Genomic DNA, 1,112,534 nt, shown 5'->3' on the forward strand with positions numbered 1-1,112,534 from the left:
AAAAACAAACAAACATGGATTTGGGAGAAAAATAACTAGTCTCTGTCCAGGAAAGGTGGGCGAGGAGGAAGAGAGTAAATATTTGTGGAATATTAGCCAGAAGATTGGAGCTGGATTTTTGTACGTTAATTCATTAAATCTGGGATAGGCTTCAGATTCAACTTGTTCCCATGTTGGTGTTGTTTGTTTGTTTGTTTGTTTGTTTGCCTCAGCCCCAAATGGAAGATAAAATGGAAACAAGGATACTTCTCATCCTTCCTCTCTCTCCCAAGACACATTTTATACCCCAAGGGACTCATAAAGAAAATATTCTACCTTCACTAATTACTGATGAGATGGAGACATATATGAGATCTTTTGAAAGACTTTCTCTAGCCTACCCTCCACAACCTAAACCATTTTCCCTTTTGAAATTCCATAGGACCTGCAGATGATTAACAGCTAATCCTTTCATTTGTTTTCAGAATCCTCCCCCCTTTCTCCCTCTGAAATAAATAATTTTCATTATATCAGTCAGGATTCTTGGTTGCAAGCAACAGAAACTAACTCTGGTTGACAAACAGAAAAGGAACAAACAGGGCAGAGTTGGAAAATAGAAGACAAAAGATAGAGTCCAGTCTAGGAGGTCTGATAGCCAAATAATAGGACTCCCAGAAAGGGAAAGCAGAGGGAACTATCAAACTATTTATCAAAGAACTATCAAAGAAATCGAAGAATTATCTAAGAAATTATTCAAGAAAAATCCCCAGAACTGAAGGGCCTAACAGGTGTCAGGTATAATGGATAAAAATAGTTCCACAAGACACAACATGGTAAAATTTCAGAACATTGAGGACAAAGAGGAAATCCTACATGTTTCTAGAAAGACTGAAAACAAAAGATTTCATACACAGGGTCAAGAATCATAATAGCACTGTATATCTCAACAGCCACACTGGCAGCTAGAAGGCAATGAAACAATGCCTTGAAAATTTTGAAGGAACGTTATTTCTAATCCTACATTCTATACACAGCCAAATGATTAAATGTAAAGATAGAATGAAGATATTTCCAGACATGCAAGAAGCCAAAAATATTATCTTCCATCAACTGTTTCTCAGGAAGCTACTGGAAAATAGTTTTCATCAAAATGAGGTAGAAAACCAAGAAAGGGAAGCTTATGGAATCTAGAATGCAGGTTTTCAACAGAGATGAGGGGTGAAGGGAATCCCAGGATGGAGATGAAAGAAGATTCCCGGACAATAGCTGCCAGCAGATCTTTAGAGTGAACAATGCAAGTTAGAGAAGTCAGGAGATTCCAGAGAGAAGATGGTGTCAACAAGATGAAATTGATAGAATACCTAAAGTATTTGAGTATATTGAAAGGGTACTTACCCACTTGGAGGAAGGTTAAGAAAAAAGTTAGTAGTAAGGCCATAGAAAATTAAGCAAATGAACTAACAACAATGATTAACCTTCAGAAAAGCAAAACATTATGCAAGAAAGGAGAAGTAACCATTGTATGTTACATAGCTCAGTAGTCAACAGGGTTTATAGCCTTAATAATGTAAACGTTGTATATTGCTCAGTCCACAATTATGGATATAACCAAATCAGAAGGTCCCCGGGGTTAGTGGGAAGAGGAGGAATGTGTGTGTGTGTGTGTGTGTGTGTGTGTGTGTGTGTGTGTGTGTGTGTGTGTGTCCTTGATTTCTATCTCTCCCATTTTGTTTTTAATCCTTTCTGATTTTTTCTCTAATGCCCTTCTATTTTATCCTTCAAACTAATGTATTTTCCATGCTTTCAATAATGCACATGTATTAGTTTTATCATCAGAGAAAAGACCAATACAGATTATTACAAAAAAAAAAAAAAAAAGGTTGGAACCCTGTCTACAAGCAACCTCAGCCTTCCTTCTTAATTCACTGTAGACGTAGCATCTGTGAATTTTTCTAAATGTTATGTGAGCCTACTTATGTTTTCAGCATGTACCACTAGGCATAATGAGTTCCACAAGGTCACCCTGCTGTGCAAAGTTTTCTTTCATAGAATCATAGAACCTTACATTTTCATTTATCATCTTTCAAACCCAAGTGATTTCCTGAATTCACAAATTTTATAAGGTGTGTTCAGGACAGGTGGCTGAGGCAAGGTCTGTGAAGGAGAGCAATGAGGGGAGGGTTGGGGTGCTTTGGGCTTCTTGGGAGGCAAAGTTGGTGGTGACACCAGGAAGGAGTGGACTGGGAAGAGGAGATAAAGAACCATCTCCTGTTAAGGACACTTCCGGAGGACAGATCTGACGTCAGGCTCTCTATGCCTACAGAATAAAGTCCAAAGTCTTTAAATCAAGGCCTCTTAAATGCAAATGAATCACCTGACTCTCTTGTTAAAATGCAGATTCTGATTCAGGAGGTCTGGGGTGAGCCTGGAGTCTGCATTTCTGACAAGCTCTCAGGTGACACCAAGACTGCTGGCCCACGGAGCATGCCTTGAATACCTAAGATGACCTGTAAGGTCTTCTAAAACTGACCTTCTGTCTGTGTCTTCAGCTTCACCTCCCCCGCTCCACTCCCAACCTGTTCCAGCCATGCTGAGCCACTCGGAGTTCCCTGAATGTGCTGGGTGGGAGCTCTGTGTCTTTGCACATGCTGTTCCCTGTGCCTGGAATCTATCTGTCCTCCCCTCTCCTCCCCCACAATTACTCTCCTGAAACCCAGTTCATGTGTGTCCTCTTTTGTGAAGACATTACTACCACCCACTGTCCTTCAAAAAGAGTATTTCCTTCCTCCTAGATGTGTCTATTACTCCCTTTGTCGTACAATATTGCAATTTTTTTTATTTACTATGAACTCGTTGAAGGAAAAGACCATGTCCTGTCTTTGTATCCCCAGCAGCTGGCAGCTAAATAAATGCCTCCTACATGAATGAAGGCTTGTTTTATAAAGAAGGAATAGATTCTCAACAACGTATAGTTTTACACAGAGGACAAGAAAATTAAGACTCAGGAAAGGATATTCGATGTGTCTGGTAGGTGATACCTGATAACTATCACTACTGCCAGTTTTCTTCCTATGCTTCCCTTTTTCCTTCTTTTCTTTTTTCTTATCATCCTTCCTAACTTTCCCCCCTCTATTTGTTTACTTTTTAAACTTCCCTTTGCAGTATATTTTACTACGCAGGTTATGTTTTTTTTTTCAGTATAGAAATATTAGTAAATCTAGATAAATCACACGAAAAGTCCTGAAGTCTTACTTATCACCTGGAGATAACCGTAACATTAACATTTTAATTAACATTTTAATGTATATCCATCTAGATTTTTTCCTATGCATAAGTATATATAAAATGTACCTGTGTATTTATATATACTTCATTAACATTAAACAAATTAATGTTTTTAATTACTCTAACCTAGCTGTAGATAATACCTCCTTTGGAGATAGCACCAAAAACCTACATTTCAGAACATTTTTGAGGAATATAGGCCAGTTAATTTGTAGAATATCCTGCAATTTGCTTTTATCTAATGTTTTCTCATGATAAGACCCAGACTTCGCATTTTTTGGTAAAAATTATATAAGTAGTCTGTCCTTCTCAGTACATCACATCAGAAGGCACATAGTGTCAATTATTTGTGATATAAATGGATTCATTTTTTTTTTCCCCAGTGGCTTGAAAAATAAAAGTTTATTTCTTGCTCACATAAAAGTCAGGGGCTGGTATTTTTGGCTGTCAGGTGGCTTTTAGGAACCCAGGGACCTTTCATCTTGTGGCTCCCCCTCCTAGAGCCTTGAAGGTGTCTGTATCCACCCAACAGCTTAGGTATAAGAGAAAAATGATGTAAACTGATTCATGATTAATGTGGAATCTACCAGGTTTCTCTGCTGTAATGTTAGCATATTTCTCTTCGTAATTAAAAAGTAATGTATGAAAAAAATCTGTGCATATGAAAAGATACTAAATAGTCATTAGGGAAATGCAAATCACAACCACAGTGAGACACTACATCATACCCAAAAGGATGGCTAAAATACAAAAGATAGACAATAACAAATATTGGTGAGGGTGTGGAGAAATTGGAAGCCTCATACCTTGCTGCTGGAAGTGTAAAATGGTGCAGCTCCTTTGGAAAACAATTTGGCAGTTTATCAAAAGGTTAAACATGGGCACCTATGACCCAGCTATTCTACCTCTAGGTATATACTCAAGAGAAATGAAATCATATGTCCACACAAAAACTTGTACACAAATGTTTATAGCAGTATCATACATATAGCCCAAAATAAAAACAACCCAAATGTCCAATTGATGAATGGATAAACAAAATGTGGCATTCCCATATAATGGACTAGTATTCAGTCATAGAAAGGAATGATGTGCTACAACATCCCAACTCTGGGATCCCAAGAGTCTCTGCATATACCATCTTTCCCCGAAAATAAGACCTAGATGGACCATCAGCTCTAATGCGTCTTTTGGAGCAAAAATTAATATGAGACCCGGAATTATATCATATCACATCACATCACATCACATCACATCACATCACATCACATCACATCACATCATATCATATCATATTATAGACCCGGTCTTATATTATAGTAAAATAAGACTGGGTCTTATATTAAGTTTTGCTCCAAAGGACGCATTATAGCTGATGGTCCCGCTAGGTCTTATTATCAGGGAAACACGGTATCAACAGGAGGACCAGTGTCCCTTTTCCCACATAAATGTGGAGAATTAACTCACACTTAGCTACACTGGGTGAAGCAGCTCTGGTGTGAAACTTTCACCCTGAATCCGGTTCAACTTCACATACAGACTCCCCGAGCCGTCTGAGGCAGCAAACAAAAGGCGGGCAAAGGAAACAGCTCAGGTATCATAATTACTTTATTCTTATCTTCTGTCAGTCACAGACAGGGAAGGTGAGTCCCGGGAAAGACAGCCCTGTCTGAGGATGTGCCTCTGTCCTCAGACACTGGGAGGAAGCTCTAGAGTGGGGTGGTGCATGAGTGGTTTCCAGCAGACAGGTAAACAGTGTCCAAGAGACGTGACAATGGCTGGACTAAAGAGAAAGTCCAAGGCTGATCAGAGGTCTGAGGAGATCTGAGAAGAGCCTGGAATGGAAGCCAGAGGCCAAATCCAGCCCACTACCTGGGCCACAGGGCCCTCTGCTTCTCTGTCGTAGAACCAGCCCATGCTTTCCCTCAGACAGCCACTGAGGGGCAGCAAAGTGCTGGTACGAAATCCAGCGGGGCGGGGGTGGGGGGGGTGGGGGGGTGGGGGGGGTGGGGGGGTGGGGGGGTGGGGGGGTGGTAGGTGGTGTGTGACAGGCCCTGGGACTTGTCCCCAGGTGGGCCAGGAAAAGGAGAGGTGGAATCTTTTAAAGTAAGGGTGGCTGTCTGATCCTGACTCCCCTGGGAAGAAGAGCAGAGGATGGAAGAACCAAGATTCTTGGGGCTTCCCCAGACATACAGGAGACGGCAAGCATACACCTGGGAATTTGTGCAGGAGTCTGGGGACTTACATGCACTTCCCTGGCTCCCTGGTCTCCAATCTGCAATCCCCAGGAGAGGATCTCTTGGTCTGTCTTCCCCTCAGCAGGAGACCTCTGACCTTATATCACAGATGGTCAGATTCCTGGCTGCCTCTAGCTTTATGAAATCCAACCTACCCCTTCCTGGGCCCAGCCCCACCCCTGCCAAAAATGTGAGGGGCCAGGAGGCTCCCCTCCTTCTCTGCAGCTTGTGACACCCGCCCATTTTAGGTGTCTCAAGTTTCTTATAATCCCACATTCCTGTTCCCCCACCCTTCCTCCTTCCAAGGCCCATCCAGGTGTTCCTGGGCCTCCTGGGGGCCTGGATGCAGGTGGAATGCCAGGGCCTCAGCCCTGGCTCTGCTGCCAGCTCAGTGTGCCCTGGACCCCTCTCAGGACCCAGAGTAGGAGAGTCTGCAGCATACTCTGCTTTGCGATGGCCCTGAGTTGCTGCTGTCACGTTGTTTATTGCTGAGAGCTTGCTTCTTTCCCCCAGCTTTTGCATGTCAGCCTCTGACAAGCTTCTCAATCCCCAGTTTCTGCATCCACTGTCCCAGGAAGAGGAGGACTTGAGTGTGGATTCTGAGAAGCAAAACGAAGGCCCAGGCTGAGAGTGGCAGGGCAAAAGGGGAGAGTTCTGACCCCTCAGAACTGGGACCAGAGATTAGGAAAGGAATCGAAGGGGCACCTGGGTAAGGAAGTCAGTAGAAACAGTGTTCTGGTGCCTCTCCTGCACCACCCTGGCCATGCTCTCTCTTCTTACCAATAGCAAAAGTGAATCACAGACAGCAAGAAATACTCGCTCAATACCACGGGCCTGTTGGCAGTGAGGCTGGGAATCAGACACCAGCATCCTGCCTCCTAGTTTATGTCCAGAAGGTGGAAACCACAGAGAGGAAAATGGTGGTGGTAGTGAGAGAGGAGACGGAAGGTCAGGAGTGGCACTGAGAACAACAAATCCCCAGAGACAGGGCCTGACCACCATGCAGCCTCATTCCAGCCCCACCCAATCTGCTACCTGTATGACCTCACGCCCAAGCCCCTGATCCCCTCAGCTTTTCCCTCTGCTATGTGGATATGCAGAACACCACCTTTGTAGAATGGCTGAAATCGATTAATTTAGGACAGCACACAGTAGGCATCCTACCCATTGCCTCTAATCTCACACACAAATGCCACCATCACTTCTTGGTTCCTTCTCTCCTCAAATATCCAAGATGGAACAAAACTTCAAATGCTTCTGCAATATTTCTTGAAAGCTGCAAATAGGAAGGGTGGGGAGGGAGGGGTTGGGAACATAGACAGCATACCTAGTCACCTTCCCCAGGGACAAACAGGTCCCTCAGCATAAGGGTAAGAGAGGTGGCCCTGGAGGGAGAAGAATCCACTCTGAACCTCTCTGACCCCACCCAGTAACTTTCCACTGGCTGGGAGTTGGCTGCTAGCACCAGCTGGCTGCGCTGGCTGCACGCCTCCCCCAGGCGTGGCCCCCTGGTCCCCTCCCCAGCAGGGTTTGCAGGGGGCTGGGTGGCTGACGCATTCCCTGCCTGAGATCTCAACTGCCTAGAGGCTGATAAGGAGACCTGGCCTCGTCACCTGGGACCAGCTGGAGGGACTGGCCCTGGCTGGATAGCTTCAAAATTAGAGATGAGGAGATAAGGAGTGGAGGGGGCTTAGCAACTCTGTGCAGAGTGGCCAGAGAAGCTAGAGGAAGGGACACAGGTACTGCCAAATGAGGCCTCAGGAGGCCGGGCTGGGGACAAGCCAGCAAATGGAATCAGATGGGGAGGGTTTAAGAAATAAGATGGGCAGAAAGGTCTTGGGAAGGGCTGGGGGCAGGGCAGGATTCCCTCCAGATGAGGCTGGCGCAGTTGGAATAACCCTCCCGCCCTCAGAACATCCAGTCCTGGAGGCTAAAGCACTCAGCCTCAGGCCTGGGGCGCATCCTGGGGGGCCGAGAGGAGAAGCTCAGAGGAGTAGGTCTCAGCCCTGCCAACCCCACACGCCTCCCAGGTGGATGCAGGTTGGGGTGAACTGGCAGTGCTGCAGAGCCCAGACCCCCAGTTGGCTGCACTGTTCCCCCTTCCCTTGGAGCCTCAGGCAGGCTTTCACTTAGGAGCAGGGCCTTCTGCCCCAACAGTGCTCTGTCACGACCCAGGAGGGGAAACCAAGGCAATTACGGATGGCACTGGTTTCCTACCCCTCCCTGGTTGCTGTTGGCCCCAGGGCTCAAGTCCCTAGAACAAGCTACTGGTCCTACAGCAGAGAGAGGATGGGCAGCCTGGGACAACCATACGACCCTTCCATAACCCCCACCTGCAAAACACCCTCACCTCGTCTCCCAGCTATCCTTCCACCCGCTTCCTTACAAACTGTTAACGCCTGACCTAGAAGGAAAGAGAGGAGGGGAGGACTGGACACAGGACAGTGTGCCCCAACGTCACACAGCAGTGGCAGCCTTAGGAGGAATCTTGGTGGGGGTGCAGGCCTCAGCCAGGCTTCCTGGGGTCTCTCTCCCACATCGGAAATCCCGCTCATCTCCTCTCACTTGTCTCTTGGGTCCTCAAACTCAGAGGAGCCTCCAGCCTCGACGGTCCCACTTTGGGAGATGTAATTGCGGGGACGGGTGGCACAAGGGATGGTGTGACCTTGGTTCTGCAGGGCGCCCGAGGGCACTCATACAAGCTGCAGAGGGTAAGGATAAGGGTTGGGCTGAGGGAGTGAGCAGGCTGGCCACAGGCCGGGAGGGCAGCTAGTTTATATCTGGGCTTGCAGGAGCACACGGAGGGTGAGGGGACCAGCAAGGGAACATTCTCTGAAAGAAGGAGGGGTGGGAAGGGCTCCTCATTCTCGGCTGGTGCCAAAAAGCTGCAGGAGGAAGGTGAAGATGTAGATGATGTCTAGGTAAATGTTGAGGGTTCCAAAAATATACTCCTCAGGGCTCAGCGTGTGGCGTCGGTTACCCATAAGCAACTGGGTGTCAAAGGCCAGGAACTGAGGGAAAGGGAAGAGAAAGGAGAAGTCAGAAGGTTCAGTCACGGTGACACTGACCAAAGGGTCCCATTGTCCCCCCCCAGGCCCCCCCTGATTTTGTTACCATCACCTGCTGCCTGGCTGCTCAGTGACCCTCCTGTGACAGCCCGGTATCTGGAACTTTCCCAACACCTTCTGTTCCTAATGTAATACCTATTAACTGAGCACCTACTATGTGCCAGGCACAGGGATACAGCAAAGAACAAAACAGACAAGGTCCCTTACCTCGTAGACCTTGAAGTCTAGTGGGAAGTAATTGTTAGTCCAATGGGTATAACCAAAACATGGGGTACTGATCATAAAGAACCTGACTCTATGTGAGTGTGGCAGGGAGTTAGGGAAGGCTTCTTGGAGGAGGGGACATTCAAGCTGAGGGCCTAGTCTTCTTGCTATTCCCTCAGGGCCCTGCTCTTAGAAGATAAATGAATGTTTCACATAACAGCGAGCAGGGAACGGGTACTTATTAGGTGCTCTACAGACATTAGCCTACTTATTTCTACTGAGTAGGGATTCTATTATTCCCAGAGGAAACTACAGCCCAGAGATGTTAAGTACTTGCCTAAGGTTACACAGCTGGGAAATTGCAATGCCAGGATTTGAACCCAAGCAGCTCCGCTCCAGAGCCCCCATGTGTAACCATCTGCTCTGCTGCCTACAGGCAGCGCCTGGGGTTAATGTACCTCCGGTCCGGAAAGAGTCTCTCCCCAGGGCTCCTTGTTGGCCTCCTGGGCTATGAACAGTTATTCCCTTAGAGAGGGCTCCTCTCTGCCACCCTGCCACCCCCGACCAGGCCTTTCCACTGTCCGCACTGATGCCTGCTCCTCCCACATAGCTTTTCTCTGTGGCCCCAGCTTGCAGAGCAGAACCCCCCTAGAAGTGGCACGTTACATTTGACAGGCATGGTGTACTTTTCTGGGAGAAAGAAGCCAAAAAGTTCCACCAGTGTCTCAAAGGTTATGAACCACTGATCCACATGGGATTGGAATTCTTTAAATTGATTCACATTCTTGTTAACTGGGCTGTGCCCGGCAATTCCATCACTTATTCATGGACCTGTGTTCCTTGGGTCCTCTGAAACATTCATTATACCATAAATATGCACGGGGCAAGAGCTGGTGCCAGCGACTTGCTGAGAGCTGCAGACAACTGGGAACACAAATGCCTGACTTTGGGGGCTTACCACTTAGTGGGGAACACTGAGATGATTACAATGAAACCCAGTAAATGCCAGAATTGGGACTGATTGGGCAGGAGGAAGGTGTCCCAGGAGAGAGGACATTTTACTTGGGCTTTGAAGGATGAGTAAGAGTTTGCTAGACTGAGAAGGCCCAGAGGAGCCCTGGAGGTGAGGGTCATGGTGTGATGAGTGAGGAATTCAGTGTGGCAGGAGCAGGGGGGACAGAGAGAGGGGGCTGGAGCCTGCCCATGAAGCTTGTACTTCACTCTGGAGACTGAAGCCCAGCTTTCTTTCCTTCACCCCAGACACCGCTTCCTGGGGACCTAGACTCAGGACCTAGGCTCTTTGGAGTTATTTTAGGTGCAGTGCCATGGAAGCCTGCGAGGATCCTTGCCTTGGCACCAATGCCCCTGGCGCAAAGGGGGCAGATGCTCCAACAGGGAGCAACACCAGCAAGTGGGACATCAAGGCACATCACCCTCAAAGGTGGGGAGGTCGGGGGTGATGGTAAGTGTGGGCTTGAAAATCAGACCAACTGGATTCCAGTCTCACCCTCGCTACTCAGTAGTGGTGGGGCCCGGAGCAAGATATTTAGTCTCTCTGAGCCTGAGTCCACATCCATAACAGGGAGATGAGTACCTTCCTCCTGAGTTGTTGTGACAGGGAGACAATATGGGCAAAACACCTGGCACAGCGCCTGACATACGGTGAGCACTTAATGAATGGTAGCTATTCATGTGGTTTTATTGTTGTTATCTGCAGAAGGAGAGGTGCCCTCGTGAGAACCTGTGTACACTGATGCGGAGCCTCTAGTGTCTCCTGTGCCTCATGGAGGAGGCAGAGATGTTACTAGGCGAAGCTGTGTGGCCTTAACAGAAGGAAAATGAGGAGCCATTGCCAGGAATGGAGAGCTCCATGCAGGGAATGTCAGCCTCTCTGAGCTCAGTAGCACTGAAGGAAGGGCATCTGAGAACACAGGACGGGAGCTCGAACACCTGGCTTGGAGTGCAGGTTCCATCCCTCAGCAGCCGTCACTTGCCCTCAGTGTCCTCATCTACAAAATGGGACAGTAGTCCCCAAATGACCACACCATAGTGTGGTTTTGAGGGTAAATATAGGACAGTGCAGATGGCATCAACTATGATTATGCGTTAGTATTATTTCACTCCCTTCTATGCTCCTTCTGAATTTGATTTGGATTCCCAAATAAATTTCCTTCCATAGAGAGAACAAGCAAGGAGAGGGGCCAACTCCAGTGCTACAGGCTGCTTGGCAGTCACAGCTGCCAGCAGAAGTTAATAAATTGCTGATCTGGCTTATCAATCAGTAGCTTGCTTGGTTGATTTCCCAGAGCCTGGTCACCCCTGGGTGAGCTAATGAAAATGAATCTCTCAACCTAGAAGGCTTGGACCTGATCAGGTTTGGGGGTGGCCCCTCGAAAGACCATTCACCCAGGAGGCTTCCTACAGCAGCCAGCTGGCTCTTCTCGTGGAAAAAAGAGGAATGAAATTATTTCTGCTCCTGCCCTTGGCCTATGGCCATGGATGTCTATCTACGTGGTGCTCTCTGGGATAGGCTGCCCCACATTCAAACCCACTGCCTTGTGCCACCCGTCACTGGAACTTCATGTCTGTGAGTCAACTGAAGGCTTTTCATTCACTTATACCCAACAATATTTATTGAGCATCTACTATGTTCTAGGGAACTTGCCTGCAGAGAACTGACAGTCTAATGTGAGCAAAAGACATTATCAGAGATTACATCATGAGCAAGCATTCATTATAGGGGAAAGTTACCTACTGATAACCCCCTGGGCTTTGTTCACTAACGTCTTGGTTGAGAGTAAATACCTTGGTTACAGCTAACATCTTATTGGCAGCTAAGATCTCAGTAGACAGCTGAAAATGGGTTAACCACTAATACCTGAAAGGATAGCAGGCACTTGAGTTAGTAGCCAGCTGAACACAAGACCCTGCAGAAGGAGAATGTAGGATTGGGACAAGAGGCAAGAGTGGGACTAGGATGCTATTAACTGACGTCTGAATAGTCCTCTCACACACTAATCCTTTACCTCATCTCACGAGCCCAGTTTGCGCTAGGAGGTAGGCATTATCATCACTACGTTACATATGAGGAAAGGAGTCTCAGAGCAGGTGAGCGACTTGCTGATGGTTATTTTTCTAGTGCTGGAACCAGATCGCCTGTCTCATTCTGATAGAGACAGGGACAGAGTGGGCTTGCAGGGAGGGAGGGGGCACGCACAGACGGCAGAGGAGCCAAAGTAAACTTTCCTGGTTCATTTTATTGGCCAGGGCCCGCCCCCTGCTTACATACTTGGCTTGACCCTGCCGTGTCTAGGACCTAGGCTCATGTCTGTTGTCCTCCCAAAGGGGAGGTTGTGAAGCTCTAGGGAGCCATGTCATGGAAAGGTCAGCTCAGAGCCACCAACAAACAGGCACTGAATACAAAAAGCTGGGGTTGCAATGTGTTGAATCAGCATGAAAAATAGCACATGGACCGTGTCCATCCTACAGAAATGCCAGCACGAGTATGCAAAGCAGCACACCCAAGGCCATCCACTGCAGCATTGGTTCTAACAGCGAAACATTTAAAACAACCTCAAACTCTATCTACTAGGGGAGGTTTAAATAAACTGTGGGCAGAAACATCTCTGACACATGCTACTATGAGAAAAAAGCAAGTCGCAGGAAAATCCATATCAGATGATCCCCTTTTTGTTAACAGACAAACCTTAGGAAACTATATGTCATAGGAGACTATATAGCAAACATCTATAAAATGCATATAGAAAGGTCTGGAAGAAGATGAACAACAGTGGTTACCACTGGGGAAGGCAATGACGGACATGGTCCAAACAGCGTCTGCTTTTCCTGTATTATTTAAGATTTAAAAAACTGAAATGTATGAATAAATACATTCCAATACCATGCAATTAGAAATTTTGAAAAGAAGGGTTAAAGTTACACAAAGGAAGAGTTTCTGAACTCTCACCATAAGCCTCTGTGACAGGTGTTGCACTATCATCTCCATCATGTAGCTGAGGAGACTGGAGCACAGAGAGTGTAAGTGATTTGCCATTTCACATGGCCAAGGGGACAGCTCACATCTTCTGACCCCTGAATCCCACTTTCTTTCCATGATGTGACACTGCTTTGGGGCATGGTGTGAAGGGGTGTGTGTGTGTGTGTGTGTGTGTGTGTGTGTGTGTGTAGCAGGATGGAAGAGGAAGAAAGAGAAGCACAGAGTTCACGGCCGAGAGCACTGCAGGCTTCCTGGGGGATGCAGGACGCCCTGGGCCCCCCTGGTCCTGCCATCACTTACTGGACTAGAGGGTGAGCAGGGCCTTTGAGGAGTCTCTAGAAAAAGACAACCAGCCTTAAGCTCTGTGCCCTAGGTGGGGATGCAGGATAGGGTAAGGGAAGAGAGGTGCTGAGCGGAGACCCAGAGTCCATTAGTTGCCCGGAGCCAATGTAACACACTTCTCTCGTCTCCACTGACCTGGATGTCACAAACAATGACCGCAGGTAACCCTGGATCCCAGTGTCCACCTCCAGATGGGCCACTGAAGGAACAGGGTCTGGCAGGCATGGGAGCCAGAAAGCTTGGCCCAGGATAAAAGGAGAGCAGTGTACGGAAGTATGTGAGAGAGCCCGTGGGTGGTACCATGACGCAGGGCATGCATATAATACAGTGCTCAGGAACACGGACGGGGGTGTCACGCAGACCTGGGTTCAAATCTTGCCTCTGACCTTAGGCAACTGACTACAACCAGCAGGTAATATTTACTGATCACTGATGATGTGCTTTGTATATATTAACCTGTGAGGTGGGTACGATTATTATCTGCATTTGACAGATTAAACAAAATTGGAAGCACAGAGAGGTGACATGATTGGACCAGTCCTCACAGCTACAATGTGGTTGAGAACGGATCTGAACCCAGGTACGCTGGCTCCAAAATCCAGCGCTCTGAATTACCAGGTTAACATTTACAGTAAGGGTATGAGCTACCATGATAGTTGAAAAACTACCATGTTCGGGTGCTAGGCTGTCTTCTTTTTCTTTTTGTATATTATCTTATGTAATCATTACCACAGCCTTGTGAGAGTTAATATCAGCCCCATTTTAAAGATGAGGCAACTGAGGCACAGAGAAGTCAATAACTTGCCTAAGGTCACAGTGGTAAAAGGATGAGCTAGGCCTTGAATGCGGTTTGGGTGGGGTGTATGCGGCCGTCCGCCGAGCTTCCTCCCACTCTGCATGCTCCCCTGGCCCTCTGACAGTCCTTCTTCCTGGCTCTGCTCTGGAGAACCCTCACGCAGAGTATGAGAGCAGTGACTCCTTCCCTCCCTGCCCTGCCCCGCCAGTGTACATTCTCCTCTGCCTTGCTCCCTCCAGGGCCTCTGAATCACCCTCTCCCTCAGTCCCCTACCTCCAGGGTTGGGGTGGGGGCTTTCTTCACCCTCTCTGGGTCTGGGTGTTGTTAGGGCTTGGTTTGAGCAGGGCGTTGGTACCTGAGGATTAGCACCTCAGGAACTGAGACTGAGGTGAGGCCTGGGCGAGGGACACCTTTTAGCGCACTCTGCACCAAAGGAGCAGTTACCGGTCAATCCACCCTCCCTCCCGCTCTGAAGGAATCCACTCGACTTCCAGAGGGTCAGGTGAGGCCTCAGGGGAAGTGCCAGGACTGTTTTAGTGGCAAAGGGTGGGTGACAGAACAGAGAAGGTTCTCACTGGATCTTTCAGGCTCGTGTAAACCACTGAAGCAAAAGGGCCTCTAAACGCTGAATGAAATAGATAAGTCTAAAATAAAACCATATCTCTGCCTTGGGTTTGTGCAGCCATTTTTACTTTTCAGAGTGTTGCTCTAAGTATGAAGAAGGTAGGGCATATATCATGGCCCCCGCCAGAAAAGCAGGTGGTATGGGGCAGACTGAAGTTTCCTTCCTGAATCCCTCAGATGCTGTCATGTCTGGAGGACAGAGTCCCTGTTGGGCTGGAAATAGCTGCTAAAAGCCCTGCCTCAGGCTGGCAGATGAAAAGGTCTCTGGGTCCCCCTGTTGTGGGGGAGTTGACCTGGATGGCTTCTCTGGGGCTCTGTGTGAAACGGACAGCCAAGAGTGGAAAGAATGCTGGGCTGAATCAGGGAAATGGGGCTTGCATAGAGCTAACACTGCGTATATGTGTGTGTGTGCGCACACGTTTATGGTATTTGTGTGTGGTGTGCGTGTGTCTAGTATGTGTTGTGGTGTGTGTATGGTGTGTTATGCCTGGCATGTGGTGTGTGTGTGTGTGTGTGTGTGTATGTGTGTGTGGCCGTGCTCTCTCCAGGCCTCAGTGCAGGGAGGTCCTTCCCAGCTCTGAGGGCTCGGCTCAGTCCTGGCTTTCCTTTACTTCCACAGACTGGCACAGGTGGCATGTCCCCCAGTGGTTGGGGTCAACACCCAGTATTGGAGGCCCAGCATTTCTACAAACAAATCATCTTCCTATCCAAGCTTCATTCATCCCAATACCACTGGCCCTGAAGCATCTAGTACTGACCACACGTGTTCTCTCTGCCACCCTGTCCCTGAGTTTGGGTCACTGCAGTGGCCTTCTAACTGGTCTCCCAGCCTCTGTCCTATCCATACAGCTTCTCAATAATCTTCCTTAAAGCACAGAGCCTGTGATGTTTCCCCAGGTCCTCAAACTGGCCAGGCTGGGCAGGGAGCAGAGTTTTGTTCCCATTGGGCCTCTCACCTACTTTCTAAAGTCCTGTGCCTCATTTCTTCCCTGGGCCTCCAGGCTTGGCTTCCTTATTTAGGTGGCTGGGAGACCCTAAATAGATTTTGGGAGTCCCCAAAGGAGAACTAACTCCGAGGAAGAGCAACCTGCCTAAAATGGGTGGGCATGGAGGCTCAGCTGCAGCGGGAAACCTGCTGACCAAGCCCGTGGCCCCACCTGTTCTCTCTCTTCCCACCCCAGCCCAGCCCTCAGGCTCCCCTGCCTGCCTTTCTGTGAGCGTCTACGAAAAGCACCCAGGGAGAGGGCATCAGAGGGGAGAGGAGGATGGGGCCAGTACCTTCCGGCTGACTCACCCACTTCTCCTGGCATTTGGGTCTGGCACCTAGTGGGTATGGGGTAGGGAGAGGCAGAAAACCCCTTGAGAATGTACTAGGGCTAGATGGGGTGAGGCCCAGGAGGGATATGTTCCTCAAGGCTGGACCACAGCCCTAAGAAGCCTGGGCTCCCCACCCTCCAAGCTTCGCCTTGTCCAGCTAGGTGTCTCTCCCCTCAAAGACGGCAGAGACAATCATTTGATTCTCACAGCCCTTCTAAGGCCCAGGCTGGTGCGAGTTCAGGGGTGGTTCTCATTGGGGGTCTGGACCTCTTCTGACCCTTCTCTTCACCTCTTTCTCACACGTCCTCCTTGGGGCAGTGAGCAGGGCAGGGATGCACTGCATGCTATCTTGTAATTCTTCTAGCTGCAGTACCGGGAGGGCCCCTCATGATGCCGAGAATTCCCCAAAGGTCAGGATAGGCAGCTGGAGAGACCAAGGGTACTGGGCACTGGTTCTGGAGATGGGTCGGAGCTAGACAACGACAGGTGCAGGACAGAACTGATGCTGGAAGCAGGGTCAGGTTGAGGTCAACGACCTTCTGAATTGGAGTTAACAGAAAGGCCCAGGGACCTTAGCTCTTGTGGGGCAGGGCCTCTGAGGGCCTCTGTCCACCTGAAACTGACGGGAGGAAGGGGAATGAGTCCAGTGTCCCCTCCTCCACTCTCCCCTACCTCATGGGACCCAGGGCACCTGCTGCACGTCCTCCCTGCTTTGACGCAAGAAGACGAGGGTGGGCAGGGCACAGAACTGGAGGATTCATACCTGTGCTCCTGACTGTTGTTTACATAACCTGAAGGATGAGCCCAACCAGGGCCTTTCGGGGTGTGATCTCTTAATGAGACATCAATGGGCAATTAGGCCCTGTGGTTCCTCCTCCCCCGTGACTCACAGAAGACCTAACAGCAGCCCTTAAGTTCACTGCACAGCCACTTTCCTTGCTGGCTCTGACAGCACCATGGCCATGCCGCTCAGGCATCCATTCATTCCATGACATCAAGGCATGCCCACTGGGTGCCAGGCCCTGTTCTAGGCACAGGGGATGCAGCAATACACAAGTCAGAGCAAAATCCCTGCCCTTGAGGAACTTAAATTCTGCTGGAGGGAGACAAACAAGAAACAAAGAAATCATACAAATATCTGGTATTTCAGAGGATGAGAAATGCTATGAAGAGAAATAAAGCAGGGTGAGGAGTAGGGAGGGATGTGTGTGAGTCTGTGTGTGTGTGTGTGAGTGTGAGTGTGTGTGTGTGCGTGTGTGTGTGTTATAGCCTGTTTCTATGCTGATGGGAATAATGCAGTAGAGGGTAATACTGATAATGCAAGAGAGAGAGCGAAATTACTGGAGAGACCTCCCCAGCTCCCCCAACTCCAAGTCAATAGGTGATGCCCTCTTTGAGGACGACCATGTGGCACTGGAAATGGCACCAGGCTGTGCACAGGACACCTGGACCCTCTCCTAAATCTGCCCCTTCCTGGCAGTGGGACTCTGTCAGCCCCTTCACACCCAGGGCTTCATATGTGGAAAGTAGGTCTTAGAACATCAGCGCTGCCTCCCTCTCTGAGTGATGGTGGAAATCCAGTGAGGTAATAGGTGTGAAAGTGCTTTGTAAAATGTAAACGGTGGAACAGATGGTTGAGATTACTTTTATTATTCTGAGAACACAAAGGATTATTAAACAAATTTAATGGATTACTGTTCATCCAACGCTACTTGTACAGACAGCCTCCCCACATAGCTGACATACTTATTGTCACCTGATCTGCATGAAGCCAAGTGACCCTCCATTCATCAAGCTCGCCCTCCTCCCACTCTGCCCTGCATTGACCCCTCTGCTTCCATTTGACCCTGGCCCTCAGGCCACCCTCTGAGGTCCCCACAGGCTCCCTCGCTCCAGTGTGACCCTCCGTCTTTCTTTCCTCCTAGCAAACTTCCCACCCCATCCTTCTAGTCTAAACTTATCTTTGGCACATACTGGAAAAAAGAGCAAAGTTAGTGTCATAGGGTGACCAACCATCCTGGTTTTTCCAAGATTTAGGGGGTCCCTCAAGAAGTGGGACTTTTAATGCTAAAATTGGGAAAGTTCTGGGTAAACTGGGATAAGTTGGTCACCCTAGTCTTGATCAAGGCCACACTTAGTTGATATGCCATCATCTTGCCAGGAAACCTGGGACAAATCACTTAACTTCTTTCTTTCTTTTTTTAACTTCTATTTATTTAAGTGTGTTTTTCCAAGACCCATCAGCTCCAAGTCAAGTAGTTGTTTTCAATATAGTTGTGGGGGATGCAGCTCACAGTGGCCCATGCGGGGATTGAACTGGCAACTTTTTTGTTAAGAGCACCGCACTCTAACCAACTGAGCTAACCGGCTGCCCCATCACTTAACTTCTTTAGGGTTCAGTTTTCTCATCTGTGAAAGGCGGGGCTTGGAGTTTCACTAAATCGCTTCTTAGTCCCTTCTAACCCTCAAGTTCTGAGCCGGGAAGTCATTTACTCATTCTGCAAATATTTACTGAGTGCTGCTATGTGCCATGCTCTGTGTTCTTCCTGTTGACCATGGTACCCTGGGAACACAGCACAACATATCACACATAATAGGTGCTCAATAAAGACCTGTGGGAATGAATGAATGAATTTACCACACCCCATTCCTGGCTTGATCTCAATCCAAAACCTCCATAACTTCTGCTCATAGATCTGATGTCCCATTTCCCCTTCTCTGCTTCCCCAATCTGTCACCCGCAAGCCTTTGGAAGCTGAACTCTGACCAGACTGAACTCAGCTGAATATTCTAATGAGGGAGAGGACAGTCTGGTCGCTGCTTCTGTTGGCAGTGGACATTTTCCTTGGATGCCCTCCCGAGGAGATGTCACCAATCTGAGTTTATCCCCCTGGCTGGATCCTGGAGCACTGTCGCATTCATATTTGGAGCCCACCTGAGCAAGGGGTCTGTGTTGGGCTGCTTCAGGCAGATGTCATCTGCGTCTGGTCACCTTCTGTCCCCTGGGCATCTGCTTCTAGTCACCCGACTCCCCTCCCCGAGTGGGTCTCTAGAGCCAGACCATCCAGTGGCCAATCTGGCCCTACCACTTCCTAGGATGCTGGATGACCTTGGACAAGTTATTTAATGTCTCTGAGCTTCACGTCCCTCATCTTAATTTGATAACAATAGAACCTACTTTGTAGAGTTATGGTGAGGATGAAGGGCGTGTGGAGAGTTTGCAGGGGAGGTGGGAGCAAGTGCTCAATAAATATTCGCTATTATTGTTATCAGAATCACAACCATTGTCATCAACACTTCCAGTTTGGTGGGAATGGCCAAGAACAAAGTCAATCTAAGTGTCTCTCTCTCCTAGTACTTGGAATCCTTGCTCCAAGAAGCCTTCCCAGCTTATCCCTAGGAGAGCGAGGACTACCTTAGTCCCCGTGATCAGGACACCCTCATGCTCCCACCCCACAAACAGCATTAGCTCTCCCCAGGAGTGAGGGGTACTTCTTCCTAGCTTTCTGAAGCTTCAATCCTGTTGCAACCTTCTTTCCCTCCTCTGCCCAGACCAGCTGGTCTGTCTTGGAGACCAGAGAGAATTCCCTCACCTCAGCCCTGAGCCCACCCTGCCCATAGGTGCTTCACAAGGGTTCAGGGAGGAGGGCTATGAGGAAGGCAGGGATGATGGAGGGGCCTGGGGAGATGCTCAGAGACTGAGAAGGCAGGGCCCCAGGGAGCTACACTCACCAATGTAAACACGCCTGCTCCCAGCACGGCATACACTGCGTGGAGCCAGGGCACCTGTGGGGCAGAGGCAAAATAAGCTTAGGGACAGTTAGAGGGGGTGGTGGGGCAGGGAGGAGGGCTCAGGCCAGAGAATGGAGGATGTGGGACAGACCTCCCCAGTGGGGCCCTCTTACCGCCCCCAACCCTCCCCAGCAGTCCCTGAGAAGCCCCAGGACCAAGAGGGTTCCTTGATTCTCTGTGTGCTCAGAGTGGGTGGGGGAATCCCAGGATAACAGTGACCATGGAGGGCTTGGCAGGGGAGTGCCCAACCTGCCTGGCACTTGTTTCCTCCACATACAGCCCCAGGCTCAAGGAGCACAAGAGTGACTCATCCTGTTGGGCTCTGTCATTCTCCCAGCCTGGGTCTGGCCTGAGGCTGCTCCCTCCTGCCTGTCCTGTGCAGGGTCTGTCTGTCTCTCTGTGGCCAGTTCCTGGGCTCTGCCTGTGCAGGTAAGGGGCTCAGGTGGAAGGGGACAAAGACTTGAACTCAGGGCTGTGGTGGGTGGCGGTCTGGAATCCCTGCCAGCTGTGTATGATGGGACTGCCTGCAGGGGCTGGAGCAGCACCTCTTCCCAATCTCAGGTTCCCCCAGGTCTCAGGGCACCCAGCGCTGTGTGGAAACCCTATAAGAGGTACCACACCAGCTGTGCCCTCTGTAGGGACTTTCCCCAGAATATTTCTGGAAGCACAGGCATCCCAGCAGCCTGACCTGGGTCAATAAAGGTTTCTTTGAAGCTCTGGGGCCACTTCCTGTACCCCCTATCCTAGATACACAGAGGGCCCCAGGCCAGCTCCGGCCCCTCCCTTCGTCAACAGGATTCTGGGAAAAGCCAAGGAAATGCCAGAACCAATCCCACTGTCCTGGACTGGGAGCCAATGCCCTGGGTGCTGGGGTTCGAAGAACTGGGTGGGGGAAGATGGGGCGAGGACCTGGCAGAAAAGGGGCCATGAGGGACAATGTACCAAGAGGAGCAGGGGGCGGGTATAAGCACTGAGCCCTCAGCAGGGGTCCAATAGCTTTATTTATTGGGTTCCCAGGATCTGAGCCTCAAGGCCCTCCTGTGATGCCCTCCGTCAGCCCCCTTCTCCATCTGCAGCAGCGTGGGCACCTGGAATGGGTCACTGAGCCTGAGCAGTTCTAGCTGGCTTGCCCAGGGCATGTCGGACACTTGTAAAAGGGCTGAGCTTTGGCTGGCCTCATGGATGCTCCAGTCGGGTGCGGGTAGGCTCAGGGCCCACTTCTCCAACCCCCACCTGCCGGGCTGGCCAGAGTCTGCCCCTCTGAATGTGGCCGATCCCCCAAGACTCCCAGGAGGCCCTTCGTCAGGGCCCGTCTGGGTCTGCTGGTCCCTTGGAGCTCCAGAGCTCCCTCCCCGGCCAGGGGTTTAAACGCTCCGTGGCACCCCTTCCCCCAGCCTCACCTTCTACTGAGAGGGGAGGATAGGAAAGGTGAAGCCGGATGTGGCTCACGAAGCAGGCAGGTGCCCAGGCCTGCCAAGAAAGGCCTCCTTGTTGGTTTGCTTACGCTGCCAACCAGCCCAGGGCAGGTGCCAGGAGGGGCCGGACAGGATGGGAGGCTGTGAGCCTTTGGCTCTGGGCCTTCCCTGGAGGGTGTGGGAGGAAACAGTCCCCTTGGGCCCGTGGCCCCCCTCCTCCCTGTGTGGCCTGCTGGGAGCCCCTGAGACTCACATATTGGAAGGGCAGGAGGATGGCCAGGATGAGTCCACTGAAGAGCAGAGTCATGAGCAGCACAAAGAGCACGCCCTGGCAGGAGGTGAAGTCAAACTGCAAGGACAGGACAGGTGTCAGCTGCTGGGCTGTACAACAGGCCACCCCCTAGTGCTGACCCCCAGCCCCGAGTGTCCCCTCCCCCTCCCCTCTTCCACGTGGCCGCCCCAGACCCAATTCACGCCCTTTACCTCTCACCAGCTCACCCAGCCCTGCCCACAGGGCCCAGAACTGACCTTGGTCTGGAAGCTGAAGACGGTGACCGAGAGGCAGACCAGCGCTGTGATACCCAGGCACAGCAGCACGGACGTGGTGTTGTAGTAACTGCAGGACCACAGACCAGGGCTCAGCCTCAGCAGGGCTTCCACTTTCCTAGGCCCTCCTTCCAGGCCTACGCTCTTCTGCAGGGACCTGATCCCATGACCTCTGGCCCCCACTCTCTCCCTTTTCCCAAGGTCCTCCCTTCTCAACATGTTAGACTCTCGGGGAGGTGGGAGTGGGGGTGGGAGGGGTTTGTGCTGGTGCCTGGAGGTGGGAACTTCATGCTCATAGATCTGGGGTCTTTTAAGCTGCAGCCTGACAGAAGTCACCTCGGTCTCCTCCATCCCCGACCCCACCCCACGGACCTAGAGGCACGGTCCAGTAGCATGTATGGCGAGGTGGCTCTAGGCCAAGGTTTCCTGCCTGCCTGAGTCCCCTCTCCCATTCAAATGCTCCCAGGAAGGATGCTGTTTGGGGGCAGTTCCCCCACACACACCGTGTGTCCAGTCCCTGGCTCCGAGCCTGGTCTAAGGCCCCCTCCCCTACCACGTGTCCCCTTACCTGGACAACATCCCAGTAAGGTAGGCCATGGACAGGGTCTGAAAAGAAAAGCAGGAACGCTCCAGAACTCAGACTTTGGGACCCAGACACCTTCAAGGATCAGCCCAGGCCTCTACCTCTTGCATATACCCCTTAACTCTATGTCTGCTTCACTCACACCCACATTTACTTCCAGGACTCGTGCCTGGCGAAGGAGCCTCTTAACAGGTCTTGTGCCAGCTGTGCCTTTCTTCCTTTTGCAGCCCTGCTCTGCTCCCTTTTCTAAGACCTCTCCCCACATACACTTTTAATTAGCCCTAGCTTAGGATGCCCCATACAACCTCTTAAAAAATATCACAATGAAAAGAGACAATGATGGTGTAGTAGGGAGACTAAGCCCACTTGGAAAGAGAGGGTGGAACATCTTTTTGGAAGAAGTGGGTGAAAATACCCATCTCCCCCAGTGACCTCACATTAGACATCCCCAGCCTGGACTTCCTGGCACTCAAAGCCTATCCTCCCGCCCTCCTCCCTCCATCCTCATTTGGCATCTCTCCACAGCCACCCTCAGATCACTTACAAAGATGGTCAGGAGAATCAGGTTCCAGGGGAAATACCTCCTGCAAGGCAAGCCACCAAGTTCAGAGGAGTGTGGGGGGTGCCAGCAGCCGTAGGCTGGGTCACCGCGGCAGGGAGGAGGTCTTTGCCCACCCCCACCCCCACTTCTTGGAGGCTGTTTCTTCAGCCACATTTCCATGTGCCCCAATTAGTCTGTCCACCCTCCGCCCACCTCAGAGGTGTCAAGTAAAAGAGGCAGGGGTAGGTTTGCTTGATGGAGTCCAGAGACTGATGGGGCCCTCTCAAGGGTGCACACTGGTGGGAGGCAGGGCTGGGGTCGGAATGTCCAAGATCCTGCTCATGCTCCCACAGTGGCTCCTCAAGCATCATCATACCTAGATCCAGGACAGCAGGCCAGGGTCAGGTAGGTCGCAAAGAATACAGCGCTGTGAAAGACGGGTGGTGAGTCAGCCAGTCCACCCTGAGGCCTCTCCATCCAGTCCCCTGTTCATCCCACTCTCCACCCCCACAGGGAGCCAGGCAGGGTGATGGGGGCTGGGGTAAGGCTATAGTCATCCTAGAACTTAGCAATGGGCAGGTGGGTGGTCCAATTCTAAAAGAGAGGGAGATGAATAAGATGAGCCTGCTTCTAGAAATGCTTGGGTGCCATGGGACAGCTGACCACCCAATCTAAAATGGCCTCCCTGGACACTACCTTATTACTTCAAAGAAAAAGCTCATATACAGTGTTTTGTATGTACCAGGCAGAGTGCTAAGTGCTTTATGAATATTAACTAATGTAATCCTCATATCTTTTCTATGAAGCATGCTCTTCACTTTACAGCAGAGGTACAGTGAGGTTAGGTTACTTGTCCAAGGTCATATGGCTACCACGTAGCAGAGGCAGGATTAGAATCCAGGCCCTCTGGCTCCAGAGTCCTAGCCCCACGCTGCGTTCTTCAGGCTATCCCCAGCCCTGGCACCAACTGTAACAATCCTGTTAGTTACTCTATTGTTGGTCTACCCGATTAGACTGAAAGCTCAGTAGGCAGGGCCCTTGCTATCCTGCCAGCACCTGGCATAAGCAGGAAGTACCTGCGGCATAAATTTCTGGATCAGGTGGCTGTGTCCAGTGGGAGACTGGCAGGGAACTCAGGTGTAACCCCAAGATAGGGATTGAAGACTGGGAGTTTTCTGGAGAGCAGTGGAGGTGGAGGACAGTCGAGAAGGTGGGAGACGAGGGCTGAGGACCCCAGAGTAGGGCATGATCATGCCTACCTAGATTGGTGCCATGGTCTCCAGCCAACAGCAGGCTCTCTACATGGCACCTGCCATCCTTCCCCATCTCCCTCCTTGGTTCTCTCACACATCCTCCACAGCAGCAATTCCAACCGTCCTCCCCATCCCAAAACCTCCCAGGCTGCCTCCCTCTCCTGCATGGTCTGGCCTGATGTGTCCCAGAAAGATCTGAGATAAGGTGGGGCTCCCTTCGTTCCCTGCCTGCCACCTGCAACCATCACGGCATGCATCTCTGTGCCCTTCCTCCTGTCCCTCTTTTCCTCCCACCCCAGTCCCCCCAGCCTGGGCTCTGGGTCCCACCTCAACTGCCCCGCCATCTCTACTACCTAAATCTTTCTACTGCTACCTCTCCTTCCACACAAACCTCCTCAGCTATTTTCCATCTTTAACCAACGTCTACCCTGGTTCTAGCTATTGCCACATTATCCAACTCACAGCCAAGCTTCTTGAGAAAGGTATCTCACTCACTGTCTTCTTCTCTCTCTCTCAATTACTCCCCAACCCAACACAGCCAACCTCGGATTCATTTAATGAGAGCTGGCTTTGCCACCTCCCTGTGACCCTGTTGAATCCAACTGACACTTGTCAGTTCATATCTTACCTGACTTCTCAACATCATCTGATCTCTTCGCTGTTCCCCTGATTCCACAATGATATACTCTTGGGTCCCGTCCTACCTCCCTGGCCACTCCTCCTCAATCTCCTTCAGAGTATCTCTAAATATGCCTCCTTCCTTCCATGCATAGGGTCCTGTGCGGCAAGTCTCCCTTCATGGTCTCTCTGGGACTCCCTTTATCAGGAAAAGGCTCATGACTCACACTCGTATTTCTGATCTAAATTTTCCTTCTTAACCAGACACCTGGATTTCAAACTGCTTCCTGGGCAGTTATGGCTGTTCAGAAGCGCGCTAAACTCAACAGGTTAGACCCAAACTCGCCCTCTTCCCTGCTCTTCTCCTGCATCCCTATTGCAGAGGACATCACGTACCCTCCACGTCGCCCAACTAGAGGCCTCCGCCTCATCCTGGACCTCACACTGCCACGCCCAATTAATCACCTGGCCCTGCTGGTCCTCCTACCCAGGCAGCTCTCAAATCTGCCCGCTTCTCTCCATTCCCACCACCACCCATTTAGGTGAGGCCACATCTCTCTCTCTGGTAGATCCAATCATGGGAATCCCCTGTTTAAAAATACCCAAAGACCTGGCAATGCCCTGCACAATCCACCCCTGCCTACCTCTCCAGCCCATCCCTCACCACACTCCACCCCTCCACTGTCCTCTCTCATCACCCGCGGCACCCTCACGCCGCTTCTGCGGGAAGGACCAATGAGCGAGGACGCCTGAGGCCAGGGTTACAGGGACTTCCTCCGTGTACCATGGGCCTGCTGAAGCCTGCATCCTCACACCCCCACGGCCTGCTTCTCTGACCCCCAGGAGTAACATCTGGGGGACCAGTCTGCGACCTACTTCTTTTGTATTCCTACCTCCTAACCCAGGGCCTGGCATGGGTGAGGTGATCTTTAAATATTTCTGGATGAAATGCAAAAGGACAGGAAATGAAGGGTTGAGACAAGCCTATTGGATTTGGTGACTAGGAGCCTTCCATCGTCACCCTTTCCTGTCCTTCAGTGGTTCTCGAATGACGTGGAACGTTGTCACAGGGCCTGAGGGGTTCTTAGCGCAGGGCCCGGGCTGCTGCACACCCTGCAGTGAGGGGCAATAGGGGCTCCTGTCCCGGCTGAGACACACTCCAGCGTCCGTCTCTTTTGGTCTCGTTTGAGTCATTAGTCAGTTGCTTCAACAACAACAACAATAATAATAACACCTCGTCTATGTGTGTCCTGGGTGTGGGTCCTGCTCCCACTTGGCTAGACTGGAAGCCTCCTGGGGGCAAGGGCCCAGGCTCCTTCTCTCTCTGATCCTCAACCCACACGACAAGCAGTCCGGAGGAAGGGCAGAGGGAGTCACGACCTAGGGGTCATGCTGCCGCTCTGGAACCTGACACGCATTTATATCCCTGCTCTGCCATTACTATCCTGTGACCTTGACCAAGTTACTTCATTGCAAAGCCCCAGTTTCCACCTCTGGAAAACAGGAATATTGGTACCAACTCACTGGGCTGTGGTGAGGATTGAATGAAGGAATGCACATCAAGCATTTAACACAGGGCCTAGTATGGGGCAAGGACTTGAGGAGGGCAGTTGTTATTATCATAAGTCTGACAGCTTCCTGGAGAGGCTCTGACCCTCCTCTTCCCAGCTCTGGTCTGGCCCTTTTCCTGCTCTGCCAGGTTCACCCACCCCCACCGCATAGTCTTTACTCCATCCCACTTTCGGGAGGCCAGCATTTCCCACTGCTGGGGCTCAGAGGGAACAATCAGACAATAAGGCAAGAGCCCACTGAAGAAGATGACTGGGGCCTCAAGAAAGCCGTGGGGAGGGGGGCAGGGAGGTGTGGAAGGCTGCTATCCCAGGGGGCAGAGAATGAGTCATAGAAGAAGTGAAAGACTGACTTGCACGTCAGAGCCTGGGGCCCTGGAGGGGAACCATGGTCTGTTCAGAGTGCCAGGACAGAGGAGGGAGGTCAAAACCCAGTGCCCTCCCCGAAGTGTCCTGCTCTAGGACCAGTCCTGGGTCATGGGGGAGGCAGCAGTGCACCGAGGAGAAGTGCACGAGCTTTGCAATCAGAAAGATTGGGGGCTTAGATCCTGGCTATGCTGCTTTGGAAGGAATAACTTCTCTCAGAGCCTCAATTTCCTCATGTGTAAAATGCGGATAATAATAGTGTCTGCCTAGTAGGGTTGTTGCAAGGATCAAATGAAAAATATCTGTAAAGCATTCAGCATAGCACCTCACACATAAGAAAAAAAAAAGAGCTGTTTTATTCTTACTGTTATTAAGGGCTTAGTGTGTTGGAGGAGGTGAGACCACTAGGTCTCAGACCCGGAGGCAGATTCAGGGGGCAGAATGGACAGAGTTGAGGGGTGGACAGGGGCAGTGCAGAGTCACAGGCTGCTTTTCTGGAGCAAAGGGCAGCATCTTGGTGGCAGAGCCCCCAAGCATGTGGAAAGCTTGGGACACCTCATAAAAAGCACATGGTCCACGCTCATTTCTGATTCCTCTCCACCCCTCGCACCCGAGCCAGGGAGAGCACCCCAGTTTTCTGCCTGGAGAAGCTGAGGAGGGGTGCTGATAAAGCTCACCATTCAGAGGCCAGACTGACGCCCACCCTCAGTGGGGTGGACTCTGCCCCCACTTCCAAGCCTGCTCATTTCTGGGCTGTCCCCCATCTGCTTAGGGCATGGTGTCCTGCAGACCTTCCCACAGAAGGCCTGGAGAGGGGCCTGGGGACTTCTTTTTTGAGTTCTCAGTGTGCCCGAGGCTACCAGGTGGTGTCGATGAGCTGGGCGCCATGCCAACCTGCTACATGAGCTGGCCCGGGGGCCAGTCCCTGGGGCCTCATTCGCTTTACCACACAGCGCCTCTCAGTTCCCTCAGAACACATGCCTCCTGCTTGGTCTGTAGACAAGCCCGCTGTCCTGTGCCCTAAAGAAGGCTCTGGGTGTGAAGGGCGCCTCCCCTGGGACCCACAACTTGCTCGAGCTGCCCCTCCACTCCTCTGTTCCTCCAAGGAGCCCCAGAGACCCTGAGACATCTCCTTCCCATCAGCCTTTGGCTGGCATGTATAAACTCTAGGCCCACTCTGGACTCTTCTGGGCACGGGGTGGTCCAGCGGGCTTTGGGCTGAGCCCACGTCCCCACCAGATCCCTTTCCAGGAACAGGCCTGGGATAGCCCTCGTGTGTAAGCTTCTTGGCCAGGCATTCAGAGCCTCTGCCCCATAGGGCCCCACTGCTCTCTGCGATGTCCCAGGTTCCCCTACACAGAGCCTTCCAGTCCCCTGACAGCCCAGTCCCGTCCCTAACTTACGATATGTACCATGTGCAGGCCCACTGCCAGGCTTTTGATTAAGCTACTCCAGTCTCCATCCCTTTAGGTGCACCGCCAATATAGACTGAAGGCTCTGTGTGCGGGGCTCCCTCCTCCCGTCCTCTGAACCCCTCTTCCATATGCTGCCTCGTGCTGCCCACTACCGTCCCCTCCTCTCCAGCAGCCCCAGTACAGAACTGGGCTAACAGGGGTGATGAAGGCTACTCTGGTGAGAGCAGTTCTGCTCTGAGCCCAGGGGGGTTCTGGCCCGGAATTACCCAGAATGACTACTTAATAGCCCAGATAGGAAGGTCAGAATCACCTACGCCACCAAACCTCTTCTCTCGAGTTACCTGCCATGTTCCTTAAAGAGTATAGAATGACCAGGAGCGGAGTGGCTAGAGAGGGAGTCTGTCAAGCAGAGGGATTGAGAGTATAAGTTTCAACCTGAATCCTGGGTTTGAATCCCAGCTCCATCACTAACCAGCTGTGTGACCTTGGGCAAATTAGTCAACTTTTCTGAGCCTTAATTTGCTGAGGCAATCACACCCAGTAGATTTGAGGAACAAATGCAATACCATACATCAAGCACACAGAACAATGCCCAGCCCTTATTAGGTACTCTGTAAGCGGTAGCTATTATAATTAATAATTCAATTTGTAAGCACGATTAACAACAATGTTAATAAGAGTAGCAACATTATAATTAGCGTAGGACAAGGTGTCCCACTCCCCCTTCCCTCCAGGGCCAAGGTCCCGGTCTCTCTAGCCGCAGCTCCAGCCCCACCCTGCCCTCCTTGTGCAGGCACCACAACCTACACCTATTTCCTCCCCTCCCCCTAGGATCTAAATACCCCAAAAAGGCCCTTCTGGCCATGCCCTTGTGAGAACAGTTCCTATGGAGTGGGGAGAGGCCATGAGCTTGCATTCTGTTGTTTCCCACCATGTGCTGCTAAGGGTTCTGGGAAGCGGCTTGGGGTATACTCACTAGGATGCCCAGTACCAGCCTGGGTTGGCCTGGATATAGTCCTTAACGGGGTCACTGCAGAGAAGGGAGGAAGAAAGAATAACGATTTACCCTCTGTCTCCATTTCTGGTTCAACATTTGCACCTGCCCCCCACAGTTCACAGGACTTGAGAGGAAGAAAGGAGGCAGGTACCCCTGGTGGCTTAGGGAGCCCCAGCCATAGTCCCAGGCTGGGACTTGGAGGAGCCTAGGTGTGAGGCTGGAGGATCCGAGAGAAACGGCTGTCTCACAGACACCTGCAGGCCCAGAAGGCACCGGGTCTGCCCCACCCTGGATGGAGGACTCCTCCGTGTGCTCTCTCTAAGGTTCTCCCCTGGCACGAAGAGGTCTACTGCCCCCCACAGATCTCTTCATACAAACCTCCCTAGAGAAATCTGGTTCTGGTCCACCACCCCCACCCCCCCGCCGCCCAGGCCTGGCCACAGACAGCCCTGGAAGGTTTTGCCAGTCTACACTGCCAACTCACCAGAAGGTAAAGATAGCCACGACAGCCAAGGTCGCCAGCAGCTGGATCAGCAGGATGGTATAGACCTGGAGGTGGGAGGGGGTACCACTCAGCTTGGGGAGCCCTGTTGGAGGCCAGGGAGGCCTCAGCTTCCCTGTAACTCAATCGATTTTCCAGAGCCGCCTCCTGTGCCCTCCACCCTCCTTCTTGAGGGTCAGGGGAACAGATCCAGCCCAAGGTAAAAGGGGATAAAGACATTTCAGAGCCCATACGCACGGGCAAAGGGGCCCCACAGTCTCTGGAGAGAAGAGACAATACTCGTGTGTTTAGGAATAGCAGATGGCAGTGGGGTGAAACCGAAGGAAGCATTTCCCAACAGCTACTGTCAGCTGGCATCACAAGAGAAGGGGAGATGGTGGTCTCTGCAGGTCGAAAGGTGGACCAGGGACTTTTTGAGGGGCTTCCCCTAACCAGCTCCCCAGTCCTGGAGAGCTGAGGAGAGGCAATTACCTTTCTGATGAAAACTCGGCGAACTTTCTGGTCATCCCAACTGAAAGTGGTGAAGAGCTCATGGTCTCCAGTGGGGAAACCACTGTCATAGCTGGAGCTGCTGCCTGCGTGGGCAGAAGGAGTACATATAATACTGACCCTAACGGTCACCTGCATAGAGCTGCCTTTTGTCAGACTGGCTCTCTGGACCATCCCAGCCCCATTCTCAAACCTCCCACTCCATCCTCACATCTCTCTCCCCAGTTGCTTTTCCCCTTTCCTGTTCTGAACCCTGAGTATAATGGTCATTTCCCTTTTCTTTCCCTTCACCCTGGCTGGGACTCCCTGAGGGCCAAAGTCTGGCATACAAATGTGACCCTTCCCTCTCGTGTCTCCCAACCCCACCCTGGACACTCTGGCTGCCTTGTGGCTAAGCATCAGAGAGGGACAAACACACTCCCAGGGCTCCCTAGCGCATCTCAGGGTCAAAGGTCCTGACCCCAGCTTGCTCTGAGGCCCTTGGGGTGGGATCTGGGAACTTAGTTTGATGGGTGGACGTGCTGGTGCTCCAGCTAGGAACCAGAGCTGAGGGAAGACTGGAGGGGAAATAAAGGCACAACAAGGCAAGAAGTGGGGTGTGGGTGGGGATGAAATTTGGGGGGCTGGTTCCAGAACTCAGGTTTTCAGAAGAGCAAGGGCTCCACAGTCCAACAGACCCATATTTGGCTCCTGCTTTAAGACTGAGGAGCTGTGTGACCTTCAGGAAATCACCAGCCTTCTCTGAGTCTCTTCTATGATATGGGTTAATGATACCCACTTCATGGGACAAAATAAGATAAAAATGAAAGCCTCTGGCTCTGTGCCTGATGGAGACTTCGCTGCCCTCTCCCTTGCACCTGTCTGGGCCATTCCTCACATATGTCTACTCTGTTTTTCTCCACTGTCACTGCCAGTTCTATATGATTTCCCCCTCCATAGTAACAGACTCAGTCTTGGTCTTTCAAAGCAGACCACCACACTGCCCTGCTTCAAGCTCTTCAATGGATCCCCCCTGCCTTTCACTCAAGCTCAAGCTCCTTAACAAAACCTCCACAGCGTCCATGAGCCCTGCAGCCTCACTGCACTTTATTCTCTCCTACTTTTCTCCAGCCTGACTGTATTTTCTCAGCCATGTGTCCTCTTGCCATTGGGTCTCTGCACATCCCATTCTTTCAGTTTGAACACTCATTTCCCTGCCTGTTTACCAGGGTAACTCACGGCCAGACTATGAAAGGGGAGAAAACAAGAGAAGACGTGGTCTTGTGGGTTTCTGGGGCAGTGAGAAGGGCTCCCACGAACATCAGACCTTCATTGGCCTTCCAGTAGGTCACGGCAGGGTAGGTGTGCTTGGGTCTGGGAGGGGGGGTCTTGCGGTGAGTGGTGTGGACCATGATGGCCACTCTGAGTAGAGGCTCTGTCTGGGGCATTGTCCCCAGGGTCTCTTCTAGAATTCTGTTGGGAGTGGGGGTGGGGTGGGGGTGATAAGGTGGGAGAGAGGGTTGAGGGGCTATCAGGGCTGAGGAAGATTTGAGAGGGGCCCCTTCCTGACCGCTTGTGGGAAGCTGTAGGTTCTCAGCCCTGAGGCAAAGCTCCCACAGGCTGCTCAACCTAACTGAGGGGCTCCCACCAGCTACAATTCTTAGTTTTCAAGGAACTGCCATCAGCCTGGGTGAGTCTGCCTATGAAATATTCCCGGTCATGAGGGACATTCACTCACCTTCCCACATCATGTCCCCAAACAATGGCCTGGGGAAGGGCAGAGACAAGAGAGTGATGGGTGAAGTGGATCCTCAGGTCTCTGGCCCCCAACATCCTGGGGCTTCCATGGGGACATGTCCTCACTAAGGTTTCATATCAGCTAACATAAACACATGCTATACTCCCACTCACAGGGAGCCAGCCCCAGCTAAGGCCATGGCTAGATGCACCTGTCCCTTCCTGCCTCCATTCTGTCCTCTCCCTACCCCTTCTCTGCATCCCTTTCTTCTAGGAGAGCCTTTCTAGACTAGCCCTTGGTTTTTCTCCCTGCATCTGTTTGGTGACTTATCCCCATCCAAGAACACTCTGACTGTAGGCGTTGTCTATCTCCCTTTTCACGGGGTCCTTGCCCTGCCCTCAAACCCCAAGCCTTTGACAACAGCCTCATACAACAACCACACAGTGCAGCTAGTATTTCCAGGCAACTTCTTCCTGCCCTCGTTTCCCATGGGAGCCCTTCACGCCCCCGATACTCCAGTCTCCAGGAGCTGAGAGACTTACTAGGGTCCACATAGGCCCAGACAGGGTGGAGAGGCACACCTGAGGGGGCTGCAGGGAAGGCCCCTGCCTTCAGCCCCTCGCCAGACGTGGCCTCTTCGTAGGAGGGTGGGGCCGAGGGCACTGCTGGAGACTCCTTCTCACCATTCACTTGCTGCTGCCCCTCAGTCCCAGACCCGGGGGCCTTGTTAGCCACGGAGAGCTGTGGAGTAGAGGCAGAGAGAGACGGTCACCAAGGAGAGGGCACCTTCCAAGCCCTCCTCAACCAGCCCTTCAATTTTGGAAGTTCTGTGGGTACTGTCTCACCTGCACTAGGAAGGGCGGGGGTACAGACCAGAATCTCCCTATTTTTGTGGTATATGCGTATGTATACAATGAATTATTATCCAGCCTTAAACAAAGGAAATCTTTCCATTTATGGCAACATGGATGAACCTGGGGTATATTCTAAGTGAAATAAGCCAGACACAGAAACACACAGAAAATTACATGATCTCACTTACATGTGGAATCTAAAATAGTCAAACTCATAAAAGCACAGAGTTGAATGGGGGTTGCCAGGGGTTGGGAGGTGGGGGAAATGGGAAGATGTTGGTCAAAGGGTACAAAGTTTCAGTTATGCAAGATGAATAGTTCTGGAGATTTAATGTAACTGGTTAATAATACTATATTGTGTACACAAAATTTGCTGAGAGGCTAGATTTTTAAGTACTCTTGCCACAAAAAAAGAGGGAACTATGTGAAGTGATGGATATGTTAACTAGATTGTGATAATAATTTCATCAAGTATACGTATATCAAAACATCAAGTTGTATACCTTACACACACACACACACACACACACACACACACACACGAGGTCTGACAGATAAGTTCGTGAACTTGTTGCAATGATGTTGCTAACTTTTTTGATATCAGAGGGATTATTCATTATGAACTTGTATCAACTGGACAAACACTTAACCAAGTTTACTATTGGGAAGTGCTGAAAAGGCTGCGTGAAAAAGTTAGACAACCTGAACTTTTTGCCAATAATTCATGGCTCTTGCATCACGACAATGCACCAGCTCACACAGCACTGTCTGTGAGGGAGTTTTTAGCCAGTAAACAAATAACTGTATTGGAACACGCTCCCTACTCACCTGATCTGGCCCCCAATGACTTCTTTCTTTACCCGAAGATAAAGGAAATATTGAAAAGAAGATATGTGGATGAAATTCAGGACATCAAGGGTAATATGACGACAGCTCTGATGGCCATTCCAGAAAAAGAGTTCCAAAATTGCTTTGACGGGTGAACTAGACGCTGGTGTCAGTGCATAGCTTCCCAAGGGGAGTACTTCAAAGGTGACCATAGTGATATTCAGTAATGAGGTAGGTATGTACCACTTTTTCTCGAATGAGTTCGTGAACTTAATTGTCAGACCGTGTATACAATTTCTATTTGTCACTCATATCCCAGTAAAGCTGGGGGAAAAAATCTCCCTGTTTTATAGATGAGAGCACTGAGTTCCAGGAGGGTCAGGGCTGGCCGGGGGCACACACTGAAACGGGATAAGAACTGAGGAAGGAGAAAAATTTTAGGAGAGCTGTCCATTGGTGGTGACTGCCCCAAGGGAGGGACTGGGTCAGTATGGTTCCACTGTTTCCCTGGGATCCAAGGAGGGGCCTGGCACATAGTAGGGCCTCAAGAGTATTATTGAATGAAAAGTTCTCTCATTTAATCTCTCTGCTACCTTGCCAGTTTTATTTTAATCTCTGTTTGAAAATGAAGAAACTGAGGATCAGAGAGGAAGAGTGACTTATCCAAGGTCACAAAGCCACACATGGCCCACTGGGCTGCAAAGCCCAGGCACCATCCACTGGGACTGGTCTCCTGCTCGTCTGGAGGTAACACAAGGAGAGTGGGGGTGAGGGAACAGGGAAACAGGAAGTAGGGAGAAGGGGGGAAAACTGGAAGAGGAATGGGGCCTGAAGGGCACAGCAAGGGCAAGGTCCCGGCTGAGGGTCCTATTCTGGCCTTGTCCTATTGGAATCTCAGCTTCTCTCCCAAATCAGAACAGAATCCCAGAGCATCACTGGTGGAAGGGATCGCAGGAGGCATCTAATTCAGCCCCTTTCCTCACTTCACAGACGAGGAAACTGAGGCCCAGAGGGAAATGTACCTGGGACAGTTTGAAAACTCAAGTTCATTTACATTCAGATGTGCCCCCTGCCCCACAATATACACATTTAGCTTTGGTGAGAGGATATGAGCTGGCAGGGCCTGAACTATGCTGCCAGAGAAGGGAAGGTTGGGGGGGGGGGGGGGGGCGGGGACAGGTATGAAAACTGAAACAAAAACAAAAGGTCCAAACCTCAGAAAATGGGATTTAGGTCTGGTTCCAAAAAGACTGTTAAACCTGCAGGGCTGCTGAGAAAGGCCTCCACGTCCCTTCTTTGCAGGGTGCGTCTAGCTGAGGCAACCCTGAATTGAGCAAGCACCAGATCTCTGCTCTCATCCAGCCCCGAGGACCACTGAACTGGCGGTCTTTCCAATCACCAGAAAGCCTGTGAGTAAACTGGGGGCAAAGGGGCAGAGGAAGCAGGGATAATATATTCACCCCAGGACAGGAAGCAGCATCAGCAAAGTGACTGGTGGAGGTGGGGGTGGGGAGTGGATCAAGAAATGGGGGAGCTCACACACTCCGGCTTCCTGGGAAGGGCCCAGGAGCCCAGGCCTGTAGGAAAGGGGGCCCTGGCTCATCTGCTTCCCTCCCACTCCTCAACCTCCATCATCACCCCAACCAGGAGGGCCGTGCCCAGGAAAATCCATTTCCGCCCCCTAGAACCAGGTCCTCTGAGCCCAGACCCAGGGCTGGTGCCTGGGAAAAGGATGATCACCTCTGAATTCAGCCCCAAGATGGTCCTCAGCACACCCCACCCTGCCACTCAATCCTCCAGAGCCTCCTGGGTCTTGCTCCCGGTACACACACGTGGCATTCCCAGGTGAGGTCTGCCCAACAGCAGGAGGAGGTATCACCTAATGACATCATTTTGAGAACTGATGAGCTTAAAAACAGGGAGAGGAGGGCCTGAGAGCCCAGGGGAGGTTGCCATTGGCTCTGAGCCGCGTCTTAGAGGAAAGAGGGAGAGCGTAGGGGAGGTCCTGTTTTCTTGGCCCAATCCTTCGCACATCTAAACAGAAGGCCAGAGGACCCTCCCCCTCTGCCCCAGGCCCTGCTGGTTGTATAATTCCACAGGCTGTTGATGTTATATAATCCTCCTAGGCCAGCCAAGTCTCTGCCCCAGACCCTCCTCTACATTTCAGGCCTAGAACTGGAAAAAAAGAGACGTTTTCTCTGGTCCCATCCAGTTCCATGCCCTGCCAAAACCAAAACAAAAATTAGAGCAGCCTGATGCAGGGTTGCCATAGTAACCTCCAGCCGCAGAGGATGTATGTAGATGTAGAATAATGAAGGGAATTGAGTGAAGGGTGTTTCCGTGCAGGGTGTGAAAGATAAACTAATGTGGTTGGGGTTGGGACTGGACCAGAAGGATAGGAACTGCCCCCCAGGGTTCACTCTGGTGAAAACACACACACACACACACACACACACACACACACACACACACGCAACACGGATACCCAGGCTGATTGCTTAAGGGGTGCTGGGCGTCTGTGCTGGGCACTATGACATGACAACAAGGGGTAGGACGGAGACAGGGGAGGAGAGGTGAGCTTGGTGGGCAGGAAGAGGACCCCACCCATTCCTTGAAATGGGCCTTTTGGTCCTTTAACTTCAGCAAGGACTACAGAGGACCTTCGCAAAAGATCCAGGGGAGGATGCTTGGAGGTCCAGAGAGCTTGCTTAGGATGACAGGGAGCAGGGAAGCCGGAGGATGGAGGATGGAAGATGGTGCAGGCGGGGGACATGCCGGTACCTTTCCCTGGGTCATGGTGCCCGTCTCTCGGGGAAGGGGTCCCTGAGGCAGGGGCGGCCGCTTGGGTTACGGCAGCCTGCTCGCGTCTCCTTCCTCGGCGTGGATTCTAGCAACATCCACTGCAGCCGGGCCAGGCGGACAGGAACGTACCATCCAGTCACAGAGGGAGGAGAGAACGGGGGCGGGCCAGGAGGCTACAGGGGAGCCTCTGCGGATTCGCGAGCCGCGGGGAGGAGGCGTTGCACGCCCCCGCCCCCCCTTCTCCTGTCCCCTCTTCCTTGGTACCCTTACCCCGGGGACTAGGGAGCGCGCGCTGCGGAGCAGCACAACGCAAGTGGATGGGTCCGCGCGCAGGCAGGAGGAGGCTCAGGGACTCCGTGACACCCCAGTCAGCTGATGCTGCCTGCCCAGAACTGAAGCTGGGTGTCAGGACCTCATCTCCCCACTATCTCTGCTGCTGACAGGCTCCAGCCGTGCCTCTCTCTGCCTCTTTTCCCCTCCGTCTTTGGAGGCAGTCCTGATTTCCGCCTCCATCTCCACCTCCCCTCTCATCACCTCTATGTCGTCATCCACGGTAGATTGGGAAAAACCTCTGACTTTTCTTGTTTACCCTACCTGCCTTCTAACAGGGCCCCTGGGCCCTAAATTCCTATGGGCCTCTGGGCAAGCCAGGTGGGCACCGCTCCTTGCTTTGGTCTTCTCACCTGTGAAATGGGAGCAAGAGGTCCCTCATTGCCTTCATAGAGATGTGGTGTGGGAATACGCAGCTTTCATAACCCTGCCAGGACATTTTATCAGGTCTTTCTGGGGACACCTCTAGTTCTGTCTCAAAGCCCCTCTAACCCCCTGCACTGCTCCCTTTCTGCATCCACTCCCAGCCTCCATTACCTCATCTACATCTTTCCCCCATTGCGGAGACTGCTGCGTCCCTTTCCCCAGGCTTGTCCTTGGGACTCAGCCATCACCAGGCCCTGTTTTCCACAGCTGCTGCAGTGTTACTGTGGGGCTTGCAATCTCAAGAGCTGGGCTCAAGTCCCAATGTAGTCACCCACTGGCCATGTGACTTTCACAAGGCTTTAACCTCTGAGCTGCAGCATCTCCTATGGACAGGAGGATGACAGTGGAGCTCTGTCCATACTAGACTGACTGTAAGACACACAGGTTATAGCAGCGGACGCCCATCGAAGACCATGAGGTGCTGTGAGTTGTTATTAATTGAGAAGCCTCCTACCAGAGTGTCCTGTGCTGCCCCAGGGTCAGGACTCAGAGAGCTGCCTAAAATAAAGATCTGAATCTCATAGGATGGGATGAGAAACCAAGACCTGGTGCTGGGGCCTCTTACCTTCTGCTTCCCTGTCAACAACCAGCTAGACCCACCTAATGGCCAGTGAGAAAGGGTTCTGGGTGGGCAGGTAAATTATCAAAAGCTTTATTCCACCTCTACTCACCCTTTGTCCCTTAGTACATGACCACCAACTTCCCACACACACACTTAAGCCGGGGCCGCCCTGTCCACAGGCTTTCTCAGCCCTTACAAACTTGAGCCACTCCCTGTCCCTTCTCTCCTTCTCCCAACCCTGCTCCTAGACTTCTTTCCACAAGCTTTTCCCCAAACCCCTCACGCCCACCGCTACCCCTAGGTACTGCTCCTTGAGCTCTGCCTGGCCAGTCAAGGTTCTGGCCTGCCTTTCCCTCTTTGCATCTGTGTTCTGGAGTGTTTTCCTTCTCCTGTTTGACAGCTCAAGTGCCATCTCCTCCAGGAAGCCTCCTTGGCCCCTAGTCCGGATTAGACGCTTCTCTTCTGTAGTTTCCTGGCACCCTGACATAGAACCTGTCACAGCACTGTGGGGTTTCTTTGTCTCCCCATTAGACTCTAAGGGAGCCTGTCTGTAGCAGGTTTAGTGTCGGCAGTACTGAGTACTAGGCATGTGGAATGCACTCAATAAATCTAGCTATTCCTATTACCCAGACATGTGATGTTACCCAGAGCCTGACTTTATGTAAGCCTCGGCTTTTTCATGTGTTTGTGTTCTGCTCCAGCCGCTCAGGCCTCTTGGCTCTTCCTTGACTGAGCCAAGCATGCTCTTAGCTCAGGGCCTTTGCACTTGCTATGTTCTTTGCCTAGATTGTTCTCTACAGATCGCTGCATGGCTCACTCCCTCACTTACTTCCTGCTTGCGCTCAGACATTGCTGGGGAGGGGCTTCCTGATCCTGTACAAGTAGACATGTCACCACCAGGCCCCCATCGGCTCACTGGACAGTACCTTTTTCCTACCCAGCTTAATATTTTTCCATGGCAATGGTCACCTCTGACATATATTTTTTGTTTTGTTCCCCCCTCCTCTATTCCTCTCCCCCCCACTAGAATATCAGCTACATGAGAGGAGGTGTTTGGCGTGGGGATTGTCATTGCTCCACACCCAGGAGCTAAAATAGTGCCTGGCACGGATGTAGTAGGTGCTTGATAAACGCTTGGATGACTAAAGTGCAACATTATACAAAGTCCTTATATGCCTCAGACATGTTGAGATGTCAGTGCTATGATGTAGCTCAGATGTCGGACTCAATTACCTCAACATCACTTACGTGTCCCCATTACGTGATCGTTGGACGTTACTCAGACATTGGAACGTTTGTCTAGCACTCCTCTGGCAGTAAGGTGTGGTGGTCCAGAGCACGGACTTCAGAGCCGGGCAGCCTTGGTTCTGACCCCAGCCTTTCTACTTGAAAGCTCCAGGACTTGGGACAAGTTAGTTCTCTTTGCAGAGCCTCACTTTCCTCATGTGGAAAATGAGGGATAGTGAGAGTACTGGCTTCATAAGATTGTGGAGTGGATTAAATGATAATATGCGTAAACTGTTTCACATAGTGCCCCGTGTTAACTATTAATATTAGCCGTGAGGGTTCCACAAATGTTTAGTGAAATAACTAATTTCCACCCTCATAAGCAGCTTAGTTCCCCTGTTATGTATTCATCCCATGTGCTGTGCCTAGCTCTGTGTGACACACTGTGATCGATGGCTTTGGTGGTTCACAGAGGAATCAGATGTGCAGCCTTTCTTCAAGGAGGAGCGGTCCATTCAGAGTTTACCCTGTGCAGAGCGGGTGAGGCGAGGAAGGGGTGTCTGAGGGGAACATGAGGGGTTTCCCAGAAGAGTTTGTTGGTGTCACACCCTTGAATTCCTAGCCTGGGAGGATGGGCTTTATTCTGTTTGCATGAGATGGGGCAGTGGGGGGAATTTCAAAGTTTTGTGCGCAGGGAATAACATGTTCAAAGTCATGCTTCAAAAAGACCAAACCGCTGTAGTACTTTCTGTCATTAATAAAGTGTTTTCTTAAACATGAAGGGAAGAAAGACCAGCCTGGGAGCAACGTGTGGGAGGGATTGAACAAGGGCTTGATTGAAGGTGCAGGGATGAGTGTGGAGATTTTGTGATAGTTCTTGTGACAGGTTCACATCCTGGCTCAGGGTGAGATGCTTCACTTCCCTGTGCCTCAGTTTCCTCATCTGTAAAATGAAGGTTGTGAGTTCATATTGGTAAAGCACTTAGAACAGAGCCAGCCATAAAACAAGTGTTCTTTATGTGTTTGATAGTTTAAAAATAAGACAAATGATCCAGGAGAAGAAAAGACGGAGAGAGGCCGACAGCTTGGGGCATAATTGACAGGACATGGGAAGAGGCTGGAAGTGAGACAAAGGGAGAAGGGCAGTCAGAAGGGATGGAGGTTTGAGCCTGAGTCCCTGGGAGAATGGTGCTATTATTAAAAGGAAGGAAGGAGCTGCCGTGTTTGGGTGAGGTCAGGTTGAGCTTGCAGTGTCTGTGGGAAATCCAGGCCAAGATGTCCTGTGGGCAATCCACTAGGGGCTCCTGGTGTCCAGGAGAGAGGTCATGGCAGGGCCTTACACAGCTCTGGGGCACCGTGCACTGTGTTTCAAGGGGACACCTCTTCCCTTCCCACCCTGCTGGCCTCATGGAGTTGAGCAGTGTGGCTGCCGGACACTGGGCTGGATTTGGTCAGTGGCTGAAACTTGAGTGAGTGAGGACGTCCCCTGGAGAGGGAGGCTAAGAAGAGAAGAGCAAGGACCGCGAGCCCGGGCAGCACCTGGGGATGGGGGAGAAAGAAGGAAGTTCTTTCCTCCCTCCAGAGTTTTCCTTCTACATCTTGACTGGGCTGTGGTGAGAGTGGAGAGATTCAAAGACCAGGCATCAGTGTTTTCAGGGCTGCACCCCAGGGTGGAGGGAAGTTGTTGGCCCCAGCTGTTTCCTCTCTCTTCCTTTCAGGCCTGCACTGTAGCAGCCCTTCCCTCTCCACGTTCTGCTCTGGTTGCCAGCCAGCTCTGTTTGGGGTGAGTGCTGGGTAGGGGAGGGGGCTGAAGGTGTGGACAGGGGCGATGCTTATTTTAGTCATAAAAGCAAAAAACCAAACAAGGATGGTGAGTGACTTACCCAAAGTTATGTGATACGTTGGGGGCCAAGCCAAGGTGAGAAGAATGGATGTAACCCCAGCTCAAGGGTCATCAACCCAAGAGTGTGTTAGTGACAACACTTAGACTGGGCATGGAGGAGGAGGTGGGAGGTTCTCATTCTCCCTAGGGGGGCAGAATCAGAGGGATCCAGACACCTCTCCCCTGATCCTCACCCATACCCACCCCCCTACACACAGACCTGCACACCCAACCTGCACCAGCCCCTGCCCCACAAGGGTGAAGAGAGAACCTGTGCATTTGAGGCCAGTGTTGGGGGAGGAGTGCTAGCGCCCAGGTTGCTCTCAGTAGGCAGGTTTCTGCGAGAGGTGGTGGCCCAGGGGAACTCAGGCATCCTAACGCACCATCCTGGGTGTACGTAGGCCTCAGCCATGGCTGTCCCACACAGCTGTCAAAGCCTGTCACTGCCCTGCATGCCCCTGGCCCCTGCCCCTCTCACTGCTATCCATATAGGCCCTTCCAACCTCCCCCTTCCCTCCAGCAGCCCTATAGCAAAGAAGCCAACATCCTGTGCCACCCAGCCATAGCCTGGTTGTGCAACCCCTCGATGCTGAGGTTTCCATTCCAGCCTCCCCTCCCCCTTCACTCCGTGCCGCACTACCTGCCCAGATATAGTCTCCAAAGCACAGGGACACAAAGCCTCTGGCAAGCATCCACACCCTGACTATCGTCCTTCTTCCCAGCTGCAGGATTGCTTAAGGTGTGGAACCACATTCCTGCCCCTCTCCTTCTCACCCTCCCCTCGCCCCCACCACTGCTGGGAGCTGGGGCAGGAGTGTCGATTTCCAGGCTCCTCACACCCAGCCCCACCTGCTCTGCAGCCCTGTGCGGTGTCCAGGCCCTTGAGACGTTATTCCCTTCCCCTAGGTCTTGGTGTTGGTCCCTGCCCTCCCTAGGCCTGGGATGGCCAGGGGTTCTGTTACGATCACATGCTGTGCTATGTGAATGTGCATTTCCCCTTCTCCACCAGATGGAAAGTTCCTTAAAGGGGGACTACGTATCTTGATCCTTTTAGTCCCTACCCCCTCTCTCCCACGTGGTAGAGTTCAATGGTGAAGAATAAAGGTTTGGAAATCAGGTCCATTGAGGTGTGAAGAGATGACCTGGTTACTTACTAGATGAGTGACCTTAGACAAGCCATTCAACCTTTCAGAGCACAGTTTCCTCATCCCTAAAATGAATATTCATGAATTCACTCATTCAACCAATAGTTAGTGAGGGACTACTACATCTCAAGCACTGATGAATATATAGCAGCGAACACAAAAGATGCAAATCCCTGCCCTGCGGAGCTCACTTTTTAGTGGGGAATATTAGTGCCAATCTCAGAGGGTGATTGTGAGGCCTCGAGCTCATATGTGGACAAGGCTTAGCACAGTGCCTGACATGGTGGGCCTGACAAATGAGAGCTGTTGTTGTGAACACCCATTCAGAACCGCTTATTGAGAACCTACTATGTGCCAGCACTATGCTGGGCGCTCGGGAGACAGATGCAGAACATTCCACCCACAACTTCAAGGAACTCACAGTCTAACGCACCTCCTGGGTGTTGAATGGGCACCATCTTCATCATTGTTCAGAAGCTTATAACCAGCACTAACTTTGTATGCTACAAAGAATCATAAAATTCTAGAATAGCAGGTGTAGCAAAGACAGTTCTTCGCGTACCCTTCAGACAAAGCCATACATGATTGATGGTTATCAACACTGTGCTTTTGGGAGGTTCAGAAAAAGGAGTGGTGTCTCCCTCCTCCACCGCTGCCAGCTCCTTCTGCCACTCCTGGCGCTGCTTGTATGCTCGCTAGGTGCGGACCTGGTACCTTTTTTGGGAAGCAGCAGCTGAGGAGACTCTGGCGCTTGCCACGGCCTATGAAAAGCCTAAGGAAGGCATGAAGACTGAGAACAATGATTATATTAATTTGAAGGGGGCAGGGCAGGAAGGTTCTGTGATGCAGTTTAAGATTAAGAGGTGCACACCGCTTAGTAAACTAATGAAAGCCTATTGTGACAACAGCGGTTGCCAATGAGGCAGAGCAGGCTCTGATTTGACAGGCAGCCCGTCAATGAAACACACACACCTGCACAGTTGGAAATGGAGGCTGGAGATACAATTGATATGTTCCAGTAGCAGACAGGAGGTGTCTACGAAAAAGGGAACCCGCTGTTTTACTCCAGGATTGTGTTCCTCCAAACCAAGAAGACATTCTCAATTAGAAAACTGCAATTTGGTTCCACCACGTCCTGACTACTACAGTACAGTTTTCTCTGTTCTTTCATTTCCCCTTCCCCATTCCTTTGTTGTACATGAAGTAACTGACATCTGTGCACAAGCATTTACGCTTTTTTTAAACTAAATGGCCAGTTAGGTATGTTTTGATCAACATAACATGGAGAGTGGATGGGGCAATAGGGAAAAATACTGGTTCTGTGAAAATCTCCGCTTTCTCCCTTAGTAGCATGCTCACTCCGCTCTTATCCTTACAGTCCAGTAAGTTATTTTGCTCTCACTGTTTAACAAAAAAAGAACAACATAAAAATCCTTGCGTACCTTGTCCGATTGGAGAATTTTAATGCTTTTCATTTATCATTGTAAAACCAAGGACTATTTTATAACTTTTTTGTACATAGCTGTTACATGTAGGGCAATTTGTCTTTAAGTAGGGATAAATTACTCTAAAAGAAATGAATTCGAGATAGTTTTCCCTTCAAGTCCAGCATCTTGTTGTTTAAATAAGCTTCTTGTTTAAAATGAAAAAAGAAAAAGAAAAGAAAAAGGAATGGTCATATCTGATTGGGAGATCAGAAAGGATTGGGGGAGGTGGCTTTTGAACTCACCAGGAAGAGTAGGATTCAACAGATAGAGAGTGGGGCACAGATAGGAAGGGAGGCCCTTCAGGGGACCAGAATGAGATATACAAATAATGGCATGGAGAAAAGAAAACGTGAGACAACAATGTCGTGCTTAATCCCAAGATGGCCTAGCTCAGGGTGAGGTTGGAGGCTGGTCTGTGCAAGGCAGCTGTATTCACAGGCACAGGAAACAACTGCCCAAGAGGTTGGGTTTGAAGGACCCCTTTCTCAGCTCTCTACCCTTGGCCAACACTACATCAGGCTCAACATTTCACCATTAGAAATTTATTTCCTTGGGAAAACATTCAGCCTCCAGGAGATCTGTGGCAGGGGGCAAATGATCCCCAGAGGAATAACATGGAAGGATTGTTCTTGGCCAAGGAGGGAGTGAGTGGTGGGGAAAGAGACCTGGGAACAGTGGAGAGCAGGGTGATGTGAGTGGGGCAGTAATAATAACTAACGTATACTGAGCACTTACATGCTAGGCAGCGAGCTACGTGTGCTGCTTAGATTGTTTCCCTCAGTCCTGACAGAGGCAGGCCCTCTTACCATCTCCATTTTACAGATGAGGAAACAGAGAGGCTAAGTGACCTGCCCAGGGTCCCCCACAGCTGGCAGCCCAGCCAGACCCCAGAGCCCAGCTCTCAACCATCACACCGTCCTGCTTCAGACACTCAGTTTCCCAACTGAGGTTAATGGCAGCTCCTTCACCGAGCTGCGAGGCTTCGGGGATGAAAGTTAAACTCCCTGAGTGGTGTGACATGTTGTAGGTACTTCACACATACTGCGTCCCTCCTCTCTCCTGAGCGGAAAGCTCCTTTCACCAGCCAGAAGCTTCGTAAATATTTCAGTGGTGTCTGTGTGGCGGAGGCTATGAAGCCTGTTCTCCGTAGCACTTGGTGACTGTGACGTCTGGGGGCCTGTTGCAAGTGTCTGATCAGCCTCATTTTTTACAAAAAGACCTTTTCCTGGAACAGTTGATAGTCACGGGCGTGAGACAGATCTGCAGAATTTTTCTGGATGGAGACCAGAGCATGAGCCAGCCCAGGGTCCCATTTCTCAAACACGGCCGTGGCCAAGGCCCAACAGCCATCCATGGCTCCTCCACCCAACCTGCAGACGGTGCCAAGCACTCTGTCACACCAAGGGTCCCAGAAGGACGGCAGGGAGCCCAGAAAAACAAAACAAGGGAAACAGGCTGTACTTGTACAGCAGAGGCTGAAGCTAGAGTTGAGGGCAAGTTTACCTGGGTTGATGACTCTGGGAACTTTGAACAACAACAACAAAAAATGTTTTATTGTGGTAAGAACATTTACCATGAGATCCACCCTCTTAAATTTAAATGCACAGTACAGTATTATTAACTATAGGTGCAACGTCGTATAGCAGATCTCTAGAATTTATTCATCTTGCGTAACTTCAGTTACTTTATAACTATGAAATAGCAACTCTCCATTTCCCCTCCCCCCCAGCTCCTGGCAACCATCATTTGACTCTGCTTTTCTGAGTTTGACTGTTTTAGATACCTCATAAAAGTAGATTCATACAGCATTTTTCCTTTTGTATTGGCTTATTTCACCTAACAAAATGTCCTCAACGTTCAATCATGTTGTCATATATGGCAGGATTTCCTTCTTTTTTAAGGCTGAATAATATTGAATCATATATGTATATTACATATATGTGTATATATATATATACATACACACACACACACACTTGTAATGAAATATTATGTATATGATCACTTTCTTTATCTATTCATCTGTCAATGGACATGTAGGTTGTTTCCACATCTTGGCTATTATGAATAATGCTGCAATAAACATGGAAGTCTAAATATCTCTTTGAGATACTGATTTCAGTTCTTTTGGATAAATACCCAGAAATGGAATTGCTGAACCATGTGGTAGGTCTAGTTTTAATTTTTGAGGAACTGCTATACTGTTTTCCATAGTGGCTACACCATTTTACATTCCTACCAATAGTATACAAGGATTCCCTTTTCTCCACATCTAAACCTACATTTGATATTGGTTTTTTGTTTTTGTTTTTGTAATAGCCATCATCATAGGTATGATGTGATATATCATTGTGGTTTTGATTTACATTTCCCTGGTGATTGGTGACATTGAGCCTGTTTTCACATACCTGTTGGCCACTTGTCTTTTTTGGAGAAATTCCTATTAAAGTCCTTTGCCTATTTTTAGATCAGGTTATTTCAGCGTTTTTTGTTGTTGTCACTGAGTTATAGAAGTACTTTATATATTTTGGATATTAACCCCTTATCAGATATATGGTTTGCAAATATTTTCTCCCATTTCATAGGCTGCCTTTTTACTCTGTTGTTTTCTTTGCTATGCAGAAGCTTCTTAGTTTGTTGTAGTCCCACTTGTCTATTTTTAATTTTGTTTCCTGTACTTTTAATGTCATATCCAAGAAATCATTGCTAAGACCAACATCATGAAGATTTCCCCCCATTTTTTCTTCTAGGAGTATTATATATTTTCAGGTCTTACATTTAAGTCTTTAGTCCATGTTGAGTTGATTGTTGTGTGTATGGTGTAAGATAATGGTCCAATTTCATTCTTTTGTACGTAGATATCCAGTTTTCTTAGTACCATCTGTTGAAGAGACTATCTTTTCACCATTGTGTAGTCATCAAAATGCTTTTGAAGATCAGTTGGCCATGTATGTGTGGTTTTATTTCTAGGCTCTCTATTGTGTTCCATTGGTCCACATGTCTGTCTTTATACCAGCACCATAATGTTTTAATTACTATAGCTTTGTAATATATTTTGAAATCAGGAAGTATGATGCTTCAGTTTTGTTTTTCTTTCTCAAGATTGTTTTGGCTGTTTGGGGTCCTTTGTGGTTCTAAGTGAATTTTAGAATTTTTTTTATTTGTAAAAAGTGACTTTGCGATTTTGATAAGGATTGTCTTGAATCTGTAGATCATTTGGGGTAGTATGAACATTTTAACAATATTAAGCATTCCAATCCATCAACATGAGATGTCTTTTCAGTTATTTGTGTCTTCCTTAATTTCTTTTATCAATATTATATAGTTTTTAGGATACAAGTCTTATGTTTCCATAGCTAAGTTTATTCCTAAGTATTTTTTTATTATTATTGTAAATGAGACTGTTTTCTTAATTCCCTTTTCAGATAGTTTGTTGTTAGCATATAGGAAAGCAACAGATTTTTGTATGTTAATTTTAATACCCTGTACTGTTACTGAATTCATTTTTTAGTTCTAACAGGTTTTGTTTTGAGTCTCTGGGATTTTCTACATATAAGAAGATTATGTCATCTGTAAGCAGATAATTTTACCTCTTCCTTTCCAATTTGGATGCCTTATTTCTTTGTCTTCCCTAATTTCTCTGGCTAGAACTTCCAGGACTGTGTTGAATAGAAGTGGCAAGAGTGGACATTTTCGCCTTGTTCCAGATCTTAGAGGCAAAGCTTTCAGTTTTTCACCACTAAGTATGATATTAGTAGTGGACTTTTCATATATACCCTTTACTATGTTGAGATAATATCCTTCTATCCCTACTTTTCTAAGAGTTTTTATCACAAAAGGGTGTTGAACTTTGTCAAATGTTTTTTATGCACCGATTGAGATGACCATGATTTTTGTCCTTTGTTCTGTTACTGTAGTGTATCACATTCATTGATATTTGCATGTTTATCCATTCTTGCATCCCAGGAATAAATCTCATTTGGTTATGGTGTGTAATCCTTTTAATGCACTGTTGAAATTGGTTTGCTAGTATTTTGTTGAGGATTTTTGCATCTATATTCATCAGGGATATTGACTTGTAGTTTTCTTTTCTTATAGTGTCTTTGTCTGGCTTTGGTATCAGGGTAATACTGACCTTGTAAAATGAATTTAGAAGTGTTCCCTCCTCTTCAACTTTTGGGAAGAGTTTGAGAAAGACAGACATTAATTTTTCTTTAAAAGTTTGGTAACATTCACTAGTGAAGCCATCTGGTTCTGGGCTTTTCTTTGTCCAGAGGTTTTTGAATACTGTTTCAATCTCCTTATTAGTTATAGTAGGTCTGTTCAGATTTTCTATCTTCATGATTCAGATTTTCTATAATTGGTAAGTTGCATGTTTCTAGAAATTTATCCATTTCTTCTAGGCCATCTAATTTATTGACACTGGGGCGCTGTGAATTCTGACATGATTACAACCTTAGCCAGGTGGGACTCAGGTAGATTAAGCATATAACCTATCTAGAGGCAAGGAGAAGGAGGTGACGGGAGGAATATTACAGGGTCTGGACAGTAGGACCTCTCCAGATGTGTCCTCTGGCTTGAGGACTTTGTGATTTTTAGATATTGAGAGTTGGAAGTCATGGAGTGGGTCACCAAGAAGAAGGAAGAGCAGGACTCTGTCAAACCCTGAGTTGTCCAGCTCAGTTGGAGCCTTTGGGTTCTACTTTGCCTCAGTCATCCATTCCTCAATGTATAGAGAGCCCCTAGGAGGTGGCAGGCACTGTGGCAGGCCCTAGGGTGATGCCAAGATGCAGATGCCACCTTCACGATGCTGGAGTGGAGAGAACAGAGGCCCACGGTTAAACTCAATACAGGCCACGTTGTATTTATAAACATAGCAGAGGAACGTGATGCAGAGGGAGGCCTGGAAAGTCCTCAGGGGAGTTGGCATTTTTAACTGGTGTTTGAAGACCAGCAGGATTTTAAAAAACACAGATTAATACAGATTGCTTTTTCCAATTATATTAGTAAGTAACACAGGTCATAACTTTAAAAAATTTTTAAACAAAGTGTAGAAAGAAGAAAAATTTTAAAGAAAGTGTAGAAAGAAGAAAATAGTTACCTAGTTCTAAAACCCAGAGAAAACCATGGTTAAAAATGTAGGTGTGCTTTCTTCCGGTCTCTTTTTTATGTTGTACTACTTTCTTTTTTCACTTAATTTTGTAGCTTAAGTATTTTGAAGGTAAAATTTTGGCACATTTGATTGGAAGGAGGAGTGGAAAGGCATGCAGCAAGGAGGAGATGGCAGAGCGAGGGCACGGTTTCTCTGGGCTCTTTATGTGCCCACATTGGGGTACCTGGACCCTTGAGTTCCCTGAGTCGCCAGCCCCTCAGCTCTCTAATTGGTTAATGGGCCGTACCGTCGGCCCAGCCTCAGCCCATTTTCCTGCCTGGCACCCTGGGCTGGGTTCTGGGTAGGGTTCTGGGCAGGGACATAAGTTGCAGCCACTCTTCTTCCTGGTAAAGTCTCTTAAGGAGATTGAGCCTGTTTCCTGGGTAATGGAGTTGAGTTTCCAGCTCCAAAACTAAGTAAAGCAGACCAAATCCCAAGATTGATCATTTAGATCAGTATGGCAGCCACAAGTGGCTGCTGAGTACTTAATATCTGGGTAGTCCAACTTAAGATGTACTGTAAATGTTAAATACATACTGGATTTCCAGGACAGTACGAAAAGTGAAGGTAAGATATCTTATCCATAATTTTTATATTGGTTACATGTTGAAGTGATAATATTTTGCGTAAACTTAGAGATTTTACCCCTTAAATCCTTTAGGTTATAATCTCCAGAGAGCAGCTAGACCAAACTCATATAAGCTGGAGGTAGTAGGTAGGAAACAGGGAACAGCGGTGAAAACAGCCTGAGGTCGTTGTATCCAACTTCCTGCTTCTTTGCCCCCTTCAATGAAACAGATTCTTCCTGCTCCTGCAGTCAACCTGCTGGCTCTAGCCTGGTCCTTCCTCGTATGCACACACACACACACACACACACACACATCACGCAGTATATCATTTAAATTGTTTTAATGCCCACATGAAAAAAGGAAGGGAACAAATACAAGTAACTTTACTATGTTTTTTTTAACCCAGAATCCCACAAATATACCTGGGCAAGAGTTCAGCAGCTCGCCCCACACTCAGGCCAGGATGGTAAAGGCTGCCAATGCAGCCCTGGGAGGGAGGAAACGTTCAGCTACTCCTGCCTGGCACAGCTCTGACCCTACTTCAAGCCAGGCCCCACCCTTGCCCAATTCATGGGTCAGCAACTCTCAAGAGCACCCTTCTCACACACCTCAACTCTCGAGGTGGGGTCCACTGGCAAGTTCCCACAGTCCCCACCCTCAGGGAGCCTCTTTGCCCGTAGCAGGCATCGAGGACCTGTGACTACAGAAAGGATCCCAGAGGAACTCAGATGGGAAGCAGCCTATTGTAGAACTTAAGCACCAGGAGGGCTCTGAGGCTGGACCTTGGGCAAGTTACCAACCTCTTTAGACCTTAGCTTCTTCACCTCTAAAATGGGCATAATACAGTTTCCCTGCCCAGAGGGTGGTTCAGAGATTCAATGACAAAACAAATCAGGGACTTCGAATTGTGCCCAGCACGTGGTAAACACTCAATGTTAGAAATAGTCTAGTTCCCTCATTTACAGCTGGGGAAATGGGTTTTAAAGATAAAATGGTTTTATACCATTCGGTTTCTCCTTTTAGTTTTCATTATGGAAAATTGCATACATGCACAAGTGGAGAGAATAATACAATGAACTCCCATGTACTCATTACCTCACTTCAATGACTATCAACTTGGGGCGAACTCAAGAGTATCATCTATAGCCCTGCTATACCCCTGGGTTCTTGTAACAAATCTCAGATATTATATCATTTCATCTGTAACTATTTTACTGTGTATCTCTAAGAGAAAAGGACTTAAAAAATAGCCACACTACCATTAGTGTACCTAAAAAGTTAACAATAGTGTGTGTTAATACCGTCAAGTATCCAATCGTTGTTCAAATTCTCCAATTGTCTCATTTCTAAAATACTTGTTTCAATCAGGATTCAAGTAAACCCTATGTATTGCAAATGATTGACGTCTGTCTCTCAAGTGTTTTTAAACAATAGGCACCCCTTTTTCTCTCCCCCCTCCTTGTAATTTATCTGTTGAAAAAACAGGTCACTTGCCCTGTAGAGTGTTTCACGGTCTGGAATTTGGTTGTGTCCTTATGTCTAGAAGCTTGATGTGATTCAGATGCCACATTTGGGAAGATTACTCCCAGGGGCTGGTGTGTTCTTCCATCAGGAGATACACAATGTAAACAGCTATGAATTGTCAACGCCCTGGGTCCATTATTTCATCCGTGTTTGGAAAATAGCGACATTCTTTCATTCCTTCTGCATTTAAAATTTGACATGCATTTACTAAGAGAAACTTCCCTCTCATCTATTTGGTTAACCTGAGTTACCTTTTATAAACTATTCAGGAAAAGCAGATCAGTGCTCAATTCTTTCCCCTTTATTTACAGTTTTGAAAATAATGAGTTATTAGGTTGGTGCAAAAGTAATTGCAATTTTTGTAATTATTTTTAACCTTTAAAAAAATTTTTTTTTAATTGGGGAATATTGGGGAACAGTGTGTTTTTCCAGGACCCATCAGTTCCAAGTCAAGTCATTGTTTTTTTTCAATCTAGTTGTGGAGGGCACAGCTCACTGGCCCGTGTAGGAATCGAACTGGCAACCTTGGTGTTATGAGCAACATGCTCTAACCACGGAGCCAACCAGCCACCCTAATTTTAACCTCTTAAACCACAATTACTTTTGCACCAACCTACTACTTCCTTAGCATCTCCAGAAGTAATCAATGATTTTTTTTTAAAATTATGAACTCATGGATTTAAATATATTTCACAACCCACTGCCATTATACTTAGGAGATATATATATATATATATATATATATATATATATATATATATATATATTTTTTTTTTTTTTTAAGGAGGGCGCAGCTCACAGTGGCCCATGCAGGGGTTGCCACCTGGCAACCTTGGTGGTATCAGCACCACGCTCTAACCAACTGAGCTAACTGGCCGCCCCTATAGTTAGGATATTTTTAAAAATTATATTTCTGGCCTTAATTTAGGGAATAAGGGGCAACATGGGAAAGCCGAAATAACTCTGACTATGGAGTCAAACAGCCCAAGGGTGGAATCCTGGCTCTACCACTTATAAGCCCAGTAACCTTCGTCAAATTACCTAACTTCTCTCTCCTTCTATTTCCTCATCTGTCAAATAGGGAAATGGTTAGTAATAAGTAACATATATTGAGTGCTTACCACCTTCCAAGTATTGTGCTGAGTACTTTAATGACATGATGATATGTAATCCTCATATCAGCTCAATGAGACGGAAGCTATTATTATCCTCCCCATGTTAGAGATGAGGAAGCAACTGAAGCACAGAGTGCTGGAGCAACTTGTCTGGGGTACACAGAAAGCGGTGGAGCAGACTTTAACCCAGGGCCGTCTGGCTCCAAAGCTCGCTGTTGTCTAGTGGTTATTGTGAAGATTTGAAATGGTGATGACCATTCACCGTAGGCCTACTGCATGCCAGGCACCACACCAGGTACTTGGCCTGACTCCAAAGCCCACACTCTCAGCCAATACCCTGTTTTCACAGTGATGGCCTATAGTTGGTGCATACTTAGTGAGAAGTATCAGTAGTTGTAGAAGTAACCACCGTGGGAGCAAGGAATGGGGATAAAAGCTAACCAGGGAAAGGGCAGGCCCTGGCAGGTGGGAAGATCAGGGCAGGGCCCACAGGGTGAGCCAAGCTGTCCTTGGTCTTGGCACTTCCCCACAGACATGGAGCATAGTCAGGTCTGGCTCATGGTGAGTGAGGGAGAGAAACTCCTATTGCAGCTGGGGTCTCTCCTTCCCCAGGCTCCCCCTCACCTGCTGAGACTCAGACCTCCTACTTGCTTCGTCAATCAGTAAGGGCAAGAAAGTTCCCTCTGCTTCCCCAAAGTCAATGGGCCAAGATGGCCCTTGGGTAGTCTTAGAGGACAGGCCACGACCTAGCTGGCTGGTACGCAAGTCAGAGATCCTGGGTGCAGCTGGGACAGGGGAGGTATGGCTAACACTAAAAGCAGCAATGAGAGCGATCATTTCCTGAGCACCTGCTATGTTCCAGGAAGGGGCCACGCTCTGTGTTATCTCAGTTCATCCTCACAAGCCCCAAAGCTCCATTTTGCAGATGAGCAAGCTGAGGCTAAGGGTCATGAAGCAACTTAGCCTAAGGTGACTCAGCCAGTAGATGGCAGGGCCAGGAGTCTAACCCAGGCTGCCTGACTCCATATTGGGTACAGAGAGACAAGAATCAGGGTACTTCGGAGGCAGGTGATGCTGAAATTTCACAGGAGCAAAGGGAGGGGGGCACTTCCGGCAGAAGGAAGAGTTTGTGCGAAGGTGCAGAGGCGTAAAAGGGTATGTTCTATTCAGGGTGGTGACTAACTCTGTGGCCAGAGTGAAGGGTGTGTAGGGAGGAGTGGCAGCAGATGGGGAGGAGGGGAGGGAGTGCTGAGGCCAAGGGAGAAGAACCTTGGGTTCCAGGCCAAGGAGCTGGAACTATGTTCTTGATGGGGGTGCGGGGTGGCCATGGGAAGCGTTAAGCAAGAGGGTTGATGACAGTGATAAGCTTGGGGTTGCATGATGATTTGTGTTTTACAAAGAGCTTCCAGAGGTACATGATCAGGTAGAAGCCTCAAGTCAATCCTGGGAGCCAGCTCATTTTACAGATTAACGAACAGACTCTGAATGGTTGTGAGACGTGCTCAGGCCTCAAGGCCAGGGCTCTCGCCACCATGGGACATTGCTCCATCACTCGGGGCATAATGAAAAAAGGGGCAGGCAGAGGCCTCCTTCAGCTCCTGATTTCTGCAGCCCTGCTCCCTGTTCAGCCTTGTTGGGGAGTGTGAGATGAAGATAAATTGGGCCTACTATGTGTAAATGTCTGATCACTATGTTGTACACCTGAAACTAATATTGTATGTCAACTAGAATCAAAAATTTAAAAAAAAAAAAAAAAAAAGAAGAAGAAGATAAACTGGGCTTAGGTCCCAGGCATCTCGGCTTACCAAGAATATAACAGTAAGTAATAAGACTATAGTTCACTGAGCTCCGACTATGTGCTAGGTTAACTGGTTTAGGAGAAAACTAGACAGAGAACAATAGCACCTGGCACTCTGGTAACTATCATTCTGAACTGAGGGTCCTCTACGCTGTCTTGGGAAGTGCCCCAGATCTGCCTGAAGAGCAAAAAGGGCCCCCTAGGGAGAGAACTGTGGCTCAGGCCCTAGCCACACAGGGACCTTGAGCAAGGTAGGCCCTTCTGGGAGCCTCGTAAATGCTGCTAAGTGAGGGGACTGCGTCAGAGAAGGGGTGTTATATATCAGGTGCCTTGGGGAGCTTCTCAGACTGACTCAGGAGGTCAAGGGAACAGGCTCTGGCTAGGGTATTTTAACACGCTCCACAGGAAACTCTGAAAGTACACCTGATTAGAAACAACTACATATGAAAGTGCCTCCCAAATCCAGTCCAACGAGTTCAATACAACACACGTTTGTTTATTGAGTACCCACTAGGCCAGGCGCTATTCCGGAGGTTTGGGATAGATCCGTGAACAAAACAATGAGATGAATAAGTTCTAGGAAAGGGGAAAGCAGCGCCAGCAAGGCGACGAGGAGTGCCGGTTTGGGGAGAAGTTAGAGCATTCCATAGTGTGGGCAGGGGCCGGCCTCACAGGAAGGAGGCGAGGGAGCAGCTGAGGGGACATCTGGGGAAGGTGTTCAGAACAGCCACCAGGTGCAGCAAAGGCCCTGACGTGGGTGCGGGCACACAAGGAGCTGAGGCGGGAGGGGGAGGGGGGCTTAGCCGTGGATTGGCTCCCGCATGCTAAGATGCATTCAGCACTGCCTAAGAATCTTGACCCTGAACCCATCCCTGCCCTGACCCCTCCCCCACTAAACATTAATTTTAAGGACACCCCCCCCCACACCATCACAGTAAATGCCAGAGCTGCTAGTGCCAAAACCATGTTATTTATATAGGTGTGCATTTTGTATTTTACCTGCCTAATCCTAAGCATCTTCAACCTCTGCTAGTCCTCTGTTCCACTCAGGTATCCACCATCCCCTTCCTGACTCCTTCCAGGGGCCCCAGGTCTTCGTAGCTTTGGAGGAAGGACAGCAGAGCCACTGGAGAGCAGGTGACGAGGGCAGTCCTCATTGTCCCAGAGAAGCAATGGCTTAGGATGCAGCATCCAGGAAAGAGAAGCCCTCTATGGATGACTGTCCCTGAAATCTAAATTATTGAGCACCCCCTCTGAGCTTCTGGCTGGGACCCCCAAGAATGAGACTGTCCCTGCCCTCTGGGGGCCCAAGCTGGGGGTGCGATGGGTGGTGTGGAGTTGGATAGGGAAGGAGACAAACACGTACACAGAAAATTCTAACACATGTACAGCGTAATGTTTGGGATTTTCAGTAGCTGGCATTGTGAGAGGGAGAAGAGTATGTGCCCCCAGGGCTGCAGAGTTCAGCTGGCCCCAATGTACCAGCTGGGAACTATGCAAATCAGTTAACCTCTCCTTTCAGGCCTTGAAAAGCACTGGGTTCAATACATATTTTTAAATGAACGCACATCCGTTTCCTTGCATGTTAAATGGGAATAATAATAATAATAATAATAATAAAATTCTTGACTGAGGGCTCCCCAGAGCCAGCCTCCACCCACTCCCAAGCTCTCTCTCCCCGACCCTCCCCTTAGCAGCCCTCGCCCATCTCCCCACGGAGGAATCACCCAGTCATATCTTGAAAGTAGGATCATAAGCGCTAGTGGATGTGCCCTTCACAGCACAGCTGATGTAATGGTCGTTAAAGTGTTCTACAAACACGAGTTATTACTACTATTGTGATTGTTGATCAATGGCTAGCGTTGCCAACTTTAGCAGATAAAAATCCAAGACACCCAGTTAAATTTGAATTTCAGACAAAGAGCAAAAAAAGTTTTGTGTGTTGTAAGTATATCCCACACAATATTTCGGACTATAGAGGAGGCAAATTTGTACCTTCACCCTCTTAGGGCATTTTGGCTGGGCCTGACAATTAAACTAACACAAGGCAGATTAACAGGAGAAAGGCAGAGAAATGAATACAAGTTTTATGAGAAACAGGAGCTCTCATAAGGAAGTGAAGACCCAAAGAAGTGGCAAACCCTACATACTTTTATATGGAGCTGAACAAAGAGAAGCAATTGTGGAACAAAACGCAGAGGCCCAAACGATGTGGGGAGGATAAAGGCAGGTGACAAGGTCTGTTTGTATTTGGCTTTAACTAACCTTGGAAAAATGTTTCTTTTTTTCCTGGCACAGGGAGGGCATCTTTCACAAGAGATGTGAAAGATTTTCTTCCTTTTTTCAGGAAGAAACGGGAATATTGGAACGCCCTTCTTATACCCACTGGTTTTTAAGTGCCTTTAGCTCAAAATAATCCTTATGTCAAAATGGTATATTTTGGGGTGACATATTCTGCCACCCTTCAGGACATATTTATACAAAAAAGTCATTTGTTGTTTTTCTGAAATTCACATTTAACTGTGCATCGTGGGTTTATGTGGAAACCTTACTGATGACAGTTTATTGACTATCTGGGATGACAGGATGTGGAGCCAGGAAATGGCTCTGCAAAGGCTGTCTAGAACGGAATTGAACGTGAGGATGGGTCAGGGACTCCTGCTGGGGCTGTGAGATTGTTGCAGTGCCATTGTCTTAGGCCTTTATTTTTTAGTGAATCTCTCAGACTCAGGCCTCCTTGGGGCTTCCAGTCGGTCTTTCTTCCCTCCAGGTCTGGCCACCCTGTTCTCCCAGGACCTGCCTGGGTGCTGCCCTCAGTAAGCTCCCAGGACCATTGAGAATGTATTGAGTGGTGATGTTATTAACACTTACTGTGCACCCACTGGGGACCATATACCGTGCTGGGTGCTTTAGGGATGTGAGCTAACAAGGCCACATGATTGGTCAGACCCCAAATCTCAGCTCTCTTTCCATTGCTCCATGTGAGGACCTGTTCAAAGACTCAGCATCCAGGATGGTGAAAGAGGGAGCAGGAGTGGACATGGGGTATCCTGATGTTGCCTCCCTCTGTGTCCCAGGCACTGTGTTAGAACCCATCGAGTTGTCACAAACATCTTGTGAAGTTCATTCCTTAGGAGACTCTGGAAGGCAAATGTCTTGCCCAAGGTCACACAGATTAAGTGGTGGAGCAAGGATGTGAATGGGTCTGTCTTACCTTAAGCCTAAGTACTTTTGCCTCCTTTGTGTGTACGCGCTGTGGGATGACACATGTGCACGTGCACACATGCAGTACTCGTGAACGTTCACAGTCACTTCCTGGCATTGGAGCACTTTCCAGTCCTCTACAGGCCTTCTCTCAGGGTGGGTCTAGGGCCTTGGAGATGGTCACAGTCCAGTGGTGCTGGCCTGGGGCTGGCTTTCTCAGCTGCCTGTGCCATCTGCCCACTAACCCTTAGCCGGCAGCTTCTCTTGGGCCTTGCCTTCCCCTGCCAGAGCCAGGGTTTCTAGGTAGGGCAGGCAGTTGGTTCCCAGGCCCTTGGGCCTTGGGCAGGAGAAATGTGGGCATAGATGGTGAGGGGGCAAAGCTGGCACTGAAGGGACAGACCGACATCTTGGACACCTCATTCTCCTGTTCTGGCTCACTTGCTCATGTGCATGCACTCTCTGTCATCTCTAGAATCAAACTGTATTAAAGCTGGAAGGAGCCTTGGAAAACATCTAGCAATGAGATACCACCTCACCCCAGTCAAGATGGCTATCATCAATAAATCAACAAACAACAAGTGCTGGTGAGGATGTGGAGAAAAGGGAACCCTCGTGCACTGTTGGTGGGATTGCAGATTGGTGCAGCCATAGTGCAGATTGGTGCAGCCACTATGGAAATTAGTATGGAGGTGTCTCAAAAATCTGAAAATGGAACTACCTTATGACCCAGCAATTCCACTCCTAGGTATCTATCCGGAGAAATCCAAAACTCTAATTCGAAAAAATTTATGCACCCCTATGTTTATTGCAGCACTATACACAATAGCCAAGACATGGAAACAACTGAAATGCCCATCGGTAGACAACTGGATTAAGAAACTGTGGTACATTTATACAACGGAGTATTACTCAGCCATAAAGGAGAATGAAATCTTACCATTTGCAACAATATGGATGGACCTAGAGAACATTATGTTACGTGAAATAAGTCAGTCGGAGAAAGACAAATACCATATGATCTCACTTATATGTGGAATCTAAAGAATAAATGAATGAACCAATCAGAAACAGTCTCAGAGGCATAGAGGAAAAACTGAGGGTTGCTAGATGGGGGGGGGATAAAGGGGAAGGTGAGGGGATTAGAAAGCACAGTTGGTAACCACAAGATTGCCACGGGTAAACGAAAGTCAATTTTAGGAATGTAATCAATAATGTAAAGATTTTGTAGGGTATCCGATGGGCACTTGTCTCATTAGGGAGACCACCTCAGGGATGATGTAGACACCTGATCCCTGCATTGTATACCTGAAGCTGAAGCTGAACAATAATGAATGTCAACTACAATTTTAAATATATATATGTGTGTGTGTGTGTATCTATATATGTGTATATATATATGTGTGTGTATATATATATGTGTGTGTGTGTGTGTGTATATATATATATATGTATATTTACAAGAAGCAGAGTACAGCATTAGGAATAGAGGCAGTGGAAATGTAATGGCTGTATGCAATATCAAAGCGGTAGTAGATGGGGGAGGGGGGTTGTCACTGTGTGAGGGATATAAATGATAAATGTTTAACTATTACATTTTTTTGTACATCTGAAATTAATAAAATTTTTTTTTAAAGAAATAAGTATATTGCAAAAAAAAAAAAAAAAAAAAAGAAACCATCTAGTCTTATCTCTTCATTTTATGAAGAGGAGCGGCGGCCCAGAAAACAGAAATGAATTGTTAAGATCACTCATCAAGCTAATGGTACAAAGGTTTAGAACCCAGTTCTCCTACCTCCAGATCCAGTGCTTTCCATACTCCATCCATGCCTGTCTCTTCCAGTGTAGTGTAATCCGTCCTGACATACTGGGACCAAAAAGAAACTTAGGTTAAAAAAAGGGCTGGTAACTCCAGTGTAAAGCTCATGCATTTCCACTCAAATTGACAGGGGAAAAGAGAGTGTTCAATAAATGATGCCTGGGGTGCCTGGATTATTGTTGGGCAGGAAGAGAGGATAAAAAAGATGGGGTCAAAACTACTTCCATCTAGATCAAAGATTTAAGTGTAATAAATAAAACCATAGTAGTTCTGTAAGAAACTATGGGTGAATTGATTTATAATTTTGGAATGGGAAGGCTTTTCTAATCAAGACAGAAAACCCAGGAGTCATAAAGGGAAAAACTGATGCATTTGACCACATAACAATTAAAAAAACAAAAAAAAACTCCCATATAGAAAATTACCATAAACAAATGTTACTCCAATAATGGAGAAAACATATGACAAAAGGATATTTCTTTAATTTACAAGGAAACTCATACAAGTGAATTTTTAAAAGTCTAATCATCATAATAGCTAAACTTAATGTTCACTTACTACGTGCTAGACACTGTTTTAAGTACATGGATTATTTCTTTTAAATCTCACAGTGAGTAACTCTATAAGTGTTATTATTATCTCTGTTTTATAGATGAAGAAGGACGAGGAAGCAGTTTTTAAAAATAAGCAAATAATATAAACTGGTAGTGTACAGAAAAAGAAATATCAATAAACATATAGATATATTTATTGAATATAACACCAATAAATATGCTCAATGTCACTCATAATTGAAGAAGTACAAAATAAAATTAGAATGTAGCATCATTTTTTTACCTATTTGGCAAAAATGAAAACATTCACCAATACCCGAGCTGGTGATAGTGTGGGGAAACAACTTACTCTAAAACGGTTCCTGTACATATTCTTACTTCTATCTGCGTATCAGTTCATATCACCAGGAAACAACACATCTAAGCCACATTAGCTTAGCTGCCCCGTGCAAAACTAGCTTCAGGCCAGTTCCATTCAATGTTACACTCTTGGCATCTGTTGATGTTTGGCAGAAGAAATGACCACATGCAAAACACTGCATTGTTTTTGTCCTGGAAAAAAATACCACTGAAGGCATTATCTACTATGGTAATCAACATTACTTATATAAGAAAGGACTCATACAGCAAATTATCTTTAGTATCTACTACCAGGAAAAACTTTATCTCTTCTGAAGACCTGATAAGTTTTCTTTTATCAGGTGATGGTCATTATATGACCCATTCTGCTTCTCTTTTTGGTTTGACTACCAGCAAACTCAGAGCCATATTTAATGGTCCATTACAGCAACAACATAATGAAGACGGTTGACATCTGACTTCTTAACTTAATCTGGCCTCATTTTAGCTCTGTTTTTCCCTCTCCCCTTCAATTGGTTTCTCTCCTTTCACTTGCTTTTTAATTTTATAATTCTAGCTTAACAAAATTATTGTAAAATGTGTGTTTAATTGGAAGCTATCTCAAAATCTTTTGGAAGCAGGTGGGATGTAATAGACAGTCAACGCCCTTATTTTATAAATGAAAAAACTCAAGTCCTCTAGTGGTTAAGTGACTTACTCCAATCATCTGTTAATTAGCACCTATCCCTCTCACACTCTACTGTAAGCTCCTTAGAATTGTATTTATCTTTGAGACCCTGGTGGCCACCTCTGAGCCAGTATGTTTGTCATGCAGGGACTAGGCTCCCACTCCCCGCTCCCCGCACAAGAACGCAGGATATAGTGAGGTCAAAAAGGAACAACAACGGAGTCATAGATAGGGGAGTTATACCATTATATTCTCAATGGTGGCTGGTTGAGACACAAAAGCAAACATCCACCAGTACCCCAACAAGGGGTCTTCCTGCACCCCCATCTGGCTGGCGGCCCGGCGGTACATGGTACACCGGATGTAGGATCAACACAATCTGCAATCTGCCGGCCGCCAACCAATCCACCAACCCCAATCCACCAACCCCCTGCGTAGGCACGGCAGTTATATTAGTGGCTAATGGCTAACTCGTTACAGCTGATGGCCATTCAGCCGCAGCGGATGGCCATCTAATAACAGAGCCAGCACCTTTCCACGTGAGGCCAAGAGCCTGGAAACTGCTCTCTGGGGCTCTGTCCCCACAATGTGGTAAGTGCTCAGCATTGTAAGCACTGTGGGGAAATGGACCGTTTTGCATGGAATAAGGTCTGGCAGGTAGCATGTGCCCATAAGAACTGAATTAGTGACAGAGCATGGCCTCAGCCTTTGGCCTCAATCTGCCATACTGAAAGCCCTTCATCACTCAGGACTCTCAGACCCAGGGAGTCAGTCGGCGTCCCACCTCCATGCTGCTTTTATCTCCACCCTTCCGCCTCAGCCCTCTCGCCTGGGCCAGTCAGCTCCCATGTCCTTTTGAGTTTCACCCTGGGTGGAGACGGACTAATCTGTCCTCCAAGTCTCCTGACCCTGAGATGTCTGAGGGTAAGGAAATGGCATCACCTTTTTTTTTTTTTTAGAGAGGTTATGTTTTTTTGTTTGTTAGTTTTAAACTTTTATTTACTTAAGTGTGTTTTTCCAAGATCCATCAGCTCCAAGTCAAGTAGTTGTTTTCAATCTAGTTGTGGAGGGCGCACCTCACATTGGCCCATGTGGGGATCGAACCAGCGACCTTGTTGTTAAGAGCACCATGCTCTAACCAACTGAGCTAACCAGCTGCCCCATGGCATCACCTTTTGAACACTATGCAGCACCCAAATGGGGCTGCTTATTAGTGGTAACTGCCAAGCCACAGGGAACCTTGGGCCTGGAGCTGCCCTGAGCCAGTCACAGCCTGAGACCCAGCTTCCTGTGAGGATGACCTGGCCTAAGGGAGATGCTTTGCCCTTCATTCTCACCCAGGACTCAAGTTCATGGTTGCAGCCCTCATGGGAGTGCTGGGGGACAAGAGGATTGGTCCCCTTTGGTCTCGCTGTCCTGGTCTCTGCATATGTGAAGTGTTTGCCTTACACAGCATTCTACAAGGGCTTCCTTGTGTGTGGATGGTGACTCTTCACATTGCTCAGGCAATTCCAGGGCCATGAAAAAGACAGTGAGCACCATGATTCAAGCTGAAATGTGGATTCCACACCTTCCTCTCTCCCTTGGTAGCAAAACCACCAGCTTGAACAAAAAGTGGCTGATGTGAGATCTGAACATTCTGGGAACTCTTGCCCACTTCTGTGAGAAATGATGACCCAGTCCATAGTACAGTAGTATCTCGGTTTTCGAACGTCCTGTTGACGAACATTTCAGTTTACGAACGCCGTAAAACTGGAAGTAAATGCTTCGGTTTTCGAACACGCCTTGGAAGTCGAACACGTCACGCGGCTTCCGCTGAGTGCAAGATCTTGAAACCTAGCTGTTTTCGAACATTTCAGAACCCAAACGGTGTTCCAGAATGGATTATATTAGAAAACCGAGGTACCACTGTACCACCATCACCCTTAACTTTTGGAGGACCCAGACAAGGTTCTCAGTCCATGTGTCTAAATTTGAAGTTATCAATCAAGCTACCAAAGGATCAATGTGTTAAATAAAATATGTACTATCAGCCGACCTTGACAATACATATACTGTCATAACAACAAAATTTTTAAATGTGTAAAGCTATGGTTATTATATAGCTGAAAGTGACAAAACATCGAAAGACTAAATTTAATTTATTTATTCATCTTTTTCCACTTGTCTGGGTGTACTGTTAATGGGCTGGTAATGTTTGGTTGAGCAGTAAATATATACATAATTCATAAATGATTATGTTTGTTCAATAAAATTTATTTTTCTTGCCTTTGTCATAGAAGAGTCACCAGTTTTATGGTTATAATTAAAATTTTCACGTAATTTGTGTTCTGTTAACGGCCATGCTAAACTGGATACATTTCCTTCAGTCATTATAGTTCTTACTTTTTTATAAACTTTAATTTGGAGAAAATTCACTCTGCTGAGGCTGGAAATTAACAATATAATTCACAAAGCAACACTTGGATTCAGAATTAAACCACAAATTTTATGTATCATGTACGAACAAAATAATGGGATGGCATATGATACATGATTGCTGTCACAAAAAATTACAAAATGTTTTTATTTCATCATATAAACTGGTATCCTTTATACTGTGAAAATTTCTTAAAGCAGCATCTGGATCGATAGTGTTCAAATATTATTATGTCAGAACTCCTTAAAAATTGTTGAGAACCCCGAAGAATTTTTGTTTATGTAAATTATAACTATTAATATTTACCATATTAGAAATTAAAACTGGTAACTTTTAAAACACAAGCACACATTTCATTAGATGTCAGAGCAATGATGACATCAAACACCAAGCAGCCTCTGGAAAACACTGTACACTCGTGAGAGAATTCGTGTGAAAGGGCAAATAACGTCGTAGTAGTATTATGAAAATGGTTTTGACCTCACAGACCCTCTGGACAGGTTCTGGGGTGGCCAGGAATCCTCAGACTACACTTTGAGAACCAGGACTGTAGAGGAGTGTAAAGAATTGGTGTCATGCTTCCTACCTGTTATGTCTAGACCTGTAAATACACAAATACAAGAATTATACAAAACATCCCTCAACTGCCACATGCACCTTGTGACTACTGCACTAATTCATTCGTACATCTGGGACCGCGAATTGGAACATGAAGAGAAGCAAGAAAAGAGACACTTGGCATTTCTGGGAAGCGAGACTCTTAGGTAGGAGTCTGTTACATTCCTGTTACCTGAGAGGAAGGATTGGGTGAGTTTATTCACCTTTTTGTAAGCACTTTTGCTCTCAAATTCTTCCTTCTCTCCTTTCCAAAGGCAGTCGGTCTCCCACACCTCTTCCCAGCATTAGGATTCGGTAGCTTTTCGCTTCAAGGGCACAAAGTAAGTGATGTGGAGAAGCATTTCGCTAGTGCCTGACGGGCGTTAGTCATGGGAGTGGATGCTGAGGTTCCCGGCCACGCTGTATCCTGAGTATAGGAGATGCCCGTGTGAGTCTTAATAAATCTATTTTGTGAGTGTAAGTGAAATGCTGGGCCCTCTAAGGCATGGGGCCAGAGCAGGACCCTCCTGGGTCTAAGAGCAGTGCTGCTGCATAGTCCGTAGAACACAGAATCACAAAATCTTAGTTTTAGAAGGGACTTGGTGACCAATCAGCCCAGCCAACCACTCAGGTCGCAAATCTTCCACATGTAGGAGCAGAGGTGGATTTACCATGAAGCTTCAGGGCCGACCCCTTACCTGCATGGGCCCTTCTAGGACCCTGAAAGAGATCTTAGCAATGTGTTCACATGGCCATATATTTTGTAAGTTTTATTCTTTTTCTTAAAGAGCTCCTCCCAAATTGTATAAAGTTCATCCCACACAACCTGCACCCACCTCTGCACAGTGACACACTTCTCTGCCCAGGTAGGTCTCTCGAAGAAACATTGGATTTTGAGCTAGAGGACCCAGATTTGAGCCCTAGCCTTGCTGCAGACTAGCTGTGTGACCTTAGAAATAATAACAGCTAATGTTTCTTGAGCTTCACTATGTGTCAGGCATTGTCTATACCCTTCCCGAGCTTTGTCTCTTGTGAAACTCAGAAATGCCCCTCAGACCTTCAGGTTTTTCTTCTGTGGAATGAGGACAGACAGCATCCATCTATACTTCCCACCTCAGTATTGTACGCTGCTTGAGGGTGGGCCCTGCATTAGTCATCATGTCCCCAGCTCCCAGCAGGCACTTGGCCCAAAGTCAGAGCTTGTGAATGTCATGGAGGTGAGCACACGTCTCCTGGCTGTGTTAACAAAGGCTGTTGTTGCCCTGTGGAGGCAGGCAGCTCAGTAATGTGAGCCCAGAGGGCTTTTGTCCTAGGGTGGAAGGTGGACCTTCCAAATCAAGAAACCTGGATAAGGACTCAGTTTCATCATCTTTAAAAGGGAGCAATAATGCTAGTAAGTACCTCGTAGGGTTGTCTAGAGGAATGAATCGCATGATCTATGAAAAGCACTTAGTACATGGCACATAGAAAACATTGATGAATGCTAACTATTTACTAGGCAGGTGATTTCATTATGGGGCAGATAGCTTAATTATAAATCAACTTCTGGCTTGCCGAGGGCAAGGACTATGTCTCACATACAAGTGAACACTAGAACCAAGCTCCATGCCTGACACAGAGCAGGTGCCCACCAAACAGGTGAGTGAGTGAATGAATGAATGAACGCATACACGGATAAAAGGCCTTTCTTATGGTCAATTAAAATGTTTTACCTTCTGCTGGCTTCATCAGGTATCAAATATTGAGAATCGTGTTCTTGCCTTCATCCTCTGAGCTCCTGGCTCTGCCTTGTCGCTGAAGGTAAAAACCAAGTTGCTTTCAAATTATTAGTTGACCTGTTGATATTGCCTCCCACCATCCCTAGATTCACTGGATTCTCCCATGAATAACCAGAAAATTGGCAAAATAGGATTTTCTCTCTACCATTTAATCTAAATTAACACTTATCTTTATTCTTTTAATTACATAAATAATACACGTTCGTTATAGAAAAATAATTTTTAAACAGAAAACCCAAGACAAAGAAAATCAAGCTAAGTCCACAAGCAGAGAGCCATCAGTAACATTGTAGCGTATCTGTTTCCACTCATATGTAAAGATGGGGTTTTTGTTTTTGTTTTGTTTTGCAAAATCAAGTTCTTATTGAGAAGGCTTTTTGTCACTTGTATCTTGGACATCTTTCCACGTGACATTCTCTGACACAACTGCAGGGACCCTATTCTTTTGTGTGTTTCCATTTTCTCTCCATTGTAAATAACGCAGCTCTCCCCACTTGCTGTTTGCTGTTCATACATATTGGGAACAGGTACTGGTTTCCAGCAAATCAATAGAACACATGTTCAGCACTCAGTGGGATGGTGATCATTACAGGAGCCTACTTCTTGCCCACGTTCTCACATGACCCCCTCACCACGTGACCGGAGCCAGCCAGGCACCGGACACTGGTTACACCCACTCCTTCCTTTGTCTTCTTCGCTGATGGGTCCTCTCACCCGAGACATCCTCCAGGTAAGAATGTGGCGATGCTTCTTTTTCGTTTGTTTCCAAAGCTACTATAATAAGTATGAATTACCATTTTTATTGAGATATAATTCACATAACATAAAATTCACCCTGTTAAACTGTACAATTCAATGGGTTTTAGTACAGTTTGTGCTGCCATCACCAATACCTAATTCCAGAACATTTTCATCACCTCAAAAAGAAACCCCACACCCATTAGCAGTCTCTCCCCATTCTCCCTCTCACTGGCCCTTGGCAACCACCAATCTACTTACTATCTCTGTGGATTTGCCTATTCAGGATATTTCATATCAATGGAATAATAAAATATGTGTCCTTTCATGATTGGCTTATTTCACTTTGCATAATGTCTTCAAGGTTCATTCATGTTGTTAGCATGTGTCAGAAATTCCTTACTTTTTGAGACTAAGTAATATTTCCTTGTATGGATGGGTCACACTATGTTTATCCACTCACCTGTTGATTGACACTTGGGTTGTTTCCATCTTTTGGCTATTGTGAATAATGCTGCTGTGAACAGTAGCAAACAATTATCTGTTTGAGTCCCCATTTTCAATTCTTTTGCGTATGCAATGGAATAGGAGTGGGATTGCTGGATTATACGGTAATTCTATGCTTACTTTTTGTTTTCTACAGTATGGTGCAGCAGCTGCACCATTTTTCATTGTCACCAGCCATGTATGAGGGTTCTGATTTCTTCACATCCTTATCAACACTTGTTATTGTCTGTGTTTCCGATGATAGTCAACCTAGTAGGTATGAAGCAGTATCCCATTGTGGTTTTGATTTGCATTTTCCTAATGACAAATGATGTTAAGCATATTTTCAAGTGCTTGTTGGCCATTTATATATACGAGGTTGGACAATTAAATTTGTGAACTCATCTTAGGAAAAGTGCTACATACCTCATTGCTGAATATCACTACAGTCACATTCAAAGTACTCCCCTTGGAAAGCTATGCATTGACACCAGTGCCTAGTCCACTCTTCAAAGCAATTTTGGAACTCCTTTTTTTTAAAATGGCCATCAGACCTGTCATCATATTACCCTTGATGTCCTGAACGTCATCAAAATGTCTTACGTTCAATATTTCCTTTATCTTCAGGTGAAGAAAGAAGTCATTTGGGACCAGATCCAGTGAGGACGGAGGGTGTTCCAACACAGTTATTTGTTTACTGGCTAAAAACTCCCTCACAGGCAGTGCCGTGTGAGCTGATGCATTGTCATGATGCAACAGCCATGAATTGTTGGCAAAAAGTTCAGGTCTTTTCGTCTAACTTTTTCACGCAGCCTTTTCAGCACTTCCAAATAGTAAACTTGGTTAAGTGTTTGTCCAGTTGGTACAAATTCATGAGGAATAATCCCTCTGATACCAAAAAAGGCTAGCAACATCATTGCAACAAGTTTGAGAACTTAATTGTCGGACTTCATAGCCTTTGTTTTTAAAATCTATTTTGTCTGGTATAAGTTTTGCTAAACCAGCTTTTTTGTTTATTTGTTTCAATATTCATGAAATAACTTTTTCCATCCTTTTACTTTCAGTCTGTGTGTGTCTTTCAATCTGAAGTGAGCCTTGTAGGCAGCATATATAAAGGTCTTACTTTCTTATCCATTTAGCCACCCTATTTTCTGATTGGAGCATTTAATCCATTTACTTTGCTTTGAAAGTAATTGTTGATAGATATTTTGTCATTGCCATTTTGTTCTTTGTTCTGTGTGTGTGTGTGTGTGTGTGTGTGTGTGTGTGTGTGTGTCTTAAAGAAGTTCCTCTAACATTCCATGTAATGCCGGTTTGGTGGTGATAAACTCCTTTAGCTTTTTCTTGTCTGGGAAACTCTTTATCTATCCTTTTATTTTAAATGATAGCCTTGCTGGCTAGAGCACTCTTGGTTGTAGGTCCTTGCTTTTCATCACTTTGAATATTTTGTGCCAATCCCTCTGGCCTGCAAAGTTGCTGTTGAGAAATCAGCTGACAATCTTATGGGGGCTCCTTTATAAGTAACTAGTTGCCTTTCTCTTGCTGCTTTTAGGATGCTCTCTTTGTCTTTAACCTTTACCATTTGAATTATATTGTGTCTTGGTGTGGGCCCGTTTGGGTTCATCTTGTTTGGGACTCTCTGTGCTTCCTGGGCTTATATGTCTATTTCCTCCACCAGGTTAGGAAAGTTTTCAATCATTATTTCTTCAAATAGGTTCTCAATCCCTTGCTTTCTCTCTTCTCCTTCTGTTACACCTATGATGCAAATGTTGTTATGCTTGATGTTGTCCCAGAGGTCTCTTAAACTGTCATTTTTTAAAAAAAATCTTTCTTCTTTTTGCTGTTCTGATTGGGTGTTTTCTATTACCTTGTCTTCCAAATTGCTGATTCAATCTTCTGCTTCATCTAGCCTGCTGGTAATTCTTTCTAGTGCATTCTTCAGTTCAGTTATTGTATTGTTCTCTTCTGACTGGTTATTTTTTTCTCTTCTGACTTGTTATTTTTATGGTTTCTATGTCCTTTTTTATTTCTGTGTTGAAGTTCTCACGAAGTTCCTTGAGCATCCTTATACTAATTGTTTTGAACTCTATATCAGGTAGGTTGCTTGCCTCCATTTTATTTAGTTCTTTTTCTGGAGTTTTCTCCTGTTCTTTCATTTGGGATGTATTTCTTTGTTTCTCATTTTGGCTGCCTCTCTGTGTTTGTTTCTATGTATTTGGTAGATCTGCTACATCTCCCAGTCTTGGCCGGTTGGCCTTATGTAGAAGGTGCCTTGTGGGGCCCAGTGACACAGTCTCCCTGGTCACCCATGCCAGGTGCTTCAGGAGTGTCCCTTGTGTACGTTGTGGGTGTCCCCCTGTTAGAGTTGAGCCTTAATTGCTACTGACACATCATTAGGTAGAATTGACCCTTAGGCTGACTGGCTGTGGGGTTTGCCCATGTCCACAGCTTACATGCTGCTGTACCATAGGCTTACCCTACTGAGCAGGATTTGCCCCAGTGGACTCTGGTGCGAGCTGAGATTGCCTTTTGATTGTGCCACTTGTGGGGTTAATTAGGTGGTGCTCTGCTGTGGTCTGAAGCTGACCTCTAGATATACTGGTTCTGGGGCCTCTTGGGAGGGGCTCCTGTGTAGGTCCAGGTCAGCAACTCCCTGTGACTGGGATTACCTGGTAGGAGCTACAGAGCAATGCGTGGTTGGTCGCTGCCAGTGCTAACCCTGGAGGTGAGTGGGAGAGACCACGCTGTGAACCGAGAATGGCTGTCACCAGTACCAGATCTGGGGTAGCTGTGCAAAAATCCAGGACACCCCAAGGCCTGCTGCTACCTACCAGCTCCCACAAGTTTCAGCTGCTGATAGAACCTTGTGTGGTATGTGAGTTGGATGAGGCAGAGTCTCAAGGAGTCACCTTGGTGGAGCGAGCAGAGCTTACCAGATCAATTCAGATTCAGATTTGGCCATGGTCTCTATACAGGAAAGATGGAGGGCCGGCCTGGTGGCTCAGGCGGTTAGAGCTCCATGTTCCTAACTCCGAAGGCTGCCGGTTCGATTCCCACATGGGCCAGTGGGCTCTCAACCACAAGGTTGCCAGTTCAACTCCTCAAGTCACGCAAGTGATGGTGGGCTCCGTCCCCTGCAACTAAGAGTGAACACGGCACCTTGAGCTGAGCTGCCGCTGAGCTCCCAGATGGCTCAGTTGGTTGGAGCGCGTCTTCTCAACCACAAGGTTGCCAGTTCAACTCCCGCAAGGGATGGTGGGCTGTGTCCCCTGCAACTAGAAATGGCAACTGGACCTGGAGCTGAGCTGCGTCCTTCACAACTAAGACTGAAAGGACAACAACTTGAAGCTGAACGGCACCCTCCACAACTAAGATTGAAAGGACAACAACTTGACTTAGAAAAAAAGCCTGGAAGTACACACTGTTCCCCAATAAAGTCCTGTTCCCCTTCCCCAATAAAAAAATCTTTAAAAAAAAAAGAAAGAAAGAAAGATGGAGGCCGCCTGCTAGCTACACAGGGGAAGGATCTGCACAGGGAAAATAGCAACTGTCACTCCAATCCTTGTCTCAAAACCATACAACTCAGTTTCTCCCCGTATGTTTCCAATGCCTCCTGAGTCGCTGTCACTCTGCTGGAGTCCAAGGTGAGTGCCTGTGAATGGGTGAGTCTCTGTGTAGGCCCTTTAAGAGGACATCTGAGTTTCCTGCAGTCTTTCATCCTACCCAGATGGTCAGATGGTCGGAATCCCCACTGTTTTTCACAGCCAGACGTTGTGGGAGCTCCCCTTCCCAGCACCAGTACTCTGGGTTGGAGAACTTGGTGTGAGGCTGGGGTCCCCTGTTCCTCCAGGGGGAGCCTCTGTGGCTAAGATATCCCTCCTGATTCTCAACCATCACACGGAGGTTTGGGGCCACCTGTCCCATGCCCCCTCCCCTCCTGACAGTCTTGACGTGGCTTCTTTTTTATATCCGCATTTATAAAACTTCTGTTCAGCCATTCAGATGGTTCTCCAGGTTGATTGTCAGTTGTAATTTTAATGTGTTCACAGAAATAGGTAAGCACAGTGTTTATCTACTCCACCATCTTAGAGCTCTTCTGTTTTTTCGTTTTCTGGATGGTGTACTTTGAAGCACAAAAATTTTTAATTTTGATAATTTCTGATATTTTTTTTTGGCTGCTTGTGCTTTAGATGTCATATCTAAGAAACCATTACTTAATCCAAGGTCAAAGAGACTCCTAGGTTTTCTTCTGAGAGTTTTATGGTTTTACCTCTTACATTTAGTTCTTTAATCATTTTGACTTAATTTTAGTATAGGGGTCCAAATTCATTCTGTTGTATATGGATATCAAGTTATCCCATCATCACTTGTTGAAAGATTATTATTTACTCATTGAATTGTCCTGACACCTGTGCTGAAAATCAGTTATCCATAAATATATGGATTTATTTCTGGACTATAAAGTCTATTCCATTGATCTATTATATCTATTCTTATGCTATCACACAGAGTCTTGATATCTGATACAGAGTGCCACTGCAACTTTGTAGTAAATGTAAATCAGGAAGTGTGACTCTTCCAACTTTTTTCTTCTTTTTCAAGATTTGTTTTGGCCATTCTGAAGCATGAATTACTTTTGTAGAAGGAAAAGAATATACTACTATGAACAAAATCCTACATATTCAACTCATTCCAATCTAAATGCTACCTCCTCCAGGGAACTTTTCCCAGTCTCTCCACTCAGGATCTAGCTTCCTCTGGATGTCTTATTAGTACCTCTCTTGTAGCGTTTTTGTATTCTCATGGGGTTGTTGGGATCACCAATCTCACTGGAAGATGAGCTCTTTGAGGGCAGGAATCACGTCTTATTTACTTAAAAGTATTTCCCATGGCTTCTGGCATGAAGCCTAGGACTATGGCGGGGTTGAATAAATGCATAAATGAGTGGATCAATAAATGAATGCTATTGAGTCACTCATATAGTTCATATTCTGATAAGAACCTGGACAAAAATCCTTAACAAAAAAGGGTTTAGGAAATGCATTCATGAAATTCATGGCTATACCTCTATTGACAAGTGTAATCATGTGTTGTTTCACCTGAGGTTTCCTTAGTTTATTATAGTCATCATAATGCTTGTCAATACAAGAAAAGTGTGCCTAAATTACTTTGAGGAATTATATGTGAATTGCATGCTCAGGCATTCCACAGCCAGAGCTCAGCTTCAATCAATAGTATAAACAATGATAGGCAGGTCTTATCAAAGCATCAGATCTTGCTTAAACTAAAAGCTTATTAGCTTTTGAATTAGCACTCCAAACAGGGCTCTCAATTAATCTGCTAATGATTTTCATTGATTAAAGGGATTAACCCTAATCCCAGAGCTCCAAGCGCATATTTGTCCCTTAAACAATCCAGGGAGAGTTAGGGTTTGAGTTCCTGCCCTCAGTCCATGGAGATAGCACACACATCACTCTTCTGAGTCTCGGGCCAAGTGTAGAGTCATGCAGTGGGCCCAGAGCAGGAGGGCAGGAGTAATTCTGCCTGGGAGGCAGGGAGGTATCAGGCCACATGAGAACTTTGAACTGAGCCTGGAAGCCTGCCTAGGATGTTGCCTGGTAGAAACAAGGACTGGCAGGTTTCAGGCTGGCTGGGCAAGGTGTTCCAGGCAGATGGACTGGCTAGAGCAAAGGCCTGTTTCCAGGCACACACTTGCACCAAGAAGCACTCAGATGCTCATATGCTCAGATGCATCCTTCGCTCAAGAACTGGGCCGGTTGGAAGCTATCTGTAAGGTGATGTCATTGTGTCCACCTGAGTCAGCTCACAGCTCAAAGTCCTACCAGCCTCTGGGTTCCAACTGACCTTTTCTCAAGAGGACATTTCATGTCTACCATCCCCTGCCTTCCTTCCCATCGATGCAGGCAGGCCCTCTCTTTGTCGCCAGGCTGGGCATTCCCCTCAGGGTCCTCGCTCACTACAAACAGACACTAATCCCAGTAAGCTGGGCATGAACTGGGCCAGGGGTTATTGGTCCTGATGAAGCTCCTGCCCCTGCTGAGGCCTTTGGCTAACCAGCTGAAAGGTGGGGGCAGGAAGGGCGTCCACAGCACTGCGGACCACTGACCAGGGAGTAGCTTTGTTCAATATTTAAAGCATTGCTTAGGAACAGTCCCAATGTGCTCCCTTCCATCAATCAATGACTAGTACTTATTGATCACATATCTTTAACATTTTTTAATTGGCCTATTACAAACATACATTAAAATGCGTGTGTCATTAGTATACACAGTCTGAGACATTTTCACCGACTAAACACACTTATGCAACCAGAACCTGGATCAAGAGACAGAGCGTGACCAGCACCCTAGAACTCTTTTCATCCCCTCCCCAGTCACACCTCCCCCAAGGGTGATCACTTGCTGGTGACAGCATATATCTCTTTTATCTGGTTTTGTACTTTATATAAATGGAATCATACAGTATGGACTCTCTTGGCACTTACTCTTGAACAAATACTCATAGGCTGGTCAAAGGCTCTGAAGAGGGGAAGCGAGAGAGTGTTTGAAATACTGGCTCTCATGAGGAATAGGGACTCACAAATGTCAAAGGGAATAAATCGTGTATATGAGAGTCTTTGTGGTCCCTGGGAAGGTGAGGAGGGCAAGTGGCCTGGTGCAAAGGGCTCTGGTCTAGGAGTCGGACACTTGGCGTTCATATTTGATATCTGTCCACAGTTTGCTGTGCAACCTTAGAAAATCTTTTTCCCTCTCTGGACCTCAGTTGCATCCTCTGCAGGCTTAGAACGGTTAATAGTTTCCTACCTTTTCACCACCAAAGACACCTTCTGTTATCTATCCCCACCCCCACCACTGCCATGGAGGTCATGCTTTGAAAAATGTTGCCGACTGAGCAGACTGCATGTAAGTAATGATTAATTTGTTTCCCCATTTCTTGTTAACAGAAGATGTATGGAGCAGACTCGGATCTGCAGTAGATAGCGAGCACTGGCACCCCAGTTGATAAAATCCCAGGAAAAAGCAGAGGCTCTTTATGGCCGAGTTACTTGACTGCAGCCTCATGTCAGGGAAACGTTCAGAGCTTGTTGCACCAGATGAATTATAACGAATAGCTTGAGAACCCCCACCCCAGCCTTCGTGCAGCCCCGGGCCAAGGAACCACAAGGAGACAGGCAATGACTAACTTTCCTTCTAGCTCTGATAGACCAAGAGCCTGGGGATTGCCCAGCTCCCCCTGAAATTGACTGCAGAGTTGTGGAATATGGACCCCTCCACGCTCAACCTGACCTCAGCCCCCAACCCCACTCTGTGCCCTTTATTGGGGTGGGTGGGGGAACCCCTGCTTGGCCCACTGCTAGACAAGTCCTGGGGGCCCAGGGCTGTGTTCTGTTCCCCCAGGGGACTATTTGAAAACTGCTGATGGCACTTGAATTCCCAGAGCACTGTGATAATTGCCGTCTGCGGCTCCAGGCAGCCCCACCATTCCTGGAGAGAGCTTCAGTGTTCTCTTCTGGAAGGCGGCCCGCACCCTCCTGCAGTGCTGGCTGCCAGAGCTCAGACTCTGGGGCCTCACTCCCCCCTGTGCACCCCCCACGAGCTCTCTACTGTCCAGCCCCAGCCCCATTTCTGTCCATGACCCAAAGATGAGATGAAATCTGCCTGAGGACGGAATTGTGTTCGCTGATGGGGAGCAGACCCACATCCAGAATAAGCCAGAATCGGTTTAAAGCTGGGGGCAGGGAGAGAGGGAACCTGGGCGTGGTAGGGATGAATATGGTTAAAGAGAGCTTCTTGGCAAAGCGGACTCATGCATGAACTTGGAAGGAGGGTAGGCAGAGCTACATGGAACGAGGTGTTCTGGGACGGGGGCGTTGCAACTGGGACAGTACCCATGTGGTATTCTGGGTAGTATGAGGGAGAGCAAGGCACCCACTCTGGAGGAATAAGGTACCTGGAAATTCTCTAGGGTGATGGATTGGGGAGGGGAGAGGGAGTCCGGTGGGGTGCAGGGCTGTGGGCAGTGAGTCCACTGAAAACTTGGAACTCGATATGAAGACATCTAGAAGCCTTGGTTGGACATTTGGGCATGCCTGGAGCAGACAGCTGGATGGCCAACGTAGAACAACCCATCAGTCCAGGAGATGACCCATTCCTACTGTTAAGAAGGCCAGGTGCTGGGCCTTTGTACAGTGAAGTGCCTAGGTTATCTGAGGGGTAAGGCCTGATGTGTCACCTGGGGTGAGAAAGTGTGTGTCTTTTAGTCCATTTGGGTAGGCATCTTGAAAGAATTAATTTGTGGACCAGCGTAACAGAGGAGACAGACGTTCTGGTTATACGAAACATCGCATGAGCGCGTGCTATGGCTGGTGCAGCTCTAGAAAATAAGGGTGAAGAATTGTGACCCCTGCCCTCAGGGAGTTGACAATGTAATGGAGAAGGCAGATCACGGAAAACACACCTAGTAAAGATATAGAGCTTGAGAAAGGCTGTGATGGGGTGGGCGTGGGGGGAATTGTCTAGAGTCAGCAGTGTCTGAATTGCATTTTGACAGATGAACAGTTCTCCAAGGGGTGAATTGGGCACATAAGCAGAAGCTCAAAGATCCTGTGAGAATTTGATGAAAGTTACGGACCCTCTCTCAGAAACTCTCTCTCTCTCTCTCTCTCTCACACACACACACACACACACAGACACGTCACGGACCTTAGAGTGGGAATCTCATTCTAAGGCATGGCAGTGATCAAGGACATTGAGTTCTGGCACAAAGATGAATCTCAAGGACAACGACTCCCGTCAGGGCACAGCCTGCTCGTGGGTAGCGCTTGCAAAAGCACGCCGTAGAACGGCCAGACCTGTCATAGAGAGGGAGATGTGCTTCAGCAGGAGCTGCTTCCCTGAAACTGAGCTGTGCCGAGGGTGTGGCCGAGGTGGCCATGGGGTGAGACCTGGTGAGGAGCGGATTGTGGTGAACACCTGAGGTGGTAGTGAGTAGTGCTTCAGATCATGCAGGTGGGGTGGCAGTGGTGGTCACGTGAGCGCAGCACCGTGTGGAGGTCAAGTGCAGCGGTTTCAGAGTCTCATAGACCTTGGTTTTAGCCCCAGGGATTGTTGTTATGCCCTTCTATGCAGCCCAGAACTCAGCCTTCAACAGTGGTTTCTGGGGGCTGGAGGATGGGGAGGGTCAGCATTCCCCAGGGAGCGTTCTCAAAGTATATGTGCCAACCCTTCCCCATCCTCATCCCTGCATAACTCAGACAATATGGCCTCCAGGGCGGTGGGCGGTTGCATTATGAAAAGCCCTCGAGGTAATTCTGAGTGATCCTGGACACTTCGTCTTTCTTCCCCAGAACAACTGCCCAGAAAGGTCACAAGACACTTCCTCTGAACAAATTAGACCACTGGAAACTCAGCCCAGCTCAATTCAACCAACTAGCCCATTCATTGACCTCATTTTTAATGAGCTTCCACAGTGGGTCAGGCTCTGGGCCAGGTGTTGGAGACCCAAGACCCAGCTCTTGCACCATCATAGCAAGAAAGGAAGGCCAGAGCCGAGGCACGATAATGCTGTGACAGCTCTGTCCAGAGTACTCTACGAACGCCCAGGAAGGGCAGTTTTGGGTCATCAGGGAAGGTTTCCTGGAGGAAGAACAGGCCTTGGACAGGAGCCAGCCACAAGGGTGAAGACCTTTGAGGAAGAAGAAGCCACCTGTGCACAGCCTGGAGGCGAGAGAGAGAGAGAACAAGACGGTTCAGGGAAGTACAAGTAATCCCAAGTGTGCTGACAGAGGAGGCTGGAGAGACCAGGGGGTCAAAGTTCATCTGATGAGCAGTGGGGAGGCAGGGGAAGGATCTGCGGAATAGGAATAGGTGGTCCGAGAGAGAGATCCCTGGGGTCAGGGAGAGTATCAGTGGCTGCTCCAGGAATCGCAGCAAGAGATGCTGAAGGCCTAAATGAAGGTTCACAGGGCTGGATTCCTCAGAAACACAACCCCAGTATGGCTGATCCCTCCTGAGAGGCCTGCCAGTCCCCCCCGCCCCCCGCCCGCCCCAGGGGCCTGGAGAGGGTATAGTCTGGGAAAACTTGTGTCCAGCTTTCACCATCCAAGCTGTGAGTCCCTGCAGCCATCCAGCTTTCCCCCATTCTTTGTCCTCTGCTTCCTCTTCCCTCTCTCGCTTCTCAGTCTTTCCAGCGTCCTCTGACAGCCTTCCTATTTCCTCAGCATCCTCTGAAACCTCCTCTCCACCTCTTCGCTGCCCTGGAAGCCCAGCTCTCCTCCTGAGTGGTGATGGTTCACATCTGTTCTGTTCATTAACCTTCTCAAGTGCAAAGGCCCCCCCATCTCCATTTCAGTCTCCCTTCCCTAGCCACACCCTGGAGCTTGTCTTTCCTAAAACACCCGCTCTTCTCAAAGCTTAAATGAAACTTTCTACTCGTGGGACTCGTCTCTCTGGGTTTCTGATTCTGACTCCCTCATTCCCGTGTGCCTGTCCCAGACTCTTACTCACAAGACCTGCAGCTCCTCCCCACACCTCTACCTTCTCCCCACACCCCAACACCCTCTGGCCTTCATGCCCTTCCCTGCCTGCCACCCCCTGCCCAGTTGCCCATTGCACCCATCCAGCACCCCTGGGCCAATGGAGCCGGCTGTCTTCCTGGTTTCCACCCCGGGCTGCTGTGCCCTGTAGAAAGCAAAAGCCACCTTACAGATCCTGGCCTCTTCCCTTCGCAGGCCCTTTCTACCCGCTCCTGCCGGCCTTCTCTCTGTTCTCCACTGCAGCTCTTTCAAACCCTCTTGAGTGCCCTCGAGCCCCCGCTTCTCCCAGGCTCTCTGAGTATCTCACATTCCTCCTCATTCACAAAGAAAGCAGGAGCCCTAAGCTGGTAATTCCCTCAAATTCCAGCCACATGGCGCCGTCATCCATACCCCACTTTTCTTCCTTCTGAAACATGGCCTGCCCTCCTCTTGGCTGGGACCAGCCTGGGATCTGGACCCCAGCTCCTCCCTCCTCCTTGGACATGGAACACCTTCTCTTCTCCTCACTCCTGCCCCTCTTTCCAACTTATTCTTCCCCAGTTCCTCCCAGAATCATTAAAACCCCATCTGTCCTCCCCTTCTGCCTCACCTCCCGTTCACTCCCTGGTTTCTGCAAATCCCCAGAACCTGCTCTTACGCCTCCCAGAAGCACTTCGACATCAGAACATCAGGAACATCAGAACGCATCCTGTCATTTCTCCTCCCACCTGCTCTGCCTCCAGGGCTCCCCACCTCAGTAAAGTGCAGCAGGGCCCAACGACACACCAGCGTCCTTCTGTGCTCTCCCCTCCCTCCATCCCGCCACCCACCAAGTGTCCTTAAGGCTTCTCTGTATTACCCCCAGAATCTATCATTATGTTTGTTATGTGCCAGGCACATACCCTGCAAGTTCTTGGCAAGTTATTCTCTTGGGTGTTCATTCAACAAGCATTCCTTGGAAAGCCCATCCTGTGCAGCACCGACTCGACTCATGTTCATAATTTCAACTCAGACTGTTGCCCTACCTGGTACTTGACTTCTCTCATCCCAATACCAATAATTGACCTGAAATTCACCCTTATTGTCCAACTCTGTCCCGCCACCTAAGCTGCCTGGGAGTTTGGCTGCTCCTCCTCTTGGCCATCTCTGGCTTCTGTTGCCTTCATCCTGACCTGTTGGTGGCAATTACAATGAAAAGTCGTGGTAGCTATGAAGCCTTGATGAAGTGACAGGGAAACCATCGGAGGGGCTGGTGGGGGTAGTGACTCTATTAGAATTCCCGTAGGGACATTTATTAATTTATGTACTCAATAAATATTTACTGAATGTTACAGTGTGTCAGGCACTGAGGATACACCAGGGACCGAAAAATACACAGGTTCCCCTTTCTCTCCAGGAGCTCACAGTTCAATGGGGGGAGACATTAGTCATACGCGTATAAACATGGTTATGACCAAGACATGTGCTCCACTGCAGTGGTACATGGTGCTTGAGTATGTCATAGGGGGGCTTGGTCCTCACTGAGCAGCAAAATGCTCCACTCCCTGATGGTTCAGCTGGGACCCAAAGGATGAAGATGGGTTAAGTAAGAGACGAGACGAGCATCCAGCTAGAAGGAGCAGCACGTGCAAAGGCCCTGGGGGCAGCAGAGGCAAGACACAGGACAAGAAGTCAAGTGCAGGTAAGGACAGCATAGCACACACTTTTTTAAAATCATAAAATAACATAAAATTCACTAATTCAACCACCTCAAAGCAGGTAACTCAGTGATGTTTAGTAAACTCACAAAGTTGTGCAACAACTACCACTATCTGGTTCCAGAACATTTCGTCATCCCCAAAGGAAACTCTGTACCCATTAAGCAGTTACTCCCCATTCTTCTCTTTCCCCAGCCCCTGGCAACCACTCATCTACTTTCTGCCTCTATGCGTTTGCCTATTTCGGACATTTCATATAAATGGAATCACACAATTTGTTACCTTTTGTGACTGGCTTCTTTCACTCAGCATGTTTTCAAGGTTCATCCATGTTGTAGCATGTATCGGTACTTCATGCTTTTTATGTTTGAATCATATTCCATTGTATGGACATACCGCATTTTGTTTATCCAGTCATCTGTTGATGGACACTTGGGTTGTCTCCACCTTTTGTCTATTGTGAATAGTGCTGCTATGAATATGTGTGTACAAGTTCTTGTTTGAACATCTGATTTCAATCCTTTTCGACATATACCTAGGAGTGGAATTGCAGGGTCATGCGGTAACCCTGTGTTTACCTTTTTGAGGAACAGCACACACTTTTCATTGCACTCATTTGACATAAATAACTTAAATTCAAGCTGTGGTGTGGTAAGACAGGGGTAAAGCTGATATCTGAGAGGAAATATTATTTTCTAAAATTTACAATTTCGTTTCATCTCTTTTCACTCAGGTTGTTTACAGTGGAGGAGAACCGGTCGAGAAGGGTCCTCTAATAAACTGCCTCATAGACTGAATAAACCACCCCATACTGTCAGCCCCACCCTGCCAGGGATCCCTGTTATATCTAAAAACCTGGAACAGTGCTTGGCACACAGCGGGTACTCAATAACTGTTTGTTGCATGAATAAATAAATACAATGAACTGTTTCAAGTGCCCTAAAATCCCAAGGAAACAGACATTCAGCAGCTAGAACCAGAGAGAATGGGCCACCATTGTAGCCAGAAGTTGGGTGTTTAGATAAGACAAGGATTTCCCAGATCTCCGGGCCCTCAGCCCTTGGGGAAGCACTTCACGCATATTTTTGAACACTCGCCATGTGTATGTCCTTTTCCTCGTGTGTTTGTTCACTCTGAAGCTTGAAGAGCCTGAGTGGCTTTGGATTCCATAGCCAGGCAGCATGAGGGGTGGCACGGGAGTCTAACCCTAGCCTGAGGGACGTCCAGGCCTTGCTCCCTTGGTGGGCACAGCAGTCCCTCCATCCCAAGGCCTGGATGTACAGTCAGCCCAAGGGATTCCCTGGGGCCCTCAGCTCACTTCTCCCTTCCCCCAGCAGAGGCTGGAGGAAGGAGGAGGAGAGGATGGCAGCAGAGCGTGCAAATTGGAAGCTGATATTGAATTGCAGCAAAATGAGCAGAGGCCCAGGTGCCCCACCTGGACCCACCCCGGAGAATACCAAGGCCTCGGCCGGCTCTCGTGAGAAGCTGGCAGGCCCAGCCCCACGCTGAATCGTTGTTGGATGAGCAGGAGTCATAAGGCCATGGCTGGGCCCACAGGCAGGAAGACACTATTGGTTTGGCTGAGGCCTCCCCTTCCTGAGCCCTTCCTTTTCCTGGCCTGGGCCAGGAAATGTGAATCTCACATTCACAGAACTCCTGGGTTCTGGGAACAGAGCTGGGGGGACCAGGGGGGAATCACAGCCAGGCTGAGACACTGTCCCAGGACCTGCCTTCAGGGAGAATGGGGGGGGGGCATAGGAACACATCCAAACACCCAGGAATCTGAGTAAGTCAGGGAAGGCTTCCTGGAGGAAGGTGAAGGGTGTGGTGCTGGGCTGGGATCCAGGAAGATCTGAGTTTGAATTACGGCTTTGTTACTTCTTAGCAACTTGGACAAACAGTTCGTTATCCAAACATTTTTTTGAGCGTCTACTCCAGGTCAATCACATGTTAAGTGTTGGGACTACAAAGGTGAATTCAATACAGTTCCTGTCCTCAGAGCTTAAACAAATCACCCAGGACAGCATGACCCACGTTGTCATGGAGGTGAAGTGGGGTGCTATGGGGTGGGGAGCAGAGGAGGTGGTGGTCAGCTTAACGTCCTTGAGCGTCCCTGTCATGCAAGGCGACCTGCGGGGTCTCTGGTCCCACTCCCCACATAAGAACGCAGGACATGGCGAGACCAAAAAGGAACACCCACGGAGCCATAGATAGGGGAGTCATACCACTATATTCTCCCTGGTGGCTGGGTTGGAGACACAGGGAGCAGGAGCCACACGATCCGCAACCTGCTGTCCACTTTTCTGCCAACCGACCCCACTTGCTAACTGCAATCCACCTTCCTAATGGTAATCCGCTGTCCGCTTCTCTGCCAACCAACCCACCCCCTAGCATAGCCATGGCAGTTATATCAGTGGCTAATGGCCAACTGGTTACAGCTGATGGCCAACCAGCCACAGCGGATGGCCATCTACTACCCGAGCCAGCACCTTTTCACGTGAGGCCAAGGGCCTGGAAACTGCTCTCTGGGACTCTGTCCCCACACTCCCTAACCCTAATCCATAAAAAGGGGGTGTTTTGTACCCACTTCCTCACAGAGCTGAGAGGGTTGGTAGAGAGAAGTGTGAGCCTAGCTCAGTGCCTCATACAATAAATGGGCAGGGAGCAGCGTGAGGCCGATGTGGCAGAAGTCTGGGGGGGACAGGTGTGGCACTAGGGTGGGGGGAGGTAAGCATGGTGGCACATGGGGAGGAGAGGGACCCCCACGCAGAGTCTGGAAAGAGTCCTGCAGGTCAGCCAGTCACTGGAGCCCATGGATGCTGGAGGCAGGTTCTGGGGAGTCAGGGCAGCTCAGCTGCAGCTGTTCTGAGTGGGGAGTCAAACAGGTTTGGGTGACCTTTGAGAGCAAGGTGCTAGGGCCCTGCCCACAACCTTTCCAGCTCATTACCACCCCTTCTCTGGTAATGATCCCAGTTTGGCCTAGCTCTGGCTTTCACAGCTCCTCTTTCTCCCTGTAGGGAAGAGATACCAGCTCTTCTGGGCCAGCTGGCAAATACTTACCTCTGCCCTCTAGTCCTTCTTCCAAGGTGGGAGGAAGCCCAAGGAGCCATGGGGCCACCCAGGCACCCTCAGCTCTTCGGGGCCTCCAGCCTGGCCATCCTCCTCCAGATGTGATGGACAGCTGAGTCAAGGGACGAGCAATGTACCATCCAGTAGCTTCCTCCCAGCTGGCCCTGCTAGCACCCACAATGGCTCTCAGCTGCCCTCCTGTAGGGAGGCTTCATTAACCTGCTCCCTGGCCTTCTCCATCCTGCAGAGTTGTGTGGGACCTCATCAGTCAGCTTGTCCAACCCTCCCTTTGTGCACAAAGTCCTGCCACAGCTTCCCCAGTGTTTGCACAGATTTTTTGGACTCCTCCAAGCAACTGGGAACTCATTACTTCACAAGGCAGGGTTATTAGAAAGGTCTCCCTGACCCCAGCCCCTTACTCACAACTAATCCTTTTCAAATGAAGACAAACTTATTCCTGACCCCGCCTCACCCCACCAGTGCATAAATGCACACTCCCTCTCTGCGCCCAAGCTCAGAAACAACTTCTCTCCTGATCAGGTCCCTGAGGAATGCAATGTGGCTGCAACCTAGAAGATGCAGGGCAGGACCCGGGTAGGTTGTGCGGACAAAATCTGGTGGTTTTGCTCACTTATTCACTTGACGAACACTTACTGAGCACACATAATGTGACAGGCCCTATGCTAGGCATGGGGGTGCAATGGTGAGCAAACCCAGACACTGCTCCTGCCCTCTGGGGGTTCGCAGTCCAGAGGAGGAGCAAGACACTGAAGAGAAGATTACCAGCCTCTGAGTGATACAAAAGGGCAAGCACACCACGGGTGATGGTCCTGGGAGGGTGTGATATTAAGGCCACAGGAAGCCCTCCCCAATGAGAAAGCGATTTTTAAGCTAGGGTTGAAAGCGGTGTTTTTCAAACTGAATGGCAACGCATTAGTGGGTCATGAAATCAATTTAGTAGTTGTGACCTGAATTTCTTTTTTAGTGAAACAGAGTAGAGGAATTTAAAACCTCACATTTAGGAAATACTGCTTTGTGAAATGTGAGTTTTAGTTCTATCTCTATCCTTCTATGCAGATAATATTTATGGATTAGGATATTAAATGTATTTCTTCCTGCGAGTCGCCATCTAAAAGGTTTGAAAGGCACTGGCATGGAGTCTGAGGAAGTTAGCCATGAGAAAATGGTGGCGACACATGTTCTAGGCTGAGGGAACAACATGTATCAGGGCCCAAGGATAAAGCCGTTGGAAGGAAGACACGGCAAGGGCAAGGCCAGCCTTTTCCCTCGGGCAGTGGGGACTGCCCTGTGGGAGGTTAGATGAGTTCCCCACTTCTTCATCCCTAGAGTCCACCCCATAGGAGGAGGGAGACTGCAGGAAGCTGTCTTTGTGTCTTTCTAGAGCCTGGACCTTCAAACTTCCCTGCCTCCCCCTGGGCCTCGGCTGTCAGGACTGCCTGGCCTTTGAGCTTTGGTCTAGAGGACGAGGTCAGCCAGTCACTGAGGGGAAAGCCTGACTTTCTGCATCAGGCAGACCTGTATTCACAGCTTGTCTCTGCTACTTACCAGCCTGTGGTACTGGGAAACTTTTATAACCTCTCTGCCTCAGTTTCCTCCTGTGTAAAATGGGGCTAAGAAGACTCATCCCCAAAAGTCCTTGTGAAGGTTTAGTTTGAAACCCAGATGTCCCCAGGGTTTAGTCCTCTGGCTTCCCCGTTGCTTTCACATAGACTAGGGTTGCCAGATTTAGCAAATAAAACTACAGGATACCCAGTTCAATTTCAATTTCAAATAATGAATACTTTTTTTTTTTTTTCAGTATAAGTATGTCCCATATATTGCTTGGAATTACTTATGCTAAAAAATTTATTATTTATCTGAAATTCAAATTTACCTGGGCATCCTGTATTTTACCTGGTAACCCTACATAGAAACCCCCGGCTTGAACTCTGTCCCAGGACTGCATGGACCAACACCCTACAATGCTCCTCAGGCTCCCTGCGGGGCCTGAGCCCCAGCCTGACACCTCTCTCACCAGCTGCTGCCTGGGTCTGCTCTCTTCACTCTGTCCCACTTCACCCAACTGTGGATGTGCCCTGTCCCTGCTCCCTCATTCTCCAACATTCCAGCCTCATAGGCTGTGGTGTGTGACCCAATTTTACCGACTTTATAGGGAGAATGGAGGGCATTTACAGCTCAGCTCAGAGCAAGAAACGCACCTCACGTCAGCTGTCAGGCAGCTGAGGCCCTGAATTCCATCACTCTGTTCCCAAGGGGGCATCCTCACTGTCCCTGCTCCCCATAGACACCCTCCTCCTATCTCTGCTTTTCCAGGGGTTCAGCCCCTCCTTTAAGCCACCAGCCAACATCACCTAAATCCCTGTTTCTTTATTATTCAATCCTTTAGCATTCTTTCTCACTTCTTTCCCATCTTGATTATTTCAGGGGGTGAGGTAGGGATTCACTTTCACAATCAAAAAAGTCCTCTTGAAGCCAGACGTCTGGGGTCCTAATTCTGCCTCCCACTTACTAGCTGTGTGACCTCTGGAAAGTTGCTTAACCTCTCTCTGCCTCGTGTTCCTCATCTCAAAAACATGGGATGATAATAGCTCCTAGGATTGCTACGAAGATGAGGAGAGTTAATACATGTAGGAATGTCTAGAGCAGTGCATGGCAGAGTGAGCACCAAATACATGTTTCATATTCTAACTGCTACATTTCATCCTTCGAAGGTGTACCTTTTTTTTCTCATTTCAAAGTCTCTTATAATCGTGGTGTCTATTTTTTTAGCGATGGGAGGCAGAAACTTATAAATAAAATACCTGCCCCCCTTTATTTTGCTGGTGGATGGTTCTGAGATGCACATTGGTATGTGTCCAGGGAGGTTCTGGGGGACCCAGTAATTGGTAGCCCACAGTGGTGGCCAACTCAGTAACACATACTTGTGTTGGTCTTTTATTCTATTTCCCTGTCCGTTATTTGTTTATTTATTTTTATCAGTTCAGTTTGGAGATTATAATCAACCATGCTGTAAAGATTTTATAGCGTGTCAGATGAGCACATGTCTTATTAGGGAGACCACTTCATGGACTGTGTAGACGCCTGACCGCTGCAGTGTACAGCTGAGGCTGAAGCTGAACTGTGGTGTCTTACAGCAGCCGGGAGTGGTTGTCACCACCTGTGCATACTTACACGTCGTCAGGTGAGTCCCATGCCTTCTCATTCCTGCATCTGTTCAGTTGAATTGCTATTTAAATTTCTTCAAAAAGGTTACACTGTGGTTTAGCAGTTAAACACAGAGTTATTGTGTATACACAAAGGTGGGGAAACAGAGAAGCACAGCAAGAATTTGATATTAGTGAAGCAAATAGTTACCACTGAAGAACAATTCCACATTTTCTTGCAAAATAACACCCAAATGTTTTATGAAACCTAAGAAAGGAAGAGCCCCACAAGTAAATGAAACTGTGGTATGTTTTATTACCGAGAAAAGGGCAACATGATTGCCGGTCACATGTGAAACAAGAAAACACATGCAATAAAGTTTATAGAATGAGTGTCTGAGGCTTGGAAAGAAATTCTGGACACAACAATGGATAATCTTGCAACAAATGGTGCCTCACTACACTCCTGAGGGCACAGAGAGTAATACTGTGTAGAAAAACATTGGGGACTCTGAATCAAAAAGGGATTTAGGAAAATTGACGTGAATGTGAAGAAATTTTAATACTGCAGTTGACTCTTGAACAATGTGGGGTTAGGGTTGCCAACCTCCTGCTCAGGTGAAAATCCACTTATAACTTTTGACTCCTTCAAAACTTAACTAATAATAGCCTACTATTGGCCTGAAGCCTTACCAATAACAGAAATAGTCAATTAACACATATTCTGCATGCTGCATGCATTATATACTGTATTCTTTCAATAAAGTAACCTAGAGAAAAGAAAATGTTAAGTAAATCATACAGCATTAGGAACAGAGACAGTGGAAATGTAATGGCTCTGTGCGATGTCAGAGGCGTAGTGGATGGGGGGAGGGGGGTCGTGACTATGTGAGGGATATAAATGATAAATGTCTAACTATTACATTGTTTTGTCCACCTGAAACTAATAAAAAAAACGGAAAAGAAATAAAGAAAATCATAAGGAAGAGAAAATGCATTTAAAGTATTTATTGAAAAAAAATCCCTGTGTAAGTGGACCTGTGCAGTTCAAACCCATGTTGTTCTAGGGTCAACTGTACTTTAACCAATTTGTTTTGCCTATAATTTCCTTTTTTACGCATTCATAAGAGTGATTTTGACTTAAAAACTGATATCTAAATAAATCTGAAAGACTTCTTCCAATAAGTACAAAATAAAAATTGGTAAGAAAGCATTTTCAGGTCATTTTCCTTTACTTGCTTTTTAATTGCAGTAAAGTACATATAACATAAAATTTATTATCCTAACCATGTTTAAGCACACGGTTCAATGGTATTAAGTACATTCACATTGTTGTGCCACCATCACGACCCTCCACCTCCAAGGAAGCATTTTTGTCATACTCTAATTGGTAGTGCATCATACAGTGAATAGCCACTTGGACTTCACAAAGACACTGGAGACAAACGCAGCCCTTCCCAGGGGAGCTCCACTGCACCCCAGGAAGCAGGGTTCGAACCCCGTGGCTTTGACAGGATCACCTTCTTCCTCCCTGGCTCAAAGGCAGAGGGGCCCAGTCATGGTGGTGCCCTCCCTGCCTCCCAGACTTGGGCCCAGACCAGAAAGTGGGCAGGTCGCAATCTCTCCCTCCCTCTGAATGTCTTCCGAGAGCATTTGGAATGCCTAAGGTTGGGGACATATGGCTCAGGACAGAGAACCAGGGTGCCAGGTAAAAGCCATGCCTGAAAATGAGGGGAGCTGGCAGGTCCAGGAAGAAGCTTTGCCTGAAGTCATCGGAAATCTACAGGGTGCTGGACTCAGCGTGGGCAGTTGGGCAGGGGAAAGTGGGGTCCACGCCCTCCCCAGACCTCAGTCTATCTGGATTCGTCTCAGCCTCTTGTGGGAGGCAGGGGTGAAAGGAAGTTATCTTCATTCAGGAGATCGATGAGCATCTACCTGTGTGTCAAGCACGGGAAACAGATCCCACAAGAATCCCTGCTATTTTGGAAGTTCTGTCCTGTTTGGGTCATTTTCTTCTCTCTTCCTTCCCTTTCTACTTCTCTTCCTCCTCCTCCTCACTAGCAGGATTCACAAGCCCTCATATATATGCGGATGACGCATTCTCAACTGCAAAGTACTTTCCCACTCATTATCTTCCTCCATCCTCCAAACCACTCTGTGGGGTGGGCATGATGACCCCCATTGTCTGGACAGGACACTGGGGCTCGGGTGTGACGTGGCAGTGCAGGGTGTGGGGGAACGCTCCAGATCAGCTTCCAGTCCCAGCTCAGCGCTAACTTTTGGGACCACCTTGGATGTGTCACTTCCCTCCCTGGGCCTCAATGTCCCCCCATGATGCAACACAAGAGGCCCACACTGCAGTCTCCAATCCCACCCAGATTTCCATTCCTGGAACTGTGACTTGCCCGGCGACCTGCTGGCCAGGAGACAGCAGGGTCCAGAAGCCAGCTCTGCTAACCACGCTAAGCCTGACCCTACCTTTTTATCCCCAGGAGAAGGAGCAGGGCTGGAGGGATCGAGGAAGAGTGGGGAATAGGCAGAGGGGTCCTCAGACCTGACTGCCTCCTAGACCCCAGGCCAGAGCAGCATCGATGGCAGGAGGCGGCGTTGCCCAACGCTGGGATGATGGGCCCCATGGCTGGAGTCGTTATCGAGCATTACAGCCTCCCTGATCCTGCACAGCTCACTGCCCCTCAGAAATGTCCTCCCTCAGAGTCCTGCTTGGCTCTGAGCTCCAGGGGGTGCCTAGAGCCTGTCACAGCTTCTGGAACCCTAACATGTCAGTTTGGGAACACCTGTTCTCCCCCTCAGAATATAAATAATACTATTAATAATAGCGGATATTGATGGCTTATTGTGGGCCAGGAGCTGCTCTGAGCACCTGATATACATTATTTCATTTAATCCAAACCCAAATCCAATAAGGTAGGTTTATTATCCCTTCTGACAGAGACAGCCAAGAAAGGGTTCACAAAGATAGACGAGGGTGATGCTGGAATGAAAGCCCACAGCTTCCTCAGTCGATCCCGGGTTGACTCCATCACCCAGGACCAGGGTCCTAATGCCACGGAAACCATCCCCCTGCCTCCAGGCTATGGGGGAGCTGCTATTTGGCTGGGGTGCAGGGAGGAGGTAAAGCTTAATAATGCCGTATGGGTGATTCACTGCGAGAAAGCAAGGACAGAAGAGACACAAAGCTTTTATGCTTTGGAAGGTTCATGTCACAAGCCAACCAGTTGTTTTCCATCCCCTTCAAGAAGGATTAATCGGAGGTCAGACAACGGGAAGAACTTCCCAGTCACTAGAAGGGGAAGCATGGACATCCTCTTTCATGGTCAGTTTTGGGTAAAGTGTTGCCCCTGCCTTGGCCAAGAGTGTGAGTCAGAGAGAAGGGGTTCGGCACAATCCCCTACACAATCCCTATTCACAGAGTAGATGGGGGCAGGGGGAGGCCCTGGGGCAGGAGCCCTCGGGTAACCAAGGGAACAAACACGGAAAAACAGGGGACGTCAGTGCTTATCTGGAGCTCATTAATGGGGAACATTAGTCAGCTGTGAAGGCCAAGATGGGGTGATAGGCATATGGGGGAAGGGGTGGGGGAGCAGGGGCAGGGGGCAGCCATAGAGGAAAGGAGGATTGGCCCAAACTCCACCTCCACCCCACGTGTCCAAATCCAGGATGGAAGGACCCTATAAATGCCCATGGCTCAGCCTCTCCAGAGACCTTGAGAGAGAGGGAGGGAGGGAGGGAGGGAGAGAGCCGCAAGCCTCCTGCCCTTGAGACCGTGGGGCCTGCCCACGGAGGTCTCCACAGCATGTGGGAACTCCGGTCCATAGCCTTCTCCAGGGCTGTGTTTGCAGAGTTCCTGGCCACACTCCTCTTCGTCTTCTTTGGCCTGGGCTCGGCCCTCAACTGGCCACAGACCTTGCCCTCCGTGCTGACAATTGCCATGGCCTTTGGCTTAGCTATTGGCACGCTGGTGCAGGCCCTGGGCCACATCAGCGGGGCCCACATCAACCCTGCCGTGACTGTGGCCTGCCTGGTGGGCTGCCACGTCTCCTTTCTCCGGGCCGCTTTCTACGTGGCTGCCCAGCTGCTGGGGGCTGTGGCAGGGGCTGCCCTACTTCATGAGATCACACCACCAGACATCCGAGGGAACCTGGCTATCAATGCCGTGAGTAGCCGGAACTTTGTCCCTTCCACAAGGGGCAGGTCCTGGGGAGTCCCTTGTAGAGGATGAGATGGAGGGAACAGATCTGGGTAAGGGTCTGGCTAGGGAGAAAGAGACGCGGAGGGAGGGAGGGTGGGAAGCAGGTAGGTAGAGATAGTGGAGGCAGGAACACCGCTGCCACAGGACAATCAGGATAGAAGGTGCAACAGTGCGGAGCAGAAGCAGGACACACACAGGTCTGCGGGTACCTTTTGCCCTGCGCCTCAGGGAGGAAGAGCAGCAGCAAGGTTTCTGTCGGACTCGATGCCTGCGTTATAGTAAGGACTGGGCTAGAACTCGGCACAGGACAGGATCCCAAAGCAGACATACTTTCTGAGCTGGGAGGAACCTCAGACTGCGAGTTCTGAGGGTCTTCTAGAGGGAAGAAGGACCCAACATTTCTTCAGCGTCTACTGTGTGCAGACTTCAGGGCAGAGGCTCCTCACGGGCCTCCTGCTGACACCTGCAACAGCCCTGCGAGGTTGGCATGGATGTGTCTTTTATTAAGGATATGGAAACTGAGGCTCAGAGAGGGGAAGTGCCAGAGCCAGACTTCAAACCCACGCTTGACTGCAAAACCCACGATCTTTCTACCTGACCAATGTCCCTTCCCTGAGCCATAATGTAAGCCTTGTTTTGCAAACAAGGAAACTGAGGCTCAGAGAAGGGAAGAAGAGGCTAAAAGTTCTACAGTTTGTCAATACCTGAGACAGCACCAGAATCCAGGGGAAAGCTGAAGGGGCAAGGTCTCTCCAGCTGCTGGAGCCCGTGAGCTGACTGCTCATTTCATGAACAGTGGCTAATGGGGCAGATGACGCAGCCTCTCCCCCTCCACACCCCTTCGGGGTCTGTGCAAAGCCTGGGCATCTGAGGGCATGGATGGGAAGGGATGACCTGTGCCCCCTCAGCACAGCTCTCACTCCACCCCCATCCTAAACCCAGACAACAAATGCCTCTTTTGGGCCCCCGTCTCCTGCATTTCTTGGCCTGCTCTGCCCCTGGGTCACTGGATTAAGAGCTCTGATGTCTCTGAAGAATCCCGCACAGTCTCTGCAGCCACCCCCTCCTTTGCAGGGTCCCCTTCCTCATTTGCGGGGCAGAGGCATTCCAATTGGGGAACTTCTCTCTTCTTCAAAATGGAAAATGTGATGAGGCTGGGGATTCAGGGCTGAGAAACAATTAGAGTGACCATGGCCGGGGACAGACGGAGGCGGGTGACCATCTCCACTGAGAACGACATTAGTTCTGTTGGCAGCAAAGAGAGGTGAAGTTAGACTGAAAGAGAAACTTACTGAGAGCATGGTCAAGAACGTTTTAGAATGTGTGGCTGGCAATCTTCTCTAATAGCAGGGCAATGGGATTGCTAAGGGGACGTGGGGACACTCAGTCCTGTTCCTCCAGCATTTCACAGTTAACTGGGACCCTCAGAATAGAGGGGTTGGGAAAATTTCTCTCAAGTTACTGCTCAGCATTTACTATCTTGAGGAGCTGGGGAGAACCCTGCCTGGCTGGAAGCGGGCAGCAGTGGGGCTGAGTTACCCTGAGGCTAGAGGAAGCCAGATGTCTTTGAGGTTGTCCCAGGTGTCTTCTGAGGTCCCTAAAAAGGCCAACCTGGCCACCAGTATGTTTCCATTGATGTACAGCTGCTCTGTGCTAGGACAGATATAATCTCATTCTTGGTATAATACTGCAACATGAATTCTGTGATCCCCCTACCCTGAGTGGTAAATTGAGGTTAAGTATTTAACTGATTCAAAGCACAGAACCAGTAAGTGCCAGCACCTTAGGCTGAAATGGATCCAGGGCTGTCTGACACCAAACCCATGTCTGTACTGTCTCCTTAGAGCAGCCATTTACCAGTGGGAACGCGCTGAGGTTCTGCCCTTGTCATTTCTAGTCCGCACGCAGTCCTTCAGAACTGTTTTGTTATCCCCTTTTTACAGAAGGACAAACTAAGGCTGAAGTAAATAGGGTCCATGATAAGTCAGAGGCCTCCAAAGTGTCTGCCTTCAAAGCTCTTTTCACTGTCCCCCCTCTAGAGGCTCTGACATTGGATCACAGGGGACTGAGGTTAGACCCTGGAGAGACCCAAGGGTGACAGCCCAATGGCTAGGACCCAGGAGTGGAGGTTCAGGGCCTGCAGAAGGAGCGTGGGAGGTGAGAGCTGTCAGAGCTCCACCCGGTGCAGTGCCCAGCCCCAGAAGGCAGGGTGTAAGGCACAGGATGACAAAACCCAGAGAGAAATCCAGTGCTGGGTGTGGTCCAGTTATGAAATTGTCTCTTTGCTTGGCCCCAAGTTCTCTGGTTACCCAAGGCAGGGTCTGCGAGGGCCATGGGCACCCCACCTGGGTGTGGAGGCATCTCAGTATAGGGCTCCAGCACCCCACCCCAACCTCCATGGGATGTGCAGGGAGCAAATCACAGGGCAAAATTGAGGCCTGAAATGCAGTGGGCAATAGGCAAAGGTTAGAGAAAAGAGTCACATGCTAGACTCGTGGGGGAAGGGGTTCACTAGGACCATTCTCAGACCCAAGCTAGACCCTGTCCCTGGGGGCCCTTTGACCACAAGAAGAAAGACAATAGGCCTCTCGCTACACCTCATGGTCTAGGGAGAGAGGAAGGCCTTCCTGTTATGTGGCGTAAAGCTTCCTACCTACTGTATCCAAAACTTCTTCCCTTCTTGTTCTTTAGGAAACAGAAATTCTGGACTCAGCATCCTTTTCCTCTCATATTGTAGACACACAACCCCTGCCCCCAAATCTAATGGGCTGTGGAGTCAGTTTTCCTACCTCTGGCTGGGAGACCATGGGCATCTTGGGCTCTGTCCCTCTGCCTTTGGGCCACGGCCCAGGAAGAATCCATCATTAATTTTGGCTAAGATGGCTGGTGAGCCCAGGTGTTCTGGCTCCCAGCCTGGAAGCCGCTCTGTAGCCTTGGCTGCAGGTGGGCAGGAAGACGGAGCCAGTGTGGGGAGAATACTCACTGTTTTCCCACCTACCCTCCTCTGTCTTCAGCTCAACAACAATGCAACAGCTGGCCAGGCCGTCACTGTGGAGCTTTTCCTGACCTTGCAGCTGGTGCTCTGCATCTTTGCCTCCACCGATGAGCGCCGTGGAGACAACCTGGGCACCCCGGCCCTCTCCATTGGCTTCTCTGTGGCCCTGGGCCACCTCCTCGGGGTAGGTCATTGCCACTGGTTCCAGCCTCTCTGGAGGGGCAGACACACAGACTTTACCCTAAAGAAACAGACACACAGACCACTTTAGACAAAGATACACAGAATCCCCAGAAGTGATAGACACAAAGACCCCCCCCCCCCAGAGGGACAGATACACAGAACTCCCAAGAGGGACAGACACACCCCAGAGGGTTTGACTGTCAGATACCCCAAAGAGACACATCACTCCTGCCTCAAATGAATATAGAGCCTTGTAAATATAACATGAACTTAATTGTCCGTGGAATGTACATCCTTTAGGTTGAGGTCAAGCTCTGGGGAGGGGTGCAAGGACTCCCTGCCCAGTACTCACCTCCCTTCTCTCTCTGACCCCCACCTTCCATTGTAGATCCACTTCACTGGCTGTTCCATGAATCCTGCCCGCTCCCTGGCTCCAGCCGTTGTCACCGGCAAATTTGATGATCACTGGGTAATGGCTGACACCTCCCTGCTTTCCCATCCCCAGAAACCGGTCTCAGCAGGGGCTCAGCAAACCCTCCACACTCTTCCTCCTGGGGCCCTGGGGAGCCTTGGGTTCCACCCAACAGGTCTGATACTGAAAACTCAGTTTCCACATCTGTAAGTGAGGATAATCTCAATTCTGGTCTCACTGGCTTTTTGGAAGGATTAAGTGAGGTTACTGATGTAACACACTCAGTGCCTTAGAACTCGATAAACAGTAATATTTATACCAGTTAACACTTAACGTTTATCTAGTGTTTAGTATATGCCGGGCCTTATTCTAAGTGCTTTGCAAATATAGAGGGTGCCAAAAAAAGTATACAGTTTAAGAAAGGAAAAAACTGTATTAAAATTGTAATAGTCTGATAACAAAAGATGAATACAAGTCACGTGTATACATTTTTTGGGCACCCCTGGTATTAATTCATTTAGTTTTTACAACAACCTAGGAGGTAAGCATTATAATGAAAGGAAACTGAGGCACAGAGAGGGTTAAGTATAATAACTAAGTCTACCCAGGCACTCCGCCTGGGAATTCGCACCCTTAACCCCCAACTAACAAGTCTTCCTAACAGATCCGTGTTGTCATTATTAATTACATGATACTAATTTTATAACCTTGATCGCGTGGGAGGCCCCTTTCCCAACATAGGCGGGAGAGGAGCAGGTCCCCGGGCCCAGCCGCGCGCGGGGAGTAGCGGCACCACCAGCGCCGTCTCCCGCCGGGTCCCCGCCCCCCAGCCCCCAGCCCCCGCCGCCCCGGCCCCGCGCCCTGCGAGCCGCCCTCCTGCTTCCCGCAGGTCTTCTGGATCGGACCCCTGGTCGGCGCCATCTTGGGCTCCCTCCTCTACAACTACGTCCTGTTCCCGCCCGCCAAGAGCCTGTCGGAGCGCCTGGCCGTGCTGAAGGGGCTAGAACCGGACACCGACTGGGAGGAGCGCGAGGTGCGGCGGCGGCAGTCGGTGGAGCTGCACTCGCCGCAGAGCCTCCCGCGGGGCAGCAAGGCCTGAGCGCCCCGGGCGCGGCCCCGACGGCCCGGCCCCAGGGGGCGCTCCAACCGGGCACCCGCCACTCCCGCCGGCCCTGGCCTGGGGCAGAAGGGCCCGCCCGCCTCTCCTCTCCCCCGGGTCCGAAGTTGGCCCCCAGTGCAGTGTAGCTGCTTCCGGGAGGGCACAGCCCTACCAAGGCTGCGGGGCTAGCGGTGAGCATGGCTCCTGTCCAGAGGCTGCTGGCGGGCGAATTGTCGACCCTTTGGCCCCTTGCAGCAATCTGGGGACTTGGGGACCAAGCTGGGGAGGGAGGGTTGGCGAGCAGTCAGAGGAAGGTTCTGGAGAGCCTGCCCCCACCCCCCACTCTGGGTGGGGTGAGAGGGTCAAAGTATACAGACCCTGCCTTAAGGGTTCTGGAAATGGGGTTTGCTAGTGTGCAAGTGTGTTCATCCCTGAGTGCCTTTCTGTCCCCAGATGCAGGATTGTGCGTGCTCCTAAAGTGGAGCAGGTGTGCCTGTGGTGGGTGGTGCAAGTGTGCACTGGCTGGTGACCTCCCGCTGCCATCGTTGACCCTCTCCTCCCCCACTGCAATAAATCCACTTCCTCTGCAGTGGACGAGTCCTTGCCAGCAGTCATGTCCAGGCGCTCTAAAAGCCTGCTCCCCAGGAGAAGGGAATGGAGGCTCTGGAGGCCACCTTGAGAGGGCTGAGGGAGGGCCTTGATTTCCCTTACCCTGCCCCTCCTGGAACATTTCCTCAAACTGCAGCACTGGGCCCCAAGACTTGTCAGGACCTATTGCTGGAGGCAGAGAGGTATCAACCAGAGAATGGCTCCCCCAGAAGTGGCCTCTGGAAAAAAGGAAGGTTGGGTGACCAAGGACCTCCTTTCTGCCCTGAGGGAGAATATCTCCAAAAGAGGAAGCAGGCATGTGTGAGTGCATGCCCACGTGTGCCTTGGAACCCCCATCTGGGGGTGGGGGCGCTCCAGATCTAGAGATTAGCCTCCCACTGTGACAGGGAAAACAAAAGCCCTTTTGGGGCCCCTGGCTTTGTCTTGGTGGTGGTGGGGGTGGATTTGCAATTAGACACTTCTTGAAAGGAGACACTCAGTTTTGAAAGTGAGCCCTCTCACCCCACACACACCTATGGCTGGCTGGGCAAGGCACTCAGGCACGCATCCACAAGCACCAGGCAACACCCTTCCATCACCCATCCCATCGCAGGCCCTCCTCCCCAGGCAGCAGCTCTTCCTCCCCAGGAATCTCTCCTTCTCTCCCCTCTCTCCCTCCCTCTGTCCTCCTTTGTCCCAGTGCTGCCTCCCTTCCGGCCCCCATCAACAGGACAATTATTGTGGAGAGAGCAGCCTAGCACTCCCGGGACCAGAGAAGGGAAATGACTTGTCCAGGCAGAGGTCTGTGTGTAGAGCCTGGGTTTCTAAATTTCCAGGCCAGTGAATTAGTTCTCAAAGGAGATTAACGGATTAAGTGAGATGATGCATGTAAAAGTGCTGTGTGAACTGTAATTCCTCATATCATTATCATGCATTATTGAAATGAGTCCATTATTTCTGCCTCCTGGGGTGAGAACTCAGAAGGGGCCTGACCCTTGCCCTCTTTTACCTCCTTTAGTTGGTGGTCAAAGCAAAGGAGAGCCCTGGGAACCCTAAGGTGCAGGTAGAGGAGATGGGCTTGGGGTTGGTCCCACCCTGGTACAGCCTCTTCACCTCTCTGGACCTGAGTGCACCCTGGCTGTTCTCTCTTTCCTTCCTCCCACTGCCCAGACCATCCATTCTCTCCTTCCTCGCCAGCCAACTGCATAGCTAACCTAAGAATCACACCTTGAGCCCCCTTCTCCATGCTCTCTGTTGCCTCTGTGCTTTCAAGACTTTTATCTGTGTCTGTCCCACACTGCACCACTCACTGCATTCTGGCGTCTCCAGCCTCTTCACCCTCCGCTCCCTTCAGAGATGGACTGAGTATAAGAACATCTCTGTAATTACGCCCACCTTTGCATCTGTGTCTTTGTTGTCTTCCTTGACCAAAGCGCCCTTTGGGATCAGAAAAAGGTTGCCCTGGGCCATAGGTGCTATGGAGATGATTCTCTCCAAACCCCAGAGAGCTGGTGCCGCCCCCCTGGCCTCTCTACTGGGGTAGGGGTCAAGTCAGAGACCACAGTGACTCCAGGGCTGTACTCCTAGTAGCTGAGTGTCCTTGCTCTGGAAGTTCAAAGACAGCAAGGCCCTGAGCTGTGAGCCAAGCCCGATGTGTCTCCGGCACCTCATCCCCACCCCACTTCACCCCAGCAGATCCCTCTAAAGTTGCCAAGAATTTCTCTCTATGTCTGTTTCACTTCCTGGATTTCATCTCCCCAAAACTAAATATGAGATCCCCACCAGTTCCAGCTCAGATTGGGTCACTAAAGTCAGAGGTCAAAGCAGGATTCAGAGTGATGGAGGTGGAGGGGAACTGATACCTGTTAAGCACCTCTTGTGTCCCAGCCGCTGGGCTGCGCACTTTACATGCATTTGCTCATTTAATCCTAAAACTTCAGGCAGGTTAGGGAAGGACAATGGCCCCCAGCTATGCAGGGTTTTATTATTTCTAAAGTGCTCCTTTATCCCAACCTTGTGAGATAGGCAGAGCAAATACAGTCCTGTGCCATGTAATGACATTTAGGTCAATGGCTGACCGCAGAGACGACAGTGGTCCCATAAGATTATGATGGAGCTGAAAATTCCTTCTAATGACATCGTAGTCGTAACATAGTAACATCATAGCACAACACATGACATGTTTCTGGTAATGCTGGTGCAGAACCTACTGCCCATGGTGTAAAAGTATAGTGCATCCAATGACAGTAGTGGGCTATACCAGCTGTGTTTCTGAAGGTGCAAGCTATGATGTTCACGCGATGACGGAATCACCGAACGATGCGTTTCTTAGAACACATCCCCCTCGTTACGTGGCACGTGACTACTGTTCTTCCCCTTTTTTTAGATTAATGAACTGAAACTCAGAGACTGGTCTAAAGTCACACAGCTCTATGTAGTAGAACCAAGACTAGAATTCAGGCCTTTTTATTCAAAACCCCTTAATCTTTCTACTCAGAAGTCAGAGGAGACCATCCTGGTCTGAGGCGAGTCCTAGGCCCCTCTTGGAAGCCGCTGGCCCACACCAGAGCCCACAGCTGAGCCTGTCCAGCCCACTGACTTGTGGACACAGGGCCTGGGGGAGGGCTGTGGTAGGACAGGGAGAAAATGACAAAGAATGAGGGGCTGGTTTCTGCCCTTGAACAGCACCCAGTCTGGAGGAGGACGGAGATCAGACACACCACAAACTACAGAGGCCGGGCAATATAGAGGCAGGTGGATAGGCCTCCAGGTCACCTAGCTGGGGACAGAGAAGGCTCTGAGCTGAGGGGAGGAGGTCGCTGACCACTGGGTCCCAGCAGCATCCACTCCCACGTTCCTACTTTGTGCCAAAGGATTCGCACCTGCAAATGTTGCTTTGATGTTGTTTTGTATCTTTAAGCTATGATTCTGTATATATGCAATGCCTCCCAGCTAGACTATGCCCACTAGGGACAGGGCTCCTTCCAGTTCTGTCTGTCTTCCTTCAGCTGTCTTGTCTACCACAGTGCCCTGCATATAGTAAGCTCAATAAATGCTCATTTGCCAATAAATACTGTTTCTGCCACAACTTAGATATGGTCAACACGGTCCAAGATGCCAGAAGACAAACTGGAATCTCTGGCGTGTCCTGAGCTCCTCAGAGCTGCTGTTAGGAATGGTGCAGAGGAGATTTCAATGCTCAACTGACTGGTAGCAAATTCCCACTGCCAACCTGGCCAGATGGGCAACCCAGGCTTTGTCACCCAAGTGGCATCGTGGGAAGGGCACCAAGACATGGGCAGGCTGTGTAGCCTGCAGACCGAGCAAAGAACAGCCCCTTTTGGTACCATTGTGCTGCTGCAGCACCATGTTGGGAAGTTAAGGTAGGGACCTCCAGGGTCTTGGACAACACCTAACACTCAACATGCCCAAAACTGACCACCTGCTCTTCTCCCCAAAACTGCTCTTCCCACAGTCCTTTCAGCTCAACTGATAGCAACTCCATCTTTCCAGCTGCTCAGCCCAAAAAGCTCGGCATGCTTGAATCTTCACACTCACACACCACAGGAGCTCTGTCAGGGAATCCTGTCAGTTCCACCTTCACAAAGGATTCAGAATCCAATCACCCTCACCTTCAGTAACTCCCCCGCCCCCAGGTCTAGACCTCCCTGGATAGCTGACTAGTGGTCTCCTGCTTCCATTCTTGCCCCTCCGATCTCTTCTCAACACAGCAGCAGAGGGGTTGCATTAAAAACATTGTCAGACCACACCAGTCCTTGGCTCAGGGACTTTCTCAAGTAAAGCCTGCAGTCCTTTCGGTGACACACATGTCTGCCCACCTCCACCACCTCTGTCTTCATCTCCTTATGCTCTCCCTTGCTCCCTCTGCTCCAGCAACACTGGCAGCTCCCTCTGCCTAGAATGTTCTTCCCCCAGATATATGCGTGGTTCTCTCCTCTTTCAAGGCTTTGCTCAAATGTCACCTTCTCAATAAGACCTACACTGCTACCCCATTTAAAATTTCAAAGAACCTCCACTCCTACCCCAGCATATATCCTATTTTTCTACAGCACTTACCAGATTCTAGGGCATTATATAATTTACATATGTCCATTGTTTATTGTCTATTTTCACTAGAATATTAATTCCACAAAACAGAGACGTGTGCCAGCTCATGGCTATATACCCAGTGTGCCTAGAACAGTGCACATAGTAAGTGCTCAATAAATCTGAGCAATCTTGACAGATAGGGTCTCCTTCTTCAGCCACACCAGGCCCATTCCCTGTGACCCTGCGGTTCCCATCTCAGGTCACTGTGTGACCCGTGACCCTGGCTGGGTGAGACAATAACCTCTGAGTCTGGGTTTCCTCACAGGTAGCTCAGAATTAAATCACATAGTCAAGGCCAAAGACCTTGGTAAGTTGTAAAAGATTGGGCTCAGATCCTCAAGTGGGAGCTTCCCCTGGCGGCCCAGCCTCCTGTGAACACTGCCAAATCCTTCCCACTCCAAGACAACGGAGTTTGAGACCTGTAGACTCACAAAGACAGTACCTGGAGAGAGAAGATGAGAAAGAAAGTGAAAGCGTGCACACTGGAGACAAGCAAGTTCAACAGCCAAGGGTCCTGGCCCCCAACGGCCTGTGGAGTCGTCAGGGTCATTGCTCCAGTCTGGGCCAAGCCTATGACAAGCCCTGAGACCCAAGTCCAGAAGAAAATCCTGTATAAAGCTGCCATGCTCTTCCAGGAGCAGGGCCCAGGGACCCATGGCAGAAAGGAGAGACAGACCTCCTACCTTAAGTGGAGAGCTGTGGGGGAGGAGCTGCACCAGCAGGAAACACTGCATGGAGGAGGAACAATAGCAGCGTTTCTTTGGTCCCTGTTTTCTTTGGCTTCTTAGCTGCCACAGGGCCCAGAGTCCACTCCTCCAGGTCCTTGGCCTTCCTCCGGGCCCCTCCCCTGAGCCCCTGCCTGACAGACTGACAGAGGAGCACCTGTTCTCTCCCTCTGCTGCACCTTCCACCTCAGCTCCACACAGAGCCCTCCAGGGACTTTGTAAATTACAGTCACAACAAGAGGAAACTTTAGTGAGCCTTGCTCCGAGCCAGGCACTGTGCGAAGTGCTTCCCAAGGACACACATGGCACTGCTGGTGGGAGGGTCTTTAGTGCAGCTCCTCTCTGCGATCCTGGGGGAGGGGGGGGTTCCCTGCCCCCTCTCCAAGCCCTGAAGGGCCCTCCAGCTTCATTCCCCACATGCCTAACCTAGAGATGGGAAGAGGGAGGGGTGGGAGGAATGGTGGAGAGCAGCTGGGATTTCAGAGAGAAAATGGCAAGGACATGGGGGAGGGGTGGTGCAAAATGGAAGAAAGTGTCACCCAGTCCAGGGGTGGAAGGACTTGACTTTGGGGGGCCCTGAAAAAGACCACGTGTAAGAAAGACAGACATGGAAAGTGAGATAGAGACAGAACCAAAGCAAGTCACAGAAATTAAGAGAGGAAAGGTGACTAGGAGATAGAAACTTGGAGATGAATGGAGACGCAGACAGAGAGACTAAAGCTAAGACTGTAACAGGAAGGGGAAAGAACAGAAATGGAAAGGAGAGAGAGAGAGATTGAGAAAGGAGGAAGAGACTGACAGAAGGAGAAGAGCAGAGACACTGCAGAGAAAGACAAAAAGTACGGAAAAGAGAGACCGTCAAGGTTCGGAGACACAAACTGGAGAAAGAGGGAAGAGAGGCAGAGAGATTGCACGAGGGAGAGAAATGAAGACAGACTGAGGGACTGAAGGAAGAGGAGACTAAAGAGACTGAGGAGGGAGAGGAGCTGGAGGTGGAGGAGAAGGGAAACCTGAGATCTAGGGTGGGGGGCTTCTGACAGCAAGGTGGGAGAGGCCAAGACCTCCCGTGGGAGGTCAGTAGCGCGTGCACCCTCGCCGCACCCCACTCCGACCCCCGAGTCCCAGGGCCACGTCTCTGATCTAAACCAAAACCGAACCGAGGTTATGCCTCCTCCTGTCCCATGGACAAAGTGAACTCCCGGCCCCCACCTCCTTCGGGGACTCGCTGGGATCCTCAAGAGGGCTGTGCTCCTGGAGGGGTTAGAATGGTTGCCGAGCAGCGGGTGCCTCCCGGGATCCGCCGCCTCCAACCAGGACTGCCCAGCAGCTGGGGGTCAAGGATTGCCAAGCGCGGGGCGGGCAGGCGCAGTGCCCTCTTCTCCCAAAACGCCCCCGTTCCAACTCCGGAGGATCGCCTGGCCGGGGCCCTGGAGAGGTCAACGACGACCGGACCTCCCCGCACCACCCAGCCCGGCCTCCCGCCCCCGCCACCGGGCGGCAGGGAGCTGGGTGGCGCGGGCTTCGGGGAACCGCATCACTCCAGCTGGGGCTGGGTAAGGATGCCCCGGTCGCAGGAGGAAAAGGAGGAGCCGGAGCCAGGGCCCAAGAGGAGAAAGAGGGGAGACCGCGGCCAGAGATAAAAGCCGTGCAGAGGCAGCCGTCTGGAGGTCCATAGGTGAGCCCGGCCGGAGAGAAGTCTCCCCGGGAGTCCCGGACCAACAGCGCGCACTTGAGCGTGGGAACCGCCTGGAGCGCACCATGCGCGGGTCCCCTGCCGCCCGGCCGGTATATACCGCCGCCTGGGTCGCTTGGCCCGGGCAGGTCACACGCTGCCCCCGCGGGGAGACGCGCCGGGCCCCGGGCAGTGGCGAGCCCAGGACCGCGGCAAAGTTCCCTCCCTGCGCGCAGTGCTGGCCCCCGAGCGTGGGAGCCGCCCACTGCCCCCCCTCCCCCCGCGCTGGTCCCGCTCCCCGGCGCCCGCCCTCTATATAGCGTACGATGCAGGGCGGGTGCCAGGCCGCTAGTCGCACAGTGGGCCCAGGAGAGCGCACCGAGCCTGGGAGCCAGACCCCTGTCCCCAACGCCACCGCTGCCCCGACGCGTGCCCACCGCTGCCGCTCAGCACCTGCACCTACCATGAAGAAGGAAGTGTGCTCGGTGGCCTTCGTCAAGGCCGTTTTCACTGAGTTCCTGGCCACCCTCATCTTCGTCTTCTTCGGCCTTGGCTCCGCCCTCCCGTGGCCGTCGGCGCTGCCCACCATCCTGCAGATCTCTCTGGCCTTTGGCCTGGCCATTGGCACCCTGGCCCAGGCCCTGGGGCCGGTGAGCGGTGGCCACATCAACCCCGCCATCACACTGGCCCTCTTAGTGGGCAACCAGATCTCCCTGCTCCGGGCTGTCTTCTACGTGGTGGCCCAGCTGGTGGGTGCCATTGCCGGAGCGGGCATCCTCTATGGGGTGGCACCAGTCAATGCCCGGGGCAAGCTGGCTGTCAACGAGGTGAGTACCCAAGGGATCCTGGGGTGAGCTTGGGACCAGGCCCCCATACCTCATCTCAAGAATGGGTGCTACTCAGTGGACCAGTACACACCCTTGCAAGGAAGGTGACAGCCTCCAAGGCTGGGAAGATGAATCCCCAGGCTGGCGTGTGCCCCTGCTCAACCTCCCTGGGTCATACCCACCTCCTCTGCCAGCTCCCCTCCTGCTGCGCCTTCCTGGCCTCTCTCCTGGTACCTGCTGCCCCTCCTTTCTTGCCCCAAACTTCTGCCTTTTCTCCTGTCTCACCCCTGAATTCTGCCTTCCTCTTGGACCCCTCGTGGCTCATGTCTGCTCCTCAGTGGAGTGGTTTCATGGAACCATCAGAGAAAGATGGATTGTAATCCTGGCTTCCACTGATCCTGGCCCCGCTAGGTCTCATTTTTCTAGCCATTACATGGAGATGGTCATAATCTACCACAGCAGGTGTCAAGGGATCCCATTTAGAAACCACGCATGTGAACCACCTAATTCAGTTCTGTTGGACATTGGTTCTTGCCTCTGGCCCCTGCTGTCTCCCCTCCCACAGCCCCACATTCAGCCCCCATGTCCCATGCAAACTGGGTTCATTAATCAAACACAGAGGAGGATTTTCTCGGCCATTGTCAAACCGTGAGTCAGCCACACTGGAGAGACGGGTTTGAGGTTGGCACTGGCAGCTGGTCAGGCACCACAGGAGGTGGGCTGCGGATGCAGGAGGCAAACTGGGAAGCTGCCTACAGGAGGGAGGGTAAAGGCCAACTTGTGGAGGGTGGGGACTGGTTGACAGGACTGTATCCAGGAAAAGCTCCCCACACTCTGCCCTTTGGCCACAGACCTGCACTCCAAGCTTTTCACATACTGTGAAATATGCAGTATCTGTGGCAAATGACCTCCCAGATTTGACATGCGCCGGGCTCTAGGTGTCTTTGGAGACCCAAAGCCCTCTCCCCAAGCCCCTGGCCATAGAGCCGGAAGAAAGCAGGTGTTCTAACCCAGCTCCTATTGCAGCTCAGCAACGACACGACGCCGGGCCACGCTTTGGTGGCAGAGCTGATTCTGACCTTCCAGCTGGCACTCTGCATCTTTTCCTCCACCGACTCCCGTCGCACTAGCCCTGTGGGCTCCCCAGCCCTGTCCATTGGTCTCTCGGTCACACTAGGCCATCTCGTGGGGGTGAGTGGAGCTGCCATATGGCTGGGGTTGTGGGGAGCCCCTCAGGGTAAATAATGGGGCCCCAGATCAGTTCCCCTCCAGACCAGTGAGCCCTGCAGTTTGGGCCTGGAGTGGTGCTGTTATACTCTGCTCCAGATTTGGGAAAGGTCTGATCCAAAACCTTCTCTAGACTGAGGAAAGATGGAAGTAAGTGAGAATTGGGGTGAGGGCAGGAAACCAAGCCTGAGCTTAGGATAGGGAGAGGTCAGCAGCCTAGGAATCAGGAGACGTGAGTTGGAGACCTGGCTGAGCCCCTGAACTGCTGGGTGACCCTGGGAGAGGTGGGGGCACTGTGGAAGTGAACAAGCATGCTGCCCTCCTCACCACACTGTTCTCTGTCCAGATCTACTTCACCGGCTGCTCCATGAATCCAGCCCGCTCTTTCGGCCCCGCAGTGGTCATGAAGCAGTTCAGCTCTGAGCACTGGGTGAGTCTGGGACTCCCCTGGATCCCTGGCAATGAGGGCCTGGACACCTGGCTGTGGCAGCCGAGAGCTAACTGAACTTTAAAGATGCTATGGGCCCAGAGCTCGGGGGTGAGCCCTGGGAGCGGCAGCTGGAAAGGAGACACAGTAGGGAATGGGATGCAGCCAGAGCAAGGGTAGGGCTAGATTTTCAGGGCCTGAGCCCCTGGGGACAGGGGACCCTGGTTGGAGGGTTAAGGGGGGGAACTGTATGTCTGTCCCTCTAGGGAAGGGCGGGGATCTGTACCTCAGTGTTGATCTCCTCTGAGGATTTTGTCTGTCCCTCTAGGGGTCTGTGTGTCTGTCCACTGTCTGATGTGTTATTTGTCGGTCCCTGTTGAGGGGTTGGGAGAGTCTTCCTTCGTGTGGGTCTGTGCCTCTGGATAATCTGTCACCATGAGCTCTCGCTAGAGTCTGTCTCTATCCCAATGTGGAATGGAGAGGAGTTCTGTTTGTCTCTGAGGACCTGTATGTCTTCTCCCTCTGAAAGTTCATTTGTCTCTTTTTAGGGTGGGGTTGGAGGGACCCTGTCCCTCTAGGGATCTGTCTGTCTCCTTTAAGGATGCTAGCATCTGTGGTCCATATCCCTGTCACTGGGGAGTGCAGTATCAGTATATCTGTCCTGAGGTGGGAGGAAGTCTTTCCTTCTGGAGTCTGGAAGTCTGTATGTCTGTCCCCTCTGAGGGTCCATGAGTCTGTCTTCTAGAGAGGGGAGGTATTGGTCTCTGAGGACCGGGGCTCAGCCCCTTGACGCTGCCCTGTCTCCACCAGGTATTCTGGGTGGGGCCCATTGTGGGGGCTGCCCTGGCTGCCATCCTCTACTTCTACCTGCTCTTCCCCAACTCCCTGAGCCTGAGTGAGCGCGTGGCCGTCGTCAAGGGCACATACGAGCCTGAGGAGGACTGGGAGGAGCAGCATGAGGAGCGAAAGAAGACCATGGAGCTGACTGCCCGCTGACCAGCGTCAGGCAGGGGCTAGCCCCTCAGCCCCTGAACCACAGGGGGAAAAGTGGGGGCGACATGCAGCAAAGTTTCCTTCCCCCCACAGCTAGGTCCTCTGGACTGGGGAGGAGGTACCGGCTTCCCAGGCTGCACAGTTAGAAATGGGAGCAGGAACCCATGATGGGACTCTTGGGGTGGGGGCCAGGGGCTGGGGTCTGATGGGGAGGGGTCCCTTTGGGACAGGGCGAGCTGCTGCCATGAGATCAGACCTCAGAGACTGTGAACACAGCACCAAGCTCGCAGGCTGCCCCAGGGCCAGGCCAGGAAGGGGTGGCCTGTGCTCTTCATCCCCGACTCTCCCCAGACCCTCCTCAAGAGTCAAAGGGATCCCAGCTCCCTTCCCAAGGCTCTCTAGGAGGGAGACAGACTGATTCACTAAATGCTGCCTTATTTATTTCTGCTTAAAGATACATGGGGTAGGGCTGCTGGTGTTTGGGGTGGGGGCTTCCCAATAAACCAATGATGTTCATGTTATGCCTCATCTCTCCCCAGAAGCCTCTCCTTGGGACACTCCGGCTCATCCCCTCTCCTCTTTATCCTTCCCACACCCTCTCTATGGGCCTCCATGGGCTCCACAGTCCTCTGTGGAAAGACAGGGAAACTGAAGCCAGGGGAGGCCTAGAGAGTCAGATATGGGAGTGAGGAGGGCAAGAGTGGGGCTGGAGGGAGAGAGAGAGAGAGAGAGAGACAGAGAGAGAGAGACAGAGAGAGAGACAGACAGAGAGACAGAGAGAGAGACAGAGAGACAGACAGAGAGACAGAGAGAGAGACAGAGAGAGAGACAGAGAGAGAGACAGAGAGCAAATATAGAAATAGAGCTAGAGGTCAGGAAGGGGAAATGGGAACAGAGAAGAAGGCATCTTCCTCACAGTCTCCTGCCTGCACACCCCTCCCACCTCAGCTATGTCAAGTCCCTGACACTTGAGGAGGGTGTGCCAGGTAGGGTGGAGGACAAGTGAACCAGCCGGTAGCCCCTTGAGATTCCAAGGGGGTGACCAGCTAGGTCTGTCATCGGAGAGAAGGCACAGCCCTGGACTCCCCTCTCTGCACCTCAATGTTCTAGAAAGGTGCCATGTTGGGAGCCTATGCAGAGAGAGCAGTGCCTACACACACACACACACCACCTGGCCCAGCTATTTTCCAGTCTCCTCTCCCCTGCCTCTGCAGGCCAATGTCCCCACCATCTTCCCCTCTGGGCCTGCAGTTCTGCCCTCACCAGCTCTTGTCCCTTGCCACTGACACTACTTATGAAACCTCCTTAACTCACCAAGCCTCCATCTCTTAAGCATAAAATGAGGATTAAAACCGCTTCCCTCACAGTGTTGTTCTGGGGAAGCAGATGAGATTCCTAGGACCTGTCTTCTCTCTGTGGGGAAGCTGGTGGAATGCAGATGAACAGCTCAAGACACAGCCCTGCATCATAGTTAAGGAGTCCAGCTCGGAGTTCAAATCTTGCTGCACAATTTTGGGTAACATAAGTTCTCTGAGTTTTAATTACTTCCTCTGAAAATGGGGATATTTGTACCCACTTCCTGGGTGGTTATGAGGATAAAATAAGACAATGGATGGAAGTAAAACCTGTGTGCAAACAGGGCCAGGCACCTCAGAGTGAGTGCTCAATAAACTAGTGTGAAAATAAACCGATATGTACACATCTGGGATGTGGGCCATATCCCAGTTCTGAGCCTCTGCTGTCCTGAGTCTGTTAGAACCTGAGCTCTGGCTTCTTGCTGGTGTGAGAACCTCTCCCCGCGGTCTTCAGCTTTGCCCCAGAAGAGAGGGGCCAGCAGGGCCAGAGATGGACTGGGAAGGGGTGGGAGAGGCTATACACCGTGTTGGCACTCGTCAGTCCCCGGGGCTGGCGGTGAGAGCAGCATGGTCATCAGCCCTCCTCCACATTTGAGTCTAGTATCTGTGAGAAGGAGTCGCAGCCGCCCTGCCCTCCCCTTCCTGCCTCATCGGTGTGCAGTTAACACCAAATGGCAGTGTGCATATGAGAACCTCAGGAAAGGAGCAGTTCCCCCATCCGCCGCCTCCGGCCCCCACCTAAATCGGGCCGCAAGTGCCAGCTCCGACCAGCAGGGGGGGAACTCGTCCACTGAATTAACAGCTGCTGTGCTTCCTCGTCCGAGTCCTGGGTCTGGGCTCCAGCCAGTTAGGGCATGCGGGGTGGAGGACACGGGGAGCCTCTCAGGACTGGGTCCTCTGGCGCCGCCAGGAAGCAGCCATCCGCAGTCCGCTCCCACCCCACCATCCGAGAAGGTGTGCAGATGAGAGGGGAATCCCTTTCCCATTCAGTCTCCACAAAACTGAGGTACAGGCACAGCCACGACTGGGAGGCTGGTCTTTCCTCCCCAGCCCAGCAAACTGTGTCCCTTTCTCTGACAGGTGGACCTGTAGGGCAAAGACCCTCAGGCGTGGGTGGAGTACCCAGTCCGAGGGAATTCCAGGCCCCGCCAGAGGGCGAAGGTCCGCGTAGAGCTTTGGGCGGACAAGTTGCGACGGTCAGGCTGTGACCAGCAGAGGGCGCTGTGCTCCGTGGTGGCTGGTCCTCCTCACGCTGCTAGGTCCTGGCTCACAAAGATCTGCGCACACAGGAACATGCACACTCTAACCCCGCACATCCACAGTGACCTTCAGTTGTACCGAGAGGTTGTGTCTCCTAGACATGGACTGCTCACCCTGTGAGTGTGAGAACCACGTCACCCTCCCCCATTCTCTCTCACAGGGCTGCTGGGGACCAGAACTGGGAGCCTGGCGCCACGCGTTCTAGGAGAGGCACACGTGTGTCACACCCAAGCACATACACATTCAGTCACTCCTTTGACCCTCTGCTCCATCTGAAGACGGAACCCAGAAAGAGCCTTGATTCTCCTCTAGGAGGCTTGATTCCCCCTTTTCACTCCTCCTCTGCCCAGGGGCTACCAGTTTTCACCAGGTAGGAAGGTAGACATGGTGACATGATAGATAGATAGATGGGAGAGAATTGGGGGTGAAGGCAGAAAATGGACAGGTTGGCTGTCTAAAGGGATGGACAGGAGGAGGGGTTGCTGGAGCGTCAGCTTTCCCAGCCGGTCTCTGTGCCTTACCTTCCTCCCCGTTATGTGTAGATGAGATCAGACCTCCTTTCCTGCCACATTTCATGGAGATTGGTGAGATAATGTGAGGAGGGATGCTACCTTGAATTGTTCCCTTTCTGACATGTTTTTATTGTCTCTCCTCTTCTCTCCCTGTATCTTGCTCCTTCCCCTCCCTCTTGCTCCCCCTACCTCCCCCAAGCCCTGAGAAGACCTGTCAGAGCTCACATTGCTCCTTGTGTACACACGTGCATGCACACGCACGCACGCACGCATACCTTGCCATGCAGGTGCCCACCCCAGCAGTGCAAGGAGCCCAGAGACAGGCCTCTGGGAGGCTAAGAGTACACAGCCACCTGACAAGCAGCTGTAGGCAGCCAGGTGTAGGGCTTTGGCAAAGGCCTCTGAGCATGAGTGCCTCAAAGCAGGGCACTGGAGTCCAGGACTGGCTGGGCCCAGCAAGGTGCTGCTGGAGCTGGAACAAGCCCTGGCCAATGCCTGGCTGGCCTCTGGGGGTGAAGGACTGGCCTGTTCCAGGCCAGACAGGGCCCCAGGAGTCTCTGTTCTAGGCCAGCTGGAAACAAGGGCTGCACTTAATGCTCTCAGCCTCTGGGACCCAGAGCACAGGCCACAGCTGCTGCTTGTCCTGGAGCCGCCACAGCACAAGGACCCTTCCCACCCCACCCCAGCCTGGTCCTCGTAGCTGTCTCACTGGAGAGGGGAGGGGAGTGTCAATCCTAATAACCAAGATTTTCTGACTCAGAGACACTCTCCTAGGTATTAGCACATTGACTAATAATGACACACAGGGGGGTCGGAATTTTTAGCTCCATTTTTTAAGTGGGGAAATGGAGGTCACGGAAGTCAGGGGTACAGTATACACAGCAGTGTTCCAATGCTCTTACTTATATTGTCTGATCAAAGGCGCTCAACAGGTAGGCGTTGCTGCTGTTTGGTGCCTGGTGTACAGGTGCGGAAACCTAGCCTCTAGGCAAAATACAGTAGGGACTGGTAAGTGTCTGTCCCCAAACCCTCTGTGGCCCTGTCTGAGGGGAGGGGAGAACAGAGATGTCCTGGATGTTCCCTGGGACGGCTCCTAGGCAGCAAACCCCCCATGGCAGGGAGGAATGGCACCCACACTGCCCATTCATTCCTTCATTGCTTGAGTATTTATTGAAAGACTCCTTTAAGCCAGGCCAGCACAGGAGTCTGCCATGGAGCAGTAGAGGCACGGGGGAGGCCAAACCTGGAAATAGCCACTGGCTTTGCTCAAGCCAAACTTCTCCTTGAAGCTTGACCTGATTCTGCTGGAGAGGAAAATCAGAGTGGACTTCATGGAGGAATTAGACTCGAGCAAAGTCTTGAAAGAAAGATGTCATGTGGGGTCTCTGGTCCTGCTCCACACATAAGAACACAGGACAAGGTGAGGCCTAAAAGGAACACCCACGGAGCCACAGACAGGGGAGTCATACCACTATAGTCTCGCTGGCGGCTGGGTTGGAGACACAGGAAGCAGGAGCCACACTATCCGCAACCTGCCGTCTGCTTCTCTGTCAACCAACCTCACTCACTAACTGCAATCCGTGCTTGCTAGCTCAGCCATGGCAGTTGTATCAGTGGCTAATGGCTAACTGGTTACAGCTGGTGGCCAACTAGTCACAGCTGATGGCCATCTACTATCCAAGCCAGCACCTTTCCACGTGAGGCCGAGAGCCCGGGAATTGCTCTCTGAGACTCTGTCCCCACAAAAGACAAAGAGGAAAGGCATTCCAAAGCCATGGTCTCTCCACTGTTCTGAGATTAGAGGGCATGTTATACAGAAGAAAGCAGGAGAGGGAGAAGTGCAAACCACAGATGAGGCTGGCCATGGCCAAGAGTTGGCCCCCATCACACAGAGAGCCAAGGGCACAGGGAGGGTCCCCTGACTCAACACAAGAGAAGGACTCCCTCTTCTTCAGGTCACAGGGAAGCTGCTGAGGGCATGGGGCCCACCAGGGAGTTTGCGGCTCAGGAGGAAGGATGCGAAGGAATCTTGCTTGCTAGCCTGGTTGTCTGGGTGGGACAGGCGGCAAGCTGACCTGCTAGAAGAAAGCCAGAGTGTGTGGGGTACTTAAAGAGAGTGGGGAAGGTTTGAAGTAGGTCTTAGAAGAATGAGGATAGAGACGGCTGGGGCTGGGGATGGTATGAGGATTGCTGAGTAGAGCTGCGACCCCTGCTGAAGCCAGAGACCATGGACTTGTCATGGCAACAGTGCATGGCTGGGTGAGTGTCTTCAGCAGGGCTCGGCAGTGCAGATGGCCACACGGGCAGAGGGGTGTGAGGAGAATGAGAGTGGAGAGATGTGGAGGGGAGAGGGATGGAGAGAACAGGGAGTTAGGAGAGTGGGGCAGTGGGGTGAGATACCAGGGGATCCGCTGGAGAGGGGGCTAGGAGAACAGAAAGGAGATGGGGGAAGGTGAGTGGATAGAGCTTGTGATCAAAGCTGGATGTTTCACTTGAAGATTTCAGAGGGCCCAGTCCCAGGTGAGGGCGGGTATAATGCCGTAAGGATAGGCAGCTGAAAGGAAGCAGATATGAAAGCCACCTGCCTCCAGGAGGTCAGGAAGCTTCTATTCGCTCATTGATTCATTGAACAAATATTTACTGAGCACCTACTATGGCCATTCCCTGTGCAAGACACTACACATAGGGATGAGCAACACTTGGCTCAGGGGCTCGCCGTCTCACTGGAGAGACAGATACATGAACACCATGGCAACACCCTATGGTGAGTGTAGTGCATAAAAATGCCCCGGTGTGATGGGAGCACACAGAGGGGTCCTCATCCAGGAAAGGAGGAGATGGCATCGAAGTTGAGCCTTAGGGATGGGTTAGGAGTTACTCAAGCAAAGGAAGTCGGAAGGGCACTCCAAGGAGAAGACAGAGCATCTTGCAAGGAGAAACCAGCATGGAGTGTTCCAGAACGACTGGTCACTTGGTGAGGCCAGAGGGTAAAGAGCAAGACGAAGAGTGGGGAGAGGTGAGGTAGGAAAAGCAGGATCCCAGAGGGCACAGGAGGCTTTGAAGGGATTTTAGCAGAGGAGCAGCAGGATCACATTTGCATTTTAGAAAAATCACTCTGGCTGCAGCGTGGATAATTGATTGGAGCAGAGCAAGGGAGCAGACAGAGAGAACGTTAAAGGCTGCAGGGCAGCAGGGGTGGCGAGAAGAGGGCAGAGTCAAGAAATCAGCGGGCCTCGATGCCTTTACTAGATGGGGCCGGGGGGAGAGGAGAGTCCAGGATGCTTCCCAGGGGCCTCCAACGGAACTGGAGGAAACAGGAGGAGTGTTTGAGAGGACGAGGAGGGAGCAGGAAGTCATTTTGAGGAAGGCTGCATTTGAGGAGTCTGAGGCCAACCAGGGGACATCCCCTGGGCAGGTAGATATGGCCAGGGGTGAGGTCAGAGCACCCAGATGTGGTTAAGAGGTGAAGACTATTATTTTAACAGCTGGGCAGATTCTTCTTAGGGAGGAAACAGCTTCGTTTGGGTAAACACCTTGATATGCTGCTGGGGGTAAAAGGGCAGCGCCTAGGGAGTGGGTGACCTTAGGGCCAGCATAGCCACAAAAATGGCTAAGCTGCCCTGCCTGAGACTAAAAGGAATTGTTTTGACCCCTGAGAGGAGAACAGAGAATGGAGGGGGGTGGGGCTGAGAAGGGAGGAGGAGGGTGAGGGAAACGAGAAGTGAGAGACCAGTGGAAATTCCCATGGCAGGCAGCAGAGGTGCCCATGGCCATGTGTGTCCTCTGATTTGCTGTGGAATAAACCCGTCCTCCATTTGCCCCCTCTGCACCCCCATAGGCCCACATTCTTAGTAAAGGTAACTCTATTCACATCTGCTTCCTGAGTGGGGCTTTAGGTGGGAACAAAGGGGACAGCTTCATTTCACGTTTATGGGCACAGAATGGTGTGAGTCCCTCTGGAGGCAGAACCTGCAGGCAGAGGGGGCCAGGAGAAACAGGACCCTCTGAAGCAGGCCTTGGACGTGGGGATCTGAGTGATTTTGTTCTACCTAAGCTGACATCAGGGACGTGGACGCCCTGGAATCCCATGCCCCCCACTGCTCCTATACCTACGACCCTCAGGTTAGGCCTCTGCCTGCTGCACCATTAGGCCTGCCCAGTTTGGAAACCTCCTGGGAGGTTCCAGCTCAGCGCCCTGAGACCGCCTCCCCTCCCCCAGCTGTCAGGTGAGCTCAGGGTAGGGCAGGCATGTGAGTACCACCCCTCATGACACCCCCACACCTCCCACCCACCCAGACACACATAACCCCATCGGACCAACCCTTGCCAGTCTGACCAGCACAGTCCGAGGACAGCCGTGCCATGGAGGAGCTGCAGATGGGAGCCAGCGAGGGCCGCTACACAGTGAGACAGCCAGAGCAGGCCCGAAACAAGAGATTAGAGGAGACCCAGGAGACCAGAGGCAAGGGAAGCAGAGAGAGGCCCTGGGAGCAGAAGAGGTGGCAGCCAAGGCCCCGGGACGTAGACACGATGGAGCCGGAAGGGCATGGCTTGGCCAAGATGACGGGGTGCCGGCTCTGGACGGCCACCAGCAAGGCGCTGTTTGTGGAGTTCCTGGCCACGGGGCTGTACGTGTTCTTTGGCGTGGGCTCGACCCTGCACTGGCCCCTGGCGCTTCCCACTGTGCTGCAGATCACCATCACCTTCAACCTGGCCACAGCCATGGCTGTGCAGATCACCTGGAAGACCAGCGGGGCACACATCAACCCCGCCGTGACGCTCGCCTTCCTCGTGGGCTCGCAGATCTCACTGCCCCGCGCGGTGGCCTATGTGGCTGCCCAGCTCACAGGGGCCACTGTGGGGGCTGCCGTGCTTTATGGGGTCACACCAGGGGACATCCGAGAGACCCTCGGGATCAACATGGTAGGTACAGGGAGGGGCACCTGGCAGGGCCAGACGGGAGGTGTCTAAACAGGTGGTAAGGGTGGGGGGCTAGCCTGGGGGAGAGGAGGCGGGGAGGTAACCACACAGCTACATAATCCACACCTGCTCTGGGCTGGGCCATGGGACCCAGGGGGATCAAGCTGTGGGTGGCCTTGGTGCAGGCAGAGCAGTGTGACTGTGGTTCAAGGAACTGGTGGAGCAGCGAGAAGCCCCAGTAACGGGCCTGAGTCAGAGAAGGACCAGGCATTTAAGGGGGGTGGGTCGCCAGGGAAGGCTGGGGCTGTGAGTGGTGGCAGGGGCCCTGCATGTACTTCCTCTTGTTCCCTAAATCCCCCACATGTCCCTTGCTCTTCTGTTTGCCCATGTTCTTCCCTTCTCAGCACCATGATGCCTATTTTACCTGCCTCCCCTCCCCTAATTATCTCCTTCTTCCATTCCCACCCAGGTCTCCTCCCAGTCAAACATGCACCCCAGCTTCTCTGAGCCTCCCCTGTCCCACCAGTCCTGAGTCCCTGCCATCCCCCCAAATCACTGGTCCCAACCAACCTTTGGGTTGAGAAGGGTGACATTCACGTCTTTAGGAGCAAGTGTCTGGGGCTCACCTGAACCCACCACGCAGTCCTCCTTAAGTCCTGGAACTGGCCCTGCTGAGGTGTCACACCTTCCTATTGAGGGAATGAGGTGGGGGGGTGTCACCATCTCCTGGCAGAGCCCATGCAGGCTGCAGCGTAACCCCCTCACCCAGGTCTGGAGCAACGTCTCGACTGGCCAGGCAGTGACAGTGGAGCTGGTTCTCACCCTGCAGCTGGTGCTCTGTGTCTTTGCTTCCACCGACAGCCGTCAGGCATCGGGCTCCCCGGCCACCATGATTGGGATCTCTGTGGCATTAGGCCACCTCATCGGGGTAAGGGTCACAGGGGATGCCATGCGTACACACACACTGCTCCCCCTGGGGGGACTATGGGGTCCTAAAGGCCAGGAAATGTCCCTCCCTGAGTCCCTCATGCCTTGGGGCCAAGGCTGTGCCCCACACTCCAGGCCCAGGATATGGTGTTGCAGAAGCCAAGGCTGGAGCTGGGCCTCTGAACCAGGGCAGAAGGGACTGTGCCCTCCCAGGCTTGCCTTACACCTCCTACACCCTGAACCCACAATTGCTCCCCAGATCTACTTCACTGGCTGTTCTATGAACCCAGCCCGCTCCTTCGGACCTGCCCTCATCGTTGGGAAGTTCACGCTCCACTGGGTGAGACCCTTAGCTGGCAGCCATGGGGAGGGGAGGGGACAGGGCCCAAGTAGAGGCAACAGGGACTGCGGCTTTCTCCAGCGGGGTGGGGGGCACAGAGACTTGGAGAGATAAGTCGCCCTGCCCCAGACCAACTTGACCCCCAATGGAGGTTTCCCGAAGCTCAGAAGACCAGGGCACGTATCCTGGCTTCATGCTTTCCTTCTTTCCAGCATCAATAGCCCAGGGTACCCAGGGGACTGGCAAGAAAAGGGCCAGGGCAGGAGCTGCAGCCTTGGCCCAGACCTCAAGTCCTGGCTGTTTCCTTATTCACTTTCTCCAGCTGGACCAATTTCCTAACTTGGATACAGAAAAAGATAAACAGAAATAGACACACACACCAGCAAAGACAGGAACAGCCCTAGCCAAGGCTCCTGGTTGGAACGGGAGGCGAGGCGAGAGGGAGAAAGGAGCAGTGAGGAGCCTGGTGGGGGGGGAGGGGGCTGTCTTCTCAAATCTGCCACCTTGTAGACAGCTTGAGGTTTCCTGGGAGACCAAGTCAACACTAGGGAAGCAGGTAGGGGCCTCAAAGCTGCGCTTTGATCTGACAGCTGAACAGCCAGGTGCTTCTCTGCCTCCTCAGATCTTCTGGGTGGGGCCCCTGACAGGGGCTGTCCTGGCTTCGCTGATCTACAACTTTATCCTGTTCCCTGACACCAAGACCCTGGCCCAGCGACTGGCCATCCTTACAGGCACTGAGGAGACAAAGAAATTGGTAGCGCTGGAGCCCCAGAAGGAATCCCAGTCCAGTTCAGAAGACTCCATACCGAAGAGTGTGTGTCAAGTGATATAGAACTTGGCTCCTGCCCTCAGGCTTCTGAGAATAGCCGGGCAGGTGAGCAGCGTACTTTGTATGTCCGGACTTCGTTTTCTGGGGAGAGAGGGGATTTTCGAGGGTGGGTAGCGAGGCTTGGCCTCTTGTCCCAAGGGTGGGCAGGGGGTGCCAATCCCTTACATTACTAGATAGAATCTGGGGAGCAAATATGTTGTTTCCTCCTCCTCTACCTCTTAACGGGACAGAGCAGAGGGAGGCAGGGGAATTCACGACCGCCCACCCCTTCTCTCATCTGTCTGGACTCCAGATCCCCATGTCTAAGCAGACAGCCATTCTGCTTAGAGACTGAGGGCTGAAGGGACCTCAGAGAACCCCAACTTTTCATCCCACCCTTGGGGAGGAGGAGCCAGACTTCACAGAAGCCCCAGAGCTCCTCAGACGCATGTCTCTGCTCTTGGGTGTGGTTTGGGGGCTATGGCTTCCCCTCAGACTGTGGGCTTCCTGAATACAGAGATTACCTTCCCAGGAGACCTTCGTTCCGCATTTCTCCAAATGCCCAGGAGAGGACTCCACCCTTGGGAAGAGCTGACACAAAGGAAGCTTTTCTCAGGCTATAGGAAGGGAGGTTTGGGCCAAACAGGCCTTTTCCAGGGCAAGCTTTTCCTGGGTGTGTTTGGCTGCCTCCACCTCAGCCCCATTCACAGAAGCAATCCTGAGAGAGGGCGGCCCCAGCCCAGCCCTCCATCCATGACCTGGGCCAGGAGAAGCCATGTCCAGCCTCATTCTCAGCTCCACCAGGATCCCTCAAAAGCTGTTGAATAAGCCCCAAGGATGCTAGGAACTCGAAAATGACTCAGGAATCTACAGTTTTCAGTTCAATGCCCCTGAAGGATTACCGGCGTCTCAGTTGGTTGGCTAATATTTACAAGCTGCTGTAAATCGACTCTGCCCATGACTTGGGGTCCTATCTGGATCTTGGCTTCCCCAGCTGTTAAATGGGCACAAGTTTCCCCCAGGGACTGCTGTGACAACAAACAAGGGATTGGAAAGTGTTTGGGGAAATTAAAATGCTAGAAAAACAAAGCCAATAAAAGATGGTTATTGTTGCTATTACTGTAATTACTGGGTTTGAATACAATTGCTGTTGGTAATGGGAGGGGAAGAAGGGAGAGAGGGAGATGACTGAGAAGGCGGGGAAGAGAGGTTTTTCTCATTTGATCTGCTCCACAGACGGGAGGGCCCTGAGAACTTTGTGTGTGTAGATGGCGGAGGTTGGGGGAGGGACCCTGGAATGAAGAGACAAGCCAATAAAAGCCAGTTCTTCTCATCTCTATGGCGCCCATCACCATGGTACCCTGAGATGCAGCAACCAAATCCATAAAAAAGATAGGTTCTTTCCCATGTGTCTCCAAAGGGGCTGGGGGTGGGGGAGGGGCTCCCGTCTTCTGAGGGCAGGCCTGGCCTGTGACCAGTGCAGCCACCGAGTCCCAGGTGCTCCAAGCCACAGCAGCCATGCTCAGCGTTCTGTAGTATTATCAGTGCAGAGGACTAGTCAGTCACATCTCCCCAAGCTGGGCCACACTCATCCATCTTCACAGTCTCTTAGAGCCCAGGGCTTCTTGTGCCCTTTTATGAGCAGGGACAGCTGGGTTTGTGTGTGCATGTGCGTGTGTGTGTGTGTGTGTGTGTGTGTGTGTGTGTAGGTTGTGATTGACTTGCTAAAGGTCACCCAGCTCAGCCCCCTAAGGTCTCCCCAGCTCCCAGCTTAGAATTTTCCAAAATAATGCTCCAGCGGTGCTCATACAAACTGCAGCCAGAGAAAAGGACGCGGGAACTAGAAGGTTGAAGAGGGCAGGGGGTGGAGCTCCTGCAGGAGGTCCTTAAACTCCTAGACAAATTATCTCTGCATCCCAAGAAGCACACCCTGGGTGCTCAATAAAAGTCTGATGAATGGATGACTGAGGCTGGGCGGCTGGGAGGGAGGGGAGGTAGTAATTGATCAAGAGGAGGAGAATTCAGGAGTTACAGCCCCAGATGAGCCAAAACTGAGCCGCTGAGAAGCCTGTGCTTGCAGGTAGAGGTAGCTGGGAAGAGGGTGCGCGGCTGGGCCACAAGTGAGTCCCCACCCCTATTTCAGAGCTGCCTGTGTAACCTCCATCCCAGGAACTTCAGGCCAAAAGGGTAAGGCTGATGGCCTGAAGAGAAAGCTGGGGGCCACTTTCACAATTAGTTTTTTGTAGCTGTGCTGTCGGAATAGACTAGAACGAGGAGACAAGCTTCATGAGAAGTGAAGAATTAGGTTAGAGTCTGAAGCTCATCCGAGGTTCAACAGGAATGAGTAACCAAAGGTGAACTTCTTCTCTGCAGCCCTTTCACAGGACAGCTGGCCATCTGGGTGAGGGAATGGCAGGCCTCCCAGGAGCCAAATCTCAGCGGTTCCAGCCAGGGGCAGTGGGTTTCATAGTCACAGCCGGTGGGCCTGGGTCGGGGGCCAGGAGCACAGGGAAGGCAGAGACCCAACCAGGCAGACCCTTGGTGTGCACTCCCTTCCTCCTGTTTGTCAGGGGAAGTTTTTAATTAATGGTGTGTAATCTGATCTGGCCCTCTCCCTGCTGAGCACTGCCTTCAATCAGCAGAGCCATCTGCAATTGCAATTCATAATTCTCCCCAAAGGGAGGGGAACTCAGGACGGGTGCCTTGGTGATTAATACAATTAGCCTTTTATGTTGATGATTGTCTTAGCAGGAGGAGAGGACGCCAGCCAGGGCCTAGGCTGTCACTTCCCCATTGGCTGGCAGGAAGCCCCTCTATGCTTTCCACCTGCACAGCCACCCTGGGGTATCAAGGGGACAGATCTAATCTGGCACCACACTGTGGAAGGGGGAGAGCTCATGAAAGGGCCAGGCTCTGGGACACACGTGGGCCCCTTAGAGGGGAAAGGAGGAGCAAGAGGGTGATCCAGGGATTTATTTCCAAGGAAAATCTCTGACCTAAAGGATTCTATGCACCAAGGTTAAAAGGAAAGACTACATAAAGGTAGACAAGGGGTTGAAAGCGTTCAAAGAGTTTAAATATAGGCTCAAGCACTTGTAGCTGTGTGAACTTGAGCAAGTTACTTAAGGATCCTGAGCCTCACTTTCATCTGGAAAATGGGGTCTATTCCCAAAAGGGCTTGGAAGAACGACATGGGACTTTTGTGCTCAGCACCACGCCTGACACATGGTCAGATTGCAATCAGTGGCAGCGGTTTTCACCATCATCGTGGCAGATTGCTATTCTCTCTGCCAATGAGTGCGGCTGCTTCCCCTGCGGTTTCTAACGCAGCCCAGCTAAAGAAGGGATCACTTCCTCCCCATACCCCAGGCTGAGCTTGAGCAAAGGAGAGGGAGTATGTGAGTGTGAGTGTGTTGGGGAAGGAAAGTCCCAGAGGAAAGAGGAGTCAAGAATCAAATCCAAGAAAGAAATAAGGGCCGTCTCAGAACAGAGAAATGGAGCGCTGGCGTGATCGTGGCTGGGAGCTGGTTTGGGGGAGATTCAGGAGGCTGGGTGGGTATAAAGCGGTGAAAAGGAGGGCTTTGAGCATCTGGACTTTCATATGGAAGCTAAGTAAACAAAAGGGGAGTAGCCATCAGAGTGAGGGTTTAAGAGGCAGCACAGATCAAAATCTGTGATCTCTGATCTATACATAATGAGGAAAAGTGATCTGGAACCAGCTGATTGGGGTTTTAATGGGAGACTCCGCCGGGTCAGGAGAGGGGATCACCTCAGTGGCTCTGGGCCCCCAGCGCTGTTCTCCACGGTCTGGAGCAGTGAGAAGAATGCTCGCTATGGAGAGATGCTAACTGACAGCCAATGCCAGGCCCAGCAATGGGTGGGGGGCCGGGACGGGGAGGGGAGGAGGGAGACATCAAGGGCTAATCAAAATGAAGCATCTAGCCAAGCTGGCCACTCTGGGCAGCTGGGGCAGGGGGTCCACACGGCCGAGATCTGTAATCACTTCTCAGGGAGGGGCAGCTACAGTGAGGAGCAGTCACATATTTAGCAAAAGCTGCAGAGGGGAGGCATGGTTCTCGAAGGGGGTTTATGAGGGTGGGGAGTTCAACTGCGCTAATTAATAGGCTGCAGTTAATGGGCAGAAAAGGGGGAACTGAAAAACTGCTTCAGAGCTCTGATGAAGTCAGATGAAGGGACAGTTACTGCCAGAACTGGGGGTGGAGGAGGCCAGAGACAGAAGCAGGGACCCACAAATCCACCCCACAACCAAACAAGGCCCAGCCAGGACAGCAGGGCCTGGAATACGCTCTGGGCCCTCTCTAGCTGCCTTGTTTATCCTCCGATCCAGCTTGAATGTCTTCACCTCCTAGGCTCTCTTAAGTCTCCAGCTCCCTCCCTCCTCCGAACTCCGAGCTCCCCCCGCCCCCCCCCTCCTCTATCCTGGCACTGAACAGGTTACTTCATAGGTATTTGAACATCTCTCTCTACGGAACAGGAAGACTTTCTTAAACACAATTATATTTTTAGTCTATTTCTTATCTCAGAGCAAGTTTCCTTACCTTGATTATCTGTCCTTTTCTTGTTGGTCCCCAAACCATGGCCTTCCAGTTTAAATGGAGGGGAGACCGCTGGTATTCTGGATTTGGTGAGCATATTGGACAATGGATTGCAATAAACACTCCCAACTCCCTGCCCAAACAGAGTATCTCACACCTCATCTTTTTTGTGTTCAAGCTCCCCGAATGTTTTTGTCCTAGTCTGTGATTTCACTCCACGAGGACATCCTATTATTTCGGTCTTGGCCTCACTGATTCACAATGACTTTTTCGCCCTTCCCTGACTCAGGGGTCACATGTAATGACTCTGAAGGTTGTTGACTGGGACAGATTTTGAGGCTATCCTACACATTGCTTGTCTGCTTCTTCGTGCCAGATGAGCCTTGCTTGCTTCTGCTGTACTGCGGCTTCCCTCAGACCTGGGGGATCTCCCTCCTGTAATCTTTCCAGGGCTAAGGAGCTGGGTCCCCAGCCTCCACAACTGGTTTAGCCAACAGCCTATCTCCCACAAACGGCTAATACTTCCAACCCAAATAACATTGATGATAAGATGCACCACTATTTTATGAGCCCCTAAGAAAGAAAACTCATTGCATTCTATTTGTACGATGCCATTAATTATGAGCTATCCCAATTCTCAGAGATATTGAAATGTTTTAATTGTATCTTATGATCATCTCTCCTTCAAATCTTGGCTCTTTTAAAGATTTTAAAGAAAGGGGGAATGGAAGGAAAAGGGGGACCACACTGGAGAGTCTCAAGTCTCCTCCTCCCTCTTTGGGGATGGGAACCATCGCCCTCGTGGGCTCTCAGCTCCTCTGTACATCTGTTGCTAGTCCAGCGTTGACTACCCAGGCCACCCCTCACGATGAACGTCAGTGCCAGGGAAGCCAGTAAAGAGAACCCTTTTCAGGGAGACCAAACAAAGCCCGAGCCATGCCAAGCCGGGAGCACCATTTTTGAGGCGATAATCACCTAGCACTCCAACACCGTTTATCCAACCACTTCCCACCCTCCGGGGTTATCTGCCCGAACCTCCAGGCCAGTGCCACGAGGAGATGCCCAGATTAGTCATTTCCTCCTAATCGGGCTAAGACAGCTCCGTTAAGCTGCCGACTGCAGGCAATTCCTGTTAAAGAAAGCAGCTGGAAAGGGCTTAGCCCGTTAATGCCAGCAGCTGTACCTCCACAGTGCTGCTGCTCTGCTGAGGGGCTGGCTCTGTCCAGAAGCAAAGAGGCATTCAGCCCTCGTCAGTGTGCATTAACCTAGGAGAGAGAGCAGCCAGCTCCCCGGGAGGAGGGGAGGTGGTTCATCTAAGCACCTCCACCCCCAGGCTTTGCTTCTCAATGAGGAAGAAAAATTCCAGCCCCTCTATCTCCCTCGCTCTACTGAAATCTGGACAAACTGTACCATCTCACAGGCAGAAAGAGCTTTCTCTGTGGCAGGAGCGACTCCATTGCAAAAATTCACTCGGGAACACGACAGATCCACTTGTTAGTTTTGACAACAAAAAGACTTTAGGCCATTAACCACACGACTCATTCTCCTGTGAGCTGATTTTATTTCTCTGAGGTCTTAAATATGCTTCTGATTCCAGGTATGCATACGTGTGGACACAACAGGCTGACTACCTCTTTTGGAGAGCACTGGGCCCTAGGGTTGATGAGGGAGAAAGCTGAAAAGCCCTCAGAAAGCCCTGGCACAGAGCAGGCTGCTGAAGAGAGATCACTTGAAGACTTCTTACTGAAAGCCAGATGGTGAACATGAGACGGGGTGAGAGCTAATGCCACTCAGGGGGAAAGCCAATAAGCTAATCCGCTGACACGTTTCTAGAAGCAGGCTGATGGCTGTGGTTCAGAGACTCGCCTGTGCTTGGCTCTGAGCTTCAGAGCACACAAGATGCACATGGGCGGCCTGAGAACAGACTCCCACCCAGAGCCACCTCAAGCACCCACACCAGCTCTCCCTTCTCTTCCGGCAGAGAAAACAGCCCTGGATCACCAAGCACAGGTCTGCATTCTACCAGACAGTAACCCCAGCCATGAAGACATTCTCCTAATCACCTTCCCCAGCAGTCTGGGCCTCCAGCTCTTTCTGGGTCATCTGTTGAGTACATAGGCACAACCACATACAGCCCTGACTGGAACCATTGACGTACCTAATAATATACTCACAAGCCCACGATGCTGAAATCTGAAATAGCCGGCACCACCGCTGACCTCTAGAGTGGGACTACATTCCCCAGGTTCTAATCCCAGCTAAACTATAATTAGTGTGTGGGAATTTGAGCCAAATCACCTCTCTGAATTTGTCAGCTGGGATGACATCACCTAACCTGCCCACTGCACATGAGTGTGGTGAGGTCAAGATGATAAGTGAAAGCTCTCTGTCTATTGTAAATCACCATGTTACTTTTCCTAGAGGCTCTGGACTTAGGAATTGGTTCCTAAGTCCATCTTCACTGATGACCAGAAAAGATATGAACTGGCTATTATCAGTCTACATAACCATGGACATGTGTCTGAGCCTAGCACACAGATGGTGTCCAACTGTGAGATGTGAGAGTAACGCTATATAAAAACAATGCAACTATGAAGCTATAGAGGGAGAGGTAGACAAAAGGAAAAATTCCTGCCTCCAACTCTGAGTCCCTGAAAAGTGGCCTCCTTTCCCATCCCACGTGACTGCAGAGAAGGCTCCCACACACGCCGAGGTTATTCCTGGTGATGTCAAGCTGTCTTCTGCCTGACTTCGTGAATAGAAACCATCAACAAATAGACTCTGAGAACCAGAGTCTAATAAATTACACAAGTTAAGGAACTCATGGCCTGAGGCCTTCGCTTATTTACAAAATACACCAGCTACAGGGAGCAGATTTAATAAAAAATTTATTAAATTCTTAGGTTAAGTGGCCATTCTCCAAACCCTGTTTATACTAAAAGCACAATGACTAACATGCCCCGACCCTGAGTACTTAAAAAGCTTTTTGCACCAGTGGCTGCAGATTGAGTCCTGACCAAGACTATCAAAGCACATTGATCCAGAACCTACTGTGTGAGCTGGGCCGACCTGAACACTGAGCTCTGTGCCGCTCTTGCTTGTCAGATCTGGACGACACAACAGCTCTCCCTGCTCATGTTGAGAGCCTAAGAAAAGGTGATGCATGATTAAGCAAACCGCTCAGTGTACCAGGCACAGCAGTGGGTCTCCCAAATGCTTTTCCAATAGGAAATCATATACCATATGTATATGCAAATGTGTGTATGTGTGTCTGTCTATCTGAAGCTTTAGGTGGGTAGGGAGACCCTGCTGGAACAAAAAAAAGCAAGCCTGGTATCTTTGCTCCTTGCAATACTCAGCCCTACTTGTCACTGTGCTACCCAGTAATTTAAGCTTGAATATAAGAATTCAAGACCCCTTTCAATGCCACAGGTTCAGTTCATAGCCAAAAAAGGACTTGTTGCCACGGTCAGTCAGTTGAGCACCCTATAGTCTTCTGATCAAAACTCAGATGCCTTTTTGCCTTCTATTTCTGCAAGCAATGAATTCACCCTCCCAGGGAAGAAGAAATCATTAAACGCCCAGTAATAAATGTAAATTGTTGCTGCTGAATCAAGCCATGTAATGCTTGCCCAGTCAAATAAACATTAAACTTAGGAGTCTTGCATAGATTGATGAAGGAGGGATTTAAAGATTCTGGTTATTAGCAAGTGGGACAGTAAAGTTAAACTGCATTAAAGAAAGAGTAAGAGGCAGCATCAGAAAGGGTCAGAAGCAGGAGACTGGGGTGACAGCCACCCCAAAGCACTGGACCCTTTTCATAGATCTCATATAAGGAGGTATAATGTAATTAAGAAAGCCCTCAAAAGTCATGCTGTTCCACTGAAGGGCTGTTAAAGAAGTTGAAGGTGGGTACGTATTTCCCTTTGCTAACATCAGAATTATTTTCATGGCTAAGGTCTCTTGGCCTAGCCCAAAACTAAGCAACTGGCTGCCAGCATTTGACACATAGGACCATTTCCTTTTTCGTTAATGGGCCATCAGTTCCTGCATAGGGAAGTCTTGCCTTCACTAACATTATACAATCCATTTACTTCTTCTACATTAGTGACTTAAAATGCACCTTGGGGACATACTACAGAACAGCAAATATGGAGCCAGGCCAACACGAGGCTTGCAGAAACATAAAAGATGGCATCTAGGACAAAGTTTAAAATAACAAAACCTAACAGGTGTGTGTGTGTGTGTGTGTAAAGGAGGGAGGGGGAGATGGGACCCGTCCTCTGTCAATTTGCTGAGGCAGATGGGCCCTGCTGTGAGAGCTGCCCCCTCCTGGGATAAAAGCCAGTAGGTTGCTTCCTCTCTCCGCAGTTACATATTAAGCCTGCAACTGTTTACGTTCAATCTCAGATACATTCTGTTCACCAGCTTCAGAGTTCCAAGTGCAGGTGCCCTCACTTAATCATCCCAGCTCACTCCAGAGTCACTTCCAGCAGTGAAGGATGTTCCTTCCAGGCAGCCAGCCAGCCAGAGTCTTTTTTTTTTTTTCCAAATCTGCACCATTCTGGTCCCTAAAGGTTTGTTTAAAAGTTTTTTTTTTTTTGTTTAAAGCAGTTTCTTCAAATGAGAGGATAACAGTCATAGGGACAAATCTAGGACTTCAATTTGGACAATGATAGAGACTGAGAAACAAAAACAAATTCCTGGAGGTGGTAAAGTTTGGGTGGGGTGAGGGAATAGAGAGGAACAATAGTCTCAAAACACTTTGAGGGAAAATATTTTCTTTTGAAAAAAGGCATGGAAGGTTACCTTCCAGGGCAAGAAAACCAACCTCACATTCATTTTGAAAAAACTATTTACTTTTTTCCAAATATTATTCCAAATATGTGTTTTACAGACAAGGGTCAATATAGGTCAGAAGCATTCTATAGAAGAAAGCATTTTTATAGACACTGGAAATAATTTTAATAGAAGAAAAAGCTCATATTTATCTTGATGTAGCTATGTTACACAGGAAGATTTCAGCATCCAAAGTGCAAAGACAAAATGACTGTGGCTCTTCTTGCCACACAAAATATCGACAATCTCCCTCCCCTTCTAGCCTCCTCTCAATTGTTAGTTGGGAGGCCAGAAGACAGCATAGTGACCTTTAGGGCTCTGATGGATCGGGGCGAGTGTGTGCGTGCGTGCGTGTGTGTGGCATCAGAATGAACTCAACTTAAGAACAAACAGGCTTTGACCCTAACCAAACTTGAAGTCCAGCCAGAGGCCAATTAGAGATAAATACAAGTTGTAGCATCACTTTCACAAAGTTGTGCCACGTAACACTATTAAACTTAATCCAAATTTAAGCTAAGCACACTCCCATCACTACTTCTGTCCTCACCCTAATCCCACTGTTATGAAGGCTCCATGTTATAGCTCAGTTCATAATGGGAGCCAAATTCTCAGAAGGAGCCATCCGAAATCCTGTATCCAAACCTTTCTTTACCCGGCCCTCCCACCCCCCACCCTGAGACAAATCAGTCTTACTAAAGAGGTAGGGCTTGTCATTGTCTCATGAAAATTAGTTCTAAGTATCAGAGAAAGGCCATTCCGTGAGCAGCACTTAGCTTTAAGCCAAAGAGGCCCCCTTCAGCCCCCAAAAGAATCATAATGAATTCCATACTACCCCTCTACCCCTGTGAAGATCTCCCATCTAAAAGCTCCCAATGATGACAGCACAAGGTGTTGATCTTATGTTACTTGAGGAGAAGGCGAGGGAGATATATATAGTCTTAATAAAACCCCCATGCACAATTAAACTTGATTAAAAGCCTGGAGAATGCTAAAAGTAGTACTGAGTACGGGAGGCTGCAAGGACAGAGAGTACAGGTGCGCCCTTCCTTGCAGTCAGGAAACGCTGGGAAGTTGACAGGAGACATGGCTTCACTTGAGCAGTGGAGAAGCAAAAAAGTTGCCTTGTCGTCCTAGGTTGGTGGCAGACTTGCTTTTGCTCCCAAACCTAAAGAAAAAGAGAATGAACTGGAAAAGTATTCTATAGAAAATGGTACATAAACAAATATAACATGACTTGATATAATGAACTAAAACTAGAAAACCATCAACAACTGCTTGGGAAGCTACTCTGTCACTTGAGATGAGAGAGGGGACCCTTTAAAAAGGGGGATCTTTACGGCTCCAGGTTTCCTTTTAGAGTTTGATTGCTATGTAGTTAAGATCTGATTCAATCTCTCTTTCAATAAGCTTCAGTATGATGGGAAAGCAATCTAAGGCAGCAGTTATTTTTTATTTCCCAAGCAGGCCAATCCCACATACCTGGGCGTGTTCCTGGTGAAGGTGGAGCGTACCCTCTGCGACAAGGAGCTGGACGAAGGAGTCTTGAGAAGCTGGTGTTCAGGCGTGGTCACGGGTCCCAGTAAACTCACTTCAGTCCAAGTTAAGGCATATTTTAAAGGCGGAGGAAAAAATAAAACACTCTTGTTTTAAGCTGAAATCCCTGTGAAGCACTTGAGAGCTAAGGTTAGAGACCTAGCAGAGATCATTTTTATCACCACGGTGTAACACACCAGTATATCTTTTGAATTATGCTGGCAACTGCTCAATTAATAGCTGATATTCACTTCCTGATTATCTAACATCTAACATCTGACCATTTGATTTTTTAACCTATACTCAGAAAAAATAATACGTTTCCTTAAAAAGAACTTAATAATAATGAAAGAACAGGTCTCCAGTGCCAATGAGGTTGGAATGAAACCAGCCTCATACATTTTTGGTGGCAACACAAACTCGCAAAAGCTTTTAAGAAATCAAGTTGATAAAACATATCAAGAAAAACAATAAGAATAAATTATATTTGAATTATTATATCCATAATTTAAAAGATATCCATGTGTGTAAAGAAGGAAGAACATAACAAAAGAGGGGGGAAAGTCAGGATGGTAGAACTGTACAAATTTTCCTTTAATGTTAGAATTCTCAAAATGAATTTAGTTTTTATTGAAGAATATGAATTTCAAACAACTCTAGCAAAGGCAGGGAGAGGACACGTGACCAAACCTGGAGGGGGCGGCGGGTTCTTTAAAAAAGCACCACTCAGGCCTTACCTTTAATATCTGGTGTCTGTGGAGTTGAAAAGGCATTTGAGTTTTCAATGACATGCACAGGGTCGATGTTTTCTTGTTCCACCATCATGAACTGACTCCAGTACTCCAGGGGCAATGAAAGCAGGCGTTCCACCACCTACAGGCCACCTAATATGTTAGCAAACTTCCAAAGCTCAGGGCTTCCCTCCTACCCATCTCCCAGGTTATCATGTTACACGAGTTCGTCCACATACGTGCTTGCCTACCTTGGGTTGACGCTTGATGTCCTGTAACATTGTCACTGGATCTGGATTGGGCACGGCATGGTCAACTATTGTCGGGCCAAAGACTTTAGCCAGATTGGCAACGTCCATTTTAGTGTTTGGGCTCTGAGCCACTCTAAGCAAAAGAGCATACAATTAGAAGACCTGTTCCTCCACTTAAACACAGACCAAAATGTAAGTTCTCCAAGAAAACAATTCACTCACGTTCCTTCCCTAACACCCAACCCACATGATCTTCCCCTTGGAAAATTCCCTAACTCCCAGAAACTAGTTTCCGCTGCACTCACCTCTGCAAGTGAATCATGAGGAAAGCTAATGTGTCTCTGTTGGCCTGGGGCAGCTCACCAACAGCCTGGTACATGGCAGCTATGCTGTTGTCCTCATCTGTGATTTCTGTAAATGAAAGGACAGCACCAAGAGGCCTAGGGCTTCTTTCCCTTGACAGCGGGCTTCCAAGTTATCGACCACAAAGTCTCATCTACAGTAAGCTTCTGAAACTTCCGCTTAGGTTCATGACTGCATCAGACTCTAGTTTCATTAACAAGCAGGATACTGGCCAACAGGTCAATATTAAAAATCACAACTTTGAAAAAGCCAGCTCTTGCGGTTAGGGAAAGCAGCTAAGCAACCCACAAGCTAGGAAGGGAGACACGCAATGGCTGTGACTACACCTATCAAGAAGGTATGCGTTCGTAAAACATGTTTAAGGGCCTACTATGGGCCGGGTATTACTGGAAGGGTGAGTCAAAAAGCAAATATCAGATAGTAATACATGCAATGAAAGAAGGCAGGCAAGAAGCTAGAATGTAATGGGAGCTGTTATTTTAAACAAGGTGGTCAGGAAAGGTGTTTCTGAGGACAAGATATCCAAAAAGAAACCTGAAAGAAATAAAGGAGCAAATCATGCAAATATCATCATTCCAGGCTGAGACGACTAATGTGAGGGCCTCGAGGAGGGAGTGAGCTTGGTATGTTCTAAGAATTCCACTGTAACTGGAAAGGAAGAAAAGAAGGGAATGGGGATAAAAGGCAATGACGTTGGAAACATAACTAAGAGCCAAATCATGTAGGACCTTTTGGGCCATGCTGAGGACTGTGGATTTTATTCCGAGGGTGAAGGGAAGCCACTGGAGGATACTGACGACAGAAGGGACATCATCTAATTTAAATATTTAAAGGATGACTGTAGCTACTGTGTGAGGATCATACTGTAGACAGGAAGGGTAGAAAAAGGAAAATCACGAGGTTCTTATATCACTCAAGGGTAAGAGATGTTAAGAGTGGTAGTAGAAGGAGTGACAAATTTCAAATTTAAGATGTATTTTACAAGACCTTTGCTGACAAGATTTGCCAATGGATTAAATGTGGAATGTGAGGGAAAGGAATGAAAGATGGTTCCAAGTTCAAAAGGACAACCTAATACTTGACCAAACAACAATAAAAAGCAACAACAAAAAAACCCTGTCAGTGCCCTAGACAGTCTAGAACAGGGGTGTCCAAACTGCGGCCCGCGGGGCCAACTGTGGCCCATGATCCATTGTTAATTAGCCCGCAGCAAATTCCAAAAATATATTTAGTTTACTTAAATAAACCAGGTGAGGCAATACGTACTTCACCTGGAGTGAGTGGCCCGGTTGTTTGTGTATTTTACCGCATATGGCCCTTGGTGAAAAACGTTGAAAAAAATTTGGACACCCCTGATCTAGACAAAGAAGACAGGCATGGGGAACATGGATGTAGTTATTCATCCACCAAAGTATCTGAGCATCTACTATGTTTCAGGCACTTTACCAGGTGTAAACAGAAGAGTCAAAAATCTGTCCCTGAGGGACTCACACTCAAGTATTAAGATCTGCCCTTACCTGCTGCTTCCATAAAGGTCTTGTTTAGCCGAAAGGTCAGAAGGGGTTCTTTGAGGTTTCGCAGGAAGTCTTTCAGAAGGCTACAGATAGCATGGATGTCATCCACTTTGCTGAGGAGGGGGACAGTTTTCACTTTGAGAAATTTCTCTTTCAGTTCTTTTACTGTCCGGTCACAGCCTGAGATCCGATACAGGCCTGTCTATTATCAAGATGACACCTTCAGTTAAGAAGCTCCTACTTGTTAACACAGGTAACAAATTTGACCTCTTCTAGGATTCACTCTTACCTCGGTCAGCCCTCTCTGCTCAATCTCATTTACACAGTGGACAATAATGGAGGGAATCATTGGAGAAGTCTGGGACACAAAATCCGCCAGCATTCCCTGAAAAGGGGAAGTTTTAAATGATTATTTACACCACTTAGACCAGCAGAGCTAGACCCCTGGGAGAACCACTCAGGCTGGGACATCATGCCTACTTTTAAATTCCTAGTCCCAAAGCATATATTAGAACAGAGACTCTCAATTATTTTTCCTACTTCCACACCAGGACTGATTTATGGTCACAGACACCAAACGCTTCATGAACAAGTAATAAAACCACTAGCTACAATTCCGTCCCTGCTTCACTTCTACTCAAGGGCATCAGATAGCAATAATGAGATTACAGGTAAGGCCTTTAATATAAACTGATTTGTTCCCCTAAAAAAAGAAAACCTTTCAAATTATTCTTAATAAGAAAAATTAACACAATTCACTTGATTGTGACACAAACCTACCTGTAGGAAAGAACTCCATTGCACTATAATATAGCAGAGTACAGAAAATTTGTAAAAACTATTCTGCACAGATAAGAATTCTTAAGATTAGGGGGAAAATAACATTTGGTTTGCTGGGGGCTGGGTAGCAGCTTAGTCATTTTGTTTTGATTCTTGCTAATGTTGCTTGTGTAATAAATAATTTCTTAATGGATTGAATCGATTTTTAGAAATAAGCAACCTAATCTTAAGCCTAATATGAAATATCTCTAAAGTAAGAGAAAGAATATTCACAGATGAAGTTATATGATGGCTTGGATTTGCTGCAAAATAATTCACTGGACAGGGCTGGGCTGAGACGGGAGTACTGATAAATCAAGATGGGACATGAATCAGTAATTGTGGGAACTGAATGATAGGAACCAGGGGCTAGTTATACTCATCTCTTGACTTTTGTGTATGTTTCAAATTTTACAAACTACCAAATAGGATAGGAGGGGGAGGGGAGTGTAGAGGAAAGAAGAGGAGAAAAGGAAGGGGAGTGAGAGAAGGAAAAGGAAGGAGGATGAAAAGGGAAGAAGGCAGAGGGAGAGAAAGGGGGAGGGAGGGCAGGTAAGGGAAGGGCTTTGGTTTAGAAAGGATGAAACAGACAAACCCAAACAGGACTCTGCTGCAATTAACATTTTATAATTTCAATTCATTACTCATGGAAGGAAAAATACTTGGCATCATTAATTTTAGAACCACAACTGACACCCAGCTTTGGAAAAGCTACAGAAGCCCTAACACCACAACGGCTCCCATCGGTCATACCTCTCCGATCTTAACAGGCGTTCCTATCAGGGTAGGAATGCAAGGAAGGGGGCAGCGGTCCCGACATTCCGGATGGGAGACCACGCGACAGTCGCGACACTTCAGAGACAGCTTGCCAAATTTTATCCGCTTTCCACATGGAACACAAGATTCGGGTTTAATAACCTGAGGACGAGACGGGGCAGAAGGGACAGAGTGGTATGAGAGGGAAAATGGTCAGCACCACCAACCGGCGTTTATTAGGCACCTCGCATGTGCTGACCAACTTCCTATCCTTTTATACACATTTGCTTCTGTAATTCTCACAATAATCCCATGGAATAGGTTATGGTTTCTTTAAGATCGGGAAACAGAAGCAAAAAGAGGCTAAGTAACTTGCATGGCCATCCAGCTAGAAGGAAGCACTTGCTGACAAGGAGTCAGAAACTCCATGTTCGCTGCCACTCACTGTCATGTGGCTCAAGCAAGTCAGTTACCTCCTCTGAGCTGCCCATCTGCTTGGGTGTTTATGAGGAAATCACATGGGACAAAGTAAAAACATGCTATTATTTAAGCATAACACATAAATATATGTCACTAAAAAGCCCAAACAACTGCTTCTGAAAAGTTGCTTTCTTTTCATTTACTATTATTCTTCACAGAATGGAAAGCTACACCGCTTCTGTAACCAGTAGTGACCCCTGAGGGGTGAGGTGGGAAGGAGGAAGGAAATTCAACATTTAACTTAAATAACACTAAAGTATTTAAATTTATTCCTGGTATATATTATTTTCACAATGAAAAAATTAAAGGTGCCCACGAGAAGAAGGGGCGATCACAGACTTACCGTCTTGGAGACAAAGTCATGCAGACGCATCCCTGCGTTGCTCTGGGGAGTGCCGGAACTGTCTGTCTCAGTTCTCGGCTCCGGTGGCCTGTTGCTCAAAGTGGAGTCACTGTTCCAAGGCTGTAAAGTACCTAGAAAATAAGCGGAAGTCTTCAGTATATTGTTCCTTCTGAATTTTAACCCCAGTTTTAATATGACTGGTAGATAATCAGTCATGTGTGTCCATAACCAGAAGGGATGTGGTTATAGCTATACGAGAAAACCATTTCAGGAATGACAAGTGATACATTAGTGGCACAAGCCAGGCTAGCAGGCCCAGGGGAGAACTGGACACAATCCGTGCCCTGGCCCTCGGTAAGTAGCAGTGAGAGACGATCCTGCACAGCCCATCCCCGCCTCACGAGGGCTCTAAGAAACCAATTCTCCCCCAATTTCACCAGTTGTTTTCCACAGGCAATTCAGCCACAAACCCAACGGACCTGTTTTCCTTCGGCTTCTTGTCCAATATGGCACAGTCTCAATAGTGGATACAGCTTCGATGGGCCCACCATCATTGGGAACAGTCACGGTAGTTTTTGCAACTATGGAGTCATTCCCCTGAAACAAAAGTAGTAATGAAGGAAGGACGAACATTTGAACCTAATTTCCCCTCCACTATAGGGTGTTTTGGAGTGCTTGAAAAATTCCTGAGTATTGCTCAGGACTTACGGCCCCAGCCCAAAACACTAGTAAGTTGAAATCTAACACTTCAGAACAGAAATACAAAATACAGGTCACAGGAGGATACATACAAGCAACTAAGAATCAAACATAAAGCTGACAGTCGCTTATTTAATCAGAACAATTCCATTCTTATGGATGATAAGGACCCTATTACATAAAAAACTCATCAAACGTCTCTCTCAAAACAACACTGCAATGGTGACTCAGAATTTTTAATGCTCGGAGACATGAATCTTTGATGTGTTCAAGACCATAATTTCCTTGGCCTGACTATTCTTACCTGGTCGACTGTGGAGCCAATGGAACGAGTCTTCTTTATAGGTCCAGGGGGACCATCAATGAACTGTCGGCTACTGGAACGCTAGAGAGGGGGCGAACAACAACAAGTTTAGTGCCAAGTAGAAGATCTGAAGCACGGAAGATAAAATTATTCCATTAGACTGCTTGGATACAAGCCCTAGGTTCCAGGGCCACAGGTTAGTAACAAACAGTGTGCTCTCTCTCACTGCCTATTTCCACATGAAGCTTAAGTGGTACCAACACAAAAATACCTTCGGTGCCCTAGAAGAAACAAGCAAGCTTTGGAAAAATTTAGATGACAGCACCAGGAAAAGTAGAGCTGTAATCCTATCTAAGAACATGAAGTCTTTGGAAACATGTTAAGCACCTAAACAAACACGCAGATAGATCTCTGTATATCCCATTATACACACATTTCATCTAAAGCTTATGTTAGAGCACAAAAGTCCTGTGTAAAAATTCAGGCAACAACTCCAAACAAACTTAAGTATATCTTTTTCCATTCAATGAATGAAGTGAGAGCGGCCCAGACAGTGAAATGGGACAAGATTCTGTCCTGAGTTATTACCTTGAGGAACGCTAATACTGCCCCCAGAATGATTCATTTGTAACATGTGTATCACAATGGCTAAGGCAACATGTCAGGAACACAGTGTCATGGCAGAATTTCCAGAGAAAATTCTTTTACTATAACTTTGTTAAAAAAAAAAAAAATTAAACAAACTAAACAAAACCATACATACCCTCTTTTCTCTCTTCTTCAGTTTGAAAGTCTTTACCAAAGAAGAATCCCAATCCTGTTGATAATTACACTGTATTAATTTCTTTCTTTGCTTAGGCCTCCCCTAAACCCTGTGCAAATAAATTTACAGAGAACTTTAAAGGCTTCTTGAGTCAGACTACCTAACTTACAATCCAGGGAGAGGGGGAAGGGAGGGTCGCAAGTGTTGCAGCTACAGAGCTAAAGAATAAAGAACATGCTTTCTTTCCAAAATTGAAGCTATTATAATAGAATCAGGAATCAATACCACAGAGGCAAGAAAAGGTTAAAGAATCAACTTCTGTCGTGATTATCTCCAGAGCCTGGTCCTTTGTTTCTGATTATTTTTGTAATTAGTTTCAGAACTTACAGAATGTTAGGCACTACACTGATCGTCTGAGATGTGATTCTTGCTCTTAAGGGATTGCTACTGTCTAATCAGATGTTCTGTACAACACAGCCACTTAAAAAGTTCTAGTTCAGGTTTTACGTCTCTCAATCATCCCTCTTCCCTGGGCCCTAAAAGACATATTCACCACTGAAGAATTATTTGTCATTTAGTGTTGTTTAGTTTCACTTCACTTATTTTAACCATCTGCGTTCATTTTTAGTAGCTCCCTGTAACTTCCTTACTCTTGATAATCCCTGAAAAAAAAAATCTAGAAGCAGTTGTATAACAGCAAACAGTAGCTTAGATGAATAAACTTAACCTCTCCAACTCATGGTCGAGTCCTTTAGCTACTGGCTGTTTGATTCAGCTTCAGTTACAACAGATATCATGTCATAGGTCTAGCTCCAAAATCAGCTAATAATAAGTTCTAGTTTTATTATACAGCCCAGACTTTTCTGTATCATTCCTATCATTTATACCCACGTAACAAGTAGTTTTGACTTGTTCTACTATCATCAGAAAACCAACCACCAACAATAACCTCCTGATTTATGGTTTTGTTTACTAGTTTTCAGCCAGTAAAACAGGAAAGATGCATAAACCAATAAACTATCAGTCTCCTGAACATTAAAAACTGAACTATCAGGAGATGATCTTTCATGCAGAAACACTACCATAAGTTGAGAGAAGGGTGCTGTCCCACAAAAGTAGGGTAACAGAGTCTAGACACGTTAACCATTATTGGTCAAAGCATTATACGGGGCCTGGAAACTTTCATCAGTTTTCTGGCTGAAGCTCCAGAGCACTGGTTTTCCTTCTAATTGTGAAGCATAACTAAGTTTTCTTCATGAACCAAAATAATTCAGAAATAAGGCACAAGTCTATTCTACCGAGGAGCAGCAAACAAGCCCTGCCTGGATAGAGTCTTGCTAATTTTTTTGTTGCTAGCTGGTGCTTTAATAAGTCAAGATATAATCAATTAGTACATGCAGCTCACAGATCCATTACATAAATGTAACCTCATGCCAAATCCTGAATTCTATAGTCTCACATCCAGAAACTAAAAATATATCTATGCCAGTCTCCTATAGCTTGTGTGGATTTATATTTTAAAATGCTAGCTCAGTACCTATAATACATCAACTAATAACACAGTAATAAAGGAATTCCAGAAGAGAGGACAGGAGACTTTCCCGAGGGAGCGGGAATATAGATAATTCTCAGAGATCAAACGTTCATTACCAGCGATTCATCAGTCTTGTCAAAGCTGATATCTGATAAAATGGAACCGGATTCATCAATGGTTGACAGTCTAGATGAGTGAAACAACACAGTGTTAGACACAGAAGATGTGGAGGGTGAAATCCACCAGCATCCAGAACAAGTCCCACTGCTCAGGCAACGTCAGCCAATTTCACAGCAATGCCTGCCCTATAGAGAGAACTACAAGCTCCAATCCTAGCTGTGGTGGGTTGTTTTTTAGTTTCATAGCAGAGTGTGTGTACGTGTATGAGTACACACGCAGCACAGTTGCTTTCTCAGCAAAGGTCTTATAACTGCAGCAGAAAATTACAGTCAAGGGGTATGGGTGCTATTCCCTGCTGAGTTTGTACTACAGGCTACTAAAAATTCACAAGGCAGAAGAGTGAAGTTTAATTTGATCCCAATTGTGGTTGCTTTCTACAAGAGAGAGAATTACCCAGCATTAGCTTTATAAGAAATTAAGCCCGTACATCTTCTTAGTTATACAGAGTCCCTGTAAAACAACCAGGCAACAAAATAAATAGCTCTAAGAGTGCTGACCTTTCCCTATGTATTGTATTGGGGGTGTTAAATTCAAAGCTTGGGTGAGACTATTTTGAAGAGGGATGCAGTGGAACCAAAATTATTGCCTGGTCTTGGCTCACAGAAGGCCTCTCTCAACCAGAAGAGCTACAAAAGCTCTCTGGAGAGAAAACACTGAAAGTATTGCTGAGCTGCCACTTTCACCATTAGGTTTCTGAGCAATCTGTAGGATTAGTTATTGATGTGCAGTTTAGCATCAACATCAAAATTTTACCCATGCTGAAACAACATCCTAAGGAAAGATTAAAAAGACACAATAAAATAGGGAGGCCCCTGTGCCTTTTTTCCCACCCACCCTTCCTCCAAAGCCTTTTTCTGCTTTATTCAGCACACATTCCAGAAGCAGTATATTTAAGAGTCCAGATAACAAGAACTTCTGACAGCTGTGTTACTTGTGATCAGATAACAACAGATGCAGTTCCCCCACCTTTTGTTCCCAGCATTGCCGCTGGATGGCTGGCCTCGGTTGAGAAAAGCCAGAGCTGATTTTTGCTCCTCACTTAGTTGAATGCTGCCAGATGTGTCACACATGAGCATCTCACGAATCAGCTGAATCTGTCTTTCCTACAGACCAAAGCAGAGGAAAACATCCTAACTAACCAGGGGAGAAAGCTTCACCTCACATGTATGGGATGGGCAGGCCAGAAGACAGTAAAATACGGCATTATGCAAATGAGCCTTCAGGAAAGCTGCTACACCAATAGCATATTAATTCACATCAAGCCCAGACTGTGTCTCTGATTTCTGACTAGTAAAAGGAACTCCATCTAGAATAGTGGGGCTTCTGCTACAAGACTTTTGCTAATCCAAGAGGACACGGTATTGCAAAATGCGAGTCCCAAAATAGATTGCGCATAGCAAACACACTTCAGTGTCATTTTATCAGGACAATTATTGGCTGCTTCTACAGATCAAAGCAGCCACCCACCTTCCTAAATGGTGGAGGAAAATGTATTAAAATGGATACAGAGCTGTGACGCACTGGAACCAGGCAACGTGAACTTGACTGAGGCATCTAACACTGGACCACAATGGGTTAGGCTCTCCTTTGTACCATGACCCACCCTGGTACATCAAAATCAAAGTGTTCTATGTTAGCCACGCTGCTCAACTGGTTGAATACATCTAGGCTTTACCCTGAATTAGGAGCACTGGTGCAGGAAAGACTTAGAGCTGTCGTGCCTGTATCAATGACAAAGTACTAGCTATTCACCTAAGGATGAGGCATTCTGGGTAGCATGAGAGATGGCCAGTTGTCTTGTGGCAGACCAAGAATGCTAGGATTCCCCTGCCCTCCCCTCTAATTTCAGTCCTTTGAATTCTCATTCGAAATTTGTCTATTAAGTAATAGTTTCACGTCTAAAGCAGAAGTAAATTTAAATTTCAACCTATGGAGAACAGGATTCCCACGCTGCAATTTTGGCTCCAATGATGGACAAGTTGTCAATGGACAGGTTGATTTTAGTTCTTTAATGTGGAATTAGAAACTGGGTGTATCCGGCAAGTGGAAACCTTATCAGGAGCTGCTTCCCCCACCCCCGCCCCCGCCCCAGTTCTAGCCCAGAAAACAAGACCCACCAGCTTCTCGCAGTCCGCCTCAGCGCGCTGCCGCCGTTTGATCTCCACGTCCACCTGGTTGCGGGCATGCTTCAGCTTCACATCCAGAGCGCTGCGCTCCGTCTCTGCTTTCATCAGAAGATCCTTGTATTTCCCCAGCTCGTGGTCTGTTCTCTGCCACTTTTTACGGAAATCCTCAAAGTCCTTTGCCAACTGGATGAATTCTAAAGAAAGGGGGGAAACTTTAATATTTCAAGCACCAACCAGAGTCTAAATGCGTCGTCCTCTGGTTAGTTTTACTCCAGATACACAACTAAGGGGCCAGCTAAAGTGTGGGCAAATCCAGCTGAAAACAACCAAGAGCAGATCCTGGATATATGTTCATCACTCGAGATGCGGGTTTGGTGGGGAGCAATTTCTGTTTCAATAGGCCACTCACTTTGGCTTAGCCAGTGGCATCTGCTGTGGAATAAGTAACTCATTAGTCACCTGGCCCCAGATGTAACACCAACACTGAAAGCTCCTGAACAGAAGGCAATCAAAAGGGGGATACCTTTGGGGCAGCTGTCACGCACCAGGACAGTTACAGCTATAAAACAAAAACAGCCTCCTTTAGAGTCACGCATTGCTGCGCCAAAGAGACATTAAACAGCAAATTCAAATGTAACTGCTGTAATATGCTCCAGTAGATATAGATTAATATTACAGATGTCTAGGCCTACAATCCCATCCAGCTATATAATTATACAAATATTGATTTGAAAGTAAAGAGCCAATTTGCTTTTGCTGTTTAACACTGCCCTGAAGGGTATGTAAACATTCCAGTGTGAAAGACACAGGGAGAAGCTCATACCAGCTCGGGGTGAGTCCCTGACAGCGGAATGTGGACTCTTCCAACGTGTGCAAAGACAGCAGCACCTCCAAGGCAGCACCTCAAAGCATGAAAACCCTGGTGGCACTCATCCTTATCACCTGCTATGGGCAGACTTTTCTCTATAATGCCTTCCTATTTTCTAGTTAACCTCTATCTATCTCTAAGCATCACTTTCCAATAGTATCATGAAGGAAGTTTCCAAGGTGTACATCTGCTGTTGGTCAAACTAACCCAGTTTACAGCTGAAACGAGGCCAAATGCACATAAGACTAGCAGATCCTGGTGTAGTAAGGGCACTTTTCCTATTTGAATTTAACTGAACAATATAGAAAAAATACAGTGCCCTTATATAGCAATTTTAACAATTTGACTAAATTTCAAACTTACAAATTAAAATTAGGCTACCAATTCAATCTATAGAAACTAAGTCTTACACATAAGGAAACTCCAGTTTTTAGCAAACAGAAGATTTTAGTGAGACAGGATATTATGACCTAGTTATCTTAGCTAATACAAATATCAAGGATGCAAAAAATAAAATACATTATAATTCAAATAATTTTAAATGATATGCTGGTTTAGTCAACAGTTTGGAATGTATTACTAAGTTGTTTCTCCTCCTTAAAGACAAAGAAAACAAACAATACATCCTTTTGCAGATTTAACTATTTCAACATTATAGATTCACAAAGAAAAAAAATTAAAAACCAAAGCTGGTTCTTAGCCATGTTCACTCTGGCAATTCATCAAGTAGTGCACTTATGATTTGTGCATTTTCCTGATGTATGTAATACTTCAATTTCAAAAATAAAGAACAAGACACACTTTTCAACTACACAGTCTAAAAACTTTCTAGCTCCACACTGTGGTCCATTAAATGTTTTAAAATATAGTGCTACACTCAATATTTTACAGAATTGAAAAACAACTTGAGAATGAAAAGATTTCCATTTAACCTAATTTTGCTGGTTTGTTTATTCTTTAGAATAGTCCTTCTTGGTAAATCTTATTACATTTAGGTTTAATCCCTGTTCATTGTTAATTGGCATACATTACAGGTGTAAGCGAATTGGACGATGGAACCCAACCCAAATAAAGTATCAGTTCACTTCAAGGAAGGAGTTCCTATTTTAATAGTACAAATGACTAAATTACTTGTTCAGCTTAGTTTGTTAGACCAAAACCAGAAACCACCTGCATACATGACTAAATTATTACTTTTTATGTACAATTCTGTTATGAACTAAGTTTGCTATGATGGGTCAAAAAGGCACTTTATACCACAGACCAGGAAAAATTCTGATGTTAGAGATCAACAAATGTGGCCCTTTTTTTTGCCAGTTTGTGAATCACAATTCAATCTGGTACTAGACCCTGTCATGAAGTAAGTACACACTCAACAGATTTATGAAATTCCAATTACCTCCTTTAAAAAGTTGTGTATATATTAAATTATAAAATGCACCTAACAAAAAGGAGACAGGAAATTTCCTTGAAACAAACTGAGGGTAATCCTTGATTCATTAAAAAAAATAATACTAAAAAAATCAGGATTGGTTTATAATTCAGCAGATGAACGCAGTTCCAGAAATCCTGCTTGCTCAGCTCACTCCTCCTGAGGCCTTTGCACAGGCTCTGCCCGTTGTCTTCCCCACTGCTCTCTAAGCTTCTGAAGGGCAAGGACCCTGTGTCTCTTGCTTTAATCTCCAGGGCCTTGCACTCTGCCTAGCACACAGTAGGCACTGCAATTTCACTGAATGAATGAAGAATTGTTGAGATCAAATTTAAACTCCAGGCATCCAAGCCCATCTTACCAATCTAATCAGACTTCCCTCCCACCACTCCACAGTAGCCTCTTCCTATGCAAGGCGAACCCAGTTTGTCTGTCCCCAGAACAGATCCATGCTCATTTCTGCCTGCCTGGGATCCAGCCATGTACTCCAGATGGAATGCCCTACCTAGTCTTCTGTATGTACCCATCTTTCTAGTCTCATCTGCTCTATGAATCCTTTCCTAATCTATTTGCTGACATTAAATTTTTCTATACTTCCCCAAAGCATAGTATTTTGATACTTGCTTGTATTATCTTCTGTTTCATGAGAAAGAATCCTGTCTCTGAAACTTAAGTACCATATTCTTGAAGACTGGCACCACACCACATACATTTTAGTATTGTCTGCTGTATATAGCATAGCACAAACTAGCCTGGTGCTGGCATACAAAAGGCACCTGATAAATATTAACTTATATTTATTCCTAGTTTACACACCAACAACATGGAGAAAGTTCAGGCAGCTCATGATAAAATAAAAATAGAAGATAAAAATCATGTAGATTGGGGAAAACAAAGATAAAATACCTACGCTACTAAAGCCATTTTATTTGAATATTAACCTTCACTCTGATCTTTCAGTAACCTTGGACTTAGCTTTAAAAAAAAAATTACCAGAAGGAGAAAGAATGAAATTATGATGAAACCCAAGGGTAAGGAGTTGGGATACCTGGGCATGGGAGGAATTCCAAGGTTAAAGAAGAAGTCAGAGACTGGGGTGGCTGCAGAAAGGAGATTCTATAGTCTAGAAAACACTGAGCCACTTTAGTTCCTCAAAAACCAACTTTCCAAGTTGGAGATTTGGAGATGGAGGCAAAATGTATCTCTATTTTATAACAGAAACCAATGGGAAGATATAAATTTGCTTATATAATAAGGGTATCTATAAAAATAAATATCTTGTATATTTTTTGGCATAATTTCTTCCAAAGTATTTTCACAACTAGTATCTCATTTTATCTCCAAATCCTCACAGCACTCCCACAAAGAAAACAGACATTTAAATTTCTATGTTACAGCTAGAGAAACAAACAGAAATAACTGTTAAAAGCCAGCATTAGTTATTGAGACTCCAAACCTCAGATTCCGCCCTCTGCCCCCACTCCTATCAGCTGCCTCCTCCTAGAGACCTTATTCTCACAATCTCTTATACCCATTTCCCCTTACTTCCATTTTCACAACCACCATCCCACTCAGGACTCCTAGTGCCTCTTTCCTGAGCAACGGCAACCAGGTCCGACTCAGTCTCCCGGCCTCCACCTCGACTGCAACCTGCACCTCTGCCAGGGTGATCTTCCAAAAGCACAGCTCTGATTATGTCCCCCCCTCTTGCTCTTATTCTCCTCAAGCCCCACACCCTTTTGCCTCTACTCAGGCTCTTCCCCGGACTCTAAATGTCCTCTTCATCTCTGCCTGTTGGGATCCTACCCTATATCTAAGACTCAATTCAAACCCTACGTTTCTCCATGATGCCATTTAGTCACCCCTTGCCCTCCACTCCACCTGTGCTAGAGGCTGTGATAGGTTCTCACTAAATATTTGCTGAATGAACCTGAATTTTCAGATCTCTTATTCAATACTCTTCCCCCACTAGGCTGCAAAGTAATTCATCTTCTGAGATGATGTGACCTCAAAGAGAAGCCTAATTAGTATGCCATCATGGTTACTGAGCTGGTACCAGATGATAGGGTCGTGCAACAGCTATTAGAGAGAGAAAATAGAATACTGTTTTGAAAGGCCTGTAAGTGGATAAGAGCTATTAGAAACATCAATCAAATTAAAGGAAATAGTGAATGGCATAAGCAAGATGCCACACTAAGCACTATAGGAACTTTTTGTTTAAGACATAGTTCTTAGGGGGGTTCACACAGTGTGAGGGATATAAATGATAAACGTCTAAGTTTAAAAAAAAAATAAAAAAGACATAGTTGTTGCATTATTTTTACATCAATGAGGCTGACTTAAGAACAACACTTACTAAATTAGGTGTTAATGAAAATCTTAAATAGGAGAGGATGGCAGCACAAAGAGAAGCTGGTAAAGAATAATTCCCGTTGGGGCAGCCGGTTAGCTCCGTTGGTTAGAGCACGGTGCTCTTAACAACAAGGTTGCCGGTTCGATCCCCGCATGGGCTACTGTGAGCTGCGCCCTCCACAACTAGATTGAAACAACTACTTGACTTGTAGCTGATGGGTCCTGGAAAAACACACTTAAATAAATAAAAGTTTAAAAATAAGAATAATGATAATCATTCCCGTAGATTGCTTAAGTCAGTGCTACCAGCCCCACTTTCGTTTTTCACTAATCTGCTTTCCAGATGACTGTTTTCTCACCATGTCCATTTCTCCCCAGCTCTCCACCCAGTCTCAATCCTTTATTACTAAACATCAAGTATATGAAGTAGGTAAAAGCAAGTGACTAGTTTCTCCTTTGACAGAAGTTATGACATTTTTTTCCTCTTCAATTGAAAATGTTCTATAGAACACAGAAAAGGCCCAGGATAAAAAATGTAGACAATTACTAAAGAAAAAAGCAACATCCCTGGAAATCCAGTAGATTTTGCCCAGTTCATGGTACAAAAATTGGCAACTAATGCCAACTAGTTAGTGAAAAAAGAAACTTAATAATGTAAGCTTTGACCAGGGATAAGTGACCATCACTTTCTTTGTAAGTAACCCACATAAAAAACAGTTTTAAGGTTGGAACACACTTCAGCTGTGTAGAGAACTCAAATCTGAAATCTGTTTCCTCTCTTCACACAGGCCAGCTCAGAATGACTTACGGAGTTCATTTCCTTCACCGAGAATCTCCACCCGGCGTACAAGCTGCTCAAACAGATTCCGCAAATTCAGCATCGCAGTATCCATCTTTCTGCCAAGAAATCAAATATACATTAGGGATCCTGCCTTCTCCCCCAGACAAAAGATTCAGCAGCAATCCAGTCCAGTCACCAGTGACTAACATCTGGACCTTCCATTTGTAGCTACCGTTGTAAGAATCTCAAGCCAACAATTGATGTTTTGCGTAATCCTTATTGTAAAAACGTTGGAATGTTTAACACTCATCTGAAAATTAGAAAAGCATTTCTGACCTCTGAATATAATCCCTTTGCTGCCTACTTCTTTTCCTCCCTTCTACAATTGCTATGGAGCTGAGAGAAAAGCAATTAGGGATAAGCAGGTCAGTTGATTACTAAGTGACCAACTACAAAATGTGGTTCTTAGGCAAGCTTATTGATTAATAACACTTCTGCCACTTGAATCCTTCTAGACTTTGAAGACCTTCAACATAACCTAAAAGGTTTATTTTTTTTATTTCATTTTTAGCTAGTACCCCTGTTGTATCTGTCTTTTAAAACGCAGGACATGGTCAGCACATTTCCTACCAACACCACAGATGACGTCACACAAGTGATTAAGTGGGGAAACCGCCAGCTCAGCAGCACAAGAATTTATTTCTGTGGCGCACGGCTCTTTGCTGGACTGTGTGCAGGGACTATGTCTAATAAATTTACACTAAGTATAGGCGAAGGCTTATGTTGTGCCACATTCTGGCATCAAGGAGACAATACACCACCTTCACAGTTAGAAGGGCAAAGGAAAAACCATTTGCTACTGTGTTCAGTACAGTGAATTTCAGGCTTCATATTTCCCCCTCCAAAGACCTGCTGATATTACATTAAAAAATGGTATCCTTACTAGCAGTTCCGAATGGACTTTAAATGGGAACACTTTGAGAAAATAAGACCTTCATTTAACAGTCAAGAAAGAAAGACATCAACTGGATGTTATAAAAACTATCAAGGAAATGAAATAAAAAATCAAATTTCATTTAAAAACTGAATGTCCTCAGAAATACCATTCAAGGATTCTTCTCAGGTTTCGCCTAATCACCCCTTCAACATTCTAGTCCAGGTTCTTATTTCATCTCTAAATAAGATTTGAAGAACTCTTTTATGAAGGTTTAGTGATTTTACAATGTTTGTAAGATTGTACCATATGCTGTGAGGGCAAGCAAGGAAAAAAAACTGCAAAGGACAAAGGAATATATAAACATAAAGATATTTTCTATTAAATGCCACAGAATTATTCATTTGTACTTGTATGATGATTGTTCTAACAGCAAAAAAGCTTTCAATTCCAACCTTGGATGAAATATATACCTGAATCACGGCCGGAAACCAAGATTTTCAAATGGCAGTGTGTCTGTTCCAAGCTACATAATCACAACAAGCTGCTAAGCAACCAGACCAACAAATGTATTACAAAGATCTTCCTCTAAACTAAGAAGAAAACTAAAATAATAGATTAAAACTGGCAGCAAGAAGGGTGGCTGGATAGCTCAGTTGGTTAGAGCGCTTGCTCTCAGCCCAGCAAGGGATGGTGGGCTGCACCCCCTGCAACTAAGATTGAACAGGCACCTTGAGCTGAGCTGCCGCTGAGCTCCCGGGGCGGCCGGATGGCTCAGTTGGTTAAGGCGCGTGCTCTCAACAACAAGGTTGCCGGTTCGACTCCCTCCATGAGATGGTGGGCTGCCCCCCCACCCCCCCCAACCTCCCCACCCCCGCAACTAGATTGAAAACAGCAGCTGGACTTGGAGCTGAGCTGTGCCCTCGCAACTAAGATTGAAAGAACAACTTGACTTGGAGCTGATGGGTCCTGGGAAAAAACACTGTTCCCCAATAAAGTCCTGAAAATACACACTGTTCCCCAATAAAGTCCTGTTCCCCTTCCCCAATAAAATCTTCAAAAAACAAAACAAAACAACTGGCAGCAAGAGACCTGGCAGTCATGGAGATGCCCGTGGATTTAACAACATGACAAAACAGGCAAATATACTCAAATGCTATAGGGCAGACGCAGGAGCAGCGCATTCATAGCTTCTTCAAATGATGATTTCCTGGGGCTCCCAGTAAAAATGGAAGACACTTTTAATATGGGGTATTGATTTCTATCATCTCAGCATTCATCTGTATACTCTGAGAGTCCAAGGCAATGAGCTCAGTATATAGGAAAACTTCTCTCTCCAAGAATGTGGAAAAGGAAAATTTCACAGTACAACTGAAAACTAGTTGTTTAAAAAAAAATTTCAGAAAGTTTTTCTCATCAATGACAATACAACAACCTGATCCTTTGCCCCTTTCAAAGAAATCCTCCTATTTTCTCAAGTTCCTCTAGTCCATTATTCTTCTTCCCGATGTTTTGCGCACACTACTCCCTCGAGTCAGGGTTGGGGGAGGTCCTCTCTGGAAAACATAACCTGATTCTGAAAACTCTAAAGACACACTGAGAACCTACCTGGGAATAGCTCCTCACAGTAACTGTTCTCTCATAGAACTGCCTTGATCGACACTGTTCCCCTGACCTGACGCCTACGTAGTAGCTAGGAGATCGTTGTTTCACTGAACTCCCAGCGCTGTACTGGGAACAGCAGGGGTAACCCTAACTGTCCAGACTGTCCGAGTCTCCAGATTTAGAGTTTCACAAATAATTTGATTATCGATTTTTCTATTCTTCTCTCTCAACACCAGACATGCCTAAAGTTCAACCTTCCAACCTCCTGAAGAACAGGTCAAACGATCCCACTTTCATCATCCCATCTCTACAGACAAATCACCCATTTATCTGGCCAGCCCTAGCCTCGCTAATGCCAATCCTGGGGCTCTCAACTTGCATCCCAGAGATTTTGAGCTTGATTTTAAGACACTGTTCTATCTTTTCCCCTCATATACGTAAGGTAAAAGTTACAGTCGGCTAAGGTTAAGTTATTATCGAAGAAGGAAATGTATAAATGTAGCGCAGCCTAAGTGCCGTGTCATAAAGGCTGCAGCAGTGGACAGTCACGTCTCAGGCCTGCACTCACTCCCCACTCACTCTCTGACTCACCCAGAGAAACTTCCAATCCTGCAGGCTCCATTTATGGTAAGTGCCCTATACAGGTGTGCCATTTTTAATCTTTTACATGGTATTTTGACTGTATCTTTCCTATGTTTAGACATACAAATACTAACCATTGTGTTACAGTTGCCTACAGTATTCAGTACAGTAACGTACTGTGCAGGCTTGTAGCCCAGGAGCAATAGGCCCTGTGCAGTAGACGATACCTAGGCGTGTGTAAGCCACTCACTTTATGGTGTTCACACAATGACAAAATCACCCAACGCGTTTCTCAAAATAACACCCTATACAATGTATCCCGTCATGAAGCAACATAAACAGTCCAGTGTCAACCATCCTACCCACTGACCTTACCCTACTGAGTCCCAATTTTGATTTCCTTATTTTTATCATTCTCCCAGTCACTCAGTTCCAAATGTCAGAATCACCTTAAGTCAGTCCCTTTCCCACAGGTATGAGCACCAAACCTTGTGGACTCTTCTCTCACGTGCTCTTACCAAACCCTCATCACTTGCAGGTCATCCGCTCACTTCACCTCATCTTGCCCCGCTGCTTTGCTAGTTGGCACTCAGACACACACGCCTTGCACTCTAACTTTACCATGTAAATGTGAGGGGAAAACCTTACATTTATTTGGCACTACTGTATTACACATACACACACTAAGTATTTTAAAATATTTTATAAAAGTCAGAGAACACACACACACGATTCTATTGTCAAAAGAATTTCCATTCTACCTGAACATTAATGTGTGATACAGATACAAACAAAAAGAACAGTTAAAAAAAGGGGGGCAGGTGGGGACTAAAAGAAGCGCTGGGATAAAGTTTTAGTTCTTCTATTTACCGGTAGTATAACCTTTGGTAATTTCTGAGACTCATCTATAAATGGGAACAGTAATACTTGTCCTATTTACCTCACAGAATATTATCAATTAATGTAGTTTAAAAGTTTTATAATGTATAAATTGAACCTTACTATAAAATATAGGGTATTATTATAGTAGGTATAAAATTTTTGTTTTTGCTTTGGTCTGATAGTTATTTACACCCTAGAATAGGGATTACCGAATCATAGCTGGAACCCAGACCAAAAAAGAACAGGGGAGACAGCAAAATTTGACCAGGTCTAGGTTCTTTAACAAGTTGTTCTACACGTGACTTGTAGCATCAGAGAAGAGTTACTTTTCTTTCTAACATAGGTTTACGTAAGGTAATCCAAAAAAGGCACCAGTAATCCTCTTCTCTTTATATGCTGGAGGACCATCATGCATTTTTATTAATGTTCTATAGAATTGACGCTCAGGAATTATTTATAGATGACAAAAATAGCTCTCTGCATCAGTACTAACCCTGATATCTCAGCCAAATTGTAACTCGAAATGTTAAAAGTTACGCTATTCAATGTCAACTGAAAATGGTCTTAATTTTCCTGCTGGGTCACATTTTCACCTCATGAATACTTCTTTATTTCTCCCCCTTTATTATTTAGCTCCATAGCTAGGAGATACACTAATGTGAAAGGAAACAAAAACAAAGTCATATTGTAGTACATTGCTTTGGAGCTGTAAAACAGCTGTCACTTTTCACTACAGAGGCAGCTGCCTTTCGGGAAAGCTGAAATGATCCCTGTGTGGAGCAAGGAAATCAGTTTGTGGAACACTTGAAACAAAAAGGTGCTACAAAATCTCAGCTGTTATTGATGAGAAGCCCCAGAGGTGGAGAAGTCACTATGTTACAGATTCCCAATCTGTGAGGATCCCTAAGGGAGCAATTGTGCATCACCAGGAAAGAGTCTCAGCTCGATGTGATTGCTTTGAGTCCCCAATTTAATTTCAATCACCCAGCCAAGAGACAGACATCGTCCTTCAGAATAACAGACTAGTACAGATCTTCACTGCAGAGTATCCTGGGGGAAGTCTCTATCGTCTTCCTCCCACTACAAACAACGTTATTAAGAGATGTATACATCATATTTTTTAGATGTGTCAAGGGTGTTAAATATTGTAAGACAAAGCAATGGAAGGTTGCTTGATTTTTTCAGAAAGAGTTTTAATGAAAAACATTCTCACAAACACTAAATGCAGAGATTCCCCAAGAAATCAACAATACAGGTTCTCTGCTGCTAAGGAAAACCATTCCCTAAGACAGTCCTAATACTATAGGATTCTTTTATGAAAGCATTTCAGAACAATTGTTCATCCCAAATGTCCAGCTTCTGTTTCACTATATCAAAAGCCTCGATACAACTGGCAGGCAGAAGGAATATCTTGAAACCAAATGTTCTTATGAGCAATCCAATTGCAGAAAGAGTAAATAGACCATCCTCAGTCCAACATGAAGATTAAAATAAAGGACGACTTGAATGGTTATTTTTCAGAAAATTATTACCAGTTCAGTATACTAAGTTCTCCTTTTTTTTTTTTTTTGACTTTCTGTGAATTCCCATTCTGAAGTGTTCCATTCTTCAACATCTAGTGTAAGTCTTACCAATTCACTGAAGCATCCCCTAACCATTTCAGTCCAAAATGATCTCTCCTTTATTATCTACATTTATTTGGCAAATATAAAACACTGCCTCATGCTGTTAATTTTCAATTAACATTAATTAATTTTCAAAAAAATTAAAGTTTTAATAGTGAAACTTTTCATAGGAAAACCTCACCACCCGAAACAACTATATGCACACCTCCTTAACTAATCTTTGCCCATTATGCACTCATTTATTTCATAGACTATATATAATTCTGTTTTGCTTTTTTTCTGTCATGTTCCCATTAAGTTCCAAACTTGATGTACAATGATTTAACTGTCCTCTTCTTTGGACATTTAGGTAATTTCCAGTTTTTTAGTTACATCTGCCTGGAACCTCTTTTATGGTCACTCCCTCATCTGCTTCAGGTATTTATTCAAACATCATTTTTCTCAGTAAGGTCTTTCCTAGCCACCCTATTTTAAACTGCAGCCTTTCCCCCCCAACACTCCTCTGCTTTATTGTGCTCCAAAGCACTTATCTCCATCTAACATACTTATATATTAACTTATTTATTTTGTCTATTGTCTGTCTCCCCAATAGTGTAAGTTCCAAGAACGCAGAGATTTTTGTCTGTTTTGTTCATTGCTGAGCCCCTGGCACCCAGAACAGTGCCCAACACTTGGCAAAGGATTAATAAATATTCATTGAATGAATGAACATTAACGTGGGCAATATTTTTCTTCAGGTGGCTATGTTCCTTGGAACAGATTCCCAAGGCTGGGATTACTGTATCAGAGGGTAAAAACCACTTATGGCTCCTGATAAATATTGCCAAAATATTTTCTAAACGGGCTGTACTAATGTACAGTGGTCTCAACAGTGTAAAGGCCTACTAGGTTCACCAGTCAGTTATCTTTTTAAGTTCTATCACCCCCAAATAAACTGCAAGTTCCTTTAAAGCCAAATAAGATTGTCTTGTACTTAAATACTTGTTGAATGATTAAGCTATAGGAAAGGCGCCTTCTCTCAATACTTTCAGTAACTCAGAAAGCTCACCCCACACATCAAAGAAAATGATGACATTTCTTTAAAAAAAAAAAAAAAAAAAGGCTTATCTTCCCACCCACCCCACGTTCCTATCTATACACACCCCACGCCTACGAATGATTCTGTGAAGAGAAATGTATGCGCAAGTATAAAAGTCAGGCCTGTTGTTACTAAGGCTAAGAACTGGGCTGGGAGGCACAACACGTCATGGCCAGGCCAGCAGACACACAGCCTGCAAGGGAAAAGGACTCCACTTCCAGCCTCAGCGGCCTCTCAACTACCAGGGCTTTCCCCTTCTAAAGAGCCGTGCTCCTCCGAAAAGGATGGGAGTTTTACCCCCAAAACTTCCAAGCTCTGTATCCAGCTGAGAGTCACTTCTTTGGGGTGGAGGCTGCCCTGTTCAAGCCACTACCTCAAAAAGACGCCCCGGCTTTGCAGAAAACACGGCGCCAAGAAAGATGTCCCCCACCCCTCCCAGCCACCACCTGGGAGGCCGCTCCAGCTCCCGGCCCGGAGGGAGCGCCAGTGGAGGGACAGTAGGTGCTGCCTTCTCCCCGAGCCCCGCGGTGGCCATGGCTCACCAATTCCGACACTCTCCCTCCTACCAAACTCAGCGCCAGACGAACCTCTTCCAGCAGCCCACTCAGCCGCGTCCTCCTGGCTCCACCTGGGAAGCCCTCCGCTTCCCTCCGGGATGCACCCAACGGCAGAGGAGCACCGCGCCGCCAGCTCCAGTTTGAAATCCTTCACCAACCAATCACGGAGAAATTTATTCCTCCCGCGCTGTCCCACTCACTGCGACGCACGCGCACCAGGGCCACGGGAAGAGGGGCGGGGACAATACTAAGCATGCGCATTCTCATAGAGCGAGGCCAACGGCAGCCATTTTGACTAAGGTCAATAGATCTCTTTCCTGCCCCCCCCATCCCATCCTCTGAGCCCTTTTTTGAAGCCTTTCAGGATACCATGTTAATTAAGGACAAGTGATGCTTCTTGAGTACAAATTCTTGGCCTCACTGTTTCCCCCAGACAAGGAGATAGGGCTTTTAGAAACTATCAATTTAGTGTCAGATCTCACTATTGAATAGGAAGAAATCTGGAAAGAGATAAAACAGCAGTCATTTGCAGCCATATTTACTGAGCTATATAATACCTTCATTCATTGATGAATTTATCCAGGTTTTAATTTGACACTCACTTATTAAGTGCACTCTACTAAGAATCGGGAAAATAAAGATGATCTCTACTCTCTGGTAGCCACCAATGGAGGAGACAGCTAGGGTAAATAAAAACAATACAAAATATGTGCTATAATTTCATTTAATAAACGTTCGTTTAGAACTTGGTATTGTGCTAGCTCAGGGCTTTCATACTTTCTTTTCACCCAGACCCACGGTGAGAAATACATTTTACATTACAATCAAGTATCACAGAACTCTGCTTACTAATGTACTCTGAACTTTTCTCTGTTTCTCTCCCATGTTGGTTGTTCCTATTCCATTCAATTTATTACTCAGCAATGATTGGCTACCCGCCACTTGAAAAAATACTGTCTACAGCTTAGAAGAAGTAGTGTCGTTTAATAGAAGGATCATAGGTTTTATAACCAGAAAACTTGATTCTATTTAAACAAATACCAACGGAGCACTCTTGTGTGGTAAGCATACCACTAAACCATCTGCATTATTACTTTTTTCCCCTTCTGTACTTCACTTTCTGCAACTATAAAACAGAAATAACAGTACCATCCCTATCTCACAGGTTTATTCCCAGCTAAAACAAGAGATTGTATGGAACACAATCAAAGTTTATGCTTTGTAAATTGTAATACAGATTTTATTACTGTTATTAGGAAAGAGACAAAGAAAGGAGCTATTAACTGTACATATATTATCCCATTTAAACCTCCCAACAACACTTCCAGCTCAGGAGCACTCATTGATTGCATTAGCCTGTGCCTCCTTAGATGCCTATAGCGATACAATGAAATAAGTACTAGGACTGAATTGTGTAAAGTGCTTTAGAAGCACAGATGAGGAAGCATTTAATCCTATCTGAGGAGTCAGAGTGTTAGAAAAGCCTACAGAGACTTGATATCTGAGCTGGAACTTGATGTGTGACAAGGAATTTACCAGATAGAAAGAGGTGGCAAATTCCTGGCAATGAAAGGATCAAGTGACCTCTCAGGAATGAGTCACGTGTATATTTAATAAATACACAAGCAAATGACTTACATTTATGAAGGTTTAGGGCTGTGAAGGAACATTTACCTCAACATGCAGGTGACATTGGGGGCTCCTGCGGGTGTGATGCCCCTTGGGCAGCTTTGGTCTGAGGAGGGGAAGGAGAAGCTAGCAAAGTATGTTGGGATCGGACTAGGAAAGGATTGGACTTTATATTCTGTAATAGACACAATGACAAGACAATGGGGCTTAGACTGAGTTTGGCTAGGTCTGCATTTTACTTAGATCATACTCATATGCTCAGATGGCAGGGAGGACAATCTGGAGAGCAAAAAACAACGGTAGAAAGACTCTTGCTTTATCATTAGGGAGAGAGGATTCAAGCTGAATTAGGCCAGTGGCAGTCGGGGATGAAAAGGAGGGGACAGACGGGGAAGATATTCATGAAATTAAATGGACTTATTAAATGATTGGACCTGGGGGTGAGGGAGAGAAGGGGCTGTAAAATGACTCAGCTTTCTCCCTCTCCCTTTCACCCCTTATCCAATTACTGAGCCCAGCTTCTAAGTATTTCTTGGATGTTCCCACTTTTCTCCTTCCTAGCAGCACCACCCAATCTAATTCAGTAGTCCAAGCCACCAGTGAAACTGTTTACCCCTCACTTGCATTTATACCTTGAGTGATCTTTTTAAAATGCAATTCTAATCCTGCCTCTCTCTTGTTTAAAACCATTAATGACTCCAACTTCCTCCTCAATAAAGACCAAAATCCTTAACAAGGCTTCCCTAACCAGGCCCTTGCTTGGCCCTTGAGCTGCACTTCCTGACCCTCTAGCATGTGCAGTTCCTCTTCCCAACACCTCTTGCCTACGTTCTACGCAGCCTTCTAGGCAGTGAATGTTTTCTGCCCTGCCCAGGGAGTTCACTGAAGCCTGGAGCTACGCCTTTGCCGTGAGCTCCCCTAGCATGCTGCTGTTCCTCCCTCATCACACGTTACCTCATTTGTTTAGTCTTCCTGGTTCTTCCAGTTATGTTATATGGCCTTTCACAAGTCATCTGTGCCTTTGCTCACTCGTCTGTAAGAGGAAAGCATAATAAGACCTATTTCATAGAATTGTTGAGAGGAAGAAATGAAATATCCATGTAATGTACTCAGGACAGTTCCTGGCACACAGTAAGTGCTCAGTAAAAACAGTCCTGATTGTCCCTACAGGACTATAAACTTTCAGAGAACAAGAGAACTTCCTCTCATTTACTGCTGTATTCTCTTGCTTTTTTGCAGCCCCAAAAAATAGCCATTTGAGTGAGCAGAAGTGAGTTCAACGAGATGGTAGTAGCATTCCACCCCACCACTCAATCCCTGCGGCCCAAATGATGGGGGTTAGAAACACCGCTGCCCCACACTTCCCATCACCACAACTCTCCTATTCCACGCAACCCTCTTCGCTGTTGCACTAGTCTGGTGAGAAACAAATACAAGAAAGGTGAGATTGTGGAGGTGAAGGAAGGAGTCCTAAGATCCTTTCCTCCCAAACTATAGTTCTCTGGGTAGGGAGGCATCCTAGGGCTGCTCCTGTAACGGGAAAAGCGTGAGATCTGGAGCCAGAAAACACGGATTCCATTCCCTGTGGCTCTGCCACTTATTAGATGCGCGCTCTTGGCCTGGTTATCTAATCTCCCGGGTCTGTAGAGCCCCAGCCGCCGGGCGGTTCTGAGGTGCCAGCGAAGTAATGGCTGTAAAAGGGTTTTTCTCTACTGGAACGCGCCGTCGGGGGGTGCGGCAGTCCCTTTACGCGCCGCCCTCGCAGCCAGCGCGGGGAGGGCCATCCCCACCCGGCTTCCACCGGGCGTCGGCGTGGCTGCCGGGCGCCGGGAGCCGCTAATGGGATTTATGCTAATGAGAGGGATGCGGGTGACCGCCAGAGCGCGCCGCACCCCGCCGCCCCCGCGCCCCGCCTCCCCAGGCACCGGCCTTCTGCCCAGAAGTCGAGACAGATTCACCGTCGGTTCCCGAGCGGCAGGGGAGGTCTGGCGGGGAGGGGGGTACACTCGGTCCCTGGCTGCAGTCCGTCTCGTCACCGCCCAGGGTTTGTCTTCATTTTCTCCCCTCCCTAGGTTTCTGCCTCCCAGCTCCTTCTCATTTATCTCCATTTCTAGAGATCTCACTCCCTCCATTCGAGAATTATTGTTTCCCCTGTCAATTAAACAAGATGTTTTGAGCACTTCTGCGTTCCACGCAGAGCGCTGAGTACGAAGGGGGTGGAGGCACAAACAGCTTAGTGCGGAGGTGGGGATTGTGTTTGGAGGTTCGAGGAGAGCGATCCCACGTCTGTTTGGGAATCAGGATAGTCTCCCTGGAAGAAGAGCCATTTGGGCTGAGTCTCTTCTTCAGGATGTATTGGATCCAATGGAGAGGGAAGCGGGAAGTAGTCAGGAAATAACATGGAGCAGTCATCCAGAGTGGCCCCGCTAGGACCTTGATTAAGGGGGATGGGTAAAACTGGGCGGGATTTTGAGATTACCCGTGTCAAACATCTTTAATTTAATTCTTGAGGCACTAGTGAGCCATTGAAGGTTTTCGAGCAAATGATAGGCCTGTACTTCTTCCAATTTCTCTCAGAGAAGCAGCAAAGCATAGTGGTTAAATGCGTGGGCTCTGGAATTAATACTGGTCCTAGTTCAAGGTCTACTTCTATCCCTTATGACCTATGTGATGGGCAACTTGACTTCTGTGCCTCTATTTCCCTGTCTGTTGAATGGAGAAGATAATTATAATGTAAAGGGTTTCTAGGAAGATTAAACAAGATAGAGTTCGCAAAATCTTAGCACAGTGCCTGGCACTGTAAGCGCTCCATAAGGAGGAATTCTTATTTTGTGCCTCCCTGCCTTCCTCGCTGTACCTTTCCTCCCTTTCTTCTGATGACCCCTCTCCCTCTCTTCAAAAAACCAAACACACAAAAGAACTTCCCAAATCTGTGGTTTCCCCACTTCATGCCTAGGAATCTTACTCTCATAATGAATAAAGTGTTGAAGTAAATCAGACTCTGACAGAACCAAGTCCCCTTCAGAAGCACAGGTGCCCAGGCTCCAAGGAGCCTTTCCTTGGGGGAGGTGGTGTAGTTACTGAGGTACTGAACTCATCTCCACCAGACTCCAGCCTCTTTGAAAACAGAGGCCACAGCTCATTCACCCCACCTTGTCCCATCTCTGTCAACATGCCTGCCTTCAGCCGTTCCCTGCGCTGTACCAGCGGTTCTCACACGGTAGCGTGTGCAAGAATCTCCTCTAGGGCTCTTTGTTAAAACACAGATTGCTGGCCCCACCATTGGAGTTTCTGATTCAGTAGGTGTCCGTGGGGCCTGAGAATTTGCATTTCTAACACATTTCCAGGGGATGCTCAGGCCACAGATCTGGGCACCACACTTGAAGAACCACTGTTCTATAATAGCTGTTGAAAAACTACATCCGAGGAAGTAACATACTTCTTGCCATCCTCTTTCCGAGCCTGGCTGGTCATGTGCATCTAAAATATGGATCCAAGGCCTAGATTCATGAAGAGTGAGACTCAGAGACTTTCTAAAAACTTCCAGGCGATTCTGAGGTACAAACAGGTTTGGGACCCATGGGCCGTCTCCTGTCCCCTCTCTCTTGCTTGCAGTCCCCCTGTATTCCCTTCTCACTGTGCCCACCTCAGCTAACCTTGACCCAAGCAAGAGCCATTGCTTGCCTGCCCTTTACTCAGAGGACACTGTGCTACTCTGGGCTCAAGGTGGCTGCAATTGTAGGGAGACAGGCTAAGAGGAGGGAGAGGAAAGTAGCTGGTTCTAAAGAGACCAGAGATTTACGTAAATTGTAACAAGTATCACTTCTACTCACTGTAAATCCTAAAAGTCAAACCAAGAGCCAGTTCTCAGAGGAGTCAGATCTGAAGTCAAATCTGGGCTCTCTCCCTCTCTGTTAAACTTCTGTTACCTCCCGTGTTAAACGAGAATAATGGAACCTACTTCACAGGGTTGATTCGAGGGTTAAAAAGGAGATTATGGATGCAAAATTCCCTTCTCTAATCACTTTGCAATATACCCAGAACTTCCACACACATTTCATTAGATTCTCTAACAGTCCTGTGGGGTAAGAAAGGCATTATTCCCACAGGGAGGGAAATGTTCAACTGTTAGTTCCCTCCCATTTTACGGAGGAGAAAACTGAGTCTCGGAGAAGTTAAATGACTGGCCTAGAGTGTGTGCAGTCTGGGTATCGAGGGTAAAGGGCTCAAAGCAGCTGGCTTCTCCTCTCCACTCATCCCTCTGTTTGTTATTTGGCCACCTTCTCCTTTAGGTCCCCTTTGCAGCTCTTCTAGGCATGTTTTACCTGAATGAGGATGGTAAGAAGACAGGATGGGGGCTCCCTGCACCTCTCAGAGGCAGTCCTGTCCTACCCTGCCTGCAACTTCCTCCTTATTTAGCCCCCTGTAGGATTGATTGGCAGTCCCTGTGGCAAATATCCATCCCGAATTCAAATTCTGGTGCAACACCCTCACTAGCTGTGTGAATTTAAGCCAGTCTCTTCCTCTCTAGGTCTGTCTCTTCATCTGTGACACAAGGAGTGGTTTAAATCTGTGGTTCCCAAATGGGAGCAGCCTTGGAGTGACCACAGGAGACTCAGCCCCTGGCTTCAAAAAAGACTATGAGTAACCCATCTGTGTAACTGATTGACTAGTGTAACTGTGATTGCTGGGGGGGATGAATAAAATACAAATGAATTTTAACGATGTGATCCAGAATGCAGTCGTTATATGTTTTCTCAATCAACAGCTATCAAAAACACAACTACTACCATGTCAGCGTCGTGGAAGTTTTTTGGAGTGAAAAAGATTGGAAATCTCTGGTCTGAATATCCTCTGAAGGTCCTTACGGCTCCCATCCTACACAGCTACACCAGCGAAAGGGTGTTAGGCCACTAGAGGGGCGCTGCAGCCTTGAGCAAGAAGGCTGCTGCACCCTGGGCGGGGGTGGACCAAGGTTCCCATTCCTGGGTCTGTTGGCCATAACTGAGGCCTACTATCCAGAGGTTCCGCAAGGGAGACGTATCTCCAGAGCTGGGGAAGGTAAGGGACCAGAGGGACAGTGACTGTCCCTGGTCACTCAGCATTGTGCACCTATAAACACGTGGTAGTGAGTGGTAACTCCCGTCCGGTAGGGCCTTGAGCGCCAGTTCCTGCCCTGCCACATAGACAGTTTCTCGCACTTCACCTCAGCTATCCTCAGACAAGGGGAAGGGACTGAGGAAAGAAAAGTTACCGAACAAGGCACAAGGCACGATGGTCTTCCCAAGTGAGTGGCCTTGGCACGAACCTCAGGAATGCAGGGAACAGATGAAGACCTGTGGAGGCAGGGGAGCGTTTCTGCAGGTGGAGTTGGCAACAATCAGAGGGAAACAGGAAGGGCAGTCCAGGCAGGGGGTTCACTCTAAAACGAGAATCACTATGAGATCTTTGCTGAGATGTGGGCCTGCCTTGCCCTACAATAGGAGGCAGCAGTTCCCGGCCCCAGGGGAGTTCAGGAGAAACCACCCTCCCTCTAGTCTCTGAGCCCCTCACCCACCCTACCCTAACCCTGCTGAACCCTGAGCAGAGCCCGGACCCAGCTCAGCCTCTCCAGTCATGAGTTTCTCCGTGGCGAGGGCCAGAGGACCTCAAAGAGAGAAGCAGGCCCCATGTACATACCCAGAGGGTACAGAAGGATAGGCGTGGCAGGCCAGATCCTCTGGAGAGGGTGAGCACACCCTGCTTTCCCCCATCTCAGGAGGCCCATCTCCCAAGCTTAGAATTTTGGCTCCAACACACACACACACACACACACACACACACGCACGCACACGCACACGCACATGCACACCAGGTTTGTCTGCTCTGTAGAAGTCTGTTTCCCTGGGGCCTCGGAGCCTGCTCCTTCATTGCCCACCAAGCCTTTCCTATCTGCTTTCAGCAGGGAACCCTCAGACATGGGTTCTCCCAGAGATCTCTAGAATCTCCAGTCTCTTCCCGCCTTCTAGAGACAGGCCATGTCAAACCCAGGATCATGCAGCTGCCCCATTTATAGCCCAGCCCCTGCATTTCCCTCCCACCTTGGTGTGTCCCTCCCGCTTCTGCAAAGCCTTCAAGGCTGGCAGGGAGGTCAGAATGGAGCCCATCTCGGCAAAATGAGAAAAGATTAGAGCAATACATTTGCTGTCAGAGGCAATAAGCCTGCCTGAGCAGGGGAGAAGGAATATTTGATTTCGGGCTCTCGGGGGGGTCTTGATGGAGCAGCACTGGCAGCCTGCAGCCCCAGGCCTGATGGAGGGGGGAGGGCTGATCCCAGCCCCAGCCAGCTGGGGACCCTGGTGTCCCAGCCCTCTCATCTCCATATCGACCCCATCCTCTGCAGTCACCCGCAGGGCTCCAGCGCCTTCCTCCCTCTCCTGCCATCATTTCTCCCTTTCCATTGCCAAACTTGTTTCCCCGCAGCAGTTTTTCTACCCAGTGCAGAGTGATGGAGCAGAAAGAACACTGCTCTAGGGGCTGGGGAAGAGGTCTGGGTTCTAACCCCCCCTCCCTTGCATCTAAGCCGAGGGACTTCATGCAAGTCACTGAGCCTCTTGGAGCCTTGGGACAGTGTAGGCTTGGAGGACAGCACGGCATTCGGCATCCTGGGACCTGGGGTCAGCTCAGCCACTCACCGCCTCAGTGGTCTGGGACAACGTCACTTAATCTCTCTGAGCTCCCACTTATTCATCTATAAAGTGGGGGTGAAACAATAATGAGGCCTCTGTCCTAGGGTGGTGGTTAGTACCAAGGAAGCTGTGGATATGAAAGCTGTACACAGTTGTGAGGATGGCATTGTCTTGTTACGTGGGACTCGTGGCATGTTCCCTGGATGAAGGAGGGGCTGAGTTCCATCCAGATGTTCCAGAGGGCTCCTTCCAGCTCTGGGATCCTGGCTCTGGGCCCTGCCCTCCCCAGGAAGTAGAAGACGTAGTCTCTGAAAAAGGCAGATGCGGTCATTTCTTGGTCACACAGGCCTGAACGGAGGAGTCAACTCTCCTGGACCCATCCTGAAAGACGTTCCGGAGTGAGAAGCAGCTGGTCAATAGTATCTCCTTCCTAACTCCTCCTACCCTCGTGTCCATATGTAAATGGTGCCCTCAGAAGTTGTGAAGTGTGGCAGGTCTGTCTGCCTGGATGAACTCGTGCCCAGCCTCCAAGTGAATGGACAAGGCGCTGGGCAGGAGAGGGTGCAGGGAGGCTGGGAGATAGAATGAACATTGGTTTCCAGGCTGCCATGTGGCTGGAAACACATACAATGTTTCTCATATGATGTCTGGTCCATACAGCAGCCTGAGAGGTAGGTACAACTGACAGGTGGTTGAATAACTCACCTATTGTTATCAGCTGGAAGGACTTGTGACTCGGGTTGGCTGGATCCCGACATTCTACACTGTCTCTCGCTGGTGCAGAAGGCTCAAGGCTTCAGTCCCAGACCTGTCTCCCTATGGCTAAGCTAGGAAACTGGGCATGTCCTTAAGAGGATGGCCCTACTTAACCAACTTAGCACAGACAATGCTTGGAAAGTGGAGAGCCCTGAACAAATGCATTAGACCTCCATGTGCTTTTCTGGTTCCAGCCTCATTTCCCTCCGCTCCCCTGAATGGACCTCCCCTCTGGCCAGATCTCCTCACTTCATTTTCTACCTGACACATCAAGCTGACGTATATCTGCCCCTTCCTTTCTGCCTAGTCAGATCTCACTGAGCCTTTGAGGCCTAGATTAGACCCCTTTTCCACGAAGCCTTCCCTACAACCCAAAGTGGCAGTAAGCATAGACGTCCTGGACTTGCTATTCACTTTTTTTTTTTTTTTTAAGATTTTATTGGGGAGGGGAACAGGACTTTATTAGGTAACAGTGTGTACTTCTGGGACTTTTTTTTCCAAGTCAAGTTGTTGTCCATTCAATCTTAGTTGTGGAGGGCGCAGCTCAGCTCCAGATCCAGTTGCCGTTGTTAGTTGTTAGTTGGAGGGGGCGCAGCCCACCATCCCTTGCGGGACTCAAGGAGCTGAACCAGCAACCTTGTGGTTGAGAGCCCACTGTTCCATGTGGAAATCGAACCGGCAGCCTTTGGAGTTAGGAGCACGGAGCTCCAACCGCCTGAGCCACTGGGCCGGCACCCTTGCTATTCACTTTTCACAAATGTGTCCTGATTCCCCAAAAAAGTCCCCACCTGATTCTCTGAGGGCACAGACTTTGTAATCTCACAGAGAGCCTAGTACAGATTGGGTGTTAGAAAGGCTTTTGCAGCTGGAGATGATGATTGCAATGCTGGTGCTCATGCAAGAATCATATTTGAGTTTAAAGTAGAGATGGGGATGGTGGCGACAGTGGTGATGGCTGTGATGGAAGCTGTGGTGGTGGGTTTGAGAGCACGGTGGTGCTGGTGGTAACGGTGGTAATGATGGTCATGATGATGGCGGTGGCTGCACTAATTATCTGTTGCTGCGTAACGAATTACCCCCAAAACTTAATGGTGCAAAACAACACTTTTTAAAAATCTCATTGTTTCTGTGGGCCAGGGATCTGGGCAAGGCTTAGCTGGGTGCCTCTGGCTCAAAGTCTCTCACAAGACGGCGACGAAGGTGTCAGCTGGGGCTGCAATCGCACCTGTAGTTTCCACAGGAGGAGGATCTGCTTCCAAGCTCACTCACATGGTTGCTGGCAGGACTCAGTTCCTCCTGGGCTCTTGGTCCTCGCTGGGTGTTGGCCTGAGGCCTCTCTCAGTTCCTTGCCATGTGGGCTTCTCCATAGAGTAGCTGACAACTGGCTTTCCTCAGTGCAAATGACAGAGTACCCAAGATGGAAGCCACAGTCGTTTTGTAGCCTAATCTTGAAGTAACTTCCCATCACCTCTGTTGAATTCTATTCACTAGAGGTGAGTCATTAAATACAGCCCACACTTGAGGCGATAGGGTTATACAAGGATATGAATTCTAGGGGGCAGGAATCACTGGGAGTCACCTTAGAGGCCGCCTACCACAAGGGTGACAGTGGTGATGATGATGTTGAAGGAGGAAAGTTGGAGAGTGGTAGTACTGATGATGGCAGAGGAGGACAGATGGAGAGTGTGATTGGATCAGGGATGGTAGGGTATCTGAGAGTGAAAGTACTGGTGTCTATATTAGAGTTGAAAAGTGGTTCCTCCATACTAGATCTGAGCGGAGCAACTTAGCTGACCAGAGCCAGCTATATAAGGCTCACCTTCCTCCACCGCACTCCAGTCCCTTTCCAGGTCCAGGTCCATATCTGGTTCCCTAGAGGCCTCCCTCCCCATTACGTTCTTTGCCAATCACCCCCACCCTAGGCTGATACTCTCCTTTAGGCAATTAATGAACTAAGTAATTGCCAAATGGAGAGCAATTACCACCAGCAATCAAAGGGAGGAGGGAGAAGAGAGTGGTCAGGGGCCCAGGGGAGACAGAGGTGCGGCCAGTTTGGGGGCTGGGCAGTGGTTCTTTTAAGTTGGACAAAACCATCCATCCTATCCCACACTGAGTCCTCGCGTCCTGGGTGTCCAGCTCCACACCCCCAGAGGACACAGCCCACCACTTTATCTTTCCTCCCTCTCCCAGCTCTTCACATAGGCTTTAAGCCAGACCTTCATTGAGGCCAGGGGAGACTATCCTCTCGAATTCCCCTGCCTCCATCTCCTGCCTCTCATCTCTCCCCACTTCTGACTACCAGCTGCTAGTCCTTAAAATACCCCCAACATCATCCCGTTCTTTGATAAGCACGGGAGGGAATCATCTTTTCCCTTTTTTAATTAATTATTTTTTTTTTCAATTATAGTTGACATTCAATATTATTTTATGTTAGTTTCCGGTGTACAGCGTAGTGAGGGCTTCATCTTTTCTGAGGCCTCATACCTTCAACAACTATCACCAAGACTCCTAATTCTACCCCAATGTAAGGGCTTTTAGGTTTTACAAGCCAAAATACAACCTACTTTTCTGGAAAAGTCTCTTTAGGCAGCCAGGTGATATTGGGTGTCACGGGGCCAAGTCCTCTTGCAGTAGGATCACCAGGTTGAGTGACAGGGGTAAAACATACTAGATGGGGAGTCAGGAGACCAGGATTCTCATCCCAGCTTTATCGCGCATCATGCCATTTCTGCTCTATGGCCTCATCTGTTCAGTGGTGGTGGTTGAAGGTGGAGGGTGGATTAGATGATGTCGAAAGACTCTGCAAGTTTTACACTTCTCTGATTCTGATTCCCAGGAGAAGAGTGGACCTAGAGTGGAGGGTGATAGCTACGCTAGAAGGCTGAGGGCCACATGGCTGAGAAACAATAGTTGATATTTGCAAAGGAGTGTCAAACCTGGTCACGGTGGGGAGCCTTCGTTCTATGCCTTGTAGGAACCCAGGGCCACCCCAATCTTCCTTGCCTGGATCTGCCCAGGCTCCCCACCCCCAAATGCATGACCTTAGAATCGCCAGCGTCCCCTCTGGCCCCTCATCAGCACGTGCACGCAGCACATCGCTATTTGCCATTTCTGGCTCTAACGTATCACTCACCCCTTTTGTTTCTTTTCTCCCTCCCAACACACCCATACTCTCCCCACCCTAGTTCAGACCTTCCCTTCTTCTCTCTTGGACCTAACTGTCCTCATGCCTCTCATCTCTTTAGGGTTTACGCGACACCTCTCTCTCTCTCTCTCCTGATTCTTCTGGTGGACCAATTGCTCTCAGTTCCCTTTGTCTTTCAGCCTCCTTTCCTGCCTTCCCTGCATTGGGTGAACTCTCTAAGGCTTTGTCCTTGGCAATCTCATAATCCTAACATAACAACAAAGCAAAACAACTAGGATTTAATGGTGCTTATAAGGTACAGAGAGGACCTTCACATGTATTTTCATTTGATTCTGTGAGGAAAACTATTCTCTCCCATTTAATATAAGTCAGTTTTGCCTTCACGGAGTCTCTGAAAACTGTCCTTTCCTTTTTATTTCCATTGCCACTGCCCTAATTCAAGCCCTTAATGCCTCATCTTAGACCCTGGCTTCAGCGCCCTTGCTGACAATAGCGTAGGTCTTTGCAGCTGAGAAGGAAAAGACGGACATAGTTCCAGTTAACCAATTGACCAAGGACTTTAGGCTTAACTGAACCAGACCAGGCCCCACTCAGAACACACTGGGCTGTACTGTAAAGATAAGGTACTCAGAACTAGAATCATTTTGGGGAAAAGATTAGGGTCACATACAAAAATTCAGAATCTATGATTGGTCCAAGTGTAAAGAGGAGAGAGTTCCTGATGAAATAGGCGAAGGGCTGCATAATGAAGCCCAGGAGGCTCTTCCTGGAAGCCCCAACCTGCCAGGACTTTTGTGGCCCCCAACCCCCACTCCCCCCCATTCCTGTCCCAAATCATCTCCATTCATTCCAGTCTGCAGGCTGAGGCTCTGTTGAAATCAGGAAAATTCTAACCCTGGAAGAGAAAAGAATAAGAATAAAGAAAATAATGTTAGAAATATGGAACAAAGACATTTAAATTCATGCTATTGTTTTTGTAATGGGGGCCTTTTCAGCAATTATTGTAATATTGTTTGTTTTGTCTGCTTTTCAGGATTTTTCAAAGCTTTTGAGAAAACCTGATTTATGAAGAGTTTAATTGATTTCATTTGCAATCAATGTTTAAATATTTGGGGAAATATAATTTGCTAAGTTCATAGATTTTTTATTTATTGGTTGTATAAGTAGTATGAAACTATTTAGGGGAATGTTAATAACTGAATAAATATTAATAACTTACATATCAAAGTAGAAAAACTAATGAGTATTTCTCTCCGTGGCCAAAAGTGCCTGAGACACTAAAGAATTTATCATCCTAAACTTCCCATCTGTGATTTCTGCTGTCTTTAATTAATTCTCATTCTATTGCCAACACCTCTGTGACCCCATTTCCTCATCTATAAAATGGGATGATATTTTTTAAAGATTTTTATTAAAATACAGCTAACATACAACATTATATTAGTTTCAGGTACACACCATACCTATTCAACATTTATATACCTAAAGAAGTGGTCGCCATGATAAGTCCAGCAACCATCTGACACTGTACCACGCTATCACCATATTATTGACTATATTCCCTATGCTGTACATCACATCCCCATGACTTATTTGTTTTATTCCAGGAAATTTGGACCTCTTATTCCCCTTCACCTTTCCCCCCCTTTTTAATTTTTCAATTACCGTTGACATTCAACATTATTTTATATTAATTTCAGGTGTACAGCATAGTGGTTAGACATTTGTATAATTTAAGAAATTATCCCCCTGACTAGTCTAGTACCCACCTGGCACTATACATAGTTATTACCATATTAATGACTGTATTCTCTGTGCTGTACTTTACATCCCCGTGACTATTTTGTAAGTACCAGTTTGTACCTCTTAATCCCTTCACCTTTTTCACCCTGCCCCCAACCCCCTCCCATCTTTCACCCCAACAAATCTAGTACCAATATGACACCATACATAGTTGTCACAATATTATTGACTATATTCCTTATGCTATACCCTACATAACCATCTTTATTGTGTAACAACCAATTTATACTTCTTAATCCCTTCCCTTTTTCACTCACCCCAACTCCTCTCCCATCTGGCAACCATCAATATGTTCTCTGTATCTATGAGTTTGTTTCTGTTTAGTTTGTTCTTTAGATTCCACATATAAGTGAAATCACATTGCATCTGTATTTCTCTGTCTGACACTCCACTCAGCACAATACCCTCCAGGTCCATCCATGCTGCTGCAGATGGGAAGAACCCATTCCCTTCCATGGCCGAGCAATATTCCACTGTATATATGTACCACCTCCTCTTTATCCATTCTTCCATCAACAGACACACAGGCTGCCTCCCCATCTTGGCCATTGTAAACAATGCAGTCACAACGTGGCTGTTTCTTAGTTATATATATATAACGTGGCTATATCCTTAGTTATAAAACTTCTGTTCAGTTAGACCTCAGATGGTTTTCCAGGTTGACTGTTCTATAATTTAGTTGTAATTTTTATGTGTTCACGGAAGGAAGCAGGCACAGTGTTTATCTACTCCACAATCTTGGATCTCCTCTAAAATGGGATGATATTATTACCTACTAAGAAGATGGTTGTAAGGATTTAATGAGAGAATTCCTTCCGTAACATTTAGAACAATACCCAGCATACAAATGCTCAGTGATGTGACTATTTTTATCTTCCTCCAATACCACGCTGATCATACCACCTCCTGCTCAGAGCTCTTCAGTTGTTCCCCAATGGTCCTAGACAAATGCAAGCTCCTCCACATGATGTCAGGAAACTTCATGGCTTCCCCTTGGCCTGCCTCCCAGCCTTGACCATCACTATTCTTCCTCATTCACCAGACAGACAAAATTGCTATCTCATTGTTACACTCTGGTTCCCTATGATCATTTCTTCCATACTATTCCTTCTCCTGAAATGCCTTGCCTCCCTCCCAATGCCATTATAGCCGATATAAACTCCTACCTATCCTTCAAAACCTGTCTCAAATGCTACATCCTTCAAGACACTTTCCTGGTCATCATCAATTCTCTCCCTCCTTGGAGCACTTTTATCAGCAGCTCTGTCCTAGCAAGCATCACATTCTGTTATGCATCAAAATCAATTACCTATGTGTCTGGTTATCCCAGTTGGGCCATTAAGCTCCTTGAAGGCAAGACTCACTTCTAATTGATCTTGGGGAACATGTGGCTGCCCTGCCCATGTCTTGGTACATAATAGGTGCTCAGTTAACAGATGGTGATTCCTCCAGATCTGGGTAGTTGTGTCATCTAAGCAGAAGCAGCAGGGAACTGCAGGCTCCCCAGGCCACTGTCCCCACCCTCACTGGCCTAGGTAGACCATGGCGGACACAGGAAACCAAAGGAGCCAGCAGTCTGTGTGTGCCAGGGCTCACAGGGCAGATGGAAAGATAGCAGAGCCAGATTCCAGGAGACATGGGGCTGTGTCTGCTCAGCTCATCAGCATTCCCCCAGATGTTCAGCCCCCCAATCAGTCAACATTTTTTTTAGACGCCTCTGTGCCAAGCCCTGTGTGGGGTGTGGCAGACACCGAGGCTGGTGTGACATCCTTAAGGGGTAAGCTTATGCGCCTGGAGCTCCTGTGTGTACACATACATGCCCCATGTGTTCACCCCACATGGCCCCAGCTCCCACCCGGACAAGCCGGGTGTCTGTGAGCCCAGGCTGAGAGGGCTGCCTTTTACCCTGTTTCCAAACAACTCGCCTTTCTGTGCCAGCACCACTGCTTCTCCCGTCTGTTTGCCCCTCGCCGCCTCCTCCCTCTGTTGGGGCTGCCGCCGCTGATGATGAAATTTGGCTTGCAACACCCCCTTCCTCCCGTTCCTGCAGGCCTGGGAGAGGATTAAGCCGCTGGAGTCTGAAATCGGAAAGATCCCAGCTTCTGCTCCCCAGCACCTCCCCACGCCCCCTCCTCTCCCCGCCCATGCAAAACCAGAAAATTAATCTCCCCTTCTGCCTGTGATATGGCGAGCTGCATTACAAGCTGGGCGTTGAGATAAAGCAGGGAGTCGTGGGACAGCAGCCCAGTGCAGGGGCCCCGGGTGGGGCCCGGCTTGGGAGATAAGGGCCTCCCAGGCCCATGAATTATTCACCAGCACTGCCTCCTGTGGCTCAGAGGCCGCCCTGGGCGCTGAGATTGCGCCTTCCAGAGGGGCCTGGGTAACGTGGGAGGAGGGTCCATAGGGGGAGGCATGGGCTCTAGAAGGGTCCTCCCGTGGGGGGAGAGTTGGGAGAGGGGACAGCTCAGTGCTTAGCTGGGGGACAGCTCAGAGACACAAGCGCCCTGCAGGGCCAACTGATGCAGAGGACAAAGGTGTCACCAAGCCTGGGAGACCCCTAGATCCAGCCATGGTCCCAGGGGTGCTCCTCAGTTATGCAACTCACTAAACACTATCGAGGAGCTGCAATTACCAGGCTCAGGCCAGGCCTTGGCATCCCAGAGCTACAGATGCAATCTCTGCCCTCAAGGTGCCCGGAATTCAATGCATCTGCTGAGCGTGGGAGGAGCACAGTCCGCTGGGGAGTGCGGGTTTGCCTTATCCACAACCTTTCCCCTCCTCTAGCGGTCAGGATAGCCACTGCCCGCTCTGGGGGAGCACCCTGCATTGGAGAGTGGGTATGGAGGGAGGACAGAGGACCGACCTGCTCCCAGAGCCCATAAAACAGAGACAGCAGGGTGGCTGGTCCAGGAGGGAACTGGAGATCAGTGCTAGGATAAGGGAATCTCCAGCGAGGTTTCCTGGAAGAGGAAAAAGCCTAGGCACTCTGTTTCTCCTTTGTTCACTCTTCTTCTCAAAGACCCAGAATTTTAAAGCAGGGAGGGACCTTAGCTCTCTCCCCTATCTCAAAGTCTCTATTTCTACTTCTCTCTCTCTCTTTTACTCTCTCTCTCTGCTTTCTCCTCTTCCTCCTCCTCCTCCCTCCCCAGCATCTGCCCTTTTAATCTCTGCCTTGGCACCAATTTCTCCACCTCTCTCTTGCTCAGCACCTTTCTCTCAATTTATGTTTTTTCTTTAATCATCCCTTTCTTCTAAAGCCGTGATTCCCCAAATGACATGATGACACACAAATTGGGATTTGTGATGGAAGAAAGGTGGCCATCTGCCAGCCCCCCAGAAAGGACTGGGGGAAGAACAAGGGAGCAGCACGGTCCTGGATGTGCAGACAAACTGCTCAGACGTAAGAGAGGCAGCAGCAGCAGCGCGGGGTGGGAGCCTCCCAGACATGCCCTGGCACAGGAGACACACAGAGGGCCAGGCATGAGAGGTGCTGGAGATGGTGAAGACCAGAGACCCCTTCAGAATTGTAGAGGGGGGGACCCAGCCTGTCAGACAACCTGTCAAACCCTGAGGCCTCCTGTAGCAGATATGGGACCCCATACTCATGAACCAGCGAACAAGGCACATTTCCTGAGACCCACATTCAAGTGGGAGAGGGAGGGAGGGTGTGGGGCGAGGGAGACGGAGTGAAGGGTGAAGAGGGGCCAGAATGAGAGGAGGGCATGGGGAGAACATGAGGAGGAGAAAAGGGTGAGCTCCCCAAAGACGGAGAAGGTAGTGACTCCGGTAGGAAAGGGCAGGCAGGCTAAGTGGGGGAAGAGAGAGATCAGAGAAAGAAATAGGGAAAAAGAGAGGAGGACGCACAGGGTTGAGGGGGGCTAAGGGAGCAGGAAATGAGGGAGGGGCGTAAGAGGAGCATTTGGACGAGCAAAGAGAAAGCAGGGGAAGATGAGGGTCACAGGGACAATGGGGAGCCTGAAGGGGCGTGTTCCTGGGTCCCATCAGCCTCAGGTCCACAGCCCCTTCCCCACCGCCTGCTAATTAACTCCTTAATTGTCTCTGCATTTGCTGAGCTGGCAGATGAAGTGGATGCAGACAGATTGGGGTGCATGTGATTTCACGCACGGGGGAGCAGAGAAGAGCTGCCTGGGAGTCCCAGGGGGCCTCGCCTTCCTTTGCCCTCCCCGTCTTCCCGTCTCTGAGAGGCTGGAGGGTGCTTCTGCACCTACAGCAGATGGGGCCATCTGCAAGAAAAGTGTCCATGGGGGATTTGCCTCCATCAGCCTTTCAGGGATGAAAATAATACTCGCCACTATTGATGGAACACCTACTGTTTACTAGATTCACATTGTTTCATCACTGTGGGCATTTATTTGCCAGATTTTATGATTTGTGGTGAAAGTGAGGTTCAGACAGGTTAAGTAACTTGCCTACAATCACACAGCAATGGTGTGACAAAGGTGAACTTTTAATCTGGTCAGCACAATGCCAAAGTCGTGGGTGGGTCCTGGCCAGATGCCTCGTGCCAGTGGAGGGAGGAATATCTCCAGGCCTATTTCTCAGCCCCAGGAGAGAAAGGGCACTGAACTCTAGTAACCACAGTGACCAGAGAGAAGAGGGCAGTGTGAACAAGAAGCTGGGAGGAGACTGAAGGAGCTAGAATCTGTCATGATCTGAACAAGAGGGAGCAGGGCTCGAAGAAGAGAAAGGAACAGTGGGACACTAGTCATGGCCCTTGGGTCCAAGTGTCATCTTACTAAAGCCAGCTTCCCCTTTCCTCATTCCTGCACCCCCAACCCCAGTCTGACTTGCCCCTCTGCCACTGTATGATGGCAGCCCTGGCCCATCCATCAATTTCGCTCTTGGCTTTTGCACTAGAGTTAATTTTCAACATGTTTATCTCTCCTTTGACACTAAGAAATTTTGAAGGCAGGGACTATGCAACTCCTTACCATGTTCCCAGGGCCAATCCTGTGACTTGACACAGGAAAAGCCTCAGTCAGTGGAGGTTTACTGAAATGCAGGGATCCATCTCACCTCAAATAAAAAGGAAACAATAGCATGAGGGACTTGAGTTGTGTGTAAGAAAGAACTTCTAAGCCTGGGGACTGTCATGCAAGGAATCATACTGAAGCCTTGATTCAAACCAATGGATTCTGAAGAGCAACTTTTCTCCAGACTAGCTGCTCTATATTAGAGATCTTGAAATGCTGGGAAATCTGGGCCTTATCCGCAGATTCTGATTTAATTGGTCTAAGGTGGGGCCACAGCATCAACATTTTAAAAAGCTCCCCAGGTGATTCAATTGTGCAGTCTGGGTTGAACCACTGTCTGATTCTGCCCTAATTTAGCTGCACTGGTGGTTTTACCACCGGAGCCAAACACCAATGCTAATAATAACAGTTATTACTTATTAAGGATTTACTAAGTACAAGCTAATGTGGCTAGCACTTTCTATACATTAGCTCATGTAATCCTCAGAAACGCCTGTGAAATATATATTATCCCCATCTTCCAGATGAGGAAATTGAGCTCAGAGAGGTCAAGGGATCTGCCCATGCTAATGACTGGCCGGGCCAGGTCTGGAAGCTGAGATTACCTGATTCACGTCTCCTATCCTCCCCCAGACTCCTCCCGAGGCAGCTCTTGGCCTCAATCAGTCCTTGCCTGCCTCCACCTCACCTCATCACCTTCTTTCCACCCCCGCTGCTCCCTCAGTAACATCCCAGGTGATTGAAGCAATTTGCAGCCATTTCAAGAAGCTCCATGTGTCACTCAGCCTGCGAGGGTGGGGAGTTAGGGGAATTACAGATGCTTCAAGACGGTCCCCCCTCAGGACACTTGGAATTCAAAAATCAGACTCTGCTCAATTCTTCCTTGGGCCTCTGTGCGAGGCCCTCCCAAGCCCCATTCCCACTCCCAAATGCCCCCTTGGGTTGATTCTAAGAATCTGGGAGAGTGCTGCCACCCAGTGGCAACCAGGGACATGACAGCCCTCTGGGGCCGCAAGGTGCTGCTGGACAGCTCCCCAGCTCAAGACCAGAATCCAAGATGCTCCCTTCCTTTTGGAAGCGCCATGTCCAGACCCCTAGTAAACGGATCCCTCTCTCCCTCCTGAACAGTCCTAAACCTACACTTCCTCTAGGGATCTACAGCCCCCCTCCCTGGCGTCCCACGTGCCCCTTGCCCCCAACCCCTCACAACTTCTCATCCAACTGTGCCAGCCCCTTCTCATTACAGGTTCTTTCTTCCAACTTAAAGCCCTGAGAATACGCCTCTCACCTTCCTTGTCCTAGAGCTGCACCAGCCTACTAGTGGAGTGAAGGAGTTGCTAGAGATAGAGTTCTGGTCCCCCACACCCCCTCCTCATCATCTGACACCATCAGACCTCAACAGTCTCCTTGCTAAGAACCCCTAATGAGCATCAGCAAATTAACAACTTCCCTTTGATTGCTCCTTCTCTGTTAATTGGATAGGGAGGCCCCCCCAAAGGCCTCTCAGAGTGGAGGAGGGAGAGAGGAAAGAGGTGAGAGCCACAGGAGCAGCCTCCCGGCCTGGGCTCAGGGTCCCAGAATCTGCTCCATCCCTGAGTGCAGGTCCCCCTTCCATCCGGTCCTCATCCGGTCAACTCCCTACCAGCCTAACCCTCCCCCCTCCCCACCCCACCACCGTCTCTTCTCTTTCCTTGTTTCTTGACTTCTGTCCAGAGTCCCTTGACCTCTAGCTATTTCTCCTTCCTTCTGTCTGCTCCTTCTTTAGAGGCTTGGCAGTGAGGGGCTGCAACCATGCCCCTCAACCCCCGCAAGCCCAAGGCTACAAGGATGGGTTTTGGGTGGCCAAGGTTGTGTTTGTTTACAAATGTGCATGTGTGTTCGTGTCACATGTAGGTGGGGAGCAGGGATAAGAACAGGTGGATATGTGTAAGCTCCTGGGTGCCTGTCCTGTGCGACAGGCCTCTGGGACGTGTGGGTGTCTCTGTACAGTGTGTGTGTGGCTGAGTGCTGTGACTCTCATCTGTATGTGTGTCTGTGTCTCCACAGGGGCAAGTGCTTGAATCAGTCAAGTGTGACTAGGAGCTTGCGTGTGTGTGCACGCGCGTGTGTGCCACCGGAGGAAGCAGCAGCAAGAGGCAGGAGCATCGATCCGAAGGAGACAGAGCGGGGTGGGGGACGCGGGGGGCAGACACCCTCCTTCCCGAGCGCGCGCGCGCGCGCGCACGCACACACACACACACACACACACACACACACACAGTCATACACACAAGCTATAGGGCCTCGCGGGCAGGAAAACGGCTTCAGGACCGAGAGCGGCCGGGAGGAGGGGGCGAGGTAGCGGGGAGCCCTGGGTCCCGCTCCCAGGTCCGGGGGCCGGGCGCGCACACCGGCCCGGAGACACCCTCGCAGACACTCGTAGGCGCGCACGCGCACCCTCTCCCCTCCCCCTCGCCTCCCCTCCCGCCGCCTCCCCGCCGGACGATGGATCCCTGCAGATCCCGGGGCTGAGAGCACCGCGCACCGCGCACCGCGCCGAGCCCGGGCGGATCGAGCCGAGGCCAGCGAGCGAGCGAGCGCGCGCGGGCGGGAGGGCGGGCGGACCCAGCCAAGGCGAGCCGGGCCGGGCCGGCCGCTCCCTGCAGGGCTCTGCGCGGCGTGCCGCGGCGGCCGCCGGCTCCGGCTCCGGGCCATGCGCCCCTCCACGGTTCGGCGCTGAGCCCGCGTCCGGCCCCGCGCCCCAGGACTCGCCGCCGGTTGCCGGGTTCCCGAAGCCCCCTCAGGTGGGTCTCAGATGCCCCTGCCTTTGGTTGCGGGACTCCCCAGCGCCCCGAAGCCGGGACTTCGCTCCCCTCGCGCTTTCCCCAGCTGCTGGGGCCGCTCGGTGTCTAGGGAGGGGGGCGGGGGCCGAGTAGGGGATCTGGCTGCGTCGAGAAGCTGGACTGGAGGGGGGAGGGTTGCGTCTGGGGCGGGGACAGCTCGCTATCCTAGGGAACCGCGCCCCCCCATGCATCCACCTCGCGCTGCCCTCTACCCCCCACCCCAAACATACACACATACGGTCTTCGGGTTATGAAAACTAGAGACATCCGCAGGTGAGGACTCAGGCTGGGCCCCTCCCCACCTCCCTGGGGGGTTTCTGGCCCAGGTTTAGCTGGTGGGGGGGGTGCAAAAGCCCAATTCTCGGTACACCCTTGACCAGGAGCTCCTGACCCCGGGTTCAGCCCATCTGGGGGAGTTTTCATCTCCAGGATGGGGTGGACATTCCTGTCCCAGAGTGACCTCACATCTGGAGGGAACTCCTGTGCCTGCCTGTGGGAACATTGGGACTTCCCTCTTGCCCTCGGATGACTACGTCTGGGGTCTCCCCTGGCCCGGGAAACTTCCTTGGGAGAGCATTCTCTTGGCCTGAGCTGCCCCCTAGCCCCTGCATTTGGAGGCACCGTCTTCTGGCAGTGTGTTCCTTGGCCAGCCACCTCTGGGCTGGCACACTAGGGATGTCTCCTGCCCCCGAGACAGTGACCTCTGGAGATGGGAATTCCAGATGGACACCTTTGTTGGGACCCTCTGTGTACTCTCCTCCCAGGACAATGACAGACGCCCTCTTCCTCCCCCAGGATACCCTTGGCCAGGATGGAACTGAAGGCTGAGGAGGAGGAGGTGGGTGGCGTCCAGCCAGTGAGCATCCAGGCCTTCGCCAGCAGCTCCACGCTGCACGGCCTGGCCCACATCTTCTCCTACGAGCGGCTGTCACTGAAGCGGGCGCTCTGGGCCCTGTGCTTCCTGGGCTCACTGGCTGTACTGCTGTGTGTGTGCACCGAGCGTGTGCAGTACTACTTCAACTACCACCACGTCACCAAGCTCGATGAGGTGGCTGCCTCCCAGCTCACTTTCCCCGCCGTCACGCTGTGCAACCTCAACGAGTTCCGCTTTAGCCAAGTCTCCAAGAATGACCTGTACCATGCTGGGGAGCTGCTGGCCCTGCTCAACAACAGGTGGGTGGCTCCCACCCATCCCCCAGCCAGGCTCCCGGAGTTGCATGCATCCCAGCTCCCAGACACCCCATCAGGTGCTTGCCTCTCTAACCCCATAAAGCCCAGACAACCCTGCCCTCCCTAACCTGCCACTCACAGCAAAGGAATTGGGGTATTGGTACAAAGGATTGGGTGCACTCAATTAAGGGCACCCAATCTCTGATCCCAGCATAGTCCAAAACAGCTTTGCCCCTACCCAGCCTGAGCTGTGAGACACCACCACCCTCTCTGGAGTGACCTTTGCCCACCCTCCTGCCACTATGTCTTGATCTTCTCCTCACTTGGGGAATGGGGGCAGACTATCTTTAAAGGATCGAGATTATAGTATAAAAGCTATAGATCCAGCCTTGAGCTCTCTAACACCCCACCCTTACCCACGTGCTGAGATGCCCAGCCCCTGGGCAGCCACTGCAGACCCTTCTATCTTCTCAGATCCCATGGGGCAGGTCCACTGGACATGCCCTGCTCTCTTCTGTGCCTATGCCCAGGCCTGATTCCCTCGGGCTGGATGCTGTCTTCCCCCTCATCCCCTTGAAATTGGGTATGGCACACTGGAGGCCAGACAGAGGCAGGAACAGAAGGTCATGCTTATCCATGTGCTGCTTACCCCCGCGCTCCAGGTATGAGATACCCGACACACAGATGGCAGATGAAAAGCAGCTGGAGATACTGCAGGACAAGGCCAACTTCCGCAGCTTCAAGCCCAAGCCCTTCAACATGCGCGAGTTCTACGACCGTGCAGGACACGACATTCGAGACATGCTGCTCTCCTGCCAATTCCGGGGGGAGGTCTGCAGCGCAGAAGACTTCAAGGTGGTGAGTCCCCTGGTATGGGGTGTGTCAGCCCAGCCCCCAGAAGAGGAGGAAACTAGGAGCAGGTGGCCCTCTCATCCTGCTGGCTACTCTGGGAGAGGAAGCTGTGTGTCCCTGGGGCTCTCTTCTGGCAGGAGGGGACTTTGTTCAGCATAGGGGTGCATTTGCTCTGTGTGAGGGCGGGAGCCTCAGCCTTGTGTCCATGATGGCAAGAAAGAGAGCCCATAGTACACAACAGAGAGAGAGAGAGAGAGAGAGAGAGAGAGAGAGAGAGAGAGAGAGAGAGAGAGAGCGCCTGGCACGGCCCCAACCCCGTCAAGCTCCCTTCTGGGCCACAGGTGTCAGACCTGGGGGTAGTGGTGGGTAAGTGGCAGACTTGTTACTCAAATGAGGTCTGAGGACCATCACCTGGGAGCTTGAAAGAAATGCAGACGTCACCACTCCACCTACTGAATCAGAATCTGCATTTTAACAAATCTCTAGGTGATTCGAATTAAAGTTTGAGAAGCACTGTGAAACATGAGAAGGGAAGCTTTCTCTCAGCCAGACAGGTGATTCTCTCTGTGCCGCGCGCGCATACACATACACTGTCCAGTTGGGTTACCCCCTTGCCAGCAAGAGCCACAGAGCCAGGATCTGAGGAAGGAGAATGATCTGGGGTACAGTCTTGACTGAACTGGAGGCTCCCTTTACTTCTTAAAATGGAGATGCCCCACAGACACCACCCCCACAGATGGGGCTGTCTCAAAGCCAATACCCCAGAGAGGGTTAGGGGAACTGATGGCACCTCATGTGCCAGGTGATTCTGGGCAAGTCATACAGGTTCCTGAGGGGTTAGAATCACACAGAGGCTACAAAGGGACCAGAGGACCTGGAGCCATGTATAAAAAATAATACCAAATGAGAGGGCAATGCTCGTAACTCTTCAGAATGCTTTCTAGCCTCCCTTCAATCCCCTGAATAGCCATGTTATCTCTATTTTACAAATACACAGACTGAGACACAGAGAGGAGAACGAGTTGCCCTGAGCTCACATAGCCAGTTAGTGACAGATTCAGGATTAGAACACATGTCTCATTAAGTCCCAATGCAGTGTGCTCTTTTCATTAATACTGCTGACCCTGGAGTCATCATGTCCCCTTCCAGTTCTGGCTATTGCTCTTTGAAAACCCAGTCTCCCCTAGGACCTCCTTGCTCTGCATGCCTGCCCCCAATTCTCCACTCTCAGAGCCTCCCTTTTCTCCCTGCCCATTTTCCCCCCTACTTGCTTGCTTCCTCCTAGCATATGGGAGCATGAACTATATTTGTCTGTGTAGAAAGGTTGGAGCCGTGGTCATGCATGTTTTTTCCTACTCAGTTTACATAAGACTTCCTAATCTTTTTAAGTCCTGCTACGCGGACCAGTTTCATGGGCCTTTGTCAAATCTACCAGACAAAGGTTACATGACCACACATCTCGCTGAGCCAAGCTAATGGGGAACGTAGTGTGATGCAAGGACCACTTCCCGTTTTTCCTTCCTCAAAACAGGCGAGTCCTGGATTCCCTAGAACCTGAGACCAAAGGGTTCCCAGACTCATCAACTGTGCTCCCAAGAGTAGTAGAACTGTAGGTAAAGGTGGCACTGAAAGCCAGAGCCCTCCTCTCCAACCTACCCAACATACAAGCAGAAGGAACCACCAAGAAAGACAGAGAAAACTTATGAACTTGAAGGGTTTGTAGTGTTTGGAGGAGGGAAGGAATTGCTTGGCTCAACCTGGGAAGGTGCTAAAGTATAAAATGGGGATGTAGTTTGTCCATAGAAAATGTTCAGTTGCTCCATTTGTCCCTTGTGTCCAGAAAGATTCCAAGTGGTGATGCTAAGATTCCAAATGGTTCATGGGAATGGAGATACTGGAATGTGACTGACTGGTCTGTGTTGTCTGAGGGGACAATTCTAAGCAGTTAGATGGAAATATGATTGGTTCAGAAAGTTCTGGAGCAAATCTGAGTTCTTCCTCTTGCTCGGGGGATAGATATACAGGCTAGGAACCTACAGGCCCACACTGGCACTTCTTGGTTAGGGGTTGGCAGAGAATACAGGTTTTTGCTGTGTCTGAGCCTATATCAAACACCTGACCCCAAATCTGGCTGGACCCAAACGTCTCTGCCCCTCCTTCCACCATCTCTGATTGACCAGACCCTTTCCATGTCAGGAACTCTACCACCTCTGCCCTTAGGGATGTTCCTCCATGCATGGATGGGAGTTTGGCTGTGAGTCCACGTCTGACATCTGCCTAGTGGAAAAGAAGGGCTCTGGCATGCCCCCCCCCCAGCTCCCTGGTCCTACGGGGTGCAGACACCCCATGGCTGATGCTCCCTCCACCTTCTCTCTCCTCTCCTGGGTCTCCATCCTTGCCATCCTCTGCTAGACCAAAAGGTGTGTGTGTAGCCCCTGGACAGATGTGGCACTGACAGAAAACATCTGTCTATCCGGTCAGAGCTTAGGGGAGACTATCTTGGCACTTTCTGCCACCTCATGAGCAGAGGTTCTTAACTGGGGGTCAAAGCCCTGTCTCAGAGTGTTTGCAAAATACAGTGTGCGCAGGCACATGGGAAGTCTTACACAGGTTTCCAAGGGCAACCCTCTTCCAACCTGTGAGAGCTTGTATGGGAGGGTGCTTTGAAGGTGTGTGTGAGGGTGTGTGTGCTCCTGGAGGGGACATTGGAATGGTATACTCTGGTCTGTCACAGACCCAACCCTCCTGGCAGGGGTCTGCAGTGACAAGCACCCCCCGATGTGCTTCTGAGTCCAGCTCAACTTCAAGGGTAGTCTGTGGTCACAGGTGTTTGGTGGGTGCATCCCCCAGCTGTGGCTAAGTCAGCCTGCGAGAGTGGGGGTGAATGGGGGAAATAGGCTAAATCTGGGAGGAATTGGTTGAAAACTTTGGGACTGAAGAGGCAGAGGGCAATGGGGAGAGCATCCCCACAGCACCCCAGTTGGGGAGGCCTCAGAGCTTTCTCCTGAGCTACCAAAAGAGCAACCAGAGACCTACACAGTAGGCCCCGTCTGCCCTGGCCACCGCTTTCCCTTCCTGTGGGGAAACAGGGTCCGAGGCTCCACTCTCCCTGCCTCCACCTCAAGGCCAGTCAGTCCAAGGCAGGGCAGAGGTTCCACAAAGGGGCCCCCCGGGGGTGCAGCTGTCTGCCGGTGTCTTGTGGGGTTTGGAGGGAGTGAGCACAGTTGCAGCTGGTGTCAGCCTCCAGCTGCACCTTATCTGTCCCTGGCAGTGGGAGCGCCAATGTGGCTGGAATGCTGAAAGGCACTGAGGGGAGGGGGCTGGCAGATGGTTGCCCAGTCTGCCCTATGCCACCTCCTCCTCCAGCTGACACCCAGAGCTTCTGCCTGGGGGAGAGAGAAGCAGATATTCATTTCTGGACCCTGGAATAGAAGAAAGGGGAGGGCAGAGACTGGGAATCCTGAGGGTGGGTGTGTAGTGGGGATATTATTCTCCCTTGGGAGGGTGTGGAATTGGGGAACCAGGATGGCGGGGACAGGAATCCCTGAGGGGCACATAGGAGTCCCCCAGGACCCCCCAGAGGAGAGGTGGGATGAGGGGGTGGATACCGAAATCCCTCTGAGGTTTTGGAGGACAGGAATCTTCTGGAGTATCTAGGGCGGCGAGATGCTGATATAAGAGGTGGGTGTAGGTGGGTTATTCTGGGACCCAGACGGGGAGGGAGAGGTCATCTGAAGACAAGCAGAGCCTGGGATGGCATGTCCCCGAGAGAGCCAGGACTAGCAGGAAGCTTGCTTATCCCCAGCGTTAGCTCTGCCCCTTATCCATACCCCTCACACCCACACACCCCACCCCACAGCAGCTCAGAGCAGGAGTCACTGAGGTCCCAACATTACGACCTGGGTCTGTTCCCTCCAGCTCGGTAGGGAGTAGGGGGACTGCTGAGGGGAAAGGCTGCCAGGACTGCCACACTGAGAGGAAGGGGGGTCACGGGCAGCCCCACCCGGAGGCCCAGGAGTCCTCCTGTGTGTGGTAGGGAGGGAGTAGGGATGCCGAAAGGGGAACATGCACAGATTGCTGCGGGAAAGGAGAGGCTGCAGTGAGAGGTTAACTTTGGAGGTAAACCCTGCCCTAGGGGTTCTTGGATACCTCCTCCAGCTTTGTCCCCATCCTTCCCTTCTCTCTCTCCCTGAGAAGAGCCTGAGGCTGGAGGGAGGACACTGAAGTAGAGCCAGTAGCAAGAATCCAGAGGACCCTAGGTTGGGCTCTCTCTTTCCTACACACACACACACCCCTTTGGGTAACAGTTTCCTCTTTCATCTCCTTGCCCTCTTCCTCCCCTGCCATTTCTGACTCCACCCCTCTCCCAGACTGCTGTCAGCTAAGAGGCTACTCTAACTTAATTGATCTCCTGGCTGTTGGCTAAAGTAATAGGGAATTGATGTAAGTAACTAAGTGCCTCTGGGGACAGAGCCGGAAGCGGAGGGGTGGGAAGGAGGAACACCTCCTCGCCTTGGGCCTTTCTCCTGCCCCGGCCTGTGGGGAACTGGAAGGTATGGCCCTTTGCATCTGGTTTGTGTCCAGGAAACAGAGGAGAGGCTTGCAGAAAGGGCAAGAGGTTCTGCTGTGGGTGAGGGTTGCTTCTGAGCATGCTTCGATTTTGTGGAAGGCAGTTTCACTTCTGGGGGAGGGGTGAGGAAAGGTGTCTCTTGGGAAGGAGGAGCTGGGGTTAGGCCTGTCAAGCTCCACTTGATTCATTCCCGTCACAGACAGAACCCCTTCTAAGCGCCAGGTCCATGCTGGGTGCCAGAGCAGGTGGTGAACAGACAGACCCTGTCCCTGCCCTCAGAGAGCTTAGAGTGAGGGCAGAGCTGAGAGGGTGGGTGGTGCTAACAAAAGCCTTTGGAGCAAGGAGTAAGGTGCCAGGGCTGAGAGGACTCTCGACATCTGAGTAGAGTCCCTGCAACCTCCCCAGCCAGCTCAGCTATTCAGAAGCTCCAGTTTTGTAGAACGTGTGGTGTCTCCCTCACCCCAGCTTCCCCCAGCGGGTGATCAGCCAAGTCCTGTTCAGCGAGGGCCATTCCCTGCCTTTGGCCAGGCCCCCCAGACACAAGCCTTCCCTCACTATGTGTCTGAGGTGGCCCCTCCGGGAGCCTCCTTCGACCCTCTGGCTGAGAACCTTCCAGTTAGGACCCCTGCATAGGGATTCTGGGAGGCAAAACTGGGGAGAACGCTGCAAGAATGAGAAGTGGTGCCTGGTTTGGGTGGAGGATGAGGCTGGGTGTTGGGACGCCTGGGTTCTACTTTGGGCATAGTTCCATCTGCTGCATTTCTGAGCTTCTAGGCCCAATTTCCTGTGAGGAAAGGGGGCTCTAAGTGGATTGTTAAATTATTATTTGCCAAGGGGCAGCCCCTCCGTCAGCCTCAGGGACGGCTGAGCGCACCCCGGCCCGTGGAGGATGGATGTGCAGGCCTGGCTGTCCAGGGCACATGGATCAGACACCTTCCTCACGGAGAAATTTCACAATGAGCCTGAAACTGCTGTGTATTCCTCAAGAACTCTTCCCCCCCCCCCCAGCCTTTCCAAGACCATTCCCAAGGGAGAGGGAGGAGATGTTGTGATTTTTTGAGCTCTTATAGTTCTTGGAAAGAAAACCCTTTCCCACCCCCACCCCGTCTCATTTGCACCCCCTGGATGTGGCTGACAGTCCTGGGGACCTGGGAGGTTGGGCTGCATAGCTTAGAGTGTGTGTGTGTGTGTGTGTGTGTGTGTGTGTATCTGTGTGTGTGTGTCTAACTGGTGTGTCGCATCATCGTGTCAGGCTGAGAACATCCCGAGGGGAGAGACTGCTGCAGTGGCTTTGACCATGGACAGCAGCCAACTCACACTCCCTCGTGACACACTCACTGCACGTGTGCCCCACGTGTGCAAGCACACATGTGCACCTGTGTGCCCATCTGAGTGGGAAATGTGGGTGTAGGCTAGGGTGTGAAGTGGACGTGTGTGATGTGCACACGGGCACGCAGCCTGCTTTGTGTGGCTGTGGGCGAGCGCTTGTGTGCGGGGAACCTCTGGTCGCATGCAGAGCACATAGCAGCAAAATCAATCATCTCTCTCAGTGGCGCGCTTTGCAATTTACAAATTCCCTTTCCTTTAGCTCCTGTGAGCCTCATAATTCTAGGAGGCAGGAAGACGTTAATATCTTCATTTGAAAGATGAGGAAACTGAGGCTCAGAGGTATTAGGTGACTTGTCTGAGGTCACACAGCCAGCAAATGACAGGGTGGGACCTGGACTTCAGAGCTTTGAAGTTCAGCTTCTTCGTGCATGACTATAGGAGCGAGAGCGTGGCGTGTGGTGGAGAAAGCTCCAGGCGCCCCCGCGGCCCGTGCTCTGTAAAGAAGCAGTGTGGTGCAGCAGGAAGGGAAGGAAAGCCTGCAAAGGAGGAGTCCCAGCCTCGGGTCGAGGACACCAAGTCTTTTGACTCCTCTCCCTCTTCACTGCACCATTTGGACAAGTCCCAACCTTAGATGGAGCCCCCTCCGGCTTTCCTCAGGGTGGCTCCAGGGCTCTACCAGAGGAAGTCACACAACAGGCCAGCCTGGAATCACATTTTGTGTATGACCAACATCCTTAACCGGGTCTGCAGGGCTGCCTGGCAACCCCACTGTGTTTTCCTGGTCCACTTGCTCTCCCCAATGATTATTGCCAACTTCTCCACTCTTCTCAAACAGCCACCCTTCCAGCCCTCTTCTCACCTTCAGCAGATAACCTTGCCTCCTACTTCACAGGGAAGATACCAACCTCAGAGAACAGCTCCCCTTCCTCTGGGAAGCAGTCCCCAGAGGGGAACATCCATCTTCTCTAGGCTGAAATCTCAACCTGTTCTTTCCATCTGATCTCCTTCTATCTTTCTAGGAATTTTACCCTAAATATTCTGCCTCTCTCTCTCCTCTCCTGTCACTTTCTCCCTCTCTGGTGGAACCTTCCCATTGACATTGAAACATGCTTAAGATTCTCCCATCTTTATAGAGCTGTAACGACAGCTAACATTTATTGAGCACTTACTGTGTATCAGGCTTTAGATTAAGATAGAAACAAAATTATAAATGTCTAAACTCCACGGCACTCCCCCGCCCCAACTCTCACCCTCTCTCTCCCTTCCTTTCACAGACAAAATTCTCGAAATGTATATCCCACTGTATATTCCTCGAAATGTATATATTCCAGTCTTCCTTGTTTCCATCTCTAACTCATTCTCTAAGCCACGCGAGACGGCATTCTTCCCCACCCCCAGCACTCCACCAAAATGGTTCTCTAGTGACTCCCGTGTTGCCAAATCTTGCAAACTTTATTTTTATCCTTGATCTCCCAATAATATTCAGAGTGGCTGACCACCACCTCTTTTCTGGACTATTCCTCTCCTGCCAACCATACTCTCCTGATTTTCTTTCTTTGTCTAGCCACTCCTCTGTCTCTTTGCCAGTTCATTCTATTCTACTTGGCCATGAAATGTTGGCAATACTCAAGTTTCAATCCGAAGCCTTCTTCATCTTTTAAATTGTGAGGGTATGATTTAATGGTATAACTTGATTAATTTTTCATTAGTATTTTTTTATATTAGTGTATCTTATAATTTAATATTTTACATATTACATTGGTATTATGTATTTACATTGCTATAAAAGTGTAAAATATTTCCAGCACCCCAGAAATTTCCTGCAGACCCTTTCCGAGTCAATACGACTGCACCAGAGTTCGTCATTATTCTGACTTTTGTCAGTATAGATACGTTTGACCTGTTCTTGAACTTCCTAGACTATATGTATCCTCCATATAGTATATTCATTTTTGTGTCTGTCTTTTCGCTTATGTCTGTGAGATGCAATCTCATTGTTGTGAGCTGCAGTAGTTAGTGCTTTTTCAGCGCTGTGTAGTATCGCATGTAAATATACCACAATTTATTTACCCATTCTACTCTCGCTAGACATTTGGGTTGTTACTAGTTTGGGGCTGTTATAAATAAAGCTACTATGAATGTTCTTGCCCATGTCTTTCGGTTGACATACACACTCGTTTCTCTTGGGCATAAAGATACTCGTACGTAACTAGGAGCTACGGTTAAGTCATAGGTTAGGATTCTGTTTAGCTTTCCTTCTGTCTTTGTTTGTTTGTTTGTTTAACTTTATATTCTATTCTGAGGCAGTCTCATCTTCACTTATGACTTCCATTACCATCTGTACGGTGACAATTGCCAAATGTATGTCTCAGCCCAGCTCTCTCCTTTTAGCCTCAGCCCCAGTGGGCGATTTCCTACTTAACATCTCTACTTGGATGTCCCCAAGGATCAAAACAACCAGCCTGTGTGAGGCCAAATTCATCATCTCGCCTCCCCAACCAGTCCTTATTTGTGTTCCTGACCTGCGAGTCACCCCACCATTCACCTACTTATGCAAACTAGAAGTCATCCCCGACATTCCATTCCATCTCCCTCACCTCCCTTAACAGGATCTGCTGATGTTGCCTCCTAAACATCTCCACTTTATCACCTGTTCCAAGTCCCCCCACCACTGCACGTCTCACCTAATCCACTGCACTGGCTTCCTGGCAGAAACCCCTCGGGCTCTTCCAGAGTGGTCTCTTCCAAACGCTGCTCTGATCACTTGAAATCCTTCCCTGGGGAGTCTGTCATTGTCCTTGGACCAGAATCCTTACCCACAGCCTGCAAGGCCCTGAGGAGTCTGGGTCCTGCCTGACTTTCCAGCCTGTTCTTACCTTGCTCTCCAGCTACATCCCTCTCCTCTCAGCTCTCTCCCCTCAGGGCCTTTGCACAGACTCTGCTCTCCGGAATATCAACCCCTTCACACACACACACACACACACACACACACACACACACGCACACACACACGCACGCATGCAGACCTTTACCTAATTACTCCTCTTTATTCTTTAGATTACAATTCAAACATTACTTTCTCAAAGAAACCTTCCTTGAATCCCCAGTCTGGGTCAGATCCTCTATCATTCACTATCATAAAACCATATTATTTTTTTCATAACACTTATCATAGTTTGTAATTAAATATTTATTTTTGTGATTTTTAAAAACTATCTCTCTCTCCCCCATTAGACAGTAAGCTCCATGAGGGCAGGATCCTGGTCCCTTATCCATTCTGCATGTGTCCTCTGCACGTAGACACTCAATATTTGATGAGTAAATGAAAAAATAAAGAAGGGATTTGGAGAAGGATGACTGAATTCTAGTCGCAAGCCCGTTACTTGCTCTCCATGAGACTTGAAGAGGTCACTGTGCCTCAGTTTCCTCATATGTCAATGGTGGTGAAGTTACTCAAACCTGCTTATTTCACTGGGTTGTATAAGGATCCCATGAGATATCATTTGAAAAGCGTAAAGCCTTCTACAGATGTGAGGGGTGGCTGAAGTACAGGAAGAGATGCAGAGAAAGAACTGACTGAGTGAGCACACACAGCTTAGGAGAGGAGCTGGGACGTGGAGAAGGGTCACATCCTTGGACAGAGCATTCAGAATTAAGTGTTGTTCTGCATGTGTGTCTGCTGGGGCACTTCTCCTGGGGCACCCTGTGTATGCTTGGGGCTCTGTGTGTGTTGCCTGATACTTTCCACCTCTCCCCATTACTGTGAAAAGTTTGGATTTGTCTACTGGAACTAACTGAGGTGGGACCGAATGTTAGAAGATGGAGGAGGAAGTTAGGCTACATGTTGTGTTGGTGTTTGTTGCCCCACAAGAGGGCTGCGTGTCTGTGTGTAGTGACGTGTAGATGTGTGGTGTGGGTCTTTGTGGTGGTGTGAGGGAGAAGCGTCCAGCCGTGCCAGATCTGCTGTCCTCTGAAGCTGTTCTGTATGTGCAGGCCCTTCTCTCTGGTGAGGCCCCAGACTGGAAGCTGCCCCTGCCTTAATGTCTTCCTTCTGGAAGTCCAATCGACTTCCCCTGCCAGGAAGTCTGGAGGAGAGGGACAATGCCCTCTAGTGGGTGTGGAATGCATGGGCAGCTGCAGCTGCCCCAGTCCAAGACTCAACCTCGGCTGGCCCCACCCCCAATCCACGTCTGGAACTCACCTCTGAAACTCATCCTGAGGCCATGCAAAGCCCTCTGACAGCTGAGGTCTGGTAGGCAGGATGAAAACGTACATGGCACAGAAAACAGAAAAGGAACCTATGAATTCATGCAGGAGAAGCCTGAGGACAACAGCTGCAGGTGAGGGTCTCTCTTCACCTCTGCAGTGACTTATCTCTGGTTGCCCTAGGTGGCCCTGGTCTTTCTCGGTTCCTGTTTCTCCTCGTGGTCTTTGGGTCCTGCTCTTTCATTCTCACAGTCCCTGTCCTCAAGGCGCTACCGGTCACTACTCCTGCCTGAAGGACCTTGAGCAGAACTGGACCCGTTAGTCTGTACCCTGGGTGGGCTCTACCTGTGGGGTCTACCTCTTCCGGGCCCTGTGGAGTCACGGAAGTCTTCTTGGAGGAGGGAATATGTGAGTAGGGTCTTGAAAAGTGAGTAGAAGTTCTCCAGATGGAGTCCAAGGAAGGCATGACACTATGGACAAGGCCTTGTGTGTCTGCGGAACGGGAGAAGGGCATGGTGGCCGGACACTGGACTGGAATGAAGGGGAGGTGAGGCTGGAAGGGAAGTTACAAAGGCCTGTGGGATGGGTGTTGAATTTTCCCAAGAGTCACTGGGCAGTGAGAGAAGCTCTTTCAACAGGAGAATGGGCAACATTACATGTCATGGACTGAAGGTGGGGAGAAGCAGCAGGGAGGTTCCGGAGGTTGGGGAGACCCGCTGAAAGGCTGTTGTTTAGGCAGAAGAGGAGGCCCGTCTGAGGGCAATGGCATAAGGATGGAGAGGGGCCAGATCTCAAAGGCTGCTCTTCTCTGGGGCCTCTGTGTCCTTGGCAGCAAAGCTGGGGCCAAAGGTCCCTCATCAGTCATTTCTGCTAGAACCTGGCACCCTGCCTTCCATTCCCTACACACCCCAGGGTCTCTGCAGGCAAATGGAGAAGGGAAGATGTATGGGAGCAGGGAGGGACGGGAGAGGAGGAGGGGGGAAATGGGACCAGGGGCTGTGGGATGGTTACAGAGCGGAAAGCCAAAGTAGACTGGTCTGACCCCCACTGGCCCCGCAGAGGAAGGGTTAACATGCTTCACCTCCCTCCCTCCCTTTCTCTCCTCCCCTCAGGTCACCTTCTAGGCCCTGGAGACTTTGATGGTGGCTCAAGTTCCTCAACCAGTGGCCCTGAGTAATCAGAGCCCACAGAGGGGCCAGGGGCCTGGGGGCAGGGAATAAATTGAGGGTAAGGGAAGCCTCAAAGGGGCTGGGGCATGTGTGAGGCTGAGGATTTGGGGGCTCCCCAGGTTGGTTCCCAACATTCTCCACCTGACCCAGGACCCTGTCTCTGCTCTGATCTCAGTTTCTTCCACCCACCAGAACAGAATTCCTTGAACTCCTCTCCTGGACTGAGGTGGGGGGTGGGCAAGCTGGAAGGGGGAGTGGTAATCTGCCAGGAAGCTTTTCAGCTGCAAGAGATAGGGGTCCTTTCCCCCAGTGCCGGGAACAGAGCATAAGTGAGTCTGTGGTCAGTGAGAGACCTGTGCTAATGGAACCTGGGCTACCCCCCAAGCCACAGAAGGGAGTGGGGGAGGGGATAGTGACCTAAATGAAGCCCTGCATGGGGGGAGGGTGAAGTAAAGATGGGTCAGGGGAGTGTGGAGAAGAGAAATGGGGTCAGGGACTGGCTAGAGGTAAATTGGAAGTCCAGGGAGTGACTGCAGGGGAATTAGGGGCTCAGGAAGTAACTGAAAGTAAACTGGGGTCAGGACAGTGATTAGAAGGAAACTGAAAATCAAAGGAATAATTAGAGGGGAACCGGGGTCTAAGGGTATATTGGGAGAATTGGACGGTCAGTGAAATAATTGGGGGAATCATGAGGCTGAGGGAATGAGAGAGGAGTCAGAGGTCTGAGACAGTGCCCAGAGTGTGGGGGCTCAGATACCTCAGAGGAGGAGCAAAGGACTTTGCTGGGTCCCATCTCACCTGGGAAGGTGGGTACCAAGAATCCCTAGACTTTTCCAGGGGTTGCACTCTGTCTTCAACCCTCTCCTTCCAGCTGGAGCTGGAGACAGGAAAGGGGCTCCGGCCCCCCTCCTCCCCATCAGCCTCCCTTTCCCACTGCCATCAATTATTCATCAGCCCAGACACCGCCCTCCGCCCTCCGGCAGGGCAGGCTGTCCTCCTCTCCATGCCCCGCCCCGCCTCCGCCACACTGCCACAGAGGCCCTGGCGAGGAAGGACACAGCCAGCCAGGTGGCAGAGACCTGGCAGAAGGGTTGGGTGGCTGGCCCTGCTGGAGCCTGGCTCGGATCACTTCTCCTTCCCTTTCTCCTGCCAATCCCCTGGTGCCAGGAGGCCCCTGGAGAAGATGCCCATCCATATCTTCTGCTCTGTGTCATTCTCCTCTGGAAAGGAGGCCCCAGGGCCCTTGGGAGATGTTTGGGGTCCCCACCAGCAGCAGCAGTGGGACAACTCAGAAGCAGAAGAGGAAGAAGAAGAGAAAGAAAAGGAGGCAGCGGGGAAGGAGGCCAGAGAGGGGGATTTGCCCATGGACTTGGTGGCCTTTGCCAGCAGCTGCACCCTTCATGGTGCCAACCATGTCTTCGTGGAGGGGGGTCCAGGGCCGAGGCAGGCCCTGTGGGCAGTGGCCTTTGTCTTGGCACTGGGTGCCTTCCTGTGTCAGGTAGGAGACCGCGTTGCCTATTACCTCAGCTATCCGCACGTGACTCTGCTAGACGAGGTGGCTACCACAGAGCTGGCCTTCCCAGCGGTCACCTTCTGCAACACCAATGCCGTGCGGCTGTCCCAGCTCAGCTACCCTGACTTGCTCTACCTGGCCCCCATGCTGGGGCTGGACGAAAGTGATGACCCTGGGGTGCCCCTCGCCCCCCCAGGGCCCGAGGCCTTCTCTGGGGAGCCCTTTAACCTGCACCGCTTCTATAATCGTTCCTGCCACCGGCTGGAAGATATGCTGCTCTATTGCTCCTACCGCGGGGGGCCCTGCGGCCCTCATAACTTCTCGGTGGTGAGTGGGGGCCCATGCCTGGCACGGCACCCCCAGAATGTCTGCCATGGCTCACCCTGACCGTCACTTCCTGGGTCTGGGGCTGGTGGGTCCTGCCCCTCCCCCAACTCATCTGGACCACTCACCCTCTGTGACATGCCTCAGAGAGGCCAGGGCTTACCTAGGAGCCCCAGGGTCTGGAGCTGGGCTGCTATTCCTGGGTCTGAACCCGTCCTGCTCTTCTTGTTAGCATTTTGAAATACATCTGTACTAGTTGGTAATTAGTTGCTGCCCTGAATATTCTCCTGGTGTCTCCCTGAATACTCTCCAGCATGTCCAGACCTCCCTGTGATCCAGCCAGGCCCTGGACCTTGCTCCACCTCTGAGGTCAGCCTCTGACCTGATGGTGGGTGCCTGTGCCAGCCTTAACAGTTTTGACCATCATCCCTGGACTGGAGCTGGGGCAGGTGCCACCTGGTCTCTGGAGGTACAGGAGAAGAGTGTGGATGGAAGGTAGAGGGGTGGGGTCAGTTCCCATCTCCACCCCGCCACACCCCTGGTCAGCAGCTCCCACAGCAGGGACATCATTGCATCCTCACTTGGTCTTCCTGTGCTTCTGCTCGTGTGTGTGTGTGTGTGTGTGTGTGTGTGTGTGTGTGTATGTGTCTGAGGGACAATAATAGGCCTCTTCGAAATCCTCCCCACTCCCCCCACTCTCAGTGGCCAGGGACCTTCTTCCCAAGGGACGTCCTCACCGGGAGAGTGGACCTCCTGCTTGCCTTTCCACTCTGGAGTCTAAGGCCTCCCCTGCTGAGGGCCCACGTGGCACCCCACCATCTCCCTGGTTCAGCTTCCGGTCTGTCTGGCTTAATTCCTCTCCTGCCCTCTCCAGGTGCCAGATGTCAGGCCTTTCTTCCCCACACACCCATCCTTCAGGACTGACTTAAGACAGACAGGGAACCTGGAGGTTTTGGCCACTGGACCTCAGACAGGCTAGGAGACACAGGAATGCCAGACGAGGAAAGGATCAACCTGGCGTCCTCTGTATCCAAGGGTAGAGCAGACACTTCTCAGGCAGAACCACGAGATGGCAGCAGCAGTCCAGCAGCCAGCAACACAGTGCTCCGAGCCAGGGCAAGGCTGGAGCTTCCATGCCTCAGCCACCTGGAATCCCTCACATGCCCAGATGGAGGGTAGGCATGGATGTGTTTGTCCAGCCTGGAGCCTGTGGCTAAATGCCACAAAACCCCAGTAGTGGGACTGGGGAGTCAGAGCCATTGGAGTTCTCTCTCTACCTCATCTCTGGACGTCACCCACCAAACGGGGGAGAGTATGTTTTCTTTTCCGGAGGGGGGAGGAGGAGGCTGTTCTGGAGAGGGGGAAGGAAGCAAGGACTCTATTTCCTAGTAAACCCCACGCCCCCTGCTGCTCCAGTCTGGGCTGATACTCTGTCTCTTTCTCTGGGTTGTGTCTCACCTTATGACCAGCTGTGTGGACTTGGTCACCATCCCACAGGAGTAAAACACACTCATCTCGTTTGCGGGAACCTGGAGGCATTCAGGGAAGCTGTGGAGAAAGGGCCATAAAGAACTGGTTCACTCTTCTGTCTGTGGCGATAAAGGCTGCTCTGGGGCGTGGGGTGGGGAGACTGCCCCCAGGGGGGAGCTCTCTTCTGAGGCCCTGACAGGCGTGTGCAAGCACTGCCAAACATGCCATGCCTGGGTGCTCAATACCAAACGACCAACTGCCGAGAGAAGAGGTGCTGGTGCTTGAGTGAACATCGTCCTTGGTATCGCAACTGGGTCCACTTTCAGGTTCTGGTGATAGTGGGACAGATGGACATAAGGGGTGATGGCTACAGGCAACTAAAATGCTTAGCTTGGTTTGGAGGGGGGTCTTGGGGAGAACGGGGTAAAATCCAGGGGTATGGCAGTGACAGGATCCTGGTGATGGAGGTGTATGTGTCAGGGTCCCAGCAGGAAAAAGGCTGCAACTCAGATAGTTCAACTGAAAAGAATTGAACAAAGGGACTGTTTACAGAGCTGTGGGCAGAGCTGAGGAAACCAATAAGGGGGCCTGAGGCACCTACTAGTAGAGGGAAATTGTCACACATAGGTAGAAGGAGCACAAAATGGCGATGGGCTATGCAGGGAGCCCTCCCGGCAGGATTTGTCATCACAGGTCTAAGCCACGGCCAGAACACTCTCAGAGGTGCACAGGGTGGGAGAGAAGTGCCCTGACCTCTCTATCCTTCTACCCTTTTATCCCTTACTAATCCCTCCCAGTGACCAAACCCAACTGGAAGCCTGTCTAGGTGGCAAAGCAGCACAGGAAATGCACCCCACAGGGATCAGCTTTCCAGCGCACACAGCAGGGCAGAGAATGGGTGGGAAGGAGGACAAATGGAGAGAGGGCTGCACAGGCACAATCAGTCGCAATCCTGAAGGTTGTTGTGATTCCAGCAACTGGGGGGCGGCCTGGGACAGATCTTGGTGGGTAGGGGGTGCTGGCAGGACTCAGGCTCTTCACTCTGCCCCTGCCAGGTCTTCACACGGTATGGAAAGTGTTACACATTCAACTCAGGCCGAGATGGGCGTCCACGGCTGAAGACCATGAAGGGTGGAACGGGCAATGGGCTGGAGATCATGCTAGACATCCAGCAGGACGAGTACCTTCCTGTATGGGGGGAGACTGGTACGTCACCTCTCTCAGGGGACCCTTCCCCAAGGCTCTGGGCCTCAGCCTCCACCAGGGGACTCCTGGGCTCCATCCACTGTGGGACCTGAGGCAGGGCTTGGGCTTTCCTCCTTCCCTCCCAGCATCCTGCCATCTCCATCTCCGATTCTACCTGACTGCCACACTCACATTTCTCTGGCTTCCCCTTCCTGGCTCAGTTACTCACCAAGGTAACCAGCCATCCCTTTCCATCCCTGGCCGCCCCTCGCTCTATAAATAACTCCTTCTCTTCTTGAGCTACTTGCTGTTTGTCTGGTCTCAGGGGCCTTGGGGCAGAGAGAGATGGGGGAGAAGGGAGAAAAGGAGGGGGAGAAATGAAGAACCTCTGAGACAGTGAGAAAGAATTTGAAACAGCAAGACGCATAGCTGCAGCAGGTAAGGAAAGAAGTGTGTAGGCTGCAGGGCTCGTCAGGGCAGCACGGGACTGGTGAACCCAGAAGGAAGCTGTGGAGGGGCTGGGCCCCCAGTCCCAGTATATGCTGTGCTTATTCCCAGGAGAGGCAGGATGTCCCCGGCTCTGAAGGAGGTTCGGGAGTCAGAAGTCCTCCCAACATCCCCCCCTCCTTCCCATAGATGAGACATCCTTTGAAGCGGGCATCAAAGTGCAGATCCACAGTCAGGACGAACCGCCCTTCATCGACCAGCTGGGCTTTGGCGTGGCCCCAGGGTTCCAGACCTTTGTGGCCTGCCAGGAGCAGCGGGTGAGCAAGCCACAGGAGGTGGTCCCAGGGTGGGGTGTTGAGGGCTCCTGATGGGGTGGTGGGCAATCACCAATGGGAGGGACCAGTGATGGAGGGCCTGGGTAGTGACCTGACTAGTCAGAAGCATGAATGGTCTGATGAACTGTAATGCTCTCTAAACTCTGAGACCCTGGGAGGCGGCGGAGGGAGATGGGGCAGGAATCCTGAGCTCTGTGTCTTGTCAGAGAAGTCCATCAAGGTGACTTGGGGAGAAGTCCCCACACCCCCCAGCTCTCCGGCTCTCCCAGCAGCTCATCTACTTGCCCCCGCCCTGGGGCACCTGCAAAGCTGTTACCATGGACTCGGATTTCTTCGACTCCTACAGCATTACTGCCTGCCGCATCGACTGTGAGACCCGCTACCTGGTGGAGAACTGTAACTGCCGCATGGTGCACATGCCAGGTCAGGCTCCGAAGCTCTCAGCACAGGCCTGCGCTGCGCCGCGTGCATATCAAGCTCCCGCCAGCACGAAAGCGGGGCCAGCTGGCTTCTCACTACCCCACCTCTAGCCCCATTCCCTGCCCATATGGCTCTTGTGTCTCTGACCTCAATTCCCACCTGTACCCATAGGGATGGATGGGAAGGGTCCAGGAGGGGTGCACCGTGGGGTGGGTCACCTCCGGGACAGACGGGGCTGGCTGGTGCTACCCTCCCACTCTCTCCCAGCTTCCATCTTCTAGGCCTTCGGTACCACCACCATCACAAGACCCCTTTCATCTCCATCCTGCACCACTGTCTTTTCTCCTCTGTAGGGGATGCCCCGTACTGCACCCCAGAGCAGTACAAGGAGTGTGCAGATCCTGCTCTGGGTGAGCACCCCTGTCCTGGGGCAGCCTGGGAGGAGGGAAGGAGGGGCTGCCAACCAGACGCACAGGGGTTTCAGACCGAGCTCCCAGAAGCTTCACATAACTCCTGGATCAGGTTTCAACTGAACTTTCCCGTGTCTGACTTTAGCTGGGAATAGCATCTCTAGATGCCCTGGTGGAAAATACACAGGGGTCACCTGGGAGGGGCCCTCACCCTCTCTCATCAGCACCTCAGCTGGTTGGTCTCCAAGGGCTCTGAAGGAATGAGATATAGGTTAGACAATATCCATGCGGAGGCTGGGTGAGGACCAGCACAGGTGGGGCACGGGCTGGGGTGAAGGACAGGTCGGAAAAAAAGCGGGGGGTGCAGGGTTACTCTGGGCAAGGCCAGGCTGTGGTGCTGGGAAGGGCCTGGCAGAAGGGCACCACTCAGCTAGCGCCTGTCACCTGGCTGGGCACAGACTTCCTGGTGGAGAAGGACCAGGAGTACTGTGTGTGTGAAATGCCCTGCAATCTGACCCGCTATGGCAAGGAGCTGTCCATGGTCAAGATCCCCAGCAAAGCATCAGCCAAGTACCTGGCCAAGAAGTTCAACAAGTCTGAGCAGTACATAGGGTAAGTGCTCTGCCTGCAGGGCGGGGCCCTTGGGCTGGGCCCGGTGAAGGGTGTGAGTGGGCTTTGGTGGGGTCTGGCAGACAGGAGGAAGTTGGGTCTGAAGTGGGCGTGGAGGAAAGACCACGGCAGAATAAGCAGGGAATGCGCCTCTTTTTCCTCCTCACCTCATCCTCTGTCTTCATCCTCCTTGCTGTAACTGGGATCACCTCACACTTGCCCGCGTGCACAGCATCTTTTCGTATCCGCCATCACATTTCATCTTCACAACAACCCCAGAAGGCAGGTACCCCCATCAGCATCTCATGTGATGGATCTGAAGACAGAGATTCAGAGAGGATCATTTACTAAGGTCACCTAGCTAGCAAGGGACAGAGATGTGACTTGAACCTAGGTCTCCTTCCCCAACCCCTTTGCAGGGAGAATATCCTGGTGCTGGACATTTTCTTTGAAGTCCTCAACTACGAGACCATTGAGCAGAAGAAGGCCTATGAGATTGCAGGGCTCCTGGGTGAGCTGCTGATGGCACCTGTTCCCTTCCCATGTCATGGGCATGGTGTGACACCCTACCACCCAAAGCAGGCTGCTCACGTCTGTCCCCAGCCATCCCCAGGGGCTTTTCCCCAAATTCTGCTGTCTTGCTACGTGGTGGGGGAAGGGGCTGAGCCTTCCTTTAGGGCAAAGTGGAAAAGATAGGCCTGTGGGCATGAACGGGGGACTATTTCATATGCCCTGTAAATTTTGCCCAGAGATTAAGAGTGTTGGGTATTTTATAAACAATTATTTTTTTTCCTGAATAGTACCTATTCATTTTAGAAAAGTAGAAAAAGATGCAGAAAAGCATAAAGAAAATAAAACCCCCTCTCAGAATCTTTGCGCTCCTTCTATACAAAAGCTGTCGATCATTTTGCAATTATGACTTGCCTACCCGTTTCAGTGAGCTCCCATAGTGTCTTGACCCCACTGACCTCCCTGTGCCCCCTCCACACAGGTGACATTGGGGGCCAGATGGGCCTGTTCATCGGGGCCAGCATTCTCACAGTGCTGGAGCTCTTTGATTACGCTTACGAGGTGAGCTGGGGCGGGGCCAAAGGGGCGGGGATCCAGGCTGCCCACACACCCACCCACCACCCCACCTTGTCCCAGGTCATTAAGCACAAGCTGTGCAGACGAGGGAAGTGCCAGAAGGAGGCCAAAAGGAGCAGCGCGGACAAGGGCGTGGCCCTCAGCCTGGATGACGTCAAAAGACACGTGAGGGAGCCAGTGAGGGGTGCCCTCCAGACCCGCCCCTTACCCCACCACCCCAGGACCACCCCTCCCCCGTGCCCCAGCGCCACCTGTGGCCCTTTCCATAACCAGTTCCTGTCCTGTGCCGTTCCCCCAGAACCCGTGTGAGAGCCTCCGGGGCCATCCTGCGGGGATGACGTATGCTGCCAACATCCTACCTCACCATCCGGGCCGAGGCACTTTTGAGGACTTTACCTGCTGAGCCCTGCAGGCCACTGTACCAAAGGCCTAGATGGGGAGGGCAAGGAGAGCAAGGGGGCCCTCAACTGCCCCCCACATCTGCCCTGGGGACCCACTCTCCTTCCCAAGGCAGCCCCCCACTCCTGGGCAGTACTTTCCTCCTGTGTGTGGTGAGGAAGGAGGCTTGACCATAGAGTCCTCTCCCTGTCTCTATCCCTTTCTTTTTATTTTTAACAAAACTAATCTGAAAAAGAAACTGAAGAGAACTGGGCAAGTGACCTCAGGCTGCCCCTCTCTGCTCTATGCTGCCTCCCTCAGCTCCCAGCCTGAATTCTGTCTGTCTGGCTGTCTGTCCTCTGAGTGTCCACCTACATTCTGCTGTCACCAGTCACCAAAGCCCCCTCCCAGTGGGGGGTGGAGTGGATCCTCTGGGTCTGGAATTTGACCCCAAACCAGAGAATGTACCTTGAAGGGGAGGGATAGTGGTGGTGGTGGGGGGCTTCCCCAGCCTTAAGAGACCCTCTCAGCCCAGTGACTACACCCCCCAACCCCAAGTCTCCAGGCAGGAACTAAGACCCTAGTACCTACCCCCCCACACACACACCATGTGAAGTCACTAGGGTGGTGGGGGTGGGGATCCCCTGAAGCAGTGGAGATGGGGACAGTGTGTGGCCCTGGTGCTGTAGGCCACATCCTGATATCTACACGGTCACCCCCACCCCAGAGCTGCTGGAGAGAAATCCCAAGAGGCATCTCTCCTCTAACATCCCATAAAAGATCCAGCTGGTTGGCTTCCAGCTCAGGGAGAGGGGCGCTGGTGCCTAATCTCACTGGTCCCTCTCCCCGGGGCCCCTGCAGAGGGCCACATCCATAAATTTTCTTATGGAACTGTCTCAAGTCCTCTTCCCCAACTTCATTTGCTTCTCTCCACAACCTCATCTGCATTTTCTATTTCTATATGATACAGACTCTATATTGCTATATCTCTGTATATACTTTCCCCTAACTGTCCGTCTCTACTCCATGCCCTCTTGTCTCTAAGAACCATCCTCCCACCCCACCCTTCCTGTGTTTCTGCTCCCACCCTGGTCTATGAATGCCTTCGCCTGTATAAAGAGTTGGACTCTCTCCCCTGGTGTCTGTACTGTGTACACACATCCCTCTGAGAAGCACAAGGAGACGACACGCGCATTGTAACCTTCGCACTGTCTCGGTGGCGACATAAAGGAAGCTGTGAATCACAAGCTCTGCCTCTTTCTGGCCTCACCCTCTCCCCACAACCTGGGTACCCTCTGCCCCCCCCCACCCCCCCCCGCAGCCTTAACATCCCCTCTCTTGCTCTACCCACCCCAAAGTCCTTTGTGTGGCTGACTGTGGCCTCTTGGGGGAAGGGATTGCTACCAAGAGAGCCCCCACCCAAGGGATGGAGACCCGCTCTGCACACTAAGCCAGGGGCGCCAGAGACACAGGGAGCTGTGGACCAGTGACCCCTTCAGGTAGAACAGCGAGCGCTGACAGGCAGACGCTGAGGTCCTCAGTCAGTGGCCTTTCCCTCCTTCTGGGTGCCCAGCCCCTTTCCTCACCAGATACCCAAGGCCATCACTTACATTTTTTGGTGAGGTATGGTTTGGTAGTGGGAGGAAAGACACAGGCCTAGAGGGGAAGTTGAAAGCTCTGCTGTTCTGTCCCTCCCTAACTTAAACAGAAAGGAGTGAGATAGAGGGCCTGCCACACCCCCTCCACCAGGCAGTTCTCCCAGGCCAGAGCCCTGTTCCTTCCCAGGCTTTCTCTGCCCAGCTGTTTCTTGGTCTCTCACCCTAGAACTGGACCTGTGGCAGGTCACCTGTGCATTGGCCTGGAGCTGGAGAGTGAGGCTCTAGGATCTTTGGGAACTCTTAGTTCCTAGGAGTTCTTTAGAGAGCAGACCTCTCCAGAGGAAAGCAAGAGCAAGGCCAAGGGGTGTGCACCGGATGGAAAACAGCAGGCAGGGCTATGGGTGACGCATGCCTCTGGTCTAATAAACTGGATTTCAACAATCTCCTCTTCAGTGTCCTTCTTCTCTTATTTGAGTAGTATTTAGGCCTTCCCATTAAGAGCCTAGAGCTGAGCTTGGCGTGGGGCCAAACATTCACAGAAGTAAGGCTTGAGCAGGGAGACCCTAGTCGTCCTGGGATGGGACAGGCTGGACATCACACCACGAATGGTTTGAACCAGTGGACAGTGAAAGAGGGAGGAGTCAAAGGCAACAAAGATCCCAAAGGGAAGTCTAAGCTCAAAGGGTTCTTTGGAGTGAGGGCAGGGTCAAAATTCAAAATAAACTTAAAATCTGGAAGCAGGTTCGGTTAAAAGTCAGAGACAAAGTTGGGTTGAAGTTCTAGCGTGAGGTTAGTTACTGAGGCACTTTATCTGTGGAATGAGCCCCAGGCTACGAGCCTGAAGATCTGGATTCTAGGCTTTGATTTTACTGTTCACTTGTTGGTTGACCTTTGCCAAGTCATATACTTACTCAGTTCAGCTTTCCCATTTGTAAAACGGATTAAACAGTACGTTTTCTTCAGTCTTCCTGGCTTATAGCAGTAAGAGAAGGAAACGAAAAACAAAGCGCTTTGGAAAATTGATCGCACTACGCAAGATGAAGCAGTTATTCCACCACCCTCTTCATCAGGACGTTGGGTCTGTGGCGGTGGCGCCCCTTTCCAGGGCCTGTCTTCCTCCCGTCGGCCTGGGGGCGCCCGCTCGCAGGGCCTCTCTATCCCAGAGCTCGTCTCTATGGTTTCGCCTTCCCGGACCGTGAAGGCGGGAGGGAGTGGTCAGCACCCTTTTCCGCTAGTCGCCCCCCTCTAGCCCACAGTCTCGCTGCCCTGAGTCTCCCGTGCCGGCCGGCCGGCCGGGAGGACTAGCGGGCTCGTGGGGGGCCCGAGGTGGGCGGGGGGAGTTCCGGTTCCGGTTCTTTGTGCAGCTGCAGCAGCGGCTCCGGGGAAGATGGCGGCCCGGGCGGGTTTCCAGTCTGTGGCTCCGAGCGGCGGCGCCGGAGCCTCAGGAGGGGCGGGAGCGGCGGCTGCCTTGGGCCCGGGCGGGACTCCGGGGCCTCCCGTGCGAATGGGCCCGGCGCCGGGTCAAGGGCTGTACCGCTCCCCGATGCCCGGAGCGGCCTATCCGGTGAGTGGGGCGGGAGGAGGGGCGCGCGGGCCGGGGGCGGGGCCGAGCGGGGCCCTGGGAGTGACAGCGGTGGGGGGAGTAGTAGGAGGGACTCCCCTGAGAGGGATTCGGGCCCTGAGTGGGGGTGGGGGAGGCAGTGAGGAGGAAAGAAGGGAGGCAGTTAGCATCCCCACCTGCTCCTAGGGGCATTGTTTCCGTGGGGAGTCAGGGTATAGAACTATGGAGGACGAAGTGGGGCCGAGGGTGGGCAGATGAAGGCTGGAATGCAAAAGGGCTTGGGCAGCTCCAGTGCCCAGAGGAACACACACAAGGTAGCTGGCAAATTGAGGTCAGCTTTCAAGGAGATAGCACCAGGTAGTACTGAGTAAATGTGGAACTAGAGGAGATGTGCAATGTGTCAGATACAAAATAGATTAGGGAGAATTTGAGTATAATCTGGCTCTTAGATTTTGGGCTGTATTCTCTTACAGAATCATGACTGGAGCAGAGGAAGCTCCAGTTGTCTGTAATTCAAAGAGGCAGAGGGCTCTTCTCCCATTGTGCTCCACTGCCCCGCTCCCCCTCCCCCAGCCTTGTTTCATTCAAAGACCTGAAGAATCCCCCACTTTTTCTTTCTTGGTGGGGTTAGTAGGGGAAGCTATGACATCTCTGGGTCCTCTCCCCTCTGTAGAGACCAGGTATGCTACCAGGCAGCCGAATGACACCTCAGGGACCTTCCATGGGGCCCCCTGGCTACGGGGGGAACCCTTCAGTCCGACCTGGCCTGGCTCAGTCAGGGATGGACCAGTCCCGCAAGAGACCTGCGCCTCAGCAGATCCAGCAGGTCCAGCAGCAGGCGGTCCAAAATCGAAACCACAAGTAAGATGACCCCAGGGAGGAGGGGAAGGAGAGAAGGAAGGGAGGGAGGGAGCCTGTGGGAACTCAGGTGGTGGGAGTATATGAACCAAGAAGTAGTGGTACTGTGTCAGCCAATGGTGCTTATTCTTGAGAATGCCTCGTGTTGGTTGGGGGGTTGGGGGTATGTCTTTGATTTGAGAGAAGCTTTACAGTCCTTTCACTTTACTATAAATGGAGGTGTTGACAGCCTGTCTTCATGTTCTGGCTAGTTCCATCCCAACCTGATAATAGTATTTGTTTTGAAACAGTGCAAAGAAAAAGAAGATGGCTGACAAAATTCTACCTCAAAGGGTGAGTCCAAGCTGTAGGTCTTCCTGAGGGTGTGGTGAGTTTGAGAATAGAGATGGCCAGCTCTATATCCCCATGGTATCTTTCTGTTCCTAAGATTCGTGAACTGGTACCAGAATCCCAGGCCTATATGGATCTCTTGGCTTTTGAAAGGAAACTGGACCAGACTATTATGAGGAAACGGCTCGATATCCAGGAGGCCTTGAAACGTCCCATCAAGGTAACGCAGGAGCGCACTAGGCAGAGAGCCAAAGGAGAGGACTTGGGAACGTTCAATAGGCTTAGGATGAGCAATCAAAGGCACAGCACAGCTCTCCTTGGCATTTAAATTACATCTTTCCCTTCCGCCTACGAACTGAGAATTATATTAGAAGTATAAGAACAAAATAGCAAATAAAGGGGGAGGGGCTTTTGATATCGCTTGCACCAGAAATTTACCCTGTCCGTGTTTTTGCTATAACTGCTGTACCACCTTGGGAACCTGGCACCTTGCTTGACTTTGTCCACCTGGCATCTCAGTGTATGCTCTTGCACTCAGACCAATGGCCTGTATTCCTCTTCTAGATGGAATCTTCATCCACCCACCCCAGGGACTGGGTAGACAGTGAGCCAGTCTGTTAAGAGTAATTTTGGGGCTTGGGGAGACCCTGTCTTCAACATCAAACCGTTGAAGCCCCACCATCAATCCTGTTTCTGCCTTCCTCAGCAAAAACGGAAGCTGCGAATTTTCATTTCTAACACTTTCAATCCGGCTAAGTCAGATGCCGAGGATGGGGAAGGGACGGTGGCTTCCTGGGAGCTTCGGGTAGAAGGACGGCTCCTGGAGGATGTGAGTTCAAGGTCCACTGTGGTCGGTGTCTAGGGTGGGAGCTGCTGGGGACAAACAGTGTTGTGTGGTTGGCAGGAAGCCTGACTGGTGCTCACAGCTCCTGTTGGGAACTGCAAGGAAAGGGTCACTGTATGCCCTGTGCTAAAAGACAATGGTTCTTTGTGTTGTTCCCACAGCTTGGCCCTCATTGTGGTATCACATTGAGAACCATATTGTCCTGGGATTTGATTTGTTGTTTACCTTACTCCTGATGCTACTGGCCGTTAAATTTAGCAGTATGTGCAGATTATTCTGAGAGAGAGACAGAGAATGAATGAATTAAAATGAATATGAATGTGCGTGTTTTAAATCAAGTGAGTTTGCACTTAGCGTTGGAGGCCATGTTTTCTTATCAGAGTTCTTAAGGTCCTTATTTCCCATTGTGGCATCTCCATCTTCCCAACTTTCATCGGAGACATCTCACAGTTTAAGTGGCATATATTTATCTGACAGGCCCTTTGTTGCTTCGTGAGGAGCATTAGCTGACGTGAGAGCCCCTAAGCTTCCCACCCCAGAAGCTCCTTGGGGAAGCTCACTTTACCCTTACACTCTTTGGCGCTCTATTTTTAGCTATTCACAAGCAAGCTAATTTGAATGCATTTTTGTAGGAGAACCAGGGCTCAGTGTCAGACCCTCCTCCTTCTCTATGTAGGTCCAGTCCATGTGCTGGTGGTGTCATTCTGTCCAAATAAAGCTCTTTTTGTTCTGGCTGCTTATTGCCTGTGATTCATTTCCCCTCTAAAGTCAGACTTTCTCTGTTCAGACTCGCTTTGTTATGTGTATTGGTTTGGCTTAACTTGCCTCATTTCCCTTGGGTAAATGAAGTTGGTAACTCAGTGACCTTATACATGTTATATATATAGGCTGCTTCTTCTCTTGCTACCGTGACTTGTTTAATCCCCACAGACACCTACTTTGTCATCTCCTAAGAGGTGTTCAAAAGATGTTTTTGAGTTTTTTCCCACTGCTGTTGTGGGTTCCTTTTTTATGGGACTTTGTCTTGGGGAATTTATTCTGTGCTTTTCTAACATGACCTCTTCTTTCTTCCTCTAGTCAGCCTTGTCCAAATATGATGCCACCAAGCAAAAGAGGAAGTTCTCTTCCTTTTTTAAGTCCTTGGTGATCGAACTGGACAAAGACCTGTATGGGCCAGACAACCATCTGGTGGAAGTGAGTAGTTCTGCCCTCTAGACTTTGACTCTATGCCTGAAGGATGATGGACTTGGGAGCCAAACTTGAATGTCCAGGGATATGGGGAGGTATTAAGTAAAGGGTTACCCCAGGTGTACCACCGTCGTATTTTGCACATTGACCTCCAGGTGGCACTAGCTGTTTAGTCTTCGTACTGTTGGGACACAGGAGCTCTTGGCAGTCTTGACTTGTTCCACCTTTTGAATGTTCCTGTTCTGGTTGCTGCCCTCACTTTCAAGGGAAATTCTAATGGAGGCCTCTTGTACATGCCAAGCTATCTCTGTATCTTGCTTATTAATAATGGTGACACATAGTTATCCACACACCATTCATACTTTTTCCTTACTGTAACTAAGGGGGTTAACTGATAGGGAGGGTTCTAGTCTTTGCCAAGGTTACCGTTACAGATCTGAGACTTCCTTTTGGTCCCTGCTCTCTTTAGATTCACATTCCACATCATCAAGAACCCTTTATTATAATGCCTGATTATGCAGTGTTCTGTCCTGAAAACCATGTTAGCAGCAGTGTTCTTTGGGATACGGTCAAAACCAGCATGAGACAATCCAACATTCCAAGTGACCTCAACCTGCTCCTTTCTTTGCCAGTGTAGCCGCAGCCCCTTAACCTCAACCACCAAGAGCCATGGGAAGGTCTTTACCATCTAATAAGGGAAATAAGGCATAGAATCAATAGAAATTTGTAAATATATTTAACTTTATAGCAGTGGAGCATAGTGGCTAAGAGTATGGACTGTAGAATCAGATACACCAGAGCTCAAAACCCAGCTCCACCACTTACTGGCTATTTGACCTTAGGCAAGTTACTTCACTTTCTAAGCATTAGTTTTCTCATTTGTAAAATAGGTTTAGTCATGTCTGTCTCATATGGATATTGTGGGAATTAATGAGATAATCCAAGTGAATGTCATAGAATGCTCTCGCATGTAGTAAGTACTCCATAAATGATAGCTACGTTATTTTACTATGCACATGTGTATTATCCATTTTGTGGATAAAATCACGGGGAATTCAGGCTAATTTAGATGTGACCCTGAACAGTCAGAATTAAAAGTTTGATCTACTTAAGCACAATGGGACAATAATCCCAAAACCATATGCAATTTTAAAAAATGTCCCATGCTATTGCTCTGTTCCAATAGCCTCAGTAATCAAAGTTGAATATCCAGTCATTACAGAAGCTCTTCCCTCCCACCCCAGCTCTTCCTCTGGGAGAGCACCCCCTGACATCTTCCTCTCTGTAGTGGCACAGGACCGCCACTACCCAGGAGACGGATGGCTTCCAGGTGAAACGGCCAGGAGACGTGAATGTACGCTGTACTGTCCTACTGATGCTGGATTACCAGGTATTCTGTGGGGATGTGAGGGGGTCTGGCTTTCACAGCTACATCCCATCAGCAGTGTGACATTTAAAAGATTAGTCCAGTTGTGGATAATTTGCTGCCAGACTTTAAGCTCCGTAAGTATAGTGATAGGGTCTTAGTCATTTCTGCGTTCCTCCCAGTGTTTTTCTGTCTCAGAAAAAGCACTACATTACTGCTTGTTGAATGACTTGAATGTTTGGTCACGCTAAGCACCCCAAAATGCATATAGATTCCCCTCATGAGCTTTATCTCTATATTCTTTGGTTCTCTGCAGCCTCCGCAGTTTAAATTAGACCCTCGGCTGGCTCGCCTCTTGGGCATTCACACCCAGACCCGCCCAGTGATCATTCAAGCCCTGTGGCAATATATTAAGACCCACAAGCTCCAGGACCCTCACGAACGGGAGTTTGTCACCTGTGACAAGTACCTCCAGCAGGTAAGGGAAGGACCCCTTTTGCTGGAGTCCACTGGAGCACTAGTTGTACCCAAAATGCCAACTTCTGTCTGCTTCTCCTCTTTCCCACAGATCTTTGAGTCTCAACGTATGAAGTTTTCAGAGATCCCCCAGCGGCTCCATGCCTTGCTTATGCCACCAGAGCCCATCATCATTAATCATGTCATCAGGTCAGCATGCGGCTGGGAGGCAGTGGTGTCCTGGAGCTGGTTTGTACCAGCTTGCACAAGCCAGCTGTCAGTTTCAGGAATTTTGCAAGCAGGCTGTTAAACACTGCTCGGATTTAAAATTAAATTTATAAGCTTATAACTAAATACATTATCATAAAATGAGGGTTACAATATACTTAAAAACTTGCCATTTCCTAATTATTTCATTAGTATTTGTGTTTTTGAGGTTACTTATGTCTGTTGTGTCTGTATGGTGGAAATACTACATAACGTGTAACTGCACCTCTCTCCCCAACTCCTTGATCTGTGATACAATGTTGGCAGCTTGAAATCAACCATAGTGGTAATATTTAAACCACAGAAATGGGCAATGCTACAAATCAGGGCTTTTTCCCCTCCTTCCTCTTTTGGAGAATCAATTGTTAGACAGTTACTAGCTCATCAGTGGTGGGCCACCATCTTTCCTCTGGATGGGAGGACATTCCAGTCTGAGAGTCCAAGGCCATTATCTCCGTCTGCTTTTTTGTTCCAAAGATGAATGAGCAAGGCAGACAGGCAGATAGGGAGTGAAGGAAGGCCCTTCCTCCTCAAAACAGCGTGTCCCTGTGGTTGGTTATAGCCCCTCGGCCTTCTTTCCCTTACTCCTTATTAATTCCAATGAAGGCCTTCCTTTCTTTAGACCCTGAACCATCACTCAGATGGTGGTCACTCCTATAATCTATACATTGGGTTAGTAGAAGCTGGTCTGTCCTGCATTTCTGTGCTTAAAATTAGGCCACGTTTTATTTTGTGGAGTGTGTTTTATTTGAATTTATTTTCAGAGTCAATTTTAGTTTAACGGAGAAACTACAGTAGTGGTTTTCTTTGGGGAGGGAGAAACTTTTCACTGAATGTCTTTTGTACCACTTGAATTTTTACCATTGACTTTTTAAAAAAGTCAATTTTATAGAGGTTTATACGTAATAAATCACACGTGTTTAAAGTATAGTTTGATGAATTTTGGCGAATGAATACACCCCTGTAGCTACCACTGCAAGAAAGTTACAGAATGTTTCTGTCACACCCAAAAGTTTTCTTGTGCTCTTTTGCAATCAACTCCTTTCCCATCGTTCTTCGGCCATCTTTTTGACCCTGTGTGATTAGGCCTTAGGGGACAAGCCCTTTACCAGGCCCCTTTGGTTTCCTCCCCAGTGTTGATCCGAATGATCAGAAAAAGACAGCTTGTTACGACATTGATGTGGAAGTGGATGATACTTTGAAGACCCAGATGAATTCTTTTCTGCTGTCTACTGCCAGCCAGCAGGAGATTGCTACTCTGGACAACAAGGTAGACACCTCTTCTCTGGGTAGTTTGGGTGCCACCAGCTCTCTTTCACAGCTTCTAGGCTGCCTTTTGATTCTTGGTATTCATTCAAAATATATTGACATCCAGTCTAAGTATATGCCAGGCACTGTGCTTGGTGCTTGTTGGAGCCAGATGTACATGAGTTCTGATTTTGCCTATACCTTTTAATAACTTTGAGCCTCAGTTTCTGATCTATGAAATGAAGACCGTATTTATAAGGTTGCTGTGAGGATGAAATGAGACAATGTATGTAAAGATACGACATTGTATCTAGCACATAAAAACAAATGGTAACTGCTGCTATAGTTGTTAGCATCTTACTGTTATCTTTAAAATTAGACATAGTTCTTACAAGTAAAGCCAAAAAGAGAGCAGGGAGGCTTTCGTGGAAGAGTTGATGCCCCAGCTAAATCTTGAGGGACAGAGTGGGAGTTAACAAAAGGGGAGAAAGGAGAGTGGCGCTTAGGGGTGTGGGAGGCAGAGGACATCCCAGAAAGAGGGAACAGTATACGTAAAGGTCCAAAGATGAGAGAGAGTCTGGTATGTTCAAGAAGTACAAGCCGTTTAGTGTGCTAGATACAGCACAGGGTGCCGGGGATGGGACGTTTGGGGAAAGGAAACTGGATAGGAAAGCAGGAGCCCACTCCTGAAGAAACTGTAATGCAGGGAGCACCTGTTAATACTCTGTCCTGAGGACCAGGGGCTGATGCTGTTTGCACTCTGAAGGCTCACTGGCAGGAAGGTGGAGAGCAGCCTGTAAGGGGTAGAGTTGCAGGCAGGAAGCCCAGTTAGTAGGCCTGTGCGGTGATGCATGTGAGCTACGTGGGGGCCTAAACTTACGGTGCTGACAGTGAGGATGGAAGTAAGCAGACAGATTTGAGATGTGTCAAAGTGGAATTGACGGGGCGGCCGGATGGCTCCGTTGGTTAGAGGGCGAGCTCTGAACAACAGGGTTGCCGGTTCGATTCCCACATGGGCCAGTGAGCTGCGCCCTCCACAACTAGATTGAAGGCAAGCTGCTGCTGAGCTTCCGGAGGGGTGGCTGGATGGCTCAGTGGGTTAGAGTGCAAGCTCTCAACAACAAGGTTGCCGGTTCAGTTCCCACATGGGATGGTGGGCTGTGCCCCCCTGCAACTAAAGATTGAAAACGGCAACTGGACCTGGAGCTGAGCTGCGCCCTCCACAACTAGACTGAAAGGACAATGACTTCAAGCTCATGGCCCCTGGAGAAACACACTGTTCCCCAATAAAATTGAAAAAAAAAAGTGGAATTGAAGGTTATTGGATGCTGGTTAGATGGGGATGGTGGAGGTGAGGTGTGAGGGAGAAGGCGGCATATGATAACTCAGGTTTCTAGTTTGGGTGGATAGTAGTATTCACTCAGGTTGGGAACAGGAGAAGCAAGTGTTGGGGGAAAGGTAGTTAAGGTGCATGGAGATGTCAGGCAGTTGGATTGGTTGGAATTTCGGAAATGGATTCTGGTTTGCAGATTGGGGACTCATCACCCTGTCAGTGGTAACGGAAGACATATAAGTAGGTGAAATTGCCAGGAAGAGTTTGGAGAATGCAAAGAGAAGAGGACGGAGGAAAAAACCCCACAGACCATAGTTTTTGAAACAGCCCTCTGTGTCACGTCTTTCCTGCTTCAGAGTGTCTTTGTGCCCATTTGTGCTTTGGATTAAGTATTCACCGTGTAGCTTCACCCAGAATGGACATTGGAGACTAAAAGGAAAACTCTTCTCACATGGGGTGTATAGAGTCACTGCAGATTACCTGCTGAGAGAATGCCGAGTGCTCTGGGCAGTAGTGTCGTGTCTGGGCAGCACGCTACCCAGGTTGGGAGTGTCACACGGGGCTGTCAGGCCCTGTCTGCCATTAGAGTTTGTATTTCCGCAGTTTGAAAACGTTATGAGCTTCCTTCTTCCTTTCAGATCCACGAGACAATAGAAACTATCAATCAGTTGAAGACCCAGCGGGAGTTCATGCTGAGCTTTGCCAGAGACCCTCAGGGTTTCATTAACGACTGGCTGCAGTCCCAGTGCCGGGACCTCAAGGTAAAGATACCCGGGGAAGAGGCCAAGGGAGTTAGGCCCGTGAAGCTTTTATTTGCTTTATTTCTGTGGCATCTGATAGAAGAGCCAGAGGGGTAAGTGAGGGACCAGATTATCTTTAGCATATTCCAGGGTCCATTTTACAATTAAGTAGGGAAATGGAGGTGCAACTGTCAAATGTTTATCTAGTACTTACTACGCTGGCACCGTGCGCCATATTGTAGGGGATACAGAGTGGAAAACTTCATCTCTTCAAAGCAACTTTCATTTGGTTTTGGAAAACTAGGCTAATATGATTTTTTAAATGTAGTAAACCAGACATTAGTGGAACTTGCCAGTATCGATAACATAATTCAGAGAAGAAAGATCCATGAGGCTTAAAGAGTTGGGACAGGCTTCATGGAAAATTTGGGATTTGAGGTATTTTCCAGAGAGGGGAGCAGCAGAACCTCAGGCAAGAAGGTAGGAATGAGCACAGGATGTGTGAAATGTGCCCTTAGTTCCAGTCTATCGTGTGGTGACTGACTACAGTTACAGCGGCTGAGCAGCGGAGTAAGGGCCCCAGGGAGCCAGAAGGATGCCTGAGCAAGGCAGTGACTTGATAGCAGGGGGACTTTGGGTGTTGTATTGATTCATAGTTTGCTAGGGCTGCCGTAGCCAGGTACCACCGACGGGGTGGCATAAACAACAGAAATGTATTGTTTCACAGTTCTGGAGACAGAAGTCTCAAATCAAGGTGTCCATAGACTTCCGTTCCTTCTGAGGGCAGAGGGTCTGTTCCAGGCCTCTCTTCCCAGCTTGAGGTAGCCTCAGGCTGCAGATGCTGTTCTCCATTTGTGTTCACATCAGCTTCCCTCTGTGCATGCCTGTCTCTGTGTCCAAGTTTCCCCTTTTTCTAAGGAAACCAGTTATAAAGGGTAAGGCCCACCCTAATGACCTCACCTTAACTTGATCATTCTCAGAGACCCTATTTCCAAATAAGGTCATCTTCACAGGTACTGGGTGGTTAGGATTTCAACACATTTGCGGGGATACAGTTCAGTCCATGACAGGCATGAAAGAAGGAAAAAGTCTATTGTCTCTCTCCCCCCCCACCATCTCTCTCAGACCATGACCGATGTGGTGGGTAACCCAGAGGAAGAGCGCCGAGCTGAGTTCTACTTCCAGCCTTGGGCCCAGGAGGCCGTGTGCCGATACTTCTACTCCAAGGTAGGCGCCGGGCAGCACGGGGAGACTGACACAAGGCAAGGGGTCAGTGATATTAGCCACCAACTCCACTCCTTCCACTGTTTTCTCCATAGGTGCAGCAGAGACGACAAGAATTAGAGCAAGCCCTGGGGATCCGAAATACATAGGGCCTCTCCCACGGCCCTGATTTGGTTGCACCGATTCTTTATTTGAGCCCTGTGCTGCCTGCCTCATAGCACCTGCCTTGGTTTTGCTTGGGGCCTTCCAGGGGATGCTGTTGGTTCAAGGACAACACCAGAAGGAAGAGGGTCTCACATTTCTGTCTCACAAGACACCTATTACCCTCTTCTCCCACCCCATCCCTTCCCACCCTCCAGCTTCACTTTGCCCCACAAAGTTCCCATGTGCCTCTACCCTCCCCTGGTCTCCATAGGACCTCTAGATAGTATTAGAGAGAGAACCTGTAGTGGTAATCAGTGCATTGAATGGATTGGGCCTCAGGCCACATGGTCTTCACAGGGACCAGCTACACTGATCCTGCCCTTCAGAGATGCAGGAGTTGGGAGCTTCAGTCCCTTCTCCGAGACTCAGGCGTGGGGCACTCTATAAGCTAGTTGATCTTGGCTTTCCTGGTAACAGAATCCAATTTCCTTCCTTCCCTCCACAGGTTTGGAACAAACTGTCCCTTCACAGGTTGCCCTCTAGCACTAAAGGGACCCTGGCTCTACGGGGCCCCGGGCCAGTCCGTCGCTCTTGGGTTGGCCGCCTTCTCAGTGCTTCTCTTCCTCCCTCATAGGGGGTCCACATCAGTATTGGAGTTTGTTCTTTTAACGATTGCTCCCTCCCATCACACTCCCTATAGCTGCTCCTTTTAGGATTCCCTCCTATCTGTCCTAACCCAGGGCATTTGGGTTGGGGGAGTCTTGCCTTTCCCTGTCAGAGCCCCAGAGTTCTAACCTGGGGTACTGTCATTGCCAGCCTTCCGGCTGTTGTTTGGAAGTGTGACTCATTCATTCACTCCACCCTGCTTCCCTCATCCCTTCTTGGAGAAACAGGCCTAAAATCAAACGGGTAAAAGCCCTGGGCCATCCCCGTCTTCCTGTCCCTTGTCTGCCCAGTTGACACCCACTGGTGACTCCTGGGCACTGAGGAGTGAAAGCGCCTAGGGCTGGAGAAGAGCTCTGATCTGGCTTGTGACTCCGCCCCCTCCCTGCCTCACAGGATTCACTCCCCAGCCCCTGCCCTCAAAGCTTCAGACCCCTCAGGTAGCAGCAGGACTTTGTGATCTTGGCCCCTTGGAACTGAGATGGTTTTCCATCTTTCCAGGAGAGCTGCAGATTCTTCCAGGTTGTAGCACCCCGAGTTAGCATATCCCAGGCTCGCAGACTCAACAGCAGGGTGGGAGACAGCTGGGCACAGAAGGGGAATTCCGTTCAGCAAGGGCTCTACACCCACAGAACTGACAAAGCCCCTGCTTCCCCACCCCCTCCTCAGGCTCCTGCGAGCACGCTCCCCGATCCCTGCCTGTTCCACACTGGGGACGGCAGAATTTGCTCCCCATCTTCCCCTAACTGCCATTGTCCTACCCCTCCCTTGAAAGCTTCTTCCCCATAGCGATACTGGACAGCCTCTGTCCTGGGAGCTGGAACCATGAGAAGGAAGCTCAGACTCCTACACAGTGTCTCTGTTGAAGATAACTTTTTATTAGCTGAATTATTGTTTTTTTTCATGGACCAAAATTTTTTTTGTACTGTCCCCTTATCGATGTCACCCAGTTTTAATAAAAGAATCTTCTGAAGGATGAGTCCCCCTACCTACCAAGGGAGAGCCCTTCCCTGAGCTCTTGCTCCTCCAATACCGTTAGCCATGCTTATGGTGCTCGTTCATTGTATTTGACAACTATGGAGCACCCGCTGTGGGCCAGCTGTGGTGCTAGGCGCTGGGGAGATGGTGGAAAATGAGGTTTCTACCGCGTACACCTCAGGTCCTCACTTCAGGGCTCGCTGCTGCTGGTGGGATTACTGGGTTTTATCATGGGGTCTGACAGTCCTGCCCCCACCTCCTGTTGGGAAGGTACTAAGAAGACAGTGGCCCTGCCATCTGCTCCCTTGTCCTGAGCTCCCAGGGCTCGAGTGTGCTGGCCCAGTGCACTGGCCTTGGGTACCTGTGGTCCCTCAGGCTAGATGACCCTGAGCTTCCTCTAAAGGCCTGCTTCTCAGGGCTCCTATGTAGATCCTGGCCTGGGCCTGCACAGTTAAAAACATTTTTGTTCTCTGTGCCTGCCATTCTTTAAGGTCCACTTTCATTGCCCTGAGTGATTTCAGCCCTAATGACCTGCATGGAAGGTCTTGCTGTGTTGTCATCCCCCCACTAGACAACCAGCCTCTCACAGGCAGAGCTGGGAGGACTTGGCTCAGGACAGTCCCATTCGCAGAGTGGTTCCCATCATGCGCCTGTCCCCCCTCTCCCCCCCCCCCCCCAGTGGCTCGTTACTTTCCTCTGTGCCATTATGCCGCTTGGTTCTACCCAAGAAGGCGGTTTAGAACACAGGCGGAGTGCAGCCACGTTGCCAAGTTATAGTTACAAGGTTATCCTCTGCCTCTGGATGGGAACACTCAAGTACTGCCTGCGTGCAGTCAAACCCACCAAGGAGGCAACTGCTGTTCCCAGTCTGGAACTTAAGGGTTTACCAGAGTTGAGTAGGGAAAGCAGAGGGAAAAGTGTGTGGATGGTGGGAGTGGAAAAAATTGATGTCAAGGACATTGAGTGGCAGCTGTTTCTACCCAGGCTAATTACGTGTGTAATGAATGGCTGGTGAACCCTTATTAATTCCAAGCAAATAATCTAGTTTGCTCTTGGGAAAAGAGCTCTATTGGTACAGGTAACTTCCGGTGACAAGCCAATTCTGGATCTCGGCACACTATTCCTATATAAACGAACAAATTCTTTGTCTCCATACTACTTGAGATTATTTTAGGGCATAAGAGATGGAAGCATTTAGGCAAAAACAAGGGGGTTATTTTATGAGTAAACATCTATTTGGGGTTCCTATCGTATGTGCTAGGGACAGAGGCATTCTCTCCCATCACCCATACTCAGTGCTCCCAGCTGGCAGCCTGGCATTGGTGCCTTTGTCTCAGTGCCAGCGCAATACTGGTGTGATTTGTGGGAGGCTGGCTCTGTAGTAGGTGGAACTTTGTTCCTAAGGGAAACAGCCACCAATTTCATGTATATTCCCTTATGGGAATTCTCTGGCCATAGAAGGAGAATGTGGTGGGCTTTCCCTGAGCAGTCCCTAGAACTTAGAAAACCACTGCTCCCCAGGCTTGACCTTGCATCCACTTACCCAGTGGTTGCATACAGACTCCCCTCTGGCCCAGTGCTTATCACTTGCCGACCAGCAGCAGCCCAGGGGACCGAAAACACCCACTTAACAGTCTGCCAGGCCAGGAGGTCAGCACGTGAGCGCACAGTGGTCTCTGCCCTATGGGCCAAGGTGCACGGACAGCTGGAGTGGTAGGGCCCTTTGCCTTACTCTCGGGATCAACCTAGAAACCAGAGTTCCCGCTCTTAGTCCAACAGATGGCTACAGGCGATGGAGAGCCCTGACTTGCTGAATGTGCTCCTTCCATTGGCCCCCTTCCCCTCCCCACAAAGTCACACATCGCATTTACTCTCAATTACAGCATCTGAGACCACCAAGCTCCACAGAGGCCACAGCAGCCCCAGGTCCTGCCTCCCCATTTCTAGTGCCTGCAAACTAGCCACTAACCTGAGGGAGCCCCCAATGTGGTCATTCAGAAACGCAAGGAAGAACTGAAGGATGCTGGAAGCCTCTCAAGGACGGAACACTCTGGCCGCCTTCCTGTCTCTCCTGTTCTTTTCTTCAAGCCCAGAGTCTGCAAAAGAATTTGGGCCACTTGGCATCAGAGACTCTTTGACCTTTTCCACCCTCCCTTCCTGGAAGACATTTAGGTGGGGATCCTTTTGAGGTGATGAGAGTCCCACTGGTGAGTCCCTGAGATGACCACTGTGGGTAACAGATGGTCCTGTCTCTCGGGACTCCTGGAGTCTCCTCTTATCCTTGGGCTGGTTGTCCTCAAAGCAGGTCTTTACCTCTCATGTGGGGTCTTGGCTTTAAAAGTGAGGCCACACCCACCACCCCACTTACCCACAGCCCTGTAGTGGAGCTAGTATGGGGCCAGTGATATATGTATGGGCCCTGTCATTGCTACAGGACAAAACTGCAGCAGTTTGGGGGGTCCTGGGAGGATATGCAAGGCATATACTTCGGAAAAGAAAGCATTCCTCTATCTGGAGCTTTGTTCCTAAGGGAACAAATATACATAGGGCTGCATACAATTTATTCCAGTGCTGGGAGTCAGAAGGGAGTGAGGAGGGCCAGTTACTGGCTTCTTATCTGGGCTATTTCTTGGCCGACCTCAAAATGAGACCGTTGCAGGAGGGGTGGGGGGAACCGGGTGGGGGCCGAGGATAGAAGCTCGCCAGCACCGGCAGCTGGCAAACCTAAGAGGAAAAGTGGGGCCTGGTCTCTGCCCCAATCCTGTTCCCCACCTGTCTCTACTCTTTTCTCCCATTTCCCTGGCTCTGCCAGGCTGTCTCCCTGGGCGCCCGCTTCCCCACCCACCCCCGGAGGGCGGGGCTTGGCTGCACCCACGTGTGGCGGAGTTATATGCTCCCAGCCGGCAGAGGAGCTGGGGAGTGTGGCACTGAGCGGCTCAGGCAGAAGAGCGGCACCATGGCTGGCAAGAAAGTCTGCATTGTAGGCTCAGGCAACTGGTAAGCGGCTGTCAAGGGGCATGAGGAGGCAGGGGGGATTCCCCCAAGTACACAGGGGGTTAGGGAGGGAGGCTTGGTGGGCAGGAGGCAGGCAGTGGGTAGGCAATACCCTCTGGTTCCTCTCCCACCCCTGCTGCTATCTTCTGTGCCTACCCCCGAAAGACAGATGATGCCCAACCCTTTCCTGGCCCCTGCCCCCCGTGGCAGCTGCACCTGCTCTCCACAGGAAAGGAGCCTCCAGAGAGCTCCCTGCCCAAAAAGCTGCTTGGGTTTGGGGCAGTGGGGAGATCAAACAGCTGGGACCCTTCTCTAGCATCCAAGTGTGAGGTAGACTGAGTCTCATTAGGGACACGCTGTCACAGGTGGGGGTGACAAAGAAGGTAGTTAGTAAATAACCTGGGGGGCTGCTGTGATATCCTGAGATGGAACACTGCCCCTCCCCTGCCAATATTCCTCCCGCACGCCCCCACTCCTCCACTTTCTGTGCTCCCCCTCCTGCCAGGGGCTCAGCCATCGCCAAGATCGTGGGTGGCAATGCAGCCCAGCTGGCACGCTTTGACCCACGGGTGACCATGTGGGTGTTTGAGGAAGACGTTGGGGGCAGAAAGCTGACAGAGATCATCAACACACAGCATGAGAATGTCAAATACCTGCCAGGGCACAAGCTGCCCCCCAACGTGGTAAGCCCCAGTAACCTGCAAGGAAGGGAGAGGGAAGTGGAGGGGTGCTTCGTGCTGGGGGGGGGGCACTGCAGGTGCCATGTGGACTTGGGCAGTGTCTCCGGAGGGCTGATTCAGACACGGAACTCTAAAGCACAGCCTCCAAAGGGCACTTACTGGACCTGAGGAAAACCTAAATACCCACCACTCACCCATTTATGGGCTCCCAGGCTTTTAAGGGAGGGAAAGGAAGTTGGTTTCCATGGCAACCAAAGGCAGGTTCTCAGGCTCCCAGAACTGGGGTCCAGGTGGTGTTTGCCTCAGGCTCTAACCTTGTTACTCATTCACTGGGTTATTAGCAATGAAGCTGCTCCTTGGACTTAAGGTCTTTGGGCAAATCCATGTGGCGTGCTCCTACAGCAGAGAAGATAGCAGGAGGACTAGGGCTCTCCCTTCCTAGTTAGGGCCCTTGAGGAGCAGAGTGATGAAATTACTTGGCCTCTTCCTTCTGCCAAGCCCAGGCCTCCTTTGGCCTCCCAAACTGTCCCCCAGCCAAGGGCTAGGAGAGTGCTGGAGGAGGTTTCCAGGAGTCCAGAGCCCAGGACGGCTGGAGCTGAGAGGGAGTGATGGCTCAGGGGAAGGAACAATGTCATTCCTCCAAATTCAGCCCTTCCAGATTCAGTCCCCAAATGGCCCTTCCTTTTTCCCCACCTGCCTCACTGTTTGGCTTTTAGATCTCAGTGGGGGCTGCATGGGGGCAGAAGCCCACCAGGCCCAGGCGCACTTGTCGCCCCACAGGTGGCCGTCCCGGACGTGGTCCAGGCTACAGCAGATGCTGACATCCTGATCTTTGTGGTGCCCCATCAGTTCATCAGCAAGATCTGTGCCCAGCTCAAGGGCCACCTGAAGGCAAACGCCATTGGGATATCTCTCATTAAGGTGCCAGGGACACCTTCATGTGGGTGGGGGTGCAGCTATCTGTTGTGGGGCTCAGGGTGGGCTAAGTGAGGAGAAGAGAAAGTGGCAAAGGTAGGCCAGGAGTTTTCTAGAGAGGGGGAAGGAGTTGCCTTTGGAGAGGCCTGAGAAACAGTCAGATGCTGGGGGCCGTTGATTGGAGAACAGACAAGAGATCGGTTTGTCGGCAGATGTTATGGGGAGTTTGGGAGGTGGACCAGGAATGCTTGGGGCGTGTGAGCAACAGGCTGGTTAGAGAAGTGCAAAAGGGAAGTTGGTTTGGAGCAATGGCTGGGGTGGCAGCTGGTTTGGAGTCCTCAGGAATAGATTGTTCAGGCATGTGGAGGGGATACATTGCCTTGGAGAAGTAGATCGGTGGAGGGTATGTGGAAGGAGTTTTCAGATGGACTCATTTTCACTTGCCATCTACCCTCCTGACGGCAAGCTGTGGCTGGGTTGGAATGGGACAGGACCTTTGGGGACACTGATGAAGAGTGGACTTGGAAGGGGCAGGATTTCTGGGTGGGAAGCCCTCAGTTGGGCATAAAGGGCACCTGGCCTGAGCTCCATCCTGTGCCCAGGGGGTAGACGAGGGCCCCAACGGGCTGAAGCTCATCTCTGAAGTGATTGGGGAGCACCTGGGCATCCCCATGAGTGTGCTGATGGGGGCCAACATTGCCAACGAGGTGGCTGATGAGAAGTTCTGTGAGACAACCATTGGTGAGAGCCCCCCCATACCAGTGCAGCTCCAGTTACATCCCCTCCCCACGCTCTCTCCCCCACCCCACTTAGCCAGCTCCCTTAAGGCAGACAGAGGAAGGAGACCCCAGCATCAGAGGGGAGGGAGGGCTGAGACACCCCCAGGCAGAAGGTCACAGGTCCTGCTTAGGGCAGGTGTGGGAAGGAGTCCAGAGCCCCCCTTGAAGCCTTGCCCCTCCCCACTTTAGGCTGCAAGGACTTGGCGCAGGGACAGCTTCTGAAAGAGCTGATGCAGACACCGAATTTCCGCATCACAGTGGTGCCAGAGGTTGACACAGTAGAGATCTGTGGGGCCTTAAAGGTGAGAGGGGTGCACGGCAGCTCTGGGGGTGGGGGGTGACGGTCCTGAGGACGGCCGGGCTTAGCTCTCCGAGGTTACTGTCCTTCAGGTTCCCGCTCACGCGCAGTTGCTCCTGTTGCCCCCAAGTCCCATACACGTAGGAGAAACTGCAGGAGCAAGGGCAGGGTCATTTAGCGATTCAGGCTTGATGGTTATTCACCATCAGACATTGGAGCCGCTCCTTCCTTTCTCTCTATAGCCTCTTGTGGGACCTCCCTGTCCTTGGCTTCAGGGGCTGGTCCAAGGGGAAGAGGAGATGCCCTGGGGGAGCACCCAGGCTAATGGGAGACCAGACATCCAGAACCCCGAGACAAACGGATGGCCAGAACGGTGGACATGAGGAATAGTCGGGGATGGGAGGGCCAGCTTGGCAGAAGACTGGTTTTCAGTAAATGTCCTCAAGGATGGAATATGGAGCAGAGTTGGGGAGCCAGGAAGCACAAGCCCAGGCTAAAAGAAGGGGGTACTGCAGATGGGAAAACCAAGTGGTAGGACTAGCTGAGGAACCCGTCCACTATACGTCACTCATTCAGTGGGCCTGTCATGGCTGATGGAAGGAGCAGGAGGCAGGTGCTGAGGGATCCAGGAGGGTGGGCCTGTAGGAGGGGGATCCCTTCTCACCTGGGATTGCACTCCCCAAAGAACGTGGTGGCCGTCGGAGCTGGCTTCTGCGATGGGCTGGGCTTCGGCGACAATACCAAGGCAGCAGTGATCCGCCTGGGCCTCATGGAGATGATCGCCTTCGCCAAGCTCTTCTGCAGGGGCCCTGTGTCCTCTGCCACCTTCCTGGAGAGCTGCGGTGTCGCTGACCTCATCACCACCTGCTACGGAGGGCGGAACCGCAAGGTGGCCGAGGCCTTCGCCCGCACCGGAAAGGTGGGCTCTGGGGAGAATGGAGAACAGAGGGGGGGCCTTGTAGGAGCCACTATAGAGGAACTTGGCTTGAGCACAAACATGAAGTTTGTTGTGACCATTCCCGGCCTTTCTTTCCTCCTAAGACCCCCACCTGTCATCTGAGCCCCAGACTCTCCACCTCACACTGACAACCCTCCTCTCCCATTTCCATTCACCCATCCTCTTTCCTTCACAGTCCATTGAGCAGCTGGAGAAAGAGATGCTGAATGGGCAGAAGCTGCAGGGGCCCCAGACAGCCCGGGAGCTGCACAGCATCCTCCAGCACAAGGGCCTGGTGGATAAGTAAGTGTCTGCCACCACCTCACGGGTGGAGGGAACCACAGCCAGAAGTTCTCTCCCTGTTCATCATCTGCCTGAACCCTCCTCAATCTGTGAAGTGGGCAGAGAGGAACTGTTCTCTTATGTTAACAGATACAGAGACGGGCTTGGAGAGTCTGGTACGCCCACTGTCCCCAGCTAGCTCATGTCTTGGGAGCTCCTTCCAGTCTCATGCTCATTGTACCACATTGCTTTGACCCCTCTGCATGGCCTCCCTCTATCCCTTCCTTCCTGTCCTCTGCTATGGGGGCGGGAGCTCTGGAGCAGCAGGAATGAGCTCACCTGACTCCCCCGAAGCCAACCTCCTGTCCCCTGAATACTGTCCTGAGTGCTGAGGTGTGAGGAGGACAGTCTCTGCTTCAAGGTGCTGTTTTCCATGGAGCACAAAGACAGTAGGGGTGATGGCTGATCAGAGCAGAGCTCTGTTGGTCTGAGAAAGAATCCTGGAATAAGAGAGTATGAAACAGGTTCAGAAAATCAGCTCATGGCAGGTCAGGGTAATGCTTCCTGGTAAAGCAACAGCCTGGGCAAGAGGATGAGAAAGAAACTGGCATTTATTGAGCACCTTCACAGAATACATGGTCACTTCTTTACTATGTTGTTATATTGCCCCCATTTTACAGGTGATGATATTGAGGCTCAGAAAGTGGCTTGTCCAGTTGGAATAAAACAGTGCCAGGGAATCATGCCAGCAAATTCAATACGATAGGGAACAAGGCAATTAACAACCTGACCGTAAAACCCAGGGCTAGGAAGTTCAAATTGTCAGCAATTGGAAATTAAGAGCTCCAGAGTCCGTCTGAACTCAAAGACGGGAGAGTAGGAAAGTGGAAGGTTCAGAGGTAGATGGGGAGTGGGGGGTAGAGGGCACATCAAGAGGCTGAGCTGGGTCTCTCCTTCCCTGTTCTAGGTTCCCCCTGTTCATGGCTGTGTACAGGGTATGCTACGAGAGCCAGCCCGTGGGGGAATTCATCCGCTGCCTGCAGAATCATCCAGAACATATGTGAGCGGGGCTGTGGCCCAGGCCAGGCAGCTTCTTTACCCCAGTGGAAACAGGCAGAAGCTTGGGTACCTGGCCACGGGGATCTCCGGGACTCCCCACGGAGCAGCCTCTGCTCAGCTTTTCACTGGAGGACAGGAAGCTGTGGGGTCCAGCTACCTGCCTGGAGACCCTGAACCACCAAGTCGCTGCAGCCTCTTGCCACGACATCTCACCAGAAATGGAGATGCTCTGTCCCTCTCCAGATGTAGGGCTTTCTCCCTGTCCTCGGGGAAGCCCCAGTGCTGCCTGCCTGGGTGTGTGTGGTGGAGCAGACGGTGGAGAGAGAGGGAGGCGAGACAAGGGCTATCCACTGCTGCCTCACACAGAACAGGAATCCTTTCCCCAAGCCCAGTTAAATAGTAGCTAAAGAGCTATGAGGTAAGGGCTGCCAGGGAGGGTCTGGGCTTTTGAGCTGACATAGGGACCTTTGCTCTGACCTCTGCCAGCCCCCACACAGCATTAATGGATCTCAGTGTTTGTTAACAAAACACAAAGATCTCGACACCCTTGCCCTCCCAGCTTCTCCTAGCAATATCTGCGTCCTCAGAAACCTCTGGTCATTCCCTCCCCCACCTCCCCTGGCTGCCCTGGCACCAGAGTTTCTGCCAAGCTGGCATCTCTGGCCCGGGGCCTTTTATTCTCCCCATGGATTTCCTCATTCCTAGTTCTTGGCCAGCTCCTCCCCACCGTGCATGACCTTTCGGAGCCTTCCCTTACCCTCCCTGCCAGCACCCTCTTTGGGGAGCAGGAACTTAATCTGCTGACAGAGCTACACCTTTTCATAGCAGGCTCAGATCGCTCAGCTCCCTGTGACCTTTGTATTTACCCTGCCTCCCTTCTTAGGAGCCCTAGTGTGTTGCGGGGGAGGGGGGAAGGAGGTTTTAGCTGGGTCCCTCCTCCTGCTATCTCCCCAGGATTGGCTCCACCCCTTTCCTTCTCCCAAACCCTGTACCTATTTCTCAACTGCCTGCAGAGCAGCCAGTGAGGCTAAGCAGCGCCTGTATCTAGAGACCCATTAGCCCGAGAGTGGCCCAAAGGCTGATCAGGGGTAGGGAGGGTGAGCAGGTCCCCATGTTGGCGGGTCCTGACATTCCAAGGCCAGCTCTCCTGTGTCATCTGAAGGCCTTGTCACGAGGTATATATTAGTCCCACAAGAGCTGGGAAACTCAAGGAGGAAAAAAATGAAAACCACTCTATCCCCCGGGGTGAGGGAAGAACAGGAAGGGGAGGAGGCAGAGGACTGGGCCTTGCTCCAGGATGGGGTGGCAGTGGGGGAATGTCACAGGTCAGCAGCCTGGGCCCTGGGTTTATAAATAGTCCCCGAGGGCCTCAGTGCCTCCAGCTGAGGGTCTCAGCTTCCTGTGTGGCAGCACCTGGCACATCGTAGCTGTGGCCAGCATTAAGTTAACCCTCCCGTAATCCTGAGCAAACCAGGGAGGCAGGCTCCTTTCAGTCTCCAGCCTTTGAGAATTCATTTTCTTACCAGCGAATGGCAGAGCTGCCTGGATCAGGCACTGGGAGTGAGGAGCACAGTCACCCCACATCTGGCTGGGCTCAGGTGGGGAGCACTGACTGAATCCAGGAAGTCAAAGTGTGGGCAGAAAGACGGCTCCCTTCCCTCAGCTGCAGCTGCGACCTTGTTAGACAAACACTTTTGCCTACTTTTGTTCACTCCACAGTTAATTGAATTTGAGGCCTTCTAATCAGGCCTACTTGTCTACCCAATAAAGCGTTTTTCCAGAAACGAGTTGGGAAGGGTGCTTCAGTGCATGTGGCAGTGCGTACGCTGTGGTTTTATCATTGCGTGTATGTTTTCACTCAAGCGGCAGGAAAAAGGGAAAAAAAATAAAGCCCTCCTCCATAACCCAGTCACTCCCCACTCCCCAACGCACCCCCTCTTCCCCCAAGTGGTACCCCCCTCCCTCCTTCCCGGAGCTTCTTTGGGGCTTTATCACGTCGCCTGCGAGCGGAGTGGTCACACATGGGACAGAAACATCCCTCATGCCCACTCCGTGGTCATGGCCAGACCTGCTGCATCCTCCGCGGTCTAGGCCGAGTTCCTACCTGAGCTTGGCCAAAGTGGGGCCACAGGGAAGAGAGCAGATCCAGGCTCTAGGGGGCGCGCGGTCCACCTCCAGAGGGCTGACCCTGAGAGAATCTACCTAGCTACCAGAGACGTCACCGTCGGCTGGGGATTGACTGGCTGACTGAGTCAGAGAAAAATCGTCTTTTGTACGGTGACTGAATATCCTAAAAGTTCCGGTTCCACAGCCCGAGTCGCCAAAGACCCTCTCTCAAAGAATTACTACAACCCCCAGAATTCAACGGGCCCGTCGGAGAGGAAGTCTTGTCTGAGGATGCGTAGTGATTGCCCCGGAAGTCGGCAGTTCAGGCAACCAGCCGGAGTTACGGAGGGCGCTGGCTCGCGCTCCAGTGGGCGGAGTTGCGCTGTGGGCGGAGTTGCGCTTGTCCGGCGCACCGTGCACGCTCTCGCCTTGGGAACCGAATCCTAGAGGGTAAGCGGTGCTAGTGGGAAGGAGAAAGGGTGGCTCACCAATAGCGTCTCTGCGTCTAGGGTTGTTCCTGGGCTTCTACCCTCACGTGCCAGGTCGTGGGTGCTGCATCTGGCTGCGCTAAGAAGTTGTGTAGACTGTGGTTGCGAGACGCTACCTGCGGAGGCCTCGGTTAGACGGGAGGGAGCTGCAGCATCCAGGTACGCCGTCTGCTGGGCCCGGGCAAGGGCCACTTGGCCGCAGAGGCGCGCCTGCTTGGGCCGGCGTTTGCTTACGGCATCCTCTCATGCGCCGGGCTTCGGGCTGGCCTTGGTGCCCTGGAGGTCACCGGTTATCCTGCGCCGCGGACCGCAAGCCGCGATTTGCACTGCTTCTAGCCCAACAAGCTCCGTGCAGCCGTAGGTTTCAGTCAAACCTTAACTCCAGCCGGGCGTCTCGACCCTCCACGCTTTGGCTCCAGAAGCCCTGACCTTGGGGGTCAGGGTTCATGGGCCCCCTGGGGCCCTGGCCAAGAATCCGCTTTATACTTAACGCCTGTTTCAGTTCAGTGCACCACATTAACTTCTACGCTACGTTGACCTGTGACCTAGTCACCCATTATCATCCACTGATCCCTTCTGACCAGTCTTTGTAGTAGTGGTTCCCAATTTTCATTCTGGCCCAACACATCTGAAAGATACAGCACACCTCCACCAGTGGCAGTGACTTGACACAGCAGTGATTTTCAACCAGGAAGGGGGGGGTGTTAAATGCAAAAGCCCCCCAGATGTTTCTGGAATTTCCTACCTGCCTTCTTTCCTTAATTGTTTTGGTCCCTCATACTGGCGTTCTCTTGGCCTCTCTCACTGGTCTTATCCTCTGCTTTGGTGTCATTTGTTACCTCGATCTGTCTCTGGCCCGATTTACACATCCATCTGCCAGGTAGACATCGTCACGTGCATGCTGTGTTGAGCAGCATAATTTTAACGTGCCCAAACCCAACTCGTGATTCTCTTGACTGATAATGCCATCACCACCCCAGTGACACACACCTATTTCTTCTCGTTTCTTATTTCTATTAACAGTATCCCAATCCACAGTTTCCTTACTTGCTGCCTTGGAGATATTTTCAGCTTTGCCTTAATCCATTCAGTTAATACATCTTCGAGCTTGAGCATCTGTCTTCTCCTTTGCTCCTGCCCTGCCTTAGTTCAGGGTCTGTGAAGAGTTTTTGGTAATTTGAAAATAGGAAATATCTTAGGTTAGATTAGACAAAGAGAAGGAAATGAGGTTCTAGACAAAAATTATGTCTATTAGAAAGTCTTCTGTTACTTTTCTAGCCAAGTCACTCTTCTGCACCATCCTGTTTCTTTGTTGACTGGTGAATACTTCCAGGCTTCTCCTTCAGCCCTCGAAGAGGTGATCCTAAAACTGGTTAGCATCTGGCCAGGGCAATGGAAGATAGGAGAAAGACGTGAAGGGGAGGTTGAAGGTCTGCAAGTCTCATTGGGGGGAGCTTGCTTACTACCTTAGTATCCTGCTGTGTGTGTGTGTGTGTGTGTGTGTGTGTGTGTGTGTGTACACGTTTCCTTCAGTGTCTCATAGCTTGGGGTCCTTTCAGACCTCAGATAAGCGGAACACAACTCTTTCTCATCTTGAACCTGTGCCATTTGGTTTTCTTCCTCTGACCTTATTTAAAGTCACGTTGCATAGTCACTTGAAATTATAATTCAAGGAAGTTATGCCTCATCTCAGCTTGGGGTCCACCCTCAAGGACTGGCTCAAAAGCAATGTCCAGCCCATAGCACTCATTTGGAGAAGCATTTATGTCTCACCCTACCCCCAACTCTCTAAGCCAGCTAATCCCGACCCTTTGAGCCAGCTAATGCTGCGCTTGTCCTCTTCCAAATTCTTGACCTTTTATTATTATTATTAGTAGTAGTAGTAGTAGTAGTTTCAGGTGTACAAAACAATGTAATAGTTAGACATTTCTCCCCTCACAAAGTGATGACCCTCCTCCCCCAATCTATTGCTCCTCTGACATCGTATGTAGCTGTTACAATTCCATTGACACTATTCCCTATGCTGTACTCCATGTCCCGTGACTATATATATATTAAATTATAGTTGACATTCAATATTATTCAGCTTCAGCTTCAGGTGTGCAGTGCAGTGGTCAGGCACCAAATTCTTGACTTTTAAGAAACCTGTTTTCTACTAATTTCAGTCTTTTAATTTCAGTTCCCTCAATGGACAGGAGTCTAAGAACACATTCATAGTCCCAATTTGAGGAACATTTTGTTCAGGATTAGAGATTGTCATTGCTAAACTTTCTCTTACTCCCTGAGAATATCCAGGGAATAGTTAAATTTAGATGTAATATAGTGCATGCAAATCTCAGTTAACAATTTGCTGGAGACTCAGTAAATTCCTTTTTAGCCCTTGGGATAGGTTCTTGGTGTTGTGTTTGGAACTTAGAGTTAATGCTATAGGGGTTAAGTATAATTGAAACAATATAAAGGTACTGTTGGCACTATTTCAGGTATATTATGGCTTTAACAGGTGCTTGAGGGCAAACCTGGGAACCTAACCACCATGAATAAGATTGTTTTTATGGGAAAATAAATTGGATATTGCCTAGAAGGTTCCCATTTGATCCTCCTACAGAGAATAATTTACTGCTAATGTTTAATCCCTGGCTACCTCCTACTAGCCAGAAAAACTGGATGCAAGCTTAAAGTCGTGTACCAGTTAACATTTCTGGGCGGTCCTATCAGTCACTTCTTTCCACAAACATCCACAAACATGGAGGGCCAGGTGTTAGCTATGAGGTCATTCGCTGCACCTGATTCCAGCTGTGTTTCTGTGGCTCGTATGCAGACTTTATTTGCCCTTTTGAATCTTAGCATAATTCCCACACATTGTCTTTCGGTATGAGACTCGGCATATGTGGAGGGGCCATGCAGAACAGAGTGTACATAGACTAAGCAGGATGCAGAAGTTATGGAATGGCCTTAAACAGGGAAGTGGGCTGGGCAGATGAGGTGTTTCCTCAGGTCTAAATCCACTCTGTTTTTGTAGGGGACAACATGCCTACTGGCAAGCAACTAGCTGACATTGGCTACAAGACCTTCTCCGCCTCCATGATGCTGCTCACTGTGTATGGGGGCTACCTCTGCAGTGTCCGAGCCTACCGCTATTTCCAGCGGCGCAGCTCCCGGCGCCAGGCTGCAGAAGAACAGAAGACCTCAGGAGTCCTGTAGAACTGGGGCTTTTTTCCTGACCAGAGAGGCCTGAGGCATTGTGGTGGAAAGACCTCGCCTACAATCATATCCCAGTCAAGAGAACTAGGGCCTTCATGGTTTTCCAACCCTGCTGAGAAAAAGTGCCCGTGTTTTCTCTGGAACTGCCAGTTTGGGGAGGCTGTCACATCATAACAGGAGTGGGGGGAAGGCACACCTACAGACATTAAATATTTTGCCCTGTCTCTGTCTTGGTGTTTCTGTTTACTTAGATAGGTTGTGGACCACAGAGGGGCCTTGACTGCCAGTTTTCTAAACTATCCAGAACCTACTCATGTGTTTCCCCTATTTTAGTTAATGGCACTATCATCCAAGTCATAAATATGGGAGATTAGATTATTCCCTGTCCTCCCCACCAAGCAGTTGTCTTTACTAATTGTTCCCACTTAAACATCATGCAGTCAGTTTTTCCCTTGTTTCTTGCTTATACTTTTGTAGAAGGCTATTAGTGGTCTTCGTCCAGGCTTCACCTCATCAGATTTATTCGCTGTGTGGCTTTCAGAGACATCTATGTGGACCAAATTTGATGTGGCACTCCCCTGTTTTAGATCCCCTCTGAAGCCCAACCATAGACAATAGGTTAAGAATCTAGGGCCTATAGAGTCAAGTCCAAGACCCCTTAGTGTGGCATACGAGGTCCTGAAGACCTGGCCCATCTTACGTTCCAGGAATAGGAAAATGCCTGGAGGGTTACATACTGTTTTTTGTTTTCACACGTGTTCATGTTTTCTGTCTGATAGAACATCCTCTCTACCCCCTTCTCCCTTTTTCCAAAAAGATTTCTGTGACCCTTCACCCTCCCATGCTGGGCTAAGTGTCTGTACAAGATAGTACTTTTTGGGGCCGGCCCAGTGGCTCAGGCGGTTGGAGCTCCGTGTTCCTAACTCCAAAGGCTGCCGGTTCGATTCCCACATGGGCCAGTGGGCTCTCAACCACAAGGTTGCCAGTTCAATTCCTTGAGTCCCGCAAGGGATGGTGGGCAGCACCCCCTGCAACTAGCAACCACAACCGCAACTGGTCCTGGAGCTAAGCTGCGAAGCTGCACCCTCCACAACTAAGAATGAAAGGACAACAACTTAAATGGAAAAAAGTCCTGGAAGTACACACTGTTCCCCAATAAAATCTTTTTAAAAAAAGATAATACTTTTCCTCTTAAAAAAAACCTTCAAAAACACAAGTAACTAAGACAATTTTGAAAAGAAACAAAGAAGATGGGTTGAGCCTACCAGATATCAAGATATAGTAGAAAGCTAAAGTAATCTAAATGTTGGGGTATTAGTGCAGGGGTAGACAAAGAAACGTATCAGTGTATATGTGAGAAATTGCATAGGATAGAGGAGACTCACAAACGTGGAGAAAACCATACTGTTGTTATGGATACATGTGTGATTGTAAAACTTTAAAAAGTGTATAAAAATGGATTGAAAGGACACACCAAACTTACAATATTAGTTATATTGGGGGGTGAGGTGAGGTAGAGGAGGGCAGAGGTTAAAGGAGTCATAAATGAAAACTTTCTGCTACTCAAAACACTTCAGATATCAAATGTGCAAGCTTTTCCCACACCCAGCAATTCTCAACTCTGGACACCGAGTGTTCTACAATTCCGCCACTGGCTACCCAGGGTTAGTGCTAACGCCACAGGTTAAGGGCCAGTCCCACAAGACGGCCCCCTACTTCAGATGACTATCACTAGTAGTGGGTTCCTAGGTTACCCACATTCCTGCCTGAGTTGGCTGCAAATTGGTGCCTACAGCCTCCTTAGGTTTGATAATTTGCCATAATGGCTCACAGAATTGAACTCAGGGAAACACTTTATTTACTAGTACTGGTTATAAAGGATACCACTCAGGAACAGCCGAATGGAAGAGATGCAATAGGGCAAGGTACAGGGCACATCACCCTATCAGCAACTCAATATATTCAACCCTGAAGCTCTCCAAACCCCATTTTCAGGGTTTTTATGGAGGTTCTATTACATAAGCATGATTGATTAAATTATTGGCCACAGGTGATTAGCTCAATCCTTAGCCGCTCTCCCCTCCCTGGAGGTCTGATGGGGCTGAAAATTCCAATCTTCTAGTCAGGCCTTGGTCTGGTTCCTCTGGAAACCAAGTCTCATTCTGAAACTATCCAGGGGACCAACCAGAGTCACCTCATTAGCATACAAAATGACAACACAGGACATTGCAAAGGTCTTAAAAGCTCTTTGCCAAAAACCTGGGATGAAGACCAAATACTTATCAGCTGAGGAGTTAATTAAGCAGGTTAATGTGAATGGGCCTCACCCAGTTAGTTGAAGGCCTTATGAGCAAAGACCTAGAAGAGTTCCCAAAGAGGGAATTCTGCATCAAAACTAACAGAAACCCTGCCTGTTTCCAGCCTGTAGATCGCGGACTGCAACATCAACTCTTACCTGAATTTCCAGCCTGCCACCTGCTCTTACACATTTCAGACTTGCTAATCCCTACAATGTGGGAGCCAATTCCTTAAAATAAATCACTCATTCTCGCTCCCTGTCTAACTTACTGGTTCTGTTTCTCTGGAGAACTCTGACTAACAGAGCAGATAATGCCCGTGTGTACCTGTCCAGTCTTGTCTCCTGGCCTAGGTTCCAGTACACTCCTACCTCAATGGTCTTAACAGTCATTTTCACTTGTAGCGCCTACTGTCATTTCAAATACAGCTTGTCAAAACCTAAACTCAAGCCGTTGTTCAGCATTTCCTTAGCATGAACTGTATATAATGAATAGACAAATTTGCTGTCAAATTAAAATGAACATAATCAAGTTCATTTGGTTATTACACAAAATATCTAACTGAATTTCCCCATTAAAAGACAAAGTCTAATTGGGCTAAAAAAAAAAAAAACCCACAAGTTCAAGTCGTATAGTTTCTAATAAACATCAAATAAATCTCTTAGTAGAGCCATGTTGCTGATAAAAAGTTTAGTATTGTTTCCTAAATGGCTTTCAGAGAGCAGTCACTTTGAGTGAAGGCAGATCCCAAATCTGTTTTTCTTTTTTTTTTTTGAGAATTTTTATGAGTTTATTTGAGCTAAACTGACAATTGCCAGGAAGCAAAATCTCAATGAATTGAAAAAAGGCTCCTCTGCTTTTTTTTATCGGCCTACTAGGGCTGTGGTTAAACTCTTGGTGAGGCCTGCCCTAGAAGAGAGACCTTACAAAACTAGAAGAAAAGCAACTATATGCAGATGGCTGAGGTGACAGTGGTACAGACGACCTTAGTATGTGTCCTTAGTATGTAACTACTATGTATTGGCCTATGCCAGTTCATAGGCCCTTTATAAAGCCATTTCCTGTACCTGTTCTATGATCAAGTCCCAAGTCCTAGGATAATCCTCTCTACGACAGATTTTATGAGACTAATTTTGCTGCTTTAAACCTTTGGGGGCTCCCACGACCATCTAAACTTTAACTCTTCTGCATCATAGTCAAGATTCTTCACAATCTGGCCCCAAACCATCTTCTTACTCTCATCTCCTGCCAGTTCGATCAAACTCCAACAGATTACAATTCCCTGGAAGTGTCAGGTACTTTTTATGTTAAAAAAAATAAAAATTATGAATTATTCCAAATTTATTGGAGGGCACCAAAAATAAACTCATCTCACATCCTCCATCCTCACAGATATAAACACATCCTTCAGTAGCTGTGTTTCTGTGCTTTTGCTATAGAAGGACCCTTAATATTATTTTGGGGTTAAGAAAGTAATGTTAATTCCATCAAACGAGACATAGTCATTTGCAACTTGCCTTTTTCACTCAACATTATGTTTCTGATACTTACACACTGTGCTGGTTAATTTTGTGTTAACTTGCCTGGGCTACTGAGTGCCCAGATTAGTGGTTAAACAGTATTCCTGGTGCATCTGTGAGGGTGGTTGCGGATGAGATTAACATTTGAATCTGTAGATGGAATAAAGCAGATGGCCCGCCCCAATGTGGTTGGGCCTCATCCAATCCACTGACAGCCTGAATAGAACAGAAAATTCTCTCTCCACTTGACTGTCTTCAACCTGGGAGACTGTGGTCTTCCTCTGCCTCCAGACTCAGACTGCACTTAACACCATCAGCTCTCCTGCTTGTCAGGCCTATGGACTCGGAACTACACATTCAGCTCTCCTGGGTCTCCAGCTTACTGACTGCAGATCCTAGGGTTTCTCAGCCTCCATAACCATGTGAGCCAGTTCCCTATAATAAATCTTTTTAAAAAAACTTTATTTTAAATACATATGTATGTGAGCCTACAATTGTGTATGCACACACATACATCAACGAATGGGTCATTTCCACCTTTTTACCTCTTATAAATAGTAATGCAGTGAGCATTCTTGTACATTTTCTTGGGCCCATGCTTCTTGGGCTAGTTTCTTCAAAAGAGGAATTATTAGTATTTAGCTTTCCTAGTTATTTATTGTTGCTTTTCCAAAGTGGTTATGTCAATTTCACTCTCACCAGCAATACTTCCATGTTCTGTTGGTGTGACGTGGTTTCTTTTCAATTTACATCATTGATTTCCAGTAAGGGTGAGCACCTTTTTGTTGATTATGCATTAGCATGTTCATCCTTTAGGAATTGCCTATTCATATCCTTTGCTCCCCATACGCCCCTTCTTTTTTCTTGCTATTGGGTTGTCTTTGTTGTTCTTCATTATATATATTCTGGATACTAGTATTTTATTAGTTGTATGTATTGCAGTTTTGACTGAGATAATCTTTCGGAGCTTTTTTATTTGGGGTGCAGCAGCGTGGTGACGGTGTAAGAATCCCACATCGTCTGCATCACTGTGTACACGTCTCTCCAGAGCAGTCCCATGGATAACCGATCTGAGACCAGTATTCATGCAAGTTTTTACCTGGGGGTGAGGTGGGGGTCAAGATGTTTCCCAGACCACACAGGAAGTGTACGCTGAGGTTCTCAAATTCACATGAAGTGTTTGGCCAGAATTTGAGAAAATTCTGTCTCCTGATTCCACAAGCCCAAGCATTTAAACTTGCTTGCTTTCTCCTTTGGCCAACTGGGTGAATTTTTGAGAGTTTTCTTCCTTTCACTAAGGCTGTTGGTCTTTCAGTGTCTGAGCTTTAACTGGAGGTCTCAGTTCCAGCTTCCTGCATGGGGCTAGTCTTGTCTCTTGATGTCAGTATAAAACCCAAGTCCTTCAGTTATGTGTGCCTTTCCAGTAATTGCATCAGCTGCTTGCCTTTTGCTTTGGCTTTCAATTCCTTTCTTTGCGGCTTTTGTAATCCTTTCTCGGAAGCTCAGCTATGCATTAAAAAGCTTTACCCATCATTTCTAGATGTTTTCTCAGGTTAGTCTGCATTAAGCCAGAACTATCTTTTATATATTCTCACGTGTTCTAAACATACCTCCATTCCTGTTTTCCAGGCAAAATTCTACTTATCTTTAATGGCCCAGTGCCACTTTCACGTTTTCTTGAAAAATTTAAAATAGTTCTTACCGCATTGTATTGCCTTTCCCCCCTTGTACTGGGGTGTGTGCTCTTTGGGGTAAAGCCAGATCTTCTTCATCTTTGTGTCCCCAGCTTCTGCCACAGTGCCTATGATAAAGTAGGTACTTAATGTTTTATTGAACTGAAAATAGCTTCCCACACGGATAATGTTTCACCATATTATCATAACCCACTAACTAAATTCATATGATATTTTTAAGATTGTGACGTGAGATCTCATTATACATGAAGAACAATCTAAGACGTTTGTGTTTTTTAAACAATTTTCGAGACTCGGTTTCCTTATTGTGGCAGATTGAATTTTTCAGATGAATGCAACCGTATCTCCCATTCCACATGCTCTTCTGCAGTGACCTTGCCATTCCCTCATCAAGAGGTAGAGTCTATCTCACCACCCCCCTGAATCTAGGTCGTCCTTGTGACTACTTTGATCAACAGAATACAGTGGAAGGGATGTGTGCCTGTTCTAGACGACACTCTTAAATGGCCTAGCAACTTCTGCTTCCTGCCTCTTGGAACACAACCACTTGTGCAAAGCCCAAGACACAGAGAGGTTACCGTGTTTCCCGAAAATAAGACCTAGCGGACAATCAGCTCTAATGCATCTTTTGGAGCAAAAATTAATATAAGACCTGGTCTTATTTTACTATAAGACTGGGAATATTAATAGAATGTAATATAAGTATAGTATAATGTAAGTATAGTATAGTATAATAAAGTATAATATAATATAGTATAATACCAGGTCTTATATTAATTTTTGCTCCAAAACACATTAGAGCTGACTCTTCGGCTAGGTCTTACTTTCAGGGAAACAGGATATGTGCAGGTACCTTAGCTGACAGCCCTGACTTAGGGAACAGCCAGCACCAACTTCTAGCCAGGATAGTAAATCATCTTACACATAGTAAATCATCTTGAGTCTTCAAATCACTCCATTCCCAGCTCTCATCTGACTGCAACCTCAAGATATATCTCCAGCTGAGCTCAAACAACCAAACCATGAGAGACAATAAATTCTTTTAAGCCACTACATTTTATGGTAGTTACATACTAATAGACAGTCAGAACACTAATTTATGGAATGGGAATAATAATCCCTGTTCTGAAGTTCACTTTTTTTTTTTTTTTTTAAAGATTTTATTGGGGAAGGGGAACAGGACTTTTTATTGGAGAACAGTGTGTACTTCCAGGACTTTTTTTCAAGTCGAGTTTGTTGTCCTTTCAGTCTTAGTTGTGGAGGGCGCCGCTCAGCTCCAGGTCGTTTCCGTTGCTAGTTGCAGGGGGCGCAGCCCACCATCCCTTGCGGGACTCAAAGAATTGAACTGGCAACCTTGTGGTTGAGAGCCCACTGGCCCATGTGGGACTTGAACCGGCAGCCTTTGGCGTTAGGAGCATGGAGCTCTAACCGTCTGAACCACCGGGCCGGCCCCTGAAGTTCACTTTTTGATGTATGTGATATCATTTTTTAAGCAGTAAAGCATTACACAAACATAAGTTTTTTTTTCAATAAATAGTAAAGTTACAACCCCTTTATATTCCTTGCTTCTTACAAATATTCCTAGTTCTCTGGTAGGGATGATGTGCGTCTGCATCTAACTTGCTCTCTACTGATTTGGGTCCTTCCTCTCAGGCATGAAACCTTCCCAGGCCATCTATAAAACTGACCTTATGACAGTCTTGCTGCACTGATAACACGATTTCAGTATGCAAATGCCTTAGCACCCTTTCTCGCACCTCCCACTCCAACTATATGCATGTAGTTTTTTCAGAGCAAGGCCCTATCCCTGTAATTGACCCTAATCTCAACTCACTCATTCCGTGCCAACTCTAAAAAGTCTACGCTAGATGTTTCTTCATCTACTCTTCCTCATTATGAAGTCTCGGGAAGAGGTACAGTGGTTAAGAACAGAGACATTGGGTTTAACTCATTACTAGCTGTTTGACCTTAGGCAAGTTAACCTGTTTTTGCTTCAATTTTATATGTAAAGAACTTCTTACGGTGCCTGGCATGGGATAAAGAGCTATGTGTTAGCTATGATTATTTTTATCATACCACTTGGTTGAATCTTTTGTCAGGTTAACTGGGCCAACTAAGCCAGATTGTATTTATAAAGCAATTGCTCAAATTTCAGAAGGGAAAAAACATATCTTGTCTGACTTTCAAAAGTATTTCATTCATATTTTACAATTACTAGTCTACTTAACAATATGGCAAGTTGAGGAACTAAATGTAAGACCTTAGTCTTTTTTAGTCTTCCTGATGATCTCTGACTAAATAACTACGTAAGATTTTTTTTAAAAAACTTTATTTTCCTATACTTCATAGTAAGTCTTTTTAAACTCCAGTCACTCAGTAAGGTAAGTTTAGTAGGGGTCAATATCCTAATAATGTCAGTGAACATCAAGTGAATGTCTGATTCTTAAAACAATAACCTATTTCTTTCTATTTTCATCCATCTCCCTGACATTGAAGTACCCCTATTGTCTTAATGTACACAAGAGCATCTGGAAATATTTGATAACATGAGTATTCACTAAATGGAAAACTATCCTGAGAGATGAATAGTACTACTGGTAATTTTGCCAAGACTTCAACTAGAGAAAAATCTGGATTAGGAAGACTGTTTCTCCATTGGCTAACTAAAAGGGAAAACATCTGTTCAGACTCATTTATCGCAATCTTAAATTGTCAACTGCAGTCTCTGTATTCAATAAGATGGGAAATACAGGTATCTAACTAAAGGTGTCTTAGCTCTTCAACCAAAGCCTTTGTTGGTTTGGTGATATACATGCTTTTATCTGCTCAGTATTTTTTCTTGTAACCACTATATATATATTTATTTTTTCTTAAAACATAAAGTCCTAAAATGTAGGCACTCTCTTCCCAGCATGCACAGAAGGGAAAATACTGGTGTCCCAGGGTCTCTAAAAACAGACCTTAAAACAATTCTTAATTAGCTTATGGATTCAGGGAATTGGGGATATAGAGTCACTGAGAGGCTGAGACAGCAGGGGAGGGCTGAAGCACTTTTAATCACAGAAGAGTAAACAAAAGTATAAACTGTTAACAGCTCACCCAGTGGCTGTTGTCCTCCTCTGGCCCTCAGCTCACCCTCTCCCACCCACCACTCCCTGCGTACCATTGAGTAAAGAGCAGGTGGTAGGAAGCGGGTCTAGCTAGGGGTCACAGCAATCCTGGCCATCCATCTACACATGTTCACGTGAAACATTCCAGCTCCGCAGGAGGAACAGTGCAGAAACCTGTAGCTGAACTTGGATGCTCCATTCCGATGGCCAGAGCCTTAAGAGCCATGGGCAACAAGGGAGGGGACAGTCCAGAGGCAGCATAATTCAAGATGCAACCAGATCTGGGGTTGAGGTGGGTTCAAAGGGGACCAGACAAGGCCTAGTGGCCGCAGTCCAGAATTGTGCCCAGGCAATGAAACTCAGGCATATGCACAAATGCACATGCACACGCACACACACAAACACAGAGCGCAAATAATATTATTGAAAAAAAACCTAGGGGCTATTAAATACAAAATGGCAGAGTTTTTAAAAAAGTGAAAATATTTTCTTCTTTGATTCTCCTCACTGCCCTGCAGACCCCTAGTCACCGGAGTGTAGATGTGGGGAGGCCCAAGAGGAGTAGGTTGCCAGTGGCCTTATAAGTCCGTGCTTGCTGAGGTCCCCATACCAACCATCTTACTCTTCAGCCCAGTAGCTGCCTCCCATGTGACCATTCACCCGATTGGCACCATTGCTGGAGCTGTTGCCACAGGGGCTTTTTGTGTTGGTGGTCACATCTTCTTCCTCTGAGCTGCTCTCCACATCACTGCGATCATCCTTAGTCACCTGGGTGGGATGGGACCAAAGGCAGGAAAGATGAAGATACCTTTTTGGAATCGTAAGACAGACTAAGCCCACAGAGCCCATGTTTGGGCGCTGTTCCCAATCTGGCCTACTTCCTGGTGGCACCTGACCAAGGCTCCTGCTGTGAATATCCTTTGCCTGCTTCCTGGGTTTCTCTATCATCTCTGATTCTGTTTTCTATGAAATAAGGAGCTTCTCTGGTCGGGATAGGTATCTTTCAGGACCAGTCTAGGAGAGCTGAAATCATTCACTGAGTCCTGATTTAGGTTTGAGGGAAACTCCAGACACCCTTTCTCCTCTTCCACCTCATAAAATAGAAAAGGCCAACATAAATAATACATATGGTTGTCATCATTGCGTCTATCTTCTGTGGTTGTGATCACTGCAGTTACTCATGTTGGTTATCCTGAGTTTTGCTGTCCCCAAAGCTAAACCATGCTGGGCCTTTTTCAGTAGTTCTACTCTTCGTGGACTCAACTATCAATACCCTATGAAACTGTTTCTCCAATCTTCTCCTTTTCCCAGTAGTAAGATCACTTCTGGGATGGCCTGGTGGCTCATGTGGTTGGAGCGCTGTGCTCCTAACACCCAGGTCCCTGGTTCGATTCCCACATGGGCCAGTGAGCTGCGTCCTCTACAGCTAAGACTGTGAACAACAGCTCTCCCTGGAGCTGGGCTGCCGTGAGCAGCCAGAGGTTGGCGTGAGCTGCTGTGGGCTGCCGCAGGCTACTGTGTGTTGTCATGAGCAGCCAGTGGTCAGCATGAGCGGCCGGGAGCCAGCAAGAGCTGCCGTGAGCGGCCAACTCACTGACAACCGGCAACCAACTGCCTCAACCGGGACAGCGCAAGGCTCACAATACCAGCAGGGGCCAGGGAGCTGTGTCCTACACAACTAGACGGAGAAACTACGGCTTGAACCGGAGTGGGGGCGGGGAGGCGGAAGAAAGAAGGGGGTGGCAATCACTTCTCCCGTGCAGCTTTGGCATTCCCCAAGACCAACATGGTGACAAGCAGATTGGCAACTGGGAAGAAGGGTCCGAGTCCCAAGCATGCTACCATCTGAATCTTTACTGCTTAATGTCAGCTTTGTTGTTTTGTATTTTCAAATGAAGATATTGGATTAGAGCAGTGTTTTCAAATCTAAACTATTCTGCGTATCAAGCAAAGTATTTAAAATTCTTTACCATGAACCATAAAAGTAAAAGAGAGAAACCCAGTGAGACTATGTCAGACTTCTGACCTCCGGAACTGAAGGATAATAAATGTGTGCTGTTTTAAACATAAATGAGTAAAGGAGAGAAGGGTGTGGGAAGGAAACAAAACTAAAACTGTTGTTGCCAAGTGGGTCATCTTGGCGTGACTTGCTTTGGTTAGCTCTAAGATTCGATGGTTTATAATAGCTGTTGACCTCTGAACCCAGATAACTGATTGCCTGATCTTTAGGAAATTTCCACCAGAGAGCAGAGTGTGTTTGGATTTGAGGAAAAAGGGAGGCTCAAAAAAGGGGGGGTGGGGTGGAGAAAGGAAAGAAAAACAGAAAGGAAAAAAAAGAATAGACTCTATTTTTGCCTCCATCTAGGAAAAAGAATCTGGCAACCTGAGCTCCAGTCAACAATGGCTCCACAAGGTCAGCAGAGGGGGCATACTCTCAGACAACACGGGAAACAGAAAGGAAAGCAGGAGGAAGAGAAACACGTCCAGACAGACATGCTTCACTGAAGACTAGAAGCACAGATACACTTACATGCAAAAGATGAAACTGTCCAGCTCCCGCCAGGTATAGAAAAAAGGAAGGAGGTGAGAAAAGAGTGGAGAGTACAGAGTCTGGGTCTAATCCTTCCTGGATAAGTCACCTGGTCAGGAAAGAAAAGCAGGGGAGAAGAGAGATGTCCAGTAGCTACAGCAAGAAGCATAAGCACACTGAGCAAGTTCTGTAACCAACTACAGCTATAAGGAACAGTGACATAAGAAGTCATATATAGTTCTTCCTTCGGTCCTTGAGTGTGTCCCTCAGCAGAGCCCGTCCCCTTGGTTCTGTATTACTGAAGGCTGAATCCCCAGCCCTTGGGCTAATGAAAGCTTGGCTGCTTCAGAACTTGGATTCACTTATGAATTTTATCATTCAATGACACCTTTCTTTGTACTTGTGGCCTCTGGGCATAAGATGGGTATTTGAAACCCTAAGTATCCATCTCACTTCGGACCCTTGCCTCATACAACAGTTGGGTGAAGCCAGTACTTAGTCCCTTCCATAAGCCACACCTTGAACATCACAGTATGGTCATCTTGGGGTGGCTTGTGAACTAAAACCACTCCCTAGGCAATCTCTGCTTTTATATAGTTTGTATCTTGGAGCTCTGCATATGACTTCCTTTGAAAAAAAGGCTCCCCAGCTGAAAAATAAAAATACAAATCCACTGAAGTAGACAGGGGTAGGAAATGGCTGAGGCCATCTCTAAAATTTAATACCGTTCGTTATTTAATAATGGTTATTCCTAGGACAGGAAGAAGGCAGATCCTTCCTCTTGCATCTAAGTCATGTCTTAGAAGGCTAAACACTCATAGAAAAGGCGGAAACTCTGGAGCCCGAGGCTTTTTGCTTGGTCTGCTTGTGTAGATGGGGCTCACCAGGCTGGATCGAGAGAGAAGGTCTACTGAGTAACACCCATCCTTCTACCCAGCCCCAAAGAAAGAAGCCAGTTTTCATCCTCACCTTTCCTCGGATCAAGGCTTTGAAAGCAATTCGCGCAATTAGGTAGGACCAGATGATATGCAGAACCTGCAGGATCAGGAGGAGGCCATTGAAGAGCCACCAGGAGGGGTAGGGCCCGATCATCTCCCAGCTCTCAAAGAGGGTCGTGTTCAGAATCCTAGAAGACGGAGGCCCGTGGTCAGATTGTAGAGTCAAAGTCAGGCAAACAGGGATGAAGCTGAGTTCCCTGAGAAGCAGAAACTGTGTGCTTTCGCCCCATACCCCCTTTCAGTTGACGTGCCAGGGATATCCATCCAGTGAGAAAAGAATAAAGAAAGGGGGCCTGTGGAGTTTTCTATCTTTAGAGACTGGAAGATATATAAATCTTAGGAACTGATGGAGTTAAGTCACATTAATCGCTTCAAATATGCAGTTTCACACCACTGGGACAGCAATTTTAATAATGATCCTAGGAATTACTCCGATCCTCAGGCTCATATAGGATAACTGGTAGCTCATTCACTCAGATTAAGGAGAATTTCCAACCTACAGAGTCATTGACTTTGGACCATAAAGTAGTGACTGCAGAAGGTGTGTGTATATGTGTACGTGTGAGTGTGTGTTAGGATGGGGGAGAGAATTTAGAGCAGGAAAACAAGCAAGAAGAGCCTGAGAATTCTGTATCAGCACAAAAGACGGCAAAGGAATTACTTAGGCATAAAATGAGGACGGTTCCTCAGAGATGAGTCAGGAAAGCCAGAGCCAAGTGAGTTAGGTGCTCTGAGTCCTGCCTCAACAGAAATATTATACAAGGGAATCGAGGTCCTGTGAGTCCATGAAGGGTCAGGTTAGGCCACGGAAAATGCAGCACTATAAGGTTCTCAATGGTCTGTTCCCTAAACTGACCAGGTATCATTAGGGACTTATCTACTACAGCTCCACAGCCCTAACACTTACCAGAATGGATAGATTCCGAGACGAGTGACCATAAAAACAGCACTGAAGATCACAAAAAGGGTGTCACACAGACGCTGATACTTGGCATAATTGGCCAGCTTGGCTGCCTGGAGAAAGGAAGATAAAAATTGAATTGAGGAGAAAGCCAGTTCTCAGCTAGGAAGAAAAGGTAAGAAAGAGAATAATGAGGAGAGAGGTGATGGGATCTTACCTCCAGCAAGAAGTCTGAGGCATCATGTAGACACATGACCAGAGTTCCTACGCGAACCATGTTGTTGATGTAGGAGAAGGTGATGAGCCCAATGGTAGCTAAGTGATGCACAAACATTATCAGGAAGTCCTGGGAAGGAAGGGAAATAGAAGAGGCAGGTAGAAGCAAGGTCATAGAGATGCCAGCCAACTCAGTGCCCTGCATTGTTCTGAGGATCTTATCCCATCCTTAGAAGCCCCATTTTGTTTGAACTTTCCATTAGGGACCTGGCTACCACTTGACTCCAAACTTGTCACATCAGTGACTGACCCATAATCTATGTTAATATAGCTCAAAGCACAGAAAAGTGCTATTTTCCTTGGTAGTTGTAATATGTAAAGTATGGAGTCTGAGCTAACACTTAGAAATAATTCCCAGGTGGTAGTCAGACATACAAGCCTTAAATATCCTTGAGATTCTAAGACTCTTGTGTTTTGTTGAAAAAAATTTCAACCAAAGGGACCTAACAGAAAAGGGAGGTTTGTAGAGGGGCAAAACTAAACTCCTCCAAAGTTTCAGAGAAATGCCAAACAATCCATCCTACTGCAAGCATTTCCTGCTTTCAGATTTAAAGCTCTAATTACCTTTGTTCAAATGCCAAAGTTAGACCTGGAGAAATCTCTAAATACCTCAGTTATCAGACATACCGTGCTTCCCCGAAAATAAGACCTAGCCGGACAATCAACTCTAATGCATTTTATATTATGTAAGACCAGGCTTTATATTATAGCAAAATAAGACCAGGTCTTATATTAATTTTTGCTCCAAAAGATGCATTAGAGCTGATTGTCTGGCTAGGTCTTATTTTTTGGGGGGAAAATGGTAGCTAACAAATGCGTCTCAGCCCAGTGAGAGACAGAGGGTGGGAGAAGGCAGGTGAATCTGGGTCCAAGAAACAAGGATGAAAAGTCTATGTTCTCCACAGAGACAGATACAATGGTATATTCTAGTTCTTGAGCTGGGCATGGGTTCACAAGTATACATTCTAGTATGTTAGAACCTACATGTATATTACAAACCTTCTTATATATGTGTCATTATTAAAATAAAATTTTAATAAGGGAACCTGACCATAGGAGAGTGAAAGGCATCTGAATTATTAAGCTTCTAGGTTACACAACTAACGATCCAGATTAGTTTGTCCATTCCCATAAACGCTAACCTTGGTTTTCCTCACCAAAGGTAACCACAAGTTAGTAACAGATTAGGTTAGAGCTGCCGGAACTACATTATGTCAGGTGGACACCAGTAAGAGGTGAAGATTCTGCCCTTTCTGTCTGCTTATAAAAAACTTTAAAGTCATTTCTAACTTTGCCACTATGTGGGCAAATTAACTTACTTCTCTGAATCTGTTTCCTGAACAATAGCAAGAAAAGGGTAAATGAAATCATCTACAATGCCTTCCAGTTGAAATTTTTTGAGTAAATGGGGTCACCAAGAAGGAAGAACAGAGAGAGAACAAGGGTCCCTAATGCCAAACAAAAGCCAGATCTCACTTTTCTGGACTCAGGCCTTTTCGTCAGATCAGGCCTTGCTATTCCTACGTTCTGACTAGTATCCTGAGATTTATACATGTAAGAAACTTGGAGAAAAATAAGGAAATGGGTATGCTTCTTAGCTGGTTAACTATTCTCATGCTGGCTGTCCCTGAATGCTTCAAATATACTTCATTATTAGTCAAGACTCCTTTCTGAGAACATTACAAAGAGCTAATAGTCCCATGAAACCTACTTCCTCCCTCTTTCGTGGTCCCAATCAGGGCAGAGAATCCATCCCAATGGCAGTAATGGTAGCTGCTAGGAAGGAGGATGCAATAAGTTAGGGAACTGAGGGCGCCAATGTCCTTACCTTTCTTTTAATGTCTGTAAACTGAGAAAACATAAGAGACCAATAGAAGGCCAACTCCATGATATAATAGTAATAAAGTCCACTTGTGAGAGGCTGGAAGAGAGAAAGTAGTAGTTAGAATACCAGCTAGTCAAAGATTCATTCCATCTCTGCAACTTTCTCTGCCTTGGAGGACCAACACCCAAAATTATTAGATATCTTTCCTCCCCATCATCTTCCAAGATTTGCAAGCGCTAACAGACTTTGGGTTGGTGTGGAGACTTAAACCTCTTCCCTCTGCCCTTTCACATACATATCTTCAGCTTTCATCTTTTAGAGATCAGATAAGGTTAACACATACTATAGCATAATCAAATCAATGTATCTAAAATTCTGGTAATTAATGCTTTTTAGGGGATTAAATATACTTAGGCCTTCCCTTTTTTCACCCTGTTAGTAGCCCCAACATTTTTCTAGTATAGATTAGAACCATGCTCTTAAGGGGACTCCAAGTCACCCTTGATTCCAATGGGACACCTGAACCAGAAAGCACCTCCTTTAGTGCCAGGAAACTGCTTTTCTTTCCAGCCCAATTAGGGTGAATATAATGGAGAACTGGAATAAAAAGGTCACTGGATTTCACAGCTATGGGGGCTCTAGAAATAGATTCCCCAAATATACGACTCAAAGAGACTCAGCCCCTTACCCCTCAAAAATACCAATATGCCATCTGACCTGAGGCTGCACTCATCCCCACCCCAACTTACATACACACGTAAGGCCCCTGTCTTGCAAGGGCTCAGATCCTACCTGATGTGGATAGCTATGCCAGCACTGTCGGGTGTCCCAAAACCAAGGTGTCTAAGAGAAAACAGATAATCCAGGTGAGTCTTCAGGATTCTCCCCTGGCCCCCCTATATGATCCCACTCTCTCTATGCTAGGGGCAAAAAGGGAGATGGGAAAGAAAAAGGATTTCCTCTTGACAGAATTTAGGGATCCTTAAAGGATCAGTAAATGGCTAGCTTTTTCTTCTAGAACAAGAAAGTATTATTACAAATAGAAAACCCATGCTTTGAGGTAAATAAGAGCAGGGAGAGCTCTAGGATAGTTTTTAGAAACATCACCACCTGGAATATAGGAGCTAGGGAGGCAGGAAGACAGTGATTCCATTTGGTCACCAACAGAGAGAGCTCCACGCCAAAGATTCAAAAGTAATCATTTCTAATGGAGTTTCAATTATGTCCATTTCATCTAAGCTGTTGAATTTATTACTATTACATTTTTTTATACTATTGTCTTATTATCCTTTCAATGTCTACAGGATCTGTAGTGATAATCCCTTTTTCTCCCTGATATTGATAATTTATTTTCTTTTTTTCTAGGAGTTTATCAATTTTAATTAAACCTTTCAAATAACCAACTTTTGGCTTTATCAGTTTTCTCCACTGTTTGTCTAATGCCTATTACATTAATTTTTGCTTATTTATTTTTTAAATAATTTCTTTCCTTTAACTTTGCTCTTCTGGGTTTACTTTGCTCTTCTTTTTCCAGATTTTAAAATGGAAACTTAGATCACTGATTTCAAATTTTTTTGTGTGTAATATAAACATTTAAAGTTGTAAGTTTCCTTCTAAGTATGCTTTAGCTGCATCCCACAAACTTTATTGTTGTATTTTTAGCATAATTCAATTCAAAATATTTTTAATTTCCCTTCTGATTTCGTTTGATGCATTGATTACTTAGAAGAATTATTTAACTTGCAAATATTTTCTAGCTATCTTATTATTGACTTCTAATTTAATTCCATTATAGTCAGAGAACACATTCTGTAAGATTTCAATATTTTAAAATTTACTGAGATCTGATTTATGGCCTAGCATATGTTCTATCATACTGGATCTTCCATGGGCACTTAAAAATTATATTCTTCAGCTGTAGGTGTGATGTTCTAGAAATGTCAATATTATATCAAATTGTTTCATTGTGGTATTCAACTCTTCTATATCCTTAGTGATTTTTTTTTTTTTTTTTGGTCTAGTGAGTTAGTTACTGATAGAACATTATTAAAATCTCCAACTATGATTATATTTTTGTTTATCCCCTTCCTTTAGTTCTGCCTCTTTTTGCTTCATGTATTTTGAAGCCTCAGTTATAGCATTTAGAGAAAAATAGTGTGGTGCAGTGGGGAAAAAAACGTGGAATCAGGAATCAAAAAGCTTGAAATTCTTCTTTGATTCTGACAATTAACTGAAAAGCAGAAATAATTGTTTTATACCCACTTTTAAGGGTTACTAATTCCTTTTCTTTAACTGCCTTCTTGGAAGAACAGGATTTTGGCAAGTGCTTTGTAAACTATCATGTACTATGCTGCTTTAATCAATGCTAATAATAATGTTTATCATTAATATTATTTAGGGAGAAGCAGTAGAGTTATGAGGTTACTGGAGTCAGGCCCCATGCAGAAGACAATCTATTTAGCATATGAACCTGGGCTAATGGCATGAAGTGGGGGAAAAGGGGGAGAAAATAAAGATCTAAAAGTATTATCTCTAGAGATGTAGGCATGATTAGAACCCAGTAGGAGATAGGAAGTTCAGACTCACCGACCAGAGAAATCTAATTCCGTAGCAGAATATACATAAATAAAAAGTGAATCTCCACCTGGGTGGGCAAAGAGTAGAGGTTAGATGAATATTCACTCAAAAGAAAGTCTTTGAGGCTAAAGAAGTCAAGATAACGGATTTGGGGATAAGATAATTCCTGGTGAGAAAGAAGATAAGTCCCCAGAATAGGAGCAAATACTGTTACCTCAAAAGCCAAAAAGATAGAGACATCTTCCAGTCTCTTGTTTAAAACAGATTTCCACAAGTGTATACTGGCTTCAATCAACTTTTCTTCCATGTCAGACTCCCTGATATATATATATATATATATATATATATATATATATATATATATATATATATATAAAAATACATATATATATATATGTATTTTTTTTGGTATGACAATAAATACAGTGCTCTCTGTCCACAGGGTAATTAGTAAAAACCCAGTGAAATGAAGTATAGCATGTCCAGAAAAGGGATGCTTCCCACCAAAATGTCAATTGAGAGCAAGATGGAACATCGCCATCAAGGTGTAAAAGGGGTGCATGTCTATCTTCATAAGTGCAGTGATAGGAATTCACTCCCAATCTATTTGGGAAAGGGGAACAAAATGGAACTACATCCAGCTTATTGTTAAGCATGTCCACGAAACTAAAGGTGACCAGTCTTCCAGTTCTCTTCCTTTCTGCCTATAATAAATCAAGTTATCCCTCCACATTTATCACCTGTTGTCCTAACAATAGAAGTGATTTCCAAAGAGTCCAGTTATACCCCCCACCCCGTCCTCACTCCCCTCCGCCCTCTGCACACCTACATGCTTTCACAGAATTTAGTGAGCGTTGGGGGCTTGTCCTGATTCCTCCGTTGGCGAAACCAGCATTGGATTTTTCGGATGTCCCAGTCCAGTTGCTTTGACAGGCCCTCCAGCCTTTTCTCATCAGGATACTGCAGACGTGGGACCAGAGTCAGAACATCCCTTTTCTTCATTAAATCCCTCTGACTAGTTGAGTGTCAAAGAGATGAAGACTACAGTGGCTTAAGTGATGTTTATCTTTCCAGGTTTCACCCAAAAAGTCATTTTTAGTAAGACATCCTATTGCACGCATCAAGGACCTTACCATTCACCTATACACATCCCTGCTTCTCCCTCCACCCCAAGCTGAGTAAAAACCAATATTAAAAACCCAACCTGCAAAGGCTATCAGTACCGTCCCCATCTTAATTATGCAACTAGGTAATGACAAAAGCTGGAGTAGGGAAAAACAAAATTAAGATATGATGTGTCTGGAGGTGGTGGGGGGTGGCTGCTAAGGCCTAAAACTCAAATGTGTGTAAACTTGACTTAGATCCTGGCCCAGGTATTTTCCCGAGGGGATCAAGTTCTCCTCATAGCTATATGGAATACCCAAATGTGAAAGATCCTCCCATCTGGTCCTTACCCTTGGAGGTACTTGTTCTCTATCCTCCTCTGCCCTTTGGGCAACCCCTCACACGAATCTTGTTTCTGTGCCCACTTACCTTGGTAATAGAGACGAACACCTTTTCAAGGATGGCATTGGGTGGGGCCTGATAAGGACTGCTGTCCTGGATGCCAACATGGAGTGCACAGGGTTTGGCAATAAACCTGTAATGGAGAAAACCCAAAAGCCAATTCTAAATACGGTTTGCCAAGCATGAGGGTAAGCTCCTGATTAGGGGACAAATGGCAGGGGAAAACGGGAACACTTGGCTGGGGGCCAGGACTTTTTGATTTCATCATGGATTCTGCCATTGACTCACTTGAGAAGTGACCTGTTTAAGAAACAGTGGACCACAAGCTCTCTATTTTTCCCTGGCTTCCCTCATCATATCTTGAGCTTCAGAATCAGAAGGACCTAGATCAAATAACCAGTCTACCATTTTACTGCCTTTATGAACTTGGACAGTTTATTAATCGTTATAAACCTCAGTTTTTCATCTGTAAGGATGAATATCAACATCCTTGCTACTCAATATAAAGTCCACAGACCAACAACATTGTTGGCTTTTTCTAGCTTTTTAGAAATGCAGGATCTTGAACCCTATCCCAGCCCTGCAAATTCAGAATGTGCATTAACAAGCTCCCCACGTGATGCATATGACCATTAAAATGTTAGAAGCACTGGTTTACTTTACAAGAATCTTGTAAGTATTCGATGAGATAATATATACAGAGGGTGCAAAAAAATGTATACACATTTTAAGAAAGGAAAACTACATTAAAATTTTAATACTCAATATATACCAATAACAAAAGACGAATACAAGTCACGTTTGACTTCTGCAATTACAAGAGGTGCTCTAAGTGGTTACCATCAGCGTCCAGACACTTCTAATTAAGGTGAACTACTGCTTGAGCAATGTTGACCAAAGTGTCCACTTGTATACATGTTTCTGACACCCTCTGTATATGAAGACCCTGGCACAAGAAGGTGCTTAATAGTAGTTTTCCTTAAATCAGAAGATCATCTTGGGAACGGACAGGTGGCTCAGTTGGTTAGAGCTTGAGCTCTGGGCAACAGGGCTGCCGGTTCGATTCCCACATGGGCCAGTGAGCTGCGCCCTCTGCAACTAGAATGTAGTCAGTGAGCTGCAGCTCAGCTCCCGGGTGGCCAGATGGCTCAGTTGGCTGGAGCGCGAGCTCTCAACCACAAGATTGCTGGTTTGACTCTCACAAGGGATGGTGGGCTGCGCCCCCTGCAACTAACAATGGCAATGGACCTGGAGCTGAGCTGAGCCATCCACAACTACGATGAACGGACAACAAAGTCCTGTTCCCCTTACACAGCAAAAAAAAATAAAAATAAAAAAAAGAGAGAGAGAGAGATCATCTTGATCTTAATGGCAGGGAAAAGTAAAACTGAGACTGAGCTCTTCCTAAATACAAATATCCTGGGTCATGGTCATCTTCCTGACTAGTAAGAAGATTATGGAAATACTTAGAACTTTCAGGAGCACTGAAGAAAGAAACTAGGAAACTACGTGTTTCCCCAAAAATAAGACCTAGCCAGACAATTAGCTCTAATGTGTCTTTTGGAGCAAAAATTGATATAAGACTCAGTAGTATATGATTATATATTATATTTATTATACTTATTATATATTGTATTATATCATATTATATTATTATACCCGGTCTTATAGTAAAATAAGACCAGGTTTTATATTAAATTTGGTCTTAAATTTGATTGTCTGGCTAAGTCTTATTTTCGGGGAAACACGGTAGGAAGGGTGAGAATGAAATTACTTACTGGTACTCAATTCTAGTCTCAGACCTACCACTAATAAGTTACATAAACTTGGCCAAGTCACTTAAATCTTGAGTCTTGGTTTCATCATCTAAAAAAGGGGGTTATGCGAGATGATTTCTAAGATTTTTTTCTATATCTAAGATCCCACAGTGTTATCATTGATTGTAATTAATTTCTAACTTTTGTAGCTTTGAAAATTGAGAAACTATTCCTTGGTTCTTTAAGAAAGATCTCCCACTTCACCACCACCACAGATTTTTGTGAGCACCAATCAGCTCTTGGAAAAGCTCTATGTAGTCACTTTGAGGATAAGTCAAAACCAGTTTTAGCTCCTTTAGCATCTTAGGGAGTCCCACGATGAAATTATGACTGGGAGGTATAAGATGGAGTGCTCTTGACCTATTTTCTTGGCCTGCATTTGAATCCAGAATTTATCTCCAAGGGAGGGACTGAGAATAAGAAACTTTGTTTATTATCTTCTATGAATATTTCTTTTACCCTTATCACGAAAGTTCCTGAGCCACGGGGAAACATTTATTCAGAGCACAGTTAGCCACATCTGTGGTACAAAAGTTTCATTCAAAGGCTAATACTAGTAAATATTTTACCTTATATTTCCTGGTATGCTATTCTGTGTATAAATATTTTAAAACCCCACTCATTTTTACATTTATTGTGAACACAAAGAATACTGCTTTTGTATTTACCAAGGTTCTGTGCTCAGGAGTTTCTCAGTAACTGACAAGTGACAGGTCCAGCAAATCCCACCCTTGCTCTATTGGAGCTCAGTTTGGATGTCCAACCGGATTGATCAGCGTCCAGAAGAGTAATTAAGGCCCATTCTTTGCTGTTGAGCTGGTGCCATATCAGAGATAAAAGCAATGAATCATCTCTCTCTATCTCATCCGTCTCCTCTCATCTACATTAATTATATGAAGAGGTAGATCCAAACCCAAAAAACAGCCTTTCTCTTCCTACTCTTACCCCCGATCTAGGTCTCTTCCTCAAGGCAGAGCAGTCAGGTGATTAAAGACCCTGGAGTTAGACAGATTGTACCAGCTAAGAGACTTTGTGAAAGTTCATGTTAAAGATGAATGACATACGATGCATGCCTAGCCCAGTACCTGACACTTAGCAAACATTCAATAAAAGGCAGCTAGTATTATTTTCCTAGATTCAGCCTGGGTACTCCCTGATGGTACCTCTGGCAGGAGGTGAAAGAGCAAGACATCCTCTTTTATACAACACAAACAGGTTTGTACCCTGATCACCTGGGTGAAGCCAAGATAATTTTTTTATTATCTGGACCTACAGTTGTCATTAGCTCACATCCTGCTCTCATTAGTTCACAGAGTTCAATGAAAGACGTGAAACTACTGGCATCCAGTCAGTTACAGCTGTATAGACCCTAAGAAAATGTATTTGACGAATATTTATTGGGCATCTATTTTGTGCTATAGCACAAAGCCCAAAACTAAAAAGCAGTTATGGTGGGAAAAGGATGTTTCTGTGATAAAAAAAATTAAATACACAGATTTATTTATGCATTTAATGAATTACCTTAATGAAGAAAGTGAAGTGATTTTAAATGAAAACTTTGAGGAAGTTCAGACTTAATCATGTATTCATTCTACATCATTTACCCGGCATCTAGTATAACATAAAATAGGTACCTAGGTTCATCCAACTCCAGACACAGAGCCTGGCAGTCATCCTTTCTGCTAGGTCAGCACTTCTCAAAAAGCATGTTCTGGAGAGTCCATGGGGTCTCAGAGGCCCTGTCAGGTCTGCAGGTTAAAACTATTCTCATAATAATTCTATAACTTCATAAGAATTCTTTTCTTTCTCATCTTCTCATGAGTGTACAGTGGAATCTTCCACAGCTTACATGACAATGCAACAGACTGAATGCAGAAGCTGACATGAGAATACAGCTGCTAGATACTAGAGACTAGCAAAAACGTAAAATAATGCTAGTCTTCTTACTTTTGTTTTGTTTTGGGAAATAGTTCTTTTTCATAAGGCGTTAGTTCTATTACCAATATAATCAATTTATTGTTATTTGTAAAGGAATTAATAAATATATATTAATTTTTTCCATTTTAATTTTTAAAACAGTACATACTGATAGATATTATCCATATAAACAAAAACTCTTTGAAGTCCTTGATAATTTTTAAGAGTGTAAAGGTACCTGACATCATACTGTGTTTCCCTGAAAATAAGACCTAACCGGAAAATAAGCCCTAGCATGATTTTTTAGGATGACATCCCTGAACATAAGCCCTAATGCATCTTTTAGAGCAAAAATTAATAAGAGACACGGTCTTATTTTCAGGGAAACACAGTAGTTTGCAAACTGCTGTGCTGGATGACACTGAAAAATCAAACTTATCTTGTGCTTTTCTGTCCTCTCCAGGATCAATTTGTTGCCCAAGTTTTAAAATAATTGGTTTAAGACCTGACTTCCCTTTGCCTGCAGGTCTGAATAAGTAGGCATTTATAAGTCTATAATGTTAAGGTCCTCCTTTCCATCTGCCACTCCAGGAACATGAGTCTAATGACCCAACCTGGTTGTAATGTATCTGTCCTGCTTTGTAGAGATCATTTCATTCTGCCCTTTTCCTGCCCTCAAGATACATGGCAGCAGCCAACCTAAGCCTGGGTTAATTAAGATGAAATTACTTACTGCTTTGCTTTTTCATACCAAAGACAGGAGCTATACTATCGGTGCTGTGTGATTCATTGCAACATCACTGATGGATATGAATTATGCACAAATATATGAGAAAGTCTAGATCAAGCTTCTCGACTGGTGTATTATGGCAAGTAACACAGATGGGTTATACTTATGTTGAGACGTTGCTTTTAGTTCGCAGGGTGGTCCATATGGCCTGTGGTAGCCAGAAACCCTTAGCCTGTAGCCTTTGGACGCATATACCCCACTGTGCAATGCACATATTATTTTCCATGTGTGCAAAGAAACGTGACTGGGTTGGGAAGCACTGGCTTAGATCAATTTCTGGAAAAATAGGAAGTGTCGAAATTGATACATAAAAAGAAAAAAATCAAAGAAATTGAAACAGGGAAAAGGATGAAGAAGGGAAAAATACAACAGAAAGAGGAAGGCCTTATACAGATTTATGATGATGGTATTATCATTAGGTGAAGAGTAGTACTCAGTAACTAAATTACCTGAACCTGAATATGCCTCTCTCTCTCTCTCTCTCTCTCTCTCTCTCTCTCTCTCTCTCTCTCTCTCTCTCACACACACACACACACACACACACACACACACACACACACGAAGAGAAGACAGCAGAGTTTGAGAATTTAATCCTTAGGTATTTAGCATTTGAAAATCCTCCCCACCCCCCACCCCCTAAGAGGCAAATGCACAGTCCCACAGAAAACATTCAGGGCAGCCAGACTGCTCTGTGGTTAAAGCGAGGTGCCCATAACAACAAGGTCGCTGGTTCGATTCCCACATGGACCAGTGAGCTGCGCCCTCCACAGCTAGATTGAAAACAACTACTTGACTTTGTGCTGAGCAGTGCCCCCCCCGCCCCACCCCGCAACTAGACTGAAAACAATGACTTGACGTGGAGCCTGATGGGTCCTGGAAAAACACAGTTCCCCAATATTCCCAATTAAAAAAAAAGAAAAAAAGAAAATAGATTCAGAAAGTCCTTTCCCTTTACAACTGAATTATTAATAAACAAATCACATTAACAATTTGAGTGGCTTCTGTAGGGTGGAAAGAGAAGGAGAAGGTAAAAAGGACATTCAGGCAGAGGGAACAGCATGTACTAAAAACAGAGATAAGAAGCAAAGTGTATTTAGAGAACTGTGCAATGTATAGATTGGGGGCAGGGGGTGACGACAGTGACAGGAGAAAAAACTACACAGGCAGTTAGGGGCCAGATCACAGGTGCCTTGTGTGTTATGCTAAGCTTGAACTTTATCCTATAGCTGATGGACAGTCATTGAAAGGCTTTAGGCGGGGGAGGAGACGAGATGAATGGATCTGGATGTATATTAATAAAAAACTTTCATCACCTAAAGGCTATTGTAGAAAAGCCATGCTATAAGTAATAAAGCACTAAACCTGGGCTCTAGAAATACAAAGGGCAGATTCAAGAGATGCTGAGGAAGTAAAAGGGATAGGACTTGGTGACTGAATAGATGTGAGAGGCAACAGAAGAGGCATGTGCGCCTTCCGTGTTTCTGGATTGGGAAACTAAGTTGATTATGGTGCCGCAACCAAGTGGAGAATGAGAAAAGCAAATTTGGGAGTGATAGATGAGTTGTGTGTATGCTGAATCTGAAGTACCCATGGGTCACTGAAATGGCACTGTCTAGTAGGCAAATAAACTTGGAAAAAGGGCTTGAGTAATATATGCCCACACACATACACAAACATACCAAGACCTGAGGAAAGAAAAGAGAGAAAGAGAGTGAAAGAATGAGAATATAGGTGGTAGCTAAATTTGTGGGGGATGGACATAACTACATAAGAAAGTAATATAAACCGAAAAGAGAACCAAGGTCAGAATCCTGGGAAACAACAAGCGTGAAAGGTGAACTGAGGCGACAGGAAGGCCAGAGGTGGAGTCCTATCAGGCGAGGCAGAGATCAAGTCGGAGAAGGAGCTCAGTATCCACTGGATCTGGCAATGTGGAGATCAGCAGTAACCTTCACTAAAGAAATTCCTACAAGTAAAACGGAGACTCTAAAAGACAGTAATGAGTTACAGCAGTGAAAGACATGAGAGAAGGAGGAAGAAGTAGAAATAGCCAAGACTCAAGAATCTGGGCTAAGGAGAAGGGAACGCCTTCAACTTCCTCCTCAGAACCACTCTTATCTAAAACTGGTATCCCCACACTTTAGATCCAGTCTCTTCCTGACCAGAAATTTCATTCTGTTTATTCCTCTTTGTTTTTCTGTTATCTTCGGCCTCAGTCCCTACTTGTTTCTTCTCATCAGACCTCAAACATGCTCAAGTTTTCCCTATCTTAAAACGGCTCTCCCTGTCCATCATACCCTCTGCTTCTCTCCCACCTCACAACTAAAATTCTTGAAGAAGCTCTCTCCTTGTGACTTCTCTTCTAACTCCCACTCATTCCTCACCCTCTCTCACTGACTTGTGCCCCTCCACTCCACTGAAGCTGTTCTTGCCAGTCATCAATGATCTTACTGTGAAATCAAATAGATGCTTTTCAGTCCTCTATCTTACCTGACCACTCAGCACCATTTTTACATTATTGGCTATGCCCTCCCTCTCAAAATGCTCTTTTCTTAGCTTCTGTACTGCCATTCACTTCCTAGTTTTGTCCATCTCTCTGGCAGTCAAATTAGACTGCTTGGTATGCTCTGCTACGTAGTCGAGTCACCTTGGACAAGGTACAAGGTAACTTTCTCTGTGCTTCAGTTTTCTCATCTGTAAAATGAGGTAACCACAGCATCTGCCTACTTCATAGAGTCACTATGTTTAGCACTTAGAACAGTGCCTGGGGCAAAGTACTTACTAAATGCTAACTTTTATCAAATTACTATAAGACTGTCATACCTCTTATCTCCCTTTGGGTTTCTTTTTCCTTTGCCTTATCCTAAAACAAAGTTCTATGTAGGTTCTTTTCTTACTCTACACTCCCTGGGTGATCTCACTCAGTTATAGCAGAGGATCTCAAAGTACAGTCTGTAGACCTTGGAGAGTCTCTGAGATACTACCTGGGGGCCTATAAAGTCAAAACAACTTTCATTATATTAAGACATTATTTGCATTTGTTACTGTCTTGTTATTTGTGATGATGTTGCAAAACGCTGGTGTACATATATGGCTGTCTCAAGGAAATGCACTTGGCTGAGCTGTGTGCTAAACTAAATCATTTTCACAGAAGAGCATTTTTACCTGAAAGAATGATTGAGGATAAACTAAGGTTATTCAGACCTAGGTATTTAGGAGACATTCTCTTGAAAATGAATGAAATAAGCCTGTAACTTCAAAAAACAACATTGTTGCCAATGATAAAATTCAAGCTTTCAAGTGAAAATTAGAATTTTAAAGAATGTCTATCTGCCTTTGAACTTGACAACTTCCCAATACTTCAAGACTTTTCTGATGAGATTAGTTACCATGAGATTGAACTAATATGATTTTTTAATATTGTACAATGAAATGTATTGACATTTGGGAGATCTATATAACTCAGAAAACCAGTATTTTTCCAATGACCAATACATGATATCCATTTAAAGTGTTAAGATAGGCCCATGAATTTTAACATGAATGAAAAGTTCATTGATATGGTTTTAGACTCTACAATGCAACCAATCTTTAAGAAACTACTACTTGTGTTTTGGTGTAGTATGAAAGAAAAAAAATACCTCCCTTTTCCAATGACCTATCTGTGTGAGGCTGGCTTTTATTTACGTATTTCAACCAAAACAACATATCACAAGAGACTGAATGCAGAAGCCAGCCAGGAGAATCCCATTATCTTCTATTGAGCCAGACATTACAGAGATTTGCAAAAATGTAAAATCAACGCTGCTCTTTGCACTAAATATTTTTTCTTTTGGAAAATAATTATTTGTCAAAAATATGTTACTTATGTTAACATGTAATAGGTTTATTATTGTTATTTTTAATGGAATAATAAGTATATTTCTTAAATTTCTCATTTTTAATTTAAAATATGGAAGAATTGATAGGTATATGTAACCCACATAAACAGAAGTTCCTCAAAGTCCCTCCTTTGGGATCCTCAATAATTTTTAAGGGTGAAAAATAATACCGAAAACAAAAAATTTAAGAGTTACTAAATTATGTTAATACTATTCATTTATGTGCTGATGACTCCCAGCCATTTATTATCTTGTATGTTCCTTATACATATGCATTCATCTCAGTGTATTTTTCTGAGTAAATTCTTAAAAGGATAGGATTTTTGTGTTGTACACATCAGCTTGCTGTGTACAAGGTACTGAACTTTTCAAGGACACCTATACCCCCAAATCCAACACGTCTTGCATGGTCTGTGCATTAAGTAATTTTTGCAGTTTCTTTTGAGGGCTATTTTTTTAAATTGGCAAATGTGCTCTTAAAATGAAGCAGAAACAGACTATAAAGAAAAGGACCTCTATGACACATACTATCCTAAACCATGACAAGGCACATACCAGACTGTCCTACACTCCTTATTCTACTTACAGCAAAGTTATTTTCACTAAGACCTATACAGAGCCTTAAAGAATTAAGATGACTAATAATGCCTGTGCAATTTAATATATGTGCCTACTGATACTGGGATGAGAAGGAAGGATCAGCACCCTGCTTACATCTCACCTTATCATAAGGGAAATAAGTCTGGAGAGAAGAATTACTTAGAGTACGTAAGTACGTTCAAATGCTTAAGACAGACTCAACTAATTTAAGACTAAGATGTAGTTTTATTGTTCTAGGAAATATTTTACTTGCTATAGAGCAGCAGTTCTTCAAGTGCAATTGGAGAATACACGCGGGTCCTGAGACTCTTATTGTTTAAGAATTCCTCCCCTTTCCAACTGCATACGTATATTTCTTTCATTAAACACATTTATCTTTTTTAAATGGATGAGTGATTATACAACTTAATGTATTTGCTTAAAGTACAAACACACAAATGCAGGCGTGCCAAATGAGAGGTAGATTAGAGAAAAAGGTTAAAAAGTTATTTCTTAAAAAGAAGTTTTTACTATCCCTCATAGTCCAAGACACAAGTGTTTGTTAGTGAGACATTAAGCCTATATTTTAGTTAACAACTGTTAAGAGAAACTGAGTCCACCTCCTCTAAATTCCCATAACTTACCCCTGTGCATACATTTATTACACTGTACTTTAACCACTGATTTTCTTGCTCTCTTTCTGAGGGTAGACATCATGACTCACTCACCTTTTTATTCTTGGCATATAGTTTGATATCTGGCAATCTGATTTAGTTTGAGACCGTCTGTACCTATAATTGAGACTTCTTAAAAATGCTGACACTACCCAAAAGCTAAAGACTATAAGGAATACCTTTTAAGAAACTCCGTAATTTTGAGAAGAGTTATAATAGTGTGATTATTCTCATTGCCTTACCAGGGCTGTGCACGGACCATGTACATTTAACTACTTGTCCAACTTGTTTGTTTACAGATCATTAACTACTCAATTGAGAAGATATATGCAGAAAAGCAAAACTACAGAGCAATGCTTGGCTAAAGACAGGGTCAACTGAAGATTACTCAAAACAGACTATAACGATTTACATCATTCAAGAAATGATTTACATTTTAGAAATTCCATTTTTACTACAATTTTTTAGAAAGACCAGTTGTTTAAAGTATAATCCAATATACTTAGGACCGATTATCTTCTGGTCCTAAAAACTGATTCAAATGTGAATTTATATTATAATTCTCTTCTTGGTTATTAATATTTGAACCATTATCATCAGCACTGCTCAGTAGAAATATGTGAGCCACATATATAATTTTAAATTTTCTAATAGCCACATTTTAAAAAGTAAGAGTTGAAATTAATTTTCAGAATATACTTTGTTTAACCTGATATATTCAAAATACGATCATGTCAATATGTAATCAATGTTAAAAATTAGGATATCTTACTTTTTTTGCACTAAGTCTTCGAAATCTATTTTACACTTAGAACACATTGTGACTAGTCGCATTTGAAATCCCCCAAAGCTAGCAGCTACTGTACTAGCAGCAGATACTGTACTTGGACAGCATAGTTCTAGATAAGTCAGAGAGAATTCTTCATATCTAGGAAAACTAGTTTAGTAGCTAAGGAAACTAGTTTGATTTCTTCTTTTTTTTTTTTTTAGTTAGAAGTGATTATGGTTAGTTAACTCCTTTTACAGTAACACCTCAATTAACTTTCCCAAAGATAAGGTAGGAGTGGGTTCAAGCACAAAGAGCTCAAAACTCAGTGCATTCTTTAGAAAGCAGCTTTATCTGCCTAAAAATACCTCTAGAGAGAAAGCCAAAATAGGTATTATCTCTGCCTTCCCACTCTGTAAAGAGGGTACCGATTTCACGGGCTGCCTCCTCTTTCATGAATTTCTTCTTTACCCACCTTGGAGACCCTGGTTTTGAGTCAGGAAGTGGCTAAAGCAAAAATATCAGACATGTTTCTTTTTCAGTGACGAATATACTGTCTCTAGGGCTAAGCCAGGAGCCTGACCTCAGGCATAATAGTATTCAGGGTTGTCTGCAGAGCATCAACACCCACCGCACAGAAAGGGCTGGGGAAAGAAGTTTTCCCAGAGAGAGGAGGAACACATACAGCTTCGGACCATCTGGAGCTTATTAGGAGGTGGATTCTTAGATAAGGGTAGGGCCATGTGACCATCTTTTTCAATCTCGCTCTGCTGGATCTACAAACCGGATTTAATTCTGTGATTTACAATTCAATAACGCCCAACAGAACACCTTTGGGGATGCAGTGGAATAGGCAGTCTCCCTGACAGCCTAGTCAGCAGCTACGTCCATTCTTCCCAAAGCCTCACTCCCCTGGCTAGAGGAACTAATACTGGGTCACAATGCTGTGACTTGACATGGATCTGGGAGGGGGCCAGCAGGCCTGTCAGGAAGAGGGAAAAAAAGTTCTTCCTCTTCTTAGAGGAAATAGTGGGGAACAGGAGGAAAAAAAGGCAGTATGCAACAGAGGTAGCAAGGTTTACAAGAGGAAGATGAAATGAGTGGTTAAGAAACGTGCACACAAAAAAATGAGTCACTACTCTCGTTACGTTATACGACAGGGCAGCAAGGGAATCCGTTCAGTCCCTGGGTGAGCGAGCATGGTATTGAGAAGGCTCTTTAGACACCCCAGGGAGGCAGTCTTGGAAGTAACAAGAGAGAAGAGGGGACTGGAATAATGAATGAACAGCAAGAAGAGCTCAAATCTACCTCCTGTATAATTCACAAAATATTCTTCTTCTGGCAATATAAAGCTCCTACTGCAATACCATATCCAAAATAAATGAACCTACATAGCTCTGATGGTGTCAATATTAAGTCTCAAGCTCCTACTTGATCCCAAGGAAAAAGTGCTCAAGGGACTAGATATTAAATTTCAAACAATTTTATCTTAAAGATTCAGTTTAAGCAAGACATAGCAGACCTAGCTTGAACCACTCTTTCTCTCAAGTCTCAATCATCATTATATTAAAATACGTTTAAAAAAACAGGTGGAAGAGTTTCTTATCTCTTTTGATAGGGTACAGAGTAATGTGAATTTGTGTATGGGGGGAGGGGAGAGAGAGAAAGAAGCTGTAGGAAGGTACACAACAAGCAAATATATTATGGTAAAACACAACTGAAACAAAGGAATTATAATTTTGCCTCTCTCAGTCAAGCCCAACATATATTTCAGATGGAATATTTAGATTCCAGTTACTCCCCTGGGCATCTGAGTAGATGACGGTGGACCCTTCTCAAACAATCAATAAGTATTTACTTACTGCTACACCCGAGGCATTTTTGTAAGGCGCAGGGCCTCATAATGCAACCCTCGTCAGCAGGGCCCACAAAAGGAAACCTCCGTTCTTTGGTAGGTAATTTTCTCCCATCTGCAGTTCTTTAGCAAAATAGTTAGGTAGATACAAACATCTTATTTATGGTCTGGTAGCTTTTAAAGTCATCCCTATCAGATGAGGATGCAGTTCTCTAGGGAATGGGGCAACTTAAAAAATAAATGGTCACTATGGTTGATGACAAGGAAGAGAAAGTGAGACTATATTGTAAACTTTGTATTTATTCTTTAGGAGATTCTTAAAAACAACACGAATAGAGATAATTTATCAAGGGGCATAGTGTAAGATCCATTAAAATATTCAGGACAATTTGAAACAAAAAAATGCAAAACTCAAACACATTAAACAACGAAGAATAAGATGAGCCTGGATGAGTTTCAAATCCTAGAATACTAGAAACAGGTTAAATCTTAACCCTTGAAAGGGAGTTAAGGAACAGGAAAAAGGTAGCCACATCATGCAGTGGGCAAGAGGGTCTGGGGAAAATGACCTGGATCTTGGTTCTCTTCCAGGTGAGGATGCAACCTCTGAAAAGCTGCAAGATGTTTCTAAGCCTTACTTCAATTGTGAGAGGAGGCTGGAAATCTAGCTTTTACAGTCTATGATTACTACATGAATTGCTTCTAGAAACTAAGGTGGGATTTGAGAAATGAGAAAAATGTAGGAAAGATGACTATCTATACCAATATTTCTGATACATCTTTTACTATACTCTAAGAATGGCTTCTTTATGGAAGACCGGTGCAACAAGAGAGGAAAAGGCAAACCAGTAGTCAATTATATTGCTCACTAAAGTAGGTCTTAAAGAGAAACAAAATAGCAAGACTGCTTCTAGAGTTAAACTTTCCTAAGATCAAACATGAGATGAACAAGGTACCGATGCTTACTAGCCAAGAAATACCATACTAGAATGCTTTCAGCTCAGTGTTCCCATTTACCCCTACTCTCCGGACACTGGAGCACCATAGAAACATTCAGATAGAATTCCCACAGGTAAAGGATCTTTTCCAGTGGCTCTGCCAGGGGATATAGCCTTCAGCCATCTGGGGGGACTCTTGGGAAATCTGAAGATATATGCAAGTTTATATAAAATAGGTGTTTATAAGCAACAAGCTACGTCCGCTTATCACTAATATGGAGAAATTTCCATATATTTAAATGAGCAGAATCTTTTTTAGGACAATGAACTTTGTTTTTATTTTTTTAGGTCTTGAATTGTGTACTTTCCTTTTTAGTTATTACATTGTCTTTCTCATTTTTCAGCCCTCACATATGGATGATAAGGTAAAGAGTACCTGGATCTAGGTTATTCTTAAGAGAGACAAGTGGTTTGTATCTCCACAGTAATATTAACACAATGACTACACTTTAAAAACTGTAGCACTAAGCTCCCAAGGACCCAGAAAAGGCATTTAGATCTTCGGGTTTCATCTGCTTCAGTTAAAATCATCTTTATTTTTCCATTTGCAGTCTGGCAGAGCAGTCTGATAACAACATACAAACACTATGAATGGATGAATGACTAGCTAGCTACATACAACAAATATTTTTTGAAAGATTTTGTCAGAAATAGTAGGCAAATCAAATAAGTAATTGAAAACAGATAATACTGATTTTTCAGAGAATAACAGATTATTTTATCTGCAATATATTACCACCCTAGAAAGGGTATTCCTGCTCTAAAGGCCAAATGAACAAAAAGTGTCAAAGTGCCACCTCATTACCTGAGAACTATTGGAAAGAAGTCTTTCCTGAGTCTGAGTAGACCTGATCAAAATCACCCACAGCTATACTAATAAAATCACCACATCAAGTCCTTAGTGAATATCTTTATCTTAGACTAGGTACCATCCGTCACTCAAAAAAAAAAAAAAAAAAAAAAGGTGAAATCACCTTCCCCAACCACACAAGGCGAACAAAGTATGCTGTGATTCTGCTTTGTTCAATACGGCAGTTCTCCTTATAAGCCCTAGGGCTCTCCATCCTTTCAAGATGACCACTCCTCCTCCCATCTCAGGCCTCCAAGGCCCTTCCTGCAACTAATCTGACACCTTTCCATATTTTGAGAGCCTAAGGCTCCAATACACCCTGCCCCTATCAGGTTTCTACTCTCCTACGGGGCTCTGGCGGAATTTTATTGAGCACACACACACACACGTATGTCCAAGAGCTGACAAATCAAGGCTTAGGGCCTAACTAATCCTGTTCCCCTCAACTCTCAGAAACTAAAGTGTCCTCACAAATCTTTGATTTCCATGAACCCTCTCCTTTGGCTTGGAATGTCTGGTCCTTGTGTTAACCCTTCATCTTCCATGGCTCCAAGTAGGGTTCCCGTGGCCCTTTCCAGTTCCTCGCTTCAGGTTCTCGGCCGCAGCTCACAACTTGTGTCCTAGTCGGTAGAATCCTTGGAGGATGGGAGGAGGCCTGTAAGACCCCACTCCCCAAGCGACCTCCGGGATCTAAAATTGAATGGGCCCAGAGTCCCTTTCGACTCTGTCACTCTTTCATTGTACACGCCCCAAACTCTGTCTCAGCCTAAGGCTCCGCGACCACCTGCGCCACCCTCGGTGCACCCCGCGTGGCGGCCCTGGCACCCCCAGCCCCCTGCTTCCGGACTTTCCCTGCAGTTCTGCTTCCGGTGCTCGGCCTCTCCCCTGCGACAGCTCCACCTGCCCGCGCCCCCGGCCCTCCGCGCCGCTCGCTCCCGGGCTCTCACCGCTCGAAGAGCAGCCTCACTGAGAACACGCCCGCCGCCAGCGGGAACACCGAAAGGATGTGCCGGGCCTGCGGGTAGCCGTAGCCGTCGCCCGGCCCCTCCAGGTCGGCCCAGCTCGCGTTCTGGGGCATCCAGAACCGTTCGCTCCATAGCCAGCCCCACAGCAGGCTCAGGGCTCCCGCCGCCGCTGTCGCCATCTTACGCCCGCCCCGCGGCCACAGCCGCCACAGCTTCAGCTGCCGCCACGGCCAACGGAACCCGCGGGGAGGCGGCCCCGGGGCGGGGCCGGACCGGCGGCCACCCCCTTCCGGCCCCCTTCTTGTCCCCCGCACGTCTCAGCCCGCCTCCTCCGCGGGGCCGGGTCTCTTCACCGCCCATTTCGTCTCCCCGCCCACCTCACTCACCGCAGATTTCATGGCCGCCTCGTTTTGAGACCCCGCCCTGGCCACGCTCCTTCTCAGGCCTCCCATTCCGCCCCCGCCCCGCCTTGGAGCCACGCCCCCTCCGTTCTCGCTCCGCCTCCACCCAGCCACAGGCCTCTCCTCTCTGTCCCGCCCCTTTTTGCTACCGGTTTCGGCCACGCTTCTCTCTCTCGCCCATCCAACTACGGCCACACCTCTTATTTCAGGCCTAGCACCCTAATGGGGACATTCCTTTCTCAGCCCTGGAGACTCAGAGCTGCTCCCGCTCCCAACAGACCATACCCATCTCTCTACTCCCAGCCCCCTTCTCACTAGGGTCTATCTCGCCATCTTGGCTGGTCCCACCTACTCCTCTCCACCACAAGAGCGAAACTAGAACAGTCTTCAGAAAGATTAAAAGAACTAAATCTCTACCTCTTGTCTAAGGACAGATAAAATAACTATGTAACTAGTATGGCATGCTAACCCAGAAGTTAAAAAGATTGAAAGAGACGAAGAAGGAAAAACAAGCAGACATCCTAAGGAGTAGACTAGGTTTGCTTATAGCTCAGTGGTTCTCAAACTTCAGTGTGCTTAAAATTTGGGTATTAGCTTGTCCCACCTCCCACATAGGGAGTTTGTTAAGTTTCCTGGGCTCCATCCAAAGAGATTCTGATTCAGGAGGTTCAGGGTAGGGCCCATGAATTTGCATTTCTTATTTCTAACAAATACATAGGTGATGCCTTCACTGCTGGTCTGAGAACCACTGCTTGAGTGGTTCTTGTCCAAGCTGGGCTTTTGTCCAAGGGCAGCAATAGCTTAATGGTAACTATCCTATATTCAAGATACATTTTAAAAGAAGTAAACTCTCCCTGATCCCATGGAAATTCAAATAAGAGCCGCAAGGAACAGAGAACATGCTAAGTTGGCCTGCAGGAACCAGTACATGATGACCTTGGTCTCAAGATCTATCCCCAGAAAAAGACATACCATTTCTCAACCTCTTGGCTGTTACAAAACATAGTGCTGATGAAATATGTAATGAAAGCAAACTTGGTGTAGCTTTCACTTTGGCCAGGAGTGATCCCACCAGCAAGCTTGTGGGACTAAGTCGGTTCTGTAACAGTCAAGAAGAGTCTCCTTAACCATCTCAGGTGCCAAGCGGGCCCCTTTTCCAGCTTCACCAAGGAGAAACTCACATCATCCTACTGCCACCATCGACATACCGAATCCAAACAAGTTGCCTTCATTTGGGAGAGCTGAGAAAATAAACAATAAACGTTTTTTGTTTAACTGTCAGTTTTGTTTTTTTCTAAGAATGTTTGTTATCTGGTCATTCTCCTGAAAGTACATCCTTGTATTACATTGATTATGGAGCTAGTCCTTGTTTCTACACTTTGTACCTATAATATGTCTATCATAGCTTTTGAAAGGCATGGAAAAGTGTTCTTCGGGTGGGGGGTGGGAGATGAGGGTAAGGGGGATCCAATATATGGTGATGGAAGGAGAACTGACTCTGGGTGATGAACACACAATTGGATTTATAGATGATGTAATACAGAATTGTACACCTGAAATCTATGTAATTTTACTAACAATTGTCACCCCAATAAATTTTAAAAAAATGCTGCAATGCAAGTTGTAATGCATCCCAAAAAAAGTCACTTAAATTATTTAAAGTGTGTTATTTTATCAAACTTAAAAAAATGCCCATATTTAACAAGGAAGGAAATGTTACCATGAGCTTTCTAAAAAACAAAACAAAAGAAACTTTCTAGTATATAACACGTAAAGAACCTGATTAATTTTTAAGTAAAAATTCACTAAGAAATGTCAAAAAAAGAAAAAAAGTGTTCTTTTAAGTGTAATCTCAGTCCCTATGTACCTGATAATATAGTGACATACTCAACTAATATCCATAAATGCCAGTCATAGGCACTCAGATTTTTTTGTATAAACTCAGTAGATACTGTATCATGTGGATGGGTCAGAGTAGCAGTGAGTCACATAGTACAGATAGCTAAATTCAAGCCAGGATTGGATGTTTTACAAATGTCAGCAGGAGCTTCTGGATAGCTACTCAATGAACTAGACTTTCTAAATGACTTCAGCCTGGGGTGGGGCCAAGAGCAGAAAGTAGTACCCCGCCATCCCTTTAGAAGACCAGGCAAGACCCTGGAACACACAGTACCCTTGGAAAATGTAATAGATGACTCAAAAACATGCCTATCTCCAAGGAAATCCACATTCCTATTTAAAAAAAAAAAAAAAAAGCCTTAACAATTGGGGCAGTTGCCTCTACAGGCAAGGGAATCAAACAACAAACTATGCCTCTGCCCAAAGTGGAAAACAAATCCATTTTCAGCAGAGGCATTTGGAAATTCCATTTGGCACGTGAGGCATAACTGTAAGGTAAATTATTAAACGTTGAATACAATTAACAATAAAAAACCACCACTGGAGTTTGAATTGGTAAAACAAGCGGCTCATTTTGAATATACACACTAATTCTCTTGCCAAGCTGCTTTCAATTTTCAAGAAAAAAATTCTCTTCCTTAGGAAGGATAACCAGCCCAACACCACCACCTTGTGGTAAGATATAGTCATAGCACATAGCACATAGCACATATTTTAAACCACATCAGACCTTTTTCTGCCCAAACTGCTAAGGTAAAAGTAGGTCCCGAGAGACTGTAACAATGCAAAATAACGAAAAAGGAATACTGAAAAGTTCAAATGTAAATTAAAAGCTTTATTGAATAAAAATGTTTCAGACTAAGCAAGACTGTAAGAAAGCAGGATATTTTACATCTCTAAAAAATATTAGCGCTAAATCTCTAAAAATGCAGTACAAAGAAAAGCCTATAGCTTAAAACATCTCTCTTCCCCACATACAATTTGCAATATCAATTATGTACAACAAATGTACTCAAGTGTATAATGTTCCAAAGCCTTAATACTAGAAAACCATCCCCCAACAAATGCCTATAATTGGTTTAATTGCACCCTGGGAATACTGTCTGCCACAAAAATCAATACATTTAGGAGCTGATAGGAATTTAAAAACTAGTGTCCCTGAAAGGGGATTATCAAGTGGAATATAGAGTTTGGGGGTTGGAACTCAAGTGGTTTAAGGCATTTTTTTCCCTGTTATTCCTTCTTTAAACTCCTCATTTTGCTGTAACATGCAGCATGGCAAACAGCAATATAAAAGATCTTATAAAAATATTGCAGCTTTCAGTAAGTTATGAGAAGCACAGATACCACCAGAGAAGAAGGCAATGACCTGGGGTATAGTCAAACTCATTGGCAAATACCATAGTTTATCTGGGAGACAGTAGATCTCTCCAAGCACCAAAGGTGCTCAAAAGGTGCTTCAAAAAGGTAGTTCTGTGACATCTCAAGAATCCAGTTCAGGATGTGGTTTAGAGAGCAGGATGTAAAGCAATAAATTCCCCATATATATCAGCGTAAGAAAATTAACCTAAAAAATTTTTTTAAAAAAGACTAAATATTTGATCTCTTAACTGACGAATACTAAACAATTAAATTGGTATTCATTTAAAAATATACAAACTGTGCCCTTTATACTAAAGTGCATTCAGTCATAATGTTTAAGCCCCTAAATCTTTTCTGTATGTTCACTAATTCCATATTTGAATGTTTAGTGTAACAATGTATTACTAATCATCTATCTATTTTCATATTGCCTTTTGGGAATACAGTGGAATCCTGACTATATCAGTTGGAATATCCCCCCCACCCCCCATATGACCTTAAAGCACTTATGTATATCATCATGGCTAAAATAGAGGATACAGGTAATGCTATCTCTAGCATTTAGAGATAAGCTGCAGTATGGGATTTTTTCGAAGCAAGAACTCTTTCCCAAAATTACTTCCCCATAAATTACAGTTCATTCTAAGGTAACTGTTTTTGTGCATTACTCTGACAGAGGGCTCTGGCTCACTATCACTAACACAAATGTAAGGCCCAGCACCATTGCAATTTGTCATTCCTCATCCTCATCCTCATCGTAGTACCGATTTCTCTTTATCTGCTCCTCTACAGAAAGCTCTTTGACTACGTCTCCCTCCCAGACTCCTACATCTTGGGGTTTCTGATTCTGAGTGGTGATTTCTTTCATGGAGGTGTTGTCTACAAAGCTGGACCAATTTGGGGACTTCGGTTCTAGTGGAGACTGCTGTTTGAAAAGGCTTCTATCGTCTTCATCTAAGTTTGCACCATTTTCTACGAGACTCTCACTCCCCATCTCAAAACCATGACCTTCCTTCCTTATCCTCCCTGCCTCCCCTCCTTTAGATTCCTTGTTTTGCCAGGTTGCTTTTCCCACATTCCCATTCTTCTCAGAGGCACTGGCATTTTCCACTTGTTTCTTTCCTGCTGCTATTCCTCCTACAAATTCCTCACTCTGCTCTGACACGCTCCAGCCCTTCCTGAAAGGTGGGGATAAGGTTTTCGGGCTCTTGACCGAAGTGGTTCGAAATGAAGCTGCTACGGTAAATGGGCGGCTCCTTTCCTTCAATGAAGAAGATCGTCTAAGCTTCTTCAGATCCAGATCCACATCCTCCGGAGCTTCCGGCTTGCTGGTTTCATCCTCAGGAGGCCATTTAGGCTTGGATACTCTGATGCCTTCCTCCAACGTAGTTCCTGAACTGCCAAGTTCAGTGGGCGGCGGCCAGGCGATCCTCAACTTCTTGGTTTCAGCGGGTTTGTCTTCTTTCTCCAGCTGAGAGGAGGCCTTGGCTTCCATGCTTGCAGTCAGCACACCCACCTTCGCGATGGGGGCATCTTCTACCCCTGGGCTCTGAGGGGTCTCTCCTGCATTTGGAAGTGGGGCCGGTCTCTCCAATGTCTCTTCATTCTCATTTTTGTTTGCCCACAGATCTTTGTGTGGTTTGTGCCCAAAGCCTTCATCATAGTTGCCTTTAGATTTAAAGAGTTGATTGAAGTGAGGCTTGCAATAGATTCTCCCATGTAATGATGCGTATGTTCCCAGACTGTGGTTAAAAGAAAAAGAGTATAAAGTTAACACATCTGTATACTCTTATTTATAACGGTAGGCTGAAATCTGGCAATTATCCAGTATTTTCCGAAGATGCTAAGTGAGAAAAATAGCTTCAAAAGCACACCAATCACCTAGGATGCTCTACCCCCTTTTAAGCATGATTGTTTAATTATCCTATAAAAAATACGCTCACTTCCAGACGTGAACCTTCACAAGACATTCTTTCACCTGATACATGCTCCCATTTTCAAATGATTTCATTCCCCTTTGTCAAAACTGTTAAAAACAAACAAACATAAAATTTCATCCAGGGAGGATTGCCTAGGTAATCCCACCTTGCTCTGATCACTAACATATTTCCTAAGTATTTATAACCTATAACTACTTATAATGATATTCCTTTGTAAAAAGTTGAATCTTTTGCCTCCTAGTTTTCCTCCTAATTTAAAAGCACATCTCTACAGGAATGGTACAATGCACTGTAAACAGTGGGCTCTCAGGAGGTACGAGGGACTGAATAAAAAGTAAGCTCCGGTTAACAGGAGAATGGTGGGCAGTAGCTGGGAAGTAAGTCTTTTTTTTTTTTTTTTTTTTTTTTTTAAGGAGGGCACGCAGCTCACAGTGGCCCATGTGGGGATTGAACCAGCAACCTTGGTTATCAGCACCACGCTCTAACCAACTGAGCCAACCGGCCGCCCTGTAAGTCTATCTCAATGTCAGTGCTGCACAGGTCTTTAGGAGATTTGGTGTCTTTCACAGGGTAACAAATTTTAAAGGGGGCATAAAAACAGCAGCATTTTCACAGAAGAAATATAAAAATTCAAAAATTCAGAAAAATGTGCTTTGGAGAAAAAAATAATAAAGTGGGCAGAAAAAGAACCAATGAGTGGAAGTTAGAGAGGCGCATTTTGGCTCAATAGAAAGGAAAGTCATGGAGCTAGAGCTACCTAACACTGGAACTAACAGGTGTGAGGCATCAGCCCTGCAGAAGTGTCACACGACACCTTTCAAGAGTATTTTAGAAGGGATGTTTGCTCTGGAAGGAAAGCTGGAGGAAGTGACATCCTAGTTACTTCTTTCTCTAGATTCTATGATTAAAATGAGTTACTATGGAATATTTCCCCAATTTGCACATTTATCTCCATACTTTGAGTGACTTGGAAGAAATGATACATAATAATGATTTTCTCAGAAAGAAAATGAAGCAACATACAGAAAAATACATGCTCCTCCGGGTCCATTATTCTTGCTATTATTACCATTCATACAGTGCTCAGGACACTTTGAAGTATAAGGGCTTAGACAAGTATCCTCTTGAGATTTCTCAACTTTATGGTTCTGTGCTACCAAGGGGAAACATTCTACTAAATTAGGTCACAGGGTGTTTTACCTGCAACCCTATTATTTAAGCTTCAGTCCTAACATGTAAATTAACATATCAATGTTTTAAGAAGTTCCAAATACCACTACTACCTGATATGAAATAGCTGTCACAAAACGGTACTTTTTACTTCTTTCAGGGGCCTTTAACTAATAGCATGCTATTAGCACAGTAGCTTTTAAGACCAATGCTCTAAAAGCCAAAGACTCCCCCGGAGGTCCTGCTATACAGAGAGATGGCTTGTTTTGGCCCGGCTTACCTAAGTTTGTTGTTGCAATAGGAGCAACGGAAGCAGCTGATGTGAAACACCTGCTGATTGGCCAAGAGACGCTCCATCGGGTAGACCGTCTTCTGACATTCCACACAGGTCTCTCTGGCAGGTGCCTGAAACTTCTGGGAAAAGGAGAAGGACAGCTTTAACTAGCATAGGCAGTGATGAATTAAGTGCTCTGCTGAGATGGGCCCTGAGATTTCCTTTGTGATCTAAGGGCTCCCTTACCTGGTCTGTCAATTCTCATAGGAACACTAAGTCTGCTAGGATTCTATCAGCTGCCTCTTTAAAGCCAGGAGGCTCTCCTGAATTCCTTCTCCAGAAGGTCTGGCTGCCCTAAATGTGGCATCCACTGAGGATGGGTGGATCTAGGGCTGGGTTGCAGAGAAAGGCTTAGACAAGCCACCACACACAGAAAACAGCACACAACATGCTTCCGCAGACAGGAAATTAGGAGAAAATGTCAACACAAACAGAAGAAAGAAGTTTGATTGTTTGATTCAAGCACCAAGTAAAAGCAGGACAGACTATTCTAAGAATGAATTGTGAAGGGGATAAATTTCAAGCAGAGGAAGAGCATTTGGGTTTGGGAATTATGAAAAGACACTTTGATAAAGCATCTTTTAGTCCCCTCTGCTTGTAATCTTGATTTGCTCAATCCACTAGGCATAATCTTTTCAAATAAGTCAAAACTGACACATAAATGGAACAATTTAAGAGACACAAACTATTTTATTAGGACTCTAGAAGAACGCATAGCCCAATAAAGCTAGGTTCTATGATCTTTTAAGAAAACCAATGGAGAACAAAACTAACGTAATGGGGAGTGGGAAGTCCTAACAGACTAGAAATCATGAACTCTTTGTAAAATATGGAATAGGGTGGGGTGAGCACAGCTCTTCTAGCTGGTAAACCCAATCCTAAAGAACATGAAATACTTGGTATTCTAGCACTGATGAAAGCCAGAACTCCAAAACTGTTAAGTTTTTGCGTAATAAGAAATTGTTACATGGCTCCTAGGGGTGGGGATAACAAGTCTACGTGTGTCAGACCCTTGACTTGCCCCAACAGAAACACCTCAACCAGTAAAGGCAGAAGCCACTTAGGTTAAGGTGGCCAGGAAGATCTCACAGGCACTTTGGTGCCCCTTGGCTGCCAAGACAGGTGTGGTGGTAAATGATGCAAATTAGTCCTAAGGCCCAGGACCTGAATGATTAAGGTAGGCAAAAATAAATTAGGTTACGGGCAAGATAGAGTTTTGATAAAAATACTCGAAATAGATGCATAAAAAATTCAGACTCGGGCGGCTGGATGGCTCAGTTGGTTAGAGCGTGAGCTCTGAACAACAGGGTTGCCGGTTCGATTCCCACATGGGCCAGTGAGCTGCGCCCTCCACAACTAGATTGAAAACAACAAGCTGCCGCTGAGCTTCTGGAGGGGCGGCCGGATGGTTCAGTTGGTTAGAGCGCAAGCTCTCAACAACAAGGTTGCCGGTTCAATTCCCGCATGGGATGGTGGGCTGCGCCCTCTGTAACTAAAGATTGAAAACAGTGACTGGACTTGGAGACGAGCAGCGCCCTCCACAACTAGACTGAAGGACAGTGACTTGGAGCTGCTGGGCCACTGCTGGGCCCTGGAGAAACACACTGTTCCCTAATATTCCCCAATAAAATTTAAAAAAATAATAATTCAGACTGCATATGATTCACTAGGAGGTAAAGCAAAAAATAAGAATGGTTTTCCAAGTAGATTTGGACAGGAAATGAGAGTAGAAAATGGGCATGAAATGGAAGTAAAGGGAAAAATCTATAAAAGGGAGTCTAATATAATTAGTAGGAAACTCCCAAATAGCACCAAAGGATTTAAGAATGAAGGAGCAGAACTAAGTAGAAAAAGCACCCTCCTCCATTCCTAGGGGTAGGGCCCTAAAAAAAACACTTAAAGCATCAAAGACCACAGGCTACAACCTAGTTTACCAAGCATGAGGAAGGTATTTAAATGTGATCAAATGTTATTGTATTGAATGCTGCTGGAAGAAATAGGCATTATTTGGAGCTCAGAATTCTTTTTTTTCTTATATGAACATTTCTAACAAGATAGGACCTAAGTGGAGATGTCCTTGCATAGTTTAATTAGGTTTCTCTAAAAGGACTCAGCCCTCCTCTTGCATGCAGAATAATTGGCTACAATAGCGCAACTGAAGCCACTGGAGAGAGCCTGTACAAATCACAATTCACATAATGTAAAATAATAGGACAAGTGTATTATCAGATTGAAAATCTTTTTCAGCTGCGGGATGGATTCTGTATTTTTTAACATGACAGGAGAATAAGCATTCTGGTCAGTAAAGATAAAGCAGGAAACAAATTTCACGTGGTATAGGAAGAAATGGGTAAAATGGGTATTATTCTGCTAAAGGGAAATGGAAAGCTAGAGCACGTCTCCGTTACACACACACACACACACACACACACACACACACACACACACACCACCCTGTAGAGAGGGGTGCAGCCCCGAGAATAGGAGGGAGAACCTGAGAGAAAGCTGAAAGTTGAGCTCACATTAGGAGGAAAGTGGAAGGCAGGAGCAGAAATTAGGTACCGGGAGCAGGAAGCAGAAGCTGGAAGAGACAAACAGGAACCTTCAATGAATATACAGCATTTGGGGCGCCCAGGAGCACTTTACTGTAGCTGGGCTGAAAACTCAGTTACAGACTCAGACCCAAGAATAAGGCCATGTTTTCTTTCTTTTTCAAGTAACTCGGCTAATCGTGGCAAAATCAGCCTCACTTGTATCTACCTGAGGCTGGAATATGTCCCAGCTCAGGAGAGAGCGAGCTTTTAACGAGCCTTCACCCACACAAGGAGTGTTTCATTAACAATTCTTTAGTGTCTCACTACCTCCCACACCTGACCCACAATGGCTCTCTCTTGAATGGAGCCTTCACCCACACAGGTGAAAAATTATTCTTCCTCCTTAATATGAAATAACACAGGCATACCTTATTTTATTGTGCTTTATTGTGCTTCAAAGATGTGCTTTTTTTTTTTTTTAATAAATTGAAGGCAAGACCCTCCATCAGCAAAAAGATTACAACTCACTTTACCGCAGTGGTCTGGAATCAAGCTCGCAATATCTCTGAGGTATGCCTGTGGATTGCTGCTCAGACATCTGACTAACCACAAGCTTCTCACTAGCCAGACCTACCGGATTCCCATTATTCCTATTCCGTTTTTTACATAAACCCTTTCTAATATGATTTCAGGTTTACGAGGCAGCTGCCCAAAGGCCCTTATAGTTTTATAAAGACAAGAAGATGCCAACATGGTATAATGCCAGGTCAGAGTGGCTGCGGCTGTGCCTTCCCTTTATTTCCTCTGTCCTGGGCTCTCAGCCACTTTTCTGTAATGGCCCCCATGTCTATTCAGACAACAGGAAGCATAGTCAGTGCCCAAAAATCTCTACCATTATGGCAGGCCTGGCATACATCCTACCCAGGCCTTCATGGCATGCTTGGACTTGGCACAGCCACATTTAAAACCTGCCAATATGAGAATATTAGACTTTTTAAAATCTTAACAACATATTTTTTCAGTCAATAAGATGTTTTTTTCCTTTCCCCTCCCTCGCCCTTTTCACACATAGAAACTAACGCCCCAGGATGTCAGGTGCCTTATCCAAGTTCGCACAGTCAGTAAATTATTATAAAACTCAGAACTCCCGACTCACAAACCAATAGAGCACTTTCTAAATTTTTCTGGAGTCTCAAATTTCCATAATGAAAGGAAACTCTTTGGGGAAGAGAGCAGATGCTAACCCAGATGAAAATAATCTCACTATAGCACTTTGAACAAACTACAGTTGTTGTTTCAAATTAAAATATGTAGATAATATCTTTGGGATAGTCAGAAATGAGTGAGGTAATACATAAATAATTGATATCCATAAACACTGCATGTCTTTCCCATCTGAGGGCTCCTACAGGCCCTCTGCTGATCAGCATCTACTTAAAGTTATTTTTCCAATAAATGTGCATGACTTCATCTACATTCTTTCACTCTCTTAAGTATATTTTTTAGTCTAATGAATGCTTCAGTTGGGGTATATATGTGTGTGTGTGTGTGGGGGAGTCGGGGGAGGCAACAGCTGGCAACAGGCAGTGAAGCTAACTAGCCCTCAGACCGAATGTAATCAGAAGAAAATTCTATATTGATGTCAGGCCTCCATTCTCCAGACAGAACACCACAAAATGCCTGTCATTCCCTCCTTCCAATTTGTACAAAATATCTAGGAAGTTAAACCAAAAATTTTCACCACACAGTAAATGATTGGGCCTGCTTTGCACACAGCCTTAACCCTTCCCTAGCTTTCTGTGAACCTCTTTTTGAAAGCATTTTAGGGATATTTCTGTCTCAAAGAGGCTGCTCTACACGTAGAAAAAAGGTTGGTACTCTGAGAAAGTAGTAACAATATAGACAGTGACGTAAGATGCTGGTTGCCCTTCTAGCATAATTCTGATCATTTTGCAAAATAGCATCAAGGCTCCGACCCAGTCCACAGAGGAAGGGACAGCTGGCAGGCATGGAGGAGGGGGTGTCCTCTCATGCAGTCTGCTGTGTTTTCTCTCCACATTCATCAGCAGACCAGCCAAGGAAGCCTGAGACTGGTCTGTTCTGGACACAGTGGGGACAGGCGAATGTTCCCAGGGCCACCTACATCTCCTTGTATTTCCTCCCTTATCTGTCCTTCTGGGAACGTTTAGGGCTAACTTCTTTCAATGGGAGAGCATAAAGCTTAAGAGACCTCTGGGTCTCTTGAGTCAAGAGGTGCTGATCCTTCTCATAGGGTCCACTGAGCTCTGCACCCAGAACAACACCCGTTTTGAAAATGAACCTGCAACTTCAACTTTATTAGCACCAAGTTTCATCAACTGAGTTATTTGGCCAGTGTTCAAGATATACAATATCTTTACTTTTAACGACCAGTATTTTTTTTTTTAATTTAAGCCAAAATTTGAAATGAATTAAGTTTCTACCTTAAATGTCCTATTTTCAATAACTGACAAGGCACTAAGGAACAGTTTTTCCAGGATGTGTGGGACCCAAAAATCTATTCTGAGTGAACAAGTTTATTCTTAGCTGTATATAATTTCCCAAAATGGAGAAACAACTTCTGTTGCATGGTCTGTAGCCACAAGTCCAGTTATGCCAGCAGGCCGTCCTATAAGCACTAAATATCTACATACTTGCCTGCAGAATATGAAGGGTAACTTTGAGGAAGAGAAAAATAAACTTCCCTTAAATAAAAGTGGAGATGTGATAGGGTCCCACCCCAGGCTCTCTATACCATAACCATTTGAGCATTGGACCACGGAAAATTTAGGCAGCGAGCCAGTTTATCCCAGTCTTTAGACAATGTTCAAAATATGAGGTGTATGGCTGGTGAAAGTAGGCCTGTCTGCATTCTACTGCTGCTGAGTGACCAGGGCCCAAGAAGCAGGAATGGGTCTGGGGCAGCTGCAGAGGGAGCTTTACGTCCGTCGCCTCTCTGAAGTGTGCTAGGAAGACCCAAGTGTGTGCTCTGCTGTACATCGCTCATCAGCTCAGACCCTAGAGTTTGAATCAGGAGGGATCTCAGAGGTCTAACCCAGAACCAGGAGGTTTGGCCTAGCAGCTGAGGGAGGGACGTCAGACTGGATTGAGAATTCAAAACTACTCAAGAACAGATTTCAGTGCTTAGATTAGGGAATTCCCCTAGTCCCTCAGTCACACAGAATCCGTGGCCAAGGCAGATTTGCTAGCTGTTCTTGATCCAGAACCATAACCCAAGGACTCACATCTGGGCAGGGCTGCTGTTGGAGAGGAAATTAACCTCGTGGCATTTGCTACTTTGTTGGACTCCAAATACTGGAAAAAAAAAAGAAGTGCCGATGACAGCATAAGCAAATCTTTACAGCCAGAAGAAGAAAGGGTCATGCTGAATACACGTGCAGATTCAATCACTATAACTCAGTTCTTTCTTCCTTTACTAGCCTTCTCTTGCTACTTTCTTTATCTCTTCCTCCTTTTCAATAAACTTTATTCTCATGAATCTCTGCTTCCTTTAAAATGTGCATGTTTACCTTCTTCATCTCTTCCCCCTTTTAAAATTCACCTTTTAAATTCTGGATTCTCCCCCTTCCTTTGCCTGTGTCCTCTTCTCTTCATTCTTTTTGTGCGTAGAACTTTTATCAAGGGACCAAGCATGCCCACAGTTGAGAGATACACGCATGGGAGATGAGGGCATGAGGATGGGGCAGCCCAAACCACCTGAAAACTAATTCTGCCTGTTGAGTTTCTCTCAAATGTTCAAAGGTGCTACTTAAGAGAGCAAGCACCAGAGGAGAAAGACACTAAAGAAATGTGGGTATGTTTGGTTAGTAATCCAAATGGGTAAATTAGCACAGCATTAGCAAAGCACTCAATTAAAACAAGCTTACAACAGGTGTGGAATTTAAAAAACAAAACAAAAAACCTTTGTTTATTTTTATGGAAATATATATATATATATATATGTTCGTAGAAAGGGAAAAGAAGGTTTTTCGAAATTAGTGAATAAAAACAGACCATAGGTTGAATACCTTAGTACAATTTTCTTAGGGTACAAAAACTCTGTACATTCCTTAACATCTACTATTAGGGGACACTAGGGTATAGTAGTATAAGTGTTACCTGAATGTCCATTTTATAGCAAATGGCCTGGCCAAGCCCCGTTGGAAAGTACATATTCTTTCTTTAAATAATGCTGACTATCAAACAGGTAATAGTAAAGGTCTCAGACCAGGAAGCCAATATATGTAAGTTGATATTGTACATTCCCATCCAATGGGCTGATTTTAGCTGAACAGATTTCTCATATTTCCCGTTTTGTGGGCTTTCACCCATTCACAGGTTTATAAACTTGGACTTTTTTTTTTTTTTTTTAATCATGCTATTTTAACTTCAGGTTTTCTTAAAACATTCATGAGTTTTCCAGATTTCAAACAGTGATTTTAATGAGCTTCCCCACTATTGACCCCAACACCTGAGCAGAAGCAGCAAGATTTCCAGGAAAAGTAACCTGCCTTAAGTGTGTCCTTACTTAGTATTTTCATCCCCAGGAAAGCAAATCAGGTTATAATGAACATAATGACAGAAGGTGCAGTGAGCTCTACTAGTAAACCAACATCTAAAGACTCCAAGAGAAATTGCCATCATACCTTCACTACTTTGGGAGGAGAACTTTCCGAAAGGCTGGAAGCTCTGGCATCTGGACTTAGCAGCTTAGGATGGATTGGCTGCTGGACCTCACTCTTAACCTGGGAGTTACCTGCTTGAATTACAAAAAGAAGACATTTTTTAGTAACTCATGGGAAGTCTCAGAAAAGGTTCCTCCCCAAAGCAAAGTTTAGGCACCTTCACTAATAAGTCATTTCAACACCAGGAAAAACATTGCTTTTCTATTGAAGAATATTCTAATGCTAAAAGTTATGCTCTTAGGTTCCCTCACAAACTGGGTTTTCAGCTAGGAGGCTTTTTCACCCCCTTTGCCCCAAACAGGAGAAATCTAAACCACCTCTCTATAAGAAACTTTCTGCCCTGTGGTTTTTGTCATTTTTAAAGGCTGTTTATAGACTTTGATGACTTTTTGGTAGTTAGCACTTTCAATAACTTGTTCTGGGGTGCTTCAACTGAAGTTGGGGAAATGGGGGAATGTGAAAGTAGAAATTTCGTGTATACATGCACGTGTGTGTGTGTTGTGTGTGTATAATCTAACACTGTCTTTTTGGTCAGTCCTATAGCAGATATCCATGGACGAGGATTATGAAGCTTTTTCATAATCATTGACGTGTGGCCTGCATAAGTTCATTTCCTGCCAAATATTCATCTCATGGAAAACTCTGAAGAGGAACAGAAAGTCATTTACACAGCCACTAAGGAAACATAAAAAAATTCCTTAAAATCTAGAGTTAAGTTAATAAAGTACTAAAAGATTAAGGCTTTTTTTTTTTTTAAGGCTAACATTTCGAAAAAATGTTGAAAAAAATGTTTTGAAAACCTAGTCAAAACTCAGAAAAAATTCTAGTCTAAGCAAAGTGATTGCAAAAGGAATGTTCTGTTTTCAAACCGCAAGTTTCTCTATGAAATTTTTAAGGTAGGATTTACTAGGGATCTGTTTAGCTTTTACTTCTACTTTAGTTGCTGAGTTTTCAGTGTCTAATAAACTAACGTGGGAAGAAGGTAGAAATCCATATATACATATATGGATATATATTGTGGGGACAGAGTCCCAGAGAGCAGTTTCCAGGCTCTCGGCCTCATGTGGGAAGGTGCTGGCTCGGGTAGTAGATGGCCATCAGCTGTAATCAGATGGCCATCCACTGTGGCTGGTTGGCCATCACCTGTTACCGGTTAGACATTAGGCACTGATATAACTGCCATGGCTACGCTACAGGGTTGGTTGGTTGGCAGAGAAGTGGGCAGCAGATTGCAGATCATGTGGTTCCTGCTTCCTGTGTCTTCAACCCAGTTGCCAGCGAGAATATAGTGGTATGACCCCCCCCATCTATGGCTCCGTTGGTGTTCCTTTTTGGCCTCACCATATCCTGCATTCCTGTGCGGGGAGCGAGATCAGAGACCCCGCATGATACATGGCACAGCGAGCAGGGTATGGTGCCTGCCAAAACTCTCGGAAGGATGGTAGAGCAGTTTGCGTGTGTGAAAACTCAGCCTTGGGAAGTCCATGCACAGCGGCGCTGGGAGCAGGAAGCGTGATTTGCCTGGGAAAAATGCAGATACCTGGTGCGGCAAGCAAGATTCCGGCCAGGTAAGAATGATGTCTGACTCTGGGCAGGAGGACATGTGGCCCCCACACTGTGTGGTACTCGGTAGCCACTGTTGTCAGGAGTTAGACCCCCATGGAGGGGTGGGAAGACGTGGACGATTCTCCAATCAGCATAGGAAAAGCCGTGCAGCTGCCAGAGAGCTGGACCCCTGTGGAAGGGTGGGAGGACGTGGACAGTTCTCCGACCAGCACAGGCCGGAGAAAGCGAAGGTCGTTACGGTTGTGTGGGCTGGGAAGTGCTTGCTGAGGCAGCCTGGATGTGGGACTTGTAGTTCTAGGAGGAAACGCTTACTGAGTCCTCGGTGGCAGATGTGGGTGACGTCAAGGTTGTCCCTCACCCCCAGATTGGGGAGGACTAGGAACCCTCGCCCTGCAGAGAGGGCATACGTTGTGAGACCAACACACAGCGCTGGACAATGACTGTGGACTATGGGGAATTGCCTTCCACTCCTGCTTGCCTGTTTGCTTGGGAATGTACCACCATGTAGTGGAACTGGTGGGTGTTTGCTTCCTGTGTCTTGCCCTGCTGCCAGCGAGACTGTGGTGCAGGAAGACCCCTTGTTGGGGAGCAGGCGGACGTTTACTTTCTGTGTCTCGACCAGCCGCCATTGAGAATATGTTAGCAACTTGGCTGTGAGACATTGTTCCAGCACGGTACCCTGGGAAACCCTGGCTGTGCCCAGGATGTTTGGCTGTGCCTAGAAAGACTGGTGGTACCCTGGGAAACCCTGGGTTACTGGTTAGACATTAGCCACTATTATAACTGCCATGACTACGCTAGGAAGTTGATTGGTTGGCAGGGAAGCAGACGGTAGATTATGGATCGTGTAGCTCCTGCTTCCTGTGTCTCCAACCCAGCAAGACTATAGTGGTATGACTCCCCTATCTATGGCTCCGTGGGTGTTCCTTTTTGGCCTCACCATATCCTGCGTTCTTATGTGGGGAGCGGGACCAGAGACCCCACATGACATATATATAAAATAATACACCAAAAATCAGAATCAAAGTGGATATAGATAAAAAGATAAAAACCTTTGGGAGATGTGAGGCTGAAAATGACTCCAAAATAGGATGAAAAGGTTTTCAAATTAAAGACAAACAGGAAAATCTCTAGGGTCTGGCAAGAGGGTGGACTATGGTACACATTTAGCTACGTAGGGAAAGCTATTTTTCACAGGTTATTCAGATATTAATTCTTTATCCCTGTAAATGAATAAAATCTATCTTGGCCAAACTTGTATTAAAATAAAACTGCAAAGTTAGTTTTTATAGCTTTAACTCTAAAAAGATTTGGTACAAAAGGTAAGATAAATTCAATGAGAGAAGCATCAAAAGTACTTAGTTTGCCCCAAGTTAATCATATTTAATCGAACTTAACTTCTCCCTAAGCCACAAAATGTGTGAAGGGTATTTAAGCATCAATCCTTACAACTAAGTAAATGATCTGATCAGCTGAATTACTGGATTTAATGTTACTTTCTCAGCACTGACAGCAATGGGGACACCCCCCAACCAAATATGGAAGAGAGAACAAGAACCTCACCCTCAAGATCTAAGAATGAATGTTTACAGGAGTCATCTTCTGCAGGGGTGGAATGGACTGCCAGGCTATTCTCCGTTGCAGAAACCTACCAAAAAAGGGGGTGGGGATGGGATTAAGAAGCACATTAAAAATAAAAGAGCAAACTGCTGTTAATGCCATAAAAACCTGCTGACTCCAGTCAGTCACTGACTGCCTGGGGAAAATAAGGGGCCCAGAACAGCTGAGCATTTAAACAAGAGGCGGCAAATGTCTTTTATTAGGATATTAACATGCCTCTCAATTACAGAGCAATGCCAGAAACAGACTGCACTCAGCTGCCAAAAGTGTGCATCATCTTCCTTTATAAAAAAACTTTTAAACCATGATTTTCTATTCTCAATAAAGGTGGGAGTGGGGACAGGGAGCAAAACAAAACCCTCTATCAGGGAGAGCAAAGCTTACCATAAACTATAACTCATTCATCATAACTCACTCCAAGGCAAGATAAAGTCTTTAGAAATAGGAAATATTCTTTTATTTTCCTAATTCCTTACTTCCCAACCAAATACATTCTGCTAAAACAAGCTTGCTAGTACAGAAGACTTTTTGATAGCTATAAAACAAATTTATCTAAAACCAACCTCCAGTATAACCTTCAGGGTTAGTTTCCCTTTTTAATCCCAGTCTCAAAATGGCAGAGTTTAACAAGATGGCAGATCTTTTTCCCAGAAGCCATCAAATTTAAATAAAAGAACTTTCTACTAGGTTTCTTCTTTCTACTGGCCCCTAGGCCATCCTGGTATCTTCCTCCACATTCAAAATCAAAAGGGTCAATAGGTGACCCACTGTGCACTCTTCTTGTAATATTCTTTCATTCAGATGTCAGGGATTTTTATGGGTGATGCTGAGCATTTATATCAGGATGTCTAATGTACTGAATAAATTTATAATGGAATCAAGTGTTGGCTGACGGCACCTGAATTTCAGGATAGTTGTTTTTTTCCGCTACACTTTTCATTACAGGAATTCTGACATGCTATAGAATAAACCGGCATAATAACAGTCAACGCTTACTGTTTACTATGAGCACTAGTGTGATCACCTTACATGCATTATTTCTTTTAATGATAGGAAATAAATTTTTTGAAAGTTGTGCATGGCCATAAAAAGCTCTTCAATTCTTGCTAATTAGTAGGTGCAGCCATCCCAGGATGTTCTTATCTCACCTCTAATTTGGTTACCTTGAACCTGCAGGATAAAGTTAATGCCAATCATGACATCATTGCACATGCCCAACCAGATGACTTCACTGCAGGAACAGCCAGGAGAGAGCACGTGAGATTTTGCTCAATCATTTCATTAAAGGAAAGTACAAATTCATTCACAAGAGGAGAAAGGGATGAACAATACCCTGACAAAATATTCTATTTCAGGCAAGTTTACACTGGCATTAATGTCCTTTTGTAACAAGCCAAAGATCGACTAGTTCTTAGGTATTGGTTAACAAAAACTAGGCAAACAGCCAAAAGGACAGCTGAGGCTCTGAAACATTTTACAAATTTTAAGGCAGCCAAGTGTTTATGAACCTGCAGTATGTGCTTGAAGACTATGTATTATCTTTAACACCTTTCTTCCCCACCCACTCCCCAATTCGTGATTCAGTTGCACTGATGCCCTATTAGGCTATAATTAAAATGTTCTGATCTTCCAGTTCAGCTCAGAGTTCCAGTTTCGAATCAGCACGAAGACAATCAAGAAAAAAACATGAAATTAGAGAAAGGAACAATCCGAGCATTATTTCCCAAATGATCATTTCTCAAACTATGCTCCTAGTGCAGATGGTGGGGATTTCAATGTTGGGGGTATTTTTCTCTTAAGTGTCTTTTTTTATAGTATATAAGAAAAATTTCAAACATATTTACTCAGTTATTCTTATGACATAATCTCCCACTTTAAAAGGGGAAAACCAAGCAGTCTAATGGGAGATCTCACTTGATACACAGCATGTGACCCACGGCACTAATGCCTGAGCCCCCTGTTGCAAGGATGTATGCAATTTATTTGATCATTTTATGAAACATTATTTCAACATGTATTTGTGATGTTTTTGTGAAATAAAGTGATTTAATTTTTCTAGTTTTTTCCCCCCTGTTCTATTGTATGATTCAAATGGTATAGCCATTAATCTGAGACCATTTTTCTGTGTGCCTCCTTTGGTCCAAGTGTGTAGTGTATCTCATGAGTTCCTGTTGGTTTTCTGTCAATACAGCATGCTTTTACAAGTCTGCTATAGTGAAATAAGTTTGAGAACTATAGCTCTTAACCCATTTTAATTATCTCTTCACCTTCTGGAAGAATGACCTTAAGGGTGTCAATATGGATGACAGAATGGTTTTTCTCCTAAGATTAATCACTGTAATAGATTTGAAAGCTCTTTCTCCTCATCTAACTTAACATTTGACTATCATATTGACCGAAAGACCAAAGAGATTGGGTAATGGATTGGCAGAGGAAATGATAAATTCAACTGACATCCATATTGGTACTTACTCAAAGTAAGCCATTCATCTAATGATGAATGCATAAAACACAAATCTAATTTGCTTAAAATCTTCCCCTAGCTTTCCATCACTGCAGGACTACATCCAAACTCTTAATGGAGGCACACAAAGCTTTTCAATACCCACAGTGGCCCTCTCCCCCCCACCTGTCTCTCACCACTGCCTATAACTACCTCATGCTCCAGCCAAGTCATCTTGGTTTGGATCTCCAGTTTCCAAACCTCTATTATGTCTGTCTGCCTGGAACACCCTTCTCTTTCTTTACTTTGTCCTTATTCACTTGGCCTATTTCCACACATTCTTCAAGACTTGGCTCAGACATCACCTTCTTGAGGAAGTCAGGGTAAGTGTCCTCAGTCTGAGCTTCCGTGGCCCTCTCATAGCACTTGTCACACCGTTTTATGATGGCCAACCCGTTATCTATCTCCCTTCTACTCTGTTAGCTTCTTTGTACTTAAAGACCACATGGAACGGTATGTTTTTAATTTAAAATTAATGTATTTAATTTTTAAGCTTAGCATTTCCTGTGCTTAGCATAGTGCCTAGCTTTCAAAATACTTTGAGTGAAAGAAATTTTCTTGCATAAAATGAGTTAAATTAGTAATAAACACTTTGAAGATAGTATCTCTAATCAAAACAGATTTTCAAAAATCACTTTAGCTCTACGCCCTCTGAGCATTTGCTGAGCAAAAACATTCTCCAAGGCAAGTTCATTATTTGGTCAGCTATAAGTTACAGAGCTCCCCAACCGAAATTATGTGACCTGCAAAAACAACAATCTGTCCTGGCAGCTGTTACCAAATTCCCAGACACTCTACAGCCCAGGGTTAGAGGGTTTCTAATTTTAAGTATCTAATTTAGAACACATGCTTCCTTGGCAACTGGACATCAGGCTTTTCAACCTACCTTTTCTCCATCCTGATGGGAGATGCAGACCTCAGGACCTGGGGGCACATTCTCCTTTTGCTCCAATTTATGAGTTTTGATTTCACTGCCATTGGCTCTCAATTCATTCTAGAAAATAAAAGTAGTCTGTGAGTTTTTAAAAAAATCTTACTATTCTATTCTCTTCATAGCACATCTATTAAGTAAACTTGGAATGTGAAAAAAAAAATTCTTTTAAAAGGCCTCAGGTGAAATCAACCCCCTAATTCTCATAAGCAAAACCCATTGACTTGTGAAATGACAAAAGCAGCTTTGTGGACACATACCTCAGAGTTAAATATTTGTACACTAGTCTAAAACCAGATGCTCATTAGAATACAGACACATCAACACAGACGCACACCCAGACCACCCCCAGCATACAATGTTCTTGTGATTCACTCTTCTAGCAGCAGAGCTTGTGGGAATGCAAAGCTTGTGAGTTTTATCAGAAAAGACCATTCTGGAGCAGGGAAAAGGAGATGCCAAGTGCCAATAATTAAGAAAATATACTGACCATTTATACATATATGCCCGGCCTGGAAAGAGAGACAGGGATGATGTATACAGATGAAAACAAGTTATATTTAATGATACTATAAAACAATCTTTTTTGGTGAAACTTTCAAAAACATGTTTTTTGCATAAAATTCATACATTGTACTAAAAACATACCTTATTCTGCTTCTCATAGTAGAGCCTCAACATTAAAAAAGCAGGCATTAATACTGTCATAAGGAATTAGCATAATCATATTTTTTTCCTTGCAAAGAACACCTGGGACAAAATATTAAAATTATCTTTACTAGATCCAAAATCAATATAGAGGTAGATGTAGCCGGCAACTTGACTGTATTCGTTTACTGTTTCTAATAGCTTTTTGGTGGAGTCTTTAGGGTTTTCTATATACAGCATCATGTCATCTGCAAAGAGTGACAATTTAACTTCTTCATTCCCAATTTGGATGCCTTTTATTTCTTTCTCTTGCTTGATTGCTCTGGCGAGGACTTCCAATCCTGTGTTGAAAAGCAGGGGTGATAGGGGACAGCCCTGTCGTGTTCCTGAATATAGAGCAAAGGGCATCAGTTTTTCACCGTTAATTATATTAGCTGAGGGTTTGTAGAGGTAGATGAATATGAACATTCACTACTATTCGTCTGCTAGTAACCTAGTACCCTTCTGTTCTCTGTGATTCTTTAGGCATGGGGAGAAAACAGGGCCAGTGCGGGAGTGTGAGTGGGACTGACTTACTCAGGCGTGGGATTCCAGATTCAGGCACACATCCTGGCGGTGCATCTATATGGAGGAGCTGGCAGCCAGCACTGAGAACACAACCGTACCACAGCCCAACAGCTCGTTCCTGATCCCATCTCAAAGCCCTGCCTCCAGAGTCACTGCCAGAGAGTGTGTGCCTTATTACAACCGTCCTCAGTAAGGGGCCTGAGAAATTCTTTTGGGATGAGATAAAATGTACTTTTACAAGAATTCCTAAAGCTTTTCAACTCAAAATTTACAGAGCCTGAGAAGTGCAATGCAGACACTCTATTAGGAGTTTTTTTTCCAAAAAGTCACGGAACAGGTTTTTCCACTTAGGGAGTCACCTGGTCGGAATGTTTATAGCAGGAGGGCACTGGGAAGCAGCAGAATCCTGTACCAAGAAGGAATAAAGCTCCACAGATCACCTATTTGCTGTATCCCCTGACCTACCTTCTAAGAGAAGCCTCAATTTGCTCATCTTTCACACTCACTATTGATTTACACACATCATCTCTCCTTAAAATGACAGTGAAAAATCAAGAGGAAATTATTTATTGCCCAGGGACTTAGGCTACCAGCAGATACTACTGGAGAATGCATACTTGATAATGTGGGAAAAAGAAGGCTCACCTCCTGAAATACAGGCTATGATTTTTAATAGGCAGTTTCAATCCACTTGCGAACAAATAAAATTCAATACTATTCTTCCAACTTTAAACAATAGAATATCGAGAGACTAATGGTCTGTAATTTGAAATCTTAGAAGGAACAAATGTTTGAAAGATACATATATATGTATGTGGACATATGTACATATGCATGTGTATATATGAATAAATGGCATTTAAAAGGTAACTTCAATTAATCAGTTCCATAGTGTCATCCTGCCAGCTAAGCCTAGGGAAGTATAAAATGGCAAGACCACCCATTCTATTTAGAATACCAATTTTTTTTGCGCTTACGAGTACAATATGTCATTTCTCTTCCCTTTTCTTATCCACTATTTGATTCTTTTAGAAAATCATTACATCACAAGGAGAAATGATTAAGTAAGCCATATATTGTATGATTTCATTTATAAGAAATGTCTGGAATAAGCAAATCCATAAAGACAGAAAGTAGATTAGTGGTTGCTAGGGGATGAGGGGAGGGGGGAATTAAGAATGGCTTCACAGGCAGGGGGTTTCTTTTTAGGGTGATGGAAGTGTTCTGGAATTAGACAGTGATGTTGGTTGCACAACCTTGTGAATATACCTAAGATGACTGAATTGTATAGCTTAAAAGGGTGATTTTATGCCATGTGAATTATAGATCAATAAAACAATTGCAAATATCCCCACCCCCTATTAATGTTGAATATATCTGATATTTCTCTCCACTATTCACCCATTTTTCTCTCAAAGACAAAAATAAAATCAAGGTTTCTGTTAAAACTAATAAAATACTACTTCTTTAACAATAACGAGAACACACTTAAGAAGAAGAGACCAGGCACCCTCTCAATGACATCAGTGAATGGTAACATCACAAAAACCATGAGAGGAGTGGGAATGAGACGTAGAAAAGCAAAATCAGGATTAGAACATGGGAAGGATTATGAATGAAGCCAGGGTCGGATTTCTGTGAAAAGAGAATGATGGCAGGGGACCTGAGAGGGAGAAATGGCTCACAAGTCAGGGTCTGGGAGACATTTCTAGTTCCCGTGCTCAGCGACCCTTTGCTGGATGAATGAGTGAATGAATGATGCAGAACACATACTGTATAGTTGGTGAAACTGCTTTGTTTAGACACAGCTGCCTGGTACTTGGCCATTCGGTCCTTGATGGAGGTTTCTGACAGGCGCGGGATCTCCAGATTTCGCCTAGTCTCACTTTTCTCTGAGTTGAAAGCAGGAGGTGACAACCGACCTGGAAGCATGCAAACAATATGCTTTATTAGAAGATAAAGTGTGATTTCAATGGCTTCAAGATTCTAAATTTGGGGGTACTGTAATCTGATGTAGTCAGTTTCTTTTATTAAGAGTACAAAGAAGGAAATGAGGCATATAACTGTCATTTATAAGGTAATAGTCACTTTCCCAACATTAAAAGGAGAAACTTTACCTTAATTGACTATTGTATATTTTTAAATTTTGGCTTATTTAATTTGTAAAAAACAATTAGATCTCAATGTAATTTCATTTGCATTTCTTTGATTACTAGGAGGATGATGATTTTCCTATGTTCATTAATTTTATTTTTTCTTCTGTGAAGTGTCTTATATGCCCCTTCAGAACATAATTCCATTCTCAAGGTGTTTTGTTACTGCTGGTCATGCAGGATAACCAATCTTGACGGGGGATACTGCCCATCCATGGGAGCCCTAAAGGCCCAGATGACCATGGAGCCAAAACTGCTGGTCGTACATCCCTTGCAATCCCGCAAAAGTACCCTTCGGTTACCACAGGTTACCACTGACAAGGATGGATTGAAAATACAGAGAAACTTTTGTAGAGAGCAATGAGATTTGGTAATGGTTTGTATTTAATAAATAGACTTCCTTTTCATTTGTCCCACTCTTCCTTCAAAAGCATTGGCTTTGAGGCCAAAAGGTTCTGTTTCTAGTGAGTACTTCCTAGAGAACTTCACACACGAGGAGCTCTCTGCTTACCTGGGCCTATTTCCAAATCATCCAGAGAATAGCTGTTTTCTGAGCTCCTCCTTCCACCTGCACTTCGGCTTTGGGCCCGAAGAATCTGTTTGGAAAACAACAACCCAGCAATAAGTTTTGCACAGAAGATGGGAAATCTTGATGCCATGTTCAAGAAAGAGGACTGCAAATCTCCTTTATAAATAAAATCCAAAATATATTAGATTTTATGTTAGTTTTGATATTTCATAGAATGTGTTTTTAGTATTATAAATATTAAGCACTACATATTCACAGGTACCCAGGGAAAAATAAGTTTACTCTATCTAGGCTATGTTCTCTGCTAACAATCACTGCCTAACCAGCTTAACCAGAAGGCCTTGCAATTTAAACAGTCATTGAGGGGAATCCTTATATCGCAAATGACAATAACATGTCTCTCCAAATTGCCAAGTCCTGATGGCTGTACCTGCTGTTCTCCTTCTCCGCTGTACTTTATCCCTGCTGTTGCTGCCATGGATGAGCTATTGCGCCATTTTTCTAATTGGTTCTTCTACCTTCTAGTCAAGTCTCTATGATGCTGCCAGTATCCCAAATAATACAAAGTATTATAACTACCCCAACATATAGATCTATATTACTCTCATTTAAAATTCTTTAAGGATTCCTAATCACTCCTTGAATTAAATCTAAAGTGCTTAGTATGTCACAGAAGACCAGTTCTAGATCTGGCCTCCACCTACCCTCGCTGGGTATTCTCTTTGTCACTCTTTACCCTCCAGGAAAAGCAAATTGCTGTGAGGTCCATGATACTGTAATGAGTTCCCTCCATCTTTTTATCTTTCTGTGGTCTAGCAGATGCCTGTTTCTTCAAGACTCAGTGTAAACTAAGCAACTTTCCCTCTGTGAAGTCTGCCCTACCTCTCCTACATAAATCTAAGTACTCCTTCCTCTGTTCCCAAGGTACCTGTTACACTTCCATTATAACACTTATCAAATTGTTGTGTGTCCCTCTATTGGACAGGAAGCTTACTGGGGGCAGAGACCAGGTTTGTTTGTTTTTTAATAGAAAAGTGAATGGTACAGATTTTTTTTAATATTTCATGATTTCTGTAAATCACTACATTTCTTTCTGTCATATCTAGGGTAGATCTCCAAGTTACAAATTATAATTTTTAAGACTGGCACACTAACTCAGTAGAAAGCCACTTAGTGTCACAGAATGTTCCCACAGTACACAGAGAGCATGTCATGCTTTTTCAGATTGTAATGAGAGCCTTCCACCACATCCTATCATTTAAATTTATTTCCCTATAACTTGAAGTAGAAAAGATAATAGAAATCCAGTAAAACAGGAGGTAAGACTTAGTACCCTTTTGAAATCAACATCAGTAAACAGCTAGTAAACCTCTACGTTCAGTGGAATAATCAACTCAACGGTAAAGTTTAAGACAGTGAACTACCACTTTTTTCAAGTCCCTCTCCCTTGGAGATGGAAAACACACCACTGCAGAAGTCAGAGCCGAGGACAGGTTTATTTGTGCCATACCAACAGGAATAAAATTTCTTGCAAATTCAATATACATTTAATACAATTTATCTCCAGTCAGCTTCGCTATTTACGTTATTAGTTGCATCTATATTTAATAAGAACCAAGAGAAGCTGTAGCAACTCTAACCTTGCCACATCCTACTCAGGTCAGCTGCACCATCAGTCACTTCCACGTGACTCATGTGATGCAACAGTCTTGCTCCGGGAGGAGCCCCCAAGCTGGAAATGAAGATCATCTGCCAAAGCGAAAAGATAAGTTTGGCAGGATACCCTCCCGTCCACATTTTTTGTTTTCAAAGCATTTCTCATTTGCAGATAATTACAGTAAAGGAAATTCCAAAGATTTATTCCAAATGCTGCTGCACTATAAGATGATCACTATAAAAATTAGAATTTTCAGGGCTCAAAAAGAGAGAAAGCCTGGAAATAAACTTTTGTTTTCAACCAAAGGGAACAGGTTCTGCACTTCTAATACTAGAACAATATTTCAAATATTTACATTCTGTCAAAGGTAAGGTTCAAGTATAATTCAAGAGTATGTGTTACATGTTGCAACCTGCTGAGTGTTCAGTTTTCTGTCTGTACTTGCAGTCACGTGTGAAGGCTCTGAACTGGTGTTATTGGGAGCAAGACCATTTAGAAGAGAACATATGCCCTGCCAGGGCAGAGACTTTCTTTCGTTTTAGATGCATATAATTTCCCATCTTTGCTAGCTTTTTATTTAAACCTTTGGGTTAAAGTAAGAGATTTTAAAAAAAAAGGGAAAAAGAAAAGCTTTCTGGTTCATGAGGGTATCAACACTCTGAATTATCTTCTTTCAAGTACTGAAAAAGTGAATGTGCAAAGCTATCTGGTCTTAGAGAAAAATAGAAATAGAGAAACATCTCTGGAAATCAAAGTTATACTGACCCTGTGTCCAAGGAGGAATACAGCTCTGAGACGAGCCGGCTTTTAATGAGATCCCAGGTGAAGCACTAAGCATTTTTAAATTATCTTTTCACCTCCAAACCACCCAAATATCCAGAATAACAAGATCTCAAATGCATTTACTATAAATGTTATGATCCTTATTTTACAAGTGGTAATCTTGTAAAGAGGTACAGGAAGAAGGAGGAGTTTCCTCCAACATTTCTCAAGGAAGTAGAGGAGCACAGAAAGAATTAACAAACAAAACAAAAACAGGAATTCTAATACTAAAATATTCTTCTGTAACACATTTTTATCACATTGCAGCCCTTTTTCTTCACATGCCTGAGGGAGCCTAAATCATAAGCTGTTAAGAGAAGAGAGAAAAGACAAGACACTGTAAGACTTTCTGGAACTTCCTAAGGCCTGACCTCATCCCACCCAACCCTACAGGTCCTCCTCTTCCTGTCAGCTGACAATAGTAACTCTAGTGTGAATGCCCCTTAAACATTCTTTGTGACTCTATAAACAAACACATCACCAAGTACCAACAACAGAATAAGAGTTTGGGGCTTTTAGCCAGTAGTCAGTTGAATTTTTCTTCTGGATTTTTTTTTTTTTTTTTAAAGAAATCAAATGTTAGGTCCCAAATGTCAAGTAAGAAGCAGGGTTCCTATCCCTATTTTCAGGAAAATTTATCTTTAAAAGTTTAATTTATTAAGATCCTCCTACCTCTCTCTCAGCCACTTCCTTCAACCTTTCAACTTTGACCTTCCTTCAGACTCCCATGCCTCAAAAGTCAAGGGTGCAGGAAGGATGACTTTAGGGAAAAATGAGACTTTGCTGAACTATGTATGGGGATCACAGGGTGTAGATAAAACTTGGCCTTAATTTCTCAGAATAATGTGAGATAAACATTTCCTTCTCTAGGGATCCCCTAAGAAAAACTACAGCTCATTTAAGTAAAAATACACAGAGAAGGAGCACTTATCTCCAGGTAGTGGGATTTTTCTATTTTTTCTGTATTTCTAAGCATTCTATAAAAATTATGTATTACTCTTACAATTAGGAAAAAAAAAGGAAGGCGAAGCAATACTTCATATTTATGAAATTAACATAAATATATATAAAATGATAAAACCAAATGCTGATGAGGTGCTGGGGAATTAAATATGTTCTTAGATTGTGCTAGTGGTGTTATAAAACAGTATAATCTTTGAGAACAAGCTGAATATATGTAAGAAGAATGTTTAATGAGCTATATCTTTTGACCATGATAACATCACTTCAGAAATATAGCCACTCCCTCTCGAATAACTAAAACCAAAATGTTTCTGCCAAGATGCTGAGAGCTTTTTTATTAGTCTAGAAAATGATCTAATTACCAGGAAATGATTAAATAGTATAATCAAAATACCATATGGCCATAAAAGGATAACTATATGAACTAGGAAGATCTATAGAAAGGTGTATATAAAAAAGACCAAATAAAAGATAAAGCACACAAAACAGTGAGCACACCGTGACTAAAACCATGTACAAACTACTTGTGCAATGACAAGGATATCATTGTGCTCAATGGATGAAGGTCACTCTTCAAGGTTTACTTGGCTTTTCCTTCTCCTTTCTGGATTACAGCGTGTGTGTGTGTGTGTGTGTGTGTGTGTGTGTGTGTGTGTGTGTGAGAGAGAGAGAGAGAGAGAGAGAGAGAGAGAGAGAGAGAGAGAGAGAGAAAGTGTTAGTTGTTCAGATGACTATTTAATTTACGTAAGAAAAACAAAACTCTCAAACCCATAAGCTAACTCAAGAGTTTTAGTACAAATATCTTACATTCCAATGTATTTCTTCTCTTCTTTGCCATGATGGTTTTTATTCAGTTAAGAGACTACAAAATGCGGGAAGAGGGAAGATAGAGAGCTAATTTCTTTGAGAATATAGCCGCTGATGTGTTTAAAATTTTTCCAAGTTTCCTTTGATTTCAAAGATATGTACGGCAATGGCCAGTTGCTTTTATCCAATAAACAGTTATTATAATAACAGTTTGAAGATAGTGTTATTGGGTAGAAGTGGTACTACACAATTTCAGTCCTTGTTCTGATATTAATTAGCCACATGACATTGGGTGTATCAGTTAACTCCTCTGACTTCAGTTGTCTCCATCTGTAAAATAAGGATTTTAATATCCTAACTGCTTCAGAGCAGAGAGCTGAATTAAATAACCTCTTATCATCCTTTATAGTTCTAGGATTTATGTAAACAATCATGATAGGGATGTCTCACTCATCGTAACTCACTGATAAGTTAGAAGGCTAGAGGAAATGACTAATACGCATATATTCATCTGGATACACTCCTATGTTGTCTAATCCAGAAGCCTAACCGCAAGACCAGGGTGGTGATATTTGGTGGTGGTAGGTGTAAATGAGTAGAGTCTGGCACATCCAACATTGTTTAGAGCATGTTCCAGTCCCCTGACATTACTTTTTCAACATGTTTTATTGCAATGAAAGCAGCTAGAAACCAGTAAGTAGTTAGCATGAAAGGAAGCAGAAAAGAGACAACTGGTCTCCAGTTGGCACATCAAGGACAGCCGTGTAAGGGAACAGTGAGGAAGATCAGAATTCCTTGACTAGCACCTTTACACCTGGATCCATTATTATCTTACCACAAAAGACCAACGAGTTATTCAGAGTTATTAATTAAGGGTATATAAAAGTTAATTTATATGTATTGGCATGAGGACTTTATGAGAAATGATCCGCTATAGAGAGAAGTCAGTCAAAATAACACTGACAGCAGTCTTGGTTGCATTTTGAAATCATAGAAGAAGCTATAAACTATAGGTAAATATAACAAATCAGCAAAAATTTAGTTTTACTTGGATATATGAGAAAGCACTGATAGAAAAACAAAGATGATTCTTGTGTTCATTTAACACAACCAGCTATCCATATTTAAAGCACTACCAATGTATCTACTGGAGGTGTAATGCTGGGTTAATTTAAGATTTGTGATTCTCTGATAAGCAAATTAAAGATATACTCCCCTACATCAGGATGAGTATATTAGACCCCACAGTGATGTTGACATTATTAAATCCCTTTCTTGGCTTAAGCCCATCTTAAAATTATGACTTAAAAAATATGCAATTAATACCAGTTATGAACATCCTCAGAACTGCATTCTTCTTGGAATTTAATTCCAAATAATTTACTTAAGACATTAAGAAAGCAGAAGAGGGCCAGCCCGGTGGCTCAGGTGGTTGGAGCTCCATGCTCCTAACTCCGAAGGCTGCCAGTTCGATTCCCACATGGGCCAGTGGGCTCTCAAACACAAGGTTGCCAGTTCAATTACTCGACTCCCACAAGGGATGGTGGGTTGCGCCCCTGCAACTAGCAACGGCAACTGGACCTGGAGCTGAGCTGCACCCTCCACAACTAAGACTGAAAGGACAACAACTTGAAGCTAAACGGCGCCCTCCACAACTAAGATTGAAAGGACAACAACTTGACTTGGAAAAAAGTCCTGGAAGTATACACTGTTCCCCAATAAAGTCCTGTTCCCCTTCCCCCAATAAAATCTTTAAAAAAAAAAAAAAAAAAGCAGAAGAAAAATCTTATTAAGTAGACAAGGAAACACATGCAATTATTAACCATGAGAGGAGAAAATAAAATGTTATGGATAATTATATAACAATGTAGAGATTCCCTATGGATTCTTCAAGAAGGCAAATATAAATTGTTTGCTTTGTAATTTGATATAAATTATGGATTCACTGGCTATGGATAAAATATCTGATGAATACAGATCAGACTTGATTTTGGTTTTCTTTTTTCCTCCAGGACTGGCTCTACTACACCAACACATATACACTGCTATGTACCACTGTTATGTAAAGCTAAACAAAATAACAAGTGTCACTTCCAGGATTTACAAGAAGGAAAACCACAAAAATGTTGGACTGTTTGAAGAAGGATGGTTTTACTCTTATATTAACAAGTGCAGTTTGTGTTGGCGTTTTGATGCTAGCCATTTATATAATGATCCTGATGATAAGAAAAAGAGAAATTCTAAGGGAAATTCATTGGGTTTAGAAGTCTAAGGCGAGAGAAGTCACAAAGAAGGGAAAAGGGGGACAGGACAAGGGAAACTTCCATTTTTATTTTAGATACTTCCATTTTAGCTGAATGTACTGTTTTACCTTTGTAATATAAAACAAATGAACACAATTAAGATATGACTAACTGGAAGCATTAAAATATACCATGAATAATGGGGGGAAGGAGAAAGAAAAGAATGTTTTTCTTTCTTTCTTTTTTTTTTTAAGATTCTATTGGGGAACAGTGTGTACTTCCAGGACTTTTTTCCAAGTCAAGTTGTTGTCCTTTCAATCTTAGTTGTGGAGGGCGCTGTTCGGCTTCAAGTTGCTGTCCTTTCAGTCTTAGTTGTGGAGGGCGCAGCTCAGCGCCAGGTCCAGTTGCCATTGCTAGTTTCAGGGGGCGCAGCCCATCATCCCTTGCAGGAGTCGAACCGGCAACTTTGTGGTTGAGAGGACGTGCTCCAACCAACGGAGCCATCCGGGAGCTCAGCAGCAGCTCAGTTCAAGGTGCCATGTTCAATCTTAGTTGCAGGGGGCGCTGCCCACCATCCCTTGCGGGACTCGAGGAATTGAACTGGCAACCTTGTGGTTGAGAGCCCACTGGCCCATGTGGGAATCGAACCGGCAGCCTTCGGAGTTTAGGAGCATGGAGCTCTAACCACCTGAGCCACCGGGCCAGCTGTGTTTTTCTAAATAGTATTAATTCCATTCACTAATGGACAAACTTATCTTTGCCATATCATTACTACGTATCCTTGGTTAGTCCCCAAAGAGTGAGCAAGTGAGTGTGTTTATATATTTTAGAAAATAGGGATTTTTGGTGAGGAGGCATTCTTTCTTCTCTCCTTATCTAACTCCTCTCCTAGAAGATAGAAACACTGCATGGAAGAAGCGGTAGTCAGCACCTGTATACAAGAACTAAGGGATAGCCACATTCCAGCCTTATTTCATTGTATTACACCTAATTGGTTCAATCCTGACCCAAGCAAAAGACAATAATTTAAATAGGTTATGAAGGCAGAAGTATACCGTCCAAATATTTGGTCTTTACTCTCCTATCCAACGATTTATGTGAACAAAATATTTTAGGAAGCAAACAGAAAAAACTGAGACTTAAGGAGCTTGTCACATGCTTCCTACATTGCTTGGTCTTTCCTGGTCATGGAAGAAGTACTTAATTTTTGAATAAACTCATCCTGTCTTCTAACGATAATGGATTCAAATGTCAACATGACAGTAATTGAACGTTGGTTATAACTAGTTGATCAGCTATGTTTTTCATAAAGGGATGCCCAGAATAGTTATGTAAGCTACCTAAAACCCAGATCAACATATACGTGAAGCTAGGGATGCTAAACCACATTCAGCATCTGTCGCTGGAAGGTTTCTTTTTTCCTACTAATGCTAGGTGACATTAATCCACCCGTCATTCATTCACTCATTGGAATTAGAAGCACCATATTCAATTCAACCATCTGACCTAATAACCTATTCATCAAAAGTAGAGAATGAGTGAGGAATAGCCTTTGATCGATTCTTATTTATAAGTAGAGTTCTAAGCGTCTTTTCTTCCTTTTATTAAGTAAACACTAAGAGCCAAATCATTGTGCTGACCACAAGGGAAGGAAAACATCATTACTTTGAAGGAAATTATAGACTGGGAAATGTACAGATTTATAAATGACTATTAAAGTGCCCAAAGAGAAGTAAAAAGAAAATTCTAGAGGAGAAGGAGGCGGGTTAATTCATCCAGAAGCAACTGGGATAAGGCCTCACAGTCTTGATAGACCTTGAGGAGGTAGATTTTACAAGGTAGCAATTGGGGGGTAAGAATGAATACTTTAGAAAATGAGGGAAGTAATCCATGGTTTGAATATAAGATAGGCCATGAGACTGGAAAGGTCGGCTGAGTTCAGATTGTGGAAGAGGTAGATATTAAATTTGGATTACTTTGAGGTATCAAAAGTTTCTGATCAAGGGAGTAACATAATTTATAACTATATTCAGAAAACTAAACAGCAATAGTGTGGAGGATGCATGGGAAGAAAGAAATGAGAGGCCAGCGGTGGGAGGTTATGGAACACTATGGAATCAGACAGAATGGCCCATACTTGAGAGACGCACAGAAGGTAGACTTACTTAGATGGCTTAGCAGTATTAATAATTGACTGGGAAGAGCAGGCGGACAGAAGAAAGAACTGATTCCAGGCTTTACGCACTAGGAGATTTGGTAAATGGTGACGCGTGAAGGGACACCATCGGTAAAACAGGTTTTGGGTGGAAAGATAATGAATCCTTTCCTAGCCTTCTTGAATCTGAGTACCTAAGGGATATTCACAGAGAGATGTCTGATACGGCAGAGATACAAGGCTGAAGTTTGGGTTAAGAATTCAGGATTAGACTCTAGGATGTGGATTCATCTCTTGGAGTCATAGAAAGAGATGAGATTACGCAGGGGGAGAGGGGGAAAAAAAACAAAAACAGGAGGGCAGAGAAAAAATCAGGAAGAGAAGTGGACAGGAACAGAAACCCTCTCAGACAAAAGGGAGCAAGAGAGACAGAAAAGTGAAACTCAAGCCAGTTAACTTTCTCTCCTGTAAATACCTCTGATACAAAGATTTAGGAGATGCAACATTTGACCATGTATTTCCATTACCTATTTGCTCCCTGTCCCTGCTCATCTAGTTAGTTGAGATTCAGACCAGTTCTCTAAAAATCAATTATGGAACCAAAGATACACACAATGTGTACCCTATGTATTCATTTGTCTCACTGAATACTAATTTTCTAGCCCTGAGGAACACATGCTTACTTGTACAGTTCTTCCTAAAAGGATTTCTAGTGTCCCTACCATATTTCTCACTGCTTCTTTCCAAAGATCCAGTTATGTAACTTCATGATTAAAGCCTTTCCCATGTTAAACCCGAAATTACGTTAACAATAACCATAACCTAGTTTCAAACTGGTTAGTTATTCCTTAACCTAAAGTAGACATAAATTTTAACAGTTTTATTGAAATGTTAGACAAAACTTCATAAAGTAATCTACACAGTTTCCAACATGGATGATGATACTGAAAAACAGCTATAAAACCAAGGGTAGTTGTATTTGACACTCCTGAAGCAGTCCATTGAGTGACAAACGACTACTTATTCATGAAGCTCAAAAGGCACCTAAAAAAGCCAGATTTTAGGGCACCCTCTCCCCTATCTTCCTAGACCATTAGCAATCAGGAAGCCCAGTGCCTGTGAAAGTGGGTTGGGGACTCGATTCTTTATATTAGGAGTTTTTTTCTCCACTCTGACCAGCCACAAAGAGACAGGCTTGTTCTTATCCATCTCTCACCGGGCATTTGTAAGAAAAAAGTCTCTCACCAGATCCTTACACATAATCAGCATTTTTGTTTGCTGCAGCCCCAGTCATTTCCTACCTTAGGCCAGTTGCAACATGCACCAGCCTTTTGCACTGAACCTACATTGTGTGTGCTGGCGTGACATCAGCTGTCCTGCCCTAGCAGGGTCTGCGAGGAGGAGACTTACAATGGAGCTTTGAGTCACAACAAAGCCCCTTCCTCTCTATTTAAGATTTCTGACATTTTTTCCGTCCATTTAACATTCTTCTTCCCATTTAAATTTAATTTTTTTTTTTTTTTTTTGCTAAGACTAAAGAAGGAAGAGGGAGTTGGCAGGACTAGAGGACTAAATATTGGGAGGGAGGAGAGTTTAAGTTATAAAACTACTTGGTGGTTACATCTCTTGCCAATTGGTTTCAGTATTAAAATAGAGCTAAAACTCATTCACAGAGAAAGGTTCTAGGTTTACAAACCTTTAAAAATTCTTTCTACATCCTCAAATAGATGCTCCCTAAACATTCCAGAACTTTTCTAGGCAGGAAAGCTCCAGGAACTATGGGAAGAGACTGTCACCCCAAATATAATTGAGAATCGGGATGAGTTATTTAATTTTTCTCTCAGAAAGAATACTTCATACCATTACTTCAAAAATGAAGGGATTTGGGCCAAATATTTAGCTTTAAAAAATTCAGTTTTCCCATCGAGATGGAATCTAGGATAAATGATGGTTTTGCTTACCATCAGATCTGTTTATTTCATTATGACTGCTGTAATAAAACATCCTCATGTACAAAGCCAGATATGCAGGAAAGTATGAGAAAACTGGAAAAATTTACCAGTTCTGCGGCCCCTGGATTGTGTTATAAGTCACCAGCATATGTAACTCATTTTCTAGTTAAGTAATTCCCTCTGGGGACCTGGTCTGCAATCCACACGAAGGATCAAATTTCATTAGCAGTCCTAGGAAAATGCAACTCTGTGCATTTGCAAGTCAAAAATCCTGAAGGCTACAGCTAGTCTGGCTATCTTCATTGATTTTTCCTGGGAGAAGATTTTAGCTGATAGAAAACATTTGTTGGAAGGCACAGATGAGGAAGTTGAGAAGAAGAGAAGGGATTCAGCTAGCAAAGAGACAACTAAGCCTCAGTCTTAACGTTAAACTCTGGCCTTAACACTCAGCCTGCAGCTGTGTCCAAGAGGAGACCGATTCAGCAGTAATTCCACACCCCACCCCCCCAAGTAACAAATGACAAAAGACACAGGAAGACAAATTAAAAGGGCAAGCGTACAAAAACGCATAATCCTACAGGCATCAAACTCTCTTCATTTCTAGATATCAATCTGATGCCCAGTGTGTGCTTGATTTCACATGAAATTGGGTTGGAGACTCATAAATCTGAGCATCTATGCAAATCATGAGATTTTTAATTAGCTCATTTAACTTGAATCAAAAGAAGTACTGACCACATGTTCGCCACTACTCAAACTGTCTAGATTAGAAAACCAGCTTTGTTTATTTACTTGAATTGGCTTCCTCAAGTTTTAAACCCTCCCAAATCCTTACCTTGGCTTGAGTTGGTTCGCCTTTCTCAAACATCATCTTAAGTCTGTTCAGCGGAACGCTGTATTTCTCTATTTTGTTTGCAGCTTCAGTGGGTTCACTGATTTCAGGTTTTCCTACTTCATGCCTGGACTCTCCCAGACAATTTTCCATTTTTTTACTTTCTGTTAAGTGGTCTTGAAGATGCTCACTGTCCTCGATGCGGGGATACGGATGCTGAATAAGGGCTTCAGGAGGGGATCCAAGTCTAGGTCTGGGGTGGACTCGTTCGTCCCGGTGAGCTTCAGCCCCAGGGGCAGAGGGGCTTACCACTTCAGCAGGAGGACGGTCGTCTCTGTGCCTGACCTCAGGGCTGCTGTTTCGTAGCGAGTCGGGGGGAGACTCGGCTCCCGGCACCGGGTTCTCCCACTTCTTCTTTAACACAGTCAGGATCCCCCTCCTATAGTGCTGGGGGAGATTCTCAGTGTTCTAGAAGAACAAGAAGTAAGTGCCAGTTATAACTTGCCTGCTGAAACATTCAAACATGTTGTTCTTTGTAAAATGAAAGTTAAACTCCAAGCTGCTCCAGGTCCACTGGCGTTTCAGACAGCTGTGAACAGTTACAGCCCTGCCACATGGAGAAGGCATCCACCCCAGGAGAGGGAGAGGGGAAGAGAGAAAAAGTCAGGAGCTGAAGCAGGAAGTGATAAAACAGGATAGCCTTATAAGGACAAAATGAGAAGAAAGGAGAGCCCAGATCTAATGATGGTTACACTGAAGACAAGGGATTTTTATCCAAAGATTAATGGAAAAGAATAATCATTACATGTCACCAAATTACATGGCGAATCCCTTTTTTTCTGTAAAACAAGACAAAGATGCAGTATAGCTGAGTCTACATAATACACTAACTGTGGATAGTAGCATCAAAGATTGAAACTATTTGTAGACAGTTAAAGAAGTTATCAGCCTTTTACATGTATTTGCATAAATGACATTTCATTATATCTGACACAATTTACATGCATATAAACAAATTTTATTTTTACATAAGAATCTAATTCTCTTCCTGCTCTTCCCTGCATGTACAGATTCTCAGGTATCAGAAAATTCACTATTTTACAGATCCTTGGATTAAAAAATATCCAGGCTTCATATGAAAATACCACCACCACCTACTCTCTTGATAGAAGAGCACATTGACACATCAAAGAGAGTTCACCTGGGTCAAAATGGAATTAATTTCTACATGTAAGACACGTAGAAAACAACCTGGAAACTGTCACCAGTGTTGTTCCACAATAATATAGGAAACATGCTTGTTTAAATAAAATTCAATGTCCCATACTTGGAAAGTACTCCTGATTAGAACAGCACCACCTTCCCAACAAACCACCAACTCCAATACTACCTTCTTGCCCTCCATTCCTGTAGTCTTTGACTCACTGGTCTTTCCACTAAGAAAGAAGACAAGCCACCTAGGACTGAAAGACTTTGGGGGAATTAAACAGGATTAGCAGCTATATTGGGAATTAAGACTCTCACCCTATTACTCTTCTGAATATACTCTGAGAGCCACTTCATCAAGTAGCTGCAAGGCTTTCAGAAAACAAGTTACAGGAGAAAAACTGCTTGATTTTAGTGTTTAAATATTAGCTGACAAGATTCACTGGGGGAAGCATGTATGGATCAGAGATAGAAGAAGCATGAAAAGTTTTCTTATTGGAAAAGAAAAAATGAAAAAAACCAGTTCCGGAAGCTGGTGTGACCTTAACTGCCAGCAGCACTCTTGGCTCTGCGCTACCCCTGCCACACAATGGATGAGTCATCTAGGTCTCCGACTTTACCTGCCCTGCCCTAGCCCTGCCCAAACAGGAGCCCCGAGAATCAAAGGGGCATTTTGCCTTGGTAACTGGACACTGCTTTTCTCATAAGATACTTGTGAGTGGAAAAAAGCAAATTTTAAAACAGCATGATCCCATTTTATAATACACACATGTATTTATAAATATTTATAAATATTTGAAATGTTTATAAATATAAGCATAGGGAAGTATTCTGGAAGGATGTTAGGGGGTTACCTTTGACTCGTGGATTGCGGCATTTGTACTTTCTGTTCCTTTTTTACAATATGGATTCATTACATAATAAAAATGAATACAAAAATCAAGTTATACATCGTCCTCATATCACAAAGAAAGCTTCTACAGAATATTAAATACTTTTGATGTTACTGTAAGCGGCTTGGAAATTGTCATTTCTACTTTACATGTGATGACCAGAAAGAGAGGGATGTGTGATAGAATGTAAGCAGTGTCCCAAACAAGGGCCTGGGTGGAGAACATCCCTTAGGGGACATTTTAACAAGGACTAAATGTGCTTTTTTATTAAAAGGGAGCTCGTAAGCATACAAGTTCAAAAGTGCTGGAGAAGGGACACAAAGGGGAAGGGCAGGGCTGTGTGGTCTGACAGCATGAAAGGCCCTAAACCCTGACATCACTCCTGGGAGCAGCACTGGCCCAGGTCTTTAGGACCCGAGCCAAGTAAAGATGGGGGAGAAGCAGTGGCTACAGTCTTTCTGGGGAAGAAAAGAGAAGCAAGAAGGTACAGAACAAAAGCAATCGCTAAAAGCGGTTTGGGCAGCACAGCGAAAAGAGTATTGGGCTGAGATAGCTGGGGTTATCATTGGAAAATGGACTACGGGCCACTTTTCTCTTCTTCTCTTTATCTGTATTTTCTATAATGAACATGTATTACTTGTATAATCCAGCTCCATCCAGCCAAGTGACATTGGGCAAGTTTCTTCATTTCTGGAAACTACCATACAAGGCTATTGTGGAGAATAAATAAATGAGACTATATTAAAGCATGTAGTATAGTATTTGACATAAATAGGTGATAGTTATTATTAAATAGGGTGGTCCTCCCTATTCTTCCAGCTATACTTCACGATGGTGACAACCCACAGTATCCAGTCATCTCCCCAAAACTTGGGTTGTCGTCTCTTCCTGTTCTACTCTCTCTAGAGTCTCTACTGTTCTACAGTTGGAGGTGGGGGCATAAAATAAGGTGAAATTCTAGTTGATGTCATTTGTATCAAGGTTTTAATTTTCCAAGTATTTTCCTAGAATAAGCAGTGGGACGTGAAGGGGGCTGCAAGTTTTCAAGGGCTCAATTGGTTGCCACACGACCACAGCCCCCTTTCTCAATGACACCCAGTAAGGCCGCGAATCTTGGCAGATTTGCCTCTGGACCAGGACCTGCTGCCTGAATCCAGATCAGACACACCAATGTTCTTTCTGCAGGAGCATCTGACTTGGCATTGGGATGAGTCCCCGCTCTGTCACTCTGAGATGTATGAGCTTGGATGAGTCCCTTGGTTTTTTTGGGTCTCAGTTATCTATCACGCCTGTAAAACAAAGAGGCTGGGTCAAATGAGCATTAATGTTGAAATCTTGGCAGGGGAATTTTCACCTTAAAAGCAGGAGGAAGTTCGGTAGCAGACATTAGTGGGGCTGGAAATATGGACTACCTGGATATATGTAGCCTTCAAGGAAGGAAATTCCTAGGCTGAGAGCTTCTCAGAAAAGTGGTATATAGGCAGTCATTGTGGAGATGAGTGCCCAAACAGCACAGATTTCAAGAAGTGGCGTATTCGATGCTTGAAGGGAACCTGAATATATAACTGATGATAGTATTAATGGCCTGCGTTTCTGTGTCCTAGGTGTAGTGGAAGAGAAAGAGAAAAAGAGGAATAAATTTCTGGGAATCCAGGCTATCATATAACCCAATCTCACTATTTGCAAAAGAAACAAATTTACCCACTGGCTCCTGAATGTTTCTCTAACTTGCTTTCCACGGTAGAATGTTAAGTATTCTTTCATCTGGTCAGTCACTGCTATAAATTTATATGGACATTTCTCCCTGTTCTTCAGGAGACAATTTAGACTTCTAACAAATCTAGTGGATCTTAAAAGCAACCCTCTGTCATTAGTGGAAAAACTGGTGAGATCTGAATAAAGTCTGTAGTTCAGTTAATAGTGTTGTACCAACGTCAATTTCTTAAGTTTTGATAGAAGTACCATAGTTATATAAAATGTTAACCCTAGGGGAAGCTAGGTGGGTGGAGGTGTATGGGAGCTCTCTGTACTATCTTAGTAACTCTACTGTCAATCCAAAATTATTTCGAAATAAAAAGTTTGTTAAACATATAATAACCTGCTCTCAACTTTATGTCTTCCTCTGGCTCTTGCTGGCTCTTGAATTTCATAGTTAAGGGTCTTGAAAGCAGTCTGTAGTTGCTATTTCCACTTGATCACTTTGCATTCACTCTAATTCTACCACAAAAACACGTCTGAAGTAGCTGCCATCAAGATCACAAATTATGTCTTTAAAATTTCCATTTCATTATCTTATTTTCAACTTATTATTTTTCTCCATTACAAAAGTAATAAAAAAAACCTTATTGGGAGAAAAAAAGTCACAATCAATATAAGAATGTATACATGCCTTGAACATAGGCTATATATTCCCCTATTTGACAGCCCCACCCCTCCTAACCAAGATATCCACAGCTAATAGTTCGGGGCATACACTCTCAGTTTTCCCCCTATTTTTATACACTACGTTTTTTTCCCTACAAAATCGTATTGTTCTTGCTGTTCTGCATCTTGCTTTTATCATTTCATGTGCTTTTGCTATCTTTCTATGTCAATACATAAACTCTTCACCACATGGTATACTACTATACGTAATATTTTATATATCACTATAGTGGATGTAGATACCATAATTTACCATCCCCCACTGATGAATATCTGCATTATTTCAATTTTTTCAGTATTACAAAAAATCCTGCAATAAATATCTGTTTAAGTTTATTTTACTTCACTTGTGAATTTTTCTCAATGGTGATTCCTAGAAGTAGAAATGCTGGATCCATGGGTATGAAATATATTTACGATTTTAATAGATATTGCCTAGTTGGCTTCTCACTAAATGTTGAGAGTTCCTATTTCCGCAAATACTGAATATTATCCATTAAGTACATCTGCCACTTGTTTAGATTACAATTTATATCTCATGATTTCTTTAATTTACATGTCTTTTTTAAAAAATTTATTGGGGTGACAATTATTAGTAAAATTACATAGATTTCAGGTGTACAATTCTGTATTACATCATCTATAAATCCCATTGTGTGTTCACCACCCAGAGTCAATTCTCCTTCCATCACCACATATTTGAATTTACATGTCTTTGATTGTTAGCAAGGCTGAGCATTTTTTTGTTTATTGTTTCTTCTTTAACTACCTATCCCACATCCTTTGACCTCAACTGCCAACGGACACTTCTGCTTTATTTGATATGTCTATGACATCTGACATTACTGACCACTCCCCGCTTCCCTCCTTCCCTGGTTTATGTGACACCGCCTTTTCCTAGATTTCTTCCCATTTCTCTGGCCACTCCTCAGTTTTCTTTACTGGTTCTCTTCCTCTGTCTCTCCCTTCCATCGTCCTCTTCTTTGCTCACTGTTCATATTCTCTGTAGATGATCTGGGTTCACCCCCCCGCCCCCAGCTGTCTGTTGATGACTCATATCTCTCCTTACCTATCAATTTTACCTGGAAGTCCTATAGGTATCTTAAAACTCATCCTTGTCTAAGGCTGAAGTCTTCCCTCTCTTCCCTTCATTCCTCACTCTTTAATCTGTTTCTTTTCCTGAATTCTCCATCTTAGTGAAGGTGACAATTATCTTTTCAACTGTCGAATGTGCCTGTTCTCTTACACCTGTTGTGTATGTGCTGCTCCTTCTGCCACTGCGTTACCTCCTTTTTAAAGCTTCCTATTTGTCCTCTGGGCTCAGGAAGGCACCACTTCTTCTGGGAAGCCTTCCTTGACATGGCATAACCCAGGTTATGAGTCCCTCCTAAATTCTCCCCCAGCACCTTGAGTGTTTCTTTAGTGTGGTACTTATCACACTGGGATTATGAACTATAGTTTCCAAATTCTGAACAGTCCCTTAAAAACAGGGACCACCACATCTTATTCCTCTGTATCATCAGCACCTGGCACTGAAGAGACACTCCATAGATGTTTGTCTAATCTCATGGTGTCAACTCTATGATCCCACTGTCTTGCTCCTCCAATCAGGCCTTTATTTCACCACTTACAAACAGCACAAGGTCACCAATGGTCTTCATGCTGCCAAATCCAGTGGTCAATCTCAGCCTATCTGTGTGTTTGTCTCTGTTGAGAACTCTCCTTTTAGAATCACTTTATTGACTTGACTTCTGGAATTCTCTTATTTCAGTGCTATTTCACCAGTTGCTCTCTCTCGGTCTCCTTTGCTGGTTCCTCCTTATCTCTCTAACCTTTAAACACCAAGGTGCCCTTGAGCTCAGTCCGCAGACCTTTTCTCTGGCTGCACTCACTCCCAGGTAATCGCATGCATTTTGTGTCTCTAAATAGCACATACACATATCTCATTTCATATCCAGCCCGATCTCTTCCAATTTCAGATTTGTACATCCAAGTTCCTATTTGACACCTCCGCTTAGATGTCTTAATAAAGAATTTTATATTCAATATGTCCAAAACTGAGCTTCTAATATTTCCTCTTCTCTAAACCTGCTTTTACTGCACTCTTCCCCATCTCAATTAATGGCATTTTCCCAGGTGTTTGCTCCAAAAACATTGTTGCCGTTCTTACTTCTCTCTCTTTAACTTTAGTGTAAATCCTGACCACGTCTCATCACCCACGTGGCTGCTACTCCAGTCCAATCCATTATCATCTCTTGTCTAAATCACTGCAATTGTCTCGTAATTGGTCTCCATGCTTCTGCCACTGTAGCTCTGGTCTCTTACTCCTCTTTTAAAAATTTAAGTCATATCATATCACCCTCCTTTGCACACCAATCCTCCAAAGGTCCCCATTGATCAGGGTAAAGTAGGTCCTCACAAGGGTCCCCTATGACCTTGCTTTTCCTCAAACATACTAGGAATGTTTCTGCCTCAGGGCCTTTGCGTGTGCTCTGAGTGTTGCCTGGCTCATGTCCTCAGATCTCTGCTCAAATGTCTTTTTGACCACCCTACAGTATCTCTCTTATCTGACGTGGTTCACAGCTCTGATCACCCCCTGACACAATATCTTTATTGCCATCTCTCCCACTAGAATGTCAGCTTCGTGGTGGCAGAGATGTGTCTGTATTAACGCCCAAAACAGAGCTTGGCACATAGTAGGTTTTCTGTGAATACTTGCTAAATGAATGAGTGAAAGGAAAGAAGGAAGGAGGAAGGAGGGAAAATAACAAGCAAGAGAGAGAAGGAAGAAACCAGCAGTTGAGTGAAATGATGGTAGCTTTTTCTTACAATGTACCCAAGGGGATCCATTTTTGAATTACAGGAAAATTAAACTAAGGACCCAGTCAGCATGACCTGCTTAGAGAGAACAAATTGACAGGGGCATGTAATGTACTAATTTAAATAGGTTAGGTACTGAAAACTGCCAGGAGGATGTTTTTGTAATGCCAGTCAAATGAAAGGATTCTTGCCCAAACATGTGAGGTTTTTTTCCTCATAAGATTAAGTCAAGTAAGATTTCAAAAAACTACAGCATCCAGCCCAGCTGGAAGTTAGCTGGCAGGGAGAGTAGAGAATGGGTACAAGCAGAGAGCTTGTTCTGAGGTTTTAGTCTTTGATGGATCCTGCAGCTAAAAAACTTGCTAACTAGGCTGGGTCAAGAAGTTTGTTTTAAACAAAGAACCCAGAAGATGACACCAGCTGCACAGCTGCTACCATTTAAATGCAAAGATACAGAAATTCTGGTTGTTTGATTCAGAAAGCATGGATGGCAGCCTCGGAAGTGTTGTATCCTAATTTCAGTAGAAGTTGTAAGCCATTTTACTAACTTCAGGCAAAGCATTTAGCCTGCGGTCCCTCACTCCATTCAGGAAAGAAAAAGTGGTTCCAAAGGGGAACCTAGTGAAAAAAATACATTCCCTGCACTTAAGGCACGTTCTCCTGGGCAAATGGCTCACACATCAGAGCAGCTGGCACACGTGCCCGGCGAGGCTCACATGGAGACCAAGCCCCCAAGAGGCTGCAGGGGGCTGGGCCACACAGGCTCGGCTCCCCAAGTCCCACTCGCCCAGGGCTTCCTTCCGAATACTTACATTTCTCCTCTTCTCCGTGTTTGCTTCTTCCGCTGCTTTCTGGTACCTTCAGAGAAGGGAGAGGGGAGAGAAAATGTCCTGAAATTAAACTTATATTTTCACTCTTTCAATCTTTAAGAAAACCACGTCTGCATACCTAGTTCTGCTAGCAATTGTCTTTAATCAACTCTATTCGAAGAAGCAGAGACTCAGAGCAGCCAGCCCTCAGTTCCAGTCATCTGCTCTGATACAACAGAAAGATTCAAGTTGATGAGGTCAACTGCTGGGAAACAACTGGGGAGAGCAGAAAGTCTGGGGTTTATGTCCCGGTTTCATCACTTATTAACTATGACGTCTGGCCAGGAACTTAACTGCTCTAAGCCTCCGTTTCCTTATCTAGAAACAGCTTTATATATCTACTTTCAGGGTTGCTGGGAAGATTGAATGAGACAATGTGTGTAAAAATGCTTTGGGATTAGTCAAAGAATGTAGCATTGCATTAATCCTAGGATGCATATTTCCCCCATGCTCATGCTTCTGAAATTTTCAATTTTTGTCAACCAAACACATGATGGAGAGGTAGTCATATTGCCTGTACACGTGTGAATTTAGTCTAAGTTGTTGGAATTGTCAGTTTAGTTCAGTGAAATGTATCTGATGGTACTACACATTTTAGATACCAACTAAAATATCTTTAAAGAGATTACACTATGATTTGGCATTTAAAGAAAATGTATTTTACTTTTTTTATGTACGTGTAAGTGCTATGTGAGAAAAGTTTACGTGGTAAGCAAGCATTGGTCCTTTTCACTAGCAATGTTTTTTCTTAGCGATGCATAAATTAGTGGCACAGCCTACAATTGACAGCATCTTATATTTGATAAACAGGCATTTATAATTGTATTATTTTAATTTTCTTACTTCTTTTCTTATTTAATTTTATCATTTTTAGTACTTGGATCAGAAGATCCCTGAGAAACAAGTGAAGTCCCAAGGCTTTTCAGTGGGGATCAAGTTATCTCCATTTGAAGACAAAGGAGGCCTGAGAGGTCCAGGCTGCCGCAAACTCCAAGACTGCCTAGAACCTTCCCCGGCTTCCTCAGGGCGCCCGAGTTTGGCGTTAAAGACGGCAGCTTCCCTCGGCGAATCCCCAGCATGTGTCTCTCCTTGGGCCTGCACACCTAGAACTCGATTAGCATTAATCTGACCCTAGAAAAGGGCCCATTTAAAGGGCGTGTTCTGTCTTAAGGTAGAATTTCAGAATTCACGAGACATTTGGGGAAGAAAAAGGAAGTGAGAAAAAAAGAAAAAGAGCAGAATGGGAAAGGGCCCATTTCTCTACTAAAACCAACTTTCAATTCATAAATACCTTCAGAAGCTCAGAACTTTCTTAGTGTGTGTGTGTTAAATAAATACAATAACTTCAACCAAAATGGAAGCCAGAGAAAAATCGTGATTCTGGCCCCATTGTTTACCTGCTATGTAACCTGAGTCATATCACTTCATTTACTGGCCTCATCTACAAAAGTAAGTCATTATGTGAGAGGATTTCGAAGGTTCTTCCATTCCTATCACAGTTTAAATATTAACAATAAGATGTTAATAAGTGTCTCCTTCACCAGGTTGGGTATTACTCCACAACTGAGCAGAGCTTTCTAATACGGTAAGGTAAAAAACCTTCCAAAATGTTCTGGAATTTCATTGACCATAAATAAGTGATGGAAGAAAATAGGATTAGAAGTGCTATAAGTAAACAGCTGGAAAGATATTTGCAATATAAGTTGCAATTTTAGGGAAATTGCAAAGGCTAATTTCCCTAAAATACAAAGAACTCTTGAAAATCAATAAGAAAATGACAAATAATAGAGAAATGAGCATGGATGTAAACACACAGTTCACAGAATAGACTATCAAAAGGCTCTTAAATGAACAAAACGGATGTTCAACCTCAAAATGAAAATTCAAACAACACTAAGAATGTTTTATACCTATCAAGTAGGAAAATATATATATTTTTAAAAGCTAGTATACTAAAGGTAAATTATTAACACCTCTATGAAAGGTATTTTGTCAATTTTACAAAAATTACAAAATTACAAAAGCATAAATGTTATGATTCACCAATTCTGTTTCCAGAATTTATTCTACTGATCTACTCACACAAGCAAAAATGACATTTACGTTAGAGTGTTTGTCACAGCATTAATTGCGAAGCAAAAGACTGAAAACAACCTGAGTGTCCATTTGCAGAGGACTGGTAAATACATTGTAACGTATTCATGTAATGGAATATTATGCAGCAAATAAAAAGAACAAAAGGATGGTGGTGATGGTTACGCAACAATCTAAGTGTTTGTTCTTAATGCCACTGAACTGTATACTTAAAAATGGTTAAAATGGTAAATTATATATGATGTATATTTTACCACAATTAAAAAAACACCTGTAGTATTGGCATAAAGTCAGACACACAGATCTATGGAATGAAACACAGAGGCCAGAAATAAACCCTCACATATATGGTCAAAGGATTTTGACAAGGGTGCCAAGACCATCTAATAAGGACAGTGTTTTCAATAAATGATGTTGGCAAAACTATATATCCACATGCAAAAAATGAAGATGGACCCTTACTTTACACCATATACAAAAATTAAGTAAAAATGGATTAAAGACCCAAGTATAAGAGCTAAAACTGTAAAAATCTTAGAAGAAAACAGTGACACAGTTTTGGGACACTGGATTTAGTAACAACTTCTTGAAATGACACCAAAAGCATAGGCAACAGAAGAAAATACAGACAAATTAGACTTCAACAAAATCTGTGCATCAAAGGACACTATCCACAGAGAGAAAAGGCAACACACGGAGTGGAAGAAAATATTTGCAGATCATGTACTTGATAAGGGATAACATCCAAAATATACAAAATTTTAAAAATAACAAATACGGGATAATATCATGCATACTATTCTGCGTCTTTCTCCATTTTAGAACAGCTGAAGTTTTCATTCAAGAAATGTGTTCTGGGTGGCCGAATGGCTCAGTTGGTTAGAGCGCGAGCTCTCAACAACAAGGTTGCCGGTTCAACTCCCGCATGGGATGGTGGGCTGCACCCCTTGCAACTAAAGATTGAAAACGGCCTCAAACTGGGGTGTCTGAGTTGAGCTGCACCCTCCACAACTATATTGAAGGACAACGACTTGGAGCTGATGGGCCCTGGAGAAACACACTGTTCCCCAACTAAAGAAAAAAAAAAAGAAAGAAAAAAATATGTTCTAAGCACTAGAGAAAAATGAAAGAAACAACCAAAAGAGACATAGTTCCTGCTCTCAGACAGCTTACAGTTTAAACATTAAACACGTAAGCACACAAATATATATATACACACGTATATTTACACATATATATGCATACACACACACACACACACACACACAGTGATAAATTCTTCAAAGAAAAAAGCAAAATAGTACTATCAAATAACCTAAGGAACCAAACTGAGAAGGCAGGGGGTGGAATGAGTGGTGTGTGTGTGTGTGTGTGTGTGTGTGAAGGAAAGCCTCACTTGAGGAAATGACCTTTAGACTGAGATCTGAAGTTTGACCAGGAGTAAGCCAGGCAAAACGAGGCAGAAAAGCATTCCAGGCATAGAAAAATAGCACTTGCAAAGTCCCCAAGGCAGGAAAGGGTCTCATGTTTATAAGGTACACAAAGAACTCCAGTGTCGCTGAGGTCCACCGAGAAAGGGAGAGGCAGGGGTGGATGCTGGGAGGCAGGGGCTTTGTAGGCCAGGCTAAGGGTTTTGAACTCAATCTTAGGTACACTGGATGGTCATTGATCCAATTCATGTCTGTAAAAGAGCGCTTTGGAGGCTGCGTGGAGAATGGACTGGAAGGGGCCGAGAATGGAGGTGGCATTAGTGAGAAATGGTGTTGGCATGGCCCAGGGTGGTGGCACTGGAGATAAAGAAAAGTGAATACATTTGAGGTAGAATCAACAGGACTGGTAATGAGGGGATGGGGAAGAAAAAACCCAGCACGATTCCCAGGTTTCTGGCAGCTGAGTCAATGGAAGTACTGTTTACTGAAATGGGGAATTCTGAAGAAGGAGCAAATTTGTGAGAGGGAAGATGAAGAGTTCCGTGTCAGCCCTGTTAACTAAAACATCCATTTGGTGGTGACAGTGATCAGATACATGTGTCTAGAGCTCGGAAGAGCGATCTGAGGCAATACTGTAAACTGAGGACTTGTCTGTCCAGGGATGGTGTGAAAGCATGGGAGTATGTGGTATCATCTACAAAGAGGCAGAACGTGAGAAAAGGCCCAGAACTCAGTCCTGGAGACTAACATTTAGCAGTCAGAAGAGGTGATAAGAGAGAATGACAAGGAACAGACAGAGAGGTAGGAGGAAAACCAGGAGACTGCCAGAGAAGTCAAGAGAAGAAAAAATGTGGGAAGGAAGAAATGGTGCAAGGTCATGTAAGATAAAGGTGAACAAACATCTCCTGGATTTAGCAACATGGAAGGCTTTGGGAACCCTGACAAGCCTTTTCCATTATAAATATAATTAATTCACCCATACTCCTTTTTAATGGTCATTCGGATTGTTTCTAGTTTTCTTTTTTTTTTTTTTTTTTTTTTAAGATTTTATTTATTGGGGAAGGGGAACAGGACTTTATTGGGGAACAATGGTCAAATTGTTGTCCTTTCAATCTTAGTTGTGGGGGGTTCTGTTCAGCTTCAAGTTGTTGTTCTTTCAGTCTTAGTTGTGGAGGGCGCAGCTCAGCTCCAGGTCCAGTTGCCGTTGCTAGTTGCAGGGGGCACAGCCCACCATCCCTTGCGGGAGTCGAACCGGCAACCATGTGGTTGAGAGAACAGGCTCCAACCAACTGAGCCATCCGGGAGCTCAGCGGCAGCTCAGCTCAAGGTGCCGTGTTCAATTTTAGTTGCAGGGGGCGCTGCCCACCATCCCTTGCGGGAGTCGAGGAATTGAACTGGCAACCTTGTGGTTGAGAGCCCGCGCTCCAACCAACTGAGCCATCCGGGAGGCAGCTCAGCTCAAGGTGCCGTGCTCAATCTTAGTTGCAGGGGGCAGAGCCCACCATCCCTTGCGGGACTCGAGGAATTGAACTGGCAACCTTGTGGTTGAGAGCCCACTGGCCCATGTGGGAATCGAACCGGCAGCCTTCGGAGTTAGGAGCACGGAGCTCTAACCGCCTGAGCCACCGGGCCGGCCCTGTTTCTAGTTTTCTACCATTACAAATAGTGCTTTGGTGAATATCCTTGTACATACGTGTATGTATTTTTTCCCCACTTGTACTCATATATCTGTTTGAAAGAGTTCTTAAAAATGGAAATGCCAAAACACAGTGGTTTATAGCTACAAAGAAACTTAGAACTGGCCTTTAACCTGTATTTTCATACCCCTAGTTTAATCATCTACAGTATACGAGTATTACAGCAATAATACAATATATGAAAGCTGCAGCCAATCCGCAGACAGGTTTATTCTTAGTCAATTATTCTCCAAGGCAAGGTATTTACCCTGTGGTTAGTTGGGTAAATAAGCTCAGAAGTGCCCTTTACTGCCGTAACAGAAACACAGATTCAAGGAAAGAAGATCACATTAGTTTTCAGCTTCAGTCCTGCCCTTGTAGCATGGAGGCATCTGTAAGACGCTGGTGTCTGAACGGATGGCTGTCTTGAATTGTGTTTTGAAACTCCCACTCACATCTCCCCACCCCTTATTTGTAATGAAGTATTTGCTAAGCAGTAGTAGATACACAGGGAGACAGGTTCTACATCACTGCTTTCTTCCAAGTCAGGTGGTTGGCACTTTTCCATTTTGTCCCCTCAGAACGCTGAGACACTCAGGTGCAATACTTCTGACTTCAGTGTTAGAGCAGAATTCTGACTTCAGACTTTCCTCAAAGGCACTCAGAGCAACTGGCATTATTATGACACAAAATGTGAAGGTCCCCGATTTGGGGAAGGGGGAAAAGCATTTTGAAGATCCAAATTTGAGGGGAAAAATATTTGCAGTGAGATGTCTATCATTCAAATCTCATCCCTCTTCCCTTCCAAGATTTTTGGTCCTCCAGTCTCCTCTTTTCCACATACATAATTTAATCTTGCAACTGCTCATGAATGCTCAGCTGTGAGGCAGGCAGCTGATGGAGGATGCCGAAATTATCTGGGGAGTAATAATAACAGTGTCTCCAACTTTTGTGAAGCCAGAAAGCGGAGTTCCTGAGCCATGACTCTTGCTGGTGTGCCCTCAAATACGGCAAAGGGAACACAGCCAAAAAAGGAAAAATGGAAACTCCCCAATTTGAGGCAATGTATTTTCTTCTGAAACAATGTCACCACTAAAATGTTACAGAGAAGCAAAGAAGTTAACCAGGGAGATCTGAGGGCCAAGTTTTTTTCTTAATGAAGGAAGAACAGTCACAGAAAACTAAATACTAATATAAACTCTGTTCTTTCTGGGGCTATGGAGTGGGTAAAGTTATAATAAGAGTGGGAAGAGGTGTGACATGGCGGAAGGCACAACGGGTGAGGAAAGGGTGTGGGGGTTGGGTCCTGCCTCTATCTTGGGGTGTGATCTTCAGTCATAATTGGGGTACATCAAGTTCATTATCTGGTAGAAGAATGGGACAAAGGTTAGCCAGGTCAGTGGTTTTTAAACCCTTTTCCCTGCAGAATCCTCTTTTCAAATGATACCTTATTTAGAATCTTACATATAAAAGGCATCAAAGTCCAAGGACTGGGGTGAAAGGGCCCAGGCTCAGGCTTTAAATCTTCCCATTTTCCCAGAACTGTCCCCTGAGGTTTTCCTGAAAAAAACTCAATTAAGATAGTTTGAAAACCACTGGACTAGATTCCCTTTAATTCCAAAAATATACAAGTCAAAAGGAAGCTTCTGCAAAGCAACCAAATTCCACCGAGTCAAAATTTAATCAAGCAAAGAATTATGTTATGTTGAAGTCAACAGTGAGTGAAACCAAAGCTAGCTGTTCAAATTGACCCATCGATAGGTCCTTCCTTGCCTCAAATGTAATGATTTATACAGCATAGAAGCTTAGTAAAAGAGAAGTCTGGAGCTATAAAGTAGTCATGAGACACAAGTTCTGATGCTAGAAAAATTACTCTCATGCACGTATAAATGTAAAATGTATTGTTAACAATTAGAAAGTAAAGCCCAGCTAATCCTACAAATATCAGCCAGCTTAAGTTGCCTCCAAATTTTATATTCGTCTCTGATCAGAAACTTTCTAAGGGTTCCTACAGTCTCTCAATTGGGCTTGTATAGGATTTACTAATTCCAAACCCCATAATAGAGAGTGTTTCAAAAGAAGAGAAAATCACGTCACTCGTATTAGAAGTAGGTATTCTGCGTATGCCTTGTGGAACACCGTCCTGCCGTCTGCTTTGGGAACCCACAGTAAGTGAACCGTAAAAGCCGTAAGCAGTATCAGCAGTATGTCTCCTGGAGTATGAAAGCTGGAGGGGAAATCCAGGAGGACTCTCTGATTTTCACTGTCTTAAGAGCACATTATCACGCCCTGTCTTACTTCTGTTCCTTGGCTCCTATGGCTCCCTTTCCTCAGCATTGCTGCCCCCATTTTCCCAACCTGTCAAATACAATTCTAGTCATCTTTCCAAACCAGTTCAATGTGTTAGGATATATGCATCCAAAGAAAAATACTAGACAAAACAAGTTAAAATATTAACATGGGCAGGTTACTCTTTACACTTCAGTTTTCTCAGCTATAAAACAGGGATAATGTCCTTCCCTCCTATAGTTTTTGTTAGGATTGGAAGTAATATCTATTTCTATCAATAGTCTAGCATAGTGCTTGGCACCCTGAGTCTGACTCATGAGTTCAGGATCTACAGTCCTGCATAATTGCCATTTGCTCTGATAACCTTCATGGAGAAAAGACAGCCTACTGTGCTACTTGTATGAGAAGGTGATCTCGAAGATCCTTTGCAAATTCTCTCTGAAAAGTTATTAAGGCCCCTAAGATGAATAGCTTTTCCACTTTCCTAACTCTCCTCAGTGCTACGACAAGATTCAGATCCTCTATCTTGAGAATTGGCTGGGCTGGACAATAACAGTAAAAAGGAGGGAGAAAGGAACTGAGGAAGGGGTGAGAGTTTCTGACGTGACTGACCAAGTCAGGCAGGGAAGGAAGTGAAGCCAGGAAGGGGACTGACATCCATGGCCTGGAGGTCCTGGTTTGGCCCACGAGCAGGGTCAGTGGGAAGAAGAGAGTGGAACAAGTGGAAGTGCAGAAGGATCTCATCAAAGAGTAGGTTTCTCAAATGCACGTTTCAGAGATAGATTCCGGGTGATGGTAAGGTTGGAACTGGATGCAGGGGCATGGGAGACAATGTACGGGTTGAAGACATGGGGAGATCAAGAAATTATGAGTCCAGAGTACGAGACAGATCATTCACACGGACAAGTGATTCTTCACTGGGGGCAATACTGGCCCCGGCGACATTTGGAAAACTGTAGGAATCTTATTGGGGTTTCTCCTCCACCTCTTTTTTTCTTTTTTGGTTGTCACTGTGTCACTAGCATTTGGAGGAAGGCAAAATGATGAATATCTCGCACAGGAACATCTGCCTCATCCAAAATGCCAACAGCACCTCCACTGAGAGACACTGAGAAGGGAAGGGAGCTAGAAGCCAGTGTCCCCAGTGAAGGCAAGGTGCTCGTCTGGAGGCTGGTACCCCACTGCAAAGAAAGGGAGGACAAGAAGAGTATAGTACAGTTAGATGTGAGCCGCAAAGCACAAGTTCAGAACTTCAGAACAAGGCACCAAAAACAAGGAATGGGAAACAGTAGTGGAGATGTAGGGAGTAGCATCTCTGACTCCTGGCCCCAGAATATTTCAGGGAAACACATGCAGGAAAAAGCAGGCAACTACTACTCAGACACAGAATGCGTGTCAAGGGAAAGCCAAGTCCAGTTGGAAAGAGGTGGGGCTAGGGAGGGTGAAAAGGGTAAGAATGTGGAGAAGCCTCTCTGCAAAACAGGGAGTTTCCAAGTCCCATTAATCACATATCAACACTGTCTCAAGTCTTTCCCTTCCTTTCCATTCCGGCTGCCCCCCACCCTCAATAGCTTTCACTTGGGTTCTCAAGAGAACCTCATGACTTGTCTCCGTGCTATCCATCTCTCACCTTTCCAGTATACTTTTTACACTGTTGCCAGAAGCATCTTTCTAAAAGGCAAGTCTGACCATGTCATTCTCCCTGCACAAAAACCCTCACTTGTTTCCACTGTTTATTGAACTGTTTCCACTGTTTATCCTAAACTTAGCACGGTATTCGAGGCCTTCCATCACCTGGCCCTAATTGAACGGTACCAGTCCCTTCTCCCTTTTGTATTTCTCCATGCCAGACTGCTCGCTTTCCTGTTCCCTTTATTCATGTTCAGCCGCCACAATCTTTTGCTTGAACCTATCATTCTGCTTTATGTTCAAGTTCATTGCTTTGAGTTCATAAGTCCATCTCTTCTATAACCAGTACTTCCGAAATTCCCCTGAAGGTAAAAATTACCCGGGATACTTGTTAAAATAAACAATTCCTGGGCCCCATCCCAGACACATCAACTCTGAATCTGGGGTGGGGGAGGGGGGAGCTGGGAAGCTATATAGGATGGTTTTAAAATATGTCCAAAAAAATCTTTGACACTCCTCCCATCAAAAAGTACAGTCAAATTCCCCTCCCTCTGAATATGAACCACCCTCAGGGACTTAACTTCTGATGAAGAGCTTGTGGCAAAAGTGTGGAACTTCTGAGGGCGAGGTCATAATAGGCAACATCCCCAGCCCTGACTCCCTTCCTCCTTTGCTCCCTCCCCCGCTCTGAGTCTGGATGCTTGCCCTGGGAAAGCCGCCAATCAAGCCACCAGCCACATGGAAAGCCATGCGTAGGTGTTCCGACCAGGGCCTCCAGCTGAGAGCCCAGATGACTGCCAGCGTGAACCGCCTCACTGGTGAGGCCAGTGAGCCTTTAGGTCACTATGGCTCCCAGTCTGAGAGCTACCCTAACTGGTGCTGAGGGGCGTAGAGGCAAGCCCTGCCGAAACTGCAGCTTTATTAGCAAAATAAGTCTTGTCATTATTTTAAGCCATTACATTTTGGAGACTGTTTTTCACGCAGCATAGATAACTGGAATGCTATATTATTAGCAGCTACCTGATGGGATTCTTAAGATGAAGGAAGTTTGGGGACTTTCTCTACTATATAAACTATACTAAACTATGCTGTTAAGTTCCGTGAGGTCAGGGATTATGTCGTAACAGCTTTCCAGATCTCGATCCCATTTTTCCTGAAATATCTCTATTGATTTTCTTTTTTTGATAAGAATAATATATGTTTAACATACAATTACAGCAATATAAAATGCATAATGTAGAAAATAAAAGGGCCAGGTCGTTCTCACCCCACCTCCTCTCCACCTTAAGCGATAACAAAGGTGAACAGTTTAGAAGGGCAGTGCTTTCCACATAGCAGGTGTTTGATGGATTTGTTATTGAAGAAAAGGTGACACTGTAGATTACAGAAACCTTTATCGGTATTTAACGGTATCTTTGATACCGCTCCCAGAATTACTTTCTTCAAATCTTTACCACCTTCCTTCTCTTAAATGTATTGTAGCTTCCTATTAATAGACTACTAGTGAGGTAAACCTACCACCTGACCTAAGCTCCTCCACACTATGGCCTCTCTATTTGAGTGAAGTTGGTGCATTTGCTCTTCTGGTATATTATTTACATATACCATTCCTTCAACGTTTGTTGAGTGTCAGCTATGTTCCAATCACCATGCTACACAGTAGGGATACAAAAGAAACAGGAAAGGGGCCCTCATGTCAAAGGACTCATGGTCCAGAGCAGGGGTGAGCAAACCTTTTCTTAAAGGGCCAAGTAGTAAATATTTTAGACATTGAGGGCCACGTGGTCTGCTGCAACTCTACTGCTGTAGCATGAAAGTAGCCGTAGACAATACGTACACGGACATGGCTGTGTGCCAGTAAACCTTTATTTACTAAAATGCAGCCAGTGGGCTGTAGTTTGCCTACGTAGTTTGCAGTGTTCAACAGAACTTTATACAATGATGAAATGCTTCTGTGATGTCCAATATGGTAGCAACCCATAGCTAGCTCCAGGTAGCTATGGGACACTTGAAATGTGGCTAGTGTAGGTGACGAATTGAATTTTAAATATTATTTCATTGTAATTCACTTAAATTTAAATAGCCGTATATGTAATGGCTACCCTACTGGACAATGCAGGCAGACAGGGCACCTTACATGCCCTTCAACTAAATTAAAACTTGCCTCAAAACTCACCTCAATCAGGAAGCCTTCCTGACTAGCTTCTGCCCATGATGGTCACTTTCTCTCTCTCTTCTTCTGTATCTAGTCCTTACTCCTGTTCATTTTGGACTTGTTGGCATCTTGCTTAATAATTATTTTTTATGATCATCGTTTGTGTTTGTAGTTTTTTTCTTTTTCCAACTAAACAAAAATTCAAAGACAGAAAATGTGTGCCCTGGTGATCCTCCCCCTCCTTCCTGACGATGCCTTGTATGGCCCTGGAAACCCACGAGGTGCTCAGTAAAGCCCTTTTACACGATGGACTTTCTTTGCTGATTTCCCTGACAGGTGGTGATGTTTGCTCAAGACAGATGGTCCTTTTGGACCAGAATCAGCACTTACTTGGAGAATATTTCTACAATAGCCGATGACTTGTTCTTGTTGACAAGAGAAAGTTCTTTGGCCGTTACCCTCAATGATAGTGAAGTCCATTGCTGTCTATTAAATGGAGTTGATTCCATCTTGTCTACAGATACTGAAATACCTATGTAATAAAGAAAGTCAGAATATTAGACACAGAAGAGGATTCTCCAGCATCCAAACACTAGCAGTGGTGTGTTGTAAGTGAGAGAGCAAAGCGCCTTAGAGCAGCAGACCACACTCCTCTACCAGTTCTCTCAAAAACTGTAACCTTGGTCAAATGATTCAATATCTTTGGGTTGTAGTTTCCTGTAAAATGAGAAGGTTAGACCAGATGATCGGTAAGATCCCTTCCAGTTCCATCATTTTATGACTGACCCTACTGTGCAAACATCAATTGGCCTTTCCCTGAACTTAAGTCTGTTCCAAAGGTACATTTGGAGTGAAATGTTCCACTCTTCTGAGTTACATCCCAGGGGAGGTACAATCAGCATCTCTGTAGACTCATGTCCAAATTAGGTTCTACCTACATCCAAGTTTCTTTTGGCTGCCCTCTCTCCCCAAGCTCTGCAGCACTGACCACTTGTTGTTGGGGAGATAGCTAGGAACACAGCATGGGATAATATAAAGAAACGAGGGCTTTAAGGCAAGCTAGACTTTAGATGAAATTGTAACTATTACCTTGAGCAAATTATATTATCTTTTTCAGTTTTAGTTTCTTCAGTTGAAAAATGAGATTCATACCTATTTTTATAAGGATTTTGATGTAGATTGAAGGAGATAATATATTTAAAATACTAGGTATGTTACAATAGTATTAAGAGCACTTTAAGTATAACATATTAGTATTGGCTTCTGTTACGATTCTTACTATTTTAAAGCCTTTTAGCAATTGGGAAAAGTATAATGAACTTTAAATTGGGGGGAATAAAACCTCTATATGTAAGTTCTTTTCTAAATCCTTTCAAGTCAAAGAATACATAAAGCCATACCCTTGCCATCACCTAGCGCCTATCCTGGATTGTTTGGTTTTTGCCCCAATAATTACTAAAGGAGTTCGAACCTTTGTCCAGGTGAGATGAGATTAGAAATGAGTCAATCATTTCCTTATTTGAAGAGTGAAAAATATAGATGAAAGTACCACTGGCAGCTCTCTTGACAATGACAGAGCAGAACTGATCTGGTAGAATGTATGGTTCCTCAGGTACTGCTTCCAACAGCCTTGACAACAGTAGAACACACAGTGTGTTTACCTAAGCAACCTGGGCCTCTGTTTCACACTAAAAGTCCTGTGATGCAAAGTGAGTGATGAAAGGCAACCCTTAAAGATCACACTACTTTTCCACATGTAGTACTTGTGCTTCCAACGAAAGCCTTGCCTGAAAACAATACTAGTTTTATTTTTGTTTATTTTAATCTCCAAGTTGGAAGGCAACATAGAACCCTCTGATGGTACGGAGCTCCGGCATTGGAGAGCAATGCATCTAAGTGGGACTATTGGCCCCACCACTTAAAGCTGTGCATTCATTGCTAAAACTTAGATTTCTCACCCATAATAATAGTACTTACTTCATCGTATCCTTATCAGGATAAATAAGATAAAAAAGAAAAGACCCTGACACAGGAAAAAAAAAAGTAATGTTCATTTTTTATCTCTTCTTTCTGAATAAAATAACCTTAATTCTACACATGGTCTTTGAAATAAACCTGAATGTATCAAATAATATATGATATTTCTCTATTTGCTTTCTAGTTTGTAACTGACAAACCCACTGAACATTGTCAGTCTTTTCTCTAACAAGAAAAAAGACACTGAAGCCACAAACAATTCAGCTAAATTTAAGTATGTAAAATCACAGTAATGACCTTTTCAGCCAAGTTTAGGAAATATGGACCAATAATCTAAGATACTATTTAGTAAAGTTATGCTTCTAGTATAGACGTGGGAATAAACGTTGTCAGTTCTTCTCCAGCGATCAATTCTGAATCAAAGGGGAAAAAAGAAGGTATGTTTTCAAATTTGTTTATAAAAAAGGAAAAGCATAAATCATTTGAGACTGAATGTGATAAAGCAAAAAGAGTTTAATTCACAAGTCTAATTCCATGGTCTTGATTACTCTTGGCCAAAAAGTTAAGAAAAGTCATAACATCTATCTTGCTCTAAGGCTGGGTTACGCACACTTTATACTTGAGGAACGAGGGGGCTCACACTGTGACCACACCGTTCTTCACAGAAACAAACTGTTATTTCTTACCAATGGGTTAGCACCCTATGAAATAGGTAAAGGTAAGAAGCACCTGGCACCAGGTTACTGAGTAACTACTTCCTACAAGGTACAGGGAGAGGGCCCTGCCCAAATAGTGTGCAAAATCTATTGGGCTTGCTAATATATACACCAATAATTACAGCACAAGGCAGAATGTGGTTAGAGGCAATGCACGACCTAGGAGTACAGGACCTGATTTTGTGGCTTGGTGGGTGGGAAGGGAAGAGACATCGGATTGACTTGAAATTTAGGAATGGGCAGAATTTCAACAAGTGAGGGTGGGAGAAGAAAGTGCATCTCAGGTAGGGAGAACAGCATTACACCGTTAGGAAGTTGAAATAGCACAGGAAACTTCAATGGAGTTAGACTCCAGGTGCAAGAGAAGTTGAAGATAAGCTATGGGAAGATAGAATGGGAAACCACAGCCTTGAAAACCATGCTATGGAGTTTGGGCCATATTCCAAGAGTGGAGAGAACTAGCCTGTGAGTGAGCTGAAATGAAGTCTAGTCTTACGGTGCCACTCCCTAGTACACGTGAGACTTTTATGGCAAATGAAAATATAATTTCCCCTGAGCCTCAATATGTGCATTTGTGAAAAAAAGAACTCTGTAGTGGATTACTCACAATTTCTCTGGTGGAACACAGAAAGTTTCTGTAAAAGCAAGTAACACAATAAGAGCCATATTTTAAAAGATGATTCTGCAAGCAGTGTGTAACTTGATAAAAGGGGAAAAGATTGGAGTCTAAATTACTATCAAGAAGATCCTAAAACTAAGTGAGAGGTATCAAGGTTTAAATGAGTGTAGGTGGGAGTAGAAAGATGGAAAGAAAACTGACAGTTCTTAGAATAAAATGGGCTTTACGGGTAGAAGAAGGAATCAAAGCTGGCACCATCAGTCTTGAATAATGTTGAATGTTGACGCCATTACCAGAGAGTAAATACAGGAAGAAGAGGGAGAATGGTGAGTTTTGCTTTACATGTGCTGAGATGTACACATCAGCAATAAAAATCCTACTGATACACAACAGGAAACTAAAACTTCAAGGCTAAGGTTAAAAATTAGACTCTTGGAAGGAAAGGAACATTTTAAAACATCAGCACATGCAAAGTATGTATCTCAATCCTCACAACCACTTTAAAAGATTAGTTTTATTATTTTATATATAAATATGTGATGAAGAAACTGAGATTCAGAGACTTAAATAACTTTACAATGATCACTTAGCTATAAAGTAGCAGGGCTGGGATTCAGACCAATATTCTTTTTTTATTCCAAAGTCAATTTTCTTTCCACTACAAGTAATGAATCACGATTAAAATCACCACTTTTAACCAAGGTAGAGTGTTGGGTAGCAAAATCTCTGAACCCCACAGCTACAAGCTCATACAAACTATCTTTCAGTGAGAGAGGAGTGGGAAGTATCTCCCCAGAATGATGGACGTCAGAAACAATCATTTGTTCGTTCAGAGATACTTAAAGTTACCTTGGGTCCACTTGAAATACTCTCCATTGTGACTCTTTCGACTTTCATAGGCTTGTATTAAAGGTGTGCTATCTCCCTCCACTTACCTGCTCTCTTTCTCAAATAAGAGTCCCAAACTCAGACTTTAGAACAATTTCCTTAATTCTAGAAATCCTGTTAACAGTGAAAAAGGCATGTACCAACACCTGGAAAGATCTACCCAAAAGGAGATATTCAATCTGGGCTGCTATAATATCGTTGAATATTTTTTCCAGAGGCCCTGTGGACTTTTAAGATCCAACCCATGCACTACCGTACACAGAATAGAACACTTATTAAGCACTAACTCAATCCTTACACAACCCTAAAGATAGACCAGTATTATTTCCATTTAAAAAATGTGGTTCACTGAGGTTGAGTAATTTGCCTAAGGTCACATAGCTCATATATATGTTCCAGGCAGAACCCAGTGTTTCAGTGTGGATAAAAACAGGGTTCTGTGTAAAGTAATCTCACAGGGTGATCTGATCATAAATTCCTAACTGGGCAGCTCATGGTGTGTAATTGCGCCCCAGGCCTATAACTTCTCTAGTGAAAAGTTTTAAAGCAAACCTGTTCATTGTTCTTGTGCATCTAGCTTAACCCACCTTTGAAATGCCAGCAGCAATACCCCTCCAAGGTGTAACCACCTCAAGATTGCACAGAATCTTAACTATCCTGTAATCCAACCACCCACATTGCTTTCTCCCACCTTCATGTAATCTTCCTTAGGTTCCTCCTTAATTCCAAATGCATAAAAGAAACTGCAAAACTGTTATTTCCGGAGCATTTGAGATCCTGCTTCCTGGCAATTGTCGTCAGTTTGTCTCAAATAATCTCATAAAAATTCTCTACAGGTTTGGACATTTCTTATGCTGGCTGACAAGACTCCAAACCCAAACTCTTAGGTCACCTGCATTCTACCACCACTTCAACCATAAAGGAAGAACTGCTGGAATGGTTGACAGTTGTGTGCAAGAGTTAAAGGAAATGGATATAACAAAAATAACTAAGATTTTTAGCCTCAGAGACTATGAGGTCTATCAAATGAAAAGGGGATACATAGAAAAGGAAATCATTTGCTAAGAAGGAAGATGTCTTCAGCTTTAAATACACGTGGCATTTTTACAATGAGAGCAGTTTAGAAATAAGTAATCAAACTCCCTTTTTATAGTAAAAGAACTGAGGCACAGAAAGGTCCAATAATTTCCCAAACTCACCAGCTCGTTAGTATGAGAGCCAGAGTTCTAATACGCCATTCAAAGTGTGTATCGCACCAGGTAGCTCCTATGGGTGAGCTGCCGCCTGGAGATAAAGATCTCTGAACAAAGGTCCTTGAAAGTTTAAGGGTTGGGCAATGACTCACTGGGATATGTAGCCCCAGGTATCTGCTTCATCAAACTATTGCTTAGGGTGAGGTGTGTAGCCACTCCAGGAAACCTATTCTAACAGTGAAACTTAAACCTACTCTAACCTAGACTTAACTTACCTAACCAAGTGAATTGGCTCCCAGAAACCAGGCTGAGACAAAAAAAGCAAATGAGCTGCCATTAATAAATTCCTAAATCCTGTTCTTATAAATCCAATCTCACTCATCCCCCTCCCTCTATTTTTTTTTTTTTTTTACACTCCTGAGATGGCTATGTGTGCAAGAGGCATAGTTGCCTGAATATAGCCTCGAAAAATTAAAGAGAACAAGTACAGTTGACCTTTGCACAATATGGGTTTGAACTTTGCGGGTCCATTTAATATGCACATTTTTTTCAATAAATACTATGGTAGGCATGGCTGGAGGAATGAGTTGCAGGAGACCAAGATTGTTCTATTAGAATTTATTGGGCGTGTTTGAGCTGCGGGAGGTCAGGCTGGAGCAGAGGGAAAAGATAACCTCTTTTTCATCTGCAAAGAGGGGTATGGAGTTTTATAGGAGGGGATAAACCAAGCTGTTCCCCCCTCAATGCTTCAGGGGGTTTCACCCAGGCCCACCCACCCAGAACCGCTGATCAAAGGCCCCTAGGAGATAAAGCAAGACAGGATCAAGACAAGATGGCTTTTAAGATAAGGTTTCTACTCTTGGCCTAAATATGGCTTAACATACTATAACTGCATTACCTCTTCTCTAGCTTACTTTATTGTAAGAATACAGTATATGATACATATAACATATATAACATATGTTAATTGACCGTGTACGTTATTGGCAAGCCTTCCAGTCAACAGTAGACTATTAATAGTAAAGTTTTTGGGAAGCCCAAACTTGTATGCAGATTTTAGACTGCACAGGGGTGCGGAGGTTCAGCTCTAACTCCTGTGCTGTTCAAGGGTCAACTGTACAAACTTACTTGTTAAGAGAAAATGTTATTGAAAAAAACAAAAAATAAAAAATACAAATAGAGAGAGATGTTAATTTTTAGAAATAAATTGTAGTTTTAAAGCTCTTTTTTTAAATCGATAACTTTAATTCAACATGTTAAAGGGAGCAACTAATTAAAAGAAAAAAGAAAAAAACCTAAAAAACTTTAAGGTGCAAAGGGAATTTTTAAATAAAAGCAAAGTGCAATATGTGCCCACATAAAGTTTTTTCGGAATACAAACTACATTTATTTATAAGGGTATATCTTTGTATAAAAAATTTGTGATTAAATTCACATACTTGAAAAAAATTTTTGACGTTAATAGCTATTTTTTAACCTTTTATCTTGAAGCAAGCTCAGATTTACAGAGTTGCAAAGATAGTACAAAAGTTCCCATATACTTTTCACCTAGCTTTACCTTACATGACAATACCGTTATCAAAATTAAGAAATAAACACTGGTATAATACCATTAACTAAACTACAGACTTTATTTAAATCCTAGCAGTTTTTCCACTAATGTCTTTTTTCTGTTCCAGGATCCTACACCGCATTTAGTTGTCATGTCTCCTTAAGTCTCCTCCAGTCCATGACAGTTCTGTTTTTCCTTGCCTTTCAGGACCTTGACATTTATGAAGAATACTGGTCAGATATTATGCAGAATGTCTCTCAATTTGGGTTTCTTAGTTTCTTCAATATAAAGAACCAGGGCTCCTTGGAGAAATGGCTGGTTTCAGAGTTGGTGCAGGGCAAATAGAAGATGAGCCTGGAACAACTTGTAATGCTCAAAAAAAAATTTTTTTTTTCCTCAGATTAGATTGAAGTTATAGAATTTTGGGAAGCATACTGCAGAGCTGATGTGCCTTCCTCACGCCATCATAGCAGAGGGTATGTGATGTACGAGGTCGGATAATTAAGTTTGCGAACTCATCCTAGAAAATATGCTACATACCTCACTGCTGAGTATCACTATGTTCACCTCTGAAGCACTCCCCTTAAAGCTATGCACCAACGCCAACACCTAGTCCACCTTTCAAAGCAATTTTGGAACTCTTTTTCTGGAATGGCCATTAGAGCTGTGGTCATATTACCCTTGATGTCCTGAATGTCACCAAAACGTCTTCCTTTCAATATTTCCTTTATCTTCGGGTAAAGAAAGAAGTCATTGGGGCCAGCTCAGGTGAGTAGGGAGGGTGTTCCAATACAGTTATTTGTTTACTGGCTAAAAACACCCTCACAGACAGTACTGTGTGAGCTGGTACATTGCCGTGATGCAAGAGCCATGAATTGTGGGCAAAAAGTTCAGGTCGTCTAACATTTTCACGTAGCCTTTTCAGCATTTCCAAATAGTAAACTTGGTTAACTGTTTGTCCAGTTGGTGCAAATTCATAATGAATAATCCCTCTGATACCAAAAAAGGTTAGCAACATCGTTGCAACAAGTCCTCAAACTTAATGGTCTGACATCATAGATGTCTCATTACTGGTGATGTTAACCTTGATCACTTGGGGAAGGTGGTGCCTCGCAGGTTTTCCCACTGTACACTCACTATTGTTCCCTGTGATTCATAAATATTTGGGGGGAGATATTCTTCTCCTGCTCCTCAAACTTTTACTCACTAATTTTAGCATTCATGAGTGGATCTTGTCTTCAGCCACTATTACTGTGGTTTTCTATTGCCCTCCTTCCTTCTACATTTTTTAATTGGACTCCTTCTGTAAGGAATAATTGACCTTTAGCCTTCATTGATTTATTAATTCAATCATTTTATTTATATTAATATAGACTCATGGATATTTATTTTACTCCCTGGGTTATTTTATTTTATTTATGCTCAAATTGTTCCAGCTTTGGCCATTTGAAGCTCTTTCAGTTTGGCTCCCATGTCCTTTCAATAGACCACCAATTTTTTTAAAGCATTTTCTCACTTTCTAACACTATAAGATGTTCCATACTTATCTTGTATTTCCCCTACCCCAGCCCAGGAATCAAGAAGCCCTGAATCCTTTCACTGGAGAAACAAAGATCTGGACACTGGCGTGCTCATTCCTACTGAGACGTCACTGCTTCTAGGCTCTCCTAGGGGACAGAACCAGGAAATCTATGTATGGATATTAACCCATGTATTTACACATATCTATATTTTTATATTTATCTCTGTATCTACCTATCTATATTTATTTAAACTATAAATTCATAGTGATACTTCTGACTCCAATCTAGCATCCCAAGATTCATTCTAGTACATGTTCCCTTCTATTTCTTTCTTTCTCTGATAGTGAGAAGCCTAACTCCATAGAATTTTGACATGAAAAGAAATCCAGAATCTCCACAATTATGCCATAACCGGTATCTACTCCCTTGACACACCACATTTTTTTTCATTCCAGCTGTAATGCTATCCCTTCTTTAATCTATTCACCTTTCAAGACTCAAGGGAAAGATTGCCTCCTTAAAGAACCCTTTCCTGAACTGCCCTAGCCCTATTCCCAATCAGTATAAGCCACTTCCTCTATCTTATCAGAATCTCATCAATCCTACTCAATGGAAAAGTCTTGAGGTCAAGGGACAGCTCTCCTTTGCCTTTTGCCCTCCCAGCATCTAGTGTATTGCTTTCTAAATAGAAATAGAAATTTGTCTTGAATGAAATTGCCATGAAAGCTTACATTTTATCTAAAACACTATCAGTACAAAAATGGATGCTTATTGTATAGTCCAAAACTATGGTCAAGAAAGTAAATGACATTTTTCAGAACTGTGAATTAGTCATTTTAGCTTATTCAAACTCTGAGATAAACACAAGTGATATGAAAAAAAAAGGAACCATTGAATAACTTCAAATACTATACATAAAAAGCTCACTACTCTATTATTCAGCAACATGGTGACAGACAAGTCTGTAAATAATCATTGTTACTGTTCTTAGAAGACCATTAGCCAAGTCTCTATAAAAACATGTGTCCTAGACAATAGGAAAATTGTAACAATGACCAAAATCCCAGGGGCCAACAAGGCCGTAGATGTTTGCATTAGGACATATTCATTTCAGTAACATTGTTTCTTTTTTAAAAATCTTATTTTAAGGATATTTTGTTCTTAAAAAACACTAAGATCTAGAGCAAGAGTAATGAAAAAGGGGCTGTGCACGTAATGAAAAGCAGTTTCACTTCTGCAAACTGCTCGCCAAAGAATCAGCAACTTTCACTGGGTGCTTATATTTACCCTTAGTGATTCACACTTTACCACCTTTATCCAGAGATAAAGGAAGAAAAGAAAGTTCCCTCAGATAGTATCATCCTTCACGCCACCTCACCTATGTCAGGGGAAAAATAACTGTCATGACGGTCTGAGCTCCTGATCTTTCCCTTCTACCGTGTTTCCCCAAAAATAAGACCTAGCCGGACCATCAGCTCTAATGTATCTTTTGGAGCAAAAATTAATATAAGACCCGGTATTGTATTGTATTATTATATTATATTATATTATATTATATTATATTATATTATATTATATTATATTATATTATATGACCCGGTCTTGTATTATAGTAAAATAAAACCGGGTCTCATATTAATTTTTGCTCCTAAAGATGCATTAGAGCTGATTATCCAACTAGGTCTTAGTTTGGGGGAAACATGGTGTCGTCTCAGAACCTCATTTCACTTCCAATTCTGACTTTGTCCTAAAAACATGCTCACATTTCTGGTGTGTGTGTGTGTGTGTGTGTGTACATATCTGAAATTTGTATACATGGATAAAATAAAGAACTCTTTTTTCTCTTCAGCCTTCCCCCCCCAAACTACCACCTCACCTTGCTCCTACCTTTACAGCCACACCTTAGCCTCCAGGCCCTCACTGTTCCCACTTCCTCATCTCCCATTCATCCCTCTGCCCCCTGGGTCTGGCTCCTACTGCTACCATCCCTGCAATTATTGTTTGAACATCTCTTACTGTCCAATCTAAGAACCATGTCTCAGTTTTTATCAGTCTTTGTTGTCCTTTGAATTGTTGATTAGTTTCTCACTTTTGAAATTGTATTTTCCCTTGCTTTTTCTTAAACGTTACACTTCTGATTCCTTTCCTATCTTTGAAACCATTTTCAGTTTTCTCACTGAATCCCTTCTCTCCCGCTCCACTCATCCCTGTTGCTAGATATTAGGAACTCAAAGGTCACCCCTGATACTCAAGGCTCAGTTTCTCTCCTTCTTCTGGGTGAGCTCAGCCGCTCTCATGTCATCAAAGGTCACTCGCACCAGATCGTTTCCAAAGCTGTATCACGAGCCCTAAGCTTCCTGACTTCAGCCCTACGATTTCCACTGCATTCCGCGTAGCTTCCTATGTCCCATAAAAATACAACATGACACAGCCCAAGGCAGATGTAGCATCCTCGCTTACCTCTACCTCTCAAAGTAAGTTTATATAACCACAAATAATTTTTCTCAAAAGATGAGCTAGCATACGAAGTTTTCCTTATATCAAACAAAATATGAAAAATAGTATGATATAACAAAATGTGCACAAGATTTGAGGTGAAAAAGAGGCCTCACTCAGCCTCTTTCCAACTGCTGATTATAGGCAATTTATTAACCTCTCTGAGGAATATACCGTCACCTACCGTAGTTCATCAAAACTTCTATATAAAATGTGTAACATGTGACACACAGTGGAGAGAGACTAGGACCATAGGCCATGGAGTTTGAAACTAGCTGTTCACATCTCACCCCACTCACTAGTTGTGTGATCTTGGGCAAGTTACTATACTCTGTTTCCTCATCTGTAAATTTGGGGGATAGAACCTACCCCATAGCATTTTTATTTTTTTTTTTGAGAATTAAAACAAGTTCCCAAATGTCAAGTATGTACTATACTACCTAGCACCTAATAAATGCTCAATAAATCTTTACTCTTATTGTTATTAATCAGTAAGTATTATTTCACACCCACCCTTTATTTTCTTTCACATGTGGACTTTGTATGAACTTGTTCTCATGTGTTTAGGTAGGCCTAACTTATTTCTGTTGATCCCTGGCCTTTCTCTGTACATGATCTTTACTCTGTCTAAAAATGCTTTAGACGTTCCCTGGCCTTATGCTACAGGTCCCAGCTTAGATGACACTTTCCTCCTGATGCTCCCCTTGAACCCCCAAGCCTGGACTAGAAGATTCCTCTAAGTTCCTAAAATACTAAACCTACTCCTAACACTGATGGCGTTGTTTTGTTTGTTTGTTTGTTTCTTTTTAGTCACACTGTGTTTTAACTCTCAGAACAGTGCCTGGCACATAGTGGGCACTAAAGTATTTGTTAAATAAAGGGAGGAATACCAAGTATCTGAAATCGTTTGTTGGATTCAGCTCAATTTATAGCCTAGTTCTTTGGGGGAAGAGAAAATGAAACAAAACAGTGGGCTGTGTTTGTTTATTCCAAGACAAATGATTCCAAATTATGGGAAACCAATGGATTTAGCTGTCAAACAATGGTCTCTACCCCTAAACTCTATAATAAAACCGAACCCTATCAATACAGATTGTTTTAGTTAACTCCCTCTGTTGGCATAATTCAGGAGTTTTCTTACAAATGCTAATTCTTTCAAATAACGATTTGGCTTTTCAGGTAACAAAGCCAAATAGTAATTCTAGAACCCAAAAGGGAGCTAAGATGAGAAGTAAAAGGGGGAATAAAACTTAATTCAGCTGGTCACAACCTTGAGTGTATAGAAGAATCACCTAGAAAGTTGAAAATACTGATTTCCAGGTCCCATCCCCCAATTGGATTCATTAGGTCTGGAGGAGGGCCCAGGACAACCACACTTTCTTTAAAAAGAAACTTGAAGTGATGGTAATGTCAGAGGTTTCTCCATCATGTGTTGAAAAACACTGAAATGAAAAGGTTTAAGACCCATATGTATTCCAAGAAAAATGGAAAAAACAGCAGCATAAAGTATTTTTAGATTGCCCACTTCAAATTTTCTGTTGCCATTCAAGTTTGGCAGCGTAAGGAAACGGCAGCCCTGCAAAGGCAGGCTAAGATGCAAACGAAAGTAAATCTGGACTCTGAACTGATAAATTTGTTGCCTATCATCCAGGTTCACCTAGACCGTCTTTGCCCAGAAGGCAAGACCAATAACTCATGATAATACAAGTGAGTTCTTTTCTCTCTCTCTCTCTCTCTCTCTCTCTCTCTCTCTCTCTCTCTCTCTTTTCCTTCTAGTTTGGTTTGCTGCTGAATTTAAAATGCTGCTCGAGGAAAATTTACAAGGGCAAGAAAATGGTATCTGGACAGAAACTCCAATTTCTTCTTATCTACTGAATATGAGGGCAACTATAATTTATTGAGATGTCAAAGTTAAAGTAGGAAGCCAACAGGCTTGGCCTCTAATCTTTAATCTGTCACTAATTAGCAGTATCGTATGCTGGACAAGTCATCTCTCAGGGCCTCAATTTCCTCCTGTGTAAAAAGGAGGGGTTAAAATAGCCTAGAGTTTTTCTAAGTGTAGGTGACAATTAGTGAGTGTGAAGTCCATTTCGTGGGTCAGAAGCAGCATGTTTATTTGCTTGTGCTAATGAAATAGAACGAAACAGAAAACGTCAGACTGTGTCACACATAGTATAGGTATTCTTTTATAAAGCTTTTGTTTCAGTTATTTGTGTTTGTATAAACTGGATAAGAATGCAAACTATTTCTTATTGTAGGATGTGGTTAAAAAAATTATAGTTTGACAAGTGTTGGTGAGGATATAGAGAAACTGAAACCCTCATCCACTGCTGATGGGAATGTAAAATGTTGCAGTTGCTTTGGAAAATAGTTGGCAGTTCCTCAAAAGGTTAAACATATAATTATCATGATCGTATGACCAGCAATTGCACTCCTAGATGTGTGTGTGTATGTGTCTCCAAGAGAAATGAAAACACATGTCCACATAAAAACTTGTACATGAATGTTCATACAGTATTATTCACAATGACCAAAAGCGGAAACATTCCAAATGCTCATCAACTGATGAATGGATAAACAAAATGTGGTCTATGCATGTAAAGGTACATTGATTATTTGGCCATGAAAAGGATAAAGTACTGATACATGCTAAAACATGGATGAACTTTGAAAAATTATGCCAAATGAAAGAAACCTGTCACAATAGATCACATATGGTATGATTCTACTTACATGAAATGTCCACAATAAGCAAATCTATAGAAACAGAAAGATTAGTGGTTGCCTAGCACTTGGCCAGGGGTCAGGGGGAAAGCTGGGGGGTTTAAGAGGGACTGACACTAACGGGCAGGTTTTGTGTTTTTTTCCTGGGAGGTGATGAAAATGTTGAAAACTTGATTGGGGTGAGTGATGGCTGCATCACTCTGTGAATATACCAGAAACCACTGAATTACAAATTTTAAATAGGAAAATTGTATGGTATATGAATATTTCAATAAAACTGCATTTAAAAAATTATAGTTTGAATTATAGACGAGATGATAGATGATCACCGAGGTCCCGAGAATTCTCAGTGCAGCCCCCACACTGCCCCTTCTTCCAGCATGGTTACTCGGCGGCAGAGCCGGAGCATGGAAACACCAGCTGATTCCAATTCTGATTCCAATGCCGACCCGATACCTGGCGACCTCTCTGTATTATACTTTCCTTCCACATAAAATGAGGATGATAAACCAATGCTACAGGGTTGTTCTAAAAACGAAAGGAGACAATAAATGCAAAAAAGTGCCTGGCACGTTGCTTGGGGTCAGAACCCATCTTGTCAGTCTTCGAATGTCTCTGTGTCTAAGACACATTCAGTAAGCATTACTCTAAGGGTTTAGTTAACAGAACACATATTTAAGCTTAACTTAGTTTACATGTCATATTCTTTTAACATGGCCTATGTCATAAGGCTCTTTTTACAATATTTTATTATGGAGGTAGTAACACTAGTTGAAAAGAAATTAGCGGTCTCTTTAAAATAGTGAAATTTTTATTTTATAATTACTAGAAAAACTACCTATCTCTTCTTAAATGTTTGGTTTGGCCACTTTGAGCAATTACTTTTTCTAGTTTTTATTCAAAAGTCAAATTAAACATAAATCGCTTTTTTAGTATAAATGTGACTAAATTGCAAAAAGGATAGTTCAGATGTACATGTTGGGTCTTCATAAGGTTCTTGTGACATGTAAAATTTTTTAATCTTTAATCAGGTCAATGGTTTTTAAAAAGAGCTGTGGCAGCCAAGGTGGAATCCATCAGCCTCCCTCCTTCTCCTCACACCACCACCCTTCTTCACCCTCCTCCTTTCCTTTGGAGAACCTCTCTGCAGGTTCTCAAAACACACTCAAAACCTCTCTGCAGGTCTCAAGCGTACTCTAAAGCACTCCGACGCAGAGCTGTCATTTTCTTCACTGTCCAGCTTCCTCGGTCAGAGTGCTTGGTCCAGGACGGGCCTGCTCCTCACAAGCAATAAGAAACAGAAGTGTCTGCCTGCTCGGTCCTGCCCTTCCCCCAAGCCCATTCTACTGCCCAAAGACAACCTCTGTCACAGTCGGAAGCATACGCTTTCACACGTATTGCCTAGATGTGATGCTGACGATGATGGTGATGGTGATGGTGACAAACACACACCACTACGTGTCAGTCCCTGTTCTAAGCATTCTGCATATATTATCTCACTTTATCTTCACAACTCATGAGGTAGATATGATGATGATGCCGATTTTATTATACAAATAAGAAAACAGAGGCACAGAGATGTTAACATACATTATTCATAAAAACACATTAAAAAAACTAACAGTGGTTTTATGTTACTGTGCTCTCCAGCAATTATTATTTCCTCTTGGACATCTTCCCACCTCAGGACATGTAGGGCTACCTCAACCTTCAGGACCACTTACTATTTCACTCCAAAATGGTCTATAACATTTCATCAGGCCCCTGTCAATGAACATTAAGGTGTTTCAGAGTCGTTATTCTTAAGAACAAGATGCAATGAATATGCTTCTGCTATTGCTGACTTGGAGGTGTGCACCTACGGTGTAAATTCCTCGAAGCAGCATTTCTAGTTCAAAAGGCGTATGCAGTAAAATTTTAATAGACATTTCCAAGTATCCCTCCAAAAAAGTTACATCAGTTTATATGTATATTTTGCATCAATTTATATGTGAGCCATCAGCTATAGGAGAAAGCCTATTCTCCACATCCTTGCCAATATTGAGGATTATTGATCATTGTTTTTTCCAATCTGCTAGATATGTGAAAAATGGTAAATGGTTGTTTTAGTTTTCATTCCTTTAAGCATGGGGAAGGTTGAGTATATTTTCAAATGTGTATTGGACATTCAGTATTTACTTTTTGAAACTACATTTATTTTTTAATGTCATTTATAAATTGTTCATTATCTCTACAAGTTAATTACTTTTTAAAATTGCACAAGGACTTCTGAATATCATGTGTAACTCCTTGTACAATTCAAATGGCCTCTCACAGCAGCTGTCCTTTCCTGGTGTCTGATTCCTATCCAGATCTCATTAATATTCTTTCCAAATAGAAATGTTGCTGGACTATACAGACGAGATCCTCGTTTCTGTAGAGTTCCCTTTTGTAGGGCATCCGCCCCTTGACTGCTCATTAATCTTCCCACCAGAGCACCGCCCTGTGAGAAGCCTGACTGACACTATAGGACAATCCAGGCATTAAGAGCACTGTTTGGGAAAAAATTAAATGTATGTCTTTTTTAAAAAAATCACTGTTTTGCCTTGCGCTCCAGGGGCTCCCCTTAACTAGCCAGTGTAATGCTCCCAGTTGTGCGGGAGCAGGTGACGAGGGTGCTCTGAATAGCAGGATCGTCTTTGGAATCTGAATCTCTCACATGGAGTCTACACACATTAAATTTTGCTGAAAAGGGTCCCCTATGATTCCAATGTGAAAATAGCTTTGGGAGTTTAGTTTTGGCTTGATTCCAGGGTTATTAGGCTAGAGCAGGGAGGCAGACACAGACCCTAATCACCCACCATCGAGATGGACTGTGTCAGAATCAGGCAAAAGTTTGGGTCACCTTAGCACAAGCCTGGGGATGGCTTATGGAGCCCTGGTCACATGCAAGGTGATTCGTTCCATTTGATTTTATTTACTTAATCCTATGATACCATGAAACAAATATTATTCTCATTGTACAAAGGAAGAAACCGAAGCTCAGAAAGGTTAAAGAGCTTGCTCAAGGTCACACAGCTATTAAGAGGCAGAGCCAGGATATGAAACAGTCTGACAGACCCTAATGCTCGAATAACTTACTGCAAACCACATCTTCCCAGGGTCTGGGGGTGGTCTGGGCCCCCAGTCCTTAGCCTCCTAAGGGTCTTAAAACTAGATATGGCAAAGGCTGGGCCAGATGCCTCAGCCTGTTCCACGTCTAGGTTGACTCTGCCCCAGGTTCCTTTCAGCTATGCCTGTACCCTCAGTCTACCACTTACTTACTGGGTGATATTAGGAAATTACTGTACGCCTTAGCCTCATCACCTCTAAAATGTGCTTTTAGCTCAGTGCTAGAATAAGTGCTTAATAAATAGATAGTGGTTGTGGTAATAAAAATAGCTATGTTTACCATATGTCAGATACTGTTTTAATTGTTTTGCATATATAAACGTATTAATCCTCATAGTAACACATTCAGAAGAGTGTTGTCCCACGTTACAGATGAAGAAACTGAGGCCCAGAGAGGTTAAATAAGTGTTAGCTCTTATTCATTTTTTAGGAGGCTGGCATGGAAACAAAATGATCTCTAGCACAGAGAATAAACCAGAAATGCAGTTCTAGTGTACACTGCATTTCAGGGTCAACTTATTTTTGTTAAATCAGCAATTTAAAAAAGGGCATCTTTAATGTCATCTCTGAGAAACTGGTAGTGACTACCAGGCACACCAAATCTACTCAAAACCCTAACTCCATTCCTCTGCACCAAAAAGTCTAAATCTCTGTCAAACTATACCTTGTCAGGGCCAACTTTTAGGGGTTCTCAACACCTCTGTAAAAATTGAAGATGATATAACGATTACCTTACATGGCTTCTGTTATTTTATTCCTTCACTTGAATATCCTATCTTCCTGCACTTTTGAAATCCAAATTAGCTTTTAACATAATTGTGGTAATCTTCATGTATCTTATTTAGACAGTTAAAAAGAATAACATCCAATGGCAGCATTTAAAAATTGACTTGGTCTAAAATTTTTAGGTCATGAAGAACTACCCAAGAACCTTTTAAATATTTTTCCTTTAAACTAAGGAATTACCAGATCTGATGCAAGTTGAAAGCTATTTCTCTTTCAAATCTAATTTGTTATATATTCACTTGGTTCTTCCTCCCTTCCCCCCAGTTGATAATTAACTCATTGTTAAGGGGAAACATAATCCAATGGAGTGAGGGTTTTTCCAGTATTTTTTCACACATAGTAAGGAAAACCTCTTTCATTAAGTAGAAAAACAGATGATCATGTCAGTAACTTGAAATTTAAGGGGAAAAGTAGAGAAAAGCATACTTAATTAGAAAAAGAATGTGGAAATTTCGAGTGGACCGAGATCATTACACAAAGCATAGATTTACTCTGAACAGCCTGCTTCTCCTTTAACCTTTGTACCGTTCCATACTTTATCATCAAACACACCAAGTACCAGTGCCTGGTACCACATAGGGGCTCAATAAATGCCTGTTATACAAACGATAAACAATATTATGCTAATTATCAGCAGCCACATATCTCGACAAAGACCCACCTACATAATCGGGTATCTGCCTACACAGTATATGCTCATAGGTCTTGCCAATTACATGCTTTATTAAGACAAAGTGGCTAATTAAAGTCTTCTTCACAATGTCAAAGCAAAAGAAATATAAACACTTTTTTTAAGAAGGCTGCTTCTATGAAAGATATAACCTCCTTATACCAGTCCTTTGTCCTTAATAATTAATCAAGTTTTCTCCAAATACAGGGCTTCTTAGTTTCACTCCTGGCCATTTCCAGGAAGGGCCTGGCTTCCATTCTTCTTATCTGAAATTTTAGATGATGTGTTTTTTTCAGGTCTTGCTCAATCTGAAAAGCCAGTTCAGATCAATTTAACCAATCCCTTCAAGCAGGAAAATTAGAACGGGTTTGGTGAAAAGTGACTCTTCTCTAAGCAAGTTCTGTAATCTTTCCTTTCTGTAAAAATCTGAGAAGCTAACACCGAACAATGCTTTAATCAAGGACAAGCAAAGCTGAGCCTGGTAACATAAAGAATGACCAAATCATACAACCACATTAGTGACAGAATTCTGCTAATCTTAACCAATGCTATGGCTATTATTTCTTAATAAGGACTGGTTACAAACATATTAATAGTAGTGTTTTAATTAAATTTTAATGTTTACCTTTTAAAAATTAGATAAATTAAAGTGCTATTTAAAAAATTGAGACGCATTTATTGAGTAGTGGTTTTTTAGTTAGCATGGGAAAGTCAATCAATTTCTTTGGGTCTCAGTTTCTTCATCTCCAAAACATAATAATTCACATGAGATGACTATGAGGATTAAATGAGAGGATGAAAGTAATAGTACTTTGAAAATTATAAATTGCTATAAAAACTATTATTATTTTTAATAAAAATTTCAAGCCAGTTTCAAGAAAATATGGAATTAAAAAATAAGGCTACCCAATGAAGAGAAATAGGAAGAAATTAGAAATGATTAGTTACATTGTCTGGTTCAACTGGATATTAACAAGAAACCCCTTGTTTAGAGCTGTTGCTGAAAATCTTTCTAATCAATACACCCTATTTCAGGATGTATAGTAAAGAAAATATTCTTTCCTTGAAGATTCTCTGTAGCTTTTTATTGCTCTCCCAGACAAGGAAAGCAGAAGAAAACTTCTGGTTGCTTGATGATTCTAAGTCAGTTGGATTCTAGTTTTCTATACTTGCTTTTAAAAACGTAATGAGCACTAATAGACTAGTATTGGCTAGCAGGAATAACCCCGGAAGTAGAGGCTGACAGGTAGTAAAATAGTGCCCTGGATCCTGGGCACACCTTGGAAAACCTGCACTCAGATGGAACTGAATCCTGGCTATCACAGTATCCAACTCTTTGTTGTGCTACCTTCGGAAATCCTCAGAGACTACCACCTGATTTGAACCCTGATGAAACTACCTAAGCTGTTGCTCAAAAAACAAATAAACAAAAAACAACAAAGAAAACAACCAACAACAAAGCTTTGGATTGCAAACCACACCAAGACTTACTGATTCATTCAACAAATATTTATTGAGCACTTACCATGTGCCAAGCAGTGTTCTATTTGCTAAAGATATATAACCTTAAAGGTAACACACAAGGTCTCTGCTCTCACGAAGCTTCCATTCTACTGTGGAAGCAGGACAATTAAATACTGTGATTAGTGCTGTGAAGGAAACACAAAGAGAGTAACAGGAGTGGTGGTAGAAAGGGGGTAGATGTTTTAGATAATGGTCAGGGAAGGCTTCTTCCAGTGAATGACATTTGAGCTGAAACCTGAATGATGGGGAGGAGATAGGCAGCCAGCCTGGTGAAGACATGGGGAGTTTTCCAGAGAAAATAGCAAATGCAAAGGTCCTGAGGCAGGAATAACATTGCTAGGGAGTGAATGAGAAATATAAGATGATGCCAGAGATAAATGGCAGCTCAATTAAAAAAGGATTTACAAGCAATAGTAAAAATTTTAATGTATTCTAAGTGTGATGTGAAGCCCAACACTGTTATATAACAGTGTATGCAAGATGAGATATATTTCATATATTGAGCAGTTAATTGCCATATATATATATGTATATATATATACATATACATATACATATACATATATATACATATATATGTATACATATTTAATGGCTACAAAATGACAACGAAAGGCAAGGTTCTCACACTTAGAAGGCTCATAATTTTTTAAGGAAGCAATAAATTATACATAGTGACAGCATTAAGGTAAAAAAATGAAGTAAAAATAAAGTGCTAAAGACTGAGGAGGGCGCCACTGATTCAAATAGGAGAAATTAGAAGAGGCTTTATTTTTTAAAATAGCATTTTATTTGTGCTCTTAAGGAAAAGGATTACAGCAGGAGTGGGGGTGGGGGGGCATGAGGCTGTGGGAGCTGTATGAGCAAAGGCACAGAGGCAGGAAAGCACAGGGTGGGTCCGGGAAACCATGAATCATTGCATAACTGCAGTGCCAGGGGGGTGGGTAGCGATGTGGGAGACAAGCCTGGAGAAACAGCCTGTGGGGTGTGGGAGTGCGGGTCTTGAATGGCACACAGAGACACTGAGGCTTAATTTACTTGGTCGTTGATTCCCCTTAAGCGTGTAAATCAATCTCTTGAAGTACTTGTTAAAACTGTAGATTCTCAGCACCCGCTTCCCCCCTGCCACCCGATATATTGATTTGTAGGTCGAGGTGGGACCTGGGAATTTACCTTTTTAACCAACACCCTAGGTGATTCTGAGACAGGTAATTGAGGGAACCATACTTTGAAAATCAGTGTTTTATTTATTTATGACAACTTTGGACTGAAAGGGAAAAACTGAAGCCCACTGTAAGGATTGCTCAAAGACTCTCGCAAAAGAGGGGGGTCTGCATTAGAAGGCTGACAAAAGAGGCATTATCACTGTTGGGGTAGAATTAACCAAACTTGGTGATTAAATGTGGGAGGAGAGAAAGACTGAAGAGTGCAAGACAACTTCAAGTCTTCTCCTTCGGGAAACTAGGTGCCTGGTATGTAGGGACTATCCATATGGTCTACCAGGTAGCTGGAAATATGGATTCGGAGCTCTAAGATATATGCAAAGGCACTAAACATCCTGGTTTGGTATTCCAAAGCAAATTCAAGACAAATTAAAGATAAAAATTAGAAGGAAATAGAAGTGAAGACTTAGTCCATCTCTGGATGGCAAGACTTTTAAGGACAAAAGCAACAAATGAATTCGCAAAGAAAAAGAACTACGGATGAGTAATAATATACCACTCACAAAATTAAAAGGCAAATAACTAGTTAATCTTTGACCAAAGGAAAAAGAATTACTATTCTTAAAATGAAGAGCTTACACAATCACAAAGAAAAACACTAAGCATAGTTTCTGTACAGAACAGTGAAAGTTGTTAAATAACTTGGCTTGTCATAACTTAAAGCACTTGTCATAAAATGAGATTTGTTTTCCATCCACTAAAGACGATGAGGCTTTGTGGCATAGATCAGCAGGTCTCCTAGGACTTACTTTACCAGGTTGCCAAGTATCAATCTATGGGACTGTCTAAAAAATACCAATTTTTGCAACTTCTAGTTTCCTGATGGCGCAAACACTTTAAATTGTCCCCAGGCTCCACTAAGCCTTACTAACCCTGTGGAAATTGCCTTTACTGCATCCAGTCTTTCCTCAGGCTCTATACATCTAAAATGGGTGAAGAGTCAGGAATGGGACAGAAAACAGTTTCACAATGTCTAGAGAACAGTGGCTCAAAAGTCATCCTTTCAGCACAGAGTTTGTATGGATTTGGGGATCAAGAGCCCCAACCTCTCATTTTACAGGTGAGGCTGAGAGAGGATGAATGACTTCCCCAAGATAACCTAAGTGGTTGGTTTTCAACACCACGTTGGGAATCCTGACTCTCATCTCAAGTCAACACCCTTCCCATGTGGCAACGCTGCTTCATCATCCACAAACTCTGGCTTCTCATAACAACAGGCATTTAAAACACCACAATTTTAACTTCTTGTACACTTTCTACTTTGTTACTCCACTCATTCGATTTGGCCTAATAAAGACCACTCACAAACAAATGAAAGAACCCCAGACCAAAAAAAAAAAAAATAACTAAAATGTTAAGACCCAAATAAAAATGGGAATGGATTAACCAAATTGCAATTCACAGAAGAAGAAATTAAAATGGAAATGAATACATGAAAAGTGTTCACTCTCACTAGTAATTAAAGAAATACAAATTAAATCACTTTTGCTTATCAAATCAATAAAGATTTGGCAGCAGGATTAGTATTCTTAAATTTTCATGCCCTTTGACCTAGTAATTCAACTTCCAGGAATCTAACCTAAGGAAATAATGAGTGATTTGTACAAAGATTTTATACATAAATTTATTCTCAATTTTTTTCACTTAAGGTAACAAAACACCCAAGTGCATAGTTAAATTATGCAACATTAATACAACAGGGTATTAAACATCCATTAAAATTATTTTTAAATGATTTTGATGCCACGAGAAATTATGACATAACGTAAAGTAAAAATAGCAGATACAAAACTATATCTACTATAATAGTATGACCCCAATTAGCTGTGTGTTCGTGCGTGTGTGTGTGTGTGTGTGTGTGTGTGTGTATCAAAGAAAAAGGAAAGATTGAAAGGAAATATACCAAATGGTAGTTTTCTCTAGAACAGATTATGGAATATTTTATCTTCTTTACAATTAATTTTCCCCCAGGTTTTCTATAATAAGTATATACACTTCTTTTTATCTAAATGTGTATGTATGTTTGTATAAGTGGAAACAAAACAAGAATTATATATATAATATGGAAAAAGTCTTTTAAAAAGATAACTTTGCAAGTCATTCACATGGAGGTGTTGAAGTCATGGAAATAGATCAAATCGCACCAGGAGAAAGTATAATGAGAATAAGATGCGGGACAGAGCCACGGCAAACCCCCACATTCAAGGGGGCAAACAGACTGTGAGTCAATGAAGGAGTATGGGAGAAAGTCGTTCTATTAGAAGATGGAGAACCAGGTAGAGTCACGTCAAGAAAGCCAAATGACAGGAAGAACCGGAAAAGTTGTCCACATGGTCAAATGTTGCCAAGTGGTAGGAGGAGGACAGTGGCAGGGCCATCAGAGTTAAATCACTGGATACTATGCATGGACAGATTTCCTCTAATGCTGGAGGTGGAAGCCAAATCTGAGCACACGTTGCCTGTGTAGTAAAACTGATTATGAGGAAAAGAAGTCCTGGGCCATTTGCTTGAATTTCAGTTTATGGAAGAAAAAAAAAAAAGATCGTGGAAATCTAAAACCAAGTAAAAGCATATCAGGATTACTGATCTATGGGTAATGCAACAAAAATTGGCAATACTTTGGCGTGTAAGAAAAACATGTTTGAGGGACTGTAAGGTTTTCCAAATAGTAAGGGTGAAAAAATTAGCTCCACATTTGTTATCAGAAGTAAAAAAAAAAAGAGATGCATCTTTTTGTTTTCTAAATATGAAAGTTCTTAATTTCAGAGTAGCATTGTTAAGAAATCCCTTGAAAGAAAATAAAAAGAATGTAAATTTCCATCGTATCATGTTAACTTCTTATGACTGTACATGTGAAGACTCTAGAAACGTTTTCAAGTATAAAGAAATCATTTGACATGCTGAATAATGAATTGCTTGTTGAGTCAAACTTTGTCCTTTTAATGAAAAGAGGTTTGCATTAGCACAATAATTTGACGGAGTCTCAAGGACTTTGCATCCAGCCACAGAATAAACATATCAGTATGGTCCAACCAAGAGTACCATTTACCATAGATCTCAATTCCACAATCATTAAGTAGAAACTACTCAATTTACAACCACTCATTTGTTACTAAAGAACCTTGAGAGTCTGTGTTAAGTAATTTAACATCACCTGGAGATTACTGTACACAATTCAAAATAAAGTACTTTAACTTCCTATCAAAAAACATACAGTAAAAGACCACAGCAACCTTAAAAAAAAACAACCAAGTCTTTTCTTACGGAAATTCCTCACTTAAGATCCAAGTTACACATTTTTCTATCTGCAGAAAGAGGACATACAATACCAAGCTAAGTGAAAGTCATCTATTTCTGAGTGTATGGAATTAAGAATGTCTGAAAACTAGTTTTGCTGTCTACATAAATAATTGCCAATTCTCCCTATTTCTAGTTAGGTGGCCTTTTACAGCAAACATGTCTATTGCTCTCCCACCCTCTCAACATTCTTTTTTGTCTGTGTATCTTTGAAGAACTTTTTTTTTGACTTTGAAGAACTTTTGTACTTGAAAACATCATAAGAAAACAACATAATCACTGTAGGTACCCAAATTACATGCACATATACCTACTGCCTTTCCAAAAATTCCTGGCAGAGACCACTTTCCTAGAGTGTAAAAAGAAAGAAAGGAAGTAAGCAACGTCAAAAAATGTGTTCAATAAGTACCATAGCTCAAATTACCAAATGAAACAACCATCATCTGTATTAACTCACAATCTCTATTTAAAAAATGAAAAACATAATCATACAGAACAGACCATGTCATGTTCATCCTGTGTATACTAGACCACTGGTACACAGTAGGCAATAAATAAAAGCCTATAGTTGTATGAAAAGCACTCAAGACTACTCTAGACTTCAGATCATCAAAACTCTACAAAGAATCTTCACTTTTCATCTTTTCTTCCTCCATCCATTTACCCACCCTGTCCCCGCCTCCAAAGGAAAAAAAAAAGAAAGAAAAAGACATTTTGAGGGCATCTTAGCAAGAAAAAGTTACCAAGATGTGCTGCTAATAGAATTGTTTTTACTTCTGAAGTTTTCGCTTCTTAGAATTATTAGAAGGTTGACATTTGGCCCACCTTTAACCAGAGTCTGGAACAAAGTTTGAAGGAACCAAGTTAAACAAAGTTACACAGTGGAGTAATTTTTACAAAATGGCACTGCTCTGCTAATGTTGCCAATACACTGTTCTCTTCCCAGTAGCTCTACAGGTCAGGGGCTACCTGGTAACAGCACTTCTAGGCCCAATACAGAACAGTGAAGACAGCTCTACCAATTACTTACTGAACTGCCACAGAATTAACAACAGGGCCTAATCCCATCTTCAAAAGGCTATAGCGTTGACAGAACACGAGGTAAGAAATACGAATGATACAAATATTAGGTTGGTGCAAAAGTAATAGTGGTTTAAAAGGTTAAAAATAATTGCAAAAACCGCAATTACCTTTGCACTGACCTAATACATGAACCAAAGAGAACACTATGAGTCAGAGGTTTTTGCTATTGTTGTCGTTTACTTTGTTTTCAGGAAAACCAGAAGAGGTCATTAAGAAAACAATCTCTTGTGCTCCGACAGCACTCTGGGCTGATCTCTGGGCTGATCGGTACTACAGCACTGACCCCACTTATACTGTCAGTTGAATCTATTGATTTGCCTAACCCATTTGACTTTAAGCTCTTTTAGAGCAGGAACGGTTGGAACATTGAGTCCACAGTAGGACTGACAAAACAAGAGGCACTCAGTAAATGTTTTGTCCAAAAAAATGAAATAAATTCCTAAAGTAATTACCTACTACCATGCTATATATTTTTCTATTGATGAAAAACAAGGAAATATATATGCATGCACACTTTTTTCTAAATTAAACCTTCTCTCCTGATACCTCTATAATTTCTTGAAGGTCTACTTAAAACATGATCCTTCATCCAGGCTATAACTTCACAAGAATTTAGAAATGTTTGTTAAGGGTCATCTTCTTTTGTGTTTACATCAGACCTCAGAAGAAAGTGTTATTCCACAGTTCCTAAAACATTTATCATTTCTGAATAGTATTAGTACCTATGCAGATAAAAAGTATTCCATTTAACCACTGAAATCAAGAGCAAAAGAAAGAATACCTCATGCAAAAGAGACCTCTCCTCTAAAGGGGCATTGTCTTAAAGGCTGATAACTCCCTAAATATCTTGACTAACTTAAAAAGTCAAGTTGATAGAACCATCTGGATAAGGCAGGCTTTTGAAAGCTGGAATTAGGTGAAAGACAATAGTAGTTCAAATATCTCTCACCAAGATCACTAAACTCGTTGTTGTAAGCACCAGTAAGAGGGCAGGACGGGCACCAGATGGTTCGCTCCTAGCACCTACAACTTCAAGCTTAGTAGGTGTAGCCAGGGGTGTATGGTTACCTTATATTAACACCTACGTATGTTGGTGACAGGTGCAGAGATATATACACGATAGCGATTCCGGGATGACACATCCTGCTGCAAGGACTGCTATATTCTCAACATACCTCAAAAGGATTATAAGTGTCTTAAAACGGAGTTCAATTGGCAGAATGGAAGGAGAGAAAAATCAAAGAGGGAAGGCTGAAAATGAAGGAAAAGAGCAGTTGAATATCATAATACCATTTCCCTGGTAGATTATTTTGAATTTTAATAAACTGCCATTCCTCCACCACACCAAAAAAAGTATATAGTTAGAAAGGAGTATTTCCGATTGAAGAGGAGGGAGTTCTTGCCTTCAGGCAGCAAAGGCTCAGCCCCACATAATTACTTCCAACCCTGAAGCAGACCCAGAAGTGAGGAATGAGCACAGGACCAGCAGTTCCAACATTCCCTCTTTCGAGGGGAAGGGGTTCACGCTCCTTGTGCTGCCCCCGCCCCAGAAGTCGCGGGAGAAAGAGGGTGTGGAGGGAAGCCGGGATCTCCGCGCACTCTTCGACTGTGGAGGATGTGGAGAGAGAAGGGCCTTACCTGGCTAAAAGCAGTCTTTTCAATGCGCTGCTACCAGCCCTGCCACGGGTCCCAGGTGCTCTGCCTCGCGCACCTGTCGGGACCTAGCTACAGCACCTACAGCTCCGGCGGCCCCGCCCCGCTCAGGCTCAGAGCCCCGCCCTGTACCCCGCCCACCGCCGCGGGGGCGCGCACGCCAGCCCGCCTCCCGCGCGGCCTCCGGGCGACCGTGCGCGCCGCCGGCTGCGTGCCCTGCCCTCGCGGCTGCTCGCGTTGCTTCGCCGCGAGCGGCCTCGGCGGTGTGAGAGGCGTGGCTGCTATTCCCAGGGCCGCTTCAAACTCTCCACGCTGCCGGTTGAAGAATGCACGCATCTTAACTGCCCTGGGTTTGTGCTGCTCTACTTTAGCCTTAAGTCTCGGACTGACCGCAATGTGACTCAGGAGCGATTGGGAGGTTTGTCCTAGGCTCCACTGTAGGCCAGTCCCCGACCAGGTTCCTGGTGCTTTCGGGGTAAGTTCTGTGCAAGGAGAGTGTTCTAGAGGAGGCCGTGTTGTGTAGTAGAAAGAGCTATATGTTAATCTTGGCTCGACTGTTTGACGTTTATCAAGTCCTTTCACCTCACGAGATTTTCTTCACATAAATGAAGGGGGTGGACAAGGACAGATGTCAAAGTTACAGCAGCTGTAACCGTTATTGTTCCTACACTTAGAACAGGAGCTCTGCCGAAAGGTTTAGAGGACTTTAAGAGACCTAGCACTTGGTCATCCTGCCCCCCAAATTCCCTGCTGCTGCATGAGTGCCGTTTGATAGTGTCCTTTCCTTTTCCTGCACCCCAAGTGTACTAAGGTTTCACACCACAAGTTCAAGTCGTTGTCCTTAAGTCTAGTTGTGGAGGGTGCAGCTCACTGGCCCAGGTGGGAATCGAACTGGCAACCCTGTTGTTCAGAGCTCACGATCTAACCAACGAGGCATCCCGCTGCTCCGAGGAAATTTTTAAAGAAAAATTTCCAACAGCAGGTGATGGATAGACCACTCGGTTTTTGCCTTCTTCCTTCAAATATCCAGCCTAGACTGATTTCTGGATAGGCATCAAGAGTCTAGCAAAACTGGCAGACAGCGTGGGAACGTGAAAGAGTATAGGATAGTCCTCCTGAAAATGCATTCCCTGCATGTGGAGTTCCCTCGATATATGCCCCCTCCACAATTAAAAAAAAAAAAAAATCAAGCCAATAAAGGACCTTATTCATAAGAAGCCTAACCTGGGTCAGAGTTTTGGACTTAGATTTGAATCTTGACTTGGCCACTTAACAACTAGGCAACTTGCTCTCCCAAAGACCTGCTTGTGCCCTTTTGAAAATAGAGCTAGTAGTACACTGCAGTTGGCATTTACCAATTTACAAGGCTGATTGTGAAGTTTTCGGGGATTTTATGAGCCAGTTGCTAAGCATGACCACTGTTAAAAATCAAATTATATAAATTTACAGTTAAATATGTTAAAAACAGTAAATACTCAAACTCATCACTTCTTTTTTTACTTTATTTTTCTAATAGCTCTGTTCTTGAGGTTGTCTGTTGTATCTGTATGTTGGAAATACTATATAATGTTTGCATCTCTTCCCAACTGTTCAGAGATGTCACATTTATAGCATGAAATTGGCTGCAATAGGAATATTTAAACCATGGAAATTGGCAAATGCTACAAATCAGGGCTTGGTTTATTGTTTTCTAGACCAAGTATCTGCAACTTCTGTAAAAGGCCATATAGTAAATATTTTAGGCTTTGCCTAAATATATATATTCATTGTCACAACTACTCAACTCTTACATTAAAAATGGCCATGGCCATGTTCCAATACAGTTTTATTGACAAAAACAGGCAACGGGTTTGTGGAGAAAATGTTGATAATGCAGAATTAAACTTAAAGGTGTGTCACATCTGAGGTCTTGACATTGTGAGTAGCACAAAAAGTTGAGGAAATATTCTTCCAGTATTCAAAAACTATTATCCAATTCAGGAAAGAAGTCACTCATGTCATTGACAAAGGAATGAAGTTTCAATATATCTCCACTGTTTCACTTTTGCCTTACTTGTTAACTTAAAAATATGAACCAACATCCGTGTCTGAACTATACTTCTTTGGCAGATGTGAGCATCTTTTTTGCTTAATCAAATCATAAGCATTTATTCATAGTCTTATTTTATGAAATATTGGGAAAAGAATCAAAACTGATAGTAGATTTTCAAGAAATAGCAAGTCACACTGCAGATATATAGGTAAAGACCAAAAAGCAAGATAAATATTTTAATTTAAAGTTTATGCTATTTCTAAAATCATATTGTAATCATTAACAAATTTTATGTTAATCCCCAAGTAGTAGTATTGTGAATTTTACTAACATAAAATTGCTTTTCAGATTCTGATCCCTAAAATGTCAAAGTAAGAGAGTGATTTAAGTTTTTTAAATCTGAAGAAGTTTAAAATAGACACAGAAAATAATGATAGGAGTGAAAACTGTGGGATACTTAAGCTAATGGAAACAAATTTCAAAATCGTTGAATGACCAATCATTGAAGAAAAATGATCATGTTCATCAAAGAGAAATAGATAACCTTGTGCTTCCAGCTTGTTGGAATGAAAAACAAGTGTTACTATTTTCAGAACAGTACAAATGGCTTGAAATAAAAGAATGTAAATTAGGATGTAAGGATTGTTTGATAGTTCAGCATTTAGGAGTGACTGCAGAAAAGCATGTCCAAGGGTTCAACAAATGGAGTGCATATTTAGTAACCCTAAATAAGTACTAATAAAACTACTAGGCAAACTTCTGGGGAAAAAAAATTTAGAGAACATCTTTTTAGACTTTACTAAAATTTAAGATTTGTTAGAAGAATCAACTAATGACTCAATTTCCAATTAAGTATATAAATTAAATAATAAAGATATTGATACTATCAGAAATTTTTAATACTCTATAGTTGAGTAAAACATAATGGATCTTTCATAGTGAGAGGGGCAATAGAATTAAAAGAGAAAAATGGAGTAGAATAGGTAGTTGTTTACATACATGATACAATGTAACAAAAACAGCAGAACATATTGTAAAAGAAATTATATGAAGATATTTAAGAATATCATAGAAGGGGCTGGCCCAGTGACTCAGGCGGTTAGAGCTCCATGCTCCTAATGCCAAAGGCTGCCCGTTCGATTCCCACATGGGCCAGTGGGCTCTCAACCACAAAGCTGCTGGTTCAATTCCTAGACTCCCGCAAGGGATGGTGGGCTCTGCCCCCTGCAACTAAGATTGAACTCGGCACCTTGAGCTGAGCTGCCTCCCAGATGGCTCAGTTGTTGGTTGGAGCGCGGGCTGTCAACCACAAGGTTGCCGGTTCGACTCCCACAAGGGATGGTGAGCTGCGCCCCCTGCAACTAGCAATGGCAACTGGACCTGGAGTTGAGCTGCACCCTCCACAACTAAGACTGAAAGGACAACAACTTGAAGCTGAACGGCACCCTCCACAACTAAGATTGAAAGGACAACAACTTGACTTGGAAAAAAGTCCTGAAAGTACACACTGTTCTCCAATAAAGTCCTGTTCCCCTTCAAAAAAAAAAAAAAAGAATATCATAGAAGAGCATACCAGATATGTACTATGATTGATTAGACTTCCATACTTTTAAAGAAAAGCACCTAGTGATTTATCTTCTGTACACAGTTGAATCAGTTTCTGTACTAGTAATGATATTTTTTACTTTAAAAGAATTGGTGTCAACCGTAGCAGAGAGTGTCTACTTTAAATGATCATGGCATTGATAATGAATATTTGAAATCCAACTTAATTGCATTTTTGTTCTAATGGTGTTTGTACACTAGTGAGAAGGAAGTCTAAAGTAGCTACAAATTTGTTAGAAAATTTTCCTGAAGTCATCATTTGGTATTGGTTAAGTCATTGATTGCAATTTCATTATCTGAAATAAAATAAGTCAATTGTTTTAAAGTATTCTAGATAACGTTTATTCTATCCTTGACGTTTATCAAGTCCTTTCACCTCACGAGAGTTTCCTCACATAAATGAAGGGGTTGGACAAGGACTTTATCTAGATAAAGTTTATTCTATTTATCACCAACCCAATAAAAATAAAATTGAGTTCGAAACTGTAACTAATGAACTTGAAACTGAAATTACTAAAATTGGTCGAGTACTAAGGTTGAGATGGGTGGCATGTAATTTACAAACTGCTACTGCTGTATGTCAGGCATATCCTTCATTATATATACATTTTATCATTCTTTTTATTAGCTTAAAGAGATTAGCTAACATTAATTTCTTCCAAGACTTTGCTTTAATGATTGACATTCTTAAAGAATTTTTATTATTTTCAATTGCATTGCAGTCAAAATTAACTACCATATCAAAAATAAAAAAAATTAAGGGTACCATAAAAGCTTTGGAAAAATTTAAATGGTTTATTAATTGGATTATTTGTCTTATTATTGACTTGTAAAAATTATTCATATATTCTTGATACAAATCTTTTATCAGATACGTGCTTTGAAAATATTTTCTCCCAGGTCTGTGGCTTGTTTCTTAATTTTTCTTAATAGTATCTTTGAAAAAGCAGAAGTTTTAAGTTTTGAAGAAATATAGTTTATAAATTGTTTTCTTTTATGTCTTGTACTTTTTGCATTCTATCTAACAAAATTTTTGTCTAACTCAAGGTCACAAAAATTTTTGCCTATGTTTTATAGTTTCAGAAGTTTTATAGTTTTAGCTCTGACGTATAGGTCTGTGATAATTTCAAATTAACTTTTTGGTATATGGTGTGAAGTAAGGATCCAGGTTTTTCCATATGGGTATTCAGTTGTTCCAGCACCGTTTGTTGAAAAGACTCTTTCTCCCATTGAATTACTTTGGCTCCTTTGTTGAAAATTAAATGAATATACGTATTTGTGTTGGTCTATTTTTGGACATTCTATTCTATTCCATTTAACTACATGTCTGTGATAATCTTTTAATAACTAAAATAATTTATTTTACATAGGTGAAAAGTTTTCTGTAGTTATTCTTGGATATTTTTAATTCTATACATGTGAACAATTTGCATTCTTCCGAAACATCTATTTGAGATTCATGTATAGTTTTAACTACACATTTCAAGGTGTTTTGAAATGTATAGTTAATTCATTCAACTGGAAATATTTATGTGTATTAAAGGTATTTTCCCATAAGTAGTTCCTAAGTATTAATAGTAAAGTTATTATTGTAGGGAATATACATTTTTTATGTATAAGAAGTAATTAGGCATACTTTGCTTATAGCTTCATTTTCTAAGAATATAGAAAAGGAAATAAAATAAACTCTTGTCACGTGGAAATCTTTAAATAACCAAAACTATGTTCTATTAAGGAAGAATGAAAAAATATTGAACATTTCAAAGGATAAAGCAGAATAAATTCTGTTCTTTGGGAATAAGTCTCATAAATACCACAAATCAAGGAAGGGGATTTCCTGACTTCTGCTTCCAAGCAATTCCAATAAATGAAGGAGGAAGTGATTTTCTTTTTTAAACAACATATTGTTGGCAGGATTAGTGTACTTCCTTTCAATCTTAGGGTTTTAAACACATGTACACTAATATTCCTTAACTTAATAAACTTTTGAGATTTTTGTCAGGTTCTTAGTTTGCAGAATGTTGAAATTGTTTCAGTGAAAAGTCACTCTTTTGTGGAAATGTTACAGAGCAAGGGAGATGATGTATTACCAAGAGGGAGGGAAACACCCAGGCATAACACTTGAGTGGGAGGGATCCCTTGCTCTGGTGGAATGGCAAAGGCTTTGGAGTCAGAATGCGTTTATATTTCATCTCTGGCTTTTAAATATGAGTGAGGGAGCAAGTTTCTTAGCTTCTCTGTCTCACCTTCTTCCTTGGCAATAATACTTAGGTGACAGTGTTGTGATGAGGATTAAATTAAATGACACCTAGCACTCTGCTTAGCATAGAGTACACATTCAGTAAATATTAGATGCTTTTCCCACTTCTCCCAGTGGTTCCTCACATGGGTTGAGAAGTTTTCTGGAGGTAAATTGCATACCCCACAGCAGAAGCTGATCTATTGGTTCTCCCTCACTCTTTTAGTCAGAGAATGATAGAAATTTGAAAAGTGCTAGAGAACAGGAGAACATCTGAGCTCGGGGATCAGACTCTAGGATAAGAAACTAGTTCAACAGGAAGTGTGCACTGTCAGCCCCTTAAGGATCATATGCTCAAGGTGTCCAATCCCATCTCACATGTTTAATACCTCAAATGTCACTTGATGGTAGAACACTCTCTAGGGAACTCTGTGAGAACAGTACCCAGCTGTAGTGGAAGGCTGACCTGAGAGCACCTTTTAGTCTTTCTCTAGCCTTCTTTGTCCTCATGTAATTTAATTATGTCCTCTCTTGCTGCAGCTTTTAAATTCAAAGACACTTATTATTAGTGTCTGTCACCTTAAATTACCAGAGTCTGGCCCTCTTCATCTCCTCCCACCTTCATCCTGTGAAAGAGACAGTGGTACTGCCTAATTTAAGTTGGTTCTCGTTCCTCCTCCGCTGCTCCCCCAACACACCTGCGCTTTCACAATTAATTTTATTCCTACAGGCGGGAAAAACTTTTCAAAATGCCCTGGCTATTGGGAAGATCTCCATATCCCTACTGACAAAGAAGAGATTATCAGTTCTGTTTGCAAATATCTTAATGTGCTTTTGGGATACTGCAGAAAAATTATCAATTTTTATTTTGAGAATGTCTGCCAAAACACAAAATGCTCTCAGTCAGACTGATCATACTAACTTGTTGTTATGTCTGCATTACTATTCCAATTTTATTGAAGAACAAAATGAAGATTAGACTTTCTGTATACTGTTTATGCACTGCATTAGGTCCTGAGAATATAAAAAGTACAAGATTTGTACCTTACATGATTCTTAAGTCAAAGGGAAGGCAAGCGAGGATTAGAATTCAAAGTCCCTAATTCTATTTTTTTTGCATGTAATAAAAATGCTATTATATAGTGCATTGGATCTATCTCAGGCATAAAAGTACACAGAACTCTTTCTCTGATTCTGTATATATAACACATGTATATTCATATGTATGTATGTATACTTAAATTAACACCTATCAAATATTTTATTTATTGATTGATTTCCAAAGCTTATTCTTTATTCTGCTCCTTTTCTTGATGCATAAATTTGAGCCTGCTTAGAAGTACAAATACACTTTTTTTTTTACACTTTCTATTAGAGTATCACTTAGATGCAGCACCAGAAAAACACTCTGTCATTAACCCTTTACTGGAAAGAACTCTAGTAGGAAGAAATAATTAAATGTCTGTATTGTTTAAGCCATTGTTACATGGATAGTCTGGTACAGACATACCTCATTTTATTGGCTTTGCTTTATTGCACTTCACAGATGTTGTGGTTTTTACAAATTGAAGGCAAGACCCTCCACCAGCCAAAAGATTACAACTTGTTTTGCTGCGATACTCACTTGATTTTGATACTTGCTTTATTTTGGTGGTCTGAGATGGAACCCACAAGGGATGCCTGTGTTTGCTACTGAAAGCACCATTAAATAAATTTGGTCTGCAGTTAAAGCACCTGACCTAGATGGCTTTATTTCGGTGTTCTTCCAGATTTTCAAAGACTAGATCACTTAAATCTTAACTTTTCCAGAACATGGGAAAAATGGAAGCATTCCTCAACTCTTTCCATAATGCTGTGAAAGCCTTGATACCAAAACCAGATAGGAAGAGAAAGAAAATTAAAGGCCAGTCTCATTATCATAGACACAAATTCTAAATAAATTGTTAGTAAACTGAATCTAGCAGTGTATTAAATAGATAATATGCATGCTCTAGTTGGGTTTATTCCAGGAATGCAAGGGTGGTTTAACATTCAAAACAAAACAATGCAAACAGTGTAAATTACCATATTAACAGATCAGAGGGGGAAAAGATATAATCATCTCAATAAAGGTAGAACAAGCATTTGAATTCGGTATCCATCCATGATAAACACTCTTAGCAAACTAAAAAGAAAACTTTCCTAATTTGTTAAAGGAAATCTACAAAAAACTTATTCATTTCCAACATTAAAAGTTTAGACGACTTCTCTCCAAAACCAGGAACAAGATAAGAATGTCTACTATTATCACTTCTAATCAGCATTTTACAGGAAGTTCTAGACAGGGCAGTAAGTCAAGGAAAAGAAAGAGACATAAGAATTTAAAAGGAAGAAACATTGACAGGTAATATACTTATCTTCATAGAACACTCCAAAGTACATAACCATAACTTATTAGAAATAATAATTCAGTTTAGCAAGATGGCCGGGTATAAGATCAGTGTACAAGATCAAATACATTTCTAATACTTCAGCCACAAATGGTGAGAAAACTTAATTCAAAATGCCATTTACAATAACATTAAAAATGAAATATGTAGGAATAAATCTGACAAAATACGTATGTATAAGATACAAGGAGGAATTTTAAATTTTGAAAACATTAAAAAAGATATAAATGAACAGAGAAATATACCATGTTCGAGTATGAGAGGACTGAATATCAAAAAGATATCCATTTTCCCCAATCGATCTATCAACTCAGTGCAATCCAATCAAAATCCCAACAGCATTTTTCTAGGAACTTGACAAGCTGATTCTAAAAGTCACAGTAATTAATACACAATATGGTAATATTGGTACTAGGATGGGTAAATCAATGAAACAGAATATAGGGCCCAGAAAGGATTAATTTGATATATGATTAAAGATGACATTTCAGATCACTGGCTGATAAGTTATTTAATAAAGGGCATTAGGACAATTGGCTATTCCTATGGAAAAACAGGAAATATCATCCCTATCTCATATCAAAATGCCAGATTTAGTAAAGTCCTAATATAAACAGCACCCCGAGCAGAATATAGAACGATTTGGAGCTGACCGACAATAACTCCGTAATTGATACAGTACGTTCCACCTGGTACCAATTGGTACATTCCATCGCTCATCTGGATTATGGCATGTACAACTTCATTAGTTTCACTATGACTTGTCCATTCTCCATACCACTAGAGTATGTGCTCTAAAATGAAAATGATATTATTACTCTCCAGCTTAAAATCCATTCATGACTTCTCATTATACTCAATATAAGATCTAAAACCCTCAACATGGCCTGATGCCTGCGTATGTCTCTACCCTCATCTCTTAGTACTCTACCATCACTCCCAGTTCCCTGTAAGGCGGGTCCCAGCTCTTTTGACCTGCTGTAGATCTTCAAGTAACAATGCTCTATCGGGCCTCTGGATCTTTGCAGGATAGCCTCTTGAATGGGAATACTTTTTCTTCCCCTGTTTCACTTGATTACAGTTGACCCTTGAACAGCACCAGTTTGAACTGTACAGGCCCACTTATACGTGGATTTTTTTTCAGTAAGTACTGTAAATGTATTTTCTCTAATGATTTTCTAAATAACATTTTCTTTTCTCTAGCTTGCTTTATTATAGGAATACAGTATAAAATACATATGCTAAATATGCATTAATCAACTGTTAATGCCTTCCCAAGGACTGAGAAAAGGTCATCAGTCTCAGCCAGTCTATAGCCTTATGGGGATTGACCTCATCTAGAAAGCAAACTGTTATTTCCAATTATTTAAATATGATGGAAGTTTGTGATAACTGAGCTCTGGCAGTTGGTTCTAAACAGTGTTCCACAGATTCTTTTATCCTGACAGGAGTCCCAGATGTGCTCGGTTTATCTCCTTTCACTGGGAGATTTTTTTCATTAGATTTATCAGAGAAGTATAAAACTGCATTTTAGGATTGCTTGATTGATTTTGTTTTTGAAGTATTAGACAATGCCAGGATCTGGTAAACCTGAGTTTTTAAATAGAAGGTGAATAGAATTAGAACTATGACCTCCAGTTAGAACATTTACCTAGCAGAATTGGAAGCCAGGGCTTTAGTTTCAACACTCTAGTAATTATAAATTAGCGCTTGAAATGAAGGCTGACCATATTTCTTTAGTTTGATTTCTGTTACGTAGTTCATTTATTGGACAGCTAAACTAGATAGAAAAGAAAGAAAGAAAAGCTGCAATCTTTCATAAGTAGATTTTATCCCAGTTAGAGATAATGACTACATACATACAAAAAAGACTTGATACTTTATATTTGTCCTCTTAGTCTGTCCTCGCTTGAGGCTCTTGGTCAAGGCAGAGCCCTTTAAACTCCAGCAGGACCAGGTCCAAATCCTTAAATTGCACTATCCTTAAAAGGTCTTTGTCTTCCAAACAAGTAAGATAATGTTGGAACATTCCCATTAGTGAGTCATGCTGACCAAACATTGTTTCTGTGTATTTTTGACTTTTTAATCTTCCCTTTCTTCCTTTCCTTTGCCTATTAAATGACTACTGCAAATACAAGACTCAAAAGTTAACAGGATCTTGTGTAGAGTATTTTTGTGATTTAAGAAAGTTCGCTTATTTGAGTGTTGACAGCAGACTATTCAAAGATCAAATTTTTATTCTAATAGAAAAACAATCCAAATTTTTACTTCTCGTATACCATCTGTGGTTGTTTTGAAACATAATTCACAAATTCACAAATTCTTTGATATTCCTCCTTTCAAAAGGTGGAGCCCCTCCCCTTGAACATGGATAGTACTTAGGGCCTTGCTGCTAACGAATAAAATGTGGCAGAAATGACAGTGTGGCATTTCTGAGACTAGGTCATAAAAAGGCTTTGTGGCTTCATCTTTTCTGTTTCTCTTGGGTCATTTGTTCTTGGAGAAGCCAGCTCCCACAACACAGGATACTTAAGAAGCTCTATGGAGAGGTCCATGTGGCCTCTAGCCAACAACTCTGTGAGTGAGCCAGTTTGGAAGCAGATCCTCCAGCCCTAGTCAGGCCTTCAGATGACTGCAGCCCCAATCACATCCTGACTGCAACCTCATGAGAGACTTGGAGCCCAAACTAGCCAGCTAAGCTGCTGCTGAACTCCTGACCCACAGAAATGATAAGATAATGTATATGTGTTGTTTTAAGCTACTGAATTTTGGAGGTGAGTTGTTATACAGCAATAGATAACTGATACACTATCATGTAACATTTTGTAGTAAAAGATTGATAAACTTTTTATCTGTCTTATAGTCCAAAATTGTTTAGTTCACCTGAATTCTCATTTATTTGAACTCTTTTGGACTGAAAGATATGCATTAAAGTCATTATCAGTATTTTTCTATTTCTCCGATCTTCTGTAGCTACTGCTTTACAAAAGTTGTTGCTGTATTAATTGTTGCATAGATATTCATGACTATTATACCGTGTTTCCCTGAAAATAAGTCCTAGCCAGACTATCAGCTCTAATGCGTCTTTTGGAGCAAAAATTAATATAAGACCCGGTCTTATATTAATGCATCTTTTGGAGCAAAAATTAATGTAAGACTGGGTCTTATATTAATTTTTGCTCCAAAAGATGCATTAGAGCTGATAGTCCAGCTAGGTCTTATTTTTGGGAAACACGGTATTTTCATGAGTTGTAGCTTTTCGCGCTATAAGGTGTCCTTTGTCTCGTCTAATACTTTTTGCTTCAATGTTACCTTATCTGATACTACGATTATAACCCTTGCTTTTTTAAATTTGCATTTGCCTAGTACATCTTTGTTTATACTTTTATTTTAGGCTCTCTAATACACAGCACAGAGTGGGGTTTTATTTTGTGAGTCAATCTAAAAATCTTTTTTTAATAAGTGATTTAAGCCTATGTGTGTGTATACATATATACACAACTGCTATGTTTGATCTCAATTATATCATCTTCATATATACAAAACAATGCATGATCTTCCAGTAAATTATGTGCTCAGTTTCCTTGCTTGTGTTTGTATGTATATGTATGTATTATTTCTCTTGATATTTAGGGAAATTTATGGTTTTGTTATAATGATGCCCTTTATATCAATACTACTCATATGATACCGTGGTCCTCTTTTTACACATTGACTATTAGTTTTCTACTTGGAGTAATAATGGAAGAACTTGAAACTACCTCCTTCTCTCTCTCTCTGCCCACCACCATCCAATTTTAGTTAATATTATTATTTTTCTTAATGTTTATTCTTGTCCTTCTAAATATGTTTTGGTTTATTATAGTCAGTTTGTTGGCTTAAATGACCTCCTTTAACTCCCACATTTTACCTTTTAGACAATCAGTGAGTTATTCTACTTTTTCCCCCTTTCCCCCTTCTCTCATTTTTTTTTAGTTATTACTACATTGTCAGAGCACATAAAATTTATATACTATTCTTTTGTGTGTGTGTGTGTGTGTGATGTCTGATCTTATTTATTTGTTACTCTTAGAAAGTCTCATTTTTGACTGGACTCAGACCTAGAGGTAGAAGCTCTCAGAGAGGTCAGCCTGCGTTTCTTGGCAATCTGTTCCTGGTGGTTTTCTTTGGCCTCCTTCATTCTCTTGGTCAAAAGTTTAGCATATTCTGCAGCCTCTTATTTTTCTTAGTACACTGTTTCTTCAGAGCAATACACCGACATTTGTGATGTAGGATTCGTGGAGTAACAAGATGCTGAATCTTGGGTGCTTTGGTCCTAGGTTTCTTACCTTCTTTGTTTAGGGGCTTTTTCATAACATACTGGCGGACATCATCTTCTTTAGAGAGATTGAAAAGTTTGCGATTCTGCTAGCTTTTTGGAGCCTCAGGCGATGAGGCACAGTAGCATCAGTGAAACCAGGAATATCTTTCTCCCTCCTTTTTTACAATGACCAAGTTGAGAACACTCAGATTGGCATCCACAATACAACCCCGAACAGATGTGCACTTTCTTTTTCCAGACCTCCTTGGTCTATAACAGGAGTGCCCCTTACTCAGGGCAGGCGGACACAGCCATGGGTCAAGACACGCTGCTTCATGGGGAAACCTTGTTTGTCGTTCCCACCACTGATGTGAACCACATAACCCTTCCATTCTTCACCGAGAGCATCAGCAGCAACTTCTGTGGCCATACGCTTCTCATAAAATGTACGATGTTTGCATTCATCGTCCACTGCAATGAGTTTCTGGGAGCCAGTTGCTGGGAAAGAGATGTTTAGCTTCATCCTGAAGCCTATGTACTATTCTTTTTTTTTTTTTTTTAAAGATTTTATTGGGGAAGGGGAACAGGACTTTTATTGGGGAACAATGGTCAAATTGTTGTCCTTTCAATCTTAGTTGTGGAGGGTTCTGTTCAGCTTCAAGTTGTTGTTCTTTCAGTCTTAGTTGTGGAGGGCGCAGTTCAGCTCCAGGTCCAGTTGCCGTTGCTAGTTGCAGGGGGCACAGCCCACCATCCCTTGCGGGAGTCAAACCGGCAACCTTGTGGTTGAGAGGACGCACTCCAACCAACTGAGCCATCCGGGAGCTCAGCGGCAGCTCAGCTCAAGGTGCCGTGTTCAATCTTAGTTGCAGGGGGCAGAGCCCACCATCCCTTGCGGGACTCGAGGAATTGAACTGGCAACCTTGTGGTTGAGAGCCCACTGGCCCATGTGGGAATTGAACCGGCAGCCTTCGGAGTTAGGAGCACGGAGCTCTAACCGCCTGAGCCACCGGGCCGGCCCCCTATGTACTATTCTTATTCCCACGTTTGTTTTAGTCGCAGATACATAGTTAAATACTCGTATGTTCCGTGTGTACCACCAGTTTCTTTGCTGCAGTTTTCTCAGTCCTCTTAGTTGGGTGCAGTTTATCCTCAGGAAGGACTCATGAATATAACAGTCCGGGTGTTTAACATATGAAAACTTTCTTCTATAGCTTTGCTGCTTATAGAACAGTTTGTCTACATTTAAAATCCTTGGAACTTGGGCTGGCCCGGTGGCTAAGGCGGTTGGAGCTCCGTGCTCCTCACACTAGTTCAATTCCCACATGGGCCAGTGCTAGATGGCTCAGTTGGTTGGAGCGTGGGCGCTCAACCACAAGGTTGCCGGTTGGACTCCTGCAAGGGATGGTGGGCTGCGCCCCCTGCAACTAACAATGGCAACTGGACCTGGAGCTGAGCTGCGCCCTCCACAACTAAGATTGAAAGGATAACAACTTGACTTGGAAAAGTCCCCAAGGTATACACTGTTCCCCAATAAAGTCCTGTTCCCCTTCCCACCCCTGCAAAAAAAAAAAAAAAAATCCTTGGTGCACAATTTTTTCCCCTCAATTATATTGTCAATGTTGCTTTACCATTTTCTGGCTTTAAGTGTTGTTGAGAACTCTGATGCCAAACTGGTTTGCTATCCTTAGAAAGTGACTTGGTTTTTTTGCCAGGAAGCGCAGGTAATTTTTTTTCTTTGTATTAAAGCATAATAATTTTCTAGGATAAATCTAAGCAATGACCAATCTGTCTATTTAACTTGGTATATGGTGTGCCCTTCAATATGTATAGTCTCAGGTTGTCCTCCCCTCCACACCCACGCCCCCAGTCCCAAGAAAAGTGTGACTGAAGTGTAGTTGTAAATATTAATTCTATTCCATTATTTGGATTTTATTCTTCAAGGCATCCAGAAAATGCATATTGGGTGCTGTTTGATTTCTATATTACTTTCCCTTGGATCGTTTTCATCTCTTTCATTTTTCTTGGCTTTTCTTATTTCCGTCCTCTGTGTTCTGTATGGTACGTGGTCCTAGCTATTTTGTTGTTGTTTTGTTTTAGGTTGCATTCCCTGGGTACATAAACTCTGACACAGGGATTTGTATGCAGGAAGTTTATTGGCGAGCACTGTGGGATCAGCAATTGTAATCACGTGAAGGAAGGAGGATCGGACGGGAGATGCTGAACTGCAATTAATGGTGTGCAGGTAAATGTTTAACAGCATTTGTGTGTGTGGGGGAAGCCCTGATTTGTAACATTTTCCAGCATGTAAATACTTCCATCATGGCCAATTTAAGCTCCCAACAGGATATCACTGAATGTGGATCTGGGGAGAAATGCATAGTAGCACCCATACAAAAACAATACACATAACCTCAAGGGCATAGGTAATAGTAAATGTAGTAAAATAATTAGGAAGTAATGAATGTTGAGTATTTATTACCTTGGTTTTGAATATAATGTATTTAATTGTGAGTTTCTATAATTTAAATTTTAGTAATGGCTATGTTTAACAACCTGCTCACAAAATTCCTGAAGATTATACCAGTTGGCTCTCACAGGCCCAGAGGAGCCTGCTGCAGTATACCGCTGACCGTGATGTCACGACAAAGGCTTTACCATCCTATAAGGAGCTTTGAAGTTGGGATGGCCCTTCTGAGTTGTCCTACCCTGGGGCAGGGACCTCTATATTTCAGCATGGACCAGTCACTGGATGCAGGCAAATCTTGGCTGAGGGTTTTCTTTGGCTAAAGGAAATTCCCAGAGAGGGACTCAGCCAGCGACATTCCAGCAATTTGGGGTACGAGTACTGAAACGGGTATCTGGGGAGTACACCACAGGACCCACTACTGTATTTTGTAGTTTAGTCTTGGTTTCTGCTTTGAGACAGCCTTTTTTCTGGTGTGCTCTCATCTGTCAAAACTTATGATTGTTTTTTTGTGTGTTTGTGTTTTTTCCTTATAGTAACTTTGTATGGAAACTGAATTTTTGTTGTTGTTATTCTTGTTTGAATATGTTGAGTTTTTCTGGGTCAGCTTGGAACAAATGGATCTTTTGAAGAGAATGGAGATGGTTTTTAAGGTCCTTTCCTGTTTTTGTTTTTGTTTTCAGCTCAAGCGCTCCCTCTTCTGTTGCTATAGTGAAGAGCAGTTTTCTTAATTATAATGTGCTTTTCTTTGTAGACAGACTTCTGATTCTCCTATTGTTTTCTAAGTGGGGTACTTATTACCACTTCTTTTCTTTCTTCCATTTACCACTGGCTGCTGTCTCCAAGGAACAATGACTTACTTTCCAAAGTGCCTCTTTCTCCTTAAAGTGGCACTTTCCCAAGACTGCCACATTTGTTTTATGAATTATCTAAGCTCTTGTGTTTTGACTCCTGTTGCCAGTGCTGAACTGCCAGGTTTCAGACCACCTCTCATCTGTTCCCACAGGGGTTGGATGATTTTCTTCTGGGAGCGACCCCTTGTTGATGTTATCAGGTTCTACCAACACTAAGACCCTCCATATTCTCTACTTTTTCAAGTGGATTCTGTGACCTGTACACATTTATGGGGCTTCTGGATGGTCTGTACAGTATTTTCCCCAACTTACATGTAAATTGGAAATTGTAGGATTTTTTCCTGTATTTATTATCAGTTATAGGAATTTTTATTTGCTTTTCTTTTTGCTCTGTATAGTTTTTAGGAAGAGGTGTGGAAAGAGCCATGGAAACCTAGAATGTGTATTTGTTTTTAATATGCATACATAATATTGTGCTTTAAATATCCTATTTTTCACTTTATATTATGTGTTTAAAATCTACCTGTGCACCATATGTACACCTGGTTTGTTGCTGCATTTCTTCCATAGTATGCTCCACCCTATTTTATATACCTGCTCTCCTGGTTAAAATACTTTCATTGCTTCCACTTCCCTGCTATCATGGAAAGACCTGATATGTCCACATGACATTTTTCCTAGGACATATACCCAAGAGATGAGATTTTAAGATTATAGGGCACACACACACATTTATGTATTTGCAGGTTGCTTCCCAGAATGGCTAAGACAATTTACACTTCCACATCCTGTGTGCAAGAGGCCATTCTCCCCACACATTTTGCCAAGATTTGGTATTAACTGCCTCTTAAATTTGCCATGCTGGTAAATAATTCAGTAAGTTTTGGCTTCCAATTCCTTTTTGAATTTTTTTAAATTTCAGCTTTATTGAAGTATAATTGACGAATAAAATTGTAAGATATTTAAAGTGTACATTGTAATGATTTTAAGTTTTGTATTTTTGCATCTTGTTTAAGAAACCTTTCCCCACCAAGTCACAAAGGTATTTTCCTACATTTTCTTCCAGTAGCTTCATAATTTTACATTTCCATTTATATCTTTAAGCCATCTGAAGTTTACCTTTATATTTAGTATAAGGTAGAGATCTAACTTACTTTTTCTTAATATTGTGAACCAATTCATATCAACATAATTTCTAAGCAGTCTGTCCTTTGCTCATAAAGATGGCTTTGCCACCTTTGTGTTGCCACTTTTTTTATATGTCAGGTTCTATGTTTCATGGGTCTACTTCTGAGCTTTCTATCTTTCCTATTTGTTTATTGTTCCAGTGCTACTGGTGTTTTATTTTATTTTATTTTTTAAAAATATCTATGGTTGGCCTGCCCGGTCGCTCAGGTGGTTGGAGCACCGTGCTCCTAATGCCGAGGTTGCTGGTTCGATACCCACACGGGCCAGTGAGCTGCGCCCTCCACAGCTAAGACTGTGACCAATGGCTCTCCCTGGAGCTGGGCTGCTGTGAGCAGCCAGAGGTTGGTGTAAGCTGCCCCGGGCTGCCGTGTGCTGCCAGAAGAGGCGTGAGTGGCCGGCAACCAGCATGAGTGGCTGGGCCAGGAAGCTGTGTCCTACACAACTAGACTGAGAAACAACGGCTTGAACTGGAGTGGGGCGGGGAGGCGGAAGAAGGGGGAAAAAATATCTGGCGTGCTAGGTCTTAATAGATGGTATTATTATCCCCTTTTGAATTTTCTTTTTCAAAATTGACTCATCTTTTCATGATCTACTATTCCATATACATTTTAGAATGAGTTTTTCAAGTTTCTAAAAAAGTTCTAGCTAACATTTTAAAATAAGGTTTGAACATGTACATTAATTTGGGAAGAATGACATCTTTCCTAAGCTGTCTTATCTAAGAAGATAGTTTATCTGTTTTTTCAGATCTTCTTTTATGTCTTAATAGAGTTTTAAATTTTTTAAGGTAAAAGTATTGTGCCATATTTGTGGATTAATTGTGAAATATTTTCTAATTTTTGGTGCTATTGTGAATGGTAGTTTGCCATTTCAGGCTTATTTTTGCTAGTATAGAGAAATAATATTTCTGTTATTCTGAAGAAATTTTAAATGTAAATGTTTAATTTTATCAAGTATTTTATACTGCAGCTCTTGGGATGATCTATTATTCCATAGATATGGTCAATAATTCTTCTCTTCCTGGAAGAATACCTTGACTGTTGAAATCAGTTGAATGATATTTATTTGTATCTATTTTTTAAATCTATTTCTATCAGAAACATGGGTTATGATTTGCTCTTTTTGTATTATCTGATTTTGGAATAAATAAATAGGCAGCTTTTCTTCTTTTCCTATTCTCTGGAACAATGTAATTGATAAAGGCATTATCTGTCCCTTGAAGGCTTGGTAAAACTCACTGTAAAACCATATAAGCCCAAAGGAAAAAAAATAAAAATAAGAAAAAAGAATTAAAAAAACTCAAAAACTACATATGCTTAACCAAGGCTTTTTTTGGGGGGTAAGGTCTTTAATTATCATTCAATTTATTTATAGGTATTTGGTCTGTTCATATAATTTCTTCTGCCAATTTTGGCATTTTACAATTTTCCAAAAATCATCTACTTCATCTAAGTTATTTAATGTGTTAGCTTATAATTGACCACAATATTCTTTTCTATCTCTGTTATATCTGTAGCTAGTTCCCTTGATTTCATTATGTGATTTGATTATTTGCCTCTTTTTTTCCTCATCAGCCCATAAGACAGTTGTCCATTTTACTCATCTTTATAAATTAAATGGTAAAAATAAGTCCTAATATAGCAAAAATTACCATAAGTGTTAATCAGTTAATCCATCAGTTTCTGAGAAGGCAGAAACTCAGGTTGAATCTCAGGCTGGATTAAAAAATTGAGATCTAGCAATATATTATCTATAAGAGACACACTTAAAATGAAAGAATATGGATAAGTTGAAAGTAAAGAGACGTAAGTAGATATTTGAAGCTAATATGAACAGAAACTAAAAACAAAACAGGTATCTATTTTGTATAAGGTAAATTCAAGCTACAAATTCAAAGCAAAACTATCATCAGAGACAAAGCATAAGGAGTAGCCTTGGTGCAGACTATCAGGAGCTTGGCCAAGTGTAGATATCAAATGGATAGTTGGATATATAAGACTAGTATTTAGGGGCAAAGTTCAAAGGCAAAGTCAAAGCTGAGATATAAATTAGTAATCATCAGCATATATATGGTATTTAAAGCTATAACACTGAATGAGACCATTAAGGAAATGTTGACAGGACAAGAAGTCCAAGGAGTAAACCCTGAACCACTGTAACATTTTGAGGTCAGAGAGTTGAACAATCTGCAAAAAGATGTATTAATAGAAGTAGCCAGAAAGGTAGGAGGCAAACCAGGAGAACATGAGGTCCTGGAACCCATGGGAAAAAATTATTTCAAAAAAATAGAGTGATCAATAGTTCAGCAGCAAATGCTGCTGCTAAGTCAAGTAAGAGGAGGCTGAAAATGGGCAGTTGGATTTAATATGGAGGTTGTTGCTGACCTTGCTACGTAGGAGCAAGTTTGATGATGGAGTAGGGGAAAGACCTGATTAGAATGGGTTTAGGAGAGGAGAGAAATTGGAGCTGGTGAGCTCACACAATTTTCGAAAGGAGTTTTGTTGTGAAAGGAGGGATAGAAATGGGGCAGTAGCTAACAGAGGAAATAAGTTTAAAAGAGTTGCTTGCTTTTTTTTTTAAGTTGAGAAAAATACCATTATGTTGCAAAGGATAAAATTGATGGAACAGAGAGAGATGGGAGAATTACAGAAGCAAAGTCCTTGAACAGAACAGAAATGGGATCTAGTGAACAAATGGAGGGGCCAGCATTAAATAGGAATTAGATAGTTCATCCACAGGTAACAAAGTAGAATATATAGGTACAAATGCAGATAGTTAGGAAGATGTGGTGGTAGAAGTATGTGGCGTTAATAATGACTGCTTCCATTTTCTCAGTGCAATAGGTCATCAGCCAAGAAAGAAGAGGAAAGAGAAGGCCTTAGATTTGAAGAGACAGGAGAAAATACAAAGTTGTTGTTCAGGAAAGTCAGAGTGAATGGAAGGAAGGAAAATACAGTATGTTTGCCAGGCAGCATTATGCCAGGCAGCAAATACTCATTAACTTGAGGTTAATGAGTATTTAAAGTAAGACCAATCAGCAAGTTTGAATGTTTTCCTGAAGCCACATTCAGCTGCCAGGGTGCAGCTATAGAGTAGGCAGAGAAAATTGGATTTAAGCCGGGCTGCCGTCAGCCAAGGAGTATGTCAGAGCAAGAGAAGAGCAAGTGAGTTAGAGTTAAGAGCATACTCAGATACAAGGGACTGATTATAATTATCAACCATGGAATTTATACTGGGTTACAAAGGAAATGAGGACATGAAGAGGGTGAACAGTAGGAAGGTGGTAGAATCAATGAAGTAAAAGGTCCCTGTGGAGATCAAAGGATTGCTAGAGTTGGGGTACTAGTGGAAGTGAGCTGTAAAGAGGTGACGTTTGAGGAATGAATTGTTTGAAATTGAGATTTTAGAAAGGTTGCAGGACTTTGTTTGGTTTTGGTGGGTTTTTTTGTTTGTTTTTGTTTTTGTAATGACAAGGTCAAGGGTATGACTAATGGCTAGAGAATGAAATTACTGAAGGAGAACAGATCAAAACATTGCAAGGCCAGGTGTTGGAAAGATCTATATGAACATTGAAATTGCTAGGGATTATGACAAAGGTACTCTTAGAGTGACAGTGAGCAAGGAGGAGGTAAATGCCAGCAACAGAGAAGGTAATGGGCGATATATAAAGACAGGAGATTTAAAGTCGAGTGTTTTATATATATATATATATATAAAGCACTCGACTTTATATATTGTTGCGTCCAGTGCAACACGGGCAGTGAGAGAACGAGAAGGGGCGGCGAAGGGTTAAGAAAGAAACAGAAATCAAGAAAGTTATGAAACAGGGGGCCAAGGGCCTCACAGCCTCAAAGGACTGAGAGCCCCGAATCGGGCCGCCTTGTGGCTTTTATTGATGCACATACAAGGGAGTAGCATTGTTTTTACTGCGTCTGTGAGTCTCATACATTATACCAGAAAACTGGTTCAAACCAATCACCCTTGCCTGTCGAAAGTCTCATGATGTATAAATAATTATTGTTTGTACCTCCCCAGGGGACAAAACCTTTATGTTGAAAACTTACTGAGATGGAGAACTGATGTTATCATATCCCAAGCAGGTTGTGGGAAGGAATACAGCCACAGAGGCAGAAGCTCTCCTTAGACAGGGGAAGGTGGGGGGCTGTGCCCACCTCTATCAACCCCGTGAATTCTCCTGGTGGTCCCCACATGACTGTGCCTGTCTTAGGTTGTTCCTTTCTTGAGGAATCCTACCCGTCATTGGCTAGCCAGCCATCCTTTGGGGCCAAACAAGGAGATGGCATAAAGGTGAAGTAATGTCCCTGAAAGGAATAGCCTCACAGACTCTTCTTTCTTTTTAGGGGTAGGTACGAGGGGACAGACAACAATATATCATATATTTTATGTAATATGTAGAGAGGGCAGGGAAGAATGACCTGAAGTAGCATTGAGGAGTGAAGAAGACCCCCCACCTCATTTCCAGGCCAAGTGATAAGGGGGATGTGGGAGTTAAAATAGACATGATTTGAGAGGGCTGCAGGTGAAGCAGTATTATCAGGGGAGAGCCAGGGGTCATTTCTTGCTTTATCTATTTTGAGGTTATATTGTTATAAGCATCTATATTAACAACATAGATGTGTTCTATTATCCATATATTACATATTCTTGATCTACTGTCTTCCTTTGTCCCTAATGATACTGTTTGCCTTGAATCCTATTTTTCTGACATTAGATGTCTGTTTGGGCTTTCTTTTGGTTCATAGTTCTCTTTTTCCATCTACGTATTTGTTTTAACTTGCCCTATCCATTCTTTTTAATATGTCTCTTGTAGACATTATATTGCTAAATTTTGTTTTTTTTTTAATACAACCTGAGGATTCTTTTCTTTGGTGAATTAAACTAATGTATTAAATTACTTTTATGTTAGAACTTTTTATTCCATCTTAGTTTAAATTTTCTTTCATTTTTTTCTTTTTGCTCATTTCCTTGAATAAATCAGTTTTTTTCCATGGGTTTGAAAGGCATGCATTTTATATTTGTTTTTCCATTGGTTATCCATAAGTTATTAAGACTCACTTGTACGTATTTTTCCCAATTTATGAAAGTTATCAATATCTATGTGTATCTTCTTCCTTACTGGGACAAATACTTTAACACACACACACACTCTTACCCACCTCTGGATATTGCACTCTGTCCTCTACTTTTTTATATCTGGGGTGTGTGTGTGTGTGTGTGTGTGTGTGTGTGTATAAAATTCCTTTTTAGATAATAATAAACTTTACAGTTATTTTCTCATTCTTACTATCTTACATTTTATAGCATTTCCTAAAATTTTTCTTTGATAGACTACTTCCTCTAAGAATATTTTCAAAGAGCATCTCTAAGATAACCTGCTGAGAACTTGAAGGTCTAAGAATATATTTATTGTACCTCACATTTAAATGATAGCTTAGCTGAATATAAATTTTGGGTCAAAGTTTCTGTTTTCAATATTTTGAAAATATTTCTTTATTGTATTTTTGCCTCTAATGTTGCTTTGGAGAAGTCTCACATCATTCTGATTCATTTTCTTTGTGGGTGAGCTTCTAGTCTTAGAAAGTCTGTAGAATCTTCTCTTTTTATTAAATATCACTAAGTATTCATTTTTATATATCAACCCTATTTATCACCCCATACACCCTTTCAATATCAATCTTTCTTTGGAAATTCTCACTTGTTTTTGTCATATATCATCTTCCCTCTATTTCCTTTTTCCTCTCCTATTAGAACTCCTATTATATAAATGGTGCTATTTCTATATCTAGCCTTTATATTTCTTCATTTTTGTATTTTTCATCTCTTATTTCTTCTCACTCTGTTCTGGAAAAGTTTCTTGACCTGATCTTGGCTATGTCCATTTTGATGTTTATGTCATCTAATGAGTTTATTTCAACTGTTCTTTGAATATTCAGTAATCCTAGTTGGTTCTTTATAATGTTTCTGCTTCATTATCAGTATCCTCTTTGGGGACATTTATTTGGCTTGTATTCTATTAATGCTTGTCATCTATTATAAGTTATTCAGTTACTGCCTTTCTAATTGTCTAGTTATTTTTCCCTGTGAGGTCATTTTCCCTCATGGGTATCACTTATCTTGGTAGGTAACGGATGGAGAAAGGGTGGGAGTAATCAAAACCTAGGCCTTAGCTTGTGCCAGTCCTGATGAGTTGGGGCTCCAACTCTGAATATCCTCATGTGTGTCGCTCTCATCAGAAGGCTTCCCCCTTAGTGAACCTCTCTATACCTTACCTTAGGTTTTGTTCTTTTCTAAGAATGTATTTCTCTAGCTCTCTGGGTGAAAAGGTCTATAGGAGGAGGTAGGAGGAAACCTTTAGATGTTTGTTTGGTGAGACAGCACTTAATGTTCTTGTTGTTGTTTTGATTTGTTTTGTTTTGTTTTACATCCCAGTAGTGTTCCCCTGCCAACCTGCTGTCAGTATTGTAGTAGGGCTGATGGGAAAGTAGTGATCTGCCGTGAGCAATGTGGTGAATAGAAAAGAGCCCAGCTCACAATTTCTTCCCAAGTTTCTCCCCATGTTGGGAGTCCAGGGCTACTGTTTTCCTTCTTTACCAAATCATAGATACCTCTGACCCTCCAGGGTTTCTGCTGGCTTTCTTTTCTTTTTTTTATATCCATTCATTTCTTATTTCTGAGGCCTCTTGGAGTTTCGGTTGGGGGAGGTAAACTGTGACACTTTGCCATCATGTCAGTGGCTGTATGATGTCCCTTTTATGATAGCCTACATTGTGTTTGTTGAAACTTTATGTTCCTAGTAATATAGAGCAGAAGATAATTCTTTCTTGACTGGTCATGGTAGTATTCTGAAGATGTTTAACCTGAAGAACTATAGACAGAATATAAAAGCAAAGGACAGACAAAGCAATGTATGTACATGAAGAGAGCAAAATACACATTTTACTGAAATGCTTGTGTTTAATTTTTCAGTCACTTGGGAATCTTCTTAAGCCTGGAAACAAGACAAGAAAATTAATCTTATTACAAATTTCTCTTAAATACATTTGTGGGAATGTAGATGATTCATAGAGGAAAAAAAGAGTGCCTTCAGAATTCACAAAGTTAAAGTAGTAAAATTGATATGTAATCCTTATTTATAAGTCACCTTAACAAGGCAGAATGTCTCCCAAGACCAAAATCAGGAAGAGCAGGGCTTGGCAATAACTTATTATTTATTTGACAGTATTATTATACCTAAAGTTAGAGCATAGCCTAAATATTGACAGTGGTTATTTCTGAGCATGGACTTGTCTCTATTTTCCAAATTTTATGATGAACATGCTTAACTTTTGTAATTGAAAAAAAATAAATACTGTTTTAATAGAATTTTTGTAGGGAAATTATCATATAAATATACAAACTTATGCAAGGATATTTACTTCAACATTGTTTATAATGTTGAAAAATATCTAAATTTTATCAGGAGATAAAAAGTTAAATAAATTATGGTAGATCTATACAACGAATATCATGCAACCAATAAAAATGGTGATGTAAGTCTATATGAACATAGGAAAATTTCAAAGATGTATTGTTAAGTACACAAAGCAATTAAAAAAATATGTCCAATATGAGCCCATTTTTGCAACCACAAAGTAAGTGCACAGAAATTTTTTGAATAATCTATGCAAGAAGTTGCTGCTCCATCCATCCTAACAACAAGTAAAAAGTTGAACAATCAGAAAGATCAACAACTCTTTTTAGATCCTTCAGAGAAGTGAGGTCACAGGGCAAACCATTGCCCCCAAGATTGGAGAGACAGAAAGGCAATACAGAGAATCACAACTTGCTGGAACAGAAACCCACGAGCAGAAACTTATGCAGGAACCAGTGCCTGGCAGAAAACCTAAACTGTAATTGATGAATTGCTGGAGGCTCAGTATGGACAAGTCTGAGAGTTAAAACCTCCAGGGGGACCCAGTCAAAGGGACCTCCAGAAGACTCTACCAGGTCCTCATCGTGATGATCAGATAAAAATCTCATGTTTCTTTTAGGGGAAGGAGGAAATCTCTTTTAAAAAAAGATTTTTATTAAAATAGGAAAGTAACCATTTGAAATATACCACAGCATTCTGTTCTTAACAAAGTTTGCCTTGAAGAGAAACTATTTTACCAGGGCGTAACCTGCTGGGTTTTTATCAGGGCCTAACCTACTTGGAGGAAGGGAAATACCCAACTCTATTTGACTTTAGCTTTCCACGTGGGGGAGGGAAAATACCCAATTCCACCTTCCCTTAGCCATCCCATCTCACCTAAGAAGAGGGTGGGACGGGATGTTACTGAGAAGCACTGGTATAGTTCACAGTCCAGAGGCTTTCTAAAAGTCCTATGGAATTTTTATCATAGGATGATAAAATATTTCCCATTCCCCTATACATTACCATCACACCACTAAAGGCCAATTTGTGAGCGTTCCTTTCACCTAGTATATCATGTCCTGATTTTAACAAAAATTAGAAGGCATTCTAAGAGACAAAAAACAGTTTGAAAAGACCGCATAAACATCAGAACCAGCATCAGATATGGTAGGGATGCTGGAATTATCAGACTGGGAATTTAAAACAACTATGATTAATATGCTAAGGACTCTGATGAAAAAAGTAGCATGCAGGAATGGATGGATTATGTAAGCAGAAAGACAGATATTCTAAGAAAGGATAAAAAAGAAATGCTGGAGAATAAAAACACTAACAGAAATGAAGAATGCCATTGATGGCCTCATTAGTAAACTGGATGTGGCTGTGAAAAGAATCTCTGAGCTTGAAGATGTGACAATAGAAACTTCCAAAACTGAAAAGCAAAGAGAAAAAGGACTGAAAAAAAACAAGAAAAAAGAAAAAATCGAGAATATGCAAGAACTGAAGGATAACTACAAAAGGTGTGACATGTGTAATGGGAATACCAGAAGGAGAAGAAAGAAAGGAACAGAAGCAGTATTTGAAGCAAAAATGATTTTGAAGCAATAATGATGGAGAATTTCTGAAAATTAATGTCAGACACCAAATCACAGAACCAGGAAACTCAGATAACAACAGGATCAGTGAGATAAATGCCCAAAAAATTACAATTAGGCAAACCATATTCAAACTTCAGAAAAATCAAACACAAAGAAAAAATCTTGAAACCAGAGGGGAAAAACACTGTACCTATAGAGGAGCATAGATAAGAATTACATCCAACTTCTCCTTAGAAACCATACAAAAAAAGAGAGTGGAGTATAATATTTAAAGTGTTGAGAGAAAAACTATCAACTTAGAATTCTGTACCCTGCAAAACTATCTTTAAAAAGTGAAGGAGAAATAAAGACTTTCTCAGACAAATAAAAATTGAGGGAATTTGTAGCTAGTAGACCTGCCTTGCAAGAAACGTTGAAAAGGAAGTACTTCAGAGAGAAGGAAAGTGTGATATAATGGATCAGAAATTCAGATCTACAGAAAGATAGGAAGATCATTAGTGAAGGAATAAATGAAAGTAAAATAAAAGTTTTATTTTTCTTATTCTTAATTGGTCTAACAGATAATAGTTTGTTCAAACTAATAGTAACAATGTATTCAACTATGAATTCAACATGTGCTTATATATAAGCAAAATGGATGACAGAAATGATATAAGGGACAGGAGGGAAGAGTTAGCAATATTTTGTTATTATAAGGTACTTATAGTACCCATGAAGCAGTATAATGTTATTTGAAGTGTATGTGGATTAGTTGTAAATGTATAGTGTAAACTCTAGGGTAATAACGAAAAAAATAGAACAAAAACAGGAACAAAGAACAAGGGCAATAAATAGAAAATAGTAACGAATATGGTAGATATTCGGTAGATGTTAATTCAACTGTATCAGTAATCACTTTAAATGTCAATGATCTAAATACAACAATTAAAAGACAGATTGTTAGAGTGGATCCAAAAACAAGACCTAACTCTATATCGTCTACAGGAAACCCACTTTAAATATAAAGACACATAGATTAAAAGTAAATTGATGGGGGGAAAATACCAAAAGAAAGCAGGAGCAGCTATATTAATTTCAGACAGAGCAGACTTGAGAACAAGGAGTTATCAGGGATGACTGAAAGAAAGACATTATATAATGATAAAGGGGTCAATACTTCAAGATAACATAATAATCCTTAATGTTTGCCTAATAACAGAACATCAACTACATGAGGCAAAAACTGGTAACACTGCAAGAACTAGATGAATCCACTATTACTGTTGCAGGCTTTAACACTCTCAGAAGTGCACAGATCCAGAAAATCATTAAGAATATAGGTGAACTCGATCAAATCATCAATCAACTGCATATAAGTGATAACTTGAATCAATAGCAGCAGATTACACAATATTTTCAAGCTCACATGGAACATTCACCAAGATAAAGTACACTTTGGGCCATAAAACACACCTTAACAAATTTAAAAGAATCGAAATTATGCAATGTCAGACTGCTGTGGAATTAAACTTGAAATCAATAACAAAAAGATAGCAGGAAAATCCTAAAATACATAGAAATTAGACAACACACTTCTAAATAACACATAAGTCAAAGAAGAAATCTCAAGAGAAATTTAAAAAAAATTTTGGGGGTGGCCGGTTAGCTCAGTTGGTTAGAGCGTGGTACTCATCACACCGATTGCCAGTTCAATCCCCACATGGGCCACTGTGAGCTGAGCCCTCCTTAAAAAAATTAAAAGAAATTTGAACTAAATGAAAATGAAAATACAACTTACCAAAATTTATGGAATAAGCAAAAGCAGTACTTAGAGGGAACTTCATAGCATTGAATACACATATTAGAAAAGAAAAAAGATCTTAAATCAGTAACCTAAGCTTCCACCTTGGGAAACTAGAAAAAGAAGAGCAAATTAAATCCAAAGAGAACAGAAGAAAAGAAACAATAAAAATTAGAGCAGAAATCAATAGAGAAAATCAACAAATTTAACTGGGTATCTTGTATTTTATCTGGCAACCTTACCCCTCAATCATGAGTTTATTTTGTATAGAGTTATATGTGTTCTTTACCTGTTGAATGGATAAACAAAGGGTACAGCCATACAAGAGAATAATACTAGTCAGTAAATAAAAAGGAATGAATTATTGATCTATGTGCAACAACATGGATGAATTTCATGTGAATTATGCTAAGTGAAAAAGCCAGATTCAAAAGGTTACAGACTGTATTTTGATTTATATGACATCCTAGAAAAGGCAAAACTGTAGGGACAGCAAGATTAGTGATTGCCATAACTATGCATTTGTTAAGACTCAGAACTCGACCCTATAGAGAATTTTACTGTATATACCTTATAACTAAAAAAAAAAAAAAAAAAAAAAAAAATTCTATGAAACAAACAATTCTCTGAAAACTCCTTGATTCTGAGTCCTTCTAAGCAGTAAACTGGAAATAAGTGTCTCACTAAATTTGTAGGATTTAGCATGAGTAAGAAGTGGTTAGTTAGGTCAGGAGGATATCTAATAGTTGAAGCTGGCTATGAAATGGAGATAAGGGAAATATTATTCAAAGAAAAATTTATATATCTTGTCCCAAGCACTTTAGTCATTAAATTAGCAATGTTATTCCTCAAAAAAACCTAAGTTGATTAATTTAATCACTACAAAAAAATGGAAGGAAAAATGGGAGACAGAAAAATCAAGTTTGCTTTCTGATTATAACCTGTAACTTATGAGGCATGCTTTTGCAGCTTAATGGTTACATTTGGTTTGGTAATTTTTTTTCATGAATATTTGTGTGCATGGTATATTTTATATTATATACATTATATAGTAAAATTTTTGCTATTATTTTACTATCTTACAGAATCTTAAATATCTTATTTCATGGCATCTGCCACATAAAGAAATTTGTGAGTTAATGTTACTTCTTAGCTCAGGACTTGGATTTTACCAGAATAAATCAGACTGCTCCTGTAAACTCTTTCAGGTTACAAAAGTTCAATTGTCTAACTTCTTAGTTTAGAACATTAAATCATTCTCTGTCCTGAAAGACATAATGCCGACTCCAAAACTCTTCATTTCTGCTGGAATGATTTCCAGTGGTTTAACTGAGAATCTGATTTAGCAGAATTCGGAAATGTGGATCCTTGTCACCCACCTTACCTTTTCTCTCTAAGTCTCTTCAGTGTATCCTGGGAGATAAGCACTTAATTTACTTCAGACTGGGCCTAGATACGCACTTGCTTTTAAGTATGTTACCAGGAGGTGGGCAAAAAGCATTCATTATGGTCTTTCTGGTACTTCCAATAATAAACCCTTCAGGGTGAAATTCAAAGTGGACCTATCTAGTGTTAGATTAGGTTTCATGGCATTATAACTGGTTTATTTGTTTATTTTATTTTATATCAGTAGTGACATCTGCAGGCCTATGAAGAGAAACACTAAATGACTAATACTTTTGGTAACTCCCTGGTGCTGTAAGAGAAAGTCAAGTTAGGGAAACAAAAGGTCTATGACCAAAGGCCCAACTACCAGAGTGTTCTCCCAGTCCTTAACTTACTGTGATTGGATGGACGCAAGAGATTTTCTGAAAGTAGACTGAACATCTAACTGGAGCAGCATAGGAATAGCTGGGTACCCACCCAGCTGGGCCCAGAGTGAATTTATTGATGTCTTCTCTGTTATTGGGTAGCTTGAAGTGGACTGATCCGCGTTCCAGATGGCTTCCATGTGGACTTCCTGTCTAGAGAATCAGAGAGCACTAATTGGAAGCGCCAAACTCTCTTGAGCTCCCTAGCCAATCAAAATATATACTTCTTATTCTCCCCTCTTCTCTTCACTGTAACCCTGTCCTATAATGCCCTCCCTCACACTGAGGGACATTAGTTGTGCCCACTTTGACTGAGAAATGGAGTAAAACAGTAGAATTTGCTGAAATAGCTTTTTTTCCCTTCCCTGAATGCTGCATCTCCATGACTTCACTTAGTAATCCATTTTAAAGCTACCTTCTTAGCTTCCTGGAGTATATGGACCATATCCAGGCTATTTTTTTTTCCCAGCAACAATTTCCCCCCTTCCTTCCCAAAGCTCCTACCGTCTCCTTTTTTATTTTAAAAGTTTCTAAGTTTCTTCATTGTGTATTAATTTGTTTCTTAGTAAGGAAGAATCAGCTTCATTTTTCTTTAAAGGAACTCAAAATTAGGTCTTAAATATTTAAGTAGAAATATATGTAAATAAGCTTCTTGCTAAATTAGCTAAGAAAATTAATACTCTTTTGGACTCTCCACTGTACCATATCATAATTGTGGGGAAGAGGAAGCGCTTGGGCAGAAACAAAGCATTAGGTCCTACATATCATCCAAAAAACATTTACTGTCAGTCTTTTCTATGACATACCTAAATTTCTTGAGTATGTCAGATCTTCTGTCCTTTTCTAGTAGCTCTAGCAATGGCTGTTGAACAAATCTGGTAGGAGCAGGTATCTGTTTTTCATTGATTATCAAAGGGATAGGTTGACTAAGATTCAATTTATGTATCTCTTGGAGCTAAAAATAAATAAACCAAAAAGGGAACAATGAAAAGAAAGGGCCAGAGTCTTTAAGAAGGCCTTCTTAGCTGGCCCTGGCTAAACTATGATACTTCCCTTCTCATGGATTTGCAAATCCTCTTTTGCCATCCTCTTTCTCCCTTCCTCCAGTCACTCCTTAACCTCCACCCTACCTCCAACACACAATTTCAGAGGTGGCCGCTATGACATATATAAACTTTGGTCCTGCGTAAGCTCTAGCCTTCTCATCTCCTACCTGTGTGACTTTGAGCTAGTTGCTAGTTTTATCTGCACCTCTTTCTCCTCATTACTAAGATAAGAATAATAACACAAGGCTGTTATGAGAGTTGTATAAGATAATATATATGTAAGCACTTCATAAATTGTGAAGCACTATGCAAATGGAATGATAGCTAACATTTACTGAATACTTACTGAATGTCAGGTGTTTTCTATATATTAACTCATTTGGTATTTACAACAACCTTATGAGAGAGGTATTATTATTATCCTTGTCTTCCATGTGGAGATCTGGAACTCAGAAAGTTTAAGTGGCTTGCCCAAGGCCTCTTAGCTAGTATGTAGTGAAGCTGCTTGGAACAAACATGATGTGGTAGCAGAACCAACTTCTTGACCACCCCCCTGACTCCACATAAGGTATTTATTAGTTTCTACCCTCTTCTCCCTTTTGCTTTTTCCTCTCCCTTCTTTATGCCTTGATATCCACCTTTTCATCTAGATTATGGCTTCGCTGACCCCAGACCCTTTGTCATCTTCGGAAATGCCCTGGACATTGTGAATCCTGCTAGACAGCTCGTGGCACTGCCAACGCATCTTGCTTTATTTCATTTACTTTGGCCATATTTTTCAAACCAAAAACTGTCAGAAATATCCATTTTCTAACATTCAAAGTGTAACTCTTCTGGAAAATTTAGAATATGTCTGATTTGAATCAGGCCATGATGAGAAGTCTCTGCACCTTCTAAAGTAGCAAATAAACTGGTCTTGTTAATTAATCAAATTAATTAATTAATTTAGTGAAAGAAAGGACATATAGATATAAAATGTTCCTAGAACGCCAAGAATGCTCCAGAACTCCATGCTAGAACATGTAATGGGAGCATGTAATCCCAAAGCAAAGAACTCTAATCTCAGCTCTATAACTTTTTGGAAGGTTACTATCACTCCCAAAAGCATACTGATGGTTATCTCAGAGGGGGCTCTGGGCCATAATGAGGGGATTGTCAGAATTTAACAGGATCTTCTGTGCCTGGTGCTATGTAAGCAAGTTAAATAAATCTTAGTCTCCTTTCTTGTAAACTCATCAAAACTTGTTATCTGATAGTTTTGAGAAGTAACAACCGTGAATCAGTTGGAGAGTAGTGACTTTAGGAGTTTTCATATTTAGAGGCTAGTAGATGCGGGGTGACTAGGAAGAAGTTGAACGTTTTTGGAAGTCTCTCCTGTTCTAATTTTTCCTCATCTAGAGAGTCCAGCCAATATTACTGTTGTCAATTTAGGAGTTTTACTGAATTCACGGTGTAGTGGGTTGCATGGTGAACACCCCAGAAGATATGGTCACCTAGAACCTGTGAATGTGACCTTATTTGGAAAAAAGGGTCTTTACAGATGTAATTAAGGATCTCAAGATGAGATCATCCTGCATTAATCAGGTGGGTCCTAAATCCATGACACATGGTTTTATAAGAGACAGAAGAGAAGACGTGACACTGAGAAGAAGGCCATGGGAAGGACAGAGGCAAAGGTTGGAGTTATGCAGCTATAAGTTAAGGAATGCCCAGGATTGTCTACTGCTACCAGAACTTAGGAGAGAGACATGGAATAAATGTTCTCCCTCAGAGCCTCCAGAAGGAACCAACCTCACTCAATTTCACAAACTGGCCTCCAGAACTGTAAGAGCATAACTTTCTGTTGTTTTAAACCATAAGTTTGTGGTAATTTGTTACAGTAGCCCTAGGAAACCAATATACATGGTATCTCCAGGTAAATATTATTTTCAAAGCTTACTACTTTCTTTTTCCTTATTACACACTGGGGAGAGGAAATAGGAAACAAGTTACCTGGCTGAATAAGAACATCATTTTCCTCAGGCACTGATTCCGTTTCTGCTCTAGAGACATCTGCTTCTTGGTCCAGACCGCCATCACATTTTTCTGGTAGTCATCAATTCTGCTCAGCATGATATAGAGGTTCTGCATCTCATAACCTTTCCCACTGTTTTGGATGGCTTGTAATCGTTTGATTATGTTGTTTCTTGATAAAATTAACAAGAATTAGATTGATATAATTACTGACCTTAACTCAGCAAACTTGGCCTCAGTTACTTCAATCTCATCTCATCCTTAGTAAATAGAGAGGGATGGGACAGAGTGGGAGGCTTGCTTAATGAGATCTTTTAATTTTTTTATTTTTATTGGGGAATATTGAGGAACAGCGTGTTTTTCCAGGACCCATCAGCTCCAAGTCAAGTCATTGTTTTCACTCTAGTTGTGGAGGGTGCAGCTCTCTGGCCCATGTGAAAATTGAACCTGTGACCTTGGTGTTATGAGCACTGTGCTCTAACCAATGGGGCCAACTGGCTGCCCCGATGACATCTTAATCTAGTTCCCTACATGACTAAAATTTCAAAATCTGTCAAATTTTCATTAACTCTTCCAAGAATTTAATGTTATAATAGTGTTCTTTATTATAATACATTAAAATTTTAGTATCGATATGTACAAGACACAGAAGGTACTTAATACAATTGTGAAAAAGACAGTGTCTTTGCCTTCCAAGCACTTACTAGCCAGAATAGGAGACTAATAAATTAACCGTGTCAAAGAGAGAATGAAATAAATGCTACATAAAATGTAAACATGCTGTCTGAGCAAATAGGAACACATAATTAATTCTAATAAAAGGAATAAAGAGAGCTTCATAGGAAGATGTTGAACATGATCTTGAGGAAAAGTCATAAAATGGACTCTCTCTTTACTATAATGTGTCCCACCATGTTGTGGTCTCCTAAACTGATAGTGTTTCACCATCCCCTGCTCCAGGAGAGGAAAAGGAATCTGAGCAAAGTTAAATAACATTCTAAAGTCACATAATTAATAAATAGCAGATTTTGGAAGCAAACCCAAATTTTCTCTCTTTCCACAACACCAGTATTTCTCAAAGGATGGACCCTGATCACTTGGACCGAATCATTTGTGGGGCAGGGGCATTTCTTGAACATACAGATTCCCAAGTGCTTCTCCAGATCATTTGAATAAAAATCTTGGTGGTAGGCTTCAGGATCTGTATTTTAAACAGAATCTCAGGTAAATCTTACTTGGGAAAAAGAGGATGAGAGGAATTCCAGGTTGGGAAAAAAGGGATGAGGAATTCCAAGTTAAGGGAATTCTATAAACAAATGCAAGACAATGAAAGTTACATTTTGGGAGTGGAGAGCAGTCTGGGACTTTTAGATCACAGATATGTGAAAGGATATAGTGGGGGAGGAGACTGGAATGGCTGGATTATGAAAGGCCTTAAAAGGTATATTTAGGAGTTTGGATTTTTTTTTGGGGGGGAGTTAGGCAATGGGAACCCATTGAAGATATTTTTCTGAATGTATGTACTTTACATATATATATGTATGTATATACATATATATATATATATACACACACACATACTTACACATAGGGGGAATAACTCTTAGGTTTCTTGTGGGTTATAATTCATAGTTTAGAACCTACTGTATGTATGGATCATTTAATACTTAAATGTATCAACTTTCTGAATTAATTTAATGTATTTTAATTAAATTATTTTTCCAATAGCATTGGGTTTTTTCCATATCCTGTACGTGATTTTTATTTTTGTTTTTTTCACTGTTATAACCATCTTCATTACATGCATTTTTAATCACTTCTGTACATGCTTTACAAAATGCCTGTTAAATCCATTCCCATAAATAACACTGTTCTCAATGAAGCAAGTGGGTAGCATTCTTATAACCATCTTTTATACTAGTCAAAAATAGTTAATATTATTATATTTTATGTTTTCTCTCCCATAAAATGTTAGAATCTTCTTGACTTAGCCATCCTTGTTATGGAATCTTTAATCTATTAATATTTTATTCCTTATTATACCTGTTGGTGATTTGATTATTATAACATTAACTATGAAAGAAGAGCTTTCTGACAAAAATTAATTGATCCTTGATGGGATTAAAGTTACAGTTGTATAAGTTAAATATTGTTACAAAATGTTCATCTATATATTTCAATTTTTAAATGATTTTACTGAAACAGGTCAGATCATGTCACTTAGGTCTTCAAAATCTTCAACAACTCTAAACAAACTAATTGCCATAAAAAATTGAGAAAGTGGTCAAAGAACTCTCCCCCAAAAGTACCAAGCCTATGTAATATCACAGGTGACATCTGCCAAACCTTAAAAAAAAGCTAATTTACTATTAAACTATTCCTGAGCATAGAAAAAGATAAGATTCTACATTTTTTAATATAAGCTTAAAATTATACCAAAATTTGACAAAGATAGCACCAAAAGAAGGAAACCACCAATCGAACTTACTAATTAATATCAATGCAAAAAAATCCTAAATAAAATATCAGCAAACAAATTCCATAACACATTTAAAGAAGGCTATACCAAGGACAAATAGGATTTACTCCAGGAATGCAATGATGGCTTAATATAATTAATCATTAATAGATCTGAGGAGAAATCATATTTTATTTAATACACATGCAAATGGTGTGCTGAAATCACATTTAACAAATTTAACAAAATTCAACATCCATTCTTGATTTTGAAAAAACATAATGAAATAGGAGCAAATAGGTTCTTTAATATGATAAAAATGTACTTTAACCCAAAAGTCAGCATTTTTCTTACTGACAAATACTAGAAAGATAGTCACTACCTTTTTAACCAATTTATACTTATTTTTTAATAATGAGCAATAAAAAGGACTTAGATTTTGGCAACCTGAGTTACACAGAAAATAACAAAAGAAAAGAAATTGACTAAGTTTAAAGACATTTTGCAACTTTTTCAGAAAGGAGACTTTAAACATAAGTGATCCATTTAAAGATTCTTGAATATGAACTTTTGTTAGAAAAAAATAACATGGGGCATGGGAAAGGTACTCACAGCTGTTATTCAGGGCAGTCAAATGGGTAAAGATGGCCTTGTAGCCATAACATCAATATTTTTTTAACACAGTCCTAGAGGTACTAATGAATTCAGGTAGTCAAGAGACAGAAATTTCATGTTTAAAAACTGGAAAATCTATAATAGATGTAAAAAATTATTATTTCCAGGTTACATGATTATATACATGGAAAAATCAAGAATATTAATTGAAAAACTTTCACATGCTTGAGTAAGATGGCTGTATACAAAATTGATACAGAGAAATCTGGCCTTCATTTATACAAATAACAAGTTAGAAAACATCATAGAAGAAGAGAGTCCATTTACAATGGTAACAACAAAAATAAAAACTACCAGGATATACACTTATGGAAGAATATGCAAGAGCTAAATGAAAACTTTGAAACGCTCCTGAAGCACACACACACACACACACACACACACACACAGCTTGAACAAAAAGAAAAGTGTACCATATTCTTGGATAGGAAGACTGTAGCAGTGAAAATAAGCTAGGTTTTGCTGTTTGAACAAATAACCCCCAAATCTCAGTGGCTAAAAATAAAACTTTACTTGTTCATATTACAAATCCATTAGGGCTCAGCAGGGAGAGCTTCATTGTATATTCTCAGGAACATGGCTAACAGAACAGCTATCACCATGAACATTGTAAGTTATCATGCCCGAGGAAAAGGAGACTCTGGAGGGTCTCAAACCGACAATGACAAACTCAGCATAGAAATGACACACATAAATTGTGCTCACATATCATTGACAAATACTGGCAAGTAGTACTAATGAATAGCACAAAGACTCAGCATCATAAAAATTAAACTACAATAAATAACACGGAATAGAAGTGACTCATCTATATGCAATCAGTAAAAAATAATAGAAAGTCCAAATATGGGCCTAATTGGTACAAGAATGTATGATGAAGGTACATTCAAGTCAGTAGGGGAAAAGGTAGATTTTTTTGTAAGAAGCCATGGGGCAACTGGGTAGCCATGTGGAAAAAAAAAAGCCAGATCCGTATCTCACAACAGAAAGTTGTGAATCAAAGACTTAAATGTAAAACAAACAAACAAACAACAAAAAAAACTAATAACCAACCATAAGAGTAGTAAAAGAAACTTAGAAAGGATTTGTTTTATATTTCTTGCAGTGGAAAGGGGCTTTCTAAATAAGGTACAAAGCATTAAAATATATTGATGTAAACACATAAAATCAAAATTTTCTACAAAGCAAAAACCACCAAAAGCATAGACAAAACACAAACGGGGGGAGGGGAATTTTGTCACAGATGGGCTAATTTTCCAAATATTTGAATAGGTCCCCCAAATCAATTTTAAAAAGCAGCTTGACAACCCAATTGAAAAATGGGCAAAGTATTTTTTTTTTATATTGGGGAAGGGGAACAGGACTTTATTGGGGAACAGTGTGTACTTCCAGGACTTTTTTCCAAGTCAAGTTGTTGTCCTTTCAATCTTAGTTGTGGAAGGTGCCATTCAGCTTCAAGTTGTCCTTTCAGTCTTAGTTGTGGAGGGTGCAGCTCAGCTCCAGGTCCAGTTGCCGTTGCTAGTTGCCGGGGGCGCAGCCCACCATCCCTTGCAGGAGTTGAACCGGCAACCTTTGTGGTTGAGAGGACATGCTCCAACCAACTGAGCGGTTCAGGAGGCAGCTCAGCTCAAGGTGCTGTGTTCAATCTTAGTTGCAGGGGGTGCTGCCTTCCATCCCTTGCGGGACTGGAGGAATTGAACTGGCAACCTTGTGGTTGAGAGCCCACGCTCCAACCAACAACTGAGCCATCTGGGAGGCAGCTCAGCTCAACGTGCTGTGTTCAAGGTTCTTAGTTGCAGGGGGCAGAGCCCACCATCTCTTGCGGGACTCGAGGAATTGAACTGGCAACCTTGTGGTTGCGAGCCCACTGGCCTATGGGGGAATCGAACCGGCAGCCTTCGGAGCTAGGAGCACGGAGCTCTAACTGCCTGAGCCACCGGGCCGGCCCTGGGCAAAGTATTTTAATAGAGTCTTCACAGAAAATGAAATAACAGATGGCTTTAAGTCTATGAAAAGATGTTTAACCTCACCCATAGTAAAAATAATGATAATTAAAACAGTGAAATGCCATGTTTCATCTACCGTATTGGCTGGTAATAGTTCATGTTAGTCTTGATGTGGGAAAATACTCTTTTATAAAACACTGATTAATATGTAAGTTGTCACAACCTCTTTGGAAATAATTTGACAAAAATATATCACAATTACAAAATACTTACGCTTTGATCCAGAAATTCTACTTCTAGGAATAGACATACATATACGAGGTCTGAGAATTATGTTCACAAACTTGTTGCAATGATATTGCTAACCTTTTTTGATATCAGAGGGATTATTCATTATGAATTTGTACCAACTGGACAAACAGTTAACCAAATTTACTATTTGGAAGTGCTGTGAGAAAAGGCTACGTGAAAAAGTTAGATGAAAACAACCTGAAATTTTCACCAATAATTCATGGCTCTTGCATCACGACAATGCACCAGCTCACATGGCAATGTCTATGAGGGAGTTTTTAGCCAGTAAACAAATAACTGTATTGGAACACCCTCCACACTCACCTGATCTGGCCCCCAATGACTTCTTTTTTTACCTGGAGATAAAGGAAATATTGAAAGGAAGACATTTTGATGAATTCAGAACATCGAGGGTAATATGACCACAGCTCTGATGGCCATTCCAGAAAAAGAGTTCCAAAATTGCTTTGAAGGGTAGACTAGGCACTGGCGTCGGTGCATAGTTTCCAAAGGGGAGTACTTCAAAGATGACCAGAGTAATATACAGCAATGAGGTATGTAACACTTTTTCTAGGATGAGTTCTCGAATTTGATTGACCTCATATGTGTGTACGTATACAAGATTGTTCATAGAGTATATTTTTATAATGCAAAATATTTAAAACAACATAAATATCCATCAGAGGTTAAGTAAATTCTGGTAAATCCAGACTTTGAATACTATGGAGCTATAAAATGAATAGGCTTTTTATGTACTAATACCCAAGTTAGCTAATACCTAATATCTAAGGTATGAAAATCAAACGTCAGAACTTTAAAACATGTAAAAAGGGGGATTAAGTAGCATATATACTTTTGTATATATGCAGAGAATTTTTCTGGATGGACATACGTTAGTAACCCTGGGGGAGGGACCTAATGGCCAGGGATAGGAATATTAGAGAGACTTTTCACTCAACCATTTGTATTTTTTAAATATCGTACCAGGTGAATGTACTCCTTTTTTTTATTTTTATTTAAGTATAACACAGGAAAAAGACATAAGAGAACTGGAGAATGACGAAGTACATGTTATTTAAGATTCTCAAGTGGATAAAGATATTAAAGTGTAAAAACATTTAAAAGACTAGGAATACTCAGTTTGGAAAGAGAAAACTAAAGACAGGTATAGAGTAAAACATTTTCCAACAAATCTCAGATTACTTAAGTTTTGAAATTAAAAGTTCTGATTCTATCTTGGGAAAGTCTTTCTTTTGCACCTTGTTCTAGTCCTTAGTTTTCAAATGAATTCTGTCCTCAAAAATGTAAATTTAATGAGAACAGGGTAGTTTGGTTTATTCACTGCTGTATCTCTAGCATCTAGAACAATGCTTGGCACATAGTAGGCATTCGGTAAATATCTGTTGAATAAATAACATATAGTTGTCCCTATAATTAATGACAACCTCTTCTATTAGAGGTTTTAGTTTGGCTTCTTGTAACTTAAGGTTTAAAAATTTCACCAAAATAACAGGTTGATAACCTCCAACACAAATGCTAGGATAGCAGGCCAATTGTCACTTTCCCTGACCTATTTCTTTTTCTTTTCTTTTTTTCATTGTTAATGTATATTTTTTATAATTAAATTTATTGGGGCAACAATGGTTAGTAAAATTACATAAGTTTCAAGTATACAATTCTCCCTGACCTATTTCTGATATTTGCAGTTTTTAAAGTTCAGGACCAGGACGTGTTTCCTCCAGGTCACTCCAGTAGCAAAGTTGCCATGGCAACACCTTGTGCATAACCTGCCATCTCCCATTTTAAGAATCATTGTATCTTCTGGTGAATCCATGATGTAAGAAATTCAGAATAACTGGAAGCACCTCTAAATTTTTGAAGCTGATGTTTTGGAGATCAGCCACGATCCACAAAATTTATTTCAGAATATTTGCTAGCGATATAAATGGATGAAACGGATCATGTTATATGACACTTCTTATTCCTAAAAAATCTCCTTTTGCTGTCTTAACTGGGCTTCCATCACACAGACCTTCCATAAGAGAACCTTTAGAACATCTGATCTGACAAATATGTATAGACGTACAGGGCAATGAGGGAGGGTATGTGAAATCAGGACTAAATCAGAAATCTGGACATGTAATAGTGACATCTACCTTGCACGCTGGATCAGCCTATAGGCAATGTATTTGCGGAATAGGTATCCCAGCCGAACTGTGTTCGTATGAAGGGTCTCAATTATGAGATCCCTGGCTGTTGCATGTAGTTCTGAAGGAAGTCCAGAAGTTTCTGTGGCCTGATGTAAGAGTATCAGGTTCTTTCTCTGAGCCACCACATCAACAAAATACCTCTGCTCTTTGAACTCTTGGGAAGAGGAAGGAGAGGGTACCATTATCGTGGGTTTCTTGGTACCTGAAACTGAAGTCAGTATACATGGCTTGTTTATAGGGGGGAATCGGGATTTCTGGTCCCATAGAGAAGGTGCGGTCTGTGACGTTTGGGGTAGTTGAGTAATAAGAGCAGGCGGCAATGTCATAGGCTTCATGAGAGTGGGAAGAGTCCCTGCATCAATGTAGGGGAGTTGTGATACTGGTGTCCTATAATTGGCGAGATAGGACTGAAACGTTCTAAACTGTTCTACGGCAAAAGGATCGGAGAGTATCTGGGTTTCTTCAGGAGTGTCAGAGACCTCTGATATTTGGAACTTCTTAGTGGTAAAAGGGGCTTGAGGTACCTTGAAGCTTGGAGCACTGGGATGGACCAATGTTGATTGCAATTTCAGAGAAGAAATAGTTTCCAATCTTTTCTTACTTTTCTTAGAAACAGCAGAGGACAAATCCTTCTGGGGCTGTGCAGGAGTTGAGGGAGCCCATAGTGTTGGGGGATGCCCAGGGGTGAAAGAGATCTGTAGTGGGGAAGCTTGCCCAGGAAGAGTCCATGGTGCCAGATGCTGCCCAAGGCTGGAAAGGGCTTGTAGATAGGGAGATTGCTCGTGGGCAGCAGAGGGCTGAAATGCCTGGGGCTGCTCAGAGGGGATTAAGGGTCCAGATTCCATGAGCTCCCCGTGGATGGAAGAAGCCCCAGGAATGAAGGGCTTTCCAGGAGAGAGAGGATCACAGACAGTGGAAATCTGTGAGGTGGTGGGTGGGACTCCAGCTATAAGGAGCTGCCTGGGGGCAAGAGGGTCCTTTGCTATCAGACAAGACTGGGGAGGCAGAGAGTCCCTAGATGTGAGGAATTGCCTCGAGCTATGAAGGAAATCCATTGCAAGGGGCTGCCCTGGAGTGGGAGGGGCCCCGGATATGGGGAGCTTCCCAGGCAGGGTGGGAGGGACCTCTGGTGCTAGCAACTGCACAGAAGTGGATTGACTCTTAGAGACCAGGGTCTGTCTAGAGGAAGGAAAAGTCTGTGGTGCTGGGAGCTTCCTAGGGTCAGAAGGAGTCCCTATTCCTAGGGATTTCCCAGGGACAAAGAGGGCTTGGGTAAGAGGAGACCTTGATATCTGCAAAGGAGTAGAAGAGACCTCAATTGAGGACTTCTCAGCAGTACGAACAGACAATGCCAGGGGTCGCCTAGTTCTTGATGTCATGGGTTTCCCAGGGGGAAGAGAAGCCTTTGATTCTTGAGATGGTCTAAGAGTGGAAGGAGTGAATATGAGGGACTGCTTAGTAATGTGAGGAACCCTTGGTTTGATGGATTTATCGGCAATAGAAGAGATCCCAACGTCCAGGGTATGTCCTGAAGAGGGATCAGCCCTGAGTGGTGAGAGCTGCTCATTAGTGGGAAGAACTCTTGATTTTAGGTCCTGTTCAGACATGCGAGTAATACCCATGGGCTGGGCCTGTCCTGGGGTAAAGGGGGCTCCCAAAGGTTGGACTTGCTCAGGGGTAATGGGAGAGCCTAAGAAATGTGCTGAGGTGAGAGGGGCCCCCAAAGCCTGGGTCTGTTCAGGCGTAAGAGTGACAGCTGACATCCAGGCTTTTGGGGGGGCAATAGGGACTCCCAATGCTTGGTTCTGCTTAAGAGTAAGAACGTTTGATACTTCTTGAACTATTTCTGGAGTGATAGAGACCCCCAGTTTCCAGGCCTGTTTTTCTGTGAGAGAGGTCTCTAATGCCTGAGCCTGGTCAAGGGTAAGAGGGACCCCTAAAGCTTGTTCCTGCTCAGGGGTGAGGGTGGTACCCACTGCTTGGGTTTGTTCAGGGATACATGTGATACCCAAAGTCTGCACTTTCTCAGGAGTACAAGTCAACTCCAGTGCCTGTGCCTGTTCTGGAAGAAGGTCCTGCAATGCCTGGGTCTGCTGTGGTGTGACTCCCAATGCCTCATCCTGTCCTGGAGTTATAGGGACACCAGATTTCTGGGCCTGTTTTGTGGTTACAGGGATCTGCGTTGCCCAGGTCTGTTCAGAAGTGACCGATGCCTTCAGTGTCTGGTCCTGGCTAGGGGTAATAGGGCCTCTCAGTGTCCAGTCTTGTTCAAGAGAGAGAGGAGACCTCAATGCTTGGACTTGCTCATGTGTGAGTATGAGTCCCAGACGCTGCGATTTTTCAGGAGTGAGAGAGACCACCAGTGCCTTGAACTGCTCAGCAGTAAGAGTGATGCCCTGTGCCTGGGCCTGCTGAGGGGTGACAGTGACCCCAAACGCCTGGGCCTGCTGAGGGGTGACAGTGACCCCAAGCGCCTGGGCCTGCTGAGGGGTGACAGTGACCCCAAGCGCCTGGGCCTGCTGAGGGGTGACAGTGACCCCAAGCGCCTGGGCCTGCTGAGGGGTGACAGTGACCCCAAGCGCCTGGGCCTGCTGAGGGGTGACAGTGACCCCAAGCGCCTGGGCCTGCTGAGGGGTGACAGTGACCCCAAGCGCCTGGGCCTGCTGAGGGGTGACAGTGACCCCAAGCGCCTGGGCCTGCTGAGGGGTGACGGTGACCCCAAGCGCCTGGGCCTGCTGAGGGGTGACGGTGACCCCAAGCGCCTGGGCCTGCTCAGGGGTGATGGTGACTCCAAGTGCTTGGGCCTGCTCAGGGGTGATGGTGACTCCAAGTGCTTGGGCCTGTTGAGGGGTGAGAATGATCCCCTGGGCCTGGACCTGCTCAGGGGTGACAGTGATTCCCAGTGCTTGGGCCTGCTCAGCGGTGACAGCGATGGACTTTGTGGGAGACCATCCAGAAATAGGATAGGGCCCAGGTGAGGGAGCCTGTGCGGGGGTGGGAAGAGTGACTGGTATGGGGTGCTCTTCTTCAACAAGACTCTCTAATGTCTGAAGACTCCCGTGGGACTCTTGTGGTTTGTATAACTGGAATGCATCTTTCGATCTCTTTTTCCTCCTAGGAGACAGTGGCACTGAGGTGTGGCTGAATAGCTCTTTTAGTGCTTCCGAGTTTTCCTCCTCCATCTTTATCGGATCCCTTCCTTTTTTCTGCCACTGCCTTTTATGGTCTTCTACCTTTCTCCTTGGCTTCTGCTTCTCCTGTCTCTCCCAACTGCTTTCCAGCTGTAGATGTTTCACTTCCTTCTGAACCTGTCTCATCTGTTGTCCCTTCTTCTCCAAGGGCACCCCTTGCGTTTTCACTGTTTGCTCCCATGCTTCCAGCTGCTGTTGCTTTTGCTTCTGCCGCTCTTCTTCCTCGTCTTCCATTTGCTTTTGCTGCACATCTTTCTCACTCTGCTTTTCTATCCTCTGTTTTTGCTGTTCCTCCCGCACCTCTTCCTCCTGCCACCGATTCTTCTGTTGCTTTTTCTCTCCTTCCTCCATCTGGAACCATGCTTTTTCCTTCTTCAAATTCTTTTTTATCATATTATAACTCTTCTCCCAGAGATTCCTTTCTTCTTCCAACTGGTCTTTAAGATTTATATCAAAATTGTTTTCTTGACCCTCTTGCAGATATTCCTTCTGTCTTTGTTTTTCCTTTTCCTTGTGGTGTATCCCTGCTATTGAGACTACTGGAGCATCTCTTTCACTTTCTATTTCAGTCACAATCATTTCTATTAAACTGTGAACTACTGGGTCCATGCTCTCATCTGACAGTAAGGTGCTAATTTTAGAATTTTCACTAGTTGGCTTCTGAACATGCAATCCTGGCATATATGAGACTACCTTTTTTTGTTTCATAGGTTTCTCTTTAACTTGTCCTGCGTATTTTATATCTTTGTATTTTCTCCAGATTTTTATCACAGTTTCAGCCACACTTTGGAAATATTCCTCTATTTTTGCCTTTATGATTTCTAATTTTTCTGCTTCTGCTTTTTGAAGTAATAACTCCTTTTCTGGCACAGTTTTTTCATCCAAAGGCTTTTCTATGTGATCAGTTTTCTCTTTCAGGAAAGCCATTATGGCTTTCTGAAATTCTTCCAGGTTATTCTGTTCACTTTTGCCATGTGAACTTCCTAGACCTCTGATAGATTCTGAAGTCTCTTCAGTTATTCTAGGTTGTGATTTAACAAGTTCATGAGACTTGAACTTCTTGGTGATGACTGATGTGTCCTTCTCTCCTGTTTTTTCTTCTTTGCTTTTGGTAGTTTCTAGAGAGATTTGATATTTCTTTCCTTTTGTTTTCAATATCTCAGAGGGATGATCCCGTTCAGTCAGCTTGAATGGCTCTGTGGTGCTGATCTCACTTTCGCTCTCATCTATTGACTCAGGGGTGGGCTCCTCTTTATTCTCTGAAGAAACTTGGCTTTTCCCAAGTAAATATTCAGTTTTGAGCTTCCTGACTCGTTCCCATAAACTACTTGTTCCACTTTTGCCACCTGGGCTCTCTATGTGAGTAGAAGGGAAATCAGTAGGGACACGTTGATCTTTTGATTCAAGGGATGACCTTGATTTGGCTTCAGAAAAGGATTTCATTTCTTTACTCTTCTTTTCCAGTGCTTGTAGCTCAAACTGGTAATCAACTTTGGGTTCTGAGACCATCTTTTTACCTTTATCTTCACTCAGATGTGATAAAGAGGTCCCCTGCAGAGATGTTCTTTTTGTATGCTTTCTTTTCGGTGATTGATACTCATCAGCCCCGTCTTTCTGATAGACACCATCTTTCTTTAGTAATACCGTATCTTCAGTGATATTTTTAGGTGTTTTCTGTTTTTTCTCAGGTAAAGGGGATTGCTGTCCAATTAAATCTGGAGTCATTTCAACTTGGGCTGTATATGACATAGCTGAGTCCCACTTGATCCCTGAGGCTCTGGTCCCTTTTCTGTGGGCCTCATCTACAATATTTTCAAATTGTTTAGCCAAAATACTGTCTATACTGTCTTCTTTATCAGCTTTGCTAATGGCCATGGGTGATTGTGGAGAAAGCTCAGATAATATTTTCAAGGTTGATGTGGGTGACACTGAAGATACTTTGGATCGAATAAGTTGGTCACATTTTTCTTCTGCATCTTGAAGTTTCTGCTGAAGCATTACGTTTTTTTCACTGAGATCTTGTATTATCTTCTGGGAGAGCTCTTTTTCTCTTTCATTGGTCTCATTTATATACACACTGGCACTTTGGAAGTTAATAAGTTTTACTTCATCATTTAGTGCACTCAGTGCTTTAGAAAGGTTTGCTATTGTTGATGATATGTATTTAATAGCACTGTTTTCCAATTTATTGAACATTGCAGTACCTATGAGTTCCTGTAGCATACCTTGTATTTCTGAAACCTTTATATTTCTTGCGAAGTCGTCACTAATCATCTGATCTGGTCTTAAAGCATGGGCTGTTGCAGGTCGCTTTATAACTCTTTCTTTCCAAGATTTCCATAGAGCACCTCTAGATGCTAGAAGAAAAAAAACATAAAACATAAAATGATGAGATTGCATATCTTCTTTTGTATTGTGCTCTATGTTTAAGCCTAAGGTAGTTAGCTTAAATTAACAGATAGCTATAGGATAAAGATTCGTGAGGAAACTTTGGCTCTAAAATAAAAGAACAACTATTTTTCCACAATCACCTAGAACTTCTGCTTACAGAGTTTAGGAGAAGAACTCAGCTGTGACCTCAACTTACCTTCTGTTAGAAGTTTGGGATTAGACATAATGGAAGCCAAAACTTACCTTTGGCTTTGATTATGCTTGGTGCTTTCCATTTTATATTTTGGGTTCCTATCTTTTTTCCTCCCTTTTCTGAGTCAACGTTAACCTTGGTTCTTTCAAAAGGGTTACACAAGGACAAAAGTCAAATATTCGAAGCGATTTCCAGAATGGCTGAATGAGAAACTCAACAAATTCTCCCCCCCCCCCAAAAAAAAAGCAGTAATAAAACCAGACAAAACTGCCCAAAACAACCCTTTTAGGACTTTGGAAATTGACCAAAGGCACACAACAAATTGAGAAGCACTTATTCAAAAAAAATTACTGAACCTCAGTAACAACAGTAGAAGTCTGTGATGTTTTAGCTTAGAGCTGCTCCCATCTCCAGCTACCCAGTTCCATGGCCTGTTAATTCTACCACAGTGAGGCAGGATGTGAGGATTGACAGCTCTACTTCCTGAGGGGGTTTATTTCATGTGGAGCAAAGCATGGAAAAACTCATGCCTAGAGGCATTGTTTAAAACAATGCTTTCTTAATCCATACACAGATCCATTAGCAAAGAAGTCTTACTGGATCAATCTGGATTAATAAATGATTGGCCAATCATTGACTTACCACTAAGCTCTGCTGACCCAAAGATGACCCCTAGGAATTTAGGCTTAAAGATAAAAACAAAAAGAAAAAAACTGAGTAGAGATAACAGTGACTGCATGCTGTGGGGGAGACAGACTTCATCAAATTAGTCCAGGAAAGTCACTAAAAACCAAACCAAAAAAGCAATAAAAACAAACACTGGAGGTTGTGGGGAGAATCAGAATCCAGAGTTACTACAATATATTATCTAAAATGTCCAGTTTTCAACATAAAAGAGGCATGAAAAGAAATAGGAAAGTGTAACCATACACAGGGGGGGAAAAATAGTCAATAGAAATTGTCTCAGGGGTCAGTGAGGAGGGGGCAGATGTTGGACCTATCAGAAAAAAGACTTTAAAAGAAGCAATTATAAATATATTCAAAGAACTAAAGGAAACCATATTTTAAAATAAAAGTAAAGTATGATGATAATTACTCATCAAATACAGCATATCAATAAAGAGATGGAAATTAGAAAAACCAAGTGGGAAAAATGAAGCTGAATAGTACAATAACTGAAATGAAAAATTAGCCAGAAGGGCTCAACAGCACATTTGAGCTGACAAAAGAAAATAACCAGCAAACTTGATGCTAGATTAGTTGAAATTGTCTAATTTGAATAACAGGAGAAACCATAAAGAAAAATGAACAAAGCCTCAGAGACTTGTGGGACACCATTAAACATACCAATGTACAAATAATAGAAGTCCCAGAAGAAGAAGAGAGAGGGGCATTAAAAATACTTGAAGAAATAATGGCCAAATCATCCCAGATTTGATGAAAAACATTAATCTACACATTCAAGATGCTCAGTGAATTCTAAGTAGGATGAACACAAAATAATCCATACCTAGACACAACATAGTCAGATCATGGAAAGCCAGATAAAGAGAGAATCTTTAAAGCTAAAAGAGAAAAATGACTTATCACAATCAAAGGAGACTCATCAAGTACAGGGGAAACATAGTAAGTTTAACAGCTCACTTCTTCTCAGAAACAATGGAGGCCAGAAGACAGTGGGATAACATTCAAAGTGTTGAAAGAATTATACTGCTAACCAAGAATTCTATATCCAGCAAAAATGTATTTCAAAAAATGAAGGTAAGACATCCATTCCACGAAATAACACTGTTCCCAAAGTAGCATGAATATACAGCTCTTATAACCATTTTTACTACATATGTTTTTAAACACTTCTCTAAATGCATTACAGAATGTCTATTAACACCCATTCCCTGAAATAACACTCTTCTCAAAGTAGTAAGCATGTACAAATCTTATTTAAAAATAAAGGTAATAAATAAGATATACAGATAGCAAGTAAGCATATGAAAAGATGCTCAGTATCATCTGTCATTAGAGAATTGCAAATTACAACAAAGAGACACTTACACACCTATTAAAATAACTGCAATCCAAAAAACCAATAATACCAAATGCTGACATATGGGGCAACAGGAACTCTTGCTTATTACGGGTAGGAATGGAAAATGGTACAGCTAGTTGGGAAGACAGTTTAGCAGTTTCTTACAAAGTTACTTTTGAAGTAATGTAGTCTTATATGATCCAGCAATCATGCTTGTAGGTATAATATTTACCCACTTAATTTGTCAACTTATACACACACACACACACACACACACACACACACACAACTTGCATGATAATATTTATAAGTTTTATTCTTTTTTTATTAGTTTCAGATGTACAAAACAACATAATATTAGACATTTACACCCCTCACAAAGTGATAACCCCCCCAGTCTACTATAACAGCTTTATTCTTAAACATCAAAACCTACAAATAACAAAGATGTTCTTCAATAGGTAGATGAACAAACTGTGGTACATCTGTACAATGAAATATTATTCAGCAATAAAAAGAAATGTTATTAAGCCACAGAAAGATTTGGAGGAACCTTAAATTTATATTGCTAAATGATAGAAACCAGATTGGAAAAGCTACATACTGCATGATTCCAATTATATGACATTCTTGAAAAATCAAAACTATAGAGACATTAAAAAATCAATGGTTGCCAAAGACTTGGAGAGAGAGAGGAAGAATGAATAGATGAAAAATGGGGTTTTTTAGGATGGAGAAACTATTTTGTATGATACTGTAATGGTGGATACATGACAATATACGTTTGTCAAACCCCATAGAACTGTACAGCATAAAGAGTGAAACAGTATATGCAAATTTTAAAAAATAACCATTTAGAAGGTCAGGGGATCCTAGGAAGGAATGCAGACTGTGATAACAGAATCTAACTGTATTAAAAATGTATGACACAACCTCACTGAAAAAGATGGGGGTGGTGGAAGGTGCTGACCTAAGTTACTGGAAATGAATGGAGCCTGTAAGTCTAAAGGCAAAAGGAACCGCATATAAGTACTATACTCTAGTTGTTGTTTCCTGTGAAGTATGGGTTAATAATCTGATACTGCTATACATGTATACTGGAATTCAACAATTAAGTAATGGATGGCAGGTGGTAGGAGCAGGTTTCTCTTTGTTGGGGTGGGAATTTACAGATGAGCAAGGGGAGGGAGCTAGAATGATCTATGTGATAATGGATTAGAGTTAGAGACATCAATAAGAACCAATGTTTAGCTTAATGTAGTTACAGACGATTATATATGTCAGTATTTATAGACGTGTGTATATACATTCATGGGTTTGTAGACACACATATATTATTCATTTTCCCTTTGTCAGATGAGAGGGCCAAACAGAAATGACACCCCAGTAGCAATGAGCACACCTAGCAGCCAAACCTTGGTTTTTAATACTATTCTCTAATAAAAGGAACCAGAACTCTTGGAGATATGCAATGTTCTATGACTGGGGCAGGAAATATTCAAGATGAATCTGAAGCATCTTGTAGTACCAGAAAGTAAGGACCTGCTGAAAAAAAAAAGATAAAAGAAAGAAACTACTTTGATGGGGGTATGTCAAAGGGGCATAGGAACCAACTAAATAAGGTCCCGATGGCCAAAGCTTGACTAACTTGAGCGAGAAAATAAAGTTGTATTGGGTTATAACCCAAAGTTTAAAGTAAATATCTGTGAGTTCATTTTGATATAAATTTAAAATTTAAAATTAATAATGGGATAGAAGAGTCAAACTCTTGTGCATAAGAACTTCAAATAATTAATAGATATTCCATCCTAAAGGAGGGGGAGCATAACTCCCCATTACTTAAGTGTGGGCTGCACATATAGACTTCCTTTTAAAGAGCACATTATGGAAAATGAGGAAAATGAGTAACTTTACGATGGAGAAACCTGACAAGCACTACGTTAGCCAGATGATCAACATCAATATCAAGTCACAAATCATTTGATAATATATACCCTTGAAATGATAAGGTGACAGTGGTACTTAACCTCTGTGATCTTTCTCCCCCAAACCTATAACCCCAGGATAAACATGAGAAAAACATCAGACAAATTCCAATAGCGGGGCATCTTACAATATACCTGACTAGTAATCCTTAAAACTGTGAGGGACATCAAACACAAGGAGAAGTCTGAGAAACTTTCAGATCCAAGAAAGCCTAAGGAGACATGACAACTAAACATAATCAGATAGTCTGGATTGGATCCTGAAACAGAAAAATGATATTAGGTAAAAATAAGGAATTCTGAATAAATTATGGATTTTGGTTAATAATGTATCGATATTAATTTGTTAATTATAACAAGTGTATCATATTAATGTAAGATGTTATTTTCTCAATTTTTCTCTAAATCTGAAACTACCTTTAAAAAAGATGATTAAAAAATGAAGGTGGGGGGGCCGGCCCGGTGGCTCAGGCGGTTAGAGCTCCATGCTCCTAACTCCAAAGGCTGCTGGTTCGATTCCCACATGGGCCAGTGGGCTCTCAACCACAAGGTTGCCAGTTCAATTCCTTGAGTCCCGCAAGGGATGGTGGGCAGCGCCCCCACAACTAAGATTGAACACGGCACCTTGAGCTGAGCTGCCTCCAAGATGGCTCAGTTGGTTGGAGCACGGGCTCTCAACCACGAGGTTGCCAGTTCAGTTCCTCGAGTCCTGCAAGGGATGGTGGGCTCCGCCCCCTGCAACTAAGACTGAACACGGCACCTTGAGCTGAGCTCCCGCTGAGCTCCCGGATGGCTCAGTTGGTTGGAGTGCGTCCTCTCAACCACAAGGTTGCCGGTTCGACTCTCACAAGGGATAGTGGGCTGTGCCCCCTGCAACTAGCAACGGCAACTGGACCTGGAGCTGAGCTGTGCCCTCCACAACTAAGACTGAAGGACAACAACTTGAAGCTGAACGGCACCCTCCACAACTAAGATTGAAAGGACAACAACTTGACTTGGGGAAAAAAAAAAAAAAAGTCCTGGAAGTACACACTGTTCCCCAATAAAGTCCTGTTCCCCTTCCCCAATAAAAAAATATTTAAAAAAAAAAAAAATGAAGGTGGAATTTCCAGTGAAGATGGAGGAGTAGGTAAATGCTGTGCTTGCCTACTCTCATGATCACATCAGAATTACAACTAAACTACAGAACCACCATCATTGAGAATCTCCTGAAGTCTAGCTGAACTGAAGTCCTACCTCTAAGGACATACAGAAGAAGCCACCATGAGACTGATAGGAGGGGCAGAGATGCAGAATGGGCTGGTTGCACACTGTGTGTGGCATTTAAAAACTGGGAGGGATATCTTGGCTTTGGAAGTACCCCTGAGGCATGAGGGGTGTCCCATCCCCACACCAGGCTTCCCAACTCAGGGTTCCAGTGCTGAGGAGAGAAGTCCTCATAACTTCTGCCTGTGAAAACCAGCAGAGATTGTGTCTAGGTGAGACAAGGGTGGATGGAGTCCCAGTCACTCCTCTTTAAGGGCCTGCACACAGACTTGCTGATAGACTCGCACACTCTGAGCTCCAGCACTAGGGAAGCAGCTCAAAAGGCACCAGAAGCATACAGGGAGGAACTGAATTTTCTAGTATCTGAGGAAGGGCTGGAGGGGCAGCTTTCTTCTAGACAGAAGTGCTGGCACAATCCATTGTTTCTTTGAGCGCTACCTTCTCCCAGCATGCAGATTTAGGCAGCTGTCATAGCTGTGTCTTCATCAACCTAACACTGTTTGCCCCGCCCTGATAATTCCGTGAGACCCCACCCCACCCAACATTTGGGCACACCCAAGCCACTTCCAGTGCCTTTTCCATACAAATGGCATGTCTTGGCTCATGCTGCGGACTTTCCCCAAAATCTCTCAAAGGTTCACAAAACCCAAACAAGCAGCATCTGGCTTTGGTTTTGGTGTGTCCTGCACATCTTGCTAAGCAGCTCCAAGCCTGGCATTAGCAAACAGCTGGCCTCAGTTTGTAATTTGGACTCTTGAGGCACCTCCAAGCCCAGCACAGGTGGCATCCATCTGCGGATTGCACTGTGGCTTATGCCAGGTGGCATAGGCAAGGCACAGGTTGTGGCCAAACTTGGCCAGTCCCATGAGGCCCTGGGGCTGGCATGCCCTGTGGCTGCCTTCAGACCAAGCAGGAGCATCACCTGAATGCCTCTAAGGATGACACACCCTAAGGGCAGACTAAGCAGGAACCAGAGCCCTGCTAAAGCAAGTCCTTCTCTACAGAGTCAGCCCCTGCACAGCAGCTCCTCCACTGAAGTCCAGGCCAGTCCTCACAACCAATCACCCCCAGGGTCAATTCCTCCCATTGATGTGCAAACAGCAAACAAGGCTCAAGTACAACAAGAGGGCACATAGAACCCACATAGGGAAACACCTGGAGCACCTGGCTCAGGTGACCAGGGAGACTGTGCCACCAGGCCCCACAGTACACCTACTACATAAGGCCATTCTACTAAGACCAGGAGACACAGCAGCCCTACCTAATACATAGAAACAAACACAGGGAGGCAGCCAAAATGGAGAGTCAAAGAAACATGTCCTAAATACAAGAACAGAACAAAGCTCCAGAAAAAGAACTAAACAAAATAAACAAAAGCAATCTATCTGACACAGAATTTAAACCACTGGTTACAAGGATGCTCAATGATCTCATGGAGAACTTCAACAAAGAGATAAGAAACATAAAAATGGAGATAGAAAACATTAAAAAGGACCAATTAGAAATAAAGAATACAATAACTGAAATGAGTACATTTTAGAGGGAATCAACAGTAGATTAGACGAAGCAGAAGATCAAATCAGTGACTTAGAAGATAAGGTAGCAGAAAACATCCAATCAGAACAGCAAAAAGAATTTAAAAAGAATAAGGATAGTTTAAGAGACAACATCAGGCATACCAACATTCACATCATTGGGGTACCAGAAGGAGAAAAGAGCAAGGATCTGAAACCCTACTTGAACAAATAATGACAGAAAACTTTCCTAACCTGGCAAACGGAATAGACATACAAGCCCAGGAAACACAGAGAGTCCCAAACAAGATGAACCCAAAGAGGCCCACACCAAGACACATCATAATTAAAATGCCAAAGGTTAAAGATAAAGAGAATCTTAAAAACAGCAAGAGAAAAACAGTGAGTTACCTACAAGGGAGCTCCCATAAGACTGTGAGCTGATTTCTCAACAGGAACTTTGCAGGCCAGAGGGATTGGCATGAAATATTCAAAATGGTGAAAATCCAGGACCTACAACCAAGATTACTCTACCCAGCAAAGCTATCATTTAGAATCGAAAGACAGGTAAAGAGCTTCTCAGACAAGAAAAAGCTAAAAAAATTCATCAACACAAAAGCAGTATTACCAAAGGAATGTTAGAGGGACTTATTTAAGATGGGGGGGGGAAATCAAAGATATGAATAATAATAAGAATTAACTACATATCTAACTACATATCTATCAATGATTACTTTCAATGTAAATGGATTAAATGCTCCAATCAAAAGATAGGGTGGCTGAATGGATAAGAAAACAAGACCCTTACATATGCTGCCTAGGAAAGACTCAGTTCAGATTGAAAGACACACAGACTGAAAGTAAAGGGATGGAAAAAGATATTTCATGAAAATGGAAACAAAAAAAGCTGGGGTAGTAATACTTCTACCATACAAAATAGACTTTAAAACAAAGGCTATAACAAGAGAGAAAGAAGGACCCAGCAATCCCACTCTGGGTATTTATCCGAAGAAACCCAAAACTCTACTTCAAGGGGACTTGTGCATCCATATGTTCATTGCAGCATTGTTTACAATAGGTGATATGTGGAGGCAGCCTGGGTGTCTGTTGATGAATGAGTGGATAAAGAGGAGATAGTACATACTGGGGGTGCCAAAAATGTACACAAGTGGACAATTTGATCAACATTGCTCAAGCAGTAGTTCGCCATAATCAGAAGTGTCTGGATGCTGATGGTAACCACTTTGAGCACCTCTTGTAATTGCAGAAGTCAAATGTGACTTGTATTCATCTTGTGTTATTGGTATATATTGAGTATTACAATTTTAATACAGTTTTCCTTTCTTAAAATGTGTATACTCTTTTTTGACAACCTCTGTACATACAATGTAATATTGCTTGGCTGTGGAAGGGAATGGGTTTTTGCCATCTGCGGTGGCATGGATGGACCTGGAAGGTGCTGTGCTGAGTGGAGTGTCAGACAGAGAAAGACAGATGCAATGTGATTTCACGTATATGTGGAATCTAAACAAAATAAGCAAAAAAGGGCGCCGGCCCGGTGGCTCAGATGGTTGGAGCTCTGTGCTCCTAACTCCGAAGGCTGCCGGTTCGATTCCCACATGGGCCAGTGGGCTCTCAACCACAAGGTTGCCGGTTCAACTACTCGAGTCCCGCATGGGATGGTGGGCTGCTCCCCCTGCAACTAACAACGGCAACTGGACCTGGAGCTGAGCTGCGCCCTCTACAACTAAGATTGAAAGGACAACAACTTGACTTGGAAAAAAAGTCCTGGACATATACAGTGTTCCCCAATAAAATCCTGTTCCCCTTCCCCAATAAAATCTTTAAAAAAAACAAAAACAAAAAAACACCAGAAACAAACTGATTTTAGGTAACAGAACATTTTGATGGTTGCCAGATGGGTGGGGGTTTGTGGATGGGTAAAAAAGGGCAAGAGATTAAGAAGTACAAATTGGTACTTACAAAATAGTCATGGGATGTCAAATAAAATACAGGGAATATAGTCAATAATATGGTAACAACTACAGTGCTAGGTGGGTATTAGACTAGTCAGGGGGATCACTTCTTAAATTATATAATATAAATGTCTAACCACTATGCTGTACACCTGAAATTAATATTAAATAATATTGAATGTCAACTGTAATTGAAAAATTAAAAAGGGGGGGAAGGTGAAGGGAAATAAGGTCTAAGTTTCCAGGTATAAAACAAATAAGTCATGGGGTTATAATGTACAGCATAGAGAATATAGTCAATAATACACTGTGATAGTGTGGTACAGTGTCAGATGGGTGCTGGATTTAACATGGTGATCATTTCTTTAGGTATATAAATGTTGAATAACTATGGTGTACACCTGGAACTAGTATAATATTGTATGTTTGTTATATCTTATTTTATTTTATATTAGTTTCAGGTGTACAGCGCAGTGGTTAGGCGTTTATATAATCTTGTGTGTTTGCTATATTTCAGTAAAATTCTTTAAAAAAAAAAAAGGAAGGTGAAATAAAGACATTCCCAGGTAAACAGACTGAAAGAATTTTTTGCTAGTAGACATGCCTTACAAGAAATACTAAAGAAGTTCTTCAGGCGGAAAGGAAATGACACAAGAGGATAACTCAAATTCACACAAAGAAATAAAGAACACCAGTACATGTGGGTAAATATAAAAGACAGTACAAATCTTTTTTAATTTTTCCTCTCTTAACTGATTAAAAAGAGAATCATATAAGACAATAATTATAACACTATATTGTTGGGCTTACAGCGCATAAATATATAATATATATGACAAAGCACAAAAGAGGGGAAGGAATAGAGCTACTAGAGCAAAGAGTTTATGTTTAAGTAGAATTAAGTTAGTACTAATCTGAAGCAGATTGTGATAATTTAATATGTATACTACAATGCCTAGACCAATCATTAAGAAATTACTTCAAAAATATAGGGAAAACTGGATTTAAAATGGTACACTAGAAAATGTCTTTAATACAGAAGGCAGAAAAAGAACAGAGGAAAGAAAGAGTAAATATTCGCATAGCTATTTCATCAAAGAAGATATAGGAATGGCTAGTAAGCACAGGAAAGGGTGCTTAACATCATTAGTCATTAGGGAAATGCAAATTAAAACCACAGTGAGATACCATTTCACACCGAGTAGAAAGGCTATAATAAAAGAGACAGACACTAACAAGTGTTGTTGAGGATGCTAAGAAACTGGAACTGGAATACATTGCTGATAGGAATGTAAGTTGGTGCTGTCACTTGGGAAATCAGTTAACAATGTCTTAAATATAAGTTTACCAGCAATAGATAAATGACCTAGCAATTCTACTCCTAGTTAGCTTCTCAAAAGAAATGAAAACATGTCCACACAAAAAATTTACATGTATGTTCATAGCAGCATTATTCATAAGAGCCAAAAAGTAGAAATAATCCAAATATCCATGAACTGGTAAATGGGTAAACAAAGTGTGGTACATACAAACAGCGGTATGCAATTGGCAATAGCAAGGAAGAAACTACTGACACATCCTATAACATGGCTGACCTCAAAAGCATTAAGCAAAATAAAAGAAACCAGACAGAAAAGACTACATATAATATGATTCTATTTTATGAAATATCCAGAAAAGGCAGATCTGTTGAGACAGAAAATAGATTAGTGATTGTCTAGAGCTGGGAGTGGGCATGAATATTATCTGCAAATGGATATGAGGGATCTTTTTGGGGTGATGAAAATGTTCTAAAATTGGATTGTGGTGATGGTTGCACAACTCTAAATTTACTAAAATTGATCGAATTGCACTCTTCCACTGGGTAGATTTTATGGCATGTAGATTATGCCTCAATAAAGCTGTTTTTTAGAAAAAGTGAAATCTATTTCCAAAGTCTTAAAGTATGCTTACTTAATTTTTTTGTTTGTCTCTTCTTTACTTCAAGCAAAGAGGTACTAATTCTAATCAGTATCTTGACATCGCTCTCAATGGCTTTGAACGTTTCTGGTAAAATCTCCATTTGTGCTAGCCAGTGGTAGTGGTCATCAGTATCAACTGCAGTCGTCTCAGACAAAATGCCATCTAGAAGAGAGTACAAAAATTACTTTTATGCAGAAAAATAAATAATTATAACCATGTGGGCTTATATGGCTGTAGTATTGGGAAATATTGTTGTATTGGGAAATGTAGGTATCTCACATTGCTGTTCTGAGGCTTTTCTCTACGAAGAAATGAAAATGGAAGAGATTGGAATAGAAGGCTGAACGGTAAGTCTTGGACATAAAAATGTGAATCAGGTTAAAAGGTGTCTATTTTGTTTAGTGCCCTGACTGCAGGGAAGTAGATATCTAAAATGGGGACATGTGTATTAATATTTGGGATCTAAATCCCAATTAACGCCTTTGGTAAGTTATCTAGTATTTTATAACCCCCGTTACATAGATTCCTTGCAACTAAATGAAATTCCTCTTTTTTGTGTCCTTTGCTTATTTCATTCAACCAACATCTCCTCTATCACGTACTGTTCTAGAGGTTGAGGATACAACATTGAATAGAACAAATTCCTTAACTTCATACTGTTTACACTCTAGTGAAAGGAGAGAGAAAAAAAACCACCACATTAATTATATAGTAGTATGTCAGATGGTAAGAAATGGTATACGAGTAGACAAAAATAAAGAAAAGAGTAAAATGGACAGTGGCAAGGGGTAGGGAATGGGAATGGTCAGAGAACACCTCATTTTAAAGTGAGATAGAAGCAGAGAATGAGCCATGTGGCTACCTGGTGGAAAATGTTCCAGGCAAGGGAAGCGTAAGCATATAGCACTGGGCAGGAGCATGCTTGAAGAAAAACAAGGAGGCCAGAATAGCTGGCACTAAGCGAGCAAGTCTATATTTTTTTTATTTTATTCTTAATGGAACAGAGGACAACTGTTCTCTGAATTAACTCCCTAGCCTTTTCTTCTTTAGTCTTCTTCTAATCCTTCAAAATTTCCTTATAGATTCTGTTCTCCAGCTTTTTCATTAACTTGGTGGTTTTCCTTTGAACCACTTTTGAAAACTTACTCCATTCTTCCAACCATGCCAGGATATGGACAAGAATATTTTCTTTAATTTCAGCAGAATTAGCATAAGCAGCTATTTTCTCCAGCAAATTCATTCTTCGTCTCTTATATTCTGCATAGGCGATTTTCTTTCCAGGGTGCAGGGTCACATCAACAGTGTAGCGATTGAGTGTCCGCTGCACACTTTGCATTATCTCACCGAGCTGCATACTCATGTCCTATAAGAATAAGGAGGAGGATATATTAATAAATTCTCAGTTTGAAAATGAGCTTTGGTCATTTTTCTTCCCAGAATGTCAGTGAGAATCACTCCAAAGTCTTGCTAGTTCTAGCTTTACTGTGAGTTTCAGATTTTTCCCTCTGAAAAATTTTTCTGCCTTCATCATCCTAGCATTGCTACGATACAATGAAAAGAACATTGGGTTTGAAACCATATCTGGATTCCAACTCTAGCTCTTTCATTAAAATGACTTTTAGTAAATCACTTAACAATTCTGAACTGTCTCTGCCCCATCTGTTAAATGGTAAAGACAATAAATTCATAGTTGCTGTGCTGTGAGATGGACTACCTGTGAAAATGCTTGATGAACGATGGCTGCTAAAAACAAATAAAAGGAAGTTGTTTCTTTTTTCTTTACCTAGACTTCACACAGAAAGCAGCCGTCAGAATATTCTTCAATATGACTTTTATTTCATTATCTCCCCTTCCTCAAGAGTCTGTCAGCAAATTTCTTCTGTTCATTACTTTATCCCAGTAGTTCTTGATGAGGATAATTTACTACCTTACATATGTGGCACTTGGAAATTTGTGGAAGTATTTTAGGTTTTACAATGATTAGGAGGATTTACTGGTATTTAGTATGGATGCTAAGGGATGCTAGCCCATCCTACAGTCCACACAATTAAGAATTGGCTCAATCCCGCATAAAATTTGACTGTCCTTTGAGACATTCATATAGGTTAAAAAAAAAAATCTGTTTTAGAATTATCCAAGTGGAAACATACTGCTTTTAAAATATAAACACAAAGTATTTTTTTGCCTAGTTTAATTACATAACTGAAATTTCTAGGAATGCAAATACATCAATGGGAAACTGTGTTTTAGAATTTCTCCCACAAAATTTCACCATTCTAAAACATTACAATACGAACAACAATGCACTGGTGCTAGTAGCATGGAGTGCCAGTACAAACAACCCTGCATTTGTGTCAGTTTACATTTGTAGCTTTCATATTTATTTTAATTCTACATATAGGTGCAAGCCTCTGTATGCCTCTTATGTCTTCTAGTGAAATTTGACCTAGATTTTACACATCAAAATGAATGTTATTATAAGTCACTTTCCTTTTATTTACCCTCACATTTATATTTCTTAAAGTATGAGCATAGATATTTTATCTATGAGTTTCATGTCAGAGGAATAAAAGAGAAGTTAACAATATTTTAAAAGGGCACAGTAAATCCGATAGATGAAGAACCACTGCTCCATCCCTTCCAACTTTATCAATTACTCTTTCAATTTGGCTTCAGAAAAATTCAATTCACTCTACACTCCTTACAATAAGAGTAAGATTTCGGTTTTGCAAAGCAAATCCTCATGCAAAGGGAGTAATCAGATGTTAGGTGCTGGAAACATTACAATGAGAAACGGGTGATGCAGTTGCAGCAAATAATTTAAGTCAGGAGCACAGGAGAGCAGAGACAAAATTTGATAAGCCAAGTGATGCAGAATAACTTTACAAGCTAATACGTTGCATGGTGGTCAAGGAAGAAAGTAATACCAACACCTCATAAATTTTTCCAGAAAATTGAAGAGGAAGGAACACTTCCCAACTCATTCTTTGAGGCCAGCCTTACCCTGACACCAAAGCCAGATAAAGACACAACAAAAAAAGAAAACTATAGACCAACATCTCTGATGAATATTGATGCAAAAATCCTCAACAAAATACTAGCAAACAGATTTTAACAGTACATTAAAAATATTATACATCATGACCAAGTGGAATTTATTCCTGCAATGCAAGATGGTTAAACATACAAAAATCAATCAATGAAATACACCAAATTAACAGAATGCTAGGGAAAAAAACAAAAAAAGAGATAATCTCAATTAATGCAGAAAAACTATTTGACAACTCAACCATTTCATGATAAAAACACATACACACAAATCTAGGAATAGACGGAAACTTCCTCAACATAATAAAGGTTATATATGAAATATCCCAAGGTAATATCACACGCAATGGTTAAAGACTGAAAGGTTTTCCTCTAAGATCAGGAACAAGGGCAGGGCACCCATTTTCGTCACTTTTATTCAATGTATTACTGGAAGTTCTAGCCAGAGCAATATAGGCAGGAAATATAAATAGGCAGGAAATATAAATAGGCAGGAAATATAAATAGCAGGAAATATAAATAGAAGACATCCAAATTAGAAAGGAAGAAATAAAATTACGTTTGTAGATGATGTGATCTTACAAGTAGAAAACCCTAAAGATTCCACACATGAAAAAATTATTAGAACTAATAAATTCAAAAAAGTTGTAGGATACAAAATTAAACACAAAAATCTTGTGTTATCATACACTAATGATTAATAATCCTAAAAGGAAATTAAGAAAACAATTACACTTACAATAGCATAAAAAGAATAAAATACTCAGAATAAACTTAACCAAAGAGGTAAAAGACTCGTATACTTGTAATTTCACTACAAAATGTTACTGAAAGAAATTAAAGAAGACAAATAAGTGGAAAGGCATTCCATATTCATGGATTGGAAGACTTAATATAGCTAAGACATCAATACAACTGAAACCAATTTACAGATTTAAAGCAATAACTAGCAGAATACCAGTGGTATTTTTTACAGAAACAGAAAAATCCATCCTAAAATTCATAGGGAATCACAAGGTAGGTCAAATACCCAAAACAGTCTTGAAAAAGAAGAATAAAGTTGCAGAGCTCACACTTCCCATTTTCAGATCTTACTACAACGCAACAGTAATTAAAACAGCATACTGGCATATAGACCAATGTAATAGAATAGAGTCCAGAAATAAATTTTCCCATATATGGTCAAATGATTTTTGACAAGAGTGTGAAGACCATTCAATGGACAGAGGACAGTCTTCCAACAAATGGTGCTAGGAAAACTGGATATCCACACTCAAAAGAATGAAGTTGGATTCTTACCTTATACCGTATACAAAAATTAACTCAAAATTGCTCAAAAACCATTTTAATCATAAGACCTAAAACTATAAAACAGAAGAAAACAGAGAGGGAAAATCTTCATAATATTGAATTTGGCAATAATTTATTTTATATAATACCCAAACCACAAGCAACAAAACTGAAAATAGATAAATTGGACTAAATCAAAATTTAAAACTATTGTGCATCAAAGGGTTCAATCAACAGAATGAAAAGGCAAACTATGGAATGGAAGAAAATATTTGCAAATCATATATCTGATAAGGAATTAATATCTACAACATATATAGAATTCCTACAACTCAACATCAAAAAAACCCAATTCAGAAATGGGCAAAGGACTTGAATAGACATTCAAAAAAGATATACAAATGGCCAACAATCATATGAAAAGAAGCTTAACATCACTAATAACTAGGGAAGTGCAAATCAAAATCACAATGAGATTCCATTTCACACCCATTAGTATCAAAAAACAAACAAATAAATAAAACAACCCAGAAAATAACAAATATTGGTGAGGATGTGGAAAATTAGAATACTTGTACACTGTGGGTAGGAATATAAAGTGGTACAGCCACTGTGGAAAACAATGTAGCAGGTTCCTCAAAAATTAAAAATAGTAAATTAAATAAATGTCTAACCACTATGCTGTACACCTGAAACTAATATAAAATAATAATTGAATGTCAATTGTAATTGAAAAATAAAAATAATAAAAAAATGTAAACAGTCAAAAAAATAAAAAATAGAATTACCATATGATCCAGCAATTCTAATTCTGGGTATATGCCCAAAAGAATTGAAAGCAGAGTCCCTAAGAAATATTTGTACACCAATGTTCATAGCAGCATTATTTGCAATAGCCAAGAGGTGGAAGTAACCCAAGTGTCCACTGATAGATGACTGGATAAACAAAATGTAGTATATACATACAATGAAACATTATTCAGCCTTAAAAGGAAGGAAATTCAGACACATGCTACATGTATTAATACATGTATTAACCTTAAGACATTATGCTAAGTGAAACAAGCCAGTCGTTAAAAGACAAATACTGTATATTTCCACTTATATGAAGTATCTAGAATAGTCAAATTTATAGAAACAAAGTAGAATGTGGTTTCTAGAGGCTGAGGGGAGAGGGAAATGGAGTGTTGTTGTTTAATGGGTGTAGAGTTTCAGTTTTATAAAATGAAAAAGTTCTGAAGACTGCACAACAATGAGAATATACGTAACAGTACTGAACTGTACACTTAAAAATGGTTAAGATAGTAACTTTTATGTGTATTTACCACAATTAAAGTTAATTTTTTTATTTAAAAAAAGGAGTGATCAGATGTTAGGTGTTGGAAATACTGCAATCAGAAACAGAGGTGATCTAGTTGCAGCAAATTAAGTCAAGTACACAGTAGAGCAGGGTCAAAGTTTGCTAGACCAAGCAATGAAGAATAACATTACAAGCTAACCAACTGCTCATAAATTCTTCCATGAAGTTGGAGAGGAAGAAACACTTCTCAACTCATTCTTTGAAGCCAGGATTATCCTAATACTGAAACCAAACAAAGACATAAGAAAATTAAACTATAATATAAACAATATTCTTCATGGCGATTGTCACAAAAATGCTTAACAAAATATTAGAAAATAGAATCAAACATACAAGAAGATAACATCAGGAACAAGTGGGCTTTATTCCTGGTATGCGAAGCTGAATCAAAAGTGAAAAATTAATAAATGTAATTCACCATGTCGACAGACTGAAGAAGAAAAACCATATGATTATCTTAATAGATGCAGAAAAAGTAGTTGATAAAATTCAACATTTATTCATGATTTTTTAAAAAATGTTTGTAACAAACTAGGAATAGAGAGTAACTTCCTCAACCCGATAAAGAACATTTACAAAAAAAATGACAGCTAGCACACCATATTTAATGGTGAAAGTCTAAAGTGCTTTCAGGATTCTGTTCTAATCACTTTTATTCACATACAGAGAAGTCTTAATGTGAAGATGAAGCAGAGATTTTTGAAGATGCTGACCTTGAAGACTGGAATGATGTGGCCATAGCCAAGGAAAGTCAGCAGCCATTGGAAGCTGGAAGAAGCAAGAAATGGATTCTACCCAAGACAAAGTCTGGAGACAGGGCAGCCCTGCTGACATCCTGGTTTCAGCCCAGTGATACGGATTTCAGACTTCTGACCTCTAGAACTGTGAGAGAACACACTGGAAAGTTGTGGAAATTTGTTACAGCACTGACAGTGGCATGCCAGAATGTCACCCCAAAATATGCCTCCTTGATATAATTATTTTGAGCTGAAGGCAATTAGGAGCAGGAAATGCAGGAAAAGCTCTCTCTACCCTGTCCGTTTTATGCCTGAAGGCAGGATATAAATTATTTTGACTGGAGACAAACATCGGCCCCAGAGGAATCTGCAAACATCCATTCGTTTCTTCCCAGGTATTTACCTTTGCAGTTTGCCACCATTGGACCTAAATCTGCTCTCCTTTGTCCTGTCATTTCTCCACAAACTTATTGATTTTTTTTGTTGAAGATGCTAATATAAGTCACTTTGAATTACTCTTCGTTTAGGTTTTTCCTAGGTGATGTGCCCTGGACATGTTAATCAACTGTTTTTCTCTTATTAATCTGTCTTGTTAAAGACTTCTAGCTGAAAACCTAAAATGAGTAAAGTTTTGCCTTACCTACAGCAGACACACAAAAACACACACACACACCCCTAAACAATAGATTGTGTAGTTTTGCCTGCTTTTGAATCATTCTCTATATTCTTCTGTGACTTGCTTTTTTCCACAACATTGTGGTTTTTTAGTTTATCCAGGCTGAAATGCATAGCTACAGTTCACTCATTTGCACTGCTCTGTGCTTAGTATTTCATTGCATAAATATGTTTACCTATCGATTCCTATATTGGTTTGTTTCCAGTTTTGTCCTTTTATAAACGGTAACATAAACATTTTTGATCATGCTTCCTGGTGCACACATGCAAGTTTTCTCCCTAGAGCTGTGCTGTCCAATAAGGTAGCCACAAGCCACAAGCAGCTATTGAGCAATTGTAATCAGGCCAGTGTGACAGGAATCCATTTTATATAAAACTAATTGAGATTTAAAAACTAACACTTGATTTATTTATTGGAAAACTTTTAAGTATGTTTGGAAGAACTTGGTATGTGAATCAACTTCAAATGTAAATTTTATGAAATCTAAATATAGCTCAGGTATTTCTAATGAAAATTTAGCATGTACTTTGAGATGTAAGTGCAAAATACATGCTGGAATTCAAAGACTTAGTATGAAAACAACGTGTATATCTCAGTACTTTTTATATTGATTAAATGTTGAAATGATAATATTTTGGGTTAAATAAAATAAATTAATTTCACTTTTTTTTTTTTTTTTACTTTTTATATTGTAGTTTCCAGGAAATTTAAAGTTACATATATAGCCCACATTAAATTTCTACTTAGTAGTGTTGTTAGGGTATATCACTAATATTAGAAAAGTAAGATTGTAAGATGTATGCATTTTCAACTTTACTAGATGATGCCAAAGTGTTTTCCAAAGTAGTCATACCAATTTATACTTCCATGGCAAAGTATGAGTATACCTGTTGCTTCACATTTCTGCCAACATGTGGTATTATTAAACTTAAAAAAACTTTTTTGCCAATCTAGTGGTGTGAAATAGTACTAATTGTCATTTAATTTGAATTTCTATGATAATCAATGAAGTCGATCATCTTTTTAAATGTTTATGCAATGACTTGTTTCTTATTCTGGGAAATGATCGTTTATGCCTTTGTTCATTTTCCTCTTGGGTTATTTTTCTTATTGATTTATAGAAATTCTTTATATATTCTGGATACTATTTTTTTTATTTGTTATACAGTGTTAAATATATTTTCTCAGTTTGTGGCTGGTTTCTTCCTCCCTCTATAATGTTTTGACCAACAGAAGATCTCTTTCTTAATCTAGAGGAATTCACCAGTCTTTTTCTACCCTGGGTCATAAATATATTCTCCTTCACATTTAAGTGTGAGATAGGGAACCAAAATCATTTTTGCAATAAACTTAACCAATTGTCTCCAACATCATTCATTGAGTATTATCTATTTCCCCCTTACATAGTCAATGCCAGCTCTATCATTTATCACATTGCATGACAGTTTATTTGTGAGCTCTCTGTTTCATGGCCTTATTTATCCCTGTGCCAAAGCCACAATGTTTTAACTAAAATAGCTTTAGAATAATTCTTTATATCTGTTAGGGATAGTATCCTACCTTGTTGTTCTTCTGCATTGTTTTGGCTATTCTTGGACTTTAGCTCCTCTATTAAATTTTAGAATCAGTTTGTCATGCTCCATGAGTTACCCTTTTGGGATTTTGATTGAATTTACTTTAAATCTCTATTTTTGGTTTGGGAATCACTAACATATGGAGTCTTTCTATCCATGAACATGGTTTATCTCTAAATTTATATAGTCTTTCAATAAGGTTTCATAATTTGCTCTTCATTAAATTTTATAATTTGTACACAAATGTCTTACACATTTTTTTGTTGTTATTTCTAGGTACCTGTTTTGGACTGAATGTTTGTGTACCCCCAAAATTCATATTTTGAAGTTCTAACATCCAATGTAATGGTATTGAGAAATGGGGCCTTTGATATGTGGATGAGGCCCTCATAAAAAAGACTACAGAGAACTCCCTCACTCTTTCCACCACGTGAGGATGCAGCAAGAAGTCATTATTTTGCAACCTGTGAGAGGACTCTCACCAGAATTTGACCATGCTGGTACCCTGATCTTAGACTTTCAGCCTCCAGAACTGTGAGAAATAAATTTCTTTTGTTTATAAGCCACCTAGTTTATGGTACTTTGTTATAGCAGCCCTAACTGACTAAGACAGTACCTATATTTCTATTGATACTATAAATGGTGTATTTTCTTAACATTTCTGTTTCTTGGCAGCATATGGAAAAGCAATTGATTTATTGCATTGCTCTTATATTCAGTAACCTTTTAGGCTTTTTGGTAATTGTAATATTTTGTAGATTCTTCTGTGTGTGTGTGTGTGTGTGTGTGTGTGTGTGTGTGTGTGATAATCATCTTTGACAAATAACTATTTGTCAAATCTTTCCAATCCTCATTCTTTCTGTGTCTTTTAGTCTCAATGTGTTGGTTAGAATTTCCAGAACCATGAGATTAAAAGTCATAAAAGTGGGAATCTCTGTCTTTATCCACATTTTAAAGGGTATAATTTTAATATACTATTAAGTATGATGTTTCCTATAAATTTTTCATTGTTATAATTTATCAAGTTAAGGATATTTCCTTCTATTTCTAGTTTGCTAAAAGATATGCATGAACTGAATTTAACAAATGCATTTTATTTTTACAGCTATTGGGTTGATCTTACGGTTTTCTCCTTTAACCTGTCAACACGGCGAATAACACAATATATTTTCTGGAACAAACCTTACTTCAACATAATATATTATCCTTTTTATACTTGCCTTCACTTTGTGTGTTAGTTTCCTATGACTGCTGTAACAAATTTACACAAACATGATATTTAAAAAAACCCAGAAATTTACTCTCTCACAGTTCTGGAGGCTGCATGTCTGAAATCTGTCACTGGGCTGCCATCAAGGTGTCAGTAGGGCCACACTTCCTCTGAATGCTCTTGGGCAGAATCCATTTCTTGCCTCTTACAGCTTCTGGTGGCTGTCATCATTTCTTGGCTGTAGCCACACACTCCAAACTTTTAAGGCCAAATCTCTGCTCTGTCTTCACATTGCCTTCTGTCTATATGTCAAATCTCCCTCTGTCTCCCTTTTATAAGGACACTTGTGATTGCATTATGGCCCACCTAGAAAAATCCAGGATACTCTCCTTAATTTAACCACATCTGCAAAGACCTCTTTTCTAAGGTAACATTTACAGTTTCCCAAGAATTAGGCCCTGATATCATGTTTTTGTGGGGTAGAGGCATATGATTCTAAGATTGATCATATATATTTTTTTCCCTAGAAAATTTTCCCATTTTACCTAAGCTTTCTAAATTACTGTCCCCAAGTCAACTGTTAAAAAGATTTTTCACTTAAACTTCTCAAAGAATCATCTGTTAGCTTTCTTAAGTCTCTTCATTGTATTTTTATGTTCTACTTTATTAATTAATGCTCTTAATTTTTATTATTTTCTTCATTCTATATTCTCTGGGTTTAATTTCTTTGCCTCCCCCAACTTCTATATAATTATTGAATAAAAATACACCCCAATATTTATTCCTGATGAAAAATCTTGGCAAACTAGGAAAAGGAATTTCCCCAACTTGATGAAAAGCATTATAAAATATATACAGCTACTATCATACTTAATGATGGAAGACCGAATCCTTTCCCCTAACATCAAGAACAAAGTAAGGATGTCTCATCACAGCTATTCAACTTTATATGGGAAGGCCTAGCCTACTCAGTAAGTGAAGAATGAAGTTTAAATGCACACGGTATAAAAGGAGGAAATAAAACTGTCTGTTAGCATATGACAGGATTGCATACGTAGAAACTCCCAAAGAATGTACAAAGAAAATCTATGAGGAATAACTGGGTTTCAAGATACAAGATCAATACACAAAAATCTATTGTATTTCTATGAATTAGTTGTGAACATTGAGAATGGTAATTAAAAACAACAGTATAAAAAAACCGGAATACTTAGGGATAAATCTCACAAAAGGTACACAAGACCTATACATTGAAAACTGCAAAGCACTTCTGAGAAAAATGAGACCTAACTAAATGGAAAGATATGCTATATTCAGGGGTCAGAAGACAATATTGATAAGATTTTAATTCTCCCCAAATTTATCTATAAATTCAACATAATCCCAATCAAGATACCAGGAGCCTATTTTATTTTTCTGGTAGAATTTGACAGATACTAAATTTGATATGGAAATGCAAAGGGAGAAAGCAGTGTGGATACAGACAGTTTTTAGGTTTATGAGTGTTTGAATGTGTCGCTCCAGAGAAAGAAGCCCAAGGCAAGGAAAAGAGGGTAAAAAAAAGATGTGAGAAAAGATGTTGGGCATAATTGAAAAGTAACAAAGTTGGAGAACTAAAACTACGTGATTTCAAGAATTATTTTACAACCTCAGTAATCAAGACACTGTGGGACTGGCATAAAGGTAGACAAGTAGATCAAGAGAACAGACTACAGAGTTCATTAACTCACACATATACATATGGTCAACTGATTTTTCACTAAAGGTGCAAATGCAATTCAATGAAGAAAGGATAGTATTTTCAACAAACGGAGCCAGAATAATTGTTAAAAACAAACAAACCTCGATCTATATCTGATATCACAAACAAAAATGAAACATAAATATAAAATATAAATGTAGAAAACTCCTAGAAAAATACATAGGAGAATATGTTTGTGACCTTGGATTAGGCAATATTGCTTATATACTACATCAAAAGCATGGTCCATAAAAGCAACATTGACAAATTAGACTCAGGGATTTCATCTTTAAAGGACACTATTAGTAAAAAAAAAAAAAAAAAAAAGACAAGCTACAGAATGGGAAAAAATTTTTTTCATATCACCTATCTGATAAAGGAGTTGTATTTAAAATACGTAAGAATACTCAAAACACAGACCACTCAATTTTTAAAATATGGGCAAAATAATTGAACTACCAAAGAAGACATACTGAGTGCAAATAAGCTCTTGGAAAGATGCTCAAAATCATGAGTCATTATGAAAGTACAAATTAAAACCACAATGAGATACTATTCTACACCTTTTTGAATGGCTAAATTAAAAAAGATTGACAATATTAAGTGTTGATAAAGATGTGGAGCAACTGAAAATATCATATACTGCCCGTGGGAATATAAAATAGTATATTTATGTTTTAAAAGTTTGTAGTTTATTTAAAAACTGACCCAGCCATTTGGCCACATGACCCAGCCATTCCAAACCTAGGTGCTTATCCAAAAGAAACAAAACATATATTCAAAACATATATTGTCAAAATATTTACAAATACATACACGAATGTTCATAGCAGCTTTATTTGTAATAACCCCAAACCTGAAATAACCCAAATGCCCATCCCACGGAAAAACACTCAAGCAATAAAAAGGAATGAACTATTTATATATGCAAGAATGTGGATGAATCTCAAAATAATTATGCTAGGTGAAAGAAGACAGAAGAAAGTAGATATTGTATGATTCCACTTATATAAAATTCTTTTAAAATGAAAAATAATCTATAGTAACAAAGCAGATTGGTGGGGATGGGGCAAGGAGGGGTGTGTGGGAGTGAAAACTTTTGGGGGTGATGGGTAAATTCATTGTTAATTGTGATGATTTCACGGGAGTTCATATATATTAAAACATACTTTAAAAATACACATTCCATTGTATGGCAATTACACCTCAGTGAAGCAATTAGAAGCAAACACTGTGTTACTGTTGCTAGTTGTGGGGAGTTGGAACTCTGTAAATCTACTTGGTGAATGGGAAAGTACATGTAACCATTTAGCACTTCTGAAACTAGGAAAGAACTTCCTCTGAGTTAATTTAACCTGACTGATTTTGTTGCATTCTATCTGAGACTAGAGTACAGCATTGCCTTAATTGTTTGGGGGTCTATTTGATATATTATTTAAGCTCTTTTTTAATTGCTTTGTATTTCTCTTGGCCAATAAACCCCTCTTCCAAAAAATGTTCAGTGGAAACAAAAGGAACTAGAATTCAAAGCAATCTATGTTTCTTTTTATTAATAGTTATTTGATAAAAACTCAGTTGTGAACAAATGAAAACTATTGATTAAAATTAGATATCAAAATTGGCAATGGATTTTAATTTTTCCTTGTGTCCAAATCACTCAGTAGCACATGTGATTTATTTCTCTAAAACTTGATTAATTCTGATATTAAAGTGAAAGATATTAACATAAAATTGGAGCTTGTAATCCATCATCAGGAGAAATCGTCATTTGAGCTCAACGTTAACTCAAAACAGTCAAATATCATGCAAATAATGTAAGTTCTAAAAAAAAAACTGTAGCTGGTCATGGAAAGTTAAAAAAAATTGCAACCTGTAAACTTCTCATTTACTACCTACCTGTCTGGATCGAAAGAGTTGTGCTCGCTCAATCTTAGAGATGACTTGCTGTGTTGTGTCTGGGATCTCAAGTTTAGAGACCATTGATTGCGCTATTCTGGACATGATGGGATCCATAACTTCATTTTCTGATTCAGATTCATCGTCTGTCTCATTTTGCATTTTGGTAAATATTTTGAAAAGTTGAGTGATTTTCTTTTATTTCTTCTTTTCACAGAATATAAGCAAATGCTAACAAATGTGTAGAAAAAAAACTAGAAGAGGTTTTTTCCGTTTCCAGGGGTTGTGATTTACCCTGCTACTAATTGGTTGCTAACCATGGTGTTCCATTCCTGGTGATGTCATAATAGGCCTATTGTGACATTATTGTTGACTCAAACATTTAAAGAGTGCTTAGTATATGCAGAGAACTAGGCATTCTATATGCTGTGATGGTAGAAGGGTGAAGGGGGGAGGGTGGGTAGGAAAAGACTAGACAACAGGAACGATAAAAGAAATAGAAGAAATAGCCCTGCTTACATGAGCTTAAAATCTAGCTGTTAGAATTCAAGATCCAGTGTATCAAATGTAACTCCCTGTTCTTCTCTCTTCTTCAAGTTTCTTCTTCTTAAGAATTTTTCAGCCTGTAATGGAATACTTGTGTTACAACTTCCTCAGCTGCCCTTCAACTTTTGCTAGACGTGCTGTAACTTGGAAGGTGTTCTTTGAACAATTATCATGCTCTTTGCACTACCTTGTTACCTGTTTTTTCAAGGAACCTGACTGAAGAGGCTTTGGAGTTCCATATTTGGCTCCAGAAATTGAAGGGAATGCTAGGGCTGCTTTCTAACTGAAAGAGGATTGCTTTGGGCAGCTTCCTTGATTGCAGAGGATGTGAAAGGATTTAGGAGACTGGAGGAATTCAAGGACAGGGTAGTTTTGTTGGCTGTGTAGCTTAATTTTTAATTTAAAAATATATGAAAAATGACATATAACTTATGTATATATACTATAACATATAGCCATGTGTCTATCACCTGGAATGAATATTAACATTTTTGTCATATGTGCCTCAGATATTTTTAAATAAAAGAAAGCACTAGAGATAAAATTGAAGACCCTTTTGGTGTTCTCCCCAAATTACTTCCTTCCCCTCTATCCCTTTTTAGAGGCAATGACAATCACGAATTGGATGTATTTATGTCTAGTCTATATTTATATGGTTTTACTACAGGTATATGTATTCATAAATTATATAATATCATTTTGTAGGTTTTAGATTTTATACAAGTTTTGGATGTTCTCTACAAGAACTTCCTATTTGAGTACTTATTGTAAACTTAGTCCTATGTTGAGTCCTTGTAAACTTGTCAAGTTAAACAATATATATGTTTCAGGCCTTCAGAGAAAGGGAGGCAGAGGATCATCAAGTACTTGTCTTTTAAAAATACCAGTATATTTAGCAAGAGCAAATTAGATCTTTTTCCTTATCTTTAATTAAGATCCTTTGTCTAAGTTACTCCCTCCTCTGTTTCCAAATCACTTTGTAAACTTTCTATTATAGTACTTAACTCATTGAAGTGTAACTATTATTTGTCTCTATGTACTAGTTGGTGAATTTCTCAAAACCAGATGCTGTACTTAGTTTTCTTTTTCTAACATTTGGTATATTCTTCCTCAGTTCCTCTACAGAAACTGTCTAACATTTGGATATACATTATAGTTTCAGATTCTTCTTACGGAAACTTTTCTAAGCCCCAGAATACTTCCTTGTATTGTTAGGCCCATTCTGCCCCTAGTCATAAAATATTGCTCCCCCCTTTCCTGTAAATCACAATTAAGTCTATTCAAGGAACTTCATGTTTTCTGAAAGGACGACAATTAAGGAGAATTATTTATTTTTATAAATGTGAGGTTTGATTAAGATACCCATCATTGTCCGGCATTTCTTAAGATTATCAATTAATCCGTTTAAGTACTTTGTTGATAATATTAGATTGTGAGACCCTTAAATAACTTTCATTTCTCTTGATTTCTTTACATTGGTTACTCCAATAGGCATTCACAAAGCTGTCTACATGCTTGTCAACTAAACTAATTTTGCATTATTGTGCTCTCTCTCTCATATTGTTTATGCATCATGGAATTTGTCAGCAACTGGAAATGAAGACTTTTTAAAGCAAATTTAAAATCTCTCTCCCTCCCTTTCAATTTGACAAGCATTTGTTGAGACACTACTATGTGGCTACCATCATCCTAGACTGTGAAGAATATGATACGGTACTTGTGCTGCAACTAGAAAACAAACAAAAAAGGAAAATGATTTAAGATAGGATATAATATTATATTCAAGTGCTAACAAGGGACATGAAGAAGAGATCTGTGGGGAGCACAGTCTTTGGGAAAACCTCATGGAGAGAGAAGGTTGATTGACAAATGAAGCCATTCCAGATAGGGAAGACCCTTTGAGCCATGGCTTTGGAGGTGAGTGCTGAGTTTGTATTTCAGGGGAAAAGTGAGGAGATTGGTTTAATTGAGATGAAGTAATGTTGAGTTTACTGGGGATCAGATTAGGGAGAGAATGAGACACAAATACTAGCAATTTGATGGCGGAATTAATCTGGTACCTAAGTGAAAAAGTAAGGAGATTCATTTGAGTTAAAGTAAGGTAGATTATGTGGGATCACTATGGTCTTGAAAGCAAATAACGGCAGTTTTGGTGAAAGTGAAACCTTCAACTTAGGAAGATTTTTGAAATAATAGAATGGGGAAAAAAGTCCATTGGAGAAGATCAAGACATGATTATTTCAAAAGATGAGGATCTGAACTAGGATATAGAAGTGAGGCTGACAAGGGAGGGATAAATTCTACTAGGTATTGTTAAAGATAAGGAATTTGGATCATCTAACAGAAAATTATAAAGATAACGAAATTTTAAAAATTATATCTCATTTGAATTGACGGCAGAATACCAAAGAGGCTATCCAGATTAAGTATTATTAAGTAGCATTATATTAAGCAGAGATGTGGGCACCCGATTCAAGCGAACGTGGGGCAAAGTTCTTTAAAGGTGTGTCTAAGAGAAACCCGCCCTTCTAGTGGGCTTCTTTAACTGATAAAATGGGGATAATAGTATATATTGCATATTGCATACGATTGTTTTCAGATTAATTCATGTAAAATACTTAGAATGCCAAACACATAGTAAGCATTTAATATACAGCAGCTGCTATTAATATATTTACTATTAGTGCTTTTTTCTTCTCTACTTTTTTTCTGTTATCCACCACCTTTTCGGCAGCGTTGGGCGTTCCTTCAGAACACTTCGCACAAACTCGACTCTTCATCAGATCTAGATTTTGAGCTATGAAAACTACGAAATTATTATCTGTTTGGCAATGGATAAAACGCAGTACGACTTTTACACACCCCCGTAGCACAGAATGGTGCCTTCCTCTGATCGCTTCCCTCCTCCTCCCAGGGCAGATGATAGTACTTTCCATGCTGCTGCGGGAAAAGGTTGTGCAAAAGTTGAGCAAACCGAAGATTGTCTCTTCTCCCGGAAGCAATTGTGCTTTAGACCCGGAAACAGTTGCTGTTTCAAGGGAGGTGGGACTGGGCGGGTCAGGCCGCAGCGGCTGACGGCGGGGGAGGAGCCGGGTCCACTGCCGGGTGGAGGGGCCAGGCGAGTGTCCTTATCCTAGCGTTTGGGGCTCGGGCCTGTACAGTTGGAGTAGCAGCGGCGAGAAGGATTGGGCCGAAAGGGGGAAGACATGTTGCTCTTTGTGGAGGTGAGTGGACTCGGTAATCTCGTCCTGCTCCGAGGGGAGCAAGAGTGTGCAGACGCCGGCCGGTCCCACCGCCATGTGACTTTCCAGGCCGTACACGCCGCGGAGCCGGCAGATAGGCTGACACAGCACCTGGGCCGTGCAGGCCTGCGGCTCCACTTTGCACTCTCACAACACTTTCCGAAGCTGTGGGATGTGAGGGCCGGAGTCGGGGAACATCGAAAGGGGAGAATCGAGGCTTGTCGGGTGTGGGGTGAGGATCAGAGGAAGGGGGAAGTGTCCCATATGGATCTCCTAAAGGAGGCAAACATGCGGGGGAGGGGGAGGGGGCGGAGTCTGCGGAGAAAAGGGTAATCAGGTGGGCGCGTTCTGGGGGGTGAAGCGAGGCCTCGCGGGGCCCTCTGGGAGGGAGGCGAGCAACATGTGGGGCCGCGGAGGGAGGACGCTGGAATTTGGTAGAAGTGTTTTGAAAAGAAAGTTGAAAGCCTCTTTTTAGCAACCCTCACCAAATTTTGTTTGGTCCCAGTCCCTCGGTCTCTGGAACGTTCTGTGGGCGGAAAGTAAGTTACTGTGAACGGAGGAGAAGCCAATAGGGTTTGGAAGCCTTGAAAGGCACCGCTTTGACCTTTTGTAAAAGTTACTCAAGCAGCGGCTGGGGGGGTGAGGAGTTGGTTTTATGAACCGACGAAAGGCCTTTACAAGGAAAATTCCAAGAATGAGAGAAACCTAGTCTGCGGGAAGATTTTTTTTGTGTTGTTGTTTAACAATAGAAATACTTTTATTACTTTAAGAAACTCTGTTGTTGGCCTATTTTGATTTTAAAAGTAGTGGATACCTGCCTTACACAAATGCGAGGTTTAATTTCTCTTATTTCTGTCTTTCTCTTGTGTGCAGTGAGCATCAGCTGACTGCCTGGCTAATGCTTTGAGTAGATTCCAGATCATATTGTTCTTGCATTGTGAAAACGTCAAACCAGCAAAGCTGCAACTTCGCAACTCGGCTCTTGTTAACTATGCCCATAAAAAGAATCTTTTCAATGAGGGAAGGAATTTACAGGTTGCGTATAATGGATCGGGGAGCTAGGGCCAGTCTATGGTGTTTTTTCTGAGGAAGGGAGGGATCTTATTCCGTAATATTACGGCGTAAAGTAAATACCTGCTCTCACTTTAAAAATCTAATCAGTGTTACTGGTAAATATGAGATATTTAAGTTGGGTTTTAAATTGACACAGCTACCTTAGAGTACGTCCAACATTGATAATAAACATTCATTGTAACCTTCCAAGTAAGTCATAAAAAGATTTAAAATTACTGAGCCCTTCTGTTGACCGATTGTATCCTCACTGTTGTTTTCCTTTAGGCAGAAATAAGAAATCAGATATGATTTTAAGCAGTGCCAGTTTGTGTTAGGAATGTTATGCCGTGCAAATGCTGCAGGTTTTAAGTGTGTATGTTTTGCAGGGCAAAAGAAAGCCTGCGAAATTGTATTTATATCGACATGAATTCCAAAATAAACTTTTGAGTTCCAAATTGATTCCTTTGGCTTTGTTAAAATGTGGACTTTAATAGTAGCTTCATTTATTGAGTGTTTAAGATCTCGTTTCTAAAACAATGCAATGTCTTACAGGTGAGAAAACTGAAGTGGAGAGGTTAAGTAACTTAGTAAAAAAGTAAAGTAGTGGAATTGAGATTTAGATACAGGTCATTCTATATGCCAAATCATGGCTCTCACTAAACTGTTACATAAAATCAATGTTTCCATGAAGCACTTTTTTTTGTGAATCAGTAAGTGGTTTAAAATTTTTCTTATAATGAGTTTTATAAAGAATTAACAATGTCACTAAATACTTGGGACTGAATGTATATTAAAATCAGTAAAAAAAAAAAATCCCACTGGTTATTGGCATTTTGTTAACTAATATTTGATCTTTATAACCTCATGGTATAGGAATTATTTTTAAACGAGTGGACCCAAGCTCAGAAGTTTGATGTCTAAGGTCATTCAGGTGTGAATAATGTGAGGACTAAAGTCTGAAGTCTGGCTTCTAGAACATAAGTCTCTGGCTCCAAAATTTATTTTTTGCACTTCTCTAAACTAGGGGTTCTTACTCTGGGACTAGATAGAATTGAGGAAGTCCATGAACTTGGTTGAGGAAAAAAAAGTTGCCTGTATATTTTCACTAGCATCTGATTGAAATCTAGAATTGAAAATTCTTGAAATTTCAATGAATGCCACAAGAAATATTTCTATATATAATACAGTTTTTGCAGATAATCTTGAAATATTGTTTACGCTCATTACTCTTAAAAATGTTGTTTAATGTATTAGTAAAGCACATTTGTTACTAAATTTAAAAATATCTTGATGATTGTAATACAATTGGTTTATTTTGTGGTCCTGTGTATTTCATATATTTAAAAACATTATTCTGAGAAGAGATCCATAGGTTAATTGGACTATTAAAGAGGTCCATAGTACAGAGAGAGGTTAAGAACCACTTTACTATAAACCGAATTACTTGTGAATCATCTTTGGTAGGATCCTCTAATCTGGAATCTGAGTCCTCTGCAGTTGTGTTCAGGATCTTTTACTTTGAGTACATTTTTAGGCAGAACCCAGCTTAACTAGGGATAGATAATAGCACTGATAACAGTAATGCTATAATAATAGTGGTATACGCATGTATTGCACTTACTATGTATCAAGTCTGTTAAGTGTTTCTGCATGTATGCATGTATATACATCTACTTGAGCCTACTTAGGAGGTTAAGTAGCATTATTTTAGAGATAAAGAAACTAAGGCACAGAGAATTTTAAAAACTTGCCCAATATTAAAAGCTAGTGAATGTTTAAGCTGGGATTAGAACTCTATAAATTACTTAGCTATACTGCACTAGAAATCGGCAGGCAGACAAGGAATCCTATTTTAAGTAATACTTAGATGTCACTTTTTTTAACTTGGACTTGCAGACATACGGCTATATTGACTTCAGTAGTTTATTGTCTTTTTCTCACCTCTTCTGAAGGAGACACAATGTCTGGCTTTCTGGAAAGAGGTAAAAATGTTTGGATAATTCACAAAATTGTCAAACATGTCCCAACATAATTTCTTTAAAACAAATTCTGTACGTTTGAAACAGCTTTCTTCTGGCTGCTAGTGAGTTATTTAAATCTTTGAACACCAAGGAGACAGTTTGCAATTTTTTCATGTTTTTTATGGTTGCTGACATTTTATTCATTTTTCAGATAATTTTCTCCCCTCTAATATTTTCAGCCAGTTATATCTGCTCCAGTTGTTTGGCTGTGTGTGTGTATGTGTGTGTCTGTGTGTCTGTGTGTCTGCGTGTCTGCGTGTGTTTTAATTGGGTTTCTATCTCTATTTGAGTTTTTCCCTGAAAATGAATACTTATAACCACTTACTTAGGTAGCAGTGACTTTTATGCATCTTAAGATGCTTTAATAACTCATATTCTAGAATTGTACACCTGAAATCTATGTAACTTTACTAACAATTGTCACCCCAGTAAACTTTAATAAAAAAAAAAAAAGACTAAGGAAAACAAAACTCATACTTTTTAAAATTGTTTTTAATTATGGTAAAATACTCATAACAAAATTTGTCATCTTAAGTATACGGTTCAGTGGTAATAAGTATGTTTACATGGTTGTGCAGCCATCCCCACCATCCATTTCCAGAACTCTTCATCTTGCAAAACTGAAACTCTGTACACATTAAATAATGCCCCATTGCCCCCTCCTAGATCTTACATAATTTTAAAAAGTAAGTTATCTGACTTCCTAAGTTTTTTGCTTTTTTTAGGTGTTAACATTTTACATTTTAGATTAGCCTTAGTCTGAAAATAGTGGGATATTTGCTTAGATAACAGTAATCATAGATAGAGTGCCTTTCACTTCAAGCACAGAACTCAGTTTTTAATCCCATTAACTTAAATAATCACTTATAAAAAGTTATTGGATATTACTGATTGGAAATTATTTTTTTTAAACAATTGTTAGTAAAGTTACATAGATTTCAGGTGTACAGTTCTGTAATACATTATCTATATCTCAGATTATGTGTTCACCACCCAAAGTCAGTTCTCTTTCCGTCACCATATATTAGAGGAAATGATTTTTTTAAAGTGACTTAGAAAAGAAGAAAGTGTCTAAACAAATTGTGAAATGATTGCCAAGAAGAATTATAAATGAGTATAGCTGAGTGGTTTTTAAGCAATTTGATTTTGGAATATTATTGGAACTTGATGCAGAATTTAAAAATGAATAAAAACATTTTCAAATAAAATGTTTTTAGATATAATGGGCTGAAAGTGAAGTAGAAGTTATTTTTGAAGTGTGAAAAGTGGAATAAAATGCTCAGAAGTGAACATAAAGATATAAAAGTACTCTATTAAAGTACAGTGTGTGAAAAACCAGTAACTAGAAATATGGGTACTCAACTAATATTGTATTGATTTGGGTTTGTTCAGGGGGAAGTGAACCTTAACACTAGACATGAATGTTTCAAATCATAATTTCTTTTGACAGGGTTGGGTTGTGTTTGTGGTGTTTATGTATTTAGCCTTGTAACAGTGTAGATGGGCAAGGGTTTGACAGACACTATCACGGGATCGTCACAGTAACTATTGTGATGTAATTTGTCCAGTATGTAAGTAGTTGCCTTCAAAAATGACTGAAATTTGTGCTTTATATATTAAATATTTTTGGAAATTATCAAAACTACGTGATAGTAGCTCTGGTGATTGCTATAACAATTGAGATAGCACTGATTTAAGAGATGTGTAACTTTTTGAGTTCTAATTCCAGCCTTGTTACTAATTTGCTCTCATTCTAGGTAAGCCAAACAGGGTAATTACCTTATTAAATTTTTTTTTTGAAGTTTAAGAGTATAGTTTCAATTAGACAAATAAAACTTTAAAAATGAGGATAAAGATTGCAGTAATGTTAAAATACAGACTCATTTACATGCAAAAATTAAAGGAATATAAATTATAAAATGCAAATAGGACGTTTATATTTGCTCTTGTGGAAAAAAAATGTTTTTTCCTAATGTATAAACATAAGTAGATGTAAGAAAAAGGGACTTTTGAATATCACTTACTCATATTTCCTCCCTTGTCTGTTGCCTTGTCAGACCGTTTGAACCAATCTTTGGTTCAGGAAATACTTCAGTATTTATAAATGACGGGCTCTAAACCAAAGACAGAGGAATACTTTACATAAATATGACTAGGGGTAGGGTATGAGCTGTTGGCAAAAAGCCAGATTCCAAGGATGAGGAGTTACGTGTTGTTTGGTTTCTAGATTATTGAGGGAAGAGAAAAGCATTTTCTGTGTCAGGACAGAAACATCGGGAGTAATCAGTGTTTTTGTAGCACATAATTGGCCAGTATTTTATATCACTAGACACCACAAACTACACAACAGGTGTAGTTTGGTCCTAGACCGTCATAGTGCATACCTATTTTCTGGAACAGATGTCTCACTGTTTCATCTTAAAAATGTCCTAGTTTGTATGATAATTTTTAATTTTTCAGAAGAGATCAGAGATTCACTGTGTATTTATTGGCAGTTTTTTTCCATATCGTTAACAAAGCAACACAGTGTACATAAGTTGGTACTACAATATTTGTTGCTGAATTGGCTATGGGAAATGCAAATTTATAGGATTTACAAAAATTTGTAGTTGAGCAAAGTAAGAAAAATAGGATTATCCTAGCCTTTTGAGTTGGGGGGAAGGAAAAAAAAATAAGAGCAGTGGTTGAGTAATAATGATAAGACATTTATACACAAGGTTGTATAAAAGCGTGGTTAAGAACGTGGACTCGGGGGCCAGGCTGCCTGCTCAGGCTGGGCCACTTTCTAATTACATATGACCTTGGGCAAGTTGTTTAACCTGTTTCTCAGTTTCCTTATTTGTAAATTGAGGATACTACTAACATATGGGGATAATATTACTATCTACCTCGTATGGTTGCTAAGAGAATTTGCAGTTAATGTAAAGCACTTAGAATAGTATCTGATACATAAACACTGTATATGAGCTGCTGCTTTCATATATACTTATGAAAGATAACTCATCTCAGTTTGTGGTCATTTTCATTTGAAAGTAACATAGTTTGCTGATTTGACTATACACACTAGTAATTAAAAGGTGCCCTTTTCTGGAAAGGATTATTTTGTTTTTTAATGTTGATATTAGTGGGGTTTTTTCGTTCATTTTATAGTTAGCCATTTGCTTTATCAGATAACCATTTTGAAGTAAAATGGCTCTGTATTTTGAGGACTAATTAAATTATTTAAATGATAAATATCTACTAATAGGGTTCTTAATCTTTAATAAGGGGGCTCTTGAATCTCATGTAGAACTTTCTAGGGAGAAGTCTTGAGTTTTGATTATATTTTCTTTGCAATCCATGACCCCCTAAGTTAAGCCACTAAAAACAAGAGAGGTCTCAGTTTTGTTTTATTTTTTAAGCAATTGTCAGATGCCATCTACTTGTAGTAATGGGAATTTGGGGATATAAGTAATGGATATATGTCTTGTCTTTGCCTCTGAAACTAGAGGACCAGCAGTAATATCTTTTTTGATGAATAAACTTCAGATTTTCTTCCACAGTGGAGAGTAAGTGAATTCTGATTCTTGACAATTTGGAGAGCTTGGGGGAAATGACCTAGGGTGGTCCAGTTACCTTGCTAGGTATTCAAAGTGGGAGCCCCAGATCAGCAGCAAACTATCTTCCCCCTCCTATTTCTCCCCTGCCCTCCAGTTCAAGCCATTGTTTCTCAGTCTAGTTGTGTAGGACACAGCTCCCTGGCCCATGCTGGTGTTATGAGCTTTGTGCTCCTCCCGGCTGAGGCAGCTGGTCGCCAGTCGGTTGGCCACTCACAGTAACTGGCTGGTTGCCAGCTGCTCACGATGGCTGCCGGCCACTCACGCTGGCCACTCATGGCAGCGCACGGTAGCCCATGCAGCACACAGCAGCTCACTGCCGGCCACTCATGGCGGGACATGGTAGCCCACGGCAGCTGGCTGCCGGCCACTCATGCTGATGGTAGCCCACTGCAGCATGCAGCAGCTCACTGCCGGCCACTCACGCTGGCTGCCAGCCCCTCACGGCGACACACGGTAGCCCACGGCAGCACACAGCAGCCGGCGGCAGCACATGCCAACCTCCGCTGCTCACTGCAGCCCAGCTCCAGGGAGAGCTGTTGTTCACAATCTTAGTTATAGAGGGTACAGCTCACTGGCCCATGTGGGAATCGAACCGGCGACCTCGGTGTTAGGGGCACGGCGCTCCAACCACCTGGGCCACCAGGCAGGCTCAGCAAACTTTCTTTATCCAGGGGTTTGTTAAAATACAAACCCTCTGGCCCTGTATCTGGATGCTGAATTGGAATCTGCATTTTATCAAGATCCCTAGATGATGCTTATGAACAGTAAAGTTTGAGAAATGCTCATATAGCATATGTTAATATGTTAATTCATTCTACAGATTTTATTGTTGGCCTCCTGTATGCTAGTCATTGTTTAAGGACTAAAGAGCAGTGACCATGAACAAGGTCACTGCCATTGGGTAGCTTGCAGATGAAACAATTCAGGTTAGGATAAATGCTTTGTGCTAGAGGGTACATTTTTTTTTTACATAAACTACCATGAATTTTTTTTTTTTTTAAACTGAAAATTAACTGTACCTTGGCCCTGCAGAGCTGAATTGACTTCTGCCCTGGGGACCCTACATAGTTCTTATCTGGTGGCTGTTTTCTGTATCCATTTCTTCTGGATTATTAGCCACTCTAGGCGGAGCTGGGACCAGGGACCATTTGGCTTGGTGAGATTTGTAATACTCCTTAAATGTATGTAACTAGTTGTTTTAAAACTTTTCTCTAAGGCAACTGTGATATAGTGGCTAAGAGCCACTGTAGCATGTTCTCCAGACTGCCAAAGCTCAAATCCTGGCTCTGTGTTACTAGCCAGATGACCTTCAGACAAAGTAACTTTTTCCTTATCTGCAAAATGTGGATGATAATGGTATTTAACTGAAGTTGTTATGGAGATGAAATAAGTATTTCCTAAATGTTTGTTGTTATCCTCTGTCAGAATGGGTGAAAATTTCCCAGTTTAATTTTCATTTTTACTTTCCATGAAATACTCCTAAGCGTCTTTTGTTAGGACCCTGAAGTTTTATACTGGATAAAATGACAGGTGTTTGTTTTGTGTCTGTCTGTCTTTTTTAAGTGCTTGTAATTTAGTGGTCCTCTCAATATTGGAGATATCAAAATTAAACTTGGATGATTGATCTGCCATGAAGCAAATAAGTTTAATCAATTTATACACTTTGTTTCTGTTTTTCAGCATTTTTAGGGCTAAGTAGCATGAGATTTCTGTTTTTGATAGTAAATAGGTAAATAAAACAAATACGGTTATGTATATGATCAAAGAGATGGTTTCACCACATTTATGGTGATTTTCCCCTAATTCTTGGTTCTGACAATTTGAAGGGTTTTTTTGAGAATGTCTAAGTGTTTGCATACTATGTGTGTGTTGGCAGGTAGTTTCAGTAATCACTTGGACAGTTTTCATTCTTTAACAGATATTTTCTGTAGCTTCAAAGGCTTCTAGTTCTGTGGAAGAGATAAAGATTTTCATGGAGTTCTTTATTAAACTTTAGACAAAAGATGAGTCAAACATGGTTATCTAGAGTTTAAATGAAAAAATAAGCCTCTGTTCTAATTAAATTGACATTGATTATTGTGTCATTTTAAAGACTATTTGTTATAGAAAAACACATCAACTTTTTTTTGATGGACATTTTTAGTTTTCAGTTTTTCTTTATTGTATATAAAGCCGTTAGGCTAAAATTCACTGTAGTGGGTCAGAGTGAACATTTTTTTAAGTTTTTCATGTCAATATTGACAAATTACTTTCCAAAAGTGTTAATGACAGCTTGTACTGTTGCCCAATTTACTGTATCTCTTTCAGCATCAGACATTCTCATTTATGAAAATTCACTATGTGGATTAAAATGAAATAATTTATTTTGTGATTCTTCAATGACTAGTGTAATTGGACATTTTTCCATGTTTATTAGCTTTTGGGGTACTTTTGCTGTGAATTCTTTTTGCTTGTTTGTGCTTTTCTTATCTGCTGGTAGGTTCTATGAGCTTTCTTCTTGGAAGACAATAGTGTTTTATGTCACTTGCCAAGAGTGATTTTACGAGTTGATATGTCTTTTATTTGGATCTTAAATGTTTCATGATATATTTTCTGATTGTAGTAATAGATGTTAATTGTAGAAAAATACAGAAGAACACAAAAATGAAAATAAAAATGCTGCTGCCCAGAAGTAATCGGTGATAACACTGATTTTTAGTTTCTCCAGTCTTTTCTGTGTTTGTGCATTGTTTCAAAAATCATTTTTGTAATAGGATAGGAATTTATTTTATTTTCCCCCCAAGTTTCTGTGAACATTTCCATGTCTTCTATAATATTTAAAAACTTTATTTTGAAACAATTGTAGTTTCTCAGGAAGTTGGCTCCCAAAATATACAGGGTGGTCCTATGTACTTTTTACCCATGGACACCTTGCATAACTGTCGTATGATGTAAAGACCAGCAAATTGATATTGGTACAGTCCACAGAACTTTTTCAGATTTCACCAGTTTTATATACACTCTAGTTTTAAGGATATTCTGTAAATGGCTGCACTACAGTTAGTGAAGACCATTTGGGGCTGCTCTAACAGTATCACACTCTGGGTAGCTTATAAACATTAGAAATTGATTTCTGGGAAGTCCAGGATCATGGTGCCTGCAGATTTGGTGTTTGGTGAGGACTTTTGGTTCATAGCTGGTACCTTTTCTCTGTTCTCACCTAGTGAAAGGCGCTAGGGAGCTCTAGGGTCTCTCAGAAGGGCAGTAGTGCAATCCGATTTGTGAGTGCTCCACTCCCATACCTTAAGCACCTCCCAATGGGTATTAGAATTTCAACATGAATTTGGGGGACATGCAAACATTCACATTCTAACAGTTGGATGTTTCTAATTTTCCACTATTATAAAATTAGTGTCGTGAACATTCTTATATATTTTTGTGTATCGTTTGAGCAGACTTTCTGACAAGTAGAATTTCTAGACCAAAATACGTATATTTTTAAGGCTTTTGATAAAAATTGCCAACGCTTACAAAAGTTGTGTGAATTACAGTGGTGAACTGATTGCTTTTTATAGTTGTGAAAATGGCTTTAAGTAGTTCAATAGGTAAAAATGATACTTTGTAATTAGCTATTCTTGCTTGTCCTTTGTGCGTTTTCCCCTGCTTGGCAAATAGCTTAGTAATTCATAGTTCTGTTGTTAATAAGTTGGTCTTGGAACCTGCCAGACCTTTTCTGCTTTTGCATACCTATAAATTTATCTGTACGGTGATTTTATGTGTTTGTTAACATAAATGATAAAACAAATTACTGAACTATTTTTCAACTTGATTTTTTTGCTTTTCACTGAGCAACATGCATTGAAACACTTTTCATATGAGTGTATGTTGGCTTTTACTCTTAACTAGGCTAGTGAAAATATAAACATGCCCAGGGGCGCTGCTTGTCTATATGCCATAGACCACACACTTTGATTATTGGCGCTACTAGCAAGGGACACATCATGTTTATGGATAGTGTGCTGCTAAAAATCATCTAGTTAATTATTTTGTTGATTATTAAGTGCTTAATGGAATAATACATCCCATCAATAAAAGGTAACTTTTATCATAATCCCCCAATATTTGGGTATTTATTTATAAATTAAGTATATATGGCGTAATATATTTTGTATGTTCAATATTGGCCTTAATCTCTTTTAGTGAATATTTGTCATATTTGGGGCCTCCCAATTTTGGAGCAGATTTCTACATTTGCAGAAGTGCCATATTATGAGCCAGAGCTGTCTAGCGTACGTACTAATCAAAACTCAAATTCCCAGATTGTCGTGTACTATCTAGGTAGATGAAACATGTTACCTCCGAGCCGCTAGTCACGCACCCACAGATGACTTCTGTTTGAAAATTCACAATGGGAGGAAATAAGGGTTCTAGTCAAGACTTAATTTTGCGGGCAGGAGTGGCAGTAGAGGTGGTCAGTTTGCTGTGGAGTTACTAGTTGCAAGGTTCTCTAATGGAGAAGTGGCTTTGGTACTGGCAATGGTAAAGGTTGGAATGGAATTGAATTTTGGCAGTTAGTTCTTGGTGGTGCCAGGGATAGTGATTTCCTCATCAAGCCATTTCTGCAACATTATTTTGGGTGATGTTATCTTTGCATCTGTTCTTTTTCCCCCCCAGCACTTCTAGTGACAGTGACACTATCCTTTAATATATTACCTTTCTCTTTAATTTAGCCAGAGTGGATTCTGAATACTGACTGATAAAAATCCTTGATAAGATCCTTTTGATACAGTACACATTATTCGCATGTCTGCATAGTGACAAATATAAACGTGACTTGCTTTCTAAAATTGCTCTGTAGAGATTTTTAAATAGTACCTGGTACCTGTCCTAGCAGGGCTACCTGGTGATATTATAAGAAAACTAGTTGGTTTCTTCCTTGAGCTAATTATGATATGAGGTAATTGTGAATTAACATCTGTAAGCTAAGATTTTGATGTGATTATTCAAATGATGCTACTTCAAAGGTACTTCTGACCCCCTGCAAAGTTTGGCATTTTATTATTGGTTTTGATGTTATTGTAAAATTTTTTAGCAGCTCTGAAACCAAAAGCCAAGAAGCACTGTGACATAAGCCTTCCATTTTAAACTCAGATCACATTACAAAAAGGAAATGTGTATCAAGTTTGATGGTCTGGCATGCTAGAAAGGTAATTACAGTTGCTAAACGTTAATTCACTTTTTTTGCGCATATGCCTATAGTATTTTATTCAAATAGACAGTTGAAGATCTACCCTTGCCTGGTTTAATAACTGAAATAGAAGAGGAAGACCTAAAGTCTGTCTTCCTTGAGCCTACCGTGTTTCCCTGGAAATAAGACCTGGCCAGACAATCAGCTCTAATGCGTCTTTTGGAGCAAAATTTAGAAGTCTTCTTATATTAATTTTTGCTCCAAAAGACGCATTAGAGCTGATTGTCTGGCCAGGTCTTATTTTCAGGGAAACACGGTAGTTGTAAAGAACACATATTTAAATGAACTATTACAGAAACCAAATGGAGGTTCTATACAAATAGCAAGAGGGAAGGAGGAAGTAGTGACCCAAACAAATGAAGCTAGGTGCATAAGGTGTGTTGAAACTATAAGGAGTTTTGGTAGAGTAGGCATTATGTTTTTTAAAATGGGAAAACGGGGGCCAATAATACCATAATTCTTGGGTAGCAAAATAAAGTTATATTTTTTTCTGTCATACCATAGTTGCCTCTCAATTGTTGAAATTATACTTCAATTTAGCTTTATTAAGACAATATTAGTATTTCTTTTTTTAGATATATTATGAATTAGATATTCTTGAAAACTGTTAGGCACGGCCAGAGGAATGAGTCGCGGGAGACCAAAATTGGTCTATTAGAATTTATTTGGCGTGTTTGAGTGGCGGGAGGTCAGGCTAGAAAAGCCTTAACCTCCCTGAGCATAGAGGGGTATGGAGTTTTATAGGAGGGGTTGAACGAGGCTGTTCCCCCTTCAATGCTTCAGGGGGTTTTCGTTGACAGACAGTTTCAGGGCATGACCAAGCCCTCCAGCTCCACACCTTGGCCCCAGGTCGCTCACAGGCCCCTAGCAGATAAAACAAGACAGCATCAAGACAAGATGGCTTTTAAGATAAGGTTTCTGCTCCTGGCCTAAATATGGCTTAACAAAAACAAAATGTTTGTTAAAATATTTTCAAAACATTTTTAAAGGAGAGCTTTAAGCTGGTAAGGAAGCAAATGAAATCTTCAAACGAAAAACATCAAAATACTGATCCAGAGAGATAAGCAGGCGATAAACCCAAGGGCTACCCCTGCCCATCTGTTGATCCTTAATGGCGCAGAGCTTTGGTTTTAATGAACAATGCTTAGACACAGAACACAAGGTAAACTTGGTTGGGGGTGGGGGAGGGAAATCTTTCCCAGAGAAAAGGAAACTTGTCACTTTTAGCCTTGGCTCTGGGTTGATGGGGAGAAGTCTTCCCTAATCACAAATCCTTTGTTGCCAGAGTAGGGCAAAATTCACACTACCTGTTGTTCCCCAAAAAACCCATCTTGAAAATTTAAAGTGATACCAGATTGGTAGTCTTCCTACTACGCGGTCATCTACCATAAGGAAAACAGATTCTCTTGTGAAGAGCACAGTTTAAACGTAATGTTTAAAATTCCCACAAATGAAGTTCCAATGAAAATGGGCTTACACTGTAAAATCATAAAGCATGTAAATATTCGTGAGCATGGTTTAGCAGAAACAACCAATCAAAACCCTCAAAGATTGCAGATAATTGGAATTATCAAATATAGACTATAAGAATGCTTAATATGCTTAAAGGAAGGACGATACTGAAAGGATGATTAAGAAACAAAACATTGATTAGATTTGTTTGAGAAAAGAACCAAGAGGAACTTTAGAAAACCAAATATATAAAAAAAGAGAACTTAGAAACTTCCTGGACAAGTTGAACACATCTTAGAAACAGCTGAAGAGAAAATTGATGAACTGAAAGAAAGATCTTAAGATATTGCTGAGAATGTAATTTCTTAGAAAGGCAAAGAAATTGAAAATGGGGAAGAGATTGGTACAAAAAAATATGGAACATAGGATCGAGAAGGTATAAAATATTTTATTGGGGTTCCAGAAGGAAGTAATAGAGCAGTTGATGGAAAGGCAGTATTTTGAGGGATAATGGCTGAGAATATTAAGAATTGATGAAAAATGCATCAGATAAAAGAGTTCAGTGAATTCCAAGTAGGATAAATTAAAAAGAATTTCACACTTAGACTTATGATTATAAGACTGCAAAACACCATTGGCAGAAATTAAGCAACTAGAGATAAAAGAGAGATTAGGAATGACAGACAGCTGGACTGATTTCTGCAAACCAGAGGGTAGTGCGGATGTCTGTTAATGGGCTGAGAGGGAATCTGTGCCTAGCAAGAATTCTGTATACAGCAATGGTAGAGGGTGAAAATAAAGGTATTTTCAGATAAATCACAATTTGAGAGATTACTTAACAAAAAAAATCGATCAGTGATGTTTTGGGGGAAGAAGGAAAATGATTCCAGAAGAAAGGTCTGAAATGCAAGAAAGAATGATGATCATAGGAAATAGTCAACATTTATGTAAATTTAAATAAATAGTGATTGGTATAAAACTAAAATAATACTATAGACACTCAGAGGCACAAAAAGCACAGCATACTTGATTTTAATATAGTAAACACATTTATGCTGTGATTTGAAAAATTCTTAATAGGTGTAATATGCTTTTTTAAGTTTCATATTGTTTTTTATTGGGGAAGGGGAACAGGATTTTATTGGGGAGAAGTGTGTACTTCCAGGACTTTTTTCCAAGTCAAGTTGTCCTTTCAATCTTAGTTGTGGAGGGCGCCGTTCAGCTTCAAGTTGTCCTTTCAGTCTTAGTTGTGGAGGGCGCAGCTCAGCTCCAGGTCCAGTTGCTGTTGCTAGTTGCAGGGGGTGCAGCCCACCATCCCTTGCTGTGCTCGAGGAATTGAACTGGCAACCTTGTGGTTGAGAGCCCACTGGCCCATGTGGGGATCGAACCGGCAGCCTTCGGAGTTAGGAACACGGAGCTCTAACTGCCTGAGCCACCGGGCTGGCCAAGTTTCATATTTTTATGACTAAAACTTGCAGCAGTGTTTTAATAGAATACTTTATTAATGAAATGCTTTACAAGGGAGAGAAGTCTCTGATCTGGTTATTGTAGCAGATATCATGTTCTCTTCTAGCTCGTATCCACATGTTTATGTACTTTTTGTAGTTGTAATAATTTATGAGTTGTGATCATTGTATGGTTAATACTGACTTCATATTTAAACTCTGCGTGTCTTTAGTTGGTTATATTATTTCTCATAGGATAACCTGTAAAAGGGAGATACTAGTACATACAGGTTTTTTTTTTAAGTAGATGAGAAATGTGAAGCATTCAGCATAGTGCCTAGCTCAGAGAACTGCTTAACACATTTGCTTTTGTTATGATGGTTATGGGTTCTTTTTCACTACATTGTGTGAAAGCATTTTCCATTTTGATGTGTTTCATATTTCATCAACCCTAAGATGTACATTGTAACTTCTGAAAATTGGGATACATCTTAAAATATTTGGTGTGTCATAGTTTAATTTTTTTTTCCGACATGTTAGTACCCTTTAGGTTTTATGAAATGCGGTAATGTATCTTTGTAATTTTTCATGGCTGTGTAGTACTTTACCAGTGAGTGTCATAATTTCCTTTGTCCTCATCTCACTTTGGGTTAATTCCATTTCTTGGCTCTTATATTGTTAATATGTGGGAATGAGTTGCACTATTTTATACAATCTCCAGTAAAGAATGAGTTTGCAAATTTTATGCCAATGTAGGAATTATTTTTAAGTGCTTTGCTAATTTGATAAATGCAAAATGGTATTTTATTTTCATATTTGTATACATATGTATGTATTTTTCCTAGAATTTAATTTTACTAGGCTTATTTTTAGTTTTTTGTTGCAGTTTTATATTCTCTAGTCACCCATCTATCTTTTGTGATTTGCATCTGTTGCTTCAAAGCTAATTTTCTATGACATAATAGTTTACATTTAACTTTTAACTTCACCTTGCAGTTATTTTGATAGAATGCAGTAGTGTTTGTGTAGTGAGGCAGTCGAATCACCTTCTATTCAAAACCAACATGCTTTGTAAAAAAAGATACAAGGTATTTATACTGAGTGTTAATTGCCTTTCAAGTATTAATACAGTTTAGTTCTTAAAATAAGGAATTCTTACCTCAGTTTACAGCTGAGGTACAGCTGTAACTCAGATGACACTCAGATGAGTTAAATTTTCTCACTGTCATACAATTGTTAATGTTAGAGCTGGGCTTTGAATTCAAGTGGGATTCTAGAGCCTCAACCATTATATAATATGTTTAGGTAATAATTATTAACTACCTTGAAATAATTCCCATTTTGCTTTACTAAAGCCACATACTACTCTACATAACAATTCTATAAGTTAGGGGTATTTCTAGTAGGTATATGGTTCCTTCTCTGTATCTTTTTCATACATAGATTTTATTCGTTTATTGAGTTTTTTACTTTTTCATTGTATTCATCAAGATTCAGAAGTTTGATTTTTTTTGAGAGTTGTAGTCTTTATTATTTGCCATTTTCTTGGGTAGGAAAAAAACTGGTATTTTCAGAATTAAGGAAAGTGAGAGAGAGGATAAGTAGGTACATAGATTTTCTTCTATTAAAATACTTAATATCAAATTAAATGCTGTTTACATGGCAGAAGGCTAGGCTATCACAATGTCTTCAGGGTTTTTTTGGCTATCAGTCAGAAATTAAGCTGTACCTAACTTCCCAAATCACATGTAATCGCCTCACTTCTAAAGGCAAAGTGGGGGGAGGGTATGCTATGGTGAAGGCAGAAAGGAGGTGTATTGTCTGTAGAGAATTTTTTTTTTTTTTTAATTTATTGGGGTGACAATTGTTAGTAAAATGTCTGTAGAGAATTTAAAAGCAATAAATTGACTAAAAGGCTATAGTTGTTACTATCCTGTATCTGCCAGTTCTAAACAGTGTCAGCGATAAACTACTGCCACTACCATCACCATTTCAGCATATGTGCTGCTGAAGTAAGCACTACCACCCCATTTCAGGCCCAGCCCTGCTCCCAAAATGTGAATGAACCTTGACATGGAAAAGGACGTTATGTCTGAGCTTTCTCCTTTTTCCCAAATTGGATTTCAGTTGATGAGCAATCAGAAAATATATGGCAAGCTGTAAAGTGTAATTAAACAATGTTTCATTGGTTCATACATTTAAGTCATGTTAGTCATAGTAGTTGCACAGTATGGAAACTCAAGTAAAAAATGATTTATTTAGATTAAAAGGTTATAGAGGAATTTCATAGGACATGATTGCAGGAAGTACAGTTAGGCCTCCCAGAGTCTTCTCCGCAACTCTGGGGACTGCAGTTCTGCCTTCCCAGAGTCCTGCTTTCGTTTGCCATATTTGGGTGTTGGTGATACCTTAAAGGCTGATTTTTTGTTTTTACCCTGTGAGCCAGTGTCAGTTGTAAGAACTCCCTCCATGTACGCAGAATTTATAACTACCTCCTGGTAAGTGGCTCAGTGTGTACCAGTTATTTTTCACGAAAGCTGAGTCCCCAGGATTTGCAGGTCATAAGCTTGAATAATTAATTCCTTACCCTTTGCATCCACCTTCTGGTGCCTGCCATCCAGGGGAGAAGCCTATGGCTAAGACGGCAGTTAAAAGTAACTTTCTGGAAAGGGAGTAAACTTTTTGAAGGGTCATTAATGTACTTGGAAGGATCAAGCCCTGCTTGCTTGAATGAGGTGAGAGAAGTATGTTTTTGTATCCTGCTTTCTTCCTCTCTCTCCATCTTTTGAATACTCTTCTCCTTCCCACACTTCATACTGTGAGCCATTTCTACTTTTCACCTCTGTGTCTGTGATTAGATGATATATGCAAAAGGTCACTTTAGACGGTAATACGGTATGTTACATAGTCTTGTTGTGGACATTAAGGATATACTATTTCAGGACAAATGGAAAAGCACATTCTAATGTAAGGCAAACTGATGTTTTTGATTTGGGAAGAAATTTCCAGTGATAGAATCATTCATCCTCACAAATCTCTGTCACAGCTTGGATGGCAATAAAAAGTATATACTTTGGAAAATGACTCTGGATAATTCAAAAATCTGCTCTAGGTACACAAACACACTAATGTCAAAGATGTGTGAAAGTTTGAATAAGTTTTATGACATTTGCAAGCAGGTTGATGTAAAAGCAGTATTTCTACATTAACAGTATTTTATAGAGAAGTTTTTTATTGGTAGGTAGTTAAATTTTATACATTTCAAGTTCATCTACTTAAAAAGACTTCTATTTTCAAGTTGAGCTTAAAACAAAATATTATTTAATATTTAATCATTATTAAATTACTTAATATTGAAGGTTTTCTTCACATTTAAGTGATGGAAAAGTCTTGTATCTAAATTTGTACTTTTAGAGCACTGCCTTTTAAAATTTACAAATAGATCCTTTGATTATTTAGCAGGTAACATCTAAAGGAGCTGGTTTAAATCCTAATGCCAAAGTATGGCAAGAAATTCCTCCTGGAAATACTGATGCCACCCCAGTAACTCATGGAACTGAAAACTCTTGGCATGAAACAGCAGCCACATCAGGGTCCCATCCTGAGGGTAAGTCCGAAATATTTTATCAGAACAAATCACATTTTGGTTCAACATGTGGCCAAACCAGTTTATAGAACTTTGGGGTACATCCTTTGATTATTTCATTAAATATATTTATAAGTATTTAATATGTAGTTTGTACACAGTTCTCATATCTAGTATGAATGAATTGTCACTAATTTCAAATCATAGCTGTACTTATATCTTTGGGTCCAGCATTTAACTCATTTATAATGTGGTATTTATAAATTAGTTTTGATCTACCATCATTGGCAATGCTATTTACTCACTCTTTGACCTTTGGCAAATGACTTCACCTTTGTGTCCTTCATATGTAAAACAATACTAATAATAACTTTTGCAATAGGATTTCCTGAGAATTAAATGAATAAAATTCGTTAACCTGTCTGATACATAGCTAGTGCTATATAAGTTTATATTGTTAATCATTTTAGCTTATCCATAATCATCAAAATATATCTCCCTTGGGAAGAGAAATCTTAACTTAAAACCATGTGGACATTTTCCCAACTGGTAGAATTCCTTGAAATCTTGTTACAGAGTTCCTAAAGATAGGATTTGAAGAATTCCTATTTATTTTCACTATGTTTTCTTTCGTACAGGTAATACAGAGCTTTCAGATGATATGTGTAAGGAATATGAAGTAATGTATTCATCTTGTGAAACCACAAGAAATTCTGCAGGCATTGAAGAATCAACTGATGGAATGATTTTAGGGCCAGAAGATCTGAGTTACCAAATATATGACGTTTCTGGTAAACTTTATGGTTTTATTGGTAAAATGAGAATGCAGTGTGCGAGTCTTCTTATCATTGTTCTCATAAACCTATGGCACTGATCATTTTATTTTCTTATTTGGAAAGAAGTTTATGTTAATGAGATGTTAGGTGATTGCTATAAATACTGTTTTTAGATGACCAAACAAAAACATTGTAATTAAAAAAAGAATATTTACTTTAAATAGCCTATTAAAGGAAAGTGTGAAATTAAAGTAAAAGGAAAAAAATAGTCAAAATAGTTAAAAGGGACCTAAATTACAGTCTTCCATAGGGTCCAAGTTTCTTGGTCTATTAGTTGTGATCATTGTAAAGTTCTATCAATTTTCCCATCACTTTTGTCAGTTTGAAATGCATTTATTAATGTGGAATTGTGGGGATTAATTTTAAGGAAAAGGCTGTGTTAAAAACATGGTCCTATTATAATTCAACTTGTGAATCATATTTTTCTTGCATTCATTTAATTGACATGGATTAGTATTTGATTGGATTTAAATGTATGAAATTTAAAAGAAACTAAAAATGGACCATAGACCTTAACTGCTTAACTTTATTTTTCTAATTTCTAAAGGGTCTCTGGAAAATAAATATAATGGGATGGGGAAGTTAGGCATTTCTATCACTGCTTAGTTCTGACTTCTGTGAAGGCATATAAACCTTTAACTTCAATTTCCTTATTTATTATAAATACTTGGACTAGATTTCTAAGGTCTGTTGGCTTGTAATTTGATTTCTGAAGTGGAGTGGGGTGGTATGTCCATATGATAATTTAAGGTGGTAGGTTCTACTCCCTACTTGTGGTCATAATATACCTAACTACTGACTATTGAACACAGTTAGTTTAACTGATGTGGCAACCAGTTGGTGTTTAATAAGTTTGCTATAATGACATTGGGAAGTTAAATGAAGTTATTGCTCATTTAGCTAGCATTTGGGTGGATGAAGTTTATTTAATATATAGAAATAGATGCTTATGTTCATTTTAATGAAGTTAGTTTAATATTTTATATCACTTTGAATCTTGAGTAATAAGATAAGGTAGTGGTAAAATCATGTACAAAATTTATCTTTACATATACATCCTATTGTCTGTGTATTTAAAAGAAATTAATTATTAATGTTATTTAAGAATAGGACAGGTTATATACTTTGCGTCTTAATGTTTTGTGTGAGAGTCTAATAAGAGAGTGATGGTTTTCCAGGCTTGAGTCCTGAAAAAAAAGTCTCATGTTCTGGGTTAAATAATAGAAAGCATAGAAGACTATTACAGAGTAGGTCTGATCCTTTAGGATGTTTGAGTGCTTTAAATATTCCCAGGAAGATAATGGTGCTCTAACATTAAGGAATGGAAAGAATATTAAGAGATAGAAGTTTAAAGAATGTGACTAACATCAGATTTGCTACCAATAACATGAATATGTGTGTGTGTGTCACTCTCTATACACACTCATACACATGTATGTTTATACATATATATATCCCAATTTGTTTAACTAGTTACTGTCTTCAAGTTTAGATTACTGTTACTTTCTGTTTTGTTTTGTTTTTTCTTTTGGGCCTCGATCAGAAGGACTTGGGCCTCGATCAGAAGGACTTGGGCCCGCCACGAGCGGCGCCGGGGTAGATTACTGTTACTTTTGTGCCACGAGCGGCGCCGGGGTAGATTACTGTTACTTTTGTTCTTTGAGTTTTCATCAAAGGAATAAATAGTTTTCACATTTTTAAAGTATTTGTGGTAGTATTTTATAATATGCTAGCCAAGTATGTTAGTATAAATGGTGCTTTGTTAATTATTTGATAAAATTGTTTATAAACTTATGTGAAATCTATCTAAAGAATGAAGGACAGGTTGAAAGAAATTTAGACTTTGAGCTATCTAGTCTAAAAATAATTAAATATACAGTTTTGTGATGAGTTTAATTTGTGCATACTTTGAAACTTATTCTCAGTTCAACAATGGGTAATGTTTACCACCTTGGTAATTTGGTAGTAACTTTTTCCTCTTGTTTACTACCACCAGGAGAAAGCAATTCAGCAATTTCTACAGAAGACCTAAAAGAATGTCTGAAGAAACAATTAGAATTCTGTTTTTCACGGTACACTATCATTTTATTTATTTATTTATTTATTTATTTATTTATTTATTTATTTATTTATTTATTTATTGAACAGTATGTTTTTCCAGGACCCATCAGCTCCACGTCACGTCGTTTTCAATCTAGTTGTGGAGGGCGCAGCTCACTGGCCCATGTTGGAATCGAACCGGTGACCTTCGTGTTATGAGCACTGTGCTCTAACCACTGAGCAAACCGGCCGCCCTCACTATCATTTTTTTAATTGATAGTTCTCCTTTTTTGAATTGTTTGGTTACTAAATGTAAAATACCTGTGAAATAGAGTGGAAGAATGATGGTTTTATTTCCTTCAGTGATGTATTTTTGGTATCATTCTTCAGTATACACGAATGTCTTAACTAGATTTCAGGATGTCCAAGTTGAACTTGCAAAGGATCTATTTTCAGTAGAAAGATAATGAAATTTCTCTTGGAGACTTTTCCTATGAACATATTCAGGTTTAGGATTCTCAAAAAAGTGATTATCTCTTAATTTATATTTTTTCTAGTTGGCTTTTATAACCTTTGATCATAGTTATTTTTAGCAAGGTAGGTGGATAAGCACTGATATTATATTACCAATGTCTTCTATTAAATAAGGAGTTCTTTCAGGCAAACGTTTTAAGATGTCGTATTTACAGACAAGACATAGATATATTTATAGCTTAGATATCATAAAACTTCAATATGTAAAACTGCCCCTTACAAAATAAATAGAAGTTTGTATATGCATGCAAATGTAATGCTTTCTATTTTTCCTATATCTGGTGACAGGTAGTGAACCAATTTTTCAAGCTAGAAACCTGCATTTTATCAGACTTCTTCATATCTTTACACATAATACACCCGTGACTCAGGTTTAATTGATTCTTCATCCTGAATATCTCCCTTTTCTTCCCCTCCTTTTTTTTCTTTGTCTTCATAATCTAGTACAGGCCCTAGAATAAAAGCAAGAACCTTCTGGCTTTTCTTTTCTCTAGTCAGGTATGCCTATGATACAATTCATTTTCTGTAACATACTTGTAATAGGTATTTTAAAATCTGTGCCCACTAATTGAATCATTTTGTGTCTGCTTATATTCAGAGTTTTTTCTCTTGATTCTCTGTCATAATTTCCTGCCTTTTTGCATATCTTATAAATTTTGATTATATGCTGGACATTACATATAAAAGAAGCTAGAAACTGCAAGTGACAATTTTTCCTTCAAGAAAAGATTTGAACTTTCTTCTGGTAGGCAGAAACAAATTGATTGCTTCAATTCAGTCAGGAATTAATCTGGGTCAGGGCTGAGCAGCCATTTTAATTAGACTCAGTCCACCTTTAATTTATGTCTGTTCCTCAGGCATGACCTTTTCAGGCTTTTGATTTAGAAGTTGGCAGTTTTCTATTACCTCAGTCCTGAAACACCAAGGGAGATTTAGTTGTGTTCTTCAGAGGTTTTAGATTAGCTCTTTAGCCTCTTATCCCATAAAAGCTTCAAAATTTGGCAAATGTTTGTGGAGGAGACCTATCTTATGTTTGATGCAACGTTCCTCCTTCCACTGGAACTTCCACAAGACCACAGAGATTTTACTCTGCTTTTTAAACCTGGCTCCCAATCTTCTACCTTCTTTCTTAGAACTCAGTAAACAGTTGTGTGTTGGGGGCTCCTTTAGTTTCCAATTCATAATGCCAGTACTTTGCAACTCCTGAAAGTTCTGCTGGTTTCCCTCAGGTCCAGGATCTGCAAATGCCCTCTGGAAAAAAAGATCATCTTTCTGGAATTTCATTTTGTCCTGTAGCTTCCACAGCTCTCCTTTATCATTGAAAACATGACTTTTGTAATTTAAACGTTTTTGATTGTTGCAGTGGGAGCTCTTGCTCGTCATGATCTACTACATTCTATTCAAAGCTGTGATACAGTTCAAACCAGCTGGGTAATTGACATTTGTAGCTCAGCAAAATTACCATTAATACAAGTCAGGTATTAGTCATGAATATTCACGTCTTAGATGTTACATCCATTAATTTGACTTCTGTGACGTACTGTTTCTTTAAGGATTTCGCACACAATTTTATAAGAATAGACCTGCTGAAAGTCAAAGTTGATTTAGGATATAACTTTTTAGTTATGCAAAAAATTTACAGTTGTCTTATTTTCAAGTTCTTCAAGAATATCTTACTGATTAGGGTGATATTAGCATGTTCCTTCTTTGGTGCTAAAGTGAGTTTAACCTTTACTAGTATCCTTTTTATTCTCATTTTTCCTTACCAAAACAAATCACCACCTATTGACAATTCTAACCTTAAAAAAGTAACTGTTCTATTTTAATAACATTTGAATGTAAGGGCCTTTGACTTTACTCTGCCAATCACTAGGGCTTTGAAACACATTTTTGAACAACAAAGATCCTTCATGGAACCTGTGTTCTGTTCTGGCTGGGGGAACCAAAACAATAAACATATTAAGTAATCAACTTAGAAATGTGTTAAGTGACAAGCACTGTGGAAAAAAATAGAGCAGTGTAAGCAGGGGAAGAGGAATCAGTAGTGCTTGGGTGGTTTCAGTTTTGAATAAGATGGTCACTGAGAAGGTGGCTTTTAGGCAGACTTATAGCTATTTATAATCAGACTGCTTCAAAGACTTGATGTGAATAAGATATGAATTTGATTTTACTTCAGTTTGTTAAACATGGTTTTATTGGTAAGTTAGAAGTGTTTGTATCTTAAAGAATTTTGTCTTAATTTTAAATGTTGTAAATTTATTATTTAAATTTAAATAAAAAATGAAACATATTTATTAAATCTCCCTCCCCCTTCCTCCTCCAGTTCAAGCCGTTGTTTCTCAGTCTAGTTGTGTAGGACACAGCTCCCTGGCCCACGCTGGTATTATGACCCTTGCGTTCCCTTCGGCTGAGACAGTCGGTTGCCGGTTGTCAGTCAGTCGGCTGCTCACAGCAGCTCTCTTTGGCTGCTGGCCACTCATGCTGGCCACCGGCCACTCGCGGCAGCACACAGCAGCCCACGGCAGCTCACACTAGCCACCGGCTGCTCATGGCGGCACACAGCAGCTCACGGCAGCACTCATCAGCCCACGTTCACAATCTTAGCTGTAGAGGGCACCACTCACTGGCCCACGAGGGAATTGAACCGGTGACTTGGGAGTTAGGAGCATGACGCTCCAACCACCTGTGCCACCGGGTCGGCCCCAGCTCATGGTTTAAACTGCATATTCTAACATCAATGATAAAGTATTTATAAGCTGGAACTACACCATATATAATATTTTGTAACATACTTTTAAATTTAATACTAAGTTTCTTTCCATATCAGTATAATTCCATAAAACCCCTTATTCAGAACTGTTTGAGCCCAATGTATTTGGGGATTAAGAAACTTTCTGGAAGTTGTTAGAGTATATCTGTTATATATTATGTGTTTTCATAGTTGACTATCTTATTTCTGATAGCATAATTTTGGTTTCCTAGACTTAATGACAAAAGTGAATAAGGCACTGCTTTAGGTGCTTTTAAGAGATTGTTTTATAGGACTGTTGCTTCTGTTTATTTTTTTCAGAGAAAATTTGTCAAAGGATCTTTACCTGATATCTCAAATGGACAGTGATCAATTTATCCCAATTTGGACCGTTGCCAACATGGAAGAAATAAAAAAGCTAACCACAGACCCTGATCTAATTCTCGAAGTGTTGAGATGTATGTAAATCATACCTTTTAGCTTATTTCAAGTCAAAAAGTTAAATATTCTTTTGATTACTGATCATACAGGGAATTGTTTTTGACTCCCTATTTTTTGCTATTCTATTTCAGTAATTTATTTTTACTGACTGGTATATAGCTTCTGTGTCAATTCCACACCTTGCTTGTTCATCTTGATAACCACTCACACATATTAGCAATTAAGTCTCTGTTTTCTGAGCTATTAGAAAGCTTTATGTGTCATTTTCACACCCTCTAAAGCTATCTATTTCAAACATTTGAACCCAAGACGAAGTATATTATACATGAAACTTCGTATATACCACATATGCCACACAACCACACACAACTGAAATGTTAGTTACACAGATTAATATTAAATGCTTGCAGTGAACTCATTTCTTTTATTGTAAATTTATTTTACAACCCACTAAAGAGTTGTAACCTACAGTTTGACAAAACTGCTCTAAAATTTGGTAAAGAATTTATAGTTTCAGGTTGAGTTTCTAAGAATTTTTACTGTTTTTATCTTATATCAGTATTTCTTGGTAACTGCTCTTATGTGGGTTTTGTTAACTACTTGATTGAATAAAGGCACATCTTCATTTTTATATGAAATACGTTCTTGGAAATATTTAAAAGTTAAATATAGCAAGTCTAATAATAGACTTACTATATGGGAGTAGAGGGTTTCCATTCTCAGAATGCTAAACACATTTATGAAATATCTGATTGGTTTGTACAGACATTTCTTAAAATGACCCAGTCTTCTCAACATAAAAAAATTGGCCGAGACAAGCAGAACCCCCCATCTCTAAGTGCTGGAACCTAGCACTAATACCCAAGCCATTTTTTTTTAACTACTTCCTTTTTCTCTGTACTTGCCTGTTGGGTGACATGTAGCATATTATCTCTTTCTGAAGGGACTGGAAATATTAGGTTGGTGCAAAAGTAATTGCAGTTTTTGTAATTATTTTTAACCTTTTAAACCGCAGTTACTTTTGTATGAACCTAATAAAAGTTTTGACTGTATAGTATTGTCTTTATTCAGTATTTCCTCAAAATCGGCATCTAAAAGATGGCTTCTAGGTCTCTGTTGTAGTAAGTAAGTAAATATGTTAAAATCAAGGAAAGATTATAATCATTTGTGCATAATTCTTGGTTTAAGTGCTTCTTAAATTATCATTTTTAAAAGAATTTCTTGACATATTAGAGCTGTTTACATTTCCTACAGTAGGGGTTGGCTAATGCAAGTACACTGGTTTTTGTTCTCTCTTGAAGTAAGGAATTTGGAAATTGTATATAGGGAAATTGCCTTATTAGATATGTGTTGTATGCTCACTGAAGGGTATTTTCCAACTCCAACCTAGTGCCAAGTCACAAAGTTAGGTACTCTGAATATTCAAAGAATAACATTTGACAATGTTTTTTGCATATTAATCTCAACATATTTTATTGTAACTAATCTTTGATACTACAACTTAATTTCTTTAGGATAGTAACCTCTGCTAATTTATTCAGTTGGAAATAGAAGTGAGCTTTTTAATGGCACTAATGTCTCTATTTGTCACTTTTGAATTAAACCCTTTTTTAAATTTCAGCTTCTCCCATGGTACAAGTTGATGAGAAGGGCGAGAAAGTGAGACCAAGTCATAAGCGTTGCATTGTGATTCTTAGAGAGATTCCTGAAACAACACCAATAGAGGTAGGTAAATCATTAAGCGTTGTTAAAGCTAAATATTCTTTACCTTTTAAATTGGAGGAGCCTAAACAACAAAGTATCTCAAGGCCCTCATTTCTATTACTGTGACTAGGATAAATACGAATTTGTTGTGTAAATTTTGCAATACTTGAAGAATGGTGCAGAGGAAGGGAGAAAATGTAATTCTGTGTTCTAAGGAGGGAAGACTGAGTACCGCAGTGGGAGTAACTTTCAACTTACTGATTCGACTGAATGGCAGTTAAAATATAAATAGGCTCTTTGGGGAATTTGAGGATTTATCGGAAAGAACAGACTGAGGAATGAAGAAGAAAAATAGGAATAAGGACTAATGGGCCAGGACTAACCCTACTGGTTAGCAAATATAAAGCAAGGCTGCAGTTATAAAGATAATATAGTACAGGTACAAAAATAAAATAATATTTAAATGACACAATATAGTCCAGAAATAGTCCCTTTTCTGCAATAATGTGTGTATAACAACATTGTTTAATAATTAGATTCTACTGAGTATTGTGCAATGTACTTTAGTTGTTTAAAGCCTAAGGTTTTATTGTCTGTTTTACAAAGTTAACAGCCATAGGATGGTTAAATAACTTGCCTAAGGATACATGGGCTGATTAAAGGACAGAGTCTGGGTTTGAACTTGATCTCTCTGATTCCAAAGCCCATGTTTCTTAACTACCAAGCCACATAGCTTCACACTAAGTTGTCCAGTTAAGGCTTAATAGATTAGACATGGGAAGTATTAATTAGTAACTGATAAATGGTAATTGATTAACCATTTTTAAAAAAATTTAGACTCTTGCCACCTAACAAATTTGACACATTAGAAGTTAGGTTTTTTGTCCAGTATTATATCTCCAGAATGAAAGTTTCCTAAACTTAGAAACAGTAAGAGAAATTAGAAAAGAAACTGTCATTAGATAGATCTTTCATTTAAAATTATGAATTATATGTCAAAAGTAACAAATTGAAAGGAAGAGTGCAGAATGGTAAGAGTATTTGCAATATTAAGAAACAATATAGAGTATATGAGCCTGAACTCTACAACCAAACTACCTGGATTTGAACTCCAGCTTTTTTATTTGCTAGTTCTATGACCTTGGATAAGTTATTTAACAAATCTCATCTGTTAAATGGGATAATAGTAATATGTGACCATAAAATTGTTGTGAGAATTGAGTTAGTATATAAAGAGCTTAGAGCAGTATGTTGCATATAAAATACTCCAAGATTAGCCATTATCATTTTTATAATTATTGTAATTCGTAGTCTGATTTCTTAAGGAGCTCAACCACATGAAAAACAGTAAATAAAAGGACAAAATCATCAACATAATGTTCATTTAAAAAAAAGTAAAGGAAGTGCAAATGACTAAAGTAGCCAGAGAAAGTCTAGCTAGGCAGTAATCACTGAAATTCAAATGAAAATGAACGGATTTGGGTTTTGACCTTAAAGATTCTTCTCAAATGGAATAAATTGTTGATTACTTTAGATCCAGACTTCTTATATTTGGGAAAGTAAATCTATGAGCATACCTCTTCCCTAAAGAAAAATGATAAAGGCTGAAAATAGGGTTTTTACTAGGATTTCAGTAAATTGATTCATTATACATTTTAAGGGAATTACAAATATTTGGAGAATATCCATGGCGTTTTGAAAGGTAGAGATCAATTGGTGGCAGACAATCTAATAGTTCTGTAGATAGTTCTCCAAAAATGTAAATCTGGAGTGGATAGGAATTGTATTAACTGAACTTGGTGATATTTTAACACTTTCATTAAACATCACGAAACTCAGCTGGTTGATCACTTATTTCAAGTAGTATTTGACTTAAGAAATTTCATCCCGAGTAGAGACAGTGAGTTAAACATTTGAGGGAGTTAGAATACAGGTTAGGCTTCACTGTTGCCATGTTGATTGTCCAATCAGCTTAATAATTGTCTTTTTTTTTTAATTGATACCTAGTGATATTTTGTGGGACAGTTTAACCAAATCAGATTCTTTTGATATTTGGGAATTATTGGTTACTACTAAATTTCTCTTTGTATTCAAATAGTTATTAGACAAAATGGAGTTTGGAGACATACAAAGCTGGGTTTGAGTTCACTTTGTGGTAGTGTAGCTAGGTTAAACAGTCTGAGCCACCATTTCCTCAACTGGGAAAGGGAGATGATAAAATCTTCAACACAGGGTTGTTTTCAGGAATAAATAAGTGTCTTACCTTGGGTGGTATTTCAGCAGATACTGTTTCCTTTTCTTCTATAATGTTTTAGGGATTCTTAATGTTCACTTCCAGTTTTTTTCTTTCCTTTTATAAACTGCATTCAAGTTATTAACTGTTAAATATTTCTGAATTTTGGTAACTGTCTTTTTCCAAATCCATATATTTGTTGGAATTTTAGTTCAGTTACATCAATTATGGAAAAGGGAAGACATTTTTTGCCCAAGGGTTCATGCCTATGAATCAGTCTGATGTAGACAAAACATCTGGATTGAATGAGAATACATGAAAATGTTAATGGGAGACATACTTTTTTTTTTTTATAATGGCAAGACTGGAGAGATTTTACTCTAAGGAAAATGCCCGTAGGAGTGAAATGCTTCAGCTTTGCTGATTATAAAATAAATTCCATTGCTAAATCACATACAAAATTTATTCTATAACTATACTGTATGTTTTTGTTCCAGAACATCTACTCTCAATAGAAAGATGGGCAGAAGGCATAAACAGTTAACAAAGAAAAAGAAAGGACCAAATGATATGAAATGAAAAATATAGCCATCAATATATTTTTTAGATAACTAAAGTTTTTCTTTTTCAGGAAGTGAAAGCTTTGTTTAAAAATGAAAACTGTCCCAAGGTGATAAGTTGTGAGTTTGCACACAATAGCAACTGGTATATCACTTTCCAGTCAGACACAGATGCACAAGAGGTGAGGAAAAAAATTTCTCTTCTGATTTCAAGTCCTGCTGGTAAAAGAAGTAGTGGTATATTTTGATTGAGAAAATGTGTGCCTTCAGTACTGTTTGTAAAGATTGTGATTGTTGAGCACTTTGTTCACCTTTTTGGTTTTGTTTATTAATTAGTTTCCTTTTCGATCATCTTCCTGAAGCCTTTTCAGTTTCAATTTAAGAACAGTTTGTTGTCTATCAATAAAAAAGTTAACACAGTTTTAAAATTAATGTGGGGATTGGGAATCATGTATTCAGTAGTTAATGTTTCTGATACATATTAGGCCCGCAATACACTACTTCCTTTCTGATTCTTGGAATTTTGATACAGTGATTTTACTTTTAATTTTTATCATGTTCTACTCAAAGATAAGTAGTATTACTTTGAAACAAAAACATATCTAATGGCATTTTAAAACCACTCACTTTTTTTTTTTTTTTTTAATTTTTTTTATTTTAAGTGTGTTTTTCCAGGACCCATCAGCTCAAGTCAAGTAGTTGTTTCAATCTAGTTTTGGAGGGCGCAGCTCACAGTGGCCCATGTGGGGATCGAACTGGCAACCTTGTTAAGAGCACCCACTCTAACGAACTGAGCTAACCGGCTGCATTCCACCCCGCTTTTTTTTCCAGTGCTTCACCTAGGAAAGCTGTCTGAACCATTTTTGAATTGATATGTAGTGACATTTTGGTTTGGTTTTGAATTTTGTGCATTTTCAATAATCCATAGTAGGTAATCTACAGTAAATTTTTACTTTTTCATTCCTTATCACCTGCATAATGGAATCACCTTCAGAATTTTTTATTGTTTAGTTTAGAGAGAGTTGCTAATACCAAACTCTCTTGATAAAATAAAGGTGGCTTTAGTGAAATGTTTGAATACTAATGAAAATTCCTTTCTGCTTTGTTAATAGGCTTTTAAATACTTGAGAGAAGAAGTGAAAACATTTCAGGGCAAGCCAATCATGGTAAGAATCATTTGTAAGTAAGGCCAGCATGAAACAAAGCTTTTTGTTGTTTGTGTGTTGGAGAATTCAAAAGCACAGATGGGTAATATGTTATAAAACCCATAATGGTTTTAAAGAAATTTATGGCTCATACGATGTGCTACTTCAGAAAATTAGTTGATGGAACATCAAAATACTTTCTATACAGCAGTTTTTCTGAAGGCAAAACTTCAAACAGCATGAAGTTTTAGTTAGATGCTGATTACAAACATGTAAGATAATTCCAGATCTTAAAATGTGGAGCAGAGATAAGTTTTTAGTAACAAGGTGGAAAACATTTCCCGTATTTTTCAACCTCATCTCAATTCACTGCATCATCACTTTAGCAGTCAACCATTTGGGAAACCTGGGAATTGTCATTGGTGGCACTTGCGCTCTGTCTTTACCTGTCTAATCTGTCCTCAGATCCCATGAACTCTGCCTTCAAACTTTCTTTCACTCATTATTACCTGTGTTTAGGCTTGACAAATTAAAATAGCCGTTTAACTGTTAAGCTTTCAGCTTTTCCCCCCTTAGTCTATTCTCCACATTCCTACCAGAGCTACCATCTAAATAGAATCCTAAACATGCACTTACTTTAACATGCTCTTCATTCTGGATGTAATAGGATAACAGTTACTTTTTGTAAATGCAATGCATTATTCTTACTAACTCTTATTGAGCTCTCACTGTATATCAGTTGCTGTTCTAAGCACTTTATATAGAGAGAGTCATTTAACTCTTACAAGAACCCAATAAGGTAGGTACCCCTATTTTCTCTCTTTTACTATTAAGGAAAGCGAGGCGTCAGCTACCCAGTTTCACACTAGTAAGTGGAAGAACCAGGATGAGAGAAACTTACATTTATTAAAAGGTTATATGTCAGACAGTGTTCTAAGAACTTCACTTATTTAAATCTCATTATTGCTGTGTGGTAGGTGGTATTATTTCCATATTACATATGACACTATCTGCCAGTTGTCATTTTATTTCCTCTGCCTGTAATGCTCTTCTCCTTATTCTCTCCTTTCCCTGCTTGAGGCTATAAAAATACTCTCCTAGGTCTTTTAATAACTTTAAGGTTTCATATGTTGAATTTAGGTCTTTGAAACATCTGGAATTAATCTGATGTATAGTCTGAGATAGGGATCTAATTTCATTTTTTCCCCTTATATGGAAAGATAGTTGTCTCAACACTTGTAGAGTGGTCTGCCTTTCCACGAATTGTAATGCTGCATCTATGAGCTCTGTTTTGGGTTCTATGCTCTGTTAGGTAGGTGCAAAAGTAATTGCGCTTTAAAAGGTTAAAAATAATTGCAAAAAACCGCAATTACTTTTGCACCAACCTAATATCAAACTCTACTGAACCAACATCACTGTTTTAATTATGGTAGTTTTATAACATCCTTGTCTTTTTATGCAAGTTCTCCCTCCTTAGTTTTTAGGACTGTCGTGGTTATTCTTAGACCATTACTTTTCCATATGAATTTTAGAATGTCTAATACCAACAACCAAACAAAAACCATATATTGGAATAAATGGGATTGCATTAATTTATTGCTTACATTGGGGACAATAGACAGTTTTACCCTACATTATTCAATATTGTGGTAATGTTTTTATGATATATTTGTCTATTAATGCAGGTCTTTTGTGTTTTATAATTACTTCCTTAAAGTAATTTTTGTTGCTTCCCCCCGCCCCCATCTTAGTGTTATTATTATGCAACAACCTTGCCTAGCTCCTTTGTTATATCTAATGCTCTGTTAGGTCTTTGGATTATCTGCCTGAGAGATCATATCATCTACAAATAATTACTATTTTGATAATTCTTTATACCTCCCATTTCTTATATCTTATTGCTTTTGCTGAGATTTCAGGTACAGTGCTAAAAGTATGTGTAGATATATACATATACATGTATTTCATTATAAGTATTTTTCTCTGCCGTTTTTGTTTATGGTTCTTTTGATTAGCTATCACATAGCAATGTTCTTGCTAGGAGAGTCACAGGTTCACATTAATTTTTATATTATTCGTTATAACCATATGACCTAGCACGCAGCAAGACAGGTGCAAGAGCCAGAAATCCTATATTACAGATCTTGATGCTGCTTTCAGCCTCAAGATCTTTGATCTTAGGAGTGTCAAGTTACCTCTAAGGTCTTGATTTATTTCTTTGAAGTGTTCATTCTTTTTTCATTTCTGAAGTTCTGTGAGGCAAAAGCAGTGATCTTGGAGGACAAAAAGATTAAGTGAATAATGTTTGTTTACCTGTTTCTTCATGTGTTGCTAATTTCATCCTGTTTCAACTGGCTTTTTATAACTTAATACTAAGTTTTATCTGGGTTTCATAGAGATGGTACATGTCACGTAGAATAAATGTTTATTTCTCTATATTTATTGTATATTTACTATTTCAGAATTTTAAGTGTGAAAGTAGTACCTGCATGTGTTAAGAAAGTCAAACAATGTTAAATAAATAATTAATTAAATCTCCCTCTGCTAGAGTCCTTCAGTCTTCCTCCCCAGAGGTGATGAGAGAGCGGTTTTTTTCTGTGTCCATCTGGGAATTTTCTGTCTTTACTTAAATGGGAATGTACATTAGACACTCATCTGCTCCTTTCACTTAATAGGGCTTCAAGATTTTTTTTATTCACCATCGTTTCAAGTATACATACAACATTGTTCATGTGCATCGTGATTTAATTATTCATTTCTCTCCATGTACCTTGTTTCTTTGTTTACAAGTAATACTATTGCAGTGAACATCATTTTTAATGCTTTTTTTATTGTAAAATAAAACATACATACAATTCACCGTTTTTAAGTTACAACTCAGTGGCATTTAGTACATCACATTGCTGTGCAACCATCACAAATAATTATTTCCAGAACTTATGCATCATCCAAAGCAGAAAATCTATACCCATGATGCAATAACCTCCCATTCTCCTAACCCATAGCAACCTCTACTCTACTCTGTCTTTATGAATTTGCCTGTTTTAGATACCGCATACAAATTTAATCATGCAATGTTTGTCTTTTTGTGTCTGGCTTATTTCGCTTAGCATAATGTTTGCAAGGTTCATCCATGTAGCATGTATCAGAATTTCATTACTTTTTAGTTTCCACCTTTTGACAGTTATGAATAATGCTATACAACTGTCTGTTTGAGTCCCTGCTTTCAATTCTTTTTGGTATATAACTAGGCATTGCTGTCTAACATAATTCTATGTTTAACATTTTAAAGAGCATGAAGCTTTTCATTAGCAGCTGCACCATTTTACATTCCGAGCAATACAGAAGGATTTAGATTTTTCCACATCCTTACCAACACTTGTTATTTTCTGCTTTTTTGCTAAAAGCCATCCTAATGGGTGTAAAGTGGCATCTCATTATGGTTTGGGGATTCATTTCCTTAATGGCTAATAATGTTAAGTATCTTTCCATGTGCTTATTTGCCATTTGTTGATCTTTTGGAGAAATGTTTTACTCAATTCCTTTGTCCATTTTTACATATTTTTATTTTTTTTAGTTTTAAGAGTTTATTTTAAATATTTTCAGCTGCTTGTTTTTAGTGATTCAGAGTGCACTGAGATTTATTTTTATGAGTTATCATTCTGGAAATTTACATAAAATCTGAGTGTGAATTTTTAATTTTCAATTATAGTTGGCATTCAGTATTATATTAGTTTCATAGTGGTTAGACATTTATATAACTTACGAAGCGATCCCCGTTTACTACTCACCTGGCACGATACATAGTTATTACAATATTATTGACTGTATTCCCTATGCTGTACTTTACTATTTTGTAACTACTTTGTAACTACTAGTTTGTACTTCTTACTCTCTTTACCTTTTTCACCCACTCTCCCAACTCCCCTCCCATCTGAAAACCGTTAGATTGTTCCCTGTATCTATGAGTGAGTTTGTTTTTTAGATTCTGCATATAAGTGAGATCATGGCATTTGTCTTTCTCTGACTTATTTAACTTAGCATATCCTCTAGGTTCATCCATGTTGTCGCAGATGGTAAGATTTCATTCTTTGTTGTGGCTGAGATATATCATATTTAATTGTATATGCGTATGTACCACTTCTTTATCCAGTAGTCTGTCGATGGGCACTTAGGTTGCTTCTGTATCTTGGCTATTATAAATAATGCTGTGATGAACGTAGGGACGCATATATCTTTTTGAATTAGCATTTTGGATTTCTTCAGATAAATACCCGGAAGTAGAATTGCTGGGTCATAAGATAGTTCTATTTTTAATTTTTTGAGGAACCTCCATACTGTTTTGCATAGTGGCTGTAGCAATTTGCAGTCACCAGCAGTGCACGAGAATTTCCCTGTTCTCCACATCCTTGCCAACGCTTGTTTTTTGTTGATTTTTTTGGTGCTAGCCATCCTGACAGGTGTGAGATGATATCTCATTGTGATTTTAATTTGCATTTCTGTGATAATTAGTGACATTGAGCATCTTTTCATATGTCTGTTGGCCGTCTGTATGGTCCTTTTTGGAGAAATGTCCATTCAGGTCCTCCGCCCATTTTTTAATTGGGTTGTTTATGAGTTCTTTATGAATTTTGGATATTAAGCCATTATTAGATGTATCATTGGTGAATATCTTCTCCCATTTGGTAGGTTGTCTTTTCGTTTTGTTGATGGTTTCCTTTGCTGTGCAAAATCTTTTTATTTGATGTGGTCCCATTTGTTTAGTTTTTCTTTTGTTTCCCTTGCCTGAGGAGATATGTCCCCCAAAAATATTACTAAGTTTATTGCCTATGTTTTCTTTTAGGAGTTTTATGGTTTCAGGTCTTACATTTAAGTCTTCAGCCATTTTGATTTTGTTCTTGTATATGGTATAAGAAAGTGGTCTAGTTTTATATTTTTACATGTATCTATTCAGTTCTTCCAACATCATTTATCGAAGAGACTGCCTCTACCCCATTGTACATTCTTGCCTCCTTTGTCATAGATTAAATGACTGTATAGGCATGGGTTTATTTCTAAGCACTCTATTCAGTGCCATGCCACTGATCTATGTGTCTTTTTATGCCAGTGCCATGCCATTTTGATTGCTACAGCCTTATAGGATAGTTTGATGTCAGGTAGCATAACTCCAACTTTGTTCTTCTTTCTCAAGATTGGTGTAGCCATCAAGGGTCTTTTGTGGGTTTATATAAATTTTAGGATTATTTCATCTAGTTCTATGAAAAATGGCATTGGTATTTTGATAGGGATTGTATTGATTCTATAGATTGCTTTGGGTAGTACGGACATTTTAACAATGTTAATTCTTCCTATCCAAGAGCACAGTATATCCTTTCGTTTGTTTTAATTTTCTTCACTTTCTTTCTTCAGTGTCTTGCAGTTTTCTGAGTATAGGTCTTTTACCTATTAAATGTATTCCTAGGTATTTTGTGTTTTTTTTGAAGCAATTATAAATGAGATTCTTTAAATTCTCATTCTGAGAGTTCATTATTGGTGTATAAAAATGCAAATTATTTCTGAATATTTACTGAATTCATTTATTGGTTCTAATAGTTCTTTGGGGGAATTTTTGGGGTTCTCTCTATAGTATCATATCATCTACAGATAATGACAGTTTTACTTCTTCCTTTACAATTGGGATGTGTTATATTTCTTTTCATCGTCTGACTTCTGTGGCTAAGACTTCCATTACTACTATGTTAAATAAAAGTGGTGATAGTGTACATCTTGTTTTATTTCTGATCTTAAAGAAAAAGCTTTCAGTTTTTCACCATTGAGTATGATGTTTGCAATATGTTTGTCATATGTGGGCTTTACTATGTCAACGTAGGTTCCCTCCATCCACGTTTTGTTGAGAGTTTTTATCATAATTGGATGTTGGATTCTGTCAAATGCTTTTTCTGCATCTATTGACATCATGTATGATTTTCATCCTTCATTTATGTCGTATCTCATGTTCATTGATTTACAGGTATTAAACCAACCTTGCATCCCAGGAATGAATCTCACTTGGGCATGGTGTATGATCTTGTTAATGTATTGGTGAATTCAGTTTGCTAATATTTTGTTGAGGATTTTTGCATCTGTGTTCATTGGGGTACTGGCATATAATATTTTTTTGTTTGTAGTATTTTTATCTTGTTTAGGTATCAAGGTTATACTGGCTTCATAAAATGAGTTTGGGAACCTTGTTTACTCGTTAGTTTTTTGCAATAGTTTGAGAAGGATAGGCATTAATTCTTTGATGTTTTATAAAATTTACCTGTGAAGCCATCTGATCCAGGACTTTGGTTGGTTGGCAGTTTTTTGACTATTGATTTGATTTCATTAGTCAGTTCAGGTTTTCTGTTTCTTCTTGATTCAATCTTAAAAGATTGTATGTTTCTGGGAATTGATCCATTTCTTCTAGGTTGTCCAATTTGTTGACTCATACTCATTCGTAGTATTTTCTTATACTCCTTTTTATTTCCATGGTATTGGTTGTCACTCTTCTTTCATTTCTAATTTTATTTGGGTACTCTATTTTTTACTTGATGAGTCTGGCTAGCAGTTTGTCAGTTTTGTTCATCTTTTCTAAGAACCAACTTTTGGCTTCGTTTTCCTTTTCTTTTTCTTTTCTCTGTTTCATTTATTTCTGTTCTGATCTTTATTATTTCCTTCTACTCACTTTGGGCTTTTTGTTGTTGTTCTTCTTTTTCTAGTTCCTTTAGGTGTAAGGTTTGATTGTTTGAGATTTTTGTTTGTTAAGATGGGCCTGTATTGCTATGAATTTCCTCCTTAGAACTGCTTTGGCTGTGCCCCATAGATTTTTTTGGGTCATTGTGTTTTCATTTTCATTTCTCGCAAGGTGTCTTGATTTCCTCCTTGATCTCATAGTTAACCCACTCATTTAGTGGCATGTTATTTAGCCTCCATGTGTTTGTTTGTTTTTCAGTTTTCTTCTTGTAATTGGTTTCTAGTATTATACTATTGTGATCAAAGAAGATGCTTGATATGATTTCAGTATTCATAAATTTATTGAGACTTATCTTGTGGCTGAACACATGATCTGTCCTGTAAAATGTTCCATGAGCACTTAAGAAAGATGTATATTCTACTGCTATTGGGTAAAATGTCCTAAAAATATCAATTAAGTCCATCTGATCTAATGTGTCCTTTAAGGCCACTGTTTCCTTGTTGATTTTCTGTCTGGATGATCCACTGATGTCAGTGGGGTGTTAAAGTCCCCTACTATTGTGTTATTGATCTCTCCCTCATATCTGTCAAATTTTGCTCTATATATTTGTGCTCCTATGTTGGGTGTATAGATGTTTACAAGAGTTATATCCTCTTGTTGATGATCCCTTTATCATACAAAATGCCCTTTTTTTTTCTTGTTACAGCCTTTGTTTTAAAGTCTGTTTTGTCTGATCTAAGTTTTGCTACCCCTGCTTTTTCCTTCCTTTTGCATGAAATATTTTTTTCCATTCCTTTAAATCTGTGTGTCTTTCAATCTATATTGGGTCCCTTGTAAGCATGTATAAGTCTTTTTTTTTTTTTTAATCCATTCTACCACCGTATGTCTTTTCTTCTTTTTTTTTAAATGTGCAGCTTCCATTCTTAGTGCAGATATTTGGGGTCTCAAGGTTACCCAACATTTCAAAGTAGTGGAGAAGCCAGGAAAGGAAATCATACATTTCCTTTTTTCTTTTTCTTTTTTAAAAAATTTTATTGGGAAATGTTGGGGAACATTGTGTTTCTCCAAGGCTCATCAGCTCCAAGTCGTTATCCTTCAGTGTAGTTGTGGAGGGTGCAGCTCAGCTCCAATCCACTTGCTGTTTTCAATCTTTAGTTGCAGGGGCGCAGCCCACCATCCCATGCAGGAATTGAACCGGCAGCCTTGTTGTTGAAAGCTCTCACTCTAACCAACTGAGCCATCCGGCCGCCCCTCGGGAAGCTCAGCGGCAGCTCATTGTCTTCAATCTAGTTGTGGAGAGTGCAGCTCACTGACCCATGTGGGAATCAAACCAGCAACTCTGTTGTTCAGAGCTCACACTCTAACCACTGAGCCATCCGGCCACCCCCACCATGTGTCTTTTGGTTGGAGTATTTTGTCTATTTACATTTAAAGTCCTTATTGATAGGTATGTAGTTTTGCCATTTTATTAGTTGTTTCCGGTTTGTTTTTGTAGTTCTTCTTTGTTTCTTATTCTTTTGCTTTCTGGTTTGTTGATGACTTTCTTACAGTGGGTGGTTATGTTTAGATTCCTTTCTCTTTATGACTTGTATATCTCTTACAGATTTTTGGTTTGTGGTTAACATGTGCTTCATTTATACCAAGCTGTATTTATAGCAGTCTGTTTTAAGTTGATGGTTGCTTAAGTGTGATCACATTCTAAAATCACTACAATTTTAACTCATCCCCTCCACATTTATATTTTTGTGATTTTTTTTTTTTACTTCTTTTGTGTGTATTTGTGTGTATCCCTTAATTTATTGTTGTAATTACACATGATCTCCCTACTTTTGTCTTTTGAGCTTTGTACTAGCTTTACAAATAGTTGATCCACTGCTTTTACTGTTTGCCTTTGTCAGTGAGATTTTTTTCTTTCCTATTTTTTAATTTATATTTTTTATTTTTTCTACCTAAAGAAGTCCCTTTAACATTTCTTGTAAGAGTGGTTTAGTGTTAATGAACTACTTTAGCTTTTGCTTGTCTGGAATCAAGTTATTTTATAATTTTCCTTGTGATTTCTTCTTAGACCCGTTGGTTAAGAACCTGTGTTGATATCCACATATTTGTGAATTTTCCAGTTTTCCTTCTGTTACTGATTTCTAGTCTCGTTCCATTGTGGTCACAGAAGATACTTTGTATGAGTTAAGTCTTTCTAAATTTATTTAAAAACATACAGTCTATCATGGGTAATGTTCTATGTACACTTGAGAAAAATGCATATTCTAGTGTTTGGAGTAGTTCTTTTAGGTCAAATTGATTTATAGTGTTGTTCAAGTTCTCTATTTCTTTATTGCTCTCCTGTCTCATTATTGAAGGGGGTTAATGAAGTCAGTTGTCATTTCTCATTCCAATTCTGTCAGTGTTTTCTTTATATATGTTGTGGCTCTGTTGGCAGATGCATATATGTTTACAATTGTTTTAGCCTTTTGCTTGATTTAACCTTTTATTTAATATAAAATGTCTTTTGTCTTTTGTAACCTTTTTTGACTTAAAGTCTATTTTGCCTAATAATAATATAGTCATCTTAGCTGTATTTTGATTATTATTTTCTTGCATTTTGTTACTTTCAATGTTTTTGAATCTAAAATGAGTCTCTTATATATAGCATATAGATGGATCCTGTATATTTTTAATTCATTCTGCCATTCTCTGCCTTTTAATAGGAAAGTTTAAGCCATTTACATTTAAAGTAATTATTGATAGGAAAGATACTTCTGCCATTTAGGGTTTTTTGGGGTTTTTTTAGTGGTTCTCTGGTGGGTTACAATTAACATTTTAAATTCATAACAACCTCAGTTGAGTAGTGTCACATATTCTTATTGTCACAGATTATATCTTTATACGTTTGTGCCCATTGGCATCGATTTATATTGTTTTAGTTTCCCTTTTAAATCATACGTGGAAAATGTTGTATGCCAAAAGTACAATAATTTTCTTTTGTATTTACCTAAGTAATTATCCTTAGTAATATTCCTTATTTCTTCTTTTGGCTTTGAGTTACTGTCTGGCATCTTTTTATTTCATCCTGAAGAACTCCCACTAGCATTTCTTGTAGGGTGTAGGCATACTGGTTTTTTTTTCCTTTTAGCATTTTGTTCATACATCATTTTCCTGATTACTCTTAGGTTTGTCCATAGTTTCCATTAGGTTATTGGGCACATTTAAGATAGTTAATTTAACATCTTTGACCAGTAATTCCAATGTCTGGCATTCTTCAGTATGGCTTTTATCGAATTCTTTTTTTCCCATGAATGGATCATAGTTTCCTGTTTCTTTATATGTTCTTTAATATTTTTGTTGGGCCAGCCTGGTGGCTCAGGTGGTTGGAGCACCGTGCTCCTAACGCTGAGGTCACCGGTTCGATTCCCACATGGGCCAGTGAGCTGTACCCTCTACAGCTAAGGTTGTGAACAACGGCTCTCCCTGGAGCTGGGTTGCCATGAGCAGCTGGAGGTTGGTGTGGGCTGCTGTGTGCTGCCGCAGGCTACCGTGTGCTGCCATGAGCAGCCGGTAGCCAGTGTGAGTGGCTGGCAGCCATCGTGAGCAGCCGGCAGCCGGCGAGAGCTGCCGTGACCTGCTGTGGCCCGCCGACCGCCAACCGGTGACCGATTGCCTCACCCGGGGGAGCACAAGGCTCATAACACCACAATGGGCCAGGGAGCTGTGTCCTACACAACTAGACTGAGAAACAACGGCTTGAACCAGAGTGGGGGGGAGCCGGAAGAAGGGGAAGAAAGGGGAAAAAAATTTTTTTTTAATATATTTTTTTGTTGATAACGACATTCTGAGTATTACAAAGTGTTAACTCCAGAAATCTGAATCTCCCACTGCGCAGATATTACTAATACTTCTGTTTGTTGAGAGCTGTGGCTGTCTGCAACTTTTCTAAACTGTTTTTACAAAGTGTATATTCCTTGTTTGTGGTCACTGAAATTTTTGTTCCATTATCTCTGCATTCAGCTTGTGACCTGATAAAGATTACTATAATTGTCTGGCTCCAAATAGGGTAGTGATGGTGGTGAAGGGTTTTGGCTCTTTAAGTCTTCTGATAGATGTCATCACAGGAATCGGCTGCTGCAACGAGGACCAAAACTGAGGCAAGCATCAGCACTGATCCTTCAGGGATCCACCACACCAACCACAACACACCCCAAATTTTTGAAGGACGAAGTCCTCACTACCTGCCTTGGCACCAGCCAGCCACTCCTGGGACACAGGCCACTGAAGAATGGCAACAGTAGCTACTTTTTTTCTCCCTTAGGAAAGATCAGCAGCCTTCCCTTTATTAAGCACTCTCCTGGTTGTCGTGAGTGTCCCAGCACTCTTTTCTCCTCAAGTATTAATTCAGTGGCAGTATCCACCCTAGAGCCTAGCCTGCCATTTTCCACTGTTTAAGTTTTTGTTTATATTATATATGCAAATACAATCATGTGCCACTTATCGGGGATAAAAAAAAAAGAACAAGTCAGAAGTGAAGAATGGAAGAATGCAATAACTGAAATGAAGAATGCATTTGATGGAATCTCATTAGTTTTTATTTCATTTCCTCCATGGTTAGTGATATTGAGCATCTTTTCTTGTGCTTATTAGCCATTCGTATATCCTATTTGGAGAAATGTCTATTTAAGTCCTTGCCTGTCTTTGAATTGGCTAGTTATGTTTTTGAGTGTAGTTTAACATGATCCTCTGTCCCCTGTATTTCATGCAAATTGGTAGCTAGGTATAGAGGCTTGAACAGAATTGGATTTGATTTCAGAGCCATGGAAAGAGAGAACAACAGCATATAAAATATGTCTTTGTGTCTCTCTTTTATGCTAGCTGTTACTGATCATTGACTAGATCTATTAAGGGTTACCAAGTGGTACTATTTCTATGCTATCTTTCTTCCACTTATTAGTTGAATACTTCTACAAAGAGAAGCTTGCCCTCATTTTCATTGCCCTGAGGTACAGCTCATAGGTGAAATGCGTGATAAATTGGTTCTAGCTTTTATTAACAGATTTTGAAAATAATGTGTTGATTACTTAGCAACTCTCAAAATGACTGTTCAGATGTTGGGGTTTGTTTTTGTTTTTGAATATTTGAACATTTGGTGTGTTTATTGTCCCTGTTTATTGATGAAGTGTGGCCTTTTTGAGTTAACTCATGAGTCATTTTGTCATGGCCCTAATAGTTTTCAGTGGTTTGCTTGCTCTCTACTGTGATAAGATGGTCCAGACTTTTGTACATTTTGTGTCAAAAGCCTGGGGTAACTCTCCAAAGCCCCCATGATACTTTTATGGGGAAATGGTACTTTGCAGTCCACTGACTGGGCACAAGGAGTGCTTGTGATGACTGGTTTGGTCATTGTTTCTAAGCCTTTTATTGGACAGAGCTATGAAATAGGTGTTTTGCTTTGTTTTTTAAAGACAAACTATGTCGTGCATTTCCACTGGTACTTCCAGTTTAAATTTAGGCAACATGGTTTTTCTTCTTCAGTTTCATATTTGCGTTGCCATTCTCCCATGTTTAAACTTCAGATCTCAGTGACCCCAATAGAATTATTGATTTGATGTATCCCGTAATCACATACAAAATATCAGAGTAATACCAATAGCAATGTAATTTTGTAAATAAATTAAGAAATTTTCCATACTTTTCCTTGTGGTTTATTCCTAAGGAACATTCATAACAGTTGATTTTATTGTGGTTCGACTTCACTTAGATTTCTCTGTTATATTATTAATTGGATGCACATTTAGGTTCATTTTGCTTTTACAAATTAGTTTTTTAAAATTTTATTTTCAATATGGTTTAAAAGTAAAATATCTAAAACAGTATATTAAATACATATTCACACACATATATGTGTGGATGCAAGTATATTCATATCCCCATCTCACTTAGCTAAAGAATAACGTATAATACAAACTCTTCTCCTTGCCGTCCCTCTTTTTTAAAAATACTCTGTATATTCTGGAAATCACTTCATAATAGTATTTAGAGCAGTTCCTCAGTTGTTTTTACATCTGCGTGTTACTCAGTTATGTGCATATACTGTGGTATATTCAACCATTAATGGACTGTCGTGTGTGTGTGTGTGTGTGTGTGTGTGTGTGTGTGTGTGTGTGTTGGGGAGAGTTTTTGTCCCCTTCCCTATTACAATTAGTGTCAGTAAGTAGCTCTGTGTGTCCTTTAAAAACAGAAACTGTTTGGTCAGTATATCTTTTGGAAAGATTTCTAGAAGTGGGATTGATGAGAATATGGTAAATGTATTTGTATTTTGGAAGATATTGCTAACTTTCCTTGCTTGCCCATCATCAGTATATTAGAATGCCTTTTCCCACAGTCTTATCAACAGAACATGTTGTCAATTTTTTGGACTTTAGCTAATCTTATAAATGAGAAATTTTAATTCATTTTAAATTGCATTTCTCTTCTGAGCAGGGTTTAGCATCCTTTCATATGTTTAAGAGCCATTTGTCCTTTTTATTCTGTGAACTCTGTTCATTTCTCTCATTTTTAAATAGGCTCATTGGACTTTTTAATGTCTTTATAGAATTTATAAGGAATATTAGCCCCCTTGTCGGTGATAAGTTGCAGTTCGTGTTACTGTTTTGATTTTTTTGGTTTTTTGTGATATTTGCCATGCAGAGGTTTCTTTCATCAAAACTATCATTTCCTTTTCTTTTGCTCTACTGATTCTATAATAGGCAGAAATAATGTAGTCATGTAAAATATGTTAAAAATTTAAATTATATTTATAAAAATATATACACGTAGTATTTTGTGATTATCATGTATTCCTCTTGCTTCTAGGCAAGGATAAAAGCCATCAATACATTTTTTGCTAAGAATGGTTATCGATTAATGGATTCTAGTATGTATAGTCAGCCCATCCAAACCCAAGCACAGTATGCCTCACCAGTCTTTATGCAGCCTGTATATAACCCTCACCAACAGTACTCAGTCTACAGTATCGTGCCTCAGTCTTGGTCTCCAAATCCTGCACCTTACTTTGAAACACCACTGGTAAGTGAGATTCTTCTAAATAATACAATTTTTCACTTAAGCTGAAATGCTAAGAAATCAGCTAGAGTAGTTCCTTTTTTATTGTTGTTTTTAACGTGTTGATGTTGGTTCTTTTCAGGCTATTTTAAGTAGTGATAAGCAAATGTATGCATATGAGTAAGCGTTGAGCTATTGGTTCCTATAATTTATATTTAGATTTTGCTGAGTGAATTGGATAAATCCTGAATGATTTTAATTGCTTTTAGTTTTGTGAAACTTTTTCAGAGAAAAGTGTCTTTTATTAAGTAACGAACTAGTGATTTCTTGTTCTGTAAATCAAATGATACTTGAAGTAAGTATTGCAAAAGTTTGTATAAGTAGCAAATTATGTTTGGCTTGTAAAAGAAATTGATGCTAGGTTAGGTCATCAGAAATTTCTTAATGACCTTCACACCAGATTTTGCCTTTACCATTAATTGTTTTTAAACATTAAAATTTTCTTTTAGGCTCCCTTTCCCAATGGTAGTTTTGTGAATGGCTTTAATTCACCAGGATCTTATAAAACAAATGTTGCTGCTGTGAATATGGGTCGACCATTCCAAAAAAGTCGGTAAGATAAAAATCATGGCTGGAATTCATTGTAAATAATTCCCAGTAGTTCTTATAGAGTAACTGTGTGCATAGGATGCTTATCTGCAGACTCATTAAGAGGGGTTGTTTCTTCTTCTTCTTCTTCTTTTTCTTCTTCTTTTTTTTTTACAAACATGTGAATGATTTAATGTAGAATTAATGAACACACTTTGACCTTAGAGTTGATAATGGGTATAAAAATGAGATTGTGCACAATACATACTGTTGGGTTTTTTTAAATAATAGAATTGAAAAAATATTTCATGGCAGTAACATAAAAATCTGGTGTCTAAATGCCATTTAGTGTGTTAAATAGGTAACATTTTAGAGAACGAGTTTTTTTTTGAGGATAGAAATGTTAACTGAATTGAGTGATAAATGCTGGGAATATGAATTATTTGGGATTTTTAAGAATTGAATTTTTGAAATAATTTCTGTGAACTATACTGTAAAACAGGTAATAGCTAACAATTATTGGGCATTTAATGTCTAAAGCTTTGTTTTATGGGCTTTACATGTTTATCACAGTTAATTTTCATAACCCTATAAGATAGATAGTTCCTGTATCTATTTAAAAATAAAGAAATTGAGACATACAAGGTTAAATATCATGTATTTACAGGCACATAGCTAGTAGCTGGCAGAGCCAATACTTGAGCCCAGGTAGTTTGACTCCAAAGCCTACACTTACAACATGCTGTTCTAAACAAACTATTGAGAACTCTGGAAACTTTTGTTATGTAAAATATTGATATGTCTCTTAAGTATTATTCTTTACATAAACAACTGATAATATCAATAATTTGGTATATATTATGGCTTTTGACAGTATTAGAGTAACCAAAGAAAAAAGACACTATTAATAGTGTCACATTTGTTATTTTTTGTTTGCTTATTTTGTGAGCCTTCTGGGTTTTGTTTTTATAAAATTATTTCTTTTCAGTGGTGTTTCTCTTGCCAGATCTTGTTCTCCCAGTTGATTCTTTTTGGCAAGGAGACCACATAATAGTGTTTGTGGTCTAGAAAAACCACATAATGTTTTTCTAAGATGACTTCTAGGAACGAAATCCTTTTTGTAAGGTTTTTCTGAAACATGCCTCACTGGAAAAAGAAGCCTTACAGTATTAAAAAATATTCTTCTCAGTGGATTCTGGAAGCATTCATATGTACTATCCTCTAATAGTTACAATTTTTTTTTTTAATTTCTTTTTTTTGTTAGTTTCAGATACACAAGACAAAGTAATACTTAGACGTTTATCATTTATATCCCTCACACTGTGTGAACCCCCCTCCCCCCATCCACTATCCCTCTGACATCACACAGAGCCGTTACATTTCCACTGTCTCTATTCCTAATGCTATACTCCGCTTCTTGTAAGTATAATAGTCACAATTTTTGTACTCAGCTTTAACTGACACAATTGGTTAAAACATTTAAAGATCATTTTTAAGTGTTAGGAAAATTTAACTAGATAAAATTCTTTTGCTTTATGAAGTTTCAAATGAGATCTCTTCATATTGTAACAATGTAAGGTTTTTTTATAAGCAAAGGATTATTTGTGCTCTTATCGATGACTCTTGTTTGGTAATACACTAACAATTAACTGTGAAATTCAAGTATTACCCTCAGTGAAGGGTAAGTACAGTCAGTGAACCTTAATTATATACATCCTGTTGTTCAAAACAAGATTATTTTGTTAGAGACAAGGATGTTTAAATTTGGAAAGACCAGATTGTTACCATATAGTTTTAACTCATTTTGCAGATGAAGAAAGTAAAAGTTGAAGAGGACAGATATCTTACTAGGGTTACATTACTAGTTATCAACAGACCTGAGATTTAGAACATTTCCTTTTCCTTTACCATAGCTGGTAAAGTGTTTTTTTTTTAATAATTAAATTAGAGCAAATGACAATTTGCAGTTTTCCTTGTTTGGAGATAACAGATTTCCCATGCTTAGACATAGTAGCTCTATAAAATACATATCTATTGATTTCACATTTCTTTAAATGGCTAACGTTTCCTTTAAACTGTTAATAGAATAGACATCTTTGTTATGAGGTTAGACTAAAAGCAATTTTTAACTAATAGCGAAGAATACTGATGTTTTCAGGTGCTTGACTTAAAAATACATTAAGTGTGTTCACTGTGTTTCTTTATTGTCATGTGTCTTTACTGTGCTTTCTTGGCGAAGGGGGGGAGATTACGATAAGAAAGCCTAGAATGACAGTCAAGCTATCCTTGCTTTTATGGAGGTGTACCTATGGTTTTGAAGATACCGGGCAGGTTTATTATAATTTTTCTTGTTATTCAAAACCATTTGTATACAATTATTTTCCATGTTTAACCAATACAGGTTGTTAATTTTTACAGAAATAGTACGTGAATACTTTCTTATAAAAATGCAAATATTACAGATGAAACTAAAAAAGCTTTTTGACTCCCAACCCAAATCCGTGTTTCCTCCTTAAGAAGTGACCACTGCCAGACCTTCCTTTTTACTTACTTTCCAGTCAAGGAGAAAGTTTGGCAGTTACTATATTAACCGTCTAACAGTTTAACCTTATAACAGCCCTGTGATGATCACCAGACCTACTTAGAGAGAATAGGACTAACTTTCAGAAGTCCGGGCATTTTTCTACCTTTCATATTTTATCTTTCTGTCACTTTACTTCTTCCTTTCTATCTTTTACCACTCCTTTCTTTCTTTTGCCCGGACTGAGATTGTAAGTCCCTCTCAGTGAAGGGTAAGATTATGAGATCTGAGGGCTGTTTAAACCTAATAAGTTGTCCATTAGGTGTTTTGAAATGCAATGAGAAAATTTAGGTGAAACTTTCTGAATCATGGAAACAGCATGTCTACTTAATGAGATCATTTTTCAGATGTGTTGGATAATATATTTTGAAAATTATTTTGTGTTAGTTGACATACGGTAATTTTCATTGCTACTAAAATCTATTTTGTGATAGAAAGTAATTAACTGGAAAAGAATCATATTAAACTCAGCTCAACTTTGTAGCCTGAGTTTTAGCTTTAAGTTTTAATAATAGTAACCTAAGTTTTTATGTTCTGTAAAGAGTAAAGTAGGAGAGCTGGAGATGCTGTTGGAATTAATGGTTAATTGTTGGGCATACAATTATGAGGTTTTAAATCCGTATTTAGAGAGCCAGGAATTGGCGATGTGTTATTAATATTATGAATTTGTAACTATGAAAACAGACTGTAAAAATGGTCTATATAAACTGCTAACAAGGGACCAAATATAAATCTCATACTTCCTTGTTAAATCTGCTGCAGAGCCAAGATCCTCGGTTGCTTGGACTTGAGATGTTCTCACTATTGATTTCACTGCATCCTCTCGCCTTCACCCTACCCTGGCTTCATTGCTTACAGAGTGTTAGAGTTGGATGCTTATACACATCATCCAAGATAAAAGCTACTTTTGTTAGAAGTATGCCATGCCTTAGTTCATGAAGTCATGGCAGACTATTATTTTCATTGTGTTTTTCTAGTTTTTTTTGTCCAATGTATGGATCTTTGTTTGAACAACAAATTTTATTTGGTGAGGGATGTTTAGTACGAAGCTGGGATTTTAATATATTCCACCTTTTCTTACTCTTTTTTTCATTGTCACCGCCTAAAAGAGCCTTTTTAGACTTTTTTCCCTAACTTCCCCCTATGAAAATTTAATACTAGAGATTATGGTATATCTATTTATGTAATGTATGTTTATCTGTGTTTTATACATGAAATGAGTAGGAATAAGATTCCCCTCTCCCCCCAAGGAACCAATATTTACTCCCATTTGGGGGTGATGTTGCCCAACTGAGAAAGCATGGCATAGAATCATTAAGTTTAAAGCCTGACTGATTTAGATGTGTCAAGTCTGCAGCTTGTGTCAAAGAAAATAGCTAAAATCCTAGTTATATTCTGAATATTGATGTAGGAGTAGTTTTATCTTGAAGAACTTTGGCTCTTCTCCCAAATCCCTCCAAATAACTTTGTAACGTAAGAATTCTTTGCCTTTTAAAAATAATGCATCTGGGACACAAAAGGGTTTACATGACAGTTTTATGTTTAATTTAATTAATGGGAAATTAGGATATGACAGGAAGCAATTTTTAACTTGGCCTATTAAGAGTTTCTACCATTACAAGGAAAGATTTTTCTGTCTGTCTTAGCTTTTATGTATGTAATTTTGTATTTCTTATAGTGTGAAGCCTCATTTTAGGTCATCAGGTGGTTCAGAACACTCAACAGAGGTCTCTGTGTCATTGGGGGATGGACCATTAAACAGATCTGGTTCAAGGAACTTTACAGCTGAACGGCATAACCCTGCAGTAACAGCGCATCAGGAGCAAAGCTACCTGCCAAAAGAGACCCCCACTTTGCAGATTGAACAGAATGGGGACTATGGTAGGGGCAGGTAAGGAAATATGGTAATAAATAAGGAAATGAGGTATATGAAAATTCTTTGATCATAATGTGAACTTTTGAAAACTACGATCTAATGTGGGTTTTTTAGACTTACTTATTGGTGTATGCTAAATAAATAGTGTTACATCATACAGATCAGTAGTTTTTTAAAAGTTATTGAGAAATTTAAGAATGTCCATATAGAATATAGCTGTGAGTCAGAGGTTTATAAAGTTATTCTGAAGTCCTTTGAGTTCACTGAGGAAAGAATGGCTTAGAGAGAGAAGATCCCATCTGCATTATAGTTTTAATTTCTCATAACTTCTAAACTATGGGAATGGGGTTATATATTCCTACCCTGCCTAAACAAAACAAAAAAACTGAACCCTAATATGCTTCTGGTGTGGAGAGAACACTTCTAATAAAAATGTGCCCAACTTATGTGGTGGTGGTGGTGGTGGTTGAAGTTTTTGGTAGATTAGCGCAGGATCCCTTCAGAAGACTGTATATTTATTTTTTAACAATAATGGAGATTTAGAAAGTGTAGATACTTTAGACATTCACCCACATCTTTGACAGAATGTATAAATTTGAAGAAACTTATAAATTATCCCTCCCACCACCCCCTTTTTTTGTCGTTGTTAAAAGGAGAACTCTTTTCAGAGGGAGAAGACGACGAGAAGATGACAGAATCCCAGTAAGTGGTTTTTACTTTTAATTACTTTTGTTCAGTTTCTTTTTTTTTTCCTTTTTGTAATTTTTTCTATGGCATTGACTTGTGGTCTACCTTTCTGGGTTTTTGTTTTATTGCTTATAGTATTCAGCAAAGATAAATAGAGCCTGTGCTTGACCCTGAAATATATACCCCTACCATACCCACCCTCACCCCTTAAAGGACATATATAGTTAGGGATTTGGCCTGTGTTGCTCACTTTTTAAAAAAAATTACTTGAATACCTAATATATTTGGTTTAAAAATAAAAAATATGAACAGTTTAACTCTTCACTAATGGACGTTTAAGTTGTTTGACTATTTTGATCTTACAAACAGTGCAACAATAACCTTATACAACCATCATTTCCTATGTGTACAATAATATCTGAAGGAGAATCTCTAGAAGTTGGATTTCTGGGTCACAATTTAATATATTGCTGCCAAATAGCTTTCTGTAGGGATTGTGCCAATTTTCATTCCAACAGATAGTGAACAGAAGTCCCTGTTTATCCATAGCCTTGCAGAGAATATGATTTTTTGCCCATCTGATAGGACATATCATTCACTTTTAAAGCTCTGTTGGATGGTGTTAATACTATTTATTGTTATTTGAAGGCAATTTTTATGTACTGTTTATTATATCCACTAATCTTATAAAACAGCTTAAAGAAAATTTGCTATGTTTCTAGACATATTATTATTTGAATCTTAATTTACCTAGCTTCAAATTCGTATTTTGATTTTTTTGTGGTTTGTTCATGGTGACTGTTTACCATCTTTTAACTGAGACCAAAAGGAGTTGAGAATAAAAATGGTGTAGAAAGATACGGAGATCTCAAGAAAACCTTGCCTAGGATTTACAGACATGTCATAAATGTGTAATATAATGCTTATTTTACATGTATAAGTAGTGAATTATATACCTATATAAGTAATACACATGTAGTTTACTAGCTGGTATACATATACAGATAAGTGTACATATATCACATAAGTAGTGAAAACACACATTTTCAAAGAAGTAAACGTATTACATTATAATAAAGAATAGTCTTAGGTCAAACTGTGAACTCTTTAAAACAATGTTATTTTTTCATGTATAGCTTTCTATACCATAGGCATAGGCAGCCATGAACCTTGAGGCAACAATTTTTAAGGATACCATTTTAGCAGGCCACGTCAATCCTCAAGTGGTCCTAAATAATTGAGGAGACTTGATTCGGCTTGAAGTCTGTTTAATACATTGAAAATGTCTGGATCGAGGACTGAATATTGAGATGAGGAAAAAAAAGATAGGCATGCTTTCCAGTAGGAAGGGCAGGGGTGCAGGTGCCCTTGTGCAGGAGGGAGATCTTAGCTAGCGATAAAATTTGAATTTGTAAGCTGACGCGTAGTGATTGAAGTCATAAGATTAGACAAGGACATGGCAGGGGACTCTGTAAGAGAGTGAATGATTTTTTTATGAAGGCCAAGAATGGAGCATGGTAGGCCAAGGATGGGGGGCATAGTCGTTTTGGACTATAAAATAAGATTATTCATTAATGATGTTTGAAGTATTTAAGCAAAATCTGAGTGAAGATGGCTGATAGGCAAATGAACGTCTGGGTTTCAGGTGAAGGTCTGGGCTGAAAATATTTAAAATGTACAACTTAATAATGATTTTTGGCAAATTTTCAGAGTTGTGCAGTCAAAAGACCACCAGAAAGTGAACAAGATTATTTTAAGTGTTGTTCCCATATACATAGTAGTTGAAGTCATGGATAATGGATATCAAATGGAGAGAGTATGGAAAGTGAGAGGTAGTAACCATATAGAAACCAAAAACCATTAAAAGAAGTGGGCAGGGAGGGGCCGGCCCAGTGGCTCAGGCGGTTAGAGCTCCGTGCTCCTAACTCCGAAGGCTGCCGGTTCGATTCCCACATGGGCCTGTGGGCTCTCAACCACAAGGTTGCCAGTTCAATTCCTCGAGTCCCGCAAGGGATGGTGGGCTCTGCCCCCTGCAACTAAGATTGAACACGGCACCTTGAGCTGAGCTGCCTCCTGGATGGCTCAGTTGTTGGTTGGAGCGCGGGCTCTCAACCACAAGGTTGCCAGTTCAATTCCTCGAGTCCCGCAAGGGATGGTGGGCAGCGCCCCCTGCAACTAAAATTGAACACGGCACCTTGAGCTGAGCTGCCGCTGAGCTCCCGGATGGCTCAGTTGGTTGGAGCCTGTCCTCTCAACCACAAGGTTGCCAGTTCGACTCCCGCAAGGGATGGTGGGCTGTGCCCCCTGCAACTAGCAACGGCAACTGGACCTGGAGCTGAGCTGCGCCCTCCACAACTAAGACTGAAAGAACAACAACTTGAAGCTGAACAGAACCCCCCACAACTAAGATTGAAAGGACAACAATTTGACCATTGTTCCCCAATAAAGTCCTGTAAAAAAAAAAAAAAGTGGGCAGGGAAAGAAAAGCACATTATTGTCAGACTTGAGAATCAAGAGAAATAGCGGTATCACAGAAGCTAAGTGAAAAATGAGCTCCCAAAGGAAAGAATGTGTACCATGCCAAATGTTATAGTGAGGTCGGGGGCAAAAAAGAATGTCAGCTTTTGCATTGTGGAAGGCATTGGTGACTTGTCAAAGCGGTTTTAGTGAAGTGAGTGATGAGTACAAAGGTGAGGAAGTAGAAGAGGCGGTATAACAAGTGAGAGGTTTGTCAGGATATATAGGATGGTAGGTGAAAGGGAAAGATGAGATTTTCAAGGAAGGGTATTCTCTCTTTAGACTGTATGGAAGGAGAAAAGATGATGGCCAATTTACTTGAGGTAGGGTTTTTTGTTTTTATTTTGTTACGAAAGGAGGTATAGTAAATATAGAAAGCAACAAATAGTGGAGATAGATTAGAAGGCTTAGTAGTGGGGCAAAGGTTGCAAAAGAAACAGCTGGCTAAAGGTAAAGTAGTCATTGTTAAAGACTAATGAGAGTTCGACTGAGATGAGAAGCCAAGAATTTATAGGGGAACAATTCTGTGCCTTAGGGTAGAGTTTGTTTTTTGAAACTTTCACCTTCTGTGGTACAGGATTAGAGAATGAGACAGACATGTGACCTGTTTTATGATTTGTGTCTTTTAGAGACCCCATCCTTCAACAGCTGAAGCTAAGGCTCCAACACCAAAGTTTGACTTACTAGCCTCAAATTTTCCTCCTTTACCTGGGAGTTCATCAAGAACACCAGGTGAACTTGTTTTGGAGAGTAGGATGTCTGATATTGTTAAAGGTGTCTACAAAGAAAAGGTAAACACTGAAACACCTTATGGGACTATATTAACTTATGTTTTCAAGGTTATTATTAAATTTTTATTTGTACTTAAGTATTTCTAACAGTTTTTATTCATGAGGTTTTCGGCATACTTTGAGTATTATAAAAAGATTTATGATAAAGCTACACAAGGTTCAATAAAATGTTTCTTCACTTTTGTATGTCTTTTTATCAGTCACTCAGTTTGCTAGAACTGATTAATGGAAGCTGAATGGAAAGTCATTGCCACTTAAGTGCCTATAATTAACCAGTGCCATAAATGAATTCTAAGCTCGTTTGGTAAACTCAGTCTTATTTTAATAGTACGTATACATAGTAGATCTAAGCTTATAATGAAAATAGTAGTTTCCAGCAACCACTTTCAACTCTAGCTTTTTCTCCTGACATCTCTCCCTGTATTTCTAATTAACATGGTTATACTGCTGTTTCTTGACTTTTCAGTTTTAGATGTTGCCTGTTAACTTTACATTCTAGAAGCTAAGGATTTAGCTCTCTTAAACCAACATACTTGTCTCATCCTCGCAATAGATTGTACTTCATCATATCTAGGACACCATCACTTACAAGATGCCCCATTATTTTAGTATCACTAAAAAAGTGAAAATCTTTGCCAGTTAGACTACCCCATGCCCTCATTTATAAGTCACATCTCAGTATTACATATTTTCTTCCTAACTGAGCTTCATAGTATATGGTTAGTATTTCTCCTGTCCTACACTCGGTGGCCTGCACACTGCTGTGTTCCTGGGATTTCACCATCTGGGAATTTCCTTATTCTCCTTTATTGAATCCCCTCTTTTTCTTACTCTTGTTTTACTTTCCCATATTGGTGGGTCATGTCTTCCCAAGTTTCCTGAATAATTGGCTTTTAGTATTTTATCAGCACCACTCTCTAACTAACTGAGCTAACCAGCTACCCTGGCTTTTAGTATTTTAGATATTAATTTCTAGGGCTCTTTTCTTGTTTTTCTTGTTTTAATTGTAAAATACACATAACATAAAATTTACCATCTTACCATTGTTAAGTGTGTATACTTCAGTAGTGTTAAATACATTCACATTGTTGTGCAACCAAACTCCAGAACGCTTCATCTTCTGGAGAACTAAAATTTAGTTACAGAACTAAAATGCGCTACCCATTAAACAGCAACTTCATTCCCGCTTCCCTCAGTCCCTGGCAACCATAATTCTACTTTGTTCTATGAATTTGACAATTTTAGGTACCTCATATAAGTAGAATCATAGAGTATTTTGTCTTTTTGTGACTGGCTTGTTTCACTTAGCATATTGCTTTCGAGATTCATCCATTGTTGTAGCTTGTGTCAGTTCTTCATTCCTTTCATCATGCAATAATAGTCCATTGTATGTATACAGTAGGTCCCCTCCTACATGCAGTTTCACTTTTCATGGTTTCATTTACCCACATCAATCACACTTCAAAAATATTAAATGAAAAATTCCAGAAATAAACAATTCGTATGTTTTAAATTGCATGCCATTCTGAGTAGTGCTCCTCGGATGTGAATCACCCCTTTGTCCAGTGTATCCACGCTGTATATGCTCCATGGCTGCTAGTCACTCTCTGTTATCAGACTAACGGGCACAGCATCACGGTGCTTGTGTTCAAGTAACCCTTATTTTACTCAATAATGGCCCCAAAGTGCAAGAGTAGTGATGCTAACAATTCAGATAGACCAAAGAGAGCTGTAAACTGCTTCCTTTAAATGAAGTGGTAAGTACAGTACAATAAGATACTTTGCAAGACAGAGAGACCACATTCACAAAATTTTCATTACAGTATATTGTTGTAATTGTTATATTTTATTATTGTTATTAATCTTTTACTGGGCCAGATTTATAAATTAAAAAGTCATATACATATAAAATAAAAAATCGTATATAGGGTTCAGTACTATCTGCAGTTTCAGGCATCCACTGGGGGTCTTGGAATATAGCCCCTGTTGGTAAGGGGGAGACCACTGTTCTACGTTTTATTTATCCATTCACCAGTTGATGAGTATGTAGGTTGTTCCCACTTTTTGGCTATTATGAATAATGTTACTATGACATATATTTGTGTATAGCTTTTTTTGTGCAGACATGTTTTCTCTCCTGTTTATGTTCCCAGGAGTGGGATTTGCTAGGTTTTATGGTAACTACGTTTAACTTCTTGAGGATCTGCCAGGCTGTTTTCCAAAGTGGCTGTACCATTTTACATTGCCACCCTCAATGTATGAGAGTTCCAATATCATCACTAACATTTGTTACTGTCTGGCTTACTGATTTATAGCCATTCTAGTGAGTGTCAAGTGATGTCTCATTGTGATTTTGTTTTGCATTTCCCTGCTGTTTAATGATGTTGAGCATCTTTAATATATGCTTGTTGGCCCTTTGCATATCTTATTTGGAGAAGTATTTATGTAAGTGCAATTTAAAAAAACTTTTAATTTTTTAATCACAGTTGACATTCAATATTATATTAGTTTCAGGTGTACAGTGTAATGGTTAGACATTTATATAACTTACAAAGTGATTCCCCCCCCAATAAGCCTAGTACCCACCTGGCACCATACATTCTTATTACAATATTATGTTGTTTATCCTGTACTTTAAGTGCAATTTTTAAATCTGTTTTTACTTTAAGGATAATGAAGAGTTGAGAGTTAGTTGTCCAGTGCCTGCAGAGGATGAACAGACAGACTGCACCTCTGCCCAGCAACTCAGTATGAGTACCAGTCCTCCCTGTACAGCTGAGCCTCCTGCGTTAAGGTACAGGTTTCAGGATATGACTGAGTACTTTTTCTTCTGATCATTTGCTCACCTGTTTCTGTGTGCTATACTAAGTCTGATATCAAGCTCTTTTTTTCCTTAGCACAACTGAGCAAGAAAAGGATTTACCAGAGGATTCCACTGTTCAGAAGGATGTTCTCAACCAGCCGACAGTATCAGTTTCTTCCCCAAGTACTGCAAAGCCATCAAGGACAAATACTGCTTCCCCCTGTAATAGTAACGTAAATGTAGCTGTAACTGTGGCCCTGCAGGTAACTTGATGAATTTAGTTTTATGTAAGAAAAAAATAATAGGGTAAATAATGAGAAGTTATTCTTTTCCCGTAACTCTTTGCTAGTGCAGAGTCACTTGGAAATAGCCCAGATTGGGGCACTGTGAAGAAATGGAATTTTTAGCCATGTTGAGGAAGTGAAGAAGTTACTATTCATTCTGTTTCTTTTGATTGCTTTTTCTCTGATCATATTATGGTTAAGTGAAGCTTCTTATGTTGTATATATCCTTTTTGGGCTAGTGTAAAGGTGCCTTGAGCCTCTTGAAATTTTTTTTGTATAATGATTAAATCTGTGGAACCCATAAGGGACCACTCATTTTTATTCACTTTCCAGAATCATTTTTATAATTAGGAAAATACAGAAAAGCGGATGCGGGGGGAACCCACAAAATTTACCTATACACCTTTTATTCACTGATACAATAGTAGCATTTTGGTGTACAGTTCTTTATTTTTTCTAGGTTAAGAACATTTTATCTTGTCATTTAATAATAATAGTATAGGATAACAGCTACCAATTATTAATTGCCTAGTGTATGCCAGGACCACTGCTAAAGACCTTTTACGTACCTGATCCCATTGTTGGAGGACCCCATTGTCCTCCTTTTTCAGATGAGGTGGTTAGGACTTTTAATTAGTCTTCTATTAATATATTATTGGTTTCCATCGGCTCTCTTGAGATTCTTGTGGAATCCTTCTCAGGTTTCTTTGTACCGAGGGAAGAGAGAATGAAGCCATTTTATTTTGTCATATGAATGGACCATTATTAGTTTAATCTGTCCCTTCTTAGACATTTAGGTTATTTCCAGTTTTTTCATCACTATAAATAATGTGACATGAACATCCTTCAAATAAATTCCTTAAGTAAAATTATTGTTCTATACATAAATTACTAATGTTTTTTATCATTTTTCAACAAATGTATTTTTTTAAAAGATTGTACTGATACACTTGGATAGCATTGTATATTAGTGTGCCTTACTGATTTGCTTGTGGTTAATACTATCCTTTTTGTATTTTAGTACTTAGAGAATGTGTACCATAAATCTTTTTGTTCCTTATCTTCCCTTGAAAGGAACCCCGAAAGCTAAGTTACGCTGAAGTGTGCCAGAAGCCCCCTAAAGAGCCATCTCCAGTTCCTGTGCAGCCACTACGAGAACTCCGCTCCAATGTAGTGTCTCCCACCAAAAATGAAGAGAATGGAGCTCCTGAGAAGTCCATTGAGAAACCACATGAGAAGCCAGAAGCAAGGGCTAGTAAGGATTATTCTGGCTTCCGAGGCAATACCATTCCTAGGGGAGCAGCTGGAAAAATCAGGGAACAGAGACGCCAGTTTGGCCATAGGGCTATACCTCAGGGAGTGACTCGACGTAACGGCAAAGAGCAATATGTGCCACCCAGATCACCAAAGTAAAAAACAAACAAACAAACAAAAAAACTATTCAAAAACTTCTCTCTCTTCCCATTAAACTTGAGCCGCCGTGGCTGTACTGAACTGTTTTGGAGGGGAGCGGGTAGCCAGGAAGGAAACAGTCTGTCCTTAAATCATTATGGATTTTGGAGTTGTGAGCAGTAGAATCCCAAAATTCATCTCTAAAGTGATTTTAAAGTGCTGGAGGAGTCCAATCAGTATAAATATATATATATATATATATATATACATATATAAAAATATAATTTTTCTATTTTTGTTTTTGATTTTAATTTGCAGAGATCTTCTGCCTGGAATCAATTTTGAGGGTTCAGATTTAGCTTGGGGAAAAATCATATTACACATCCTTCAGTATAAGAGATGAGGGAGTGAGAGAAAATATTTTTGAAGAAACATTTCTGTAAAATTAGAAATTACTTTTTTTAATCTATTTAAAGTTTGGCTTGGAGAATGCCAGCTCTGCCTATATGGCCTTGTGTTGCAAAGCAGATCAGTGGCTGGGGTGCCTGTTGTGGTGTGAGTGTGTACACGAGTGATTGGAGCCAAATCTGTTGTCATGTTAGTTAAATGATATGAAAATTGAATGTAATACGTACTTGAGTAGATTTTTTTTCCAGTTTGAAATGTAATCTCTTTTTGACCTTACTAATGTTTCATTCAACATGAAGCTGTTAAAACTCTGATTGTACTTGGAGATGACTACCAATCAGTTTAATACTCAAGGAAAGAATGGGGGTTATTCAGAAAATTGAAAATCTGTCTTAGAGTGGATAGGTCAAATGGACTGTAGAAGTTTAAACTGCTCTGTGATTTTTTCCCCCCTTAAATAGGAAACAACTTTTTTTGTTACTTCATTTGTCAGTGTCTGTTCTTTGACTACCAACCCCCAAAAGCAAAATAACCAAACACCTATGTAATTGTATGTTTCTAACTGCCTTGACCAGTCAAATCTCATAACTGTTCTAGATTTCTGAATTGAACAGTGAAGTATTTTACTCTTCTATTCAAGTATTTAGAACTTTAGATCCCAGAACGGTAGGGCAGACTGACCCTACAGTAATTTATTTGTGTTAGAGCTAAAGATGAAACACTGTAATTGAATCTCTTACAGTGTTAAATAGTATAGAAGTAAAAATAATTTTTTTAAAGGCTTAATTTAGGGGCAACCTTTTCTATTTACAGTGTATTTATCGCCTGCCTTCCTTCCCTTTCTCCAAAAAAATAAAATAAAAAAATAAAAAAATACAGTTTGGAATTCACAGAAACAGAACCAGCAAGTCATGAGATTTTTGAGTTAAGGTGAGAAAGATAGTTGAAGAAAATTGATACATAATTTCTCAGTGAATAAAGTTGTAACTCTCATATTAAATAGGCAAGTTTACATGCTGGTACTTAGAAAATGGCTAAAATGTTAAAAACCATGTTACATTAATCTGTTTTAAGTCATACCATTTTCAGAGTTCTGTGTAAAGTGGGGTTTTTCTTTTTAGGGATAGTTTGTAATAGTAATAACTGTCCCTTATATTAGTGAATAACATATGTACAAATTGAAACTGTAAATTGTGAACACTGGAAAGCACCATTGTGACATAGAGTAAACATCTTAGTAATATATTAAAATGAATGTAAATGGAAGTTAAAATTACATTACTGTGAAACTCATCTTCCAACTCTTAAGTTAAGCTTTGGAGATTTGTATTAGTAGGTAACTGTTCAAAGCTTTGAAAACACTGCACATTTATGTACACGCCAGAATTACCATTTCTTTGTAACTTATTCAGCTTGGCAATTGCTTTTGATTTGGTGGATTGATAATGTGGTGTAATATATTTAAGTAGTTTGGAACTATTCATTTCTACACACTATTTTTTTTAAATCATCTAGATGAAACATACAATTAAACTGCCTGTGCTAAACATTTGGGGGAAGTTTAGGTTCTTTTTTAAAAAAGTATTAGTAATCATTGACTACATCTATGATAAAACTGCTTATTTTGGTTTACTTAGATAATAATGCTGCAGTTGGTGGAAATGATAAACATTTAAAGTGTTAACACTCTGTGAATGCATTGGATTTAAGAGAATAAACATTTTATAAAAATCACTTGGCAAGGATTATAAACTTAATTATCGCACTTGCAACAAAACATTTTTTTACATGTCACAGAAGTGGGCTTGTATTATTTGTATGCTTGTGTGACTTACCCAACTTCTAAAAACTAAATATTCTAATTGAAACACAAGAAAAGAGTCTTCTTTTTGAAGAAAGCAAGTTTGTTCTTGCTTTTTCCCAAATGTTATTGAAAATAGAAATTTAATTTAAAGACATGACCTTTTAAAATTTCTTATAAAATATATAGTTTTAATTTAATTTGCATCATTATAGCTAATAGCTCCCATTTTGATGGGATGTATAGGGCAGAATTTGTGTGTGTGTGTGCGCGCGCGTGTGTGTGTACATAAAATATATATATATTCACAGTATGTATTTAGCATTTATTTTATTACAGCAGATTTCAGGTTTGTATGTAAATGATGCCTATGAGTTGTGTGAAACTTGGCTTTTTTCCCTGCATTACTCTGTAACTGATAAGGGTTGGGCATTCATTGTAGTTCAGCTATTTATTTGGTTCTTTAGAAGGAAGAATTTATATGTCAAATTTTTCTCTTTATCCTTTTGGCTTAACACTTCTTGGGTTGTTGAAGGCTAAAAGTAGATGCAAATGATACTGATTGTATGGTACATTGATCTTCTGCCATCGTTCTTATTTGCGTGAAGAAAAGATTCACAGTTCTCCGCCTTGCACTTCATAGAGGTGTATAGAAAGATTGCAAAATTATCTCCATTTCCTCTCCTGATTATTAAGGTTTTCATGATATCTAGGGCCTGTCTCTAATCTGAATAACTTCATTTTTGCAAATGTAGACACTGGCATTCAAAAGAGTGATCCGTCTAAATTTTTTTCAACTGGATTTTGGGAGAAGATAAAATCTTTCAGTGATAGGTTTATTGTTGTCATCTTATGTGCTTAATTTGCATGTGATCAAATGACATGCAGATTTTAATTTATTTTTGGTTCCTAAAATTAATGTAGCTTAAATATTGTTTCACATTCCTTTTTCTTTTTTAAATAAGCAGGTTGGCTTTGCAGAAAGCTTAATGATTGAGTATTAGCATCTGCTGGAGCAGAAAATAGTATTTAAAAGTTACTGAATACTTTCTCTAGTTTTAGTGGTTATGGCCTTAATATTTAGTCTTTTGGCTTACATGTCCACTGGTTTCACTTTGACAGTTGAACAGCACTGGGGTAAAGTCTGATGTTTGTGTTGGCCATGTATGTTAACCATATTTTAAAAGTATCCAGTTTGTTTTTACAGAGACGATAAAATGCAAAAGAGGACAATATATATTCCTTTTGAGGGATTTTTATAAATTCTTAACTATACAATGGGGGATTTTTTCTAATTTTTTATATTTCCTTACAATTTGGTGGTTGTTAATTTAACTTTAGGCTTTTGGTGTATGCTAACTTAGCTAATCTGAGCTTCTAACAAGATACATAGACATTTCAGTTCTCGTTAGCTGACTGAGGACATTTTAAGAAGTTGAGAGAAAATTTGTTTTCAAATTGAGAGTAAATTCTATTTCAAAATACACCTAATTATTAAAGATTTTTTTAAAGCTGAGAACTTATAAATTGTCGAATAAACGGTTCCTAAAAGTACAGCTCAGATGCCAACAGGCTGTGTATAAAATAAAATGGTTTTATTTTCAGTTTTGCAGCACAAACACTGATTAGCATATAGTGGAAGAAACATCCACATTAATTTTTTTTTTTTTCATTCAGGTGTCTCTTGAGTGACATCTCTTAAACGTTTGCATTGGGGGTGGTCAGAACCAGTTATCTGGCTCTATTTTGTCCATTACTTAGGTATGTTCCTGTTGTCAAAACCATCGCCCCCCAAAATGGTGTGACACGTGCTATTATGTTAAAATGAGTACATCCTTGTATTTGTATTTTTGTTTTCAACATTGCCAAGGTGCTATGAGAAATTAAAGTAACAAAAATTAGAAACAATAAAATTATTTAAAAGCAGAACTGGTTTCCTTTTCTCCAGGTGGTTTATGTCTAATGACTTCTTGTTATTTTTCGATAATTTTATATGTTGCCCACTCTCTCTCTCTAGTTTCATTACTATCCTGATCTCAGTTGGTGTTTTGTTTTCGGGAGGGGAGGGGAGGCAGGATATGTGATATTTCATGTGTAAAGTGAGGGCAGAGAGCTAGAAGATTCAGCTTTATGATTCTGGGGTTTTCTTAAGTTGTTTTTGTGTCAGAAGCAGTTACTGAAAGGGAAAAAAAAAATCATACGGCAATACACAGCTTAAGGATTTTGCCTTCATTGGGCAGGCAGATTTTGGGTTGACTTGAGTATGTAAATTCTGGGCTTTTAAAACTTTCATTTCCAAGAGAAAATCATTTAGGTTATCTTCTTCAACCACATCTTGCTTTGATAGTATCAAACCCTAAAGCTGAAGGGTTTGGGTAGCTTTTTAAAGCAAAAGTTCACTGGGAAATGTAAGTAGGTCTGTTAAGCTTTTTAAAACTATGTAAGACAAAAATGGAAAAGTTGAGTAAATCTCTAGCTTTTTAACAGCAGGTATCTGTAAATTAATGTGACAGCTCAACTTTTACCGAAAATAATACAGTAGCCCCCTCTTACCCACAGCTTTGCTTTCTGTGGTTTCAGTTAGATGTGGCACTCACGTTCCAAAAATATTAAATGGAAATTTCCAGAAATAAAGAATTTATAAGTTTTAAATTGCATGTCATTCTGAGTAGTGTGCCTGGGCCATGGATCATCCCTTTGTCCGGAGTATCCACGCTGTATATACTACCCGCCCATTAGTCACTCAGTTATCAGGTCGACTATTGCCATATCACAGCGCTTGTGTTCAGGTAACCCTTCTTTTACTTATAATGGCCCTGTAGCGCAAGAGTAGTGATGCTGGCAATTGGGATATGCCAGAGAGAAGCCATAAAGTTCCTCCTTTAAGTGAAATGGTGAGGACAGTGCAATAAGATATTTTGAGTGTTATTCTATCTATATGTGGTTCATTAGTAGCATTGCCCTTTAAACAGTTAAGACCTTTAATTTGCTAATGAACAGTTGATTATTTCAATAAGATAGTTAATATTGGTGAGCAACATGACAGGTGTACAAGTGTTACATGCTAACAAAGCTTTAGTGCCTTGTGTGTGTTAGTTTATTTGGCCAAGAGAGAGGGATACATTACTTAAATTTCTTTATCATATTAACATGTTGTGTACGGCGATTTAAATCCCTCGTGAAGATTCTCGTGATCCGTACGCAACGTGTTAAGAACACAATGTAATTGTGTATTTTTAGTGGACTAATAACCGAATTGGTAGACAATTTTATGTAGGCTTTTGAGTTGTATTTAAAATGAATGGGTTTGTCAGGATTCTCATTACTGAGATTCCTAATATATTTAGAAAATACTAATCTAAGCATGTCTCCAAGTTTAAATTTCAGTTATATGCCTGGCAGTTTTTATGAAAAGTTTAACATTACTACTACAGGATTGTGAATGTCCTTAAAAGTCTCTGGAATAAAAACTGTCAAGAGTGTCTTTAGTTTGTATAAGAGTTTAAGGGAATTAGGATGTTTTCACTTTCTTCATATTGCTCCGAAATAACGACCTTCATTTTCTTCTGGTATTGTGTAAAGGAGCAAGCTATCTATGCGTTATCTTTTCCAATTCATGTTTTGCTAGCTGTTATGCATATCTTTGAAGTTGCTTTCCTTTTCCTGTTTCCTTTGTATGCCTAAAGTATCGGACTTACTAAACCATAGTAGGACCCCAGCCTCCCTTTAATATTATGTAGGCTGTTAATTTATCTTTACACACTTGTATCTTGAGTGATGCATGTAAGTTCTAATTTTGATTTTTTTTTGCATTCCAAAGTTTGCCTTTACAAGTATCAATGACCTTGTCAAAACAGGGTTTTGACTTAACCATTGAAACTAATCGTGGTGGGTGAAGTAGTCATTCAACCAATATTTGTTGCTGCTATACTCCAGGCAGTGTGCTAGGCAGCAATGGATTCCTGCCCTTACGGTGCTTAGCATGAAATAGTCATAATTGCAAAATTAGACCAGTAGTAAATACAAAAGCTAGAATTAGAATCTATGCAGTTGGAGTCGGGGATGATTCAGGGGTAGAATGCTTCTCCAAGAAACAGGACAGATACCTGAAAGAGTAGTAAGTAGTTAAGGAGGCGGGTATTCCAGATGAGGGAACAACCTGTACATGCCACCTGTGAGGCACTGGAAGAATTGTAGGGTCCTATGGATTCAGCGTGGGGAACACTTCCATCTTCCAAGCTGAGGCTGAAGAAAGTAAGAGCCAGACTACTGAGATTTTTAATTTGTGCATTATGGAGAACAGATGGGAGACTGGTTAGATTATACCTGATGATACAGTTGGAGCAAAGTAGAATATTTGAGAAGCATGTAGGAATAGGACTTGAATGGATTAGATATGGAGGAAGAGAGGAAGGCATCAAAATCAAATTTGTGGCTTTGGGACTGGATGGAAGTTTGTGCCGTTCACCATAATTGGAGATATTGGTAAAGAACCTTTTGTGGGGAGGGAGATAGTATAGTTTTGAGATGGTTATGCTTGTTCTTTTAAGTCCAAAAGACATAGTTAATCTCTAGCATAGGGTGGTTTTCATTAGATTACATTTTCTTTGAGCTAATTTTAAAAGTGTTATGGACAGGGCTAAAAATTACTTGATTTGTATCTGCTGTTATTTCTCTCAATTGTTCCCTTAATTCCAGTCATCATCCTCTCTCCCACCTGGACAGTCTCCAGGCCACCAACTATTGTCATAGGCACTTGACACGATTTTATTCAGGATGTAATGTTTTCAGTCCTCACCAGTAAGGTCTGTGATGTACTGGGGAGGAATAAAATGCATTTAGTTTGTCATTACTGTTAAATTATCTCTAAACGTTTTCTTTGTTATGGAGTGGCCATTTTCCTAAAAGATATAATTGATGCATGCCTCCATCAACCAGTTTCGTAGAAATAATGTAACACCCATAAACATGGCTTGAAGGTTGTAGAATTTGAATGTGTATCAAACTTTCCCCTCTACCTTGATTGAATGAAATTATAGGTGTTCCATAGGTATAGCCAACTCTGCTACTAATCTTGGTGTTTTTAGACCAGTCATTTAATTCTCTCAGCTTGGTTACTTAGCCACAAAATTGGGGAGTAAAAGGAAATAATCTTCAAAGTTTCCAGATGTAAACTTACATAAAATTAATTTTTTTCCCACTATATTATTTACCTGTGGATATATAACTATTTGTGCAGCATTACGGTTTTCATTAGTATTCAACCTTTCAGAAAATACCCACAAACTAACTTTCTGTGATCTTAATTGTTCCACTTCTGACCATTTTGATCTTACATATCTAGTCTAAAAGATACTAAGTGCACAGGATGCTAAAATTAGGAAATTCCTACCCTTAATAATTTGAGAGTCAAGCGTTACAAGCCAGAATATTGCTATAAAGTGTTTTGAATTAGGAATACACAGGAAATAGTGGCCAGCCCTCCTGGTGGGAGAGGGCATTAACTCTCACCTTGAGTCTTGATTGGTATGTGTTGGCTAGGTAGGCAAAGGAAGAATGGCTGGCATACTGGAAAAGAATGCAAGTAAAGAAAGGCAAGGAGGTGTGACAATATGGCAAATTCAGCATAAGAGTGGAGTGTAGCTTTCCGTAGAGTGGCAAGAGAGAAGTTGAAGAATTTCATTTGTAGTTAAATCATGATCAATGGTATGCTAAGAAAATGAGTTTTCACTTGATTCTGTAGGGAATGGAAAACCACTGAAAGCCTTTAAGCAGAGGATTATGGTTAGATTTGAAATTGAGAACACAGGTCTGGTGGTTATGTAAATATTGGGGAATTTTCCAAGTGAGAGATATTTTGAATTAAGGGGGCAGCAGTTAAGATGGTGTGATAGGATGAGTAGTTCCCACAAAGATGTCCACATCCTAATCCGCAGAAGCTGTGAAAGTTACTTTATATAGCAAAAGGGGTTTTGCAGATGTGATTATGGATCTTGAAATGGGGAGATTAGCTTGGATTATCCACATGGGTCCAATATAATCAAAAAAGTCATGTAAGCTGGAGGCAGGAGATCTGAGTCAGTAGATGTGACAATGGAAGATTAAAGTGATGCATCCGTGAACCAAGAAATGCTGGCAGCCTCTGGGAGATGGAAGAGGAAAGGAAAGATTCTCTCCTGAATCCTCTAGAAGGAACCAGCCCAGGCAACACCTTGGTTTCAACTCCATCAGTCATTTCAGATTTCTGACCTCCAGAACTGTAAGAGAATAAATAAATGTATGTTGTTTTACTACTAAATTTGTGGTAATTTGTTAATAGCAGCAATAGGAAACTAATCAGATGGAGAGAAAGGGGCAGATATATATATATATATCATTTTAAGGAAGTAGAATGGACAGGAATTGGTATCTGGTTGGATGTGAGAGTGAGGGACAGATTTTAGGGTGTCCGTGAAACATGTAAGCAGCCTGACGAGTCATAAATGAAGAAGAATAGGAATAGGTTCCAGAATGACAGGGGGTCTAAGTACAGAAACTTGGCCCCCAAAATTTAAATACCAGTACCCATATTTTGGCAAGGGTGGGAAGAAACAACAGTTCTCGTTTACTGCTATAGGAGTATAAATTGATAAAACAATTTTGGAGAGCAAGTTGGCTGTATTTAGAGAAAGGGATAAGCATACCTACCTTACATTGTCAGGATTCCACTTCAAGTTATATACCCTGGAAAATGACTGGACTACAGAACGTTGCAGCTTTGAAACAAAACAACAACAAGGATAAGCTGAAAACAATGACCATCAACAAAATAATTATATTTTGTGATGGACTAGTATATATCACTTGAATGAACTGGATGGAACAGCTGCTATGTGTCAAAGTGTCAAACGTTGAAAGAGCAAATTAGATGTACCTTTTTTATTTAAAAGGTTTAATACCTTTCTAGTTTTAAAATTACATTGTTTATGTATACCTCTAGTCAAAGTATACAAATGTTTGGGAATAATACCAGCTGCAACATGGTGGATACCTTTTAAATACATCTTTGGGGAAGGAGGGAGGAAAGTGAATAACAGTGATGCATATATAGGGTATTCAAATGTCAATGTCTGAAGCAGATATAGGTGGTGAGGTGGGTCCACAGGTATAATTCTCTACACTTGGAAATGTATTGAAATGAAAACAAATTTTAAAAATATGAAAGGTAGGCAGAGGCAAAGGATTTCCCAAACTATACCCAAACTATTCTGGCATTAAATGTTTTGGCAAGAGAAGCAAGAGAAAAGTATTAAGGAAATTGAAGAAGGAGAAAGTTTCAATATATAAAATGTTCAAAATAAATGCCACATGAGAGAGATGACTAAAGAGTCCATTGTATTTGACAGTTGGGCCGTTACTGATAACCGTTACCAAACTGATTGAATAGACTGAATGGAAGCCTGATAATAGAGGGTGGGAAAGAGGTTGGACAAGAAGTAGAGGGATGCCAGTGCCTACTTTAAAGGCCCAACTGGGAGCTGGGTCCGAGCGCATAATCTTACGCTAGCCCTTATGTCTCTTCTCCCCTCACCGCTCTCCCCCACTTTCTCCTACCATGCCTACCTAGTCTACTAGCTGTACGTTGGCTTCTTTCTCAAGTGGGCTCTCTCCATATAACAGGAAAGATTAGCCAATAGCATATGTTTACCTCGTCCTTGCAGCAACTTCCAGATGATGAAAGATTCTCTTACCCAGTATTCATATAGCAAATCTTTCACACAACAGGACAAATCACCCTCAGGAGTTCTGGGTTTTTATGATCTCATAGCTTATGATCTCCAGAGATCAAAAGATGAGATACTCCCAGGATCTACATATCTAGATATAGTTTATCTGTTATTGCTAAAATTGTATTTCCTTGATTTCCGGTGAGTTTTTAAGTCTTTTCATATGTTTTTTAGCCATTTGTTAACATTTTTTTCATTAGGTTGTCATTTTTTGTTGTTTACTGGTAGTGCTTTTCTATGTTCTGATATTTCATTGTTAAATATACTAGACATATGTTCTTATCCATAATTTTAAAAATTTTAACTTCTATATTATGTCTTATATTTTTCATTGTTTCTGAGGCCACATCTATCAACCTTTTTCTGTACAACTTGCTTAGGAAAGCCTCCCCTATCCTGAAGTTACTAAATATTTTCCCTCTAGCTTCTAGTACTTGAATCATTTTGGTTTTTAAATTTTAGCTTTTAAAAACATTGTTTTGAGTCAGCGCCTCTTGAGCCTTGCCTTTGCTCGGTGCCCGCTCCAAACTCTTTGGAGTATATTATCTCTTCTAATAAACTACTCTTTCACCGCTTTAAAAATAAAAATAATAATAATAAAACATTGTTTGGGGAGGTACGTTATGAAAAGTATTTAACTTATTTTTTCTGAATAGTCATTTGTTTGAAAATAATCTTTTGTTGAATATTTGATCTTTTCTCCCTGATTTGATGTGCCACCTTTTTCATAAAAGAAATTATACATGAGTCTGTTCCTTCAGTATGGATCAAATTCCTTTTATTCTATTCCTGCACTAACAACACCCTGTTTTAACTTCTCTAGCTTTTAGTATATCTTGTTATTTGAAAGGGCAAATTGTTCCCATGACTTTTTTTGTTCTTTAAAATGCCTGGCTATTCTTGCAATATTTTTCCTTTAATATAAATTGTAGAATCACCTAACACATTTTGTTTAAAGAATCCTGTTGGGTTTTTTAATGGATATTGCATTGCACTCACAGAAAATTTTGGGAGAACTGACTCTACAAAAATTTATTGAGTCTTGCCACCGAAGAACATGCATGTTTGTCTTCTCTTTCATCATGTAGACGTAAGTTTTACACAGATCAATCAGTGTTCCTTCATGACTTTGGTTTTGAGGCTTGTAGTTTCTTTTAGTATGTTTTGATATCTGGTCAGGCAAATACCCCTTTTAAATTTTTTATTTTTTATTTTTCTTGATTTTTTGAACATTTTATCTTATATTTAAACTTTAGAATCAGCTTGTCAAGTTATGATTTAGAAAATTACAATTAGATTTTGATAGATTGCATTGATTTTTATAAATTAATTTTTGTAGATTGATATCTTCGTGATATTGAGGCTTTCTATCTGGGAATAGGTAACTATTATTTGGGTCATCATTGTTGTCTTTTTTCCCCATTTAGGTCTTTTAGATCATTCAGTTAGCTATTACAGTTTTCTTCATTTAAGTCTTGTACATTTCTTGCTAGGTTTATTACCACTTGTATTTTGTTGTAACTGAATGGATTCTTCTTTCAATTGACTATTGCTATAAGACAGGAAAGTTACTCATATGTTGACTTAATCTTAGCCACTTTATAAAAACTCATAATAATTCTGATAGACTGTAAGCTCTATAAGAGTATGGACCTTTTTCAAACACTGCATCCCTAGCACTCTAAACTCAATATGTTTGAATGAATGAATGATGGTATTTTAGTTGATTCTTTTAGACTTTTGGGTAGACAATATTTCCAATTTTTCAACTATTACAATTATGAGACTTTAAGATTGCTCTGTAGGTTCATGTTTTGAAGTACCTTTTCTCCTACCTACACATTGATATTAGATAAAATAGAGATTACAAAACTATGACCTTATAGAGAAACAAGAAATATTTATACTTAAAAATGTTTTGTTATGGAAAATTTTAAATATATAAATAAGTAGAATAGTATAATCAACCTGCAAACTCCTAGCACTCAGTTTCTGTTAGGAGCTCAGCCAGTATTATTTCATTTATAACCCTACCTTCTTCCCATCCCACCGCTAGTGGGTTATGAAACCAATCTTAGGCGTACTATTTAATCCATAAATATTTGAGTATGTTTTCCCTTTGGAAATTATTCTTTTAAAAATATATAATCACAATGCCATTACCATATGTAAAAATATAACAATAATGCCTAAATAGTGTTTAAATTTTTTTCTCATAAATGTTTTCTTTTTAAATCTCTGATTTATAGGCCCCACTTTCATCTGTTTATTTTCTTGGTAACCCATTTATGATTTATGAACTTTAAATGCAGAAAAAGCTAAAGTAGTGAGCATAGAACCAAAGCTTTTGTCCTGGGGATTTGGTGGCCAAGAACAGGCCAAATAGGCCGAGTTTGGATCCAGGAAGGTAATAGGAACTGAAGTTGTTCTGCATGAAGGAGAGAAGAATCAAGCACCAGGCTCATTGCTTGAGACGGGGTTGTAGTCAGACTCCCAGGTATGAACAATGGCAAAAAACAAGCAAACAAACAAAAACAACACTACCATCAACAACCAAAAAGCCGCAACAACCTGCTGCCACCTGAAGAGATGTCTTCAGTGAAGCTGTGAGCATGAGAAAGTGGAAAGAAGATGTCATGGGTTTGAGAAAGGGAGTTGGATGAAGCCTCTTTCTCTAAGCCTGGGGACTACTTTGGCTATATCACCGATACTATCATGGCAAGTCCTTTGAATAACCAGTTTAAGACATGGTACTAAACGGGCTCCAGGAGTCTGGATGAAGGCAAATAAGATTATTAGGGAGTGGCTCATTCACAAGAAGTGAGCCTATAATTCAATTTTCCAAAACACATTGCAATCAGAATGGCAGAATATGAACCTCTGTAAATCCACTCCTCCATAAAAGCTAGTTTATTTTGTTATTGCTTGCCAGGATTTCACTTAAGATCATAATAAGAAAAGATGCCTTTCCTTTAAAGCACACCTCAGCCACCCCCCAGTAATATGTCACAACACATTTAGGAGAGCCTTCTTCCTAATATTTTCCCAAACCTTCCTAAGTTGAAGAGAGCCTATTGTATACTTCTGTTTTCCCCATGGTTTCAGATGGACATAAGAACATGAAAATCTCCACATTAATCACGTGATGTTGGTTCATCTCACAAAAACCTTTTCATTTGTGCAATGTCTTCCAGTTTATACAGGACTTTCTTACATAGTTTCAATTCTAGGTAGGTTTTATAAATAACCTAAATTTCCCCAGTATTCAGTTTAGGGGTACAGGTGAGAGCCTATTAACATGAATGCAAAAATTTTGTTGCTTTTGCCTGTAGGTGAGAGACTCCCTGAAAAGATTCTTCCCCCATTCTTCACCCAACTCAGGCATCTTTGGGTTTCCCAGGAGGTAGATCGTTCCCGGCTGCCACCTTCTGCCACCACCTTCAGGATTCTGTGGCTGTTCCTCTGTTCCAAGCTTTCATTTGCTAGCCTTGCCACTGCCACTCTATTCTGAAAGTATAATTACCCAAGAACCTAGCAGAGTTCCCAGTATTCCCTTCATATGTCTCCCTTATCAAGGAGGAACATCTTTCCCAGAATCCTGCTCCCTCCCTCCCCAAGAAGACTTGCTCCACTTTAGGTCTCTTAGCCAGGTTGGGGTGATATGCTAATACCTTAGCAGCAAAGGGGGCTGACTATCAGGGATTTTCAGCCTCTATGATGGTAGGTGGGCTCTCTAGACAAAATAGAAAGGAGAGGGAATGAACTTTGGGTAGACAGCTTACAGCCTCTGCCCACAGCCTCTGCCACAGCCCACTCAATTCTGGCAAACTTTTATTTCATTATACACAGTTTAAAATGTGTATGATTCACTTACATGAAATCTCATCGCCTCCCTCAAAGGGAACAATCCCAAATATCATGCAGCTACCTCCTCCAGATCCAAGTCCAGGAACTCTGGAACTATGCAATCTTCTGGTCTAGAGAAGATTCCTCACAAACCAGCAACCTGGAGTTACAAAACAAGTTAATTGTCTCCAACACATCCAATAGACCAATATTTGTTGAAGGGTGTGGTTCTCACACCAGTAGTGTCAGCATCCCCATGGAACTTGTTAGAAATGTAAATTATTGGGCCACATCCAAAACTTACGAAATCAGGAATTCTGGGTTGGACCCAGCAATTAGTGTTTTAATAACCTTTCCATGTGATTCTGATGTGTGCTAACGTAGGAAAACCACGGCAAAAGACAATGCTGGACAAGGAAGTGTAAGTACAATAAAGCTCGCATTCCGAAAAGGAAACATGCAGTAGACACGGTTCCTGAGCAGATATCATACCCTGTTTTTATCAACTTGCTGTGTAACAAACCTACAAGACTTAGCAGCCTAAAATGGCAACCATTTTTTTGCTCATGGACGTGGACCATTTGGGCTGGGCTCTCATTCATGGACCTTTGATCACTGGGCAGCCTATGGCCTCAGTCACATACTTTACAGTTGTTTGGGTTTTGCCTTGAGCGATGAGGGTAGCTGGGCCATATCTCTCCTCATCTAGTAGCCCAGCTCACGCTCACTCACAATACAGTGGTCTCGGTTTCCAAAAGCAAGCCCCAATGCCTAAGTACTTTCCAAGTCCCTGTGTCATGTTTTCTACTGTCTCATTAGCCAAGGCGAGTCATATGATCAAACCCAATATAGGAGGGGTCTAACAAGTTAATACAGTAGTGGTGGAGGGTGGGAAGGAGGGTGTTATTGCAGCCATTTTTGCGAAGAGTCTACCATACTGCCTGACAGAACTAGTGGGGATGCCTCACCCTAGCAAATGGAGTACGTGTTAGTTAGCTAGTCTGGCGGCCTCTAGTGTTGGTCTCTGGGAGTGTCTTAGTTATCCATTCTCCTTCATTGGCCTCCCTAGGATGAGCATTAGGTGTATGTCCTTCTTGGGGGCTGTAGAGTTTTGGCAGCTGTTTACCTGTAGCTGGGAGTTGGGAATTCAGGGATTGCTTTAAGTGTTGAAAAATGAGAGGTAGTTAAAGCCAGATTTGGCGAGTCTTTGGCAAAACGTTTGCTACAAAAACTTGGTGGGCTTCTGGACTATTTAATTGTGTGCTAATAAAGCAGGGAAAGATTGGGTCTAGATCTGAGCTGCCCAGTATGGTAGCGACCAGTCACAAGTAGTTATTGGACACTTGAAGTGTAGCTGGTCTGAATTGAAATGTGCTGTTCCTTTTTCCTTTTTAAGGTAGCTACTAGGAAATGCAACCTTACTTACACATGCGGCTCACACTGGATTTCTATTGGACAGCACTGGTCAGTTGTAAAGCCTGAGAATGTTTACCTCACAGCTCTTGTCCCTCTACTCAGCGAATACTTCTCCTTTCAAGATTTCTTCCCTAAGACAATTTGAAATGAATGACCTCAGGGGAAGAATACCTCCCTAAATCTATTTTTTTTTTCTGCCAGGCTTGCATTTTTTTTACTCAATTTACCCCCTTCCTATGACAAAGACTGTTCAATGAAAGGTCTTGAGGTCCTTCAGAGATCTAGAGCCCCAATGTTTTCAATATTATCACCTGTTAAATCTCTTATGTTTCTGCTTCTGTTCATCCTAGCTTTAATTTGGGCATAAAAGAAGTTGGCTTTCCCAGCCCAACAAACCTCCACTCTCATCTGTTAATGTGGATTACAGCCTGAAAAGCTTCTAAGCAAAGGCAAATTTCCCCACCTGTCCTCGGTGGGACATCTTCAGACTGTTTGTCTCTCAAGAATTTACTGAAAGCCACATCAAACAGTCAAATTCAGGATTTCCCCCCAAATCCTGAACTTTTCTGATAACTTCTCCTAGCAAAACAACCCCAGTCTACACATGATAATTTACTAGACAATTTGCAACCGCACTCAGCCATTTCATAGTTGGCTCACCTATAATAGCCCATGTTTGGTAACAAATTCAGTATCAGATGAGAAGCTTTGGGTTGTATAAAACAGAATATTCAACTAAAAAAGTTTTAAACCTTTTTTCTCACATAACGAAGCAGCTCAGTATAGTTGGTTCTATGATTTGTTATTTTTTAATAACAGACGAAGTCTGTCAAGTTCTAGGAGAAGTCTCTATACTTTTCATAGCTTTCCTCTATGGTTGCAAGGTGACTGCTGGTGAACAGGACAACATCCAAAAACAGGAAGGAAATAAAGGAGCCGCTTCTCCTTGTGCATCCCTTATCATGGAGGAAAATCCTCCCCAGAGGCTCCCCTCCCAATAGTTCCTTCACTGGATCACACACCTGCCAAGGAGGGTGGGAAAGTGAGTATTGGCATATCCAGCCTTAATAGGGGTTGGTGTGGTCTGCTGACAAGGAAAAAGGGGTGAAAGGCTGTTGGGAGGATAAACAAGAACACCTGCGAGGGCCCTTCTTGTGGTAGTCTGTTGCTGTATCACAAACCATCCCAAACTTAGAGGCATAAAAGGATGACCATTTTGTTATGTTTACAGGCATTTGGACAGGGCATAATAAGGATAGGGTGTTTTTTCTCTGTTATTTGGGACCTCAGCTAGGAAGACTCAAATGTGCAGGGGCTGGAATCATCTGGAGGCTTCTTCACCACCCGGGGCTCGGATGCTTAGAAGGCTGGGCTTGGCTGAGACGTTGGGCAGAGCTCCTCACATGCCGTTCCATGTGGCAGCTCCCTGCATGCTGGGTTCTCAGCGAGTGTCCTGGGAGGGAGGATTCAGAGAGGGGTTTGCTGGAGTGGGAGTATTCCAAGACAAAAAAGGGAAGCTGCATGGCCTTCTGGAACCGAGCCTTGGAAATCACATAGTATCACTTGTGCCATATTCTACCCGTCAGAGCAGTCAGAAGCCCCTTCAGATTCAGGGAAGGAGACATGGCCTCGCTTTTTGATGGGAGGAATGTCAATGAATTTGCAGCCTTTTAAGAAAACTGCAGGAGTCCTCATGTAAGCCAGAGGACACACATACATATATTTCCACAAATTCTCCTTACAGTGTTGTAGTTAAAAGGAATTTTCAAAGTTTACCCTCAGCCATGCTGTCACATTCTTCCTTTTTTCAAGCTGAAATTCTTAACTTAAAATTTTTTTTTCCTTCCATCCCATAAATGATACAAAATACTATCTAGAAACTCCTAATGGATAGATGCTGGGGCCCGTTCTATTAAAGAACCACTTCTGGGTCCGCATGGAAAGGAAGTAAAAACACTGGAATCCCCCAAATTCTGAAGGGGAGATTTGGCATTAAAAAAATGATTCAATACTGTTATAGAAAGAATATGAATGACAATTTAAAGCATCTGCCCAGCAGTTCCTGGTAAAAGCACACAAATGTTTGGATCCTTCTTATATTGAATTAAAATATTAATATTTTTGGAGTACCTACTAAGTTATATACACTGAAGAGGATAAAAAAATAAAGAAGAGTAAGTTTCCCTCTTGCAAGTCTTTAGAAGTCTAGTCAGAAGGAACCGAATTCTCCCTCCACTGTCTTAAATGCTGGTATTTGAAACAGAAACAAAGAGCTCCTGGCAATTGGAACCGGGAATTCCCAATAAAAGAAGGGGCCTGTGTTCAGGTCCTTATAAACGGGTAGGTTAGGGCAAAATGGAGTTAGGGAAAAGACAAAGGCATACACTACTAAGAGAAGAGAGGTGGAAAAAGTATGACCAGGAGCCCCTGAAAACTCCTTGCACGTGAGTTTGTAAAAGGTTAAATTAAACGCTGCGTGTCCACATCATCACCTTATGCCGGTCTTGTGCAGAGTTCGGGGTAGCGGGCTTGGGCTCGTCGTTTCACGAGTTTCCCAGTAGAGGGCGCCATAAACACGCGAGTCCTGAGTTTGACTTGGCAAAGGAGGCGGTGCGTCCTCGGCCCGGAGGCGGGGCCGGGGTGCTCACGTGACCCTCGCTCATGGCGGCAGCGGTAGCAGCGGCGCTGACGGCGCTCGGCGGCCGGAGCCGGATCTTGTAGCCCGGGTGTGGACCCGCGTCAGTCCGTCCCTCCTTCGGCCCCCTCTCTTGTCTTCCGGAGTGTGGCTGGCGGAGCCGGGATGGCGGAGCGAGGCCTGGAGCCCGCGCCGGCCGCGGTGGCGGCGCTGCCGCCCGACGTGCGGGCGCAGCTGGCGGAGCTGGAGCTGGAGCTCTCCGAGGGTAGGAGCCGGGCGGGGGAGCGAGCGCCCGGGCGCCGCTGCGGTTCGCGGCGAGAGGGAGACCAGGTCCCTGCCGCGCGCCCTGGTGGCCGTGCGGGCGAGAGGGAAGGAGGGTGCCGGAAATCTGGCCCGGGCTCTGAAGGGTCGTCTTCCCTCCCCTCCCACCCGGTGAAGTGGCTTTCCCGTGTGGGTTCATTGTGTTCCCTGGGAGGGGGTCAAGCAGGGGCTTGGGGGAGAGAGAGGGCCTCCCCAGGCCCGGGCTGCTTTTGCGCTCCCTGCCCCCCAAAACGCGAGACAAAGCTGCGCCCTCCGCTTCTGCCCGGGCGTCTGGGCACGGTGGGGGTGGGGGTCAGGCTGCCAGCAGGGTGGCTGACAGCTTTTTCCTGTCCTCTACCCTTTTCGAGGGAGGGCCCCACTCCTGTCTCTGTCCCCCTTACCCCTTCAAAAAAGGAGAAAGACACATAGGAAATCGTCAGCATTTCTTCTTCTCCCTTCTTTAACAATGAGAGACGCCTCCCCAGTGACAGGAGTAAGATAGAAACTGGGTGGGCCCTTGAGGGTCTTCAAGAGATTATAAGCAGTGGCATTAACCCAGAGAGAGACACACGGTGCTGCGTTGAGACCACCTTTGTCAGAAGGGTTTTCTCCTGGTGCGTGTATTCCTGCTGAATTTTCCGCATCTGATCACCTTTTGGAGTCTTTGAAGGAGGGAGGAGAGGTTACATGCAAATCCTGGCCGGCACCCTTTTTCTTTTGACAATGGACTGGTACAAGGAGGGCTGGATTTATTTTGAAAATTAAAAGAATGGAATAAATCAAGCCCCTGTTCTTAGAAAAGTCCCTTGGATAATAATGAGAGAAACAGTGCTGTGTGGTGGGCATGTGATCAGGCTCCTTGTGCAGTTGTGATCAGTTCTCCACAAAGTTCCTGTTTTTATCACAAGCTGCCTCAGAGACAAAAGCAGTATTTTGTCCAAGCTTGATGTCAGGGCTGTGGTGGTGGCCCCAGAGTCGCATATTCTTAGTGAGTTCCTTGCCAGAGGCCCTCTTCCCTAGCATTTTTCAAGTGGATTCAAAATTGTTCATTGGAAAAGAAGAATGTGACAAGTTCCCTGGAGAGTTCTGACTTTGTTCACTTATCAAGACATTATCTCCCCCACCCCCCATCCTTTACAATGAAAAACCATAAGTAGATTTGTGTTATAAATCCAGTTGGCCATGGAAGGAAGTAATTATTATTAATAACGCTGTTAGGTTTTCCCAATGTATAGGGAAGTACTCTTTTCATTTGCACTTAATTACAGACATTATTTTTCAATTAATCAGTTGGAAAGTTATTCTTTGGCCAGTCCCCAAAATCAGTGGTAGTGGATGAGTTTTTTTCTGTGAAGTGTTTAGGGCATTACCGTCCTGTTCTGCCTGGCAACATACTTCAGTTTTCTCCTAAAGCATTGTCTTTCAGTCTGTAATGACTTACATTCAGATTGACTTTTGAAACAGTTATTTTACAGTAACGAAGCAGCTATCTTTGACTAGCCAGAAAGAGAGAGGTTTGGCTGGCTGTTTGCGTCAGAAAGAGATTAAAAATAGGAGTTGATTGCTTTTACACTGAGAGGGAAATCCTGGAAGCTCCTTATTCTTGGTATTTCTGCTTCCAGCTGATTATTGTTTACTTCTCTGGGTGTTTCTAGAGATGATTCTGAGGAACTATTTCTAGGACTCACACTGATTAGCTCACCTCCCCTCCAGAAAAGTGTGTGAAACTCATACACTCTGAATGCCAAGGCTTCAACATTTCTAAGGACAAGTGCATGGTTTGCTTTCCAGTGCAGAATTGTTTTGTTTGGCATATGACTTAGTCCGAATTGGTTTCTTACAGATTTATACTACATCATCCTGTATTTCATCTCTTTTAGCAATGGATAACTGGAAAAACATACAGTTGGAAACCCTTGGGCCTGCAGTGTCAGCATCTTGGCCATCTGTTTTTCTCTCTGTTTTGCTCAGAGTACAGAGGATCTACGGAGAAGTAGATAGATATTTTTAGGAATTCAAGTGAAGTTGAAACAACCCAACAGCCCCCAAATCTATAGCATGGTGTTATTCGTGATATCTGTAGCATATTTGGAACCAACCTTTGTTTGTTTGTTTTACATTTTCTCTACAGTGAGTGCTCTGATCGAAGTACTTTTTTCTTCTTACAACAACAAAAAAGAAGGCACTTTGAACTATGTGTTTACCGTGTGTGCTGGCTTTGCTGCACTCATTCCTTGATTTTATTCATTTTTTTTCAGGTTTAGGCCGTCGTTGGTCATAATTATAGTGATAGTCTGAGTTGTCTACTGTTAAAGAATTTTCTTTGTGCTCGCCTGTATTTTCAGCTGCAGGCTTTGGTCATACATCAGCTGACTAACCCTGTGCTGAAATGCAGGTCTGTGCCCCCGTAGCCTGTTTGCCGCAGAGTGCGGTGCAGGGCTCTGGCTGGGGCTTCAGGCAGGTCACCGCGGACTTGCTGGTGAAAGCCTCCCGCTTCTGCAGCAAGAGGCAGAGCCTGCAACTCCCGGGAGAATCACTGAAAATTGAAGTTACCGTAATCGCGAGCTTTTCTGTAGATGAATTGAATAGGTAGGAGGTTTCTTACAAGTATTCCGTGGTTGGAGATTTTTCATGGTTCACATATTTTCTCATATTTATTATATGTTTAACAGTAAGCTCTTTTGTCTGAACTTTATTCGTGTTTTAGTGAAGTGTATGCACATCAAATAAGACTAGTGAGAATTATTTGTTTAAATCTGTCTGATAATATCTTATATTTGTGTAATGGTCTTATACATTATGTCATTTGACTTGACTAGGACTGTGATTAGGTAGAATAGATATTACCACCTCTTTTTTTTTTTTTTTGGTTTCACAGAGGGGGAAAGTTAAACTCACAAGGGTTAAGTGTTTTGTCTAAAGTTGCTCATGTAATAAGTGCCATTATCCTAAGCTGCCATATAATTATGGTATCTGTTATCACTGAATGATGTAAATATGTTGACTGTTATTGCACAAGCTATTGACTCTAGATTTTATTCTAAGGAAACGCCACAAAACAGTTGTATGCCGCAATTCCAAATAGTCTTGTTGATTCTCTTTCTGAAATCTCTTTCAAATCTATCATTCATGTATTTGATCCAGACATTTATTTGGTGGCTACTGTGTGCTGGGGATACATAGGTGAGCAGGGAACTCTATTGGCTTTCAAGGAGCTCCGAGTCTGGGAGGGAAACCACTTAAAAATATCAACAAAACATATGTACATGAGACCATGATGGAGTTCTGTACAGAGGCTGCCTTCTAAGAAAAGAGGAAGCTATCTGCTTTGTTGTTGTGAAAAAGAAGCAACCGAGTACGATAAATATGAGATTGGATTGGGTAGTTAGTAGAGAGGCCTGTGATTTAGCTTGTGCAGTTCAGTCCTAAGGGTGAAGGAAAGAAGGACATAAATTCCATACTTCTGTGGCATGTCGGAAGGAGCGCAAGCCTTCAGTGTCTGAGAACAGGCCAACGATGACAACTGGAGAGTTATTTAAGATGAAATAATACTTACAGGAAGGGATCCTCCCTTTTCTTGTTTGAACACTTCTCTGAGCACAAACACAACAAACACAGTCACATCCTCCCTTTCTCCTGTTTCATCACATCTTGGCGGTCCTTAAAGCTTGGTACTGGGTCCACCTTCAAGGTTGGGGGATAAGAGAGGGCCAAGTCCTAGGAGTTGAAATAAATCCTCTTTAAGAGTGGGGCAGGGGCGGCCGGATGGCTCAGTTGGTTAGAGCGCAACTCTGAACAACAGGGTTGCCGGTTCCATTCCCACATGGGCCAGTGAGCTGTGCCCTCCACAACTAGATTGAAGACAACGAGCTGCCGCTGGAGGGGCGGCCGGATGGCTCAGTTGGTTAGAGCGCGAGCTCTCAACAACAAGGTTGTCGGTTCAATTCCCGCATGGGATGGTGGGCTGCACCCCCTACAATTAAAGATTGAAAACAGCAACTGGACTTGGAGCTGAGCTGCGCCCTCCCCAACTAGATTGAAGGACAATGACTTGGAGCTGATGGGCCCTGGAGAAACATTCTGTTCCCCAATATTCCCCAATAAAAAAATAAAAAAAAGATGGGGAAGAGGTGAGGGAGTTGAAGAAGAAAAGGATACGATGCTGAATAGAGAAGCTGACAACTCGAATTAAACCATCAGAAAACTGGCAAATCCCTCCTTCTTTACCTATAATGGGAAGGTGGGCCACTTCCGCTATCTCTGTAGCATAGTCATGAATTCATAGGATGCACCTTTATCAGAAAATGGTATCTAAGCAGTTGTTATACCTGATGCTAGCAGCATTAAGGAAAGCAGGTGTGTGGATTTTTAAATAACCCAAACTGAGCATTACCTAAGTGATCTACCCCCTAAAACTTGCATAAATGTATTTTTTGGTGGGCTGTACTTGTCTTATGTTGGAACTCATTTTTAGGAATTGCTGTCAGAGCCTGTGGCACATTCCTTTGGAAATCCTCATGGTGGCAAATTTTAATTCTCTGAGGGTGGAGTTTCATTTTATGGTCACTTGCAGACAAGTGGAGAAAAGCTGGTTGATGTTCTTTGGAGTCCAAACTAATTGAGATTGAAAAAACTAGAGTGACTATAAACTGCCTTTCATCATGACTGTCAAAAAATTAGAACGATTGTGAACTGGTTTTGAGGGCCGTTCCCGAAGAGAAGTGACAGACAAATTCTCTCTGTTGGAAGAATCATTCGCCTGGACACCCTAGTTCTCGTGTGTGTATGAAAAACTGATCTTGTGGTTTGACAGCCCCATAGCGTTGAGCTGGATTTTGGAATAGGAGAAATCGTTAGCCCTTCACTCTTAGCCCTGCCCTTGGTGGCTACTTTCTTTGCTGGCCTTTGTAAGGATTAGTATCTCAGGGTTGGTAGTTCAGATGTTGGCTACGAAGGGCCTTCCCACTATATTTGTATTGTAATTACTATCGTTCTCCATGGTCTCCTTTCATGATTAATTCAGGAATGCTTTTCGAAACACTGCTTCCTGCTTGTGTGCAGTTTCTCACAATTCTGTAAGAGTTCATCTGAAGTACTAGCTTTTTAATAAACCTGACCCTGACCACTGTGAGCTCTCGAGCTTCAAACCTCACAGCATTTACAGTTTATATCATTTTTGCCAATCATGTATTTTCTAATTTAAATTGTTTTTCATTTCACCTCAATGTAAGCTCCTACAGAGGTCGTTTATGTCTTAAACTTCTTTAAATAACTCCCCAACTGTTTCTGTCTTGTATTGTTTCGGGAGTGTAATAAATTTCTGCTCACTTCAATTTAACTTCAATTGAAATACAAAGTCTCTGTCTTGGGGATTTGATTTGGCACCATGCGGGGTTGTGCAATCATTTGAGAGGCACAGATTTTGGCATCTGATGGGCCTGGGTCCAAGTCCTGGCCTGTCCCTTATTAGCTCTGTGACCTTGGACAGACTGCCTAACCTCCCTGGTTTTTGTGTCTTGAATTCTTAAAACAGGAATGACAACTTCATTAGAGTTGTGAGGAGTGTTAAAATGAGATCATAGGAGGAAAGCTGAGTGTAGCAGGTGGCATACATGCAATCGTAATTGTTTCTGGTAGTGAATGGATGCATACCGACTTGGCTGTTTTCAATATCGTGTATAACTTAGTAATATGTGGTTATATACGAAGTGATGAATGGAATCAATTTGCTTATATATTTTTTAAAAGCAAGACTTTCCTCCGTCATCAGGTGCTCCTGTCGGCACCCTCTACCCTTAGCTCAACACGTGTTGGGTCACTGCAAGCAGTTGACGAGAGCTGAGAAGAGAAGCTGGTTTGTTTGATACAGACATCTGGCATGTGTACATTTCTGAGCCTGTAGGTTCCGGCAAATGGCTCTGAAATTTAAGCATGATTTCTGAGACTCAAGCGTATCCAAGTTATGAAAAGGCACATGTACCTTCCAATACTTCTTTGTTCTTCCCTTTTTAGTCCTCCCTTTGTCCTTAGTGAACAAATCCTTTCAGTTCCTCCTTCAGAAGTTCCTTGCATCCTCTTTTCCTTTGAGTAGCATTTACCACCAACCATTTACAGTCTTCTATCTTTAGACTTCAGGGTCTGATTTTTGTCTCCCTTCACCTCTGGGTTGAGCTTTCATCTTTTAAAAATACTGCTTTTATCTAAAGCCGTTGCAAAATCCAAGGCTTTGTCACTCATTGTCTTTAAATTCTGCATTTTCTAAAGGCAGGGATGTTCTTCTATATTTTTTATCCCTAGAGAGTTTAAGATAGTTTTGTACACAAATAGTCCATTTCTTTTTAGTGATTGAGTATTTCATAGAGGTTTAAGTGAGAGGTATTTTTTTAACCTTTGTGCTTCTAATGAATAAGTTGCTTTCCCCTGTGGATGCTCTTCTGTGAACAAGATCACTCCTGAAAGGCCATTTCTTTGGAATTCCATAGCCTTACAGATGACAGAATCTTTGGATACACGGGTTGGCTTCAGTGGACTTGGAGACACTCTGAAATCACGTTCAGAATTTTGAGTGTTAGTGCCTTTTTGGGCGACAGAGTCTACAGCTTTCATCGGTTTCTAAAGAGGAGTATGAAGCAAAGTTATGAATCAGGTCTATCACCTTTCATTCTCACTAGCTTGTAAGGAAAGCCAAATTCCCTCAGCTCCTCTCCTCAACACTCACCAACTTATCTCTACCAGTTCCCACCCTTATCCCCTTTCTTTCTTTTCTCAGAGGAGAAATACCCCTCTTCTTCTACAGCGTATCCCTCTGGCTGTGTTCTCAGTCCCATCTTCTCCCCTTCTGGGATCTTGGGAGCTTCCTTCATTGATCTCTTCAGTCATAGACTTTTGTCTTTGTTTCTTTTCTCATCGTTAGCCTCTCACTTAACACTTGGCTCCTTCCCTTCAGCCTGTAATGAATATGCTGAAGTGTCTCCCATCTTAAAAGCAGCAGCTTCCCACAATCTTGTATTGGAATCTGCTTGCTCTCCTGTGCTTGTACTCTCCCTCTCATCCATCCTAGAAGCTGTGGCCTGCAGTTCCTTTGTCTTACTTCTTACCTTTGCTTACTCCTCAGTCCGTTGCTTCTACCTCCTCAAGTCTCGGAACCAACTGTCTGCAAGGCCACCAGTGACTTCTGTCTGTCTGAATGGTGCCCACTGGATACGGCATCCTCTCTGCAGCACTGGATACCTTGGAGCATTATCTTTATAACACTCTCTCCTTGCTTAGCTTTTATGGCATCACTTCCTTCCATCTCCCTAACTGCCCTCTTGGGTTTCCTTTTCTGTCTCTGCCTCCTGATGTGGGTGTTCCTGATATCTGTCCTTAGCTTTCCTCTTTCTTCACAGACACTCGCTGAGTCATCTTATCCATGCCCCAGGCTCCAGCTGTCATGGCTGCGAGATGCCTCCCTAGTGGGTATCTCTCGAGCCCTGACTCTCCTCTGCTCCAGACACCCCCTTGGCTGCCCCCAGACAGCTGTAACTTAGCCGTTCAAAACTGTACTCCTCGCTTCAGCCCACTCCACAAACACTCTCTACTTCAGCATGTTCATTCAGCCAGGTCAGAAACGGGGTTGTCCTTACCTTCTAATGGGTCACTGACTCCTGGTGATTCTCCTTCTTCCCCGCCGTTCACAACGCTGTGTTCAGGCTCTTACCTTGCTGAGACTGTTACAGTCGTCTCCTAACCCGTTGGCCTGCCTTCAGTCTCTTCTTCCATTCCATCCTTCTGTATTCTGTGATGGAACGGTCATTCTGAAACAGATCTAACTGTGTCCTTTTCCCTGTTGAAAAGTTTCATTGGCTTTCCTCATCCACAGGATGAAGTGCACCCTTTGTGTACCAACACCTGCCTGCCTTGTTAGCCTCATTTCCTGCTCCTTCCATGTTTTTTTCTCCTTCCTAGCCATGCTCAGTGACTTGTATTTCCCTGAGTGCGCTGTGCTTTTTTCACTTCCATGGCTCTGTACACATGTTCTTTCTCTGAAAAATGCCCACTCTGGCATGTTTTTCCCCCCGTTTTCTGTCTGGTTAACTTGTATTCCACTCAATTTCCTGTAAGAAGCCTGCCTTTGCTAAGCTCTCTTAAGCAGTTAAGATCTCTGTATAAGTAGGCACCAGTTATTGAGTGCTTATTATGTAACAGGCCCTGTGCTTAGCACTTTGCATACCCTGCCTGGCCGGTAGGTAGGTGTTGAATAAATAGCTCCTGTTATCACAGTGATGAGAGGACTGAGCTAGCGAAAAGCACCTGAGCATTGAGGGAAATGCAGTGTGTGCTGCCCTGTGACACGTGACCTGATCTTGCCCTTTTTCCTCACCAATAACAGTAACATTCTGGAATGAATGGCAAAGGGGAAAGAACGCTGGACTTGAGTTATTTAGAACTGGGGACAAGTCCTGCTTCTGCTGTTTACTGTATGACTTTGGGCAAGTCTTTGAAATGTGCTTCTAACCCTAACAATTCCTCAAGATAGGTGTGTGATTTCCATTTTCTAGAGACTTGGTAAAGAACGTGAAGCCTGAAAGGACCGTGTGCTGGTTTGAACCCAAGTCCGTTTGGCTCCAAACCCCATGGTGTTTCCACACTGCTATTCGCCTCCATCTTCCTGAGTCATGTTTCAAGTAGTTTTGGCAAAATTCTCTTCAATCTTAACTGTCGGCCCTCACTTTTCTTAAGATATAGCTTCTATCTTTGGAGTTTTGGAGGTAGAGCTCCCTGGAGGGAAAATAATTGGAATGTTCTGTCCTATTCTCAGAAAAATAGATGGGAATAGGAATGAGGTTGGTTGTTTCTAACCTTGTTTTGCCAGAACCAGTGGGGTTAGCACTCTACAACATATTGGGAGAGTTTCCTTCATGTCAGCCTAGCTTTCAGCAAGATGCGACTTCTCTAGTTCTTAAAAGGACAAAAAATACTGGGTAAACTCCTATAAGATTATTTATAAAGTGAAAGATAATTTTATGTACTTACATTTTTTTTCCCCAAAGATTTTATTGGGGCAGGGGAACAGGACTTTATTGGGGAACAGTGTGTACTTCCAGGCCTTTTTTTCCCCAAGTCAAGTTGTTGTCCTTTCAATCTTAGTTGCAGGGGGCGCAGCCCACCATCCCTTGCGGGAGTCGAGGAATTGAACCGGCAACCTTGTGGTTGAGAGCCCACTGGCCCATGTGGGAATCGAACTGGCAGCCTTCGGAGTTAGGAGCATTGAGCTCTAACCGCCTGAGCCACCGGGCCGGCCCTATGTACTTACATTTTTATATGAAATTAAATTTTCTTCCCTGAGCTGAGATGGGGGTGATGAGAAACTGCAGGGGAAACTCAGGACGAAAATGTTTTGGAGGCTACACAGGACAGCCCTAAATGGAAGTCCACAGGGTGAGTAGCTTCTTTGAAAGGTCCTTGGTGTGCCCTAGACTTGAGCTTCTGGATCACAGACGCAGAATTGTGGTTACATTCTGGCTCAGAAGGAGTTTGTAGTGTTGTTGTTGTTGTTTTTCCCTTAGGAAATTTAATGTTTAATTTTAAAATTAGTATAAATATTTCTGTAAATGGCATGTACTTAATGGATTTTTCTTGGAGTTATTTCTTCCTTTGTGAAGGAATAGTGGTCTAATATCTCTTTCATTTCAGAGCACTATTGCTTTTAGGGATAAATTAAAGCATTAGTAGGGTTTTCTTTCTTTTTAAGGACCATGGAGTATGTTGTCTCAACTTATTCGTAGACTAGAACTTAGGTCAGGTCAAGCACGAAGTCATAATTGTGCTGACCAGTCTTGTCATGGAAGCTCCATTATAAAAATGAACCCAGCAGGAATCATGAGGTAGATGCTTCTGATAATTTCTTGTTTAGTAAATCTGTGAGTGAGGCAAATCGGCTGTCTTAAACGTGTTTTTTTTTGTTGTGTTTTTTTTGAGGTATGATTGACATCCAACATTAGTTTCAGGTGTACAACATAATGATTCAATATTTATATTATGAAGTGATCACCACAACAAGTCTAGTTAACATCAGTCTGTCACCATACATAGCTTACACATTTTATTTTCCTGTCTTAAAATTTTAAAGAGTTGTCATTCTTGCCTTAGTGTATGTCCTTTCTGGCTTGGAGAAACTTTTTTTAAATTGAACATGGAAAAAATCATAGCTCTTGGCTTATTCTTTTTCTTCAAGGAGACGAAGGAAAAAACTGGAAGATGAACTTCGCATTTAAAAAATTCAACTTCCTTGTTAGTTGGTTCTCTGAGCTCTGCTCTCTGATGTTACTCCTCTATGACAGCTATTTTTCAAATTACCTTATTAAAGTTATGAAATTTTACTTGCATAAATATTCTTAGCTCCCTTTGTAAGCTGCTTGAGGGCAGCACACAGCATCCTCCGCATAAGTGCTTCTCAGTACTTACTCATCTCATGAATGAATGTAGACTGTCATGAACCTCCCTATCTGTTCGGATTTCCTTACCAGTTTCTGACAGACTCTTCTGTTACAGTCTGACTGGTTTCCTCACTCTCTTTTTCCTAACAGGCTCATTTCCGCTGCTGTGCTTTGCAGTGACTGTTTTTGTTAGGACTGCCTTTTCTCCTATGAAAATGTACCCATGTTTCACGGCCTATCTGATATCTCCTTCATCACAAAACCAGCTGACTGAGATAGTCCATACTAATCGCTTCTATTTTTAGGCTTTGCTGTATGCCGTTACCCAGTTTAACACTTAACTGACCACTATTTCTTTGTTTCATTTATGGGTTTTTTTTGCCTCCTCAATTAGACTTAGGTTTCTTGAGTGTAATGACAATGTCTTGTATCTTTTGGAACTTTTAAGGTGCTGAATATATCAATAAAGATGTATTGAGCACATTTATTTACAAGGTCTATCGAGAAGATGAGAGATATATAGAAGGCAGGTTCTCTGTTTTCAAGGAGCTTTCAATCTAGTAACTTTTCAACGAATAGCTGTCTGGATTTTAAAGATATTAATTTAGGTAATTGTCTTTTGAGCACTTAGAAGCATTTTTATTTTCTACTTGAGTGATAAGATAGTTAATCCCATTTGAAGTGATTCTGGGAAGATGGCAGCTGGAACACGTCTTTACCACTCTCTTTTTTGAACTCTGTTCAAATAAAATAACAACTTCAAAGCTTAGAAAATGCCAAGAATTGGAATGGGAACTCATGAAGGTAAAGTTAAAGGACTTGGAGGAGAGATCCAGAAAACCTAAAATGCAAATAATAAGAATTATTAGGAGAATTAAGTAATAAAGCGCAGTTTTTCCTCAGCTGAAAAAAGATTGCAAATTGAGAAAGACTGCAGATTGAATGAATTCTCTGTGTTCCAGGCAAGATTGCTAAGAAAAGGCACAAATCTAGTCATATTCTGATAAAATTACTGAATTCAGTGATAAAGAAAAAAACCCCCAAAACACTTATAAGCTCCTAGATAGAAACAGTAAGTTAAAACAACAACAACAACACAAACTATTTGCAATAGTACAGCTTTGATGATGGTGTAAGAAACAGCCACAGACTATTCAGAGAAAAGGTCTACATTGCAAGAATCCTATTTTCTAGATGTTATTCACCTTTCAGGGAAAAGAAAGCTCTATATTTTGTGAATTTTCATGTGTTCAGAGATTAGATCACCCATAGACTCTAATCTAAGCAATATACCCTAATCAAACAGATAATACAAATAGAGACCCCGAAATAGGAGGAGAGGAAACAGTGATGGACATTGGACTTTGAAATATATACGTTATATGTTATATATACTATATATGTATTATATATATAATCACATACATTGAGAGTGACAAGGAATATGTAATATAATGCCAAGTAAGGGTCTTTGAAATAGAAGAGATATTGCAAGAGAAAACCTACTTGTCTGAATGAAATAGTCTCAACGATTTCTGCAAAACCAAACACTGTGGGACCGAATAATGTGGGGGTGGGGGGCGCATTCTTTGGTATCACTGGGATGTTGGCCGGGGGAAGTGTGGGGACGAACTGTGTTGGTGAGGAGAAAAATACTTTATTTATAATAGTCTTAAAAATGATAAAATACTTAAAGATCACAAGAAAGGCACAGGATCTGTATTAAAAAATTATAAAATCTCAAGGATATAAAAGCAAGATCTGAAAAAATGGAAATACATGCGATGTTCCTGGATGGGAAGACTAAATATCAGAAATTTAATGGAAATCAGTTACAGCTCCAACGGAGATTTCTTTTGGAGGTGGGGAATTAGATGAAATGATCTCAGCATTCATATGGAAGAATAAATGTTTTAGAATAGCCAGGTATACTGTAGAAACAGAATAGTGAGGTGATGCTTGCTTTACCATGTATTAAGACAAATCCTAAAATTACTTAAAGCAGTGTGTTATTAGCATTTTCCACATAAGGGTGAACAAACAGAATAAAGTGCCTAAATCCTTGTACATGTAGGAAAAATAATTATGAAAACGTGAAAATTTCATTAGCTTATATCAGCCGTTTATCCAATTGTCTCAAATTAGAAAAGATCTTAAAATAAGTTGACTAGTACGCCATAGGACATCAGAAACACTGACATTTTTGATATTCTATTTATCTCGCCAAGAGGAGCACATTGGAACTAGAAAGAAAAGTTCCTTCCTTTTGCAGCGTCTTTCCAGTGCCCTATATGGACAAGGCTTAACATCATGGCATATGGCAAAGGAGAAATATTTAAAGGGCCCTAAATTGATAAGAGGAGGGCTGAGAAGCAATAAATTGAAGTATAACTGCCATACAATATCCTATTTCAGTGTACATCAGAGTGATTTGATATTTATATGCAATGTGAAATGATCACCACAATAAGTCTAGTTAACATCTATCACCTTGCAGAGCTATCACAGTATTGTTTACTATATTCTCTATGCTGTACATTACATTCCTGTGACTTATTTATTTTATAACTGTAAGTTTGTATCTCTTAATCCACCTATTTCACCTGTCCCAGCAATTTATCCCCCCTTTGGTAACGACCACTGTTTCCTATACTTTTGAATGTATTTCTGTTTTGTTTTGTTTTTTAGATTCCACATATTTGTGAAATCATAAGGTATTTGTCTTTCTCTGCCTGACTTACTCCACTTAGCATAATACCTTCTAGGTCTATCCATGTTGTCACAAATGGCAAGATTTCATTTTTTTATGACTAAGTAATATTCCATTATGTGTGTGTGTGTGTGTGTGTGTGTGTGTATGTGTGTGTGTGTGTACACACACCACATTTTCTTTATCCATTTATGTCTTGGTTGTTGCCATGTCTTGGCTATAATAACATAGCGCTGCAGTGAACATAGGGGTGCAGATATCTCTTTCAATTAGTGTTGTTGTTTTCTTCAAAAAAATAACCAGAAGTGGAGTTGCTGTATCATATGGTAATTCTATTTTTAATGTTTTGAGGAACCTTCATACTGTTGTCCATAGTGGCTGCACCAATTTACATTCCCATCAACAGTGCAGGAACATTCCCTTTTCTCTGCATTCTTGTCAACTCTTGTTCTTTATTGTCTTTTTTATATTAGCCATTCTGACAGGTGTGAGGTGTGAAATCTTTTTGTGGTGTTGATTGGCATTTCCCTGCTGATTAGTAATGTTGAGCATCTTTTCATGTACCCGCTGGCTGTCTGTCTTCTTTGGAGAATAAAAGGGTCCACCTTAATTTTCACAGAGCAGGCTATGAAGGGTAGATTTGGATCTGAGAAGCAGTAAATCAATAACTAATACATCCTTGATTCCTCTTTCCTTCAGTCCAGCTCTCCCTACCTAGTCCCTCAGTAAGTTTTTGGTGCTACCTAGAGAAATACCCTAAATCTGCTTCTGTGCGTGAGTAATAACTGCTCATCGCCTCGTTACCTCATCTCTAGCCCCAAACCTGGTGTTCCTGTTTTCTTCTTTCTGACTGATTTTCCACATGGCAGCGGCAGTCAGCTTTTCTAAACTACAATTAGATCATGTTGCTCCCCTGGCTTATGACCCTTCAGTGGATTCTCTTTGTCTTTGAAATGAAATTCAAACTCCATTCCCTGGTCTCTCCAGTCCTGTCTCCTCATCTGGTCTCCCCGTCCCCACTGTGCTCAGCCACCCTGCCTGACTCTCCTTTCGCTCCTTCCTCTTTTCCTCCCTTTCGCCGTCCTTCTTTCCTTTCCTCCCTGCTTCCCTCCCTCCTTCCCTTTTATTTGTTTAGCTGCTATTTATTGAGTGCCTACTATGTGCCATATAGATACAGGCAATACAGCAGTGGTTCAAGTAACAAATATCCCTGCCCTTATGCGACCTATATTCTGTAGGAATAGACAGAAATTAAAAAGTAATATATATTGCTTATTAGATGGTAAAAATTTCAGTGGAGAAAAATTGCCATGAGGAATAGAGAATACTGGGGACGGGTCAGTGGGTACCATGTAAAATAAGGCATTCGGGGACACCCTCATCGTAAGACTGGAACACAGACCTTAGGGTATGAGGCGTTTCCTCTTCCTCGGGCTTCGCCATGTTGTTCCTGCCTCCATGCCTGTTCCTTGCGTTTCTTCTGCCCGGGACGCTCAGCTGCAAGGTCTGTGCTGGCCGACAGCTTGGCCTCCTTTCCTGGAGTTTTTGTTTAAATGAGCAACTCCCCCTTTTCTCCATCTCATCTTTCTTTTTACTTTCTTTTCTTTCTGTTTTATATTTCCTACTTATTGCCACCATTTGAGATGATCTGTTCATGTATTTATTTGTTTATTATCAGATTCTACCCCAATAAAATGTTAATTCCGTGAGAGCAGAGAACTCGCTGTCTTGTTTCCTGCTGGATGCCCCGGGCCGGCATAGAGGACTCGCAGGAGACACTTGTTCAGTGAACAGATGGATTTTGCAGGGAGAAGATTCCAGCGGGATTCCTTAGAGGGGGGCAGCTTTACAGAGGAAAGATGTATGGACTCTGTCCCCAAGGCCTCTGCCAGGAAGGAAAAGGGACTCAGGGGCTCAGGATGTTTCCTGGCATTTGGTTAGTTTCTAAAATATGTTAGTTTTTCCTTTGTTTCCCTTACCCATTTATCTGTGCCCTCTAATTTTCCATGTGACTTTTACAGCTGGATGATGTGTGACAACTCTCTATTTCATCAGCCTATCTGGCTACTTTGCTCATTCAATTCTGCTGATATTTATTATGCAAATGCTTATGGAAGACAGCGCCTCAGGCCCGGACAGTGCTTGTGTGGGAGCTGGAGCCACGCCGGCCACCAGCCTCCGCTCCCTGCGTGCGGGATGTGTACCTCTTGTGTTGTGTTGTACTCTGCCCTCGCGTTGATTCCCTCTTTCCTCTACCTTAACTGGATGTATTACCCACAGGATCCGAGCCATAAGCCAAGTGGGTGGGTTTTTCTGTAGACCAGATATTGTAGGTAACCTTCATTTTGGTTTCACTGGTTGGTCCTGGTTGGGAAAAACCTATTTCCCAGGCCTGTTTTTCCAACATTTCTCTTGGCCACATTACATTTTTTGGAAAATGTTGGAAAAACCAGGGAAACAAAATACTTAGCCATATGGTAAATACTGGGTTTGTTGAACTAAGTCAGACCTTTGATTTGTCCTAGCATTTGCCAACACCGGGGCCGCCTACATTTCTGAGGACATTTACAGGCCACCCATAATATGCCTGACTGTATGCATACAACCTGTTGGTTTTCTCTCGGATGCCTGTTTGAGTACCTATGTCCAAGATATTGTTCAGACACTAAATTTATTGTTATTTTTTTAGGATAAGTGCAGTAAAATCTCAAATATTTCGTTTGTTATTATATCATGAACTTCAAGTTTATTTTTGTGGCTGAGCAATAGAACTTGTGAAACATCGTAATTATGATTATCTAGATTAAAAGGAACTTGATTAAAATGATTATCATGTTGAAGACATGACTAGGTGAGTATTAAATGTTAATCAACAAAAGATCACCTTTATCAGAAGTCAGTTGCTCAGAATTCTGAATTTCATTTGATTATCTTCTAACTTTTCCTTACAGTTGTAGAAAAGTTTTTCATTAGAGGTGGGTATTCTTTCCTGCCTTTTTTTTTTTTTAAATCAGTTTTAGTTGTTTCAGTTTCCTTACCTTTAAAATGTGGATAATAATAATATTTACCTTACATGATTGATGTGAGAAGTAAATCAGTTAATACATATAGTAGTTAGTGCCTGGTAAGCCCATGGTAAGCACTGTAAGTCTTTATTATGCTACTGTGCTGCTGAGTTATTTTATATTTTCCAAACTTCCATCCATGCTGTTATAATTAGTGAAGAGTAACAGAACTGGGTATATGAACCTAAATTTGTTTTCCAGCTTCATCTGAAATGGGATGATTCTTAAAGCCTCAGGTGAGTTCCCCCAGGAAAGAGGGCTTAGAGTGAATAGAGAGGAGGAGACAGTCAGACCCCTGAGGAATGCTAACGTGGGCAGTGGAAATGAAAGTCTGCGAAGACTAAGAAGAAGTGGCTGGAGGGTTAGCAAGAAAGCTAGAGAAGGAAAAGCAGGAGAGTTGCAGGGTCAGAAAGGCAAAAGAGGGAAAGAGCAAATGTTGCTGCAAGTACAAGAATGGTAAGGATTAAGGTGGATTCATTGGATTTAGCCACAGGTGGTTTATGAATTTAGTGAGAGTGGTTTTAATTCAATGGTAGGAATCGGAAGCCAGATCATAATGGGTTAAGGAATGAATGGGAGGAAATATAAGAATTTCAAAAACAAAACAAAAAAACTTTCAGTAAGTTTGATAGGTTAGGAGGGACTAGACATGACTGTAGTTTTTTGTAGTTATTTGCAGAGATAAGATATTATAACCAGTATCTTTATTGCATTACATCATAAAGCGTGCATGTACAAATACTGAGGGTGCTTAGGCGGAGAGCATTAATGCCCCCCGCCCCCCCCCCGCCCCGCCCCCCCCTGGACTACATCCTGTGGAGTATTCTGGGCGGAGTCCCTGAAGTAGTATCACTCAGGCTCAGATTTAACAGTTGAATAGGAGTTGGGGGGGCAGACAGACAAGGGAGGGGTGTACTTTAGGTTTGGAGAAAGGCATGGATCTGTGACTCACTGTAGCATGTTTGAGGGATTATAGTGATTTAGTCATCACTAGAGCATGAAGCGTAAGCTTAGTAGGTCCAATAAGCCTGGGCAGGTGGGCAGGGCCGAGAACATGGCAGGCGTGGGCCTTAGAATCTTAAATTTTGTCCTGTAGGCCCTTGCTTCCCAGCGGGGTTTGTACGGATGTGCTAGGAGTGCTCAAAGCTCTAGGACGATCATGGTACGTACATCTTGAAGTATGCATTTCATTGAATTTTAGGGAAATGACTGCCATATTAAAAGATGAATATATTATAATGCAGGATTAGAATCTAGGATAAAATATCATCTCACATTTTAAAATGAAAAAATAATACATTTTGCCCTAGTGGCTGGCTCCTGCAAGCTGTGCTTCTCCTATCTCCTCCATTTCCCAGAGCTTTTTTCAGTTGAGCGTTTAAAAAGCATCCACACAGGTCAAGGGGAATCCTGGAGGAATTGTAAGCTGGAGTGGATGACATCTGTATTTGGTGGCGATCACCATAGAGGGGGAAGGTTTCAGGCTCCTGTGTCACATAACCAGGGGGTACCACACCCATAGGCTACAAAGTGAAGTAGCCCTACAATGATAAGAGGAGGGCAAGATAGGGGGAAGAGACTTAGAAGGAGGCCACTGAAATGAGCTTGGGGGCTCTTGAGTAGTTTTAGGGAAGAGGGAATGAAAAGAGGTATTTAAGGAGGCAGAATTGGTGAGACCAATGTAGAGAAGGAGGAGGGCATATGATGTGATAGAAGAACCTAGATTGACTTCCAGATTTCTGGCTTAGCATCTTGAGAGGAATTCGCACCATTTCCTAATACAGGTAGTAGAGGAAGAAGAACAGCTTTGGCAATGGGAGGAGAGTTTCAGTGTCACTGAATCTGAGGGGTCTTTGTGCCATGCGAGTGGAGACCCATAGCAGACAGTTGGGTCTGTGTGTGTGTGGCTCTTTAGAAAGGCCTGTCCTGAAGCTGCACGTTCAGTATTCCTGAGTGGGCATCACTGACAGTGGAAGCCGTGGGCATGACTAAGGTTGTCTGAGGGGAGCACGTGGAGTGTGAAGAGGCTACACACAGAGCTCCAGAAGCACCGCCCCTTAAGGGGGACGCGGAAGAAAAGGAACCTGAGGAAAAGTGGGCAGAGGTATGTGTGGCCAAAGAAGGAGAAAAGCAAAGCAGCAGAGAGTTTCAAGAAGTGCCTGTTGCTGCAAAGTTTAAGTAAGGGTGGACTGAGAAACGCCATTGCGGAGGCCCTTGGTGGAGACCTTTGCCTGGGCTGTTTTAGAGGTGTTGGGGGTGGGGTGAGAACCCAAGGTGGAAGAGGAGGGAGAGGTAGAGGCTGGCTGTGGACAGGGAAGGAGAGAAAGGACAGTAGCTAGGGCGTTTATCTTTTCTTCCTCTCTCTCCACGAGAAAGTAAGTTGCATGAAGGCAGGAACTTGCTTTTATTCACCACTCCGTCTTCAGGGTAGAAAAGAGCTCCTGACACGTAGTGTGTGCTCAAAAAGTATTTGATGGCTGAATTACTGAATTATGTTAAGAAAGGAGAGACTTGAGCATGTTCATTTGTGAGGTGGAAGGCTGAGGGGCCTTGGAGAGCAGGGGTTGAAGGTCTAGAATAGAAAGGACCTGATGGAATGTGGTCTCTGTGGATCAGGAAGGTTTGAGATTTCCAGCACCTCCGAGCGATCATCCAGGATCCCAGGAGGAACTCCTGTTCTGCTGAAACAGAAGGAAAGGAGGAGAGGATGGGAGCAGAGACAGTTATTTATAGGCAGAAGAGGAAGTTGAGCGAGTTCTCTCCTGATGGTCGTACGAGTATTCTCTGAGTTAAAAATAAATTAAGGGTGGCTATCATGTATATGTCCTTGAAAAACACTTTGTGAAGACACACAGAAGAGCCACCCCCATTTCAGCAGCTGTGCTCCCCTGGAAAGTTATAGACGTCACTGTCGGCACACACAGCCGTGGGCAGTGACATAAAGGGTAGATGAGGTAAGGGTGCACCCGACAGGATGAGTAAGCAGGTGAGACAAGAGGTCTCTAGTGTCAGGTGTAAACGTAGGGAGTGCCTGTGAGCTGAGAGAAGGGAAGAAGCACCCGTGTGAGCGCCATTGCCTTCTGCCCTGGACACAGCAGAAGATAGTGCTTGGGCTCTTAGGGAAGCAGGAGGAGAAAAGGCTGTGCAGAGGCTCACTTTTTCCTCTTGGAGAGAAAATGAACAGAAACTGCAGCCTTGAGTGAAGTCGAGTTCCTCTTTGTTAGAAACAACTCTGGTTCTAACCAGTCTGGTTTTCCAGTGACTTATTTCTGATTCATTTGACAGGAAACTGCTTTCCCAACTTTTGACAACCTGTTATCTAAAATGATTTGTCTGTTTAGAAGCAGAGGTAGTAGTGAGAAAGAGGATGTGACTGTGTCACAGTGAGTCATCAAGAAGATGTAGCCCTGTTTGTTTACGCTGTCAGGTTTTACTTAGAATTAAATAATATTAAGGTGTCCTTTTTTTTTCATTAGCAGTTATTTAATAAGTTCTCACTAGTTCAGAATTCTCTATTTTCAGTCTAGTCCAAGACTACAGATTTCTCAGGCACTTTCTGAAAGGGAAAATAGAGTAGTAAGGATGGGTTTTATATGGTCTTCTAGAAGACGTTAGTTGGCATTAAAGAACCCAACCAAGCTGATATTTTTTTCTTTTGCTCTTAACCTTATCATCCATTATTGCAAATTGGCCTCTGACAGTTAAGGCAGAGTTGGACTTGAGTTCCTGGCTGCTTTTGATTTTGCATTTCTCACACGTTAAGACATGTCCCTGTAAGTGATCAGAAGGTCCCTTCAGAAAGGGCTCAGATTCTAAGGGTAAAAGGGGTTTTGTTTAGAGCACATTGTAAATTCTAATCATTTACTTACCTACTCTATCAGGGCAGACAAGTTCATAATGTAAAAAGCATCTATCATTTTTGGGAGATGGAGAGAAGTAACTTTTTTTTTCCTCTTCTGACAGAAGGTGAAATCAGAAGTTGGCTAAAATATGCTAACTGGAACTTGGTATCGTCACAGTTGGCTCACTACATAGAATTCATTGTTTGAAAGCCATCCCACTTCTGCTAGGGGAAAACCCTGTGCATTTCTACCTCACTCCCCAAAATACTAAGTTTTTTTCAGCCATTAATTGAATAGTTAGAACTCTACTTAGACCTTTATTTGGGGGAAGAAAAATTACATCATCAGCATTTTGGGGAGAACCTAGGGAACAAGAGAGTCTTTTGGTCAATTTGTCATCAATAAGCTGAGGATGTATTTCTCATTTTTATGGAGAACTGAGTTATAGTCAGATCCTTATTTTCCTGGAATTCATATTACATATGTGTGCGTGTGTCTAAGAGACCATGTGCGAGACTTTTGAAAGAGACCTGATGTCTGGACCCTCTGCAGATTCTCATTTCTCTTGGCTTTTATGTGAATCAATTGGGAAAGCATCCTGAGATGAGAGAGGCACGTCAGAGGCACTGGGTTCAGGTTCCATTTCTGCTTTTTACAAGCTTTGTGATCCCAGGCAAGTTATTTAACCTTTTCTAGCGTCTGGGAAATGAGTGGCTAGATGACAGAATCTCGTTCTTTCCAGCTCGTAATTCCCAAGATGACCTGTGAGTATGTTTAATGAGAATATATGAAAAGGAAATCCTATTGGAAATTCATTGGGACAGTTACTATTGAAAGAAAATCCATGTAGAGTGAGAATCATCATCAGTGCCTAATTTATAGTCAATTAGTGAAAACCTATATATTGCATTTTCTTAAAGCAAGGTATGCATTGTGTTATTCAGGATGCATACTGTGTTGTTTTGGCCTAGTGAGGGTATGGGAACAGGACTTTAGTCCTGACTCTTACCGTTTACAGCTTGTTGAATTCCCCTCCTGTGTGTCTCTCCCCTTTGTCCTTCCTTCCCCCAACCTCAGCATCCTGTGCATTTATCTTTTGTACGGCTTATCAGATTACTTTATAATTGCTTACATTTCTCTTCATCCTTCTCAGAGACTAGAAACCATGCTTATTCATCTTTACTTTCCATGTTGTAAAACAATGAGGAGAAGAAAGATGGTGAGATGTGAGAGAATAGTAGCAGACTCAAAGATAGCCCAGATTTTGAGCCTGGGTCGCCTGGGGAATGATGGTGATACATATAGGAGCACCCGAGGTGCTGGGTAGGGGAGTGGATGATGAATATCATTTTGGACGTGATGGCATCTGTGCATTGGCAGGACTTTCTGGTAGACTGTTCGATAGGCAGTGGGAAATAGTGAACTATGTCCTGGAGCTGTGGGAGGTGATATCCCGGACATCATCTTCATGAACCTCACCAGGGCGAAGTAGAAGAGGAAAGTGGAAAATGAAGCTAATGACGAATGCCTAGAGTTAGGAAGCCAGAGGAGAAAGAAGAGTGCCAGGAGTGATCCCAGAAGCTGGAGGTGGGCTGGCAGTGTAGTGTGCGGCTTGTATGGAGATCAAGACAGCCACGGTACAGCTGTGGAGAGGTGAGGAGAATTAGATGAGGGAATCTGCTGGCTGCATTAGTCAGTTCCAGTCCCGGGGCTGAATCAGGCTGTGTTAAAGTGACGAGCACATAGAAACAATGAGTGTAGGCTTCTCATTTTCAAGTTGGGAAAAAGGAGTGAAAGAACAAAGGCACATTCAAAGGAGTACTTACTTATTTTACTTCATTATTATTTTTTAATAATAGAGGCTACTGAAATATCTTTATAGGCCTGGGGAGGCCTGTATATAGGCCTGGGAGAAAAGATTGAGTTGGCTAAGGAGGTTTGGACACAGATTAGAGCCCTGGAGAGTGTGTGAGGGTGAGTGTGAGTGTGAGCAGCATGGAGAGTGTGAGGGTGAGTGTGAGCAGCATGGAGAGTGTGAGGGTGAGTGTGAGCAGCATGGAGAGTGTTGTGAGGGTGAGTGTGAGCAGCATGGAGAGTGTTGTGAGGGTGAGTGTGAGCAGCATGGAGAGTGTGTGAGGGTGAGTGTGAGCAGCATGGAGAGTGTGTGAGGGTGAGTGTGAGCAGCATGGAGAGTGTGTGAGGGTGAGTGTGAGCAGCATGGAGAGTGTGTGAGGGTGAGTGTGAGTAGCATGGAGAGTGTGAGGGTGAGTGTGAGCAGCATGGAGAGTGTGAGGGTGAGTGTGAGCAGCATGGAGAGTGTGAGGGTGAGTGTGAGCAGCATGGAGAGTGTGAGGGTGAGTGTGAGCAGCATGGAGAGTGTGAGGGTGAGTGTGAGCAGCATGGAGAGTGTTGTGAGGGTGAGTGTGAGCAGCATGGAGAGTGTTGTGAGGGTGAGTGTGAGCAGTGTGGAGAGTGTGAGTGTGAGCAGCATGGAGAGTGTGAGGGTGAGTGTGAGCAGCATGGAGAGTGTTGTGAGGGTGAGTGTGAGCAGCATGGAGAGTGTGTGAGTGTGAGTGAGAGCAGCATGGAGAGTGTGTGAGGGTGAGTGTGAGCAGCATGGAGAGTGTGTGAGGGTGAGTGTGAGCAGTGTGGAGAGTGTGAGTGAGAGCAGCATGGAGAGTGTGAGGGTGAGTGTGAGCAGCATGGAGAGTGTGAGGGTGAGTGTGAGCAGCATGGAGAGTGTGTGAGTGTGAGTGAGAGCAGCATGGAGAGTGTGTGAGGGTGAGTGTGAGCAGCATGGAGAGTGTGTGAGGGTGAGTGTGAGCAGTGTGGAGAGTGTGAGTGAGAGCAGCATGGAGAGTGTGAGGGTGAGTGTGAGCAGCATGGAGAGTGTGAGGGTGAGTGTGAGCAGCATGGAGAGTGTGAGGGTGAGTGTGAGCAGCATGGAGAGTGTGTGAGGGTGAGTGTGAGCAGTGTGGAGAGTGTGAGTGAGAGCAGCATGGAGGGTGTGAGGGTGAGTGTGAGCAGCATGGAGAGTGTGAGGGTGAGTGTGAGCAGCATGGCAGGACTGTGGCCCCGCTGGAGTAGAGGGAGCGGCATCTCTCTGTCTGAAATAGGAGGAAGGGTTTGGTTGAAAAAAATTGATTTGCAGAGAAGAGATTGGTGTGTGATTAAAGGGAAAAGATTCTTCAGAAAGGACAGCATGGGGTTTTGAGAAATGTGAAAAGAATTAGAGCAGCAGCTGTAGGGGAGCTTGAGAGGGATTCATGAAACAATGGACGTGATGCCAGTGTGAGGCCAGAGCCAATCTGGTCGGCATGCATTTGGAGTGGACACAGCTACGTGATGTTTTGGTAGAACTATGAGATCACCATGGCGTATAGGTCATAGTGGGAATGTGGGTGGCCCCAAGGATGCCAACAGGACCTGGGGTCCAGAGGAGAGCAGAGGACAGGTCGTAAAGATGGGACTATGTCCGAGGAGGGGTGGGCTGCGGGAGGGGTGGGCTTGGCCATCGGACTTCAAACTGTCCCACGTTCCTGATCACAGAGAGTTCCTGTATCACTGTTTTCTTGTATACGTGTGTGAAGCAGGGAAAAGGATGGTCTTACTTAAGGGTTATTGAGGTGGGACTAAGGTATGAGAATACTTGTAAGAAGTATTTTTAATTGTTTCCTATTAATTAAAAATGAAAAGTGGCATGAGAACATGGTTGAAAAACTAAGTCAACTTTAGAAGGTGTCTTGATTCTCTGCTATGAAATTTACCCATTTCTAGTCGTTTTTTGCTTCTGAGATTTTGTAGTCATATTCTTATATTATCAAAGTAAATAATGTTTATACTGTTGTTTTGTGTAACAAGAAGTCATCTTCATGTTATGTGTACAAATTAAACCTAAATGTTTATATTCCACAAATACCGCTTTTGCAAAATCATTGTTAAATAAATAGTACTTACTTTAGAACCTAGGAGTGCTATTGGGCGTTTAGAGAAGGAAATGTAATGCTGTATCACCAAAGGCCGTCCTCAAAGAGAATGAAGAGAATGGCACAAACAACAAGATCTTACTCAGTCCTCTTTGAATTTCTTTTTAGCTTTCTAGGCTTCTTCTAGGTCTTACTCAGCTGCCATTGTTTCTCATACTTTAAGTTGTCCTTTTTCTTGTCTTTTTAAAATTTAGAGTAGTTATTTTTAACCACTTTATGGGGTGCATGAGTATTAAACTTTTAAGTCCTTGCCTTTTAAAACTATCTTTATAGCTCATTTGATTGTCATTTCTTTGAATGTAACCTATTTTTATACATGCACCGCTTAACGGATACCTTCTGAGAAATGCATCCTTAGGCAATTTTGTCACTGTGAGAATGTCATAGAGTGCACGTACACAAACCTAGATGGGACAGCCTACTACACACCTAGGCTCTATGGTACAGCCTGTTGTTCCTGAGCTACAAGCCTGTACAGCGTGTTACTGGACAAAACAACACGAGATTAAATCAAACACAAGAGAAATGATGCAATCAAGAGAATGCAAGATGTGTGAGACTGCTGCTGGTGTAACACGCATACTGTTTTACAGCGAACTTTAATAAGTAGAACTTACATTCTACAATAAAAATATAGTATAGTAAATGCATAAGCCAGTCGCATAGTTGTTGGTTATCAAGTATTACGTCCTCTACATAATAGTATGAGCTATACTTTTATACAACTATCAGTGTGGTAGGTTTGTTGCCACCAGCACGCCGCAAACACGTGAGTAATGCGCGGTGCTACTACGTTATGAAGTCTGCGAAGTCACTAGATGAAAGGAATGTTTCAGCTCCATTATACTCTTCTGGGACCACCGAAATGTCATTTTGCCATGCATGCCCATATTCTGGAAGTTTTTAGGATTTGCTTTTTGTCCTTGGAGTTCTGAAATTTTATAGGATGTGTCTAGATGTGTGTCTTCTTTTTCATACTGTTTGGCACTTTGTAGACTCTCAATTTGTCTTTATTGGCTGTCTTTCTGCAGCTTAGAGGATTTTTGTTTTATTATTTCTTCCATGTGTCATATTTTTAACCTCTTTTGTGTTTGCTCTCTCTCTTTTTGAAATTTATCCTAATAGCAGTTTATTATTGATTTTTATGGACATGATAGCTTTTTGAATCTCTTAGCATGCTAAGTAGAATTTTTAAAAAGTTCTCTTCTAATTGAAATATTTCATACAGCAGGTCCTTGAAAACCATTGTTTCACTCAACATTATTTCATTATAATGTTGATGGGAAAATTACTTTCTGGCTGGGTCCACTATGCGGAGTTTGCACGTTCTCCCTGCGTCCACGTGGGCTTTCTCCCAGGACTCCTGGTTTCCTCCTACATCCCAGAGTTGTGCATGGTTAGGTGACTCTACTTGTCTGAATTGTCCTGGTCTGAGTGATCGTGGGTGTGCGCGATGCACCTGCGATGGAGGGACAGACATCCTGTCCAGGGTGAGTTCCCGCCTTGCACCCTGAGCTGCTGAAGTAGTTTCCATCCACCCGCAATCCTGAACTGAAATAAGTGGGTTAGAAAATCATTATCTTACTTGTTTTTATTAATGTTTCTTAAATGTACATATATAGCTCACCTTTATTTCAGTGTTTACTATTAGAAATGTTTTGGGTCTTTATTTAGAAGTTTGGCGATGTTTTTGTGACCAGAAGATGCTGTAGGAACTTAACTCTTTTTTATTTTTATTTTTTTATTGGGGAACATTGAGGAACAGTGTGTTTATCCAGGGCCCATCAGCTCCAATTCGTTGTCCTTCAGTCTAGTTATGGAGGGCGCAGCTCAGCTCCAAGTCCAGTCGCCGTTTTCAATCTTTAGTTGCAGGGGGCACAGCCTGCCATCCCATGCGGAAATTGAACCTGCAACCTAGCTTTGAGAGCTCGTGCTCTAACCAACTGAGCCATCCTGCCGCCCCTCTAGAAGCTCAGCAGGAAGCTCAGTGGCAGCTTATTGTCTTCAATCTAGTTGTGGAGGGCGCAGCTCACTGGCCCATGTGGGAATCGAACCAGCAACCGTGTTGTTCAGAGCTCACGCTCTAACCAACTGAGCCATCCGGCTGCTCCAGGAACTTAACTCTTGTTTATATCAATTAGCCTATGGTAAAATTGGTTTTATGACACATCATTTTGCTTGAAGTCACAGTTTCCAAGAATTTATTGATGACATTAAGTGAGGACTTACTGTATTTCCTTTGGTGCAAGTTCTTCCAGCAGTCCATCTTGGCCTATTTATTTCTGTTCTGTTGGGTTTCCTCAGGTGTCATGTAATTTGTGGTTGTTCATGGTAAATGTGAGTGACTCTGGATTAATATAGTTAGTTAGTGTGGTTTTCTTCTGGAGTTGAATTATGCTTACTAGGTATTTAAATTTTTATCATGGAATATCACATACAAAAGAATATATACAGTTGACCCTTGAACAACATGGATTTGAACTGCATGGGTCCACTTATACGTAGATTTTTTTCAATAAATACCTGTATTGTTCTTGATCCACATTTGAGAGCCTACGAATGCGGAGGGCTGACTGTATTCATTGATCTATGTTATTTTATACGGGGGACTTAAGCAGCCTCGGATTTTGGTATCTGCAGAGATCCTGGAACTAGTCCCCTGAGGATACTGAGGGATAGTTTAAGTTTTGGGGGAGTTAAAAGTTGTACATGTATTTTTCGACTACAGGAGTTGGTGCTTCTAACCCCCGTGTTGTTCAGGGTCAACTATATTATGTGTATGTACAGTTTAAGAAAGTGTAATAGGGGGCGGCCAACGTTAGCTCAGTTTGTTAGAGCACAGTGTACTTAAGAACAAGGTTGCTGGTTCGATCCCCACATGGGCCACTGGGAGCGGTGCCCTCCATAACTAGATTGAAACACTGCTTGATGTGGAGCTGATTGGTCCTGGAAAAACACATTTAAATAAAAAAAAGTTAAAAGAAAAGAAAGAATGAAAAAGTGTAATAAACTGTCCAGGATTTATTTAAAACCTTAAAATACCTCTGAAGGCCTTATGGGCTGATTACTCTCAATTTGCCCTCAAATATAACCATGATCCTGAATTTTGTTACTCCCTAATTTGCTTTATAGTTTGTGTTTATTGCTAACAAAATATTTAGTTTTGTAAGTTTCTGAACTTTACGAGTGAATCGTGCTGTGTGATTTGTTGACCTTAAACAAATAGCCAGGTATTTTTCCACAAATGGGTTTATTCAGGAACAACAAACAATTGCAATTTGGGACATATGGTTGGTCTAATGGTGAACCAGGAGCAAGTCCAGAGAAACAACAAAGGAGAGGAACGCCCTTTTATAGACTTGGGAGGAGCTGTTGTAAACGAAGAGTCCATTGGAGGGAACTGAAAGTTCAAAGTATAGTGACTTTTCATTGGCTGGGCTGTTACTGGGCAAAGAGGAATCTTTTCTTCCTTTTGCTGAGGTAGTAATGCAGTATCACCTCCTGTCAATGATGTAAGGTGCATCTCTTCCTGTTGGGGTCAGTACTATGCATTGAGTGACATGTGTGGGTGGGATTCTCTCTTCTAGCTTTCCAGCCCCATTTTAAATGGGGCTTCTGTTCATTAATTTTCACATATTCTTCTGTGACTTGCTTCTTTTTGATGAACATTGTTTGAGATTCATTCTTGCGGATACAAGTTATTGTAGTTTATTTGTTTGTTTGTTTTCCTGCTCTAGCATTCTATTGCATGAATTCACCTCCGTTTATTCGTTCATTCACCAGTTGGCAGATACTATAGTGGTTCCCAGATTTTTGCTATTGTAAACATCACTGCTATGAACATTCTTATATATGTCTTTTATTTTTAAATACACACACACACACACACACACACACACACACACCTTTAGTCGTGGATTTTCAAATGAGTATTTAAAAGTCTAGAATGAAATAGAACAAAATAGGTAGGAAATTGTGAGAGTGATTAAAAATTCTTTTATAAACTTCTTTGTATTTTCCATAGTTCCTTAAATAGCCTTGGTTTTAGGTTCTGGAATTAAAAAAAAAAATAACATACACACTTTTTCCTTTGGGGAATATAGAAAATGGTAAGGGTTAAATAAGAGAAATTTGCATTAATAAATATGGAAAAAAATCAATGCAGCTGTCATGTGTTAACTACAGTTTTTGCAAGCTTAATGATTTTGTAGAGCCATTGGCAATGCCATTTATATCAAATATGTCTTATTTGTAAGTACTTCTAGGCTTAATGTTTCTGTCAAGTTTGTAACTTTTTAAACTTTTTTTCTGTTATTTGCCTTTTCATCTGCTATCAGTCATCAAGTTTCTTTTGTCAGCATTATGTAGAATAAGGAGACTCATCAAAAACTTTTACTATCTAAGGAAAAAGGACACTTTTTAAGGAAAAATATTTTTAAAGCATTTAAAATATTTAAGAGATTTATTATAGGTTAATTGGCTTCTGGACTGTAAAGTTTTGGGGTTTAGTTTTGTTTTTAGTGTTGTGCTTTTGGTAATGATTTTTGGTACTCTGCCTAAATTATACAGGCTTACTTGGGGTAACAATTTTTCTATATCTCGCTGACTCAGAGCTAAATGTGATTGAGCAAATAGAGGCAGTCAGAGTAACCGATCACAGAGCTCAGGGAATTTATACTCAATTTTAATTGATAACAGAGCTGATAAATTGGCCTTAGATATAAGGAGAAATCCATTTTAAATAGCTCTAAACTTTGTGGAACAGTTTTATTTGACCTTCATTTAAAGATCCGCCACCCCCCATAAACATCACTCATAGGCCTCTGGAGTTCTCTTTCTAAGGCAGGCATCGTCAAGTGTTTCCTGAAGTATACAACGTGGTGATACATTTATTTAAATAGAGTATGGGAGTTGGTTGAAATTTTCTGATGATCACCATGGTAATTAAATTTGGATAATGGAACTTGCTTGAACACGAGGAACAGTAAGCAGTTTTTCTCAATTTGGTTTATGAAAAAAATCTAAACCTCAGGTTTTGGAGGGATCCCAGAGGCCCTCCTCACTTACACCATCTCTTTGCAGCAACATGTACTGTACAGACTTGAGAAAAACTTGGCCATGATGCCAGTCTTAGTTCAGGAAAGTCAAGTTTCAGAGTTAGGGTGGATGCAGAAGGTTTCTTGATAATAGCTCAGACTTATGTATGGCTCGAGAGATTAAAAAGTAAAAATTGGGGTTGATGCAACAACAACCCACTTAACATCCATATTAACTCCTAAAATGTGAGCACTTCGTTTCCTGGATCATCTCCTTTTCATATTTCACCAAACAAAATACTCAGGATCTTTCTGTGCCCTCCTGTGGGAAAGCCTTTTAGAAACTGTATTGTGGTCCTCGCTGACTTAAAAATAGTTGTGAGTATGTCATAGAGCAAGTTAGTTTTTCCCATACAGAATATAATGCTCTTATTCATTGCTTAGACCATCCCTCTAACAAAATTTAGAGTCTGGAGGAAAAAATGGGGAGAAAATGACCCAAAATATTGTATTCAACATTTTTGTTATTTTTAAGATGCGAAAGTAAACCATGTACATGGTTTAAACCAGAATCAAAACCCCTAAAAGTGATTAGAGTGTTAGTAATGGTTGTAGTTCCAGTTTGAAATTTGCATCCCTGCAGCGTGAGAACTGAACTGCTGGACTTACAGTTGGAGGGAAATTTTTTTTAATCCGTGGTCACAAATAACTTCTGTTTGGAGAACAGAGAAAGGCAGACTAAGAGAAATACAAATAGAAAATGTTAATGCTCTATTGTGGGTTACTGTAGCATTTTATATTCCCTTAAATTTTGGCCAAGACTTCTACCAGAATTCTATAAACTTGAGAGGTATGTGTGATTGCAAGTTGTCTCACCTTTCTAGGTTTGGAACTTTCTGGAATCTTAATTCCTTCTACTCTCTAACCTATAGTGATCTGTCGTGTGGGAAAGTAACACACACACACACACACACACACACACACAATTAGGGCAAGCTAGAAAATCTTATAAGTAGAATGGTAAAAGGCTGTAGTGGTTTTGGAATTCAACATGTTCAAAAACTAAGTTTTTTTCATTTTGTAGAAGTGTATTTTGGTAATAGTTTTTCCTTTCTTCATTTTCCCTTATGAAAGGAAAATATTTGATATTCCTAAGTTATCAGTTTTGCCCAGATCTGTGCTTTGTATAGTGCGTTATGTTCCTGTCCACATCTGATGTGGAAGGAGAGACAGACAGGAGAGTGAGTGACTGACTCAGAGAGATGTAAATGATCTTATTATACTAGAGCTGCAGCCACACCTAGAAACCCTGACAATAACAGGACCTGTGTTTGATATCCCTCACTTGTTAAATCCTGTCTGGATTTTAGTATGTCATATGTGTGTTGTTCATCAGCAAAATGGAACAGGTGCTAGAACAATTACAAAGCTTTAATCAGACTTATGATTACACCATTTCTCACTTTGGCCCTACAAAGAAATTGAAACATAACCAAAACAAATTTCTAGTTGTTTCTTGTATTGTTGGTTTTCATTCAGTGGTTTCAATGCTTCAGATTCTCCATCGAGATAGATTTCATAGATAATTCATTAAGGTTAAGATAATCTAAATGTCTGTGGCAAATTGTTAGTGTTTTTAAAATACCTTTCCCCCTCATTATAAAAATATATGCTTAATGGAAAAGAAAAGGAAACTAAAGAAGAAAATGAGTATTTCCTTAAGCTTGACATCCAAATATAAACAGTAATACTATTTAAGAAAATTTTCTTTCAGTCACTTTCATATTTAGATTTTTTTCCCCAAAAATTGAGGTAATACAGTAAATTCAGTTATATCAACTTAAAAAAAGCTACTCAGCACATTTCCTATTTCATTCTTTAAAAACATGCTAACTAATATTCCATTGGTTTGGATATACCACGTTTGAATATTCACCTACTGTTGGAATTATAGATAGCTTTCAATTTTTCTACAGTGAACTCTGTTAAAGTAAACTTTTAAATTGAAGTATAACTTAACATGCAAAAAAAGAGTCCATATAATAAAAATGTAGCTTAGTGAATCTGTAGTGAATTTTTGCAAAGTGAACACACCCATGAAACTACACCCAGGTGAATAAAGAGAACACGAATGACCAGCATCCAGAGGTGGTGCCCCTTCCTTCCCAGTTATCACTGCTCAAAGGTAAACCATTGCTCTGACTTCTGTCATCATTGAGTGGTTTTCTGTTTTTGAATTACACATAAATGGAGTCCTGTATGTTCTTGTTTGTGTCTGTCTGGCTTCTGGGCAACATTCTATCTGTGAATTCCACCTATGTTGTTACTTATAGCAATAGCTAATGCTTTTTTATTCTGTACAGTGTTTAATTATCTGACTATGTCACAATTTATTATTCATTCTGCTATTCATGGACATTTGGTTTGTTTTTTTGCTCTTACGAATGTTCTTATATATGTCTTTTAGTGCCCGTATGTTGGATACATACCTAGTAGTGGAATTGCTTGGTCATAAGTACTGGTATGTTCAGTTTTTTGTTTTTTTAAATTAGTTTCAGGTGTATAAAACAAAGTAATAGACATTTCACCCCTCACAAAGTGATAACCCCCCCAGTCTGTTGCCCCTCTGACATTGTATATATCTATTACAATTTCATTGACTCTATTCCCTATGCTGTACTCCATATCCCACGACTATATATATATTAAATGATAACTGACATGCAATATTATTCAGCTCCAGCTTCAGGTGTGCAGTGCAATGGTCAGGCACCTACACCATCCCTGAAGTGGTCTCCCTAATAAGACATGTGCCCATCTGACAGCCTACAAAATCTTTACAACATTATTGATTATATTCCCCAAACTGTCTTTCATATCCACTGTGGCAATATTGCAGCTACCAATTTATGCTGTCTAATCCCTTCTCCTTCTCCCTCATCCCCACCCCTCTCCCTTCTAGCAACCATCAGTTTTTCCTCTGTATCTCTGAGACTATTTCTGTTTCCTTTGCTCATTTATTCAGTTCTTTAAATTCCACATATAAGTGACATCATATGGTATTTGTCTTTCTGTGACTGACTTATTTCACTGAGCATAATGTTCTCTAGGTCCGTCCATATTGTTGCAAGTTTTAAGATTTCATTCTTCTTTATGGCCGAGTAATACTCCATTGTATAAATGTACCACAGTTTCTAATTCCAGTTGTGTACCGATGGGCATTTAGGTTGTTTCCATGTCTCGGCTATTATGTGTAGTGCTGCAATAAACATAGGGGTGCATAAATTTTTTCAAATTAGCATCTTGGATTTCTCTGGATAGATACCTAAGAGTAGAACTGCTAGATCATAAGGTAGTTCCATTTTCAGTTTTTTGAGATACCTCCATACTAATTCCATAGTGGCTGCATCAACATGCAATCCCACCAACAGTGCACGAGGGTTCCCTTTTCTCCACATCCTCGCCAGCACTTGTTGTTTGTTGATTTATTGATGATAGTCATTTTGACTGGGGTGAGGTGGTGTCTCATTGTGGTTTTTATTTGCATTTCTCTGATGATTAGTGAGGTTGAGCATTTTTTCATATGTCTGTTGGCCATCTCAGTGTCCTCTTTAGAGCAATATCTCATGTCCTCTGCCCGTTTTTTAATTGGGTTGTTTGTTTTTTGGTGTTGAGTTGAATGAGTGTTTTATAAATTTTGGATATTAATCCCTTATCAGATGTATCATTGACAAACATGTTCTCCCATTCAGTAGACTGCCTTTTTGTTTTATTGATGGTTTCCTTTGCTGTGAAACAGCTTTTAAGTTTGATGTAATCCCATGTTTGTATGTCCAGTTTTAATAGATATCATCAAACAGTTTTCCAAAGAGTTTATACTAGTTTACACTCCCATCAATGATGGAAGTGAGTTCCTTTTGCTCCTGTACTTACCAACACTTGGTATTGTTATTTTCTTACTTTAACCATTCCAGTAAATATGTAATAGTAGTGGTATTAATATTTCCTTGATGTCTAATAATCTGAGCATCTTTTTATATGTTTATTGGCCTTTTGGGTATCCTCATGTGAAGTACTTTTTCACGTGTGTTGGCAGTTTTTAAATTGTGCATGTCTTTTTCTTATTGATTTGTACACCTAAGTTCTTTGGTTGTATGCATTGCAAATATCTTCTCTCTCTGACCTAACCTTTTACTCTCTTAATGGTGTCTCTTGATCACACAGTAAACTTAAAAAAGTTGACAGTGTTATTTTGGAAAAGCTGTACACACATCATACCTAGCTAGAGGTCACTTACTTGAGGACAGTGCATAAGAGGATAATAAAATGTGGTTAGCTTTGCCCAGCATCATGGCCATGGTTTGCCTCCCCCACAGTACCTGTCTTACAAATAAATATGGGACCTTGGTTGCAAGGGGAACCCGCCCAGCACGTGTATGGATCAGTGAAAAATTTTCTCTAACCCTGGGAGACTACTAAAAGCTCAATACCTGATTATATTGGCTTAGTAGAGTCATGTTTTATACAAAGTATTGTACATACAAGTTAATGCTTAAATTGCCTACAGTGGCTTAGGATCTCGGTATGTTTTAATCTAGCCATTTAAAAAGAAGGGATTATATAAACAAGTAAAAGTTGACTTTGTTTTTCTCCAGTTAGAATAAAATAAGACCTGAAAGCCAAAAGTTAAAAATACAGGTACTGAGGACAAAAAGACAGAAAGTATCATTTAGTGGTTAAGAACTCAAGTTCTGCAGTAAGTTGGAATTCTAGCTCTTCTGTTTGGCAATTTAGGTATGTTATTTAGCCTCCTTAAGCTTTAGTTCTTATCTTTGAAATGCGTATACTAGTAAACCTACCTTGTAAGGTCTTTGTAAGGATTAAATGAGATAATTAATGATGTCTGACCCATAGTGAGAGCTTAGTAAGTGTTTACTATTATTAGTAAGTAAAGGATAAAAAATACGATTAAAAACATTCGTTTACTTGTAAGGACAAACTGAATTTACATATGCTTTTGGGAAAACAGAACTTTTAAGGGAACTAGAATAAAAAAGATACTAGTGATCCCAAAGGGTTAAAATTTTATATATTCAAAAACCGGTTTATCCCGCTTTTCTTCCTTTTGGGTTCAAACAAAGTCATATCTGGGTTTAAATTCCCTCTCCTGCTGTCTAAGCTTTTGTCCTCTGTGGGCAGCTCTTCCAATCAACATTTGGCAGTAGACACCAGGAATTCATTTTTTACAGCCCAACCACGTATACTTTTTTTAAAAAAATAAATGATTAAAAATACGTAGTACTTGCATTGTTTTTTTAAAAAGTTTTTCTTTGCTAAAGTTTTTCTTTTCTGTGATTTATTTGGAAGACAGTGTGGTGATCCTAGAATTAGTTACCTTCTTTGAAGGCAGAGAAGTAACACGTAGAGATTGTCTCCTGGTTAAGAATTCGTTCTGTCCTTTCTGTGATTTGAGGTTCCCAAAAGAAAACAAGTAATGTCTTATAAAACGACAAAGGGAACTAGGGACTAGTTAAGTGTTTCAATATTTCTTCTGCTATAGATATCTAAATGAACAAAAGGAAGGAAGAAGCTTCATGAAAATTGTTTTGTACTGTTACAGACTATCCAGATTAGTGCTTTAAAAAAAACACACTTTTTATTATGAACTATCGCAAACATTCACAAAAGAGAAAATAGTATAACAGATCCCTGTGTATCCATCACCCAGTTTACAGTTATCAGCTTATGACCAGACTTAATTTACATCCCTACCATCTTCAGCCCCACCCCCATACTATTTTAAAGCAAATCCCTAACATATCATTTCACCCATATTTCAGTATGTATCTCTAAACAATAAAACAAAAACTGAAAAAAAAAAAACTACTCTTAAAAACAAAACCAAAAAACTATACCATTATCACCAAAAAAAAATCTGAATTTCCTCAAATGTTCAGGCATGTGTCTCACTTGGCTCATTAATTTTGTTCTCTTTTTAAGTTTGTTCGAATTTGGGTGGATCAGGGCTTTTTTGGCTCTTGGGCCTTATTCCTGTTTGCAGTATGCTGTATTTGGGCATTGTATTTAATGTGTGGCTATTTTATAAACCTAGGATTTTAAGTAGGGGACTAGCGGGGAATATAAGAATCTTACATGAGTATACAAGTTAGTAGGCCAGTTTGTGTCTGAGTTTTTGAACAGGAGAAAAGTTAGTTCAAATCGGGCAGGGGACAGCTGCCTTTCTTTAAGTCTCACCCAAGGAGTCATCTGTCCTTGCTGTTGCCACCCTCTTATCTCCCATCCTCCCTACTGTGCCCGCCTCTGCCTGCCCTACTTCCCTGGATATGTTCACTGGTATCTGAAATATTTTATGCTTTTGTTTTAAACCTTGTTCTGACCCCTGTTCAGGTCTTTGCCTCACTGTATTGTAATTATCTATTACCTTTGCTTGCTTTTTCTCCTTACCTGAATATAATCCCCTTGAGGGCAGGTACTTCTTTGTTTATAGTTAACAATCCCAGTACCTAACACAATTTAGATAGAGTTGGTGTGCAGTAAGTGTAGAATTATAAAGTAGGTTTTCTTTATTATTGTTATCATTTATGACAAGATTTCAGATTTATTATAACACTTATTTGTGTTAAAGTAAGTCATGATGACTAAAAAATCTTCTGTTAAGGCATTGCCCTTGGCTCTTTACATGAATTTTCTCTAATCCCTACAATAACTCTACTGGGAAGATAGAATCCCCATTTTATTTTTGAGGAAACAAGCTCAAGTTTGCGGGGGCTGGGAGGGCGGGGGGTGGGGAGAGTGATGTGAAATCTAGCCCATAGCCTTTGCCTCCTGAGACTAGTATTCAGTAAAGGTCCGACCAAGTTAGACGTCAGTTATCCAGAAGGCCATGTAAAGCAGTTTCCACGAAGGAACTGGGGAGATAGGAAGTAGACCAGGAAATAAAGTGGGAGGGTCCAAGCAGGAAAAACTGCTTAGTTAAGAGATTAGACTGGAAGGACTGGAGCAGATAGGAGGCTGGAGAGGGCAAGATACAGGCCAGTCACAAACTCGTCTGGGTCAGATCTCACAAACATGGAGTTTTAACAGCAAGTCCCTTTAGTACAGTTTGATGTTACTTGCTGGGCTAGGGGTGGGTCCTCAAAGTGAAACAGCAGACTGAACAGAGCATGAGAGCCAGGAACCAGGAATGCCTAATTAATATTCTCAGCTGCATTTATGGTTCCTGACACATAGTAGATACTTAATATATGTTTTTAAGTCAATGATGAATTTATTTCTAATCTTTTAGAGTTGCTGACATGGAAGAGATTCTGAGAACACTGTAATTTTTTAAAAATACATTTTATGTTCAACCAACAATGTTCCTAAAGGGAGAAAACAGCTCAGCTTGAGATTTGGGACAGAAACTTGGGAGAAATAAATACTGAGAGGTATGTTCAGAAAAGGAATTTCATATTTGGACTTTGCGAAGAAAGAAGAGGTAGGAGCTGAAGTTAATGGCTTGGTACTTGGTTTCCCATATAATTAAATTCAATAAATGCCTTTTGAACGCCTACTAATGTGCCAAGACAGTGTGCCATATATTGTGCTATTCTAGTAATATAGGGATAAATTAGATAGCACCCTCTTTGGAAACTTACAGTGTAAACTAAAAGGAGACACAGAAAACAGTCACACTTATCATTAGTGCTGTTGTGAGAATATACCAAAGGAAGTACGGGAACACAGAGAAGTTCTGTAGTAGTTAGAAGCAGGTTCAGCTGAGATAGGCAGAAAACCCAGCTTCACAGTGGTTTAAATGAGGTAGAAGTTTGCTTCCCTCTTATGTAAATGTTCAGTTAGGTGGATAGGGGCTAGTAGGGTATTGGATGATGTTAGACTGTCCGTGTTGTTGCTCTGCCATGTGTGGCCTCTACCTCATGGTCTGAGATGGCAGCCTTTTCATTCATTTAGGCAGCAGGATGGGGCAAGGACTGAAGAAGGGGAGGCAAAGAGCTGTCTCTTAAAGAAGGTCCGTGGAAACTTGTGCGTACATTACACTGGTGAGAGCTCAGTTGTCTGACTCCACACCCACCCGGTGCGTAGCTTGCCCAGGTGCTTCCCTGACTTAAGAGAAGGGGCAGATGAATTTTGCAGATCCACTGTCTCTGCCACGGTACCAGATTTTACTTTTCCTAGAAGGTAAAAGTGAGACCTGAGGATGATCGGGGATTAGCCAGGTGAACAAATAAGGAAGGCAGAGGAGGCCTGGGGATGGATGGAAGAGAGATTGGCAGTTCATGGACCTTCAGGTCTTAGGTTTGACTTCCTCTTTGGGTCGGTAGAGGGGACTGGCCTCAGATGCGTCTACAGAATTATTGAGAGTTGGGTCTGTCGTTTTCAGGAGTTGTATTTTATTTAGTAGTCAGTAAGAGTCATTGAAAAATGTTAAGCAAATCAGTGACATGATGAAATTTCTATGTTAGAAAGGTAGCTCTTGTTATTTCAAAGACAGATTTTAGGCGTGGTAAGCACTCCAGCTCAAGGACCACTTAGAGAGTTGCTGGAGTGGTCTAAGGAAGAAATGATGAGATGAATTTCGAAGTGATCACAACAAACTATTTTTAGTTCCCCAAGCATGCCAAATGTTTCTTTTCTATTTTTTTTTGTCCCTCAATTTTTAAAAACCAAAGTTACATACCGTAAAATTCACTGTTTTAAAATATACAAATCAGTGGTCTTTAATATATTCACAAAGTTGTTCAACCATCACCACTATCTAATTCCAGAACATTTTCATCACCACATAAAAACCCTTATACATTAGACTCACTCCCCATCCACCCCTCTACCCAGTCCCTGGCGACCAAAATTATTCTCTATGGATTTGCCTATTCTGGACATTTCATATACATGAGATCATAACAATATGTGGCCTTTTGTGTCTGGCTTCTTTCACTTAATGTTTTCAGTGTTCATCCATGTTGTAGCTTGTATCAGCACTTCATTCTTTTTTGTCTGAATAATGTTCCATTTTATGGAAATACATTTTTTGTTTATCCATTCGTCGGTGGATGAACGTTTGGCTTGTTTCCATTTTTGGGGGGCTATTATGAGTACTGCTTCTGTGAACATTCACTTACAAATTTTTGTGTGCACATATATTTTCAGTTCTCTTGTATATATACCCAAGAGTGGAATTGCTGGGTCATATGGAAAACTCTATGTTTAACTTTTTGAGGAACTGGTATTGTTTTCCAAAGTGGAAACAGTTCATGTTATGTTACCATTTCACATTCCCACCAGCAATGTATGAGGGTTCTAGATTCCCACGTCCTTGCCAACACATACCTGTCTTTTTAATAATAGCCATCCTAGTAGGTGTGTAAATGGGTTATTTGCCTTTTTATTGTTGATTTGTAAGTTTTTTATGTATTGTGGTACTAAACCCTGTTTAGGTATATGGTTTGTGAATGTTTTCTCTCATTTTGTGGGTTCTTTCTTGGTAGAACAAAGTTTTGAACACAAAAGGTTTTAATTTTGATGAAGTCCAATTTATCTACTTCTTTGGTTGCTTGTGCTTTTGGTGTGTTATCTAAGAAACTGTTGCCTAATTCAAGGTCACAAAGATTTACACCTGTTTTCTCCTAAGAATTTCATAGTTTTAGCTCTTACCTTTAGGTCTTTAATCCATTTTGAGTTAATTTTTGTGTATGGTGTGTGGTAGGGATACACACTTGTTCTTTTGCAGACGGATAGCCATTTGTCCCAGCACTTGTTTGTGAAAGACTCTTTTTTCCGCCATCAAATTGTCTTGGTACCCTTGTCAACAGTTAGTTTTGAAATAGGAAAGTGTGAGTCCTCCAATTTTTGTTCTTCTTTTTCAAGATTGTTTTGGCAGCCAACCTGTTTCTTGCTTTCTAACTTTTTATTCTCTTTGTCTAGAAGACTTATTCTCTTCTTGTTTTTCCTGGAGAATTTTACATATCCTGCAAGATTCAAATCAGCACAACTTCTCTGTGAAGCATTTTGTTTTTGCCTTTGCTGAATTGATTGCCCTCTCCTTCAAGCCACCACTTTCTGTCTCTCTCTTTCCCCAAATGCAGGAAAGGGCAGACCAGGGCCAGAGGCCACATGTAGTCAATTACCTTTTTCTTTAATGACCCAGGAGCTAAGTATGGTTTTTCAAATTAAAACAATTTTACATTTTAAATGGCTATGGGAGTACATACTTAATAGCCTCCATTTTTTCTTTTGGCCAGTAAAACCTAAAACATTTACTATCTGGCCCTTTAATAAGAAAAAATTTGCCAATCCTGCACTTACCATACAAAGTATATGTAATATTTTACATGTCTCTCAATTAGGATTAGCTTTTTAAGGGGAAGCATTGAATCTTGTTTATTTTTCTGTTGGTATTGCCTAGGAAAATACTTGGTATTATGGAAGGGATTCAGTAAATGTTTTTTGAATGAATGAATAGCATGACACAAAGTGGTATTTTTAAAAATTTTAATTTAATTACTTTTGTAATATCTTTTGCATTTTTGCCTTATCTAACTAGTTATATTTTCTTTGTAGTTATGAATTATGTAGATTTCAGAATGTCTTTATACCTTAAACAAGACTTACAGGTTATTCTTCTGTAACATTTTGTTTGTTTTTGTTTTTTTGTTTAAGGAGGGCGCAGCTCACAGTGGCCCATGCGGGGATCGAACCGGCAGCCTTGTTGTTAAGAGCACCATGCTCTAACCAACTGAGCTAACCGGCAGCCCCCAACATCTTTTAACAGAGAAAAATTAGAGTATAGGTAAAGCAAGATTTATGGAGAAACTGTATAGCAAGTAGAAACAAAAGCAGAATTCCTCCTCTTTGCTTTACGGTTCCTTCTGTGGAAAAGAGGAGGACAACTGAATACAGCTGCCTGTCAGGCCTGTCGGCTTTGTGTCCACTCTGCACCGATCCCGTTATCTTATCCAATCCTGGGCCAACTATATGTGCTTCCTTCCTCAGATAAGATGACGACAGTTCATTGTATATGCACACTGTGCAAACAGTGTGGTAAAAGTTGGCCCTGCCCTTCTGGAAATATTGACTCCTATTAAATGAGAGGCAGCATGGCGTACTGCAGGGATGGCGGGTAGTGTTCCATGCTTTTTCCTTCCTGTCGAGAGTACCTGTTTCAGAGAATTCTGAGGCCACGCCCGAGGTCACTGAATGATAATGGCTGCTCTGGTTGGAGGAGAGTGACATGTCTGCCACCTGCGGCACCTGACTGATTTAGGTATTTCCAACACTTATTTTTAGGCAAGTTATTTTGTTCCTTGGGAGTCTCGGTTTCCTCATTTGGGAAATGGGCCCAGTACTACCTCTTTGATGTACTTGTTGGGATTAAGTAGGGTAATACATGTAAAGTACCTACCCAGTGCCTTGCAAATAATAGGAGCCTAGCAAGTGTTAGCTCTCAAATAATGATACTTGTAAGCCAAGAATAATTGTGTCTTGGCCCTGTGTCTCACTTTTCAGGGTAGTGGAAAAAGAAACATAAATGAGATGTCTCTTTTGAATTTACAACTGGCTTTATGTATGGATAATTTAGAAATGCATTACTTACAAAACAATTTAAAAATATACCACTCTCCGTTTGGCTTTATTTTCTACTTTACAGAAGCTTCTTACTCAAAGTTTAACAATTCACCTTGGCTTATATTGGGCGGGGCGCCCTGTGGGGTCTCTGCTCCCGCTCCCCACACAAGAACGCAGGATATGGTGAGGCCAAAAAGGAACACCACGGAGCCATAGGTAGGGGAATCATACCACCATGGTCTCACTGGAGGCTGGGCCCACTGGACGCACGACCTGCTGTCCGCCTTTCCGCCAACTGACCGATGACTCTCCTCCACTGTCCTCGACTCTGTTCCTCTACTCTCTTCCGCTCTCCTCGGCTCCTCGGCAATCCTCGGCTCTCCTCGGTAGCCGCAGCAGTTATACTAGCGGCCAATCGGCTAACCGGCCACAGCCAACGGCCAATTAGCCACAGCCGACGGCCATCCACCACCCGAGCCAGCACCCTTCCACGTGAGGCCGAGAGCCTGTAAACTACTTTCTGGGGCTCTGTCCCCACACTTATTTTTACTCACTTCCTTTCCTCCTTGACTTTCACAGTCACTAACTTTGTTGGAGCCCTTTTATCCCTTAGCTTTAGTGAAAACACCACTTTCTAAGCAATCAATTTCACTCCTTTTTTTGGGGGGATGTTCTTTTTATAGAAGTGACAAGTTTGTATATTTATCTTTATCGATTCTATTGGTAAAGTTTGGGTTCAAAGGATGGAAAGTTTCTGGGAAGTAATAATTTCCCTGAGTAATTGAGTGATGACCATACAACACTAGACAAGAATAATTTAAAAATACTTAATGGAAATATTAATTGGTACCATCTTTTTTAGAAGATAATTTGGTAGTAACTCAGAGCAGGGTAAATTTTGTATAACTTGGGACCGAACAATTGCATGTCTGTCAATATCTCTCACAAAAATAATATCATGAATAGTAAAAATATATGTAGTGAGATGTTAATTGCAGCATTATTTGTAAGAGCAAAAGTGGGAAACAACCTAAATGCTTGTCAATGGAAAAATAGTGAAATTATGACCATTTTTACTATTCATTTGTTTAAAAAAAATGATCTAGGGCTATATATGTACTGAGCTAAAAAAGTCTATGATATATTAAGTGAAAATAATCAGGCTGTGACACAGTATGTATAGCACGATTTCATTTTTGTTTAAAAACAGTATATATGTGGTTTTTTTTATAAGCATAGGAAAAAACACATTAATCTTAATGCTGATTTTTCTCTGGGATTGAGTTTAGAGAGGCAGAGGAAGGAACTTTCACTTCTTATTAGATGTACTTCCAAAAAAGGTGATAATTATTGGTGACTTATATTTTTTATATGTACTTTTCTGTGATTTTTCAAATAAAACAATCTTAAGAAAAAAAATTAATGGAGAGCAGTAAAGGGCAGATACATATCCAAATTGCTATTTTAAATTCACTTTTAATTTAACAAGGGTTCTTTAAAATTGTAGATTTTTATATGCATACTCATGTATATACTTATGTATATTTATATATACTTGCACACACACGTATAGAGTGACTACAGTTGGACATTCAATTAAGCTACAAAATGCATTGTATTTATGTGCATTTTAAAGTGCAAGATACAAGGACGTGTTTTTTCACACATCACAGTGTACAATAATAGTTTTTAAGTTCTTAAATTCTTCCAGAATTTGTCCTGGAAATGTACACACAGTTCTCTAGTGTTGCAGTAATACGAGTTCAAGTTGCTTTAATGCAGGTTACAGCTTGTTCACGTCTCCGAGTTAAAGTTTAAATTTTATGGTAATTAACCAACTACATGACCTTTGAAACAGCAAAGAAAGTATTCCAGAGCAGTGAAACTCAGGACAACTGCTCTGGGTTTGGAGTGTAAGTTGGAATTCCCTTCCACTGACCAAGTCAGGGATGAGAGTGGTGGCTGTTTAAAAAGCTGTGCGATTTCTGAATTTTATGGTAAAGAGGACATTGGTAGCCTGTTTAAATTCATTTAAACAATTTTTTAAATTCATTTTATAATGATCTCATTTACATGTAGAAATATGTAGCTTATGTCTATGTGCTCTTCATTTCATTTCACTCTGAATAATTTTAAAGAATTGAATTTTAAGATGTGTTCTTTTTTAGATGTAGAAATTTAAGCTCCTTATGTAATGAAGGAAAAGCCCTATTCCAAATTTAATAATCGAGGTACCTAGTTGTGTCAGATTTGGAAATTTTCTTAAACTTCCCTTCAGTGTCATTGGCAAGTTTAGATTTTCTAGGCACTCTTCAGTTTGCAGGTTCTCTAGGCTTCTGTTTTCCTCCTTCTCCTCCCCACCTGCGGAATAGCAACTATTGGCTCTGTGTTCTTTGCCTAGTGAAGGAAAATGAGATTCCTAGAAACTGAGGGCTTTGTTTCTGGACCTGATTAGGTTTCTATGTAATGGATAACATTAAGTTTTCAAAATTTCCATGAGCTCTCTTGGGTTTTCAATTTAGGGTTAATAGCAGCATACTCAGGGGACCAGCTTTCTTTTTGAGACTAAGTTTTCTGCAGATTTGGGCAGTTTCTTCATTGATTTTTTTCCCCCCCATTCATCTCTTTCATGAGACCATGACATTCACAAGTGACCTGAGAAATTGAAGTACTCAGAATCTAACTACTATGAATGTTTAATGAGAGACACCCAGTCTGAAAGAACGATTAGACTCTTAAGATATTAATTCATAACCATTAGTATTAATATATTAATAGCTCTATAAAAGTTTCCCATATTCCAGGGTTCCTGAGAGGAATGGTCTGCATAACATAACCTAACAGGCTTTTCCATCTCTCATGATTCATTTTACCTTATTGAAAACTTATCTTAAACAGAAGGAAATGTGTAGGGCTGGGTGCACCAGATTCTAAAAAGTACTGCTTCAGTGGGAAGGGAGTGATTTGTCAACTAGTGCTTGTGACTGTCAAGCTGCAGGCAGCACGCTGGCGGTCGTGTCTGCAGTTAGTAAACACTACTGTCGGGGCGAGAAGTGCTGCTTATACCCGTCTCAAAGCAAGTGACAAATGTGATTTTTCTAGGGATTCCATTTGGCTACAAATTCAAGGCTTAGCAGTAGTGTTTTCAAAACAAAGTATTTTGACGACTAGACTTCTTTGTTTTGAAGTCTATGGTCAAAAGCAAATTACGTAATGTATATATTTATAATAGCTTTTATTTATTGAGTTCCTGCTTTGTGCCAGGCATTGTGCTAAGCGCCTTACATACATTATTTCTGCAAAAACCCTGCACGGTAGCAATTGTTATTTTTATTTACACATGAGGATTAAGCATTGGACTTTTTATTAAACTTTTTTTAAATAACAGTGTTACTGAGATATAATTCATATGCCATAAAATTCACACTTTTAAAGTAAGTGTACAATTTAGTGGTGTTTACTGTTTTTACAGAGTTGTGCAGTCATCACTGCTGTCTGATTTTAGAATATTTTCATCAGCCCATAAAGAAACCCAAACCCAATGAACAATTCCTGTTCATTTCCCTCTCCCCCTGCCCTAGGCAACCACTAAACTACTTTCTGCCTCTTGTAGACTTGCTTATTCTGGATTTTTCATATTAATGAAATCATACAATAATATGTGGTCTTTTGTGACTCCTTTCACTTATCCCATTTCTTTTTAAAGTATCAATCATGCTTTACATCAGTCAGGGTAATTGATTCCAAAGAATGAAGCAATAATAATGTGGGAGTAATTCTTTTATTATTGTTGAGTAATGTGATATTTTGAGTATGTAGATTTCCCAGATGACTGATACCATCAAGTACATTTTAAGAGCAAAAACTATTTAAATTTGAGTCATGGGTGATGGAAGTCAACCTAAATTGTGTGACATATTTCTCTAATTTCTTAAGTATAGCATAATTAAACCCTTTACTGATAACCTGGGGTTCATTATTTTGAGTATTTATTGCCCTGTCTTGTATAACTGTGGTGTCCTAGGGCATTTGAGGTGTGTAAGACTGCTCACCTCTACTGAATGGCTTCTGCTTGCTGTGCTTTAATAGTTTCTGATACTTCTGTTGGAGATCAGTTCATTTACTTTAGATTTGAATTTGATTGAAATTTTTTCTTAATTTTTCCCACTTTGAGCAGTGCAGGCTCATAGTAGAAAAAATTAAAAATCATAGGTAAGCAAAAACAAGATGAAAAATTATCCATGTATTCTACCACAGAGATAACCATTGTTAATATTTGGTGTGTATCCCTGAAGTCATGAGTATGTCTTCTTCACAGGTTGTCAGGTCTTAGGGCAGGGCTGCAGTCGCACTCATCTTTGTACCTCCCAGAGAACCTCGGACAGTGCCTTGTAAGCAGCCATAAATGTTTACATTGAATTGATTCACGTGCCCCAGACGGCCTGTGTTATACATTAGGCCTCTCTTCCCACTCATTTGCCTCTTACCACGGGTGTGCTTGCATCTCACCTAAGCTTTTTCTTTTTAATATATTTTTTATTGTGATAAAAAAAAACAGCATAAAATTTACCATCTTAACCATTTTTAAGTGTACAGTTCAGTAGTATTAAGTATATTCACACTTTGTGAAACAGTTCTCTAGAAGTTTTGCATCCTGCAAAACTGAAACTCTGCCCATCAAACGAGAGCTTCCCTTTTCTCTTTCTTCCTGGTTACCAGTCCTTGGTAACCACTGTTCTACTTTCTGTCTCTGTGAATTTGACTACTATAGATACCTCATGTAAGTGGAATCGTATAGTATTTGTCTTTTTGTGACTGGCTTATTTCATTTAACATCATGTCCTCAAGGTTCTTCCATGTTGTAACATGTGATAGAATTTCCTTTCTTTTAAAATCTGAATAATATTCCATTGTATGTATTATCACATCTTCTTTGTCTTTTCGTGTCTTGATAGACACAGGTTGCTTCTACCTCTTGGCTATTCTGAATCATACTACTATGAACGTGCGTGTGCCAATCTTTCTTTCAGACTCTGCTTTTAATTATTTTGGGTATAGACCCAGAAATGAGATTGCTGTATCACATGGTAGCTCTATTTTTAATTTTTTGAGGAATGGCCATACTGTTTTCTGTAGCAGTTGCACCATTTTACATTCTCATGAACAGTGCACAAGGGTTTGAATTTCTCCATATCCTCGCCAGCACTTGTTATTTTCTGTTTTTTTGATAGTAGTAATTCTGACGAGTGTGAGGTGATGTCTCATGTTTTTTATTTATGTATTCCAAACTATTAGTGATGTTGAGCATCTTTTTATACGCTTATATTCATAGGCTATATCATCTTTAGAGAAATGTCTATTCAAGTCCTTTGCCCATTTTTTGATCAGGTTATTCATTTTGTTGTTGTTGCTGAGTTATAGGAGTTCTTTATATATTCTAGATACTGACTGCTTATCAGATATATGGTTTGTAAATATTTTTTAATTTCAGCTTTATTGAGGTATAATTGACATACGAACTTGTAAGCTGTTTAAAGTATACAAGTCCATTGTAGTGATTTGATAGATGTATACGTTGTGAAAGGTTTCCCCCATCTAGTTAATTAACACGTGTGTCTATCTAGCTCTCTGTCTGTCTGTCTGTCTGTCTGTCTATCTAGCTATCTATCTATTTTTGGTGAGAACATTGAACTTCTGCTCTTTTAGCTAATTTCATTTATCCAATACAGTGTTATCAACTATAGTTACCATGTTTTACATTGGATCCTCAGACCTGATTCATCTTACAGCTGAAAGTTTGTATCCTTTTGCCAACCTCTCCCTATTTCCTTTACTCCCCCAACCCCTGGCAGCTACTTTTTAACTTTTTCTATGAGTTTGACTTTTTTATTTTTTAGATTCCACATATAAGTGATACGCAGTGTTTGTTTTTCTTTGTCTGGCTTATTTTACTGATCATAATGCCCTCATGGTCCAATCATGTTGCAAATGAAGATTTGTAAATATTTTCTCCCATTCCTTAGGTTGCCATTTTACTCTGTTGATTGTGTCCTTTGTGCAAAAAAAATTAAGCTTGATGTAGTCCCTATTTTTGCTTTTGTTTCCTGTGCTTTTGGTGTCAGGTCTAAGAAATCATTGTCTATTCTAGTGTCATAAAGCTTTTTTCCTATGTTTTTTCTAAGAGTTTTATAGTTTCAGGTCTTACATTTAGATTTTTAATCCATTTTGAGTTAATTTTTGCAAATGGTGTGAAATAAGTGTCCAACTTAATTTTTTTTCCCCCAACTTCATTTTTTTGCATGTAGCTACCCAGTTTTCAAGGCATCATTTATTGAAGAGGCTGTACTTTCTTGGTTGAGTGGTCTTGGCACCCTTTCACCTAAGCTAGTTTTTCTTTCTTTTTTTTTTTTTAAAGATTTTATTGGGGAAGGGGAACAGGACTTTATTGGGGAACAGTGTGTACTTCCAGGCCTTTTTTCCAAGTCAAGTTGTTGTCCTTTCAGTCTTAGTTGTGGAGGGTGCAGCTCAGCTCCAGGTCCAGTTGCCGTTTTCTTGTTGCAGGGGGCACAGCCCACCATCCCTTGAGGGAGTCGAACCGGCAACCTTGGGGTTGAGAGGATGCGCTCCAACCAACTGAGCCATCCAGGAGCTCAGCAGCAGCTCAGCTCAAGGTGCCGTGTTCAATCTTAGTTGCAGGGGGCACTGCCCACCGTCCCTTGTGGGACTCAAGGAGTTGAACCGGCAACCTGGCAACCTTGTGGTTGAGAGCCCACTGGCCCATGTGGGAATCGAACCGGCAACCTTCGGAGTTAGGAGCATGGAGCTCTAACCGCCTGAGCCACCGGGCCGGCCCCACCTAAGCTAGTTTTTAAACTGTCATTTTATGTATGTGATTGTTTCATTAAATCTCTCTCCCACTGTATTGAAGTATATACCGTGTTTCCCCGAAAATAAGACCTAACCGGACCATCAGCTCTAACGCGTCTTTTGGAGCAAAAATTAATATAAGACCCAGTCTTATTTTAATATAATATAGGACCGGATCTTATATTAATTTTTGATCCAAAAGACGCGTTAGAGCTGATGGTCCGGTTAGGTCTTATTTTCGGGGAAACACGGTACCATGAGGGCAGGATTGTGTCTATTTTACTGACAGTTGTATCCCAACACTTAGCACAGGGCACTCCGGCACTCAGTATTCATTTATTGAGTAAGTATGTTAAGCAATCCTGAATGTAACAAGAGACAAGCTTGTATGTTGCAGGTCTTTTGAGAAACATCGCCAGTGTGTTGTAAGGTAGGACTGAATTACATGTCTAGTGCACGATCAGTTTCTTCTAAATAGAAACGTTATTCTGACAGACAATATAAAGTCTTTTTAAAAATCTCCGTAAACGAGGACTTTTCGTTCATTTCTGTTTTCCTTTATTCTGAATTTTTATTGAATTTTATTTGTATTGAAGCTTTACATGCACATGCTTTTTAAAGAATTAAATGCGTTTTCTAAGATTTCACCAGAAACAGTAGTCCTCTGCTCACCCCTTCCATGCAAGTTCTTCCTTCCCAGAGGTAACTACCTCTTTTAACTGGTTCTTTTAGGTTTTACCTTTAGACCTTTAAATAACATGCATTAATTACTTCTTGTTCTTCAGGGTTTTTTTGCATTACGTATTATTGGCTTCCCACCTCAGCCACCCACCCACACTTTCCATACCATCATCCTCTCCATATAATTATAGCATAATTTTGGCTAAATATTAGATTGATATTCAGTATTTACATTATTGTGACTGGGGAAATGTTGACAGCTAAATCATAAGCTTTATCATGAGTATTTCGTTTGTGCTGACTGGAATTGTTAGGTGTTTTATTTGTTTATTTTCTATGTATTTGTCATTGCTGTCTGAGCGCTCTCTTGCATGCATGAACCTCCCCTCTACATGATCGTTCACATGAAGTGTTCGGTCACGGCCTTCCTGGCGCCTCCTGACCTGCGCTGCTGAGGCGGGTTGGTCCCTGGCTGTGGCACGACAGAATGGGCCGCCCTTCTCTAGCTCCCTAGGGCTTTCCTTTGCTTTGTGTGTTGCATCCTCTATTTGCACCCCATGTCTTCACCTTTTGGGGGGTTTACTCCTTCACTGTGGCTGAGTGCATCTCTGAAAGACATCTCTATGTGTCTCTCAGTTTTTCAATCTGGGGTGCTTGCCCTCAACTGTGCCTGGTGTCCCCATTCTAAAGACCTTCTGTTTTGCCTTCTAGATAATCTGTAGTCTTCTGCTAGGGGGAGGAAAGGGCATTCTCTTGGCTGCACGGAGAAAGGGAGAGGAGCTGAGTCTAACTTTTCTTAAATTTTCAACAAATCTTCCTGCTTATGACTTACTTTTACCCCCATTTCCAGAGGGAACTGGTCCAACCCATTCCTGAACCATTCGTATATTCATAGTGTAAATCCCCGCCCCGCGCCCCCCACCCCCAACTGTGTAGCTTTCTTGGGTCTGCTGTGAATCATCAATTATCCACCTGCTTTCCAAATTTCAGGATTTTGTTGCTACTGCCTCTTCAGTCCTTTTTTGTCCTTATGGGTCAATGCTTACTTTTTCCTCTTTAGGGCCATTTAGTGAGGTGTGGGAAAGAACAGAGGCTGTGCACGTGTGCTGCCATCTCGGACCAGAAGTTCTGAACAGCCTGTTACCTCTACTCTGCCTCTCATAGAAAGGTCTTCTAGTCACCTTTCATCTTCTTGTCGCCTCTGACTTCCCAACTTTTACCATCATCTTGTTCCAACCCCAGATATCTTTACTTATTTTTTCCAGCTTATTGGACCTTTTGCCTCTCCTTGTTTCCTTTTACTCCACACTCTTTGCCCCTCATGTTTTCTTTACTTCTAGGTGCCTCCACTAAACAGAGTGACCCTTTGCTCCCTTTGCTTCTTGTCAGTTTCCCTGCTCCCCAACATATAAAACACATGGATCAAAGGATAGGTCCTAGCCATGTTTTATTGTCTGCTCAAGAAACTATTCTGAACCATAGCAAAACACACACACACACACACAAATCTTTAGAAATTAAATCTTTGTTGATTTAGCACATGTCCTGACTTGGCTTTTCTCTCATTCTTGCTACCCTTATCCTGTATCATGTCTCTTTGACTTCTCATCTTTATACTAACTACGCATTTATTGCAACTAGGAAGAAAGATATTTACTCTTTAAGTAAAGTAAACATCATGAGTAATAGAATAAACATTATATTAGGAGGGCTGAATTTATTGTCCTAAATGATATTATGATTTGTGCGACTTTCTGAATTGCTAATTCTTGATCCTTTGTCTATAAAATGGGGAAATAATCTCTTCCTACTTTATAGGACTTTGGGAAGCAAATGAGATAGCTGAGCAAAATTGTTTGGGAAACTGCGAAAGGATATGTAATTTGTGTGCCCTACTCATCTTGCCTTCTGCAGGTGTCCCAGGCTGAGGTGTGGGAGAGACTTTCTCTTGTGTGGTGTAGGGATACCAGTGGGATCAAGTAGATCCCCAGGTGGCATGGTTGTGGCTTGGTGATCTCTCCACTTTTGCATGGAAGCCATCACTGCTCTATCCTCTTAGTGTGGCAGATCTGAAGCTCCGGTTATACCATTCCTGATAGGGACACAGGTTTTCTTACAATAGCGGCAGGGCCTTCCGAGGCAGAGGACATCTGCACGGAGTGCATAACGGTGGCTTCCTCCTGCTCAGCTGGGGCCACAAGGCTGCTTTGGGGGAAATATTCCCTGAGGGACCTGCTGGAGCCCATGGCGGGCAAACACCAGCAGAAATTTTATTACTGTTGTTGTGACCACATCTATATACGTGGACTGCTTAGCACGGGAAGAATTTAGGTCATATAAGCTCTGCGATTCTTAATGAATTGATGCTAGCATTCTTTTTATTTCTCCTGAGGTTGAGCTTGCTCCTCCGCCATATAATTGGCACTACTGATTTGTTCAGCTAACCATTTCTTTAGATGGTCGTGTTATAGATAGTAAAAAGTGAAGTTCAGCGTAATCCAATATAGTCACAAATTTTAGGAGTTACGGAGTTTTATTATATTATATAAATTAACTCAATGTAGGTGAAAAAGTTTTTACATATTGCATAGTTTCGATCAATCTCCTTTACTCTTAGGGGTAAAACAAATAATCCAAAAAATTAAATAGTTCTAGGGACAGCAGTGCTGGCTGAAGACATCAAGGTGATTTAAAAGTTGCCGTGCTCCTGCCAAGGGTAGTAATTGAGACTCATGCACTCCTAGGATTGAAAGGAACCTTAGGAATTGTCTTTTCTGACATTTTTTATAGATGTGGAAATTGAAGTCCTTCAAGGTGAAGTAGTTTGCTTGAGGTCGCACAATTGGCAGCACTGTATTTCTGAACTTGTTTTCTACCGACAAGGAATATCTCAAGTCACCAAGAGTGGAGTTAAAGGACAGTTCAGGAAGCTTCCACTCAGAGATGGCGGAGTGAATACGCCTGATAGCGTCTGTTCTCTCTCATACTTCACTAAGTGACATAAAAGAAAGAAAAGTAATTCACAAGGGCAAAACAGAGCTGCAGAAGAGCCCGCAGCCACAAAATCCTGAAATTTGGAAAGCAGGTGGATGATTGGTGACTCACAGCAGACCTGAGAGAGCTGAATCCTAAGTGGAAATGGGGAGCGAGGTGATTTATACTTTGGGTATGAATATCCAAAAGGCTCAGAAATGGGCGAGACCAGTTCCCTCCGGAAATGGGGGATAAAAGGTTACACATAGAAAGATGCATTGAAAGTTGCTTCAGAAAGGTTAGACTCTCAGGTTCTCTCCCTTTCTCCATGCAACCAGGAGAAGGCCCTTTCCTCACCCTAGCGGGAGACCACAGATTTATTTTCTAAAGAGGGTAAACTAGAGGGTCTCCAGAATGGAGGACACCAGGCAGCGTGGAGGGCAAAGAGAGCATACTGTTAAAGCACTTCAAATTCAGGTATCGTTCTGTCCATACCCAGGATTATATATGAGGTTGATTTAGTTCCAGACTTGAACGTGGGTGATTAGGAGACCCCCAGCCTGCACCCCTGCGAGAGACAGATTTCTTATTGACTGTTCTTTCACCGAATGAATCATTTTCGTTTTTGGAAAACACTTCAGTTTTCCTTTTCTTCCCTCTCCTGTAGTTTAGAAGTTAATCTTCAACAGAAAAGAGGAAGATGGTGTAATGAAGTTTAAAAGGTTGAAGGGTAAATGTTTTCTTGGGTGTGATGCCAGATGGACTCCAAGTGGACTAATCAGCAGTTGGTGCTTAAAAGCAATGATTATGTTACTAGTCCGTAGATCTTTAGCACTCGCAAGGCATCTTAGATGTTTTGGCCATGAGGAGGGTGGAGGTGGACTACAAAGGAATCTGAGACGTATTCTTTGCCTTTGTAGAAGGGATGTGATGTTCAGTCTTCCATTTTTTATGTATTTGTGTAAGATTGGGTAAAGAGTTCGTTAATGTCTATTAATCTTAGACATTCCATCTCAAAGTGATTCAGTGGTTTAGTTTCTTCTTTTTGAGATTCATATGACATATTAGGCAAGTGTCTGGTGAATAAACTGTTTTAACATTTTTACGGCTGAGTATTTCCTAAATTTATCCCATAGAATAAAACTTTAGGAAATAGCAACGTATATGAGAGCACATTCCTCTAACCCCCATGCAGATGAGGTTGGCAGTAGATCATATTTAAGTCATCGGCCTTTCCCCCTGTATTTACTCAGTATAGATTGTTTAAGAAAAGTTAGACCCCCACCCACCCAGCTCCTTTTCTTTCTTCTGTTTAGCCAATGGAATTAATGTTGGTGAATATCTGAGATTTTTTTGTTGTTGTTGTCCTTCATTAACTGTACTTAGGGGCTATCATTTTGAATTGGAGACATTCCCAGGTTTTTAAAGAAAGCTGATGAGTGTGTTTTTACAATGTTTTGTCATAACATTTCCAGACATTAAAAGGTACAAGAATCTTCTGTAGACGTTTTCTAATGCTTCCATATGCAGACTTTTATTCATTATCTCCAGGTCAGGTTGTGGCTTTCACATAGGTATTTTTTTATTTTTATTTTTTAATTTTTTTAAAGAGAGCTACAAATCTGTCTTTTTTTTTTTTGAAGAAAGCTACAAATAACTTCTGTGGAACTCTTCAGAGTAGAATAAGTTAAATTAGCACGCCCATAAACTCATTGTGTCTAAGATGACGGAATACCTTGATTTATGGAAATGGTATTCCTGAGGGGTTGTCTGTAAAGTAATTTTTGTATATGTAAATTTGTTATGTAATTGGGAAATTAATTGACTCTAACATAATATTATATAATCTCTTTTGTAATTATTGGTCTGTTTCCCTTTGAGGGGTTCTTAATCTAGTCGTAAGGGCCTATGTTTTTTTTTATCTCTGTATTGCTAGGGTCATTAAGTGCTTGTTGATTGAACTAAAGAGAGTAAATAATATAATGTCATAATTCAAATATTTGGAATCACTTTCCAAAGTGACATGTGAATTGTTTTAGTTATCTCTGTTATCTCTGACCTTGACTACCGGAAAAAGAGGTAGTGGAAGGAGGAGGAAGTGTCATAAGCTGTTCTTCCAGATCCGGGAGCAAGTCTTAAATGGTGGTTATTATACATGATTCTAGAATACAAAAGACTGTGGGCCATGGTGAGGGAGTGTGTGTGGTAAGAGGGTTGCCGCACATGCTTAAAAGCACAGAGCAGCGCTTTCCCATTCCTTTTCAGCAGTGCTGTTTATGTATGTAAAAGTTATGGAGTTAATTTTCTTTAAAAATATTCTCAGGTATTTTTAATAGTCAGATTAACCTGTCATCTAAATACAATTCATTACTATGACTTAATGGCCATTGTGTATGCGATGCAGGGGAGAGGAACTGATTGATTGTAATGCAATACTGAAATGTTAGCCAAATAAATACTTAGTCACATTGGTGCCAAGGGAATAATTTTAACTCTTACGGATCACCAAATCCATCTTAACTACCTTGTAAAATCAGTATCTCAGTTGACTTAGCTGCCACAAAGGAACCGATTATGCTTTAATAAAGTTAGCTGTGGAGGGATTGTTAAAATTTTTAAGATTATAAACCACAGCTTGACTTAGTCAGGGAACCAACAGAAGAACATAGCATTAATTTTAATTCAGGTCATTTGTTTGGTAGCTGCTGGTGTTTGGCTTCAACCTATGTTTACGATTTGTTGAGATGTAATTTCTTCCACTTTGTTTCCTATCATTTTTTTTCTAAGCTGTTGTTCTGTGTACCTTAACTTCTTTGATTCCTAAATCTTGAAACTCTGACATGACATGTGGTGAATTTATTTTTCAGTCCTTAGGTGGTGAGGATTGAGCTAATCATACATCTCAGATCACAGCAGACTGTCAGTTGGTCTGTGTAAGTCCTTTCTCTTGGCTTTTAAAATTCATTTTCCTTTTGCCTTCACTTCTCATTTCTCGTCCCAGTCCTCCACAGTTAACTGGTCTAACGTGCTTGATACATATCCTTGAATTTATATGTATTTTTGTGAATACATGCTGGTTTTTTGTTGTGTGTTGTTAAATGGACCTAAAAGGCACTTTGCTGTAGTTTTGGTTTTGCTTCTTATTCCGCCAACCACCTTTACTGTTTCAGGACTGTCTTTGTTGCTATGTATACGTCTAGTTCTTTGTTCCTAACTGCCATGTACTGTTCTGTGAGTGATTTGTTCTCTCAGTGATGGACACCCGATTACCTTCAACTCCCCGCTACCACACACAATGGGAGGAACAAACAGCCGTGCGCGTGTTCTGTTCTGGTCCTGCCGGAGAACTTCTCTGGCCTACGCACAGGAGCGGATCCCCGGGCTTAGTTTGATTAAGCTCTGCCAGGTTCGGGTCTCTGTCAGTGTGCTCAGAGGATCCGATTTCTCCATCTTCCTGCCAGCACTTGGCTTTATCCGCCTTTCTCATTTTTGCCTATCTGATAGGGTAAAGTGGTATGTTCAGTTGTTTTAAGTTGCATTCTCCAGTTACTAATGAGGTGCAGCACCTCTTTGTAACCACTAGGGCCATTTAGAATACCCCTTCACTGAATTACCTGTTCATATCCTTTGCCCATTTCTTTAATTTAGGGTTCCTGTTTTTCCCTGGTCGATTTACAGCTGTCTCTTGTCTAGTTTAGAATATTATTACCTTGGTATTTGCCTCTTCCCAGTCTGTCATCATATCTTCATTCTGTCAATAGTGCCTTTTGTTGAACAGAGCTCACTTTGATGTAATCCCTAGTCTGTAATTTTTTACCTAATGGCTTTCTGGCCTTATTAAATATAATACAAATTTTCTGCATTTTTAATTGTATATTTCATAATTCAGCCTTTCACATTAGGCGTTTAATCCATCTGAGTCCATCATTGTACATGGCTTTGAATAGTAATCCAATTTTATTTTCTCTGTGTAGTGAGACGAAACAGTGAAACAGTATTTTTAAAATGCTGAAAGAAAAGTACTGTCAATCCAGAATTCAAAATTCAGTGAGGATGTTCTTCAGGAACAATGTGAAACAAAGATAAAGAAAGGCTAAAAGAATTTGTCAACAGCAGTGAGAACTTTTTGTATTATCTTCACAATTTTTCTGTAAATCTAAACTTGTTCTAAAATAAAAATTTTATTCTTTATAATACATAGAATTTAATTAGGATTAATTTGAGGGAAAAATGATATATTTTTAATATATGTACCCTGTGAGTTTTAAAGGCAGCACAAAGCAGAATAATAAAAAGTTGGTACTAATGTGAGAAAAACCAAATATACCTGATAAAATAAACTAAAACTCTTAAAGAGAGAGCCATGAAAATAAAATACATGATATATAAAATAGAAGAACTCTGATACCACAAATTAATTCATGGGGTTAGGAAAAAAAGAAGAAAGGAATGTTTGATCTATGTTATAATTATACTTTTAATGGATCCGTAATAAATCTTGAATTATATATATTAATGAAGATCACCAGTGTCTCAAAGCCATTTTTCCTTATTTATTAGTCAAGGAGAAAAGTATAGTGGTGAAGGTAGTTTAGATTTTAGTGAATGTGATCACTGTTTTTTATTTCTCTCAGGGTCTGCTAAATATTAAGTCCTTATTGTAGCTTATCCAACGGGGATGTTAATTGGTATGTTAATTACTGAGACAGTAAAGAGAGTTACTAAACATATCATTTGTAAAGAAATTCTAGATCATGGGCCATTCTCTCCTCTCCACCCTCTACAGTGTAAAAGCAAATCTCTACCGTATATTGGGCTTTTGGGGAGAATTTTGTTTCATTAGGACATGTTAAATGGTATTTTGTTACTGAAAACCAAGACCATGTTATGTGGTTGGTAGTATCCTTGTCAGCCTACATTAGAAAGTGGGAGAGAATGTGCATGTGACGTCCACCCTCTGAACTGTTGGACCCCTTGTCTTGGCCTACTGTTCTGTCCCAGTCTGTCCCAGTTGTTTGGGCTCTAAAAGGCTAAGGCTCTTAACTCCTGTGTAGGTTACGAGACGTTGCTTAGCCTCACTGTTGACCGTCAGGTTCTTTTTCGATTTCTCTGTATTACCTTTTACCGATTCATGGCTAGAGATTCAGGTCTCTTTCCCAGAATTATACTTCACTTTTAAATGAACTATAATGGTTGTTTTAAAAGTTACTACTATATGTCTATCAGACAAATGTTGGTCTCTTTCAAGATTTTGCCTTTACACTTGTTTTTCTAACTACTATTGTAAGAGTTCTATAAATATCAGATAAATACTGGTTTGTCAAAAGATTTTGTTTTTATATGTTTTTATATTTAAGTTTAAGAATCATCCAAGAAGGAGTAACAACTGAGCTTCAGTGTTGACACCTGCTCCTAGTTGTTAAAGTTAGAAATCCTTTGCAGTTGGTTATAGAAACTTGTCACCTATGTGAAGTCCTCTGATTCCTTAATGAGAGATTCAATAGTTTGACTGGGTTTCTGCTGTGTCATGATTCCTTTGTCACTTCTGAAAATGAACTCATTTAGTAGAAGATTTTCCAAGTCCTGATTAACAATGAGAATGTATCTGTTATTTAAAATCTTCAATATCTTGAAAACAGATCTTGGAAATTTGTCTCTTATGTTCTGTAGTGGTGAATAGCATACATATTAATTATCTCTCTCTTTAAATACATACGTTTAAACACCTGGTGTGTTCTAGATGTATTAATTGGATCAATACCTATTTGAGCACTTATTAAGTGCATACGTTGTTCTGCATGAGACAGTTGCTGACATTCTAAGGTATAAAGGTAAAGGCAGACAATATGTGGATATTTGCAAAAACAAATCATGTTTTGAATACCTTGGGTTACTTGAAGCCTTCCTTTGAGTGAGCAGCCTTCAACTTGTAAAACAGAAGTTTGGCTTCATTCTCTCAACCCAGCTTTTATCGACTGCTCACTGTTTAGTAGCCACTGGGGACAGCAAAATGGCCATGACCCAGTTCTTGTCCACAGAGAGCTCACAGTCTAGTCAGGAACTGATTTATAGTAAAACAGAAATTAAAATTTGATTATATGCTGAGGTAAATGGTAATAGAGATAGGAAAAGAATGCCATGGCAACAAAGGGGAAGGGTTGGGGAAGGATGGAGTTGCCAGGGAAAGCCTCACAGAGAGGCTTTTGTTGGCAGCCTCTCAACTTTGACTGTAGGTGGATGGTAGTCAAATTCTCCGTAACCCTTGGAACCCAGGCCTTTTAATTATTCATATAACGTTACCGTACATCTAGGACTGAGGGTTTATTTGAAAGATGCATTTGTATTTCCAATTTAACCTTTAGTGTAACTAGTCCTTGAGAAAAAACGTTTATGGATGCAGCTGTATGACAGCATTACTGATGTTTGCTCTTTAGTTTCTTACAACACAGCTACAATTTCACTTCTTTGCTTAGGTTGCCTTTCCTTTTTAACACAAAATATTTCTTATTTTCTCATTTGTTTTCATTTAGTCTGTACAAAGCAAAACTTTAAAAAAATCACAAACTTGGACCTACTGTTTTATCATCCTCACGTGTCTTCCTTTTCTCTTCAAAGTTAAGATGTCTGTCACATGCTGATTAAGTATTACCCCCAAACTAAGACCAGAGTTACCTCAAACTTCGCTGAGTAGATGGCTCCGTTTTCAAAAAATACACCTTTACAAAGGAGATTTTTAAAAATGTTTTAGTGTATGTATTTTGACATTGAGAGTATTTCTAGAAAAATATTTTGCCCTAAGCAGAACTGAAAGCATTTGTTAAGGGTTGCAGACTTGTGGCACTCTGGGCTGGTGGGGTGCTGAGAATGCTTTTGCAACAATTCGATTCAGCAAACATTTACTGAATACTGTGACCCTCTGACAGATAAAAATGTGAACAAAACACAGGCTGTTTTGAAGGGCCTCCCACTATCTCTGAATCTCCTCTCTACCATTCTCCAACTTTGCCATTTCCCAGAAAATAGAAATTAGAGCTCTAATTTATCAAGTCTGTAAGCTGAAACGTCTATAAAATTAGTTTGCTTAAAATATTGGTTGTTGATTCTTCTTTGTGCCACCAGAATTTAATATGATAGAAAACATTTTGGTGCGCCAGTGCCTCCTTCCATAGATTCCCGTTTGTGGAAGTGGCTGCTTTTCCTCGAGCGTCTGGATCCAGCCCCTCTCGTGCTGTGACTCTCCATAGACATTATTACATCGGCTCTGAGCAGCACCAGGAAACAGCAGAGAGGTGGAGAATATGCCCAGTGTCAGCATCTTGGCTAGGGTATGCTGTTGAAACAAAGAACGCTCCTGGCACCCAAAAACTGTTTAGACGTGTGCCACCCTAAATGTGAGCTCTGGTAAGTAAAGACACATAGAGTATTCTGTGCTTCCATTTGTGCAGCACTAAATGGTTAAGCGTCCCTTTAGGCTTCCCCCTAAATCGACTGCACACGATTGGCACATAATCCAGAAGAAGTAAATTCCATAAAAATCTCCAAATACAGCTGCTTATCCAGAAGCCAGAGTTCTGGCTTCGTCAGCCACAACACTCAGTTCCGTTAAACAGATAACTACTTGAACATTGAGTGTGGGAAGCTTTGTGCTGGGTACTTCAGGGTGCAAAGAGAAGAGTAAGATAGAGTACCTGTCAGGTAGCTGACGGATTTAGTAGAGCACCCTCTTCTAGTTGGTCCACCTGCCATCCCATTGTTAAGTCCATTTCTTCCTGGCCTACCTGGTCTGCAGCCACCTACAACTCAGTGTTGTCTCAGACTCATGCAGTATGGTTGTTACAACCTAATCTGTGTAACCTTATCCTTCACGTGCAGTAGGTGTTGGAAACAGTAGAGATGTGCCTTGAGCCCTGGACAGTATCTACTGTGATTCGCAGAGAAGCCCATTGGAGGACTAATCACGTGTCATAGTTCATATAGGCCGAACCGAGATGGACTAAAAAGAGTCCAATTTCTACAGAATGTGTATTTTCCCTTCCTCAGACTAAAAATAGCACAATATGGTATATACCATGTTTCCCCGAAAATAAGACCTAGCCGTACCATCAGCTGTAATGCATTTTTTTGGAGCAAAAATTAATATAAGACCCGGTCTTATATCATATAAGACCTGGTATTATATTATATTATATTATATTATATTATATTATATTATATTAATTATATTATATTATATTATATTATAACCCGGTCTTACGTTATATTATATAAGACCCGGTCTTATATTAATATTTGCTCCAAAAGACGGATTAGAGCTGATGGTCCGGCTAGGTCTTATTTTCGGGGAAATACGGTAATATATAGTGTGGGCAGTATTTTGCATCAAATCACTTAATTTACTTATTCAAAAATTTGTCTTCTCAAGTATTTTAAAAGTGACCAGAGATAAATATTTATGAATTTTAAGTACTTGGAGGGCATATTGGAGATGTGTTCTTCTTAAGAATAGAATTGGGCTATGATTTCCTTGACTATGATGATGATATTAAGAGTTCTTGGAAATTTTTTCCAAAATCTTGCAATCTGAAAGTGGATGAAATGTTTGAAGTTAATTTCAGCTGTAATTATATCTTTAATGGCGGTAGTCTCTTGCTTGTTTCATAATATAAACAAATGTGAAGTACAACATTCTCTCTGTCAAACTACCTAAGATACTCCATCTAAAAGGAAGATGGGAAGCTAGTGTAACCTCTTTATAAGTCTCAAATTATTTTACCAGGATTACATTAGATTAATTAGATTAAGTTAGATTGTTGTTTGCTTAAACCTGATGTTAGCATCTAGAAAGGAGGGAAGAGCAATAAATAGCACTTCTCTACCCAGTCCAGGTTTTGAGTAAATTAGAAAAAACTTAAAGGAATTATGAATAGGGGCCATGATATTGCTTTTATTATTGATAAAGGCAAAGTAAAGGAAGCAGTTTAGTATTAGAGCCAGATCAGCTTGCTAACTGAATTCCAAACATAGGCAGATCTACGCCCTGGATTGGGCATAGTAGTGCTGGATTGGAGAAGGCCTATGTGGTATACAAACCTTCCACCCAACCCAACTCCTGCTGGCAGCTTGAATGAGGGAGAAGGGCACGATTAGGTAGACTGTTTATTTTTCCCATCAGATCAGTTGCTTCCCTTCCCAAGATAGAATCATCTCAGTGGCAAAGAAATGCCAGAGATGTTACACCTGGTGGACCTCCATTCGTGGAAGGAGACTTCAGAAGTGAATGTTCCCCTCTGGCTCTTGGTTCCTTCTTCCATGCCTGATTTACATGAAGAATAGGTTGGTGCCATGGTAGGAAACAATAGCATAACTCAGCCAAGGAGTAAACCTTTGTTTTGTGAAAGAGATAATATAACAGTTGGCCTCTTGGAAATTATAGTGAAGTTTGTTTACCAGAATCATGGGAATTGCCTGTCCTTAGGCAGCCCTCACTGTCTTTCTGAAACGTTTTTGATTTAGCATTATCTCCTGGGTAATAAATAAAGGTCCACAATTTTGTTTTCTGCTGTCCTTTAGCATTTAAAAATATACCTGCCTCTCTGTTCCTCTTTGGTAGTTTTCTTCACAGATTCCTTTAGTTCTCTCCCACCCCCAACCCTAGTGTTTCCCATGATTGTAGCCAACTTTCTTTTCACTTGACACTGTTACCTTGGCTTTCAGCCACTTACACGGTTTTAACTGTTTTGTATCCTGATGATTTCCAAATCTGTTTTCTACTCAACCCTCTGTTCTGAGCCCCACATTTATATATCCATTACTCTATTTAACAGTCCCAACTGGGCCATCTAAAACTAAATTTACCTTTTTCCCCGCACCCTCTTCAACAACTCAGAAACCCTGCCCTTTCTTTTGTGTTCCTAGTCTTTGTGAGTGGTACTTGGGCCTGTCCACTCGGTTAAGCCAGAAACCTGGATGTCACCTCAGGCTCCACTCCCTTCTTTATTGCTTATCTCGCAGGTCGGGGGGTCAGCAAGTGGCTACTGGGGTCAAATCAGACTAGAGACCTATGAGCCAAGAATGGCTTTTACATTTTTAAGTGGTTGTTTAAAACAAGCAAATATGTGTATTTGTGGCAGAGATCCTATGTGGCCTGCAAAGCCTAAGTGTTTACTATCGGATCCTTTCCAGCAAAGTTCGGCTACTCTCGGTGCTAGGTCAGCAAGTCTGTCATGGTCAGCGAGTCCTATCAGTCCTCCCTCCAAAGCATCCCTTGCAGTTGTTTCCTTCTTTCTGTCCCCACTGCCCCCCTAGATCTCACCTGCCCTGTTTTAGCCTTGGACTAACAGGTAGCCTCCTAACTTGTCTCCTTCACCCCATTGTCAGATACCTTTATAAAACACAAATCTAATCATCTCTCTTTTAAAATCCTGCAGTGTATTTTGCCCCTTTCTCCTCTGTTTTCTGCCTGAAACAACCTCTTCACCCCTTAGGGCTCTGCCCAGTTGTTGCTTTTTCCATTAAGCCCACGTGTCTCCTATGGAGTTAGGCCTCCGTTCAGCTTTGTATGTAGTTCCATTACTGCACGTTCCCGACTGCATTCTGAGCACTTGTGTGCCACTCTGCCATCCCTACTGCCCTGTGCAACACCTGAGGGCAGGTTCCAGGCCGTGTTCATTTTATATCCTCTTTACCTACCGTGTTTCCCCAAGAATAAGACCTAGCCGGACAATCAGCACTAATGCGTCTTTTGGAGCAAAAATTAATGTAAGACCCGGTCTTATTATGTCATATCATATTAAAGACCCGGTCTTATTTTACTTATAGTATATCATATCATATTTTACTTACAGTAAAATAAGACTGTGTCTTTAATATAATATAATATGATATGATATGATGATATGATGTGACATGATATAATACTGGGTCTTATATTAATTTTTGCTCCAAAAGATGCATTAGAGCTGATTGTCCAGCCAGGTCTTATTTTCGGGGAAACATGGTAGCGATATCTGCTATGTTGTAGGACTATATTAAGTTAACATTTACATTGGGCGCTTTGAGGAATAGTTTTTATTCCTAAGATGTGAAAAACATTAGAAGTCTAAAGTCTGAGTTGATAGGCAGAATTTATAGCTTGTAGATTTTTGATACAATCCTGCTACATTCTATTGATTTCTTTATTTCATAACTTTTAAATAGTAAATTTTTTTTTTATTTTGAGCTAATTGTACGCTTACATGCAGCTGTAAGAAATAATACAGAGCGCTCAGTTACCTTTTACCCAGTTCCCCCAGAGGTAACATTGCAAAACTAGGACAACATCACAACCAGGGTATTGACATTGATAGAGTCAAGATCCAGAACATTTCCATCCCCCGCCTCCTTGCCCTTTTATAGCCACATCCACTCTTCCTTCCACCTTAGCTCCTCCCACCCGTCTCAGCCACCACTAACCTGTTCTCCATTCCTGTAATTTTGTCCATTTCAAGAATGTTATGTAAGTGGAATCAGAATATGTCAACTTCTGGGCCTGAATTTTTTTCACTCAGCGTGATTCTCTAGACTCATCCAGGTTATTCTGTGTATCAGTAGCTCATTTTCATGCTGAATTTTCATATCTTTTAAAAGTTGAAGCAGTTTCCTGTTTATATATCACTGCTTTAAAGGCTATTTAAAAATTTTACCTTGTGTTCTTTTTCTACAGCAATGATTTTCAAGCTTTGTGCTCTTAAATTATTGAGACTGAAAGAGCTTTTGTTTATGTGGATTATAGCTATCATTATTTGCCATACTACAAATTAAAACTGAAGTATTTTTAACACATTTAATTCATTTAAATAATAAATCTATTATATGTTACCATAAGTAACATACTTTGAGAAATAAAACTGTTTTCCAAAACAAAAAATATTTTATGAGAAGCACTATTTCACATTTTTGACTCTGATGTCTAGCTTCTCATATCTGTTTCTTCGTTTAAGCTGTTACAATAAATTGTTTTGATTGAAGTATATGAAGAAAATCTGGCTTCACATAGCTATTATGTAGTTGGAAAAGTAAGGAGTATTTTAATAGTTTTATCAGATAACTTGATGTACTTATTTGATAATACACCCAAACTCAAGTGATAGTTTATTAAAGGTTAATTACAATGTAGGATATGAAACCATAGAGTTAACTTTTCAAACTATGTCATATTAAAATCTATTTATTTGTCCTAACAGAATGGATCTGTTACCCAAGTGTGATTTTTTTTCCCTCATTCATTGGTCATTTAGAAAAAAATCGAATCACTGAATTGTTCACATCTTCCAAATTATGACATATTTCATTATTATCAAAAATTAAATTTGTTTACATCATCTCCAATTTCATAAGAAAAATGCTAAGTATTGGGAAGCTGTCAAGCTCAAATTTTCCAAAATTTTGATTTTTGCTTCAGCAAACTGAAGCAAAGTTTTTGCTTTCAGCAAACTGAAATCACTCTCAGTTTGCTGAAATCTATTATTGTCATCAATGCTGCCAGTGACAAGCTCACTTTATTCATTTCAAAGAAAATGTCCACCAGATACGTCTGAATAACCATAGTTTGTCTACCATTCGTTCTTTCAAGTAGAAATGATATTAAATAAAAGGGCAGCCAGTTCAGCTCACAACTTAGTTATGCCCATACTTTTCCGGGAGACACCAGAGAATTTTTAAAAGATGTGGAATCGAGGGTCAAGATGTAATGAAACCAGTAACTTCCCTGTGAGTGCATGTCCTAGGTTGCCACCATCTTTATTTGTGCTAAGGCTTTAGCAGTTTTATTCACCATTGCATTTACACCATCCGTGCAAATAATTTAAGAGTGTAAAGTTTGAGATCCATTGTTATAGATAAAGTACAATAGGTAAACATTTCAAATAGCCTTCCACACAGTAAAAAAGGCAAGTAATGTCTTTTTTTTTTTTAAGATTTTACTGGGGAAGGGGAACAGGACTTTATTGGGGAACAGTGTGTACTTCTAGGATTTTTTCCAAGTCAGGTTGTCCTTTTGATTGTAGTTGTGGAGGGCGCAGCTCAGCTCCAGGTCCAGTTGCCACTGTTAGTTGCAGGGGGCGCAGCCCACCATCCCTTGCGGGAGTCGAACTGGCAACCTTGTGGTTGAGAGGACGCGCTCCAACCAACTGAGCCATCCGGGAGCTCAGCGGCAGCTCAGCTCAAGGTGCTGTGTTCAATCTTAGTTGCAGGGGGCGCAGCCCACCATCCCTTGCGGGACTCCAGGAGTTGAACCGGCAACCTTGTGGTTGAGAGCCCACTGGCCCATGTGGGAATCGAACTGGCAGCCTTTGGCATTAGGAGCATGGAGCTCTAACCGCCTGAGCCACTGGGCCGGCCCGCAAATAATGTCTTAATATCATTATTAAAATATTTTTTACTTTGTGGATTTCCGTAAGTTCTTGAGGGACCCACAGAAATCCATGGAGTAGATTTTGGAGAGAGGCTGATTTACAACGAAGTAATTTCTGACCTGACTTATTTCTTTCTCTCTGATTTCTTCTCTTTGCCTTTACTTTTGCTAAGTTAGAACCTGTAGGAGCGCTCATCTGGGTCAAATACCATTACTGGTCAGATCTCTACTCCCAACTGGCAGCCTCAGCACTGGCACTAGACAAATGCTGGGAATGACCTTGGGCACAAAGGAGAAAACTGGTTCCCAGCCTCACCTCTGCCTTGAGGGACAAAAGCAACAGGGAAAGGCTGCAAACCTGCTAGCCTTGTTGGCTTGCTCAGTGTGCAGTCAGAAATTGGTCACATCACATGGACCGGAGTCCGCAGGAGGACACTAACGATGAGTCAAGTGCTTTCCTTCTGAAGGAGTCTGTCAGGCTCCAGGGCGGGCGAGATTGTCAGGCAACCACGGGCCTCCATAGGTCTCTCAGACCTACACACTCCAGTCTCAAACCTCCTGAGTCATGTCATACATAGTCTTCACATTCTGATTATCTCCAGGAAAGGGCCTCCAGCTTCCTGGCTGTAATAAACCTTAGGAGTTAAGAGGTGTTCCCTTGTGGGTCCTCTAGATGCTCCCTTTTGTAACTTAAATTCATTTCCTTTAGTTTGTTTTTAGTAAATACAAGGAGCTGATGCCTTGTGCTAATGCTTTCTATGTCAAAGACTTATTTTCTGTATCTACTTTGGCCTTTCTTTCCTCTATTTTCAACCCCGTTCCTTTAGTCTGCTGTTCTGAGCTGGGGCAATTCCCCATCCTCCTCTATCCCTGGGGGACATTTGGCAATATCTAGAGATGTTTTTGTCTGTCACAATTCGGGGGGATTGCTACCTGCATCGAAGGGATAGAAGTCAGAGGTCTTGCCTTCATTTCAGCAAAATCACTCATTATATTATTACAAGATTTTCACAGAATTTGTGTTCAAATGATAGGAGCATCCTGCAATGCACAAGACAGCCTCTAGCAGCAAGAAATTATTTAGCCCAAAACATCAATGGTACCACTCTTAACGACCCTGCTTTCGTCCTTCCTTGTAGTTTCTTAGCTCTTTGTTAAGGTTTTTTGATGAATTAATAATTCAGTTTTACTTTGTATATTATTGAGAATTGTGGTTTTATTTTGGAGAAAATACTTTGATTATATTCAGAATCACTAAAGACTTTGGAGGTAGGTCACTCTTTTGAATTACGACTTATTTTATACCTTTCATGGTTCTGCATCATTAGTTTCTAAATCTGAGTGAGTACCACTACCTGATGAATTTAAAAAATACAGGTTACTGGGCCCCAACTGAGTTTTTAAAAAACTCCTCCAGAAAGTCCTAAAATTAGCCAGATATGGAATCATTGAAACAGGTATGTGTTCATAAGGTAAAACACTGATGGACTTTTAGGTCTGTTACTGCGAAGAGAAAACGTTCTTTGTGGCTTTCAGAGATAATATACACCCTTCTGGGCAACCAGTTCTGTCAGTAAAACCAGTCAGGTAGCCCTCAGATTGGCAAGGCAACAGGATTTTGATTCTTTCACGCCAAGTGGTTTCCAGTTCATCTTCTTTGCCACAGGTTTGGTTTTGGGGGGCAGTGGGGGCAGGTATGGAGTGAAAAGAGATGTGGGGAGGGGATGGAGAATTGCTAGTAGAATCAAGGAAATACTGCCCACCTTATATTCTGGGGGGGATTACTCAGTGCTGATTTCTCCTCCGTAGCATCCACGTGCTACCCACATTCACCACGATGGATAAGTGTCCTTAAAAGCCACTTGTGGTATAAATTAGCCTTATCAGGGCAGTGGGGACACTGGGAAGCACAGAGGCTGTCTGCTCCATTCCCGCTGTCAAGGGTGCTGTGGTCCTGGTCCTGCCTTTACTTCTTGTCAACTAAAGGGGAAGTTGCTGAAGATGAGCTTGTTGCAGTGGTTCCATGAGCTGTGGAGAGGACAACTTTGTTGAGGAAGGAATGAAAAGATAACTTTTGTTTTACTTTTTCTTTTCACTTTTGAGGCCAGAATGTTGCCTTAAATAGTGATGGAGGCAGAGCTTAATGTGAGAACCAGGAGAGGCTGCGGCTGACCCCCAGCCAGGCAGTGGTGTACCCCCCCCACCCCACACCCCTGCATCCCCCAGGCTGCACTGGACCCGAGCAGGCCTCCCACAGGAAGACCTGTGGCATGGTGGGGCAGGCATGGTTCTGGGAAAGCACAAGAGAGAAGGGGAGTAACTTTTGAAGTGGCAAATTTTATTTGGAAGGATAATAGCTTCTTTTCCCAATTAGTTAAGAAAGCAAACTAGAATTTTATGAAACTTTGGAATATTATTTTAAGTTTATATTGGAAACATAAAATAAATATTAGTTCTATTTTAGGATTCTGGATTTTTAAAAAATTATTGTTTTTACCTTTTTAAATGGAGGTTTTGAAACATACTAGTGTAGAAAGACTAGTATAGGGAATCTCTGTGTACCCATCACCCAATATCATCAATTACCAACACATGGCCAATTTAGTTTCATCTATACCGCCACCCATTTTCTCCCTCCACCCCCCAGTATTTAAAAAAATATCATATTCTGACTGTGATCTGTGCCGTGTATGGTGGATGAAACAGGCTAAGGGAGCAAAGTGAGCAATGCTATTCTACACAGTGGTCAGAGGACACCTTTGAACAAGGATTCCAGTGAAGAGAGACCATGTGAAGACTTAGGGAAGAGTGTTCTAGGCACAGGGAACAGCGGGTGGGCCCCAGAGTTGGAGCAGGCTGGAGCCTTGGAAGACTAGTCAGCAGACATGGGGCCGCCGGGATGGGTGAGGAAGGGTAAGGAGGAGAGCCTGATGGCTTGAGGTGTCACAGGCCATGGTAAGGGGTTTGGTTTTTATTCTGCGTGTGGGAGTTTTGGAACAAGATAGAGGCAGGATCTGATTTACATTTAAAAAGCATCACGCTGTCTGCTTTGTGGGAAAAAGTGCAGAGGCCACACAGCGACTGCCCAGAAGTTGACTCCAATAATCTAGACCTGAGAAGATGATGCCTTCGTAATTATCTTGGGTATTTATGTGCTTCTTTTCTAGAAATGTGTCTAGAAATAGAAGCTTCATGAAGTCAGGGATCTCCTCTGTCTGTCCGCTGCAGTTCCTGCTAGCTAGCACAGTGCCTGGCCTTCAGTAAATATTTCTGAATGAATGAATAACCTCTGGCTTCCCACATAATCGTGGCTTTCTGTGAGCCTGCGCATTCTAGATGTGGCCTGCTTACTGTGTCTCAGTGGGCTGCAGTCTTTTCTATGTGGGCTGTTCATTGAGGGGATCCAACTCAGGAAGTGACCTCTAAAGACTGCCAGCCTCATTGTGGGTGATCATGTACCCTGTTTCTGGTTTCACTGAAACGGTTTAAACAAAAAAAATTGGAGAAGGGTTGATCATTTACATAAAAACAAACCAAGATTTGCATTTAAAAACTTATTTCAGCTAAAACCCTGAGTAGAATGGCTTAGAGGAGGCCGGTGGGTGGATTCCATATTTGGAGAATGTAGAGAGACAGGGGCAAGTCCAGGCAGGAGCTGATGGTGGCCTGGGCTCAAGAGGTGACCACAGAGATGAGGGAGAATGCCAAAGAAGTGTTGGGACTTTCCCAAACTTGCACAGAGCTGAGACTGGAACCCAGACTTTGTAATCCAGCATTTTCACTCTACCACTTCTCTTGATACTTTAAAAAATATTTTAAAGAAAGCAGCTTCTTAAAAATGTTGTGGGCTGGCCCACTGGCTCAGGTGGTTGGAATGCTGTGCTACTAACGCCGAGGTCGCCGGTTCGATTCCCACATGGGCCAGTGAGCTGCGGCCTCTACAGCTAAGATTGTGAACAGCAGCTCTCTCTGGAACTGGGCTGCCCTGGGCTGCTGAGTGGTGCGGGCTGCTGGAGGAGGGGGGGAGCAAAAGAAGGGGGGGAAATTAAAAAAAATAGTTGTAATGTATGGATATGTGTGATGTCAGTGCGTTTAGTTAAAACAGATTGCTTTTTTAAAAAAGAACTGTCTTGCTTGTATGTCCATCTTTGGGCAAATTCTCTGGCAAGAACTTGACTAGAAAACAGGAGAGGGAATGATATTTTCACTGTATATCCTCGTATATCCTTTTGTATCTTTGGATTTTGAACCATGGGTGAATGTATTATAAAATTAAGTAGTATGTTAATTAAAACTCAGGCTAGTCTGCTTTTAGGTGTCTCTGTCTTCCAGATGCAGCCACTTCAGTTTTACACCTGTGCACCTTCGGCAGGTGTCTTTCTTCACTTTGGAAGTGTATGTGGAGCCAGTTGGCGTCTAGATAAAACCAGAGATTGACACAAAGTCGGGGGCCCCCTGTCTCTTCTCTTAACCCTTTCCCTTATCCTCTTGTTCATCCATTTTGTTCAAAGTGTACAACATGATGATTTAATATACGTATTCCCTTGTCCTCTTGAGTTCTGTGGGTACTCTGTTATTATTGACTCTGCCCAGGCTTTACACCAGCCTCTTGTTTCACCCTTCCCTTGCTATATAGGCTTATTAAAATATTTCCTTAATGACTACTTATTGCTGAATTACCTTTTCAAACCCCTCATTCTTTTAGATGCCTTCTCTGTTAGAGGTTATGGAGGTGTCTTTGACAGAGAGGGAATATTTTTCCTGAGGAAGTTTTTTAGCGTCTGTCTAAAATCGTTGCTAAAATAAAACTAACATCTTCTTTTAATTAATAGAGGTATGTAGAAATGACTTCTGCCAGATTGTGATAGCCTAGGAATTTGCCAATACTGTTTTACTAGTTCAGTCCTCGTCTCTCTGGTTTCAATTTTTCCTTCCTCTCCTTAGGGTCTCCTGTGCTTTTTAGATCTTATATGGAAACAACCCTAAAAATAGTCTAACCTTTTACAATTCATTTTTGAAAGCTGAAAATCCACATATACTTTGCATGCCTCCTGTGCTTCTCGCTTCTGCTCTTGCCACTGGTTCCTTTAAGTTTTCCATTTACTTGTCAGCTATTGCAAGTGTTCTGCCTACATTTCGGTTTGGGGGTCCATCTCAGAGACTGAAAGGACAAACTGTGTTATACTTTAAACTTTGTCCTGGTTGTGTTTGAAAACTAGGTATAGAAAAGAAATTTTAAAGAAAATTGTCTTTTGAAGATCATTTGCTTTTATAAAAATGTGATTTATAGGCTTAGGATTTATTTTGGTAGTTAGCTATCGAGTACCAATGGATGGAAGCAAAGCTAGACTTAAATGTTCAGTTACCCCGTCCTCCCAAAAAGAAAACCAGCCTTGAAATAATATGTTGGTGAAATTTTGTTAGTACTTCTACTGTACTTACACAAGATTCAAAGTTCCCTCGTACATTTTTAAATGGATGTACAGTAGATATTTCCTTAATAGTCACTTCACTGAAGACCACGAGGACTTTTTTTAGGGAATGCTGTCTGAAAGATACCTTTCTATCCCCTGGATTATAAACCTCTACTGGGTGGGCAAGAGGCACCCCGTAGCAGGACCGTGTTCCCTAGAATTCCATTTTAACCCAGCTGTTGGGTTCTGTGTGTATAGCCCATCCTGTCCAACTGGATTTCATACCTGTTTCTATAGATCAGTATAAGTTAAATTGGGGATGGGGTCTGGTGAAGTGAAGGTAAGCGTTAGGGAAAAACATCTTATGTTCAGAACTTTGATTTCCTCACCTTTACAGTCATTTGGTTGAATGAAGTGATTGCTAAGTGTTTTATTAATTTAAAACTGATAATCCTACTGGTTGCCTTAAAATGGCCAATTTTTCTTAGCAAGTAAATGCCATATTGTGTTATTTGCTGTTTTCAATAAAATAAGGCAAACTGGTGAATTAGAGAGTGCTGCTTTCTCTGGGGTAGTCAGGAACAAACAGACTTTCTGAAGAGGTGATAATTAAGCTGAGACCTAGAATGATGAGAGAGAGCCAATTCATGACAAAGTCCAGGGAAAGTGTGTTGTAGGCACAGGGAATGATTGGTACACGATCCCAGAAGTTGATGTATTTGAGTGTGAAGTTTGTGAGTGAGAAGGAGAATAGTGGGCGGTGGGGTCATAGGTATGAGGAAACGGGGGCGGCGTATTGTAGGCTCTTGTGGGCCAGGGCGTGTTCTTCATGTTACCTACGTTTTTAACAATTGAGTGGTTTAAGCTATCGGGAAGAAAAATTAGAAGAGGTGAAGAGGAGAATTTGAATATTACAGTGGAAATATATGCTAATCAGGAGCTAATTATCTTCCAAGATCCTCATGCTACTTTCTTTCTCTTTTCTCTCTTCTCTACCTGGCAACTGGTGAAAATGAGGAGGTGGAGGAGATAGGCAGAATAAATTTACAGTGTTTCCTTCTCTCTTTAAAGATGTCACTTGTGGCGCCTGCTGGAGAAATGATTGCGGGTTCATAGTGGTGGCCCAAGGAGTGAATCGTGGGTTTGCTATCACACCTGTTACTCGATCATTATTGGGATCGTCACTTCCAGTGACAACATTTTCTTTTTTTTTTTCTCCTGACCATTTATTTTTAAATTAAAGTTTATTGGGGTGACAAGTGTTAGTAAAGTTACATAGGTTTCAAGTGTACAATTCTGTAATACATCATCTGTATATCATGTGTGTTCACCACCCAGAGTCAATTCTCCTTCCATCACCAAAACATTTTCTTAAAAACAGGAATTTTTACTTTGATATAAAATTATAGATTAATCAAGTTTTGAAGTTATAAAACTTTAGCCTATTTTTGGACCAGAACCCACATAGGAAACTTCATGTACAAGTTAGGTATACCATCTTTTTAAAGAGTAGCAATTAAGTACTTTGTCTCACTTCTCCATGTACTTTGAAGGCCAAGAAGCTGGGGGATAAATCTGACGCCCAGCTGTTGAACCTGACATTATTCTTAGTTTTTATTGATTTTTTTTCTTTTTGTTTATCCATCCGGTATGTGTTAAATTTTTTTTCTTTACTAGGCAATTAAATTTCAATCTGAACTAAACTTTCCTTTATACCTCTACAACCTTTCCTCACTATTTTCTGCACTTGCTGGAATTAAAACCTGTAGACTAAGAGGAACTTATATATGTCTCTAGACTTAACATCCTGGTATAAGACCAGAGCCGACTTGAGTCTTCTAGAACGTGTTGACTTTATGTTAAACACAAAGCAACAGCTCATTAATGATATGTCCCAACCTTGCAAATGATTCCACCCATTTGGCATATGAGACCTAAGGCCACAAATGGAGGTGATATGTGGGCATTATCAGGAAATCTGTAGTTCCTGTTGGGAACACACCCTTGGTTTCATTCAACTGTGAGGTGCTGGAGCCCAACCAACCCTTCTCTTCTGCCTCAGTCATTAGAGCTCAGAACCAAATGTCATCCTTGGTTTGAATCTGAACCATGACATCTTTTGTTCTTTTCTCTTTGATCTGATTCCCACACCTATAAAGATAGTGTTTAACCTCAAGGTATTCTGTGAGAATTAATTTATGCTTAATTTTTAATTCATGAGGCCTCTAGGAGAAAAGAAACTCTTCTTTTTCATTTGGCTGATGTTTAGGCCAAATTTAGAACTTAATAAAATTTTCTTTCAATTTATGAAGTAAAGCCAATGTACATTAATGTGAAGCTTGGTACATGTATTACCTCATCATGGGATACAGATTAAGACTTACATGCTTAGCATAATGCTTTATGTTAAGTGTGAAGCAGCTTAATGATAAAATTATTAGTCTAGAGCTCAACATTAACTGTCAAATAGGAAAAGATAATCAGAAAGGTTAAAATAATGTATTTAAAAAGTTCAGCCCAGTTCAAATATAATGTATATTAAAAGGTATTGATAGTTTGATATGTGACAAAATATGTTTTGCTTGTCTATCTTGGTATTATATCAGTTTAGGTGTTTTGCTGTTTTTATTTTGACTGACTGGTTTTTAGATAAGATTATCTAGTTTATTTTAACATTGTAAAATAACAGGGTCACCCCTGGTGTGTCTTGAATGACAAGTCTTAAAGGGCTTGTCCTCCGGAATCCGGATCCACCTTTTAGCGGTTAGCTGTAATGTAAGTCTTTTGGTCTACTTTGACATTTTCTTTGTATTGAGAGGGAGGAGCTTTAGTTTAAATAACATGATATATTTAAAAAATTACTTTAATAATACCGTTAAGTTAAATTGGCCATATAAATGCTCGTGGAGCTCAGGTTTAAGGTCTAAAAGGAATAATGCTTTGGCTGCTGTCGGCTCTAATGAGAATGTAACTGGGCCGGCTTTGGTTCTGTGTGTGAGCAAGCCACTGGGCACATCGCTGGTGGGTTTTCTGTCCCTTTGTGTATTGGAGAGTACATTTAGAACTGGAGAGTAAGCCCGGAGGTTTTATTAACAGAAAGCATCGAGTACACAAAGATTATACTCATTGTGGCCATTGAGGAGAATACTACAGCCATGTTGCTCAAGTATGTTTTTCCTTACTTCGTGACCATTGAATTAACCAGAAGGCTGTATATTTACAGTATAAAATAAGCCATTTATTCACAGGAGAAAAATCTCCAGATGGACTAAAGTAAAAATGTCTGAGAAAGAATCAAATAAGTGGTCTCTGGCACATGGCCTTCCGGGAACGTATGCAAGGCTCCTCCCTCCTTCCCCTTCACTCTCAGACTTCCACCCTCAAAGAGGAGGACTCCAGTTCAGCTCCCAGAACATAGTTCTTTCCTGCTGTGCTTTAGGTATTTGCAGTGCTTAGTAAAGCTGAGCTGAATAGTTTTGTAGCGCTCTGCCAATAGGTGCTACCATTTTACACAGAGTATGCCAGCTTGAGAGCATCGTGGCTTTAAGACTTTGGTTCACTTAAAGAGAATTCAATCTCATTTATCAGGGTTTTATATAGCTTAGTATGGAAAAAGAGGCATTTGGCAGGGATAAAGTTGTTTTAGAAATGTAAGAATCATAAGTAGAAATGAAAAAGTGAAAAGTTGGGGGAGGGTCATAGAGGCAAAGTTTTGACTATCTGAGTTCGATTGTCTCTGTTTTGCAAGGTGGTAAAACAGGTTCACAAAGGCAGCGAATACGGGTAGGTGAAGGACGATCATTACTGTGCATGGCCAGTCTGGGGCTGTTGAATCTTAGAGCTTTGACATGTGTCCCAGACCAGGAACCTTTCAGTGTTGACTTGGTTTGGATGATCCGAAAAAACACAGTTTTCATTTGGAACTAGACTAGACGCAGGATTCAGTAACTAAGGAGTTGGTTAATACAGGGTATTTAGATAAATCTGATTTGCATGTTTTTTTTTTAATTTATTGGGGTGACAATTGTTAGTAAAATTACATAGTAAAATTAGTTAGCAAAATTAGTTAGTAAAATTTCAGGTGTACAATTCTGTATTACATCATCTATAAATCCCATTGTGTGTTCACCACCCAGAGCCAGTTCTCCTTCCATCACCATATATTTGATCCCCTTACCCTCATCTCCCACCCCCCACGCCCCCATGTTTTTTAAAAATAGCTATCACTTGTCTCAGTTTTATTTCTTTGAAACTTGGTTATTTTTACTTTTTGTGATAGAATAGGTAATATTTGTTTCAATGTGGTCAGATATTTATATAAGATCAGTAAAAATTTCCACTAACCTCTTTAAAAATTATCTAAGCTAGTTTCTTTTGTTATATAAGTAACTTAAAACTCACATATTCCTCCAGTCTTTTGTGAATCCTTCTATTAACTTGCTCTTTAGGCAAAACTAGCATGTTACATACAGAGATGCCCTCTTTGTAAGCAGAGGCTCCACTATTAAAACTCTTCTGCACTTTGTTTTTTGCTCAGTCAGTGTATGGTAGAGAGCTTTCCATATCAACATATGTAGATTTACTTCATTCTTTTTAAGGGCTGAGTAATGCATATTAGAATGGGAAATCCATTACTTATTTGATAACATAGCTTCATAAATCACTGTAAAAATTATTTTAATTTAAGCAAAAGTGTTTGAAAATCTGGCATCTTATTACATTGAAATGTTTGGATTCCTTGTCAGCATTATGGTATTTATATAAATGATTTTCTGAAATTATCTATTGTGCTCATAGAGTTTGCAGAGAGTAGCTACTTCACAATCCGGTTACTCTAGAGAGGGAAAAGGTTAAAAGTGAGAAGGGAAAGGGTTAATATAACAGTGTTAGGTAGTGCTGTGGTCTTCTGTGCATGGAGGAGTGTTATTAAAAAATGAGCATCGCTTCTTTGAGTGGTGTTGGGATGGATGATGTCTGATAGACAGAGAGTTTGAGAGGAGGGGGTGTCGTGAGAACTCATACTGGGAGTCAGTGAGGGGCTCCTGGGCCTTTCCTGAGCCGTCCTGGCCTTTGTCACAGATGACACAGAGTGTAATGAATGCTGACTCTTGTTTAGCTGAAACAGTAGGGTGCTTTAATAATATTTCAGAGCTTTTCTTTTATAATTATCTTTCCAATTGTCTTTGTGAATATAAAATACATGTTATTTACAGTGAATGCTCACATTAAAGGAGAAGGTTGCAAACTGAATAGTAAAGTTCTTTGGTGGTTAGACTCACTGGCTTAGTTGTTTTCAGCCCTTCAGAGTTTCCTTTATCACACAGGCAAGTATATTTTTCTACCTCCCGCTGTCATGAAGTGAGCACTCTTGCAGTACATGGTCTCACTTAATCCCGATGGGTTGGGTCCAAAGCAGCCATGTGACTGACTGATGTAAGAATCAGAAATAACTCCGGTAATTTCTAGATAAGAGTTTTGTTTATTTTCCTTTCTCTGATATCATCAAGTCATCCACACCTGTGTATGTCGACATAATGAAGGAAGGACTGTTTCTTTTTTCTTTAAAGGAAGGACAAACTGGGAATCCTCATGATTTATAAAAACTGGGCAGGTTACTTAATTAAGGTGATGATGACGACAGTGTCTTGGGGACAGTGGCTGGAACCTGCACCACAAGATGTGCTCTTCTTGAACTTAGTTTTGTTAAGTGGTCTTAACCCTGGATTTGCACACTTCAAGGGAATCTTAACACAAGTCCTTTTGTCAGCGCGCTTCCTGTCCCTCCCACACACTACCTTTCTCCTCCACCCCCTGCCCCCAACCCCTCTCTCCTTAGAGACTTTGAGAACCTATTATTTTACCTGGCTTTTCAGCTGCTTCTCACATTGCTTTAAAATGCATCCTTGTACAACTCCGGATTCTTCCTGAATGCCATTGCTTCATGTCTCTGGTCATCTATAAATGGATAATTTTACAAGACAGCCTGCTTTCCTTTTCTCCGTTGTCTAGCAAGAATGAAAAATACCTCCTTTCCTCCTTTTATTCTTTCCTTCAGCTGCAGCTTTGATGATCCTTTACTAACATCTTTCAAAAGGTTTTCAGATGTATTACTTTACTTTGCACTCGCTCCCTCATGCCCCTCCGCCACGTCCCCACCGCACTGTGCAGAAGATAAGTTGGACATTCATATCTGTATTTTACAGGTGGGGACACTCACAGGGCTGGAAATAATTTTCTTGAAGTCACAGAGCTACTTGGGAATGGAACCGTATCACCAAGGGGATCATTTTGTTCCAAAACTAATGCTTTTAACACTGTACTATACTGTCTGCCTTGTATAGTTAAAACCATTTTTTCTAAACAAAGATGGTTCTTTTCTCCTAGAGGACTTCTTAGTAAATATCCTTTTTGCCAGATATATAATATTCCAAAATAATTTTTAAGCTGTTCCTAGCTGTTGAACATTTAGGTTTTTCAGTTTGTCACTATAAAAATAACATTGAGTGGACAAATTCTTGTCTTTTCTTTTGGGTAGATTCCTAGAAGATGTATTGGGTCAAAACACATAAACACATTTTAAAGAGTCTTGAACCCTGCACAGTTGTTTCCCCTGAGGGGTCGTTCTGATTTCATTATTTCTTCATATTAACCAGGTATCCATGTCACAGAAAGCTTGACAGGGTGTAATTATTGCCTTTGCCTCGGGAGATTGGAGTCACTGGTTGTTATTTATTAGTTTAACTGTTATCATCAACACCATTTCTACAGAAAGTACCTGTTTTCTGTGATGGCAGTAGGAGATTTTGAGATTATGATCTTTTGTATTGTTTTGCTCTCTTCCTGGTCGTGTAATTTATGACAGCAGTTCTGTAAGGACATCCGTATTTACGTTCACATTCAACTGCTTCCATTTCCTGCAGCTCAACTGAACAGGAAAAAAAATTGAAATATTGGGAACCTTTGTTTTTAATTAGCAGGCCGCCTCAAATGGCTGGAAGATGGTGTCAGATTGTAGAACCAGAAAGAGCTATTTCCACGATGGTTAGTAATTAGCATTTACTTACTCGGGGTAGGAGACAAGTGAGTACATTTCTGCCCCTCAGTGTTGTACATACGGCCAGGACAGTTCATTTCGTCATCTTTGGATGTTTCAAATGATTTCTAAAACCACTCTTTGGCCCCTAGTAGGTAGTATCTGATGAGGACAAACATATTTACTTAGAATTTACTGTTTTACTTATTAGCATTAATACTACAATAAGTTGATTGTTGTTATCCACAGAAAAGCCTTAGTGGTAGTGTGTGTAAATGTGGGTATTAAATAACACTTCACAAATGAGAAAACAAATCTCCCTGTTATGAGTCCCAAACTCGATGTGCTTCCTGTGCGAGGGAGCAGCTCGGTAACAGTGAGGTGAAGATCTGCTCCCTGGAAGCACAGGCTGCGACAGGCCTGACAGCAGCGGTGACACTGGGTCCTGTGGGCCCCGCCCGGCCTCGTGTTTGCTGCCCACAGGCTCACTTTTTCCCCACCCCCCACCCCCCAGTTGGGTAGTTCAGGACAACATTTACCCATCTGTGTAGATAACCATTTTAATTGATTACTTTTTAAATCGATGGCTTGCTTTGAGAAATGTTTCTATAAAATCCAGGCATTTCTATTTATCTTTTTTAACCCTCTCAGAAAATTATTTTCCAAAGATGGGCGAGTGTTGGAGAGAAGCCTGATATTTGCTCTGGTGTTGAAGCTTTAAAACATGTTTAAAATTTTGAACTCATTGATTTGCAAAGCTGTTCCTCTTCCTGGAAGATTCCTATCAGAAGGCCCTACCCAAGATGTCTGTATGGCTGACTTAGTCAGGTTTTGCTCAACTCGCACATTCTCAAGTGAGTTCTGCCTGATTGTCCTATTTACTGTTACAGCCTGCTTTCCCCTTCTGAATCCCTCCCTGCCCTGCTCGCCTTTTTCTTTTCCATAGCAGTTTCTACCTTCTACCATTCTATATAATTTGTCTACTTATTATGATTATACTTTATTGCCCATCTCTTCCTCCAAATATAAGCCCCACAAGGGAACCCTTGCCCGCTTTGGTTCCCCAAGTACCTAGACCAGGGCCTGACTGCTGGTAGGCAATCATCACTGGCTGAAAGAGGGGTTCGTAACACGTATGTATGTGTATGGCTATGTGTACTCGTATTGATGTGGACCCGCAAAATGTGTGGAACAGCCTTTTCACTTTAAGTATGTTTGCTTTTTATATTTTATGTAAAATATATTATGTATTTGGCATTTACCTCTTAACCAGTTCAGCGAACACTTCTCTTGCTTCTGTAGGCTGTTGTTAGTAAGTGACAGAGCCAGGAATTGAACCAAAGCATCTGGCTCCAGATTTGGGGCACTAAGCAGCGAGCCACATTGCCTCACAGGCTTTTTTGGTTGGCCTTGGTAATGTTTCTATACACGCTTACTATATCTCGCTTTATATTTAACCTGTTGTTTGTATCCTAGCACTTCAGTCTTACCCTGTCTCATGCCCAGTTTCTAAAGAACCCAGATCTGTTTGTACATGATTTTGGTGCTAGGCATCGTCGTCACCCGTGTTTTCCACTCTGTCCCATCTTGGGACAGCTATTGCTCCTATTGTCTAACTCAGTGTTCTGATCCTGTGATCAGAGAGCCAAAATTCTCTCACGCTTGTTATTGGCCGCTCAGGGCTGGGTCACAAAGAAGCTCTTGTGGTTCTGGAAATCCCCTTTGTCAGCCTTGAGCAGTTCATATATTTTAAGCTTTAAGCTTGTATATTAATTTACTGAAGGAGTTTCTACCTTTTTCCCTCTTAGGAATCCATTAGTAGAAAGAATAGAGGCAGAAACAGAGCGGGACTTCGCACACTCACAAATGCTATGGTAGTACCAAAGTTTATGTAATTTAATACATACGTATCTCAGCAGTATAATCGGTATCTAAGTTAAAATTCAATGTTTAATCGAGTGATGTCGATTTAAAGAAAAAAGCAGGCAAGGTCATGCCTTTTTATAAATTACCAAAGAATATCATGTTGCCTTTGATATGTCCAGATCTGAAAAGAGGACCAGGCAGCGTGGGGGGCCTGGGCAGAGAGAATATCACGGCGCAAGAAGTGGGCATTTGGTTATGTCTCCATCTGACAGCTGTCTAGTCTAATAAAAAGCAAGTCATTGGGAATTGGGTCTTTTAAGACCGGATCAAGTCGTTCAGTGACATTTAGCCTGGAAAGAAGAGGGGAGAGCTGTGACGTGGCGTACTGTGTTAGTGATGAGGAGCATTGTTGGCTATCTTCCGATTTTTAAGCTAGTTGGTTGCCTCAGGCGATTGAGCCTGGTTCCATTTTTCTGCGAGGCGAGGGCCCAGTGGAGGTCGTTTCTCAGGAACTGCTCAAGGATAAATCCGCACGATGATAAAGCCGTGGCCTGGTTCCAGGCCTTGGCCTGCTGCATTAGAAGAACACTTTGGGGAAATGTTGACCTTGGCACTGACCAGAGCACCAAATTCTTTGCGTTGTTTTGCATCATGCAAGCTCCTGCTGTATTGTACTCTCCCAAATAGTGAGAGTACACTGAATACTCGGCTAAATACGGAATAAACTTTTGAAATAATTAACTGCAGATGAAGTAGGCAAAAATTATTTATAGAACAAAAACACTTACTCCATGAATCCTTTATATGCAATGTTTCTAATGCTCCCAAATATGATTGATTATATACACCTTTGAGAAACAAATGTATTAACTATAACAAGGAACTCTCTTGGCAGTATGCAAACATACAGCCAACCTCACTCCATTTCCTTGTGAACTAACATTATTAAATGGCAGTGTACATGTATTACATGCACAGTATATAATACAAGTAAATGACACAATAGTAAACTATTTTTTATGGCTGGCCTTTAAAACAGTTCTCTTTTATTGATTTATAACTTGATTGCATTGTTGACAGATGAAGTAGACTGTACGATATCAGTTCTTTGATATTTTTATAATTTGCTTAATGGTCTGGTAGTGGTCAATTTTCATAAATGTTCTATTTGTTTAAAAAGACTATATCTCAGTTGGAGTTCCACAAGAGATTTAAGTGCTACAGAAAATTGAGTGGCTCTTCTCTGTTCTCCCAAGTGTGGTACATAGCTGGTATTATTTTAGATGCCCGGGAGATAAGCTATCCATTGTATGTAATGAGTAGACAGAAATAAAATGATGAACTGCTAAAACTTCTTATAAATGACTTAGAAGTTTATATACACATACCCACTAATGCAGTCTGTTTTCTACATGACAGTATAGTTTGAATAGTTACGATTTGATTTATTACATTTTAGAAACAGTGAGGTTTTTTTAAGAAGCTCCATTGAAATAAAATTCACACGCCATACAATTACCCATTTAAAGTATGCAATGTAATGTATTTTAGTAAGTTCACAGTGTTATGCAACCATCATTACAATCCACTTTTAGAACATTTTTATAACCCCCAAAAGAAACCCCATACCCATTGGCAGGCACTTCCCATCTTCCTCCCCCCTCACTCCTAATCTATTTTCTGTCTCTCTGGATTTGCCTATTCTGGACATTTCATATAAGTGGAATCATATAAAATGTGGCCTTTTGTGACTGGCTTCATTCACTTAGTGTAATGTTTTCAAGGTTCATCCATGTTGTAGCATGTATCAGTACTTCATTCCTCTTTATTGCTGTATAATCTTCCTGTCTTTGGATATACCATGTTTTGTTTATCCATGCATCAGTTGATGGGCATTTGGGTTGTTTCTACTTTTTGGTTATGAATAATGCTTCTAAACATACATGTATAAATTTTTTCTGTGAATGTATATTTTCATCATGGAAGTGTTTTTAGCTGATTTTCAACATAAATATCACACACTGCAAAAAGGAATGCAACCTACATGAGAACCCTTTCATTTGTAATTTGTTCTGAGATTTTGATGGTTGGTGGTAGGGGCAGACTCGGGGGAGAGAGGAACTAGCATTTATTGAGTGTCCATGCCGGACTGCTGCGTCTGCCACGGGCTTTATGTACATTGTCTCGCTTAATCCTGTTAACAGTCCTGTGAGGCAAGTTTGGGTTTCCTCATTTTATAGATGGAACAAACAAGGACCCAGGAACCTTAAATAATTTGTCCAAAGAGACGTAGCTGATGAGTGATGAGCCAGGCTAACAGTATGGATGGATGTGTCTGACTTCCAGCATCACATAGAAATGGAAGATCCATAAAATTTTAAACATTAAAAAAATTTTTTTTATGGCCGGCCCGGTGGCTCAGGCAGTTGGAGCTCCATGCTTCTAGTGCCGAGGGCTGCCGGTTCGATTCCCATATGGGCCAGTGGGCTCTCAACCACAAGGCTGCTGGTTCAATTCCTTGACTCCCGCAAGGGATGGTGGGCTCCGCCCCCTGCAGCTAACAGCAGCCGCTGGAGCTGGGCTGTACCCTCCATGGCTGGGATTGAGGGGACAGCAACTTGACTTGGAGGAGGTCCTGGAAGTGCACGCTGTTCCCCAATAAAGTCCTGTTCCCCTCCCCCAATAAAATCTTTAAATTAAAAAAAAAAAAATTATATATATATATATATATATATATATATATAATCTTCTTTTACCAAATCAGTTTTTTCCAATGATTTATCTTTCTTCTTTCCTTTACTTGATGTTATTTTTTTCTATTACTGAAAAGAACATTTCTCTATACCTATTAGCCATATATTCAGTTGTGTTAAAACCTTTTGGCTAAGGTGAAGGGTTTTTTGGCCAAACAGAGTCTTATACTGAAGCATGATTGAGTATAATCAGTAAAAGCAGCATTGGTCTGGTCGAAGATTGGAGAATTTCCTGGAATTACTAATGGCTCTGGTACAGCAAGCTTTTAGTTTGAAAACAGAGGGAAAACATCATTCCTCACACAGCTTGCTTATTTCCAGTATGTAGTCCTTCAACAATTGGCAAATTAGTAATTGGAATTTGTGTTCACACGTCTATTTTTAACTGATAGTTTACCTAGATAATATTTCGATGGTGGAACTCAGCATGTCAAATGGGTGCTGTTTAATTTCAAGAATAAAAATAAACGCAAGTACAGTGTAGAAATGCTGTTTTGACTGCGCTAAGACCTTTCATGGAAACAGCATGTATCAGATGTAGTAACACTAGCACAATGCATTGATGAATCCAGTTCAAGGCCCTTGATCTGTGTACTTTGATAATTTTACGTTAGTTTTAAGAGTTGCTTTGCAATATTCTGATTTCAAATGAATAAGCCAGATTTACTTTGTGAGAATTCAGCCTAGATCAAAATCTATTGGTGTAAGACTGGGTGTGAAAAAAGATTTATCAAGAAGATTAACATTTAAAGTTCATAAGGGTATATCTCACCTTGGTAACAGTTAAATTACCTTTTTAAGAATTTTAATACCATCATTTGTGGTTCTGGTGGGGATACCAAGTAGCAAGGTGACTGGAAATCATCTCATTTACTGTTTATTTTTGGGGTTATGGTTTGACTACGTGTGACAGAGACCCCAAATAACGTACTTAAACAAGATAGAAGGTGATTTCTATGTAATTTAATAACCTGCACTAGTCTGAAATCTCTGCTTCCTGCGGTCTTTGTACTTCAGGATCTTTCTATCTTGTTCCTTCACCATCCCTGGATCTGGTCGTTACCCTTGGTCCAAGATGGCTGATTTCCACAATCCCATTTCAGCCATCAGGCAGGGAGAAAAAAAGGGGACGTGCCCTTTTCCGGTAAGAGCAGGACCTGGAAGTTGCACGCGTTCTTTCTGTCCAGACCACATTTGCTGGTTCCTAGTTATTTGACCACAACTAGCTGTGAGGGGATTGGGAAATGTGGTCTTTATCCTGAGTGGGTGTTTTGCCCAGTCAAAAGTTTTATTATGGAAGACAAAAGAAGAGATGATGGGGAGACTTGTTTCTCCTTAAATCCCTAGGCACACAAACTGCTTATGCTTGGGGTTTTTTTCTTTATGCTTGGCTTTTATAATGATGTTTCCTCATCTTTCAGGTTTTGTTAAAACATTATAATTACATTCTTTAAAAAGCTTCATTCTGAAAAAACTGCATTACAAAACACTTGTTTCAAACGGGAAAGGGAATAAGAAAATAGTATTTCAAATTGACAAAGGCAAACTTTTTAATGCAAGAATTTTAATAATAAAGTTTTTAAATTTCTAAGTCTATAGTATAACACCTAAACATAATTGAATATATTCATCATTTCATTATAGTTTTTCTTCTTGAATAGTGGCTTTTCTTTTTATTACCACTACTGTCATTCTGAGGAATGTTTATTCTGCTTAATATTCACATTTCCGTATAATGACAGCATTCAAAGTTTGTTATTTTTTCTGTAATATTATATTTAGACATGTGGCGGTGTTTTGTTGTTTGGGGGATGAGGATAGGGACAGAATGTTGTACTGGGTTTTTCATTGTTACTGAGGGTAAGTAGCAGTAGTGTTTTTTTCCTTTTAATTCCTAACTTTGATTGTGATTAGTACATTGAAGTACAGGAAATATCTGTTCAAACTCTGAAGTATTATTCCTCGCATTGTTGTCTTTGCTATTTTAGGAAGGAATTTGTTGTTCTTTTTTTTTTTTTTTTTCCCTTCCAAGTGAAACTGCAGGAAAGAAGTAGATCTTTAGGTAATGATATTGGAGATTTAAATATCTCTAGGGGAACAGCAGACACACATTACTGAAAGAGCCAAACCTCAGCCAAACCAAAAGTTATATATAGCTCCTAAACGGTGGTGGATAGGTGTTTATAAAGTTACAAGGCATTTATAAGAATCCTTAAGCAGCTCATCATATTTCTTTGTTTCACTCTACTTTTTTTACCTGCTAAGGATATCAGCTCACGGACACTGCTGAAATGCCGTGGTCAGCTGTTACAAAGACCATTTTTATCCTTTTGCTCCTTTCCCCACCCTTGCTCAGGGAGCCTCTTTTCCTAAGAGTATTATTAACATTTAACATTTATTCTTTTGCTGAGGCTGCATTGAGGGGCGTAGGTTGTTTTTATTTAATCTTTAAAAATAGAACCACCAGCTATTTTAAATTTGCCACCATAAAAGAGGAACTGGCAAGAGCATCTGGCTGTCTTTTATGAATGTCTGATCCTGGGTGTAACCCCCTTTTCCTTCCCACTTCTGCTGCTGACAGTTTTTTCCTCTCCCTCTCCTTCCCTCTGCCTTCCTCCCTAGTAATCCATTCCTTCAATCACTCTTTCACAGACCCGAGTCCTCCCTCAACTTCCATTACCAGGTATCCCAAAGCTGTTCCCTGCACCAGCAAAGATCTCTTCATTTGTAGCCTCTGTTGCCACCCATGCTCCCCACCCCCACCTTTAGGAGGAAATGCCCAAGAAATTTCAGTTTTTAAGTGTTTAAAATGTAAATTAATCTTCAGTTTTACCTGTTCTTTATCACTTTTTCATGGCTTTTGTTTTTAATAGTTTCTGTTTGTTTGTTTGTTTGTTTGTTTGTTTGTTTTGGTCCTGAGTAGGTTCAAAGTGAGCAAAGAAGGGCCGGGATGGAAAGTAGAAGAGGAGAATTAGCTCAGCAGGAAAGCTTTATATAACATATCCTCCTGATCTCCTTTCCCCAATTCCTTTCACCTCTCCTTTTGGAATCCTGTTATTTCATCCTGAGGGTGGTTTGTTCTGCCATCCCAAGATGAATCCTGAGTGTATTTCCCATAGAAACTTTAAAAAGTTATAGAAGTTAGGTTGATAGCACTGCAAATCAGTATTCAACAAGTATTTATTATCTATTGATTCTTGATTAATAAGTACTTGCTAGCCTGGATCCCATCATCCTGCCTACCCTTATTTCCTCTTAAACCCTACTTCCCAATTATTCACACCATCAGCCTTTCCCCAGGGACTGCTGGAGAAAATCACAGAACTGGACATTGGTGCCACTAAGCGTTCCGCCCTCTCGTCTCCCTGAAGCCTCAGCAGTGCCCGACACCCTCCACGTTTCCTTAGTTAACTCCCTCTTCCATTTGAGTAGCAGATGTCATTGAGTGGCTGACTCTGTGCTAGAACTTTGCATGTATTATCTCTTTAATCCTCGTAATAACATGTAGGTTCTATAATGTTTGTCTTACAGTTGAGGAAATTGAGGCTTAGCGTGGTTAACTTTTTCAGACACAGCTGCCTAACAACTGGCAGCGCTGGGACTGCTGTCTGTATCCGCTTCAGAGCACGGGCCTCCCCCATTCCCCTCGGGCACTCGGTATCTTTCCTGAAACCCCATCTCCTTCCAGCTCTTCAGTCCCTCTGCGCAGAGCCTTAGAGAGGTCGCTGCGAGGAGTCAAGGGCTTGGGACCAGAGGCAGACCACCCGTTGTGAAGCTGATTTTCCCACAGACACTATGTCCTGCGCAGGTCACTTATGCTCCCAGTGCCTCCCTCTCTCACCTGAAAACTGGGCCCGATAATAATACCACCCTGTGGGACTGTTTTGAACGTTGAGTTAATACATGTGAATGCTTTAGCTGAATGGTGCCAGGCAGGAGATGAGTACTAAATGAATGTAGAGGGGAAAATAGATGAAAAACCTTTAGTCCCCCTGCTGTGCAGAAAGAAATGGAGGGGTCATCCGGCCAGTGCCCTGCCCTCAGTGCTCCCCTGACATCAGCAGGTACTGACACGTTCTCGACTCCTTCCTCGGAGAGAAAGGTATGAGTAAAACCCTACAATACTTCCAACTTTTTATACATCTTGACAAACAGAAAAGGATATTTGTTCAATACAATGGGATAAAAGGGCTATTGGTCCCTTCAGGTGATTGCCCCAGGGTTTCCAGGTCCTTTGAGCTCTGCCAGGCTGCCCCAAGGACCAGAGTGAACCTTTCCACAGCGGTAAAGCCCTCACACATTAAGGGCACAAAGTGTTCCCAGAGTGGACTGGGGAGGCCTGGAACTAACCCCTTGAGGTAACCCATGCCCCTGGCTCTCCAGCTCATTCCTTCTAATCTTTCCAGGAACTTCAGTCTTTATTACTTGGTTCCTTTGCTGGCTTTGATGGTGTTACTCTCCTGCTTAAAGCCCTTCAATGGCTGTCTCTTTCACTTAAAAATAGAATCCCAGCTCCTTCTGATGGGCTCCAGGGCCCTGTGGGATCTGGGCCCTGCCCCCTCCCTGCCTCATGTCCACGTGCTGCCCTCCTGCCCAGGCCCACCCCACACCAGGTCGTCACAGGGGATGTGCTTAGCCCGCCACTGCAGGCCCACAGCCCCCGCCCCCAGCTTTTGTTTCATTTATCAAAATATTTGAACGTGTTCAATTTTTGTAGGACTCGGCTGACATATCACTTCCTCAGAGTAACATTCCCCAGCTGGCCAGACGAGGTCATTTCTGAGGTTTGAGCCTGCCTGCAGGTTTACGCTGAGCAGTGTACCTGCGGAATTCTCTGTCAGAGCCCTCAGCCCCTGGACAACCTCTGTGTAGCCCTTATCAAACCTTTTCAATCCTGTAATTAAGTCATTAATTATATCATGGTTTTGGGATATATCTCTCTGCTGGAGGAGACTGTACACCTCATGACCACAAGGATAAATTTTGGGACCATGTCCATCTTCTGTCCTATACCTCTGAATAGTGCTTTGCAAATAGGAGTTCTTAGTATTTATTGGTTGAATCAGTGTTTCAGCCTCTTTCTGGTAGCTCTGTCTATGTAACATAAATATATGTCCATCTTTAAGAAAAAAGGCAGAAAAGACTCACTCTCCTTGACTATGTAAACTTCTATAGCTACTGTACCATGTCTTGTTCAATTACAACAAACATGTTAAAAGAAAGATATGTTACTCTCACTTCACCTCTTATCCATTCGTCAGTACTCGAAATAATCTTTTTCCTCTACTGTTCCTTAAAGCTGTTCTTAACTGGGCCACTGGTGATCTAGCTGCCAAATCCAGCAAGTAGTTTTCAATCCTTATATCACATTTGTGACAGTGTACGTTATTCATCTTCTCCTCTCTCTCCACTCCCTTCTCTCTCTCCACTCCCTTCTCTCTCATTCCTCCCATTTTTTTCTTGGTCTGCCACTGTGTCCCCGTATTATCTTTTTCCTCTGCCCAATCTTTAAATGTTAATTTTCTCCAGGATTCCTTTTCTGGCCTTTTCTTCTCAGGCTGCATTCCTTCTGATGACGTCGTTCACACCCAAGCCTTCAGCTGCCACCTCGTACACTGATAGTGAAAATCTCTTTATCTGTCCTAGGCCTTATCTTTTCTATTGCCTGCTGGGTATCTTCCCTTGTTTCTGACTTGCCACACATAACAGTGCCAGGCCAAGTGACATTCATTAAACATGGACCAAAAGCAATCTTAGCGCTCATTTGATCCTCCTTCCTACAGATGAGGAAACTGAGGCCCAGAGAAGTACAGCGGCTTGCCTGGGAGCAGAGAGCTAGTTTGGAGCACAACCGGGGAGGGAAACATGTCTCCTGACACCTGGAGTCTGAGGTTATAAATCTATGCCAAACCCATAAAGATAATCTGTTTTCTGTCTCATGGGCCCTTTCTGTCTCAGGGCCCTTTCTACCCTGGCCTAAATGAGTTGCTTATTTTCTGATCCACATCCTGTAGCAGTGATAGTATTCTCCCTACTTACATTTTGCCATGTGCATCTTTGGTTTCCAGAGTAGTAGGAATCAGCTGCCAGCAAAAATCTTCATCTGTTTAAAAATTTTTACTTTGTTCCTGCATTTGCAAGAGGGCATACTTAGATTTTTGATCACTTGTTATTTTTTTCTACACCATTGATTAAGAATGCCTGGCACATGCACTATCCAATTCATATTCAGTGATTGTTATTACTTACTTATTGCCTAGTTTTAAAAAATTATTCTGATGAATGCCAGAATAAAGGCAGAATAATTCAATATGCCTTGCTGTTCTTGCAAGAAACAGTTTTCTAATTTTCTGAGGAAAATTAAAGATAGAAGTCGGGTAGAAGCCATAAAGAAAATTATCTTTTTTCCTGACTTTTTTTCCCTGGGAGTGTCCCCCCCCCCCCCCCCCCCCCCCCCCCCCCCCCCCGAGCATTTGCAGTTTGCCCTAAATTAAAATAACAACGTCCATAGTTAGATGTGTGTGCTCCTGGTTCATGCATAATGGCACTGTTTTATTCACGTACATTTACACACATTCATTCTAACTAATCTCTGCTCTTTTCTGGTTGAGATATTTGCACCTCCTCCTTGATGGCACTTTTCCTTCTTGTAGAGTGTTAGCACCCAAAGGCACTAGCACAGCTCGCATTGGCTCTTACTGCTGAGGATTTAGCCCCCTATCATGTCTTCAGAGACATGTAATGGAGTCTCTCCTCCTCCTTTTCTTTTCTTTTTTTTTAAATGAAAACCTACCAACTCAGAATTTCCTAAATAACCCTTTTAAGGAGAAAGTTATTGTTAGGACGTAAGGGTGGGGCTGGGGCTGGAGGGGTGTCAACGAAAACTAGTTGAATGTGTGCTATGTGCCAGGGACTTTTGCATTTATTCCCTCATTCAAGACTCATCCTAAGCACTCAAGGAAGGAGTTATTCCAGTTTCACCTATTATGAAACTGAGGCCGAGACGTTTAGTAACTTGTCAGGGAGCCAGTAAATGGCAAACTCAGGGTCCCAACCCAGGTCTGCCTTAGGCTAGAATCCGGGCTTTTCCTACCAACTGGTCCATTCCGGGGATTCCTCCTGCTCTGTTTAAACATTCAGGTCATTTGTATAACAAATGTCTTATTTGCAGACATAGTTTTTCTAATGGACAGATGAACATACCTTTTGCATTAGATGGGTTAATTTAGCCAGCTGCCTGATAGTGTCGTCAGACTTAGAGTTCAGTTTCTCAGTGTGTTTCAAGTGTTTTACTCTGCTGCTTTTTATTTGTTTGAACTTGCTTGGTGCCTTAGGTGAAATACCATCTGTAAGAAGTCATATATATTTGACCTAGAAAACAGAACCGTGCAGCCAAAATAATTCTATGATTTGAGTTTTGGGAGAAAGCATTCTGGGCTTATTCTCAAGTTCTTGACGTGGAAAATGTCTAGTTATTGTTTTAAATGAGGTGAGAGGACATCTACTGAGGATGGGAATTTGAATGTCCCGAAGTTAATTTCCTTGCAAGTCTTTCATAAGATTAGTAAGGTTGAGTTAAAAGAAGAGAAATTACAACTTTTATAGGCTGCCATTTGAAGATATTTAGAACCACTGATTTGTTTGTTTTTTCTCCAAAAGAAAAATTAGATAAAATGAAAATTCTCATTGTCTTTCAACAGATTGAAATATTTTAACAGAGGTTTATTTCTGGCTCAGCTATAAAAATATTGTATCTTTTCACCCTCCGTTCAACACAAGAGTCATTCTACCTGTGTGTAGAAAGAAACTACAGAGAGTTTTAAAGATAATTCAAGGTTTTTAATTCTTTGGCGTCCTCTTGGCCACTTTCAGTTGAGATCTGGCAAGAAAAATAGGTAGGAAAAGACAAGTGCCCCAGTGCTTTGTCACTGGTTTCAGGGGTAAGGCCATCATTTCGTGTGACTGAGCCTTTATTTTGTGTTTGTGAGCTTTTATTTATGTCACCTCTGGAAGGAGGAAGATTGGAGAATAGGTGCCTGGTACATGTAATTCATTGAATGGAATTACTGTTGTAAGGAGAACATGATAACATTTAATAATAAAAATTTTTCCTTCTCGCCAGTGTCTCCTGGATATGATCCAAATCCTCTGCCTTTTTCAGTTTTGCAAAGATTGACCTCATTCACACTCAGCTATACTCTTGGCTCTTTCTTTGTGTGTGTTCTTATATCCCCATGTACCAACAGCCATAACCCCAGCCCTACTCCCCATCTCTGTCCATAGCCAACATGTACCACCTTCCTGGTCCAGGATTCATATGTAGAGGATAGAATAGGTTTGTTCGGTAGACTTACAGATTTGAAGGTGATGAGTATAGAACATTTTCTTCTTCGTTTCATTTCTTTCCTTCCTAATGACTCCTTAACAAAAAGGAAAGGCCATATTGTCTGTTAGCTGAAGTTTAGTCATGATGTCTAATGACTTCTTGCTGACTGTTGTATAACTGCCTTTGGACACAGTTGCCACAGCTGGCTGTCTCATTTAAAGGATGATTAAGAGATAATCCACACAGGGTCCTGTTGTGGGGTGGTGGGATTTTTCATGCCTTCTGGAAGGTTATCTGTATTTTGGAGTGAGTCATAAAAATTGTTTATCCCATGTTGTTCATTTTATGAACACGGGGTTAGTTTTATACTTCCATTGCATCTGATTAGGGGGTCACCTACAAATAAACAATGAACAAAGGACAGACAATACGAGAATGCCAGAGACCCAGATTTTAGTCTAGCTGTGTATCCTTAAGGAAGACATTTATCTTTTCACATCCTAGTTTCTTGTTCTGTTGTAAAGGTGACACCTTTTGTTTATTGAAGAAGATTTTGAGGCAAATTAAACGAATGGATGTCAGAATATTTTGAAAAGTTGGAATGATGATTGTGTTATATAGAGACATTTACCGAAGAGGGAAGAGGGCTGTAAACTGGTGACCTATGGGATAAATATCAGCCCTAAATTCCAAGTGTCTGAAGATTCCATGTCAAGGCACAAAGAGTGGAGTCTCCTGTTTGGCTGGGCCAGCATCCTGTGCATCAGGGATTGAATTTACAGCTTTTATATCCTTCTCTTGGCCCCAGCATGCCACTCTCCCCACAGCTGTGGGTTCCAGAAACTGTCTTCGTCCTCACTGTCTGTCTCCTCTGATAGTCGTCCTTCAAGACTCAACCTAAGAGCAACTTCTGTGAAGTTGTCTCAGTCTTTCTGAAGCCAAATTTGGAGCTCCTCTCTGAAAATGAATATAGGGTAGTTTTTAAGAAGAGGGGCCCTGGGGGCAGCCGGTTAGCTCAGTTAGTTAGAGCACGATGCTCGTAACACCAGAGTTGCTGGTTCGATCCCCACAGGGGCCAGTGTGAGCTGCACCCGCACAACTAGATTGAAACAACTACTTGACTTGGAGCTAAGGGACCCTGGAAAAACACACCTAAAATAAATAAAAGTTTAAGAAGAGGGGCCCAGAGCCAGGTCTGCGTGGGTTCAAATCCTGATCATAGCAGTGACTGGGTATGACTGTGGCAAGTAGCTGCAACTTCCTGTGCCTCAGTAGCTTCACCTGTATAATGGAAATGGTGATAATAACACCTTGTAGGGCTGTTGTGAGGCTCTTGGAACAGAGACTGATACATAGTAAGCCCTCAAGGTGTGGTATTTATTCTTATTGAGTATTATATTTTATCTCCATTATTTTTGTACTCCCACTGGACTTTGCGCACAATCTCTAGTGTAAGGCTTGTCACTTTTACTGTAATTATTTGTTTAGACCGGGACCTTCTTGAAGACACAGATACTGTTGTATTCATCTTTCTTAACACTGCATGTCATCCATTCAGTGCTCAAAACTACTTCTCATGGCATCCCCAAAGTCCCCAGCCGTTGCCACCTCTGACTGAATAGGTGTGGCTTTGAGGCAGGGCTGCAGTGGCACGTACCTTTTTATTTCAATTAGAGCAGAAAGAGTTTATGGCTGGAGCTGTAATCTTCGCTCTGTGTCCATCAAGTTCATATGGATAGAACCTGGTGACCCTCCAGAATTTCCCAAACCCTGTGTTTATTTAGCACCTAATCGCTCCAGGTGCTTGCTGCACAAGGTCATATATGAAAATTATTTAACGTTGCCCTACCCCTCTCTGGGAGATAAGAATCCTAAAAGAACTACCAAACATGGCCATATCCACACAGAGCCAGTCAGCAGCAGAGGAAAAACCAGTAAACCACTAAGTGACTGCATCATGGAGAGTTTATGTCATATTTCTGATATTGGAATGAAAGGCCAGACCCAAACCAAAATGTCACCCGCTCTCTAAAACTTTTCTTTTCCTAGCCAGGCAGAGATCATGATGCTTTCTTCTGGGTTCCACGCTGCATTTGGTGTGCATCTCTCCCATGGCACGTATGCAGTTTTAGTAGTGCTTATTTGCCTCGGTCTCCTTTGTGGGGGCATAGTTCTGACTCCTACCCCCATCTGGCCAGTAGTCTAGGCTTAGTAGGCTTTCAGTAAAAGGTTGTTGATATTGGTACTTTCTGTAGCCCAGACTCTATACTACTAAGTCCTTTTAGTCACAATAAAAATTTTGCAAGGTACATACTATTGCTCCCCATTTTACAGACATGGACACCGAGACTTATCAACAGGTCAAGTAACACTAGAGTCAGACAGCCAGGAAGTGGGAATGCTGTGCTCCAGATGTGGTTCTGTCAAGCTCAGGCTCTTAAATTCTTCTCCGCAGCACGGTGCCGCTTCACTGACCAAATACACACTGGATGGCCACCTGATTCGTAGGACTGTTCTTCCTATGCCCGCTGACCTGCGGAGGCTGGGGTTGGCTGGGAGGCTCACACACGCCTGCTCCCAGTCCCTTGTCAGGCTGCTTGAAGATGATTTGTGGACTCCTTGTGCCAAGCCGCTTTCATTAATCCACGGTAGTGAGGAGAGAAGTTGGGAAGACATTTCCTTTCTGTTCTGCCCCACACATGCATCTTTCCACATGTCTGCTGTTGGCTATTCAAGATTGTGGTAGTGCCGAAGCAACACTCTGGAGTTGTGTGGGTCCCCGACTGCTCCGGGCTTGCCTCTGGGTCGGTTCTTCTGAGGCTCGGTCCCTGTACACCTGCCAGGCACTGCAGACCCCTGGAAGCGAACACGTGGGTGGAGTGGAGAAACACGGTACCCTAGTGGGAGGGGAAGGCTAATCCTCCCTTTATTTGTTTAGTTCTCAAAAAACTTGAACAACAGGTTTAACTTAGATCTGTGCCATTTAATGCAGATTGTATACAGGTACAGTTGTGGCACTCCTTTTCGTTGAATGCCAGATGGCAAAACAAATCTGTTCTGACGAAGAAGCCATGGTGTGGCTGGTGTCTGCGAGCTCCTGAGGTTCCCCTGCTCCCTCACTCCCTGGAGGCTGTATCAGCCACACGACATTCTTCCCCTCCTCTCTCTACCCTCCTCACATTAAGTCAGCACAGCTGCCTAGCACGCTCCACACAGGATTCTTTCTTGCAGCAATTTCCAAACGTGCTCGATTTTTAAGACTCGTTGGAAGGTATTTGTTAGAAATATAGGTATCTGGGTCTTAGTCCATCCAGACTTAGGGGGTCAGAATCTTCCTGGGAGGGGCCTGGGAATTTGTACTGAAGAAGTGATCCTTAAAAATCGGGGCAGGGGGTGGCCGGATGGCTCAGTTGGTTAGAGCGCAAGCTCTCAACAACAGGGCTCCCGGTTCAATTCCCACATGGGATGGTGGGCTGCGTCCCCTACAACTAAAGATTGAAAACGGCAAGTGGATTTGGAGCTGAGCTGTGCCCTCTACAACTAGACTGAAGGACAACGACTTGGAGTTGATGGGCCCTGGAGAAAGACACTGTTCCCCAATACTCCCCAATTAAAAAAAAAAAGTTTAAAAAACATAGTTTTAGTCCAGCAAAAACTGCTTAACTGCAGGTGGTGAGAATGATACAAGCACAGACTACAGCTGGGCAGCGACAGAAATGTGGAAAAATAAATTCAGTTATGTGGGGAAACTAAATTCCTTCTGTCTGGTCTCACTCTCCGGCTGGAGGATACAGCGATCCCTTGTGGGGTTCCTTCGGCTGTTAGTGCCCAGCTGTGTGTGTACAGTTCCTCTCTGCGGGCAGGCTAAGTGTTGCTTGTCTGGCTACCTTTGAGGTCTAGCTGTCAAGTTTCAATAAACTTGGTTCCCTAAATTTCTCTCCCTGGGCCTTGCAGCAACTGCTAACGTAAAGACCTCTTTTTCTCCCATTTCCAGTTTTCCACCCAAGTACACATGTCTCTGTGACTTATTGTTCTCTCCCTGCCTCCATTTTATTCATTCATTCAGTCCTTGGTTCAACAAGTACCTATTGTGCCAGGCTGTGGGCGGGCTACAGAGAGGAGCAAGGCACAGTCCCTGATCTCCGTGCACAGTCTAGTGGGGACACAGACATGTAAACATAATTAAAATACCAGTGCTGTGCTAAGGGTTCTCATAGAAGTGTGTGCAGCGTTGTAGGTCACCAGGAAGAAGCGACCCACACGTGGTGGCAGGTCTCACAGAGGAGGTGACCTGTGAGAAGGGCCTTGTAGTCGGAGAGAAGGGGGAGGGCATATTTAAGTTAGTAGATGGCTCCTCACCGTAGGTTCTCGCTGCACTTCGTCTTCTCCTGTGGTCGCCCACTGTCTTCGCTCAGTCATGGTCTAGGGGAGCTGACATGGCTTAGACTCTCTTGACTGAAATGGTTGATTAATGTCCAAGATACAAGGTGTAACCGTTTGTCCCACAATCATTTATTGGCAGTGAATGAGACTCGGCACTGAAGAAAGCTTTTAAAGGCCTTTCGCTTTATCAGAAGTGTTCTGAGCCAGCAGAGGTGGTGTCTGTGTCCTCTAGGGAGTGGGTGTGTGTGTGGGGAGTGGGGTGATAGGGGAGCTTGTGACTTGGGAATGGGATAGGAGAATGCTCTATTGTTTCTTTTGCCAAAAAAGGCATGATTTCCTGTTTCTAAGAAGGTTTCCTTGGTAGATTCCCGCATCTCTGATAGTTGTGTGTATTGTTGGAACATTGTATCCCCCAAGGTTCTAATATCAAGCCTTGCACAGGATATATAGTCTGTGTAAATACTTGCTGAATGAATAATAGAATAAATAAATGAATAATGGTGGTATACCAACATATTTCAGTGAGGTCCTTATTTTATTTTCTGCATTATTCTCGGAAATTTCTCCCTATAAAACTAGTAGGTCAATGCAGTAACAGCCAATTTAAAATATCTTAATGAACAGATGGATGTAGTTTGCTAATTTGACAAGATTTGGTTTTTTATTTCCAAAAAATGCACTGTGGGTTTCTCTTATTTCACTAGAGAAACAGAGATGAAGGCCCATTGTGATTAAATTTGTTCAGTCTAATAAATAGTCATGATTGCAGTTTTAAAATATTTATTGTTTCTTGAAATAATGGATGTTCGTTGTAGAAAAAATAGAAAATACAGGCAAGCAAAAAGGAGAAAAAGCTAAAACCAATTGATAATCTTGCAGAGCCGTAGCTAACCATTGTTAATATATTGGTGTGTAAAAATCCACATTTTTTTCTATGCACGTGTATGTAAAAATAGTTATTCTAAAAATTGACTATACTGTATAGGCTGTTTAGTATCTTGCCTTTTTTCTGTTACATACTGTGACCATCCTATCTTGTTAACAAATATATATGTACAGAGCCATTCATTCTTAAACATACATGTTTGAGATTATACAAATCATTCAGGCTTCTTTTTAAATGACCCTCTATTAAAGTATATAGAACAACTGAACCCCCCCCCATAATCCTGTCCCCCTAAGGATAAATATTAATTGTGTGTGTGTGTATAGTGTGTGTGTGTATATAGTGTTCCAGACTGTTTTATGTATATACACAAATATATCTATTACTATTTTTTTTCTTTTTTACAAAATTAGACCCTATTATACCTGCTGTTCTGCAACTTGCCTTTTACCCTTAACATATTTTAGGCACCTTCGTGTGCCAAGGCATTTGGGATACCTGCCTGTTAATGTAGAGTTGGGTGTCTCATTCTCATCACTATTGACATTTTGTGCTGGACAATTCTCTGTTATGGGACAGTCTAGTGCATTGCAGGATGCTTAGCAGCATCCCTGGCTTCTGTCTCTTAGATGCCAGTAACACCCCTTCCTCCGGTTGTGACAAAAGTGTCTCCAGACATTGTGAGTTGTCCCCTGGGGAGCAAAAGTCACTCCTGCTGAAAGCTGCTGATACAGATGGTCTTTAATGTAAGTTAAGCATCTAGAGTCCTTCCAGTTTTTTCATTACAAAGAATGGGTAAGGGAATATTCTTATATTGATTTTTGTGCAGCTGTGTGAATATTATCATTGAATAAATTACTGGAAATTTGTAGTTGCTGAATCGAAATTTTGATAGAAATTGCCAAATTACTCCACAGAGATTGTATCAATTTACTTTTCAACTATATCCTGGTGACTCCAAATCTATATCTCTGCTGAGTTCTACATCCATCCATCTGTTAACTGAACATCTTCTCTCGTGTGTCTCATAGGCCTTTCCTAAGCTCAACACTCATTTACTGCAGTACACTAACATGGCTCTTCTTGCTGTATTTCTGTCAGAGAATATCACCACCATCGGCCTGGTTGCTCAAGCCAGAGAAAGCTTCTTCTCCACCTTATATCCAACCAGTCATCAAATCCTGTTCAGTTTTCCTCCCTAATGTCTCTCTTAATTCATTCACTTCTTTCCATCCCTTCTACCATTATCTTTAATTTAAGCTGCTACTAACTTGCCCACATCACTAGTAGCATTGGGACAACTAATCTCTCTGGCTTCTACCCTTGGTCCCATTCTCCTCAGAAAGAGTGAACTTGCTGCACTCTGCAATTGTTACTCCCCTCTGAAGCCAGCCCACCATGCTACCTGTCCCCCGTTTACTCCATCGGTCAGATGCTGAGGCCAACAGCAACTGACATTCATCAGTCTTGATTTCAAATCTCTGTATCCATCAAAATATATGTTCCACCACGCCCCCCGCTAATTGACTAATAAGTAAATGTTGTAAATTTCAATTTATAAATTGCTTTTTATACTAAATCTTGACTTTTAAATAGTTTTCTCTGACTAAAAGGATTATTTTTTGGAAAACGGTGTTCTATCCTGTCACGTCCCCACGTGTATATAGATGTATTCCTCCATCTTTGAATGGCCTCTTCTTTTCCTGCATTTCCCGTTCCTTTTGCTCCTGCTCTCTACCCATCCAGTTTCTACCCTTTCTTTAGTACCGAGCACATCTCTTGATACTTCAACCACACATTTTCTCCTCTAACAATTAGTTTATTCTTATTGCATTTGTTGTGTGTGTACTTTTTGTGTGCTTCATATATACTTTTTTATTTAACATGTATATAAAATAATACAGACCAGGAACCAAGGGGAGAGGATGTGGGAGTTCAGCCCCGGGTTCCCAGACAGGTACTAGGGTGCAGAAGGGCCTTTCAAATATCCCATCCCAGTGCCTGAATCTTGACATCTCTCCTTAACTATGATTTTTTATTTTATGTGGATCTATACAACAATAGAACTGAACTGCATTCATTTGGTCAAATGGAAACTTTGGAGAGAAGATCATTTATCTGCTGGCCTTGCAGCATTCCATTTTGGGGTATCTTAAATACCAAGGAAACGGGGGGTGCCTAGGAACTCGGGAACCTCTGACATAGTATACAGCATATTGCTGTGCTAGGTTAGTGTAGGGACAAGCCATACAATTTTCCACAAGAAGCCAGCTCCAAGCCTGTGGGAAATCACACACAGCAAAATGCCTGGCAAAGAACTATACATTTTTGTCCTGCTATCTATGTGGTAATTCTGTAACACTCTGTAATTAATTTTATTTTTACAGTGAACAACCACAGTGTAAGAATAATACATAACCTATTTCTGTTTCTTGCTATTTTAGGGGACATCACACAGAAGGGATATGAAAAGAAAAGGTCAAAACTCCTGTCTCCTTACATCCCGCAGACACAAGGTAGGCAGCGAGAAGTGGTTTAAACCTTTTCAGTGTTTTTACACCTAAAAAATGCTGTTTTTCAAGGAAATCCGTCTTTTGTTGGTTCCTGTTTTTTTTCCTTCCTTCACCATGGGAGAGGAAAAAACGGAAGGAAAGAAAGGAGGAAATGAAATCTTAACTGAGCATCTGCTGTGTGCTAGGCACTTTTAAAATTCCCAAGGTCATCAAATCATTTACACAGAGCTTGGGTGGTAGTGTGTCTGTGCATAGCTGACATGATTCAGTGGCAGAGAATTCCAGGGCATGTAAAAACTGCGTCTCATTTATGCCTGAGCATGGACTGTGATGGAGGGAGCGAGGGCAGCAAAGATTAGAGGGAAGGACAAATTCAGTACTGCAAGGCAACGCAGGGCTGGAGTACCTGGCGACTTGGGATCAAGAACCCTAAATACATTTTTAAATTAATTCACAGCCTGACTTATTCCTTCTGTAGAGAAACTGGCATGTTCTTTACGTATCAGAAAGTCCTGAGTCACTTTTGTGCTTAATTCCAGAGGGGTTCCTGTAACCAGGCAAGGCTGTCTCTCTTACGTCATCATAGTTTTCAAGTTACTCAGATTTTAGGATTTCCTTTGATAGCCTATTTCTGCTTTAATCACTTTTACTATAAGGAATTTTTTTCTTTATTTCTAATCCTCCCCTCACCCCCCCACCCCCCCACCCCCGCAATCACAGTTCATTTCCATAAGCCTGTTCTTTGTGGAGCTAATTGCTTTTATTTCTGGATTATAAATGCCTTAAGGACTTTGCATCCCCCACAGTTCTAATACCAAACCTTGCACAGGGTATATAGTCTGTAAATATTTGTTGGGTGAATAATGGAATAAGTAAAGGAATAATGGTGGTACACCAACATAGGTATTTGTTTTATTGCCTGCTTTATCCTTGGAAATTCCTCCCTACAAAAACTAATAGGTCAGTGTAGTGACAGCCAGTTTAAAATACCTTAATGAACATGAATATAGAAATGAATTGAGAGAGAAGAGGTAGAAATTGGGCCAGTGACAGCTAATGAAAGCCAGCTTTGCTGAACAAGACATGACAGAGAAGGGCAGCGCTCTGACTGGCTGCTTAGCTGTGGCTCTGGCCCATGTCCCTGAGGCCGGGAGATTTACTTTAGTCAAAAGCAATTGGATGCTGGAAAAATAACTCCATAAGAAATGTAACTATAAAAAGGACCATGACCTATTATCTGTAGTCAGGCTACATAGAAACCAAACCATGTTCGAAAACCAGTTTATCAATTTACTGTGAGAAACCACTGGGACATACACACGTGTGTGTGGTCAACACATTCTTGCCCCAGGGGGAGCCAAATCACAAATGGAAAGGTGCTTAGTGAGTATGATTTGACACGTCAGATGCTTCCTTGCAGTCGGTCAAGAGAATGTGATATACCCATCGGACAGTAGGGGTGGCCTTGCGGATGACCTCATGGGGGAAGCAGAAGCCATTGGATGGTAGTTCCTGCAGCTTTCTGCTACCAGACTTCACACTAGCCACATCTGTGCCCATCTTGTTTACCTTCTTCCTTCTGGTTAAAAACGTGATCAGTCCCTCTTATCCAACGACAGTCCTTCAACCTGTACTTTAAGCCCCATCCTCTCTCCCTTTTCAGAAACCTTGTGCTGTCACCCAGTGCCACCAAGGGTAGGGCAGTGGGACTGGCCACCCTCAGTGCAGACAACAAGATGTGCAGGATCTGGAGAAATTGGAAAAGTAGTAATAACACCAACAATGAGTTGTCTGCTTTATTGTCACATGGTCGCAGTTCTGAACAGTCGGTAGTAAAATGCTCGTCCTGCTGAGGCAGACAGTGCGTTGTCCCCTCAGGGTGCCGTCGCCTGTCAGTGCCCCGTGGCTCTCACAGTCACTCTCTCGCTCGGAACCAGATTCTCCCCTCAGCAGCTCGTCATACTCATCACTGTCCTGGTTTTAAAAGTCCTCCCTTGTCAGCCTCTTCCATCTCTACCCGCTATCTCCCCTTTATGATCAAACCGCTCAGAACTGTTCATACTTCCTCTGTTTTCTCCACTCCTACTCACTCCTCAACGCATTCCAGCCTTTCTGGAGCCCTCAGAAGGGTACCTCAGTAGTATTTGCCACTCTACTTCTTGAAACGCTTTCCTCATGTTCTTACTCCCCTGTCCCCAGTGGCTCTTAGTCACCCTTGCAGGCTTCTCCTCTTCTGTTGAGTGTTGGGGTTCTCAGGGCAAGGTGCCACGCCCTCCTGCCATCTCGCTCCATATCAGTGGTTCTCACACTTTAGCCACATCGGAATCACCAGAGGGCTTATTAATACACAGATTGCAGGACCCCATTCAGGGTGTCTGGTTCAGTGGAGTCAGGGTGGGCCCGAGAATTTGCATTTCTGTCAAGTTCCCAGGTGGCAATGAGGTTGCTGATCCAGGGACCGCCACACTCTGAGAACCAGCGCTCTGTTTGCCTAGAGTATTTCAGCCGTACCTGTGGCTTTAATTATCGTTTAAAGACAGGTAACTCCCAGATATGTATCTTCAACCCAGATCTCTCCTGAGCTCCTGATCCATAGATCCAACTGCATACTTAGCATCTCTATTTATATGTCTTAAAGGAGCGTCCATTGCAACACATCCAGACTAGCCATTAAATTTATGACTCGTGCACACCACCCCTCCACCACCACCAACCCCTCCCTACACGTACACACACATCAAACAAAAACCAAAAAACAAGAAACCAACTGAAACGACGTCCAGCCTGCTCCAGTTCTTCTCTTCTATAGTTGTTTCCTCCTTCTGAGTAAACAGAACTCACAGGCATAATCAGCCCAACAAGTGAGAGACCTAAGAATCATCCTCAGCATCTCCATCCCTTCTCTTGTCTGTCACCTGGTTCTGTCATTTTCTGTTTCTTCAAGAGCCAGTTTTGGTAAGTTTAATATTTCTAGGAAATTATCTATTTTGTTCAAGTTCTTAAATTTATTGTTTTTGTTATTCACACTATTCTCTTTATTTTTAAAGCCTTTGCTTTGTTTATATTGTTTACTTGTATCTCTTCTTTCTTTCCTCTTGATCAAGTCTTCTCAGAAGTTTGTCTTTTCGAAACACAGGCTTTTGATTTTGTTGATTTTTTTTCCTAGCATGTCTTTATTTTCTGATTTATCATTTTCACCTACATATATTTTCTTTATTATATTCTTTTTGTTTACTGTTTAGTACTTTTTCTAAATTTCCTGAGTTGGATGCTCAGATTTTTTGTCATCTTTCCTAAGATAAGAGTTTCTTAATTTCACTGTGGTCAGAGAACATGCCTGTAACAAAATGAAGTCTTTGCTATTTGTTAAGACATGCCTAGGATTTGGCAAATTCTAGAACTCATCTATTTGTGTTTTATTTGTTGAGTGGATGGTTCTGGTCTGTTAATTCAAAGTAGTTAATTGTGTTGTTCAGATCTTTTCTATTCTTGCTAACTTTTTGACAGTTCGAGGTATCAATTCTGATAGAGTGTGTTGAAAAATCGGTATCATTACTTAGGGTTTGTCAGTTTTCCCTGTAGCTCTGTCAAGTTTCGCTTTATAGGTTTAAAGCTATGTTGCTAGGTACACACAAATTAAGAATTATTCTCTCTTTGTGAATTGTTCCTTTCATCATGAGTAACTCCCTTTGTCCCTGTAGTGTTTTTATCCTAAGGCTTTTTAAAAAATCTAAACTGTCTAGAATAATCAGACATCTTAATTCTTCTCCAAAAGAACACAAGGACTTTAAAAATGCTTTAGTGTTGACACCATCGCTGCCCAGCTTACATTTTAGTACCCACTTGTGTACATACCCCTCAATTATCAATTATTGTTTTATGTAGTTAACGGTAGTTAATACCGTTTCTTTATTCACTGTTCCTTTGTATATCTCACTCCTTCCTCTCAGTTCAATCTATCTTACAGTAGTTGTATATTTTAGTGACGTCTCTTAGTGGTAAATTCTCTCAATTCATGTTTATTACTTTCTTTGCCCACCTTTGTTCTTGAATCTATTCATGTCTTTCCCCAAAAGGGATCGGTTGTAGGCCTGCGTAATCTACATTCCATAGGTTCTGTAGCAAAAGAAGAGATTACCCCGTGGCCTATGTACCCCTTCCATCTTTGTAAATTTCGAAAAAGGCATTTAGTTTGATTTTTTAAATGGCATTGGAATGAAATTTTTAAACTTAATGAATTACATTAATGTCTGATATAGAATTAAATTAAATGAAAGTCAATTTTACCACTTTTGGTAGGAGTTTCCTACTCCTTACTTCTAGAGGGATTCAACCTCATCCAAACTCTTTCCTTGTTAGATTTCATTCACTCCAGTTGGGAGACACTTCATTGTGAGGGTAGCTGTCTGAGTGTAGTGTATACAAGTAACATCCTCCACTAATCTCTCCTGAAATAAAAAGCTAACACTGCCTACAACACTGTATTACTAGAACAATTATGTGCACATGCTTATCTAAAAATGTATATGGTCTAAACATTTTGTGAATGATTTTCTGTATGGAATTGATTTGGAGTTATCTTGGGTTGCCTATTTATGTATATTTTAGATTTCTTTTCTCAAATGTTATGTAAATCTTTAAAATAGGACTTCAGAAAAAAATTAACAATGTAACAAGGAGAATGGGGAAATATGGCAGAGAACACGATTATAGAAAATACTTAGGAATTAGTGGGAATTGACTAAGGACAGTTTTGGTTAATAATAAGCGTAATGTAATTCACTAGCATCACAGGGCTTCGATTCCAAAGCCACGGTATGACAAAAATCTGATGTATCAGAATTACCCTTGAAAATCACGTAAACCTCCCAACTGTGGAACTGATTGTCGTTTCTTTAATTAAACAAAAACCAAACTTTATCTGGTAGTTAAGGGTTATGCTATATGAAAAATTCTTATCTTGGTAAAGGTTAAAATCATACTCAGGGCCTCAAGATGCTCGCTTATGAGAGGCTTGGGAGGAAAGAAAGTGTGGTAAGTTCACATCTCTTCATTCTGAGCCATATGCTCTTTGAAAAGAATGCCCATTGAACATCTTTCAGTAGTTGGAAGCTACTAGAGCCTGGATATAAAGCTTCCCACATGCCTCAGTTAGCAGACTTAAGGGGAGAAGGAGCCAGAAAGTAACTCTCCTTTTGGCATGGTCCAAAGAATAGAATTTTCAAACCCCACATATTCTAACTCCTCTGTAAATTAGTCACTCTTGGAAACCTTGGAGTTGTAGGAAAATGGAAGGTTTTGTGTTAAGGGAGGCGACTCCCCTGGGCTGATCCCGTGATCTAATTTTTAAGATGCCATTTTGGATACAAGTAACTGATAATTTCAACTCGCTTTAATAGAAAAGAGTTGATGCTAATGATAACAGGAGTTACTGACAGAACCTCAGGCCAACACAACACATTTACTAAGTGCCCCCTGTGTCCCAGGTCCTGTTGAGACACTGGGAGGCGGACAGCCTGGGTCAAGACTGGTTAGTCCGCCCGAGACCCCCTGGCTGGCTTCCTCAGCCTATTGGGTTTGCTCAGCTAGCACTTCCACAGAGAAGCCTTCCTTGACTAGCCCTATTGAAAAAAGTCCCCACTCCCGTCATCTGAGGTGCATTTTTAAAAAGCTCTCTCTGTCCCATAGATTATGGTTTTGTTCTTGTATCTTAACTCCCCCCTATTGAACTCTTACGGTCTTTAAAATCCGGAACATTCTTTTTCTATTATTATTTTTATAATTATTTTTCATGTCCCCAGTTTCTAGCATTAGGGCCTGGCATATAGTAGGTGCTCTACAAATGTTTGTGGAACTGAACAGAAAGAACATTCAGAATTTCCAGTACCTCCTTTCGTAAACATCTGTGAAGATGGAGGTGTCAGGTAACGAAAGAAGCAGATTACTGTACAGATTAGGGAGTGATTGATTGGTCATGGCAGTTTGTTTCCACCCTCAATTAATCTTTTAGTTTAGATCTACTAAATCTCAAGAGACTATACAGAGTCTGGTGATTCTCATCTGAGATTTAGCATTTCTCTTATTTAATTTTTATTTTACAGTGAAATTAATCCATCTATTTTAAATAATCAAATGGCATTAGGAGGTTTGTAACAACAACAAAATTAAGCAGTGTCCTCTTCTTCCCTAGCTAGATCTTCTTTCAACTCTTTTAACTGTTCTGGCACTTACCTCTCTGTATAATCTAAGCAGCATTTTACCAGTATGTCCTGACTATTTTCAACTTGAGGCATTATTTATACATTTCTTCCTATAAAAAACTAGAGTTTTTCTCTCTTACATGTTCTTCCCTCAGCCACACAGGCACCACGCACTTCCTTTCCCCCTTTCTCCTTCCTTCACATCTCCCATTTTATACTCATTTTGGGCTGTATGTTCAATATATTACTTTTTTTGTTGTGAAGTCAGCATTCAGTGTTTACATTATTATGATTACATAAATATTGTTCAAAGCTAAGTCACTTGGCTTACTAGGATTACGTTTCCATTCTTTTTTTCACAGTTAATCTATCAGTTTTTTATTATTTTCATAGAGACAACTCTTGGTGCCATCTCTCTTCCTGTATTTGTCTGAGCCAGTTGTGTTCTTGCCCTGCTACAGGTCTTCCTGGACATTCTAGTGGCATTTTGAGAAGGAGTGTGGATAGATTGAAGGGCTCATTTTTAATCAGAATTCTTCATGCTAATATTTCTATGTAAGGGTTGTTCACAATGCGGTTTAAAGATAATTTCTATCAATCTAAAAGATCTCAACGACCTAGTGCCCCGTTTGGCAGTTCACCAGCAAGCTGATCATACATGGGGTCTCCACAGCAGCCCATTAAGGTGTTGAAACTAGGAGGGCCTGAGAAAAGCCCTGCCTTAGCTCTTTTGCCACTCTTTCCCCTGGCTTAGAATTGCCCTTGAAGTTCAACAGTGGCATCTCATTTCTTGGACCCGCATCTTTTGCTTTATGACATTACTGAAGCTTCTGTTTTTGATGGCATTGGGGTGAGCATTCCATTCTGTCTTTGTGTATTTGAGATTATTTGTGACCTTTGTGTATTTGTTTTTTATCCTTTGACTTTGTTCTACTATCTTTCACTTAACTGTGTTTGTCTCCTGCTTCAGAGTAGAATCTCACCTTTTGCATGTTCCTTCTTGGCCTAGTTTTCACATTATTTTTACCCCAGACCCTTACCTATTGCCCTTTTAGGGGAGAAGACATACCAGCTTATGAATATGGTTATGTGTTGACATTCTCTAGCTTGTCCTGATAAGAAGCTCTGGAGACCCAACGTTTTCCCCAACCTTGGATTACTCTTGTGATTGCTGTTTATTCTGCTAGAGGGTATTTGCTCCCTAGTATTCCAGTATGTATATATATATACACACACACATATGCTGCTTTTGTTAGTTGTCCCACACCCTTTTCACCACAGTTCTTCTAAGTTGAGTCTTGCTTTTGAGATTGTCTAAGTGTGTATATAACTGAGTTAAAATGAAACAAAAGAAAACCCTTGTATTTTATCCTCTCTCTAAAGCCTCTGATAACTCCTCTCAAGGATAGAGACCTGGGAATGACCTCATGTAATTATATGAAAATTCTTAGAGGCACAAATTTTTTGCATAAAACTTGTATGGCTTAAGATACACAAATAAGTAGGCTTTTCACTTGAACATTTAACCATATTCTTTAAATTGGTATCTCTTCTTTTTTTTTCTTTTTCTTTTTTTGGCCTTTGTTTTTCCTTGCTACCCACTATTATTGGTAGATGTGAGGACACAGACAAGATCTTAATTATTTATTTTAACCAAAATATTGGGTGCAGGCAATAAGTCCCGGAGCCAATTACTGCCAGAGATAACAAGATGAATTGAGACCAGCCCCTGGCCTCAAGTTATTTATACTATAGTGGGAGAGATAAGACAAGGTATACAAATCAGGTTTATAAAAGGTAAAGTAAATAGGCATGTAAGAAAGTTCTAAACAAAGTATTGTGGAAATTCAAAGGGACATGAACTTACAACCAGTTTTGGAAATCAGGAACATTTTGGAACGCTGCAATAGGACATTTCCAACCATATACGTATTAAATAGGCCTCGAGCCTCTGTGTGTGTGGGTGTGGAGTGCGGGTGGGGTCTATTCTATTTTATCCCTTTTTGATTTAAAAGTTCCTTCCCCAGTGAGGACCACAGCATAATGGAAAGAACGTGGAATGTTTTATTCCAGTTCTGCTCTTTCATTTGCTGGGTTTGGATAGTGTAATGGTCTCTGTGACGTGCGGTGCATGTTCCAGTCAGATCTGTCCCCACACGCCTTATCAGAAGGAAGTCCACTATCTTCCTCTGGGGGTTTCTCGTTCCTCCTGAATTGTCCAAGACTCCCTAGGATACAGATAGTGCAGAAGGAATGGTGGTTAGTGCAGCTTCACACCCAAGAGGGCAGCGCCTCCTAGATGGCTGCTGCGTCTCAGCACCTCACGGGGTGCTGTTGAAAACTGCTTCTTACCCTATGACCCGTAACGCTGACCCACTGCTAAGCCCGCTTCCTGCATCAGCCACTCGGCTGGTTCAGCTCAGCTGAGATAACCACTTGGATTCTCAGGGCAGAGCTCTTGGTCCTGTGCTCTTTCAGCCCCATGCACCGCCATTTTCCTCATGCCAGGTGGCCCAGGAAGCTCGGGGTCAGGACCTGTTCAGATGCCGGCCACTTCATAGATCCAGAACCCCCAACATCTCTCCCTCCTAGAATCCACCCCTAGGAATCAGGCAGGTGGCCCCTTTTCCGGACTCTAAATGCAAACATTCTCATTCTTTCCTGCCTTTCCCCAGGGAGTGAGGTTAATCATCCATCCTTCTGAGGAATGCTCTCCTCAGTGACTCAGGGTGCGTTAGTCCCAGGGCAGAGTCTCTGAGTGATTCAGGGTACCCTCATCCACCCTTCTTGGGCGGGGTGGAAGTGGTGTGGAGGCTCTGTTTCTAATGATTCAAGGTGATTATTGACACATTCTCAATATACAGAAACTAATAATTTTAAAAATGAGAGGGAAACAAAGAATCTTAAAAAAGAAAAACAGATTTAATCTGTGGTAGGTGTCCTACTTCCTTACTGGGATCTATTAGATACTGTTATTGTGAAGATAAAATGGGATGGTGTCAGGAAAGTTAAAAGAGCCATAAAAATGTATTATCATTGTTATTCTGTCGTTTCCTGTTTAAGTCCCTTCAAAGGCTACTCCTTTGGCTCATGACAAGTGACTTGACCCTGCTTTTTTTCTCCAGCCTCATTTTGTATCACTCTACCTCTTGCGCTGTGTGTTTGCCCCACCCATCTTTCTTAGACATTTTGAGGTTTTTCTCCCTCACTGGACTTCTACAAATATTATGCTTTTGTATAAAGTGGCTTTTCCGATTCTGCTTGGCTAAAGCCTACATCAGTGTCTCTTTATAACAGATCTTCTCTGAAACTCTAATACAGATTAAATTCCCCATTATGTGGCCTCAGAGAGCCTTGTTCTTTTCCCTTAATGCACATATCACGATGTAAAAGATACACATGAATTGGTGATCACCTATTAATATATTTCTTCTCTGTACACCAGCACCAACCAAGAGCAGTGAGCGTGTCTGCTCTGTTCGCTCTAAAAAGTTGAGTTATTATGTTACTTGGTTCTCAGAGCACATCCTGTCTCACTCTGTTACTCTTACAGGTGAGGATGTCTGTTAAGTCTTCGGCAGAGTTGAAAGATGAGAAGCTGAGGTTGGCTTTCTTCCATCTTCCTAAATGGAAATTTTGCATAGTTTTATACTTCTAAGTAGCAGCTTCTTTTTTTTTAGGTTATCATTATTGTATTCAAACAATAGAATCATAGAAGACTCTCTACATAAATTTTTTACATGTTGATCATGGAGAAAGAAGGCTTTGTGTTGTAGAAGAAATTAAAATTTGTGGTTTTTCTTAAACTTAACTGTTAATAAAAGTAACGTCACTCTTTAAACATAATGGTGACCCCTAGTGGCTATTTCGTATAGAGACGGAAAGACCAGAAACACTGTGTAATCAGTGAGTAATCTTTTTCTTTGGATCTCATGTATGTTTCACACTGGAATTTAGAAGTTTTGAAGAATACTTGATTTGTCAAGTTCACAACTCTCGGTCCAGTACTTAATCTGTATTGAGTGCCTTTTAAAATTACTTTGATGTTATGTATAACTTTCTGTAAACAAAACAATGCAATGGTAAAGAACTCCAGAGTACCTCATCATTACCTCATTCCAACTACTTAGGGGATTTTATGACCCATCTGATCCTCATAACTGTATGTAAATCATTTTAACATACATAGTTGTAATCATGTACATAATATTTTGTGTTCTTTAATGACTGATATCATTCCATTTAGACCTTTTCACATGTCTGCATAGTCAACATATTTCTCATTTTTCATGGCATATACTATCTCATTGTGTTGATTCATGAGTTAATTCTATCTTTGCTTTTAGCATCTTACTATGGTAGTGAAACTATACACATCGTACTCAGATTAGAGAAATCTCTATCTTCAGGCCCCAGATAATTCCTGAGATCTCGTTAGTGTGAAACCCTGGCCAGGGAATGATTCATCTTGAAGCAGCACTGTGCCTGCCCAGCTAACGCTGGGTTAGATAATGCCCTGCTGTGCCCCCTCCTCTCATTGACCAGACCCCAGGTACACTGTTTCCTGCCCCCTTCCATGGTAAACTGTTGTTGCCCTGGCAAGTAAGCTAAGGTGGGAATAAGGCTTCCAAAACTCTTTTAATCCAGCGAGGGCATCGTTTTCTCCTTCTCACCTCCAAATATGCGTTGATTTGCTGATTGCTTTAGGAGAAAGAACAAGGAGACAGCTGATTTTAGAAGCCTGGGAAATCCTGCTCCTGGTGTCATAATTTATCTAGTAAGCTGCAAACTGAATATTATTTTAATTTATTTTAGTACGAATCTGTTCTATATGGTATGACCTTCAAATTAATAAAATTCAATATTTTAATTTTCTTCTTTACACTTAACTATTACCTTGATGCTTTAAAATGAACATATATTTTATATTTGAAAAGAGAACTTTTCTAAATTATAGAAACTCAGTAAAGCCTATGGAAGAATATATAAATCATCCAAAATTTCATCACCTAGAGAAATTGGTATTTACATTTTACTGTATTTGCTTCCAGTTTTTCAATGCATAGGTAAAATATATTTGTAAATCATATATTCCACAAAAATAAACTCCAGTACATGGGGAAATGTTTATAAGAGTGATTATTCACATTCAAAAAGATTAACTACAGGGCTTCATTATTAAACTCCTCTGTTATACTTAAAATTCCTAGGAATTCATTTTACTCTTTTTTTTCCCTTTTAATTCTCTTTTAGATAGCCTCTCTTGAACTTGAAGGAGGTGTAGTACATATTTGAACCAAAATTGTTGTGTCAGAAATCCGTGTTTTTGTGGCATTATGGTTTGGGTACCTGAGGAATGTGCACTGAACAGCTTGTCAGCTGCTTATTGAAACTGCGAGTCGACCTTTTGGTTTCATTTCTGGCAAGCTCCCACAAATGTTTGTCATGATTTTAGACCCCAGGTCTAAATAGACTCCAGGTCTATTTTCGGGTCCCAGGTCCTGGTCTGCTTGGATGACTAAATTCCTGAGGGAACTAAGACAAACATTACAGAGCATCATCCAAATGTTGCTTGGTCAATAGCGTGTTGTGAGGCCTTTTTTTTGGTACCAGTTCAGTAGATCTCTTGGCTAAGTGTCATCTGACTCTTTTCTCATCAGATGTTGGTATTTGTGTTACATTTTCTTGTGGTTTGATCTGTGGTATCCTCTAGATAATCTCAATGAAAATGTTCATTCTCTAATTCTTCTTCACACAAATGTATCAACTCCTAGTTCCCCTGTCACCTCCCTATTATTTCTTTGTCTTTTTTTTATTTTTTATCCCATATTTTCTTCTTTCTCCTAATTTATTACATTGAAAAACACAAAGTAAAATCCTAAGTGAGAGAGGAATGGTAAAAAATACACAAACTGTGTCCATCCTTTGTGAAACGAGAATCCTTATTCATTCCTTTCATACTTTGCATTACTAATATCTAATTTGGAAGCACAATGTTTCTGAGCAGGGTGCTTTGGTCTATCCTAGCAAATCTGCTTACTTAATTTTTAAAAATCAGTGAGAGGTAATGTAGTTATACCTCCACTGTGACACTCCAAAAAGTAATACAAAGCTAGTGTTTTAAACTTAATGCTCTATCTGTTTCAGTCAAGCCATTTTCTCTGCATATTTGCAAGCGAAGTAACTCATGTGTGCTAATGTGATTTCCTTCCTGCATGTATCATCTGACCATACAAATAAAAATAGCCCCTTTCTATTTTTTGTTCTCTATTTAAGGTTCATTGGAATATATTTTGAATAACTTCTCTAATGAATGGCTGAAAACTTTATTTGGAGGGTTTTTTTTGCAGACTCTTTCACATGAAGGCAGGTGATTAAAAAATAAAAACTACTGTCTAGCTGCTGGGTGTAAATCCTGAAGCATTTAAATACTCCTAGTAAACTAAATTATTCTGATTGCTTTCCTCTTAAGAATCTGGGGACAGTTTTCATAACCCTTTTTATAACCTTTTCTGGTTGAAAACCAGTGGAGTTAGACAGACCTGGGTTTGAATCTTGGCTCTGTCATTCCTTGGCTCTGTGACTTTGGTTAAAATAATGCACGTCTGTTCCTTTTTCTGTGATGAGTTGAGAGTGACGGTGATGACTTTGTCGGGTTGTGGTGAGGACAAAGATAAAATGTGGAAACTTTCTGTGTGCTTCCAATAACACGTGTGCAGTGCCCCACAAGTACATATCCGCTTTTATTAATATAGACTGGGGGTGGGCGGGCTTTCTCTGCAGTGGGCCCAATAATAAGCATTTCAGGCTTTGAGGACCAAGAGGTCTGTCGTCTTGATCAACTCTGTCTTTCCTGAGTGAAAGCATCCATAGGCAGTATGTCAACAGATGAGTATCGCTGCGTCCTGATCAAGCTATTCATAAAAACAGACATGGGCTATAGTTTGTTGATTCTTGTTCCAGAATAATAAAACTAACAAATGCTACAAGGTTTGAAGATGTTAATAATTCAGTATAGCGCTCCTGTGAAATTGATTATCAAGATAATTTAGGTTGATTAAAAACTTCAGTTTCCAACCCTAGACATTACCTGTCAAAATCTCAGTGTTAGCGGGCTGGCCGCTTAGCTCAGTTGGTTAGAGCGCGGTGCTCATAACACCAAGGTTGCCGGTTCGATCCCCGCATGGGCCACGGTGAGCTGTGCCTCCACAACTGCTTTGAAACAACTATTTGACTTGGAGATGATGGGTCCTGGAAAAACACAAAAAAACTCAGTGTTAAAACATGTTCAGCTCAGTTGATATATTTTATAATAAAAATCTCAGCTACCGGGAACAATCAAAAATAAACATTTCTAGATCCATAAAAGCACTTTAATGGAGAACATCCTAAAATATACTTTTTTGCCTTCTTAAAAACAGTGTATACAAAATAATCCAGCCATTTAAAAAAATAGAAATCTTTATGTGTTAAGATTTTGTGGGTCAGGGATTTGGAGGTGATTTTTACGCTCCACTTGGTGCCAGCTGGGATCCCTGGGTGCTTTTCACCTGGTGTATGGGCTGGTTTGGAAGGTCCACCATGGCTTCACTCATCCTGGTGCCTTGGCAGGGGCAGATGGAATGCTGGGCTCAGCTGAGACTGTCGACTAGAGCTCTTACACGTGGCCTCTCCAGCATGCTAACCATTTTTTTTTTTAAAGCGATATGACATTGTCTTTATGAGCCCCAATTCCTATAGTATTGTGATGCCCTCAGCCTTTACTGAGGTGTGTGGGACTGTCGCTTGCTCTCCCCAGACCACTGTGCTTTCAGTCTGCTTTTTTATTTTTGGGCTTTATAAGCTGATTTTCAGCTGTGGTCTGGGGCAGTGCATTTGCTGTGTAGGTGACATCTCACTATAGCAGGCACTTAATTGCTATGTGTAAGCTGCCTTGCTGGACACAAGTGCTATTAAAGAAGTTTACAATATGCCTTAAAAAAGAAGGAAATCCTGCCATATGTTACAACATGGGTGAACCTGGAGGGCATGATGCTGAGGGAAATAAGCCAGTCACAGAAGGACAGATACTGTACGCTTCCGCTTATATGAGGAATCTACAATTGTCGCACTCATAGACACAAAGTAGAATGTGGTTGCCAGGGGCCTGGGAGTGGTGCGGGGTGGGGACTGGGGAGTTGCTACTCTCATGAGTAAAACGTTTTCTCATGCAAGATGAGTACGTCCTAGAGATCTGCGGTATAGCATGTGCCTATAATTAACAAGACTGTCTGTGCACTTACAATGTGTTAAAAGGGCAGACCTCATGTTAAATGCTCTTACTACATTTAAGAACAGTTGTGTCTTAGGGGCTAACACCACTGGGGGGAAAAGGCAGTAAAATATCAGAACTTAAGGTGTTTTTTCTTCTGCTTATTTTGCCTGCTTATTTCTCCCTTCCCCGTATTCTTGATAAGACAGTAAATGTTGGGAGGGCAGAGTATGGGGACAGGCCAGGGACTGGAAAGGGACGGATTCGAGGCTGACTCCAGTTGGAAGAGGGACTAGTCGATATGATTTGAAGCTATGTTTGCATAGTAGCACCCCACTTTTGCTTAAATGATATGTTTATTTGGATTAACTTTTATTGTGGAAGCTAAAGCTCCCCAAGCTCTTCTCTGTACCACTGTGCTAGGTTAGGTGGTCATATACTTCCTCCGGCACCTCACCCCACCAGTTCTTGGAGTCTCTGGAATGGCTTATTCACTTTATATATATATTTTTGCTGTTTCTCTCCTATTCACCTGTTTACAGTGATGGCTCTAAAATGACATTTTTTAGCCTGGGTGTCTTTGCATTGTTTTTCTGTGTGTATATTAAAGCTTCTCTAACCCTTTACTGTAGATGGGGTAATAGTACCTACTTCAGAGTATTGTGGGAATGATGTAAAGTACTCAGAAAATGTTGGCTAGTATTGTTATCAGATAACCATCTTTCAAACTTCCTTTTTTAGAAACTGATTCGTCAGTACAGAAAGAACATAGAAACCAGACACCTGCTCCATCTGCAGCTCAAACTTCCGCTCCTTCTAAGTACCATCGAACTCGATCTGGGGGAGCCCGGGATGAACGGTACCGGTCAGGTGAGAAGCAGCTGAAATGACCAGTGGAATCGTTTTTACTGACTTAGTCTGAACTGTGTCTCCTGAGAGCTTCTAGTGTTTGTTTTGTTGTTTGTCCTTGAAGTACCAACAGGTCTGTTGGTTCATTCATCACTTGTTTATTGAGTACCTATCGTATGCCAGGTAGAGCAGATACTCAATATTTGCTGGGGATACAGCGTCAAATGAGCCGTTTCTGCCCTCAAGGGCCGGGATGGGGAGCCAGACAAGTACGATGTGAACAAATAAATGAGAAAGCAGAGGCCAGGGTCGCCTTGGGGGGCAAGGAGGGAGAGTTCAGTGGACTACTTTGGAAGAGGCAGGTCCTTCTGTGTTTGTCAGAGCTGTTCATTTAGTCTCTTATCTGATGGAGCTGGAACAAAAGCTCAATAATGAAATTTCAAATTAGTAAACTCTTAACTTTATTTCTTCTGACCCAACTAGTACCCATGGGAAGGGAAAAGGCAGCATGCCATGGCAGGCAGTGGGGAGCATGCTTCTGCAATAAATACCATGTCCAAGACTGATGAGCAGAGAAACGCGTCACAGGCGCTCGGGAGGACGTGTGGTGTAGCGAGCCCATCTACTGCCCATGATAGTCTCTGCAGCACATTTATTGTGCTGGAAGACGAACTGCAGTGCGATTTTTCTTTCTCTAGATTTTTGACTCCCTTGTACCAGCCAGGGTTACTTTAACCTTTTCTTGAGTTAAAAAACAGCATGTATATCACATCCTCAGAAACTGCTGTAGAGAAAACGAGGAAAAGGACATGGCTGCAGAGCTGCCTCAGCCATTTTGTGAGCTGATTTTATTAGCTATATATTTTCACACACTAGTAGAAAAGAATGAGAAGAGTTCAATAAAAAAAACTAGTGGTTTCACGCCACCCCAGAATTTCCCTTCGTACCTGACCGGGTCTTGAGTGATCTGGGGAGGCTTTCTCAGAGAACAAGACATCTACACTGAGTCGTGGCAGAGAGACAAAAGTTAGCCAAGTGCAAGAGGGATAGCATCAGAGAGTAGACCTGCAAATAGTTCATTAAGGCCAGAACGTAGACTGCAAGGACCTAGAAGGAAAGAGGTGGGAGAAGAGGCTGGAAAGATTGCCAGGGACCAAATCTTGAGGAATCTTGAACACCACGGAAGGATTTTCAGCAGAGCAGTAACACGATCAGATCTGTACGGTTCCAGCAGCTCGCTCCGGCTGCAGACTGTGTGCTCTACCATGGCTGTGTCCAGGGCCTGGCGCGGGGCCTGACATAGATAAGAGCTAAGTGGATAATTGGGAGAAAGGGAGGAAAGAAGCAGTTGGGAGCTAAGGAATGGAGTTGAGGGAGGGAGGTAAGGATGGATGTAGAAAATCACCTCAGGAGCCCCTGCTTGTGGCCAGGCCCCAAGCCCCATTTCCCAGGGCTGCCTCAGCAGCAGCGTGTTCTGACCCTTTGGTCCAGAGGGTTGTAGCCTTCACAGCTCTCATCCCTGGCCTTCGAGGAGTGTTTACCTTTTTTTTCTTTGTTTTTACAGCATATAGTAAAAGAACTAGTAAAAAACCAAAAGATGGTTCTCTATAGTCTATGTCCAAGCTGATCACATATAGAAAAAGGCTTTAGTGAGCTCATTCACTAGTGTACAATTTTGACCTTCACCTAGTAAAACCCAACTGTGATCTCTAGCCCCAGTTTTTTAATACCAGTTCTTTCAGGTTTACCCCAAATATCAGCAAGTGTAGTCTGTGGATCAGATACCAGTTGGCAGACTGCTCAGTATCTTGGTTAAGTGCAGGGCTATTGAAGAAGGTTTAAATAGTCACATTTGGGATATTTGTCTCGCTGAGACCTGTTTTAAAACCCTGAAGATACTGAAAACTATGAGAGTACTGCAATACTGTCATGAGGGGGAACAGGAAAGAGGAAGCATGCAAGCATGGATTTTGGTGAAAATCACATTTTTTCAATATATTAGGAATTGTTCAACTAAATAGCAAAGGAAAGCTCAGCACATTCTGAGAATTGTGGCTTCCATGAATAAGAACCAACAGTTGTAGCAGAAGAAGAGCAAGTAAGTTATAGAAATTGATGGGAGTTGAACTTCACCTCTTTGTCACTCCATTCATAGGAAGGCTTACATGTACAAGCCACATGTAAAAATCGCTGAAGAACCTAGGGTATGTTTAGTGGAAATCTGAGTAAAGTGGTGGGTACTCAAAAGTATTTAATAATGGTGTCAGAAAGTTCAACTGGAAAATCCTCTCTTAATTGGTGGAGACTTATTAGCACGTACAACATTTCAACTAATCAAATCAAATCTAAATAGACTTAGTGTTTCATGTTTCAGACTCGGTGTAAAGAGCTTATATTTATTCAGAGTTTAGATCACCTGACCTGATTCTACTCTCTGTGCTTAGCCAAGAGGGTCTGATATTTCACAGACACTGATTTAGTGCTTCTTTTTCCTGCACATCAAGGCGTGATGCACCTTTGTACATACATGTGTTATGGTCACAAGTATAGAAAATACACAATTAATGCCTGACATGGAAAGTGATCTGATTGTAAGTCATTCTAACAACTCCTATAATGTTAATCTTTTGAGCAATTAACCATATTAAACAACAACAACAACAAAGGACATTAAAGGAGTATTTGTATCACTTTATTTAGCTTAAATATTAGTGATACCTAGAAAATGATACCCAGCTCTCATGTGCTTCTGGCAGAGACGTCCAAAGTCAGCCATGTCTGGGGACTGAACTTGGGGAGTAATTTCTTTATCAGACATCAAGGTGAATTGAATGCTGGTAAATGAGTCAAATCCAGTTAAGAGACCTGCCTGCTCTCAATAAGAGGCTTTGCTAATACAGTAACCGTGAAGATCACCTTTTGATGTGGGTGTATGGACCAGGGCTTATCGTGTTAGAAAATAGATAGGTGCTTCTATTTGTTCTGTGGTCTGGTGCTGTGAGTCTTCGGGGCAGAGAAGAACATGCTCCCTAATCATTAGTTATCCAGATGTCGTGGGCCTTCTGAAGCTTGTTTAATGTGAATAATTCCCTGGTTTTAGTGAGTTTGCTATCACATGTTAATTATCCTATGCAAAAATATACTTTTGGAAATGCATATTTAATTATTAGGTGTGAGCATTTGATTTGCTGTTCTGTTGTTGAGAAAGTGCTTTGTCTCAGTATAAACAGTTAGTTACGTCTTTTTCAAGACAGTTAAGAACCATATTTCATGTAATGTAAGAAGGATGCTTTTCACATTTTAAGAGATCTGAAATCAGAATATCTTTTATATAAGATGGCATCATAGATTCAATTAAATATGGCAATCTTGATTCAACTAAGTAAACCTCAGGGACACTAAAATAGTATAACAAATATCAATGCAGTAGAAAATGATTTCAGAGCCAGAAGTTAATACTGTGCTCTGCAAAGTGGTAGCACACTTTGGCAACATCTTTTAAACTTTAAATATATAGTCACTTTGACCTAGAAATTCCACTTCTAGGATTTATTTTATATAAATGCCTACGTATGTGCACAAAGATACACACACACACACACACACACACATACACACATACATACATACAGATATGTCTATATCTATCTATCTCTGTATGTACATATACATATATAAAGATGTTTGTCATAGTATTGTTCATAATAATGCAACAGTTAAATAAGTTATAGTATCTTCACACTATGGAATTCCATGAAAGCTGATTTTTAAATTCCAGGCTCATAAAAAAAAATAAGGTAGATCTAGATATAGAGAGGTATACAAAATATATTTTTAAGTAACAAATACCAGATACTATGTAGCATATGATCCAGTTTTGTAAATATTAATAACAATAATTACATATTGTTATTACACAGACACAGAAACCTGGAAAAACATGTACCAAACTATTGAGGCAGTGGTGGGTCTAGGAAAAATTTTCACTTCAGCGTTATGTATGTTTAGATCTTTTTCCAATATGTATATGAATTCTTCCAGGTTTTTTTATTGTGGTGAAATACAAAATACATATAACATAAAATTTACGTATATTAATTTTGAACAAAAGATAATTTTTAAAGTGATAGCCCGGGATAAATGATTTAAAGCCTCAAATCGATTATTGCTCTTCCTGATTTTGCTCTAAGTATGGACTCTTCTGACTTAAAGCTGGGAGCTAAATGCAACAGTAACGCCCTCTATCCCCCTAATTGAGAATTTCCTGTCTCTGTTCCAGTCTGCTGTCTGCCTCCGGTCACATTGGCTAACAAGATGGCTGCCACTGGTGCACCAGGACCATTTATGTCTATATTAATACACCTTCTCGTACCAAGGAAGGCAAATTGAGTTCAGCAAGCATTTCTTGTAGACCTCCTATGAGTCCAGCACAGTTTAGATGCTAGAGAAACACAGATGAAAATACAGGAATCCTTTATACATGTTACAGAGGCAGCATAGAAGAGGGGGTGACAGGAGAGGGAACCTTGACACTGTTAAGGGCACGCTTCATGGAGGTGGTGAAGTCTGAGCCATTTTGAAGTATGAATAGCCATTTGCTATATAGATATTCCAAGCTAACAAAAAAACATAATTTGTAAAGGCAGGGAGATGTGAAATGCAAAATTGAAATTTCTTTGCCCCTCTCCATCAGCACAAAGAGTAGTGCCAAAATTAGTGTGATATCCTAATGTTTCAGAACTTAATAGTTGGTGCCTCTGCCTTAATTGAAAATGTTAAAGTGGTCGGTACCTTAGAAATCCGTAAAAATGGCATAACTGTGTTGGCTTGCAGGTAACTCCTTGAACTCTACTTCCCTACTTTATGACCTAACCTACCTATGCATCTGCCTTTTTATCTGTCCTTATCTATCTATCTATCTATCTATCTATCTATCTATCTATCTATCTATCTATCTATCTATCTATCTGTCTAAAGTAATGTCCTAACAGGTAAGGTCGCTTGGGGGTGTCTGTTCTGCCCCTGGTCCCTGAAGCCCAGCTGTGCCACTTATGTACCATGTCGTAACTACTTCATAAAAACACGCCAAGGATAGGAGCAGCTGCTATAAAACTGTAATATAACATTTTCCACTTATCTTTTTCTCTCCTACCCTGTTGGTAGAAGTGTTATTTCTTTTATTAATAATGAGATTGGAGATTTGGGGATGTGTTTATTATCCATTTGTCCTTCTTCTGTAAACTACCTATTCATTGTCTAACCCTATTATTTTAAAATTGGGTGGTTCATTTTTTTCCCCTATTTCTTATCTTTAAATCCTAAGGATGCTAACATTCAATCTTATTAATTAATTATAGGTCTGTTCAGATTTTCTGTTTTGTCATGATTCAATTTTGGTAGGTTGTTTGTTTCTAGGAATTTGTGCATTTCTTTAGGTTATCCAATTAGTGGTATATAATTCATAGTAGTCTCGTAATCTTTTTTACTTTTGTGGCATCCGTTGTAATGTTTTCTCTTTCATTTCTGATTTTACTTATTTGAGCCTTCTCTTTTTTTTTCTTGTTAGTCTAACTAAAGATTTGCCCATTTTGTTGATTTTTTTCAAAAAACCAACTCTTATTTTCATTGACTTTTTTTTCTATTTTTTTTCTCTATTTTGTTTATTTGTGCTCTAATCCTTGTTATTTCTTCCTTTTGCCAACTCTCGTTTTAGTTTTTTTCTTTTTTAAGTTCCTTCAAGTAAAAAAAGGTTAAATTGTTGATTTGAGATCTTCCACTAAAAAAAAAAAAAAAAAAAAAAAAAAAAAAAAAAAAACTTTTGCAGGGCAATAAACCACCACAAACAACATCAAAAGACAAATGATCATATATTTGATCCGTTTACCCTCATCTACATATATGGTGATGGAAGGAGAACTTACTTTGGGTGGGGAACACACAATGTGAAATATGGATGATGTAATACAGAACATACACCTGAAACCTGTGTAACTTTACTAACCCTTTATTTCTGTTTATTGTCACCCCAATAAACTTTAATTTTTTAAAAAAGAAATCTATTTAAAAAGACAAATGAGAAACTGAAAGAAAGTATTTCTAACATGTCTCAGAAATAAAGGGCTAATGTCTCTTATATAAGAAGAACTCTTAAAAATTAAGGGAAAATAAACTCAGAAACCCTACTGAAAAATGGTCAAGTGATGTGAACATTCACTTCTCTTACAAGCAAACATTAAATGACCCTTAGATCCTCTAAAGATGTTTAATCTCATTAATGATGAAAGAAATGCAAATTTAAAGTATACTGAGATATCACTTCTTAGCTACCAAACAAAGCTAGACAGCACACTCTGAAGGTGAGGCTACGGGGGGGGGGGGGGGGGGGGGGGAAGACCCACCTATACAGCGCTGGTAGTAGTGCAATAATACGATAAAACTCTGTTGGAGGAGAATTTGGCAAAATGTAATAAAATTAAAAATATATTCATTTTTTGAGTTAGGAGTCTCACTTGTAGAAATTTACCCTAAAGATATACTCTCATCAGTATAAAATATATTTGCAAAGCTCTTCGTTGCATCATTATCTGTGATTGTAAAATACTGGAAACACTTCAGTGCTCACACAGAGGATAGTAGTTGACTAAACAATGGAGTACAATGGAGTGCTCTGCAGCTATAAAAAAGAATGGAGATCTCTGATATAGAATGATCTCCAGGATATAGTAAGTGAAAAAAGCATAGTGTAAAAATGCATATTTGTTATGCTGGCTTTTTGTGTGTGAAGTACAGGGAAATGAAAAAATACACACGTATCTGCCTATTTTGCAAAAAGAAATATAAGAAGGATAAACCAATAACTGGAAAAAGATTGGTTACCTTAGAGGATGGTTTGCATGTAGATTGGGCCCATTCCTTGAGAAAAGGAAATTGTTTCTTGGGAGCTAGGAAGCCATCTCAGTTGTTGTATCTACCTCAGGATTTTGTAAGAGTTAAAAATAAAAATAAAATAAAAACAGACTACAAAATACTGTATACAGTATGATCTTATTTTGTAGGAATGTAGAGTGAGTTTGGGGGTGGGTGTGCAGAACCAAGAGCTCTGTCTGGGTATGTTAATTTTGAGATTGCAATTAGACATTCAAGTGGAGAGCTGAATTCTGTGGCCAAAGTGGCAAACAAGTAACGTCTGCCCTTACATTTTAATACAAATGATAAATAAAAATCACTGAAACGTCCCCTTTTCAACAGTTGAGGCCGTGATAGGTCAGCCCCCAGAAGTAAACACTTGAAGAGCCAGGAGCTAATAAATGCAAATGTTTAATCTTTCAGATATCCATACAGAAGCAGTTCAAGCTGCACTGGCAAAGCATAAAGAACAGAAAATGGCTTTGCCCATGCCAACCAAAAGGCGGTCCACATTTGTCCAGTCTCCTGCGGATGCCTGCACACCTCCCGGTAGGTTTATCAGAACCTTTCTCTCTGACAGTTGTTCCTGAAATAAGTTCTACTTTTTCTTTTCTGAGCTAGGTGCCGGAACTCTCTCCTCCTCATCAGAGGTGTATACGCATACACACTGAACGTGGCAGGTTTTGTTTGTTGCACTGTAAACAACACACGACACACAGAGGCCTTAAGAGTAAAGCTATTTAAAAAAATTTTTTTTCCTTCTGAATTTCCAGCATATCCTTGCTGTAACCCACAAACTTGTATAATCATAAATAGATACAGGCTAAAGCTTAGGGTCTCAAAAAAAATCTTGCTGTGGTTAAATAGCTATTTCCATTGACATCCAAAATATGACCCATAGTCATATATTTCTTTATCAAATTTATACTCCTAAATCAGATGCTTTGTCTCTGCAACAGCCATACAAGTAAGTAGATTTGGGACAAAATTTGGCATATCATTAAAGATGATAGGAGAGCAGTTATGCAAAGTTGTAATGGACCTGAAAAGTGTGTGTGTGTGTGTGTGTGTGTGTGTGTGTGTGTATTGATATATTTTGTATACATTTATATATTTTTAAGAATCACTTTCTATAATGGGGTCATGAGATAGCAGGAACTAAGTGTCTTCATTCCGTCCACGTTCCCCAGACTTGGAATCCTTATTCCCCTAATGTAAATATAAGAGTTATAACTTCATATTTGAAGGGCAACTATAACAACTTTTAAGTTGTCTTATATCTATACAGAATCTTTCCCAAAGTTTTTAAAAACTTTAAAAAAAACTGTTTTTAGGTGAAATCCCAGCCCAGATCTCAGTGTAGGCCTCTGAGATGAGAGACAGTGAGTCTATGCTAATGAAATCTCTGCGTAAAAACTTCCCCGTGCTGTCTTTGTCTAAACTACTTACTGTCTTCTGGGAGATTCCCAGGAAGGTTACATTGTTGTGGTTGAATTTGCTTCACAGCTGTCAGGTTGAGCTATTCATAGTGTTGTGATTCCCTGGTCCAGGTTCATATTAATAGTTTTCTCCTAGGTTCTGGCTAACTTCTGAGCGCATTTGGGTTGGCTGTGGGCTCATTAACTGTATGTGCTTTTTTCTTTACATCTGTGGTGTCAATATGTTTCGAGAGAAATAGCTCTGTGGCTTCAAGTGTTTCTCAAAACGTAACACAGGATACCTCTGGCAGACCATCGCAGTAAGACATTTTGTGTCTGTATTGAATGGTGCGTACTTCCAGCCCACTCATTCAGACTCTTGGATGGTTTCCCTTCGGCGTTCGTACAGCACCAGTTGGGTCCTCACGGACAAAGGGGGCTCTCAGTGAGTAGCTATTCCTTGTTGGCAGCGTGTGCTGCAGTGCGGCGGAGGGTTCAGTTGCAGTAAATGGCAAAGGGTAGGGAGCAATATGACTGGAAGTCCTTAGAAACAATCCTCTCCAGAGCTGTATTAAAGAAATGCAGTTTCAGAGTAAATAGTCTGCTCTCATGGTTTCGGGTTAAATGTGAGAGTGCAGCAAGGGATCTTGAGAATGCTCAGAAGGAATGGAAACCTTTTTCATCCCCTTTTACAAAAGTCAGTGCCTGAGGGGAATTCACGGACTCGAGAAACAAATCATGGCTGTTCGTGGCTGAATGAGACCACAGTCCTTCGGCATTCACTACAAGGCCTCTGTATTTCTGAACGCTAATGTCCTACTCTGTCTGCAGCCTTAAGCATGTGGTATAATGTTCTTGATCACTTACATGTTTTAATAATTTCATGACTGTAAAGACTCAGCCCTCTCTCCTAGGACCTTTATTCAGCAGAGCAGAGTAGTAAAAAGGTTTCCTATCTATCTCGTTTTGGGGAGCTCTGAATCGTATTGGAGAAACCTGACTGTGCTCTTAGGGACATCAGTGTTGCTGAATAGGGGAGACGTTCTCTCCACCGTGGAGGGCACCCTCCTGGTGGTTTCTCACAGGGTCCCCACATGGAGCTACAGCCTCACGCTCTCCATCAGCCGTTACGCACATGCCTAGGAGAAGCACTGGGAGGAAAGTGGGAAGAACTGTATCATTGGGTGTCTGTTAGCACCATTCATGTGGGGGGTGGAATTTGCTGTTCCCAAGTTAGGATTTGGAATCCATTCTCTCCAAACTTCTGAGAGCCACCAGTTAGAGACTCAGTTGTCTGCAGTTTAAACCTATATCACTGTTTCCCAGAACCTCTTCCGGTCTAACCCAGGGATGGCAGGTAGGTTTTAGCTTGCATATTTACTCTAATATCCCTTGAAACAAGGCTGCACTCAAAGGATGGGAAGTAAGAAGAGAATTGACACTAATTATTGCCTGTTAAAGGCAGCTATAAAAATGACCTTGCTGTGACTTTGTTTCTAGAAAAATTGTGCCACTCTTGCAGGGCAACATTCACCTCGAATTTCACACTCCGGTCAAGGACGTTTAACCGGTCAGGGCCCTCACTCTGCACGTGCGTCCCGGGTGAACCTAGTTCCTGGGATACCTGCTTGAGCACACTGGCCAGTCTGCTTCTGTGGGGGGGCACTCAGCACATAATATAGAAATTACTGAATTGATGACAATTTAGAGCTATTTTTGGAGGGATTTAATAAAAGTGATTTAAGGAGTAAAATATGTCGTAAATCTTGGCTTCTTAATAGTATCATTTAGTCTGGAAACTATGGTAAATAGTTGGCATGGGAAATAATTTGTCTTTTTCATAAATCAAGCTCAAGTAATAAAGTGTCAATCAACCTAAAATTTGCTTATTGATATATACACTGATTTCTATCTTATGGATTGAAAAATTTAAATTCTCCAAGTTGGTAGCAATTTGTGGTTCTTTTACTGTCCATGTCCTTTTTCAGAGTCTTTTAGACTGCTTGAATTACTGCCATCCAGTTCCCTTTATGTGCTGAAATCATTTACTAATGTCATGAGGCAATTACCTCAGCTCTCTCTTTGTGGGGGTTCTTTGTGTAACCCTATTATTCATTCATACGGATAAACACAATGCAAAAACTGCAGCATATATTTTTCCCCCTCTAAGCTTTTTCTGTATCCGTGTGGACTTACTGTATTCTGAGGGTGCCTGAATGACCAAATAGACCACATAATGATCCCCAAACACAGTAAGCTATTTCGACTGGCTTGGGTAGAATGAAACTTAAATTTAGATGTTTGTTTCACGCAGGGCCCTGCTTGAAAATGACTGTAGTAGTAATTCCTAGGGCCAGGAAGGAGAATTTTACCTCTCTGTATTCTGTGACACCTGTGGACAGACTGGGGTATCGTTATACTTTTAACATACTTTAATAATGCTTTATGGAATTATAGTATGTTACAGTACGCAAAGGACTTTCACATACCCATGGCCGTCCGGCCTAACTTGCCCCTCGTAAGTGCTCTGTGAAGCAGGAAGGGAAGATTTCTTTAGAGATGAGGAAACAAACAGGTACATAGTCACTAAGTGGTTTGCCCCAGGTCAAACAGCAATTAGGGGTCAGATAAGTCTTCTTGATTTTGTTTTTCACTCTACTAACGCCCCATCTTTTTTTACTTAACAGATACTCATTGTGTGCATGGTACTGGAATGAGTATTATTCCAAACAAATTGAATGGCTATTGCCTTCTGAGAGCACATAGCCCAAAACGTGTAACAGTCAGTTAATTTGAACTTAAAAGAAGTTACCTGTCTGATTACTAACTTGGGGAGCTTTTCCTCAATATTCTAAGCCACAAAGTAAACAGCTGGCAAATCAGACCTTTATAAATGTGCTCTAATTAATAGATTTGGATCATTTTAATAGAATACTTTCATTATTGGTATGGGTTATGAGCAGTGGTCCACAATTACTTGGGAGATTAGTAATATTCAATATTCTTTAAGCCAAAGCACAATAAAAACCCACTCTATCAGACTGAATTTGATTGTTCTAATAGCCGGTTGTAAAATGTAAGTTTTGCCAATAAAAGTAATTTCATAGTTAACCATTCATTGAGTACCCTCTGTGACTTGTCAGAGGGCTACGTGCTTACCATATTTTTTCATGTTTAGTTCTCTTGATAATCCTCTGTCCCATTTTACAGGTGAGAAAACAGATTTAGAGAGCCTCAATAACTTGCTCAGACTTCTGTTTCTCGCCGTGTAGTCAACTACAAAACCTGAAAATTTTCTCCTAGAAACAGGGGAACGAAAACTTCCCTTTAGAAACGTAGATAAACTATAACCAGCTTTTTATTTTTTTAAAATAGCATACAGGAATAAGAGAGCATGATCACTGAAAATCAAAGTGGTGAGATCGGGTGCACTTTGGCTGCCCTGGGGAGAAGGGCGGCAGTAAACTAGGGACCCAAGTTTTATTTACCATAAGGGTAGAAAAGATAAAACCTTGGATATATATAAAGTTGGAAGCTTGGATTCGAGATCTCTGGAGAGGTTTATAGCTTCAGCAGAAGAGTGAATTTGAAAAAAATTAAACTGCCAGCAGAAGATGTCAAGAAAGCTTGCCTTGTGTCTGGCTTTGGAATAACGGGGGCAGGGACTTCCCTAAGAATTTGTGGTCAGTGGGTACAAATTTTAAATTTCACTATTGCCCCTGGTAAAACCTAGTGTTAAAAAGTGAACTCACATAAAAGGCTGATGATAACCCTCGGGCACAAAGGATTTCTGGAAGGATACATCCTCAACCTAGGGACTTGGGATTCCCACAGATAAAGATCCAGAGTGGAAGCAAACAGTCCAAAAATAGAAAACACTCACCATGAGAGAGAATCCCTCAAGGAGCAGAATTAAGGCCCCCTAGGACTGACTAGCCCAACAGCTATCAGTTGCAGAAACCCACAGCAGTCAGACTTTTAGCCCATTCTCTAAGCTACTCGGCGTGTTGCCTCTTATTCTCCCATATTGTTAGTGAATAATATTTTCTGGAAATTTGGGAGTTCTAATAATTGCATGTTTGCTCTAACTTTTCAAATAGGCAGTAAGTGGGGGGGGAAAACTCTCTTCTCACCCCATTATTATTTGTAATATTAATTAGTTTTGTAAACTGTTTTTTCATAGATGTGGGCAAATACCTAGGAATACAGTGTTTGGAGATTCCTGATAGGTGGAGTGACCCGAGAGTAATTATTAATAGTGAGTGTTCTTTCTCCCAGAGGTACCCCAGTTTGGATGTTAATGGTCAGGCAGCTCATGGACCTCCTGCCAATTGGATTCCACATAGTGATTTTCAGCCCCAGCTGCTCTCTGTACACAGATTATTATGGGATGCTTCCGAAAGTCTCCCTAACACTTGTCTGTTGAATCATTACCCACCCCAGCAGGGTTTGGTGCTAGATTAAGCATCTCAGAATTGTAGCCCAAGGTTGGTCTGCTTCCGGAACCAACCTTTCCATCTTCTCTTTCATATATGCTTTTATTCTTAGGCTGGCCCCTCTTGGATCTCTAAAGATTTGTTTCCCCTTAGCTTCAAACATTTTCCTTGCCTACAGAGAAACGTCCTTTGTCTCAGGTTCTGTAGACTGACTGCCAGGTGTTACTATTTTCTCTCTCACCGAGGCATCATTTTCACCCCCACAATTCTTTTTAAATTCATTTTTTTACAGCTTTATTTAATTCTAAGTGCCATAAAATAAACAGCCCATATTGAAAGCGTGTCTTTGCTAAGTTTTGACATAGCAAAACTGTGAAACCATCACCACAGTTAAGATCATGAACATATCTATCACCCACAAAGGTTCCTCATAATCCCTTTGTAATCCCACCTTTCCCCATCCTCATGAGATAGCCACTGGCCTGTTTTCTGTCACTATATGTTAGTTTGCATTGTATAGAATTTTATGTAAGTAGAATCATACACTGGTACTTCTTTTTTCAGAGAAGGGGGAAAGTTTGGCTTCTTTCACTCAGTGTAATTATTTTGAGATTCATCCACGTTGTTATGTGTATTAGTACTGTGTTCATTCCTTTTTATTGGTGAATAGTATTCCATTGTATAGATATACCACAATTTATACATTCAGTTAATGGATATTTGGGTTGTTACCCATTGTTAGCTATTACAAATAAAGCTCCTATGGAGATTCATGTACAAGTCCTTGTGTAGCAGTATGCTTTCTTTTCTCAGCAGAGGAATGGACATGGTAGGTGTTTAAATTTAATTTATAAATTAAATTTACTAATGAATAAACATTTTCAGATATAATAAATGTATTTTCCACTGAGAAGAGGGTAGTCATTTCCACACATGGCTAAAGACTAAAAGTGCTACAGCAGTTAAGAACAATTAGTAAATTCAGGACTTTTCTTTCTTTAAAATCAACAAGCTAATCGTTTGTGTTTCCACATTGGTTATAAATGGACTTGAGGCATCTGGTGATCAGTATTAAATAATGCTGTATGAAAATCACACTAGTGATAAGCTGAAGGGCAAACCATGTGTTCAGAATTAGTTGCTGTTGTGTAGGCCTATTGTATTCATGATACACAAGAGCTTAGGCCAAGGGCCTTTAGTTATGACAGGTAACAATGTGCGTTCGTGTTCAACCAGAGCAGAATCAGTGGGAAAATGATAGCATTATTTCTATTAGTATTAATTTAGTCTTGCCCAAATTTCTGCTAATTCATAGCAATTTCCTGGGTGACAGTTACTTAAAAAAAAAAAAAAAAAGCTACCAAATAAACATATAAGTGTTTAAGGGAGCTTGTTTTTCCTTTTAAAAGGATCTAATCCCAGAGCAATGCTTATGTTTTGCGTGATCCTAACACATGATCAGCTGTAAGCTTTGCCCAGCCACAGTTCTGCATCTGTGAGGTCACAGAGGGTGGGTTATTTAGGGAGGAGAAGGGGAACTCATGTCTATTGTTCACCTGCTGTGTGCTGGCACTGCTGGAGGTGCTTTCTGTACATTGTCCCGTTTGGTGGTTTCCCGCTGCCCTGAGCATTGAGGCAGTTTCCTCAGCATGTCTTCCTCAGCCCTTAGCAGCTGGGCTGTCCACTTGTCCAGTCTCGTCTTTCATCACTACCAGTTTTGCATTCTGTGCTTCAGCTCATTTCTTTCAGATCTGCAAATGTGCCTTGTTTTCTGTCCCCCCCAGCTTTCTCACATGCCGTGCCCTCTGCCTGAATCTTCTCTCTCCCCTCTCTGTTCTCCTCGTAACTAATTCCTGCTTACCCTTCCGGCCTGGGTTTAGGTCTTCCTTGGGCCCCTTCCTGCCCAGAACTCCAATAAGTCTTTTAAGAACAGGGACTCTGTGTTCTTGCTTACCCTTTCGTTCCTATCGAACTAGTGTAGTGCTTAAAAGTATCTGTTGACTGGCTGAACAAACAACCAACCTTCTCAGATGGATGATCCTTTTATCCCCAAGTCGCAAAGTTAGTAAGTGGTGGACCCCAGAGTTCAGATGGAAAACAGACACCAAGGCCATGTTTTTTCCACTATGCTCAGCCAACCGCCCCCGGTTGCAGTTGCTGAACACTGAGGAGGAGGACTGGCGGGCAAATGAGGTAATTGAATTGAAACAATACACCTAATTACATAATTGATCCAATATAGAAACATAATGAAGCCAATTTTCCATAAACCTAATCATCAAAATACTGCTTTTACTATCTTTTGAAAATTGGGTTATTCTGATTTTAGACTTACACAGATTAAAATAAATGATTCAATAAAGACAGCCTGCAAATCTAGGGGAGTTTATGGGCTCCAGAGATATACTACCCTGAAAATACATTATCCTTAGGGTCAGATTCACCTGTCTCTTGTCCCCCTCCCCCCCCCCCACCGCCACACACACACAACACACTTTTCTTTAGCATGTTTGCAAAGACAGAAATCTCTGTCTCCCCAGGTACAGCTGAAATGTTAGAATAATTTATGGAAATTATGCAAAACGCTTTCCTTAAATAAAAGGTTACAGATGCTGTTACTTTCTCTAAGTTTTCCTTTAGTCGTCCTCCTTTTGCATTGTAGATCTCATTTCCCTTTAAAGAACCTCATTGCTTTATCCCTTGGGGTCTGGTCACTGTCTACCTGTCCAGCCTCATCTGTTGCCCCTTACCTCCTCAAAGTCTGCTCCATCTCCATAGAAGTGCTTGAATTCCCCAGGGAGATTGGTGCCCCAGGAATGAAATGAAACCCTCGCTTACCCTATTTCTTAGCATTCATTGCATTCTTGTGAAACAGTCTGTGGGGTTGTGTGTCCCCTGTACAAGACTGTAAGCCTTTTTAGGGCACTTACTCTCTCATAAGAACTCATACATCTCAGAATCCGCAGAACCTCACATAGTTCCTGGCATGTGTTGTAGTTATGCAGTACGATTAAAAAAAAAAAAAAATCAGTCTTAGACCTTAGATCTCCTTCAATATGAGATAATAAGTTGGAGGTAGTCCAGAGCAGGAAGCAAGAATAAACTTTCTCTCATGCTCTGAGCCTGCAAAATTTGACTTCTAGATTAAAGTAGTCTTTTGTGGTTCAAATTTCCATTGTCGGGTGCTACTAGCAGTGTTATCTCTTTGGCTCTTTGAGCCAAAGGAGAGAGTGGACTTACAGTTTCACCTGAGTTACAGGAACGTGTTCTGCAGGACTAACTACAGACTATTTAATTTTTTAAAAATTGAATGAAATTCAACCCATAGGCTATACATTATAACCCCCGAAATAAACTAAAAGGGTTTGTTTCACATCAGACCAAATGCGTCTTTAACTTGCATGGCGTCAGCTTAGAGCCCTGGAATAAATCCCTGACTTTTGCCTCCCTTGGCTATCCTATATTTGGTTGAACTTCTCTTTTTCTATTTTTTCAACATACTTTTCTAATTTAGGCCTTATTTTCCTGAAGTCAGAGCCAGGCCAAAATCAGACATCAGTGAATTTCTCATAATTCTCCTCCGACTGGGAATGAAGAAGAGAAACACAGATCAGTGCCCTGTCCTGCCATCTTCAGAAAGCTTACCTGTGCCAAGCGACCAGCTGGCTTTTCCATAAAACCATGAATGTCTCCAAGCTGAGCGTTGTTTCTTAGTCTACATCACTTCCCCAGCACCTAGTTCACCGTGTGGCACTTAAATCGTTGGAAACAAGCATAAGTTTTTTGTATCTCCCTATCAAGATCACTTCCTTTTAAGTAGACATGAACCACTGAATGCTTGTCAAAATCAGTGTAGCAACCTATCACAAGCTTCTCCAAGTAAGAGATGGAGGAAGATACATAATAAGTACTTCAGAATTATTTGAACATAAATAAGTTAAGCCAACAGAACTTAGATACGGATTAATCTCAGAACAGAAAAACAGTGACTGAAGTTTGAATGTTCTAAAAGGATTTTCTTTTTTAATAACTTCAAATTACCTCTAGATTTAGACTGTTTGATTTTTGCAGACTTTAGTCCATAGACCTTGCCTTGAGATTTTGCAGAAACTTTACATACTAGTTTACCTTAAGAATGCGAATGTTTTGCTGGTGTCAAAATTGAATGTGTGATCAATGAGCAAGAACTGAAAGGTCTCTGTTCTAGGCAGGATCGAGAACAACTTTTTTTCTAATTCCACACAGACACGTCTTCGGCCTCCGAGGATGAGGGCTCTCTGAGACGCCAAGCTGCGCTCTCTGCTGCCTTGCAACAGAGCTTACAGAATGCTGAGTCCTGGATCAACCGTTCAATTCAGGGATCGTCCACTTCTTCATCCGCATCTTCTACGCTGTCCCATGGAGAGGTCAAAGGAACCAGTGGGTCTCTAGCTGATGTATTTGCCAATACTCGAATAGGTAGGAGCTGTATCTACCCAAGAAGCCCAAAGTATGTTCCATTTGGCGCCCAGTATCCAAGAAAGAGTTTATGATTTGTATTAGGTTTTTCAGAATGGCCTAAAAGACAGGATCAGAAAGATCACGACAGTTAATGAAGCAAAAAGGGGAACACCAGCAATACATTTGGAATGGGAGCTATCACCTGCATTATTGGTGCATAGTACTGCCCACCTGAAGCCATAGCTATTTCCATACGCAATACTCAAGCCGCAAGATACAACACCAGTCTTAGCGTGGGTTTATCCCTATTGGAGGATATTCCGTTAGAAGTGTTGAAATATGTGACATCTTAGATTCTCCCAGGATTGTTGTCTATGTTATCTTAAACAAAATACATTAAACCTGAGCAAATTCTGCACCAAGACAACATCAGTGAGGCCTTTTGTTGAGAGCATGAAGACTGGATTTATTGTCCTTGCTGCTGTGTTATTGCTACAACCAGAGTGTGCAGCCTGAGGATGTGGTCCTGAGCTGCTCCCGCGGCCGGTGCTCCTGTGTGGGGTGTAGCTTTTGCTTGGCTCTGCTTTATGTTTGTGTGTGTGTGCGTGTTCAGAGGTTGTGACATCTGCAGATAAAGATACAGCTCGGATCTCTGCTTTTGCTTAATTGGTTGGTACACATTGCACTAAGTGATGTGTATGAACATCGTGTGTCTGTGATACTTTTCCCTTTTTTATTGACAATCGGTTGCATTTTGGTGCCTTAATTTTCATATCAGTGACCTTTCTAGACATCTTTATTTTATTGATTGGTTTCTGAAAAGAAACGCTTAGAGAATTTTCAATTCAAAGCCTATAGATTTTAAAGAAAACAGCTACCTTCAGGGTATGATTGCCCACACTTAAAAGCCAGGTGCCACCAAGGGTGACACGTCCCTCACTCTTAACTCTACCCTGTGACTCACTGAACTTCTTAAAGCGGCCAAGGGGAGCATGTTCAACACCTCTTCAGTTTGAGAGGAAGCAGCCACCTGTGGGTCAGGCGTGATTTTCACGTTTGTCTGAAAGAGAGCAATTTCAGTTACTAAAGATAATTGTCCTGATACCTATTTAACTTTGTCTGGATTTTTGTTCACAAGATGATTTCATCTGACCTCATAGTTTTCTGTTGCTTCTACTAGGTGAAAAGTCATTTATCCAGGTACTCACAAGAAACTATTTTATCCAACATTATTGACTTTTGGAAGTTTATTTTAAAAGAAGTAATTCATGTTTCTAATAGAAATTTTTGAAAATACAGATAAAATAAAAATAAAATAATCTATAAACTCACTTCCTATGGATAACACTTCAGTGCAGTCTAACACTTCTAGACTTTATTTGCATACATGAGCAAATATGTAGGTAGGGTTTTGGTTTTATTTTTTGCAAAAATGAAATTGTACTAAACATAATGTTCGTAACCTGCTTTTCTTAGCAGTGTATCACAAACATCTGTTTTATCATTAACATAGAATTATACTATTATTTTTTTTATGGTTTCAGATTATGCCACTATATGGCTGTGCCCTGGTTTATTTAGCTATTCCCCTATTTTGGACATTCAAGTAGCATCCACTTTTTTGCTATTATAAAAACTGCTGGAATGAACATCCTGGAACATATGACTGTGCATTTGTCTGATTATTTCCTTAGGATGTATTTTTAAGTGGAATTGCTGGGTCAAATAAAAATGTCTGTTTTTAATGCTTTGTTACCACATTATCCTATAGAAGGGATATGCTGCAATATACTTGTGCTAGTAGTATATTTAAAACTTTAAAAACTATTACACTAGGCATTACAGACTTTGGGGGCATAGAGACGTTACTTCCAAATTGAATTTAAGAATTGTTTATATTATGCTTTTTTTCCTTTTTCATAGGAAAAGTTTTGAGTGGCCTTTTATTACTCTTGCGATTTTTTTTTTTTTTTTTTTTACTTCTCCAGATGTTTTCTTCCAAGTTTTTATAACATATCCCTGTTTAATGGCTCTCTTTCAACTTACGTCATTCAGTTTCTCTGTGTTAAGAATCTCCCAATTTATATCGTGCAGTTTCTTTATATTAAGAATCCCGACATGAAGCCGATTACAAGAACACTAATCACGTTTAGAGCAAAGGAAGAACCTCGGCTGTCAAGTAGATCCAAGTTGTTATACCTCTGGGTTGTTTTATAAATGTTAGAAGTAGACTTACCTGGTTTTCTTCATCTGGAAACTTGAGCAGTCTGACCCACTTCCAAGGCACGATTTCTGTCTTCAGTGGAAGAGAAACTATTGCAGATAAACCAACATAAACATGAAGAAATGCTTAAGAGACTAGAAGATTAGTAGCCATATGATCATACTCACGTTAGTTTCATTTTGAAGTCACTTGCAATTTTTATTTTATTATGATCATTTTTCTATAATACTGGATTTCTACCAGTCTTTCTGTGTAGAAAAGAATGTTTTTGAGAAACATTGGTCATGGGATTTGATCTTACTAAGGCTACTTGAGTTCTTGAAAATAATAATTTTGGAACACTGATAGCCCTAGCTTAACTTCTTGCTCTCTCATTGTACCTTGCTAGTAGAATTTGATTTAAAAGGTTGTTTTACAAGAGCTCATGCCCTATTTGCATAGTTTTCTTGTTGAAAAACTAAAAAGGGTTTAAACATTCTGATTTTTCTGTTAATGTGATATAATTCCAAATTTTGCTTTCTCCCCTCTTAGAGAATTTCTCTGCTCCCCCTGACGTCACGACAACTACCTCCTCTTCATCATCATCTTCCTCAATCCGCCCAGCAAATATTGACCTGCCCCCCTCGGGGATAGTTAAAGGCATGCACAAAGGATCCAACAGGTCCAGCCTTATGGATACAGCTGATGGTAGGCATTCCTTTTGGTAGCTAAGTAGGGGATATTAGTTGAACTGGAACAACTCAAATTAGAAACAGCAGCGCCTGACCTGTCCAGCAGTTGCAGAACGACGCGGCTGTACACCCGCGAACACAAGTCATCTTTAGTGCCTTCTTCTCAACAGCCTGCACTGTAGCAGCACTGAACTTGTTCAGGCTTAGTCTGTACTGTCAAAAGATGCTTTGAACAAAAAAATGGAGTGTGGAAAAAGAAAAGAACACTGTAAGAGAAAAGGGGGAGTAGATGAAATCTGTAAGCAATGTATTAATAAAAGCACCATATTTGTTCTCTTTTGTCATAAACTTGGTATGTACATATTTGTACCTATTTGTCCCACTTAAAATAGAATGAGATTGTGGGCAAAGGCCAAACATCAATAGAAATAAAAGCTCCTAAGAGAGTTGAGGACTTAAAATATCCCTAAAATCAATTATTTTTAACTTACCATTTTTTCCCGCATAGGTGTTCCTGTCAGTAGCAGAGTATCCACAAAAATCCAGCAGCTTCTCAACACGCTGAAACGACCCAAAAGGCCTCCCTTAAAAGAATTTTTTGTGGATGACTCTGAAGAAATTGTGGAAGGTAGTAGTATTAATACCCAAAACTCATATTCCGTAAACAGACATTTCTTAAGCAACTACTGCATGTCAGGTACTGTAGGATTTAAGGATGAACAAGGCATCGTTTTGGGTTGAAAAAGTTCATAGTTCTCTGCTCTTTTCCACTAAGGATCATTTATATTTTAGATCTCAGATGAAAATTACGGAGGGAGGGAAGGCAAAGAGATAACTATGGAGCATAGAACTATCCTTGGAAATATGCTTTTGAAATTACAAACTTTCCTAAATACCTAATTTTAAAAGTTACTTATATTTGGCATTATCTTAGAATACAGATGTCAAACGTGACCTCAAAAGATTGCCCAATCTTTTTTTTTATATAACTTATTCCTTTTGTTAAATCAGCCAGTCTGCTTTCTATAAGATAAGATGGTATATGGTAAAAAAGTTCATAAAAATACAGTCACTTCCTCTTTCTTCATGTTGTTTGCAGTTTAGGCCAGTGCTAACATATATACATGTAAAAACAGATTTTAGCCGCTAAGTATGTATCAACTAATATGGGAAGTTGGAGAAGGGAAGAAATAGAGGAAGTAGTAATGGTTAGGGATGCCTTCATAGAGAAAGTAGTAATAGTTGGTGATTATTCGTTCAATAATTTAAAAAAAATTATGGATGAAATCGTGATGTCTAGAATTTAATAGGAAGGATTGGGAGGGGAACACATCAGGGTATAGATGAAACAAACGTGGCCGTTGGATAATTACTGGAGCTAGGTGACAAATAAGATCTACCTAACAAAAGCTTTTGTCAAAAGACCTAAGCCTTGGTAGCTTTGTGGTCCATTTTTACATCCTGAGACGAGCAGGCTTTGATCACATCCCACCTGTTAATGGAACTGGGCACATGAGCAGAGTAGATCTGGTGTTAGCCCTCTATATGCAGTGGGAAGCACAAGCAACCTGATGTAGGAGGTTAAGATGAATTTCTGTTTCTTCGGGAGTGAATAAACTCATTAAGCTATGGACATCTTTCTTGATACACTGATGTTCAAGGTGCTCCTGCAGTAATAGCCTCACCAGTCTTTTTAGCACTGTGTATTGCCCAGGTAAATGAAGGTCAAGGCTTAATTAGGAATTATACTGGAACAATTTTCATTGTCAGAATAGAGCTAATAGCTTTTCACTAATTATAAATAGGCAACAGTTGTTGATGTGAATAATGATTACCTTTGGAAAGAGACACCCGTGTGTCTTTGAAAGTCTGAAAGAGTGTGCCCAGGGTCTGCATCGGGGCCTAGTGGATGGCAATCATTACAGACTTTTGTGACCAGAAGACTATGCCTACTATATATGCAGTCTGTTTGTAAAAACAAAGCTAGTTATTTAGAGTCACCCATGTTCGCTTTTTTTATTCAATCTGGTGGTTTAGGGCCTGGGAATATACAAAGTAGAAGGGCCACTGAAACGTCATTTACCTAGGGCCGTGGTTTGGGAAGTGAAACTAGTTTCAGTAGTTTTATGGTGGTAGAAAAATGAATCAAGACATTTTAAGTAAGTGTCCCAAATCTGCCATTAAATTGAGCTCTAAAATGCAGTTTATTTCATATTTCATTGGCCCATCTAATACTTGCTGCTCATTCTGTCTGTTCTCCCTTCTGTGCTTCCTCTCTCACCTCCAGTTTACCAGGCTAATTCCTGCCTCTACTTTAAGACTCAGCTCAGGTGTTACCTGCTCCATGTGGGGGACCCCACCCCCTAACCTGGGTGATATGGCCCTCTTCTGCCTTTTCTCTACATATCTCTGTCGTGCCCTGCTCATGTTTACTTTGCTCTGTGTGTGAGTGTGTGTCGCCTTTGCACTCTAGATACTCCTGGAGGGCACACAGACTCTGTATTCCTTGCACCAACATTATTAAAAACAGTAAATGTTCAAAAATGATATGTGCACTATTTATTTTCTCCATGTTTATCACATCCTGTGCACATACTTGGCACTCAGTAATACTTGATTTTTATTCCATGTGTAAATTATCTTTCCTGCTGTGAAAATGTAGGACCTTTTTGCTTTTTATTGTTTGGATACTTATTTATTGTAGAAAAATTAAGATGACTTTAATTTTCTCTATATGAAACAATATGAAATATTATTCACTTCCAGTTTCTGGAATGACCATGTTTATAACCTAGAAATTTTTTGTCCTCCCCCAAATTCAGTTCAATTTCATTAACATCGATCGAGCAATCATACATATTAGGCACTAGAGGCAATAAAAGGAATAAGAACCATGCCTTCTCTCAAAAAACTGTCAGTTGGAGGAAGAGAAAAACGTGTACAGTACCAGAAGCTCTTGAGATCCTCAGTGCTTTAAAAAGCGTGGACTACCACATAGTGTGGGAGCGCTGAGGGAGGAGTGGCTGGGACGGCTTCCTGGGCGTCTGCCGGTGGAGCTGCGCCCTGAGAAGGATGAGTACCAGCTCCCTGGGAAGCAAAGGCATTGGCCGTACGTGATGTGTGCCAGGGTACACAGATGTGGAAGCAACATTCGTGCCCATTACCGGTTTGAGTCTAATACTGACCCTGTGGTACAACTGTTACTGTCCCCATTTTACAGCTGAGGAAAAACAAGGCTCAGTTCACATGAGGTCACACTAGTAAAAAGGGAGTGTAAACTTGGGTTTTCTGACTCACACTTAAGTGCTTTTTCATTAAACATAACCTGGTGAAGTGGAACCTGGCTCTTAACATTGGACACAAACAAAAGATTTAAGAACAGATGTTCTAAAAACTGTAAAACTGCTGAAAGGAATTTATACTTTTTGCCTTTCTGTATGGTCAGTGATTTGCTTTGACAGGGTCAGGATTTGTTTGTTGCATAAAATATATTAAATATGATTTTATAATTTTGTGGGAAAAATGAATCCATTTTGTGGATTACCATTTCTAATGATGTCTTTTCTCAGAGTGAGTTCAAACCAGATAAAGATGAGGGAAAAAGGGAACTATATTTGAGATTAGAGACCTAAATTGTGTTAGTTGGTCTTTGCACTTTTTTCAGATTTTATTTTCATAATCCATTGGGGGTGTTTTTGATACAGTACCTCAGCCAGACCCCAACCAGCCCAAGCCTGAGGGACGGCAGATGACCCCGGTGAAAGGCGAGCCCTTAGGAGTCATCTGTAACTGGCCACCTGCTCTGGAGTCTGCGCTTCAGCGCTGGGGCACAACTCAGGCAAAGTGCCCCTGTCTGACTGCACTGGATGTGACGGGGAAACCAGTTTACACTCTGACCTACGGTGAGTTGACGGGAATCCAGTTCCTTCCTTTCCTCCTACTACGTAGTTCTTCAAATTATCATGTGTGGTATTTAACCTTGATATGTAGTAGTTGCTGGTCCTTGTGTTTCAGTATATCTTTCCAGTTATTTTCATTTGTTAGTGTGACATTTGCAAGCCAACTAATATTTAAAAGAGCAAAAAGAAGAAAGAGACTTTGTAGATCCACTGATGTTTTCACATTAGGAGAGGATTTTAGGAAGACATGTGGGTAGGATTAATGGTGTATGGTAAAAACCATGTAGTTTTATCCAAAAATTACAATTGATTACTTTTTAGATCTGTGTCATTTACTCCATCCTGCCTCTTGCTTATGATTGGCACAAAATTCTATAATGAACAAAGAATCCGTACTTTTCCATTTAGTTTTGCATCCTCGCTAAACTTTTCATTTTTCTTTTGTAAATAACTTTTTAAAGTAAGTTATTTTTCTTTTATAAATCCTTTAAAAAATTAACTTCTCTCTTTTAGAAAAAAACCAACAAGGATGGATTTAACCTGGGCTGTGGGATTTTGTACTAATTTATTCAGATTCCTTTTTTCCTTTACAAGTAGAACACATTGTTTATAAACATAGATACTGAATAATTGTAGAGGGAAAATTGTTTTTATTTAAAGAATTGTGCAGATTGAAATGAGTTTAAACCCTAGATGCCCGCCTGAATGAGTTATATGTAAAACAAACATCTATTTTAAATAACATGATTTCTCTTATACTTTTTCCATAATCTAAAATAAGAATTTCTAAGGGTGGTTGAAGGGAGGGAGCAGGAAGAGGGGAAGAATAGGCTCCCCCCCGCCCCGCAAAAAAAAGAAAATAGTTTTTAGCCTTCATTTCAGAAGCTGTATGTTAATTTTATCCATATAACACTTAAGGAAAGCAGTCAGCTGACCCAATCTTTGCATGTTTATTTAACCTCTTTGAGTATATCCACGTTTCACATGGTTAATTTCCATCTTATTGTCTGTTTTCACTGAAGTGCACTCGTAGGGAATGCTTAATTATTCAAGTCACCCTTTTGCTTTGCAGTTACTTCAAGTATCTAGTACCATATATGTAAGTGGTTCTTCAAAAAAAGCTTAGAATAATGTAGTCTTCTGAGTTTCAGTCCTGTGATAAAAAATTGTGCCCTTCCTTTATTTGTGATCAGTTCACATCAAACTATTTCTAAAGATATTCAGATTACTTTAGAAAATAATTTGAAAAGTTACCTAAACGAGAATGAGCTTCCAGTGATGTTTTCTTTTTGTTTGGAGGCAGGACTGGCTTTCCGTGAACTAGAGTGAATGTAAAGCTTTTTTGTAGGGGAGGCTCTCTGTGTTGGGGTGATGCCTGTCTAATGCATCATTTAGAAGTAGCCATTATCTTACTAAATATGCTTAGGAACTGAGTGTCCTCTTGCTGAGGTAGGCCTGTGTTTTTCTATATGACTGTTTTCTTTTCTTTTTCCAGGAAAGTTGTGGAGCAGAAGTTTAAAGTTGGCCTACACACTGCTTAATAAACTGGGGACCAAAAATGAACCTGTATTAAAACCTGGAGACAGGGTAATTGGTTTTTTCATTTTAGGGAGGTGATGTTTTATTGCCTTCTAATATGCACATTCTGGATTTTTAATGTACAACAGCACAATTTCTATAAGTCATACTAGAAAATGAAAATGGTTAGGTTCCAACCCAGGTTAGCCCAGTGCCAGGTGATAATTCTTGCGTTCATAGATTGAAGGAAATTCACATGTCCCTTTCTGTAGCTGCTAATCAGTAAACTCTTGAGCTGCCAATAAAAAGAAAGAGAAACCTAAGTCTTTCTGGAAATAAATATTTCAATATCCAGGCAACAGAAACAGCAATAAAGTTTACTCTGATAATTTTCTTTAAAAAAATGTCCCATAAAATTTTTTAAAACAATTTTCTGTAGAAAGGAAGGGAGACTCATGCCAGTTCTAAGAAGAAACAAATTGACATTATTTAATTTCTTTATTTGGAAGTGATATTTAAAAACACACACACACACACATATATTTTTTTATTTTATTTTTTTATTTATTTTTTGAAGGCTTTTTTTCCTGTTAATGACTTTCTAAATATAATTACCCCTACTATCAGACATTACTTTCATTTGGAATTTATAGAATGAAACACCAACTACACAACAGACTTCTTTTTAGGAGGCTTGTGATTACAGAATCTCCTAAACTAGCCATTAAAAAACATTCTTGCATTGTGGCGAAGAACACCTGAAGGATGGCTTCTCCTTAAAATGTGACACATGAGTGTTTCCTAGTCCTCACTGAACCCTAAGAAGGTACTTCCGTGTGGTCCAAACAGCATGGACATTTGTGTGCAGGAAGGAAATGGGTTGTCTAAATGTCTGATGGAGTTTGTATTGTTTTAGAACTCTAGATGATTCAGAACTGAACTTACCTTGGGAGTGAGTTTAGAGAATTTGAAAGCAAAAGAAGGGAAAACAAGAGTCTGGTGACATGATTAGGCTTCAAATGTTAATTTATAAATATCTAAGCAAAGTAACAAGTTCCCCAATGATAGTGACTTCTTGCATTCCTTGAGTAAATTAGGATGAGTCGGTTATCGCTATGATGTATCACAGGTTTTGAACATGTTACAGAGGATTTACTAGTGATCTTTTTTGTAAATGAATTAACTTTATATCCATAATGGTTTCTGCCAGTATCGCTTATACCTACTATCAAATGCCTTCACTAGAATACTTTCATTGTTGGCTTTGTGAGTGAGGGTTAATGCAATGAGTTTGTTGAAGAGTAAGAAATCTTAGGTTGGCCCTAAGATGGTAACTGGGTCACTCAATGCTTGTAGGCTTTTTGTGAGATAGAGGTAAGGCTTATTCTTTAATATGCTAGCCTATCTAGAGAGATCCATTACATTATTTTATGGCTTTAGCCTGCACTGAAGTAAATTGCCTTAAGTTTTACAAGTAATTAACTTACTACATAAGGTGAGTTGTTTACTGCTAAATTACCAATAAAATTAAGTGAAAAATTCTTAATGATGATGATGAGTTACATTGTAGTTCCCAAAATGTATGTAGTATACTCATGGGAATGACAGAAGTCTTTTTAGATTTGTGCATCCTTCTCAATAACTTAATTTCCTTTGGGCTATCAAATAGTTTGATTAGTAAATCAAATGTTCATGATAGATGTTTCATATATAAATGTATGTGATAGAGAGTGACATTGAAAGCATTAGTCTGTTTTTATTTCTGTTATTAATGTCATTACCCATTTCAGGTAGCCCTGGTTTACCCCAACAATGATCCAATCATGTTCATGGTGGCTTTTTATGGATGTCTCCTGGCGGAAGTGATTCCAGTGCCTATAGAGGTACCTCTTACCAGAAAGGTAACATTGCTAAATTTAAGAGGAATGTAGCCTGATGTGACACGGCAGGCATCGGGTTCCTGGATCGATTGACTTGGTCATGACGTTAGAAACACTCTGTTTTCCTAAGTACTCAGCTTCGCTTTCTAAAAACATGCAAGTTATAGAAAATTATTTATTCATATTTATAACTTTTGTGAAAATAACATGGTTTTAACTAAGATAAAATATTTATCATATTACATATCACTTAAAAATCTTGGGGAGATACTTGACTTTTCAACAATTATATTTTATAAAGAATAACACCCTTGCTTCAGAGACTATAGATAATCCACATTTACAATAGGTGAGCCTTTTGTAAAGGGATTTACTGTAACTGTATCATACGACCTAGAATTTCCTTTAAGTCAAAGGGTGATTCACTAGGGTACAGGATTTTACTTTGTCAACACTCAACACATTAACCCTACTAAAATGAAGCATATGTAGCAAATTTCCAAGTTTAACCGAATGATTAATCCGTGAGCTGTTTGACCCTAATTTTCTCATGCAGTTTATTGTTGAAAGTTGATGATAAGACAGATATGACTGGGGGTTTATAAGAAAAAAGTTATTTTCTGAAAGGAATAAAAACAAATTGGTAACATCCTTGAAACTCTGGTTGATGGGATATAGTATCTTTGGATTGTTCAAGAAAACATAGAGTTGTTCTTATATTAAGTTGACAGTGTTTGCGTGGTTTCATAGTGATACTTTTAGGGTGACATTTTAATAGAAATACTTTACTGTATCTTTTGTTGTTTACTTAGATGTTGTTGTGAGGCTCAAATGTATCTTTTTAAAAACAGAATAATGAGCATATGGCTTTGGGAATAATCGTCCATTCACTTTCATTATAAATTTGGACGTTGGGTGTTGATTTATATTATTAATTTGTTCTGACCTGAATTACTTTGCTTTTGGATTTGGGGGTGTGGCTAGGTGAAGACAACTTAACCATGTTTGCATTTATTTCATTTGCCTGAAATTAATCTAAAAGAGGAGCGTTGCTGACTTTGAATAAAATGGTCACATTTGGTTGGCAGAATTCATCATTAGCAATTATAAAATATTTAATTTTATAAATATTAAATTTTAATAATAAATTAATAAAATATTTGATTTGCACTCAGGAAATCATTGTATGCTAGAAATTATGTATAAGAACATATTGTCACTGGATTTTGACAATTGCCAGGTGTCAGTGGGGTTCCACGAATGTTGCCACACAAGTGCCAGAGCATTACCGAGTGTTAGATCTGGGGCCTGCGTGTGCTCACGTTCACTCCCCGAAGGTGCTCATTATCTTTTCTCCACAGGACGCTGGAGGGCAGCAGATTGGCTTCTTGCTAGGAAGCTGTGGTATTGCCTTAGCTCTTACCAGTGAAGTTTGTTTAAAGGGGCTGCCAAAAACCCAGAATGGAGAAATTGTACAGTTTAAAGGTTAGTAATATCTGTACCTGAATTATCTGTTAAAAGCTAAAGCTGAGTGCTTTAATTTAATAATGGCTAATTACATATTTTCTTATTTAATTCTCACAATCTTATGAAGTAGGTACCATTATTATCCCCATTTTACAGGTGAGGAAACAGACACAGAGAGGTTAAGTAACTTGCCCAAAGTCACAGCTAATAAATGGCAGAGCAGCGATTTGAACCCAAATCTGATTCCACAGCCCACACCCTTAACCTTTATGCTGATGGTTGGAAAAAGCTACCACTCTGTTCATTAAAGCTAAATGCTACATGTAGAGACAGAGAATAGACCACTAACCTCAGTGGCCTTCCACTGCCAAATGGACCTCCCAATCCTGCTCATCACGTGATTCCCACGTGTCCGCCACGTGATTGGCACATGATTCAAGGTAATGTCAAGGCCTAGAATTTAGCATGTGGAACGATTGTACTTTTGAAAGAAGGTATAACTGTCTAGTGATTTATCACTAAAAGCTAATAAAAATAAAGTACTTTACTGATTATAAAATGACCTTGATTTGGTCTCTTCATGTTTAAAATGACCAACTCAATGTGAATTCCTTCCCTTATGGCTTAGTCAATTCAATTTTTATTTTGGGTTTGATTTAGGTTGGCCCCGGCTCAAATGGGTTGTAACAGATTCCAAGTACCTTTCAAAGCCACCTAAAGACTGGCAGCCCCACATCTCACCTGCTGGCGTAGAACCAGCATACATTGAGGTAAGTGCTGAGACTAGAAAATATATTCTGGCTTTTCCTCTGGCTTCAGATGCTATCTTACAAAGTTTAAAACTAACATTTTGCAGTTTTAATGTTAGAAGATCCTCCTTTGTTAGATTTCCATCTTTTGGCTTGTAAAATGCCTTGTAGTGACCGTCTATTCTAATTATTTTTTGACATAAATACACATTCAGGAGAAAGACAGCAAAGAAATTGCTCCTTGCCATGTAAGAGAGTCATAAAAGACTTAGAAAAGTACAAAGGTTTAAGAAATGATTTACTGGCAGAGAAACTGGCAGAGATATTTCTCTGCTGCTTGGGTTTGGCGGGTGAGATGCAAGAGACTGGAGAAATGTGGAGGGAAATAGCCGTGCTTAAAAAGAACAAATTTAACAGATAAAAGACAAAGAGCAAGAAGAAACAAATGGCCAGAGGGTTTGGTATTGAAGGTCATTGTGGGAACTTGATTGATTGATTGCTTGATTGATTGACGGCATGATCCTGTTGAGGGATGAAGTCCTATAGCATAGAGACACCAGACTCAGGGCTTTACATGCATTACCTCCGTCAGCTCTCACAAGTGTCCTGTGAGGTGGAAGCTGGTATAAACCTGCTTTATAGATGAGGAGGCTAAGACTTAAACAAACGTGAGGAACCAACCAAAGGTCATGTGGCTCAAAAATGGCAGAGCTCAGATTCAAACTCACATCTGTTTTATTCTGAAAGCTATGCCCTTGACTACTCTGCATCCTGCTTAAGACATACTAGTAAATGTTCACCAACTATTTGCTCAATTAATGAATAAACAAATCAATACATTTTTAAAAAAAGGTTTGGGGAAAGAAGTCCACCCAACCTTGAGCCCTGTGGTGATAACTTTGGCTATAATAGGGAAGAGAGCAGACGGTAGCTCTGAGAGGCGATGTCAGATGCCAGGAGGGTTGCTTTTAAAGATGGAGAGATCTGAGTATGTTTAAATGACAGACAAGTAAGCAGACGATTAAAAGACCAAATTCGGCGATCAGCTCATTCCCCATCATCTCTCGGTGATGTCATGGTTCATCATTCTATCCTCCTTAAAACTGCTCACTGGCTTCTCTGATTACTCTCTTCTGTCTCACTGACCACTGCTTTCGATCTTCTTTATTGGTTCTTCCTAAAAGATGCGGGGCCTTTCGTTGTGTGGCCCCTGCTTAGCAATCTGGCCTCATGCAGAACTGTCACCTACATTTCTAGGCTTCTGCTATTCTGAATTAACTTATAGTTTTCACTCGGGACCCACAGGACATTGCTATGAGTTTAAAGTATCCGATGAGTAACAGAGTAGTCAGCAACGGAGTGATAAGAATAAATGTGTTGTTAAAAGACTTACCTGGTTTGGTTGGGTTAAGAAAGGAAACAAGTGGATTATTAGCTTTCATAGCTGCTCAGGTGAGCTCAAGCTCCTCGAGGTGATGGAAATAGAGAAGTGTGGGTGGAGTTGATAGACAGTAAGGAAGTAGAAGAGGCAGGACTTGGAGAGGGAGGAGGCAAGAAAGATTCAGGTTTCTTCCCGGGGCATGTGGGTAGATGGTGGCATCATTCACTAAAATAGAAAATTCAGCAAGAAGGGATTTCATGGGTGAGGGTGAAGAATGCAGTGTTGGATCCACTGGATGTCACAGGACTGGGGGTATTCGAGGGGAGTAATTGACTCTATGCATCTAGATCTCTCGAGAGAGGTCTGGATTGTAAATAGAGAATGGGGAGTCATCAGGAATACGGCACCCTGATTGAATAAAGTGAAAAGAGAAGAGGAAGAACAGAACTTTCAGGGAATGCCAACGTTTAAGGGATGAGCACAGAAAGTGGAAGGAGAGGGTGGAGAGAGAGAATGAGTATGAATAGGAGAGAGGAGTATCAGAAGCCAAGGAAGAAGAAAGTGTGAAGAAAGGAAATGTCACATGTTACGGAAAGGTCTCATAAACGATGCATTATGTCCTTGTGATTTAACAATCAGAAAGTTGCTGATCTTGGTAAAAATCAACTTGAATGGAGAATTGAGGTTAAAGCAAAATCATAGCCGACCGATTTGTAAGAGTGAATAGGCTATTTCTAGGTCGTCCCTTCCTAAACTGGTACCTTTAACTCTTCAGTGCTGTGCCAGCCCTGTGTTTGATACTGGGCTTCTGTTAATGCGGCTCAAGTCGCTTGTTTGTTTTAGCTTCTGTAACAGCCACTTCACACTGAGGACTAATTACACTTTTAAGAATTTAACACATACTTTTGATGAGCTTTGTCATCCCCAATCCTATCTTTGTGTGATTAGAGTTTGGGGCCCAAATACACAGCCTCAAATATTCATATGAAACATATTAAATTGAGCCCATTATCATGACTTATCTGAGTTTCATTTTAGGATTCTAGTTTTGTCATTTGAAATAAAACCCATTTTATTGTGTTTGTTATGTTTTTGTTTTTTTGTATTTTTTTTTCTTTTTCTAGTATAAAACAAGCAAAGAAGGGAGTGTGATGGGAGTTACAGTGTCCCGCCTTGCAATGTTGTCTCACTGCCAAGCTCTGTCCCAGGCCTGCAATTATTCTGAAGGTCAGACTTCATCCCATGACTGCCCTCATTGTGAGCTTCAGATATGTGTGACTACGAGCAGAGTGCTCAGTGACTGGATTCCAGAGTGAAATGTTCTAAAGACACATTTTTGGCTTGCTTTTGCTTTCTTCTTTTCCACAAATATGCCGTAATTTAAAGGAACTGAAATTCTGGGCAAACCACATATGTGAAGTATGATTTCTAGAGTGCAGAAATAGAAAACTAATTAAAACCATGTGTTTATTATTAGCTGCGGAATGTCAGGTATCCATCTTCCCATGTATTCAGAGCTGCCATGTGTTTAGAGTTGGAGTCAAAGAAATTCAGCTACCAAAAAGCACAAATTAAAACACAAAAATGTATTCTGTAGAACGCTTAGAAGTAGATGTGTGTATGTAGATAGGTAGATATATATGCCAACATTTTTTATTTTCTTTAGGAAGTATAATTTTTTCCATGTGTTTGTAAAACTTCCAAAGTTTCTAAAATAAACACATGTTCCTTATATAATTAGGAAAAAAGTATTACTTGCCTAAGTCATAAGGAGTTTCAAACTCATTGTCTCTCCTGTGGCCATGTCACCCTGTGATCAGTCCCCAAGCGAATATGAGGAGATCCTCAAATCAAAAGACTGAGAGCTTTTAGTGATCTCTTTAAAAGTACCGACTCAGCTGTTTCATAGAGGCAAGTGACATGGTTTTGCTACTTCACACTGAAGATAATTTTTTTCCCCCCTGTGTTTTCTATTTTAGGGGAAACGGTAGTAAATGTTTTAGACTTTAAGAAGGACGCAGGGCTGTGGCACGGCATGTTTGCGGTAAGTGACTCCGCTTTACGGCCTTTCGTGTAAATGCGCTTGTGATCCAGGTCAGTGTGCACACTCTGTAACCACAGCGTCTCTCGGTATTTGTTTGAAATTTAAGTCCCCAAGAGATCGATAATATTTTCCAGAGGAATTTGGTTTTGTAATGCAAATGATAATCTTTTTGAAAGGAGAATATAATTCTGTTTTTTTCTTCATTGTGTGATTGGGTATACCCCTCACGTGATAGTGTGTGGGAGAATTTAGGATCAGTAATTTTTAAAACATCTGCTCTGATGGCTCAAAGCCTAAAAGATTCTACAAATGACTATATATTTATGATTTTAAAAAGTATGTTTGAGATTTACCTCCTCTCCTTTCTGAAGAAAGGATTACATAAGTATATTAAGAACTTGACAACTGTGAGTAATAATATCTAACCTTTCTATTGGACAAAATGTAATGAATGACTCCATGCTACAATTGAAAAATAGAATAACAAGGTAACAGGGTTACTTTCAATAATAGAGGAAAAGGTAACATGCAGTAAGACTTACAGAAAGATGAGTTCTTCAAGGCTGTTTTCATCAAAGAGGGGACAGTTGAGTTGGATTTTGAAAAATGGGTAACATTTAGCCATATAGCGATATTTTTGTGGTGGAGGTAGAGAGAGGGGACATTTCAAGTTGGAAAAGCTACACTATGGAGCATGGCGATTAGGAGGGGAGAGAGAGGAGATACAGGGTCCTAGAGTTGAGAAGGGTCTTTGTGAGCATCCCGTCCAACTTCCTTACACATTACAGGAGTCTGAGAAAGTAAAAATGAAGCGGGGGGGGGGGGGAGGAGGAGGAGGATCCCTTTTCACTCAGGACCCCTTTGATTAGTAAGAACTTTACTCCTTGAGTGTACATACCTTCTAGATCTTTTCTGAAGCCCTTCCCATTTTGTATTTTTATCAGAGGTTAAAAATCCCTTGTGAGGGATTAAAGGGATGTGTGTGAAGAATTAGTTATAAACGCCATTCCTTCCCTGACATCCAAATGTTTGTCACCATAGTTAGAGACGGGGGAGGGAAGAAAAAGAGGTTAACAATGACGTCTTGGTTTCTTTGGACTATTAGGTGGTGAGCAAAATGGCCAGCCTAACTACCAAGACTGAGTTACTCTGCCGGGCTGGGTCTCTTTGGGGACAGGAGGTCCTGGGTGTGTTCATTTGGGTGGTAGGAGAGACACCAAATTGCTTGACCCCTTGACCCCTCAGCTCACTCAGCTTTATCTACTCAAATACCCAGCAGGTCTGGGCATGACCTCCTGTAAACAGCAGGGAAACTTCGATTTCTTGTTTTGTGATACCCAACCCTTTGTGGTATGTGGCAAGCATGAGCGTGATGAAAGCACTTACTGGGTTGGAGGACTATTTGGCAGTACCTGTTCAATTTAGAAAACATATATACTATGACCCAGCAGTACCACTGGTCTGTATCTGCTCTAGAGAAACGCCTGTACATGTACCCAGGGAACTGAGTATAAATATGTTCCTTGAAACATTGTTTGTAATAGCAAAATAATTGTCAATAATAAGGACATGCCTAAATAAATTGTGGTATAGTCATACTATGAAATACTATGCAGCAGTTCAAAAAGAATTAGGTAGATCTCGTATAGACGTGCATAGAGTTAGCTCTAAAACAATTTAAGTGAAAAAAAAGTACATAGCAGATATATGTACAGTGTGACGCCTTTTATGTTAAAAATACTTTCTGGGGGCTGGCCTGGTGGCTCAGGTGGTTGGAGCGCTGTCCTAACACTGAGGTTGCAGGTTCGATTCCCACATGGGCCAGTGAGCTGTGCCCTCTACAGCTGATTGTGAACAACAGCTCTCCCAGAGCTGGGCTGCCATGAGCAGCCAGAGGTTGGCATGGGCTACTGAGTGCTGCCACGGGCTGCTGTGTGCTGTAGTGGGCTACCGTGTGCTGCCAATAGCGGCCAGTGGCCAGCGTGAGTGGCCAGCAGCCGGCAAGATATGCCATGAGCTGCTGTGAGCGGCCGACCGACGACTGGCGACTGCCCCAGCTGGGGGGAGCGCAAGGCTCATGACACCAGCATGGGCCAGGGAGCTGTGTCCTACACAACTAGACTGAGAAACAATGGCTTGAACCAGAGTTGGGGGCGGTGGAAGGCGGAAGAAGGGGGGGGAATAAAAGCTTTCTGTTTCTATGGGGACAAATATATATGTGAATACATTTTTAAAAAGGATGGAAAGGATACATGTCAGATTCATAACAGTGAATCCTCTGAGGAGGAGAGAGAACCAGTTTTAAGGGTAGGTAGCAAAGGAGACTTCAACCTTATAGTTAATATTTCAGATTTTTTTCAAAGAGCATGTATTTGAGTATTTAGTATATGTACGATTAAAATTGTTAACAAAATATCAGTTCAATTTTAAAATGCTATGTATGTATTCAGTATTGATTGTTTGTTTTTCTTTGCTTTTCAGAACGTAATGAATAAGATGCATACAATTAGTGTACCCTACTCTGTTATGAAGACTTGCCCTCTCTCTTGGGTCCAAAGAGTACATGCCCACAAAGGTAGTTAACCACAGCACCTAAGCTTTAATTATGTGACTGTTTGAACTAAGATTTCGGAGATTTTCAAATTGCCCTTCTAGAGACATAATTCTATACCTTGGTAGCTTGACAAGTTTTAGACTTCAATTGCTAAAATTTTATCATGTCAATTTCATCTCGCATGATGTCCTTTCTTAAGAATTAAGACAAATTTGCCTGAATTTGAGCCCTGAATTAGATTTATTGAGTGCTTTGGTGTTCAGAGCTTCCTTGGCTAAGGTATGTGGCTCCTACACGTCACAGTGAGCAAAACATTTGTGTGTCCAGTGGTGGCTACTGCTTCAGAGCAGCTGGCAGAGTTTCTTTGAAATCTATCTTGTTTTCTCTTAGTAAAAATCCTGATCCCTAAAATAAGTAAAAATTAAATATTTACCAAATTGAGTGTGTATGTGTGTTAATTTTATCCCTTTTGTTTGTAGCTAAGGTAGCTTTAGTAAAATGTCGAGATTTGCACTGGGCTATGATGGCACATCGGGACCAAAGAGATGTGAGCTTGAGTTCCCTCCGGATGTTAATTGTGACTGATGGAGCCAATCCCTGTGAGTATTTCTAGAGTGTGGTCTGGGGCTACCCTTTCCTTTGGTAGGTGGAGGTTTTTGCTCCCTTTCTAGAAACAGTTTTTAAACATTTGTGTTGAGATGTCATTCACATGCCACAAAACTCACCCATTTAAAGTGTACAGTTTAATAGTTTCAGTATATTCAGTTATGCAACCATCACCATGATCTAAGTTTAGAACATCATTGTCCCAGAGAGAAACCCCATACACATTAGTAGTCACTCCCCACGCCTCCCTCTCTGTCCCCTAATCTTAGGCAACTTCTAATCTGTTTCCTGTCTCTATAGCTTTACCTATTCTGAACATTTTATATAAATGCAATTGTACTGTACTGGTCTTTTGTGACAGACTTCTGTCACTCAGCATAATGTTTTTAAGGTTCGTCCACATTGTGGCATATGTCCTTGCTCCATTCTTTTATATTGCCACATAATATTCCATTGTATAGATATATCACATTTTATTTAGTCATCATTTGATGGATCCATACACTTTTAAATCCACTCCTTGCTTACTCATTTATATCCTTCTTCTATCATGTAAAATAACTAAAAGGAATGATAAGAAGGTGACTTGGTATAACCAAGTGTCTGGACTTTATGTAAGTTCCCCCTAGCAGCAAATCAAGTTTGCAAAAGCTTTTAGAGATCTGCCGTGTTACCTGCTTTTCCCCACAAGCACAGACATCCTGAGTGTCCACACAGTCGGATCAGGTAAAACAGTAGATACTATTTATCATAATGGATTTTTGTCAGTAGTCATGTTAATCATCCTTGTATAAAACACAGATGTGGGACTGACCTTAATAAGAAACAAGACAGAGAAAATCACATAGAGGAGGGTAGAACCAAGCCCAAGTGTTAGTACTGCATTGGCTAAAATAGTTACTTCATGAAGAGTTAGTAGCTCGGTTCCAAACTGGCCACAGTGTGTCTCTGCTATTGATTGGCCGTGTTGGTAGGAGAGGCTTTATTCTAAGTTGTAACTTTAAATAGTTTCGGTGACCTTTCGTGGTCTGGATGAGAATTCATTTGTCCTTGAAATGTATCAACCATCTTATAGGCACAGTAACATGTTTGGATGGAATTAATGCTGTACAATGAGAGTTCTCATGAGAAACAAATGTGTCAGCTTTTCACTCTTTACCAGTTTCCTGCAGTGATGAAATCATAATTTCAGCATTCAAGTTGATCTGTTCCAACTCCTTAGGGTCTGTGTCGTCCTGCGATGCCTTCCTGAGTCTGTTCCAGAGCCATGGGCTGAAACCTGAGGCCATCTGCCCCTGTGCTACTTCTGCTGAAGCCATGACTGTCGCAATCCGCAGGTATTGTTCAGAACATAGTGCTCTTGATGTGTGTTACAACTTTGATCAAATGTGCAGTATTTACCAGGCAGTGATGGGGTGTTAGCTAATTTTCTGCTTCATAAGCCTAAACGTGAAAATGACTTTGTGAAGCAGTTTGAAGCATCTCACTTATTTTTCCCACTCTTGCACTAAGTGTAACTGGTAAACTGAAAATTTAATTATTCTCATCTTGTATTTGTGAATTAGTTCTTTTTTTGTGTTGTCTTGCTTTTTAGAATCCTTAATTATCATCCTAGACTAGAAATAGGCTATTCTTAATTATATTAGTTAAATATAAGCATAAGTATAGAAAATACATGTATAGTACACCCTAGACCAATATAGTCTTGACAACTGACTAAAATTTACTTTTTCCACCTGAATGAAAGTGACTATGCTTTGCATATGTGAATTTGATTAATTTGGTATGTTTTTGGTAGAGAAATGAGGATTTGTGTGTGTGTGTGTGTGTGTGTGTGTGTGTGTGTGTGTGTGGTAGCCAGAGGAAATTTGCTTTCCTACATAGTCATACTTTTCTTTCGATATTTAATTTGCCAAATTTGATGAGTTTATTTTGTTTTCAGGCCTGGAGTTCCAGGAGCCCCTTTGCCGGGAAGAGCCATTCTCTCAATGAATGGACTGAGCTATGGGGTAATCCGGGTCAATACTGAAGATAAAAATTCAGCACTGACAGTCCAGGATGTGGGACATGTGATGCCTGGTGGTGAGTTCTCAGGAGTACCATTTGGTTTTTCGCTAAGATTTGTCATTAGAGATAGTAGAGAATGATAAAATATGAGGAAAAAACCAAGAATCCAAAATTTAGACTTCGTCACTTAGTTTCTCAGAGGCTCTCTAACAGTTAAGTGATTCAAATTATACTTACCTTTCAGCAGTATTGTGTAATTGAATTGTGAATGCTAATGACAGTTGTTCACATGGAAAGGTAAGTACTGAGTGACATCAGAGTTGTCTGGTTGTCACTGTAACTGCCAAGCTAGTGGGACTGGCAGGAAGTCAGAGCACACTGGTTCCGTGACTGAGTTTGATCTTCCTGGGGGTAAATTAATTTAACCTGTTTCTTCGGACTTTGCAATCATTTTTAATATGTCATTATCTTTAAACTCTTCAGTCTACATCTGTTGTATGTTTTATTTTCTGAATTTTAAAAAATTGTTTATCATCAGAGTTAAAAGATGGAAATTTCAAATATACCTATAGAGTTTCTATTTTTAACATTCTTATTTGGTATTCTTACTTAATGCTACTCAGCGAATACGAAACTTTCCTGGGTTCACAAGGATGAAGCTGATATTTTGCAAAGGTTTTCCAGGAGCTCCCTCTTCACTGTATTTTCTGTACACTAGGGATGATGTGTATTGTGAAACCCGATGGACCTCCCCAACTCTGCAAAACAGATGAAATTGGGGAAATCTGCGTCAGCTCCAGAACAGGAGGCATGATGTACTTTGGACTTGCTGGTGTGACCAAAAATACATTTGAGGTACATGATATTAAAATTTCACCTGGAAAATGTTTGGCGAGGGTGTCAGTAGGGCAGATGGGATGTATTTCCCATGGGATGATGGGAAATAGCATAATGTAGCAGCAGGCTGGAGCTAGACTGTCTGAGTTCAAGTCCTAACTCTGCCACTCACACGTTGACCTGGGGTGAGTTACTTAACCTCTCTGTGCCCCGGTTCCTTTATTTTTAACGTGTGAGTAATCACAGTACCTACCTCATAGGATTGTTGTGAGAACTAAATGAGTTGATGTTTATAAAATGCTTAGAACAGCACCTGACATCCAGGAAGTACTGTTATTTATCTGTTGAATAAAAATAAAGGGTAAAAGGCCTCCTAAAAATTCCTCTGGTGGATATGCCATGATTTGAGTTTTATAAGCCCAAAAATTTAATTTTGAGAGTATATAGTGAGAATGGTTCCATCCGTCAAGCGTAGACTCAAGTTAACTGAGCTCGTAAAAGTCTCATGTAAACCAGAATGGCAGGTTACTAATGACAAATGAAGCACCGTCCTATCAGAGGGGCAGACTACTCCCATAATTCAAACATTCAGGCAGACAAGTATTAATTGAGCACCTTCTATGTGTCTGGCACTGTTCTAGATGCTTGGGGTACATCAGGAGAACAAACAGAGCACCTCAAACAGCTCATACTCTAGCATAACTAGCACATCGTCTTCCTGCAGGCAGCTCTGCACGTGAAGCCAGATTGTAATGAAAGTTTGCCCAGGTAATCATTGGGATTAACCTGCCTTAGGGTACCTTTTAGGGAACAGATAACTCCGGTTTATGGGCCATGTCCCCCCTTCACACAAGCTTATATGACCACTGCTGATTTTCAGTTCCTTAAGCTTCCTTTTTCTGTAATCTAGACTAGTGGTTCAATATGGCAGAGCACATCTATCTACCATCCCATTTGAAAATCAATGTATGTAATTATGTAATAACAGATGTAACTAGTGTTCCCTACATAACTGGTGTGGTATCTGAAAAAGGTTGCGAATTCGTAGGTTGACCATCAGTTGTGTTTACACACCCTAAAATGGTATAATATAAATTACTGTCTATCTGTTACTTCCATCGTCATCACTGTGACTGCTACATTCTCGCCCTTCTGTCAAAGATTGTGACCAAGTCACCTAGATGGGAGTAGACAGTCATAAACTCTTCAAGCATATGTACTGCTAGGTTTACTCACAGGTGACTTAACTACCTCTGCTGAATGTATATACATTTTACTTATTGAAATCTTGCCCTATTTCTCTTATTTTAAAGTGCTTGGACTACATATATTTCCAATACCTCAATTTTTCTTTATTGCTGCATTTACCTTACTATAAACAAGATCCTCAAGTAGTGTTTGAAGATACTGATAATATTTTATTATGATCCTTTTCTACGAGAGCAGCTACCTAATCAAAATTCTTAAGATTTAATACCACACTGCTAGGTCCATAGTGATGAAGACATTTTGAAATCTGCAATGTAAATGGAATGATACTAATGTAGAAAAAAAATCCTAACCAAAAAAGGAGAAAACTATTGCTTTGGTTTTGCAAATTAAAGTTTCTAAACGTTTTCTTACTAGATTCTTATATTTAAAGCCTGAGGGATAAGCTCAGAGATACAGAGAACATTTTAATAGTTGCCAGATGGGAGGGGGATTGAGGGGCAGGGTAAAAAGGGGAAGGGATTAAAAAGTACAAATTGCTAGTTACAAAATAGTCATGGGAATGTAAAGTAAAGCATAGGGAATATAATCAGGGATATGGTAATAACTATGTATAGTGCCAGGTAGGTACTAAACTAGTTGGGGGAATCCCTTCTTAAATTATATAAATATCTAACCACTATGCTGTACACCTGAAATTAATATAAAATAATATTGAATGTCAACTGTAATTGAAAAATTTAAAAAGTGGGGGGAAGGTGAAGGGGAATAAGAGGTTCAAATTTCCCGGTATGAAACAAATAAGTCATGAGGATGTAATGTACAACATAGGGAATATAGTCAATAATATTGTGATAGCGTGGTACAGTGTCAGATGGTTGCTGGACTTATGGTGATCACTTCTTTAGGTATATAAATGTTGAATAACTATGGTGTACCCCTGAAACTAATATAATATTGTACGTTAGCTATATTTTAATAAAAATCTTAAAAAACAAAACAAAACCCTGAGGAGTTTTCCAACATGATTAACATTTGACTAGGACAAAAGACCTAGTAATGACTGGTCATAAAATAAAAGTGGATTTTAAAAATAAGCCACTGGTTAGAAATGCTTCCACACCACATATAAGAGCAAAGAGCTAATTTTCCATTCCAAACTTACTATTTGGAATAGTAAATCGCTATTTAATTTGAAGCATATGAAACTTTCTGTGCCTCACTTTCTCATCTGTAAAATGGAAGTAATAATCTTGTTTCATAGGCTTGTCTTGAGGATTAACTATAAAGCATCTGGTCTTGTAGCTGGCACACAATAAGCATTTAATAAATGTTAGCTATTGTTATTTTTTTCCCTGTATAGAAAAAAAAGAAATCTTAAAAATTAAAGGGGAAAAAAAAACACCCCAATCAAATAGAACAAATAAACAGGAGACATGAACAGGCTGTTTATAAAAGAAATACAAATGGCCAATACACAAACAAAATTCATCCATGTTTCTAATAAAGAAATGCAATTAAAGTAGCAGTGGATATTATTTTGCCTACCAGATTCGCAAAGTTTGGAAAAAATTGATAATACATAGTATGAGTCAGAGTATAGGAAGACACATTCTGATACGGTTTTTTGGGGGAGTGTAATTGATACAATAGTTTTGTAGGGTAGCCTGTTAAAATTGAAAAGACACATACCTTATACAAATGCCCAAAAATATGTACCGGAGTATTCAGTAAAGCACTGTTTGTAATAGTGGAAAATTAGAATGACCTACACAGCCAAGAATACTGGCTACTTTCTAATAGTTATTAACTCTAATAGTTTCCTGAGTGCTGATTCTGGGCCAGGCACTGTGCTTATGTCTGCAAATCTGTTTACATTCCCTTAATCTTTACCCTAAGCCTGTGAGAGGCAGTGGGAGTTTCATTTCATGGCCAAAGAAACAGAGGTTTAGAGAAGTGCCGGAACTTGCCCAAGGTCCACATATTAGTAAGCTGCAGAGCCAGCAATTGAACTTACATTTGACGCTGTGCTATCTTGTCCTCCATGCTATTTTTATGGTACAGAACTATTGTACAAAGGGAGCTAGAGAGTCTAGTACCAGCTTGTAAAGCTATCCAAGATAGATTATATGAAAAGGCAAGTTGCAAAGCAGTATATATACTACGATCCCTTTCTCAAAAAAAAAATTCTTAATATGTTAATATATCATCGTAAAAAAGTCCAGAGAGATAAACAATAAATTATAAATGTTTGTTATCTCTTAAAGGGGTAGGATTCCTAAACACAAAACAAAACAAATGAACAAACAAACAAATAAATAAATGGATAGGATTCCTGTATTCACTATTTATATAATTTTAGTTTTTCAACAAGTAAGTATTACTTGTTGTATATCATTTTTTAAAAGATACCTAAAATCAAATACATTTTTAAAGAAAAGGCTTAGATTTTCACTTTCTTCCTTCTGTCTTTTAGGTGATTCCAGTGAATTCTGCAGGCTCTCCTGTTGGGGATGTGCCATTCATCCGGTCAGGATTGCTGGGGTTTGTAGGGCCGGTAAGTGATGCTTTTATGTTTGTTTTGGTGCATCTGATCCAAATATTTGGACTTTAATTCACAGAGCAGAACAAAATTCTAATTAATCCAAGAGTGTTTAGGGCCTCTTAACTTATGTAGAGCAGTTCCTGTAAGAATGTTATATATGCATTAATGTTGATTGCTTTCATTACCTAAATTCATTTGACTCCTTCAGATAGATACCTTATTTTTTATTTTCAAAACTCTTTTCACTTATTCTTGCTGTCTTTCTTTAATTTGATTAATATGTTTCAATAAGTTAGAAGAGTGCTGAAAAAATCACCTTCAGTAGCAAAGGGAAACCATAATAAATAGTGTACAAAGCATTTTCATGTAAATTATCAGCACTCCAACTTGTGTAATAGTAAATTCTTCGAAGGAAAACAATTTGTTTTCCAGCAAATAATATTTACAGTCACCGGGTTTATAGAGAGAATTAAGATACAAAACCTGTTCTCAAAGCTCACAGCCAGCTTCATGAGCCAACAAAGAAGGCAGAGAGCCAGATCATAAAGGGCCTTGCATGGAGTAATGGGAAGTTTGAATTTTATTTTATAAGTAATAGGCATTCATTATCATAGTTAAGCCCATATACCTCCTTCCATCTCTAATTACCTCCTTACTCTTTCTTCTCTTAACAGCTTGAGTTATATAAGAAAAGACCTAATTTTGTTTTATTTCTTCACGACCATTTATGGGGAGCAGTGGGTGGGGGCACACCTCTAAGAGAGTCACTCTTCTAGAAAGAAGTCTACACTGTCTTGACTTCTTCACTCAGCACCAAGAAATTCTCAAAGACCCAGCTCCTTGTAGCTTACAACTTCACTGTTGACGTCCAAGATGGAGCCCTAGCCGTCACCTCTACGTTCCAGGACTCAGGAAAGAAGAAAGGGCACAGTCCTACTCTCTCTTAAGGAAGAGTCCCTGAAGCTGCTGAGCCACACTTCCACTTATATCTCATTGTTCTGGACTAGTCACATGGCTACATGTAGCTGTAAGGGAGGCTGAAGTACAGTCTTTATTTTGGTCAGCCAGGCCCAGCTAAAAATTTCATCAGTGTGAAAGAAACAGAGAAACGGATGTGGGAGATTAGCAGTGACTGTCTCATTCTCTTTATTTACTTCTACCATAGCACTTTTCAGACTGTGTTGGAAATGGCTCGTTCTCTTCTGTCTTCTGTGATGGGCCAGTGGCTTCTTGAGATTAGAGGTTGTGTGTTACTTTCATAGCGTAGTCAGTGGGTGGCACTGATCGTACATCAATGAGAGACATTCACATGGAAATGACTACTAGATAACGACTAAATGTAAATGGTCTAGGAAATTTAGGAATTCTGTAATGAATGGAAAAGTTATTTTATTGTAAATGGGTCTGGGAGAATTATTAGTAATAATTACATTAAATAATAAATAATACAATTATTTATACAGTGATGCTTTTAGGGCATTGACAGCAGACTTTCCTGCAGCTGTTATCTTACTGGAAAGGAGAGGCTCCTACAGTTTTCCTTTGACGTTATTAGCCTATTTCTAATCTTGCCAGATAGAAACAACATTACCCTTATAAACCTGAAATAGCCATTCTCACATTAAAACTGTTTTAATCTCTTCCTGATTCCAGTATTAAATAACATTTTTCTCTGCATCCATCCCGTGAATAAATACAGAAGATGAACTAATGCATAATCATGGCTGGGACAATAAACTGTGCTTGTGTGTCATCCTAGTTGCTTTCTTATAAAATTCCTTCCTAAGAATAAATATGAATGGATTCTCCTCTTATATACTGTAAGGCCCCATTAATTGTAAGATGTCACTTATTTTTCCACCAATTTCTGAGATGCTGAGATGTGAAATACTTTCTTAGAATTCAAAAAGTATGTTTTTTTCCCATATATTTTTGATGAGGTTTATTTCAAGTCAGGAAGTAAAGTGTCTGTTTTACTCCTTAAATTATGTAAATCATTGTTACCTTTCAGGGCAGCTTGGTGTTTGTGATTGGAAAAATGGACGGGTTACTGATGGTTAGTGGTCGAAGACATAATGCTGATGATATTGTTGCTACTGGATTGGCTGTTGAATCAATAAAGACTGTTTATAGAGGAAGGTGAGTAGTACAAAGTTCAAATGTTAGAATTTTCAGTGGAATCTAAATATACCTTTTTAGTGTGATTTGAATTGTGTTCTGTAGATTCCCTTTCCAAGTGATTAGGTTATTTTGGTTAAGCATAGTAGACACCAGGCTTTGAATATTTGTCTTAAAATGTTTGGTTCTTTGGCTGTAATTGAGGGGAATAAGACATAACCATATTCTCTATTTCAGTTTTTAATTATTACTATTTGTTGAGTCCTGAGGACTGATTCCATATTCTAAAATGTTGAGCTTCCTACATTCCTTTAATATGGAAGTCATCTCATTTAGTCTTATGGAGATAGATGCTATTCTGCAAGAGTTTTATACCTAAAAATTGTGTCTCTTACTCGTCTCTTACTAAATTATTATATCATTTTAATGAACAAATTGACACAGTACATAAGTGCTAATTTCAAATTCCATGGATAAAGTCAATTAGATATCCTTTTTTCTTTGCTTATTGATTCAAGAAAAGGTATTTGACATCCTATTCTGTAGTTTACAATCATGGATATATGTCACTAAAGCAACCTTGATGTCCCTTTGTTTTTTGAAGAAGAAAAATTAAACCAATAGAGAACCAGTTCCTGAAGTGTATAGTTTTTTATAATGGTGTGGCTTCCTATGAGGTGTAAGGGGCACTAGACCTTCTGTCTTTGGTCACAGCTGTATCCACAGCACTCAGCACAGTGCCTGGCACACAGTAGGTATTCAATAAATATGTGTGGGAGGAAGAAAAGGAGGGAGGGAGGTGGTCAGGCATGCTGCCATATTCAATCTCTTCCCATTATTTCATGCATTCATTCATTCAACAAATACCTATTGGGTGCCAACTGTGTGCCACTGTTCTAGTAGCTCAGGGTGTGGCAGTGAACAAAACAGGCCTTGTGAAGCTTACATTCTCATTGGGAGAAACAGACAGTAACCACATAGGGAAATAGGTAACATGTGAGATGGTGATAAGAGCTATGCAGAAAAAACACATGGGGGTGGGGGCGTGCTGGCCAGTGTGTACGGGGTGGTGTGGGAATGCCTCACTAGTCAGGGGACGTTTGAGCGGAGACCTCACTCAGAACACCCCCTCCCTTGGCCTACCAGGTCCTCCGTGACCGTGACCGCCCTGGCCTGGCTCTGACCTCTCCCCACCACTCTCTGCTTCACCACTCTGCTCCAGGCACACTGGCCTTCTTGCTGTTCCTCAAACCTGCCAAGCTCGTTCCTACCTCAGAACCTTTTCGCTTTCCGTTCCTTCTGCCTGGAAACCTCTTCTCCCAGATCTCCGCGTGGCTCGCGTCCTCACTTCATCCAGGTCTCTGCTCCAGTGTCCCCTCCTCAGGGAGGCACTCCCCAAGCACCCTGCCTTCATAGCACGCCGCACACCACTCCCCGCGCCTGCCGTCCTTTCTCCCGGTGTATATTACACCATGACATTACATTTGTGTGTTCTGTCTCTCTGGCGTGCAGACTCCACTAAGACAGAGCCTGTGTCTTATTTATCACTGTGTCCCAACCTTCACGACAGTGGTGCTTAATACATGTCTTTTGAGTCCTTGTTTTGACGGTAATGATTGTGACGTTTTCTTTTCTAAATGACTCATTCCTGGGTAGTGTGGTGGGGATGTCTCTTCTCTGTATTCCAACTGAGCAAAGAAAATAGGACTGGTTGTGAAGGCATCCTGATGTGTTTGATCTGTCTCTCTTAGAATTGCTGTGTTTTCTGTGTCTGTATTTTATGATGAGCGCATTGTGGTGGTAGCGGAACAAAGACCCGACGCTTCTGAGGAAGACAGTTTCCAGTGGATGAGCCGTGTACTGCAGGTGAGTCCCCTGGGTCTGTGTCGGGCAGGCTGGCCTTGTTGCCAGGGGTGGCAGCAGCCACTGCTTAAGCACTTTCTTTGATGGACTCCTTATGTCACCCTATTTTTATTTTTATTTTTGCCAATCACTATTTAAATATCCTGACTACTGTTAGCAAAACCAGGTAATTAACACCATTTCTCCTTCTGGACCACATAGTATTTTTCTGCGCAGGTTGCCAAAACCAATTAAATTGACTTGTCTCAGCAAATTCTTTCACTTTTTTGTGCCTGAGTGTTAAAACTCATGAGAAAGTTTTAACTGTCCACATGTGGGACACATTTTTGACAGTAATCAGTTTACTTATTAACAGCTACAGTCTTCCCACATGGTATAAGTGGTGCTTAGAGTACAAGGGATCCGAGAAAATACAGGCTGCTGTTCTTGCGTTGAGGGGGCTTTGCTGTGGAGTTAAAGATCTAGGGACATAAACTATTAGGGACCTGCGCCAAAAGAAAGATTTGGGCTCAGTATGAGGGACATGTTCCTAGAGGGGGCAGGCTAGAGTGATGAGAAGAGCTTCGGCTTCGTTTAGAATCGCACTCTGAGTCCCAGCTCCACTCCCAACCACGCATGTGCCTGTAGGCAACTTACATCACCTCCGTGAGCTTCTTTCCTAACCTGTAAGGTGGGCACAAAATCATCTAATTTACAGAGCTATTAGAAGGATTAATTGATAGTAATTAGATGATTAGTTGAAATATTTACTGTCTATATTCAGTAAATGATGGTGATTATTAATAGCAAAAATAATAATCATAAAGATAATCTACAGTAAAGAGTTTAGAGGGGCCCACTCTATCTTAAATAACATTCCCTTTCACTCTCTCTCCCCTCACTCTTCTTTATTTTTCTACTTAGTATTTATCACCATATAAGTATGTTTATATTTATTGTTTTCTACATCCACTATAAAATAAGCCCCGTGAAGACCAAGACTTTATCTCTTTTGTTCCTGCTCAGTCCCCAGAACCCGTTAGCTATGCCAGCACCTCATCATAGTAGGCTCAGTAAATGTTTGCTGGTAAATAGAGGGCCAAAGAAAGCATGGGCTGTCCTTGCTAAAGCAACTTATCTGTTATTGGGAGTGTTCCCAACATCTAACTTGTCTGCTTGGGACATTGGATTTATTAACTGCCAGTTAGTAGTAATGTTGTGGAAATGATGCAAGCATCAGATGAGTGACAGGGCTAGATGACTTTTAAGATTTCTTTCTATCCTCAGGATCTGTGATTCTGAATTATCAGCTGGTATAGCATAGGCTATTTGTAGTGGAAAATCAGAGAAAAGAAAGAGAATCTACTGAAGGTAGACTAGACAGAAAAGACTAAAAGAATGTGAGACTGGGCTGATCTATGATAGATGGCTAAGAATCGGACCTTCAAAAAATGTTTTTTATACTGTTCATATTTTCAAACAAATAAACTGCTTATTTTATTCAGAATGAACTTTGGAGCATAATGGTTGAATCTTGTGGTGAATTATACATTTTTTCCTATTGTAGGAAAGTGAAATTCTCCAGGATGTTTGTCACTTTTCCCTAAAGAGCAACTATAGGAATTACATGATGTGCTAACTTACTAATCCAAACTCTTATCAGAGTCACTGGAGGTCTGATTTGAGCATGAAATACGAGGGCACTGTTTTCCCTGTCTCTTCTCAGCTTGGGGCACTTGGATCCGTAGTAGAACAGTAAGGGCATCATATGTTCTAGTAGGTAGAGACCAGAGGTTGTTTAATTCCAGGTCTCTGTATAATAATCTAAATACCTAACTCAGCACCTTCTAAGGAAGGTGGTCAAGAGACGACTTACCAGGCAGTGTATTTTCAGTGGGGAATCCAGGCCACATTTGCTAACTTTCTGTGTATTCTCAGATGCCAGAGACTTAGGAACTGCCAGACTTGCGATTTCCCAGTTGTCTCTGTAGATTAGTAGTAGAGTCTGAGGAATATTGATTTTCAAGTTTATTCTTTGACCTTTTAACTTGTTTCAATAAAAGGTCTTGTTTGTCTTTATGACTGTTGGTGTATCCTTCTAAGGCTGTATCGCCTTTTCAGTTAATACTGGTTAATGCAGTAGAGCCCTCTCAGTTGGTATGTTTGGAACTGGTAAGTTTGGTTGGTCAGTTTTAAAAGGTGGTTGAAGCAGAAAATCATAAAAATGAGAAATTCATCAAGCATTACATTTTAACACAAAACATAAATGTGTGTTCATTTCATGTAGAGTAGTGTGACTATGGGTACAGCGATTTGAGTTCCAATTCAAATTATTCCCATAAACTACATCCAAATGCATTGTGTTTGGTTTCTGGTTTTATTTTCTTTAAGTTAGGCTAGAACATGAGTATTTGAAAAGGGACTGTAATACATAATCCTTACTTTTTAGAATTAACTTGTCTACCTATCAGCAGTAGATTTTTAGGCGCTCACCTTTAATAAGTCTTTCCAAAGCATAGCTCTTTCTGTCATCCTGCACTGATATTGTATCAGTTGATTTAGTAGTTAATTAAATTATGTGAACAGAATAGCAAGAACAACTGGCATAAAAAGTGTAGAAGCGAGCACCACTGCCGCGCCACAAGCACACAGGTGTGTGGCAGGAGCAGAGGTGCACTGAGGGAGCTGGTGGCTGCCAGTGCCCCGTGTGCGGTGGGCCTCGCCCAGATGTTTTGCAGAGGGGAGTCCTGCTAACCTGGTGAGACACTTACTCAGGGGCCCACTTACAGAGCTTCTGTTGTATTCAGCATAAACGTTCTTTGCCTCTATTTAATTGAGCTATTTTGGACAGCTAAAATATTAAAAGAACCAAAACAAAATTTCTAGGTGTGTGACATTATCACTGAAGAGAGACTATGTTGAGGCTTGGAAATCAGTGTCCACCTCTTCCGTTTAGATCATATCTTAACCCTTCTTCTGTTGACCTCTGCCATCATTGAAAGGATTAGTTACCTTTAGATGTATAGGATCTTAATAATCTACCAGATTCTAGACCTAGAATAGATGGAGAAAGAAAAACCCTAGAATAGAGTAATGGATTATGTTAGGAGGGTGTCAAATGTATGAAATTAATCTCACTGAATATTTTTCTTTGTATTTTTCTAGGCAATCGATAGCATTCATCAAGTTGGAGTTTATTGTCTTGCTCTGGTGCCTGCCAACACATTGCCAAAAACTCCACTAGGAGGGATCCATATATCTCAGACCAAACAGCTCTTTCTGGAGGGATCTCTACATCCGTGCAATATCCTCATGTGCCCACATACCTGTGTGACCAATTTGCCAAAACCCCGGCAAAAGCAACCAGGTAATATGCTGGCTTTGAAGACATAGTATTAAAATCATAATTTCAAGAAGCTGAGTTCTTTCAGCATGATTTCTTTTTCTAGAATTAGACGTTACAAAGATTAGTAACATGAGAATAGTTAGCAGCTGACCAAAAGCAGGGAGGACTGAGACCCGCAGAATTGGTTTCTCTGGGTTTACTATTACCTTCCTTTTCTGAGTAATTCTTCTTAGTAGTGCTCCTTTATTTCCCCTGGATATAAGGTGTGAGGTCAAGATGATCAGAATCCCACTGTGGAAGTAGAATAAAGCAAGTCCTACAGGGAAGTTTCTGATAACAAGAGTGGCTGATATTTATTCAGTGCTTACTAAAATCCAAATATTAGCTAAGTTTTATATTTTCAAATGTGATCCTAAAGCTTTGCCCCCAGCTGTGAAAAGTGAAGTTCAGAAAAGTTAAGACTTGTGCCCAATGTCATATAGCTAGTTAGTGACTGTGGTGAGAGTCACACTAATTGTGACTCTCACCTCCACACTCTGAATTACTAAGTTATACTGCCTTTCTGTTGGGACTCTCTTACGTAGAGTCATCCCTCATTTCTTTGTAGCTTTGGGGGTCTGATTTGGGCCTGTAACACCTCTGAGGGGCAAGAGACTTAATTCAGAAATTTCCTGGATTATAAACACAGCATGTTTGGCATTTGCCATATTCCTACGAATTCGAGGTGCAAATAAGAGTGTGAATTGCCATATGGAAAAGAGAAACAAAACAGTGAATTTCACTCTTTTGCCATATCTGGACTTTACAGGTCCTGCTGCCATTACACACACACTCACGACCACACACACAGTGTATAAATACATCAGCACATGAACCTCCAAATGTGGTAGGAAGAAAAGATAAAAGCGGGAGGATTAGGAAGGAAAAGGGAAGCGTGGCATTTATATTCTGTAAGACAGCTTTGGCTGAAAGGTAAACCTGCATAATGATAAAATACAGGTAAGCCTCTGACTCTCTAGGAGTACCTATATTTTAATAACTGCTCTGCAGTAGGTGCTACTTCAGTGGTCTGGTGGCTAAGATCTTATCACAGTTATTCATCTAGATGTTATTGTCAGCTCACCAACCAACCTTATCTTAGTAACAGTGTGTATAGGGCTAAAGTATATATGATATTTATCAGTTTCTGCTATTGGATATAAGAGTTTATGGAGGTTAATATTCTAAAGGGGCAGTTAAAATAAAGAAATTTATACATTACTAATCAAGAAATACATAAAAAGAAGTATCTTCATATTACCTGCCTAAGTATCTGCCAGTTGTATAAAACGCAACTCTTCTCCATCTCAAATCCTATTAATACTTAAGTCCTACATTCATTTGTAATATGAGTAAAATTCTATTTTAAATACCATTTAATCTAAGATTTAACAAAACTTTCATGTCATAGTAGATGCTTAAATGATGCTACTTAGACACATAGTAGATGCTTAAAAACATTCCTTTGCTAGCCAGATTTCAACCAATTTTATTAAATGATAAAACCTGTATACAAGATTAATTCCTAAGCCCACATAGCGTAACATCCACCTGTGTGATGAAAGCATTAGGTTTGGACTCTCTGTTTTTGCTGTCTGTTGTGATTACCTGCTTAGATCTTAGTGGGATACATATGGGTCAGACCAAAGCAGTTTGAAAATCGTGGCGGAGATGATGTGGGGATAGCATGACAGGGTGGGGTTTAAGAATACAGAAAGCGGAGATGGGTAGGAATGAGATTTAAAAAAAAACAAAAGAGGGAAAAGGAAGATGAAACAGTGTTAAGGCAGCCCAGTGACAATAATGTCATTGAGATGCCTGTTGGAGCTGTTGTGTGAAGAATGGGAATGTGTTAGGACTGGTTTGGGCTGCAAGTTTCAGAAAAACGTAACAGCAACTTAATGCAGAGCCAGGCAGCCCAGGACTAGGATGGCAGCTCCTCCTCATTCTGGCCCCAGCTTCCTCTCTTTCTGCTCTGGCATTGTATCAGTCTATTGTTGTTACAGATAAGCTGCATACCAAATAACCCTAAAACTCAGTGGCTTAAAATAAGTAGCATTTATTTTGCACTCATGGGATATGGATCTGCTGAGCTTAGCTGGGATCCGCTGAGCGTGGCTTGACTGCAGCTGTAGGTTGGGTTCAGAACTGTTCCACGTGTCTCCTCATCATGCGACCAGCAGCTCTCTGGGCCGTATTATTCTCAAGGCAGATGGCAAAATCGAGAAGGCAAACCAAACCATAGGAGCATATTTAAAACTTCTGTTTGTGTCTTGTCTTCTAGCATTTCATTATCCCAAACAATCAGACCATGCCCAAAGTCAGTGGGGCAGAGAGTTATCCTCAGCCCTACAGCAAAGACAGAGCGGAAAGGGAGGATTGTAAAAACAGAATAGTCTGCCGCAGCCATCCTACCTCAGGGTCCAGTTAGGCTCCCTGACTCCAGCCACCATTCTTGCATTCCAGCTGGCAGGTGGAAGAAAAAAGCAAAGAAGGGAATACCCTCCCCCTTTAAACATATTTTCTAGAAATCACATATATTTCTTCATCTTATATAGTCTTATCCAATACTTATTCCAGGCATTTGCCCAGCTAAAAACTGGGTGTTTTTAAGGAAGAAAAGGAGAATAGATATTGCTGTTGATGACTAGCAGTCTTTGCCGCGGATATTAACAGTTTTGTGGGGAAAATGAAAAGGCATATTTACAGGTACAGCAGTGTCAGCAATTAGCCTCCTACATATTATTGCTTTCAGTTATTTTTCACTCTCTGTGACCCATAGACTCAAGAAATACACACAGAAGGACCTAAAGAAATTGCTGCTGAATTATTTGTGTTGTTTTAAACTTTTTAAAATGTCACACTTTTATTTACTTTGCTGTGTGAATCCAGGATTGGGCAATTTACACAGTAAAATACACAGAGTTCCTGCCTACCTTTCTCCAGCATGCTGTATCTATAAATTGTATAGTTTCTTAGGAAGGAATTTTGCATATTATACTTAAAATTGCAGTAGGCCTTTTGTAAACTAAGTGTTCAGCAGTCAGAGTGTTGAAGTACTTTACCCTTTTTAAATTTTTTATTTGATTAAAAAAATTGTAATGTTTTATTTTGAAATAATTTCACACAAAAAAAGTTGCCAAATATTACAAGGAATTTCGTTGTACCTGTTACCCAGCTTCCCCAAATATTTAAAAGTGATTCTGTGATTTAAGTGATTTTTTTTCCCCCAGCCATTTCAATATATTCAGGGTCAACAGATTTGGGCAATAAAAGATATTTAATATTAATCTAAGCATAGCATCAGTATTATTAAAAACTCAGCTGGTGATAAATTTTGTTATCTTTTAGCCATCTTCTTAGTCTGGCTCGGTAGAGTCTTAAATCCTTAAGTGATCACTAAGAAAAGCATACAGTATGCTACCACTTTTTTTCTTGAGAGAGGAGAACTTCTTTTTTTATTTTGAAGTGTCAAACCTATGGAAAAGTTAAAAGAATAGTATAATGAACACCCACATAGCTTCCCCTAAATTCACCAATTGTTAACATTTTTTTTACTGAACTCTTTGAAAGTAAATTACAGACATCATAACACTTCATCCCTAAGTGTTTCAGCAATATATCTCCAAAAAACAAAAACATTCTCCTAAAATTTTCCTAATCTACCATAATGCCATTATCCTATGAAGAAATTTAGCTTTAATATAATGCTTTCATCTAATAATACACAGTCTATATTCAAATTTTTCCATTTGTTTATTATAGCTGGTTTCAAAAAAATCCAGTATCTAGTCATGGTCATACATTGCATTTGGCTGTCATGTCCTTTAATTTAGAAGCTTCCAGCCTTGTTTTATCTTCAAGACATGGATGTTTTTCAAGAGTCCAGACCAGTTGTCTTATAGAATGTCCCACAATCTGGATGTCATTATTCACTTTTAATAAAGTACTTCTGATATTCCTGAAGAACTCACTCAGTCATCGTAGAGGGCAGATTTCTTTCCAGCCTAGGTATTCATTACTAGTAAGCCCGCTTCTAGGGTTGTATTGTAATTGGAGCAGATGAAATTATTTATCATAGGAACCAAGTGTCACCTCCTCAGAGTGAAAACGTTCCTATACCCAAGCTGCAGGAACCCGCCTATTCCCCTCCACCCCACCACCCCCACCTCTCCTGTGATCCTATTCTGTTTTTTTATTTATTTGTATATGTACTTACTGGTTGCCTTTCCCCACTAGAATTCAAGCTGTTTGTCTGTCTTGTTTTCTCCTGTGCTTCCAGTGCTTAGAAGAGTACTCCAATCAGTTTGAACCAGTTTGTGTCAGTCTGGCAATGCTTTAGGGCATGTAGCTTGAATTACCACCTCCAGAGAGTTGATTTTTGCCCTTACTTACAGGTGTAGGCCCTGCTTCTGTGTTGGTTGGGAACCTGGTTGCTGGAAAACGCATAGCACAAGCTGCAGGAAGGGATCTCGGGCAAATTGAAGAGAATGATTTAGTGAGGAAGGTAAGTGTTCTTTAAGTGTTGGTTTTTATTAGTAAGTCAAGGACAGAACTTACACTTGTAGCAGATGGTGGATGTGCTCACCCTGATTCTTTTTTCTGTGTTATGACTTTAGCACCAATTTCTGGCGGAGATTTTACAGTGGCGAGCCCAGGCAACTCCTGACCATGTACTCTTCATGCTGTTAAATGCAAAGGTATGAAAAGTTCGGTTGTGTATCAAATCAGCTGAATACTGTGGGTGATCGTAGGCGCTCTTGATCACTTTCTCTCATCAGAAATTTTCTGTTGCTAATTCTGCAGGAGTTACTGATTTCTCCCTGTTTTGACATGAGGATAAATTGTGCAATCACTTCAAGGTTGAAATGAAACTTCCTGCAGTGTTATTAATACTGTCTCTTCTTGTGTTACAATCAAATCATCTTTATTCAGTTCTGATAGGAACGGTGGCACCAACAATGCAATTACATAGATCTACAGATGTGTAGAATGCATTATATCATGTAACTTTTTTACCCGGTTTGACTTTTAATTCTTTGATTTCTGCCAGAAAGAAAGTGACTTTAGGTCAACATTTTAAAAACCAGAGTTATTTTTGGTAAATACTTAAATGATTTATTGCTAACACACAAAAAGCAAATTGAAAATTATTCAAGAGTACATTCAACTACTACTTTCTAATGATGGTTCACCAGAATATTATATTTTTTAAGTTATAAATTCTGTGGAAGTCTGCTGAGATCTGTTTGTTTTAATGGTTGAGTCAGAGGCTAAAAGTTCTGTGACCATGACCATGGCATGTAACAGTTTCTCCCCAGCAGGCGGATGTCTGCAGGGCCTATTGGACTCTCTCAGGGACTTCCCAAAGTACCCCCTTCTGCCCTGGCCTCTCTTAGATTCTGATATATTTTACACACACACACACACACACACCTTTCAGAATTTATGCAATGATGAAATTTCATGAAAGGAATATGCTATGCATTTTAGTGAAAAGTCATTAAAAACCTTAAGAACCACTGCTGTGTGGTAGCAAACTTTGGGACTTCCTTGCTCCATCTCTACATGAAGGGGGCTTCTCTTCAAGCCCATGGAATCATTAGGGTCCTTTCATTTCAGTAAGAAGATGTCAATCCAGCTTACTTTCCATTCCACTTCCAAGCTTGGCTACAGTTCAAGTTACTGCCCTGTGAAATCCACACTCCAGATGTATTTGTTAGTGAGCATAAGTTTAAATTTGCTTCTTGATTAGAGAAGTATGTGGATGACTAAAGGACATGTATGTAGTTCATTTATTCTTCTGAATATTGTAACATTTTACCTCGGATTACGCCAGACCACCAGAAAGCTTAGTCACCATGTAACTCATGCCCAGAAAATTGTTTTTACTGAAGTTTATAGTTTGCTGCTGTACCATGGGTGAAAAAGAAGAATGTTGTAAGAAATGGCCTTGTGAATTGAACCTGACTTTAGTCAAAGGGACATTCATTTTGATGTTATAACCCTAATGTCCAATAATAGGCAATTGACTAAATAAATTATGGCATATAAACATGATGAAATACTATTTAGCCATTCAAAACAATGTTACAGAAGAATATTTGATGACTCAAAAAATACTCCTAATGTATAAATAGAAAAAAATAGGACATAAAACTTTAATAATAATAATTGAGTACTTCCTGATGACCTTGTTCTGGGTTCGTTATATTTCATAGTTCATTTCAAGGTTGAAGAAATGGGCACAAGAGACGTAAAATAACTTGCCTCAGTCATAGGGTTAATAAGTAGTAGGACTAGGAATTAGCTCTTTCATTTGAACCCAAACTGACTTCAGAGCCCACATTGTTAACGATGACACTGCACAGCCTCTCGCAGGTAGTATAAAATGATACCTTTTTTTAAATGTTGCTTATGAATTTATGTATAATATATACTTTTTTAAAAAACCAGGAAAATATATACCAAGATGTTATTAGTGGTTCCATCTTATATTTATTTACCTATATTTTCCAGATTTTCTATACTGAACGTGTCCTATTTTATATTACTGCAATTTAAAAATTATTTTTAACAGAAGCAGTTTAGTAAAACTTATTTTCATCATGAGATATTTTTTCAAGTATACGATTATAGTAATTAAGACCATGTGGTATTGTCATGACAGATAAAGAACAATTTGTCATTATCCAGTAAAGTTGAAGATAGGCTTACCCACTGATCCAGCATGTCCATTTCCAGATCTGTACATGACCAAAACTTACACACTTAAGCACCAGGATAAGAATGAGTGTCCGTCAGCAGTAGATTGGATGAATAAATTGTTATGTGTTCATACATTTAAATATACAGCAACAATAATGAATGAACTATACCTAGGTACAGCAGCATAGAAGACTCTTAAGATAATGTTGAGAGAAAGCAAAGCACAAAAGTATGTACAGTACAATTCCATTTATATAAAATTCAAAAATTTCATGAGGGATAAAAAGATAAAGAAAAAGAAATCAGCAATTAACATTAAAAAGTCAAGGTGGTGTATGGAGGGCAAGAGAAGGCTGGCCTGGGGGACTCATGCGGGTGCTTTGGCGCTGACGGAAGTGGTCTTTTCCATGTCATGATGGTCCTTATACAGATGCTTGTTCTATAATTTTGCATTAAGCTGTGCATTTATATTTTATGCACTCTCCCACGTGTGGGAAATTTTTACAAGGGAAAAGGGGTTCAAAAAGCCCAGCTCAGTGAAACTTGAATGGATAAAAAGGGTATTTATGAAGGCCCACAGGAGAAATTACTCTCAGGATCAGGAATAGTCGGCCATCTTCTACCTGCTAATCTTTTTTATCAGCTAGTGACTCTGATTCACTGTTACTGTTTTGTTTACATCTTTGCTGTAAGAAGCTCAGAACCAGATCTGTGCTTTCTGCCCAGCAAATGTGCATGACCACGTGGCCAGCATTTCTTGTCCTGACTTCACTCCTGCCCCCATCCTACTTTCGTTTCCTTTATTTTCCCTTTACTCTTATTTCCTCATTTAAATTAAAAAAAAAAAAAAATCCTGTGTGTCTTTAAAGCTGACTTAAACGAGAAAGACTGTAAGTTAATGTTGATATTCCCTAACTACCTTTAGGCATTGAAAAAGAGAAGGAATACCACACATGTCTTTTGGCATTTTCATTGTTCTGTAATTTCCTAATTTCTTAATTCCATTAGAGGAATTTTCACTGGAATTGATAACTAGCTGAAAGTAATCTATCAAGGCAGGAGCCTTTCAGGTGTAATGTCAAACTGGCTGTACTTGTTGCTGTTTTATTTTCTTCACGAGCTTTGACCTGCTTTCCTTCGTTCTGTTTGAAGGGCACCCCTGTGTGCACCGCCAGCTGCCTTCAGCTTCATAAGCGAGCAGAGAGGATTGCATCAGTTCTTGGGGACAAGGGGCATCTAAACGCAGGTGACAACGTGGTGTTGCTCTATCCGCCTGGTAAGTGTTGGGTTGGTAGACTGAACTTAAGATCCATTGCTAGACTGCAAACTAAGAAGACAGCAACTTAGGGCCACCATATGTGACTATGTAGGCTATGCACTTACTTCTCAACTCCAGGGGTCCCGTGTACGTGGGCTAAGGTGTGAACCAGGTCTCACTCCCTGGAGTTGTGCAGCACAGTGGCTTGGCTGGGACCACGTCTCTTGTATTGACTTGTATTTCCACTATCTAGCATAGTGCCTGGCTCTAGGGTAGATACTGAATGAAGGAATGAAGACTCCCTGACCTTTGGACACCCTCAAAAGAGATGCTTTGGTTCCAGGAGTATTCAGGAATTGGACCATTTCACCTAGTTTCCAAAAGAATGTTGTACATGCACTCTTGACTTTACATTCTTCATCTGATTGATGTTTAGTTCTCAATTATTGCTGCTTTCACCTTCCATGCTCTTATTCATCAACCTTCTTTTCACAGTAAGAGGGACTCAGAATTATTGGGTGACAGTTTGGTGTAAATATTCAAAATTTTAGGTGAAATATTTGAGTTGTCCCTTTCTTTATTCCTCTGCCACCTAACCCACTCATACATCCAGCCTTTTTTGGTCTTTTATCTCCCTTACTTCATTTTGCTCTGTGATTACTATGCTATTTTATTTACATCGATATTAAGGTTTCTTAAAAGGTCATCTGGTAAAGGAATCCCTCGTATGGTGTTCCTGTGAGATTGTCTCCCACCTACCAGTTAATGACATGGAGGTAGAGGAGAGCACTTCCTGAGGGGGCCACCCGCCCAGTCCTGGTATTGCAGAGTGTTCTTTGTATCCAGCCATGCTTTGTCTCCCTAAAACTTGCACCCACGGATGGAGCGAGATCTCAAAGTCTAATTGCTCTTCCCATAGTGACCTTCTAAATATTTAGAGAAAACTCAGGTGTTCCTCATCTCTCTTTTCCCCATTCTTTTATTTCCCAAGTTCACCCCTGATTTCTACCGTTATTTCACCCAACTGATACCAAGTAGTGATATCCACATACCTTCCTCAGGTATCTTTCAAGGGTTTTCTTCTGAATTCCTTTCTTGTTATTTATTCTTTGCTTCTTTCTATGTATTTTTAACTTGTTTTATGTGCTTCCTCCTTTACCTTCTATTCTCTCTTAATTTAAAAAAATTTCCTCTGCTAGTGTCTCTGTTAAATTATGGTCTAAATAATCTGTCTGGCACATGATGTGATGAACTCATTTTTGGAAGGCCTGCCTTTTCATTTCTCAGTGACCCCAGGCAGCTAAGTGACTCTGTCTTGCAGGCATCGAGTTAATCGCTGCGTTCTTTGGCTGCCTGTATGCGGGGTGCATACCTGTGACCGTCCGACCTCCTCATGCTCAGAACCTCACTGCCACATTGCCCACTGTCCGCATGATTGTGGATGTAAGTACCCAGGATATCTTGCCTTGTTCTCGTCTCATAAAAGCCAGAGTCAGACAACTAAGGGTCCTTACTAATTTTCCAGTTCTATTGAGTTGGGAAGTCAACTCTATCTCCTGAAAATGATCTTTTTCTTTAATCTGACCAAAGCAACCAGCATGATTCAGTGAAGTAAAGCAGAGAACATGGTTATGGGTGCGGTACAAAATTGTGTGAATTTATCATGAGCATTAAAGAGGTGATGAAGTTATCATTAGTAATTCTCCATAAAACTAGTTTTTCCCCCTTTTTAAAAAATGTTCTAATATTTTTTTCTGCACAATAACCAAGGTAATTTTTTGTATGCCAAACTGAATTCTCCCCAGTGTCAACTCACCTTGTTTTGGTTAATTTTATAAATTCAGTATGTATACTATTCGGTATAGTATTAAAAAGTGTCCAAATCTTGCTAGGAGGTGATAGAAGTTTCTACAGGATGTGAAAATTGAAAAAAATAAGAAAAATCTTTATTGCATCATATCCTAATGTACTTCAAAGCAAAGAGTTACAAAATTCCAATTTATATAACATTTGTTTCTTTGAGAGCTGCTGCTCTGTCAGCAACTAGAGCCTGCAGCTTAAAAGCTATGTTCACCATAGATGACTTTATTACAAAGTTCAGTTCAGCAAAATGCCCTTGTCATACCTGCAAGGTAGGCCAGAGCAGCAGAGAGGGAAGTTTCCTCTCTGACAGTTTATGGGGAGTGAGTCACTTTGCATTTCCTTGTGCGGTGAGGAGGAAAGCTGAGTTTCTGCGAGAGCACAGAGTCCCTCAAACTCAGGGTATGTTCTAGGTCTAGTTAGTTTTACCATTGACTAGACTGTTGCAAACACTTAACTCCTTCAGAGATGATCATTTGACTTCTCTTATTCCCCAGCAAAATCCTATTTTTATTTTATTATGGTCTTCATGAAACCAAAAGATTGTGGGATCCATACTGAGATTGTAAGTATGGAATCTTTGAGAATCGCTGTTATAAACAAAACCTGTGCTGTGAATAAGTTCATTACTCTGAGGTGGTTAAGTATTATCAGGAGGACATTACCAGAAGGACAAATGTACAGGGAAACCCTGACCTCCATTATCCAATGTGTGTTCTTTGAAAAACTGATACTGCCCTGTCCAGTATGGCGTGTGAGCTGCTTTTAGCAGTAGCCAGAGCCTGTGGTGCTACGTGGGAACTAAGCCTCCTGGTGCTTATTTCTGTTCATTTGTTTTCTAGGTCAGCAAAGCAGCCTGCATTCTCACCACACAGACCCTAATGAGGTTACTGAGGTCCCGAGAGGCGGCAGCAGCTGTGGATGTGAAAACCTGGCCAACCATCATTGACACAGGTGAGGGGGAGATTTTTCCAGAGCTGTTGAAGGAACAAGAACACGTACTCCCTGAAAGTTCCTAATTTCTCATGCCAAAGATGTTTACACAGCTCTAATGTCCTAACACATTCCCTCTGCTAAGACAGAAGCAAAACTTAATACCCAGTCAGCTTGCCTTGCCCAAAGGCTGGATACCGCAACAGCCAGATCCAGAAAAGCAGATCACAACATGCTAAGGACTCTCGAAACCAGAAGTGTCTCGCTGTTACCCGTGGCATCATGAAAAGGTGGTTAGGTTTTATGCTGAATACGACCATGTACATGTAAGGCCATGTAAAATGTTGAGAAGATCTGACGTAGTCTAGATCTAGACGGGATACAGTCGAGACAGCGTTGGACTAGGAATCAGAAGGTCTGGTTCTAGTTCGAGCTTCAGACTCATTCTCTGTATAACCTTGTCTGAGATGCCCCTTTCCTGAAATACTGCCTACCCTTGCCTGACCCATATTTATTGAGAATATTAAGTGCAATAGACTATGAAAGTACCTTGAAAACCATAAAGTGCATGAATTTTAGATGGTCTTTCTACTAAAGAAGGGGACAAGACCCAGAGCTATGTGGAGAATGGCGGGATAGGAGTGAGTGAGTTGTGGAGTCACGCAGACGGTTTTAAATCCTGGTTTCGTTCCTCTCTGAGTATCCCTACTAACTTGGGCAAAACTGTCTATAAAATGGGGGTTGTAATAACTACTTCATGGGATGGTAAAGATTAAAATGATGTAATGTAAAGCAACGCACACATAACCATGACATCTTTAATCGAGTCCCTACTATGTGCCAGCCATCTAACATGTATTACCTAATTTTGTCTAACATCAACCCTATGAGATTGGTGCTGTTTTTATCCTCATTTTACAGATAAGAAAACTGAGGCATAGGGAGGTTACATAAGTAGTAGCGCTGAAATTCATACCCAGTTAGTTTGGCTTCATTCCCAGCCTCTTAACCACTGATTTCCTCCCTAAGCTGTTTTCAGTAAGTGCCACATAATGTGCACATTATTATAGGAATATTACATGGGTTTAAATGCAGGGTGACATGTGTTTGTGGTTATTGTGGGCCAGATGCTGAACTAGATTTTTTTTTGCATTTGTTACGTACGGACATAAGCACAGTCATATACATATACAGTACATAACACAGATGGGTTGTGTTGGTGTTAACGATGCAGACTTTCCATGGTTATTGGACTCACGCACATTTCAGGAACACCTGAAACATGGGCTGTGAGACAGACACCAGGAAGGTTTCTTTAGGCACCTGAATGACCCTACCCAAACCAAGGTGGGAGATAAAGAAAGTCTTCTGTTTGACCAGAGATGGTCACCCGATGATATGAAGCTTTGAAAGTCAGAGTAGGAATTGTGTTTTGATTCAGAAAGCCAGAGGAGCCGTTGGAGAGCCCTGAGGGGGGGCCAGAAACATCCTTGGTTGGGACATATTTAGAGAGCAAGTTTGGTGGGCAGAAAGAGGTATATAAATAAATGAGCAAAGGAAAATAATCCTAATTCTAGGTTATCATTCTTAAAAATCTGCCATATCAACTTGGAGAAAATCAACTTTTAAAGCAGTCCGTGACTGAGAGCTCACACAGTGCTTTGCACACTAAACGTCAAAAAAAATAAATAAATAGATAAATAAATAAATAAACAAACATAAAGCAGTCTTTGATTAACATAACATGTACTAATCTGTAAATAATGAACTGTGACTTGAAATCAGCATAACAACTAAAGTTTTTTGAGCATTGAGTCAGTTGTTTTCAAATTGCTTTATATGAATAACTTCCCAACAATTCTATGTGGGTAGGTATTATTACCATTTAGAGAAAAGAAAACAGACAAAAAGAGGTTAAATAACTTCAAGGTCACATTGCTGAAAAATGGCAGCGCTGGGATTTGAGCAGCAGCAGTTTGCTCCCTTAGTCCGTGTTTTAAGCCACTATGTTATAATACCCCTCACTAACCTTGTAAATACACTGGCCTGATATAGATTTACTTTTTTATATTGTGTAGCGATGTCCTCAACCCCAGTCCACCTCTAGGAGTGACATACGTGAGCTGCTTGGTTAAATACGAGAAGCCTAAGCTTTAGCAAATCCCAGAAGCTAAATTTGGCCGTAGCAAGGCCACAGCGAACCAGTTGAAGAGCAGTGATTTTTCATGTTCCAACTTAACTGATCGACATTGGGTTTTTTCTTTTCCTTGCAGATGACTTACCCAGGAAAAGGTTACCTCAGCTGTATAAACCACCCACTCCTGAGATGTTGGCGTATCTTGATTTTAGTGTCTCAACAACTGGCATGCTTACAGGAGTGAAGGTAGAGTAGTCTGGGTTATATTCACTCACTCATGGGATGCTGGTAAAATGCCAGCACTGCAAAAAAGAGAGATGACCACTACCCCTGGAACTTTAGATGTAGAGGCCAACTGGTTGTACCCGAGACCAGTAGGCGGAGGATCAAGGGTCCCTGCTATATTTAAATAAAAGCATCGGCTCTTCCGGAATAAGTTATCCCAAGGAATTTGTGTTATGCCATGTCCTGAGCCTAGCATCGAAGCTAACAGATAATAAGAATTACAGTTAAAGCCAGTATGAAATCACAGATTCCTATTTAATGAAACAGTATTGACTAATGAACAGATATTTGTTACCTTAAGTTAGATTTAGAGTACGCTTTTGAACCAATGAAAAATGTACATCATTTTGAGGAGTTTGGGGGAATCGCAACTTCTCAAAACTCTTGTTGGAGCTGTTTTTCTGCCTGTGGGATGCCAGTTCCATCCTGTTCATGTTCCTTACTTTCCAGATGTCCCACTCTGCGGTCAATGCCCTTTGTAGAGCCATCAAGCTCCAGTGTGAGTTGTATTCTTCTCGGCAGATCGCCATCTGCCTTGACCCTTACTGTGGACTTGGCTTTGCACTCTGGTGTCTCTGCAGGTAGGAATGGAAAAGCAAAGAAACCATGCATGGGGATGTCTTTTGGAGCTATAACCATCTCATCCTTCCCTTTGCTCCCTTAATTTGGTAAAGTTTCGATGAAATGCTGCTTTTCCCAGACTTTGTGCACCTCATATATCTCTGATGTATGTTTAGTCTTGTTTGCATTCCCTCTTTTTCTTTTCTGTTAGTTTCATGCCTCATACAAATGGTCAGTGATCTTATTACCTGCTCTCTGTTCCATCTTGTAATCCTCATTTTAGAAGCAGAGCCAAGTAGAAGGATGATACTTGGGTGAAATATGTCGTGCTTTGACAGCCAGAACAAACCCCCTAGTCTTGGCAGGAAGGAATATAATGAGATGGGATGACAGTATGTGGTTGGAGAGTAGCACGTCCATCCTGGCCAGATTGTTTCTTGTGAAATAGCATGTTGTCACTCCTCCCACTGTCCTCCCAGGGACCTTACCTCAGACCCACATTTTCCCCTCCTAGGTGGACAGCTCCATGAGTCCTTCACAGACGTGTCCCTCTCAACATTCCTTCTGTGTCCCCATCTTTGTTAGGATGGGATCGTTCACCTAGGGACCCAAACTAGGAACTTGAGCATTACCTTCAACTTCTATATCTTTATGTCTCACATCCAGTTAAATGTCATGTCCTTTGGCTAAGTTGTTCCTAAATCTTTACATAGGAATTACCTGGGGGGGAGTATTGGAGGGGGTAGCTGGTTAGCTCAGCTGGTTAGTGCATGGAGCTAGAGCTGATAACAGCAAGGTTGCCCGTTTGATCTCCACATGGGCCACTGTGAGCTGTAAGCCCTCCTAAAAAAAAAAAAAAAAGAAAAAGGTTTCACCTTACTGGGGTGGCTGGTTAACTCAGCTGGTTAGAGGGCGGTGCTGATAACACCAAGGTTGTAGGTTCGATTCCCGCATGGGCCACTGTGAGCTGTGCCCTCCTTAAAAAAAATGATAATAAATGAAAAACAATGGCCCTTCCCCAGACTTACTAACTTAGGGACCACAATGTCAGAATATTTTAAATACAGGATTCTTGGGCTCCTGGTAATTCTGATCTATACTCAGGTTTAGGAAGTTGACGATTCGTGGCTGTAGACTGTACATATCATATGTGACCCTGCCATTTCTTCCTTTTTATCCCGGCTGCACTGTCGGGGTTCAAGACCTCATCATCTCTTACCTGGACTATTGCAGTCTCTGCTAACTATCTCTCAGCTTTTGGTGTCTCATGTCTCCAATCCCTCCTCCATATTGCTAATTTTGCCCCAACGTAAAACTGCAATGACTGCCTGCTCGGTAAAGTCTAAATCCTTCATACAACAGTTAAGCCCTTTCACTGTTTGACTCTAGCTCTTCTGGCCTCACTTCTCACCACTCCCCCATGCATCCTGTGCTCTAGTATTTCACACTGGGATACTATTTCTGACGACCTTAAACACTCCATGTAATTTTATACCTCTGTGCATTTGTATATGCTGTTCCTCTGCCTGGAATGCTCTCATCACCATCCCCACATCCTCCCGTCACTGTCAAATTCCTGCTCATTCTTCAAGTCCCAGCTCAAATGTCACGTCATTGAGACACCCCCAGCCCCAGCTTCCCCAGTTTGAATGACTTGCTCTTTATTCTATGATCTTGATGTCCTTTACTCACATCTCAGTTGCTGTGTGTACCACAGTCTGCTTTATTTTATAGTTATTGTGTCTTGTGAATTGTGTACGAAAAGGCTGATTCTCAGACCTTTATATCTAATGGGACTCCACACTGTCCTTCATGCTCAGTAAATATTTGTTGAATTGATGCTGTTCTAACACATCAAGATATCTAGGATGAATTGATAATGTCAGCTCTTGCCTTTCTTTATTGCAGTGTCTATTCAGGTCACCAGTCCATCTTAATTCCTCCTATGGAGTTAGAAAACAACCTTTCCCTCTGGCTCTCTACCGTCAACCAGTACAAAATAAGGGATACTTTCTGCTCCTATTCAGTAATGGAGCTCTGCACCAAAGGGCTTGGAAACCAAGTGGAGGTGCTAAAGGTAAGAAGCAGCTACTACAATAGGCAGTCCTGAGAGGTTTTCGAGAAACAGGCCAGGCGTGATGATACCAAGTAGGGGTTGACATATCTGCTTGGTTTTTTTCTAGGCAGTCAGACGGGTGTTTTATAAACCTCAGGAAGTTTATCCCTTCCACTTTCTAATTTAATGCACTCTTGCAGAGGTAATCTGAGTCTTCCTTGTGGAGAAGAAGGTGAAACTGGTTGGGAGGCTAACTGGAAATGACTTTATGTAAAGGTGAAAGGGAACTGTGACCACCAGTAGGATTTTTCCCAATAGAATTTGTAACCTTAGAGTATGAGAGAGCGACTGCCCCCAAAGACAAGGGTCCCTCATTCATGTGTGTATCCAGTTATCATATGTCTGACTGGCATGTGGGAGAGTCAGAAAACACTGAATTTTCTTTAATAGAGAGAGATGACGTTAAGAAGGAAAAAAAGAGACAAGAGATTTGATCTCCAGTGTATGAGATTTCTTTTCCTCTCAGTCCTATCTCTCCAGTTTAAAATAGGGAGAAATCTAAGGTACAGAAATGGGAGGGATAAAAATGGATTGCTGAGGAACCTAAGATTTGTAGGTGAAAGAAAAAAGCAATAGAGAATGAACACATTTAGCAATGGGTAATGACTTTAGTGGAATGCCTTGGCATTTTCTGAACCCTTTTGTCTTTTCCCTGGGCATCTGAGGTGAGACTAGACAGTTCCTTGGCTTTTCCTGACCAAAAAGATAGAGCAACGACCCTCTCTGTTCAGTTCTTTCATGACCCTGCCGACTTCAGCTCACGCGCTTGGTGTCTTACAGACCAGAGGGATCAACCTCTCCTGCATCCGGACGTGCGTGGTGGTGGCTGAGGAGCGGCCCCGCGTTGCCCTGCAGCAGTCCTTCTCCAAGCTCTTTAAAGACATTGGTCTGTCCCCTCGGGCTGTCAGCACCACTTTTGGATCAAGAGTTAATGTCGCGATATGTTTACAGGTGACTATCACAAAATCTTCCTTGGGAACAAACAGAAGGGGAAGGTGCTCTGGAGCAGAGGCTCCGAACGAAGCCAGACCACCTGGCGTGAGCCTAGTCCACCTGCTTGCTGTGGGACCGTGGGCTTTGTATTTGGACTTGGCCATGACTCATCTTGCTGGTCTGTAAGATGAAGATAATATTATGGCCCTTCGCGGGTGGTTCTGTGGAATCACTGAGTTACTTGGAGCCATGGCCCGCATTTGAGCAGCAATGTAAATGTTTACTCTCAGTGTAGTGCTGTGGTCCAATGACAATGACTGAAAGTCACACTAAGTCCTTTGTGAGTGTTATTTACATCTTACCTTCTGTTGTTCTGTCTGCTCCATATTTTATAACATTTTCTGCAAAGGAAGCACATATAAGCCTCTGTGCTTTTCTCCAACCAGATGGCAACTTTGCCATGTTATTATTCTTGGTGGGTAAAGAACAGAAAAGGGACTGAAATAACAGAAAAGAACTGAGTCTGATTGTATGTAGCTTGGTGGCTGTTAAGGTAAATGTAGGCACGGATGAGAGTGAGAGTAAAAGAAGGGGGCATGCATGGCTGGATATTTGTCAGGTCTTCTGTGACCGTGGTCAAGTGACTTTCAAGTAGCATCATGATGCTTTGACCTTGAAGCACGATCATGGGCCCCTTGCTGGCAGCTTGTGCCAGTGTTGGTCTTGAAAACCCCATGGAGGCTGGCCTGTCTCACCCCTACCTTGAGTCCAGGGACGAGGACCCTCCTCAGCCTGGTCACCTTTCAGGGCTGCTCTGGCCCCTGTGAGGAGGCTTCGGGCCCACTCTCCTGAGGGAGGAAAGGAAAAAACATGAGGCTAAATAAAGCCAGGCCGTGAGTCTCTCTCAGGTGTGGCGCATACCCTGCCTCGTGGTTGAAGACAGGGTGAGCTTTCAAAATAGAGTTTAGATTTTTCATGGATATGGCTAAATTATTTCTTGATTTGAAAATGTGAAATATGGAAATATAGTTCATTTTAATTTTAAATAAACAATGCATTGATTTCTTTTTCTTTAGGGAACCTCAGGGCCTGACCCAACTACTGTGTATGTAGATCTGAAATCCTTAAGACATGACAGGTACTGTAGACTTCTTATGCTCATTCCCTACTATAGTTGTTCAGCAGAAAAGTTCTGAGGCCCAAGAGCCAGCCCTCTGCCTCATCATTTGGTTTCTGTCTTCCAGGGGAGGATGGGAAGAGGGAAGGGATTTGTTTTCATTATTAATACTTGATAAGAGTTACATTTATAAGAAGAAAGCTTTAATTCTCACAGCTGCTACACTGTTCTTTAATATTAAGGTGTAACACTTAGTTCTTGCCTGTGTGAAAGTATTTTGAGACATTTGATATAAATTAAGCTAAAATGGGTAGGCTCTTTCCTCTGAAAGTTTAAAAATAAAAGATGGGACAGATAAGATAAATGTGGCAGAGTAGGGTTGTTGAAACAACCCTGTATCTCGACCCCAGGAGTGAAAAATCCTTCCTCCTCATCAGCTTACAGGAGAATTTTAGCTGTGTTCCAAGGTGAGCACCTGGCCCGAAGCCTTTGGGACCCTGTCCCGGGTCCCCCTGACTTGGGCCGTGTTCACTGGTGTGCCCCTGGCACTGACCCAGCCTGCACAGGTAGCGCATCTCCCCACTGCAGTGGTTCTCAGCCTGGAGAGATTTTGCCCTGCAGAGGACATTTGATAGTGTCTGGAGACATTTCTGGTTATCATAACAAGCGGGTTGCTACTGACATCTAGTGGGTAGATGCCTGGGATGTCGCTAAACATCCTAGAATACATAAGACAGCTCTTCACAAAAAATGATAACAAAACCTTATCTGACCCAAAACGTCAGCAATGCTGAGTTTGAGAAACTCTGCTCTAGCAAAAGAAGGAGTGGCAAAGCAGAGGTCTTGGGAAGTCAGTGTACAGCTATAGTAAACATGGCGTGATCATTTTTTAAAAACTCATATATGGTAAAACTGGTTCTTCCGCAGGGTTCGTCTTGTGGAACGGGGTGCCCCCCAGAGTTTGCTCCTCTCAGAGTCTGGAAAGGTAACTTGTTCTGTTAACCATTGTTGGGAAGGTGGCCTGTGTAGAGAAGTGGTGCATTTTAAAGAAACCTGAAGCCATGTAACATATTAGTACCCAGGGCAAGACTTAATTGAAATCTGGAGATAGCTCAACAATTTCAACTGAGCCAATACTTTCAAATTCATATGGGTATACAGATAAGGAGAATACTCAATATGAACTTTCTGAATTTCTGTAGATTTTTAAAAATCTGACTGACATGTTATTCTTATTTGACAATCCAGCAAAATTCAGTGTTCATTATATTCAAGGTGGAGAGATGAGCAACACTTAAAAAGAACCAGTTCTATCTTTATAAACGTTACAAGGAGAAAAATGGGTGGGGCAGATGGGGAGTGTGGTTTAGGGAAGACATACACATATTTATAGTTCAAAGAGAAATCAAAATGGGGAAGAAATTAAAGATCTTCGAGAGTCATTGTCTATGGGGATAAGATTTCTTACATGAGAATGAGGCTTTAAAAAGTTCAAGGAGAGGGCCGGCCCGGTGGCTCAGGCGGTTAGAGCTCCGTGCTCCTAACTCCGAAGGCTGCCGGTTCGATTCCCACATGGGCCAGTGGGCTCTCAACCACAAGGTTGTCAGTTCAATTCCTCGACTCCCGCAAGGGATGGTGGGCAGCGCCCCCTGCAACTAGTAATGGCAACTGGACCTGGAGCTGAGCTGTGCCCTCCATAACTAAGACTAAAAGGACAACAACTTGAAGCTGAACTAATATTGAAAGGACAACAACTTGACTTGGAAAAAAGTCCTGAAAGTACATACTGTTCCCCAATAAAGTCCTGTTCCCCTTCCCCAATAAAATCTTTTAAAAAAAGTAAAAGAAAATGTTCAAGGAGAGATTTAGTTATTGTCATAGTCCATTTGGGCTGCTATAACAGGCTACCATAGACTGGATGGCTTGTAAACAACAGAAACATGTCTCACAGTTCTGGAGTCTGGAAAGTCCAAGATCAAGGCACCAGCAGATTCTGGTGAGGGATTTCTGGGTCCTAGATGACCTTGTCACTGTGCCCTCACCTGGCGGAAGAGGCGAGAGAAATCCCTGGGTCTCTTTTAGAAGGGCATTAAGCCCTTCATGTGGGCTCTGATCACTTGCCAAAGGCCCCGCCTCTTAATACCATCACATTGGGGATTAGGTTTCGCAGTCCTAGTTGGGAACATGCATTCTATAGCAATTTGGAACAATTGACTAAGGGAGCTAGAATATCAGCATATGCTTTCAAGTTTCTCATCCCTTTAGTGATGATGCCTCAGAATCCCTTCTAAACTTTTGAAAGGCAGAGGGAAAAAATGGGAAGGAAAAGGGATCCTGCCTAACCTATCCAGTGATGGATCAACCCTGTTGGGAGCTGACTCCAGTTTCACTCTTCCATTTAAACTCTTCGGAGTGGACCTGGCTTGATCTTACCACCTTGTCAAATCTTCATCTGCCTCAGTGAGCGGTGGGGCACCTCAGGAGCTTTAGCCCAGTGCCTGGCCCTGACTAGCAGAAATGGTCTTTTCTCTTCCTTTCTCGAGGTTTTCGATGGATGAAATCAGATAATCATTGCAGGGTTTCTCAGGTAACTGCATACTCTAGAAACCCATGATGAGAAGGGAGGTTTAAGGGACAGAAAATGGGGACAGAGAGGCCCTGAGCTATCCTCTCAGCCAGCACTTGTTTCTTCCTTTTCCCTCCTGAGGCAGATGTGATGTCTTTCCGTTTTCCTGCAAAGCTGCCAGGGTCCCCTCTTGCTGTTCCAGTTCCTCTAACTCGAGCATTCACCGTAGACTGGAGCAGAGTCTCTCAGGAGACCCCTCCTTCTGCCATTTCTGCTTTAAGGGGCTTTACTGCCCCTTGTTACTTCCATAACAAGACAGATCAGGGAAAGGGCAATTACATGGTTAAGTAATTCCACAGATTCTTACTGTGATGGTTCTGGTCTGCAGTTGCTTCTCTTTGAAGAGAAGGTAGACTGACTGGTTGGTTCCCTGGTTTATTTTTGCAGATGAATCGTATTGTACCTCTGGTCTCTACTGAGGACGATCCTGTGAGTGCCGTCTCAGTTAGCTCCTGCCTTTGTGCAGGGGAGGAAAGGGCAGGTAACTGCATTTCCTAGAGGTCGTTAGATTAAACTGAGCCTTTGTGTTTTCCCCTTTGATTCTTAGATTTTACCTGGAGTGAAAGTGGTTATTGTTAATCCCGAGACCAAAGGGCCTGTTGGAGACTCTCACCTTGGAGAGGTAAGGATAATTTTCACCTTTACTCTGAAAAGTCAGCAGTGAAGAACTTGAGGGTTCATATTCTACAAGTCAGTGAAACTGTGGATTTAGCTTTTTCCCCATTTTGAATTTTCATCTTTTAAAAGAGTTTTATTTAATCTTTCTCCATAAGGCACAAGACTGAAGTGGACAGAAGGGGAAGACTGAGACCAGGGTAGAGAAAAGATTTAGGCACCCAAACTAGAACTAGTCCCAGATTTGTCCACTGACTTTCCCTTAATTGAAAAGGAAAATGGGCAAATCCTACCTCTTTCTACCTATTAAGGAGCCACAAATAATTAAATTTTTTAAATTCATGCAAATTTTATATTCTATTCCAAAATGTATCCATTTTTGCATTAGTATAAAAATGTTTTTAAAGTCTTAATTTTTATTCTCCCAAATCTTTGAGAACACTGACGCTACATCCTGCAGCTTACTGAGAGGGGCATTGTAGGTTCAGGAGCCAGGGCGGCCTGGGCTCTGCCACTTACCAGCTTCTCAGTACTGGGCAAGTTACTTAACCTCTCCAGACCTCAGTTTCCTCAGCTGTAAATAGTAATTGCACCTATGTGGTAGAGTTGTGTGACAATTAAATGCATTAGTACCTGCACCTGTAGTGCACATGGAGCTGTGCCTGTCACATAATGAGTTCTCAATACATGCTAGTGCTGTTACCATTGTTAGCCCTCTGTGTTTACATGGTAAATTCACACACCCTGCAGTGTGTCCCTGAGGGCTTCACACCTTAGTTTCAGAAGCTCAGAAATGATCCCTTGATGCCTTTGTGGGACTCTGAAAAATGAGCCAGGGAGGCAGTGTGGCATCCAGGTTAAGGGAATGGCCTCTGCCACACAGGCTTGGGTGTGAGTCTCCTTGTTTCTGCATTTCAAGTGAGTTACTTCTTGTTTTTTCATCTGTAAAATGGGAATAACTATAGTGCGACCTCCATTGTCATGCCATATATGTCAGGATTGATGGAGATAAGGCTTATAAATAAAGCACTTACTTCACTGTTCAGCACATTTCAAGTATTTCAGGTAAACACTTGAAATGTTAGCAGCCTTTATTGGTGCAGTTGTGTTGTTGTTAATATAAAAATGAAATTGAAAAACTAAAATCATCTGTCCCAAAATGAATTGACACACAATATATGTTCCTGATGAAATGTGACCGTGCCCTTTTCTTGTTGTAGATTTGGGTCAACAGTCCCCATACGGCTAGTGGCTATTACACCATCTACGATAGTGAGACTCTACAAGCTGATCATTTCAACACTCGTCTCAGCTTTGGGGATGCTGCTCAGACGCTCTGGGCTCGGACAGGATACCTTGGTTTTGTTCGCCGGACCGAACTCACAGCAGCCACTGGAGGTACCTCCCACACCAACTCTTCCCTTTTGCCCGGCTTTGTGTTTCAGCTAGTGGCACTGGCTGGCCTTCCTTAGCCTGCCTTCGGATTGTGGAGAGTATCTAATTATTCCCGTCTACAACTCTTAGACACATGTAGAAATTCATATTCATTTGAAGTAAGACTGCCCCTGTAAAGTACCTAGGAGGCAAGCACCCAGGGCACCACGTCAGCACCCCGAACTGTGGGTTAGCACAGTTGTAGTCATGGAGATTGCCTGATAAGGAGTGACTGCCTCTGGCAGAACACAGACCCCCAAACCAACTCCTGGGACAGGTCCCAAAACAACTCCACCGGCCACTCATGGCAGCGCATGGTACCACGGCAGCACATAGCAGCACACAGCAGCTCACGATGGCTGCTGACCACTCAGCTGGCTGCCATGTTTTGCTAAACTTTTCAGAAATCTACGTTTTCCTGAGAATATTGCATTCAGTAGACCCAGCAGCATCATCTCTTTTTCAAAATGTACTATCTATATAGATACCAACCACATAGCCCTGTATATAGAGTGTGTACATAAAATCTTTTTTAAAAATGAGATTTCTGCAATGTCCTAGCTAGATTACAACTCTGTTAAACCACCAGAACTAGTCTCTCCATATTCTATAATCCTACTCCTTATGCCTGGATTCCTTAAAGATGTCTGGACACAGTAATAAATGTTAATTTCTTCTCCGTCTCAGATCCTCTCTCTCCTCCCGCCTCCCCTCTCCCAGCCATCATCTGGCTAATGCCTACGTACCCTTCAAAGCTCAGCCTGGCTTCAGCTTTTCCAGGCCTCCCCTGAACCCTTGAGCAGAGCTTGGGGGGTGCCCTCTGCTCCTTTCACACCTTGTGCATACGCCTGTCACTGGGCTTACCACGTTACAGTGGGATACCTGTGTGTCTGTTTCCCCCGCTAGGCAGTAAGTATCCAGAGCAGGAATCATGTTTTGTCATCTTTGTCTCCCAGCACTTGGCACAATTCCTGGCACATAGTAGTGGTAATAATAATAGTAACAATAATAGCTAATTTTTTAGCACTTATAATGTACCAGGAATCATATAAACTACCGTACATGGATGATCTCATTTAGTCCTCATAGCAGACATTATCTTGTCTCACAGAGGAGGAAACAGGATTCAGAGACTTAAGTGATTTGCCCAAAGAAGCATAGCTGGTGAGTGATGGGGCCAGGTGACGGGGCAGACCGCCTGAACCGTGTGCTCTTACCTCCAACATTGTATCACACTCAGTATGTGTCTAATGAACCAAATTTCTTTTTCTTTCTATCAGAGCGTCATGACGCCTTATATGTTGTGGGCGCTCTGGACGAAACACTGGAGCTGAGAGGACTACGATACCACCCAATCGATATTGAGACCTCAGTGTCTCGGATCCACAGGAGCATTGCTGAATGGTAAATTCCCCCACAAAATAGGCTTCCCGCTTTAGTTGTAGTATCAAGCAACCTTGATCTAAGTAGTCAGCCATCTGCACCAGGTACCACCTGCAGACATAGAACTCCAAGGGGACTAGGAAAGTAAACAGACTGCTTCTTGTCTTGGTGTGCTGTATGCTGTGGCAGACAAGGCCGTGGAGACACTGAGACAGGCTCTTAGGAACCGCTGTGGAGCTGAGTCCCTTTTAAATGATAGACTCTTACCATTGGAAGGGATCTAACTCATCATCTGCCTCTAGAAAGTCAGTATAGTATGGTGGAAAGAACTATAACTGCAAGGTCAAAAAATCCAGCTTCAGGACCTGGCTCTCCCATGTAGGCTGCTTCTCTAATCTGTAAAATACTTTGTCACTTCCTGACTATGGGAAGGATTGGATGAGAATGTGTTTGTAAACTGTAATAGTAAGCAGATGAAAAGGATCGTTATTTTTATCTCATCCATTTCCTCTCAGTACAGGAAATCCCATACATTATCCCTGAGAAAGTATCATTCGACCTCACGTTGACTTAAAATTCCTTAAAATTAAAACTATCGCTTTTTCCTATTGGCTTTCATTCTGGATTCTTGACAATACAGAATCCATCTAGTTTCTTTTCTATACATTTGTCAATGTATCCTTACTCATTGTTTTTTGTTGTTGTTTTCCCCCTTGCTAAACAGCCACAGTTCTTTTAATGATTGCTCATGCTTTCCAGATGCTTGTCAAAATATGTTCTCACTTGGGTCAGAGTCTCTTCCCAGACCTGAATAATGCCCATGAGGTATAAGAACAACGCAGAGAAGCTAGATGCCATAGTTACCCTCTAATTTTAAACATTCAATTTTTAGTGCGACCAAATATTGTGTACATTTTTTTTTAATGATTGAGCTGTTTGTTAAAGCAGTTTACCACTGCACATCACAAGTCAGGCCATACCTTCTAACCCAGCAATCCCACTCAATGTAAGGCGACTTTTCTGCCTTATGGCATTTTTATGGCATAACAGGAGAGATACTTGTGTGAGGCACTACGCTTAGATGAGGCAAGGCCAACGCCCTTCCTGTTGGGTACAGGAATATTATCTTAGTCAAAGCTCTTAGGTTGCAAATAACAGAAAGTCTTTTTAAAAAACAACAACAACAAAATAAGCAAAAGAGAGAGTTAATGGAAAGAATACCGGGCTATCTCAGAGGTCCCTAAAAGTCTCTGACTAACTGCATCTCAAGAAAGGTAGAAACAAGGCCCTCAGGAACCACTTGTCCTCTTGCTTTCTAGAGCCATGTGGGCATCTACTTCATTCTTTCTCTTCTCCCTGAAGAGCCATTTTCTGTGCTTCTCAGCACACCTGGCTGCCCCAGAACTTTCAAGTTCACATGTCCTCAGTTCAAGTGACCAGCTAACCACTTTCAATCCCACTTCCAAATCCCCAAGAGGTTTTGGATGGCTCAGCTGTGACTGTCAGGGCAAGGTTATATATTACACACGTGGCTGCTAGCCTTCAGGTTGGATCCAAGTTCTCAGGGAAATGAGGATTAGTCTTGGGAAGATACTGTGAAAAATGACTGGTAAATGTAATGACATGTTAACTGAATGTCATTGAAATTTCAGTGCCGTGTTCACATGGACCAACTTGCTTGTGGTGGTTGTGGAACTATGTGGCTCTGAACAGGAAGCCCTCGATCTGGTTCCGTTAGTGACCAATGTGGTCCTGGAAGAGCATTACCTCATCGTTGGCGTCGTGGTGGTGGTGGACCCAGGTGTTATCCCCATCAACTCCAGAGGAGAGAAGCAAAGGATGCACCTCCGTGACAGCTTTCTGGCAGACCAGCTAGACCCCATCTATGTGGCTTATAACATGTAACCAGCCTTGTGGAGGTGACAGCGGGCCACCCTGAAAAACCACAAGGACCAAAGACCGGTAACTAGGAGCAAGCTTTCAAATGATGTGAAATAAGCTGAGATGGCTACATGATATCATTCATCTCATCCTGTGGGATTCTGCAATCACATGACACAGGAAAGGGAATTCTATGGTAGCAAATGAAAAAAGTGTTAGCAGTCTATTAGTCATGAGCTTTGACATAGCGCGAGCAGCACGTTACTAAAGCAATTACATGCATGTTACATATTTTTCATCTGTTGTATATACTTGTATTTTTATCTAATGCCATTTTAGAATTTTGTAAGGGAATTTAACGAATTCACGTAGAGGGGGTAGTCTGAGTTACACAATTCCCCGCTCTGTACTGTATTTTGCCATTTTACCATAACAAGACATTCTGCAGGTTTTGTTAACATGGAACTACTCAGCTTACTTTCAGTTGACTCATGAGCAAATCGGATAACCCACTGAATATGAGAATTACTTTATGTGTATAATTCTTGACTGTAAAACCTTTTGACCAGTGTTTTAAACATGTAAATAAGAATACACATAACTTAGCTAAAAGAAAAAAATTGAAGAATTGGCTTGTATAGTTTTAACAACCAAAGTAGAAACATTTCTACTTTGAGAGAATTTCAATATTCTCTTAATGCAGTGTAATTGAATAGGTAACTAAAAAGTGCAAATTGTTTGCAGGTTTCGCTGCACATTGTACTATGTCTCTGTTGGCTGGTGAATTTTATAAACTAAAGCTGCCTATGTTTGTTTTTAAAGCTTGCATTCCTAGAATCAGCTTAAGCTTTTAAGAATTCAACCTGTTTCTACAAGCTGAAAAATCTCAGTTTAAAAATCAGAATGTTATGAAAAAGCTTAGATTCATTAGATCTCACCCTACTCGAAGGAACCACAATAACTCACTCTGGCCCCCAGTGTTGAAACTGTCTTTCAAACTAAGAGTAACTACATAAGAATTTAGAATTTCCTCTTTTTCCAGGCCTATTGTAAACTGTGTCTACAGTTTATACATATAGCTTCTCTTTTCTGAAAACTGAAGAGCGTCCTCTCTTCTTCCAGTTCATGACAGCTGGGATTTTAAGAACAAGAATGATAGGCTAGGAAGGTAATGGGATCAATGTCACTTGAAACTAAGGCCACCTAACTATACATCTCAAAACTGACCAATTTGGGTTGCCAAAATAGCCAAGCTTCTGCTGAAATGGGGGGAAGTCTAATGTATGCAAGAAACTCTTTTGAAATAACTGTGGTGCCCACGCCAAGCGGACTGAGCCTGGGACTGAGTTTGGCCTCTGGCTCGTTTTCCTTTCTTTGGTCTGATACTTCATATTTGAATATAGTTGAATTTTATTATTTTTTTCTTACAGAAATATTTTTAAAAATTAAAAAAAAATCAAAGTGAACAGAGTTAACATGTTAAATCAGAATGGTTCTCTTTGACCCACTCTGGTCTATTGTGTAAATATTTATTTAGACTATTTTAATAATACATATTATTTACCCCACTGTAACATCATGTAAACTAAATATGTTTTTAAACAATTTTTAAGACTTGTAATTACCCTGAAAATAAGGTTTATAATGCAAAGACCAGACCTTCGCCATGGCAGCACTCTCGGCGGCTGCCCTTCCACAGTCTGTGACTCAAAGCCACTATATGACTCCCTTTTACATAATTCTCTTTTCCTCTCAACTCATTCTCCACAGAGGGCAGACCTCAAGACATTTTCCAGTTCCAGATCTGTTTTTCAACATTTTGGATTAAATTAGTTTACACATGAGGGGAGGGGTTCTAGGGTGTACAGAAAAAAGCACTTACATTGCGGCAAGAAATCCCAGTGACTAGCAATGGTTTGGTTGGCAAAGAAAACAGCCTGCTTATTTGGAAAGTAAATTTCTTAAAACAGTTCTTACTGATTCACTAAAAAAAACAAGGGACCCTGAGGAGTAAATAGTTCTATCTCCATAATCTACAAGTTCTAAGATAAAACATTAGGCAGAGTCTGTCCTAAGGTTTGCTCTGATCATTCTTACTACACAAGTTAGGGTTCTGCTAGAAGTATTGTGTGAGCCACATCTGTCATTATAAATTTTCTAGTAACCACATTTTAAAAAGTCGAAAAAGAACAGGTGAAATTGTTTTAATATATTTAATTTAACCCAGGGTATCAAAAATACTATCATTTCAATGTGGGATCAATATAAAAAATTAATGAGATGTTTTACTTCCTTTTTTCCCTATTAAGTCTTTGAAATCCAAAGTGTATTAAGCACATCTCTGTCCAGACTAGCCATATTTAAATTATTCCGTAGCCACGTGTGGCTATCGGCTACGATATTGGACAGGGCAGGTCTATACTCATTCCTTCAAATAAGATCATCCATTCATCTCAAAGTGTGGCCATCACTTCTCGGCCTTTTGGCTAAGATCAAGTGCAAAGTGTGGCCAATTCCCAGTTACTTAGGGGCTGATTATCTAGTTTTATAGTTCTCAGGCTTCTGATTTATCTTGAGTTTGTGCTTTCTGGCTTTTGGCTGCTTTATTGATCTTTTGCGTATCCCCTAAAGCCAGAATATGCTTGTGGAAGAAAGAAGGCTGAGATGTATCTTTGAGCAGTCCATCAGTAACTGGTAAAATACCTCTAGAAGGGGAAGAGAGTCCAGTCGTTAGCTTAGAGGTGTTTGGGCCTAGTCTGTTGCAGACTTGGATAAGAAAACTTTCTTGATGACACAGTGCTGTTACTCTTTCCGCATTAACTACAACCTTTGTGGTAAAACTGATTCTTTGACAACAGGCCCAAAAGGACATCCTTGCCAAAACTCTGGAACACATTCTCTCTGGATTTTTATGCCTGTGAAAAAGAAAAGCAAATTAATAGCAAGCCCCCATTTCAGTGAAAAGAAATCTATCCATCTGAAAGTTTTTGAGCCTCTTTCTGCCTCTCAGCAGAAGTAACTGAGGTAGATCAGGAAAGGGGCTGCCTCAGGAAAATTCCTAGGCCCTAGGGATTCTTAGAGCTGCACAAATGCCATCTCCGGCATCAGTGAGACCCTGGGAAAGACCAGCATGCTAATGGGCACCAGTGAATCCACAGTCTTTACTACCCGCCTCATAAAGGGCCCTGGTTCTCTCAGTACCAAGTTCTTTCCTTACAAAGCTGTGCTGCCTCAGGCTGTTTAGGGACCATTACCTGTCTGTAGGTCATGTGCGAATGTCTCCTTAACTTTAGTCCCTGGTCAATGCTTGCTTAATGCTTTTGTTGGATCAACAAAGGGCCTGAGGCCTTAGGTTTTGGTTAAGGTCTCTGCCCCAGGCATGGTGCTCAATATCTTGGCCAAAAAAATTCCTTTCGTTGAATATCCAGGAATCCTTTAGACTGAAGCAATGAGGACCTAATACCTCACCCTCAAACTCCAACGTGATCTATGCCTTAGTGTTGTTTTGTTGTCTGCTTTGATGTAAAAGCAAGAGTATTTGGAGCAAGAAGCTGCAGTACTCCAAATACACAATAGGCCTTTTCTTTATCACTCATACATTTCTGGTTTAGGTATAGATGGGCCATGTTATTTGTCCAGAGGAAGAGAGTGTAAAGATATAAAAATAATTTTTTAGTCCTAAATACTGTTTTGTTTACTTCCTGTCAAAATATTTACCAGTGTCAAATTCAAACTATAGTACTGTGTAATTATGTATAAAGTTTTTTTTATTTATTTGAAATTAGACTAGATATACATTTTTAAATTTAACATCTGGCTGGACAGTGTTCTATTAATTCATTGAATGTGTTTCCTTTGTCTTGTGTTAATAAATATTGATGCCTGATTGTGTTTAATGCTTCACACATTGGGAGAATTCATAAATTTTAAATTTAACTTCAGATGGTAAGACCCAAAGATAGCTAGAGTGGGCTAAGGAAAATGAACACAGAGATCACAGCAAACCAGTGCTATAAAAGGAGGCCAGGTCAAGGAACAGTAGAGAGTCATTTTGAAAACTAAGAAGCCTTTAGTCAGGAATAATTATAGCTTCATTTTCCTCCTACCCAGGTGGCATTTGGTAGTTTTAAACCATTGATTGTAAATTTTATTTTTTTTCTAATCTGTAATTGGGCTGGATTTCAGCTTTCCCTAAAGTAATATTTCATTTGCTCTTCCATTTCCTGGTTTCAAGAAACTTGATGGGAACCCATCAAATTGTGCATGTGCTCAGACTCAAAGTGGTCCTTGAATTATGGTCCAAGCTATTTAAACAGCTGAGAACATTTTTTCGTTTAACACACATTTATTGTATGCCTACCCACTAGGCACAAGGCTCTACGATGAGAACTGAAGTTAGAGAAAAATATCAAGTCACTACCCTCGAGGAAATACAGGAAAACAATATATTAGGTTGGTGCAAAAGTAATTGCGGATTTTGCAATTATTTTTAACCTTTTAAACTGCAATTACTTTTGCATCACCCTAATATTAGGGTTACAAATAGAGGTGGACTGTGGGAGCAGGTAGGATAGGCACCCAATCCAGCAAAGAGGGAGAATAGAGAGGAATAACATGCTGGAGAAGGTAACATCAGATCTGCGTTCTGAAGGATGACACAGGTAAGAGCAAGACAACGAGGAGGAAGACAGTTGCGTATTCTGGGAACTGCAATTCATTATTAGGACATAGGTTTTGAAGGAAGAAAAGTAAAAGTTACCTATGGAGGCTTGAGCCAAGGATACAACAGTAAGGGCCTTTTCTGTCATGCTAAGACTTTTGGCCTTTTATCCAGAGGGCCAATGAGGAATTTATAGCAAGGGAATAACATGCTCAGATTTGAAATATAGAAGATTGTTCTGGTAGTCATACAGAAAATGGTTTGGTATGAGTAGGGAAAGGGCGGTTTAACCTGAGGCAGGGAGACCAGTTGGGAGGTCTTTGCAATAACTGGCAGTGATTGAGCAAGAACACTTCAACCATGGCAGTGACAGGATGGAGAGGAGAGGCAATGTGCAAATTTGGGAGACAGTAAGATTTCAACCGTTGAGTATTTGGGGTAAGAAAGGAGGAATCCAAAGTAACTCTTAGGTTTCTGACGGGGAGTTAGGTAGATGTGGGGCCATTTACAAAGACAGGGAACAAAAGAACAGATTTGGAAAAGAAGATGCTGTGTTCCATTTTGGTCATGTTCCTTTGAGGTGCCGTGGAACATGCAAGTGAAGGGGTCCAACAGGCAGCTGAATATTTAGATCTCTGCCTCAGGACAGCTCTGGGCAAGAACTGGATATTGGAGACATCCTTTTAAAAGTGGTAGTTGAAGCCATGGAAGTGGATAACATTGCCAAGGAAGAGCATGTAAAGTGAGAAAAGGATCAGTAATGGGAGCCTTGGGGGACCGACAGCATTTAAAGGCTGGTGGAGGAAAAAAGTCTACAAAAGGGAAGGAATAACTAGAGAGAGAGGTGAAACCAAGAAAGAGCATGGGCATAGAAAATAGCGAAGTGTTTTAAAGAGGAGGGCGTGGTCAATTGCCAGAGGCCACCATGAAGCTGAGTAAAATGGGGACTAGCTAGCCTCTGCTATCTCTGGTATCTAGACAATCACTGGTGACTGGTCAGAGCTGATTTCACTTGCAGCTATGGGGGCAGAAGACAGAAAACTGGTTTAAGAGAGGAGTGATGGGGAGGTGTGACTGAACAGGCTACCCTTTCCAGAAGCTTTATCTGTACATAGGAAGGAAAGAGATGGGATAGTAAAAAGAGGGATGTAGATGTGGGGGAGGCTGTTCAAAGTTGGAATAGAATATTCCTGTGCTGGGAAAGCCAGTAGAAAGGGAAAGTTTCCAAATGTAGCAATGAGAAATAATTGGCAAAGAAAGGTTCCTGAGGGAGGGTGGAGGTAGTTTAGGTTTCTGTTTATTTCCTCACTTCTGAAGTCAAAGACCTGTCCATCTGGTTTATGAAACTGTTACTATTCAGATAGAACAGTGTACATTGTAGCCAAGACTTTTTTTTCTTCATCTAGTTATTCCTCAGGGTTTAGAAGAGTGGCAGGTACAGCTTGTGACACTTCATGAGAAAGAAGCAGGGATGGTGGGAATATTTGTGAGTGGCAGTGTTTTAGTCGTAAGACACTACAGGTGGAAGAGGAGCCCAAGAAGTAGCAGCCCATGCACATTTTAAAGGTTTCAGTAAAACTTAGTTTCATTTAATGGTAACATTTTTCAGTCCCCCTGCCCCTTTTACTAATTAACATTTGTTAAGCATGCTGTATTCCAAGGAAGAATAAACATAGAACCCTCCTTCCAGGCACTAATGTTCTTCTGGATTCCTGAATAACTGACGCTGGAAAGGTTAATGTCTGAGAACCTCTTCCCCACTCCCAACCTTGATAGTGTATTGTGCTTTCCTAGAATACATTTTGATTCTTTAAATAATGCAGGGATCTGGGCTCAGTATTACACTTTTCCTGACTTTGATCAGGAGAAGACAAGCTTAGAGAGGTTGGGTAATTTGCCTAATCAAAAATCTAAAGGCCAGTTGACCTGTTTTAGCTTTTAATAGGTAGTCAATGTTTGCTGAGTAACAATGGCTAAACGTTTGTGGGCTCTTAGACGTGTGTGGCACACAGTAACTCTTGAGCTTTAAAGCATATTATCCGGCCCTGTAGCTCAAAACCAGGAAAGGGCTCTATCTACTAAATCAGTTTCCTACATTGAAGGAAAACTAGTAAAATTTGAGAAAAAGTCAGGAACTTTTCATTTTGTCAAGTGCATACTAAAAGGTTTATCATTTGTTTATTATCACTACAAAGCCATAAAAGAACATTTTGCAGGGAAATGGGTAAAGAAAAAAAAAGAAATGGATAAAGAAGGGATGAGGCATTAGTCTGCAAAGCATAATCCCTTCTCCATAAAGGGAGACATATTAAAAAATATTTTTATAAGTTTCTGTGATGTATGAAAACGACGGTGTAACATTTTATTTCACAATACTCCATTGTGACTTTTTTCTAAGGTTTAACAGTTGGGGTAAATCTGCTTCAGTGTGACAAGTTACCCTCGCCTTATTTAATCAGTCTTTGTAGAAAATCTTTTCACGTGGGATAAAGTATCCAACTCTTAACGTAACTTTATGGGGTTAAAAAGTCTGGGTGAACTTAAGAAGCTGAGGACAAGCCTATCTATGCTTCAAATCAGTTCGCTCTACAAGCAGCGTGGGTGGGTCAGTGCCAGGGACGGCAGCTCGGCCTGATCACCAAATCCGGAAGCAAGCAGGAGCTAAACTAAGCGTTGCCACCAAGCGATGAAAGCTGCCCAACGCCGAGCGGCCTCCTGACACCACCGAGCTGGTGATGGCCTCCGAGAACAAACGTGTGGCAGGAGTGCGGGCAGAGCTGAAGTGAAAGGGACCGCAGGCAACTTTCACCAACTCTCGCCGCAGTAACACATTCAACCTGCGCAACTCGCCATTCCGAGGAAACACGGTACAAGATGGCTGCGCGTCACGTGAGCAACGTGGTGACGTAACGTCGGCCCGCACGGAGGCACCGCCTTAACCTCACCCCCCCCACGCTCACTCAGTTTTGCCCCCCTCCCTTCCCCGCCCCCGGTCTGGTGTAGATCATGCCGCCAGTGGCGGCCCTGACTGCCGAGGAAACGGTAGCGTAGGACAGTTGGCTAAGTGACACTGATTCTCCCCGCCCAGCCAGACGCTTGAAAGAGAGGCACGTCTCCCGCCGTTTGAGGGGGTGGGGAAATAGTGAATTCGGATCCACCTGGGAGGGGGGAGTGGAAGTTCCCGCCCCGGACAGCGGCCAGGCGGCAGCCACAGGTAAGCGGGGGACGGGGGTGGGAAGTGCTCCCGAGTCCTCGGGCAGGGGGAGGGTACGGGGACGCGGCGCGGCGCGGACGCCGCGCCGGGTGGGGGTCGCGTGCGGGCAGCGGCAGTGGGGGAGGGGTGCGGAGGGCGCGCAGCGGAAGGGGGAGGGCCTGCCCGCTGTTCCCCGGCGGAGCGCGCTTCCGGTTCTCGAGGCTTGGTCGCGCTGTGCCCTTTTAGTCATCCGTCTACTTCTTCTGTTAACCCGGCCCCCCCCCCCATCAAAATAAAATCTAAGACCTCCCGCCGCGGGGTAACTTTCGCCTCTGAAACCGTCCCTCCGCGGTTCTAGGCGAGCGCCCTCGGTGGAAGGTCTCGGGGTTGGAGCGGGAGTAGGGGGAGGGCGGCGTGGCCTTGGCGTCCGCGCTTGGCCCGCGGAGCGGGGCGGGAGAGCGGTGCATTGCTCCAGGGAGCGCACCGGGAGCCCTGGGGGTGTGAGGCCGCGCGTGCGGCCTCGCGGGGGAGGGCAGAAACAGCCCTCTCCTTCACGGAACTTACATTCGAGTGGGAGACAGTGAAGTATTCACACAGATACCAGTGCACGAAACAGTAACGGGCAAGTGTAGCCGATGAGTGACGTAGGAGAGTGTGTTTACCTCTCGTCTGTTTACCTCTGGACAGACGGTCAAACCCAGGAGATATTCTTTTATTTTCTCCTGTATCGTAACACAGGATGGTATTTCACAACGTCGACTACGCCGTGGAACTTACAGCTTAATCTCTTTAAAATTCTTGTAGATGTTAGATAATGTCTAGTTATTTTGTTACCTTTTTAGCAGCAGTGGGCTAATAATAGTCATTGAGAGCCTGTATGTTCCTGAGGCTTTTTCTATATAGATTTGGCAAACATCTTTGTCAAACTGGCCTCGTTTGTGATAAAGTTTGTACACTTTGCTAAATGCATTTTATACTTAGAATTTTATTACCAACAGAAACATGCAGTTTTATTTGCTGTTTTTTGCTCTAGACTTACGATGTGCACTTACTTCAGTGTCTCAATTAGAATAAATTCTGTTGTCCTAAAGATGAATGTGTTAGTATATTATTTGTAATTATCGTTTAAGGTTATGTTTGGTCTGCAATTCATCTGTGCAGTATCACTATATCACCAGTAGGGGGCAGTCCCATTTAAAGTGTTTCTCCCCCTCCCACCCCCATAGGTCATCCTATTTATTTATAATGAATTTCCAACTCTCAAGTAGGGTGTTTTCTTGTGCCTGAATTATCCTGTTTCTAAAGCGGGGTTGAAGTAATTGTCTAAAGATATTTTTTTAACCATTATTTCTATCAGTTTTAAGTAAGTTAAGCCCATTGATTTACTCAGCAGTAATAAATGTGCTATAAAGCACATTAAAAGGTATTAGTGCTATGTTGGGAACAGGATGTGGTCTTTGACTCCCAGGAACTTGCATTCTGGTGGAGAGACAGCAAGCAGGCAATTACAGTATTGTGATAAGTGCCCGGAGAAGAGGGGGAACATGTGCTGTGGGTATACTGCCTGAGCTTCTAGACCAGTCTAGGGGAGTCATGAAAGTTTGTCCTGAAGAATTACTCATAGGAATAGGCCGCAAGAAAAGGGGCGGCTAGTGTTTCAGGCAGAGGGGATAGCATATGTGGAAGCCTAAAGGTGAGAGAAAGCAAAGCAGGCTGAAGATCTGAAAGAAATTTCAGTGTGACAATAGGAGTAATTTTGAGGGGATATCATGAGTTCAGTTGTGGAAATGGTGAGCAAGAGACTCCCTGCCCTCAAGCTTATCATAGTTCAGCATCCTCTATAGGAGGAAACTAAGACCCTCTTCATTCATCAAATGAATGATGTTTACTATTCACAGTAGACATGAGGGTCTCTGCTGGGCACCGCACATACGTTCAGTCATGTGCTACAAGCCCTGTCCTGCATGCCTTAAGACTAGGGGAAACAGACATGCCAATAAACACAGTTCAGAGTGTTAAGTAAACTCATTAGAATGATCTGTAAAGCACAGTGGAAGCATTAAGTCATGAACATCATGTTGAGGATGTAACTTGAAATCAGATACAAATTTGCCAAATGGACAAGTTGGGAATGTGAGCATATTCCTGGAATAAAAGAACATGGACTTTGGATTAAAACAGTTCTGGCTTAAGGTCTTACATTCACATCTTAATGTGAGATCTACAATAAATGACTTTTTCGAGCCTCAATTTAGGGAATCCAGGAAATATATTTAAAAACTCTTAGTTCAGTGTCTTTACAAGTTTTCTCAAAAATGCCATGCCTTTACTTACATTCTCTATATTTTAGCAAGATCACTGAGAATTGGCGATTTCTCAGGTCCCCAAAGTCATTCCCATTGATGGCACTTTTGAAGCTGTTTTACTTCCCCCTTGTGATTCTGCCCTACTTGGGGTTATCTCATGTTAAGCTTCAGCTGCTTCCTGGGGTTTACTTTATTTTTTACTGAAAATGCCTTTGTACACATAAAATTCTATGTTGAGCAAGTTTTAAACAGATTGTTAATCTTAACCTCAATTTTAAGAACAATAGCTAAAAATAAGTGAACAAATAAAGGTTATACTCATAACATCTTTAAAAAATACAGAGTATGTATTGTTTATAATTAGATGAAACTATAAAGGTGTTTTCATTTTGGGGAAAAAAATGGTGATTAGTTGATTCCTCTTTCAAAAAATCATAGAAAATAGGTTATCTTCTTTTCTATAGGAAATGTGGTTGTAATAATCGTCCAAAGTGTTGTTTGCTGACTTTAGCAGCTTTTACTAGGAAATGTGTGTTGTCTTGTTGATCATGTTAGTTTCCATTAGATATAGGATTTCTTCTTAATATTGTTATGAGATTGGGGGAATCAGTGAGTCACAGAGAAACAGAAAAGTATCATTTCCAGTAATTTAACAAGGTTTTAAAAAGATCTTTTATAGCTTCAGTGCTTTAGCACTACATTTTTTTTTTCTTTCTTTCTTTGCCCTATATTCTAACTTATGTCTTCTGAACAGGAGTGTTTAAAAAGCCTGTTTCAATAGAGATAGTAGAAAATATATAATTCCATCTTTGATTCTGTCTGTTTACTCTGTGGGATTACACTTGTATTAGTATAGATTAAAAATCACTGCACTCTTCTTGAAGAAGGGACTATCCGAGGTCTGATCAACGATACGCTGAATATTTAAATTTAAAAAAGTATTACAGTAAAAGACAGCTATAAATCCCCCTCAAAATACTCTCTCTCACTTCGAACACACTTATCCCATCATTCTTGCCACTTTCTGGAGCAGTTCTGGAAGTCCTCTTTCGTGAGTATCTTTACTTCATCCTCCATCATGACAACGCTCCATGTCACACATCGCTTCTGGTACGGCAATTTCTGTCAAGTAAAAACATTACGGTGTGTCTTCACCCACCTTATTCACCAGATCTGGTACCATGCAACTTCTGACTCTTCCCCAAAGTCAAATGACCATGAAAGGAAAACGTTTTAAATCGGTTCAGGACATCGAGGCAGCCATGACAGTGTAACTAAAAGACACTCATGAAAGAGGATTTCCAGAACTGCTTCAGAAAGTGGCAAGAACTATGGGATAAGCATGTTTGAAGCAAGGGGAAGTATTTTGAGGGGGCTTAATGGCAATATGTCTTTTATTGTAATAATTTTTTTTTAATTTAACATTCATCGTATTTTTTTTAAAGATTTTTTTTATTGGGGAAGGGGAACAGGACTTTATTGGGGAACAGTGTGTACTTCCAGGACTTTTTTTTTTCCCCAAGTCAAGTTGTTGTCCTTCAGTCTTAGTTGTGGAGGGCGCAGCTCAGCTCCAGATCCAGTTGCCGTTGCTAGTTGCAGGGGGCACAGCCCACCATCCTTGTGAGAGTCGAACCGGCAACCTTGTGGTTGAGAGGACGCACTCCAACCAACAGCCATCCAGGAGCTCAGCAGCAGCTCAGCTCAAGGTGTCGTGTTCAATCTTAGTTGCAGGGGGCGCTGCCCACCATCCCTTGTGGGACTCGAGGAATTGAACTGGCAACCTTGTGGTTGAGAGCCCACTGGCCCATGTGGGAATCGAACCGGCAGCCTTCGGAGTTAGGAGCATGGAGCTCTAACCGCCGGAGCCACCGGGCCGGCCCCCTCATCGTATTTTTGATCACTTCATGTATAGGCTTAAAAGCAGTTGAAAAAATAACAAAGGAAACAGTAGATGAATTGTCAAAATTTAAAGTTTTAAAATAATCATAGGTAAGTAATATTTGCAAAGCATTCATAACAACATGATAGAAATAAATTTTATATGAAGAAATAATATGGTTAATAAAAACACTAAGTTCTAGTAGATGGATGGACAAATAATCTGAACCAGATAGCTCACAGAACTAATGAAGAATTAAAGAAATGTAATATATCATTTTTTACTTACCATGTTAGTAATGACTTTAAAAAAAATTCCCATTGCTTTCTTATGCTTCTGATGGACTATAATTCTTTCAAAACTTTTAAATATTCATACTCCTTGGTCAAGTAATTCTTCTTGGAATATATGCTATGGAAATAACTTTAATTACATGAAAAGCTTTACATACCAAAGATATTAATCACAGTATTGTTTTACTTTATTTGAAAAAACAGGAATTATGTACCTTCACTGGATGGAATATTATGTAGCCTTTAAATATGCTTATTTAAAACCTAAAAAATATTTGTGATAAATGGAAACAGGAGACAAAATTGTACATACAGTATGTTTCTGACTTTTTAAAAGCTGTGAAAAGAAAAGACTGAAAAGAAGTTAGACAATATTGTAGTTTAGATTCTGTGATCCTTTCTTTTTGTTGTATATTCTCCATATTAGGGGAAACAAGACTAATGACATATTTAGAGGGAAAAACACTTTGTTTGAGGTGATTTTATACCTTTTCTCAATGAGTAAAAACAATAGCTTTAATCCAGATGTTAATGAATTTGTTTTCTGATCTCCAAAAAAAAAAAAAGAAAGAAAATGAAGAAAGAATACGTAGGCTTAAACTTCACAATTATTAAATCAGTGATGCTAAGGTGCAAGTATTTTAGTTGCTCTCTGTCTCTCTTTTAAAACATTTTAAATTGTGGTAAAATACACATAACATAAAATTTACTATCTTAACCATTTTAAAGTACACAATTCACGAGTGGTAAGCACATCACATTGTTTAGCCAATCTATAGAATTTTTTCACACCCATTAAATAATAACCCCGTTTCCCCCTCCCCCCTGCCCCTGGCAACTACCATTCTATTTCCCGTTTCTATGGGTTTGACTACTCCAGCTACCTTAAATAAGTGAAATCATACAATATTTGTCTTTTTGTGACTGGCTTATTTCACTTAGCATAATGTCCTCAAGATTCATTCATATTGTATCATGTGTCACAATTTCCTTTTTAAAGCTTAATAATATTCCATTGTGTTTATGTGCCACATTTTGTTTACCCGTCCATCCATCGATGAACATTTGGGTTTCTGCCTCCTTTGATTATTGTGAATGATGCTGCTATGCAGATGGGTGTGCAAATAGCTCTTTGAGACCTGCTTTCAGTTTTTTGGATATATACCCCAAAGTGGGACTGTTGGATCATATAGTAATTCTATATATCTTTAATTTTTTGAGTAACCATCATACTGTTTTCTACAGCAGCTGCACCATTCACAACCACAGTGCACAAATATTCTAATTCATCCACATCCTCGCCAATGTTTTTTTTTTTTTAATTTTATATTAAGCATCTTGATGTAAGGTGATACTCATTGATTTGATTTTCATCTCCCTAATAATTAGTGATATTGAGCATCTTTTCATACATTTGCTGGCCAGCCCTCTTTTTTTTTTTTTTAATCTTTGCATATAACCATAAAAACCTTAAATTCTACCCAATTTTTTTTTACCAGTCTCTTTCTAAGTGGTGCTTCCCCCATTTGGCATAATTCATCTCATATAACCATTTATTCTCATTCTTATCCAGCTTACATATCCTGCAGTTGATTGTCTAGATTTCTGGAACCACCTTAGGTATAGTTTTATTTATTTATTTATTTACTTTGTTCAATTTTCACTCAGTAATTCTCTATATAAAACTATATGTGCAATTAGGAACTGTTCCCTAGACTGGAGAAAGGAATGGTGTGTCCATGAACAGGAAGACTGTCATACTTCTTGAGTGGGATAACACTTGAAAATTTAGTCTCAATAATTTATGTACATATGTGCTATTTGTTAAATTTAAAAATGTTCACGTGGATCAAAATTCAAAATATTTAAAAGAATACGCAAGGAAAAGTCTCTTTTCTATCTCTGTACTATAGCTACTAATTCTCTTCCGTGAAAGCAACTGAGTTACCAACTTTTACACAACTGTACATATTCTGTAGCACTTTTTTTTTTTAACCATTTTTAAGCTCTTACAGTTAGATTTATACACACCCAGAGCAGAATTGTGGAAACATATTCATTGAGTCTGGATAAATTGAACTCAGCCCGTAGTATAGAAAAGCTTTGTCCTGTTCCTCTGAAAAAAGTATGCCTATTAAGAAATGTCTTAAGATTTTTTGAAAATTAGATTAGAAAGCATCTTTTAACTGACTTTTTCCCCCTTACAGTTGATTATGGAAGATTCCCACAAGAGTAACACTTCAGAGACAGCGCCCCAACCTGGTTCAACAGTTCAGGGAGCTCATATTTCTCATATTGCTCAACAGGTAAGGCAAGGACCAGCTGAAATATTGAGCCAGTTAGGAATAGTTTCTATGCAAATTAATCAGCTGTTTCACATGTCTAATTACTAATGTTCAAAAAAGAACCAAGCGAAAAAAACTAAAATGTTGAAATACCTATACAGAAGGTAGATTTTACTTAAGCATCTGTCAAGATCATTCAATTTTATTTTCTTTTAGACAAAGTATATTTAGTGTTTTTTTAATAACTCTACTTTTCAAAACTTGGAGAAGTAGATTTCATTTTATGTGTTGCATGATTTACATTTTTTTCAGACTAATTTTGTTGCTGCATAAGAAAAATGAAAAATTTGGCTCGTTGAGCTAACCTGAAACAAACTAATAGTTTCAAGAGGTAAATCATCTTCAATTCAATACATTTATTGTGGATATATAGAAAACATTTTTGTTGAACTGGAAAATAGGCATATTCACTTGAGGATTGAAATTGACAGGCATGCATATTGCAGAAAATGATGATGTTTTTCAAATTTCAAATTGTCTGATCCATGTACCTGACCCACTTCAAGGTAAACAACTGACAGTATTTGTTGCCAATGATAAGATTTGAACTTTCAGGCAAAAATTAGAACTTTGGGGCCAGCCCAGTGTCTCAGGTTGTTGGAGCACCCTAACGCCGAGGTCTCCAGTGTCTCTAGTTCGATTCCCACATGGGCCAGTGAGCTGCGCCCTCTACAGCTAAGATTGTGAACAACGGCTCTCCCTGGAGCTGGGCTGCCGTGAGCAGCCGGAGGTTGGCGTGGGCTGCTGTGAGCTGCCGTGGGCTGCTGTGGGTTGCTGTGTGCTGCCAGGAGCTGCTGTGAGCGGCCAGCTGACGACTGGCGACCAACTGCCTCAGCCGGGGGGAGCACAAGGCTCATAACACCAGCATGGGCCAGGGAGCTGTGTCCTACACAACTAGACTGAGAAACAACGGCTCAAACGGAGTGGGGAGGGAGGAAGAGGAGGAAGGAAAACTTGTATTCACCATGGTGAACTTGACAGCTTGCCAGTAGTTACAGACTTTTTAATTACAAAATTGTTTTACAAAGTCATGTATGGGTATAAGATGCATTCAGAGTGCAAGATAGACCAGTGGATTTTCATCTTGACATAATACACGAAGTTCACATTGTACATTGCAAACAACCTTTAAGAAACTACAAGCTGTCGAGTTTTGATGTGGTAGCAAAGAATATCCAGTTAACTGAAAAGACTATTAAAATACCCCTCAGTTTTCTAACTACGTATCTCTGTGAGGCCAGACTTTCTTCATATACCTTGACCAAAACAACATATGGCAACCTATTTAATGTAGAAGCAGTAAGAGAATTTTCTATTAACTCAAACATTAAAGAGATTTGCAGAATTGTAAACCAATGCCATGTCTCTCACTAATTTTCTTGGGGAAAATTTAGTTATATTAATGAAAATGTGCTATTTATGCTAACGTGTAATGGATCTCTTGTTATTTGTAAGTGAACTGTTAAATATTTTTAAAATTTCTGTTTTAAATGTAAGTACTAGTAGATAAAAACCCACATAAATAAAAGTTCCTTGGGGACCTCAATTTTTAAGAATGTCAAAGGGTCTTGAGACCAAAAAGTTTGAGAACCAAGGCCCTAAAGGGTCAATCCTTCAAGCTTTATGCATCCTTCTCTATTATTTGGCTATATCTGTGAAGAATAAGAGTATCTTTTCCAGATCGTGATGGGAAAAGAACGATGGAATCTTTGGTTACCCTTCTATTATTTGAGCCCTTCACAGAAATGTTTTAATTTAGTTGGCTTACTTTATATATCTTATTTTGGTTAGATGTGAATGTTTTCCAAGTTTCCTCAGAAACTTATTTGCAGTGAGGTAGAATAAGTACATTTCTAAGTGATAAATAATTTTACAGTGATTTTAAAAATACCGTCACTGACTTTATATCCAAAATATTCTTGTGGCTTGACTGTTAGACTCTAAATTCTATAAGGAAACAGTATGTAACACAGCAGTACTTAGTCATTTAATATAAGCTGAAGGTACAATAATGAACAGAAGTCTCAGCTCACATGGAACTTTTTTTGGGGGGTACATTTTTTTTTTTTTTTAGATTTTATTGGGGAAGGGAAACAGAACTTTATTGGGGGAACAGTGTGTACTTTCAGGACTTTTTCCAAGTCAAGTTGTCCTTTCAATCGTAGTTGTGGAGGACACAGTTCAGCTCCAGGTCCAGTCGCTGTTGTTAGTTGCAGGGGACGCAGCCCACCATCCCTTGCAGGAGTCAAACCAGCAACCTTGTGGTTGAGAGGACGCGCTCCAACCAACTGAGCCATCCGGGAGGCAGCTCAGCTCAAGGTGCCGTGTTCAATCTTAGTTGCAGGGGGCGCTGCCCACCATCCCTTGCAGGAGTTGAGGAGTCGAACCTGCAACCTTGTGGTTGAGAGCCCACTGGCCCATGTGGGAATCGAACCAGCAGCCTTCGGAGTTAGGAGCACGGAACTCCAACCGCCTGAGCCACCGGGCTGGCCCGGAACTTACATTTTAGTTTTGGGGAGACAAGCAATAAAACAGGTATCAGTTGGCAGTTTTGTGCTGTGGAAACTAGCAAAGCAGGTAGGAGAGATACGGACTTCTTGCTGGGGACAGGGGGACTTGCTTTTTTTATATAAGGTGGTCAGAGAAGTCCTGTCTGTGGAAACGCTTCTTCAGTTATATGGACCAACAATTGTAAAACTCAGACTGATATGTGCTTGGCTTGGTTGAGGAACAGCAGGGAGTCCAGTGTGGTGGGAGGAGGAGGGATGAGGAGAGAGCGATACAAGGTGAGGCAGAGAGGTTTGGGGGGAAGGGGAGAGCCCCAAATAAGGCGGGCTTGGGGTGCCACTGTAAGGTTTTTGGCTTTTAATCTGGGTGAGATGTGGAGCCTTTGGAGTGTTTTGAGCAATAACATCTGACTGATATTTTAACAGGATCACTGACTGCTTCGTGGAGTGGAAGCAGTAAAACCAGTTAGGAGGCTGTGAACAGTAATGTGCGTGAGACATAGTGGTGGCTTGGACCAAGGTGGTAGCAGTGATGGTGCTGAGAGAAAGTTAGATTCTCGATGTAATTTGGTTGTAAAGTCAACAGCGTTTGCTTTTAGATTTGATGTGGGTTTTAGAGGAAAAAAGGAATCAAGATTGACTCTACAGTTTTTGGCTTGAATAACTGTTAAGAATGGAGTTGCCGTTTATTGAGATGGACAACACTGGAGAATGTTTTTCTTTTCTTTTTCAGGGGATTTTGGCAATCAGGAGTTTGGCCTGTTAAGTTTGTGATACTATCTGTATTAGTTTTCTATGCTGCAAAACGAATCAACACAAATTTAGTGGCTTAAAGCAACACACATTTATTATCTCACAGTTTCTATGGAGTCAAAGCCTAAAGCTGAGGGTGGAGTAAGAACAATGCAAGAAACTCTCTGGCAAACCAAACTCCACTCTAAGCACAAGGTCACACTAGAGGAATTTGAAGTTGGTAGTACACTTAAGGTAATCATAACAACAAAACTCAAACCCAGCTCAATTCCTGAATAGATTGACTCAACCCCTCCCCCTTCGAGCCCCCCAGTAATAGTAGAAGAGGAGGCATGCCCATCTTCAGGCATAAATACTATTTCCTTAGTCAATACAGTCTTACACTGATACCCATCACTCAGGCAAAAATTATGAAACAAAAAAGCGAGAAAAAATATCCCACTGTCAAAATACAAAAATAATCAATAGGCTCAGGATGACCCAGTTGTTAGAACTATCAGATAGTGAATTTAAAATAACAATGAATAACATATCAAAGGCTCTAGTGGAAAAGGTGGATAACATGTATGAACAGGAGGGTAAATTTCGGCAGAGGAATGGAAACTATATGAGTTGAATGGAAATGCTAGAAATAAAAATTGTGATATAGGTGGAGTATGTTTGGTGCCTTATTAGTAGACTTGACCCAGCCAAGGAAAGAATCGATGAACTTGAAGATAGGTCAACAGAAATTATCCAAACTTAAAGAGAAAAAAGTGGGGAGAAAAACAACAGAACATCCAAGAGCTTAGGGACAGTATCTATTCAACATAAGTGTAATTAAAGTCATGGGGCTAGATGAGATTACTGTGGGGTGAGTATAGTCAGAGGAGGTCCATGGGTTTCACTCTGGAGCTCTAACATTTGGAGTTAGGGGAGATTAAAAAAGGGTAGTCAGTGAGGTAAGAGGAAAATCAAGAGAAATTGGGATCTTGCTAATTAAGAATGAGGTTATAGTCAACTGTAAAATGCTGCTGGTAGGTCAAATGAGGAGTAAAAATTAACTATTGCACAGTGGATCCTCATTATTCAAGGATTCTTTACTTGTAAATTCTCCTACTTGACAAAATGTATGTTTAACTCCAAAATCAATACTCAGAGCACTTTTGTGGTCATTAGTGGACACTCGAGTAGTGAAAAATTAGAGTCACTTGATGCACACTTTCCCAGCTGAGGTCGAGAGGTAGTGCTCTGTCTTATTTTAGTTCTCATTCTGTAAACAGTTATTTTTGTGGTCTCATTAGTGCTACGTTTTTTGCATTTTTGTGCTTTTTGTTGGTGATTTTGCTGGTTAAAATGGCCTCCAAGCATAGTGCTGAAGTGTTGCCCAAGTACAAGAAGGCTGTGCTGGACCTTATGTAGCAAATACATGTGTTAAGTAAGTTTCATTCAGACATGAGTTGCAGCGCCATTGACTGTGAGTTCAGTGTTAATGAATGTATTTAAATAAGGTGTCTTTAAACAGAAACCCACATAAAACAAGGTTATATATTGACTAGTTGAAGAAAATGTGCCGGGAGGTTTGTAGGAACTTAACCCTCTATTTTCCCTGGAGCAGTGGTTCAGAATTTGCTAAATCAGTGTACATGGTGACTTGATGGAACATAACTACCGTAAATAATAAGAATAGACTATTTGGCAACAGGGAGTTAATTGATAACCTTGACAAGAACTATTTCGGTGGGAGTGGGGATAAAAATCTAATTGGATTCAAGAAAGCATGGAAAAAGAGAGGGGAGAGAATGAATTGACAAACTCATTGACCACAAAATGAATAGACAACTCCTTCAAGGAGTTTTGCTGCAAAATGGAGCTAAGAAGTGCTGGAGGGGGTTGTAGGTTATGGAAGTTTTATTTTTATTATGACTTTTTAAGATGGGAGGAATTAACAGCCTGTTTGTATACCAGTGGGAATGATAGCGTAGAAGGAAAATTTGATGTTACAGGCGAGAGAGGACAATCCTGGGATGATGTCCTTAAGGAGAGGAGGAGATGAGAATGAGTCTCCATGGAGAAAAATGTATATAATATGAGCACCAGTGTATCATAATAAGAAAGAAAGGAAATACAGTTTAGATGAGTAGATTGGGAATGAGATACCCTGAAAGTTTTCTTTTTGATAACGTCTTTGTTTTTCAGTGAAATAAAATGTTTTGAGAAGATAGGGAGGAAAGAGGAAATATGAAATAGTCTGCAGGGACAGTAGGAGATGGAAGTGGACTAGGGACAGGTAGCACGATTGCTGGAGAGCATCAACCCTCTACTTGAGGTTACTAGTCATGGATTTAAAGTGAGACCATTAAGATGAGATGTGTGTTTCTGTCCAGTGAGATTCCGATACTTGCATGCATGTTACAGGTGAGTTAACAGGGTTGCTGTTTCGTCCAGGTACTCCAGTGAAGCAAGAAAAGGACCTTGGAGGTGTATGTGATACGGTGCTGGACCGTGTAATTGAAACTATTAGGAATGAAGTGGGGACTTGATAGGGTCGAAAGCAGGAAAAAGATAATAGGCTCAATGGATTCTAGTTTCCTGTGGGGCCCAAGAATTGCGGAGAGTCCAAATAGCCGTAGTGAGTTGAAAACAAGTGGTACTCAAAGAGAGGGATACTTGAGATTATGGAGGGGTGCATTTATTAATAATGATAAGGTTTAAGTAAGTGGTTCTCAACTGGAGTGGTACTGCTCCACTGAGATGCCTACAAATATGGAGGGAGGGGTTGCCACTGGAATTTAATGGGCAGGGGCCAGAGATGCTAACTGTTCTGCATTGAGCAGGATATTCCTGCACATGGAAGACTTGTCCTGCCCAAAATGCCTGTTTAGAAACCCTGTAAGGTATGACACTGGAAGTGGGTGGCTGAGGAGGGTAGAAGGCAGGACTTGGAAGGAGAGGAACGAAAAACAGAGGTCCAGGGCATGGAAGGATACTGGGTGTTGCATATTGAAATCGCCACAAATTATATCAGGAGTAGTATTGGGGAGGATCGTGATTAGGGTACTAAAGTCTTTAAGAAATGAGGGGACATGACTGCCACACGGACTGCTGCTCTGAACCTCAAAATTGGGAGTTTTCAGGGAGGACTTTGAAGGGATAGTGGTCTGGAAGTAGCAGTGAAGAGCACAGGAAACACACAGGGTTCTGGTATGAGATGTGCAGGAGCGAACTGTAGGAGGGGGCAGTGTTCTTCCGAGGAAGCCAAGGTTACGTTCTGGCAAGAAGGTGAAGGGCAGAGACTCAGTACTTGTTGAATTTATTTAATTACAAGTATATGTAGATTGAGAAGCTGTCTTGCTCTGTGGAAAGAACATGGATAAAGACCTGGCCTGCATCCTTATTTTATCACTTAGTGTCTCTGGAACGTGGACTAAGTTACTTATTTAGATTTTTGATGTTCATCATCTGGAAATGAAGGGCATCAGATTTGGTGGTCTCTAAGGTCTGTTCCAACTCATCACTTGCAGTAAGTCTCATATTGTGGAGAAACTTGTATACTTTAACCACGTGTGAATGTGGAAAACCACGATGATAGTAACGGCTAACATTTATTGAGTGTCCATTGTGTGCCAGGTGCATTTCTAAGCATTACATGTTTTAATGCCTTCAAACATCCTATCAGCCTATCTTGCTTTTATAATCCCCATTTTGGAGGTCACACAACTAGTAAGGCTAGAGAAGTGATTTGAATTCCATCAGTTTCACTTCTGTCACAGTTTGGGTTTCCTGGAAGCAAACGATGAGATGGAGACGAGCACGCAGGTTTATTAGGGAGTCCTTTTGGGATTGATTACCACTTTTGGAAGGGAAAGAAAGGAAGAGAAAGAAACAGGATTGAGCAGAGGGAGAAATTGGACTGTGGTTCAATGTCAATGAAGGCCTCCACCGACCCTGTAGAGAGCTTTGAAGCTGAGATAGCTCTTAAGAATTAGGATAAGGGGCCAGCCAGGCCTTTTTATCCCTGCAGGCACCAGTCGTTGGATCTTGACTGACCTGGGAAGAGGTGTGTGCAGCCTCAGGCAAGTGACTGTCATCAACCAGGCAATTCCAAAGAGAGCTCACAACTGAACACTATATGCCAGCAGCTGTCCTCCAGCAGCTGGGGAATGAGTCTTGTACTAGTGAAAGGGGATCTGAGAATTACATCATAGCGCCTACTACAACTCCATAGTCTGCAATCACCAGTCCTTTGTTGCCTCCAGGCAGAGGATGAGGATAGCTTAAGAAATTACAGATAGGCTTGGCTCCAAAACACTTTCAACACAGATTGATCTGCATTCCATTCATATTTTTGACATGAGAACTTGACCCAAGGTTCATCCAGGGATAAGCTAAGAATGTGTGTGCGCACATCAGTGCTTTCAGTAATTCTTACCTGGAGATGCTCCCTCTAATGCCTTGGACATTCTTGATCATCTGGGTTTTACTTTTTGATCAAGGAAGATTCTCATATAGAGTGAGTTAGAAATCTAGGTGAATTTATTTGGATGTTTCCAGCATGGATGGTATGGGGGTGTAGAAGAATAATTTTTCTTTTTTATTTGCTTAACAGGGTCTTTCACAAAGCCAAAAGTTTTAAATTTTGATTAGTGCAATTTGTCAATTTTTCCTTTTATGGATTGTGCTTTTGGTGTCTCAAAACTCTTTGCCTAGTCCTAAATTTCAAAGGTTTTTTTCCCTATGTTTCTTCCTAAGAATTTTATAGTTTTATATTTTACATTTAATCCATTATCCATTTTATGTTAACTTTTGTATAGATTTGAGATTTTTTTTGTTGTTTTTGCCTATGGATATACAACCGCTATAGTACCATTTGTTGAAAAGAGTATCATTGAATTGCTTTTGCACCTTTGTCAGAAATCAGTTGGACATATTTGTCGATTTATGGGTTTTCTTTATTGTGTTCCATTGATCTATATGTCTGTCCTTCTGTCAATACCAGTGTCTTGATTACTAAGCATAGTAAGCCTTAACATCAGGAAGAATGATTCCTCCCATTTTACTCTTTTCAAAATTGTTTTGGCTATTTTAGGGCCTTTTCTTTTCCATATAAATTTTAGAATAAGCTTGTGTATGTCTACAAAACCTATAGTTCAGCTGGGGAGAATCGATATCTTGTTGAATCTTCCAATTCTTGAATACAGTAAATCTTTCCAATTATTTAATCTCCTTTGATGTCTTTCCATAGCATTTTGTCATTTTCAACATACAGATCCTGTATATGTTTTGTTAGACTTATACCTAAGTATTTCATTTTCTTTCGAGTAATTGTAAATATTGCATATTTTCTTTGGAGCTATTGTAATGATATTGTGTTGATTTTTAATTTCAGTTGTTAGTATTTAGAAATGCAGGTGCACTAAATGCAAATATTAGTTCTAGGAGGGATGACTTTTTATTTTATTTTTTAATATTCCTTGGTATTTTCTGTGTGGGCAGTCATGTCATCTGCAAATAGAGATGATATTATTTTTTATTTTCCAATATACAGAGGGTGTGAAAAAATGTATACACATTTTAAGAAAGGAAAAAACTATTAAAATTGTAATACTCGATATATACCAATAACAAACGATGAATACAAGTCATATGTACACATTTTTTTGGTACCCTGGTATGTATATTTTATTTCTTTTTGCCTTATTGCACTGGCTAGAACTTCCAGAACTGTGTTGAGTTGTGAGAATGGACATTCTTTCTTTTTTCCCAATTTTAAAGGGAAAGCATTCATTCTATCATTAAGTCTAATGTTAGCGGTAGGTTTTTTATACATGCTCTTTGTGAGTTTGAGGAAGTTCCCTTCTAGACCTAATTTTTGGAGAGATTTTGTTTTCGTTTTTTTTTTGTTGTTGTTTTTTTCATGAAATGATGTTAGATTTGTCAGATGCTTTTTTTGTATCAATTGGTGTGATCATAATACATTTTTTCTTCTATAACCTGTTGATATTGTGGATTGCCTTGATTGATTTTAAGATGTTGAACCAGCCTTACATACGTGAAATAGCACTTGGTTGTGGTGGTATATTCTTATTATATGTTGCTGGATTCTGTTTGCTAATATTTTGTTGAAGATTTTTGCATCTACATTCATGATAGTGGTCTGTCGTTTTCTTCTTTTGTAATGTCTTTGGCCTTATAAAACGAGTTGGAAAGGATTCCTTTCTCTTCTCTTTTCTAGAAGAGATTGTATAAAAATCAGCATAAATTCTCCTTTAAATGTTTTGTAAAACTCGCCAGTGAAACCTGGACCTGGAAATTTCTTTTTGGGGAGGTCTGTTTAGGCTATTTCATGTTGGCCAAGTTTTGGTGGTTTTTGGTTTTCAAGAAATTGATGCATTTCTTCTAAGTTGTCAAACTTATAAATACAGAGCTGTTCATAGTGTTGCCTTGTTACCTATTTAATAGCTGTGGGGTTTATGATGATATCCCGTTTCTTTACTTATGTTGGTGATTTATGTCTTCTCTTTTCTTTGTCAGTCTTGCCAGAGGTTTATAGATTTTATTGATCTTTAGTCCCCCAAAGAACTAGCTTTTTGTTTTATTGTATTTTCTCTGTTGTTTTCCTGTTTTTAATTTACTGATTTCTGCTCTTATGTTTATTATTTCCGTCCTTCTGCTCGCTTTGATTTTATTTTGTTTATTTTTTTCTAGTTTCTTAAGGGAGGAACTTATATTACTAATTGGAGATCTTTTTGTTAATGAAAATATTCATTGCTATAAATTATCCTCAGCACTGTTTTAGATGCTTCCCACAAATTTTGATTTGTTGTTTTCATTTTCATTTACTTCTTTGTATATTTTATATATTTTTGATACTTCCTCTTTGACCTGTTGATTAATTAGGAGTGTGCTATTTAGTTTTCATGTATTTAAAGATGTTTCTGTTGTTTATTAATTGATTTCTATTGATTCTATTAATGGTCAGAAAACATTGTATGACTACAGTTCTTTTAAATTTGTTAAGGTTTGATTTATTATCTAAGATGGTATCTTGGCAAATATTCTGTGGGTGCTTGTAAAGATCATTTTCATTTTGAAAGCAAATTAAGGGTTATTAACAGTGCAACTTTTCTCATCATCTATCCATTTATTTTGCAGATAGTGTGAAATGAGATATTTTGTTGAATGGATTGACTCTTAGCTTGGGCGAGTATGACAAAATGTATTTATAAGGAATATCTAGTTTCTTCACTGGGATCTGAGAGTAGATGTGACTTACAAATATCATACTGTAATAACATTTTACCGATAGTAGACATATCAGGATAATTTAGATATGTCATCTTATAATAACTGTGCTATAATAGTCTTATAACACTCTGGACTTGGCCCATAAAACTGTTAGATTACAGCCCCAAATTACATAAAGTAATATGACTAAACTAATTGACCACAAGGGTTCATAATTTAAGCTAACCACTATATGGAGGAGCTTACATAAGAGGTCCCATCTCAACAATCGATGATAAGAGATGAATGTTCCCCAAAATATAGAGTGAACGTTCTAATATAAAACTGAAGTGTAGTAGTAGCAAAATACTATTGTAATGTGTAAAGATAGAGTTGGTGAGATGACTGAAATGTGTGGCTGTTGGAAACTCAGGAAATCTTGAGTATGAGACTTTTCAAAGGTAATGTGAGTATACACAGTAGCATTTTCTGTTGATAAAAGAGGCTTTTGTGGTAATAGAACTAAGAATAATTGTTCCTTAGAAGAAGATTTAGTACACTGTATCACTTACAACTATTTAGAGGAACCAAGACCAGCAAGTTTCTGTCCTTAACGTTAAGATTCCAACTTTGCTGAAATCATTAAAAAAATAGTGAGTTTGTATCTCAAATTTTTCATATTCAGTGCATTCTTCTAAATAATGATAGGATTTTGAGTACTTGTTTTACTTGAGAAGCAATTGTGTGGTTCTTTGATATTTCTTCCCATGAAGTAATAGAATGTGTATGATTTTGGTCACAAAACTGGTAAGTCAGGAACTAATTTGCAATACAACTATGCTGTCATGAAATCAATGGTAAATTTAAAAAAATGTTTAGTGTGGACTTCAACGTGTATTCTGCAGTTGTTGGATGCAGAGTTTTATATATTTATTAGATCAACTTTGTTGGTTGGGTTGTTTAAAGCTCCTATGTCTTTATCCTTTTTGTCTGCTTGTTCTGTACCTGAGAGAAATGTGTTACTCTTCCATTATGGTTGTGGACTTGCTTCTAATAGTCAGTCCTTCAGTTTATGCTGTGTGATTGTGAGCGTGTCATGAGGCTATATTATTAAATTAAGGTCGGTTTTGTAATTACTGTATATTCCTGGAGAATTGTCCCTTTTATCTGTGTCTTTATTCCTAGAAATGCTTTTTACCTTAAAGTCTAATTTGATACTATTTAGATTTTAATTCAGTTGTATCTTAATGACATCTTTTTTCCTGCACTTTCAAACTTTCTGTGTCCTTTTGTTTTTAGGTGTATCTCTTGTTAACAGTACATAGCTAGATTTTCTTTAAAAATCTAGTCTCCCAGACTTTTCTCCTTCAGTTTTTAGATGTTGTGAATTTTGCTTAATGAACATTCTTGTACATGTTTATGCTCCACATGAATTTCGTGGCTGTAGGGTGCAAACATTTAGTTACAGAAGATAACTGCCAGTAGTTTTACACACTTGTGCCAATTTTACACCACCACCAGAAGTGTATGAGAGCGCTGTTGATTCATTTAAGTGCCCAAAGTTGGCATTGTGAGTTTCTTTAAGTTGTACCCATTCTAATTTTACTTAGCATAATGCCCTCAAGGGCCATCCAAGTTTTTCCCAAACTGCAAGATACCATTTTTTTTAATGGCTGAATAGTACCCCATTGTAGTCTTCTAGACTTTCAACAGAGCCTTTGTCCATGTACCTTTAACATAATTTCTGGGTGTGTTGTGTGTGTGTGTGTGTGTGTGTGTGTGTGATACTATTTAGACCTACCACCTTATTTTGTGCTTTTTGACGACATGTTCCATGTTTCTTTTTCTCATCTTCTTTTGAATTATTTCTTCTCATTCCATCCCACCAGCACTTGTATTAATTTGGACTGTACATAAACTAGATGACAGTTTTTTAGTGATTGTCCTAATTACAGCATGCCTGCTTAGTAAAGCCTAAAGTTAGTATTTTCACTGTTCTCTCAGACGATCCAGTGACCTTAGAACATTTATTTCCATTTATCCTCTTTCTAATTTGTTAGGACTTAATTTATCTTTCTCTCTTTTAATCCCGTAAAGCATCATAATTATTTTATGCAGTAAACATTGTTTTTCCCCCCACATATTTATCACCTTTGTTGTTCTCCATTCCTTCTTACATGTCTAAGTTTCCATTTGAAATTACTTTTCTTTTATCTTAAGTATATGTTTTAGAAAAATCTCAACATTATAGACATTTTGAGCTTGTTATTTTTTTGTTGTGGGGAACTGACGGCATTGTGGGATGTTTAGCAGCATTCCTGGTCTGTCCACTGGATGTCAGTAGCACCCCCCCATTGTAACAACCCACAAGAAGTCCCCAGGTGTTGCCAGATGTTCTGGGAGGGCGGGAAGATTGTTCCTGAGCTCTCTGTTCTGTTCCATTGATCTGTGTGTCTGTTTTTATGCCAGTACCATGCTGTTTTGATTAATACAGCCTTGCAGTACAGTTTGTTATCAGGTAGCCCAGAAATAAACCCACGCCTATTTGGTCAATCTATGACAAAGGAGAACTTCTAGTAAACCTGTCCAACCTTTGCCCTCAAGGGAGACATTACCTTTATTATTCTGGACAGCAAACAGATCTGCTCTTTGCCCTGCAGGGAGATACTAATTTGTCTTCCAAAACTGTTCACCATAAAAACATCCTTGAAAAGATAGTCCAGAACAAAAGTTGTCAATGCCTCTGCTCAGAAGACTCATAGAAACACCAGACCCATAGAGAATTGTCTCTCAACCAGGATATATCTCCTCTTTGTTCCACCTTCGCCCTGTTTCTCGCTTCACAACATTTTTTTCTAGATGACAGAAAACTAGATGATTTTACTGTTTACTTTTGCCACACATACCCCCGTCTCTTTCCACACACCCCCATGTACTCTCATTTTGGTGTGAATTTCTGCTTTTCCGCCAGGCTTTTAAGAACAAATAAATGCCATATGTTGAGACATGTGTCCTGAAACAATATATTCAAATCTCTTGAATTGGTATCTTTGTGATGGGCTCTGAATACAGTAACTATGTCTGTTGTGTCTTTTTTTATCTTGAAGATCTAACACACCATCTGCCCATGTAAAACATTTGTTGAGTCTTGTTAGCTGTTTAATCCAAACTCAGTCCTGATATTCAAAAGATAATATTGCTTAGATTTGCTTGTCTACACAAACACACACACACACACACACACGATTCTCTAGAGTAGTGTTTCTCAAAATATGATACACATTCCGCCACTGGTGGTATTACAGATCTCTTTAGATGCTGCATGGATGAACATTTTTAATTTATTGAATTCAAAGATACCAGTTCTCTTTATTTGAAAGTTAGGGCATTGGCTGGAACAAGATAGGTGTCAACAATGAGAATGGCCCTATTAAACCTTAGAGCAGAAAACATTCTCCTTGACCATGCTGGCCTGAGGTCCTGAAAGGTTTAGGAATTTGTTTAGCCTCACAGAGCTAGTGAGTGCCTTTAGCTGAAATTCATCCCAAGCCCGTCTGACTCCAAAGCCTGTGTGCCTTCTGGAATTAGAAGACTTTGAATTCAAACTCTGGCTAAGTAGAGACTTCTCTCATATGCCACTCTCACTCCTCGCCCTCCCGTACCCCAGTGCTTGTAGTCCAGGGAGCCCCAGGCCGATGAGGAGTATGCTAATTTCTGCCCAGTTACTTGTATAAGAGGAACTTTGGGCTCAGCTACCCCATGGAGTGAGAGGAAATCAGGATCCTGTAGCTCCCCTTTCTTTCTACTTCTAAAATCTCCTAAGAGGAGTTCTGTGTTTGGAGCTGTAGTATACAAGCAGTTTCTCTGTCTCTAATATCTAGAACTGCACTGTTCAGTATGGTAGCCACAAGGGGATATTTCAGTTTTAATTACTTAAAATTCAGTAAAATTAAAAATCAGTGCCTTGGTGACACTACCATTTCAGGTGCTTGATAGTCACGTGTGGCCAGTGACTGGTTGGTACATGTATATGGAACAGTTTCATCATTGCAGAAAGCTCTGTTTGCACTGAAAAGTAACGAGTGGAGGCTGCCTTTCAACCTCAGGTTAAAATTGGAGGACTAGCTCTTCATTTCCTCTTTTGAGAGAGGTCTCAGGATTTAGATTATCAAGTTTGAGGGTGGGAGTGGGAAGACACCAGGCTTGGGAGCCTGAGTGACGAGATTAGAACAGTGATTATAAGGGGGAGGGACAGCTACAAGCTAAAACAAAGGTGCCTTTTCTCCTTTTCCACCTGCAGACCCACAGTCTGCACCGTATCACAAGGATGGCTGGAAACCCTGGAGGAATGATTGCTTTCATCCTTTTAGAACTGTAAATTAATCCCAGCAAGGCTCTCCTCATTAACTGAGTGATTGGCTTAAGTTGGGGTCCAAAAGGTAAGGGGACTTTTCATTTATTATTTGTGAGTGTAATTGTAACTCTAGAGCTAGATTCTTGAGATTTGTGAATTCTCTGTTTATTTTACTCTTCTATTTCTGTATCCCCACATTGGGGTGCTGTCAAAGAGAAACAGAACTGGACGTTTGTTAAAGGCAGTAAGACAGATTTCATTCAGACTAATGCAGTAGGGAAGAGAGACTCCAGCATAAATTGAGCTCAGCTCTGTTGAAACAAAAGGTGGGTGGGTGGCTTCTGAAACCCAGGGGCATGCTAAAGGAAAGGTGCCTCTGTTTGCTAATTGGTGCTTAGACCCCTACCCTCTCAGACTGGGAGACAAGGGCCCTACTCCTTGATTGTGTTCAAGAGAAAGACATTTCTAGGTTGTAGAAGAATTACGTCCTAAGGGTTGGAGAAGGGATTTACAACTGCAAGTTTTGTAAAGTATATGCTCCAAGAAAAGTGAGGTCAGGGACCTGTAGTCAGGTTTTTGGCTGGAACAAACAGTGAATTCTTTTGGCAGCACTGAGCTTTCTGTCCCAGGCAGGCATTATAAAGGGGGGTGGGGGCATCCTAGGGACATGGCCTTGAGCTGGTAGAAGCTGTGCTGCTGGAGTTTGGTCATGTTCTTGGAGGTGTGGGGAGGTTGAATGGAGTCATTTGTTCTGAGAGTTTACATTTCTCAGTAGCTGGATAAAATTTTACATGCAAAATTTCATAGCTTGGGCATTTTGGGGGATGAGAGACTGGAATTTAATCCAGTCTTGGGAAGGGGAAAAGACCCTTCAGTGAAAGGAAATAAGGCATTGTTTTGGGGGCCTAATGCAACTAGGGGAGCAATCAGGAAGGTGACTTTCAGGACCTGAGAAGCAATCTTGGATTTTATTTTGTGATTTAAGTCCAAGATGAATGGTATGAACCAGAGTAGTTTAGAGGAAGGCAAGAGATCTCTGTTAACTGAAAATACCTGAAAAAGTTTCTTGGAAGAAGTAGAACCTGAGCTCAGCCTTAAGGGATGATGGGTGAGCTTTTCTTGGTTTAGCATTTTAATTGTGGTATTTCCATGAAACCTTATCTGATTTCCACAGAAATAAATTATAATTTCATGATTCAGTTATTTACTTGAAATACTTGATTTTTATTTAAAGATACTGCCCAAAGTTGGTATTTCTCTTACTTTTTGACTCTTGATTGGTTTTCAATCAAATCTGTTCAGAATAACGTGTTCTAGAGAGCCTCCCCTTTTTTGCACAGTCAATTCCTCTGCCCAGAATGCCTTTCAACCCCCTTCCCCATACACACCTTCAGGGAATTATCCATCCTTCAAGACCCAGCTGAATAGCACCCTTTCTTTGCTCCCACAGTACAGTACTTTCTACTTTTCCTCTTATAGCTCGTATTCTATTTGTAATTAGTTTGTGCTCTCAGTCCTCTCATGCGCTCTCTGGCCCATAGAACATACCTAATGTTTGGTTAATAGGTGTGGTTAAATATAATAAGCTCTGAAATGTGTTTTCCAGTGTTAAGAACTCTGGTATCTTATGTGCATAGGTACAATATATATTTTGTTAATTGAATTTTCATTTGTTCTTAGATGTCATTAAGAGGATCTGCGCCAGTGACAATTGTACCTCTTCCTGGAGACAAAGTACAGGTTCAGGGGGTCATCCAGACAGCTCAGTCTTCTGTAATTCACCCACCACACGTGCAAACGGTACAGAAATTCAAAGACTTAGTGGCTGAGAGCGGGGACTTTTGTGCCCTGAGTCTTCGGGCACAATGAAGTTGCTGTAGTTACTAAAAAGCCAAGATAATAAAGTTGTCCTAGAAATTAGACTATAGAACAAATAAGGCAAATAGAAAAGTTTTAGAATTTCTAGTTTCATGTAATATACTACCCAGTGAAAACAGAAGACAATTTTGGAGGAAATTATTGCTTAGAACTTAAGGAAATTACTTTGAGAGAAAGCACTGTTTTTTTATCCCAATGGTATCTGTTATTCATGAAAAAGAGAATTCTGAAGCAAGGGTGATGATATGAGCACCTTAGCAAAACAGGAAAGTCTCTACCTTGTGCTTTATAGAGGTGACATAAAACAGTCCTCACGCACTAGAGGAAAGTTCTTATATCTACCTTCATATTAACAGCTGACAACACTAGGACGGAAAGAGCCGTCCTGGGTTCCTTTTCATCCTCTTCTTCCTCCATTTTATCTTCTGGCTCTTGTGAGTATCATAGTGCTTTCGATCATCTCTCATTTTTTGAAGCAGCCATCCTAGAAGAAAAGCTGTGTACCTCATTTTCCATCCTGAATGTATGGTAGCTACAGTGTTGTCAGCTAGAGCTGCATCTTGATGTGGTTTTCCTATATGAAAGGTGGCTGCTGTGTGGATTTTTGTGTTTTTGTATGAAGATTTTCTTCTTATTTGCTGGTGCTATCATTAAAGAGAAATGCTTGCTCTTAGTTACCAGTAATCATATAGTTTTAGAAATTATTTTCTTTCTTGAGTTCAGTGGGAGGCTTTGGAGTAAACTTGGGAACAGTGAAAACAGTTGAAGGTTTAGATTAGAAATGGTATGTCCAGTGGTGCTTGAGAACACATAAAAGTGACTGATTTTTCTTATTATTCTGTTAGTATTCGTTACTATTACTGCTTCTTAATTATAGGTTATGACCAGCTCTGTTCTTTTCTATAAAAAGATAAGATTTAATGTAAGCTATAAATAAGTAGCTGTACACTAGAACTTGTTTTTGAAGGAGATTATAGAATATAAAACCAGCTTCTCTGGAAATTTAAGATCTAAGTCTAAATAATTTAGGGGAAGGCTTTCTATAGATAGTAATGTAGAGAATTGATTTGTTGTGTCCTTTCTAGAAGCCTGTTTGGATTATTTTATTTTTTAAAGTGAAGATGAAGTCAGGTGCCACAATGCAACTTGAGACACATGGGGAAATTGATTACATTCTAAAAATTGAAAGTAACTTGTTTTGAGGTAGTGTAAGATAATTGTTATCACTTAAAACGTGCGTATGGTTATTGTGTTGACATTGTTGTAAAGGGTTTATTATTAATAACAGTTAACATTTACTGTGTCTTGTTGGGTGCCATGCACTAAGTGCTTTACATAGATTGTCATTTAATTGTGAAGTGAGGTAAAGCTAATTCTTACAGATTTTTAAATTGCATATGTTTATACCTGCCCTTGCTGGTGACCTCCACCTTGTTAAATCTAATGGTCCATTTTGTCTTTGTTTACTTCACCTGTTAGCACCATTTGATATGGTTGGTCATCCTTTCTCCTCAGTACCCTGTCTTCTCTAGTTTTCCAAGGACACCTCACTCATTTGCTATTCCCCACACCTCACTGGTGACTTGTTCTGTTTCATTTGCTCGTTCCTCCCCCTTCTTCCCACCCTCGTAAGGTTAGAGTGTTTCTGGGTTTTGTCCTTGGTTCTCATCCAGTCTTAATGGCTTTAAGAACTATCTAAAGAGCTATGACTGCCAAATTTATCTGTAGCCCAGACTTTTCCGCTGACTCACAGGCTTGCATATTCAGCAGTCTCCTCAATGTCATTATCGAATAACTAGATATTAGTTGGATATCTAATAGCATTTCAAAGTTAGCATGTCAAAAATTCAAATCAGATAGCATTAATGATAAAGACTTTGAGTAATGTGCATCAGGTAGAAAGAGGGCAGAGATCGGAGATTGGTCTTTACAATGCTAGTGAAATAGTATTGCTTTATTTGGGGGTTTTACTGACTTCTTAGTTCTGAGCACGTTGTGCTGTATGCTACTTTAATTAGTTTGGGCTCCTGAAATAAACTTTCTCCTTTTTCCATTTCCTTTTGTTCCTTTCTTTTAGACCTTAGATTTAATGACAAGGGAGTTTGGGTGATAGGAGAAAGATCATTTTAAATTCTTTTTCCACCTGCATTGTTCATCATAGTAAAACCAGTTCTGTTTTTTAGGTATCATCTTTATCAGAAAGTGAGGAGTCTCAGGATTCATCGGATAGTATAGGCTCCTCGCAGAAGGCCCACGGCATCCTAGCGCGGCGCCCGTCTTACAGGTGAGTACTCACGCATGAAACCCTGCGTGTGGTGTGATACAGAATGATTTCTGTGGTGCTGTGCAAAAGCAAACGACATAAAGAGGGAGCATATGTTTGTATAGGAAGGATTTGTTAAAAGAAATAGATTCGAGCCAGATTCTGAAGGGCCCAAGTTGCTCTGCTGAAGAGGAATTTAGACTTATCTTTTGCAGAGTATTAGATTTCCACATTTTGTTTTACACAATTAACTTTAATGGCACTTTAATAGCAAGTTATGAAAGAAGGGCTATAGATTTTAGGAATTGAATTGCTTTGTGTTCCCTTTCTTAACTTGCTAACCCTGGGCCTTTGTTCCTTCTTGTCTCTTTGCTGAAGCACGTTGTTCTACATTCTGCACAACTCATGCGTATACTTGAGGCCTCATTTCCTCCTGAAGCCTTTTCTGATTGCCTTCTCTCTGACCCCCCAAGACCAGGTTAGGGCTTTCTTCTGTGGCATCCTTTTCCTGACCCCTGTTACAATCCTTATCCTGTTGGAATTCCAGTTTATTTAAAAGCACAGCCCATGTATTCTTTTTTGCGACCATACAAGATTATTTGTTGAATAGAGAGCTGGAAGTAGTACAACTAAATGACAGAAAGCCGTTAAAATATCTGAGTGATTTCAACTGAGGATAGCTTTGGAATGGATAGATTTGAGACACTTCTGTAATATTAGGTCTGTGCAAAAGTAATTGCGGTTTAAAAGGTTAAAAATAATTGCAAAAACCGCAGTTACTTTTGCACCAACCTAATAAAATTGACAAATCTGGTGACTAGGTGGTAGGAGGAAAGGGAGACAAAAAGATGAAACCCTGTCTTTGAAACATATAAATAAATGCAGTAATATTTTAGATGTTATAAAAGAACTATATATATGGTATAGTCATTCCTGCCTGGTGGAATGAGTGGGAAAGACTTCATAAAAGATGTGATTAGCTCACCCCCAATCTGATAAATTTTGAGAAGTGGGGCAGGAAGGGGTTTTACAAGGCAGGAAAAGTGCCACTTAGGCGGAGGGAGCAGTGGAATCAAAGGTAGGTTGGCCTGTTCTGGGAATTTAAGGTGCAGGGAGGAAAAGGACATAGCAAGAAAAGGTATACAGGAGTCAGATTGCTTAGAACCCTGTTACAGAATGGAAAGAAATATACAAGGCAGAAACAAGTAAGACAGCAACGGGTCTTCTAGTTCACAAGTTGGCCTCTGTATACAGAAGGCAAGAAGAGACGAAAGAAAGAGACAGACCATGCCAGACTGGTAGGCAGCAGGCTTAATAAGCAAAGGAAGTTACTTATGGGGCTTCTCTTAGGCGATTGCAAGATGAGTAGATCCTCGCTCTGTCTACTAGACTCTTACAAGTTGAGTTTTGCCTGCTGGCTGCTGCAGTTTGTCCCTGTTTCCAGACATCAGCAGGAATTTCCTTCATTCTTTTCTATAGGCCACCACAGGAATAGGGGGCATTTGGAGGCTCTGTATACTCTACTGGGTCTATTTCTGTCGTCTCTGCCACAGTACCCAACCCAGGCTTTCCAGGGTTAGACTCATCTAACTCACATGGTGGTCCAGCTTGGGAGCTTTAATCTGCTCCACTAGTGTTGCCTTCTTAGAGGTGGTGTGCTGCTCAGATCCCCAGCCCCACATGGACCCCTTTTTCACCAAGCTCTTATAAAGGAAAGAGGCAGGAGGGAATAAAAGTCCTTAAAACCCCCAAATTCCTACAAAGCTTTGCATGTCCTTCTTGTTCTTAAGGGACAAATAGGGTTTTACCTTGTCAATCACAGCTTCTGGGACAGCACATCTTACCAACCAAACAACCCCCCAAAAACTTACAATGGTGCCTGGGCCTTGAATTTTCTGCAGGTTCACTGCCCATAGCCCTCACAGATATTCTAGCAAAGTCTACAGAGTGTCCTGCAGCAGAGATAAGTCTTCACATATTAACGTTATATCATCAGTGTAATGGCCCCATTTTACTGATGTGGGGGGCAGAACAGGGACATACTGTGGGGCTGGGCACATAGCATTGGGTAGCACTTGATAGGTCCATGACTGCCCCTCCCATGTGAAGGCAAAGTGAGCCCAGTTATTAGAAACCTGTATTTGTCAGAATCTTTCCTATGAATCGCCTTGAAGATGAAGCACTGTTGCAGATACATTCACAAAGCTTCAGAGTGAAACAGTTACTGTCTATAAATGACAAAAGACTTTAAAATGGTCATGGTTAAAGGTCTCAGTAAGTGTTCGTTATAATGCGGTTGATGAGGACACTTGGTTATTTCTGTGACATACATTTTAAAATCATGACTGATGACATTATACCAGGACATACCCGATTTTTAGGAATTTAATACAAACACACCCTATAGAAAGTTTAGTATCACTTATTTGACAATACTTCCCATGTAATTTAACATGTCAAATGAGTTTAATTAGTTTAACATCTATCCTATAATGAGAGAGAACAAATATTTTGAGGTGTTCTAGGGACTGTCCGAAAATCCCAAAGTTAGTTCAAGGTCAACAAGATATCATTGAGAATTTGATTCTTGGGAAGTTTGTCAAAAACATCAAAAGGTTTTAGAACACTTGATTAAATAAGATCATAAGTCATTGTGAAATAGTACTTACTGATCTATTTAACCAATGTGACAAAGAACTTCAAAGGCAGATACAGAAAATTACATACTTATTTTTTTAAAAAACTTAGCTCTTCCAAAGAGAAGACTCAGTTTTTTTTAAGTAATCCTTACCAACAACAAACAGTCCAAGAAAACCTTGTCCTTTTAGCAGATGAAAGAAAATTAAGTTTTATTTCTTTTTATTTTTCAATTACAGTTGATAGACATTATATTAGCTTCAGGTGTACAACATAGTGATTACACATTTACATATCTTATGAAGTGACCCCCTGCTAAGTCTAGTGCCCATCTGATACCATACAGTTATTACAGTATTATTGACTATATACCCTAGGCTGTACTTGACATCCCCATGACAATTTTTAACTGCCAGTTTGTACTTCTTAATCCCTTCACCTTTTCCATGCAGCATTCCAATCCCCTTCCTATCTGGTAAGCATCAAATTGGTCTGTGTATCTGTGAGTCTGTTTCTGTTTCGTTTGTTTTTTTAGATTCCACATACAAGTGAACTCTTATGTTATTTGTCTTTCTCTGACTTATTTCACTTAGCATGATACCCCTAGGTCCATCCATGTTGTCAGAAATAGTAAGATTTCATTCTTTTTTAGACTGAGTAATATTGTATATCTATACAACATCATCTTTATCCAATCGTCGATTGATGGACACTTAGGTTGCTTCTATATCTTGGCTATTGTAAATAGCAATATTTACAATAAATAGTGAACATAGGGGTGCATATATCTTTTCAAATTAGTGTTTTGAATTTCCTCTGATAAATACCCAGAAGTGAAATTACTGGGTCATAAGGTACCGTGTTTCCCCGACAATAAGACCTGGCCAGAAAATCAGCTCTAATGCGTCTTTTGGAGCAAAAGTTAATGTAAGACCCGGTCTTATTTTACTATAATATTTTACTATAATATTAGAACGGGTCTTATATTAATTTTTGCTCCAAAAGACACATTAGAGCTGATTGTCCGGCTAGGTCTTATTGTCGGGGAAACATGGTAGTTCTATCTTTAATTTTTTGAGGAATCTCCAAGTTCTTTTCCATAGTGGCTGCACCAATCCACAGTCCCACCAACGGTGAACAAGGGTTCCCTTTTCTCCACAACCTCATCAATACTTGCCGTTTATTGATTTATTCATAGCCATTCTGACAGTTGTGAGGTGATATCTCACTGAGGCTTTAATTTGCATTTCTCTAATGATTAGTGGCGTTGAGCATCTTTTCATATCTGTTGGCCATCTGTACATCCTCTGGAGAAATGTCTATTCAGGTCCTCTGCTCATTTTTAATTGGATTGGTTTTTTTTTCCTGGTGCTGAGTTATATGAGTTCGTAATAAATTTTGGATATTAACCCCTTATTGGATGTATTATTGGTGAATATCTTCTACCATTCACTAGGTTGTCTTTCCATTTTGTTGGTTTCCTTTGCTGTGCAAAACCTTTTTAGTTTGACGTAGTACCATTTGTTTATTTTTTCTTTTGTTGCCCTTGTCAGAGGAGACATATCCAAAAAGATATTGCTGAGCGTGATGTCAGAGAGTTTACTGCCTATGTTTTCCTCTAGGAGTTTTATGGTTTTGGGTCTTACCAGTTAAGTCTTCAATCCATTTTGAGTTTATTCTTCTATATGGTGTAAGAAGTGGTCTAGTTTCAGTTTTTTGTGTGTATCTGTCCAGTTTTCCCAACCCAGTTATTGAAGAGACTGTCTTTACCCCATTGTATATTCTTGCCTCCTTTGTCATAGATTAAATGACCACATAGGTATAGATTTATTTCTGGGCTCTCTAATTGTGTTCCATTGATCTATGTGTCTGTTATGCCAGTATCATGTTGTTTTGATAACTACACCCTTGTAGTATAGTTTGAGATCAGGTATAGTGTGACATCTCTAACTTCATTGTTTCTCAAGATTGGTGGGACTATTTGGGGTCTTTTGTAGTTCCATACAAATTTTAGGATTATTTCTTCTAGTTCTGTATAAAATGCTATTGGTATTTTGATTGGGATAGTCTTGAATCTATAGATTGCTTTGGGTAGTTGGACATTTTAATGATGTTAATTCTTCCTATACGTGAGCATGGTATAAATGCTTCCATTTATTTGTATCTTGTTCAGTGTCTTATAGTTTTCTGAATATAGGTCTTATAACTCCTTGGTTAAATTTATTTTCAGGTATTTTAGTTTTTTGATGCAGTTGTAAGTGGGATTGTTTTCTTAATTTCTTGTTCTGGTAGTTCGTTATTGGTGTATAAAAATACAACCGATTTCTGAATATTGATTTTGTATCCTGCTACTTTACTGAATTAATTTATTCTCATAGTTTTATGGTAGGATCTTTAGGATTCTCTATATAGTATCATGACATCTGCAAATAATGACAGTTTTATTTCTTCCTTTCCAATTTATATGCCTTTTATTTTTCTTATCTGATTGCTGTAGCTAGGACTCCCAATACTATGTGGTGAAAGTGGATATCCTTGTTTCAAAGCAAGTAAATAGAGCTCTTTTACAGTCTAATTTTGGTAATACACTGCAGAGGTAGGAAAATATCACCTAATACCTAACATATATCCATAGACATACATAAACATATAGACAGATACAAATGGAATTCATTCTTTCACCTAAAGCTTTTGCCATTAATCAGGTATACAACAATACATAACTCACTAGTTTATAAATAACCATTGAATCCAATTTTTTCAGGAAGACAGAACAAGTTAAGGTTATTCGCTTACGTGGTTAAAGCTTTTTACTAGTATTTGCTGAGTAGACTTTTAAGATTTGTGTTTGCCATTGTAAAGGCTTTGGACAAGATTTTAGGTAAGGAGCTTCTACAGTATCTTATCTGTATCTTTAAAAAAACCTCTTCACCCCCTATTTTTCTTCAGTCTGCGTGAGTAGTGTTTTAGTTATCTCCCGGGGTGTGGACATTTCAGACATAAGATTTATAACTTCAAGGGACAGAGACAGAATGCAGGTTTTCTCCTAGGAGTTTGGGGTGTATGTCTCTGTTACCAGAAGTCTAGTGTAATTACTATTTAAGATGTTCCTTTGCATTAGCAGTCAGGCAGCGTGGGGCCCTTCATTCGTTTCATTGTCACTCACCACACGTCCTCCCCATTGCTCTCACTTTCCCAGGGATTTTACCTCTTGGCATCCTAATCAGGCTTTGTCACAGTGCTGGGATCTTAATGCATGACCCTTGTGACTCTTTTCTTTGCAAAATGTCACACTGAATTCTCTAGCTGATTATTCTGCTCTCCCTCCTTGTCTGCTAGTCCCAAAGCTAACAGAACAGTGGACATCTGTATGCCCTTTTCTAACCTCAGCCCTTCCTCAAACTTTTTAACTTAGCTTTAGCCTCTAGTTGGGCATCAGTGGCCAGCTGAACTGCCTACAGTACAGGCCAGCCCACTGCAGCAGCCTTAGTTTCTCTTCTTTGCCACAGTGAGCTATGTGCAGTTTCTTAAAAGCATTTTCAGGATTCCCCATGCTCATGCAGTGGTCCATAAGCATCTGACATATGAACCACCCCTTCCCACGTAGATGTCAGTGGCCATCTTGGGATTTCCCCCCACAGATGCCTCTTTCCCCAGGCCCATTTCTTTGGTCCTCTGGTTGGCTTGCCAATTGTTAGTTGGCATACTCACCCCTGTACACAGAGGGCAAGGGGAGACTAACTAAAGAGGCAGACCACTCCAGATTGGGAGATGGCAGGTGTAATAAGCAAGAGAACTTACTTGTGAGGCTTGTTTTGCATGGCCACAAGACGAGTAGATCTCTGCCCTATCACCAGAATCTTAAAAGATTATATAGAGGCCTTAACTGGCATCTGTATAGTCATATAGACCATCCAGATGCTCGCAACACCACCTTACTCTCTCGAGGCTATGTCCTTGGAACAGCTCCCACTGTGAGAATGGTAAGCAGAGCATACATTCCAAGGACAGGGGAAAGGATGAGGATTGGATTGCCCAGGTCTAGTTTGTGGGTCAACAAGCAGGTACATCCTCTGGATCTACCTCCTCCAACAAGTCTGTTGAGGTCTCATATTCATTACCTTTAGACTTGCATTAGTCCGTTAACAGCAGTCACCAAAAGAATACAGGGTTTAATTTCCAAACAATGGGGTTCTCCTAGCACAAAACAATTAGCTCCTGGATAAAATACTTACTAACGCATTGTGCATTTATAGGAAATAATAGAAATCTCTTATCACCCTCCCCCAATAAACATAAAACCATATATACACAACTACATAAGTTGAAACCAGAATGGGAAGCAGAAACAAGCATGAAAACCAAGGTACACCCATTACCATAGGTCTACTGCAGGAAGGTTGAATCTGAGATTTCTGTATTAAGCTAGAATACCTGCAGAGGACTAGAACATCTGAAAGGAAGCTTCCCCAAATTAAGCTTTCTGGATTACCACAGATTGGGATCAACCACATAGGAATTCACAAATATCATCAAACATACAAGGAAATAAACCACGATAAGTGAGAATCAGCAGAAACAATATATAATCAACTCAATAAATACAGAAAAAGTATTTGATAAAATTGAGCACCTACTCATAAATTTTTAGCAAATAAGGAATAAAACTGGGTTTCCTTAGCACACGTTGACTTTGAGAGCTGAAGTATAAATAAGACAGACCATGGCCTAAGCCCTAGACAAGGTGCACACATGGACTAGATCTGAATTGCACTGCAAAGGCTTTGAAAACTGAATTGACTTTGAAACCACAACCCACAGAAAGCTGGTTAGAACATACAGCCTGGACATCGGGTTGATACCTGCTAAAACAAGAACAAAAAAAATTCTCCATAGGATTTAAATAAGAATCCAGAGTGTGATAATCACAATATTGAAAATATCCAAAATTACTTGGCATACAAAGAACCTGGAGGGATCTAACTTCCATGAGACAAGACTATCAGCAGATGCCATCTCCTGGATGACAGATGTTGGAATTATGTGTCAGACTTTAAAGGAGCTATTATTAAAGTGTTCTAACGAGTAAGGGTGAATTCTCATGCAATAAATGAGAAGATAGGAACTCTCAGCAAAAAATAGAAAAAGAGAACCATATAGAAATTTTAGAACTGATAAATACAGTAACAGAAATAAAATCTAACTGGATGGGTTTGATAGAAAAACAGAGATGAGGAGTTAGTCAACTTCAAAGATAGTTCAGTGGATCTGAATAGAGATTGAACAAATTAACAAATTCCCAGGGACTTGTGAGACAGTTCCAAAAGATCTAACATTTGAATCACAGGAGAGAAAAAAGTATGTTTCATAAAAAATATTTGAAGAAATAATGGCTGAAATGTCCCCAAATGTGGTGAAACCTAGGATAAACACAAAGAAATCCCCGCCCAGATATATTATAATCAAACTGCTGAAAACTAAAGACAGAGAAAAATCTTGTGTACAGCCAGAGAAAAATGACATTATTTGTAAGAGAACTGACTCTTACAAAAGAGAATGTGAGTGACTACAGACTTCTCATCGAAAACCATGGAAGCTGGAAGGAAATGAAATAGCATTTTGAAGTGCTGGAGGAAAAGAATTGTCAATCCAGAATTCTGTATTTAATGAAAATATTCCTCAGAAATTGAGGTGAAGTAAATATTCTCAGAGGAAGGAAAACTAAGAGAAATCATTGACAGCAGACCTGCTCTAAAATAACTGCTAAGAAAGTTCTTAACAGGTTGCGTACTGCGGGGTTTAAATCCCTCGTGAAGATTCTCGTGATCCGTACGCAACGTGTTAAGACAGAAAGAAACCTGGAGGGTTAGGAGTGAAGAAACAGCAAGATCTGGGCAAATATCCTGAGATAGGGAGCCACTGCTGATGAGTGACTTGATCGGACTGACATTTTGAAAAAGATGACTGATGACTGGTTGCTGTGTAGGGAATGGACGTAGTAAGGGAAGGGTGGACGAAAGGAGGACCTGGAGAGGCTGTTGTGACCGTCAGGAGGTGGTGGTGTCACGGACCACTGCCGCAGTGCACGTGATGAGGGGAAGATTCTGGATATATTCTTAAGATAGAGAGAGTGGAAGTTGCTTATGAATTGGATATGGGTTGTGACAAAGAGGATGTTTACGGAGAACAGAGTTGATATTTGCTGAAGTGGGGAAGACTGCCTGGGAGAAGGATATCTGACATTAGATTTTAGATGTGTTAAGTGTGACATGCCTATTGAATAGAAGTATTCAGTACATTATTGGATGATAGGAGTATGGAGTCAGGAGTGAAGTTGGGGAAATATTTGAAAGGTCATCAGTATGCACAAGGTATTCAAGCCCATGGGACAGAGATCACCAGAAAGAATAGAGAGAAGTCATCCAAAAGACTGCTCCCTAAGGTTCTCCAAGGTTGAACCAGGAAGATGAGGAAGAATACAAAACAGTGGCAAACAATCTAAATGCTTTGTAGTGAAAGTAATATGGGAATGATAAACAATAATTTAGATAATGGTATTCTTTGAGGGTGTAAAGGGAAAGGGATTGGTGGTGGCATTTGATGTATCTGTAACTTAATTCCTATGAAAAATAAGATAACCTGAAGCAAATAGGGCAAAATACTAGCATGTATTGATTGTTGGTATGTGATACATAGGTGTTTTATTTTCTATACTTCTTTTATGCTCACAGTGTTTCATAACTTAAAATGAAAAAGAAATGGGCATAGTATTCCAGAGTTGCAGGCTAGGCTGGCTGCATAAGACCATGCAAGCTTGTTAAATGGATTCTGGAGCTCAGTCCTACCTGCTCACTCAGTCCTTACAGGTACCAGACAGCAATCTGGATGCAGTAAACTCCCCAGGTATTCCGATACATAAGCAGGATGAGGAACTCCTGTGACTATTCTACAAATGCCTCGCAGAGTCCCCTAGGACTGCCACTTCCCTGTTTTCTGTATGGACTTCTGTTGATACAGTCTACAACTGTGTTAGCTCTTTGTGGGAAAACTGTCCAGAGTAAGGAGGCGGAGCTGGAGGATGTTAGAGAATAGCTGAAGGAACAAATTGTTTGGCTTCAAATAAAGAAGATCTGTGCTTGTCAAATATTGCAAAATAGGCCATGAATATAGAACGAGGGTTAAGCTTAAATTTCTCTAGTTTCAGTGGGTGGAACCATCTGTGGGTCTAAATAAGGAAGGGCTCTAACTTCAACAATTGAATGGTTTGCTTTTTGGAAGTTGTGGATGCCCTATTCCTGATAGTTAAAGGATGTTAGGAAAGTAGAGAGAGAATTCTTCATGGGCTGAGAGGTTGGCATCGATAACATGAAAGGTGCCTTTTAATGCCAAGGGGTTTTTTCCTTTGTGATTCTTTTTTATTGTTTTCACACATCTACATTTCAGTTTTCCAATTTTCTACAGTGAACATGGAATTCCTGAATAAACTTTTTTTTTTTCCTTTTTTTCCCCCAGAAACAAATAAGCATTATTTGTGTTTTGGAAGACCTTTCTTTTCAGCAAGGAAACTTTTTTCATCCCCTTACTCCTGTCCTGAGTCCTCTTTTATCAAGTCTGAGGGTACCTGTGGGATCTTATTTACCTCTTCTTGTTAAAATAAGCAATTTTATCACTAGTACGCTGCCTTTTCATACTATTTCTAATCTTATTTCTTTTCAAAAACTGTGGGCTTCTCTTCAACTATAGAGGTGAAAGTTGAAAAAATAAATTTGATCCTTTTAAAAGAAAGTCACTGATACTATTTACCCTGTTTCCCCGAAAACAAGACCTAACCGGACAATCAGCTCTCATGCGTCTTTTGGAGCAAAAATTAATATAAGACCTGGTATTATATTATATTAATTATATTATATTATATTATATTATATTATATTACATTATATTATAACTATATTAAAGGTCTTATATTAATTTTTGCTCCAAAAGATGCATGAGAGCTGATTGTCCAGCCAGGTGTTATTTTCGGGGAAACACGGTAGAAAATAAATAGTACCTTGTTAATTAATGAAATACCTCACAATGGGGCCATTTCTCCTGTAGGGGAAACTGCCATTTTATACCTCTACAGGGGCCTTGCACATTGAAATACACTGTATGATTTGTTCAATGTTTCTTTTCAGATAGTCTTAAAGTAGAATATAACTAGCTTGCAGTACATCACATAACAATAGTATTTGCTAGACAAAAGCATTCCTTGACACGTTTTAGGTATCTAGCAGATTATTGTACTTTTAACCACAGATTTCATAAGGTTTATTTAGCAGTTTCTTTTTGTAAAGCCGTCCTCATTACTAGCATTAATAGAGTTCTATTTTTCACAGAAAAATTTTGAAAGACCTATCTTCTGAAGATACACGGGGCAGAAAAGGAGACGGAGAAAACCCTGGAGTTTCTGCTGTCACTTCTATGTCTGTTCCAACTCCCATCTATCAGACTAGCACCGGACAGTACAGTATGTATGGGAATAAATTTACACCTGATAGACATACCAAAATGAACTTTTCCATGTAAAGAAGTGGCGTGTAGGAAGACTACCATACTGTAATAGTAATGACTATAAAAGGATAATATTTTGAGCCACAAATAATGCAAACTACTTTTTTATCATTATCTGATTTACTCCTTACAACAACCTTATGAGATATGCAGTTACCAATTTATGAGGGAACTGAGGCTTAGAGAGTTAGATAATGTCCCTAAAGACACACTACTTGTAAACGATACACTTACTTTGGGGTGTAAGTCTGAGTTTTGACAGGTGCATGGAGTTGTCTAATCACCACAATCAAGATATAAGTCCATCACCCCAAGAAATTCTCTTGTGCTATCCATTTGTAGATAACCTCTCCCTCCACTCCCAACCTGTTCTTCAGAAGACTAATTGGATCTTGCCACAAAATATATGTTCCATCTGACCACTTCTCAACATCTCCAATCACTACCACCTTGGTTTACACTCATCTAAATTATTGCAGTAGGCATCCAGTTGTCTTGCTTCCATTCTTGCTCTAATAGTTTTCCATACTGCAACCAAAGTGATTTATTTAAAATGTTAATTAGATCATACCACTCTTGCTCAGAATCCTCCAGTGACATTCCATCACACTTAGAATAAATCCTACAAGCCATTACATTCAGGCCTTGCCTACCACTCTGATCTCATCTCTTTCCTGCCACTGAATGGCATTCTGGCCACACTGACATTCTTGCTGTTCTTCAACACAAGAAACTTGTTTCTGCCTCAGGATCATTGGAGTTGTCATTCCCACTTCCAGATCTGCACATGGCTTGCATCCTCACCTCTGCTCTGCTACTGTCACCTCCTCAAAGAGACCACTCTTTAAAATACTAAGAATCCCTTTAGTTTTATTTATATTTTTTAAAATATATATATATATATATATATTATTTTATATTTTTATAGCATTTATATGTAATTGAGGAAGAAATCATAATACACCTAGAGACAAATGAAAATGAAAGCACAATGACCCCAAATCTATGGGACACAGTGAAAGCAATCCTAAGAGGGAAATTCACAGCAATATAGGCCTACCTCAAGAAACAAGAAAAATCGCAAACAATCTAATTGTACACTTGGAAGGAACTAGGAAAAAAACAGCAAATAAAGGCCAAAGTGAGTAGAAAGAAGGAAATAATCAGAGCAGAAATAAAATAGTCTTAAAAAACAGTAGAAAAGGTCAGTGAAACTAAGAGCTAGTTCTTTGAAAAGCTAAACAAAATTGATAGTAAACCTTTAACCAAACTCATCAAGAAAAAAGAGAAGGACCCAAATAAAATCAGAAATGAAAGAGGAGAAATGACAGCTGACACCACAGAAATACAAAGGATTATAAGAAGATGCTACAAACTATGCCAACAAATTGGACAATCTGGAAGAAATGGATAAATTTCTAGAAACATAATCTTCCAAGATTGAATCAAGAAGAAACAGAAAAATCTGAACAGGCTGATTACTACAAATAAAATCAAATCTGTAATCAAAAACTCACATCAAACAAAAGTCCTGGACTGGATAGCTTCACAGGTGAATTTTACCAAACATTCAAAGAAAAATTAACACCCATCCTTCTGAAGCCATTCCAAAAAATTCAAGAGGAAAGAAGGCTCCCAATTTCTTTCTATGAGGCCACCATTACCCTCATTCCAAAACCAGACAAAAAACATTACAAAAAAAGAAAATTATATGCCAATATCCCTGATGAAGATAGATGCAAAAATCCTCAACAAAATATCAGCAAACCAAATTCAGCAATACATTAAAAACATCATACACCATGATCAAGTGGGATTCGTTCTTGGGATGCAAGGTTGGTTCAATATCCACAAATCAATATGACACACTACAAACAAGATGAAAGGTAAAAATCATGATCATTTCAACAGATGCAGGAAAAAGCATTTGACAAAATCCAGCATCCACTGGATTAAAACTCTCAGCAAAGTGAGACTAGAGGGAATGTATCCAAACATAATAAGGGCCATATATGACAAACCCACAACTAACATCTACTCAGTGATGAGAAGCTGAAAGTGTTTTCTTTTGATCAGGAAGAAGACAAGGATGTCCACTCTCATCACTTTTACTAAGCATAGTACTGGAGTCCTAGCTACAGCAATCAGACAAGAAAAATAAAAGGCATCCAAATTGGAAAGGAAGAAATAAAACTCATTATTTACAGATGCCATGATACTATATAGAGAACCCTAAAGAGTCCACCATAAAACCATTACATTAAATGAATTCAGTAAAGTAGCAGGATACAAAATTAATATTCAGAAATCGGTTGTATTTTTATACACCAATAACAAACTATCAGAATGAGAAATTAAGAAAATCCCATTTACAGTTGCATCAAAAAAATAAAATACCTGAAAATAAATTTAACCAAGGAGATAAAAGACCTATACTCAGAAAACTATAAGACACTGAACAAGATACAAATAAATGGAAGCATTTATACCTTGCTCATGTATAGGAAGAATTAACATCATTAAAATGTCCATACTACCCAAAGCAATCTATAGATTCAATGCAATCCTTATCAAAATACCAATAGCATTTTACACAGAACTAGAAGAAATAATCTTAAAATTTGTATCGAACTACAAAAGACCCCAAATAGTCACACCAATCTCGAGAAAGAACAAGTTAGAGATGTCACACTATACCTGATCTCAAACTATACTACAAGGGTGTAGTTATCAAAACAACATGATACTGGCATAACAGACACATAGATCAATGGAACACAATTAGAGAGCCCAGAAATAAATCTATACCTATGTGGTCATTTAATCTATGACAAAGGAGGCAAGAATATACAATGGGGTAAAGACAGTCTCTTCAATAACTGGGTTGGGAAAACTGGACAGATACACACAAAAAACTGAAACTAGACCACTTCTTACACCATATAAAAGAATAAACTCAAAATGGATTAAAGACTTAAATGTTAAGACCCAAAACCATAAAACTCCTAGAGGAAAACATAGGCAGTAAACTCTCTGACATCACTCTCAGCAATATCTTTTTGGATATGTCTCCTCCGACAAGGACAACAAAAGAAAAAATAAACAAATGGTACTACGTCAAACTAAAAAGGTTTTGCACAGCAAAGGAAACCAACAAAATGGAAAGACAACCTAGTGAATGGTAGAAGATATTCACCAATAATACATCCAATAAGGGGTTAATATCCAAAATTTATTATGAATTCATATAACTCAACACCAGGAGAAAAAAAACCTATCCAGTTAAACATGGGCAGAGGACCTGACTAGACATTTCTCCAGAGAGGATGTACAGACGGATGGTCAATAGAAATGAAAAGATGCTAATCATTAAAGAAATGCAAAATTAAAACTACAGTGAGCTATCGCCTCACAACTGTCAGAATGGCTATCAATAAATCAATAAACAAGTGTTGACAAGGATGTGGAGAAAAGGGAACCCTTGTGCAACACTGGTGGGATTGCAGATTGGTGCAGCCACTATGGAAAAGAGTTTGGAGGTTCCTGAAAAAATTAAAGATAGAACTAGCTTATGACCCAGCAATTTCACTTCTGGGTGTTTATCAGAGGAAATTAAAAACACTAATTTGAAAAGATACATGCACCCCTATGTTCACTGCAGCATTATTTACAATAGCTAAGATATGGAAGCAACCTAAGTGCCCATCAATAGATGACTGGATAAAGAAGAGGTGGTACAGATATACAATGGAATATTAGTCATAAAAAAGGATGAAGTCTTACTATTTCTGACAACATGGATGGACTAGGGGTATTATGTTAAGTGAGATCAGTCAGAGAAAGACAAATACTATGATTTCACTTATATGTGGAATCTAAAAAACAAAACAGAAACAGACTCATAGATACGGAGAACAAATTGATGCTTGCCAGACAGGAGGGGGATTGGAATGCTTTGTGGAAAAGGTGAAGGGATTAAGAAGTACAAACTGGCAGTTAAAAATTGTCATGGGGATGTCAAGTACAGCCTAGGGTATATAGTCAATAATACTGTAATAACTGTATGGTATCAGATGGGCACTAGACTTAGCAGGGGGTCACTTCATAAGATATGTAAATGTGTAATCACTATGTTGTACACCTGAAGCTAATATAATGTCTATCAACTGTAATTGAAAAACAAAAATAGTTTTTAAAAATAGCACTTAATAATAATATTTAATACATCTAACATTAGTTACTACTAGAGAGCAGCTAAGATACAGTATGAAGACTTATTTTTTCATTATGTAATCTGTTTGAAATTTTTTCCATGGACACACTTATCTATTCAAAAATCTTTTTAATGCTTCTTTTGAATAAATTTACAAACTATGTTAATGTGTCCTTCTACTTATTTTACCCTTAAAAGTTTGTCATCGGTGCCCTCTTAATGCTCCAGAAGGGCTGTGACAACATTTGCAGTTAGCATGGAGTAATCCATAGAGCTCAAAATGTGTTTTGACCAGTTATGTTGTACAATTTGAGATTAAGATTAGTGCATCTGAATTAAAATTTTATAAAGAAATGTCATTTTATTTATTTTACAGATAGTTCACCCAGTCAACACTTATTAAGTGGAAGTGCTTTCAAGCCTATTTTAATAAACTGTTTTTTTCACCAATCGTTTGCAATTAGTGTATTGTATAGCCTTACAATAGCTGTGTTCTCTCTTTGGTTAAAGTTGCCATTGCCCCAAATGGAGCCCTACAGCTGGCCAGTCCAGGCACAGATGGAGTACAGGGACTTCAGACATTAACCATGACAAATTCAGGCAGTACTCAACAAGGTACAACAATTCTCCAGTATGCACAGACTTCTGACGGACAGCAAATACTCGTGCCCAGCAACCAGGTGGTTGTCCAAAGTAAGTATGCTTAAGCGTCTGTGGAAAGCATCCCAAAGTATTTTCAAAGCCACTTACAAATTAACTCATTCTTTTTGACCACACAGCTGCCTCAGGAGATATGCAGACATATCAGATCCGTACCACGCCTTCAGCTACTTCGCTGCCACAAACTGTGGTGATGACCTCTCCTGTGACTCTTACATCTCCGACAACTAAAACAGACGACCCCCAATTGAAAAGAGAAATAAGGTTGATGAAAAACAGGTAGGTAATAAAATTATACTGCCAGAATGGGTAATGTTTTTGGAAATCTCAAAACATAACCAGATGTTAACTGGAATTGTATATTAGAAATAAAGAGAGAGATTGATTTATCAGCTTAATTTTACTGAGTATTAGATTACGTCTGGTTAATTTTCAATGGATTAGTAAATCCCATTGCTCAATCTATTTAATATGTGGCCTGGAGTTCTTCCATTGCTATTGTGTCCTTTGAATAGCACAATTAAGCAAAGCTTTTCAAACAATGTATTTTGTTCTTGGGCTGACAAAGTTAAATGAAAATAATAGGTTGCTGTTTGACATTAACCACAGCAAGAAGAGGAAAGAATTAGTGGCAATCTATGTAATACCTCGTTTACTTACTGACATAGAAATGCTCTTAAAAATCAATTCTTGAGCAATTGTTTTAACCCCCAGAAACATGCACTTTCATTTTAAATGTATTTTAAACATTGCTGTATGCACTATATGTATGTACATCAGGCATGAAAAACCACTGGTTCTTTGAGAAAAAGAATATAATGGGTAGTCTGCAATGTGTTCAAGGGAAAAAGAAAAAAGATACCAATAAACTAAATTAGGAACAAAAGAGGGTAAATTACCACAGATACAGTAAATTTTTTAAATTACAATAGGATTCTATTTTCAGCTCCTCACCAATAAGTTAGAAAATTATAGTAAAAGGATGATTTTCTAGAGCAGTAAAAATTACCATAAAAGGAACAGATGGATGAATTTAATTATTTCAAGATAAACTGTTGCTTTACTAGAAACTAAGAGCAAACATCACTGTAAATGAACTTTGTAACAAGGCAGGGACTGTCTGTTTTGGAGGTTCCAACCAACGCAGTAAGATAGGGAAATGAAGTAGGTTATGCAAATATTAGAAAAGAAGAATTGTATTTGTTTGCTTATGATAAAATTGTATGGGAAATCCAAAAGATGTGTTAAAAATTACTAAATTGAGACTTCTGTTTCTGCCAGCATGACCTTGGCTACATAATATTTTTAAAAGCTTGATGAAATATAAATACCGTCCTTTTAAATGATTGGATGAGCCTACAGGAAGGTCAGAATTCTGCTGCGATTAGGCATGAACCAGAAGCATAAGACATGAGGTTAATAAGCACTGACGCAGCCCCTGTATAATCAAGATAAATTCAGAGCTTTGTGATCGGTATAATTTTATTACGCAGAGGGGACTAGGGACAGCCTGGGGCCTGTGCAGGCTGGGAAACTGGATCACAGATTATTCTTCATGAGGTAAAGACCCAAGAAGTGCTACACCTGTAAGCTGAGAATTGTAATTTAAAGACGGATCAACGACCATAGTGCCCTCAATTGCTTGGAAGAAAGCAACCTCAACACAGGCTTTAATGAATTCCCATACATTAAGTTCTAACAAATACAAATTGAAAAATCATAGACTACCAAGGAATTAGGCCTCCATCATGAATGTACCAAAGCCCAATTGTAATTTTCACAGAAGTTTTTGAGGTATAAATATTATTTCCTTTTGTTTGTTTGTTTTGAGATGAGGAAACTGAGACCTAGAGAGGCTAAGTTATTTGCCTCGGCTATGCTGCTTAGTAAGTGGGAGACGTAGGATTTAAGCTCACAGGTCCAGGCTTCAGAGTCCAGCGTCTTAGATAATACTACACTGCCTTTCAGGAGTAAGCATCAGCAAAAAAAGCAAACAGCAGAATGAGTTTTGTAAAGTCTTCAGTTTTATAATGGGAAAAGGAAAAACAGTATATATATTTAAAGGAAAAAGAGGATGTCATTGAAAATCAAAGATGAAGAGACTCTAAAAGTGACAAAAATTGAAAAAGAAAAACAAGGCTGTTATTATTAGCAAAGATATATTTATCCGCTTAGAATATCTAGGAGAATCATCTACAAACTATTTATTTGGAAGCTTAAAAAAGAACCAGTTTGTACTGGAAACCCTCCCTTGTCATTTAGTAAAACAGGAATAGGCGGGCGGGGGAGGGAATATAAGAATTTAAATGAAAGAAGTAAAACTATTACTATTTTTATATGATTGCTTATTTAAAAATACCCAAATGAACTTACAGAAAAATTGTTAGAAGTGATGAGTTTTTACGTTTGTTAGATATAAACGGAGAAATATACTATGTCCACACATACGGAAACTCAGTATTATAAAGATGACTATTTTTCCCCCAATTGATCCATAGATTCAGTGCAGTCCCACTCAAAACCCAAACAGGTTGTTTGAAGAACTTGACAAGTTGATTCTAAAATTTATAGAAGAGTAAAGGGCCATGAACAGCCAAAATATTCCAGACAAGAATCAGGTGAGGAGATACCAAGTTTTATTTAAAGCTTTGGTAATTAGTGTGATATCAGCATTAAGATCAACATAACTTCTGTCGAACAGAAGATAACAGAAAGCAAGTGAAAATGTAAGCTTCAAACCTATAGAAGTTATTTGTACAACATATCTAACAAAAAAAGATTTGTTTGAAAAAAATACAAGGATCAAAAATAAGAAAAGTACAACCCAACAGAAAAAAAATTGGCAAAATACATGCATAGGTATTTCTCAGAAAACACACAGTTAATCATGAAAGATTGCTTACCATTATCAGTAATTAAAGAAACGCAAATTAATACCACACATGTAGATACCATTGATCCTCATCCAATTGGCAAAAATCTTAAAGTCTAACCAGGAGCTGGCAAGGATTTGGAACTCGTATATTGCTTATGGGAGTGTAAATTGGTGTAGCCACTTTGGAAATGAATTGGTCGTATCTTGTATAGTTGACCTGGATATGCTCTGTGACACTGCTGTTTTACTCTGTGTATGTGACCGAGAGAGACTTTTGTAGGAAGTATGCATAAAAATAGCAGAAATCAAGAAACAACCCAAATAACTATAAATAACAGAATGGGTACATAAATTGTGGTATTTTGTTTTTATACGACAGTATTCATACAGTGTAATAGTGTTCATTTGTAATGATTAAATGAACGATCAATTTAACATGAATAAATATTAGAAAAGTAAAGTTGAGTGAAAAAAGCAAGTTGAAACAATACATAGTGTGATATTTTACAGTATGTTTTAGAAAATAAGCAAACTAAATAATATATAATTTAGGGGCGTACATATGTACTAAAACTATAAAAATAAGCAAAAGGTTGAAGCTAGTAATTGCTTCTGGGCAAGAGGCAGGGGTATGGAATGGAAATAGCATACAGGGTCCTTTAACAGTATAGATACTTTGTGTGTGTGTGTGTGTGTGTGGTTTAGGTAAGGGCTAAGGTTAGCATTAGGTTTAGGACAAGTGTTAACATTCAGGGTTAGCTAGTGAGTCAGGATAGGTGTATGGTTAGGGTTAGAGTTAACTCTGAAGTTAGGGTTTAATTTAAATTAGAGTTGTGTTAGGTTTAGGACTAGGATACGGGCTGGGTTAGGGTTAGGGTCTCATTTTGAGTTAGGCTGAGTGTTCAGGGTGAGGGTTAGGCTTAGCGTTGACTTCGTGATTAGGTGTAGAATTTGGTTTAGCTTTAGGTCAGGGATTGGGTTTCAATTAGTGTTAGGGTGAGGGTTAGAAGGAGTCTAGGGCTGGGATGCGTTAGGGGTTAGGGTTAGGGTTACTGTTAGGTTTGGGGTTAGGTTTAGGGTTAGGTTTAAGATTATCATTAAGGTTAGGGTTAGCCTTAAGGTTAAGGTTTGGGTTTCAATTGGGGTTTGTGCTTTAGGCTGAGGTTTAGGGTTAGGATTAGAGTTAGATTTGAAGTTAGGATTTGGATTTCAAATAGGTTTAATGTTAGTATTAGGGTTAGAGTATGGTCTGTGGTAAGGGTTAGGGTTAGGGTTAGTGTTAGGTTTACAGTTAAGTTTAGGGTTATTTTTTGGTCTTTTTTAAGTTGTTTTACTTTTCGAGTTGAATAGTTTCTCTTACTGGGTATTGAGTTTACATGTAAACATTTTATTATGCTACATAACTTACATCTATACGACAGACTTTTGTGTGTACTACTTCATAAAAATTTTTTAAACTATATTAATTTATAAGGAAATTTAGTAAGGTGTTTTTCTACTATGAATTACCATCTTGAAAATAATGGGAGATAATATTACATTAATATTAGTGACAAAAATCTTAAAATACTTAGTAAATTTAACAGGAAAGGTATAGGGTCCATATTTTTAAAATCTTATTGAGAGGTAAAATAGTATCTGAACAAATAGAAAAATATTGTTTTTTGATGAAGACAATTAATATAAAATGTCAACTCTTCCAGAATTCAAATATAAATTTAATGTGATTCTCTATAGCTCTTTATAAAATTGGACAAAATAAGCTAAAGGTTTACATGAAAGAAATAAATATCCAAGAATGGTCAAGAGCAGAAAGAGGTCATTTTGTCTTATAAGGCATTGAAATGACTCTAAAGCCACTGTAATCAAAAGTTGGTATCAGCCAAGAAGCAGACAGTAACATTAGCAAGTGGCATAGAGAGGCCAGAAATAGCTTGTTGTGCTAGTTAAATGCCCTTGTAAAGGATGGCTTATTTAATAAAAGATACACAATCAACTCCACATTTGAAAGAAAATTAAATTGGACTCCTATTTTTAATACCATGTACAAAAATAATTCCAGACAGATTAAATAAAATCTTAATTGTGAAAATTAAGCAGTAAAGTCTTGAAAATAAAATTTAGAGGGAAATATATAGTGCATGACATTTTAATCTAAGCCAAGGAAAAAAAGAGACTAAAAAAGGGCATTTATGGCCCAAGAATAAAAATAACAGAGGTCGAATGATAGATTAGAAAAGTTAAAAACAGGTAAAGGATTAATATGTATAATGTATAGAGAGAGTTGTGCATTAGGTTGTTTGTCTTTCTAATAATTTCTAATTGTAAAATGGGCAAAAGGTATGAAAGCACAAAGGGTATAAAAAGACAGTTTACATAAGAGCAGATCCAAAAAACGGATAAACTTTTGAAAAGATGCTGAATCTCACTAGTTCGGGAAATGAAAGTTAATTAACAACAAAATATCTACATGGCAAAAATCTGTGTACCAATATAGAAACATCAATATAAAAACATCATTAAAACAATGAGTGTTAAAAAGCAAATTGCAGATAATATCTACAGTACATAGTATAAAAAATAGTACTTTCTACTTCTGTGTGTGTATAAAACTTATATGTGACTTTATAGAAATATTCTAAGAGGACATGTACAAAACGGATTATCAAGCACTGTTTGTAATTAAAGCTCAATAAAAATTAATTGCAAGAGGAGCCATAAATTTCACTCCTTGGTATTTATCCAAGAGAAATGGGACGTGTTCACAAAGAAACTGACACAAAAACATGCATAGCAGCTAAAACTACAGACGGTCCAAGAGAAGGATCAACAAATTGTGGTGATATTCATACAGTGGAATATGCCCCAAAATATAAAGGAACAAACCAGCGTGCAGTAACATGAATGAGCCTCAAAAATACAGAGGAAAGGAGACCACACACAAGACTACATACTGTATAACTGTTATATGAAGTTCTGGATTAGGAAAAACTTCATCTATGGTGATTAAAATCAGAACAGAACAGCTTGGGGAGAGGACTGACCAGGAATGGGCATGAGGGAACTTTCTGCGGCAATGAAAATGTTCTGTCTTGGTACTAGGTATGTGGGTTATACAGGTGCATGCATTTGCCAAAACTGAATTCTACACTGAAGATCTGTATTTCACTGTATATAGACGCTACCTTAATTTTTTTAGTTAGGAAAAAAAGACCAGGGAAAATTACTAAAGTGCATTTACTGTTTCAAGAAAGTGAATTTTTTTTCTAACATGGGTTTTTAATGCTTATATTTAGAGAAGCTGCTCGAGAATGTCGCAGAAAGAAGAAAGAATATGTGAAATGCCTCGAAAATCGAGTTGCAGTCCTGGAAAATCAAAATAAAACTCTAATAGAAGAGTTAAAAACTTTGAAGGATCTTTATTCCCATAAAAGTGTTTGATTCTTAAAGAAGATACTTTGTGGACTTGTCTAAAAATTAGATGGATTTTTTCTTTTTAGTGGAGTTTTATAAATTAAAAGGTCAAAAATGAAGCTTTTATTTAGGCTTTTGCAACTCAAAGATAAATACATTATGCAAGAGATCTGTTGACAGAGGATAAAGTGGAAAATGACCTCAAGGAAGTTACTGGCACAACTGGAAGCTTTAAAAATTAAACACACTCAAGAAGCAAGAAATGAACTTTCATCAATTTGAATTTTCTAGATAACAATCATTGTCAATAATCTAAAAATCATAGATAAAATTGATAAATTGGTAAATTGAATTTTTAAAAATAAATCAATTTACCTTATAAGTTTGCGTTTCTTACTATTTCCTAAAACTTACTTTTTTCAGTTGTGTGTGTGTGTATTTTATTTCTGCCAATAAAGTCTAAATTACAAATATAAGAGCTAATACATAACTAAATATATAAATTATGTGTCTGATTACATATACTTGTTCTATTGTCAAGTTTTTTAAATGAGCTTTTAAGTTTGTTTATTGGACTCAAGAGTTTTTTGAGAGTGGGTTAAACTATTTTTGAGGCCTTGTCCTAAAAGGCATCTAAGGTACATGAATAGAGTGTGGTGATTTTGTAACATTTTTTAATCAGAATGGAAAGAGAACTGTTTAAAAGTTTGATACTTTTAAATAGTTTGTTTTTTGGTTATTCTGGGAATGGTGATTTTCTACAAAGATATAATTGTTTTTTGATTCTATATCCTATATGCAGTTGAATATACATTACTTATTCTGTTGTGCTTTAATAGAATGGAATGTTTACAGGCCCTTGAGGTGATATTAGAGTATTTTTTTAAAACCTTCTGAAGATGCATACCAAAGTTTTCCAAGAGGATTTTATAATCGATTTAATGTAAGGTTTATCAGATTCTAAAATAGTACAGTTATTAAAGCCATTTTATGTTAGAGACTATTTTGTAATGTAGTGAATGGTACATTTATAAAAGTGACTGCCAATATATTTTTATAGCTAATCTTTATAAATTCTAAAGTTGAGTTTTTAATGATTATTTTAAATGTTTATATAGTTTGTTTAGTAAAAAAAAATATTTTGCATCTCAAAGTATCATTTTTATATTATGGGAAGTAAAGTTTCCAGATTGGCTAATATTTGAATTCTCAGTTTTGTATGCAGTTTATCCAGAGTTCAAAAATGCTGTCAGTTCACCAGTATTTAACCTCTGTATTCCAATTAGTGTACACTTTGAAATTGTACTGCAAAGCTGTTGTGTGCTTCTTACACAATATGTATCATATTGTCTACGAAATTAAAGGACATTTGATAACATTAAGTTTGCTGAATGTAAAATGTATTGCTTGATATATAAATGACAAGCTTCCTGATAGCCATTCTGTTAATTATATTAAGTATAATGTATTTCTAGCTTTAAAATGAGGATAAATTTACAATTCTGGTCTACAGTCTATTTTAAGAGGGGATATGCTTGTATGTTTTGACTCAGAACCAATTACAATAAACTAAAGGTAGCGAAATTTTTTGTTCTACAAGTGTTTAGGACATGGTTAAGGAGCCAGTTACATAGAAATCTTAACCCAGTTGATAAATTTGTGGTTAATCATAATGAAAAATTTCATTAACAGGGTCTTGTAAATTGAGACTCTGTTTACTTGGCAGCAAGTTATAACAAGTTTGATCACCAGTGGGATTACTTATATCATTCATTACCTTGTAAAGCCAGAGTCTTAAATTAGTGGTCTATTAAGTTTGAAGAACAGAAGGTGGTAAGGGGTCACTGGGTTATTTCAGGAGTTTTTAAAAGGGTAGATGTTATGCTTGGCTGCAATAGAAGATAGTCTAGCTCTTAGTGCCTTAACAGCTGGGCAGCCACAAATATTTGTAAACTCTGCACTGCCTGCAGACTTCTGGTGCAGGGCCTTGCTCACTAGATCAAGTTACCTGGCCTAGCTGTATGTAACAGACACGAGCAAGCCTCTGAGGATTCCGTGAGTGCATACCATATTTTTCCTAGATGTTTTTCTCATTTGAATCCAACATACGGCTTAAGGAATTTTAAAGGTAATTATAGTTCAAACTTGAAATTAGACTTCAAAAGTTTAATAGACCAATGAAACTATTCCTTCACTCAATTTACTATTTTACATAAATTCATTATCAATTAATTTATATATATAATATTGAGGAAATACATTGCCCATGAACACATTTTGAACATATAAGATACCCTTTTAATTTTATTGTGAACAGAGCGTGAAGAATGGGCATGTGTTAGAGCTTTAGAAATCTTACTATATTTGTTTATTCATTCAGCAATTATATCAAAGTTATAATTGCTTTATAATCACAAATTTACCTTTAAAATTCACATAAACGTATGTTTTTCTCCACTTAAAATATGTGGACATAGGAAGGATATAAAAATATATATTATGGCTTAGAATTAGATAGTTGTCACAATGGCAGTTCACATTCCCAGAAAAGATGCTATAAATGATATAAAGAGTGAAATTTGACTAAGGGCTTGATAGCTAATTTACAGGAAAGTAACAGATTATAGTGAAACAAAATGTCAAAGTATATCAAAATCTAATTGCAGTAGTCATCTAACATTATTTACCCTGATACAACGTAGGTTCTTTTCATAAATACTGCTTGTTTTTACTATAAAGCAAAGTAAAGGAACACTTACATCAAGTGTGTAGAATTCAGAAGCCTGTTCTAGGGAAAGTTTAACAGGAATCTGAGGGGTAGTCATTTAGAGGAAGGTTTAGGCCATTTAACTCCATTTTTTTTTTTTTTTTAAGACATAACTTTCCCCTTCATCAGTGTCAATTTTTTTGCAGCAAACGGGCACTAGTGATCAACTCTGCCATTTCATGGTTAAGATCCTTTTTCTCAAAATTGATACATGTACTAGTTTGCTGCCTTCATTAAGTAATATTTAACAGTTTTTAACTGGTAAGTTATGTATATATGTATCAGTTTAAATTGTTATAAATCCAGGGGTGTTTGTATACATAATATACACAATCATACCATTTCCTTAATAACTACTGTTTATTGAATGCTAACTATGCACCAGAAACTATTATGGTGTTCATTCAGCAAATATTTATTGAAGGCCTTTTGTATGTCAAGTATTACTAGGAAAAGAATGATGAACAAGGCAGTGTTATAGCTCTTGTGGAATTTAAGATTTTAATGTCATCCTGTAAGATTGGCACTTGCCTAAGATTATATAAGCATTAATAACTAGGGATCTGGGATTTAAACTGATCTTTAACCATTCAAACTAAAATAGTGGTCTCTTCCCCACTCCTACCTCCAACTCATACTTTATTAAACTCTAGGGGGAAACTCTTGTGCTCTTGCAGGATCCATACAGTCTAGGGTAGTGCTTGCTTGGTCACAGGAGTGCTCCATGTTTGTTCAATGAATGAGGGTCTGGGGTTCAAATTCAATAAGGCACAGAGGTCTGAGACTTGAACAAGTTCACATGTTAAATAAAACTAGGGTGCAGACCTAGGTCTGATCATCTCCAAAGTTTGTGGCCTTAACCACCAGAATATACCTTCTGTCTTACTTGTGTTGAAAAGTCTGAAAAGCTTTGTTCCATTGTACAATAAGTCTTCACTTAACGTCCGTAGGTTCTGTGATTTGAAGCAAAACCATGTATACCAAAATCAGTTTTACCGTAGGCTAACTGATACAAACAAGAATTAGTTCTTACAGCATCTCATCAACATTAGAATGAAAGTACGTAGTCGAACAAAAGACATTATTCAAGGACCTGCTACATCTTTATGTATCCATTATAAAAGATTTTAAAAGTTCTATTTAAATGTATCCACTAGATGGCAACCTCCATTTTAAAATCACAGAAGTTTACAAACAACTACATAGAAAACGACACTAGTTAACATATCAAATCGTTGTACACCCACCGTCCAGAATTAATAAGAGTTAACATTTTATCTTGTGTATTTTCTGAAGAAAAATACACAGATGAACTCCCACCTTTCAGTAGTCCAATTCCCCTCCCTAAAGGAAACCACTATTATGAATTGAATGTTTTTGTATTTCAGGTCATATTGTAGTATCTTTTTAGAAACTCATAAATGATACCTTAATAATAGACCATTCTCTGAATGAAAGGTCAAGCAGACCAAGAAAATGGTAATTTAATACTTTGTTGTAGAAAACAACTGAGCATCAAAGCATTTTTTTTTTTCAACTGACAGCTCTCAGAATTTAATACCACATCTGGAAAAGATTCTTGCCAAAAAAAAAAATGTTTTTTCTTAACTTAGAAAACATTGCAAATAACACTTCAACTAAGTTTATAAAACACTAAACAAAAACTGACTTAGACTTTCTAACAAGTATTTAAAAATAAAAAAGGCCACATCACTTCTTTGCCAAGTAATCAAATACAATTTCTATGAATTAACTGTACAAAGCATTGTGCTTGGTGAAGGATACCAGATAAACATGAAACATGGGTCTGCTTTCACAAGCTCAAACCACGTGGGGAAATGACAAATAAAAGAACAAAAGAGCCCTCTACTTTTCACTATAGCATACAGAGAACATCTAGAATTCTACACCCAATAAAAATACTCAGCAATCCAAAAGACAAGAAAGAAGAGAAACAGGACAAATTGCCCAAAATAAAATGGTAAAAATTACATGTATCAGTAATCATAATAAATGTAAATGCACTGGGCTTTTTAGTTAAATATCAGATTGTCATGTTGAATTAGGAAACATAATACAGCTATATGTTGTGTATGAGGGGTAAATTGAAAATTTTAAGGATACGGGAAGGTTGAAAGGAAAAGCATGGAAAAATTTACACAAAATAGTAATCAAAGGACAGCACTGGTATAGCTATATGTATATTGAACAAAGTAGATTTTTAAGGGAAAATTACTACTTGGGACAAAGATGGTCACTATAAAATGGTAAAAGATTCAGTTCACCTGGAAGATAAAACACATCTAAACCTGAATGCACCTAATAATACAGGGTCAGAATATTAAGCAAAATGCAGAAATATAATAAAAAATTCTCAATATTAGATTTTTTTTTAAACTTTCACTTATTTTAAGTGTGTTTTTCCGGGACCTATCAGCTCCAAGTCAAGTAGTTGTTTCAATCTAGTTGTGGAGGGCGCAGCTCACAGTGGCCCGTGGGGATCAAACCGGCAACCTTGTTGTTCAGAGCACTGCGCTCTAACAAACTGAGCTAACCGGCCACCCCAATTTTAGATTTTTAATATGCCACTCATAATGGAACCAAAAAGCTGGAAAATAATTAAAAACACAGGTTTGGGGGCCGTTCCGGTGGCTCAGGCGGTTAGAGCTCCATGCTCCTAACTCCGAAGGCTGCCGGTTCGATTCCCACATGGGCCAGTGGGCTCTCAACCACAAGGTTGCCGGTTCAATTCCTCGAGTCCCGGAAGGGATGGTGGGCTCTGCCCCCTGCAACTAAGATTGAACACAGCACCTTGAGCTGAGCTGCTGCTGAGCTTCCTGATGGCTCAGTTGGTTAGAGTGCGTCTTCTCAACCATAAGGTTGCCGGTTCAACTCCCGCAAGGGATGGTGGGCTGTGCCCCCTACAACTAGCAACGGCAACTGGACCTGGAGCTGAGCTGCGCCCTCTACAACTAAGACTGAAAGGACAACAACTTGAAGCTGAACGGCACCTTCCACAACTTAAGATTGAAAGGACAACAACTTGACTTGGAAAAAAGTCCTGGAAGTACGCACTGTTCCCCAATAAAGTCCTGTTCCCCTTCCCCAATAAAATATTTTTAAAAAGTAAAACATAGGTTTGAACAATTAAAAAACTTGACCTAATGTATTGAATCTCACCATTGTAAGTCACCACTATAAGGCACATTCTTGTCTTAAGTCCCACTAAGAAAGGAAAAACAGTGCCAGCTAAACTATGACATGCCATTGAGGGCCAGATGCATACTAATTTCTGAGATGTTTAAAAGTGGAATGTGTGTCTTACAATCAATGAAATTTGATGTAGAAGACACAGCTAGAAATAGTTCTTTTTTCAAAGCACATGAGTGCTTACGAAAATAGATTACTATGTTGGGCAATAAAGTAAATCGCGACAAATTTTCAAAGGATAGGTTCATCCAGACAGTATTCCATTGACCTCTATGGTCTATCCTTTCACCAAAACCATACTCTCTTGATTACTTCTAGTAAGTCTTGAAATCAGGTAATATGACATCTTCAGGTGTTTGTTTTTTTCCCAAAAGAATTGTTTTGGCTATTTAGTTCCTTTGCCCTTCTATATACATTTTAGAATCAGCTTGACTGTATCTTAAAAAAAAAAAAAAAAAATCCTGCTGGGATTTTGATTGGGGTTGTGTGAAACCTATATGAACATGAGATGTGATCAAAAAAACAGTGAATGTTTAAATTTTTAAAAATTATTACAATAAAAGATGCATTGCCATTAATCTCCCTCAAAATACTCCTCCTTGTATTGAACACACCTATCCTATCATTCTTGCCACTTTCTGAAGCAGTTCTGGAAGTTCTCTTTCATGAGTGTCTTTCATTGTGCTGTCGTGGCTGCCTCGAGGTCCTGAATCGATTCAAAACGTTTTCCTTTCATGGTCATTTTGACTGTGGGGAAGAGCCAGAAGTCGCACGGTGCCAGATCTGGTGAATAAGGTGGATAAGGGCACATCGTAATGTTTTTATTTGACAGCGATTGCTGTACCAGAAGCGATGTGTGACATGGAGCGTTGTCATGATGGAGGATGAAGTAAAGACACTCACGAAAGAGGACTTCCAGAACTGCTTCAGAAAGTGGCAAGAATTATGGGATAAGTGTGTTTGATGCAAGGGGGAGTATTCTGAAGGAGATTAATGGCAATGTGTCTTTTACTGCAATAATTTTTTTTTATTTAAACATTCACCATAACTTTTGATCATACCTCATAGATGAATTTGGGAAGAATTGACATCTTAAAAATATTGAGGCTTCCAATCCATAAACACTGTAGATTTTAATTTATTTAGGTCTTTGATTTTTTTTTTTTTCCTCAGTGTTTTGTAGTTTTCGGCAGAGACCATGCACATATTTTGTTAGATTTATACCTAATTACTACTTTGTTTTTCTTATAGCTACTTAAAATGTTTAAATTTCAGTTTCCAATTGTTCCTGGCTAATATTAGGAAGAGGCCTTCTGTCCTACAACCTTACTAAATTCACTTATTTATTCTAGAAGGTTTTATTAAGAGGTGTTTTGAGTTTTTCTGTGTAGATAATGTCATCTCTGAATAGAGACAGTTTTATCTCTTTCTTTAAAATATGTATGCCTTTAATTTATCTTGCTTTATTGTACTGCCTAGGGTTTCTAGTATGATATTAAATGGGATTGGTAAGAGTGGGCTTAATTTGTTCCCAATCTTAGGGGCAAACCACTAAGTCTTTAAGTGTAATATTAGGGTTTTGTTTGGTTGGTTGGTTCGTTGCTTGCTTGCTTGGTTTGGTTTGGTTTGGTTTGGTTTGGTTTGGTTTGTAGAAGCCCTTTCTCAGTTTCGAAGCGTATCCTTCTAGTCTTAGTTCATGAAATTTTTTTATCAAGGATAGATGTTGAATTTTGTCAAATGCTTTTTCTACATCCATTGATACGATCACACAGCTTTTCTTCATTAGTCGGTTTATATGGTAGATTTTATTGACTTTCAAATGTTGAACCAGTCTTGTATTCTCAAGATAACTACCACTTGGTCATGTATAATTTTTTCAATATAAGTTTGGACGTGATCTGCTAATACTTTATTAAAGATTTTTATGTCTCTGTTCAGGAGGGATATTTATCTGCAGTTTTTTGTTCTTGTAATGTCCTTATCTGTTTTTAGTATCAGGGTAATGCTGGCTTCATTTAATGAGTTGCTATTAAAGAATAATTCATATTTTAAGTGTGATGATGCTGCAATTATGTTTTAAAATACTTTAAATACTGTATATACTTTAATACTGTATATTTTTTAAATAAATATTAAAACGTTTATAGATAAAATTATACAATTCTTGGAATTTATTTCAAAATAAGTTTTTGATGGGTACATAGGGTTTATTCTTCTATTCTATTTACATATATATTGACTTTGTACCAAAAAAGTTTAAAAACTAAATGATGCTGGCACTATTGGTTATTCACATAGGAAAAAAAGAAAATTGAATTCCTACTTCACACCATACACAAAAATCAATCCCAGGCAGATGGAAGACTTAAGTATGAAAGACAAAAACTATAAAACTGTTCAAAGATAATGTAAGGAATAGCTTTATGACTTCAATTTAGGGAAGGATTTCTCCCCCCCCCAACTTGTTCCGCCTCCCCCCCACTCCGGTTCAAGCCGTTGTTTCTCAGTCTAGTTGTGTAGGATACAGCTCCCTGGCCCATGCTGGTGTTACGCATGGTCTTCTTTCAGTCTTAAACCAATTGTTTTCATATATACCAGCAATGAACAATTATAATTAAAATTTTCAAATACAATACTATTTTACTTTGGTACACCCCAAAATAAAATACTTAGGTATAAATCTAATGAAACATGTACAAGATCTATATGAGGAAAATTACAAATCTCTGATAAAAGAAATAAAAAAACTAAATAAATGGAGAGATATTCCATGTTAGTGGATAAAAGACAGTATTGTCAAGATGGCAGTTCTTCCCAACTTGGTCTACAGATTCAGTTCAAGCCCAATCAAAATCCCAGGAAGTTATTTTTGGGGATATCAATAAACCAGTTCTAAAGGTTATACAGAGAGGGAAAAGACCCAGAATAGACAGCACTATATGGAAGGAAAGAAATAAAGGTGGAGGACTGAGTACCAGACTTCAAGACTTACTACAAAGCTACAGTAATCCAGAGAGGGTGGTATTGGTGAAAGAACAGAAAAATAGATCAGTGGAAGAGAACAGAGAGCCCAGAAATAGACCCACACAAATATAGTCAACTGATCTTCAAAGGAACAAAGGTAATACAATGGAGCAAAGATAGTCTTTTCAACAAATGGTGCTGGAACAATTAAACATCCACATGAAAAAAATGAATCTAGACACAGGCCTTCTATGCATCACCAGAATGAATCACAAACCTAAATGTAAGACACAAAAGCATAAAACTCACAGAAGGTAACATAGGAGACAATCTGGATGATGCTGCGTTTGGTGGTGACTTTTAGATGCAACACCAAAGGTATGATCCATGAAAGAGGTGATAAACTGGACTTCATTAAAAATAAAATTTTCTGCTCTGCGAAAGACATGTGAAGACATGCCACAGACTAAGAGAAAATATTTGCAAAAGACATATCTGATAAAGGACTGTTACCCAAATTATACAAAGAACTCTTAAAACTCAACAATAAGAACACAAACTGATCAAAAAATGGGCCAAAGATTTTAACAGACGTCTCACCAAAGATGATATACAGATGCAAACATATAAAAAGATACTCCACATCATAAGTAAATAGAGAAATGCAAATTGAAACAACGAGATACCACTGCACACCTACTAGAATATCCAAAACCCAGAACACTGACAACACCAAATACTGGCGAGGATGTGGAACAATAGGAACTCACATTCCTTGCTGGTGGGAATGCAGAACGGTACAGCCAGTTTGGAAGACAGCTGTGTGGTTTCTTACAAAACAAAACATACTCTTAGCATGTGATAACAGCAATTGCACTCCTTGGTATTAACCCAAAGGAGATGAAAACATGTTCACACAAAGCCTGCACACGGATGTTTATAGCTATTTCATTCATAATTCCCAAACTTGGAAGCAACTAAGACATCCTTCAGTCGGTGACTGGATTGATAAACTGTGGTCCATGCAGACAATGGAATATTACTGAGCACTAAAGAGAAATGAGTTATCAAGCCATGAGAAGACATGGAGGAACGTTAAATGAATAATACAAAGTAAAAGAAGCCAATCTGAAAAGATTACATACTATATAATTCCAATTATATGACATTCCGGAAAAGCCAAAACTACGGAGACAGTAAAAAGATCAGTGCTTTCCAGTTAGTGAAATCAGTAAGACAAAGATAAACAAATAAAAGACCTAAATAGGTACTTAATATTAAATAATTAATGAATGTCCCCTAAACATATGAATATATATTCACATATTCAAATTCATTCAAATCAGGAAAATGCAGATTGAAACCCGGAGTTCTCAATTCATACCCACAGGATTGGTAAAAAATTAAAAAGTATTGGTGATAATATGAACAATGGAAACATTTATATGCTGCTAGTTGGAGAGTATATTAGTATATTTTGGAAAACAATTTGGCACTTTTTAGCAAAGGTGGTGATATGTATTCTATATGACTCAGCAACCCCAGCCTAGTATACAGTCCAGAGAAACTCATGCTCGTATATATAGTAGTATTAGTTGTAATAGCAAAAATCTGGAAATAATTCAACTCTCCATCAATAATAGCTTCTGATGTAGATAAATATGTTGTGGCATTTATACCCCATGTATATGATAAAATTAAGAACTACAGTTAAAGATAACTACATGAATGAATGTCAAGAATCTAATACTGATGAAACACAGCTAACTGTAAAAGTCATTGTATGATTCAATTTATATGAAGTTCAAAAACATGCAACACTAAACAATATATTGTTTTCAGCAGTGTTATCCAATAGAAGTCTCTGCAGTGATGCAAATATTCTCTAACTTTGTTGTCCAGTATGGTAACCACTACCCACATGTGGCTACGGAGCATCTAACATGACTGAGGAACTGAATTTTTATTTTATTTAAACTTAAATTGTCACCTGTGCCTAGTAGTTACCATATAGGACAACTAGGTTTATAAAGAGAATCAATGGAATAATAAATACAAAATTCAGAATATTGGTTAGTTCTAAGAGAAAGGGATTGAATCAGGGAGGGTACACAGGGAATTTCAAAAGTAACAATAATGTTCTTTCTCTTAAATGGGTATCCTTGCATGCTATTCTTTAACTATACATATACTGTACTATAAATACTCTTTCGTAAGGATTAAAATTTTTTTTAACATTTCTTTTTTTTTTAATTTATTGGGGTGACAATTGTTAGTAAAATTACATAGATTTCAGGTATACAATTCTGTATTACATCATCTATAAATCCCATTGTGTGTTCACCACCCAGAGTCAGTTCTCCTTCCATCACCATATATTTGATCCCCCTTACCCTCATCTCCCACCCCCCACCCCCCTTACCCTCTGGTAACCACAAGGATTAAAATTTAATAAAACAAAAATAGTGAATGCAGTGATGGGTACGTGGATGTTTATATTGTTGTTATTACTTGAAGCTACATAATAAAATATTTTTATTAAATAGATTTCTAGGGGCAGCTGGTTAGCTCAGTTGGTTAGAGCGTGGTGCTAATAACACCAAGGTTGCCGGTCCCCGCATGGGCCACTGTGAGCTGTGCCCTCCTTAAAAAAAAAAAAAAAAAAAAAAAAAAAAGATTTCTAGCACGAATTCAGCCATTCCCCAAGTGGAGCAGGGGACAACTAGGAAGAAGGAAACCTCCCCCAACTCCAGACCCAGTCAACCCTGCCCACCTACATGCCCCCAGCCAACCCCAGGCCCCATCCTCCTTCAGGGGTAGGAGAAACAAGATGTATTACCTGTTGCTGCATAACAAATTATTCCAAAACTTAGTGGCTTAAAACAACAAAAAAGTGTTATGTCACAAACTGGGTAGGGAATCTTGAGTGTGGCTTAGTAGGGTCCCTCTGGCTTAAGGCCTCATGAGGTTGTAGTTAGGGAGTTAGCGAGAGCCGTGGTCTCCTCAGAAGGTTTGACTGGGGGAAGATGTGCTCCCAGCTCACTCATGTGGTGTAAGATTTGATGCTTCATGGCTCTTAGACTGAGGACTTCAGTTCCTCATTGGCTACTGCTGGAGGCCACTTCACAGGGCCACAGGGCGGCTCACAACATGAAAGCCAGCTTCCCTCAGAGCAAGACAGCAGGTCAAGACAGAGGTCACCAATAGGCCATCACCTCTGTCACTCTTTCTATTTGCTAAACGCGACACTAAATCTAGCCAACACTAAAGAGGAGGGGACTAAACAAGGGTGTAACTACCAGGCAACAGAGCTAACTAACGGCCATTTTGGAGGCTGCCTACCACCCCAGAGGACATTCGTCGTCTGATGGGAGTACGTCATAAAGAAAGGAAGTGAGTGCAGGAGAGAAGAGTGAAGACCTAGAATAGGCAGACGAAATCCAGGCACAGAACCCTTGCAGTCACTGCTCCATTGTATTTTTCATTGCCCTTTCATGACTTGGCTGCATGCACCTGTTTTTGATCAGGATTTATAAAAGAAACCTGTTGAATCTCTGTTATCTCTCACAGCAAGACCAGTCATCTGCCCTGCTTGCAAAGCCATTCCCGATCTGATCACATCCCCCACTCACAGAAACACACCTCAGCTGTTTCTCCTTTCAAGTATCACGTCCCACTGAAATATTTGGGGAACAGGAAATTTGTTTCTTGTCTGTCCCTGCCTGGGTCAGTTCACGCTGCAACTTCTTTCTCCAGTAACACCTGCCTCCCACTCACCGATTTCAGCTCAGCCATGAGCTTCTGCCCCCTCTCCCCCACGTTACCACCTGTAAGCCCCAACTAATAGCCTCCTTTGATTAACGCTGCCAACCACAGCAACCTCAGAGGGATGACGTGAGCAAGGCAGCTGTCCTTTTCCTGACCCTACTATAATTTTCCCACAACCGACACTGCTCCCTTGTTACTCAAGGTGTGGGAGGCAACCTTCAACACAAGATAGCAATGATAAAACAACTTAAAACCAAACTTTAGTTATCATTGTTCTTAAAAACCCTGGCTCAACCCACCACAGTGAAAATCCCAGACATCTTTCTTGGCTCAGATGTCGCCTTCTGCTATGTTGTTGGACTATGGGCTGCCTACTTCTTTCTTCCCTCTTGCCCAGCTTTCTTTACACACTGAAAATGTTCTCTTCATTACACGGAGCAATCAGCAGCCTAAGTATGAAGCAGGCTCCAGGACTACTATGGCGCATCCAAAACCCATATTAAACGACCTTGCTAAATGGAAGAAGGGCCTTACCCATTGGTTCTGGACTCAAAATAGAATCAAATTAAATACAAAACCAGGAAGAAACCTTCAACTTAGTATTTTTGTCTTACATATCCTGATCAAAAATTTTAAGGCACAGTTTCTTTCTTTAGTCTCTAACACAACAAAGGCACAGTTTAAGGCACAGTAAAACAAAAGTAGACACACATTGCATTCTTATTACTGTGATCATTCATTTTACTGGGTTAAGGGGCGACCGGATAGCTGGTAAAATATTATTTCTGGATGTGTCTGTGAGTATGTGTTGCGAGCGCCTGTAAGGACAGTCGCTAACATTTCAGTCTCTTCCTGAAAGGCAAGGGGATATTAACCCCTTGGCAGGGCCCTATGTCCCTACATGGTATTTGTGACACGAGTGGGGAACAAAGTCCCGGCACACAGGTTCAGATAGAGTGAGTAACACAGCTTTATTTGGGAGCCAATGTCCCTCCAGAGGCCAATGCTCTGGTAAGCACAGAAAGTTATACAGAGTAGAACAGAATTTAATAACAAACCAAGTCCCAGAGTCAATCGAGATGGAGAAGGTTCCTGGTCCAGGAAAGGCGACTGGGCCCACAACGGGTCTGAGACAAGCTGGTCTTGCGGGGAAGAACTTCAGAGGGTCCCACAGTATCGCAGCCTGCACCTCACAGGTCTTAGCTGGAGCGTCAGTCAGACTTCTCACGGCATTGCTCAGGAGTTCTGCTTTTATCCTCTTGTCCTTGGATTTGTTTACCTCTTAGGTGATAACCAGAAGTTGTTTGCCAGGAGTTTTTTTTATCTCTTAGATGATAACCAGAAGTTGTTTGGTAAATGTGTTTATCACTCAATTTTGTTATGCTCAGTTTCACACAAAAATATGTTTTTTACTTCACTCTTATCAGTCTCACACATGTGCGGCCATAGTCCTGTCCCTACCAGTAAACAACTTGTTTTGCAAACCTCAATCCAACATATACAATACATTTTATATGCTCTATACAGTATATTTCTGAAAGAGATTATCATTTGAATTAGTAGACTGAATAAAGAAGATCCACCCTCACTAATGTGGTTGGGTATCATCCAATCCAATCCACTGTGGATCCAAATAAAACAAAAAGATGGAGAAAGGGCAAATTCTCCCGTTCTTCTTGAGTTGGGACATCCATCTCTCCTGTCCTCCCATATTGAGATCCTGGTTCTCGGGCCTTTGCGTTGGGACTGAATCATACCGTTGGTTTTCCTAGTTCTCCGGCTTGTAGATGGCATACTGTGGGACTTCCCAGCCTCCATAATTGCATGCCAATTCCCATAATAAATCTCCTCTTACACATCTCTATATATCCTATTGGTTCTATTTCTCCGGCAAAACATGCATGGATACATATTATTGACATTAAAAGTATCTTATCAGCAAAAATGGGTTTACTAAGGAATAGCAGAGAATTGCAATTTGAGACAAGCGAGCTATGACAAAACCATAGGCAAGTCTGGAGAACAAAGGAGAGGCATATTCTTTTACAGAGGAAAAGGGAAGTTGGGAGGAGCTGTTAGGAACTGGAGGAAACTGGGAGTTCAAAGTGTAGTGGCTTTTCGTTGGCTGGCTTGTGACAATCTCTCAGTGGCTGGGCCATTGCTGGGGAAAGAGAAAATCTTCCTCTCCTGCTGGGGTAATAGAGTAGAAAAGATCTTCCTATTTGTTTGCAAGGAATGTCTCTTCCTGTTTGGGGCAACCAATGATGAATAGTAGGGTGTGAAAGTTCCCCCTACAGGCCTTTCAGACTCCAATTTTGGTTGAGGTATCCTTTATGAATTTTCACAATATCCATGCCTTTGCTTATGCTGTACCTTAGCCTAGCCTATCTTCACTACATCTCCTCCCTCTACTTGACCTTCCCCCTCAATCTCAGTCCAGCTCACACACCCCCTCCTACAGAGAGCCTTCCCAGACTGCCACAGCGCACACCAATCCTTTGTGTCTGAATTGGTATTAGACCCGGACGTCACGGTTTATTTCTTTGTTCTCCAAGTGATACAGAAACAATTTTTCTCTGCTAGCCATGTTATAAAGTTTTCTGGGCCAGAGGTCCAGATCTTAACACATTTCAGCAGTGTATGGTACATAGTATTAGGTTAATATCTATTTATTCAATGGATCGATTAATTGGAACCATTTATCTACACCCTCTCCCTACAGTGTTTACAATGTCAAACGGGCATCTCAGGGGTTCAAATAGGGGTAAGGAAGAATGTGTCGCTCAGGGAATGAAGCATGTGTGGAGGGTGCAGTTACCTTCAGTCAAGCTTTGTCCTCAACTTTGCAGGTCCTTAAATTTGATTTCATGGGCTCACCCTGACATAACACTGAAGGCAAGTACTACACATTTAATACTGAGATCAGTCGGTATTACAGAAATTGGGTTCTCCCAGTGGCTATACTATCTCAACTGCCCAACCTGTCTACATTTGATTTGCCCCCCGTTTTGCCTCTCCCTTCCCAGCTTACCCGCCTTGCTTCTGGGAGCTTCCCAGCCCTGAAGGCCTGAGCTAGCAGCGCCCGACCGGTTCCAGCACCTCCCCTGCCGCCGCCGCAGCCCGACTGTGCCTAGGGGCGCGCGGGCCGGGCCTAGGAACGTCTCGCCAACTGACGGACCCCCAGATCCCGGCTGAGGGCGGGACACCCCACGAACCCCTGTCCAGTAGGTGGCCGCCAACTAGAACAGCTCTGGGGAGGCAGACTCGCGGGGCAACTCCGCCAGCAGCGCGGGCCGCAGGTCCCCTCACGCCCCTCTCGCCCCCTCACGCCCCCTCACGCCCCCCTCGCCCCCTCACGCCCCCCTCGCCCCCTCACGCCCCCCTCACGCCCCCTCACGCCCCCCTCGCCCCCTCTCGCCCCCCTCACGCCCCCTCTCGCCCCCCTCACGCCCCTCTCGCCCCCTCACGCCCCTCTCGCCCCTCACGCCCCTCTCGCCCCTCACGCCCCCTCACGCCCCCCTCACGCCCCCTCACGCCCCCTCGCCCCCTCACGCCCCCCTCGCCCCCTCACGCCCCCCTCGCCCCCTCACGCCCCCCTCGCCCCCTCACGCCCCCCTCGCCCCCTCACGCCCCCCTCACGCCCCCCTCACGCCCCCTCACGCCCCCCTCGCCCCCTCACGCCCCCCTCACGCCCCCTCACGCCCCCCTCGCCCCCTCTCGCCCCCCTCACGCCCCCCTCGCCCCCTCACGCCCCCCTCGCCCCCTCACGCCCCCCTCACGCCCCCTCACGCCCCCTCATGCCCCCCTCGCCCCCTCTCGCCCCCCTCACGCCCCCTCACGCCCCCCTCGCCCCCTCACGCCCCCCTCGCCCCCTCACGCCCCCCTCACGCCCCCCTCACGCCCCCTCACGCCCCCCTCGCCCCCTCACGCCCCCCTCACGCCCCCTCACGCCCCCTCGCCCCCTCTCGCCCCCCTCACGCCCCCCTCGCCCCCTCACGCCCCCCTCGCCCCCTCACGCCCCCCTCACGCCCCCTCACGCCCCCTCATGCCCCCCTCGCCCCCTCTCGCCCCCCTCACGCCCCCTCACGCCCCCCTCGCCCCCTCACGCCCCTCTCGCCCCCCTCACGCCCCTCTCGCCCCCTCACGCCCCCTCATGCCCCCCTCGCCCCCTCTCGCCCCCCTCACGCCCCCTCACGCCCCCCTCGCCCCCTCACGCCCCTCTCGCCCCCTCACGCCCCCCTCACGCCCCTCTCGCCCCCCTCACGCCCCCCTCACGCCCCTCTCGCCCCCTCACGCCCCCCTCACGCCCCTCACGCCCCCTCACGCACTCGCCTACTTTGCGTGCTTGGTCCTCACGCCCACCCTACGCGCCTCTCCCACCTCACACACCTCGTGGCCCGGCCCGTCGCCCTCGCCCGGCCGCCATCTTGCCCAACTGGAGTTCCTAAATGGGGCGCGGGCTCCTGAGTCCTGCGCTGCTGCTTGTGGGGAGCTTGGTCTTCTACTCAGAACACCACCCGGTCTCAGAAAGGAGCAGGCGCGGCCCCCCTGAGGGACAGGCCAGTGGTCCGGGGTGGCCTGAGGCCACGCCTGGGAGGCTCAGGCCGCAGAAGGGGCTCCAGGCCCAGAAAAAGGAAGGGTGGGCCGCAGAGGGCAGTATCTGTTCATTCCTTGCTTTGGACGGTCGTCCTGCCTTTTCCCTACTTCTATAGTGTTTGATTTTGAGTCTCTCCTTTTCCATTGTTCCAATTGCCTATAACTGAAAATTCACAGACCTAAGCAGTCCAGTGACAATGATGACAGAAATAGCAGCAGCAGCAGTAGTAATACATACGCCATACATTTGTGTAGGGTGTCTATATGTACTCCTCAAAACATCCTGGGATCTGTCATTCCTATTTTACAGATTAATCATTCATTGGAATTCAGAGTTGAAAGGGCTAGTAGGTGACCTTCTCATACTACAGTTGAGAAAAATTAACCCAGCAAGTTAAATGGCAAGTATTAGAACTTGTAGCTCTTGATTCACCAGTTCCAGGCTCTTTAATTGCCATTTCACACAGGGAAGAATATGATACCTGGCCAGAGAAACATCACATTTTCATACTTTTGGGGAATAGAGTTGTAAAATTAATGAACCGTGTTTATTTAACATCTTTCTATTTGTAAGTAATCAATTAGGGCATGTTTATCTTAACCTTTTTCCCCCTCAAAATACAGGCATGCTTTAGGTATCGAGCTTGCATTATTAGTTTTTAAAATAGGAATTTAAAAGATTATATTAATGTGTTAAGATTAGGAATTAATATATATATTATTAGATGTGCACTTCAAGTAGTACATCATTTTTGTTTTTAGATTGTGGAATAGCCCCGCTTGCAGGTGTGTTCAAAGGGTCTCGCGTTATAGGGGGCACGGACGCTCAAATTGGTACATGGCCTTGGATAGTTAGCCTGCAGATCCAATACGGCAGAATTCTTGCTCATATATGTGGAGGAAGCTTAGTGAAAGAAAGTTGGGTCCTCACAGCTGCCCACTGCACTAAGGATTCTAGGTATGTATTCAGAACACAGCTTCTATTATATTCTCTTAGGGGGTATTTTAAAGTGATGGAGGACCAGAATGCAGTCATGTTCAGTTAAGCTGTATGTTTGCAAGTACCCACAATGCTATATATGTACTACACTGAATAGCTGTTGACATTAATCCTTTAAATTAGAAGTCAACATTTGTTGTAAAGACAGTATTTTATGCTTTGCAGGCCATACAGTCTGTGTCGCAGCTATTCAACTTTGCCACTGAAGAACCAAAGTGACCATAGACAATACACAATTAAATGAGTGTGCTTTATTTATGAACACTGAAATTTGAACAAAATATTATGTTATTTTGGTTTTCTTCCCAACCGTTTACAAGTGTAAAAAACATTCTTTGTTCATTAGGTGTATAAAAATACTCTTATTTTTATACAGGCCAGATTTGACTTATGGGATGGAGTTTGTCAGACCTTGTTTTATTATTACTTTTTTAATCGCTATAAGAGTTTATTTAAGCCAAATTGAATATATGCTCTTGTCAGACCTTGCTTCAGATAATGAAACTCTTTTTTTAGCGTTTAAAATTATTATATTGTAACCATGTATTTGTCTTTTTCACCATTAGATCATGAGTTATTTGAAGGCAAGGACTACATGTTTTATTTTGTATTCCTGGTACTAATATAGGACTTGGCCTACTTTATAGAGGACATAATAAATGTTTATTCACTCTATGGATGATGTCAATCTAGGAGAAATGGGATTTACCACAATTAGAATAGAACTTTATGACCCTCCTAACCATTTACTATGAAGCTCTAAGACAAATCCTTTGGGAAACCATGGTACCTGTTATACAGTCTCCCTTTAGTTTTTCATTTTTAAGAAAACAGCTGTCTTGGAGAAGAATGAAAAGTCTTTAAGAGGAACTAACAACTTTGAAATTCAATTAAGGGCAACTGACCTGTTTGGTAGGTTTTAATATGTATGTTATATTTTTTAAACATGGATTTCAGTTCCATAAATTGTTTTTTTAATGGAGATTTTTTTTTTAAATGGGAAGATACTAAGGTATAAACCAAAGGTATAGAAACAGAGGTAGGAAAAAAGCTTCAGAGTTAGGAATCAATTCTGTTCTTTCAGGTGTGGGTATCTTAACAATTGTTTTCTAACATGCTGTCATTAAAAACTGCTTTTCTACAGCTTTCAAATCTTAAACCATGGGAGGGAAGGCCTGCTTGGCATGGTGTGAAAATTCTTGGGAAATCTCTTCTTGCCTACTAAGTCCTAACATTGTGCCTTTACTGGTCTGTTCCTTTGGCTTGATGGAGAAAAATGAGTTCAGACTGGGGAGACCGTATCCTAGTATCCCTGACACTGTGCTGCAGTGGCTTTAAGTACGTTTCCAAAACCTACTACCGTGTTTCTCCAAAAATAAGATCTAGCCGGACAATCAGCTCTAATGTGTCTTTTGGAGCAAAAATTAATATAAGACCCAGTCTTATTTTACTATAAGACCGGGTATAATATAATATAATATAATATAATATAATATAATATAATATAATGAATAGAATAGAATAGAACACTGGGTCTTATATTAGCTTTTGCTCCAAAAGACGCATTAGAGCTGATTGTATGGCTAGGTCTTATTTTCGGGGAAACACAGTAGATGTATGACCGTGGTCAAATGATGCAGCTTTGTTATACTGTCAGAGAATCTTAGAGTTCAAAGAGGCATTTTAAATGTCTAGTTCAATCGTCTGTCCTGTATACGAATCCTTCTTACAATATTGAAGTAAAGGGTTCTCTAGTCTGAAATAATTACTGCTTCAATGTATTGAGCCAAGCATTTTTTTTCATGCATAATTTCCACTAATCTTTACAACAACTCTTTGCTGCAGAGAGACCCTGAGACTTGAGCATTCTTAAGTACCTTGCTCATGATTCCATGGCTGAAAAACAACAAAATCAGGGATCAAATCCAGGTTTGTCAGAGTGAAAGCCCACACATATAACCATAACTATACCATATGGCTCTCTACCTGAAACACCTCTTGTGGTGATGAACTGCTACCTTGAGAGACTCTCGTTTCAATTTCAGACAGCTTTAATTCTTAGAAAGCTTTTCCTTATGTAGAACTAAGTGTCTTGGTTTTCATTCTCCCTTCTGAAGCCATATATATTAAACCTAATTCCTCTTCCAAACATTTGAAGATAATGTTCATATTCCACTTAACAGTTCCCAAGACTAAATCTTAATGATTTTACTCCTTTACTGAACAGACATTTACTGAATATATGTTATATACTAGGAACTGGGCTAAGTGCTAAGAAAGTAGACATTACTGAGGCATAGTCTCTATTTTTCCTCCTCAAAGGACTAACTCTGCCACCTTCTATTCCTGTCCCCCCCTCATTTCCTAAACCTTGCCAGTTTAGGAAATTATTCTGTATTCCTTCTTATAACAACCACTTATCAAAGACCTGCTGTGAGATTAGGTACTGTTCAAGGATGTTACATATAATTGTGTATTTAAAAAGCCCTCCCAGTAACCCTCAGACATAGCTATCATTATCTCCATTTCACTCTTACATTTAGGTCATTCTCTATTTTGAGTTAATTTTTGCTTATGGTATAAGGTAAGGATCCAGGTTCATTCTTTTGCACGTAGATATCCAGTTTTCCAAGCAGAATTTGTTGAAAAGCCTGTCCATTCCCCATTGAGTTGCCTTGACACTCTTGTTGTAAATCAATTGAGGGGCGGCTGGTTGGCTCAGTTGGTTAGAGAGCAGTGCTTGTAACACCAAGGTCACAGGTTGGATCCCCACATGGGCCAGTGAGCTGCGCCCTCCACAACTAGATTGAAGACAACGACTTGACTTGGAGCTGATGGGTCCTGGAAAAACACACTATTCCCCAATAAAAAATTTTAAAAAAGAAAATCAATTCACCACATATACAAGGATGTATTTCTGCTCTCTATTCTTTTCCATTGGTGTATATAGCTGTCCTTATGCTAGTACCACACTTTAGATTACTGTAGCTTTGCAGTAAGTTTTGAAATCAGGAATGTGTGTTCTCCAACTTAATTCTTTTTCAAGATTATTTTGGCTTTTTGGGGGTCCCTTGATATTTCATATGAATTTTAGGATGGGTTTTTCTACTGCAAAAAACACTGGGATTTTATAGGGATTGCATTGAATCAATAACTTGCTTTGGGGGTAGTATTGTCATCTTAGCAAAAGTAAGTCTTCCAGTCCATGAATGTGAGATATCTTTCCATTTATTTATGTTGTCTTTAATTTCTTTCAGCAATGTTTTGTAGTTTTGGGTGTATACAACCTGTTTTTTAAACTTATGGTCTGAATATACATTGAAATAAATAAGTAATATAAATTGAGTAAGTTTGGAAAAGAAAAGAAACATCATTATTTCAAAGTAGCTTAAAGCAGTGGTTTTTTAAAAAAATCAAAGTAGAACTAGGACTTTAAAATTTTTTTACAAACTTTTTAGAGTTTGCCTAGTCCACTTTTAAGAGAGCTGAATATCTCCTGTTTCCTTGGGATAAATTATAAGAAATAGAACTGCAGAGTCAAATACAATGCAACTTTTTTTTAATATAAATTTTTTTATTGGGGAACAGTGTGTTTCTCCAAGGCCCATCAGCTCCCAAGACTAAATCTTACTGATGATTTTATCCCTTTATTCAACAGACATTTACTGAATATATGTTATATACTAGGGACTGGTCGTCCTTCAATCTACTTGTGGAGGGCGCAGCTCAGCTCCAAGTCCAGTCGCCGTTTTCAATCTTTAGTTGCAGGGGTCACAGCCCACCATCCCATGTGGGAATTGAACTGGCAACCTTGTTGTTGAGAGCTCAAGTGCTAACCAATGAGCCATCCGGCGGACCCTTCTGGAAGCTCAGCGGCAGTTCATTGTCTTCAGTCTAGTTGCGGAGGGCGCAGCTCACTGACCCATGTGGGAATCAAACCAGCAACCCTGTTTTCAGAGCTCGTGCTCTAACCAACTGAGCCATCCGGCCACCCACAATGCAACTTTTATAGGCTACTGATACATGCTGCCAAAGTACCCGTCTATTTTCTACAATGAATAAGAATACATTTGTTCCTCTGACTCTTGTCTGTAATGCGCATTATCATCAAACCTGCACACTCGTGTGCACGCATATGCACACACACTCTCTCTCATACCTAAACTTTGCCAATTTGAAGGGTGAAAAGGAATTTTAGCAGTTGTACCGTGTTTCCCCAAAATAAGACCTATCCAGACCTTCAGCTCTAATGCATCTTTTGGAGCAAAAAAACATAAGACCCGGTATTATATTATTATATTATATTATATTATAATATTATATTATATTATATTATATTATATTATATTATATTAATTATATTATATTATATTATTATATTAAAGACCTGGTCCTCCTATATTATAGTAAAATAAGACCGGGTCTTATATTAATTTTTGCTGCAAAAGACGTATTAGAGCTTATGGTCTGGCTAGGTCTTATTTTCGGGGAAACACGGTAAACAACTGTTTAAAAAATAAAAGTTCTTTCTTCCCAATCAAATTACAGATATAACAACTATTGTACGCTTGGGTTTTGGCCTACAGAAGATTTTTTTTGTTTCTTTGGTTTGGTTTTTCTCCTTGTTTTTTGTTTTTTTAAGACTGTCAAGATCCATTAGTTGCTTCTAGTTTTTATATTTAGTGTCATGCTTTATAAAGTCCTATCTCATGTCATTGTTATATATTCATCTATTTTTCTTTCTGGTTTAATTTTTATAATTCTCATGCTAATTTAATACCCAAATATTTCAATCTAAAATTTCAAAAATGTACACAAATAGAGCATAGTTTAGTGAACTCCCATATACCTATCACCCAACTTCAAGTTATTAACTCATGCCTGATCTTGTTTCATCTTTATCCTTACCAAGTCCCCACTCCAATTATTTTGAAGCAAATCTCAGACATATCACTTGATGTATCTTTAAAAGATAGGAAGTTTTATTTAAAAGATTTGTGTGTTTAAAATTTAATCCATTTTGAATTCATTTTAGTGTTTTTTTGGGATTTAGTTTTATTTCACTTTTCAGACTAATTATTTAGTTAGTTGTCCCAATACCATGTATTGAATAATTCATGCTCTGTCCACTAGTAAGAAGTGCTACCTTAATCATATAAATTCTCAGGTACTTGAATATGTGTTTGGACTTTCTGTCCCACAGATTTTTTTCTCCTTTCCTACATCATGGTATTTAGGTTTGTATTTGATGTGATTTTATGTCACATGAATGTAGGATTAAATTTTTTTGTTATTAATCTAACATAAGAAAAATAAAACTAGTGGGAGATTAAGAATATTTACTTAGTTAAATGAACATGTTTATAATAAGAACATTAACTTTTTTTCAGAGATCCTTTAATGTGGAGAGCTGTGCTTGGAACTAATAATATACGTGGGAGTCATCCTTACACCAAGATTATAAAAGTTAAAGCAATCATCATCCATCCAGACTTCGATATGGAAACTTATGTAAATGATGTTGCGCTTTTTCATTTAAAAAAAGCAGTGAGGTATAATGACTATATTCAGCCTATTTGTCTACCTTTTGATGTTTTCCAAAATCTGGATGGAAACACAAAGTGTTTTATAGGTGGCTGGGGAAGAACAAAAGAAGAAGGTAATTATAGTCTGAATTTTATTGATACAAATTCTTCTGATTATTAGAGACGGTGAACCCTTTCATATATTTATCTCTTTATAGCATGAGTTTCAACAATAGGTCTTCATTTACCAGTGAAAAAGAAATGTCTTTTTCTTGTATTTTTTCTTGCTTGTGGGAGAGAACAAATTATCTTCCAAAGCAGAAATAGAGGTTTTCTCTGGTTATACATGCCAAGATGCTTGAACCTTTAAACATTCTCAGAGAAAATGATGGTTCTGAGTGTTTCTTGTAGTTTCTAAGACTCATCAGTGATAGAGCCAGCTCTGTAACAGAATTGCTTGTATTAAATAATAATCGACTTAGCGTTCTATTTAATGCCTTGTTTAGTATAAAACAGGTTAATTGCCATGTTTTTGTGTTTTTTTTTAAGTACACAAAGGGGCACAGATTGTTGATTGACTGAATTCATGGGAGGAATTGGAAAAAAAAAAAAAAAGAAGTGGAAGACGCCCTCTGCCTTTGGCAATAACAACAGCTACCATTTGGGAGTGTTTTCCATGCTTCAGGCCCTGTTCTAAATACATTATTTTATGTTATCCTCCCAATATTCCTAGTAGGGGGTTAATGCTATTATTACCATTTAAAAGATCAGGAATTGTGAATCTTAGAAGTTGAGAAGCTGGGACTCAAATCTAGGTCTTTTTTGTTCTAAACACTGAATATTTAAGTACAGCAGTCAGTATAAACTGCTCTTATTGGAATGAAATTCTAGTTAGCAACACATGAGATCAAGTGCAGAGACTCTTTTTTTTTTCTGCCCCCCATAAAACCTAGCCATTTAAATATTTGTGAATTTAGACAAGATAAAGATAAATGTATGAAAGATGTGTGAATTATTTTTCTTTTTTTTTTCCTGTGAATAATTTCTAAGGAAGACACGGAAAGCAACATGGTGCCATGTAGGGAAAAGAGCTTGGGCTTTAGACTCACAGACCTAACTCTGAATCTTAGCCCTGCCATATACCATGTTTCCCCGAAAATAAGACCTAACTGTACCATCAGCTCTAATGCGTCTTTTGGAGCAAAAATTTAATATAAGACCCTGTCTTATATTATAGTAAAATAAGACCGAGTCTTGTATTAATTTTTGCTCCAAAAACACATTAGAGCTGATGGTCCAGCTAAGTCTTATTTTCGGGGAAACACGGTACTAGCTGAATGACCATTGGCAACTATTGAATCTTTAACAATTAGAACAATGATAGGAGCAACTACCATTTATTCAGGACAAGATACTTAATAAAATGCTAAGCATTGTAATGCACTTCTCATTTAACACCCCCAAAAACACTACAAGAAATACTATAACATGCATGAATAAACTGAGGTTTAAAGAGGTTAATGTAATAAGTTGCACAAAGTTACACAGCTAAATGAGGAGTCAAAATTCAAGCCCAGGTCAGCCTGCCTCAAATTTCATGAGTCTCCACTATTTTAGGTAATATCTCACAATGTCATACATTTTCATGATCTGTAAGACGAGAGTAATACCTATCAGAAAGGTGTTTCAAGGATTACGTTGGTTTTCCATCAGTGTGGTAGATTACATGCACACACCAACCTTTCCACTGAAAACTGTTACAAAGGGAAAATACGTAAGTAAGTCAAGGACCGAGTATGAAGATAGAAACTTAGATAACTGGAGAACCAAAGTTGGCTTTCATCTTGAGGGTCTTTGCCAAATTAGTAACATTGATTATTGATTTCTGTGGTTTCATGGGACTTGAGAGGTTTGAAGAACGAAGCCTGCGCAAGTGGATGTGGGGAAACTCCCATAAAGGTGAAGCCCCAGGGCTATACTCTCAGAATGAGTCAGACTCATGGTTTAGCATACAGTTTATATATACATAGTTCATTTCAAATATGATAGAGGTAAGTTGAAAGCAAAAGGATGGAGAAAGATATACCAAGGAAACATTAATCAAAAGAAAGCTGCAGTGAACTTCCAGTCAAGATGGCAGAATAAGTAAATGCTGTGCTCACCTTCTCCCATGACCACATCAAAATTAGAACTAAATTATAAAACAACTACCTTTGAGAACCACCTGAAGACTATTAGCTCAATAGAACTCCTATAATAAAGGATATAAAGGAGACACAACAAGACTGGTATCAAGACTGGTATAAAGAAGGAGACGCACCAAGAGGGGCGGAGACAAGGAACAGGCAGGTCCCACACCCACATGTGGCGGTTAAGAATCAGGAGGGATATCTCAGCAGCAGAGGTCCCCTCTGAGAAGCACCCCACACTGGGTGCCCAGCCCAGACCACCAATGCCAGGAAGAGGAGTCCCCACAACAGCTGGCTGTGAAAATCAGGGACTCAGTCCGGGAGAGATGACGGCTGCTGGAGACCCAAGCATCCTCTGAGAGGCCTGTGCACAGACTTACTCACTGACACTCACTCTGAGCTCCAGCACTGGGGCAGCAGCTGGAGAAGTATCAGGGACATACAGGGAAGAAGTGAATTGTCTGGCTTTAAGGTGTGGACTGGCGGGGCAGCTCTCACCAGGACAGAAGCACTGGCAGCAGCCATTGTTCCTTTTTTGAGCCCTTCCCCGACCTAGCCTGCAGTTACAGGCGACACAGTTCGGGCACAGGCCCAAACCTCTTTCAGTGGCTGTTCTTCATAAGCAGGTGGCTTCAGCCTGAGTGGTAGATTTCCCTAAAATCTCTGAAAAATCCACAACCCCCCAACAAGCAATTTGGGCTGGCCTCAGTGTGTCTTGCACCTCTTGCTAAGTGGCCCCAAGCCCAGCACTAGTGACCTTGGTCCACAGCATAACTAGCTGGCCTTGGTCTACAGCATAACCACTCCCAAGTGACTCCAAGCCCAGCACAGGCAGCTACCAACGAAAGTTCACTTTGTAGCTCCTACCAGGTGGCCCCGGGCCAGGCATAGGCAGTGGCTGGCCTGGGCCTGCACTGGAGCCCCTCTCAAGATGCCCCAGAACCAACACACCTGGTTGCCAGCTTCAGACTACAACTATCACCACCCCCCAATTGGCTCCACAAACAACACACCCAAAGGATGGACTTGGCAGGCACCAGAGCCCTGCTCTGTGGGGTCAGCCCCTGCCCAACAGCCTGTCCACCGTAGTCATGGCCAGTCCACACAGTCAGTCCGCCTGAGAGTAAATACCACCCACTGACGTGCTACCAGCGATCAAGGCTCAACTAAAACAGGAGAGCATGCATATCTCTGGAGCACCAGCCCCAGTGACCACAGAGACTGCACCACCGGACCGTATAGGACACCTACTACATAAGGCCACCTGCCAAGACTGGGCGACATAGCAGATCTACCTAATACATAGACACAAACGGAGGCAGCCAAAATGAGAAGACAAAGAAACATATCCCAAATAAAAGAACAGGACAAAACTCCAGAAAAAGAACAAAATGGAGACAAGCAATCTATCAGATACAGAGTTCAAAACACTGGTTATAAGGATGATCCAGCCATCACATACCTGAGCATTTAGCACAGAGAAATGAAAACATATGTCCACACAAAAACCTGTTCATAAATGGTCATAAATTCTTTTATTTGTAATATCCCCAAACTGGAAAAAACCTAATTGTCCTTCAATAGGTGAATGATTAAACAAAAGGTAGTATATCCTTAACATGGAATACTATGTTAAGCAGTTAAAAGGAGTTAAGTATTGATACATGCAAGTACTATAATGGTTCACAAGGGAATTATGCTGAGTGAAAATATGAAAGAAAGTAAAGATGAGAAGGCTAAAATGAGAAAGTCAAATATACACCTCATAAGAACACTAGAGCTTTTGCGTTGGAACTTGGAGATAGTTCGTGTGTGGTCGGAACAATGGCCATCGGTGTAACGGAGCTGTTATGTGAAGATGTTAAGCATCCTTGGGGATGATGAATACTAATGAAGCTATGAATGTCACTGATTAGCAGCTTCACTTTGAATGAGGGGTCGCTGTCTGCCCATTGAAAGAGGCCAGTGTCTGTGACGTTCCCAAGCCGTAACCATTTCTGGCTAGTGCTACTAGATTTACTTGTCTGTTGTATGGAAAACTGGTGGTCAGGAAAAGCTCTTCATTTTATGGACATGGAAAGAAAACATACAGATCAAGATGGATTATATTTATTCTTAATTTTGCAAATAGATTCTGAACCAACATCAAATCTAGACTAATGTGAACCAACATCAAATCAAGCCTATGGTTTCTTTTTAATCGTGTCACTGCCCTAGAGAGCCAGAACCTATTAACCAGTAGATTACTTTTTAGATCTATTTCTAGGATTACATAGCAAATGAAGTATTTGTAATAGAAATTTCCATTAACTAGCCTTGCAATTAAATTATTCTGAATGGAAAAAAAAAAAGAATGCTAGAGAGAGCAAATGAAGAGAATAGAGGTGAGGCAATAGTCAATGGATTTGGGTTGAAATTTTTCTATAACTGATGAAAGACATGAATCCAGATGTAGTAAGAACAATATGAGCCAAAACAAAATGCAGTCCCTTTTTTATACATTGTAATGAGGTTGTAGAACAAAGAACAAAGAGAAAACCTGAATACAGCCAGAGACAAAAGGTAAACCAACAACAAACCTTATAAAATAATTATAAACTGGCTTTCAGAAAATTTCTCAATAGCAATGACAGTCAAAATACAATGAAATATCATGATCAAAGTACTGAGAGAAAATAACTACAAACCTACAACTGTGTATCCAACAAAGCTGTCATTCAAGAATAAGAGTGAACAAAAGCTGAATTCACTACCAATGATCTTTCACCAAAGGAAGTAAGAAATATACCAGAAAGAAATGAAATGACGTCAAAATGGTGGTATGAGATACAAGAAGTGAGCAGAGAAATAGGTAAATATAAATAAACATTGTGTGCATACAACAGTGATTTTCAACTGGGGGCAATTTTGCCCCCGGGGGACATTTGGTAATGTCTGAAGACAATCTGGTTACCACAGGATGGGGGTAAGTACGCTACTGGCATCTTAATGGGTAGAAGCCAGGGACGCGGCTCGTCATCCTCAGTGCACAGGACAGTTCTCCCAGCTCCACAATGAAGAACTATCTGACCCAAAATGTCAATAGTGCCAAGATTAAGAAACCTTGGAACACAATAAAAATAACGTGCAATTTATAGAATTTTTTAAAAAGACATTTAAATACTAGGGGGGAAGCATGTATTTCAGAATGGGTGATGAGATTTAAAGTGGTCCCAGTTCCCGTATTATTCAGGAGAAATGTTAAGATACTGGTTAACATTAACTTTAAGCATGAATGGTCAAATTTCGATAACAGAAAGAGAGAATATAACTTGTAAACCGATAGAAAGAAACAAATGGAATGAGAAAGACAAAATCTGAATAAAAATAATCAAGAAAGGAGAACTAAGACACATAGGAAAAGTTAGAAAAATAGAAAGTACAAAACAAGACAGTAGAAATGAGCCCACATACACTCATAATCACAATAAATGTTAATGGACCCAATCACTGGTTAAAAGACAGATAATTGGGTGTCAGCCAAAGATGGCAAGTTGTGCAAAGGTCGCAGTGAGCCTTAGCGGCTGAGGAAGCCCAGAGGAAGCGCCGACTGCTGGGAGGAGAACTTAAGGCTCAAGATGGAAAATCATGAATTGGATGATACCGTCGAGAAAAAACAAATTTTTGATATCATAACCAGAAAAATGAACCAACTTCCAGAAGCAGAAAGGGACCTACTGAACATGGATCGACACGTGTTGGACTTCATGCTGCTCTGTGTGGCTTCGTAGCAAACAGTCTTTTTCAGCTCATGTAGCTGCAGGATTACCAATGGCAGTGATCCCATTTTTGACAGCGAATGTATCTTACACGGGTTTTGTAAGTTTACTGTTGAATACAGGTGATTTGAATTGTGAAACCTGTACCATAACATGGGGTGGATTAGTTGGTCTTGTTTTTGGTGGTCTGTACCCTGTTTTCTTGGCTATGCCTGTGAACACCGGTCTAGCAGCCAGGCATGCCTCAGCCCTGCTACCAGAGAAAAGAAACATCTTAACCCTTGGATCAGAGTTTCTAAGCCCGTCTTTAGGAAGACGTTATTTCCCATTTTGCTCCAGACTGGGTTTGCAGCATACCTTGGTTCTGGACAATATAAACTATCTATAAAGGCTCTTCAGCTGCCTGAACCCACCCTAGAAATTCAGTGATTGTTAAGCAAATCTGCACACAAAAATAAAACTGTAAAAAGAAAAAAGAAAAGAGAGAGAATTGGATCAAGAAGCAGGAAATCCAGCTTAGTTTAACAACAGATACCTAAAATATAAGGATATGGAAGGACTGAAGTAAAAAAAAAAAAACCAGGAATGAAAAATGTCAAGTAAATTATAATGAAAAGAAAGCTGGTATCACTATGCAAATAGCAGACAAAATAGATGTTAAGATAACAGAATTATTGAGGATGAAGAAGGTAGAACCTTCTTTAGAAAAGTTTCAACTCACCAGGAAGATAGAACAATTCTAGACTTGTGAGCCTAATAAATAGGACCAAGACAATATTAAGGTAAAACAGGTAGAATTGTATAGCGAACAATTGTATAGGGAATTATAACTCCCCTATGATAGTAGAAAATTTTAACACAATTCTTTTTATTATTGGCATACCAAGCAGATGAAAAATCAGTTAAGATTTAGAATATTTGAACATAAATAGCAAGCTTGATTTAATAGCCAAATCAGAACATTCTGTACCCAAAAACCAGAGAATTTCATCTTTTCAAGTACAGATGGAACTTTTATAAAAATTGACCACTTACTAAGCCATAAAGCAAATCTCAAAATTCAAAGAACAGGTAGTGTACACACTTTTATATACTCTGAGTACAATTAATTTAGAAACAAGAAGAAGGATGGGAATTGTGGCTGTAGCAGCATGAGGAGGCTGGCAAATCCTCTTCCCCTAAATAAGTCTAAACTCCACAATTGTCAGAAGCAACCATTTCGGAGCCCTGGAAATCAACCAAAGTACACAACAAGTTGAAAACTACTCCCTATAAACAGCTAGAAATTTGGGTAAAAATAATTTGCACTTTTCTTCCTTGTGGCTGCTTCCAACTCTCCTCTCAGATCAGTCAGTGCAATAGTTTTACCAGGGCCGTAAAGGATAAGGACCTTGCTGCCAGAGGAGGACAACTGGATTGCTAGCAGCAGTTGAAAATCTAGGCCAAGACCATTGTCGATAAAAATAGTGGACTCAGCAAGAGAGGACGAGACAAATGGGGGAAATCCACAGCTCTGCCAGCCTGGGACTGTGCTCCTAGATGCAGCCAGCAGTGAAACAGTCCGGCATTTGACAGGAAGATCCGAAACATGAGAGAGCTATGGAATGGCTGGAGAAACTCTCCAAACATCGTTGGCTTACTGAGAAACTGAACGTGTATGGGGAAAATCTGAGAGAGCTCAGCATAGAGTGGAAGCCGAGGTAGAGCTAAAAAGTGACTGAACTTGCACTTCCCAACCCACACACAGATCCATCAGCAAAGGATGAAAGCCCAAATCACTGACTGACCACTAAACTATGCAGACACACGGGCAAGCCCTATGAAGCCAGGCTAAAAGTTAAAAATCAAAGTTTAAAAAGTGAGCAGAGACAACAGTCAGACAATGTGGGGAGATGGATTCCACAATTAAAGTCCAGACAAATTGTTTTTAAAATGACAACAACCTTGTTGAGGATGAAATCAGAATCCAGAGTTGTTGCAATACACAAAGGTTGGACAAATAAGTTTGTGAACTCATCCTAGAAAAAGTGCTACATACCTCATTGCTGAATATCACTACAGTCACCTTCGAAGTACTCCCCTTGGGAAGCTATGTACTGACACCTGTGCCTAGTCCACCCTTCAAAGCAATTTTGGAACTCTCTTTCTGGAATGGCCATCAGAGCTGTCGTCATATTACCCTTGATGTCCTGAATGTCATCAAAATGTCTTTCCTTTATCTTCAGGTAAAGAAAGAAGTCATTAGGGGCCAGATCAGGTGAGTAGGGAGGGTGTTCCAATACATTTATTTGTTTACTGGCTAAAAACTCCCTCACAGACAGTGCCATGTGAACTGGTGCATTGTTGTGACGCAAGAGCCATGAATTGTTGGCAAAAAGTTCAAGTCGTCTAACTTTTTCACACAACATTTTCAGCACTTCCAAATAGTAAACTTGGTTAACTATTTGTCCAGTTGTTACAAATGCATAATGAATAATCTCTTTGATACCAAAAAAGATTAGCAACATCATTACAGCAAATTCGCAAACTTAATTGTCAGATCTTGTATTATTTAAAGCATCCAATTTTCAACAATACACTCAGGGAAAAAAGTAGTCAATAGAAACTGACTCTGAATAGGCTCAGATGTTGAATTTAGCAGACAAAAACTTCAAGGAAACTCTTTAAATATGCTCAATAAGTTAAAAGAAACTATTGCTCAAAGAATTAAAGGAAAATGTGATAACAATGACAAAATAAGGAATGTCTATGGAGAAATACAAGGTATGACAGTTTTACATAATTGTTGAATCAGTCACTTTTGAAAGAAAATTTATTCAACATGAACATTGTACATCACTGTCAAAATGCCTACTCTCCTAAATAACATTTTGGTATTTTTTTTGTTAATAGGTAATTCTACAAATATGTTACAGGAAGCAGAAGTACATTATATTTCTCGAAAAATTTGTAATTCTGAGACAAGTTATGGGAATATAATTCCTCAAACTTCATTTTGTGCAGGCGATGAAGATGGAAGTTTTGATACTTGCAGGGTGAGACCAAATAATTTTCCTTAGAAATATTTTCTAAAGCCAGAGGGAACTTAAACAAGGCCTTGGATCACTTTCCGATGAAGTCTTAATTACCAAGTCTAAAAGCACGAAATTCATTTTTTCTTTTTAACTATGTCAACCATCCAAATTCTCTTGCTTTCCTGTTTCCTTGGTTTCTACAATCATGGTCAACCTTACACAAAATTTGCACTGAATCTTTCTTCTCTTTTATTCATCACCACTTCTGAGATATAATTTATGTATATACAACTCACCCACTTAAAGTGTACAGCTCAACGGGTTTTTAGTATATTGATACAGTCATGCAACTATCACTATAATCTAATTTTAGAACACTTTTGTCACCCCAAAACCTCCATCCGTTATGAGTCACTCCCCATTCTCCTCCCACCCACCTCCAGCCTTCGGCAACCACTAATCTCTATAGATCTGCCTATTTTGGAAATTTCATGTGAATGGTACCATTCAATATGTGGTCTTTTGTACTGGCTTCTTTCACTTAGCATAGTGTACTTAAGGCTCATCTATATTGTGTCATGTATTAATACTTTATTAATTTTATTGCCAAATAATATACCATTGTATGCACAGGCCACATTTTATTTATCCATTGATTAGTTGATGAACATTGAGTTATTCCCACTTTTTGGCTATTAAAATGTTACTATAAACATGTGTGTATGTTTTTATGTGTAGGTATGTATTTATTTCTCTTGAAAATTTCACCTAGGAGTGAAATTGGTAAGTCAACGTTTAACATTTTGAAGAACTGCCAAACTGTATTCCAAAGTGGCTGCACTGTTTTACGTTCTCATCAGTGATGTATGAGGGTTCCACTTTCTCTACATCCTTGTCTGCACTTGTTATTGCCTGTCTTTTTTATTACAGCCATCCTTGTGAGTGTGAAGTGGTACCTCACTGTAGTTTTACTTTGCATTCCCCTAAAGACTAATAATGTTGAGTATCTTTGCATATGTTTATTAGCCATTTATATATCTTTTTGGAGAAATGTCTATTCAGACCCTTTGCCCCTTTTTAAATTGAGTTATTTATCTTTTTATTATTGAGTCATAAGCATTCTTTCTATATTCTGGATACAAGTCCTTTACCATGTATATGGTTAGCAAATATTTTCTCCCATTCTGTGGATGTCTTTTCACCTTCCTAATGTAGCACAAAAGTTGACTGTTTTATAAAGTCCAATTTTATCTACTTTTTGTTTTAAATCTTTCTTTATTCCTCTTTTCTTTACTACTTCTAAATCCATATGCACTTCACTTCCAAGCAATACCCATGCTCCTACCCATTTTCCTACTCATTCTGATTTCTGCAATCCAGAGTTTATCTTTCCTGTGTCCTTTTCCTTAAAAATCTTGCTGAGTAAAATAGTAAAGAATCCAATCTAATTGAATTGCATTCGTAATAAAAAATATACATATATTCAATACCTTCCTTATAGAGAATGTGAAAACATCTTAGAAGCATAGTCTTTAACCTTTAGGCACTGTCACAGTGTCCTTGGGGTTTTGAGTGATTAACAATCCTTAGTAACAGTGTTTCAGTTGCTACATTGACAGTCTTGTATAAACTATGAGGGAAATTTGTAAGACTATCAAGAGGCTCAGCCATTTATTCTTTATATCCTGTATTAGCCCATGTCAACACTTAGAAAGATTTCCATTTCTTACAAGATGCCAGTTTACGCCTCTCGTCTAGCTAGGAAACCACACACACACCTAAAAGATTCATTCACATATCTTCAAGTTATACCTTTCACAAACAGCATTAAGCAGTAGAAGTATTCTAAGAGACAGCATTTACAATATTTTGCACACATCTTACATTATATTTCTCCTGAATAATTGCACTAAAAAACTCCAAACAATTGGATTTATAGAATTCTGGTTCAAAACGAGGCCGATGGTAAGTTTATCCACCAGCTATGTTTCCTCTAAATACCAGGCCAGACTGAATATAACAGAATTCCTGTTTGAGTCAGAACATAAAACTGAAAATCTATTGATCTTAAATAATTTAGAGGTATATTGAAAATGTATATTTATATAAATGTATGTTTATTGTGATTAATTTATTCCAGCTTTACTATTATATAAAGACTACTAGAAATAACTAACACTATTTTGGGACTTTTTTAATAGGGTGATAGTGGTGGACCATTAATGTGCTACTTACCAGAACATAAACGATTTTTTGTAATGGGAATTACCAGTTACGGATATGGCTGTGGTCGGAAAAATTTTCCTGGTGTCTATAGTGGGCCATCCTTCTACAAAAAGTGGCTGACAGATCACCTCTACCACAAAAGCAATAAAGGCATATTTAATATATATATTCTACTTGGACAGGTGCTCGTAGCCTTGGGTTCTGTTATATTACTAACAACTCCATAAAGACATTCTAAAAAATCTTTATTTTTCATCATGTCCGTTTCCATGTTCTATATAATAAAAATCATTTATTCTTTGGGCAAGTAATTGCCTACTTTAGAGTTCTTATGTGGACATTTTTTTGAAAAAAAGATTGTGACATAGTAGATATGTGATTATAAATTTGGCACTGAATCGCATGCATCCTTGATATATGTTGATTGTTTTACTTTATAATCATAATTTTTCATTTGGAATACTTTCCTACAGTTTGTATAAAATATTTGGTTTAAATATATACTTTATGTATGTAAATGCCAAACAATAAAGAGTTTATAATTAAAACGGAAGTGTTCTTTTGGTAATCAAAACTCTTTCCTATTAAGTTAGATTTTATTTTATTTGAACACATTTGTATGATATATATATTTTTTGAATTATCATCTTGTTTCTGGTTCTCAAAGGATATTTGGAAAAATAAGTATTTTCCTATTATTTACATTCTAATTAAAACTATTTAATATGAATACTTCCTTTCCTATACCAAGAGAGAACTGTGGTGCAGACACCCCAAAATAATTTACTTTTTATTTAGAAATTTATAAAATGACTTTTCTTTGCAGCATTATAATCTACTTCCTAAACCTTATTTTCTTGAAGCCCATGCTAAAAGTTTGCATTCCCTGGGCCCTCTGAATTAACTGTGAGGAGAGCTGACTGAAAAGCAATCTGGGTAAAAAAGGGAAGCCAACCTGGGATAAACTTCATGATGACTAATCTATAAAATGAATTATCAAAACAAAAGGAAAAGTTCACTGAATTAGTATCTACTACTAATCAACTGACCCCTCCCTTGAACTTTGGAGAACTCATGTAGTAAAGGAGAAATAGTTATTTTCTCATCCTTTTCTATCTACCACCAGCTAAAACCAAGTGTTTTATTGTTTTGTTTTGCTTCGCTTTGCTTTAACCTAATTTTGGGATTTAATTGAAAGTAAGCATGAGTTTTCCACCTATTCATTCCATTAGGGATCATTAGTGGTTTAACACTCAAGGGGCAGAAGACTGATTTTTATGGACTTGTGAGCAACACTGAGAGGACTCTGTTCTTCCTTGAAAGAGGTCCTCGATTATCCATTGACAAGGGCTTATCTGGAATTCGTTGGTAATGCACGTGTAGCAATCAACGTGATGCGTTAAGTCTTATCCTGTGTATACTACCTAAGTGTCATTCAGATTCACTTGACAGCCCCAACTATTAATACAGGTGCTCCTCAACTTAAGATGGGGTTACCTCCTGATAAACCCATTGTAAGCCGAGGAGTATTTGTAATTGCCTTCCTCGTCTTCTCACCAGAAGCAGATGGGCATTTTGTAGATGTGATGGGATTCAAAAACACAATTTCCAAAAACACTCTGGCACCACAGGATACAACACAGAACCTCGTGACCGCGTGGCGACTGGGAGCTGTGATCACTGTCAGTGCCCAGCCTCACGAGAAAGTATTGTACCACACACATCACTAGCCCATGAAAAGATCAAAATTCACAGTACAGTTTCTACTGAATGCATGCTGCTTTCACACCATTGTAAAGCCCGAAAACCGTAAGTTGAATCATCACAAGTTGGGGACCATCTCTACTAAGAAACTCTTCTAAAATGCACTGACAGAATTCAAGGGTACACTCTTTCTTTCCATTTCAAAGGTCTGTCCTAATTGCTCTTTAGGTCTGAATTTCTAATCAATTTCTAATCACCTTCTTATCTTTTTGCTGAGCTTAGTTCACTTACTTGAGTCATATAACATTTCCACCACAAGAGACTTAGGGTATGGACATTATAATCTAAGACAGACTATATTTCAAATTTCATTCTGTCACTAGCTACAAGAATTTGAACAATTATCAATACCTACTTACAGCATTGCTGTAATTGTTAAATAATTTGATTATATGAAGTTCTTACTATATTGAAGGTGCTCAGTAACTGGTTACTGCTATTATTACCCCATCCATGATTCTTATGACCCTTTTCATTACATAAATCACTATGCTATTGGACAAATATCTCATTATTTTCATCTGAAAAACTTACTGGAACAAAAGACTCTTTACTTATAAAGTCAAATTTAAAACTACACTATTTAAAAAATAAATTTACTTTATTTTTCTAATTCCCAAAGTATTGCAGCCTCATTTTTAAAAATTGAGAAAGTACAGAAAATAAGTAGAAAGAAAATCACCCACAGCCCTGAAGCAGGGCCCAGGTGGCACCCCCACATTCGAGGCCTCTCCGTGTCCCTGGCCTCACCTTTCCTTGACCTACTTATAGCTTAACAATAGATTATCCCCCTATGGCTTAAACTCAGAAGGCTCCTGGCCCACCCAGTTCCCTGTTTTAGAAAATTACCCTCAAAACTTATGATTAATACCCTTAGGCTTATTGGTCACCATCTACCAGGCTACTCCCGTCACTGTTACTGGGTTGCTGACTCCACCATAGAATCACTTCACCACAGGGAAGGCTCCATGCAGACCTCCAGAACCATCTAGCAACCCCTGTAGGAATGCCCAGATTTTCCCTTAAAAACCCCAAATCGGTCTGAGAATGTTAAGGCAGTTTCTGGAGGTGTTAACCTGCTGTCTTCTCAGATCACCGGTGCTCTGATAATAAACGCTTATTCTATGACCCAACTCCAGTGTCGGTCTATTGACTGAGCGGTGCAGGCAGCACAAACCCTGGACTTGTTTGGCCTCGGGTTTCAACCCTACTATGCAAAGAAAGCTACCATGAATCCTGATAGTTCACTTATTATAATGAGTATTTTTACAAACTCTTGTGAAGCATTATTTTACCCCAGCTATTTTGAAAAATGTCAGTCCTATAAAAAGTCGAAATACAGTACTGTGATTGCCCACCATTATTCTCCAAATAGTAACACCTTGCCCTGTTTTTACGCTTTCCTTCTCTCTCTACACACACACAAACATCCCTACTGTTTTTATTTTTGGTTGAACAATTTGCAAGTAAGTTGCTAATGTCATGTTACTTCATCCCCAACACTTCAGCATGTATCTCCTAAGAATGAAAACATAATCACAACACCATTATCATATCAAAGAAATTTAACATTGATTTAATAATAATATCTAATATAGGGTCTATATTCAAATGTTTTTGATAGTCCCCCCGACACACTTACTCCAGGATCGAATCTGGATTCTGCACGTTGCATTTGCTTTTCATGTCTCTGCAATGTCCTTTAATTTATTATAAAACAGTCTCCTTGTCCCTATCTTTTTTTCATGAGTGATACAGAATCCAAGTCAGTTGTCTTACAGAATTCTCTACATTCTGAATCTATCAGAATTCTTCATGATTAGTCAGATTAAAGATTTCTGACAATGATACAACATAGTTAACAAACATACTTCCTACTGCATTCCATCAAAGGTACACACACAAAGTCAGTTTGTCCCATTGTATGTAATGCTATTTGATCACTTTGACAAAGTGGTATCTATCATATTTCTCTATTGTAAAGATACCTTTTTTCCTTCATAATTAAAAACTTGAGACCATCTGAATATTATGAAATTTACACCCAATGGTTTTAACATGCATTAATGATCCTTGCTGAAGTCAGTTATTACACTAACGGTTTCAAAATGCTGGTTTCCTAATTTTTCATTTTTTCTACGTTTAGTAGATGGTATTTTTCTGCAAAAAAAAAAAAGAGCTTTCTACCTGACTCTTCTTTTTTCCCCAGCAGCACGATGGATTCACAGGCTCCTTTTTAAAATTAGTGTGTAATCCAAATGCCATCATTATTATTCTTGGTGCTCAAATTGTCCCAAATTTGGCCAGTGGAAGTCCATTCAAGGTGGCTTCTATGTTCTTTTGACATTCTCCATTATCATTCAAGTATACCTTTCTAGCACTAGGTGTTCCAAGCTAAACTCTTCCTGACCCATATCTAAAATCACTCATCTCTCCAAGGAGTCCTGATATATTCTAGTAGGGAATAGTTTTAGGAACTAAGTATAAGGTATAGTCACGGCTACTAAGTTGTCATTAAATCTATGTTGCTTAAGTGGACAGGACTAAGAAATGCATTTTTTAAAGCATGATTTTGAGAGAGGTTAGTTAGCTGTTGTTAGGTAGATAGCAAGGTCCCCGGTGAATAAGCAAAAAACAGCCATATCCTGAAATTCCAGATTCTGAAGTAGCCCTGAGGTTAATAAGTTATCTCATAAATTTCTTTTGACCAGAAAACGGAAAACGGAGCAGATCTGATAAATAGGAATGGGTTATTTCGTTAATCCCTTCAGGATGGGCAAACAGGACAAACCTGATAAATGAATTCCATTAGAAGGCACCAGCCCCAGGGGCAGGTATAAAAGAACTTTTGCTTTATTCACGAAACCCCCTCCCGCTTGGGAGCTGTAACCCTTTACTTTTAATAAACTATCCTCTTTGCAACTCTCTGCCTCTTTTTGGTCCGCGCTTCCATTCTTCGGTTTCACAAGACAGGATCCCGGCCCACACTCACAGAAATTCCCCACATCATTTGGAGACTCACAGAAAAATCTCCTACATCAGTTATATGATAAGTGTATGTTTAACTTTAGTAGAAGTAGCCTATTTTCCAATGTTATTGTACCATTTTACATGCCACCAGTAACTTGAAAGTTCCAGTTGTTCTGTATTCACACTAACATTTGGTATTGTCCCTGTTTTAAATTTTAGCCATTCAGTTAATGGCTGTAGCATCTATTTGTAGCTTTAATTTGCATTTACCTGATGACTGATAATGCTAAAGATTATTGTAGGATTATTATTATTATTGAGGATTATTATTATAGTCTTTAATTTCCCTCAGCAATGTTTTATGTTTTATTGTATAGGTCTTACTCATTTTTGTTAAATTTATCTCCAAATATTGTATGATTTTGATTCTATTTAAATGGCATTTATTTAAATTTCAATTTCCAATTGTTCCAATCAATGCCATTGGTTTTATCTGTTGACCTTGTAGCCCATAACCTTGCTAATAAATTAATATCACCTTTTCTGTAGATTCCTTAGGATTTTCTCCATACATAATCTGCAAATAATGACTCCTTTGCTTTTTTTTCTACATGCCTTTTATTTGTTTTTCTTGTCTTATTGTACTGTTTAGAACTTTCAGTACAATGCTGAATAGAAGAGGTGAGAGTGGAGAGTTTAGCCCTATCTCCTCTTAGAACCACATACAACTATCCAGCAGCAGAAGGAGGAGGAGGAAAAAGAAGAAGAAAAGTTTTTCTTAAGCTATGGAGAAATTGGAACCCTTGTGCACCATTGGTGAGAATGTAAAATGGTGCAGCTGCTATAGAACACAGTATGGGTGGTTCCCAAAATATTAAAAATAGAATTACCATATGATTCAACAATTCTACTTCGGGGTATATAACCAAAAGAATTGAAAGCAGGTTCTGGAAGAGATATTTGCACATGCATATTCATGGCAGCATTATTCACAATAGCCAAAAGGTAAAATCAATCCAAGTGTCCATTGTCAGATGAATGGATAAACAAAATGTGACATATACATAATGTACAATGGGATGTTAGTCAGCCTTAAAAAGGAAGCATATTGTAACACACGCTACAACATGGGTGAACCTTGAGGAAATTATGCTAAGTGAAATAAGCCAGTCACAAAAGGATAAATACTGTACGATTCCCATTATATGAAGTACCTAGAGTAGTCAAATTCATAGAGACAGAAAGAACGGTGCTTGCCTGGTGCTGAAGAAAGGGGAGAACGAAGAGTTATCGTTTAATGGGTATAGAGTTTCAGTTTTGCAAAATGAAAAGAATCCTCTGAATGGACGGTAGCAAAGGTCGCACAACAATGTGAATGTAGTTAATGCCACTGAATTGTGTACTTAAAAATGGTTAAGATGGTAAATTATATGTTAGGTGTATTTTACCACAATTTAAAATATAAAAACATTAAGGTAGTTATTATCAGACTAGGTAAAAAAGCAAGAATCAACTGCATGATGTCTACAAGATGTGCTTTAAATATAAAGATAAAAATGGGTTGAAATTTAAAAGTTGGAAAGAATAACCATAAGAAAGTATAAGGAGTTGTTAAATGCATTATCAGACAAAATAAACTTCAGGACAAAAAGAAATTAAAAACAAAGAGGGACACTTTGTAATGTTAAAAAGGCAAATATATCAGGCAGCTGTAACTATTATAAATATATATTTGTGCCTAATAATGGAGCCTTAAAATTCATTTCTCCAAAGAGGACATTCAGGTGGCCAACAGACAGATGAAAAAATGCTCAAATCACTAATCATCAGAGAAATGCAAATTAAAACCACAGTGAGATATCACCTCATCCCTGTCAGAATAGCTAGCAATATATCAACAAACAAGTGTTGGCGAGGATGTGGAGAAAAGGGAGCCCTTGTGTTCTGTTGGTGGGATTGCAAATTGGTGCAGCCACTATGGAAAACAGTATGAAGATTCCTCAAAAAATTAAAAATTAAGCTGCCATACCACCCAGCAATTCCACTTCTGGATATTTATCCAAAGAAAACAAAAACACTAATTTGAAAAGCTATATGCACCCCTATTTTCATTGCAGCATTACTTACAATAGCCAAGATATGGAAGCAGCCTAAGAGTCCATCCACAGATGAGTGGATAAAGAACATACGGTGTGTGTGTATGTACCGGGGTGCCAAAAAAATGTACACATGTGACTTGTATTCACTTTTGTTATCAGTATATATTGAGCATTACAATTTTAATAGTTTTTTCTCCTTTCTTAAAATGTGTATACATTTTTTTGGCACCCTCTGTATATACACATATATATATGCACACACATATATGTATATGTATACACAAACAATGGAGTATTGCTCAGCAATAAAAAGTAAAAGCTTGCCATTTTAAGACAACATGGATGGACCTTGAGGGCATTATTCTAAGTGAAATAAGTCAGTCAGAGAAAAATAAAAACCATATGATCTCATTGTTATGTGGAATCTAAAGAAAAAAAGGAACTCATAGATAGAGAACAGATTGGTAGTGGCCAGAGGTAATGAAGGTGGGGTAGGCAAAATGGGTGACACTGTTAAGAGAATAAAAAGACAACTCACAGACTAGGAAAAAAAATTGCAAATCACATATTTGATAAATGTGTTAGAATACACAAAGAATTCTCGATACTAAATAAGAAAACAACCCAGTTTCAAAATGGGCAAAAGACATGAACAGACACTTTACCAAATAAGATACACAGATGGGGAATAAGCCCATTAAAAGCCCACTCGACATCATTAATCATCAGGGAAATGCAAATGAAAACTACAATGAGGGACCACTATGCACGTTTAGAACGGCTAACATTAAAAAGTCAGCCATGCCAACTGTTGGTAAGGAGGTTGGGCAAATAAACCTCTTATACACTGCTAGTGGGAGTATGAAATAATACAACTGCTTTGGAGAACAGTTTGGCAGTTTCTTAAAAAGTTAAACACCTACATTCTACTCATAGGAATTTATCCAGCAGAAATGAAAGCATAGGTCAATACAAAGACTTGTATGCTAACTTTCACAGTAGCTTAATTTGATACAGCCCAAAACTAGAAACATCTCAAATATCCATCGGTAGGTAAATGGATAAACAAACTGTTATACATCCATACAATGGAATACGACTCAGCAATAAAATCAATAGATAGAACAACGTGGATGACTCTCAAAATTATTATGCAGAGTGAAAGAAGCCAGACAAAGAGTACATATTGTATGCTTCCATTTACATAAAATTTTAGGAAATACAAACAGATCTCTAGAGACAAAAAACAGCTCAGTGGTTGCCTTGGGATGAGGAGGACAGTGGGGAGGGATCACAAAAGGACAAGAGGAAACTTGGGGGTGATGAATATGTTCATTATCTTCATCGAAGTGACGGTTTCATGGGTGTGTATATATGTCAAAACTTATTAAACTGTACACTTTATGTACAGTTTATTGTATGTCAGTTCCAACTCAAAAAAAGCTGTTAAAATGGAAGAGATATAATATTTATCAAATATGTGTAGAGCATAACAAGGAAACAACAGAACATCCATCACCCAGTTTAAAAAAGTAAATGTAATTTGTGGGGGATGTAAATGTCTATTACATTGTTTCGTACACCTGACACTAATAAAAAAATAAAAATAAAAAGTAAAACTTTTTTATATAACCATTATTTTTGAAATTTTCCCTAACCACCCTAAAGCTCAGGCTTTCTTGTTAAAAACAGATGAATGTTTGAAACTATTTTCTGAATACTTGAGGCTCCCAAAGGTGAATATTCTATTTTTATCTAAATTAGCTGAATAAGGTAGTAATAGTTGTGCACAATTTTAAGTTGAAACTTGCCCTTTAAAAACGGACTGCCCAAAACAGTGACTTAAAAATAATTCTGCTGAGTAATGAAAGTTGAGCGTCTCAGCCCAGAATGCAAAAGGGGGTGGGGGGGATTATTAACTGTGGCAAAGTAGGCACATCCTTTCACTTTCCTTTTTAAAAAGTGGGGTGGGCGGGGGAGTGGGGGGACAAAAGGGGAATGGGAGGAGGGGACATTGTAATAAAGGGGACTTGGCAGCTCCTAGTCCGGTATAGTTTAACCACGCTCCACCCACGGATTGTTTTCTTTGTGGCGGTCATTGGAGGACCCCATACAGTGTAAGTGCTTGTAAAACTGCAGCTGGAAACTAGCAGTAGTCTCCAAACCCAGAGACAGAGGAGCAGAAATAGATTTAGAATAAAGGGATTGTAATCACCTTTCCTTCTAAGAAAAAGCTGGGAACCTTCTCATTTCGCTTCATGAAAACTAAACTATGAGTCAATGTTTGCCAAGTCTGTTAATGGGGTGAAACGGCCTTCTTGCTCAGGACTGAGCTCAGTGGCAGCTTTCTACTCCAGTACACCCAGTTCTGCGAAGCTGATTGGCCCTGGAGTGTGGCCAGAAGCCTGCCTCCTGCTTTTAAAGGAAGGAGTCAGGTCTCCAGACTGATCTGTTTTTTCGTTTTCTGGGTAATGGCGCTTACCATCTTTATCCTCCGGCTGGTGGTCTACATCCTGGCCTTTCCCATGTACCTGCTGAACTTTCTGGGTTTCTGGGGCTGGATATGTAAAAAATGTTTCCCCCACTTCTTGGTGAGATTCAGTGAGACGTACAATAAACAGATGGCAAGCCAGAAGCGGGAGCTCTTCAGCAACCTGCAGGCGTTCCAGGGCCCCTCCGGAAAGCTCTCCCTGCTGGAGGTGGGCTGTGGCACCGGCACCAACTTCAAGTTCTATCCTCCTGGATGCAGGGTGACCTGTATTGACCCCAACCCCAACTTTGAGAAGTTCTTGATCAAGAGCCTTGCGGAGAACCGTCACCTGCAGTTTGAGCGCTTCTTGGTGGCTGCAGGGGAGAATATGCGCCCGGTGGCCAGTGGTTCCATGGATGTGGTGGTCTGCACCCTGGTGCTGTGCTCCGTGGAGAGTCAGGAGCAGATCCTGCGGGAGGTGTGCAGAGTGCTGAGGCCGGTGAGTGACGGGCATGAGGAGGACTGGTTAGTACGTAGCAACTACTATGACCAAGGGCAGTCCTCTCACTTTCAGGTGGATCAAACACTCTAACGTAAAAAGTAAAACTACTAGAGAAGACTTGAATTTTTAAAAATCTCAGAGTGGGAAAGAAGCTAGAAAGGGAAAAGTTGATAAATCTGAATTCATAAAATTTAAAAACTGCAGAGATATAAACGAAGTTCAAGTACGAGAACAAACTTGGAAAAAGTATTTGCCAGGGATGATAGACAAACGGTTAACTTCCTTCATATTAAAAAACATTACAAGTAAACAAAAATCTTATTGATTTTTTAAATCAATAAGAAAAACATGAGAAATATAGGCAAAGAGCAGGAACAGAAATGTAAATAAAAATAGCCAATTACCTGATAAAAATGCTCAGCCTTACAATTAAAGAACAAATTAAAGCAAGATACCATTTTTACCTATTATCAGACTTTTAAAGTCAATATGGTTTTGGGGTGGGTTTAGGAGACTGGATACCCTCAGACACACTGGAGGACGTGCCCTCTTTGGAGGGCAATTTCATAATATCAAAATTTAAGGTGCATGTATTCTTTCATCCAGTATGAATTTATTTGATAGCTGTACTGCACAAATGTGCAAAAAGGGTCGGCCTGGTGGCTCAGGCGGTTGGAGCTCTGTGCTCCTAACACCGAAGGCTACAGGTTCGATTCCCACATGGGCCAGTGCCAGATGGCTCAGTTGGTTAGAGCGCATCCTCTCAACCACAAGGTTGCTGGTTGACTACCCCAAGGGATGGTGGGCTGCACCCCCTGCAACTAACAACGGCGACTGTACCTGGAGCTGAGCTGCGCCCTCCACAACTAAGATTGAAAGGACAACAACTTGACTTGGAAAAAGTCCTGGAAGTACACACTGTTCCCCCATTAAGTCCTGTTGCCCTTCCCCAAATAAAAACAAACAAGCAAACAAAAACAACAAATGTGCAAAAAGTCGTCCATATGCAAGACACTCATTACAGTATTTGTAATGACACAAACTGGAAAAGTCCATCAACAGGAGGCCATTCAAGTAAATTGTTACAGAGTATAAAGGATTTCATATGGATTTCTGTTAATGGGAATAATAGACAAACTATTAGCAGTCGTTGCCTCTTGGGAATGTGACTGGATGTGGGGGAAGAATTACTTTTCATTTTATACCTTTCTGCATAGTTTGAAATTCTTAATACCTATATGTAATTTCACATATTATCTTTATTATTTTTTTAAAAACTAGTTTAAACTAACAATTGTCACCCCAATAAATTTAATAAAATAAAAAAAACTAGTTTAAAATAGTTTTGTTCTGGGGCCAGCCTGGTGGCTCAGGTGGTTAGAGCTCCGTGCTCCTAACTCTGAAGGCTGCCGGTTCGATTCCCACATGGGCCAGTGGGCTCTCAACCACAAGGTTGCCAGTTCAATTCCTCGAGTCCCACAAGGGATGGTGGGCAGCGCCCCCTGCAACTAAAATTGAACACGGCACCTTGAGCTGAGCTGCCGCTGAGCTCCCAGATGGCTCAGTTGGTTGGAGCGCATCCTCTCAACCACAAGGTTGCCGGTTCGACTCCTGCAAGGGATGGTGGGCTGTGCCCCCTGCAACTAAAATTGAACACAGCACCTTGAGCTGAGCTGCTGCTGAGCTCCCAGATGGCTCAGTTGGTTGGAGCGCATCCTCTCAACCACAAGGTTGCCGGTTCGACTCCTGCAAGGGATGGTGGGCTGTGCCCCCTGCAACTAACAATGGCAACTGGACCTGGAGCTGAGCTGCGCCCTCCACAACTAAGACTGAAAGGACAACAACTTAAAAGCTGAACAGAACCCTCCACAACTAAGATTGAAAGGACAACTTGACTTGGAGAAAAGTCCTGAAAGTGCACACTGTTCCCCAATAAAGTCCTGTTCCCCTTCCCCAATAAAATCTTTAAAAAAAACCAACATAGTTTTGTTCTAAATATAGTTGAACATAAATAAAGCATGGGTACATTAACATTTGAATTTACGATTCAAGGAGAAAAGGATGTTCTGTAAATCCCCAGTTTTATTTTCTAATAGAGGAAGTTCCCCAGAAAGAAAAGGACGTGGAGTTAGGGTTTAGAGGCAATGATATAATTTTATCTTTGGCGCCAGGAGAGGTCGACATTAAAGTCATAAATGAAAAAGGTCTGATTCTTATACCCAAATGCTGGCTTCCTGTGTCCTAAGCCTGGGCACTAACTAGACATGGTTAGTAGATGTTTTTGCTTATAGTGTTACTAAGCTCTTTTTACACTGTTCTGTATTTTCTAAATATTCTAAAATAAGCATATTGGTAAGGCAGTGTTGCCAGGCTCTGGAGCCTAACCACTGGGTTCAAGATCTGATTCTGACATTTACAAGCTGTGTAACCTTAGGCAAGTTGCTTATTTCTGTGTGTTTATTTTCATAGTTCCCTCATCGGTAAAAATAGCGATAATAATACCAAATCAAAGTATTGTGAGGATTAAGTGAGCTACCGTGTGATAGGCATTAAGGACATAGGATGCGGCACGCAGTAACTGCTTTAAGTTTTAACTATTAGCTATTCCTATGTATTCTTTTTATGATCAGAAAATAAAAGTGTTCATGATGGCTTTAGATTGGCAGCTCTGAATAAAAATTTGACAGACGATGAAACTATGGACCAAAACGATGTTTCAGTTAGTTTTAACTTATCCATGTCTTCTCATGAAGTTGGCCTCTGGGGCCACTGAACTCTGAAGCTTCAATCACTTTATAAATACGTTTTCCCAAAACTAAAATCCTTGAAATGTGGGTTTTTTGTGTGTTTTTTTTCTCTTTCTCAGGGAGGAGCTTTTTATTTCATGGAGCATGTCTCAGCTGAGCCTTCAACCTGGAATTACTTCTGGCAGCAGGTCCTGGATCCTATTTGGTACCTTCTGTTTGATGGGTGCAACCTGACCAGGGAGAGCTGGAAGCCGCTGGAGCGGGCCAGCTTCTCTCAGCTGAAACTAAAGCACCTACATGCTCCGCTGTCCTGGGCGCTCGTGCGGCCTCACATCTACGGATACGCTGTGAAATAGCGCGCGTGGGAAGTAGGGCTGAGTGAATGGCTCAGATAATTCAAGGCTTCAGCTGACACTTAAAATACTAATTGGGAGAAGAGAAACCCTTTTTTAGGTAAAGTGCAATTTTACCCCTAATAATGTACATTATACCCTATTTAACCATTTTCTACTGTCTCCCAGAGAATCAAAAACAAAAAACAGCTTTGAACTCTCCTTTAAAAGGAAATGGTGAGCTTTCATCATTGAAGTCTACCATTATTCCCAAATCTTAGTTTATTCAGTAACTTCAAAATGTTTCTGTCTTACTTAAATTGTTACCTAACAGATTTGAATTTCACCCCCTCTTTGAGGGCTTGGTGGAATAAGCAGTTAAATCACTCAAAAGAAGACTTTGAAAACGGAGAAGTGAAAAGATCTTAGTAATTCACAGACTGAATAAAGAAATACAACTAGCTGAAAATCCAAATTGCACAGATTTTTTTAAAAAAAGAAATCTGAATCTATTTGTTGTTCTTAGTGTCACTGGGCTGGCTTTCAGAAGTAATATACCAGGATGCCACATCTGGTTCTGTCACCTGTCATGTCTTTTAATCCAGTATTCCACCAAAGCTTTTTTTCTGGGTCAGTCCAAAAGCAGCCCCAATATTTTATGTATATGAATTATTTTTTTCTTCAAAGTTTATTTTTCTGCATTCCAGTCTTCGTAAGATGAAGATTGTACTTGACAATTTAGTATATCCATGAAACTATCTGAGGCAGTTAAGGTTCTTGGGTTCATTTTCCCTATTATCAGCATATACTTTGCTGAATGCAGTAAATTGTAGGCAAGGAGAAGACCCGCTGTGATTAGAAAAACCTTATATAATTCGGTGCATTTTGTACGAGACTTTAGAAAAAAGGCAACCCAGTTTATACAATGGGAAGCCATTATTTTTCTAAAGGAACTCTTTGGAGACCCTTGAATAATATTTCTATATAGAAAATGACTGCTAGCACTATTTATATGTCACCAATTTGAGCTTCACATTCTTAATTCTGGTGACATTAATAGTTACCTTTCCACTTCAGCAAGTTGGGGATTGGGTTTACTATGTTCATTCAACAGGGAAAATTCTGAAACCAATGTGTAATTTTTCACTGAAAAGGTGAATCCAAATAAAATGAATAAAAATGACTAGCAGAAAGATTCCTACCCTGGAAAATTACTTTGACACAAGCCAAAATACAATCTATGTTCATAATTTCTAAAGAAAGTGGAGTTTGAAAATATCCTACTTTATTAAAAGTAATCTTTTCATATCCTTCATATTTTCATTGTATTGCACCGGCGACAACTATATCCTGGCTCCTTTTTGGACAAAACTCTTATAATTAATATTACTTTTTATAATTGATATATAATTGATATTATTAACAAGGCAACCTGTGAATCTATAAAGAAGGGGACAAGTATTTTCTTGGATTATTCTGATCAAATTTACACTCCCGTCCCAAGATGATTTCTTTTTTCCTTGTAACCATGTAAACTTCTATAAATCATCACAAATGCTTTGAAAACAAGTGTTGGGTTGATCAGTCAGAGGGTTTAAAAATAGGATTTTTCAGTAATAGTTTGCATGTGTTTTAATAAATTTAGTATATTTTCTGAGATGATTTTGTAAAGGGACTATTTTAAATATTAAATCAATCACATTCACACACATTCTAGAAACAAATAAATGATTTATATATTTACTGGCTTGGTTTCATTTTTCTTAATGTCTCAGAGGGCTTTCCTTAACTGTGGAAAGTTAAGGTTTTAGGTTGGTGCAAAAGTAATTGCATTTTTTGCAATTTTTTTAACCTTTTAAACAGCAATTACTTTTGCACCAACTTAATTGAACACACAGATTGTTCTTGCTACAGCCAGGTAACTATAAACACAGCTAGCAGGTTTTAGGAAAGGCAATTTTGGAAGCATCAGCCTGGGTTTTGAAAAGTTCAAGTCCAAAGACTGCATTTGTGAAATTCATAGAACAGAAGGAAAGAAAGCTATTCTAACTCTCCTGAACATGAGAATAGCTATTGTCACCCTGAGGTTAGGACACTTATCTAAGGCCTCATGAGCTATGGAACATGAATCTCCTCCCTCTGCAGTCTCCCCATAGGCACATTCTATCAATTCCCTCTTATCTAAGTGGTGTGGGAAATAGTCTCTTCACTTTCTATAGACAACACTGAGGTGTACAGAAATAAACTGAAGTTCTTACATTCCACAAGTTACGGAGTAAATTTTATAAGCCCTAATTCCCCAAACCACAAAACCTGGTTTGACCATAATTGCCTGATTATCTTCTCACCGCTTTCCTCCTCAGGCCCAGGAAACATACTTGTGATTGCTCCCAGAAGCCCAGGAAGTGACTCATGCCCCTGCAAAATGGAAAGAGAAAACAGGCAAAAACATGTCCAATGTCTTTTAGGTCCTGTGTTGGTTAAGATTCCTTTGATTGTAAGTGACAGAACTCCTAATCCATAAAAGACCAAAGCAGGAAAAGGACTTTACTGACTCCAATTAGTGAAAAGCACAGGGACAGAAAGCCTCAGGCAGAACTTGAGCAGGACTTAGTAACGTTATCAGGAGCCAGACAGTGCCTAGGGTTACGTCTGCCTTCCTCTGCCTTGTCAGGTGGTGAGGCTATGGACGTGGGGGCAGACTTCATGCTCCCAGGGCCCTACACAAATTGGAAAGATCAAGTTCACTTTTGCAAAAACTCCAACCACAGTTCTGAATTGCGTCTCACTTAGCTTTGATTGATGTGGCTGGATCACAAGCTCATCCCTGAAGCAATCATGTTTAGACAGGATGGATTATGCTGATTGGCTCATAGATTACAGTGTCCCCTCCCTGGGCCCAGCACACACAGATCAGTGCACTGATACAGACAGATGTAGATCAACCAGATGAAAACAGGAATGTGGGAATGATGCCAGGAAGTCATCCCACAAATGCCCAGTGTAAGTTCATCAGTGCTTTTTGATCAGACCTGTCTGCTCTGCTGTGGTAGATTACACAGCACCTTGCTTAGAACACGGGCTTTTCAGTAGGATTAACTACATGCAATGAGGGAATTAAAAAACAAAAGGACACTGGCTTTGGCATTAAAGTGACCAGAGGTCCAAGTTCTCTGTCATTCATTGACTGTGTGACCCTGGGCAAGTGATTTCCCTAGTCTCGCTCATCTGTTAACAGGGATAATATCTACCTGAAGGGTTATTGTGAGGAGTTGAAGGGACGCACTTGGTGTTTAATAAATGTTGAACTTCATTCAACAAATATTTATTTTTTTATTTTTTACTGGGGAGCAGTGTGCTTCTCCAGGGCCCATCAGCTCCAAGTATCAACAAATATTAGAGTCCTGAATAAGCTAGAGCTGGTCCCTGGTCTCACGGAGTTACCATCGTGATAAATGCTATCTAGGAGGGACAAGCGGGCACCAGGAGAATGGAATCTGACCTATCCAGAAGGAAGAGGATCAGGGGCTTCCTTGAGGAAATGACATCTGAGCTGAATTCCAGAAAGGGAATTTAGAGTATTTCAGCCTAATGGAACAGCTTGTGCCACAGACAAATGAAAGGAGGAAATACAGCATGTTCAAGGAACTGAAAGAAAGCAGGCAGGACTGGGCACCAAAGCCTGAAGGGAGGCTGCTATTGAGACAAGAGTTAGCATGTCCCTAGGTAGGCAGGGAGGTCCCTGATGGAATAAACAAAGACAGCCATATCCTAAAACTCCAGGTTTTGAAATCACTCCTTTGCTCCAGGACATAATGTAACAAGGCCTTGAGGTTAATCACAAAATTCCTTTTGGCCTGACAAATGGAGCAGATCTGGTAGATATGAGTGCAGTTACTTTGCTAAATTCTTTAGGATGGGCAAGCAGAACAAACCTGGTAGACTAATTTCATTAGAAGTCGCCAGTTCCCTTCTTCAAACAGCTCCCCTTCCCCAAGCAGGCAAGGGAAGGTATAAAAGTAAGAGCTTTTGCCTCAGTCACTGGCCACCCTCATTCGGGACCCCTCCTGCTCGGGAGCTCTGACTCTTTGCTTTCAATAAACCATCCTCTTTTTAAAACTCTTTGCCTCTCCTGGGTCCGTGTTTCCATTCTTTGGTCTCATGAGACATAATCCCGGCCCACACCCAGAAACTGCCGGCAGATCCAACATCATCTACATCATTTGGGGACTCACAGGAAAATATTCTTCCATCACTATCTCCATCAGCTTCTTCCCAGTTTTGTTAAGATTCTAGGCCCATGAGCCCAACACGTTTTTTTTTTAATTTTTATTGGGGAATATTGGGGAACAGTGTGTTTTTCCAGGACTCATCAGCTCCATGTCAAGTTGCTGTTTTCTGTCTAATTGTGGAGGGCGCAGCTCATTGGTCCATGTGGGGATTGAACCTGCGACCTTGTGTTATGAGCACTGTGCTCTAACCATTGAGGAAACCGGTCCCCCACTTATTTTAATGACTAATTTTTTTTAAAAAATTAAAATTTCTTGTATTTGTATTATAAAACATTCTGTTTCTAAGTGTTCTATTTCTTCTGAATTCCTACGTATTTCACACTTGAATAGAAACAAGCAAGCATTGCATAATAGTTCCTTTTATACTATCGAGCTTTTGGTCTTTCCCTTTGGTATTGCCTTGGAAAACACAGAACTAATAAACATAACTGAAATTCAATCCTTGTTTATCTGTTGAGACAACTGAGAGTGTTAATGAATCACGGTGGCAGACAATGTCAACAAAAGCAAAAAAGAAAACTGTTCAGTAAGTGTCACTTTATCTTAATATTGAAAACCAAAAACATTCAGGCCACATTACAGAAAAAGCAGAATTCCCTAAACCATGGACCCACCAGAGAATCAAGGGCAGAGGTCATGTTGACTGAGGACACAAGAAATGAACGTGGATTAAGGGAGGGAAGGCAGTCTTTGTGACAGGGAGTCCACTGTTTTCCCTTAATGCTGGCATTTTGGAATAAACCTGCTTTTCTTTTCGAAAAAGAAGGAAGGGAAAGAAAGGAGGGAGGGAGGGAGGGAGGGGGGAGGGAAGGAGGGGGGGAGGGAGGGGGGAGGGAAGGAGGGAGGGCAAAAGAGAGAAAAAAAGAGAAAGAGGACTGGCTAATATTCTCGATTTATAGTTAAAAACACAGCAATTTTTTTAATACCTTGCACATCAAGCAAGGTATTATTTTGTTTCTAAAGGAAACTATTTGGGAACCTATAGAGAATTACATGGAAACAAGGAAAATTACTGTTAAGACGGGATTGTAATGGTGGCTAAATCTTCTATTTTAAGATTTGGATTTCTGGTCTTTTCGAAAGCTTTCTTTTTCTTCGCTCCTTACTGACTGTGCTTCCTACACATTTACTATGCAGACCACTTTCAATGTTTCTATTTACTTTGGCCCAGTGTTGGCCCTGTGACTTGGGAGAGGTTTTGCATTTGTATGGGATCCACTCCTGACTCCAACTTAACTCTACATAACATAGGCAAAGGTTTCGAAAACCAGCTTAATTGCACCGTCCCCCACCCCAACCGATAAAGCTCAATAGAAAATTCCACTACAGGCCGAAGAGATTAGAAAATACACCCTTAGGCCAGGAGCAGAAACCGCCTTAGGCCCAGAGAAACCACCCAAAAGTGCTGAATAGAAACCATCTTATCTTAGACGCCATCGTGCCCTGCTCACTGCTGGCTCGTGATGCATTGAACAGCCTGTTTACCTCCCCCTATAAAACTCCATACCCCTCTTACTCAGGGAGGTTATGGTCTTTTCTAACCTGATCTCCCACAGCTCAAACATGCCAAATAAATTCAAATAAACTACTTTTGGTCTTCCGCGACTCAGTCCTCTGGAAGTACCTAACAATTTGGTGGCCTGTACGGGGAGCCGCCTTGTCTACCCTTCTGTGGACGACTTAGGAAAGTCTTCCCTCTTTCACCCTCCAACTGGGTCAGATTTGCAGTCCAAGACTGAGCGCTAGGCCTGACCATGTCCCAGGGCCAGGCCCCTGGGTCAGCCATGGGCAAGGCAGGGACGCCTGCCCTGGTCTGCACCCTTCCCCTCCACTGAACCTGAGGAAACCAATAGCAGGATGCCCTGATGCTTTCGCTTGTCCTCCGGGTGATTAAGAGGGTCTAGACTTTACCTCCCTTATTCCCTCTATTCCTCTCCTTCATAACTATCGGCCCCCGCTCCTCCTCTTACCCCAGGGACTCCCATCTGGTGATTTTTTTTTGGAACCACAGTAACAGCGGACTTTACCCCGATTTAAAGGCTAAACGCCTTATTTCCTTTTCAGCTGTGGCCTGGCCACAATACAAGCTTGATAATGGCGAATCCTGGCCACTCACCAGAACTCTTGACCTTGATACTCTGCAGGATTTAGACAACCTCCTCTGCCAGCAGGGTAAATGGAGCGAGGTCCCCCACCTCCTGGCTTTCTATGAGCTGCGTGGGGACTTGTCCCTTTTCCCACCTAAGGGCGGACCATGCCGCTTGGGTTTAGCTTCAGACTCTTCTGTTCCCCCTGCTCTGGAGTCCTCACCCCCTAATTCGGATCCGGATCCTCTTGACCCCCCCTGATTTTTCTTGTCCTCCTCGACCTCCGTTAGTTCAAAACACCCACCCTATCAACCCGCTGCCTCCGAGTCTCCAGGGCTACTGCTTCCTCCTCAACATCCGATACTCCCTCTTCCTCCTCTGCTGCCCCACCTGCTCCCGACCTTTCTTCCCCTTCTCATACCCTATCTGGACAGCCCTACATGCCCCCAGCCACCCAGATGCCTCTCAGGGAAGTGGCAGGCACTGAAGGTCCTGTTAGGGTCCATGTCCCTTTCTTGTTGACCGACCTGAGTCAGATTGAATCTAAACTAGGCTCCTTTTCTTCTGATCCCACTTGCTTTACTGAAGAATTTGAATACCTCACCCTTAGCTATGACCTTACTAGGCGGGACATCTATATTATTCTCTCTGCGTGTACTAACTCTGATGAAAAGGATCGTATCATTCAAAAAGTTAGGGAAATAGCAGACTCTATGCATCGGCAAAATAATAGCATCTATCCCCCTGGGGAGATGGCCGTTCCTACCCAGTATCCTAACTGGAATTACCAGATTCACTCCCAGCCCAATCTCAACCGCCTAAAGAGAGACCACATGGTTAATTGTCTCCTTCAGGGCATGAAGGCAGCCATTCAGAAAGCTGTGAATTATGAAAAAGTTAGGGAAATCTACCAGGACCACCATGAGAACCCAGTTGTTTTTCTCTCCTGCCTTTCAGAGGACCTACAAAGCTACACTAACATTAACCCTGAGTCCCCGGATGGCAGAGCCGTCTTAGCCATGCATTTCATCTCCCAGTCGGCCCCTGATATTCGTAGGAAGCTTCAGAAACTAGAGAAAGGTCCTCACACCCCACAGGCAGATTTTTTAGAGCTGGCCTTTAAGGTCTTCAACAATAGAGACGAGGAGAGTAGACAGGCCCATACCCAGGCCTTACAGATGGTTGCCGCAGCAATTTCCCAGACTGTTAGGCCGGGCCAGCCCTAGAGGAAAGAACTGGGACCCCAGTCCTGTGTGCAGTCTAATCAACCAGGTGCCTGCTTTAAATGTGGCCTCCCGGGACACTGGAGCCGCTCTTGCCTTAACCCAAGGCCTCCTAATAAGCCTTGCCCCCTATGCGGCCGTGGTAGCCACTGGAAATCGGATTGTCCTCGAGCCCCTCAAGGCTCAGGAACATCTGCTTCCTGTCCCCAGCCAAACATCACGCCTGCCATGGTACCAGCAGATCAGAATAATCTTTCCCTCCTGGGGATCCTCGGCACCCATGGAGATGGAAGGGGCCTGGTCCCGTCACAGGCCTCCACCTCCACCATGTGCATGACGGAACCGCAGGTAACTCTCCTAGTTGCCGGTAAGGCCATCTCTTTCCTTCTGGACACGGGGGCCGCTTACTCGGCACTCCCTGAATCTCCAGGCAAGCTCTCTCCCTCTCTCGTCTCCATTGCGGGGTTCGATGGGATACCTTCTCACCCCATGGCTACCCACCCCTTATATGTTCCCTAGAGGCACATCCTTTTACTCGTTCCTTCCTCGTCCTCCCCCTCTACCCACTGCTATTTTAGGGAGGGACCTCCTCTCCAAATTTCATTCCATTGTTACTCTATATACCCCTTCTTTGGCTATCATTTTTCTTGGTTTACTAGTAGAATCACCCCCAGAGCCCACCCCTCCTTCCCCTTCTAACCCACCTGACACTGATCCCTCACTATGGGATACCTCTCAACCCATTACTGCCACTCACCACCCACCTCTTTTCTCACTCAGAGATCCCATACCACTCACTTTCCCCGCTAAAGCTCAATATCCTATTCCTGATAAAGCCTCCTTGGACTCAAATCTCTCATCTCTAAGTTCCTCCAGGTGAAGAGTCTCCATCCCACTTCTTCCCCTTACAATACTCCCATTCTCCCAGTCAAGAAGCTGGATGGGACACACTGCTTCGTTCAAGACCTTCGAATAATCAACAAGGCGGTTATTCCCCTCCACCCTGTAGTTCCCAATCCATATGCCCTCTTATCCCTCATACCTCCTGACACTCAATATTTTACTGTCCTTGCCTTTAATTAAGGAGGCTTTCTTTTCTATTCCTTTACACCCCGATTCCCAGGATCTATTTGCCTTTACCTGGACTGATCCTGATACCAACTTTTCTCAACAATTAACCTGGACAGTCCTCCCTCAGGCTTTAGGGACAGCCCTCATCTTTTTGGCCAGGACTTAGCTCAAGACCTAACCTCCCTTTCCCTTCCTCTACGATTCTCCAGTATGTTGATGATCTCCTCCTTTGTAGCCTTACATACTATCTCCACTTCCCATACCCACCTGCTCTTCGATTATCTAGATTCCCTAGGTTATTGTGCCTCCTGCCATAAGGCCCAACTCTCCACCCAGACGGTCACCTACCTAGGGTTCTGCCTTTCGCCAGGAAATCATTACACAACGCAAAAACCTTATTCGCTCTATCCCCTTCCCCCCCACTAAACAGCATCTTCTCTGTTTCCTTGGCTTGGTCGGATACTTTCGCATCCAGATCCCCAACTTTGGCCTCATTGCCAAACCCCTATATCAGGCCACCGCCGGCCCCCTCCAGGAACCTCTCCTATCTCTTTCAGAGATCACCTCTGCTTTCTCTCAACTCAGATAGCTCTCATTTCCGCCCCCGCCCTTGCTTTACCTGACCTAACTAAACCTTTCTTCCTATACACTCATGAATCTCGGGGGCTCGCTCTAGGCCTCTTGGGTCAGAAATCGGGCCCCAAACTCAAAGCCGTCACTTACCTATCCAAACAACTAGACCCCACTGCCCGGGGCTGGCCCCCTGGCTCCGTGCCCTCGCTGCCTCTGCCCTCCTCACTTTAGAGGCTTCCAAATTTACTCTCAACCTATCAATGTTTTCTCGCCCCATTCAGTCCTTAATCTTCTTAATAAGAACCCTTCCTTTCTTGGCTCTTCTTGCCTCACCCATTATCAACGTCTTCTCATCTCTCCCCACATTACTCTTCTCCAGTCCCCTGCTTTCAATCCCTCCACACTTCTTCCTACTTCCACCTCTGTGTCTCATTCCTGCATTGAGGAACTCAAACCTTCCCGACTTCTTCACCCTGACCTTTCTGACACCTCCCTTCCTGATCCCAACTACACCTGGTTTGTTGACAGGTCCAGTTACATTTGTAACAGAGAGTGCTATTCAGGCTATGCTGTTACCTCTGCCCATGAACTCATAGAATCTTCCTCTCTCTCTTCCAGCACTTCTGCTCAGAAGGCCAAACTTATTGCCCTTACCCGTGCCCTAACCCTAGCCAAAGGATGCTCTGTCAACGTTTATACAGACTCTAAATATGCCTTTCATAGTATCCATTCCCTTGCTGCAATCTGGCCAGGACCCGGCTTCCTTACCTCCCAAGTTTCCCTGTAGCCCATGGCCCCTTAATCCTCAAGCTTATTGAGGCTCTCCAACTCCTACTCGTGTTTCCGTTATGCACTGCAGGGGCCACCAAAGGGTCTCTGGCCTTGTTGCCATTGGTAACAATCAGGCCGACAGAAGGCACGCCAGGCCGCCCTCCTCAGCTCTCGAGAGCCTGTTACCCATCTCCTTGCCATCCCTGAACTGCAGCCCACCTAGAGTCCCAATGAAATTACTTCCCTTACCAGTCAGGGAACATTTGGGAGAGCCCCTGACTTAACCTCTACTGGCAAACTAATCCTGCCCAATGGCCAGGCTTTAGACATCCTTATGGCTTTCTACAACTCTCTTCACATTGGACATAGACCCCTACTCACTTTCTTACATCCCTTTATCACTCACCTGCATCTTTCTTCCCTTTTAGCCCACGTCACTCAGGCTTGCTCTATTTGCCACCTCTCCAACCCCAAGAGGGCCATTCGGCCTCCCCCATCCTTCCCAGTCCATCAGGCCGCAGCTATATCTCTGGCCAAGACTGGCAAATTGATTTCACTTATCTGCCTCGTATCCACTGACACTGCTATCTCCTCACCTTCCTGGTACTTTCCCCAGATGGCTAGAAGCTTTCCCCACATCTGAAAACTACTCCACGGTCGCTCATACTCTTCTCCACCACATTATTCCCCGTTTCGGCCTCTCTTCATCCATCCAGATCGACAATGGTTCTAGTTTTAGTTCCCAGATCACCCAACAAGTTGCCACCTCTTTTGGTATTCAATGGTGATTGCACATCCCGTATCATCCCCAATCTTCTGGAAAGGTAGAAAGGGCTCACCTTTCCCTCAAAACTCAGTTAACCAAGCTGTCCTTAGAACTCCATCGGGACTGGATTTCCCTCCTCCCTGTTGCCCCCCGCGCTCCAACTTTCCTCAGCCCGTTTGAACTCATGTACGGTTGCCCTTTCCTCCTTCGCAACATACCCCCTTCTTCTTCACCTGTCCTGGGTGATTATCTCCCTACCCTTTCTCTCACCCGGCACCTTCTCCACTACCATGCTGATACCTTCCTCCCCAAACCTCAGGCTGGAATTGAAATTCCAGCAACTCCTCTAGAACAGGGAGATCGAGTCCTCTGGAAGGCTCTCCCAGACAAAGTCTACCCCCTCCATCCCAAATGGGAAGGAGCCTATCAGGTCATCCTAACAACCCCCACAGAAGGTAACTGTTAGGGATACCTTCTTGGATTTATCTATCCAGGCTCAAAAGGGTCCCGGAGCCAGCAACCCTGGACCTAGATCAACAGAAACAATGGGAGCTGGACCAGCCAGAGGGACCCCAGCCAAACACCCGGCCAGATATTTATACCTGCACTTGGACGGGGAATACAAAGGTGACAACACGTAAGCAACAGACCACATGAATGACAAGACCTCACAGGTACCGGCTGGGCAAGTCTATGATATCATCTGAGAGGATCTCAGAACTAGTCTGGGAACTGGCCTTTGACAAACTGACGGGGGGATTTTTTTGTCCTATACACCAACTGAGATTAAGAACTACTTGGAACTCCCTCCATAATCCACAAATCCTTTTATCCTGGCCTATCAAAATGCACCATTGCCCTCCCTTATCCTCCCCAGCTTTACTCCCCCTTTGTCTCCCCCTTTTCTATTGTCTCCCCACCCCCAGACACACTGGGAAGACAATGTTGTAATAATTGCGTCTCGTACTTTACCCACACGGGAAAATTTAACTAGACGCGGGATCTGTGCCATACCAAGCCCGAAACACCTTCTAGATACAATATCCATGTCAAGGTTTATACAATTACTAACCACTCTCTGATCCAAGCACTAAACTCCTCCCAGAATGAGAGGCTCCCCTCCTCCTTGAGAGTTCCATGGGAGCGTAACCCTCCCCTCTGTTTCCGACTAACTCCTTTACACATAGGACTTTTAACTTCTCCAAAACCTCTCTCACCTGCCCCTGGGGCCACCCACAGGACGTCAAGGTGTCCACCTCCAATGCGTGATAAATCCCCCATTCTGGTTCAAGCCGTTGTTTCTCAGTCTAGTTGTGTAGGACACAGCTCCCTGGCTCATGCTGGTGTTATGAGCCTTGGGCTCCGCTGGGCTGCTGGTCGTTTGTTGGTTGCTCACAGCAGCTCTCACTGGCTGCCAGCAGCCCAGCTCCAGGGAGAGCCGTTGTCCACCATCTTAGCTGTAAAGGGCACAGCTCGCTGGCCCATGTGGGAATCAAACCGGCGACCTCAGCATTAGGAGCATGGTGCTCCAACCACCTGAGCCACCGGGCCAGCCCAATAAATATATCTTATATTTTATTACAAAAGCCTGTGCTTTTGAAATTGCACAATATGTTCCTGGATTTGCTAGTGAAGTGCTAGTTGCTTTTGTTTGTCAGTAAAAATTAAGGTTCTGAAGGTTATGGCTTTTCTAACCTGACCTCCCGCCACTCAAACATGCTAAATAAATTCTAATTGACCAATTTTGGTCTCCCGCGACTCATTCCTCTGGCTGTGCCTAACAATCACCATTCACAATTTACCATTCGTGAAAGTAAAAATCTCGGAGATCTGTTCAGGCTGGGCTTGTAATAAGATCAACATGCCTTTGCCTAGAGCTTTACTACATCCATCCTTGGAAGAGGAAAAGAAGAAACATAAAAAGAAACGGCTAGTTCAAAGTCCAAATTCTTATTTTATGGATATGAAATGTCCAGGTTGCTACAAGATTACCACGGTTTTCAGCCATGCTGAGACAGTGGCTCTTTGTGTATGTTGTTCAACAGTGCTGTGCCAGCCGACAGGAGGCAAGGCCAGACTCACAGAAGGGTGTTCATTTAGAAGAAAGCAACACTAATGATGCATGCAACTTCCTGAATTTGTTATATCACAGAAAGCCTTATCGGGTCAGTAATTCTAGTTAATCTAACAAGATAATGTAATTACATTTAATTTTGTAAGTATACAACAGTGATCTCTCCTATTTTGTTGTCAGTTTTTCAATAAAGTTTTAGTTACGGGCAAAAAAAAAAAGTGAAAATCTCTCATGTTGAATAGTCCTAACTCACACTGCATCTTTTTCAGTCTTTAAAATGTATCTGACACTGATGTCAACCTTCTCCTTGGAATGACCCTTTTATTCCATAACTCTAATAGCTAATAATAAAAATTTCCATTTTACTATATGCCTTCTTTATGCCAGGCACCAACTTTTTACACAATTATTTTAAATAGTACTCATAATTCTACAAGGCAGGTATAATTATCTGCATCTGACAAAGGACAAAGCAGACCAGTGGATGTTCCGTGACTTGCTCAAGGCCACACAGTGGTCTTCCCATGTAGTTTACCTGCCTCGGAAGCCCAGGCCTCCCACAACACCAAACTGCTTCTCCAGTTCTTCAGCATCAAAGTCCCTGTAATTCGGTTCCCACCTTCCTCCACCATTTCACTGTGAATGACTCATTCGGTCTGTGTTCAAACCCTTCAGCCTTTCTAATACTTTTAGGCTGTGAATCGTCACCTGTGTGAAAAAGATTCCTAAACCTCACACTTTGGCCATTCCTGTGATATTTAGAATTTAACATGTCAAAAACAGAATTCACTGAGTCCTTCCCTAACTAAGCAACACTTTCCAACTTCCTCCATACCTATGATTATTTTCCAAGCACCATATAAAGTGATGCCCTTCTAGAGAGCATTCACTGGCTGTTTCAAGAAGCTTCCTCTTTGGGAAATCTCTTAGGACTCACTAAGGCCCACTGGTGTGATTTCACACCACCAATCTCTTCCTTCCTTCTACATGCCAAACATGGCAGGTGCTCAAGCAGTATTTACTGATTAATTCATCATCAATCCCTGCCTCTGCTTCTACATAGCTCTCAGTTGGACACTTCTGCTGCATTTGCACGGCCACCATCTTAGTCTGAGAACTAACACCTGGATGATCACATCTATAGATTAAATGGGGGTGGCTGCAATGACAAACCATTTATGTGGGAACTTGTCAGTGACTGCATGGCTCAAGGATATAACAGCAAAGTAGCTCTAAAGTGAGGGGGAGATAGTACATGTGAATATAATAATAGAAAACCACTCCTTTTGCAACTTAGTCTTTGTTCTTTCACTCAGTTCACCCCCACTAGCATAACATGAAAAAATAGACGCTCAGCAAACAACTCTCCTGGGGTACAAAAAAGTGGCTTCCTAGGCAGGCACCAGTATCTGATCCAAATCATAACTCTCATGCCAGAAAATGCTTCACAATGGCCTCCATCACCCCTGTCTTCGTGCTCATAATTTCCCCAACTATTTAATCTGGTGATTCCCCCAACCCAAAATCATGAAGGTATCTACTCAGTATAATATTGAATTTAAGTCACTCAACTCTGCATTTAGGGCCATCTGTCAACTGACCCATCAACACTTTTCCCAGTTTTGTGGTCCAGTGGGAAAAGCATGGGGTTTGCAGTCAGAATATTTGAATCCAAACCTCATCGTTGCATCTCACTGATATTTTATTCACTTAGTATACAAGGATAACACCACCGCCATCTCCTGGGATTCTTGTGAGGATGAAATGAGATAAATGCAAAAGGTGCTTTGTAAACTGTGTAATTGTTAGTGATAAGCACTGGAGCTTCTTCCCACAGCCCCTCACGCTGGTCAGCGCTCCATCTCCGTAAGCGTGTGTGAGAAGAACAGAATGAAGTTTACTTTTCTATCAGAGAAGATATTTTACATCTATAAATGTGGTCCTGGAATTCCAATCAAATGGGTTGTTATACACTGTAGTGTTTTCTGGAGATTCAGTATATTTTTTAAAGAAATCTCCCATGAAAAAATTATTCAGCGAAGCTCTCATTTTTGAGGGGCGGCCGGGTAGCTCAGTTGGTTAGAGTGCGAGCTCTTAATAAGTTGCTGGTTTAATTCCCACATAGGATGGTGGGCTGCACCCCCTGCAACTAAAGATTGAAAATGGCAACTGGAGTTGGAGCTGAGCTGCACCCTCCACAACTAGGTTGAAGGACAATGACTTGACTTGGAGCTGATGGGCCCTGGAGAAACACACTGGTCTCCAATATTTCCCAATTTAAAAAAGAAAAGCTCTAATTTTTGCACCTAACAATAAAAAGTTTGGCCCGACATGAGATGCACCTGCTTCAGCTGCTGCAAATAACTTCTAAATGGAGTGCTGTGGGTGTAGACATACTTTTCTGAGTCCCTCAAATCCACACTATGCTATATACCTGAAACTAATATAAAATAACATTGAATGTCAACTTTAACAGAAAAACTTAAAAGGGGGAAAAGATCAATAATGTTGTGATAATGTGGTACAATGTCAGACGTTGTTGGACTTAGTATGGTGATCACTTCTTTAGCATAGGGAATATAATCAATAATGCAACATAAGACAGGGGAGTGTAATAGTGGCATAATACATTTTATTTTGAGATTTGGACCTCTGATATATTTCGATTTAACAAGCGTATTTTAGCTTGGCACTTTTTGAAAGTTTGTTTTCTTTTCCTTGCCTTCCTCCCCTCATGCCAAACCTTAATGACTCTACTAGACATTCGCTATGCAGACCAGTTTCAATGGCTCTGTTTACTTCGGCCCAGGGCTGGACCTATGACCTGGAATTGGTTTTGCATCTGTAGGGGATCCAGTCGGGCTCCAACTTAAATTCACATCCATATGCAAAGGTTGCATAACCAGTGTAACCATACCTGCCCCCATCCCGATGAACAAAGCGGAACTCAACAGAAGATTCATTACAGGCCAAAGCAATTTACATCCTGGTTAGAAAATACTATAAAACTTCAGATGAAACAAAGACTCGAGGCAGTACTTCCCAGCAGACTTCCCAGCTAAGCCTCCTTGCACTTTAATTAATCTTCCTTCTGTATTTCTGCCTCTCTCATGAATGCTTTCACAACCCACGAGCGAACAGCCACAAGAGTAATAACTGCATAGTGCTAGACGGTACTGTTGAATAACTATGACGTCCACCTGTACCTAATAAAATATATGTTATATATATATATATATATATATATATATATATATATATATATACATACATATATATATATATATATATATACACATATATATATATATTTTTTTTAATTTTAATGGGGAATATTGGAGAATAGTGTGTTTTTCCAGGATCCATCAGTTCCAAGTCAAGTAGTTTCAATCTAGTTGTGGAGGGTGCAGCTCACAGTGGCCCATGGGGGGATCGAACCAGCAACCTTGTTGTTAAGAGCACCGCGCTCTAACCAGCTGAGCTAACCGGCAGCCCCCTAATAAAAATCTTTAACAAAATAAAAATAAATCCTTCAAATCTTGGCTCCCCTTTTACCTGTCAAGCAGGTAGTATTAGGACTGTAATAGAAGCAGCACTCGGGTCATATTTATCTCACCTCTCAGGTTATGGGAACAGATTATTAACTCTGATGCCAGAGGAAGAGTTTTTTTCAATGTTATTGTCCAGCAAAGCTTAGGAACAAAGAAATCTAAAAACCTTTTTTAAAAAAGCAAAGGCTGCAATGTTAAAATATAGGAGGTCTGACAATTAAGTTTGTGAACTTGTTGCAACGATGTTGCTAACTTTTTTGATTACAGAGGGATTATTCGTTATGAATTTGCACCAAATAGACAAACAGTTAACCAAGTTTACTATTTGGAAGTGCTGAGAAGCCTGCTTGAAAAAGTTACGCGACCTGAACTTTTCACCAACAATTCATGGCTCTTGCATCATGACAATGCACCAGGTCACATGGCACTGTCTGTGAGCAAATTTTTAGCCAGTAAACAAATAACTATTGGAACACCCTCCCTACTCACCTGATCTGGCCCCCAATGACTTCTTTTTATACCCAAAGATAAAGGAAATATTGAAAGGAAAACATTTTGATGACATATTATATTATTATACCCGGTCTTATATTAAAATAAGACCAGGTCTTATATCAATTTTTGCTCCAAAAGACGCATTAGAGCTGATGGTCTGGCTAGGTCTTATTTTCGGGGAAACACAGTATGCCTTCCTTTTTCCTCCATTACTTCTGTATACAAACCTCCTTACTTGCATTAACTGTCCCCCATGGAGCCCCATTCCCTCCAATTCCCTCTATGCTGCTCCCAGAGCCTAAATGAAAAACCACTTACTGCCTGAAATCCTTTGGTGGCTTCTCATGGCTTTCAGATTAAAGTTCAAAATCCTTAGCTTAAAATACAAGGCTCTGGTCATCTGGCCCCGGTGGCCCGGCAGCTGGATCCTCTTCAAGCCACCCCCATTCTGGCTTCTCTACATTGTGCTGTTTGGGCCGTTGGCCTTTGTGCCTTTCCACAAGCTGTGCTCTCTGCCTGAAATACGCCTCTCTCTTCACCTAAAATTTACTAGTTCTCTAAAACATCCCATTCCTCCAAAAAGAACTTTAATTCTTCGGTTTGATTTGTAGGTCCTTAACCTATGCTCGTACAGGCCCATGCCTCTTCCTCCTACTTTCTCAATGTACATTCGTTGCTTTACTCATTTGTCTCCCCCTACTTGACTCAACGCTTCTTAAGGACAGGGTACATGTCCTAACTCATCTTTGTATCTGCAGCACTCAACCCTTGTTAAGTTACTAGCCATTTGCTTCCTCTGTCACCACCCTCAGGAGAAAGTGCAAAAGCCGTGAGACTTTCAGTGCTGCTCAGAAATCTTGTCATTTACCCTCAGCTGCCACAAAGGCCAAACCTTTACCAAACTCATTTTCATTCTCCTCCTCTCAGCAGGTGATATCACTACTCGTTCCACACGGGAGAAAGAAAAAAACTTGACTGAGAGCCATTGACTGGGAACAGAAATTGAAGACCCTCACAGGTCCCCTCTCCTGACCTAAGGCTGAGGTCCCCTCCCAGGGTCTGCGAGGTGAGCCCTCTCTCAGGTCTTGCTCCTGCCGAGTCACACTCCTTTTGCACCTTCACTCTCCCCGTCCAGCAGTTCCTTCCCCCGTGTTCAAACACCCTCCCCCAGTAAAAACAAAACACCCAATAATCTTAGCTTTGCTTTCCCCTAAAATTATTACCTTCTTTTCCTCTCGCCATTGATCTGCTTCTTAAATATGAAGGCTTCCGCCTGCGTGGGAGCTGTGTGATGGCTACTTCTGGTCTTTCTTCTTGAGATCTTCTTCCACCTCCACGCCTTTTGGGCATCTTTTTCTCGTGAGTCTTCCTTTTAATTTTTTTAATTTTTCTTTTTTTAAAATATTTTGGGGACTGGATAGGGTTCCTAACTTATTTTTTTTATATCTTTTTTTTTTTTAATTTTTATTGGAGAACAGTGTGTTGGTTAGAAATTCTGAAATTACCTTTGTATATTCTACAGTTAAGCAAATATAGTCACGCACCGCTTAACAAAGGGGATATGTTCTGAGAAATGCCTCATTCGGTGATTTCATCATTGTACAAACATCGGAGTACACTTACACAAACCTAGATGGTAGAGCCTACTACACACCTAGGCTGTATGGTACAGCCTATTGCTCCTGGGCTCAAGCCTGTACAGTGTGTTACTGGACAAAACAACATGAGATTAAATCAAGCACAAGAGAAAACTATACAATGAAGAGACGCAAGGTAAACACAAGATGTATGAAGTTGGCTACCTATGTAATGCAGCATATTGTTTTACAGCAAACTTTTGTTTTAGAAGTAGAAAGAGTACACTCTAAAATAATAAAAAATATAGTACAGTATAGTGAATACATAAATCAGTAGCATAGTTGTTTATTTATCATTATCAAGTATTATATACTGAGCTATGCTTTTATACCACTGGCAGCACAATAGGTTTTTTTACACCAGCGTCACCACAAACACGTGAGTAATCCATTGCACTAGGTTAGGACAGCTATGACATCATTAGGCAATAGGAATATTTCAGCTCCATTATAATCTTATGGGACCACCGTCATATACGAGTATGACATTCTGTCATTGGCCAAAACATCATTATGCAGCACATGACTAAATAAATATATTGAGGATAGTAGGAGTCAGGCCTCTCTCAATGAAAGGAATCACAAATATGCAAAGGGGAAGACTAGAATGAACCCTGTGGAGCTGGACTGAAATTGGAGATACTACTGTGAACTGATGGTTCTAACATAGATATTTAGAAATAGAATTACAGGCATAGATATAAATCCTAACTCTGTCTGCTGAGAGGGCCTAGAAGTAATGATACTCCAGTAACAATAAGCATCTCCAGTGCCCAGAATTTGGTTTCTAAATACAATTCTCCAATAAAATGAATCAGGACTCCTGGAAGAAATGGCTGATTTCAGGGCTGCCGGAAAAAGAGAACAAGCTCAGCCTAGAACCGCACATTATGCCAGGGTATAAAGAACTGTTTGAAAATGATGGAGTCATGTCAACAGGACGTAAGAGCCAGCTCACAGGGTCCAAATCTGGGGCAATCCGACCATCAAAATAAATCATTACAGTAATGGATTATAAGATACTGAATAAAATGTAAATTCATGAGTCCAAACTGATGCAAATGAATAATTAAATAGGAAAGAGAACAATTCCTTATAGTAGAATGCCAACTGAAAAATATAAAAGAAATGATGGGTTTAGAAAATTACCATTTGGCAAACACAATAGTAATTGATTCAGGCAACAATCATCATGGATGCTGAAGTTAATGGATAAAAGTCTAATAAATAACAGGATATTTGTATAACATTAAAGTTACACCTCAAAATACTAACTATAAAGGTAAAAATAGTAACTTTACTTAAAATTTGCAGACGTCACCTTAATCCAACGGACCAAAGCAGTGTTGTGCGAGACCTGACTCCCCAACTCAGAAGAGGCACATCTCTTCCCAATTTTGTGCTCACTGATGATATGACAGTAGCTTGAAATTGACCCTGGTGGGAGTATTTGCACCATTGAACCCAGCAAGTGTTACAAATCAAGGCTTTTTTCCCCCTGGAGACCAGTTTAGACATTTATCAGCATAATACCGGATCAAAGTTACTACCACCAGACAAGCTGACTCTATGTACCTACCTCCTGATATTACACAAAAAGAAGAACACAACTTCACTTTGATGGTATTCTGCCCAAAATGCATAACCTCTAACGGTGAGAAAGCATCAGAAAAAAAAACAAATTGAGAGACATTCTACAAAATAACTGGAAGGAAAGAAGGAATCATCGCTAGGGAAAAATGATAAAGCAAATGTGGCTAAATGTTAACAAGGCAGAATCTGGCTGCCAGACATCGTTCGTTGTACCATTCAAGAAACTTTTCTGTAAGGCTGAAATTATTTGAAAATGAACAGTTATAAGGAAAAAACCACGTACGCTACCTGGTCATCCGCCCTCATCCTGCGGTCTTTGCAGCTGCGATTGGAAGGAGGCAGAAGGCCAGGACTTTGAAGCCTCAGGGTGCTCGAAGGTGCCCAGTCACAACAGAAGCGAAGTTGCAACCACCAAACCACTGTCATGTAGGGTCTCTGGTCCCACTTCCCACATAAGAATGCAGGATATGGTGAGACCAAAAAGGAACACTCACGGAGCCATAGATAGGGGAGTCATACCACGAGAGTCTCACTGGCAGCACTATAGTCTCACTGGAGGCTGGATCCAAACGACCAGCAACCTGCTGTCCATTTCTCTGCCTGCCAACCAACCAACCAACCAACGCAGCCGCGGCAGTTATATCAGCGGCCAACTGGCCAACTGGCTACAGCTGATGGCCAACCAGCCACAGCTGACAGCCATCTACTACCCAAGTCAGCACCCTTCCACGTGAGGCCGAGAGCCCGGAAATTGCTCTCTGGGACTCCGTCCCCACAGCGGGGAAATATTGGGGAACAGTGTGTTTTTCCAGGACCCATCAGCTCCAAGTCAAGTCATCCTTCAATCTAGTTGTGGAAGGCGCAGCTCACTGGTCCATGTGGGAATCGAACCGGCAACCCTGTTGTTAAGCACTCCTGCTCTAAACAACTGAGCCATCTGGCCGCCCCCCTTTAATGTTGTCTTTAAAAGACTAATGTTTGTGGTCCAGGTGCTGCTGTTTCCAGCAGGGGCTGTGGAAACCTTGGCCAATACCAGCCGGCCACTCCTCCTGGAGGAGGGGTGTTTCCGGGCTCTCCCATTATCTATCAATTAGCTGGAAATTGAGTGTAAATGTGTCTCAGCTTTACAAAGCCTGTTCTGATCTACTGCTGCCTGCTCAAGGAACACCAGGAGACAGACATCAGGTGGTGGGGTACGCCAAAGGTACTGTGCTTCTGCCACTTACCGAGTTACATTTTCTGATGAAAGCTGATGCGTAGGATGCAGCCATTGTATTTGAATTTTGAGGTGAAAATAGTGAGTTGCACGGATAACAGACTGAGGTGCTGCTTAACATGTTGATGGTGATTATAGTTGCTCCTGCAAGTTTCCTCATTCATCCTGTGTAGACGAGGAAGATTATTTCCACTGTCTAGCATAGCACCTGGCGCATGGTAGGTGCTTGGTAAAGATCAATGACTTTACAATGCCCTGCACATTCTGCAGAAATGGAGTGATCGTTCTCCCATTACTTGTAAACCTGGATGTATTTTTGCCTATGTTGGCAGAGCCATTGTTCTTTAAAATGATATTCTGTGAAAGAAACTCTGTGTTCTTACTGTTTGTGGAAAAAATTCTGAAGTTCCCAGTGATCTCAAATGTTAAGCAGTGAAGAGATTGAAAAACACAATTATGATCTGTGTTTTCACTCTGTATTCACGGACTCTGATTATCATTACCTCTCTATGTTATTTTTCTTTTACCTCCCCTCACTCCTCCAAAAAAAAAATGAATGAAAAGATCCCATAAAGAAAAGGGTGAAGGAAAGATGACTTTTTATTTCAACTGAGCAGACACAGGTAAATGAAGACAGAAGAACACAAAATTAAGGGTACATTGGGAGAGGGTAAATGGATTCTTTTTAACAATTCACAGAAACCACATTATCCCCTACTGTTACCAGTGGAAAAAATGTCTTCAGATAACCAGTGGTCAGCAGATGAGGACGAAGGCCAACTATCCCGACTGATCAGGAAATCTAGAGACTCCCCCTTTGTTCCTGTAGGTGAGTACACGCCTTGACCGGATACAGGAAAACTGCTTGTAATAACACATTAACGTTTTCTTTACCCACTATCTTTGAGAGTTGAAACGTTTTATGTAATTTTTTTTCAGATAATTGAAGCTCACCCCCTCAAAGCATGAGTAACACTTTCAGAACAGTTTCTAGTATGTGGTAAATCCCCAGTAACTGTTAGCTATTCTTATTATGAAGCATGAGATTTTATGCTATTACACCCATCTTCATTTGAGATCTACCTAAGATTACTGGTTCCCAGTCCACCTAAATGGAATTGATTGAATGGACTTAACTTTTCTGTGATGACTCAGGACCAGCAGCAGCAGCCTGGAAGTCTATTAGGGACCATGGAGATATAGTTGTCTTTTTGTCCTCAGTAACTCCAACCGTTAAGTTCTTGTGTCTGAGATTTATAGATTTTTCTGTCTTCCATTATTGTCGGGTACCATCAAACACTTCTGTTTCTGATGTTCTCTGGCACTAGAAGCTAGATACCCAAGCTTAAAAAAACTGAGTCAATTCAGAGTAAGAAGCTCTGAATGACAGGGGCCTACCTGTACGCTTGAGAGCATGAACTTTGTGGCATTCATGTTCAGTGGCCCTTTTCCTGGCTTCCTGATGTGTTCCAGATGTTGAGGTTGATGGTTAAATAATCTCTAGATTAAAGAAGTGGTATTATAATTAGACCTGGAGTCTTAGTCTCTTTATTTTTTCCCAACACATATTTTCAACAAATGCTACATGTATGTGGGCTTTTTTAAAAACCCACAAAATCTGAGCACCAATATTAAGTTTTTAAAATCTAAGCTTTCTCTTTCTTCTCTGTTGGATGCTTCAGCTGCCCCAAGCATTATTGTTGTAGATTGCAGCCATGCCGCTTTCCCTGTGTTAATTTTGTCTGGAAACTTTTAAAATAACTTATTTAAATCAGACATATAAGTTTGTGATTAATTTTATAAAAACCTTGTAAATAAGTATAACTCATGTTTCCACTAAGAGTCACTGCAAATCTAGCAACTTCTAAGTGTCATTATTCACATATCAACAAGAATCAAAATTTTATTTTATAGTAATAGTCTGTTTGGAAGTTTCATTTAATTTGATTAAGACTTATAATGGCACCCACAAGAAATGAAAACATGTAATTTTAGAGAGATTTATTCACCTTCCTTAGCATTTTTAACTAGAAAAACAATTCAAGAACTCAATGCTGCCTGAAAAGATCACAATAATGAACAGAGATTAATCACTGTGCCTGTTGTAAATTACATTGTTTTTCCAGAGACATTTAGGGTGATTAAAGTAGAAAGATAAAAGTGTTTCCAGCTAAATTCAATTATATACAAACTACAGAGACACTATATGGAAAACAGTATAAAGCTTCTGACTTTAATCTCTAAAAAAAGCAAAACCAATTTAAGTAAGAACAGAACCTTGATTTGGTAAGGGAAGAGAGCCAGGTTTTTGCTAGAAAAATAATGATAAAAATTTGAGTATATATTATTGAACAGTTTGTTAGGCTATTGTTATTTTAATAATATCTGTATTTCCTGCTATAGTATGGAGTGTCCTGTGCAGATAATTTACAAGACATTTTTATTTGTTATCTTTAACAACTTCCATCATTATAATCTATTTATTTTAAAATCGTCTTATGCTCAGTTAAGGTCTGTGCATATATTATATGCATTTAAACTGTGTTGGTAGATTGTTTTTTCTTCTTTCATTTAACATTTCTTATGTACATTTCTGTGTATTAGTACTTCCTATAATTTCAATATTTAAAAAAAATTTTTTTTTTTTTTTAAATATTAAATGGCAGTTTTTCCTCTGTTTGGGCCATTTGGGTTGTTTTCAGTTTTTGTGTCAACTTCGTCACTTTTCTTTTGCTTATTTCCTTGGAGTATGTAGAATTTCCAGGTCAGGAAGCACATTCAGTTTAATATCACTTATTATAGATTTCTGGAGTTCTTTCCATAAAGATTTAACTAAACTTACAAAGCTTTCAGCATTGTACCTGTTTCTCAAATGTGCCTACCATCATCATTTGTTGTTTTTGCTGTTTTTATATATTTGTCAGTTTTATTTCCATTATATTTATTGCTAATCAGCCTATAAACCATACATATGTATGTTATTATTTACTGATTCTTATTTCCACTTAGTACATGGAGCCTAAAAGAATAAATATAACCTCACTCACCTATAGAGACATACATGTGCCACATGGTTAATCAAAACTTGCTACCCTAGATAAATATAAATTGCATTTTTATATACTAGCAAACACATGGAAACTGAAATTAAAAACATAATACCATTTACAATCACTCCAAAGAAAAGTAAATGCTTAGGTATAAGCTTAAGAAAATATGGACAGAATCTGTATGTTGAAAATTATAACATGTTAATGAAAGAAATCAAAGACCTAAATAAATGTACAGATTGCGTGTTCACAGATTGGAAGACTCAGTACATAGTAAAGATGTCAATTCTCCCCTAATTGATCTATAGGTTTAGGGTAATTCCTATCAAAATCCCTGCAAGGATTTTTGTAGACACAGACAAGCTTATTCTAAAATTTATATGGAAAGGCACAACTCCTAGAATGTTAAAAAGATTTTTTTTAAAAGGGGGGGGGATAAAGTGGAGGAATCACCCTACCTGATATTAAGGCTTACGGTACAGCCACAGTAATCGAGACGGTGTGGGGAGGGAGAGAAGCATAGATCAATAGGATAAAGGAGAGAACCCAAAATACGACCTATACTTTTATTATGCAAAAGTTTTCTTTATTCCTATGTCAAAATATAGCATTTGTCCTTGTCATTTTAAGTCTACCCCACCCTTTTTTTAAAATAATTTATTTTTCAACTACAGTTGACATACAATATTGTATTAGTTTCAGTTGTACAACATAGTGCCTAGACATTTATATGATTTAGGAAGTGATCACCCCCATCTGACACCATAGGTAATTATTACATGATTGACTATATTCCCTACACTGTACTTTACATCCCTGTGACTATTTTGTAACTGCCAGTTTGTACTTCTTAATCTCTTCCCCTTTTTTACCCACACCCCTAACCCTCCTCACATCTGGCAACCATCAAAATGTTCTCTGCATCTATGAGTTTGTTTTGTTTGTTCATTTATTTTGTATTTTATTTGTCTTTGTCTGACCTACTCCACTTAGCACAATACCCTCTAGGTTCATCAATGCTGTTGCAGATGGCAAGATTTCATTCTCTTTTATGGCTGAGTAATATCCCATTGTATTATGCACTACCTTCTCTTTATCCATTCATCCACTGACGGACACTCAGGTTGCCTCCATATCTTGGCTACAGTAAATAATGTTGCAGTGAACATATGGATAAATATGTCTTTTTCAAATTAGTGTTTTGGGTTTCTTTGGATAAATACCCAGAAGTGGGATTACTGGGTCCTTCTTTGTCTCGTTATCGCCTTTGTTTTAAAGTCTATTTTGTCTGATGTAAATATTGCTACCCCAGCTTTTTTTTGTTTCCATTTTTATGAAATATATTTTTCCATCCCTTTACTTTCAGTCTGTGTGTCTTTTAATCTCAAGTGAGTCTCTTGTAGGCAGCGTATGTAAGGGTCTTGTTTTCTTATCCATCCAGCCACCCTATCTTTTGATTGGAGAACTTAATCCACTTACATTTAAAGTAATTGTTGATAGATATGTAGTTATTGCTACTTTATTATTCTTATTTTGTTTTCTTCTTCTTCTTCTCCTTCTTCAAGAAGTCCTTTTAACATTTCTTGTAATAATTGAGGTGATGAACTCCTTTAGCTTTTTCTTGTCTGGGATACCTTATCATCTTTTAGATGTTATAAATATGCTATTCTATTTTCTTCCAGTTTTTGTTGTTGATTTTTTTTTTCACATTTAATTCTAACCCATCCAGAAGTTTTGTAGGGTCTGATGTTAGATACAAATCCACGTTAGTTCTCTATAACCAATAAATTGTACTAATGATATTTATTTAATAATTATTCCTTTATTTGTTATTTGGTTAGTTTGATTTGTCATGGATTGAATTCTCACAGTGTTTTAAATCTCTTTACAGAACCTTTCCTATTCAGTTGATCAGTTTTCTGTTTCAGAGCCAGTTGCATAGACTCTTGGTTGTCACAGCCGTATATTCACCCTTAACATCTGTACAGAATAAAGAAATATTTGTATGGGCTTCTGGAGTCTTCTAGAATCACAGTTCTTCCCGGAGTCACATACCTCTTGTGCAACTATTCACACCTTTTCATCTCTCATTAAAGTTTAATATCTCATGTTTTACAGAAGATTCAAGTTTTTATCACTTTACTGGATTTACTCCCTATTTGATAACAACTAGAGAGGAGTAAAGCCAAACACTCAAAAGTTATAGATGCTGGGTTGTTTGGTTGGTTCACTCACTAAGTGACTTGCCCCAAATAAAGCCCTGAAGCATGCACATTCGAAATTAGAAATGACTAGACAAATTACACTGTATGGTTCAGGTTTTTCTGGGAGTAGGCAAAACTGCAAATATTGAATCCATGAATAGTATGGGTCCATTTTTAAGTCCCGTGGATCAAATCTGGCATGGTTCTTTTTAAAGTATTCATTAGTATCTTGCCTGCTTATCTTCCAAGTACTGATGCTTTGGACAGTCTTTTATTCAACTCTCTAAGCTCATGGAAATTCTAGCCTGCTTCTTATGTAACCTCTCCTTTTTTGATTCACAGGGATAGCAGGCTTTATGACTGTGGTGTCCTATGGTCTTTACAAGTTAAAGTACAGAAGAGATCAGAAAATATCCATTCATCTTATTCATATGAGAGTTGCTGCCCAAGGATTTGTTGTGGGAGCTGTGACTCTAGGTAACCTGCTTAATTTGTATCTCATGTTCAGCTGTCTTTGAGAGTATCTGTGTTTACTTTATCCATTCATATTAGAAGATGAATATCGGGTCAAGACGATACAGTGGAGGAAGAATGGTAAGAAAAGCAATGATCTTTAGGTTGCTGCCCAATTATAGGCTTACTTTCTTAATATTTTCAGCACTGAAAAAAACCCCAACAGATAAAAGGTACAAGCATCCGTTATAAAATAAATAAGTTATGGCATGTAATGTACAGCATGGTGATATAGTTAATAATACTGTATTGCATATTTGAAAATTGCTAAGAGAATAGATCTTAAGAACAGATCACAAGACAAAGAAATTCTGTAACTATGTATGGTGACAGATGTTAACTAGACTTATTGTGGTGATCATGTCACAATATATATAAATATCCAATCATTATGTACACCTGAAAGTAATATGATGTTATTTGTCAATTACACCTCAATTAAAAAAAAAAAAAAAACCAGTAGAGAACTAAGTTATGGGTTCTGTTATCCTCAATAATAAAAGGAGGAATGAATAGTTCGTACCCTATATAACTCAGCTAAAAGCAGTAGCTATAGACCCCAGCCTTTATTGCTTAGCTAAGAGCAACACAGCTCCCAGCCTATTTGAACAGCCAATATCGTTAAAGTAGTTTAACTGGGAAGAAAACATTTTTAGAGCTCATATGTCTAATATCCTTGTTCTCCTTTTATTCCAAGTTTTAGCAACAGGCAAATTTTTATTTTTATTAGTCTATAAATTAAGCAATCTTTACATGTGACATGCGAGTCTAGAACAAAATACAAGAAACTTTACTACAAAGTTGCAGCCCTCACTTTCATCATTCAGCAACCATATATTGAGCACTTGCTACTTGCAAGGCACTGAGCTGGTCTAGACATGAGTCTTAGTCCCTACGCTCAAAGGGTTTAGTCTCCTTAGGAGAGAGACCAAGCACAGAAGACAATAGAAAGTCATAGGTACTATGACAGAGATAGCAAAGGTTGCTGCGTAAGGCCAGCACCAAGGAGGGGCATTTAACTAGGGCTGACAGTCCAGGGGAGGCTTCTCTAAAGATGGAAACTGTGGGCGGCGGATTGGCTCTGTTGGTTAGAGCACAGTGCTCATAACACCAAGGTCGCTGGTTCGATTCCCATGTGGGCCAGTGAGCTGCGCCCTCCACAACTAGATTGAAGGCCAATGACTTGACTTGGAGCTGATGGGTCCTGGAAAAACACACTGTCCCCCAATATTCCCCAGTTAAAAAAAAAAAAAAGATATAACCTGTACTATGAGCAAAATATGTGGAGGAATTAAGTAGGCAGAGAAGAAGATCAGCATTCTAGGCAGAGGAAATTACAAAGGCACAGAAGCATGGCATATTAGTGGAACTCTACAGTTTGGTATAGTAGGTGAATCAATTTGCTGAGAGAAGCAGAACTACTATCGCTTTTCCCCGGATATAAAACCTAGTCAGACAATCAGCTCTAATGCATCTTTTGGAGCAAAAATTAATATGACCCGGTCTTATATAATAGTAAAAGCAGACCAGGTCTTATATTAAGTTTTGCTCCAAAAGACGCATTAGAGCTGATTGTCCGGCTAGGTCTTATTTTCGGGAAAACTCGGTAGTAGTAATATATAAGAGACTTAGCATAGGTATTTGGGCTTATGTAATTGGGAAGCTCTTGCTTATATTATCAGTAGCTGGGGCCTGAAGTGGGCAGGTCAAGTGGTTAGAAAGAAAATATAGCTGTAATGTGGCAGAAGCAAGAAAAATCTGAAACCTGCAAGGATGAGCTGGAACACAGGATGGACTGGAACCCTTAGGAATTTCTCATCATCTCTAAATTCCATGACGGGAGTGACAAAGAAAAAGCTGATGCCCTTTATCCTGGGACTAAAACATGGACCTGGCCAAGGAGTGAGAGGTGAAGGAGGAAATGCAGCAGGAGCCACAGTAGCTGCACTCCTGATTGCTGCCCATTCCAACAAGAAGGGTTAGCAGATAAGCAAAAATATGCTGCAACAGTGTCTTCCAAATATAAAAAGACTTTGACAGCCTCTTCACTTCTGCTTTCTGAATCTCATGTAAAATGTCTCTTGGGCAATAACTCGGGGAACAAAAGGAAAGGAATTCTAGAAAATGTAGTTCCAGTTTAGCTAAGTTGACACAATCCATATCCATCACTGTCCACCCCATGTCACCCTGGCATCCCTGTGTTTGTGCTGCGTGCCTCTGAGTGGGCTCGGACCTCGGAGACCCTATGAATGGGTGGTGTCCACAATGTCCTTTCCTCAACAGCCTGCTCAGCTCCTGGAGACTCATGCCTATGGCTTCTTTTATGGAGTTAATCCATCCCGTATTTGGTCTTCCTCTTTTCCTGCTGCCTTCTCTTATTCCCAGCATTATTGTCTTTTCCAAAGAACCTGGCCTTCTCATGATGTGTCGGAAATAGGAAAACTTCCATTTTGTCATGTTTGCCTCCAGTGATGTTTCAGGTTTAATTTGTTCGAGGACCCACTTGTTCATCTTTCTGAAGGTCCAGCGTATCTGTAGAGCTCTCCTCCAACACCATATTTCAGACGAGTCCCTTTTTTTCTTGTCCGCCTTCTTCACTGTCCCACTTTCACATCTGTACATAAGTAACTGGGAACACAAAGGTGTGGGTGCATCCATATACACCTCTTTTAATAGACAACTTTTATATAAAGAAATGGCAAAATCAACTCTCCCTTGTATAACAAAAGCATGCTAATTCTCTCCCATGAGAAGACAGAATATCCCTGTATTCGTCTTTGAGTGATGTTGATTTATCTCTGAGCTGAGTCACATTCCCCTTTAATATCCTGGGACCTAAATCCTGAGATAACATTAAATACTATTAACACTTGTTATATTGGATGGTAGGTAAATGGAAGAGGTAAATAGAAAAACAAATTGGTTAATGTATATACAAATGTATTCATATCAAAATAAGGAATAGTCATAACTATCAGTCTTTGTTTCTGCAACTGATCAGATGGTCATGGCTGGTATTATAACTGTATTCTTTCACTAGCCATTTCATACTCCTTTTGCCTTCAGCAAGCACCTTGGCTATTCATGATTGTTTGATGGGTGTGACCCAAACCTTCATTGCTAAATAGTTTGGGTCATTAGCCATCCTGCCTGTATTGGGTGTAGCTTCCCATTGTGTTTAATCTCAAGACGTGGGAGTACTAAGAAATGCCCAGAAGATATCATGCACGCCTCCTTACCTACCATTGCATAGCAGCAATCCAATTTCCTCTTGATAGTCAGGTCAGATCAATGTAATGGACTAATACGATGTCCTGTGGCATGGAGAGATGATCAAGATGTCTACAGACAAGATTATGGCATAGGGCTGGAGAGTTCACACTGAGACTGGACAGTGAAACTATACTGCTGGCCCTGCTGGGTGAAAGCAAACTGCTTCTGGTGATCTTTACTAAGAGGGATATAGAAAAGAGCAATAATCCAGATTAAGAGCTGCAAATCAAATAGCAAAGGTTGTGCTAATTTGCTCTAGTAATGAAAGCACATCTGGAAAGCAGCTGCAATTACAGTGATCGCCTGATCAAGTTTGTAGAAATCCACTGTCATGCTCCCAGATCCATCCGTCCTCTGGCCAGCTGAATGGGGATGAGGTAGGTATCACCCCCTTGCCATCTTTAAAGGCCTTGATGATGGCAATAATCTCTATAAGCCCCTGGGAAAGCAGTATTGCGTTTGTTTACTATTGTGGTAGGTAAAGGCCAATTAGAACGGCTTACACTTGGCTTTCCATACCATAATAGCCCTCACTCCACAGGTCAGGAAACCAATGTGAGGATTCTGACAGCTGCTGAGTATGTCTACTCCAACTACACATTCCAGAACTGAGGATACAACATACAGTGGGTTCAGGGACCACCAGACCAACTGCAAAATAGACCCACAGCAAAACTCCATTGACCACGTAACCTCCACAAACTCCTAGTTTGACTGGTAGGCCACACTAATTATCCAGGTATTCATATCAATTCAGAACCAATACTTAACAATCTCCCACAAATGTGATTATTTCCCTTCCTCGTGCACAGGCATCCTGGTGAATGGCCACAGGTCCCTCTGGGGAAGACCAGGAGGTGGATTCATAGTACTTAACATTCGGGGCTATGTCACAGGGTCTTTCCTTAAGGAGATCTGACTTCTCCTTTATTCAAGGGATTTTGGGTCTGTGAATTGACTAAAATCCAGGAATTAGTTGAGGGGCCATAACTCCCCATTGGGATGACTCCAGTTAAACTTGTTCACCAAACTAATAGCTTTTTTTTTTTTTTTAATTGGGGAAGGGAAACAGGACTTTATTGGGGAACAGTGTGTACTTCCAGGACTTTTTTCCAGTCAAGTTGTCCTTTCAATCTTAGTTGTGGAGGGTGCCGTTCAGCTTCAAGTTGTTGTCCTTTCAGTCTTAGTCATGGAGGGCGCAGCTCAGCTCCAGGTCCAGTTGCCGTTGCTAGTTGCGGGGGGCGCAGCCCACCATCCCATGAGGGAGTCGAACTGGCAACCTTGTGGTTGAGAGCCCACTGGCCCATGTGTGAATCAAACCGGCAGCCTTCGGAGTTAGGAGCACGGAGCTCCAACCACCTGAGCCACCGGGACAGCCCCCAATAGCTTTTCTGCTTATACGCTGCCCACCACTTTCAACGCTAGGGACACCACAATCAATTAGCCAATGCCAAGATCTTGGTGGCTTAGACTATTCTGATTACTGCTTTGACTGCTGCTCAGGACAGTAATCATGCTTTCCTTGTCCTTGTCAAGTAAATGCTGCTGCATGACCTCTGCCACCACAGGACCTCATCATCCCCACTGAATTCAGGGAGCCCAGCAGTTCCCATTGTCACTTCTGGCTTACAGAAAATAGTCACCATAAAACTCTGCAGGGACACCAGGGCTCCGTTCACAAATGTATTTATCAGCCTTGGTGAAGGGAGTAGAGCTATTTAGGGGATGAGTGAGCAGGATAAATCTACTCTAACATTCCAATCTCCCTAAGCCTATGGATACCTTCCCCTACAACAAGGTTTCTCAATCTCAGCACCATTGACATTTTAGACTGGATTATTCTTTGTTGTGGGGCTGTCCTTGCATTACAGGGTATTTAGCAGCATCCCTGTCCTCTACCCACTAGATGCCAACAGCCCCCACCCCTGCTGCCCCCAGTGTGACAGAAGTATACCAAGGAAGTTCTGGCGTTTCAACTCCATTTAGTGGAGATTTCCTTTTGGTCCAAGTTTCAGTCATTCTCAGACACGGATGGAAGGACCGTTACTATTGGCAAAGGAGGCTCAGTAAAATACAGGGGTTCAAGGGCCCAGTGTCACTGAAATCTGCTCATATGTCCCCAACACTGTAGTCAGGGTCCCACTCCTTCCAAAGCAATGCCCTCATTTTAACATAAGAGACTTGGTGAGGTTGGGAGTTTGTGTTGTGATTAGCCACTCAGAAGATTAGTTCCTGTGTGTGTTTTTCAAACACAGCTGCCTCAGGAGTATAAGAGTTAAGACTTTGTTTTAATCATAAGCTTTCAGGTCCCTCAGAGGACCTGGAGCTAGGAATTAAAAGCCCTGAGCCTCTCGTTTTGTTTTCCCAAGTTCTCCTGCACACTTAGAAGTAACCCAGCTTATGATGCTCCTTATTTCCACTACATAGTCTATGGAAGTAAATAGTTGATCACCCAAAGCCTGGCTTTCTATAAGCACCCGATTAAAGGAATCTACAGGCGGTAATTTAAACAAATGTTTTGCTATTGCCTGCCATGGAATGCTAGTAACATCGTCACCACTGGGGGGAAATAGCCATTTTTAAAAATCTAATTAGACCCGAAAACCAATTCCAGATAATCCAGAACCAATTCAAAGGGCCTATCCTCATGGTTATGTTCCTCTAGAAGCTGCCAGTACCAAATGCTGTATCAGTCAGGGTTCAATCAGAGAAGCAAATCTACTCGAGATGATATATACAAAGGGACTTATTATAGAAATAGGATCTTAAGCAATTTGGGGAGCTGGTTAAACTGTCCATGTTAGGCCTGTTGCTTATGTTTCTCATGCTGGGGCCTGAAGTTAGCAAGGAAGCAGTTGGGAAGGAGAAATAAACTAGAATCTGCAAAGATGCACAGAAACCCACAAAGACAGACAGGACTTTGAGTCAGTCCCTTACTGACTCCAACGTTGATTATGCTGTGACCTGTAGAAGCCCTGGAGCTAATCCACACAGGGCCTAGGAGCCAGAGAAGATAAGGGAGGAGATGCAGAAGGAGCTGGAGCATCTGTGAACCTGAACGCTGCCCAGCAACAGCGAGATGTGCCCACAGATAAACAACCACATGAGCAGCTGGAGTAGTGCCGTGTGCCCTGCACCAAGCCTTCCACATGTAAAAAGGATACGGCAGCTGCTGCTTCCACATTCACCTTCGAGTCTCAAGCAAAGGGTCTCATGAGCCAAACTAACCCAGAACTACGCAGGGAAGGGAATGCTGGAAAACAGCTAAAGCGTAGCTAAACTAATATAAAACAAATCCCCAAATGATTTTCATGGTTGTGATCTGAGGAGTAACAAGTGGGCCAGCGAAGGGTTTAAAAGGAAGTAACATAGAAAGGCAGTTTAGAAAGATGCCTGCTTTATAGAAAGATCAGAAATAGGCAATGTCAAACTGTTTCGGGATGCTGAACAGACAGTCACTCTATAACGACGACGAAGAAAACTTATCAGAAAACTCAGAACAGTGGTTACCTATGGAAAAGAAGGGGATGTGGTCAGAAAGGAAACCGGGAGGCTTCTAGGATGCCTGCAATATTCTATTTCTTGAACCATTATTACAGGTGTTCACTCTACAACTACTTGTTAATCTGATCATTTAAGTTTTATGTACTATTTTCCAGGCATATTATATTTCACCATGGAAAAAACATTAAGAGGAAAAGGAAAATGATTAGAGATGATTTGCAAAGGAGGGGAGCAAAAAAGACAGAAAAGTTAGATGATGAACTGGATCTGAATTAAGGCAGTGGATATAGAGAGGAGGAGATGGATTCCAGAAATAATGAGGACTCGGCAACCAAGTGATTGGGAAAAGGAAGGAGGAATCAAGGTTGAGTCCTAGGTTTGTGGTTTGGGCAACCCGATGGAAAGGTCTGCCTTTCTCTAATATAAAGAACAGGTTTGGTAGGAGAAGCGCATATTGCACAAAACAGTAAGCGCTAACACTGAAGGAGTACTTACGGTGTGCAAGCCGCTCTAACTGCGGTTATGTATCGGCATCGCATTTAATCTTAACACCTATTTTGACACCACCTAGTGTACTCCCATATAATCCAACACTCATGCTAACCATCAGAAGCTCACATCAGATGCCACAGGTTTAAGAACACAGTTCCCGGAAAGACTGCCCTCACTTCAGACCCCAGCCTTTGGGAGTCCCCAGGCCACCTGCACTTCCGACCAACTGGCTACAAATTCAGGGGTTCCCAAGACTCCCTCAGGTTTATTTCATGTGAACGACTTATAGAACTCAGGAAAGCGGTATACTTACAATTACAGTTTTATTATAAAGGATACAAGGATACAAATCAGGACCAGCCAAATAAAAGAGACGCATAGGCTAAGGCCTAGGAGGGTCGCAAGCTCAAAGCTTCTATCTATGCCCTCTCCCTATGGGATCAGGGATGTCAGCCTCCCAGCATATCAATGTGTTTACCAACCAAGAAACTCCACTGAGCTTGTGTCCAGAGCATTTATTGGGGCTTCGTTATGTAGCCACGGTTGATTGAATCACTGGCCACGTGACTGAATTCCATCTCCAGTCCTACTCCCCTCCCGGGAGGTCTAAGAACCCTCTGGCCACATAGTTGGTCTTTCTGGCTGACTAGCCACATCTTGATGCTACCTAGGAGCACACCTAATGAGTCATCTGATTAGCATAAATTCAGGAGCCACAGGGCTCCTGAAGAAAGACACTCCTATTACTGGAAATTCCAAGCATTTTAGATCTATACCAGGAACTCAGAACAAAGACCAAAGTCTTTATTAAACAACAATATTCTGTGAGGTAGGTACTGTTATTGACTCATTTTACAGATAAGGAAACTGAGGCTCAGAGAGGATGAGTTAGTTGTTTGCAGTCACACAGACAATCCACTCCAGAGCCCGAACTCTTACATTATACTGACTGAGATGCCTATGGCAGATGTCTCCAAATCAGAGTACCCATACCCTAGGAGATGTATAGGAGATCCATGGGAATGTGGGAAGAAATATTTTTATCTTAACTACAAAAAAGCTTTACTAATATATAGACTGACCATGGTACATTTATACTGTTTATAAATAAATGCACATCTTGAGGGGCATGCTCAACATATTTACTTGTGCACCATTTAAAAGTTTGGAGGCCACCTCCCTATGGGATGTGGAAATATTACATATGGTACAATGAATATATAAGGGTCTCACACTCAGAAGAGAGATCTAACTTAGAGATCTAACTTGCTTATCAGTGAAGCAACAGGTGTGAATGAGGTGAGAAAAGAGTCGAGATCAGAACTCCAGAGAAGACCAACATTTAAGAGGTAGGCAAGAAGAATTATCTGTGCCTAAGAAGTACAGGGAAATGAGTCCTGTAATTCTCTCTGAATCTGAGAATGTTATTTCCACAAATACCACTATTATTCAAGTTTAAATTTTTTTTTGTCTTGCATTTTATGCATCTGTGATAGTTATCACATTATTTCTTCAGAAAATTTTGCAGACACCTGCCTCACTTTGCTATCACGTTGAGATGAGAACTTACTTTATCCTCCATGCACTTTGAAGATATTAACAAGCAGTGTCAGAAAGGGAGGGAAACTGAATAAAGGATTTAGTTTAGACAATCTACTAGATAGCTAATGCCTGATAACTGATATGGATGGGGGGGGATGAGTTGTAGTTTAATTCTGTGACTCCTTTGGGTGTAAATTCATTTGCTGACATCCCTGGAATTCACTGAAGCAGCCCCTCTGTTCCTCAGGCTACTTCCACCTTTCTGCATGGCCCTAGGAGACCTCACCTTGGGGAAGACATACATCTATTTACCTAAACTCATAGCGATTTCACCCACTAGATTGTAAATCCCTAGAAGCAGGGACTGGATCCATTAGTTTCTGTTTTCCTCAGGATACTGAGTACAAGTAGACACTGAACAGATAGATGTTTGCTAAATTGAGGTGCCTATTATTTTTATCTTAATCTCTAGCCATTTTCCTTTTTCACCAATATTTCAAAATTCAAACTTTAGGGTGGCATAATAACATCATGAGCTCAGATTTATACTGATCTTAAACGGCTCTTAGTTTAAAAAAATTTTTTTTTCTGAAACCATTTGTATGACCCAAGTCAAAAATTAATAAGATGGAAGGTATTTTGTTTGTTTTTAAATTGTGGGCTAGTTTTGGGGAAAGGAAATGCAAGTAGAAGAAATTCAGTGTTTGTTTCCCACGGACACTCTATTGATATAGATCTTTTTGTTTCTAGGTGTTCTCTATTCTATGTATAAGGATTACATCAGACCTCGATTCTTCAATGTGTCCAAAAAATGAAGCTACATACGAAACAGACAAGAAGCCTTCTGAAAACTATTATGAAGAATGAGTTTTCAATATATAGCAAATTGTATTGCAGAAGTCTTAGACAGAATTCTCATAGCCTTGTATAGTAAGTTTTGATGTTTTAAGAAGTTGATTTCCAAACCGACAATCATAGTCAACTCAAAAATATCTTTGTTGATGTCTTTCACAACTTATGACATGATTTTTTAACTTTTAACATTTTTATTTTATAGTTAGTAGCAGAAAATAATCTATATTATGTCAAATCAATCTGAAAAGTAGAATTAGTTATATAGTGGCTACAGAAGAATTTTCTTTATCCATATTAAATACGACAGTCTATTTGTTGCTTGATTCCCTTCAAATAGGGCAAGGTAAGTAAGGCTCTCATAAACTCCTTTTTAGAATGGGCAATAATTACAGTAGGAGAATGGTCATGTTATTTAAATTTGGTTCACCACTGTGCACCTTACTATTATATAGAAACTTGACTACTTTACCACAAACATAAATGTTTAACATTTAAATATCTGTGTATTCATTTGTACATTTCTTGTAAGTACAAAGGTAAATTGCTTAAAAAAAATCCCTTTTCTCCCAGATGGCAATATTGTGGGGGTGAAAAGATTTACTCCAGATGTGCTATTGCTAATCTAGTATGCCACTGTAGAAAACACAAGAAACCAAAGTAGACATAAAATGTTAAGTGTGCCTGTGGCTTCAAATTCCTCTGTACCTGCCCTAGGGTTCTAAAAATATTAGACTTTGTTGAAGTCATAAATGTCCTGACTCAGATTTGATCCCTTAGCACCCAAGCCTAGGAAAGAAAAAGATTCACTAAAATAAAATTGAAAATGCACTGTATGATGACCTGTGGTACTGATTTCCCTTTCCTTAATGTTTACTTTAGTGAAGGGTTATTCTGACAGCAAGGTGAAGTCTAGTATTTGAGGAAAGGAAAGAGGTCGGAATATCTGAAAATATGTCTTTTTTTAAGATTTCATTGAGGAAGGGGAACAGGACTTTATTGGGGAACAGTGTGTACTTCCAGGACTTTTCCAAGTCAAGTTGTTGTCCTTTCAGTCTTAGTTGTGGAGGGCGCAGCTCAGCTCCAGGTCCAGTTGCCGTTGCTAGCTGCAGGGAGCACAGCCCACCATCCCTTGCGGGAGTCGAACCGGCAACCTTGTGGTTGAGAGGACGCACTCCAACCAACTGAGCCATCCCAGAGCTCAGCGGCAGCTCAGCTCAAGGTGCCGTGTTCAATCTTAGTTGCAGGGGGCGCTGCCCACCATCCCTTGCGGGAGTCAAGGAATTGAACTGGCAACCTTGCAGTTGAGAGCCCACTGGCCCATGTGGGAATCGAAATGGCAGCCTTCGGAGTTAGGAGCATGGAGCTCTAACTACCTGAGCCACCGGGCCGGCCCCTGCATTCTAGATCTTAACCCACTGTTCTGTGTATTATATATACTTTTCTCCACAGACACAGAATTATTTTAAAAGTTGTCATTTGTACCTATAATGAGGTTCTTCTGGTGCCACCAACAAGTACACATAGTTTGGTCAACACTCTCCTCTTTGGAAAATAGGCAAGAATCCAACTACTTCATCCCACTAAAGTATACATTCCAGCAGCTGGATCTAATATGCCCTATGAAGATCAGGAAAATCGACAACAGCTGGCATAGAATGTCATCTGACAGACACTCTGAAAAAGAAATGTCATCCTTCACGTTGATTATACAACAAAAATATTTCTAATCAGGCTACTACACTCTCTCATTACATACTCAGCATTAAAAATAGATTAACTGAAGTGTTTAATTAGACATGGCTTTTCTCACAAAACCCAATAGACTTCAGAATTTTCTAACCTTACTCTGAGAGAACTAAAGTAATGTATTTATTGCTTGAAAAAAAGCAATGCAAAGTATTTATTAAGAGTAGCTACACATGAGAACTCACAAATTGTATTTAAATTGAAACGTAAAGTCAGATGGTTGCTGGACTTATGGTGATCACTTCTTTAGGTCTATAAATGTTGAATAACTATGGTGCACACCTGAAACTAATATAATATTGTATGTTAGCTATGTTTTAATAAAAATCTTAAAAACATAAAATGTAAAATCATATATAAGTTAAATAAGCAGGATGTTCATTCACTCGCATTAGCTTGGATAAAGAGGGAGGGTTGTTGCAGGAAGACCTGTGAATAGGTGACGTACAGAACCTGAACTGGCACGATACTTGCGGGGCAAAGCTTTGGTGGCTTAATTTCATAATGTTTAAAATTAAGAAGGCATTGGCTACTGCAACCCCTAATGCTTCACTTGCTAGTTAAACTATTTCTTGTGCCTGGATGTGCTCTGACTGCCTTTTATATTAGGTGATACACAGTTACGTCGCAGCAGCTGCTCAGTAACAATTATTTAATTGTATTTTTCTGACATTCTGGGTATACAATGTCACAGCATCCTTTTACAAATTGACCCCACAGTGTTAAACTCCAGGAACTGAGTGTAAGCATCTAGGTTACTCTTAAAATTGAATATATTAATATCTAGATAGGCACATGATATAAAAATCCAGATCTTTAAATTATAAATTAGAGAATGAGCAAATGTTCTTAACTTACCAAAAAAGTTTAGCCAAGACTTACTCTTTAGACATCGAACTCTTCTACTGATTTTAGTATAAATTAGTTTGCTTTGTTATCGAATTTTCTGATTATAGAAGTTGTATGACCTGAGGGGTTTACTTAAAAATTTTTGTAAACTCTCGTCTGTTCCTAATAACATACAGTTAAAAGTGGAGAAGAGCTACAGAAATCCCCTAAATATATAATCTCTTTTTAACCAACCACTTCATCTTTTTATGAGTGGCAAAACAATTTTTTTGTTTTTGCTTTTTTTCTTTTCCCAAACATTCTCTGGGAATGAATGAAATTGCCCAGGGAGGAAGGAAAATCCAACAAACTGATTCATCTACAGTTGCTATCTGTGTATAAAGAAACCGAAACACTGAAACTCATTTTCAAAGTCTTTTTCAAGTGAAAGCTGCTAGTTGATGTTAATTTAGTTTCATTTTTAAAGTCAGAAGGACTCTAACCTAGGTTACAAGGCCGCTGGTTTCGAGGGCCCCTGACGTAGTAATGAGGGAATTTTAAAGTACAGTCTTAGAAAAATCCCTGCCTCTTAGACGGCCAAGTTATTATAAGTGAAGATAGGAAATGTACGGATTCTTTTTTTTTAAGTCTTATTGAAAGGTACTAAGTTTTAAAATAAGGCAGAGAGGTCAGATATCTAACTTTCATGTGAAAAGAGGAAAATATGCTCAAAGTCACAAAAGGCTGCAGGATTTACAAACTCGATGCTTTTGGGGCTGGAATGAAATGAGTGAAGGAGTATATGCCCCCCTAGAGCATATCCTATTAAAAGTGGATAGCTGCCATTCAGTTCCAGCCAACTGCATTTCCATGCAGGAATGTGAAGCCAGTGTGGAAAATTTTCTGACTTTTCAATCAGATAATTATGCAAAAATTTTCTATTTTAAATATTAAATTTTTATTATAAAAATTTTAAGGAAAAACAATCCTGGTTTGAAAGAGGGGGTTAAAAAAAAAATCTGTAACCCACAAATAGGCAGGCAGTTTGTGTCATGTAATCTTCCAAGTCGCAGTCTAGTTTAATCTCATACTACTACTTGGTATAAATACCTTAAAACATTATTTTTAATCTCCTTAGCATTCCCTAGGAGATTCAACATTAGAAATATAAGCTACTCCTGGAAATAAGCTTTGGACCTAGAAATGGTACTGGACTATTAGCAGGGAAAGTGGGAAGAAAAGACATGGTATGACTATACAAATATTAGGAAAAAAAACTAATACCTCCATTATGTTCTGTTAGAACTTACAAAGTTCAGTGTTAGAAGTTTCTCCTTTTTATACCTAAAACTTGAATGCTAGAATGGGCTGAGTTACAAGGCATCATGGAAAACTAATCATTGGTTAAAGTATGGTTTCTGGATCTTGTCACTAGGTATTAAGCTCTTTGGAACATACCGTCGTTATCTCTGAAAAAATTTCAGGAAAAGCAACAAGACAGTAATAATTATAAAGCACACCGATATCCAGGATTAAATATGACTGCCAAATATAAGAAATGTTTTCTTTAGAAATGATGTGCTAGTATCAGTAGTTACTAAGGGTCTAATTGATTCAAATCGAAGTGAAATTTAATTGGCCATAGTCAAGCACCACTTTAAAAGGCAAGTCAATTTGACCAGTTCATTCTGAAAGAGCATTACTCCCTTTCTTTTCTCACTTGTGGTCCAGACAAAACAAATATCTGATTTATCTGAACAATGTTTTAAAAAAATACAAAAGATCAATTTTTATAACCTTAAAACTCTACCCAAACTGATATGTTCAGGTTTACATAAATATATACACACACCATGTTTCCCTGAAAATAAGACCTATCTAGACAATCACCTCTAATGCATCTTTTGGAGCAAAAATTAATGTAAGACCCGGTCTTATTTTACTTATTTTACCCTTATTTTGCATGAAGGGTGCACTTATATGATATAAAACCGGGTCATATTAATTTTTGCTCCAAAAGATGTATTATAGCTGATTGTTCAACTAGGCCTTATTTTCAGGGAAACAGAGTATATATTTTTAAAATTCCAGAAGTTAAGACACAAGCCCATAGGGGTGTGTGGCCATCTTAGGCCAATCAATTAACTCTGGCTGTTGTAGGACTATTTTGAGTTGGGTGGGTCTTTGACCTACACTTAAAGCTGTCAGCTTTTAACACCCTTCCCATGAGGAAATCTTTGCCTTTTGTTCAAAACATTTGAACAAAACTCACCTCTGAACTAACAGAGCTACGTGAACAGGTCACTGGCACAAAAGGACTAAGACAAAGTGGTTCTTATACAGTCCGTCAGGCTGTCAGTCATCTAGACACAAGTGAATCAGCATCCATGGAGTTCAGAAGGTAGAGTTCAGGCTGAGCTGTCAATCCCAGATGGTACTAAGGACAAAAAGATGGAAAAGGGTTAGATTGATTTGCAAGTATTTAAATATTGAAATTGGCATTTAAGTACCTATGAATAGCATATTAATATAGGCCTTCTTTCAGTACTGCTACATTGATTTTGATATCGGCAAAGAAATGGCTTACAGATACATGGTTCATGGTATATAAAATAATAGCTAGGAGCTGGAATAGTTAAGGATTTAGACAGGGCCAGATGCCTTCAGCCCAATCCGCACTTTGACACTTTGCCTCAGGGAAGATGCGTCTCATCAGGATATTACGGGCAGATGCACTGAGTCACTGAGCGCTTTTGTATTTTAGAACTGTGGTATGATAGAAATCACATTCCAGATGGTGTAAATCCTGAGCCTGTTACTCTTTGGCACCTGAGCCGTTTTTCATTAAAAAGAAACAAACAAAAAAAACTGGCATGTCCTCAGAGGGAGATGACCTACGGGTCCCCAATGTTTGTCCGACTAAATCAGAATCACTTCAGCTGCTTTGAAAACACATTGCAAACCTTACTGCTGGAGATCTGAATCCAGATGGTTTGTGTTGGGACCTGTGAAGCTGTATTTAACTTTTTCTCTCCTCTGCATACTCTGTGGAACAATCACTGAGTCTCATTTTAGCCCAACTGTTATTACTTAGGGCTTTAGAAATATTACTGCTCATTGGCACAACAGCCTGTGAGCGAATGCAGAGCTATAAATCCACAGGAGAAAAATATTTCTATTATTGTATAGTGGAAAAGGCACCGGAGTTGGGTTCAAGCTCCATCTCTGCCATTTCCTGTGACCTTGAGCAAGTCATGTGTCCTTTTGAGCCTTATCCTACTTATTTGTAAATGGGTATAAATGCTATGTTTGCAAATTCCAAGTACAGTAATATACTATCTCATGTTAGTGTTCAATAAATGTATTACAAATTGCCCTCAATACCTTTCAGGCTTATGACTGTAAAGATGAGTTCAAATGGAGCCCAAGATAAGACTATTCTCAACTAATGGGCTAGGAAATGACTGAGTCACACTGGCCTTAGTGCAGAAAAACAGCTCTTCAAAGACTTCAGCTTCCTTATCCACTTTAGGGTTTTACATCTCAGGTTTAGTTATCAAGGGCAACTGTCAGATACACTGACAACTCAGTATAGACTTTTCTCTAGTGAGCTAAGGTGGTGGACTTCCTCATTATGTCATAACAAGCGTTGCATAATTAGTCCCAGATCCCCAGAGTATGTCACCTACAGAACTCCTTCATTGGAGAAGTTTGTCATATTACTGAGACTTTGAGAAATGAGGCTAAATGGTACAGGAATAGGCTAGAGGTAATGCAAATGAGTAAACTTAACTATTAGTTCCAAATTATTGCCGGGATAGGATCAGAGGGCCCTACCCATTTTCTACGCCTGCCAGAAAGCATTCAGTTTGTTTTTAATTTGGCACAGGCCACACAAAACTAGTCAACCAGTTGGCAACTTCCGAGCTAAAACATAGTCTAACACTAATCAGAGTATCAAGCAAATGCTTTGATGTGTTGTTGTGTCTGGTGCTGCTAAACACCAAAGCTTGGTCTTAAATTTGCACGAAGGGTGCACTATAGATTATATAGGACGGCTTGGTAACAATAATGTGGGCCCTGGAGTTAAGCTATTCGAGTTCAAATGCCAACTGCTAACAATGTGAAATTCAGCGAAGCTATTTATTTTTTTGGCCTGTCAGTTGTCTTAACTATAAAGGTTGATCTTGTTATAAGAATTAAGTGAGATCATGAGTGCTCAGATCAGAACTACACATAGTAGTGTTAGCCGTTTTAAAGCTAAGGTGTCAAGAGAAGCTGACACATTTCGATTCGTTGGTCCTAATGATGGGAGCAGAAAGTGTACCAGAGGGCAGAGCTAAAGGGAATGTTTCAAATCGGGGCCTTCACATTGTTATGCATTCTATTTTAGTTTTAAAACTAAGCCCAAATTAAAAAGGGAGAGCTGTATGAGGAAGGACAACATGGAGGACAAAATTGCCAGGTTATTTCCATGGTGTTACCTGAGTATTCAGCTTCTGTAAGACAGGAAAGCTTGCAATGAAGTTCTAGTGACAAATTAAGTGCTGACTTCGATTTTCCTGTCATGTGTCTAGTGACAGGGCTAGTTCACTGTGACTGAATTTTATTTTTATTAAGTGGTGCCAATACTTTCATTTATATCAGGTCTGCCAAAATGCTCATTCATTTTCAAGCTAAACAATTTTGGTTTCTCTTTTCAAATACTCCTATTTTTTATTGGAAGTATATACAGAATATACGAGGTGTAATCAAACAATACGGTGAATGTTTAAATTTAAAAAAATTATTATAGTAAAAGACACACTGCCATTAATCTCCCTCAAAAAACTCCCCCTCACTTCAAACACATGTATCCCATTGTTCTTGCTACTTTCTGAAGAAATTCTGGAAGTCCTCTTTCGTGGGTGTCTTTAGTTGAGCTGTCATGGCTGCCTCGATGTCCTGAATCAATTCAAAACATTTACCTTTCATGGTCATTTTGACTTTGGGAACAAGTCAGAAGTCGCATGATGACAGATCTGGTGAATAAGGTGGACGAGGACACACCATAATGTTTTTATTTGACAGAAATTGCCGTACCAGAAGTGATGTGTGACACGGAGTGTTGTCATGATGGAGGACGAAGTACGACACTCACGAAACAGGACTTCCAGAACTGCTTCAGAAAGTGGCAAGAACGATGGGATAAATGTACTCGAAGCGAGGGGTAGTATTTTGAGGGGTATTAATGGCAATGTGTCTTTGACGGTAATACTTTTTTAATCTAAACATTCATCATATTTTGTGATCACACCTCCTAAAAGCCTATTTCAATGGTGAAACAAGACTACTGGTAGAAAAATGTTCAGTTTAGAGCAGAGAAAGGCAGAATTACAATTTTTATCAAGTTTAAATATGGCAATGATGTGACTTTGAGCAATAACAAAACTATATGACTAAGTGGGTAAATAGAAATTAATGTTTGGAGTCTACAATTCATCAAGTCTTCTAAGAACTAAACCTATTTATCTTGCTATCGGGGATACTAACAGTGTGGGCTTAATATGTCATTCCAGGTGGTAGTTGTGTTTCGGTATTTCAAAGATGTTGAGACTCCCATTAATAAAGTATTTTCAAGGTAAAAAAAATACCCAGGAAACCAAATTGGAAAAAGAAAAATGTTTTTAATTACAAACCAAGTTTACATATTGTTAAATGGTCACCAAAAGCTCAGTTGTAACCACTCCTAAAACCACTAGGAGGACCTCACAGGAGCCAAACTGCAGCTCTTCCCCATCCCTGTTAATTCCTCATATGCTGTAGCAGCACAATTATTTCATGTCATATTTATGGAGAACAAGCACCAATTTACAGCAAGTACAATTGTATATCCTTAGACATTCCACACAAGGATACTGCCAAAACACACTGCATTAGAAAACCTGGCACTGGAAAACTTAAACGTTCTAAACATTGTTGACTGCACCCAGAGTACAGACTGAAGTCCACTATCTGAGAGGACCAAATGGAAAACAGTATGGGAGTTTTTAGCACTGTGAAAAACTACACACATAGTGTTAGAAAATGCCTTTAATTGGGAAGAAATTTTCCATCATTGCAAGTCATAAATATAACTTCTAAAAGGAGACTAGCAGTTTTCACTTGGGCTTCTAAATATCTGTGATTCTGAGATTTGACTGGGTCCACTCAGACTCTGGGCAAAGGTAAATGTTACTATATTGTCTTTACAAAGAATTTTTTGGTCAACCTGGCCTTTACCTACTGTAGCCAGACCTACTGCAGCTTTAGATGTCAGTCCCCATATCTTCGCGGGGAATGATGGTAGGGGAAAGGGGCGCATATGAGGAAGACCAGTTAGGGACATTTGTCTTTCATGATCCTGTGCTCTATTACTTGAGGGGCTAAGATAAAGGTATGGTCAGTGAAACAGTAGTTTACCCCTAATGCTTTACAGAAGACAGTCTATCCAGTCTGCACTTTTAACTGCGTGCAAAATATCTGCCGTAATGCCTTTAGGTGCTCAGACGAACAGAGAACACCAATCCACCAGGACTCAGAAGGAAAGCCCCCAAAATGAGAAGTCCTTCAGTGCCATTGCCATTACTGTTCTCACCAAGTCAACAGCTATAAAAGACTTGATTATTTATCTCCACCAGATAAACGTGATTTGATTTGAGATAACCACATAGTCTCAGGTTCCACGTGTAAAAATGTCGCCAGTGGCTGAAGAGCAGCAGCTTCACGCTGAAGGGACCCATTTCCTCTGACTCCAGAGCTCCACCATCTGGTCTCCAAGTTTTTCCCTCTGAGGGAATGGCTGGAGAGAGGCAGCCCAGTGCAACCTTGCTGAGAGACAACTTTGCAAGCATAGTGGAACCTACTGGCTTGCTGAGAGAGCTTTGTATCGGTTAGGTCCACAGCTCCTGAGACTGCTTTGCAAGTCGTCTTGGGCATACTTCAGAAAAACATGATGCTTCTGGTAGGAGGTGGCTTTTAGGAATATAACAGATGGCTCTTCTTCTCTTTCAAGTCTTTTCCCTTCACCCAAAGTCCCATGAAAACATCAGTTTATAAATGCTACCAGCTTTTCTATCACCACACTCCTGGAGGAGGAAGGTGAAGATTTTACAGCTCTATGTGCTTGACAGCAAATATGAGGAAAGCTCTGTGTATTAACATGAAAGTAACAAAAATCAGGACTCCCAAGAAAATCCTGGTAAACTTTCAATCTCTGAGGAAAATCTTCTAAGTGATTTTCGAGGTGATTAGTAATCACCACCCACAGGTTGATTTATGCTCTTTGTCCTTATCCATTTATCACCTTCTTTATGCTTTCTCACCCCTCTTAACTTTCACTAAGAAATTTAAAGTCAAAATAACTTTAAAAACCTGATAGAGGTAGATGTCTCATAATTTTATATTTAATCTGGTTGAGATTTTTTTAAATAATTAAAATAATTGAAAGGGTATGTATAAGTATTTCAGCCTTTGAAAATCCATGCTCTTTTAATAAACAAATTTGCATACCCATTCTGTCCTTTTATTATGAAAATTTTATTGCATTTTCCAACTTTTTTTTTTTTTTTTTTTTAACATCTAGCCTGGTTAAGAACGATGCACAGAGATTTCTCTCTCTAATGGCTAAAACAAGCTGGCCCTTGGGCAGCTCCTGAAGAGTGTAGTGTTTGTTGGAATAATAGCAGCAAACTGTCAGCTTTTCAAAGATCCTACCTAATCCAGTTCCCAGGTTAGGAGGTCAGGAAGAAAAAAAAAATTCCGTCTTTCAAACAGATATAAAACAAAGTATTCCCCACCCAACAGCTGAGTCCTACATGCAGTCTGTGCAACGGCACATACTTTGGGCTATGTTCACACAGTAAACCATAGAAACACACTGGCTCTGATGGCTACCTGGACCACACAGACTGATCCAATGTTTACTTAGCATAGTCACTGGTGGTTTCTTCGGTCAGGACTTTAGAGATTCTTACCGTGCGCCCACAGTCCAGGAAGGACATGCCCAATGCAATCAAACATTGCCAGATCTGAAAGACAAAAATGTAGTCATCCTTCAGCAACCTCTCTGAAGAGCCCTCTTGCTCAGCGTGACTGCTCACACCACACTGCTCAGATGCAAACCTCTCTTCCTTGAACGTCCAGCTTTGCCTATCTTCTGTCACGATCACAAGGTTGCACAAGTCATTCTCCCAGCCCACAACCCCTTCAAAACATCCCGGAATCTGCCTTCCTCGGTGAACTTTTTCCATACCAGCTTCAATACTAAGTTCCCTCTGCTCCTACCGCTTCGTGTTTGTAGCTTCTTTCTCTTACCGGACTGGGAGTTATCTGAAGACCACTTTTCTTCAGTCCTCCCCCATTCCTCATGATGAGTGGAATGACTGACAGACTGATACAACTGAACAGTCTCCTGAGCTGCTCTAGAAGTACATGTTTTGGAGCTAAACAGCAGTAACCCACTCTAGCATCAGCCCTCGGCCTTACAAATGGGTCTTCAGCAATCTCAATCGTCTCAGGCTGACTGAGGACAACTTGGCAGCTTCATAACCAATTTACATGAAGGAAAAATTCCCTTAACTTGTACAGTGAATTTTTAAAACAATTCCTGTCAAGGACATATTCAGTTACTTGGGTTTCCTTGGAGTAAGTCCCTAGATAATAGGGCCAGCAACAATCTTAGTATGCCCAAGGTTTACTGCCGAGGAAAAGAAAAGGGATGTTTCAATCCAGGACACAGTTTTTCAATATTCACTAATGTGATTTTCTCAGTCAAGTAGCTAAATGGTGGCACACACTGGTATGGGGACCAGGTAAGTATTATAAAGATCAGCAGTGGGTTTCCAGCCTCCATCCTTAACCATTCTTAGTAGCGACATGGTATAAATTCTGTCCCTAATCCTTAAATTAACCCTTGTGTTTTTCAGAGAAACCTGCATAGAACAGGGAGGTAGATTTATTATTGTCGCTATAGCCATTTTTTTATTAATATAAGTAATGTTACAGAAGATCTGGAAAATAGAGAAAAGAATATATCCATAATCCCACCATGCTAAGATAACTACTATTACCATTTTTACATAATTTATTCTAGACTTTTAACAAATTTTTGATTACCTGGGTATACATAATTCTACATTCCTTTTTTTGTAGTTAATGGTTTTGTGACTATAATTTTTTAACAACTCTAGCATAATGCAGTACAAGAACATCACTTTTTACTTATTTCCTTATTAGACAGCTATGAAGTGGCAGAGCTGAGCAGCACTGTGAACCCACATGTCCCAGCCCAAAGCTCCGAAATCACACGGCACAGTCCCCTGCTCCAGCCCCATCCTGTACCACTCTCTACTTTCCATCCTGATGCTCCTTTCAGTTCCTACACTCTCTTGTAAGGAATTAAGAATGGAAACTAGACATAACTGACAGAAACAGAAAAATGATAGCCCTTAGGAACCACATGTTATGGTTAAAAATATTGTTTAACCAAAAAAAAAAGAAAAGTATATACATTTTAACCATAGATGATTTTACAATTTCATGTAAATTACCTCAGTAACCTGGAGAGCATGCTGTGTGCTCTTGTGGTCACTTTCATTTCTGCATGTTAGGCAGCCCCACCTCTGCCATCCCTGATCCCGAGGCCCCTGCCCCCTCCCGACAGGACTTACCAAGTAGAACACAAAGCTCAGATAAGCCACACTGACCACAGCAGCCACCACGTACAATATCATGTGCCCTAGTTCCTGGACATAAATCACGACAAAGTACATGTTGATGGAGCAGATGATAAGGACCAAGATCCCGCCTGCGATCTTCCAGCCTCTGTAAAAGAATCAGCACAATCACTGGAGAACAGCCCACCTGCCCACAAACAGGAAAGGACACTGCGTCTTATGGGGTCGGCATCCTTAGAGCTGCACCAAGTCATTTCAAAAATCCCCACCTTCTTTAAAGATGTACATGAAATGTACTACCATGTTTCCCCGAAAATAACACTGAGTCTTATATTAATTTTTGTTCCAAAACACCCATTAGGGCTTATGTTCAGGGGATGTCATCCTGAAAAATCATGCTAGGGCTTATTTTCCGGTTAGGTCTTATTTTCGGGGAAACACGGTTGTGTGTGCCTTTATCATTCAGATCATTTAACACGGAATTAAAGTGCTTTAAACTTCAGTGGCTGAAGGCGAAGAGTTAAAGCCCTAAAAGCTGAAGTTTCTCCCCCACAAAAGAAAAATGTGCTTGCCCTCCTTTAATACATTCAGCCTCCATTTTCTAAGCCATAGATTGAGGGGGCAGCTCTAGCAACCACCTCTCAAACCCCTATGACTCACTTTCTGACTGGCCTGTTTGATGAAGGTACCCTCCCCCCATGCGCACACATACACACACACAAATCTTTGGGGAACTGAGAGGAATAACTCACATTCCATTGGCAAAATCACTCATTACTGGCCGCAAGCTGGTAAATGTGAGGATGGGTATGAGCGCAAAGGGAAGCTGGAAAAGAAAGAACTAAGATCAGATGGGGCAATGGGGGTGGGGTATCCTTGTATCACCCGAGAGCAGCACTGCCAGTGAAAGGGAAACAGACCCGACCTCATCTACTCCGTGAAAAATTATTCCTATCATCCCGAATGCTCAGGCGTTATGTTGACATCTGCAGAGCTGTCATTAACCCAGCATCAATTGTGATCATTAAGTGTCTACAAATATTTATACCTGCCTTCTTGTCTGCTTAATGTCCATAGGACCTAGAGCAGTGTCCTATATGTTATTCAGTATTTGCTTGGATTAATGAACGAAAATTTTGTGTTCTACATGTAATTATAGTTTATAATTCCCATTCAATAGGCTTTTAAAACAAGTCACTTCTGAAAGCCTTTTAGATGCCAGGGATTTCATATACATTTACTGCAGACCAAGACCACACCCCTTTCTTCCTCTAAATTTCCCCAGCACCCGGCACTAGGCTTAGTCCCTAAGGGTAATACATAAGACTACCTGACCAAATGCGATCTTTCCCAGCTCCCTCCTCACCTGTAAGCTCTGCAGAACATTGAGGAAGTCATTCATCCCTGTTAGATGCTCCACATCTTGGAAGACGGCAACAAGCAGGGTAGGGATGATGGCGATAGAGCGGGTCAGAATCACTCGGGCAAAGCGTGACCACCTCAGGTTCAGAAATCCCTGGAAGAAAACATGGAAGGAGGATGAATGTCTGGAACAGGAAACAGAGAAGGGTTTGGAGAGGTTCAGGAAAACCTTAGAAGCATGGGATTAAGAAGTAACAAAAGGGCGACTTCCTTCTCTTGTCTGTACCACTCCAAACAGCACATACCTCCATGACGAACTGGCCGGAATAGGTTCCTGTCATGGTGGAGCTCTGTCCTGCAGCCAGGATCCCCACTGCCCAGATGTAGAGTGTGGCAGGCCCGAAGTAACATCCGAGAACAACACCCTGGGAGAGGCAAGGGAGAAAGATACGCTGTGTTGGGGAACTGCTCAGACAGCATTTCTCTCTGTCTTCTCTGCTATGCACCCAGGCTACGCGGGCCATGTCCCAGAAGCTGGAGTCAGGCCCTCACCTCATTCTAAAAGCTTTTAACCTGAATTTTGCTGCACGGTCTTTTATTCCTCAGCCTAGTCCTTTCTCTTCTCTAAGCTCCTAAAGCCTTCACCCTCAATCTATAACTTAAGTATATTAAAAAAAAAAAAAAAGTCTACACTGTGTTTCCCAAATTATACTGCTTAACACACTATTCTGGAAGATAATAGGAGAGAAAAGAAAGGTTAAATAAATTTGGGGAATACTACATACATACCTATTTTGCTCTTGGAGGTTTACAATGTAACCAGCATAAAAGGAACGGAGGCCCCAGTAAAGAACACTTTTACTAGGGACACTCTTTAATCACCTCAATTAACATCCTAGAGAACAATATACTTTCAACAAACGTTTGGGAACTGCTGATACCATTCTTTTTTTTAAAGCTGATCCTCTGTTCCTTCCTACGTAGTCTGAAATGCTGTCTAGCCTCTGGACCTCTAAAATAAGTGACTCTCTAAAGAAGATATGCTTAGCTCTGAAGTGAACCCACACAAAAGAGCAGATACTATGTCAAGAACATTGAATCAGGGACAAAGAACACAAATCTGAATAGGTTTACCCCTTTGTAGATGTCCACAGCCAGTGTTGAGTTGTCATCAGGAAAAAGGCCAGTATGGGGACTGCTGCTATTTCTACAGACTTCAATCTGGAACACAAAGCAGTTTAGGAGCAACTTTTATTTCCAAGGCAAGGACCAGATAAGAAGAGCTCCCTACAGATCACACACAAGTCATCTGAGACTTAGCCTGGAGGTAAGACACTGCATACAGGTTGTGATAGGAGCAGAGACGGGCAGCTGATCACTCGTACTCTTCCTTCATAGTCTTTTTACACCCCCAGGACATCGAAAATATTTACTGAGTTAGACTGTACACTGTTGGATCATTTTGAATAATGACAGGAAGAGATGGCCCTTAAGAAGGCTTCAAAAATGAGGACACCCAGAATAGAGTCCTCAGTCAAAGCAGAGCCAGGAATTTGAGATCCTATGGATGGTGACCAGAACTAGACAGGCAATCAGGAATTGAGAAGACAGAGAATTCAAAATGACCTAACAGTCTCTCCTAGCAATAGTTTCTGTTCTGTTTGTTGACTCCTCCCAATCTGTCCTTATCACCAAACGGCTGAACTGGCAAACAGGCTGGCAGGTGATAAACAGAAAACAAAAGGGCCCCAAAGTGTAAAGCTACTAACAAAAGAGCATGAGGTCATCTTTAGTCTAAGGCAACCTCCCTTGTCAGCCACAAGCTGGGAAAAAAGGGTCTAGGCTTGGTCAGCCGCCAGACTGCACCCTGACTAGTGCAGTGATTTAGGGGGCAGCACTACGGCTAGAGATCTATTTCCCCTGAGCTCCAGGTCACTGTCACATCCAGCCTTCACTTTACCCTCACATTCACCACCACTCATGACGCTGGCTTACTTACCACCTGCTGGTTGGTTTTCCCAAAAAATGCTTCGGCAAAGACAGAGACGACAAAGACATTGATGATGAAGGAAACAAAGAGAGCAATGCAGGATTCAATGAAAAAGTACTTATTTGCTTCTCGAATTTCCTGCTTCTTGGCTCGGTTTACCTGCCTGGACTGGGGAGACAAAAGCAGCAGTCATTTTTTTGACTATTTGGAACAAGTTTCCTCGTAATATTTCAGAGGTCTGGAGACAGTTGGAAGATTTAGAGGGCAATCGGACGAAATGTGAGGGAACTCGCTTTCATCCTCATTCATTAAGTGAGTAAGGACTTCATGACTCTTTGACGACATTGCACAGTCCCCAAATAGGAAATAGTGACTAAGCGACTACTGAGTTCTCAGTTATTGTGGCTGGAAAAACTGCTGGCCTACAAAAACAACCTGACTTCAGTCCAAAGGGGCATATAGCCTTAATTACAAAGGTCTCTGAAATCGCCCAGCAAACTATCGTCAGACTGACTGGTAAAAGGTTGGTTGGGCTCTTCGCTCCCGATCTCCTCAAGGCCCCCCAGGGTCTTGAGATTAAAACACAAAAGACTTGACGCACTTTCAGACCTTTTATGAAGAACTTTAGTCCCAGTTTCTCTGTGGGGTCAGTTATCTCTGGTCATAAAACAGAGTCCAAGTGTGTGGAGTTTATAAACGTCCAACCATGCAAAGGTACCTTGCTCCTTCAGGGCTCTAACAGTTATAAACTAAGTATGTGCCCCTTGCAACTACAAGAAACGATCCCATGAGCTATCCAAGAGGCCACTGAGATAAGGGCCTTGCTCACCTTGACTAAGGCAGAATGCAGGTACATGTTGTGTGGCATGATGACAGCGCCCACGATGCCCACGGCCTGCTGGATCTGTGGGGTGCCACAGCCTGAACAGGATGGCAGGAACATGCCCTTGAGCACCTCGCTCTGGCTGGGTTTCACTGTGACATACTGCATACCAACATAACAACGATTAGCCTTTCCTGGAATCTGAGACCGAGGGAGTAACATAGTACTCGGAAACACTCATCCTTCACTCCCTTCCTTATGACTCCTTCAACAACTACCTAGGATAAAGAGGAACCATCAAAAACCAAGCAGCATCAGGGGCTTGCCTGCTGCCAGAGGTCGGAGAACTCAGGACTGGGGTATCTGGATATTTTATATCATGTTTCAGATACACAAAATAGATGTGTAGAAAGTTCTAAAGAAATGGCTGCTAAGGGCCTTATTGATATTAGTTTCAGAATAACTCCTATGAGACGGACCCAAGAATATAGAGTCAATTCTTAACTACCCACACTTATGCTTGTGTTCACCTAAGTTCATCTAAAAATTACTGTTTGGCACTAGCATAAGCTGACTCATTCATAGACACTTTTCATACGTAGTTTTTCCAGGTTCAGCATTTCCCTTGGAAGCCTTAGAGCAAGCTGCACAATCTACTCATAGATTAGATATGTTTTTAAAAGTCTAGCCAGGCCAATAAACAGAAATCAGTTTATAACAACTGGACCTGGAAAGGTGCTATTATTGCATATAAAGGTACTGATTTCTAGGAATGTCTGGGCTGAGGCACAAACCAGGAAACATCCACTATATTCCCCATAGTTCATTAACTATTGCAATACAGAGGAAGTTCAAGCTGCAGTTGGTATAAACCAGAATGAGCAAAAACAGAACCCCTCTAAGTTAATAGCCAAGAATCACCCGACAAACCCCCCAACCCTCTCCAAAGCTGTTCTGTTGTCAGGATGGCCAATTTGGAACCAGGGAGTCTAGTCCGGAAAGTTCTAGGAAGTCTAGTCATGTTTGACATGAGTCCCTGTAGGCCGTCTTGGAGATCAGTCTTTGCTATAATCTTCCTTCAGAATTGGCCCAGGCTTAACTGGCTTTTTCTTAACACATGCAATACAATTAAATCATCCCAGCATTATACTGTCTTTCATAATAAAAGGCCCAAAAAAATTGTCTTAAAAGCTCACGATACCCAAGGGTAGGAGGGGGGTGGCAGAAGAGGGAAAAGGGAGTCAAATACATGGTGATGAATTATAGAAAAGTACATTTGAAACCTGTGTAACTTTACTAACCAATGTCACCCCAATAAATTTAATGAATAAAAGAAATAAATTTTTTTTAAAAGCTCATTAACAGCCTGTAACACTTGCCTCGTATCCAAATGTGAGGGCCATAACAGTGATGAGAAAGCCAAAAAATGCCTCTAGCTTCCGCAAGCCTAAAGGGGAAAATGCAGCAGTGAGCTCACAGAAGGCAGACTTCTCTGTCAGACACATGATGGAAAGGTGCTTTCTTTGACTGACCCCTCCATTCTCACTCTACTTACCATATTTGTCCAAAAAGAGAAATACAAAGGTGTCTGCAATGGTGATGAGAACTCCAGCCCACAGAGGAACCCTAGGTCAGAGATAAGAAATGGAGATTAAAGGAAAGAAAGGAAACCCTGAAAAGCACTTTCTTCCCAACAGCTCCCCATATATACAACATCTAGAGAAGCAAGGACTTGGGGGACAGGGGACAGTGGCAGAAAGCCAGGCCTTGGGTAGTTTAAGATCAAAGCACCAACCGGATTACAGTCATTCAAACTTCTATTGTCTATGTCAGACCTTTCGGATACAAAGCTGAAAAGTATGGGTCTTACCCCTCACTGGGCTCACTGTCTAGTGAGATAAACTGACATACAAGTAATTGTAATATACAATAATTCACAAATAAAATACATACTGTATAACAGAGACATGTATAACCCAACATTAGAACATGGAAGATACAGAGCCTACATCTGCCAGGAGAGAAGAAGGTGGTTACAGAAAGGTTCCACAGAAAATATAATCAACTTGCATTGAATCTTGAAAACTGAAAATGAGTTAGGTTTTTGTTTTTACATTTGCTTTGAAATCTAGCAAAACACTGATTACTTTCTAGAGGAAAAACCCCCTCACCTTCCTACAGACAGGAGATTGATGGCAATGGCTGAGCCAATAACTTCCTGCATATCTGAGCCAATGATAGCCAGCTCCACCATCAGCCATAGGATAATTCGTGGGACCTAAACACCAAACAAAGAAACAGATGGTTTTAATTAATCATCTCTAAGAACTTCCCCCATAGTTTGGAATTTACATGTTGGAATTAACCCATAAACAGTCCTTTACAAGCCTTCGTCTAGAATGAAGTACCAGAACTTGCTTCCACTTGACCCATCATTGAACGGTGGCTTCTAGCCGAAAAAGCCAGGGTGCTTCTATGTGACAGAGCCTATGGGCCAAGTTCAGAGCTGATCCTAGTTTTTTCTCTTTCCCTTCCATTCAAGAGAGGAATGGAATTTGTACTTATTAATTTCCACTTAATTCCCAGCCTAAAAACAATCCTAAAAGTCTTAGAGGAAAATGAGGATGCTAATTTGGTCAAAAGGAAAGTCCAGGAAAGAAAATGACTGCAGAAGAAAATGTCTATCCTGACTATAGCTGAAGAGACAAACCACACGTGAAAAAACTGAGGTCATCCTTAATAATAGAGAAGCAAGTGAAAAAGGACAGATCTGCAAAGGGACTCAGGGCAAAGTGGTTGAAATTGGGTGGTGTATTATGATAGGACACTAATCTGGTCATGTAATGCAGGTGAAAGACAAATTTAGTTAATGATGGCTCACTGAGGCCAGAAAAAGAACACCTCTAACTACCCACTACCCAAAAATCTGTCACACAAAAAAACAACATACATAAAGAGAAGCTAAAAGAAATAAAAAAATAATAAATTACCAAGGCTTTTTTTGAGAAGCATTAAAAAAAAGGGTAAGGATACTTTCTCACAGCCAGGAAGGAGATTAAACATTTAGGACAAACCAGAAGTAGCTCAGCAATATCTTATCTAAAGATGAAGCTAGGTTAAAGCTGTCTTCCAGGCAGCCTCCATTCCTGTCTTAGTTGGCAGTAAGAAAGACCCAAAATGTTCAGAAGGAAGCTGTAGAGGACAGGGTAAGTTGAAAAATAATTATTAGCAAAATCCAAAGATCCTGCCACGTATAGTTTGTAGTAAATGGAAAAGGAAAAAAAAAAAAACTTTTTCCAAATTGATGGCAAAATCAAACAAAAAAGGAACTATGTATAATGCAAAGTGATGGAGTAATACGGATGTATGAATGAAAGTGCTTAGAGAGCACCCTGTACCTATCCACGGGCTGGGCACTACTAGATGCCAGAAGGCACAGTGAATGGTAAACGTTTATTCAAACAGAATTTTGCGACGGAAACTTTCTGGGGAAAAGTGAATCTCAACTTTAATTTTGAAGGAGCGCAGAAACATGGCTTAGCAGCAAGAAGGGGCTAGAGAATTTCCCCTGGGACCCCCAGTCCTCAGGCCACTGACCCCAAGTCCTCCACTGTTCCAGTGCACAGCAGCAGGCCCAGCACACATGACCAGGCACATGGATTCCTCTGATTTGAGTGACAAACAGGACAGACCACTGCTCACCTTGGGATACTGACGGTGACATACTTCAGCAAGATGCAGCCCAGTGACCACTCCCAGTCTAGCTGCAAGGCGCTGGAGCAACAGCCCCACGATGGTGGCCAACAGAAGAACCCAGAGCAGCTAGAGAAGAACAAAATCCCACCATAACACTCATTAGACAACTGATTTTTTTGTTTTTGTTTGGTTGTTTGGCAGTGTGAATGGGAAACACTACAGTCAGGAAAGAGCCCACGTCAGGAATCAAATGACCTGAGTTCTGTGTCAGGTTCTGTACATAACCTGGTAGGTCTCCTTTACCCCTCTGAGCCTTAGTTTATCACATCTGCAGTTTCTCCTTTGTTCAAGGAAACTGTGTGGATGAAATAAAATAAAAAACCAACTATGTACATAAAATAAAATAAAAAACCAGATGGGAAAGTACTTTTCACCTAAGCGTCAATGTCAATGACATATCTGCACGTAGGCCAAGAGGCTGATCTCCAACAGGCAGAGAAGAAAAGGATATTGAGGGTGTGTTGTGTATATTTAAACGGGATGGGGTAGGATGAGACCTTTACCTTAAACCCAGCCACTGCTCCAGACTGCAAATCAGATTCGATGTTTCCTGGATCCAGGTAGGCAATGCTCATAAGAAAGCCTGGTCCCGTGAAAGCCCAGAGTTTCCGAAAGCTAAAACAAGAGTACTATACAAGAGGAAAAGAGATCAAACTGATTATCACCTCCAAACTACTGATCTAATTTATCTACTATTTTATCACATAGAAAGCAACAGTATCAGCTTCAGCAGAACAAAGGATTTAGGCTGTTGGATAGTGGGTGTGTCCCAGTTTTACCTCCATCTTACTCCCTTCTTATCAATAAGGTGGCCACTTCTTTGTCCAAATAAGAGCCCTTCCCTAACCTGCTCTTTTCCATCAGCCTCTCATTCTAAAACTGGAGTAACAGTATCAGTAGCACCTGTGCCCAACCGCTACACAAATGGGAAAAAAGCCATTGTAAAAAAGGGAACATAAAATTCCCACTTTCTTGATTGAAAACTGCTTACTAGTACAACTTGACAACTGTGCTGAAGGCCCATTTTCCTTAACAGCTTCTCTTTTCCTGATTACACAAATTCAGTCTTCAGAGACTGCTCGCCAAAAGATCTAAAGGCTGCTGATTGTGAGTTGCCCAGCAGACTTTTCACTAACACGTTTTCCCTACATAATGCTTTCCTCTGAGACCCTGTCACTAACCTCCTCCTCGGGAATGGCGATCTTCTCATCAAAGTAGGTGGTGAAGGGCTCGTCTGAGTGGCCGGAGGCCTGCGGAAGGGAGGTGTGACTGTAGGCGGGGTTGATGGCACCAAGACTGGCAAAGTCCCCATGGTCTTCAGAAGAATCATCTGAATGAACAGATTTGAGAAGAAATATTTTTTAAACAAACAAAACACACTAACAATTCATCCTTAGTAAGACTGAAATGAAATTTTTTTAATACCTTAATTGCACAAGACCAACCTGACTGTATCTCAATTTATTTCTAATACTTCACTTTTGTTTATGTTTTTAATAAATTAATTTTTGAATAGGCAATACATGCATGTGGTTGAAAACTCAAGAAATGCACAAAAGAGGGTTAAAAAGCTCCTTCTCACCCTCTTCCCCAATAACTCAGCTCTAGATCAATTTTAACACTAATCTCATAATGGTTTTCCTACTTTCATATTTCTATTCCCACCTGGCAATTATCAGAACCGTTTCATTTTCTTCTAAAAACACTGATGTCTAGAGTTCAAAATATAACATTCCCAGACTAGCCCCATTGATAACCTAAAATTCTAACTTTTAGAAAAAAGAAACTAAGTCTAGTGGGACACAAACCACCCCACCCCACACCACCCAGTATTTGGTAGGACTGACTCAAAGATTCATTCCTGGACATTATACTTCCGTCAGGCTTCTCAAAAAATGTGGAAGTTGCAAAATCCTGCCCCAGTCCAGGCTAAAGTCTGAAGCCGCAGGACAACCAACCACCAAGCCAGAACCCTTTGCCTTCTGACTAAGGCTTGTGGTGAAGAGCTCGTGACAGGAGAGCTCGTCTCAGAAGGATTGTATCAGTTTTTCCCTGAGTCTGGCATTCTGCAGTTAGTCTTCAATACGAGGGACAGAAGAAAAGGGTTAATCTACCCAAAAGATACAACACCCAGTTTGCTGCAGCCCTGAAATGGTTATTTTGAACCACAAAGCTCTAATCTCAGTGTTTCCAAGAAATTCTTACAGCCTCCAATTACAAAAACAAAAGCTTTCTTTCTACAGGGAGCTGACACACTTTGCCTTAAGTGGTCCTAAACTGATGAGAAATTTTATAAAAAGGGAATGGAAATTCTAAAGGGGAAATTTCAAGTTAGGAAAGATTAGTCAAAGTAGTCAAAAAGCTCTAATCAAATACACAGTCTAAGGTACTCATTCAGTATTTTACTGCTCTATACATATCTGAAATGCCATCGCAGCTAAAGCACCCTAGAGGTTTTTTATGACAGGTCAGGGAATAACACTGCCCTTGCAAGCATTACTTGTAGCTAATCTTGGCTCATCTCAGAACTGGAAACAAGATATGAGGCAGATCTCTGCAGTTATAAATCCATTTTCATTTACGGCCTAAGTCACCAGATGGTGACTTTTGAATGGAGCAGTTCTCCACGATGACACTGTTGGCTGGGGGAGAGGAGACGGGGACAATTTTTGTTGGCATCGACAACAAGAAGGAAAATGTGGTGAATTTCTGTTACTGACTTAAGCCTAATTCCAAATAAAAATTAGACAATCACAGAAAACTGCAAATTACCCTCTGGCATCTTCTGTTCAGGACCCAACACCATGGTGTTCTTTGAACAAGATTCTGGAAAATAGAAAAGGGAAGGAGAGGAATTAGCCAGAATAAACTAACAAGTTCAGAAGCAGCATTTTGTGCTCTGTATGACCAAACCCGTACTATATAAAAAGAATAGTTCTTCTACTGAATTAGATAACCTTGAAAAGAATTAGTTTTCAGAATATGATTAAGAGATATTTAATAAAAAATGTAAGTTCAGTCACGTTTTTGCTGGCAAGACTTTAAAACAAAATCGAAGCAAAAGATATCTCAGGGCAAATGCTTTTTAATAAGCATCCACAGACAGGCTGGTAGGCAATCACCCACTCTCCGCCTCTACCTGCAGGTTAACCCAAGTATTTAAAACCAGACTGATTTCTCCCCAGTTTTATGAGTTTTTAAGGACAGAGACCTTTAACTGTCTTTGACTTAACTAACAATTTAAGCTTGAGGAATAGAGTGAAGGAATAAAAAGAGTCACTGTGGTCAAGCTGCTAAATTATTAACTTAAAGTAGGCTGAATAATTGAAAACAATTATTCTTGTTTTAACTGACTCTGGGAACTTAAGCTTTTGAACTTTCCAGTCCTGTGTCAATACCTGGATGCGTATTAGCGTTTGTGCATTTAATGCCTGGACATACATGTAACCTCTAGTTACCCACTGGAATCACCCCAGAAAGAAAATGTTCCATTGTCTAAAACACTGGCCATCTTGGACCAACTGGAAGCTAAGAATTCAGGACTGATTCTTCTCAAGAATATACTTTTAACTATAAATCTCTCAGATTTTTCTTTCTCTTTGGGAACACTCTGGGTATCGCCTAGTAGTGTTTCTGGGTTGCAAATCCTAAGACCCTTGAATCAATCTGTCCTTTATTTCTAGTCAAAGCCTCCTGACTCTATGAGCTTGGTCAATAAGCTCATGCAAGGTTCAATTTTCTGGAAATGGGAGGGAGTGGGGAAACACCTCACCAGCATACTGGTAATGGAGCGCCACCATTTTCTCCTATTTCCCTGAGGAGAGACTTCAGTTGTAATGTTTCAGGTCTCTTTCCCCAACCCTTCAACTCTTCATCAGAAGAAATTAACGACCATAGACCTCCCCTCCTGGGCTGTCCCGGAGAGCTGAGGCACCAGGAAGACCGACTAGTCACGGTTTGCAGGATGCCAGCACTTCTCTTGGTCCTGCAATAAGCCACCTGCGGGGGCTGGGGGTGAGGGGTGTCTTGGATGTCAGCATTCTGTTAGATTAAGTCTAACTGACCACAGATCTATGGTGTATTCTCCAGCCAACCACACCAGTAACGCTGATTTTTAAAAATTTTGATCTATTGATTAAGGAATCTACTTCTCAGTCAATCCCAAATTTAGAAGGGAAAAGATGAGGTAATATTTATTGTTACCACCCCCACTTAAATCCCAATAATATCTATCCTATTGAAAAAGTTATGAAGCCTCCCCTTAGCTATCTTTTACTGTTTAAATAGTCTTTTCCTACTCTTGTCCCTTTGTTGCTCCTGTCTGAACAGTCCTCTACTTTCTTTAGAAAGGTTATCTACCAACATATTCTGTACCTATCTTATAGAATGATAGAATTCAGACCTAAAGGGGGTTTTAAGTATCTATCTATCTTCTGGGGTATAACACATACCACCACTTGCTAATTTGGAAAACACAATTTTTTATCTATAGTCATCAATATCAAGTATTTTGTTATAATGAACAACCAGCCATGTTTCTCCTATCAGGTTTTGAGCCTCCACATGGCTAAACACCAGCCAACAGATCCCAATAACACTAACTAAATCAGCCAGTTACAACAGCACCTCACCTAAGTGGGATTCACACATCTGACCACGCACAGTAGCAGTGGCCCTTGGATTCCAATCACAGCACAGCCCCTTGGCTCCACCCAGAGCCTTTTTACTTTTATTTTACATATAATTCTAAGAAGCCAGGTTATCAGGCTATCCTAACCCACAATAAATTAGAAACCACAAATCAGATCTCGGACTATGGCTCTTACAGGAAAAGGTCTTGGGCCACTTGCTAGGAAGCAAAGAGCCCTTCCTTATACTTCGATCAGCTCTAAGAACATTACTATTATATTATTAAGAATATTATTATTTTATTAGTTACATAATTAATATTATAATTAAGAATAACTCAAGTTTCTTAAGTGTGGCCTACTCAAGGACTGATTAAATCAGATCATTTTTATAGTGCTGAATGACATCCTATTTAAGACACAAAAGTGTTGAACAAATTTGAGGAAGACTCCTATCCAGAATAGGCTTCTTCAGTTGTATGTAAAAAGAAAACAATTGAGACAGTAGTGTGTTTTTCCCCACGCCTATAGTATGCAAAGGTGATATGATAGTTCAACAATAACTTTGGACAGAAATATGTATTTTATGATAAAATTTTAAAAAATTATTATATCCTAATTGATTATTCCCATACTAACTACATACAGAGCCAATAACATATGAGTCTGATCTTCTCACTGAAATCTCAAGTATGTATTATTCCCAGAGAGAAAATGGATTCTTGATTCCAACTTTCTTATCAAAACTCTTATCAACAAACTACAAGCTACATCGTTTGCAATATATACAGAACATAACTAGGGAACAGAAAGGGTTGGTTGTGGTTGGTATGCGCAAGTATTTAAGTCTCTGTGAAAACTTAAAACCCATATGGAAGTATTAAGTTAATATTAAGAGTTTTTCTCTCTAGGACCATACCATCAGGCCATTTCAAACATTTAATTACATTTAGGAAAAGATCAATTGAGATACAAGCAACCAGAATCAACTCAGCAATACTTGGACAATTATGATTAATACTGCTTTGCTATTCTAGCTCGCCCCCAACCATAACGTATCACCTTCTCTTATGGCCAGTAAGTCTCCTCCTATCAAACAGCAACCAACAACAGAAAAAATGGCACTCGTGATTAAATGTAATATAACTATTTTATCCCCTTCTTTATCAAAAGTCATAAGACTATTTTACAGGATAACAAAGCTAACAAAATTATATTTTCTGTCTAAGATGTCAAAAGTCTACATATCCTTTGACCCAGCAATTCCACTTCTAAGAATGCATCCTAAAGAAACACTCACATAAGGAAGTATGTGCAAGGATTTTCCAGGACGGCCAGATGGCTTAATTGGTTAGAGCGTGAGCTCTGAGCAAGAGTTGCCGGTTCAATTCCCACATGGGCCAGTGACTAGATTGAAGACAACAACTTGAGCTGAGCTGATGGAAGGGCGGCTGGATGGCTCAGTTGGTTAAAGCGTGAGGTCTCAACAAGGTTGCCGGTTCAATTCCTGCGTGGGATGGTGGGCTGCGCCCTCTGCAACTAAGATTGAAAACGGCTACTGGATTTGGACCTGAGCTGCACCCTCCACAACTAAGATTGACAGACAACGACTTGACTTGGAGCTGATGGGTCCTGGGAAAAACACACTGTTCTCCAATAAAGTCCTGGAACTACACACTGTTCCCCTTCCCCAATAAAATATTTAGAAAATAAAAAAAAAGGATATTTTCCAAAACATTGTTTGTAGTATCAAAAAACCCAGATATTATAATAATAGGGGACTGGTTAATTAAATGACGTACATCCATAGGATGGACTACCACGCAGCTATTATAAATAAGGCAGATCTATAGGTATTGATAGAAAACCATCTCCAAGGTATGTTGTCAAGCAAAAAACCCAATTTATAGAACAGTGTGCTATCATTTATGTAGCAAAAACCAAAACAAAACAAAACCAAAAAACCACGCATGTACAGACCACAGGACAACACACCAAAAGCGGGTAATGCTACCCCTAAAGCGAAGACGTGGGGGAGCACAAACGACGTCAGGTAAGAGGAAGAGCTCTCACTGACTATGCATCCTATACCTTTCGTACTTAAAAATTTTTTTACCATGTGCATGTATTATTGATTTTTTTTAAACGTAAAGGCGATACAGGTTCATTCAGCTTCTCACCAACACGTCAGGGATGCCCAGCTGAACTCACTCTGATAGTTTCTGTAACGGATAACCAGAGATCTACAGTTGTCCACTCGGCAGGCATATATGCTTTAAGCTTAACTTACTACTTGGGTTTAGTGCCCAAAGAGTCATGCGCTGAAATTACGACTTGGGAGTTTCACCCGAATGCAAAGAATTAAAAGCCACCTCCTCAAGAAAGCATTTCCTGATTTCCCAATTCGGGTCAAATGGGGCTCCTCCATGTTCTCCCCAAGGCACCTGGGGCTTACCACTGTCCTTACTTGTATCACATTATCTTGAAATCATTTATTCCCTGATACTATTCCAGAAACTTTTCTATCAGATTGAAATTATATCAAAATAGTTACGCCCCAAAACACGTACTAGATATAATAAATACTGAACATCTACTTAACAACAGTTCTGTGTGTTTCTTAGCATTTCCAAGAACTCTGGAAGAAAATTTAAATAGGCCAAACCTGTTTTTAAAACTGCCCCAAGAAATGAGTATTCAAATACATATAACTTAGACTTTTTTCCCCTATGGTTAAAAAAAAGCTTGAATAAGAAATATTTTTTTCTTGCAAGATTCCCCTGTAGAGAGCAAAGGCACTCAAAACTATTTCATTGATTTTAGAACTGTGTTCAATGTTGCAAAGGTCTCCCTAAAATGGTAAGGTTTAGAGAGGAATGTTTTTGAACAGCCCTCTATTTCTTCCCTCCTTTTTCCCTCCCTTCCTCTATATAAATAAAGTCAAAGACAGCATTAAGTAGGAAAAGAACTTTCACAGAGGCAAACAGAAAAGTGTCTGCATGGAAGCAATTGATGACATACAAGGACAGGAATGTTTAAAGTGGACTCCCTCCTGATGCTTCCCTCAGACAATGTTCAGTGCTAGCAACACACTGGTGACAAAGTGGAAACTGCCAGATGCACGGATCAAGGCTTTAACGAGTTGTGATTTTTTTAAAACTTGCATTTGTCCTGAAGAAAACGTTAAGATTTCCAGATCCTTCTCAAATCCCCTCTTCCCTAAAGGTCTACTTTAAGGCTAAAGTACCTGATATTCCTACTAAACCATTATTATTATTCTAACACCTATGATAGAACAATAATGAAGCTGAGCTCCTCCCCCTGGATGACTAGAAGTCAACAAAACCCTGAAATATTCAAGTGGTTCAAACAGAGCTCAGCGTTTTCTGAACCCTATGTATTTTCATAAGGAAAATTACTAGCCACTTTTTTAAAAAAATGAGCAATTACTACTTCCTCTATTTTTCCATTCCAGGTTCATGAAGAGGCACCATATTCTGAGTCTTCCCATCAAGGACATCCATCTAATTATAATTAGCTCCAAAACTCTATGTGTCCCCATTGAGGGTGAGGGGAAACAGCTTAGAAAAGCTAGGTGAATTTCTAAAATTATTCTTCAGGATGTGAAGTTTGGAATGATTTTCTAATTTGGGTAAGTGTATCCTATTTTTCTCTTATGAAAATGAATTTGATGTAAAATGATAAAATGGAAAAAAAGACAGGTTGAAGACAGATTATAATCTACTTCCTCACAGAAGAACAAAGAGAAAAGCCCCGCTGGTGTTAGTTAAAGAAAAAGGCTTTGAAACTCTATTCCTCTCTACCTACGTGGGTAATGTCAGAACGTCTTCAACCGAAAGCCACCCAAGCACGCCCAGTTCATAAAGTACGAACAGTGCTGCCATTGTACAAAGGGTTTCATATGAATCAAGTCCTCTGTGTGTCAGTCTCGTCCCCCCTTGGGCTCCCCCCCCCCCACAATGGCCACTGAAATACCTGCTTCGCTTGTCCTTCATTTTTCTGACTTTTTGTGCCATAGTATAATCTTGCTTAGTCTACCAGAGAACAATTTCAACTCAACCTGAAGTATGCTTTCTTACCTGAGTTGGACTTTTGAGAATCTGTTTTATAGTTGAAAGAACAACCTGACATTGAGAACATCTAATGATAAAGAAAGAAGACGACAAGAAAATTAAGCAGCAAGAAGAGGAGAGAGGGAGTTAAGATATGGGGAGAAAGAGTACAGTTGATAATGAAACCGGCTGCCTGGGTGTGAAAGACGATAAGTTAGGAGAAATGTGGGCAGACTGTCAAAAAAAGTCCTGATCTTTCAGACAAAAGTATCACTCATCAACCAGACTTCAGAATTAGAAGGGCCTGATGCTGGCGCTAAATAGAACTCTTCACTTTCTCTGCTCAGTGCTCAGGCTTAACCAGCTTTCAAACCTCCTTTACTGCTCACCTAAAGTCAGGGTACTAAAGTCCTTCTAGAGAATTAGCTTAGTCGCTTAGTCTTTGTTCCTCTCAACTCTCTCAGGAGGAGCTTCCTGATTTCCCTAAACAGAAGTTTATAGCAGTGTGTCTTCCTTTGGGGAACCAGCCTGGCCTCATGGCCTGACACATCCATCCTGGAACACAATTCCAAGCTCTGCCCACCATTTCAAAGACCCCTTTACACTAAAGTAAGAAAGTCTATTACATCAGTATATACCTACTTCTGGCCTCAGGAAAAAAAATGTTTTGCCTTCATACTTAGCTTAAGCAGTTTTTTTCCTCTGGCAAATGTAAAAAATGATTATTAGATTACTTTCACCTCATTTATTCCAAGGACAGATATTGGCTCCCCTAATGTAGTCTGGCCTTACTTTTAAGTACATATTTTCCTCGGCATTTCTTAAAGCAAAGAAAAATTATGTTTAAAGAGACAACACATACAAGATACTCCAGCTTCATACATGCCTCCTTCCGTTCTTTGGAAACTGTTAAAATTTTAACTTGTAATCTTTTCCTTTCATCACGTAGGAGTTTTAACACACTTGATTATCAGCAATAAATGGGACCAAAAGAAAAAGAACACATGCATGATGACCTACTACCGTATTTCCCCCAAAATAAGACCTAGCCGGACAATCAGCTCTAATGCATTTTTTGGAGCAAAAATTAATATTATATTATACCCGGTCTTATATAAGATAATATAATAAATACTGGGTCTTATATTAATTTTTGCTCCAAAAGATGCATTAGAGCTGATTTTCTGGCTAGATCTTATTTCTGGGGAAACACGGTAGCAATAAGCACAAAGTCTGTAAACCCTAATTTCCCACTTTAAATCTTTACTGGAAACTTTGGTCCTTACACTAAAAGATGTAAGTTACTCTGAACTTAAATTAAAAGCAGAAATTAGACAAATATACTATTATCCTTCCTGGCCAACTCTTTCATATTCCACCCTGATTTTATTAAAATATAGCCATATATATATATATTGTTTTATCCATAATATTCCTGATAATACCTGCAGGGCTCTTCAGGGTCAATTGATGTTAATTGTTCAATATATGTGTTAAATTATCAAAAGAATAAACTGCATTTGGATGAGACAAGGATCTAGGTCTTCTAACTCCTTCTATTCTGCACATTCAAATGCTGCCTGACTTTTCCAAAATATTTTATTCAAACCAGACTCAGATGATAAGGATGACAGTCATATCAGGGCAAAAGGCTTCTCTTTCTGTCTCAACCACCCAACTCTTTAAAAGTGTCACTACATTTCCTCCTTATTCAACTACAAATAAAGGGGTTTCACAAAGACACTGTCCTTCACTCTCACCAAGCCAACATCCAACCCTCCGTGAGCACTATCTTATTCCAAAGCTAAATAACTAAACTTATACCATCTGTACTTCAGTCAAATTGGGCCAGCATACTGCTAGAACAAGCAATATTCTCTTTTGTAAATTAAGTTTCTCATTTTGTGATTAGTTCCCAATAAAACTACATGTATAAATAGCAGCTTCCTTGAAAGAGAATTGGAAGACTAGACAGTCTTCCATTAGAGCCTTCCAGATAGCACCCAGAGAACTTGAGAGGGCCTTTTAAGCTCAGAAAGGGCATACATCTGTCAACAGACATTTGTATGTATGTACATCATGAGGAAGCAGGAAATAAAGATGTCTTTGATTCCACAGCACCCACCCAAGCTCTGAGCATGAAAAGTCAAACAGAAAAGCTATTACTTTGTGAATACCATTCTCTAACCTCTAACCTTCACTTCAGAGTCAAAAACTGAACCAAGGCTGCTCAGTAGCTCTGTAGAGTAATCCAAAGGACACCGCGGATTTCCTAACAGTAGAATAAGATTAGATTCATACCAAGCTTCCCTATTCATTAACAAGAAGTGCTGCCAGGCTGCCTAGAAATTCCCCTTTCCGGTCCCAACTTGGCCATTCCGGAAACATGAGAAGTATGCTGCAATCATGGCCTTTTTGGTACTGGGTCCAAAACAAACTGCCTAGATCCCAAGACTGTAATTGCATAACTATTATCCAATGAAAAAGTAAACAACCAAAGAAGTTCTCAGGTTTCATTTACCCAACACAGCTATCACAAACAGACCTAGCATAGTGATAGTTTCCAACCTTATTTAATGAGAAACACCCAGCAGAAAACCTCTAGTCACGCCTAATTTATACTATTCACTCAAATCAACATTAATGACAGGGGTGGTAAACAATGAACCCAAGGGTTCATTGGCAATAAGCTCACAGGATTCTGACCATAGATAGGGTAAGGAATAAGATCAGAATTGTTTAGTTGTTTTTGTTCTGTTTTAAGGAGGGCACAGCTCATAGTGGCCCAGGTGGGGATCGAACTGGCAACCTTGGTGCTACCAGCACCATGAGCTAACCCGCCACCCCCCAGTTTGTAATTTTTAAGAGGGAAGTCATAACAAAATTCCCACATGTCAGGTACAGTTCTAAGCCCTTTGTGTGTATTAATTCATTTAATGCTCACCAACAACTCTATAAAATTGGTATTATTATCAATCTCCATTTTAAGTATGTGGAAACGAACAGAGAGGCTAAGCAACTGCTCAAAGGTTTACACAGCCAAACCGGTCAGGCTTCAGATTCCACAGGAGTCAAGGTAAACAGTGTCCCCTGGTTTCATCAATACTCACTAAAATTATGGTCAGCAAAAGTTTCTGGAAGCCTATCTCCCCTTGCCTCTCCTTGCATATAATTTTTGCTTTCGCTTTCCACTTTAAAGAGATGTCACATTCCTTTAACTTCATAACACTCCTTTGAAAGCAGTGGACAACCTAAGAATACCTTCATTTTACACACAGGAAACTCAAGCCCAGGTTTCTTAACTTCTCCCCTAGTGGTGCTCTTTGAAACAGTCTGATAATATGAGGTAGGGAATTTGGGAAAACCAAAAGTGGAAACGAATCCAAACGCAAAATAACAAACATAAGGGACAGCTTTAAAAGTAGGTACATGTGAAACCGAACAGTTGGAGAGCCTCCATCCCGCTTACATACCATTTGCAGCAGCGGTCCCTACAAAAGTGCCTGGATCCTGAAAGCTGCACAAACAGGCCTAAAACCAGTCTACACAAAAGTACGCAGCGGCCTGCCCAGACCCTTCACACAAAGACGCTCCATATTTGTCAGCTGCACAAAAATGAACTTTTTGCTGATGTGGGGAGCCCAGGAAGCGGAGAAGGCGGCCTCAAGGACCTTGCCCTGTGCCCGTCGGCCAGCTCAGCGCAGAAGCGGGTCAGCGCACCCGGGATCACGGGTAGCGGCGCGGCGCCAGGTCCAGCCAAGAACTCAGCCATTTCTCTTAGGCCTGGCGGGGAAGCGGCGAGGCCCCGCAAACTCTGGTGTTCGCACCCCGCCCACCACTCCCTTTTCCCGGCGCCTTCTTCTTCGAATAATGCGGCTCCATCAGCACACGGCGCCCAGCGCCTCAGGCCCTCCCTGCCCGCACCGCCCTCGCAACCCCGCACGGCGCCCCGCGTGCCCCTGACTGGCCCGATCGCCTTCTCCCAGGCCGTCTTCGACCCGCCCAGCGCCATCCCCGCCCGCGGGGGCGACGCGGAGCGCCCCCGTGACCCCTGACCTCGCCTACCTTTAGCCTCACCAGCGCCGCAGCCAGCTGACAAGCGGCCCCCGCGCTGCGGGATCCATATCCCGGGATCCAGCGCCAATCCGCCCAACCCCTACACGCCCCGCCATTGGCCGACAGGACCGCAGCTGCACATTCCTATTGGCTGGATTCTTCGTATTCCCCGTAGCGGCCCGCGCGCGTGGCAACCCGACTGAGAGTCCTCGGGACTCCGCCCACCCCAAGGTCATCATATGGGCGGGGCCACGGCGGCCCGGGCGGGGCTGCATCCCACGAAGCAGGTGCTTGCGCTGGTCCAACCCACAGCGTGTGGATTTGGAGGCTCCCACACCTCGGGGCTCCCACCCCGCCGGCAGGTAAGTTTCCTGCCATAGTTCGTGGCGGCCCCACGTTAGGGCAATCAAGCCCCTTTCTTTTGGAGACGGGGTTCTGAGATGTACAGTTCCACCCTATGAAGTAGAGCCTCCTGGCAGGACCATTTCCTTTCGCCCTCAGATATATCTGTGCCCCACCAAAAGCACCCCACACATGGGAGGAACCTCGAAACATCAGCTAGTACAGCCAGTTCGACCGCATCAGATGCTGTACTCCCAAACCTTGGTAATGAATTGCTTTCCTCTCCATCCTACTCAGGTGCCTCAGTTCTGCCCCTAAGCTTTATCTTCACCTACCCAAGAGGAATCCCACTCCACCCCAGCCTCAACCTCACACCCCAGAATCTTTCTCTGAAGATGCCTGTCAGATTGTCAGATGAAGTGGTTCTTTAGAGGGGAGAAAACAAATGGTCTGACAAACCACCCTAATATCCTACAATGTCACTTAGAGCTACTACAAACATTCTCAGACGTCTCCCCTCCGCTTACATGAAAGATAACCAAGCTTATCTAACCGAGTTGTAGGCCTAGAGAGGAAAAGCATAAACCCCTGCAACTTCTGTCCTCATGTAAAAACTGCTAGGAGAAAATTGTACTAGTTGGTAAGAGTCCAAGACAGAGAAAAGGAGAGTGAATTGCAAAAAGAAAAATCCAAATAAAGTACAAAGTAAAAACAAGCTCAGGGACCAAAAAAACAGTCGAGCATCGTCAGTTATCTGGCACAGGCTGGTTTGCATACAGAATTTCTCCTGGAGAGAAAAGAAAATGCACAAATTAGTTCTTAGAATCTCTCTATAACACATCTGGGGAGTTCCAGAAAGTCCCTCCAGATGAGAACCTTTCCTTTGAGAACCTCTGCTGCAATTAGAAAATAAAATGACTGGAGCCATTCTTGTCGCTCTTCCAGGTCTGCTCGGCTGGGCAACTTCCCTGGGCTGTTGCATACTTGCCAGTTACTTACTTAGCTCACACTGTGGTGCTGCCTCCATCTTACGCTGCTTCTTCATTGTGCAGAACGAGTTTGACTTCTCCCAGTGCTGGCTCCTGCCTCTCTGTAGGCAGACAAGTGCGCCTCCCTTGGTTAAATAGGGCCACTTTAGGCCGCTCTGAGCGGCAGGACACTGATAAAGATATGGCGGAGAATTTCAAGAAGCAAACCACACCCGTCAAGACTAATCATATTTCACCTTTGACCTGCCTTGAAAGGGAAGCATCATATACCTGCCACTCTTGGATATTAATGAACAATTAATTGAGTCTGAAAACTAGGGACCTAAGATTTCACCTTCTCCATTCGTCAGGAGCTGGAGACGGGCCTGTGAGTGCCAGTGTATAAAGGAGGTGGAGCAAAAGGAATTGCTTTCCTTCAGGACGTCACTCCTCTTGTAGTGAAGCTGGTTCGGGCACTTGTACCAGGGCTGTTTTAGGACTCTGCTCCCCTAAGATGTAAGCTGAAACCAATTAACCCCAAGCCTGGCAGTCCACAGGTATTTTCCACATAAGTACGTGAGCACTGATGCAATTATGAAGAGTCTCAGAGTGTAGGTGAAAATGCCACCCGGCCTATCCCTTGGGATCTTAAGGACATGCTGCCATTAACCTAGTCAATCAGTGATCCACAGGCGACAACAAAGCCACACAAACCCAGGGCTTGGAGCCCAATGAAAACAAAACAAAACAAAACAAAACAAAACAAAACCCTCTGAGACAAAAAAAAAAAAAAAAAAGTCTTGGGCAAGCCCAGAATTTCTCAGTCTGAGAGCAGAGGAACTGAAAGAATGAGGAAAATTTGCCTCAGGCAAATAAATAGCTTAATAGGCCAAATGGAAGCTGGAAGGAAGAGGCCTTGAGTGGGTGAGAATGGGGTAAGATATTAGAAGGAAGGAGTTGCTGCCTTCAGAAAGTTTTCTGGTAGCTTTAAAGAAAATCTGCTCAGGACCATAAGAATATATGCAAATAGATTTGATAGAAATAAATACCTTAGAATAGAAAAGCAAAGCAATGATTAATTTATATTAGTCAAGGTAGGTTTCCAGCAAGTGGCTCTGGTTCCTACACAAAACAACCAGAGAGTTGGTAGGAGGAACTAAGAATCTTCTCCCAGCCACCCAAATTAAGATCTCTTTACTTCAGGGGTCCCTCAAGCTCAGTCCTATCATTACAAGTTCCCTAAGGCAAAACTGGGTTGGCCCCCTTCACGGGGTAAGAAGTACATATGAAATCTTCCAACTAAAGTGTTGGAGGAAAGAGGAAAAAGCTTTATTTCAGTTTAGGAGTTCCAAAAATTGGAATGGATTTTACAATGAGACTCTACCGTAGCCCCACTGTTTCCTTTACTCAGCAGTTTCTCCCAACATTCACTCTCTACTCTTGCCTTTTAAGTCCCCAATTCTCATGTAGTAACAGACAATGTGAATTGAATTCTTATTATATGTTGAAGAGGAGCAGAGTTTGCCCCGAAATATGCCTTTTTGGGATATTGATAATTTTAGGCTGGTTAATTTAATTTAATTTGTTTAATTTTAGAGTTTATTAAACATTCAAATATGAACACTAGGCATTAATGGTGGTAGGGTTTCAGGTCATGTTTATCTTTGTTACAATGTTATATATAGTTCAAATTATTTATAAAGTAATATATAAGTAATCAGAATGAAAAACATGACAATGTCATTTGATCTTTGTATATTCAAAGGTACTTTGTCCTAGTTATGTACTAGTAGGTAGCAAATAAAAATTGACTTATTCACAACCTTGCCTGAAAAGAAAAATAAATTTGATCTATTTGCTCTTGTGTGATGAATAAACACAAATAAAATATGGTATTTTTTGCTTTAAAGGATAATTGATATAATGGCATATTGGTGTGGATGCTCAGTTGTTGCTTCTAATTATAAGTATTCATATTTCAGGTTATGGTTTTTGAATGTGTTGATTTGACATAAAAACAATTTGTGTTCATAAGGCCAAAATTCTAGACTGGTTAATTTTAAGAAACAGCAGACTTAGGAGCTCTGAAAACCTAGTAGAAGTTACTCTTTGTAAAAGGACATTTACATTTGTGGACGGCCAATGATGAGCTCTTAGCTAATGAGAAATGAGAAAGTCATTTCGAGAATGGATCACAAAGGGTAGAAAAATAAATGAGTGTTAAGGAAGTACAGTGAACTGGAGAAGGGTAAGATTTGTGGACGGAAAAGGGGCCACATAATAAACCTGACAAGCTCAGGAGACTGAAAATAACCACACAAAATGGCATGAGCATGAAAAATTTCATAACTAAGTGGGCCATGGTGGGAAGTCACATCTTTAGCTTCCTTCATAAAGTTAATCTGTGCCTGTAAGTGGGCCTGTTGTCTTTTTGCACCTAAAATAACATCTTTGGAATGTCAGTAATCCTTTTTCTGGACCTGAGCTGGAAACTGCAAAATTCCTCATTGTTATGCTTGTCTCCTGATTCCATCTCTATGTGCTGTAAAAAGGGAACTGTTAACTATCCTGCCCTCACCTATGAAAAAGAAGTACCTGTCTCTCCAATTTACTTTTATCTAATCCCGGAGATTTCCCTCCCCACCACCGTTTGCTTTCTCCCACCCCCTTAATCTATCACCAGTGGATTTCATGTAACCTGCCTCTTTTGATTTTATGTATAAAATGAGCTGGAAACCACCATTTCGCAGAGCATTTTCTCAATCCATTGAGATTTTGCTTCCCAGCAGTTGTCCGTTTGGCTTAAATAAACTCTTATAAACTTTCTCTTAAGCTGGATGTTTTTCATAGACAGATTTAAATCCACATAACAATCTTACCCTTGTTTGCTCTTTTCCTGGTAATCTCCCATAACTGACTCGCCACCCCCAACATCTTCTGTCTTTATCTGAAAGTGGTATCTAAGGTGATCCCTCCTCCCATCTGGGGGGAGTTACTCAGTGTTCCTGGGTCTCTCCCATGTCTACAAGAGGTACATATGTTATTAAACTTTAATTTGTCTTTCTCCTGCTAATCTGTCGCATGTTAATTTGATTATTAGTTCAGCCAGATAAACCTTGAAGAGTAAAGGATAATTTGCCCTTCCCGATAGTATTTAACGTGGTGCAAACATGAATTAATTCTCACAATAAATTTGTGAGGCAGGGACTATAATCTTCCTTTTGCAAATTAGAAACCTGAGTCTTAGGGAGGTTAAATAACGAAGCTAAGGACACACTGCTAGTTAGCGGTAGAGCCAGGCTTTCGTGGGGGAGGAAAAATCTTTCATCTACCGTTCAAGGTTCTTTTGGAGGGTCTAATAAACATGAGACAGATTAGCAAGAGAAAATACCAAATTTAATACGTACATATGTATGGGAACCCCGCACTACTGGCGAGAGTCAGAGATCCCATATGCATAAGAGGTTTAGAGACTGAAAGGGAAATTGAGGTATGTATGACCTTCTGAGCTAGGGATGAGGTCATGCACCTCGGGACTTCAGGTCATTGCAGGGAGAGCACATGTTCAATACTTGTTAGTTTGCCCTGCCATATCGGTAGGTCAAAATCATTTCTGGTTTCAACTCTTTATCATGGGCCAGGGTCCTAATTTAAATTGTAGATAGTTAAGGGGTGAGTGGGTAGAGTAGAAGCTTCTCTTGAGCCTGCAGGGTCTCGGTTGCCTTTAGCTCAAAATAATCGGTGTACCACTAACGCACACCTGAGGTGGCTTGGTCTGAACCCCTATACTTTGAACACAAATCTGTTAGACCCAGGAACCAGCATTCAACCTACCACATCATACTACCTACATCTTATACACCTATAACAATTCCCTTCCATTCAAATCGAGCTAAAAATTTCTCCCTTCATAAAATCCTATTAATGCAAATTCACTGAACATTCCTCATTATCACAATAACCAACTCATTTCTATATAGATGTTAATATATAGCTGCATCATGTGTGCCCTTTATTTAAATAGGAGACTTCTCCTACCATGTTTACCTTCCACCACTCTCCAAGTATTCTTTTTTTACTATTTATTTATTTTTTCCCCCTTCTTCCGCCTCCCACCCCCACTCCGGTTCAAGCCGTTGTTTCTCAGTCTAGTTGTGTAGGACACAGCTCCCTGGCCCCTGCTGGTGTTATGAGCCTTGCACTCCCCCCCACCGGCTGAGGCAGTCGGTTGCTGGTCGTGGGCCACTCTGACCTCCTCAGCATTAGGAACACAGCGCTCCAAACCACCTGAGCCACCAGGCCGGCCCCTCCAAGTATTCTTTTTCATGCTTCTGTTTTCCCTGAAACAACTGCTTGGAACTAACTCCTACCACCCCTCCCTTACCTGGACAACTCCTCTGTGATGCATGCTCTGACTCCTCCAGGCAGCATTGGCCCTACATTCTGTCTGCTACCCAACCACTTCTTACTCGACTCCAGCACTAACTCATTCTGTGTATATTTGAGAATCTACTAGGCACAGGCTGGGTGGTAGAGATACACAAATAAGATAAGCACAGCCCCTTATAGAGTCATCATTTTTCTGCCTTCTTCTCCCACTAAATTGTTAGCTTCTCTATAGAGGAGATTATCTTATCTTCAAACACTTGGTGCTAACAAAGACCAGGTGTATAGGAGGTGTTCCATAAGTATTATCCCATTTTTTAATTCGTTATGGCTGTCAGACTACACAGAATAATAATTAGAACACGTCTGTTTGTATTTATGTCTCTGTTTCCAAAATTGAGTCTTATCTATCCTAAAGACATTCCTCCTTTGACTCTGCTAGCCTTATAAGCTACTCCTATGATAAAGGCCTCAATGCACAGGCAGGATCCCCTTTGAGAATGAAGGACTAATCACCCCAGCCGTCTGGGGTGGGAAGGCTGCTCGCTGGCCGATGGCCTCAGCTGTCATGGCATGCCCCTTTCTCTGGCAGTCCACAGTGAATGACTGATCTATGTGGGAGTGGAAAGATTCATCCCTCTCGCCCCAACCAGGGGGCAGCTTGAAGGTTGGCTGAGCCTTTGTCCTGCATCACAGTTTAACTCCTGTGCAAACTTGCTTCCTTCCCTTCCTTTAGTGTTGATCCCAAGGTCACTTGTCCTGATAAACCTACTGTTTCCATCTCAGAGTCCACTCCCTTTTTACTTATTTCCATAACCCGAAATCAGTGTTTCTGAAAACGTGTTCTGCACTCACTCTACTTCCTGTAACACTCACTTATTTTTCTACGCTTTGTGATCCACCCTGGAAATCTCGTTAGCTAAATGATCATCATTCGCTATCTATAGTTAGAACCCGCTAACTCTTTGCCTTTCTCCATATTCGAAATATGTATTGTACCACTCCTCTTCCAACTGAGTTTCTTTGGCTTCCATCACACTGTGCTCTCTGGGCAGTTCTCCCAGTTCAATTGCTCTCTCTGCTTGCTTCAGTTGCTACTTTTCTTCCTCCTACCCCTTAAATGTAGACATTCTTTAGGTTCAATCCTTAGTCCTCTTCAAATTACATACGATCTCCCGGCAATTTCAATGTAATAATACTGGGGACCCACCCAGCAGTAGAGACATTCATGGGACAGGTTGGAGTAACAGAAAGAACAACCTCTTAAGCGTAAAACAGACCTGGATTCCAGGTCTATCCAGCTGGGAAACCATGGGGAACCTATTAAATCTTTGTGTTTCATTTTTTTATCTGAAGTAGGTATGATACCAACCTCATAAGGATGCTCCCTATATTTGTTCCCCAAATGCACCAATGTTCTCTCTTGCCTCTCTGAATTTTCACATGTTGTACCTATGCTGGAACATTCTTTCTCTGCCAAGTTTTCACCTAGCTAACTCCTACTCATCACTGATGTCTCACTTGAGATGTTCCATCCTCCAAAAAACTTTCTGTGATTCCAATGTCTGAATGACATATATATTCTATATCGTCCTGTGACATCCTATCCTATATTCTTGCCTTTTCCATAGCACTGTCCCATTCAATTGCTTTTGCTGTTTATTTGTATCCCTCCTTGAGGGCCAGGACTTTGTCCTGTTCACCCCTGTATCCTCAAGGAGGACTGAGGCTGGCAACATCCCTTCACAGCCATTGCACCTTCTTGACGATGACTCTCAAAGTCCACCCTCTGGAGCCTCTTGCCCTGAGCTCAAACTGCCTCTTGGACTTGCTCCCTGGGTGTCCAGCTAGGAAGTCAACATTACCACATCCCAAACTATCCTCCTCTGTACTCAAACCAGCTTTTTTTTGGTTTTGTTTTTACAATTTCCCTGTGTCCCCAGTTTCTGGAACTTAAAAAGTGAAACTCATCATGGATTCCTCGTCCTCCCTCATATCAAATAATGCCAATTACTAGAGCCTCCCTGCACAAGGTCCCCTTTTTTCTATTTCAGCTGCCATCTTCCTACTTAGGCCTCCACCACTCTAACAACCTCAACCTCCCCCTGATCAACCTGATCATTTATGTCTCTAGAAACTTCCACTGGCTCCCGATTGCCTGTAAAACAGAAGGGGAAGGGAGCTCACTTAACTGAGTGCCTACTTCATGCCGTGTGGAGGATGTTTTACATTATTACTTTTTTTTTTTAACATTATCACATTTAAATACAGAGTAGACTCTTCATCTGACATTCAAAGTTCCCCACACCATGGTTCTAGCTTTCTCCCACCTCTCCACCATGTAAACCCTTCATTCTGGTTGAATTTCGTATTTTCTCTTTCCTGAACACACCCTGTGCTGTGGCTCCTGCTGTAACCTCCGCCCACACTTCTAGTGTTGAAATCCTGTCCATTTTTTAAGACCGAATTCAAATGCCATCTGCTCCTTAAAGCCTTTCCTAATTCTCACAGGATGTGACCTCTCTGCTCCTGTATCTTAGTGCTTCTTTTGGGCTCAGATTTTTCCTTTCATTAATTATTTTATTCTCTCATTTCTGTCACTAGATTGTGGGCTTCATAAAGATAGCTATACAGTAGCGTGTTTCCCCTAAAATAACACCTAGTCGGACCATCAGCTCTAATGCGTCTTTTGGAGCAAAAGTAATATAAGAACCGGTCCTATATTATATTAAGACTGGGGCTTATATTAATTTTTGCTCCAAAAGATGCATTAGAGCTGATGGTCTGGCTAGGTCTTATTTTCGGGGAAACGGTATTTTTATATCATTCACTGCACCTGGCAATATACTTAGCACATCATTAGCACTCAATAAACATTTGTGATATTGAACTGTAGCTTGGATTTGACTTTACATATATGTGCCCTGTAACAGTGATTTTCAAACTGGGTCTCAACGCATCATTGGATTATAAAATCAATTTAGTGGGTCACAATCAGAATTTTTAAAATGGAATAGGAAATATCAGGGAATCTTACAAGTACTAAGGCAGGTATTATTTTGTGAAATTTTATTTTAATAGTGTGTGTGTGTGTGTGTGTGTTCTGGGTTGATGTAAAATAAATTTCTTACTGTAGCAGTCAAATGGGAAAAACACCACTGTAACATGTATTCATTATTTCAGTCAGCTGATTACAAGCCCCTTGATGAGAGAAAGTAGATTTGGCAAAACTCGAACCTTCAAAGCAGTGAGCGCCAGACCTCTACTCTGAGCCCCTCATTCCAGGCAGCTGCCCTGGGAATTAAAAGAGAGACTCAAGGCAAACAGCAAGGTCCTATCTTTAAATGAGCTTCTCTTCTATTAAGAGAGAAAAAAAGTAAATACATTCATGAAGAAACTCTACAATACTTAAGAAAGCAGCTGAGAGCCACAAAAGGCCTTGGATTTAGAATCAGAAGATTTACATTAGAGTTTTTCCTTTGCTATTTATTAGCTGTGTGATGTTGGATAAATTGCTTGATTTCTCTGAGCTTGTTTAACCAACTAAAAGAATAACATATACCCTACCTCACATAACTGTGTTAAAATTAAGTGATATATACAGGCAAGATTATTTCATAAATTATAAAAATGTTGAAAGTTTTAAGTAAAAACCTGCATGTGTCACTCTGTCAAAAAGTGAAAATTGAAGTAGTACAAATTATACAGCTAAATGTGCATTAGGCATGATTTTTTTTTTTTAAAGACATAGCAGGTGTTTTTCTGTTTTGTTTTGTTTTGTTTTTAATTGGGGAAGGGGTACAGGACTTTATTGGGGAACAGTGTGTACTTCCAGGACTTTTTTCCAAGTCAAGTGGTTGTCCTTTCAATCTTAGTTGTGGAGGGTGCCGTTCAGCTTCAAGTTGTTGTCCTTTCAGTCTTAGTTTTGGAAGGCGCAGCTCAGCTCCAGGTCTAGTTGCCGTTTTCTAGTTGCAGGGGGCACAGCCCACCATCCCTTGCGGGAGTCGAACCGGCAACCTTGTGGTTGAGAGGACGCGCTCCAACCAAATGAGCCATCCGGAGGCAGCTCAGCTCAAGGTGCCATGTTCAACCTTAGTTGCAGGGGGCGGAGCCCACCATCCCTTGCGGGAGTCGAGGAATTGAACCGGCAACCTTGTGGTTGAGAGCCCACTGGCCCATGTGGGAATTGAACCGGCAGCCTTCGGAGTTAGGAGCATGGAGCTCTAACCGCCTGAGCCACCGGGCCAGCCCCCTGTTTTGTTCTTTTTGATTGCCAGTGATAGAAATCCAATTCAGACTGATTATGCTCAAAGGGAAGCCAATCACTTACATACTGGGGAACCCAATGGTACAGGCAGCTTTGGGTAGGGCTGGATCTGGGGACTCAGGTAATATCACCAAGTCGCTGTCCACTTGTCTTTCTTTCTAACCGTCTCTCCCTCTGGGCTCTGCTTCAGTCCCAGTGTGGTTTTATCCTCAGACAGTTTCTTCCTGCGTGGTGGAATGGTGGCCACCATTCGCTCTGGACTGACGTGATCCGCACAGCTGGCAGCAGGTAGAGTATCTCTTTCCCTATAGTTCTAGCAAAAGTCGTAGGGAGGGCTCTGACTGATACCTAGCTTGGGTCATGAGCTAAGTCCCAAACCAGAAACAGTGGCCATGGGTGCTGAGGACACAAGGTGACCCTTGGAGCTAGGGGATTCGGTCAGCCCTACCTGAGTCACCTGGACTGAAAAAGAGGTTAGTGAGGAGTCTTCTCAAGGGTTGGGGTCATAGATTCAGAATAACCCTGGTTTCTAAAGCTGAATAGGATTAGTTTAGAAAGACATCTTGATCTCTTCTATTTAACTTCATCATACAACATTAGAGTAAGGACACACAAACACATGTTTATTCCATTTCATTTCATTCATTTAATATAGCATTGAGAATCTACTATGTGCCAGGTACTGTTCTAAGCACTGGGATATAGCAGTGATCAAAGCCATATAAAGTTCCTGCTTTCCTACATTCTGTGGGAGAGACAAATAATAAACAAGTCAATAAGTATGTCAGGAAGTGACAAAATTCTATTTAAAACATAAATTTAAAAAGCAAGGTAAGAGATACAAATAGATGGAAACACATACCATGTTCATGGATAGGAAGAATTAATATAGTTAAAATGTCAATACTACCTAAGGCAATATATAGATTCAATGCAATTCCTATCAAACAACCAATGACATTTTCTCAGAAAAGAACATATAATCCTAATATTTATATAGAACTATAAAAGACCCCAAATAGCCACAGCAATCTTGAGAAATAAGAAGAAAGTGGGAGGTGTCACACTACCCGTCATCAAATCATACTACAAGGCTATAGTAATCAAAACAGTATGGTACTGGCATAAAAACAGACACATAGATCAATGGAACAGAATAGAGAGCCAGAAATAAATCCATTTATATATGGTCATTTAATCTATGACAATGGAAACAAGAATTTACGGTGGGGTAAAGAAAGTCTATTTAATAAATGATGCTGGGAAAACTGGACTGACACATGCAAAAAAATGAAATTGGACCACCTCCTTACGCCATATATGAGAACAAATTCAAAATGGATTAAAGATTTAAATGTAAGACCCGAAAGCATAAAATTTGTAGAAGAAAACACAGGGAGTAAATTTGCAGACATTACTCTGAGTAATATTTTTACTGATATATCCCCTTGGACAAGGGAAGTAAAAGAAAAAATAAACATGGGATTACATCAAACTTAAAAGTTTTTTCACAGTAAAGGAAACCATCAATAAAACAAAAAGGCAGCCTATTGAATGTGAGAAGATAATTGTCAATGACACATCTGATAAGGGGTTAATATCCAAAATTTGTAAAACACTCATTCAGCTCAACACCAAAAACACAAACAACCCAATTAAAAAATGGGCAGAGGACATGAGACATTTCTCTAAGGAGGACATTCAGATGGCCAACAGGCCTATGAAAAAATGCTCAATCTTACTAATCGTTAGAGAAATGCAAATAAAAACCACAGTGAGATACCACTTCACCCCAGTCAAAATGGCTATCATCAATAAATCAACAAACAAGTGCTGGTGAGGATGTAGAGAAAAGGGAACCCTCATGCACTGTTGGTGGGATTGCAGGTTGGTGCAGCCACTATGGAAATTAGTATGGAGGTATCTCAAAAAACTGGAAATGGAACTACCTTATGACCAGCAGTTCTACTCTTAGGTATCTATCCAGAGAAGTCCAAGGCACTAATTTGAAAAAATATATGCACCCCTCTGTTTATCACAGCACTATTCACAATAGCCAAGACATGGAAACAACTGAAATGCCCATCGGTAGACAACTGGATTAAGAAACTGTGGTACATTTATATAATGGAATATTACTCGGCCATAAAGAAGAATGAAATCTTACCATTTGCAACGATATGGATGGACCTAGAGAACATTATGCTAAGTGAAATAAGTCAGTCGGAGAAAGACAAATACCATATGATGTCACTTATATGTGGAATTTAAAGAACTGAATAAATGAGCAAAGGAAACAGAAATAGTCTCAGAGATACAGAGGAAAAACTGATGGTTGCTAGAAGGGAGAGGGGTGGGGATGAGGACGAAGGGGAAGGGATTAGCATAAATTGGTAACTACAATATTGCCACGGGGATATGAAAGACAGTTTGGGAAATATAATTAATAATGTTGTAAAGATTTTGTAGGGTGTCAGATGGGCACATGTCTTATTAGGGAGACCACTTCATGGGCAATAGATGCCTGACCACTGCACTGTACACCTGAAGCTGAAGTTGAATAATACTGTATGTCAACTATAAATTTATATATATATATATATATATATGGTCACGGAATATGGAGTACAGCATAGGGAATAGAGACAATGGAATTGTAATAGATATATATGATGTCAGAGGAGCAATAGATTGGGGGAGGGGTGAAATGTCTAACTATTGCATTGTTTTGTACACCTGAAACTGAAAAAAAAAAAAAAAAGGAAAAGTAAGGAGTAGCAAGAGCCAGGGATGAGAGATAAAGACTATTTCAGGGGGGATCATTAGGGAAGACCTCTCTTGGTGACTCTGAAGCATAAATCTGACCGAAGTGAGAGAGCAAGTCACGTGAATAGTATTTGGGAAGAACTTACAGGCAGAGGGAACAGCAAGTGCAAAGACTCTGAGACAGGCCCAATAACATACATATTTGCATGTGTATGTGAACATATTAATCCTTTATTTTCCTACATTAAAACATGACAATGATATTACGACAGTAATAGCAAATTGCAAAATCCTTGAAGTCTTTCTAATATTGATTCAGCTAGGTAAGACATTTCTGAATCTTGCTGAATGTGCAAATGTGCCTAGAAGCTCAGTAAATGGTGCCGGTTGAATCATGAGCCATGCACCAACCACAGTGAACATCAAGACTTATGGTAGAGATCCTGGGTGACCCTGCCAAAGCTGGGTGGGGAAACTCTCTCTCCAGGAGTTTCCTTACCTCTGTCCTTTTGCTCTAATTGCTGCGGACGTGCCAGGCAGCACAAAGCGGCTCCTTAGGGTGGTTCCTGCTGATGCTGGGTAAAGGTCCCCTTGTGCAGAGCCAAAGACTAACATAAATTAAAAACTCCTCTGATCTTAAGCCTTAGCAAGGGTTATGTTGCCTGGAAGAGGAAAGCTTGGGGTGTGGCATGTATATTGAGGGTGGAAAGGAGCGGGAAAATCAGAAGGCAGGAGACCCGCCCTCCCTAATTGATCCGTGCCATTTCCCTGAACTTGGAACCCCTATAACCAATCCCTGTTAGGCCCTGCTCTGCACCCAGTGATGTCCTTGTCTTTGAATTGCACTGACTTCTCATGTGTTTGATGTTAATTCTTTACCGTCCACAGTAGCTAGATTGGTCTACCTTTTTTTTTTTAAATTGTCATATAGATATGTGCTTTGCTTATCTGTTTATATTAATTTTCATAGAATGTTAATTCTTACATCATGTTCGTGAATAATACATTCTAAATTTAGTTCAGCGGCTACCTTGATTGCTCATTGCAGGCAGGCACTGATAAAAGCTTTTTGATGATGATTATGACTACATTAGAAATCAAATGATTAATTAGAAATCAAAAGCTATTTCTTGTCATTTGCAATACTGCTCCTTTGAAAATGCAAACCTCTTACAGGTCTCTCACAAATTGGTTTCAGCTGGACTCATCTAAAACTTTCAGTTTGATGGTGAGGATGGGTTCTAGTCTTAGATTCACCAACAACTTCTGTATAACTCTACTATATGCCTCAATCTTCACAATCTTCTAGAAGTTTTACAGTCTTCCAGTGCAAGACAGAAAAAGCTCGCAGGGCTGACAGGTAGGGCAGAGAAGTAAAATAGGAAAGTAGATGTGGAAGGGCTTTAAAAGGAGGACATGAGGATGCTGTCCGAAATCTACACCTCCTTCTTTTCCGGGCCAGCCCTCTGAGACACTTTTTCTCCCCCATGGATAACTCTTCTTCCTCAGGTTCTGAGTGTGAAGGATGAGGGGGATGAAGAACCACCCTTGCATATCATCTTCTGCAGGGATTCCTCTTAATGACCCCCTTTACCTCCCTCATCTTTGCCACTTGTTTCTTCTTTACGGGCTTTCAAAGACCTACTTTTCTAAGCCTGGGCCTTATTTATATTCCCATTCTGTTATTTCTAAGACAAAGATCCAGCGGGAGGAGGTCAGATGCCTAGAATGCTCAAGATAATCACTAGAGGGAGAAATGTGGTGAAGACTCAAATGGTAAGTCCAGAAATTTAGAAGACAGAAAAGGAAGAGGCAAAAATAAACTCCAGCTGAATTAAAGACCTACATTTATAAAACAAAACAAAAACTTCAAAATTATCTGAAAAAACATTATAGAATATCTTTATGATCTTAAGAATTTCTTAAATCAAATTATGCAAAAGCAGAAGTCATAATGAACAATTTTGATAAAATTGACTATAACAAATACTAAAAACCCCTACATAAATGACATAGTAAACAAGGTTAAAATACAGTGACAGACAGGTAAACAGGGAGTAGATACCTGCAAACATGCATATCAGAAAAAAAATGGGTATCCAGCATCTGTAAAGGACTCCTACAAACCAATAATACTAAGATAAACAACCCAGTAGAAAATGGACAAAAGATATAAATAACCAGAAGAAATTCAAATAACCAATAGTACATATAAAAATTGACTCTCTCTAGTAATAAGAAAAATACAAGGTAAACTGACAATGAGATTCATTTCACATCTATTGGATTCGTTCCTAACTGGGCAGGTCTAAAGTCTGACCATTTTAAGTGTGGGGTATGTCGACACAAGATACCTCCAAACCTGAGTTTATTTGAGCCAAACTAACCACCGTTACCAGGAAGCAAAATCTCAAGTGCTCCAGAGAATGACAGTTGGCGGTTTCTTTTGTGCAGTTGGAATTAAGGAGGGACCTTAAGGAAGGTTACGTGGAGGTGAGAGCCAGCCAGGTATAGGATAGTTCACAAGATTATGTGCTCTCTTGAGGGTGTTTATGTTTGGGAGGGCTCTTGAAAAGAGGATTACTTCTGGCATTTCAAAGGTGTGTTACCTTAGATGCACAAGAACAATGGATAAGGCTTAAAACCTTTTAATGAAATAGTAGAGCCTGGGGCATGACCAGGCACAACGACCTGCCCAGTTAGGAACGTGTGAGCTGATCACCCTGTCAGGTCACTGTCAGTTAGATTTATTACAGCGCCCCTTTTCTTCCACAGTGAGGATGTGCTAGGACTTTAATATCCTGTAAAATTGACACAATTGCTTTGGAGAGCAACCTGATGGTATTCACTCAAGTTGAAAAAAGCACATATCCTTTGATCCAGAAAGTCTACTGCCTTAGAGCAGTGTTTTTCAGTCAGTTAGTGGGTCATGTCCAGTATTTTACAAACATGAAATAGAATAAAAAATATATGAACTGGGTTTTGAAATAAAATGTATTTCTTACTATGAGTTATGGTTAAAAAAACAATCTGAAAACACTGCTTGTTTCATAAGAGAAACTCTTATAAATAAGAACAAGGAGACATCTTCGAGGATGTAGTGTTTGTAATAATGAAACACTGAAAGCAATGTAAATGTCTATCGGTAGCAAATTGACAGACAAATTGGAGTGCATTCATGTGATGGAATCCCACCAAGCAGGTAAAATTAGTGAACTTGGTCTACATCATCACATGGATGAATTCTGCAAACAAGTTTGAGGGAAACAAAACAGAAAAGTGCCACATGAAACCAAACATTAATTTTTAAAATATTAAAGAATACCACACAGGGTGGCCAGTTTGCTCCGTGGTTAGAGCGCAGTGCTCATAACACCAAGGTCACTGGTTCAATTCCCACATGGGCCAGTGAGCTGTACCCCCCACAACTAGATTGAAGACAACGGCTTGACATGGAGCTGATGGGTCCTGGAAAAACACACTGTTCCCCAATATTCCCCAATTTAAAAAAAAATACACTATTTGTTTATTTACATAAATAGTTTTATATATAGTCAAAGTATTAAAAGTGGACAGCTATAAAAAAAGGAGTTACCCAAAGGAAAAAAGGGGAATGAGACTTGGGAGAAAATAGGTATGACATTATTTATTGATTTGGGATGGTAGATAGGTGAATGTTATAGTATTCTTTGTTCTTGTCATTTTAAAACATTTTTAACACATAAGGAAAAAGAAATGCAATTAAGAAGTTGTAATCTTGCTCAGAATTCTGAAAGAGTATCATAATACAAACCATTGGTTACTAAAATCTTTCATCCTGGATTTATTTTTCAGTGCCTTGGGAAGAATAACCTGCCCCAAACCAGTCTGTCAAACTCAATGAATTAAAATGTACTTAACGGTGGCAAATCACTGCAGTTATATCTCTACTAGCAAGAGATTTATCTTTCTCTGAAGAGTGTAGTCTTTCTTATCTTTGTACATGCTGTTCCTTTTTCCCAGAAGCCATTCCTTGCAGTACTTGTCTGCTAGTCAGTCTCCAATTTATCCTCCGTGATCTAGTTCAAACCTGATTTCTCTTCATCTGGATGTACCACCACCAGAATTTATCAATTTACTACTCCTTCCATTAGCTCTCACTGTACTTTGGACATTTTTCTGTTACAACACCTATCACACGATAGTACAATTATTATTATTAAAGTTTATTGTTATCTAAGTGATTCATGATGATATTTTTTAAAAAATATTTTATTGGGGTTGGGGAACAGGACTCCACTGGGGAACACTTAGCACAATTATTTTTGAATGTCAATTTTCTCTACTAAACCTCTGAGCTTTTTGAGGGAAAGGCTTGACCCTTATTTGCCTTTATTTTCCTGGAACCCAGGAGAATGGCTACAGAGCAGGCCCTCAAATGTTTGCCAAATGAACAGTAAATGCTGATGACAAGCTAAATTTTGGGGAGCTCAAATCTGGTTCCCATTTATTGCACCACAAATCTGGGACCACTTAAAGATGGCCATCATTTTGGGGAAGTCTGGTGGTTCCTCACTATCTCTTGTCCAGGTCCTTATAAAATAACCTTATTGATGTCCTTAACCTCCAGTCTCTTTCCACTGGAATCCATCCTAACTCCAGACTGATTTTTACAAAACACCAACTTGATCTTGTCATTCCCTTGGGCAAAATGCATTATTATTTCTTACTACCTTTCAAATCAAATCCAAAGCTCTAATCTTCACACTTGAAGCCCCCAAGCAAATCTAATCTCCACATGAGACCCCCAATGGTCCTGCCTCACTTTAGTATTCCAAACAATCTCTCAATCATTTTATAATGTAACTATACTAGACAGGGATGGAATATTTATCTGTCTAACCTCTGATTTACCCCAAGCAACGAGAACAAAGCCTGGTCTGGGGGAGAGGTCCAATAACTGTGGAATTAGTGAATAAAAGAACACAAAATATAAAGCAACTTCCTTTCTGAGAAATTACTTTAAGAGGAAAAATATTATCTTATATTCAACTATGTAAGATATTTATTCGACTCCCGCAAGGGATGGTGGGCTGCGCCCCCTGCAACTAACAACAGCAACTGGACCTGGAGCTGAGCTGCGCCCTCCACAACTAAGATTGAAAGGACAACAACTCGACTTGGAAAAAAGTCCTGGAAGTACACACTGTTCCCCAATAAAGTCCTGTTCCCCTTCCCCCAATAAAAAAATCTTAAAAAAAAAAAGATACTTATTCATTTAATACCTAATAGGTACCTCTTGTGCCTGGAGCCGTGCTAGGGATTAGAAATACAGTGAGCTTAGACTCAAATGGGGAAGAGAGTCATTAAAGGTATAATGCCACAGTTAATTAATGATCATTTAAAGTACTATGAGGGCTAAGTACAGCTAGCTGCAAGATGAGTGACAGAGGAACCTAATGAAGTTAAGGGAGGATTAAATGACTTGCTACACGTAAAACACTAAAAACAATGATGGCACATAGTACCTGTTCAATAAATGTTAGTTATTATTACCATTTCAGCTAGACCCTGAAAGACAAGCTAGGAGGAAGGGAAAGAGTTCGGAAGAAACTCCAAGCAAAGAGCAATATGTGCAACAAACCAGGGACAGAAAGTTGCTTGGCCTGTAAGTAGAATTGAAAGACCAATATTTCTTAGCATAGAAAACTAAGGGGAAAGACACCATGAGATATGAGATGAGTCTGGGAAGGTAGGCCAAGTAAGGGAGTCTGAACTTTATCCTAGGAGTCAGAGAAAAGTTGAAAGCTTTTATAAAGGGGAGTGACAAGCTTAGATTTGCAATTTTAAAAGCTTTCTCTGGCTACAGCATGGAGAACTGGTTGGAGAAAGGCCAAAACAGATGCCAGGGAATACAGTCAGAAAGCTGCTCCAGTAGTTTAGATCAGAGGCTTGTAGCTTAGACGAGGGTAATGGCACAGAAGAGAGAAGGAAACTGGATGATTGAAGAAATAGAAGGCAGAACCAACAAGACTTTTGTTTCTATCAGGGCAAGGGGCACTAAATAATTAATAAATATTGAATTCCTGTGTTCCTGCCATATTGTTTCACTGCATGAAATGTCTCTCCTCCACTTCATCCTTCCAGGCACAATTCCTTCTCTCCTCCGCAAAACTCTGATTGACCTTGTCCCTTCTTTCCCAATGTTCTAGAATTTTAGAACTGAACATTCTTGAGAAATATACAGTAGTTGAAATTGCCTTAGAACTTGCCTGAAGACAGAGATCACTGTTTAGTTAACTTTGTATCCCAGCCACCCCATCTACCTAACACTCATGGAGAGCCACCCACTTACAGAACTTTTCCTGACTACATGAGTGGTACAATTATAAACAGCCTATGCTAATACAAAACGCTGTGACCCCTAAAGAGTTACAGCGATGGGAGAGATTTCACAACCATCTTCTTCTTGGAGCTTCACAAAACTCTTATAAAATCGGTACTATTATAACGGAAATAAAGCTCAAGAGCTGAAGTGACATGTCCAAAATCACACATACATTAAAGGAAGTGGCAGGGCTAAGATCTCCTAGCTCCAAACGAGGTGCTCTCTCTACTACCCTCCATGGAAGGTAAATATTCTTATGTACTCAAGAAGACTTAAGTCTTGGAGTAAGCTAAATGCCACTTCTGGGAATCCTTCCCAATTTGCTACTAATTAATTTGTTCAAAACGTTTTTTGGGCACCTACTACGTCCCAGGCATGGCACCTAGTGTTGGGAGTAGGGTACCGCAGTGAACAAGGCAAGACGCTTGCCCTCAGTCTAGCTCATGCAACCGGCCAGACAAGAAAACAAATGTATAAACGATATAAGTTTTAAGTGCTCTAAAAAAAAATACACAGGGTGATAGGAGAAAATGGGTGTCCTTCGGTCAGAGAAAGTCTCTCAGAAAACTGACAACAGAGACCCGAGCTTGGTCTTGAGGAGGCGCTTAACGAAAGACATTTTCCCACAAACCTAATCTGGGAAACGCCGACAAAAGTAAAAAGCGGACTTAGTTCGCACAGGGGCCGCTCCTAACCCGCCAACTTTCGCCGCCCGACGCTGACCGGCAATGGACAGTTCCCGGCCTAGTCAGGCCGTCACCACTAGAGGGCGCCGCGGGTCTTCCCAGGCCCCAGTAGGAGGAGCCGCGGCCCCAACCAAGCGCTGCCAAATGTGCGTCTGGCACCTACCGCGTCAAGGCCCCGAAGCCCCGGGTATGGACAGAGGGCAAGGGCGCCTCGAGGGAATCGCGAGGGGTCACTAGGCCCTCGAAAAGAGGACGTCCTCAATATCACAAACCATACCACTGGCACAAGCCCTCGCTCCCTCGGGGACAGCCCACTTCCGGCACTTTTACACCAGGAAGTACTGACTGCGTCCAATCGTAGTCCTTCTTCCGCACTTAGTCTTCAGCGCTCGTTCCGCGCGGGGTTAGCGCGGGGCTGGCTGTCTATGGTTACCAATCAGCTCTCAGGGAAGGCGCATGCGTCGTCGAAAGAACGCGACTACGGGGAATGTTGACCTGAAAAGGAACCCTTCTTTTTTCCCCTCCCTCGCTGAGAAGATGGCGCTCTCCAGGGTGTGCTGGGCTCGGACTGCTCTGTGGGGCTCGGCGGCCCCTGGACCTTATGTCACCCGAAGGCTGCAGCTTGTTCGTTCTGGACTCGACTGGGGCGGCCCTCGGTGAGGGACCTGGAGAGAGAAAAGCATTTTTGACGTTCAGGCCCTTCCAGTATTTCATCCTTGTTTGCGTGCTCTCTCTTGTCAGGGTTCCACGCTTTGGCCTTGGGATTTTAATTTTTCTGCTCAGAAGTCGCACCCCGATCCCCGCTAGTGATCTGGCTTCCTCTGAGTGCTCCATATAGTCTGAATTCCCCTCGTGTCCTGAGTTCATCTTTCAGCCTCCTTTTTTTCGTCTCAGGTTTTACCTCTACTTACCTCGATCCCACCTGTAGCTTTATCCGGCCGCTCTAGCCTCAGGCTCCAGACTCCATACCGCTCCTCGTCATCCCTGCCTGCCTGGCCTCTCATCTGTCTGATTTGTTTTTCTCTGATGCTTATCTCTTCTTGATCCCAAGATCTTCCTTGGATTTCCAAGGTTTCAGATCTTAGCATACATTCTCTGAAGCCTGTCTGTGTTTACATTAGGGACACCAGATGTGAAGGGGCTTCTAGGACTGATTCCCAGATAGTCTCTGATCTTCCTTGTAGGTCTTCAAAGCTTCACCTTTCTCCAAAGGCAGATGTGAAGAGCTTAATCTCTTACGTGGTGACCAAGGCAAAAGTGATTAATGGGAAATATCATCGTTTTTTGGGTCGTAATTTCCCCCGCTTCTATATCCTGTACACAACCTTCATGAAAGGTAAAAACAACTGAAATTGAAATCACTAGAATCAGCTCTTGGGCAATGTCAGAGAGTTAGAATAAGTAAGATAATTTGCAGGTTTTGCTATGGGAGTGTGAGCTGGGATGTCTTATGTTTCACAAATGCTTGAGCATTAAACTAATTCTTATAATTTAGCATTTCTTGAGGGTATTCCTAGAAAGGTATGAGAAACAACTCATAACACCCAGTGTGAATATAGGCACTTTTGCAATTTTCTGAACAATCCACCTGACTAAAGTAGAAATTTTTGGTGGTGCACACACCTGCCCTGTGATTTATCAGTTGCCTTAGCCCATAAGAAAATGTTTAATGCTTGACACAAATCCTAGGTAGCATGTTGTAGAAATAGTACTACAATACTTGGTTTCTGATTGTTTCAGTTCAAATCAGAGCTCCGCTAGTTAGTAGGGGATGATACAGTGTATGGTATAGTGTCAAGTGACCACTCTGGAGCCAGACTGTTTGGGTTTAAATCCCAGCTTCTCATTGGCTGTGTGATTAGACTATTTAACCTCTCTGTCCCTTGGTTTTCTTATCTGTAAATTGGGGATAATGATGGAACCTACCTGTTCACCACATGGTTGTGAAGATTAAATAAATCAATACATTTAAAGTATTTAAGGCCTGATTTGTCATAAGTGCTCAGTAAATGTAGCTATAACTATTATACTCTATGTTTTTATCATAACACCAGTTACAATAAACTAGCACATTGTCAGCTTTGAATATTATTGTAATTATTACTAGCTTCGTGGACTTGCAAAATTGCTTATCCTTATCTGTAAAGTGGATATAAGAATGCCAGCTTTGTCTACTCCCAGGTTTATAACTAGGATCAGATGAGAAAAGGGTTTGCAAGCATTTTGGTTGGTTTGTTTTTAAACCTTTTATTATGGAAAAATGTAAAGCTATACAAAACTAGAGAAAATAATACAATGAACTTCCATGTACTTAACCTCACTTCAGCATTTAACTCATGGCCTTCAATCTCATTTCATTTATATAAATGCCTTCTGCATTATTTTGAAGCCAACATAGACATATCATTTCATTCATAATTAGGAAAGCATTTTTAGAAGCTAAAGTTCTACATAAATGTAAGAATTATCATAGAATGAAGAGAAAAATGCAATCATAGAAATATGTTGAATTACCGTAATTATAAAAGTGTTCTAGAAAGGAGGTAAGTTGCTATCTGGCTGGAGAATACATAGAGTTAATTGAACAAGACTTCCCGAGGTTAGGGATCTTTGTATTTTTATTTTAAAAAGGGAATGAGTAATGGACCAGAAGAGGGAGACTACTTCACAGTAGATCACAGAAGGCCCACTTGGCTAGAAGAAAAGTGATGTGCTGGGGGAAAAAAAGATGAGAAAAGAGATACAGGTTGGCCTCACAAGGGTTTCAAATGACCTAGTTTGAAGCTTTGATTTAGAGTGGTGTCGGGAGGGACAAGTATATGTGTTGTGGATGAACATGGAGTAGGAAGCTGTGGTAAGATTCAAACTGGGGTAACATCACACTCTGTCCTCTACTTTAATGAGGCAGGATTGCAGATGTTATGGGCTGATGCCAAAAAGGCTAGAAGAATAAAGGCAAATATGTGGAATCACAATATAAAGTTTCATCAACTTTCATACCGGGAGATGGAGCATTTGAGACAGGTATGGGCCGGGGGCAGATATCCAGAAGTTCATGGTGAGGTGATTAATGTTAACCAGAATCTCAACTTTTTTTCTTTCCTATGTTGTTCACCACCAATCAAGCTTTTGCCCTTTGCCGTGAGATCAAACTGTTGAACTAACTGAGAGCATCAGATTATTGATCAGAATTGGGTTCTGTCAGAGTTGTAGCCCTCCATAACAGAATTCCATAGAGTTTGTGGCACACTTTCTGAATAAAATTTGTAAACACTAAAATCTAATTTGTTTCTGGACATAAGAAAACCTGCAAGTATCCAAAAGGCAGCAGGAAAGCAGTATTTGGTGGTGACTTGACAGATAGTTTTGAAACAGTAAGAATCTAGGGCCCACTCTACAGATCAGGAAGAGTTCACCAAGGGATTTAGTATAATGTCAGGCCCTGTACTAGACATTATTTGGTTTACAAAAGTGAACAAATCAGGGCTTCAGGCCTCAAGGAACTTACCAACTAGAGGTAGATAGAAATAACCTTGATCCTTTGCTGGGCTATAATAGAAGTTCACTGTACAGTGGGGTGGAGGGATTGTCCATTGTATTAAGAACTTGAATTAAAACTGCATCTGTGTTGTTTTTTTTTTTTTTTGCTTAGTTCCGTCGAGACATCACCAAGTGTTTTTTCCTAGGTATTGTTTCCATTCCACCCTTTGCCAACTACCTGGTCTTCTTGCTAATGTGAGTATAGACTTCTGTCTTCCCAGCATATTGAAGATATATAGAGGTGTTTTTTTCAATTACAGATTATTTTAAGAAGAATTTTGTATTTCAGAAGCTAGGCAGATGTTACCAAATCTCCTCTTCCAATTTTTTCATTAGCCCAAGGTTCACAAAAGCCACTCAGTAACACCCCTGAGTTACTGGGACAGCTGTGGGTATAGGTGACCTAGAATCTCCCTGTCTCTGAGCTGCCCCTTCATGATGTGAAATGAGATAATGAACTTTTCCATCATCCCTGGAGGCAGCAATCCACTCCCTGAGAGTCAGCAATTTGGGACAAATATTTTTCTTCAGGAGAGAAACGCATTTTATTTTCTGATAACGTAAATCTTTATTACTTTATTTCCAAAATGACACTTTTAAACTATGACCTTGTGTGTTCTTGTTATCTGTTGCTGTATAACAAACTTATAGCTTAAAACAAGCATCATTTTCATGATTTGTGGGTCAGGAATTTGGGCAGGCCACAGTGGGTGATGGATGCTTCTTCTCCATGTGGTGTTGACAGAGATCCCTCGGTGATACTGTGTTTCCCCAAAAATAAGACCTAGCTGGACAATAAGCTCAAATGCGTCTTTTGGAGCAAAAATAAATACAATACCCGGTATTATAATATATCATATCATATCATAGCATATCGGATCATAGACCCGGTCTTATAAGACCAGGTCTTATTTTGTTCCAAAAGACGCATTAGAGCTGATTGTCCAGTTAGGTCATATTTTTGGGGAAACACAGTAGTTAGCTGGTGAATGGACTAGTCTGGATGGTTTGAGGTCACTCTTATGTCTGGTGCCTTAGCAGGGATGGCTGCAAGATTGGGACTGTCAGCCAGAGTGCCCACATGTGGCCTCTTTAATATGGTGGCCTCAGGCTAGTGGGACTTGTCACATGGCAGCTCAGGGCTCCAAGAGTGAGTGTGTCAGCAAGGAAGAATCTGCATGACCTTTCGTAAGCTAGCTTTAGAGGTCACAAAGACTCACTTTGGCTCTTTTCTATTGATTGAGTCAATCACCCAGATTTTCTTTTCTTTTTTTAAAAGTTTTTATTGGGGAGCAATATGTTTTTCCAGGACCCATCAGCTCTAAGTCAAGTCAGTGTGTTTTTTTTTCAATCTAGTTGTGGAGTTGTTTTCAATCTAGTTGTGGAGGGCGCAGTTCACTGGCCCATGTGGGAATCGAACCGGTGACCTATGTGTTATGAGCACTGCGCTCTAACCAACTGAGCCAACCGGCCGCCTTCCCTACCCCCCACCCCCAATTTTAAAAAGGTACATAGACCTCAGTTCTCAATAAGAGGAGTGCCAGAGAATTTGGAGCTGTGTTTTCAAACCATCACACATGTGAAAAAATGAATTAAAAGCAAATTTGCCTTTTCCATTTTTTATACACGTAAGGACTGTGCTAATGTTTGAGGTTGTCAACATCACATGCAGTGTGAGCTGTAACTCTGTCCAAAATATGTTCTTAACGTGCTTTAGTTCCATGGGAGTCTTTTTATCCAATTGCTGCGTGCGAGGCTCTTCCACTGCTGCTTTCTGTCTCATACCTCAGTAATGTTGCTTAAAATTGTGCTTCAGTGTATCTTTAAACGTTGGTCTGAGATTCATTTGCAAAAACAGGACAGTGAGGTAGGGAAACAGTGTCTCCAACTGTTTCTAGTATTCATGTTTGCCAAATGATTTCTTCGCTCACTTTGAAAGATGCCAGTTTCAGCAAGTGACTTTGTGATTCCTTTTCCTCTCAGGTACCTGTTTCCTAGGCAACTACTGGTCAAACATTTCTGGACCCCAAAGCAACAAACTGATTTCTTAGATATCTACCATGCTCTCCGGAAGCAGTCCCACCCAGAAATCCTTTGTTACTTAGAAAAAATTATCCCTCGCATTTCTGATGTAGGACTCCAGTGGCATATGACAGAGCTGTGCACCAAGGTATTCCTACAAATTCACCCTTCCTACAAACTAGGAATCATGTTAGATCCAATTTACAGTAAAACTAGGTAAGAGGTCTCGTCAGGACCTTGCTAACCTCTACCAATCTCTTAACCTCTCCCAGATACAGCGTGGTACCCACCCAGCAATACATGACATCCTGGCTCTGCGAGAGTGTTTCTCTAACCATCCTCTGGGCATGAACCAACTCCCTGGTTTTCAAATGGTGAGCGCTTTGAGGCTTTCCTTTTTCCATAGCCTTACCTTGCTTCCGGTCTCGGCTTTCGGTAATACTGTGTTGACTTTCTGTTTTGTTGTGCCACAGAAAGCCTTGAGTCGAGCCATGCTTCTCACACCTTACCTGCCTTCTCTCTTGTTGAGACACCGTTTAAAGGCTCATACCACCGTAATTCACCAGCTGGACAAGGCTTTAGCAAAGCTAGGGATTGCCCAGCTGACTGCTCAGGAAGTGAAATCGGTAAGAGCTTGATTGCAATATCAACCCTCAATCCTTGGTGGGCTTTTGAGTTCACAGAGCTGGGAGCTTACAGAGAGCTCCTTGTCGTGCTTGTTATAGCAAAACCCAAGTTCTTTATTCTCTCACCTCGTTTCTAGGTCTTTGTTCCTTAGTGAACTTAAGTAGTGGGGAAGAATTGTTCACAGTAATTTTGATTTATGTTTCTGATAGCCCTTCAAACATCAAGGACATTACGCTTTGGACCTACGTTCTAGATTATGTAGAACTTTTTGCTTGTCGTCATGTACATCATAGCTCAAATTGCCATGATGAAGATTTCTTGGGATGCCGTTGTAACTTATTTAAAGGAGCTTTGGATTATCTGTGGGTTTACACTTCCTTGTCCTACTGGTTGTGTAATCAAGGACCATTTCTCTTCTGTGTGTTGCAGGCTTGTTATCTTCGTGGCCTGAATTCAACCCATATTGCTGAAGAGAGGTGTCGAACTTGGCTGGGAGAATGGCTGCAGATTTCCTGCAGCCTGAAAGGTAAGACAGATCCCTATGGTCATGCCACAAAAATCCAAGTCATTTTTGTATTTTATTCTAAGATTATTTTGGAGTTAATTATCAAGTACTGTGAGACCCTTGTCTAACATATATGTCTAAGTGAAAGGGCAGAGTCGCATGCCTACAGAGGCTAAGCAGGTCACGAGGTGGACTGCAACACAAGAGGGTGCAGTGGGGACCGCGGGGGCACAAGAGTGAGTGCATGCTTGTCCGAAGCCGTTTCTTCACCTCAGCACTAGTGATGTTCTGTTGAGAGGACTGCCCTGTGCCTGACAGTGTGTTTAGTGATGTCCCTGGCCTCTGCCCACTAGGTACCAGTCGTATCCCCCCATCCCAGTGTTGACAGCCAAGAATGTTTCCAAGTATCACCCCATATCCAGGTGGGAGGGGAGAGCAAAACTGTCCCAGTTGAGGAGGACTGGATAAAAGGCATTCAAATGCCAAACAAAAACATTCAATTGGCTAAATAAAAAGTCTCTAAGGGCGGGTATTAGGCCTGTGGGTCTCCTGTTTGGAACCTTTGACCAGACTTTGATGTTTCCTAAGTCTGTGAATATCATCAGGGTAGGCCCACTAGTCTCCTGGGAGCTGAGAAATGTCCCCAGAGTACCAGCTCCTACCAGAGGAATCTCGAGGGTGACAGTGGTGTTTAGTACTATCACTGTCTGAATTTTCTACTGCTGTCCCACAAGAGCCAAGAAATGAGGATTGTATGGTAGATAATCATATAATCTACCAGGAGTAGATAGGACTGTATGGTGGAAGGGAAGGACATTATACATGGGGCTGGAACAGAGCAGGGGAACTTGAGAACAATAATCTTTTAAAGTCACACCTCCCTGCCCTTGGTTTCCCACTTCTGGTTTCAAGTGCTGGACACCAAGGCAGTTAGAAGGCAAAGTGTTCCCTGGCCAAACCATTAACATTGATGGTGTTTTCAGAAGCTGAGCTGTCCCTCTTGCTACACAACGTGGTCCTGCTTTCCACCAACTACATTGGGACAAGGCGCTGAGTGAACATGGAGCGGATGGCATTGTCCTGAAGTCACACAGTGCAGCAGAATGGGACCAAACAGCACTTGTCAGCAGCCTGTGTGCACTGTTAGATGTGAGAGCAGAGGAGCAGGAGCCCCAGGCTTCAGTGTGGTACCCGTGTGGAAGCTGCAACTGAAACAAACCCCCTTACCACAGGTGGCCTGTGGGACGTGTCATCCTTGGAATTAACTGGAGCTGCCAGAAGCCGGTGTTCTGGGCTTGTACCGTGATACGTTAGGTTCAGATCCCAGGAAGTGAGCTTTTGCCCCAGGTAGGAATCCTCATTTGGCCTAGGACTTAACCACTGCTGTACTTTTTCAGCTGTGTTTTTGTTAAAGGCAGTTTCTGGCCGGTCAGGGGAGCAGCACTACTTAAATTGGAGCATTACATGCATGTACACCTGTGCTCCCCTCAACCCTTCCTGAGATGACCAAAATGGGGAGTTTTTTCTGGTCCCCATCACTGAGCTAACCACTCCATTTCCTTTTCAAATCCTTTGACTATTTTTATTTTTTAGTGAATGACTTATGGGAACATTCTAATGGAAAAGATAAAAGGAAACTCAAGTGCTTGTTGGCCCCTTCCCCAAGGTTTTACAGCCTTCACACCCCCTTGTCTTAATTTCTGGGCTGTGCTACAACCCCTGTGAGTCTTAAACTCTTTGCTACCTCCACTGTGGGGCAGCCATCTGACTGTAACTAACAATGGCTGCCTTCTCGGCCACGGATTAAACCTGTCAGGCACTCATTGCTGCCCCACCGGGGTAACCAGGGGAGCCCTGCATCACGATAGAGATTAGGCTTAGCTTCTCTGTATGTACATGCGTGACCTGTAGTTAACTATGTAAATGCATGAAGCACTGTTTTTAAACCCAAGTAAAGACCGCCTGAAGTCAATCGCTGGAAATTACTTACACATCCTCTAATCATTTTGCTAAGGCTCCTTCACAAGACTGATATAACCTAACTAATGGGGAGAGCATTGGTGGGAGTACAACTTTCTGATGGAATGCAAGTTACGAATTGATTTGAAGTTGATCCTCTTGATGGATTTTAAATGGTAACTAGGAATGGAGAATTTCATACATAATGTTTGTGTGTATACATGTGTATATACACACAGAGGGTGCCAAAACAATGTATACACATTTTAAGAAAGGAAAAAACTGTATTAAAATTCTAATACTCTATACCAATAACAAAAGATGAACACAAGTCATGTGTATACATTTTTTTTAGGACCCCTGGATGTGTGTGTGTTTATGTATGTATGTGTGTGTGTGTGTGTGTGTGTGTGTATAGTATGGAATTAGAAAATAGGCCCCAAGAGAAGGGACTGCACAGGGAAAAGCTCCGTCAGGGCAGGATCAAGGCAGCAGCTGAAAGGGGCATGAGGGCAGATGATGCAAGTCAAGCTCTTGATGCTCCAGAGGTTCTTTTTCCACCATGAAACATTTCTATTGTTAACATTAATCCCTTAACTGACCTAGTTTTATATACAATGTTGGAGAAGCATCCTTTTTCAAACAAGTAACTGAATTATGACCTGCCAAGATAAAGAATAACACATAATTCTTTTGAATATTTCTTTAATATTACATTTAAATATTCTCTTTAAATACAGCATTATCACAATGTAAAGGCCCTAAAAGGCAAAAAAAAAAAAAAAAGTTTTCAGAGGACCAGACAAGCTTTGGATTCACATTGAAAATACCACCTGTGTACAGTATATGAGAAAAGAAATTGGAAAAGAATAAGAGTTGCAGTAAGAAGTCATTTATTTTATCTACGACTGGACTGAACCATATTGAAACTATCTGCTTCTGGAATCAGAGGCCTAGCTTTTCTAGCAACCATGAGCTATAATTCTGCCCAACTCAGGTAGCACCAGAAATGAAATGGACTAGGTTGTAGAAAAGGCCCTTTACTTGACAAGACAGTTAATGCCAAATGTTAATATTTAGCATTTAAAAGCTTGGGATCAGTGTGAGTCAGAATTGTACTTAATGAAGGAATGGACTTCGATTAAGAAGCTAGTTTCTTCAGAAAAATCATTATCTTGGGGGTTGGCAATGAGTTTAATTATTAGATTCAAATTCTTGGTTTGATCCCAAAGGCTAATGTGTTTCTTACTGAGCGGCTGGAATCCACTTCCAGATTAGGAATCCTTCCTAAGGAGGCAATGTAGAGAGCTCACCCTCCCCTTCCAACATAGACTTTCAGATTCTTCTCCATAGAGTCAAATTCCCAATTAAGCTTCAATCTAAGATGGAGGAGTGCAGCTCAGTTTGGGATAGCATCCAGATCTCAGGTACTTAAGACTTTCAACTCTGTTTTGTGAGGCTAGAGGACAGAGAATAAAGACCTATGTACTTAATTAAGGATTCCTCCAAATGTAAAAATCAGCAAAACAGGAATGAACAGGAGAGGCAGAATGGGTTAAAAGATGTATCTGTTAAGTACACGGACTTTCAGGCTCAGTTTAGAGATTTCATAGGTGAAATGCTGCTGTGACATACATGAAGTTTGCTTTAAGACACCAGGGCCTTAGTATCTTCATGTGCAAGGTAAGTAGGAACAGTTGTGATCCCACCAGAAGTTTTTCATTTTGTTCTTTCCTGGTTCATAAATCATACCAGAAGCGAAGCATGGCATAAAGGATGCTAGAGGAGACTACTTTGTTCCCTACTGCCTCCATTTGAAAACAGAGGCAAAGATAACTTTGCTAATAAAAAAAATTCAGTGGTGTTCAGTGGAGCACATCCAGGAACATAAGCTGGACATAAAAGGAACAGGAACCGTATCCTCCCGATGGAGGTAAGAACTAATTTTGGGTCCCACTCTACAGACCTCAAAGGTTACCATCAGAACTGGAATTCTTTGGAACATGGAAGTTGTATGTAGTATTTAAGAACTGGTTTGGCTTCCAATTTTTATCAACATGGAGGGGTCCAATAAATATGTGCAATTCTTGGGGGTGAACTGGAATAGTTTAAGAACTTTCTAACCCTGTATATCCAAGAAGGACCACAAGAGTAGACATAGGAAAAACAAAAACTAGTTGGTGACCTTAGATTGCCACATCCTATATTCCTTTTAAAGCTCAAATCTCCCAAAATGGGAAAAAACCTGGGTGAAAGCAAGCATGGCACAAATTAAATCATCTTCTTTCCAGACAGCAGCCTGTTCCTGCTGCCTCCTTTGGACACAGTTAACGCTCCATATATGCCTTCCATGGGCCAGGTGCGCCCAGCCGAGAGCTGCCTGACAGAGCTAGTTAGACCCACACAGAAGACTCAGGCTCTTTATATCGCATCCCCAGCCAATCTAGTTCTTCTTCTTTAAAGGAAAAAGGGCGGAAAGGAAGAAAAAAAAAAAAGACAAATAGACAAATTAAACTCTAGTACCAAAGAACATGAGAAAGAAACAATTCAAGTTATAGACCAGGAATCCCCACTGTGGGGAACAGGTCAGAGAACACCAAACATGTCAAATATTAACTTATTTTCCAAATAGGGGTCCGGGAAAGCAGGTTGAATGTTTGTAAGTCCTGGAGGTTTTATACAGAAGCAGAGACCCTTCTACCCACTCCTCTCTAGAGGGGGACAACCAGGTGACATTTACAACTGTATTACTATGACACACCAAAACAGGGTATCAGTAACCCAGGAAAAGGAGCTTGTACCTCACCTGGAGTCAAAGAGAGGAGAAGGGGCTTTCCCATGCTGTTCAAATTGTGTGTTCTGGTCCCTACATAAAAAATAGCTGCGTGAATCACCTGGTTCCTCCTGTGAGATCCTAGTTCTCTGTTCCGATGGCCCAGAAAGCTCAGTACTCGGCTCTACACAGCCTCTGCCCAAGACTGTCCCCAGATCAACCTGGGGCTGGTCTCCTTGGTTCTGTTTACCCTTTAAAAATACTTGTACAGACAATCCTTTCCCACCCGTTCCCCAGAGACCCCAATAAAATAACATGGGAGCAGCAGCTGCTTCTACAGTTTTGTTTTGAAATGGTGTTAGATAAAATAAGGGAATAAATAGAGAATGGGTAAGAGGCAGAATCTCCGTCTCCGTGTCACACTGCCAACGGGAGTTCTAGCGAGGAATCTTCAGAGCGCCGGTCCTCGCTCTGCTGGGAGGTCTTCTCCACCGCACAGCCCTCGTCACTGTCCGTGCGGAAGGGGAGGTTTGAGGGAGACCAAGAGGGGCGGAAGTCTTCATTCTCCAGCTCCTCAGGGTTACAATCTTCGGGCACTAGCGCTTCTAGCGTGGATGTTTTCCCCATCTCTGGTTTACAGAGGGTGGCTGGGTCTGTGGGGCTACAAGCCACCAGTGAGGTAACAGGGAGAGAGAAGACATTCAGATCCTTCTCCTTGGGGAAAGAGGATGAGACTTCTCCTGTACTGGGCTCTCCTTTCACCCCCAGGACTGGCCTCTGCTCCACCTGATAATAGACCAGGGGCCCACTGTTCAAGTAAGACGGGTTGTTCACTGCTGAAGCAGTTGGGTGGTCCGAGTTCTCGGCAAAACACAGAACAGAGGAGCCTGGAGTCAGCTGAGCCTGGATGAGAATGGGGGCTGTCAGGCCTGGGCACAGCTCTTCGGGAACAGCTAGGGGCTCCTCCAGGATGCACACGCCCAGGCTCTCGATGCTGGAGTCCAGGCTGGCACTGGAGCCGCTGGAGTCTTCCTCCGCCTTGAGCCGCTCCAGCTCCTCGGCGCTCTGCAGGTGCATCACTGCTGTCTCATTCTCAGCAATGAACTCCTGGAAGTCCTGGGTCTCGGAGCTCTGCGCTCCTGTCGGGCTGCAGCTGGCAGTGGGGGAGGGCTCCTCGTCTGGGGCTGGCAGGCGGCTCACCTGCCGCTTGCTCTCCAGCTCCAGCTTCATGATGGTGTGGAGGTAATGAGTCCGGACCCGGATTGGATTGAATTCAATGCGCCCCGCCATGTTCCCACAGCCATCCCGGGAGCAGCCACATGGAAAGGACATGCGATCCACCTGAGGAGAGGACAAGGAAGTTGAGGCAAGATGAGACCAATAGACGTAACAGTGGGGCTAGGTGACATGAGCTGGCAAAAACAGGTAGTTGGCATTTGAGATCTTGCAAGAGAAACAACCAATTCAAAGCATAACATGCTAAGTGAAATAAATCAGAGAAAGACAAATAGCATATGATTTTACTTATATGTGGAATCTAAAAACCAAAATAATTGAACACATAAAACAGAAGAAACAAACTCACAGATACAGAGAACAAACTGATGGTTACCAGAGGGGAAGGGGGTTGGAGGGCTGGGTGAAAAAGGGGAAGGGATTAAGAAGTTCAAACTGGCAGTTACAAAATAGTCACAGGGATGTCAAGTACAGTGTAGGGAATACAGTCAATACTGTTGTAAATATTTGTGGTGTCAGGGGAGCACTAGACTTACCGGAGGATCACCCTGTAAGTTATATAAATGTCTAACCACTATGCTGTGCACCTGAAACTAAAAAAATATCGAATGTCAACTGGAATTGAAAAGTAAAAAAAAGGTAATAAAAATAAATTTAAAAAATTTAAAATGAAAGAAAACAAACAAAAAATATAACATGCAGTGTGAGCTGATAGGGCACTAGGTGTTCCGATAATTATATATCAGTTTTAATTCCGGTGTAGCTTTACTTGTCTCTCTAGGGCTTTTTTTCCCTCTTCTGAAAAAAAGGAGGCAAAGATCATATCAAAGAGCCAGTTAAAAAGATAGAGAGATGCCGCTCAGTTCTCAGAGTAGAAGAAATTTATGTGCCTCAGAGACTTTCCCAGAACTTACATGGTTTACTGAGAAAACAAACGGCTGGGGCCTAAGCCTCCTGCCTCCTGCGATGGCAGGCATGGGAAGGGAGAAGACAACCTAGCTCATCCAGAGCCATCCATTCTGGGGAACTAAGCAAAACTGCCTTGGTTTGCTAAGATGCTATAATGAGGGTTCAAACAAAATTACAGCCAGCTTTTCACTATCTGCTTCACTTTCCACCAGGTTGACCACCTGAAGCAGTTACCAAGATAATTAACTTAGACCAGGGATATCTGAAAAGATGTTTTCTACCTCATCTCACTTTTGTGTCCCCAAAAGGGAAAAAAAAGCAGCCCATACACCAAAAAAACAATTAAAAATATGAGAAAGCAAGTAAATGTATACAAATATACAATGTCTTCTATGACGTCAACTTAAAGAACTCTCCATTTCAGCTCTTAGGAACAGTTTAATTATCAGGACCGTTCTCAGGTCTGTGTATAACAGACTGGTTCATTATGGGAGGTCAGTCTGGAAAGCAGGATTTGGGCAGATCCACTACAGCTATGATACCTACCTAAGAAAGAAAAGTTTGGTTAAGGTGAGCTCAACTGGACTCAGCATGCAATTCTCAGTATACGAGTTCCAGACAAACTTCATTCTTTGGGATGATACTGCTGTTTTCAATTGAAATGTGTCTTCCAAACTGTCCCTTATCAGAGGGCCAGCGAGGGGATGAGGCTTTCTCTGTTTTAGGACACTATGAATTTAAGCTCTGAATTCAGGCCAAGTGTGATCCTGAATGACAGGATCCAGGAACCATTTTGATTTTTACAAAACTGGAGTAGAGGTACTGTGAATAAGTGTAAGATAAAACCTTACTTTTCTGCCTCTTTTTATCTCAAAGAATCAGTCAATATTTAGGGGACAGAAGCTAAATGTTACACTTACTAACCTGTTCCTCCATTTGCTGACAGCTGCTTTTCATCACCCCAAGGTGTAAAACCCAGACAGGATCACCAGTATCTCCACAGCCTACGAATCCTGTCATGCTGGTTTTCTTAGTTGGTGGAGGAGGGTTGTGAACTGGGGAGTGTTCCCAGTTATGGGGAAGCCACCCCTGGATGGGAAGCCTCCCATGTTCACGGGCGCCCACGCCCCACCTCCCTGACTGGTGCAGATGTACCACCTCAGGTCAACTTAGACTGACCTGGCATTTAATCCCAGCTTGACTACAGGCACACGCTTCTGGGTCACAATACAGCCGACAGTCACAACCACACTCTTCCCGTGACAGGCGGATGGCTCGAAGTTCTTGCTTCTCCTCAGCATCAATGCGGTGGACCCCGGAAGCCCTCAGCAGGGCCCGTCGCCGTTTGGTGGGTAGAGGTTGCAGGAAGAAGTAATCATCCACCTCCACGTTTTCCACATCAATGTCTTCATCAGAAACATCATCCAGTGTCAGGCCGTCGGCCTCCACTGATTCCACTGTCCCATTCTTGGTCAGCTGCCAAGAGACAGGAAGGAAAGGTTAGTCTCCAGAGTATTATCAGCACGAGCCTCCGACAGGGAGCATGAGTAGCATGGCCCAACTGAACTTCCTGCAATGACAGAAACAGCCATGCTGTCTTATACAGCAGCCCGGCACGTAGCTGCGGGGCGCTGGAATGTAGCTCGTGCAACTGAATTATTTCATTTTAATTTATTATAAATAGGCACATGTGACTACCACATTGGATAATGTAGGTCAACAGAATAAACCCAGAGCAGGAAGACAGGAAGCCTTATGCAGTTCTACCACCACCACGTCAACACAAGGGCCATCACCTTTCTGGATCCACTTTTCTCAAAACCTCTGCCTCATCTTCCTTCCTAGAACATAATCTATTCCCACAAATATACCCTCCATTCCCAGACGTGTGTCGCTTAATTTCAGCTAACCGCCTTCTAACACGGAGAAGATCTGTCAGTGGCTGGATGTTCCTTGGGTATATAGATCACCTTGCAAAACACCTTTCAATTTGCACCCCAAAGGACTCAAAACCACATTTTGGGAAGAAGGGCATATTAAAGTGTAGTACAAGGCTACCAGGTCTTTGTCAATGAACCTGAATCCCCACAGTGAGAACACATCTGCACACACAGAAGAGCTTCATTTTACTGGAAGGAGAAAAAATGAGTAATTAACAGTTATCAAAGAAAGCCCTTGCTTCCAACCCATGGCCTAAGGAAATATATTCTTTCTCCTTTAGAATCCATTTTTATTTGATTTCAAAGAAAATCAGTGTGAGGTAGGGTGGCATATGTAATACTGGATGTACGATCTACAGGCAGAAATCTGGGCTGTCTGGGCCAAAAGGGATAGAGAGCCAGGAAAGGGAATGTTAGTAGGACAGGCTGAAGAGGATCCGTGGTTCAATGCATTTTGAAAACTCACTAGAGAGTTCAGGTAAAGAAAATGAGGCCTCAGAATCCTCAGGGCTCTGGAAGCTGCTAGCAGGATGAAAGCCCTGGCACTGGAGGCTTTGGCTTATTTCATCAGACAGTCATAGTAGTGCTGGTAGAGGAACAACTCTTGGGAGAGATGTGATGCAACAGACCTGGGTAATAAGCTACACACCTGTTTTGTCTGTCTGGGGGGAGGTGGTAGGAAAAGGAGAGAAATAAAATGGTACTTCTGGGGATTCCCTCATCTGGCATTTCTGTACCAGGCAGGCCAACTGCCTTACGGGGCCTTCCACAGACCTTAGGATTGCTCCTGTGTATTTCACCAGGGTTGGCCTCCTTTTAATCACCCTCCCTCCTGCTATCAAAGGGAAGAGATTAGAGATGTTATAGAAGGAATCCCAGGTAGATATGAAAGTTTAATGTTATGATAGAGGTGGGTATCAGTGAGAAAAAGTCTTCTAATCATCAAACGGTATTGGGACAATTGGATAGTCTTTTGGAAAAAATAAGGTTAGAGTCCCAATTCATATTATGCATAATAATGAATTCCATATGGATAAAAGGCAAAGGAGTAAAAGTATTAGAAAAATTATTGCTAACTAAAGCTGCAGAGTACCAGCTGCTTTTTTTCCCTTTTTTTCAGTGGCAGTCCAAAAGGAAAACAAGTATTAGACAGCATATGGAAGATGCAGAATATATATTTTTGACACCAACTGCCTCTCCCATAGAGTGCTCAAGATAGGAGAATTTTCTAAGAAAAGAGTAAACTGGACCTGGGGAGGTCCAAGTAAAGGTTTTCTTTTGACATGGAAAGATGTATTAGATGCCACCACTGCTGGAGCTCCCTGAATCTGCCAGTAAGTAGGAATCCTGTACCTCACGCTTGAGTTTGCCTGGCTTTGTCTCTAGACCTCCTACAAGGCAAGCCACAGAACAGGATGGTATCCTCATTTGACAGGTCATTCCTTTACCAGATTTAGGAGAACGGTTTCTTCTTAGGGAAAGGGAAGAAAGCCTTCACTGCAAATGATGAGAACAGTGTATATTTGTCCAGCTGTTCCTATAGCAGCAGGAAGGTAATGGGGTCAGTGGTGGAATTCCTCAGACAGAAGAAAGGGAAGCTTGAATGTCATTCTCGTTAAAAAAACAGGTGTAAGGCTTTAGGAGTGGGCTGACGAAAGTAGACATAAAGCTCTCAAAGGGAGAAAGGAATGAGATCCAGTTAACCTATATCCTCTGCCACCAGTTCTCCAACCCTACCACATTCTGGTGTCTCATTAGGATTTCACCCACAACCCTGGAAATAATGCAGCCACCTGTTCTAAGGCCCACAAGAAACCTGGCCAGGCCTAAAGCAGTGGTCTCCAAATTTGGAACTAGAAGCTCTGGGGGAAATTTTGCAGTCTGGTGGAAACTGTGGCTGTAGAGTGCCAAGCAGTGCTGAGAAAGCAAACGGGTAGCTATAAAGAGCCATCTGAGTTGGGTTTCTCCCCGCCCTGCTCTCCTCCTCCACTTGCAGAGGTGGTGTGGCATCAGATGGCAGGCACAATACTATACAAATCAAAATAACCATTTGGTATGCTGTTGTTTACACCTAAAAGACTATCACCTAGAGGTGATGGAGTTACAGAAACAGCAGGATCCTTTCAGACAATGTAAAATCTCCAAAACCTGTTCTGTGTAAGAGACAATCATCTGACAAGAAACCGAAACACTGTACCTCCTCAGGTTCTAAGGGTGGCAAACTTGAATGTCTTCAGGTATTCACATTTTAAACTTTTAAAAAATTGGTTGAGGCGTAAGAGTAAGGAATTCTAGAGAAGCCATGAGACACAAAAAGAAGGGTGTCTTAGAGATTTGATTCCAAATCTCAGACTTCTCGTTAGAAAGATCTGGAAATCTACATGCCAAGGGCAACAGTCAAATAAAAAAACCCATAATAATAAAAAGTCCATAGACCTAGATGTTTTCCCACTTTATTTTGGCACATGGGAAGTACCAGCCCCCAGCCCCCTAGGCACCTTCATCTTCTTGGCATGGAGTTTCTCCTCCTTCAGGTGCTCACGAAGAATCTCCCGATGGTTCACCTCCTGCTCTTGAGCAAACTCACAGAGTGTGTAGCTGCGTACAGAGTTATGGCGCTGAGCCATGCCCAGAGAGCTACCACCCTGGCTGGGCACACTGGTGAAACCCTGGCGCCGGGCAAAGTAGTATACAGTCACCTGGTCAAAGCGAACATTCTTCCTCCGCAGCTGCTTCTGCCGCTTCAGGATGGATGTAGCTGAGAAGGGAGCACAGAACAGTTTTATTAACCCAGAGATGGCCTGTTTGGGGACCTCATTCTTTTTCATACATCTAGGCTCTCAACTCTTCTCCAAAGGTGCTCCCTGTATACCTAGAGACATTTCTAATTTTCAAATCATAAATGCATAGTTGGAAGGGACCTTGAATAGCAGCTGGTTCACACACTGCCTCTAGACTGATTTCACACAAACAGACCACAAAATCTATTTTCAGACATCAGTTGGGAAGAGGTAATCTTTTTAAGATATAACAATCTATATAGCTTTACTGTCCAACACAGCAGCTACTAGCCACACGTGGCAATTTAAATTTAAGTTAATTAAAATGAAATAAAATTTAAAACTCAGCTCAATTACACTAATCTCCTTTCAAGTGCTCAAAAGCCACATATGGCTAATGGCTAATAGTGGACAATGCAGATATAGAAATTTTTGATCATAGAAAATTCTATTAGACAGTGTTATATAACAGGATAGCCAATTTCTTCTGTAAAGGACCAGGTAATAAGTATTTTAGGCTTTGCAGGCCGTGACGGCTCTGTTCCAATTACTCAATTCTGCCACAGTAGCATGAAAGCTATCATAGACAATGGATGAGGCTGTGTTCCAATAAAACTTTATTTACAAAAACAGTCAGTGAGCCCAATTTGGCCCACAGGCAACCCCTGATCTATAGTATTAGAAGTTCTTTCCAAGAAACGAATTGAGCCAGAATTAAATCTGGAGTTACCCCAGGTGTCCAGGCAATAAGCATTTGTGTCTTTCTAGAGCTACCATTTCCCGGAACTCTATGGGGATCTGGTGGGAAAGGGTAGAATCCTGGACTCCTCCTCCTCCAATTTAATTCATCTCATTGTGGGGACCCACAAACCAAGCAAAAGTAAAATCAGCTAGAATAAATCAAAACTTAAGTCTATGATATTAAAACAATGAGGTTCTCCAAAGAGCAAGGTTGAGCTAAGAGTGGGAAAGATTATTAAGGGCATATTCCCAGACTTGGTAATAAAGAGCTGCAGTGGACTCTGACACTTGGGGACGTGGCTACACAGGGCTGGTGCGGCTCACTCACGTGTGAAGCTGGCAGTTGTAGGCGGATTGAGGCTGTCGCAGCTGTCGGCACTGTCACTGCTCGAGATCTCATCATCGGAATTGGAAACTGATGAGCCCACATCCACATCATCAAACTTCCTCTTGAGACCCGAGCCCGTGAATGCATCCATTGGTTTCAAAGGGGTTCCTTGGGGAGCCCACCACGTTGGCCCCAAAGCCCCTGCTCACCACCAGCTAGCCAGGTGCATTAGGATTCTGGCCAGGGGAAAAGAGGAATAAACATTCCTGTCCTAAGACAGACCCCTCCCAAGTCTATCAACATAGCTCTCCAACTGAAGACAGAAGCACCTGAGCTAGCGCTGACGTCTCGTCTCTTGAGATGAGGTCATTTCTCTACCGATTCCAGCCAACATTCTCCTACTTTTGTCTCCCCTCAGCCCCATCCAGTCTGTCACTCTTCGAATAATGAGATGAATAACAGCAGCACCTTTCCCAGCGGAGAGAAGGCCCTTGGTTCCAAACCAGCTGGGCTCTAGGATTCATTAGCCGGGAGGGATAACAGTAGCTGCTCCTCTGATCACACAGGAGAGCTCGCCAAGGGGCCAGTAGCAGGGACTGGGGATCAAAGGCAGAATTAGGCTGCGCCTAAACCTAGACTAGATCCAATTATTTTTCCTAGTGAAGATACAGCCTGGCATTTCCCAAAGTGTGTATATGAAATAAACGAATTCCATGGACATTACTAGCTTTTACAGGGAAATAGGACCTCTGTGTTAAAATAGTTTAGAAAACTGCTTATGGGAGGAACTCTTAGAGGCTTTTAATATGCTAATGAGCATGGTGAAGGGTAGGAGAAAACAGTTGCAGTGTTTCACACACCTGATTATGGAACCCTTTGTTTTCCAGAGTATTTTAGGAGGCAAACAATCCTTGGAACTCACTGGGAAATACTGCTCTAGGCTCTCAATTTCAAAGTACATAGGCAGCCAGGGAAATGCTTTACCCAGATCTTCACAAGTGTAAAGTGTCTCACCAGGCTCCTAAAAAGGTCAAATTTGGTTCTAAAGAATGGACTGAAGATTAGAATCTGCACTGGCTTCAAAACCCAGAATCTTTCCCAATCTCATACTGCTCCATAAAAATAGGGCTCCGCTGGTCTACCACCTTCCTCTGTGCAAGGAAACTTCACTTTCCCACCATTGCCCTCCATAAAGAAACCAGCAGGGGGGAAACAAGTAGCAAAAGTGACAATTTACTGTTTACATCAATATGGCAGGTAGTCTTCAACACTGTCACACAATCAGGGAGTCTGGGATACAAGTCTTTCTTCTTCTCCGTCTCTGGACTTAAGTTCCCAAGGATACGAATCTGCTCGACAGAAATGCTGTCAGAGCCACAGCTACATGTGATGATACGAAGCCTCCCTGCTTTGCCTCAGTAATGCCAGCATCTCCCCAGACTATGATCTCACTAGCTGCTAATTATGCAGCAGGAATAACACTGCCCAGAAAGACAGCGCTGCATTACTGCAGAGCGGTCACCCAGAATATACTGTGGTGTCGAGATGCCTGCTACAGAGCTGTTTTCCTGGACTGTACCTTGGAAGGAATTTGCCTGCTCTCGGATAAGCTCTACCTAGCCAACCAGACCTATAAGTACTTTAGAGGTGATATTTCCACATCTATCCATCCAGATCTCATCAAAATTCTGCCTTTAAGTCACAAGATGTAACTATGAAACCTCAGCCATATAGGTCTCAGAAAAGGGAATTCCTGAAATAAATTTGCCAGGGAGGAAAATAATAATCAAGTACTTAGTAAGAATTGTAATTAAATTAAAAAATGAGCCCGAAGTATCAATTCTGTTCTTCAGGTTACTGATCTTGCCATCAGAGGTCACATTCCTAGGACATGGTAAGAATGCACAGAGCCAAGGACTTTTTATGGGTTAAGATTTCAGATGGGTTTAAAGGTATCTATTAACTAACAGTTTTTATTCCATTCTGTTATGGGGACAGGGAGGGGGAGCTTTGCAACTGAGTACTTATGTGGGTGGGATAAGAAGAGAGAATAATGTTGACCACTAAATTTAATTTTCCTCCCCACTTAAATTCTTTATCAACCACATGAAAACAGACTGAGCCGAAAATCTGCTTTCTCAGAAAGGGCTTAAGTCCAGCTTCAGTTTTAATTGAAATCCAGCTGGTGTTGCTACGAGGAAAGCTGCCTTTTCCTCAGCCTAGAAGCCCTCAGAGATTTATGACTGGAAGCGAATGTGCACTTCTGGTTCTTTCCTGGGTCTCCCTCTGCTTCCGGTAGTGTGGGTTCCCTTTGAATATTTCTCTTTAAGCCCTACATGAGATTGGGTCTGGTCCAAAACCATCTTTATTATCAAACTTCTCCAATGTCTTCACTCAGTTGCCCTCAGGGTTATCACTTCTCTTAGGTTAATTTTTGTGCACGCTGGTGCAGCCAGGATTGCTGGCTGCTTGCTCCATTCTCCTTCGCCCTTTGATCTATGTCTTCCCTCCTTTCACTTCTGGAATAGTGTTTTCTGGGCAATGATAGGAAGTAGGTAAGGAAGAAAACGAAAAAAAGACGTGAAACTTAGGAGAAAACTATTTTCCTTAAAACACCTGAGAATAATCTATGGCTGTATGTGTAAATAATGTCCACATTGACTTAGCTCTCTTCACTCTACCCAGGATCTGTTGGCATCACTTTCTATGACATTAACCCGTTAAAAAAAAAATCCATCGATTTTTGTCCTGACAACCAATGTAAGTTCAAATTTCAACCCAGCTCTCTGGTGTGAACCTGACTTGTTAGATAAAGATGTTCACTGGGCACCAAGAACAGACCTTCCAGACCTTCCAGCCCTTCCACAGTGGCCTGAAGAGATCTTCTTTTGCAACACCCACAACCAGAATAGGTTCCACACTTTCCAATGTATCACATCAACCTCCTTTCAAACCATAGTTAGAAACCAGTCATTCCTACCTCTCTCAACTCTTCATTCATTGGCAAAGGATCAATGTGTGTGTTTACGAGAAACACTTATACTCCCAGTACTTAAACCCATGCAGAAATAATCAGGTGCGACTGGCAATGCAGGTCATAACTGACAGTTAACTGTCAAAGGGAGTACCTCAAACAACAAATGCTTTTGAAGAAAATAATGCAAACCTCTATGAAAGCTTTTAAATGCCAGTAAGATGAAAGTTCAGCTGCCACTTTCTGGATACATGCCTATGGTCTTTTCTCAAGTGTGTCTAGTGACCATTTCCCAAAGGTATGTGAAATAATTCAGATCCACAGTTTATAAAGATAGTAGGCTAGCATCAAATAAAATAGACCTACAGCATATTTGTATTTTAGTACTAGATCTAAGTCTTTTCAGGCCTGTGAGGATTCCATTAACAATCTCCCCAAACCAACATGAGACTCGCAAAAGAGGGACCCCACCCACACACAAAATTTTGTGGATGCAGAATATATTTGCAAAGTTTAGGTAATAAAAGCCCTCTCTCTTAAATGAGTCCGAAATAATAAGAAAACATACATCTCACAGGAGAAAGCGACTCCACTTAACAGGAACCCAATCTTCTCCTAAAGGTCAAAGGACCAAAATCTCTAGTAAGTGTCTCAGGGCTACCATCTGTAGCTGGGTTAGAGGAAGGAAGGCTTGCTGCTAAGTGTGACCTGTCTTGCTTCTCCTTTTACGCTATATTGTGGTAGATTCTCAAATATGACTTTTGTGGATCTATGTGTCCCTGTGATTACCAGGATCATGAACCTTTAAAGCACTCAAGTAAAAACATCCTGATTAAACTAGGTATTACCAGGAAGTCCCCCTCTAACCCTCGTTCCCTGGTTTTTAGCCATTCACTGGCACAAGGTTAGAATTTGGCTTTCCCTGTCTATACTACCAGCATATGGAGGACACGAGATCTTTGTGGGAGAACTGGAACATGATGCTGCAGGGACCATTAACTCTCAAGGATATCCAGTCATTTATAACACTGGCACCCACCAACGTCCTCCTGGCTTTGGAGATCAGCAAGATGTTAAGTCGGTAAAGAAAAGGAAAATCGGAATCAACTCTGGATTTACCTTGAACTGAAAACTGTAGGACAAGGGGACACTGTGTCTCCTGGGGATAACTTCTAACATTTCATGTTGAAGAACGATTTGTGTGTCACAATGCCACTCTAAACCCCTTTAAAAAGAGGAATCAAGACCATGGCACTAAAAGGGATGGATGGCAGTCAGCTGCGTGTTTGGGCCTGTGAGAAAGATCAAGCTAGCAACCAGGGCAAGTGATGCTTTCGTTTTCAGACACAACACCAGAAAAATGGGGGACATCAGGAACCTGAGCAGAAATGACATGTCAAGTTACCAGTTCCCCTTAATGGACACCCCCGTTGAATCCTTCAGCTCCTGGCCCATTTCTGATTCCTGCAAACCTTCCCGCTCATTCCAATCGTCTGCAGCCCCTACCCAGCCTTCCCATCCCTTCCTGCCTGCTACTCACAAATTCCCAACCACTCCTCCCACATTTTCCTCTATTCCTCCTCCCCTTCCTTCACTTCCCTCCATCCTACAGCATCTCCACTCCATTCCGAACTCAACCCTCATCCGCAATCCTGCCGGCTTCCAAGGCGCCCATCAGTCTCCCACGAGCTGCCCCCGCAGTCCGGGCCCGCGTCCTCCGAGCCGCTCGCTCCCACGCCTCTCCCTACTCTTTCCCTTCCCGGCGGCGCCCTAGCTCCCCGCCCCCCGACCGCTCCCGACCAAGCCTCCCTCATTTCTGACCCCTCCATCCGCGCGGTTCTGGGTTGACCACTCCTCCACAGCCGCCCGAGGGCCGATCCCGAGAAAGGACGAGGCGGCACCCTCCGCCCCGCACCCCCAGGCCCATTACCGGCCCCGCCGCTGCTGCCTCCTCCCGTGATGGTCTCTGCCGCCCCCGCTGCTGCCGCCGCCGCCCTAGCCCGGTGGGAAGGAGGGAGGAGAGCGCGAGTCCCGGGACCGCGGCGACGGTCGGGGAGTTCCCAGGGCGGCAGGACGCGGAGGGAGGGTGGGTGGGCAGGTCGGCCGGCAGGCGGCGGAGGGCAGACGGCTCCGGCAACTCAGGCGCTCCCGGCAGCATCCGCCCAGAACCGCCCCGGCTCCGGCTAACAATAGGCTCTGGCCGCAGCGCTCTGGCTCTTATAGGCGCCTGCACGTCCAGACCGACCCCCGGGGCAGGCTGGGAAATGGAGTCTACGTGCCGGCCCCACGCCCACCAGCATGACGGGAGTTGGAGGCGGCGATCGGCGCAAAACCGAAACTTGCCAAGCACACAGGTTCAGGAGGCTGTCTCTGCTGCAGGGGACCCTGGGAAAGCGAGTTTAGCGCCGCTGCAGCCTTTTGAAGAAGAGAGACCCTCAGTCACAGATCTTCAGTGACTAAACGAATTCTCCTCTAAAGCTACCCTTTTCCTTTCGCCAGGACCACACTCCCATGCCTAAAGAACATAATCCCCCTATCCTCACTCTTAAAGAGCATGACGTGATGCAGTCTACCCAAGGTATAGACAATACAAGCAATGTATTGAGTTATCTCAATATGTATTGATGGTTTAAGTGTTTTCTTTCAAAGACAATTTTACATCATCTCGGATATTCACAACTTTGCAACCCATTTTTATGACGGGAAAAACGAAGTCTCAGAAGTCATATGTCATTCGCCAAAGACACCCAGCCTTGGTTTCCTATCTCTGAAAAGAGTGCATGTTTCTTCCTTGACCTATAAGGCCTAACAAGATATAGGTGCATCCTCTCGCCTTACCACCCCCAATCCTAGGTCATCTTGTTTCCTCCCCTCCCTTACTCTGCTGTAACACTGGCCTCCCTGCAGTTTCTTCAACAGGACAATCACGCTCTCATCGCAGGGCCTTTTGCCTAGAATTCTTTCACCAGCTAGCTATCATTCTTACTCCCTCACTTACCATTTGCTCAAATGTCCCCTTATCAGAGATATTCCCTAATCAGATTTCTAAAATGGTGCTTCTCTTTAGTCTCTATCCCCTTGCCTTATATTTCTTCTTAGCATTTACCACCTGACATATTTTTCAGTCTTCTCTCACTTGACTAAATTCCATGAGAGCAAGGAATTTTGTTTACTGTATCGTCAGCACCCAGTACAAAGCCTGGTATTTGACATTTAGGAGTTCAGTAGATATTTACTGGATATTATTGGATTGATGGATGGCAGGAATTTAAACTCAGGTTAGGCTGGTCCCAAAGCCCAGTGCACTTTTCATTGCAACCAAGAACTATGGAGCCAGGTCTACTGGCTACCAAGCCATCTTGGTTTTAGAATTGAGAGATTGGGCAGCTTGGAAAAAAAGCCAAGAATTACAGTCCTCTCCTCTCGGTGACATCAAAAACTCTAAGAGGCTGGGAAACAACACTGTAAAATGAAAAAGTGGCAGATCACAAAAAAAAAAGCAGTCTTTAGGGTGCCATATACTGATCATCTCCCTATCTGCTGAAATCTAGGTGTGATACATGATCAAGAGCATGGATCCGGGGGGCAGTGGGATGGCTCAGTTGCTTAGAGCGCAAGCGCTGAACAACAGGGTTGCCGGTTCGATTCCCACATGGGATGGTGGGCTGTGCCCTCTGCAACTAAACATTGAAAACTTGACTTGGAGCTGAGCTGCGCCCTCCACAACTAGATTGAAGGACAACGACTTGGAGCTGATGGGCCCTGGAGAAACACATTGTTCCCCAATAATCCCCAATAAAAAAAAAAGAAAAAAAGAACAGCCACAAAATAAAGTCTCTGCACAGTTAAAATAGACTCCATTTAAAAAAAAAAAATCATGGCTCCGGGAGCCGGAAGGCTTCAATATAAACTCCAACTGTTCCACTTGCTAGTGGTGCAACCCTTGACAAGGTATGTAACTTTCCTGTGCCTTAGCTTCCTTATTTGCAAAATGGAGACACTATGTATCCACTATGTATCTCATAGGGTTTTGTGAAGATTAAATAGTTAATATAGTATAAAATGTTTACAACAGTGTAATGTAAATGTTCATGATTCTATTTTTCCTTGATACACAGAAGACAAAAAGGAAGAGAAGGCCCTAGACCACTCTGTAGAATCAGTGAGCTGAGTAACAAGAACCAACCTAAAGGTCCTGGGGGTAGGCTAAAAGAGTCTCATATGCCTACACATCCAGAGTTTGAGTAGTCATGGAAATTTATCAGGGTACCATCAGTCTCCGTGCACAAGCTTTGTTGGTTAATGATACCAAACTAGATGACAGCCAAAGAAAGTTAGAACATTCTTTAAGATATCAGAATCCAATTTGGCAATAAGCTCTAGATCAGTTGAAATATCATCTGGACCTCTGACAAACATCACAACTACTTACCATAGTTACTTATTCACCATATTTCATTGTCTTGATAGAATCACTAGGTAAGTTACCTCGGTGGTACCAGTTGACTCATAATAACTGCAATTCTGCCTCCAGACTAAGCAGGGCCTATGGAGGTCAAATGACCAGGAAGCTCAAGTATAGAATAGAAACTACAAAGAAAAGTAAAAAGAAATGCTAATATTAATATGTAAATAATAACATTGGACATTCAATTCTAAATGTTGCTGCTTTGTTCCAGACCATGCTGCTACATATTTATGGACCAACTCAAATGCAATCACTGATGGGTGGTTTGTTTTAGGGACAAAAAAGTCAAAGCAGAATAGAAAGAAAAGACATAAGATCAAGAACAGTAGCTGCAGATTAAAACCAAAGGTCAGATTTCCTGTCCTGGGCAGTGTTTATACGTCTGTCTTACAGTTATGTTTACATGTAAAGGCGATCTTTACATGTAGTCAATAGTATTCAAAATCTACTGAGCAACTGAGTAAGTGTATTAAGTACAAAATAAATCTTTTATACTCATTATCCTTTTCAATCTCCCCAACAACCCTATGAATTAAGTATTACCTCCTTTTTAAGATGAGAAAGTTGAAGTTTAAGAGAATATTTTGTTCAAGGTCACATCCAGGAAAAACAAGATCTGGGATTTGAACAGATGCTTATCTGAGACCAAAGTATATACGTATGGACTACTCTTTACCACCAAAAGACAAACAAGAATACATTCTCCAGAGGATGGGGTGGGGATTGAAAATGAATAGGTCAGAGGATACTTCGTGCTGAGCTTCACAGACAGACTTAAGATACAAATCTAAGGCTTTGTATTAGTTTTTAGGATAGGAAACTTGTAGATTTAACCCCGAAGTTGTATGTTACTTTCTAATACACACTTAATTATAATCCAGATTTAGAGACAGTCACCTCTTTGTGACTAATTCCATCCCTATTAACCAAAAGAGATCAGTATGTCCAAATCTGAGGAAAAAGGCCACAGCAATTTAAAAACACAATGAAAAAGCTGTTTTATCAAAGATTTCAAAAAGGACATACAGATTGATCTACACATACATATAACACACGCTGAGAGGCTCAGTCCTGACACACACTCTGCCTATTAAAAAGGGAAAGAAACAACCAGGTTTGAGGGGGTGGAAGGCAGGGGTGAGTTTAGAGAGTGCAAGCTTAATAAGCCTAAAGGAGGTGAATGAAAGTCTAACGCAAAGTTATAAAGATGTTTAGAGAAAGATACTATCTATATAAGTTACAAAGATGTCTAGAGAAAAATACTACCTAAATCCTTAAATGAAAAATCAGACATTAGAATTCAGAAAAACAGGTTTTTGCAGTGACTGAGGAATGTGTATCTCATTTTATGCAAATATGAAAACACAGATTCACATAATAAACTAGTTCCTAAAAGATTCCATAGAGTACACAATAGAACAATAATGCACTAGTATTCTTAAATAGCAAGTTCCCTTATAATTGACATTAATCCAATTGAAAACTTAATTCATATGTAACTTTTAAATCTCTGAATTTGAGAATACAAATGTTAGACTTAGTTCCAATTTCCAAGATAACTTGTTCAAGAGGCCTATGCTCCTAAGGAACAACAGAGAGGAGATCTGGAAGTGAAAAGATGCAAGAACAAGGAGGAAGTGGAAATAGATGGAAGTTGAAAGTCAAAGGTAAAATACAAGATCATTAAAAAGTGAAAAAAAAGGGGGGAATAAAATATTAATTATACAAAAAAATAGGTGCTGATGGCATTAATCTCACACCACATAGAGCATCTTTTCCAGCTCATTCCATTTTGCAGTGGTAATAAATTCTTCCTCATTTAAGTCTTGGAGCTCATATAAGGAAACAAAAACTTAATCACAAATTAAAAATAAGTGTTCTAGAAGAAAAGCGTTAGCCCACAACTAAGAAAATAGAGCATTTTTAGGAGCAGCAGCAGAACGATGCAGGATTACACTATGAGTTAGTATATAAATTATGCAGCTAGGTGGGGCATTTGTGCCGTTCCTGTTGAGACTGGAGTTCTTCTAACAAACCAGTAGAGGCAATAACAGATCAAATTCCTAGAGAGGAACCATCCATGGCCAAGGAAGCCAACTAACAATTCAGAAAAATGATTCAGTGGCTCAACGTTAGCTCTCTAGTCATAAGCTATCTGGCATTGTTAGGTACTGGCCAGTTTTGAAAAAGCTACAGTGAAGAGGCTTAGTCCTGACTTCAAATATTTGCACCCCAAACTTGTGTTACTTTCAAAACTGAATGCAGAAGTTTCATTCAATCCTTCATGGTCGTTTGCAACTTTCTGCAGCAACCCTATGCAAAAGGCTTTCTCAGAATACGTGGGGATACAAATGGTTTTCTTCAGAATACTCCTTCATAAGGCATAAATTAGAAATGGCTATAGTTCCATATGCCAACCCTCCCCATGCTCCTCTAAATCAGTGGGGAGCTCATGATATACCCTCACAATACACCCAGGGCCTGACAGTGCCTGACTTCCAGGAATTAGAACATCTGCCCCCTCATGTGGACCTCACTTTCTCGGGTCTTTCAGTCTCTAGTGGCCTTGTGTTCATTGTACTGTAATCTCTTTCCGGACAAGATCACCATTCCCATTTCCCCTCCCTTTAAATGGCTTCTTAAAGAAATCATTTATGTGGGCAAACATTCTTATTGGGCCATAGTATTGGACAATCTTATTACTTAATAGCCATATTTTGTGTAGTAACTAGTACTCAATCCTCAGAGTCCTGCAATGAACTCCTCCTTTTTATTTCCCAATCACTCCCTTTTAACTATCCAGTCTTTGTACAGCAGATTGTTCTAGATGGACCCTATTATACTTTAAGGGAACAGTACAGATAATGCTAAGTCAAACAGGCTGCTACTCACTCTACTTCTCAGGAGGGCCTAAAATCTAACCATTCTCCTCATATACCCTCACTCTAACAGACACAGTAAACCATCTACTTTATTTTAAATACCAACTGTCACATTGCTAAAAAGGTAAAATCTAGCAGATTTTACTTCTAGGAATATATCTTAGAGATACGTGCAAAAAATTATGAAGATATAGGTTCAAATGAAGACCTAGATGGCATCACAGGGAATGACCATTTTTAAAAAATGATGTAGAACTATAAATTCTAATATAGACAGTCGATATGTTAAACACAAAAAGCAAGTGTGTGTGCGTGTGTCAGAGTGAACAAGCGAGAGACAGACAGACAGACAGACAGACAGATATGGGGGGAGAAAATCTTTTTGCAATGATTACCTCTGTAGAGTTGGACTAGGAGGTAAGTAGATATAGTAATACCCTTCTTTATTGTTTGAATTTGTCACTTCGTATATTACTTTCATAATGAAAAACCTAGTTTTAAACTTTCGTGTAATTGAAAGGATCAGTAGTGAACAGATCCAATTTTTAAAGCAAGCTGAATAATCACAATGTTCTATCACTATACCCATTCTTACCAATTATATAGCAGTGGCACTATAAGTATTTTTTAGAGCTAAAAAAAGCCTAAGAGATTTTCTGATTAATTTAAAGATCTGTGATTACAAGCTTGTATAAATTCATTTCTATAAATTTGAAGACTCTAAAAGAAATCCCTAACTCCAAACCAAAATTACTAAGTGTAAATATATTAATAGAATTCTATGTATCATTTGCAATAAACAAGAATCACAGATTCAGATTCAGAAGGGACCTTAAAAGTCATGTAGTCCAACCCTCCCTGCCTAACATTCAGACAGAAAAGGGAAAAAAACAAAATTAACAGGAGCCTGCTGAGGAGAGAGCTGGACTTCCCTGAAGACGAGAACCAGTCCTAGGAATATAGCTAGAAACATCCCCCTAAAACGGGACACCTGGTAATCATTGACTAAAAACATATTTTGGCCTAATATGTCAAGATGCCCAGGTTAGTTTTAAACAAGTTATTTGACTTAATTTTCAGTTTCAAAGTCTTCAATTTGTTTCCAACCAAAAGAAATCAGACCATATTGCAGGTTGATTTTAATGAACAAAAAATCTCTGTATAAAAACATTAAACTTTATCAAATGCTTTAAAAACACACACACAGAGATCCAAATCCAATACATAATCTTTGAACATATCTTTTTTCACCTCAATATAACGTGTAAAGGGATTTCAGGGTAAAACTTTACATGTGAAAAAAAAGACCCAGTCTTACACATGTACGTACATACACATACGTACGTACACACACACACGCACACACACACACACACACACACACACTCATTAAGGAAGAACAAAAATATATAGTAAGAATGTGAACGGAATTGGAATGAATTTCTTGTAAAGCTTAAATAAAAGAACACTCCATGAGTAAGAGAATTTTCTATACCATGAGCAGATGCAGAGGGGAAAGAGAAAGCAGGGGTTAGCCTATCTCATTAATAAATAGTTTGAGTAGGTCATTCAAGAACAGTGGACATTGGAAATTACAGAAAATCCCTAGTTTTCACCTCCTCAAATTCTGTGATCTGAGAACTCATGATGCTTACAAAGCATCTGTTTTGTGGGCCTTGATTTGTTCATCATTATTTAGATGTGGTTTGTCCTTTTCAGTGGTTGATTCCTCAGTTCTCATTCACTGTTATGTCCTATTCACCAGAGGAGTCACAGTAAGAGAAGATGGCACTTAAGAGTGGCAGTAATGGATGGCGATTAATAAGAGCCAGCCTGCCTGTGTTGGGTTTCAGCATCACTACCTGCTAGCTGCTTGTTACTTAGCAAGCTACTTTACTACAGGTCTCCATTTCCTCTTCAATTAGGGATCATTGTCACCTACTTCATACAAGATTATAAAGAGGATTTAAACAAGATAATCCATTTAAAGAATTTATCGCACTGCCTGGGGCAAATAAATGCTCCATAAATGTTAGCTAAAATTACTATTAGTTAGAGAATTACAGGGGAACCAAAAGAAAAATTATATTCTATCTCTGTATTTCTCCTCTTTGATGAGGTTTTCAGAGGCCAATTGTAGTGAAAAGCCAATATGTTTGATGCAAAAGAGATAGAGGATCTAGTTTTATGAATATAGATGTTCACTTTTATATTAGAAAAAAATTACACGGCTCCATATCATAAAATTTAACATCTTTCCATTAAACATCACACAATTCTCATCATCATCATACCCTACATACACCCCAAATGATGTGGAGTTTCTATTGATATTCAACAACAACAGGGTCCAGAAATTTTAACTAAGAGATAGCTGCAGAAATGCATGTTGGGCAGTAATCTGCGGGTGCCACAAGAGCTTGGGCCAAGACAGATGGCTGGGATTCTGCCTCCATGGCCTGGTCTTCCCTGGGTAGGGTTCCTGCAGACCTTCAAATCTCCATTTGCAACCCCTTCAAGTGGGGAGTTTCCAAGAAGTGATGGAAGCAGCAGCCACTGACAATGGAATGCCTCACACCTACTTCAGTATAATATGATAGCTATCACTGGTTTCTGCTGTAAAAAAAAAAAAAGACAGAGCGAGAATAATCTTTAGTCACCTCTGAAACACAGTAATGGGAAAAAATATGTTAAAGTTCTTTCTAGAAAGAAAAAACACAAAGCAGAGCAAATGGCAGCATACTTAATATCACAGAATACTCATAATAAATATGCATTATAAAAACAACATGCCTCAATTTCCTCATTTGTCCACGGAAGGTGGAATAGAATGGCAGTTATCAGTTACACTTTGTCTATTCTGATAACGGCAAGAAGCCAATTCACACAAAGGAACCTCTAATAATGTCACTTTCTCCCCCTCAAATATAGTGGTTGAAACTTTCTCTTCTCAAAGAAGTATGAGAAAAGCTCTTAAACTCCTCAGAGAAAGGTACTTGTGTTACTATTTTATTACCTTTCATTGTGTCCAGAATAAAACAGGCTTCTTCCTGAAAGTTCTGTATCATCTGGAAAAAAGCAAGAAAATTTGCGGATTTTTAAAACTTTGGTTTGTTGTATTTCTTTTCCCTACGTGGCTTTTTAGTGCATTAGATTTACATGAAAAGGAATCCTTTGTTTTCTCCCATTTCCTTTTTATTTAAAGGCTAAGTATGTAAAACTGAGATCTTAAAATTGGAGTATGCATTTTCCTCTGTTAACCCCAAGACTTGCCAAGAGGTACACAGACAACGACAGGCCCATATGGGAGAAGTGACTTCTAGTTCTCCAACTTCCGTGTCTACTCTTTCCTAAAATTGCCTGAGAACCAGTTTCAGATTTCCTTTCTCACTTCCTCTTGTCAAACTCCCTTTTCCCATTTTATAAAATAAAGGCATAAGTCTCACCCTCCTGGAATCCTACCAAGATGCATTGCCTTGGGGCATAAAAGCCTCTAGGATGCTCAAGTGTAACTGCAAATGTGAATTCCAATGACTGGGTAACAAACTCTTTGTGGCGGTCACATGTTTTCTAAGTCTTTCACCAGAATTGAAGGGTGTCCTAATCACAAACTGTCAAATGACTGATGATTCAAAATAATTTTTGACACCACCATATAAGTTTTGGCACATAACTCGGAAGTTCAAAAAAAAAAATCCAGCAATGGTGTTACAGCAAAACTGCATCCATTCCTGTCTATCAATGAATGAATGTGAATCAGATTCCACAGCACTTATTATCTAGGAGAAAAAACAGGATGGAACTAATGCTGAAATCTATTTCATTCTAGCAATTAACAGGCAATACTGATGAATTAATTGTGTGTGGGGGAGGGTATAGGGAATGGAACAATCCCATCCATCTCATTAAAGAAGTACTTCTAATAAGTTTTTCTCTTAATGTTTACTAGTCATTTATCAAAACATATAATACATTTATGCTGTTTTAATCAACTGTATAATTACGGTGATAATTCTATTCCAAAGAAAGAATTTTTCAATTTTTACTGAAACAAATTTTTTTGCTGAAACAAATTTTTGTTTCAGAGAAATATGGTAAGATAAGCAATAAAAAATGTTCAAGCATAAAAATAGAGGTTATGGTAAGATAAAATTCAACGGGGGAAGTGAATGGAAATATGAATTCAAGGAAACAAAGAAATGATATAAAAATCCTGTTAAAAAAGTACATTCATGTATTTTTATAAAACATGGTGGTATAAAATCACTCTGGTATTTAGGTTACACGGAATACAGTTAGAATAGTGATACAACCATTTCATTTTTATGTGACATATAATATGCCCAGAAATGACATCTTTTGCAACTATTTAAACTCAAAACAAAAAAGTTTATGTCAACCTAAAACTGTGCCAGGAGATACATGGTTTTTAAAAATTCTTTTAGGAGGCAAGCAAGCAAAACTGTTTGAAAACCTCTGGTCTAGAAAGCAGAGCACTGTGCCCCGCAGACCTGCTCTTGCCCCTGTCCCATGCCCAACAAATTAACTGGCATCTGGTGGTTCTGCTGTCCTGAGAATCTACCTCATCGCTAATGAGCACATGGATGCCCGTTGGCCCCTGCTTGTAGATCTGGCTGATCTGGCAAGGGGAAATGCTGAAAAGCTGAGCAATTTTCTCTGTCAGTTCAACAGCTGTCAGTTCTTCTAGGTAGATGGCGTGGTACACTGCAAGAGGGAGAGAGCAACAGCAGTCAGTACAAAGTTTCCCTGCACTTAAAGCTGATCTCTAGGAATGCCCACTTTTCTGAAGGACCCAAGAGTCAAATCCCGAGTTCAAATCCTGACTCCAACACTTGCCAGTGTGTGACCTGGGGCAAGTGACTTCACATCCCCCCTAAGGCTCATGTTCCTCATCGAAATGTTGGAGATAACAATAAAATCTACTGCAAAGGAGATAATAGGTGTAAAAATTAAAATATGTGAAAGTACTGAGAATAGTACCTGGCACGTATTAGGAACGCAATAAACGTTAGGTATTACTATTCCAGCAAATGCTGACAAATGCCGTTCGATAAGTTCCCACCACACTGCTCGTAAGTCATCTCTTCACCTTTCTTCGTATCTGTGTGGGCCTGTCCAGCATGACCTACCGAAGAAAGTACCATTGGAGTCTCCATCCTCATGCTTCTGCTGCTGCTGCTGCTGCTGTTGCTGCTGCTCCCGCAACTGCAAGGATTCCTGACAAACATAAATGGTTAGCCTTGGGCGCACCATCCTAAGGAGAAAGAAACAGCTGTTAATCATACGTTTTTCATGGGAAGCACACTTTAAGGGAGAACTTGTGTATTTACGTTAATACTATAGAGCAGGGGTTGAAAACTGGCAGCCTATGGGCCAATGCAGCTCATTTGCTGTTTTATTAGCTCCGCACTGGGGCGTGTGCGCGCGTGCATGCGTGCGTGCGTGCGTGCGTGTCTGTGTGTGTGTGTGTGACATAAGGCATCATACAAACCTCTGAAATTTTTGGCTTTTCTTGAAAAATCAGATCTGGCAATCCAAAGCCTCATTTGTTTTCCACAAGAAAACAAATCAGCTGCTCACCTTGCATGGTGCACCCCAGATTTGACTCATTCATTTACATGTGGCCTCTATAGTCATTAATGTTTGTAACCTTTGATGTAAAGTTTACAAATACAGATGTTCCTTAATTTCGGTGGGGTTACACCCCGATAAAGTTGAACACACCATAAATTAAAAATGCATTTCCTACACCTAACCTACGGAACATCACAGCTTAGCCTTGCCTACCTTGAACATGCTCAGAACATTACATCAGCCCACAGGTGGGCAAAATCAGCTCAGGAGAGAGCACCGTACTGCTTATCGCTAGAGCCCCAGGAAAATACCAACATTTAAAATTCAAAGTACGGTTTCTACCGGATGCGTATCACTTTCACACACTCATAAAGTAGAAAAATCTTAAGTCATCAAAAGTCAGAAACCATCTATATTCAAAATGTATGAACCACTGTTTTATGGGTCAGGTTCAAGATATACCTTTTATTTAAAAGTGCCAATATAGTAACCTGGAGAATCTCATTTCCCTCATTATCTTCTCCTAAGTAGCCTAAGCCTTCTTTCTGTTTATTTCTTAGATAACCACATTCAATTATCCCTTGATCTGATCATCTTATTCCTTCCCATTTCTAAATGCTCTTTAGATAACATTTAAAAAGAAAAGATTCACTCTTTTCCCTCGAGTCATCAACACCTGAATTTCACCTCTTTCCTTAAAATTTTCCAAGATTACAGCTAACCTGAGTTAATATCCCTTGTGATGTACAAAACAAAAGTACTTCACAATCGATTTCATTCTTTAGTCACTGATTTGGTTCTAAGGCGTTGACCTGTTTCTTTTTTCCATCAATATTATTAGTACCTATTGGAAATTGGAAATCACAAATTGGGACTACAAATTACTCTGTATTATACGTAACATTTGTAAGCAGCCACTTACACAATTCCTACCCAGACTTAAGAATGATCTCTTTTCTAGCTAAAGGTGATGTCAGGGCCTTTAAACCTGTTGTCCCTTCCCTCATAAGACCCCAGAGCTTCCATCCTTCTAATAGCTCAGTTTAAATATCCCCTCCTCAGAGAGATCTTTCCAGACCAAATTCTGGGTACTCTACAGGTCACAACATTGTTTTTGTTTGTTTTCCTTCAAAGCATTTATCTCTAGCTGAAATACTTACTATTTATATCTTTATCTCTCCCCACTAGAAAGTAAACTCCATGATAATGGGTTCCCTGTTTTGCTTACTAAATGTATCCCCAGAGCCTAATGGCTCCTAATAGGAACAACGAATATTTTTGAATGAAAAAACTACCTGGGGAGAAAAAAAAAAGAAAAAAGAAAAAAACTACCTGAAAATGAAAAATGGGGTATCATGAGGAATTCCTTCAATCGAGTGTGGGAAAGGATATTTTTCATCTTTGTTTATTTGAAACATAGCTGGCATGCAAAAAGAATGTTTTGACAAGATGTATTTAGCTCTAGAGAGCACTGTGAAGAGTCCCTGAATCCAAATCCATTTGAAATCCAACCTCACTGATATTTTAACACTAATTACATACCGTCCTTTTAATGCATTAAAAAGTCTGATTCCATCTGCAGGGCCACAGATTTGGATCACATCATCTCTAGTTAGTTTCAATAAATCTGCCCCTGAAATAAATATAAGAAAATGGTGATAGAGGAAAAGATTCTTTGTTAGTGACTATTAAAATGGGCTCTCTTGCAAGGACACCTCATTACTAACTAGTATGTTACAATCCATAACCTTTTACGTGGTATATAAGGACCTCCATGACCTGGCCCCTGCTTCCTGTCCCACCTCAATTCCCACCCAATTATCTTCTCTACTTAACCCTATGCTTTCATTATACTGATGACGGCTAAGGAGCAAGTTGTTTCTCCTGCCTGAAATACCCTTCCACTGTCTGCCCAACAGACTCCTCCTCATCCCTCATGCATCACGCGTTCCCTAACCCCAGGCCCTCCCCCAAATGCCTTACTTTCTACCTACTTAATCACAACTACTTGTTCATCTTTTTTCTAGGGCTTTTTAAAAAAAAACTTTTATTTATTTTAAGTGTGTTTTTCCAGGACCCATCAGCTCCAAGTCAAGTAATTGTTTCAATCTAGTTGTGGAGGGCGCAGCTCACAGTGGCCCATGTGGGGATCGAACCAGCAACCTTGTTGTTAAGAGCATCACGCTCTAACCAATTGAGCTAACAGGCCTCCCGGTCTAGGGGTTTTCCATTTTTTCTTTCTTTTTTTTTTAAGGAGGGCTGAGCTAACCCGGTCACCCTATTGATTTGGTTTTTTTGATACTAGATGATAAATAATCAGGAAGTAGGCCTTATCCTTTTGTGTATTCCTACCATACCTGGTATACCAAAGGTGTTAAATAAAAGTGAAATGTGCAAGTAAAATCCAATATAGTGAAATAAAGGGGAAAATTTCAGACTACCTGCAAATGCTCCTTGATAAAAGACTGTATGGAATATACATTTTAAAAGTGTTGTAAAGAATATGTTAAAATTAAAGTGAATTTAAGAGGTCTTTCTTTTTAAGTATTTCACAGCACAACTGTAGCTGGTGAGGAAGTCTGAAGGGTTCTATGAAATTCATTTAATTAGAAAAATTAAGATAGTCTCTAAGATAGCACTAAAATAGTCTCTCTCTCTCTCTCTCTCTCTCTCCCCCCACACACACACACACAAAACCTCACATGGATACCAGGAGGCCCTAGAATATAAAAGAATATCCCACGCTGGGGTAAACAAAAGACAAGTAAATTTAACCTGAGAAGTTTGTAAAAAGCCTTGTGAATGTAGAAAAACGGTTTCGATGCAACCACTGCTGAGCTTCCTGAGGTGTGGTTGTTGGCAAGAGGTTCTGAAAAAGAGAAAGCATTTTGTTGGTAACTAAACAGATTCAACTTAAAACAGGTAAATGTTAACATCATTAGGTAACACATAGCCAAACACACCCACACTCAGACAGGCCTAGTTTGCTTAGAAGTTGTTCAGACATCAGTCTTCTTTCTCTAACCATGCAAGGTGCCCATGGAATGCCATCCTTAGCTTCCCCACCAGACTGTGAGTTCCTTAAATACAAGGGTCCTGCGTTACTTGTTTCATATCTCTGGTCCCTAGCATAGTAACTGGTCACAGTCAAAATTCAATAAATGTTTGTTTAATGATTAAATGAATACTCCTTAAAAGTTGTGTAATTCTACTGAATTGCACAGTCATCAAAGTATTATTAGACATTGTAAATAACTGACATTTAACTTTAGACTTACATCTGTTACTGGAGGGGGCGGCTCTGGCTGGTGGTTTGGTGAACCATTTCTAAAGAAACATTTATAATGAAAGGATGAGTCCATGACACAGACTAGGGTTCATCATCTCATTCTTCATCCTCATAAAAAGCCCTAAGATAGAAATTTAAAGGAATCCCTGCTTTCTCATAAAACATTCTTACTCTTGGACCCAATACTTCTACTGTCTGTTAATTTAATGTAAAGGCTTTTTTTTTTTGGGGGGGGGTTAGTGAGAGAAACCGTCATTTACAACATTTTTTATTATTGGAGAAATTGGAAAAAAAAAATCAAAATTCCAATAAGTTGGGACTGATTAAATATATTGTGGCATAAAGACTATATAACATAAATTTATTAGAATGTAAACAAAATATCAGAATATAAAAGTAATATATTATTATTGCATTAAATATATAAATGTACAAACATATACAGGAAAAAATTAGAATAAAATTTATGTAATGCAATGTGATCACACCCTTTTTATAATATAAACACAATTAATTATTTTTAAAGCAACTTCAAAAATCAGTGCTACCTAATCTGTAACCCAAGGGTTAGCTCCACATCCTTGGCCTTTCTCCGTACTTCCTTTTGCTTTATAGATTCTCCCTCTTCCCTAATGCTCATTTCTTTTATGGGAGAAAACTTGAGCCTAACAATGAAGCACATCACAAAGACAAGAAGGGGCAGGGGAATAAACTCTTAAATCCTATATAATATTTAAAATTGCCTAAGTAGTCTAAATAATCCATTTGGGTGGTAAGAGAGTTTTCGTTCAAAAAAGATCTTTTTCTTCTTTGCTTTTGGCCTTAGCTGCAAAATTCAAATTCAGTATTCAAATTGAGTGATTAACTTATCTCAGGGCCCTAGTTATCTATTCTTTCTACAATTTCTACCTATTTTTATTGTTAATTGTTACATTTTGAATATTTAAGCTACCTTAATTAAATACTTTCAGAAGTAGGTTGACTATAAAGCCTAACTTAATTCAAAAATAAGCATTACAACCAAACAATATTCTCACACATTTCATAGCCTATTTGAAATTTCAATATGACCTATGTAGAATATGTGCTAAATGCTAGGATTATAAGACTCTTTTTTAACTGGAATAGGTGTCTGTACCAACTTTCAATTATCTCTGATGGTAAAAGACAATAAGGCAGGATTACATGTAGCCCAAAGATAGTATCAAAAATTTTAGCTATCATTTTCAACCTTATTCTCCCAATTAGCAAAGATTCGTGATAACTAGGTTTTAGGATCCTTCTTAATAAGTAGCAAAACAGGTATTAGTGTTTGTACAACTGTGTTTCAATTCCCAATGACCATGCTCTGGTCAAAGCATGATCAGGAAATGAAACAACCACAAGCAAGCAGTAATAGGGAGAAGTGAAAGGCCCAGAAAATCAGTCCCCAAATCATTAAAAACTGACCATAAATGTGATTTTCTAATGGGAGGAAAAAAGAAAAGAAAGGGCTATATAAAACTCTTTCAGTCTGTTTTGAAGGTATTCCAAACCTCAGTTACTACATAAATCCATCAGACTCAGCAAACAGAAGTATGTATTGATTTGGAAAGATCTTGTTTATAGAAAGACAATGAAAAAATACACATTTAGGACAAACACAAGCCCATTTCATTTCGCAGACTTACCCTTCCCCAAGAGAAAAACTGCTGTGGGAACTGTTGAAGCCAGGTGATGGGGAATTATTGACATAAGTGATTTCGGGCCATGGAGAACACTAAAAAGAAAAGACAACTTAGGTCCTAAAAAGTACATTTGACCTTAGTGTTCCACCAAAACACTGTGACTTGAATAGCACATCTTGTTTAATAAAAGTAAATCTTAATTCCTCAGAAGTCCCCATAACTAAGAGGACAAGTAAGTTCTGACCAGGAGGGAAGTGATTTATTTATAATTGAGATATAGACATATAACATTGTATTAGTTTTAGGTAAATTACAACATAATGATTTGATGTATGTATATACTACAAAATGATTGGATTTTTCTTGAGTAAAAAGTACTCAAGAAATTGACTACTTTTTGAAATTGTCACCAAAAGAAATCCCTTTACCTCTGTGAGTATAGTTGTCTCATAGGACGGTTGATATTTCTCCTTTTCATGAGGTGTTCGTTTTTCCATTTTCTCCCTATCTGTTTTTTGCTTTCTGTCTGCACCTTTGGGCTGAAATGAGAAATACTTTGTAAAGACAAGATGCATCTTTGCATCTAAGTCTGAAAATAGGAAATTTAAATGTTTGATGGAGTTGAAAAAGAATAAGAGGTCTCTAGCTATGGACATGGAAAGATCTCTAAAGCACATAGTTAATTGAAAGAAGCAAGCCTCATAAAACAGTTCATACAGTATAATCCCATTTATGTTTGAAAGAAAATATATGTATACCTATGTACATGTGTATATTAAAACACAGAAGGGCCTATGTGGAGGATACATACTAAATTCTAATAGTGGTTACCTCCGGGGAGAGATTGGGGAGTCAGGGTAAGAGTGGCAAAGGGGGACTTCAGTGTCATTCTTGGAATACTTCCGTATTAATGAATCTTTTGCAATGAGAGCCTGTTTATCCATGTGATAAAAATAAAGACCAAAATAAGGAAAGAAGATCATGTACGAATACAACCAAAACTGTCAACTTTTCATAATTTTTGTGAGCTTTTGTAAAAGCTTGTAACTTCAATAGGCTTTAAGGATAGTCAAAGAAAATTCATGTTTTTGCTTCCAGCTCTCTTTTCCAAGTTCCGCTTCTCCCCCACCCATCCCTATTTAACTTTCTTTCCCAGGCATCTCAGTAACTATTTCAATGATTCTAGCTTAGACTGAGTTTTCATCGTTTTTGAAAAAAGACAAGTTGGCTTTCTGACTTGGTGACTAACGTTACCACTGAAAGATGAGGAGGAGAGCTGTGAGGACCAGCATCGTGCCGGGAGTACCTTGAAGACTTTGATCTGGCAGCTGGCTGAGTGTAAGTGCTCAGTATATTCCCCGTTCTCGTTCTCCTTGAAGGTATCGATTTGTACTCGGAAGGGCACTCCCTTTTCTCCGCCGTGTTTCCTCATGGTGAACTCGGTGCTAATGCAATGCACCTGAAGAGAAAACAACGTCTAGCTTTCAGTACCGCTAGCTAGCCAAACCAGTCAACGACATTTGTTGAGCAACTAACAGCAAAACTTTTAAAAAGCATTATGAACACCTACAAAAAAACTCTGGACACTCTTTTTGATCTTGAAGAATTCATACTCTGATGGAGGAAATGAGGAAAAGTTAAATGATTTACAAATGCAGACCAAAGCTACTGTAAATTCATTAACTGCTTCAGAGAATATAGAGTTAACATGAAAGAGAAATGATTTCTATTAGTAAAAGTTTCCTGGACTTTTAGGTAGATTTAGAAAGCAGAGACACAGTGCATGCTGGGAAAATAGTAACTATGAAAGCTCACAGGCAATAGAGGAAAAAAGGTTTGCTTGGCTACTGAATAAAATCTAAGACTTTCCTGAATCGAATGATAGAATTGACCCAATACTAGCCTGGGTAAGTTATTAACTTCTCTAAGCCTCAAGGACCACTCCTACTCCACAGGATTATGGTTGAAGATCTTAAATAAAATCATGTAAGTGTTTATTTAACATAGTGACTATCTCATGGGACGTACACAATAAACTCTTAGCTATCATTATGACAAATAAAAATATTCAAGGAATCTACCCAAAGGACACAATCAGCTACGCGAATCAAATTTTAAGTATAAAGATGTTCAAATTAACTTTATAGGTAATAGTGAAAAATTCAGACAATCGCAGTGCTAAATAACTGTTAGGAAAGTTATGTTACAGCCAGAATAAAATATTATGCAGCCATTAGCAAGCATTTCAGGGGGAGAAACAAGTAAATAAACTGGGGAAATTAGAAGAAGGAATTCAGAAACTCCTCATTGCTCAGGCAAATGTTGAAGAGTCTGCACTGGATAGTTAGGCTGTAACCCCGTAAAGATTTCCAATTCAACACATTTTATCCATTAAGAAACAAACAGTAGTAAGAGACGCTCTTCGTAACTAGAATCCCATCTGCAATGCCTTACCTGAATAAACACAGATGTCCTCTTCGCAGGGTCCCACAGGAACTCCACTGTATTTAGCTGGTTTGGATTAGCCCTAGGATCGATTATACCCACAGACATTGGGATATCTGAGAAACAAACGGTAATCATTGAACAATTCTGAGTGCTACTGGGTTTAAATAAGAAAGCACTGATTCTTATACAGGTATTATGGTCCCTAGCTATCAGTATTTTTATGTAAACCTCTTTTTGCCAGTGAAAAGGCTTTGAATGGAGCTAAAACTGACCTAAGTACTTTGATTCTGAGGTATCTTTTTTCCACTTTAACAACTTTCAAAAGACAATTTAAAAGCAGTTTGCTTTTAATTTGCCAAAATTCTATTTAAAGATAGATTCAGTCTACACACTACTTCTAGTGTCATGAAAATTGTAACTTATAATCTGCTTCATTTATAATTTTAAGATTGGTGTTATTACTAGAAGTACACTAGGAGCATTGCTGCAGAAAGATAAAGCAGAGTGTCTGAATAAAGGCTGAAAGCATTGTAGCACTGATAGAAGTGGGAAAAATTTAACATAAAGATTGATTTGGACTTATGAAGTCATCAAATAATTCTGTAATAGTGACATATCTTATACTCAAGAGGTAAGCAAAAATGAATGGGCTTGTAGAACTTTGCTTTCCATTCCATTTAGCATACATGCAAATATCATTCCCTGGCTTCTCCTATTACTATTCCAAGTAGGAGATAGGGCCAGGCGGATATTTATTGTCATAGCTGTGTTATAACTATACTACTGTTTTAGTATCAATGATTCAAACAAGAAAGCGTCAAGTGGGTCCCACTCCAGTGTTAGTTGTGTAGGATTCATCCTAACCAGTTTATCCAATGGATAGATATCAGGGCATCTGTATGAGAACCAGTGTTTTCGCAGGTAAAACTAGTAGTACTTAGATTTGTTTAACTATGTTTACCGATAGGAGATAATAACCAATAAGAGACAAAGACACAGATGCTGGGATTGAAAGTACGTTGATGAAGAGACTGTATGTGTGTTTGTAAAGATCCTACCTTTATGTCCCACGATATAAAAAAAAAAAAAATTCTACTCTGTTTAGCAAAGTCGGAAAACCTGAACTGCAAACCAAGAGACATAGATTCTAATCCCAGGTCTCTTCCTTGAGGTAAAACAAACCACTAACCTAGCTCTCAGGGATTAATAAAATAAAAGAATTTGCAGTATTTAGGAGGAAAACCTGGCCCCCTTTACATACTACTCCAAACAAAATATCAGATCCTGAATAGCCACAACAATCTTGAAAAATAATAAAGTTGGAGGTCTCATACTTCCTGATTTCAAAACTTATTACAAAGTTAGTTATCAAAACACTGTGGGATGGCATAAAGAGGGACAAACGCAACAGGAAGCCCAGAACCCACACACAAATGGTAAAATGATTTTAGACAAGGGTACCGAGATTATTCACCAAGTCTTTTCAACACATGGTGTTGGGATAATTAGATATCCACATGCAAGGAATGAAGTTGGACCCTTACTTTATACCATATACAAAAATTAACTAAACACTTAAGACCTAAAACTATAAAATTCTTAGAAAACATACCAGAAAAAGCCTAATAACATTGGATTTTGCAATGATTTCTTAGATATGAAAACAAAGCACAGGAAATTTAAAAAACAGATATACTGGACTACATCAAAATTTAAAACTTTTGTCCATCAAATGACACTATACTATCAACACAATGAAAATACAACCCACACAGAAGGGGAGAAAATATTGCAAATCATATATCTGATATGGGGTTAACATCCAGAATACATAAAAAACGTCTACAACTCAACAACAAAACAACCAGATTCAAAAATGGGCAAAGCACTTGAACACACATTTCTCCAAAGATATACAAACAGTGAATATGAAGGGATGCCTGACATCACTAATCATTAGAGAAATGGAAATCAAAACCACAGTGAGATACTACTTCACACCCATTAGGATGGAGACTATGAGACAGAGAGACGGAGAGACGGAGAGGGGGAGAGGGGGAGAGGGGGAGAGGGGGAGAGGGGGAGAGAGAGGAAGAAGAGGAAGAAGGAAGAAAGGAAGGAAGGAAGGAAGGACAAGTATTGGCAAGGAGATAGAGTAATTAGAGCCCTGTGCAATTCTAATGAGAACGTAAAATGTGCAGCTGCTGTATAAAACAGTATGGTGGTTCCTCAAAAAATTAAAAACAGGATTATCATATAATCCGGCAATTCCACTTCTGGTTATGTACCCAAAAGAATTCAAAGCAGAGACTGAAATAAGTATTTGTATACCCACAGTCATACTAGTATTATTCACAATAGCCAAAAGGTAGAATCAACCCAATTGTCTACTGAGGGATGAATAGATAAATAACACGTGGCATCTATACACATGGAATATTATTCAGCCATAAAAAGAAAGGAAATTCAGGGCGGCCGGATGGCTCAGCTGGTTAGAGTGAGAGCCCTGAACAACAGGGTTGCTGGTCCAATTCCTACATGGGCCAGTGAGCTGCACCCTCCACAACTAGATTGAAGACAATGAACTGCCGTCTGAGCTTCCAGAGAGGCCTCCGGATAGCTCAGTTGGTTAGAGTGCGGGCTCTCAACAACAAGGTTGCCAGTTCAATTCCTGCATGGGATGGTGGGCTGCGCCCCCTGCAACTAAAGATTGGAAACAGCGACTGGGCTTGAAGCTGAGCTGCGCCCTCCACAACTAGATTGAAGGACAATGACTTGGAGCTGATGGGCCCTGGAGAAACACACTGTCCCCCAATATTCCCCAATAAAATTTATTTTTAAAAAAAAAGGAAATTATGACACTACATGGATGAAACTTGAGGATTATGCGGAGAGAAATAAGCCAATCACAAAAAGGCAAATACTAGATAACTTCACTTATTAAAAATGGTTAAAATGACAAACTTTATGTTATGCGTATTTTACTACAACTAAATTAAAAAAATAAAACACAAAACCACCCTGAAGTAATGGATGCAACTGTTATGGAACTGAACTGTCTACACTTCCAAATTTAATTTTGGTATCATCATACAGTAATTTTTTAGGCTAAGTCAATAACCATGTCCAAGTTCATGCTAATTGAGCCCATGAAGTATTCTGAATCACAGTAAACATCAAGTACAGAAAACCAGTTCTCAGACCATAGTTATATGCTTTTCCTGGGCAACAGAGTCTCTTAACTCACCTATGTCAAGAATTCTATCTCCAGGTCGGTTCCACCTCCAGCCCTCCAGCTGCTGGTGTTCAGTGTATTGTAGTCGCCTGTCGTGGAACACTACACGGAATATACTCTAAAAGGAAGCAACAAAATCAAATGAAAATACGGTCCCTTAAAAATCCCACAAAGAAAAATTTGCAGGAGTCACCTGCAGTTTCTAGACACAACCTAAAATTATTTTTAAGACCTGTTTTACTCTAAAACTCATACCATACCAAACTATTTCACATTTAAGTTTATAATTGCTCACGTATAATCTTTATAGTTAACTGGTACCATATTTAAAACTTGGTTTAAACATCAGTCCTGATGGTAATTAGGTATAAAGCACCCCTATGGGAAGCATTTCTGTGTGCCTCTATTGTTACCAGGTAATATTCAGCTTGGCTCTTCAGATGCATATGAAAAACTCATCAAGTCCCCTGCTTGCTAACCCACCATACACACTGTAAACACTGAGGGGAGGTAGGGGCTGTTTGCATCAATTTTCCTTTTGTTACTCTTACTTTGTGGAGGTGCCTATTAATATCCTTCTTACCACCTTTTATAGCTGCTGGGCAAACTCCTCTGTCCCAAATGTCAGCCTAGACTAAAGGAACCACTATTTTTCAATAGTAGCTTCTGTTTTCCTTGCTACCAGACCAAGTATCCAAAGAGACACAGGAGCTTCTCTAAAGATCTCAAGGAGGGTACTGGATTCCACTCAAAAAGAACTTCACGGAGCCAGGAGACTCCCCTGGGCTGCAGTAGTAAGCCTTCTGTGTCTGCAACTCTGAAAAATCCATGTGAGTAGGGGGACTCCCTCTGACCTCAAAGAATTCACACCAGAGTTCACCACTCTGCTAGCAAATTGTAGCAGAGAAGAGATAGCACCAAGCCCTTATGGAAGCAAAACAATATGACAAAGGGTCAGTAAAAGGATGTGCAGAGGAATCATTTACTCATTTTCTTTTACCTTCACCAACTTGCCATTAATTTCTGGAAGTTCTCCAAGTTTCCTATTGTCTAGCATTCGAATTTCATAAGACTGTCCTAGAAGACAAAGTAACTACGTATTACATTCATCATAAATTAATTTTGCAAAATTCAGAAAGAATAAAATTCCGCTGGGAGGTGAGTTTCGCGTGGTTCGTTGTGGTGGCAGTGAGTTGAATTTTAGGAGAGCGGTGTTCTCTGATGACAGTAAGTATGGGGCCACCTCACTTTGTCGGATAAGCTGAGGGGCATGAGGGCTGAAGGGTGTGAGTCCCAGGGGTTGGAGGAAAGAACTGTCAGGCACCAGTCCAGACTCTCCAGCTGGTGGATCTGGGCTGCAAGAAGGGGCGGGTATGCGGTGGACCCAGGGCACACGGGAGGGAGCTGGTGCCTGTGTGCTGTAAAGATGAACAAGAACCCCCTCAGTCCCATGACACCGCAGGGTGTGGCGTGCTTCCCTCTCCCCTAATGGTTTACCTGCAGGCAGACTAAGGGACCCAGGGGTGGACCCACGTGTTTAGAATCAGCTCGGCGTTGGGGCATCTAGAGAATGGTCCAGGCACAGATGTGGTACACCAATGCCCTTGAAATACCATGAGGAGTATCCCTCTTTTGGACAGAATTGGAATTACTGAATGATTCAAGATTCCTCTTTCTCCACACTCCCCTACCCTCCCCCAAAATGGCATTTTAGCAACCTTTCTGGAGCTTTGCATGAAAAGCGATGTTAGATTTTATGCAGGATGTTAGATTTTGTGCTGGTCCCTTTTCTCAGGAGTTCAATGTAGCTGGAAGCCAAACTACTCCCTGAGTTCAAAACCTGCTTCTTCCATTGTGTGACCTTTGCAAGTTTCTTAATCTTTGCCTCAGTCACCTCATCTATAAAAACGGGAATAATATTTAGTAATCCATCTCATAGAGTTGTTGATAGGATTAAATGCCTTAATACATATAAAGCTCATAAAACAATGCCTGGCACTTAATGTATGTTAGCTGTCATCGTCATTACTGCTATATTGCCAGCAGAACTAGAGGTGACACATTGTAGAAAAAGGTTTTCAAATCACTTAAGGCTAGAGTAAAACTCTGTAAAAACCCCCTTCATCTTAGAAAAGTAGAGATAGAATCTTATGCAAGTTTGTAGCCCCCACAATATGTTGCTTAGGGGTGTATGGCAGATAGTTGTTAAATGCAGGAGCTTTCTTAGAGGCAGGAAAAAATAAAACAAAATTCAGTTGGTTGACTAGACAATAGTACAATGTTATCAGTATTTGTAACAACAACTATAATCCTTTACTATATGCTCGGCATAGTGCTAAGTGTTTTCATAAATTATATCATGTAATGTATGATATTATACATTATACAATGATATTATACATTATATTGTACATTATATCATACATTGTATCATGTATCATGTAATTGATACAACTCTCTAAGGTATTACCAATCCCATTTTTACAGATAAGGAAATTGAAATGTAAAGAGTTTAAGCAACTTGTCCAAGGCTATACAACTAGTAAATGGTAATGCTGGGTAGGGTAATACTTCTCAGACAGTAACCAATGGGGAACATGGATTAGAAAAAAGAGGGAGATGGGAACTAAAAATGGGCAGGTAGACAAAAGAAGCCAGTAACATATATCAAATATGACATTAAAACTCAAATCTCTGACGTAAGCCTTTAACTTTGAGAGGTTACACTAGAAAGAAGTATTTTTTACAAAGTGTACCTAATTAAATACCATGAATCCAGCAAGTCTGTAACAATACTAACTAATAAGGACGCATCTAACCTTGATTGAGATATGTCAGGGTTTCATCGTGGAGTTTCACTGCTGGAGAAGTGGCAGCGCAAAGCACATATTGAAAAGGTAGGATTTTATTCTCATTATCAGGAGGCAAACTTGACTCTTCTTGCTTAAAAATGGGTAATGCGAGGACATCACTGAAAGAAAAAAAAAAACACTTTTGTCAACATATGACAATGATATGAAAGTAGCTGTATTGTAAAAGGCGAAAGATTTATACGATCTGAAGAGAAACCAGAGTATAAAGTATCTTTATTGTTGAGACAATTTAATTGCCATTTGCTTTGGAAAACCATACATGTTTACTGACTTTGGTGGAGTTTCTTTCCAACCATTCAGTTCGATCACTTGCTGCGACAGCTCCCTGACCACAACAATGTGACCAATGACAGGTTTTCACTGCTAAGACCACCTAAATGTCAGAAGAGAGCAGTTCTAGGAAACACAGACCGGTGTTCCTAAAAGGGCTCTGAAAATCGTACGTGGCATTCCAAAAATCTCCCTTTAGGACACTCTGTAATGTGTCTGTTCTCAGTAAGGCACCAACTGCAGCGTGTGCGCAGAGCAGGCCTCCCTCGTCCACGGTTCTGACATGGTTTCAATAACCCACAATCTAAAAATATTACATGTAAAATTCCAGAAATAAACAACTCGCAAGTTTTAAGTTGCACACCATTCTGGGTGATGAAATCTCGAGCTGTCCTGCTGTGTCCCATCCAGGACATGAATCATCCCTTTGTCCAGCGTCTCCATGCTGTAGATGCTACTACCCACCCATTAGTCACTTAGCAGCCATCTCAATTATCAGACATTTTGAGTGAGTGACAGTGAGAGAAGGGGGGGGGGGGAGGGAGCACTCCAGGGCATTCACATAACTTTTATGACAGTGTCATAAAAGATGTCAAATCTTTGGGAGACTTTGTTGCCATACCCTTCTTAAGTACATCACATCTGATGATTCCTTGAAAGATTAGTGAAGATTACCAGGAATCAAGGCAAATAGGCTTTTGCAACATAGCAACAGCTCAACCTTTAGGAATGCAGGGTGTTTTTTTCCTTCTCAAATGTCAGTGCCTAGCAAGGTTAATATATAGCAACAGTTCCTAGTCGTCTCAATGTAAGGTGGCATTACACCTAACCAGTCATGACTATGCAAGACTGTCATTTCAGGCTGGAGTTCAAAAATTGACTCTAAAGTTACCCTAAAATTTACTCAAAATAGTACAGCCAAACCAAATACACAAGACTGTATTTTCTCGTCAGAGATTTTAAGATCTAAAAACCTCAAATATATCTGAATTACTCATGTTCCTGGGTCACTGCATTTTCTTTACTCTGTTGTGGGAATAAAAATACCATTCAGTTTCACATTCCTAGAGGTGAAGGTTAAAGGTCACTGGTAACTACAGTTTCAAGCCTCTGCTTTTACCAAAACAATAACAAATTCAGCAAGAAACAATTTTGGAAATACAGAAGTCTGCTCCTTCTCCGAGGTAAGCTGAGCGCAGATCAGGAAAACCCACTTTGGTAGATTCTAAGTAGTTGCTACCAATCCATGATTTGGTATTTTATATTCTCTGATTGCTTCATGCGTTTAATTCATTCCAATGAAACATAAGCTATTGAAGGAATAACTTCTCTTGTACGTGCTTAGTAAATATGTGTTGGTATGATTTACATTGTTGTTTATTTGTTTGCATTCTCCCAAATACTCAGCCCTAATACCTTGCGGTCATTTTGGAATTTGCAACATCTCACAGTATCTCTGATCAAATATAAGGATACAAAAATCTTACCTGTTAAAAAAATAAGCTGAGCGTATGTTAAAAATATGCATCGCTAAGTAGAAATCCACACCTGAGAGTAGAGGCACAGCAGAGAGCATTTGAGTGGAAGTAACAGAGGAACAGAAGCAATATCAGGAGTGATCTTTCCTGTATGTAACTGAGATTCCCTGAAGAGCTGCTTCGTGGTCCTGTCCTGAGGTATAAATTACCCTTTTGAGATAAGGCAGCCTCTGAATAGTCTACTAATTTACAACTATAGTTTAACCTTCTCCCTCAGGCCTACCAGCTGTTGAATGCCCTCTTCTAGAAAGAGCCTAGAGCATAGAAAGAGAGAGGTTTGATGAGCTCTATCTTGAGTAAGAGAGGCAATTAAACAGGTGTCCATAGCATGAAAGGAAATTAGAAACTCGCTAACTTGGGACGGTAAGATGTCATGAACTCCTAACGTCCCTATATATAACCCTAATTTAGACTCCAGCATGATGACAATAAAACATTTAAAAAACATGCCAAGGGCCGGCCCGGTGGTTCAGGCGGTTAGAGCTCCGTGCTCCTAACTCCGAAGGCTGCTGGTTCGATTCCCACATGGGCCAGTGGGCTCTCAACCACAAGGTTGCCAGTTCGATTCCTCGAGTCCCGCAAGGGATGGTGGGCTTTGCCCCCTGCAACTAGAAAACGGCAACTAGAAAACGGCAACTGGACCTGGAGCTGAGCTGCGCCCTCCACAACTAAGACTGAAAGGACAACAACTTGAAGATGAACAGCACCCTCCACAACTAAGATTGAAAGGATAACAACTTGACTTGGAAAAAATTAGTCCTGGAAGTACACAGTGTTCCCCAGTAAAGTCCTGTTCCCCTTCCCCAATAAAATCTTTAAAAAAAAATAAAACAGAAAAAACATGCCAATATCCCTATGTTGGTTACAGCAAAAAAGAGCAAGCACTGAAAAGATTACACCCTACTCTGATGTCAGCTTCAAAGGAAAATATCCAGTAAATAACTGATTCGCTTGGATTTGTGGACCTGGGAGGACACCTGGTAAGGAGAGAGAGAGCCCTGTGAGTTTTGAAATGAAGCCAGTGAGATGTCCCGATTACCGAGCAATGGTGAAATTATCTTACTTTCTTGGTAGGGGCCCTCTGTCACAAAGTGATAAAAGATTCCTGCACCTTGAACATCTAGTGAAAAATCTCATTCAACTGAAAAACAGCATATATACTAAAAATGTCGCCTTGCTAATTATTCTATCACCCAGAAGGCAGAAGAAATGAGCAGAATTATATTCAGAACCTAATTTGACCAGGAAGAAGAAACTGATCAGACAGGAGGAAGTGGTGGGAGCCTCAAAAGAAAGCACCCAAGCCCGACAAGCAGGAAGACGGACAAGGAACACAGAGGTGTGATTCCTAGACTCTCACACAATGTCTTTATGCAGAAAAGGCCACAACCAGAAATAAGAAAATACAAGAAAGAAAACAAAATCTCACTGATAAAGGCAAATATACACTAATCACAGTGAATCAACCACTTAAAAAATATAAAGGTTAAAAGACAACAGTAGCAAAATTAACTATAACTACAATAAATGATCAAGGGACACACAAAACAAAAACATATAAAATATGACATCAAAAACAAAGAGTGGCGGGAGAGTAAAAAAAAAAAGAATAGTTTACGAGTATTTAGGCAGGACTTCAGAAGTCACTAAGAGCCATAATCAAACTAACTCGTTTTCCTTTTTTCACATGATTTGACCAGTGAATGATGTAAGCATAAATATTTCTAAATTTCAGTAGCGCACAAAATAAAGTTTCTCTTGACATCCTTGTTCAAGGTGAAATACATGAATTTTACAATAGTGAAGTGGCTTTACAGATAACTAGACAACTGTACGTAGAGAACAGGTAAGTTTAGAAGGTTTAGTGGTATGCAACAGGACCCCAGAGAAACTCATCGTCCGCAACATATTTTTATAAATAAACAATTTGGATGAGGGCACTGAAGAGGAGGATGATCAAATATGCCAATAACAGGAATCTGGGATGGGAAAGCAAATATCCTATAGGATAGAATCAACTTTTAAAGTAATTCTAACTGGCTAGAACAGGAAGCTAAATCTAACAGGATAAGACCTAATAAGGATACATGTAAAGTCATGCACTTAAGAACTAAAAACAACAAAACGGCTCACTATATGTGAGAAAGACTACGGATTTAAAAAAATCTATTTCAATGAGATAAACTGCGATGTGTCTGCCAAAACCGCTGATATAAGGTTTCATTAAAAACAAAGCGAAGGAAATGACATTCTTGTCTATGCAAATCAGACTTACACTTGAATTTTGTGCTTAGTTTTCTGAATGTGGAACTTTAGAAAGAGGACTTTAAAAATCTAAGGAAAGAGATGAGAATAAGTGAGGCGACCCAATGTCATGTCATTTGAAAAGTGAAGGAAATGAGGCTGTCTGTCTGAAGCAAAGGCTTGTTAGGTCTACTCTACAGATTCAACTACAAGTTCAGGGTTGAAAGAGTTGGCCTCTTCAAAATATCCTCCAAATCGATTCTATGATATTATTATTATAAAAGGACCTAAATGTTTTGAGTCTGTTAAAGTTTTACAAGCTGCACTGGGATAGGCCTAAGGGATCTGACGTATTATTAGAAAATACTATTTGGTATATAGTACCCTCCAGCAGACAGGAAATATCACTAGTTCACCGCTATTTTAGTCCAAAGTATGTACTATAGCATCTGCTATAGAAAGCAGCAGCCAAATGATAGCTATAAAAGCCTATATACTGGGGTTAGACCAACTGGCTTATAAATCTGTCTCTCTATATACGCTTTTTAAATTTCATTTCTACCTTTGTGTATTTGCCACGACAAATATAAGACAAATCATAATAAAGGCACAGATAACATCTAGGCATGCTAAACCTTCTATATACCAAGTCCAAAAGACTCATCAGTGTAGCATTTTCTAACACAGACAATTCCTAAAATGATATTCTTTTTTTCACTTTCAATCAGAATTTTTTTTTTACTATGCATTGAAAATAACATTTTAATAGTATACTGTAGTCCTCCAATTACAGTGAATTTGGCACCTTGAAAAGATGTTACACATTTTTTTCTGTGTCTTTGCCATTTGGAACTGCTATTTTTATTATCCTGGTGAAAAAAGTTCTGCAGAAATTCATGGAAACAGACATAGGGAACCTGTGGCAATATTATAAATTTCTAAGGAAACAACTGCAGTATTAATATGAAATTCAAAATAAAAATGATATTCTTGATTAAAGCCAAGACATAAAAATGTTTTTAATTTTTAGAGAATGTACATCTTATCCAGTTGGGCAAGGTGATTCTAATGAACTGTGTTCTCAGAATACACTCTTCTAAACTATGTATGAACTACCGTGCTTCCCCGAAAATAAGACCAGCTCTTATATTAATTTTTGCTCCCAAAGACGCATTAGGGCTTATGTTCAGGGGATATCACCCTGAAGAATCATGCTAGGGCTTATTGTCCAGTTAAGTCTTATTTTCGGGGAAACAATGGTAGCTACCGTGTTTCCCCAAAAATAAGACAGAGCTGGACCATCAGCTCTAACGCATCTTTTGGAGCAAAAATTAATATAAGACCCGGTCTTATTTTAACATATATAATATCAGACCAGGTCTTATATTAATTTTTGCCCCAAAAGACACATTAGAGCTGATGGTCCAGCTACATCTTATTTTCGGGGAAACGCGGTAGTAGTAAGTGGAATACAAGTTTAGTGTGGTATTGATAACTCCCTTTTTAAAACGAACACTTCAATCATTCATTCAAATATTCATTGAGTACCTATCAGTGCCAGACACTCTTATACTAAGTACTAAAAACCACATACCAATTTTTAAAAATAAAATTATTTGATTTTCCGTCTTTCCTTTTTTTTTCTTTCCCTTGGTCTTCCAGGTTTCAGCAGTAGTCAATAAATAGTACATCTCTGTAGTTCTTACTAATTTTTTAACACAAACTTTATGACATCCTCTACTCCCCATTCTATATTAACTTCTCCCTAACCAATTTGTAATTTACTGAGTTCTTTTTCATTTATGCGTAACTTACAGTTAAATAGTTGGTAGACAGTTCCTATCTAACTGTAATAGGACAAATGCTGAAACACAGCTTGGGAAGAAATGAAATCAAATCTAGAGAATCCAAATGTAGCCTTACGTTTTCTATACCAGAAACATTGCATGCGATTCCATAACCAGGCTGCTAAATGTCTCTCTGGTAGCTCATCTCCAGGGACGGCCCCTGACGGTCAGCATCTCCTGTATTCACCCCCGTATGCGGCCCTCCTTCCACCTCGCATCTGGTGAACATGGTTTGGTAAATTGCTTTGCCAAAGACAGTGTGGAGGAAGTAGCAATGTGCCAGTTCTGGCCTAGGGACTAAGCTTTAAGGATTGCCAGCTTTCACTTTTGTGTGTTGGGGAACCCTGACCTGCCAGGCAAGAAGTCTGGCTACCCTTCTGGAGAGAATGTATGGAGTGGCAGCATGGAGAGGGAGGGTCTCTGAGGCTACATGGAAAGAGAAAGAGAGACAGAGACAGATATCAATCCAGCCACCCCAGTGTCCGAGAGCCCAACACTGGCACGTGAGTGAGCCATCCTGAGTATTCCAGCCAGGTGTCCAGGTGGCTGCGGCCTCAGCTGACACCACATCAGGCAGATCTGCACAATCAATGCATGGGCTCCTGAGAAGTGAAGAGCCGTTGTTGTCTGAAGCCACGACATGTTAGGGGTGGTTTATTAAGTAAAAGATAAAGAAATAGGCCCCTGTTCCAATGTTTCTAAATAATTCTTTACAACAAAACTTAATAGTAGTGGTGAATATGTAAAGGAAGATATTAAATCATCCTTACTTAGAATAGCTCTACCAAAAAAGAGAGAAACCAACCTCACACAGAGAAAAAATAAAAGGATGCATTCCAAAAGCCACTGTGTGGTATTTAAGGATAAACAACAGAGCTCGTATAACCATCTCAGAATGTAGTATGACAATTATGCTGTACTTACACTACCTTTTAAAAGAGCAAGTCGATGCCATAAAAACTACATTGCCAATAAAACATACATATTTTCACTCTTCAGGTAAAGACACAGCAGGAAAGAATTTGAACAATATGGCCAGATCCAAAGAATAAGCAACCAGGTATAAGACAAACAAAAAAGTATGTGACAGGGACCGGACGGCTCAGTTGGTTAGAGCGCGAGCTCTCAACAAGGTTGCCAGTTCGATTCCCACATGGGATGGTGGGCTGCTCCCCCTGCAACTAAAGATTGAAAATGGCGACTGGACTTGGAGCTGAGCTGCACCCTCCGCAACTAGATTGAAGGACAACGACTTGGAGCTGATGGGCCCTGGAGAAACACACTGTTCCCCAATATTCCCCAATAAAATTTTTTTAAAAGTCTGTGAGAGAAGGAGAGAAAATAAATGTGCATGATGGTCAGTCTGGCCCATTAAGGGAATGATAAGACAAACAACCACCTCTTTTCCTCCACCTTCTCACATTCTCCAGTCCTGTGGCTTTCAAACTTCTTTGAATACCACTAACATTAAGTCATTTTTATATTAAGGCCCAGTACACACATACATATGTGTGTGTGTCTACAGAACTGAAACAAGTTTCAAAAACAATCCTTAAACTCACGCAATAAAAGACAAGTCTTCCACATCAGACTGTGATACAGCTACTTGAGAACAGGGATATTACCGACTTCAATAGATAATTAAATACTCACAGAGACTCGCACAGAGCGTGTATACAGCCGGTAGTAAATAGAAAAGGGACGCTTCCTCCAACTCATCCTTATTGGGTCCCTTTTGGCTCTCTCATTTTTAAACTCATATAGTACATCACTCTCCATTGCAAAGCAGCAAACAATGCTGCTAAATCTAATAGCCAACATATTCGTACTGAAGACTGTCTTAAATGTTGCAATCCAAATCCTGCTTTTTAAGACAGAAAATATTTGGAAATAAAATAGTTTAAGCCACCTTCTGCCACACTTGTAGACTGCATTACTAAATTAAAGGAGTCAGGTCTGTATGGAAGGCCCGTAAATACCAGCGGTTCTCAACAGTGGCTGCATGTTAAGAATCACCTGGGGAGCTTTAAAAAATCCCTTCCAGGCCATATCCCATGCCAATTAAATCAGAACGGGGAGGGAAAGGTTGGTGAGCTTAATTAGTTAGCGTTGTGTCTTAATAAGCCAAGGTAATGGGTTTGCTTTCGCTATGTCATCTGTGGTGACCCCCTTTCTATACCAAGACCTGATTTTACAGAGGTGAGCCATCCTGACACAACACCAACGGTAAGGGAGTTAGTTCAGCAGTTATAGATAAAACCCCTTTACAGAGCACGGCACCACTGTCATCTGAGTTTTTATCTTTGTACAGCAACAAATCATACAAAATTATTCTACAAACACTTGTTTTCCTACATTCCCCTTCATTGTCCTTAAGTATTACTAACACTCAAGGAAGCCTCAGTGAATTATTTAAAAATATATAGCAAAAATGATGTGATTCAAAGAGGCCTAGTATGTTTCTAGTAGGTGTTTCATACAACTCGGCTCTGAGTAGCTTAACTCTACCCCCCTCCAACTTCAAACCTGGATAAAAACACCGTATCTAGGTTTTATGCTGACGGTGCTCCTGGTAGAGATACTGGTTGTGGGGGCAGAGCCCCAGAAAGTAGTTTCCAGGCTCTCGGCCTCACATAGACAGGTGCTGGCTCAGGTAGTAAATGGCCAACTGTGATTGCATGGCCATCAGCTGTGGCTAGTTGGCCGTCAGCTGTAACCAGTGAGCCATTGGCCACTAATATAACTGCTGTGGCTACGCTAGTAGAAAGAGAGAAGAGAAAAAAAAAGAATGGGGGCTAGCAAGAAGATGGCGGCTGGGCTGGCAAGTGTGGATGGCGGTTTGCGGACAGTGTGGATCCAGCCTCCAGTGAGAGTATAGTGCCGCCAGCGAGAATATAGTGGTATGACTCCCCTACCTATGGCTCCGTGGGTGTTCCTTTTTGGCCTCACCATATCCTGCGTTATGTGGGGAGCGGGAGCAGAGACCCTGCAGGCCTCCCCGCACGACAAATGGCGCAGCGAGCAGGGTCCCCCGCATGACACTGGTCATCTGACAGTTTCTTTAGGAATACTGTTTTCGGAACTTTTTTCCAGATCTCAATATGGGCTTAATGTTCTTGAAGCACTTTAAGAGGTGTTTCTAGGTATAAACCATGCTTCAGCACAGTTATGAGAGTCCAGAAGTTTGAATAGTTGTCATTAGGTACGTCTCCAAGTTTATCAAAAAATGAAGCTATTAATAATTTCTTTCCCCCTCAAGTCCTTGAATCTCCCTCATTTCTACTCGGCTGAATTATTTGCCAATTCACGTATTTACTTCTATAAGCAATGTGTTTTTTACTTTCCTTAAGCTTAGAAAGTCACTAAAAACTTCTCATTTCAAATTTGTCTCCAAGCCTTACTTACTCGTATTTTGGAAACGGAAAAGTATTTGACCAACGTCAGATACTTGCAGAGAGTTTGTGAGGTATTAAAAGTTTAATCAAAGAAATCTGAATCAGCACAGCCCTGCCTCAGGATATTGGCCGGATATAGGCCGGCTTTTCAGTTTTTTTCCTTCATTACAGGATTAGCTCTCACCAGCCTGCAAATCTAATTAAAACACTGCTAATGGAAAACATCACCTGTGGCATCATTAGTACCAGGCTCTTTTATGAAACTTCTGAAATCACTGACCTTTGCAGTTTATGGCAAGGTGATGAATGGCAACCTGCAATGATATTCACGGGTTACATATTATAGTCCAGGCGCTCAGACAATTTTGATATAGAAAGTAGAACACCCACTTCAGTATTCAAAGATCTGGTATCTACCATCATAGTATGATCTAACTGGGAAAACAACAAGTTCTGTTTTTGTTTTCCTGTGACTAAGGGAAACCACACTTAGTCCTGCCCGTACTATGCTGAGCCTCAAAGCTGCTTTCCAGGTCCAAAATGTCTGCCAGTGCATTTTTCTTCTTTTTTTTCTTTCTGCTTTTTTTCTTTTTTTTTTTTTTTCTGCTTTTTTTGCAGGTAAGCTGCTTTCCATCTTCACTGGCAAGAAGTATCACTCACCAACTTTGGGGTTCTTCTGCCTGGCCCATTGCATCCCCGCTACCAAACCTAGCTTCAAAGCCATACAGTCTCCATCGTTCCAATTCCTCCCTGTGGAAAGACAGTCACGGGCATTTTTCTGTTTTGTTTTTTTTAAGGCTTCAACTGATAATGACTTTTGGGAAAATCCTAAAAGTACCAGAACACTAGTCCTATGAAATGGTAAAAAGGCTTTAGCTAAATCTTTCCCCTGTATGCTCACAGTGGGAGGGCTTATAAAAATTCTGCTCCTTCAGAACACACCTCTGATGAAAGCCCTTTCTTGCAAAATGGCCAACATAGTCCACGGAGATGTCCCCAACTAGGCGTGACGATGCAATCAAAGCAGAACTATTATTTACTCCCTTTCTTTTATAAGTAGGCAGATAGATAATTTACATTTCTAGAATGTGCAGAGCAGAAGATACCCAGTTCACTGAGCTTCAACCCTTCCCAGGAATGGTAACTAGTTTTTTATCGATATCCTCTAACTGGCAGCCAGAATAACTTTTTTTGTTTGTTTTGTTTTCTTATTTATTTTTTGTTATTAGTTTCAGGTGTACAAAACAACACAGTGATTAGAAATGTACACACCTCATGAAGATAACCCCACCAAGTCTACTACCCATCTGACACTGTACATGGTTATTATAATACTATTCACTATACTCCCTATGCTGTACTTTACATTTTGTGACTACATATACTTTTAATCATAGTAGACATTCAATATTATTTCATATCAGTTTCAGGTGTACAGCGTAGTGGTTAGGCATTTATATAATTTATGAAGTGAGCCCCCCAATAAGTCTAGTAACCACTTGGCACTATACATAGTTTCCACAATATGGTTAACTATATTTCCCTTACTGTATTTCACATCTCCATGACTATTTTGTTACTACCAATTTGTACTTCCTAATCCCTTCACTTTTCTCACCCAGCCCCCCAATGTCCCTCCCCTCTAGCAACCATCAGTTTGTTCTCTGTATCTCCAGAGTAACCTTTAAAAATGTAAATTTAGGGCCAGCCCGGTGGCTCAGGCGGTTAGAGCTCCGTGCTCCTAACTCCAAAGGCTGCCGGTTCGATTCCCACATGGCCCAGTGGGCTCTGCAAGGGATGGTGGGTTCCGCCCCCTGCATCTAAGATTGAACATGGCACCTTGAGCTGAGCTGCCTCTGAGCTGCCGCTGAGCTTCCGGATGGCTCAGTTGATTGGAGTGCGTCCTGTCAACCACAGGGTTGCCAGTTCAACTCCCACAGGGGATGGTGGGCTGTGCCCCCTGCAACTAGAAACAGCAACTAGACCTGGAGCTGAACGGCACCCTCCACAACTAAGACTGAAAGGACAACAACTTGACTTGAAAAAAAGTACACACTGTTCCCCAATAAAGTCCTGTTCCCCTTCCCCAATAAAAAATCTTAAAAAAAAAAAAAAAAAAAGTAAATTTAAAATGTCACTACTCTGTTTGCAATGCTTCAAGGGCTTCCCAATGAAATCTAGATAAAATCCACCGGGCTCCCAAGACCCTTCCAAACTGGACCAGGTTTAGCTTTTCAGTCTCCACTCTTATTATACTTCCTATTTCTCTTTTCCCTTTTTAAAAGTTCCAGATGACAAACTGTAGTTCCTTCTCCTTGCTCTCCTCTCCTCCACTCCAAATCAACTACTACCACTGATTTTTTTTTTTACACATAAATTCACATTTAATCCACACAATCATGCTGTGGGGTAGGAGGAATTATCTCCCCCTCTTCATCTGCCAGTTGAAGAAATTGAGGCTCAAGTAATTTGAGCTGTTGAATAACTTGCCCAAGGTTACACAGCTAGTAAACAGCAGATATAAATCCAGGTTTAGTCTTCCATTCATTCAATAAACACTTATGAGCACTTATGTGCCTGGCACAATTTTAGGCATTGGAGAAACAGTAAACAAATCAATTTTATCCAAGTTTTATCCTTCTTTATTATCACTCAATGCCTGGCCTAAAGCATCACATGTTCAAAACAGTCCTAAGGGGGGGAAAGTAATCAAAAGTTCCCATTCAAGGCTCCAAACATATTTCTAAAGATGGTGCACACCAACATTTGCATGTGTCTATATGTGCAATTCACACTAATAGAATGATAGTATCCGTTAACTGATTTCAATAAAGGGACTCAAAGCTTTTGCAATGGTTGATTCCCCTCCCCAGAAGCTAAATTTCCAGATTTCTGCCTGGCTGTTTCTTTTTCATCATTCAGGTCTCTGCTAAATTCTCCTATCTACAGACACATTCACGGTCACTCTACCTAAAGCAGATCCTACATATATTCATCATGAACTTCTTTCTGAAATTTCCTTGTCTGTCTGTCTGTCTATCTACTCCTCCCCTGAGAATGCAAACTCCAACAGTGCAAGGACCTCATTTGTCACCCTCATACCAACAAGGCTTAGCCATAGTAGGTATTCAATAAACATTATTTAAATAAATGATTAAAATAATAATATGCCCATTAGAAACTCTGAAGCTTTATAATGAGGCTACTCAGCAAATATGAGTGGGTTATACTTGTGGATGAATAGTCCAAAAAATGCGGCTATAATTTATTATCAAATCTGTATTGAGCACCTGGCTATCACAACCCCTGTGAAGAACTCCTGAGTGTTTCTGTGTTACTTGCAATTGCCTCTTCACATACAATTTAACTAATTAAACCTCTCATACAACATTTTTAAACATCTTTCAAACCTACATACCATTGAAACCATCTTATCTTTTGCTCTCGACACAAAGAAGGCAAACTTCCTCCTCCTAGGAAAGCTGAGCCTTACCCAGACTTGGACTCCATCTATTCTGTATCCCCTCGTCTCAATGCAGGTACTAACAAGCTCCTCTATTGGATTCTACCCATTACCATATAATCAATCATGTTTGAGTAGCTCCCATCATTTTTTTTTTAATCTTCCCATAACGCCCCCCTTCAACTACTGCTGCATTTCTCTGTACCTTCACTAGAAATCTCTATATAAACAGAGTCTACGTTTCCTCATCTCGGATTCATGCCTCAAACCATGAGAGGCTTTCACACCACCACTCCATGAAAAGTACTTGCCATGATCACCAATGTCTTCCACGTAGGCAAACTCAATGGTCACTTCTCAGGGATCATCTTACTTCCACTCTCAGCCACATTCAACAAGCTGAAACTCCTGCATTTGCCACTCTCGCCTCTGGCCTCCTGAATATCCTTTCCTGCTTTTCTTCTTACCTTACCAGCAGCATCTTCTCAAGTCCCTTGTGGCAACCCCTCTTCCTCTATAAAACGTCAGGACTTGACTTTGGCTCTTCTCTTTCTACACTCCCAGATGATCTCATTAATTCCCATACATTTAAATATCACCTTATTCTGATGACTCCCCAACATATCTACTAGATCCAGCCTTCTGCTTTGAACTCCCGATTTGCATATTTAAATAGCTACCTAACATTGCCTCTTTGATGTCTCAGGGATATCACATGGACCAGGCAGGTCCAAAGGGGAACTCTCCATCCTCCTCTAAATCTGCCCAGCCTAGCTCCCCCACCCCCTCTTGTATTGGATGGCAACTCGATCCATTAAAATGCTCAATCTAGTACCCTTAGCAATATCCTACACTGATACTTTTCCCTTACCCTCATGTCTATTAACAAGTCCTGTGAATTTTTATCTCCACAATATATCTTGAGTTCATCTGTATTTCAGTAAAGCGCTGGAATTAAAGGGGCAAGTTCTGGAGTTAGACTACTAGAATTCAAATCGTAGCAATAATAATAGCTAGTATTTATTGAGCATTTACAGTTTGCCTGATACTGTCCTAATTATTTTGCATATGTTAACTCATTTAAACTTCATAATAATCTCATGAGGTAATGTTGGGAAAATTGGATATCTATATGAAAAAAATGGAATTGGATGCTTACCAACAAAAATCAATTTTTTAAAAAAATTCACTCTCAGTGGATAAAGACTTAAGTATAAAAAAAAACTATAACTTTTAGAAGACAATATAGGAGAATAACTCTATGGCTTTAGAGTAGGGAAGAATTTTTAGACAAGACATAAATATCATATACCATAAAGAAAAGAAAAAAGAAATACACTAAATTAAGAATTTTGGAACTAAAGACACATAAAGGGAATTGATGAGCCAACAAACTGGGAGATGATACCAGTTACACATATAACTGACAAAAGATGAGTATACAAAATACATTTAAAATTCCCATAAATTAATATGAAGAAAAAAAAACACACTTGGATACTTACTTCTCAGGATAAACACGAATGGCTAATAAACATGTGAAGGTGCTCAGACCCATAAGAAATCAGGATAATGAAAATTAAAACCACAATAAAATCCACGCCCAACAGACTGACACAAATTAAAACACTGACTAAATAAAGTATTGGCCAGGATGCAGAACAACCAAAACACTTAAACTCCAAGTATATCAGGAAAAACAAGAAGCATTATCTTGTACGAAGATGAACAAACTCCATAATCTAGCAATGCCATTATTCTACATTCCTTCTGCCTGGAATATCTTCTTCCTCCATCTTTGCAGAGCCATATCTTACTCTTCTTTCAGATACCACCTTCAGGACGTAGAAGTAGCATTTCTACGTTCTGAACTCCTATAGCACTTTTATAAGTGTTTTTGGCATATCAGTTTCTAGCCTAGATCATATCTATTTATAGAGTCTCTCTTCTCTACCAAATGGTAAGCAAGTAAAAGACAAGAACCTGTTTTTCTTTCAATTGTTGCAGCACTAGACGTAGCACCTGCGTATGTGAGAGTACGGTAGACGCAAAGCTACAGAACCAAGCTGTACAAAACCTAGCATGTAGTAGACTCTCAAATATTTGTTGAATGAATAAATAAAAATCTGCTTAGTGACAATGAATCAACCAAGACTTGCTATACATATAACACATGAACTAGTAGTGAAAGGAGAAATCAGAACACCAATCTGTGTATCCAAAGGACCAAATTAATTTTTCTCCCAGATTCTAGCCTGATGACACTTAGTGAGTGAGTCAACTACCAGCTACAAACAACTGCAAACAAAGCAGATAAAGAATGAGGGCAGGATAGGAGGAGGCAGAACACAGAAGGAGACCAAAGCAAAGTAGGAGAAAGAATGGCAACATTGCTGGATTGGAGGTCATCTTCCATAATTATAAGACGGCAAGAAAACTATAAGAAAGTAAGGAAAAAAAAATCTATGGATCTTCAGTAAAGAGACAACAAATGCTAGGACACCTTAAAAAGATGAAGAAAGCTAACCAGCAACAGATTATGCAGTAGACACTTTATTCCTTAAATTTATTATGCAGTATTTTAGACACATAAAAAGGTAAAAAAAAAAAAAAAAAAGTATAACGAATGTGTACCTGTGTGCACTCCACTCAAGAAATAGAGCACTAAAAGTTGAAGCCCCCTGTATCCTTCCTCAAATTATATCCCCCTCTATCTCCCAGAGACAAGAGCATCCTAAATTTGGAGTTAAACATTCTTACACATTTATTTTTATTTTTACAGCAGTGCCATCTTTTAAAACATAGTGGACAGACTTTGCAGCACAGAGAAGCTGGTCTAAAGATACTGTCCATCATAAGAGACTCAGAATGAAAGGGAAATTAAAGGACAGTCAGTAACAACTGACCAACTCCAAGACAAAGAAAAATTTGAAGATTTGCAAGATGGATAGGTGATAAAGGGGAAAAAAGGAAAACAGTAGAAAAAGAACAGTAGATACAGACAAGATGGTCAGAGAGGCACTCCATGTGGAGCAATGCCAGAACTGAGGCTTTTATTCAAAGTGAAATGCAAAATCATTGCAAGTTTTCAGGAGAAAAGTAACATGATCTAATCCACATTTTAAATAAAGTGATCATATAATTTATCATTCATACAGGGACCCTTTGGTGAGTAAAGGAGGACGCAAGTAATAGTTACCTCAGGTAACTAACATCAACAAGACCTTAATTTTAAAAGGTTGCTGCATGGAGTCTGCTTGAAGGGGTTTTTCTGGCCACATGTGGAATAATATGATCAAAATATACAGTGGCAGTAAGAGATGATAACCTATTGCATAAAGTAAGAATCTGTGAAGATACAGTGATAAAAATAAATAATAAGAAGGGAGGCTCTTGAAAGCCACTTAATAAATGTAGAAGGAAAGACATAATTAGAAAATCAACGTTTAGCAACCATCATAAAGACAATCAAATAGGGCAAGAATCATCAATAAATGCTAAAATTGGTCGGTGAAAGTTTGGAAATTGGAAATAGGATATGTACGTAGTCTCAGAGTATCTCCCCACAAAACACTTACTAATTACAAAAGGCAAAATAGTAAATTTACAATGGAGAAAACTGGCGTACACCACGTTAACGAAATGGTCAAAGTTAACATTGCCAGCAATGGGACCAATGAACAGCCTGTGCTCCTACTACGACACACAGAGAACTCAGCACCACTTCTTAGGTATCGCTACCCAAAGTGCATAACCTGAATCTAATCAGGAGGCAACAACAGACAAACCCAAATGCAGCGACACTCTACAAAATAACTGGCCTGTCTTCATCCAATTGTCAAGGTCATAAAAATACAAAGAAAGACTTAGGAATGCTTCAAGATGAAAGGAGACAAAAGAGATGACAACTGAAACAATACATGATCTTGGATATTCTTCTGCTATGAAGTACATTAAGACACTTGGCAAAATCAGAGTAAGACACAGAAAAGGCACTGGACAAAATACAGCAACACCCTTTGATGGTAAAACCACTCAGCTAAACCTTGAAGACATTATGCTAAGTGAAATCAGGCGGTCACAAAAGGACAAACGTGTATGATTCCACATATATGAGATTCCTAGAGTAGTAAAATTCAGAGATAGAAAGAATGATGGTTGCCAAGGGCTGGGGACATAAGTGATTCATGGGTACAGAGTTTCAGTTTGGGGTGATGAAAAAGTTCTGACGATGAACTGCGCTGATGGCTGCACAACAATATCAATGTACTTAATGCCCCTGAACTGTGCACTTGAAAAATAGCTAAAATGAGAAATTTTTTGTTATATTTTAGCACAATAAATCTATCCCTCCTCCCCTCCCTCTCGGCAAACCAGGACTAGAAGGAAACTTCCTTAACATTAAAAAGGAATTTATGAGACGTCCACATCTCAACGGTGACAGACTGAACGCATTGCGGCTAAGATCAGGAACGAGACCGGGAAGCACCACTGCTATTCCACACCGTCCTGGAAGTCCCAGCCAGAACAATTAGGCAAGAAAAAGAAATAAAAGGCATACAAATTGGAAAAGAAGAAGCAAAACTATCTCTACTTGCAGATGACATGATTATAGAGAAAAATCCCATAGGATCCACAAAAAACTACTAGAGCTAATAAATGAATTCAGCAAAATTGCAGGATTGGAGATGAACACAAAAAGGCCGTTGTTTCTATGCCCAAACGTCCATCAGTGGATGAATGGATAAACAATTATGATATATACATACGATGGCATATTCCTCAGACATAAAAAAAAAGAATGACGTACTGAAGTATTAATACATGCTGCAATGTGGACGAACCCTGAAAACTTATGCTGAGTGAAAGAAGCTAGACACAAAAAGTCACACGTTATATGATTCCATTATATGAAATATTTAGACTAGGTAAATCCATAGAGACATGATGCATATTAGTGGTTACAAGGGAGAGAAGGGAAATGGGGAGCAAGTGTTTCATAGGTACAGGGTTTTGTTTTGGGGTGCTGAAAAATGGTTTGGAACTCGATAGAGGTGGTGGTCGTACAACACTGTGAACACCCCAAATGCCACTGAACTGTTCACTTTAAAACGGTTAATTTCATGTCATGTGAATTCCACCTCAATTTAAAAAAAAAAAGAAAGGGTAAAGAATTTTTAAAAACACAAAATTTAATCTTTACTTTTTTAATAACAGTTCTATTGAAATACAATTCATTATATCACATAATTCACCCATTTAAAGTATACAATTGTCTTTAGTGTAGTCACAGAGTTGTGCAACCATCACAAGTTTAGAACATTTTTATCACACACCTACCGCCCCCCCAAAAAATGGTACCCATCAGCAGTCTTTCTCCATTCCCTCCTCTCCCATAGCTCTGGTTAACGCTAATCTACTTTCTGTCTCTGGAGATTTGCCTGTATATTTCATAGAAATGGAATCATGTCTTTTTGTGACTGGCTTCTTTCATTCAGCATGTTTCCAGGGAATCTCCTGTTTTTAACGATAAAGTATCTACTATGTATTAAAATGTAAGGAGAAATGTGAGATTAAAGAACCACTTATGAAAAGAACATACTGAATACAATGGCAGATCAATAATCAAAAACAGAAATCTAGTTAAGATGAATCTCTATAAACCATTAAAATAAGCAAAATAGAATAAAACAAATATATTACAAAAAAAATTTTATAAAACAAATTGCTTGTCAAAGAAAACGTGTTCAGGCGTTGGAAAAACAATCACAAGGTCTAATTAAAAGGAGAAACAGGAAGAACAAAAAACCATTGCCTTTGTCTATCAAAACCTCTCTAGTCAGTGTTTCTCAAAATGTGGTCCCTGGGCTACCTGCATCAAAATCATCTAAGAACTTGTTTTAAAACATTGGATTTCTGGTCTGTGCCCAATCACCAAAGATGGAACCCTGGAAACTATTTTTAATAAGTATTCTAGGTGAGTCTTATGAATACTAAAGTTTGAGAACTAATATCTTATTAACACAAATTAATACAAATGAGTAAATGTATGCAAGATCTAAGATAACAGTGACAAGAGCAAAACACATGAAAAAAGAAGGTGAAAAAAATAAAATTTTGGCACATTGTGCTCTTAAGAAAACATTATGTTTGATGTTTGAAAATGATGTTTTGAAAACTCCTCTGGATTTGATGACGGCAAAAAATTCTAAATGTGTAAATATGCCAGCCATTCTTACTGATACCTGTGAAACCACTCAGACACAGAAAGCATTCACTAGTATTAAGGTCGCATGGTAGAGTGCTTAGTAGATAAACAAATGTCTGTTGACAATGTTAACTACTTTTATAACAAGTACAGTTATGTTTCATTATCTCTATCCTAAACTCTGAAAACCTAGACAAAAACTGAGCATTTTGCTGTGGTAATCTTTACATGAACAATAGCATAAATTGTCAAACATTATATCAGATTATGGCATGCAAGCTCAGGGTCCAGACATGTACTTTCAGACCAAGTTAATCTATGTTTATGGTCAGACTCATGTAAACAAGAACAGGCAAAACTAGAGTTAAATGTCTCAAGACTAAAAGCAGTGTGTGATAGAACTCAAATTTCCCTGAAAATCGCTAAAATATGCATACACGGAAAGCCTTTATTATTCTAACTGTAAGCAAAGATTCCTGAAGATGCAGTATTAAGTTCTAACTCATAATTTTATTTCACAAGGAAAGTCTACTTTGGTTTAACAGGGATAAAGAAAGGACGTTTACATTATGTAATTCTCAAAGGATCTTACTATCAGAATACAAAATTTGTCCACTTTCTCCAAAAAGCATCTTTCCCAATTAAAGTGTGATGTTCTACAGTCTCTTTTGACTCCCTTATTTAGCTTACCCAAATATTTAGATGCAGATGTTTCAACATTTCCAGACATAATTCTTACACAGCTTACAAACGAAACAAACTATACTGGGGGAATGAAGTAGCTAATGCATGCAAATAAATACACTACATGGGAAAGTTATGTTGCTTTCAAAGAATATTTTTATTTACTATCACCATTTGACTTGAAGGTCTAGAAGCATCTAAAAGCTCTCTTTGATAGTTTTTCATTTTACAGGCCTTGTGCAGGCTATGATACAGATGTGCGGACTTCTTCACCAAGGTCTCACATTTCCTTCCAACAAGCACTCAACCAATATTCATCATAACCACCAGTTCCCAACTCCTCAGCTCCCTAGACGTCCCTCCCATGTTCAATGTGGCCTCTTTTTCACGTAAGTCCAGTCCAGCCTACACACACACACACACACACACACACACACACACACACACACACCATCAGTCTCCAAGATTCCCACATTGGCACAACAGCCTCTCAACATTCATCTGGTTGCTAATCGAGGGCCATTCCTCCTTCTTCCTCTGACTCCGCGGACATGACACTGTCTAAAATCTCTTGCTCCATGTCTTCCACAATAATCACTACTTAAAGCGACGAAAAGAAACAAGTCCCTTTTCCCTAACCGCAGACAGCTTCTTTAACTCGATACACTCCCGCCAACTACCCCCGGCCCCCATCCCTATTCTCTATCCTTTCTTTGCCTTTGTTATTCAGAAGGTGCAGGGGCTGGGAAAATCTCACTCACCTCATGCTATAGGCACCAGCACCCAGCTCCTGGCCGATCCCCGACAGACTAGCATCAAAGTCCTGCACCAGCCCGGATTCAATCACTTCATCCGCCAGAGGCAGCTTCAGAGCCCAGGCCATCCTGGCTCCTTCCTTGCCCCAGGAGACACCGTTTCTTGCACAAAGGTGAGTAGTGTGATTCTACCCAACGGGGGCAAGAATGCAGAAAACTCCCAACCAAGATCTCCCACTCAGTACCCACCAGCCACCCCCCAAGCCCGACCCGCAATGTCCGCACACCTAACCTCCCGTACCCTTGGCTCCTTGTCCTGGGCTGTCCAGACTTCCAAAATCCCTCCCACCCAGCTCCCTGGAGCCGTGCGAGGGTCCTACCGCCTAATTATCCCAGACTGCCCGGAGGCAGCCCTGGACTCCCACTCCCTAGGCTGTCCCCGTTTGGTCGTGGTGGTCACTCGCTGCTTCCCAGAGGAGCAGCAGCCACCCGCCGCCTACCCAGCGCTCCCACGCCGCTTTCGCACCTTTTCCTCCCGCCCCCTTCTGCTGGGAGCCCCCTCCCTCCCGGGGACCCAGTCTCCCCTTCCCCTCCAGGCCTCGCTTCCGGTCAGCCCCAAGATCACTTCCGGTCACCCCCACGGTTCTTAGAACTACATCCAGGTTCCTGCCCGGCCGAATCCCTGTCCCCTGCGGCCCCGCAAGCCTCGAAACATGGAAGGAGAAAGTCCAGCACGGACTTGAAACCCAGCCTCGCCAAGCGCCTCCGCCGCCCGCCCTCCCGGCGCCAACCAATCATGGCGCCCCCTTCCTTTGCCGGTCCGGCGAACGTGACGTGACCCTGTCGATCACCAATGAAAAAGAGACTTCGTCGGCCTCGGCAGTGATGATAGGTTAGTTAACCGATGGCTCCCCGCCCCGAAGATGGGCTGGGCGATCTGGGAGAGGACCTGGCGTGCGTCAGGTGTCTCAGTTTAAACGTCCTTCCCTGTGGCGACCCTCGGTCCGGCACCCGCTGGATACTGAGTCCGCACCCTAAGGCGTGGGTGGAGCCTTTGCTCTGGTTTTCCGAACCCACACCCAGCCCTGGCGGGCCCCACCGTTTCCGAGATGCTCCCTAAGGGCGCTCTTTTGCTCCCGGAATACTCTCCTTAAACTCACCTCCCTGGAGGTCACGACTCTGCTTAAGTCCCCCTTCCCTCTATCGTCATCCTATCTTCTTCATTCTTCTTAATGTATTGGAGCAACAAGACATGAGAAAGGTGCAAATGTGGTTTTTAAAAGGTGGTGGTCTGAGGATCAGCATTTGGGCTGGCGTCTTCACTTACTAGTTTGGGGACTTCAGAATAAGTGCTTAATCTCAGTGAAATTAAGCTTCCTCATTGGAAATGTAGGGATAACCATGCTTGTTCCGCCTTCCTACTTTGAGGACTAAATAATAACGTCTATTGTTTATTGAGCGTCATCTATATACAAGGAACTTAATTACATTATCAGTAATCCCCAAGACAGTCATGTAACTAGAATTATAATTCTAAAGGTAAGTATTTTACCAACAAGCAGAGAGAGGAGGCTAAGCACTTAAATTGGCCAGAGCTAAATTGATGTGCCAACTTCAGAGCCTGACATTTTTCACAAGACATTGCCTATATGTGAAAGTATTGGTTCATTGTTGTATTCCATTGTTGAATTTTTTACAATCTGCCTTGAATTGAAATATTGCCTATATCTGCCTTTTCCACTAGACCATGATCTATAGAGAATAAGTCTTTCTCACGCTTGTGTTCTAAATATCTCCCAGATAGTTCCTGCATTCGCTGGACTTTTTAAAATGTAAAAATACTTACTGAATTAAAAAAAGAAAGAGGTTGACATGAAGTTGACAGTATTTCCCCTGTTTCAGCCACAGGCTTCTCTTTTTGAGGTCTCTAGGCTTACCCATTTTCTTACCTTAATAAGCATCCACTGGCATCCAAGTCTTGGTTCATTCTTGTGATGTGCAGTATCTCTTCAAGCCATATTTTCTTACCTTGAGGCAGTTTTATCTCAAAACATGCCTATGGGTTAAACAAAAAAACAACAAAAAAAAATGGGTCCTGGGCTCAGAGACCAAAAGAGAGATGTCATAATCAAAATTCTTTGTATTCAAGCATTATATCCTGGGTATTTAAAACATCTATTAGGTAGAAAACCATGCCTCGATGGACCAACAGCTCCATGACTAGATGCTTAATCTTGGGCAAGTAACTTTACATCTCTGAGCCTCAGTATTTTAATCTATAAATTAGTGAAAGATGGTATTAACCTTCTCCCAAAATTATTGTGAGGATTAAATAAAGTGCCAAGATGCCACATAAATAATAATTATTCAATAAATGTTAACTCCAGTCTCCCACTAGCCCCTTTCTGCTTCTCTTAAGATTAGGTTGGTATTATTATCCTATTTTTAAAAATTAACTTACATTGTATGGTATGTTATGGTTTTAGTAGTACTTGAACATATGTTGTCTTATTTAATCCTCAGAAGTTTTTGTTTCTTTTTTTAATGTGGAGAAACTGAGACTAAGAGAGGGCAGAGTGATCAAGCTCTATATATAACTTCTTTAGAAATTATCCTGAAAATTACTCTGTGATTCAGCAACTTCACACTACCCTAGAGAACTCTTGCACATACATAGCAGGAGACTTGTATGAGAATGTTCATGGCAGCATTATTTATAGCAGCAAAACAAATGTCCACCAATAAGAAAAAGGATAAACTAGACTGTAGGAGAATATTAGACAGCAGTGAAAATGAATACAGCTACTCTCAAACACATGAATAAATCAATCTTAGAATTTGGGTGGGAAATGCAGAAGTCTGTACAATGTGACATCACTTTATAAAGATCAAACCCCAGAAATTAAGCAATATACCATTTAGGGAAATATACATACATTCCTTTACAAAGGAATGAAAGGATAAACACAACTCTAGATGGTCACATTAAGGAAAGGCAGGGGAATGGGCGAGGGAAGGAACTCAAAAGTAGCTTCAAGAATGGTAATAGTCTATTTAAGGTGAATGGTAGGTCCATGGCTGATTGTTTCATCATTATGCTTCATAACTTACAAAATATATTCTTGAATTTGTAACAAATATTACATAAATTAGCAACTGAGCCAGGAACTACAGTCCAGGTCCCTGATTCTCTTAGCGGGGCTTTGTCTACAGTGATACCTCTCTGCTGGTGGTACAAGTTCCTAGGAATCGCACAGATACAGAGCAAATAGTAGCTAATAAGGGCAGTCTCATGTTTACTGAGCCCTTCCTAAGTGCCAAGCCCTGACTAGGTGTTTTATATATATATTCTCATTTCATCTTCACATCACCCCCGTAAGGAAGATACCATTACTAGATGAATTTCTAGATAAGGAAACTGAGGCTTAGAAAAATTAATTGGCTTGTCTAGGGTCACTCAGCTTGAGAGTGGTAAAGTCTGACTGACTGCCCTCGTAGTCTGGGCATCTAACCATCATGCCACCCTGTCCCTGGGGATGGTTATAACCTTAAAAAGATCTGCTTCCTTCCTGTTCTTTTCAGAGGTGAATTTGAAGCTTGTGGAAGTGAGAATATTGAATTTTCAGAAAATTGTGCCCATGAGGAATACTGGAGGAAGGATGTTTTCTCTATACAGAAAAATAGCTCAAAGGGAATGGATTTAAAATAAAACAAGGAGTATTCAGATTAGATGTTTGGAAGAGATAACTGTGCCATATCCAGGAATCTCAATGGAACCTTGTTCTCTGGGAAATATTTAGAAAAAGAAAAACATGTATTTCTTGGAAATGTTTGAGCCTATGTTTAAATTCTGAACCAAAATAGAGACTTCACAAAGGTTTTCCTTACCTTAATTCTGATTAATTCTAAAATAAACAGGTGAAATGAAAGGTGATTCCTAAGCCTTGGCCTGTCCCAATTGGAATGCAGATCAGCCTTGAGATTTATGTCCTTGAGCCTAGTTCCCCGAGGGGAGAAGATCCTTGGAATTTTATGACTGGGAGGAGTGGACTTTTTCCTCCTCCCCTTTCCTCAAAATAACTAAGAGTGAAATTAGAGTGCCAGGGCTGGAAACCCAGGGATTCCAGGGACAGTCCTAGGGGCTCTGCCTCCAAAATAAGATCACCAGTGTTTTCCTGGGAATCCAGCAACACTTACCAATAAACCAAATTTTTGCAGTTATAAATCCATCCCACAACAAAAATCATGGCTCTTGTTAGATATAATAAATATCACTAATTAACCGGAGAACGTGTGGCACAGAGTTCCAAATTCAGTATTCTAGACCATTGGGTAAAGTTAAGGCTCATTGTGAAGGGTTCTTGTCCCTAGAATAGGTCCTGAAATTAGGCTGTTTAGATGGAACATAGCAAGGTTTACCAGGTGGGTAGAAACATGGAAATCCTACCAAAGAGATCAGGAAAGACAGCAATCCCCAGTAAGTAAGGGGTTAGGTTAAGCACCCAGGCTTTAGAGACAGCCCACCTGTGTTCAAGACCTGATTCAGCTGCTCACAAGCAAAGCAACCTTTAGTAGATTCCTTGTCGTTTCTATACCTCAATTCCTCATCGGTAAAATGGGTATAATAATAGTTCTTACTTTATAAAAAATTATGGTGAGGATTAACTGAAATAATCCATGTTGAGTGCTTAGAAGAGAGCCTAACACAGTCAGTGATCAGTGAGGGTTAACTGTTATGATTGACAGTTACGGGGACCCTAGCACCTGTCCTAGCTACCTCTTAAGACAAAACAATTCTCTCAGAAGCTTGAGGGCTCAAGCTTCCTGGACCAGTACCCATCCATCCCCTAAGCTTCCCTGCTCATTCATTTACTCAAGTCAGTCATTGTTGCCGGGAATCCATCACTGCGCTTTTTCCTCTAGGTACAGGTAGAAATAATTACCCAGGCAGACGTTTTTGAGGGGCTGACCATTTAGCTTTAACTCTACATTTTCCTACATCCCACAGAGACAGCCCATGAGGCCCAGTCTGGCTTCTTTGAAGGACCCTGCAGTTGAGAGAAAAGGAAATCAAAAAATTTCACACCCACGCAAGTTGCAAGGAAGCTCAAGTTCCCCTCAACTCTCATCTTGAGTCCAGAAACCAGCCCACATCTTCTCTAGTTCATAAAATGCCAGTTCTCCCTTCACAGCTGTCCACAGCACATGGAATATCTGAGATATTGTGATTTATAAGAAATACACATGTTAAAGAGAAAACCCACAGGCCCAAAATGGCGTAATTTGTGCTAAAAGCCCATGATAGCAATTCTAGATTTAGTAACTGATCTCATTGCAGTTTTAACCTCTCCTAGAAATGCAATCATGTTTTTTGTTGTCTCTCTTGAAAATTGTATTGGTCCTGGGGACAGGAGGCAGGCAGCCCCTGCCTCCTGCTGAGGGTGCCCCAGGCTCTCCTGTTTCCTGTCACCATTAAGGGGGCGGTTCACGGTTCACGTGCTCAGGGGGCCCGGAAGACCTTGGGCTTGGGCGGAGCACTAGGCCTAGAGCTGGGGAAGGAGTCCAGGCCTCCGGGGCCAGGGCCTGGTGATTCAGCAGCAAGTCCAGCAGGTTGTGGTCTGCGAAGGAGACCTGGTCGCCTATGATGAAGGCCTGGTTCTGGGACAACAGGGTCTCAAAAGGCTTCGGGCGCCCGGGCAGAGCCTCGTAGTCGGTGGCAATGAGGACGCCGTATTTGCAGTGCACGTTCTCCACACCGTCGTTCACCATGTCGACCAGGGCTGCCTCCCGCTGCTCCTTCCCGTACAGCCCGAGGGAGCACAGGATGGCACAGGTGGCACAGGATGGCATGGGACGGGTAGAGGGTGAAGTCTCTGTCCTGGAGCTTGGGGAGCTGCCCGTACAGACAGGAGGCCGTGGGAGGGCCCTGTAGCCAGGTCTCCTTGGTCACCACTTCTTCCAGCTTGGGCGCTGCTCAGCCAGCCTGGCCTCACAGCGCCCTCGAACACGGAAGTCGACAATGGTATAGGGTGGCGTGGTTGCTGTGTAGACAAAAGTGGCCTAGAAATGTGATCTTAATTAACCTTAACCAACCTGGAATTTTCATCAAGCACCAATATGATAATGTCATGTAGGTCCTCTCCATCCCCCTTAGAAGAGGCAAGACAATAAGAACCCTCCCCCTTTTCTTCCCCTAAAGAAAACATGTCCTGGTGCAAAAATAATGAATCCTTTCTTTTCCTTCCCCATAGATCCCTTGCCCCACCCTTCTTCCTATAAAATCCCTGCATGTTGTACTACCCTTCGAAGCGCCCTTCTGGTTGCTGGTTGGGAGGCTGCCCGATTCCTGAATCTCTGAATAAAGCCAATCAGATCTTCAAATTTACTCTCTTGAATTTTTGTTTTTTAACGTATGTATTTGGTCATTTGGATGACCAAAATATATTTTTCATATACACTTGGTCTTCTTCCACAGTTCCTGGCTCACAGCTCCCCAGGCCCATGGAATTTCCTAATCTGTTAAGAGCCCTGGGAGTCTCTTTAGTTATACCATTTGGTCTCTGGTCCTCAGTTCTTCAAAACCTTCAGAGCCATAAAGGTGAAATGGGTATTTTATTTTCATAATAAGGCTCTTTCCACCCCAACTGGGTTTATGTGAATAAAGGTGACTTTTGGAAAGCACCTAAGGGTGGGGGCCGGTTGCCAGGGGAACCAACCTTGAATAGAGGGTTGGAGCTTTTAGTCCCACCCCCTGATTTCCAGGGCAGGGAGAGGGGCTAGAGGTTGAGTCAATCACCAATGGCCAATGAGTTTTATGGAAGCCTCCATAAAAACCCAAAAGGAAGGGGTTGGAGGGGTTCTGGGTTGGGGAAACCAGAACACTTCCTAGTGCCTCTGTGCTGGGCCCCAAGCTCCACAAGGACAGAAGCCCCTTTGTTCAGGTCCTCGTCCTATGTATATCTAATCTGGCTGTTGATTTGTATCCTTAATAGCCTTTGTAATCTACTGAGTAAATAGTTTTCCTGAGTTCCGTGAGCCATTCTAGCAAATTCATCAAGCCCAAGAAGGGGGTTGTGGGAACCTCTGATTTATATCCAGTCCATCAGCAGCTCAGGGAACAATCTGAACTTGCAATTAGTTTCCCGGAGCCTCCAATATGCAGTTGATTGGTCAGAAGCACAGGAAATAACCTGGACTCCTGAATGGTGTCTGAAGTGGAAGACGGTCTGGTGGGACTGAGACTTTTATCAGTGGAACCGATGCTATCTCCAGGTAGATAGTGTCAGGACTGGGTTGAATTCTTGGACACCCTGCTGGTTTCTGAGAATGGCTTGTTGGCTTAGGGAAGCCCACCCACCCCCCAAACACCCCCCACCACACACATACACACATGGGAATTGGGTCCAGGAACCCAAAAGAACATCCTACACTTGGAAACAGAAACTGCAGTTTCTCCACAAACCCACCTCTCTTCCTGTTAAACCTTCCTGGGCCGACTGCCAGAAACCACACTCAGTTGGTCTGAGCCACTGACTTCTGGTGGGAGCCGACTCGCCTGTCAGGCCCAGGTGCTACCCAGATTCCACTCATTCCCACGTGTCAGTCTGCGTCCTGCCTAGCTAAGCAGAATCCTCTATCCCTGCTTTCTCGCAGGAGCCTGAAATCAGGGTCTCAGCAATTTTTATTTCCTTGAAGGAGAGGATAAGAAATACATTCAATCATCTAGCTGACATTTACCAAACACCTCGTTGTGTGCCCCTGGCCTGGGTACTGAGGAATCTCAGCTTAGGGTTACCTATGCAGAGGTAAGTGTTGGCTTCCATTTAATGTTTTGCACCATGATTTCAGAGTGCTGTAAAGCACCTCTGATCTTGAAGCCTTACGTCAGAATCTTAGATGTCTATTGTCCTTTGGGTAGAGGTAGGACGAGCTGGCACTCAGCACAGTGCCTGACTCAGAATGCTGGTTGGGTGGAATCCAAGGTGATGCCTTGTTCTCACCAGTTCAGATTATGTAGCCCGGATGTCATCAATACCAGGTAGGTGGGAGGGGGAAGAGGGAGGGCTGCAGGGGAGCATGGCATGAATCTATTCCCAGGAGGCAGACAAGCAGAGAGAGACTCTTATTACAGCCATGCTCTGTTAGCTCTAAGCTCAAGTATCAGGCCTGTCCCTAACATTTGCAGGCCTGGAGAAGAGCACAAAGACGCACTTACCATGTATCTAAATTTTATGAAGTATAAACCAAGCGAATTGTGAATGATCCAGCCGCCTGTGATGATAAGTGTGTCTTCATAACGGCCTGCAAGGCCAGGTTTGAATTTAAACTCTCAAGATTCTTTTAAGTTCTCTGCTAGAATATTCCCCAGACCTGGCCCCTGGCCTATAGCCTGCCTTCTCTTCCCTCTTGCAGTCCCACCTTACACTGCAGAGGGCTCTGTGTGTATGTATAGACACTCCAGCCAGCATATCCAGGTTCTGTCCACCCAGCTCTCTGACAAACAGCTGCCCATCGGTCACCTCTTGGGTGGGCCTAGGAGTGTGAACACCAACAGTACACCTGTTTTGGGGACTCAGAGAAGAGGGTCAAGAAAGCGAGGATTCTCGGTGTTAGGAGAGTGGTCTAGAACGACAAAGGGCACATCAGTTTGACCCTGCACCCCATGGAGAGGGTCATGGCTGGAGGGCTGGGGGCAGGGCCTCCTGAGCTGGGAGTCTGGGGCACTGACATTTGCCCTCTTGCCATGGGATTTTCCAGGCTACAAGCTCTCACAGCAAACGCAGCTCACTGACACTTCCCTGGCCTCTCACACGCGTTCCCTTAAAGTCCCACCCTGAGAGGTGAAGGAGAAACAAGTAGACCAGTACAAAAGAAAAATACTGTTTATTCCACACAACTACATCAAGTGCTTCTCCCCTCCCCACCCCTCACTCCAACCCTCAGCAGGTTTTGCCCCGTGTCTAGAGGACAGTCAGAACTTCAGTGTCGGAGCCTGGCCTATGACACAGGAAGGGAATCTAGGCATAGGAAGGTGATTGGATTTCCAAGGGCACAAAAATGTCTTTCATTCTAAATTCAAGTGTGTTCCTCAATCCATTTGGCCGAATTCTTTCCCTGGACTCCACCTCGATAAAATACCATGTGTAGTGCAGGGTCAAAGGCCCCAGCTAATTCGCCAGGCCATAGGAAGTTTTGGTCTTTCTTTCATTTAAAACAAACAAAACCACACGTAAACTGCGAAACCAGTTCTGCCTTTTCTCCTGCCTTTCCACGGCAAAGGAGCCAAGGAGCCCTGGCTTTAAGTTCAGAAAGGTGCTTTCAAACCAAAATTTATATCAACTCTCTTGAGAGCCTGATGCTACCAAAAACAAAACAGAAAACCCACCTCAGGGCCACAGCTGCTTCCCAGGAGCCCCGCGGTAGGGAAGCAGGCTGGTGAGCTCTGCTTTGGGCACACTTCAGGGACCTCCTATCACCCCCTGCCTGGGGAATTTGGCCTGCAAATATTCTGCCCTTGGTATCATTCCACTGAAAGATTTACCCATCTGTCCTGCAGAGGAGAAAATGGTTTAGTTCTAGCCCAGCCTTGAGAAGACAGATTTAGACGAGGGAGGAGCTGAGACAGCATGGCCAGGCCTAATTTAGACCAGCAGTGCATTATCTTTTTCCTGCCCTGACACAGGGCAGATGGTCCTGCATAGCCACTGCCATGGACACACCCTGGATTATATGCTACACCCAGAGTACCAGCCGCGACCCAACTGTCTCCCCAAAACAAAAAAGAAAGCATATCTGAATCCAAGTGTTGGAGGGTAAAAACCTGAATCTCTCTAATTTATTGAAGTGTAAATCACCAAATCCTTAATAAACTCTGGTACTTCATTACTGAAAATTTGTTTATGATGCCTCTCCCTAGTGAGCATGTCGTCTCATTGAGACAGGCTGATAACCCTACACTTGAGTGTGGAACCTCCCCCTTGGAGACATTCTCTCCCAGGGGCAGGCAAGATGCCCGCCTGCTTCCTCACTCCCACCACACTCTGGCAGGTTTGGTCACGGTGCAGTGGGGCGGGAGGATGTGTGTGTGGCAATCTAACACACAACTGTCCTCTATCTGGCAGCGCTACCCAGAGGGTGGGCACGCTGGCCCTGTAGGGCCTGGGAGGGACCAGTTGTAGGCAGGAAAAGAAACAGCATGCCAGAGGAAGCATGGCTAGGAGGTGGCTGCACCAGGGGCGAGCGGAGGCAGATGTGCCCTCGCCTGGCAGTCACCTCCTCAGAGTACATCACGTGAGGCGCAGCGGAGGGCAGCTGCTAGAGACCTGGCTCTGGAAAGGCAAGAGTATTAAAGAGAGGAGGCGGCTGGCTGCTGTGACTTGTGGCCCTTTAGGGATGCTCTACACAGCAAGGCTGGGCTCACCTAAGCAAACCTCTCAGAGCTCTCCTGCCTTCATGGAGTCACACGCTGAGTTTCCGGGGTTGTCCAGCCACAGCGAGGCTGGGAAACTCACTTAGCAGCTTGGATGAGATGCCAACCTCCAATGTGCCATAGTTACCCTCTCTAGAGGCCAAAATCATCCTGCTCTAGGAGTATTCTTGCATCAGCGGAGCATTGGCTGGGGCGGGGGGGTGCTTACACAAACACAGCGTCTGAGACTCTGGACAAAATAAGATTTCTCCTCCAGTATCCAAGGCTCAAAGTTACAGCGAAAATTAGAGTTAAGTAAGTCATCGTCTGCAAGAGACCTTCCTGGGCTGCCATCAGCTCTTTTGGGATGGTGGCCTTTTCCCCAGGGCCTTGCTGTCTGGTTTATTGTTTAATTTGCCCCTTCTGAGAAAGCCCCAGTCCAGGGTTGGGGGAAAGTGTGATGACAAGAGACTCAAGAGTCCTTTCCTCGTTTTTCTCCAAAGTGCCTGCTTACTTGGGCAGTGGGATTTTTCAGGCTGCAAGTTCTCTTAACCCACACTGTTTTGGGAGAAAACAGTCATGGACAGAGATTAAACTGAAATCTTGGAGAGAACGGCCTTATTTACTAAGTTCCCAACCTGCCATAGACCCAAGGTCAACTCCAGGACAGCTAGAGTTCACTGTTGCTTCCTTCCAACATGGATTACAAAAGAAAAGGTTCTGCTTTAGTGCAATTTTCCCCCAAAGGAACCAGGGAGAGGTGGCAGAGGAGGTGACATGTTCTGGCCCCAGGGCTGTGGAACCTTCTGACCTTGAGGTCAAGGCAGACACTGAGTCTGGCCTTCTAAGCAGCACATCACACTTCTCAGAATTGTGTCTCTTGGGCCCTTTCAGGGGACAATGTGCCTGTAGGCAAAATGGGGTGAGGCTGTGGTTCTACTGGACAAGCTGCCATAGCTGCCGCACTCACACAGAAGAGCAAAAGGGAGTAGAAGGTGGAGAGAGAATGCCATTGCAAACAAGAGGTAATGGCCAGTCCTTAGGGGCTGCTGCAGCCCTGCCCCAAAGATGGGGAGTTTCTGGTTCCCAACCAGAATTCACCCTTCAAAAACCATGTTAGCAAAGTGCTTCTTTAAGTGACACCACAAATCCCCTCCCTTGGCATGACCTGCCCCAAGCCTGGCACTCTCAGGGGGCCCCTCTGCCCTCCCCATCATGTGCGATACATGGGGGGAGAGGAGGGAGGCAGCTGACGCACATGCGCACAGCGGATCCTCAAGACCCAGGACAAGCACAGCTGCAGGTGGCAGAATGACAGGTGCTGTCACGGCCTCGGGTGCAGACGGGTGTCAAGGGACAAGTACAAAGTGCTGGAACACAGGGCTGGGGGCCAAGCCCTAAGGGATCTGGAAGACGTTCAGCTTGCTGGTGTTCTTGAGCGTCTGGCGCCGATTGCAGAACCAGACCCGCACAACCTCCCGGTCATAGTTGAGCTCCTTAGCAATCTCGGTGATTTCCTGGCCGGTGGGCAGTGGGTTCTTCTCGAAGTAGGCATTGAGAGCCTCTATGGCCTGGGGGGTGAAGGAGGTGCGGCGCTTGCGTTTCTTAGAGGGCTCACCTCCCACAAACTCCATCAGGTTCTGCTGGCCTTCCTGGTTCCGGAGTTCGGCTTCATTCAGCCACTTCTCCAGCACCGGCTTCAGCTTTTGGGCACTCTTGGGTGTGATGTCCAGCTTCTCAAACCTGTAGGTGACCCAACCCAGGAAGGGACAGTGAGGGTTTCTTACTGCCCACACCCAAGTGTGAGGGCTCTCCTCAAGGGGCTGCCCCTCAGGCTGGTCCCTATACCACCCCCACCTAGACCCCCTAGCTTGGTCGAAACCAGCCTCCTCAGACTGTCTTGTATCCCAGGTCATAACAGAGGGGCTATTTCCATGGCCTCAGTTCAGTAGTGCAATAACTACAACCACTTTATGAACAACCATTCCAGAACTTTCACACCCAACTGAGTGTGGAGGTCCTTTGAGAGTCATCTTGAGAGGCCTCCAGAGATGACAAATGGATGTCATGAGTGCTGTCCTCCTCCAACTGCACTTTTTTTTCCATTTTTTTATTGGGGAATATTGGGAAACAGTCATTGCTGGCCCATGTGGGAATCGAACCGGCAACCCTGTTGTTCAGAGCTCGTGCTTTAACCAACTGAGCCATCCGGCCGCCCTCCAACTGCACTCTTATACCAGCATCACTGCCAGACTACTCTTTCTGGCTGAGCCCAGACGTGACTACAGAATTCCCAACATGGCACTGAGTCTACCAGGTACTCTAGTCTATCTAAAGAATTGGAAGGCAGATGAAACCTTTCAGCCATCCCTGAGCAATGCACTCATTCTTGTTTGAAACCCTCTGCTACCCCTCCCATGATACTGGCACCAGAACCAGTCTGTATGCTGCACACAGAAAAACGTCACTTTAGAGTCACACCTTACAAGATGGGGAGATGGGAGCATGACAGGCATGATGCTGGAGTATAGCTGAGAGCCAAGCCAGAACTGAAGTTCCCACTTCTTCATAAGCTGTTCTCCTTTCCCTTTAGAATTCCTGAATGGATTAGGCTCTTGAGTTCCCCCCAAGAGACCATAGAAATGCTCGGGATTGGAGGATAAACGTCAGAGGGCCCGCAGAAGGACTGGATCAGTCTTTGGCTACTCCAGGTATTCTTATCTACCCTTCGAAGAAGGCAGGAGCAAGGGAGCATAAAGGGGTCGGATCCCCAGGTCCCTGTGAATGCCTCGTGGCCCAGGTGCCTGAGCAGGCCCTGACTGCCAGGCCGTCTTACTTACCGGCAGATGGCTGACTGGCTGTAGGCCGGGCCTTCTGTTGCGGTCAGAGCCTGACCCACCTGGGTCTGTGTGAGGCCCAGGGATAGCCGCCGGATCTTAAAGTTCTTGGCAAACTCCCGGATCTCTTCTAAGTTGATCCCGTCCTCATCCAGACTTGGGGTATGTGGCTCTAGGCCAGAGGGAGGGACCAGGGTGAGTGTAGGACAGACAATCATCACTGCTTATCTAGCCCATTGGCCTGGCCTGGTGCAGGGGGATGAGCACATTTAGCAAACAGCCTCCACACCCTTAATTCCCTCATTAATCCCCAAGACAAGCAAGATGGGGGGAAAGGGGCCTGGCCCAACCTATCTGGAGGTATGGATCTGTTTTCAAGTTCTTCCAGCTCTAACTGCTTATTCACCCCACTGTCCCTTCTTCTGGCCCCCAAGCACACCTGTTGCCCATCCATAATCCTTAATTATCACGTAAGAGACTACAGGGGAGACAGCCAATGGCGTGGCTTCTCAGAGAAGCAGCCTCCACTATCTTCATGCCTAGAATCTAGCTCAACAGGAATGGAAATAAGAAAGCCAGTCCCTGGCATTGGGTGCCTGCCCTTCCCCTTTGGACTCCAGGAGAGCAGCATCTAAAGAGGTTTGGTGTCTGAATAAATGTCTCTCCCCTTCCCCACAACTTCCTCCAGGAGCCACTTACTGGACACCAGCTGGCTGACAGTGGGCGTCTCCGAGCAGGTAATTGGGATGGGAGCAGAGGCAGATGGCTTGGCTGCTGGGGCTGGGCTGGTGATGACCACAGCAGGCGGGGGCACGACCGGCGTAGGCTGGATGGGCTGCACCTGTGAGAAGAGAGCCAACAAGCCCCAATTGCCCACCTGTTCAGCTCAAGGGGCTAGAGTCCCTGTATGGGCCAGAGGCAGGGCAAAAATGGACATGAAATCACCACTCATCCAACACACTCCTACCTGTGTTCCATCAAAAAGCAAGACTAGAAACTACTTTTTAGCACCCACCCAACGATAATGACCTCCAAAATAAGCACAGCAACATGTGCCACCAAACTGGAGCCTCAGAGCCACCTGTGTGTGACACAGGCAGGTCAGAGGCTCAGAAAGGTTCAGTACACTTTGTCAAAGCCCCAACAAGTGTCCACCCTTGATATAACTGCTCTCAAACCTCTGCCCTCAAAGGAGAAACCTAAACTTGATTCTAGAGCCTCCCAGGCCCCAAATGCCCATTAACAGGGGCCCGGCAAATGACATCTGGGACCTCCCTGCAGTGAGATAGTGTGCAGCCGAGAGAGAGAGAGAGAGAGAGAGAGAGAGAGAGAGAGAGACATCTCTTAACTACCAACATACAAAGAGCTGAGTCATAATGTTAAGTGGAAAAATAATCGGGTGAAATGCAGTTTTTGTAAACTAATTCCTTAAAAAAAAAATACATACAAATTTCCAGGGGAAAAAAATATTGAGGCATATAAAGCAAGCTGTCAACAGAAGTCATCTCTGGATATGGAAGTAGAAGGGATTTTTACCTTTTTACATTACACACAATCTTGGAATTTTTAAGAAAAATCATGTATCAAAGAAACTATAAAAATATGAAATTAGTATTTTTGTTTTGTTTTGTGTTTTAAAGAGCTTCCTGCAAAGTTATAATTTCTCTCGGATGGGTCCTGTTCCCCCGATTCTACATCCTGGCAGCTCTCAAGTCCACTCCCTTTCCCTTCCCAGGGACGTAGCCTTCGTTCAGAGCTCCTTGTGTCTTGCTTGAACTGTTTAAACTGCCTCCTAATGGGTCACAAGGGCTCAAGTCTCACCACACTCCAGGTTTTGGCTCAACCTGGATAACAGGGATTTTTTTTTTTTTTTTTTAAGGAGGGCACAGCTCACGGTGGCCCATGTGGGGCTCGAACTGGCAGCCTTGGTGTTATTAGCACCATGCTCTAACCAACTGAGCCAACCGGCCGCCCCCAACAGAAAATTTTTTGAATGCACATCCACTCAGCCATTTCTCTGCTAAAAACCCTCCCACGACCCCTTGCTAGTAATAGTGATAACAACAAAAACACCATTTCTCCAGTGCTTTCCGTGTACCAGTGTTAATGGCCTATGTGTACTCTATCCTTTAACACTCACAACCTTCTGCAGCTGGTCCTCCTGTAATCTCCGTTCTACACATGAGGCTAAGAGGCTGTTCTCCAAGCTGGGAAGCAGGACACCACATTTGGGAACCATGGGGCTCAACATCAACTGGGAACTTGTCAGGAAGGGGAATTCTTGGGCCCCACTCCAGACCTACCTAATAAGAATCTCTGGAGTGGGGCTTGGGAATCTGCATTCTAACAAGCCCTCCGGGTGGTTCTGACCCATGCTCAGGTTTGAGAACCCCTGCTCTGGAACACTATACTTCGTGCAATTTCCTAAAGGTTCAATATTCTCTCATCCAACTCATCTTTTCAGATTAGTTCAATGTCCCTTCTCTACGAAGCCTTCTCTATGAAGTCTGTCAAGAGCTCCCTTCTCTGGGCTCCCTCCTCATAGTGTTTGCCAGGCTCCCTTGTAATTGCTCCAATGCCGGGCTACCTAAGGCTAGGAAGGGTGTCTTATTCATCTCTATATCTTCAGCACCTGGAATAGAGTAGGCACTCAAAAACTGCTCCTAGAATGAACAAATAAATGAATAATCAAAGCCACAGTGCAGAGTGGAGGAGTGGAGGGATGAAGGGGGAAGAGAGAAGGGATGCAAAACTAACCTCCCCTGACTTTTCCGGCAGTTTGTGCACCCTGGAGCTGATCAAGGCCCGGTTTACTTTGACCACCTGCTCCCTGGCCTTCTCAGAGTGGCACTGGCCTCTGAGGGCAATAGACATGTTTTTGGTGTGTGTGTAGGTGGGGGGTGAGGCCGATGCTGTTTCCATGGGCAGAACATGTGTGACTCACATGGGCTTTCTACCCTGGGACCTCCCCTCACTTTGGGGAGGTGCCCTGCATTCCCAGGGGCTTCAGAAAATAATCTTGTCCTGCCTGCAGTCTGAGAGAGGCAGCCCATGCCAGACAGCACTGCCTGCCCCCACCCCCCACCCCAGCCCTGGTACCTCACTCTTAGCAGGGGACTCAGGCGTGCTTGGCTTCCGGACAGCCACTGGTGGAGGCAGGGGGCTGCTGGCTAGGGTCGCGATCACCTGGCCTTGGGCGTTCAGCAGCAGCTGGGGGGTCACAGCCTGGACCTGCAGGCTTTGGGCTGGTGCTGGGGCTGCCACACTAGCCGAGTTCACTACCCACGGAAGTGTTCCAATAACCTGGGAGGAAACAAGGCACGCACCCTAAGTGTGAGCGCAGTGTCCAGCTCCACCCTCAACCCCATTCCCCATACTTGCAGAGAAAGGGACTTATCTAAGGATGAATCACTTAACCTCTCTAAGCCTCAGTTTCTTCCTCAATAAAGTGAAGAATTCACACTTTAGGGGCTGCTTCCTTTATTCTATCTCCAGAACCGTGGGTGAGCACGAAAAGGTCTGCACGTGGAGTCACACAGACCTGGGTGTGACTCCCTGCTCTCCCCGTTAAGCTGTGTGACTTAATGTCTCTGAACCTCGGCCTTCTCCCCTATCAAATGGGAACAGAAGTCTCCACCTAATAGACCTGTACTCAAAAAGAAGTGAGATAACGTATGAGGGAGCACCTAGCACAGAGCCTGGCCACAAAGTGGGTGCTCCATCAATGAAGTGGGTGCTCGCCCCAACTAGAGTGGGTGCCTCTAGGGCAGGGTGGTGGCTATGCCCCTGCCTGGCCTCAGCACCAGCAGGAAGCTGCCACATGGGTGATACGAAGAGCAGCCTGACACCCTGTTTGAGTTTCTGTGACCCTCAGCCCAAGTCCCAGAGCCCCAGCTGGCTTTGCCACAGCCCTCAGCCTTCAGCCCTGACTTTGACCACTTGCCTGTCCCTGAGCGTTGGTGAGGATCTGACTGCCGATCCCCGGCATGCTGGGAATGGCGTTGGCAATGACCGGAGTTGTAGTGAGGGAGCCCAGGATCTGGGTCTGTCCCCCGAGGGAAGCAGCACTGATCTGTGGGTGGAGGAAGAGCCTTGCTCAGAGGCTGAGGGGCAAGAAAGAGCCCAAGGTAGAGGAAAGGGGGCTCAGGGCATTGGGGTGGGGAGGTGGGGATGCAGGGCAGACTTAGGGCAGATTTGAATGTGGGTGGCAGGCCCATGTCCACCAGCTGAATAGTATCCAGGGCTAAGGGAGGCAGGGGATTCGCTGGGAAGGGTGGGGCCACAGCCGTGGAAGAGTAACTGGTGAATTGTTCAGGCCAGGCCTGGAACGGTAGAAGGGCCAGACTGGAATGGCTGATGTGATTCTAGTCACATCTAACAGCTCCACTGCCAAGCCAGGAGCCACCCTGGATGGACATTAGCACGGGGCTGTGAGCCTCTAGCTCTACCTTAGTAACAACTCACAAGTTTGTAATCCCCAGACATCATCCCACCCGCCAAGGCTGGTCCAGTGGTTCAAGTTCTGGAGACTTTGCCCAGCCCTCTTGGCAGAGGTTGCCTGCTCTTGTCTGGGAAGGGCAGACTGGCAGCTGCAAAGAGAAGGCTTCAGAGCGAGCCCATCTCTGCTGATGTGTTGGAAAAGAGCCGTATTCAGGGGGCTGATCCTCTACCTCCTTCCTCCCCTGGCAGTTCCACCCTTGGCCCAAGATTAGGTCCATCCCTGGGCAGCTTACGATTCCCGGGCTAAATGCGAAGCCTGCAGGCTGGACGGTGATCTGTGGGGGGGTGTCCACTGGCTTGGGGGTGGGGGCAGTAGCGGTGGCAGCAGTGGGCTGTGGTAGAATGGCAGGTGTGGTCTGTAGCAGCGGTGGGGTCTGGAACAGCGTCTGGGGCTGAGCTGGTGGCCGGGGCTGGGCGGGCGAGGAGGCCTGTGCCGGTGGGGTGGCTTGTACAGGTGCCGGAAGAGCGGTGTTCAGCACGGCAGCTGCTATGAAGCAAGGCAGAGACAGAGGTGCTCAAATGCCTAGCAGCAGCCCAGAGCAGCTCCAATCCCAAGGGATCTGGCACAAGAATGAGAGGGGGGTGGGGCACTGGGGCAGGGGGAACAGGCCGCTGTGATTCCCTTGATCTTTGCAGGGGGCAGCACATGCCAATATCTCTCATCCCCCCCTCCCTTGGGTCTGCAGATGTGCAGGTTCAAAACCAGACGTTGCGTCTTCTTGCAGTCCTTCTCAGGAGGCTGGTCATGGGGTGCCTTCTGGCGTGGGGGGAGAGGGGCAGTCTCAGACAGTTGGCTGAAGTAAGAGGCCTGCTGGGCCAGCATGGTGTCATGGCCTAGAGTCCCGAGGTGGTGCAGTATCTCTGTGGCTGGGTGCCTGGGACACCGGATCCAGACTCCAGGGCTCTCGCCCTGGGCGAGCTGCGGGTTCTGAGTCCAACATGGCAAGCCCGTGTGCAGGAATGGTAGTGTAAGGTGTTGGGGGGCCTGGTGCAGTCCTGGGGAGAGCTGCCGTTACCTTGGAGACCGGCTAAAGGTGGTTTGAAAATTCCCCCCGTAGGAGAAGCAGAGGTCAGTCCTGGGAGGGCAGCCACGGTTGCTGTAGGAATTGTCCACACGGCCAGCCCCTGCTGACCAGCCACTTGACCTGCAATACTGATGGGGATAAGAAGAGGTTGAGTAACTGCCCCTGCTGGAACCATAACTCCTGTCAGAACTGTGGCTAAGTTTTCCTGAGTCAAGACCTGCAAAAGCAAACAAGATTTCAAAAAAGAAAAGAAAAAATAAAAAATCAACATTGACAGCGCAAACACTGGGTCTCTCAGACCCAGTTGAGCACAAACAAAGCATTCTGAGGGCAGTGGGGAAAAGGCCACATGAAGGGGGGGAAGAGATAAGCCCTAGCCGGAGGCCCAACCCTGGGGGATCGTGTGCCTGGACTGGACGATCCTGCCTTCAGAGAAGCCGCCCAAAGCGAGGACAGGGCCTGGCCCTGCTCACAGAACAGCAAAGGGTGCAGAGGCCTCTTCTACTACAGTTTGCTGCCTCCCAGGCCTTCCTCAGCCCCTGCCCACAGGACCAGCACTTGGTGGCCAGAAAGCAGGGGGCAGGGGCTGGTGGAACCAAGTGGTCAAGGGTCCACAGACGCGTCTGGAAGCTCTGAGGGAGGCTACCCTTGATGGATGCCTTGGAGACCTGTGCATATAGCACAAGGTCACAGGGAGCTCAGCTCGTCTGGAGGATCCTGGAGGCAGCTGCTTCTCACTGTGCTCGGGCTGCCCCTCTGGCTCTAAATGAGGACTCTGAACAATGCATTAACTCTTCAGGCATCCACTGGAGGGGCCGACAAGGTATTCACTCATTTAGTCATTAGAGAAACAGAAAGGCCTGTGATATGAAAGAGTTAATGTAATCTCTACCATCTTTGCTGCACCCAAGGTTACCGGGCAAGCAAAGACGTACTTTTCCCAGTGGGCCCCGATCTGAGACAGGGGAGAGGCCGGGGGTGCCTAGCAGGGGATTCCCTCCCCCAAGCCACAGCCCCTCCCCCGTCCTGCCTTGTGAAGTTCCCAGAACCCATGACCACCCCATCTTGGTGGTCCCATGCCTTGCTCCTGCCCACTGCTCTCTGTCCAGCTCCCCGGCGTGGCTCTTACCTGGGGGGCAGCTTGTACAGCCAGCGGTGTTAGGGTCTGCGATGTCTGAGGCTGGCTTGGGGCTTGGTTGAAGGTGGCGAGAGCAGGGGCAGGGCTTGAAGGGATGCCCGGGAGTGACTTCACTTCACATGGCATTGAGAGAAGGAAGGACAAAGAGTGAGCCTGATGTGAGTGGCAGAGTCACCGGACTAGAACGTCTTGTCTGCAGTGACAACTCTCAGCCCCACACTGTATTTCTGCATAACCCGAGACCAATCAATGGCTTTCCCTGACCCAAGAGGCAGCTTCCCAGATGCTACTGGTAGTGAGAATAAGAGGCTGGAGAGCCCTGTGCCAGACTTAGAAGGTAGGACCCCTCTTCTCACATTTAGATTTTTAAAATGTAGGAATGTAGGCCTATGCATAGTTGGCTATCAGTCTCTGATTTCCTGGCTCTACAGGACACTGTGACCTATCACATAATCAGTAAAGGGGCCTGAAGTGAACATATGTCAGGGAGGGAAGGAGATAGAATCAACAGGAACAGCTTCCCTTGGTTCGTCCAGCAACTGGATCATTGCTCACCGCCACCTTCAGGCGACTTTCTGGATTCAGGTGCTGCTTGGGGAAGGGGCAAGGATTCTGCAGGGGCAATTCCTTGAAATGACAGTCCTCGAAAATTGGACATGTCTTTGCCACACTCAGGGTTACAACGGCTCTCCAGGCCAAGCAGCTCTTCTCTGCTAGTCTCGAGGATGTGAAGTCTGGATAAGCAGCTTCAATGAACTTCTAAAGGAACTTCCTGGGAACCAGGGCTTTTCACCCAGGTTGTAGCTTCCTCTTGTTGCCTTGATTTAATCAAGTGCTGGGGGCCCCCACCAGGAAGCCACACGCCAGTGAGGAGAGGACTTATTATTTAATATATGGTGATGCATTAAAAGGAGTCTATTGGGTGATGGGTATTAGATCAGTGGCCTCTTTATATTGGCTGGGCGTAGATTTCCAGGCTCTCATCAAAGCTTACTGAATCAGAACGTCTGGGAGTAGAAGCCAGTAACCTTTCCTCTCTCTTTTTTCTTTTTAAAAATTTTTAAAATTTTATTTTTGAATTTTTCAGTTATAGTCAACCTACACTATTATATTTATTTCAGGGTACAACATACTGATTAATATTTACATAACTTACAAAACGATCACTGATAAGTGTAGGACCCATCTGACATCATACATGATTATTACAATATTATTGACTATATTCCCTATGCTGTACCTTATATTCTGTGACTGTTTTTATAACTAGCAATTTGTCCTGCTTACTACTTTTTTTCCTTTTAAGCTCCCTTGTGATACAGCACACGGCCGCACTGAAAAAGCTAACCTTCTAACCCTGCATTCCCAGCCCATGTTTTAATCCAACCTAACTCAGGACTATACTATTTACAATGCATAACAAAAAAATTCAGACTGTTCAAGGAATTAAAGAGACAAGCAAGCAACAACAAAAGCCTTATAAAATACTAAGAGAAAACAAAATGACATTTATCTCCACCACAGAGGGGAGATATATTTCCAACTGTTGAAAAAAAAACAGAGATTAGGATAATCTGAACCTCGGAAATGTTTTAAAAATGTTTTGCTTGACAAAATGTAATGAACTATATAAAAAGGAAAATGGAAAACGGGAATGTATGATAAAAGCTTATGATCTAAAGAAATGAAACATTCATTTTATTAGAATACATTTCCAAAGTAGGACCAAGGAGTCCAAGAGTGCATACGTTTAGGGCTTTTGTCACTTCTTGCTAGTTGCTCTTCAGAAAGATTTAAACCAATTCATAGAACCATGTACCTATTTCTCCACAGCCCCACCCAATTTAGCTTTTATCACTATTTGTTTTTCTGGCTTAACAGGCATGTAATACCTTATGACAAGTTACTTTTGTTTTCTTTCTCATTGACAGCAAGTTTTTGTATTTTTCCATGTGCTGACTTCTTCCTATGTAAACAACTGATTTCTCTTCAAAAGGATTTGAGTGGACTATATCTCAAAAGAAAAGAATTTTTCAAAGGACCCATACAAAGACATTCAAAGCAGCATTGGTTATGACAATGAAAAACCAGGCAATCAACAATAGCCCAAACCAGAACAGAAATGTGAATCTAGGTTGATAAAAGAAAAGGGTATCCGAAATAACATGGTGGTAAGTGTCACCCTACATAGTCTACCCTCAGCTGTAAAAATATGTGTATGTGACAGAACTGGGCAGTCATTCAGAGTGCCATAAATCAATAGATTTTTTTTTTCATCCTGAAAAAATTTCCTATTACTTAGTTTTGTTTTAAGAGGAAATGCTTCTTAATATTGCATGTCTAGAAATGTCCCATCAAGGCCACAATCTAAGCTGGTAGCTTCTTAGGAGGTACCATCAAAATACCTCCCTTATCTGCTTGACAATGATTTAAGATTCCTTTCCAGAGAAGACTTTTGTGAAAGACTTAAATATAGCAACCTCTAGAAGAAGACGCAAACTACCATAAACATGCTCAATGTAAATAATTGATTTAGGATCTATTTCCGAGGGCAGGTTTGGAGAAGGAGCAGAACTAAGGAATGAGATATAGAATATAGATAAAAGGGTAAAAAGGGAAGTGGAGGCACTGTGGATAAACCTGGGAAACCTCCCAAATTTTCTGAAAAGGGGTTCCATCCCCTCAATGGAAAGCAGTGGAAAGGGCACCGGCCTGTGGGAGCAGGTAATGCCCCTTCCGGCCTGAACATGGAAGCAGCAGGTTTCCAGGCTGGGGGGAAATGGTCATGCCTCATGTCATACCTTTTTTCAAAGGGGGAAGAAATAACCCAGGTTACTAGGGTCCCAAATGAATCTGCACACTGATTTCCAGGTAGAATAAGGGATGGGAGGTCTTGTAGTTTCCTTATTAAGGAGTTGCTGATTCCCAGAAGCCTGTCTGTTCTCATTTGCGGTCTTCTTGGCCCACCCCCACCCGCCCAGATCTCCAATCTAGGGAAGGGAAGGTAAGCAGAAGGCAAGGGGAGATGGATGAATCCCAGTGTTCTGGGGGAACTGGCAAGGGAGGCCCCAGGCTTCCTACAAAAAGGGATGTCTGTTCTGCAAGGTGTTAATGAAGAAAGTCAATGAAAGGGTGCCCTGTGGCCAGAGAGAAGCCTGGCACAAGCTCCAGCCTCTAGAACAGCCGTACTGCAGGGTGATAAGGGGAGACAGTGTGGCTGGCTCCCTGGGGAACCACAGGAAGGGTCTTGGGTAAAGCAATGCCTGGTTGGGGTAATGACCTCATACCAGTTGCCTCTGCAGTGGTGTCTGGGTTTTCTGGCCCAGCTTCACCGGCATGTTCACTGGCTTCAGCAGGAACTCCACTCTGGGAGCCCTTGGTGGCCGCACTCTCCAGTCCTTTGCCTTCTTCCTCAGCAGGGATCTGGGCATCCACGCCGACTTCCAGCACACGGATGGTCTCATGGCCGGACATGACGATGACCTGCAAACAGGACAGCGAACAGTCCTGGGGGTGGGGCTGATATCAGAGCCCCTTGGGGGCCAAAGCTCTGGGTGTGACTAGGGGAACCAGGAAAGGGCACCTCAGCATGCAGACCTCCTGTCCCAAGGACGTGTGCTCTGTGAGAATTCCAGAGCCTGGGGCAGCCTGCAGCTCCCTAATTCTAGAGAAGGAGCTGCTAGGAGAAAGTAGGCCCGGGTGACAGGGGAAGGGCCTGACATAAGGTGGAAAAAGTCCCACAGAGCGAAACTACTTGGGGATATTTCTATTTGCTCCCTTTCTTGGACTCAGCTCAGGGAGTGGTAAATGGCCTATCCCACAACCTTGTAAGGACGTCCTCTTGGCTGCTAGGATATTGGTGTGTGGCTGTGCGGGCCCCTAAGACAGATAGTATCCACAGCTTCAGTTCAGCCAACAAGCCAATCCCACTTTATGTCCCTTGAAACCTTACAGAAGTTCCCTCAAAGATAATGGGGTGGAAAACAAATGCTCTACAATGTTGAGTAATATTTTTAAATCATGATTTCTTGATTTCCAAAATTCTGGGGTAAAGGCCAAGATTTCCTTGCAAGCTGACTTCCTGAAACAAGGGTCAGGAATCCTGAAACATAGCCTCTCGCCCCACCCCCTGGACTGGAGCTTGCGTTCTGTGAGCCTGTGGCTCCAGTTGAGCCATCTGCTGTGACCTTGCTCTGACCTTGAAGGGAGCCTCCATGCCCCAGCTATGCAGGCAGCCCCTGGGCCTCCTCAAGACACTTGAGCTTCTTCCGATGCTCAAACAGCCAGCATGCAGCTCTACCTCTGGCACTGAAATGCTTCCAACTGGGCCATTCAAGAATCAGGGACACTGTACACTAAAGAGGTCTGCGTCCAGCATCCCCTACGCTTGGCCTGTGCCTGAAGCCACACCCACAACACACTCCTTAAGCCAGAGAGTTGGATCCAGCCAGTGATTCTGCTGGAAAAAGCGATAATGTGACCCATCAAAGGAGCTGGAGTGAACTAAAACGCCACAAGCAGTTGCTTTTCTAGGTCAAACTTGACCTATGGAGGGACTTCATTTCAATTACATTTTAGGAGATGTTAATCTTTTTTTTCCTCATTTAAAAAATTACTTAAGTAATAAATGGTTGTTGCAGAAAAATTAGAAAATATATGTAAGCAAGAAGAAAAAATTAAGAGCAAATTACCTGATGTCCAAATCTTTCCATATGTAAGTTTATATATATTTGTACGTTTTATTTTCACTTTTTAGTCATAGCTTAAATCCCCAAACTAAACCCCTGAGAAATCCTAGCTGGCAATTACATCTGGACAGGTGAAGTGACCATGAACTTTGGTAAGAAACAGATAATGAGGGGCTCTGTGCGGTCTTCCTACTTGCCCACCCCTTGATCCCTCACCCTCCATCTCCCAGCTCTTCCTGCCTCAGAAGATACCTGCTCATTGACAGTCAGAGAAGACTCTGGGCCAGCTCCTGGGTCCATGGTCACTTGTCAGGGTGGGGTGGAGGCCGCCCACACCTAGCACATCCTGTGGGGTGAGATGGGACGGGAAAAACAAAAGCTGATGTGACACAGTAATACAATTTCCTCAACATCTCAAAACATCTCAAAAAGTCAGAAGTAGAGTGGTAGGAAGAGAGAGAAGCTAAGTTCTCCCAAGTACAATTTGTAGAAGTAAACGAAACAGGATTCTAAGGACTTGACAGTGTTTCGCTTCCTACAGCATCTTAGGAGAACTTAACTCAGGACGAACCAGGGTGACAAGATGAAAGAGAGGGCGAAGCATCTGTCCCTGGGACTTTCCCAGTCCACTGGGACAGAGAAGACTCAGCAGAACCCAAGGTGACTTCTGATCCAGACACTCAGGACCTCAGACAGGGACAAGGAGCCTGCTGGGTGCCTGAGTGCTTCTCAGGGGAGGAGTCTGAGCAGACCTCCTGGAAGAGATCTTAAAGACAGGAATACATTTTAAAAACGGTCTCAAACTGTAATGTGCACGATCATGGCCTGGAGCATTTATTTAAAAAGACAGAGCTCCAGCTGTCCCCGGAGTGCACATGTCCAGAGTCTGATTCGGCAGGTGGGTCCTACAAGAATCAGCTCTTAGGAGATTCTATGGCAGTGGCTTTTCACACTATAGGCAGGACAATGTCCCCGATGGTAGAACAGCCTGCCAAATGCAGTAAGGAGTGGGAGAAGCCCTTGTAAGAACAGGTTGTCTAGCTGGAGCCACAAACCATACACTTACAAGAAATAAAGGTAATAACAGGACAAATAGGGTTGACACACAGAAAAGAAGGCAATTATTTATTTTGAGTGCTCGCTGTGCTTAGCATTTTATGTAACACTAATTCATGTATTACTCATGCCAGCTGGGGAATGGGGGCATTATTATCACCACAATGGATGAGGAAACTAAGCTCAGAGAAGTGTTCTAGATTCTTCATCTTTCCTTTCCTCCTCCTCTTCCATGCCTGGGTCATTTGTTCGCACTCCCTCCAGACCCCCCCTTTTTTTTTTTTTTTGGTATTTTTATTAAATAAGATAAAATCCATGTAACATAAAATATACCATTTTAAGCATTTTAAAATGTACACGCCAGTGGAATTTAGTACATTCATAATGTTGTGCAACCATCACCACTGTTTAGTTCAGAGTATTTTCATTATCCCTAAAGGAAATCCCATACCCTGTCCTGGCCACCGCCAGCCCCTGGCAACCACCATATGCTTTTTCTCTATGGATTTGTCTATTTTCGGTATTTCATATAAATGGCATCCTACAATATGCAGCCTTTTGTGTCTGGCTTCTTTTACTTAGCAGAATGTTTTCAAGGTTCATCCATGTTGTAGCATGTACCAGCACTTCATTCCTTCTTATAGCTGGTTAATATTCCATTGTATGGGCTTTCTGTATCCTCTAGGGATGTCTCAGGGACAGGGAAACGAAGATTTGATTTCCAAGATGGAAAGTCCATCAGACTCAACTGTGACTTTACCCAGCATTCCACAGGCCTGTGCCAATCTCCCACCTCCCCATACAAGTGGTTCAAGAACACAACCTATGCGTACAACAGCAGAGAACAATTAAGGAAAATAAGAACTTCATTTAATCTCCGTGACAGAGTGGTGAAACAAACGTCTCAGAAAATGAAGGAAACGATCAGAACTTTTCAGAGAAACCAGCATCTTCATCAGGAGAAAACTGGAATTTCAAGAAAATTTTAAACACATAGACAATGAATTTGAAAAAAACACGAGTTGAAAAATACCTTCAAGAATATGAATGCAAGCGAATCTAAATCGCTTGATACTGGGCCATGCAGTAGTCTCCAAAATGATTTTGTGAGTCAGAGTCTTTCCAAACAAGAATTAAATGAAGAAAAGGCAAAATTGGTGAAGCAGGTTCAAGAGAACAAAGACCTTTTTGGGAGGCTAACACTACAGTAGTCAAAATGTATAGATCAAAGAACGACCAATCTCAGTAACAGTTGTTACTAAAGACGTGGAGAATCTGTAGCCAGCTGTTGCTTTATGAGTTGCAGTCTGCAATGTCTGAGGAGAACAAGAAACTCAGTTTTACTCAGACCACAATGGGTTAGATGATAAATTGCTACACTAAAACAGAAATGAGGAAGAATTTATAGATGTTTAATTCATTATTTTTCTCTTGAATATCTTTGAGAATCACAATGTAATCAAAAACATACTTATACATTTTAAAGAGAAGGTAAGAACCACTAAGGCCTAGAGAAAGGTATCCTGTGAACACCAAATTCGGGCACTCTGTTTTATAAATATAAACCAAGTTCTAAAATGAAAATTTAGTATTTGAATACATTTGCCAAAGAAAACATTTAAAGAAATATAAAAATTTTCAAATAATGGTAAAAAAAAAATAATTTGGACAATTCTGGTTAAAGCTGAGAGGGGAGCCAGAGCCCACCAGAGCCTCCTCCTTTGCCTTCTTTGAGTTGAGTTTGGAAAACATCTGCAGCAACCCTGGCAAGGCACCTTGCTCAGCTAACAGATGGCTCACTGATCCCTGGGTTTCCTGCGCTAATGAATGAACTAAGGGCGCTGAGACATTTTGCCCACAACCTGAAAATGCAGGGGTCCAGGACCATCCAGGACTTTCAGTAGAGGGGACTGAGGTGAGTTAGAGGACCTGGTTTCATTTATCATTCTCCTTTGGGAACTGCTTTAGGCTTAGGGCAACATTCCAAGACATCTAGGAGGAGCAGTGGGAAATCGCAAACAAATCAGAACCCCCTAGAATATCCTGAGATCCTATTATGAAAAATCCTGAAATGCTTCATCCTTCATTTCTTCGACAAATATTTCAGTGTCTACTATGTGCTGGGTGTTGGGGATACAATGAAGGGAAAAACACATCCCCTAGCTTTGTCAAGGAGTCCACAGTCTAATATGGGAGTCAAGGAAATAAAAAGGTAACTACAATACAGTGATGACGTGTCATGGTGGATGAACAGAGAGTGGGAGAGGATCCACAGAAGAGATACCCAATGAAGTGCGTGTGTGGTCCTTTCCCCCTTGTTTCAGAGTGGCATGTGTTTTAGACATGAAATTATATGTACAAAGACTCTTGTGCCATGTAGAGGAAAATGTAACGTACATGGGATTCAGACTTTTAATTCAGACTCATTTCTGTGGTTTTAATCACTCCCTTAACACTTAATTGTGGTTGAGGTTTTCGAGGTGTAAAATACCTTCCCATTATACAGTCATTTTTTGGGGTGGAGGGTACTCAGCGTGAGGTTAGTTGACTCTAAGGAATGGCTGGTTGAGCTGAAATTAGTTTTACGGGTACTCAATTGAAAGAAAGTCACATTTGTTATGGGAAATTTACCTTTCAAATTTTTGACAGTCTAATTCTCTCAGACCAGGCTGTTTGGAGACATCAGCATCTCCAGCTCTATGTCACTTTTATATTTAAACTGTGCGCCCACTTACCTCCTGCAGAGCTGCCATTCAAATAGGCCACAAAGACCGGAAGCAGGAGATTGGTATAAAGTGGTAGCTGGGGCTGAGCTGAATGGGGCAGACAGTCCCTAGTGGTCTCCCCGTCTGACAACCACCAAATCTAGACCTCCAGCTGGGACCTCACCTGGGAACTTCAGACTCATACATCCAACAGCCTGTGGGTTGCTCATATGATCTCATACTCAACACGTTTGAAACCAAACTCGTGATTTCCACCCCAAGTCTGCTCTACCTGCATGCAGCTTTCCCCACCTCAGCAGATGACAGCTTTATCCTTCTACGGATGCTTAGGCCAAAAACCTTGCCATCATCCTTGCCTTCTCTCTTATATCTCACGTTTACTCCTTCAGCAAATCCTGTTGGCTCTCCCTTCCAATATGCCCAGATTCCCCCCACTTCGTATCATTACTACCCTGGTCCACACAGCGTTAGTACTTGGTGTGAAGGAACACCACATCCCCTCTTGCACTCAAGTATTACCTGCCCCGTTCTTAAATTGCCAGACTCTGGGCAGCCTGCCACCTCTTTCAAGATGGCTTTTCTGCATGTCCTCCCACCCGTCTCCATTTCTGGCCCCAGGACACAGATTTCCCTTCCTACCTGCTGAAGAATAATAATCACTGACAGTTTATTGGGACGCAGGCCCTTTACACATAGTATTATAGTGAGCGCCCTCTTGAACTTTCTTTCACAATCTCAGCTTTGATATTTACTAGCTGTGGGACTCAGGATGTATGATGTAATCTCTGTGCCTCAGTTTCCTCATCTGTAAAAATGAGAGTAATAGCACCTACTTCACAGCGCTATTGTGAGGACTGAATAAACTAATGCATGTAAAACATTTATATCGATGCCTCGCACATATGTGCTTAGAAAATGGTAGCTGTTATAAAAATATACACACATTATCTCGTTCCAATTTGGTGTATCATTTAAAAACCTAGGTTCATCTCTCAGCTTCACCATTTCTTAGCTGTGGGACCTTGGGCAAGGACCTAACCTCTCTATGCCTCAGTTGCCATATTTGAAATGGGTATAGTGTTGTAGTAAATTGTATACGGGCTCAATAAGTGTGGACTATTCGTATTCAATTCTGACACCAGCCGCTTGAGACCCTGGAACAAACAGATATGAGTCCTAAAGCTTGATCAATTGTGTGACTGTTCACAGGCGGGCGGGTTACTTCTCTGTTTTCTCAGGGATAAATAATAAAAGAGCTTACCTTAGAATACTGCACAGAACACTAGAGACAATTAGCTATTATTATCCCCATTTTTATAGATGAGAAAGTTGAGGGTCCAAGAGAGGTAAGGGTATAGGCTTTGGAGGAAATCTAGATCAAAATCCCAGATCAGCCATGAAATAGCTGTGTGATTTTGGGCAACTGATCCAACCTATCTGAAGTGTAATTTCCTTATTTTTAAAATGGTGATTAAACGGGCAAGCCTTATGTGGTTGTTATAACGACGATATGAGACTGCGTAAGTAACATGCTTAGCACGGTGCTTGTAGTGCTTGTATTACGATCCCCATTTTTTTATCTACAGGGAAATGGAGATTGAGAGAGGTCAGGTGACTTGCCCAAGGGCACAGTTAAGTCAGTGGCTGATTTAAATTTCAAGGTGTGTCCACCTGCCCCAGACCCCTATCCTCCTGACACCACACCAGGACTCCTTCAGGAAATGGGAGGAAGGCTGATGGGGACTGTTCTGGCCCCCAACGATCAGGACACACTGGGAAATGGTAGCTGTCAGTTCTGCTGCAGACCCTCCCCCTCAGACGTGAATCCATGAGCAGAAATTACGGCTTGCCAAGCTATTGACAGACCAGGTAGGCACACACATGGGCCAGAGAAAGGGAATGTGAAAAAGATAGGAAAGCAGTGAACAACTTAATTTCCCTTTCCAACCTACCATTTGTAAATTGGACACATATAGTCAAACAGTAAAGACTAGCTTAATAAGGACAAATTTCCACTTAGTTTCTCCTCCTGCCCCCTTTGACTTGTGCCCACACTTGATTCATCCCAGGCAGGGTGAAGGGAGAGAACAAATGAAATGTGAAAAATGAAAAGTAGGTGTGTTCCCCCACCAGACTGTAAACTCCAAAAAGGCATGTCCGCTTATCATCATAACAAAGGGTTAATGAATAGGAACTGAAAACAAATGAAATCAGATCACTTAGCTTCCTCATATTTCCTCCCTTCTCCCTCAAAACACATACCCTATTTCAATTTATTTATTTTTTTTGCCCCCATTCCCAGTACTAAGGCAGCTTAAAAATGATTCAAAGAAGCAGTGCTGAGTTCTGCGGAACCCTGATCACACTTACCCCTTCCTGATGTGCCTGTCCAGCTCCCCATTCCCAAGCCTTCCCTCCCTTGGCCAGTTTCTCCCAGGTCTCATTCTCTCTCCTGGCCTCACTGACCCTCACTGACCCTCATTTCGACACAGAAAGAGCTTAGGCCTTAAAGGCAGAAGACCCAGATTGAGTACTGCTTCTGCCTTAGGTAACCCCTCTAAGCCTCAGTTTCCTTAACTGTAAAGTGGGGCTAAATTATAGCACCCACCTCCTGGATTACTGTGAGGAGCAAATTGGTAACATTTACTTAAGTCACTTAGAACAGGGCCTGGCACACAGCAAACACTGTGTAATTGTTACTGTTGTTGCTATTAGTTTTATTTGAAGTAAAGCATGCATATAAAAATGTTTTTAATTGTAAAGTGTTATTAAAAATGTGAAAGATCACTATTATGTCTTTATAGTGAATAAATCTTGGGGAAGGGGATATGATCTTATCCCATGTTCCTTCATAATGCAGAGAACCCTTGGAGAAGCAAATTTCTTCTGACTCACTCTTAATTGCCAGGTAGTACCTCCAGGAGAATAATAGCTCATCGCCACCCCCCCACACACACACACACCACATCACATCACATCAAATGATATTATCTTGTTTGTTTTCATGTTTATCATCTGTCTGTCCCGCCAGACTAGAATGAAAACTCCATGACAGGAGAACTTCTATCTGCATTGCTCAGAGTGTGGCACATAGTGGGTATTTTTGTTGGACCAGTGAACAAATGAATGAAGTTCTACCTCAGACATGCAAAGAAGTAGAAAGTCACAGAACTACCACCCTGAACACCGGGACTTCAATCAAAATGGAGTATGTGGAATTAGCCCTCAGAAGGCCCTGCTTGTCCATGTTGGCTGCCTTAGACTTCCAAGACAAGGGAGCAGAGATAAATGTCTGTGACCAGCCCTCTACTACTGGAACATGGACTCCCAAAGAGCAGAGGAGGCTAAAATCTCTGCAAAGAGCTGTTTTCATTTGCCCAGAAGGCTTCCTAACCGCCTTAGATTTCCCCCGGCCCCGCAGCAGGAAATATTTTGTGCAGGTTTTAGGCTTCCAATCACAGCTGAGTGCCGCATCTTAACGCTCAAGTGGAGGCTGCAGGGCACCCTGGGGCTCCCTTGGCCTTGCCAGCTGAGAATGCTCAGGGAGCACATATCGGACCCATTCTTATGACGATATATTAATAATAATGTTATTACATATTTATGAAGTGCTCATGCTGTGCTCGAGGGTGACTCCCACCACCCCACCACCCTTCCAGCGACGCCTGGGTCCCTAACCCTGGGTCCCACCAGTCCTCCCGGTGTACTGTGGTCAAAGTGAATGTGACAGGTCGCCCTGGCCGCCTCAGCTGACCGTAACCGCCTGGAACATACGCGTCCGCTTTCTCCCGTAGGGCGAGAATTCGCTGCTGGTCGCTACGGGGTCAGTGTAAAGAACGTCCCCTGTAGTTGGTATCCCACCTGGGCTCCCGGGGCAGAAACGGGGAGGGGCCAGGTGCAAGCTCTCTACGGGGTCCACCTGGCGGCCGCCCCCTTCCCTTCCCCGGTCCCGGCCGGCCCGCGGGCGGGCGGGCGAGGGCGCGGCCCCAGGTTCCCCGGCCCCAGGCAGGCGGCCGCGCGCTGTCCCACTCCCAGAGCTCCCCGCCGCCCGGCCCAGCATCCTGGCGACCCGGCCCCGCGGCATATTTTCTCTTTATCATAAATATATAAATTATGCTAATTACGGGCATTGCATATTAACCAAACCCGAAACCTCCCCTGCCCGGCCCCCTCCCCTTCCGTGCAAACCCCTCCCCGCCCGGGACCCCGCTACTTACCGGAGCCTGAGCCCCAGCCGCCTTCGCCCTGGGTGCCCGGCGGCCACCGATTAGAGATTCATCTCACAGTCCGGGCCGGGGGGCCGGGGGCCGGGGGCCGGGGCCGGGGTGGCCGCCGCCCGCAGACAAAGAAGCCAGTGCGGCTTGGCTGGGCTCGGCTCGGCCCGGGAACCGGTCGGGACCCGCCGCCGCCCCCGGGCCCCCAGCCCGGGCTGGGCAGAACCGAGGGGACTTCGTGGGCTGCGCTGGGCGGTGGGGGGACGGCCGGGAGCGGGAAGGGGAAGCTGGCGGGGGCGGGGGGCGGTCAGGTATATATATATTTCTTCTTTCCTCCTTTTACGGCCCCCCCTTTTTTCTCCCCCCCTTTTTCCCTCCTTCTGCTACTTGGATTTTTTTAGCTGCTGCGTCATGAGCATAATTTATGCAAAGAGCTTTGCCGCATGCTGCACCGCGCTCGCCAGCCGCCGGGGGCGGGCGGGAAGGAACGGGATCGGGAGCCGGGAACCAGGGATGGGGGCGGGGAGGGGATCCTCAGCCACTACCCACGCTGGGAGGCCCCAGAGGCTCGCTCCCGGGAAAGGAGTGGAGGGTCGGTGGGGCGGGTCACGCAGCCCCCTTCGAGGTGTCGCTTGCGGTCGTTTCATTTTGTAAGGTGCGAGAGTGGGAGCAGGAGCATGGAGTCCGGTCTGGGGACCCTATGCCACATTCCCTTCAGCCTAGGGTTGGGGCGGTAACGGCGGTGAGTCCCGGCTGCCGCCCTTCCCACTCTAGGTTAGTCATCTGCCCTTCTAAACGTTGAAAGTCAAATTCTTGTACATTCCCAAGCCGCAGGCCAGGACCCCATTGCGAGATACGGAGGAATAGGAACTCCGACACCGCTCGGCCAGCGTCGAATCTCTGGAGCATATGTGCCCTATCTCCATTTCAAGGAGGGGACCCAGGCCCCGAATGCTTCCCTCCATCCCAGTAGCGGTTGTGGGCTGTGTTTTCTAAAGACAGCTTGCCTGCGTTCTTGTCCAAGTAGACAAAGAAATGCAAAAAATAGACAAAGTTCTGTGGAATGGAGAAAAAACAACGTCTGGTTTGGTGGTGGTGATGGTGGGGAGGGTTTGATTTATCTAGAGGCTCTGGAAGGTAGGGATGGGGGAAGGGATATGAAGAGGCAGAGTTTGGGGCTGAGGGAAAGTCGACTGGAGAAGTAGTTGACAAATGGAAGAGTAAGGAGTTCGGAGAACAAAGGGGAAGAAAAGGAATGAGGGGAGAATTGGGGAGGAGAATCTGGAGAAGGTGGATCCCAACATTGGTCTCCCTAGGCTGTTCCACCCCCAACCCCCATTTGGTGGTCTTATGATGTAAGCAGAAGTGAGAGGTAGTGTGTGAAGAATGGAAGTGGACTCCTCAGCCCTCCCTAGGCTGTTTCTTGGTAGAAGGACGCTCGCTGCAGGGATGTGGAGGAGAGGGGAGCAGCGCCAGGTGGCTCCAGACCATCACTACACACTTTCCCAGAAAGTTACCTGCTGCTTGCTCACGCCCAGAGGCCCTGCTCACAGACGCTTCCCTCTAGAGGCCCAGCATCATCATCATTTGCTTGGCCAGCAGAGCTCAGGTTCTATCAGCTTGATGTTTCCATCTGGGGGTGAGGAGATACCACAGGTGGAAGATTTATGAGTAACAAATGGGTTAGGAGTCAGAATGTTTAGGTTTTAGTCCCAGGTTTTCCACTGGCAGGCCAAGCAAGTAATTTAACTTCTTCATTACTCACAAAACGAGTGAGTAATAATCACTACTTCACAGGGTGGAAACATCTTAGTTTAATTGTAAACCTGTATGTGAAAAAACTTTGAAAACCGTGAGCTCTGTACAACTGTAAGGTATTACCTGTACAATAGTTGGCATCCATTTTGATGGCCCTCTGAAACTCTAACGTAGGTCATGGTTTTACCTCCATTGAGGGGTTGTTTGGTCTGTAGTCCTTCTGGTCCTTCCCCTCAGACTATAAATTCCTTGACAGCACAGGTGTGACTTCACTCATTTTTGTATTTCCTACCACTCTTTATGTGAAGAGGCGCAAATTTGCTACTGAATGTCGTCACAGAAAGGCAGACACTCTTAGGCCATGTGACTTGGTTTGGTGCTCAAATGCCTCGGATGATGGGGATTAGCAGCAACTGTGTGAAGAAGGAAATGGACATGATCTAAGCAGTTCAAGGAGACATACATCAAAATGTGAACTGTGGTTTTCTTTGGGAAAAGGCAACCTTTAAGTTATATTTTATACCCTTCTGCATTGCTTGAATATTACTTTTTGTTTTAATTTTTTATTGGGGTGTAAAATGCACCAACCCTAAAGGTACACCTGGATGAATTTTTACATGTATATACCAGGGGTGCCAAAAAAAAGTATACACATGACTTGTATTCATCTTTTGTTACCGGTATGTATTAAGTATTACAATTTTAATACATTTCTTTCCTTTCTTAAAATGTGTATACATTTTTTGGACACCCTCTGTGTATGTACTTACACCCACAACAAGATACAAAGCATGTCCAACACCCGAGAAGTTTCCCTTCCGCTCCTTGAGAGCCGACAAACTTCCCAGTTACCACTATTCTGATTTTTATCACCAGAAATTAGTTTTGCTGGTTCTTGAACTTCATATAAGTGGAATCAGATAGTATGTACTCTTTTGTATCTCGCTTCTGTCCCTCAACATCTGTTTTTCAGGTTCATCCATGCTGTGGGATCTAGCAGCATTATTTGTTCTTTTTATTGTTGTATATATTCCATTGCATAATTATATTACAATTTATCCATTCTATTACTGATGGTCATTTGGGTTGTTCCTGTTTTCGTCTTTTATGATACAGCTGCTATGAATCTTCTTGCACAAGTCTTTTGGTGAATATATGCACTTATTTCTCCTGGGTATATACTGAGGAATGGAATTGCTAGGTTTGAGGTATAGGTTTAACTTTTGTAGATACTGCTAAATAGTTTTCCAAAATGTTTGAGCCAATTTATATTCTTACTAGTAACGCACGAGAGTTCTAGTTGTTCCACAGCCTCACCAATACTTGTGGTATAGTCTTTTTCTGGCAATAGTGCAGTATCATCTTTTTGGAAGAAGTATACGTATATTTTATAATCAGAAAAAAGTCAACAATATAAATATTTCCATGGGTAGGTAGGGAGAAGATGTCATCAGTGGCTTCCCTCTGCTTCTCATGCCAAATGAAAGTCTTCCACAGTATCCTCAGCCCAGCACATTTTCTTTTTCTCCTTCACTCCCACTTTCCATGCCTTTTGAGCCTACATTTATTCACTAAATATTTATTATCTATCAAGTGCCAGACCCTGGGCTGGCTGCTAAGTGTTCAGTGGAGAACAAAACAGACTGCTCTCTTGGAATTTTTAGTCTACTGGGGAAAAAGACATTAAACAAGAAAGAAACACATAAATATATCATTACACGTGATGACTAAGAAAACAAGAAGGTGATATGAGAGATTCACACTAGGAGCAGGGAAGACCTGAAGAAGTCAGACATAGCTTAAAAGATGGAATAAGCAGGATGCAGAAGGAATAGTAGGGGCAGAGGCAATGAGGCAAGAAAGAACTTGGTGTTCAAGAAACCGAAAGAGGCTGGAGCAATGTGGTTGGAACACAGCAAGTCACAGGGAGATGTGCAGAAAATGAGGTTGGAAAGATAGACAGGGTCCAGACCGGGAAGGCCTGGCCATATATTCCTCTAATCTATTTAATTGGGCCCCTTCTTGCTTTGCAAATTCTATCAAGATTTACCTCCTCCAAGAAGCCTTCTTGAATAATACCAGATTGTTCTAATTAATATTATTTTAATTACATCATTGTTCCAATGACTTCATTACATAATTTATCATCTATAGGCCATTCATTCTGTTTCCTGGGAATACTATATTGGTTTACCCCACAGATGTATGACAGGACCTTCTGTTTCCTCTTTTGCTTGATCTCCAAGCACCCAGTTTATCAGGGATGCTCTGTCGACGGTAAGTCTCCCTTGGCACATACTTTATTCCTAGAAAACTCTTGGAATCTAAGTAGATCATCTCTGGGGTCCTATCTTCACTGGCTGGAGAACTGACTCAGTTCCAAGTCTTCTAAACTTGTCATGGAGCAACCAAATTTCTCCGAGATCCATGCATGTTTTTCCAAACACCTTCCCTGTATTTCCATAACTCTAATCACCAGATTAAAGGCATCATTGCTGTTGCCAAGGGACTGAATGAGGCTTATGCAGGTGGGAGTGAGTTGAAGGATGAAACAGCAGGGAGTCAGGTTGGTCAGCAGGAAAAAAACCTCTCAGCTATGAGGAGAGGAAATACAGCAATGCATTTCCAAGTGCTTCTCGGCCAGTTTTTCCCCCCATGTGTTACCTGCTTGTTCTCCCAGAAAGCTTTTGGGATTGTTTTTAAAATCTCTGGTGTCTTAAATTTTACGGTGTTATAGCATATTATAGTTGGCCAGTTTTCATAAAACAAGGAAGCTGTTGTCCGTCTTGACTGGTCATATTAAAGTCCTTGGGAGGAGAATGGACCGTGACGGAGAAGGTCTCCGAGTGCTGGTAACAATCCAGGGGTATTTTACGATGAGAAGCCAGTTTTTGAAAACTTGCATGTGACAAGGAGTGTGGCTGTACATGCTCCATTTTTTACAGACCTCCCACCCTGAAGTGCATATATTTTATTGTATTTAATTTAATTTTAGCAATGATGTAAAATTGGATTGCTGGGCTGCTGTCACTCTGACAGATCACCCTACCAGCTCAAAGGGTAAATATGTTTTTGTGTGTTTTTTTTTATAATTTTTGTACAGTAACAAGGTGAGGAACATTTCAGCTCATAAATTATTTACCAAACCTCACAGGCATAATAGGCTGTGTGCATATTCATCAGACTATCATCCATTATTCATAAGAAGTTCACTTCAACTGTTAGAAGAAAATGAGGTTGTTGACTGAAATGCTGAAGAAATGTGGGCTTTTGTCCTCCCCCCTCCTTTCTCCCTTCTGGGTAAGTCTGGAAGTTTCCATCAAAAAATTATATTTTAGAGGAAAAATAAAATCTATTCCTGACACGCAGATGTGTAGATAAGAGGGAAAGAAAGCTTGGAGAAGGAAATAAACTGGCAGAATCAACCACCATCTATTTAACTTGGCTAAAGGCCTCTGACTCCTGCTTCCACAGGGATTGTGCCCAGGAAGTGGCCAAAAGGGTTTCCCTTTCTTGCAACAAAAGGGCAGCTTCAGCAAATATGATAGAGTTAATGCTTATGTAGATTAAGATACAGGTTGCATTCTGTTTATCATTTCTCTTCTTATTTGGCCGTCACACCAAGCCTGTGAGGTAGGAGTAATTTTCAAGGTGAGAAAACTGAGGGTCAGTCAGGTTAAGTGACTTGTCTAAGGCCAAATAGCTGGTAAGGAGCAGACCAGGACTAGACCCTATATTTTCTTCCACATTCCATGTTCTTTATATTCTGTCTTCCCAAGTCCTCTGGATGATAAAACCCACTGTTCCCAAGAGAGAAGCATTTCACAATGCTTTCCATGAACCATTGATTTTATTGTTTTCCCTTTTTTTTATATCTTTATTATTTCTGTGACTACAGAAGCAATATAGGCTTGAAAAGCATCAAATAATACAAAGTTTTATAGAACAGAGAATAACAAATGTCCCTGGTGTGTGGACAGGCTGTTAACTGCCAATCTCCATTGCCACAGGAACAAGTAGGAGACATTACAATCCAATCAGATCTTCAGATGTGGCCATGGTCACTTATTAGCTGTGTAACCTTGGGCAAGTTAGCCTCTCGAAGCCACAGTTTCCCATTTGTAAAATGGGATAACACTCCATGGGTTTTGTAAGTGCTGAATAAGATAATGTATGTGAAACTCACGTGTCAAGAGTTTTCCTCATTGTAAGGATTCCCTCTCTCTAGTATATTCCAGGAAATGGAATGAGAAGCAAAGTTGGTCTCAGGCCTGTCCCTCAGTCTTCTGCTTGACCCTCTGTGTCCTGGGTCACTTATTTGGCTGCTGGCCACAGCCTAGAACTCCTGGTGTGGTTCTTCTTCTGGATGAAATGCAACTGTATTCCCAGAGGGGCACAGCTGCGAATTCTCCCTAACAAGGTTGTTCTTGACTGAAGAGTTGGGGGAAAACTAAAGAGAATTCCAATGAATAAGGGAAAGCATTAAAACTTTGGTTTTAACTTTCCTTATAATCCAAGTGAAAAACAGCTAAGAACTTGAATCTTTATTAAGGGTTCAGATCCTTTTATGGATGGACCCCAGACCCTAACCTGGCTCCCTATACTCAGGTCTGCTTCCTTCCCTAGAAACTCCTCCTTCAAACCTCCACTCCTTCCTGGGAAGCCCCAGGCCCTTCCTTCCTCTGGTTCCTCAGCTATGCCCGGAAGTGCATGGGCCCAAATCGGACATCCTCAGTCTGGAAGAGGTTCGTGTGTGAGGTGGGGTGGGGAGGTGGAGGGAAGAACAGGGAACAGGCGCCAAGTGCATGTGGCCCAGGGCACACAGTCCATCCAGCAGAATCGTCTGGGGAGGCTGGCACTTCAAATCCAGACCCCTTTCAGCCTCCTGGACAGACTAAGATGCCCTTTGGAAAGTAAGTGATCTTTGGAAAACACACACACACACACACACACACACACATACACACACACCTTGAAGAATAAGATGAAATCTCAACCCCCAAACCAGTGAATGTTGGTGTGTGAGTATCACCCTATTACGTTGCATTTTTAATAAGTACTAAATGATTCTGATGCAGTGATGCAGGTGGTTTGGGATTTCACATTGAGAAAAAATGATTAAAACCCCAAAAGAAGAGCCGCTGCACTAGGATCTAATAGGCTGCCCAGCTACAGCAGTCCTTTGCGTTATTCTGCAGCGCTGTGTCAGTGCCTGCCCTACAAAGGCGTGCCAGAAATAAGAAAGGAGGGTCCATTTCTGAGTCATAGATCTTATAATCCTTGTTCCCTTAGTTACACAAAGACCAGCCAAAGCTTTACCTCTATCCTCCCTCTTTGGACTGGGAAATAGGAAGTGGTTTTATTTTGCCAGTCAAATAAGCGAAGAGCACAACACGTAGTAGATGCTCAATAAAGGTACATAACAAAGCTCTAGTCAGTCTAATTAACTGGGAGCAGGGGGCACGGCAGGAAGAGGCACCGTTGTTCTCTGAGCCCTCAGAGCACAGCTTATCCATCTCTCCTGTAGCCCTTACCGAGTTCTGCTGTGATGTTCCTTTCAGCATCTGTCTTGCCCAGCACATTAAAAGAGTTTGTTAGTCACCATCCTTGGCTTTTCCCTCTTCTTCATCCCAACATTATTATTTTTAAATGCCTCTATTGAGGTATAACAGACATACGATAAACTGCACGTTTAAAATGTACAGTTTGGTAAGTTTTGACATAGGTACACACCCATGAAACCATCACTATCAAGATAATGAACATATCCGTCATCCCAAAGTTTCCAGAATCCCTCTCTCCCTCCTCCTCCCTTTACACAGGCAACTACTGATCTGTTCTTTATCATTACAGTTTGTAGTTTCCAAAATGTTATATAACTAAAATGCTACCGTATGCGCTCGTTTTTAAAAATCTGGTTTCTTTCACTCAGCATAATTGAGGTTATCCATGTAGTTGTGTGGATCCATACACTTCATTCCTTTTTGTTGTATGACAATGCAATGCTTTATCCATTGGCCTGTTGATGGACACGCACGTTGTTTCCAGTGTGGGGCTATTACAAATAAAGCTGTTGTAAATATCCATGTATAAGTATTTGGGTGCCCACATGCCTCTTGGGTAAACAGGAGTGGTGTGTGTATGTTTAACTTTTGAAGAGCCTGTCATACTGGTTTCAAAGTGGTTGTATCATTTTACACTTTTACCAACAGTGTAGGAGAGTTCTAGTAGCTCTGCATCCTCTCCGACACTTGAAATGTTCAGTCTTTTTCATATTGGCCATTTTAGTAGGTGTGCCGACATTGTTTTAACTTTTTGAATTGGTAAGCATTCACATGGTTCAAAAATTTAAAAAAAATTTAACGGTATATGGTGAAGTCTCACTCTACCTCTGTCTCCCCACCCGACCTAGTAACCACTTTTATAGGCACCTTGTGTATTCTTCCAGAATAGCTTTACTCAAATAGTAATGAATATTCTTGGTTTTCCTGCTCTTTTACATAAAAAGTATCATGCTAAGCACACTGTTCTGACCTTCCCGTTTTTTTCCCCTTAAAAAATATTTTGGAGAGCTTTCTCATTCTTTGTTACAGCCACACAGCGTTTAATTGTATAGATGCACAACTTGTATTATTATTTTACCAGTTCCCTATTGATGGACATATGGTTGTTTCTAATCTTTTCCTATGACAAACAATACTGCAGTGAACAGCCTTACACGCAGTGTTTCTCATTAGTGCAAATGTATCTGTACGAATCATTCCTAGAAGTGGAAATGGTAATTTGTAATTTTGATAGATATTGCCAAAGTAACCCTATAGGAGTTGACCAATTTATACTCCCACCATCAATAAATTGGAGTGCCTGTTTATCCACAGCCCTGCAAATAAAGTTAGCAATGCTTGGATTTTTGCCAATCTGCTAATGGTATTTGTGTGGTTTTAATTTGCCTTCTTCTTATTAAGAGTGAAGCTGAACATGTTTTCATGTTTAGAAGCCATTTGTATTTTCTTTTCTGTGAGCTGCCTATAAATGTCATTTGCTACTTTTTCTAATGGTTGGTCATATACTTACTGATTTCTAGGAGTTTTTTATTTTTAATTAGTTTCAGGTGTACAAAACAATGTAATAGACATTGACACTCCACATAAAGTGAAAAACCCCCTCCCCCATTTCTAGGAGTTCTTTATATGCAGGGAGATTAGCCTTTTGTGATATGAATTGCAAATATATTTTTCCAATTGTCATTTGTCTTGATTTTATGTAGGTGTTATCCCTGACATTAATCGTGTTAATTAATTCTGAACATTAATCCCAGTATCAGTCCAGTTGTTTCTGCCTCCTAAATATTTCTGGGATTTCCAACCCCCCCACTCCCCTTTGCCTTCTTTTTATGCCACCTCCCTAGGCCAATGTGCCATCATCACTCACCTAACTCACTACATTGGTATTCTAAATGGACTCACAGACGCACTTCCATTCCTGCTCCTTCTTTAATCTATTTTACATACCGTAGCCAGAAAGATTTTTCTAAAATAAAAACATGATCATGTGACTCTTCTGCTTAAAACTCTTTGGTGGCTAACCAGTGCCCAAAGGATAGAATCCAATGTCTTAAGACAGGATCCTCCATGGGCTCTAATGTCCCCCGCACAGTCTGTCTCCTGTTTCTCTTCAGCTTCCTCTCTTCCCAGGTCTCACCTCCAAGTCCATGCTCCAGCCACACTGAACTAGTTTCATGTCCTCCCTCTCCATAAGCTCTCTCACCTCTAGGCCTTTGCAGAAGCTATTCTCTCTTTGAGGAACCCTCCACTTATTTACCTTCCACTTACCTTTCGGATTTCATCTCAGACATCACTGCCAGCAGGAAGCCTTCCTTGACTGCAGTAAAGTACTTCACCTATGTGTTCTCATAACACCCCACACTGTGCTAGTGTCAGCACTAATCAGTCTAGTCTGATTATCTGTTTTCTGTCTCTCCCATTAGGTAGACTAGGCTCCAGAGGGTGGGGACTAAGCCTGCTTCTTCACTATTGTTTCCCTAATGCCTATCACAGAGCCTGGCACATAATAGATGCTCAATAAATAGTTGTTAAATTAACTCAAGAAAGGATGTTTGATAAATGATTAAATGAATATCTTCATCTCACTAGGGGTCCTAGGAGAATGAAGAAGACAGAGGCTCTTAACTCTTGTCCAAGAAAGGAGCCTGTTGCTCCTTAATCCCACCTAGCAGAGAAGGCAATGGCTTCCAACCCTTTCATTTCTGTTGGTAACGTTATTTGGCTCTGTCCTGGCTTTTCCTATGCCCAGGTCCCAGGCTGAAAAGGAAAATATCTAACATTCTGCACTGACCAATCTGAGGGCAACTTGCCTCAGCTGGACCTAGGTCCTGGGGGCTTCCTGGGTGTCAAAAGTTAACCTTTTAGTTACCGGACCAAGGAGAGGTCCTGAGTAGAGGGGTCCAGTGAAGAACTAGAGTAGACGGTGGGTACTTGGGGGGAGGGCTTCGGGCAATGGCTGTTTACCATCCGGTAGAAGTATTTGCATTTTTAACACGTGGTAGGGCCTGACTAGAATTTACAACTTGATTATCAACTCTGCCCACTTCCCCTCTGTCTTCTCAGGCTTCCTTTTGCTCTTTTCCTTCCCTAAAACAGAGTCTAGATTTAGAGCTGGAGGTGACACAAAGATTGTGGGATTTTGGGGGCAGATGATAAAACTGAGACCCTTGGGAGGCAACAGATTAAAAACAATGTGAACACATGAAAAACAAGGCTTGTAAAGTCAAGCAAACCTGATTTGGAATACTGGCTGCGCAGCTCTGCAACTTATAGTTCAGCTACTTAACGTGTCCGGAACACAGTTCCCTTATGGGCCCCTTTCCTCAGAGGCTGCTATGGACATTAAATGGGTAATAGCTGTAAGGTCACTGGCATAGTGTTGGCGTCATGCAGACGTAGTAGGGGTAAGTGGGAGCTGAACAGATGAGAACCAGAATCAGCTGGTGACAGAGTGAGGACCAGAACTAGTTTTGTTTGTTTTTTTCTTAAAGATTTTGTTGGGGAAGGGGAACAGGACTTTACCGGGGAACAGTGTGTACTTCCAGGACTTTTTTCCAAGTCAAGTTGTTGTCCTTTCAATTTTAGCTGTGGAGGGTGCAGCTCAGCTCCAGGTCCAGTTGCCTTGCTAGTTGCAGGGGGCGCTGCCCACCATCCCTTGCAGGAGTCAAGGAACTGAACCGGCATCCTTGTGGTTGAGAGCCCACTGGCCCATGTGGGAATTGAACCGGCATCCTTCAGAGTTAGGAGCACAGAGCTCTAACCGCCTGAGCCACAGGGCCAGCCCCCCAGAACTAGTGTCTTGATTTATTGTCCACCTCCTACACTCTCACTGACATGGGGTGCTATCATTAACACAGTTCTGGGGTTCCTGAGGGCTCAGAAAGAGAAATAAGGGAAGTTTCCTTTCTTAGTTTCACTCATTTATTTTCTGAGGCCCTGAGTACAGGGTAAGGGTAGGGACAGAGTCCTGACCACTCCAGTTTCAGGCTTTGTGGTAAAATCAGTTTAAGATCTGAGTTGGAAAAGTTAGGATACAGGGAAAAATATTTGCCTGACCTGACCTCCAAGGATTTATTTCTTTACTCACCAAGTACTGATTGCAAAGGCCCTAGGGATAATAGTCCACTGAAAAACAGTGTTTTTCAAACTGTGGGTCCTGACTTCTTAGTGGGATATGAAATCACAACCAGAACTGAAAAAAATAGGAGGGAATAGAAATACCATAGTGTATTTATACACAGAAGGATAAGTCCTAGGTCATAAAATTTTGTTTCAGTTATATATGTTTTTATTTCAGTTATGTATGTTTATAAATGTGTGTGTGCTGGGTTATGATTTGGATTTTGGTCAAAAAATATTACAAGTGTCTGCACTAGAAAGTAAGCTTCAGGAGAGCAAGGCCTTTATTTTAGAACAGTGCCTGGTATTGGTAAGTGCTTTACAAGTAGGTGTTGAATGACTGAATATCTAACAATGTACCTGCCTTCAAGAAGAACAGAGTTAGAAATATAGGAAAAAGTAAATATCAGAGACTTTATAATACTAATATCAGTCTGAATCAAATTAATGTGAATATACTGAAAAGGGTAAAAATCTAAAAGAAGTTCCAAAACAAAAAGTCTTGGAAATAGGACTTTTAGAATATTTTAGTCATGATAAGCAGTGTGAAGTGATAAGAAACAAAATAATAAATAAACCAGAACAAAACAAAAACACAGACTTGAGAACCTGGGAGCCAGGACACAAGATCTGATTCTGTAACCTGTTTACTACGTGACTTAGGGCAAGTCTCTTTAATCATTTCTCCCATTCGGAAAGCAGGAATGCTCCAACGAGCCTTGCCTGCCACACAGGCCTCTTGTGAAGATCCAAGAAATCATGGAGTTTAAGGGCGCTCTGCAAACTGTAATACAATTCTGGAGACAGAAGCAAGGGATTACTGAATTGAAGTGAGTAGAGGTCTTTTCGGTGGTTGAATTAATTAATCAGCAAATATTTATCAGGCTTCTAATGTTTATTGAGGGATTTCCTTTCCAAAGTTTTTCCTTTTCAGATGCTTTTCTAATACTATTCTTATTACAATATAGAATGTAAACTCCATGAGAAAATAATGTTGGGCTGTTAGGGTTAGGTTCATTTCTGTAGTTGCACATAGCAAGCGCTCAGCAGATACTTTAAAACAAAGGATGGAAGGAAAAACTTAACTGCTGCCCCGGAGGATGGCATCTTTGCCCTTAAAAACAGTTCAGAGGCGAAGCCATAAACAAAGAAAATAAACACAAGGCACATGGCACAGGTCACCTATAACAGGTGCCATAGGAAGGGCAGGGCCACAGGCACTCCTTGGGTATTCTGAATATGCCAGTTCTAGTGCCAGGTGTTGTGGAGGGCACAGCACAGGGTGCCCTTCCTTTTGGTGAGAAAGGCAGTTACACATAAGCAAATATCGACAGCCTGTCAGTGGAACAGATAGGCAGCGAAGATTCGAGGGACGGTCCAATTCAGAAAAAGACAGATGTGAGTTGGACCCACAAAATAAATCTTTACGGAGCTGAGGCTTAAGTCGGCCTTGGTAGGAGAGAAACGCGTGATATAGATCAAGGTTCGGGGAGCGCATTTCAGGCAGTTAGAGAAGTTTGTAGAAATCTATGCTCCTTGTGGAAAGGATGTCAAGGTGAGGTGACCTTGAGCTGATGCGTGTAGGTGGAAAAAGTTTCCTGGAAATAGTTTAATGCTTCTACCTCCGACCGCCCAAGAGATAGAAAAGATACTGTTACGAGACAATACCTGTACACGTTCTTATTTGGTTTTCCTCCAGCCGACCGACAGCGGTGGGGGGGGGAAGAGGTTGAAGGATAAGACCGAGTGGGCGGGGCCAACGCGAGTGGGCGGGATCACGCGGGTCCTCTCTGTAGCTACTGGAGGCCGGGCACAGGGGCTGGGTTTCCGGCGGCGGCGGGACTCGGGCGTCGGGTGACGCTAGGAGGACGAGTCATCACGTGACACGGAAGTGACTACGAACAGGAAGAGGACGAAAAAAATAACCGTCCGCGACGCCAAGCCGAACCGGACCCGCAGCCACCATGAACAGCAAAGGCAAGGACAGGGGACGGCTGAAGCCGTCGGGGGGAGTAGTGCTGGCTCGGAGCGAGCGGGCCTGGAGTCCGGGGTCACCCAACGCCAAGCTTGGGGCGAGCTGCTCCGCGCTCCTCGGCCGGCTGCAGTCCCGGGGGCTGCGCCAGACGCCTTCGCCATCCCCGAACTACGGCTGCTGGCTACCTCCCGGCCCTTTTCCCCTTAAACCCTGTGGCGCAGTTTGGAGCCGCGGACTCGGGGGTGGGGGAGGGAGGCTTGTCACGATGGGCATCTCCAGGAGCAAATGGGGAGCTAGAGCAGGGATTTGGGTAGGCCAATGGAGAGCCGGCGGGGGCGGGGCGCCGCGCTCCGGAACCACAGGCAAGCCCACGGGCTTAACTAGTGAGGTGCGGGCGCTGGTGGGCGGGACAGGGCCTGAAGGGTCGCTTTCCCCTTCCCTCGCTGGTGGCTAGAACTTCTCCCGGATCCTGTGATGGTACCAGTGTGCCTGGCAAAACACGATCCTCATCTCCTCAAGTCAGAATTTTCCCCTTCACCCTCTGTCCGGTCTCAAGGTTGACTTCCACCCTTCACGCTTTCTTTTAATTTGAAATTGACCTTGAGTAGGCATCTGTGAGGTAGATGATCATAACCACCGGTGCTCACAGTCTTGGCTAGTTCCAGCCAGGCTTGTGGAGACTACCCAGGGCAGAGGCAGGATGCACCCTTGAAACGGGCAAGCACGGGTGCTTCCCATGTTTCAGACCTGTCCTGCATTCTGGAAGGAACTTGGGCCCAGCTGGACTGTCCCCTTACACCAGTATACTAGTGGAAAGAGTGCGTTTCCTGTCCAGTTAGAATCTAGCATCTTCAGTGATAAGGATGCAAAGAGAATGCTTCTTTTCTTGGCTCCAGGAATCAGGCCCTCCAGGGCAGCCTGTTTACAAATGCCCTCCTGCTTGCTCCCACTAGGTTAGCTACCCCATATGCCTTCCCCATTTTAGTGGCTCTGTATGGTAGGCAACATGCATTTTTTTCCTTCTCTTCCAGGTCAATATCCAACGCAGCCAACCTACCCTGTGCAACCTCCTGGGAATCCTGTGTACCCTCAGACTTTGCATCTCCCTCAGGCTCCACCCTATACTGATGCTCCACCTGCCTACTCAGAGGTGCTTCCACTTTCCTAGACTTGAGCTGGTTGAGTGTACTTTTGCATATCACATTTCAGTCCTTAGCTGAGTCTGACGCCACATATTTACTCCTCACAAACGAGAGTACCCACACGAATAGTCTAAAGTTCAATTTCTGTTGGGTTCAGAATGCATTATCTGAGTATTTTATGTTATTTAGCACAGGTTGAGGTTGAGATGAGTTGGCTTTCGTTGAGCCTAACATTAGCTATAGCAGGAGAATAGTGAGGGGTAGTGGAAAGGTAACTTGTATGACTCAGATTGTAATCTGCACAAAGAGGATTAAGGACTGAGTCATGAAAGAGGAAACAGGAATGAAATCTGAAATAGGAATGCCATCAAGTAACATTTTGCCATCTCTTCTGCCTCTTATAGCTCTATCGTCCGAGCTTTGTGCACCCAGGGGCTGCCACCGTCCCCACCATGTCAGCTGCATTTCCTGGCGCCTCCCTGTATCTGCCCATGGCCCAATCTGTGGCTGTGGGACCTTTAGGTTCCACAGTCCCCATGGCTTATTATCCAGTTGGCCCCATCTATCCACCTGGTTCCACAGTGCTGGTGGAAGGAGGGTATGATGCAGGCGCCAGATTTGGAGCTGGGGCTACTGCTGGCAACATTCCTGTGAGTATGACCTTAGCAGAAAAAGCTCAGCTCTTGTGTATTTTAACTTTCTGAAATGACTACATAGCCATACTTTCACCATCCCTGGATAATAATTGCTGATATTAGTGCAACCAGTAACATCCACGAGTCAGGCAGAAAGCCATTGATAGGGCAGAACTGTGGCAGGTTAGTATCTGGTACTGGGTCTGAGTTCACCAGAGTCCTGCCTGCTGCTTTTTCAGTTCACTTTGGTACAGTGAACTGGCCTAGTGACATCCCTTATTCATTCTATAGCATGGACTTAGTATTTGCCATCAGCATGACATTGTATTAAGAACTATGATGACTAAAAAAGTAGAATGCATAACCCCTGTTAAGTAGCATTTAGAAAGATAATCGGGATTTTAGTTATGCCACCTGCTTAGTTCCCGTGTGCATGGGAATTAGAGCCCAAATGGTCCTTGCTAGGCCTTGAGGCCTGTCTGCTCGCCATATGTTAGAGATGAGGCGGGAATGGTGTTATTAGGTGGAGCTTTTTTATTATCTCGTGGTCACTTGAAAACAATTGAGGGACCCTGGGGTATAGGGCCATGGACCTAGCACCCCATCCCTGTTTTTGGAATATGGATAGAAACTCACTGAAAATGCCCATTGGTCTGGACTCCCTGTATTTAGAAGATATCCATAGGCTTTACCTTGGAGCTGGAACCCTCTGAATAAGTGGTAGGCTCCGTATCTTTGGGTTCACAGACCTGCTCGAGCCCAGATTGTTGGCAGAACCAGCTCCTTGAAATGCTGTTGGTCAGCACATTACCGTCTTCCTAATAGGTCCTGTTACACCCGTGTCCACTTCCCTTGTATCACCTGCCTTGTGCCCACTCAATCTTGTCTTTTCCTTTCAGCCACCACCCCCTGGATGCCCTCCCAATGCTGCTCAGCTTGCAGTCATGCAGGGAGCCAATGTCCTCGTAACTCAGCGGAAGGGAAACTACTTCATGGGCGGCACAGATGGTGGCTACACCATCTGGTGAAGAACCAAGGCCACCTCTGTGCCGAGAAAGACATCACATACCTTCAGCACTTCTCACAATGTAACTGCTTTAGTCATATTAACCTGAAGTTGCAGTTTAGACACATGTTGTTGAGGTGTCTTTCTGGTGCCCAAACTTTCAGGCACTTTTCAAACTTAATAAGGCACCATGTAATGGTAGCAGTACCTCCCTAAAGCATTTTGAGGTAAGGGAGGTATCCATTCATAAAATGAATGTGGGTAAAGCAGCCCTAAGGATCTTCCTTTAATTCCTCTGGAGTAATACTGTACCATACTGGTCTTTGCTTTTAGTAATAAAACATCAAATTAGGTTTGGAGGGAACTTTGATCTTCCTAAGAATTAAAGTTGCCAAATTATTCTGATTGGTCTTTAATCTCCTTTAAGTCTTTGATTTATATTACTTGTTATAAATGAAACGCATTAGTGGCCTGCCTTTTCCTTTCCATCCTTGGTCCCACATCCCACCCTCAACCCTAGTCTTCCATTCCCTCCCGCCAATCTCCATTGAATCAATGGTGCAGGACAGAAAGCCAGTCAGACTAATTTCCTTCTCTCCTTGCACTTCTCCCCACTTGTCATCTTTTAACTAGTCTTTCACAAGGATCCTCTGAACCCCCTCTGGGCCCCAATCAGACCCATTACTTCTGCTTTTGCATCTCAGGCAAAAGTGGAGGGTGCCTTTCGGACCCTCCTCCTAGGTTGTCTTTTCATACATGAATCAAACCCAAATTTGCTTTGGTGCCAGAAAAACTCAGCTTGTTTGAACAAAGGATAGCAAATCAAACTGTACTATAAACAATAGTTTGTTTAGAATGGGGAAGGGGAGGGCAAGGAGGAGGACGCATTTCAGAAGCCTGATGACTTCAGAGCCAAATTAAGGGGAATTTTCAGACAAAAAAAATTGGTTACCTTTTACTGTCCGAGCGTCTCATGCTGCCCCTCATGGTTCCCCAGAATTCCTAAGCTAGGTCAATGGGGTGATATTGTGAATGCCTCCCTACAAAATGACTTGAGCCCAGTGAAATCTCATTAGGGTTAAGAATATTTCAGGGATCCTTAATATTTTGATTTTTGTTTTCAGCAATTGGATTTTATTTTATAATTTCAGTTCATCTAAATTTTATGTTCTGTACATGTGATGTTTGACTGTACCATTGACTGTTATGGAAGTTCAGCGTTGTATGTCTCTCTCTACACTGTGGTGCACTTAACTTGTGGATTTTTTTATACTAAAAATGTAGAATAAAGACTATTTTGAAGATTTGAATAAAGTGATGAAGTTGCATTACACCTCACTTCAAGGATTCTTTACTCGGCTTGTTTTTAGATTTCTTCTGTTTATATCTTATATCCCACCTAGCATTCGGGTAGGTGCTCCTGCCATTCTGTTTTGTTTTTGTTTTGTTTTTAAATGAAGTCTTTGAAAATAAATGCAGGAGGACAAGGCGAAGCCCGAACCGTTTTCAAGAGTTTCATTCTACATGTTTAACTTCATTTTACTTCCTAAGTTCTTTCAGATTCTTAAAAGTCTATTATGCCAGAGGAATTCAGAAAATAAACAGAAATAAAGGAATGACTGATTCTCCTATTTTGCCCTAAAGTTTGACTTGAGGAAGATGTTTTAGTGTAACAATTTGTGTAAGTTTAGGATGATCTTCAACTTCTCCAAAGTTGTGTGTGGCGAAATACTGAAAACTCCTGGAACCCAGGTTACCAAGATTGATTCCTCAGCTCTTGGGTCTTACCTTGAGTGGACTTGAGCTTGGACAATGGAAGCAATACATTAAGACCTCCAAGGACAGCGAGCTTAATTCCCAAGTAAACAATATTTGGGGAGCTAACGATCTCCACCAAAACAATTGTGCCATTTAAACATACCTCATTTTGAGACTAAGATCCAAGAAGCTTCTCTGGGCTTGATTCAAAGGACACTGGTGGGAAAGTGGCAGCTAGACTCTTCCTGGTTCCTCCGTGTATACAGAGAATGGGTTCTGGGAAAGGGGTCCTTGCCAAGATGGAGGATAATCCATCTCCCAGGGTATGTTTCTGACACTCCTCTGGGACAAGCTTCCCAGGACCATCTTTGTTTCAACCTGAGATTGTTCAAGGAACTTCCAAAACTTCCCTGGGGTTCTTTTGGCTTGGGAGAGAACATACGCAAAGGAGTTAAGCAAAAGAAAACACCAAAAAAGTTTAAGCAGGGATAAGTCAATAAAGGTAGTTACTTCTTGCACACGATAATCTGATTTCTGGATCAATGAAAAATTTTAATTCTGATAAAAATAGCATTAAGTACGAGGTTCTTGGGGAATACGGATAGGAAGGGCTCAGATTAAGGGATGTTGCTCGTTCAGCAGGAGGTAAGGTCTCTAGTCTCCTACCACTCCTGGCCTTTTACTGTGGTATCCAGCCTCCGTGAAGAACTATGGATACCGTCTCCGCTGTGGCTATCATCAGGTGACCAGGTAGGGGACAGGAGCAGCCAGGGACCCTAACTCGTCTTCCCTTTGACCTGTGAAAAAACTGAAGATGACTGGGCACATACTCCAATGTCGCCTGGTGTAGCTCCACGTCATCGGTCAGTCACAAACTGGTGTGTTACAAAGGCCTGGCTACAGATACCATAAGCAGCTTTCTCTGTGTCCCTGGTCCCGGGGGTCAGTGATGCTGGATTTGGGCCTGTGTCCTGAAAGGAGCTCAGGTTTGCCCACATCAATCAATGCTTCTCACGGTTTCGGATAAAACTTTCATCTAATAAATAGTGTGTTAGCACTGGAGCCTGGATAAGCTCCTGGGGGCCCGGGAATCACTAGATGAAATATTCGTCCTTCTCCCTGCCCTTGGCTGAGTCACTCTCCATCTGAAGGATGGTGCTGGGCTCGCCTTCTGCAGATTCATAGGTGACGTAGCTGCCTTTGTTCTTGTACAGGTAAAAGAAGATCAAGATGACGACTGAGAGCAGGGTGAGGAAGACCACGGTGATGACAACTTGGAAAGGAGGGAAAATGTAGAGATGTTTCAGGATTGAGGACGTCCCAGTCATTCATGGGGTCTCCTGAATTAGACAATTCCCTCCCTTTTCATAAGGATCCTCCTGTGCTATCAACTAGTGTCCACTTCCAAATCCATATTCTCCCAGCAAGCCCAACTTCCATGGGACATGGTATCTAGTCTCTTGGTGCTCAAGCTAAGGACACAAGGCTTTTGATTTCTGGCAAAACTGGATTCCCTCTCCACCAGTTCCTGATGATTATGATAAAAACAGGAAGGAGGCAAACAGGAAATAGCTTACTCCAACAGGAAGGGCTTTTTAAATCCATAGACGCCCATAGGGGGTTCTCTGCTCCTTCCCATCCTCTTGCTCCCCATTCGACAAACCACACGTGTCCTCATCCCTACCCACGTACTGGAGTGTAGTGCCCATACGTACCTATATCTATTTGTGCCCAACTCCCAACCTATCATTTATTAGCAGTGCCTCTAACAGAAGCTTCGAAGAGTCTTTCAGAGCCTTGTGAGTGTGTGTAAGATAACCTACATGCCAAAATGAGCCCATTCATGGATTTTGCGGTGCTTTCCTGTTTAGGGAAAATCCTAGTTTATCACACTGAGTTCCTGGCTGTCTGTGGAGCAAGATGGCCCCTGAACTGAGAAGGTCCCTTGGTTTTGTCTCAGAGCCTTTGTTACCTGCAATGAGTGCTGTGCTGGCTTCAGCTTCTGGGGACAGGGGCACAGTGGCCTGCAGAATTGGGGTGGTCATCAGTCCTGGTAAATTTAGAAAAGTAGAAAAGGAAGTGGGGTGAATTCTTTTGTTCTAAAGCATGCGTTTATCCTTCTAATTTCACTACTCCACCTTCTCTCCTATTCAAAAATGTATCATTTAACTCCTGTAGTAAATCCATATAGAAAACCTGGAGAATAGAGGAGAAAATAAACCACCACCAAAGACTGAACATTTTGATGGATTTCTCTCTGCCTAATATAGTAGTTAAGAGTACGGGCCCTAGAGCCTGACTGACAAGATTCATAATTGAGCTCTGTCTTTTACTAGCTGTGGGTAAATTATGAATTTTGCTGTGTATAATGTGCACTTTTTTGCCCAAATTTGTGAGGGAAACACAAGGATGCCCATTATATATGGGTAGTACTAATTTTGTATCCATATAAATGTTTTTAATTCTTTTATTTATGCTTATGGGTTAAAAGCGTAGCTCTAGAAATCAATGACGATATCCATATGCAAAATAATAGCCTGGAATACAGTCATCGGTTTTGTTGAACTTATCACGAACTTGCAACAATGAAGAGTTCTCAGCCTTCTATGATGCATAAGTATCGTAAATGTGTTACCAGTACATAAAATTTCTTGTACCTTGCATCTGTTCTTGTGTTTTGTAATTATTTATTACATAAGATTTCTTGTACCATAATATGTTAAAAAATAAATGCTAAAATTCCTTTATGATACAAAAAAACAAGTACCTAAATGTAAACAAATAAAAATTTGAATTAAAAATTTTAATTTGGCCCCAAAAGTTTGGGCCAAAAACATGGGTGTGCAATATACACGGGCATGCATTATACATGGCAAAATATGGCACCTAACCTCTCTGTGACCAGCTTCCTCATCTTCAAAATGGAAGTAATAGTACTTACTTTACAGGGTTTTTATGACATGTAGTAAGTAACTCAATAAGGGTAAGCTATTATTAGAAATGCATATTTTTGCGTAAGTGAAATCAAAAGATGAGTGTATATACATGTACAGATATTTATATTATATGGCACATGTGTTTCTTCAGTGTTCTTACAAATTCTTTGTAAACATAATTTTTAAATAATATAAGGCTCCTCCCTTATTAAAACCTTTTCTACACTTCCAGAGTAGGCCCTGCAATTTGAAAGGTTCTGAAACAAAGCCTCTTCTACCCTAAACTGTATCCCACACCACCTCCTGCTATCGGTCGATCTCTCCTTCAGAGCCTGAACGTCCCACCCCTAAAGTCATTGCCCTGGGTGGGTGGGAACACCACTGGACGAGTGGTCTCCGGAAGGCCCTTGGAAATGTTTACAAGGGAAGTCAGGAAGCCCTTCAGTTCTCCCAAAGGTTAGCATTTTGGTACACAAGTTTGAAAAGGTAACAATTAAGTCAAGGTTACTCCAGGACAGAGGTACCCTGGGAGAAAGCAGGCTGGCCCATTCTGGAATCACCCACAGGAGGCATCTCAATATTTATTCAAGAGATAATAAGAGCAGCACTCATTAACTGCCTCCTCTTTGCTGGGTACTGTGCTAGGCACGCTGGGATGTAACGGGGAGCCAAACAGACACGGCCTGCCTTCACGGAGCTCACCCTCCACCACACCAGAGTTCAGTTATGAACTACGATAACTGAAAACGGTGACAAAGGAAACATTCGGGTGCTTAGGGAGAGCACGTGGCAGAGGGGCCTGATCTAGTCTTCCAGCAGGAACACCCTGCCCAGCAAGTAAGATTTGTGCCGAGCCCTGAAGCAGGGGTAGGAGTTTACAGGGTAAACGTTCTATGCAGGAAGTGGAACACGTTCTATGCAGAGAAGAGGCTGAGTCAAAGCTCTGAGACTAGAGGACTCTAAAGGCCAGTGTGGCTGGAGCATAGACATGAGCAGGATTCTTATCCAGTCCTGACACGGTCAGGTTTCCAGCCAGGGCGACTGAAATAAAGTTACCAGCGGTGGTCTGGTGAGCCTGGGAGCAGTCCTAAGAGGGCCAATGGTGGCGAGGGGTTTTGTCACATGGGCGAAGGGGAGGCCTGATGAACCATCCCAGTCCTGCAACAGAGAAAGGAGAGGTGGCTGCCTCGAGCACCTCCCCTCCCAAGGCCAGACCAAACCCTTCTCCACTATTCTCTGCTTTAGGATTAGGGACACTCTCAGCTACTTTGTGGCCTTGGGCAAATGGTTACAACCATGAGCATTCATGGATTCTCATGTGTTACAGATGGGGACCATAGTAACCAACTTTGCGGGGCCATTGTAAAGATTCAATGACAAAACATAAGCATCATATAGTAACTACTGAAAATATTAACGTGACTTTGTTTATCGGCTGAGTGATTAAAAGGGAAAGCTGTTCTGTGTTTGGCTCCTACACTAGCATTTAACTAGGTGACCCTGAGGAAGTAGCTAAACCTCTCTGAGCTTCAGTTTCTTGGTTTGTAAAATGGGAGTGTGGCGGGCAGCATCGATGATGGCTGCCAATAATCCCAGCTTCCTGGAATTTACAGCCTTGTGTAAGCCCCTCTCTCTGTGTGCTGGATGGACCGAGAGACCTGCTTCTAACAAACAATACAACAAAAGTGATGGGGTGTCATTTCTGAGATTATACTGTGACTTCCATCAAAGAAAAGCCCTGAAAAAAAAGAAAGCCCTGAAATGTATCGACCTGATCATTGCCTCAGACTAATGCCATTCACCACACACACTTTCCTCCCCCAACTTTCCCAGGGCTGCTCACACTTCATCTTCCCACCATTGACCCAGAGTTCCTGTAGAGTTGCTCCGAGTTTGGCCTTCTTTAAACATTTGAGAACTTAAGATAAACAAAGCTCCGAGAATAATAATGCATGTACAGAAGCTTAAATATAAAGACGAGTAAGATTCAGTTCAATCATTCAACAATTTATTTTGCACCTACTATGTGCCAGAGGCACTGTCACAGATGCTAGGAAGCCAGTGATGAGGGCAACCGGGGACCCGACCATGGAGCTGAATTTTAGTGAGAGTTCAGAGAACAGATATAGATGAGTCCCTGGAAAGAGAATCTGGGAGGGAAGTGATTCCTGGTTGGGGAAATTCTGCAAATGATCCCAATTTTAACAGCGGACATTTACCAAGTCCTTGCTTTGTGCTAGGTGCCTTATAGACATAATTATTAATTCACAGAAAACCAATCACTTCAAAGTAGGTATTTTTATTTGCTAATGTGGGCCTTGAGGCCCGAGGGGAGGGGAGTTAAGTGACCTGCCTCACATTACACATGAAGGAACAGGATGGAGCCAAGATCTGAATCCAGGTCTACCTGCTCCAAAGCCCAAGCAAGGTATTTATCCTACATCTTCCTATCACCGGCCTTTTTTTCCTAATAGGGAAAAAGAGGAAGAAGTAATGAACAATAACTAGGAGGCAGCTTTCCAAAAAGTTCAAGGGTTTAAAAGCTATGCATAAAGGTGGAAGAAAAACCAGATAGCTACAAACACAGACTATTGTGCTTCAAAGAATGCTCCTTTAGTGGGAATGTGCTCATAGGTGATTGGTAAATAGGGAACGATGACAGTGTAATGAGGAAGTGATGTTGGTTCATAAGCAGCTTTCCCAGCTTTCATGTTTGACGCGATCAAGTCAAGCTTTCTACAACTAAAAAGAACGTTTCAGTAGTATTGAAAGACCGTAAGAAACATAAAATTCAATAGAAGTGCCTTCCTTGGATGAAGTCATTGGTTGGTTTCCACTTATATTAAGCCATCTGGTGAAGCAATAAGAACAAATGAGGGAGGTACAAAGACATTTACTTCTATATGAAAACCGTGGGTTAATGAAAAAGGCCGATCCCACATCAGATTTTTATTTTCGATGAACATGGTCTCTTTTGGAAGCAAAGGCTCTCTGGAACCTACTTTAAAAGGTGGTAGCACACACCCAAGGACAGAGGGGGCAAAGGACAGGAAGTTCAAATGCTGGTGGACATTTAACTGCTAATATTTTAATTGAGACTGGTATATTTTTAGGGTTCTCATTACAAAGTTGCATAACTATTGAGTGGTCTGCCCCAATCCTGTTTTTGCTATAAGTCTGTTTTCAGTATTGTAATTTTAGAATGTGGGTCTTTAAAAAATGCACATAAAGTTTTATAGCAGAAATGCCTATATTAGAGGCTGTCAGAGACTTAGAAGAATAGTGTCAGGAAGCTCTACATAGTCAAGTTGGCAAACAAATCTAAAAAGCTAAGGGAGCTAAGGGTAAAGCTTGCTGTTTGAGCCTGAAGATAGAAGGTTGGAGGAACAGAGAAAGCAGAATTCCCCCCAGCCCTTTTTGTCTCTATCTCCTATCAGGGAGAATGATTTTTGCACAAAGGAGCAGAAGGAGCTTGGTGACACGGGGAAGTGAGCTCAAGAGAAGGGATGCAATCCAGAAAGTACCACCTGCCTAATCTAAAAGGGATCCAGATAAATGACAGCCAAGAGCAGTGAAAGAACGCGTAATGGGATCACTATTGGTGATGTAGGAACTTCTGAGAAAAAAAGAGGGGCCAGGAGCCTGAAAAGCCATAGAAAGAAGGTGGATTCTATAAGCAGCTGGTGATCTTGATGTGGTTTCCCAGCAAAATTCTAGAATAAATTGTTAGGGCCTGCTTTGAGGGCCTTGATCTGGCAACAGCAAGCATTAGGAGCTAAGCGGCTCAGACAAGCTACACAGCCTTCTTAGACTGAATGTCCAGGACCGTAGACAGAGAAACTAAAAAGTTAATTCAGTAAGTATTTAGTGAGTGTGTACTCTGTGCCAGGCTCTGTCTTAGACTCTGGGCATAGATAAGTGAACACAACAAACAATAACTATCCTGTGCTGGGGCGGCCGGTTGGCTCAGTTGGTTAGAGCGCAGCGCTCGCTCATAACACCAAGGTCGCCGGTTTGATCCCCATATGGACCAGTGAGCTGCGCCCTCCACACTAGATTGAAAACAACGACTTGACTTGGAGCTGAGTTGCACCCCCCATAACTAGATTGAAAACAACGACTTCACTTAGAGTTAATGGGTCCTAGAAAAACATACTGTTCCCCAATACTCCCCAATAAAAAAAAAAATAGCCCATGCCTTCACAGTTCCTTAAAAAATTAAACAGAATTACCATATGATCCAGCAATTCCACTTTTGGGTATATAGCCAAAAGAAATGAAAGCAGGAACTCAAACAGATATTTGTACACCAGTCAGTGTTCACAGCAGCATTGTTCACATAACTGAAAAGTGAAACAACTCAAATATCCATAAAAAGATGACTGGATAAACACAACGTGGCATATACATACAACGGAATGTTATTCAGTCTTAAAAAGGAAGGAAATTCTGTCCCGTGCTACAACATGGATGAACCTTAAAGACATTACGATAAGTGAAATAAGCGGTCACAAAAGGATGAATCCAATTATGACATCTAGAGTAGTCAAATTCATATAGACAGAAAGTAGAACAGTGGTTATCAGGAGGCAGAAACGGGAGAATAGGGAGTTAGTATTTAACGGGCACAGTTTTAGTTTGGGAAGATGAAAAAGTTCTGGAGATGGATGGGCGATGGTTGCATAACAATGTGAATGTACTTAATGCCACAGAGCTATATACTTAAAACTGTAAACTTTATGTGATGCATAATTTTACCACAATTGAAAAACACTTTTTTCATACAATTTACATTCGGAGGGAAGATGGACCATACACAAAATAAATAAGTAAAAAATATAGTGTATTATACGTGGATTAGTGGTATGTAAAAAAAAAAAAACAAGCAGGAAGGGGGACGGGGGAGTTGGGCTGTGGACAGGGGTGGTTGGGAGTGTCCCTGATGAGGTGGCCTGAGTAAAGACCTATAGAAGGGGAGGCAGGCGTGCAGAAACCTGGGGGAGGAACAGTCCAGGTAGATGGGTAACAGCAAGTTCAAGGTAGGGCTAGCCATAATATTGAAAAGCTGTAAAGGTGAGCAGAGAAATGGGTGGTAGCTAGAGTGGGGAAGGAGTTCAAGTTTTTTGTTTGTTTTTGCTTTTTTTAGGATGGGAGAAATGACAGTATGTTTATGTACAGATAGGAATGACTCAGGTGAGAGGGAATGATTGATGATGCATGAGAGAGAGGAGTAGCTGGAACCATGGCTTTGAAGGGATGCAATCTAGTGCACACACAGAGGAGTTGGCCGCAGACAGAGCAGGGATCATTCATTATTAAAGTGTTTAATGTATACACAGCACAGAGGCAGGTAGTAGGCAGATGGAGGTGGGAGTGGGAGCCGTTAGTAGTTCTCTTCAGAGAACTTTATTACAATTATTATTTGATCATTTCTATCTTGTCAGTTCTACCATGCTTTTGCCTTTTTTTTTTTATATGGGAATATTGGGGAACAGTGTGTTTCTCCAGGGCCCATCAGCTCCAAGTTGTTGTCCTTCAATCTAGTTGTGGAGGGCGCAGCTCAGCTCCAAGTCCAGTCGCCGTTTTTTCAATCTTTAGTTGCAGGGGGCACAGCCCACCAGTGAATTGAACCGGCAACCTTGTTGCTGAGAGCTCGCACTCTAACCAACTGAGCCATCCGGCCGCCCCTCCGGAAGCTCAGCGGGAGCTTGTTGTCTGCAATCTAGTTGCGGAGGGTGCAGCTCACTGGCCCCTGTGGGAATTGAACTGGCGACCCTGTTGTCCAGAGCTCCTGCTCTAACCAACTGAGCCATCCGGCCGCCCAGAGAGAGAACTTTCATTTGCTCCAGAAAATAGAATGCAAGGTCATTAATTGAGACTGAGGATGTGGAGGGGGTTTAAGAAGAATTGAAGGTGCTGATGAGTAGAGAGCAGCTCATCACAGAACATAGGATAAGACTGTTTATAATATCCTTGTGAAGTGATACAGCTTGGCTATAAGGACTAATGGGGTAGTAATTGTCAAAGAATGGAGTGAGTGATACCAATGTAAGCAGAGGTTTTCCCACTGGGATTTGACCTTAGTTCTTTTTGAATTGATATTATGTCAAATCATTCCAGGGCTCACTTAAGGCCTTTAAGTAATTCAAAAGAAAAGTATTAAATCATAAGACAGGAAGAAGAAAGTCCAGTAATATAATTTGTCCCTTGTGATAATGACTCTGGCTTTTTGGTTTGTTTTTAAATATATTGAATATTAAATTATTTGCAAGTTTGTTAGTTTGTTTTAGTGTTCCACTGTACTGGTGCCTTCCACATGGGCTTAGTGTCCTTGGGTAAATGTAGACCCCTGCAGACTCAGGGAAGGATTGACATATCTGTGAGAGACTCCAAGCTAGAGGGGCAATTAGGAAGCTGATAAACAGAGATTTCAAATGACTGGAGAAATGGGCTAAATGGAACAAGATGATTACTTACCAGATTCCTTGCTCTTATGTCTAGGAAACCAATTACTCACAGGAAAAATGGGGACTGGGGGAAGAATGGGAAAGCACTGGCCTAATGGCAGCATATATCAAAGATTACCGTGGGGTCACTCTAAAGCAACTGACACTGGAAGGATATACCCCAAAATAGTAGCAAGAGTGATAGCTGGGTTGTAGAGTTTGGAATGCTTTTTATTTTTCTCTACTACATGTTTTATTTTATCTTCCAAATTTCTTATGATAATAATTACTTTCCTAATCATAAGAATTTAAAACTTGATGTTCCATTAGGCACCATTAATATAAATATGGTCTCTAATAGTAGAGGCAAGAGTGTAGTCCTTTGTGCCACTCCTAGACTGCTGAGTTGCATCTGGGTGTCACAATTTTGGGGTGAGCAGTCAACACAGTGCATGATTTGGAAACTGTATCAGATAAGGAAAGCTTGCAAGAGAAAGCGCAGACAGAAAACTTAGGGGGAGTCTAGAGCTTGAATGCTGTATTCAGATGCGCCAACAGATGATCTGTACAAAACTGGCAGAAACTAATGGGAGACAGATGTCTCCCGCACAGAAGGAAGAGTAAAACTGGACAAAAGCTTCAGGTAATGCAGAGAGAATTCTAGCACAGAATGGGTAGTTGAGCTAGCTGACCCTCAGGACCTTTCTCAGCCTTCATTTTGAAATTTTTACAAATTGAAAGTGTTCTGTCAGCATTCACTTCAAAATCACATTTTCGAACTGGTGAAATCTCAGTGAAGTCTGCAGTTGAGTTAATTAACAGTATTGTACCAATGTTCACTTCTTGGTTTTTCACAAAGGTACCATGGCCATGTAGGATACTGACATTAGAGGAAACTGGCTGAAGGAGATATGGGAACTCTCTGTACTATTTTTGCAACTTTTCTATAAATCTAAAATTATTCCAAAATAAAATGTTTATTTAAAAAAATAATGAAATGTGTGAACTCCATACAAAAGAGCTTTTCTCAGACTAAAGGTCACAGAGTGTCCTGAAAGCTGATGATTAAGTATCAGAACTGTAATCTGTGTTTATGATTTCTGGTTTATAAAACATACATTATCTTCTGCTCACCCCAAGAATGTGATGCAAGCAGGGTTGGTGTTATCATTACGTACAAGCCAGGAAACTGAGGCAGCTCAGCAAGCCCAGGGTCACTCAGCGGTTGGCTGAGGTGGGTTTCAAATCTATCTCTTCATCCCAGGGTTCTTTCAACCACATACCACCAACTCTCCAAGTTCTGGAAACGTCCTGCTCTGCCCCAGTGAAACTTTTTGTTTACGTGTCCACTGGGTTTGGTTCTTGGAATTTTATTGCAGATGGAAAGGGTGTTCACTGGAGCAGTATTTACAGGAGTGACACATATCTGAATGTCCATCGGCAGAAGAGTGATTACATAAATTACAGGCCATTCATCCTGGAAACTCTATACAGTTGTTAAGAAGAATGTGGTACATCTGCAATTACTGGGACAGGACATATGGTTAGATGAAAAAAGCAAATTGCTGGCGCAGTATGTGTAGTATGATTATGTGTTTGTAAAAAAAGTAAATTAAAACTATAAATATATACAAATATAAACTTTTCCGTACGGGTTTTTCCTGAGGGGCATGGAATAGCTTTTTAATGAAAAACAAACAAATAATAACAACATTAAAGTAAACTAAATTCAGGAATCCTGGACTAAAAGGGGGGGAATGGCTTACACCTTTTCCCCCGTTACCTCTGGTTTCTACCCCACTTCTCTTCTGTCTCCCAGTCTAACAAAGGAATAATAATGATACTTTCTTCCTTCCCTTCTCAGGCTTGGAAAGAATATAGGACAGGTTTTTCTTTCAGGTGGGAGGCCTGGGACACAGGACCACAATAAAGTTTTAGGCTCCACCCAAATCCTAGCCAACAGTGAATGAATTTCAAGGTCTATTTTGTTCTCATCTTTTTGTTGTTGTTGTTAACCTAGATACCGGTTGGTTTCTTTGTGGCCCTTGTTTCCCTAAATCTGTTATCACGGAGGCATCAGATCCTTTGCCACCTGAGTCTGCCAACCTACTTATTTGCTCTAGACCGGCCCAACACAGGGCGGCTCGCCCAATTCTCCTTCCCATGGGAACCTGCCCTGGAATTCTGCTCCCTTTCTCCTTCCTTCTCTTTCATGTGCCCTGGCCAGTGGGGCGGAGTGAGACTTTGAGAGCAGTATACCATGACAGAAAGAACACAGGCTCTGGAGTAAATCAGACTTGGCACACAATCCTGCCTCTCCAATTATTAGCCACATGACCTTGGGAGAATTTCTTAACTTCTGACAATTTCTTAACTTCCTAAACCTCAGTTTTTGCTTCTGTAAAATGAGAATAAAACCTGCTCTCAGGGTTGAGGTGAGGCATAAGCGAGATGAAAAATGCTGAGTGTGTAATCCAGAGTGAGGAAAACCTAGGAGGCCGCTAGTGTGATTAGGGGGCAAGGGATGGGTTTTACTTGTGGGCTGGTGGAGCTCACAATGCTGGGTTCCACTCCACCCTGCTTCCAACAGGGTGATTTATGCACTAGGAACAGCAGGCCCAACGCTGAGGGTCCACAGTACCAGGGGCCCATGAAAATGGTTTTTAATGATTTTAATTTTTTTTTAAATCACAAGAAAAAATCAAATGTTCGAGTTAAGGAAATTGTAATACTGTTATATCAATGATTAATTACAAATACAAGAGTTAATGATTTTATTATATTAATATTATAGTTTTCCTCATACCAACACAGTTGTAAAATACAATTTTTAATATATGTCATTTTTAATGGAGGAATGGGCCTACAAAAGCACAAGTGCCAAGGACCCATGAAAGTCATAATGCGATCTTCACTTTCAACACTCCAAGAAATCGATACTCCTTTAGGAGATCTTTATAGATTGACTGGGGAAAAGTGGGTGAGAGGGCAGAGGTGGCAGGTGGGGAAGAGATGTGAAAGACTCGCAATGATCCCATCCTTCAAAGTACAAGCCCACACCCTATTTGTGATTTCTCCCTTCCTGTCTCTGAATTTATGTTTGCTTAGACCCAGTGGATAGGGGACTGTATAATAGGTCCTAAAATACCTCTCTATTCATTGGGTCAAGCATGTAAATATACAACTTAACAACCACCACCACCACCACCAAATAAGCTAATTAAAAAATAGACAAGGACTTGAATAAGCATTTTCCAAAGAAAATGGCTTTTAGGCACATGAAAAGATGCTCAACATCACTAAGCATTAGGGAACTGCAAATCGAAACCACAATGAGATACCACTTCACACCCATTAGAATAGCTACTATAAAAAAACCAACAACACAGAAAACAAGGAGACTGCGGAGAAACTGGAACCCTTGTGCACTGCTGGTGGGAAAGTAAAATGGTGCAGTCTCTGTAGAAAACAGTATGGTGGCTCCTCAAAAAATTAAACATAGAATTACCACATGACCCAACAATTCCACTTCTGGGCATATATGCAAAAGAATGAAAAGCAGGGACTCGAAGAGGTATTTGTTTGCCCATGTTTATACGTAGAAGCATTATTCACAATAGCCAAAAGGTGGAAACAACCCAGTATCTATCAATGGATGAATGGATAAACACAATGATATAATAATATATACTATATAAAAATTATATATATTATATATACACAAAATCATATATATATATATATATATATATATATATATATATATATATATATATATATGTTTCAGCCTTAAAAAGGAAAGAATTCTGACACATGCTACCACATGAATGAACCCTGGAAATGTTATGCTAAGTGAAATAAGCCAGACAGAAAAGGACAAATATTGTATGATTCCACTTATATGAGACACCTAGTGAAATTTATACAGATAGAAAGTATAATGGTGGTTGTCAAGGACTGAGGGGAAACAGGGAGTTACTGTTTAATGAACAGAGTTTCAGTTTAGGAAGAGAAAAAGTTAAGGAAATTGTAATACTGTTATATCATGGATGGTATTGATGGTTGCACAGCAATGTGAATGTTAATAAATACTTAATACCACTAAACTGTACACTAAAAAATGGTTAAAATGGAAACATTTATATTATGTATATTTCACCACAAATTTTTAAAAAATGTAAGCAGTTCACCTTTTGCCCAAGTCCTAATTCCTCAGCTACCTGCCCAAGCATCACCTGTGTTCCCTATGGGCAGGTTTATTCTGGAGGTCCTCTGCCCTCTCCTCCAGGACCCCCCTGCCCCCCCAAGGTAAACCCAGTCTCTGTAATTTCACACATGGCACTGCCTTTATCTAGAATAGCCACTGCACCTGCTTTGCCTGTACACACCTCATCCATCTTTCAAGGGTAAGGGCCCCACTCATGAAGCCTTTGCTGACCAATCTAAACTGCTACACATCTCTTCCTTTTATTATCTCTTACCAGACAACAAAGGGTTTGAACTGTGTGCATCACTAGTTACAGAGGACACTGTTTTAGATTTCCTTGGGGTTGCCACTCACCTGTTTCCACATCAGTAAAACAGAGAATGACAAATGAATCTGCGTATATGAAAACAAAGGTGTAGAGAACCACCAAGGTTTTGCTCATCCCTTACCCTCACTAGCACATAATGGAAACAATGAATACCTGATGTTTATCTAGCTCAGCTTGGTTATAAAATGAAGGGAATCCATCTCAACATGATGAGAGATGGATCCCTGCCTGAGCATGTTAAGGGTTTTTGATGCTGGAGTGTATCTTCAGAAGAGTGGAATTAGAAAGCAGTCAGGAATTCCTTTCCAGAAAGAGGTGGGTTTCTAACAAGCACCCAGTAATAATAATAACCAATGTTATTGAGTGTTTACTAGGTATGAAAAACTACGCTATTATATAGGTTATCTCATTTAACCCTCACAGATAACCTCATAAGATAGGTACTATTTCCCTCCATTTTATAAATGAAACTGGAGCTTAGCGGTTAGATAACTTGCTCAAGGTCACAAAACTTTAACTGGTAGTGCCAGGAACATGAGACTTTAGATTTACACTGCACTATGCGACAACATAGATGGACCTAGAGGGCATTATGCTAAGTGAAATATGTCTGACTGAGAAAGACAAATATTTAAATGTGGACTCTAAAGAACAAAATAAACAAACAAACAAAACAGAAACAGACTCATAGATACAGAGAACAAATTGATGGTTGCCAGAGGAGAGGAAAGTTGGGGAGCTGGGTGAAAAAGGTGGAGGGATTAAGAAATACAAATTGGTATTTTTAAAAAAGTACAGCATAGAGAATATCATCAATAATGTTACAACAACTACGTATAGTGCTAGGTGGGCACTAATCAGGGGGATCAATGTATAAATTATATAACTGTCTAACCACTATGCTATAAACCTGAAACTAATATAAAATAATAGTGAATGTCAACTGTAACTGAAAAAAATAATTTAAAAAAATTAAAAAATAAACTGCACTAAAGTGCACATTCTAGTTGCCTTAGGCTTCCTCCCAGTACCTTGTTTTTTTTTTTGGGGGGGGTAAGAGGGGAGTCAGGCAGAGTTAGGTGGGAGGGTCTTCCTGAGGCCTCAGGCCATTCCAGGATTGAACTGGGGGGTGGGGATGTTGAATAAGTCTCTGCCATTCCTACAGGGAAAGACCTACCTCCTGGAGAAGGCGTGGCTGGGAGGCTAGTCATTGCAGCAAGTGGATGGGCACCCTGAGGAAGGAGCAGATCTGTAGGAAGACGGACAAAGACAGGAATGAGGTGGGTGGGCCCCTGTCTGGGGCTGGAGACAACTGGAAATCCCAGGAAAGCCTTTGGTGCAAGATCTCCCTGAGTCCCTTCCCCATTTCCTCTTTTCCCTGTGAAGCTAGTATGAACCCTTCTCTTTGGGTTTCCCTGAGTATCTCCTCAGGCTGCAGGTACTGAGGGAGGATCTGTGAGACCTCTTGTACTTGGGGTGCATTACCTTTGTACGTTTTACCCAGCGATCCTTTCACTGGGTCACCACATTTAATTAAGAGATTTCTCAAGGCCAGAGAAAGTTACGCAAAGGTATGCAAATTAGCAGCGTCCCCAGTTTCATCAAACCGTGGTAACAGGTACCCAGTTCTTTCACTGTTGGGAGCTTGGGCGGAGCCATCCGCTAAGTGGAGGGCTGGGGAACGCTCGACCAGCGCCCAGGCTTGGGGGCCGGCGTAGGGGGCTGGGGTGTACCCTGGGCGTGGGGTGAGCCAGACAAAGGAAACTAGAGGTGAGGGTCCTCAGTTGCCTTTTGTCCTGAGACAACCTGTGGACAGGGCTCGGCCCGCTCCACTCAGTCCTCCTTTCATTGTCCACTGCGCCGTCCGCGCGGTCTACCCAACCCCACGAGCCGGCCACTAGGGCCGAGCTCCACTTGGCCCAGCCCAAGCCTCAGGAGCCCTGGGGACCCTCGGCACCTCTGCAGACATCGGGGTTCGCCCCGCGGCCCCGCCCCCTGATCCCTGGCCCCGGCCCTCCTGTTTTACCGGCACCAGGCGGGCTCGCTGCGCTCCGAGGGTGGCCGGTCCCGGGCACCCGGTTCCCAGCAGCCACGACGGGAGGCTCCAGCCCAGGGCCGAGCTCCGTCGGCTCTCGGTTTCAGTTCCTGCCGCGGCCGACGTGCCTGCAGTGTGAGTGTGAGCGCCCGTCTCGCCTCGCCCTCCGCCCTCCCAGGTCCCCTCCTCCGCGTGCTCACCTTACCAGTCGGACGGGCTGCCGGGGAAGGGCCGGCGCCTCCCCGCGCGTCCTTTTGAACTCGACGGGGGCGGGAACCGCATAGACTCGTGCAGCCCCACGGAGGGACCCGCCGCAGGAAGCCGCGGAGAGACGCGCGGTTTGCTGCCGAGGCCGGCCACGAGTGGGGGTGGGGGGCCGGCCGACTGGGTGGGACAGGAAAAGGGAGAAACCGCCCTCTGCAGGTTCCCTCTGCCCGCCGGGCCGCCTCTGCTCCCCCGGGAGGAAAGGCTGCTTTTCCTTCTCCGATTGTCACTTTACTCTCCATCCGGAGCCTCTTCCTCCCTCGCCCTGAGGTTCCGGAGGGCATGGGATCTGACCCTCGGGCTAAATGGGATCCGTCCGCTTGCCTCGCCATCCACGTTATTTGAAATTTCAACAAGTGTGGAAAGTTATATTTACTTGCGTTTGCATAGCATTTACGTAAATAGGTCTGTGTCCAGAAACTTGGAGCATAAGGTAACTTAGCAGGCACCGCAGGTCGGGAAACGGAGGTGTGAAGTGGGGAGAGGAACGGCGCCCCAACCGGATCTTCCTTGCCCCACATTCCTCTGAGGTAGTGGAGCCGCGTGGACTTTGGATTCAAACAGTCCCAGCTCCGCAGCTTGTTAGCTGTGTGGGCCAATTAACATCTGTAACATGTGTTCCCTCATCCCTGAAATGGGCGACTGGAAGTGATAATGCCTGTGAGGCCGTTTCATACCCACGGTTCTAGCACATGGTAAGCACCTCGGTTTAACTATTAATCACTGCCATATTTTAGCCACCTCTTGAATCACTTCTTCGTAGGAGGAAATGTTCCCAAATTAATGACGAACTCTGACTAAGGATGTGATCGTATAAACACAGGCTCTGGATCCGTTGTGCTGTGTGATCTTGGGCAACTCAACTTCTGTTTCATTTCTCTTTATGGGGCAATAGTTGTCTCACAGAGTTACTGTGGGGATGGAATGAGTTAATTCTTCTACAGCATTAGAACGTTACTTGGCACATAGTAAGTGCTCAATAAACACTAGCTCAATAAATGCAGACTAGCAGCAGTCCCACTGGGTCCCAGTTTCATCAACAGACACCTGCAGCCTGGTAACCCTAAGGCTTCCTACTTAGGGTTAGAACTCTTGTGGTTATTCTGCCTTCCATCCCAGTAATAATGGACTTCTGTGCTTACTTTGTTTTTAAAAACTTTTATTTAAGTGTTTTTTTCCAGGGCTCATCAGCTCCAAGTCAAGTAGTAGTTTTAACCTAGTTGTGGAGGGCGCAGCTCACAGTGGCCCATGTGGGGATCAAACCAGCAACCTCCTTGTTAAGAGCACCACGCTCTGACCACCTCAGCTAACCGGCTGCCCGTGTGCTTACTTCTTATTCCTGTGAAGAGTTCTCTTGATTTGGGAAATCGGTATTTATACAGATCAATAGACAGAGACTGTGAATGTTCATTTGGAGAACAAAGACTGGAATAGACTCAGAGAGTAGAGGCATAGTGTGAGGAAAAAAAGCAAAGTCATAAAATAAGCAAGAGTAGTTGCTTTCATTCCTAAAGATATTACGTATTTGATTGGTAAAAAACAGAGGAAAAAACAGAATAAGTTGATGAAATTAATTTTATGTAAGTATTATTTTAAAGGCATAGCAGTGATCAGTGAAGAAGAAAGCCACGTTCAGAAAAACCACCACGCCAACCAAGGAAGGCAAAGAAAGTAACACATAGACAAGACATATATAAGTTAATAAAAAGGTCAGCCTGGTCAGTCCTCAGACAAAAGAATAATCAAGAGAAAAGGAAATTCAAATCCTAAGGGTTTAATTCCATAGGGCGACAGTTCGCATTTATTGACAAGTTGACCATGGATTCCAGGAAAGGTTGAGATTTTTCTTGTATCTGGGTTGGTCTCCCATAGCATATTCCATCATGTATTGAAAACTGTTAGAACCACAGACTCTCAGAGGCTGTGTAACTTTCACAATTTAATGGTTACTAATCTCTCACAAGCATCTTTTTTTTTCCACTTTAAAATGTAAGCTTAAAAGGTTTGCTGGTACATGACTTTATCCCTGTAGGCACATACCATTCATTTTAAAAGTGTAAACATGCAGGAAAATAGGATCCAATATGCACATGCTCAGCACCAGTTTAGCATAAAATAGCAATTATTTTAAGCAGTGTGTGTACTCTGCTTTTTGGTTTATCCTAGACATCCTGGATGTTTCTAGTGTACTCTGGGTTTCTTATCTAGTCTGTTAATATTGTCCTTCAAATTCCTGGCAGGCAGGTACTGGGTGATGTTCTCACAATTAATCCTACAGATAGCTGATGAAGAAACCACGTGGCGGTGACCTACCTGTGTTCTCCAAGGATTAAATGCTAAACCTCAGAAACTGAAGCAGCCATGCATTTGTCAGCAGACCTCCAGGGGCCTCAGGACAGGGGATAAGAGATACTCATCTCCGCCCAATTTTACTGGCTTGATTTAGCCCCTTCTGGTGCTGCTGCCAAGATGGCAGTCTTAGAAGTCCTAGCCTTTCTTCTGGACAACTTTACTATTTTGTATATCGGGGCAAACAATTTGGTTCCTTACTGGGACTGCCTACCCTAAATAAGCAAATGGAAGTGTCAATCTCACAATTTAGTAAAATTTTCCACTTCAATTGTGCCTCTGCTGTAGCAGTTACCTTGGGTACTTGTCTTCCTCACAGTTCCGTAAGCCCTGGAAGCGCTCTCTGGCACACTCCCCAAAGAGGATCAGTTTCCTAGGAGATGAGGGTCAGTGAAAGTGGCAGAGAAAAGGCTTGAACTAGGTTTTGCCAGATGACTTGGCGGGGCATTCCAAGCAGATCATGGAGGGCCTTGGAAAGCTAGGGGCCTATATTCCCAGTATTTCCCTCTCCCTTCCAATACCCTTGGAGTATCATTCTCAGCAGTGATTCCAAGGGACTGGGATGCCTTCCTGAAGAGGTATTAACATACAGGCAGTAGGCCTTTTAGAGGTGGGCATGCGACTGCCTCTCCATTACAGCAGTAGAGAGCCTCTGAAGGTTTTTAAATAAAAGATTAACAGGATTAGATCTTAGAAAAATGACTTCTAAATAAAAACATGTATTTCTAGTTCCCTAATGGACATATCTACTGGAAAAGTCCTGCAAGTTCTCAGACTCCTTGAGTCTAATATTTGTAATAGGATACCCAATAAACTGCACATAAAGTGTATACTTTGTTGACACATGTATACACCCATGAAACTAGCACCACAACCGAAATTAAGAACACTTCTATCACCTCAAGTTTCCTTGTACTTCTACCCTCTTACTACCACCCCCACCACTGGTCTTCCTGTCATTGTAGACACTAACATCCCTCCCCCCAAACTGGGCCAGGTTCTTTCTCCAGGGAATCGGGATCTGGAAAGGACATGATGGCAGAAGGTGGCTCAAGTTGAGTCTTTCAATGACAGCTGCCTAGAGGGACAAGCCACACATTCCTGCTACAGACACCTGCAGCCTGGTTGTTCTTTCAGCTCTGTTCTTTCAGTTCAGAGCTGCCTAATATCCTTGGAACATATCCTTTATTGCTTAATTTGTTGCTTGCAACCAGAGAACCTACATACAATGCACTTCCTCCTATAGTCACCATTTCTGGGAATGGCACCATCAAATTCTAGTCTCTCAAGCCTAACCAGGATAGTTCCTTAAAACTTGGGTCTTCATCATGTGTCCTCTTATAACCCATTGTTAAATCCTGCCCATTGTCTCCCTGCTCAGTATTCTCTCTATATAAAGTTCTTAACTATTTTTCCTCATCATTGTTTCTTTAGTACCTAGTACAGTGCGTGGCACAGAACAGGTGCTCAATAAATGCTTGATTAATGACTGAACAAAAAGGTGACGTCGTCCATCCCCCTTAGAAACAAAAGCAAAGATGAACTTTTGCATGAGTACGTGTGTTTATCAGGATAGTAGGACTTCAAATTTAGTTTTTTAATGTTTTCACAGAAGCTAATGATAGGACTTGAATCCAGGACTTCTGATTCCTAATTCCATGCCATTTTCATTATATTATACTTTGTATCCTTTCCCTTCACTTGGAGTTCCATTTCTTCTTCCATCCTGCTCAGATCCTTACTTACACCAAGGACGAGATTATAAATGTTAGATGCAGCTCTAAAATGTAACCCCTTTCCAAGGGTAATTGCTTATTAACCAAAGGTGGGGGGAGGGGATGTAGTATAGCACCTAGATTGAGGCATCATTACAGAGTTACAGCCAGGAGGTAGGGTGAGCTGGAGGTCAGGAATGTGACTAAAGCTTTCTGAACCTGGGATGGACTCAATAACCTTGCCCAAGTGGAGAGCAGTGTGCTGGGCTGGGACAACTCCCTGTGTCAAATAAAGAATCCATACGTAGAATAATACTTTATTAAACAACCTGAAAATATGTTCTTTTGGCTTTAAGTCTTGTAAAATGAGTGGTAAATCAAAGATTTGTTTTCTAGTCTCTGAGGATGTGTGGTTATATGTGTCTGTGTTTATAGTTGCTTTTGCTTTTTATAGTCATGTTAGCCCTACTTTAATTAATATGTAAAGTCTTATTATTCTAACAATGCTACAACCTGAATTAAATATTCCCTGAGTCGAACAATCTGTTCCTCCAAGCCTGTCCCCCTCCCTGCCCTAAGTTTGCTCCTCAGCCTCCATTAATGCTGGGTCTTTAGGGACCACTAGCATCCCTGTTGTTTCAGAGCCTAGAAATGAATGTTGGATGGTACTTAAGTCCCTCTGACCTATGTACCCTCTAGCTGAGGAGTTTCTCTAAGATGTGCCTGTGGGGGGAGGTCTTGGCAGTTCCGCTTCAGAGTTCTGCACTTCGCACTGCAGATGCCTGGAAAGTAAACATGAACGCATTAGATGCTCTCCTGCCCTCCCCACAACTACTCAAGTTGGGTTAAAAACTCAATTTGCTTCTATCAACGTATATTTCTTGCAATGCACTGGCCTCTGTTGAGGGAGGCGATGTGAAACTGGATTTGGGATTATTGTAAAGACTTGTTGCAGAAGGTTCTTTATATCCTTCACCATCTCTTTACGAGCATTCACAGGAGACACTTCTTTTTCATCTTAGTAGCAGGAGGTGTGGTTCTCTCCAGGAATGGCACCATAGATTGGGTGAACTGATCAGAATTTTCTCTTTTGGGTGTTTAGAAAGTCTGGAACCAATTTTGGGATCCGTCCTTAGTAAGTTTATTTTCTAGAATGCATTTTTATACTTGCCTAATTCATGGTTCCATTTTATGGCAGTTTCCCTAATATACTTCTGAGTTATTTTGCTGTATGTGTGTATGTATTTACCTTTTTATATACCGTTTGTATATCCTAACTCCTTTTTGAAATAAGTTCTGATAAAACTAAATAAATACTTAGGAGATAGGGCTATGGTTAGGGGTCAAGAAGTTCAAGGCCAAGTGTTGGGAAATGGGCACCAAAAAAAACACAAAGTCCCCATTTACTGTTGGTTCCTCTGGCTCCCCACATGCTTGATTTTGCCCTAAGGATATTTTTCACTCCTTGTAGCCCATGGTGAAGATTCCAGCCTGTAGCCAAACTTCTGTCCATCCCCAACGGCCAATCCTGCCACCCAACCTGTTCTCTGTGTATCTGGCTTCCTTACCTCTTCTTGAGGCTCGGGTGCTGGGACGTTACTGTCTTCTGGAACCGCAGAGAGGTGAAGCTGGAGGCCTTGGCTCTACAAAAGGAAGAGTTCTGCCAGTGAGAGGTGGCTCAACCTGCCCAGCCTTCAGCTTGTGGGCCTTACACTCACTCTATAAAAGTCACAGACAATGCAAAGGGCCAACACACAATGTTTTGCACTACAGCCTGAAGATGTCGGGGAAGGCTATACTGTCATCCTCCTTCACAGATCAAGAAACCAAGATTCAACGGTGAAATGACTTGCTGGGACAGGAAACCAGATCTTTGGACCCCAGAGTTACTTCCATGATCAGATACTGTGTGATTTGTGTGACGTGCATCTGTATGTTTATCTATGTGGGAGTCTGTGAGGGTATAAATATAGGTCTTAAAACCACCACCTACCACTTTTAGACTAACCCTCCTCAAGAATGCACTACAACTCTCACACTTAGATGATCCTAACCTATGGCAGTGAGGAGAGGCAAGTGGTATAATGATTTCTCTGGGAAAAGTTCTAGGTTCCGCGATGGGAACCCAAGGTGTGGGAAGCCCTGTCTAGGAACTGCTAAGCCAGGGGAAGACCTTGGCACTCTATGCTTTAGAATGAATTTATTTTTTTAATTGAAATTTAATTCACACACTATAAAATTTACCCTTTGAAAGTAGAACCAATTTCTATCAGGGTGTCAGCCATTTGAAACTTTGTGATTTCTCCTTGGAGGAAATTTTCCTTCTTCTTACTCCTTCCTCTGATTCCAGGTCATGAATTACCTCAAAGGTAATACCACCTCCCAGAAAGCTATCATTCTCACTCAGGTAATTCAAATGCTAAGCAAGAACAGATTTCCTCACAGTCATCTTTTTATTTACCTATTTTTATATGTGATATGTCCATAATTCTGCTTGAGAGAAAATATGATTTATGAGGCATCTGCAAGGGAAGTAAACATGTCTTGTAGGACACAGGCTTTGGTGACAGTGATAGGCTAGATTCTAAGATGCTCTGATTGTTTAATTCCATAGGAAAAATTTGTCTCCTTAGCCAGTGACCAAAGCAATCCAGAGGAGAGGCTGGGAGTGAGAAAACACTATAAATCTCAAATCTAAGGAGGTGGCCTCGGGAAAAAAGGTTGTGTCTTGTACCTCTTTCCCAAGGAGAACAGCGTTACCAGCCTGTTCCTCAAATAGTCAGACAGCGTCTTGGCCCCCATAATCTCCCCTTCAATAAGATTACTCCAAGAACGCAAATTTGTCTTATTATTCGCCAGAGCCAAAGAGAACTTTACTCTATTGCTGTCTTCAGACTAAAATCATGTGTGACAAAGTCAAATTTAGATTCATTTTGGATTTTCCACTGTTGAGTTACTCTTTCCAGTGCAGAAAAGTGAGTAAACTTTACCTACTCAAAATCCCACATTTACCCTGTGCTTATTCACTCCCCACAAGCCCTGCACTTCTCTCTAATCAGCATGGCTACCTCAGACTAGACACCAGCCAAGGGAAAGTTTTGTATCTTGCTCTGTTAGGCCCTTCAGTACCTCATGGGACTCATGACTCAGGGCACAATAACGGTGATGACTTAGATTTTAGTACCTCAGGGGAGTCAGCCGAGATAAGCTTATTGTGCTCTTCATCCTCTTCCATCTTCCTCACGTAGCCAGACTCTGAAAAAACCTGTGGATCAAAGTGGACAATGTAGGACAGTCCCGCACCTTCACACCCTGGATGCCACCCTGGTACCCTCTGTCCGTGTTAACTCCTCTCAGATAGCAGGCGGCCCCCAAGGGAGCATGGTCAACCTTCAGTTAGACATGGCAGAAGTGGGGTGGTGTGAGCTGAGGGGTACCAGCCATCTCATACTCCCAGGTACCCACACGACTCATGCCCTGGCCTCCTTCATTGCTCTAATGTCACCTTCTCCGGCCACTCTGTCTGAAATTGCAATTCAGCCCCCATGCCCTGTTGCCTTCCTCTACTTAATTTCTCTTCCACATCTCTTATCACCACTAATTGTAATTTTACTTAGTTATTCTGTTTCTTGTCTATCTTCCCCTGTCCCCCACTAGTGTAAGATGCAGGAAGGTAGAGAATTTTGTGTTTTGTTCACTGTAATACCCCAGCTTCTAGAAAAGTACCTGGTACATAACAGGGGCTCAGTAAGTAATTGTGGAATGAATGAATGATTCTTGGTGCCATCTAGTCAGATGTGTCACCCTAATCTCTACAATGCACCTGACAGGTGATCATATATCCTTAGCTTTTAACATCAAGGAAGGAGAACTATTTCTCAAGGTGGCCTGTCCCGTTTCGGTTTTTGGAAGCCCTTTGTGTCCCCTTTCTCCTATATTTAAAAAAATGTTTATATACCATTATTTTAACAGAGCTAATTGCTGAAAGTTCCTCTTGTATTGATCTAAAATGTACTTTTAAAAATCTTACACATAGGGCCTAGTTCTCATAGAACAAGTCAAATCTCTCTATGATAGCCTTTCCATGTAATTTGAATAGAATATGACTTGATTTCCAGATCCTTCACAGAACTGGTTGCTCTCTAGGGCTTCCGTGTCTCTATTTTAACACAATTATTTTCTCATTCATATTCTCAATCTTTCAAAAGACCATCTCTTTTGCTTTCCTTCCTCTGTGAGTTCCTTATTCTAGCTCTCTCTCGTCATAGGAGATATACCTTGGAAATTTGCTAATGCCCTTGTGCTTGGGGTCTATTTACCATAGTTACAAGTATGACAAACTGAAGCAAGACCCTCCTCCCCTCCCCCTATTAAAAAAGGTAAAGCTCAGGATGCCAGTTGTACATGCTTTATATTGGAACTCCCAGGACTTGACGCAAAAAAAAAAAGAGAAGAAATTAGTAGGAATCTACTCATAATGATATTAGAGATAAGCCTTTTTCAGAAGTCAATTACCCTGAGCATAGGTCACTAAATTAGTTGCTATGAAGATGTGAATCTCCAGAACCAAAAAGATGACAAGGAGTATCCTTGAGACTATTATATAATGACACAAAAGCTGATCAACTGTTACCTGACTATAGTAAAGATGATCTACGTGAAGGTTTAAAGGAGAACAAAGACTCAATCAGATGCACTCTCACCTCAGGGACCATTGAGGCAGGGGAAGTACAAAGTTCTTCTGGGTTCACACTGTCGGTGTTTTCTTCTTCTTGGGACTCAGAAGTTCTTACTGGCTTCTCTGGTGGCTGTACCTCAAAAAAGACCTCCGAGGAGGCCCTAGGACTTGGAGTCCCAGCTCCCAAGGAGGCGCTGGAGCTGGTGGGTGAACCCTGGTCAGAGGCTGCAGGACTGCAGGCTGTGTTCCCTGAGGAGGTCCTATGGCTGGGAGTGGCTCTGGGTGGAGGAGGCCTATTAGGGGGTGCTGAGGTCCTCTGGAGAGAGGCTCTCTTCTTTAGCTGTTCAGACCCTTCACTTAAGGTTCGGGTTCGGAGGACTACTTCTGGGAGAGATGAAGGCTGCTCTGAAGGGATCAGAGCTCTGTCTACTGATGGAGCCGGGGAGCCGGGGGCAGCTTCCTCCTGGGACTCGCCACCCTCAACGGTGGGAGAGGGCTGGGCCTGGGTGGGGCCATTGCAGACTGGCAGAGGCTCTTCCTCTTCGGAGGAGCTGGCTTCAGCTTCTTCCTCCTCCATTTCCTTGTCTTTGAAGAGCTCTTCTTTCATTTCAGATTTGTCTTCTCCCTGGGCTGGATCAGATGTCAGCTCTTCTTCACTTACTGAGATGGAATCCCTCGCACTCTTCAAGGGAGGTACAGAGGGACTAGTAGGTGAGGTAAGAGGGCTGGAGACTGAAGATGTTTGAACTGGGGAAGAGATGACTAAGGAGCGCCTGCTGTGGCCAAAAAAAAGGAAGGGTATTCAGATTTACGAGAGCCAAAACCTGCAAGTTTTATTGGGTATTTTAAACACCCCAAAATAATGATGCCTGCATGGAATAATAAAACAGAATAAAGCAATTTAAAATGATTCTGTATAATTTGCAATAATGCTTACGTTATAAAGTGTAGTGAAAAAAGGCTATAAAATTTTATCCACATCACAATCTCAATTATGTAAAAACACACAAAGAAAAAGAGTGGAAAGTGACAGCAAGATACTAACAAAATATTTTCTCTGGGGAAAAAGATTCATGGGTGATATAGAGTTGATCCTCATGGATTCTGTATTTGCAAATTCACCTATTCCCTAAATTTACTTGTAACCCAAAATCAATACTTGCGAAGCTTTCATGGCCATTCATGGACATGTACAAGTTGTGAAAAATCAGCGCCTGACAGCACTTTCCCAGCTGAGGTCTGACAAGGAAATCCTCTGCCCTCTTGGGTCAGCTCTCATACTTAAATATATCCTTTTGCCATGTTTTTTACATTGTTGTGCTTTTTGGTTGGTGATTTTGCTGTTTCAAATGGCCTCCAAAGGCTAAAGTACTGTCTAAAGACTGTGATGTGCTTTACAGAGAAAATATGTTACATAAGCTCTTTTCAGGCTTGAGTTATAGCACTGTTGACTGTGAGTTCAGTATTCATGAATTAACAATATACTGAGGGTGCCAAAAACATGTATACAAGTGGACACTTTGATCAGTGTTGCTCAAGCAGTAGTTCACCGTAATCAGAAGTGTCTGGACGCTGATGGTAACCACTTTGAGCACCTCTTGTAATTGCAGAAGTCAAACGTGACTTGTATTCATCTTTTGTTATCGGTATATATTGACTATTACAATTTTAATACAGTTTTCCTTTCTTAAAACGTGTAATGATTTTTTTTGGCACCCTCTGTATATATTAAATAAGGTGTCTTGAAACAGAAACACACAAAAGACAAGATTATGTACTGATTGGCTGATGAAAATGTTGGGATCAGGGCTTCACAGAAACCTAACCCTGTATTTCCCCTAGGAACAATGGTTCAGTACTCACTAATATATACTTTATAGAACACAACTACCATGAATAACAAAAATTGACTATAACATTTATGGAGTATGCTGGATACTGCGCTGAGTACCCCTACAGCCAACATCAGCTTGAATCCTACTCATCTCCTTAAGTGCCTCCTAGGTACTCATGGTCCACCAACTGATTAAGCAACCCACAAATATTTACTTGACAGGTACCAACTATGTGTTGTGTCCTGGGCACAAGAATGGGAGATAGGGATAGGAAGAAAAAGACAGAAACTTAGTTCCTGCCCTATGAGAGTTTCTTATGTGACTTAAGCTGAATGATATAAGGTTCTTTCTAGCACTAGCATTCTAGGGGTTGGTAGGTTTAGAAGGCCCAGGACATATCAAGAAAACACCAGATTTCCCTACAAGGTTCTGGGACATCTTGGAGTTAGTAACGGTAAGTTTCAGATGAATGGACATTAGAGAGAATTCTGGTTTTTAATACTGCAAAGAGGAGAAACAGAGTTTTTGGAACAAAAGGGAATTCACAAAGGAAATCTACATAGGCCCCTCAGTGATTCTTTTTAATAGTCTGTAACTAATTGCTAAATGAGTAGTATAAGCAACAGATGTGAGCCCTATTCTTCCTTCAAGTTCCAAGCTCAGGCTCTCCATCTCCTTAAAGCCTTCCTTGATCATCCACACATTGGCAATTAGTTACCTTTCTGGATTTCCTACTGGTCTCATTAGGCTCTTTGGTCTCATTAGGCAATTTGTATGTGCAAGTTTATATCGTTGTCTCCTTAGGCACATTTTCTGTCCTTCCAACTTTTTGTAAATCACTTCAGGAAAAGGACAAATTTCCCTATGTCTTTGAATCCCTAACTCTTGGTTTAAAACCTTACTTATAGGAGGAACTTAATCAAATTTCTTAAACAAAGGCTTCAGAATAAGAAAGTGATCACATTCTGAGGGACCAGTGAATTGCTTACACTTACTAGCATAAAGAATGTATGAAAGCAATAGGTACCACAAAAAAAAGAAAAACAAAAAAAGACAGGAAAAAAATGAAAAATCAAATCATAACAGACTGAGAAAGGATTTTGTAATGCATATTATTAAAGGATCAATATCCAGAATATACAAAAACCAAAACAAAACAAAAACAAAAACCTCATATAAATAAATTTTTTAAAAAAGGGTAAACAGATTTTCCCATCAAGATGGCGGAGTAGGTAAATGCTGTGCTTGCCTCCTCTAACAACTGCATCAAAATTACAACAAGTGGTACCTCGGTTTTTGAATGTCTCTGTTGACAAACATTTTGGTTTATGAATGCTGTACATTTTATGGATCTATGGTATCATTAGATGGTAAAACTCATACTAAATTTGCAGTTTTAGGGGTTGATTTTAAAGGTCTGGAATGGATTAATCCATTTTGCATTACTTTCTATGGGGAAACCATGCCTTGGTTTTCAAACGTTTCAGAACTCGAACATTCTTCCGGAATGGATTACGTTAGAAAACTGAGGTACCACTGTAAACTATAGTCAGAACAACCATCATTGAGAATCGCCTGAAGTCTAGTTGAACACAAGTCCTACAACTGAGAACACACATGACCTCGAGACTGGTAGGAGAGGCGGAGATGTGGAATGGGCTGGTCCCACACTCTTATGTGGCGGTTAAAAATTGGGAGGGATATCTCAGCTGTGGAGGTAACCCCAGAGGAGCGAGAGGTCCCAGCCCCACACCAGGCTCTCCAGCCCATGGTTCCAGTGCTGATAATAAAAGTCCCCACAACTTCTTCTGCCTGTGAAAAAACAGTGAGTGGAGTGCTGCTGGAGGCCTTGGTGCTCCTCTTAAAGGGCTCACACACAGGCTTACTCACTGGCAGACTCACTTGCTCTGAGTTCCAGTGTTGGGGCAACAGCTCAAAAGGCACCAGGGACGTACAGGGAGGAACTGAGTTGTCTGGCTTCAGATCAAGGACTGGAGGGGCAGCTTTTACCCAGACAGAAGTGCTGGCAGAAGTCATTATTTCTTTGTTGAGCCCTCCACACTCCCCATGTGCAAACACAGGGAGCTACCATGTCTGAGTCTCCATAAACCTGGCTAACATTGTTTGTGCTGGTGATTTCCTGAGACCCCACCCCACCCAACTTGTGGATCCACCGAAGCTGCTTTTCCATACAAATGGCCTGTCTTGGCTCATGCTGTGGACTTTCCTAAAAGTCTCTCAAAGGTTCACAAAACCCAAACAAGCAGCATCTGGTCTCGGTGTGTTTTGTATCTCTTGCTGAGCAGCCCCAAGCCTGGCACTAGCAGTAGCCAGCTTCAGTTTGCAGCTTGGCTTATCCCAGGCACCTCCAAGTCCAGCATTGGTGGCTGCCATCTTGGATTGCTTTGTGCATCTTGGATTGCTTTGTGGCTCATGCCAGGTGGCCCCAGGCAGGACACAGGCTGTGGATGAACTTGGCCTGTGGTGGGGCCCCTTCCAGAAGGCACCGGGACTGGCACACCTGGTGGTTGGCTTCAGACCCAGCTGGAGCATCATCTGGCTGCCTGAAAGGGTGACACACCCAAAGGGAAGACGGGCAGGTACCAAATCCCTGCTAAATAAAATTCTGCTCCATAGGATCAGCCCCTGCATAACAACTCCTCCACTGTAGTCTCAGCCAGTCCTAACAACCAATCAGCCAAAGGGTCAATCCCTTCCACTGAAGTACAAACAGCAACCAAGGCTCAACTACAACAGGAAGGCATACACAACCCACACAAAGGACACAACTGGAGTACCTGGCTCAGGTGACCAGGGAGACTGTGCCACTGGGCCCCACAAGACACCCATTACACAAGGTCACTCTTTAAGACCAGGAGACATAGCAGCCTTACCTAATACATAGAAACAAACACAGGGAAGCTGCCAAAATGAAGAGACAAAAAAATGTGTGTTAAATGAAAGACTAGAACAAAGTTCCAGGAAAAGAACTAAACAAAATGGAGACAAGCAAAATGGAGACAAGAAACAGATTATAAGAATGCTCAATGAACTGAGGGGCAGAGTAGACGAACTCAGTGAGAACTTTAACAAAGAGATAGGAAACATAAAAATGGAGATAGTAAGCATAAAAAAGAAACAGTCAGAAATGAAGAATACAATAACTAAAATGAAGAATACATTAGAGTGAATTACCAGTAGATTAGATGAAGCAAAGTATCAAATCAGCGATTTAGAAGGTAGCAGAAAACACCCAATCAGAAGAGCAAAAAGAAAACAAAATCCAAAGAAAATGAGGATAGTTTAAGGGGCCTCTGGGACAACATCAAGTGTACCACCATTCACATCATTGGGGTACTAGAAGGAGAAGAGGGAGAGCAAGGAATTGAAAACCTATTTGAGGAAATGATGACAGAAAACTTCCTTAACTTGGCAAAGGAGATAGACAAAGAAGCTTAGGAAGTGCACAGTCCCAAACAAGATGAACCCAAAGAGGCCCACACCAAGACACATCATAATTAAAATGCCAAAGCTTAAAGACAAAGAGAGAATCTTAAAAGCAGCAAGAGAAAAGCAGTTAGTTACCTACAAGGGAGCTCCTATAAGACTGATTTCTCAACAGAAGCATTGCAGACCAGAAGGGATTGTCACAAAATATTCAAAGTGATGAAAAGCAAGGACCTACAACCAAGATTACTCTACCCAGCAAAGTTATCATTTAGAATTGAAAGATAGATAAAGAGCTTCCCAGAGAAGAAAAAGCTAAAGGAGTTCATCAGTACCAAACCAGTATCACAAGAAATATTAGAGGGACTTCTTTAAGAAGAAGAAGAAGAAAGATAAAAAATATGAATAATAAAATGGCAATAACTATGTATCTATCAACAATTACTTTAAATGTAAATGAATTAAATGCTCCAATCAAAAGATAGAGTGGCTGAATGGGTAAGAAAACAAGACCCTTACATATGCTGTCTATAAGAGACACATTTCGGATTGAAAAACACATACAGACTGAAAAGAAAGGGATGGAAAAAGCTATTTCATGAAAATGGAAACAACAACAAAAAGCTGGGTAGCAATACTTATACCAGAGAAAGTAGACTTTAAGACAAAGGCTATAACAAGAGACAAAGAAGGACCCAGTAATTCCACTTCTGGGTATCTATCTGAAGAAACCCAAAACACTAATTCGAAAAGACATATGCATCCATATGTTCGTTGCAGCATTATTTACAATAGCCAAGATATGGAGGCAACCTGGGTGTCCATCAATGGATGAATGGATAAAGAAGAGGTGATACATATATACAATGGAATATTACTCAGTCATAAAACAGAATGAAATCTTGCCATCTGCAACAACATGGATGGACCTAGAGGGTATTGTGCTGAGTGGAGTAATGAGACAGAGAAAGACAAATACCATATGATTTCACTTATATGTGGAATCTAGAGAACAAAATAAACAAACAAAACAGAAACAAACTCATAGATACAGAGAACATTTTGATGGTTGCCAGCTGGGGGGTGTTGGGAGGATGGGTGAAAAAAGCGAAGAGATTAAGAAATACAAATTGACAGTTACAAAATAGTCATGGAGATGTAAATTACAGCATAAGGAATACAGTCAATAATACTGTAATAACTACATATGGCGTCAGGTGGGTACTAGATTTATTGGGGTGATCACTTTGTAAGTTATATAAATGTCTAATCACTATGTGGAACACCTGAAACTAATATATTAATACTATTGCATGTCAACTGTAATTGAAAAATAAAACAATTATTAAAAAAAGGTAAACAATGCAAATGAAAAATGTGAAAAAAGAATAAACAGGAGTCACAGAACAGGAATCTTAAATGGCTAATAACAAGATAAGATGTTCAAGCTCACTAGCAATTGTAGAGATGTGAGTTAAAACTGCAAAAAATTCCATTTCATACCCATTAGCTTGGAAAAATTAAGAAGTCTGACAGTGTCACATGTAGCAAGAATATGGAGCAATGGGGGCTTTAATCGCTGTTGGTGGGTTATAAATTGGAACAATCACTTTGAAGAATAAATTGGCTATGGCAATATCTAGTAAGGCTGACGATGCCCAACTGCACAGACTCTGTGACTCAGCAATGCCACTCCCAGTACACACCTTAAAGAAGCTCTTGGTAATTGTCACACACACACACACACACACACACACACAAATGTAAAATGTGTTCACTGCAACATTATTTGTAATAGCAAAAGCTGGAAAACAATCCAAATGTCCACCAGCAGGAAGCCAGATAAATAAAATGTGAACTAGCCATACAATATCATCCATAACAGTATGGTAAGGAAAGATCAGAGCTAGTAACACAGAGTTAACAAGGATAAATAAATCTCACAAACAATACTAAGAGAACAAAAGCAGTTGCAAAAGAAAACATACAGTATAATTCTATTTTTATAAAGTTTAAAAACATGCAAAACAATATTTTCTGTGTGTGCATGTATGTGTATAATAAAAGTAAAAAGACATGCATGGGAGTAATAAATACTGAATTTAAGATAGTGATTACCTTTGTGGGGCAGGGGATGGGCAGGAAGAGAAAGTGAGTGGGTAAGGGACACCGGCAGCTTCAATTATATATATAATAGTTGCTTTCTTAAATTTGGTGGCAGGTATATGGCTATTTGTTGTACTATTCTTTATACCTTTAGTTATAGCTGAAATATTTCATAAAAAGATAAAGAATTTACATAGAGACATCGTATAAACAACAAACAATATCATGTATACAAACACAAAGGAAAGGCCAGGATTTGGGACTCGAGACGAGAGTTGAACACATTCACACACAGGACAAGTGAAGCAGGAAAGTCTCAGAAGTTGCTCACCTTGATAGTCCCTTCACCACAAAGACCTTGTTGGAATGTTGCTTCTCCAGTTTGCTCATCACCTCGTAGAGATTGTGGTTCAGCTAGAGCCAGCAAGAGAGAAATGAGTACTAGACACATGGCACCTGAGGCTGGCACGTCCCTTCCCTCCTCTTTCAGACAGCTCCCCAAAATAAAACCTCCCCACCCTTAACTATAAAATTCTTCCTCATCTCTTTTGCACTAGTGTCCAGGGTCCTGTCCCACCACCCCTTCTTCTTTGACTTCCTTCTTAAGTTCTGTCTCTTCCATCAGACTGGCAGCTTTCTTAAGCCTGGGTCTGTGACGTTTGATGTTTGGTTTGAGGTTCTAGCTTCTCTCAGGTGGTCCAGAGAATGAAAACTCATTGTAATATTAACTAGGCAAATCATAATTTAGCCAGAGCAACGGTGGAGAGGAACATGCGTGGATGTGGGTGTGAATATAATTAATAGTGTGACTATAAATAACAGCAAAGAGTCTTGGAATCCCAGGACTAGAAAGGACCCCAGGAGGTCATGTTCTGTGACTGCTTGTCACTCAACAGGATTGGCTCTATTCAAGACCAACTACCTGAGAAACTGACTTGTGCTTAAACACTGCCCTGTCTGCTCCCTAGCAATGAAAGACAGAGATTTCACAGTTTGGATCCCCATTTCAGCTGTTCCTTCCAAAGGCCTAACCTCCTTTATTGAGCTGAAGCTCAAGTTTGGATGCTATTATGTTCAGTTGTTAACGGAGATGAAAAGGGCCCTCTGACACATGTGCTTTAATACAGTCAACACAATCAACCAAGTGCTATTATTTCATTAAGAGAAAAAGGCAAAAATCTGTGGTGCTGATAAGGATATTTAATGAGATTATGTACGAGTAAGTTAGTACTACCTACATACATATTGACTAGAAAAACGCACCTAGGTATCTTAATTGACCATCTGTTTCTTACCTTGCTCATCTCCCTGTAGAAGACGTCCCTGAGGTTGGAAATGTTTTGGAAGATGGTCACATAACAGCCAATTCGACTATCAGGAGGCAAAACAACAAACATACAGGTCAGGGTTGGTAAAGGAAGTGTTTGCTTGAAATACAAGGTAGCAGCATAAGCCAAAGCCAGCTACCATCAAGGCTCCTCGGAGAAAAGCACCCCACATCCCAGGACTCAGGATGGTGTGGGATGTGGACTGCTCAGAGCCAGGCCAGGCGCACACTTGACCCTCAGGAGAAGGAAGGCCGAAGAGACACTACCAGTCCAGGCTGACACCCAAGTGTAACAAATCTCTAGTTGTGTGACGTTGTCTGATTCAGGCTCGTTAGGTATTGAAGGAGACACAAAAGTGTTTTGAAGAATTTTTAAAGTGCTATATAAATACAAGGACATATAATTATAATTATGATAATAAGCAATTGGTCTTTTTCGTTATGCAATATTGTACTTCTATGAAGCTGTATGTACATCAATGGAATTCTATTGGAAATGAATTGGGGAAGTTTACATGTAAAGACCCTATAAAATTTCAATTCTATTTAAATTAGGAGTCACATAATTAATGTTTTAGAATACAGGTTAGTCATTAAAAAGGCTCCATCGTATGGAGACTAATATTAAGTGATAATGTGGAATACTCTGATTACAACTGCATTCAAGCATATTTTGTACAGTGAGAAGAACATAGGACACAAACAGAATTTCTGCTCAGATTCTTCTTCCAATGTAGAAAATTTACATCGAAACACTTTTACCTACTGTGAAGCAAAGACATCTTCATTAATGGAAATAATCATCCCATGGTTTATTTATGTAAATCTGTGTAAATCTGGATGGTCACCCATGAAGCTCGTTTAAAACAACACGCCCTCGTGCATGAAACCAGATACTCTTAGTCTGCATGATGACAGCACTTTACTTGCCAAGATCTGACTTGATCCAAGTGCCTTGTCTTTACACCCGGAAAAGCTGGCAGGGCAAGGATGTTATCTCTGTACTGCAGATGAAGAAACCAAGGTCTAGCGAGATAAGGTAGCTTGCCTCGCATCACATAGCAAGTTAGTAGCAGGGCGGAGGCTACATCCTGCTCTTGGACTAGGGCTCTTTCTTCATGAGGTGACTCGAGTCCAGCACGTTCCTGAATCTCAGTCCTTACCTGTTATAAAGAACAGGCAGCTCCTCTAGCAGTTCCTGGTTCAGCTCTTCAAACACAGCCTGGGCTTTGTTGAACTCTTCCTCTGCCTAGGTGGCAAAAGAGACAGGACAATTCCCCTCAATCTTGAATCCCAGGCTAGAAGCTGCTTCTTTTATCCTCTGCATTGTTTCTGGGACTAGGCTTACTTGGAACCATGCTTCTTCCCCAGACCCATGCCCTTCCCAGCCTCAAGTCTCTGGCTGTCCTTAAAGTATCAGTGTCAAAGGAGAGAGAATTTCCTCGAGGATATTGGATGTTGAATTAATCATTTCCTAAAGCCAGCGTGGCCCAGCCACCTGCCACCATCACGGGGAGAGAGGGCAGGAAGGTTTTACTAGGCTTGTTTTTTTTTTTTTTTTTTACCTTGGCAGTCTTGGCCTCGTCTTTCTTCTTGGCATTCTGTACCGCCTCCAGGTGGTGTCGGGCACTGTCATAGTCCACGAGTTTCCGACCCCGCTTGGAGATTCTTTCCTAACCCAGAGTCAGGAGAGAAGGCCTTGATGCTCTTCCGCGGTCAGGATGGAGGTAACAGGGTACCAAACAGAGAGGCAACAGTCCTAGGTCCTATTATCACATTTCACGTTCTAAGAGGGTTTTATACCCAACGGATCTCCCTCACTATCTGGAAAGAGTGGGGAATTCTCAGGAGGAGATAGAGTAAGGGCAATCCTACAGAGCACATGGCAGCCTGAATTAGATATTAATATTTCCTATGAACCCACTATGCACTGGTTCAGCCTCCAGGAAAATGGTCTTGAGAATCCTATGAAATTGAAAGGCAGGAGTTTGGGGTCTTACTCCCAGCGTTGCCATTTGTTAGCCTCGTGACCTAGGTCGAGGCCCATCTGTTTTGGAGCCTCAGTAGCCTTATCTGCCCTAGAGTGTTATTTTAAAGATCAAATGCTAATATAAGTACTCTGAAAACTGTAAAGCACACTAAAAATATGAGCACTGAAAGAAAATTGACTCAATCTGAACTACAAATTATGCCAGGGAGATGTAAACAATGTTATTGACCTCTGACTCATTCTCTCAATCACAGAATTTGAAAGGATCTTAGCGATTATCTGGTCTAACTTCCTATGCGATACATGAAGCTTCTCTACAATAACCAAGATAAGAAGTAATTTGACTTCTGTTTGAACAGAGAATAGACAAGTCACCGTCTCATAGTATATTTCATCTCATTTCATTTTTGGAAAGCTTTAACTATTAGAGATTTAAGGCTCCCTTGCATTTCTTCCTATTAATCTAAAATCAGTGCCTGATATACTAGGTGTTCAATAAATATATATATATAACTATAACAATAAATATAACTATAAGAATGAGATAAGATAAGAAGAAGAATAAATGAATTCTCATTCTGCTTCCTAGAACAATTTAGAACAGGCTCAATTCCTCTTCCACCTAACAGACTTTCAAGTTTTTGAAGGTAACTCTTATGACTCCTCTAAGTTCCTCCTCCACAAAAACCATCTTCTAGTCCCATCAGCTGTTTCTCACAACTAAAAGGGATGCTCTGATTTGGATCTAACTTAAAACCAGCCCAAATCTAGTTCACTGAAATCTAAGTCTAAACATAACCTTCACACTACCTCTAACCCTCTACTCTAACCTCTTGTCTAGCCCTCCACTTTAATCCTTCTTCTACCCAACTTCAATCCTAACCATAAGCTCTACCTCAACTTACCATGTTTAACTCAATATGGTCTTTAACTTATGTGAGCTACTCATAACCCCGCCTTGATTCTGTACATCGAGTACCTTAATCTCGCCAAACTGGGCTACATAGTTTTCCATGGTCCTCAAAGCCTGGTCAGCTAGTTTCTCTTCATAGTCTTCCCAAAGGAGATCATTATTCTGTGGGATAGAGGCAGAGCGGAGTGGTGAGGGCTCCACTTCTCAACAACAACTGCATACCAGGGAAACACTCAAATTCTTCCTGCAACAGATGTCCTTTTTGGAGCACTGTATACAGAATACCATGTTGGATTTTGGCAAAGAGTCAGATGAAGAAACAGCCTTTGCCCAAGGAACTGCCGATAAGAGACTGAACATACATTCAGGGGTTAAGAACAGGAACAGATGGTCAGAGTCTTGGACTCTCATGCTTGAAGGGTGGGGAAGTTTGGGAGTAAATAATTATAAGAAAATAACCAATTAGGTTTCATGTAGGTAAAACTTCCATAAGGTTTTAAAGAGGGGAAGAGGGTCTAAAACAGAGGAGCCCACCGATTAGGGCAAACTTGTTTTCACCTTCATAGTTGCAGTTTTTCCCTTCCACCCATGACGTGGCTATACAAATGAGCAATGTGAGTTGGTTCCCTTGTTTTCCTATTTGCTTGGATGAAGAAATTAAGATGAGGATGAAATGAGGGCAGGAGTGAGTTGTGAAGGGTTGTAAAGCCCAGGACACTCTTACCCCTACAATGGCCTTTAGCTCCTCATGCCCGTCCCACTCGCTGCTGTAGATCTCCTGCAGGGTTTCTGACACTTTCTTTGAACTTTCATGCATCACTGGAAAGAGAGATCTCAGTCTTACCATTAAGGTTCTTAAAAAGTACTTTGGTATAAATATGGGTGACAGGCACATCAGTGGATCCAATTGAGAGGGACAAACTCAGAAGGTTTGGGTTGTCACTGAGGGAAGCTGGTTGGGGCTGGGATCGGAAATGTTACTTTTCCCAGGCCCACAAAGTTCCAGGAGTCAGGGGCAGGCAAGTGATAAAAAGCCTAAGTATGGTGTTTCTTTTTCCATCCCCCAGACCTCTTCACTAGCTGCATAAGCGCCCTCTGGATTCTTCTGTGTTAGAATACCCACCTTTGACTGCACTAAGGAAGTTCTTCAGGTCCTTGTATAGCTTGAGGCCTTCTGTCTGAAAGGGAGAAATGCCTTTGGTGACTAAAGAGATCATTTGGAAAGATGTTCCAGACGTCCAAGTATAAAAGTAGCTTAAAAGCAGAATTTCTTCAAACATTTGCAAATGTTGCAATTAGCCTTTACTCTCCTTACCAAGAAGTTGCCTCTTTTTGGGCAATTTTTAAGTTGGGAGATTGCTCCCATTGCACTGGCATGTCTTCTTTCCTGTGTTTGTTCCCCCTTCCAGTGAATAAGAGCCTATACCCATGTTCGTCTGTTGAAATTTAAGTGTCCTATGTGACCCTCTGGCTTACGCCATCCTCTCTGGGTAAACTGTTACCATCTTCTGCAGACACCAGACTCTCTTCCTTCTCTGCACCATCACAGGTCATTTCTCTCTTCTCCAATATTCTTCTCTGCATCGCCCCACTTTACCCTTCCCTTCCATCAGTCACCTGCTTTACACTTCTCTTCCAAGGAGCCTCATCACGGGCTCTCCTGTTCCAACTGCAATGTTCTCATCTATGGTTCTATCTACCCATCTGATTCTACCTATGCTCCTGTCGCTGAATTCACGTTTTTTTATGCTAGGACTCCCAAGCACAGATTGGGAGTCCTGCTAAAAAAGAAGAGAGGAGAGTAAAAGAGAGTAAGGAGAGTAAAGGTATTTAGATTTGGAAGTTCAAATCTCAACTCTACAAATGAACCACTTTTGTTATACCGTATTTTGCTGTGTATAATGCGCTCCTGTGAATAACACGCACCCACGTTTCGGCCCAAACTTTCAGGGGAAAAAATCTTTTGTTTTAATTTTTAATTCAAAATTTTATTTGTTTACATTTAGGTACTTGTTTTTTGTATTATAAAGGAATTTTAGCATCAATTTTTAAACATATTATGGTACAAGAAATTTTATGTAACAAATAATTACAAAACACAAGAACAGATACAAGGTATAAGAAATTTTATGTACTGGTAACAAATTTACAATTTTACCCATCCTAGAAGGCCAAGAACTCTTCATCGTTGCAAATTCGTTGTACGTTCCACAAAACTGATTATCATATTCCAGGGTATTATTTTGCATACGGATTTCTAGAATTACATTTTTTACTCATAAGCATAAATAAAAGAGTTAAAAACATTTACATAGATAAGGAGTTAATACTACCCATATATAATGCACATCCTTACTTTTCCCTCACAAATTTGGGCCAAAAAATGTGCATTATACACAGCAAAACACGGTAACTCTGATTTAGCCTCTGCTTCTTGAATGCCTCCAGCAACCAGAAACTCATGACCTCTTGCTGAGACTGCACTTCATGTGTAAATAGCTCTGACTCTTAGAACTTCTGCACACTAGTCTTAGACTGGCCGTCTGCATTCAGAGTAGATCTCATTTCTTTTGCACATGTGTTTGAATACTTCTTTCACATGTCCTGTACCAAGTTTTCTCTTTCACAGGCTTCCTCAGGGTGTTGTTTAAAGCCCCTTCCCATTCTGGTCTCTTTCCTCTGTGTGGACCCCAGCTTCTAGGAGTTGGGTGAGAAGGAAGTTTGAGGCCAGACCACTGCCATTTTGGAGCCTGATTTCAGGAGTGTGGGACTGGCGTGAAAGTACAGCCCACTTCCAGGGTATTCCACAGGGCCAGGCCTATGGTCGGAATAGTGACGCTCACACCAGTTCAGGTGATGGAGGATTTGAGCTAAGATGCATTAGGAAGAACACTATAAAATACTTGTGAACTTGTTCCCTTGTTTTATTTGCTTGTGTTCATTACTATAGCGGCTATCGAGCACACCAAAAGTATTAAAAAATTTATAGCAGAAAAACTGAAAATCCAGTAAATTCTACCTAAAAACTTTTTTGTTATCTGTGGAAATCTTTAAGGCAAAGATCATTATTGTTTAACTTTAGCAGCAAAAAAGCTAGGTCTACTCAGTCAAGTAAAGAAAACTGGACTAATTTCATTTATCTTCTTGCCTCCAGAGCGCACTTCTAAACCAGTCCAAACTCTTGACCAGACTTCAGGTTAAAAGTTCTTCTCAAGGGACTGAATGCCAGGGCTCAAGGGACATGAAGACAAGGACAGTCTTGAGGGAATCTAATGTCAGAGAGGGGAAAGAACTGGGCTTGTATAGTGTGTCATAGAAAACGAGGATCAAGAGAGCATCAGAGAAACCACCAAGGAAGGGTCAGACGCTACAGAGAGGTTAGAATGCAGGAAGAACTGGTAAAAGTCACTGGGTTTGGTAACTGGAGGTCACTGGTGACTGTGAGAAAGTGCATGATGGAGAAAAATTAAGTCGATTTAAAAAATTCAGAAATACCCAGCATTACCAAGTAGGATGTTTCACTTCCTCCGTGCTTTTTCATTCACAGCAAAAAACTTTAAATATTCTAAGACGTTAAATGTACATAATATGTTTTAAACATGGCTATAGTAGATCGGTATAAGTTTAAGAGTTTTGAAAACGTGATAACCAAGGTTTTAAAGAGCTTTAGGGATTATAAAAGTTAATAAGGATTTCAGTTTCTTTTTTGAAAGAAAACAACATGGACTCAACTTTTTTTTTTAGAGGAGCAAAGATTTTTATTAAAGCGAAAGTATAGCTCTCTTACAAGAGGGGGTACCCAAATGGGATGCCTCCTCCGGACTCAACTTTTTACTTCACCATGAAGGTTTGGTCTCAAAAATACCTATTTGAGGAACAAAAGCTATTAACTATCTTGCATATTTTCTACAAATAAAATTCTTAATTTTTTACCCCATTAGATATTATTATGGCCTGAAAAATCAGATCAATAACCAAGGCTACCATGTATGATCATGCAGGCTGTACGTACACTGTTCCAAACTAGGGGGTACTATTTATACCATAGTCCACAAAGTGTGAATGCCTTCTGCCCTCCACTGCACCTCACAAAAGCCCAAATACATTTCTGTGTTTTAGAATCAGGCCTCCTGGTCAAAGTTCTTCCTTTATGCTCTTGCTCTTTCCTTTGAGGAGATAAAGTGTGTATGTGTGTGTATTTGTGTGTGTGTGTGTGTGTGTGTGTGTGTGTGTGTGTGTGTGTGGTGATAGTGGGGGATGGGATGGCACTGGGTGTCATTTTATTTCTCTGACTTGTGTGTCCTCCCTGAAATGTCTGCAGGCTGAATAATCCCAGCACATTTCTTCTTTGTGACAGATGTGACTCTCACAGTCTGAGGTTCCCACTTGTCTGGGAGTTAAAAATTTGTCTCTACCACCAACTAGCAAGTTATTCCACTTCTCTGGCTTTCGTTTCCTCATCTATAAATGCTGGGTAAGGCCATTTCTAGCTCTAAATCTTTTTAGCGTTGCTGCTCTGACTCCTTGGCAAACTCCTGGCAGCACTATAAAGCGTCTGGCTTAGCGCTTCCCATCCCTTATACAAACAGTCCCAGCCCTCAGTTAATGAGCCACGCACTTGAGAAGCTTGTCCTAAGCACTCAGGTGGGCAGACACTATGTCCCAAGAACTGGGGTACTGAGGATGGAGAAGAAGATCCCTCTCTTGGGGTTCCCTACTTGCTGGAGAAACATGGACTCAGAGAAACCCAAACATTCAGCAAAACAAATAAGTAGCTTCACTAACCCGGAACAAGTGCTGAAAATGTTTGACCTAAAGGAGGTCCAGAAGGGAAAGACGAAGCTAGATTGTTAGGTTTGATTTTAAGAGCAATGAACTGGAAGCAGCTGTCACTATGAGAAATAAAAGATTAAAATACTGCCTTGAGGAAAAGAATTCTTCCTCTATGTTCTAGAGAGAGTGAAAGGAGGAAGCAAGCAGAGCCCTCAAAGAAAAATTACCTATGGAAATTTGATTAGGAACCTATGCAAGTGGCAAGGCCTGGAAATCAGGCTGGGAAGTTCGGGAGTGATACTTATTAATAAAAAGTTTACCTACAAGCTGATTGTGGGTGAGGGACAGGGCACATGACCAACCGGGGGAAAAAAGCACAGGGTTTAAGTTTGAATCCTAGCTCTGCAACTTTTATGCTGTTTACCTTGATGAGATCACTTCTCTCTCAGTCAGATCCTATTTCCCCTCAAAGGAGTTAGACGAGATCAGTTGTTGCCAAATGCTGTTCTCAGACTAGCTGCTACATCATAATTACCTAGAAAGCTTACTGTAAAACACAGATTCCCTAGTTAATGATCACCTATGGCTGTTACTACCACACAAAAAAGAAGATAACCAGACATTATGTGCCTCCAGATAGAAGAATAGAACACCTATAATAGTAAGTATTCTTGCCACCAAAAGAAACAAAAACAAAAATCTGAATCTCCTCAACAATTAATTTTCAGAAAATATAAGAGATAGAGAAACATGTTCAACAATACCACAGAGATTCCATCAGCAAAGTTTAGGCTGCAGTGAACCGCAGGAACACAAGCTAGTATTATTCACAAACAGACTGCAAAAGGGAGGCGTTAGAAGCCTAGAGATTAGTTCTAAGAGATTTAAACATGTCAAGAAGTGGCTGATGTAAACAAACCGAGAAAAAAATGACACAATTAGAGGAGTGTGAACACTGACTGGATATTTTATGATATTGAGAAATTATTGTTAATATTTTTAGATATGACTAAAACTTATGTTTTAGTGGGATATTTAACATGAAATATCTGAAAAGATATCTGTACTATATTGTTAAGTGAAAAAGGCAAGATATAAAACCATATGAATGGAATAACCTCACTTCTGGAAATCTCATATTTATTTATAGTGGATGTATTTAGAGATCATATATATATACATAACAAAGGAATTGTAAGGTTATAAAACAGTGTTGATAGCATGGGAGAGTGTGAAATCATAATTTAATTCATTTTTTTCTTGATGTACTTTCCAATTTGTTATGAGGAAATGTTTTACAGAAAAATATTTTTAGGTGTGATAATGGTTTTGTGATAATATTTAAGAGTCCTTATCTTCAGAGATTGATAGTGAAATTTTTATAGATAAAACGATGATATCTAGAATTTGCTTCATAATAATCGAGGATGGAGAAAGTTGGTGGAGAGAAAGATGAAACAGGATTCAAAGCTGAGTGATGGGTCCACATGGATTCACTATACAAGTTTTTCTATCTTTGTATATATATGAAATTTTCCATTAAAACACACTTAAAAGTACAGATTCCCAGGTCCTCCTACCAAAGACCTTGCATTTAAAAATATTTACAAATGATTCTGCTATACAGTCAACTACTGAATTAAATGATAGCTAATGCCTTTTAATATAATTCTAAGGAATTCTTTTCCGTATAATTCAATTAACTGCCTGATGTTGTACAATAAAGATTTTGGCTGGTCTTTGGCCCTGGTTCCTGGGAAGTAACCCCGAAATCCTCGGGATTTCTTGAGTGATAAGAGTGTCTCTGTTATTTATGTGGGTCCCTCAGACCATACCTAGGATGGTGACTGGTTAGGCTGAAATGATGAACCATGGGATTGGGTGGTTAGGGCTCTGAGACAGGTCATATCAGCCCAAACTCCCCCCAGTGCGGGAGAGGAGCTAGAGGTTAAGTTCAATGACATAGACAATGATTCACTATATACTGAAATCACAATAAAAACTCTAGATAACTGAAGTTCAGGGGAGCTTCCCTAGTTGGTAATACTAGATCGATGTGCTGGGAGGGGGACATGTCTTAAGGACACAGAAGTTTCACATTTGGGACCCTCCCGGACCTCACCTTATATGTCTTCATTTGGCTGGTCCTCATTTGTATCCGTTATAATAAAACTATAATTGTACGTACTCTCCTAAGTTCTTTTAGTCTTTCTAGTGAATTGTGGAAGCTGAGCAGCTAGTAGGAACCCCCAAATTTGTAGCCAGTTGGTCAGAAATGCAGGTGACCTGGGAACTCGGGAGCGTGTGGCTAGTGTCTAAAGTGAGGCAGTCTAGTGGGGGACTGTGCCCTTAACCTGTGAAATGTGACCTAACTTGTGAAACTTGACCTAACTCTGGGGAGTCAGTGTCAGAATTGCAACGTAATTGGATATTCATTGAGTTAACAACGCCCTTCTATTATAAAGAGGGAATCACGATCTTCAAGACTGACATAAGAATTAAATGAGATGTGGATAAAGCACTGAGCAGAATGCCTGGTACATGGAGATGGAAAGTCAGATATCCCACAGAAAGTTAACCCTCTGTTATCCACTTCTTAATTTAAATTTTTTACATAAAATTACCCATAATATCCAGTGACGACAGAAGAAACAGTGAGAATAGGAGGTTAGCTGGTGAGAATGGCGGTGATAAATGGAGGTATTATTTTAGAATAAAGGGCTTACTAGGGTAGATAGAATAGACAAAGAGGCCACAAGGAAAACGTAGAGCTATGGAGGTGAGAAGAGCCCTAGAGTGGGAGAGAGGCACCCTGGGAAGTGAATAAGGTGGCAGGGACTCATTCTGATTTTGTTTAAGGACCTGGTGATGCCACTGGTGGTCCCCTGGGGGAACCACTAAGATAAACCAACATTTGTCTGCCCCCCAGAACCCAGGGTCGGTAGGAACAGGAAAGGTAGGTTTCTTTGGTTCCAGGGGAAGGGTAAGCATCAGGGCATCCTGTGGCCCTTTCCCCTGGGGGAGGATGGTTAGTAGGGACGCTTGCGGGTTTGAAAAACCTGCTGTTCCTCCGCCACTCAGCCCTCATGCCTTCTTTCTTCCCAAGCTTCCCTTCCCCACCCTCCAGATTACCTGCTGATGGTAGAAGTTGTTGGCATTTTGTTCAAACCGTTCATCTTTGGTTTCCACAGTTTTCCCCAACTTCTGTAGTACCTGAGGATAGAAGTTGGAAATGTCCATAAGGTTATATAGTTAAGTCTCTTTATTTGTTGGCCTCATATGACCCTGGCTTCTCTCAGAGTCTCAGATGTAACGAAAGGGCTGCCATATTCCTATCAGCCCAATAGGATTAGAAATATAGCACACAGCTGAATAAACAATCATGCTTTGTGGTTCTTCTCAAATGGGGATACTCCTGGGCTTTGCAGCAGTGTACCAGGGGGTATATATGAAGCCTGGAATGACACTGTTCTTTACAGTGGGTTTTTTTTGGGGCGGATATGGGGAGAGTATTATATTTAAAAAGGATTAATAAGAAGAATGTAAAATGTACATGGCTTTTAAAGATAAAACATGAGTCTTGAAGACATTTTTCACTTGGGAGGCCCTTTTCCAGCCATAGCCGCAGATTCCTCTAGGTAGATAAGGTGAGAGAGGTGGGCAGGAGACTCTTCCCTTATGAGGGACCTTGCAGAAAACTTTGAGAAGCCGTGATAAAATGCATTTGAAACTCAGAAACGAATGTCATCCATGTCTATCTCCTCTGCCCTGGGAACCTGAGAGCCAACCGTCATCCTGGTCTCCGTGCTAATGCAAAGCACGTGGAAATGAAGAGATACAGTACCTGTTCTCACAAGGGACAGACACTCACTTATAAACAAACAAGAAAGTCCTGACTCTTCTACCTGTAACTCATTTTGGAAGGAGGCACCCCCAGGCCCAAATTGGGATCTCAGGAGTTTCCTGCCCTCAGTTACTTCTCTCTCACCTCCTTCATTGAATCCCTCACCATGTCCATCTCTGGGAATCCCATGCTTTCCAGTCTCATTTGCCACAGCTTCAGTCCAGCCCTGATTGTTTCTCATGGGCCTGCTACAATAGGCTTATCACACTGCTGCTTAAAACCTTCTAATGGTTCTCCATTTATCTGCTTCATACATTTTTATTAAATACTTGTTATGTATCTATAAGTTATAGATAAGCTCTCCGTGCACAGGTCTCAATGATCTAGCTCATCACTTAGGCTCAGGTCTCACTGTTCTTCCTGTAGTTCTCCGTCCCTAACACTTTATTCATTTCCTGAACAAGCCACACTTTCGCTTGTTGTGGATGCTGTTCCCTCCTTCCGAAATGTTCTTCCCCACCTTGTCTGTCAGGCTATGATCTAAAACAATGCAATTCATCCTCTATATCTGTTCTGACAATTATATGTACTTCATCTTATTAATCAAGTTAATCGCTCTCTCCTAAGCACTTACACCTTCTGTCCCTTGTATGCACTTCTGTTACTGTTTTATTATTTGTATTTATCCAGCTATGTATCCTTCTAAACTGTGAGCTCCTTGAGGATAGGGCGTTTGACTTACTCATCTAGATTTCTCAGTATCCAGCAAATACATACTTAATACTTGTAACAGGAAGGAGAGTGAGACAGATACAAGAGAGGACCAATGGGCTGGGCCTTGAATTAAGATTTTGCTAGATTGGAATAGAGGATAAAGGGCGAGAGTGGAAAGAGGGTTCCAGGCAAAGACGACAGCAGCAAAGTCACAGGATTGTGCAAATTTTAGCAGCTTCATGGGATGGTTCAGCATGGTTTAGGGTGTCATGGGGAACATGGGTAAGGAAACTAGAAAGTCTCATTGTGGGGGGCTTTGAATCACATGCAAGACTGCCCAGGTCTTGGGAGTGAGAAAGGCTCTATGAAGAGATTCTGACTCAAGTGTGTCCATTCTTAATCCTGGGGTTAGTACCTCTCACTTCTGGAGCTCTCTCTATAGTGGTTAAGATCAAGGCTCTGGAGACAGACAGCTACGTATATGCCCTCATCTAGGCCTTTGCACTTATTGGCTGTGAGCCTTTGGGCCAGTCATTTAAACTCTTGAGCCTCGGTTTACAGAACTCCCTTTCCCTCTGTTAAGATAATAGTATCTCCTGGAGTTGTTGGTAGAATTAAATGATATGCATGTAAATTGCTTTCCCAGTGCTGCCCTAAGGTGAGTATTCAATACAAATCCACTATCACTATATCTAGTTCTACTCCCTTCCCTATAAATATCTGTATTTCCTTTCCAGTTTAACCGTTTGTGTTTGTCTGTGTTTCTAACTCTACCTTACTTAACACCCAGCTCTGGGTGTGCAGAGTCTGCCATCTTCCCTGGCTCAACAAAACACTGTCCTCTACCAGAAAGTTGCAAAACCACCTTGTTTAGTGGTTACCACAGCTCTCATTTCCTTCCTGCTACTCCTCCCTTCCTTTGCTCGGCCGTGGTTCTTTTTAGGGGGAGGGGGTTGAAAGGATAAAGGGGTCAACTGAATCTAGAGTCCATGTGGCACTCCCCAAGCAGACCTATATCCCCAACCCCCAAAAGGCTCAAGGCAAAACGGCTTGGAAGGTGTGGGAGGGTGTGTGCCGAGGGAACACTCCTCCCTTCAATTCTGAAACTGGAAAGATGCGTATTAGCACCTTGGAAACATAATCCAGTGCCCTGAGCCCCAGTCTTTTGTTGCCCTAAGCAACAGGGCCAGGTGTCACGGCATTTATACTATGCTGTAGACATTTGTCCTCAACTAGAGTTCCTTGAGGGAAGAGGATGTACAGAGGCTCCACAGATGTTTGTTGAATTAATAAATTCTACCTTTGGATCACTTTCTCATGAAAGCCCACATAATACTAATCCCTAAAGTCCTGCACTGAGAATTTTGCTCCAATTTGCTTGGTTTAGCAGCTGAGAAGTTAGAATATAGATAGAGAGAAAGACAGGGACAAGAGAAAGTAAATGTTGCAAAATGTAAACTCTTGGTGAAATAGGTGAGGAATATTCCAGTGTTCATTGATTTAACTTTTGTGTAGACGGGAGTAGGAGGGTATAGCTTTAAAAACAACCATCACTGCAGACATGTTTGGTGGGTATAGTTCCTCACCATGACCCTTCCCAATAATCATTTATTATATCTCAGTTAGTGACTTCTCTCAGTTGGGATAATTTGAATAGGGCTTGGATATTAGATATTACGGAATTTTGCTAAAAACTTTTTCTTAGGTGCAGTAACGATATTGTAGTTATGTAAGAAATCCTTATTCTCAGGATATGTGTTGAAGTCCGTTCTCTTTAATATGGCCCTAATATACTTTCCATCCTTTTCTCCCACCACTGCCTGTGCTCCAGCTCAGCGGGCCTTTCTCACTATTCTGCCTAAAAGGGTTTCCAGACCATCCCTTGCATGCTGGCATTCCTCTGCTGGAATGCTCTCTCACCCCTTGCCTGAAGAACTACTAATTAGCCATAATTCCTATCTCAAATTCAGGCTCCAACTAAAACCCTCCCTCAATTCTTCTTAATCTTTCTGTCTTCTGAATTCCCACAGATATGCAGATGTCTCAGGTCACTAACTTTACTTTTTTTTAAAAAAACAAACAAACTAGATTGTAAGCTTCTGCCAGGCAAGAATGCCTCTTACGCGTTTCTAAATTCCCTCCTGGGTGCAGCCCTGTATCCTAGACAAAGCAGTTTTTCTCGAAATATTGTTGATCGACCATCTGGGATACAAGTTGAGTAAAAGTCAACAGAAGAAGAGGCCAACAAAGGAGAGGTAAACAATACCCTTTGGGGGAGATCTGAGAGGTGTGTCACAGCAATCACAAAGAGTTGGTGAAAGCATTAGTTTGAAATGTGACGATGTATCATATTGTCAAAACATAATAAAGCCAGTTTGAATTCAGTCTCATGTTGAGTCCGGGTAGAACTGGAAAATAAAACAAGAATGCTTCTTCTCCATTGTGTCTGTCACCGGACCTTCACTCCTAGCTTTTCAGAGGAGGCCTGAGCAGAAGGTGTTCCTACTCCTAGCTTTGCTCCTGAGAGAAGAACAGCAGGAAGTGGGCAGGCCAGCAGGAAGTGGGGAGGCACAGATGTCAGAGCGGGTTACCAGGAACCCTGGTACGACAGCAGCCTGAGGTTGGCGTCCAAAGGCAATACACCTGGGTTCCAGCGATAGTTCTCACACTTGCCAATCTCTTTTGAGACTTGTTTCCTCATTTCTAAAATTGGGATGCTAATAACATGCTGAAGGGTTGAAAAGATGAAGTGCGATCATATCATGAGAATATCGGCTCTATAATGGGAAAGATCATGTCTTCCTTATATTCCTGTGCCTCGGCCATAGCTGGCACTTGATAGTTGACACATTTGACTATTTGACGATAGTTATTACATATTACTCAGAAGATTACAGCTAACTGCTTATAGAAAAATTGTGAAGTGTTCCAGGGAGTCCTTTCTTTTCTTCTTCTTCTTTTTTTTGGAGTCCTTTCTTTTGACTGTAATTTTTGCCATTTTAATCTTGCCTTCAATAACTTCCCATTCAACCATAAAAAAATAAAAATAAAAATAACTTCCCAAGATTTAAAGACTCTGGCAGGCTGAGCTGAGCTCCTCGCCATATCCCAGACCATTCCCAGTCTATCCAAACAGCATTCTCGATCTCTAGGGTGTCAGCTGAACTACTCCAAGTTCAATTTCTGCCTGCCCTTGTGTCTAAGTCTGGGTTCCGAGTATCTTCTTGTTTTCTGTAACAACTTGGGAATTCCCCAGGGCAGATTTGAGTTTGCTTCTCTATGTCTTCTCAGGGTTCAGACCAGGAAAAACAGGGTGTACCTGGGAGGCTGGTTTTCCCTTTGGGAAGTGTTTGAGGTTCAAGGAGCCATCTCCCCTTCTCACTTTGGTGTCCTTACCACGTTGAGTTTCCAAATCACTGAATTTCTGTCATTTTATAGATGCAGAATCTGAAGCCCAGAGTAGGTACATTATTTATCAAAGGCTTAGGAGCCCATGCTTAGAAAAGGAGAAAAATCCCAAAGCAAGGGCATAATGTTGGTGATGGGCTGGATGGGGACAGAAGGTGAGCGTGAAGTGCAATCAATTGCTGTTGCTTTAAAAATAACTATTATCCCTAAGTTTTTTGTCTTTGGGATTTTCCTTTTGTTTTTCCAACCCGTAGTATAGCTAGCCTTCCCCTCTTCTCTAGTACTTCTTTTCTAGTTTCTCCACACTGCTTCTAACTGGACTTTCCCATAGATTCTGACATTTAGCTATCAAATCAATAACAAGACAGCCTTTGGAGAGGCTGAAACCATGACCCCGGTGAAGTTACAGTGAGGTGAAGTAACAAAGTCTAGCCACACAAAATCTTTCCATTTTCCTCAGTTCTTTCACATGACCCGGCTTCCTTTTTCCCCTCTCCCATTGTGAGCCTCTTAAAGATAGGGGCTCTATCTACATTCCATCAATTCTCTGTTGATTGCTGATAATCCCTCTTGGGAGAGCTGGTTACCTTTCATCTTTCCAGGACCCAAGCCAGTGCTGTGCTTTTAGAAAATGACACAAATAGTTCAGCTCTTAAGCATGTGGTATTTATCCAAATGCTTCTAAGACCAACTCGTAGAAAACCACCATTCTATGTCAGGTCCTTCTTATCTCTCCCTTCTCTTTTTCTTCTGGCTTATTCATCTTCCCATACCATCTTATCTACCAGAGTGTTGACAGGTGGACAGAAGAGGTTCAGGTTAGAAGCAAAAAATACATACTCTGGATAGGCAGAAACAAGAAAGCCATTAAAATGTGTAGAGAAGCGCCCACACAATCTACATAGATAGGCAAGTCATAGATGGACAGCCTCCCTAAATGCTAGATCTAAGGAAGGACACAAAAAAAGAGATGCTCCTTCATCGCCCTGGGGCAGTGCTCTGCAACGCCAAAGGGACTGTACAGGAAGCAGATATAGGTTCCTACTTACATCAGCTTAAACAACACCCACAGGCCAGGCAGGGTTAGGTACAGAATCATGCAGAACGACTCTGGTCCAAGCCAACCGGTGGCATTTACCAGCAGCAGGGCTGGTCACTGCTGTCTTACCATTTTGGGAAATGACCCTCTTTGAACCCTCAATTTCATCATCTGTAAAATGCCATCCTTGCTGGATTGCTAGACTAAAAACTGTTACATAGCAGTTGCCAACCTTAGTTCCTTTTCTTCACTCTTTCTGGGTCAGCCCGAGCGTTGAGGTTCCTGAGAGAGACGGCTGTCACCTCAGCTTCGCCCATCCTTGCCCAAGATCGGGCCATGTTCTCCGTCTCTGTCAAGTCTGCCTGTTTTCCTGGACACCCACTGCCCACCTCCCATTTCCCCGGGGAAGCGGGACACCCTTCTCTTCAGTCCAGGCTTCCTGGGCCCCCTGAGCACCCCGCATGCCCCTCGCAATGCCAGGGGCCTCCGCTCGTTGATAGCAGCGGTGACCGGCAGGTAGCGAGGCCGGTGCCTACCTTCTCCTGGGCTCTGCTGAACTTCTTCTGCATCTGCTTGGCAAAGAGGCCGGCAGCGCCGCCCGCCTTGCCCTCAGCCATCCTGTCGGCTCCCCGGGGATGGCCTGCCCTGGCCCCGAGCTCTGCGGTTTTCTGGAGGCCCCCGAGGAGGAAGTGCGGCTTCCCGGCATGCCTCGCTTCCGGCCCTGGTGGGCGGGCCTCCTACTTCCCCTGCCCGCTGCTGCCCTGCAAGGCTGGCCGAGCCCCCCTGTGGCTGCCCCAAGACCACGCTGAGACCACCCTGAAACCCAGTGCAGCGAGCCTGGGCCCACACAGCGGCCACCCTGAGACCTGCTGCGAGGTCCACTAGGAGGCCCCCTGGAGCCCAGCCAGCACTGGCCCCTGAGGCCCTCCCCCTGTCCATCACGTCCTGCTCGGGGGTGCGGCCCGGAGCAGCCAAGCGGAGACTTTTGGAGATTAGGGTAGGGCTGGGCCTGCCTTCAGGCAGTGCTCATTCATGACCAGCTTCAAAGTTCTCCAGCTCTAAGGTATAGGAGTACCAGCCCAATTGAACAGACTTTTCAAAGAGGGCCAAGATTCATTCGTTTTCAAAAGCCAATTAGTTATAATGATCGGTACTGGAAAATAACTGAAGCAATTGGGTAGAAAATATGATTTCCACTCAGTAAGAGTACTTATTGGAAGGGAAAATGCATTTCATTTATATGGGTATGGGTACTGGGTTGCCAAGTACTTCAGGTTGCAAATTTTTTTTATTAGTTTCAGGTGCGCAAAACCATGTAATAGTTAGACATTTATCGTTTATGTCCCTCACACTGTGTCAACCCCCTTCCCCCATCCACTATCCCTCTGACATCACACACAGCCATTTCATTTCCACTGTCTCTATTCCTAATGCTGTACTCCGCTTCTTGTAACTACATATATAAACTTGTAGTTGACATTCATTATTGTTCAGCTTCAGGTGTACAGTGCAATGATCATGTACATTTATACAATGGAGTATTACGCAGCCATAAAGAAGAAAGAAATCTTACCATTTGCAACAACATGGATTGACCTAGAGAACATTATGTTCAGTGAAATAAGTCAGACAAAGACAAATACCATATGAGCTCACTTATATGTGGAATCTAAAGAAAAGCATAAATGAATGAACTAATCAGAAACAGTTTCAGAGACATAGAGGAAAAACTGAGGGTTGCTAGATGGGAGAGGGGTGGGGATTAGAAAGCACAGTCAGTATATTGTGGAATGTAATCAATAATGTTGTAAAGATTTTGTAGGGTATCCAATGGACACTTGTCTCGTTAGGGAGACCACCTCAGGGAAGATGTAGATGCCTGATCAGGTTGCAATTTTTAAAGATAGGAAGCCTCTATCAGAGAGGTTGGCTCTAAGCCTAAGAACTGGTAGAGAGAATGCAGAAGTGGGACAGGACACCAGACGTGGATTTGAAAGGGAGGAACAATGGAGGTCTTAGAGGTAGAAACGGGAGTCCTCAGGAAAGGAGAGGATCTTACTGAAAAAACTGAGGAGGAAAGTATGGAGCCTGTGTTGGGGATGGGGAGCAGATTTTTCTAGCTGGATAAACTAGTACAAAGTACTAGAAGGAGGCAGAATGTGAAGGCGACACAGATTGCAAAAGTTGGGGTGGGACAACTGAGATTACAACTGTTGTTTCTCTAGGTAGAAGGTCTCCAAATGGAAGTTACTCCCTATTTGTTTGAGGAGACAGCAGGAAAATAGGACACCAGGTCTGGAGGAACAATTTACTCAAGGATTTTACAATGCAGGTAGAATTCCCTTAAGGAAGGGAAGAGGGTCAAAATATACTTCCTAAGGAGTGGAGAGGGAAGCTGGAGACTAGGCAAAATTAAAGACCCCGATTTGCTATTGTTTTCCAGGTCATTCCCCCAAATAGACATACTGCGCTCAGGGTCAACTGTGTGATACGCATTCCTGAGAGCTGGGAAGCCAAGGACAAATTTTAAAAATGTGATTCCTGTCCTCAGATGCTGAATGTCTGGAGGTGGAGAAAGGTTGGTAACCAGATGATTATAATGTTATATTGTATATGTTATTAATTTACAGAGAAAGATACAACATTTTCAGGTCATAGGTCAATAGGGTTTATTCTGAATGTTAGCTGTGGGGATGGTCTAGAAGGGGCAGAGTGAAGAAAATGGAAGGACTTGATGTTGGATGGGGAGAAGCCCCGAGAATGGTGGTACTGTGGGGACAACTGAGAGAAGATAGTGATCACAAGTGTGTCACTAACAGGAGTGACCTGTGTCACGCTCAGGAATTCACAGCATCCTCAGCCATGCAGCCTAAACATTGCCTCCTAATAAGAAACTCTCTTCAGTACCAATCTCTTGGGAACCAAAATCGATGGTCACCAAATCATGTAGCATTAGAGCAGAAACAATCTTTAGAAGTTACCTAGATAGGGAAACTGAGTCACAGAAAAGGCTGGTGACTTGCCCAAGGGTACCCATTCCTCAGTTGTAGAATTGAGATTGGGAATATAGGCATCCTGACTCCAGCCCAGCCTCTTATAGTATATACACTGTTCTAGAGGCCTCTGCTGACATAGCAGCCTACAAATTCCAGGACCAGTCTTAGCCAGTTGCTCCTGCTGTAATACCTGCCTGGTCCCTCTTGTCCGGTCCTCAGTGACTGCTCTGGAAAACTGCTTCTCATCCTCTTAACCTGCTCTCTTCACTTTATCATAGGCCACTTTAACAAACTGAGCCCTGGCCAGGATAGGGCAAATTATCAGCTTCCCAGTTCTCTGTGGTTTAGAGAACCCTGGATCCGGTTGGCTATTTTAGCTCCAGCCTTGAAGTGCTGGCTCATACTTATTTTGAGGCCCCATATTGTTGTCTACTCTCCCTTTTTGTTCTGCTTCTTCCCCTTAATCCTTTCTTTTCTTTATTTAATAGCTTCTTTTCTCCTTTTTTCTATTCTGTCCTTCCCAGTCTCCTTTCTAATTTGTCACTTTCTTGGTCTGCTGGCATCTGGTCTACAACCTAATCCTATACCCCTATCTCTAGTGTATCCTAGTATGAAGTTGCCATCACCCAGAACCTTGGGGTGAGCCCCAGTTCTAGGCATTGAAGGGGAAAACAAGAGATGGAGGAGCCCACAGTGTACCTGAGAGAGTCAGGGCACATTCAGTCACTCAGGAATATTTAAAAGCACTCTGTGCCTTTAAATGTAGCAAATAATGCATAGGAGAAGGGGCAAATGGCAGATTAATGGGTAGATAGATCCTAAAATAATCCAAAAAGGATAATATAAAATCACTACCACTTGGCTTAGTTTGTGAACTAATAGAGGTGGCAGCAAATGGAAGAACCAGCCCAGAAATGTGATTAAATCCAACTTGGGTCCTATAACTGCACTTCTTCTAGAGGGCTCAATTACAAATAAAAAGACACAGGTAGACAATATAGAAGCAGTTTTATTTGCTTTTCTGTATCTGGCTCAATAGTCTCCTAGAATGTTTTTTTCCTTGATGGCCTCAAGTCCTGTTGTGGATTGAATAAGCATCTTGGGATGGCCGTTGTACTCAGGAAAATGTTCAGTTGTTGGCAATGACCTGAAGGAAAAACCAGTTATAGCCACAGTCAATTACTTCTTCCCATCGCCTTTCTTTTTTCCTCAGGGCTCCAAGTTGAGTATGGCCCTGTACTGGGCAATATGGGTAGTTCAGAGGGTTGGGGGGCAGGAAGTAGGTCTCAGCTGTGTCAGGACAGTTCAATGTTATAGGCATAGACCCAGGACTCAGTGGCAAGGACAGACTGTGAAACAGTTGCGAGTCAGCGTTCTTGCCACAAGACTCCAGAAAGTGTGAAGGCTGGAGGGTGTAGGTGGGATGACTGCCTGAGAGGCTCTCCTACTAGGTCAGTGTATGTAGAGTCTCGCCTAACCCTCATTGTTTACAAAACCTCTTTCCAAAGGGTAGAGAAAATTCTCATAATGCCCTTGGAAAGAGCTGGTAGGAGAGAATGCTAGTGCCTCTTCCCTTGCCCAGGAGCGTGCAGGCCTCGGAAGCTGTTTGCCACTTGGCTCTGGCTTCCGACAGCACTGACATGTGCCTGGTTCAGATCTGTTGTTACCACCATCTTACCCTAAGCAGTAAACACTACGGTGAAGCCTGCTTTGTGGGTATGTGAAGGGGAACTCATGATGGCAGCATTATTGAGGGAAAGCGCACTACGAAGGGAAGGGAAAGGAGGAAAACATATGAGTGTGGTGAGGAAGAGGATGGCTTCCCCTGCCCAACTTTTGCTCCCCCACCCAGCCAGCGCATGGGTCTCCCGGTGACTCTATTTCAACCCATCATTTGAGAGGACTCACATTATTTATCCAAGTGATGTAAGCAGATACCCGGGTGAAGACTGTGGGCTTCCTGGGGACATTACAACCCTGGCTGGACACAAAGCTGGTCACTCCATGGACAGCATACTGGCCATTCACCAAGCAGTTGAGGGGGCCCCCAGAATCACCCTGCAGGGAGGAAAAGCAGAGTCCTAAAATTCCAGATATTTTGACCTTTGGGCCTTTACTTTTGCTTATACCAGGCCCCCCATCTCTGTTTGTGAAATCCTGTACAGTTTCAAAGCTAATTCAAATCACCACTTTCTTTATATCTCCACCATCAAGATGAATCTCTTCTTTCTTTCTCAACAAGCACAGTACTTCTTCTTTTCTTTTGCAGTATTTATGTCATGTTCTGCCTTGTATTTTGGTTTCATAATTTGTTTCTACCTCCTACACATATCTATGAGCTTGAGACAGGAAGTAGGTCTTGCTGATATTTTTTCTTTCCACAATGCTAGCAGAGAACTTTGAACATCTTAAGCTTAATAGCTTTTACTCACTTAAACTGAAGGTGGGATGGGAGAAAAGGGTGTTCTAATGATTTCTTTATTCCCAGCATTTAGACCAATTGATCTAATTAGACTTAGCATTTAGACACAGGGCAGGTAGTGAACACATATTAAACGAAACTGGGGTGAAGTGGAGAGAAGGTAATGAAATGGGTTTACGTGCTCAGGCTTAGAATCAAAGGAACCTGGGTTTATAGAATATGACCTTGACACTCTTCTTACCTAGTTCCCACAATGCCAGTTCTATAATTCCAGACATAAAACTGGACGATATTTCACTGACCAGCGTAAGAGGGAAGACCTAAAGAGGTTGACATTGGGCGTCCCCCAATGAAATGGCCCAGCCAGATCACCTGACAAATCAGTTCACTATAGATGAACCCCACCTAAGGCTCAGAGCTACCTATCAGCTTTTTATTAGGTTGTTGTAAAAGTAATTGCGGTTTTTGCAATTCTTTTTAACCTTTTAAACCACAATTACTTTTGCACCAACCTAATACCACCCCACTCTGAAATAAGAGGAGATGGTCAAGGATTACCAAACATTTGAAGAAAGCCTCTAATATAAAAATGAAGATCAAAACAGACAAATAAACAATAAAAAAAATGAAGGCAACCAAGATTATGCAGGGAGAAGAAAACAATAAGACTATGATTAATATTGCATCCATGGTACAAGAACAGCAAGCTATGCTAGTAAACAGAACATTCAGAAAATAAAAAGAGCCTTTGGAAGTTATGAATATGATAATAGAAATGAAAGATTGGAAGGGCTGGAGGATAAAGTAGAACAAAATATAGAGAAAATGATAAGAGGACCAAGTTAGGAGGTAAATATGTGAATAAGAAATTCTAGAAAGAAAAATTAAAATGGAGGGGAGGAGATCATCAACCAATAAACATTTTCAGAAACAAAGCTCTGGAGTTCCCAGAATGAAAAAAAACAACCTAGTAGGTATCCCTCACGATGAGTATATATTATGCAAATAAAAAAGACAATTAGTATTTTCCAGGGAAAACAAAGTTATGCAGGAAATGGAAATGAATCCCAGAATACATGGTTTGGTTGCGAATCGCATTTTACATGATCACAATAAACACTAAATGTTAAACTAGTCAAAATTATTTTGGAAGGTTGAGCTGGTGTTAGGGAAGTACACGCGTAGGGGGTGAGTATGTATGTATAAAAGGAAGAGAGACCCAGATCTCCCATAACGCCTGAACGGAAAAGTTAAGTAGCAATATAACTATATATATATTTTAGAGAAGTATGAAGGCAGACTTCAAAAACATCAGCTGAAAAAAGTTGAAAGTGGTCCCTTCTGGGGAGAACTCAAGAGGTAGACGGGACACAATGACTGTTCTTTTCCATCATTAAGCTTCATAGTTTTATTTGCCACCTTAAGCAATTTCATGCCTATAGCTTCGATAAGAATTAAAACTTAAAAAAAAAAAAAAGAACTAGGGAAAGAGACTAAAAGTTCAAATTGGGGGTAATTCTTTTAAAAAGGAACTAGCTGTACCCCGCCCCAACTACAGCTTAGAAAAAGATGTTTTCTTTAGGTTATTGTACTCAAAACAAACAACCTAAGTCTCTTCCACCCAAATTCTAATAGGGATCTGAGAGCATTTCTGGGCTAGAGGACAGCAAGATTACTGAATTGTATGTAATACTATTGTCTTATGCTAATTGACCTAAAAAGAAACCATGGCTCTGGAGAGTTAGAGTGCCTGGCTGAGGATTTTAGGACGGAAGGAAGAGCTGGAAATGAGCCCAGTAGGCGTGGGTGGATTGAGGTGAGAGGGGCTCAGTGAATCCACTCTGAGGAAAAAGGTTGGGGACCCAGAAGTCTGAAAACCCAGAAGACACACTATTTGGGAAACTCCAGTGGGAAGGGATTCAGAGACACAATTGTCTCAGAGAATTATCAATTTGGAGTGGCAGGCAGAAGAAAAGTACTCCAGTTTTCAGTATTCATGGCGCCGAGAGTGAGCAGAGGGAAGTGAATTAACTCAGAAAGGTTAAACATTAAGTGACTATAGGTGAAGCTGGCTGGCAAGGACTTTATGCATTAGTGTCTTTTTTTTTTTTTTTTGGGCTCCTACTTGCATGTAGAGAACCCAGGATACAGGAATCTTAAGTTTTACACTGGGAAAGGCCTGGGAAAACTGAGATGAGTTGGTCAGCTTCCTTCCATAGTTCTAAATGCTCACAAAAAAATCTTTCGATTCTATTTCAGCCAGCCTACCAGCCTTCTGCTGGCTTCTCTTCTTCTTCCTCATAGCTTGGACCTCGTATTTGATCTGCCATCCTGTCCTTTTGCCCATTAATGCGGGAAAACCCAGTCCTGGATTAATCCATTCCCTACAAATGGGTCTTTGAATGAAGTGGCGTGAATCAGATGCCCACATGGTTACTGCGTGGTCTCTAAACTCAGCCTAACAGTAACATTTTGGAAGCCAATCCTTTTTCCATTCGCTTTAATTAATGCAGACCCATACGACCCTTGCCTCTTCATTTTCAGCCTCTAATCTGACTTCTAACTCATGAGTAAATAGAAGCAATAATGCAGAACACTTGCCAACTCCCAAGTACCCAGCACGCACATTCTTTCATGTTCATGCACATTTTGGTGTCGCTCTTCCTGTTCAAAGCCGGCTCCACCTGTACTCTTGGTTCCTTCTTTTTTGTCTCCTCTGGGATCTGGTGCCTTCCATTATTCCCTGTCTTTGACTCTATGGGATCCTTTTCTCTGCCTATTTCACACATTCAATTTTCCTCCCTCTTAAAAGATCCTCTCCCTCCTTGACTCTTAAAGCTACGAGACTTTGTTGTTGTTGTTCCTCTCTTTCATCCAAGATTCTCGGAAGAGTATTCTGTGTTCCTTGCTGTTTTTTATTGCCTCTTCATTCCTCCATCCTCTATCAAGCTTCTTCCCTCACCACTCCACTGAAACTGCTCTTGCCAGAGTTCCCAGTGACTCACCCACTGCCAGAGTAGTCACTTTATCTGCCCTGGCTCCTGGCTGCGCTGTTTACTATGTGATGACCTATCAGTACTTCCTGAGATTTTGTAAAACCCTTATTACTACATTTTTCTCTTGCCTGTAATCCCTCTTAGATCTTTCTGGGTTCTTTGTCCTCCACCTATTCCTGAAGCACTCAGGTATTTATATTATTACAGTTCTCCCAACTCACTGATCTTTTCTCTTTCTACTTGCCCCTGGTGTCACCTCCTGGCATTCCCTAGTGTGGTAATAGTTTATGTTCTAGCCAACGGGTCAGCAAAGGTTTTCTGTAAAGGGTCAAATAGTAAACGTCTTACACTTTGCAGGACATACAGTCTCTCTTACAACTACTCATCTCTGCGAAAGCAGCCAAAAATAATACGTAATGATCAACTATGGCTGTGTTCCAATAAAATGCTTTTTATGAACACTGAAATTTTATATTTTTAATAAGTTATGACATATTGTTCTGTTATTTTCCCCAACCATTTAAAAATGTAAAAACCATTCTTAGTTCATAGGCGAAAAAAAAAAAAAGCAGCTAGCTGGCGCTCAATTTGGAGGCTTGTGGGTTGACCTCTGCTCTAGCTAGCTGTAGGGAACACCCTATAATTCTCTGTGTGTGCTAGGTTCTTGGCCCATGTCTTTCTTCATGCTGTTCCTTCTCTCTGAATATGTTTTCCCCTTTCTCCTGTTTAACCTTCAGGACTCACTACAGATTCTACTTTCTCTGGGAAGGCAAGTCTTTTCTGATCCCAACAAGTAGAGGTAAGCACCCATCTTTTGTACGCCCATATCACCCTATAGGTATCTATATTATAACACTTAACCACATAGTATTACGGTGTCTATCACATGTCTGCGCTCTCCATTCCTCCCCTAGACACTGTTTGATTCACATTTGTATCCTTTGCTCTTAGTACAGTACCTGGCATTTAGATACTTAAGAACATTTGTGAAACTATGCATTAAGAAACCTGTAAAATGGTGTACTGCTGATTGATCTTGTCTGAATAGAAGAAGATTCTATTATGTATATTTATTATATTATATATGTGTGTATATACACACACACACACACGTATATATACATATATATATATACTATCACAAACCTGTTTCGTGCACTTTCTCTACTATATTCACCTGTACGTACTGCTGTAACCACTACTGGGATAAAAGGTGATGGTGGAGGAGCTACAAAAAAATTTGGGTTGATGGAGGGGAGCTACCTTACACAAAATAACAACCACCAATCCAGGCCCAGCCCCACTACAGCCATAAAAAAATCTAGGTCACGAATAAATTCTTAAACACACACACATATACCGACACACAAATGTTGGGCCACATACAAGCTTTTGAAGCAGGGACATTAGGCAAGATGCGTTTTAAGGTTCCTTTCAACTTTGAGATCCTGTGAGAATAGGGTTACTATCCCAGAATCATTCTCATTCAGACGCCGGAGTGGAAAGTTGAGTCTGTACATGTGGGTGTAAGTAGGTGTGGAACAGGGTATGAGGAAAAGGTGGGGGGCGGTAGGCAGAGAGCGGAGGGACGGGGGTGGGACTCCTCACAGTTCCTGTGTGTGCTCACCTGACACCCTGAGCGGACTCCATCGCCTCCCGCACACACCATGGTGTTCTTCACAGTGGAGCCCCAGTAGGAGGTGCTGGAGCAGGTGGCGTAGGACACGGTGGGCAGGTAAGCCTGCTGCAGGGTCTGGGCCAGCTGCCCATTGGCTGAACAGGACACACACCATTGGAGATCAGCCCCAGAAGCTCTCGAGGGAAAACACCTTCCACACCCTCCCAAACCTTCCCAAGCTCTGATGAAAGCTGACTTCAGGGCCAGCTCCTTCTCTCTGCCCATCGCAGGTCACAGGTACTCCTCTTGTGTCTCTTTATATGGCAGGTGTAGGCTCCTTCCTACAGAGTCATCCTTGATCATCATTCCAGGCTCCAAACCACTGATCCTACTCCTGCTTTTTGTGGTTTTTTTTAAACTCATGGACACCTTAGCTAAGTAACAAGAATGGTCTTGTTTGTTGATAACTTATCTGCCTGTCCTGCTTCCTGCTTACACTGTAAACCCCATGGAGCAGAACTGGGACTGTGCACCCTTGTTTCCACCTCTTAAGAGCTTGGTGCTGATTTCCTTTATCTTGCTTTTGGACTTTTCAAAGCCTTTGCACATGAATTGTTTCCTTGGACCCTTACAACAATTCTCTCATGTGATAGATAGGATATTGAATCACAATAACATTGAGTAAACTGAGAGCAGAACTGGATTAGACGTATGTCAGCGCCAGGTTTTCCCACTATATTGGCTCCTGGCAAGGCCTTGCCTCTCTCCAGGCCTCAGGTACAGCCCGGTGGCTGACAAACTTCCCTTCAGGCCTGGCATCTCTGCCTTTCTTGACTACCTCCGCTCATAGCCTCTCCCACCTTTCCATGTTATCTGAATGACATTTGCATGATGACCTTCTCTGCCTTGACTTTTCTGGACCGACAGCTACCCCTGGTTCATTCACTCCAACCCACAGCCCAGTGACTGACTATGGAGGTAGCACGAGGTGTAATGGCCACCAAAGTGGGAGCCACGATACCTGGGTTCTGGCCTCACCTAAGCAGTTACTAATTATGTGTCATGTGACCTTGTATAAGGTCTTTCATTTCCTTGGGCCTCAGTTTCCTCATGCATAAAATGAGAGGCTGGTGCATATGCTCTCTGAGGTAAGTTTTTTCAGTTATAAGAGTCCACGAATCTCTAATTGGATGATTCCGTGGCCTGCTCTTAGCTTGATTTTATGTCTCAGTTATTTTTATCTCCGGTTCCTTTGGTGTCCGGTCCCTGGCTATGAACACCTGGGACCCCAGAAGCTCAGCGAATCCAGGTCTATGTGGTAGATGGTGCCCATGTAGGTGACTTACTTCTGGTCCTGCCCCAGCCTGTGATGTAGCAGGGGCTGTTGTTAGCCAGGATCGTTCCCTCCCGGGGCAGAACACCCAGCTGGACGTAGCGGTTGAGGGTCACACTCTGGGCCAGGCGCAGCAGGGCGATGTCATAGCTACGGGAGGAAAGGAGACTACTCACTCGCGGGCGCAGGCCTTTCTTCAGGTCAGTATATGCACAGGCCCTCACTGAGTTTTTGTGTCCCCATAGATTTGGAAATCGAGGATTTTGGAGAAGGAAGCGGCTGACTTGCTAAGTCTCAGACTTGAGGCATTATACATTTGGATTGTTAGGACTTTATATATTCCACACAGCACCTGCTGGTGAGGTCTTGGGGTTGTAGTCTAGCTCTGATCCCTGCAACCCAGGGGAATGGAGCTTACATCTTTCAGGTATGAGTGGGGAATCGGGAAGGAGCAGAGTGGGGCGATGATGGTAGCAGAGCAGAGTTCTCCAGGAAAACAGATGTAAAATTCTGTGTGGTTCTGAAAGCTCTGTAGAAATATCCCAATGACTTGGACTCCCACATTCTATAGAATTGACCACCATTTTAACTACTTCCTTTGCAAAAGTGTACAGCTCGATCTTGCAGGAATTTTCTCATGTAAGATTCATTTTAAGAACCTTTCTTTTGCTGATGGAGTCTATTCCATAAAATGAATAATAAGTAACAATAAAAATGGAAACATTAAACTCTGTAGAGAAGGAGCTTCAGGTGACCCACTCATACAAACCAGCCTACATCAAATACATACATACCAAAGACTTTGAAAATTCTCAAGCTCTCCAAAACCTAAATTCTCAAAGTCCTACTGGATGAATGTGAAGGAAACCAAGACCCCGCTGCTTGCTAGTGAGCCCTCCACCTCCCAGCCCAAGGCCAGCCCCTCCTCACCCTTACCCGGCAGCCACGTTATTGCTGTTCCAGTATGGATGCACGACGATCCTCTGCACGTTCACGTACTGCTCAGTGCCGTCGTTCTGGCTCAGGTTGTGGTCTCCAACCACCACACGGAAGGTCATTTGGCTGGTATGAGAGAAGGAAGCCCTGAGTGATTCAGGGGGCTCACCTCTTCTCTGAGAGAAAAGTTGGGAAGCCATCTTGTGTCTTTAGGACAGGAACCCATCTTACCTGGTCAAGGCAGGGGAAGGATGAAAGACCTGGATGATGAAGTAACAAGCTCTCTCATTTCCTAATTTACTAACTTGTGGGAGTGACAAACCTACCACCCACTTCATTTCCCCAGTTTATTAAGCTAAACACCTCATAGGCTGAATATTTCATAACCTGGGGGAGGTGCGGTGAGCATCAATGAAATGATGAATGGCTCTCCGCTCACAGAGAGGTTTTGAGGGAAGTATAAACTTCTAGACAAGAAGTTCTTAAAGCCTGGTCTGTGGACCAGCAGCATCAGCATAACCTGGAAACTTGCTAGAAATGCAGACTATCCGGCCTCAGCCTGGACCTACCACATCAGAAACAGCGATCTGTGCCTCCTGAGTGATTCTGATACGTGCGCCAGTGAGAATCATTGCTCAAGACAAATATGAAAACATTGTTACTGGCCAGGCATTGACTAGGCACTTAACTGTGTACTTACTTAACCCTCACGATAACTCTACAAAGTAGGTATTATTACCCCCCTTTAGAGATAAGAGAATGAAGACTTAGAGAAGCTAAGTGAGTCGTCTAAGGTCGCAAAGCTAGAAGACGGTGGGACAAGATTTGAACCTGAGTTTGCCTGATGCCAAAATCTGTGCCCTTCATTATATTCTGCTACCTCCTCACAGGTTCCCGAACACCCACGTAAAGTCTTGCCCTGAGTGGTCAGAGATACGTATTCCTCCAGAAGGGCCAGACTGTTCCGGGGGCTCAGAAAAGCTGGTCTTTGTTTTTCTCACCTGTCCACGCAGTGGGCAGCTGTCATCACCCAGTTCTGTCTGATGAGGGTCCCTCCACAGGTGTGATACCAGTTACCTCTGGACAGGTACTGGAGGGAAATCTAGATGGGGAGGGAAGAAAAGAAGCATAGGTGGTGCTTCTTAAAAGGCTTTGCCCCAAACTGCAGGCTGCCCCCTTAAATTCCTGCCATCTTTCAAAACATTCTCCAACTTTCTGGGCTAGAGATGGCAACTAGATTTTGTTTGACCTGTCAGTAGCTATTGATTGGTTGGTGGCACCTGCAGTGGTGATGAGAAGGGGTGTGTAGATGCTCTGGGATCAGCAGGAAAGGGTGCCCCCTTTCTGGGTGATACTCCCTGTGTCCCTGGATGCGGGCTGGGGGCAGGTAAAGGCACACACACACAGTGTACTTGGCATCCCTGCTCCTGGCTGCTGCAAAGAGCCAAGAACCCAGGTCCATCGACCTCCGTTTCCTCTTGGGAAGGAAATGTCGCCAAGGAAATGTCGCCCACAAGCTTAGGTCTCAGAGCTTTCTCTTCATTGTTTTCAAAGATATATATACCCCGTTCACCCACTTCAGTGAATATTTCAGAAACACCACAGGAATGTTCATTGTTATCAGTTCATAGCTGCTTCTTCAGCGCTTCATATTACACAGTAGCTCCACTCCCGAAAGCTGGGGCTCAGACTTTTGTAAATTGAATTGAATTTTCATTGCAAGGATTCCTCTCAAAGTGTGGCAATTCACCAGTTAACTTGCTAGTTTTACAGTTAGAATTGCTTAAATCAGAGCCTAGCTGTCCTGTTACGAAAGTGGAAACTCTTTAAATAGCCAAGTAAGCAACACATCCTACTTGGGGGTGGGAGTGCGCTTGAATGCGTGACACACACACTGTGTGTGTGTGTGTGTGTGTGTGTGTGTGTGTGTGTGTGTGTGTGTGTGTGTGTGTGTGTGTAGGTATGTCGAGTCTGAGGTGTGGGTCTGACACACAGTCTTGTTAGTGTGGCACCAGTGGTCTTGCTGGGCGTGTAAATGTGGGCACTGGAGAGAGTCAGTGTGGTTGACGTTTCAGTTCCCTCCTCCAAGTCTTCTGCATTTAGAAAAACCACCTAAGCCCAGTCCCATTCATCTTTAAAATCTAGAATCCAGGCCGTTGGAGAGCTTCCTGTGCGTAAGGATATACACAAACACATGTAATACTGTGTATCAGCGCCCAGGCAACTCTTATTTTCTTGGAAGTCTGGGGCTGTGAAGAAACACCCACCTGAGAGGGCCAGGCATTCCTCTGGGCCTCAGTCCCTCCAACTACCCGGGGATTGGTTTCTGGAAAGTCCTGGGTGCTGTGTCCTTTTCGGGGTAGAAGAGAAGTGAGTGATGAGTAAGCATGGGGTCAGCTGAGGGGGAGGGTTGGGGTGGGGGGGAGCAGCTGTGCTTTGCCCGCACTTTCACATTTCCTCCCTAGCAAGTGAGGGGCCCAGTGGTGAGTTCTCTGAGCTCCTTTGGAAAGCAGGGGAGTCTGAGTGCCTTCTGCTTTCCCTGGGTGTCCCCCGAACTCTGGCGTGCTATGAAGGACCTATTTCAAATCACCAGGCTAGGGCCTCAGAGGCTCCTTGTGAGCTCAGCCTCTCTCAGGCTCATCCCTTGGCCTGAGGGGACCCCCCTTCTCCCTAACCTCCACCCCCAAACACAACACAGCTTTGGCAGGATTCTCTAGGGGGCAGGGACAGCAGGGCACCTCCCATCCAGGCACCTGCTGAGGATGTCTTCTTCTCAGTGGGGGTGGTAGGGAATCCCAGGCCCCTGGAAGAGGCTTCTCTCTGCTTTATGAGGGGCTTACATGGAGAGGGACCCTGACCTTTCCTTCACAGGCCTCAGGAGAGTGAAGACTCACAGGCAGTGTCCCACCCACCCACCCTGGGCTGAAGAGCAGGCCCAGGCTTGGGGATAGCTTTCTGGCCCTCCTGCTCAAACCCCCTCACTAGAACTCAGGCCACATGACCCACTTACCATAAAGGACCAGGGTGGCGAAGAGCAGGAAGCGCAGCATGTTGCCAGCAGAGTAGACCACTGCCCCCTTCCCATGGAACAAGCCCTCTTTATACTCCTTTTATCAGCAGCCTTGCTGACCTTCTTTCTACCAGCTGGCAGGGCTATGGGTGCAAGGCAGGGAAAACCACAGGTGACATGGAAATACACATGAAAAGATTTCTTTTCAAGTAAACTAATTTATCTGTTGTTCCAAGACAGAACAAGGTCAGGGCTGAATTAATCATCTGCTTTTAGTTGAAAAGCATCCAACAAACTCTTTTTCAGAAATAAGACGGAGAATCAGGACTGGCTTTTCCCTCAGGATGCTTCTTTCATAGTCTGTCACTGTCTTCTGTCCTCAGTGGCACTACAAGCTCAGAGACCCATCCTGTGCACCAGAAGGTGGGGGCACAGGGGAGTGGGGGAGGGAGGAGGGTGGTTAGCAAGAGGAAGGAAGAGACAGCAACATCTCCCTGTGCAAAGAGGGCGATGGGACGTTCCCCAAGCGTGCAGACATAGGTGTACATGCAGGAAGGCAAAAGCAAAATAGGTTCAATGGAGGGAATTCTGGTGGAAGATGGTGCTAAGAAACAGGTCTGGGGAGACTCAGACGGAGAATCAGAGAGAGAGCTCCCAGAGGAGAATGTGGGGCAGGGGCAGGTTAGAAGATGGAGCCCTCGGGATAGGGAGATAGTCTGAGGGCGATGAGGGTAGAGGGCAGGGGAAGCAGGAGGTAATGAGCCGTGTGTCCTGCAGGAGATGAAAGGCAGAGAAGTATGGGTGGAGGGTGATGTAGGCAGAGGGAAACCTAGAGGGAGGCAGGAAAGTCACCTGACCCCCCTGGGGGCTTTTGTTCCCTGGACACTCCAATTCCAATTGCATGCCTGCAGGTGCTGGAGAGGCCTGGAAAAGCTGTTGAAAGGAGTTCTGTACAAACTGTCACCTTTTCAGGTCCTTGAGCTATTCCGGGGAATTGCACTATGACGCTCAGGTAACCTGGAGGGCTCCCTCTCCAGTGTAACCCCCTGCAGTCTAACACCAAGTCGGGGAGGCGCTGAGCTGGGCTGGGAAACCAGGGCCTCTTTTGTGATTCTCCTCACACCTCCCTGCCTCCTCTGGAGACAGCTCTAGCCTCAGGGTGAGGAGTTTAAGGGAAGGTTTTAGAGCTCTCTAAAAGTTACCCCTCAACATCACACACTCCAACGTGAGCCTTTAAGGACAGGGCCAATATCACATCCATCTTTGTACCTGTGGCTTAGCCCAGAGAAGCCCAATCTGTATTTGCTTAGAAACTAAACTCTAGCGCTGCACGTAAGCCCCTCACAAGCAGTGTCTAACCTACACACCCAGCATCATCTCCTATGCTGGTCTTACTCTTTTGTTGTTGTTGTTCTCCTCTTAGGGGGAGGTATAGGCAGTGGCTTCAACTTTCTTTTTTATTAATCTTTAAAATTTTTTTGGGGTTACAGTTGATATTCAATATTATACTAGTTTCAGGTGCACAGCGTCGTGGTTAGACATTTGTATAACTTATAGAGTGATCCCCCGTTAAGTCTAGTACCCACCTGGCACCATACATAGTTATTACAATATTATTGATTATATTCCCTAAACTGTGCTTTTACATCCCTGTGACTATTTTTAACTACCAGTTTTACTTCTTAATCCCTTCCCCTTTTTCATGCAACTCCCCAATCCCCTCCCTTCTGGCAACCATTAGTTTGTTCTTTGTATCCATGAGTCTGTTTCTGTTTTGTTTATTTTGTTTTTTAGATTCCGCATGTAAGTGAAATCATATGGTATCTGTCTTTCTCTGTCTGACCTAGCATAATACCTTCTAGGTCCATCCATGTTGTCATAAATAGTAAGATTTCTTTTTTTTTATGGCTGAGTAATAGTCCATTGTATATATACACCACATCTTTTGTGTATTCCTTAATTTACTGTTGTAATTACACATTATCTTCCTACTTTTGCCTTTTAACCTTTGTACTAACTTTAGTATTAGCTTATCCACTGCTTTTATTATGTGTTTGCCTTTGTCAATGATAATTTTTTTCTTTGCGATATTTTCTGATTCATTTTTTTTATTTCTTTTTCTTCTTAAAGAAGTCCCTCTAACGTTTCTTGTAACACTGGTTTGGCGGTGATGAATTCCTTCAGCTTTTTCTTGTCTGGGAAGCTCTTTATCTTTCCTTTGATTCTAAATGATAGCTTTGTTGGGTAGGGTAATCTTGGTTGTAGGTCCTTGCTTTTCATCACTTTGACTATTTTGTGCCAATCCCTCTGGTCTGCGAAGTTTCTTTTGAGAAATCAGCTGACAGTCTTATGGGAGCTCCGTTATAGGTAACTAACTGCTTTTCTCTTACAGCTTTTAAGATTCTCTCTTTGTCTTCAATATTTGGCCTTTTAATTATGATGTGTTTTGGTGTGGGCCTTTTAGGGTTCATCTTGTTTGGGACTCTCTGCATTTCCTGGACTTGTATGTCTATTTCCTTCACCAGGTTAGGGAAGTTTTCTGTCATTATTTCTTCAAATAGGTTTTCAATCCCTTGCTCTCTCTCTTCTTTTGATAGCCCTATGATGTGAATGTTGTTACACTTGATGTTGTCCCAGAGGTCCTTTAAACTATCCTCATTTTTTTTTTTTTACACTGTTCTGATTGGGTGTTTTCTGCTACTTTGTCTTCCAAATTGGTGATTTGATTCTCTGCTTCATCTAATCTGCTGTTGATTCCATCTAACGTATTCTTCATTTCAGTTATTGTATTCTTTATTTCTGACTGGTTCTTTTTTGTTTTCTATCTCCTTTTTTTATGTTTCTTATCTCTGTTGAAGTTCTCACTGAGACAATCTACTCTTCCCCTAAGTTCATTGAACATCCTTATAACCAATGTTTTGAACTCTGCATTTGGTAGATTGCTTGTCTCAATTTTGTTTAGTTCTTTTCCTGGACTTTTGTCCTATTCTTTCATTGGGACATATTTCTTTGTCTTCTCATTTTGGCTGCTTCCCTATGTTTGTTTTTATGTATTAGGTAGATCTGCTACATCTCCCAGTCTTGGCAGAGTGGTCTTATATAGTAGGTTTCCTGGGGGGCCCAGTAGTGCATTCTCCCTGTTCACCTGAGCCAGGTGCTCCAGGGGTATCCCTTGTATGAGTTGTGTGTGCCCTTCTGTTGTAGTTGAGCCATGATCACTGTTGACACATCAGTGGGTGGGATTCACCCTCAGACTGTCTGGCTGTGTGGACTGGCCATGACTATAGCAGACAAGCTATTGTGCAGGGGCTGACCCCAATGAGCAGGATTCACTTTAGTGGAGCTTTGGTGCCTGCTGAGTCCATCCTTTGGGTGTGTTGTTTGTGACACTAGTTGGGTGGTGCTAGTTGTAGTCTGAAGCCAGCCACCAGGTGTGTTGGTTCTGTGGCCTTTTGGGAGGGGCTCCAGTGCAGGCCAAGGTCAGCCACTGCCAGTGTCTGGCTCTGGGCCACCTGGTTGGAGCTACAAAGTGATCTGCAGTTGGTAGCTGCCTGTGTTGGGCTTGGAGGTGCCTGGGAGTGGTTATGCTGTGAACTGAGGTCAGCTGCCACTAATGCCAGGCTTGGAGCTGCTTAGTAAGTGGTACAGGGTATGCTGAGTCCAGCTGCTGCTCGTTTGGAGTTTGTGGACCTTTGAGAGATTTTAGGAAAGTCCACAATGCAGGCCCAGGCCAGCAGGTTATGTGGGCAAGTGGTCTGGGTGGGGAGGGGTCTCAGGAAATCCACAGAGCAGGGCCAACAGTGTTAGCTCGTTGGCAGAGACACAAATTAGGCAACACTCAGCACCCGCAGGCTGTACGGGGAAGGGAACAACAAAGAAACAGTGGCTCCTGTGGCATTTTAGTCCCAGAGAGAGCTACCCTGCCAGCCCTCACGCAGAAGCTAGTCAGTTCAGTTCCTTCCCGTGTCCCTGGTACTTTCTGAGCTGCTGTCCCTTCCCTGGAGCTTAGAGCGAGTGTGAGTGTGCTTGGGCCCTTTAAGAGGATATCTAGGTATACAGCAGCCCTGTCTCACCCAGACTGAGTCCCTGCTGATTTTCACAGCCAGCTGTTGGGAGGACTCCTCTTCCCAGCACTGATGCTCTAGGCTGGGGAACCCAGTGTGGGGTGCTTCTCAGAGGGGACCTCTGCAGCTGAGATATATCTCCTGATTTGTAACTGCCACATGTGGGTGTGGGACCAGCCCGTTTTGCATCTCCACCCCTTCTACCAGTCTCAGTGTGGCTTCTCCTTTATATCCATAGTTGTAGGAGTTCTGTTCAGCTAGGTTTCAGGTGGTTCTCAAAGGTGGTGGTTCTATAATTTAGTTGTAATTTTGATATGGTTGTGGCAGGAGGCAAGCACAGCGTTCACCTACTCTTCCATCTTGACCAGAAGTCTGGCTTAACTTTCAAGGCACTGCATTTCTTTTGACTAAGCAATGCTAATTCTAGGAATGCATCCTTTTGAATTAAACACAGCACAAAAATTAATGTACAAGGATGTGGATTATAGTTTGTCACAAAACTTTGTATAGTATAACCCATAGCAAACTATAGATTCATTGCAATCCCTATCAAAATACCAATGGCATTTTTCACAGAATTAGAACAAATAATCCTAAAATGTATATGGAACCACAAAAGACCCTGAATAGCCACAGCAATCTTGAGAAAGAAGAACAATGTTGGAAGCATCACACTACCTGATATTACACTACAAGGCTATAGTAATCAAAACAGCATGGCACTGGTGTAAAAACAGACACATAGATCAATGGAACAGAATAGAGAGCCCAGAAATAAACCCACACCTATACAGTCAATTAATCCAAGACAAAGGAGATAAGAATATACAATGGGGTAAAGACAGTCTATTAATAAATGGTGTTGGGAAAACTGGTCACATACATGCAAAAATGAAACTAGACTACTTTCTTACACCATATAGAAGAATAAACTCAAAATGGATTAAAGGCTTAAATATAAGACCTGAAATCATAAAACTCCTAAAAGAAAACATAGGCAGTAAACTCTTTGACACTGCTCTTAGTAATATTTTTTTGGATATATCTCCTCAGGCAAGGGAACCAAACTAAAAAAATAAACAAATGGGACTACGTCAAACTAAAAAGATTTTGCACAGCAAAGGAAACCATCAACAAAACAAAAACACAACCTACCAAATGGGAGAAGATATTCACCAATGATACATCTGATAAGGGGTTAATATCCAGAATTTATAAAGAACTCATACAACACTAAAAAAATAAACAATCCGATTGAAAAATGGATAGACAGTTCTCCAAAGAGGACATACAGGTGGACAATAGACATGAAAAGATGCTCAACGTCTCTAATTATTCTCTAATAATTAAAATCACAATGAGATATCACCTCACACCTGTTGGAATGGCTATCATCAAAAAAATCAATGAACAACAAGTGTTGGCAAGGATATGGAGAAAAGGGAACCCTCGTGCACTGTTGGTAGGATTGCAAATTGGTGTAGTCACTATGGAAAACAGTATGGAGGTTTTTCAAAAAATTAAAAATAGAACTACCTTATGACCCAGCAATTCTACTTCTGGGTATTTATCTAAAGAAACCCAAAACACTAATTTGAAAAGATATATGCACCCCTGTGTACAGTGCAGTACTATTTACAATAGTCAAGATATGGAAGCAACTTAAGTGCCCATCAATAAAAGATTCTTAAGAAGAGGTGGAACATATATACAACGGAATATTACTCGGCCATAAAAAAGAATGACATCTTACCATTTACGACAACATGTATGGACCTAGAGGATATTATGCTAAGTGAAATAAGTCCAACAGGTAAAGACAAATACCATATGATTTTACTTATATGTGAAATCTAAAAAACAAAACAGAAGCAGATTCATGGATACAGAGAAAAAATTGATGGTTGCCAGATGGGAGAGGTGTTAGGGGGATGGGTAAAAAAAGAGAAGGGATTAAGAAGTACAAATTGGCAGTTAAAAATTGTCCTGGGGATATAAAGTACAGCATAGGGAATATAGTCAATAATAATGTAATAACTATATATGGTGCCAGGTGGGCATTAGACTTATTGGGGGGATCACTTTGTAAAGTATATAAATGTCTAATTGCTATGCCGTACACCTGAAACTAATATAATATTGAATGTCAACTGTAATTGAAAAAATTGGGGGAAAAAGCCTTGTATAGTATAGTTGGTTACAAAGTTTGTTGCAAAATTGGGGAAAATGTAAGTATTCATCAATAAGACAAGGTTAAAGAAATTGAGTTTAACCACATTATGGAATATTGTGCGGCTTTTAAAAAGAATGAATTAGACTTAAATGAACTAACATGAAAAGACGTCTTTGATATACTGAATGAAGAAATCAAATTGCAAACAATACAGTATGTGTATATTTATAGATTCATAGAAGAACGGTTATGGAAGTGTTTGTACCAAGCTGTAGAGTTATTACATCTAGAAAATGAATCAATAGGTATAGGAGCATTGTGAGGATAAATTTCACTTTTTACTCATATTTTTCTGTATTATTTGACTTCACTACAGCATTACTTTTGTAATTAAAAATAAAGAAGAACTTTTGGGACTTTTAGCTATTTTTGACAATGGCACCAATACCCTTCAAGAGAGAACCCCAAAGGGGGCCAGCCATTCCGTGCTAAGGCAAGTCTTCTGGAACCAGGAGATAGTAGCACAGGGCTAGCATTAAGGTTGTAGCTTAGCTCTGAGAATGGCCAGAGGGGTGGCTTTTAAGGAAGAGTGCAGGTGTCAGATTAGGGCAAGACTAGTCTTGGCTAAAGAGAGGCCAGGAAGCTGGTTTCTTGAGCCTCCCCACCACCCGTCAGCGCTCTCTCCCTCTTGACTAACTCCCTTCCCTAGTCCTTTCCTCACTTTGAAGCTGGGGCCTCCTCTATAGACATGGCTTTTTGTCTCTTCTACTGCATCTCTCACTCCCTGTGAGTTCCTCTTAGTCCCTGGGAGAGGCTGTGCTGTTTAGGGGGAGGGGTGAGGAGCCACATCCGGGCACCTTGGTTAGACACATACTATAGGACTGGGCTAGGGAGCTACTGGGTGACACTATGGACTGTGTGAGGGATACTGGGATAAATGGCAGCTCATTAATGCCTGATAGATGGCTGGATGTTGAATGCAACCAGGAGTAGGGCTAGGATTAGAGTTAGGGACTAGGGCTTGTCTAGCTTACCTGTTAGCATGGCATTCAAAACGCTCTCATTCGGGGCCCAACCCATTGTTCTGTAGGGCTGACTTACCTAGTACACACAGCAGGCATAGTACGTAGGGTCTACAATACTTTTAGGGGCCCACATAAGTGTTTTAGTTTCCTTTAAATATCAGAAGAAATAAAATGAATGTCATCAGCCTGGATTATATTCATCTTTATACCCACGCAGTTGTAAAACCTAATTTTAAGCATTTTCTTATGCAGGCAAAAGTGCCCATGAAAAGTCATAATGTGACCCTGATCTTCTCGCTTCCATATCCTCTACTCCCTCACGTTGACGTCCTTTTGGTTTCCCAGATCCACTTGTACCTCTGTCCCTCTGACTTTTCTCAGCTAGATTGTTGCTAGTGTGAGGTCTTTGCATATTGAGCCCTTCCCACCTGGGGACTCATCTTCTGAGGTCTAAGGTCAAAGGTCACCAGCTTTGTGAGGCCTTTCCTGATTCCCCTAAATGGAAGGAATTGTTCTAACTCACCTAGCGCACCTCTGAACACTTCCAGGCTTGTCAGGACTTGCTTGCATCTCTGTTTTCCCAGCCAGAGTGTGAGTTCCACAGAAGAGCTTTATCTTTTAACTTGTGTCTACATGTGCTTGCCACACAATATGTAGGCTAGATTGGGGGCCAGAGGATATTTGGGGACCAGAGACAGTGGACAAAAGAGAGAACTTTTCAGATGTGCGTAGTTCTTCACAGCCTGAATCAACTGATTCTCCAAGTGGATCAGCTAAGGGATAATACAGAAGAGGAACGCACACATACTTCCTTTACCAATGCCGTAAAACCTTTATTTCCACTGGGATATCATGTCCCATTTTCTTCTTTCTGGGAAAGAACTTTCCGCTTTCCCTACTCCAAGTCACATCCTGGCCACTCTTTTTCTTTTGGCTGGGTTACCCCCAAATGTTTTCTCTACAGGGTCCTGCAGGCTCTGAGACCTAGGAGATTTCCTGTAGTACTGAGTTGCCGGGAAGGAGGCAGCTGTGGTCCCCTGGCTCCCTCACGTGGTGATGCCCAAGATGACAGCCTGCTACTGAAAGTCAGAAGTCCTCTTGCAAGGAACGGGACTCCTCTTCTAGGCAGCTGGGCTCTCATTCAGGCAAAGCAGTTGTATGTGTGGAGTCCAACTTGCGCGGGGAAGAACGGACACGCATGTCAGATCTGTTCCATATGGGGACTCCATCCAAGCACAGCAGACAAGGCCAGTCATGCTCCACTGACTACATCCTGTCCCTGCTTCCTCCGATTTCCCAGGGCTCGTTATCCTTATCTGGGAACTAGCCTCAGGGCTGCCAACGCCATGCACGCGGCCTTGGGCAAACTACTTCACTTATTTGGCCTTGGTTTCATAATATGAAAATGATAAGATTGGGCTAAAACCACGGTTTTCAAATTGTGTTTATAGAACTTGAGAAGATCAGGGGCGGGTGGGCATTGCCCTCACCCACCCTCAATTTCACCCGTGGCTACTCTGCCTTTTGTTTACATTATATATGAGGCATTGGAAAAAGGGTTCTTGGACTTAAACCTGAGAAACACTGGCTCCTGAGCTTTTTTCCAACATTAACATCCCAGGATTCCCAAATGTAAGGTCCCTTATGGCTCCCTGGCTCCCCCGTTCTAGGCTTTATGGAGACCAGCCAGCCAGAAATGATCAGAATGGAGGGAAGAGAGAATAGGAAGGCTGATGGTTAGTTGTCTAGTGTTCTTGTGGTGGTAAAAGGCACCCTGATTCGGTGTTCAAGATCAAGCCTGTCTCGCTCCAGCCATCCACTAGCTGTGGGACTATCAACAAGCTCCTTTACCCCCCTCTGCCTCAGCTTTATCTGTAAAGTGGGCATGGTGGTTCCTGTTCTGCTTTCTCACAGGATTATTGTGCAGATGAAGTAAGATAAAGGATTCCTGTCAGGGTGCTTTCTGTAAACTGTAAACGGCTCTAAGAACTTGGGGTACTATTAGCAAGGGAGGCTCTCTTAGACCTCTCATCCCTGTTAGAATATACGATTTCACTAGCTTCTGTGGGTGCTCTAGCTGACCAGGGATTCAGGACATGGCTGCAGAGGTGCCTTTCTTGAATTCAGCATTGCTGTCATGGGCCCTATCTCAGATGCCTTGTCTGTTTTGGAAGTCTCTGTTTCTAGGACAGAAGGAAAGCTCTAGGCCAAGTATTATGTGTTCTTACAGTCTCTTCCATCCATGTGCAGGAAAGAAGATGGGCCCCACGTTGTTGCAAGTAGGTAGGTCCTGCCTTGATATCCAAAACTGGGTTCAGAAATCCATCTTTAAGGCCTGCAGAGAAATGGATGATTGGGTTCCCAAAAATACTATTTCCTGAGAGGCATGTGGGAACACCCAAGGGGAACACTCCGAGGCCTAGACGAATAGCCAGTGCTGGTGGGGGTCACTGGGATTGCAGGAGGCCATAGCTGGCTTTTCGTTCTCAGATGTCATGCAGGTCCCGGATCCTGAGTTCCTGATGAGCTGGTCCTAAAAGATGACAGAGTAAAAGGTCAACCTGGGCCTCAGACCTCCCAACATTGCTACCAGGGGCTAACAAGATGGGTGACAGCAGATAAAAGGCAAAAACCCCAACAAGGTACAAAGAGAACACCTCCAAGTTCCTTTCCTTGGATGCCAGACACTCTGAAGGGACGCATTCCTGAGTTTCCCCGTGTCTGGTGCCAATTCCCCATCCCCATCTGTCACCTGGAACAGAGGAAGGACCACGGGCTAACCGAAATGCTTTCAGGGACCCCCTTCTCCAGACGGCCAGTCTTAACTAAAGTCCTGGGCCACTGCTGCCCACTCCCACTTTCTGCCTTGGATCCTATTTAGTCTCCTCCCTTTCTGGAACCCCAGGGGTAGGCTCTTCTTTCCCTAAGTCACAGACTGGGGATGGGGTCGATTGGGGTATGGAGGCTCACTGGGGGTGTTAGTTTGGACCCAGGACTGTAGAAGTACCATGATAAATTCTGAGGTAGTGCAGGGTAATGGAAAAGAACCCGTGCTTTCCAATCAGACTTCTCTGAACCCCGCAGGTCTGAACCCCAGGCCTGCGCCTTCCTAGCGATGGTCTTGGCGTAGTCACCCCCTTGTTGAGCTTTAGCTCACTCCTCTGTAGAAATGGGACACCACCTACTTGGGAAGAGCCTCTGCAAGATTAACCAAACCAATGTATGTGAGCGCATAGCTTTGCGCCTGGCACACAGAGGGCAGGCAGGAGCCATGAGTGCCCCTTCACTTTCATCTGCTTAGGTTCCATCTAAAAATACTTAAACCATGACAGAGCTGGCCATGGACCATAACCCCTGACCACATCTTTATACCAGCCATCACCAAACATTACTTAAGCCCCGGGAACCCCGCCTGCGACCAAGCCCACACTCTCCATGCTTTCTGTCCTCCTCCAGCTCATGGGATCTCGGGCATAAGATACAGAAAGTGAGGGGGGCAGTGGTGGTCCCAGCTTCTTGATGCTGAGCTCCCTGGGCATCTGACTCACCTGGGTCAATTCCCATTCCTCATCCTTGGGGACTTGGCTATTTTTGCCAGTGAACTGACAGCTCCTAAGGCCCAGGGCGCCAGCACTGGCATGTAGACACAGCTGCTTTGCAATGTTGTGGCGAAGGTCCCTCTGGGTCGTGTACTCAAAGTACTACAAGTCAAGACAAAAGGAGGTTGAGGGACAGGCGGGAGAGTGCCCACCACCTTCTGCAGCCATCTGCCCTAAGATGCCAACCACAGATGGGCTCCTGGGGAGGGAAGGGAGCGGGTGCCAAGACTTTAGTAATTCACGTATCACTTAAGGGATTTTTTTTTTTTTTTAACTATATCTGGGTTATACTGGAATAGCTTTTTAATATTCTTTTCTTTACAATTTTAACTTAGCTTCATTTTAAGCATTACCTGTAAAGCCACGTTGTTTGATACGCTAGTGTGTTTTGTTAATAGGTTACAATTAAAATAAAGCACGTTCACCAGTATACCTCCTACACTCATTGTGCAGGCCAGTGGACACGGAATTGCGTTCGGATGACCTTGTTTTCATGTGTGTACATTGCAGCCTGTTCAGCGTCCCAAGCCTCAACTTTCCTTGCGTCAGTTATGCTTCACGTGCTTCTTCCTTACCAAGCTCTGGGCATTCAGGGCCAATCACTGGGGTCAGGGAGGTGACTGTACCGTAATCGTCACTCCTCAGGGAAGAGCTGGGGCATTGTAGGGCACAGAGGACATTCTCAGGATGCCAGGTTACTGTGAGACGTCATTAGTTTGTTGTTTTGGGGTCATTTTTGGGTGGTAGGAGCAGAGTGGTATTTCTGGGCAGGGGAGGCATTGGAGACCGAAGTATGTAGGTAAGGGAAAGTGCTGCACGATTTCCCCCACTTACTCTGAAACATCACTCAGCAGCTAGCATCCTCCAGCAAGCCTCCTCTGATGAGCGGTCCTCTCCTCCATCCCTCTCGAGCACCCAGCCCTGATGCCCCACGCTCTCCGGATTTCCCTAATTCAGACCTCAGACCTTGTCTGTGTGTGTCATGCATTCCCCCTCAGACCAGGAGCTTCCTGAGGGCGGGGATGGGATGTCCTCCTCTCTCTGGATATCCCCCACCCTAGTCCTCAGGAAAGGGCTATTTGGAGCGAAGAAAGGGGGCTGTGCAGAGATGTCCCCGAGGCAAGCTTGTCTCAGGCCTGCCCCGGTAGGGTTGGGCTGTATACCTGGTTGCCGCCAAGGTTATGGCAGGGGTACAAGATGAGAGGCTTCCCTCCATGGTTGTTCTCACCCACGTCCAGGCATTGATCAGTACCGAGGTTCTTTATCTGCAGAATGGTGAGCAGAGGGGAACCAGGACAGCACAGTCAGGAGCTTTCAGTTGGTGGTGTTGGGCCTAACTGTGCATGACGAGATTGCTTCTCTGATTTTTCTCCTCTGCATATCCTTCCTCCTCATTAACCCTGATGCCTGGAGTTAATAGCAAGGTCAGGTGCCCCGCCCAGAGGCTGGGCCAACGTAGGCTGCCAGGTCCCTGGAGAAGCCCTCAGCACAGGTGAATTTCCTTAGGGCCAAATGGCTTTCAAAATGGGATTCCCCAGGCCACCAGCATCGCCTAGGGACTCGTTAGAAGTGCCCATTTTTAGGCTCTACCCCAGTCCCACTGAATCAGCCATCTGTGTTTTAACACTCCTTCCTGATGATTCTGATGCAGGTGAGTGATTGAGAACCATGCTTATGGGTCGTTTTCCTCTTACTAGGACGTTAGCTATCTCTAGAAGCCGTAAAGTCCTTCTGGATAAAGGAGTGTGGAAAGGAAAAACCACTTCCCGTCCGTCATCCCTCTGTGGGGTAAGGGGTCCTGAACTTCTCTAGGGGCAGAGCCTGTGACGATGGGTAGGCAAGCTGGTTCTCAGGGACTCACGGCTCCATAGAAGGTGGGCTTCAGGTCAGGAACAAACATCTCTGGGTAGATGTTGTGCAGGTACCAGGAAAAATTACGACAGTGTAGTTGTTCCCTCAGCTGCAGTCGTTCCGAAATGTCACCGAAGGATTTCTGTCAACCAAGCCAGCACCCTCACGGTTAGTTCCACCAGCCTTGACCTTCTGTCTGGGTTGAAGTGGCCCAGAGTTCCTGCGGCTGCCTCCTCCCAGAATGGGTCTCAGGCTCATTCCTGCTCATGACCTGTTAGAGCCACTGACTTAGCCTCCAATCAATCCCAAACCTCCCGTCTTGGGTTGGGAGCCCCACTCCTAGCCCCTTACTCCGTCATCTCCTGTCACTTCCCAGTGAACTGTCTCCCAGCCCCCTATTCCGAGCCTCTCAGAGCAAAGCCATTGCCCCTTTAAGAGGTTTTTCCTCCAAATCTCTTCGCCCTCCCCTCCTACAAGAAGCTGGGGCTCTCCAGGTGGGACAACGAAGGCTCCTCTCATTCTCTAGCCTCCTGGGCTCTAGTTCACAAGGTCAAAGATGTAAAGGGAGGCACCAGGTGGTAGAGATGGGTGGGCCTCTACCATTAAGCCCTTGACCAGGGCTTGGGATCTGTACTTCTCTTCATCCAAACCCCTCCAGGGCACCATTTCTTCTCACCTCTTGGGCCATCTTTGCTGCTTGCATATTTCTCCGGTAGAAAATCTCCTTGTAGCCATCCATCCAGACCTCAGCCAGGCGCACTTGGTTGCGAGCAATGACATTCGTGCCCTTGGGAAAGGTGTGGGGGCTCTTGGTACGGAACACGTGGCCTACCACAGAGCAGGGGATGATCTCCAGCTGGCCGCCACACTGCCACACCTGCCGTAAGAGGATCCAGATGAGGCTTCATGGGGCAGGTGTGACAGTCTCCCCCCAGACGGCTCTATTTGCAGAGCGCCAGACCCCAGGTCCCAGAACTCAAGGATATGCTGCTCTCTTCTGGGAAAAAAGGACATCAACCAGGCCTCTTTCTAGGTCATGACTACACAATCCCCAGCTCTCTGATGTTGGTTCACTCTGATTTGCAGGGTCCTGATGGTGACCAAGTCCCACTTTAGAGAAAAGCCAGTCTGACCAACTTGGTGTCCATATACGTATTTTGAGCTTTGGTCACTTGGCTTTTTGACTTGGAAATGTGATTTTATCAGCTCACCCAGGTGTTCCTGGAAACTCAAACTCCCTCAAATCAAGATAGACTTGTGACCCAGTCAGAGCACCAGTGCATTAATTATATTAAGGATAGGCAACTGCCAGGTGGCCTGTGGTGGTCCCCTGGACCTTAACACACTAACTTCCTAGGAGACAGACTGAAGAGAGGTCAGAGGCTCATGGATAAACCTAGAATCAGAACCCTGGGAGTTACGGTGACTGAGCCGGTGACGCTTATGTATGCCAGGAGGCTGGATTAAGCCCTCCCACCTATCTTTTCTTTTTAGGTTTTAAATTAGGAGGTTTATTGTTCATTTTAGTACAGTAGAGACACAAATATATACTTGTAGTAACAGCAGGTATTAAAAATGTACTTAGGGGTGACGTCATAAATGAGCTCATTTACTTTCTAATTACCTCCCCACTGGCATGGGGATTTATGTACATTTCATGGAGAGGCAATCTTTTCTTCCTACCCTGATCCGGGTTGGCCTTATTCCTGGAATCTCTCAGAGTTCTGGGACCCACCAGAATTTGGGCCACCATTTTCTTTCTCCTACAGTATGAACAACTTGCTGAGCACAGGGTCGCGGAAACTCCGAAGACTACCAGGGCGTGTGTGCTCTGACCTGGAAAGGGGAGACTGATTTTTCTAGAAGAGGGACAATGACTACTTCCTGATCTGTTCCAGGGTCTCACCATTAAGCCCTGACCAGGGTCTCACCCCCCCACAGACATCATGAAAGATGCCACCAGTCCCCAGATGTCCAGTTCCTATTACTGCTATTATCCTTTCTCTCTCAGAAGTTCTGCCCACTCATTTGTTTCAAATTGTCCAACCTGCTTCCCAAAGTCCTACTGCCAGAGACGGGAGGGGAGGAGAAGGAAAGTGGAGCCATGACAGGAAACAGCCACCTTTTAAGTTCAGTCGCAGATGTGATACCCCTGAGGCTCTGCTGCCTAAGACAGGTTCTCAGGTTGTTCCCCGGATGTTGTGGTCCCCCCTCGAAGCCCTCTTCACTCTCACCCGGAAGGACATTTCCACGTTCTCCCCTCCCCAGATCTCCATCTGATTATCATAGGTACCGATGTGCTCAAAGTAGGACTTGGAGATGGAGAAGAGGCCGCCAGCGAACGTCGGGGATCTGGAGAGACAGAGGGAGAAGCATGTTTGTCTTCTGAGGGGAAGAGGAGTGGAAGCCTGGGGTGGAAAGCGGGGGACTCACCACTGACGCCTCCTCACCGACCCCCCCATCCCTTTCCCACAACGGGCAGGCCCTCTTCCGCTAACTTACTCATTTAGCAAATGTTTACTGGGCTTTTATTATGTTCTCGTCACCTTCTAGGAACCAGGTCCAGGATAGATGTAATTATCCTACTCTCTTCTAAAAGGCATTCATTCATTCATTCATTCATTCAGTCAGTCATTCATTCACCCAAGGGTGTATTGAACACCAGCCACCAGGGCCTGGCAGGCTACGTGTTAGGCATACAGAGCTAAGAAAGACAGATCCCGTCTTCTGAGAGTGTAGTCTAGTGGCAGAGAGTAAAGCTACTACCATCGTTTGCTTTTTTGGCATCAAGTTTCCTGGAGCATAGTAGATACTTGTTTATTATGCTAATGAAGCTGTGTGAAATTGGTTTTGAGAACAGGATTCAAATCATGAGTGAGTATTATGAGCTGGACTGACCCCATTCTCTTTCAGGGTCCCTGGCCCTTCAGGGACTAGAAAGCCCGTTTTCATAGGAGTGCAACCCTGGTGCTTAATACCGCATGAGAAACTTTAGCTTTGGGGAAAATCTGCCTGCTGCCTTGAACAGAGGAAGGTGATAAGAGGTGCTCCGGAAACAGAGTGGGAAGTGAGACGACATCAGGTTCACTCACAGTAAAAGGAGCATTTGGAGGTGACAAGAAGATTCTGGCTTTCAGACAAAAGCAGGGAGGCACAGACCCATGTGAAGATAGACTGACAAAAACGTCTCCTTCCTAGAATTTAGATACCACGTTGCTCACAAGAAGGGCTGGGCTAAGGGCTGAAGGTGGGGTAGGGGCTGGCGAGATAGAGGCAGACTATCGGTACATAATCAATAGCTGTTGGCAGTGGTGTGGGAGCCAGGCGTGCTGGGATGGGGCTTCATTGCCCCCTTCTGTCGCTTCTTCATATAGTACCTACGGGCAGAAAGATCCTGACACCCTCTCTGTAAGCCCAGTACCCATCAAAGTGCTTTACACACAGCAGGGACCCAATCAGTGTTCACTGGACTCATCTGTTGAGGTCACTACCCGGGAGCCTGACCTTGCTATTACCTTGTGGCTGCTCCTTTTGCCCTGAAGTTGGCTCCTTCAGCTGCTTTCTGAAAGGAATTTCAGTTGGGAAATCCTCATGCTCACGCAGGCGTTGTGTCACGGGTTCTGACCATTCCCAGGGGTGCTCAGCCAGTGTAAGTAAGGCCCAGAAAGGCTCAGCGCGTTGTGGGACTCCACATGAGCACGCTGAAGCTGACCTGCTTCTTCTTGAGGGTCTCCCTGACTTGGGCCTGTCTCTTGGCTTTGAGAGATCTGTCTGACCGAGAAGCTACTAACAAATGGCCTCTGAGGACAATCTTACACAGAGAACTTCACTGCACACCCACAACAACAGCCTGTATTTCCTGGCCTCCTTCTTAGGAGTCTCCGGATCCTTTACCGCTCCTCTCGGCCTCCTGCTAGCGCTCCAAGTGGAGGGTGGGAGGGTACTGCCCGAAGGCCTCCCGTGTGGAGTGCTAGGACTCGGGCTCGCCTTGCAGGCCACCAGGGGGCTGGGTCATTCCCCAAACACTGGAGCTTTATCTTCCAGTTATATTGTATGGTCCTTGGACATCGGAGCCGGGGATGTCAGTGATGGGTGGTGGCCAGGTGCCCTGACCCTGCCTGTGCCACTGGGTGCCAGGCCACCAGCTGGGGGGAGGGCGGCTTGCTTGCTGTACACACCAAACAAAAGACATCTATGAAACAAGCAGACGGTCAATAGGGAATTCCAATTTCTCTTCTCTCTCCTGCCTTCTCTTTTCCCGCCCCCCCTTCTGTTGCTTCTCTTCCTCTCAATGGAGATAGAGCAGGTGGCTGTTTAGGGTCCACAGGAGTCATCCCGGGGCACCCACCGGAGCCCCCTCTGCTGCGACTCTGGGCAGCATGTCTTAGATAATGGGCACGTGGAGGGCGAGGAACTCCAACCCTCTCTTCCTTTCAAGCCTTCCTCTTATCTCTACTCACTGTGTCCCCATTCTCTGCTTCCCTCCATCGCTGATATATATTCAGTTGACCCTCGAGTTTCCTGGCCCATATAGGAAAACAGTGGCAGTTAACTCCAAACCACAGCATACTCTAAAAGTCACTCCCCGCTCAGTTTGGCTGAGACATCTGTTAAAATAAACTTGTGGTCTCAGTACTAACACCAACAGGCAATTAGAGAAGGAAGGAGAGGGTGGGTGTATAAGGGGAAGGTAACCCCAGGTGGGAGGTAAACATGGGTAACTTTCATGTATCCACCCTATGGTTCAGGGTTGGCAAGCTATGGCCTGGGGGCCAAATCTGGCTTGGCTTTATAAGGCTCTGGAGCAAAGAATGGTTTTTACATTTTTTAAGGATTGTTTAAAAGAAACACAAAAAAGGAATAATATATGCAACTGACTACTGTATGTAGTTGGCAAACCTGAAATATTTACTATTTGGCCCTTTACTGAAACTATTCAGGGTAATTGCAAACTGCAGAACACTTGTCTATGTTCTTTTAATAGGTTCTCAGTCTTTTCAAAGATAATGGCACCCCCTCTTATTATAATGGCTCTGAGCCTGTACCCAGTATCTCTCAACACCTCTGCAAGCACCAGTCATGTCCTTCTATGTGCAGGGAGAGATACAGGCGATGAAGTGGTACCCAGTAAGCGGTGGATGAGGGCAAGCAGTGTGTGCGATGGTTAGGAGCCTGGGCTTTGGGTCCGTCAGGCCAGGACGGGCGTCCTGGTTCCACCGTTGGCTAGCTGCGTGATCTGAGGCCACTTGTTTCTACTAGGAACCTGTGTTCTCACCTGTATGTAAAACAGGCTAATCCTACAGGATGAGGATTAAATAAAGTATGTCAAGTGCTTGCTAGAGCACCTAATAAATACACGTGGGCCGGAGATGACGCGGGGCCCTAGAACTGGGAGGGCTGGGGGCTCAGCAGGCTGTGGTCCTTACTTGATGGGGTAGGTCTCATCCTTGCGCCTCTGCCTTTCATGGAGAGGTATCGTCTCCCAGCCGAAGGTCAGGCTCCAGTCGAAGTTGCCACGGCTGTGGACTCTGCCCCTCTGGACGGGCTTGGAGAACTCGAAAGTGTTCAGGTCAATGGTGACGATGTCCGGGCTCACCACCGCTGTCCTGTCCTCGGCGACACGGGCCAGGAGGGGCTCCAGCCAGCCATGGAAGCACTCACCTGCAGGCCCAGGCCAGGACACAGCTGTCAGGGTCCTGTCCACAGCTGAGCCCCCTGGCAGCAGGGAAACCCAGCAGGATAAGAGAACCCTCCATCCACTTCCTAGTCAGAGGCGGAGAAACACAGGCAGGCTCCACAGCTGGAGAGAGCGTAGAGGGTCCTGAGAGCCACAGGAAGGGCTCAGGGGAGTAACATGGTCAACTCAAATGATCCAAAAGCACAGGGAAGGCTCTGGATGGGGGTCTTCGGGTTCCCAGCCTATCCCCCGAATTGGCCCTCCCCACCCAAGTGTAGATTTCCAAAGCAGATAGCTCCTGTCCCAGGGGTATCTCACCTCAAGCTTTGGCTCCAGCTGTAGAATAATAACCCCCTTCATTTGTCTAACCCTTTGAGATTTTCAGTGAACTGTATATATGACTTTATTTGGCCCACAGAGTAATAATTCTGTTGGGCAGGTTGGTATCCTCATTCCCATCTTACAAATGAGAGAACTGAGGTTCAGATAGTGGCAGAGCCAGCGCACAAACGCAGGTCTTCTGACTCCTGCGTCTAGGGCTTTCCCCAGCATATAGCACCACTTTCGGGGAACAGTTGTTTTTTCTCTTCCCTGACAATGGTGAGAGGTGTTCTGGTTTGGGGCAAGAGAGAGGCCTTCCTGCCTCCAGGGGGCCACAGGAAAACGCCACGCAAACCGGTTCCCAGTGGTAACGGGAGGCGTCTCTGAGGGGCTGAGTTCAGAACGAGGTACATACACATCAGGGGCGAGAGGGAAATGTCTGCTACTCCAGCACACGCCCAGCAACTGCGGGGTCACCAATTTAGGGCTGTGTGTGCCTCCTGATAAAACTTTCCTGGGGTTGGGCAGAGAAGGGGCTAGAAAAAGCTGGAGCTGGTCCTAAGCCTCCTTCACTCCTGGAGCAGCAGAGCAGGAAGGGGCCTTGGTGATGCTGTGGTCAAAGCTTTTCATTGGGCCAGGGCCGGGGTGGGGTGGGGGGGTGGCCCAGACTACATCCGGGCCTCCTGGGTGCCGGGCCAGCACTCTTCTACTCACAGTGGGCATCCAGGAAAGTGAGCACCTCTGCCTGCGCCACGCTGGCTCCCAGCAGTCGGGCCGTGATCAGGCCCTTCCGTTCCTCCTGCCGCACCACCCTCACGATCTGCAGCTGCTTCACGTACTCCTCCAGCTGCTCCTTTAGGTACTCTGGAAGGGACCAGGCCATGGTGGTCAGCTCACCACGCTGCCTCCAACCTCATCCCCGGAGGCACCAAGCCCTGGTGCCCTCAGCCTCCAGCAGGCCCGAACCTTGACCCCCCCGCCCCCCCCCCCCCCACTGCACTGAGCAATTCCATGGATGCCGAAGGGGATGGAAGGAGGCAGGCCTGCCGGTCGCCAAGCACCCTGCCACCCGAGCCCATCCTGCCAGGACACTGGCTCTGCAGTGTCGCTCCTGTGCCTGTTTACCTAGGTACCTCCTCCAATGTGCTAGACGGGACCTCAGGCTTGTGTTTCTTTGGTCTCAAATCAAGTACAAACTTCCAACAAAGACTATCAGATGCCTCCCTTGGCCTCTGCCCCCTCCGCCACTGCCTTTCAGAGCTGTGATTGCAGCCTCCTCTCCTTTCCACCCCTGGTGGTGGTGGTGGCGGTCGTTTCTCCGTGTCTGATTCCATCTCCCAGGCTCTTCAGAGTAAGCTTGCCAGGTAGCACACACACAAATGGTGATTTTTCTTTTTTTGCTTGCTCATCAGCAGCAAGTAGTCTTACTCTAATCCTCTTTATTACCTCCTCTGCGTGTGGAATTCTTTAGGAAGATGCAAAGACGCCAAGTAGCTTTTTAATTAAAAGTGCCTGCTATAGGCCAGGTGCCGTGGTGAGCCCGCTGCCCAGGGAACAGGTGACCAGTGACCTGCCAGTGCAGGACGGGAGGGCCTGCAGGAGGGGCCACCAGCCTGAATTTGGGGGTGGGGGTGGGGAAATCTTTTTGAAGGGAGGGGTATCTCTGCTGAGATTGTCAGTTCCTCCTGAGGGGGGGTTGACTGCATGACCGTTATTCAGTGGGAAATCCTCAGGGCATTAAAAATAGCTCTATTCTGAGGCAATCCATTTGAAACATATTACAAATCTTACTGGATGTTTTAACTGCTATTTTGGTTTATCCACGCCACGGTTCTGTTCCTGATTGTGCAGAATGGAGTTGCCTGTAGCTTCAGAAGAGGAGGTGGAGGGCAGGTGTGACAGATGAGTGTGTTCTTTCTCTTTCGGGCTGTAGATCAGCCCAGTGCTTGGACCTTGCTCCAAACACCGTGCTTTGCAAACTGTGGGCCTGCAGTCAGTGCAGGGGCAGGGTGGGTGGTTGCTCTCTCTCTCTTTCTTTCTCTCTCTCTCTCTCTCTCTCTCTCTCTCTCTCTCTCTCTCTCACACACACACACACACACACAACACACACACACACACACACACACACACACAATATCCAAATACTAGAGCACCTACTATGTGCCAGTCATTGAGTTACTTGCTTTCATGTTGACTTTCTTGCTGTCCCCTTTCTCTATGAAGATTAAACACTGTAAAATAGGGAGTATCGTCCCCAATGTTCATGAGTCCAAATGAGCCTCAAGTGGCCTCTTCAGCCCACCACTCACTTAGCAAACAGCAGCTAACTCACTGCCCAGGTGCCAGACACTACCCCGCGCAGGGAGGGACCTGGTCTGGGTCCTGCCTTCAGGGAGCTCCCAGACTCACAGTCCAGCCATAGCCCCAAGTGCTGGCTCTAACAGGAAGGAGGAAGGAACCCCAACCAGGAGCCTCACCTTCTCGGTGTAGCTGATTTTCCCGAGAACTCGCTTAACTGTGTTCACAGGAAGTTCAGGGGCAAAGCATCATAGGAAGTGGGTTTTGTGGTAAGAGAATGCGAAGCACTGAGCTCTGAGCCTCAGGAGGGCCTGAGCTCTACAAGGCCTTTCTCCCACACCTTCCATCCAGGCGTAGGTGGCTAGGCTGGGCCTGGGGATTCTGAGTGTGAGTGCAGGCCCTTCTAGGGGTGTCAGACAACTCCCCTAAGTTATGCCCCTCCTGACAATCTTCCCGGCACCCCCCTGGGCTCACTGGACACAGGCCCCAGAGCTGGGTATAGCAGAGCCAAGCATGGAGACGGACAAGCATATCCGTACTCTTATGTCCCCCAGACAACAGCCTCCTAATTTAGGTTTAACACCCCAACCCAGCTTCATTTCTCACGACGAGTCCACGAGGCTCCTGTGACCTCCCACACACGCCTTACTCAGCCTCATCTATCTGCAGAGGCTGGGACATCTCTCTTCCCGGCCTCGGCATCTTCCCTTGGACGTCTCACAGAACCACAAACCAAACATGCCCAAAACGGGACTCAAGGTCTCCTCCAAAGCTGCACCCCCAGGCCGCCCCACGTCAGAACACAGTCCCCGCACCCCTCCAGCTGCTCCAACCTTGGGGTCGTGCTGGATTCTCCCCTTTTGTCATCCTTTACAATTTGTCCCTCAGCAAGTACTGCCAGTTCTCTCTCTCCATCCCAGTGTCACCCCCAGCGATAATGCCTTAACGGGTTGCCTGGCCTCTACTCCACGCCACTCCTCCCAATCTATGTTTGACGTAGCAGCAGAGTTATCTTGTCAAACTATAAAACAGATCATGGCACTGCAGTGGTTTAAAATTGCACTTAAAAACAAATGCAAACAGTATGGTTGTTCCTCAAAAAAATTAAACATAGAATTACCCTGTGGTCCAGCAATTCTACTTCTGGGTATATACTCAAAAGAATTGAAAGCAGGGACTCACACAAATATTTGTACACCAGTGTTGATAGTGTCATTATTTCACAGTAGTCACAAGGTAGAAACAACCCCACTGTCCACGGACAGATGAATGGATACACAAATGTGGTATATAAACAGTGACATACCCAGCTAATCCAAAATGCTCCCCAAATGTCACCTCCGCTGGGTTTCACACAGTGTTTCCCGCCCCTTCTGTCCTCCCTGCACCTGCTGACCCCTCTACTTTCCGTTCCAACAGCACCACCGTCTCAGCCCACCCACCTCCTCACTCCTCGTCTTTCCATGAGGAGCTTACTCACTGCGGGAGGGTTCTGTTCACTTCTCAACTCTCGGGGTCCTGGGCATGTGTCTGATTTCCTCCTGTGCATCTAGCACATTCCCACAGGAGGGAGGCCTAGCTTCTCTCCTCCTCAGTCTCCCCCAGGGGCAGGGCAGGGCTTTTGACAAGGGGATGCCTGTTTGGGGCACGACAGACCCCCAGGCCTGGGGGGCCAGTTTTTAGAAGCTTGTGGAGTGTGCCACACTAGGCAGGAGTGGGCCTGGCATCTGACCTGGCCACACGGGAGTGAAATCTGTACCCAGGGTTCAGACTTTGAGGTAGGTAAGCAAGAGTTCCCCAGCCTGCTACGGGGCCTCTTTCCCCCAGGCTGGCATCAAATGTCTGTATACTTGTGGTCACAGAGCACTGCCAAGGGCCTGCATACGCGGACAGAAAGCACGGACATTGTATTTCAGCAGAGACATAGCCCTTGTCTGTGTGTGTGTAATGAGAGCCAGTTAATCTGATCAAACAGTCAACCGTGTGGGAAATTTTATCCCGCTGTGGACTGCAGAGCTTTCTGACCATGGATCGAAGTTGTGTCCTTTTCCCCACTGAACTGAGCATTGCTGAAAGCACTCGAGAGTCCGCAAGCCCTCAAGGTAGGGCTGTTTATCCTAGGGTCCACAAATTCCCGGGGATTACGTGCAAAAACGTGGGTGTACACACCTCCTTGTGGCAGTTCTGCCCTATTCTAGGGAGAGAAGCAGAGCTTTGCACAGATTCTCAAGGAGGCCAGGACCCAGAAAAATAAGAATGACGGGTTTAGGTTTTTCAGGCAGGTGATTCTGAGAGGCTGGAATTGGCCCTAAGAGCAAGTCAACAAGAGAAAGACAACCAGAAAGAACGCCTGCTGGGGCGGGCAGGTCCTTTGGCGGGGCTATGGGGCCCACTGCCAAGTGCACCCTACTAGACACAGGCTATTGTGCCCTTTAGATGCTGCCTGTGCCAGCCTGGCATTATGCCACTTGTCTAACCTGGTCAGAGGAGTTGCCCAACTGGTACCATATGGACTCACAAAATTCTGGGTGACACATAGAAACAGTTTAGAACTCCCACCCTATGTGATTCAAGGGAAGACGCGTCTGAGGGATGGGCAGCATTGGTCTGGGGGAGAAGGGTTACCAGAGAGCCCAGTTTGAGAGGAAGGGAGGGCAGCTGGTACACGGGCTCCTGTTCCTGACAATCATTCCACTGCTACAGGCTACTCCCAAGCCCCTCCCATCCCCGCCACGCTCTGTGCCCCTCCCCTTCCAGAAGGCCCACCTCACCCTCCTTGGTCCCCACTCTCTCACCACATCCCCAATACTTGTTTGCCGTTGCTTTGTAAGTGCTGCTAGGTGTCTGAACTCCCTGGGGAAGGGTGAGCTCCCCAAAGAAATGGACTCAGCAGTTCTCATACTCAGCTCCTCCTTCCACTGCCTTCCCCAGCCCTAGTTTACCTTTGAGCATCACCCCTAATCTAGAAGGCAGGAAGGAGGCTCTACTGGAGTGGCCCCAGGGCGTACACTGGGAAATGGGGTGTCCGTTCCTGTGCTTGATACGGGAGCACGGGCCCTGGAGGCCAACCTCGGAGAGACCCAGACACTCCTGGAGACTCCCCCCAGCGATGATTCTTCCCCAGCCCCTCTCCTAGTTCTGGCTCTGTCATCCCACTCTCAGCTGACTGTAAGAACCTCCTGTTCGGGCCAGCCCGGTGGCTCAGGAGGTTAAAGCTCCGTGCTCCTAACTCCGAAGGCTGCCGGTTCGATTCCCACATGGGCCAGTGGGCTCTCAACCACAAGGTTGCCGGTTCAATTTCTCGAGTCCCACAAGGGATGGTGGGCTCCGCCCCCTGCAACTAAGATTGAACACGGCACCTTGAGCTGAGCTGCCTCCCGGATGGCTCAGTTGGTTGGAGAGAGGGCTCAGTCACAAGGTTGCCGGTTCGACTCCCGCAGGGATGGTGGGCTGCGCCCTCTGCAACTAGCAACAGCAACTGGACCTGGAGCTGAGCTGCACCCTCCAGAACTAAGACTGAAAGGACAACAACTTGACTTGGAAAAAAGTCCTGGAAGTACACACTGTTCCCCTGCCCCAATAAAAAATCTGAAAAAAAAAAGAAAAAACAAAAGACCCTCCTGTTCAGACTCAGGGTCCTGTTTCTCTTCCTGATAATCGCCCTCCCCCAAACTGCCAACCTTCTGAGAAAAGGTCCCTCTCCAGCTTAAACACCTTCAGTGACTCATTTTTCCCTCAATAAATACTTTCGGCATGGCATGAATTCCAATTCAACATCTTTTTAGTGTCGTTTTCCACAACTAACCTAAGCTTCAGCCACATCAAACCTCTCCCATTTTCACAAACACACCCGTGTCTCTAGGACTCTGTGCCTGTCTCTCTTCTGGGAATGCCCTCAATGCCGCTTCTCCCCCTAGACACTCATGTTGTAAGGCCCAGCTCCAGTCTGGCCTCCACGGTGGACCGCCCCAGCCAGGCCACGCAGACATAACACCTTCTGGCCACGTACTCCCAGAGCGCGTGGTTCCCATACAAAGAGTAAACGTAATCTAAAGCTATGGAGCTCTTACTCCGTGCCCAGTACTCCGTGTCACACGAAGTATCTCATTTATCGCCCATCTCTGATCCCTGATCCACCATGTGAGGGAGTCAATTGTCTTCATTTTTCAGAAGAGGAAACTGAAGTTCAGAGAGGCTAAGTAGGTTCCCCAAGGTCACAGTTAGGAAGGGGCAGAACTGCGATTTGAATTCCTGGCCTGTCAAGTCCACGGGCTTTCACAACCATTAGGGATGTGTCACGGGCCACGCGGCTGTGGTTGCTGTTGTAAGGGCCATCTGACCCATGAGGGTTGTTAGCTTTTCCAGGGCGAGATCTGTCTCATTTGGTATTTGTCATGGTAGCCCCAGGTCTAGGTCAGTGCCAGACACCAGGTACGCGGTAGATGCCTGTGGAATCGCTTTAAAGGGTGAGGGTGGACATTTGGTGAGCAACCTCACTTGCTATGACTCACTACAGCAGAGAGGGCTTTGGAAGTGGAGAAGAAGTGTGGTCTAGCAGGTGAGAAGCAGAGGGAAGGCCCGTCCCACCCCGTCCTCACCTCTCGCAGCATGCGACTTGGGGTTGGGCTTGGCAGCTCTAAGGGAGTCTTAGAAGCCAGAACTGCTCAGCTTTTGGAGCTCTTTGTGTGAAGGCCAGGCTCTAGAGACGTGGTCCCCCTGCCTGCTGTCTCCCATCTTCCCGCCCCTCACCTGCCTTCTCCCTGCTCCCTGTTTCACAACGAGCTGTGATGCCCGGCAGCAGGCAGAGAACCTGCCCTCCGTCCCAGGCCCGGGAGACGCTGCCCCTCCTCAGGGCCTCCTGCAGCCTCACCCTCAGTGCTGGCGTCGTCCACCAGGATGATCTCCTTCAGCAGGACGGCAGGGCTGGTGTGCAGGACGCTGTACACTGTTCGCAGCAGCGTGGACCAGGCCTCGTTGTGAAAAACGATGATGACGCTGGTGGTGGGCAGTGGGGGACAGCGCCGGAACTTCTGGTCGACACATCTGGAGGGATGAAAGCGTAGCTACAGCTCTCCAGGTCCGTCGGAGTTCCAGGGGTGTGGAGGGCTCTGTGCACGTTCTCATAGCCACCCTCTGCACCCTGGACCCAGCAGCCTGTTGTCTGGTGCAGGTGGGATAGCTGCTCCCTGTTCCCGGCTTATGCTAATTTGCCTCCTACTCTGAGCCTCGGCACAGGTCCTAGCCAACCCATTCCCAAACCAGTCTCCCCTAGAGCTGGCTCGGTGCCCCAGCTGTGATGCTGGGGGCTCCCCCCTCCCTTCTTCCATCTGCTCTAGGAGTTCCCATGGCTGGCTCTCTCTCTTCCTCAGCGATATGTGTACTGCATAAAGTGTAATCCAATCTAGAGGTCCCAGAGGGGAAGTAATAAAGGGCAAATCTGACATCTGAGAAAAGTGACTACAATTTCCATACTCTTCTCATTACACTTTACAGTTCTTCTCTAGTCCATTTTTTCATGAATCCCCTGTAATGTGACACTAGTATTGCAATAAATTTCCTGTGACCTTTTCTCTGTCCTCATCCACGCCAGCCACGCTGTAGCACCTGGCCATCCTGCCACCCTCTTGACACTCCATCGCGGGTGGAGGTGGGAATGTGTGAATCCTGGATCTCCAGAAATCAATCAGCCTGGCGTCCTTTCTTATCCCCTCTGCTAGTCAGAAAGATTTCTCATGGACCCTGCAGAGGAGACTCCCCATTTTCCTCCCCTGGCTGCCCTCCTGGCCCAAAGCTCTTCCCTGCTATGAGCTCCTAACAGCTTCTAGTGGCTCCACCTGCTAGGACTACAATACTCGGTCCATGTCTGAGGAACGCCAGGCTCACAACCCTAAAAAATCATGAAGCTGAGGCTGCCATGTGACAAAAGGCTAAAAAGGGTCTAACTCTTGAGTTGGGAAAGATAAGTCTCAATGAGAAAGACACAAACATCTTTGACTTGGGAGAGTGTGAACATAGCTGCGGCCACGTGCGAGTGAGGTGGCTGACAGCTCAAAGATCTCAGTGCCGGTTCACTGCCCAGGATGGGAAGTATAAACAGTTTCAGATAAAGGTTGGAATGAATTCATCATCCCGTGGGCCTTCATGGGAGGAAGGACATCAGGAGGTGTGGGGACAGTCGTGAACCCCGGGGCCGCTGTTAAGAAAAGTCGCTTTGCCAGCAGCTCAGCAGTAAGTCCCCCACTTTCTGGGGCGGCCTCAGGAGAAGCCGAGGCCACTGAATGAGCCCCTCTCAGTCGTCCCTGTGCCAGGTCCTGGTCCCAGGTCCTGAGTTCTTGTTTATTTTTCTTCTTCTTCTGTTTTAATCTTGTCACCTTCATAATTGTGTTTCACTCTCACAGGTGTCCCCAGGCCTCTGGCTTGACCATAATACTCTTGAACCCTAACCCTGGGATAAGGGCAATTGGTCAGGAAAAGGAGTGAGGATGTAGAGGAAATGCTGGCCCACGTTCTAAAATCCCCATTAGCTCTTTACCTGGCACTTGGCCTGTGGCCACGGCCTTACCAGCCACACCCTGGGCAGGGCCCTAGACTCACCCCAGGACTCTGGGCGCTACTTACTCAGGGGGTCGGGTGTCTGGGCCCAGGGCCCTCTGCAGGGAGATCCGGTCACTGGCAAAGGCATTGAAGCAGTGCTTCTTGTAGCCCTCGTCCTTTTCCTGGGTCTCCAGGGCGGTCCACTTGCTCTTCTGAAACGCTTTCCCGTCGGCCCCAGGGCTGTTGGGGTTCTGCGGTGGCCGTTCCCAGAAGGGCTTCAGCTCGGCTAGGGAATAGAACCCGGGGAGGCAGGGCTGCTTTGGGGGGACCAGTGTCTCCTGGGGCTCCGGAGCTCTGATCTGGAGCTTGGGGATTGAATCCTTAAGGTTGTTGACGGCCCCTAGCATGAGGTCCAGGACGTGATCCTTCTGGCTCACCAAGGACTTCAGCCATGGTTTCTCAGTGGCCTGCTCCCTGCTGCTTACGTCCCTCTGCAGGATGAAGAGGAAGAGCACAAAGGCGCTGCCCACCATGGCCAGGCGCAGGGGCATGTGGCGTCTGCGGAGGAGCCGCATCCTCTGGGGCCAGCAGGGACCCGGCTAGGTCAGCTCGGGGGCTGGGCCGGAGCCTGGGAAGAGCTGGGGATGCCGTGGTGGCCACACCGTGGGGCCTCAGCCTGAGAAGGGAAGGGGTGAGGGAGAGAAATAAGCCAAGGCGGGGTGGGGAGGAGTCAGGGGGCTTGGGGTTCGAGTCCAGGCTCTATTGCCGATGGTGACATCACCTTAGCCTAGTCCCTTAACTTCCTGCGCCTAAATTTCCTCCATCCACAAAATGAGGAGACTAGACTCAGTGTTTCTCTCCAGCCCTAATATTTTGACATTAATGGATCTAGAATAACCAGAACACTGAAACTCGAAATGAAGAGATATAACTGACGTAACCACTTTGGGAAACAATTTGACATTATCAAGTAAAATTTAAAACGCACACACCCTATGGTGCCCCAATTCCACTCCTAGTTTTATATTCCGGATAAATTCCAGTGCACGTGAGCCAGGAGGCACGTACCAGAATGTTTCTAGTAGCGCTGACTAAAATGGGACAAATAGCAGCAATCCAAACGTCCGGCAGCAGTAGAATAAACACAGTGTGAAATATACCCACACCACGGGCTCCTCTACAGCAGTGACAAAGAATGAGCCACTTGTACACGCAACAGCACAGATATAATGCTGAGTGAAAAAAGCAAGGTGCCGAAGGATACATATAGTATGATTCCATTCATAGAAAATTGTAAGACACGTAAAACGAAACAATGCACGGTTTACGAAAATGGAAATGAATACAAAATATTGTTCACGAACACAAAAATGAGTATGTGGTAAAGCTACACAGAAAACTAAACATGATGAAACCAAAGTTTCCGAAGAGGCAGGAAAGGCAGCTCAGGTACAGGGGGTTGCAAAGCAAAGCGGATGGTAGCCGCTTTTGGGCCTGTTATTCTTTAGACCTTACACATATTTTATAAATATTCTCCCACATCTACTCATATTTAATTTAAAAATGTCTAAGATTCTATGACAACACCTTCCAGGCAGGACGAGCTTGGGTGTTCGTCGGCTTACACCCCCAAGCATGGCTCAGAGGATGAATGTTTGCAAAACTGCCTGTGGCGAGCTCTGGAAGCATAAGGCTCCCTTGTGAAGCACCAGATGTTGGTGGCAATAGACCTGGGCACAAATCCCAGTTCTGCCCCTTCCAGTAATAGTAGCACCTACTTCTTAGGGTTGTTATAAGGATTAATAAGTTCAATGAAAATAATTCATGGGAAAAGCTTAGCAGTCTTTACATACAGTAAGTTCTGAAAAAGTAGTAGTTTTTATCATCAGTGCCTGTGTGACCCTTGGACAAATTACTTAATCTCCCTAAGCCTCAATTTCCTCATCTATAAAGTGGGGGTAACCGATACCTAACTCACAGAGTTGTGGTGAAGATTAAATCAGAGAAAATGTGTGTAAAATCCTTGGCAGAATGCTGGTACATACTAAACCTTCAATAAATGGTATCCATTATTTCTATTATTATAATTACTAAATCCTCGCTCAGCTTTCCAGCAATTATCCTCAAGCCCCTGGTCCTTGGCCAAAGCCACACTCATTACCCTGTGGCATAGCTGGCTTAAAAGTGAGCTATTTAATGCTATTCCTTAAACACGCAAGCTCTTGCCTGTGGAGAAGCCTGGTACCCAGAGTCCCTTGGATCTGGGGGATATGTGGCCTTCATGATCTCAAGGGGGAGCAGGGGTCACTCTGGGCCGGGGGACAGGTAGTTTTCTTTTATAATATCAGACTCAGCAGCATCACCAAAAAGCGAATAAAATGAAATCTCTTTGAGTGTCTGTTTTGTATTAGATGTCGTCTAGGAGATGGGAGACGAGATTTGCTCATTCTGCCAGTATTGACTGGGTATCTGCTGTGTATCAGGTTCTCTGCCGGATGGGGGGATACAGAGATGAGGAAGCCCAGCCTTCCAGGAGTGTACAGTCAACTGGGAAGTCAGATTTTAAATGGAGATCACCCAGTGAGAAGAGGGCACGAGAGAGGCAAGAAGCACACTTGTGTGCTGAGGGAGAGGATGCAGAAGACTCGGCAAGTGAGGGAGAGTGACGTTTGTGAACAGGTCCTGCAGGAGGAGGAGCGTGGGCTGAGCACTGACCCACGAGCAGGAGTTGGCCCCGAGAGGTGAGCACAGACAGAGGCCTAGAGGCAGGAGACAGCACAGCCAATCAGAGAACAGCAAGTAGATTGGGTTGGTGGGAGTATGAAGTCTGATGGGAGTAGCAGACGAAGGGCCTGGAGAGGCCGCTGCAACCCAATCATCGTGCCAAGGAGCTTGCCGTTGACCTGAGGTATGGGGAGCAATAAAGGATTAGGGGGGAGAGAGACCAGACTACAGGAAGAACAGTATGACAGCTGGTGGAGGGGACGGACCTGATTGGCAGCTGGATGGCCAGTTAAGAGGGACTTGGGGGAGGGAGAATGTGGTGCTAGCAAAACTCTCTTGGGTGACGGGGTGGGACAGTCCACTCCAGTGGGACACAGAGGTAGGAGACAATTCCTTTCCCCATGGCATTTTAAAATCTAATTGGAGAAAAAGAACTGGTAGCAATGGGTCCAGGTAGCACCTGTCTAGGGAGGGGACAAGAGCAGGAAAAAGATCTTTCACTGAATACCCTTTTGCACTTTGCACCTGACTATATTACCTATTCAAAAATTAGTAAAATTAAAACCTAATAGCACAGACAGTAAGTGCCAAGTTGAGAAACACAGAGTTCCCGTGGGCTTGAAGAAGGCTTCAAGGAGGAAATGGGGATTCAGTGTAGAGGCAGTTTCCTGCGCCAGGGGTTGAGCTCTGCTGGGCCAACACAAGGAGGTCTGCTTGAGTGAGATACGTCACAAATCCTGGAACTGCCCCAGCTTAGCACAAACTGCCCCGCAGAATGGGGAAGTGTTTGCCATGACAGTGTTGAACCATCCTACAGGCTGCATCTGATACTTTTTGTCTACCTTCCCACTCCAGCAAGAAAGAGGGAGCAGTTAGAAATCACAGGTGTGGGAACAGCTTAGTTACCAGCTGCTGCCAAGTGCTTAAGACTCACCTCCTCCAGGAAGGCTTCCCTGAACCCCTTTCTCAGAATCACCCAGGGCACTTCAACTCCCTCGTCCTGGCATTGCGTTGTGGTCCCTCGAAGTGGAGTTTGCCTTTTCCTTTTATTTCCTTTGCAGAAATGGACCTAGGGTTAAATCGAGCCCTTCCCAGGGATCTGCTCTCTCAATCCAACCTGGCAGTCTAAGGCTTTCTCTGGAGCCTGCAGTTCCTCAAGGTACTAACCACATCCTGAAATAAAAGGAGACACGTGTGATTAGCCTTGGCAGTAAAAGACTCAGGCTCTATCTTGTTTACCATTTAGGTGACAGGAAAAAGCCACTTAGAAGAGACACATAATCTGATGGAAGCCAGAAGACTGGGATTAGGATTCCTGCTCTCTGCGTAGGAGATGATTCCTATAAATGTGATTATCAACAAGGTCGGGGAGGTCACCCCTCCACTAATCGTGGAGAAGGAATAGTCCCTCTTGTATGTAGTACTTTGTCAAGTGTAGGGAGGGCTACACAAGGCCCCCCCTCCCCCATTGTCTTGTGTAACTCCCGCCCCTTTGGGTCTCCACAGGATGGCCATCAAGTGCACTGGCACGTGTGTGCATGGCCCTCACCCACTCATTCCCCTCCTGTTGCTGCTGAGCGTTCATACCCAGCTCTTCTGCCTCCAGACACCCTTGGGATTGCAACACACGGGCCCATCTTGGTTTCAGTACTGAGATGAGGCCAGTATGCAAGCAAGTTCACCTTCTCTCACTGTTCCAAGTGAATTAAGGCTTCACCCAGCTCAGTGTCTATCAAAGCACTGATTGCAACCCACTATAGGATTGTGAAATAAATTTAAAGGGCTGCATATCAGCATGAAACAAAATTCTTTAAAAAATCAGAATAGAACAAAAAAGAAAATACCAAAGTATGTCACATGTAATATAGGTATTGTTTTGTCAAAATTTCGTTTCAGTTATATATACCTATATACAGTGTACCAAAAGTTTTAATACAGTTTTAAGCTTTAATTAACTTCAGAAATATAAATGCTACAGACTTACAAAGAATATCATTTGAAAATGTTAAACTTCTTTTACCTTACTGAATTTAATGAATTTTGAACATAATTTTATTTTAAATCTCGGTCCATTAAAGATGATGAACATTTCCTGATACAAACTTGAAAAATTTGTTATTCAAAATTCATAAAGGTAAAAGAAATTTAAGGTATTACATTTTCAAATGATTTTTTGTTGCTAAGTTTGCAGAATTCATACCTCCGATGTAATTAGACTGTAAAACTGCTTTTGTGATACCCTGTCCCATGTTAAATGGGAATAAAATTTTGTTGTAAAATGTCTGTCTTGCTTTGGTCCAGTGACAGAAATATGAACGCCAATGACACAGTCCCATCCCTCCATTTTACATCCTAGCTCCCTGAGACGCCTTCTTAGATCTCTAGCAGAATTCACCTCTCCCTTGTTTTGCCCCCTTGGCGCACTGTTTATTCTGGGACTCTGGGCCAGTGACAGCCTTCCCCGTGTCAGAGGAGTTGGTTCTCTCTCACACCTCTGAATCCTGGATCAGAGAAGCCAGGTTGTTTTCCCTTTTGTATCGCTAGCAAAGTAGGAAGTATTCCCTAAACTCTCATTAAATGAGACGGGGCAAGAGGGGTTCAAGGGACAAGGGGGCACTGGCTTCGCTAAATGTTCTGGATGCACTTACTCCAACAAGCATTTGCGTTCCGTGACACTCCACTGTTACACACGCCACTGTGACTAGGTCTTTCTGGGGTCCACACCCTCACTTTATAGGTGAGGCCAGAGTGTTTACGTGACCTCTGTGGTCACACAGGAGCAGACGCTGGTCTCCCAACTCCCAGGCCACTGCTCTGTTCCCACACTCGGACCTACCCCTTGTGCGTTCCCTGGGAGTGGGGAGCTGGCTTTGGCTCTCCTGAGCCTGGAGCAGGGCTGTTTTCCTGAGTGTCCCAACTCCACTCTTAGGCACCCTCCCACCTGCCCCCACTCCCCACTCAGGACTACAAATGCTTTCAAGATGCCGAAACCGGAAGTCTGGGACAAAGTTTTTGTGAAAGCCAGGTTCAGCCACGCAGAACACACCCTTGCTGGCCAGGTGGCCTCTTTGTAACAAAGTTTCTTTCTGTTTATCAGCTGAGTTACTCACCTCCGGGAGACGTGGCAGCCAGGAAGTAAGAACGTGCCACAGGGATGTTTGCTCAAGTTAGTCAGACTAAAGCTCAATTACAGGTTTCTTCCAAAAGAGATGACTGTCCCCCCTCGAAAAGAGATGACTGTCGCCACTTACACAGGGCGCAGGTGTGTGGAGCTGGACATCATGTTGGGGAGGGGACAGGTCAATTTCAAGCTACTGGTGGGGGTAGGGGACCAAGAAGCTGTTTTGGCCAAATGATTCTCCCTTTCTTTCTCCCCATCAAATAGGGCACTCATTTCACTTCCTCTGTTCTCATGCTGTGAACAAAGTAGCAAATGATCCCCTCTAAACCCCTCCTCCCAACTCTGACCTTTCTGATTACAGAATGCTGAGAGGTTTTCACTTTTCTCTATAATTACACCTTTAAGACACTTGAGCTTTCCCCAAGATTAAAGCTGCAGTGCTGTGGCTTATTTTTCCAGAAAGATGCACTGAAAGTTATTTCTGTAGCTAGTCTATCAAGTTCTTTCCCCAGCATATCTAGGTTCATTTTATATTTGCATAACATTTTAAACTTAAGTTACCCAAACAGATTGTCAATTGAAAAACACCAACCCAGCTTTACTCACGCTATATACCTAGAACAGTGCTTGGCATAGAGCAGGCACTCAGTAAATATTTGGTGATTCATTCCAAATTTGTAAAAGTCCCTGAAGGGTCGTCAGTTAGCTCAGTTGGTTAGAGCACGGTGCTCTTAACAAGGTTGCTGGTTCGATCCCCATGTGGGCCACTGAGCTGCACCCTCCACAACTAGATTGAAACAACTACTTGACTTGGAGCTGAGGGGTCCTGGAAAAACACACTTAAAATAAATAAAGTCTTAAAAAAAAAAAAGTCCCTGAAAATCAAAATAATATATAATCAAACAGGAAGTTCAACAGTTCACAGGTTTCTACTGGAGTTCCTTCCAGGCCCTGCCAGGTAGGACAGGGATAAGCAACTCTTCTCAAATTGAGCCTCGTGACTGAGGAATCTAGGGATGAAGGGGGAACCCAGGTGGGGATGAGGTGGGATTCCCTAAAACCCAGTCAGGCTGGGTTTGTGAGAAGGCAAAGAAAAAGGGAACTTGAATTGAGTCTTATCATCTGTCCGTTGGGGGTGGGGGGCAGGACACGAGGGGTTAAGAGGAGGGGTATTCCGAAAGGCTTGGGCTGGTCTCGAGATTGGGGTGAGAGTGACGAGAGAAGGCAGAACTGAAGTTTTTCTTTCCTCACCCCAGTCTGCTCCTGGCTGTAGGCGGAACTCAGGGCCCCCAGATACTCAACCTGCCACACCCTGAACTTAGGGTCTGTGCTGGCCTTCCCAATTTCCCTATTGCTGCAACAGTATCAAAATCCTTGAAAGAACCCCTGCCCCTGCCCACTCCTGGGTGTGGTTCTGAATCCCTTCTCAATGTCAGGTTCACACCACACCCTCTCTCAATTCCTGCTGATTCATTCCCTGCCTCCTGGATCCACTTCTCCCTCTCTACTCAAAACCGTCCTCTGAGACAGTGCCCTTATCGCCCAACATCTGGAGGATAAGCAGACGCTGCCTGCCAGCCTCCTTTGCTTCAGGCCTCCTTCTCCCTTTTACAATCAGAACAGCCATTTTTCTTTAGCCCAGCACCAGTACCATTTGACTGGAGCAGAAACATGGCCTGGGCAGTCGGCTTCCTGTTTGCTACTCACCCTCACTGGCCTTTCCTTTATACTCTTGCCAAGCAAGCCAGGTTTCTTTTCTCTTTCAGTTTCTTAACTTGAAACCTCTCCTCCAAGAAGCTTCTTAGACTAAGGTGCATTTTACTGTCCTCAGTATCCACGTGTATTTGTTTCCACATTTCATTACCCACGTTTCCCCATGTGGGACTTCCCCACTAGATTTTACGAGGGAGGGAAAATTAACAGGTCTAGACACTAGGCCACCTAGATCCTGTTTTCTTTCTCCTTCCCAATCCTTAAATCCTGGTCCCCAATCTTCTCCCATGGGAATGCTTTCCCCTACCCAACTACCTAGCCTTCCAGTCCCTGTAGTATCCCTCTGCCGTGAGGTATTTGGTTATGCTATTCCACTGCCCTCATCTGTCCGTTCTTTGTTCTCTATTATATGCAGAGCTGAGGGTGAGGATTAGGTTTCCTCCTTCCTTCAAATCTCTACCTAGGGCTCAGGACCAGGTTGCATAGAGTACAGGACAAGAACCTGACCCCACAGGCTCTCAGGTGCCACACGAGTCTTCTGTCCACAGTCCTTTTCTCCCCAGACTGAACCCATGCTTGTTCACTACGCAAGCCTTTTACACAGCACAATTACAGCATTGAGCTCAACAGAGACAGTCACTGCCCTGCACTTGACCTCTCTTTTATTCAAATCCTCACTCTCATTCTCATCAAACGAGAATGGACATTTTCGGCCTTTCCAGGAGGGCAGAGGGCTGTATGAAGAGCAGAGTTCACCCAAGTCTTTGGCACAGCCATTCACTGGCCCCCCGGCGCACAGACACCTACTCTGGTCCTCAGCTTCATTTCCTAGGGCTGGAGATGTCGGAACACGTCCGTGGAAGACAGGAGGTTGAGGACACCACCACCAACATTTTGATCACTACTTACCGTATCAAGTCAAGTAACAGCAATCTTCCCCATTTTACACAGAAGGAAACGTAAGCACCGGGAGGGTAAGTAACTAGACCAGGGTCACACAGCTAGGAAGTCGCAGAAGCAGGATTTACACTCAGGACCAGGTCTCTCCAAAGCCCAGTGTCTTCATCATGACACTACGTTGCCTTGCATTTGGCTGGTGCTCAGGGCTTTGCCAAAGCCCTTTCACATACACCTTCTCATTTGCTCCCCACACAGGGAGTGTTTATGTGATTTGGCCAAGGTTAGACAGCTAAATTAGCAACAGGGCTGAGTCAGCGGCCTGCCTCCATTATACTCACTGCCTCCCAGCATGGAGAGGCCCTTTGGCCTAGGGTGGGCGGCCCCTCCTACTCCTGACTGCTGTTCCAGGCACTGAGTACATGGACCAAGCCAATGATCATATCTCCTGTTCAGGCTTCTCCCAGCTGAACTTGGGCTAAGATGTCTCTGACCCAGAGGGCATCTGACACGCATCGGGGCCTCCCTCCCCTTTCATGCCTGAGTTCGTGCACGCTGCTGTGGGTGGGAGTCAGCTGCCCTGCCAACTGTGGGCAGTGATTACCAAGGGTGAGGCCATGTTGGGCAGCCCAGATCCTTCGTGGTTCCGCCAGCTCCAGACCACCTCTTCCCTTGGACAGTCCTGCCCTCTTTTCTGCCCTGGTGCCCCTGAAAGGGGTTTTCTTGTGTTACCGTTGGATGCCTCCAGGAAATGGCATTGTTGAGGAACAGGAGCTAGGGAAGTGCCTGCTACTTTACTGGCTTCTGCTGGATAACCTGAACCAAAGTATATGTCAAAGCTTTCACCTTAGTGTGTATTATTCGTCATATGGATTTGCCTGTCTGATCCTTTTATACCCTTCCTGTGATGCACAGGGACACAGCTCATCTGGCATGGAGGAGAATAGGGCCTTGGCAGTACACACACCTCTGGAAAAATGAGCCCGAGTCCCAGGTTCCCTGGTGTGTCCTCCGTGGGCCTGGGGTGCACTGAGAGCACAGAATCAAAACCCTTCTTGGGGCTGTTGCAATGGGTTGTTGGCTAATGGAGAGGGTCTGTTCTAAGCTTTGCTGGCAAACTGACCCTCCCCTGCCCCCCACCACACACACAGAGGTCAGGGTCTGGGAAGGACTGGCTCTGGGGAGGAGTAAACTGCTTCTCCTTTCGGTTAGCCTGGGGCTTGGAACGAGTGACGGGGGATAGGGAAGTTGGTAACAGTCATGAACACCCATCAGACTCCCTCCGCACAAAGACCACACAGCTCCCACCTGCAAAAGGCCCAAACCTCCGGAGAGAGCAACTCCGAAACCCACCCCCACCACGAAACCCACCCCCACCACGAGGCTTCTCTTGGCTTGCCCCTTCTGCTCAGGAGCAACGTGGCACTGGCGGGAGGGCACCTCTGTGAAAGATTTCCTGTAGCGGGGCACATGGGGTGGCCCAACCTGGCAGACGGGCACACGAGGAATGCGGCGGCCTGGGTGGGTGAAGCGAAGCGGGGGCAGAGCCCTGGAGGGAGTGCTGGGGCTTGTCCCTCTCCCACGCCACCTCTCCAAGTCCCAGAGGTCTGAGCTTTGCTTTCATCCATCCTTTAAGGAAGGCGCAAAGGTGGGCACGGGTCCGGCCGAGGGAGGAGCTAGAGGCCACCACAACGGATGAGGACCAGTCTGGCCCACCTGCTTCATTTCACGATGGGAGGAAGTGGTGAGGAGGAAGAGGAGGAAGCGAGGAGGACGAGAGCAAGGACTCGGCAGAAGCGAGCGCGACTGAGGGAAGTCCCGAGAAGCGGGAGAGTCTGGTTCCAAGTCAGGGGGAGGGTCGCGGGCGCCCGCGAGGGTCGCGGGCTGCTTCTGCCGCTTACCTGTCGCGCCAAGGCAGAGCCGCAGCAGCGCCGCTAAGCAGCTCGTGGGTTTCCCGACGGGACGTCCTGGGGGGCGGGGCCGGGGCGGGGCCTGCACGGCGACTGGGGCGCGTCCTACCGACCCCGCCCAGGGCCAGGTGCAGGCGGGCGCCCGCAGTGCCCCCGGGCTCCGCCGCGAGCTGCGCCACGCCCGCGGGCAGGGCCGCCTGGAGGCTGGCGGCGGCGTAGGGCCTCTCGCCCCATGTGCCCCCTCCACCACACCTGCCGGCCGCTGCTCGGAGCCCGGCTTCTCCGGATCTCAGCCCACCCTGGGGTGCAGTCTCCGCCGCCAGGCTCTCAGCGGCCATAAAGATTGGAGGGCTCTAGCCACCCCAAAGGCGACAGGCATTAGCGGAGCTGCCAGTGGCGGGGAGCAGCTTATGCAGGGAGCCGCACTTTCAGTGGCCGCGCTGCTGGAGAGCTCAGAGCCCGAGGCAGCGGCGCTGGAGGAGAAAACGCGGCTGGGCAATGAGGAGGTCAGAGCTCCGTCCCAGGTTTGCTTCTCATGGACGGGGCGGGTTTGGGCAAATGACTCCTTTCCTCCATCTAACAGCAGGAGTGGGTACTGTGTGCCACGAACAATGCTAAGGGCTTCAAATGCCGGGTCTCAGGTAAACCCCAGCTCCAGCAAATAACCTACAATTATTATCCCTGATATACTTGGGAGGCGGCCGATAATACAGCTAGAGTGATGCTCAAAGTGCATTCATTCCTGGACCAGCAGCATCAGCAGCAGCTGAATAATTTGTTAGAAACGTAGATTCTTGGGTCCCATCCCAGACCTAAACAATCCAAAGGTCTGGGGTCCTGGGGCCCAGATATTTGTGCTTTTAAAAGCCCTGGAGGTGATTCTGGTGCTCGATGAATTTTGAGAACCATGGAACAAGTAGAGGCAGGGCTGGTATTAGAATTCAGGTAAATTCAATTCCTAAACCCATGCTCTGAATCATACCCACAAGGCCACGGGCTGCTCCCCGGTCCTCTCCAGCTCTAAGGTTCTGTGACATAATCTTTGGGTCCTTATCTCAATAATAGAGAAGTAGCACAGTCGACTGCGAACAGCTGATAAGTTGGAAATTTTCTATGAAACTCAGACCACTAATGCTGTTTTTTTTTTTTGTTTTGATATTTAAACGAGTTTGTATTTCTAAGTCCATCAGACCTGGAAGCAGAGGGGTGGGTGGAAAGGAGTGAGAAGACAGTTCTGACATGAACTGGGCCAGGCAGGGGAAGCCACTTGAGGATTAACAGTTGGGTGAAGAGAAGTAATCTTGTTTTCTAATCTGGGACCCCCATGGTAGGATTGAGCTATTCAGCAGGAAGCCAGAGGTTTTCCAGTGATGGAGGCTGGAGAGACACGGCCAGTGGAGCATGGAGAAGATCTCGCCGAGCTATACAAGATCAGAAGGACGCCGCAAGAGGGACATTTCCAAAGGAGTAGAAAAGGAAGCGTCCACCCACTCTTGGCATGGTCACCGATCTCCCCTCATTCCAAGTAGCTAAGTAACCCCTAATCCCCCAGCTCCGTTACTTTCATACTGGAAACTTTATGGGGTTTAAAGTCCTAAAAAAGAGACTTTCTACAGAGTTTACCTTGATCATCCATTTTAGCCCCTTTACAGACACTCAGGGCTCATTTTAAAACCCATTGCTTCACCTGCCACCATTCTCGTCTCTTGCCTTATTGAACAGCTATCTTTCTCAGAATAAGGGCATTATCTATTGAAGATTGTGGAATACTGCCTCTCATTTCCCTCTGGGGACTGGACACTCCTGTATAGGTCTGACCCTACGGTCTTTGCTCTACCTTTACTCTAACTCTGCTCTGTGCCCCCCAGGGGTTGGTCGTGACCGTCAGGACCCAACCTGACCTGAGGGTGATAGGCTAGGCTAGACTCACGGCCTCTGTTCTTTCCCAGGACGGAGGCATAAGCCCTAACCCCATCCTGGAGTTCTTGAAAGAGTGGTATCCAGTTTCGCAAGGAAGGAGCATCAGTCTGTGTTGTGTGCTCCACTTTCCAGAAGCAAATGACTCATCCAAGTTTTAGTTCAGCTGACTCTGACTTTAAACGTGACTTTGAGTCCTCAGAGTCATTAACTGCCTAATTTGAAGGCACGTTGTAGTCTGCAGGATGTGGGACCCACCCCGCTAATGTCTCATGCACTGAGCTGTTTTCTGCTAGGAGGAAGGGCTGTTTGGGCTTCCTGCCCTCTGCTCCAGGACCTGGAGATGTACCCCTGCAGAGTGCGTGGTGATGGACGGCAGCCTGCCACTGATGCCAGGCCACTTTATAAAATGGTTTTCTTTAATTGAAAAAGTTATATAGGCACATGGTTAAAAAAAAATCAAGCACTATAAAAAAGTATACAATGAAAGATACATTTCCTTCTTCCCTAGAACTTCTGTTCTTCTCTCCAGAAATCATCTATGCATATTCATGACCGAAACTTCCCATCATTAAAGCAGGACATGCCTGAATTCCCTGTTCCTCCCTCAGGGAGTTCCATGAATTTCATTTTTTTTCTTACAGCCTTATTTTTGTTTCTTGGCCATTTCAGATTTGCTTTTGGGTGTTCTGAGTTTCACTTTTTACATCAGTATGCTTTAAGTGGGTCTCGCCATCATAAAGCAGGAAATGCGGTGGGGAGCAGATCAGTGGAAGGAAGTGACACAGGAGCAGTTTTGTGAGGCTAATGACATCAGCTTTGGCCTTTATCAAGTCTCTTCCTTCCACATGTGGTCTCTGGTGAGGGAACTCCCACCTCTGGGTGCGGCAGAATGAAGGAGATTTGCCCTATCAGGAGGAGGTGCTGGCTGCACTTAGCGAGGAAAGTTTGCAGAGGAAGCTGCCTTGAGGTTGCCTGGAAAGGCAGCTGGTCTGCTGACAACCTGCTCATTCTATCTAGCAGTGTACCGCCCCTGCCCCCCCCCCCCCAACCACAGAAGGGACCTGACATGTCCCTTTCACTTTCTTACATCTCAATTTCTTATCTGTAAAGTGGAGTTAATGATGCCTAGGGTTGTTGGAAAACTCAAGCAGATAACTGAGGTGGAAGTGTGACAATTCAGTTCTTCTACTCCATCTATTTCTTCATCTCTTTTCTCCCTGTGTTTCCCCTCCCTCATTCTCATCTCATTTCCATGGCCAGAAAGAGAGAAGTCAAAGCAAGAAATGTTTTAGGAACCTAAGCAGAGCTGTTCCAAGTTCTGCCATAATCACTCATGCTTTGCAATTCACTCACCTCTGTGTGCCTCAATGTCTTCATGTGTAAAATGGGTATAATTTTATTTTCATTATTGAGTTATTACATTAAATAAGTAAAATGTTTAACCCACTACCTGGTTCACAACAAGCACTCAGAAAACATTAGAATGTTAGCCATTATCATTAGCTATTTTCCTTCTTTCCTTCCTACCTTCGACAAAACAATGTTGAAGCCCACCATGGGTAGCCTCTGTGCTAGGTATTGGGTAGGACACAGAGATACAAAGGTAAATAAGCCATGTCTTTCTCCTCAGGGCACCCATAGTCTAGGAAAGGAAGTTGATGAATGTAAAAAGGATTATGAGTGTGGCAGAGCCAGGACTAGGGTGAGTGAGACATTTGCCTTGGGTGCAGAATTGAAGGTGGCAACAAAAATTCAACAATCAAGTAATAATATAATATTTTAAGAAATCAAAATGAATGCAAAAAAATCTGTGAACAAAATATCAACAATTTAAAGAAGAGTGCTCTGCTGAGCCATATTGGAGTCTAAGGCAAAAGAAAAAAATGTGTCCCTCATATTCATGTTTCCCTGTATTTAAAAACAATTTTTTTTAAATTGGGGAACAGTGTGTTTTTCCAGGATCCGTCAGTCGTTGTCCTTCAATCAAGTTGTGGAGGGCGCAGCTCCCTGGCCCATGTGGGAATCGGACCGGCAACCTTGTTGTTAAGAGCTCGTGCTCTAACCAACTGAGCCATCTGTCTGCCCCTGTAGTTTTTAAATGGTTATCTTTTTCTAGTACATTAAAGTAGTTGAAAAATGCTGAAAAATTGAAAAGTAAGTATATTACAGTTCACAACATTAATTTAAGTTTAAATATTTATACCCAAACAATTTACTATGATTTTATTTCAGCTTAAGTTAAAGTTTATTTAAGATCATCGCTTGGTCAAGAGAAATTTTCAAACATGGCAGTTTCTCAACGGAAAATGAAATGAGCAAGGAATTAGATTTTGAAAGTATCATTGATGAGTTTGCTTGCATTAAAGCCAATTTCTTTTTTCCTCAGATTCCAATATGGCTCAACATTGCACTGGATTGGGGTCTGGACGAAGAACCTGAAGAGAATGGAGGGGGTAATAAGAGAAAGGGAGAAGGGTTAGAAGAGGTGGAGGGGTGGGTAATAATACTAACTAAGCCCCTGGAGGTGAATAAGGAAAGGAAGTACAATTTGAGTGGTGTGTCCAGGAAGGCCCCGGTAGTTAGGAGGTGGCTGTGTTGGTTAATTTTATGTGTCAGCTTAACTAGGCTATGGTGCCCAGTTGTCTGGTCAAACACTAGTCTAGAGGTTGCTGCAAAGGTATTGGTGGATGTCATGACCAGCTACAGTCAGTTGAGTTGAAGCAAAGCAGATTACCCTCCACAGTCTGAGTGGGCTTCATCCAATCAGTTGTAGGCCGTAAGGGCAAAGCCTGAGGTTTCCAGGAGAAGAATCAAGTTCTGCCTCAAGACTGCAACCTAGAAACCGTGTCTGAATTTCCAGCCGACTGGCCTGACCCACAAATCTCAGACTTATCAGCCCCTGCAGTCATATGAGTCAACTCTTTAAAATAAACCTATCTATGTGTATCTTGTTCTGTTTCTCTTGAGAACCGTGACTAATACAGTGACCATACGTGAGATAAGATGGTGGACATTGGGCAAGAACTCTTAGCAGAGATTCTCCTAGAAAATACAGCTTGTCACAGCTTTAGTCGGAGCTTGTCCTGGCCTCTGCCCCATTTGTTACAGAAAGTGCTGGCATCTTTATCCTTTGTGAAACCCTTTCCAGCATCACAGGAAACAATACCCCTTCTTGAGGAAGGACTAGGAAGCAGGCACTACGGGTATCCCTGTTTTTACAAGTGAGTGATTTCTAGGCACAGCAGGTCCCTGTGACCCCAGGATCGGCGCTCTTTGCCACTCCTTTTGGCAAGTCCCTCCATTCACTCAAGTCCTTATTTTATTTTATTTTTATTTATTATTATTATTTTTTAATTTATCAGGGTGACAATTGTTAGTAAAATTACATAGATTTCAGGTGTACAATTCTGTATTACATCATCTATAAATCCCATTGTGTGTTCACCACCCAGAGTCAGTTATCCCTCCATCACCATATATTTGATCCCCCTTACCCTCATCTCCCACCCCCCACCCCCCTTACCCTCAAGTCCTTATTTTATAATCCTCAGAAAAGTTTTCTGGTGTTTTCCCTCCCCGGTCTGCAAAGTTCTTGTTAAAATGACTTGGTATTTTATATTTTGGTTGCTATGTAGAAAATATTATCTATTCCAGGAGACTCTTGATCTATTTTTAAAAATATAACTGAAGCCTCCTAATGTCATACAATGAATAATTTTTCCTCTCTTGGGAAACATGCAAGATTGGCAAACTGGGACCGTAGACTCTTTTAACAGTTGACCCCCCCAGGATATTTTAAGTCTTGATAATTAATATGCAGAACCAATATCTTTTCAAAGTTTGAGCTCATCCCTTGTTGTGACAATATATGCCTGTCACATCCCACTGTAATCTGGCAGAACGTGTGTATATTCAGGTACCAATTGGTCTGTGTTCTCCTGCAAGTATGAGATATAAAGGAGTCCGTTTATGCTCCTCTAAGGTCTTGCTGAAAACAACTATGTCATGTAAACAAACTAGGTAGTTCACATCCCCAATCACCTTTTAATTGGAGTGGCTAAAGGGATCAAATACTCTGGGCCATCCCTTTAAATTGATAAAATTCCATGGACAAGTAAGAATTTGGGGGTTTTCCCCTCACTAACCATAGGTTTTTCTTAGTACCACTCCGCGCCAAATGCCACCCACTCGCTGTCTGGCAGTGGGCCCCACCTCTGAGCAAACCTACATACTGTACCTCCCCGCTGTGCCTGGCTATTTAGACACTACCACAGAGGGGGGTTATAGAGCCTCACCCATCATCAACAGCTGCTCAAAGACTTTCTGGAAATCCCGATTTCAAACAATAAAATCTAATATGCTCTCAGAAAACATAAGCCACATTCCATTCACTGAGAAAGAAAAGATGATTTTAGTATAGGGCTTCCTTTCTAGTCTCTCCTCCTGATGTCTGGGTACTTAGGAGTCCGTGAGATCAAGGCACTCTGGATTTAGCCACAGATCCAGGTGGAACAAACCCAGGGGAGGGCAGAGGGACAATACTTGGCTCTGTGTGGCCTCTGCCCATCCTACCTACCACACCTGGGGGGAAGGGCCATTTGGTACCTACATGCTGTCTTTGGAGAATGCCAACAGATGATAAAGGCTAGATTTAAGACCAGACAGCAGGTAACTGGAAGAGCCAGGATTCCACCCAGGTCTCACTCCAAAACTGTTTTCACTTTGCCAAAATCATATGCTGCTGATATGTCTAAGGAGACACTTAGAAAACCCAAGAGAATCAATTGGAAATCTATCAGAGCCACAAAGAGAGCTCAGTAAGTTGACTGCTTTTAAAATAACTTTAACCGTTTCAGACAATATCATGAAAAAAGTTGCTATTTAAGGTACTTACTAAAAATCAGCACGATACCTGAGCAGTAACAATGGCTGCCTCTGGAGAGGAAAACTAGGTACAAAACAAGGATGCTTCAAGAATAGAGAGAGAAGACCCCTGTGGGGAGCTGGGGATGGACCTGCGGGCCTTGGTGAGCTCTGCAGTGTATTATTGTGTCCTGTCATTCGATACCCTGACACACCCACAGGCGCTGAATTTGAAGCTTATAGTGGTCAGCGTATTTGGCCGTCTGGCATTTATTGGTCCCTTGGCTGTTAGTCTAAGCTCAACATGGTGATCCTTTTCTCCTTGCCAGTGAAAGGCAAAGCAGGGTGTCTGCGGGGGGCCTCTAGGAAAGCTTTGATTACTTTGAAAAACAAACAAACAAATATAAGAATAAGACAGTCCCTTAGAAGCCTACGTGAGGACAAATCCCCACAGAGGGATGGGGCCCTGTTGACACTGCTGTGCTGGAGCTTACACTGCTCTTGGGGTCCACCCCATCCTGTTATGTGAGATAACTCAGTGGGCTGATCTGGAGCCAAGGGAGAGAAGAAAGGGGGGAAAGGGGGACACTAGCCCAAAGGAACGCAGACTTCTTCCAAGGACATTAAGGTTTTGCTTTGAGCCTACCCAAACTAGAATCTTCTACAGAACCTGGAATGGGACAGTGGAAACGATCCTGTCTGGGGAGCCAGAGAACCTGACTGCCCATGTGAATCTAATCTTTTAACTCCACGAGCTGAGACAGCCATGTCTGAAGGGGAACCTTAGCCGGCTGCCATGTGAGTAGCTTCTCTGACACCTTGCAAAGGAGTGAAGTCTTGGAGCTGGGACTCATGCACTTCTTGCCTTTGGAACCAGAGTTGGAGCACAGGGAACTTTCTGGAGGTGCCAGGTCACATCACCCATTCTTCACAGGGTTATCCATGGCCAGATGCTATGGGAGGGGCACATCTCAGCGTATGGGGCTGGGAAGTCCTGATAGGACTCCGTCCAATCAAAGGAGTGACTCACAGGTGACACTGGCACTTCTGTAGTCATCGGCAAGTTGTTTAACCTCCGTCTTCTCTTTTTAAAAAGAGGATATTGAGATGAGTGTATTGTGACATTCAGATGAGAAAATGTATGCAAATCACTTGTAATGTGCTCAAAACACCATGTTCCATGTTCAACAACAATAACAGCAGCGACAGCCCAGGCACCCAGGGCCACTCCTTTCAGCCACCAAGGAGAGCCGTGGAACTCTACTGAACCTGCTGGGGCCACACAGGCCTGAAGACAAAGGTCCGTGGAGCCAGCACGTGGCTTCCTTAGTATTTGCCTGTAACTACCCAAGAGCTTCACTTATTTTCAGAGCTTGGGTGGGAGTCTCACAGCTCATTGGTGAGCTTGGCTAACGTTTGGTCTGGGTTGGAAGGTGGGCAAGAAGGACCGCTTGGATCCTGCTCAAAGTTCTTTCATTTTGGTTTACTCCCAAAGCAACAGAAAGCAGTGCAAAGACTAGAAATGAGACAAGGGTGCATCCAGTCAGTGGTTGCCCTTCCCCATGGTCTCTTGTATTGTTTCACAGAGATGTATCCCCCAGAGTGTGGTGGTGTTGGCAGCCAGTGGGAGGAAGACATCCATTACACCAGAGGAATGCAGAGCCTCAGGCTTGGTGCCTTTATACTCCCCACCACCAGAAACACAACGATTCTGTTACTCAAGCCATGTAATGCAGGTCTAAAGCGCAAGCCTCAAAGCTGTTCCTGTGTCCACCTTGGGGCAATCTCCCCTGTCTGTACCTGGGCTGCAGGCAGGCAGTTGTTAGCCCGTAAGGAGCCCTCCGAATTGTTAGAAGGTCTCCCTTCCTCTGGGCAGATACAGACCTGTCTGGATGCAAGCTGCACAACCACCGATGGGGGCATGCTACGGGGCTTTGGAGGTCCCAGATTTGTCCAGGCCTGCCTCAGTGATCCCTGCCTTAGGGTAGGCAAGGGAAGTGGGCTTCACTCAGGGGAAAGCCAGACTTAGAGACAAACTCTAGGGATCGTACCGCTTAGCCACTGTTGGCTGTTTGCTGTAAAAGTAGACCCCAATCTGATATCAGGAGCTGCATGAAGGAGGCTGATGACTGCTTTGGAACCCCGGGCTGCCTGCTGAACATAAAATTGTCAGTCTGTGGAAGGTGACTCCTGACTAAATGCAGGAGCTTGACTATGTATAAGGATAGACAGAAACTGGGACAGGGCTGGTGAAGCGGAAAGGACCTGCTTTCTTCTTTGTCTTCAGGCAACTACCTCCCTTCGATTATTAGTCCATGAGATTCAGATGAAGCTCACATCACTCCCCAGCACAAACGGGGCATATGGTATCTATGTGCATATAGCCTTTGGCCACCATGATTGGTTTAGGGTTAGACACATTACCTAAGCCAGGCTACTCAGAGCCATCTCTGAGATATTTCCTGGACCTAGCCAAAAAGATAACCCTTCCCCTGGCCCACGCTTCCTATCCCTCACCCTATGTGACCATTGATGAAATAATTAGCTGGGAAGATGCTAGAAGTTTAGAGCAGCTAGTGGCCATCTGTGCCGTCACATGAGGAAGGAGAATCAGCCTGAGCATGAAGCCAACACTGAGAAAGCAGAGAATAAAGATAAAGAGTGAGAGAACCCTAATGGTATATTTTGGACTCCTGGGTCCTGCTGTATGTGGAATCATTTATTCCTATATGTCTCCCTTTTCCCATTTCTTTCCCATCCCTTCCCTTCCCTTCCCTTCCCTCCTCTCCTCTCCCCTCATTTCCTCTCCTTTCTCTCTCTCTCTCCTTCCCTCCCTCTTTTCCTGCCTCCCTTCCTCCCTTCTTCCTGCCATCCATCCTTCTTGTTTTGGTTGAAATTTGTTTGAGTGTGGTTTTGTTACTTGCAACCCCCAAAATCTGACCAATAAACCATCCGATGGACTGAATTAACTTACTGCTATAGGGCAGTTGGTGAAACAGCTGTCCGTGTTCACTTAATCCCAGGCCCAGCAGGAGGAAGCAGAGAGAAACTCCCGAGAGTAATGAAACGATGCTTCTGACTCACCAAAAATCACAGAAAGAGAGCTGAATGGTGACTCACCGTGGGAAGGTGGGGACATATTAGATTGGGACAGGTGGACCACTCATTCTTCTAGGTTTTATCCTGTCAGATGCCTTCGAACCAGGCAATTTCCCAGGTAAGACTGGGAGATATATGGGAAACCAGGGGAATTGAAAGACTTCCCCGTGGGAGAGGAGGTGACCCCAAGACTAGAGAGGCAAGAGGCTGGTCCAGTGCCTGGTCTATCTCCAAGCCCACCCAAGGCATGCTGTACCTCAACTCCTATGAGTGCTGAGTGAGCCTGGGAGATCTTCATTTCTCCACCTCATGATAATCAGGCCTGTTGATATTCTGTGGCCAGTCATATCCCTTGCGTTTGCTTTGGAGAGATGACCCCAAATTCCCTAGTGAGGTCTCCCCTGTGACATATAAATGCTGCTGCTGTGAACTCGCCCTGCCCCCTCCCCCATTTTCCTAGGGTAAACTTCTTGGAGCAGAACTTGCAGGGTCAAAGGCTATGAACATTATTAAGGTTTTTGATTCTTTTTCCAGGAGGAACTATTATCTGTTACTAGAAAAGAGATGTAAAAAGTTCTTGCCATTGTCAACTAGGAGAGGGCTGATGGCCAACTAACTAATGTAAGAGGTGGTCTGTTTTTCTCAAAAGCAGGCATGTCACAAGGTCTATAATAAATTAAATTAAGACCATAAAATATGGTGTGAGTGCAGCAGATCACATGGCATTAAACAAATTGGACTGCCTGATTCCCAGGAGTTACAGGGGGTAGAAAGCACCAAAGAGACATAATGGGGTTATCAGATGCTTCCTGGAAAGTAGGAAGTGTGTGGCGGCAGCAGCTGAAGTTGCATTTACTGAGGGCAACTACTGTGTAAATGGGGTTAGGACCAGAGGAGGGCAAAGAACAAACATTTTTCTTTAAGGAAACTCTTTGTTTAATGAGGGAGATCACCATCTGCAAATAAAATTATCCCAGGAGAGATTTTGTCCTGGCATAAGCAAGAACATTCTAACATTCGATCCACAGTTGGGAAGGTCAATGCATATGAAAGCACTGTGGAAGCAATAAACCATTACTGGTGTAGAGTACAGGGCTAAGCACCAGGGAGTCAGAGATGAAAGACATAAGTCCCTATTTGTAAGGAGCTCCCAGTCTACTGAACCATTCCTCTAGAATGTGGTAAGAGCTGGAACAGAGGAACATATGTACAAGGTCAGACAATTAAGTTTGCAAACTCATCCTAGACAAAGTGCCGCATGCCTCATTGCTGAATATCACTACGGTCACCTTCGAAGTGCTCCCTTTGGGAAGCTATGCACTGACACCAGTGCCTAGTCCATCCTTCAAAGCAATTCTGGAACTCTTTTTCTGGAATGGCCATCAGAGCTGTCATCATATTACCCTTGATGTCCTCCTGAATGTCACCCAAATGTCTTCCTTTCAATATTTCCTTTATCTTCAGGTAAAGAAAGAAGTCATTGGGGGCCAGATCAGGTAAGTAGGGTGGGTGTTCCAATACAGTTATTTGTTTGCTGGATAAAAACTCCCTCACAGACAGTTCCATGTGAGCTGGTGCATTGTCATGATACAAGAGCCATGAATTGTTGGCGAAAAGTTCAGATCGTCTAACTTTTTCACACAGCCTTTTCAGCTTTTCCAAATAATAAACTTGGTTAACTGTTTGTCCAGTTGGTATAAATTCATAATGAATAATCCCTCTGATATATAAAAAAGTTAGCAACATCATTACAAGTTCACGAACTTAATTGTCAGACCTCGTATGTGGAAGGCCCAGGGATGACACAAAGGAGGGAGTGATTAGCTAACCTGCTGGAGGAAGAGGTGACATGACCTGCTTTGTGAAGAACGAGTAGAAGTTTGCCAGGTGGGTATGTGGGAGAGACACAGGTAGAGGGGCACTCGTGTGACCTCGGTGGCCACCACAATTTATAGCACAAATGACATGCCTCAGCTAGTCCCCAGGCCCCACAGCAATATCAGACCCAGAAGTCCAGTCTGGGGCGCTCTGAGGCTCCATTCTCACCCCCGGATCGCTGGGTTACTAGTGTTGTGTAGCAAGAGACAGCGTGGTCCTTGCAGCAGGGGGCGTAGTTGAGGAAGAGCCAGCCCAGGTCAGTGAGGCGTCCACGTGCCAGCTGGACAAAGTTAGGGAGGCATGTGGAAACCTTGTCTTGCCCTGAGTGTGTGTCTCTCAAACATGGGATCCTTGTGCTCCTAGCTGGACTGGTCAGAATTTCCTGTTGAAGACTGATTTTTTTTTTTTAAACCAGGCAACTTCCACCAGATGCTGAGCTGCCTGCTCTGGCGATGGGGAACGCACAGATTCTGACTATAGATACCTGTATTAATTTCCTAGGGCTGCTATGAAAAAGTACCACAAACTGGATGGCTTAAAACAGAAATTTATTGTCTCACAGTTCTGGACAAATCTGCGGGGCCATTCTGTTGTCTAAAACCTACAGAGGAACTCTTCCTTGCCTCTTCCCAGCCATCTTTGTCATTCCTTGGACTGTAGACGTATCTCTCCAACCCTGTCTTCACATGGCCATCTCGTTATAAGGACACCAATCATACTGGGTGAAGGGCCCACTCTACTTCAGTAGGACCTCATTTTAACTGATTACACCTGCAATGACCCTATTTTCAAATAAAGCCACATTCTAAGGTACTGGGGGTTAAGACTTCAACATCTCTTTTTTTTTTTTTTTTTTTGGAGGGGTGGGACAGACACAATTTACCCCATAACAGCATCTCTCAGACATGTGGCAGAACTTCTGATGGCAAGAACCGGAACTCCCAGCGTCCTGAAGTGCTGCTCGGGGTGACAGTTCAGGAACATGGTGTTTACATCTCTTGGCTCAAAGACCCAAGGCTTCCAGGATTGTGGATGTAAGAAGGTGTGGGTTACAGGGAGCTGGGGCTGTGCCACACCATGGCGATGGTGGGTGTGGAGGGAGGGGACGGATGTGAGTCCCTGTCAGGGGAGCCCTTCTGGGGCCCTTTCATGGTTGTTCTTCAAGGAAAGAGGCGCCCAGTGTAATGCTCCCTCTTGAGCATTTTCCTTCCAGAACAGGTGAGGAGTGAGGAAGGGATCTGACCAGCTACCTGGTTTTGTTTTTTTCAGAGTTTTCCTGGATAGTTTTGCTTGCTCTTAAAAAAACACACAAAAAACCCGTTGGTGGTTTAATTGTGATGTCCTGCAATTTATAGATAAGTGAAAGGAGAATTAACAGCTTTAAAGAAATTGAGTTTTTCTTACCAGACGCAGGGGGTGCCTTTTGATTTACTCAAGACTTCTTTTGTGCCACTAAGTAGTAGCTGACTTTTTTCATGTAGTTTTTGCTCCTTACTTGTTTGGTCTTTTATTTCTTTATTACTGTCACAGGAATCTTTTCTCTCATTCTATTACCTAGTCGCATGTGCTTTGTGTTAGAGGAAAGTTATTAATTTTTGCACAATAATCTTGTGCCCAGCCAGTTTTCTGAATTGTCCTATTGTTTGCAGTAGTTTTCAGTTGATTCTCTTAGGTTTTCCAGGTTTACAATATTATAATTTAGTCTCTTCCTTTCTGATTTTTCATGTATTTTTTTCTGTTGTCAAGTTCCATTGGGCAATTCCCTCCTACACATTACGTAATAATGATTGAGATCATTCTTCACTAGTTTCTGGCTTTGCTGGGAATACTTGTAGTGTTTTCCTATTAAGTATGATACTAGCTTTGGTTGTTCTGTTTAGAGTCACCATGAATGCATCTGGGCTTGAATTTATTCATCTTTTTAGTGGAGGGTATTTCTTTGAAACTTTCTTGTCCCGCCTCGCCCCCATCCATGATTTGGATTTTCTCTCTCTTCTAACAATCTTTCTTTTCATAGAGCATTTGCCTTTTAGTTGAGTTTTTTCAGTTATTGACACAGAGTTGAGCAAATTTTCTTTGCATTAATGAGGTTATTTATTCTCATTTCTTTTTTTTTGGAAATTATACTTTTGCCCCTTGCCTGGCCCTTCCCCAATAAGACTCGCTTAGCTGATGGTTTACCTTTATACCCAAAGAATTAATTTTGAATATATTTTCCCCAGAATTACTGAGATATAATTGACATATAACATTGTGTTAAGTTTAAGGTGTATGACCTGATGATTTGATACATGTATATATTGCAAAATGACTGCCACAATAAGGTTAGTTAACACATCCATCACCTCACATAACTTTGAAGTAGATGTTACAGTATTGTTAACTATAGTCACCGTGCTGTACATTAGATCCCCAGAACTTACTTATCTTATGACTGGAATTTGTACCCTTCGACCAACCTCTCCCCATTTCCCCAGCCCCCAGCCTTTGGCAACAACCATTCTACAATTTGTTTCTATGAATTTTGTTTTTTTTAGCTAGATTCCACTTTATAAGTGATGTTATACAGTATGTTGCCTTTCTTTACTTATTTCACCTACCATAATGCCCTCAGATTCCATCCATATTGTCACAAATGGCAGGATTTCTTTCCTTTGTTGGCCAAATAATATTCTGTATGTGTGTGTACATTCTTTATACATTCATCTGTTGATGGAACTTAGCTTGTTTCCATGTCTTGACTATTGTGAATAATGCTGCAATAAACATGGGAATGCAAATATTTCTTTGAGATGGTGATTTCATTTCCTTTGGATATATCTCCAGAAAAGGTATTGTCGGATCGTATGATAGTTCTATTTTTAATATTTTGCAGACTCTCCATACTTTTCTCCATAGTGGCTGTACCAGTTTACCCATCTCTCTGATGATCAGATGTTGAGCATTTTTTCATGTACCTATTGGCCATTTGTATGTCTTCTTTAGAAAAATGTCTATTCATGTCCTTTGCCCATTTTTAAATTGGATTATTTGATTTTTGCTATTGAGTTGTATGAGTTCCTTATACATTTTGGATATTAACCTCTTTACCAGACACATGGTTTGCACATATTTTCTCCCATTCCCATAGGTTCTATTTTTAATTTTTGAGGAAAATTTTCTCCCATAGGTTGTCTTTCATTTTGTTGATTTTTTTTTTTTCTGTGCAGAAGCTTTTTTAGCTTGATGTAATCCCATTTGTCCATTTTTGTTATTGCACTTTGTGCTTTTGGTGTGATATCCCCCCAAATCATTGTGAAGGCCGATATCAAGAAGTCTTTTCCCTCTGTTTTCTTCTAGGAGTTCTGTGGTTTCAGGTCTTACATTTAAGTCTTTAATGTATTTTGAGCTAATTTTTATGACTGGTGTAAGATAGGGGTCCAATTTCATTCTTTTGCGTGTGAATATCCAGTTTTCCCAACCACATTTATTGAAGAGATGATTCTTTCCCATTGAGTATCTTTGACCCCTTTGTCCAATATTAGTTGACTGAATATGTATGGGTTTATTTCTGGGCTTTCAATTCTGTTGCATTGGTCTAAGTGTCTGTTTTTATGCCAGTACCATACCATTTTGATTACTATGGCTTTGTAATATAGTTTGGAATGTTCTTGAATATATTTATAAGTTCAACTGTTTTTCAGTTTCCTCATTTAATAATTTCTACCTTTATCTTTAGGAAGTCTTTAGTTTTTTTGTGGCTCTCTTTCTAACTTTTTGAGTTGGATGCTTAGTTCATTTATTTTCATATTTATGTGTGTAATTATTTAAAGCTATAAAACATTTTTAGTCCCAGTCTTCGGCAATTTCAGTTTTAATATCTTTTCTTTATGAATGAATTACTTAAGAGTTTTAAAAATTCCATTAAATAGAGTTTAAAAATTTTTTGTTACTGATTTCAAGTTTTATTACAATATGGTAATAGAATGTCTTTTACTCTATAGAATTTATTTCATTTTCTTTTGGCACAATAGTCAATTTTGGTGATTCTTCCATAAGCCCTTGAAAATATATATTCTTTGTTTTCAAAATATAGGGTTTAGTATATATCAGTTAGCTCAATCATATCAATTATGTAACTCAAGTGTATATCTTTCCTTATTTTTTTGTCTTGCTCTGTCACAGACTGAGAGGTAAAATAAACTCTTCTCACAATAATATGTGTTTCAATTCTTCTATGTATTTCCAGTAAATTTAGGTTTTCTATGTTTGTTGATATGTTATTTGGTTGCATAGGTATTTATTAGATCTTCATTGTAAAGTAAATGTTTATTGTTATAAAGTGTTGCCTATAATTCTTGCTTTGAAATCAGTGTTACTAGAAGGAAAGGTCATGACTTTAGATCATGACATACTTTCTTTCTTTCTTCCTCCCTCCCTCCTTCCCTTTCTTTCTCATTTAAATGGCATACTTTTGCCCATCCTTTATCTTTCAAAATGTCTGAGTCATCTTGCCTTAGGCATGACACTCATATTTTGGGGACAATCTGTACTTTTGGCATTTGGTCAGCTTGGGGCAGGAGATGTCCTGAAGTAGTGCCCACTGGCCTGGGAATTTGCCTGTTTGATAGAGGTCTTTTTAAAATTATTTATGTTTTTGAAAATGTCTTTATTTCACTTTCATCCCCCCCCCTTTTTTGCCCCTCTAGCTCCCAAATTTTAATGATGAAAAATTTCAAACATTGCAAGATGAAAAACAATAACAATGAACATCTGTAAAGCTTCCAGTAGATTCCACAATGTTAACATCTTGCCATATTTACTTTATTCTCTCTCTCTCTCTCTCTCTCTCTCTCTCTCTCTCTCTCTCTCTCTCTATTATCATTTGAAAATCAGTTGTAGATCATGGTACTCTACCCCTAAACACTGCAGCATGCATCACCTAAGACTAAGAATCATCTACGTGACCACAAACCATTATCACATACCGTGTTTTCCTAAAAATAAGACCGGGTCTTACATTAATTTTTGCTCCAAAAGACGCATTAGGATTTATGTTCAGGGGATGTCATCCTGAAAAACCATTCTAGGGCTTATTTTCCAGTGAGGTCTTATTTTCAGGGAAACACAGTACAAAAAATTAACAATGGTGGAAGTGTTTTTATGCTGTATTTCATTGCTGGCAGTTCTCCTGGGATTCCAGAATCATAGGGATGCAAGGGGCTTGCTGGAGGCAGAATCTCATCCTGATCATGCCCTCTCAGGAAGACAAGAGCAAGGGAGGACATCATCCTGGGCGCAAGTGTTTGAGGGCTGTCATGTGGACGAGTGAGCAGATTTTCCCTTTGAAGCTACAGAAGTGAGCACTTGGGGTAAAGGGTGGAAGTTTTCAAGGAGGAAAACTGAACTTGGTATGAGGTTGCTGGCCCCATTCAGCAGTGAGTTTCCTGTCACTGGAAATATCCAGGGAAAATTGCATGGCCCTTTTCTGGGATGCTGTGGAGGGAATTGCGTTGGATAGAAAACTGGTCTATAGGATTTTCAAGTCCTTTCCAATAATTCTTAGGGGATAAGGACAAGAAGTTCTGGAGAGACCCAAGCTGATCTATAGGTTATAATCAAATGGTAATGGCCCTCGTTCATTTTGCCTGCCCCCAAACAAAGCTGATTGTTTCTACATGTTTTAAGGCTGTTTATTTTTTTCTCTGCTTTTCATTGACTGACCATCATCTCATAGCTGTGGTTGTTCTTGGTAAATCTAGCAAATACTCTTTTCCTGTTTTTTTACAAGAAAGGACCAGAGAAACTCTGTCCCCTTTAAAGAGGAGGCTGGCCTTTTCAATTTGGCAAGAGATTAGAGGTAGAAAAAGATAAATTGGTGAAATATCTTCTAATTCAATGTCTATTCCTTTTTGCTCCAGCCCAAATGTCTGAATGGCCCTCTTTTCTTTTTTATTAACTGCAAAATAAAAGGCCTCAAGGGATGTTTTATGGGGAATAAGAGTAGCTTGGATTGAATTTATATCTATGTCAGATAATGTGCTTCCAGAGATATAAGCAGTAATAGTTATTTTCAGAACTTCATGAGACTTTGTTCAGTATACTAATGAATGGGCATCGCAGACAAGCTCTCCAAAGTAGAAATTATATGAAACTGTCATCTGATCGAAAGGGTAACAGAGGGAACCCCCGGGTTTTTGCTATGGACAGTTCATGTCAATTCTAAAGGAAATTTCACATTTTCACTGTTCCATCAAAGCCAATTCAATTTCATGCAGGAGGTGGCTGAATAGAATTATATTTCTAGGAAGCCACTCAATGAAGTGGAAAGCATAAGTAGTTCTTGAGCCAGCTGTGCTAGTATTAACTGGCCTGTGCCAGTGCCTATTCTAGCCACGTTTTAGCTTCCTACTCCACGAAATGTTCTGTGTACATTTACAGACCCATTGAAGGGAAATGAGATAAGGTGATAAGAAGTTAAGAATTATACACATATGAGGTATTGAATTTGTGGCTGCCTTCAGGATTTCCCAGGTCTATTGGCTAAAAGTAAGAACTTCCCTACTTAGTATAACAAGCTCAAGAGGTCCTTCCCCCAACCCCCAGTAGATAAGATATCGGATGAAACCACTGTACACATGTGAGGACAGAGCCAGGAGAGCAGTTTCTAGGATCTCAACCTCACATGGAATGGTGCTGGCTAGGGTAGTAGATGGCCATCAGCTGTGACTAGTTGGCCATCAGCTGTAACCAGTGAGCCATTAGCCACGAATATAACTGCCGTGGCTACACTGGCGAGGGTTTGGCAGAGAAGCAGATGGCGGATTGCGGCTGGCAAGTGCGGTTAGCAAGCGGATGGCAGATTGCGGATCGTGTGGATCCTACTTCCTGTGTCTTGCCCTGCCGCTAGTGAGACTGGGGTGCAGGAAGACCCCTTGTTGGGGTACTGGTGAATGTTTGCTTTTGTGTCTTGACCAGCCGCCCACGAGAATATAGTGGTATGACTCCCCTATCTATGTCTCCGTGGGTGTTCCTTTTTGGCCTCACCATGTCCTGTGTTCTTATGTGGGGAGCGGAGCTGAGACCCTGCATTACAACCCAGACCTGATTTCTAAGCAAGGCTATGTTTGGTTAGAAACAGGTACGATAAATGTATTTAATTAATATGTGTTCAGATCTGATATCAAAGACTTTGCAAGTAATCCTGGTTAATGCTTGTTTCTCCCAAATTCCCAAATGGCTTCCCATCTGAATCTGAGTCTCATGGCCTCTTACCTCCAAAGCCTGCTTTTCTATTTTGTTCTGCTTCCTCTA

The 1,112,534-nt window shown here is 42.2% G+C and overlaps 30 protein-coding genes, 6 long non-coding RNA genes and 5 pseudogenes across 111 annotated transcripts; 22 read left to right on the forward strand and 19 right to left on the reverse strand.

Annotated features, from left to right (window-relative positions):
- Nucleotides 1-4,854: 4,854 nt before the first annotated feature.
- On the reverse strand, nucleotides 4,855-36,649 carry FAIM2 (Fas apoptotic inhibitory molecule 2). Of its 2 annotated transcripts, none has more exons than XM_019724621.3 (12): nucleotides 36,115-36,649; nucleotides 32,233-32,392; nucleotides 29,917-30,020; nucleotides 29,428-29,492; nucleotides 28,923-28,976; nucleotides 23,103-23,153; nucleotides 22,730-22,769; nucleotides 22,171-22,208; nucleotides 21,585-21,672; nucleotides 21,310-21,405; nucleotides 19,582-19,635; nucleotides 4,855-8,512 (listed from the first exon to the last, which is right to left on the reverse strand). In XM_019724621.3, the coding sequence occupies exons 1-12, from the start codon at nucleotides 36,127-36,129 to the stop codon at nucleotides 8,363-8,365; spliced, it is 915 nt and encodes a 304-aa protein (XP_019580180.1). In that variant the 5' UTR covers nucleotides 36,130-36,649; the 3' UTR covers nucleotides 4,855-8,362. The 2 variants fall into 2 exon arrangements, with proteins under 2 accessions (XP_019580180.1, XP_019580179.1); XM_019724620.3 differs by having other exon boundaries at nucleotides 32,194-32,392; nucleotides 36,115-36,618.
- A 51,514-nt stretch (nucleotides 36,650-88,163) lies between these two features.
- Nucleotides 88,164-93,923, forward strand: AQP2 (aquaporin 2). The gene is made up of 4 exons (XM_019724619.3): nucleotides 88,164-88,609; nucleotides 91,660-91,824; nucleotides 92,212-92,292; nucleotides 93,125-93,923. The coding sequence occupies exons 1-4, from the start codon at nucleotides 88,250-88,252 to the stop codon at nucleotides 93,332-93,334; spliced, it is 816 nt and encodes a 271-aa protein (XP_019580178.2). The 5' UTR covers nucleotides 88,164-88,249; the 3' UTR covers nucleotides 93,335-93,923.
- Nucleotides 93,924-95,204: 1,281 nt separating this feature from the next.
- On the reverse strand, nucleotides 95,205-100,104 carry LOC141570100 (uncharacterized). Its single transcript, XR_012493987.2, has 2 exons — nucleotides 99,967-100,104; nucleotides 95,205-98,474 (listed from the first exon to the last, which is right to left on the reverse strand). It is a non-coding gene; the product is annotated as an uncharacterized LOC141570100 (long non-coding RNA).
- Nucleotides 100,105-100,145: 41 nt separating this feature from the next.
- Nucleotides 100,146-104,419, forward strand: AQP5 (aquaporin 5). Its single transcript, XM_019724618.3, has 4 exons — nucleotides 100,146-101,256; nucleotides 102,283-102,447; nucleotides 102,830-102,913; nucleotides 103,721-104,419. The coding sequence occupies exons 1-4, from the start codon at nucleotides 100,756-100,758 to the stop codon at nucleotides 103,904-103,906; spliced, it is 936 nt and encodes a 311-aa protein (XP_019580177.2). The 5' UTR covers nucleotides 100,146-100,755; the 3' UTR covers nucleotides 103,907-104,419.
- Nucleotides 104,420-110,975: 6,556 nt separating this feature from the next.
- AQP6 (aquaporin 6) lies at nucleotides 110,976-115,150 on the forward strand. 5 transcript variants are annotated; one of them, XM_074325713.2, is made up of 5 exons: nucleotides 111,098-111,953; nucleotides 112,720-112,878; nucleotides 113,137-113,217; nucleotides 113,840-114,091; nucleotides 114,558-115,150. In XM_074325713.2, exons 1-4 carry the CDS (start codon nucleotides 111,393-111,395, stop codon nucleotides 114,047-114,049), a joined length of 1,011 nt encoding a protein of 336 aa, XP_074181814.2. In that variant the 5' UTR covers nucleotides 111,098-111,392; the 3' UTR covers nucleotides 114,050-114,091; nucleotides 114,558-115,150. The 5 variants fall into 5 exon arrangements, with proteins under 5 accessions (XP_019580176.3, XP_019580174.3, XP_019580175.3 ...); XM_019724614.3 differs by having other exon boundaries at nucleotides 111,099-111,953; nucleotides 114,339-115,150; XM_019724615.3 differs by having other exon boundaries at nucleotides 110,987-111,953; nucleotides 113,918-115,150.
- An 8,268-nt stretch (nucleotides 115,151-123,418) lies between these two features.
- Nucleotides 123,419-148,690, reverse strand: RACGAP1 (Rac GTPase activating protein 1). 5 transcript variants are annotated; one of them, XM_019724611.3, is made up of 17 exons: nucleotides 148,540-148,690; nucleotides 141,274-141,362; nucleotides 135,808-136,010; nucleotides 134,657-134,793; nucleotides 133,627-133,696; nucleotides 131,977-132,030; nucleotides 131,214-131,294; nucleotides 130,690-130,807; nucleotides 130,211-130,341; nucleotides 129,385-129,549; nucleotides 128,102-128,197; nucleotides 127,816-128,014; nucleotides 126,241-126,346; nucleotides 125,936-126,068; nucleotides 125,691-125,826; nucleotides 124,900-125,008; nucleotides 123,419-124,585 (listed from the first exon to the last, which is right to left on the reverse strand). In XM_019724611.3, exons 2-17 carry the CDS (start codon nucleotides 141,356-141,358, stop codon nucleotides 124,510-124,512), a joined length of 1,899 nt encoding a protein of 632 aa, XP_019580170.3. In that variant the 5' UTR covers nucleotides 141,359-141,362; nucleotides 148,540-148,690; the 3' UTR covers nucleotides 123,419-124,509. The 5 variants fall into 5 exon arrangements, with proteins under 5 accessions (XP_019580170.3, XP_074181812.2, XP_019580171.3 ...); XM_074325711.2 differs by having other exon boundaries at nucleotides 124,372-124,585; nucleotides 141,274-141,358; nucleotides 148,540-148,678; XM_019724612.3 differs by lacking the exon at nucleotides 148,540-148,690 and adding an exon at nucleotides 148,519-148,536 and having other exon boundaries at nucleotides 124,372-124,585.
- Nucleotides 148,691-160,970: 12,280 nt separating this feature from the next.
- On the reverse strand, nucleotides 160,971-194,593 carry LOC109443803 (uncharacterized). 8 transcript variants are annotated; one of them, XR_002136743.3, is made up of 6 exons: nucleotides 194,309-194,593; nucleotides 190,503-190,651; nucleotides 186,918-187,007; nucleotides 182,449-182,496; nucleotides 167,463-167,547; nucleotides 160,971-161,602 (listed from the first exon to the last, which is right to left on the reverse strand). XR_002136743.3 is itself a non-coding variant. In XM_088799307.1 (5 exons), the coding sequence occupies exons 2-5, from the start codon at nucleotides 190,505-190,507 to the stop codon at nucleotides 175,479-175,481; spliced, it is 399 nt and encodes a 132-aa protein (XP_088655433.1). In that variant the 5' UTR covers nucleotides 190,508-190,651; nucleotides 194,309-194,593; the 3' UTR covers nucleotides 172,799-175,478. The 8 variants fall into 8 exon arrangements, 1 of the variants encoding a protein (XP_088655433.1); XR_016021642.1 differs by lacking the exon at nucleotides 160,971-161,602 and adding an exon at nucleotides 164,199-164,562; XR_012493984.2 differs by lacking the exon at nucleotides 160,971-161,602 and adding an exon at nucleotides 164,675-165,470.
- ASIC1 (acid sensing ion channel subunit 1) lies at nucleotides 169,605-193,838 on the forward strand. 6 transcript variants are annotated; one of them, XM_074325706.2, is made up of 12 exons: nucleotides 169,605-170,287; nucleotides 171,122-171,499; nucleotides 172,159-172,354; nucleotides 187,985-188,135; nucleotides 188,751-188,878; nucleotides 189,166-189,319; nucleotides 189,670-189,726; nucleotides 190,185-190,338; nucleotides 190,755-190,846; nucleotides 191,327-191,406; nucleotides 191,482-191,586; nucleotides 191,720-193,838. In XM_074325706.2, the coding sequence occupies exons 2-12, from the start codon at nucleotides 171,138-171,140 to the stop codon at nucleotides 191,822-191,824; spliced, it is 1,584 nt and encodes a 527-aa protein (XP_074181807.1). In that variant the 5' UTR covers nucleotides 169,605-170,287; nucleotides 171,122-171,137; the 3' UTR covers nucleotides 191,825-193,838. The 6 variants fall into 6 exon arrangements, with proteins under 6 accessions (XP_074181807.1, XP_074181808.1, XP_019580156.3 ...); XM_074325707.2 differs by having other exon boundaries at nucleotides 169,612-170,287; nucleotides 189,169-189,319; XM_019724597.3 differs by lacking the exons at nucleotides 169,605-170,287; nucleotides 171,122-171,499; nucleotides 172,159-172,354 and adding an exon at nucleotides 184,439-185,462.
- A 191-nt stretch (nucleotides 194,594-194,784) lies between the features above and the next one.
- Nucleotides 194,785-206,592, forward strand: SMARCD1 (SWI/SNF related BAF chromatin remodeling complex subunit D1). 2 transcript variants are annotated; one of them, XM_019724604.3, is made up of 13 exons: nucleotides 194,785-194,961; nucleotides 195,632-195,819; nucleotides 196,107-196,149; nucleotides 196,244-196,366; nucleotides 196,853-196,975; nucleotides 198,068-198,184; nucleotides 199,467-199,568; nucleotides 199,861-200,022; nucleotides 200,113-200,210; nucleotides 201,402-201,537; nucleotides 203,487-203,609; nucleotides 204,714-204,815; nucleotides 204,908-206,592. In XM_019724604.3, exons 1-13 carry the CDS (start codon nucleotides 194,785-194,787, stop codon nucleotides 204,959-204,961), a joined length of 1,548 nt encoding a protein of 515 aa, XP_019580163.1. In that variant the 3' UTR covers nucleotides 204,962-206,592. The 2 variants fall into 2 exon arrangements, with proteins under 2 accessions (XP_019580163.1, XP_019580164.1); XM_019724605.3 differs by lacking the exon at nucleotides 196,853-196,975.
- On the reverse strand, nucleotides 206,476-216,887 carry LOC109443804 (uncharacterized). 2 transcript variants are annotated; one of them, XR_002136749.3, is made up of 4 exons: nucleotides 216,646-216,887; nucleotides 213,822-213,982; nucleotides 212,928-213,189; nucleotides 206,476-208,693 (listed from the first exon to the last, which is right to left on the reverse strand). It is a non-coding gene; the product is annotated as an uncharacterized LOC109443804 (long non-coding RNA). The 2 variants fall into 2 exon arrangements; XR_012493986.2 differs by lacking the exon at nucleotides 206,476-208,693 and adding an exon at nucleotides 212,266-212,413 and having other exon boundaries at nucleotides 216,646-216,884.
- On the forward strand, nucleotides 209,305-216,328 carry GPD1 (glycerol-3-phosphate dehydrogenase 1). Its single transcript, XM_019724606.3, has 8 exons — nucleotides 209,305-209,594; nucleotides 210,097-210,274; nucleotides 211,052-211,192; nucleotides 211,789-211,927; nucleotides 212,155-212,267; nucleotides 212,949-213,182; nucleotides 213,397-213,503; nucleotides 214,450-216,328. The coding sequence occupies exons 1-8, from the start codon at nucleotides 209,488-209,490 to the stop codon at nucleotides 214,544-214,546; spliced, it is 1,116 nt and encodes a 371-aa protein (XP_019580165.2). The 5' UTR covers nucleotides 209,305-209,487; the 3' UTR covers nucleotides 214,547-216,328.
- Nucleotides 216,888-216,958: 71 nt separating the features above from the next.
- COX14 (cytochrome c oxidase assembly factor COX14) lies at nucleotides 216,959-220,560 on the forward strand. Of its 2 annotated transcripts, none has more exons than XM_019724607.3 (2): nucleotides 216,959-217,097; nucleotides 220,155-220,560. In XM_019724607.3, exon 2 carries the CDS (start codon nucleotides 220,163-220,165, stop codon nucleotides 220,334-220,336), a length of 174 nt encoding a protein of 57 aa, XP_019580166.1. In that variant the 5' UTR covers nucleotides 216,959-217,097; nucleotides 220,155-220,162; the 3' UTR covers nucleotides 220,337-220,560. The 2 variants fall into 2 exon arrangements, with proteins under 2 accessions (XP_019580166.1, XP_019580167.1); XM_019724608.3 differs by lacking the exon at nucleotides 216,959-217,097 and adding an exon at nucleotides 217,104-217,294.
- Nucleotides 220,561-228,884: 8,324 nt separating this feature from the next.
- Nucleotides 228,885-255,051, reverse strand: CERS5 (ceramide synthase 5). Of its 4 annotated transcripts, none has more exons than XM_019724591.3 (11): nucleotides 254,645-255,051; nucleotides 239,598-239,703; nucleotides 238,894-239,024; nucleotides 238,074-238,131; nucleotides 236,280-236,330; nucleotides 235,491-235,583; nucleotides 233,604-233,732; nucleotides 233,393-233,499; nucleotides 232,457-232,613; nucleotides 231,488-231,596; nucleotides 228,885-229,725 (listed from the first exon to the last, which is right to left on the reverse strand). In XM_019724591.3, exons 1-11 carry the CDS (start codon nucleotides 254,839-254,841, stop codon nucleotides 229,718-229,720), a joined length of 1,146 nt encoding a protein of 381 aa, XP_019580150.2. In that variant the 5' UTR covers nucleotides 254,842-255,051; the 3' UTR covers nucleotides 228,885-229,717. The 4 variants fall into 4 exon arrangements, with proteins under 4 accessions (XP_019580150.2, XP_074181805.1, XP_019580149.2 ...); XM_074325704.2 differs by having other exon boundaries at nucleotides 238,894-239,079; nucleotides 254,645-255,024; XM_019724590.3 differs by lacking the exon at nucleotides 231,488-231,596 and having other exon boundaries at nucleotides 254,645-255,017.
- A 2,725-nt stretch (nucleotides 255,052-257,776) lies between these two features.
- On the reverse strand, nucleotides 257,777-337,634 carry LIMA1 (LIM domain and actin binding 1). Of its 2 annotated transcripts, none has more exons than XM_074325703.2 (11): nucleotides 337,498-337,634; nucleotides 310,829-310,970; nucleotides 299,109-299,154; nucleotides 290,957-291,421; nucleotides 279,505-279,589; nucleotides 278,614-278,762; nucleotides 275,581-275,688; nucleotides 272,135-272,219; nucleotides 268,967-269,076; nucleotides 261,715-261,848; nucleotides 257,777-260,066 (listed from the first exon to the last, which is right to left on the reverse strand). In XM_074325703.2, exons 2-11 carry the CDS (start codon nucleotides 310,945-310,947, stop codon nucleotides 259,058-259,060), a joined length of 2,310 nt encoding a protein of 769 aa, XP_074181804.1. In that variant the 5' UTR covers nucleotides 310,948-310,970; nucleotides 337,498-337,634; the 3' UTR covers nucleotides 257,777-259,057. The 2 variants fall into 2 exon arrangements, with proteins under 2 accessions (XP_074181804.1, XP_019580147.2); XM_019724588.3 differs by having other exon boundaries at nucleotides 268,967-269,079.
- Nucleotides 337,635-337,697: 63 nt separating this feature from the next.
- LOC141570099 (uncharacterized) lies at nucleotides 337,698-403,616 on the forward strand. Of its 2 annotated transcripts, XR_016021652.1 has the most exons (5): nucleotides 337,698-337,987; nucleotides 352,215-352,359; nucleotides 353,588-353,720; nucleotides 400,734-401,199; nucleotides 403,331-403,616. It is a non-coding gene; the product is annotated as an uncharacterized LOC141570099 (long non-coding RNA). The 2 variants fall into 2 exon arrangements; XR_016021651.1 differs by lacking the exon at nucleotides 353,588-353,720.
- Nucleotides 339,908-341,641, forward strand: KIAA1586 (KIAA1586 ortholog). Its single transcript, XM_088799310.1, is given in 7 exon segments — nucleotides 339,908-340,074; nucleotides 340,076-340,274; nucleotides 340,276-340,343; nucleotides 340,345-340,433; nucleotides 340,436-340,524; nucleotides 340,527-340,587; nucleotides 340,590-341,641. Coding segments are annotated over 7 exon segments (747 nt in total). The 3' UTR covers nucleotides 340,664-341,641.
- On the reverse strand, nucleotides 349,400-350,660 carry LOC148759063 (small ribosomal subunit protein eS6 pseudogene; annotated as a pseudogene).
- On the reverse strand, nucleotides 363,514-411,451 carry FAM186A (family with sequence similarity 186 member A). 2 transcript variants are annotated; one of them, XM_074324893.2, is made up of 7 exons: nucleotides 407,902-408,097; nucleotides 395,516-395,732; nucleotides 394,361-394,531; nucleotides 377,812-383,413; nucleotides 370,265-370,457; nucleotides 368,010-368,181; nucleotides 363,514-367,359 (listed from the first exon to the last, which is right to left on the reverse strand). In XM_074324893.2, the coding sequence occupies exons 1-7, from the start codon at nucleotides 408,061-408,063 to the stop codon at nucleotides 367,193-367,195; spliced, it is 6,684 nt and encodes a 2,227-aa protein (XP_074180994.2). In that variant the 5' UTR covers nucleotides 408,064-408,097; the 3' UTR covers nucleotides 363,514-367,192. The 2 variants fall into 2 exon arrangements, with proteins under 2 accessions (XP_074180994.2, XP_088655435.1); XM_088799309.1 differs by lacking the exons at nucleotides 363,514-367,359; nucleotides 368,010-368,181; nucleotides 407,902-408,097 and adding an exon at nucleotides 411,310-411,451 and having other exon boundaries at nucleotides 370,337-383,413.
- Nucleotides 411,452-411,476: 25 nt separating this feature from the next.
- On the forward strand, nucleotides 411,477-471,716 carry LARP4 (La ribonucleoprotein 4). 4 transcript variants are annotated; one of them, XM_019724581.3, is made up of 16 exons: nucleotides 411,477-411,671; nucleotides 429,946-430,093; nucleotides 430,711-430,863; nucleotides 432,905-432,980; nucleotides 436,553-436,689; nucleotides 438,294-438,397; nucleotides 441,241-441,351; nucleotides 442,282-442,335; nucleotides 455,867-456,079; nucleotides 456,565-456,668; nucleotides 460,903-461,115; nucleotides 461,754-461,802; nucleotides 464,934-465,095; nucleotides 467,765-467,889; nucleotides 467,993-468,161; nucleotides 469,257-471,716. In XM_019724581.3, exons 1-16 carry the CDS (start codon nucleotides 411,654-411,656, stop codon nucleotides 469,593-469,595), a joined length of 2,175 nt encoding a protein of 724 aa, XP_019580140.1. In that variant the 5' UTR covers nucleotides 411,477-411,653; the 3' UTR covers nucleotides 469,596-471,716. The 4 variants fall into 4 exon arrangements, with proteins under 4 accessions (XP_019580140.1, XP_019580142.1, XP_074181802.1 ...); XM_019724583.3 differs by having other exon boundaries at nucleotides 411,525-411,671; nucleotides 429,949-430,093; XM_074325701.2 differs by lacking the exon at nucleotides 411,477-411,671 and adding an exon at nucleotides 411,795-411,921.
- A 15,743-nt stretch (nucleotides 471,717-487,459) lies between these two features.
- Nucleotides 487,460-680,640, forward strand: DIP2B (DIP2 acetate--CoA ligase B (putative)). Of its 5 annotated transcripts, none has more exons than XM_088799314.1 (38): nucleotides 487,460-487,711; nucleotides 585,403-585,474; nucleotides 600,664-600,792; nucleotides 608,101-608,226; nucleotides 617,777-617,989; nucleotides 620,727-620,882; nucleotides 621,375-621,497; nucleotides 624,571-624,768; nucleotides 626,261-626,352; nucleotides 628,074-628,184; nucleotides 629,525-629,648; nucleotides 630,291-630,400; nucleotides 632,885-632,987; nucleotides 633,740-633,804; nucleotides 636,286-636,379; nucleotides 636,838-636,957; nucleotides 638,187-638,301; nucleotides 638,907-639,046; nucleotides 639,690-639,826; nucleotides 643,494-643,574; nucleotides 645,574-645,701; nucleotides 647,432-647,546; nucleotides 650,688-650,889; nucleotides 655,305-655,414; nucleotides 655,527-655,607; nucleotides 658,768-658,891; nucleotides 660,195-660,316; nucleotides 661,576-661,687; nucleotides 663,940-664,049; nucleotides 664,539-664,669; nucleotides 666,558-666,726; nucleotides 667,546-667,716; nucleotides 668,775-668,836; nucleotides 669,743-669,800; nucleotides 671,989-672,063; nucleotides 673,277-673,454; nucleotides 674,771-674,894; nucleotides 676,526-680,640. In XM_088799314.1, exons 1-38 carry the CDS (start codon nucleotides 487,612-487,614, stop codon nucleotides 676,776-676,778), a joined length of 4,734 nt encoding a protein of 1,577 aa, XP_088655440.1. In that variant the 5' UTR covers nucleotides 487,460-487,611; the 3' UTR covers nucleotides 676,779-680,640. The 5 variants fall into 5 exon arrangements, with proteins under 5 accessions (XP_088655440.1, XP_019580137.1, XP_019580136.1 ...); XM_019724578.3 differs by having other exon boundaries at nucleotides 628,074-628,166; XM_019724577.3 differs by having other exon boundaries at nucleotides 621,375-621,494.
- Nucleotides 680,641-684,056: 3,416 nt separating this feature from the next.
- ATF1 (activating transcription factor 1) lies at nucleotides 684,057-734,125 on the forward strand. Of its 13 annotated transcripts, XM_088799402.1 has the most exons (10): nucleotides 684,071-684,628; nucleotides 691,293-691,391; nucleotides 691,683-691,761; nucleotides 706,197-706,335; nucleotides 707,931-708,050; nucleotides 710,312-710,412; nucleotides 721,407-721,537; nucleotides 726,305-726,487; nucleotides 726,574-726,733; nucleotides 732,626-734,125. In XM_088799402.1, exons 5-10 carry the CDS (start codon nucleotides 707,931-707,933, stop codon nucleotides 732,768-732,770), a joined length of 840 nt encoding a protein of 279 aa, XP_088655528.1. In that variant the 5' UTR covers nucleotides 684,071-684,628; nucleotides 691,293-691,391; nucleotides 691,683-691,761; nucleotides 706,197-706,335; the 3' UTR covers nucleotides 732,771-734,125. The 13 variants fall into 13 exon arrangements, with proteins under 13 accessions (XP_088655518.1, XP_074181799.1, XP_088655529.1 ...); XM_088799403.1 differs by lacking the exon at nucleotides 706,197-706,335 and having other exon boundaries at nucleotides 684,069-684,628; XM_019724571.3 differs by lacking the exon at nucleotides 691,683-691,761.
- A 12,279-nt stretch (nucleotides 734,126-746,404) lies between these two features.
- On the reverse strand, nucleotides 746,405-750,132 carry LOC141570098 (uncharacterized). The gene is made up of 2 exons (XR_012493980.2): nucleotides 749,842-750,132; nucleotides 746,405-747,642 (listed from the first exon to the last, which is right to left on the reverse strand). It is a non-coding gene; the product is annotated as an uncharacterized LOC141570098 (long non-coding RNA).
- Nucleotides 749,848-768,319, forward strand: TMPRSS12 (transmembrane serine protease 12). Its single transcript, XM_019724353.3, has 5 exons — nucleotides 749,848-750,105; nucleotides 750,811-751,006; nucleotides 756,439-756,707; nucleotides 765,413-765,555; nucleotides 767,736-768,319. The coding sequence occupies exons 1-5, from the start codon at nucleotides 749,901-749,903 to the stop codon at nucleotides 767,985-767,987; spliced, it is 1,065 nt and encodes a 354-aa protein (XP_019579912.3). The 5' UTR covers nucleotides 749,848-749,900; the 3' UTR covers nucleotides 767,988-768,319.
- On the forward strand, nucleotides 759,222-765,521 carry LOC141570096 (transmembrane protein 126A pseudogene; annotated as a pseudogene).
- An 8,381-nt stretch (nucleotides 768,320-776,700) lies between the features above and the next one.
- On the forward strand, nucleotides 776,701-817,459 carry TMT1A (thiol methyltransferase 1A). Of its 2 annotated transcripts, XM_088799413.1 has the most exons (4): nucleotides 776,859-777,562; nucleotides 802,693-802,822; nucleotides 807,590-807,724; nucleotides 817,322-817,459. In XM_088799413.1, exons 1-4 carry the CDS (start codon nucleotides 777,065-777,067, stop codon nucleotides 817,384-817,386), a joined length of 828 nt encoding a protein of 275 aa, XP_088655539.1. In that variant the 5' UTR covers nucleotides 776,859-777,064; the 3' UTR covers nucleotides 817,387-817,459. The 2 variants fall into 2 exon arrangements, with proteins under 2 accessions (XP_019580128.2, XP_088655539.1); XM_019724569.3 differs by lacking the exons at nucleotides 802,693-802,822; nucleotides 807,590-807,724; nucleotides 817,322-817,459 and adding an exon at nucleotides 780,432-782,387 and having other exon boundaries at nucleotides 776,701-777,562.
- On the forward strand, nucleotides 793,263-793,691 carry LOC109443699 (small ribosomal subunit protein eS27-like pseudogene; annotated as a pseudogene).
- SLC11A2 (solute carrier family 11 member 2) lies at nucleotides 802,576-852,095 on the reverse strand. 9 transcript variants are annotated; one of them, XR_012493974.2, is made up of 18 exons: nucleotides 850,393-850,531; nucleotides 840,399-840,452; nucleotides 838,808-838,956; nucleotides 838,130-838,255; nucleotides 837,573-837,692; nucleotides 836,042-836,148; nucleotides 835,426-835,496; nucleotides 835,250-835,317; nucleotides 833,877-834,032; nucleotides 833,057-833,215; nucleotides 832,192-832,278; nucleotides 831,363-831,482; nucleotides 831,062-831,211; nucleotides 830,448-830,521; nucleotides 829,690-829,843; nucleotides 827,995-828,048; nucleotides 822,273-822,437; nucleotides 802,576-803,493 (listed from the first exon to the last, which is right to left on the reverse strand). XR_012493974.2 is itself a non-coding variant. In XM_019724561.3 (17 exons), exons 1-17 carry the CDS (start codon nucleotides 851,768-851,770, stop codon nucleotides 822,360-822,362), a joined length of 1,773 nt encoding a protein of 590 aa, XP_019580120.2. In that variant the 5' UTR covers nucleotides 851,771-852,095; the 3' UTR covers nucleotides 819,467-822,359. The 9 variants fall into 9 exon arrangements, 6 of the variants coding, with proteins under 6 accessions (XP_019580120.2, XP_074181787.2, XP_088655472.1 ...); XR_012493970.2 differs by lacking the exon at nucleotides 850,393-850,531 and adding an exon at nucleotides 851,725-852,095 and having other exon boundaries at nucleotides 802,718-803,493; XR_012493972.2 differs by lacking the exons at nucleotides 802,576-803,493; nucleotides 850,393-850,531 and adding exons at nucleotides 817,544-819,460; nucleotides 851,725-852,095.
- On the forward strand, nucleotides 850,586-852,462 carry LOC141570097 (uncharacterized). Its single transcript, XR_012493979.2, has 2 exons — nucleotides 850,586-850,745; nucleotides 851,671-852,462. It is a non-coding gene; the product is annotated as an uncharacterized LOC141570097 (long non-coding RNA).
- An 18,176-nt stretch (nucleotides 852,463-870,638) lies between these two features.
- LETMD1 (LETM1 domain containing 1) lies at nucleotides 870,639-879,149 on the forward strand. Of its 6 annotated transcripts, XM_088799371.1 has the most exons (10): nucleotides 870,644-870,821; nucleotides 870,949-870,950; nucleotides 871,331-871,501; nucleotides 873,074-873,189; nucleotides 873,818-873,900; nucleotides 875,689-875,875; nucleotides 876,000-876,101; nucleotides 876,201-876,353; nucleotides 876,784-876,880; nucleotides 877,843-879,149. In XM_088799371.1, exons 1-10 carry the CDS (start codon nucleotides 870,703-870,705, stop codon nucleotides 877,911-877,913), a joined length of 1,101 nt encoding a protein of 366 aa, XP_088655497.1. In that variant the 5' UTR covers nucleotides 870,644-870,702; the 3' UTR covers nucleotides 877,914-879,149. The 6 variants fall into 6 exon arrangements, with proteins under 6 accessions (XP_088655499.1, XP_074181798.2, XP_088655497.1 ...); XM_088799373.1 differs by lacking the exon at nucleotides 876,784-876,880 and having other exon boundaries at nucleotides 870,639-870,821; XM_019724558.3 differs by lacking the exon at nucleotides 870,949-870,950 and having other exon boundaries at nucleotides 870,645-870,821; nucleotides 871,350-871,501.
- A 357-nt stretch (nucleotides 879,150-879,506) lies between these two features.
- On the reverse strand, nucleotides 879,507-894,569 carry CSRNP2 (cysteine and serine rich nuclear protein 2). Of its 3 annotated transcripts, none has more exons than XM_074325692.2 (6): nucleotides 894,430-894,569; nucleotides 889,526-889,761; nucleotides 888,175-888,434; nucleotides 884,916-885,212; nucleotides 883,364-883,420; nucleotides 879,507-882,932 (listed from the first exon to the last, which is right to left on the reverse strand). In XM_074325692.2, exons 2-6 carry the CDS (start codon nucleotides 889,674-889,676, stop codon nucleotides 882,009-882,011), a joined length of 1,689 nt encoding a protein of 562 aa, XP_074181793.2. In that variant the 5' UTR covers nucleotides 889,677-889,761; nucleotides 894,430-894,569; the 3' UTR covers nucleotides 879,507-882,008. The 3 variants fall into 3 exon arrangements, with proteins under 3 accessions (XP_074181793.2, XP_074181794.2, XP_019580113.3); XM_074325693.2 differs by having other exon boundaries at nucleotides 894,321-894,455; XM_019724554.3 differs by lacking the exon at nucleotides 883,364-883,420.
- A 6,406-nt stretch (nucleotides 894,570-900,975) lies between these two features.
- Nucleotides 900,976-940,148, reverse strand: TFCP2 (transcription factor CP2). Of its 3 annotated transcripts, none has more exons than XM_019724552.3 (15): nucleotides 939,367-940,148; nucleotides 918,903-919,054; nucleotides 917,084-917,160; nucleotides 916,096-916,201; nucleotides 912,855-912,961; nucleotides 911,707-911,859; nucleotides 910,829-910,939; nucleotides 910,404-910,492; nucleotides 908,723-908,771; nucleotides 908,220-908,313; nucleotides 906,987-907,077; nucleotides 905,000-905,124; nucleotides 904,432-904,574; nucleotides 902,866-902,917; nucleotides 900,976-902,462 (listed from the first exon to the last, which is right to left on the reverse strand). In XM_019724552.3, the coding sequence occupies exons 1-15, from the start codon at nucleotides 939,486-939,488 to the stop codon at nucleotides 902,428-902,430; spliced, it is 1,506 nt and encodes a 501-aa protein (XP_019580111.1). In that variant the 5' UTR covers nucleotides 939,489-940,148; the 3' UTR covers nucleotides 900,976-902,427. The 3 variants fall into 3 exon arrangements, 2 of the variants coding, with proteins under 2 accessions (XP_019580111.1, XP_019580110.1); XM_019724551.3 differs by having other exon boundaries at nucleotides 900,976-902,465; nucleotides 939,367-940,147; XR_012493977.2 differs by lacking the exon at nucleotides 900,976-902,462 and having other exon boundaries at nucleotides 905,000-905,087.
- A 3,746-nt stretch (nucleotides 940,149-943,894) lies between these two features.
- On the reverse strand, nucleotides 943,895-949,647 carry LOC109443671 (glutathione S-transferase P pseudogene; annotated as a pseudogene).
- POU6F1 (POU class 6 homeobox 1) lies at nucleotides 948,225-972,394 on the reverse strand. Of its 5 annotated transcripts, none has more exons than XM_074325675.2 (11): nucleotides 971,956-972,394; nucleotides 964,209-964,302; nucleotides 962,556-962,751; nucleotides 959,260-959,376; nucleotides 958,122-958,347; nucleotides 957,276-957,592; nucleotides 956,549-956,677; nucleotides 955,705-955,908; nucleotides 953,305-953,446; nucleotides 952,609-952,777; nucleotides 948,225-951,511 (listed from the first exon to the last, which is right to left on the reverse strand). In XM_074325675.2, exons 2-11 carry the CDS (start codon nucleotides 964,214-964,216, stop codon nucleotides 951,166-951,168), a joined length of 1,854 nt encoding a protein of 617 aa, XP_074181776.1. In that variant the 5' UTR covers nucleotides 964,217-964,302; nucleotides 971,956-972,394; the 3' UTR covers nucleotides 948,225-951,165. The 5 variants fall into 5 exon arrangements, with proteins under 5 accessions (XP_074181776.1, XP_074181774.1, XP_074181773.1 ...); XM_074325673.2 differs by having other exon boundaries at nucleotides 957,276-957,589; nucleotides 959,260-959,381; nucleotides 971,956-972,389; XM_074325672.2 differs by having other exon boundaries at nucleotides 959,260-959,381; nucleotides 971,956-972,389.
- Nucleotides 965,700-966,428, forward strand: LOC109443698 (swi5-dependent recombination DNA repair protein 1 homolog pseudogene; annotated as a pseudogene).
- A 12,823-nt stretch (nucleotides 972,395-985,217) lies between the features above and the next one.
- DAZAP2 (DAZ associated protein 2) lies at nucleotides 985,218-989,484 on the forward strand. 2 transcript variants are annotated; one of them, XM_074325681.2, is made up of 4 exons: nucleotides 985,218-985,370; nucleotides 986,400-986,518; nucleotides 986,915-987,160; nucleotides 988,045-989,484. In XM_074325681.2, exons 1-4 carry the CDS (start codon nucleotides 985,358-985,360, stop codon nucleotides 988,171-988,173), a joined length of 507 nt encoding a protein of 168 aa, XP_074181782.1. In that variant the 5' UTR covers nucleotides 985,218-985,357; the 3' UTR covers nucleotides 988,174-989,484. The 2 variants fall into 2 exon arrangements, with proteins under 2 accessions (XP_074181782.1, XP_074181783.2); XM_074325682.2 differs by having other exon boundaries at nucleotides 986,915-987,083.
- Nucleotides 989,485-990,435: 951 nt separating this feature from the next.
- SMAGP (small cell adhesion glycoprotein) lies at nucleotides 990,436-1,006,687 on the reverse strand. 3 transcript variants are annotated; one of them, XM_019724549.3, is made up of 4 exons: nucleotides 1,006,062-1,006,687; nucleotides 1,005,004-1,005,075; nucleotides 991,882-991,959; nucleotides 990,436-991,182 (listed from the first exon to the last, which is right to left on the reverse strand). In XM_019724549.3, the coding sequence occupies exons 2-4, from the start codon at nucleotides 1,005,035-1,005,037 to the stop codon at nucleotides 991,004-991,006; spliced, it is 291 nt and encodes a 96-aa protein (XP_019580108.1). In that variant the 5' UTR covers nucleotides 1,005,038-1,005,075; nucleotides 1,006,062-1,006,687; the 3' UTR covers nucleotides 990,436-991,003. The 3 variants fall into 3 exon arrangements, with proteins under 3 accessions (XP_019580108.1, XP_088655555.1, XP_074181785.1); XM_088799429.1 differs by lacking the exon at nucleotides 1,006,062-1,006,687 and adding an exon at nucleotides 1,005,853-1,005,989; XM_074325684.2 differs by lacking the exons at nucleotides 1,005,004-1,005,075; nucleotides 1,006,062-1,006,687 and adding an exon at nucleotides 993,902-993,994.
- A 3,803-nt stretch (nucleotides 1,006,688-1,010,490) lies between these two features.
- On the reverse strand, nucleotides 1,010,491-1,040,953 carry BIN2 (bridging integrator 2). 2 transcript variants are annotated; one of them, XM_074325680.2, is made up of 13 exons: nucleotides 1,040,800-1,040,953; nucleotides 1,034,391-1,034,471; nucleotides 1,027,609-1,027,663; nucleotides 1,027,210-1,027,304; nucleotides 1,026,552-1,026,647; nucleotides 1,025,148-1,025,255; nucleotides 1,024,746-1,024,831; nucleotides 1,023,551-1,023,626; nucleotides 1,022,587-1,022,669; nucleotides 1,014,893-1,015,640; nucleotides 1,013,374-1,013,454; nucleotides 1,011,758-1,011,832; nucleotides 1,010,491-1,010,971 (listed from the first exon to the last, which is right to left on the reverse strand). In XM_074325680.2, the coding sequence occupies exons 1-13, from the start codon at nucleotides 1,040,878-1,040,880 to the stop codon at nucleotides 1,010,942-1,010,944; spliced, it is 1,695 nt and encodes a 564-aa protein (XP_074181781.2). In that variant the 5' UTR covers nucleotides 1,040,881-1,040,953; the 3' UTR covers nucleotides 1,010,491-1,010,941. The 2 variants fall into 2 exon arrangements, with proteins under 2 accessions (XP_074181781.2, XP_019580103.3); XM_019724544.3 differs by having other exon boundaries at nucleotides 1,014,893-1,015,643.
- Nucleotides 1,040,954-1,041,107: 154 nt separating this feature from the next.
- LOC148759064 (uncharacterized) lies at nucleotides 1,041,108-1,091,314 on the forward strand. Its single transcript, XR_016021724.1, has 5 exons — nucleotides 1,041,108-1,041,326; nucleotides 1,042,707-1,042,841; nucleotides 1,049,415-1,049,476; nucleotides 1,086,902-1,086,999; nucleotides 1,087,087-1,091,314. It is a non-coding gene; the product is annotated as an uncharacterized LOC148759064 (long non-coding RNA).
- On the reverse strand, nucleotides 1,044,251-1,055,711 carry CELA1 (chymotrypsin like elastase 1). The gene is made up of 8 exons (XM_019724543.3): nucleotides 1,055,575-1,055,711; nucleotides 1,054,832-1,054,914; nucleotides 1,053,566-1,053,666; nucleotides 1,052,565-1,052,690; nucleotides 1,051,642-1,051,778; nucleotides 1,050,305-1,050,450; nucleotides 1,045,168-1,045,317; nucleotides 1,044,251-1,044,406 (listed from the first exon to the last, which is right to left on the reverse strand). Exons 1-8 carry the CDS (start codon nucleotides 1,055,612-1,055,614, stop codon nucleotides 1,044,389-1,044,391), a joined length of 801 nt encoding a protein of 266 aa, XP_019580102.1. The 5' UTR covers nucleotides 1,055,615-1,055,711; the 3' UTR covers nucleotides 1,044,251-1,044,388.
- Nucleotides 1,063,645-1,093,563, reverse strand: GALNT6 (polypeptide N-acetylgalactosaminyltransferase 6). Its single transcript, XM_019724542.3, has 12 exons — nucleotides 1,093,473-1,093,563; nucleotides 1,086,775-1,087,013; nucleotides 1,083,201-1,083,792; nucleotides 1,081,453-1,081,625; nucleotides 1,074,999-1,075,148; nucleotides 1,073,713-1,073,947; nucleotides 1,070,521-1,070,638; nucleotides 1,068,963-1,069,163; nucleotides 1,068,297-1,068,428; nucleotides 1,067,599-1,067,700; nucleotides 1,066,385-1,066,537; nucleotides 1,063,645-1,065,369 (listed from the first exon to the last, which is right to left on the reverse strand). Exons 3-12 carry the CDS (start codon nucleotides 1,083,689-1,083,691, stop codon nucleotides 1,065,256-1,065,258), a joined length of 1,869 nt encoding a protein of 622 aa, XP_019580101.2. The 5' UTR covers nucleotides 1,083,692-1,083,792; nucleotides 1,086,775-1,087,013; nucleotides 1,093,473-1,093,563; the 3' UTR covers nucleotides 1,063,645-1,065,255.
- LOC109443781 (uncharacterized) lies at nucleotides 1,093,042-1,098,347 on the forward strand. The gene is made up of 4 exons (XM_088791425.1): nucleotides 1,093,042-1,093,092; nucleotides 1,093,418-1,094,005; nucleotides 1,097,788-1,097,854; nucleotides 1,098,169-1,098,347. Exons 1-4 carry the CDS (start codon nucleotides 1,093,042-1,093,044, stop codon nucleotides 1,098,192-1,098,194), a joined length of 732 nt encoding a protein of 243 aa, XP_088647551.1. The 3' UTR covers nucleotides 1,098,195-1,098,347.
- Nucleotides 1,098,348-1,112,534: the final 14,187 nt, after the last annotated feature.

This window comes from Rhinolophus sinicus, chromosome 1, assembly GCF_057876585.1.
Source record: "Rhinolophus sinicus isolate RSI-liver-muscle chromosome 1, RSI-T2T, whole genome shotgun sequence".
NCBI lineage: Eukaryota > Metazoa > Chordata > Mammalia > Chiroptera > Rhinolophidae > Rhinolophus > Rhinolophus sinicus.

Excerpts from the sequence above, each read along its gene's own strand:
- ATF1 (XM_074325698.2), top strand. The coding sequence starts at position 691,299 with ATGGAAGATTCCCACAAGAGTAACACTTCAGAGACAGCGCCCCAACCT. Across the intron at positions 708,051-710,311 it reads ACCCACCACACGTGCAAACG|GTATCATCTTTATCAGAAAG; the intron begins GTACAGAAATTC and ends TCTGTTTTTTAG. Across the intron at positions 726,488-726,573 it reads CAACCAGGTGGTTGTCCAAA|CTGCCTCAGGAGATATGCAG; the intron begins GTAAGTATGCTT and ends TTGACCACACAG.
- AQP6 (XM_074325713.2), top strand. The coding sequence starts at position 111,393 with ATGGAGGAGCTGCAGATGGGAGCCAGCGAGGGCCGCTACACAGTGAGA. Across the intron at positions 112,879-113,136 it reads CATTAGGCCACCTCATCGGG|ATCTACTTCACTGGCTGTTC; the intron begins GTAAGGGTCACA and ends ATTGCTCCCCAG. Across the intron at positions 113,218-113,839 it reads GGAAGTTCACGCTCCACTGG|ATCTTCTGGGTGGGGCCCCT; the intron begins GTGAGACCCTTA and ends CTGCCTCCTCAG.
- DIP2B (XM_088799314.1), top strand. The coding sequence starts at position 487,612 with ATGGCGGAGCGAGGCCTGGAGCCCGCGCCGGCCGCGGTGGCGGCGCTG. Across the intron at positions 639,047-639,689 it reads GGGACATGTGATGCCTGGTG|GGATGATGTGTATTGTGAAA; the intron begins GTGAGTTCTCAG and ends TCTGTACACTAG. Across the intron at positions 660,317-661,575 it reads CTGTCCGCATGATTGTGGAT|GTCAGCAAAGCAGCCTGCAT; the intron begins GTAAGTACCCAG and ends TTTGTTTTCTAG.
- CERS5 (XM_019724590.3), bottom strand. The coding sequence starts at position 254,841 with ATGGCGACAGCGGCGGCGGGAGCCCTGAGCCTGCTGTGGGGCTGGCTA. Across the intron at positions 235,584-236,279 it reads GGCATAGCTATCCACATCAG|CCTCTCACAAGTGGACTTTA; the intron begins GTAGGATCTGAG and ends TCTCTCTTCCAG. Across the intron at positions 232,614-233,392 it reads CTCGGAATCTATCCATTCTG|GATTCTGAACACGACCCTCT; the intron begins GTAAGTGTTAGG and ends TCCGTCTTCTAG.
- SMAGP (XM_019724549.3), bottom strand. The coding sequence starts at position 1,005,037 with ATGACTAGCCTCCCAGCCACGCCTTCTCCAGGAG. Across the intron at positions 991,960-1,005,003 it reads AGCCACGCCTTCTCCAGGAG|GACTGATGACCACCCCAATT; the intron begins GTAGGTCTTTCC and ends TAAATTTACCAG. Across the intron at positions 991,183-991,881 it reads CAGCACAGCACTCATTGCAG|TTGTCATCACCGTGGTCTTC; the intron begins GTAACAAAGGCT and ends CTCCTTTCCAAG.
- CELA1 (XM_019724543.3), bottom strand. The coding sequence starts at position 1,055,614 with ATGCTGCGCTTCCTGCTCTTCGCCACCCTGGTCCTTTATG. Across the intron at positions 1,053,667-1,054,831 it reads GGAATGCCTGGCCCTCTCAG|ATTTCCCTCCAGTACCTGTC; the intron begins GTGGGTGTTTCT and ends CTCCCCATCTAG. Across the intron at positions 1,045,318-1,050,304 it reads GAGTCCGCTCAGGGTGTCAG|GGTGATTCTGGGGGCCCCCT; the intron begins GTGAGCACACAC and ends TCCTCCCTGCAG.
- LETMD1 (XM_088799371.1), top strand. The coding sequence starts at position 870,703 with ATGGCGCTCTCCAGGGTGTGCTGGGCTCGGACTGCTCTGTGGGGCTCG. Across the intron at positions 871,502-873,073 it reads GTACACAACCTTCATGAAAG|GATTGCAGATGTTATGGGCT; the intron begins GTAAAAACAACT and ends TTAATGAGGCAG. Across the intron at positions 876,102-876,200 it reads AACTCCCTGGTTTTCAAATG|AAAGCCTTGAGTCGAGCCAT; the intron begins GTGAGCGCTTTG and ends GTTGTGCCACAG.
- CSRNP2 (XM_074325692.2), bottom strand. The coding sequence starts at position 889,676 with ATGGATGCATTCACGGGCTCGGGTCTCAAGAGGAAGTTTGATGATGTG. Across the intron at positions 885,213-888,174 it reads TCCATGCCAAGAAGATGAAG|CTGACCAAGAATGGGACAGT; the intron begins GTGCCTAGGGGG and ends GTCTCTTGGCAG. Across the intron at positions 883,421-884,915 it reads AAGCTGGGATTAAATGCCAG|TTTCAGGTGCACAGCATAGT; the intron begins GTCAGTCTAAGT and ends ATATTTTTTTAG.
- BIN2 (XM_019724544.3), bottom strand. The coding sequence starts at position 1,040,880 with ATGGCTGAGGGCAAGGCGGGCGGCGCTGCCGGCCTCTTTGCCAAGCAG. Across the intron at positions 1,026,648-1,027,209 it reads AGCTAAAGGCCATTGTAGGG|AATAATGATCTCCTTTGGGA; the intron begins GTAAGAGTGTCC and ends TCTATCCCACAG. Across the intron at positions 1,011,833-1,013,373 it reads TCTCGGCTGACTCCCCTGAG|AGCCAAGGCCTCCAGCTTCA; the intron begins GTACTAAAATCT and ends TTCCTTTTGTAG.
- POU6F1 (XM_074325672.2), bottom strand. The coding sequence starts at position 964,256 with ATGGACCCAGGAGCTGGCCCAGAGTCTTCTCTGACTGTCAATGAGCAG. Across the intron at positions 957,593-958,121 it reads ACCTTTAGCCGGTCTCCAAG|CAGCTGCCGTGCTGAACACC; the intron begins GTAACGGCAGCT and ends CTTGCTTCATAG. Across the intron at positions 951,512-952,608 it reads AGCCAGTCAGCCATCTGCCG|GTTTGAGAAGCTGGACATCA; the intron begins GTAAGTAAGACG and ends GGTCACCTACAG.
- GPD1 (XM_019724606.3), top strand. The coding sequence starts at position 209,488 with ATGCTCCCAGCCGGCAGAGGAGCTGGGGAGTGTGGCACTGAGCGGCTC. Across the intron at positions 211,193-211,788 it reads TTGGGATATCTCTCATTAAG|GGGGTAGACGAGGGCCCCAA; the intron begins GTGCCAGGGACA and ends TCCTGTGCCCAG. Across the intron at positions 213,504-214,449 it reads CACAAGGGCCTGGTGGATAA|GTTCCCCCTGTTCATGGCTG; the intron begins GTAAGTGTCTGC and ends TCCCTGTTCTAG.
- LIMA1 (XM_019724588.3), bottom strand. The coding sequence starts at position 310,947 with ATGGAATCAACTCCATTTAATAGACAGCAATGGACTTCACTATCATTG. Across the intron at positions 275,689-278,613 it reads GCAGTTTCACCAACTATACA|AATGAATTGAGAGCCAATGG; the intron begins GTATGTGTTCTG and ends TTTATTTTCTAG. Across the intron at positions 260,067-261,714 it reads TATTGCAACAACAAACTTAG|TCTGGGAACATACGCATCAT; the intron begins GTAAGCCGGGCC and ends TTTTAACCACAG.
- SLC11A2 (XM_019724561.3), bottom strand. The coding sequence starts at position 851,770 with ATGAAGAAGCAGCGTAAGATGGAGGCAGCACCACAGTGTGAGCTAA. Across the intron at positions 834,033-835,249 it reads CCCTCACATTTGGATACGAG|TATGTCACAGTGAAACCCAG; the intron begins GCAAGTGTTACA and ends GTTGGTATGCAG. Across the intron at positions 828,049-829,689 it reads TGAGCTTTGTGTTCTACTTG|ATCTGGCAATGTTTGATTGC; the intron begins GTAAGTCCTGTC and ends TTTGTCTTTCAG.
- LOC109443781 (XM_088791425.1), top strand. The coding sequence starts at position 1,093,042 with ATGGGGTGGCCCAACCTGGCAGACGGGCACACGAGGAATGCGGCGGCC. Across the intron at positions 1,093,093-1,093,417 it reads CGAGGAATGCGGCGGCCTGG|TCAGGGGGAGGGTCGCGGGC; the intron begins GTGGGTGAAGCG and ends TCTGGTTCCAAG. Across the intron at positions 1,094,006-1,097,787 it reads AGGTCAGAGCTCCGTCCCAG|ATTCCAATATGGCTCAACAT; the intron begins GTTTGCTTCTCA and ends TTTTTTCCTCAG.
- RACGAP1 (XM_019724611.3), bottom strand. The coding sequence starts at position 141,358 with ATGGATACTGCGATGCTGAATTTGCGGAATCTGTTTGAGCAGCTTGTA. Across the intron at positions 128,015-128,101 it reads AGCAGAGAGGGCTGACCGAG|ACAGGCCTGTATCGGATCTC; the intron begins GTAAGAGTGAAT and ends TCTTGATAATAG. Across the intron at positions 125,009-125,690 it reads ACAGACACCAGATATTAAAG|TGAGTTTACTGGGACCCGTG; the intron begins GTAAGGCCTGAG and ends CTTGGACTGAAG.
- TFCP2 (XM_019724551.3), bottom strand. The coding sequence starts at position 939,488 with ATGGCCTGGGCTCTGAAGCTGCCTCTGGCGGATGAAGTGATTGAATCC. Across the intron at positions 912,962-916,095 it reads AGATAGAATTCTTGACATAG|ATATCCCAATGTCTGTGGGT; the intron begins GTGAGTTAAGAG and ends TTTGTTTCTCAG. Across the intron at positions 910,940-911,706 it reads GCCAGATCAAAGTCTTCAAG|CCCAAAGGTGCAGACAGAAA; the intron begins GTACTCCCGGCA and ends TTCTCATTTCAG.
- FAIM2 (XM_019724620.3), bottom strand. Across the intron at positions 23,154-28,922 it reads GGCTGGTACTGGGCATCCTA|CGCTGTATTCTTTGCGACCT; the intron begins GTGAGTATACCC and ends CGTCTTTCACAG. Across the intron at positions 21,406-21,584 it reads TCTTCAGCTTCCAGACCAAG|TTTGACTTCACCTCCTGCCA; the intron begins GTCAGTTCTGGG and ends CTGTCCTTGCAG.
- SMARCD1 (XM_019724604.3), top strand. The coding sequence starts at position 194,785 with ATGGCGGCCCGGGCGGGTTTCCAGTCTGTGGCTCCGAGCGGCGGCGCC. Across the intron at positions 199,569-199,860 it reads TACTGATGCTGGATTACCAG|CCTCCGCAGTTTAAATTAGA; the intron begins GTATTCTGTGGG and ends GGTTCTCTGCAG. Across the intron at positions 200,023-200,112 it reads GTGACAAGTACCTCCAGCAG|ATCTTTGAGTCTCAACGTAT; the intron begins GTAAGGGAAGGA and ends TCTTTCCCACAG.
- TMPRSS12 (XM_019724353.3), top strand. The coding sequence starts at position 749,901 with ATGGGGCGCGGGCTCCTGAGTCCTGCGCTGCTGCTTGTGGGGAGCTTG. Across the intron at positions 751,007-756,438 it reads CACTGCACTAAGGATTCTAG|AGATCCTTTAATGTGGAGAG; the intron begins GTATGTATTCAG and ends ACTTTTTTTCAG. Across the intron at positions 756,708-765,412 it reads GGGAAGAACAAAAGAAGAAG|GTAATTCTACAAATATGTTA; the intron begins GTAATTATAGTC and ends TTTTGTTAATAG.
- COX14 (XM_019724607.3), top strand. The coding sequence starts at position 220,163 with ATGCCTACTGGCAAGCAACTAGCTGACATTGGCTACAAGACCTTCTCC.
- AQP5 (XM_019724618.3), top strand. The coding sequence starts at position 100,756 with ATGCAGGGCGGGTGCCAGGCCGCTAGTCGCACAGTGGGCCCAGGAGAG. Across the intron at positions 101,257-102,282 it reads GCAAGCTGGCTGTCAACGAG|CTCAGCAACGACACGACGCC; the intron begins GTGAGTACCCAA and ends CTCCTATTGCAG. Across the intron at positions 102,914-103,720 it reads AGTTCAGCTCTGAGCACTGG|GTATTCTGGGTGGGGCCCAT; the intron begins GTGAGTCTGGGA and ends TGTCTCCACCAG.
- ASIC1 (XM_019724597.3), top strand. The coding sequence starts at position 184,626 with ATGCCCCGCCCCGCCTCCGCCACACTGCCACAGAGGCCCTGGCGAGGA. Across the intron at positions 188,879-189,165 it reads TGGCCTGCCAGGAGCAGCGG|CAGCTCATCTACTTGCCCCC; the intron begins GTGAGCAAGCCA and ends CGGCTCTCCCAG. Across the intron at positions 189,320-189,669 it reads CCGCATGGTGCACATGCCAG|GGGATGCCCCGTACTGCACC; the intron begins GTCAGGCTCCGA and ends TCTCCTCTGTAG.
- AQP2 (XM_019724619.3), top strand. The coding sequence starts at position 88,250 with ATGTGGGAACTCCGGTCCATAGCCTTCTCCAGGGCTGTGTTTGCAGAG. Across the intron at positions 88,610-91,659 it reads GGAACCTGGCTATCAATGCC|CTCAACAACAATGCAACAGC; the intron begins GTGAGTAGCCGG and ends CTCTGTCTTCAG. Across the intron at positions 91,825-92,211 it reads CCCTGGGCCACCTCCTCGGG|ATCCACTTCACTGGCTGTTC; the intron begins GTAGGTCATTGC and ends CTTCCATTGTAG.
- LOC109443803 (XM_088799307.1), bottom strand. Across the intron at positions 182,497-186,917 it reads TCCACACAGCTGGTCATAAG|ACCTCAGCTGTCAGAGGGCT; the intron begins GTGAGACACAAC and ends CCTGCCTACCAG. Across the intron at positions 175,735-182,448 it reads CCTCAGGATGAGTTTCAGAG|GCAGAAGCTCTGGGTGTCAG; the intron begins GTGAGTTCCAGA and ends TCTCTCCCCCAG.
- FAM186A (XM_074324893.2), bottom strand. The coding sequence starts at position 408,063 with ATGCAAAATGAGACAGACGATGAATCTGAATCAGAAAATGAAGTTATG. Across the intron at positions 394,532-395,515 it reads GGCATGGTTGGAAGAATGGA|ATGGCATTTTGTCTGAGACG; the intron begins GTAAGTTTTCAA and ends ACTCTCTTCTAG. Across the intron at positions 370,458-377,811 it reads AGGCTGATCCAGCGTGCAAG|AAACAACATAATCAAACGAT; the intron begins GTAGATGTCACT and ends AATTTTATCAAG.
- DAZAP2 (XM_074325682.2), top strand. Across the intron at positions 986,519-986,914 it reads CTCCACCTGCCTACTCAGAG|CTCTATCGTCCGAGCTTTGT; the intron begins GTGCTTCCACTT and ends TGCCTCTTATAG. Across the intron at positions 987,084-988,044 it reads TGGCCCCATCTATCCACCTG|CCACCACCCCCTGGATGCCC; the intron begins GTTCCACAGTGC and ends TTTTCCTTTCAG.
- LARP4 (XM_019724581.3), top strand. Across the intron at positions 432,981-436,552 it reads TTAGAATTCTGTTTTTCACG|AGAAAATTTGTCAAAGGATC; the intron begins GTACACTATCAT and ends TATTTTTTTCAG. Across the intron at positions 468,162-469,256 it reads CTGTAACTGTGGCCCTGCAG|GAACCCCGAAAGCTAAGTTA; the intron begins GTAACTTGATGA and ends TTCCCTTGAAAG.
- GALNT6 (XM_019724542.3), bottom strand. The coding sequence starts at position 1,083,691 with ATGCGGCTCCTCCGCAGACGCCACATGCCCCTGCGCCTGGCCATGGTG. Across the intron at positions 1,075,149-1,081,452 it reads GGACGACGCCAGCACTGAGG|AGTACCTAAAGGAGCAGCTG; the intron begins GTGAGGCTGCAG and ends GGTCCCTTCCAG. Across the intron at positions 1,070,639-1,073,712 it reads GATGAGACCTACCCCATCAA|ATCCCCGACGTTCGCTGGCG; the intron begins GTAAGGACCACA and ends CTGTCTCTCCAG.
- TMT1A (XM_088799413.1), top strand. The coding sequence starts at position 777,065 with ATGGCGCTTACCATCTTTATCCTCCGGCTGGTGGTCTACATCCTGGCC. Across the intron at positions 777,563-802,692 it reads TGTGCAGAGTGCTGAGGCCG|AAACCACATTATCCCCTACT; the intron begins GTGAGTGACGGG and ends AACAATTCACAG. Across the intron at positions 802,823-807,589 it reads CTCCCCCTTTGTTCCTGTAG|GGATAGCAGGCTTTATGACT; the intron begins GTGAGTACACGC and ends TTTGATTCACAG.